Raw genomic sequence first — 1,153,433 nt, forward strand, 5'->3', positions numbered from 1 at the left:
CTCGGGATGAGGTCCCAAACAAGCCGCTCTAGCAAGTCTTCATCGAAAAGGTCTGTCACCCTCGCCCGTACAGAAGCTGAGGAAGCGAAAGTAAGATCCTCCTTCGCTGCACAAGAGATGCAGTTAAAGTTAAGACAAGCAGACCAAGAAGCAGAAAGCGCTCGCCTGCAAGCAGAAAGAGCCCGGCTGCAAGCAGATAGAGAAGCAGAAAGAGCCTGCCAAGAAGCAGAAAGAGCCCACCTGCAAGCTGAGCAAGAAGCAGAAAGAGCCCGCCAAGAAGCAGAAAGAGCCTGCCTGCAAGCAGAGCAAGAAGCAGAAAGAGACCGCCTGCAAGCGACCTTAGTAAGGCTTTCCGCTGAAAAAGAAGCAGCAGCTGCAATAGCCAAAGCTGTGTTCTTAGAAGCCATGGAGTTTCCTGAATCTGAGCGTGACAGCGACGTACGTGGACCAGACCTTGATCGACAGGACCCTGCTCAACGCGTCTCAGAATATGTCCACCAACATCCCAGAATAGAAGACAACTCTGATCCGTTACACCAACCAGCGTATATATAGATTATCAGAGATCCTTCCTCCAAACACCATACTGGAAGCAGGAAGGTATACTGCAAAACGACTTCGACCACCACTACCGTCTTACAGAACAGAAGGTACAGCCTCCTCCCAGACTGACAGGGACACCCTTCGCTTCGGAACGGTTTTGTACAGACTTTCCTAAGCCAGAAGCTCCTACCAGGTATGTGGATGCACCACACACACCGCATGACAACAGCACACCAGCTCATGTTGGCACTGACTCAGCCACTATGAACTTTGCAAGGTTCTTTACCCGCCGGGAGCTGGTGACCAAGGGACTTGTAAAGTTCTCTGATCAAGCTGAAAGCTACAGAGCATGGCGAGCCTCCTTCCAGAACACAATTACAGACTTGGATCTTTCCATTAGTGAAGAGTTAGATCTACTGGTAAAGTGGCTTGGGAACGAGTCAGCTGAACATGCCAAAAGAATCAGGAACATTAACATAAAGTACCCACACACAGGACTTCGCATGGTGTGGGAGAGACTCGAAGAATGTTATGGGTCAATAGAAGCTATAGAAAATGCTTTGTATAAAAGAATTGATGATTTTCCCAAGATAGCAAATAAGGGTTATCAAAAGCTCAGTGAACTGAGTGACTTATTAATGTAGGTACATGCTGCTCAGGCAGAAGGTGACCTACCAGGGTTGGCATTCCTGGACACTGCCAGAGGTGTCAGCCCGATTGTCCAAAAGCTCCCTTACAACTTACAAGAAAAGTGGGTCAGTCACGGGTCCCGTTACAAACAGGCTCATAAGGTACCATTTCCTCCTTTCAGGGTGTTTGTAGACTTTGTTGCTCAGCAAGCTAAAGTTAGAAATGACCCCAGTTTTGATTTCACTATGTCATGTACCACTTCCTCTGGTGTAAAACCCAGTAAAACACCAGTGGCAGTCCACAAAACTAATGTTACCTCCACAGGTTTTCCTTACAGGGCAAGTAAGTCCTCTCCAGAAGAGGACAAACCGCAGGATCTCAGCAAACGCTGCCCCCTACACAAGAAACCTCATCCTCTACTAAAATGTAGAGCCTTCAGGGAGAAGTCTCTAGAAGACCGTAAGAGTTTCCTAAAGGAAAATAAGATATGCTTCAGATGCTGCTCGACGACCTCACACTTCGCCAAGAACTGTGAAACCAGTGTGAAGTGCACAGAATGTAGTAGTGTGGAGCACAACATGGCCTTACACCCTGGACCACCCTCAGGGGTATCGTCGCGAGTAGAGGAGTCTGCCGAAAAACAGATGGACACTGACATGGACACCCCAGTGGTCACTTCTCAGTGTACAGAGATCTGCAAGGAACTCGTAGCAGGAAGATCCTGCTTGAAGATCTGTCTTGTCAGAGTATTCCCAGCTAGCCAACGGGATAAGGCAATCAAGGTATATGCAATCTTGGACGATCAGAGCAACAGGTCTCTAGCTAAGTCCTTTTTCTTCAACACCTTCAACATTGCTGGTTCCGGCTCTCCGTACTCCTTGTAGACATGTGCAGGTACTGTCGAGATGGCGGGGAGAAAAGCGACCGGATTCAAAGTAGAGCCTATAGATGGTAAAACCTGCTTATCCTTGCCATCAATACTGGAGTGCAACCAGATTCTTGACAACAGGTCAGAGATACCTACACCAGAGGTAGCAGCTCATCACACCCACTTGAGATGTATAGCTCACCTGATACCGGAGCCTGACCAAGGAGCTTCTATCGTCTTACTCCTTGGAAGAGACATACTACGGGTCCACAAGGCTAGAGGACAGATTAGCGGCCCACAAAACACCCCATATGCTCAGAGACTTGACCTAGGATGGGTCATTGTGGGAGACGTCTGGGTGGAGCACACAGGCCGACATCAGTCAACAGCATGCTCACCAATACCCTCGAGAATGGACATCCGTCTCTCTTCCAGCCATGCGAGAGCAGTTTCCTGATTAAAGAATTGCCACACCACACCCCTCCACCTTGTCCGTCAGCTGATCCTTCCTGTGAAGACCATGCATGCGATGGTGAGCAAGATCATATAGGGTGCACAGTTTTCCACAGGACAAGAGAAGACAACCAGGTAGCAACGTCCATAGAGGACAGACTGTTCTTGGACATCATGGAGCGAGAGATAGTAAGAGATGAATCAAATAGTTGGGTCGCACCTTTGCCATTCAAACCACAGAGGCAATGCTTACCCAACAACAGAGAACTTGTCTACAGTCGATTTGTCTCCCTTACATGCAAACTGCAGAAGGCACCAGAAACAAGAGAACACTTCTTTACCTTCATGGAGAGAATATTTCAGAGTGGCCAAGCCGAAATTGCACCTGTATTTCAAGGTTCCAAGGAATGTTGGTACTTACCTATTTTTGGCGTGTATCAGCCGAAGAAACCCGGTCAGATAAGAGTGGTATTTGACTCAAGTGCCAGATACGAAGGTGTTTCTCTAAACGATGTCTTTCTGTCTTGTCCAGACCTCAACAACAGACATCTGGGAGTACTTCTTCATTTCTGCAAAGATGCAGTAGCATTTATGGCCGACATACAACAGATGTTTCACTGCTTCCTTGTTAAAGAAGAACACAGAAACTACTTGAGGTTTTTCTGGTACCGCGATAATGACCCCTACAAGGACATCGTGGAATATCGTATGAAGGTACACATCTTCGGGAACAGCCCCTCCCCTGCTGTCGCTATCTATGGCCTCAGACATTCAGCCAGAGAGGGTGAAGCAAAGTATGGATCGGATGTAAGATCGTTTGTGGAAAAGGATTTCTATTTAGATGACTGCCTGAAATCCACACCCACAGATGAGTCGGCAGTCAGTCTCCTGAAAAGAGCACAAGAAATGCTCGCTTCATCCAATTTGAGGTTGCACAAAATTGCTTCAAACAGCCAAAAACTAATGGCAGCCTTTCCCTCTCAAGATTACTCAACCGATTTAAAAGACTTGGATTTAAGCACGGACTCCCTTCCCATGCAGCGGAGCCTGGGTTTACTCTGGGATTTGAAAAAGGATGCATTCACCTTCCAGATCAGTGAAGAAGAGAAACCGTTTACGCGTAGAGGCGTCCTGTCCGTTGTAAACAGCTTGTACGATCCTCTGGGATTTGTAACCCCTGTAACTGTCCAAGGTAAAATGATGTTGAGAGACTTCACCCAAGAGACGTCCGATTGGGATTATCCGCTTCCCAGCGAGAAAAGAGACTTGTGGGTAAGATGGAAGAACTCTTTAGAACCCCTGTCAAGTCTCTACGTGGCACGACTATATGCTTCTGTGCCATCAACAGAAATCAAGATGCAAAGGCTTTGTATCTTCTGCGATGCCTCAACCAAAGCAATTGCAGCAGTGGCATACTTGAAAACTACCGACATCAACGAACAATGACACGTAAGGCTTGTTATGAGCCGGACAAAACTGGCCCCACTCCGTGAACACACAGTACCCAGACTGGAACTCTGTGCAGCTGTGCTAGCAGTAGAGTTGGCTGAGCTTATCTCGACAGAAATGGACCTGGAAGTCAAAGAAGTCGAGTTCTACACTGACAGCAGGGTAGTGCTGGGGTACATTTGCAATGAAACTCGTCGCTTTTATGTCTATGTCAGCAACCGGGTGCTAAGGATCAGGAGATCCACCGACCCTAAACAGTGGCACTATGTGTCCACGCACCACAATCCGGCAGACCACGCAACCAGATCCGTTGAAGCAAGACACCTTAAGGACACAACCTGGTTTACTGGCCCTACATTCTTATACCGTTCGACGCCATACATGGACGAGTCAAACACCTTTGAACTGGTAGATCCAGAGGCAGACGAGGAAATCCGCCCTCAGGTATCCATTCTACGTACGGTGACTAAAGACAATCACCTCAAATCCCACCATTTCACCAGGTTCTCAACTTGGAATTTGCTTGTTCGTGCCCTCATTCGTTTAATTCCTCAGACCAGTTGCGGAACTTGTCTTACTGTTTTCGCCAAAAGGGCTGTGTGTGGCATCGGTTGATGCCAAGCGGGGAGTGTTCTGTCCATTTTAACAAGGACAGTATGGTTCCAATTATCCATTAAAAAGTTTTAGTACTATTAGTGTTTTGGTTTTTGCTGTGTTATAGCACCACCCAGTGGTGGGTAAATTTATAACCTGTGTTTTTCAGCAATAATTAGAGTGTTGCATTGTGGTATTGCACCAAGGTATCATGGGATGGGGAAACTCCATTTTCTCTCTGTGTATTTCCCTGGACACACGTGTTAATCTGCTGTGTTGGAACTACCTCACTTGCTTGCCATCCTGTTTAAGTTTATCCGGTAAGATTGTTACCTCTGTTCTTGCAATATAGTGTTCTACAGAATGTGATTTATTCCATAGCAGCTATTACTTAGGAAATCTATTATCAGTCACTTGCTGTATGTAGTTATACCAGTTGCACCATACTGTATGCTTTCCCTGTTAGTTGCACTCGTGTTATTATTTGCCCAATACTTACCCATATCATTTGTATTCTTATAGTTTTACCGCGCTCATGTTTACCAATAAACAAGTTAGACTACAGAGAACAGTCTGCTTATTTGGGAGACAGAAGTGGTTTATTCCGTATGTCGGATCACACACCGTATCAATGTGTATGAAGTCAGAACAACTGCACTTCCCACAGATGAGAGAACCAAGATCATTGCTGTGTCACTTAATAAAAGAGGTCAGTGCTGGGGTAGCATCAAAGTCATCCAGTAATTGTGTAATGGGAGGGCAGGAGGGAGCGATGGTAACTTAGGCAGGGCGCTGCTAGTATTGGCTGTGAGGTCAGACAAAACACTCAGGAGGCTGACTAAACTGGAAGAGGAGCATGTACACAAACTGAATGCAGGCAATAAAGTGAATTTCAAGAGGAACGAAAGGTAAAAACAAAAATCAAAATTAATTGGAGTGTTTTAAATTGTGATATTGACAAATTATCTTAAAAAATTATTTCAGGACCAGACAACCCCTTTAAGCAATATGCCCCTTAACACCAACCATCTCCACACTGAAAGTTTACATGGTCTAACATTTCGGGGTGAAGTTGCTTTGCTTTTCAGTACTTCTTCTCATAGTTGATGTCACGATGTGATGGTCTACAGTAAGTGAGAGGGGCCTAAAGCTGTCTCTGGAATGGAGAGCCTAATTATCCCTGTCCCAAGGATACTCTAGATCAGTGTTTCCCAACTCCGGTCCTCAAGAGCCACTAACAGGTCATGTTTTCAGGATGTCCTTAGTATTGCACAGGTGATGCTATTATCACCTGTGCAATACTAAGGAAATCCTGAAAACATGACCTGTTGGTGGCTCTTGAGGACCAGAGTTGGGGAACACTGCTCTAGATGATAGAGAGGTCTGGGTCTCTGATTTTGCAATGCTCCTCTTAAACCCTAATCTGTCCCTTCCCCCACCCCATGAGGCATGAGACAGAAATGTAAGGGAAATCATAGACAAATATAAGACTGGGATAATTGCAAACCACTATCATACTAAAACACTCACCAGAAATAGGGAGTAAGCAAGAGAAAGGGAGGATTAAAAAAAATAAATAGGAATAAGGAGGAGATAAACACTCACAAACCTACTGCACACAGCAATCTCCAGTAGCTACTACCAACTCCAAACGATATAGCTCAACACTTTACCCTTGTGACAGTTGATCACTAGAAATTTCACAAAATGACTTGATGCAATGGTAGTGTCCTATTACAATACTACTTCCAATTTGGTAAACACATTAGAACATGCCATTCTTTGACAAGAATGGATAAAAATACAAAAGCGCAATAGGATCTTATCCAAGTAGTAAGCAGTCATCTTCAATAATGGTAATCCTGAAGAAGGAGTTGGTGTGAGTCTGAAAAGCATTGACAATAAATGAACATTCCATATTCCAAGGTGGCTTGTCATTTCTCCAGCAAAGGAGGACACTTCCATCGCCGTGGCAAATTTTGTAAAGTCAGAATGCATGCCTTGGGGCTAAATTTTATACACCAGTGCAAACAAAACTGAATGGAAAATCTGAATTCAATTAGGTGTGTCCCATTACTTTTGTCCATAGCATTTTTTTTTTACCACCAATACATACCAATATATGATGTATTTTACTTTTATAAAGTGATTGGATTATATGCCTTGAACCTCCAAGTTCCTGCTTATTGCATATATTGTAACATAACTTGTAGTCTATTTCTTATTAGTCATTCTATGATTCATGTACTGTAGGTTTCAGAAGATATTAGCACCTTGTAATTACAACTTTGTCAAACTTTTATTATAGAATTAACAAGTGCATATCTACGTAGGCAGAAAGTCTTCCTTTGCACATACTTCTGGATTTTGAGTTTTTATTAAAGGTCCATAACTATTCAGAGAGCATTTAGCCATTTTATTGGCATATTAAATTGCTATTAGAATGCCAGCTTGACTGGTCATTAAGCACTTCAAAAATGTCACTAGGCTTTATTCATTTGTCTATGTTCACTGTTCACTACATAAGAATATGCAAATATAGTCTGTCATTAGTTAGATTTATTTTTCTAAATCACAAGTGGATGTGGATATATGAAATGTAATGCATGGTTCTAATATCCCATGTCCATATAGGAGGAAAAATGCATCCTCCTCAAAGTCCATCAGCCTTTCTCCTCCTATTAAGATCAATGTAAAGAAATCTTAGTAACAAAAAATGCATGTGAGTTGCCCGCCAGTGCAGTGGGGATACTCGATACCGGGTCCGGTTGCAATTAAAGGGGTGGTCACGGTGGCAGCGACCCGGTTCGTGGCCCTGGGCACTCAAGAAAAAGGGGAAAGGTCTTTAAAAGGGTATTAATAAAGTTTGTGTTCATGACGCCACCTGTGGTTCTCGGTCAGAGGGGACCGACCTGTTTAAAGGGGTGCTCTGGGGCGATGTTACTGCAGCAAAGATGGTGATGCTGCCCACAGTTGAAGCGGGGTCCCCAGGGCACCCAGTGTGTTTGGCAGGAATGGTGAATGCCGGCAAATAAATGGAGGACACAGGGTCTTTACCTGGTTTACTGATGTTGTAGTCAGCCTCAGTCCAGGGTTCCCGCAACAGGTGTCAATAGAGTCCTGGCAGCCTGAAGACAAGAGGAAATCCCTTTGCCAGGTCAGTTTGGGAGCCTTCCACTTAGTGCTGATTGCTAGTCCCTTGCTGCCTGTAGTGTCCTGACAAGGTCCCCAGTTACTCTCTGTCCTGGAACAGTCCCTGCATGGTAGGCAACTTGAGCCGTTCCCTTGGGGTCTCTGTACACGGTGACTCCGGGCTCTAATTGTTGCTGTACCTCAGGTATTATGTGGGCAAGTCACTTTTAGTTTCCTGGCTCCCGGTGCCCAGTTTCTGCTTTCTGTTTAGAAGGGCCCGGTTGCAGACCTCCTCTAGCTCTTAGGTCCTTCTGTGCTCCTTCACTGTCTGCTACCAACTGTCTAACTCCTCCTCCAGACCAGGATGTATAAAAGGGAAGTTCCTCTAAAACTGGGTTCAGAGCTCCCCCTCCTGGCCTGGAGTCAGAATGTGTTAAATGTAAGATTACCTGCTAAAGGGATCCCTCCTGTCTTCAGGCATGGCATTACCCTCCCCGAGAGGAAGGCAGCACCACTGTGGTACCCGAACTCCTGGGGTGCCACACATAGTACAAAAGAGAAGATATACTAATAAAATATATCAACACACTGCAATTAATTAATATAATACAATTGATATTAACGCAACCGCCGGAGAGGTGAGTATATGGATATATATGGATATACTCACCTCTCCGGCGGCCCCTGGACCTTACCGCTGTAACCGGGAGCCTCCGTTCCTAAGAATGAGCCCGTGAAGGACCTTCGATGACGTCGCGGCTGAAGTCGCGGCTTCTGATTGGTCGCATGAGCGGTCACATGAGCGGTCACGCAACCAATCAGAAGCCGCGACATCATCGAAGACCGTTCACGCGCTCATTCTTAGGAACGGAGGCTCCCGGTTACAGCGGTAAGATCCAGGGGCCGCCGGAGAGGTGAGTATATCCATATTTTTTATTTTAATTCTTTATTTTACACATGAATATGGTTCTGATACCGATTCCCGATACCACAAAAGTATCGGAACTCGGTATCGGAATTCCGATACTGCAAGTATCGGCCGATACCCGATACTTGCGGTATCGGAATGCTCAACACTATAAATGACATTACACTATCCCTTGTATCACATGTCCACTGCTTCAGTGTAACTCTAGACTCTGCTCGGTCATTCAAACCACACATCCAATGCCTTACCAGCAACTAAAAAATATTTACAAAAGTCTATCCTTTTTTTAACTCTAAATAAACCAAAATGTTAATAAATGCCTTCATCATCTCCCACCTTGACTATTGCAATATCCTCCCCTGTAACCTCCCAATTAATACTCTCATACATCTTCAATCCATTCTCAATGCTGCAGCCAGATTAATCCACCTTTCCCCTCGCTACTCATTTGCCCCTGCCCTCTACCAATTCCTTTAATTACTTACCAATTCCAGAGAGAATTAAGTTTAAACTACTAACAATAACTTACAAGGCTGTCCATAACCTGTTTTCCCCATACATCTCTGAACTAATCTCCCGATAACTCCTCACATGTAATTTCTGGTCCTCATAAGATCTTCTTCTCTCATCCCTCTTTATTAGTGTTGAGCATTCCGATGCTGCAAGTATCGGGTATCGGCCGATACTTGCTGTATCGGAATTCCGATACCGGGATTCCGATACTCTTGTGGTATCGGATATCGGGTATCGCAACAACATTAATGTTAAAATGTGTAAAAGAGAGAATTAAAATAAAAAATATCGCTATACTCACCTGTCCGACGCAGCCGGGACTTCAGCGAGGGAACCGGCAGCGTTGTTTGTTTAAAATTCGCGCTATTACTTGGTTACGTGAATTCCCGGCTTGTGATTGGTCAGGTCGGCCATGTTGCCGGGACGCGGACCAATCACAGCAAGCCGTGACGAAATTACGTCACGGCTTGCTGTGATTGGTCCGCGTCCCGGCAATATGGCCGCCCTGACCAATCACAAGCCGTGACGTCACGGGAGGCTGGACACGCGCCCATTTTAAAATGAGCGCGTCCAGCCTCCCGGCTTGTGATTGGTTGACCGCGGCGCAACCAATCACAAGCCGTGACATCACGGGAGGCTGGACACGCGCCCATTTTAAAATGAGCGCGTCCAGCCTCCCGGCTTGTGATTGGTTGACCGCGGCGCAACCAATCACAAGCCGTGACGTCACGGGAGGCTGGACACGCGCCCATTTTAAAATGAGCGCGTCCAGCCTCCCGGCTTGTGATTGGTTGACCGCGGCGCAACCAATCACAAGCCGTGACATCACGGGAGGCTGGACACGCGCCCATTTTAAAATGAGCGCGTGTCCAGCCTCCCGTGACGTCACGGCTTGTGATTGGTCAGGGCGGCCATATTGCCGGGACGCGGACCAATCACAGCAAGCCGTGACGTAATTTCGTCACGGCTTGCTGTGATTGGTCCGCGTCCCGGCAACATGGCCGACCTGACCAATCACAAGCCGGGAATTCACGTAACCAAGTAATAGCGCGAATTTTAAACAAACAACGCTGCCGGTTCCCTCGCTGAAGTCCCGGCTGCGTCGGACAGGTGAGTATAGCGATATTTTTTATTTTAATTCTTTCTTTTACACATTTATATGGTTCCCAGGGCCTGAAGGAGAGTTTCCTCTCCTTCAGACCCTGGGAACCATCAGGAATACCGTCCGATACATGAGTCCCATTGACTTGTATTGGTATCGGGTATCGGTATCGGATTAGATCCGATACTTTGCCGGTATCGGCCGATACTTTCCGATACCGATACTTTCAAGTATCGGACGGTATCGCTCAACACTACTCTTTATACGTTCCTCACCCAACTATCTACCAATATTTTTCCGCAGCCTGCCTCATCCTCTGGAATTAAGTGACTCAGTTTGCCTGAATTTCTTCCACAATTGAAATCATCAGACACAGTTTGAAAATTCATATCTATAAAAAATAATCCTGGTGCCACCTCACTACCACTGTCTTCTTTCTCAATACTCTGTAGATTGTAAGCTGGTAAGGTCAGGTTCCTCTCCCCTTCTGCATCAGTCTGTCATTGTTGGTTTGTTCACTGTATTTAACATATGTATTTTGTATGTAAATTGTCTTCACATCTACAACAACCTGAAATTACCATAGCTTTAAAAAATAAATAAGAGCAGTAATAATACAACACTATGTTCATGTCCACCCAAAGGTCCATGCATGATTGTATGATTGGACTAACCTTTTTACCCATATCTTAAAGTCTGATGTTGATAATTTATAAAATCACACTTAAATATTACTTTCCTGGATTCTGATGTTTGTTTCTATGTTTGTTTGATGGGTTTAATTCAAAATAATGTTCATCAGAGCTCAAAATGTCTAGCAGAAGGCAACCTCATCACGTAACATTAGGACCTTTCATTCCAGAGCTGAACAACCCTTTAATTGTTTTTACCCATGATTTGATTATGTTAAATGAAAAATAAAACCACAGAAACCATATAAAATGGCCTACATTTTTTAAAAGTTTATTTTAGGCTTGAAGACTAGACAATGTCATACTGATTTTACATCAACGTACATGATTTTAATATTTACAAAACATTTCAGTATTACACAGTTTGAAAAGTTGCAAAGGTTACTGTGTTTGATATTTTATACTTACTGAGATCCCTAACCATCACTGTATTTTTTTGTACGTTTTTTGTCTTTTGTCTTCAAAGCTGAATTAATTGCATCAAAAGAGAAAGTCAACATAAAACTGTAACCAGGTTTTGCAACAAGCCCTTTGGGTGAATGATCCTAACATATTTTGGGGACAAAATGTAAAACAATACGGAGCATTAAATAAATGATTCTCTGACATTTTAGATAAACTTTGTCCTGTGGTTCTGAATTAGGTCCTTAGAACATTTCACTATTTAAAGGGGTTTAATGCAAAAAAGATAAAATGGATGTTTTCTTCCAGAAACAACACCATTATTGATCATTCATTCACAGGAGTATAACCGAGATGCATTATCACACATATTCCATTGACCGCAGTATCACTGTTTCTGGAAGGCAGCATACATTTTCCTAATTCCATAGAATCTCTTAAGTACCATCATTTTTATGTTTTTCTTGTCCTGTGTAAATATAACATTAAGCATAAGCAGATGCTTTCTAAAAATGCAAGAGGAATTTTCCCAAAAAATATTTTTCCTTTCTTTTAATTTGTTTTAAATAATTCATATACAAAACCCTCTAAAAGTCAAATTTAAATACTTTGAAATCTCTCACAGTAGAAGTATAATAATTAACCAAAGAGACAAAAAAAAAACTTCCCTTTTCGGCGTTTCTGCATAGATGCGTTCATATTTTTGTCTGATACACTAAATCGGTAGAAAGATTGTTGAAGGCTTTTACATATAGATGTTAAAAAGGAAAAGAACCATAACCACATGGTGTGAAATGGGAAAATGAAGGTAAGCATGTTACTTAAACATTGCAGTACTCAAACATGTGTAATAAATGGAAAGGGAAAAAATATCATAATAAATGTGATCAAACGTTATATCGTAAAGTGCAAAGTGTGGGCGGTGTTTTTCAATATCTAATTTACAACCAAGGGTCGTTGTTATGTTTGACTTTCTCTTTAATATTGTTCACCAAGGTTGAATACAACATCATACACAATTTACATTTTTTGAAGAACATTATACAGACAGGACATAGACATCTAGTGGAATTAGATATGTAGCACAATTAAAACTAAAATTGTAAAAATAAGGATCATTTGACCTCAATAGCGGTCATAGATAAGCTTAAGAGATCAGTTCAGAAATATTAAAATCCCCTCGTTTCTCAGTCTGGCGAAACCAGAGAGAAATACTGAATGAAAATATTGGTCTAAGCCTCTTATGTCTGATTTATTTTATAACTATCTACTTTTATTAGCGTAATATTTAGTAATACTATTAGTTATATTGTTATATTTATTCATTTTTTTGTCTACTCTCTAACTTTTACTAATCTGTAAGTCTTCCTCTGGATCCCTACTTCTTGATAACTCAGAACTGCCACTTCGAGAGATGTAACTTCTAGTTTTCAATGCAAAATCTGCAACGGGGCTCCTATCTACGACCATTTATAATACTGGCATCTTCTTATGAAGCCCCCATCAGGCTCATGCGGTATCTACTGTTCCAACCAGTATTTCCTTCTGGCGTGGGCAAAGTAATGTCTTTTTTGGAATTTTATTGTAAATATAGGTCTGACGTAACATATAGTAAATTATTTCTAGTGGAACGGAAAATGGGGGTGCATACACCTAAACTAAATTGGTCAATAACTGAAGTAACCAGAACAAGTTTAGCAGATACCACCACATTATCACACTCTTTATCAACTGGTGTTACCAACGGGAAAACAATATTTTTCTTCTACACAAACACATATGTAGGTCCACAATTGGAAAAAGAATTCTGGTTGTATGTCATCAATACAATACATTTGCTTTCCATTTTATCTTATGAAGAAAGACTATGTTCAACAAATTGCAAACTAGAAGACATGCCAATCGACATATGAAAAGCATTATGTGTACAAGCCTATCAGTTTTATCATCTCTCTCCATGCTACTGTATGCTCCTAAAATAATTCAGATTAAACTAAATATATTTATGTATATTAATATATATATACTGTATCCATATGCAATTCTGCTTACTATGTAAAACTTTTTTTTAGTACTGTTCTTATGCTTTAAAAAAAGAGTTTGCAAAGAAATATAATGCCTTGGGCAAATTCAGAAGAGATTTGCTAGTCTAATATTCTTGGACGTCAGTGCATTCTATGTAATAAAGTAAAAAGGAATGAGATATTGATGTACGGTTACGTTTATGACATGCAGAAAAGAAATCCCAGTCTTTGCAACACATTTAGTATTCAGGTCATTGAGGAAGGAAATGTTTTCAACACAAGTAATAACATGCCTCAAGAACATGCACAATAGGAATGAAATTAAGAGGAAAATATGTTATTGAAGATTGGTAATTTCACAGGTGTAAATCAAATGGATTTCTAAAATCTGAGATGTAAATATTAATATTTCGATAGGCACAAGGGAAGCAATTAGGATAATGCAGTCATCCCAGAGACGTCTTATTGCTACTCTGCAGCATCGGGTTTAAAGGTGTAAAGTTGATATGAAAACAAATTTCTGTTTGCGATTTCTTTAGCTGGGGTTAAAAATCCCTATAATTGCATTTTCTTTCGTTCATAAAAATATAGACACGCAAAAGGTAACAAATGAATAAAATGATGCTGCCTCTCTTCCTAACGTATTTCAACCAGTGTGAACAACGTAGAAGAAAATGAAAACATTTCAATACAAAGGGACAGTATTTGAAGGATATTTACTGGTGGGATCATTTTAAGGGCAGGCACAGACTACCTTGCAAAAACAGTTACCAGCCTACCAAAAAGTGAGCACTTGTTCAAATGAAAATCCATTCATTTTTATTCTTTTAGGTTTTGCACAGTTTTTGAAATATTCAAATGATGATTTCTTTGTGTTGAATAGTCAGATGATGAAAGCTGTCAGTCCTCTTCAGTGCAACCTAGGAGCTCGGCTCTTAATGTGATTCGGCCATACCATGACCACGGTAGGATCCTTATAAATCTTGCATAGATCGGTGGGTCAATAACGTTCTTTCTGTGTGTGTCATTGTCAAAATTTCCCTGAAAGACCTGGAAATAATAAAAATATATATCAATAGAAGATACTATATATGTTGAGTTAAGATAGATAATATTGCAAAATAGGCTAAGGAAAGATGAACGTAACGATTTTGTTGGGACTGGCCAACCAAGTAATGTGTATTTAAGAGGTTTTCTCATCTTCTACTGAAGAAAATTGCTTTCTAAGCTTTTTGATTGCTTGGAGGAGATATGATTCTGTTTGACCGTTTGACCCACAGGCATCATACTGATGGCCAAACCTTGCACTGTCCGATGCTGCTATATGAGGCCTCCTTGCCGCTCCGCACCGGAGAAGAGCAGTTACACTGCAGCTGGCTGGGATCGGCACAACCAATGCGCAATAGCATTCTATCCAGCTTAACAGCAGCGCATACAAGCTCTATTGCGTGCATGTTAGACTGCAGTGATGGCCAGTAACCTTTGCAATGAGCAGTAAACCATTAAATTAAAAAAATCCATTCATTCTTAAGAAATATCTTAAGAAGATATTTAATAACAGGAAAATTGAAAAATTGTTTTTTTACAAGCATTTTGCAATTTCATACATTAATGAACATGAAAATAACCCTTGAAGTGTTTGGCCATAGTTTATTATAGCCTTTGTCCTAGAAAATATGGATTTAATCTCCTGAGTATAAGATGCTGTTAATGGTATCTAGCAATGTTTTATTTCCCCTACCCTTATTAATGGAACCCATCATGTCCAGAAATGAATTTTACCTGCAGATTAACTGCAGGTAAATAGCATGAAAATCACATAAGGCTGTATTCTATTTTTTTCTACAGCCAACACCTGCTCTGTTGGTATTAAAAAAGAATATGCTGCTTCACTGGAGAAGCAGCAACAGAAAAAAAAAAGCTTCTATACTTCTTGTAGTCGCTCGCATTCAGTCATTGGAGAAAGTATGGCGTTATCACAGTTACCACTCACTACACTTTCTTCTTGGCTCTTTAATTGACAGCTTGCTCGGCACATATGCGCAGAGTGATTGCAGCTGCGCTCACAGTATAGTGAGCAGTGACTTCACTGCCAGACTGACTGCAAGTGAGTGGTTAAAGCAAAGTTTTCTTCCTGAAGATGTTGAGGCATTCTAATATTATTTAATGCTATTCACCTGCAGATTAATCATATTTACAAGTTTCCCAAAATAATGTCAAATATTGCCAAAATATTAGGCACAGGAAGGAGTTAATAATAGTCTAAGCTGTATTATAGTAATTCTGGTGGCACACGAGTGCACTTCCTGTCTTAGCAGTGGACACTGCAGACTCTCACACAGGGCGCTTCCACACAGATCTACTCTATCCTGATGACTGATGAAGGTCAGGCATTGACCGAAACGTCTCATTTTTCTGGAATTTCTTCATTCAATAAATAAGTTCTTAAGCACCTCTATATGAGTGTCAAGTATTTCTACATCTAAGCTGTATAAAAGACACAGCAAAAATAGCTGGAGCACTTCCTTTATGCTTAGACATTCAGACAACAGGTAAATTCACACTGGGAAAGGCTTTTGATATTAAATTGTACAATTATGCTGTAATTATGCACATTGAATTGATTAGTTTGTTGAAACATACATACAGTATAGTGTTCATTACTGGGTCACAGTAGGCTGAAATCACTTACTGTATACTGTACAAAGTCACAGATATTAAGACTGGAAGATTCATTCAATCAACATTGGCATTTCATTAGCAAAACATATGTGTTAGGGAAGTGGATGTGTAGTAGAACCTCTCTGAAGTAGATAGCAGTACTACGGGTCTTACAATGATCTGTGTCAGGAGGAGCTACTCTTTTGGCACCATGTAAGGACAGCTCTATTTGTATAAGGTGGTGCCATGTGTATACTGAACTGGACCCACAAGAAACTCATGACTTCAGTAGAGATGGGTAAACCCGATCAGCAAAGTTTGGAGTCCGTATCGAACATCTAGTGTTTGTGCCCGGACTTCTCCAGGGACTCTGTGTTACTCCTCAGGTTAAGCACACCAAACACCGGGTGTTTCTCACGCTGTCAACTGCATGACTGCAGCTCCCACGCTGTCATCTGAGCTCACAACTGTGACCGGAGGGAAAAAAGTTTACCTCCAGTCACAGAGGTATTACTCCCATCAGCCTAAACCTGCTGTCATTGATAACATCGAAAGCAGGTGCCGCTGATGGGAGTATTCATCAGATGGCACCTGCACTATAAATAAATATATTTTAAAAATGGCGTAGGTTCCCCAGTATTTCTGGTAATCAGCCACGAATGATCTTACCGCCGATCAGAGGCAGTTTTTGCTGTGCTGTCATGCAGATGAAAGCATGAAAAACAACGGATGTTCGGGTCCCTCATTCATGGGAATGAGGTCCATGTTTGGGTTCAGGTACTGTTGTAGTACCCAAACTGAACTTTTTGAACTGTTCTGCCAAACCCCAGGGATTTGCCCATCACTAGTCCTCAGCATAGAAAATAATTTGCAGCTTTCATCTCCTATTTTTGACTTAGGACTTGCTGTTTTAAGTCTTATTTCTGTGATTAGTTTTCTTTAGCCATTATTGTTTAAGCTATACAAGCCGCTTTTGTGCAATCTAATATTAAGCAATCACCCCCTCCATGAATTGATAGGTTGCGAATGTTTGCCTCATCAATATTTTTCACCTGTGTTGCCACCATCTTTACTACATGGGTTTGCTGCATCCTGAGAGTGCATTAGTTTTGAGACCTGGGCAGGTAAATACTGCTGCCCCTTTTTTGCTGTATTAATTCTTGAATTTTTGGAGTATTTTTAGTCCTCTTTTAGTGGCTTTGTTATTAAGTTTAGTGTTAGGACTCGCAAGTGCGAGGACCTTGACGCGGGTTGCGAGCTTGCATATCTTGGCCAAAATATTGATGAATAACTCATATATTATGCATATACACTCACCGGCCACTTTATTAGGTACACCTGTCCAACTTCTTGTTAACACTTAATTTCTAATCAGCCAATCACATGGCGGCAACTCAGTGCATTTAGGCATGTAGACATGGTCAAGACAATCTCCTGCAGTTCAAACCGAGCATCAGTATGGGGAAGAAAGGTGATTTGAGTGCCTTTGAACGTGGCATGGTTGTTGGTGCCAGAAGGGCTGGTCTGAGTATTTCAGAAACTGCTGATCTACTGGGATTTTCACGCACAACCATCTCTAGGGTTTACAGAGAATGGTCCGAAAAAGAAAAAAAATCCAGTGAGCGGCAGTTCTGTGGGCGGAAATGCCTTGTTGATGCCAGAGGTCAGAGGAGAATGGGCAGACTGGTTCGAGCTGATAGAAAGGCAACAGTGACTCAAATCGCCACCCGTTACAACCAAGGTAGGCCTAAGAGCATCTCTGAATGAACAGTGCGTCGAACTTTGAGGCAGATGGGCTACAGCAGCAGAAGACCACACCGGGTACCACTCCTTTCAGCTAAGAACAGGAAACTGAGGCTACAATTTGTACAAGCTCATCGAAATTGGACAGTAGAAGATTGGAAAAACGTTGCTTGGTCTGATGAGTCTCGATTTCTGCTGCGACATTCGGATGGTAGGGTCAGAATTTGGCGTAAACAACATGAAAGCATGGATCCATCCTGCCTTGTATGGAGCATCTTTGGGATGTGCAGCCGACAAATCTGCGGCAACTGTGTGATGCCATCATGTCAATATGGACCAAAATCTCTGAGGAATGCTTCCAGCACCTTGTTGAATCTATGCCACGAAGAATTGAGGCAGTTCTGAAGGCAAAAGGGGGTCCAACCCGTTACTAGCATGGTGTACCTAATAAAGTGGCCGGTGAGTGTATATCTTTCGCACTTCATTTTTCAGGGTGCTGTCAGGCTCATAATTTTTGGCATTGTAAACTAGGGTGTCTGTTCTCATGGGATGCACCTAGTGCAGGACAGCCCGCTTAATCTAATAGTATGGCCATCACTAATAGGTTGTAAGCCAGACACTGTGCATTACCTGTGTGTGAGAAGCACCCTATACAAGCCATTTTTGTGCAATCTAATACTAAGCAATCGCCCTCTCCATGAATTGGTAGTTTGAGTGTGGTTGTCTCATCAGTATTTTGAACCTGTGTTGCTGCCATCTTTACTACATGGGTTTGCTGCATCCTGAGAGTGCATTAGTTCTGATTACTCAGCAGGTAAACACTGCTGCCCCTTTTTTGCTGTATTAAATTTTAGAATTTTTGGAGGATTTCTAGTCCTATTTTTGTGGCTTTGTTAATAAGTTTAATCTGAAGGTTAATAGCATTCTGAAACCGTTCGGCCACCTCTCTAAAAGCTTGGCTGCCAGGAGATGGTGAATTTTATTCCTCCCAGGTTTTCAGTCATCGTTCAGTACACAGTGAGCATTGCACGAGTCGCCTTTCAGTCAGTGCCGGGAGGGGTGTTTACTATGTACTGAGCAGTGACTGAAGCTGTGCCAGCTATGCCTCTATGACTGAAAACCCAAGGCTGCAGGGAGGAACAAAGATCATATCCTCCCAGTAACTGGGTTTTCAGGGCGGCGGCCGCACAGCTTCAGCATGCTATTAATCTCTAGATTATACCAATATCTGAAGGTTAATAGTGTTTTTTTATATAACAGGTTCCATTTAAGAGGCACCCACCACTTACTGTATATACTCGAGTATAAGCTGACCCGAGTATAAGTCGAGACCCCTAATTTTGCCACAAATAACTGGGAAAACTTAATGACTCGAGTATAAGCCTAGGGTGGAAAATGCAGCAGCTACCAAATGTCAAAAATAAAAAGATACCAATAAAAGTAAAATTAATTGAGACATCAGTAGGTTAAATGTTTTTGAATATCCATATTGAATCAGAAGCCCCATATCATGCTCCATACAGTTCATGATGGGCCCCATAAGATGCTCCATATTAAAATTTGCCTCACATAATGCTGCACAAATGCTGATTATGGCCCCATAAGATGCTCCATAGACACATTTTCCCCATATAATGCTGCACAAATGCTGATTATGGCCCCCATAATATGCGCCATAGACACATTTGCCCCATATAATGCTGCACAAATGCAGATTATGGCCCCATAAGATGCTCCATACAGACATTTGTATCATATAATGCTGCACAAATGCTGAATATGGCCCCATAAGATGCTCCATAGACACATTTGCCCCATATCATGCTGCACAAGTGCTGATTATGGACCCATAAGATGCTCCATAGAAATATTTGCCCCATATAACGCTGCACATGGCCCCATAAGATGTTCAATAGAGATATTTGCCCCATATAACGCTGCACATGGCCCCATTAGATGCTCCATAGAGATATTTGCCCGATATAACACTGCACATGGCCCCATAAGGGGGTCCTTAGAGATATTTGCCCCATATAATGCTGCACGTGGCCCCATAAGATGCTCCATAGAGATATTTGCCCCATATGCTGTTGCTGCGGTTTAAAAAAAATGACATACTCACCTCTCATCGCTCAGGCCCCCGGCACTTGCTATATTCACCTGTCCTCCATTCCACCACCGAGCGTTGCTGTGTCTTCCCCGTCCTCCACACTGATGCTCAGGCAGAGGGCGGCGCGCACACTAATGGCGTCATCGCGCCCCTCTGACCTGAAAGTCACTGCAGAGGATGCAGAAGACACAGCGGCACCGACGATGGAACGAGGAACAGTTGACTATAGAGCACTGCCCCCATCATACCCACCTTCTCCTGGTGCGGTCCCTAGACATCCCTGGTTCTCTGGGCGCCGGCAGCTTCTTCCTGTATTGAGCGGTCACATGGTACCACTCATTACAGTAATGAATATGTGGCTCCACCCCTACGGGAGTGGAGTGGGGTCCATATTCATTACTGTAGTGAGTGGTACCATGTGACCGCTCAATACAGGAAGAAGCTGTCAGCGCCCGGAGAACGAGGGACGTCCAGGGACCGCGCCAGGAGCAGGTGAGTATTATTAGACAGCTGCCGCTCCCCCTGCCCTGACGACCCCTGGGAATGACTCGAGTATAAGCCGAGAGGGGCAATTTCAGCCTAAAAATATGGGCTGAAATTCTTGGCTTATACTCGAGTATATACAGTAATTAATTGGGTGCATCTTCTTAGTTGACTGTACTTCGTAAGTAATACTGTAATGATAATAATAACAATAATAATTTTATTTTTATAGTGCCAACATATTCTGCAGCACTTTACATTTTAGAGGGGATTTGTACAGACAATAGACATTACAGAATAAAAATAATCACATAAATCAACAGATATCAAGAGGAATGAGCATCCTTCTCGCAAGCTTACAATCTATGAGGAAATAGACAGACACGAAAAGTGGATGGTAACAATTGCTTGCCTTGTACGGTCCAGTGATCATTGTAATAAATAGGGTGTACATGTGATACTGCAGAAACCGGTAACTGACCAGTATGTGTAAAAATACAGACACAAAGGGTTATTAATTGCATGAAGGGTGTAAGCGCAGATAATACGAGGGTCCTGGTTTTGAGGAAAATTTTGAATGGGCAAAAGAGGGTTAGTTAGATAAATATGTTGAGTCGACAGGCCAGTTTGAAGAAATGCATTTTTGAGGCCCGCTTAAAACTGTGGGTCTTGGGGATTAATTGAATTTGCCTTGGTAGTGCATTCCAAATAATTGGCGCAGCATGTGAGAAGTCTTGGAGATTGGAGTGGGAGGCTTGGTTTATTGATGATGTTAATCTTAGGTTATTAGCAGAACAAAGAGCACAGGTAGGGTGGTAGACTGAGATGTAGGAGGAGATGTAAAGTAATGCTGAAGCATGGAGCGCTTTGTGGGTGAGAGTGATACGTCTATATTGAAGTCTGTAGGGGGTGGGTAACCATTACAACGACTGGCACAGGGTAGAGGCATCAATGTAACAGTTGGCAAGGAATATGATCCTGGCTGCTAACTTTTTATGAATTTGTTGGGCGGGTACTGTTACCCCACATGCTGCCATGCGTTGCCCACTTTTGCGACTTTTAAAAGTGTTTTATGTCAGAAACCTGCAGATTAGCCCCATATTTGCAGGTTAATAGAGTTTTTTTTTCATATAATAGGCTCCCTTAAAATAATTTGGAGTTTTGTATCATTCTATACCACCACGTTTCTTTATTAACACTGGCATGTACAATGCCTTAATGTATCGGGCCCTATGTCTGAAGTAGAAAAAAAAAACTAGTTTCCACCATTTACTTTATTAATGTTTATTGAAATTATTTTAACACAACTATACTAAATTTAGGCTGCACTTCCCAGGCTACAGGGATTTGAAAAGTGCAGTGGAGTGTCTTGAAATGCAAATGTTATGTTCCTCCTTAATGGTATCTTGCTTAAAACAGAAGAGCACATTTGTAAGTAAATCTGAGTTTCTTGAAAAAAATATACCAAAACAATTCTTTAAACATAACTGTGAATGATAGAATACCCAGTAGGAAACAGTTGTTGTTCTAAACTCTTTCTTCAAGGCAATCGTCAGTTAGATAGCAGCTGGCTTAAAACACACTGATGGGTCTGGGAAGTTAATATTTCTCAAAAGATGTATAATTCTATTCTTGAAGACCATATGGTAACAAAACACATGCGACTACATGGCATTAATCCATCTAAGTGACAGTTATATATAGCCATGCTAGACATTTAAGAGATCTAGTAACTCTAACTTAATATACCACATTAAGCTGGTTACTTTATTTCATCTGGAAACCTCAATAAGTAAAGTCAATGAAAAAAAAAATCACTTCCTATTTGCTTTATTTCAATAGCATTCTTTTACCAGTTATTTTTTCAAAGCAATGTTCTTATAAAAAGACTCAAAGGAGCATTTCCATCTGAATATGTAATGTCTTATTGCTAAGATATTCCAACACTTAACTCCTTTGCAACCATAAAACTTTTATTTACGTCTTAAGGGCAAAAGGTGTGCTTCGGGTGGGCTTAGGAACTGAGTGGACATCATGCTCAGCAGATGCAGACTGTTGTATAAGGAACATCTGCCTGTAAAGTGGCCAGAACTTTCTTGGATCATTGCTATTTAATGGGGTATTCTTAAGTTCTTAAATTGCATAGCATGAAAATAAGCAAGTTTGCAAATGACTTGCTTTTCTATCTGTTATCATTCTCCTGCAATGACAGTTCTTATATTTTATAGTTTACAACTGGTTTCCTTAGAGCCCAACCTTCAGACCCTCACCCAGAGTATAGTAGTTACAATTCAGGAGAGCAGTTAACTCTATTCATCCCAATTAGCTCTCAGCAGCCCATTAATTTCCATTCAGCAGTTATCTGCTCCCTTCACTCCCCTCCCTCTGATCTTCTGATGGTATAAATCACCTTCTCTGCACCTTTCACAGCAAGTCTCCTAATCATGGCTCTCACTGTTCATAGCTGTATGTTTCTTCAAATGCCATGCAATCTCTACGGGGAAATACAGTGACAACAATGCACATGCTCTAGAACAAACTGCTGTATGTATTATAGATTATAACAGATCTTGTGCTAAGCTTTATAATTCTACTAATACTATAGTTCTATTCATGAGAGCTGTCAGTCTAGGAGGAGAGCCTGCCCTGTAATAAATTAGGAAGTAAGGAAACTAAGAAGAGTACAATGCTCTGAATTTCTCAAGAGACAACTTAAGAATACCCCTCTAACCACTTTAATGCCACTGTCAATCTCTGGCAGCAATATTCACGATATTCGCCTTACATGTACTGCAAAAGTCGGAATCGGGTATGCAGCGCCCCAGAGTCCTGGTCATTGCAGTAATGTCGTTCTTCCACCAGGGGGAGTGATATTACGTCTGAAGGCAATAAAGGAGATCTCTTTACCAGGAATCACAAACCACACAACACACTTCACACTCCAGGCCGCCAGGGGGAGCTATGCTCCTATCTATTAGGGCACTCCTCACAGTTAGGTAAAACTGGTGGTTTGGATAGGAAGTTAGTCAGAACTGGGCAGAAGCTGGCTGGAGCGAGATCTGGTCAGATCCAGACTTTGGTCTGAGGAGGACGAGGGGCCACGGAGCTGCGCCTGCCCCACGTGCGGCAGAATCCTAAGAAAGAGACATTAGAAGAGACGAGTATTGCAGTGAGTGAGAAACGAAGTCATAGCAATAGGAGAGGAAACCAGAAGGGGTTCTGCCCTGTGAGAGGCTGTCTCCTTCTGAAGCGCAGGAATCCCGGTGGCCAGAACACTGAGGGAGTAAGGATCTCTATGCTTTACTTCAGAGACTGGCAGGACAGTTAATTCCACATTAGCTGCCCGACCTTATACCCAGGAGGCACGGTGGCAACTTGTGGGGGCCGGGGCATCGTAGGGTCCCTGTAAAAAGCCTCAGGCCACCAGTCATACGGGTTTGTCCTATCCATCAGGGGGACAGAGAGAAAGAGACTTAACATCTCCAATAGTTGTGAGGACCTTACCGAGAAGCTCAGCAGGTAGGTACTACAACACTCAGGCGCTAGAGGAAGGCTATTGAATTCCACCTGGATAAGGGGACTCTGGATTTGCCTTCAGACCGGCTGGACTCTGCCTGCCCTGTGGTCTTGTACCCTGGACTGTGGACACTGAAGCCTTCAGTAAAGGTAAAGAGACTGCAACCTTGTGTCCTCGTTATTCACTGCACCTCACACCATTCACCATCTACACTCTGGGAAGCCCTGGGGATACACTTCACCTGTGGGAAGGTATACCATTAAGCTGCCATAACATCACCCCAGCGGACCCCTAAGCAGCATCGGTCACCCTGACCGAAGACCACAGGTGGCGTCATGAACATTATCCCTTTAAAGACTATTCCTTTTATTGGACACCCCTCAAAGGGCCACGGACCGGGTAGGGCCACCGTGACATCCCCCAAACCAAAGGACCCAGTACCGAGTACCCCATTGCCCTTACGTGGGGGCGCTCCAGGTGTATGGAGTGAGCTCACGAGGTGCGCCCACTCCATACTTGGCAGGTGATGGCTGTGTGTTACAGTCAAGACCTGCCTCCATTTGTCTCTCCATCTGCGTTTATTAACCTGTTAAATGCCATTGTCAAATTCTAATAGTGGCCTTTAGCATGCCCTGGCAGGGAACTACGTCACTCCATTCGCCCATCGGAGCACCCGTGACATGATTGTGGTTTGCGGATTGGTTGCTATGACAGCAGGGTGTCTGATGACAAACACCATGCTTGTCATAATGGAGGTCCTTTAACACCCAGCCTGTGGCTGGGATTCAATAGAGACTGTGATTTTCACTTTATGCAGCGATGCTGTGGCATTGCAGCATATAGCGCAAACGATCAGATGATCTCAGCTTCAAGTATCCAAAGGGGACTATTATGAAAAATAAAAAGTAAAAAAAGTGTTTTAAAAAATAAAAAAATATAAAAGTTTAAATCACCTCCCTTTTTCCCTATTAAAATAAAGTTAATAAAAAAAAACAAATACACATATGTGGTAATGCCATATTCAGAAAAGTCTGATTTATTAAAATATGTTATAATGAATCCTATTACCGTATATACTCGAGTATAAGCCGACCCGAGTATAAGCCGACCCCCCTAATTTTGCCACAAAAAACTGGGAAAACTTATTGACTCGAATATAAGCCTAGGGTGGAAAAGGCAGCAGGTACCGGTGAATTTCAAAAATAAAAATAGATGCTCCATACCGTTCATTATGGCCCCATAGATGCTCCATATAAAGCTGTGCCATATATAATGCTCTGCACCTTTCATTATGGCCCCATAGATGCTCCACATAAAGCTGTGCCATATATAATGCTCTGCACCGCTCATTATGGCCCGATAGATGCTCCACATAAAGCTGTGCCACATATAATGCTCTGCACCATTCATTATGGTCCCATAGATGCTCCACATAAAGCTGTGCCATATAGAATGCTCTGCACCGTTCATTATGGCCCCATAGATGCTCCATAGAAAGCTGTGCCTTATATACAATGCTCTGCACCGTTCATTATGGCCCCATAGATGCTCCATAGAAAGCTGTGCCATATATAATGCTCTGCACCGTTCATTATGACCCCATAGATGCTCCACATAAAGCTGTGCCATATATAATGCTCTGCACCGTTCATTATGGTCCCATAGATGCTCCACATAAAGCTGTGCCATATATAATGCTCTGCACCGTTCATTATGGCACGATAGATGCTCCACATAATGCTGTGCCATATATAATGCTCTGCACCATTCATTATGGCCCGATAGATGCTCCACATAAAGCTGTGCCATATATAATGCTCTGCACCGTTCATTATTGCCCCATAGATGCTCCACATAAAGCTGTGCCATATATAATGCTCTGCACCATTCATTATGGCCCGATAGATGCTCCACATAAAGCTGTGCCATATATAATGCTCTGCACCGTTCATTATGGCCCCATAGATGCTCCACATAAAGCTGTGTCATATATAATGCTCTGCACCATTCATTATTGCCCCATAGATGCTCCACATAAAGCTGTGCCATATATAATGCTCTGCACCGTTCATTATTGCCCCATAGATGCTCCACATAAAGCTGTGCCATATATAATGCTCTGCACTAGGGTTGAGCGAAACGGGTCGGCAATTTTCAGAAGTCGCCGACTTTTGGCAAAGTCGGGTTTCATGAAACCCGACCCGACCCCTGTGTGGGGTCAGCCATGAAGTCGGCGATCTTCTGAATCTGGAATCGGAATTCCGATACTGATTCCCGATATGTTTAAGATATCAGGAATTGGTATCGAAATTCAGATTTAAGTGTAAAATAAAGAATTAAAATAAAAAATATCGCTATACTTACGCTCTGATGCGCCCTGGTACTAACCGGGAACCTTCCTTCCTTAGAATCAGCCTTCCAGGACCTTGCGGTGACGTCGCGGCTTGTGATTGGTCGCGCGGCCGCCCATGTGACCGCTGCGCGACCAATCACAAGCCGCGATGTCACCGTGACATCACCGTAGGTCCTGGAAGGGCTGATTCTTAGGAAGAAAGGCTGCCGGAATGAAGCCGAGGGTGAGTATATTCCTATTAGGTATATACTCACCCTCGGACACGCCCTGCTTCTTTCCGGCAGCCTTCCTTCCTAAGAATCAGCCCTTCCAGGACCTTCGGTGACGTCGCGGTGACATCGCGGCTAGTGATTGGTCGCGTGGCCGCCCATGTGACCGCTCGCGCGACCAATCACAAGCCGCGACGTCACCGTGACGTCACCGTAGGTCCTGGAAGGGCTGATTCTTAGGAAGGAAGGCTGCCGGAACGAAGCCGAGGGTGAGTATATTCCTATTAGGTATATACTCACCCTCGGACATGCCCTGCTTCTTTCCGGCAGCCTTCCTTCCTAAGAATCAGCCCTTCCAGGACCTTCGGTGACGTCACGGTGATGTCGCGGCTTGTGATTGGTCGCGCAGCGGTCACATGGGCGGCCGCGTGACCAATCACAAGCCGCGACGTCACCGCGACGTCACCGCAAGGTCCTGGAAGGCTGATTCTAAGGAAGGAAGGTTCCCGGTTAGTACCAGGGCCCGTCAGAGGGTAAGTATAGCGATATTTTTTATTTTAATTCTTTATTTTACACTTAAATATGGATCCCAGGGCCTGAAGGAGAGTTTCCGCTCCTTCAGACCCTGGGAACCATTGGAAACCCAATGCACTGCATTGGGTTTCGAGTTTCGGCCGACCCCGACTTTTTTATAGGATCGGCCGATTTCACTCGACCCGACTTTTGAAAAAGTCGGGTTTCGTGAAACCCGACCCGATCTTATAAAAGTAAAGGTCGCTCAACCCTACTCTGCACCATTCATTATGGCCCCATAGATGCTCCACATAAAGCTGTGCCATATATAATGCTCTGCGCCATTCATTATGGCCCCATAGATGCTCCACATAAAGCTGTGCCATATAGAATGCTCTGCACCGTTCATTATGGCCCCATAGATGCTCCACATAAAGTTGTGCCATATATAATGCTCTGCACCGTTCATTATTGCCCCATAGATGCTCCATATAAATCTGTGCAATATATAATGCTGCTGCTGCAATAAAAAAAAAATGACATACTCACCTCTCTTGCTGCCCGCAGCTCCTCAGTGTCCCGTCTCAGCGTCTCTCCGCACTGACTGTTCAGGCAGAGGGCGGCGCGCACACTAGTATGTCATCGCGCCCTCTGACCTGAACAGTCAGAGCAAGAGGACGGCAAGACGGAGCGGCACCCGGCGTGTGGAACGTGGACAGGTAACTATGTAATACTCACCTGCTCTCGGCGTCCCTGGCTCCTTATCCCGGACAGCTGGTCTCCGGGTGCCGCAGCCTCTTGCTCTGTCAGCGGTCACCGTTACCTCTCATTACAAGGAATGAATATGCAGCTCCACCCCTATGGGAGTGGAGTCCATATTCATAACTTTAATGAGCGGTCCCACGTGACCGCTGAACAGGGGAAGAGCTGCGGCACCGAAGACCGTGGGACGGGCAGGGGAGTGCCAGGAGCGCAGGGACTAGGTGAGTATGCGACAGTCCTCTCTCCCCCTCACCCGCCGACCCTGCCACCGACAGTGACTAGAGTATAAGCCGAGAGGGGCACTTTCAGCCCAAAAATTTGGAACTGAAACTCTCGGCCTATACTCGAGTATATACGGTAATAAACACTCTAAGCGAAAAAAATTCAAGAACGCCAATATTACATGTTTTGGCCTTTGTAATTACTACAAGAAATGCAGTAACAAGTGATCAGAATGTCAAATCTATCTCAGAATGGTATCAATAAAAACGTCATCTCACCCTGCAAAAAACCATCACACAGCTTCATTGACTGAAAAATTAAAATGTTACGGGTCTTGGAAAATGGAGATAAAACCTCTATTTATTTTTTTTTACAAACTTTTGATTTTGTTTTTCACCACTAAAATAATAAAACAACCGGACATGTTTGGTATAATCCTACTGATGAGCAGAATAATAGTGCAAGGTCATTTGTACCATAAAATATACACTGTAAAAACAATTCCCAAAAAACTATTTCAGAATTGCGTTTTTGTACTATTTCTCCCCTAGTGGATTTTTTTTCCATTTCCAAACATTGTGATGAGGACACAACACTGAGGCTGCATTTTGGTCTCTCCATTTTCAAGATCAGTCACAGTCCTAGAGGTTTGGACTTACTACTAAATGCTCTTCTAACATGACTATTTCAGTAATTACTTGTATTTTCAAATAAATGTCGCATTTTACATTAATTTTCTTCTGAAATTTTTTATTTATCACTCAGTATTGTGCTAATCCTCTTAGAAATGTATTAACAAATTGACAGTTGAGTGTTTTTAGGTGGGGCTGGGGGGCGTTGTTGGACACTCTGCTTGGCACAGTACAAACAGTGCTTACAGTATCAGAATTCTTAGGGACATCGCACTTTGGAAATGGTAACATAATAGATTAATAATAACACAATGTAGATTTATGTAAAATAAGCTCCAGAATAATGATTTCATGGTGAATGGAATAGAGACAAGTCCAGCTGTCTGACATACAGCACCAGGATAGACAACCATAAATGGGCCTGCCTTGCCATTCAAGCAGAGCAGATAAACTTTCAGGGCACCAATGAGCCTATTATACTCACTCCTTTTCTTAATCACCATGCCTGTCCCTGATTGAAGTTACCATTACAATGTCGTTGAGGCTGGCCACCAAAGCTGAGCCTGTTCACCACCATGAGATTTTACATTCTCTAAAAATGAGTCCACCTTAACAGGTATGCAACTTCCACCTGACTCTTAAACAGCAAAGCTGTGACGGGTTATAAATTCCGAGTCACATGTGACATTTGTAGCCATTTTTTTAATAAATCACTTTAGTAAACTTATAAAGTAGAAGTCTCTGCAAAAGAATTAAGGGGACTAAACCTGGCAAACCTCTGACAAAGAGTCATTCTACAGGGCTCAGGAGAGGAAAATACCCCTGTGGAGGAAACCACTAGGGAACCATGGCTGAAGGATTGACCTTTCCCGTGGGCTTTGTGGTTAATGATAATGTTAACTCTTTATAGCCATGATAAAATTGGACATGTTACAAGATATACATTGGCTAATTAAACAAATACAATAAAGTATTGATCATTATTATACAAGTAATGGTTAAATAAAAGATTTTAGGTCAATGATTATAACAGGGCCGGAGATGTTTCCTGCAGTTCATCTGATGAAAGAGGGACAGATAGGTTGAGAGTTACCTCCTCTATATAAGCCCCACCCTCCTGACAGTAACACACCAGGCACAGACATACCTTCCTCTTAAAGCAACATCACTCTTACTTAAAGTCTACACCGCTTTACAAATAAAGCTGCAGAAGTTAAAGGTCCACTCATCCCAAAGTCATGTCTCCCTCTGCTTATTGCTCCTGTGGTCTTTTTATTAATGATGGAGATATTAGGTTACCAAGAATGTCTACTAACTTTATTATCAAACTCAAATAATGTGTTCATTATAATTATGTAATTATTAGAGTTCAACAAATGTTTTTGAGTGGAAATGGATTCTACTTGAATTTTGCAAAACTTAACATTTTCCAGAATGCAGAATTTATATCCTTTGCTCCACACGAACTCACTGAGATTGCAGTTGGTAAAAGATTTAGAAATAAAAGAATCAAACAAAGAAATGCTCACCTCCCAGCACCGTTTGGCTTTGGCAACTAGCAGGTCACTCAAGTTGCCTTGGGGCCACGCATTGAATTGCGCATCAATAATATTTGTACAACTCTGTAGAATACTTTTGGACTATAAGCAACAGGATATGAATAGAAATAAATAAGCACCTCTAAGTGACATAAATGCCCCTCCCGCCCTCTGTCGTGCTTTTTCATGAAGCCACACAAGTAACCTGATCAAGTTTTCAATTTATGACCTTTCCTGTATAGCTTGCATTAGTGTCTATGACGGGCTGCATTGCAGGATTCTTAATGTGTGCTAAACAGGTATGGGAAATGGAGAAAATGACATAGAAACATAAAGAAAAAATAATGCCAATCCAGACTGCAGAAAGCTGACAAGTAACAAAGAAAATGGAAAATTTGGATTATCATGTACCATTGCATTAATTTGTTTGTGTAGCTGTGGTTCAATAAAAAAGGGGGCAATAACAGGAGGAAAAATGATAAGGTGATATCACAGTTAGTGTTGAGCGATACCGTCCGATACTTGAAAGTATCGGTATCGGAAAGTATCGGCCGATACCGGCAAAGTATCGGATCCAATCCGATACCGATACCCGATACCAATACAAGTCAATGGGACTCATGTATCGGACGGTATCCCTGATGGTTCCCAGGGTCTGAAGGAGAGGAAACTCTCCTTCAGGCCATGGGAACCATATTAATGTGTAAAAGAAAGAATTAAAATAAAAAATATTGCTATACTCACCTCTCCGACGCAGCCTGCACCTTACCGAGGGAAGCGGCAGCGTTCTTTGTTTAAAATTCGCGCTTTTCTTTCCTTTACGTGAAGTCCCGGCTTGTGATTGGTCGCGTGCCGCCCATGTGGCCGGGACGCAACCAATCACAGCAAGCCGTGACGTAATTTCAGGTCCTTCAGGATTTTAAAATTACGTTCCGGCGTTGTGATTGGTTGCGTCGCAGTCACATGGGCGACGCAACCAATCACAGCAAGCCGTGACGTAATTTCAGGTCCTTCAGGATTTTAAAATTACGTCCCGGCTTTGTGATTGGTTGCGTCGCGGTCAACCAATCACAAGCCGGGAGGCTGGACACGCGCGCATTTTAAAATGCGCGCTTGTCCAACCTCCCGTGACGTCCCGGCTTGTGATTGGTTGCTTCGCGGTCAACCAATCACAAGCCGGGAGGCTGGACACGCGCGCATTATAAAATGCGCGCTTGTCCAACCTCCCGTGACGTCCCGGCTTGTGATTGGTTGCTTCGCGGTCAACCAATCACAAGCCGGGAGGCTGGACACGCGCGCATTTTAAAATGCGCGCGTGTCCAGCCTCCCGGCTTGTGATTGGTTGATCGCGATGCAACCAATCACAAGCCGGGACGTCACGGGAGGCTGGACAAGCGCGCATTTTAAAATGCGCGCGTGTCCAGCCTCCCGTGATGTCACGGCTTGTGATTGGTTGCGTCGCCCATGTGACTGCGACGCAACCAATCACAAAGCCGGGACGTAATTTTAAAATCCTTAAGGACCTGAAATTACGTCACGGCTTGCTGTGATTGGTTGCGTCGCCCATGTGACTGCGACGCAACCAATCACAAAGCCGGGACTTCACGTAAGGAAAGAAAAGCGCAAATTTTAAACAAAGAACGCTGCCGCTTCCCTCGGTAAGGTGCAGGCTGCGTCGGAGAGGTGAGTATAGCAATATTTTTTATTTTAATTCTCTCTTTTACACATTTTTACATTAATGTTGTTTCGATACCGATACCCGATACCACAAAAGTATCGGATCTCGGTATCGGAATTCCGATACAGCAAATATCGGCCGATACCCGATACTTGCGGTATCGGAATGCTCAACACTAATCACAGTACTTGTGAATCCCAATGTATTTGCTCTGCACTTGACTCCTATTGTGCTTGTTTTAATTCTTTGATTTAAATAAAGGTTCTTTCATTTGAAACATATCCAGTAAGAAAAGGTGAAAGAAAAATGGATGGCTAATCAATGGATCCGTTATCCACAGACTTCAATGTTAAAAAAAACTGATCCATTTGAAATAAGTTTTTTAAACCAGGCAAAAAAGTTGTGCCTGCACGTTTTTCTCTATAAACATAAGGGTGAATGACCTCGGGGAGATCAAAGCATCCAACACTGCGGAGACACCATCACGTGTTTCTCAACGCAGTGATTCAGAACACTGCCCCCATCCCTAATGGGAAATATGCAAATGCATGTAGAAAAGCCGCGGAGACACCATCACATGTTTCTCAACGCAAGCAATGAATAGCCAGGTCTTTCACAGGGAAGGAACAACCAATAAAGGAAAGCCACCTATGCCAAAACATAGGTTGTTCTTTCCCAGTGTTCTGGATCACTGCGTTGAGAAACACATGATGGTGTCTCCGCGGTGTTGGATGTTTTGATCTCCCCAAGGTCATTCACCCTTATGTTTATAGTCTTTTCACCAGGCACTGCTCCTAATAGCCAGATTCCTACTCCACACTGATGAGGGGCAAAAACCCCGAATCAGCTGTCTGTGGGTAGGAGTGCCTCTCGGCCTTCTGGCTGCGATCTTGTGTCGCGGTCAGAGGGTGCGAGTGTTTCCTAGCAGCGTGCTGCTAATTTATTGCTGCGGTATTCGTACCGGCAGAGAAGTTTGAAGATGTTCATTAAGAATACAATTCGTGTGGTCGTGGAAGATGGTGCCAAAAACAACGTGGTGTACGTGGTTCGTGACCTGCTGGAGGGAAAGGCTGGAGCTCATCGGACTGATATTTTCAGCGTGAACGAATTTCATAACCAAGGTACTTATGATGTTACCTTTGTGAGTGAGCCTTGCTGTTTAACAGTCTTTGAGTGGCTCAGAAGTCATGATGGTGACCCATGCCTGGAGGGAGTGCGGGTGGAGCCTCTGTTTGGGCTCATGGAAAAAGTTGTGACGGTTACTGTTTATAATCCTTATACTGAAGTAAGTCTGTTGGAGCAGTTCCTGGCTCGGTACTGCGAATATGTTAAGGGTGGAGACAAACAGAGAAATTGCTTGGGCATTTTTAACTGTAAACTTGTGTTTCGTGTGAAACTGAAGAGAGACCCAAGTTGTTTGGGAGGTTTCACCCACCCCCCGGCGAATTTCTCAGTGGCGGGTCATAGGGGCTTTCTGACATATGCAGGGCAGCCTCTGTACTGCAGGAAGTGTTTCCAGTTTGGGCACTTGCAGAATATGTGCGATAAAAGTTTGGTTTGCCGTAACTGCAAAAGAGAAGGCCATGTGGCGGCTGAGTGTCCGATGCCACGTGAATGTGACCGTTGTGGTAATACAGGGCACCTGTATAAGGATTGTCCATATGGTGTGCCGAGGAGGCCAACTAGAGAGGAGGAGAGGCGGGAAGAGGAAGAAAAGAAACGTAAGGAGGAGCGGAGGCAGGAGGAGGAAAAAAAGAGAGAGGAGGAGGTTAAGAAGCGAGAGGAGGAGAGGAAGCGGGAGGATGGCGAGGCGTCTGTGCAAAAGGCAAAGCTCTGAGGTAATTCCGCCCTCTATGATTGAGAGAAGGCGGGATAAACGGCAGGAGGACAAGGAGGCTGAGAGGAAGAGGGAGAAGCAGGAGGACAAGGAATTCTGGAGAGCTGCAAAGCAGGAAGAGCGTGCTATGATTAATAAAAATAAAAAAAAAAAGGAGCCCCCAGTTACCAAAGCAGTCGAGTTGGGTGATTTGATGGATTTTGATACTTCTGGGGCGGAGGAGATGGCTGAGTCTGTGATTCATGGGTCTGACCCAGGAAACATTGGTGCTTTTTCCTCAGAAGAGGAGCCTGGAGGTCGAAAGTGTCCCAGGGAGGGTGGTGGGGAAATTAGTGACTTTGAGGATGGTGAAGGAGTGCCCCGGAGGAAGGCTGGGCAGAAGAAGACGCGTCTGGAGGAGTGTATGGAGGTTAGCGGCTCTGAAAGCTGCACGGCGCAGATGGTGGAGGAGGACAGTAGCGGTGCTGGTTAGCTATGTGCTATTATTTCAGTAGCTAAGTGTTTTTGTATATAGTAGCATTTGCCTTTAAATTTTTTTTTTTTTTTTTTTTTTTTTTTTTATGTAAGTTGCGTAATGTTATGTTTGTAGGTTGATTTTCTTAGTATTTTTGTTTCTGTGTATGTTATGGGTTTTGTTATTATATCACAAAATGTGAGGGTTTTTAAAAACAGGTTGCGGCGGGCGGCCATCTTGGATTTTTTTGCAACTCAAAATGCAGGAATTTTTTGTTTGCAGGAGTGTGGTATTGTGGATGGTGTGAAGGGGAGTGAATGGCCTCATGGTGCGTCTGTGTGGTCAGGGAGTGCCTGTAATAAAAATGATGGTGTGGGTTTTTTGGTGAAGGGAAATGATGTGAGTTTGTGTGACTATATGGTGATTGAGGTTGGAAGGTGTGTGTTGGCAAATTTTGAGTTTAGAAATGTTCGTTTTTGCGTTATTAATGTATATGCGCCTGTGGATAAACAGGAGCGTAGAGTTTTATTTGAAAAAATTAAGTTTTTTATTCCAGGAAGAGTGCCTGTTGTGATAGTGGGTGATATGAACTGTGATGTGGGAAGTGTGAATGTCGATGCATCAGGGAAAGTGTTAATGGATATGGTGAGTGATTTTGGTTTAAAAGATATGCAGCGGGCATGCAAGATAACTCCGTTGTTAAATACGTTTTTTTCTGACAGTGGGAGGGTGGAGTCTAGATTGGACTATTGTTTTGTTTCAAAAAATCTGATTCCTGTTAGTTATGCACAGGAGAGGGTGTTTTTTTCGGATCATGTGTGTATGAAGTGTGAATTGGATTTGCATGTTAATGAGGTGGCTGGGAAAGGTGTGTGGAAGTTGAATGTGAGTTTGCTGGAAGGAGGGGGGGTGAGAGAGGAGTATGAAAGACATTATGCAGAGTGGTGTGGGTGCAGGAGTGATTTCAGAAATGTGTGTGAATGGTGGGATTGGGTTAAATGGAGAACCAAGAGTTTTTTTAAAAAACTCGGGTACAAGTGTGCGGCTGCAAAGAGAGAAAGGTTTGTTTTTTTAAATGCAAGATTGAGTTTGTTGTATAAGTTGAGGGCGGGAGGGATGGATGTGAGTGAAGATTTAGTGAAAGTGAAAAAAGAAGTGAATGATTTTTTGTTAGAAAGAGGGAGGAGTATTGTGTATAGGGCCAAATTAGAGAATTTGGAGAAGAATGAGAAGTGTTCGCGGTTTTTCTTTAAGAAAGTTTTTGGGAAGAGACAGAGTATGAGTGTTTTGAATGGGATGGATGGAAATGAAGTTAGTGGCGCGGACTTGTGTGAGGAAGTGGCAAAGTTTTATGATGATTTGTATGCTGTGAAATGGAGGGATGAAGGTTTGGAGGGTGAGGTGTTGAGTGTTTTGGAAAATAGTTTGAATAGGATAGAAAGGGAAAGTTTGATGGGTGAGGTGACGGGTGAAGAAGTATGGAAGGTGGTGTGCAGTATGGCGCTGAATAAAACACCGGGGGAGGATGGTCTACCGGTGGAATTTTATCGTGTGATGTGGGATGTGATTGGGAAGGATTTTGTGGATGTATGTAAGTATATGTGGGCGAATGCAGAGGTGGCAAATGGTATGCGTGCAGGGGTGGTTGTGTTATTGCCAAAAAAAGGTGATTTGAAAAATCTAAAAAATTGGAGGCCGATCACATTGCTGAATTGTGATTATAAGATTTATGCGAAACTTTTGGCTAACAGGATGCGTGGTGTGGTTGGGAGTGTGGTGGGTGAGGAGCAATGTTGTGCGGTACCTGGAAGACGAATACATGGAAGTTTGTGTATGTTGAGAGATTGTTTGTGGGACTGCATGAATCGTAAGAAAGGGGTGTATGTGTTGAGTTTGGATTTTGAGAAGGCGTATGATAGATTGGCGCATGGTTTTTTGTTTAGTGTGTTGGTGAAGATGGGTTTTCCTTCTGAGTTTGTTGAGAGAGTGAGAAGTTTGTATAAGAATATTTACAGTTGTGTGTTGTTGAATGGAAATGTGGGGAGGAGAGTAAATGTATTTTCGGGTGTTCGGCAGGGGTGTCCTTTGTCCCCTATCGTTTTTATTTGCGCAATTGAGCCTTTGTTATGTTTGTTAAGAAAAGATAAGGTGATTCGGGGTGTGCAAGTACCCGGGGGTGGGGGGAGAGAATGGAAGATGAGTGGCTATATGGATGATGTGTGTGTGCTGTGTGATTCAGAGTGTTCGGTACGGCGTGTGAAGTTGTTGGTTTCTATTTTTTGTGGAGCATCTGCTTTTAAAGTGAATTGGGAGAAGAGTGAGTGTAAGAATTTTGGGGGAAGGAGTCTGAGCGATGATGTTGGAGTGAATGTGGTGAGTGGATCGATAAAGGTTTTGGGTGTGAAATTTTCAGAGAAATTGGATGGAGAGGAAAGCTGGGTGGATGTGAGAGAGAGAGTGGAGCGTAAGTTAAATTTTTGGAGTTTGAGGGATCTTACGTTTTTTGGTAAAATTTTAGTTATTAAGAGTGTTGTGTTACCTATTTTTTTGTATGTTGCGATGGTGTTTCCACCAAGCCACATGTGTATTAGAAGATTAAATAGGGTTTTGTTTGTCTTTTTTTGGGGTTCATGTATGGAGCGTGCAAGGAGAGAGATTGTTATGAAGAGTTTGGATAAGGGGGGACTGGGTTTCCCAAATTTGAATGTTTTTTTCGGCGTGAATATTATGGTGTTTGTACTAGGTGTGATTAGGATGGATGGGAAGTATGCATGTATGTGCAGGTTTTTGTTTGGAAATTTCTTGTTTCGTTTGAAATGGCGTGAAAGAGATCTTAGGAGCCCAGTGGCTTTTGAGGTTCCTGTGTGGTATGTGTGGGTTTACAAATTTTTAGTGAAGTATGAACTTTGTGATGTGGATGTGAGATTGTTAGAAAAGAAGAAAGCTGTATATAAGATGATTGAGTGTAGAGAGATGGAATGTGACATTATTGTAGGACGAGCCCATAGGCTGTTCTTGCCAGATTTTAAAATGGTGAGAGGGGATGATGTGCAGAAAGTATGGAAGAAGGTACGTGTGAATGGTATGACAAATAGGCAGAGTGAGATTGTATGGCAGTCATTGCATGGGGTGTTGCCAGTGAGGGAGTTTCTGAAAAATCGGGGTTTAGTGAGGAGTGAGAGGTGTCCGAGGAGTGGATGTGGTGGGAGTGAGAGTGTGGTGCATTTGTTTTGGAATTGTCAGTATGCTAGAAGTGTGATTGCAGGTCTGGGTCGTTTGTGTAAGGAGCTGTGTGAGGTAAATCTGTTGTCTTTTGAGCTCTTTATGTTTGGATTGGGTATGTGTGGGGAGAAGGAGAGAGTATTGTGGTTGATGATGGCATGTATAAAAGAGGTTTTGTGGGATGTGAGGAATGTGTATGTGTTTAAAAGGAAGGATATTGAGGTTAAAAACTGTATAAAAATTATTTTGGGAAAATTGTATTTTTGCTTTGTGTGTGATCAGAGGAGGAGAGGGGAGGTGGATGCAGAGGGAATTTGGAAGACTAAAAAGTGGAAACATTTTGTTAATGTATCTTGAAGTGGTTTTTGGTTGTTAATTAAAACATTTTTTGTGTGTTTTCCAATGATGATGGGAATGGCGGTGGCACTAAGTGTGTGGCACGCTGTTTTGGGAGATGAGTTCCTTATAGTTTTGGTTACCTGACTGTGGAACTTCCCATCTGAGGGGAAAAAAAAAAAAAAAAAAAAAAAAGCTGTCTGTGGATGGATACCATGTTTTGGCATAGGTGGTTTTCCTTTATTGGATGCTGCCCTTCCCGTGGTTGTTCCTTCCCGGTGAAAGACTTGGCTATTCATTGCTTGCATTGAGAAACAGTGATGGTGTCTCCGCGGCTTTTCTACATGCATTTGCATATTTCCCATAAGGGATGGGGGCAGTGTTCTGGATCACTGCGTTGAGAAACACGTGATGGTGTCTCCGCGGTGTTGGATGTTTTGATCTCCCCAAGGTCATTCATCCTTATGTTTATAGTCTTTTCACTAGGCACTGCTCCTAATAGCCAGTTTCCTACTCCACACTGATGAGGGGCAAATACCCCGAAACAGCTGTCTGTGGATGGATACCATGTTTTGGCATAGGTGGTTTTCCTTTATTGGATGCTGCCCTTCCTGTGGTTGTTCCTTCCCAGTGAAAGACCTGGCTATTCATTGCTTGCATTGAGAAATACGTGATGGTGTCTCTGCGGCTTTTCTACATGCATTTGCACGTTTTTCTCAACATATTGCTGCTGGATTCGTTCTAAAGGATGATTACTGGAAATGTGAGCATTGGCTATGTCTATGTTCCCACAATATGTATTTGGTGCATTTTTAATGCTGCTTTGACTTCTGCACCAATTAGCTAGTTTAGACTACTTGCATTTATTTATTGTGATTTTTACTGATTTTTATAAAGGTATCGTTGACATCACATACTGTATACCATGGACTGGTGCCACTGACTGCAGCAACATTATTTCACAGTGTATAATAAATTCTAAAATTTTGCATCTCAACAATATTCATATCCTTGTGATAAGTTTCCTGCTAGCTCTTCTTCTTTAAAAAGATTTTCTTTTACTTTACTTTTTTACGCCATCTGTTCTTTTTTTGGTCAAGTTCACTCACTAGACTGGTAGCTGACAGATTTACAGCCGAAACTCATGACACATTGTACATGTAAAATTAATTTACAAGCCAACAAATCACGGGTCTATCTGTATCCTTACATTACCTTGTCTTTTCTTTGTTTTTCATCTTGATACACAGTCCAGTGTTCTCCATTATTACTGAAAGCAAGCTTGTAAGAACCTACAAACTGCACATGGCCGAAGTCTTTAGCTCCTTGCGTAATAATTCCAGTGACCTTTGTAGGACGAAGGAGATCTACCTAAAAGCCAAAATACAGTTTGATATTACTGACATACCAAATGTAAAGATTTAGAGTTACATGCAAATATACATATACCGTACTTACACACTAGATGTAAAAAGTCTACACACCAGTTACAATTTTAGGTTTTTGTCATGTAAATAAATCACACCAAGAAGAATAATTTCAGAACTTTTTCCACCCTGAATTTTACCTACAATCTGCATAATTTAATTGATAAATAAACTAATAAAAAATAAATAATTCAGAAAGAACTAAAATTATGCAGTTGCAAAAATATGCACACCATTAAAATGATACTTTGTTGAAGTGCCCTTTGAAATTATCAAACCATTCAGTTATTTTGGGGAGAAGTCTGGCACACCTAGAATTGGCAATCTTCGCTCACTATTCCTTGCAGTTGCACTCCAAATCTGTCAGATTGCGAGGGAATCTCCTGTTCACAGCGCCCTCTCAGGACAGCGCACAGATTTTCAATTAGATTCAGAAATGGACTCTAAGTAGGCCATGCTAAACTTTTGGTATTCTTCTGGCAAAGCTATTATCTTATTCATTTGGAGCTATACTTGGGGTCATTGTTGTGCTGAAAGGTTGAACCCATTGAAGCACAGCTATGCAAAATGACCTTCGTTCTCCTTTCTTCCACTGCACACTCTCTGCCCAAAGTAAAGGAAATGAAGCACTTTTGAATAGCATACATGGGGAGTGATACTTTTCTTTAATTTTCTTGAATGCATTGCTTGGAACTCTAATGTGAGCGCCACCAATATACAGTACAGACCAAAAGTTTGGACACGCCTTCTCATTTAAAGATTTTTCTGCATTTTCATGACTATGAAAATTGTACATGCACACTGAAGGCATCAAAACTATGAATTAACACATGTGGAATTATATATTTAACAAAAAAGTGTGAAACAACTGAAAATATGTCTTATATTCTAGGTTCTTCAAAGTAGCCACCTTTTGCTTTGATGACTGCTTTGCACACTCTTGGCATTCTCTTGATGAGCTTCAAGAATGTACAATTTTCATAGTCATGAAAATACAGAAAAATCTTTAAATGAGAAGGTGTGTCCAAACTTTTGGTCTGTACTGTATGTGATGGCATATTGGTCTGCAAGCGAGGGTTGTGAAGGTATATGGACTGCAAAGTTGAGGATTGGTGCCTAATAATTAGAGGTCTAAAAGTTTTGTTGCAAATTTTCAAAAAGATTCTTGACTAAAAGCCCCACTTCCAGCTATTAAAAAAAGCCTAAAAACAATGCTGCCAACACTCCCTGACAGAAGTTATGTCACTTATCCATGTTATGTAAATAAAAGCTTATAACTTGACGTTACATTTATCCATTGGTTGTTTAAATTATTCTTTTGAAAGCTGAAACCCCCCAAAATGTGGCTTAGGTTAAGAAAATAAATTGGCATCAATGCAGAAATATTGATCAGTTAATGGACACAGAATGGTCAGATTTTGGCAAGACAAAAGTTTTGGTGCCCACAGAAAGTAATGTGATATTCAAACAAATAATTAACTTTAAATACAAATATATGTTGCATAATATTGGTGAATGAAGTTGTGGTGCTATTAGAGTCATATTTAATATTTTGTGTGACTTCCTTGAGCTTGAAGGACTTCATCCATGTGGTTCAACAATGATTCATTTAATTTATTAATGAAGTCATCAGGAATAGCAAAGAGTGCAGTCTTACATGCCTCCCAGAGTTTATCTAGATTCTTTGGTTTTGTCTTCCCAGCTTCCTCTTTCATCCTGCCCCAAACATGCTCAATGATGTTCATATCTGGTGACTGGGCTGGCCAGTCCTTGAGCACCTTGATCTTTTTTTACCTGAAGGAACTTTGTTGTAGAGATGGATGTATGAGATGGAGCATCATCCTGATGCAGAATTTGACCCCTTTTATGATTTAGAATATCAGAGGTAGCTAATACTTCTTGATATTTTAGACTATTGATATTGTCTTCCACCTTGCAAATGTTTTGCATACTGAATGTAACCCCAGACCATGAACTTTCCACCAACAAATATAACAGTTTTCTGGGTGTATTTTGGATCCATGCAGGCTCCAGTAGGTCTCCTGCAGTATTTGCGGCAGCAGTGGTGTAATTCTACTGAAGATTCATCAGAGAAATCCACCTTCTGCCACTTTTCCAGCATCCATCTGTTTAGCAGGTTGTGGGACTTTGCACATTTTTTATTTGCCTTTTGTTTAGTGCTGGCTTCTGGGCACTGATTCGACCATGGAGGTCATTTTGAGACAGAATCCTACAAACTCTTCTAGTTGACACAGGGACTTGAGGTGACCAGGCCTGTTGGAGCACTGCTGCAGTGGAAGAGGGGCTTGCTTTTGATTTTCTAATCAACAAACGTTCCTCCTGAGCAATTGTCTTGCGGGGTCTGCCAGACCTGGGCTTGTCAAACACATCTCCAGTCTCTTCAAATCTTTTTTTAATTCTTTGTACTTGACACAGATTCACATTAAAGGTGCCAGTCACCTCTGCAGTGGAACTGGTCTTCAGCCTCTTGATAATTCAGGCTTTGGTCACAGGTTGAATTTTTGGCATGTTGTCTTGCCAAAATCTGACCATTCTGTGTCCATTAACTGATCAATATTTCTGCATTGATGCCAATTTATTTTCTTAACCTAAACCACATTTCGGAGGGTTTCAGCTTTCAAAAGAATAATTTATACAACCAATGGATGAATTTAACGTCAGGTTATATGCTTTTATTTACATAACATGGATAAGCGACATAACCTCTGCCAGTGAGTTTACACGATACTTCACTGTGGCTATGGTGTTCTTTTGGTGATGCACAGTGCTGCCTTGTACCAAACATACCTTTTAGAACTATGGCCAAAAAGTTAAAATTTGCTCTTTTCAGACCATAGAACATTTTCGTTCATGCTTCTGGCAGACTTGATATAGATTGTGGCAAAACATAGCTAGGCTTGTATGTTTTTCTTTGTAAGAAAAGGCTACCACCTTGCCACACACTCCCACAGGCCAAACATATGAAGAATACAGAAAATTGTTGTCACATACAGTACACAACCAGTAATTGCCAGAAATTCCTGCAGCTCCTTTAATGTTGCTGTAGGCCTTGATACAGCCTAATGGACCAATTTTGTTCTTGCCTTTTTATCAATTTTTGAGGGATATCCAGTTCTAGATAATAGTAATAAGTCACTTGGCACTCAAATGGTTTATTTCAGATGAAAAAAGTGAACATCCCATTTAAAGAAACCATTTGAGTGCCAAGTGACTTTTTACTATTTGATTGACGGGCTGGAAACCTGACTTGGGCACCACACAGGATCCTTGAGTGCCGTGTGTTTTGTCTTTATCAGTTCTAGATAATCTCATGTTTTGTGCCAAATTTTAGCCACTTCTTTGCTTCAAAGCTTTTAAATAATTCTTTATGGTATGACCTGTATTACATGACAAATACCTGGCATTTTAACAGAGTTTGTAGAGTTTTTATATGTACTGTAAATAGACAGATGTATCAGGTGTTACCTTCACCTATAAGGAACACAATTGGATACTTATTTACATTGTATTATGATTGGCCTCCACATGCAAATTGCATACAAATGTCCTCCGTACCAAATGAAAGTTCATGAGGGATTAGACATTCTCTTGATGAACGTCTCTGTTCATGATTCATCACTCGAGTAAACATTGATCATGTTACCCTATTGAAATAAGACAAGTCTGGAAACTTTGATAGACGACATCATACAAACTTTAGTAATTTGATTGATAGTTACAAATTACTGCCATATTCCAAATGCAGTTAATTGCTAAATTAATGCACTTGTTTAATATAGCACAAGAAGCCTTGCGTAATGAGCGTGACATTTAAAGTGCAACTTTTATTCTTTAGGAGTTCTTTACGAATTAGTATTCATAGGAGGAATTGTCTGAAATTGGTAAAATATATTAAATATGTTGCAGAATATTGCATATTCTCTACAGACTTTGTGTAATCAGTGCTATTTTGTACAAATGCCATTATTACTGTGCTCGTCTAGTCTTAGACAGATGGGTTAAATTGGACCAAGCTCTTTTCACAGTTGGCATTTTTAAAGCAAATTACTGTATAAACTAAAACCAATTTTCTTTCATGAATAAAAGGAATGATGTACCAGCTTTATTTAGCAAGCTACCACACTATACGCAGCTATAGCCTTCAGGAAAACTCATAAATGCTTCCCTTGTTTTTTTCTGTTTACATAGAAAAACTCACTTGGTGGATCAATACTTAAAGAAATCAAAACATATCTTTGTTGCAGTGAAAGGCTATTACCGGCTATTACACACCAGTACAAATGTATACATTATACACTGCGCCGTCCTTCAAGTGATCAATGAAGAACTTGGTTGGTAAATGGTCTCCTGAGAAATTAAATCAACCATGAAGGATTTTAATGTGAACATAGCTGAGATTTCTTTTGAAATTTTATCTTGCACTCCATTTATAAGTATGAGGCAATATTTCGTGACTCTAGTGTACTTTCTTGGCTAACAAACTGGCATAAAAAAAAACATTTGGAGATCCGGCATAGAAGTTTGGCTAAGCAGCTTAATGTTACTTGGCTGCTAGTGAGAACATACATTATTGAGATTTTTTCCAGCTAGAGCTACGCGAATGGGAATCTCTATCACTCCAAGTAATGGGGAAGTTTATGGCATTCATTTGCTGTCACATGATCTATCAATTTGATGAGCTGTCTGGTATGCACTGCCGCAGAAAGAAAGATATAGTGCTTGTGTGGAGATGCAAGCGGTGTGTCATCCCCAAAGTCGTTAGTAATATTTCTTTGTGCACAAATGTCTAATTTCTGAATTTAATTAGGTCCTTTGAAATTACCCTGTCTGCTACAATCATCTGGGTTTAGACAACCTCATTCAACACCATACTGTTCTGCAATATCAACAATGAGCTTTGCATTTGCATGAGTCTATGTCCTACAATGTAAGATGACAGCAGTAAGGAAATAAATAAGAGTGACAAATAGAGGAGAACCTGGGGGCTTTATGTATCACCCATCCATCATCTGTATCAAAGTAATATGTTATCTACTCCAAGATATCTTCATGGAAATAGCAGCTAGGACGTTCTAGGGGAAATACTGTCCCAGTGGTCTTCCAATGTCTGATTGACCACGCAGTTGGTCATAATCAGATGTTGAGAGTTTGCCCCAAATCCAACCTCCTATAGACATACAGTATGTACTTAGTTTTGTGTACTTAGATTTAACAGGAATGGGGAAAGCAAGCTTACCTTATACAAACCCTTTAAGCAATGTAAAAAAAAAAACGATTGGGCACGTTGATATTTTAAGGAAATCTGTCATGTGAAAAAAATGCCATGAACCAGCAGATATGGGGTTAATCTGCAGGCTAATTACATTCTGAAGCTGTGTGGCCACAAATAAAAGCCTGGCTACTTGGAGGAAATTAATTTTAAACCTCTCAGCAGCCTTGGGCTCTTAGTCATTGATGCTGAGCTTCAGCCACCTCGGGACATAATGGTAAGTGGCTGATACCTCACCCTGGCAGTGACTGACAGCTGGCGTAGCACTGGTACACTGTAGAGCTGTCAGTGCCGGATTGTGGTTACAGCCATGGCTCACTAAGCACTGAGTGGGGCCTAACGCAGTGCCAGCCATGCCTCTATGACTGAAAGGCTGCAGCTGCCAGGAAGAAAAAAGTTAATTTCCTCCTGATATTCAGTGCAGTGGCCACAGGGCTTCAAAATGCTATTAACCTGCAGATTAACACTATATTTGTTGGTTAATAGCATTTTATTTTGCACATGACCGGTTCCCTTAAATGCTATCTGTGTCAGTTCCTACACAATAACATTGAAATGATTTGTCCATAGTTATCTAGTTTGTTGGAAAGCTTCATAACATGGTCAAAGTGAAATTTCTACATCCATAATAGCCGGCAAAAAAATATATAAGGTCTGTCCATCAAGCCAAGTGATTTTCTCCCCAGTCATGATGGGGGCCTGTTGGAGTCAGACACTCCTGATTGATTGAGAGGCACTCATCTGGCGAGTGGCATGCGCCTCCATGCCAGGAATCATAGTCCAGTCCCTGAGTGAAATAGGATTTCTGGCATAAAATCTGGCGTCATGCTCTCACCACACCCCCATAGTGCCCCAGCTCCACCAAAATGGCTGCTGTGAAAACACCAAAATTTGCAACATTTTTTCACAAGTCTGAGTTGTCCAAAACGTTTTGCACTTTTCAAAGCAATTCACGCCAGATTTATGGCAAAATTGCTTTGATTTGTCAAGACAATAAAGTATTAAAATCAGGGATAATTTTACAACACAATCAAGAGTAAACTGATGTCTCTTTGGTCGCCTATCACAGGGGATGTCAAATAATGTTTATGGGTTAAGCTAAAAGTTGGTTAAAAAATTAAAAAGAGTAGTGTTTTGTCAAAATATGACCCCTGTTTTCTATCATAGCAATCCTATGAACATTGATACACAATTGTCCATTGTGAGAGCGCATCATCTAATGCCTTTAGTGCTGAACATTCACATAAAGAAAGGAAGTAGCTGTTCACATGTAAAGCGACATGCAATAAATGGCGCTATAATAATAAATAATAATATACACAATTAACATTGGAGCCACATAATGATTACATACGAGCAAAGGTTTGTGGATGGAGGAATTATTTTTTCTCTTTACAGCAAATTGCTGTCTTCAGTTTCATTGGCTAAAATACTCAGATATTAGATAAACTTTTTTTTAAACAAGTGATTGTGTAATAAGATGGAAAAGATGCAGGTAAAAGTTATCAGATATGTTGATATAATTACGAGTGATTAGCGAATAAACTCGTTACTCAAGATTTCCCCAGCATGCTTGGGGGTCCTCCCAGTATTTTTTAGTGCTCGGAGATTTAGTTTTTTTTGCCGCAGCTGAATGATTTACATCTCTTAGCCAGCTTGATTACATATGGGGATTCCCTAGCAACCAGGCCACCCCCACATGTACTTATGCTGGCTAACAGATGTAAAAAATACTCGGAGGACCCCCGAGCATGCTCGAGAAATCTCGAGTAACAAGTATATTCGCTCATCACTAATAATTACACTTTTGCTTTATGCTCCATCATTGTATTCTGATCTGAAATTCTATATCACCTTTAATGCAATCACAAACTATAAACACCAACGTATTCCAACTTGGTTCTTCAGATTATAGATGTTTGATTCTTAAAGTGTAGTCACCTGTTATGTTTAGTCATTCATTTGCATACCCAGCTCTGAACAATATTATTATGAGGAATGATAAAATTACCTTTTGTGACACAACTGTATATATTTTCATAATTCACAGCAGTCCTGTGTCGTTTCCTGGGATAAGCCAAATAAACAGCAGACTTCCTGTTCGGTGAGCTTTCAGTTGCAAACTATATCCTGCTTCTCCTTATTCTGATAACATTGCATAATACTGTCACTGACTCCTGGCTGTACACATAATGGCCCTTATTCATCAGTATTGTTTGCTTTTTTAGTTTATTTATTTTTACTCGCTTATATGCTCCCATTAATTCCACAGCACTTTACAGACATAATCATCACTGTCCCCAATGAAATTCACAATCTAAATTCCCTATCATTATATCTTTGAAGTGAGAGGGGAACTGGAAAATCCACATAAACACGGGGAGAACATACAATCTTCTCCCAGATTGTCTTTCTTTTTTCTTTTTATATTTTTCTTTGACAACTTTGCTTATCCAGATACTTTAGACAGATTCAGAAAATGTCCCCCCTTAATCCCTTACTGACATCTGAAGTACTATCCTGTCGAGATGACCTTGGACCGTATGACCATGGACAGAATAGTACATCATACGCAATCAACTGCGCTCACGGGGGGATCGTGGCCGGGTGTCAGCTGATTCTCACAGCTGACACCTGGCACTATGTGCCAGGAGTGGTCACGAACCACACTTTAACCCCCAAAACACTGCAATCAAACAAGATCGCAGTGTTCCGATGGCGTAGGGAAGCATCGCGCAGGGAGGGGGCTCCCTGCGTGCTTCCCTAAGACCCTCAGAGCGACGTTATGGGATTGCGTTGTTCCGAGGGTCTCCTCCCTGCCGGCCACCAGATCCAAGATGGCTATGGAGTCCTTCTGGGTCCTGCAGGGAGGTGGCTTGTCAGTGCCTGCTGAGAGCAGGACCTGAGAAGCCTCCTACACTGCATGTCAGATCGCTGATCTGACACAGTACTCTGCAAAGTTTCAGATCAGCGATCTGACTTTATACAGTGATGTCCCACCCTGGGACAATGTAAAAAAGTAAAAAAAAAATAACGTGTAAAAATATATTTTAAAAATGACTAAATAAAGAAAAATGAATAAATATTTTTCCCAAAAATAAATTTCTATATGTAAATAGAAAACAATAAAATTACACATATTTAGTTTTACCGCGTCCATAAGGACCCGACCTATAAAACTGTCCCACTAGTTAACCCCTTCAGCTAACACAGAAAAAATAGATAAAAAACGAGGCAAAAAAATAGTGCTTTATCAAACAAAAAGTAGAATAACACGCAATCAAAAAGACAGATATAAATAAACATGGTACCACTGAAAACGTCATCTTGTCCCACAAAAAACAAGCCACAATACAGTGTCATCAGCAAAAAAAATAAAAAAATTATAGCCCTCAGAATAAAGGAATTAAAAAATTATTTTTTTATATAAAATAGTTTTTATTGTATAAAAACGCCAAAATATAAAAGAATTATATAAATGAGGTATCGCTGTAATTGTACTAACCCGAAGAATAAAACTGCTTTATCAATTTTACCATATGCGGAATGGTATAAACACCACACCCAAAAGAAGTTCATGAATTGCTGGTTTTTGTTCATTCTGCCTCACAAAAATCATAAAAGCAATTAAAAAATGTCATGTGGCAGAAAATGGTACCAATAAAAATGGCAACTTTTTCCGCAAAAACAGGACCTCACATGACTCTGTTGGCTAAAGTTTGGACAAATTATAGCTCTCAAAATGTGGTGATGCAAAAACTATTTTTTGCAATAAATAGCGTCTTTTAGTGTGTGACAGCTGCCAAACAAAAACCTGCTATAAAAACCCACTATAAATAGTAAATCAAACCCCCTTTATCACCCCTTTTTTAGGGAAAAATAATAAAATAAAAAATGTATTTATTTCCATTTTCCCATAAGGGTTAGGGTTAAAGTTATGGTTGGGGCAAAAGTTAGGATTAGGGTTAAGGCTAAAGTTACGGCTAGGGTTTGGTATAAAGTTAGGGTTAGGGTTGGGGCTAAAGTTAGGGTTGGGGCTAGAGATGGGATTAGGGCTTGGATTATGTTTACGGTTGGGATTAGGGTTAGGTGTGTGTCATGGTTAGGGGTGTGGTTATGGTTATGGTTAGGGTTGGGATTAGGGTTAGGGGTATGTTGGGGTTTGGGGTGTGCTGGGGTTAGGGGTGTGGTTAAGGTTGGGATTAGTGGTAGGAGCGTGTTCGTGTTAGGGTTGGAATTAGAATTGGGGGTTTCCACTGTTTAGGCACATCAGTGGCTCTCCAAACGCGACATGACGTCCGATCTCAATTCCAGCCAATTCTGCGTTGAAAAAGTATAACAGTGCTCCTTCCCTTCCAAGCTCTGCTGTGCGCCCAAACAGTGGTTTACTACCACATATGGGGTGTCAGCGTACTCAGGACAAATTGGACAACAAATTTCTGGGCCCAATTTCTCCTGTTACCCTTGGAAAAATACAAAACTGGGGGCTGAAAAATCATTTTTGTGGGAAAAAATGATTTTTTATTTTCACAGCTCTGCATTATAGTGAAACACTTGGGGGTTCAAAGTTCTCAAAACACATCTAGATAAGTTTCTTCGTGGTCAAGTTTCCAAAATGGGGTCACTTGTTGGTGGTTTCTTCTGTTTAGGCACATCAGTAGCTCTGCAAATGTAACATGACGCCCGCAGACCATTCCATCAAAGTTTGCATTCCAAAACACCACTACTTCCCTTCCGAGCCCCGACGTTTGCACAAACAGTAGTTTTCTACCACAAATGGGGTATCAGCGTACTCAGGACAAATTTGACAACAACTTTTGGTGTCCAATTTCTCTTGTTATGCTTGGGAAACAACAGAACTGGGGGCAAAAAATCATTTTTGTGAAAAAAAAAGGATTTTTTTATTTTCACGGCTCTGCGTTATAAACTTTAGTGAAACACCTGAGGGTTCAAACTTCTTACAACACATCTAGATAAATTCCTTGGGGGGTCTAGTTTACAAAATGGGGTTACTTGTGGGGTGGGGGGTTACTTGTGTTTCTATTGTTTAGGTACATCAGAGGCTCTGCAAACGCAACGTGACACCCGCAGACAAATCCATCTAAGTCTGCATTCCAAAATGGCGCTCCTTCCCTTCCGAGGACTATCATGTGCCCAAACGGTGGTTCCCCCAACATATGGGGTAAGAGCGTACTTAGGACAAATTACACAACAACTTTAGCTGCTCAATTTTTCCTGTTACCCTTGGAAAAATAAAAAATTGGGGCAAAAGTTTCATTTTTGTGAAAAAAATATGACTTTTTATTTTTAACGGCTCTACATTATAAACTTCTGTGAAGCACTTGGGGGTTCAAATTGCTCAACACACATCTAGATATGTTCCTTAGAGGGTTTACTTACCAAAATGGTGTTACTTGTGTTTGGTTTCCACTGTTTAGGCATAGCAGGGGCTCTCCAAACGCGACATGAAGTCCTATCTCAATTCCAGCCAATTTTGCATTGAAAAGTCAAAACGCACTCCTTCTCTTCCGAGCTCTGCCATGCACCCAAACAGTGGTTTACCCCGCATATGGGGTATCAGCGTACTCAGAACAAATTTCACAACAACCTTTGGGTTCCAATTTCTCCTGGTACCCTTTGGAAAGTAAAAAATTGGGGGCAAAAAAATCACTCTTGTGAAAAAAATATGATTTTTTATTATTGCGGCTCTAAACTTCTGTGAAGCACTCGAGGGTTCAAAGTGCTCACCACACATCTAGATAAGTTTCTTAGGGGGTCTGTTAGGGGTTGAGTTCCCGCCTCTGCACAGGGGGAATCTCGAACCATCTCTGCTGTAGTCTCCCATTCTTCTCCAGCCGCAGTGGAGCCTGCTCAGCGGAGACGTCGGTCCCAGCCTCTGGCTCAGTCTGATACGGTGCAGATGATTACTGCTGCCTTTCCAGGCTCAGCCATTGTAGCCAGTAGCCCATTGGTCCTCTAGGAAGGTCCTGAAGTTGCTGCAGTTATAAAAGGTTTGCATGGCCGCAAGGCCATGCGCTAGTATTAACCTATGTTATGAGCTCAGCACCAGCGTGGTTATGCTTGCATGTGATCAGGGTTCGGCTGAAATAAGCCCCTAGAATGCCGGCACCTCCGGTGAGGAGTTTGGGTATGTGAATTCAGGGTTTGGCTGAAATAAGCCCCTAGAATTCCGGCACCTCCGGTGAGGAGTTTTGTGTGTGCTATGTTGACTGTATGACCACTGTCGGCTCTATTAGGTAGCTGTTCCTATGTGAGGTTAACAGGGCACAGTGTTCTCTTTCTCATGCGAATCTGTGAAGTAACAGAGTTCGCTTATACCGCCATAGAGTACTGACTTTTCCTAGCAGCAGATTCTCTCCTGCACGGTGGACCTCAGGTTGCGAACGCACCTACTACTCAATATATATATATATATATATATATATATATATATATATATATATATATACTAGGTGTGTTCCGCCAACCCTAACAGGGTCTACTTTCCAAAATGGTGTCACTTGTGGGGAGTTTTCACTGTTTAGGCACATTAGGGGCTCTCCAAACATGACATGGCGTCCCATCTCAATTCCAGCCAATTTTGCATTGAAAAGTAAAACGGCGCTCCTTCCCTTCCGAGCTCTGCCATGCGCCCAAACAGTGGTTTACCCCAACATATGGGGTATCAGAGTACTCAGGACAAATTTTACAACAACTTTTGGGGTCCAATTTCTCCTGTTACTCTTGGTAAAATAAAATAAAACAAAAAACCCTTTTTAATTCAGGTGGTCCTAGACATGGTTGCTTCCCCTGCAGTTCATGCATTGCGTGCCCCAATATACTGAGATGTGGGACCTTTATATCATCAGACTGAAGCAGGGAGTACACTATCTGTGATTATATTTCTTGTAACACTACACACGTGATTTATTATGCCACCTGTCCCTGCTCCCTGATATATATTGGTCTCACATCTAGAGAATTAAAAATTAGAACTCGGGAGCACGTACGTGATGTTTTGGTAGCGAGGGAGGTATCAGATTTATCTACACTAAAAACGATACCAAGGCACTTCAGGGTTTGTCATGGGTCTGACCCCAGTGGCCTGAAGGTTAGAGGTATTGATCGGATTCATGTTGGTATTAGGGGTAGTGATGTTAAGCAGATTTTAGCCCAACGCGAATGTAGATGGAACACTATCTTGGACACTATGTCCCCGAAGGGATTGAATGAAAAACTGAGCTTCGCACCCTTTCTTTGATTTGTCCAAGTGGTGGCCACATTTGGATGACCGGTCCCCACAGTCTCGTGCACGATGTGTTTTTCTAAATTGTAAATTATTTTCCCGAAATAATTTATGAGTCTGCGCTATTTTTATATTATTTTTTGTTTTTAACTTGATGTTATCTTTGTCCTTTTTAGCTATTTATTTCAATGGATGTTCCACATGTCACCTCTCTGATGAAACCATCTTACCCTTTTGGGATCCCATTCGTTTAGGCCAGCTACAGAACTTGCGGATCTGGGGTCATATCTGTTTTCACGATTTGGACTGCTTACAGTAATATGGGACACTTATTGTTCCATTTTGTAGTGTTGCTATCTTGGAGTAGCATTTTTATAAATGTGTTAAATGTATTTATTATATAATAACATGATAATTGTATTAATATTTTCTCACTATTTCTACTTACTGTATGTTGCATCACCTTTGTCATTTGTATTGAATGGCTCTTCTATAATACACACTTTTCTAGCAGCGCTATTTATTTATCTTTTACTATTCATAGTTATTCATAGTTTTGCACTTACTTATTTATCACTGTCACTTTTTTATTATTCCTGTCCGCATCATTTTTTGATACTTTGTATATATTAATACTTGCGATATGTGACAGGGCTGTGGTATGGGGATTCAGTTTTCGCTCCTTACCATCTTCCTGGTCTTCAACATCATGGCCGCTGAGAGTGCACGTGCGCAGTGTGTTCACCCGGCACTGTCTTTTTCATCTGCCATCTGTAGTACACGCAGTGCGCATGTTTATTGACATCATGGGGTGAGGGGTCACCCGCATACCCAATGTGTGTCTGACGGCGGTGGGAAAGACGCTTTTCGAGTAAGCGGGGTCATATGCACATGCGCCATTATGAATTGGCGAGCTGTGGATCTATAAATGGGTCATTATGGACGGGACTATTATGCTACTTCCCCTTTTGAGAAAGCAGGCACGCGAAACGCGCGTCAGGGGTTGTGGGGAGATCCTTGCCGGTCCTGATTCACCAAAGGTAAGCATTATACTTAATATAGTGCCTTACTTTGAGGTGGCCGTTCATGGGTGTTCACTATGGAATGATATGTGGTTGATGACAAACTATTATGCGGACGTGAGTCTGCACCTATGTACTGCTACCCCTGCTTGCCCATGCTATACCATTGATCGGGAGGGTTTCCTCTGGGTACTGGCATTGTTTCCTCCTTATCCTACTTGTGATCCTTTGTATTTAAAGGTTATATCTGTTTATTTGTTGAATTATTTAATAAAATAATTCTCTTTTATTTTGGTTGGTAATGTATTTGTTTACTCCTTCCTTTTTTGTTCACATGTCACTGGAGTACTACATTGGGGTTATCATTGTTGCATGAGTTGGGGAGAGCTGGAGATTGAAATATGCTCTTGGCCCATATGATTACTACGTGCTGTTTGATTTAGTTAATTATATAGACGATCTGTCAGCTCTCCTGTGTGGTGTAGTATATGGTGGATCTGTCAGCTCTCCTGTGTGGTGTAGTATACAGAGGATCTGTCAGCTCTCATGTGTGGTGTAGTATATAGAGGATCTGTCAGCTCTCCTGTGTGGTGTAGTATATAGAGGATCTGTCAGCTCTCCTATGCGGTGTAGTTTAGAGAGGATCTGTCAGCTCTCGTGTGTGGTGTAGTATATAGAGGATCTGTCAGCTCTCGTGTGTGGTGTAGTATATAGAGGACCTGTCAGCTCTCCTGTGTGGTGTAGTATATAGAGGATCTGTCAGCTCTCGTGTGTGGTGTAGTATATAGAGGATCTGTCAGCTCTCCTGTGTAATGTAGTATATAGAGGATCTGTCAGCTCTCCTATGTGGTGTAGTATATAGAGGATCTGTCAGCTCTCGTGTGTGGTGTAGTATATAGAGGACCTGTCAGCTCTCCTGTCTGGTGTAGTATATAGAGGATCTGTCAGCTCTCGTGTGTGGTGTAGTATATAGAGGATCTGTCAGCTCTCCTGTGTGGTGTAGTATATAGAGGATCTGTCAGCTCTCCTATGTGGTGTAGTTTATAGAGGATCTGTCAGCTCTCGTGTGTGGTGTAGTATATAGAGGACCTGTCAGCTCTCCTGTGTGGTGTAGTATATAGAGGATCTGTCAGCTCTCCTGTGTGGTGTAGTATATAGAGGATCTGTCAGCTCTCCTTTGTGGTGTAGTACATAGAGGATCTGTCAGCTCTCCTGTATGATGTAGTATATAGAGGATCTGTCAGCTCTCGTGTGTGGTGCAGTGTATAGAGTTTCTGTCAGCTCTCCTGTATAATGTAGTATATAGAGGATCTGTCAGCTCTCCTGTGTAGTGTGGTATATAGAGGATCTGTCAGCTCTCCTGTGTGGTGTGGTATATAGAGGATCTGTCAGCTCTCCTGTGTGGTGTAGTATATAGAGGATCTTTCAGCTCTCCTGTGTGGTGAAGTATATAGAGGATCTGTCAGCTCTCGTGTGTGGTGTAGTATATAGAGGATCTGTCAGCTCTCGTGTGTGGTGTAGTGTATAGAGGTTCTGTCAGCTCTCCTGTGTAATGTAGTATATAGAGGATCTGTCAGCTCTTCTGTGTAGTGTGGTATATAGAGGATCTGTCAGCTCTCCTGTGTGGTGTAGTATATAGAGGATCTGTCAGCTCTCCTGTGTAGTGTGGTATATAGAGGATCTGTCAGCTCTCCTGTGTGGTGTGGTATATAGAGGATCTGTCAGCTCTCCTGTGTGGTGTATTGTATAGAGGATCCGTCAGCTCTCCTGTGTGGTGTGGTATATAGAGGATCTGTCAGCTCTCCTGTATGATGTAGTATATAGAGGATCTGTCAGCTCTTGTGTGTGGTGTAGTATATAGAGGATCTGTCAGCTCTCGTGTGTGGTGTAGTATATAGAGGATCTGTCAGCTCTCCTGTGTGGTGTAGTATATAGAGGATCTGTCAGCTCTCCTGTATGATGTAGTATATAGAGGATCTGTCAGCTCTCGTGTGTGGTGTAGTACATAGAGGATCTGTCAGCTCTTGTGTGTGGTGTAGTATATAGAGGATCTGTCAGCTCTCCCGTGTGGTGTAGTGTATAGAGTATCTGTCAGCTCTCCTGTGTGGTGTAGTATATGGTGGATCTGTCAGCTCTCCTGTATGGTGTAGTATATAGAGGATCTGTCAGCTCTCCCGTGTGGTGTAGTGTATAGAGTATCTGTCAGCTCTCCTGTGTGGTGTAGTATATGGTGGATCTGTCAGCTCTCCTGTATGGTGTAGTATATAGAGGATCTCTCAGCTCTCCCGTGTGGTGTAGTGTATAGAGTATCTGTCAGCTCTCCTGTGTGGTGTAGTATATGGTGGATCTGTCAGCTCTCCTGTATGGTGTAGTATATAGAGGATCTGTCAGCTCTCCCATGTGGTGTAGTATATAGAGGATCTGTCAGCTCTCCCGTGTGGTGTAGTGTATAGAGTATCTGTCAGCTCTCCTGTGTGGTGTAGTATATGGTGGATCTGTCAGCTCTCCTGTATGGTGTAGTATATAGAGGATCTGTCAGCTCTCCCGTGTGGTGTAGTGTATAGAGTATCTGTCAGCTCTCCTGTGCGGTGTAGTATATAGAGGACCTGTCAGCTCTCCTGTGTGGTGTAGTATATAGAGGATCTATCAGCTGTCCTGTGTGGTGTAGTATATAGAGGATCTGTCAGCTCTCCTGTGTGGTGTAGTATATAGAGGATCTGTCAGCTCTCGTGTGTGGTGTAGTATATAGAGCATCTGTCAGCTCTCCTGTGCGGTGTAGTATATAGAGGGTCTGTCAGCTCTCCTGTGTGGTGTAGTGTATAGAGTATCTGTCAGCTCTCCTGTGCGGTGTAGTATATAGAGGGTCTGTCAGCTCTCCCTTGTGGTGTAGTATATAGATGATCTGTCAGCTCTCCTGTGTGGTGTAGTATATAGAGGATCTGTCAGCTCTCGTGTGTGGTGTAGTATATAGAGGGTATGTCAGCTCTCGTGTGTTGTGTAGTATATAGAGGATATGTCAGCTCTCGTGTGTTGTGTAGTATATAGAGGACCTGTCAGCTCTCCTGTGTAGTGTGGTATATAGAGGATCTGTCAGCTCTCCTGTGTGGTGTGGTATATAGAGGATCCGTCAGCTCTCGTGTGTGGTGTAGTGTATAGAGGATCCATCAGCTCTGCTGTGTGGTGTAGTATATAGAGGATCTGTCAGCTCTCCTGTATGATGTAGTATATAGAGGATCTGTCAGCTCTCCTGTATGATGTAGTATATAGAGGATCTGTCAGCTCTCGTGTGTGGTGTAGTATATAGAGGATATGTCAGCTCTCGTGTGTGGTGTAGTATATAGAGGATCTGTCAGCTCTCCCGTGTGGTGTAGTATATAGAGGATCTGTCAGCTCTCGTGTGTGGTGTAGTATATAGAGGATATGTCAGCTCTCGTGTGTGGTGTAGTATATAGAGGATCTGTCAGCTCTCCTGTGTGGTGTAGTATATAGAGGATCTGTCAGCTCTCCTGTGTGGTGTAGTATATAGAGGATCTGTCAGCTCTCCCGTGTGGTGTAGTATATAGAGGATCTGTCAGCTCTCGTGTGTGGTGTTGTATATAGAGGATATGTCAGCTCTCGTGTGTGGTGTAGTATATAGAGGATCTGTCAGCTCTCCTGTGTGGTGTAGTATATAGAGGATCTGTCAGCTCTCCTGTGTGGTGTAGTATATAGAGGATCTATCAGCTCTCCCGTGTGGTGTAGTATATAGAGGATCTGTCAGCTCTCCTGTGTGGTGTAGTATATAGAGGATCTGTCAGCTCTCCCGTGTGGTGTAGTATATAGAGGATCTGTCAGCTCTCGTGTGTGGTGTTGTATATAGAGGATATGTCAGCTCTCGTGTGTGGTGTAGTATATAGAGGATCTGTCAGCTCTCCTGTGTGGTGTAGTATATAGAGGATCTGTCAGCTCTCCTGTGTGGTGTAGTATATAGAGGATCTGTCAGCTCTCCTGTGTGGTGTAGTATATAGAGGATCTGTCAGCTCTCCCATGTGGTGTAGTATATAGAGGATCTGTCAGCTCTCCCGTGTGGTGTAGTATATAGAGGACCTGTCAGCTCTCCTTCTCTTCTACTTTGCTCTTTCATGAAGCACCACTGCCGACATCATTCAGAATGACAGCCAGATCCCTGCTGCCTAACTGTGAGAAGCTGGCTGTTAATCAGCAAGACTATTCGGCAGCTCACTTGTTAAATGCTGCAGATTTCATGAGGAGATGTGTATCTCTTCATGAATCAGGAAAATGACTCCTGCATGCCTCCTCATAAAGATTGGTGTGAACAAAGCTGGTGTTGATAAATCAGGCCCATTGTGTTTTTTATTATGGATATCAGCACATTTTACTATACAATTGGTTGGCCCCATGAATGATTGTCTCCGGTGGGCCCAAGGTTTTCCAGACAAACGCAGGTGTCGTCCATATGTATAGTATAAATTATACTTTGTGTTAATACTTCACTACACTACAATATAGTCTGTAGAATAGTAGTCTATATGTTACATAATAATTTGAGGGTTGGGATACACTAAAGTTCTAGCTGTGTCTGTGTGCATTTATGTATCTTTGATTGGTGGAGGCAGCATACAGCTTTGTATCCCTGCTTGAAGAAATGTCTGTCTATAGCGCTGCATACCATGCCATATATTCAATAAGAACACTAGATAATATAAAAGTTTTATTTGCAGAGGCAGAGTCACAATTAGGTCTTATGATGTGGATATGTTTTGATTGCCAGATTTCAGTATATTATGACACACTTGCGGCTTGCTGTTCTCTCTGCTTAGCAGGTGGTATATGTGATGTGTCTACAGTTTGCATTTCTCCTCTTTGATAAAGTACACAGACGGCATGAAGTATGTGGATATAACTGTTCTCCTTATGCGGCTGATGCTGAATAAGGATTTTCAGTTTATGGAATTTCATATTGATGTATTTTTGCATACTCAGGCTGTGCATTGCAGCTTTTCAGAATATTTTTGTCAGGCATTGTGTCTAACAGCACGACTCACTCCGTACATTCTGAAATAGAAATTGCAGACACACTCTCAGGTGGGTGCAAAAATTTTTAATTTGCCTTTTATTTTTATTGTCAATGCTTCTTTTAGGTGATTTTCCTATTATGTCCTCTAAACAGAATCCCCAGGGATATAGCTTTGGGGAGTGCAGTGGTACCAATTGCTCCCTCCCTCAGGGCTTTTTTTGGATATGGAAAACTCCTATTCCCCGGACCCATCTAATTTTAATAAAAACAAAATTTGCTTTTAACACCCTCCACGTGTCCAGTGCTGACTGCTGAGGCATCTTCAAAGCTCCCAGTGCCTGGTATTGTCTGCAGTGTTGATATCACATCCATAGCGCTGCAGCCAATAACTATGCTCAGCGGTTCTGGCGGAGTTGACATCCTAATCCGCTCAGAGCTGTTGAACTCACTGATTGGCTACAGTTTTGCCATGTTGATGCCAGCACTGCAGACAATAACATATACTAGGAGCAAGGACCAAGACTCAGCTCTGGACCCAAGAGGATTGAGTAAAGCTGAGTTTGCTTTGTTAAAACAAACTGCAGCTGGAGGATATGGGCTTTTTGAAACCTAAAAAAATGCTCTAAAGAGGGCATAATGTCATTGATGCTATGTAAGAACACACGGATACTATACATGGAACAGGAAAGGTTTCCTTAACCTCACTAGGTAGAATTTGATCACTTCTTTCGTCCTATAAAAACCAACTCCTGTATGTAGTTGTAATACAGCTATTTGCATTCTCCCATAAATGTTGGAAGCATCTTCAGATGGTATACCATTGATATCTGATAAGTGGCGTTTGCCATACATATCTGATAGGTCCTTGCTCATCTACTGTTTCCGTAATTACTTTGGACTTCAAAGGAAAGAGCCTTATACATGAACGGCAACCTTTCCACCTGGTCTTCTACAATATGCAATTGACAGTAGTTTAAAAAATGGACCTTCATCTCTGAAATATTTATGTTTCTACTATACTGTAAATTAATATTAATTCCATGCAGTATGAGCTGAATTCATGAAAGCTTATCCACTAGAATTGACTCGGAGTTGCACCCAACTTTTGGGACTTTTGACGTCTTCACGCCAGTTTCTTCAAGCTCCACTGAAATGGGTGGAACTTGAGCAGAGCGGAGGCATGACTAGAGAGAAATGCCACAACTTGATTAATTAATGATGATCTGTAGTGATCCTCATGCCATAAATCTCACCACAGTACCTGACTGGAGTAAGATTTCTTGCGTAGCGTGTTTTGAGGCGCACACCATTCATCAGATGCTTCAGACTGATCCAGAGACATGAACCTTTTCATGAATCAGGAGCGTCTGACTCCATCACTCTGTGTCATCATGACCAGCGGGAACAATGCCAATCTTGAGAAATCGGGTGCGATATGTCTAAAGTAGAAAAACCTCTAATTTTTCTTTTGCTCCTAATATTAATGTTGTTGTTAACATTTTGAAAATCTTGACTTTTATTACCGTATTTTCTGGTGTATAAGAAGACTGGGCGTATAAGACGACCCCCAACTTTTCCATGTAAAATATGGCGTTTGGGATATGCTCACCGTATAAGACGGTGGTCATCTTATATGCCCTGTCATCTTATACGGCGTGTGCGGTGTGGATGGTTCCCAGTGTCTGGAGGAGAGGAGACTCTCGACCGGTCACGTGACCGCGACGTCATCGAAGGTCCTTCGCTCAATGCATCCTTTAGGAACAGAGGCCGCTGCTTGCACCGCTGAGAGCCGCGGGCCGTCAGAGGGTAAGTATATCCCATATTTTGTATTCTTTTTTTTACATGAATATGGATCCCAGGGCCTGAAGGAGAGTCTCCTCTCCTCCAGATCCTGGGAACAATACAGGACCGCTCCATGCACACGCCGTACCCGGCGTATAAGACGACCCCCGACTTTTGAGATGATTTTCAGGGGTTAAAAAGTCATCTTATACGCCAGAAAATACGGTAGTTATTTTTATCATGTGTGTAATTTTTTGTTACATTTTTATAAGCTTGTTAATTATTCATTATTTACACCCTCTTCACCCCAATAAACATTCTCTTTATATGATTACTAAAGAAGAAGTAATATACATTAGTAAGAATCCCTCACAATAATTTATTTCAGACACAGCGAATTGAGGCCCACGGCTCAGCTCATAGTTTGCCAGCATCCTGGAGGATTCACATCTCTGCCTGGTCTCTCCTGCTTTGCAGTTCTTTTCAACAAAGATAAGTTCTGGCCTTGATTTTTTGCTGTCCACATGCTGTGGCCTTATTGTTCAGTTCTTTTCCATGTTTTTGTCTTGTCCAGCTTGGTCTGTATAAGGATTTGTTTAGCCAATCTGGTATCTCTGGAGATGCAGATATACCCTCCATATCTTTAGTTAGCTGTGGAGTTTTTGTATTTTCTGTGGTGGATATTTTCTATTGTTTTAATACTGACCGCATAGTACTCTGTCCTATCCTTTCTATTTAGCTAGAAGTGGCCTCCTTTGCTAAATTCTCATTTCAGTCTGTGTATGTTTTTTTCCCTCTCCTCTCACAGTCAATATTTGTGGGGGGCTGCCTATCCTTTGGGGATTTTCTCTGAGGCAAGATAGTTTTCCCTTTTCTATCTCTAGGGGTAATTAGTCCTCCGGCTGTGTCGAGATGTCTAGGGAGCGCTAGGTACATTCCACGGCTACTTCTAGTTGCGGTGTTAGGTTCAGGGTCTGCGGTCAATACAGGTACCACCTTCTCCAGAGTACGTCTCATGTTGCTCCTAGGCCACCAGATCATAACAATTGGTGACTTTAGTTAGGGCAGTTTCAGTTGAGTGATGGGAACGGAAGCCAGATTGTAACCGATCAAAGAGGGAGCAGGAGGAGAGGTGGGAGGACAGTTCAAGATGGACGTGTTGCTCCAGTAATTTGGAGGCATAAGGGAGAAGAGATATCAGAATAAAAGAATGGAATAAATTGAAAAAGGCCTTTTTCTGCTCCAGAATAGCTGTGACACCAGTGCACAAAGCAAGGTCCATAAAGGCATGGATTAACACCATTAAGCACCTTTGGAATGATCTAGAATGGAGAATGTGAAACAAGATCTCTCGTTCAACATCAGTGTCTGACCACTCAAATGCTCTTCTTGATAAATGGATACAAATTCCCACAGACGCGCTCCAAAATCTTGCAGAAACCCTTCCAAGGACTTTGTCTAAAATAGTGACTATGGATTTAGAATGGAATGTCATAAAAGCTCTTGTAAAAAGCTAATGTCACAATACGTTTATCCACATAGTTTGCAGGGATATTTTAATAGTTATGTCATTCATAGCATACATACATCATAAATGATTTGCTTTAAATGGTATAAATCTTCTTTGCAGAAGATTGTCAGGAATCAATGCAGCATAGCTAAGCTTCTGTTCACGCAACTGTTGAGAGCCTAATTTGTGGATTTTGTCGAGGCTTCAGTTAATGTTGAAAGCACGTATAGTAAACAAGTTATTCTTGTATCGAGGTGTTGAAAACCTCAGTGGACCTCCCTGGGTTTAAAGAGAAGCCACAATGTATTCAAAAAGTGCAGATTTATTTATTGATTCAGCAATGGTACAATATAGGAATAACATGTTTAAGTCATCACAAGTATTTGCCACATGATGCAGAAAATCCACACTGCAAAAAAAAAAAATATTCATACATTCTACATTTCCTTGGCCTGTCACCATAGATTTAAAAAATAAAATATTTTGGGGCATAGATTTGACAGCATCTATTAAACGTGACTGTCTAGTGTTCATTCTCAGTGCCGTGTAAACAGAGAATAACAAGTATAGAGGGAAACTAGAGTGAACACATACTAATATTTGAAATGTGAGAATAAATTTGAATGTAATTGAATTTCCCTCAAATTTTATAAACATCCGTATTAACCAAAATGCATATTTTATAATTCGCTTCTACATGGATACAGCAAAATGGCGGTTTCTGGCCACCATATTTCTGAACCATAACATGCTAATCACTGTCACCAGTAAGTCCTCACTGCATCTTATAATCCCCTGCTGCTCGTGTTGGAATCTCTGGCCTTTTGATGCAGGACTTCCGGGACCAATGGTGCCCAGGAGTATGCCATGTAGGCACAAGGGAGATCAACAGAGCACAGCATGACATCATGATGCCATTGTCTCTGTGTGCTCTTGAAGAACCGTCCCTGGATTTCCGTTGCAGCAAAACAGATGAAAAAAAAAATTCCAACATGAGTGGTGGGGTGTCAAAAGATGAGATCAAGATTTAAGATGTGGTGGAGAGTAGCGGAGAGGCTGGGAATGGTGAGTGTTGTGGGAGTATAAGGGTTATTATACTCTACGGTCTGGAGAGACCCCAGATCATGATAAGGGACATTAAGAGAATAACTTTTACTAATCAAATTTCACTGGAAAAAATGCGCAAACAGGTGAGTTGAATTTTGTTTCATCTGCTCATCTGTAGCAAGTTTGGAGAGAGCATACAAGCTTGTGCAGAGGAAATACTTATAACACCAGCCTTAAACGGTAGTAAAGCTAATCACCGAGCCACAATCTGGTTTATGGTTCAGCTCATTGTAACTAGAAGCCAACAGATTAACTGTAGGCTGAGGTTATGTGACGACGTGTCGCGAGACAGCAAATCTCTGAAAAGTTACACAGTATAGTTACATAGCTACATAGGTAGATTGAATAAAGACATAGGTCCATCATCTTCAACCTTTCTCCACCAACTGTACATTTCGTCACTAATCTTGCTATAACCTGCAATGTTATGTGTATCAAGGAAATCGTCCAGTCCTTTTTCAAAAGCAGTTATAGTGTCTGCCATTACTACCTCCTGTGTTTGGGCATTCCACAGTCTGACTGCTCTAACTGTAAAGAACCCTTTCCTGTTTAGCAGTGGGAATCGCCTTTCTTCCACCCGTAATGAGTTCCCACTAGACCTCAGTACAGTCCTTGGAATGAACAAGTCATGTGCCAGTATTTTGTACTGGCCACACATATATTTGTAAATGTAAATGAGATCCCCTCTGAGGTGTCTTTTTCCTAAGCTAAACAATCCCAACTTTTCCAACCTCTCCTCATATGAGAGGCCTTCCATCACTTGTAATAATCTAGTTGTCCGTCGTTGAACTGATTCTAACTTCTGAATATCCTTTTTAAAATGTGAAGCCGAAATCTGGATCCAATATTCTAGATGTGGCCTCACCAGTAATTTATAAAGGGGTAATAATATGTTGGGATCTCGGGATTCTAACTGTTTTTACACATCCTAAAATCTTGGTTGCTTTTGCAGCTGCTGCTTGATATTGAGTATTGCTGCTCAGCTTACTCTTATGTTCCTTAAAATAAAACAGTCACGTAACAACATATGCTGCGTGCGACTTGCATTGATGTCTATGGCAAGTGTGTTGCGTGTGACCTATGATCAATGAAAGAAATCCATCACACATGGAAACATATCAGATTGTGTCACAGTTGCATTATATCAGAGTTCGCAATGCAACATCATAACAAATCATTACATCCAATGCCGCTGGACACATGTCGTTATTTAGCCCTAGCCTAAGCATAATATTTTAGTGACCATCTATTTAGCAAGTAGCAATGTTTTCTGCTTTATAAATATACATTGAATGTGTTGATATTTTTATCTTGTTTCTAAGGTTGATATTAATAGACTCGTAAAAAGTACACATACAGATCCCTCATTGTTTAGTATAGAATGCTATTCGAGCCTCTCTGTGGAGAGGAATGACGCTCTATATTTTAAAAGCTCTCTGTTTTTCTTGTTGCCCACAGAGCCTTCCATTGAAAACTCAAAGATTTCCCATTGAAATAAACAACATATCCAACAAGAAAAACACACGCGCAATGATCCAGAAGGAAGAATATTATTAAAATAAAATGCAGAAAAAAAATGTTGTAAGAAATAGAATGCATGACGTGATGAATAACGGCTGCATGTTGGGCAGAGTCACAAGAAAAATATTTCAAAGCAAACTCAAAAATGATGCAGTAGTAGTAATAATTAAATCAGCAAAATGCAGCCAATGTTTACAGGAACATATTGTACCAGAGTCTGGTACAGCATCAGTCCTGTTAACTTCCTGAGAAGTCAGGGCAAATTTTCTTCATCTTTATATATCTCTTATACAGAAAATTATAGTAATAGATTTAACTTAAATTTAAAGAACAAAATTATCGTTCTTATAAAAAGTAGATATTTCTTACGGGAAATAATAGCCTGTAGAAAGAACAAATGTTACTTCTAAAACGTCTCCAGGAAAAAAAAAAGTTCTTCTCTTTCATGTCAGTGACTTGGTAATGTAATGTCATTAAGTTCCTTTTAAGTCAATCCAGGAAAATTAGCTGCACAAAGTGATTCTCAACCATTTAATATAACATTTGTAGGACAAATGAACCAAAGTCTATGTAGAGTGGGAAGATAACTATTTTAATTTATTTTAATGATCTGCCTAATAACGATCAATGATTTGGGTTCAAAAATCAAAAGAATTCTGGAACAGTATAATAATAAAACTGCTTTATTGATTTTACCACATGCAAAACAGTGTAAACGACCCCCCCAAAGAATTTCATGAATTGCTGTTTTTTGTTCATTCTGCCTCCCAAAAATCATAATAAAAAGCAATAAAAAATGTCATGTGCCCGAAAATGGTACCAATGAAAATGACAACTCGTCCCGTAAAAAACAAGACCTCACATAACTCTGTGGGCCAAAATATGGAAAAATTATAGCTCCCAAAATGTGGTGATGCAAAAACAATTTTTTGCAATAAAAAGCGTCCTTTAGTGTGTGACAGCTGCCAAACAAAAAAACAGCTGTAAAAACATGCTATAAATAGCAAATCAAACACCCCTTTATCACCCCCTTAGTTAGGGAAAATAATAAAATAAAATACAAATTATTTCCATTTTCCTATTAGGGTTGGGGTTGGGGTTAGGGTTGGGGATGGGATTAGAGTTGGGGTGGGGGTTAGGGTTGGGGATGGGATTAGAGTTGGGGCGGGGGTTAGGGTTGGGGCTAAAGTTAGGGTTAGGATTGGGGCTACAATTAGAGTCAGGGTTGGGGCTACAATTAGGGTTATGATTAGGGTTAGGGTTGGGATTAGGGTTAGGGGTGTGTTAGGGTTAGGTTTGTGGTTAGGGTTATGGTTAGTGATGAGATTAGGGTTAGGGGTATGTTAGGGTTAATTTTGTGGTTAGGGTTATGGTTAGGGTTGGGATTAGGGTTAGGAGTGTGTTGGGGTTAGGGTTGGAGTTAGAATTGAGGGGTTTGCACTGTTTAGGCACATCAGGGGCTCTCCAAACGTGACATGGTGTCTGATCTCTATTCCAGCCAACTTTGCATTGAAAAGTCAAACGGTGCTCCTTCCCTTACGAGCTCTGCCATGCGCCCAAACAGTGGATTACCCCCACATATGGGGTATCATCATACTCAGGACAAATTGCACAACAACTTTTGGGTTCCAATTTCTCCTGTTATCCTTGGGAAAATAAAAAATTGAGGGCAAAAATATAATATTTGTGAAAAAAATACGATTTTTCATTTTTACAGCTCTACATTATGAACTTCTGTGAAACACTTAGGGGTTCAAAGTGCTCACCACACATCTTTCCACTGTTTAGGTACATCAGGGCTCTCCAAACATGACATGGTGTCCAATCTCAATTCCAGCCAATTTTGCATTGAAAAGTCAAACGGTGCTCCTTCCCTTCCGAGCTCTGCCATGCGCCCAAACAGTGGTTTACCTGCAAATATGGGGTATCATCGTATTCAGGACAAATTGCACAACAACATTTGGGGTCCAATTTCTCCTGTTACCTTGGTAAAATAAAATAAATTGAATCTGAAGTAAATTTTTTGTGAAAAAGTTAAATGTTCCTTTTTTTAAAACATTATAAAAATTCCTGTGAAGCATCTGAAGGGTTAATAAACTTCTTAAATGTGTTTTTGAATGTTGTTTTGAGCATCTTGAGGGGTGCAGTTTTTAGAATGATGTCACTTTTGGGTATTTTCTATCATATAGACCGCTCAAAGTGACTTCAAATGTGATGTGGTCCCTAAAAAAAAAATTGTGTTGTAAAAATGAGACATCGATGGTCAATTGTTAACCCTTTTAACTCCCTAGCAAAAAAAAAATCGTTCCAACATTGTGCTGATGTAAAGTAAACATGGGGGAAATGTTAGTTATTAAGTATTTTGTGTGATATATCTCTGTGATTTAAGGGTATGAAAATTCAAAGTTGGAAAAATTTGAAATTTTCACCAATTTTCACCAAATTTCCATTTCTTTCACGCATAAGCACAAGTCATATCAAAGAAATGTTACCACTGTCATGAAGTACAAAATGTCACGAGAAAACATTGTCAGAATCACTGGGATCCATTGAAGCCTTCCAGAGTTATAACCTCATAAAGGGACAGTGGTCAGAATTGTAAAAATTTCCCCAGTCATTAACATACAAACCACCCTTGGGGGTAAAGGGGTTAAGCTCCCTCCAATGGTGACTGCAGGGAGGGAGAATGAGAACAGTTAAAGAGGTTGTCAAGGACAAAGTTTCTTTATTATTTATCTTGACATCCTTATATCCTAACAATAGGTAATTTTGAATTCTGACAATTAGACTTTTTTCTCTTTTTGCCATTTACTGATCAGAATAATTTATTTTATATTTTGATCAATCGGACATTTCTGAATACAACACTTTGCCCTGCTATGTGTATCATTACTCATTTTCCCCTATGAACGCAGGCCATGCACTGACGTTCATAGGAGGTTTGCAATTACAGGTACAGGGGTCTTCTGCAGACTCACCAGCTGTCATGGCAACCCATGGGCACCCCGCGATCACATGACAGGGGTGTTGATAGGTGTATTTTTTTAGGTGTTTCCAACCGGTGTGTTAAATGCCTTCTTCAGAGATTGACAACAGCATTTAATTGGTTAATAGCCATGGGTGGATCTTGGATCAGACCAAATGTCGTGAGCAGGGAAAGAGGGAAAGATGCACGCTCAGCACAGGAGCCAGCATCAAATGCATCACATTTACAGCATTTATTGTATGTTAAAAATGACTTGGTAATATGATTTTTCAGGTCAATGATATGACAGTGATACTAAACATCCAAAGGTTTTTTTTTTGTTGTTCAAAAAAAATTCTAAATTGAAAAAATTGGTTTGTGCTGCCATTGTTTGAGACTCATAATTTTTTCATTTTTTTTTATTAATGTAGCTGTGTGAGGGCTTTATTTGCATGGCTCGATGGAATTTTTATTGGTATAATTTTGGGATACATACAACAGTTCATTGCATTTTTTGGCGGGAGGTTCAACATGTTTAGACTGAAAACTCTGGAATTTCCTTATTTTTTCTTACAATATTTACTACATGGGTAAATTAATTTTTCACTTTTATAAACCAGACTTTTACAGATAATGCAATACCAAATATGATTTTTTTATGATTTCATTTTAAAAATTAGTTTAATTTTTTTAAACATTTTTACTTTACTTTTTTGTCCCCGTTAGCAGACTTGAGCCTGCAATCCTATGATAGCTTGTTGTATATCCGGCAATACATCAACAGTCTAGTTTATTGGTAGATTTTGTGGCCTCCTCTGAACCCCAGCCTATGGCTAGGCTGTACAGGAACAACAAGATGGCAGCTGTTGGGTCCTTCAGCAGGCTCTCGACTATGGCAACTCATTAGCACCCTGCAATCATGTCATGGGGGGAATTGACACCCAAAATGGCTTACAACCTGGATTATGTGCATTAAGTACCATTGTCAGAAATTTAGTTAATTGATTATCAGCGTTAGCTCCAATCACTGCTGCTGGGGGTGATTCCAACTCCCTACACCAGTACCCAAAGTGATATGTAAATGGGCATATACAGTATTTTATTTTATGTAGAGGATTTAGAGCTCTATAGCAGGAAAATGGATATCCATATAAAATATAAAGATACATTAAGATACAGGAAAGATATATATCTAGGTACCGTGTTAGCCAGTAGATAGAAAAATATTTAGAATTGAGTCTATAAATGATGAAGAGACCTCTGTGGTCTCGAAAGCTTGCAATTTGTTGCCATCTTTTCAGTTAGCCATTAAAAGGTATCAACCACTGAGGACTCTCAATTCTAAATATTTTTCAAAGATACATTAAGAAATTAATCATCAGCAGAAGTAAGGCTGGAGAATGGCATATTTATGGCAAGATAGACCTTCACCTTAAATATGATTGCACACTGCCAAGATCAGGTTGTTTAATTTGCACTAGTTCTGTTTTATGCACTGAGCCATACAGTTTGTGATGTATTATAAACCGGTTAGATGTTGATATTTAGGGAGTTAAAGTACTGCTGAGAAAAATTCAAGCATAAGAAATGTTTTTGTTATTACCATTTACATCGGGCCAATTTGTTAAGACATAACATACAACCACAGAATGTTTATTCAGTTGCATCACTCCCCGCTGCTCCGCTGGAGCATAAAATCTAATCTCGGCAACACAGTCGCCTGGGCACACACGCAAACTATTCTAAAATCACATTCTTTACCAAGCTGCTACAGCATTAGGAGTGCTTCTGAGAGGAGATGAAGCTCGCACCAAGGGGGGCGAACGCTTTCGGGCACTTCGGAATACTTCGAGACTGCTTGTCTTACGAGAGCGCTTGGCTGGAGAAAGGTTGGTAAGGAATTGAGTACATATTGGTATTACCATATAAAAAGAAGAGAACAGTTCAAGCAGTTTTCATTATACTTTTTTTTCTTGAAATAAAATGTGAAACTTAGTGGAAGAATAAATTACAAATTGTTTCAAACAAGTGGATCACTGCTATTATAAAGATACATGAAAATAGACAAGAAGCTGAAATCCAATTGGTTGAGACAAATTTTACAATTTGTGTCATTGTTTTCATCAACAAATCCCAAGGACACTTGTCACTCATGTGGCATTAACCATCTTGTGTAGGATATTGCATGTGTTTTATTGCTAAAAATATAATGAATGCAATACAGATTCTAATTCCTTGACACACAGTATATAATTCTACTAATCGGGATGTGTATTGTTAGGTGTTTCTGAAGCCTTGGGAGCCTAAAAGGGTTGATGCATCCTGATAAATGGATAAAATGACAAAGTGCTTGTAAAAAAGCAACTTTGCAATTTGCCTCTTGTCCAAAATTCTCTACCATCTCAATAACAAAGGGAATGGGATCTTTAATTTCGTAGCGTACAGCCCATTGTCTAGGTGACTACCCGGTCTCATAGACAATGTGTTCTGCTAAATAGCTTAAAATGTTGGTCTGAAGCTGTTTAAATCACTGGATCTAGTCAGCCTCGGAGGGCAGGTGTAGACAAGCATAAATTCTCTCGACCGAGAGGGAAAATCAGGCTAATTATGCAAATAACATTCTGAGCAGAGTATGCTCAGAGTGTGATCCTATTCTCTCAAATGAGGAAGAGATGGAGAAACAAAATTCTCCATCATCTCAATTCTGTCAGTCCATGGAAATTGGACTGCACTCAGATGTCATCCTAGTGCCATCCAATGGTTTCCACAAACTCAATGACTTTCATGGCCAATTGTGATCCAAATATTGAATTAATCTCGGGCATGCTGCAATTTTTTCTCTAGAAGAAATGGACATGTGTACGACTCCATAGGCTAACATAAGTCCAAGTGTGATCCGATGATTTGTCAGATTGCACTAGGACAGAGCATATGCTCCTCTTCACCTGACCTTCTCCTATGCCCTTCTATGCTTTTCCAAAATTGCCTCTGCTAGTAGTAAGGGAGAGTGCACAGTTTGGGCCAGCGACTAGCAGAAGTATATAGTACACCCATAAGTGTCGGTATGTGTGCTATATTTCCTAAGTGTGTATTCATAAGTGGCAGATTTGTATTGCTACATCCCCATTTGGCCCTGCAGAGCAGCAGCAATTTACAGTACAATAATCTCATAAGATGAAATATGTAACGAGTGATAGCAGCAAAATCCAGTTTAAAATCCACATAAAATACATAAGGATTTTGCTTTGACTTTAATGTGAGTCTTCAGTAAAATATATTCACCATGTGTGAACTTATCCCAAGGCCATGTTCCCGCTTTCAAGATTCACTGACATTTCACAGTTAAATGATTTCTGTCATTTCAACAAAGTTTACATAAATCAATAACAAGTAAATGAAAGAAAACTTTGTAATACATCTTATCAGAGAAATATGCTTCTTTCTCCACTTTACAAGACACTATTTCTCCCTCCCTGCATTTTGAACACATGATTGACTGAAATGAAGCTAAAATTGAGTTTACTTAGGTGTCAGATTTTAGCGAATATTGAGGTCTATGGAAAAGCAAGAGGGAGGACAGGGACACAGAGTTCTGCTGCTGCTTTCTAGTATGTGTGCTATCTCACCCAGAGCTGGAGTTACAGCAACCCTGCAGGTAAACATTTTGCTCTGATTTCACAATAGATATTTGGAGAAAAAATCCATTGCGTGTCAGCTTGCCCTTACTCCATAGTCCCACTTTCAGAATAATCCAACATTTCAAAACAAACAAAATAAGCTGGGTTGTGTCTGTTAAATGGCCACAGAGTGAAGGTGCTCCTACACATTGCACATGTTCCATTTTATTCCGGCTCATTTCTTTGCTTTTGCTGTAGTTTCTTGTACCTGGAAACATCTGGGGCATGGCTAAATATTTAACCTATATAGCTTCCCATGGACGGCTGTCTGAAAAGTTGGACCCTCGTCCTGCTCTGCCCCCATTTATATTGAGGTCGGCTGAAACAAGGTGAGGTTTTAATACTAAACATAGGACATTTCCCCATTGGGCACACCTTGTCACAGTGGAATGGCTTTTATACTTTGTTGATCAAAATAGTCTTAACCATGTACCATATTTTATTTACATGTACTATTACTATTTACTTGTTTACTTATGACAGGCTCATTTGGGTTTTTTTTCCCCTCAGGTTTTATCTGTTACTATACCGTATATACTCGAGTATAAGCAGACCTGAGTATAAGCTGAGACCCCTAATTTTGCCACAAAAAACTGGGAAAACGTAATGACTCAAGTATAAGCCTAGGGTGGAAAATGCAGCAGCTACCAGTAAATTTCAAAAATAAAAAGATACCAATAAAAGTAAAATTAATTGAGTCATCAGTAGGTTAAGTGTCTTTGAATATCCATATTGAATCAGGAGCCCCATACAATGCTCCATACAGTTCATGATGGGCCCCATAAGATGCTCCATACAAAATTTTTCCCCATATAATGCTGCACAAAGGTTAATAATGGCCCCATAAGATGCTCCATAGAATAATATGCCCCATATGCTGCTCCTGAGATAAAAAAAATGACATACTCACCTCTCATCGCTGGGCGCCAAGTGCCGGTGTCCTGAGCAGGTGGGGTCACCCGCATGGCTCAGGCCTCCGACACTTGCGATATTCACCTGTCCCCGTTCCACCGCCGCGTGCCGCTGTGTCTTCCAGCTCAGGCAGAGGGTGTGCACTAACCACGTTATCGCGCCCTCTGACCTGAATGTCACAGCCAGAGGATGGGGAAAGCACAGTGTGGCTGTGGAACAGGAACAGGTGAATATCGCATGGCTCACCCTCCCCGTCATACTCACCCCCACCTGACACGTCTCTGCAAGTCTCCTATGGTCTCCGGCAGCTTGCTCCTGTGTTCAGCGGTCACGTGGTACCGCTCATTAAAGTAATTAACATGCGCTCCACGCCTATGGGAGTGGAGGAGCTTCCATATTCATTACTTTAATGAGCGGTACCATGTGACCGCTGAACACAGGAAGAGCTGCAGACGCCAGAGACCATCTGAGAGGCAGTGATGTGCAGAGACCACACCAGGAGCAGGTGAGTATGATGTGACAGCGGCCACTCCCGCCGCTCCCCCTCCCCCGCCGACCCCCTGGGACAATGTCTCGAGTATAAGCCGAGAGGGGCACTTTCAGCCTAAAAAAAATAAGCTGAAAATCTCGGCTTATACTCAAGTATATGTGGTAAATAACCACAGTGTGAACATGCTCCTACACATTCCACGTTTATCAACTTATGTTGCGACTCATTTCTTTGGTTTTAAAATAGCAAAGAGGTAGATAGTGCTACTGTTTTCTAGAAAGTGTTTTATTTCACTGTAAGATGAATCTGCAGGTATACTGCTCAGTACTGGAGTACAATGTTAAGGCTGCTATTGCTTCTGTTCAAATGTTACCTTGAGCCAGGAGAGCAATAAAGCCTGCAGAGAGGTGAAAAACTGGTGAACAATAGAGGACACAAGTTACATAATAGACAGAAATAGTGTTGTTCCTCATGTAGACAAAAAAACAGCTCATTTGGAACAGTCACCTAAATTAACAGGTACCCACCAATGCATGAGAAGTGAACTCTAATTATCTTTTTTTTAAAACATATTATTACCGTATTTTCCGGCGTATAAGAAGACTTTTTAACCCTTAAAAATTGTCCCAAAAGTCGGGGGTCGTCTTATACGCCAAGTACGGGTGCACAGAGTGATCCTGGATGGTTCCCAGGGTCTGAAGGAGAGGAGACTCTCCTTCAGGCCCTGGGATCCATATTCATGTAAAAAATAAAGAATAAAAATAAAAAATATGGATATACTCACCCCTCCGACGGACTCTGGCTCTCAGCGGTGCAAGCGTCTGCCTCCGTTCCTAAGAATGCAGTGAGTGAAGGACCTTCGATGATGTCGCGGCCACATGAGCGGTCACGTGAGCGGTCGCGTGACCGCGATGTCATCGCAGGTCCTTCACTCACTGCATTCTTAGGAACGGAGGCAGACGCTTGCACCGCTGAGGTCCAGGGTCCGTCGGAGGGGTGAGTATATACATATTTTTTATTTTTATTCTTTATTTTTTACATGAATATGGATCCCAGGGCCTGAAGGAGAGTCTCCTCTCCTCCAGACCCTGGGAACCACATGCCGTATAAGATGACTTGGCGTATAAGATGACCCCCATCTTATACGGCGGGTATATCCCAAATTCCATATTTTATATGGAAAAGTTGGGGGTCGTCTTATATGCCCAGTCGTCTTATACACCAGAAAATACAGTACTTTAATATACTTGTCATGAAAAAAAGGGTCCAATTGAATGTTGCCAATCTCCTCATCCTTTTATCCCACAAGAACAAGCGATTCAGTCACAGTTTTGTTTTATAAACCTTTAATGGAAACTATAATCCTAAATCCATCCTTCCTCTGTTACAGTGAACTGAGCTCCAGCAATGCTTTTATAAGAGTCCCTCAACTATTGTTTGTCATTTTCCTTACACCTCTAATGGTTTTACTGCTTCAGGTTGGAGAATGAACACTTTTTAGTTTATCTAAAGGAATAAAAAAAAACCCTAAAAGCCAAATGTTCTTGTTAATAGTTTAGCATGCCATGTATAATATTTCACATAAACCCCATTAGCAAGACTGAGACCACGCAGAAAATACTACCTAAGTATTTCTATGGAACAGTACAAGCTCACAATCTGTCCTGAGCTAATATTGCACATACAGAGAGAAGGGAGGCATACGTGGCATTGATATCTAGTGCCGCCATCAGGGTACCACAGGAAATCAAAATGGAATTTTCTAACTGGTTCCTACTCCTCACACTGTTTCTTCTATTTCTGTAAGGTTCATCATAAGATTATAGTTCTTTGTCGGAAATAAGAGCTAAATTCTCAAACTGTGGGGATTATTGCATTCTAAAATAAAAAAAAAATAATTTATACCTAAATGACCACAGAAAAACATATTGACTCCCACTTGTTTTAATGCTTTGCAACCATCTATCCATGCTTCTTGTTGATCTACCTACGCTTTTTACTTGATCCCACTCCCATTTGTAATAATCAGTCCTATTATTTTTTAAATAAGGAACATGGAAGAAATAACACAAGTGTCTACAAGGCCTTGTATTAACGGGAATCTGTCAGCCCCTATATGACCTATTAAAATGGGCACACAGGTAATAGAAATGTTAAGATAGTCCTACCTGTATGCCTCATATTTTGATGTTGAGAAATGTTATATTCTTTCCATATGCTAATGATTTCTTCCAGGCTCCGTTGCGCGTGGTGTCTGGAAGAAATCCATTCCAGGGCACTGCATTCAGGGATCTTCTGCGCGGGCATCGGAGAGTCACTGTGATTCCCTGTGTGCGCGATGATAAGATGCTCTCCCCACTTCCTAGTAGTCATTTTTAGGAACCCTGTGTACAGATGTCACTGGAGCGGAAGTTGAAGATCCCTGAATACAGTGTCAATAGAAGGGAGGAAGAGGTATGGATTTTTGAGGGAGGGAGTGCAGGTACGAGATTCCGGACCACAACTAACGTGCATGGGATGGGGTAGTAATGCAATGAAGACAGGAGGTTAGACACAAACAAAGTAGGACAGTGAAGTACTCGTAAGCATAAAGAAAACTTGTGGAAACCACAAGAGGGTGGATTAACCATTAACCACCAAACGCCAATTAAAAAATGCAAGTTTATTAGAACAATTAAAAACAAAAATATCAAACATATAAAATTGCAAGGTCTCATAAGGAGGAAACATGATTAGTATAAGAAGTTACAAAATGCAGTATGGGATATGGGAACAGTCTATAAAATCCCCAGTGTGTACTCCAGGATCATGCAATAAAACACCATGTGCACAGAAGCATCAAAAAGACAATCCAAATACTTGTAAGAGACCTGCTGAGAATGTAAGTTCTATGGCAGCAGTATAAGCCCTGATCAAGAAAATAAATGTTTAGCCATAATGTCCCAGGAACATAGGAGCCAACCTTCCTACCCTACCTACATCTCTTTTTTGGCCTGAAGAAAAACATATTTAATAATTCTGCACACTTTGATAAAAGGTGCTGTTGATAACTTTGACCACATCTTTCCCCCATTGTACAAATACACATCACTTGATCTGCTTTATCCAATATGCATTCAAGTTTATATAACTTGGATGTGCAAAATCTGCATAAAAATGAGATTATGGTCAAAATTTCCACTTGCTAGTAATAGTTGCGCACAATGAAGAAGACCTAGTAAGCTCTCCCGAGAAAAAAAAAAATCAGCTAAACAGAATATGTGCACACATTATTATTGCATGAATATACACTGCTCAAAAAAATAAAGGGAACACTAAAATCCCACATCCTAGATATCACTGAATGAAATATTCCAGTTGCAAATCTTTATTCCTTACATAGTGGAATGTGTTGAGAACAATAAAACATAAAAATGATCAATGTGTAGCAAAATGAATATCCCACGGAGGTCTGGATTTGGAATGATACTCAAAATCAAAGTGGAAAATCAAATTACAGGCTGATCCAATTTCAGAGGAAATGCCTCAAGACAAAGAAATGATTTTCTGTTGTGTGTGTTGCCTCCATGTGCCTGTATGACCTCACTACAACACCTGGGCATGCTCCTGATGATCCGACGCATGGTCTCCTGAGGGATCTCCTCCCATGGTCTCATAAGGGGTCTGAGGATCTCATCTCGGTACCTAATGGCTACCTCTGGCGAGCACATGGAGGGCTGTGTGGCCCTCCAAAGAAATGCCACCCCACACCATTACTGACCCACTGCCAAACTGGTCATACTGAAGGATGTTGCAGGCAGCAGATCACTCACCACGGCGTCTCCAGACTCTGTCACATCTGTCACGTGCTCAGTGTGAACCTGCTTTCATCTGTGAAGAACACAGTGGTGAATTTGCCAATCCTGGTGTTCTGTGGCAAATGCCAAGTGTCCTGAATGGTATTGGGCTGTGAGCACAAACCCCATCTATGGACGTCAGGCACTCAGACCATCCTCATGGAGTCGGTTTCTAACCGTTTGGGCAGACACATGCACATTTGTGGCCTGCTGGAGGTCATTTTGCAGGGCTCTGGCAGTGCTTCTCCTGTTCCTCCTTGCACAAAAGCTGAGTTAGCGGTCATGCTGCTAGGTTGTTTCCCTCCTATGGCCCACTCCACGTCTCCTGGTGTACTGGCCTGACTCCTGGTAACGCCTCCAGCCTCTGGACACTAGGCTAACAGACACAGCAAACCTTTTTGCCACAGCTCGCATTGATGTGCCATCCTGAGCTGCACTACCTGAGCCACTTGTGTGAGTTGTAGAGTCCGTCTTATGCTACCATGAGTGTGAAAGCACAACCAACATTCAAAAGTGATCAAAACATCAGCCAGAAAGCATTGGTACTGAGATGTGGTCTGTGGTCCCCACCTGCAGAACCATTCCTTCATTGAGTGTGTCTTGATAATTGCCAATAATTTTTATCTGTTGTCTATTCCATTTGCACAACAGCATGAGAAATTGATTGTCAAACAGTGTTGCTTCCTAAGTGGACAGTTTGATTTCACAGAAGATTGATTTACTTGGAGTTATATTCTGTTGTTTAAGTGTTCTCTTTATTTTTTTGAGCAGTGTAGTTAATGGTTAGTAGATTTTGCCTAAACATGAATTATCCCAAGAAAATAATAATAAGGCAGACAAATTTACCGTAAGTCAAGCTGCTTAAAAACAAGGCTAAATGTATTAGAAATGTATTTCAATTCCATTTGGAAATGAGACCATGGCATTCCTCATATGATTACTCCCCTTACTCATTTCCTCAAGCCATCGGAGAACCAGTCCTCGAAAGGCAACCAAGAAAAACATTGTTTTGATGTATCTTTTACAATAAATGAGCTGACCTACAAAGCAGTCCATGTATCTGCGCAGCACACCCATACACTAATTAATAATGTTGTTCCTTTTATAAAATTCAATTTCTCCTTTAATTCAATCATCCACCAGCTTCTGCTCTTTTATACCAGAAGGTATTACAAATTAGTTGAATTCTTAATAAACCCTTTACCTTCCTAATAATTGGCTGCACGAATGAACGTGTTCACTGGAAAGTTGTCTAATTATTCAGCTGGAAACTACAGACAGTATTCCGCAGGGATATAAAGCATAAAAAAAATGTTATTCAATTGCTTTGAAGTAATAGTTTATAAAAAAATATCACTCCACAAACATAAAGGATGATATATTACTGAGTTGTCATATGGGAAAACCTAACTGCACTCTGAAAATCTAAAGTAAGAAGACAGAAAAGGGGGTGAATCCAAAGGTACTTTCCCTACAGGGAAATAAAAAATTGAATAATTGTTATGCAGCATAAAATTGGAGAAATCAAGTAATTTATGAATTTCTAATGTAAATTAGATAACACTGTAATGGAAGCAATAGAGTGTTCCCTCAGCACATCTAATAAACTGATTACATTTGCTTACATTGCATGGTAAAGTATTAGAGTTGTTAGGTTTAATCAGAACCGGAGTTACATTGAGCAGAAAGCAAAAGCTGGAAATGCACAAGTGAAGATGTTTACTAAGGATCCGACATGCTAAACTCCCGTTAACCCAGGAAATCAGCATATACACACTGAGGCTGCAGATGAAAATATAATGGCTGACACACCAGCATCATTGACTCCACAGCAACACTAAATGATATATACACAATAATATTTTGGAAAAAAAAAATCTTGTTTTCCACTAACTGGTCTCAGTTCCTTCTTCAAATTTCACTGGTTAGATCTGTGTCCAGAAAAGAGAGGATTTTTTGCTTCGCTACCATAAAAGTATATGGACAGTGGGAGTGGAGTAGGAAACTCCCCAGTCCACATTTCATAAACTTCTTTAGGCAGCTGTAACCTGATCCCTCACTGAACTTCAAAAGTATTCTCCTCTTTTGAGATGTAATACAGTTTAGCAGTGAATTCAGAGAATTTTACAAGGGCATGGGAGAAGGATCGGAGCTTGGTAACTGTAAAAGGTAAATTCTCTAATAACATTCGACAAACTTCTTTTTTTCATATTTACTTGTCCTATTGTTCAATTTATAGTAGCTAGTTCTTTTGTTTTCTTTCGTTGGGAGGTGGAGCCGCATATTCATCAACTGTAATGGGCGGCACCACGTGACCGCTCAGTGCAGGAGAAGCTGCTGGGCGGAGAGCAAGCGTCGAGGGAGGCGGGTGAGTATTTTAATGCCGGCAGCCGGGCGCACAGGGGGTGGGAGGGGGGGACGATGCCCTGTAGCGCTGTCTCTCCTGCATGGTCCGTGTGGTACCCAGGCGGCTCACGGCTGCCGCACGTGTGCCACACGGATGACCTAGGTGAGCTCACGGACACACGGACACGGATAACTCCGGTACCGATTTTTTCCGGTACCGGAATTATCTGGACCTGTGGGACAGGCCTAAAGTGGTGCTGAATTAATGGCGCCTCCTGTGTAATTCAAGGCTGATCCCTGACCTTTCTCAGAATCATCCTCACCCCACGAGGCAAAATCTTGCTTGGAGCCCCAGACCGAGGAATATTGATAATCTTGTGTTTTTACCATTTTGTAATAATTGTGACAACAGTTGTTGCCTTCTCACCAAGCTGCTTGCCAATTGTCCTGTAGCCCATACCAGCCTTGTGCAGGTCTATTGGGGAACCAATATGGTACCGATTGTAGTATGCTTTTTCTACTCCTAGCTTACACGGAATAGGTTCCTAATCTTGACTTTTGATGTTGTCTTGTCTACTCTTTTCTGGACTGCTACTTGCTATTTTTAGTGTTTTCCATCTATCTTGAGAATGATGATTTTGTGCATTGATAATCCTACTGCCTGCTACTCATCCCAACTTTGACTTCATAGTCTCTGGCTGCAGGCTTATAATGTGACCTCTGCAACTGTGTATCATCGTTTCCTACTTTTAGAGCTAACTACTTGCTGCAGTGAGTGAACTCTTGCTCCTTCAAGTTGTAGTTATTTTGATAAAAAGCCTGAGGAAAATCGATCTTGCACATATGTCCTCAGTTGAGATGATCGGATCCATGTGCAATGAAAAATGGAGAAGAATTTTTTTAATTTGAACAGTTTGCAATTCGGTTCGTATGGGCCAAAAATAAAAGTCACAGAGTGTGCTAATAATTACCAGCATGGCAAGCAGTATATCCCCCATTATGCTCTGCACCTATTATATCACATGGTCTAGCATAGCCATTCATAAGGGACAATCACAGCCAGTATAAAAGAAGAGAGCAGGGCAAGCAGTGCTTTTTCAGTGAAGGAAAAAGGTCAGAGTACACAGCTGAACATTTATTTCCATCAATACAGAGAGAAAAAGCAGGTAGAAGCAACAGGGTCATTATAATATAGTCAAATTACACATACTTCTTGCCGTACAAAAATTTGGAATCTCTCTTTTTCCCTTCTCCCTCCAAGGCTATATTAACAATGAAACAGATTGTACACAATATTAGACAATGGCAAAATGTTCTACACACCGTTTTAAGGCACATGGACTACTTGAGATTTGACACAAATAAATTGGACTCAATTTTTAACAAAAATTGTCCAAACCTGGCAAACTTGAACTTCAAAAGGTTTGATTACCTTTAGTGCTGGGATTAACAGTACAGAAATTGCCGAATGTTATATATTTGTCCATATATCTTATGACAAACACAAGTCTAAAGTTAATTAGTTTGGAAATATAAAGAAGGAGCACAGCTTTTTATGTAGAACCTTCAGTACATTTTGTGTGATAGTATTAGGAGCTTGGCTTTAGTGGTTGCAGGGGTTGCAGTGGCACTCAGGCCTTGGAGATATAATGGGACCAAAAAGTCCCTTTGGCCTATTTCAGAAAACCAATACTAAAAAACACTGGAGATGAGCAAACTTTTTAAGGTTCGGTTCGACTTGCCAAACATTTACAATTCGCCAAATATGTTCGTTAGACGTACCCGAAGCCCATTAAATTCAATGGGAGGCCAAACCAAACATATACACAACACCTTAAGGGGTGACAAAAAGCTTCCCAAACAGATAAAATTAGGGACAGACACCATGAAAAGTGTGCCATACATGAGGAATCAGGGTCTGGGCCAGCATTTACAGCTTTGAATTTAAGTTTCAATGAGGACCTGGTGGTTAAGGGAGTGGTGTAAGCCGTTTTAGCTGGGAGCTCTGATGCCTCATGCAACACCTCCATTTTTTTTCCCTGCCACACTCAGATGGCACAAACATCAGTTTCATACAGTAATATTGGTATAAAAATGTAAGGAAAGTAACACAGGTAGTTGACTGATCAATTGACCTACAGCAGAACCTTTTATAGTGGCACAGAAGCAGTCAGCCATGGGCCATGCGTGAGGTATCAGGGTCTGGGCCAGAATTTACAGCTTTGAATTGAAATTTCAATGAAGACCTGGTGGTGATGGGAGCCGTATAAACCTTCTTAGCTGGAAGTTCTGATGCCTCATGCAACACCTCCATTTTTTTTTCAGGCACACTCAGATGGCACAAGCATCAGTTTCATACAGTACTATTGGTAGAAAAATGTAAGGAAAGTAACACAGGTATTTGAGTCAAAGTAAGTGCAGATCTAGCGGTCTGGGAGCCCTACTTCTACATGCAACACACATGAAGGAGACCAAACTTGAATTCTCCACATTTAAAAAAATTCTTGTCACACATCACTAAAGTGATATCAGTTCCAACCGAGTAGAAACAGTATAATAGGCCTCTAACACACCTTCCACTACAGGCAACCCATCAGGTTGAGACCCAAATTGGAGTCTCCAAATTAAAAAAAAAAGTTTGTAACATTAGCAGCAGTAGCAACAGCAGACACAGAAGCCATGACAAAGGTGTCACAGACTGCAATAATGTAAAATCAACGCATGACACTAAAAATCTGCCAAGTCTGTGACTGGGGTGCAAAAGTCATTGGCGATCTATGACTTATTCATTTTGATGAAAGTTAGGAAGGCTACACTTTTAGGTGACAGCCGGATGTGCTTATCTGTCAGGACACCACCAGCACTGCTGAAGACACGTTCTGAGAGAATGCTCGCTGCAGGTCATGACAAAACCTCCAAGGCATGGCAGGCGAGATCTGGCCATTCTTCCATATGCAAAAGGATCCAAACTCCCCCTAATGGCATTGATATTGAGCCTGGAGTGATCCTCAACCTACTGAACCGCCACATAACCAGCTCTACCCACTCCTAGTGTAACCTCACCCATCCCCTGCAGACTATGAGCCCTCTCGGGCAGGGTCCTCCCTCCTTATTTACCTGTGTGCTTTGTTTTTTGCTCATGTTTAATGCATTTGTCTATATTTGCCCCCTTTTTCACATGTAAAGTGGCATGGAATAAATGGCGCTATAAAAATGTATAATAATAACAATAATAATAGATACTCACACATCATCCTCTCCAGTCATTCACAACATGTCAGACTTGTACTCAGTTCTGCTGGTGCACGGGCTGGTCTAAAAATGTGTGAAACAACTCATGGAAATTGCTTAAGCCACTTAGACTGCTTCTACTCCTAATGTTTTTCAAATGAAGCCTTGGTGTTTCTGTGGTTAGATGACAAGAACTGTGATGCACACTGCACTGCGTGTCTCACTGCTGTCTTGGTGAGAACCATAATTAAGATTGTCTACAAGTGTGTTTCTCAAGCATGTGCACGTCCCTTTCCAAGGGGGGGTAGCATCTGTCATAATTTACTCTTTTACCTTGGATCTAACAGAGTGGCAACCCAATAGTCAGCACTATTTCTATTCCTAAAAATACGGGCATCATGTTGCAGCAAGAAGGTGGTCATATGTTGGGTGCTTCCATGAGGTCCAAGCCCATGGTCTTCTGGTGGTGGGTTAACACTCAAGGTTGCTTCCTCCATCTCCTCCCACCAACCTTGGACAGCAGAGAGGGGATTATTATCCTCTTTATCTCCTGACTTTTGCTCATCCATCACCTCTTACACTACCTGTGCAACGGCAGTCCGGAACTTAAAGATATTGTTATCCCTTCTGTATCCTTCTCTGCTTCCACCTCTTCCTCTGGGATCACCACCTCCTCATGCAGATTATTCAAAGTTTGCTCCAGCATGTTCATGACCAGAATTGTGATTATGGCATCATCAGAACTACCAATCTTAGTAGCCATTTCAAAATTGTGCAGAAGGGTGCAGAGGTCCTTCATCTGTGCTCACCCCACAAGGGTGATTTGCACCATGTTCATACTGCATTGGCCCAGGCTATGCAAAAGGACATAATACACCAGGGCTCATTGGTGCTGCTACAGTCGCTGCAACATGTGTAGAGAAGTATTCCTCCACTTTGGCACATGGCATATCAACCGGTTAACCGGCAGACTAAAAGACCTCTGTAGTGATGCAAGTCGATGACCCGCTGGGTGCAAACTATGGAAATGAACACACAGCGACAGTGGTTTCTGCAGCAGTGCACCCAGGATAGTAGCAGAGAAATTGCTCTACCACCAGGACATTAGCTATGCAAGGCACATGTGTGAGGTTTCCTGGCATTGGGCCACCACCAGGTTTGCACCATTATCACACACGGCCTTCCCTGGCTCCAGGTTCAGTTGAGCCAGCCATTGCTCAAACTTTGCATGGATAGCTGTCAACAACTCTTCAGCTGTGTAACTGTGATTTCCAGGACACATTAAACAGTGTCTAATTGCGGTGAGCCCTGGCTGCACAGTACGAAAGTGGGGGGATTCTCACTGTACTTTTCGAACACTTGTCTCATTAAGGGAAAGGTTGAGGGCACAGTTGGAGAAAGCAGCCCTGGAGAAAGTGTTAAATACAGAAGTTTGTCCCGTAAGTCTTGGAAACTTGTTGAGCAGCCCCTGGACCGTCTGCCCAAGCAGCAACAAGAGTCACCCAGTTCCCAGTCAGTGAGAAGTAAAACCCCTGCCTATGTTTGCTCATCCAGGTGTCAGTGGTGAAATGCACCATGACAGACATAGATTTATGCAGGGAAAGGGTGATGTTGCCTGCGACATGCTGGTGTAGCTCAGGCATAGCTTTATTAGGGAAGTAATGGCGACTGTGAAACTGGTACTGGGGGACTACAACGGCTATCAACATTCAGAATCTGTCTGTATCTATCAGACAGAAAGACAGCATTTCCGTGTCCATCATACTGGAGATGGTGGAGTTTTGGTGTGTAGGAGGAGATATTCTTTCACATGACCATAACTGAGGGACTGAGGGCTGGCTGCTGTGCTGAGAGAGGGTGGAGTAGGGTGAACAAGAAAAACTGCTGGATAGTAAGTGAGGTGCATACATAAATGTTATGGTGGATTGATAAAGATGTGTTGTCATAGCTGGCACAAAAACAGCTGGCTCACCCTGACTGTAGTGGGTAAACAAGTGGATTTTCTGCAGATGGAGACAGTGTCGGAGGAGGACGAAGAAGCATCAGATGTGGTTGATGGAATGGCCAGTGGCTGGCAAGGCCCACTAGTTGGCATTTTATCGCAGGGAGATTTACATACTAAGGTATGGTGATTGCATATGTGCCGATTCATGATCGCAGTTGTCAAAATTTTGCAATTTTTGCCGCTGAGTTTTTTTTTGCAAATTTGAAAGATAACGTGAGTTGGGTCATCATATGCGGTCTCAAAAAACCCCAGGCTAGGCAACTTTTGCTGCTCTTGTGGACTGCACACTTGTGAAACCTGCTGGCCACAGCCAGAATAAGGGCTGAGGATGCAGTGCTTGTTGTGGTTGCATTAATTCATGTCTGTGTGAGAAGCCACAAAATAACCTCCACATCTTCCTCCTTCTCCATCTCCTCTCCTGAGCTACTGCTTATCTCTGGGTTCACATCAAATGGGATATAAAACCTCATTGTCATCCTCTCTGTTCACACACTCCTCATCCTGAGAGTCACCCTCCTCCTCTGTCTGCCATGACAAAACAGTTCAGTCCTCTTGCAGTTCCCAATAGTTAACATCTGGTGATGAGGGTCTGGCTTCTGCTCTGACACTACTTCTTCCTGCTCAGGATCCAACAAGAAAATATTTTGTGCATTGATGCACATGCTTTCCTCCTCTGGATTCTGTGAATCTATGGAACAGATGCCTATGGAATAGAGTGTGTGAACAGCTCTACAGAATGACCCATCTGTAGTTCTCTACAGTCAGTTGGGTGTTTAAATATGTATGATGCAGGGGGAAACAAGGATGATTGAGGTGCCTCCTCTGTGAATTGTACTGTGTGTGATGTTAAGGTGAAAGAAGAGGAGAGGCCACTTAATGCAGCTATTGCCATCCACTGGAGCACATGCTCTTTCTGAGCCTCATCTACAAGGCGTACCATTGTGCGGCTGCCAAAGAAAGTGAGTCAGGTTGCCTGCCCAGCAACATATGTTACATAGTTACATACTTACATAGTTATTAAGGTTGAAGGAAGACTTTAAGTCCATCTAGTTCAACCCATAGCCTAACATGCCCTAACATGTTGATCCAGGGGAAGGCAAAAAAAACCCATGTGGCAAACAGTAAGCTCCACCATGGGGAAAAAAATTCCTTCCCGACCCCACATACGGCAATCAGACTAGTTCCCTGGATCAACGCCATATCAAGGAATCTAGTATATATACTAGTATATATGTTGTCAGATCTCTTTGGATAGGATGAGGTGGTGTTTGTTCAGTTGAACTTTCATTAATATTATAACACCTAACCAACGTGGAATACCAAGCCTATTCCCCCTTCCACCCCAACCTCGCTTTTACCTACTCATGTTGCATATACCCTTCCCCACTTTTAACCTATGTCATAACCTTAGGCTTCTTTTACACATACTGGGTTTTTTGCAGCCCGTTATTGCGGGCCTTTTTTGTGGGCCATAGCACCGCAAGTTTTATGGTCTGCCGCAATAGTAGACAGCAAAAAACTTGCAGATCTTGTTCCCAATACTATAGAAAAACTATTGAGAAAAAATGGCGGTCCGCAAAATCGGAAGTCACGGTGCACAAAGGGGGCCGTGTCCGTAAGCCGTGAAACAGATCGAGCAGATACAATCTTTTTTCATGGCCGTAAATACGGCCCTCATGGCCATACGGCGCACGGCGCGCCGTGGAATTATTGCGGCCCCCTTTTGCGGCCAACATCTGTCAGTCATCTGTCACTAACTTAACAATCACTATTTATTTTCTTAGATAGTGTGCCTGAACAACACTGTTATTTCTAACCATTTTTAAGAGGAAATGTGGCCTTCTGATTTCTCACTGAAAAACAGTTTTATCACAAACTATTTGGATTAGCACATCTGGCCTCCTGGCTGAACCCCAATATTAGGCTGCCGTCACACTAGCAGTATTTGGTCAGTATGTTACATCAGTATTTGTAAGCCAAAACCAGGAGTGGGTGATTAATTCAGAAGTGGAGCATATGTTTCTATTATACTTTTCCTCTAATTGTTCCACTCCTTGTTTTGGCTCACAAATACTGATGTAAAATACTGACCAAATACTGCTATTGTGACGGCAGCCTTAGACCTAATGATTTTTAAGAGAAAATGTGGCCTTCTAATTTCTCACTGCAACACAGTTTTATCACAAACAATTTGGATTAGCAAATGGAGCCTCCTGAGACTGCAACACAGTTTTAGAACAATCTAGTTAGATGTTGGAAGATCAATTTCACACAGGACAAGATCCTATCTAGCTAACTGATAAGTTTACTTTCAGCAGCAGCACTAGACAGACCTGCACTGTGATACTGATAAAATGGTGCCAGAAAAACAAGATGTCCACTTTTTATATGGACAGAGACATGTGACTTCGGCAGCCAATCACAGAAGACTCTGTGTCATCACGTTGTGGTTGGTTTCTGCACCCTGATTGGCTGCCAGAATGTACACATATTAAGCTATGAAAGAAAAAAAAATTACACTCTGCAACTCCTCTGACCTAGACACACCCCCTCTCCTCATCAAACAAGTCCCCCTGTTCCACTCCCGCAGATCATAGAGCACCACTATAATGGAAATGCAATGATTTACTGAACTGTGACTGAATATTGCTGACTTTGAGTAAAAATGCTCGTGAAAGCGAACATGAATCCGAATGTGCTAAGTTCATACTAAATTTGAGATTGGCGAACGTTTTCCGAACAAGTTCACTCATCTCTAAAAAAGATGTCTAATAGTTGGGGGTTCTATTACAGATGGGGGGAAATAAGCTTCAACTGACACCACTGGATACTGTATATACTTTACATTTTCTGTATTTATTCTTTGCCTAGACAATTTCTGGGCTAGACATAACTTAGAGACATCAGACGTTATAGCATGCATGCGAGTAATTAAGAATTGGCTCATTAACATTCTAGAGGCTTAAAGACTATGAAGATTAAAAAGTTTTTAATAGATGGTTAGATTGTACATTGAGCAAAAGGTCAGACACTTAACTTGTTTATGACCATGCCTGTAGAAATTGCCTTTTCTTTTTTACTTCACTGACAAAATTATTTCTAAAATTTTATATGCATCAATGGTAAATATAGGAGTCTCAGATTTAGAGTAATTGAAGTATCAATGAAGATGATAAATTCAGTATTTATTCATCTATATTTTTTTCTATTTTAAGATCATAAAATCAATTTGTTCGGTTTAAGATTCACTGTTATTCAGGCAATCAGAGGATTGCAATGTTGTGCCAGATATGGACATGACAGCATTGCACATGAAGGGACAAGTATTTTGGGAGACCATATAATAGGAAAATTGAATGTTTTGGTCACCCTTGTGGAAAACTTGGGAAATCAGTAACATACAATGTGAACAGTCCAAGAATGTGACTTCCAAGTACCGCTGCTCTCATAGCTCATTGTTCACCATCTTGTATTTGGATTTTATAGCAGTAGAACACTAGAATTCATCACAGAAAAAAAAAACTTGTCACAATATTTGCCATAACTACTTACAAGAAGTGACCAGTGTTGATTTTTGTGGAGCATGTGATCAGGGATAGACAAGTACGGTTTGTTCTAGACTCTTATTTAGATGTGTTGATATCCCCATAATGTTGAAATCGACCACAATTCCTTATTGTGGCGGCTTACACCTATTTCATCTTCATGCATGACTTTGCTGCTTGCTCGACTGCTTGGTTGCATGTTAGATTATCCATTAGGTGTTATGTGAGACATGCAACAGCAAGTTGCATTGGCCAAATTTCATCCAAATCTATATGGTTTGACAATGAGTTGATGCACGGTGGCTCAGTGGTTAGCATTGCAGCGCTGGAGTCGTGGGTTCAAATCCCACCAAGGACAACATCTGCAAGTAATTTTCATGTTCTCCTTGTGTTTGTGTGAGTTTCCTCCAGGTACTCCAGTTTCCTCCCACATTCCAAAAACATACTGATAGGGAATTTAGATTGTGAGCAACACGGGGACAGTGATGATAATGTGTGCAAAACTGTAAAGCGCTGTGGAATATCTTAGCACTATATAAAAACAAATATTATTATTATTATTACAGGAAGAGTGAAACATACCGTGTATCTTTGTGGATGCATTTCTTTAAAGCGAACCTGTCACCAGGTTTGGTGGATATACTGTAAGATATGGGCACCGCCTTTAAGGGCTTATCTACAGCATTCTATAATGCTATATATAAGCCCCCGATCCGACCTGAAAGATAAGAAAATTTTTTTTATTATACTCACCTGCGGTCCGGTCCGATGGGTGTCGCAGGCCTGGGTCCAGCACCTCCCATCTTCTTATGATCACTACCCTCCTGCTTGCTTCATGGCTCCCGGCATTGTCCTCCTGTGCAGGCGTACTTACCTGCCCTTTTGAGGGCAGAGGAAAGTACTGCAGTGCGCAGGCGCTGGGCCTCTCTGACCTTTTGCCAGTGCCTGCACACTGCAGTACTTTGCCCTCAAAGGGGCAGATAAGTACGCCTGCATAGGAGCGCAATGCTGGGGAGCCATGTCACAAACAAGAGGGCGGCGATCATAAGAAGAAGGGAGGAGCCAGACCTGGACCTGCGACACCCATCAGACCGGACTGCCCTGCAGGTGAATATAATAAAACTCATTTTTCTTATCTTTCAGGTCAGATCAGGGGCTTATCTACAGCATAATAGTAGATAAGACCTGAAAGGCGGTGGCCGTAACTTATATTTGATAAACCTGGTGACAGGTTCGCTTTAACTTCTGAGCAAAGGAGCAAATATGAAGATCTACAGGTCCAATCCTGAAGTTGAAGGTCCACTATTTTGCATCCATTGACCTACCAATAAAGAGAGAACTGTGCACACACTCTCGGTCCTTATGGCCTGTGGACTAGTAGCCTTAGGTAATGGAATTCAAGGCTGCAATATTTAATTTAGCTTGCATGTTGAGTTTTGGTTAATATTTAACACACAACTGCTTTTTTGGCACTAGAACCATTTTGTGGCACAGGGAAATATGGTTATATACAGCTTAGTTACTCTGTAGACAGATTAGTCAATTGTTGAGATATGTGCAAATTACAAATGGTTGACATATATGAAATAATTTTCATCTTCCTAAAGATGAGCTGATTTGGAGAGATAAGCAAATCAATTAACAGGAACCTGGTTCAGCGACCACACCAATTTCACATGGTGAACAGTCTGTAAGTAAGTCCACATATACTATCTTAAACTTTATTTTTTATATAGCGCTAACATATTCCGCAGCACTTTACAGTTTGCACACATTATCATCACTGTCCCCGATGGGGCTCACAATCTAAATCCCCTATCAGTATGTCTTTGTAATGTGGGAGGAAACCGGAGTATACGGAGGAAACCCATGCAAACACAGAGAGAACATACAAACTCTTTGCAGATGTTGTCCAAGTTGGGATTAGAACCCAAGACTCCAGCGCTGCAAGGCTAACAACTGAGCCACCGTGTATTTCTTTGATGAGAAGCAGTACCACCCAAAATTCAGGAAGTGAACTCAAAGTCAAGACTTCCCCCAACATAGTTGGAGCAACATAATCACAACCAACTCGATCTTTATCCGTTTTAGGCAAAAATTATTTTTAAGTGAAATTCTCTATATTGGTTGCCCATTCTCATCAGCACAAATACTTTTATGATATAGATTGATAGGTAAATTGTTTAATTAGATCAATATTTGCTAACCAAATTGATAGCTAATTTGTATAAGCAAACATTTGCCAACTAGAAGTAGAAACATGTTGCATGTAGAATTCTGGATGTGGCTCTCTTGCAATCAGATGCCAATAATTACTTTTTTATAGTGGATATTAACAACGTTGTGGCAGCTGAGCCAGTGAGCATAAGGTTCCTTTGTCCTATAGGGGAGGACATGATATAAATGAAAAGAGAGATATGGTGCCCTGCTACATATTTGCATATAAGTTTGGTTACCTGTTGTGAATTCCGCGCTTGGGCTCCCTCCGGTGGTTGTAGGTAGCACTTTTGTGAATTCTGCTATTGGGCTCCCTCCTGTGGTTTTGAGTGGTATAGCTGCTTCTTGGATTTAGCATCAGCAGCTGCTTCCACTGATCGTCTTTCTGGCTCGGCTATTTTAGTCTGGCCTTATCCCTCAATCAATGCCAGTTGTCAATTGTTCCTGCTTGGAGCCACTGCTCTTTTGGATTTCCCTGACACTCTGTCCAGTTAAGCAAAGATAAGTCCTTGCTTGTCCTTTGGCAGTCCACTTGTTGTGGACATTATTGTTCTGCACATTCTATGTTTTGTTCATTTGTCCAGCTTATCAGTATGGATCTATTCAGCTAAGCTGGAAGCTCTGGGCTGCAGATTTTGCCCTCCACACCTTTAGTCAGGTGTGGAGATATTTGCATATCTCTGCGGTGGGCTTTTTCTAGTTTTTATTACTGACCGCAGTGTTCTTTCCTGTACTATCTATCTAGCTAGAAGTGGCCTCCTTTGCTAAATCTTGTTTCATACTACGTATGTCATTTCCTTCTCCTCTCACAGTCAATATTTGTGGGGGGCTGTCCTATCCTTTGGGGATCTTCTCTGAGGCAAGTTAGCTTTCCTATTCCAACCTTTAGGGGTAGCTAGTTCTCCGGCTGTGACGAGGTGTCCAGGGAGTGACAGGAACATCCCACGGCTACTGCTAGTGTTGTGTTAAGATCAGGAACTGCGGTCTGTATAGTTACCACCTGCTCAGAGCTAGTCGCATATCGCTCCTAAATTACCAGTCCATAACAGTTACCACTCTGTACTCACATACTATGCAGCATTAATTTACCCCAGAGATGCCAGAGCATTACTGATACATTGCTACAGGAACAAAATCACAATTGTGCCAATTGACGCCCAGGTAAAACCATGTCACTGTCACTTAGCTTTTTAGCCAGGATTTAGGATCACATAACAAGCTCCAGTATCACTCTTATTCATTCCAAAAGAATGTAGCATTGTGATTTAGCAACAGAAAAAAAAAATGTCTTTATACACGTACAGTTATTTATTTTTGTTCTAATTTTCTTTTTTTCTGTTATTATGAGCTGAAATACTTAGACAAAACAAACTCTTAATGATTTGGAGACAGGTCATAAATCAGAAATGTTTACACCTCTTAATCTCGCTTGCATGTTAATGTGCCCAATCTATTTAAAAGAAATAATGAATATTTTAGGCAAAATAAAAGATATAAAAACAAATATATATCTCAACTAAACGACGTCAAAGGTCTTGAGGCAAGCATTTGCATTTTGATTGAGGAAACACTGGCCCTTGTGTTGAGTTATACTAGAGTCTTGTTGCATTAGGGGATGTATTTGTTTTTGTAAATTCCTAAGAATTTTGTGGCGCAGAACATTTACTAAGGTCAGTTAGAAGTCTGCTGCCATCAAGTGGTCTCTCCACAAAATCTAAATAGCATATATATTTAAAGATGCATTCCAAAAAGTATTGTATTCCCTAACACTGTCTAAATGTGTATAGAATATAGTGTGATAAAATACTTACCGATTACCATCTTTTCCTGTTTCCAGCACCGTTCATGCCCTTTTCCCACTCATCTGACTGGATTTTCGACTCGTCAGATCACACTTGGGTATATGTATGACTTGGAAGTTGTTTTTACAATGTACTATAAGCCCATGGAGTGTCAGGATGAATGATCACAATGCACGTGTTAAGTAGAGATGAGTGAATATTCGGAAATAATCGTTTAATCAGAATTTGCCATATTTGTGCCAGATTGGTACCCTACTCATGCCGAATTTATGTTTGACAATCATTTTTGCTCATTTCTATTCCCATTGACTCCAGTTGTGTTCGGTTGGGTTTGCCGAATATTCGACAATTATAATCTGAACTGAATATTGAAAAAGTCACTCAACTCTAGTGTTAAAAATGGCCATGTTCACAATTTTCATGTTATTTTAAATAATGAGTAATATGTAACTGGCTTAAAGGATTGCTTGATTTTGAATTTCACCCTTCAAACCTTATGTCTGAAATTTACCAGTGTCATCAACTTACGGTGTAACCGTCATTTTAAATTTTATTTCATAAATCAACAGCACACATAAAAAGAAGCAAGTTTGTAACCCATGTTATCACAAAAGTTTGCTTCTTTCTCGACCAAAATGGATAATTCATTATCAAAATTTTCAGTTCTGAATACAGACTTTCCCATTACTGACGTAGGAGATGGCAGCTACGGGATACAATTCTCTCTCCCACCTACATAGAATTGTATCTATAGCAACTGCCAGGAAAAAATAGGAAACAATAATAATAATAAAATAGTGATAGGAAAAATATGTTTTTTATTTTTAATGTCATGTACTAAGTGTTTATTGTATTTGGTCATATTTTAAGTAAGGCTCGGTGGGTGGGTTATACTCTCCCCTGGGGTATTTAATCTCCCTCCTCCCCCTTCACTTCAGAGACCCGTAGAAGCGGAACGGCCATCGTCTTTGCACTTTCTAGCTCCCCACCAGCCTGAGATGTTTCAAACATTTTTTGGACTAAGAAAGTTTGGACTTTATTCCGGTGAGTGCCACCTCTTTTCATTTCATTTTAAAAAAATGTAAACAATGGATACCCTTTAAAACTAATGTGTCTGGGTACTTTAAGAGGTTGGCTACATTTGGGGCTGTCCATCAACGGCCTTCACTTGTTAACCATCTCACATGAGAAAACTGCTTTTCTATTGGAGGAGACTGATGGACAGGTGTGGTCACATACTCCTCCACCAGTGGCTATTGTATGGACAGAAGAGGTGGTCAGCCTATGAAGACAGCTGCACTAACAAGAGAAAGTGGTCAACCTCTTTACCTCACACAGAGAGTTTAACAGGAAAGTTTATAACTGCTTTATTTGTCTTTTATTGTGCTCCTCTCAGCTGGTTTATAGTCTTAAACCACATAAATCTGAACGTGAAGCCTATAACAGCAATAGGGTGCAAAATTAGTTATAAAGCACAATTGCAAAAAAAATATTTTTATCCCAAAATACATGTGTTTACGTTAAAAAAGTTGTCAACAAAGGTGGCCAACCCATGTAAGTGTCTGATTTAAGTTTGTTTTCTGGAGATTGGTGCTACTGTCTAAAGATTGGTCCACTCACTATTTAGAGTATTACAAGACTTGATAAATGGGGTGGACTGCATAAATAGATGTAAAGAACCTGAGGATGTTGCAGTGCAGTTGCTGTCAGATAAGTGTATTGTGGTCGTACAGACAGAGTTCCTAGATATGGTGGTTCTAAACAAAACTCTCAAACTTTGAGTGGTGCGAGGAATCACCACTAAACTCTTATTTTGTGCTAAGTTTGCAAAAAAAATTTATACCTTCAGTGTGATCTCAATTTTCATACTCTTACAGTGACTGCAGCTGGTTTCATAAGTTGACTAAGCTCTGCAACACCTTCATTGCCAACATAGACCCACAAAAAGCTATGTCCAAATTCCTACAAAGGGAAAGGTGTACCTCCTGGCACTCATGGATGGTGAATAGTGATGAGCGAATATACTTGTTACTCAAGATTTCTCGAGCATGCTCGGGGGTCCTCCGAGTATTTTTTAGTGCTCGGAGATTTAGTTTTCTTTGCCGCAGCTGAATGATTTACATCTCTTAGCCAACTTGATTACATGTGGGGATTGCCTAGCAACTAGGCAACCCCCACATGTACTTATGCTGGCTAACAGATGTAAATCATTCAGCTGCGGCAAGAAAAACTAAATCTCCAAGCACTAAAAAATACTCGGAGGACCCCAGAGTGTGCTTGGGAAATCTCGAGTAACAAGTATATTCGCTCATCACTAATGGTGAATAATCTGTTGAGTGGAGGAAAGAACTTCGAAGATCCGTAATGGCATAGTTGTTGGGACTGTTGAACCTGTGATCATCTTGGTAAAAATGAAAACAATAGAGCTACATTGTTTCAGATTGCTAACTTTGTTTTAAAGACTACTTCCTCTCTGTCACAAATATGATGCTTGAATCGAGATCCCTGCAGTGTGATACCCTAGGACACCATTTTGTTCAAGGCAACTTGTAATGCCCATAAAACAATGTGCTTCCTCAAGGACCTCACTGTGAATGATTATACTGGATGTTGCTTATTAACACAGAGCACCACCACTAATATACGGTAACCTGTGGATCTTGATGGCTGCCAATAGAAGTGTCGACTATTTTGTCTTAATTACTGGGCATTTAATTTTCCCCAAATAAATAATGCGTTAAATGTGATAAATTAATATTCTCAGCTTGTTTTCTCCCACATCCAAATATTTTATTCAAAGGTTAATTGACTTCCTTTTAAATTGGTCCTGGTGTGTGAAAGTTATATCGTTAACCCTTTAGTAGGGTCAGGGACTCATGGCAACATTTTCAGGCACTATCTAAGCAACTGCAGTGTCTAAATTGTGGATTTTGCTCATTTTCATTTATTACATTATCCACTGCCAATGTTCCGGAATAATCCATGCTGGCGCCTTCTGTAGCAACACACATCGGCACGGCTAGTTTAAGAGATTACAATTAACATTTAGATGCTGAAGATCTATCTATCTCTGCTGGGTTTACCCCCATCTAAAACCTGAAATTCAATTTCTTATAATCTTTTATCTATAACCTTCTCTACTGTTCATGACTTAGCAATATCATTTCCAAAGATTAAAATGTTGTAGAGATATGATAAAAGTCACTGCGACAGCGTTTGATTTATGGCACATATGTTAAGTGTTTATAGCCGCGATGCAGACACAATTGCAATCACGTCACATTCCAAGGTTGCTTTATCACCACCAAACAGTAGCCATAAATCAATGTAAATGTTTACAATAAAACCGAAAAACAAAGCCGTAATCAACATATCGCAGAAATACAGATTGTACAACTAAACTTTAATTATCCGCAGATGCACAAGACGACGAGGTTTCCTAAATCATTCTCCTTCTGCTTACGTATGTTGCATGGGTCAGGCTCAGATCATTTGGAACTAAATGGCGCCTCAGGTTGGATAAAAGGGAAATGACACATTTCATAGTGGAAAAAGTTACCAGCTACATAACAAACATGAATGGGTGTACGCAGCCAAAGGGTTCAATGGGTTATTCACCAGCTAGAACTCACAGGCACCATATGACAGAATATATATGGAAAGTAGAACAGCCCCAAATGACTCCACCCTAGAATCTGGCATGTGCTGCATAGACTCTGTAGCCAGCTAGAAAGGAAAATGTGGAAACTAACACTTCACCAATATTTACATTGAGCCTCGAAAGAAAAGTCTTTACAAGGAGTCTTAAAATAGACTTCTTATTGGTAAATGTACAATTGAACATTGTAGCAGGGGATTCATATCAGTGGCATAAAAGACTAGATTGCTATAAGTTCTTTTTCAGAGTGTTTTATTCTGCATTTTAAAATATATGTAAAAAACCTTGGTTTTATGTTTGCTCTCATGTTGTGCTGTTTATGTGTGTTTTAATGGCAATTATAATGTTATTTATTTTTAGTATTTTTTTAAGTTCTGTTGAGAAGGATATTGAAAACTTTGCATGCCAAAAGACATCCGATACCTTAAGAATGATTTTTTTTTTTTAGATAAAAAGCCACAATGACTTAAAAAATGACACATTCCAAAAAGCTGCGCAACAAGACTCTCTAAGCTTTTACTATTGTTTTGCAACGAACATCCTTCAAGTGATCCCTATCATTATTTTATTCCCCGTCTGATATCAAAATTGATCTAATCTGTGTAGGATAAGGTACCGACTCTTAGGATATGTGCCCACGTTGCGTTTTTAAGCGCTTTGCGTCATGTTGTTACGATGCGGAAACGCTTAAAAAACTCTTACAAAACGCATCCCATTATTTTTAATGGCATTCCGCAATTGTTGTGCCCATGCTGCATTTTTTTCCGCAGCGGAAACGCATCTCGGAAAAAAACGCAGCAGGTTTATTAATTTTGCGGAATCGCTGCGATTTTGCCGCTATAGAATTGTATTGGGACTCATGAAATAAACGCATGAAAAACGCAACAAATATGTGATAAAAATGCAAAAAAGGTGAGAAAAAATGCTCAAAAAACGCATGGCAAGGGAGTCCAGTTTTGATGAGGAAAATTCTGCTTAGATTGTGCAATGTGAGCACACAGCCTTAGGGTACGTGTCCACGATCAGGATGGCCGGCGGTTTGGACGGAGCGGCAAACCCGCTCTGCCCTAAGCTCCGCCCCCTTCTGTAGACACGATGATGCCGGATGTGTTCATTGCACACATCCGGCATCATCGCACCCCACACATAGGGCCCTGTGTTTTACCTTGCAGTGGTGCAGCGTCACCGCAAGGTAAACGGACATGCTGCAATCTAAAAAGACGCGCCGCATGTCCAGAATCGCAGGGCCGCCGCGTACGTGTTACCACGCATAGTGGAGACGGGATTTCATAAAATCCCCTCCAATATGCTGTAACATCTGGATGCTGCGTGTTTGACGCTGTGGCTCTACGCAGCGTCAAACACGCAGCTTTTCCTGAATGTGGAAACATACCCTTAGGGGTCATGCAGACGAGCGTATAAATCAGATGTGTATCGGACAGCACACTGGCCCATGTTATTCAATAGTGCTTTCAGATGAACATGTTTTTCACAGTCTGAGTGTCCGTGAGAAGAAAATGGCAGCATGTACCACTATCTTCCAAATCTCACACATTCAAGTCTATGGGTGCGAGAAACAAATGGGTGCGAGAAACAAATCGGTTCCCACATGGAGAGTGGCAACCGGTTTTTACAGATATATTTCTATCATGATTCTAGAAAACTGTATGTGATCATGTAGTTTTAATGAATTTGTATGAGAACAGATAGCACATTGATCACACTCAGACGTTACACGGATGTAAAAAATGGACACATGGAGAGCACATAGATGAAAATGTGATGAACGTTATAAAAAACATTTGCCTTTGCTTTCTGGTTAAAACACGGATGATTTTTCATATGCTTGTCTGCAGGCTCGGACTTATCATTGGTACAACCTGTGTGGCCGCAAAGGGCCCTAGATCTAAGAGGGCCCATTTCTACCTTCAAAGCAGATACAATTTTTGCATTTTTAGGAGCTCTTTGGCTGCAATATTACTGTTCTTGCTCAGGGGCCCTTTTCTGTGAGATGTGCACATCATCATAGAATGAGTACGAGTATATCAGGGAAGGTTTTTGACCTATTTAGGTCAGTGGCCCAAAATGCAAGGTTAATGTTTACTTGTTATTTTCTCTCCTATCCCAATTTCACCCTCCCTCCTCCCTACCTTCTCCTCCCCCCATAGTTGAAGCATTTCAGTCAACTAAAAAATGCAACATAAAAGTTCAAAAATGTTAATAAAAACTTTTGAAAAAGAATGAGTACGAGTGCTACCTGGGAAAATCACAGATAACACTCGTCCATTATAATTCAGCACACAACCAAAAATGGGTAACATGTCCGATTTTGATCCTATTGTGCGATCAAAATCGGCAATTCAAGTTTATAGTTTGTGGAAAACATTGAACCGCACTCAGATGACATCATTTTCCCACACTGACATAATGGAGAAGATGGAGACATTTGGGGGGATTTTTTCTCTCTACATCTGAGAAAAACTGATCTCAGTCTGATCAACTGTGATTAAACTCTGATGTAGAGGAAATGGTCATATGCACCTACCCATGCTCAAATTTGGTTAGAGACTTCATTGCCAAATTCACTAGATTATTGCATAAATATAAAAATCCTTGACAGACTTCAATTCTCATCACAACCACAGGGAGGCCACAAATACATATGACTCACATTTCTATTGACAGAGTATCATAGATTTATTTGCAACTTGTGCCTGCTATTCCATGAACTATATTTTACTAATAGACTTGATTTGTGCTTATTTATGGGCAGAAATCAATCCAGATACAATGATTTTACCCACAAAACCAATCTTGCAATGTTACCTGCCATCTTTGTGTGCTAATATCGCAGGCATAGGTAAACATTGCGGAGGCTGGGTGGTTGTCAGTCTTTATCCATCTGGCACTATGACTGCACTGGCTATGGACTGATGCTTTATATTCATTTCTGCATAGAATAATCATAAGACAGCAGGAAACACCACAACAGATCATCTTTATTTCTTTTTATATTTAGCAGATAGATTAAAAATATCACAAACATGAAAAATTGATCAAAAAAGGGTTTAATTCCAGCCAATTCTCAAAGTCATGTGTTGTGCCATGCAGTAATGATGGCATGTGTTCTGAACACGTGTGATGTATTTGATAAAACGCTCAATTTATTGTTTAATTTTAATTTACCCTCTGAGATAACTTTGCCACTGGATTATTTGAACCACCTGCTCATATCTCAGTAGAAAAATTAAAATCATAAACGATGTAAATCTAATTTCACAGCAATTAGAAAATTGAAAATCATCCAAATAATTTGTACTTTGGTAGTTGAATTGTTCTGTAACATCCCATTCACAGTTACTGCATTTTAAGGACTGTGTACCTGTAAGAAGATTCACCCACTAGACTTATATCTAAGTTAAGATTATTATTATTATTATTTTTTTTTTATTATTTATATAGCACCATTAAAGCACTATTAATTCCATGGTGCTATACATGAGAAAAGGGGTTACATATAGGGTTATAGATATCACTTACAGTAAACAAATTTACAATGACAGACTGGTACAGAGGGGAGAGGACCCTGACCTTGCGGACTTACATTCTTCTGGATAATGGGGAAGAGACAGGAGGTCGGGGTGCTGCAGCACTGGTGGTGGTGAGGCGGCAGCTCTGATGGTGGTGATGCGGCAGCTCGGGTGGTTGGTGAGGCGGCAGCTCAGGTGGTTGGTGAAGCAGCAGCTCGGGTGGTTGGTGGGGCAGCAGAATGGTTATTGCAGGCTGTAGGCTTTCCTGAAGAGATGGGTTTTCAGGTTCCGTCTGAGGGATCCTAGGGTGGTGGATAATCTGATGTGTTGAGGCGTGGAATTCCAGAGGATGGGGGAAATTCGGGAGAAATCTTGGAGGCGGTTGTTTGAGGAACGAATAAGTGTGGAGGAGAGTAGGAGGTCTTGGGAGTATTGAAGATTATGTGAGGGAAGATATTGGGAGATTAGATCAGAGATATAGGGAGGGGACAGGTTGTGGATGGCTTTGTAGATCAGTGTTAGTAGTTTGAACTGGATTCGTGTGGGAATTGGGAGCCAGTGGAGGGATTTGCAGAGGGGAGAAGCAGGGGAGTAGCAAGGAAAGAGGTGGATTAGCCGAGCAGCAGAGTTGAGGACAGACTGGAGTGGTTCAAGGGAGTTAGCGGGGAGGCCACAGAGGAGGGTGTTGCAGTAATCGAGGTGGGAGATGCTGAGGGCATGTACAAGAGTTTTAGTAGATTGTGGGCTGAGGAAGGGACGGATTCTGGCAATGTTTTTAAGTTGGAGGTGACAGGAGGTGGCAAGAGTTTGGACGTGCAGTTTGAAGGACAGGGCAGAGTCGAGAGTTACCCCAAGGCAGCATCTATTAACAAAAAGAAGCTGGCATTTTCTAACCTCTCATCATAGGCAAAACCCACAAAAATGTTACTATAGGTAAATAAATCCACAAAGTTCTTCCTGAGCTGCCAACCACTCAGCCAATCCTGGACACACCATAAATTAGGGCAATTTTTTCCCATGTCGGTGGCAAATCTAATGTGCCCAGATTTTGTATGAACCTGGAGAATCATGTACAGATTATTATGACTGTAATTATTATCATTTTACAGTTTACTGTGAATGCTGCTAATGTATTTATATCAGTATTATAGGATGTAGTCATAGATAACTTAAAATTTTATAGGTATCATGAAGTTCTGTGGTTGTGTGTTGTATTAATCACCTATAGTGATAGTGTTATTTCTTCCATTCATGGTCACACAGCAACTCCATATAAATGCCAACAATGAGATGCTCCTGGAGTGGCCCCCAAACGCAGGGCAGCGGGGTACTCGATACCAGGTCTTTCGGTTCTGGGGATGTCACGGTGGTCTGACCCGGTCCGTGGCCCTGCTAAGGGGCGCCCAATTAAAGATGTAGGTGACGGTGTAGGTCACAGTAAATAACGAGGACACAGGGTTGCAGTCTCTTTACCTCTTTACTGAAGGCTTCGGCATCCGCAATCCAGAGCACTGTTAACAGGGCTGGCTGAGACCGGCCAGTCCGAAGGCACATCCAGAGTTCCCTTTGCAGGTGGAAATCAGTAGCCTTCCTACCAGTGCCTGTGTGTTGTAGTACTTCCCTGCTGAGCACCACGGGATAGTACTCACAACTGTCGTGTTTGTTTCTGTTCTTTCTCTCCATCCCCCAGATGATATGGATAGGACGTACCCGTATGACGGGGTAGGCCTGTAGTTATTTTATTGGGACCCTAGAGACGCCCCTCTCCCACAATTGCCTCCGTTGTCTTCATTAAGCATAAAAGGTGAGACAGCCAACCTAAAGCTAACTGCCCTGCTGTAGTTCAAAGTAATGCGTAGAGCCTATTACTTCCTCGGTGCTCCGGCCACCGGCTACGTGCCTCAGAAGGATGTTGCCAATCTTGGGGCACGACTCCTTCTGGTTCTATTGTCTTTGTGCTGTGATCTCGTTTCTCACTTCTCCACAATATACTTCGCCTCGTGTCCTTTCTTAGGAGACTGCCGCTATAAGGTACAGGCACGGCTCTGTAACGATCTGTCTGTGCTAGGCCGCTGTCAGGATCCCACCCCTGACAGGTCCTCTCCCGAACTCTCCTGGGCTGCTTTCTCCCTCACTACCTCCTATCCAACCCCCAGTTTTACCCATGTGTGAGGAGTGGCCTAGTAGATAGGACCTTTTGCTCCCCCTGGTGGCTGGAGTGTGAAGTGTAATGTGTGACTGTGATACCTGGTCAGGTGAACTCTTTTAGTGCCATCAGACGTACCATCACTCCCCTTAGCAGTAGAGCGACGTTACTGCAACGACCAGGACTCTGGGGCGCTGCACTCCCGGTCAGCAAGGTCCCAACTCAGAATCTGTAGATACACTGCCCCCATACCAGGCAACAACTACTGCCTCCCAACTTTGGTTGGCCCACAGTTTTATTAAATCCCGCCAGTATATTCTGCAGTCACAGCCTATGCTCCTCCAGATGACTGGATATCATGACTGTAGTACATGTATCCAGCTCCAGCCAGCAACAACATTCCTTAGGAGGGTTTCTCAAATCTAGACAACAAACACCATGACATTAGCACATATATCCAGCTCCAGACAGCGACAACATAAAGTACAGTCGCAGTAATTACACACGATGGTGCAAATGTCAGAGTCTCATCCTTCGGCTGGCTAGGATTAGAACCTCTGCAACTTTAGGGCATCCGGGGCCAACTACCCCAAACAGTAGCACCCCACTTTTGGCAGGCACCCACAGAGAGGAGGTAGCGACAAGCTTAGTAGCCTGGCCACAGTGAGGTATGTGGCCAGGTGACCTGATTGCCCCAACCTGGGGTCAGTGATGGGCATTGGAACAGATCTGTAATCCACCAGATGGAGCTTTGGTTCCCTTTGGCTGTTAAAGAATAGTGTCTCTGCAGAGAGAGCCAGAGATTTTATACCTACAGCTCTCATACTTCCACAGGATTGAGGGAGATGGAGAGGGTTATCCTTCATTGTTCGATTTTTCAATGAGAACCTGCATATTTGTCCTAAATTGAATTGATTACTAAATTGCAGTGTGCTGGTGCAATACTTAATCAACAGTTATTCCACAAATTAACGTACAACAAGAATCAACTTACAGGCTCATATGAAACAATCTCATTTGAGGTCTCCGAGACAGTAACAAGAGTAATGAAATGATTGCTTTGCCTGATTACCAATCTCGTGTCTGGCCTTATTCATACATAAGATCCAACCTGCAGATCTTCCTCTGCTTACTGTCACAGAATAGAAACATCGATTCCTGAGGCTGAACCCTTTCCAGTGATCCTGATCTTTGATGAAAAATATATTTTGACAAATATATACTTACGTGCCTCCTACTGACCAATATGACATATACAGTAAATGAGATAATCATTTGAAGATAGTCTCTATAAAGTATATACTGATACATTACAGAATATGAGGAGCAACATGGACAAATTGATTACATCAATTATGGGAGAGGAAGTAGTTAGGACAATAATATATAGGGAGAGCCACACCAGAAGTGACGTTGCAACAAGAAGTGTGTTACTCCATGGAAGTACGAAGCATGAAAGGAGATGATGTAGGTGGGCAGGGAAATTATGATGTGCCTGATCAGGAGGACATGTAATTGAGGGGACTGGGAGCAGGATGTATGTGCAGTGGGAGAAGTGAATTTTGTCACTGCAGCACTGTGGTTGTACCAATTGTTGCGTACAGGTTGATATAACACACAATGCCTATTATGTGTGTCTATCAATATGTCCATAATACTGTACACTGTTGAATGTATACTCTTCTTTCATGTCAATCCAAGCACAGTGCCTCTATACACTGATAGTGGCTCTTGTCTCCTATCTGCACATGGCACCGAACACTGCCACACAGCCCTGTATCTACAGTGCTGGGAAGTTTTCACTTTATGCTTTGTGTCCCAGATCATCACTGATCCTCCACCAAATTTCACTGTGGGTGCAAAACACTGTGGCTTGTACGCCTCTCCAGGTCTCCGTCTAACCTTTAGACAACCAGGTGTTGATCTGGTGATGCTTCAGCAAGGCTAGAATTGGGCAGGGTAATCAGTGCGAAGGACGTATGAATCAATCCGTATACAAGGTTATCCTGGAAAAACATTTGATTGCTTCTGCTCAGGCAGTGTTCCCCAATTCTGAGGACTGTTTTTTACAGCAGGACAATGTGCTATGTCCCACAGCTAAATCAATCAAGGTGTGGATGAAGGACCACCACATCAAATCCCTGTCATGGGCAGCCCAATCTCCAGACCTGAACCCCACTGAAAACCTCTGGAATGTAATCAAGAGGAAGATGGATAGTCACAAGCCATCAAACAAAGAACTGCTTACATTTTTGTACCAGGAGTGGCATAAGGTCACCCAAAATCAGTGTGAAAGACTGGTGGAAAGCATGCCAAGATGCATGAAAGCTGTGATTAAAAATCATGGTTGCTCCACAAAATATTGATTTCTGAACTCTTCCTGACTTAAAACATTAGTATTCTTGTTTCTAAATGATTATGATCTTGGTTTTTTTGCATTATTTGAAGTCTGCAAGCAATGCAATTTTTTTTGCTATTTTAACCATTTCTCATTTTCATAAAATAAATACAAAATGTATTGCTTGGAACTTCAGAGACATGTTGTCAGTAGTTTATAGAATAAAAGAACAATTTACACTTTACTCAAAAATATAGCTATAAAGAGAAAAATCAGACAAACTGAAAATGTTGCAGTGGTCTCTTAATTTTTGCCAGAGCTGTACATTATGGTCTATATATTGCATTATTTTCCTTGCAAATATGCACTATAACTTTTTTCCTACTATATTTAGATCTCTTTTGTATATATGTATACATTCTTTTATGTATATAATGTGTTAAGGAACATATTTGGCTCTAATAAATTTAATCCCATTCCCCTAGTGAAATTTGAAAAAAGACTCAGTGAGTTGAAACGTCACTTATGTTCTCAAAGAAAGACATACTGTTCAAGTTTCTGCAACTTTACCGATTGTTTCAATAAAGTGTACACTTTTTGTGTAGTGGAAATCTTATTCCTCGTTGTCGGGGAAACCATTTCCATCCACAAACACCTAACCAAACCTGATCAGTAAGTGCTCTCCAATTTGGGAAATTTCTAATTGATCTGATACTGTGACGTGATTCATTTTCTAAAATATGATCCTCCAGATGGTCTTACACATTAGTCAGATGTAGAATGATATCTGAGCAACCAAAGAATGAGCAATCGTCTGGAAAAACAATGATTTTGCCAAAACAGCCGTACACACTATAGCCCATAATCGCCATTAAAACAATCCAAATATGTTCAATGACATCAGAAGAAGAAGAAACAATTTTCCTGTAAATATTCAGGGAACATTTTTTTTTTTCAAAATAAGCTACCATTGATCATCTAAATCCATAACTAGCCATATTTCATCTGATGGACAATTGTTTTAGATAACATTCTCTGTTTTTATTAAAGGGAATCTGTCACCAGGTTTTTGCTATTTAATCTTAGAGAACCATGATTTAGGGGAAGAGAGTCTGATTACAGTGATGTTTATTTTAGTAGACTCTGTGTTAGGGTTTGCGGAACGCACCGAATATATTTATTGAGGTGATTGGTGCGTTCGCAACCCGGGATCCACCGTGCAGGAATATCCTTCTGCTAAGTGGATGGCGGCGCAATATGGCGGTAATAACCAGCTCTGTTAGCTTCACAGAGCGGCAGAGAAAGCAAAGCTCTGTGCCCTGTTAACTCTCACAGAGACACAGGCTAACTACCCAGAAGAGAGCAGTCAGTGGTCATGCATGCACACAACACTCCTCGCCGGAGGTGCCAGCATTCTAGGGGCTTATTTCAGCCGGGTCCCTGAATACTCTCATACACAATCTCCTCGCCGGAGGTGCCAGCATTCTAGGGGCTTATTTCAGCCGGGTCCCTGAACACATTCACGCATATGACCACAGTGGCGCAAAGCATGTAACTTAAGAAGATACTAGCGCATGGCCGTGCGGCCATGCGAGCCTTAAATAGCTGCAGCACATACAAGACCTTAAAGAAGAGGACCAATGAGAGATTGCCATACCTGAGCATGTGACCCTAGATCTCCACTGAGAGATCTTGCCCTGGGCATGCTCAGTGTGTGCAGAGCAGGACTTAGTCCTAGCACCTACTTGGCTGCAGAAGCTTAACATGTGACCCCTGATCTCCAGTGAGAGATCTTACCCTGGGCATGCTCAGTATGTGCAAAGCAGGACTAAGGGTACCGTCACACAGTGCAATTTTGATCGCTACGACGGTACGATTCGTGACGTTCTAGCGATATCGTTACGATATCGCAGTGTCTGACACGCAGCAGCGATCAGGGATCCTGCTGAGAATCGTACGTCGTAGCAGATCGTTTGGAACTTTCTTTCGTCGCTTGATCACCCGCTGACATCGCTGGATCGTTGTGTGTGACAGCGATCCAGCGATGCGTTCGCTGGTAACCAGGGTAAACATCGGGTAACTAAGCGCAGGGCCGCGCTTAGTAACCCGATGTTTACCGTGGTTACCAGCGTAAAAGTAAAAAAAAACAAACCGTACATGCTCACCATCTGATGTCCGTCCGGTCCCTTGCCGTCCGCTTCCCGCTCTGACTGTCTGCCGGCCGGAAAGTGAGAGCAGATCACAGCAGTGACGTCACCGCTGCACTCTGCTCTCACTGTACGGCCGGATCTGTCAGAGCAGGAAGCGGACGGCAAGGGACCGGACGGACATCAGATGGTGAGCATGTACGGTTTGGTTTTTTTTACTTTTACGCTGGTAACCACGGTATACATCGGGTTACTAAGCGCGGCCCTGCGCTTAGTAACCCGATGTTTACCCTGGTTACCCGGGGACTTCGGCATCGCTCCAGCGCCGTGATTGCAACGTGTGACCGCAGTCTACGACGCTGGAGCGATAATCATACGATCACTGCGACGTCACGGATCGTGCCGTCGTAGCGATCAAAATTGCACTGTGTGACGGTACCCTTAGTCCCAGGAAAGCCTGTTCACCGTAGATCAGTGCAGGGTACAATAGCAGAGCCTGGAGAGGCAGCAATAACCCTTTGCACTGAATCAGACTCAGTGAGACGCTGGGACCGACGTCTCCGCTGAGCAGGCTCCACTGCGGCCGATGGAGAATGGGAGACTGCAGCAGAGACGGATCGAGATTCCCCCTGTGCAGCAGAGGAAACTCGACTCCTAACACTCTGTTTTGGTGTTTCAATACAATCATTGTTTTATCAGCAGGAGATTATCAAGACAGGACTAGTTGTGTGGTGCCTCCTAGTCAAACCATACCCACACCACTGATCAGCAGCATTCTGTCACTACACAATGTAGACAAAATCTGCCAACCAGTGGTGTGGGCCTGTTCATACATAGTTCAACATCTAAGATTTGCTAGATCTGCCACAGAGAAAGCTGGGATTCTGTCACAATGACTGCACCCAGTAAACTAAGTGATACATTGGTGGAATCAGAGTCTCTCCCCCTACATCACGGTGCTCTCAGATTATATAACAATCATCTGCTGATAGATTACCTTTAACTTTGGACTAATATATATGGCCAGCTTATTTTCATCATGTACACATACTGATGCAGCACATCAGTAGTAGATATTGTTATCTTATAGCACAGAGACCCTGGGTTAAAATCCAACAAAGAACATTATCTGCAGTTTACATTCACATTGGTTCTGCCACAAGTTTGCGAATAAAAATTGATATCAGAACCATCACAAAAACTCAATGTGAATATTTCCTTAAAGTATGTGAGGGGGAAAAAAAATCTGATTTGGTTTTAAAAAGAATCTCTGAGATTTTTCACAAAGTTCTCATAACTTTTTTAGTTTTTAAGAGTTTTTAATTGGGTTTGAAATGGTGTTCGAGGCTTTTTTCCAACTTTTAGATTTGACAATGTCAAGTTTGAAGCAGAATTTGCAAAGAATCTGCATCAAAGAAGTGACATGTGCAAGTGGCAAATAAACTCGCCGTGTAAATAGCAAAGTGTGTTTCCTTTTGAAATCAATAGAAAGAGTATTCAAAATTTATCTGAATCGTTATTTTTTCTTTGGTGCGAATTTCGAAGTAGATTTGCATTGAAAATTGCACAAAAAATTCACTTAAACATAACGTTAGAGTATGTGAAACCGACATCTTTTTAAGATGCATTCCAACTGAAATCCACCAGGAAAAACCGCCAGCAAAAATGGTCATACTGCATGGCAACGTCTAAATGACATTGGTGTGCACATGTTCCATCCTATGTTACATCTTTTAACTGCTTAAAGGTTCGGACACCCAGGTGATGTTAAAAGAAGTCACATATTGATTATTCAGGCAGCTTTGTTTGGAAGCTACTCACTAGAGAATACGGGAAATAGACCCCATCGGCAATGGCACTGTGAAAATTACCAAAAACCGTAGACAAAGCACACAAGTAATCCACACCTAAAAACGCAGCAAAAAAAATGAAGGTAGTATTTTTAGTGACAAGAGAGCAGGTTTTAACTACTAAAAAAAATGGTGCAAAAACACAACATGTGGACACATCCTAAAGCAAAAATATGCTAGCAATTAATGATGAGCGAGCTTCCTCGGATATGGCAGGCATGCTCGTGTGATAATGAGTGTCTTTGGCATGCTCAAAAATTATGTTAGCGTCCTGGCGGCTCCATGTCTCGTGGCTCTTCCACAGTTTTTTTTTTCGAGCACGCTGAAAACGCTTGATCACCACAAGAGCATGCTTGTGATATCCAAAGACGTTCGCTCATCACTACTAGTAACTAGACATGAGTGAACATCGTCGGCCCCCTCCTTATTCGGCAAGCTATAGCGCTTACCGAAGAAGCTGCAGTGGGAACCTGGATACCTGAAGGGCTCCCAATAATCAGGTGTTCGGCGCCGCAGCTGCATGTGTCGCGGCCGTGTGACAGTCATGACACATGCATGGAGAGCCTGTGTGTTGTGACCGTCACACAGCCGCGACACATGCAGATGTGGCGCCGAACAACTGACTATCGGGAGCGATCCAGGCATCCGGGTTCCCATTGCAGCTTCTCCAGTAAGCGCCATAGCATGCCGAATAAGGAGGGAGCAGACGATGTTCACTCATCTCTACTAGCAACCTAATGTACCTAATTGGTGCGGAAATTCTGCAACATCAAAAACTCACCGTGGGAACATAGCCTAAAAGTTCTTTCACATGTTGGAAAGTACCATTTATATTATGTATGTCGGGAATGCTCTGTTTTCTCCGAAAATGATGCAAAATGTTCCTGCTAGACAGAGGCATAAACCGAGGAAGTTCATTTCTCATTCTGAATTAATAACATGGATGAGTAAATACGGTGGCCTTTCCTTTGTAATTAATGGCACAGCTGTTTTGTTAATCTTGTTCACATGTTCAGATTTCAAGTAATAAATGAAAACAAAACAGAGCATTATCACGTATGCCAAATCTGTGCACTTAATAGGGAAACTATGGCTAATCTTACAGGGCAACAATAGAAAATATAAAAATATACTAAAAATGATCATTATAGATCTACTACAATGATATATTTTTCCCGTATCAATTATGGATCTAGAAACCTAAAAAAAAATTGCTCTTTTAATTCCTGCCAATTCCACAGGAACATAAAGAGCTCAAGATTAGAGTTGAGTGAATTTCTTCAGGTCCCTGCTTATTCGGCAAGCTATAGCACTTACCAAAGAAATCGCTCAACTCAAGATCAGAGTTGATTGTGATGGGATCTTCACGACAATGTAGTGATATTAAAAATATAAATTACATACTGCCAGATCCAAAAAGGAGAAGATACTCGTTACACTCAGGAAAAAGTAGACTATGGGGAGAGAATCTCTCTGACTTTACCAGACTGGAAAGAACATATTGTTTGATACAAGATAATCACCTTTAAAAATGTCGGTCAACACATAGTAATGAGCAACTGTGCTCATTAATCGTGTTTTCTGAGCATGCTCGGGTGGTCTCCAAGTATTTATGGCATGCTCGGAGATTATGATTGAGTTGCCGCAGCGACTGATTTGCGGCTGCTAAACAGCCTGAATACATGTGGGGATTCCCTAACAAACAGGCAACCCCCACATGTATTCAGGCTGTCTAGCAACTGCAAATCATCCAGCTGTGACGATTCAAACATAATCTCCGAGTACGCCATAAATACTCAGAGACCACCAGAGCATGCTCGGAAAACTTGAGTAACGAGCACACTCACTCATCACTACACACTAATACTGCCCCCACCCACAGAGAACATGAAATAATGGCAAAGAACGACATTGTACTTTGAAATTGAAAGACATAGTTTTAATAAGAGGCGAGCATGATAGGAAGTGTCCGCTGGGTGGCTTTCTCTGCTCAGCTTGGTCTGATTGAAAGAGCCCTCCCTCTACACCAGTGTTTCCCAAACTCCAGTCCTCATGGACCCCACAGGTCATGTTTTCAGGATTTCCATAGTGTTGCACAGGTGAGAGAATTCCTGAGGGTTTGATGAAACTTCAACCACCTGTGCAGTAGTAAGGAAACCCTGAGAACATGACCTGTGGGGTCCGTGAGGACTGGAGTTTGGGAAACACTGCTCTACACAAATAGAGTGACACCTGTCAATCAAGCCTCAATGGGAAAGAAGAAGCTGGAGGGGATCTGCATAGTGGACTCTTCTATCACACTTGGTGCTCTTTAGAGCTACGGTAAAATCCAGCAGTTCAATCAGGCTACGTTCACACAATGAGTTTTTGGTGCGTTTTTTACGCTGCATATTTTTGAAGAAATACAAGTAACCTGTTTTACTTAATGGGTGCAGAAATAGTGCAGAAAATCTGCGACATAAAAAGCTCACCAAAAGCTCATCGTGGGAACGCAGCTTAACATTTCCATAATGGAATATTGGGTGAGTTTTTGATATTGCAGATTTTCTGCAACAATTCTGCACCAACTAACTAAATTAGGCTGCTTGCATTTTTTTATTGGATTTTTTAGTTCTTTTTAATACATGCTTTATTATTGCATTATTGTTTTTTCTCCCTTTGGTACTGTATATCATGATTGGAATAGAACAACTTTGTTTTGGAAACTACCTGTAATTTAACTCCAATAACACTTTATATTGATAATGTCAGAAGCAAAGAACATACGTTTTAATTGCGCTTTTAATGCACATACATTTTTTATCTGTGGATTTATCTCATCTCATTCAAGTCTATGGGTAAAATCTGAAAGTAAAATGCATATTTATCACAGAAGAAATTGACATGCAGTTTTAAAAAAACACAATGCAGGTCTGATTACATAGCATGGAAAAAAACACAAACACAGTAGCCATGAGGTTTAGAAAGATCCCTAACACTTTATTGGAACTGTAAAATGCGACATTTTTTGTGCAACAAAAATACACAATAGAAAAAACGTACCAAACGGCAACTTAGCCTAATGGCAGATGTAGATGAGAATATTGTCGGTCTGAGTGTTTATTTGGCAAAACATTGGACTACTTGGACTACTGATGTCTATAGGGCCGTGCAAATGTCTGAAAAAATTACTGCACTCCCAAGTTCAAGCCAAGTCAGTGAGTACCTGGAAAACATTGGACTGCACTCGTATGACATCTGAGAGCAGTACGAGTTCCATGGACTGACAGAATGGTGAAGATGTAAAAAATGTTTCTCCATCTTCTCTTCTGAGAGAATTGGCTCACACTACGCTTAGAGTTTGATCAGAGTGTAATTTACATAATCACCGGATATACATGGTTGTCTGCACTTGCTGTAATGGTGCATAATTTGTGGCAGATTTTATTGGGAATATAATCTGAATTAGCACTATATAGACTAAGATCTGCAGTAAAATCCACCCGCAACTTAATTTCCACTGCCGATTTTCCCTGCAGTAGGCAAGTATGTGGATAATCCCCCCAAAAATAAAAAAATGTTGATTTTTACTTACCTGTACTTTTTCCTTCTATGCCTACACCTTAAAACATCTTAGGTGCATTTATAGCCTTTGCAACTATGTCTGAGATGCTTATTGTCTTTGATCGGAACAACTTCTCTCACAACATTTCCACAATTTCTGAAGTTTTGACTTATTTGGCAATAGTCTCTTTATAATTAACGTCAGTCTAAGGGAGCAGACAGCAGTATAATTTGGACCGAGATCAGGCCGTAATTCTATGCAGCTCTCACGCTCAGGTCGGGAGAGCCGCCAGCCATTCCAGGCACTGAATTTCGATCTTGGTCCAATTTATACGTCCGGCTGACTGTGCCCTTGCACTATACAGTAGGGGTCCAAATTAACAGATATTTATTAGTGATGAGCGAGTGTACTCTTTGCTCGGGTTTTCCCGAGCACGCTCAGGTGACCTCCGAGTATTTATTACTGCTCAGAGATTTAGTTTTCATCGCGGGAGCTGAATGATTTACAGCTAGTAGCCAGGCTGAGTACATGTGGGGGTTGCCTAGTTGCTAGGGAATCTCCACATGTAATCAAGCTGGCTAATAGCTGTAAATCATTCAGCTGCCGGGATGAAAACTAAATCTCTGAGCAGTCATAAATACTCAGAGGTCACCCGAGCAACGAGTACACTCACCCATCACTAATATTTATTTATTTGACCACTTATCTATATAAACTTTTCCAATCTATGTATCCTTTGTAAGACAACCAATAAAAGTCTGAACTGCTAGAATTAAGTATGAATTTCAACAACCATGTCAAGTGAGGCCCCATGTGTTCTCGCAACTGCAATTTGTTTCACATAACTAGGCACATCACACCAACTACAAAGTTCCCCAGAAGACTTCATTCGCATGTTGGCAAGTAGCAATGGGGTAAATTTTTCTATTAGCGTGCATATTGTCTGGGGTTTAGTAAATTCTTTCATGGAAAAAAAAGTTGTTCTTTTCAAATGCAGATTGGCTTCTCTTTTATAACATGCAGAGCGTCTATCTCATAAAAATTCATTGCCTTATTCTGTTTCTTTGCAGATATAAAACAAGTATCTCTTGTACTTGCATGCTTCAACTACCAAGCCGGTGTAACTACTGGTAAACAGCCATTTAATTCAATTTAAACTGTAGGTGGAAAAGCCAGAAGGAAACATTTGACGAAATGAGTTCTTTTCTGAAAACAAATTGCCGTCCATTCGACAATGGCTCTGCCCCCTCTCCCTTTTATTCTTTTCCAAACTACTTACATCCACAAATGAGATTAATGGATGGAGAAAGCAAAATGAGAACAAGAAAGTAAACACCCCCCAAAAAATAGGAAAAAGAAGAGGCATGCTAATGCTAGGCAATCAGAAACATTTCCTTCCTTCGAATCACACTAATCTTAAATGTGTTTTAGCAGATTGCAGGGATTGTAAGTGTTGGGAGTGTTTCATAGAACAATGCAAAAAACAATTAACAGTAAAGTAATTGCATTTTCTCCAACATATGTCTAATGGGGCAAAAATTCCTGTTTCCTGACATTAAAGATTTAGTATGAAAAATAACTGCCATGGGCTGTTTTTGCCTTTAATTTGGTATCTACCATATGAAGGGGCTAATTAATCGAATCACCCGATGAATTACAACAAAATGGAGAATGTTAAAATTTAACATGCCAAAGTTACTCTCCTTTCTCCGAATATCTACTGTAAATAGGGAGTAGTGACAGCCCCCAAAATATTAAATGTTGAGCTATCCATGCTGAAGTTTGCAGGTTAGACTGTCTTTCATCCCATTGTACAGCCAATAAACACATTTGATAAATGATAGATAATACAGGGTGGGCCATTTATATGGATACACCTAGGTGGGCCAGATATAAAGTTGGATCCAAAATGACCAACATCAAAATGGCTACCATGGTCACCACCCATCTTGAAAAGTTTCCCCCTCCCTTATACTAATGTGCCACAAACAGTAAGTTGATATCACCAACCGTTCCCATTTCATTTAGGTGTATCCATATACATGGCCCACCCAGGTGTATCTATATACATGGCCCACCCTGTATTTAGCAGTCTAAAAACTGGAAACTGAGGAAGAAAGAATGGTGGCATATGAAATAGTGCTATAAATTGCTGAATAAGGCTAAAATATGTGCTTTTGATTAATTTTTGATGTTGTAGATTTCCTTGCCCACTTCTGCACTCATTAAGTGAAATAGTGAAATAGGCTACTTGCATTTTTTTTAAAATATGCAGCATAAAAAAACTCACCAAAAGCTTGTTGTGGGAACATGCCCTAAAAGAAAACTGCAACACTCTCTTTTCCTCTCCTTCACTAGGTCGATGTGTCATGGTGCACTGCAGCATCTGTAGGGCCTTTACTGATGAAGGGGAAGTCTCAGATGTGCAAAATGAAAATCTGCTTTGTTATATTCGCAATTAACATCAAAACAAAATCTAATGCAAATCAGACTTCTCATTGCTATATTCAATCAGACGCCCTTGGGCATGAGATTTCTATATTATTTCATACCATATGTCACTATGGAAAGAGCACTGTGGTGATGGGTACTGTACTAAATGTGTAATACTGGAAAAACACTACCATGAATAACAAGGAAGCCAGCATGCTGAATGCAATGCCACATCTGCACACAGGTCAAGCAGACATTCTGTGCAATCAATGTTCAAGAGGCTGAAGAATTCACCAGAGTACAGAGCCTCATGAATATTAGCCATAAAATAACAAGCTGATATCATCGGCTCCTGGAAAATTGATAGGTTTCATTCTCTTAACTACAAGTTCATTAAATGTGCTCCTTCCACGGAGCAGAAACCAGTGACTTATTTAAATGTTTCTGCTGGGAAAACAAGTAGCATACATGGCTCAATCCATAAAATGTATAAAATATGCTAGACATCTGCCACCTTGATATCATTTATAGATGGATAGAAAGATAGATAGAACAGCACCAAAGAGATGGCAAGAACAAAGCCATCCAGGTCTAAAATTAACTGGAGGCACCACACCAAAATAGTATAAAAAAAGTGATTATTTTATTGGTCCACTTTGGAAACCATGTGTCACCACAATGGTCCAATAAAATAATCACTTTTTTAGATAGATAGTGGAGCTCCTACAAGTCTTTAAAGAAGAAATTTGATTGCTTGATTCATCATCTGTGTTTTTCAAAGTTACTCTCCCTTTTTGTTTTGTGTAATTAGTTGCCTTTTGGGCGCCAAATTTATCAAAATGGAGGACATGATTGACCATTTTGGTCCAAAGCCAAGAATGTTTCCTTTCTTGAACCACTTTTTCAAACTTTTGGAACCAAAAGATGTGGCAAAATATTTGAGTACTCAGAAATACACCGGGCAGTATGGGGTAGGGGAACTTGGAATGGAGTTGCATCAAGTTTTATGACTTTTTAAATGTCACAACCGATGAATCAGGAATAAACATTTGTAAACGTTAAACTTTGCCCACAAAGCTTAAAACAGCAAAAAACAAAACAAAAAAAAAAACCAGGCCTGCAAGTATAAAATAGATAAAAAAATGGCGCAAATAGAATAATGTACTGGGTGCAAACAAACGCGCAAATCGCACAATACTAGACAAGGAACATGTACAAAGGCAATGATGAATTGGGATCACAATTTTCTTTAAGTGAAGTTTGCAGACAACCAGAAGTAAGAGCAGTGGCCTGTACGGTCATCTGTGACAATGTCCCAGTAAACCTGCTTTAAAATCTATAAATCCCGGAGAATTCATGATCTGCAATCCAAGCTAAACCCATAATCAAAGGAGATATTATGATCCAAGCTCTAACACTATCCCAAAGAAAGAATCTCAAATGTAAAAATAAAGCACTAAAATAATAAAGCCAGTGAATTAGCAAGAAGTATGCAGTGTGTCCCCAATTTACTTACAAATTGAAAGCTTTGCATTGAATAAGTCATCATTGAAGGTACCGTACATTGTGGAAAATAAACTTTGCCATATTTTCACAAGAATATTAATACCATTAAGGTATATAATGTAATCCATCTCTCTGGTAGATGGAGAGAAGCAAATACAGAAAGACATCACAGACAACACAGAGCGCGGCTCTTCTGCATTTATAAGTGCATTGGAATCTACAGTATCTCTTCTGTGTATTGTGCAGATAAATTCTATGAGTAATTATAGTTTTGAGAATGTCCTAAATACAAAGTATTGCCTCTAGCAATTTTCATTTAGTCCTATTTCCACAAGTGAATAAAATCCAGCCCTTAACCATGCAGGTTGCCATTTCACAAATGTTTGTATAGCGCTCATGGATATCAGTATGGTCCTGTACTATTAGGTCACCCGTGTCACAAGTGAGTTCATTACATTTTGTCCCTCATAAATATTCTATAATCAATCTTGAGTAATACTATTGAAAAGTGGAAGTGTCAAAGATCCACAGTAACTCGGCCATGAAGAGGAAAACCAAGTTACAGAACAGATTTGACAAGTGCTGAGACACAGAGTGCATGAAAATTGCCAAAGCTCTGTGACTCAATAACTGCAGTCCAAACTTCCTTTGTTATTAATATCAGCATAAAAACTATGTGCCAAGAGCTGCATGGCATGGGTTTTCAAGGCTGAGCAACTTCATTCAAGCCTTACATCACCAATCTCCATGCCAAGTGGCTTAAAGGGGTTGTCCACTACTAGGACAACTCCTTCTTAAACTAAATGTTCAGATCTGATAAAATAATGAAACAACATTCCCGTGGTGTCGGCACTCACTCTCCCCAGGGCTGTGATGTGGTGTTGTGACACATGACCCCGGTGCCCAATCAGCGCTGGCGTCATTGTCTCTGCCTTCGTACGAACTGAACATGAAGACGAAGCCAGGGCTGCAGCTGATCCCAGACTTCCTCTTCATTCTCAGTTTATCCGAAGGCAGAGACAGTGACACTATCACTGATTGGGCACGGGGCATCACTTGTTATTCCCAGGATCGTGAGTGCTGACACAACTGAAAGAAGCTGGAAAGGGAGGTAAGTATAAGCTTTATAATTTTTTACATGTAGGTTAAGAAGCGGTTGTCCTAGTAGTGGAGAACCTCTTTAAAACACATCACCGCTTGACTGTGGGAGTGGAAACATGTTTGGTAGAGTGATGAATCAACCTGTCTGATAGTCTGATGGATAAGTATGGGTTGTGCCCTTAGCAGATGAATGTTATTTGCCTGACTGCATTGTACCAACTATAAAGTTTGTGCCACGATTCCACCACTCATTGTGTCTTTAACTCAGTGTATGACAGATCAGCCATCTAATCTGAGGCAGGGGTAAGTTGAGCTGTTGGTATTGTGATTGACAGCTCAACCATCCAATCTAGGGTTGGGGCATACTGAGCTGTCAGTGTTGTAACTGGCAGACAGCCATCCAATCAGCGCCTGAGCATGTTGGGTTTCCTCCTAGTGTTTCCCATCCTTTGTTGTTACCTGGCTATTTAGCCATTTGTCTGTACCTGTTTGTTGCCATTTGTAACTTAGCTCAAGGGGTGTGTGTTTTCACTGTGCTTTGAGTTCTGATATTCTGATATTTGTTGTCGGACCTTAGATTTGCCTTTGACCATCCATTTGCCTAGCTTCTTTGTCTTGTTACGCTACCTTCCTGGAATTTTGACCTTTGACAGTGACTTGACTACACCTCTGTCTGTCCCTTAAGTTTACAACAATCTTTCTTGGTATCTGACCCTGCACCTCTTGACTACTTTGACTCACAGCTTGTCCAATAGTAGTGTCAAGCATCACAGCTTGGTGGAGGAAGGATAATGCTACTCACCAGAAATGTTACTTCAGTTCACGAATGGAGTAAAATTTATGGCATAAAAAACACTTCCACTTTTTGAAAACTTTGATGGGCAAGCAAAGTCACACCTGTCTCACCTTGGTTTCGGCTAAGTTCTACACATTTTGGCATAGCTGATGTGAAAACACAAAAACTCACAAAGTTCTTGTGTAGTTTCACATTGAGCAAATATTTTGCGACTTTTTAAAGTGTTTTATAGCAGAGTTCGAACGTAAACAATTTGCTGAACCGGGGCCATTGTATATGCAGCAGGAGCAGATTGCTACTCCTGTTGTACCACTAAGCAATACACATTTTGCAGGTAAAGCATCTCAAATATCAGAAGACAGCATGCACCTAGGAATTGTGACACAAGACCAAAACTACTTGACACTATAGCCAGAACAAACTAAACTTTTTGCAAGGAAATGTATCAAACATTTTATTTTCAACATTGTTGCATACTTTACACCTTGATAGATAATTTCAAAGTTAACAAAAATAAAAAGTGTCTTGTAACATGTTGCAGTACAGTAGTTGTGAGTGAGGTGACCACCCTATGTGCCCCACCATGTTACAGGAAAATGGTAGTTATGGCGACACGAGGGTCAGGGGATGTCTGCTAGCATGACTGTCTTTAGCAAGACCACATGGACGAGGGCTCATTAAACTGAATGCCCGTTCTCCTTCCACGTGGTCAGAATACTGCTCAGACAACAAAGGGTGAGAGTAACGCAATGAGGTGATGCTTTATTGGATCACCAATACTCAATAACATATAGTGCAGTCCCAGCAAGCACATAAGATGGTGCACATGACAGACTCTCGCCCTTCTGCTGGTTTGCCAGGAAATAAATGATCTAAGATGTTGGGGCTTCCAGGGCCAACTACCCCAACTAGTAGCACCCCACTCCTGGAGGGCACTGGAAAAGAGGAGGTAGTCGAAAAATTAGGAAGCTGACAGAGTCTATTGAGGTATGTGGACAGGTGACCTGATTGTCCCAACCTGGGTTCTCCAAACATCCATTGGTTCAGTAACGGGCAGTGGATCAAATCTGTATTCTTCCGGTTGGAGCCATGGTTGCTGTCCTCTACAGTCTCTCTGGAAAGAGAGGTGGTTCCCCTTTTATATTCCAGAGCTCTTATTCATGGTATTTTTCCACAGGTTTAGGGGGAGGTGAGAAGAGGTCATCTCTCATTGTTTGAGTGTTCAATTAACCTGCATATTTTGTCCTTTAATGTTTGCGAAACAACAAGTTGTATAGACTGCTAAATGGTTACATGTGGCGCTGCATAATTTCTGTTTTATGTTACATTAGTCCAGCAAATCAATATGGGAAGCTTCATCTTCCCTTGTAAGGACTGCACGGGTCGAGGTGTATCGCTATGGCATCGAACAGTTAGTCTCAATGCCCAGTTGATCTGTGAGGACCTCACTAGATCAGGTACATCAGTACAACTCCCCACTACTACTCTCAACTTCCATTCAATGAGGGCCACATGCTCCTTGCTGTGCCACTGTATCTTCAGCTCTCCATAGGAGAATTCATGTCACTATATGGCAACACTCTAGATTCTTGTCTAGTATAGATAATTGTTTGCTTAAGTCTGGCTCACCTGAGATAAGGAACTTGTCCTCCTCTTTGTCTTTGCTAGGCCCCCTGAGTAAGATCCGGAGTCCTGTAGCCACTTTATCTTTGCTTTCCTTCGGAACATACTATGTAATAAATGGTGGATCCACTCTTCACAAACAATGACCAATTACAATGCAATTTTGGGAGCATAGGTTTGTTCACTTCTCAATCCTTTGCCATTTTAACTAATCAACAGGAAACTGCATCTGCTTGTGCCCACTGGATGCCTCCCATCATGGGCTAGTCCCAATAATTAACCTTGTCTCCTGCTTACTCTTGGTTACCAAACACAAAGTAGATAAAACAACATTTTAAACAAATCAATGCATAATATAATCAAAACATCTTTGAGGGGTGTGTGCAGACTCCTTTACACGGTACCTTGATAAATCTAGATCCCTGCTCATTCAGGCAATTACTGCTAAAAGCTGGAATCTATGCTCAGGTAAATATGCCCCAGTGGATAAGTACATATCCATATCAATATACAAACATACATACACAAATATGAAAAACATAAACATAAAGACCTGGCAAACATGGGACTTTATCAAGAGAGGTTGAGACATACATAATATCCACAAAAGTACCAAAACATCACATATACAGATATATGCACACATACTATATATATATATACAGTGTGTATATCATATACAGTGAATACTCTAAACCATGTGTACAATTGTGCAAGTTCAGATATGCACATTGTAGTTTCTTTTACACAGGATTATTACTTTATTTTCCTAAAACCCATATTAATGAACTTGGAGACATAATTGATCCTTAGAGATGCTTTAATGATTTTTACTATGTGTTATTTATATGTTTGTGATTCAGCACGGTTTATATTCTGCATTCTATTACCTGGTAAAAAATGTGCATACTTATACAAGCTCTGTACTTTATATTGCTATTTTATTGTTTTATATGGATATGGAAGTAGTCATGTGGGAAATACTGAATGCAAAAGAAAAGATAAACCTGACAAATATTTTAACCACGATTGCTGAAGAATAAGAAAACTGCAAATCACCAGCCTAAATAAATCATTTGAAGGCTTATAAAACATAACCACAGCTGGCTTATAAAACCATACGGTCCATTCATGTTACAAACAGGAAATGCAAAAATAGTAACTTATTGGAAAATTGGAAGTAAAAGTGCATGGTTTACAGCTTAGTCTACACAATGAATTGTATGTATAAAATATCATGACTTGCTTTACATGTTGATAAAAACATAAAATTGATGGCAAGGTCTGGGAGAAATTTCTCAGGAGACACCAAGGAGCTTTGATGTTTCACAGGAGAGTGTATACTTAGGCCCAATAATCACTTTGCTGCATTATTATCATGGAGTGGCATAACTATAGTAAGTGCAGGGCTTGCAGTCGCACCCAGGCCAAAAAGTGTCTAGTGGGCCCATTAAGACACTAAAAACAAAATATTGATCACTTAGGCCACCATGGTCAGAATAAAAGGAAAGTATTCTATACTCAAAGTCATGGAGAAGTAGCCTGGTGGTTTGGTATTAAGGAGAATCCCAAGAGTATAGATCGTCCTGTATTCTATTCTACATGGGTATTCTTGGTTCCATCACTATAAATAATAATCTTAGCAATAGTAGAATTTGCTTGCTGTATCCAAAGTGTATGCAGAAAATATAGAAATAGACAATTAATAAAATAGGTTGTTTTAGCCTTTAACAAGTATTTAGTTGATCGACTGCACATCTTACTTTATTTTTTTACTTTTGCTCTATCATGACAATTTTAAATCCTGACAACGGTAAGCATGTTAGAGATAATCATAATTTCACCTTAAAGGGAACAGTACAACACTTGAAGGCTTTAAGGGCGATTTATCAGCCCGCTAATATCATTTTTAATGTTCCCTATACGATCACTAATTGCTGCTGCAGTATGTTCAAAACTGATGTTTAAAGCCGGCGTAAGGCACTCGGACCAACGTAAATCATTTCAACAGCTTCTCATCATTTCTCCTCTGTCTCTGGTCTCTCCCGGCACACACTGTGAAGACAATCATGTCTCAGTGGCCAGGATACCAGCTACCTGCTATAAGCATGGCTGTCTGTGGAAGTAAGGAGAGGGCGATAGTTGTCCTCTGGCACACGACCTCTTGTGTGTGGGGGCAAGTAACAGGCTCAAGTTCAGCTACCATGAGACAGTTGGCTAGAGGCAGAGACTGTGGGTCTTACTTCCTAGTCTCCATGGGTTGTGAATGCTAGAAGTCTACTGAAGGAAGCATTCCTCTGAATATATACGAGTGAGTGGACTGGCTGGATAAAGAGGACAATCTCAAGAGGATTCTTCTTCCTCAAATGGAATCTGTCAGCATGTTTTTGTTATGTAATCTGAGGTAGGTGCTAAGACCTTGATTCCTGTGATGAGTTTCTTAGTTTACTGGGTGCAGCAGTTATGATAGTCACAATTCTCTTTTCTGCAGATCTAGCAGAGCTCAGTTGTGTATAACCCCGTCCACACCACAGCTTTCAGTGCACATTGTATAGTGACAGAGGACTGCTAATCATTGCTGGGGTCTTGGTTGGACTAGGAGGCACGAGGCCAGATGTCCTGTAGTGATAATCTCCTGCTGATAAAACACTGATTGTATTGAAACAGCAAAACACAGCCTAGTATGTGACAGATGATTGTAATCAGGGTTTCTGCTCCTATATCATGGACCTTGCAGACTGCATAGCAAAAAGCTTGCTGACAGATTCCCTTTAAGAAAGAGCGCTACATTCTTCAAGTATTCAAGCATCCTGTTACCATGTACTGTATATTAAATGATCTTTTAAACACGTCTCTAAAGAGGCTTGGACTGTAATTATGCTTACCACTCTGAGACCTGGCTACCATACTTCTGTGTTACACCAATTAGAGCAAAGCATATTTGGGATTCAATGAGAGGTAGAAGTGTGGGAGCAACAAGAACATACTACTGTAAGTGACTGGTACAACCCTCAACCCTCCATGGGAGGGGAAAGCTGACGTGCAGTCAAGTGTCTCAGAGACACATAGCAGATTGGATAGAAGATAGAAGATTGGGACAGGACCATGGTTAGATCGATGAAAACTGGCTTAAGTGAGACCTTCAGCAGATGTTGAAGGACCATTTCTCAAGAGGGTTTGTTCAACTACAAATGCAAGGTCTGTGCTGTCCAGAGAAGAATCTTTTGTAATAAATGTTTATTATCTCTGTGACTGCTAATGTAATTTGCTGATGGTCATTCACCTTCAATCCACAACGTTTGAGGCAAACACTATCATCTGTGGGTTTTAATTTGTCATAAATCCACTTTGGTAACTTGATACATTCAGTTTCACTTGCTTTTAGAAATAACATATCTTAAAATGTCCCAATATTGTGAAAGTTGAGGTCCACACATTGAGTATTTGCAGCAGATTTTTCTGCACCAAAAATTGCGAAAAATCCTGTGAAAAAAATAGACATTTTAACCCCTTAATGACCAGAGGTATTTCAGTTTTTGCAATTTTCACTTTTTGCTCCCTTTCTTCCCAGCCATAACTTTCAATGGCCATGTGAGGGCTTGTTTTTTACAGGATAAGACGTACTTTTGAATGACGCCACTGGTTTTAACATATCACGTACTGGAAAATGGGAAAAAAAATTCCAAGTGCGGTGAAAAAAGTGCAATTCCACAGTTGTTGTTTTTTTTACAGTGTTCACTAAATGCTAAAACTGACCTGCTATTATAATTTTCCAGGTCATTACAAGTTCATAGACGCCAAACATGTCTAGGTTCTATTTTATTTATGTGGTGAAAAAAAATCCAAAATTTGTTATAGAAATAAAAATAAAAACAGCGCTGTATACATCAGCTGCTATGTACCTAGAGAGGTGCGGGCTCAGCGAGCCCACACCAAACAGGGGGAGTCAGGCATCGGTGTACTATTACACCTAATGTCACAAAGGGGTTAATGCATTTTTGATGAATTTTTATTTGCATTTTCCTTGCTTATTTGACTGGAAGAAAAGCGCTACAAAAATACTGAAAGAATTGACATGCTGAAGATTTGAAAAAACGCTTTGCCGGTTCAAATCTGCAATTAAAAAATCAGCAGCATGTGCAGGAAACTTTAGAAATCTCATTCACTTTGCTTGTACTGTAAAGTACAGCATTTTTTTTATCTTTTAGGCTGTGTGCCCACAATGAGATTTGGTGAGTTTTTGATACTGCTTTTTTTGAGGCTTAAAAAACGCAGCATCGTACAGTGCCCAATTGGATGGGATTTATAGAAATCGCGTGCCCATTGTGCTTTTCTTTTTAATCAGCAGAAATTGACCTGCGGTCTGTGTTTCAAAATTGCAATATGTCAATTTCTCTTATGGGTACACTTAATGTGATGTGCATATTTTCCCCCAGACTTGCTGTTAGGGTTGGCGGATCACATTAAATATAAATTATGATGAAGTGCGATCGCAACGTGGGGTCCACTGTGCAAAGATGGAAAACTGCAGCTAATGTGAACAATGGCGGAACACACAGCGAGCAATAGCTAGCACGCACTGAGTTACACGTCAGATGCTCTGCAATAGAGCTGTGTCACTCGCACACAGTAATGGAGCAGATGCTCTGCAATAGAGCTGTGTCACTCGCACACAGTAACGTAAAATATGACACTAGACATGATCCCTGTTAACCTCACAGAGGATCGAAGCTCACTAACAGAGCAGGTAGCATACAGTGGTCATATAGTCAGCAACAGCACTCAAAACAACTCTCCGGAGGTGCCGGAATTCTAGTGGCTATACGCCTGCCCTGAATTTATACAGACAAACTCTGGAGGTGCCAAAAATCTAACGGCTTACAGCCGGCCCTGAGCACGTGTTGACACAGACCACACAGTAGCAAAGTTCATACACACATGAAAATAAGTTGGTACTAGCACACCGGCGTGCGCCTCTGAGAACCTTTTATACGTACAGCTCAAGTCGAGTCGGACAGGACCTTGCCCGTGGACCAATCTGGAGCTGCCACATAACTAGAGCAGTTGAGGACCGTCCACCAATGAGACATCACCACATCATGAACATGCACAGTAGGGTGATTTCTGGACTTAGTCTCCACAGTGTTTGCTCATCGCCGACTACCGCTGGTTATCATAGGCTTGGCTGAAGAGCCAGCAGTAACCAGACGAATAGCACGAGCCTAAGCAAGACATTGGGACCGACGTTTATGCTCAGCAGCAACCGCAACGGTCAAAGCAGAATAGGAGACTGCAGATGCAGGCAAGGCTTTGGATCTATCCCATGTAGCGGGAGAATCCCCGCACCTAACAATGGCATTATATGCAAAAAATCTGCAAATAAAAAAGCACACGAATATCTAGTGCATTTCCAAAGTGGAACAGCATCAAAAATGCATATAACCCGCAAATTACATTTTTAATAAAGTTTTGTCAATGCCAAATACCAGGAAGTATCAAAAATAAAGCTTAAAACATGACATACCAAGAAGAAACAAAAACTCAGCCTCAAAAACCAGAGAAAAATGCATGTAAAAAAACGCAGTGTAAAGAATGCGAGAAACACGCAGGTAAAGTGAGTGTGTATTTATCATGTTTTTCATGCAGCCTAAAAAATGCTGAAAAAAACGTGGCAAAAATACAAGATGTTAAAAAGCCATAATGCTTGACACATGACCTAATCCCCTTCAGTTCTGAATACTAATAAAGAGTCCAGTTTCTGAAGAGTTAAAGTATTACTCTTTTTTTATTTTCTAGACTCAAATTTCTATTCAAATTTTGTAGGAGACAAGTCATGTCTAAGTAGTTCAGTGCTGTTACATATCACGCATTAAGAATAAATGTAGTTTAGAGAAGAAGCCTCGGATTTCTGCTCAGTTATCCCACTTTTTTTTTTACCATATTTACAAGCAAATACATATTAGAATTCAACATAATTACCTTTTTGAAGTCAAGCAAGGGCTTTAAATCACAAGAAGCCATGAACAATCTTTGGAGAAAATATATATTTTTTTCTCCAGTGAGCAAACTAATTGGTCGGGGCTGAGAATAATGTGTGTTTTTGTAAGTAAATTTAGTGCAGCCTTTGGAAATAAATATAAATCATGAATATTTTATGATTTTTCCTATTTAGCCAAATGTCGATTCCAATTTCCATTTCTAGGTGTTTAGAGACAATATCAGAATATGTTCTTTCATTTCATAATAACATTCTCTCTTCCTCTCAATCTACTTCAAAGACGAAGAATTGGAAAAAGCAAAACTTTGTATAGGAAATTCAACCTCTCAGTTAAGAGGCTTTTTGACCACCTACTTGTTTATTGATGGCTTAACTGGACTCATAGTAGTTAAAGGGAATCAATAGTTTGAGAATGACTTATTGTAACCTTTATCTTTAAACATTTTCTGACATGTCATTGTAGATATCATCGGTGCGAGTCTTTTGCCCTATGATGTCCGCCAATCACATGAGCAAGGGAGCTGATTGCTGACTTTTGCAGACATTTGGAGATCCGGATTACATCACTGGAACTCTTCAAAGACAAAGTGGTATTAGGAATATATTGAGTTACTCCATGTATACCAGCTTTGTAAGCTTTCTGTGCCGAAAAATGATGGCTTCCTTTAGTCAAATCATTTATTATTTTTTTAATTTTAATTTTTTTTTACTGAATTTCAATAAAACTATATATATATATATATATATATATATATATATATATATATATATATATATATATATATATATATATATATATATATTTCTGGCTCTTCAGAGATAGTGGTAAGGAAAAAAAAACTAAGAAATCACTGAGAAACAGAAAAAGTATACAAAGTATCTCTTCCAGAATGCATGTGGGAATAAAAGTGACAAGCCAGTAATACAATTTCTAAGCAAAAAAGAACAGCTGCATCACGGGAAATGTAATAAACCTTGCATCAAAGATTATATTTTTTTTTTAAGAAAAAGTAAATAGAATGTTCAATGTATTGTTTTACACAAACTTAGTAGGAAGAATTGCAAATTATCTATTATTAATGCTCAGGAAATTTATGTGAAGACTATTTAAAGGATGGTCCATCTAAAAAAAAAATATTGTTCCAATGTGTCCAAATTTCGAAAGAAAGCAACTTTGCAAATTTAAAATCTATGTTTTATGTTTACAGCATAGCATGCAGTCCTATTTCTTTCCATGTTTAGAGGTCAAATCTTACTTCAATTGTATGTAGTGCATAGCTAAAAGGGTTGCTCCTTATAGAGCAAGAGCAGACATAACATTGGTACAATAGGTATCTTACCCAATAGGTAAGAAGACCCGCGGCAACCTCCAAAGCAGGTGCGATTGTGCATTATTGTGATCTATTCAAATGCAAAGGACTCATATATTGTTCTTGAAGAGAAACCCTCTTCTGACTGTGTCCCCTTCTGATCTTGGGCATTTATGGCACATCACTTGGATATGCTCTATATGTAAAAGAGATGTGAGTATGCCTGTTGGGACTAACATATATCTTGAAAATGCAAGGGCGTAACCATGCCCCGTCCCATCCGGGCTCCTTCTTAGCTCCACCAATTTCGACATAACTTATTGAAACAGCAATAGTCACAAATTTTTTGCGTAACTTCGTATTGTCCAAAATTTTGCACTTTCAAAGTTTCTTAGAGTTATTTGGCAAAATTACTTTAATGAATTGCCCCCTATAATGTTTGGCTTGTACTATATATTAGCAATAATCATGCAGATACAATGCTTTGGAAAAAATATTGCCATTGTGGAATAACTCTTTCTTTAGCATTCTTCAGTAGTCTGAATCTCTTCAGTAATGAACCATTATATGCATCTCCCATTGTTTTAAAAATCACTAAATGCTCTATAGGGGACAAAAACTAGAGTGATAATATTTCCAGGAAATCAATTTCTAATGTTTACCAAGTCCTTTCAAGATAGAAATAGCTTCTAGAATATGAAAGAATTTATGTTTGAAGTACATATCTGCAAATAGAATTGGAGAAGTTCTTTGAGTTATGACTTTGGAGCTACACAGATACAGCTAAAATATTTAAAAAAATGATGTAATGACATTTTCAGCTTACTCTGCATTTATTTGCAGTCCCATTAGGAGTTCTCAATAAAACCGAGCAGAAATGAATCTATGGTTGTAATCATTGATTTTGATGTATTACATATTCTTGGAAAAGATGAAAAGGAAATATCAATCAATACGACAGCCCTAAAGATGTTTGCTTTATATTTCTTCAGCTACCCCTCTTAAAATTGATTTTTGATATTAAATAAATATTAGTTTGCATGCACAAATCAATACACAGGCATGTAATTAAAGTTTTCAGTATACAACGATCAGCCGCAACATGAAAATCACCTGCCTACTAATTTGTAGGTCCCTCTCGTGCCTCTGAAGCAACTCTGATCCATCAAGGTATGGAATTTAAAGACCTCTAAAGTTGTCTTGTGGTATCTAGAATGAAGACATTAGGGAACCTGACAGAACAATTTTACACATCAAAGTAGTGGTTTGGCTGTATAGACGTTTGTCTCCTAACAAAGATGGTAACTTTATGTAGAGATTTGATGTAGAGAAAACTTACTGCTTCAGTGGTACAAACATGGAAAGAAAATCAATGTTATTCATTTGATCTGTTGGTATTTTATTGCGGTTTGTTGTAAGCATATGCACATGTATGCCCTGTGATCGTCATAATACAACCCCTTTATTACTAACAATCTACCAGTAATTATGAGCCTCAAAACTTGCTTGTTTAGTCTTTGGCATGCATTCTGAAAAACATGGTGGAAATTGTCCCACCTAACCATTGGTTTGTCTCACATCTGTCTTTCAATAGATGACAGACTATGTTGCCTGCACTCATTTTCCTAATAGTTTAAAGAGGACTTTTCATCCCATTTTTCATGTTAGACTCCTAATGCTGCAGAGGGAAATAAAACATTTACCATATTTTTTGGACTATAAGACACGCCGACCATAAGACGCACCTAGGTTTTAGAGGAGGAAATTAGGAAAAAAAATTAAACCAAAAAATGTAGTCAATTCTGTACTTAATATCCCCTATCCTGGTATATATGGTCCCCTCATCCCCATCCTGATACACATGGCCCCCTCATCACTACCCTGGTATGCATAGACCCCGCATCCCTATCCTAGTATGCAGAGCCCCCATCTCATCCTAGTATGCATGGCCCCATCCCTATCCTGGTGTGCAGGGCCCTCATCTCATCCTAGTATGCATAGCCCCATCCCTATCCTGGTGTGCAGGGCCCTCATCTCATCCTAGTATGCATGGCCCCATCCCTATCCTGGTATGCAGGGTCCCCATCTCCTCCTAGTATGCATGGCCCCCATCCTTATCCTAGTACGCAGGGCTTCCATCTCATCCTAGTATGCATGGCCCCATCCCTATCCTGGTATGCAGGGTCCCCATCTCCTCCTAGTATGCATGGCCCCCATCCTTATCCTAGTACGCAGGGCTTCCATCTCGTCCTAGTATGCATGGCCCCATCCCTATCCTGGTATGCAGGGTCCCCATCTCCTCCTAGTATGCATGGCCCCCATCCTTATCCTAGTACGCAGGGCTTCCATCTCGTCCTAGTATGCATGGCCCCATCCCTATCCTGGTATGATTCACCCACATCCCGTTCCTAGTATGCATGGCTCCATCCCTATCCTGGTATGCAGGGTCCCCATCTCCTCCTAGTATGCATGGCCCCATCCTTATCCTAGTATGCAGGGCTTCCATCTCACCCTAGTATGCATGGCCCCATCCCTATCCTGGTATGCAGGGTCCCCATCTCCTCCTAGTATGCATGGCCCCCATCCTTATCCTAGTATGCAGGGCTTCCATCTCATCCTAGTATGCATGGCCCCATCCCTATCCTGGTATGATTCACCCACATCCCGTTACTGGTATGGATGGCCCCATCCTTATGATTTGCCCCCAACCGCCTCCTGGTATGCATTGCCCCATCAGAAAACATAAAAAAACCCAATTACACTTACCTTTTTGGCGCTTCCTCGCAGCATCTTGTTCCGATGCCAGCAGCTGCTTTATGCTTGTAAGCAGCACATGATAGGGACGTCATGTCATGCGCTGCTTGCAAGCCAAAGGGCAGCTATGAGAATACTTACTGCTCTGCATGCCAGGACTGTGTGCGCAGAGAGCAGTGAGAGAGATGAATATTCACTTCTCTTAAGTAGCGGCACATGTGACCGCCAGCAGCTGCAGGAAGGCTCCAGCTGATACTGTGCACTCTACTGAAGAGCAATGAATACCCACTGCTCTCTGCACACACAATCCCGGCGTGCAGAGCACTGAGTATTACAGCAGCTGACCTTCAGCTTGCAAGCAGTGCATGATGTTCCTGCCATGCGCTACTTGCAAGCATAAAGCAGTTGCAGGCATCAGAACAGGATGCAAGTGTTGGTGCTTGTTGTTTTTAAAGTCTTTTAATAGTACTTTTTGCAGTGTTGTGTGTTTTTTCAGTAAAGACATTTTGTACTTGTATTTATGGTAATCCCTGTTAAGTGCATGCTTCTTTTCTCCCTCTCTCTCATGCAAGTCTCATAGCATGCAACGGATGATCCCTTTGCTATTTGGTGGTGCCCTCCAGCTTCTCCCATCCTTGTTTTGTACATCCAGACTATAAGATGCACCCCCCCATTTTCCTCCACATTTTTGGAGGAAAAAAGCACGTCTTACAGTTTGAAAAATACGGTACTTACCTTCTTTTTTATTAGTTGACCTTTCCTTTACAGAGATATTAGTAATCAAAGCACAGAGACATGTCAACGTTTGGGCACCACTGTTCAAAATTACTATTATTATGAACAGTTACACATATAGTAACATAGTAACATAGTTTTTAAGGTTGAAGGAAGACTTTAAGTCCATCTAGTTCAACCCATATCCTAACCTAACATGCCCTAACATGTTGATCCATATGAAGGCAAAAAACCCCATGTGGCAAAGAGTAAAGGTATCGTCACATTAAGCGACGCTGCAGCGATATCGACAACGATGCCAATCGCTGCAGCGTCGCTGTGTGGTCGCTGGAGAGCTGTCACACAGACAGCTCTCCAGCGACCAACGATGCCGAAGTCCCCGGGTAACCAGGGTAAACATCGGGTTACTAAGCAAAGGCCGTGCTTAGTAACCCGATGTTTACCCTGGTTACCAGTGTAAATGTAAAAAAACCCAAACATTACATACTTACATTCCGGTGTGTGTCGCGTCCCCCGGCGTCCGCTTCCCTGCACTGTGTAAGCGCCGGCCCTAAAGCACAGCGGTGACGTCACCGCTGTGCTTTGCTTTACGGATGGCACTGACACATTCAGTGCAGGAAGCTCTGAGCAGCAGCGCGGACGCCGGGGGACGTGACAGACATCAGACGGTGAGTATGTAGTGTTTTTTTTTTTACTTTTACAATGGTAACCAGGGTAAACATCGGGTTACTAAGCGAGGCCCTGCTCTTAGGAACCCGATATTTACCCTGGTTACCATTGTAAAACATTGCTGGCATCGTTGCTTTTGCTGTCAAACACAACGATACACGCCGATCTGACGACCAAATAAAGTTCTGGACTTTCAGCAATGACCAGCGATATCACAGTGGGATCCAGATCGCTGCTGCGTGTCAAACACAATGATATCGCTATCCAGGACGCTGCAACATCACGGATCGCTATCATTATCATTTCAAAGTCGTTTAGTGTGAAGGTACCTTAAGCTCCACATTGGGGAAAAAATTCCTTCCCAACTCCACATACGGCAATCAGACTAGTTCCCTGGTTCAACGCCCTATCAAGGAATCTAGTGCATATAACCTGTAACATACTTTTCAAGAAAAGCATCCAGTCCTTTCTTAAATTTTAGTAATGAATCACTCATTACAACATCATACGTCACAAAAGGAAAGAATCCGCGTCTGTTATTATGATTAAACTTTCTTTCCTCCAGAGGTAGAGGATGCCCCCTTGTCCCCGTCTCAGATCTACGAGTAAAAAGATCATTAGAAAGGTCTTTGTACTGCCCCCTGATGTATTTATACATTGTAGTAAGATTACCGCTTAGCCTTCATTTTTCCAAACTAAATAACCCTTAGTGTAATAATCTGTCTTGGCATTGCAGACCCCCCAGTACTCTAATAACCTTGGTCGCTCTTCTCTGCACCCGCTCTAGTTCAGCTATGTCTTTCTTATACACCGGAGACCAGAAGTGACAGTATTAAGCAAGTTGAAGATGAAATGATCTCTAAAATGCATGAAGTTAAAGATGACACAGTTCATTTGTATTTGCACAAACATAATACATATTATCATTTTTTACATTTTAAAAATTGCTAAAAGGAAAATTTTCTTCCGCTGGCTCGCCAGGAATAGAGCAGCTGCTACTTTGGGGCTTTGAAGTCCGACTACCCCCCACCAGTGGCACCCCACTTTTGATGAGCTCAGACAGAGAGAAGGAAACGACAAGCTTAGGAAGCTGACAGACCATTGAAGTACATGGCCAGGTGACCTGATTGCCCCATCCTGACCTCTGCAAACATCTCCGAGGGGCTAGGTGACTGGATGGTCTCAATATGGCTTCTCCAGTCGTCTCCATGGGGCCACGTGACAGGATGCTCCCAACCTGGCTTCTCCTAATTTTTCCATGTGTTCAGTGAGGGTCAGTGGATCAGATATGTATTCTTCCAGCTGTGGTCAGGGTCCCTTAAGCTAATTTCCTGTAGCGAGTCTCCAATCTGTATCCCTCTGGTTGGAGCCATGGTGTCCTGACTGCTGTTCTGTAGAGCGTCTCTCTGCAGAAGGATAAAGGTCCTTTTTTTATACCCACATCTGTCCTTCAGGCCATCATCCACAGGTCAGGGGGACAGTGGGATGAGTTCAACTCTCAGTGTTAAGTATTTGATCAATCTGCATAGCTTGTCCTTCACTCTCTGCAGGTCAACAAGCTACATGGACTTATACAATGGGTATTCAACATATTATCAATCATAGTTCAATTCCCCTTCTTCTTTGTCCTCAAAAGATAGCAGCACAATAAAATGTAGGAGCTGTTAAGAGAGGTAAACAGCAGCCATTCAAAACAATTCAACAAACATCACAATAGTCAACTTTCAGGCTCATATGAACAATGGCCAATGTCTCCTGACCTAGAGAAGAAAAATAAGTCTGACCTAATTAAGTATAAATGCTGTGCTGTTACGCAAGTATTTACTTAAATAGATATATTAGGAGAAATATAGTAACATTTCTTCCAATAATGATGATGTCTGTTTGTTGCCACTAGAGTTAGCTTAACCCCTTAATGACCAGAGCTTTTTTTTGTTTTGCGTTTTTGTTTCTCGCTCCCCTACTTCCCAGAGCCATTACTTTTTTATTTTTCAGTCCATATGGCCATGTGGGGGCTTATTTTTGGGGGGACAAATTGTTCTTTTGAACAACACTGTTGGTTTTACCATGTCATGTACTAGAAAACGGGAAAAAATTCCAAGTGCTGTGAAATTGCAAAAAAAGTGCCATCCCACACTGGTTTTTTGTTTGACTTTTTTGCCAGGTTCACTAAATGCTAAAACTGACCTGCCATTATGATTCTCCAGGTCATTATGAGATCATAGACACCAAATATGTCTAGGTTATTTTTTATCTAAGTGGTGAAGAAAAATTTCAAACTTTGCTTAAAAAAAATTGCGCAATTTTCCGTTACCCGTAGCGTCTCCGTTTTTTGTGATTTGGGATTGAGTGAGGGCTTATTTTTTGCAAGCCGAGCAGAGATTTTTAATGATATGTTCTTTTGATCTCCCGTTATTGCATTTTAATGCAATGTCGTGGTAACCAAAAAAACGTAATTCTGGCGTTTTTACTTTTTTTTCTTGCTACATCATTTTTTTCATTGATAGATTGGGCGATTTTGAATGCAGTGATACCAAATATATGTAAGTTTGATTTTTTTTTATTGTTTTATTTTGAATGGGGCGAAAGGTGGGCGATTTAAACTTTTATATATTTTTTTCATATTTTTAAAAACATTTTTTTTTAATTTTGGCAAGCTTCAACAGCCTCCATGGGAGGCTAGAAGCTGCCATAACTCAATTACCTCTGCAGCATTGCTATGAGCGCTGACGACAGGGTGGCACTCACAGCAATCCAGCATCAACAACCATAGAGGTCTGCAGGAGACATCTGGTTGTTATGCCGACGCACAGATGACCCCCGATCATGTGAAGGGGATCACTGATGCGCACATTTTTGCTGGAAGCGCTTGTTAAATGCAACTGTCAGAGTTGGACATCGGCATTTAACTAGTTAATAGGTGCGGGCAGATTGCTATTCCGCCCGCGCCTATTGCGGGCCCATGTCAGCTGTTCAAAACAGCGCTGAGTTCGCATCAAAGCGGGGGTTCTGCCATCAGACGTACTATTCTGACTGATGGCAGAAAAGGGTTAAAGGGAATCTGTCATGATGGCCAACCCCGCAAGTTGCTCATACTGTCATGTACGCCCTTGATACTCATGCCAATTTATACTTTTATTCATAAAAACTAACCACTATATAATTGTAAATTGTATGTTTTGATCCATATGTGTGTGAAGTTTTTTTGCTTCTTCTGCTTGACTGCGAAGAAGAGGAATTTTATTATTTAACAATGCCTATGCAGGGAAGCTTTATATCAGATTAATGAAGCTTTGACTTCTATAAAAAAAATTATATAATTAGATAACTTATTACATTGAACTTATTTAGTTAAAAAAAACCATAAAGGTGAAAATAGATGTATGGTACAGGAAACCTGACAGCTGATTCATGTTGTCCAAACAATGGGCATCATGAATCATAAACTGGCTCTGTCATTTCAGCCAGGTATGTTTTACTTTACTGTTGCATTTCAGAGAAAGTATACATTTAAAAATTGGCCATACAGCTTGGGTAATTAGTCCAAGAGGCCAGCCTGTGTCAGAATATCACTGCCCCACTCCCACTGAATAACAAGTCTCTGCCTGTATACACATATAAGGAGAGACCTGTCACCTAAGGAGTGTGACGAAGACTCCTGGACTAGTCACTCGTGCTGCATGGTCCACATTCAGCTTTTAAATGCATGTGGGTTTTTTCCAGAAAAGTTACAACATTTCAGAGTAAAACATACCTGTCTGAAATGGAAGAGCCAGTGTCTACTTTCTATATTGTCTATTTTGGGTATATACAGTTATATGAAAAAGTTTGGGCACCCCTATTAATCTTAAGCTTAATGTTTTATAAAAATTGTTTTTTTTGCAACAGCTATTTCAGTTTCAAATATCTAATAACTGTTGGACACAGTAATGTTTCTGCCTTGAAATGAGGTTTATTGTACTAACAGAAAATGTGCAATCTGCATTCAAACAAAAGTTGACAGGTGCAGAAGTATGGGCACCCTTATCATTTTCTTGTTTTAAATACTCCTACCTACTTTTTACTGACTTACTAAAGCACTTTTTTTTGGTTTTGTAACCTCATTGAGCTTTGAACTTCATAGCCAGGTGTATGCAATCATGAGAAAAGCTACTTAAAGTGGCCACTTGCAAGTTGTTCTCCTGTTTAAATCTCCTCTGAAGAGTGGCATCATGGGCTCCTCAAAACAACTGTCAAATGATCTGAAAACAAAGATTATTCAACATAGTTGTTCAGGGGAAGGATACAAAAAGCTGTCTCAGAGATTTAACCTGTCAATTTCCACTGTGAGGAACATAGTAAGGAAATGGAAGAACACAGGTACAGTTCTTGTTAAGGCCAAAAGTGACAGGCCAAGAAAAACATCAGAAAGGCAGAGAAGAAGAATGGTGAGATCAGTCAAGGACAATCCTCAGACCACCTCCAGAGAGCTGCAGCATCAACTTGCTGCAGATGGTGTCACTGTGCATCAGTCAACTATACAACGCACTTTGCACAAGGAGAAGCTGTATGGGAGAGTGATGCGAAAGAAGCCGTTTCTGCAAGCACGCCATAGAGTCGGCTGAGGTATGCAAAAGCACATTTGGAGAAGCCAATTTCTTTTTGGAAGAATGTCCTGTGGACTGATGAAACCAAGATTTAGTTGTTTGATCATACAAAAAGGCGTTATGCGTGGCGGCCAAAAAACACAGCATTCCAAGAAAAACACTTGCTACCCACATTAAAATTTGGTGGAGGTTCCATCATGCTTTGGGGCTGTGTGGCCAATGCCGGCACCGGGAATCTTGTTAAAGTTGAGGGACGCATGGATTCCTCTCAGTATCAGCAGATTCTTGACAATAATGTTCATGAATCAGTGACAAAGTTGAAGTTACACAGGGGATGGATCTTTCAGCAAGACAATGATCCAAAACACCGCTCCAAATCTACTCAGGCATTCATGCAGAGGAACAATTACACTGTTCTGGAATGGCCATCCCAGTCCCCAGACCTGAATATCATTGAACATCTGTGGGATCATTTGAAGAGAGCTGTCCATGCTCGGCGACCATCAGACTTAACTGAACTGGAATTGTTTTGTAAAGAGGAATGGTCAAAAATATCTTCACCCAGGATCCAGGAACTCATTAAAAGCTACAGGAAGCGACTAGAGGCTGTTATTTTTGCAAAAGGAGGATCTACTAAATATTAATGTCACTTTTCTGGTGAGGTGCCCATACTTATGCACCTGTCAAATTTTGTTTGAATGCAGATTGCACATTTTCTGTTAGTACAATAAACCTCATCTCAAGGCAAAAACATTACTGTGTCCAACAGTTATTAGATATATGAAACTGAAATAGCTGTTGCAAAAAAAAACAACTTTTATAAAACACCTCCTCATTTAAAGATTTTTCTGTATTTTCATGACTATGAAAATCGCAAATTCACACTGAAGGCATCAAGACTATGGATTAACACGAGGAATTATATACTTAACAAAAAGTATGAAACCTATTCTAGGTTCTTCAAAGTAGCCACCTTTTGCTTTGATGACTGCTTTGCACACTTTACACTTTACTGCTTTGCTGTCACACTTTACGAGATAGCATCTCCAGACATTACTGTCATGCTCAATAGCACTTGAAAAATGAAACCGTGATACTTATCAGCCGTAGATTATGAACATCCCGATGCGTTTCCTCCTCTCAGAGTAAAGGAGGGTTCATCAGGGAAAAGACAAAAGGCCGGAAGAAAATGCAATGTGCGTTGGGATGTTCATTACCTATGGGTGATACGTATCATGGTTTCATTTTTCAAGTGCTATTGAGCATGACAGTAATATCTGGAGATGCTATCTCGTAAAGTTTATATGCCCATGCCATATGAGTGGCTTAATTATGTGGGCCTGATGTATATCAATATTTGATATGGTGGTGCTGTTTTTGTGTCATCTCTAAGGAATTGGAGATCATGACACCTTCCCCTGAGATATCTATGTCCACATTTTGGAAGTGGTAAGGTGTTTTTTGTGTGGTATGCCCACTAAAAACCAGACTGTGCCTGTTTATGTGGAAGGAGATAATAGTGGCATGAATTAATACTATATTGTGCCAATTGAGTGTATGCTGCAAACTGTGATGCCAGCATACCGTCTACATATTTCTTTGGATGTAGAATTCTGACCAAGTAATATACTTGGGGTAGAGTGACTTAATTTCTTTCCTGTTTTGGCACGATACTATAAGGTGGAGACTAGTCAACAATCTATACCCTAAAGAGAAGGGAAATAATAAACCAAGAAAAAATTTAAGAAATTGTATTAATGTCAATTAAAAGACAAAAAATATACATAATATTTAGATATATGCAAAGCAAGGGAGATAAAGACAAGGCAGAGTGGACTCAAAGCAATCCATATACATTATATAATAAGTATAGTTAACATCACATTCAAGTGCAACAGCAGGCACTGGATTACATAAAGCAATTGCTGCAGAGTTAATGCAGCCAATTGTAATGGAATGTTTTAGTATAAGGCGAAAAGAATATACTTGTAAAGAAGTCCAGAAGTGACTACTGAATATACAACATATATAGTAGTAAGGAGTGTACTGGCTATAATAGCTAATTAGTTACCAAATGAATAATAATAAGGTGCTAGTGCATGTGGGAATTAATTTGGAGTCCCAGTATATTCATATAGAGGCCATATAAGAACTCATAAATAAGATAATAGAGCCATAAAGTTGCTAGTGCATTTGGGAATTAGTTTGGAGTCCCAGTATACTCATATAGAGGCCATATAAGAATTCATATGTAAGATAATAAAGCCATGTGAATACCTGCTGATGGGAGGATTGCCGTGAGGAGGATAACCCCGACGCGCGTTTCGCAACGTAGCTTCTTCCTGGGGGTCGTGATAGTGAGGGGGATATAGTGCAAGCTTATATATGCGGCGGTTATCATGGCACTGGCGTCCATCAGGCACAGAACAGGAAGCGGCGGGTCCGGCGTCTCACGTCATCAAGTCCCGCCCAACTCCGACGCGTCAGAGAGGTGGGGAACAGGATGACGCTTAAGGGACACGTTGCCACGCAACCCGAAGAGGCCAAGGGCGCAAGCGCACTGCGCAGCAATAAGAAGGCACCGGAGGAATGCCAATGATGTGTGTGCGAACGGGTAATGCAATGTATATAACCAGATTGAATGAAGAAATATATATAAGGGTCAGGAACTGTGAATGATGAAAGACCATTAGTGAAAGAACACCGTGAAAACTATGAAATGAAAATAATAATAATGATAATAATAATAAGATAGAACTGACATACTAAGGGCAGGGGAGTATTTAAAGGCCCATACGGGGCAAAATAAATATGAAAGGTGAATAGGTGTATGTAAATAATGTGTGAATACATATAATTAGACACCATGTAAATAGCAGGTGCAACAATATTAAGACAAAAGCATACATAAATATGTATTTATTTGGCCCCGTATGGGCCTTTAAATATTCCCCTGCCCTTAGTATGTCAGTTCTATCTTATTATTATTATTATCATTATTATTATTTTTATTTCATAGTTTTTCTTTGAATATGTTTTTTGTGTGTATGTGTTTTTTGTGTATCCCAATTTTTGGTATGTCAGGGTAACTTAAGGACCCCAGGGACACAGACGCATATCGTCAACAACTAGGGTGCCAACCTCCGCAGACAGGTAGGGCTTCGATAGGGCCTACTAGGGAGTAATAGTCCCCCCTTCTTCATATATTGTATTGTAAAATTAGTCATTTAGTCATTGTATTTGTGTCATTGATATATGTCTGTGTTATTAGTGTCACCCCGAGTCTGGGTATTTTTAAATCTATATATATGAGGCATCGTGATTACTCGCTAATCCCGCCCCCCTGCACAGTAGCTCCGCCCCACCATATCACCACACATAATCCCGCCCCCCACCACATCAGCACAGATAATCCCGCCCCCCACCACATTACCACACATAATCCCACCCCCCACCACATTACCACATATAATCCCACCCCCCACCACATCACCACAGATATTCCCGCCCCCACCACATCACCACACATATTCCCGCCCCCAACACATCACCACATATAATCCCGCCCCCACCACATCACCACACATATTCCCGCCCCCCAACCACATCACCACACATAATCCCGCCCCCCACCACATCGCCACAGATAATCTTGTCCCCCACCACATCACCACACATAATCTCGTCCCCCCACCACATCACCACACATAATCCCGCCCCCCACCACATCACCACACATAATACCGCCCCCCCACCACATTACCACACATAATCCCGCCCCCACCACATCACCACACATAATCCCGCCCCCCCATGACATTACCACCTGCGTAAGCGCTATTGAATGTCGTCATTATTTACTTTATTTTAATCACTAGCAGCGTTAATTAGATAGCAATGAGCGTGCCGAGCATTAGCTGGCTGGAAACAGCTAGTATAATTATATTATTAAAATGTATATTTTAGAGGGTTGTTTTTCTGGTGGTGTTAAAGTTACTCATACATACTGTATTTGAGCCAACCTGGTTATTTATTTGTTTGTACTGTTTATATACAAATATCTATGATTTATAACTGGGCATACATCATGCAGACAGGATTAGACCTGTGATTTGATTCATGTTAGAAAAATTTATCTTTTAATTGTTTATGAACATGAATATTTTAGCCTATTTTAAATAACATTATGATTTTATATTTATTGGAGTTTCATTGCACCGTTTTGGTCTCTCTGGGATTTTTCCCAGGAGATTCAGTTCTAATTGTTCATTGATTGTATGTGTCCACATCACTTAAATTGATGGATCTATATAAGGATTGTTGATATACTTCTAACACTGTGTTGCATGCATGAGCCTTCATTCAAAATTATAGCAATCACAATTTCTGACTTAATGTCACGAAGTGACTGTCCTGGCATGACACGACCCAACGGGTGGTCGCTCACAAAACGGCGAAACACACACTAAGGTACATCAGGGACACTTTAACAACGGTGGGCCCTGCGATAGGGAACAGGGAAATGTACACCTCCTGAACTGTCCTAAGGATGTGCCCTAATCTTCCTGATGTCCCTATACAGGTTCTTTCAACCAGTCGCCGAGCTGGATGCCTCAGCCCTCACTCGCCCTGCACCTATCCCTGGGTAAGGAAATGGCAAGTGAGAACATTGGTCCCACCGCTGCACTAATACAACACAGGGGAAGTTACACAACAAAGGGACAAAGAAACAATAACACCACACTTAGCTTTTTGTGCTGCAATGCACCGAACAGCAGAGTAAGGCACCAGATCAGAATTCAGCTGAAGAACAACAGCACTCACCAAGTGCTTTTTCCAGCAAAGTTGGTATCCAAAGGACCCGTATAACCAGCAGTCAGCTGATGCATCAGGTGACCTTATGAAGGATGGTGGGAGTGGTCACCACCAACATCAGCTGACCCAGTAGCAATGCAGTAACCCCAGAGGTCACCGGGGGAGGTAAACTGCATTAACCCCCAATTGACCTGAATAGAAAAAAGATTTTAATCTGTGGAAAACCAGATCTGCCACAGATCCAAACCTGGATCGTGACAGTACCCCCTTTCAATGAGGGGCATCTGGACACTCAACACCGGACCTCACCAGATAACAACCTACGGTGAGGATGCCTCGATCCACCAGAGTTCACCTCGGCAGTCACCTGACTCTCAGTTTTATGGAAAACGTGGCACAATGGAGATACCAACATTGTAGGCTCCATAGGCGCCACAAGTCTCCAAAGCGCCAACCTGGGGAATGAGTTGTGCACATGCATAACTGGGGGTAACTCCAACTGAAAAGTCCCCAGGCTGAGAATGGTCGACACTCGATATGACCCAACCACCTTGTAACTCCAGGTCCCAGTTGTACACTTCCACCTGATGTTTTTGGTGGACACCCATACGCACTCATTCACACACAGGTCCGGACCAGAACATTTATTTCCACACATACGTCTGCCCCAAGATGGTGAATTCTTTGAGGAATTGACAACAGAGGCATCTCCCTGTGTCACCACACTCACACCCCCACAATGCTCAGAGGGAACCACCACCCTCCCCTGATCCCTCCTCCTAAGAGGACTCTGACACTCAGGGTTAGCTTGTGGAGAGGGTTGAGTCCTTCCCCTACTCCCTGGCTGCACCTCTGCTGCCCCCACTGGAGAAGAAGGGGTAGGTTGTAGAAGGATGGCAGAGACAGTAGCCCCTGGGCAGCAGCCATCACAAGACTGATCCCAGCTGACCACTTCCCTTGACTGCCAATCTATGATCGGGTTGTGTTTTTTCAACCAAAAATGATGAGTGTTGGCATTCCCCCCAAGACGTAGCATGACAGGAGCTCCTCATGACGAATCCCTATACGCCGGTGTATATCATCCACGACTTGGGTCACCCACTCCTGGCTGAGTGGTACAGAGTCCATGGCCTGAACGCTTAGGGGTTTAGCTAGTGTCCTACACCTTAGGCCATGGGTGTGGACAAAATGAGCATCCACCAGATTGACACCAGCTCCACTGTCCACAAGCACCGGTATACACTCAGTTACCCCACCAACTACCACTTCAGCAGGCAAAATACACTGAGGGGAAGAAATGGAAGAAATATACACTCCCTGGTCACCTCCCTCCACACGACCAGGGGGATGCGGCTTCTTAGGTGATACAGGAATTTTGGTGCGAGCTAGGCAGACATTGATGAAATGAGCAGCCTGCCCACAGTAAAAACATGCCCCCTCACCATGGTGAACCGCAGGCAAAACCATTTGGGAACCAACTCCTCCCACCTGCATGGGTTCGTCCTCCTGCTCAGGTGTGTCCCCCTCCCTAGCAAGGATAATTGATATAAGTGTTTGTCATGTTCTTTGAGGTGTACTTAAACATTTTTTGATATTTTCACATATTTTATGGGTGTGCATACCATTATTGGTCGAGTCTTTTTTCTTTTGTGTTTATAATACCCCTCCCTAGCAAGAACTACCGGGGGGCACATTTGGTGTATGCCTCTCCCTCAAGCGTCTATCCACCTGGATGGCAAGGGACATGGTGGCCTCCAACGACCTGGGGCAGTGTACTGCACAAGAGTATCCTGCAACTTTAAAGACAAACCCTGCCTAAAATGGCTCCTAAAAGCAGGGTCATTTCACTGTGTGTCAGTGGCCCACCTCCTGAACTCCGAGCAGTAGTCCTCAGCCGGCCAGCCCCCCTGCTTGATTTTATGCAGTTGGGATTCTGCCAGGGAGACGCCATCAGGATCCCCATACACAAGCGCCAATGCCGCAAAAACTCATCCACCAACTGTATAGATGGAGAACCGACAGGCAGGGAAAAAGCCCAGGATTGGGGATCACCCTTAAGAAGGGAGATTATAATCCCCACATGCTGTTCCTCACTCCCTGATGAATGAGGGCATAGCTTGAAGTACAACTTGCAGGCCTCCTGAAAAAACAAAAATGTATCTCTCCCTCCAGAAAACCTGTCAGGGAGAGCTATCTTGGGTTCTGGTTGAGCATGTACCTGAGCCAAAGCCCAAAACCCCACCAACTGCTGCAGCTGCTGCACCACCTCACCATGCAGCACCTTAAACTCCCTGCATTTGAGCCATGGCTCACTAGAAAAAAATGGGACGGTTGGTTATAATGCCACGAAGTGTCTGTCCTGGTGTGACATGACCCAACGGGTGGTCGCTCACAAAACGGCGAAACACATACAAGGGTACATCGGGGACACTTTAACAATGCTGGGCCCTGCGATAGGGAAAGGGGAAATGTACACCTCCTGAACTGTCCTAAAAGTGTGCCCTAATCTTCCTGACTTCCCTATACAGGTTCTTTCAGCCTGTCGCTGAGCTGGATACCTCAGCCCTAAGTAGGGAATTGGCAAGTGAGAACAATGGTCCCACCGCTGCACACAGGGGAAGTTACACAACAAAGGGACAAAGAAACAATAACACCACACTTAGCTTTTTCTGCTGTAATGCGTTGAACAGCAAAGTAAGGCACCACATAAGAATGAAGAACAACAGCACTCAGCAAGCTCTTTTTCCAGCAAGGTTGATATCCAAAGGACCTGTATAACCGACAGTCAGCTGATGCATCAGGTGACCTTATGAAGGATGGTGGGAGTGATCACCACCAATATCAGCTGACCCAGTAGCAATGCAATGCAATAACTCTAGTGGCCACCGGGGGAGGAAAACTGCATTAACCCCCGATGACTAGTGTTGAGCATTCCGATACTGCAAATATCGGGTATCGGCCGATATTCGCTGTATCGGAATTCCGATACCGAGTTCCGATATTTTTGGGATATCGGAAATCGGAATCGGGATCCATATTCATGTAAAAAATAAAGAATAAAAATAAAAAATATGGATATGCTCACCCACCGACGGCCCCTGGCTCTCAGCAGTGCAACCGGCAGCCTCCGTTCCTAAGAATGCAGTGAGTGTAGGACCTGCGATGATGTCGCGGTCTTGTGATTGGTCGCGTGATCGCTCATGTGACCGCTCATGTGGCTGCGACATCATCGAAGGTCCTTCACTCTCTGCATTCTTAGGAACGGAGGCAGACGCTTGCAGCGGTGACAGCCAGGGTTCGTCGGAGGGGTGAGTATATCCATATTTTTTATTTTTAGTCTTTATTTTTTACATGAATATGGATCCCAGGGCCTGAAGGAGAGTTTCCTCTCCTTCAGACCCTAGGGACCATCCAGGATTGCTCCCTATTACGTTCCGATATTTGTGTCCCATTGACTTGTATTGGTATCGGGTATCGTATCGGCGATATCCGATATTTTTTGGATATTGGCCGATCCAATCCGATACCGATACTTTCAAATATCGGAAGGTATGGCTCAACACTACCAATGACCTGAAAGGAAAATAGGTTCTAATCTGAGGGAAACCAGATCTGCCACAGATCCAAACCTGGATCGTGACACTTTCTTTTCACAGCAAGCCAAGAACACAAAAGTAATTAAAACTTACAATATAACCCTAATTTTATACTATACTATTTAAAGAAAAATACAACTTTTTAATCACATTTAATGGATTTTAAACTTTTAGAAATGTGATACTCATACAATACTGATAATAGTATCTGCTCTATCCATTGCTCTTTGTATTTCTGTATTTTGTCTGGAATGGTGAGAGCGCACTTAAGCGCAACAGCCAATCACTATGTCCAGTGGCTCGGCAGATCAATGTTATATCATCCATGGGAGCTGTGATACTGAGCTGACACTGGACAAGGAAAGGTTGAGAACTATCTGTATTTTTTGTCCTTATAGCTCATAATTTGGGTCCACTTTTCTAAAAGTGTAAAACCCCTTTAATTAGATACTAGACCTAGAGTGATTAAAAAAAACTTCTATGGAAAAATATAGCAGAAAATATCCTAACTTTCAGAAGGTATATTTTTGAACAATGGATAATAAGAATATTTACTACATTCAGTCACATTCTATAACTGATATCTGTCGTTATTTCCATTACAGTTGTCAGTGCCTACATTGATAACTTCTTTACTGAAAAGACTTTAGCTGTGTAAGTTCTTTACGAATGCAACTAACTGGTAATTTGTCTACATAATTTATGTGCAGCTAGTAATTTCCATGTAACAAATCACAAGAACAGCACATTTTATTTTAACAGCAAAAAAGAAATGTTTCATTTCAAAAACATTCCAAATAAAGTCATTGTCATACATAAAATGGATAAAAACTTATTACCAAGAAGAAATAAAGAAATTAGTGAAACGCAAAATGCACAGACATAAGCTAGAAATAATGAATAGTAAAACAATTTATCTATCTCTCTATCTCTATCTATCTATTGTGATGCAGTGACCCCTGTTACAGCTAGGGGGCGCTGTATGTGCTCCCAAGGACATGCACAGAGGTGTAATAGAGATAGTGAGATAGTGTCCGGCACTGTGGTGAAGGGCCGGTATGTGTTGCAGAGGAGGATGTCTTCTGCGCTGTAAGCCTCCCTTGATATGGGGAGCTGCTCCCTGCAATGCCACCCGGAGTATTTGGTCTTTGGTGCACATGAGCACTAAGATGTTGTTTAGTGAATCTGGGTCCGGGTTGTGGGTAGCTATGAGAGATGGGAGGGTCTGGCTACCCACATACCTCACTACTGGGTGAGGTTGCTCACTGTACTCCTTTTTCCTGCGGGAAGTGTGGGTGTTTGAGGACCTGCAGTGATTTTAGGATTACGTGACCAGCCCATGTGATCCATACCTTACCTGTGGGTGTGGTTACAGGGTACATAATGTGACCAGGGTGTGGGTCACATGTTCTTGTATGCTCTCTGAGTGTGGACCTGAATGGTTCTGTGCTGGAAGGTCCTGGAGAGCCTATGGTGTTGGGAGTGTCATCTCCCTGAAGAGCACGTGGTGGGGCTTTGGACCTGGTGGCCTGGGGTGTTGGACAAATCCTGAATAGCACCCGGACAGGTCACATGCCTGTGTGTTGGACGGTCCCCGGTAGGGACAGACGTCCTGAATAGTGCACTGAGTAACCTGTGTTGGAAGTCTCCCTGTAAAGCATATGATGGGACTTTGGTACTGGTGGCCTGGGGTGTTGGACGGTCCCAGCCGGGGATGGACATCCTGAATATCAGCCGGACATGTCACCTGTGGTGAGGACCTTGGACTGAAGAGGAGTCAGCCTGTGGAGCAGGAGCTCCTGAGAGGTAACTCCGGGTATGGGGAAAGGACTATGTGCCTTGATAAAGGACAGTCACTGAACTGTGCAGTCACCCATTGATTGGAGTGATACAGGCGTGACTATGTGTAAACTATTGATGTGGATCTGCAACGCTAACAAGCAGGTAATCCAGACTGTGTATGCTTGGCTCCAGAGCGAAACTGATTGGTCTCTACCAAGTGTGTGTGGTCACAGTCCTGATGGAGCAGAGTCATGTTATGAGCACTGTTACTTTGTTTTGCCATGCTATGAAGGCTGTTACTTTGTGTTTTGTGCCACTGGGGTTTATGGAGTAATAAAACCCAGTTGAGCTTTTGAAGAAATACGGTCTTTCTGTGTGTCATATCGCTGCCAAGCGAGTATTCCGCAACGTGTTAGTGAGCGCTATCTCACTCTATCTATCTATCTATCTATCTATCTATCTATCATCTATCTAAAATATCTTTCTCTATATATTTTTAAAGGATCCCACATATGCAGTCCACCATAAGTTAATCACTGTAATCTATGTGAAGTATATGATCAAGTCTCCTGACAGTCAATCATGAGAGATATAATGGAACTTTACTTTGCTGTAGCTGATGGCATGAAGCGCAAATATTCCTAACTGAATGGTTCATGAAATGATAACACTTTAGTTAATACATCACATCTTTCCAAGAGTAATAGAATCTTGTCTGATAGGAACGCGTAGCACACAGATTGAGATGATCTTAGTAAATAGCCTCTTATAGACAAGGTGGGAGATAAACCACATTTAGGATTTACTAAGAACTCTGTGTATTCTCAAATAAATAACATCCTGGAACCTCAAAAAAGAACCTGATAACACAATCTGATTCTGTTTAGGAATTATTTATTGATTTCTTTTCTTCTGCCAATCATTTACAAGATATGTTTTTGCAAATAAAAAGCCAATTTTCCTTTACTATTCACATACCATATTAGGAGTTTGGACATCATAAGGACAGCCGATATGACTACTATGGACCCCTTGGTGAAAAGAAGACCTGTCTAATGCTGTTCTCATCCCACATAACACTGGGAAAGGAAAATCTGTGATGGGCACCCAGATTCTAGAGTCTGGAGAATCTACAGAATTTACAAACAAGGGGGATTAGCTAAAGGACATGTAAATTGGCTAGAGGTGGAGACAAACTTCCATTTTTTCCCTTTTCCTCTACCTACATCCCTGTTTGTGCTTTATAATGCTCGCTATGTGAAAATGACTATGAGTAACATTTACAGTTTCTATGGTTTCACAACTGACTTCTCGCCTCTTCCCACAAAGATTCACTTGTATTAAGCTAAATGGACCAGAATTATGTCATCATTTGCTTGATATCACATTTATTATCTGTATTAGACATTTTTTACTACTTGTCTGATAAGAAAGTGTGTTTTTGCACAAAAGGTGCATGCTTTGCAGGGAGAGGCCTACTGTGTGACACTATGAGCCAAGAAATGCACCCAAATTGTGCCTTAAATTTCTGGTAAGAAGTAAACCAACTAATAGATTGTGTAAATTTAAACTCCATTTAGACAGGCCAATAATTAAGAACATGTGTCACTAAGAGCACTAGTTTCCCAATTGGCTTGTCAAAATAAAAAAGGGATAATTTTTAAACACATCTAAAAATTATCATTCTTGGCAGCACATTGCCCCGTGTAAGCAGGACATTTCCTGCCAATAACAATTTGTTACAGGCACACTGAACAATCTTAGTAATGATCATTCTATGTGTCCAGAAGTATGCTTGGCCTGTCTAAACAGACCATTGCCTGCAGGTAGCCAATCTATGGCTGTTTAAAGGGATTGTTCGACTTAGAATGAAAAGTCTGCAGTCTGTGTGACTGTAGAATTGTGAATGCTCCCAGTACATGTACTGTGCACTGTGGGGATTCACCGGTGTCTGCTCTGGGAATGGCAGTCAAGTACGCACTAGGCGAACTCCCAGCCACAACCCATCTAGTGGGCACGACCTTGCTCAATACAAATGTACTAAGTTAAGTTGCGCACACTAGATGAAGCCAATATGCCCCCCTGACAAAACTAAAATGGTAAGCTTGCCTCAGGGTACTGGGCATTGTGGGAATTCACATTGCGCTTTAATGAAGGTGAGAGTTGGTGCGTATTGGTGTTAAAGCACATTACTCTTTATTTTTGAAGCTCTGGTAGGGGTCCTCTCATCTGCTTATTAATTGTCTTATATCTTATTACTCAGTCTGGTCAGAGTTTCAGTGAAGGTTCTTTATATGAATTGAAGTTTTTTACAATAACTAGAATATAAGCATGTTTATGGCCCCTTTACTATTTTTGTGTGCCTGATTGATTTTGTGCAAGCACTTCAAAACTCTCCTTGTTTTTTGCTTTATTATTGATTTAATTTTTATTATCTCTTGCCATGTTATTATTATACATTTCTGACCACACTGGCTTTCTTTTTGGTGTTTTAATGTGGTGTTTTTATTTTTTCTTCTTCAAAGTTTTCTGTGTTTCTAATTTATTGTGATTAATAAAATAATTTTTGCATATATGGCAGCTTTTTCGATAGCATTATTTTTCTAGCATTTCTTTGATGAGTTGATTATTATTGGTTTACCAAACAGTAAACAAGATGGCTTCCACAATTTCAAAATCTTAATAAAAAGCAATTTCAAAATGCAACAGCATCCTCCAGTGGTAAGGAATGGAAATGCAGCACAAATATCAAGGTGAATAATAGCAGCCACTAATCGTCAATCCACAGAAGGACAACAGAATTTTGACACATTAGTCTAAACAGTCTTCCAATAGGTGGCACTAGAGTTCTAGCTCTCTTCCTCTCTGAAGAGACAATTTGCATAATTAGCATATTACCCAGAGGAGCATTGCAGCTTTAAGTCTCCTCATCTCGGCATGCTTAGCATGTTGATCTCCACAAGGAGAAACTATACTTCTTGGATAACGGTCTAAACAGTCTTAAAACATAACAGGATTATCTAACTGCCTAAACCACTTTGATAAATTTGTCTAGCCTAAATCTGTGCAGTCTAAGAATTAGGCAGAATTTATAAATATGCCCCATCAATTCTTGCAGTGATGATTGAAAGTTTGTGAACCTTGCATACTTTTCCGTTTCTCTGCTTAAATTTAACCTAAAACTTCATCAGGTTTTAACAAAAGTACTAAAACTAGATAAAGAGAATCAAATCCAATAAAAATGTAAAAAAATATTAGGTTTGTCATTTTTAAATAAGGGAAATTATTCAATATCACATCACAATGTGAGTGGCGAATGTATGTGCAGCTTTTCTCTCCGTATCTGATGGGACCTCGTTGTGCTGTAATAATTGCATCTAAATGTTTCTAGCAATTGTTGGCTTGTCCTCCATAATGGCTTAGATGAATGTTAGCCTACTCATCACTACAAAACAGCTTCAACTCTGATTTGTTGGTGGGTTTGCTCCCATAAACTGTTAGTTTTTTAGGTCCTTTTTCAACATTTCAGAACTTCGACTGTCATTCCAAAACTGTAATTTTATTCTTCTTTAACTTTTCTTTTGTAGCATGACGTGTGTGCTTTGGGTCGTTGTGTTCTTGCATGACCCACATTTTCTTCAAATTCAGCTGATGAACATATATCCTTAAATTTTTCTTTAAAATTTGATAGAAAAATCAGAATTGATTATTCCATATGAGATGCGATTGATTATCCCATCAATGATGGTATGGTATGCTGTTCTGGCCAAGATGCAGCAAACAGGCACAGTATTTCATGCATAGTATGAGATTTTTATGCAGTAATATAGTGTTTTTCTTTTTTCAAACATAACACTTCTCAATGAAAAATGTAAATAAAAAAACTTGATTTTGGCCTCATTTATGTCCATAAGATCTTTAGCAAACTGCAGATGAGCAGCAGTATTCTTTTTGAAAAACAGTGGCTTTAAAGGTCCATGCAAGCCTCAATGCCCACCATTGTTGTTCAGTGCCCCTCTCATAGTAAACCCATGAACATTAATATTAGTTAATGTGAGAGATGACTTTAGTTGCTTAGTAGTTACCTTGGGTTCTTTTGTGACCTTGCAAACTATTATGACCTTGTTCTTGAATTAGAGAGGATAATAATGGTCTTGAATTTCCTAAATTTGCACACAATCTCTCTAACTATGGATTGGCGTCGTCAACCTCTTTAGAGAAGATTTTGTAACCTTTTCCATCCTGATAAGCATCAACAACTCTTCTTCTGAGGTCCTCAGACATCTCGCTTGTGCCATAATGCACTTCCACAAAAATGTTACGAAATTAGACTTTGAAATATCCATGCTCTTTAAAGAAAACGGGTCATTCACGCACACTTGATTATCATATCATCAATTTAAAAAAAACGTGTAAATTCATCTTCAAATTATCTACTAATCCTAAAGGATCACATACCTTTGTCACTCACAGATATGATATCATATTGTTTGCTTGAATAAAAAATTACAGTCTAATATTTTAAACTAATTTGATGATGTGGCTCTCTACTGTATATTTACTTTTGCAAGTTGGGTTAAAGTGTATTGCAGTTTTAAGTCAAATTCACACAAGAATATAGAAACTTCTAAAAGGTTCCCAAACTTTTAAGCATCACTGGATATTGTAAAGGTATAAAGTTACAAAAGCTATAGTTTCAGAAGAGAAAACAATTACCTGTAACCACTGTGACTGATCACTTCTTCCAGAAGTCCACGCATTCACCTTCCCTTGTTTATCTAGCCGAGCTTTCCTGGACTCCCAAGTGAACATGTCCATGTTCAACGTTCTGAAAATGCTGGAGGCTGTGATTTGGTAATCTTGTATATGGCCTGATTTCATTCCTAGTGGTTCCGAGCAGCCTGTAAAAGCATCAAGCAGAACAGATGATAACAATGGCTTACAAGAAAACAAACATATTTGTGTTCTTCAAAATCTATGAACTCTGCTGGGAGTTAAGGGGGTTTTATTGCAGCGGGAGAGCAGATTAAATGAAATGAAGTATTGTCTCTAAAAAGACCCTGAGATGGTGAATATGAAAAGGCTTAATCATAATTGCCTCAGGAAAGAGTCTGAATAAAATGAGCTATTTCTGCAGCACTACAGTACACGCTCCCGTATGATGATCACAATTATTCTCAGAAGATAACACTATTTTGCCTGGTGTTGTAGCTAAAAATTGGAAATCATTACATTACCTTAGAACAGATGTGAACTTACTTTATTTAGACTTTATATCTCATTTTTTCTCTTAATTCATAGAAAACCTAAAAGCAATCAGTCTTACTTTTTGGTTTTGAGTTACAATAAATTCAATATCATGAACACAGTGGAATTTACAGTACAGTTTTATTCTTATTACAGAAAGGGAATGTTTGATTGACTTCACAAAGGAACAGGAAAAAAAAAAACAAGTAAGTTATTTAAAAAGTTTGGAAAGCAAATACCCCTGAAAAAACAGTGTGTATCCAGTGCAATTTTTTAATAAAAACTGTAGGAGCTAGATGGTGCAAATTTTTTACTGTGACACAACTGCAAAGAATATTTTTAGTCCCAAATACATGTATTTGAGTAACAAAAAAAGTTTCCTAAAGTTGGACTATTCCTTTATGTGTGTGTTGATGACATGAGAGAAACTGAATGAGCCACACATATGTTTGGGGTAGCATAGGTTATGTAAGGCTCTGGTTTCTTGCAAGCACAGTCAGTTGCAGAGGACAGGTAAATGGTCTTGCTTGTGATTTGGTAAGTTTAGTAAGTGGGAAACAGGCATGATTTTAATTGGTACTCTACCTTTTGTTACAGAGTGGTTTGCAAGCTGTTCCAGAAGGGGGACTAGTGCCTACAAAAAGATAGTGCAAAGACACCATATAAAGAAAAAGCCCTACCCATAGTGAGATATGAATTGTTGATAGAGGTAGATCTATGAGCTAGAGGGCAAAATCTGTAGAGAGTGCTACCCCAACACGGAAAGTGAGGAAGAGAACATGAGTGAGCCCCCTGAAAATGAGTGCAGCTAGCAACAAGGTGAACGAGACTGAGAGGAGCATCTAGCAACCAGGTGAACGAGACTGAGTGGAGCAGCTAGCAACCAGGTGAAAGAGACTGAAAGGAGCAGCTAGCAACCAGGTGAATGATACTAAGAGGAGCAGCTAGAAACCAGGTGAATGATACTGAGAGGAGCAGCTAGCAACCAGGTGAACGAGACTGAAAGGAACAGCTAGCAACCAGGTGAATGATATTGAGAGGAGCAGCTAGCAACCAGGTGAATGAGACTGAAAGGAAGAGCTAGCAACCAGGTGAATGATACTGAGAGGAGCAGCTAGCAACCAGGTGAATTATACTGAGAAGAGCAGCTAGCAACCAGGTGAATGATACTGAGAGGAGCAGCTAGCAACCAGGTAAATGATACTGAGAGGACACAACTAAGGGGGTCAAGAAAAAGCTTGTTACAAGGACATTGCTATAGTTGAAAGGCCAGTTTGAGTGAAAATATTCCCTCTGATAAAATAACTTAGAGAAAATTCTGGAGACTTGGATTTAGGAGACAGCATGCGAGTTCGGTGGTGAGTCAGTGGCCAGAATCGCCTATCATTAAAACTAGTCTGAAAGGAACAGTGAATAAAAGTTTTCCACTTTGTGATGTTAAAAACTGTACTCAACTGAAGTAAAAGACAATCCTGCTTGTTGAATTGGTGTAGTCAATATTCCCCGCTATTCTGAGAATCCTCAGAGAGCTCCTGCCCTGCAAATTAAACAAGGCCACAGCCTAGCATGACACTCAATGCACCTGTTTACACTTCTCTTGGAAACTTTAGAAATGTAATAGAGTTGGTGTTATGACCTGGTGGTTAAGGAGCAACACTGATATGACCTGGTGGTTAAAACGAAACATGGACAAGCTCTGAGGAGGTGGTAACTTTACTGACCGCAAACCCTACTCCTAACACCAACACTGGAAATAGCCGTGGGACGTTCCTAACTCTCCCTAGACGCCTCGTCACGGCCTAAGAACTAACTACCCCTTAAGATGGAAACAGAAAACTATCTTGCCTCAGAGAAATTCCCAAAAGGAAAGATAGCCCCCCACATATATTGACTGTGAGTGGAGAGGGAAAAGACATACACAGAAATGAAAACAGATTTTAGCAAAGGAGGCCAATTTCTAATCTAGATAGACAGAAATAGGAAAGGATACTGTGCGGTCAGTATTAAAAACTAAAAATCCACGCAGAGTTTACAAAAATGATCTCCACACTGACTCACGGTGTGGAGGGGCAAATCTGCTTCCCCAGAGCTTCCAGCTAGCCTGAATATATCATAATGACAAGCTGGACAAAAAGAAACACGACATGAGCTGAGCAATAAAGTCCAAAGCAGATGGACTAACAAAGAACTAGCAAGAACTTATCTTTTACTGAAATGGACAGGCCATGAGAAATATCCAAGGAGAAAACTGAATCCACCCTGAAACATTGACAGCTGGCATGAACTGAAGGCCAGAGCCAAGTTAAATAGCAAGGCTAAGAGAGATGATAAGTGAAGGCAGCTGCTACAGCAAAACTCAAGGAGCAGCAATACCACTTGAACCCACCAGAGGGAGCCCAAGAACAGAATTCACAACAGTACCACCCCTTGAGGAGGGGTCACCGAACCCTCACCAGAGCCCCCAGGCCGATCAGGATGAGCCAAATGAAAAGCACGAACCAAATCGGCAGCATTGGTCATCAGAGGCAACAACCCAAGAATTATCCTCCTGGCCATAACCCTTCCACTTGACCAGGTACTGAAGCTTCTGCCTCGAAAAACGAGAATCTAAAATCTTCTCCACCACATACTCCAACTCCCCCTCAACCAACATCGGAGAAGGAGGATCAACGGAGAGAACCATGGGCGCTACATATCTCAGCAACAAAGATCTATGGAACACATTATGAATGGAAAAAGAAGCTGGAAGGGCCAAACGAAAAGACACCGGATTGATAATTTCAGAAATCTTATAAGGACCAATGAAGTGAGGCTTGAACTTAGGGGAAGAAACCTTCATAGGAACATGACAAGAAGACAACCAGACCAAATCCCCAACACGAATCCGGGGACCAATACACCGACGACGGTTAGCGAAACGTTGAGCCTTTTCCTGAGACAACGTTAAATTGTCCACCACATGAGTCCAAATCTGCTGCAACCTGTCCACCACAGAATCCACACCAGGACAGTCAGAAGGCTCAACCTGCCCTGAAGAAAAACGAGGATGAAAACCAAAGTTACAAAAGAAAGGCGAAACCAAGGTAGCAGAACTAGCCCGATTATTAAGGGCAAACTCGGCCAACGGCAAGAAGGTCACCCAATCATCCTGATCAGCAGACACAAAGCATCTCAAATAGGTTTCCAAGGTCTGATTGGTTCGCTCCGTTTGGCCGTTTGTCTGAGGATGAAATGCTGAAGAAAAAGACAAATCAATGCCCATTCTAGCACAAAAGGACCGCCAAAACCTAGAAACAAACTGGGAACCTCTGTCAGACACAATATTCTCCGGAATGCCATGCAAACGAACCACATGCTGAAAAAATAATGGAACCAAATCAGAGGGGGAAGGCAACTTAGGCAAAGGTACCAAATGGACCATCTTAGAAAACCGGTCACAAACCACCCAGATGACAGACATCTTCTGAGAAACAGGAAGATCAGAAATAAAATCCATGGAAATATGCGTCCAGGGCCTCTCAGGGATAGGCAAGGGCAAAAGCAACCCACTGGCATGGGAACAGCAAGGCTTGGCCCGAGCACAAGTCCCACAGGACTGCACAAAAGAACGCACATCCCGCGACAAGGAAGGCCACCAAAAGGACCTAGCAACCAAATCTCTTGTACCAAAAATCCCAGGATGACCAGCCAACACTGAGCAATGAACCTCAGAAATTACCTTCCTAGTCCATCTATCTGGAACAAACAGTTTCCCCACTGGACAGCGGCCAGGTTTATCCGCCTGAAACTCCCGAAGCACCCGCCGCAAATAAGGGGAGATGGCAGAAAGAATCATCCCCTCCTTGAGAATACCAGCCGGCTCAAGGACTCCCAGAGAATCAGGCAAAAAACTCCTAGAAAGGGCATCAGCCTTCACATTCTTAGATCCCGGAAGATAGGAGACCACAAAATCAAAACGGGAGAAAAACAGAGACCATCGAGCCTGTCTAGGATTCAACAGCTTGGCAGACTCGAGGTAAATCAAATTCTTTTGATCGGTCAAGACCACGACGCGAAGCTTGGCTCCCTCAAGCCAATGTCGCCACTCCTTAAATGCCCACTTCATAGCCAACAATTCCTGATTGCCAACATCATAATTACGCTCAGCAGGCGAAAACTTTCTAGAGAAGAAAGCACATGGTTTCATCACAGAGTCATCAGAACCTCTCTGAGACAAAACAGCCCCTGCCCCAATCTCAGAAGCGTCAACCTCAACCTGAAAAGGGAGAGAAACATCTGGCTGACGCAACACAGGGGCAGAAGTAAAATGACGTTTAAGTTCCTGAAAGGCCTCAACAGCCGCAGAGGACCAATTCATCACATCAGCACCTTTCTTCGTCAAATCGGTCAGAGGCTTCACCACACCGGAAAAATTAGCAATGAAGCGGCGATAAAAATTAGCAAAGCCCAAAAATTTCTGAAGGCTCTTCACAGACGTGGGTTGAGTCCAATTATGAATGGCCTGGACCTTAACAGGGTCCATTTCAATAGCCAAGGGAGAAAAAATGAAACCCAAAAAAGAAACCTTCTGAACTCGAAAGAGGCACTTAGACCCCTTCACAAACAACGCATTAGCACGAAGGACCTGAAAAACCATCCTGACCTGCTTCACATGAGACTCCCAGTCATCGGAAAAAAACAAAATATCATCCAAATATACAATTATGAATTTATCCAGATAATTCCGGAAAATATCATGCATAAAGGACTGAAACACAGATGGAGCATTAGATAGCCGAATGGCATCACAAGGTATTCAAAATGGCCTTCGGGCGTATTAAATGCTGTTTTCCATTCATCACCCTGTTTAATGCGAAAAAGATTATACGCCCCTCGAAGGTCAATCTTGGTAAACCAACTAGCCCCCTTAATCCGAGCAAACAAATCAGAGAGCAAAGGTAAAGGGTACTGGAATTTGACCGTGATCTTATTGAGAAGGCGATAATCTATACTGGGTCTCAGGGAGCCATCCTTCTTGGCAACAAAAAAGAACCCCGCTCCCAACGGTGACGAAGATGGGCAAATATGCCCCTTCTCCAAAGACTCCTTTACATAACTCCGCATGGCGGCATGCTCTGGCACAGACAGATTTAAAAGTCGGCCCTTAGGGAACTTACAGCCAGGAATCAAATTAATAGCACAATCACAGTCCCTATGAGGAGGTAGGGAACTGGACTTGGGCTCATCAAATATATCCTGGAAATCCGACAAAAACTCAGGAATTTCAGAAGAAGGGGAAGAGGAAATCGACATTAAAGGAACATCACTATGTATCCCTTGACACCCCCAACTAGTCACAGACATAGATTTCCAATCCAGCACTGGATTATGCACCTGTAACCATGGAAAACCCAGCACAACAACATCATGCAAATTATGCAACCCCAAAAAGCGAATATTTTCCTGATGTGCTGGAGCCATGTACATGGTCAACTGTGTCCAGTACTGAGGTTTATTCCTGGCCAATGGCGTAGCATCAATCCCCCTTAAGGGAATAGGGCTCTTCAAAGGCTCCAAGGAAAAACCACAACGTTTGGCAAATTCTAAGTCCATTAAGTTCAGGGCAGCTCCTGAATCCACAAATGCCATAACAGAAAAGGACAACAATGAGCAAATCAGAGTAATAGACAAGAGAAATTTAGGCTGTACAGTACTAATGGTAACAGACCTAGCGACCCTCTCAGTACGCTTCGGACAGTCAGAAATAGCATGAGTAGAGTTACCACAGTAAAAACACAGCCCATTCTGACGTCTGAATTTCTGCCGTTCTGCTCTAGTCAAAATCCTATTACATTGCATAGGCTCAGGACTCTGCTCAGAGGACACTGCCATATGGTGCACCACCTTGCGCTCGCGCAAGCGTCGATCAATCTGAATGGCCAAAGACATTGATTCGTTCAAACCAGCAGGCGTGGGGAACCCCACCATAACATCTTTAAGGGCTTCAGAAAGACCCTTTCTGAAAATCGCTGCCAGGGCATACTCATTCCATTTTGTGAGCACAGACCACTTTCTAAATTTCTGGCAATATACTTCTGCTGCTTCCTGACCCTGACACAGAGCCAGCAAGGTCTTTTCTGCCTGGTCCACAGAATTAGGTTCGTCATACAGCAATCCAAGCGCCTGAAAAAATGCATCTACATTGAGTAATGCAGGATTTCCTGGCTCAAGGGAGAATGCCCAGTCCTGCGGGTCGCCACGCAGCAGAGAAATGACAATCTTCACCTGCTGAATGGGGTCACCAGAGGAACGGGGTCTCAGAGCAAAAAACAATCTGCAGTTATTTTTAAAGTTCAAAAATTTAGATCTATCCCCGGCAAACAAATCAGGAATAGGAATTCTAGGCTCTAAAACCGGAGTCTGGACAACATAATCTTGGATACTCTGTACCCTTGCAGCGAGTTGATCCACCCGCAAGGACAGACCCTGAACCTCCATGTCAGCACCAGAATCCTGAACCACCCAAAGATTAAGGGGAAAAAAAAGACAAAACAAACTGCAAAGGAAAAAAAAAAAATGACTCAGAACTTTCTTTTCCCTCTTTTGAGATGCATTCAACACATTGCTGGCCAGCTGTACTGTTATGACCTGGTGGGGTAAGGAGCAACACTGATATGACCTGGTGGTTAAAACGAAACATGGACAAGCTGTGAGGAGGTGGTAACTTTACTGACCGCAAACCCTACTCCTAACACCAACACTAGAAATAGCCATGGGACGTTCCTAACTCTCCCTAGACGCCTCGTCACGGCCTAAGAACTAACTACCCCTTAAGATGGAAACAGAAAACTATCTTGCCTCAGAGAAAACCCCCAAAAGGAAAGATAGCCCCCCACATATATTGACTGTGAGTGGAGAGGGAAAAGACATACACAGAAATGAAAACAGATTTTAGCAAAGGAGGCCAATTTCTAATCTAGATAAACAGAAATAGGAAAGGATACTGTGCGGTCAGTATTAAAAACTAAAAATCCACGCAGAATTTACAAAAATGATCTCCACACCGACTCACGGTGTGGAGGGGCAAATCTGCTTCCCCAGAGCTTCCAGCTAGCCTGAATATATCATAATGACAAGCTGGACAAAAAGAAACACGACATGAGCTGAGCAATAAAGTCCAAAGCAGATGGACTAACAAAGAACTAGCAAGAACTTATCTTTTGCTGAAATGGACAGGCCATGAGAAATATCCAAGGAGAAAACTGAATCCACCCTGAAACATTGACAGCTGGCATGAACTGAAGGCCAGAGCCAAGTTAAATAGCAAGGCTAAGAGAGACGATAAGTGAAGGCAGCTGCTACAGCAAAACTCAAGGAGCAGCAATACCACTTGAACCCACCAGAGGGAGCCCAAGAACGGAATTCACAACAAGTTGGGTTAACTTTTGGAACCTTCATCATTAAACCAAAGAGCAGATACGAAGATACAAAGAAGGTTAACTTCTTAGTCTAGAGGACCAAGAAGAGTCATTCATTTCATGGGTAGCCAATTGAAATTTTAGTAGACATGATAAAATAATTAATTTTACCTGTGGTGACATGAAATATTGACTCTTGCTTGTGGGGTTTTCTGTCTATTACAGCTGATTTTTGGGGGACCCATCAATAATAGTAAATCTGTATGTTCTTGTTTTTGTTTTTCCTTTATCTAGATCTTATTTATAACATACAAGCTTTCTATATCATTCAAGTCTATAGACTACAAGGACCTAAGAATGCTGCTAAACATGTTATGGTTTTGACTCTGATGACACAAATCATATCTCTGTTTCACATCACAATTACTTTTTGTAATAGTACGGATATTATAGCAGTGACAGTAGATATTTTATGGCTCAACAAGGCATCTAGAAATTATGTTTCACATACACACTGCACTATAGGAACAGTAAATTATCTGGAACATGATATGATATAAGGGAGCCCTATTGGACGCATAAAACAACGGCCTTGCTGCCCTTGCGATTGGATTAAGCCATTTCTGCGGAGGAGAGCTCATACAGTATAAATATTTGATGTGTCTTTGGTGCTGCCACAATTACTTGAGGTCACTGTATATTGTTCAATCCATTAAATCACCTTTTGTTTTTAACTGTATCTGGAGAAAGTCATCCATTGTAATCAACATAATATGATATGGGTTCAAATAGATCAGCCACTCGTGTGTAATGACACAGTGAACTCCGGGATGTAATTTATTTCGTAAATGTACTGTCAGATTATACTCAAAACAGAATTATTCAGACTCTCGACAGATCAATACTATAAATAACAAAGGGACGAATACACCCTGTGCGCGGCAGCTGCTAGTGCTGCCAATTGGCTGGGTGTTGGCTGCAGTAGGCCAACAACACAATTACGGTACATATGTAAAGCTATAACCATGACTGAATAAATAGTCTTGTGGCATGGCATTTCTAATTTGATGATGTAGGAAGTACACAGCTATGGACTGGAAATATCTGGCATATCAACGTGAAGTTCTAATTTGGAGAATAAAAAAACATTTCACCTAAAAATATGATATTTATAGAAGCAAGCTATGTCTGGCTCGTGAACTAGTAAGAGTTGTCTTTTTATGATCTTCAGTTATATATTAAAATATATATTTTTTTATTTACAATATTCTAATTTTCTATATTTATGTTAAATTATATTATTTACCGTATATACTCGAGTATAAGCAGAGATTTTCAGCCCAAATTTTTGGGCTGAAAGTGCCCCTCTCGGCTTATACTCGAGTCACGGTCGGCGGGTGAGGGGGAGAGGGCGCTGAGGCATACTTACCTAGTCCCGGCGATCCTGACGCTCCCCCTGCCCGTCCCACGGTCTCCGGGTGCCGCAGCCTCTTCCACTGAGCGGTCACGTGGGACCGCTCATTAGAGAAATGAATAGGCTGCTCCACCTCCCATAGGGGCGGAGCCGCATAATTCATTTCTCTAATCAGCGGTGCCGGTGACCGCTGACAGAGGAAGAGGCTGCGGCACCGAAGACCAGCTGTCCGGGGGAAGGAGCGGGACGCCGGGAGCAGGTAAGTATCGCATATTCACCTGTCCGCGTTCCACCCGCCGGGCGCCGCGCCATCTTCCCGGCGTCTCTCCGCACTGACTGTGCAGGTCAGAGGGCGCGATGACGCATATAGTGTGCGCGCCGCCCTCTGCCTGATCAGTCAGTGCGGAGAGACGCCGGGAAGATGGCGCCGAGGAGCTGCAAGCAAGAGAGGTGAGTATGTGTTTTGTTTTTTTTTATTGCAGCAGCAGCAATGGCACAGATTTATGTGGAGTATCTATGGGGCAATGGTGCAGAGCACTATATGGCACAGCTATTGGGCAACGGTGCAGAGCACTATATGGCACAGCTATGGGGCAACGGTGCAGAGCACTATATGGCACAGCTATGGGGCAACGGTGCAGAGCATTATATATATGGCACAGCTATGGGGCAACGGTGCAGAGTATTATATATATGGCACAGCTATGGGGCAACGGTGCAGAGCATTATATATATGGCACAGCTATGGGGCAACGGTGCAGAGCATTATATATATGGCACAGCTATGGGGCAATGGTGCAGAGCATTGTATATATGGCACAGCTTTATGTGGAGTATCTATGAGGCAACGGTGCAGAGCATTGTATATGGCACAGCTTTCTATGGAGCATCTATGGGGCCATAATGAACGGTGCAGAGCATTATATGTGGCACAGCTTTATGTGGAGCATCTATGGGGCCATAATAAACTGTGCAGAGCATTATATGTGGCACAGCTTTATGTGGAGCATCTATGGGGACATAATAAACTGTGCAGAGCATTATATGTGGCACAGCTTTATGTGGAGCATCTATGGGGCCATAATGAACAGTGCAGAGCATTATATATGGGGCAGCTTTATGTGGAGCGTCTATGGGGCCATAATGAATGGTATGGAGTATCTATTTTTAATTTTGAAATTCACCGATACCTGCTGCATTTTCCACCCTAGGCTTATACTCGAGTCAATAAGTTTTCCCAGTTTTTTGTGGCAAAATTAGGGGGGTCGGTTTATACTCGGGTCGGCTTATACTCGAGTATATACGGTATATTATATTGAAATCAAGTATGTGGTTCTCCTGAGGTGACAGCTATACTGGATATAGATCAGCATATCTTATAAAGGCACAAGAGAAAGGAATGTCTGAAACCTAAAAGCTTTTCATATACACTGAAACAGAAAGAATGTCTAAGGAATTTTTGTAATTTACATTGGTTTTCATCAAGTTTTCATTTCTTTTTTTTCAAACTGGTGGAAACATAATGTTAAAAGGATTATTCCAATGAACAACATTTATCACCTATCCATAGGATACTCATTGATCCATGGATTGGGGTACAAAAACCCCATGTGAATAGAGCGGTAATATGCATCTTTGGAAAAAACAAGACTGGAAGCAATGGGTTATTCTGCGCTGCTGTTGAAAAAGAATGAAGAGATCCAGATCCAAGTTCAAGCAGTATAGTGGATTGTCTTGATGAAGAAGTTGGAAAACTTTGAAACTCGTTGCCGATTAAACCGCTTAAACTTGGATTTACATCCCTTCATTCTTCCTCCATGGCAGCACAGAATATCCCATTGCTTCCAGTCATGTTTCTTCCAATTTTCTATCTGGGTCTACAGCAGACAATATCTTTATCAGTAGTTGTGTGCACACAACCAAATCAGGTGAGCACTACTGTGCATGTTTATCCCAGATAAGACCCTACTTGAGTTTTTTTTATCCTTTCCACCTTTTGACTCTTCATTACTAATATGCGAAAGTTGGCATTTTCACGCCAGTTTGAATAAGCTCTGCAAAAATGAGTGTAGCTGAGGTGGAGCCAGTATGGGATATACTGTGACTGCCCCTAAAAAGTGCAGCCATTTGGTACACTGAAGTGGTGAACTGAAGCGAACCACACACAGAAAAGGCACCAAATTAATTAAGTGGCATGCACCTCCTAATGCATTTGGTACTTCTTTTACTCCATCAAAACTGGCCTAGTGCGAGTGAGTGCTACACCAGTCTTGATGAATCGGCCCCACAGAGTATGGACTTTGGATTAATTGATCTGGAAACAGATGCTTTCTGGCAAACATGATGAATTAAATGTAAATGTATAGTGCAGGTAAGGTTAAAGATCTACAAAAGTACAAAGAGCTTAATGGACCTGAAATGTTTCTACTCTCATATCCCAATTCTATGGTTACCGTGTTCAGCAATTACTTGTGCATCATGCAGAATAGTATGCATAATGTAATACACGTGTGCAAAAACAGTGGAACAACAAATACATGACTAGTCTGGCATAGCCCTAGTGTGAAAGATTTATCAATAACCTGCAGTAGGGCAGGGAGAAACCGGACAGCTTTTCAAACTATATTTTCTCTGAGAGAGACACATCGGCGATTGCTGCACTGGTGGCTCCATTTTTGAGAATGGTTTTACTCTAGCAAGATGGCACTGCCGGCACCTGTGCAATAACAGTTATCGGATCACCTCTATATACACCGATAACTGCTACTGCGCAGGCACAGCAGACACCATTTTCAAATGGATTGTTTGTATTTTTTTGTACTGTTCTTGCTCGGGAGCCTCTTGTTATCTGTGTCTATCTGTGCCCATGCTATATTTAATTTATGAAATATGAAGTCTTGGTAATTAAACTTTACCTGAGTAAATATTCTGCATTTAGCTATCACATATCTCTCCGAGTCTAACCAACTTCTTGCATTCCTAATTGTACCTGACTGTTTGACCATATGGTCAATGCTTTCGATATTGATAGGTATTATTTCTTTAGTGCTGATTTGCACAAATGTGTTACTCTGGTTAAAGATTGAAATGCAATGATTAATCAGATCAGTTAAATATCCTTTTAGTATCATAAAACAACTCCTTAAAGGACATTTTAGGATACAACATCACAAAGCAGCAGTCGCACACCGTATGGTAACTGCTTTAATGTTTTGGAGGTTAATCTTATTTGCATCTGCAAAATCATACAGCTATTAACAATAAATTTCAATTCTGCATCACAGCCTTGAGCGGCGGCTATTATATGAAGTCATATTCTAAGAAAATAATGTACATGCTAGACAGTAATAACAATTAACTGAATGTGTTCACATTTGTACAGCTCTTAGTTCTGTTAATATACAGTGTGAGGAGCTGGCCACGGATTAAAAATTATTGGACCAATGCATGTAGAGCGGAATCCACGGCTCTAAGGGATATTAACTTTTTCCAGCACGAAGCAGCGGTTACGTCAATCTTATTGCTGCATTTTATTAGAGATTTGCTTCCTCGTTAGTTTAGGTGCACTAATTTCCCTTTGGAAAGTGATCAGCTTCATGAATCAATGTTTGTATTCTGTGGCAGTAAGCAGAGGAAGATGTTCAGGCTGGATCTTATGTATACCTAAGGCCAGACGGAAGATTGGTAATAAGGTAAAGCAATCATTCCCTAACTTTTATTAGTGTCTTAGGGGCCTCAATGGAGCTATTGTTTGATATGAACCTGTACCTTGACTCTTGTTGAATGTTAATTTGTAAATGCATGCTGATTACATGTTGCATCAGCCCATTTCATACAATCCTGTGGAAGAATGTCCTGAATGGATAGCTGAAGATATAAAAAGTCTCTTGCTCCCTCTGCAAAGAGTTTCTCTTCATGAGCAGCTCAATTTACCATGGCTCCATCTGGTAAAACACAGGTCTGCTCCTTTGACCATCACTGAAACCACAAAGATATATAGAGAACTGTTATGATCCTAGTGGCAAGGATCGCAGGTCGGACTAGCTAAGTAACTGAACAGACTACTAGCTCTGGGGAAGTGGTAACTAGATTGACCGCAACCTGATCCTATCCGCAAACAACTATAGGCAGCCGTGGAACATTACCTAAAAATCCAAGACGTCTAGTCACGGCCTGAGAAACTGACTATTCCTGGAGGGAAAGTAAGTCCTCACTTGCCTCAGTGGAATGCCCCCAAAGATATAGAATAGCCCCCCACAAATATTAATGGTGAGTTAAGGGGAAAGCACAAACGCAGAGATGAAATCAGATTTAGCAAATGAGGCCCGCTAATACTAGATAGCAGAAAATAGGAAGGAAACTGTGCGGTCAATGAAAAACCCTATTCAAAATATCCACGCAGAGATTGCTCGAGCCCCCGCACCAACTAACGGTGCGGGGGAAGCAACTCCGTACCCCAGAGCTTACCAGCAAAAAGAAATCACATGTTAGCAAGCTGGACTAGACTCATCATACACAGAAATCATATTGCAGGCAGATGAGCAAAAAATATTCAAACAGAACTTAGCTTATCCTGAAGAGGCAGAAAACGAGATAATCAGGAGTAATCAGAATAGCACTGAATACATTGACAGCCGGCAACAAGTGGAAGTGAAGCAGAGCTAAATAGGAGCCTCCCTGGTGAATAACGAGGCAGCTGATCCAGCAGACCCGCAGGATAATAAACCAAACCACCAGGGGGAGCCAAAAAACCAAAGTCACACAATACCATCTGTGACCACAAGAGGGAGCCTGAAAACGGAGTTCACAACAGTAGCCCCCCCTTGAGGAGGGGTCACCGAACCCTCATCAAAACCCCCAGGGTGATCAGGGTGAGCCACATGGAAGGCACAAACCAAATCGGCCGCATGAACATCAGAGGCGACAACCCAGGAATTATCCTCCTGACCATAGCCTTTCCACTTAACCAAATACTGAAGCCTCTGTCTAGAATTACGAGAATCCAAGATCTTCTCCACCACGTATTCCAATTCTCCCTCAACCTGCACAGGGGCAGGAGGCTCAACCGAAGGAACCACAGGCACCACATACCTCCGCAACAACGACCGATGGAACACATTATGAATAGCAAATGATGCCGGGAGGTCCAAACGAAATGACACAGGGTTAAGGACTTCCAAAATCTTATAAGGACCGATAAACCGAGGCTTAAACTTAGGAGAGGAGACCTTCATAGGAACAAAGCGAGAAGACAACCACACCAAATCCCCAACGCGAAGTCGGGGACCCACACAGCGACGGCGGTTGGCAAAGCGCTGAGCCTTCTCTTGTGACAGCTTCAAATTGTCCACCACATGATTCCAAATCTGATGCAACCTATCCACCACAACATCCACTCCAGGACAGTCAGAAGACTCCACCTGACCCGAGGAAAAACGAGGATGAAACCCTGAATTACAAAAAAAAGGCGAAACCAAAGTAGCAGAACTAGCCCGATTATTAAGGGCAAACTCGGCCAATGGCAAAAAAGTCACCCAGTCGTCCTGATCAGCAGAAACAAAACATCTTAAATAGGTTTCCAAAGTCTGATTAGTGCGCTCGGTTTGGCCATTCGTCTGAGGATGGAAGGCCGACGAAAAAGACAAATTAATGCCCATCTTAGCACAAAAGGTCCGCCAAAATCTAGACACAAACTGGGATCCTCTGTCGGAAACAATATTTTCAGGGATCCCGTGCAAACGAACCACATTTTGAAAAAACAGAGGAACCAACTCGGAGGAGGAAGGCAACTTAGGCAAGGGCACCAAATGGACCATTTTAGAAAAACGATCACACACCACTCAAATGACCGACATTCTCTGAGAGACAGGGAGATCTGAAATAAAATCCATGGAAATTTGCATCCAAGGCCTCTTCGGGACAGGCAAAGGCAACAACAAGCCACTGGCACGAGAACAGCAAGGCTTAGCCCGAGCACAAATTCCACAAGACTGCACAAAGGAACGCACATCCCGCGACAAGGAAGGCCACCAGAAGGACCTAGCCACCAAATCTCTGGTACCAAAAATCCCAGGATGGCCTGCCAACACCGAAGAATGAACCTCGGAAATAACTCTGCTGGTCCATCTATCCGGGACAAACAGTCTCTACGGTGGAAAACGGTCAGGTCTATCCGCCTGAAACTCCTGCAGCACTCGTCGCAAATCTGGGGAGATGGCAGACAAAATCACCCCTTCTCTGAGGATACCAGCTGGCTCTGAATCACCAGGAGAGTCAGGCACAAAACTGCTAGAAAGAGCATCAGCCTTCACATTCTTCGAACCAGGCAGGTATGAGACCACGAAATCAAAACGAGAGAAAAACAACGACCAACGAGCCTGTCTAGGATTCAGCCACTTGGCTGACTCGAGATAAATCAAATTCTTGTGATCAGTCAAGACCACCACACGATGCTTAGTTCCCTCGAGCCAATGTCGCAACTCCTCAAATGCCCACTTCATAGCCAACAACTCCCGATTACCAACACCATAATTCCGCTCGGCAGGCGAAAACTTTCTTGAAAAGAAAGCACATGGCTTCATCACAGAGCCATCAGAGCTTCTCTGCGACAAAACAGCCCCCGCTCCAATCTCAGAAGCATCAACCTTGACCTGGAAAGGAAGGGAGACGTCTGGCTGACATAAGACTGGAGCCGAAGAAAACCGGCGCTTCAGCTCCCGAAAGGCCTCCACAGCCGCAGGAGACCAATTAGTAACATCAGAACCCTTCTTGGTCAAATACGTCAATGGCTTAACAACACCAGAAAAATTAGCGATGAAGCGACGGTAAAAATTAGCAAAACCCAAGAACTTCTGAAGACTCTTAACAGATGTAGGCTGAGTCCAGTCATGACTAGCCTGAACCTTGACTGGGTCCATCTCAATAGCAGAAGGAGAAAAAATGAAACCCAAAAAAGAGACCTTCTGGACTCCAAAAAGACATTTTGAGCCCTTCACAAATAAAGCATTGGCACGCAGGACCTGAAACACCATCCTGACCTGCTTAACATGGGACTCCCAATCATCCGAAAAAACCAGAATATCATCCAGATACACAATCATAAATTTATCCAGATATTCGCAGAAGATGTCGTGCATAAAGGACTGAAAGACAGAAGGAGCGTTAGAAAGTCCAAAAGGCATCACCAAGTACTCAAAATGGCCTTCGGGCGTATTAAATGCAGTTTTCCATTCATCACCTTGCTTAATACGCACAAGGTTATATGCACAACGAAGATCTATCTTGGTGAACCAACTAGACCCCCTAATGCGAGCAAACAGATCAGATAACAGTGGCAAAGGATACTGAAATTTGACCGTGATTTTGTTTAGAAGGCGATAATCAATACAAGGTCTCAAGGAACCATCCTTCTTAGCCACAAAAAAGAACCCCGCACCAAGAGGGGAGGAGGAGGGGTGAATAAGTCCTTTCTCCAAAGACTCCTTTATATAACTCCGCATAGCAGCATGCTCCGGCACTGACAAATTGAAAAGTCGTCCCTTAGGAAACTTACTACCAGGAATCAAATTTATAGCACAATCACAATCCCTATGAGGAGGTAGAGAACCGAGTTTGGGCTCATGAAATACATCCTGGTAATCTGACAAAAACGCAGGGACCTCAGAAGGAGTGGATGAAGCAATTGACACCACAGGAGCGTCGCCATGAATTCCCTGACAACCCCAACTTGACACAGACATTGCTTTCCAATCCAGGACTGGATTATGAGTCTGCAACCATGGCAGGCCCAACACGACAACATCATGCAAATTATGCAATACAAGAAAGCGAATCACCTCCTGATGAACAGGAGTCATGCACATGGTCACTTGTGTCCAGTACTGAGGTTTATTCGTAGCCAATGGTGTAGCATCAATTCCCCTTAGTGGAATAGGGAATTTTAAAGGCTCCAAAACAAAACCACAGCACCTGGCAAATGACAAATCCATCAGACTCAGGGCAGCACCTGAATCCACAAAAGCCATAACCGGGTAAGATGACAGGGAACAAATCAGGGTAACAGACAAAATAAACTTAGGCTGTAAGGTACCGATGGTGACAGATTTATCAATCTTTTTTGTGTGCTTAGAGCATGCTGAGACAACATGAGCTGAGTCACCACAGTAAAAGCACAACCCATTTTGCCATCTATAATTTTGCCGTTCACTTCTGGTCAGAATTCTATCACATTGCATAGACTCAGGTGTCTGTTCAGAAGACACCGCCAAATGGTGTGCAGGTTTGCGCTCCCGCAAATGCCGATCAATCTGAATGGCCAGAGTCATTGACTCATTCAGACCTGCAGGCGTAGGGAACCCCACCATGACATTCTTAATGGCTTCAGAAAGACCTTTTCTGAAATTTGCAGCCAGGGCACACTCATTCCATTGAGTAAGCACCGACCATTTCCGAAATTTCTGGCAGTACACCTCTGGATCATCTTGCCCCTGAGAGAGGGCCAACAACGCTTTTTCAGCCTGGTTCTCAAGATTAGGTTCCTCATAGAGCAATCCAAGGGCCAGAAAAAACGCATCCACACTGAGCAATGCAGGATCCCCTGGAGCTAATGCGAAAGCCCAATCTTGAGGATCGCCACGCAAGAAAGAAATAATAATCTTAACTTGCTGAACAGAATCCCCAGAGGAACGAGGTTTCAAAGAAAGAAACAACTTGAAATTGTTCTTAAAATTCAGGAACCTAGATCTATCTCCAGAAAACAACTCCGGAATAGGTATTCTAGGCTCTGACATAGGACTGTGCACAACAAAATCCTGAATACTTTGTACCCTTGCAGCAAGATGATCTACACTGGAGGCTAAACTCTGGATATCCATATCTGCAGCTGAACTCAGAGCCACACCAAGATTAAGAGGAGGAGAGAAGCCAGACACACAGCAGCTAGACACACGGCAGCAAAAAAAAAAAAATATCTCCAAGCTTCTTTTCTCCTGCTTCTGCCATGCAATTAACACTTTATAGGCCAGCTGTACTGTTATGATCCTAGTGGCAAGGATCGCAGGTCGGACTAGCTAAGTAACTGAACAGACTACTAGCTCTGGGGAAGTGGTAACTAGATTGACCGCAACCTGATCCTATCCGCAAACAACTATAGGCAGCCATGGAACGTTACCTAAAAATCCTAGACGTCTCGTCACGGCCTGAGAAACTGACTATTCCTGGAGGGAAAGTAAGTCCTCACTTGCCTCAGTGGAATGCCCCCAAAGATATAGAATAGCCCCCTACAAATATTAACGGTGAGTTAAGGGGAAAGCACAAATGCAGAGATGAAATCAGATTTAGCAAATGAGGCCCGCTAATACTAGATAGCAGAAAATAGGAAGGAAACTGTGTGGTCAATAAAAAACCCTATTCAAAATATCCACGCAGAGATTGCTCGAGCCCCCGCACCAACTAACGGTGCGGGGGAAGCAACTCCGTACCCCAGAGCTTACCATCAAAAAGAAATCACATTTTAGCAAGCTGGACTAGACTCATCATACACAGAAATCATATTGCAGGCAGATGAGCAAAAAATATTCAAACAGAACTTAGCTTATCCTGAAGAGGCAGAAAACGAGATAATCAGGAGTAATCAGAATAGCACTGAATACATTGACAGCCGGCAACAAGTGGAAGTGAAGCAGAGCTAAATAGGAGCCTCCCTGGTGAATAACGAGGCAGCTGATCCAGCAGACCCGCAGGATAATAAACCAAACCACCAGGGGGAGCCAAAAAACCAAAGTCACACAATACCATCTGTGACAACAAGAGGGAGCCTGAAAACGGAGTTCACAACAGTACCCCCCCCTTGAGGAGGGGTCACCGAACCCTCATCAAAACCCCCAGGGCGATCAGGGTGAGCCACATGGAAGGCACGAACCAAATCAGCCGCATGAACATCAGAGGCGACAACCCAGGAATTATCCTCCTGACCATAGCCTTTCCACTTAACCAAATACTGAAGCCTCCGTCTAGAAATACGAGAATCCAAGATCTTCTCCACCACGTATTCCAATTCTCCCTCAACCAGCACAGGGGCAGGAGGCTCAACCGAAGGACCACAAGAGGGAGCCTGAAAACGGAGTTCACAACAGAGAACCCCGATTGGGACTATACTATATGTTGTTGCGAGCTGGAACTTAATATATGTGCTATGGTCGTGATATCTCTCGTCTGGATATGAGGAACTATCTTAAGGACTGTTGTTGCCAGCTGGAGTGGATAACATGTGCTATGGTCTTGAAATCTATCGTCTGGATGTGAGGAACTTTCTTACAGATTTGTCCATTACTTGGCAACTTCTTGTCATACCCCTCGCTTGGCCCCCCTAAAATAATAAAGCTTAAACTCACTTCCCATGCTGACGCTTGGACTTCATTTTCATGATTGATTTGTCCAAAGGTGGGGACAGTGAAGCCGGCGATAATTGGAGGAAGGCATCACGTGTCACAACACCGCACAAGAGCCAGAAGGAAAGCAACTGCCGACACCGTGGGAACGGCACTGCACAGGAGGTGAGTATAATCTTTATTATTTTATGGTGTCAAATATTTTGATCACGAAAGTGTTGTCCTAGTAGTGGACAACCCTTTTAAGGACTGTTGCCTGCTGCAGCTTGATACATGTGCTCCGGTTTTGATACCTATCGTCTAGACATGAGGAACTATCCTAGGGACTGTTGATGCCAGCTGGAGCGGGAGATATGTGCTACAGGCATGGTATAGAGTATAGACTGGAACTGCACACAATAGTGGTGGGAGATACAAAAGCTGTGGGATAACCAAAAACTATTAGCCCCAGCATGGGATCTGTGGACTGGGGACATTGCATTGTGACCATGTACCCATAATTGTAGTCAGACAATGTATGTAAGAATAATAAAATGTTACATTTTTAAGCAGCCTAGTTGATTAGTACAACCTACAACCTCAGATCTTCACACAGCCTCTTAGTATACAAATTTAACAAGCCAAAATGGAGGGCACCATCAAATACACAGGATCAACTTGTGTCATGTCAAGACTAGCTACACACAACAAAAGAGAAAAGAGACATGCAATACTCAAGGGATCACCAGAGAAAATATAAATACTTTATTGGTATACACAGAACTACACAAAGTGTTTAAAAACATTAAAAATCAAAAAGCACAGATACCCACAATAGGGCTATGTCTTGCCTCTCCCTCTACCAAAATATATGGAGTTGTAGGGGGTGTAATATTGATCCTTTAAGATGTTTTATTTAATAAGGTACTGTTACGCTATCTGGTGTATTATTACACTGTATTTTCTGGTACTGCTACATGTACAAGTGTATTACCAGCCGTGCATGAAAGTATTGCTACACCTGAAGTGTATTTCTCTGTACACACATATTATTGGTTACATGTTTTGTACCATTATTGTTGATAAGAAAAGTGAGTTCCCCAGGCCGCTCATTACATATAGTGGAAGTGGAAGTAGTACTCTAAGTTAGCCACTAGAGGGGGGCATTATTAGTGGGATAGTAATAGTTAATTGTAGGAGGGACACGGTGGGATAAATAGGATGCCGAAGTCCTTCCCTGATCGTTGGTCGCTGGAGAGAGCTGTCTGTGTGAAACCTCCCCAGCGACCACACAACGACTTACCAACGATCACGGCCAGGTCGTATCGCTGGTCGTGATCGTTGGTAAATCATTTAGTGTGAAGGTACCTTAACTCAACTCCTGCATTATATTCACCTTATAGAGGTTTCACTCGCTATGACAGTAGTTCCATTGTGATCCAGTTTCAAAAATGAACTGTAGCCCTTAAAAATGCAGGTTTCATAGCACCTAGAGGCCTTCTGAAAATTAAAACCAAGGGTCGCATAATGATATGGCGGTGGACATGGTGGTGGGCAAAGCCCAAAATTCTAATGGGCATGTTTGAAGTGGCATTGTAAAGGAATGAGGAATATGTATTCAGCTATGTTGCTAACTATTTGGCCTGAGTGAGGGTCCTCCCAAATGTAGGAGTGAGAGCCCTCATAAATGTTAAAGCAAAAATAAAGCCAAAATGATCCATGTGAACATATGCTAAAGGAGAGGTACAATTTTTTTTTATTTGTTTTTATTTTGCGTTATATACATGTAATTAAGAAGGAGATAATGTTTTTTAGCAGTTTTCAATTTTAAAAAAATTGTTTTGTTTTGGTAGGTATTTTTAAAAATCCATAAAACAGACGCAATAGTCTGACAATATTATTCCCATATACCATTTGTGAGTTAGAAAGGCATGCAGGCATCTTCTCCATGCGGTTTCCATTAAGTTTTAGCTCTTTCTCATCCATTTCAGCTTTTTTTCTTATGCCCCAGCAGAAATATATTCAGCTTTCTCATTGACTTCCACTATTCGGTCATCTCTAATCACTATCAATCCTTAGTCACACTGATTATGTAGTTTCAAAACTTCCTTCACTTAAATTTTTGGATCATTTTTCATGGATTTACACTTCTACTTCCATTTTCAGTATTTTTCAGTGGTGAAGTAGTACACCAACATCAGATTTATGCCTTTCTGTAATGATGAGTTATGAACCCTGACCTCTTATCCCTGGGTTGCAAAATCTGAAAATTATTGTTGCTTTCCCTGGCCACATCTTTTATGGTCCCAGTAATAGTCACCCCTAGTTTACTGTGCTAAACCATATGATGTGATAGCTGAATGGCCTTATTGCGAAGCCCGCCTGACGTCATGTGGGCAAACTTTCATCAGCAAAGTGTGAAACAGAAGGGAACGCATTTTTGGGAGCAATCAAATCAAAAATTGCTAAAATTTGTCGAGAATTGCAAATTTTAGCAAATTGTTCCCAAAATCAATCAGCTAATCTCTAATAAATAGCAAAATATATCTGTCAATTTGGATGAAGAAATTAACAAGCAACACGCTTTAGCTACAGACACTATTAACAGCACAAAAGGAAAACATTTTCACTGAGATTTGTGCAAATTGTCTCTTCAGAGAGGAAGAGGACTAGAACTCTAGTGCCGCCTGTAGGAAGTAGCAATCCCAGAAGTCAACGTCGACACTTTAATGAGCCTTGTTACGTGACTTAGGACAAAAGCCAATACCAGAATCTCAATTTGCGGACACTGTGTTTCGGGTTACTTGTCATGTAACAAGGCTCATTAAAGGGTCGACATTGACTTCTAGGATTTCTATTTCCTATAGGTCACACTAGAGTTCTAGTCCATGTCCTCTCTTAAGAGATAATTTGCATATTTCCCAGAGGAACATTGCAGCTTTAAGTCTCCTCATTTCGTCATGCTTAACATGTCATTCCCCGCAAGGAGAAACGTTACTTCTTGAATATTGAGATTTGTGAAATTAATGTGACCCAGTAAATGTATTATGTTAAGGCAAACATTTTAATCTAGATTTACATATAATGTTTCGGTTAGGTCTTCCTGTAATCTTTTCTGGTCTTAAAAATCTCAGCAGTTGGTAGGAGTGAATAGAAGAACATGATGTTCTTTCTTTTTTTGTACCATTTAGACATATTTTTCTTGATTTGTATGCTGTACGCATGTCATTTTGGGGAGTTTTATACTCAGAGAGCCCCTATCAAATATGACAAAACAGAGAAGAAAAAACTTAGTAGTTGTATGAACTCAAGTGATATTCAATCAGAGTGAAATTGAAGGGCTTGCTATTCTACTAAACTAATAGACTGCAAAATACATAGAAAGAGTTAGTATAAAAAAAGACATGAACCAAACACTACTCATAGTACAGTATATGTAAGGCAGTCTACTGACACTGCTAAAATAATATAATAATTTAAATTTTTTAGAAGATGCTTGTATCAATTAAATGTCTATAATATTTCAACAGGCAATAAACTTAGAAGATTTTTGAACACAAGCAGAAATGAAATCTCTTCAATAGCATTTTGTTGGCAAGCAATTTTGTGACTTGTATATCAGTACTTGTGTCACTATAAAACATGTTGATATTTTGGCCAGTCTTTCATGGCACCAATAGAAAAGCACAAAAAACAATGACTGTAAGCATTTTATACAGACATAACAAGGTAGAACATTGGGATTCAGAAATTGAAGTGGCATTGTTTATTTGAGCCTCGAGGAAAATACTCCATTAACACAACCATATGTTAAATGCTGTTATGGCAGTGATAGGGCCTTCTTGCTAAATTGATATTGTGTTACTATTGCCTAAAGGGCTGCACATTATTTTTCTAGAAAAATTAATTTATTTTGATATAAGATACAATCAGTTTTTAATTAAATCTTTAAAATAATAAAACATTTACTGACCAAATCACAAACCTGCATAACCGTCTACAGTACAGTAGAATCTATTCTAAAATTTCTAATCACGATTTTTCTAGACTATGCGCCATGTTTCTGAAATTTCTTTCCCATGTTTTATAAATGCCAAGACCTGGGAGTTCAACTCTCGCAAGTCACCATGTCAATACACTGCACAGAATGGGGAGTTACTGAGGGTAAAAGGTCAAACACCGGAGAGCTTGTAATTCATTTCACAAAAAATTGCAGCCATGACTCTTTCTTGTTTGAGCTTGACTTCAGGATATGTGTGCGGCGGAAAAAGGAAAGATGTCATGAACATTTATAGCAGCGAGGGATATATTTACTATAGGTAACCTTAGCTACTGTAGATGTGCACATTCATCACAAAAGCAGCAAAAACCTTAGGTAGGATCACATTTAATTACAAATATGTCACTTAATCTCACACAAGAGTACAAGAGTAAAAATGGAACAAAATGTTTGCGGTCTAACATTTGGGTTAAGGTTTTATATCCTAGCTACTACTTGTGGTCCATCCAACCATTTCTTACTGGTGACTTCCACAGCATATAAACAACTAGAATTGAGTTCTAGCTGAAGTTAGCTTTATCCTCCTAGCTAATTGACTGTGTGGCACTTTTACAGGTCTACCCATCCCGATATACCACTCACTTTTTGCAGAAAAAATATTAGCTAACCCAGTGCAATGTTGCCCTCCTATCGTCTTTGAAAATAGAGGAAAGAATGTGTCAAACCACAGACTATCTCTGAATGAATAGAATACAAATTATTGTCCCTTATTGGAATAAACTCATTAGTGTCATCTAATGTCCATCAACCCTTGCAACATGACTAGTGATATTAGCCAAGAGATACACCCACTTCCAGACAGCTGCTTGGCCTAAAGATCAGAGCTTGGCTGAATGAAAAGCTCTTAATGAATCTTTCAAGGCAAAAAACTCCATATAAATCTGGTCAATATAAACTAATTCAGCCAAACCATAGTCTGAACTTATGAAATGCCATTAACCCCTTAAGGGGTTTCCATTTTTTGCTCCCCTTCTTCCCACGGCCATAACGCTTTATTTTTCCATCAATATGGCAATGTGAGGGCTTGTTTTTTTTCAGGAAGAGTTGTACATTTGAATGACACCACTAATTTAAACATATCATGTACTGGAAAATGATTAAAAAATTCCAAATGCGGTGAAATTGCAAAAAAAAAGTGCAATTCCACAATTGTTTTTTGGATTTTTTTTTACCATGTTCTCTAAGTGCTAAAACTGCCCTGACATTATGATTCTCCAGGTCATTGCGAGTTCATAGACACCAAAAATGTCTAGGTTCTTTTTTGTTTAAGAGGTGAAAAAAATTCCAAAGTTTGTTAAAAAAAATGTTGCCATTTTCCAAGACCCATAGTGTCTCGATTTTTCATGATCTCGAGTTGGATGAGGGCTTATTTTTTGCATGCCAATCTGATGTTTTTACTGAAACCATTTTGGTGTGTATATGATCTTTTGTTTGCCTGTTTTTGCTTTTTTTTGCAATGTTGCAATGCCAAACAAAATGTAATTCTGGCATTTTTTTTCTCGCAACGCCGTTTACCGACTGGATTAATTCTTGTTTTATATTGATAGATTGGGTGATTCTGAATGCAGTGATACCAAATATGTGCATTTTTTTTATTGTTTTATTTTGAATGGGGCGAAAAGGGAGTGATTTGAACTTTTATATATTTTTAAATTTTTTTTATATTTTTTTTTAAATTTTTTTTTACTTTTGGCAGAATTTAATAGTCTCCATTGGAGACTAGAAGCTGCCATAACCCGATCAGCTCTGCTAAATGTAGGTAATGATCAGATCACCTGCATGTAGTAGAATACCTCACCCAGTGGTCAGCGCTCATAGCTATCCAGCTATGACAACCGCAGGGGTCTCCTGCTGACCCCGGATTCTCATGCCAACCCATCGGCAACCTGCGGTCATGTAACACAAGCGCTAATGGGAGGAGGTAATGACATGCCTTCTGCGCGTGCATTTTAAATGTCAGAGTTTAACAGCGACATTTAACATGTTAATAGCCATGGGTGAATCGCGATTCCACCCTCGGCTGTTCCGGGCACAGGTCACATGTCAGCTTATGAGATCAGCTGTTATGTGCCGGAAAAGGTGCAGGCTCATCGCTGGAACCCACACCAAATGAGGGGAGGCATTCAATGACGGACTCTTTGGATGATAAGGGGTTAAATGCATTCCATATACAATAGATAAATGTCAATAATCATTTGGCCAACAGGTATACCTCCTGAATCCCCATACACATGAATATCTTGTCTTGGCCTGCTGGTCATGTGTTTTCCATGGCAGAGCCACCAACAGACTTCTCTAGTGGCATCTTGTCTTCTAGACAATAAATATATTGGCCTTCAGAAATCTGCCAAGCCAGGTTATTTTCTCCTCCAAGATTAGACAATGACTTTCATAATCACTGCCTCAAATAGGTAGGCAGCACTAGTGAGATAGTTTTCCTTCCTTCTAAAGGTACCTTCACACTAAACGACTTTGCAACGATAACGATAGCAATCCGTGACGTTGCAGCGTCCTGGATAGCGATATCGTTGTGTTTGACACGCAGCAGCGATCAGGATCCTGCTGTGATATCGCTGGTCGTTGCTGAAAGTCCAGAACTTTATTTGGTCGTCAGATCGGCGTGTATCGTGGTGTTTGACAGCAAAAGCAATGATGCCAGCAATGTTTTACAATGGTAACCAGGGTAAATATTGGGTTACTAAGCGCAGGGCCGCGCTTAGTAACCCGATATTTACCCTGGTTACCATTGTAAAAGTAAAAAAAAAAACAGTACATACTCACCTTCTGATGTCCGTCAGGTCCCTGGCCGTCTGCTTCCCGCACTGACTGTGAGCGCCGGCCATAAAGTAAAAGCACAGCACAGCGGTGATGTCACCGCTGTGCTCTGCTTTTACTTTACGGCCGGCCGGCGCTCACAGTCAGTGCGGGAAGCAGACGGCCAGGGACCTGACGGACATCAGAAGGTGAGTATGTACTGTTTTTTTTTTTACATTTACACGTAACCAGGGTAAACATCGGGTTACTAAGAGCGACCCTGCGCTTAGTAACTCGATGTTTACCCTGGTTACCCGGGGACATGGGCATCGTTGGTCGCTGGAGAGCTGTCTGTGTGACAGCTCTCCAGCGACCACACAGCGACGCTGCAGCGATCGGCATCGTTGTCGATATCGCTGCAGCGTCGCTTAATGTGACGGTACCTTTAGATGAAGCAAATTTGAATGCTTTTTTCAAATTAAACATTTCTCAGACCTCATACAGAGCTGGACAGCTTAAAGACAAGCAACTCCCCTAAGTCTGAATAATGAGATAAGAGGTGACCTTTCACAAGGATAAAGAGACCATTTTATTGCTGGTCTCAGACACCCACAAACACTTCTAGATACATTCTTGCTACTTTTGACCAATTTGCAAATAACTTCCTAGTTGTGCTCCAAAAGTAAATGATTATTTACTGTATACTCCTTCTACTATACATATAAAAGAACTGTTGTTTTTGTTGCTAAAGGTCCTGAGATATTTTGCACCAACTATCAGTTTCAGTAAATAAAGCCTTCATGTAAGCTTGTTAGCCTATTAATAAGGAATAACCTTTTGTTCATTTATAGATAAAGGTTTTTACTATTTTTTTGTAGTTTTTCCAATCTAAGCTTTTATTCTTATTTGTATACTTTTAGTAAAAAGAAGACATAATAATTCAATGCTTTATCAAAAACACAAAAAAATGGTATATATGAATAACTAAAAATAAAATACCAGTTTTATGTAATTCTAATATTTGCTAAAAGAATTAATCTGCCAGTATGGTCCCTGTTGAAATATAAGAGCATAGCCTAAGTGATTTATCAATGTCAAGAACTCACGAAAAAATATGAAAAATAATTACCGTTATAATAGGATTGAGAAGATTAAAGAAATGTGCACATTGCAATATTTGTTGAAATCTATACACAATTCTATACAGGTGTAAATTACATTGATGGGTTGTGGGCCATTTGGCTGGGGTGAAATGACTACTTTCACCATGATAAATGGCACATGGCCCAAAATAGCAGCATGCTGATGTACATGGAACCTTAACGCAAGAGAATGTTGTGTTCTGTTGCACCCAGCGAGCTGCCACAACTGCAAAACACAAGTCATGAAAAATTGAGTGGTTTTGGATTTCTAGACCCCTAACCTTAGGGGTAATTTAATGTGTAATTTTTTTTACTTTTTTTATGAACTGGAAATTGAAGGTTACTTTAAAATATGGTTAAAATATGACCTAAATTGTTGTCTAGACCTTGTGACTATTGCAAGCATATCGCAGAGTTGGAACATATCCAATAAGTCATAAGGTGCCTGCAAGTTTTAGTTAGAAATTGCACTGTGTTTGCAGGTTTAATTTGCTGTGCAGCCTGGTCCTCTTTTTTGCTGCCTATAAAACATTTACTCCTAAAAATAAATATAACAATGATGAAGCAACGTTCTGGTAAAAAGCATGTCCATTTTATTTTTCCTATTTTTACCAAAATAAAAAGAAAATAATTTAACTCTTGTGACAAAGGCGAGAATTTGATTGAAATATTTCTCTTAGTTTCTTAAGCATCTTCACTTGCGGAAATCTTTCCTTCAAAAGTGGAAGGAAACCTCTCAATGGCGGCTGCAGATGTTTCTAATTACATGGATTTATCTAAACGCAGCCTGTAATAATGCATGAAGATATGTTGATCCTTTTCAGCAGGTTTTGTATCCAAAATTATTGACCTTGATGTTCAGCAATTATATCTCTGAGAAACAGAACTCTAAATACATAATCTACTTTGAATCTCAGAATTGCCGCAAATAAAAACATGGACAATCTGTTCATGAACACCATAATATGCTAAGATAATTGAAAACTAACAGCACCATCATTAACCCCTTCACCCCCAAGGGTGGTTTGCACGTTAATGACCGGGCCAATTTTTACAATTCTGACCACTGTCCCTTTATGAGGTTATAACTCTGGAACGCTTCAACGGATCTTGGCGATTCTGACATTGTTTCCTCGTGACATATTGTACTTCATGTTAGTGGTAAAATTTCTTCGATATAACTTGCGTTTATTTGTGAAAAAAACAAATATTTGGCGAAAATTTTGAAAATTTCGCAATTTTCCAACTTTGAATTTTTATGCCCTTAAATCACAGACATATGTCACACAAAATACTTAATAAATAACATTTCCCACATGTCTACTTTACATCAGCACAATTTTGGAACCAAAATTTTTTTTTGTGACGGAGTTATAAGGGTTAAAAGTTGACCAGCAATTTCTCATTTTTACAACACCATTTTTTTTTAGGGACCACATCTCATTTGAAGTCATTTTGACGGGTCTATATGATAGAAAATACCCAAGTGTGACACCATTCTAAAAACTGCACCCCTCAAGGTACTCAAAACCACTTTCAAGAAGTTTATTAACCCTTCAGGTGTTTCACAGGAATTTTTGGAATGTTTAAATAAAAATGAACATTTAACTTTTTTTCACACAAAATTTATTTCAGCTCCAATTTGTTTTATTTTACCAAGGGTAACAGGAGAAAATAGACCCCAAAAGTTGTTGTGCAATTTGTCCTGAGTACGCTGATACCCCATATGTGGGTGTAAACCATTGTTTGGGCGCAGGGCAGAGCTCGGAAGGGAAGGAGCGCCATTTGACTTTTCAATGCAAAATTGACTGGAATTGAGATGGGACGCCATGTTGCATTTAGAGAGCCCTTGATGTGCCTAAACATTGAAACCCCTAACAAGTGACACCATTTTGGAAAGTAGACCCCCTAAGGAACTTATCTAGATGTGTGGTGAGCACTTTGACCCACCAAGTGCTTCACAGAAGTTTATAATGCAGAGCCGTAAAAATAAAAAATCATATTTTTTCACAAAAATGATCTTTTCACCCCCAATTTTTTATTTTCCCAAGGGTAAGAGAAGAAATTGGACCCCAAAAATTGTTGTGCAATTTGTCCTGAGTACACTGATACCCCATATGTGGGTGTAAACCATTGTTTGGGCGCAGGGCAGAGCTCAGAAGGGAAGGAGCGCCATTTGACTTTTCAATGCAAAATTGACTGGAATTGAGATGGGACGCCATGTTGCGTTTGGAGAGCCCCTAATGTGCCTAAACATTGAAACCCCCCACGAGTGACACCATTTTGGAAAGTAGACCCCTTAAGGAACTTATCTAGATGTGTGTTGAGCACTTTGACCCAACAAGTGCTTCACAGAAGTTTATAATGCAGAGCCGTAAAAATAAAAAATCATATTTTTTCACAAAAATGATCTTTTAACCCCCATTTTTTTATTTCCCCAAGGGTAAGAGAAGAAATTAGACCACAAAAGTTGTTGTGCAATTTGTCCTGAGTACGACGATACCCCATATGTGGGTGTAAACCATTGTTTGGGCGCATAGCAGAGCTCAGAAGGGAAGAAGCGCTATTTTACTTTTCAATGCAAAATTGACTGGAATTAAGATGGGATGCCATGTTGCGTTTGGAGAGCCCCTGATGTGCCTAAACATTAAACCCCCCCACAAGTGACACCATTTTGGAAAGTAAACCCCCTAAGGAACTTATCTAGATGTGTTTTGAGAGCTTTGAACCCCCAAGTGTTTCACTACAGTTTATAACGCAGAGCCGTGAAAATAAAAATTATTTTTTTTTTCACAAAAATGATTTTTTAGCCCCCAGTTTTGTATTTTCACAAGGGTATCAGGATAAATTGGACCTCAAAAGTTGTTGTCCAATTTGTCTGGAGTACGCTGATACCCCATTTGTGGGGGGGGACCACTGTTTGGGCGCATGACAGAGCTCGGAAGGGAAGGAGCGCCATTTGGAATGCAGACTTAAATGGATTGGTCTGCAGGCGTCACGTTGCATTTGCAGAGCCCCTGATGTACCCAAACAGTACAAACCCCCCACAAGTGACCCCATATTGGAAACTAGACCCCCCAAGGAACTTATCTAGATGTGTTGTGAGAACTTTGAACCCCCAAGTGTTTCACTACAGTTTATAACGCAGAGCCGTGAAAATAATTTTTTTTTTTTCACAAAAATGAAATTTAGCCCCCAGTTTTGTATTTTCACAAGGGTATCAGGATAAATTGGACCCTAAAAGTTGTTGTCCAATTTGTCCTGAGTACGCTGATACCCCCTATGTGGGGGGGAACCACTGTTTGGGCGCATGACAGAGCTCGGAAGGGTAGGAGCGCCATTTGGAATGCAGACTTAAATGGATTGGTCTGCAGGCGTCACGTTGCATTTGCAGAGCCCCTGATGTACCCAAACAGTACAAACCCCCCACAAGTGACCCCATATTGGAAACTAGACCCCCCAAGGAACTTATCTAGATGTGTTGTGAGAACTTTGAACCCCCAAGTGTTTCACTACAGTTTATAACGCAGAGCCGTGAAAATAAATTTTTTTTTTTTTTTTTCACAAAAATGATTTTTTAGCCCCCAGTTTTGTATTTTCACAAGGGTATCAGGATAAATTGGACCCTAAACGTTGTTGTCCAATTTGTCCTGAGTATGCTGATACCCCCTATGTGGGGGGGAACCACTGTTTGGGCGCATGACAGAGCTCGGAAGGGAAGGAGCGCCATTTGGAATGCAGACTTAAATGGATTGGTCTGCAGGTGTCACGTTGCATTTGCAGAGCCCCTGATGTACCCAAATAGTACAAACCCCCCACAAGTGACCCCATATTGGAAACTAGACCTCCCAAGGAACTTATCTAGATGTGTTGTGAGAACTTTGAACCCCCAAGTGTTTCACTACAGTTTACAACGCAGAGCCGTGAAAATAAAACATATTTTTTTTCCCACAAAAATGATTTTTAGCCCCCCAAATTTTTATTTTCCCAAGGATAACAAGAGAACTTGGACCCCAGAAGTTGTTGTTCAATTTGTCCCTAGTACGCTGATACCCCATATGTTGGGGTAAACCCCTTTTTGGACGCACGGGAGAGCTCGGAAGGGAAGGAGCACTGTTTTACTTTTTCAACGCAGAATTGGCTGGAATTGAGATTGGACGCCATGTCGCGTTTGGAGAGCCCCTGATGTGCCTGAACAGTGGAATCTCCCCAATTCTACCTGAAACCCTACCCCTAACCTCACCCCTAACCGTTTACTGAACATTTTCTGAGTCATAAGTGCCACGTATATAAGTGCCACGTATATAAGTGCCACGTATTTAAGAGCCACGTATTTAAGTGCCACGTATTTAAGTGCCACGTATTTCAGTGCCACGTATTTCAGTGCCACGATATTTCAGTGCCACGATATTTCAGTGCCACGTATTTCAGTGCCACGTATTTCAGGCACTGAAAAATACGTGGCACGTAAATACTTCAGTGCCACGATATTTCAGTGCCACGTATTTCAGTGCCACGTATTTCAGTGCCACGTATTTCAGGCACTGAAAAATACGTGGCACGTAAATACATGGCACGTAAATACGTGGCACGTAAATACGTGGCACTGAAATACGTGGCACTTAAATACGTGGCACTTAAATACGTGGCCACTGAAATATCGTGGCACTTATATACGTATATACGTATATAAACGTATATTTCAGTGCCACGTATTTCAGTGCCACGTATTTCAGGTTAGGGGTAGGGTTAGGGGTAGGGTTAGGGTTTTTTGTTTTTTTCTTGTTTTCTTGTGTTTTTCTATAAAAACGCATGCGTTTTACCGCGTTTACATGCATTTTTTCACACATGTGGTTTTTTTAAAAAACGCATGCAGATAAAAACGCAAGTGTGAAACCAGACTGAAAGACGCTTTTTATAGCAAAAAAGTTTTTGCGTCTCCACATTTTGAGACCTATAATTTTTCCACATTTTGGTCCACAGAGTCATGTGAGTTTGTTTTTTTTTTGCGGGACGAGTTGACGTTTTTATTGGTAACATTTTCGGACACGTGACCATTTTTTATCACTTTTTATTCCGATTTTTGTGAGGCAGAATAACCAAAAACCAGCTATTCATGAATTTCTTTTGGGAGAGGCGTTTATACCGTTCTGCGCTTGGTAAAATTGATAAAGCAGTTCTATTCTTCGGGTCAGTACGATTACAGCGATACCTCATTTATATCATTTTTTTATGTTTTGACGCTTTTATACGATAAAAACTATTTTATAGAAAAAATAATTATTTTGGCATCGCTTTATTCTGAGGACTATAACTTTTTTATTTTTTTGCTGATGATGCTGTATGGCAGCTCGTTTTTTGCGGGACAAGATGACGTTTTCAGCGGTAACATGGTTATTTATATCCGTCTTTTTGATTGCGTGTTATTCCACTTTTTGTTCGGCGGTATGGTAATAAAGCGTTGTTTTTTGCCTCGTTTTTTTTTTTTTTTTTTCTTACGGTGTTTACTGAAGGGGTTAACTAGTGGGCCAGTTTTATAGGTTGGGTCGTTACGGACGCGGCGATACTAAATATGTGTACTTTTATTGTTTTTGTTTGTTTTTTTTAGATAAAGAAATGTATTTATGGGAATAATATTTTTTTTTTTATTATTATTTATTTAGGAATTTTTTTTTTTTTTTTTTACACATGTGGAAATTTTTTTTTTTACTTTTTTACTTTGTCCCAGGGGGGGACATCACAGATCGCAGATCTGATAGTGTGCACAGCACTCTATGAGATCCGCGATCATACTTTCATCGGAGCAGGCTGCAGCTTTCATCTGCAGCCTGCTCCGACCCGGAAGTGCTCCCTGCAGGACCCGGATACAGCCCCTCGGCCATTTTGGATCCGGGGCCTGCAGGGAGAAGACGTTCGGTACGAGGTGAGTACATCACCTTGTACCGATCGTCTCAGGGAAGCCCGCAGGGAGCCCCCTCCCTGCGCGATGCTTCCCTGTACCGCCGGTACACCGCGATCATGTTTGATCGCGGTGTGCCGGGGGTTAATGTGCCGGGGGCGGTCCGTGACCGCTCCTGGCACATAGTGCCGGATGTCAGCTGCGATATGCAGCCGACACCCGGCCGCGATCGGCCGCGCTCCCCCCGTGAGCACGGCCGATCGCGTATGACGTACTATCCCGTCGGCGGTCATGGGGGCCCACCCCACCTCGACGGGATAGTACGTCAAATGTCGGGAAGGGGTTAAATAAAGCCGAAAAATGACAAATTTGTGGAATCACAAATGAAAAAATTTTGTTTGCCAGCGTTAACAGTACTGTTTAGCTTTTCTGGTGCGCTATGAAAATTAGATAAAATATTTTCAAATCACATTTTTTTTAAATAGAACCTGACAGCTGGTACATGCTGCCCAATTCAAGGATGATCTCAGCCAAGTATGATGCTTCTGAAACGTTTGTGTTTTTTGTTTTTCCCTCCTCTACTTACAAGAGCCATAACTTTTTCTATTTTTCTCCACAAAGACGTATGAGGGCTTGTTTTTTGAGAGATGAGTTGAACTCTTGTATTATGCCATTCATTTTAATACACAATGTACTGGGAAATGAGAAAAAAGTCCAAGAGCAGAGATATTGTGAAAAAAAAAAATCGCATTTCTGAAAGTGTATTTTGACAACTGTTTTTATGGCGTCCATTTTGTGGCAAAAATGACTCGCAATATGTATCTGCACACCAGTACGATTATTGCGTTGTGTTGCCATTTTCCAAGATACATTAATGTTTTAATTTTTCAATCAATGGAGCTGCGCGACAGTTTATTTTTTGCAGGGTGATATAACATTTTTATTGATACTAACTTGGGAGAAATTAGATGTTTTGATCATTTGTTACAGCAATTTTTGCGGTATTGTAGCGACCCAAAAAATGTAATTTTGAAGTTCTTGAAATATTTTCCATTTTAACAAGTTTACCTATTGGGTTAATTGTTTTTATATTTTGACAGATGTAACATTTCTGAAATCAGCAATACCACATATGTCCCTTATTTTTATTTATTATTATCTTTATTTTGAATGGTGGAAAAGGAGGTGATTTGAACTTTTTTTTTTTTCATATTTTTTAAAACATTTTTTTACTTTTCACTGTACTTGTTAGTCCCCTTAGAGGACTTTAACTCCTTCACTACCGAGCCTGTTCTCACATTCATGACCGGGCCAAATTTTACAATTCTGACTAGTGTCACTTTATGTGCCTAAACTGTGGAAACCCTCCATAAGTGGAACCTGGAACCATTTTGGAAACTAGATCCCTTAGGGAACCTATCTAGATGCTTCACAGAAGTTTCTAATTTTGAGCCGTGAAATTAAAAAAATCCCATTTTTCAAATATAAAAGTTTTTTAGCCTCAAGTTTGTTGTGCAATTTTTCCTGAGCATGCTGATACCCAATATGTTGGGGGGAAACTACTGTTTTGGTGCACAGCAGATCTTGGAAGGGAAGGAGTGATATTTGACTTTTTGAATGCAAAATTTGCAGGAATAAAAACCAAAAATGCAGGAATTGTTTTTCAGGGTTTTTTTTATGCCATTCCACATGTTGTAAAATTGATAAAGCAGCTTTATTCTTCAGGTCAGTAAGATTACAGTGATACCTCATTTATTTTTCTTTTTATGTTTTGGCGCATTTTACACAATAAAAACTATTTTATAGAAAAAATTATAATTTTTGCATTGCTTTATTCTGAGAGCTATAACTTATTTTATTTTTTGGCTGATGAAGCTGTGTGGCAGCTTTATTTTTGCAGGACAAGATGACTGTTTCATTGATACCATGCTTATTTGCATTTGTCTTTTTGATCACATTTCATTACACTTTTTGCTCAGTGGTATGATGATATAGCATTTGTTTTTTTCTCGTTTTTATTTTTTTTTATGGTGTTCACTAAAGAGTTTAATTAGTGAGACACTTTTATAGGTCGGATCGTTCCGGAGACGGTGATGCTATGATCCTAGTGGCTTAGGATCACAAATCTAACCAGCTAAGTAGAAAATAATAGGACGAGCTCTGGGGATGTGGTAACTGGACTAACCGCAAACCTGATCCTAACCGCACACACTATAGGCAGCCGTGGAACGTTTCCTGAAATCCTAGACGTCTCTTCATGGCCTGAGAAACTGACTACCCCTAAAGAGAAAGTAAAGACCTCACTTGCCTCAGAGAAATCCCCCAGAGATATATATGCCCCCCACAAATAATAATGGTGAGTTAAGAGGAAAAGATAAACGCAGAGATGAAACAGGTTAAGCAAATGAGGCCCGCTAACGCTAGATAGCAGAAAATAGCAAGGGATCTGTGCGGTCAGTAAAAAACCTAAAAAATCCTGTCATCTGGGTGGTTTGTGATCGTTTTTCTAAAATGGTCCATTTGGTGCCCTTGCCTAAGTTGCCTTCTTCCTCCGATTTGGTTCCGTTATTTTTTCAGAATGTGGTTCGTCTGCACGGCATCCCTGAAAACATTGTGTCTGACAGAGGATCCCAGTTTGTGTCCAGATTTTGGCGGTCCTTTTGTGCTAAGATGGGCATTGAATTGTCTTTTTCGTCGGCCTTCCATCCTCAGACGAATGGCCAAACCGAGCGAACTAACCAGACCTTGGAAACTTATTTGAGATGTTTTGTTTCTGCTGACCAGGATGATTGGGTGGCTTTTTTTGCCATTGGCCGAGTTTGCCCTTAATAATCGGGCCAGTTCGGCTACTTTGGTTTCGCCTTTTTTTTGTAATTCTGGTTTTCATCCTCGTTTTTCCTCGGGTCAGGTTGAGTCTTCTGACTGTCCTGGGGTGGATTCTGTGGTGGATAGGTTGAAGCAGATTTGGAACCATGTGGTGGACAATTTGATGTTGTCACAAGAGAAGGCTCAGCGCTTTGCTAACCGTCGTCGCTGTGTGGGTCCCCGACTTCGTGTGGGGGATTTGGTGTGGTTGTCTTCTCGTTATGTTCCTATGAAGGTTTCTTCTCCTAAGTTTAAACCTCGTTTTATTGGTCCTTATAAAATTTTGGAAATCCCCAACTCTGTGTCATTTCGCTTGGACCTCCCGGCATCGTTTACCATCCATAATGTGTTCCATAGGTCTTTGTTGCGGAGGTATGTGGTGCCTGTGGTTCCTTCTGTTGAGCCTCCTGCTCCGGTGCTGGTTGAGGGAGAATTGGAATACATGGTGGAGAAGATCTTGGATTCTCGTATTTCAAGACGGAGGCTTCAGTATTTGGTTAAGTGGAAGGGCTATGGTCAAGAGGATAATTCCTGGGTTGTCGCCTCTGATGTTCATGCGGCTGATTTGGTTTGTGCCTTCCATGTGGCTCACCCTGATCGCCCTGGGGGTTCTGGTGAGGGTTCGGTGACCCCTCCTCAAGGGGGGGTACTGTTGTGAACTCTGTTTCCGGGCTCCCTCCTGTGGTCATGAGTGGTACTGTGTGAGTTCTCTCTTTGGGCTCCTCCTGGTGGCTCTTTTTGTTATTTTGCAGGTTTCTGGCAGGATCAGCTGTCTCGTCATCTGCTAGTTAGGTTTCCTATTTAATCCACCTGGTCCTTCATTCCTTGCCTGTTGCTGTTGTATTCAGTGCTATTCTCATTGCTCCTGTCTACATCCGTTATCAGTCTCTCCAAGAGAAGCTAAGTTCTGTTTGCTTATTTTTGCTCATCTGTGTTCAAGATGTTTCCTAGTATATGATGAGTAGTGTTGAGCATTCCGATACCGCAAGTATCGGGTATCGGCCGATATTTGCTGTATCGGAATTCCGATACCGAGATCCGATACTTTTGTGGTATCGGGTATCGGTATCGAAACAACATTAATGTGTAAAATAAAGAATTAAAATAAAAAATATTGCTATACTCACCTCTCCGACGCAGCCTGGACCTCACCGAGGGAACCGGCAGCGTTGTTTGCTTAAAATGTGCACTTTTCCTTTCTTCCGTGACGTCACGGCTTCTGATTGGTCGCATGCCGCCCATGTGGCCGCGACGCGACCAATCACAGCAAGCCGTGACGTAATTTCAGGTCCTTCTAGGCATTCAGTATTTTAAAATTACGTTCCGGCTTTGTGATTGGTCGCGTCGCGGTCACATGGGCGACGCGACCAATCACAAGCCGTGACGTCACGGGAGGCAGGAGACGCGCGCATTTTAAAATGTTGGCCGCGACGCAACCAATCACAAAGCCGGAACGTAATTTTAAAATACTGAAGGACCTGAAATTACGTCACGGCTTTCTGTGATTGGTTGCGTCGCGGCCAACATGGCGACGCGACCAATCACAAGCCGTGACGTCACAGGAGGCTGGACACGCGCGCATTTTAAAATGCGCGCGTCTCCTGCCTCCCGTGACGTCACGGCTTGTGATTGGTCGCGTCGCCCATGTGACCGCGACGCGACCAATCACAAAGCCGGAATGTAATTTTAAAATACTGAATGCCTAGAAGGACCTGAAATTACGTCACGGCTTGCTGTGATTGGTCGCGTCGCGGCCACATGGGCGGCATGCGACCAATCAGAAGCCGTGACGTCACGGAAGGAAGGAAAAGCGCGCATTTTAAGCAAACAACGCTGCCGGTTCCCTCGGAGAGGTGAGTATAGCAATATTTTTTATTTTAATTCTTTATTTTACACATTAATATGGTTCCCAGGGCCTGAAGGAGAGTTTCCTCTCCTTCAGACCCTGGGAAACATCAGGGATACCGTCCGATACTTGAGTCCCATTGACTTGTATTGGTATCGGGTATCGGTATCGGATTGGATCCGATACTTTGCCGGTATCGGCCGATACTTTCCGATACCGATACTTTCAAATATCGGACGGTATCGCTCATCACTAATGATGAGTTTTTGTCCAGCTTGCTAATATGTGATTTCCCTGCTTGCTGGTGCTCTGGGGTGCTGAGTTGCTCCCCCCACATCGTTAGTTGGTGTGGGGGTTCTCGCATTCTCTGCGTGGATATTTTTGCATAGGGTTTTTTACTGACCGCACAGATCCCTTGCTATTTTCTGCTATCTAGCGTTAGCGGGCCTCATTTGCTTAACCTGTTTCATCTCTGCATTTGTCTTTTCCTCTTAACTCACCGTTATTATTTGTGGGGGGCATCTATATCTCTGGGGGATTTCTCTGAGGCAAGTGAGGTCTTTACTTTCTCTTTAGGGGTAGTCAGTTTCTCAGGCCGTGAAGAGACGTCTAGGATTTCAGGAAACGTTCCACGGCTGCCTATAGTGTGTGCGGTTAGGATCAGGTTTGCGGTTAGTCCAGTTACCACATCCCCAGAGTTAGGATCACAAATCTAACCAGCTAAGTAGAAAATAATAGGACGAGCTCTGGGGATGTGGTAACTGGACTAACCGCAAACCTGATCCTAACCGCACACACTATAGGCAGCCGTGGAACGTTTCCTGAAATCCTAGACATGAAGTGAGTTGTTTTGAAGGTGAAGGTCTGACCTCTTTTTTCACAAGAATATTTGCTAAGCTCAGAGTGAAAATAGGCTTTTTATCTTAGCGACAGATAGGACATAATGATTTTAGATGTAACTTTTATTTGCCAGTTAAGCATTCAGTAATTGCCTCCATTCAAGACTTCTTAGGCCTATCCCTCCATGAGTGATTGAGCGATTTTCAGAGCCTTAAAAGCAAGCAATCATTGTAAACCAAGCCAATAAAGTATATTTTTTAGTACAATTTCCCCTAATTCATCTATGTGAAAACTGTTTTATTGTACTCACTATATTTTTTCCTTAAACTATATCCCTGAGTAACTCATAGACAATTTTTTAAGAGCTACTGCAACCTTTGGCAGAAGTCAAAATGAAAATGATTTGTGAAAATGGATGTCTAGCCAAAAACTGGGAATAACTGCATCGAGTCAAAGGTTTTTCTGCTTGCCATCAAATAGTCATATCTTGTCATTATTACCTGCAGCAATGTTTTTTTGACTACCTCTAGCATCACATATATTTTTGTTAATTAAGGAAGATTACAGAAATATTTTAAAAAAATCTGTCAGCAGTTTTTTATTTTGTAATTTGAGGACAGCCTGAAGTAGGGGTTAAAACACAGTTTTCAACATTATGTTGCATGTTAGGCCGTATGCTGTTGTTTACTTACAGTACATTGAAGGTTATATCACTTACTTGCTAGTCCGACGCCCCCTCCTGTAATAAGCAGCTCACTGTCTATAGACAATGTAAATACAGAGTCTGGTGTGGGTGGGGGTAGCTTTCTCAGTTCCACTGCATTGTACATCTAATTGTGTCAGAACCATTGAACTCAATTAAATAAGTGATATATTGTTGGTTTCAGGGTCTCAGCAAACAAGTCAGTCAAGCAGGTGGAAGCAGTGCCCAGTGGGAAATAGAGCTGGAGTGACAGAGGCTCGGCTCTACAGCTTCCTTTCATATTAATATAAATGCTGATTTCTCAGTAACAGTGGAATGGACTGGCAATGAAAAGATATAGCTGGACTTGTCATTGAAAAAGCTACGTGCACATATTAATAGATTGGGGTGTAAAATTCTGCTGACAGGCTCTTTTTAAGCTTTATTTTAATAAATTTTCTACACACCTTTGAAGGCGTTCTCTGGGAACATAAATTATTTTTAGCATAATTAAAAGGCTTGTATAAACTACAAGGACAGGTTTCAAGTTATTTTTTTTTACATCCTTTATGGTTCTATTTTTGCAATTTTGTAAAATTTTAACATTTTTCACATCCTTTAGAGAAAAACATATGAGAAATAATGACAAACTCAGAGTATGCCGCAATTTAAAATAACATTTATACAGTATATGCAGGCTTTGCAATAATTTTCAATAACTCATGAACATCTGGTTATAGAAAAAGATGCAAAAAACTTTGTGAAATTCCAAGGCCTTGCTCTGAATTAATTTTCCCTATGATCTTTGCTTTATTTTCAATGACAATCATCTTCAATAATAAATGACATTTTGTAGTCTTCTCCGAAATATAGAAGAGGTTGCAGGAACTGGTGCCTTAGTATTAGACACAAGTGCTGCCTTTGAGGTGAAATGTCAGGACCTTAATAATGAGAAGAAAGCAGTGAACCAATTAACAGCAAGGTCTATGGCTGATAACTTGGGCAGCTTTGAAATTAGGTGTCAGGACTGAGAGACAACAAAAAAGCTAATTTGCTGAAGTACCTCTATTAAGCCTTCTGTTCACCTCACCAAATCCTGATACACTTGAAACGGGAAGATTAATGCAGCAGATTTTCAATTCTGTGTCATTTTTGTGTGGCTCTGGAAGGCCAGAAATCATTTAACGCAAATTGTTTTGCTGTATCACACTTGAACTCAGCCACCGCCACTTATACAATAAGAGTAGCCATCTAAAACGTTACCTGTAAATGGATTTATCGCCTGCTCTAGGAGAGGAAAAAAAAAATGTGCAAAATGAAATTGCTTTACTGTGTTAGAGGCAATATGTCTAAGATAATATGTGACAAAGGGGTCACACTTTAGGTTTTGTTCGCAAAACTTTGTTGGTGGGTCAATGAGCTGGGTCACGTTGTTGGCTGGAGCTGCAGTGCTCGGAAAGGTATGAGTTTAGCATTTAAACCATAAAACACATTACTCGGCTGATGTTTAATATTCAGTCTTTGTGAATGATGCTGCCAGGAAGGATATGGGGAATAAAAGGAAATAAAAACTAATAGAAAATAAATATTCCCATCATATATCATCTCATTCGTTAGCATTTTCTTATAAAAATCCTGACAACACAACGCAGCAAGAAAGAAAGATAAATCGCAAATATAAACAGGGGCAATCTAGCAGCTTCAGGCATCTTATCGTTGCCGAAAATAAATATGGACGATCTGTCAGCTTCAGACATTTTTTAACCTTTGGCTGCAAATATTCTACTTCTCATATGTATTCTCTAAGCTCCAGCATCTCTACACAGTGTTTCACTCTGTCACACCAGCAGCCCACCAGACATCTGCTTGCCTATTTTCTCATTCTACTGTGAAGAATGCATAAAAATAGGAATTGCTTCAGAGTGTAGGATACAAAGGATGAGCAATGCATTCAATCGCAAGTCATTTAGACCAACCTGATAGTTCACATCCGAGAAGTTCCATCCTTAGAGTACAATGGCGTCTGCACACTTGAGGATACAGCCGAACATATTGGGCTTCAATTGGTGGCGTGAAAGAATTGGCATAAGGTGTGTTGTTGTCGACATTTCCTCGAAATACCTATATTACAATATAAAGGACATAGAGCACAGTTAAGACCCAGAATTTGACCTTTTTCAAGATCTATACTTCCATTTATGATATGTACGTTTTACTGTTCAGTTACTTTCCTCTTTCTTGCTACCTGTCAATAACCTTTTATGACCTTTTAAAGTATTAAAGACTCTTCCCGCTAACAAGGAAAATTACAGAAATGATCAGGGGCATGCTTAAAGCAGCCTTTTAAAATTGATGGGCTATCCTTTGGAGAAACCATAAATATTAGATCAGGGGTGGTTTAACTCTTGGTGCCCACTTAATGCAGATACCACTTAATTGCTTTCATTAACTTGCACAATGCAGCTCCTTTCATTGTGGTATTGGTAGCAAAGTGAATTTGGTCAGAGCTGAAATAGCGAGCAGACAGCTACAAAAATGATGGCATTGAGCAGTAATAGTCAATAAGAAAGGCGAACCTCTCAGAAGAGCATTGCAGCCCCATAAACAGCTCTTTGGGATGGTGTCAAGTGGTATCCTACTGATGTAACATTGCTGATCTATCCTAAGAAGAGAGTTTACATTTTAAAACCTGAATAAACTCTTTAAAGAGAACCTGTCAGCACGATTTTGTAATGTAAAGTGAAGCAAAGGATGTAATGGCACTGCAATACTGATTACATTAATACCTTTGGTAAAGAGATCTACTTTGTTGTTATTCTTTAATTACTATTTGAAGTTTTCTGCTAAATAGATTTCATTGCACAAGGGCTGAACTGTACAATGGGTCTTCACCTCCCCGTTTGTGATTCCCTGGTGCCTCCGTCTCCCTCAGATCTTTGAATGACAGGTCACTGCTGAGATTTTAAACAGAGGAGGCAGGTCATTCAAAGACCAGTGGCAGATGGAGAGTCCACGGAATCACAGATAGGGAGAAGAAGACACAGTGCACAGTCTGGCCCCTGTCCACTAATCAGCAGAAAAATTCAAATGGTGATTAAAGCAAAAGAACATAGCAGATTTATTCACCAACAGCGTCAATGTAATCTTTTTTCAGCACCTTTACAGCTATGTTTTTAGTTTACATTACAAAACCATGGTGACAGGTTCTCTTTAAAGAGAACCTGTCACCTGAATTTGGCGGGACCGGTTTTGGGTCATATGGGTGTGGTTTTTGGGTGTTTGATTCACCCTTTCCTTACCCGCTGGCTGCATGCTGGCCGCAATATTGGATTGAAGTTCATTCCCTGTCCTCCGGAGTACACGCCTGCGCAAGGCAATATTGCCTTGCGCTGGCGTGTACTACGGAGGACACAGCATGAACTTCAATTCAATAGTGCGGCCAGCATGCAGCCAGCAGGTAAGGAAAGGGTGAATCAAACACCCGAAAGCCCCGCCCATATGACCCAAAACCGGTCCCGCCAAATTCAAGTTCCCTTTAAACAACACCAGTGGTGAAAAAAATCAGTTTTTTGGATTTTGTGTAATTAGGGTTTCAAGCTTTCTTATGATCATAGCTTCGTAAATCAGGGCAGGACTGTGGGTAAGGTTTTGACCCTGCCATGGCTCATCCCCTGGTCCTGTTGTTTTTATCAGCCAGAAGGAAAATGGCACTGGTGGCAGCACATGCACAGATTGAAATCTCAGCTCAATGACAAGCTGAGATCTCAATCTGAGCATGCTCCACCACCAGTGCCATTTTACTGAAGACTGCCAGGAGATCAATATACACAAGTACTGCCAACAGTTAGGATGGTGCTGGCACAAAGCTTAAACCAAGAGGGCAATAAACCCGAAGACCCTCTTCCCCCATCTATCATTTTAATCAGTACCACAGTGCCAATATAGTCACGTGTGCGCATTACTTAGTAAAATCCTGTTAACAGGTTCGCTTTAAATGAATTGTCTCATACAGTTACTGCACAGTTGTCCTAATAACGCTAGGATATTGAAAAAGGGGTGTCTAGTGCTATTTAAAGAACCACTCCCATAAAAAAATGTTTATCCTCTTAGTATATTGCAATTATCATATTATGTGTACTTACAATTGCTAATTTTTCCTTTCAACCCAGCTAATTTTTTTTTCTTTTCTCTGCTATATGAAAAAAGAGGACATGTTTAATAAGTATTGAACACACCAACAATTTGTAAATATATTTCAAAAGGTGCTACTAACATGAAGTTCTCACCAGATGTTTGTAACAACCCATTAAATCAATTCACGCAAAGAAATAAAACCATAGATGTCCATAAATTAAGTTATATATAATGAGAAAGGACACAGGAAAAAAGTATTGAACACGCTTACTGAAATTTAATTAATACTTCATACAGAAGTCTTTGTTGGTGATGATAGCTTCAAGACGCCTCCTATATAGAGAAACTAGTCGTATGCATTGCTCAGGTGTGATTTTGGCCCATTCTACCACACAATGACTTTTCTACTACTAAAGGTTTTGTGGGCTCTGTCTATGAACGCTGAGCTTTGTTCCTTTCACAAATTGTCTATTGGATTCAGGTCAAGTGATTGGATGGGCCATTATATGAGCTTTATTTTCTGCCTCTGAAACTAATTGAGAGCTTCATAGGCTGTGTGTTTGGGATAAATGAATTACTGAAATGTCCACCCTCAGTTCATCTTCATCATCGTGGTCCTTGGCTCTTTGACAACTGTTCTCATACTTCTTTTCACTCCTTTGTCTAAAATCTTGCGGGGAGCACCTGGTCATGGCTAGTTTATGATGAAATGATGTTCATTCCATTTCGGTATATAGTCCCAACAGTGCTCACTGGAACCTTCAGTAGTTTAGAAATTATTATGTAATCAATTCTATGAGTATGTTTTCCAACAATCAATTTGCAAAGGTCTTAAGACAGCTCACTGGTTTCACCCATCATGAGATGTTTCTTGTGAGGCACTTTTGTAATGAGACACCATTTTATAGGCCATTAGTTGAACCAGCTGATATTGTTTTTCAACAAACAGGTGCTGTGCTAGCAGGAGGAACTGTGACTAGGAATACATCTCAGTCACCTACCTCACTGTTATGAACTGACGTGTCCACTTGGGACAATGGGCTGCTGCAGACCGTCCTCTGCTGTCTTAGAAGACCTGTGATTAGAACAGTGCAGCCACGCAAGCAATGCACTACCATCCGGGGAGCGTCCTCCCGTAGTGCTGAAAACCCCACCAGTCTCGCCGCTGTAGTATCCGGCAGGCAGCTGAGGCTGATAGCGCCGCCGTGCAGTGGCGTGGTGAGCGGGGGGCGTGGCTACTAGGTGACGTCACCAGTCCGTATGACGGACACTAACAGGGGCCAATCCCGACGCGTTTCGAGGGTGCCGACCCTCTTTCTCATTGTTTTTCACTAAGTGGCAGGATTGCTTTCCAATTACTGATAGATATCAGCTTGGGTCATGATTTTAAATGGCTATTTGCACCTTTTTTTCTTCATGTGTTAAGTACTTTTTCCCTGTGTCAATTCTCATTATTACACATAACTTAATTTATGGACATATATGGTTTGATTTCTTTTTCTGTGTGGATTGGATGGGTTGTTACCAACATCTGGTAAGAATTTTACATCAATAGCAACTTTAGAAACATATTTACTTAGAAAATTTGGGACGTGTTCAAAATGTATTTTACCCGCTGTAACTTATCCTCTTGTTTTTAGATGTAACTAATAAATTCGCTATAAACAGAGATTAAAATGGCCATGCATCTTTAATAATGTTTGACCAAGAGCTACAACTATTCCTCCTATGCACAGTCATGTTCAGTTCTCAATAGAGAAAGGATAATAAGCTATTGCAAGACTCCTCTGGTGGTGTTATCTTCCTTGAGAAAATAGAATTGGGCTAGTAGAAATTCAATATGGACATTGTTTTTATTTTCCCAATATCTTTATGTGACATGAAAGAACACCTAATAAACATTATATGGTTCATTCATTTGTAATTGTCAGGTTTAGTAATTGCTAATCTATTGCTTCTGCTTTACAGTAGTTATACTATCCTCAATATTTAACCTCTTCATGATCCTAGCTTTTTTCGGTTTTGCGTTTTCGTTTTTCACTCCCCTTCTTCCCAGAGCCATAACTTCTTTATTTTTCTGTCAATATGTCCATGCAAGAGCTTATTTTTTGCAAGATGAGTTGTACTTCTGAATGACATCATTGATTTTACCATGACATGTACTCGAAAACATTCCAAGTTCAGTGAAATTGCAAAAAAAGTGCAATCTCACACTTGTTTTTTGTTTGGCTTTTTTGCTAGGTTCACTAAATGTTAAATGCTACAACTGACCTGCTGTTATGATTCTCCAGGTCATTACGAGACACGTCATAGACACCAAACATGTCTAGGTTCTTTTTTATCTAAGTGGTGAAAAAAAATTCCAAAGTTTGCTAAAAAAAATTGCACAATTTTCCAATACCCGTAGCGTCTCCATTTTTTGTGATCTGGGGTTGGTTAAGGGCTTATTTTTGTGTGCTGAGCTGATGTTTTTAATGATACAATTTTGGTGCAAATACGTTCTTTTGTTCACCCGCTATTGCATTTTAATGCAATGTCGCGGCAACCAAAAAAAGTTCAATTCTGGGGTTTTGACTTATTTTTATCGCTACGCCGTTTATCGATCAGGATAATCCTTTCTTTAATTCATAGATTGGGCGATTTTGGACGCGGCGATACCAAATATGTGTAGGTTTGATTTTTTTTTTTTGTTATATTTTGAATGGGGCGAAAGGGGGGTGATTTCAACTTATATATATATATATACACTCACTGGCCACTTTATTAGGTACACCTGTCCAACTTCTTGTTAACACTTAATTTCTAATCAGCCAATCACATGGCGGCAACTCAGTGCAACTAGGCATGTAGACATGGTCAAGACAATCTCCTGCAGTTCAAACCGAGCATCAGTACGGGGAAGAAAGGTGATTTGAGTGCCTTTGAACGTGGCATGGTTGTTGGTGCCAGAAGGGCTGGTCTGAGTATTTCAGAAACTGCTGATCTACTGGGATTTTCACGCACAACCATCTCTAGGGTTTACAGAGAATGGTCCGAAAAAGAAAAAAAATCCAGTGAGCAGCAGTTCTGTGGGCGGAAATGCCTTGTTGATGCCAGAGGTCAGAGGAGAATGGGCAGACTGGTTCGAGCTGATAGAAAGGCAACAGTGACTCAAATCGCCACCCGTTACAACCAAGGTAGGCCTAAAAGCATCTCTGAACGCACAGTGCGTCGAACTTTGAGGCAGATGGGCTACAGCAGCAGAAGACCACACCGGGTACCACTCCTTTCAGCTAAGAACAGGAAACTGAGGCTACAATTTGTACAAGCTCATCGAAATTGGACAGTAGAAGATTGGAAAAACGTTGCTTGGTCTGATGAGTCTCGATTTCTGCTGCGACATTCGGATGGTAGGGTCAGAATTTGGCGTAAACAACATGAAAGCATGGATCCATCCTGCCTTGTATGGAGCATCTTTGGGATGTGCAGCCGACAAATCTGCGGCAACTGTGTGATGCCATCATGTCAATATGGACCAAAATCTCTGAGGAATGCTTCCAGCACCTTGTTGAATCTATGCCAGGCAGTTCTGAAGGCAAAAGGGGGTCCAACCCGTTACTAGCATGGTGTACCTAATAAAGTGGCCGGTGAGTGTATATATATATATATATATATATATATATATATATATTTTTTTTTTAAACATTTTTTTTTATTTTGGCATGCTTCAATAACCTCCATTGGAGGGTAGAAGCTGCCACAACCTGATCGGCTCTGCTACAGAGAGGCGATGCTCAGATTGCCCCTATGTAGCAGAATTACTGCATTGTTCATAGCAATCCGGTAACAAGAACCATAGAGGTCTCAAGGAGACCTCTGGTTGTTTTGCTGATGTGCCAATGACCCCCAATCACGAGACGGGGGTCACCGGTGAGCGCATTTCCGGCAGGACTGATAACTGAGAATCACCAAGTATGTTTAGTCATCCCTACATATTATATGAAGAGAAATTACTTTTTTTGTATATACTTAAGGCTGCGTTCACAAGTTTCAGGTGTGGTTTTGAAAAAAAAAAAGCAACATCACCACAATTAGTGAAAGTAGTAACCTTACTGGAGTACTGTAATCATACATTGAGTAACCCATAAAAACATTTCATTTTTTTACATCCTCCATATGGTTCTATACTTTTTAGCCTTTTTGTGTGATCATTTTTACAGTTTTCACCAAGGAAAGGTAACCATAAGGTGAATTAAAAAAGAAAAAAAAACAGATTTCTCAGCGGAATAGAGGGAATAAAATAAAAGCAGAAACAGATCATTTTTTACTTGGTCACAGGTCATTTTTAAGTCACAATGCAAGAGTTGAGTGTAGAGTCAATACATGGTCTTGTATAATTTAATCAATGTATAAGAGAAATTGTTACTTGTCTTGTGTGCTCTTAATCTTTTATATGGTAATTTTTTTTACCATTCATTTTATGGTGGCATTTCCTCAATAAAATAACATACAGAGAGTTTATTTCCTAGCACTGGACACCCTACTAGCTCTCCATTCCCAATGTGTGCACCAGATTGAGTTACAGAAAATCTTTAACTAATTTTTCTACTGTCAATTTACTTTAACCAAGACAAAACTGATTACTTAGTTTTAAGGCTTGTGAAATTGCAAGAGCTGATTATTTTATGCTTTGCATTTTTCAATAGAATATCTCAAGGTATTTATTAAAGCCACTGACATTTTTCATCTCCTTATACGTTTACTATAATGCAAAAAGCCTAAGATAAAAACAAAATGAGCAAATACCCTGCAGTAAATAAATAAATAAATAAATACATTGAAGGTTTCTTGATCAAAATTATGTTAACCAAGTACCCTTTATTTTTTCATGCACTACTGCTATTTATTTATTTCCTGCAAATTATTTGCTCATTTTGTTTTGATCATAGGTTTTGTCCGTTTAGTGGCCAGTGTGAATATGAGCCTACATGCTCCTTGCATACCAACTTATATTCCAGTTACCTAATTTCTTTAGTTTTTTTGTTTCAGGTTTTTACACTCTATGGAAATAAAGGCATAGCTTCCCTTTTATTTGAGCTGGAGATTACATTTATATAGCTCCCCACTGCTGGGTGTCCATTAGTCGAGGCCTCGGTCCTACTCTGCACTTATTCAAATTTACATCATTAGACAAATGGTAAGTTATTAATAGAGGTTAGGACCGTCCCGAATAGGCTCACCAAGATGTGGTGGGATGGCCTTTATGTTTTTTTTTATCAAAATGATGTTAACCACGTAGCATATATTATTTTCATTCCCTATTGCTATATATTTACTGCAGGGTATTTGCTCATTTTGTTTTTAATCATAGGTTTTGTCAGTTTAGTGGCCAGTGTGAACATGCGGCTACATGTTGCATGCACAATGCGCATCAACTTATATTCCAGTTCATTTCATTGGGTTTATAAAACAAAAAAAAACAAGATGGGGGAGAAATTTGCCATACATATAGTGAGAAGAACAGATTTATTGACTTATTAGATAAATTTATAAACTGAATAGCAATAAATTTTAAACATTTCAAACAAATGTCAATATATATATTTATATATATATATATATATATATATATATATATATATATATATATATATATTAGTTTTCTATTTCTACAACTGGATATTGATATATGGTATGATTTAGATAACATGGAAACAAGAACATATTTTTTTCTAAAGATCCAGCTGTTATACAAAGCCAGGCTGTTGCTAAAACTGTAAGGAACAGTAAAAAAAACACCAATTCCCACAGTTTTACTCGTCAGATGCCTCTATCAATAGTGTGTTTGACTGAGGAAGAGATCTTCTGTCAGTTCATCAACCCACCCTCCGACATAGTGCGATTGTTGGATGCCAATGGCAACAAGAGTCCTAACCTTGGTGTCTGCCATTCACTTATACCTATTAGATCCTGGCTCTGATATTACACTGACAGGTGAGGATTCAATATAAGAAGTGCAATTATTAACAAAGCAATAAAAAGATCTTTAAGTGCCCTCATGGCACTGATAAATATTGTTATAAAATGTTTTAGGTATTTAAAAAAAAAACCAAAAAAAAAAACAACAATTCCAGTTTTCCCATTAAAAATGGATTAGCTTTGAAAAATTCTCCTAAAATCAAGACAGATATTGAGTATCAGTATGTCTGTAACAACCTGTACTTTTGAACTATTTCAATATTTATCCTACATAGACAGCTTCATCAAAAACGGAGAAAAACAATGCTAGAATTGCTGTTTTTTTCAATACACATTATCAAAATTTAAAACAAATTTGATCAAAAAGTCTGATGCATACAAAAATATAAGAAATAAAAACAATAGCTCTTTGTGCAAAAAAAGTGACATATTTCTCAATAAGAGAAAAATAAAAAGGTTTTGGTTCTTAGCAGGTGCTAACTAGAAAAAATTATGTGATGAGAAACATGTAAAAAATGACGTATATTGAGTTTCCTCGTAATCATAATGACTCGCAGAAGAATTGAACACTAGAAGACAAAAAAACAAATAAAAATGAATTATCTAAAAAATTGAAAATGTTAAAGTTCTTAGAGTATGGTGACCAAAGACGTATAAAGAAGAGATAAATTTGCTGTCATCATACTCTTATAGAATAAAGTTACCTTCTCAATTATATTATGGGGAATGCTGTTTTTTAAAAAATCCATAATTGCTGGTTTTAATTTTTTTTTAATTCTGCCTTCCAAAAAGTATGGTAAAAAGTGATAAAAACAATATTTTTATCACAAAGTAGTATCAATGAAAATTAAAGCTTTCCACACAGCTCCATTGACAGAAAAATGTAAAACTTTGGCTCTAAAAATAGAGATTTTTGAACCTGACATTGATAAAATAAATAAGGCTAAGTTTGATCCATTTAATACAGTATAAGTTACACAGAGCGTTATATAGCTATTTATAAACCCACAAATGAACCACTACACAGATCAAAGTGATAAGAATGCAGTCCAAGTAATATACAAAAAGAAACTTACCATGTCTTCACTTGTTCTTCTAATTTTATATGTTGACCATGTTTTTCCATCATCACTGTATGCAATCTTATATGATTTTATATATTCTGGGCTTCCTATTCTTTTTGCTCCTTGGGTAATAACTCCAGTCACTCTCATTTTCCTCTGTAGATTTATCTGTTACAAAAAAAAACAAAGAGTAGAGTCACGTCTATGCATAAGCTTACTTAATGCTAGATAATAAAACTTTATATTACATCCTATACTAGGAAGTTCTTACAGTCTTCGCTCAAAAATTAATATACACTTCTAGGGTTGAGCGAAACAGATCGGCCAATTTCAAAAGTCGCCGACTTTTGGGAAAGTCGGGTTTCGTGAAACCCGACCCGATCTCACTGTGGGATCGGGTCGGCCGTCGGCGATCTTCGCTCCAAAGTCGGGTTTTGTTTTATATATATATATATATATATATATATATATATATATATATATATATATATATATGTCATTGAGACACATATATATATATATATATATATTTATATTTACTTCAGCGCGATATATGTGAAAAGACGGTAATTCAATTGCCGGCTTTTCATTTCTCCTGCCTAAACCCGACATGATATGAGACATGGTTTACATACAGTAAACCATGTCAAATCCCCCTTTTTTTGCATATTCCACATTACTGTTAGTAGTGTGTATGTGCAAAATTTCGGCGCTGTAGCTATTAAATTTAAGGGTTAAATCGCGGAAAAAATTGGCGTGGGCTCCCACGCAATTTTCGCCACCAGAGTGGTAAAGCCAGTGACTGAGGGCAGATATTAATAGCCTAGAGAGGGTCCATGGTTATTGGCCCCCCCTGGCTACAAACATCTGCCCCCAGCCACCCCAGGAAAGGCACATCTGGAAGATGCGCCTATTCTGGCACTTGGCCACTCTCTTCCCACTCCCGTGTAGCGGTGGGATATGGGGTAATGAAGGGTTAATGTCACCTTGCTATTGTAAGGTGACATTAAGCCAGATTAATAATGGAGAGGCGTCAATTATGACACCTATCCATTATTAATCCAAATGTATGAAATGGTTAAAAAAAACACACACACAATATTGCAAAGTATTTTAATGAAATAAACACACAGGTTGTTGTAATATTTTATTGTTCTCTCAATCCACCTGAAGACCATTGTTCTGTAACAAATTAAAAATAATAAACCAACAATATACATACCTTCCGTAGATCTGTAACGTCCCACGATGCAAATCCATCTGAAAGGGTTAAAATATTTTACAGGCAGGAGCTCTGCTAATGCAGCTGTGCTCTTGCCTGTAAACCCCGGGGAATGAAGGAAATGTAGGTCAATGACCTATAGTTACCTTCAGTCGTGGTGATGCGCCCTCTGCTGGATGTCCTCATATGACGTCAAGCGTGGGAAAAAGTTCCCAGGCTCCAGTTCATGTATATGAACGTATGTATATTGTTGGTTTATTATTTTTAATTTGTTACAGAACGATGGTCTTCAGGTGGATTGAGAGAGCAATAAAATATTACAACAACCTGTGTTTATTTATTAAAATACTTTGCAATATTGTGTGTGTTTTTTTTTAACCATTTCATACAATTGGATTAATAATGGATAGGTGTCATAATTGATGCCTCTCCATTATTAATCTGGCTTAATGTGACCTTACAATAGCAAGGTGACATTAACACTTCATTACCCCATATCCCACCGCTACACGGGAGTGGGAAGAGAGAGGCTAAGTGCCAGAATAGGCGCATCTTCCAGATGTGCCTTTTCTGGGGTGGCTGGGGGCAGATGTTTGTAGCCAGGGGGGGCCAATAACCATGGACCCTCTCTAGGCTATTAATATCTGCCCTCAGTCACTGGCTTTACCAATCTGGCGGAGAAAATTGCGCGGGAGCCCACACCAATTTTTTCCGCCATTTAACCCTTTATTTTACAAGCTACAGCGCCTAAATTTTGCACATACACACTACTAACATTAGTAGTATGGAATATGCAAAAAAATAAGGGATATGAGATGGTTTACTGTATGTAAACCATGTCTCATATCCTGTTGGGTTTGGGAAGGAGAGAGCAAAAGCCGGCAATTGAATTAGCGGCTTTTATGCTATCTAGCGCTGCATTAAATATAAATATACATATATAGGTGTCTCACTGACATATATATATGTATATATACCTATTCTATGTGTATATATCTACTCTATTCTAACCTGTCAGTGTGATTTTACTATACACCACGCTGAATTTCCGGCTTTTCAAAGGACACCGGTGCGTAAAAATCGGACAGAACTCGCATGGTGCGAGTGCTGTGCGATTTTTTTCTTGCACCCATTGACTTGCATTGGCGAGTCTCCTCCGAGAATCGCAGCAATACGCAGCATGCTGCGATTTTTTTCTCAGCCGATCCAGATTTTTCTCTGTACGATTTCGGCTGAGAAAAAAATCGCAAATGAAAAGACACCTATTAAATAACATTGGTCCGAGTGCAATCCGATTTTTTATCGGATTGCACTCGTCCGTTTTCCTCGCAAGTGGAAAGGGACCCTTAGCTCACTGCTCCTTTGCTTCTCCTTTTTCTGCTTGTAAGAGGCAATGTGCTCTTGAAGATTGGCAGCGTGGACCAGTGGCATTTTTGTGCTTCAAGTCCTGAACTGAGCACACTCCTATGCTGCAAGCAATTTTAAACAATCCACACTTCTTCAGAGCAGTATTTGCAAGCTTTAACCCCTTGAGGACCTGGCATTTTTTTTTTGTTTCTGCACTTTTTTTTTTCCTGCCCCCATTTCATAACTTTTCTGTGTTTACAGCATTCATTTTACAGTATAAATGAGCTGACAATATTACAAAGGCATCAAACATGAATTGTTTTTGTTTTACTTAATTGGTGAAAAAAATTTCAAAAATTGGTGAAAAAAAACTACGCTTGTGACACCATTATCACAGTAATGTAATGTTTTAAATTTTCAGAATATGGAGCTGTGTGAGGGCTTAGTTTTTGCGCCCAGAGTTGATGTTTTTATTTATATCATTTTGGGGTAGATGCTATGTTCTCATTACATTTGTTTACATTTTTGTGTTGTTGCGACAGACAAAAAACCCACAATTCTGGAGTTTTGATTAGCGGCTTTTATGCTATCTAGCGCTGCATTAAATATAAATATACATATATAGGTGTCTCACTGACATATATATATGTATATATACCTATTCTATGTGTATATATCTACTCTATTCTAACCTGTCAGTGTGATTTTACTATACACCACGCTGAATTTCCGGCTTTTCAAAGGACACCGGTGCGTAAAAATCGGACAGAACTCGCATGGTGCGAGTGCTGTGCGATTTTTTTCTTGCACCCATTGACTTGCATTGGCAAGTCTCCTCCGAGAATCGCAGCAATACGCAGCATGCTGCGATTTTTTTCTCAGCCGATCCAGATTTTTCTCTGTCCGATTTCTTGTTATGCCATTTACCAAGCACATTACTTTATTTCTCTTTTCTATAGAACAGACCTGTACAAATACAGTGATATTAAATATGTGTATTTTGGGGGGGAATTTAGAATGGTGACAGTTTTAATCAATAAATTGCAGAGTTGCTTGTTTTTCATGCACTTTACAATTTTATCCATTTAACAATATTGATGTTAGGGGTCGAGTTCCCTCCTCTGCACAGGGGGAATCTCGGGCCGTCTCCACTGCGGTATCCCATTCTTCTCCTGCCGCAGTGGAGTCTGCTCAGCGGAGATGTCGCTCTCAGCGTCTCGCTCAGTCTGACTCTGTGCAAAGAGTTACTGCTGCCTTTCCAGCTTCTGCCATTGTAGCCAGTACTGGGCAGCGGCAAGCAGATGTTTTTGGGACTAAGTCCTACCTTTCTCCTTCTGAGCATGCCCAGGGTAAGATCTCTCGTTGGAGATAAAGGGTCACATGCTTAGATACTGCAGCAAATACCACTGGTCCTCTAGGAAGGTCCTGAAGGTGCTCAACTTCTGTGGCAGCCTCCCATTGGTCCTTCTGGGAAGGTCCTGTACATGCTGCACCTATAAAAGGTTTGCATGACCGCACGGCCATGCACTAGTGTACATTTGAAAATGCGTGTGTGTTGATGAGTGCAAGTCGTTCTTTAAACATCCCCTCCCTTGTGTATGACTGTTCGCAAAAGGTGTATGTCTGCTATCTAGCGCCCGGCTGAGCTATCAGCATTAAAACACACAATACAGCATCTACTGCTGTGACCATCAGTGGGGCCGCTGTGATCTGCTTTCACTTTACGGCGGCACTCAGTCAGAGCGGGAAGCAAACTGCAAGGGACCTGACGGACACCGGAATGTGAGTATGTACGGTTTGTTTTTTTTACTTTTACGATGGTAACCAGGGTAAACATCGGGTTACTAAGCACGGCCCTGCACTTAGTAACCCGATGTTTACCCTGGTTACCCGGGGCCTTCGGCATCGTTGGTCGCTGGAGAGCGGTCTGTGTGACAGCTCCCCAGCGACCACACAACGACTTTCCAACAATCACGGCCAGGTCGTATCGCTGGTCGTGATCGTTGGAAAGTTGCAGAGTGTGACAGTACCCTTACTCTTTGACTTGATAAGACTGGAGTGCTTATGTAACACCCCAGGAATTCAGTTGTTACAGTGGCATTGCCTTCCTCACGGGGAGTGTGATGCCATGCCTGGAAGCCACAAGGATCCCTTTAACAGGTAATATGTACATACAACACTGTTCTGGAGGCCAGGAGGGGGAGCTCTAGATCCAGTTTCAGGGTAGCTTCCATAAATATATTCTGGCTGGAGGAGGAGTGAAGAGTCTGAGTGGAGAGTCTCAGTAGGGAGTCTGTGAGGAGAACTGGAGCTGAGTAGCCATGTGGCTCTGCAGCTCCAGAGAGGAGAGTCAGTCAGTCTGTAAGCGAGAGTGAGGGGACAAGGAGCAAAGGAGAAAAGAGAGAGAAGCTGCGAGTGGGCTCCCTCCAGGATCAAGTGCAAGAAACCGGAGGCTGGAATGCCCCAAGCAGAAACCGGCGGGCAGGAGATTCCAAGTCTCCTGGCCACCATTACACGTGAAGGCACAGCAGCAGATAGAGCCTAGAGTCACCACGAGAAGGGACACCTGTAAAAAGGCTTGAGTTGCCTGCCATGCAGGTAGTGTCCACCTAAAAGGACAGAGAGAGAGAAGACCTTGTACGAAGCCTCAGGCAGCAAGGGACTGGGAACACAATGCAGTAAGGAAGGCTTCCAACCCCACCTGGCTAGCAGGATTCCGAATCACTTTCAGGGTGCCCAGGTTCCAAAGATCACCTGTAACCTGTACCTGAACTGCATCAGTAAAAGGTAAAGAGACTGCAACCTTGTGTCATCCAATTCTTTCCTGCACTTCACCAGCTATCATCATTTCTAACTACACCGGGAGCCCTGGGGACTAAGCTTTATCTGTGGGGAGCTGTGCCATCTGAGCTGCAATACCATCATCTCCAGTTGACCCCTTTAAGCAGTGTCGGCCATCTCTGGCCAAGTATCACAAGTGTCATCACGAACATTCTTTAGACTTTATTCCCATTTTCATTAATACCCTTTTTACTGGACGCCCAGGGCCACAAACCCAGTCACTACCGCCGTGACCACAACTTTAAGGGCTTGTTTCCACATGCGAGAATCACGTCCGTGTCTCGCATGTAGAAACCAAGCTCTGGCGCCGGCACTCAGGAGCGGAGCTGTGCGGCTCCATGTGTTCCTATGCGGCCGCACGCTCTGCTCCGGAGTGCAGACACCAGAGCTTGGTTTCTACATGCGAGACACGGACGTGATTCTCGCATGTGGAAACAAGCCCTAAGAATAGAACCGGCTCGGTACCGGGTACTCAGCGGTCCTAGCGGGCGCTCCACTTACTTTGAAAAACCATGTCAAAATCTCTCAATCCTTTTTGAAAGTCCAGCTCATCTTAATATCTGTAGGACAAAAAATCAGAAGTGGAGAGCCCCTTTATGGGATTCCCAGCTGCCTTGGAAAGCTGCACGCATGGCCATCAGCTGGGAAGGTATCTTAAAATGTCACTTAAGATTTTATAAAGCACTCCAATCAAAGTTTTTATCCTTTTTATATCCAATTATCATATTATACGGCACTGCGTATGTACAATTGCTCATTTTGCATTTCTACCCAAAGTAATTCTCTTTTTTCTGCTTTTTGTAGAAACAGGAAGTCTCTTTTCCCTGCATTTATCATTCCCTCTTTAACTTCTGACCCAGCTGCTCCCGCCTTCCCTTTGCCAAGGAATTTTGCAGTGATTCATGACTCATACGGTGAAAAGAGACTTTATATTTATACATAGAGCTTATAAGGATTCTGCTAGTCAGTTTTTAATCATGTGATGTCTTAGACCTAATGGAATAGAGAAGAATTAGCTAGGTAGAAAGGAAAATGAGCAATTTTAAGTATACAGTGCTATGTCAGATAATGACTTCAATATTTTAGAGGAAAAAAGTTTTGATGGGAGGGCTTCTTTATGCCCCTGACCAAACTAGTCCAATGCTTATAGAACTTAAAATTGTCAATCTATAGACAGACAAATTGTGGGTGGCTTTGTCATTTTTTTATTGTCTGCTTTAGAAAATGAAAATCATCACTCATACACAAACTCTTTGAGTAATGCCAGTTACTGATACTAAAATACCATTTGCTATTTCAATTCTACTGTCAACGAGTCCTTCAAATTCACCGTTGAATGAGGACATTTATTATCTGTGTGAGGATTGCTTTAGAAGACACCACGTAGTCCAACAATTATATTTTTCTCTCATATCTCATTTTGTTTTTCTTTAATTTTCTTACTCGTAGCTTCCTAGGAAATTTATACTGCATCAACAACTGACCAAATTCTTGCTACTTGTACCGTAAAGTATCTCAATGTAAACTAGAGAATTAATTACTTTAGTCACTACACTGAATTTTTATGAGATAAAAGTTATAAGTTAGGCATGTCCTGTCTTGAAGAGAATGAATACTATCAATCATTTATATGGCCTTAGTATGGCAAACAAAGGCACAATATAAGCACTTGTCACATGCAACAACGTCCTTCAAGTTCAGTGCTCAAGGGCGACAACCACCAGTCATTGGAATGATTTGCCCAGGTAATTGGATGAGGATTAGAAATCTTCCATTTTCTCTTCTTTAAATAAAGAAATGGAAGGAACCTTGGAAATGTAGCGGTAGTTGGGTTGAATCATTGATATGAAGAGAATGATCAATGTGTGTGACAAATTACTCGGAGGAGGACAACTGTGGTTCTTTATAGGTGAGGACTTGGCAAAATAGGGCAATAAATCTTTGAGAAATATTCTACATGCGCAGCCTGGAATCCTTTTTAATGATAAATAGTTTGAGCTCACATTAAGCAGTGTGTGGGACTTAATTTTATTAGGGATGTGAGATGAATAGATGAAATGCAAGTTGTCTTGTACCGCATGCATTATAATATCCAAATCTTAGTATGAAAGGCAAACCGCCTGCTCATATGGGATTTCCACCTTCTTCCAGCTGTTTAATGCAGTCTAGACTTATGAATAGTACTGACAGATGAATAACAAGTTGTCTCTTTGCTCCACAGCGAAACAGTTTACTGACATAAATACATCAAGGAAAGAGAGTCTTGGTTTTGAACAATATAACCAGATTAGCAAGGGATAAGAAAGGTCAGAACAGACCTGAGAGCAACGCCGTAGAAAAGGAAATAAATAAAAAAGAAAAAACCCTCCAGCGAGATAAGTCTTAGAAAGCAAATTCGGCAATTCCAAAGTAGGAAACGGAAATTATGATTGCTTATGACTTAATGGTTAACTGAAAGCAATTGAGTGATGTGTGATTTCTAATCCAGACAGTGGTTCAGATATTGCTTTAGAATACATTTTTAGGCTCTGTACCAGCTTCAAAAGACTTCTTCTTATTGTGCCAACTAACCTTGGGGAGCCTGCTTAGGTTGCTTTTATTACATTTCCATACTGATTATGTGTCTGAGCTATGCTCATCTTTACCGCTTTTAAATAATGAAACAATCGTTTTTACACCACTCAATGAACCACCTTGGCCAAGTGATTTCCTGCATTTCAAGTGCCTTTAAACACAAAATCAACACTGTAACACTTATCATAATTAAACTTGCTGTTCTTTGTCTTTCACCCTTTTAATTAAAAGTCCAATAACTTGCAAAACAAATATGAAAACGGCTCCTCGCAGCTGTTAATCAGTGTCACATGTGACAATACATTATGGAGGGTAATATTTCTGCAGGTTCTAACCCACTTCAATACTGCTGATGAGAATTAATTGCTTCACACTTGTAGTTGGAAAGTTCAGCTCAATATTTACAATACAGATAAATATTCATCTCATATATTATCAGTATTTGCTAATGCATCTAAACTGCCTTTAATATGATTAATGCTCTGTTTAAGAGGAGCTTCAGCTTTAGGAATTTAATGAAATAGATAAATTATCATATGTGATGACTACATGGTCGTAATCAAAATAAGATAATGAATACCTCTAGGTTATAACCAGAAATATTCTAATTGTTGTCATGTATTGGGAGAAAATTGATATTCTAAATAGGTTTTAAAATTACTCTTCAGACTAGGATGGCAATTTACAGTTAGCCATACACAATCGATGAATTTATTTTTCAATGAGTAGGAGACCTTACAACTTTTACTTCAAAGCCAAGTATGGAGGAAGATAAGCATTTGGAAGCTGGAGATCAACACACCTACAGGATCTTATGAAAAAAGAAGAAAAAACAGAAAATCATATTGTATGATGTTTAAATAATTTAATTGCATTTTATTGCATGAAATAAATACTTGAGCCCATACCAACCAGCAAGAATTCTGGCTCACACAGATATACAGACATGTTAGCTTTTCTGTAAGAAGCCTTTCTACTCTTCACATATTACCTGTATTAATTGCACTTGTTTGAACTCGTTACCTGTATAAAAGACACCTCTCCACACACTCAATCACAACCTCTATACCACATCCAAGCCAAATGATGAGCAAACCCATGGATATTTGGTTGAACATTTAAAAAAAGTTCAATTTGGGTACCAGAACGGTCTCGAGCTGAAATCTCATCTCTCGAGATCTTGGTCCTGAGATCACAATCTACGCATGTGCCACCACCGGCGGTGGTCATATTTCCAGAGTCCACCGCACACGCACAGGGAACCGTGGAATTACCGGGGCCCTGGCCTGTCACAAAATGTTGGCAGAGCCCCAGGCAGCGCCGGACACCCACACAGCACTGCTGGGCACCGGAGACACCTGCAGCACTGGCCAGCAACCGCCAGGCACCCGGAGACACCCAGACACCCCCTCAGGTATCAGTAAGGCATGTCCGCTTTGTAAGACACCCCCTCAGGTATCAGTAAGGCATGTCCGCTTTGTAAGATGCACCCTCCATTTTCCCCCCAACTTTGGGGGAAAAAAGTACATCTTACAAAGTGAAAAATTTGGTAAATGAAACAAATGTCATGGCTTCCCCCCTATTTTTAATAACTAGATAAGGGAAAGGAGACAGCTGACAGCTGCTGCCCCAACTGTGCTATTTCCATTGATTGGTTATCAAAAATGAGTCCATCTATCAATTCCTCCCTCATCCATCCTTTCTTCATCCATCCATGCATCCATCCCTCCCTCATTCAGCCATCTATCATCCAATCCTCATTTATATTTTCGGGAAATGACATAAATTAATACAGACAAAATATTAAATAAAAGAACAAAAAAATACAAACATGAGGCAGAGGCCCAATTGAATAAGGGGTTGGAGGTGGACATGGTGGTGGACATGCTGGTGTACATGGAAGAGGGGAAAGGAGTGAATACTGTTTTACATTTTTTTCTTTGTTAAAATTGTGACAACAAAATGAAACAAATGAAAAATACAGTGTAACCATAGCTGGGTGCGGCTGGTATAATTGTCCAGTCAGGTACGGTTATGTCTTTGTGCCTTTGTGATCCATGCCTTGTTCATTTTTAGGAATGTTATCTTCCCTACATTGCCTGTGGACAGGCAGATGCGCTTGCCTGTGATGACACCACCTATCAATATTCGGTGGTGGTAGGACAGAACACTTTCTGCCTCTGGCCCAGCTGCCAGTACATTTATACAGTTGCCAGTTAGGGAGATGTAACGTCCTTTGCTGTGTTTACTGGTCTACGTATCAGTAGTAATGTGGACCTTGCCACAAATGGAGTTGCTCAGTAGAGATGAGTGAACCTTTCAAGGTACGGTTTAGTTCGGCTTCACTAAACTGACCACCATTCACCAAACAATTCATCAAACTAACCCAAACCCCATTGGATTCAATGGGAGGCAAAACCAAAAGCATAGACAACACCTTAAAGGGTGACAAAAAGCTTCCCAATCAGCTAAAATTAGGGGAAGACACCATGAAAATTTGCATCAGTAGACCCACAGTAGAAATTTGCAAATGGCACAGCAGTAGTCAGCCATGGACTATGCATGAGGTATCAGGACCTGGCCCAGCATTTACAGCTTGGAATTTAAATTTCCATGAGGACCTGGTGGTTAAGAGAGCTGTGTAAGCCTTCTTAGCTGGGAGATCTCACTCCCCATGCAGCACCGCCAATATTTTTTAAATTTCCAGCCACACTCAGAAGGCACAAACATCAGTTTCATAGACAACTATTGATAGAAAAATGTGAGAATAGTAACAAAAGTAGTTGACTGACCAATTGACCCACAGTAGAGCCTGTTATAATTGCACACAAACAGTCAGCCATGGGCCATGCATGAGGTATCAAGGTCTCGCCCAGCATTTACAGCTTGAAATTGAAATTGTAATGAGGACCGGATGGTTAAGGGAGTGGTGTAAGCATTCTTAGGTGGGAGACATCACACCTTATGCAACACCTCCAACTTTCCTTTTATTCCAGCAACACTCAGATGGCACAAACATCATTGTCATACAGTTATGTTGGTAGAAAAATTTAAGTAAACTAACACAGGTAAGTGCAGGCCTGCCTGTCTGGGAGCACTACTTACACAGGCATCCCATGTCACCCACCTGTGCAATAACAGTCCGGAAATTTAAGATATTGTTATCCCTTCTGCATCCTCCTTTGCTTCTAACTCTTCCTCTGCGACAATCCCCTCCTCACGCAGACGATTCAAAGTAAGCTCCAGCATATAATAATGATGCCGATGATGGCCTCGTCAGCGCTAACATCTTATTAGCCATTTCAAAACTGTACAGAAAGGTGCAGAGGTCCTTCACCTGTGTCCACTTTGCATGTGTGATTTGCACCATGTCCGGACTGCGTTGGCTAAGGCTATGCAAAAAGACATACTGCACCAGGGATTGTTGCTGCTGCTACAACCGCTGCAAAATGTGCAGAGTAGAATTCCACCATGTCGGAACATAGTTAATCAAATGATTAACCAATAGGCCAAAAGAACTCTGTAGTAATGCAATTCGATGACCTGTGGCGGGGTACAATTATTATTATTATTTATTTATATAACACAATTGATTCCATGGTGCTGTACATGAGAATGGGTTACATACAAGTTACAGATATCACTTACAGTAAACAAATTAACAATGACTGACTGATACAAAGGGGCGAGGACCCTTCCCTTGAGGGCTTACATTCTACAGGATTATGGGGAAGGAGACAGTAGGTTGAGGGTTGCAGGAGCTCCGGTGTTGGTGAAGCGGTAGCTTCTGTAGTGATGAGGAGGCAGCGGGGTCAGTGCAGGCTGTAGGCTTTACTGAAGAGATGGGTTTTCAGATTCCGTCTGAAGGATCCGAATGTGGTTGATAATCGGACGTGTTGGGGTAGAGAATTCCAGAGTATGGGGGATATTTGGGAGAAGTCTTGGAGGCGATTGGATGAGGAGCGAATAAGTGTGGAGGAGAGAAGGAGGTCTTGGAAGGACCGGAGATTACGTGAGGGAAAATATCAGAAGATTAGTTCAGAGATATATGGAGGAGAAAGATTATGGATGGCTTTGTAGGTACAATCATCGGAAGTGAGCACACAGTGACCGAGCTGTCTGTAGTGGCGCATCCAGGCCTGGATAGAGGTGGAGAAATTGCTGTACCACCAGGTTAAGGATATGAGCCATGCCAGGCATGTGTGCGAGGTGCAACGGAGTAAGGCCATCACCATGCTTGTACCGTTATTGCACTATGCCTTTCCTGGCACCTGGTTTAGTGGAGACAGCCCTAGCTCTAACAAGGCCTGGATACCTGTCCACAACTCTTGGCCTGTTTATCTCCAAGGCATATTGCATTGAGCCATGGCTGCGTAGTACAGAAGAGAGGGAGATTCCATCTACACTGTCAGAACACATGTCTGATTAAGGGAGAGGATGAAGGCATAGAAGAAATCCTTAGAGGAGAAGGAGGAAGCAGAAGCAGTGGAGGAACTGTTAGATACCTAGGTTTGTCCAACAAGCCCTGGGGATTCAAAGACTTGTGGAGCAGCCCCTTGACTACCTGACCCCACAGCCACCAGAGTCACCCGGTGCCCAGTCAGAGAGATGTAATTCCCCTGCCCATGTTTGCTCATACTTGTGTCAGTGATGAACTGCACCCTGGCAGACATAGATTTTTTCAGGGAAGGTTTGATGTCATCGGTGACATGCTGATGTAGTGCAGGCACAGCTTTGTCAGAGAAGTACTGTAGACTGAGCAACAGGTACTGGAGTACTGTGATGGCCATCAACTTTCGGAAACTGTGTCTATCATATTATAAATTGTGATGCAGTGACCCCTGTGGCAGCTAGGGGGCGCTGTGTGTGCTCCTCGGGAAATGCATGGAGGCTTATCTGAGGTTATAAACATGGTGAAACAGTGACTGGCAGAATTGTAAGTGGACGATATGCGTTGCAGAGGGAGTCTGTGTGGTAAGTCTGTTGTTGTTGTTCTGGGACCTGTAGTCCCGCAAGTGTTTGTATAGTTGTGAAGGGAGACTTACTGGGCTAGTTATGAGAGATGGGTGGGTCAAACTAGCCACACACATACACTCCCACCTGTAGGAGTGGTTACAGCTTCATAATGTGACCAGGATATGGGTCACATGTTCGCTGAGTATGGACCTGAATGGTCTATGCTGGAAGGTCCTGGAGAGCCTATGTGTTGGGAGTGTCATCTCCCTGAAGAGCACGTGGTGGGGCTTTGGACCTGGTGGCCTGGGGTGTTGGACAAATCCTGAATAGCACCCGGACAGGTCACATGCCTGTGTGTTGGACGGTCCCCGGTAGGGACAGACGTCCTGAATAGTGCACTGAGTAACCTGTGTTGGAAGTCCTGGGAGTAAGCTTCCTGAAGAGCACAACCTGTGTTGGATGTCCTGGGAGTAGGAGTCCTGAACAGCACATGCCAGTGTGTTGGATGTTCCCAGGTGGGAAGGACGTCCTGAATAGCACACAGTGAAACTGTGGTCCTGGACGGTCTGTGTTGGAAGCTCCTGTGAGTGGAGTCTTCCTGGAGCACCTGAGAGATCGTGGACCTGGACGGTCTGTGGTGGGGAAGCTACCGACCTTCGGTGGCTCTGGACTAACTGATGTGTGCCTGCCAGGCAAGTTGGTGAACCCCGTAAGGCAGCTTCCCTGAGAGAGAGAGGACTGACAGGAGGTCAGCGTGTGGAGCAGGAGAAAGGTAACACCGGGAAGGAGGGCTATCATAACAGCAGAGATGTATCTCCCAGTGGAACAGACTGTTGGTGCTTGTTGTGTTCCATGGATAGTGATGAACTGTGTGGTCTTCCATGGTAAAAGGATGAAGTGACGTCCAGCATGTTTAGAGACTGCGAACCAATGTCGTGTGTGCTATATGACACGGACATTGATATGGCGTACGGACACCCCTGGGAACTAGTCAAGGAGGGCTGGCAGGTGTAGTGTCTGAATTGTGAATTGAAGCCATACAAAACTGTATATAATGAACTGTGCATGACCCGGTTTATGACACTTTAATAAACCGCATAGACTGTGTTTAAGCGAAAAATGATGCCCGTGTGCTTGAATCCCGTGCCAAGCGAGTGTTGCCGAAAAACACATGCGGTAAGCACAATCTTACAAAATATTGAAGTTCAACTGTTGGTTGCTATACAGACAGAGGGTGGAGTATGGTGTACATGATAAGCTGCTGGACTGTGAGTGAGAAGCAGGCAGAGATGTTATGATGGATTGAAAAAGATGTGGTGTGCTCGGTGTCTGATATCAATCAAAAACAGCAGGCATGTCCACTTTTGTAACAGCTGACAAGCTCTCACTCACAATGACTGTAGCGGGAAAACAAGTAGATGTTCTTGGGCCAGAGACCTGTGTGAGAACACTTGCCCCGATGATGGAGGAGGAAGATGCAGCAAATGCTGTTTGTGAGGAAGCCGGTGGATGGCGAGGCCCACTATGCTGCATTTTATAACAGTGTGATTCCCAGATGAAAGCATGTTGATTGCGCATGTTCCAGTTCATGTATGTATCAGTCAAATTATTGGAATGTTTGCCTCTACTGAGTCTTTTTTTTTACAAAGTTGGCAGATAAAGTGTGATGGGTAATCCTTTTCGGTCTCAAAAAAGGCTCAGGCTAGGCAAGCCTTGCCATGCCTGAGAACTGCAGACCTGCAGCCACTGCTGGTGTCCTCCTCCGCTGCTGATTTACTCAGCTGCATGCCTCTGGGTTCACACAAAGTGGGATGTACAACTTCATCATCATCCTCTCAGTTTTCCTACCCCTCACCTTGAGAGTCACCCTCCCTCTTTTTCTACCCTGACAGCACAGTACAGTAAATGTGCGCCTCAGGTATCTGAGTCTCATAAGGCTCAAGTCCACACCTGGATGGGAAAGAATAGGGGCACCACCATTCCTGGCAGTCGGGTGGAACACCTAGTATGGAGAGAGACTATAGATTTGGAAGAAATGAATTCCACTTGTTTTATTTTTGTCATTCTTAATGCCATTTTGTTCCTTAGGATCACCTAGTACTGGTTCCAAATCTCAACATCTTAAAGCATAAAGTAACACATGTTGCACTCTCTTGTAATGGTTAAACGAAGTTAAGAGTACATCCAACAAGAATGGGAAAAAGCAAGGTCGCGGTGGAAGGGAGAAAAGGCTTTTGTGTTCAAGGTGTATGTAGGGTAGGTGGTAATGTTACTGAAAGCACTGCTGAACAAACACTGGCTCATCCTTTCCTAACACAACTGACAACTTTTATTACTAGATGGGCTACTTGACTCCCTTTCATTGGCAGCCGCACAGCGGTACACCATGTAGATGAGGGCCAGAAAGAGCATGTGCTCCAGTGGATGGCAAGCGCTGCATCAACTGGTCTCCCCTCCTCTTCCTCCACCTTAACATCACACACACAGTACATTACTAATAGGTGGCACCCGAATTACCCTTGTTTATGCCACAACTCTCCAACCGTCCAACTGATTGTGCAGAACCATAGGTGGACGAGTCGGCAGAGCTGTTCTCACATTCTAATCTGTGGGTATCAGAGGAGAGGAAAATCATCCGCACTGATACATAAAAAAAATTTCAGCTGGATCTGAGTAGGGTCTGAGCAGAATTCAGACCCTCATCACCATACGTTAAGCCCCAGGTGTGGACACACTTCCCCTGTGCCAGTTCATGCATGTAGCAGTCAAATTATTGGAATTTTGCCTCTTCTGAGTCTTTTTTTACATTTACTGTACTGTGCTGTCAGGGTAGAAAAAGAGGGACGGTGACTCTCAAGGTGAGAAGTAGTAAAACAGAGAGGATGATGAAGTTGTACATCCCACTTTGTGTGAACCCAGAGGCATGCAACTGAGTAGCTCAGCAGAGGAGGAGACCAGCACTGGTTGCAGGTCTGCAGTTCGCAGGCACAGCAAGGCTTGCCTAGCCTGAGCCTTTTTTTTTAGACTGAAAAGGATTACCCAATACACGTTATCTTTATCTGCCAACTTAGTAAAAAAAAAGACTCAGTAGAGGCAAACATTCCAATAATTTGACTGCTACATGCATGAACTGGCACATGCGTGATCAATATGCTTTCATCTGGGAATCTCACCAACGGCTTCCTCACGAACAGCCGGAAATTCAATAAATTCGGTGGAGTTTTTTTTCGTTACGTCCTATTCCGAAACTAGTAGGAAATTGGTCCATCGTGCTATCTGTAGCAAGTCACGTGAGCAATCACATGACCGTGACGTCACGCAAGGTCCTGCAGAGGCAGAGAACCGAGAGCTGCACAACAGCGCATAGTCGCTACTAGCAGTGAGCGAGCATAGGGCTGTTTGCCGCTGGCCGGGGCACTGCCTGGAGCCCGCTCACGTGAAAGCAAAAGAGGAAAAAAAACTCCACCGAAGCCGCATTTTTCCACATTTGGACTTTTACAAAGACCGACTAAAGGGAACTGTGGACATTATCGACTATACCGCACCAGGTAAAAAATCACTTTATTATCTCGCTCAGAATTTCCTTATGGTAATGTCGTGCTCCACGGTGGAGCTATTTTAAAACACAGCACAAACTTATTTTTTAATAGTTTTTTAAAGTCATATAAAAGGTGCAAATATTTATTGTTTTTTGGAGGTATTTAGTGGTCACAAAACTGGAGAACCCAGCGCGGATTATTTTTAAAGTTGGAGAAGTGTATGTTTGAGCAGGAGTCTTTACCTTTCCTGGGCTATATCATCTCTGTCCAGGGATTGGCTATGGATCCCGCTAAACTACAAGCTGTGATGGACTGACAAGAACCCCATTCTCTTAAAGCGGTGCAGTGCTTTATGGGGTTCATTAATTACTATTGCCAGTTCATTCCCCACTTCTCAGCTTTGGTAGCTCCCTTGGTAGCTCTCACCAAGAAGGGAGCAAATCCTAAATTGTGGTCTGAAGAGGTCTCCAGGGCCTTCTCTTCTATTAAGTCTCATTTTGCTAGCGCTCCCATCCTACATCATCCCGATGTTGATAAGCCGCTTATAATGGAGGTGGATGCCTCATCCGTTGGTGCAGGAGCATTCCTCTTCAAAAAGGATGCTCAAGGTCGGAAGCATCCTTGCTTCTACTTCTACAAGACCTTCACACCAGTGGAAAGGAATTATTTCTTCGGGGACAGGGAGTTGCTAGCAATAAAGTTGGCTTTCTCGGAGTGAAGACATCTTTTGGAGGGGGCTCGCTTTCCCTTTCAAGTCTTCATGGACCACAAAAATTTGGTTTATTTACAAACAGCCCAGCGGCTAAATTCTTGTCAGGCCAGATGGTCCTTGTTCTCCTCCCGGTTCCACTTCACCCTCCATTATCTCACTGGGGAGAAGAACATTCATGCTGACACCCTCTCTCGCTCCATTGTGTCATCTGAGGAGGAGGAAGTGGAGCCTTGGCTTATTGTCCCTTCTGAGAGCCTGAGAACTGTAGCTCTGGTTTTGCTAGAGTCTGTGCCTCCGGGCAAGACTTTTGTACCCATTAATTTTCAACTGGAGGTTCTCTCTTGGGCTCATTCGTCCAGGGTGGGTGGACACTTTGGGACAAAGAGGACATCTGAGCTGCTGGCGAGGACGTACTGGTGGCCACATATGGTCCGTGATGTCGGAGATTATATTCAGGCGTGCGTCTCCTGCGCCAAAAATAATTCTCCTCAACAACGGCCAGCTGGGTTACTCTTTCCCTTGCCAGTAGCAGACAGGCCTTGGGAGATGGTCGGGATGGAATTTGTGGTGGGTTTGCCCAAGTCTCGTGGCTGTACCATCCTTTGGGTTATCACCGATCATTTTTCTAAAATGGTGCATTTGGTGCCGCTTCCACGGCTACCTTCTGCACGGGCCTTGGCAGCGTTGTTCATAAAATACATCTTCCACCTAAACGGTATGCCGGACAAAATTGTCAGTGACCGAGGTCCCAAGTTTGCGTCTCGGTTCTGGAGAGGGTTGGTAGAGAGGGCCAATCAGACATTGGTCACATATCTGTGACATTTTGTCTCAGCCAGGCAGGATGACTGGGCATCCTTGCTACCGTGGGCGGAGTTTGCACTGAACAACGCCATGGCCGGCTCCACTGGACAAACCCCATTCCTCCTTAACTATGTTCAGCATCCGTGGGTACCTGTGCCTATGCCCGTGTCTTCCGCCGACTCCAGGGTGGCAGACTGGGCTGTGGAGGCACAGGATATTTGGGACCGCACTCAGGATACCATTCGGGCCTCCAAGGAGAGAATGATGTCCTCCGCCGATGCACATTGGCGCCCCGCTCCGACCTTTGCTCCCGGCGACTTAGTGTGGCTCTCCGCCAATAACATCAGGCTGCGAGTTGAGTCCACTAAGTTTTCACCTTGCTACTTGAGCCCTTTCAAGGTCATCAAACAGGTTAACCCAGTGGTCTACCATCTGGCCCTTCCACCATGCCTGGGTATCACCGACACCTTTCATGTGTCCCTCTTGAAGCCCGTATGCATGTCCCGGTTTTCCGAGTCATCTGCTGGGACATTGGGTTCGTCTATGGACAATTACAAGGTGAATGCTATTTTGGGGTGCAAGGTGGTACGTGGCAAAACATTTTATTTGGTGGACTGAAAGGGTTATGGTCCTGAGGTCAGGTCCTGGGAGCCTGCTGAGTATATTCGGGCTCCGCAGCTCATTGCTGCCTTTTAGCGTAGCGAGGTCCAAGGAGGGGGGTAATTTTAGGGGTCGAGTTCCTGCCTCTGCACAGGGGGAATCTCGGGCCATCTCCGATGTGGTCTCCCATTCTTCTCCTGCCATAGTGGAGCCTGCTCAGCTGAGACGTCGGTCCCAGTGCCTTGCTCAGTCTGACTCTGTGCAAAGGGTTACTGCTGCATTTCTAGCTTTTGCCATTGAAGCCAGTGCTGGGCAGTGGCGAGCAGACGCTTTTGGGACTAAGTCCTGCTTTTCCCCTTCTGAGCATGCCCAGGGTAAGATCTCTCATTGGAGATCGAGGGTCACCTGCTTAGATCCTGCAGCAAAACCCATTGGTTCTCCAGGAAGGTCCTGAAGTTGCTCAGGCTCTGTGGCAGCCTCTCATTGGTCCTTCTAGGAAGGTCCTGTACTTGCTGCAGCTATAAAAGGTAAGCTAATGCTCTAGTATCAAATCTAAGTTATGTGCTTTGCGTCAGTGTGGTTACGTGTGTATGTGTTCAGGGACCCAGCTGAAATAAGCCCCTAGAATACCATCACCTCTGGTGAGGAGATTGTGTGTATGGATTCAGGGCCCCAGCTGAAATAAGCCCCTAGAATACCAGCTCCTCCGGTGACGAGATTGTATGATTGCGTAACCACAAACTGCTTTCTGCTCAGCAATTGCTGTGTACTCCTGTGAGTTTAACAGAACACAGTGCTTTCTTTAGGCGACTCTGTGAAGTAACAGAGTTCGCTTCTACCGCCATATAGGGCCGCCATTTGCCAGCAGCAGGTTCTCTCCTGCACGGTGGACCCCGGGCCAAAGAACATCTCTCTATTTACTCGGTGTATTCCGCCAGCCTTAGCAATTTCCAAGAGGACTCATGGCTGACTAGCTCAAAAGGGTGCTCCTACTGAGCAAAGGGTCTGAATACTTATGACCTTGTGATATTTCAGCTTTTCTTTTTTAACAAATTTGCAAAAGTTTCTACATTTCTTTTTTTTTAGTCAAGAAGGGATGCAGAGTGTACATTAATGAGAAAAAAATGAACTTTTTTGAATTTACGAAATGGCTACGATGAAACAAAGAGTGAAAGATTTAAAGGGTCCAAATACTTTCCGTACCCACTGTATATGCTGAAAGATCGATTTGACATAAGATCCTATCTATCTGAACTAGCTGAGAATAAACTGACTGGTTAACTATTTGATTACTTGAGGCATCAGCCTCACTACATTGCTATAAAATGTTGCCAAAGCAAAATATCCGCTTTTTACATGGAGAGGGACATGTTACTTTGGCGGCCAGTGACACAAGCCCTTGTGTCTGGATGTTGTAGATGGTTTCTGTGCCTTGGCTGCCGGAATCTCCATAGACAAGGTTAATAAAAAAGAAAGAATAACAGTCCGTTGCTCCTCTGACCTTTCCCCACCATATCCCCTCTTCAAACACATCCCCCTGAGCTCAATAAACAGCACCACTATCCTAGCCAAAGTCCTAACAAAAGCATGAGTGGAAACTTGATCATTTATCAAACTCTGGACAAATTTTGCCGATTTTGAGGAAAATGCAAATACGAATCTGAATATGTAAGGTTCGTGCCAAATTTGAGATTGGAGAACCATTTCTGAACAAGTTTGCTCAGCTCTAGTAGACAGAGGTTACATCACGGATATAACTGCTCTGCAAACCATTCGGAACATCATGGGACATAGCCATTAGAGGATTATAGTCAGACTGGTGAGTATGAATAGTGGTTTTTTAGGTTTAAAGTAATAAATGGGTAAAAAGAAGGTATTTCAAATAAAGGAGTCTGTGTGTGTATTTCAAATAAAGGATTTTATTCTGGCTGTGTCTTTATTACAATGTTTAAAGAAGATTGGCGCGCACTCAGTATACTATGGGAGCGAGGTGCAGGTGTAACGGGCTGTGGGAAGCCCCTAGTATAATGAAAGATATGTAATACACCGCACACTCTAGGCATATAGATTTATTACAATGTGACTATGGGGTTAGTAACGGGGTGTCTGATGACGCTTTCCATAACTAACCACTGGGCTTGATTTCAACTGACATTACAAAGCTGACATCAACGCCATAAATATTACCCATTCGCACCACACCATGGCAAGTGGGAGGAGCTGGGCAAAGCACCAGTATTGGCGCATGTACTAGATGTGCCTTTTCTGGGGCTGTAGAAGGCTGCTATTTTTAGGCTGGGGAGAGCCAATATCTATGGACCCTTCCTAGCCTGAGAATACCAGCCTGGAAGTGTCTGCTTTAGCTTGGCTATTTGTCAAAAATGGGGGAAACGCCATTCCATTTTTAAAAATTATTTATTTAAATATTTAAAAAATATGGCATGGGGACCACTCTGTTTTTGATAACCAGCCCATATAAAGCTGAAAGCGGCGGGCTGAAGCCCACCGCTGTCAGCTTTACCTGTACTGGCTATCAAAAATAAAAGGGAAACCCATGCAATTTTTTAAATGTATTCATCTATTTATTTATTGCACAGACATCGGCTGATGAACACTCTCATTAGCCTCACCTGCTGTCACTCCCAAGTGAAACATGGGAGAAGGTAAGGTGGTCCTTTGAGAGCAAAATATAACTTTTTGGTATTAACTACTCTCGGCGTGTTTGGAGGAAGAAGGATTAGTTCAACCCCAAGAACGCCGTCCCAGCCGTGAATCAAGGTGGGGGAAACATCAAACTTTGGGGGTGCGTTTATGCAAAAGGGACATGACGACTGCACCGTATTGAAGGGAGGATGGATGGGGTCATGTATAATGAGACTTTGGCCAGCAACCTCCTTCCCTCAGTAAGAGCATTAAAGATAGGTTGTGGCTGGGTCTTCCAGCATGAAAATGACCCAAAATACACAGCTAGGGTAACTAAGGAGTGTCTCTGTAAGAAGCATTTCAAGGTCCCGGAGTGGCCTAGCCAGTCTCAAGACCTGAACCCAACAGAAAATCTTTGAATGGAGCTAAAACTCAATATTGTCCAATGACAGCCCAGAAAAATTAAAGATCTGGAGAAGATCTGTATGGAGGAGTGGGCTGAAATGCATGCTGCAGTGTGTACAAACAACTTGGTCAAGAACTACAGGAAATGTCTATAATTGTAAACAAAGGTTTCTATACCAAATATTAAGATCTGTTTTTCTATTGTATCAAATACTTATTTCATGCAATAACATGCAAACCAATTATGTAAAAATCATACAATGTGATTTTCAGGATATTTTTGTAACATTCTGTCTCTCACAGTTGAAGTGTACCTACTGTAGGAGGTCTGTACTAACTCAGGTGCATCAGGATGGAAACAGGAGGCGCGCTCCTGGACAAAGTCCGTATGGGTTTATTTACTTCATAACCCCATGATCAAAATAAAATGGTAAATGTCCTTCAGAGAAGGCCAAAACAATACCAACATGTCGGGTTCTGCTCCCTCGGGCCTGTGGGTACACAGACCCGGCAATGTTCAGCACGCAGGATCATTTTGGAGCCACACACACAGGAAGGCTTCTCCCATTCTGCACACAGACCACTCTCTAGTGTCCAGCCTGGACCATTGGAAATCTGTTCACCCTGACAGACTCCCAAAACACTTCCCCCATGTGCCAAACCCATCTGATTACATACAGGCAACACCCAGTGAGGAGACATAGTGGGCGATTGCCTCCCGCACTGCACTGCCCACTAAAATGGATTATTAACCCCTCCGAACAAGAAATTCTGGAACAAAACTTCCAAGCCCACATCACAGAAAGTAGACCTTTCCGTGACACATATCTCCTCCTGTGATACATTATCAGGGACCCTGTCACACTACAATAAAAATTACAGACCTTTCCATGAGGTGTTGGGACTACTATCCCTGCATCCAGTTTTGCCAATCTGAAAAGTACGTAAACATATTTAATCCATAAAAAGATAGAAAGTAAGGACTATTTAAGGCTACACTATGTTGTATTCATGGGAATGTCACTTAAAGCACTACTTGAGGGTATTTTTTATATTACCGATTAAGTGGTTTCACTAATCTAAGTTTCCTGCCCCAATTAATATACCTACCAGCTGCTGTCTTCATGTGGTATCCTCATCGCTCTGGTCATTCCTCTACAGATTGTGACCTGCAGGATCGTTCCAGTGTTTGCTGGGCGATCAGGAAGTCACAACTCAATGTAAATCTATGAAAGCCATGAAGAGGCTCTTACATACTTCCACCAAGAGCTTGTGACCACTAACTCTGATCAGTCAATTGTTGCAGTCACAAAATGGCAGCCCAGGACCAAAGTGGTACTGGGAACAGCTGAAGACGGCATCTGGTAAGTATAATACTAGGATCAGGGAACTTAGATTAGTGGTACCACTACAGTGCTGAAATAAAAATACTGCTGAAATTATACTTTATATATTCTAAAGAGAGCATCATTCAATCTGACTATAGACTATTCAATTTTAATATATTTATTCAAAGAAGTTTACAATTGCTGTTAACCATTTTTAAGACAATGTCCTGAACATTTCTTTTTTTTCCTATTAATATTTGTCATATTTTTATCTTAAAATATACAAACATTATGCAAATATTATGTTGTGATGTTTTGATATTTTCAGTGACTGTCCAGAATCATTAATATCAGTGTAATACTTTAATATATTCTATCCTCCTGCTAACTAGTGTTGAGCATTCCGATACCGCAAGGTATCCTGTATGGTTCCCAGGGTCTGAAGGAGAGGAAACTCTCCTTCAGGCCCTGGGATCCATATTAATGTGTAAAATAAATAAAAATGAAAAATATTGATATACTCACCTCTCCGACACAGCCTGGACCTTACCGATGTAACCGGCAGCTTCCGTTCCTAAGAATGAGCGCTTGAAAGACCTTAGATGACGTCGCGGCTTGTGATTGGTCGCGTGAGCGGTCACGTGACTGCCACGCGACCAATCACAAGCCGCGGGTATCGTCGATATCCGATACTTTTCGGGTATCGGCCGATACTATCCGATACCGATACTTTCAAGTATTGGACGGTATCGCTCAACACTACTCAACACTACAGTGCTAACCTGTTATCTTCACTAGATGTTCGGGTCTCGCTAACATACTGAAACTCAGTTGGTGCCAGCATAGGATTAAAAAATCACCACAAGGTTACATCTCAGGACAAGCAGATAGTTTTACATAATTTCTTATTTAGCTTCAAATTTTCAAGCTCACACTCATGACCTCCTGCTCCTAAGGGTGGTCCTGCAGAAAAATTCTATTCTTTGCACTGGCAGTTAGCGAATGCGTCTCCATGCTGTACTTATTGTACAATATAGTCACAAATATAATACTACTGCATATAATTAAGTCCAGGTTTATTTAATATAACCAAGTGCAATCAAGATTATATAATCAAGCACACAGACATATAATGTCTGTTATTGGACCGACATGAAACTAAAAATTATTTCCAAGTGACAATTTTTGGAAACTTGAATAACACTTTAACTTGCGTGAAGAATGGCTACAAAGAGCATGTCTTGCTCTATATGAATACTGAAAAATGGTCCATTTACATTAAACCATTAAACAACTACTGATTCGCTACATGCAAGTCAAATGGTGGCCATTTAATAGCCCATTAAACAGTTTGACCTGAACTCTAAGGGCATAGAATAATTATTAATACGGTCATCCTGTGCACAAGGAATATCATCGTTCCAGGCAGCACATTATGTTTACACAGGAAAATGTACTGCTGAGTAGGGTTGAGCGACTTTCATTTTTTTAAAGATCGAGTCGGGTTTTGTGAAACCCGACTTTGTCCAGAGTCGAGTCGAGTGCAGTCGGCCGATTATCGCTAAAAGTCGGGGATCGACCGAAACACGAAACCCAATGCAAGTCAATGGGGAAGCATAGTCGGCAGTGAGTGGAGGCCAGGAAAACACCTACAGTGCCCATTTTAATGCCAAAAACATCCATTCTTGTTTCTGAAGCTTGTCAATCTTAATTAACTTTATAATAATAGTTGTTCAATGGAACTTGGGGGTCATTTGGCAAAAGTTGTGGGGGGTAGGGCTGGTTCAAGGTTTTAGTGGGCCCAGGAATCGTGGACTACGTCACGGCGGTGGAGCAGGGAGAGGTAAGTATTTCAACGTTGCAAGTGCTGTGATCCTGAGCAAGCAGGGGGGCACACTTGTTCGCATTGGCACTGGCACAGGGCCCCTCAAAGTACAGCGGTGTGTTTGCATGGCGGGGGCGCCTCCCACCAGCAGCGACACTTTTGCGTACTCTGAGGGGCCCTGTGCCAGTGACGTCGCCAACGAGTATGCCCCCCCCCCACCTGATGAAGGAACCTGCACTTTCATCTGCACCTTCCTCTTTGTCCCTGTGTAAGGTGGTATAACATGCGGGAAGGGGAACCTTACTTTCAGCAGGGTCAGATTCTGGCTGTGTAGAGTGCAAGGGGAATGTAGTGGTCTAGGTCAATGTACCAGCAGACTCATCTAGCAGTGGCTGGGCAATGGGCAGGATGAGGAGGAAACAGATATAGGGCCAAAGAATAAAGTAGGCTAAATGCAGTTCAAAATTGGTAACAGGACTAAACAGGCGGCATTGCTTTGTTCAGTGGAGTAGCAAACCCAGGAGCAGCAGACACTGTTTTAAGGGCCCAAACACACTAATAGGCCAAATGCAGTTTAATATCTGAAACTTTAGGCCAAAAGCCTAAGACTGAAGCTCAGCTTTATTCAGTTGAGGGCAAACACCAGGGAGGGGCAGACACCGTTAGTAGGCCCTAACCACCAATTTTTAAAAACACAGCACTTAATGAGAGCCAGAAGGTTGAAGCTCAGCTTTATTCAGTTGAGGACAAACACCAGGCAGGGGCAGACACCGTTAGTAGGCCGTAACCAAAGTTGAAGGCCAAATGCAGTTTAATTTCTGATACTATAGGCCGAAAGCCAAAACGTGGAAGCTCCGATTTAGACAGTGGAGGACAATTTGAATTAGGGACTGCAGACAGACTTAGTAGGCTGTCCCCTGTGGACCATGCATCCACCACATTAACCCATTGCGCCTTAATGGACACATAATCTTCCGTGGCCATGCCTACAGGTCCATGCGTCTGTTGTCAGGTGCACCTTTGTACTCACAGATTGCCAGAGTGCATGGACAATGCGGTCTTTTACATGCTGGTGGAGGGTTGGGATGGCTTTTCTCGCAAAAGAAGTGTCGACTGGTTAGCTTGTAGCGTGGTACAGCGTAGTCCATCATGGCCTTATTAATAGTAAATAAAATATATAACTAGGCTCTATAAACTTTTAAATAGGTTCCAGGGGTACACGGGCAGCATTGGTGTGGTCAGTGGAGGAGTTTTGCAAGTAGGGGCCGCAGACAGGCTAACAAAGGCCTAAAATAACAAACAATAGGCAGGCATGGCAGTTTTAAATCGGTTACATGGATACACAGGCAGGCAGCATTGTGGTCAGTGGAGGAGTATTGCAGGTGGGGGCCGCAGACAGGCTATCAAAGGCCTAAAATAACAAACAATAGGCAGGCATGGCAGTTTTAAATCGGTTACATGGATACACAGGCAGGCAGCATTGTGGTCAGTGGAGGAGTATTGCAAGTAGGGGCCGCAGACAGGCTGTCAAAGGCCTAAAATAACAAACAATAGGCAGGCATGGCAGTTTAAAATCGGTTACATGGATACACAGGCAGGCACTCCAGGCAGCATTGTGGTCAGTGGAGGAGTATTGCAAGTAGGGGCCGCAGACAGGCTATCAAAGGCCTAAAATAACAAACAATAGGCAGGCATGGCAGTTTAAAATCGGTTACATGGATACACAGGAAGGCACTCCAGGCAGCATTGTGGTTAGTGGAGGAGTATTGCAAGTAGGGGCCGCAGACAGGCTATCAAAGGCCTAAAATAACAAACAATAGGCAGGCATGGCAGTTTAAAATCGGTTACATGGATACACAGGCAGGCACTCCAGGCAGCATTGTGGTCAGTGGAGGAGTATTGCAAGTAGGGGCCGCAGACAGGCTATCAAAGGCCTAAAATAACAAACAATAGGCAGGCATGGCAGTTTAAAATCGGTTACATGGATACACAGGAAGGCACTCCAGGCAGCATTGTGGTCAGTGGAGGAGTATTGCAAGTAGGGGCCGCAGACAGGCTATCAAAGGCCTAAAATAACAAACAATAGGCAGGCATGGCAGTTTAAAATCGGTTACATGGATACACAGGCAGGCACTCCAGGCAGCATTGTGGTCAGTGGAGGAGTATTGCAAGTAGGGGCCGCAGACAGGCTATCAAAGGCCTAAAATAACAAACAATAGGCAGGCATGGCAGTTTTAAATCGGTTACATGGATACACAGGCAGGCACTCCAGGCAGCATTGTGGTCAGTGGAGGAGTATTGCAAGTAGGGGCCGCAGACAGGCTATCAAAGGCCTAAAATAACAAGCAATAGGCAGGCATGGCAGTTTTAAATCGGTTACATGGATACACAGGCAGGCAGCATTGTGGTCAGTGGAGGAGTATTGCAAGTAGGGGCCGCAGACAGGCTGTCAAAGGCCTAAAATAACAAACAATAGGCAGGCATGGCAGTTTAAAATCGGTTACATGGATACACAGGCAGGCACTCCAGGCAGCATTGTGGTCAGTGGAGGAGTATTGCAAGTAGGGGCCGCAGACAGGCTATCAAAGGCCTAAAATAACAAACAATAGGCAGGCATGGCAGTTTTAAATCGGTTACATGGATACACAGGCAGGCAGCATTGTGGTCAGTGGAGGAGTATTGCAAGTAGGGGCCGCAGACAGGCTGTCAAAGGCCTAAAATAACAAACAATAGGCAGGCATGGCAGTTTAAAATCGGTTACATGGATACACAGGCAGGCACTCCAGGCAGCATTGTGGTCAGTGGAGGAGTATTGCAAGTAGGGGCCGCAGACAGGCTATCAAAGGCCTAAAATAACAAACAATAGGCAGGCATGGCAGTTTAAAATCGGTTACATGGATACACAGGAAGGCACTCCAGGCAGCATTGTGGTTAGTGGAGGAGTATTGCAAGTAGGGGCCGCAGACAGGCTATCAAAGGCCTAAAATAACAAACAATAGGCAGGCATGGCAGTTTAAAATCGGTTACATGGATACACAGGCAGGCACTCCAGGCAGCATTGTGGTCAGTGGAGGAGTATTGCAAGTAGGGGCCGCAGACAGGCTATCAAAGGCTTAAAATAACAAACAATAGGCAGGCATGGCAGTTTAAAATCGGTTACATGGATACACAGGAAGGCACTCCAGGCAGCATTGTGGTCAGTGGAGGAGTATTGCAAGTAGGGGCCGCAGACAGGCTATCAAAGGCCTAAAATAACAAACAATAGGCAGGCATGGCAGTTTAAAATCGGTTACATGGATACACAGGCAGGCACTCCAGGCAGCATTGTGGTCAGTGGAGGAGTATTGCAAGTAGGGGCCGCAGACAGGCTATCAAAGGCCTAAAATAACAAACAATAGGCAGGCATGGCAGTTTTAAATCGGTTACATGGATACACAGGCAGGCACTCCAGGCAGCATTGTGGTCAGTGGAGGAGTATTGCAAGTAGGGGCCGCAGACAGGCTATCAAAGGCCTAAAATAACAAGCAATAGGCAGGCATGGCAGTTTTAAATCGGTTACATGGATACACAGGCAGGCAGCATTGTGGTCAGTGGAGGAGTATTGCAAGTAGGGGCCGCAGACAGGCTGTCAAAGGCCTAAAATAACAAACAATAGGCAGGCATGGCAGTTTAAAATCGGTTACATGGATACACAGGCAGGCACTCCAGGCAGCATTGTGGTCAGTGGAGGAGTATTGCAAGTAGGGGCCGCAGACAGGCTATCAAAGGCCTAAAATAACAAACAATAGGCAGGCATGGCAGTTTTAAATCGGATACATGGATACACAGGCAGGCAGCATTGTGGTCAGTGGAGGAGTATTGCAGGTAGGGGCCGCAGACAGGCTATCAAAGGCCTAAAATAACAAACAATAGGCAGGCATGGCAGTTTAAAATCGGTTACATGGATACACAGGCAGGCACTCCAGGCAGCATTGTGGTCAGTGGAGGAGTATTGCAAGAAGTGTCTGACACAGTTAGTACTCCCAAAAAATAAATAGATGTTAATGTCTCGCAAAACAACTATAAATAAAAAAAAGGGTGGCATGCTTAGGTACGGGGGTGGGCTCATCTGCAGAGTTTATGACAAAGTAATTTGGCAGTAAATTAGTATTTACTGGTGTCAATATAGGACACTGACCCAGACTACTGTAACTATCATCATAGATGTCAACAAATTGGTATTGATTGTCAGTGCCAGGCATTGAATGATGTCAGCGTATAGACTAAACATTGGTGGAGCTGTGCGAGATAATTTGGCACGTGGTAGAGCACAGTTTGAGCTTGGGGGGAACTCTCTTGTGGCCGGCGGTACCACCCCAGGGCCCCTCATGTTACAACGGTGTGTCTGACATTGGGTGCGCACCACCACCACCAGAGACACTACATTGTACTATGAGGGACCCAGTGGCAGTGCCGTCGACCAAAAGTGAGCACACCCACCTCTTCTGACAAACAGCACTGTAACTAACGGGTGCTTGCGCCAAGTGTCGAGAGTGAGACAACGGCCCCGTGGGGGGAGTTTTCCCATTGGGGGATGTGTAAACATGTCGTATGCTGGTCAAACAGCTGCTGCAAATTAAGAGATTTTAACACTCAGTAAGACCAGTCCACAAGCAAGACCTTTTTATAGGAAAGCTAGGTGTCAGCCGGGAAAGGTGGGGCAAAATAATTTGAAATCCAGGAGTGGTTCATTTTAATGAAGGTGAGATCATCCACATTTTGGGTAGCCAGACGAGTCCTTTTTTCGGTTAATATTGAACCAGCAGCACTGAATACTCTTTCTGATAGCACACTAGCTGCTGGGCAAGCAAGCTCCTGCAAAGCATATTCTGCCAATTCAGGCCAGGTGTCTAATTTGGATGCCCAGTAATCAAATGGGAATGACGGTTGAGGGAGAACATCAATAAGGGCTGAAAAATAGTTAGTAACCATACTGGACAAATGTTGTCTCCTGTCACTTTGAATAGATGCAGCAGTACCTGTCCTGTCTGCGGTCATTGCAAAATCACTCCACAACCTGGTCAGAAAACCCCTCTGTCCAACGCCACTTCTGATCTGTGCACCTCTAACACCTCTGCCCTGTAGCCCCCTGCAGCTCGTGTGAGAACCATCACCGGCGCTGTGTGCTGGGAATGCCTGAATCAAACGGTCTACAAGAGTAGCTTGTTTGGTTGCTAATATTTGTTCGAGGTTCTCATGTGGCATAATATTTTGCAATTTGCCTTTATAGCGAGGGTCAAGGATGCAGGCCAACCAGTAATCGTCATCGCTCATCATTTTAATAATGCGTGGGTCCTTTTTGAGGATACGTAAGGCATAATCCGCCATGTGGGCCAAAGTTCCAGTTGGCAAATCTGCGGTTGTGCTGGTTTGAGGGGCAGTTACAGGCAAATCTACGTCACTTGTCTCCCTTACAAAAACAGAACCCAGCCTTACAATGCCACTAATTTCTGTTGGCCCAGGAGAAGCTTCCTCATTAAAAAAGTACACATCCCCATCATCCTCCTCGTCCTCCTCCTCCTCTTCGCCCGCTACCGCGTCCTGTACATGGCCCTGACCAGACAATGGCTGACTGTCATCAAGGCTTTCCTCTTCCTCGGCTGCAGACGCCTGCTCCTTTATGTGTGTCAAACTTTGCATCAGCAGACGCATTAGGGGGATGCTCATGCTTATTATTGCATTGTCTGCACTAACCAGCCGTGTGCATTCCTCAAAACACTGAAGGACTTGACACAAGTCTTGTAGCTTCAACCACTGCACACCTGACAACTCCATGTCTGCCATCCAACTGCCTGCCCGTGTATCCTCCCACAAATACATAACAGCACGCCTCTGTTCGCACACTCTCTGAAGCATGTGCAGTGTGGAGTTCCACCTTGTTGCAACGTCGATGATTAGGCGATGCTGAGGAAGGTTCAAAGAACGCTGATAGTTCTGCATACGGCTGGAGTGTACAGGCGAACGGCGGATATGCGAGCAAAGTCTGCGCACTTTGAGGAGCAGGTCGGGTAACCCCGGATAACTTTTCAGGAAGCACTGCACCACCAGGTTTAAGGTGTGACCCAGGCAAGGAATGTGTTTCAGTTGGGAAAGGGCTATGGCAGCCATGAAATTCCTTCCGTTATCACTCACTACCTTGCCTGCCTCAAGATGTACAGTGCCCAGCCATGACTGAGTTTCTTTCTGCAAGAACTCGGACAGAACTTCCGCGGTGTGTCTGTTGTCGCCCAAACACTTCATTGCCAATACAGCCTGCTGACGTTTGCCACTAGCTGTCCCATAATGGCACACCTGGTGTGCAACAGTGGCAGCTGCGGATGGAGTGGATGTGCGACTGCGGTCTGTGGACGAGCTCTCGCTTCTGCAGGAGGAGGAGGAAGAGGAGGAGGGGGGGCGAACGCCTACAGCCAACTCTTTCCTTGACCGTGGGCTAGGCAGAACTGTCCCAATATTGCTGTCCCCTGTGGACCCTGCATCCACCACATTCACCCAGTGTGCCGTGATGGACACGTAACGTCCCTGGCCATGCCTACTGGTCCATGCATCTGTTGTCAGGTGAACCTTTGTAGTCACAGACTGCCTGAGTGCATGGACGATGCGGTCTTTAACATGCTGTTGGAGGGCTGGGATGGCTTTTCTAGAAAAGAAGTGCCGACTGGGTAGCTCGTAGCGTGGTACAGCGTAGTCCATCAGCGCTTTGAAAGCTTCGCTTTCAACTAACCGGTAGGGCATCATCTCTAATGAGATTAGTCTAGCAATGTGGGCGTTCAAACCCTGTGTACGCGGATGCGAGGATGAGTACTTCCTTTTCCTAACAAGAGTCTCATGTAGGGTGAGCTGGACTGGAGAGCTGGAGATCGTGGAACTAGCGGTGGTGCCGGTGGACATGGGTGAGTGAAAGAGGGTTGGAGATGGTATTCTTGCCGGTGCCCTACATGCAGTGTTTCCTACTACTAACCTGGTGATTCCCTGACTGCTTTGGCCTGGCGACGAAAGCTGCACAGATACTGCAGGTGGTATGGGAAATGGTCGGCTTACAGGGAGGGAAGGGATGTAGCATTGCTGACTAGCTTCATTGGCCGAGGGTGCTGCAACCTTTAGGGATGTTTGGTAGTTAGTCCAGGCTTGCAAATGCATGGTGGATAAATGTCTATGCATGCAACTTGTATTTAGACTTTTAAGATTCTGACCTCTGCTTAAAGGTACAAAAAGGGATGCTAGACTGCACTAATAATATAATGTCAACTTTGTTAAAGAACAGGTAAAACCGAATACATAAAAAATGAGACACCACAGAGAACAGACACAACTGGAAGGGATGGCTGGAAAATAAGTGGCTAACATAGAACAACTACCTCCCAATACGATATCAAAGCAGATAGTAATAGCACTCAACCAGTTCCAAAATATAACTACCGATATGGTGACTGAAAAAGTGCAACAGTGCAATCAATCAGACAATAAATTAATAAATATTCACAAATGTGAGGTAGTACCAAGTGGTATACTATATATTATATATTATAAGAAGTATGTAAAAAGCATCAGTCAGCATATCGGAAAGTATATCATACATCCATTAGTACATACCAGGAGGAACTTATTTACCTAATAGATGCCACCAGCCAGGGACCCGACCACACCCAACGCGCGTTTCGCTAGGAAAGCTTCATCCAGGGGACCACCACCGCTGCTGCTCCTCCTGACATAGGACCCACCAGTTCTTACAGGGACTCCATTCCCTATCCGTGCCGTTCCGGATCTGTTCTATGCTATTCTCCTACAAGTGGAGCCTATGTGTCCCTCTGGACGTTCGCTCACTCTTCTTTTCTTCTTGAAGTGAGGTTTGACAAAGGCCTATAAGGTCGAAACGTTACCTCAGCTACTGTCTGTATCACTGTGGTGTTCCTATTAAAAGACTCTTCACATTCATGATGCAAATATACAAATTGAGTGCGGTTGTTTTCTTCAATTTCTGAATGGTCTGGATCTCTCCAAGTTCAACCAGCACCTTCTTCATTTAATTCGGAGTGCACGTCATTTCTTCTATATCCCTTCCAGTTGTGTCTGTTCTCTGTGGTGTCTCATTTTTTATGTATTCGGTTTTACCTGTTCTTTAATAAAGTTGACATTATATTATTAGTGCAGTCTAGCATCCCTTTTTGGTGTGTATGATTAATATTGCTTAGACGTAATTAAATTCGCTATTTATATGTGTTTACTCTGCTTAAGGTAGTTGAACATTTTTGACAGATGACTTTGCGCTGATCATTTGGATGTTGTTTAAAAAAATGCCAGACTGCACTCTTTCTACTATCGGATACCTTTTCAGGCATTGCAGACTGAGCTTCTTTAACCGGATGGCCACACTGTCCTCCAACTGGTTTAGGTTTTGCCACGCGTTTTTGGCCAGATACGGGCCCGGTAGATGGAACCTGTTGTGATGTTGATGCCTGCTGCGGCTCCTCCTCCTCCGCTTCAGAACTACTGCCGCCTGCACCCTGTTCCCCCAATGGCTGCCAATCGGGGTCCACAACTGGGTCATCTATGACCTCCTCTTCTATGTTGTGTGCAACTTCGTCTGTGTCACCGTGTAAGCCGGTGGTATTGCGTTCGTGACGGAGCACCATAGTCTCCGCTGGTTTTGATTCTGCCTCAGTACACTGCGAGGGCAATGTTCTGGTCTGAGTCAAAGGAACAGCATAGTAATCTGGCTGTGGCTGTGCATCTGTGCACTCCATGTCCGATTCAACTTCTAATGGGCATAGCCTGTTAACTGTTTCACTGTGTAACCCAGGAACGGTATGTGTAAAGAGCTCCATGGAGTAACCTGTTGTGTCGACTGGCGCATCCTTCACTGTTGTTTTTAGTGAAGGACACAAGGAAGCGACTTGTTCCTGACCGGGAGCATCCACTGACGATGCACTGCTCTGACATTTGGCACTTTCCGAGGAGGAGGCGAAAGAGTTAGAGGCAGAGTCAGCAATGAAAGCCAATACTTGTTCCTCCTGCTCCGGCTTCAAAAGTGGTTTTCCTACTCCCAGAAAAGAGAGCGTTCGAGGCCTTGTGTAGCCAGACAACGAACCTGGCTCAACAACTCGAGACTTAGGTGCTGTACTGCTTTTACCACGACCACCTGATGCTCCACCACCACTACCATCATTACCAGCTGACAATGACCGCCCACGGCTACGACCTCTTCCACTAGACTTCCTCATTGTTTGCAAAACGTAACCAAAGTAACGCTATTTGTTACTGTAAAACAACCTATCAGGTAAACTCAAACTTCTGTAGGATTTATACATACCTTTATAGGTGCCTGACACTGAAAGGAAAATCAGGCCCAATGTTACACTCTAGGTTTTCTGTGCCCCAATAATTTGAGACAGATGGCACACACAGGACCAGCACTCAAGCAGAAATGCCAATCTTAATCTCCCACTATTTTTTTTTTTTTTCTGGGAGAATTTACCCTAAAAAAAAAAAAATGGCCAAGTATTTCACAGTGTTTTCGGTGGCACACAATGAGAGACAGATACCACACACAGCAATGGCACGGAGGCAGACTTGCCAATATTTATCTCCCACTAATTTTTTTTTTGGAAAAGGGAGAATTTAGCACAAAAAAAAAAAAATGGCCAAGTATTTCACAGTGTTTTTGGTGGCACACAATGAGAGACAGATACCACACACAGCAATGGCACGGAGGCAGACTTGCCAATATTTATCTCCCACTAATTTTTTTTTTTGAAAAGGGAGAATGTACCCCCCCCAAAAAAAAAAATGGCCAAGTATTACACAGTGTTTTCGGTGCCACACAATGACAGACAGATGCCACACACAGCAATGGCACGGAGGCAGACTTGCCAATATTTATCTCCCACTAATTTTTTTTTTTTGGAAAAGGGAGAATGTACCCCCCCCAAAAAAAAGGCCAAGTATTACACAGTGTTTTCGGTGCCACACAATGAGAGACAGATACCACACACAGCAATGGCACGGAGGCAGACTTGCCAATATTTATCTCCCTGCAGTTATCTCAGAAAAGTATGGCAGGCAGCTATAAAAAGGACTGCTGCACACAAAAGTGTGGACAAACACACAAGATAGCTGTGCAGAAAGGAAGGAAAAACAGGATTTGTGCTTTGAAAAAAGCAGTTGGTTTGCACAGCGGCGTACACACAGGCACAGCAACGCAGCTATCAGGGTCAGGGAGCCTTCTAGTGCAGCCCAATGAGCTACAGCACTGAGGAAAAAAAAATGTAGCTTCCACTGTCCCTGCAATCAAAAGGTGGTGTTGGACAGTGGAAATCGCTACAGCACAAGCGGTTTGTAGCTTTATGTACCCTGCCTATCACTATCCCTGCTTCCGAAGAAGCAGCAGCAACCTCTCCCTACGCTCAGATCAGCAGCAGTAAGATGGCGGTCGGCGGGAACGCCCTTTTATAGCCCCTGTGACGCCGCAGAAAGCAAGCCAATCACTGCAATGTCCTTCTCTAAGATGGTGGGGACTGAGATCTATGTCATCACGCTGCCCACACTCTGCGTCCACCTTCATTGGCTGAGAAATGGCGCTTTTAGCGTCATTGAAACGCGACTTTGACGTGAAAGTCGCGTACCGCATGGCAGACCCCACACAGGGATCGGCTCGGTTTCATGAGACGCCGACTTTGCCAAAAGTCGGCGACTTATGAAAATGAACGATCCGTTTCGCTCAACCCTACTGCTGAGAACAATGATTTTACTACCGGCATGAATGATACAAAATCGCCCTTACACAAAAGGTTTTTACTTACTGATCGAGTGATTTCTTGCTTGTTTATACAAGCAGATAATTAGTGAACAAGCTTTCTAATGATTGCTCATTCACAATTAAAAATTGAAAATTCCAAGATTATAGAAAATCACTTGGGTTCCTATGAGCAACATATCAACTTATTGTCTCGGCACTGTTCTAACAGTGAAGCTAATCATTCTTCATGATGGCACTTTCCTTCCATTATTGATCTTATTGTATAGATGGGGTACACAGAAAGCACATTACGGTGGCGCATCTTCTTATCTCAGATGCATTGTTCTGTAAGAATAAGAATATTACACTAAAGATGACAGATACAGGAAAGCCCCGAGTCCATTATCGGCTTAGATCACATGCTTATCAATGCTGGGTTATAGGATGACTACCTAACATTGCAGAACATGCCTAGCTATTCAGAGTATAGCATTGCCCGCTTTAACAGACGATTACAGACTATTGATAGCTTGATAAATATGTTTTTTAGATAACAGTAAATTGAAAATGTCCAGTCTTAGATTTAGATACATATCTAAACCAATGCAACATTTTATTCCTCTTTTGGTGAACAATGAATACAATGTAGCCAGCAATGCAACGCTGTCTTATCTACTTAAACAGCTGCTCTAGTCCAAAACACCTATTTATATCAAAAGAAAAGTTGCTGGCTTCAACACATTGTTCCCCATTTTCATTTGTATTGTTTCTGATATGATCATTGGCAACAAAATGGATTGAAAATGCTTCCTATACAAAATCCATTGCACAGCTCAATGTTTACAATATGTGGATACAGCAGTTGAATAACTAGCCATGCTTTTAGTTATCTTGAATTAGAGGCATGAGTGGCAGCAATTGTTAACATTTTCCGCACTCTAGAGTATGAAAGTATAAGATAGGTCTAATAAAATTGTTATTTTGTTATTTACTATCAGCATAGCAAATTTATCAAGCGAGCCATAATTTTCCCTTTTTATTTATAAATGAATAAATCCTTTATTTCCTAATCTTGGTTCCATATAAGATCAGGTTCTATGGAAGGGTGTCTTGTGTTTAGTGGATTGTTCCTCACTAATTTTCTCGATGAAAGCACAGGCAGCATAAGATAATATGCCTATTATAAAGTTATTCGAAAGAGTCTGGAGCCAGTAAAAGAATTGCACCCTGTTGACTGACCATATTCTTTGGAAATCAATAGAAATTTTTCAAACTTTTGTGGGAGGGGGTAAGGTGCTAGCTCTTCTGAAGGAGACCAATTGACTATGATATCCTTAAGAAAAGCTTATGGATGCCATACTTATTGGAAATTCTCCATAAGAAAAAAATATACAAAACAGTTCTTGTGTATGATGACGCCTTGTAAAGGTACAGTAGCTACCCTATTAATCAATGTTCAACCCTTTAATGAGCCTTGCAACATGACCAGCATGAAGGGTGCCTCATTCAGTAAACTAAACTCTACTTTACGCTGATGAAGGGCAAACAACCAGAAACATGTAGTATGTAGAAGAGTTTCTGGCTTGGCAATAATTCTAGATATGTTGCAAGGCTCATTAAAGGGTCACATACTGGTATACATTTTAGCTACCTTCACTAGGTGGCACTTACGATCTAGTTCTCTTAAAGTTTTGTGAGCGACCTTATAATAACAAATATCCCATTGAGTTATAAACATAACCTTATGAAATCAGTAGCTTCGAGACCTGGATTAGGTGCTCCCAAGCCTATAATATAATACATGATATTTAGGATCATAGCAAAAAAAAAACTTCAAATAACCAGGGCACAAAAAACTGACGTTTGTCAATAGCCACAAAAGAGAATCCTTTACATCCTGTGAAAAAACATTTTCTATATTCAGTATATTATTTTTTTTGTTACTATTCATAGTTTAAATTTCTTTTATTTGCATCTTTTCAACATTTCGGAAAATCCACTGTGTTTACTGCCAGAGATTTTCTAACTCATCTGCCTTTCCATCAATGTACTGTTCCTAAAATATTAATAAGAATTTTCTATCAAACCATAATGCTGACATTACTGCAATATGCTCCCGAATACGCAACTATATTATTTTCTGTGCTCTATTTTAATAACAATGCCTTGACTATAGAAACATATTTTTTTTAATAAAGCAAACCCTCAAATGACTTTAAACTACTTTACTGATTATAGAAGCTCAAAAACAATAAACTAATAGAATTCTAAAAAAAAACCTACTGTATTGAAAAGCTTATTTATCAGAACTGATTATCTGGGTGATTTACATCTCCATAGAATATAATAGCATTAGATAATAATTTTGAAGCTCTTAGCTCATCTGCATGATTTGATCTCATAAAGATCAAAAAGTAGAGAATGATGTAATGAGAGACAATGAGCAGTACAATGTCAGCCTTCTCCGAGCCTGCTTCGTAGATTACAATATTCATTGCTGTCCAGTAGTAACTTAATAATGATAAAGTTAGAGCGTAACCGTCTGTTTAATCTTTATTTGTTAATGAATGGGACAAATGAAAATATGCAACTTTGTAATATATGTTATCAGAGAAACTTGCAATAATACTATTTTGTTTTAAAAGATTTTGAATAAAAAAACATTGCCTTTTTTAAATACATGTAACGCAAGAATTTAATTCAAAGAAAAGGTCATTTTAAGATGCCTTTTTGAGATAAGCTCTGTTCAGATCTGCATCACAGTTTGGAAGCCAAATCCCTGGTATGACATACCATCGCTGTCTGATACACTTTATTGACTTACAAAGTATCAGTTCTGCCTAAATCATTTTATAGGAAAAAGGATTTACTTGCTTTCTTTAGCAAGATTTTGACTTTGCAGCTACATTAGCTGTTGCTAAAAGCATCTAAACATTCAGCCATTTCAAGCCTGTGACAATCCAGCTCTTGAAAACAACTACTTCCATGCCATGACCATACTGGGAGTTCTAGTTTTGCAGCCGCTGGAAAGCCTTTAATTGGAGACTGATTTTTTTAAAGGGAGCAAAAACACCCACCAGCCAGGCATATTATTCTGTGAAACACTCTGGTGTTTCAGGACAAATACACCTTAAAGGGGTAGTTCAGTACTAGGACAACCCCTTCTTGATGAAAATGTTTGGCCCCGATAACATAATATAGCCTATATGTGTTGTTACACGCGATGGATGCGCTGATTGGGCTGTCCCCACCTTCAGAAAAATCGAACATGAAGAGGATGTCCAGGCTGCAACTGATCCCTGTACTAGGTAGAGGCAGTGACACTGGCGATGATTGGGCGCTGGCATCACGTGTCACAACACCAGCCAAAAGCCCCGGGAAGAGCACCTTCTGACACTACAGGAACGGCACCAATACAGGTGATGAGTGTAAGCTTTATTATGTTATCGCATCCAACAAGGGATATGAGAAAAGTTGTCTATTTAGTGGACAACTTCTTTAAAGATCTAACCAGAGCAAGCGATGAGATTAGTCCAGCCTCGCTCCCAGAAGGCTTCTACTAGAACCACCCTAGGTGATTAAGAAGTTTCTCCCTAAAGGTACCTTCACACTCAGCAACTTTACAACGAGAACGATAGCGATCCGTGACGTTGCAGCGTCCTGGTTAGCGATCTCGTTGTGTTTGACACGCAGCAGCGATCTGGATCCCGCTGTGATATCGCTGGTCGGAGCTAGAAGTCCAGAACTTTATTTGGTCGTCAGGTCGGCGTGTATCGTCATGTTTGACAGCAAAAGCAACAATGTCAGCAATGTTTTACATGAAGCTAACGACCTGTGAGAACGATAAGTGAGTCACCGTTACGTCACAGGATCACTCCTGCATTGTTCTGGAGCTGCTGTGTTTGATGTCTCTACAGCGACCTAAACAGCGACGCTCCAGCGATCGGCTCATTGTCTATATCGCTGCAGCATCGCTGAGTGTGACGGTACCTTAAGAGGATGCTTACAATATAGTGAGCGATGACTTCAACAGCTCCATGCTCCACCTCGATGAAGGAATGGGAGAAATTGCATAGTAAATAATACATAATTTTCTTCCTTTAGTCTCTGTTCCAGTAGGCCTGTAACAAATAATTACATAATACACTTTTTTCCAGCAGCACTCCCATATATCTGCAGGGAAATAGCATTTCTGGATGTAATAGGCCCCCCTTTAAGGTGAGTTTTGAGATATACATATACACTCTATATATAGAAAGAGAGAGTTCACATGGGTATTTAATAGTTTCTGGTTAAAAGTTAGTTTAATAACATTTAATCCATAATTATTAAAAAAGGACATTTGGTGTTCAAACAAGAAATAGAATAAAATATTACACTATAATTTTATTGATATAATGCAGATTGTGCATTATGAAAAGTGGCACAATGTATGTTTCTCTACTCATAGTTGGACAGTGAAAAACTGACAACAGATTTTGTTCCATTTTATAGTGGCAAGAATCAGTACTTAGCTTTTCCCCTATTTAAAAATATAGGCCCCTATTCATGTTCAGATCTTCAATAGGGAGTGTAATTCTAATCACTACATATGGACATTCTGTGAGGAGTAGTGTTGAGCATTCCGATACCGCAAGTATCGGGTATCGGCCGATACTTGCGGGTATCGGAATTCCGATACCGAGATCCGATACTTTTGTGGTATCGGGTATCGGTATCGAAACAACATTAATGTAAAAATGTGTAAAAGAGAGAATTAAAATAAAAAATATTGCTATACTCACCTCTCCGACGCAGCCTGGACCTCACCAAGGGAACCGGCAGCATTGTTTGCTTAAAATTTGCGCGTTTACTTCCTTACGTGAAGTCCAGGCTTGTGATTGGTCGCGTGCCGCCCATGTGGCCGCGACGCGACCAATCACAGCAAGCCGTGACGTAATTTCAGGTCCTTCAGGATTTTAAAATTACGTTCTGGCTTATGATTGGTCGCGTCGCGGTCACATGGGCGACGCGACCAATCACAAGCCGTGACGTCACGGGAGGCTGGACACGCGCGCATTTTAAAATGCGCGCGTGTCCAGCCTTCCGTGACGTCACGGCTTGTGATTGGTCGCGTCGCCCATGTGACCGCGACGCGACCAATCATAAGCCAGAACGTAATTTTAAAATCCTGAAGGACCTAAAATTACGTCACGGCTTGCTGTGATTGGTCGCGTCGCGGCCACATGGGCGACGCGACCAATCACAAGCCGGGACGTCACGGGAGGCAGGACACGCGCGCATTTTAAAATGCGCGCGTGTCCAGCCTTCCGTGACGTCACGGCTTATGATTGGTCGCGTCGCCCATGTGACCGCGACGTGACCGATCATAAGCCAGAACGTAATTTTAAAATCCTGAAGGACCTGAAATTACGTCACGGCTTGCTGTGATTGGTCGCGTCGCGGCCACATGGGCGGCACGCGACCAATCACAAGCCGAGACTTCACGTAAGGAAGGAAAAGCGCGAATTTTAAGCAAAGAACGCTGCCGGTTCCCTTGGTAAGGTGCAGGCTGCGTCGGAGAGGTGAGTATAGCAATATTTTTTATTTTAATTCTTTCTTTTACACATTAATATGGATCCCAGGGCCTGAAGGAGAGTTTCCTCTCCTTCAGACCCTGGGAACCATCAGGGATACCGTCCGATACTTGAGTCCCATTGACTTGTATTGGTATCGGGTATCGGTATCGGATTGGATCCGATACTTTGCCGGTATCGGCCGATACTTTCCGATACCGATACTTTCAAGTATCGGACGGTATTGCTCAACACTAGTGAGGAGCGAAAGTCAGGGAGTCTGAGGTCAAAAGCCAGGAGGGTATGTCAGAAACAAAGGTTGGAGGCAAAGGCGTTGTCAGGTCCCAGGGTCAGACTTTCAAGAAGGAAGCTGATCAAGACAAATGGGCTAGGCAAATGGATGGTCTAAGGCAAATTCAAGGTTGGACAACAAATATCAAAATACTAGAACTCAAAGCACAGAGTATAGACACCAAACTGAGCATAGCTAAAACTGGCAGAGATATGAGGCAGATAGCCAGCTAAGTTGCTTGGAAATCATTCCAAACAGGAGACACCCAACAATCCCTGGCCTTAATTGGGTTACTGGACTGTCACTAATGACACTGACAGTTCAGGATGCCCAAGGCTCAAATTGGTCGGCTGATTAGTCTATAACAATACTGACAGCTCAGCACGCCCTTGTCCCAAAATGGACAACTGAGCTGCCACTCACAACTCTCAGAGGAGGAATCATGACAAGGAGATATTCTGATATCAAGTTCTCCTGATTCATGAAGATGTGAGTGACTCTTCATGAATCAGGAATGTTGGATAAGTGGGGTACATTCCTGTGTGTGCATTGCCATAAATCCTACTCCAGTCCCTGCAGATAGCGCCGTTCATTATAAATTTGAGAAGCGAGCACCAAAATTGGCATGAGAATGCCAAAAGTTGCTACATTTTATCACAGCCTCAAAATTATGTGACTGCTAAAGATTTCTACACCAGAATACTGGGGTAAAATCAGATTCAAAGAGCCTAATTCATCATTGTCTTTGTGCCTTTATTCTAGAGTATTGATTCTGGCAACTATTCAAAATGTCACAAAAATTTTTCAAAATTGTCCTCTAGTGATCTACATAAGCACAAAATCTAATTTTATTATTGTGCCCTTGAAGACTAATGTGCAACATTTTTAAGAATCATTATATAAACCGGAGCGTCAGTGAATGACTACACATTGCGACTCAATAATACATAACTAATAAGGAGAAACAAGAGTCAAATGAACTAAATAAAAAAATTAGTAACATCAAGTTATATTTATTGAAAATTTATAGAACAATAAAAACATCATATATATTAATATCACAAAAGTGAGATAGTGACTGTATTAAAGTGCGCCTAAAGTTCCAGGTACATAGGACAAAGCAGTAATATCCAAATGATTCCGATAGCAGCAGTTTATACCACATGTGTGGCAGCAATCAATTTATGTGTGTGCTCACATGTGTGAAACAGTGGTAACATAACCTCCACTATATCGCACACCTTACATTGCCATGCCGCATTAATCGTATCACTACCAAAAACAAAGACATATTGTTATATAGGGATAAGTTACCCATAGAAGTCTGTGATGGTATGTCCTAGTCCCGGAACGTGCCCCGACGCGCGTTTCGCGTTGGTATGTGCCCGCTTCCTCAGGGGGTGTGTACCCCCTGAGGAAGCGGGCACATACCAACGCGAAACGCGCGTCGGGGCACGTTCCGGGACTAGGACATACCATCACAGACTTCTATGGGTAACTTATCCCTATATAACAATATGTCTTTGTTTTTGGTAGTGATACGATTAATGCGGCATGGCAATGTAAGGTGTGCGATATAGTGGAGGTTATGTTACCACTGTTTCACACATGTGAGCACACACATAAATTGATTGCTGCCACACATGTGGTATAAACTGCTGCTATCGGAATCATTTGGATATTACTGCTTTGTCCTATGTACCTGGAACTTTAGGCGCACTTTAATACAGTCACTATCTCACTTTTGTGATATTAATATATATGATGTTTTTATTGTTCTATAAATTTTCAATAAATATAACTTGATGTTACTAATTTTTTTATTTAGTTCATTTGACTCTTGTTTCTCCTTATTAGTTATTTTTAAGAATCAAATGTTTTGCTCTAAAAAGGTGCAAAAAGGTTCAAAACAAAAAAAGAGCGTCTTTGATTTTGCACAAATTTAATAAACTTACATGCACCATGATGTTGGAGAGAAAAATGACAATGAATATTACAAGATAAAAAAGAAATGAAATTTAAAAACTCTTCAAATGATGAATTGGAGCAAAAAAACTATTGCGATCAAGGTTTAAAAGGGTTGACTGGACTAATGATATTGATGACCTATCCATTGATACGTCATCAGTATCACCAAACACCCCCCAATCTATTGTTACCAGCTCATTCACCCGTTGGAAGTAAACAATGAAAGGGAGCTAGAAAGCACGGCTCTGTACACTGTTTAGTGGCTACTGCCATAAACTGCAGCTCAGCTATTAGGGTACGTGTCCACGATCAGGATGGCTGGCGGTATCGTCGGAGCGGCAAAGCCGCTCGGCGCTAAGCCAAGCCCCCTTCTGGGACGCGATGATGCCGGATGTGTTCATTGTACACATCCGGGATCATCGCACCCCACACATAGGGCCCTGTGTTATTCCTTGCGGCGACGCGCAGCATGTCCGGAGTCGCAGGGCCGCCGCGTGCGTGTTTCCACGCATAGTGGACACGGGATTTCGAAAAATCCCCTCCACTATGCTGGAACATCTGGACGCTGCGTGTTTGATGCTGCAGCCCCACGCAGCGTCAAACACGCAGCGTTTCCTGACCGTGGACACATACCCTTAAAGTGCTGCATATCACTGATAACAAAAGCTCCAATCTTATCCAATGGCAGTCCATATAGGTCATAAGTTTAGCAGTAATATACAAGCACAGTAAAGTTGGATACAACAGTCAAATTGAAATGATTGAACATTTCATATTTTATAGAATGGACTTTTAAAATTTGATTCAATAACAAATTCAGAAAACCAGAAAATGATTGAGCTAACGCGTGGGCTTATTGTTACTTGTAGAAATAGAATTTTCTTCCTATATCTTGTGTTTTCAATTTGGTGTATGCTCATGACTAGAGTTGAGCGACTTTCATTTTTTTAAGATCGAGTCGGGTTTTGTGAAACCCGATTTTGTCCAGAGTCGAGTCGAGTGCAGTCGGCCGATTATCGCTAAAAGTCGGGGATCGACCGAAACACGAAACCCAATGCAAGTCAATGGGGAAGCATAGTCGGCAGTGAGTGGAGGCCAGGAAAACACCTACAGTGCCCATTTTAATGCCAAAAACATCCAATCTTGTTTCTGAAGCTTGTCAATCTTAATTAACTTTATAATAATAGTTGGGCATAGGGAATTGGGGGTCATTTGGCAAAAGTTGTGGGGGGAGTAGGGCCGGCTCAAGTTTTTCGTGGGCCCAGGAAATGCGGACTACGTCACGGCGGTGTTGCAGGGAAAGGTAAGTATTTCAACGTTGCAAGTGCTGTGATCCTGAGCAAGCAGGGGGGGCCCACTCGTTCGCATTGGCACTGGCACAGGGCCCCTCAAAGTACAGCGATGTGTGTTTGCATGGCGGGGGCGCCTCCCACCAGCAGCGACACTTTTGCGTACTCTGAGGGGCTCTGTGCCAGTGACGTCGCCAACGAGTATGCCCCCCCACCTGATGAAGGAACCTGCACTTTCATCTGCACCTTCCTCTCTGTCCCTGTGTAAGGTGGTATAACATGCGGGAAGGGGAACCTTACTTTCAGCAGGGTCAGATTCTGGCTGTGTAGAGTATAAGGGGAATGTAGTGGTCTAGGTCAATGTACCAGCAGACTCATCTAGCAGTGGCTGGGCAATGGGCAGGATGAGGAGGAAACAGATATAGGGCCAAAGAATAAAGTAGGCTAAATGCAGTTCAAAATTGGTAACAGGACTAAACAGGCGGCATTGCTTTGTTCAGTGGAGTAGCAAACCCAAGAGCAGCAGACACTGTTTCAAGGGCCTAACCACACTAGTAGGCCAAATGCAGTTTAATATCTGATAGTATAGGGCGAAAGCCAGAATGTGGAAGCTCAGCTTTGTTCAGTTGAGGACAACACCAGGCAGGGGCAGACAGACACCTTTAGTAGGCCGGAACAGCCAATTTTTTAAAAAAACAGCAGTTAGTAAGAGGCAGAAGGTAGAAGCTCAGCTTTATTCAGTTGAGGACAACACCAGGCAGGGGCAGACAGACACCTTTAGTAGGCCGGAACAGCCAATTGCATTTTTAAAAATGGTAATTTGGAACTGAAGGTTGAAGCTCAGCTTTATTCAGTTGAGGACAACACCAGGCAGGGGCAGACAGACACCTTTAGTAGGCCGGAACAGCCAATGGCATTTTTAAAAATGGTAATTTGGAACAGAAGGTAGAAGCTCAGCTTTATTCAGTTGAGGACAACACCAGGCAGGGGCAGACATTCACCTTTAGTAGGCCGGAACAGCCAATTGCATTTTTAAAAATGGTAATTTGGAACTGAAGGTTGAAGCTCAGCTTTATTCAGTTGAGGACAACACCAGGCAGGGGCAGACATTCACCTTTAGTAGGCCGGAACAGCCAATTTTTTAAAAAAACAGCAGTTAGTAAGAGGCAGAAGGTAGAAGCTCAGCTTTATTCAGTTGAGGACAACACCAGGCAGGGGCAGACAGACACCTTTAGTAGGCCGGAACAGCCAATTGCATTTTTAAAAATGGTAATTTGGAACTGAAGGTTGAAGCTCAGCTTTATTCAGTTGAGGACAACACCAGGCAGGGGCAGACAGACACCTTTAGTAGGCCGGAACAGCCAATTTTTTAAAAAAACAGCAGTTAGTAAGAGGCAGAAGGTAGAAGCTCAGCTTTATTCAGTTGAGGACAACACCAGGCAGGGGCAGACAGACACCTTTAGTAGGCCGGAACAGCCAATTGCATTTTTAAAAATGGTAATTTGGAACTGAAGGTTGAAGCTCAGCTTTATTCAGTTGAGGACAACACCAGGCAGGGGCAGACAGACACCTTTAGTAGGCCGGAACAGCCAATGGCATTTTTAAAAATGGTAATTTGGAACAGAAGGTAGAAGCTCAGCTTTATTCAGTTGAGGACAACACCAGGCAGGGGCAGACATTCACCTTTAGTAGGCCGGAACAGCCAATTGCATTTTTAAAAATGGTAATTTGGAACAGAAGGTAGAAGCTCAGCTTTATTCAGTTGAGGACAACACCAGGCAGGGGCAGACAGACACCTTTAGTAGGCCGGAACAGCCAATGGCATTTTTAAAAATGGTAATTTGGAACAGAAGGTAGAAGCTCAGCTTTATTCAGTTGAGGACAACACCAGGCAGGGGCAGACATTCACCTTTAGTAGGCCGGAACAGCCAATTGCATTTTTAAAAATGGTAATTTGGAACAGAAGGTAGAAGCTCAGCTTTATTCAGTTGAGGACAACACCAGGCAGGGGCAGACATTCACCTTTAGTAGGCCGGAACAGCCAATTGCATTTTTAAAAATGGTAATTTGGAACTGAAGGTTGAAGCTCAGCTTTATTCAGTTGAGGACAACACCAGGCAGGGGCAGACAGACACCTTTAGTAGGCCGGAACAGCCAATTTTTTTAAAAAACAGCAGTTAGTAAGAGGCAGAAGGTAGAAGCTCAGCTTTATTCAGTTGCAGCTTCTTGGCAATAATATAAAGAAGACGCGACAGGACAACACTCGGTGGATGCCATATCTGTGTTTTCAATGGAAAAAAACCTTTCAGTTAACTACTTGCAGGAGCAAGTTTTTGTAGCTGGTGGCCAATTTTTGTACTGTACCAGTTTTTTGTTGTATGTGTTTTTGTTTTTAATGTTAAAATGTCTGCATTTGATATCTCTCCAGTATTTTCTTTTTTATAAGCAAAATACTGCAGTTTTACATCGGTTACATGGATACACAGGCAGCTTGGTGGTCAGTGGAGGAGTATTTAAAGTAGGGACCGCAGACAGGCTATCAAAGGCCTAAAATAACAAACAATAGGCTCATGGCAGCTTTACAGCGGTTACATGGATACACAGGCAGCTTGGTGGTGAGTGGAGGAGTATTTAAAGTAGGGACCGCAGACAGGCTATCAAAGGCCTAAAATAACAAACAATAGGCTCATGGCAGTTTTACAGCGGTTACATGGATACACGGGCAGGCAGCTGGTGATGAGTGGAGGAGTATTTAAAGTAGGGACCGCAGACAGGCTATCAAAGGCCTAAAATAACAAACAATAGGCTCATGGCAGTTTTACAGCGGTTACATGGATACACGGGCAGGCAGCTGGTGATGAGTGGAGGAGTATTTAAAGTAGGGACCGCAGACAGGCTATCAAAGGCCTAAAATAACAAACAATAGGCTCATGGCAGCTTTACAGCGGTTACATGGATACACAGGCAGCTTGGTGGTGAGTGGAGGAGTATTTAAAGTAGGGACCGCAGACAGGCTATCAAAGGCCTAAAATAACAAACAATAGGCTCATGGCAGTTTTACATCGGTTACATGGATACACAGGCAGCTTGGTGGTGAGTGGAGGAGTATTTAAAGTAGGGACCGCAGACAGGCTATCAAAGGCCTAAAATAACAAACAATAGGCTCATGGCAGCTTTACAGCGGTTACATGGATACACAGGCAGCTTGGTGGTGAGTGGAGGAGTATTTAAAGTAGGGACCGCAGACAGGCTATCAAAGGCCTAAAATAACAAACAATAGGCTCATGGCAGTTTTACAGCGGTTACATGGATACACGGGCAGGCAGCTGGTGATGAGTGGAGGAGTATTTAAAGTAGGGACCGCAGACAGGCTATCAAAGGCCTAAAATAACAAACAATAGGCTCATGGCAGCTTTACAGCGGTTACATGGATACACAGGCAGCTTGGTGGTGAGTGGAGGAGTAGTGCAAGGAGTGTCTGTCCCAGTACTCCCAAAATATAAATAGATGTTAATGTCTCGCAAAACAACCAAAACAAAAAAAAAGGTGGCATACTTAGGTACAGGGGTGGGCTCATCTACTGAGTTTCTGACATAGTAATTTGGCAGTAACTATTTAATGGTGCCAATATAGGACACAGACACAGACTACTTTAAGTTGCATCATAGATGTCTACAAATTTGTATTGTCAGTGCCAGACATTGAATGATGTCAGCGAATAGACTAAAGATTGGTGGAGCTGTGCGACATAATTTTGCACGTGGTAGAGCACATTTTGAGCTGGGGTAGGGGGGAACTCTCTTGAGGCCGGCGGGACCGCCCCAGGGCCCCTCATGTTACAACGGTGTGTCTGACGTTGGGTGCGCACCACCACCGCCAGAGACACTACATTGTACTATGAGGGACCCAGTAGCAATGCCGTCAACCAAAAGCGAGCACACCCACCTCTTCAGACAAACAGCAGTCTCACGGGTGCTTGCGCCAAGTCGCGATACCACGGCCCCGTGTGGGGAGTTTTGCCATTTAGGGAGGTGTAAACATGTCGTATGCTGTACAATCAGCTGCAGCAAATTAGACATTAGAAAAGTAATTCACAGGCAAGAGCTTTTCATAGGAAAGCTAGGTGTCGGCCGGGCAAGGTGGGGCAAAAGATTTCGAAATCCAGTTGTGGTTCATTTTAATGAATGTTAGATCGTCAACATTTTGGGTAGCCAGACGAGTCCTTTTTTCGGTTAATATTGAACCTGCAGCACTGAATACTCTTTCTGATAGGACACTTGCTGCCGGGCAAGCAAGCTCCTGCAATGCATATTCTGCCAATTCTGGCCAGGTGTCTAATTTGGAGGCCCAGTAATCAAATGGGAATGACGGTTGAGGGAGAACATCGATAAGGGATGAAAAATAGTTAGTAACCATACTGGACAAATGTTGTCTCCTGTCACTTTCAATTGATGCAGCAGTACCTGTCCTGTCTGCGGTCATAGCAAAATCACTCCACAACCTGGTCAGAAAACCCCTCTGTCCAACGCCACTTCTGATGTGTGCACCCCTAACACTCCTAGTCTGCTGCCCCCTGGAGCTCGTGTGAGAACGATCACGTGCGCTGTGTGCTGGGAATGCCTGAAGCAAACGGTCAACAAGAGTTGATTGTTTGGTTGCTAATATTAGTTCCAAGTTCTCATGTGGCATAATATTTTGCAATTTGCCTTTATAGCGTGGATCATGGAGGCAGGCCAACCAGTAATCGTCATCGTTCATCATTTTCGTAATGCGTGTGTCCCTTTTTAGGATACGTAAGGCATAATCCGCCATGTGGGCCAAAGTTCCAGTTGTCAAATCTCCGGTTGTGATTGGTTGAGGGGCAGTTGCAGGCAAATCTACGTCACTTGTGTCCCTCAAAAAACCAGAACCCGGCCGTGACACGCAACCAATTTCCTGTGCCCCCGGGAAAGGTTCGGCATTAAAAATATACTCATCCCCATCATCCTCCTCGTCCTCCACCTCCTCTTCGCCCGCTACCTCGTCCTGTACACTGCCCTGACCAGACAATGGCTGACTGTCATCAAGGCTTTCCTCTTCCTCTGGTGCAGACGCCTGCTCCTTTATGTGCGTCAAACTTTGCATCAGCAGACGCATTAGGGGGATGCTCATGCTTATTACGGCGTTGTCTGCACTAACCAGCCGTGTGCATTCCTCAAAACACTGAAGGACTTGACACATGTCTTGTATCTTAGACCACTGCACACCTGACAACTCCATGTCTGCCATCCTACTGCCTGCCCGTGTATCCTCCCACAAATAAATAACAGCACGCCTCTGTTCGCACAGTCTCTGAAGCATGTGCAGTGTTGAGTTCCACCTTGTTGCAACGTCTATGATTAGGCGATGCTGGGGAAGGTTCAAAGACCGCTGATAGGTCTGCATATGGCTGGCGTGTACAGGCGAACGTCGGATATGTGAGCAAAGTGCACGCACTTTGAGGAGCAGGTCGGAGAACCCAGGATAAGTTTTCAATAAGCACTGCACCACCAGGTTTAAGGTGTGAGCCAGGCAAGGAATGTGTTTCAGTTGGGAAAGGGAGATGGCAGCCATGAAATTCCTTCCGTTATCACTCACTACCTTGCCTGCCTCAAGATCTACTGTGCCCAGCCACGACTGCGTTTCTTGTTGCAAGAACTCGGACAGAACTTCCGCGGTGTGTCTGTTGTCGCCCAAACACTTCATAGCCAATACAGCCTGCTGACGCTTGGCAGTAGCTGGCCCATAATGGGACAACTGGTGTGCAACAGTGTCATCTGCCGATGGAGTGGTTGGCAGACTGCGTTCTGTGGAAGAGCTGTAGCTTCTGCAGGAGGACGAGGAGGAGGAGGAGGAGGGGGTGCGAACGCCTACAGCCAACTGTTTCCTAGACCGTGGGCTAGGCACAACTGTCCCTAAATTGATGTCGCCTGTGGACCCTGCACCCACCACATTCACCCAGTGTGCCGTGATGGACACATAACGTCCCTGGCCATGCCTACTGGTCCATGCATCTGTAGTCAGGTGCACCTTTGTACTCACAGATTGCCTGAGTGCATGGACGATGCGCTGTTTAACATGCTGGTGCAGGGCTGGGATGGCTTTTCTGGAAAAAAAGTGTCGACTGGGTAGCTCGTATCGTGGTTCAGCGTACTCCATCAGGGCTTTGAAAGCTTCGCTTTCAACTAACCGGTAGGGCATCATCTCTAACGAGATTAGTCTAGCTATGTGGGCGTTAAAACCCTGTGTACGCGGATGCGAGGATAAGTACTTCCTTTTTCTAACCAGAGTCTCATGTAGGGTGAGCTGGACTGGAGAGCTGGAGATCGTGGAACTTTCGGGTGTGCCGGTGTACATGGCAGACTGAGAGACGGTTGGAGACGGTATTGTTTCCGCCGGTGCCCTAGATGCAATATTTCCTCCTACAAAACTGGTGGTTCCCTGACCCTGACTGCTTTTGGCTGGCAAAGAAACCTGCACAGATACTGCCGGTGGTGCGGAAAATGGTGGCCTTACAGTGACGGAAGGGATGTTGCGTTGCTGACTAGCTTCATTGGCCGAGGGTGCTACAACCTTAAGGGACGTTTGGTAGTTAGTCCAGGCTTGAAAATGCATGGTGGTTAAGTGTCTATGCATGCAACTAGTATTTAGACTTTTCAGATTCTGACCTCTGCTTAAGCTAGTTGAACATTTTTGACAGATGACTTTGCGCTGATCAGTTGGATGTTGTTTAAAAAAATGCCAGACTGCACTCTTCCTAGACTCGGATCCCTTTTCAGGGATTGCAGACTGAGCTTTAACCGGATGGCCACGCTGTCCTCCAACAGGTTTTGGCTTTGACACGCGTTTTGGGCCAGATACGGGCCCGGCAGATGGAACCTGTTGCGATGTTGATGCCTGCTGCGGCCCCTCCTCCACCTCCGCTTCTGAACTACTGCCGCCTGCACCCTGTTCCCCCAATGGCTGCCAATCGGGGTCAATAACTGGGTCATCTATTACCTCCTCTTCGAGCTCGTGTGCAACTTCGTCTGTGTCACTGTGTCGGTCGGTGGTATAGCGTTCGTGGCGGGGCAACATAGTCTCATCAGGGTCTGATTGTGGATCTGTACCCTGAGAGGGCAATGTGGTGGTCTGAGTCAAAGGAGCAGCATAGTACTCTGGCTGTGGCTGTGCATCAGTGCACTCCATGTCAGAATCTACTTGTAATGGGCATGGCCTGTTAAATGTTTCACTTTCTAAGCCAGGGACGGTATGTGTAAAGAGCTCCATGGAGTGACCCGTTGTGTCGCCTGCTGCATCCTTCTCTCTTGTTGTAGTTTTTGCTGAGGAGGACAAGGAAGCGACTTGTCCCTGACCGTGAACATCCACAAGCGACGCGCTGCTTTTACATTTACCAGTTTCGGAAGAGGAGGCAAAAGAGCTAGAGGCTGAGTCTGCAATGTAAGCCAAAACTTGCTGTTGCTGCTCCGCCTTTAAAAGCGGTTTTCCTACTCCCAGAAAAGAGAGCGTTCGAGGCCTTGTGTAGCCTGACAACGAAACTGGCTCCACAGCTCCAGACTTAGGTGGAATATTTTTATCCCCACGACCACCTGATGCTCCACTACCACTACCATCATTACCAGCTGACAATGAACGCCCACGACGACCTCTTGCACCAGACTTCCTCATTGTTTTAAAATCTTAACCAAAGTAACTTTATTTGTTGCTGTCAAACAACTTACACGGTGAGCTATAACTTCAGTATGATTTCAATATCCCTTAACAGGTTGGTGAGACCACAAGGAAAATCAGGCACAATGTTACACACTCTGTTTTCTGTGGCACAAAATCACAGAGATGACACACACGCAGGACTGTCACTCAAGCACTAATGTCAATATTAATCTCCCACCTAATTTATTTTTTTTTTTTCTCAGGGAGACTTTAGAAACCAAATAATATTAAAAAAACCAAAAAAATAAATAGGCTTTCTATGGCCCACTGAATGAGAGAGAGAGGTGGCACACCCAGGAGTCAAGACTGGCACACAAGCTGAAAGGGCAATATTACTCTCCCACTGTTTTTTTATGTATTTTTTGTTTTTTAAGGGAGACTTTAGAAACCAAATAATATTAAAAAAAACAAAAAAATAAATAGCCTTTCTATGGCCCACTGAATGAGAGAGAGAGGTGGCACACCCAGGAGTCAAGACTGGCACACAAGCTGAAAGGGCAATATTACTCTCCCACTGTTTTTTTATGTTTTTTTTTTTTTTCAGGGAGACTTTAGAAACCAAATAATAAGAAAAAAAATAAATAAATAAATAGGCTTTCTATAGCCCACTGAATGAGAGATAGCACACACAGCAGTGGCACACAAGCCCTGACTGAGGCCAATATTTTTCTCCCACTGATTGATGTAGTGTTTTTGTGTTGAGGTAGATTTTAGAACACAAATCAAGGAAAAAAAAAAATGCTTTCTATGGCCCACTGAATGAGAGAGAGAGGTGGCACACCCAGGAGTCAAGACTGGCACACAAGCTGAAAGGGCAATATTACTCTCCCACTGTTTTTTTATGTTTTTTTTGTTTTCAGGGAGACTTTAGAAACCAAATAATATTAAAAAAACCAAAAAAATAAATAGCCTTTCTATGGCCCACTGAATGAGAGAGAGAGGTGGCACACCCAGGAGTCAAGACTGGCACACAAGCTGAAAGGGCAATATTACTCTCCCACTGTTTTTTTATGTTTTTTTTTTTTTCAGGGAGACTTTAGAAACCAAATAATATTTAAAAAAAAAAAAAAAAAGGCTTTCTATGGCCCACTGAATGAGAGAGGTGGCACACCCAGGAGTCAAGACTGGCACACAAGCTGAAAGGGCAATATTACTCTCCCACTGTTTTTTTATGTTTTTTTTGTTTTTTAAGGGAGACTTTAGAAACCAAATAATATTAAAAAAACCAAAAAAATAAATAGGCTTTCTATGGCCCACTGAATGAGAGAGAGAGGTGGCACACCCAGGAGTCAAGACTGGCACACAAGCTGAAAGGGCAATATTACTCTCCCACTGTTTTTTTATGTATTTTTTGTTTTTTAAGGGAGACTTTAGAAACCCAATAATATTTAAAAAAAAAAATAAATAGGCTTTCTATGGCCCACTGAATGAGAGGGAGAGAGGTGGCACACCCAGGAGTCAAGACTGGCACACAAGCTGAAAGGGCAATATTACTCTCCCACTGTTTTTTTATGTTTTTTTTTTTTTTTTTCAGGGAGACTTTAGAAACCAAATAATAAGAAAAAAAATAAATAAATAAATAGGCTTTCTATAGCCCACTGAATGAGAGATAGCACACACAGCAGTGGCACACAAGCCCTGACTGAGGCCAATATTTTTCTCCCACTGATTGATGTAGTGTTTTTGTGTTGAGGTAGATTTTAGAACACAAATCAAGGAAAAAAAAAAAATGCTTTCTATGGCCCACTGAATGAGAGAGGTGGCACACCCAGGAGTCAAGACTGGCACACAAGCTGAAAGGGCAATATTACTCTCCCACTGTTTTTTTATGTATTTTTTGTTTTTTAAGGGAGACTTTAGAAACCCAATAATATTTAAAAAAATAAATAAATAGGCTTTCTATGGCCCACTGAATGAGAGGGAGAGAGGTGGCACACCCAGGAGTCAAGACTGGCACACAAGCTGAAAGGGCAATATTACTCTCCCACTGTTTTTTTATGTTTTTTTTTTTCAGGGAGACTTTAGAAACCAAATAATATTAAAAAAACCAAAAAAATAAATAGGCTTTCAATGGCCCACTGAATGAGAGAGAGAGGTGGCACACCCAGGAGTCAAGACTGGCACACAAGCTGAAAGGGCAATATTACTCTCCCACTGTTTTTTTATGTATTTTTTGTTTTTTAAGGGAGACTTTAGAAACCAAATAATATAAAAACAAAAACAAAAAAAAAAAGGCTTTCTATGGCCCACAATTAGAGAGAGAAAGGTGGCACACCCAGGAGTCAAGACTGGCGCACAAGCTGAAAGGGCAATATTACTCTCCCACTGTTTTCTTAAGTTTTTTTTCTTTTATTTTCAGGGAGACTTTAGAAACCAAATAATATTAAAAAAACCAAAAAAATAAATAGCCTTTCTATGGCCCACTGAATGAGAGAGAGGTGGCACACCCAGGAGTCAAGACTGGCACACAAGCTGAAAGGGCAATATTACTCTCCCACTGTTTTTTTTTTTTTTTTTCAGGGAGACTTTAGAAACCAAATAATAAGAAAAAAAATAAAAAAAATAAATAGGCTTTCTATAGCCCACTGAATAAGAGATAGCACACACAGCAGTGGCACACAAGCCCTGACTGAGGCCAATATTTTTCTACCACTGATTGATGTAGTGTTTTTGTGTTGAGGTAGAATTTAGAACACAAATCACGGAAAAAATAAATAGGCTTTCTATGGCCCACTCAGTGAGAGATGGCACACACAGGGATGGCACTGTAGCAGAAATGCCAATCTTAATCTCCCACAAAAAAAAAAAAAAAAAACAGGGACTGTCCTACAATTACTATCTCCCTGCAGTAATCTAAGCCAGGTATGGCAGGCAGCAATAGGAGTGGACTGATGCACAAATTAAATAAAAAGTGTGGACAAACAAAAAAGATAGCTGTGCAGAAAGGAACAAGAAGATATGTGCTTTGAAAAAAGCAGTTGGTTTCCACAGTGGCGTACACACAGCAATACAGCTATCACGGAGCCTTCTAGGGCAGCCCAATGAGCTACAGCGCTGAGGAAAAAAAAAAAAAATAGCTTCCACTGTTCCTGCACACCGAAGGTGGTGTTGGACAGTGGAAATCGCTACAGCACAAGCGGTTTGGTGGTTAGTGGACCCTGCCTAACGCTCTCCCTGCTTCTGACGAAGCGGCAGCAACCTCTCCCTAAGCTCAGATCAGCAGCAGTGAGATGGCGGTCGGCGGGAACGCCCCTTTATAGCCCCTGTGACGCCGCAGACAGCAAGCCAATCACTGCAATGCCCTTCTCTAAGATGGTGGGGACCAGGACCTATGTCATCACGCTGCCCACACTCTGCGTTCACCTTCATTGGCTGAGAAATGGCGCTTTTCGCGTCATTGAAACGCGACTTTGGCGCGAAAGTCGCGTACCGCATGGCCGACAAGCACAGGGGTCGGATCGGGTTTCATGAGACGCCGACTTAGCCAAAAGTCGGCGACTTTTGAAAATGATCGACCCGTTTCGCTCAACCCTACTCATGACTACTAACAACATATTTGTCTTTATCCTGTATATACTCTAGAAATGTAAAATATATACTTTATTTAATAGGTTTTCAAATTTAATAATTTCTGCTTTGATGATACTGCTTCCCTCTTAGGCTCTTGTCTTTGTATTTATGGTGTTTTATTTATATCTGTATGGCTGTTGTTTTTATTCATTTTCCTGCAAAATGCTTTTAAAAACAAGCATCGTATTTGAATGGAAACGAACTGTCAAATTTCACAAAAATTTGTACTCTCCATAATATGGATTATTTGCAATTCGCTCTGAGCAAATTCAGAACAAAAAGTGGTTTAGCCATTTTGCAAAACCATGGAGGGCTAGTGAAACATAAAAAGTAATACTCTCCCAGGGCTCACTTGTTATGCCACATCTGCAGTCCACTGTAGGATCCTCAGCACATCTTCTTTTTGCCTTTCCCCGTTGCCCACATCTTCTTTGGCATGCTTCAAAATAGACTATGGCTTCCGGCACAAAAATGCCATGATATAACGAGATGCAGCCCCTGAGACGTTGACTAAGCCATGGGCCATGCAAGTCATAAAGTCATGATATCACAACATGTGGCATGAAGGCATATTATGCAGGGATGTCAAAGGCCTAGTTGCAACAAAAGCAGCCGGATGAGAATGAAGCAATTTTTTTTAAATTCATTTAGCTTACTTATATGGCACCATTAATTCCACAGCGCTTTATGGACACTTATATCACTGTTCCCATTGGGACTCATAATCTAAATTCCCTATCAGTTTGTCTTTGGAGTGTGGGAGGAAACCAGAGTACCCGGATGAAGCACTGGAAGAACATACAAAGGCTTCATGTTAGGTATTTTCACAAAAAAATAAGATGAATATATAATTGCACAGCATCATGTCATTTCCACCCTATATTCTCTCCTTAAGGTGCATAAATAATAAAAAAAAACACATAGGCACCCCTCTATTCTTGATACCCAACTTTGCTAAAGAAGACTGACAAAGGTTGCAGCCCGAAGCTGTCAGTTTTGTCTGGCTGGTTATCAAAATTGCAGGGGAACCCACGCAGTGTGCTTTTTAAGTATGTGTTTAGAGAGGAGGTGTGGCTAATGAATACTCCCATCAGCCACGTCTGCTCTCGCTGTTATTAGCGGCAGCAAGCATAGTCTGATGGGAGCAGTAGTCCCATCAGACAATGCCAGTGACAGCGGGTAAACTTTTCACCTCTAATCACAGCTGCGGCCCATGCTGTATTTTAACAGCTTGGAAACCACGGCTGTCTGACTGGCGGTAATGATTTTACTGCCGATTAGAGGCAGTGTTTGCAGTGCAGTCATGCAAATGACAGTGTGGAAATACTGGATCTTCCCCTTTCAAGTGAATGGGGTCTGAGTTCAGGTCCGGGTACTGTTCTGGTACCCAAACTCAAACTTTTCTTAACTGTTCAGCTGAACCCGCCAGACCCAAACATCCAGGGGTCTCTAGTGACAAGGTTTAAATCGGTTGCACTGCTCATTGCACTACTTGCAAATTAAAAGTTCATATTAATGAACATCTTGAAAATATTACACACAAATTTAAATTGTCATGTATTGTTTGCTGCAAAATAGTTTATTTCTAATCATCAACATCAGGTTTTTTTCATTTCAAGCTTTTGAAATTGAAAAGGTTAATAAGCAAGCAAGAGGCCTTTTGAATTTTTAATCTTGACTCTAGATTTTCTGTTGGACTTAATTTGCTTAGAGAGATTATGTATCATTCATTACCAGCATGTTAAGATTTTTCTTGTAATACATTTTTAACCCCTTCATGACCTTGGGATTTTCCGTTTTTCTGTGTTCGTTTTTCACTCCCCTCCTTCCCAGAGCCATAACTTTTTATTTTACCGTCAATTTGGCCATGTGAGGGCTTATTTTTTGAGGGACAAGTTGTACTTTTGAACAACATCATTGGTTTTAGCATGTCGTGTACTAGAAAACGGGAAAAGATTCCAAGTGCGGTGAAATTGCAAATAAAGTGCAATCCCACACTTGTTTTTTATTTGGCTTTTTTGCTAGGTTCACTAAGTGCTAAAACTGAGCTGCCATTATGATTCTCCAGGTCATTATGAGTTGATAGACACCTAACATGACTAGATTCTTTTTTATCTAAGTGGTGAAAAAAAACTCCAAACTAAAAAAAAAAAAATTGCGCCATTTTCCGATATCCGTAGCGTTTCCATTTTTCATGATCTGGGGTTAGTTGAGGGCTTATTTTTTGCATGCTGAGCTGGCATTTTTAATGATACCATTTCTGTGCAGATACGTTCTTTTGATCGCTGGTTATTGCATTTTAATGCAATGTCGCGGCGACCAAAAAAACGTAATTCTGGCGTTTCGAATTTTTTTTCACTACGCTGTTTAGCGATCAGGTTAATGCTTTTTTTTATTGATAGATCGGGCAATTCTGAATGCGGCGATACTAAATATGTGTAGATTTGATTTTTTTAATTGATTTATTTTGAATGGGGCGAAAGGTGATTTAAACTTTTTTATATTTTTTTATTTTTTTTCATATTTTTTTACTTTTTTTAACTTTTGCCATGCTTCAATATCCTCCATAGGAGGCTAGAAGCTGGCACAAGGCAATCGCCTCTGCTACATAGTAGCAATCTTATGTTCACTGCTATGTAGCAGAAAATCAGGTGTGCTGTGAGCGCCGACCACAGGGTGGTACTCACAGCTACCTTGCAGCAGTAACCATAGAGGTCTCAAGGACCTCTATGGTTACAATGGAGAAGCATCGCTGACCTCCGATCATGTGACGGGGGTCGGCGATGCGCATATTTCCGGCTGCCTGGCCGGAAGCGGTAGTTAAATGCCGCTGTCTGTGTTTGACAGCAGCATTTAACTAGTTAATAGGTGCGGGCAGATCGCGATTCTGCCTGCGCCTATTACGGGCACATGTCAGCTGTTCAAAACAGCTGACATGTCCCAGCTTTGATGCGGGCTCACCGCCGGAGCCCGCATCAAAGCGGAGCTTCTGACCTCGGACGGGATAGTAAGTCCGAGGTCAGTAAGGGGTTAAACATCAAAATAATTAATATGTTGATTGTAATGTATTAATAATAATTTAAATCAACTTTGGAATTATTATTCAGAACCTGGAACCTTCCCCGTTTTTTGTTTGCGTACATACAAACTCATTGTAGATGCTGTCCTTGGTAGGAATTGAAGCTGGGACCCCAGCACTGCAAAGCAACAGTGCTAACCACTAAAATAGTAATATTATTTATACAGTGCCAACATATTATGCAGTGCTTTACAAATAAGGATTAACCACCAATGAGAAATTAGACAAAACTGGAGCTTTATGGCAAATCACATCAGCTTTATGTTCACAGATGCAAAAAGTGAGCTTAAAAAGAAAAAAAATTGTACCTACCGTAAATCATGTAAGAAACTCAGTTGTTTTTGGGATTACTTTTCTGCATTTGGAACAGGGTGTCTTGAATCTGAGCAGGGTACATTGAAATCTCAAAAGTATCTAAGGTCTAAGGGGTATCGTTTCTCCTTATGGAGAGTGACATACCATCTCTGGCTTGTCAAGGTAAGGAGGCTTATTTGCACGAGTCGTGCAATATGACTTAAAGATTTGGCTTTTATCCTAAGTCATATTGCACGACTCATTAAAGGGTTGATTGTGACTTGTAGGATCGCTACTTCCACCAGGTGGCGCTATAGAGTTTAAGTCCTCTTTTTTCTCAGAAGAGGCAATTTGCATATTATATTTCCCAGAGGAGCATTGCACGGCAAATAAGCCTCCTTACCTTGACAAGCCAGAGATGGTATGTCACTCTCCATAAGGAGAAACGATACCCCTTAGACCCCAGTCCAGAGCCTCTCACCTAGCCAAATCAGTTCTCATGCTTCGCACTGACGAGGGCCAACAGCCCGAAACACCGTGTCTGCGAATTGAGATACTGATTTGGCTTTTATCCTAAGTCATATTGCACGACTCATTAAAGGGTTGATTGTGACTTGTAGGATCGCTACTTCCACCAGGTGGCGCTATAGAGTTTAAGTCCTCTTTTTTCTCAGAAGAGGCAATTTGCATATTATATTTCCCAGAGGAGCATTGCACGGCGAATAAGCCTCCTTACCTTGACAAGCCAGAGATGGTATGTCACTCTCCATAAGGAGAAATGATACCCCTTAGACCCCAGTCCAGAGCCTCTCACCTAGCCAAATCAGTTCTCATGCTTCGCACTGACGAGGGCCAACAGCCCGAAACACCGTGTCTGCGAATTGAGATACTTTTATCCTAAGTCATATTGCACGACTCATTAAAGGGTTGATTGTGACTTGTAGGATTGCTCCTTCCAACAGGTGGCGCTATAGAGTTTAAGTCCTCTTTTTTCTCAGAAGAGGCAATTTGCAAAAGTATCTAGGCATTCTGGAGTGAAATGTGCTGCCCAGTGTCAGAAAGATTGGCTTGAGCTACAGATCATAGGTCCTCCAACAGGATAATGACTCAAAACAGATAAAATCATCTAAAAATGGCTAAGAGTCAAAGCATTGGACAGTTCTGGAGAGGTCCCCTATAAGCCCTTATCTAAATACTATTGAACATCTGTGAGCTGAAACATGCAGTCTAGAGAAGGCTCCTTCACACGTGAGAAAGCTTGAGCACTCTGCTCATGCGGATTGAGCCAAAATATCTGTGGTCAGGTGCAGAAATCTCATCAAGAGTTAAACAATCCTTTGTTTGCAGTGATCTTCTCACGAGATGGTGCAACAAAATATTTAATTAAGGGTACCATAATTTTTGGCAAGGTCATTTTCATTATTTTTTTTTCTATTTCTTTTTGTTATACCATAATTAACAATCTATATTTGATTCTCAATAGTTGATATTAAATAAATTAAAATAAAAATTACCTTTCAGTTTCAAGTTATTTCAGTAATCATTGTGGGGTTTTCTTACTTTAACAGAAGGGTACCAACAATTTTGCCACATCTGTACAGATTGGCTACTCGGAACGGCACACTATTCTAACACGTGGTTGGAGGCCATTTTGGTGCGAACTTGGAATTATTACAAACTTGCTATTCAGTTCTTTTCAGGGAAGCTCGGTGTAGTCTTCTTACCTATGATACAGTTGCAGATGAAAGAGTGCTAGGAAAATTTTTATGGGTAACATGGTGGCTTTCCAGTTCTGAGTTCAAATCCCACAGAGAAAACATTGACAAGGAACTTGTATGTTCTTACTGTGTTTGTGAGTGTTTCCTCTAGGTACTCCAATTTAGTTCCACACTCCAAAGACAAACTAGTAGGGAATTTAGATTGAGAGCCTAAGTGGGGACAGTGATGACAATGTCTGTAAAGCAATATTGAAATGAATAAGGCTATAAAAGTGAGTAAAGAGCATAAATATATATAAATTGTTCTTTTTTGCAAATATTTGCTTTTGTGAGGACATCCAGATTTCCAACAAGGAAGGAATAATAAAAAGTTTAATTACTGGATCAAAGAAGGTTTCAAGGTCTAGAGCCGTTAATTTCCACTTCTGAATCAAAGTATCTCACAATTTTTAAGGTCCAGGAAAGTTCAATATTCCAACATATAATTTTTTGTCCTATTGCCAGATTTCTAGTTTTGCCAAGTGTAGACTACAAGAAATGTCAATGAAATGTGTGAAAATATTTTTTTACATCCTGTCAAATATGAATGCTAAAAGGAAGGAGAATCCCCCTGATAAATGAGTATCCAGACTATTTAAAACCTGAAAGCAAACATTAAAAAAAGAAGTCCCACTAAAGGTTTGTGAGGACTTTAGCTATGTTTACAAAAATGTGCTAAATTAATATATGGAATGTACGTGGCATGATGTCATTCATGGTTTTAATATCCCAACTGACTAGGTGGCAACTAATATAATGACAATAACATAATAACAAAATGTCAACAACATATGATGGATTTAGTTCATGGCATATGGTTGTTTTTATTACTCAAGCATGCTAGAAAGAGGTGGTGTTTCTTCAAAGAAGGTGTGTCTTCAAAACATGATTCATCAGGAGAATTCCTAAAAAGCTGGGGTCCGATAACCATCTCTCGCATTATGATCACCACTCTGACCGCACAACCAGATGACTGAGCGGTGATTTTGGTGCGAGAGAGGGTCCAGAGACCAGGCCGGATTCATGTCAAAGGAAAAAGCAGTGGTCGATGAAAGCAAATCCAAATCCACACTGGCATATTATGCAGTTTTTATTATGTCGATATAATAAAAAACACATAATATCCCAGTGTGGTCATAGATTTGCTTTCATCAACCACCAATTTGGATTTTCCACTTTTTTTCCTTTCACATGAATATTTAACTTTAAATCTTTTACAGATAATTTCATCCTCAACTTGCATAACTGTTTGCAACAACAGTAATTTTGATTAGGGGTGCCCAAACTTCTACATGCCACTGTACATACAGTATCGTGCCTAGCATAAATAACTACACCCCTAACAGATTTGCCAGACAACCTTTAGTTTCCTTTCAGAATCAATATATTCTATGGGACGCCATACTCCAAAATATCCCCACAAATGAGGGTCATTGATTGCAAGTAACCTTTAATTTTATAAATAAAAATCAAAAATGCCACCTTTAAAATAGGGGGAACAAGACAACCATTTAAAGAGAAAAGTACTCCTGTTTTTCTCACTAAGGGTCCATCATCCCTAGAATGTGTTATACAGTATATGTGCGCTGACTTCTCCTGCAGTAAGAGAAACCAGGTCAAATGATGCAAAGGACAAATATCATGGGGTGGAACAAATATTGAGCTGCAAATGTAATACCATTCAACATGGGCCACCCAATCAAGAAAGAACAATCTAAATATGCACGAGTGCATGGGACAATAATGTCTGAAATAATGTTTGACGTTTAGGACAATTCCTTTATCCTGTTAGAGTGTGGAACTCAAACCACTAACCACATCTAAAAAGCAAAAGGCAATGTGTCAAACCATATATATAATGAGTAGAGACAGCATATAAGGATAAACCATGTTAGGTAAGGAAAGGAAAAAAAATCGAACAGTCTCATCAATCCTGTTAACTTTTACAATAGATGTATTTCTTCCTGATTTGATCCTCCAGACAAGGGATGTGACAACAGATATCCCTATCAGTCGTTGTGGGGCTAGGCGTAAGCTACTCCCCAATACTCCTGCCCTGACAAGGGCAGTCCACAGCTAAGCTACCCCTAAACTGAAAGACCCTACACTCTCCCTTATAAACCTGCCCCGATGTGTTTCATCCAAAATAAAATCATCAGGATACTAACTTGTGTTCATAAATGGAATAAGTGCTACAAAAACATGTGGATCTCTCCACTTTCTCTCCTGTTCTGCAGTGAGGGAAATGAAGATAGGGGCTAATTCTATATGGTGGAGAATTAGTTGCCAGCCTTTTTCTAATTACTGTCTGGACCCAAACGAGTGATGCCACCTCATAGTGTCCATTCTGTGTCACTGAGACGTGAGCTCACATATCTTACACATAGGGAGGATGGAACCTTAGTCAGAAAATTAGTAGTACTTTTCTCCCTAAATGGATGTCTTGTCCCCCCTATCTTAGAGGTGGCACTTTTGATTTTTATCTATTGCAACAACCCCTTCCTGGCATGAGCTGTACATACACTGCTCTGCGGCAGCTGCGTTCCCACACACAGCAGTACATGTACGGCGGCATGATTGAGTGGCCTCACATTGAGCACCGCGGTGATTGGGCGCAGATGTCCGCTCTGTGTGAGATCTGACACCCTGCAGCAATGCCCATGATCAGTGCTAGCACCAATTGCTGGCATTTAACCCCTCTGATGCCGCTGTCAGTAATGACAGCGACATAGAGGAGCATTGCACAGGGAATAGGTTCCCTGGGCGCTTCCATCAGGACAACGCGATCCTTAAAGAGTGCCAAAATGAAGTAAGAAGTTTGGATGTCAAAATCCACCATCTAAACCATGAACTTTGTCATTTGTAAATAAGCTGGAATGTACAGGAACATTGCTTGATATGCATGATGGAGGACGTCCGAAAATGTCTTAAGAAACAATACAAGACGTCAAATAGTGACTTTTGGATTTTCCACATAAATCGTTGTACAGAATTTCCCAGGAGACAGGCATGTCATATTTCACATGTCAACGAGCGGCCAAAAGAGGTAGTGCTTGCCTGTACCGAGTCACTGTACTGATTTAACACTGTTGGATTTTTTTCCTTTGGGGACATTTTAAAAGTCTAGTGGACACTAACAAGCCACGAACATTACAGGCATTCTGGGAGACCATACAGTGATAAATTCAGGCTATGACCCCAGACGTTCCACATAATACATTCAACAATATGGAACAACGAATACAATAGTGCTTAGATGCGAAAGATGGACATTTTCAACACTTGCTTTAAAACATCAGTCTCTCATGAACCAAGGTACATAAAATCCAAATTTTAGGCTACTTTCACACTTGTGTTTGTAGCAGCTGCGGAGGGCTGCGGACTTCCTCCGTGAAGCCCCGCCCTCCACCGCTAGCGCCGCCTATTTCTGCATGCGGCCGGCATGCGGCCTGTGTACCTATATTTAACATTAGGTACGCAGGTCGTGCCGCAGTATGAGGATGCTTCCGCATGAGTCGTTTTGAAGATGCGGGAAAAAAAAAATTGCTACAAGCTGCGTCCTACGCTGGTCTCCACATCGTCAAAACGACGCATGCGGAAGCATCCGCATACAGCGGCACGACCTGCATACCTAATGTTAAATATAGGTACACAGGCAGCATGCCGGCCGCATGCAGAAATAGGCGGAGCTAGCGGCGGAGGGCGGGGCTTCAAGGAGGAAGTCCGCAGCCCTCTGCAGCTGCTACAAACTCAAGTGTGAAACCGGCCTTAGCGTTATAGGTTGTCTCTTTCAGAAGTTACAACAATTTTTCCTGGTAAAGTAGTGAGTGGATCTCCCTGTAGAATGGAAATTATGAACCAGTCTTGTTCAAATAAGGATTCATGAACATGACCGTATTTTCAGTCCAAGTGCGATCCGATAAAACATCAGATCGTACTTGGACCAATGTTACTCTATGGGGCCATTACCATGTCTGAATTTTCCTTGCAAACAAGCTGCAAGCTGGTTCGAGGAAAGAATTGCAGCATGCCCAAGTTAGATTTAATTGGATCACACTCGGCCATCCAAGTCATTTAGTTTGTGGAAAATATTTGATCACACTCGGATATCATCTGAGTGCAGTCTGATTTTCACAGACTGACAATATCTTCTCCTCATCCGAGAAAATCAGATCATACTGTGTTCATTTGCTGGTCAAACTCTGATCACAGACTGTTCATAGTGTGATTAGCATAATCGGCCTGATTCTCTCAAATGAGAAAAGATATGGTGGTGTGACTCTGGCCTCACAGTTCTGATCTCACAAACACTCTTCTAGATGAATGGCCAAAATTTCTTACAGACAAGCTCCAACATCTTGTAAAAAGCCTTCACAGAAGAGTGAAATCTGTTTTAAGTACAAAGCAAGGACTAACTCCATATTAATACCTATGGTCTTAGAATGGGATGCCATAAATGTTCTTTTAGGTGTTTTATGTTGGTGTCCCAATACTTTTGTCCATATATTGTGTATCATTTCGATAACTCAATAATAGACAACAGAAATGACATCTGATAAGATACAAGATGTGATTAACCACAAACTTAACACTTTTAACTTATAACATTTTAATAATGAGGTATTGGTAGGATGTACTAAATATATGAAAAATGTCTAAAAGCACCAAGAGCTGATATCCAAAGGCCTAATATTAGTAACAAATGAATTATTATGATATTTTTTAATAATGATAAATTGCATTATGTATCTGTATTTCTCCATATGAAGATCTTCCAGAAGAGCACTTGCTGTACATAGCAACCAGCAGATTGATACATAAGGTACAATTAAACTATGTGATCTACACAGCTGACCCTCTATATGAATTCATGAATCATGAGTAAATATTAATGTACAGTTAATATGAAGTGACCATTTGAGGCATGTAAAAATTGTATGTATAATTTATTACCTTTAAAATATTAAAATATAAAGGACTGAGTCCTGCTCTCTAACATTAGGTTGTGAATCTTCTGGGGTCATTTCCTTAGAATGGCGTTTTATACATTTCTAGTGCAGGTACACCTAAAGTAACTCTCCCCCTGTGACTGAACAATGGTTATACATTGGACTTTTACATTTATCCCACCAGGTGCCATCTATGTGCAATTAGCTGATTCCATTCCAATCCTCTTGCTTCCAAGAAGTACATGGCAGTACTATGAGGAATTCCCTGACTTCCTCCCACACAACACAGGAAGGAGGCGGTAGCGTGATGCAAATGGAGTGTATCGGAGAGGATAACTATACCAGCCAAAGGTATACCCACTTTTCAGTGCCAAAGTGTAGAGTTACTTTAATTTAGCTTTCAAAGAGTATACTTAAACATTATCATAGGCTTCCATTTATAAGAAGGAGAAGAAAATTCAGTTTTTTAGCCTATAACTTGCTGTATGCATCTGAATACCTTTATGCAACTGTACAGCAAATCAGACTAAGAATTCGTATACAAAATTAAAAACTAAACATTTACCTACTGATATGCAGTAAGATTTTTGTAATTGGTTCCTAAGGTGGATAGATGGTATGGCATCCATCCTGATTGTGGTTGCTGTGGGGAATATACTATCTATGTGAATTAATGTCACAATGACTATAACACAGTGTTCATCTAGTCTCAAATTGGTTGTCCACTAGTAGGACAGCGCCATCTCGCCGCAAGTTTAGCCCCGATGAAATAAAAACACCAATTCTAATCGGCACTATTCCAGGGGTGACAGCACTCGCGTTTCGGGCCCATATGAGGTTGTTATGTCACGTGAGCCCTACACCCAATCAGCGCCGGCTTCACTGTCCCCGCTTTCGGACGTATTGAACATCAATATAGCTGTGTCTGTGCTCTGACTTCCTCTTAATTTTGGATTTATCCGAAGGTGAGGGACAGTGACACTGGTGCTAATTGGACACAGGGCTCATGTGGCATAGCAATGAAACATAAGCCCCTGGAACATGAGTGCCAACACCGCTGAAACAGCGCCGGCAATGGAGTTGAGTATAGGTGTTTTTATTTTAACGGAGCAAATATGAGAAAGAATTGACCACTTTTAAACTGATTTGTACTGACTTAACTTGCATAACGTTTTTGGATTTTTGGATGCCACACATCTACTATATAATTGTCTAAGGGTCACTTCCGTCTTTCTGTCTGTCCTTCTGTCTGTCACGGATATTCATTGGTCGCGGCCTCTGTCTGTCATGGAAATCCAAGTCGCTGATTGGTCGTGGCAAAACGCCCACGACCATTGCCATGACCAATCAGTGACGGCCATAGTCTGGCAGCGAAATGGCTGCTGCTTTACTGCCCTGCAGTCAGCACTGAGCGCTCACACAGGGATAATGCCAGCATTAATGGACCGCAGTGTAACGCACTCCGTTAACGCAGCTATTAACCCTGTGTGACCAACTTTTTACTATTGATGCTGCATATGCAGCATCAATAGTAAAAAGATCTAATGTTGCAAATAATAATAATAATATTAAAAAAAGGTTATTCTCACCTTCCGACGTCGCATGCTGTCCTCGACAGTGCAAGCGGCAGGTTCCAGTGCCAAGGATGCTATGTGAGAAGGACCTGCCATGACATCACGGTCATGTGACCACGACGTCATCACAGGTCCTGCGCTCATACCAACCCTGGGACCGGAAGCTGCCGCATGCACTGCACACAGGTGCCAGGACTTCAAGGGGCCTTCAGAAGGTGAGTATATGTTTATTTTTTTATTTTAAGTCTTTTTTAACCACGCATATAGTGCCCACATTGCTATATATATATTACGTGGGCTGTGTTACATACTGCGTGGGCTCTATTATATAATACATCTCTGTGCTATATACTATGTAGCTGGGCAATGTACAACGTGACTGTCCAATATACTATGTGGCTGTGCAATGTACTATGTGCTCTGTGTTAGATACTATGTAGCTGTGCAATATACTATGTGGCTGTGCCGGTTCTGTTATATACTATGTGGACTGTGCAATATACTACGTAGCTATGCAATATACTACGTGCCTCTACAATATGCTACGTAGCTCTGCTATATACTACATCACTGACCAATATACTACATAGCTGTGCAATACACAACATGACTGTGTTATATACTACGTGGCTGTGTTATATACTACATGCCTGTGCAATATATACTATGTGGCTCTACAATATACTACGTGGCTATGTTATATACTACGTGGCTCTGCTATATACTACACGGCTGACCAATATACTACATACCTGTGCAATACACTACGTGGCTATGTTATATACTATGTGGCTCTACAATATACTACGTGGCTATGTTATATACTACATAGCTCTGCTATATACTACGTACGCTGTGTTCCATCCTACGTAGCTCTGTTATATACTACGTAGCAATGTTATATACTACGTCGGTTGTGTTATATACTATGTCACTGTGCAATATAGTACGTAGCCTGTGCTATATACTACCTACATATTCTAGAATACCCGATACGTTAGAATCGGGCCACCATCTAGTTGCCTAATATTTTTCATGCATCTTTGGCTGTCTTTCATATTGCAGACAGAGATTTCCACTAAAAAAAAAAATTAACCATTTCTCATCACCAGTCTAGATCTGGTTTTCAACTATGGTGGTTTCCCAAACTTCTCCTAGCATTAAGTCAGTAAAAATTGGACAGTCCAGAATATGTGAATGGAAACGTTTCATTTGAAAATCAGATCGAAATCAGACATTTCTTCATTTAGTTTTTTTTGTTTTCTTTTCCTTTTGTTTTTTCTATAACAAGTGGTCCAACAGGCATTTTAAAGAACTCAAACTATATTAGGAACTTTTTCTAACCATGAAAAATATGCATACAACTTATGTGAAAATATTTGATGCATAAATAGGGTCTAAGACCTCAGTCGGAATGATTTATTATCGGTCACTGTGCTGTCCTTATCCACTATGGACAAGTCATTGACCCAATTATCACATCTATGCCAATGTACAGAAGGGATGTCCCACTCAGACTATCAGAAAAAAAACTGTATCATCTTGTAGGCTGGTACATTCTATGGAATGGAAACATTTTCTTAGAAAACATTGTGAACCAAGACTTAGATGTTCAGCACAAAACTAAAATAAGGGCTTCTGCAGGTGTCAAAGAAACTTGGCCCAAGTACAGACCGGAATGCATTGATTGTGCTCAGGTCTCCAAACTCAAACCTAACAGCCTACCATATGATTATGAGATCGGAGGACCAGATCAGAGCCCAAATATTGCAGTCAGTGTTCAAAGTTTCACGAATGTATGCATGAACACTAAGGCTTCACACTGTTTGCAAGATAGACAGCACACTATTGTTTAATTTTCTGTTTTTCCAAATGGTGCATTAAATTTAAATACACTATATTCATTGCTTTTTGCTGTTTTTTTTGTTACCATTTTTGTGTCCGAGGCATTAATTTTAACTCTCGGTTTGACATTTTCCAGGAGTTGTCTCATAGACTTCTCTATTGGACTAGAAAAACACCTGAAAAAAAAGGCACTTTACCAATATACCAATTAGAAAGGCATTAAAAACAGATGAATTTCATGGCTTTTTTTTTAACAAGCGAAAAAATGTTGAAAAAATAGTGTTTGTGAGGTAAGCCTGAGGAATAAAATAGGATCTGAGAATCATTGACTTTGGAATGATAGCTGTTAGTGGTATGAGAGTTTCCAAATCTTCAGATCTCCTTGTATATTCCTGCACATGAGTCTCTAGAGTTTACAGAGAAGGTGTGCACGAAAACATCCAAGAGACAAGAAGAACTTGTTTTACAGACGGTACAGGGAAAATGGACAGATTGCCTCAACTTGTCAGCAGTTTAATGAAGAACATTTGTGGATAGCTGCTGTGAAAATATGATGCACAAGGCTTGGAAGAGAAGACCTTACATGGTTCCACTCCTGACAGCTGACGTTACAGCAGGTACAAGTATATCAACTAACCAGTTAAAAATGAGTACGTGCTGTAGCATCTGGATGAAAAGAGCAGGAAATTATACAACCCACATGAATGATCCATCCTGTCTAATATAATTAGATTGATGGTGTAATAAATGATACATAGGGAATGTTTGCAATGCACATACTCATACCAGCCAACTTTTGGAAGTTTAAATCTGCTGATTTCTGGCCTTTTTAAAAGCCAAACTCCCAAATAATTAATTCTCTCCCTTTACATACCCATTTTTTGCCTCCTCAATACCCTGGTCTCTGCCACCCAAAAATCCCATGGTGTAGTAATCTTCCAAAATCAGTGATTTTTAGAATTTGTTCAAGTTTCAGCAGGACCTTGAAGTTTTAGCTGCTCTTCTGACAATCCCCACGGTACTCTTCGTGAGTGTACAAGTATACACATGCCATGTTCCAAAATATTAATTGTGAATTATTTAAATGACAAAGGTTACATACAGTGCTCTGAAAAAGTATTCATACCCACATTTTTTCACATTACACCCACAAACGCCAATTTATTATATTGGGATTCTATGTGATATACCAACACAAAGTAGCAAGTATTTTTCAAGTGTAAATAAAATTATACATGGTTTGGTAAATATTTTAAAAATATAAATCTGAAAATTGTGACGTGCATTTGTATCTAGTCACCCTGAGTCAATACTTTGTAGGACCACCTTTCGCTCCAAGTCTTTTGGGGTATGTGTCTACCTTCTTTGCGCATCTAGAGGCTGAAATTTGTGCCCATTCTTCTTTGCAAAATCTAAACCATTCCCTTGTAGGTCTGGCAGTTTGTTTAGGGTTGTTGTTCTGGTGAAAGGTGAACCTATGCCCCAGTCTCAAGTCTTATGTAGCCTTTAAGAGGTTTTCCTACAGAATTATCCTGTATTTAGCTCCATCCATCTTTGCACTAACTCTGACCAGTTTCCCCTTACCTGCTGAAGAAATCTTCCCCTCAATATGATGCTTCCGCCACCATGTTTGATGATGGTTTATGGTGTTTTCAAGGTGATGTTAGTTTTTAGCTACACATAGCGCTTAGCATTTAACAACAAAAATTGTACTTTAGTCTCATCTGACCAGCGCAGCTTATTCCTCATGTCATGTAGCGGACAGAGCTAGCAAGTGGAAGAAGGTTCAATGAAAAATGTAGCAAAAGTTCACAGGGTATGAATACTTTTTCAAGGCACTGTACATATTTCTGTGAATATTGTGCACTTCTTTACGGCCACGGTCTACGTGTTGAATGACTATTTCAATGAGAATAACAAGTCATGCCACACATACTGTAATACCATATGTTATGTAAATCTTGTTCCACAAATGTGACAATAAACTTCATATATTAAAAATAATAGCAAAACTGTATTGCCTACTAATAGCAACTAAGCAGAGACCATTTCTGGAAAAATATAAACTGAGCTCTGATTGGATGCAAGGGGCAAAAAAAACCGTATAAATGAAGCTTTATTAATTCAATATGTTCCAATGACTGTGAAGTCACAACATCTCAATTATGTATGCACCCTTGAAATTTACTGGCTTACATCTTAATGCACCAACCAATGCGTTGTCCAGAAAAATCTCACAACATATGCACTAAATTCAAACCACTGAGCTAAACAACCGTATCCAAGAATTACATACATCACACAGAGGCTCCTATATAAAAATAACGATGAAAAGTGTGTGTATTTATTTTATGGATGCCTCTGTACTGAAAGAGTAGTCAGCAGAGGCATCGTAAACCCCAAAGCAAACTTTGTTGCCATATTTTGTTTAAATTGGATCTCATAGATGCATATGATGCATGCGGCAGGATATGAGCAAAAAGACAGTATTTTACATCAAGCAAGGAGGAGAGATCCAGCTCCATGGACATAAAAACTTCTTTATTGTACATATCAGAATTCCAAGTAACATCCAAATTGGCTACAAGCAATAAAAAGCATTGACGCTCTTTTGGTGCATCAAGGATCATGTCATGGTTATACCACGACTAAAAATGAGTAGAAGAAAAAGCAGGCACTCACCATCCAGGTAAAATCCAAACTTTATTCTGACAACATGTCAAATGCAGGACAGGCAGGGAAAAAACAGGCTTCCACTAGACGATGGCCGTTTCGCGCAAATGCGCTTCCACGGGTCTTGGTCAAGACCCGTGGAAGCGCATTTGCACGAAACAGCCTTCGTCTTGTGGAAGCCCGTTTTTCCCTGCCTGTCCTGCATTTGACATGTTGTCAGAATAAAGTTTGGATTTTACCTGGATGGTGAGTGCCTGCTTTTTCTTCTACTCATTTGCAGCGGTGATTTGGACTCATTTCAAGCGTGAACACCGACCATCCGTTTTTTGCTTCTTGGTATCAGAGTCACATGCAGATGGCTCAGGTGATAGAACCAGCTGGCAGTGCGGTTTCTTTTTTCTGGTTTTTGGATTTATACCACGACTAAAATTGTTTGACACATTATTAAAACATCACCATTTTAAATGTTTTAAGCTGATATGGATGTTATTTGTAATTTTAATATGTACCAATAAAAAATATTTTTATGTCCATGGAGCTGGATCTCTCCACCTTGCTTCCAGTTTTGGGCATTTTGGTTGTACCAGTAACCTGACTCCGTATAGGATTGGATTCAGGCATTATTGGAGAGCTGAAATTTGTTGTTCACAGATTTTTTTTTTACATACATCAAGTTAATCGGAACCTTAAGATACATTTGTTGCAAGCTTGGACCTTCCCAGAGCTTTTGATGAATTTATAACCAAAATTAGAACCTGAATAGCACTACAATTTAGTTAGAAAAATAAATCTAAGAATTTAGAATTAACATTATTTTCTTTCTGAATCACATTATTGCTAGCACAATTTTAAAAAAGCAACAAAAGTATCTCAGCGTCAAGAAAAAAAAAATTTCAGAAAAGTTGCCTCCATTTATCCAAAAAATACCAAAAAATATTCAGAAAGTTGAATGCAATTTGCCTGACGGACACGGCTCTCAACCAGTCCACTCACATTTCTATGATACTTCTAGCAATACATAAATATAATTATGTGCTGAAGTGCTATTATCTTCGATGGCTGAATGCGCTGGAGTCTTTGTAAACGAGAGCTGCAGTGGGTTATATAACAAAAGTTTTAAACATCAGAAGAAGTATATAAAGTCGATCTGTTCTACTTGGTCTTTGAACACCGATAAAACTTTAAGGTCACAATGCAATTATCAGTTACGAAGTATATATCTCCCTCAGTGTATTTTATACAGTAACATTGGATGAGAAACTGCACAGATTACTGTCTCAAGGCTCATCGGTAAGCAAGAAATATACTTGCCCACTAAAATAATAATGGTGATAATTTCATATAATGAGCAACGTAATGTTCATCGTTTGACGTTTTACGCCAGCGCTGCAAGAATAAATGAATGTTTGGATGATCCAAGTTCAAATAATCCTGCTTAACACTCAGGAGGTAGGTGTAATGATCAGTTGGCCATAAGGTCTGGAGGAACTGAAATTACACCATTTATTTTCTCAGCTAAGATACTGCAATGGAAAAGAGTCAGTTCTAAAAGACAAAGAGAGACAAAGGTGGAAAATTAATTTGTGGCAACTAGAGCGCAATCAGTGGAGGACATCATGTTCGGGAGAATAGAAGGAACAAGGTATAGCAGAAGACTAGCAACCCGATGGCTTGAAATTAACAAGATAACTGTAATGCTAGTCACTTCTCATGGACAGGCCGTGAGGCAGAGAAGTCAGACGTTCCAGAGTCAGTACCAAGAGATCACATAGTAAACTAAGGGAAAAGATGAAGGCGTAAGTCAGATCTCAGTCCTGGGTCAGAATACCAGATAAATAACGGATCTAAGCAAAGGGGTAAAAACAAATGAGTAATCAGAACACGGTTCAAAGGTCAGGAAGTAGTAGATCAAAACTCACAGAACAGGAATCTGGCACACACAACAGAGAATAGAAGCTTTGACTGGCAGTGATCTGGGCAAGATAGCTTACCTAAATAGCAGGGAAATTACTAAGAACAGGGAGCACCTTTGTACCTCCCATTCTTAGATAGGTCAACTGAGCTGTCAATCAAAGCACTAACAGCTCAGCATGCCTCAGCACAGAATAGTATTGTCAGAGCTGTCCATCAATAAGTCCCAGACACACTGAGTGGAGAAATCAGGACAATAATGGTGGAGAGACCCTGGTGGACCTATCTAGGCTTACACAAAATCGGTCTCCCTGCAGATTGTTCATCCATTCAGTCACAATGGCTTGACATTGAGCTGAAGGCCTTAAAAATGAATTAAATATCAAATAACACGATTCAGTCTACAATATAAAAAATAAAAATGACTTGGACAGTCTAATGACCAGACATGGGCATAAAATATAATGTTTCATATCTATTCATACTGGCACACCACCGAGCAACAACATCAATAGGTCATTAGTTATTTAACTTTATAGTTAAAGGGAATCTGTCACTAGGTTTTGCTCCCTCAACTGAGATCAATATAATGTAGGAAAAGAGACTCTGAATACAATGATGCCTCACTTAGTTTACTAGGTGTGGAAGTTGTGATACAATCAGAGTTGTTAGATGAAGCATGTAACAGAGGTCAGAAAGGTATCCACACACACCACAGCTTTCTGTCTACATTGTATAGTGACAGTAAGCTGCTACTCAGTGGTGGGGGTGTGGTTGGGACAGGAGGCACATGCAGCTAGTCCGGCAGTGATAATCTCCTGCTGATATTATTGCATTGAAACAAGAACACACAGCCTAATAAGTGACACATCACTGAAATCAGTGTCACAGCTATTACATCATGCTGCCCTCAGATTACATAGCAAAATCTGTTGCCAGTTTCCTTTTAAAAGAAAGGCAGCCACACTATTAATTTGAAAGTGGGGGTGTTCCAAGAGTCACCAACAGTAAACAAATATGGAGGGTAGCACATCCTGTGAAACAAACCTTTTGTTAACCCATGTGAGGTTTCCGTTCCAATGAGCTTTTCTCAAGCATAACAATAAGGCAGCAGGCAGCAGTGGTTATACACATGATAACAATCAGTAATTCCATCATTGTGTGATTAAGTAGAAAAAAAGAACAAAAGAACAGTGTCAAACACAGCGATTAATCATTATATCAATATTTTGTAGGTCATATATCACTTTAATAAATATTGTGCAAAATAATTTGTTTCATTACATATTGCAATACTATATGTGAAAAGAAAGTATAAAGAAAGTATAATTCACAAGTGTGTTCAAACCAACTAGTTACGCCACTCATAAAAAACATATCATATGGCCTGTGATGTCATTCTGTAAAATGATTACACACTGAATATTCCTGGTGTCCACAGCGTGCTCAGAATGGCGTATGTCCATGAGTGTTTTTTATCATCTGCAGTAAAGAGGCAAAAGAAAAGTAAAAATGGGCCAAGAATGAACTTGCTTGGGACTTTCCATCATCGGTATATGCAAAAGATCAAATAAATGATTATTTAGCGCCCATTGTGGTGGAGGATATCAGTGGGGGTATAGCCCATAATTAAAGTCTGTGCTTAAATAGCATGCACAAAGGTGAACACTTCTTCTTATGGAAAGTCTGTTACCCCAAAATGCAATTAAACTGCCTACACATTTATATAGGGGACTTGGAATCATTCTAGTCATGTATAGTTTGATTTAATATTTTATAAAAAATCATATTTTAATTGATATGCAAATGAGGGCACTTTGCGCACCCTTGGCATAGCCCATGCCTTGGTGCAGCTTCACAACCTCCTATTTACATAATAGAGCTGGTAGCTTACAGTGTCTCTGAAGCTGAGAGCGAAATCTGTGTTATACCATTTTACGTGTCTGCAGCTGCGCACTGACGCTAGATGAGTACGGGAGCGCACTCACAATGTCAGTGATTGCATGCACACAGTGTAGCTGCGGGTGCATTTTGGTGCCTGGCTCCTGCTTCAGTGAGGGGGATGGGTGCTCTCATATGCAGCTGCTGCATGCTCAAATCAACCGCTCATGCAGGGTCAATGCGCAGGCAAAGACACGTGAAATGTTATGGCACCGGTTGCTCTCAGTTTCCGAGATATCTCAATCACTATAAAGTATTGACTTTTAGTAACATTAAGATAAACCATTCATGCCTAGTATGAATTTAATAGGGTCTAAGCCGCCAATATAAATATTTAGGCCATTACACTGCTTTTTTCTCCTCGCTAACAGCTAGAGCTAGGACAGTGAGGGATAAAGCCATGGAAGATATAAAATACATCTCCGTTAAAACTAAGGCTGTGCTCACATGTGCTCCATGCTCTATTAGGTACAGAAAGTAAAACATAGGGACCAATTCATCAAAGCTTTGGCACCATAAAACTAACATGAAACACTTTGAATAATTGAAAGTTTTTTGTGTAACATAGAGTTGGCATCTTTACTTCAGATTAAAGCCATTCTGTCCAAACAGGCAAGAAGGAAACCAGGTGGGACGAGGTATGAGTACGCCCGCCTGTCGAATTAATTAAAAGTGATGGCATCCCTGGCGAGGCGCATAGAGGAACACACTGTGCGCCTCGCCAATTAATTAATTGTCATCCGCCTCTTAACTAATCCAGCTCATCGTAATCCAGCAAGACCTTCATTAAGATTAGTCTGGGTAGCAATGGCTGCCAACAAACCACACTAACTTACAATGGGGTCTGTTGAGTCGTATCATAACTTTCAGGGTATGTGCATATGTTGTGGATTTTGCTGCGGATCCGCAGCGGTTTTGACGCTGTGGATTCGCAGCAGTTTTCCATGAGTTTACAGTACCATGTAAACCTATGGAAAACAAAATCCTCAGTGCACATGGTGCGGAAAAAACGGGCGGGAACGCTGCGTTGTTTATTCCGCAGCATGTTCATTCTTTGTGCGGATTCCACAGCAGTTTACACCTGCTCCATAATAGGAATCTGCAGATGTAAAACCGCAGGTGGAATCCACACAAAAAACGCATAAAATCCGCGGTAAATCCGCAGGTAAAACACAGTGCTTTTTACCTGCGGATTTCTCAAAACAGGTGCGTAAAAATCTGCAGAGGTTCCATCTACATGTGCACATACCCTCAAAGTTTTTCCAGAAAAAAAAATATAGCACTGCATGTTTTTTGCAATTGTGATGGGATATTATACAGGACCCCTGATGGAGACATCCATTGAAAATGCAAACTTAAAGTAGACTTATATGATTGAAAATGGTTACTATAAAAGAGATATTTCTTCCCCCACAAATTTAAAAAAGGGCAGATCTAGAAAAAAAAATAGCTGAGCTTCCGAGAGAAAGACTGCACACAATTACAGCATATAAGGTACTATTAGAACTATAATGGAGCTGGAAGTGCAAATAAAAGGCTATTCACATATTGTATAATTTTGGCATAGTCACAGGGCATGTGTTAAATATGTAGTGACTAGTGTTGACCGATACCGTCCGATACTTGAAAGTATCGGTATCGGATAGTATCGGCCGATACCCGAAAAGTATCGGATATCGCCGATACCGATACCCGATACCAATACAAGTCAATGGGACACCAAGTATCGGAAAGTATCCTGATGGTTCCCAGGGTCTGAAGGAGAGGAAACTCCCCTTCAGGCCCTGGGATCCATATTAATGTGTAAAATAAAGAATAAAAATAAAAAATATTGATATACTCACCCTCTGACGCGCCCTGGTTGTAACCGCCAGCCTCCGTACATAAGAATGAGCGCTTGAAAGTCCTTAGATGACGTCGCGGCCTGTTATTGGTCGCGGAGCGGTCACATGACCGCAACACGACCAATCACAAGCCGTGACATCATCTAAGGTCTTTCAAGCGCTCATTCTTAGGAACGGAAGCTGGCAGTTACATCGGTAAGGTCCAGGCTGCGTCGGAGAGGTGAGTATAGCAATATTTTTTATTTTAATTCTTTCTTTTACACATTAATATGGATCCCAGGGCCTGAAGGGGAGTTTCCTCTCCTTCAGACCCTGGGAACCATCAGGGATACCGTCCGATACTTGAGTACCATTGACTTGTATTGGTATCGGGTATCGGTATCGGATTGGATCCGATACTTTGCTGGTATCGGCCGATACTTTCCGATACCGATACTTTCAAGTATCGGACGGTATCGCTCAACACTAACAGCGACCAATCCGCAGCGTTTACTGACCATCTGCACATACCCTCAGAGTCTGTTTGTGTTTTTTCGTCTAAAAGTGTCCACTTTTCTATGGCTGTTGGAACAGATGGACACGATCAGAAAAAACAAAACATCACAGGCACAGTAAATCAGACCACCGCCATTTCCTTGTGTCCTTCACACAAACCAAAAGTGAAGGATGCGTCAGGTGACACTACAGGTTACTCCAAGGAGCTCTTTACACATACCGTGCCAGGGTTAGAAAGGGAAATTGTTAACTGCCCATTACAAGATGAATCGGACATGGAGTGCACTGATGCACAGCCACAGCTAGATTATTATGCTGTTCCATTGACTCAGATCACTATATTGCCCTCGCAGTGTACTGAGCCAGAATCTGACCCTGATGAGACTATGATGCCCCGTCCCGAACGCTATAGCACCTTACACGGTGACACAGAGGAAGGTGCACATGACATTGAAGAGGAGGTGATAGATGACCCAGTTGTTGACCCAGATTGGCAGCCATTGGGGGAAGAGGGTGCCGCTGCCAGTAGCTTAGAAGCGGAGGAGGATAATCCGCAGCAGCCATCTACATCGCAACAGCTGTCATCTGGCAGGCCCGTATCAGGCCAAAAACGTTTGTCAAGAACAAAAACTGTTTTAGGCCATCTGGTGAAAGTAGCACAGCGTGCAATGCCTGAAAAGGTATTCCATAGTAGGAAGAGTGTAGTGTGGCAATTTTTTAACCAAGATCTGAATGATCAGTGCAAAGTTATCTGTAAGAAATGCTCAAATACCTTTAGCAGAGGGAAGAATCTTCAAAATTTAAATACAAAGTGCATGCTTAGACATTTAACCAGCATGCACTTGCATGCCTGGACTAACTACCAAATGTCCCATACCATTGGTGCACCTGCTCAAAATGAAGGTAGTCAGCAACGCTACATTGCTTCCCTCACTGTAAGCCCACAGGTTAGGACACCAGCAGCAGCAAATGTGGAGGTATCGTCGCAAGGCCAAAGCAGTCAGGGAATCACAAGGTTATTGGTAGGAAACACTGTATGTAGGCCAACATCAAGAATACCATCACCAACCCTCTCTCAATCCACCATGTCCACCACCACCACCACCACCGCTAAGTCCACCATATGCAGCTCTCCAGTCCAGCTCACCCTACAAGAGACTCTCGTTAGGAAAAGAAAGTACTCATCCTCTCATCCGAGTAGACAGGGTTTGAATGCCCACATTGCTATACTAATCTCGTTAGAGATGATGCCCTACCGGTTGGTTGAAAGTGAAGCTTTCAAAGACCTGATGGCCTACACAGTACCACGCTATGACCTACCCAGTTGGCACTTCTTTGCAAGAAAAGCCATCCCAGCCCTCCACCAGCATGTCAAAGACCGCATTGTCCATGCACTGAGGCAATTAGTCAGTGGAAAGGTGTACCTCACAATAGATGCATGGACCAGTAGGCATGGCCAGGGACATTACATGTCCATCATGGCGCACTGGGTTAATGTGGTGGAAGCAGGGTCCACGGGGGACAGCCATAGTGGGACAGTTCTGCCTAGCCCACGGTCTAGGAAACAGTTGGCTGTAGGCGTTCACCACCCTCTTCCTCCTCCTCCAGAAGCAAAAGCTCATCCACACAGCACAGTCGCATGACCACTCCATCTGCAGCTGCCAGTGTTGCACACGAGGTGTCCCATTATGGAACAGCTAGTGGTAAGCGTCAGCAGGCTGTGTTACAAATGAAGTGTTTGGGCGACAACAGACACACCGCGGAAGTACTGGCTGAGTACTTGCAGCAAGAAACTCAGTCATGGCTGGGCAGTGTACATCTTGAGGCAGGCAAGGTAGTCAGTGAAACAACAGAACAGAAGATGATACATAGGTCAAGGTAAGTATAAAAGTAACAAAACTTTATTTAGAAAAATATGGAGAACAACACGTGAAGAAGTGGATGCAACCACAGTGCATATAGACAATCCAAAGAAACGGGATGGGTAGACTGTGACTAAAGTATAATAAAGACTAAATATCCCTTATTTGGAATGCAATACTGCATATATATACCAATGAGTGGGAATCATGCTGTTGGCCCCTAGTATAAATAAATCAGTAGCCACATATGTCGGCCTATACTAAATCTGTAAGCATGTCACAGGCGAATCATAAATAATGATGTAGCATACCCAAATATCAGTGAAGTAGATCGCCAGGGACCGTCACTGAGGGGGCACAACAGGAAGCCAGCGGTCACCACATCACCCCGACGTGCGTTTCGGCAAAGCCTTCGTCAGGGGCTGTGGTGATGTGATGTGGTGACCGCTGGCTTCCTGTTGTGCCCCCTCAGTGACGTTTCCTGGCGATCTACTTCACTGATATTTGGGTATGCTACATCATTATTTATGATTCGCCTGTGACATGCTTACAGATTTAGTATAGGCCGACATATGTGGCTATTGATTTATTTATACTAGGGGCCAACAGCATGATTCCCACTCATTTGTATATATATGCAGTATTGCATTCCAAATAAGGGATATTTAGTCTTTATTATACTTTAGTCACGGTCTACCCATCCCGTTTCTTTGGATTGTCTATATGCACTGTGGTTGCATCCACTTCTTCACGTGTTGTTCTGTATATTTTTCTAAATAAAGTTTTGTTACTTTTATACTTACCTTGACCTATGTATCATCTTCTGTTCTCCTGTTGTTTTGCTTTATAAGTTATTGATGATTTGGTCTTCAGATTGTCCTATTCTGTGACATTAGGATTATGTATATTTCTAAAATGATGACCTGAGATTTAAAATGTCGCCTCAATTTTTGTTGGGTTTTTCTTAAGGTAGTCAGTGATAACGGAAGGAATTTTATGGCTGCCATAGCCCTTTCAGAACTGAAACACATACCTTGCCTGGCTCACACCTTGAACCTGGTGGTGCAGTGCTTCCTCAAAAATTATCCGGAGTTACCAACCCTGCTCCTGAAGGTGCAAAGACTTTGCTCGCACATCCGCCGGTCGCCCGTACACTCCAGCCGTATGCTGAACCATCAGTGAATGCTGAATCTTCCCCAGCACCGCCTAATAATCGACGTTGCAACAAGATGGAACTCCACACTGCACATGGTTCAGAGGCTGTGCAAACAGAGGCGTGCTGTAATTAATTTGTGGGAGGATACACATACATGGGCAGGCACTTGGATGGCAGACATGGAGTTGTCTAGTGTGCAGTGGTCGAAGCTACAAGACCTCTGTCAAGTCCTTCAGTATTTTGAGGAATGCACACGGCTGGTAAGTGCAGAGGACGCCATCATAAGCATGAGCATCCCACTAATGTGTCTGCTGATGCAAAGTTTGATGCACATTAAGGAGCAGGCATCTGCAGCCGAGGAGGAGGGAAGCCTTCATAACAGTCAGCCATTGTCTGCTCAGGGAACTCTCCTGGACGAGGTGGCAGACGAAGAGGAGGAGGAGGATGATGGGGATGAATATTTATGGGAGGAGGATGCTTCTCAGGGGGCAATAGAAACTGGTGGCGTTGCAAGGTCAGGTACAGGGTTGTTGTGGGACACAAGTGTTGATTTGCAAGAAAGTGCTCCTCAACCCAGCACAAGCAGTGAATTGACACCTGGAACATTGGCCCACATGGCTGAGTATGCCTTGCGTATCCTAAAAAGGGACCCCCGCATTATCAAAATGATGACCGATGACGATTACAGGTTGGCCTGCCTCCTGGATCCATGATATAAAGGAAAATTCCAAAATATCATGCCACATGAGAACCATGAGCAAATATTGGCTACCAAACAAGCAACTCTTGTAGACCGTTTGGTTCAGGCATTCCCAGCACACAGCGGCGGTGATGGTTCTCACACGAGCCATAGGGGCAATATGGCAGAGGTGTTAGAGGTGCACAAATCCGAAGTGGCGTTGGACAGAGGGGTTTTATGACCAGGCTGTGGAGTGATTTCGCAATGACCGCTGACACGACAGGTACTGCTGCATCGATTCAAAGTGACAGGAGACAGCATTTGTCCAGTATGGTTACGAACTATTTTTCCTCTTTTCCTCCCTTATCGATGTTCTCCCTCACAGGTCATTCCCCTTTGATTACTGGGCATCTAAAATAGACACCTGGCCTGAATTGGCAGAATATGCATTACAGGAGCTCGCTTGCCCTGCTGCTAGTGTGCTATCAGAAAGAGTCTTCAGTGCTGCTGGTTCAAAACGGACCGAAAAAAGGACACGTCTGGCTACCCGAAATGTTGAAGATCTAACCTTCATTAAAATGAACCAATCATGGATTTTAAATTATGGCACAGGGTCCCTCATAGTACAATGAAGTGTCTCTGACGGTGGTGCTGCACAACCAATGTGAGACACACCATCGTAATATGTGGGGCCCTGTGCCAGTACCGCCGCCCATGAGAGAGTGTTTCCCCCAGCTCGAACAGTGCTCTACCACTTGCAATACTTCCTCTCCCTGCTCCACCACTGTGTAATCTGTGCTGTTAAATCCTTCAATGGCACTGCCAATACAAATTTGTTGAAATAAAAGATGATAGTTAAATATACAGGGGCCCTGGCCTCCATTTAGACCAGTTAATACTTTGCGCCTACTACCACTGTCTGCTGCTCAGCAGAGGAGCCCACCCCTGTACCTAGCTATGCCACCTGTTTATTTATGAACAATTTTTTGGCAGACATTTAGCCCACTTTATTATTTGGGCCTACTGTGTCTGCCACTAATTACAGTTGTCCTCCACTGAACAAAGCAATGCGCCTGTTTATTCCTGTTACCAATTTTGAACTGCATTTAGCCTACTTTATTATTTGGACCTACTAACTGTGTCTGCCACTCATTACAGTTGTCCTCCACTGAACAAAGCAATACCTCCTGTTTAGTCCTGTTACCAATTTTGAACTGAATTTAGGCTACTTTATTATTTGGGCCTACTAACTGTGTCTGCCACTAATTACAGTTGTCCTCCACTGAACAAATCAATGTGCCTGTTAAGTCCTGTTACCAATTTGAACTGCATTTAGGCTACTTTATTATTTGGGCCTACTAACTGTCTGCCACTCATTACAGTTGTCCTCCACTGAACAAAGCAATGCCGCCTGTTTAGTCCTGTTACCAATTTTGAACTGCATTTAGGCTACTTTATTATTTGGGCCTACTAACTGTGTCTGCCACTCATTACAGTTGTCATCCACTGAACAAAGCAATGCTGCCTGTTTAGTCCTGTTACCAATTTTGAACTGCATTTAGCCTACTTTATTATTTGGGCCTACTAACTGTGTCTGCCACTCATTACAGTTGCCCTCCACTGAACAAAGCAATGCTGCCTGTTTAGTCCTGTTACAAATTTTGAACTGCATTTAGCCTACTTTATTATTTGGGCCTACTAACTGTGTCTGCCACTCATTACAGTTGTCCTCCACTGAACAAAGCAATGCCGCCTGTTTAGTCCTGTTTCCACATTTGAACTGCATTTAGCCCACTTTATTATTTGGGCCTATATCTGTGTTTCCTCCTCATCCTGCCCATTGCCCAGCCACTACTAGATGAGTCTGCTGGTACATTGACCCAGACCACTACATTCCCCTTGCACTCTACACAGCCAGAATCTGACCCTGCTGAAAGTCAGGTTCCCCTTCCCGCATACTATACCACCTTAAATGGGGACAAAGAGGAAGGTGCAGATGAAAGTGCAGGTTCCTTCATCAGGTGGAGGGGCATACTCGTTGGTGACGTCACTGGCACAGGGCCCCTCATAGTATGCAAAAGTGTTTCTGCCGGTGGGAGGCACCACCCGCCGTCAAACACACTGCCGTACTATGAGGGACCCTGTGCCAGTGCTAATGCCAACGAGTGGGCCCCCCCTGCTTGCTCAGGATCACAGCACTTGCAAAGTTGAAATACTTACCTCTCCCTGCTCCACCGCCTTGACGTATTCCGCATTTCCTGGGCCCAAGAAAATCTTGAGCCAGCCCTACGCCCCCACAACTTTAGCCAAATGACCCCCAGTTTTCAGTGCCTAACTATTATTATAAAGTAAATTAAGATTGACATCCTTTAGTAATAAGAATTGATGTTTTTGGCATTAAAATGGGCACTGTAGGTGTTTTCCTGTCCTCCACTCACTGCCGACTTTGATTCCCCATTGACTTGCATTGGGTTGTGTGTTTCAGTCGGCCCCTGACTTTTTGCAATAATCGGCCGATTTCACTCGACCAGACTTTTGACAGTCGGGTTTCGCGAAACCCGACTCGATCCGAAAAAAGTAAAAGTCGCTCAACTCTACTGACAGTGCTTCCTCCTCCAGACCCAGCACTCACCCACTGATGACTGGATGTAGAAAGATATCAGGAACTGCTGGTTCCAAGGTAAGAACCAATCAGCTCTGTTGTGAAGGCATGAGGTTGAATTTCCCTGTAAATAGGGCTAATGTACCAGCAGCAGTTAAAAGGGACATTAGCAATAAAAAAAATAATGTATTAATTTGTTAAAGCTGCCCCTCAAAAAATGTTAGGACCTTAAAAAAAAGAAAATAAATAAATAAAAGCCATAGAATAAAAATGTCTTAGCAGCAAAGCTAAAGTTTACACTGCAAAGTTCCAATTAATAACGATTCAACCACACAGGTAATTGTAACAAATCATTAACTGATTTGTGGCAGCTTTCGGTCTGCTGGAATTTAAATGTATTTTTTTTCATTTGGTCCAGCAAGCGTTATTTTCAGTCTTCTGCTGGCAACTTCTTTTAGGCTGGTGAGCTGATGTTGGTAACCACTCCCACCTCCCTTTATCATCCTATTGTACGTACCGTATTTTCTGGTGTATAAGACGACTGGGCGTATAAGGCGACCCCCAACTTTTCCATATAAAATATGGAATTTGGGATATACCCGCCGTATAAGATGGGGGTCATCTTATACTCCCAGTCATCTTATACGGCATGTGGTTCCCAGAATAAAAATATGGATATACCCACCCCTCCGACGGACCCTGGACCTCAGCGGTGCAAGCATCTGCCTCCGTTCCTAAGAATGCAGTGAGTGAAGGACCTGCGATGACGTCGCAGTCACGCGACCGCTCACGTGACCGCTCATGTAACCGCCACGTCATCGAAGGTCCTTCACTCACTGCATTCTTAGGAATGGAGGAAGACGCTTGCACCGCTTAGGTCCAGGGTCCGTCGGAGGGGTGAGTATATCCATATTTTTTATTTTTATTCTTTATTTTTTACATGAATATGGATCCCAGGGCCTGAAGGAGAGTCTCCTCTCCTTCAGACCCTGGGAACCATCCAGAATCGCTCTATGCACCCGTACCCGGCGTATAAGACAACCCCCGACTTTTGGGACAATTTTTAGGGGTTAAAAAGTCATCTTATATGCCGGAAAATACGGTATATGTTGTGTCATCCACTGACTATAAAAGGGCGCTACTTAACAAAGAAAATCCTTTCTTATTTAATGCTGTCAGCACTGACACCATATGGAAGATAAATGTCACATAAGCTGCAAAATAAAATAATTTCTTTACACAAGAAAGTTGAAGGCTTCAAGAACAGCAAACGTATCTTATTATTCACAATACTGTAGCAATTGTGATACAAACATTTAACAAATATACAACTGCAACCATCTCATAGAGACACCCAGGCAGACCATGAAAATTAACATCTAAACAGGAGCTCCTTGTGGTGGGAATGGTTACAGAAAGTCGACATTCAAGTTTACTGCAGGTAGTTAAAGAAGTAGTAAGCCAAACCGAGGTGAGTGTTTCTCAAGACATAATACCGGGTACACTGCAGAAGAATAACATGCAAGTGGAGTGCCCGCTAGGACCGTGGGGTACTCGGCACGGGGTCCAGTGGTAATTAAAGGGGTGGTCACAGTGGCAGTGACCCAGTCTGTGACCCTGGGCATCCAAATTAAAGGGGAAGTTTTTAAAGGGAATAAAGTCTAATGTAGTAATGCTTGTGACGCCACCTCTGGTACTCGGCCTGGGATGGCCGACGTGGCTTAACGGGGTCTACTGGGGTTGATGGTATTGCAGAAGAGTTGATATAGCTCCCAACAGGTAGAGCTTGGTCCTCAGGGCTCCTGGTGGATTTGGTAAGGCATGATAGATGGTGGGTTGCAGGAAATAATTGGAGGACACAGGATTTGCAGCCTCTTTACCTTTTACTGGTGAAATTGCAGTCCAATGCACAGGTTACAGGTGATCTTGAAATCTGGGCAGCCTGGAAGCGATTCGGAATCCCCCTAGCCAGGTGGGGTTGCAAGCCTTCCTTTCTGTGCTGAATTCTAGGTTCTTGATGCTTTAGCTTTCCTCAAGTCCCTCAATCTCTCAATCTGTCCCTCAGATGGAACACTACCTGCATGGCAGGCAACTCGAGCCTTTTTACAGGTGTCCCTCTCTCGTGGTGACCCCAGGCTCTAATCTGTTGCTGTGCCTTCGGGTGTAGTTGTGGCCAGGAGACCTGCAATCTCCTGCCCTCTGGTTTCTGCTGTGGGGCATGCAGTTCCCACACAACCTCGGACCCCGGTGTCCGGTTTCTTGCACTTTCTTCTGGGGTGAGCCCAATCGCAGCTCCAGATCCCAGTCTCACTCCTCTTGTGCTACCTCTCCCTTCACTATCTCACACAGACTACGCTCTAACTCCTCCTCCAAGCCAGAACTTATAGGGAAGCTACCATGAAACTAGGTCTAGAGCTCCCCCTTCTGGCCTGGAGTCAGAAAAGTGTTGTATGTAAGTGTTACCTGTTAAGGGGATCCCTTCTTGCTTCCAGGCATGGCATGACCTTCCTTGAGAGGCAGGCAATACCACTTTGGCATCCAGATTCCTGGGGTGCCACACAAGGCTGTTCGCATAAGAAGCCTCTACTAAAGTATATGATCAAAATAGTCTGCCTAAAATTTGCAAGGTCCATGCCAATAATATATGACGAGCACTGGGACTCTATATTCTGGAGCAATGAGACCAAGATAAATATTTTTGGAATTGATGGTTTCAAAACTGTACGGTGTCGCAAAGGTGAGGAGTACAAAGAAAAGTGCATAGTGCCTACAGAGAAGTATGGTGGTGGCAGTGTCCTTATGTGGGTCTGCATGAGTGCTTCTGGTGTTGAGGAGCTAGATTTCATTAGTATCTTCAATTCACAAATGTATGTCTCAATGATGAAAGAGAAGTTGCTCCATCACTCTGTGCCCTTGACAGACTTGCCTTTTCCGACATGACAATGATCTAAACACACATCTAAAGCCACTGTTGCATTTCTAAAGAAGACCAAGGTGAAATTGATTCAGTGTCTAAGTATGTCTTCTGATCTGAACATAATAAGGGGAATTCTGAAGAGACAAGTTGAGCATCACTCTCTATCCAGCAACCAGGCTTTAAAAGAGGTCATTGTTGAGGAATAGAAAAAGAAAGATGCTGCAATATTTTGGCAACTTGTTCATTCCATGCATAGAAGACTTGGTGTTTTATACATTGCTTGGCATAAATGAGTACAATCTTTTTAAAAATAAAATTTTAATTCCTAACTCACTGAACACAAGATCAATCTTCAAAATTTTGACAAGACTAAGTTTCATATAACATTTTTTTAACCCATAACATGAAAGTAACAATAATGTAACTACTTACAATACCAAATCTTCATTTCTTCTTAAATTTGTTGATGCAATAAAAAATACACCCCACATCAAAAACAACTACATCAGGTATTTTGTATGACCTCCATGATTTTTCAGGACAGCACCAAGTCATGGATTGAACAAATTGGTGACATACTGCAACATCTATATATGTAAGAAGTGTTATTTTCTCAAGTAATTAAAATCTAAAAATGACGTAGATAAGGCACAGTAAAAGTATATTCAAGAACTATCTATGATCCCTCCTGCATAGAGAGAACACTACAATGCCTGACACTGAATATAAACATTATCTGATGATGGTATTCTTTCTAAAAAGGTCAAAGAATTTCCCCATTGAATATCCATGATTGCTTCATGAATCAATCTCCACGATTACAGAATAGCTGGCATATTGTGCTTGCAATAGGTAAAGTAATAGAAGATGATGATCAGTTATAGAAAATAGGTTAAAGTGAAGTCAAATATCATTTTCACTACTTAATTCCTTTAGGTAGCTTACATTTTGATACGTAATCTCTACATGATACTGAGCATAATGTTTAACGGCTTCTGGAAATATTCATCTTTTATACTCCCGGATTGGCATCTATGTAATTTTTCTCACTGACAAATCTATTAGCTAGATAAAGGGATTGTTCCTCTACTATCTATACAATTACTGTGGCATACATAAAAGTCAGAGACAGTGCTCCATTTTCTGATGGCCAACTCTGTGAGCCAGAATGAAGAGCCACTGCAACATGTATCACCCCCTCTGTCAGACCTGACATGACCATATGTTACATGGTTTGCACATTCACTTGAATATGAACTAAGAATGATTTTCAGCTTTAGAGTGGCTGGTTTTGTCAACTCATCTCTCCAAATTGTCTGAAGTACTCCTGAGTAGGGTTGAGCGACTTTCATTTTTTAAAGATCGAGTCGGGTTTTGTGAAACCCGACTTTGTCCAGAGTCGAGTCGAGTGCAGTCGGCCGATTATCGCTAAAAGTCGGGGATCGACCGAAACACGAAACCCAATGCAAGTCAATGGGGAAGCATAGTCGGCAGTGAGTGGAAGCCAGGAAAACACCTACAGTGCCCATTTTAATGCCAAAAATATCCATTCTTGCTTCTGAAGCTTGTCAATCTTAATTAACTTTATAATAATAGTTGTTCAATGGAACTTGGGGGTCATTTGGCAAAAGTTGTGGAGGGTAGGGCTGGTTCAAGGTTTTAGTGGGCCCAGGAATCGTGGACTACGTCACGGCGGTGGAGCAGGGAGAGGTAAGTATTTCAACGTTGCAAGTGCTGTGATCCTGAGCAAGCAGGGGGGCACACTCGTTCGCATTGGCACTGGCACAGGGCCCCTCAAAGTACAGCGGTGTGTTTGCACGGCGGGGGCGCCTGCCACCAGCAGCGACACTTTTGCGTACTCTGAGGGGCCCTGTGCCAGTGACGTCGCCAACGAGTATGCCCCCCCACCTGATGAAGGAACCTGCACTTTCATCTGCACCTTCCTCTTTGTCCCTGTGTAAGGTGGTATAACATGCGGGAAGGGGAACCTTACTTTCAGCAGGGTCAGATTCTGGCTGTGTAGAGTGCAAGGGGAATGTAGTGGTCTAGGTCAATGTACCAGCAGACTCATCTAGCAGTGGCTGGGCAATGGGCAGGATGAGGAGGAAACAGATATAGGGCCAAAGAATAAAGTAGGCTAAATGCAGTTCAAAATTGGTAACAGGACTAAACAGGCGGCATTGCTTTGTTCAGTGGAGTAGCAAACCCAGGAGCAGCAGACACTGTTTTAAGGGCCCAAACACACTAATAGGACAAATGCGGTTTAATATCTGATACTTTAGGCCAAAAGCCTAAAGACTGAAGCTCAGCTTTATTCAGTTGAGGGCAAACACCAGGGAGGGGCAGACACCGTTAGTAGGCCGTAACCAAAGTTGAAGGCCAAATGCAGTTTAATATCTGATACTATAGGCTGAAAGCCAGAAGGTGGAAGCTCAGCTTTATTCAGTTGAGGGCAAACACCAGGGAGGGGCAGACACAGTTAGTAGGCCCTAACCACCAATTTTTAAAAACACAGCACTTAATGAGAGCCAGAAGGTTGAAGCTCAGCTTTATTCAGTTGAGGAAAAACACCAGGCAGGGGCAGACACCGTTAGTAGGCCGTAACCAAAGTTGAAGGCCAAATGCAGTTTAATATCTGATACTATAGGCCGAAAGCCAGAAGGTGGAAGCTCAGCTTTATTCAGTTGAGGGCAAACACCAGGCAGGGGCAGACACCGTTAGTAGGCCGTAACCAAAGTTGAAGGCCAAATGCAGTTTAATTTCTGATACTATAGGCCGAAAGCCAGAAGGTGGAAGCTCCGATTTAGACAGTGGAGGACAATTTGAATTAGGGACTGCAGACAGACTTAGTAGGCTGTCCCCTGTGGACCATGCATCCACCACATTAACCCATTGCGCCGTAATGGACACGTAATCTTCCGTGGCCATGCCTACAGGTCCATGCGTCTGTTGTCAGGTGCCCCTTTGTACTCACAGATTGCCAGAGTGCATGGACAATGCGGTCTTTTACATGCTGGTGGAGGGTTGGGATGGCTTTTCTCGCAAAAGAAGTGTCGACTGGTTAGCTTGTAGCGTGGTACAGCGTAGTCCATCATGGCCTTATTAATAGTAAATAAAATATATAACTAGGCTCTATGAACTTTTAAATAGGTTCCAGGGGTACACGGGCAGCATTGGTGTGGTCAGTGGAGGAGTATTGCAAGTAGGGGCCGCAGACAGGCTAACAAAGGCCTAAAATAACAAACAATAGGCAGGCATGGCAGTTTTAAATCGGTTACATGGATACACAGGCAGGCAGCATTGTGGTCAGTGGAGGAGTATTGCAAGTAGGGGCCGCAGACAGGCTATCAAAGGCCTAAAATAACAAACAATAGGCAGGCTTGGCAGTTTTAAATCGGTTACATGGATACACAGGCAGGCAGCATTGTGGTCAGTGGAGGAGTATTGCAAGTAGGGGCCGCAGACAGGCTATCAAAGGCCTAAAATAACAAACAATAGGCAGGCATGGCAGTTTTAAATCGGTTACATGGATACACAGACAGGCACTCCAGGCAGCATTGTGGTCAGTGGAGGAGTGTTATGGATCCCAATGGCTAGGGGATCGCACTGGACAAGCAAAAATAACTCAAATAACGGACGAGCTCTAGGGTGATGGAACCTGGGCCGACCGCTGCCCTACTCCTGACAAACACAACTAGAAATAGCCGGGGAGCGTGCCTACGTTGATTCTAGACGCCTCGCGCCAGCCTAAGAGCTAACTAGCACTGCAGAGGAAATAAAGACCTAGCTTGCCTCCAGAGAAATGAACCCCAAAGGTATAGTTGCCCCCCACATGTATTGACGGTGAAAATGAGAGGAAGGCACGCACATAGATATGAAACTAGATTTAGCAAAACGAGGCCCGCTATAACTAGAAAGCAGAAGGATACAAAAGGGGTCTGAGCGGTCAGAAAAAAACCCTAATCAAAAACCATCCTGAGATTACAAGAACCCATGTGCCAACTCATGGCACATGGGGAGCACCTCAGCCCACTAGAGCTTCCAGCTAGCATAGAGTAATATTTAGCAAGCTGGACAAAAAACAAAACAACTGAAAAGCATAACTTAGCTTATCCTGAGAGATCTGGAAGCAGGTAGTCAGAACCAAACTGAGCACATCTGAGTACATTGACAGCCGGCAATGAGAGTCAGAGAAGCAGAGCTAAATAGGGACCTCCCTGCTTCTGATGAAACAGGTGGCGGCCAGAGACCAACAGACCACACAAAGCCACCAGAGGGAGCCCCAAAGCAAAGTCATGCAATATCACTTGTGACCACAAGAGGGAGCCCAGAAACAGAATTCACAACAGTACCCCCCCCTTGAGGAGGGGTCTCCGAACCCTCACGAGAACTCCCCGGGCGATCAGGATGAGCCCTATGAAAAGCACGAACAAGATCAGTAGCGTGAACATCCGAGGCAACAACCCAAGAATTATCCTCCTGACCATAACCCTTCCATTTAACCAAATACTGGAGCTTCCGTCTAGAAATACGGGAATCCAAGATCTTCTCTACCACATACTCCAATTCTCCCTCAACCAGCACTGGAGCAGGAGGCTCAACAGAAGGAACCACAGGCACCACATACCTCCGCAATAACGACCGATGGAATACATTATGAATAGCAAATGATGCTGGGAGATCTAGACGAAATGATACAGGGTTAAGGACCTCCAAGATCTTATAAGGACCGATAAACCGAGGCTTGAACTTGGGAGATGAGACCTTCATAGGAACAAAGCGAGAAGACAACCACACCAAGTCCCCAACACAAAGTCGGGGACCCACACAGCGACGGCAATTAGCAAACTGCTGAGCCTTCTCCTGAGACAACTTCAAATTGTCCACAACATGATTCCAAATCTGATGCAACCTATCCACCACCGAGTCCACTCCAGGACAATCAGACGGCTCCACCTGACCAGAAGAAAAACGAGGATGAAACCCCGAATTACAAAAGAAAGGAGAAACCAAAGTAGCAGAACTAGCCCGATTGTTAAGAGCAAACTCGGCCAACGGCAAAAAGGTAACCCAATCATCTTGATCAGCCGAGACAAAACATCTTAAATAGGTCTCCAAGGTCTGATTGGTTCGCTCTGTCTGACCGTTCGTCTGAGGATGGAATGCAGACGAAAAAGACAATTCAATGCCCATCTTAGCACAGAACGTCCGCCAAAATCTAGACACAAACTGGGATCCTCTGTCAGAAACTATGTTCTCCGGGATCCCATGCAAACGAACAACATTCTGAAGAAAAAAGGAACCAACTCAGAGGAGGAAGGTAACGGAGGAAGGTAACTTAGGCAAGGGCACCAAATGAACCATCTTAGAAAATCGATCACACACCACCCAGATGACGGACATCTTCTGAGAGACAGGGAGGTCAGAAATAAAATCCATGGAAATGTGCGTCCAAGGTCTCTTTGGGATAGGCAAAGGCAACAATAAACCACTGGCCCGAGAACAGCAAGGCTTAGCTCGAGCACAAACTTCACAGGACTGCACAAGAGGGCGCACATCCCTAGATAAAGAAGGCCACCAAAAGGACCTAGCCACCAACTCTCTAGTACCAAATATTCCAGGATGGCCTGCCAATGCAGAAGAATGAACCTCGGAGATGACTCTACTGGTCCAACCATCCGGAACAAACAGTTTTCCTGGCGGACAACGATCAGGTTTATCTGCCTGAAACTCCTGCAATGCACGTCGCAAATCTGGGGTGACAGAAGACAAAATTACCCCATCCTTAAGGATACCCGTGGGCTCCAAGTCTCCAGGAGAGTCTGGCACAAAACTTCTGGAAAGAGCATCAGCCCTCACATTCTTCGAACCAGGCAGGTACGAGACCACAAAATTGAAACGAGAGAAAAATAATGACCATCGAGCCTGTCTGGGATTAAGGCGTTTGGCAGACTCAAGGTAAATCAGATTCTTGTGGTCAGTTAAAACCACCACACGATGTCTAGCACCCTCAAGCCAATGACACCACTCCTCAAATGCCCACTTCATAGCCAAGAGCTCCCGATTACCAACATCATAATTCCGCTCGGCGGGCGAAAATTTTCTAGAAAAGAACGCGCATGGCTTCATCACCGAGCCATCGGAACTTCTCTGCGACAAAACCGCCCCCGCTCCAATCTCGGAAGCATCAACCTCAACCTGAAAGGGAAGTAAAACATCTGGCTGACATAACACAGGCACAGAAGAGAATCGGCGCTTCAGCTCCCGAAAGGCCTCCAAAGCCGCAGGAGACCAGTTAGCAACATCAGCACCCTTCTTGGTCAAATCAGTCAAAGGCTTAAAATCACTGGAAAAACCCGCTATGAAGCGACGATAGAAATTAGCAAAACCCAAGAACTTCTGAAGGCTTTTAACAGATGTAGGTTGCGTCCAGTCCCGAATAGCCTGAACCTTAGCAGGATCCATCTCAATAGTAGAAGGAGAAAAAATATACCCCAAAAAAGAAATCTTCTGGACTCCAAAAAGACATTTTGAGCCCTTCACGAATAAAGCATTGGCCCGTAGGACTTGAAACACCTTCCTGACATGTTGAACATGAGACTCCCAGTCATCCGAAAAAAACAGAATATCATCCAGATACACGATAATAAACTTGTCCAAATACTCACGGAAAATATCGTGCATAAAGGACTGAAAAACTGAAGGAGCATTAGAGAGTCCAAAAGGCATTACCAAATACTCAAAATGGCCCTCAGGCGTATTAAATGCAGTCTTCCATTCATCACCTTGTTTTATCCGCACCAAATTATACGCACCTCGAAGGTTTATCTTAGTAAACCACCTAGCCCCCTTAATACGAGCAAACAAATCAGTCAGCAATGGTAAAGGGTACTGAAACTTGACTGTAATCTTATTCAGAAGACGATAATCTATACAAGGTCTCAAGGAGCCATCTTTCTTAGCCACAAAAAAAAAACCCGCTCCTAGAGGAGATGAAGATGGACGAATATGTCCCTTTTCCAAAGACTCCTTTATGTAACTCCGCATAGCAGCATGCTCAGGCACTGACAGATTGAATAAACGTCCCTTAGGAAACTTACTGCCAGGGATCAAATCTATAGCACAATCACACTCTCTATGAGGAGGAAGCGAGTTGAGCCTGGGCTCCTCAAAAACATCCTGATAGTCAGACAAAAAAGCAGGGATCTCAGGAGGAGTAGACGAAGCAATTGACATCACAGGCATCTCATCATGAACCCCCTGACACCCCCAGCTTAATACCGACATGGTTTTCCAATCCAGGACTGGATTATGAGTTTGTAACCATGGCAGACCCAGCACAAGAACATCATGCAAATTATGCAGTACCAGGAAGCGAATTACCTCCTGATGAACGGGAGTCATGCGCATGGTCACTTGTGTCCAGTACTGAGGTTTATTCATAGCCAATGGCGTCGAGTCAATTCCACACAGGGAAATAGGGACTTCCAAAGGCTCCAGATTAAAACCACAGTGTCTGGCAAAAGACCAATCCATAAGACTCAAGACAGCACCTGAATCCACATAGGCATTGACAGAAATCGATGACAATGAGCAAATCAGAGTTACAGACAGAATGAACTTAGACGGTAGAGCACCCATGGCAGGCGATTTATCAGCCTTTCTTATGCGTCTAGAGCATGCTGATATAACATGAGCTGAATCACCACAATAAAAGCACAACCCATTTTTCCGTCTATAACTTTGCCGTTCACTTCTGGACAGAATTTTGTCACATTGCATACTCTCAGGTGACTGTTCAGCGGACGCTGCCAACTGGTGCACAGGTTTGCGCTCCCGCAAACGCCGATCAATCTGAATGGCCATTTTCATAGACTCATCCAGACCTGCAGGCGTAGGGAACCCCACCATAACATCCTTAATGGCCTCAGAAAGACCATCTCTGAAGTTTGCAGCCAGGGCACATTCATTCCACTGAGTAAGCACCGACCACTTCCGAAATTTCTGACAATATGTCTCCGCTTCATCTTGCCCTTGAGACAGGGCCAATAAAGCTTTTTCAGCCTGGATCTCCAGGTTGGGCTCCTCATAAAGCAAACCCAGTGCCAGAAAAAATGCATCCACACTAAGCAATGCAGGATCCCCTGGTGCCAATGCAAATGCCCAATTCTGAGGGTCGCCCCGCAGAAAAGAAATGACAATCTGGACCTGCTGAGCAGGATCACCAGAGGACCGAGATTTCAAAGAAAGAAACAGTTTACAATTGTTCCTGAAATTCAGGAACCGAGATCTATCACCAGAAAAGAACTCTGGAATAGGAATTCTAGGTTCAGACATAGGAGTTTGCACAACAAAATCTTGTATATTTTGAACCTTAACAGCTAGATTATTCAGGCTAGAAGCCTAACTCTGAACATCCATTTTAGCAGCTGAGATCAGAGCCACTCAAAGGTTAAGAGGAGGTGAGAAGTCAGCCAGACAGCAATTAACGACCAGGTAGCAAACCCAGAAGAAAAAAAAAAAACTTCCTCCAGACTTCTCTTCTCCTGCTTCAGTCGTATAATTAACACCTTGTCGGCCGGCTGTACTGTTATGGATCCCAATGGCTAGGGGATCGCACTGGACAAGCAAAAATAACTCAAATAACGGACGAGCTCTAGGGTGATGGAACCTGGGCCGACCGCTGCCCTACTCCTGACAAACACAACTAGAAATAGCCGGGGAGCGTGCCTACGTTGATTCTAGACGCCTCGCGCCAGCCTAAGAGCTAACTAGCACTGCAGAGGAAATAAAGACCTAGCTTGCCTCCAGAGAAATGAACCCCAAAGGTATAGTTGCCCCCCACATGTATTGACGGTGAATGAGAGGAAGGCACGCACATAGATATGAAACTAGATTTAGCAAAACGAGGCCCGCTATAACTAGTAAGCAGAAGGATACAAAAGGGGTCTGAGCGGTCAGAAAAAAACCCTAATCAAAAACCATCCTGAGATTACAAGAACCCATGTGCCAACTCATGGCACATGGGGAGCACCTCAGCCCACTAGAGCTTCCAGCTAGCATAGAGTAATATTTAGCAAGCTGGAAAAAAACAAAACAACTGAAAAGCATAACTTAGCTTATCCTGAGAGAGCTGGAAGCAGGTAGTCAGAACCAAACTGAGCACATCTGAGTACATTGACAGCCGGCAATGAGAGTCAGAGAAGCAGAGCTAAATAGGGACCTCCCTGCTTCTGATGAAACAGGTGGCGGCCAGAGACCAACAGACCACACAAAGCCACCAGAGGGAGCCCCAAAGCAAAGTCATGCAATATCACTTGTGACCACAAGAGGGAGCCCAGAAACAGAATTCACAACAGAGGAGTATTGCAAGTAGGGGCTGCAGACAGGCTATCAAAGGCCTAAAATAACAAACAATAGGCAGGCATGGCAGTTTTAAATCGGTTACATGGATACACAGGCAAGCAGCATTGTGGTCAGTGGAGGAGTATTGCAAGTAGGGGCCGCAGACAGGCTAACAAAGGCCCAAAATAACAAACAATAGGCAGGCATGGCAGTTTTAAATCGGTTACATGGATACACAGGCTGGCAGCATTGTGGTCAGTGGAGGAGTATTGCAAGTAGGGGCCGCAGACAGGCTAACAAAGGCCTAAAAAAACAAACAATAGGCAGGCATGGCAGTTTTAAATCGGTTACATGGATACACAGGCAGGCAGCATTGTGGTCAGTGGAGGAGTATTGCAAGTAGGGGCCGCAGACAGGCTAACAAAGGCCTAAAATAACAAACAATAGGCAGGCATGGCAGTTTTAAATCGGTTACATGGATACACAGGCAGGCACTCCAGGCAGCATTGTGGTCAGTGGAGGAGTATTGCAAGTAGGGGCCGCAGACAGGCTATCAAAGGCCTAAAATAACAAACAATAGGCAGGCATGGCAGTTTTAAATCGGTTACATGGATACACAGGCAGGCAGCATTGTGGTCAGTGGAGGAGTATTGCAAGTAGGGGCCGCAGACAGGCTAACAAAGGCCTAAAATAACAAACAATAGGCAGGCATGGCAGTTTTAAATCGGTTACATGGATACACAGGCAGGCAGCATTGTGGTCAGTGGAGGAGTATTGCAAGTAGGGGCTGCAGACAGGCTAACAAAGGCCTAAAAAAACAAACAATAGGCAGGCATGGCAGTATTAAATCGGTTACATGGATACACAGGCAGGCAGCATTGTGGTCAGTGGAGAAGTATTGCAAGTAGGGGCCGCAGACAGGCTAACAAAGGCCTAAAATAACAAACAATAGGCAGGCATGGCAGTTTTAAATCGGTTACATGGATACACAGGCAGGCACTCCAGGCAGCATTGTGGTCAGTGGAGGAGTATTGCAAGTAGGGGCCGCAGACAGGCTATCAAAGGCCTAAAATAACAAACAATAGGCAGGCATGGCAGTTTTAAATCGGTTACATGGATACACAGGCAGGCAGCATTGTGGTCAGTGGAGGAGTATTGCAAGTAGGGGCCGCAGACAGGCTAACAAAGGCCTAAAATAACAAACAATAGGCAGGCATGGCAGTTTTAAATCGGTTACATGGATACACAGGCAGGCAGCATTGTGGTCAGTGGAGGAGTATTGCAAGTAGGGGCCGCAGACAGGCTAACAAAGGCCTAAAAAAACAAACAATAGGCAGGCATGGCAGTTTTAAATCGGTTACATGGATACACAGGCAGGCAGCATTGTGGTCAGTGGAGGAGTATTGCAAGTAGGGGCTGCAGACAGGCTATCAAAGGCCTAAAATAACAAACAATAGGCAGGCATGGCAGTTTTAAATCGGTTACATGGATTCACAGGCAGGCAGCATTGTGGTCAGTGGAGGAGTATTGCAAGAAGTGTCTGACACAGTTAGTACTCCCAAAAAATAAATAGATGTTAATGTCTCGCAAAACAACTATAAATAAAAAAAGGGTGGCATGCTTAGGTACAGGGGTGGGCTCATCTGCAGAGTTTATGACAAAGTAATTTGGCAGTAAATTAGTATTTACTGGTGTCAATATAGGACACTGACCCAGACTACTTTAACTAGCATCATAGATGTCAACAAATTGGTATTGTTTGTCAGTGCCAGGCATTGAATGATGTCAGCGCATAGACTAAACATTGGTGGAGCTGTGCGAGATAATTTTGCATGTGGTAGAGCACAGTTTGAGCTGGGGGGGACTCTCTTGTGGCCGGCGGTACCGCCCCAGGGCCCCTCATGTTACAACGGTGTGTCTGACGTTGGGTGCGCACCAAAACCGCCAGAGATACTACATTGTACTATGAGGGACCCAGTGGCAGTGCCGTCGACCAAAAGCGAGCACACCCACCTCTTCTGACAAACAGCACTGTAACTAACGGGTGCTTGCGCCAAGTGTCGAGAGTGAGACAACGGCCCCGTGGGGGGAGTTTTCCCATTGGGGGATGTGTAAACATGTCGTATGCTGGTCAAACAGCTGCTGAAAATTAAGAGATTTGAACACTCAGTAAGACCAGTCCACAAGCAAGACCTTTTTATAGGAAAGCTAGGTGTCAGCCAGGAAAGGTGGGGCAAAATAATTTGAAATCCAGGAGTGGTTCATTTTAATGAAGGTGAGATCATCCACATTTTGGGTAGCCAGACGAGTCCTTTTTTCGGTTAATATTGAACCAGCAGCACTGAATACTCTTTCTGATAGCACACTAGCTGCTGGGCAAGCAAGCTCCTGCAATACATATTCTGCCAATTCAGGCCAGGTGTCTAATTTGGATGCCCAGTAATCAAATGGGAATGACGCTTGAGGGAGAACATCGATAAGGGAGGAAAAGTAGTTAGTAACCATACTGGACAAATGTTGTCTCCTGTCACTTTGAATAGATGCTGCAGTACCTGTCCTGTCTGCGGTCATTGCGAAATCACTCCACAACCTGGTCAGAAAACCCCTCTGACCAACGCCACTTCTGATCTGTGCACCTCTAACACCTCTGCCCTGTAGCCCCCTGCAGCTTGTGTGAGAACCATCACCGGCGCTGTGTGCTGGGAATGCCTGAATCAAACGGTCTACAAGAGTAGCTCGTTTGGTTGCTAATATTTGTTCGAGGTTCTCATGTGGCATAATATTTTGCAATTTGCCTTTATAGCGAGGGTCAAGGATGCAGGCCAACCAGTAATCGTCATCGCTCATCATTTTAATAATGCGTGTGTACTTTTTGATGATACGTAAGGCATAATCCGCCATGTGGGCCAAAGTTCCAGTTGTCAAATCTGCGGTTGTGCTGGGTTGAGGGGCAGTTACAGGCAAATCTATGTCACTTGTGTCCCTTAAAAAAACAGAACCCGGCCTTGCAACGCCACTAATTTCTGTTGGCCCAGGAGAAGCTTCCTCATTAAAAAAGTATTCATCCCCATCATCCTCCTCGTCCTTCTCCTCCTCTTCGCCCGCTACCACGTCCTCTACACGGCCCTGACCAGACAATGGCTGACTGTCATCAAGGCTTTCCTCTTCCTCGGCTGCAGATGCCTGCTCCTTTATGTGCGTCAAACTTTGCATCAGCAGACGCATTAGGGGGATGCTCATGCTTATTATGGCGTTGTCTGCACTAACCAGCCGTGTGCATTCCTCAAAACACTGAAGGACTTGACACAGGTCTTGTAGCTTCGACCACTGCACACCTGACAACTCCATGTCTGCCATCCAACTGCCTGCCCGTGTATCCTCCCACAAATACATAACAGCACGCCTCTGTTTGCACACTCTCTGAAGCATGTGCAGTGTGGAGTTCCACCTTGTTGCAACGTCGATGATTAGGCGATGCTAAGGAAGGTTCAAAGAACGCTGATAGTTCTGCATACGGCTGGAGTGTACAGGCGAACGGCGGATATGCGAGCAAAGTCTGCGCACTTTGAGGAGCAGGTCGGGTAACCCCGGATAACTTTTCAGGAAGCACTGCACCACCAGGTTTAAGGTGTGAGCCAGGCAAGGAATGTGTTTCAGTTGGGAAAGAGCTATGGCAGCCATGAAATTCCTTCCGTTATCACTCACTACCTTGCCTGCCTCAAGATGTACAGTGCCCAGCCATGACTGAGTTTCTTTCTGCAAGAACTCGGACAGAACTTCTGCGGTGTGTCTGTTGTCGCCCAAACACTTCATTGCCAATACAGCCTGCTGATGCTTGCCACTAGCTGTCCCATAATGGCACACCTGGTGTGCAACAGTGGCAGCTGCGGATGGAGTGGATGTGCGACTGCGGTCTGTGGACGAGCTCTCGCTTCTGCAGGAGAAGGAGGCGGAAGAGGAGGGGGGGGGCGAACGCCTACAGCCAACTCTTTCCTTGACCGTGGGCTAGGCAGAACTGTCCCAATATTGCTGTCCCCTGTGGACCCTGCATCTACCACATTCACCCAGTGTGCCGTGATGGACACGTAACATCCCTGGCCATGCCTACTGGTCCATGCATCTGTTGTCAGGTGCACCTTTGTAGTCACAGACTGCCTGAGTGCATGGACGATGCGGTCTTTAACATGCTGTTGGAGGGCTGGGATGGCTTTTCTAGAAAAGAAGTGCCGACTGGGTAGCTCGTAGCGTGGTACAGCGTAGTCCATCAGCGCTTTGAAAGCTTCGCTTTCAACTAATCGGTAGGGCATGATTTCTAATGAGATTAGTCTAGCAATGTGGGCATTCAAACCCTGTCTACGCGGATGCGAGGATGAGTACTTCCTTTTCCTAACAAGAGTCTCATGTAGGGTGAGCTGGACTGGAGAGCTGGAGATCGTGGAACTAGCGGTGGTGCCGGTGGACATGGGTGAGTGAGAGAGGGTTGGAGATGGTATTCTTGCCAGTGCCCTACATGCAGTGTTTCCTACTACTAACCTGGTGATTCCCTGACTGCTTTGGCCTGGCGACGAAAGCTGCACAGATACTGCAGGTGGCGCGGGAAATGGTGGGCTTACAGGGAGGGAAGGGATGTAGCGTTGCTGACTAGCTTCATTGGCCGAGGGTGCTGCAACCTTTAGGGACGTTTGGTAGTTAGTCCAGGCTTGCAAATGCATGGTGGATAAATGTCTATGCATGCAACTTGTATTTAGACTTTTAAGATTCTGACCTCTGCTTAAGGTAGTTGAACATTTTTGACAGATGACTTTGCGCTGATCATTTGGATGTTGTTTAAAAAAATGCCAGACTGCACTCTTTCTACTATTGGATACCTTTTCAGGCATTGCAGACTGAGCTTCTTTAACCGGATGGCCACGCTGTCCTCCAACTGGTTTTGTTTTTGCCACGCGTTTTTGGCCAGATACGGGCCCGGTAGATGGAACCTGTTGTGATGTTGATGCCTGCTGCGGCTCCTCCTCCTCCGCTTCAGAACTACTGCCGCCTGCACCCTGTTCCCCCAATGGCTGCCAATCGGGGTCCACAACTGGGTCATCTATGACCTCCTCTTCTATGTCGTGTGCAATTTTGTCTGTGTCACCGTGTAAGCCGGTGGTATAGCCTTCGTGACGGGGCACCATAGTCTCCGCTGGGTTTGATTCTGCCTCAGTACACTGCGAGGGCAATGTTCTGGTCTGAGTCAAAGGAACAGCATAGTAATCTGGCTGTGGCTGTGCATCTGTGCACTCCATGTCCGATTCAACTTCTAATGGGCATGGCCTGTTAACTGTTTCACTGTCAAACCCAGGAACGGTATGTGTAAAGAGCTCCATGGAGTAACCTGTTGTGTCGACTGACGCATCCTTAACTGTTGTTTTTAGTGAAGGACACAAGGAAGCGACTTGTTCCTGACCGGGAGCATCCACTGATGATGCACTGCTCTGACATTTGGCACTTTCCGAGGAGGAGGCGAAAGAGTTAGAGGCAGAGGCAGCAATGAAAGCCAATACTTGTTCCTCCTGCTCCGGCTTCAAAAGTGGTTTTCCTACTCCCAGAAAAGAGAGCGTTCGAGGCCTTGTGTAGCCAGACAACGAACCTGGCTCAACAACTCGAGACTTAGGTGCTGTACTGCTTTTACCACGACCACCTGATGCTCCACCACCACTACCATCATTACCAGCTGACAATGACCGCCCACAACCTCTTCCACTAGACTTCCTCATTGTTTGCAAAACGTAACCAAAGTAACGCTATTTGTTACTGTAAAACAACTTATCAGGTGAACTCAAACTTCTGTAGGATTTATATATACCTTTATAGGTGCCTGACACTGAAAGGAAAATCAGGCCCAATGTTACACACTAGGTTTTCTGTGCCCCAATAATTTGAGACAGATGGCACACACAGGACCAGCACTCAAGCAGAAATGCCAATCTTAATCTCCCACTATTTTTTTTTTTTTTCTGGGAGAATTTACCCTAAAAAAAAAAAGAGGCCCAGTATTACACAGTGGTTTTCGGTGGCACACAATGAGAGACAGATACCACACACAGCAATGGCACGGAGGCAGACTTGCCAATATTTATCTCCCACTAATTTTTTTTTTGGAAAAGGGAGAATGTACCCCCCCCAAAAAAATGGCCAAGTATTACACAGTGTTTTCGGTGCCACACAATGAGAGACAGATGCCACACACAGCAATGGCACGGAGGCAGACTTGCCAATATTTATCTCCCACTAATTTTTTTTTTGGAAAAGGGAGAATGTACCCCCCAAAAAAAAATGGCCAAGTATTACACAGTGTTTTCGGTGCCACACAATGAGAGACAGATGCCACACACAGCAATGGCACGGAGGCAGACTTGCCAATATTTATCTCCCACTAATTTTTTTTTTGGAAAAGGGAGAATGTACCCAAAAAAAAAAAAAAAATGGCCAAGTATTACACAGTGTTTTCGGTGGCACACAATGAGAGACAGATACCACACACAGCAATGGCACGGAGGCAGACTTGCCAATATTTATCTCCCACTAATTTTTTTTTTTTGAAAAGGGAGAATTTACCCCCCCCAAAAAAAGGCCAAGTATTACACAGTGTTTTCGGTGCCACACAATGAGAGACAGATGCCACACACAGCAATGGCACGGAGGCAGACTTGCCAATATTTATCTCCCACTAATTTTTTTTGGGAAAAGGGAGAATGTACCCAAAAAAAAAAAAATGGCCAAGTATTACACAGTGTTTTCGGTGCCACACAATGAGAGACAGATGCCACACACAGCAATGGCACGGAGGCACACTTGCCAATATTTATCTCCCACTCATTTTTTTTGGGAAAAGGGAGAATTTAGCAAAAAAAAAAAAATGGCCAAGTATTACACAGTGTTTTCGGTGCCACACAATGAGAGACAGATGCCACACACAGCAATGGCACGGAGGCAGACTTGCCAATATTTATCTCCCACTAATTTTTTTTTTGGAAAAGGGAGAATGTACCCCCAGAAAAAAAAATGGCCAAGTATTACACAGTGTTTTCGGTGGCACACAATGAGAGACAGATGCCACACACAGCAATGGCACGGAGGCAGACTTGCCAATATTTATCTCCCACTAATTTTGTTTTTGGAAAAGGGTGAATGTACCCCCCAAAAAAAATGGCCAAGTATTACACAGTGTTTTCGGTGCCACACAATGAGAGACAGATGCCACACACAGCAATGGCACGGAGGCAGACTTGCCAATATTTATCTGCCACTAATTTTTTTTTTGGAAAAGGGAGAATGTACCAAAAAAAAAAAAAAAAAGGCCAAGTATTACACAGTGTTTTCGGTGCCACACAATGAGAGACAGATGCCACACACAGCAATGGCACGGAGGCAGACTTGCCAATATTTATCTCCCACTAATTTTTTTTTGGGAAAAGGGAGAATTTAGCAAAAAAAAAAAAAAGGCCAAGTATTACACAGTGTTTTCGGTGGCACACAATGAGAGACAGATACCACACACAGCAATGGCACAGAGGCAGACTTGCCAATATTTATCTCCCTGCAGTTATCTCAGAAAAGTATGGCAGGCAGCTATAAAAAGGACTGCTGCACACAAAAGTGTGGACAAACACACAAGATAGCTGTGCAGAAAGGAAGGAAAAACAGGATTTGTGCTTTGAAAAAAGCAGTTGGTTTACACAGCGGCGTACACACAGGCACAGCAACGCAGCTATCAGGGTCAGGGAGCCTTCTAGTGCAGCCCAATGAGCTACAGCGCTGAGGAAAAAAAAATGTAGCTTCCACTGTCCCTGCAATCAAAAGGTGGTGTTGGACAGTGGAAATCGCTACAGCACAAGCGGTTTGTAGCTTTATGTACCCTGCCTATCACTATCCCTGCTTCCGAAGAAGCTGCAGCAACCTCTCCCTATGCTCAGATCAGCAGCAGTAAGATGGCGGTCGGCGGGAACGCCCCTTTATAGCCCCTGTGACGCCGCAGAAAGCAAGCCAATCACTGCAATGCCCTTCTCTAAGATGGTGGGGACTGAGATCTATGTCATCACGCTGCCCACACTCTGCGTCCACCTTCATTGGCTGAGAAATGGCGCTTTTAGCGTCATTGAAACGCGACTTTGGCGCGAAAGTCGCGTACTGCATGGCAGACCCCACACAGGGATCGGCTCGGTTTCATGAGACGCCGACTTTGCCAAAAGTCGGCGACTTATGAAAATGAACGATCCGTTTTGCTCAACCCTACTCCTGAGATAAGCAGTTGATTAGAAATGCAGCTCAATTTTAAGGTGCGTAAGTAAAGCAGGTCCCAGCTGTCTAATTCTTGAAGGGGTTATCGTAACATGCAAGGGATGGTGCGCACCTGATTGATTGGCATCAACTTGGTTGAGATGCTGGTCCAAACTGGCTGAGTTCTCCAATGCTGCATGAAGAGGCTGTTTTGCCTCAGCAACACTTAAGGTGCACAAGGCCACAGAAGCTTGCTAGATCCAGTGATCTAGCCAGCTGCAGAGCAAAACTTGCATGATTTATAGTAGAGAAATTGTATGTGCAGCGCTCTTAGACTTAGGTTCTGGCCAAAGCTGATAAACTGCAGAGGTAGCCAGTAACCTAGGCATCAAAAATAATATTATAGATTTAAAAAATTATCTCTCCTTGAGAATGGACCTTCATTTTCAATAAGAAAAGTATTTTAAAGTTGGTTGTTTTTACAAGCATGTAGAGACAAAGTTAAATTCAGCTCAACATAATGACAGCTTGATGGTGTTCGGAGCCACATCAAGGCGTGGAGTAGTCGCAAAATGGAGATGATCAAGCTCAATGAAAGGTGAACAAATTTTTATTCACATGAAGTTCTTGACAGTGGACGAAACTAGCAGTCCAGCTAGATAAAATGGGAAATCATTGTGTTTCGAGTGGTAATGCACCCTTAGTCATGACTTCAGGTGAATAAATAGTGGCTCACGGTTCGTTGAGCTGGATGATCTCCATTTTGTTTTTACAAGCACTTAACTTTGTCATTTTAACCATTTATGATGCTGAGACAACCTCTTTGAATGCCCTAATTGGGATTTCCAACCATACACATTTTGTAGAAAATATATATTTCATAGAATCATAGAATCATTGAATGGTAGAGTTGGGAGGGACCTCCTGGGTCATCTGGTCCAACCCCCTGCTCAAAGCAGGATTCACTAAATCATCCCAGACAGATGTCTGTCCAGCCTCTGTTTGAAGACTTCCTCACCATTTCTCATAGCAGCCTGTTCCACTCATTGATCACCCTGTTAAAAAGTTTTTTCTAATATCTAATCTGTGTCTTCTCCCATTCATTTTCATCCCATTGCTTCTAGTCTTTCCTTGTCCAAATGAGAACAAAGATGATCCTTCTACAATGTGACAGCCCTTGAGATATTTGTAGACAGCTGTTAAGTCTCCTCTCAGTCTTCTTTTTTGCAAGCTAAACATTTCCAAATCCTGTAAATGTTCCTCATAGGACATGGTTTGCAGACCAGTCATCATTCTCGTCGCTCTTCTCTGCACTTGCTCCAGTTTGTTGATGTCTTTTTTATAATTTGAAAATGTGGTGCCCAAAACTGGACACAGTTTTCCAGATGAGTTCTGATCAAAGAGGAGTAGAGGGCAATAATGACTTCACGTGATCTTGACTGTATGCTTCTGTTAATACATCCCAGAATTGTATTTGCCCTTTTGCTGCTGCATCACACTGTTGACTCATGTTTACTCTGTGATCTATTAGTATACCCAAGTCTTTTTCACATGTGCTGTTGTTCAGCCCTATTCCTCCCATTCTGTATATGCTTTTTTCATTTTTATTGCACAGATGTAGTACTTTGCATTTTTCCTGTTACAAATCATTCTGTTGGTTGCTGCCCACTGCTCCAGTTTATTTATATCTGTATGAATCCTCTCTCTCTTCTCTAGTATTAGCTTTCCCTCCTAGCTTTGTGTCATCAGCAAATTTAATCAGCTTATCATTAAGTCCTTCATCTAAATCATTAATAAAGATGTTGAAAAATACAGGGCCCAGGATAGAGCCCTGTGGTACCAGACTTGAGACTTTCTTCCAACTTCCAATTTATGTACATATTATCCAATATCATGATACAATTGTTAATTTCTTAAGTTAAAGAGAATCTATGAATTAAAGTAATTTCTCCATTATTGTTCATTTTCTTATTAGTAATGTGGCAAAAAAGTTCTGCTCTATAAGATTACAAAATTGACAATACAATACAGGAGAAAAAATAATTGTTAGAAAGATACAGTAAAGAAATGCTCAAATTGCTGTTTGGAGGCAGTATTGTCGATTTATCAATTTTAAAAGCAAGAACATTACAGCATTCCAACCTATTCTTGCAGAGAAATTAGGAAAACCTCAACACAATCCCAACGAGCCCCATTATATGTGAATCGTACTGTCGCTATTTGGATCCCCCATTTAAAAGCCAATGTGTCAATATGGACATTGTTATGAGATTTGAATATTAGTTTGATGACGGCAGAAAATCTGACCATACATATGAGATAAAACTTGGTAAGACAGCCAATTATTGTAAGATTGACTGTGGTCTAATGTGTATATAGGTCTACCAACTGGTAGATGTTGGGGAAAGGAGGCTATATTTCCTCTCACCATTTAAATAAACTTGTATTCTCATGCAGGTTTATGATGGTGTCTAGAAAAGTAGAAGACATTTAGTGCACAGGTGGACAGCTCTCTATTGTGTATGGCCAGCTTAAAATGTACCTTATCTTCCACAAATAGTCTTTGGAAAAGCATGATCTTGTTGCCCTGATACCCCACAACAATTTAAAACTAATTTTGATGCACATGCCAGTATAATATGTCCAAACTTTCCTGCTCTGAACTTGCCATTTTTTTATTGAGTAGTTAATTATTAAAGAAAATGATTTACATATTGTCTATTTTGCACATTATCTATTATTATGTATTATATGTCTGAAAGTGCAGTGACCAATTTATGTTGCCCATTCCAACATTTTAAAGCATTGCCACAATTCACATCCTTATGTATACAAAAGAATTCAGACAGACATAATATCACTACTTATACAGTACTGTGTTATTTGAGCAAATCCCTCAGATCAGAATGAATCCCCACTATGAAAATCACAAAACCCCTTTCCCAGCAAGAATTCTCATCCAGTAGAAGAAAAGGTCTAAAAATAGCCGGAATGAAAATGTAATATATTCTTCTCTTCTATAAAACAATAGCTCGTATCAAGATTCTGAATGCATGACACACCACCACAGCAACATTTAATCCTCCTCCCACTCTCTATAGTTTATTAACATTGCAGATTGCCATATTTTCTCATCTGCTGTTTCCCCACCTCTGACATCTACCTTACCTAGTTAGCTAATATATGTTAATCCTCCATAAATTCTACTTAACATTCCCTGTGAAATTACTTTCTGCCCTGCCTTATATATTTAGAAATCTTTTCAAATTGTGGCTAATTACATCTGCAGAAATAAATGCTATTGACAAGCTGTAACTATAAGGCCAAACCACTGTACATCTGTGTATGCTTTCTTGGCGTTTTTTCAGAGAATATGGATGATAATACCAAAACTTTTTCTCCACTCATACCTAGTGATTGGGTGAAGCCATTTAGTGTCAATCTACTGTGTTTTCTCTTTTTAAATCATAAAGACAACTCAAAACACCCAAATGACCCTGATCAAAAGTCCGTCCACATACCCCATTTCTTAATACCGTGTATTGCCCCTCTAACATCAGTGACAGCTTGAAGTCTTTTGTGGTAGTTGTGAATGTGGTTCTTTATTTTTTCAGATTTTAAAACTGCCCACTCTTCTTGGCAAAAAGCCTTCAGTTCCTGTAAACTCCTGGGCTGTCTATCATGAACTGCGTGGCTGAGATCTCCAGAACCTTCACTTTTTTCTGCTGTAGCCAATGACAGGTCTGTTAGGAGTCGAGTTCTCGCCGCTGCACAGGGGGAATCTCAAGCCATGTCATCTGCGGTCTCCCATACTTATTCAGCTGCAGAGGAGCCTGCTCAGCAGAGATGTCGGTCCCAGCATCTTGCGCAGGCTTATGCTGTGTGTCTGGTTGCTGCTGCTGCCGTTCCAGGTCCAGCTAAGCAACCAGCATTAGTCAGCAGTGAGCAGACGCTCCAGGGACTAAGTCCTGCTTTTTCCCATCTGAGCATGCCTGTGAGGTGACTGCTCTTTGGTGGTCAGAGGTCACATCCTCAGGTCCTCAAGCAGCTCAGATCGGGACATCTGCAAGGTCCCGGAAAGCTGTGGCAATAAAAGGATCGCATGGCAGCACGGCCATGTTATAGTATATTCCAATATGATGTGTGTGTGAAAATGTGTATGTATCTGGTGATTGCTCCTAATCATTCCCTACCCTCATGTTGTGTCTGAGTCCGGGTATTTGGAGCTAAAACACAATGCCTAGTTGTGGCATTGCGAGCACAACACATGTTGGTCAGCATCCGTTAGTGGCGTACGCCTGTGCGATGCCGCGTGCACTCAGTGCGATAAATACTTAGTCAGTTTAGTTAGTGGCTTTCACCAGTGCGACACTGCGTGCACTCAGTGAGTCAAATCTATTAGTTTAGTGCTTGTTCAGGCATCGCTAGCATGACGCCGAGCGTCTAGTGGGTCTAGATAGACTCATACCCCTGCGTCCTAGGGGCAGAGTCTTGTGACCTAACACTAGTGCTAATATCGCTGTGCCCTGTGATGGCTAACAAGGTACAGTATCTGTATTCTGCGGTAAAGTAGCTCTGTGAGGTAACAGAATTAATCGCAACTACACACCGGATGCCTTTTAACCCACGTGCGTCCAGTGCGATACCGCCACTTGTATCTGCCATTACCGAGCAGCAGTTACCATCTCTGCATGTGGACCCTGGGCTGCAAACGCACATTATTATTATCTTTATATTTATTTGGTGCGTTCCGCCACCCTAACAAGGTCGACTTGGTACTCTGCAACTCCATTTGTGGGAGTAGTGTGCATTTAAGCTGCTGTGTGTGCTCCACAATTCCACCTGTGGGAGTACTATTCCAAAAGTCGCTGTGTGTGCTCTGCAACCAATATCTGTGCAAGTACTGTACCAAAAGCCACTATGTGTACTCTACAACCTTGCCTGTGGAAGTACTATGCCTAAAGCTGCTGTGTGTACTCTGCAACTCTGCCTGTGGGAATACTGTGCCCAAAGCTGCTGTGTGTACTCTGCAGGCATGTCTGTGTGAGCAGTGTGCATGAAAAAATAATTCTACTCTGCAGCAGTCTCGATGACATTTGTAGACAAAACAAATAATTTTTCTGGACCGCTGTGTCTTTTCTAGTAGAATGGCAAGTAAATAAATCTCAGCAGTAATTTGTTGGCCAAACAAATAATTTTTCTGGACTGCTGTGTGATTTCTAGTAGTGTGGCAAATAAATAAATCTCAGCAGCCATTTGTATGTCAAAACAAATTATTTTTCTGAACTGCTGTGTTTTCTAGTAGTGTGAGATTTATTTATTTGCCACAGTACTCGAAAACACACAGCAGTTCAGAAAAATTATTTTTTGGCCTACAAATGGCTGTTGACATTTATTTATTTGCCACACTACTAGAAAACACACAACGGTCCAGAAAAAAATTTTTTGTTTGGCTTACAAATGGCAATGAGACAGCTGCTGAGATTTATTTGCCACACTACTAGAAAACACACAGTGGTCCAAAAAAGTACATCTCAGCAGATGCCTCGTTGCCATTTGTGGGCCAAACAAATAATTTTTCTCGACCGTGTGTTTCCTAGTAGTGTGGCTAATTAATATGCAATTTTATGCACACCTAAAAAGAAGGCTCCTGCTGGATCATAGGCCAGACTGTGTCCATAGTGCCTCCATCTGCCTCATTATAGGACATCTTACATTGGGGGTTCCATCTGAATCACGTATTTCAGAGATTTACACGGAAACCCCGATGTAAGCGCTTAGCGTAAATCGCAAAAACAACAGCAGGTGAAATATTTGCTTTATTTATTTTTAATCCGTTCCTTGTGATAAATGATAACTTTATTCTATGGGTCAGAGAGATTATAGCGATAGCATATTTATATATTTTTTTATATTTGGCTGCTGTCAAACACTAAAAGACACTTTTTTTACAAAAACTAGGTTTTGCATGAAAATAATTTGAGAGCTATAATTTTCCTTTATTTCTGCGAAGACTAGCTTTCTGCGATGACTAGCTTTTTGTGGGAAAAACTGACATTTTTATTGGTACCATTTTTGGGCATATGTCATTTTTTAATAGCTTTCTATACCAATTTTTGGGAGACAGAATGAACAAAAACAAGACTTTTTGGGGGGGTTATGCACTTTCGCATGTGGTAAAATTGATAAGGCAGGTTTATTCATCAGGTCAGTACAATAGCAAGGATACCTCTTATGTCATTTTTTTATATTTTGGCGCTTTGAGAAAATGAAAACTTTTAGAAAAAAAATAATTATTTTTGCATCGCTGTAGTCTGAAACCTATATCTTTTCAATTTTTCCACTGTATGGGTGCTTGTTTTCTGCAGGACAAGATAAAGTTTTCAGCAATACCACTTTTTTAAATTCCTCTTTTTGATCACATTTTATTCCACTTTTTTTCAGCTGTATAATGAAAAATCAAAGTTTGACACTTTTTTTTATGTGACGATCACTCAACAGGTTAACTAATTACATTTTTATAGATCGGGTCATTCCAGACGAGGCAATACCAAATATGTGTACTGTACTTTTTGACTTTTCTTTTTTATTTTGCATAAATATGTGTATTTATTGTTGTAATTTTTACATATTTTTTTATTTTGTAATTTTTTTAACATTTTTACAAGCTTTGTAAAAATTTTTTTTACTTTTTTACTTAGTCCCTCTATGCTCTGTGGGTGAAATTTGTAAGCTGCGTCTGTGGGGGTAGGTATTCTGCTACATGCTCTGTGGATGACGTTTTTAACTTGACTGCCAGTAGCAATCCTTGCAGTGGACCACCAGCTCTATCCAATATCAGATAATGAACAAGAAAAGGAGAGCCACTATACTGTATGCACACCACCAGAAGTTATAATGAATCAAACAAGCTTTATTGGTAACACATAAAAACAATTAAAACCATGCATACAAGACTCCCTCCATATACGTGTGCCCAACACTGCCCAATACATAATATTCATACATCAAACATGGCAGATAATCAAATAGTATATAAATAATTACTGGCAAAAGCCGCCCTGTCCTGATCAGCAAAAGATATATCTGTCGATAGCAAAAACCCTGTCAGGCTGCAGCTTACCCACAGCAAATAGTCCTCCTGGTATGTAATGGGTAGGGCACAAGCAAATGCGGCCAAATAATTACCCCAAATAGGAAGAAGGAGCACGGCTGTCAACCATCCTGAGCATGAGAGGGGAACATGCTGCGGCAGCTAGAGGGTGATCCAGACAGAAGGCTCACAAAATATAGAGAAAATGTAGCAAGAACTGGGCAGCCAGCAAATGAAGGGCAATGGAGGCAGAGCCCAACGCGTATCGCTGTTCAAGACAGCTTCGTCAGGGGAAGTCTATCCAATATCATACTACAAGCTTTTCATTGGCGGGTACTGTAATGTATGCTACTGTACTTGAAATTTTGGCGTCGTGGAGAAACTGTGCCAATCACCTTCTATGGGGTTACTCTGCCCCATGCTCTGTTGCTGAAATTTATAAGCTGCTTCTGTGGGGGTGCTGTGCCCCATGCTCTGTGGTTGAAATGTTTAATCAGCTTCTATGGGATTAGGGTGTCCCATGCTCTGTGGGTGAAATTTGTAAGCTTCTTCTGTAAGGGTACTGTGCCCTATGTTCTGTGAATGAAATTTTTAACTGAACTACCAGTAGCAAACCTCGATGTGGACCGATCCAAAATAATACAAGCTTTTCAACGGCAGCTGCTGTAATGTACGGTACTGGAGCTGAAATTTCACAGCTATGTGGGATATGTGAAAACATGCTTTGTGGGTGAAATTTTTAATCAGCTTCTGTGGGGTTACATTGCCCCATGCTATGATGGTGAAATGTGTAAACTGCTTCTGTGGGGATACTTTGCCCCGTGATCTGTTGGTGAAATTTTCAACTGGACTGGTGGTAGCAAGGCTCAGTGTGGAGGCAGTGTTAAAATGTTTATGTTATTCATTTACTTCCTATTTTACCATGATTGCTATAGCGAAATGACCCCTTTGAGTCATTTTCCTGTCTACCTTTGTTTGCAGTGCAATTGTCCCTCTCTTTCCCACATTTTGCTACCTTTTGCAGCTTCTAACTCTTACTCTGACCATTTTACAGTCATTTTACAGCCCTGAAGTTATGGTCAAGTTCAAGTCCCGAATCGGACTTTTAAAAACAGTCTGGCCAAACCTGGACACCCACAGGTCCGCTCATCCCTAATTATGCTATACTGTATATATACATATTTTGGGGAAAATAAGTATTTGATGTCCTGCCAATTTTGCAAGTTTTACCACCTACAAAGAATGGAGAGGTCTGTAATTTTCGCCGTAGGTACACTTTAACTGTGAGAAAGAATCTAAAAGTAAAAATCAGAAAATCACATTGTATGACTTTTACATAATTAATTTGCATTTTATTGCATACAATAAGTATTTGATAGCATAGAAAAATAGAACTTAATACTTTGTATAGAAACCTTTGATTACAAATAGAGGTCAGATGTTTCCTGTGGTTCTTGACCAAGTTTGCACACACTTCAGCAGGGATTTTGGCCAACTACTCCATAGAGATCTTCTACAGATCTTTCATGTTTCGGTGCTGTTGCTGGGCAACTTGAGTTTTAGCTTCCTCCAAAGATTTTCTCTTGAGTTCCGGTCTGGTGACTGGCTAGGCCACTCCAGGACCTTAAAATTTTTCTTACAGAGCCACTCAATAGTTGCACTGGCTGTGTGTTTTGCATAATTGTTATGCTGGAAGACTCAGCCACTACCCATCTTCAATGCTCTTACTGAGGGAAGGAAGTTGTTGGCCAAAATCTCACGATATATTACCCCATCTATGCTCCTTCCAATACAATGCAGTCATCCCTTTGCAGAAAAGAACACCCAAAGTATACACTTCACGGTTGGGATGGTGTTCTTTGGGATGTACTCATCCTTCCTCTTCCACCACACACGGCGAGTGGAGTTGATAAAAAAAAAACTATTTTGGTCTCATCTGACCGCATGACCTTCTCGAATGCCTCCTCTGGATCATCCAGAGGGTCACTGCAAACTTCAACCGGGCCTGGACATGTTCTGTCATGAGCAGGGGGACCTTGTGTGCCCTGCAGAGTTTTAATCCATGACAGCGTAGTGTGTTACTAACAGTAATGTTTGAGACTGTGATCCCAGCTTTCTTCACGTCATTGACCAGGTCCTCCCATGTAGTTCTTGGCTAATTCATGACATTTCTGAGAATCATCCTTATCCCAAGAGGTGAGATCTTGCTTGGAGCACCAGACCAAGGAAGATTGACAGTCATCTTGTGTTTCTTCCATTTTTTAATAATTTTGCCAACAATTGTTGCTTTCTCACCAAGCTGCTGGTCTATTGTCCTATAGCTCTTACCAGCCTTGTGCAGGTCTACAATTTTGTCCCTGGTGTCCTGAGACACCTCTTTGCTCTTGGCCATGGTGGAAAGGTTGAAGTGTGATTGATTGAGTGTGTGGACAAATGTCTTTTTTGCAGATAACAAGTTCAAATAGGTGCAACTAATACAGGTAAAGAGTGCAGAGTAGGAGCGCTTCTTAAGGAAAAACTAACGGGTCTGTGAGGACCAGAATTATTGCTGGTTGGTTGGTGACCAAGTGCTTATTGTGTGCAATTTGATTATTTAAAAATCATATAATGTGATTTTCTGTTTTTTATTTTTAGTTTCTGTCTCTCACAGTTGAAGTGTACCTATGACTAAAACAGACCTGTAAATTCTTTGCATGTGTGAAAACTTGCAAAATCCTTAGTGTATCAAACACTTATTTTCCTCACTCTATATAAAAGTGCTTCTCACTAAATTATAATGTCATGAAAAAGTTAATTTATTTCAGTTTTTCAATACAAAAAGTGAAACTCATATTATATAGTCATTGCAAACAGAGTGATCGATTTCAAGTGTTTATTTCTGTTAATGTTGATGATTATGGCTCACAGCCAATGAAAACCCAAAAGTCATTATCTCAGTAAATTATAATAATTAACAAAAAACACCTGCAAATGGTTCCTAAGCCTTTAAAAAGGTCCCTTAGTCTGTTTCAGTAGGCTCCACAATCATGGAGAAGACTGCTGACTTGACAGATGTTCAGAAGGCAGTCATTGACACACTTCACAAGGAGGCTAAGCCACAAAAGGTCATTTCTAAAAAACTTGGCTGTTCACAGAGTGCTGTATCCAAGCATATTAATGGAACGTTGAGTGGAAGGAAAAAGTGTGATTGAAAAAGGTGCACAGGCAACCGGGACAACCACAGCCTTGAAAGTATTTTTAAGAAAAGGCCATTCAAAAATTTGGTAGAGATTCACAAGGAGTGGACTGTTGCTGGAGTCCTTGCTTCAAGAGCCACCACACACAGATGTATCCAGGACATGGGCTACAAGTGTCGCATTCCTTGTGTAAAGCCACTCATGACTAATAGACAACACCAGAAGTGTCTTACCTATGCCAAGGAGAAAAAGGACTGGACTGTTGCTCAGTGGTCCAATGTGTTGTTTTAAGATGAAAGTATATTTTGCATTTCATTTGGAAATCAAGGTCCCAGAGTCTAGAGGAAGAGAGGAGAGGACACAATCCAAGCTTGAGGTCTAGTGTGAAGCTTCCACAATCAATGATGGTTTGGGGAGCCATGTCATCTGCTGGTGTAGGTCCACTGGGTTTAATTGAGACCATAGTCAGCGCAGACATCTACCAGGAAATTTTAGAGCAGTTCATGCTTCCCTCTGCCGACACGCTTTTTGGAGAAGGAAATTTAATTCTCCAGCAGGACTTAGCACTTGTCCACACTGCGAAATGTACCAAAACCTGGTTTAAAAACAACAGTATCACTGTGCTTGGTTGTCCAGCAAACTCGCTTGACCTTAATTCCATAGATAATCTAGGGGGTTTTGTCAAGAGGAAGATGAGAGACGCCAGACCTGGGCTTCCATAACACCTCAGCAGTGCCACAGGCTGATTGTCTCCATACCACTCCGCATTGATGCAGTAATTGATGCAAAAAGGCCCCCAACCAAGTATTGAGTGCATTTACTGAACATCTGTTTCAGTTGGCCAAAATTTCGGATTTAAAAATCATTTTTCAAGCTGGTGTTATAAAGTATTCTAATTTACTGAGATAATGACTTTTGGGTTTACATTGGCTATAAGACATAATCATCTACATTAACAAAAATAAATACTTGAAATAGATGACTGTTTGTAATGACTCTATATAATAAATGAATTTCACTTTTTGCATTGAAGAACTGAAATAAACCAACTCTTTGCTGATATTCTAATTTTGTGAGAAGCACTTGTATATACATACATATATGGAACAAACTTACTCATGTCTTGCATGAGTGTGCTAATAAAAAGTATAAAAGTATAATGTAATGTGTATTCCTCCATCTGGGATCACTTCAACTCTTCAAGAAGAATTGAAAACGTAGCAGGAAATTAATCAACTGCAATAACGATAAGACCTAAGGGGCTGAAAAAAATGTAATTGTAGGCCAGATATACATTATGACCTACATTTTTTTATTTTACAATGATATCTAAGAGGTTAGCCAAGTTAATTATTAATTAAAATATACTTGCTCTAGGTTATGGAAATCCACTTGGAGATGATTTCAATGACTTTTGTGTTACTTTGCCATATCATCACTTTGAATGTCAGCCATTATTAAAGTAATAAAAATTGCTTATAGAAGTTATTGAATTTTTTTAGCAAAAAAAATCTGCTTTTATAAATTATACTATAACTGATGCTGATACCCTTTATTATGCTGAAATATTGTGGTTTTATACCAATGTGTAAAATGCTGCTAATTGAATACTTGTCTTGAATTTTCTTTTATTTGGCATGTGACAAAAAACTTTCATGCTGGATTGCATGATAATTACCTATTCTGTAGATTCTAGATTTAGGCATACTACTAGAACCACTTACCTAATATAGCTCTGAATTATCAAAGTATAGACTACCCCAAACCTCTGATGGTGCATGTGGTGTCTGGCACCAAAGAGATTAGCAGAAAAAGCTTAAAAGGAACCTGTGACCAGGTTTAACCGATATGAAATATGGCCACCACCTTTCAGGCTTGATATAGAGCATTCTGTATTGCTGTGTATCGGCCCCCAACCCGACCTGTAGGACAAGAAAAAGAGCTTATATTATACTCACCTGCATGGTGATCCATTCCATGGGCTGTTGCTGGTCCTTGTCCGGCACCTCCCATTTTCTTGCGATGCCATTCTCCTTGCTTCATGTGGATGACACATCTCTACATCATTCACACAGTCTACCTGACATCACAGGTGTACTTCTCTGCCCTGACCAGGGCACCGGAACAGGACCAGCAACACCCCTTGGACCGGACCGCCTCACATGTGAGTATAATAAGATTTCTTTTTTTTCTACTGCAGGTCAGGCTGAGGGCAGAAATATAGCATTATAGAATGATGTATATCAGACCTAAATGGTGGTAGCCGTATATCATATTGGTCAAACCTGGTTACAGATACACTCTAAATGCTATATATTTTAAATTGGAGCCTCCATGGACCTGACTTGTGTTCTCTGCACATTAAACTAATTCCAATTGGATTGATATCAGGTAAATTGGGATCCAAGACAACACATTAAACTTTTTTGATATGTTTCAAAAATTGTGGTAGGACGCATTATCCTACTGACAGAGGACATTATAATTTGGAAATACTACTTTCATGAAGGGATATACCTGTTTTTTAACAATATTTGGGTACTGTACATGTTATATTTCAATGTAACATCAATATAAATGTCAGGATCCAAATGATACAGTGTCAAGACAGTAGTTATAAAGCTACAGTGTGTGTGCTATGTAAAAGCGGAGGACCTGGAGAGCTTGTGGGGAAAGCAGAAAGGTCTTCTGCAACCCTTTTGGGTCATTAGAGTGTTCTTTTCTATTTAAAGAGAACCCGTCAACAGGTTTTCCCAATATAAACTACAACCACCACTTTTAAGGTCTCCGTTACAGTATTCTAGTAAACTGTATACAAGACACCATTCCCCTCTGCAAAGCACAAAAAATACCTTTCATAATCCCTCCATTCAGTGTGGTCCTATAGGCGTTGCTTTTCTTGCTTCAGAGCCTCCTGTCTTGTCAAAATAACCATCTTCCTGCTTGTGAAAGACACATTCTACATCATTCATACAGTGTTCCCCAATCCTGCGCAGGTATACTTCACTCTGCCCTACTGAGGGCAGAGGAAAGTGTTGTGAGGCACAAGCACTGGCTTTACTTCCGAGACATCTGCGCTCTTTGTCCATTCCCGATGCATGCACAAGACAATAGCTTGCTCTGACCTCAGCAGGGCAGAGAGAACTACGCCTGCTCAGGAGTGTGATTAGAGGACAGGACACGTAGGACACATTATCCACATAAAGCAGGGAAGGTGGATGTGCTTGGGATGAGAGGAGGCACCAAAGTAAAGCCAGGGACTCATATCAGATGAGATCGTGCCGTATGACGGGATATGATTACAAAAGGTATTTTTTGTACAATGTAAAGGTGATTGGGGACTTATATACAGTTTACTAGAATACTATCAAAGAAGCCTTAAAAGGTGGTGGACGTTATTTATGTTGAAGAAACCTGGTGAGGTGACTGACTCCCTTTAAGGGTTTAGAGAAGGGAGTCAAATTGAGTGCGCTGTGCACACCCAGCTCCTGCACTCCTCTCATTGTGACTACTATATACAATTAGGGAACATGCACACTATGAAGACTCTGCTCCCCCTGCACTCAGACTTGGGAGATTCATACTCAAATTATGGAGTAGAGATGGAGTAGAGATCTACACATTTAGTAAAACACACGTCAGCATCTATTTTCTGTATCAACGCAGTAAAACAGAATATTTAATAGAGTTGGTGTGAAACGATTCACATGTTCCATTCCATAGCTACGACAGTGAATAGGGAGCACCGCCTCCTAACTGACGGCATCCGTGGCTCATATTTTGATTAGCTGGCTTGGTGCAATGTTGCATGTGCATCATGCTGCAACAATGACATAGAACCAGTCAGGCTAAGAAAAAAAGAATCACGAATAATGTCCGATAAGAGAGACAAAAGGTGGTGCTCCCTCTTCCATTCCAGTAGACACAGACCACTGTTCTTGTTGATGGAATGGGGCTTGCAAATAATTTTCCACCAACTCTAGGAATTAATACTATGACAAAATATACACAAATACCAATTTCATCTTAAAAAATGAACAAATAAAAAAAAGTTTAACTAATCCATGAGGGGCAGCACGGTGGCTCAGTGGATAGCACTGCAGCCTTGCAGAGTTGGAGTCCTGGGTTCAAATCCCTCCAAGGACAACATCTGCAAGGAGTTTGTATGTTCTCCCCGTGTTTGCGTGGGTTTCCTCTGGGTACTCCAGTTTCCTACCACATTCCAAAGACATACTGATAGGGAATTTAGATTGTGAGCCCCATCTGGGACAGCGATGATAATGTGTGCAACCTGTAAAGCGCTGCGGAATATGTTAACGCTATATGAAAATAAAGATTATTATTATTAAGTAGTTTTTGGGGATTCAAATTAATATTGCTAATAGTGATGCAAATTTGTTTACTTCTATATCTTGTACATCAAAAGAATGAGATCATAAAATATTATAAATGTAAGGATGGTTTTTTTTCTTTTCTAAGAGACTAGCCTATTTTAAGGCCCTGCTTTCAATACATATTCATTACACCTCTGCATGTATTTGTGCTTTGCAGTCAACCAGCAAACCACATTTTTATTTCTTTAAATATAACCCCTTCATGTAGAAAACTAATAATGCAAACACAGAATACATTACTTTTAATGCAGGAAGACGCCATGTTTAATATTCTAAATACATGATGAGAGTCTGAACTGGATTTCCTTAACAAACAGAATCATTGACCCTTTAGCTCTCAAACTAATTATCACTAATATAACACCATAACTAATTACATGCTTTGAATGAACATTTAAATAATGCTTTTAATTTTCCTCTTGTCATGTGAAAGCTAGTAAATTGGATTATAAGCTAATTGCTTGATGTCTATCTGCACCTGAAAAAGTGGTTGAAAAAATCAGAAATTCATTCAATTGAAACAATAATTGCCCTTAAATGATAGTCTGCAATGTATGCGCTAACAATATACAAAGCCTTAAAAGGAGACATAATCAGGTCTAAAGCATCAACAGACTAGAGCAATATAATAATAATTTTATTTACATAGCGCCAACATATTCCGCAGCGCTTTACAAATTATAGAGGAGATTTATACAGACAATAGACATTACAGCATAACAGAAATCAGTTCAAAATAGATACGAAGAGGAGTGAGGGCCCTGCTCGCAAGCTTACAAACTATGAGGAAAAAGGGAGACACAAGAGGTGGATGGTAACAATTGCTTTCGTTGTTTAGACCAGCCATAGAGTAAGGATCGAGTGTTCATGTAAAGCTGCATGAACCAGTAAACAGCCTAAGTATGTAACAGTACAGACACAGAATGCTATTAACTGTATAAAGTGTATGAGAACATGATGCGAGGAACCTGATTATGGTTTAAGTTTTTTGAATGGGCCACACTCAGGAAGGAACACTACCGAAACGCGCGTCGGGGTGTACGGGTGTCCATACTTTACAGACCGCCGGCATTGGGTAATGTATATGGCTTTTTTCAGCCCAGATATCTAATGTGTATATGGAGTATTCAGTGCTGTCTATACAATACCTCCCAGCTATATGGGAGACTATCACTTTACAGCCGTGTGTACTCTGAACCGTTCCCCATATACTATCAGTACTATTGCTTGTTAGGTTGGCACCCTACCTTGAGCTTCTCTTTGTATGTTGTAGGTGACCCCCTATTGTCATCTTTTTAGCCCAGTCATGCATCGTTTGTCTGTATTTATATGCTTTTGATACAATAAAAAGAGTATTGTCTGGACTTTATGACTGCTTGTCCTCTTTTGATTTGCGCTGTGTGAAAGTAGCCTAATGCATTGAGACAGTAGGCCAGTCTGAACAAATGCGTTTTAGGGCACGCTTAAAACTGTAGGGATTGGAGATTAATCGTATTAACCTGGGTAGTGCATTCCACAGAATTGGTGAAGCACGTGAAAAGTCTTGGAGACGGGAGTGGGAGGTTCTGATTATTGAGGATGCTAACCTCAGGTCATTAGCAGAACAGAGAGCACGGGTAGGGTGGTAGACTGAGACCAGGGAGGAGATGTAGGGCGGTGCTGAGCCACGGAGTGCTTTGTGGATGAGGGTAATAGTTTTGTACTGGATTCTGGAGTGGATGGGTAACCAGTGTAATGACTATCACAGGGTAGAGGCATCGGTGTAACGGTTGGTGAGGAATATAAACCTGGCTGCAGCATTCAGGACAGATTGGAGCGGGGAGAGTTTGGTAAGAGGGAGGCCAATTAAGAGAGAGTTACAATAGTCCAGACGAGAATGAATAAATGAGACAGTAAGAGTTTTTGCAGAGTCATAAGTAAGAAAAGGTCAAATTCTAGAAATGTTTTTGAGATGCAGATAAGAAGAGCGAGCCAGTGATTGGATGTGGGGGTGAATGAAAGCTCGGAATGAAGTATGACCCCAAGGCAGCGGGCATGTTGCTTGGCAGTAATGGTAGAACCGCACACGGAGATGGCAATGTCAGGCAAAGGTAGGTTAGTAGAGGGAGAGAACATGAGTTCAGTTTTTAACAGGTTCAGTTTCAGATAGAGGGAGGACATGATGTTAGAGACAGCTATAAGACAATCACTGGTGTTTTCTAAAAAGGCAGGCAAGATATCAGGAGAATAAGTGTATAATTGGGTGTCATCAGCATAGAGATGGTACTGGAACCCAAATCTACTGATTGTTTGTCCAATAGGGGCGGTATACAAAGAGAAGAGGAGGGGGGCCTAGGACTGATCCTTGAGGAACCCCAACAGTAAGGGTAAGGTGAGAGGAGGAGAAACCAGCAAAAGATACAGTGAAGGAGTGGTCAGAGAGATAGGAGGAGAACCAGGAGAGAACAGTGTACTGCTATAATAGCAAACCATATAAACAATAAAGTGCATGCATTATCTTTGCTACTAGAAAGATTAAGTTATATTACTTAGAAAAGTGAAATAACACAATAAGGCTTCAATCAGATGTCTGTTTTTTCCATAAACAGATTATTTGATCAGAATTTGACCAAAATAAGTGTCTTTACATTATTTGCTCTGACAGTCGGTGAAAATTAGACCTTGCTTGGATGTCATCCTAGTGCGGTCTGATTTTTTTCACTGACCTATGTACTTTAATTGTCGATTTTGATCCAACCCTCAGATCTAAACTGGACATGCCACTGTGATTTTCAGCGAACCGCTTGGTCCACAAAAAGTCATGAACATGTGACTTACCCCATAGAATATCAAAGGTACGAGTGCTCTCCGTGAAAACCATGGATAGCACTCGAACGCGAAAAATGGACATCTGCATGAGCTTTAACATTGCAATATCTATATTACCAGTCTAACATATGGTGGTTTGCATACATTCACCAGTAAATCACGTAGTGGTGAATATTGTAAGCACAATATAAACTGTATTTGGGCTTATTCACACCAATGAAAGTTTTTTCAAAAGTGACCTGTCCATTTTAAAAATGAACAGCGCACGGACCCATAAATATAAATGCAACTTTTCATACCCATTTTATTTCACATTTCCATGTGCCAATTCTAAAAAAAATTCTCACTCCGTATCCTATTCTGGTCTGATTTTGTATAGCAGACTCAGCTGTTAAAATCTAGTAAGAAGAAAACTGAATGCGTGCGGATCTGAATGCACAGCTATGGTCCTAGTTGTCTCATATGCTCTCCAGTCTCTCCAATGCTTCACAATCACAGTATACTATACAGTGACACACAAAAAAAGAGCACCAGTGGTAGACAGTGTAGCTGCAGCTCTAAACCCAGTATAACATTGCTAAAAATATTAAAAGGTCACATCCTCACCTGCAAAATCCCCTATAACTTCCATGCCATAGGCTTTGAATTCATATTTGATCTAAGGTTACTGGACAGGAGCAACAAAATGTCAAATTTGACATATGACTGCACAAAGTTCAATATGAATGGTATATCACATCTACACATATCCCCTATACAGAAACTTCCAAACTATATGCTCTAAAGTCATCTTTGATATATGGTTACTGGTCAGGAGCAATAAAATATTGAATTTGACATGTGACTGCACAAAGGTCAATATCTATGGAACATCACTACTGCCACTATTACCTGTTGAAAACGATACGTCTGCTTTGTGCTCACGAAAATATATACTGGCAGGCAATCAAAGAACCCTTGACAGGTGTTGAAAAGTTTATAGAACTCGATTAATGTGACTCTGTGTTCAAAATATGCTGTCATACTTAAAAGGAAGCTGTCACCAAAAAAAAGCTGTTTACATGCAGATATGGGTTAGTCTGTAGGTTAATAGCGTTACTAAGGCTGGTTTCAAATTAGCGTTTGGCTAGGCTGCAAATGGCTGCATACTTATGCCCTTCTCCCTTCTTCCTCCCTTAAGCTCCGCCTACGCTCTGTCTACTCCACATGCATCCTGCGTACCTATCTTTAATATTGGGTACACAGGGACATGTGTTGTATGTGGATGCGTCTGCATGCGGTGTTTTGACGTGTCCGGCGACCGCATGGGAGCGCAAAATTTCCCTTTAAAGTGGCTGTCCCCTAAACAAAGTGTATTTTAGTTACTAGTTATTGGAATAAAAATTTGTTCTGCAATTGAAGGTGTTAAAAAATATTCTTGTGCTGAGATAATCTTATAAGTAGTGTTGAGCGATACCGTCCGATACTTGAAAGTATCGGTATCGGAAAGTATCGGCCGATACCGGCAAAGTATCGGATCCAATCCGATACCGATACCCGATACCAATACAAGTCAATGGGACTCAGGTATCGGACGGTATTCCTGATGGTTCCCAGGGTCTGAAGGAGAGGAAACTCTCCTTCAGACCCTGGGAACCATATAAATGTGTAAAAGAAAGAATTAAAATAAAAAATATCGCTATACTCACCTGTCCGACGCAGCCGGGACTTCAGCGAGGGAACCGGCAGCGTTGTTTGTTTAAAATTCGCGCTATTACTTGGTTACGTGAATTCCCGGCTTGTGATTGGTCAGGTCGGCCATGTTGCCGGGACGCGGACCAATCACAGCAAGCCGTGACGAAATTACGTCACGGCTTGCTGTGATTGGTCCGCGTCCCGGCAATATGGCCGCCCTGACCAATCACAAGCCGTGACGTCACGGGAGGCTGGACACGCGCTCATTTTAAAATGGGCGCGTGTCCAGCCTCCCGTGACGTCACGGCTTGTGATTGGTTGCGCCGCGGTCAACCAATCACAAGCCGGGAGGCTGGACGCGCTCATTTTAAAATGGGCGCGTGTCCAGCCTCCCGTGACGTCACGGCTTGTGATTGGTTGCGCCGCGGTCAACCAATCACAAGCAGGGAGGCTGGACGCGCTCATTTTAAAATGGGCGCGTGTCCAGCCTCCCGTGACGTCACGGCTTGTGATTGGTCAGGGCGGCCATATTGCCGGGACGCGGACCAATCACAGCAAGCCGTGACGTAATTTCGTCACGGCTTGCTGTGATTGGTCCGCGTCCCGGCAACATGGCCGACCTGACCAATCACAAGCCGGGAATTCACGTAACCAAGTAATAGCGCAAATTTTAAACAAACAACGCTGCCGGTTCCCTCGCTGAAGTCCCGGCTGCGTCGGAGGGTGAGTATAGCGATATTTTTTATTTTAATTCTCTCTTTTACACATTTTAACATTAATGTTGTTGCGATACCCGATATCCGATACCACAAGAGTATCGGAATCCCGGTATCGGAATTCCGATACAGCAAGTATCGGCCGATACCCGATACTTGCAGCATCGGAATGCTCAACACTACTTATAAGGCTATCTGCCCACGTTGCAGAAATGCTGCGGAAATGTCCGCAGCAATTTCCGCAACTCCCTGCCGCGGGCAAAACACAAGCGTTTTGCAAGCGGTTTTAACTTGCAGAATGCTTGCGCTTAACAAGCGATTTGAAACATCGCTTGGAAAACTGATTGACAGGTTGGTCACACTTGTTAAGCATAGTGCTTGACAAGTGTGACCAACTTTTTACTATTGATGCTGCCTATGTAGCATCAATAGTAAAAGATAGTATGTTAAAAATAATAAAAAAAATTAAAATTATGGTTATTATCACCTTCTGATGGCCCCTGATCTCTTCAGCAGTGCTCCCGGTACGTCCCGTTCCATTCCCAGGGACGCTTTGCACGATGGACCTTTGTGATCTCACGGTCGCGTAACCGTGATGTCATCTCAGGTAATTCGCGCAATGCATCTCTGGGAACAGAAGCCACCGCAAGCACCGCTGAGAGCCGGGAGGACTCCGGAGGCCATCAGAAGGTAAGTATATCCTTATTTTTATTTTAATTATTTTTTTACAGGAATATTGTTCCCTGGGGCCTGGAGGAGAGTCTCCTCTCCTCCAAACCCTGGGTACCATCTGCACATGAAGCGCTCATTTTATGGTGGGCATAGCCACATGCGTAAAGTGAGCATTTCAATGCAATCCTATGGCGGCAAAATCACCATGATTCCGCAAAAAAAATGAACATGCTGTGGATTTTGCCGCTATGCGATTCCGCATCGGGAAAATCCGCAGCATGGGCACAGCAATAGCGGAATCCCATAGGATTGCATGAGAACGCGTTTTCAAGCTTTTTTTAAGCATTTCCACTGCGGTAAAAAATGCGGTGGAAATGCATAAAAAACGAAACATGGGTACACAGCCTAAATATGCCCCTGCTATGTACTGTGCAATGGCTGTGTCTCACTATGGTGGAACATGGTCTGATCATACCACATCTTCTGGGCAGGTGAGCTGCCATTTTCTCCTTTTACCCTTGCAAAAATGAAAAAATGAAGGGCTATAGCAACAGTTTAGTAAGTAAAAATGTAATCTTTCTTTTTATTTCAGTTTGCATTAATTCATGTGAAGAACCTAAAGGGTTAACATACTTATTTGAATGCAGCTTTGAATATGTTGAGGAATGCAGATTTTTAAATTGGGTTGTGTGTGTGAGTTTTCCAACATATAGACCCCCTCAAAGTCACTTTAAAAGAAAAGCGTCCATAAAAATAAAGGTTTAGCAAATTTCATTGAAAAAATAAAAAAATGCTGCTAAACTTTTAACCCTTTTAATATCCTAATAAAAAATGTATTTAAAGAATTATGTTGATGTAAAGTAGACATGTGGTAAATGTTATATATTAGCTATTTTGTGTGGTGTGAATAATAACTGCTTTGAAAACTTCAAAATTCAAAGTTCAAAAATTGTGAATTTTTCAAAATTTTGATCAAAGTTTATTTTCATAAATAAATGCAATTCATATTGACCAAATCTACCACTGTTGGGAACTAAAATGCATCACAAAAATTAATCTTAGAATAATTTGGATATATTGAAGCAGTCCAGAGTTACTACTGAGTAAAGTGACAAGTAGGGTTGAGCGAAACGGGTCGGCAATTTTCAGAAGTCGCCGACTTTTGGCAAAGTCGGGTTTCATGAAACCCGACCCGACCCCTGTGTGGGGTCGGCCATGAGGTCGGCGATCTTCTGAATCTGGAATCGGAATTCCGATACCGATTCCCGATATGTTTAAGATATCGGGAATTGGTATCGGAATTCAGATTTAAGTGTAAAATAAAGAATTAAAATAAAAAATATCGCCATACTTACCCTCTGACGGGCCCTGGTACTAACCGGGAACCTTCCTTCCTTAGAATCAGCCTTCCAAGACCTTGCGGTGACGTCGCGGTGACGTCGCGGCTTGTGATTGGTCGCGCGGCCCCCATGTGACCGCTCGCGCGACCAATCACAAGCCGCGACGTCACCGTGACGTCACCGAAGGCCCTGGAAGGGCTGATTCTTAGGAAGGAAGGCTGTCGGAAAGAAGCAGGGCGTGTCCGAGGGTGAGTATATACCTAATAGGAATATACTCACCCTCGGCTTCGTTCCGGCAGCCTTCCTTCCTAAGAATCAGCCCTTCCAGGACCTTCGGTGACGTCACCGAAGGTCCTGGAAGGGCTGATTCTTAGGAAGGAAGGCTGCCGGAAAGAAGCAGGGCATGTCCGAGGGTGAGTATATACCTAATAGGAATATACTCACCCTCGTCTTCGTTCCGGCAGCCTTCCTTCCTTCCTAAGAATCAGCCCTTCCAGGGCCTTTGGTGACGTTACGGTGACGTCGCGGCTTGTGATTGGTCGCGCGAGCGGTCACATGGGGGCCGCGCGACCAATCACAAGCCGCGATGTCACCGTGACGTCAAAACAAGGTCTTGGAAGGCTGATTCTAAGGAAGGAAGGTTCCCGGTTAGTACCAGGGCCCATCAGAGTGTAAGTATAGCGATATTTTTTATTTTAATTCTTTATTTTACACTTAAATATGGATCCCAGGGCCTGAAGGAGAGTTTCCGCTCCTTCAGACCCTGGGAACCATTGGAAACCCAATGCACTGCATTGGGTTTTGAGTTTCGGCCGACCCCGACCCCGACTTTTTTATAGGATCGGCCGATTTCACTCGACCCGACTTTTGAAAAAGTCGGGTTTCGTGAAACCCGACCCGATCCTATAAAAGTAAAGGTCGCTCAACCCTAGTGACAAGTGACATATCAGATTTGAAAAATGTGGCCTTGTCAGGAAAGTGAATGCAGACAGTGGTTAAAGTCTATTATTCATAACTATTATAGCTCAGAAGCAGATTGACCACATTTTAGTACAAATATAAACACTTTTTCCCTCCACGAGTTTATTTTCACCTCTAGTGATATATGGACATTTACATGGATACAGTATGTGAATGATATTAGCAGCTTTCAATACAATATGCTTAGCAGATTTTGTAAATTAGCTTTAGTTAACTTTAAACCCATATTCACATGATAAATGGGCATGAAATGTTACACTCAGTGATTGTACATTACCGATGGTCAAGTAAATGTGCCTTTGAGTAGTTACCACATTGTAAAAAAAATCCAATACATTGTATAGAGGTACAAATAAGCAATTTTTTCATTAATAAGTCACATTAATTATGCTGACAAGTTAATTTCTTCCCGCTATGAATGTAACATGTTGCACTAGTGCTAAGCAGCTGTTATCATGGTGATTTGATAAATGAGTGGAAACCAGAAAAGGATTCATGCCAAGAATCATACTCCAGATATTAGCATTCAATTGGATATATGGTTAAAATGTAAGTTTTATTGTTAAGTCAACATGTGCCACATACAGCTCTGGCAAAAATTAAGAGACCACTGCAAAATGTTCAATTTGTCTAATTTTTCTCTTTATAGGTATATAAATATTGAGTAAAATGTAAATTGTTCTTTTAGTCTATAAACTTCTGACAACATGTCTCCGAATTTCCAAACAGTAAATTTTGTATTTATTTTCTGAAAAAGAAAAGTGATCAAAATAAAAAAAACAGCGCTTTCAGACCTCAAATAATGCAAAGGAAACAAGTTCATAATCATTTAGAAACAACAATACTAGTGTTATAACTCAGGAAGAGTTCAGAAATCAATATTTGTGGAATAACCATGATTTTTAATCACAGCTTTCATGCGTCTTGGCATGCTTTCCACCAGTCTTTCACACTGCTTCTGGAGCAAAAATGTAAGCAGTTCTTCTTTGTTTGATGGCTTGTGACTATCCTTCATCCTCTTGATTACACTCCAGAGGTTTTCAATGGGGTTCAAGATTGGGCTGCCCATGACAGGGATTTGATGTGGTGGTCTCTTAATTTTTGCCAGAGCTGTGTATAAAATGGTCTGTGAAATAGCAGATGCAATGGATTTTTCCTGATTGAATCTTTTCTCCATCTCTGCACATTTTGCCATTTTCTTCATGCCATCGGGAACACTCTATATGGACTTCTAATATGTACTTTCTTCTTCAGTGTATGGCTTCTAATCCATTTGAACTCAATACCTATAACACAGGTCAACAAAAAAAATTTTTTTTTCTGGTGTCCAAAATATTTTAATGAATTTGGGGTATTTTTGGGGTGCTGATTCTGAATATGCTATCAGTTTTGCCAGATTGGCTCAAGTTTTTGACATTTTTGGTATCTTATTTATAGCACTTGTTGGTAAATGCGACGCATCATCTCATTAATTTCTTTGGATTAGTACTTGAACTGAGCAGTTCTCAATATAGTTTTGTGTTAATTAGTGTTCTAAAAGTTTGTTCATAGCTTGATTTTTGCACTAACTTTATGTTGTTGTCTGTTTTCCAGTGAAAAGCATGAACTCATCAAGAAGAAGTTGTCTTAACGATCCAGACTCATTCTGTTACATTTGTGGTGAATACACACTGCCAAAACATAGAAGAAACATAACAGACTTTGTAAAAAAAGTGTATTTTGCCTATTTTGGGGTTATGCTTGGGGACCAAGACAAGTTTTGGGCACCACACATAGTGTGCAAAGCATGTATCGAATTATTACGAAAATGGAGCAAAGGACAAAGAAAAAGCTTCAAATTTGGTGTTCCAATGGTGTGGAGAGAGCCAAAAAATCATCATGATGACTGTTATTTCTGTGCAGTGCAAGTGCAAGGATTCAATAAGCATAAGAAACGAAAATGGGAGTAACATGGAATCTGCAAGAAGGCCTGTCCCTCATTGTGAAGATGTGCCTGTACCTGTGTTTACCATAAATAACAGTCATCATGATGATTTTTTGGCTCTCTCCACACCATTGGAACACCAAATTTGAAGCTTTTTCTTTGTCCTTTGCTCCATTTTCGTAATAATTCGATACATGCTTTGCACACTATGTGTGGTGCCCAAAACTTGTCTTGGTCCCCAAGCATAACCCCAAAATAGGCAAAATACACTTTTTTTACGAAGTCTGTTATGTTTCTTCTATGTTTTGGCAGTGTGTATTCACCACAAATGTAACAGAATGAGTCTGGATCGTTAAGACAACTTCTTCTTGATGAGTTCATGCTTTTCACTGGAAAACAGACAACAACATAAAGTTAGTGCAAAAATCAAGCTATGAACAAACTTTTAGAACACTAATTAACACAAAACTATATTGAGAACTGCTCAGTTCAAGTACTAATCCAAAGAAATTAATGAGATGATGCGTCACATTTACCAACAAGTGCTATAAATAAGATACCAAAAATCTCAAAAACTTGAGCCAATCTGGCAAAACTGATGACATATTCAGAATCAGCACCCCAAAAATACCCTAAATTCAATGAAATATCTTTGGCACCAAAAATGCTGTTGACCAGTGTAATTGATGTTAGTCATGCCCAATCATTTGCTGACTTTATTCTGTCTTTATTCTGAGTCTCTATGTTTCCCAAGTTTTATAAGCATGCTGTTTCTATGGGACTAATCAGAATGTGTTTAGAAAAGGACACAAGTATTTGTATGATGGGAGCATTCATCAAATGCAGGTCTTGAAGCTTGAAAGGAAGCTAACATTCCAAGCACAAAACATATTCCGAGTATTTTTACTAAGAAAAGCGGCTATACAAAATAATATTGAAAGGTCCTTATGATGACAGGAAGAAAGAAAAATGTTTGTTACATTTTTGCAATAGTGGGCACCACAAGGTGAATGTGGCATTACATGCCGGCCATATAAATGAATGACTGTCCATGCACTGCATCTACCTTTCCCAGAGAGAAACCTACTATTTGCTAGTGATTGTTCTCTATAGCTAAAAAGGGCATATAAATTGTAGAGACTTTATGAGAAAACACCTTTAGGGGAATTGTCTGTAACTAAAACTTATTTTACTTCTAAGTGCATTTATATTTAATGTCATAATCTAGTCTTTTTTCTCATCAACTTCAATTAAAAATTCCCTACCTCATTACGCTTCTTCCTCTTTGATGATGCTTTGTTTGAGAATCTCAATGCATGCTGTAATAGTCAAACAATATATTAGCAGGGGACAGAGGCTGCAATAACTGCTGCAGCCTTCACCCCCTCCCTGAAACAAAGTTTCATCAATGACCTACGTTTTAGACACTGGGCTAGTCCCTGCTCTACTGAGCATGTGTCAGTTGTCCATTCTTGCAGAGATGGAGCTGGTATTTGCTTTTTCTTCACCAGGTATTCTTACAACACACACTCACTCACTGACAGTGCGCTCTCTTGCCTACTCGTTACTTGTGATCAGAGTCTGTGAGTGCACTGTCACTGTGCACATTAAACAGTGATAAAAATTTACTGAGCATAAGTCAAAATTGACAAGGAATAAATGCTCAGTAGAGAAGGGAGTAGCCCAACTCCTGAAATGGAGGTTAAATGGAGGTAATTGATGAGGCTTCAGGGTGAGGGCAGAGAATCTTTTAGTGAGGGCAGCATCTTCCTTCCTAATGATGATTTGTTTGACTATCCTAGCATGCACTGAGATTCTGAAAAAAAGTGTCATCAAAGAGGAATTAGTAAAAAATTAAAGTAGATGATTATTGTAGTGAGGGTATTGTAAGGACTTTTTAATATAAGCATTTAAAAAAATAGATTACATTATGGCATTAAATAGATAAGCATTAGGAGTAAAATAAATTTTAACTCTGGACAACCCATTTAAGGACTATGGGAATTTTTTCAAACTAATAGTGTCAACTTCAAACATTAAGAAAGTAGAAGGAATATTGTGTTAGACTACACTACTGTTCAAAAGTTTAGGGTCACACAGACAATTTTGTGTTTTCCATGAAAACTCATACTTTTATTAATCAAATGAGTTTCCAAATGAATTGAAAATCTAGTCCAGACATTGACAAGGTTCGGAAAAAAGATTTTTATTTGAAATAATAATTTTCTCATTCAAACTTTGCTTTTGTCAAAGAATGCTCCCTTTGCAGCAATTACAGCATTGCAGACCTTTGGCATTCTAGCAGTTAATTTGCTGAGGTAATCTGGAGAAATTTCGCCCCATGCATCCAGAAGCCCCTCCCACAGGTTGGTTTGGCTTGATGGGCACTTTTTGAGTACCATACGGTCAAGCTGCTCCCAACAGCTCAATGGGGTTGAGATCTGGTGACTGCACTGGCCAGTCCATTACAGACAGAACACCAGCTGCCTGCTTCTTCCCTAAATAGTTCTGGCATAATTTGGAGGTGTCCTTTTGGTCTTTGTCCTGTTGTAGGATGAAATTGGCTCCAATCAAGCGCTGTCCACAGGGTGTGGCATGGCTTTGCAAAATGGAGTGATAGCCTTCCTTATTCAAAATCCCTTTTACCTTGTACACATCTCCTACTTTACCAGCACCAAAGCAACCCCAGACCATCACATTACCTCCACCATGCTAGACAAATGGCGTCAGGCACTCTTCCAGCATCTTTTCAGTGTTCTGCATCTCACAAATGCTGTTCTGTGTGATCCAAACACCTCAAACTTGGATCCGTCTGTTCATAACACTTTTTTCAAGCTTCCTCTATCCAATGTCTGTGTTCTTTTGCCCATATTAATGTTTTCCTTTTATTAGCCAATCTCAGATATGGCTTTTTCTTTGCCACTCTGCCCTGAAGGCCAGCATCCCAGAGTTGCCTCTTCATTGTAGATGTTGACACTGACGTTTTGCGTGTACTATTTAATGAAGCTGCCAGTTGAGGACCTGTGAGGCATCAATTTCTCAAACTACAGACTCTAATGTACTTGTTTTGTTGCTCAGTTGTGCAGCGGGGCCTCCCACTTCCCTTTCTACTCTGGTTAGAGACTGTTTGTGCTCTCCTCTGAAGGGAGTAGTACACACCGTTGTAGGAAATCTTCCGTTTCTTGGCAATTTCTCGCATGGAATAGCCTTCATTTCTAAGAACAAGAATAGACTGTCGAGCTTCGCATGATAGTTCTTTTTTTCCTGCCCATTTTGAGAGTTTAATGGAACCAACAAATGTAATGCTCCAGATTCTCAACTAACTCAAAGGAAGGTCAGGTTCATAGGTTCTCTAATCAGCCAAACTGTTTTCAGCTGCGCTAACATACTTGCACAAGGGATTTCAAGGGTATTCTAACCATCCATTAGCCTTCTTACACAGTTAGCAAACACAAAGTATCATAAGAACACTGGAGTGATGGTTGTTGGAAATGGGCCTCTATACACCTATGAAGATATTGCATTTCAAACCAGACGTTTGCAGCTAGAATAGTCATTTACCACATTAACAATGTATAGAGTGTATTTATGAATCTTTTAATGTTAGCTTCATTGGAAAAAAAACTGTGCTTTTCTTTCAAAAATAAGGAAATTTCTAAGTGACCCTAATCTTTTGAATGGTAGTGTATATTATTATATTTTAGTGGTGATACTCTGGAAACAAGTTATACAATATGATTATCTGCAAGGTGAGTTATTAATTTTATTAGTCATCTGCAAGGAATGAAGATCCATTTGGTGAAACTATTAGTACCTACTTATACATTTTTAGAGAGTGGAAAAAAACCGTAGCAGAAAAGTGATGCCCACATACAGATCAGAGAACATACAGATTCTGATAAACCCCGGCTTGAATCTTTATCATCTTTACAGCAAAGATGCACCATTAGGTCCCACACTAATGATAGGCATTGAGCTAAACCTCACATTTCATGGGTCAATGAGAAATAACAGCGAAATGGTAGTTAAGTGAGGAAGGTACTGAATTTTCATGAATATTATTTCATTCTTAATGTTAGCCTACATTTCTCCAGTGGCATTATATTATACATATGTATTGCAAACATATAATAACATTGTAATATATACAGTATTATTCATGCCTAATGTGCACATAACATTATATTTCATGTATGGGAAAAGCTTGACGAGCTGTCACAAGGATCAATGATATGTTTGACAATTGCAATTTCCATTTGGAGTAGCTCTTTATTTAGATATGAGTTGTACAGGGACAAAAGATAGAAAGTGTGCAAATAATAACATAAAAACTACAAACACCAAAGATGTCACATTTAACATACAGAAATCATCAATGGACATATGAACATTCTTATACTGTATTTAACCACTCCAAAATTAAATGAAATGTCAGCAGTTCTCTGCTACATCATCTGAGTGCAGCATAATGTAGGCAAAAAGACCACAAATCCAATGATATATCACGTAGTTTACTGGGTGCAGCGGTTCTGACTCAATCAGAGGTTTTAGATTTAGTATTGCAGCAAAGCTCAGAAAGCTAACCCAGCCCATACCAGTCTCAGTATGTAAAAAGTCCATAGACAGTGAACTGCTTATCACAGGAGGGGGCGGAGTTAGACTAGCATGCATAAGCTGCTGTAGCTTCGGCAATCTGTACAATCATAATCACTAGGTAATAAAACCTTCATTGTAAGCAAACAAAAGCATGCAGGTTGACATGTCCTCAGATTACATTACAAAACCCTGCTGACAGTGTCCCTTTAAGTTATTTTAATATACAAATGATTGGCCACAGTTTAATAGCAATATTTGTTTATGTTATTTTTGCTATTTGAAGCTTTATTTTTGCATGTTTAATGCAGATAAAAAGCAGAATTCAAAAATGTGTATGATTTACAAACCTTTTTTTTTTTTTTAAATGTACAATTTTAGACAGACTGGGCAGGCTACTTCTATGGATGAGGCTAGCAGTTTTTTTTTAGTATTATGATTAATTTTTTTCATTAATCATTTTTCCATTATACAATATATCTGCAGTAACATCAAATAGCGGGAAATAGTTTTTTCATATTCACATTTCCGCTGTTTCTTGTATTTGTAATGAAGTCTTGTTATATGTACATGAGCACAACATTTATAGACTGCAAGTCAAAAAGTGTGCATCACCCACAGCATAAAGGAGGACTAAGACACCTGGCAAGATGAAGGTCCAGATAAGCTAGGCTGCATCATCAGACTATGTCTTCTGACATGTTTCAAAGACATATTAAAAGATATTTAAATGGAAACCTTCACCTTATAAGAACATTAAATATATAGTTATAGATAGATACACCAAAAATGCTCTAAAAAAGAATCCAGCTTTGCTTTCACTAATATTCCCTTGTTTTCTAAAGGTATTTCTATCAAGTCACAATCTGTTCTCAAGCATGGCTGCAGAACAACAGGCTGCAGAAAGGATTGTATGCTATGTTTGCAAAAGGGATAAAGGGGATTTAAAGGGGAACTCCCATCTTCAAGATCCTATCTCAATATGTAGATGTACTAATAATGATATTAAAAAATATCTCCAATTAGAAATTGAATATAGTTCTTCAAATTTGCTACGTTGCTTTCCCCATGTGCAGGTATTGCAGTAGATTAGGTATCTATGGTTACAACCAGTTAGTTAGTTAGACCTCGCTTAGTGGTAATAACCATGGATACCAAGCCTACATAGCGAATCCGAAGAACTATACTTAATTTCTAATTGTACATATTTGCTAATATTATTATTATTACACCTGCTATATATTGGAGTTTGATCTTGGAGATGGGAATACCACTTTAACTCACATCTCACAGTAAGTAGTTTTCCCATGAACAAAGTGAATTTTAACCCCTTAACCCCCAAGGGTGGTTTGCACGTTAATGATCGGGCCAATTTTTACAATTCTGACCACTGTCCCTTTATGAGGTTATAACTCTGGAACGCTTCAACGGATCCTGATAATTCTGACATTTTTTTCTCATGACATATTGTACTTTATGATAGTGGTAACATTTCTTTGATATTACCTGTGATTATTTGTGGAAAAAAAATGGAAATTTGGCAATAATTTAGAAAATTTCGCAATTTTCCAACTTTGAATTTTTATGCCCTTAAATCACAGAGATATGTCACACAAAATACTTAATGAGAAACATTTCCCACATGTCTACTTTACATCAGCACAATTTTGGAACCAAAATTTGTTTTGTTAGGGAGTTATAAAGGTTAAAAATAAACCAGTAATTTCTCATTTTTACAACACCATTTTTTTTAGGGACCACATCACATTTGAAGTCTTTTTGAGGGGTCTATATGATAGAAAATAACCAAGTGTGACACCATTCTAAAAACTGCACCCCTCAAGGTGCTCAAAACCATATTCAAGAAGTTTATTAACCCTTCAGGGGTTTCACAGAAATTTTTGGAATGTTTAAAAAAAATGAACATTTAACTTTTTTTTCACAAAAAATTTAATTCAGCTCCAATTTGTTCTATTTTACCAAGGGTAACAGGAGAAAATGGACCCCAAACGTTGTTGTACAATTTGTCCTGAGTAAGCTGATACCTCATATGTGGGGGTAAACCACTGTTTGGGCACATGGAAGAGCTCAGAAGGGAAGGAGCGCCGTTTGACCATTCAATGCAAAATTGACTGGAATTGAGATGAGATGCCATGTTGCGTTTGGAGAGCCCCTGATGTGCCAAAACATTGAAACCCCCCACAAAGTGACCCCATATTGGAAACTAGACCCCCCAAGGAACTTATCTAGATGTGTTGTGAGAACTTTGAACCCAGAAGTGTTTCACTACAGTTTATAAAGCAGAGCCGTGAAAATAAAAAAAAAAATTCCCACAAAAATGAATTTTCACCCCCAATTTTTTATTTTCCCAAGGGTAAGAGAATAAATTGGACCCCAAAAGTTGTTGCCCAATTTGTCCTGAGTACGCTGACATCCCATATGTTAGGGTAAACTCCTGTTTGGGCGCAAAGTAGAGCTCGGAAGGGAAGGAGCACTGTTTTACTTTTTCAATGCAGAATTGGCTGGAATTGAGATCGGACGCCATGTCGCGTTTGGAGAGCCCTTGATGTGCCTAAACAGTGGAAGCCCCCAATTCTAACTGAAACCCTAACCCAAACACACCCCTAACCCTAATCCCAACTATACCCATAGCCTTAACCACACCCCTAACCCGAACATGCCCCTAACCCTAACCCCATCCACACCCCTAACCCCAACACACCCCTAACCCCAACACACCCCTAAACCTAATCCCATCCCTAACCACACCCCTAACTCCAACACACCCCTAACCCTAATCCCAACCATAACCCTAACCACACCCCTAACCCTGACACACCCCTAACCCTAATCCCAACCATAAATGTAATCCAAACCCTAACCCTAACTTTAGCCCCAACCCTAATCTGACTTTAGCCCCAACCCTAACTGTAGCCCTAACCCAACCCTAAACCTAGCTCCAACCCTAACCCTAGCCCCAACCCTAGCCCTAACCCCAACCCTAACCCTAGCCCCAACCCTTACCCTAGCCTCAACCCTATCCCTAACCCTAATGGAAAAATTTTAATAAATACTTTTTTTTATTTTATTATTTTTCACTAACTAAGGTGGTCATGAAGGGGGTGTTGATTTACTATTTATAGCAGGTTTTTTGGCGGATTTTTATGATTGGCAGATGTCACACACTAAAAGACACTTTTTATTGCAAAAAATAGTTTTTGCATCTCCACGTTTTGAGAGCTATAATTTTTCCATATTTTGGTCCACAGAGTCATGTGAGGTCTTGTTTTTTGCGGGAAGAGATGTCATTTTTATTGGTACCATTTTTGGGCATGTGACATTTTTTGATCGCTTTTTATTCCGATTTTTGTGAGGCAGAATGACCAAAAACCAGCTATTCATAAATTTCTTTTTTGGGGGGCGTTTATACCATTCCATGTTTGGTAAAATTGATAAAGCAGTTTTATTCTTTGGGATAGTGTGATTACAGCAATATCTCATTTATATAATTTTTTTATGTTTTGGCGCTTTTATACGATAAAAACTATTTTATAGAAAAAATAATTATTTTTACATAGCTTTATTCTGAGGACTATAACTTTTTTATTTTTTCGCTGATGATGCTGTGTGGCGGGTCTTTTTTTGCGGGACAAGATGACATTTTCAGCGGTATCATGGTTATTTATATCTGTAGTTTTGATCGCGTGTTATTCCACTTTTTGTTCAGCGGTATGATAATAAAACGTTATTTTTTGCCTTGTTTTTTTTTTTACAATGATAACTGAAGGGGTTTACTAGTGGGACAGTTTTATAGGTCGGATCCTTATGGACATGGCGATGCTAAATATGTGTACTTTTTTAATAAAGAAATGTATTTATGGGAACAATATATATATATATATATATATATATATATATATATATATCTTTTTCTTTATTTAGGAATTATTTTTTTTACATATGTGAATATTTTTTTTTTATCTTATAACATTGCCCCAGGGGGGCATCATGATATAGGGTCAGATCGCTGATCTGACAGGCACTGCAGGGACGCTTGAAATCGCCTGCTCTGAACAGGCGCTTGCAAGCCACCTCCCTGCAAGACCCAGAAGCAGCTCCGTGGCCATATTGGATCCGGGGCCTGCAGGGAGGAGGAGGTAAGAGACCCTCGGAGCAACGCAATCACATCGCGTTGCTCCGAGGGTCTCAGGGAAGCACGCAGGGAGACCCCTTCCTGCGAGATATTTCCCTATGCTGCCAGAACACTGCGATTATTTTTGATCATGGTGTGCCGGGGGTTAATGTGCCAGGAGCGGTCCGTGACCACTCCTGGCACATAGTGCCGAATGTCAGCTGCGATAGTCAGCTGACACCCGGCCGCGATCGGCCACGCTCCCCCCATGAGCGCGGCCGATCGCATATGACGTACTATCCCATCACTGGAAATTAAGTCCCAGGTCACCTCAACGGGATAGTATGTCATGTGGGATAAAGGGGTTAAAGTTGATTTTAATCAATAAAAAATCCTTGAAATATTAATAATAATTTCCACGTTTGGATGTATTTAAAAAAATGTTACTGTGCTGAGATAATGTCATAAATCTGTCCCTGCTATGTACTGTGTAATGGCTGTGTCTGACTGGGCATGGTCTGAGCCTACCACATCTCCGGGGCAGCAAAGGTGGCAAAAGAGGGTACATAGACAGGAAATCATGGGACCACAGCGGATTTTTTTGTGAAGTAAAACATTTCCCTGCCTGTTTTTTAAAAATGTTTTACCTCAAAGAAAGAATTACTGTAAAAGCGCTGCGTAATATGTTAGTGCTATATAAAAATAAAGATTATTATTATTATTATTATTATTATTATTAATTATTTGAGATGCCAAGCTGTAATATCTATCTACTTTTTTATTCCCTCCACTTCCTTAGAAATGTGTTTTGATCAGAAACAACCATTACACAATACATAGCAGGGGGACATTTATAAGATTATCTCAGCATAGGCACATTTTTTTAAACACATCCAATTGTGGAAATTATTATTATTCCAAGATCTAATGATTAAAATTAACTTTGTTCGTGGAACAAACAATTAGACCACTTTACCCCCCCCCCAAATGCTTCCACAAATCCCTCTGATTCTAAAACTTGTTTTCTCATGACATATTATACTTCATGATAGTGGTAAAATTTGTCTGATATGACTTGCGTTTATTTGTGAAAATATCGGAAATTTGGCCAAAGATTTTTAAAATTTAACAATTTTAAAACTTTTGTTATGCCCTTAAACAAGAGTTATGTCGCAAAATAGTTAAAACATTTCCCCAATGTCTACCTTACATATGCACCATATTTGAAACATAATTTAAGATCTTAGAAGGGTTAAAAGCTGATTACAAATTCAAATTTTTATTTAAAAAAATAAAAAACATTTGACCGCATCACATTTGGTGACTTTGAGGACCTATATGACAAAAAATACCCAAAAGTGACACCATTTAAAACTACAACCCTCAAAGTCTTTAAAATCACATTCAAGTTTATTAACCCTTAAGGTGCTTCATAGGAATTAATGCAATATGGAAGGAAAAAATTTACATTTTACTATTTTTTCAGATAAATTTAAATTTAGCCCCACATTTTTTATTTTCACAGAGGTAAAAAGAGAAAATGAACATCAAAATTTGTTGTGCAATTTCTCCTGAGTACGCTGATACCTCATATGTGTGGGAAAACTACTGTTTGGGCACATGGCATGGAAGGGAAGGAGCACCGTTTCACTTTTTGAGCGTGAAAATTGCTGGAATCGAGAGTGAATGCCATGTTGCTTTTGTAGAGCCCCTGATGTGCCTAAATAGTGGAACCCCCCACATGGGACAGCATTTTGGAACCTAAAACCCTCAAGTAATGTACATAGATTTGTGGTGAGCACTTTGAACCACCAGGTGTTCACAGAAGTTTATAACGTAGAGCCATAAAAATAAAGCATCTAATTTTTCCAACAAAAATGTTTTTTGCCCAATTTTTTATTTTCACAAAAGTAACAGAAAATGGACAACAAAATGAGCTGTGCAATTTCTCCTGAGTGCGCCTATACCCCATATGTGGGGGAAAACTACTGTTTGGGTGCACAATAGGGCTCGGAAGGGAAGCAGCACCGTTTGACTTTTTGAACTAAAAATTGTCTGAAATCAAGAACGGACACCGTGTCACATTTGGAGAACCCCTGATATTCCTAAACAGTGGAAACCCCTCACAAGTGACCATAGTTTGGAAACTAGACCCCTCATGGAACATTTCTAGATGCGTGGTCAGCAACTTGAACCCTAAGGTGCTTCACAGAAGTTTGTAACAGTGAGAATACAAAAAATCTAATCTTTCCCACAACAATGTTCTTTTAGCTCACAAGGGTAACAGGAGAAAATGCACCATACAATTTGTTGTGCAATTTCCCCCTCAGTATGCCAATACTGCATATATGGAGGAAAACTAATATTGCATGGCAGGGCTTGGAAGGGAAGGAGCACCATTTGACTTTTGCAGCACAAAATTTGCTCAAATAACTACTGAATGCCATGTCGCTTTTGGAGAGCCTATGATGTGGAATCCCCAACAAGTGACCACATTCTGGAAACTACACCCATTAAGGAACTTATCTTGATGTTTGCTGAAGACTTTGAAGTCCCAGGTGCTTAACAAAAGTTTATAACATAGAGTCATGAAAATAAAAAAAATACTTTTTTCCCATAAAAATTTTCTTTTAGCCCCAATTTTTTATTTTCACAGGGTAGCAGGAGAAAATGCTGTCCAATTTATCATGAGTATACCAATACATCATATGTGGTTAGAAACTACTTTTGAGGCAAAGTGCAAAGCTGAAAAATGAACAATTGGGCCAATTAATCAAAATAAAACAAAGAATAGTTAAAAAAAATATTTGCGCAATGTGGATTTGTACAAAAAATGTTGAGAATTTTGGTTTTCGCACTAGTTTGAAGCAACTCTGCCAAAATGGACAAAATGGAGACAGGGCGTGCCACTGCGTACCCATTAAATACAGCCAATATTTCTCATGCTAGAAATGCAACTCCAACCTCTGACTGGAGTAACATTCATGGTGATGCGCAACCCCCTGATAAGATGCGCCAAATTAATTAAGTGGAAGATACCTCTCAATGAATTTGGCATGTTATTCCTGCATTATCCTCATATAAAACACCAGTCTTAATAAATTGTGGCCAATGTCTCTAGTTTGAACAGACCTATACTTAGATACTGAAAGTCCACCAAAGCTTTTACAGACGTACAATCTGAAAATAAGGATAAAAACATGGAGCTTATAGCAAATAATAAATAATACAGTAACAATATTGAAGAAACAAAATGTTTCTTATTATCATTTTCTATCTCATATTAAATATCGTTGTGTGTTCTTCGCAGGGCAGCAGTGGGATTCAACCCTAAACTGACAGGCCAATTTAGAAGTCCATTCATTCTTCTGCATGTAATATGATAAAAAGTATCGAAATCCAGAAATGTTCAACAAGACGAGATTTCAATTCTATTTATCATATTGCCCCATAGCAGTAATAAAATAGATGTGTTTCTGCTGAGGTTTCAGCTTATCTTGACTTTTATTGCTAAGTTTCGGATTCTGTGAAGGAAATCAGACCTGACATGTAAGACCTGAGGCATGTTCTGCTGAAGTAACCACACACATACATATAGAAAGTTTAGATTCAGATAATAGGTTGACTGCATGCATGTATTTATTTAAATTCTAACATTAATGTTTAAGGATGAAAACCATTTACAAAAAATATTCAGGAAAAATAAAACATTAGTCTTTTCTTTAAATTAAAAAATTCAATCATCCTGATACTGAACTAGACCCGTTGCCCACTGTTTTTTTTATTTTTTTATTTTTTTTTTTACTGGGACTCATGTTATTTTTTTCATTTGCAGTATTAGAATACTCTTCCATGAGCCAAATATTAAACCATGGGTTTTTTTTTTTAACCCTCATCTCTTTACTAACTTATATTTTTTGTTCACCACTATGCCATGTAACATAGACTATTGCACAACTACAAATCAGAAATTGGCAAACAAAATACAGTAATACTGCCACAATGTAATGTCAGACTGTAATAATGATGCACAATGATGATGTAGCGCATAAATAATGTGCACAAAAATATTCAGTTTGGTCTATGACATCATGGGATTAAAAGCAGACCAGCTGGATACGTCTAAGCTCTATGTACAGACATGGTCTCTTTTTACTGCATGAGTCATCGTTAAACTATAATTCTACATCAATGCAAAGACCCTGGCAGCCCAGCTCTACCTCCTTATCACCTCCTGACCCAGATGCTCTGCTCTTCCCCTATGTCTGGGAACTTGCAGTGAGGCAAAATTGTAGTTCTAATGATGACTCATGCAGGGAAAAGAGACTTTTGTGTTTCTACAAAGAGCTTAGAAGGATTCATGTAATCAGTTTTGAATCATGTGATGTCATATACCTAACGGAAAGCAGAAGAAAGGCAAAATGAGCAATTGTAAGTACACAGTGCTATGTAATATGATGACTGCAATATAATAAAAAGATAAAAACTTTAATGGGAGGAGTGTTTCTTTAGGCATGCACATGATATTACAATAGTTGAATAATGTTCACTCTAAGGTTATAGTACAGAAAGTGTACAAATAGGGAAAATGCAGACAGTGGCCATTATTGGTAAGAGCTCAATGTTAGGCTCTACATTCAATGTACACATTAATGTCACAGGAGAAGGGTAGTGACTAGTGGCAGGCAGTAAAAGTACATAGTCAAGGCGTTTCTAAATATTACAGAAAATAATTAATTAATAGCCAAAGACACTATGTCTGCCATGGACATAAAGGTCAGATCAATTATTGACATTTTTATATATACAAACGAGGGGGGGGAAGGAATTTCCAATCAATAATCATAGATCTTTAGGTAAAAAATGCTTTATTGTGGAGGGCATAAAGGCAGTGGCAGAAACAGATATCCTATTAATAATATAAATGCATCAAAAAGAAAATAGCATGAAGTTGCATAGGATCCTGGCTCCTAATAGAACCAGGCATGCAAACTACACATCAGATAAAGTAAAAAGAAAGATAAATAATCAGGATTAGTGTTGAGCGATACCGTCCAATACTTGAAAGTATCGGTATCGGATAGTATCGGCCGATACTCGAAAAGTATCGGATATCGCCGATACCGATACCCGATACCAATACAAGTCAATGGGACACCAAGTATGGGAAGGTATCCTGATGGTTCCCAGGGTCTGAAGGAGAGGAAACTCTCCTTCAGGCCCTGGGATCCATATTAATGTGTAAAATAAAGATTTAAAATAAAAAATATTGATATACTCACCTCTCCGGAGGCCCCTGGACATCACCGCTGTTAACTGGTAGCCTTCTTTGCTTAAAATGAGCGTGTTTAGGGCCTTCCATGACGTCACGGCTTCTGATTGGTCGCGTGCCGCTCATGTGACCGCCAGGCGACCAATCACAAGCTGTGACGTCATTCTCAGGTCCTAAATTCCTAGAATTAGGAATTTAGGACCTGAGAATGACGTCACGGCTTGTGATTGGCCGCGTGGCGGTCACATGAGCGGCACGCGACCAATCAGAAGCCGTGACATCATGGAAGGTGCTGAACGCGCTCATTTTAAGCAAAGCAGGCTGCCGGTTACTACCAGGGCGCGTCAGAGGGTGAGTATATCCCTATTTTTTATTTTAATTCTTTATTTTTTACATGGATATGGATCCCAGGGCCTGAAGGAGAGTTTCCTCTCCTTCAGACCCTGGGAACCATATACTGGGAACTTCCGATTCCGATTCCCGATACCACAAAAGTATCGGATCTCGGTATCGGAATTCCGATACCGCAAGTATCGGCCGATACCCGATACTTGCGGTATCGGAATGCTCAACACTAATCAGGATACATCACCGGAAGAGTGCTGGCAAATGCTGGCAAGTAAGGGGTCCCGGTGCCCGCCCCAATGCGCGTTTCGGGACACCTTCGTCAGGGGGCACCTTCATGCAACTTCATGCTATTTTCTTTTTGATGCATTTATATTATTATTAGGATACTCCTGGATATATTTATGACTTGCTAAATACAAATTTACTTTAGTTATTCTATACTTGGCTTGTGTGGGCACCCGGTGCCCTTTGTGTATATTACTTGGTGGCTATCCATTTCTGCCACTGCCTTTATGCCCTCCACAATAAAGCATTTTTTACCTAAAGATCTATGATTATTGATTGGAAATTCCTTCCCCCCCACATTAATGTCACAGTATACAGTGATACTATAAATGATAATGCCATAGCATAGGATTGAGTCTACAAGTGGTTTCCTTGCTTCTCCCATTTAAAAGCACATGGATCAGTTGAGTTCAATGCTTGTGTGTATGTGGAGAGTCAAGAAACGAAAAAGTGTTCTGCTAAAAGCAATCTAAGGTGTAAGAGTAATTTACAGACCAAACAATAAGGGTATGTATCCATGGTCTGGAAACTCTGTGCTTTGGACACAGCGGATACCCCGCTCCGCCCAAAGCGCCGCCCCCTGTTGTACGGGCGGTGATTCTGCATGTGCTCATTGAACACATGCGAAATCACTGCATCCTATTCATAGACTGTGTTATTTATCTTGCGGAGACAAAGCGTCTCCGCAAGATTAACAGACATGCTGAGGTCTGGAAAGACATGCCGCAAGTCCGGTTATGCAGTGCCACCGTATGCGGCCATGCGCAAATAGTGGAGGTGGGATTTCATAAAATCTCCTCCACTATGCTGTAACATCTGGACACTGTGGATTGGTCGCTGACCATGGAAACATACCCTCATCTTGCGGAGATGATGACATTCTAGCATACTGTCAGTAAACTAAAAACACATAATCCAGGCACAATACATGATAAAGTCACACATCAGACACAATGCAATGCAGTAACCAATGAAGTACATAGAAAAGCATTAAATCATGTCATAATGCACATTCCATGCCTTACTCAGTCACGCAATATAAAAACCCAACAGCATACTGACATTTTTTATTTCGATATACAGTATTTACCACTAATATTTTTTTCTTTTTTCTCTATATATGATACTGTATATAGTGTTGAGCATTCCGATACCGCAAGTATCGGGTATCGGCCAATATTTGCTGTATCGGAATTCCGATACCGAGATCCGATACTTTTGTGATATCGGGAATCGGTATCGGGATCGATATTAATGTGTAAAATAAAGAATAAAAATAAAAAATATTGATATACTCACCTCTCCGACGCAGCCTGGACCTTACCGATGTAACCGCCAGCCTCCGTTCATAAGAATGAGCGCTTGAAAGTCCTTAGATGACGTCGCGGCCTGTGATTGGTCGCGGAGCGGTCACGTGACCGCAACGCGACTAATCACAGGCCGCGACGTCATCTAAGGACTTTCAAGCGCTTGAAAGACCTTAGATGACGTCACGGCTTGTGATTGATCGCGTTGCGGTCACGTGACCGCTCCGCGACCAATCACAGGCCGCGACGTCATCTAAGGACTTTCAAGCGCTCATTCTTATGAACGGAGGCTGGCGGTTACAACCAGGGCGCGTCAGAGGGTGAGTATATCAATATTTTTAATATTTTTTATTTTTATTCTTTATTTTACACATTAATATGGATCCCAGGGCCTGAAGGGGAGTTTCCTCTCCTTCAGACCCTGGGAACCATCAGGATACCTTCCGCTACTTGGTGTCCCATTGACTTGTATTGGTATCGGGTATCGGTATCGGCGATATCCGATACTTTTCGAGTATCGGCCGATACTATCCGATACCAATACTTTCAAGTATCGGACGGTATCGCTCAACACTAATGATATACTTTATTTTAGCGTATCCACCAAAATGTGTTAAGTTGTTTGTATACTTTAAATACTTTTTCCTTAGAAACAGACCTTTTTGACATATTTCACAAATAGTAATTTATAGTTAATAGTAATTTTTTTTTTCACATTATACATACAAACGTAAATTTTATTAGGATTCCATGTGACATAACAATGTGCATTTCTATTCAGTCCACCTGAGTCAATACTATGTAGGACCAACTTTCAGTGCAATGACTGCTACAAGTTTTTTGGGGTATGTCTCTACAACCTTTGCACATCTATAGGTTATAATTGTTGCCCATTCTGCTTTGTAAACTACAGTATCATGTAAAAGTTTGGGCACTAGTGATGAGCGAATATACTCGTTACTTGAGATTTCCCGAGCACTCTCGGGGGTCCTCCGAGTATTTTTTTAGTTCTCGGAGATTTAGTTTTTATTGCCGCAGCTGAATGATTTACATCTGTTAGCCAGCATAAGTACATGTGGGGGTTGCCTTGTTGCTAGGGAATCCCCACATGTACTTATGCTGCCTAACTGATGTAAATCATTCAGCTGCAGCAAGAAAAACCAAATCTCCGAGCACTAAAAAATAATCGGAGGACACCCGAGCGTGCTCGAGAAATCTCGAGAAACGAGTATATTCGATCATCACTATTGGGCACCATTGGTCAAAATTACTGTTAGGCCGGAGTCACACTACCGTATAATACGGACGAGTGCTATGCGATAAAACATCGCATAGCACTCGGACCAGTATTCCTCTATGGGGCAGCTCCCATCACCGTTTTTTTCCTCGGCCGTTTTCAGTGTCCGAGTGAAATCGTAGCATGCTGCGATTGTCACCAACACTCGGCCGAGTCTCAGCTCACTCGCACGCATATAAGCCTATGTGTGCGAGTGAGACAATGCACATCACTCAGATAACATCCGAGTGATGTGCATTATATGCTGACCCCGGCAATGGAGGAGATGGAGAAATTAGTTTTTCCGCCTCCTCCGCAGCTGTGCTCCGAATTGCTCTGTGCGAGAGACTCGGAGCGCAGACACATGACACTCGGCTCCCGCGTGCAGCAGAGCAGGAGCTAAGGGTCAGTAGCATATCGCATCCTATGCTCTCGCATTGGATGCAAAAAGCTAGTGTGACTCCAGCCTTATTGTGAACATTTAATCAAGTTGAGTATGAAATGATCTCTAAAAGACCTAAAGCTAAAGATTTCCTTTTTTATTAGACAAAAAAAATAAAATACAGTATATATATATATATATTTTTTATTTTTTTTTCACTGTGGTTTTTTTTGTGCTCTGCCCGAAAGTCATCTCTGTATTAGTGCAGCATGTATTGATGTCAAATTTCACTGGTAAAGGCAATATAAAAAAAAGATTGCTTGTGAAACACATACTGTCAAAGTTAAACAGTTACAGTTGAATATTTGGATTTTGGGGCATTTTATTTCGTTTTTTCATTATTACTCTGCTCACAAAAACAATTGCACAATGCGAACAAAAACTTAGAACTGTCACCTGTGACTAGCAAGCATACAGTCTTACACTCATTTCAGTTTTCTTTTCTGTAAAAATTATTGTCCTGTCTTACATGTGCTTTCTACTGCATTAATAATGAGCTGTGAGTCAAATGTGTAATAACAGATGCCAGCTACACTATATCATTGATCAATCACTCTGGCACTGCTGTTGGCACCTCTTGTATATTGCTATGTGTTTATCAGTTGAACCTCTGTGTTAATCTCAGACAAGTACTCTCGTCTTCTTCACTGATGTAGTTATACAACTCATCGCTATCTGAAGTACCGTATTTGTCCAATATTCTGTCTTTCTCTTCCTATCTCTGTTATTGAGCTTTGACCCTTCACATTCTTTCACTATCCTAAATTCACCCTAAACTGGCTGCTGCGTTTCCTGCCTAGAATATTTTGCTCCTGATTGTCTGCGCTATACTATATGATATGATAGCTGGGTTGCACTATGGGGAAGCCTGTTCTGTGGTGCCTGAGGTTATGTCAGCATTCTATAATTGATGCAATCTTGTACAATGTGTAAAAAGGCACTTTGTGATTCATGCAAATCAAATGGCAAATTGATTGAATTCACTGCGACCTGCACAATTGCATCAATGTGATTCAATCATCTCTAATTGCAATGTTACAAAAAGCTCAATTTTCTCCCCAAATCTAACAGGTGCAAACGTACAATACATAATGCCACATTCGTGTTTATAGCAGTATGTCTTGTCTGACATATTCGTCAATTAGATTGTGAGTTCAGCAGAAATGTATTTTTCTCATTGACTTTCCTACCAGGTATTTTTTATTGTTTTTTTTTTTAGTATTCACTGAATCAATGAAAGAAGATGCAGAATGAATCCCCATATGATAGAAAGGATGGAAATATATCTGTTTCCTAAGAACGGAAAATCTTGTCACCTGAATGTCATACGGGATGTTGCTAAGCAATCATGTCTTCATAAGTATAAAAATATGTACATTCTTATAAAAAAAAAATAGCATTGACAAAAAAGTGATGTCCCTTCTGTCATGGGTGCAGGACTGATCTTACTCTCTCCTTAAAGCCATAAAAAGGCAATGAAGGGGAAACCCTGGGTGCAATACATTTTTACTCATGATGGGCAATGAAATCATATTTGTCAACGCACCCAGAAAATGGGTAGACCGTCTTGTCAGTGCCATAAAGCCTCCCAGGCCTTCAAAGGGGGTGTGATTTGTAAAAGGGGCATGGTCTATCTAAATAGAGGTGTGTTAAATAAATAGTGTGGCTTATGTCTCAATCATTTCTATACCAACGCATTAGAACATTTCACTGCAAACATTTTCTAGTAGTTTCTTTTCCAGCTGGGACACATTTCATAGACTAAGGTGGATGCAGGATGCAGATACAACTTTATAGGGCAATCGCACCTAATTGGCCTTGGGCAACAAGCAAAAATCATTGGCTCGGCAATGCCAATGTTTCACTAGATTCCAGAAAAAATGGTGTAGTGAGAAAGAAGGAATAGACTGCCAGTCTGATAACAGTTAGACATTAAACTGACAATTAGACAGGTAGACATATGTCTAGGAGATATGGAGAAGGAACAATCGGCAAAGAAGACGGGTGTTTCACATATCATTGTCACCGGCTCACAAAAGGAATTCCTCTTGATCAAAGGAGAGCCGAAATTGAAGCGCAGTAGCTGTAAATGCTGAGATTTAAACAAGCAGATGGTAGAAACAGTGGGAACAATAGTATCACTAATATAGAGAGACAGAGAAAAGAGACGTAGTAACAGATTATGATTTATTCAATGGTGGAATGGTGAAAGAAACCTGTGTATAAAAGGAATAAACGCTGAAATGTGGAAGTAGAATAACGTAAAGCACTTCCCACAACTAATACCTAATAGCTATAGGGTGATTTATAATTCTGGAGACTGTGCAAAGATAACAGCTGACATGTCCAATGGGTCGTAGACTGAAAGCAAGCCATTCATCTCAGAGCAATCAATTGGTGACTGCTGTAACAAACAGGAATGTCTTACCTGAATCCAAGGCCACCGGTCATTTTCAGCTGAAGTCCAAGCATTTACTAGACCCTTTTTATTTAGCCTTGCAAAATATGGGTACCACTTTTGTAATCCAAAAAGAGCTCTGTGAGTTGAGGATGCCGTTATTTGCTGGTTAGAGATAATCCCTCCTTCCATCCCAAGCGGTCCAGAGCATCCTGGTAATTAAAAAAGGCAAGACATCAATTATACATATATGCCTAATTATTTGGATTGATAAGTAGGAATTATTATGGGATTATTAAAAGTTGGCTATTATTTCAAAATGTTTGTTAAAACATTCAACTGCTTGTTATCAAAATTGTGCACCATTCCCCTGACAATTACCTTTTATTGTTTGCTGCCTAGAATATTGGCTACAGCTGCTGTATATCAACAGTGGCTGAACACGCGCAGGCATGGCGGTGCCATTTTCAAGTGGATTTTTTTAAAAATATCAGGATAACCTCGACTATAATAAGGTGCAGGTGCAATCGCTGGCGCCTGACTGCAGAAGGGTTTTTTATTATTTTTAGTATGATTATATAATATTCATTATGCAAACTATGGGGCAGGTCAATGAGTGGTCAGTGACCTGTCAGAAGCCATACGGATGAATTACCTAAGCACAGCACCACATTGAGACCCCCCACAGGCCGCCCCGGAGCAAGAACATATCATTAACTCAATAATGAAAATAAAGATTAAACAACAACCACAAGCCGAATTTCATCACCCAAGGCATCAATTTAATCAGTATAACAGTGCCAACCTGACACTGTCTGTAGGTTACTGTTCACAATCCTGCTGACAGGTTTCCTTTAATAAAAACCAGCATTAATCTGAAATTCTTCATCTGAGTGCGATTGATTTTCTACAGTCTACAGCTTAGGCCTCCCAGTTCAACCTGCACCCCCTCATCAATGCTGAGTGCACACCAGATCACTCTCCTTATGTACACATGACAGCTTATTCTGAATAGTTACTTCAAAGTACGGTTACCCTTTAAGCTGGAGACACACTTTACATAGCTCTTGTCTGGTCTCTTATTCAGTTGATACCTACTCCATCCTGCCAAAATCAGTAGGTTTGGCCAACACTAATCCAATATTTATTACCACGCTAAGTGTATGTGCACAGAATGTATTTTAAACTCGCGTGACCCCAGCAAGTTTGCAGGTGGAACTTGTTTCAGGGAACATAGACTTTTTTGTAGTGCAGTTTTTTAAATGCTATAAAAGACGCCATGTGTCTTCCATCTCTCTTTTTAGGATCCCCATAAACTTCCTTACTTAATTTGTAGCATCTTCCAAGCAGAATACACCAGAAAAATGGTCAGGTAATTTCTTTTGAAACCTTCTCAGCTTTGGAAATCTTAAGCACTTAAAATACAATCAAAAGCTTGAACATAAGTGCAGAAAGTAATTTTGCCATACAAATGCATATGTTCAATCTTTGAGCATTTTAGAGCCTTTTTCAGGCAGGTTTCAGAGCAGGCCCACCTGAAAAAGACATCATATCCATATACCCTTACACTTCCTTCTTCATCGTGAATCTGTATTTTGTGAAGAAGCTCAATTTTTGGTATGTTTTTTTCCCATTAAGCCAAGTGATAAGACAGAAAATTACAACAAAGATAATTTAATAGCTTACTAGATGAGTGTTTTTTCTTAGTTCTTATGCACTACTATATATTGTTCAGGATTAGACACATATAGGACACAATCACTGCATTTGGGTCTATTAACATTGTGTTACTAGGCGCGCAAGATGTAGTTAAAGTCCCTGGTAATTACCAACATAAATGGAAGACGCACAGGTTTGCACATTACCAAGCATAATAAATGTGGGTTAATAAATGTGTTTTGTAATTAGATTTCAGTCATGATTTACTATTTCATTTATAACAATAATAAGAATAACAGAATTTTCCATTTGAAGAATTTTCCAATCTTCAACGACAAGTTCATTGTAATGCATGGCGTATTTTACTACACATTATAATTTACACAAATGACACTTAAATTAACATGAATGTTAACACTGATCCAGCTGGCATACTCATAATAAACATGAAAAATGGATAAGCCTATGTAAAATTCTCACATTTGGAATCAATAGCGTCGAGAATGGATTTTACAAGTAGCTTTTATGAGTTGGACATGGCACATAAGTCTAATCCTGTGGTGGATATCTTGCCAGTGCTGCCAGTGGAGCTGCACCAGAACCCAGTGGTGGAGTGGGGTCCATGCAGTGGCAGCTTATAACTAAGCAATTGAACCTGTTTCTTGGGGCCCCGAAGTTATGATGTGGGCCCAATGCCAGATTTGCCTCATCATTAGCAGCACGCTGGACACATAGCATTTCTGCAGCGTTCCTACCAGAAGTAGAAAAAGGCAGCAAAGCCACAGAAAACCACCTTACACTTCTTGCCCATAGCTTGTTCTATGACATAGATGTGTGGAGTGATGATGTCATCATGCCACCTACGTCATTTAGAAATAGGCTTGGAATACCAAGAAGGGGGGTTGTCTTGTGTAGAGATCTCAATGGGAGAAAAGGAGGATTGCAAGCTATGTAATGAATTGGGGCATGAAATTGGATGCTACTATTGAGTTTTAATGAAATAGTGGTGGGGGAAATACTATAGGAGGCTTTACAATGAATTGGGTGTGGGTGTGACAACCCTATGATGGACTTTTAATGAATTTGGGTGGGGAAGGACACTGTCAGGAACTAACAGTGGATTGGGGTGGGGAAGACACCTTCAAGGGCTCTTAATGAATTGAGGTGTAGAGGAGGATGCTCTCAGGGATTTTTAATGAGGTGGGGGTGGAGAAAATTCATTCACACATCTGTGAAAATCATACATTTGAAAATGAGATCACTTTCAGAATTTGTCCTATTCTCAACAGATTTTGAGGATTCGAATAGGACACTGTTATGATCCGGTGACCTTGGAGCCGCATGAAAACTTTCTCTGGAATCGGTGGAACCTGTACTGACCGCAAATCCTGAACTAACACCGCAACTAGAAGTAGCCATGGGGTGTGCCTAACAAATCCTAGAAACCTCGACACAGCTGGAGGACTAAATACCCCTATAGATGGAAATAGGAATGCTATCCTGCCTCAGAGCAGACCCCCAAAGGATAGGCAGCCCCCCACGAATAATGACTGTGAGTAGGAGAAGAATAGACACACGCAGGTAGAAAACAGGATTTAGCAAAAGAGGCCACTGTAGCTAAATAGGAAAGGATAGGTCAGATTACTAGGCGGGCAGTATTAAAACCCTTCCAAAAATATCCACAACAGATAATACAAAAAGTTCCACAATCTAGCTAAAGACATGGAATGTATATCTGCCACTCCAGAGAATCCAGCAACACTGAGAAAATACTGACACAATCTAAGCTGGACAAGAAAACACAAAGAATAGCACTGAATTGTGAAGCACACAGCATGTGTGCCACAGGAAAAAAAAACCAGACACTTATCTTTGCTGATTTGGCAGAAAGACAAGAGGAACCAGGCAGAAGTCTAACACCTCCCAACAACAATTGACAACTGGCAAGGACTAATGAATCCTGCACACCTAAATACCCCAGTCAGAACTGCAATCAGCAGACACACCTGACCAGGACTGCAACCCAGGGACAACTGCATTACCACCTACTACCACCGGAGGGAACCCAAAAGCAGAATTCACAACAGTACCCTCCCCTTGAAGAGGGGTCACCGAACCCTCACCAGCGCTCCCAGGCCGAACAGGACAAGCCAGATGAAAGGCACGGACCAGATCAGCAGCATGGACATCAGAAGCAAAAACCCAAGAATTATCCTCCTGGCCATAACCCTTCCATTTGACAAGTGTTGTGAAATTGGATTCTGGGCTCCCCCGGTGGCCACTTGTGGAATTTAACTTGTGTGCATCATCCCCTCTGTTCACCTGCTCCTATCAGTATGTGGGAGTCGCTATATAACCTTGCTCCTCTGTCAGTTTCATGCCGGTCAACAATGTAATCAGTAGCCTTTCTGTGCATGTTCCTGCTACTAGACAACTCCCAGCTAAGTTGGACTTTTATCCTTGTGTGTTTTTGCATTTTGTTCCTGTTCACAGCTGCTGTTTCGTTACTGTGTCTGGAAAGCTCTTGTGAGCGGAAATTGCCACTCTGGTGTTATGAGTTAATGCTAGAGTCTTAAAGTAATTTCTGGATGGTGTTTTGAAAGGGTTTTCTGCTGACCATGAAAGTGCCCTTTCTGTCTTCATGCTATCTAGTAAGCGGACCTCGATTTTGCTAAACCTATTTTCATACTACGTTTGTCATTTCATCTTAAATCACCGCCAATATATGTGGGGGCCTCTGTCTGCCTTTTGGGAAAATTTCTCTAGAGGTGAGCCAGGACTGTCTTTTCCTCTGCTAGGATTAGGTAGTTCTCCGGCTGGCGCTGGGCATCTAGGGATAAAAAAACGTAGGCATGCTACCCGGCCACTTCTAGTTGTGCGGCAGGTTTAGTTCATGGTCAGTATAGTTTCCATCTTCCAAGAGCTAGTTCTCATATATGCTGGGCTATGTTCTCTCGCCATTGAGAATCATGACAGTTTGACCGGCCGGAAAAAGGGTTAAATTACTGGCTGAGAAAGGAGAGAAAAAAGAAGTCTGCTACAATTTTTTTTTTTTTTTTTTTCCCTCTAGTTCTGAGTGTGCTCTTAATTGAATCACTTGCTAGTCTGCCTATACTGCAGCCTTCCTCTCTTCCTCTCCTTCTAATCCTTGAATGGCTCTGTGTTCACCTGTTTCAAATGGATCTTCAGAGTGTAGCTACAGGTTTGAATAATCTCGCCACAAAGGTACAAAATTTGCAAGATTTTGTTGTTCATGCACCTATGTCTGAGCCTAGAATTCCTTTGCCTGAATTCTTCTCGGGGAATAGATCTCACTTTCAAAATTTTAAAAATAATTGTAAATTGTTTTTGTCCCTGAAGTCTCGCTCTGCCGGAGACCCTGCACAGCAGGTCAGGATTGTAATTTCCTTGCTCCGGGGCGACCCTCAAGACTGGGCTTTTGCATTGGCACCAGGGGATCCTGCGTTGCTCAATGTGGATGCGTTTTTTCTGGCCTTGGGGTTGCTTTATGAGGAACCTCATTTAGAGCTTCAGGCGGAAAAGGCCTTGATGTCCTTGTCTCAGGGGCAAGATGAAGCTGAAATATACTGCCAAAAATTCCGCAAATGGTCTGTGCTTACTCAGTGGAATGAGTGCGCCCTGGCGGCGATTTTCAGAGAAGGTCTCTCTGATGCCATTAAGGATGTTATGGTGGGGTTCCCTGTGCCTGCGAGTCTGAATGAGTCCATGACGATGGCTATTCAGATCGATAGGCGTCTGCGGGAGCGCAAACCTGTGCACCATTTGGCGGTGTCTACTGAGAAAACGCCAGAAAATATGCAATGTGATAGAATTCTGTCCAGAAGCGAGCGGCAGAATTTTAGACGAAAAAATGGGTTGTGCTTCTATTGTGGTGATTCAACTCATGTTATATCAGCATGCTTTAAGCGTACTAAGAAGCCTGACAAGTCTGTTTCAATTAGCACTTTACAGTCTAAGTTTATTCTATCTGTGACCCTGATTTGTTCTTTGTCATCTATTACCGCGGACGCCTATGTCGACTCTGGCGCTGCTTTGAGTCTTATGGATTGGTCCTTTGCCAAACGCTGTGGGTATGATTTGGAGCCATTGGAGGCTCCGATACCTCTGAAAGGGATTGACTCCACCCCATTGGCTAGTAATAAACCACAATACTGGACACAAGTGACTATGCGTGTTAATCCGGATCACCAGGAGGTTATTCGCTTTCTGGTGCTGTATAATCTGCATGATGTTTTGGTGCTGGGATTGCCATGGCTGCAATCTCATAACCCAGTCCTCGACTGGAGAGCTATGTCTGTGTTAAGCTGGGGATGTAAAGGAACTCATGGGGATGTACCTTTGGTTTCCATTTCATCATCTATTCCCTCTGAGATTCCTGAATTCTTGTCTGACTTTCGTGACGTTTTTGAAGAACCCAAGGTTGGTTCACTGCCTCCGCACCGGGAGTGCGATTGTGCCATAGACTTGATCCCGGGTAGTAAATACCCTAAGGGTCGTTTATTTAATCTGTCTGTGCCTGAACACGCTGCTATGCGAGAATATATAAAGGAGTCCTTGGAAAAGGGACATATTCGTCCTTCGTCATCTCCCTTAGGAGCCGTTTTTTTCTTTGTGTCTAAGAAAGACGGCTCTTTGAGGCCGTGTATTGATTATCGACTTTTGAATAAAATCACGGTTAAATATCAATATCCGTTACCACTGCTTACTGATTTGTTTGCTCGTATAAAGGGGGCCAAGTGGTTCTCTAAGATTGATCTCCGTGGGGCGTATAATTTGGTGCGAATCAAGCAGGGGGATGAGTGGAAAACCGCATTTAATACGTCCGAGGGCCATTTTGAGTATTTGGTGATGCCTTTTGGTCTTTCAAATGCCCCTTCAGTCTTCCAGTCCTTTATGCATGACATTTTCCGCGATTATTTGGATAAATTTATGATTGTGTATCTGGATGATATTCTGATTTTTTCGGATGACTGGGACTCTCATGTCCAGCAGGTCAGGAGGGTTTTTCAGGTTTTGCGGTCTAATTCCTTGTGTGTGAAGGGTTCTAAGTGTGTTTTTGGGGTTCAGAAGATTTCCTTCTTGGGATACATTTTTTCCCCCTCTTCCATCGAGATGGATCCTGTCAAGGTTCAGGCTATTGGTGATTGGACGCAACCCTCTTCTCTTAAGAGTCTTCAGAAATTTTTGGGCTTTGCTAACTTTTATCGTCGATTTATTGCTGGTTTTTCTGATGTTGTAAAACCATTGACTGATTTGACTAAGAAGAGTGCTGATGTTGCTGATTGGTCCCCTGATGCTGTGGAGGCCTTTCGGGAGCTCAAGCGCCGCTTTTCTTCCGCCCCAGTGTTGCGTCAGCCTGATGTTGCTCTTCCTTTTCAGGTTGAGGTCGACGCTTCTGAAATCGGAGCTGGGGCGGTGTTGTCGCAGAGAAGTTCCGACTGCTCCGTGATGAGACCTTGTGCTTTTTTTTCCCGTAAATTTTCGCCCGCCGAGCGGAATTATGATATTGGGAATCGGGAGCTTTTGGCCATGAAGTGGGCTTTTGAGGAGTGGCGTCACTGGCTTGAGGGGGCCAGACATCAGGTGGTGGTATTGACTGACCACAAAAATTTAATTTACCTTGAGTCTGCCAGGCGCCTGAATCCTAGACAAGCGCGCTGGTCGTTGTTTTTCTCTCGGTTTAATTTTGTGGTGTCTTACCTACCGGGTTCTAAGAATGTTAAGGCGGATGCCCTTTCTAGGAGTTTTGAGCCTGACTCCCCTGGTAATTCTGAGCCCACAGGTATCCTTAAAGATGGAGTGATATTGTCTGCCGTTTCTCCAGACCTGCGGCGGGCCTTGCAGGAGTTTCAGGCGGATAGACCTGATCGTTGCCCACCTGGTAGACTGTTTGTTCCTGATGATTGGACCAGTAGAGTCATCTCTGAGGTTCATTCTTCTGCGTTGGCAGGTCATCCTGGAATCTTTGGTACCAGGGATTTGGTGGCAAGGTCCTTCTGGTGGCCTTCCCTGTCACGAGATGTGCGAGGCTTTGTGCAGTCTTGTGACGTTTGCGCTCGGGCCAAGCCTTGTTGTTCTCGGGCTAGTGGATTGTTGTTACCCTTGCCTATCCCGAAGAGGCCTTGGACGCACATCTCGATGGATTTTATTTTGGATCTGCCTGTTTCTCAGAAGATGTCTGTCATCTGGGTGGTGTGTGACCGTTTCTCTAAGATGGTCCATCTGGTTCCCTTGCCTAAGTTGCCTTCTTCTTCCGAGTTGGTTCCTCTGTTTTTTCAAAATGTTGTTCGTTTGCATGGTATTCCGGAGAATATAGTTTCTGACAGAGGGACCCAATTCGTGTCTAGATTTTGGCAGGCATTCTGTGCTAGGATGGGCATAGATTTGTCTTTTTCGTCTGCTTTCCATCCTCAGACTAATGGCCAGACCGAGCGGACTAATCAGACCTTGGAGACATATTTGAGGTGTTTTGTGTCTGCGGATCAGGATGATTGGGTTGCTTTTTTGCCTTTGGCGGAGTTCGCCCTCAATAATCGGGCCAGCTCTGCCACCTTGGTGTCCCCGTTTTTCTGTAATTTGGGGTTTCATCCTCGATTTTCCTCCGGTCAAGTGGAATCTTCGGATTGTCCTGGAGTGGATGCTGTGGTGGAGAGGTTGCATCAGATTTGGGGGCAGGTGGTGGACAATTTGAAGTTGTCCCAGGAGAAGACTCAGCTTTTTGCCAACCGCCGTCGTCGTGTTGGTCCTCGGCTTTGTGTTGGGGACTTGGTGTGGTTGTCTTCTCATTTTGTCCCTATGAGGGTTTCTTCTCCTAAGTTTAAGCCTCGGTTCATCGGCCTGTACAAGATATTGGAGATTCTTAACCCTGTGTCCTTCCGTTTGGACCTCCCTGCATCCTTTTCTATTCATAATGTTTTTCATCGGTCATTGTTGCGCAGGTATGAGGTACCAGCTGTGCCTTCCGTTGAGCCTCCTGCTCCGGTGTTGGTTGAGGGTGAGTTGGAGTACGTTGTGGAAAAGATCTTGGACTCTCGTGTTTCCAGACGGAAACTCCAGTATCTGGTCAAATGGAAGGGATACGGTCAGGAGGATAATTCTTGGGTCACTGCCTCTGATGTTCATGCCTCCGATCTTGTCCGTGCCTTTCATAGGGCTCATCCTGATCGCCCTGGTGGTTCTGGTGAGGGTTCGGTGCCCCCTCCTTGAGGGGGGGGTACTGTTGTGAAATTGGATTCTGGGCTCCCCCGGTGGCCACTTGTGGAATTTAACTTGTGTGCATCATCCCCTCTGTTCACCTGCTCCTATCAGTATGTGGGAGTCGCTATATAACCTTGCTCCTCTGTCAGTTTCATGCCGGTCAACAATGTAATCAGTAGCCTTTCCGTGCATGTTCCTGCTACTAGACAACTCCCAGCTAAGTTGGACTTTTATCCTTGTGTGTTTTTGCATTTTGTTCCTGTTCACAGCTGCTGTTTCGTTACTGTGTCTGGAAAGCTCTTGTGAGCGGAAATTGCCACTCTGGTGTTATGAGTTAATGCTAGAGTCTTAAAGTAATTTCTGGATGGTGTTTTGAAAGGGTTTTCTGCTGACCATGAAAGTGCCCTTTCTGTCTTCATGCTATCTAGTAAGCGGACCTCGATTTTGCTAAACCTATTTTCATACTACGTTTGTCATTTCATCTTAAATCACCGCCAATATATGTGGGGGCCTCTGTCTGCCTTTTGGGAAAATTTCTCTAGAGGTGAGCCAGGACTGTCTTTTCCTCTGCTAGGATTAGGTAGTTCTCCGGCTGGCGCTGGGCATCTAGGGATAAAAAAACGTAGGCATGCTACCCGGCCACTTCTAGTTGTGCGGCAGGTTTAGTTCATGGTCAGTATAGTTTCCATCTTCCAAGAGCTAGTTCTCATATATGCTGGGCTATGTTCTCTCGCCATTGAGAATCATGACAGACAAGGTACTGAAGCCTCCGCCTCGAAAAATGAGAATCCAAAATCTTCTCAACCACATACTCCAACTCCCCATCAACCAAAACAGGGTCCGGAGGATCAACAGAGGGCACAACGGGCACCACATATTTCCGCAATAAAGATCTATGGAAGACATTATGGATAGCAAAAGAGGCCGGAAGCGCCAATCGAAAAGACACCGGATTAATAATCTCAGAAATCCTATAAGGACCAATAAACTGAGGCTTAAACTTAGGGGAAGAGACCTTCATAGGAACATGACGGGAAGACAACCAAACCAAATCCCCAACCCGAAGCCGGGAACCAACACACCGACGACGGTTAGCAAAATGTTGAGCCTCCTTCTGAGACAACACCAAATTGTCCACCACTTGAGCCCAAATCTGCTGTAACCTGTCAACCACAGAATCCACACCAGGACAGTCAGAAGGCTCAACCTGCCCAGAAGAAAAATGAGGATAAAAACCAAAATTACAGAAAAAAGGCAAAACCAAAGTAGCCGAACTAGCCCGATTATTAAGGGCAAACTCGGCCAATGGCAAAAAGGCCACCCAATCATCCTGATCGGCAGACACAAAGCATCTCAAATAAGTCTCCAAAGTCTGATTACTTCGCTCGGTCTGGCCATTTGTCTGAGGATAAAATGCAGAAGAAAAAGACAAATCAATGCCCAGCCTAGCACAAAAGGCCCACCAATACCTAGAAACAAACTGGGAACCTCTGTCAGACACTGTTATGATCCGGTGACCTTGGAGCCGCATGAAAACTTTCTCTGGAGTCGGTGGAACCTGTACTGACTGCAAATCCTGAACTAACACCGCTACTAGAAGTAGCCGTGGGGTGTGCCTAACAAACCCTAGACACCTTGACACAGCCGGAGGACTAAATACCCCTATAGATGGAAATAGGAATGCTATCCTGCCTCAGAGCAGACCTCCAAAGGATAGGCAGCCCCCCACGAATAATGACTGTGAGTAGGAGAAGAATAGACACACGCAGGTAGAAAACAGGATTTAGCAAAAGAGGCCACTCTAGCTAAATAGGAAAGGATAGGACAGATTACTAGGCGGTCAGTATTAAAACCCTTCCAAAAATATCCACAACAGATAATACAAAAAGTTCCACAATCTAGCTAAAGACATGGAATGTATATCTGCCACTCCAGAGAATCCAGCAAGACTGAGAAAATACTGACACAATCTAAGCTGGACAAGAAAACACAAAGAATAGCACTGAATTGTGAAGCACACAGCATGTGTGCCACAGGAAAAAAAAAACTAGACACTTATCTTTGCTGATTTGGCAGAAAGACAGGAGGAACCAGGCAGAAGTCCAACACCTCCCAACAACAATTGACAACTGGCAAGGACTAATGAATCCTGCACACCTAAATACCCCAGTCAGAACTGCAATCAGCAGACACACCTGACCAGGACTGCAACCCAGGGACAAATGCATTATCACCTACTACCACCGGAGGGAACCCAAAAGCAGAATTTACAACAGGACAGACTCAATAAGTCTGTGTGCTGACTGACAAAAAGTCAGCCAGCACATTGACATTTCAAACGAGCATGTGAATCCAGCCTTACTATTTAAGCACCGAACCTTAGAATGTAGTATACTCGCTTGCTATGTGCAGCACCATACTTTAATAATTTACTTTCTTGCTATGTTTAGCACTGTACCATATTACATAGTTTTCTCTGCTATTATGAATAGCACCATTACTTATTACATAGTATCCTCTCTAGTTATGCACAGCACCACCCCTTATTACATAGTATCCTCTCTAGTTTTGTATGGCACTATCCCTTGTTACAAGCTCAGCATATTCTGGATGCTCGGCTGAGCAGTCACATCATGCCACCACCACTCAGCAATGCATCCAGATGTAGCAGAGTTGGAGCATGTTGCCGGACACATGGATTATCGGTGGACAAGTGAGAATACTGTGATTTTTTATTTTTATTTTTACATTAATAAATGGGTAAACTGGAGGAACAGGGAGTGTTTTTTTTTCAATGAAAGGACTTTTTTCTGTGTTTATATCAGTTAAAGGACTTTTCCTGTGTCTTTATTACTTTTGATTACAGTGTTAGTAATGGGGTTGTCTGATACACGCCTCTCCACTACTAACACTTGGGCATGATGTCAGTGGACACAAAACAGCTGACATTAACCCAAAACTATTAAACCACTTGCCGCCGCACCAGGGCAAGTGAGAAGAGCCTTGCAAAGTGTCAGAATTGGCAGATCTATTAGTTGCGCCTTTTCTGAGATGGCTGCTAATTTTAGGCCAGGAAGGCCAATATCCAGCTGTCTTCTTTAGATTGGCCGGTTATCAAAAATTTTGGGGGGACCGCACATCGTTTTTTTTAAATTATTTATTTAAATAATTTTAAAAAAATGCGTAGGGACTCCTCTACTTTTGATAACCAGCCAACACAAAGCTGACAGCTTGGAGATGCAGCCCACAGCTGTTGGCTTTGCCTGCACTGGTAATCAAAAGTAGACAAGACTCCAAGTCTTTTTTTTTTTTACACAGTGTGCCTGCCAGTTACAGCCATGCCATTACTTGACATAGCTATAAGTAAGCCAAAAGTGCACACACAGGAAAGCAGGTTGATTGACTGTGCTGCAGCCTTTCAACAAGCTTTGTTCGGGCTTCCAAACCTGAACAGGGACATGGACTTCCAGAAGAAGTTTAATTTCTTTGTCCGTGTTCAGACACTTACATATTCGGTACTGACCCCAAGCATTACCGTTCGGGTTCGCCCATCTCGATTAAATTGCTCAAAGAGAAGAAATGCTGCTAAATACACAGGAATCCCTGGGTTTGAGTATTGACACACCCTCTCTTTATTAGGGATCCTTCAGATCAGATGTCCGTGATCATCGGTCCAATCTTGGATCACAATGCACGGACTGACCATGTGTCTCCCGACTCAGAGAATGACAGCGTCACATACAGTACTTCTTTTAGGCTGTCATGCTTCGGGTCGGGAGACACACTGCCAGTCTGTGCATTGCAATCCAGGATTGGACCGATGATCACAGACATCTGAAGGAGCCCATACTTAGAGTCCTCTCTTGTTACATATAAAATAAAATGACTTCTGATACAGCAGCATCTGACCAGAAGGCCAGTCCATCAGCCTCCTAGAAAAAGTTTTTTGTGCATTCCGTCAGCAGTCATTTTATATTCCATTAACAAGAGAGGATGCAATTAAAGAGAGCACTATGAATAACGAAAAAATTATGTAAGGGATGATGCTTTGCATAACAAGAGTTGATACTATGTAATAATGGGACAGTGCTATACATAACAAGATGAAACCATGTAATAATAGACATCATATATAACAATAAAGGATGTTATGTAATAAGTAATGGCACTGTACAAAACTAGAAAGGATGCTAGCTAATAAGAGACATTGCTATAAATAAGAGAGAAAACTATGAAATGTATATACATACACAAACAATCTATATAATCTACATATATCTGGATCATCATGAAGGGAGAGGGGCACACTTACACTTCCTGCACAAGGGCCCAAAGCCATCAATGTAAACCCACGGTCTAATCATAAGGGTCACACCACTGTAACCATAGTACAAGGGTCCCAGTGCTAAAGTTGCCATATACTTTTGCACTGGTTAATTCTCCATAGCCATATATGGTTGGACCTTGGACTGATCAAGTTGATATGCCATAAGTTATTAACTTCCAATTTTGTATTTATTCTCAAAATAAATTATTTTGTACATTTTGTAATTACCTTTGCTAGTATATCACTAAATAATTTCTTAAATGATGTCAGCAGTAAATTTCATGGGAATATGCTGCCAAATGTATGCAATATACAGTAAATATGTGCCAAATAATTGCTATGCCAACAGTTATCAGTTTCAAGTACTCCCATGAATATACAAATTGGCCAAATGTGCACTAAAGCAAAGTGTGATAAGTATCTTCCAGACACCTGAGGCACTCATACTTATGCATGTCTCTACCAACACCAGATGCCAAAGAAACGTCTGTCAGCCTTCAATAATTATTAGATAATTGTTGGACAATATGGAGAATGATACTATCTGGCAAAAATGTTACCTTTGTGGCTCTTTTCAGTCTTATTTAAAACCACTATTGGATTTCTATTGCTTTATAATTGAAATTAAACCTCATCCACTAATATTACATTTTGTTGTCAGACTTAACCTAATGTAAATGCAGAACAATAATCGAGGAAGATGAGGGTAGTAAATGAGTAGACAAATGAATGGTTTAATTTTAGTGAAACTGTATTCTAAACTTGAAGATTCTAGTATGATTGAAATTAACACCAATGCCCACTAAACTATCATGTCTCATATTTCATGACTCAATTTTGGGATCAAGTGAGTTTCTTTTTGTCACTATTCGGGGCATAATGTACTTTACCTATAATATAGACTTCCAACTATAAATGATTAGAATGTAGTAGTAAGACTCAGAATAGGGTTCCTTGGTTCCTCCAGAGGAATTTATTCTGAGGTCTCACCCTCCATCTATTCAGAACACGTGCCCATCCCGTTATCAATGTACACTCAGAACAGTGCAATCAATTAAGTCTTTTGTGAAATATCCCATGAAAATAGACCCTGGTGTCAAATGATTGCTTCCATGAAAGGTTATCTTCTGGTGTGTGCAGAATCTTTAGTCTAGAGTAGTCATGTTTTAAAGACTTGCCCCACCAGAAGATCATTTGATATTCTGACCCTGTGAATAAAAGTACTTATGTCATGTTGCTAACTTTCATATTATTTAATTTTATTATTTAATGGCCTTGGGCTCGATCTCGAGCCATAACAACTTGATGATGAACGATCTGTTGGAAAATCGATCTTGTGCAAGCCTAGAAAGGGCCACCAGGGTCTTCTCTGCCATTATCGTGATAGCTTGATTTTATCGGATTGCTGGGCTGCCTCTATGTCTTGTTCCTTCTATTCTTCTGACCATGATGTACTTCTCCATTGATTGCTCTCTTTGTTTGATGTGTCCAAAGTAGCCATCTTGTAGCTGGGTGATCCTTAATTCAAGTGACATGTATCACTTGATTTGTTCCAAAAATTGATTTGCTTGCTCTTCCTGCCATGCATGATATTGATAACATCTTTCTCCAGGACCATATTTTGAGTGTGTTAACTCTTCTTCTGTCTTGTTTTTTTATCGTCGAGGTTTCACATCCATATGTTACTACAGAAAAGACCAGACTGTACGAGCTGTGTCTTAGTTGCTAGTAAAATGTTCCTCAATTTGAAGACCTTGTCCAATAATTTCATTATCGATTTGCCCATGGCTATTCTCCTATTGAGTTGCTCAAACCTATTCTCCTATTAACTTTCATATAAGACCTGATAATATAAAAGAACGACTATGCATAAACATGAACATTCAAAAATGTCCAGAATCTAATATCTACAGTCCTTTCCAACCACTGTTAACCAGTTTAAGGAAAGTTCTAACTGTATTAGTATTTGTTATTTTAGGGCTTTTGGTCTACTTTCTACCTGAAATTAAAAATGGTCAAAAATGAACTAAAATCTCACATCACCTCTATGGATCAGAAGACAATCTCACTATTGCACAAAGATGCCTTCCTGGTGTTAAAGACAGCATGCCAAAGTGTAAAATATACCATTAAAATGCTGTAATGAAAATAAATAAAACTTGAGATGTTGCCTTTTGGAACTGCATTGAATAGCAGGGTGGTGGATTGCTGCTGAGGGAAAAAAAATCTCTCTTTAAATCTTCTGCTTAGCGAGTGTGACCGGAGCATAAGTGTGAACGGTGGTAAGTGTGTGACTTGAGATTCAGTGACTTTGGATTCAGGGAGTTTCCAAGGAAGGAATTACTGAATTGCTATCTGTATTTTATTAATACTTTGCATTTATTTTTATATAACATTTCTATCTGGTGCAATCTCCATTAAAAAATGTGCTCCACTATTGATAGTGCTATCCAGTGTACATCTTGCCACATGTATACAATTCTTGAGCAGCCGGTGGAGGGTGCATACTGCTGTGTGAGATGTGAGCACTTTGAGCATTTGGAAGCCCAGATACTGGATCTAAATGTGCAGCTGGCAACACTGAGATCCATTGACAATATGGAAAGGAGTCTTCTGCTTACTGAGCAGATGCACAATGGGATAGATGGGGGGATGTGTTGTGAATTTGGATTCTGGGCTCCCCCGGTGGCTACTGGTGGAATTGAACTTGTGTCATCATCTTCCCTGTTCACCTGTTCTCATCAGATCTGGGTGTCGCTATATAACCTGGCTTCTCTGTTAGTTGCTTGCCGGTCAACAATGTTATCAGAAGCCTCTCTGTGCTTGTTCCTGCTCCCAGACATCAACTAGATAAGTTGGACTTTTGTCCATGTTTGTTTTTGTTTTTTGGTTCCAGTTCACAGCTGCAGTTTCGTTACTGTGTCTGGAAAGCTCTTGTTGATCAGGAATTGCCACTCTGGTATTATGAGTTAATGCCAGAGTTCTAAAGTAATTTCTGGATGGTGTTTTGTTAGGGTTTTCTGCTGACCATGAAAGTGTTCTTTCTGTCTTCTGCTATCTAGAAAGCGGACCTCAAATTTGCTAAAACTATTTTCCTGCTGCGTTTGTTATTTCTTCTAAAATCACCGCCAATATATGTGGGGGGCCTCTGTCTCCTTTTTGGGTATTTCTCTAGAGGTGAGCCAGGTCTTATATTTCCCTCTGCTAGCATTATTTAGTTCTCCGGCCGGCGCTGGGCATATAGGGATAAAAAGTAGGACATGCTACCTGGCTACTTCTAGTTGTGCGGTAGGTTTAGTTCATGGTCAGTACAGTTCCCATCTTCCAAGAGCTTGTTCATATGTAGGCTTATGCAATGTTCTCTGGCCATGGAGATCATGACAGTTTGACCGGCCACTGTCATGATCTCCATGGCCAGAGAACATTGCATAAGCCTACATATGAACAAGCTCTTGGAAGATGGGAACTGTACTGACCATGAACTAAACCTACCGCACAACTAGAAGTAGCCAGGTAGCATGTCCTACTTTTTATCCCTATATGCCCAGCGCCGGCCGGAGAACTAAATAATGCTAGCAGAGGGAAATATAAGACCTGGCTCACCTCTAGAGAAATACCCAAAAAGGAGACAGAGGCCCCCCACATATATTGGCGGTGATTTTAGAAGAAATAACAAACGCAGCAGGAAAATAGTTTTAGCAAATTTGAGGTCCGCTTTCTAGATAGCAGAAGACAGAAAGAACACTTTCATGGTCAGCAGAAAACCCTAACAAAACACCATCCAGAAATTACTTTAGAACTCTGGCATTAACTCATAATACCAGAGTGGCAATTCCTGATCAACAAGAGCTTTCCAGACACAGTAACGAAACTGCAGCTGTGAACTGGAACCAAAAAACAAAAACAAACATGGACAAAAGTCCAACTTATCTAGTTGATGTCTGGGAGCAGGAACAAGCACAGAGAGGCTTCTGATAACATTGTTGACCGGCAAGCAACTAACAGAGAAGCCAGGTTATATAGCGACACCCAGATCTGATGAGAACAGGTGAACAGGGAAGATGATGACACAAGTTCAATTCCACCAGTAGCCACCGGGGGAGCCCAGAATCCAAATTCACAACAGGGATGGTAGGATAGAGCAGCAGGACAGTGGAGCAGCAGGCTGGATGACAGTTAGAAAGCGGGGTAGAGGGAAGAGTGCCAGGGAGGCTTGTTGTGAATTTGGATTCTGGGCTCCCCCGGTGGCTACTGGTGGAATTGAACTTGTGACATCATCTTCCCTGTTCACCTGTTCTGATTAGATCTGGGTGTCGCTATATAACCTGGCTTCTCTGTTAGATGCTTGCCGGTCAACAATGTTATCAGAAGCCTCTCTGTGCTTGTTCCTGCTCTCAGACATCTACTAGATAAGTTGGACATTCGTCCATGTTTTGTTTTTGTATTTTGGTTCCAGTTCACAGCTGCAGTTTCGTTACTGTGTCTGGAAAGCTCTTGTTGATCAGGAATTGCCACTCTGGTATTATGAGTTAATGCCAGAGTCCTAAAGTAATTTCTGGATGTGTTTTGTTAGGGTTTTCTACTGACCATGAAAGTATGCTTTCTGTCTTCTGCTATCTAGAAAGCGGACCTCAAATTTGCTAAAACTATTTTCCTGCTGCGTTTGTTGTTTCATCTCATATCACCGCCAATATATGTGGGGGGCCTCTGTCTCCTTTTTGGGCATTTCTCTAGAGGTGAGTCAGGTCTTATATTTCCCTCTGCTAGCATTATTTAGTTCTCCGGCCGGCGCTGGGCATATAGGGATAAAAAGTAGGACATGCTACCTGGCTACTTCTAGATGATGCGGTAGGTTTAGTTCATGGTCAGTATAGTTACATCTTCCAAGAGCTTGTTCCTATTGAGGCTTATGCTAGTTCTCTGGCCATGGAGATCATGATAGAGGCTAGTCCTGATCTGGCACACCCCAATAAGTTTGCTAAGTTGGCGGATGAGGGAGGTGCCAGTACAGGGGTAGCAATGCTGCAGCCAGGCATGTCCTCTGAAAGCCAGATGAATGACTGCTCCAGTAAGGAGGGAAATAGGAGAGCAGGACAGGCCAGACAGGTGCTGGTAGTGGGGGACTCAATTATTAGGGGAACAGATATGATGTGTAGTAGAGGGGTTACAAGGACACTAAACTTCAGGAGGGCAAATTTCCAATGGATGAGAGATGATCTTGGTGCAATTAACTGGAACGATATCCTGAGACATAAAAATACACAAAGAAAATGGGATACTTTTATTAGCATCCTGAATAGGACCTGTGCACAGTATATACCCTATGGGAATAAACATACTAGAAATAGGTGGAAACCAATATGGCCAAATAGAGCTATAAGAGGCGCAATAAGTGGCAAAAAGCATTTAGAGAATTAAAGCAAGTAGGTAGTGATGAGGCATTAAATAAATATAGAAAATTAAATAAATTCTGTAAAAAGCAAATCAAGGCAGCAAAGATTAAGACAGAGAGACTCATTGCCAGAGAGAATAAAAATAATCCCAAAATATTCTTTAACTACATACTGTTAGGGCTGGTGGAATGCACCGAGTAAATATAGAGATGTTATTTGGTGCGTTCGCAGCCCGGGGTCCACCGTGCAGGAAAAAAACCTGCTGCTGGCAAACGGCGGCACTATATGGCAGTAGAAGCAATCTCTGTTGCTTCACAGAGTCGCTATAAAGAAAGGATTGTGTCCTGTTAAACTCCACAGGAATACACAGTAACTGCTGAGCAGATAGCAGCTTGCGGTCACGCAGTCAAGGAGGCAAACATACAATCTCCTCACCGGAGGTGCTGGTATTCTAAGTGGCTTATTTCAGCCGGGTCCCTAAATCCACACAAGCGTGACCACATTGGCGCAAAACTCATAACATGCATTGATACTAGCGCATGGCCGTGCAGCCATGCGAACCTTATATAGCTGCAGCAAGTACAAGACCTTCCTAGAAGGACCAATGAGATGCTGCCACAGAGCCTGAGCACCTTCAGGACCTTCCTGGAGAACCAATGGGCTTTGCTGCAGTATCCAAACATTTGACCCTCAATCTCCAATGAGAGATCTTACCCTGGGCATGCTCAGAAGGAGAAAAGCAGGACTTAGTCCCAAAAGCGTCTGCTCACCGCTGCCCAGCACTGGCTTCAATGGCAGAAGCTGGAAAAGCAGCAGTAACCCTTTGCACAGAGTCAGATTGTGCGAGATGCTGGGACCGACATCTCCGCTGAGCAGGCTCCACTGCGGCAGGAGAAGAATGGGAGACCGCAGCGGAGATGGCCCAAGATTCCCCCTGTGCAGAGGCAGGAACTCGACCCATAACACATACCATACAGACCAAAAGTTTGGACACACCTTCTCATTTAAAGATTTTTCTGTATTTTCATGACTATGAAAATTATAAATTCACACTGAAGGCATCAAAACTATGAATTAACACATGTGGAATTATATACTTAACAAACAAGTGTGAAACAACTGAAATTATGTCTTATTTTCTAGGTTCTTCTTTAAAGTAGCCACCTTTTGCTTTGATGACTGCTTTGCACACTCTTGGCATTCTCTTGATGAGCTTCAACAGGTAGTCACTGGGAATGGTTTTCAATTCACAGGTGTGCCCTGTCAGGTTTAATAAGTGGGATTTCTTGTCTTATAAATGGGGTTGGGACCATCAGTTGTGTTGTGCAGAAGTCTGGTGGACAGACAGCTGATAGTCCTACTGAATAGACTGTTAGAATTTGTATTATGGCAAGAAAAAATCAGCTAAGTAAAGGAAAACGAGTGGCCATCATTACTTTAAGAAATGAAGGTCAGTCAGTCCGAAAAATTGGGAAAACTTTGAAAGTGTCCCCAAGTGCAGTGGCAAAAACCATTAAGCGCTACAAAGAAACTGGCTCACATGAGGACCACCCCAGGAAAGGAAGACCAAGAGTCACCTCTGCTTCTGAGGATAAGTTTATCCGAGTCACCAGCCTCAGAAATCGCAGGTTAACAGCAGCTCAGATTAGAGACCAGGTCAATTTTCATAATCACGAAAATACAATAATAATAATAATAATATTAATTAATTAATTAATAATTTTATTTATATAGCGCCATCATATTCCGCAGCGCTTTATAAATTATAGAGGGGACTTGTACAGACATTAGACATTACAGCATAACAGAAATCACAGTTCAAAATAGATACCAAGAGGAATGAGGGCCCTGCTCGCAAGCTTACAAACTATGAGGAAAAGAGGAGACACGAGAGGTGGATGGTAACAATTGCTTTAGTTATTCAGACCAGCCATAGTGTAAGGCACGGGTGTTCATGTAAAGCTGCAGACACAGAGGCTACTAACTGCATGAAGTGTATGAGAACATGATGCGAGGAACCTGATTATGTTTTTTTTTTTTTTAATGGGCCACACAGGGATAGTTAGGTTAATGCATTGAGGCGGTAGGCCAATCTGAACAAATGAGTTTTTAGGGTGTGCTTAAAACTGTGGGGATTAATCGTATTAACCTAGGTAGTGCATTCCAAAGAGTCGGCGCAGCACGTGTAAAGTCTTGGAGATGGGAGTGGGAGGTTCTGATTATTGAGGATGCTAACCTGAGGTCATTTGCAGAGCGGAGGACATGGGTAGGTTGGTAGACTGAGACCAGAGAGGAAATGTAGGGTGGTGCTGAGTGATGGAGTGCTTTGTGGATGAGGGTAGTAGTTTTGTACTGGATTCTGGAGTGGATGGGTAACCAGTGTAATGACTGGCACAAGGTAGAGGCATCGGTGTAACGGTTGGTGAGGAATATGATCCTGGCAGCATCATTCAGGACAGATTGGAGTGGGGAGAGTTTGGTAAGAGGGAGGCCGATTAGTAGAGAGTTACAATAGTCCAGACGAGAATGAATATGTGAAACAGTAAGAGTTTTTGCAAAGTCAAAAGTAAGAAAAGGGCGAATTCTAGAAATGTTTTGAGATGCAGATAAGAAGAGCAGAAACAGAAAAATCTTTAAATGAGAAGGTGTGTCCAAACTTTTGGTCTCTACTGTAAATAGTAAGAAACTAAAAAATGATTGTGTTGGCCCCCTTACAAATAGTCTGGGTGAAATAGTGGATGAGGTTGAGGAAAAAGCCAATATGCTAAATGACTTTTTTTCAACAGTATTTACATAAGAAAATCCCATGCCAAACAATATGATCAGTGATAACAAAAATTCCCCATTAAATGTCATCTGCTTAACCCAGTAGAAAGTACAAGGCATCTAAAAATCACAAAAAATGGCAAATCTCCGGGCCCGGATGGGATACACCCCCGAGTACTGCAGGAACTAAGTACAGTCATTGATAGACCATTATTTTTAATCTTTAAAGACTCCATAATAATAGGGTCTGTACGACAGGACTGGCGTGTAGCAAACGTTGTGCCAGTATTCAAAAAGGGACAAAAACTGAAATTGTAAATTAGAGGCCAGTAAGCTTAACCTCTACTGTGGGTAAAGTCCTGGAGGGTATTCTAAGAGATGCTATACTGGAGTTTCTGAAGAGGAATAACATCATGACCCAATATCAGCATGGTTTACTAGGGTCCGTTCCTGTCAGACTAATCTGATCAATTTCTATGAAGAGGTAAGTTCCAGACTGGACCAAGGGAACGCAGTGGACATAGTGTATATGGACTTTTCAAAAGCTTGCCGCACAAAAGGTCGACACATAAAATGAGAACAATGAGGATAGGGGAAAATATGTCTAAGTGGTTTAAGAGCTGGCTCAAGGTTAGGAAACAAAGGGTGGTTATTAATGGAGCCACTCGAACTGGGTCACAGATAGCAGTGGGGTACTGCAGGGGTCAGTATTGGGCCCTCTTTTTAACATATTTATTAATGACCTTGAAGGGGGCATACAGAGCAGAACTGCAATATTTGCAGATGACATTAAACTCTGCAGGGTAATCAATACAGAGGAGGACAATTTTATATTACTGGTGGATTTATGTAAATTAGAAGCTTGGGCTGATAAATGGCAAATGAGCTTTAATGGGGATAAATGTAAGGTCATGCACTTGGGCAGAAGAAATAAGATGTATAATTATGTGCTTAATGGTAAAACACTGGGCAAAACCGTCAATGAAAAAGACCTGGGTGTATGGGTGGATGAGTGTCAGGCAGCTGCTGCAAAGGCAAATAAAGTAATGGGATGCATTAAAAGAGGCATAGATGCTCATGAGGAGAACATAATTTTACCTCTATACAAGTCACTAGTTCGACCACACTTAGAATACTGTGTACAGTTCTGGTCTCTGGTGTATAACAAAGACATAGCTGAACTGGAGCGGGTGCAGAGAAGAGCGACCAAGGTAATTAGAGGACTGGGGGGTCTGCAATACCAAGATAGGTTATTACACTTGGGGCTATTTAGTTTAGAAAAACAAAGGCTAAGTGGTGATCTTATTTTAATGTATAAATATATGAGGGGACAGTACAAAGACCTTTCTGAAGATCTTTTTAATCATAAACCTGAGACAGGGACAAGGGGGCATCCTCTACGTCTGGAGGAAAGAAGGTTTAAGCATAATAACAGACGTGGATTCTTTACTGTAAGAGTAGTGAGACTATGGAACTCTCTGTCATATGATGTTGTAATGAGTGATTCATTACTAAAATTTAAGAGTGGACTGGATGCCTTTCTTGAAAAGTATAATGTTACAGGTTATATATACTAGATTCCTTGATAGGGCGTTGATCCAGGGACCTAGTCTGATTGCTGTATGTGGAGTCGGGAAGGAATTTTTTTCCGCAATGTGGAGCTTACTCTTTGCCACATGGGTTTTTTTTTAGCTTTCCTATGGATGAACATGTTAGGGCATGTTAGGCTGGGCTATGAGTTGAACTGGATCAGTGTTTCTCAACTCCAGTCCTCAAGACCCCACAACAGGTCATGTTTTCAGGATTTCCTTAGTATTGCATTGGCGATGGAATTAATGCTTGAGCAGGTGATGAAATTATTAATTTCATCACCTGCTCAAGCATTAATTCCATCGCCAATACAATACTAAGGAAATCCTGAAAACATGACCTGTTGTGGGGTCTTGAGGACTGGAGTTGAGAAACACTGAACTAGATGGACCCAAAGTCTTCCTTCAACCTTAATAACTATGTTACTATGTTACTATGTTACATATAATATCTAAAAGTAGATTTTGAAATCAAAAGTTCAATGTTGGTGTCGTTTGTGGGTTACCAGTTAAAGAGTGAGAGAATAATTGCATACAGTCAAAAAAAATGTAGATTCCTTGATACTACATTAAATAGAAAATGTTGGAAAAAAAGTATATTTAATGTAAGGTGAACCAAGGCTTGTTCTATAGTGAAGGTAGTAAAAAGAAAATTTATTCTCTAGCTGTAGATTTTGACAGTACAAATCTTTAAGGCCAATGTCAGGCAGTCATCTTTCCTTTTCCATCAAACCTTCAACTCTGTCTAGATGATAAGATGTACTGTATATTCAAGAATGCAAAGTAAGGAAAAGGGAAGTCTTATTAAGTTGTGTAACCAGAAAACCAGAGATAATTTGACAACTTCTAATGTCAAAGTTCCTAAAGTATGGCATTTTACAAAATAGTAAAAAAAATCAATGTATGTGGAAGTAGAGATAACTAGATAGAAATGCTATCTGGAGAAGTTATACTCTCATGATTATAAGTTTTATTTCTTCGTGCCCATCGGGTGACCTGAATGCTTTATTCAGGGCTTTATATTACATATCACAATTAGAGTCAAAGTTTCTCCATCACTTGTTCTGCAGATGAGCAAGTAACAAAATTTTGGAAGGAATGGTGCTGAACTGAAAAGAGAGTTCTACTAACGACTGGATGCATAAGGAACTGCAGCACAGTCCAATCACTTGATTGACCAGGACATTAATGCACAGGGAAGAAAATGAAAACAGCTCACGGTGTATAATTTGGAGATCCAGATGCGTTAGTTTCATGATTATGTTCCCCATACATCAGACCTCTACTGATGACAAAGTAATGGCACATTAACCCCTCTCTGCCATCTGACGTGCTATTCCATCCATGTGACCTGGGCTTCACTTCCCATGGATGGATTAAACGTCATCGCGATTGGCCGCGCACACGGGTGGTGTGCGGCCGATCGCGACCAGGTGTCAGCTGATTCTCACAGCTGACACCCGGCACTAAGTGCCAGGAGCGGTCATAGACCACTCCCGGCACTTTAAAGGGAACCTGTCACCCCCAAAATCAAGGGTGAGGTAACCCCACCGTCATCAAGGGCTTATCTACAGCATTCTGTAATGCTGTAGATAAGCCCCCGATGTAACCTAAAATATGAGAAGAAGAGGTTAGATTATACTAACCCAGGGGCATTCCCGCTGCTGGTCCGGTCCGAAGGGTGTCGCGGTTCGGTTCAGCGCCTCCTATCTTCATCAGATGACGTCCTCTTCTGGTCTTCACGCTGCGGCTCCAGCGCAGGCGTACTTTGTCTGCCCTGTTGAGGGCAGAGCAAAGTACTGCAGTGCGCAGGCGCCGGGCCTCTCTGACCTTTCCCGGCGCCTGCACACTGCAGTACTTTGCATTGCCCTCAACAGAGAAGACAAAGTACGCCTGTGCCAGAGCCGCAATGTGAAGACCAGAAGAGGACGTCATCTGATGAAGATAGGAGGCACCGAACCGGACCACGACGCCCACCGGATCGGACCACCCGGACCTGGGTGAGTATAATCTAACCTCTTTTTCTCATCTTTTAGGATACATCGGAGACTTATCTACAGCATTACAGAATGCTGTAGATAAGACCCTGATGCCGGTGGGCTTAGTTCATCTTGGATTTTGGGGGTGACAGGTTCCCTTTAACCCCAGAAATGCTGCGATCTAACACGATCGCAGCATTCCGGGAGAAGGCAGAGGGCAGACAGCCCCTTTGCCTTTGGATCGGAGACCCTGCAGCATGACGCGGGGTCCCAATCCTGCCATGGAGACCTGATGTTGTCATGATGACATCTGGGTCTCCAGAGCTGAGAAACTACCTGTTATGCGCAGATTAGAAAGTCTCAGGTCAGTGTAAATTACATGCTGCTTCATCTGCATGCTATAGGAGCGATCAGCCTGCACAAAATGATTGTCCCATAGTGGGACAAAGTGTAAAACAAAGAATGAAGTAAAACATATTTTTTTTTTTAAATAATTGTAAAAATATGTTACAAAAATAATAAAGAATAATTAAAAAAATCAATATTTATTCTATCAATAAATAAATATTTGAATAAAAAAATCTAAACAGTAACAATAAAAGTACACATATTTGGTATTGCTGCGTTCATAATGACCCGACCTATAAAAATGTCCCACAAGTTAACCCCTTTAGTGAACACCATAAAAACACAAGGCAAAAAACAATGCTTTATTACCATACCGCCAAACAAAAAGTGAAATAACACCTGATCAAAAAGATGAATATAAATAAACAAGATACCACTAAAAACCGCATCTTGTTCCGCAAAAAACAAGCTGCAATATAGCTCCATCACTGGAAAAATAAAAAAGTTATAGCTCTCAGAATAAAGAGATGCAAAACTAATATTTTTTTACGTGAAATAGTTTTTATTGTATAAAAGCGTCAAAACATAAAAAAATGATATAAATGATATATTGATGTAATCATACTGACCCGAAGAATAAAAGTGCTTTATCAATTTTACCACACACGGTATGGTATAAACACCCCCTAAGAGAAATTCATGAATTGCTGGATTTTGTTCATTCTGCCTCCCAAAAAGTGGAATAAAAAGCGATCAAAAAATGTCATGTGCCCGAAAATGATATTAATAAAAATGTCAACTCGTCCTGCAAAAAACAAGACCTCACATGACTCTGTGGACCAAAATATGGAAAAATTATAGCTCTCAAAATGTGGTGATGCAAAAACTATTTTTTTGCAATAAAAAGCGTCTTTTAGTGGGTGACAGCTGCCAATCATAAAAACCCGCTGTAACGCCTCTTTCACACGTCCTGATATTTTCGATACCGGAGATGTCAGTGTCCGTGTGTGTAATACTTGCGGCACTTGTGTGACATGCGTGTGCTGCATCAGTATCACAAGGACGGGCACCAGGGATGAAGCGTTACAGTAAGTGTTGTTCCTTACTTACAGCACACCCAGTGCACACCACAAACATAAACAATACATACATACAGCACACACAGTGCACACATTACAAATCTATATACTGCATACATACAGCACAGCCAGTAAACACTGCAAATACAAACACTACAAACACACTGCACAACAGTACACACTACAAGTATAAACACTACAAACATACTGCACACCCAGTAAACACTATAAATATAAACATTACATACATACTGCATACACAGTGCTTACTACATACTGTACATACAGCACACACAGTATACACTACAAATATAAACACCACATACATGCATCACACACAGTACACACTATAGATATAAGCATTACATACATACAGCACACCCAGTAAACACTATAAATATAAACACTACTGACATACTGCACACACAGTGCTTACTACATACATACTGCACACACAGTGCTTACTACCTACTGTACATACAGCACACACAGTATACACTACAAATATAAACACTACACATATACAGCACACCCAGTACACACCACATGAATAAACACTACATTCATAATGCACATACTATCACACACTACACACTCAGTACACATTTAAGGGAATGAAATGGCGGTACTCGCTCAACCACACATGGGCATTTGAAGAAGTGGTATCGCAAATAGAGATGAGTGAATTTGATCGGGTCCCTGCTTATTGGGTAAACTATAGCACTTACCGAATAAGCTGCAGAGGGATACATGGAGCACCCCGGCTGATCAGCTGTTCGGCGCCACAGCTTCATGTGTCGCGGCTGTGCGACAACACACGCATGGAGAACCCAACAAGCATGTGTTGTGACAGTGAAACAGCCACGACACATGCACCTGCGGTGCCGAACAGCTGATCAGCCGGGGCGCTCCATGTATCCGGGTTCCCTCTGCAGCTTATTTGGTAAGTGCTATAGCTAGTGTTGAGCATTCCGATACCGCAAGTATCGGGTATCGGCCGATATTTGCTGTATCGGAATTCCGATACCGAGATCCGATACTTTTGTGGTATCGGGTATCGGTATCGAAACAACATTAATGTGTAAAAGAAAGAATTAAAATAAAAAATATTGCTATACTCACCTCTCCGACGCAGCCTGGACCTCACCGAGGGAACTGGCAGCGTTGTTTGCTTAAAATGCGCGCTTTTCCTTCCTTCCGTGACGTCACGGCTTCTGATTGGTCGCGTGCCGCCCATGTGACCGCGACGCGACCAATCACAAAGCCGGGACGTAATTTTAAAATACTGAATGCCTAGAAGGACCTGAAAATTACGTCACGGCTTGCTGTGATTGGTCGCGTCGCGGCCACATGGGCGGCACGCGACCAATCAGAAGCCGTGACGTCACGGAAGGAAGGAAAAGCGCGCATTTTAAGCAAACAACGCTGCCGGTTCCCTCGGTGAGGTGAGTATAGCAATATTTTTTATTTTAATTCTTTATTTTACACATTAATATGGTTCCCAGGGCCTGAAGGAGAGTTTCCTCTCCTTCAGACCCTGGGAACCATCAGGGATACCGTCCGATACTTGAGTCCCATTGACTTGTATTGGTATCGGGTATCGGTATCAGATTAGATCCGATACTTTGCCGGTATCGGCCGATACTTTCCGATACCGATACTTTCAAGTATCGGACGGTATCGCTCAACACTAGCTATAGCTTACTGAATAAGAAGGGACCCGATCAAATTCGCTCATCTCTAATCACAAACCATCACTTTCCAGTCAACATAGTAACACATCAGGCACCATTGTGTTAAAGTGTTTACTACAGTTGCATTCATCTATATAAGAAACTAGATGTAATTTATCCCATCACTAAATACTTATCTATACGCATATAGTTCGTAACATCAATTTCTAGCTCTCTATGACACATAATTATAATGGGTGAACATTTAGATATCAGCTTCTCCTATATGGTGTCTCTACATAAGTAATACTGTATACAGCAGGTTTCATCCCATGTTAATCAGGGGTTATTACTATACATAATCCAAGGGACGTAACAACCAATATGTAATGAATGAGGATTGGTTCCAAAATTTATAGCATCAAAATAAATCCATATAGTGTATAAACATAATTCTTATGGTGGGGCGGGGGCTGATTTTTTGCACCAGAGTCCAGTTGAGGCTAAATCCATATACCAGACTAATATAATTAGTACGTGCCTAGCCATGGCAACAATACAGCTTGCTATCACACATTATGGGCTTATATAGCAGAGATGAATATATGCATTTAACATTTATGAGTGATTATAACAAGTAACTAGGTTCGCCTGCAGTCATGTGTAAAGCAGAGATAACATATGTCACTGCCAAATAACAAACTCGGCTTAGATTCGCTACATAGATACAATTCATGTACATTCCAAGAGTTTTATGGCCGTCACACCGATTGCCAATAGTTAACCAATGTCATGATGGTCTTGCTGCCTGGATTCCAGGTATGAATAGGTTACAGCACTGTACATTGGGTTTATGCAGCATATGTTGTGAACACTGAGATACTGTATGGTAAAGAATGTGATTTAAGTGTCCCACATTGAATAACTATGATAATCCCAACAATATCTGTGTGAAACAGGAAGTAATTACATTCAAGCTTCAACCAGAAATAAGATCTGAATGGGTAACAGCTTCATTGTGCTCTCCCTGGTTAATTGGTTATTGATTTATTCTGTAGCGTGACATGTAAAAAGTAAAATCATTGATCTCTTGTACAATTTATAGGATCTCGCCTCTATTATGATCACATGCATGAGAGGCACAGTGATCAGATGCAATCATAAAAATGAGGTGCACATCAACCTGCCAAAATTATATTGATTGTTTTAACTCAAAAAAGAAAGAACTCTACACAAAAGGCTCCTAGAAATGTATACACTATGTATAGACTCTATATAGATTCTGTATATACTCTGCATAGACTGTGCAGACTATATATATATATATATATATATATATATATATATATATATATATATATATATATATATATATATATATATATATATATATATATAAACTACCTAGATGCTATGAACTATGTATAGACCAACTAGATGCTATGGACTATCTATAGACTATGACCTATGGAAAAAGTGCACATAGGATCAGAAGTCATAGAAGAAGGCTACATCTTTATTGAGTAAACATAGAACCATTACAAACACAGATAAAAAGTGAGTCAACCAGCAGTTGGCACCACAAAGATTCATAGCAAGAGGCAAAAATAAAAAATACATAATAAAATACATATACTGTATAATAAACCAGTGTAATGAGTTCTATTGACATATATAAGTTAATATAGGTACATATGTAATCAATAGAGTAAGCCATTCATGTCAAAGATCATAAATATATAAAGTTATCCAGGGTAATGAGCCTCATGAATGTTTATAAGCTGATACAAATACCTATGTAATCAATAGAGTTTGTTATTAATATAGAAGCTTGTAGACTTTTCCAGTAGAAATTAAGAGGATCAAAAGAATGATTGAATGGACATAATAAAGGAAGATAAAGGTATAAAGAAAAAGAATAATCTTATTTGTACAAGACCTTCTGCTGGTGTGGCACAAAGCCTCCGGACAAAGGCATAATGCCGAAACATGCATTGCAAATAACGTTATGCTTTTGCTTTATATCTTTATGCACTGGACAGTCATGGTCGAAAGTATTGGCACCTTTGAAATTGTTCCAGAAAATGAAGTATTTCTCCCAGAAAGTTATTGCAGTTATACATGTTTTTTTTATACACGTTTATTTCATTTGTGTCCATAGGAACAGCAGAAAAAAATGAGAAAAAAAGCTTATTACTTTATTAGACATAATTTCACAAAAAAAACCAAAATGGGCCAGAAACAATTGTTGTTACCCTCATCTTAATATTTGGTTGCACATCCTTTTTACTGAATGATTGCAATCATTTGCTTCCTATAATTGTAGGAATATAACCATCAAATAGCTTCTTATACCTTTAAACTGGACTTTTGGACCACTCTTCTTTTGCAAACTGCTCCAGGTCTCTCATATTTGGTGCCTTCTCCCAACAGCAATTTTAAGCTCTATCCATAGGTGTTCAGAGGGAATTAGATCCAGACCCATTGCTTGCCACTTCAGAATTCTCCTGTCTGCTTTGATTTTGATGCTTCCTGGTATTTGGTTTTGGCAAAATGTTTTCGGCTTTGACCAAACTTTACCGTCCGATACTTGAAAGTATCGGTATCGAATAGTATCGGCCGATACCTGAAAAATATCGGATATCGCCTATACCGATACCCGATACCAATGCATTTCAATGGGACGCAAAGTATCAGAATGGTTCCCAGGGTCTGAAGGAGAGAAAACTCTCCTTCAGGCCCTGGGATCCATATTCATGTGTAAAATAAAGATTTAAAATAAAAAATATGGATATACTCACCTCTCCGGCGGCCCCTGGATCTTACCGCTGTAACCGGGAGCCTCCGTTCCTAAGAATGAGCCCGTGAAGGATCTTCGATGACGTCGCGGCTGACGTCGCGGCTTCTGATTGGTCGCGTGAGCGGTCACATGAGCGGTCACGCGACCAATCAGAAGCCGCGATGTCATCGAAGGCCCTTCACGCGCTCATTCTTAGGAACGGAGGCTCCCGGTTACATCGGTAAGATCCAGGGGCCACCGGAGAGGTGAGTATATCCATATTTTTTATTTTAATTCTTTATTTTACACATGAATATGGTTCTGATACCGATTCCCAATACCACAAAAGTATCGGAACTCGGTATCGGAATTCCGATACCGCAAGTATCGGCCGATACCCGATACTTGCGGTATCGGAATGCTCAACACTATTTTTTACCTCTCGATTTTCTGCTTCAATTGCAAGTCTATGGGAAAAATCAGCACATGAAACACAGTACACCCCAAGAGAGATTAGCATGTTGAGGATATAAAACACGCAACGCAGGTCAGTTTATGCTCGGTAGAAAAATCAAAGTTGACATGAGATTTCTACAAATCCTACCACCCTGCTGGAACTGTAGTTAAAAGCTCACCAAAGACTCGATGTGGGCAAGCAGCCTTACAATTAGAGTGGTTAGTACCCTTTAACCCTATACTGGCATTAAATAACAGGATTTATCACATGACAGATGGCATTGCGGGTTATATATTATCTAGAGATCAATGCACTGTCGGTTGAAAAAGTTGAACTTGATGGACCTGTATTTTTTTTCAGCCTTTCTTGCTGTGTAAATAAATGAGAACTCGTTAAATAAAGATTACATTAAATGTGCTTTGCAGCACAGACTCCTAAATCCAATTTTGGAAGCGGTAACTGATACATATTATTCAAGATGTTGCCATGTTCTTGGAAGTATTCTACAAATCTTACTGAAAACATGTCGGGATTTTTTTTATTTTGCTTCTGATGTAAAGGTGATGAGTATTATTGGAAGGACAACTGTATTTCAGGATAGCAAATAGAAGACGCTTCATCCATACAGTTGTGGTTATGTTTCATCTACTATCATATATTACATGAGAAACAGCACTGCTGCTAACGCAATACTTCAGAAGGTGCAATCAGCAAGATGAAATGGCGGCATTAATCATCACCATCATCCAGGTGAATATAAGCGTCTTACCAAAGGTCTGAAAGAACAACTTAAAAATGACCCGTCGTCACCCTGACATGCCTTTATTAGTAAAGACAAGACTTTCCCATGTAATAATAACTGTGGTAGATTTTTTGTCTTATCGCTATGATGTTCCGTTTCTCGGCTATTGCTCCTGAATATTTATGAATAAACTGGTTGTCACATTTGTCAAAGTGATCTGTGCATACAGAATCTAATACTATAAGTAAAAATTAAACAATTGGAGCTCCAATAGTGAGAAATTTGCGGCCACATCTCTATTCCTGACAGTGTGACTGGGCCCCAATCTTGACTCAGATAAAATCCATATCCATCAGTCATTTATGGAATATCCTAAGGATATGCCGTAAATGTTCCTGACAGTCACTCTTCTTTAAATTTAATATCAAGAGAACTGTCTGACACCTTTTTCTATGGAAGCACTCCACCCATCAGAGATTTTGTCCTCTTAATACATTGCAATCATGATATTATACAACACTGTGTGCTTACAATTGCTCAATTTGCCTTTCTACCATGCTAATTCTTCTCTTTTTTCTGATCCAGCTGCTTCCTCTTCCCCTCTGCCAGGGACTTTTGCAGTGAGGACTCATGACACATACAGGGAAAATTGACCTCTTATTTCTACACAGAGCTTAAAACTATTACGTTAATACGTTTTTAATCACTTGATGTCATACACCTAATGAAAAGAGAAGAATTAACCGTGTAGATGTGCAAAATCAACAATTGTAAGTACACAGTGCTACGGTATATAATATGAGATTGCAATATGTATAGAGGATAAAAATTTTGGTGTCAGCGCTTCTTTAATTGAGCCGAATGTTGTCTGGAGATGAAAAACTAAAAATCTATACTCACACTCTGATGCCCATTACTCCAGCTGATTATGAAACAAAGAGACTGACAAGGCACCTGGCATTGCTATAGAGTCGCGGATACCTTTAGGTACATATAGCTTTTTTTATTTTTAAACCAGGTCAACATCATTTTAAGCTTGGTTTAAAAAAAATAAAAAGGTGGAGAAGTTCAACCATTAAACAGGACTTTTTTAATCAAACAAGAGGAAATTAAGCCAGCTCATCCTCATTAGATGTTATTGTAGATCGGAGAACAGGAGATGTCTTTGCCTGAATGCAGACACATCAGTGGATACTTGGACTTCTCGAACAATCAAAGCGCTGACTAAGGGTGCGATGCACTTGAAACTCATAGATGTCTTAGCTCTGCCATGCACAATGTTTCTTCTGATCTTTTAACTACTATCTTGGACTTTGTACTTAAAGGGAACCTGTCACCCCCAAAATCGAAGATGAACTAAGCCCACCAGCATCAGGGGCTTATCTAAAGCATTCTGGAATGCTGTAGATAAGCCCCCGATGTATCCTGAAAGATGAGAAAAAGAGGTTAGATTATACTCACCTGGGTGGGCGGTCCAGTCCGATGGGTGTTGCTGTCCGGTCCGGCACCCCCCATCTTCATAGGATGACATCCTCTTCTTGTCTTCACGCTGCGGCTCCAGCGCAGGCGTACTTTGTCTGCCCTGTTTTCGAACATTATTTCCAAATAAAATAAAGATCTGATCTATAATATACTGTACATAGATAAACAGGTACTGTGCATGTGTGCACACAACTCTAATAATTACATATGTGACCTCTTCTACTATGTGAAAAAAAAATGGAAAAATGTTATTAAGCCTCCACACGCATTCTTATAATTAAAATGTATGGATTACCTGATTAAGTGACTGGAAATATAATTACTGTAGGATTTAATTAAAATATTTTTTTTCTAAATAAAGAAGACATTTTACTTCGATCCCTCCGGAATGAAAATGTTAAAATAGTACACTATCCCCAGGGAATAGTGATGTAAAACTCTGTTCTTCTATTTATATGCTTGATTTTATTGTTTTTGGTTATGGGCTAAATGTTACATTGCGCTGAGAGGTGTTCAGCCAACCATTATTAGCAATAAAGAGACTATTACCCTTTCAGAATAGATCCCTGTATTTGTAGTGTAACATTAGATTTTCTGTTTGACAGACTAAAAACATTATTGCTTTTGTGTTGCTTAAGGTACACGGCTACACGTGCGTAGACAAACACAATGACATTACAAAATATCTGCCTCTTCTAAATGACTTCTAGTATAGTTGTCACACTCAGTTGTTTCTGAACTTTAAACAAAATGTAATCATGTACAAAAGTAATGTAACTAACATTGAATCCTTTCTGAAGTTACTGGAAAAATAAAGTTATCTTACACTCAATTTACGCATTGAAACCACCACTCCAATTTTACTGCAGCACCGGAATGGTGTTACTAATGTAAGTTTCCTGCCACTGGTCTTATACTTACCAACCACCATTTTCAGCTGTTCCTGGCGCCACTCCAGTTGGTCTCCAGCAGTGTGTGAATTGCAGATTGCACCAGTGTTTGCTGGGTGATCCAGAAGCCACAACTCACTTTAAGTCTATGAGAGCCAGAGCAAGGCCAGAATAAGGCTATCACAGACTTACATTGAGCACTTGTAACCATTACCCCTCACTTATGGTTAGTCAAAAGTTGCAGACATTGTAGACACAAGACAGCAACCCAGGAGCGGAGCAGCATCAAGAAGAGCAAAAGATGACAACTGGTACATGGGAACTTAGATTGCACTGTGTGCAGAATTATTAGGCAAGTTGTATTTTAGAGGATTATTTTTATTATTGATCAACAACTATATTTTCAATCAACCCAAAAGACTCATAAATATCAAAACTTAATATTTTTGGAAGTTGGAGTGTTTTTTTTTTTAGATTTTGCTATCTTAGGAGGGTATTTGGTTGTGCAGGTAACTATTACTGTGAAACTTAATAAAAACCAAATATATTCCCATCTCACTTGTTTATTTTCACCAGGTAAACCCGATATAACTGCACAAAATTTAGAAATAAACATTTCTGACATGCAAAAACAAAACTCCCCAAAATGAGTGACCAATATAGCCACCTTTCTTTATGATGACACTAACAGCCTTCCATCCATAGATTCTGTCAGTTGCTTGATCTGTTTACGATCAACATTGCGTGCAGCAGCCACCACAGCCTCTCAGACAGTGTTCCGAGAGGTGTACTGTTTTCCTTCCCTGTAGATCTCACATTTTATGAGGGACCACAGGTTGTCTATGGGGTTCAGATCAGGTGAACAAGGGGGCCATGTCATTATTTTTTCTTCTTTGAGACCTTTACTGGCCAGCCACGCTGTGGAGTAGTTGGAGGCATGTGATGGAGCATTGTCCTGCATGAAAATCATGTTTTTCTTGAATGGTACAGACTTCTTCCTGTACCACTGCTTGAAGAAGTTGTCTTCCAGAAACTGGCAGTAGGTCTGGGAGTTGAACTTCACTCCATCCTCAACCCAAAAAGGTCCCACAAGTTCATCTTTGATGATACCAGCCCATACCAGTACCCCACCTCCACCTTGCTGGCGTCTGAGTCGGAGTGGAGCTCTCTCCCCTGTACTAATCCAGCCTCTGGCCCATCCATCTGGCCCATCAAGAGCCACTCTCATTTCATCAGTCCATAAAACCTTTGAAAAGTCGGTCTTAAGATATTTATTGGCCCAGTCTTGACGTTTTATCTTATGTTTCTTGTTCAAAGCTGGTCATTTTTCAGCCTTCCTTACCTTGGCCATGTCCCTGAGTATCGAACACCTTGTGATTTTTGTTACTCCAGTAACGTTGCATCTCTGAAATATGGCAAACTCATGGCACTTGGCTACTTGGCAGCTTCACACTTGATTTTCCTCAATTTATGGGCAGTTATTTTGCGCCTTTTTTGCCCAACACACTTCTTGCGACCCTGTTGGCTATTTGCCATGAAACGCTTGATTGTTCGGTAGTGTTGAGCATTCCGATACTGCAAGTATCGGGTATCGGCCGATACTTGCTGTATCGGAATTCCGATACCGAGATCCGATACTTTTGTGGTATCGGGTATCGGGTATCGAAACAACATTAATGTAATAATGTGTAAAAGAGAGAATTAAAATAAAAAATATTGCTATACTCACCTCTCCGACGCAGCCCGGACCTCAGCGAGGGAACCGGCAGCGTTGTTTGTTTAAAATTCGCGCGTTTACTTGGTTACGTGAAGTCCCGGCTTGTGATTGGTCGCGGCGGCCATGTTGCCGGGACGCGGACCAATCACAGCAAGCCGTGACGTAATTTCAGGTCCTGCAGGATTTTAAAATTACGTCCCGGCGTTGTGATTGGTTGCGCCGCAGTCACATGGGCGACACAACCAATCACAAGCCGTGACGTCACGGGAGGCTGGACACGCGCGTATTTTAAAATGCGCGCTTGTCCAGCCTCCCGTGACGTCCCGGCTTGTGATTGGTTGCGGCGGCCATGTTGCCGGGACGCGGACCAATCACAACGCCGGAACGTAATTTTAAAATCCTGCAGGACCTGAAATTACGTCACGGCTTGCTGTGATTGGTCCGCGTCCCGGCAACATGGCCGCCGCAACCAATCACAAGCCGGGACGTCACGGGAGGCTGGACAAGCGCGCATTTTAAAATACGCGCGTGTCCAGCCTCCCGTGACGTCACGGCTTGTGATTGGTTGTGTCGCCCATGTGACTGCGGCGCAACCAATCACAACGCCGGGACGTAATTTTAAAATCCTGCAGGACCTGAAATTACGTCACGGCTTGCTGTGATTGGTCCGCGTCCCGGCAACATGGCCGCCGCGACCAATCACAAGCCGGGACTTCACGTAACCAAGTAAACGCGCGAATTTTAAACAAAGAACGCTGCCGGTTCCCTCGGTAAGGTGCCAGTTCCCTCGGAGAGGTGAGTATAGCAATATTTTTTATTTTAATTCTTTCTTTTACACATTAATATGGTTCCCAGGGCCTGAAGGAGAGTTTCCTCTCCTTCAGACCCTGGGAACCATCAGGAATACCGTCCGATACTTGAGTCCCATTGACTTGTATTGGTATCGGGTATCGGTATCGGATTGGATCCGATACTTTGCCGGTATCGGCCGATACTTTCCGATACCGATACTTTCAAGTATCGGACGGTATCGCTCAACACTATTGTTCGGTGATCACGCTTTGGCAATTTCAAGACTGCTGCATCCCTCTGCAAGACAACTCACAATTTTGGTCTTTTCAGATAATCAAATGTATCTTCTGACCCATTTTGCCAAAGGAAAGAAAGTTGCCTAATAATTTAGCACACCTTATATAGGGTTCTGATGTCATTAGACAACACCCCTCCTCATTACAGAGATGCACATCACCTGATTTACTTAATTGGTAGTTGGCTCTCAAGCCTGAACAGCTTGGATTAGGACAACATGTATAAAAAGTATCACGTGATCAAAATACAACTTGCCTAATATTACTGCACACAGTGTAGAGGCACCACTCCAGTGCTGAAATAAAAAAACACGCTGGAGTGGTGCATTAACAAAATAATGCCCCTAAAATTTAAAAGAAATCTGTCAGCTCATTCTAATCCCCTGAAATGAGGACAAGTGACTTTAGGTTATAAGAACAAAAGTGAATCTGTACCTTTGTTAAGCAAAAACCTCTGCACTGTAGCTGAGAAATCTACATAGGATCGGATATACAAATAAGGCAGGAAGTGCTCTAGGTGGGATGAAGCACTTCTACTTCCTCAGCTCCCAGCTCTATTCTGAGCCTAACTCCTCGCTCCACTAGGTGATTGACAGTTAGTGCTGCTGCAGCATGTGAATCTGAATCTCCTAGTGGAGGGCAGAGTAAGGCTGAGAGTAGAGCTTGGAGGTGAGGTAGGAGAGGTGCTTTGTCCCACCCAAAGCACTTCCAGCTTCCTTTTTTATCTCTCTTTTTATGTGGATTTTTCTGCAACAGATCAGTGTTTTGGGCTAATAAAATAATGTATTTACTTGTGTTCATATGTTTGTATAATCTACACACATACTGTATAACCAGTTCAGTGGTTAGAATGAACTGACATATTCCTACAATTGTTGCATCTTTACTACCAAGAATTGCAAACAAAGCTTTCTATATGTAGTTTAATCTCAAGCCTAAACATCAGAATATTGGGATTATCATGTAATTGTGCTTAAAGAACATATTAATAAATTCAGTAACATACATTATTCTATCTGTACCTTATTAAAAGATGCATGGCAATAACAAGGGAAAAGCTTGAGGGGTAACGAGTTTACAAGTGTATTATTTATCTTTGCATTTTTGCTCATTTGCATTAAGTGTAATGATTAACATGAAAAATAAATAAATACTATCTGTATATATGAATAATAGATTTATAATATATTTAATATCTATGGTCAATTAATCCATAAAATGGAGAAGAAAAAATAAATATATATTATGATTTTCCTCCAAGTTTGTAATACTTTTTCTATTTCTGAATCTTCTATTCTTCTTCTAAGTCAAAGGGTTCTTCTAGTTTAATTTACCCACAAGAGCATCGTTTAATACACAAAGCATACAGAAACATAAAAAGTACTCTATTATTTTATTGAATAGGATTTTGTACATTTTCTCTTACTAAAATATTTCACTTCAGCAAAACACATGAATCCAGTAAAAGCAAAACTTCAATGACCCCTAGCAATAATGTGCCTGCTTGGATCTTCACATGAAGCTCCTCTACACTCTAATCTCTTCTTATTATACCAATGTCTCATATTCTGACTTTACTTTCCTTAGCTGTCATATTTTGCTTCCTTTAAAATGCCCACAGATAGCAAACATGTATACAACAAATCCTCACCATATGGAACTGCAATCCCCCTGGCAGTGTTGGCTGCCAGGTTGTACCTGTACTACACAAGCGCTGAAAAGAATATGACATACAGCAGAGGCAAACAATATAAAAAGAATAACTAGGTATGAAAAAACTATACTGTATAAACTATGGAACTGTGAATAATCAGTATTCCAAAAAGAATTCATTGTAGATTGCATTGAAATTGTCACTGCCCCCCTACTTAATCAGGCAAAGATGTGCAGAACTAGGAAACCACTGTACCCCTATGGATACAAATCCTTTTGCCACAAATCTCTCACTTTGATGTATATTATTGGTTCATTTCATGACTTAAAGCAAACCTGTCATAAAATATTTCCACCCTAAACTGTTGCCATAGTGTTATACATCCCATTAATAGCTTTCCAATGATGCCCCTCTCGGAAAGGAGATTCCGTGCATAAAAGAAGAAATACCATTGTAAAGTAGCACACACTTCCTGTAAAAAGTCAAGGGGGTTTCCTTTCAATCACAACTGCTGGCTCACACTATCATCTGACCGTGAGAATAGTAGCTCTCTGAGCGTTAGTAATAATCTTAGATCTAGTGTTTGCCGCGCTGTCATGTAGATGACAAATTTGGCAAACAGTGCATGTTCGGGCCCCCCATTCATCTAAGTAAAGTTTGGGTTCAGGTACTGTTGTGGTACCCAAAAACATTTTTTTAACTGTTCGGCCAAACCTGCCGGACCCGAACATCCAGGGGTTCGCCCATCACTAGTCATATGTGTTACCATAACATAGGGTTTCCTTATTTCCAAGCGCATTCCATACTATGTTCACTAGGGATGAGCGAATGTGCTTGATGATACTCTGATATCACTCAAGTATCTGGGTGCACGGATGTGCAGGGCACTCGACTAGCATTTGCTGTTGCTTGTATTTGAATCTCAAATCCCCACCCTGCATGTTTGGTGCCTGTTGCACAGCCAATAAACAAGCAGGGATTGCCTGCCAGTCACGGTAATACCATAGCTTTCTTGATAGTGGCATTACTGTGATTGGTTGGCCGCATTACAGCATCAGAGGTTACAAAAGGAAAGGCACCATCACGCTCGGCACATTGACGCCACTGCACAGCTCAGGTACGGTTCATATTAGAGAGAGCGAGTGGTTTTCCAGCTCTGTGTGTTCACAGTTTAACGAATCAGAGCCATCCAGTGTTGATGCTGGTGCTAAACCATTATATCAGTCCTTCTAATGGCTAATCTTTGCAGTTTGTATCAGATACATTATGCATTTAGCCTAGGAAAGGACAGTTGCAGGAGCAGATAGAGTGGCAGAATACAGTTTCTATGCAGGATTTAAAGCTTTGCAGTCTGTTGCTAAATATATAGCTGCATGTGACCACATTCTTTTTGGGGGGTGAAAAAATGGATTATTTTGTCATTCATAGAGTATTACATGCTTTATGTTAAATTTTGGTGGTATATACAGTAGCATGTAAAAGTTTGGGCAACCCTAGTCAAAATTAGTTATTGTGAACAGTTATAAAAGTTAAATATTAAATGATCTCTAAAAGTTGCAGAGTTAAAGATGACACACATCCTTAGTTTTTAGGCAAAAAGAAAAATACATATTTTCATTTTTTACATTTTAAAAATTGCAAAAAAGGAAAATGAGCCAAAGTAAATGTTTGGGCCTCCCTTGGATATTTGTGTGCTCAGATAACTTTGAACAAGGTTTCAGACCTTAATTAGCCTGTTAGGGTTATGGCTTGTTCACTATCATCATTATAAAAGTCCCGGTGATTAAAATTTCCTAGTTTTATATAAACCCAGCCTCCTCTAACCTTGTGACAAAAACAGCAGCCATGTGTTCTTCCAATCAGGTGCCTAGCACTCTGAAAATGGTGGAGGCTCACAAAGCAGGGGAAGGCTATAAGAAGATAGCAAAGTGTTTTCAAGTTTTCCCTTCCTCAGTTTGAAATGTAATTAAGAAATGGCAGTTAGCAGGAACAGTGGAGGTAAAGATATGTTCTAGAAAACCAGCCAAAATTTCATTCAGCACTGCTTGTAGGATTGTTAGAGAGGTAAATAAGAGCCTTTTCTTGACTTCGAAAGATCTTAAGAAAGACTTAGCAGACTCTGGAGTTGTGATACGTTGTTCTACTGTACACCTGCACAAATATGGCCCCCATGGAATAGTCATCAGAAGAAAACCTGTCCAGCACTGTCATCATAAAATGCAACATCAGAAGTATGCAAAATAACATCTAAGCAAGCCTGATTCATTTCGGAAACAAGTTCTGTGGACCAATGAGGTTAAAATAGAACTCATTGGCCACAATGTTCAAAGGCATAGAATTTCAGGAAAATAACATCTGGCCAACCATTAGGCATGAGGGTGGATCAATCATGCTTTGGGTTTGTGTTGCAGGCAATGGCATGGCTTACGAACAGAAACAACCCCCGTAAAATAGAAAATTTTTATTCGATAATCCTCTAAAAACCGAAAACACCCTATCCAATAGATCAGTATTACACGCAATTTCAGGGGAAAGGATATGATCCCCTAAATAAATTTACTAGACAACCAATGCTGGTAAGATACCACACATAAGTCACTTAAATATACTATAAAAGTGATATAAAACTCGTGATATATGGTCCTAAGCTGTAAGGGTGTATAGATGCAGGTGCAATATCCCTACCAACTGAAAATTAACACCCTAAGGACAAATCCTACCTAGATGCGGAGGTTGGCACCCTGAGAAAAAAACGAGAATGGCACCCCCGCTCGTACGATGGCTGTCCCTGGTCTCCTACTATCTCCCTATAAGGGATAGGGTTTGAAACAGAAGGCCAGGTGGCTGATAACAACGTGTGCAAATATGTAATGCCAATTAAACAGCAGCTCAGGCCCAGCCCCCACAGTGTGATGTAAGGTAAAGGAAAGATGTCCTAATCACGATATCAATAAATATGACACAAAAAATAATAAAGTTGCAACCATAGGACAAATAACAACAAATGCATGCATAAAGTGTCACCAGCACTGTTGTAGACTGACTAATAATCAGACTGATGATCAAATAATAGATAATACTCATACCATACAATGAATAATAAAGAACGCCACCACATACACCTAGATATGTTTTGTCATGAATTGATAAAGCAAGTTCAATGGGGAATATAATTAGTACCAAAGACACATATTAATAGTGATCATGGTATACTCATCTGCTATATTTAAACATCCCCTGCCGCTCATGTATCCAGGAGTAGTGGCTCACAGAGTGACTCAGGGCGAACAAGATCCATAAAACACCTCTCGACGCGTTTCCCCCACATGCCTGGGTTCATCAGGAGAGTCAAGATAACAGCATGGCAGTTGTAGATATACAAAAAGATAGGGCTGCCTTTTTTTCAGGCAATGGCATGGGGAACATTTTATAGGTACAGGGAAGAATGGATTCAAAGACATTTCAACAAATTCTTGATGCAAACATAACACGATCTCTGAAAAAAAAGCTGAAGTTGAAAAGAGGATGACTCTTACAAATGGATAGGGATCCTAAACATGTCAAAATTTACAATAAACTACCTCAAAAGGCGCAAGCTAAAGGTTTTACAGTGGCCCTCACATTCCCCTGATCTGTAGATCATTGAAAATCTGTGGCTAGAGCTCAAAATGACTCAGGAATCTAACAAAACTGAACAAATTTTCCAAGAAAGAATGGCTGAAAATCCCTCAAAAAAGAATTGAAAGACTCTTGGCTTGCTACAAAAAGCGTTTCCAAGTTGTGATACTTACAAAAGGGAGTGCTACAAAGCACTCTAACCATGCAGGGTGCCCAAACGTTTGCATCAGCCCATTCTCCTTTTTTGTAAATTTTAAAATGGAAAAGATTAAAATATTTGTTTTGCCTAGAATGCAAAGGAAATGTGTCATCTTTAACTTTAGACCTTTTAGAGATTGTTTATATTCAACTTGCTTAACTGTTCACAATATTAGTAATTTTGACCAGGGGTACATAACTATTACTTGCCATTATATTAAAAAAAGCATTGAAAAATTTATCTGGATTTAATTAGTCATCCATATAGTATTATGTCCTTCGTGTGGCATTTTAGTGGTATATAACATTCCAAAAAAAGCAATGAAAAAAATTTCTGAATTCGATTAGTCACCCATAGAGTACTACATGCTTTGTATTACATTTTGGTGGTATATAACACTTCAAACAAGAGTTGAAAAATGTTTCTGGATTCAATTAGCCATCAATAGACTATTAAATGCTTTGTGTTACATTTTGGTGGTATATAACACTGCAAAAAGCATTCAAAGTTTTTGATTTTCATTTTCTTATTCATATCTGGAATTTGTTCTATTGATATGTTTTAATGTTTATAGCATTCTAATGGCCACTTGTGCAAAAATCCTGAGTTTGCAGGTGGTATATTGTTAACCTAAATCCTTCTATCTATTAACTGAGGCCTTTAGGATACTAACACCCTTCACTAGAGAAAATGTCCAAACGCCATATTTTGTAGACATTTAGAATTATGTACTTGTGTTTCCTGAGACTTGTATCTACAGGAATTTGTTTGAATATTTAGAGTTTTTTATCACCGATCAACAATATGGATTTTAATTTTGGTGTGCATATAGCTGTGATATAAGGCTGTATTTATATATTTTGAGTATATCAAAATGTTAGGCAAATTGAACAAAATATTACTATAACAAGTGAACACAAGTTAAACTGTATGAGAGAGCATAAGAGAATTATTAATTTGTACATTAATCTATGCCACTTCCTGCCAAATGAGAGGCCCATCTGTAGTCAGCACTGTAGACAGCATATGTGGTGTGGAATCTGCTATTGAATTTGATAGAATAAATTAAAGTTTTAATGCTGTGGATCCAGCTAGATTCAGTAACCACATGTCACTCACCTGTCCTCATTTCTGCTATTAGTGCCTTTAATTTTGTAATTGAGAACAAATTGATTGACTATACTTGCGATGATTGGCAGAAGATTGTAAACTCTAGCCAATCACAGATGCTATGTCACTGAAATGTGCAGATTAATTGAATGGGTTTTCCAGTCAGTCACATATGATACATATGATTTCAAATTACACGACTCACGGTATGGGTAGAAATATTTTAAATACATGGCAAAAGGGTTGGATCATTTATAGAACTGCTTCGGGAGTTTAGGATAGGAAAAAATTACATGTGTTGTCAAGGACCATTCTCAGCTGAATGTTTCCACACTCGTCAGACTGCAGACATTACACAGCTTCGGACCTGGCAAGTAGCAGCACAGGAAACTGGCTAACAACAACTCGTTCTGTTGGCTATTAATCTATGGAACAGCCTAATTTATAAACTGGTGTGGTGACAACGGAAATGGTTGATGGTATCTAAAAGGGCTTATTTTTTATTGAAAGTTACATAAATACTAATGTAAATGTGTAACATTCTGTTTCTGAATGTTGATCCAGTCACCAGGCCATAACTGGGCTGAACATGCTTCTTTTTTAAAACGTACTATGTAACTACTGTACGTACTCTAATTGGTATTATTGGTAAATGAATGAATGAATCATGATAACAATACAAATGGTGATACTGCTGCCACGTTCTCACACTGTAGCTTAGTACAGTTTTAATGCAACTTTCAGCCAAACAAGGTTTGAAGCCAACAAGAAACATAGACGTTGCTCTATCTCTCTTTTTTCGTTGTAAACTAGCATTCGTATTTTAGTCTGTTAGGTTATTACATCACAAGTCACAAGAGCGAAACATAGCAGATATGCAACCCACTCCAAAAAAGAAGTTCTGTTTTCTTTCTATAGAATTTCCTCTTGTATTTTATGCAAAAGATGTACAGCCATTGTTGGCAATGAGATCTTCCACACAAGGCATAAGTGTCATATTTTGTGCCTGACATGTGCAAGCACCAGCTTGGTGGCATGATCACAACATACAGTGGGGCAAAAAAGTATTTAGTCAGTCAGCAATAGTGCAAGTTCCACCACTTAAAAAGATGAGAGGCGTCTGTAATTTACATCATAGGTAGACCTCAACTATGGGAGACAAACTGAGAAAAAAAAATCCAGAAAATCACATTGTCTGTTTTTTTAACATTTTATTTGCATATTATGGTGGAAAATAAGTATTTGGTCAGAAACAAACAATTAAGATTTCTGGCTCTCACAGACCTGTAACTTCTTCTTTAAGAGTCTCCTCTTTCCTCCACTCATTACCTGTAGTAATGACACCTGTATAAACTTGTTATCAGTATAAAAAGACACCTGTGCACACCCTCAAACAGTCTGACTCCAAACTCCACTATGGTGAAGACCAAAGAGCTGTCAAAGGACACCAGAAAAAAAATTGTAGCCCTGCACCAGGCTGGGAAGACTGAATCTGCAATAGCCAACCAGCTTGGAGTGAAGAAATCAACAGTGGGAGCAATAATTAGAAAATGGAAGACATTCAAGACCACTGATAATCTCCCTCGATCTGGGGCTCCACGCAAAATCCCACCCCGTGGGGTCAGAATGATCACAAGAACGGTGAGCAAAAATCACAGAACCACGCGGGGGGACCTAGTGAATGATCTGCAGAGAGCTGGGACCAATGTAACAAGGCCTACCATAAGTAACACACTACGCCACCGTGGACTCAGATCCTGCAGTGCCAGACGTGTCCCACTGCTTAAGCCAGTACATGTCTGGGCCCATCTGAAGTTTGCTAGAGAGCATTTGGATGATCCAGAGGAGTTTTGGGAGAATGTCCTATGGTCTGATGAAACCAAACTGGAACTGTTTGGTAGAAACACAACTTGTCGTGTTTGGAGGAAAAAGAATACTGAGTTGCATCCATCAAACACCATACCTACTGTAAAGCATGGTGGTGGAAACATCATGCTTTGGGGCTGTTTCTCTGCAAAGGGGCCAGGACGACTGATCCGGGTACATGAAAGAATGAATGGGGCCATGTATCGTGAGATTTTGAGTGCAAACCTCCTTCCATCAGCAAGGGCATTGAAGATGAAACGTGGCTGGGTCTTTCAACATGACAATGATCCAAAGCACACCGCCAGGGCAACGAAGGAGTGGCTTCGTAAGAAGCATTTCAAGGTCCTGGAGTGGCCTAGCCAGTCTCCAGATCTCAACCCTATAGAAAACCTTTGGAGGGAGTTGAAAGTCCGTGTTGCCAAGCGAAAAGCCAAAAACATCACTGCTCTAGAGGAGATCTGCATGGAGGAATGGGCCAACATACCAACAACAGTGTGTGGCAACCTTGTGAAGACTTACAGAAAACGTTTGACCTCTGTCATTGCCAACAAAGGATATATTACAAAGTATTGAGATGAAATTTTGTTTCTGACCAAATACTTATTTTCCACCATAATATGCAAATAAAATGTTAAAAAACAGACAATGTGATTTTCTGGATTTTTTTTTCTCAGTTTGTCTCCCATAGTTGAGGTCTACCTATGATGTAAATTACAGACGTCTCTCATCTTTTTAAATGGTGGAACTTGCACTATTGCTGACTGACTAAATACTTTTTTGCCCCACTGTATCTGTAACATTGGGACCCTACTCAGTATTAGCATCTGGGAGTGAATAGTGAGAAATAGGGATGAACGGACACGTGGAAGTTCAGGCTCGTCGGATTCCACCGAATATTAGTCTAAAGTTCGGTTTGGGAACCTGAACCTGAACCAGAACACGAAACCCATAAAAATCAATAGAGATCTGAAATTTGGAGCTGGAGCTCCCTCTCCTCTTTGCGAACTCATCAACTGTTTTGACTCAATTTTGCCAACAATTCTAATCTGCTGCATCAGATTAAAAAAAATGAATCTGATGGGTCGGATGTAGGTGAATATTATTCTCCCTGTGCTCCATGCTCCATATTTTTAAAATTTCTTTGTGTCCCTTTAACGGACTCACTAAATGTAATTCTATGAACATAGCATAAACTTAATCTTAATTACCAAGTATGGCGACATCGGTATGTTGAGATACTTTTGCTTGGATTTTCTCCAAAAATATGTAGATAAAAAATTATCTATTCCATTTCTCTTCGCAGTACTGCAAGCGTTAGAATTGATATATCTTTTTGAAAGGGATTATTTTCTATTTATACATTTTTAATCTCAGTATCGGAGAAAATAAACTGTACAAGAAAAAAGAAGCAGATTTTTTTTTAACAAGTAAGTAAAAATGTGGAATAAGAAAATGGATGAAAAGCTAGATATAAATGCAGTTTAAGCCCTATTAGTATCAACACTCTAGCAGGAAGAGAAAATATGCATACGAGCAACAACACATGAATTATAATTGGACTATGTTCACACCATGAAGGTTAAAAATGGTCAGAACACAGTTGGAGCACTGAACATTTCACAGTAATATTTGCTTTTCATATTAATTCTACTGGGAAAGAAAAATTCTCCCTGTAAGGCATTGCTGAATGCACAAATCCTGTTCAAGGCACAGGGAGTTTCAGTTGCTCTGTACTGATGCCGGTATTCTGGCACTTTCCTGAGTCACTATATAACAGAAGAATTCTGCTCTGCAATGTCTTTGACAGAGAACAACACCAAATTATTTCATCTGATAAAATATGACATGATTTTTTTTCCTGTTGGATACATTAGAAATCAGTATTAACAGCATTATGCAGAAGTACAGAAGGACAAGATACACGGAGCTGTAGGCATTGCATGGGCATGGACATGGCGCCTCTGAATAGCACTGTATGGAGCTATTTTACCTTTGGAGAAATGATTGGTGGGAAGAACTTCATCATACGCCATCAATTAAATTGAACATTTGAAAATATCCCTCATGAGGAGTTATCAGGATGCTAAAGCTGGAAATATACATTGAAAAGCCAGCATTTATCCCACCTCACCTCTTCATACAAATGCAATCTCCATTCAGACAAGCTTGTGAGTTACTTCTAATGGCTTTTCAAAATAAAACGATCATGTTTGCTAAGATCCAAAAGCTCAATCCTTCTTTTACTGAACGTTTGCAATCCAACTAGAGTTGAAAGGCCTCCATACACATTAGATGGTTAGGCAGTTCTGCTGAAATCTGAGGGTATGGTTGACATTCAAATGTGTGACAAGTTTAAGGTACAACAGGGCCCTATTTACAGTGGGTGCGGAAAGTATTCAGACCCCTTTAAATTTTTCACTCTTTGTTTCATTGCAGCCACTTGACTGGCCTAGCCAGAGCCTTGACCTAAACCGAATTTTGCATCTCTGGAGAGACCTGAAAACGGCTGTCCACCAACGTTCACCATCCAACCTGTCAGAACTGGAGAGGATCTGCAAGGAAGAATAGCAGAGGATCCCCAAATCCAGGTGTGAAAAACTTGTTGCATCATTCCCAAGAAGACTCATGGCTGTACTAGCTCAAAAGGGGCTTCTACTCAATACTGAGCAAAGGGTCTGAATACTTATGACCATGTGATATTTCAGATTTTCTTTTTTAATAAATATGCAAAAATTTCTACATTTCTGTTTTTTTTTCAGTCAAGATGCGGTGCAGAGTGTACATTAATTAAAAAAAAATGAACTTTTTTTTAAATTTACCAAATGGCTGCAATGAAACAAAGAGTGAAAAATGTAAAGGGTTCTGAATACTTTCCGTACCCACTGTACCTCTGTTGGTGCCATATCACAGCCATATAATCCTCAATTGGTGCCATATTATAGCTTTGTTAAAATCATAGGTTGTACAGGTATGTAAAACAGTAGTGTGTGAGGTGATGGCAAATTTGCAGCTGACAGTCACACACCACTAGCTGTTTGCATGACACTAACATTCTATTTACAGCTGCTGAAAAGTCCTTTTACAAAGTTACATTAGTGTCTAAAGACTGCCATCCCCAGGACACAGGCTCGTGACCACAAACATGCTATTTGCATACAAGTGGCCACATGCTGAGTAGACATGTTTGGCCTCACTCAATACATATGTATTCAGTGAAGCTGGACATTTCTAGTCTGAACATGGCCAGATGTAAATCGCAAACCTGTAGTCACATGACCATCCGCTCCTGGCACCAGAACCGAAGAATATAGAGTGATTTAGACTTGCAACCTTAAGGTACCTTCACACTAAGTGACGCTGCAGCGATAGCGACAACGATGCCGATCGCTGCAGCGTCGCTGTTTGATCGCTGGAGAGCTGTCACACAGACCGCTCTCCAGCGACCAACGATGCCGAGGTCCCTGGGTAACCAGGGTAAACATCGGGTTACTAAGCGCAGGGCCGCGCTTAGTAACCCGATGTTTACCCTGGTTACCAGCGTAAAATGTAAAAAAACCAAACAGTACATACTTACATTCGCGTCCCCCGGCGTCCGCTTCCTGCACTGACTGAGCGCCGGCCCTAACAGCAGAGCGGTGACGTCACCGCTGTGCTATACTTTACGGCGCTCAGTCAGTGTGGGAAGCGGACGCCGGGGGATGCGAAGGTGAGTATGTAGTGTTTGTTTTTTTTACATTTTACACTGGTAACCAGGGTAAACATCGGGTTACTAAGCGCGGCCCTGCGCTTAGTAACCCGATGTTTACCCTGGTTACCAGTGTAAAACATCGCTGGTATCGTTGCTTTTGGTGTCAAACACGATGATACACGCCGGTCTGACGACCAAATAAAGTTCTGAACTTTGTTCAACGACCAGCGATATCACAGCAGGATCCTGATCACTGCTGCGTGTCAAACTAAACGATATCGCTAGCCAGGACGCTGCAACGTCACGGATCGCTAGCGATATCGTTTAGTGTGAAGGTACCTTAAGACTCAACAATCCTTTTAGTACCTAAAATAATAATTTTTGTGCACCTGTAGTTTGTGCTAGTGTTGAGACCTTATATCCAGGACTTGTACTAAATTGTAATTGGAGAAAAGAAGGACATGCAATTTTTACAAATTTCCTCATGCTGTATAGAAAACTGAAAAAAGACAATGGTGTTTATTTTGGAACCACATTAAAGCCCTATTCATTCCAAAAAATCAGGAAGAAAATATAGAAATATAGTTATTTTATAAATTAGTCCTCACTCAGATGACCATTGTTCTTCAGTGTTTGGAATCTGAGTGTCATCAGTGTTTGGTCATTGTGTCAGTTTTTACCATCATTACGAAAAAAAAAAAGAAACTGCAAAACTTCTTCTTTCCATTGCAGTGTCAATCACGGACAGCATACTGATGCCATCCATGTGCAGTCTGTGATTTACACAGACCCAGAGACTAGAACAGGTAATTCTAATCTGTGAGATAGATCAAAAACACACATTGTCAAGATTTCTTTCATGATCACTCAGTTCGCAAAAGAACCTCAATGACACGTGAACAGCCCTAGACTGTAATCTGTATGGTATCTATTTGTAAATGAGTCACATACGTCTTAGGGCCCCTTCACACTGTGCAATCAAAGTCTGAACGAGCGTTCGATTTGTGACGTTTATCCGTCCTCGTTCCGAGGTTGCAAAGTGTGACATGGCGTTACGATTTGCGACGCAGCCCAGTATCGTACGATGTGAAAGAAAGAGCAGAACTTTCTTTCGTCGTAAATGTCCCGCTGTGGCGGTCGAAATCGTAGTATGTGACGGCGGTCATACGAGCTCGTAATGCGACTACGTGGGTTGGGCTTCCGCATACCTGTCTCCTGATTGGGCGTGACGTTTTAGCACGCCCATGCTGGTAATACGTCACGCTCGGAGTCGTAGGACTATGGCGGTGTGAAGGGTAGCGTACGATTGCGACGCGTGACGTTCACATCGCAACTACGTCAGAAAAAGCGTTAACATCGTAGAGTGTGACCGCTGGCTACGAGCTCGTACTGCGATGTCGAATATGACGCAAATGCGTCGTAATCGTAGCAGAATCGACCAGTGTGAAGGTACCCTAAGTGAGGCCTTAAGTATAAATAATACAAAATAAATCACCTTTAGATTATATAATCCTGAAAGGTAACATTTGGTTGTGGATATTGAGATATCTAAAGACCTTAGCCCTGAAAAAGTTAACTTTGAAATTAAAAACAAAAAAAGGAAAAATAAAATAAAAAATGTAAACATCACCAAGAATCTAACATTCGGGAAGTTAAAATAAATGTTCTTTTTCAGTATGTTAAGTGATGTAAAGTATTAACTATACAACTATCTCCATTCCAACGGCACAATAGATCAATACACGATTACAAAAGAAGGCAGGAGAGATTAACAAGAAAACATTTGCTTTGGCATGGTAATAGAAAAATAGATGTTGTTCCCTATCATGAAGACAGTGCTGATTTGCAGAGCCGATAGGAGACCTGTATTATGTTTGATATGCAGAGTAGTTTGATAGTAATTTAAGCAGACACCAGACTTGTGTGATTGATATCTTCTCTATTCATCAGACGCAACAGGCTTTGTACAAAATAAATCACATTCACAGACTGCCTATGTTTTGAAAGTCGAATTCCTAGAAAAGATGACCCTTATGTCTAAGTAAACGTGTAATTGTTTTGATTCATTTGTCTGTTCACACTGGAACCTTGCAGATATAGTTGTATTAAAGAAGCAGAGGATCTACTTACGGTGCTGACAGTTCCTTCCCATGTATTCGCCGGGGCATTCGCATGAGTAGTTAGCCACCAGATCTGTGCAGATTCCGCCATTCCGACATGGATCCCTCTCGCATTCATTTACATCTACAGAAACAAAGGATTTACTTTGTTAGTGATATTATCATTCATTTTATAGATAATATAGTTATTATCTATAATATAATAGAGATATACTGAAAGTACAATTTCGATCTTCTAGGGTAGGTGCAAACATTCACAAACTCCTGCAAATTCTGGAGAGATGGCAGAAAACATTCTGTGTAATATAGTGTAATACAAGAATGGTTTTGCAATTTTTTGATGCATTTTTTACTATTCATTGGAATGAAAAACACTGAAAAAAAGTTGAAAAAATTGAGATGCTACAGATTTGAAACTGCAAGGAAGAAAAAAGCAACATGTGCCACAGATTTCAGAAATCGCATTCACTTTGCCGATATGGTAAAACGCTTTGTTTTTCACAACCAATACATGCAGAAAAAATTAGGAATAACACAGCAAAAATGCAAGGTAGACATAGCCTTAATGTGTTTTCTTAACCTTTATGCAGAGAATCCTATGAAGATGGAAACGTTATTGATATACTGTATGCATTTATGATGGCTTTATGTTAAGTGCACATTGCAATTGAATATAATGATCAATTGAGACAAGTCCTATGTAAATACAGTAAGGTTGGTCCCCATGATGAGTTTTTGGTGAATTTTTGACACTGTGTATTTTTACTATTTTATAGTTCCAGTAAAGTGGATGGGACTTGTAGAAATCCCACTCGCACTGTTCTTTTTTATTCAGCATAAACTGACCTGCAGTGTGTGTTTCAAATGCACAACATGTTGATTTCTCTTGTGGGTTTACTGAGTTTTGGGTTTGATTATCCCAATAGACATTAGATGTGGAAAGTTTGCAGGTAAAAAATGCACATGCGTTTTTAGTGCGTTTCCATGGCGGAAACATATCAAAAATGCATGTAACCCCTCATGACTGTATCAATAAAGTTTTGTCAAAGCCAAATTCCAAGAGGTATCAAAAACAAAGCAGCTTTATTTAAAACATGACTTAACAACAAGAGAAAAAAAGCAGTGTCAAAAACTCAATAAAAACACGTAAAAAAAACACGTAAAAAAAAACACAATAAAAAAGAGTAACTTAATTCATCTAATAGGTAAAGAAAATCTGCAACATCAAAAACTCACCAAAAGCTCATTTGGGATCCAAAAGGGTTATTCATATCTGGAACATTTACTACATTTATCCTCAGGATATGCTATAAATGTCCAATGGGTGTGAGTCACACTGTTAGGCCAGGGTCACACTTGTGAGTGTGATGCGAGAAACTTGCGCGAGTCTCTCGCATCAATACCCGGCACTAATGCCGGCACTCGGGACCAGAGTGTTCAGCTGTATAGAAATGCATGCAGCCGCACACTCTGGTAATGATGCGAGAGATTCGAGCAGGTTTCTCACATCACACTCGCAAGTGTGACCCCGGCCTTAGGATTAGCATCTATCTCAAGTATGGGGTATTGGTGCAAGCCATGGAAATTGCATGGTTCACACCATTCACTTGTATGAGTTCTAAAAATAATCTACTATATAATTGTCTAAGGGTCACTTCCGTCTTTCTGTCTGTCCTTCTGTCTGTAACGGAAATCCCAAGGCAACAACCAATCAGCGTCGGGCACAGTCCGGCGGCAAAATGGCCGCTCCTTACTCCCCGCAGTCAGTGCCCGCAGTCCATACTCCCCCAGTCAGTGCTCGCACAGGGTTAATGGCAGCGTTAACGGACCGCGTTATGCTGTGGTGTAATGTAGTCCATTAACGCTGCTATTAACCCTGTGTGACCAACTTTTAACTATTGATGCTGCCTATGCGGCATCAATAGTGAAAAGATCTAATGTTAAAAATAATAAAAAAATAAAAAAATCATTATATACTCACCTTCTGTGGGCCCCTGGATCCAGCCGAGGCCTTTCCTGTTGTGAATTTGCTTTTTGCTCCCTCTAGTGGTTACTAGTTTTTTGACTCTGGTTTTTCTGTCATTCCTTTTATCCGCACCTGGGTCGTTAGTTAGGGGTGTTGCTATATAAGCTCCCTGGACCTTCAGTTCTATGCCTGGCAACGTAGTTATCAGAGCTAGTCTGCTGTGCTCTTGTCTACTGATCCTGGTTCCAGTTATATCAGCTAAGTCTGCCTTTTGCTTTTTGCTATTTGTTTTGGTTTTGTATTTTTGTCCAGCTTGTTCCAAATCTATATCCTGACCTTTGCTGGAAGCTCTAGGGGGGCTGGTGTTCTCCCCCCGGACCGTTAGACGGTTCGGGGGTTCTTGAATTTCCAGTGTGGATTTTGATAGGGTTTTTGTTGACCATATAAGTTACCTTTCTTAATTCTGCTATCAGTAAGCGGGCCTCTCTGTGCTAAACCTGGTTCATTTCTGTGTTTGTCATTTCCTCTTACCTCACCGTCATTATTTGTGGGGGGCTTCTATCCAGCTTTGGGGTCCCCTTCTCTGGAGGCAAGAAAGGTCTTTGTTTTCCTCTACTAGGGGTAGCTAGATTCTCCGGCTGGCGCGTGTCATCTAGAATCAACGTAGGAATGATCCCCGGCTACTTCTAGTGTTGGCGTTAGGAGTAGATATATGGTCAACCCAGTTACCACTGCCCTATGAGCTGGATTTTTGTATTCTGCAGACTTCCACGTTCCTCTGAGACCCTCGCCATTGGGGTCATAACAGTTTGCCAGGCCAGTATTAAATGTTTAATGCATTGCAGAAGAGGGATTATAAGAAAGAAGATTCTGAGTTTTTTTTTTTTTCTCCTTCCCCTTTACCTCAGAGTGGCTATGCTTGCTGCAGACATGAATGTCCAGACCTTGATTACAAGTGTGGACCAGCTGGCTACTCGTGTGCAGGGCATACAAGACTATGTTATCAGAAATCCTAGGTCAGAACCTAAAATACCGATTCCTGAACTGTTTTCCGGAGACAGGTTTAAGTTTAGGAATTTCGTGAATAATTGTAAATTGTTTTTGTCCCTGAGACCCTGTTCATCAGGAGATTCTGCTCAGCAAGTAAAAATTGTTATTTCGTTCTTACGGGGCGACCCTCAGGATTGGGCTTTTTCGCTGGCGCCAGGAGATCCGGCATTGGCTGATCTTGATGCGTTTTTTCTGGCGCTCGGTTTTCTTTATGAGGAACCCAATCTTGAGATTCAGGCAGAAAAGGCCTTGCTGTCTATGTCTCAGGGGCAGGACGAGGCTGAAGTGTATTGCCAAAAATTTCGGAAATGGTCCGTGCTGACACATTGGAACGAGTGTGCACTGGCCGCTAATTTTAGAAATGGCCTTTCTGAAGCCATTAAGAATGTTATGGTGGGTTTTCCCATTCCCACAGGTCTGAATGATACTATGGCACTGGCTATTCAGATTGACCGGCGGTTGCGGGAGCGCAAAACCGCAAATTCCCTCATGGTGTTGTCTGAACAGACACCTAATTCGGTGCAATGTGATAGAAAAACCGCAAATTCCCTCATGGTGTTGTCTGAACAGACACCTGATTTAATGCAATGTGATAGAATCCTGACTAGAAATGAGCGGAAAATTCATAGACGCCGGAATGGCTTGTGCTACTACTGTGGTGATTCTACACATGTTATCTCAGCATGCTCTAAACGTATAGCTAAGGTTGTTAGTCCTGTCACCGTTGGTAATTTGCAACCTAAATTTATTCTGTCTGTAACTTTGATTTGCTCACTGTCATCTTATCCTGTCATGGCGTTTGTAGATTCAGGTGCTGCCCTGAGTCTCATGGATCTCTCATTTGCTAAGCGCTGTGGATTTACTCTTGAACCATTAGAAAATCCTATTCCTCTTAGGGGTATTGATGCTACACCATTGGCAGCAAATAAACCGCAATATTGGACACAGGTTACCATGTGCATGATTCCTGAACACCGCGAGGTGATACGTTTCCTGGTTTTACATAAAATGCATGATTTGGTTGTTTTAGGGCTGCCATGGTTACAGACCCATAATCCAGTCCTGGACTGGAAGGCTATGTCAGTCTCAAGTTGGGGCTGTCGTGGTATTCATGGGGATTCCCTGCCTGTGTCTATTGCTTCTTCTACGCCTTCGGAAGTTCCGGAGTATTTGTCTGATTATCAGGATGTCTTCAGTGAGTCTGAGTCCAGTGCACTGCCTCCTCATAGGGACTGTGACTGTGCTATAGATTTGATCCCAGGCAGTAAATTTCCTAAGGGAAGACTGTTTAATCTGTCGGTACCTGAACATACCGCTATGCGTTCATATATCAAGGAGTCTCTGGAAAAAGGACATATTCGTCCGTCTTCTTCCCCTCTTGGTGCGGGATTCTTTTTTGTGGCAAAAAAGGACGGATCTTTGAGACCTTGTATTGATTATTGGCTTTTAAATAAGATCACTGTCAAATTTCAGTATCCTTTACCGCTGTTGTCTGACTTGTTTGCCCGGATTAAGGGTGCCAAGTGGTTCACCAAGATAGACCTTCGTGGTGCGTACAACCTTGTGCGCATTAAGCAAGGTGATGAATGGAAAACCGCATTCAATACGCCCGAAGGTCATTTTGAGTACTTGGTGATGCCTTTTGGGCTCTCCAATGCGCCTTCAGTTTTTCAGTCCTTTATGCATGACATTTTCCGGAAGTATCTGGATAAATTTTTGATTGTTTATCTGGATGATATTTTGGTTTTTTCTGATAATTGGGATTCGCATGTGGAGCAGGTCAGGTTGGTCTTTAAAATTTTGCGTGAAAATTCTTTGTTTGTCAAGGGCTCAAAGTGTCTCTTTGGTGTACAGAAGGTTCCCTTTTTGGGGTTCATTTTCTCCCCTTCTGCTGTGGAGATGGACCCAGTCAAGGTCCGAGCTATTCTTGATTGGACTCAGCCCTCGTCAGTTAAGAGTCTTCAGAAGTTCTTGGGCTTCGCTAACTTCTACCGTCGTTTTATCGCTAATTTTTCTAGCATTGTGAAACCTTTGACGGATATGACCAAGAAGGGCTCCGATGTAGCTAACTGGGCTCCTGCTGCCGTGGAGGCTTTCCAGGAGTTGAAACGCCGGTTTACTTCGGCGCCTGTTTTGTGCCAGCCTGACGTCTCACTTCCCTTTCAGGTTGAGGTGGATGCTTCGGAGATTGGGGCAGGGGCCGTTTTGTCGCAGAGAGGCCCTGGTTGCTCTGTTATGAAACCTTGTGCCTTTTTCTCTAGGAAGTTTTCGCCTGCCGAGCGAAATTATGATGTGGGCAATCGGGAGTTGTTGGCCATGAAATGGGCATTTGAGGAGTGGCGTCATTGGCTCGAGGGTGCTAAGCATCGTGTGGTGGTCTTGACTGATCACAAGAATCTGATGTATCTCGAGTCTGCTAAACGCCTTAATCCGAGACAGGCCCGCTGGTCATTGTTTTTCTCCCGCTTTGATTTTGTTGTCTCGTATTTACCAGGTTCAAAGAATGTGAAGGCCGATGCTCTTTCTAGGAGCTTTGTGCCTGATGCTCCTGGAGTCGCTGATCCTGTTGGTATTCTTAAAGATGGAGTTATCTTGTCAGCTATTTCTCCGGATCTGCGACGTGTGTTGCAGAGATTTCAGGCTGATAGGCCTGAGTCTTGTCCACCTGACAGACTGTTTGTCCCGGATAAGTGGACCAGCAGAGTCATTTCCGAGGTTCATTCCTCGGTGTTGGCAGGTCACCCGGGAATTTTTGGCACCAGAGATCTGGTGGCCAGGTCCTTTTGGTGGCCTTCCTTGTCAAGGGATGTGCGGTCATTTGTGCAGTCCTGTGGGACTTGTGCTCGAGCTAAGCCTTGCTGTTCTCGTGCCAGCGGTTTGCTCTTGCCCTTGCCTGTCCCGAAGAGACCTTGGACACATATCTCCATGGATTTCATTTCTGATCTTCCGCTATCTCAGGGCATGTCCGTTATCTGGGTGATATGTGATCGCTTCTCCAAGATGGTCCATTTGGTTCCTTTGCCTAAGCTGCCTTCCTCTTCCGATCTGGTTCCTGTGTTTTTCCAGAACGTGGTTCGTTTGCACGGCATCCCTGAGAATATTGTGTCAGACAGAGGATCCCAGTTCGTTTCCAGGTTCTGGCGATCCTTTTGTAGTAGGATGGGCATTGATTTGTCGTTTTCGTCTGCTTTCCATCCTCAGACTAATGGACAGACGGAGCGAACCAATCAGACTTTGGAGGCTTATTTGAGGTGTTTTGTCTCTGCTGATCAGGACGATTGGGTGACATTCTTGCCGTTGGCTGAGTTTGCCCTTAATAATCGGGCTAGTTCCGCCACCTTGGTTTCGCCTTTTTTCTGCAACTCTGGTTTCCATCCTCGCTTTTCTTCGGGTCATGTGGAGCCTTCTGACTGTCCTGGGGTGGATTCTGTGGTGGATAGGTTGCAGCAGATCTGGAATCATGTGGTGGACAACTTGAAGTTGTCACAGGAGAAGGCTCAGCGCTTTGCCAACCGCCGCCGCGGTGTGGGTCCCCGACTACGCGTTGGGGATTTGGTGTGGCTTTCTTCCCGCTTTGTTCCTATGAAGGTCTCCTCTCCCAAATTTAAACCTCGTTTTATTGGGCCTTACAAGATATTGGAAATCCTTAATCCTGTATCTTTTCGTCTGGATCTTCCTGTGTCGTTTGCTATTCACAATGTATTTCATAGGTCCTTGTTGCGGCGGTACATTGTGCCTGTAGTTCCTTCTGCTGAGCCTCCTGCTCCGGTGTTGGTTGAGGGCGAGTTGGAGTACGTGGTGGAGAAGATCTTGGATTCTCGCCTCTCCAGGCGGAGGCTTCAGTACCTGGTCAAGTGGAAGGGCTATGGTCAGGAGGATAATTCCTGGGTGGTCGCCTCTGATGTTCATGCGGCCGATTTAGTTCGTGCCTTTCATGCCGCTCATCCTGATCGCCCTGGTGGTCGTGGTGAGGGTTCGGTGACCCCTCACTAAGGGGGGGGTACTGTTGTGAATTTGCTTTTTGCTCCCTCTAGTGGTTACTAGTTTTTTGACTCTGGTTTTTCTGTCATTCCTTTTATCCGCACCTGGGTCATTAGTTAGGGGTGTTGCTATATAAGCTCCCTGGACCTTCAGTTCTATGCCTGGCAACGTAGTTATCAGAGCTAGTCTGCTGTGCTCTTGTCTACTGATCCTGGTTCCAGTTATATCAGCTAAGTCTGCCTTTTGCTTTTTGCTATTTGTTTTGGTTTTGTATTTTTGTCCAGCTTGTTCCAAATCTATATCCTGACCTTTGCTGGAAGCTCTAGGGGGGCTGGTGTTCTCCCCCCGGACCGTTAGACGGTTCGGGGGTTCTTGAATTTCCAGTGTGGATTTTGATAGGGTTTTTGTTGACCATATAAGTTACCTTTCTTAATTCTGCTATCAGTAAGCGGGCCTCTCTGTGCTAAACCTGGTTCATTTCTGTGTTTGTCATTTCCTCTTACCTCACCGTCATTATTTGTGGGGGGCTTCTATCCAGCTTTGGGGTCCCCTTCTCTGGAGGCAAGAAAGGTCTTTGTTTTCCTCTACTAGGGGTAGCTAGATTCTCCAGCTGGCGCGTGTCATCTAGAATCAACGTAGGAATGATCCCCGGCTACTTCTAGTGTTGGCGTTAGGAGTAGATATATGGTCAACCCAGTTACCACTGCCCTATGAGCTGGATTTTTGTATTCTGCAGACTTCCACGTTCCTCTGAGACCCTCGCCATTGGGGTCATAACACTTTCCCGCTCCTCGCGACATTCCGGTAACCGCTCCATGCATTGCGGTCTCGTGAGGTGATGATGTAGCAGTCTCGCGAGACCGATACGTCATCATCTCGTGAGACCACAAAGCACTCTTGGGACTGGAGCATTGCGAGGAGCATCGCTGGACGCCTCGGCTGGATCCAGGGGCTCCGGAAGGAGAGTATATAACTATTTTTTATTTTAATTTTTTTTAACAGGGATATGGTGCCCACATTGCTATATACTATGTGGGCTCTGTTAGATACTGCGTGGGCTGTGGTACATACTGCGTGGGCTGTGTTATATACTACATCTCTGTGCTTTATACTTTATGACTTGTGCTTTATACTATGTGGCTGTGGTATATATTAGTGGCTGGGCAATATACTACATCGCTGTGCTCTATACTACGTGGCCTGTGTTATATAATGCATGGGGTTTGTTATATACTACATCTCTGTGCTATATACTACGTGGCTGTGCTATATACTACGTGGCTGTGCTATATACATGGCTGTGCAATATACTACGTGGCTGGGCAATATACTACGTGGCTGTGTTATAAACTACGTGGCTGTGCTATATACTACGTGGCTGTAAACTGCATACATATTCTAGAATACCCGATGCATTAGAATCGGGCCACCATCTAGTATATATATATATATATATATATATATATATATATATATATATATATATGCTAGATGGTGGCCTGATTATAATGCATTGGGTATTCTAGAATATGTATGTAGTTTATTTATGAAGTTTTCAGAATAATGCAATTTATACACAGGATTCAGCCGGCTGGGCGCAACCAATTAGCGAAGCGTGGTTCAAATTCCACGCCAATTTGCGGCTGGACTGCACCGGTCACTGATTGGTCACGCCCGTCCGCGAACAATCAGTGAAGCCAGGGCCTGCACCAGGTTTTTGAGGGCCCCGGGTGAAAGAGTCTCAGTAGGCCCCCCTCTTTAACACATACCACGATTCATGATGCACAGATACAGCAGAGAAATATAGCTCAGCCAAGTAGCATACAGCCCACGTAGTATATAACACAGCCCACGTAGTATATAACACAGCCCACGTAGTATATAGCACAGCCCACGTAGTATATAACACAGCCCATGTAGTATATAATACACCCCATGTAGTATATAGCACAGCTCACGTAGTATATTGCCCAGCCTCATAGTATATAGCACAACCCCTGTAGTATATAGCACAGACACATAGTATATTGCCCAGCCACGTAATATATTGCACAGCCACGTAATATATTGCACAGCCACATAATATATAGCACAGCCACGTAGTATATAGCACAGCCACGTAGTATATAGAACAGCCACATAGTATTAAGCACAGAGACGTAGTATATAACACAGCCCACGCAGTATATAACACAGGCCACGTAGTATAGAGCACAGCGATGTAGTATATTGCCCAGCCACGTAATATATACCACAGCCACGTAGTATGTAGCACAGAGACATAGTATATAACACAGCCCACACAGTATATAACACAGCCCATGCAGTATATAGCACAGCCCATGTAGTATATTGCCCAGCCACGTAATATATTGCACAGCCATGTAATATATTGCACAGCCACATAGTATATAACACAGCCCATGCAGTATATAACACAGTCCATGTAGTATATAGCAATGTGGGCACCATATCCCTGTTAAAAAAGAATTAAAATAGAAAATAGTTATATACCCACCTTCCGTCGGCCCCCGGATCCAGCCCAGGCATTTACCGATGCTCCGATCCCAAGAATGCATTGCGGTCTGGCGAGATGATGACGTAGAAGTCTCGCAAGACTGCTACGTCATCATGTCGTGAGACCCCAATGCATGGACCGGAGCATCGCGAGGAGCAGCGGGAAAGGCGACGGAAGGTGAGTATATAATGATTTTTTATTTTATTATTTTTAACATTAGATCTTTTTACTATAGTAAAAAGTTGGTCACACAGGGTTAATAACAGCGTTAATGGACTGCGTTACACCGCATAACGCGGTGTAACGCAGTCATTAACCCTGTGTGAGCGTTCACTGGAGGGGGCACTGACAGAGAGTAGGAAGCGGCGAATTCGCGGCTGGACTGTGCCCGCTGGCTGTGACCAATCAGCGACGCGGGATTTCCATGACAGACAGACGGAAGCGACCCTTGGACGATTATATATATATATATATATATATATATATATATATATATATACTGTATATATATATATATAAATGAAGAGAGTAGCACATGTGCAAGTGAGCCTAGCATCTGGCAGACGTTTATGGCATATCCTGTGGATATTTTATAAATGTCCCAGATGGGACAATCTTTTCAAACAAACCCATCGGATGCAACTAATTGGCCGAAAGTCCAAACAGAGTCATTTTGGCCACCACTGTACAAGTTTATGACTGCATACCTTTTTTCAACTGTAATTGAAAGCACAGCAACTTGCACTTTTCTATGAAGAGAGTCTCCACAAAAAATTATAGTCATCATATGCCACTGCCACTGTTATATTTTGAAGCCTTCCAATGGAGATATACATTAGGGGAATCTTTTACCAATGAGTCGTGTCGAGGATTTCAGCCTTCAATGAAAATCTGAAGCAGAGTACATCATATTGCATATAAAAGGAGTTTAGGGAAACCTCATCTGCATGCAGTGGAAATAAATCCTATAAGATCCGAGACCATGCTGAAGATTGTAAAATCTACAGTATGCTCTAATCTAACATGGATTTGTTTCAAATTGATATGCAAAGGGTGAAATCTGGGGCAAAATTTGCATCAAATTCCTGTAAGACATGTGGAAGGATCTTAACAAGGATTTCAGTTCATCTCTAGCACACAAGGTCTCAAGGCAAGGCTATGCAGGACACCTCATCTTTCTTTAAGTCTATACCAGCTTTGAATAAAATGAAAAACTATTGTTTAATGTAAAAAAATGCATTATAGTTTGATGGATAAACACTGCCCATGAGTCGGTTTAAAGATATGAAAATCTATTCCATTGCATAATGTTGTAGAATTAGCACAAAAGCACGAGAGAATAAAGAAGACTACAATACAGCATTGTGCGTTAACCCACGAAAAAACCTTGAAACATGATAAATTTTGCTTTCAAATGAATATTTCAGCACAAATTTGAAATAACATTTAAAAAAAGCAATAGTGATAGAGAAATGAGCATTTACTCTGCAAGATAATCGTGAAAGAGCATTGTCAAAAATGTTTGTTTCACAATTATCCTGCTTTGCAATTAGGCTATTGATCACTCGATGAACAAGCAGCCTGTGTATGACAGCCTGTGTTTACTGACCAACCTAGTACAGATCACTACAGTGCTGGCCAAAAAATCTTTACACTTGTGGGACAGAATAAAACTTTACATGTAAGGCTACGTTCACATTCGCGTTGTTGGGCGTTGCATCGGCTACGCAACGCACAACGCATGCAAAACGCATGCAAAAACGCATTGTTTTGTGACGCATGCGTCCATTTTTGACTTGATTTTGGACGCAAAAAAATGCAACATGCAGCGTCCTGTGCGCCCTGACGTTTGCGCCAAAAATGACGCATGCGTCACAAAATGCAAGACAACGCATGTCCATGCGCCACCATGTTAAATATAGGGGCGCATGATGCATGCGCCGCTATGCGTCGCCGAACCTGCGCCCGACACAACGCAAATGTGAACGTAGCCTTAAATCTGTCATGATTTCACTTCTTAAAAGTGCACACAATGGGGGAGATAATCAAAAACTGTCTTATGGCAAAACTGGTTTAGTAAAAAGTAAATAATAATTAATACTAATTAATGATGAAATACTAATTGCAGCAAAATATTCACAATGAAACACTTAAATGTCAAGATTTTGTGGTTTAATTGAACGTGCAAATATTTTTTGTGCCTGTACTCTTAGTGTGGATCACTTGTTTTTTTTTCTGCTGGTGTAAACAAGTAGTCAAACGACTGCCGATTGGTTAAAGTTTCCCAATCAGTAAAAGTGTACTTAGAGGTGTAAAGATTTTTTTTTGTCTATACTGTTAGTGTGGAATGCTTGCTTTTTTCTGCTGGTGTAAACAGGTAGTCAAACAACTGCCGATTGGTTAAAGTTTCCCAATCAATAAAAGTTTACCAAGCGGTGGTTATAGCGTGCCGTCGGTAAGTCTGTGAAAACAGATCTTTAGGCCCCAACTCCCTACTCTCTCCCAACATAATTGAATTTCTAATGATTGATCCTTTTCTTCTCTTGGAAATAAGCCTCCCCTAATGAGTCTGGCAGAATGTCATAAAAAACACAGGAGGGCTCGACAAAATGTTCCTATATATCGGGAACTCTGGGAAGAACAGCTATTTCATGTACATGAGGGGCTTTAGTTAATGAACTGCACTGGTATATAGATATTAAAGTGTGACCATAAGAATGAATAAACAATTGTTCTTGGGTTCTCCTAGAAAGCCATATAACTTTTTTACTACAAGCTCTGCCAATCTTGGCAAAGTAAATTTGTCATCTTAACAGATTTGCAAAGCTCTTCTTCAAAAGCTGGAAAGCAATCTATTTATGCTGGTCTGCTGTGTATAGATATATTAATTCCATGGAGGTAATTAATATGATGGTAATAAACAATGTTCAGATGCAAAGGAGAATCTGGCTGCTGCGCAATTCTACTTGGCAAATCATATCTCATTTTAGAGTAGAATCCCAAATAGGGACTCAAATTTCCATGCCTGTAGTTGGATAGAATGTAGGAAGATCTAAACAATCTCTACGGCACAAGTTAAAGAGGACCCGTGACCAAGTCAAAAGTGTAGAGTTTTTTTCTAATTTTATTCCTGCATTGACTAATCTGTTTTTATTTTCTGTAAATTCCCCATATGGTTCCAGAGATATGGAGGACCTTTTCATTTCGTCAGTATTGGGCCCTCTTATATTTAACATATTTATTAATGATCTTGTAGGGGGCAAACAGAGTGAAATTTCAATATTTGCAGATGACACTAAACTCTGCAGGGTAATCAATACAGAGGAGGACAATTTTATATTACAGGATGATTTATGTAAACTAGAAGCTTGGGCTGATAAATGGCAAATGAGCTTTAATGGGGATAAATGTAAGGTCATGCAAAACCGACAATGAAAAAGACCTGGGAGTATAGGTGGATGACAAACTCACATTTAGTGGCTAGTGTCAGGCAGCTGCTACAAAGGCAAATATAATAATGGGATGCATTAAAAGAGGCATAGATGCTCATGAGGAGAACATAATTTTACCTCTATACAAGTCACTTGTGCGACCACACTTAGAATACTGTGTACAGTTCTGGTCTCCGGTGTATAAGAAAGACATAGCTGAACTGGAGTGGGTGCAGAGAACAGCGACCAAGGTTATTAGAGGACTGGGGGGTCTGCAATACCAAGATAGGTTATTACACTTGGGGCTATTTAGTGTTTAAAAATGAAGGCTAAGGGGTGATCTTATGTTAATGAATAAATATATGAGGGGACAGTACAAAGACTTCCCCCAGGTGGAGCTTACTCTTTGCCACATGGTTTTTTTTTGCCTTCCTCTGGATCAACATGTTAGGGCATGTTAGGTTAGGCTATGGGTTGAACTAGATGGACTTAAAGTCTTCCTTCAACCTTAATAACTATGTTACTATGTTACTAATAATATATGAAGCATCTTATGGGACTGTTAAAGGGTATTGACTTTTAAGATTGCTACTTCCAATAGGAGGCACTAGAGTTCAAGTCCTCTTTGACTAAGCAATTTGCATAACAATAATGTAAAATACATAAGGATAGAGTGAAAGTGAAAATCAGCATGTTATTATTTGTGCCTTCTTTAGGTTTTTCTATGACTTTATCTGCATTGTGGCTCTCTACCAACTTTCATAGTGGAATATGGCTCTCAAGGTATGAAAGGTTGGGGACCCCTGGTATAGGGTATGACATAATTCCACAATACCTAGAAAAATGCAAACTGGAAAGTGAGTGAAATTAATTTCCGCCACCAATATTGCTGGCAGAATCCTCATGAAGAAGAAATGTTCCCTCAAATAGAGCGGATTTAAAGTTATTGAGCAAGAGAATCGAGACAATCCCTGGACATATTATACTGGTATGTGCAGCACAGCAGCTGTAACTAGTTTTTACTAGTTTTTGAGGATAACCGCAGCAAGACCTTACATTTTTAAAGATAATGTGTTAAAAGACAGTTATGCCTTAACTATACAATACACTCACCTGATAACCAGTCAAACTTAAAAATCTCCACTCTTCTTAATATCCTGCTCGGTTTGGTGAGTTGCCTTTAAGGAATGATCATATATTCTAGCATTCTACTACTTTTAAATTGATGACACAGTTGACGTGCTGGACAGCTCTACAGCCCTTAACAAAGTGTTGCCGCTGGCACCAAGAATAGCTGATCAGTTGGGTGCCGAATGTCAGAACCCCAACAATATGATATTGATTACTTATCTTAAGGATATGTTTTCAATATAAATATGATGAAACAACCCTTTAAGCAGGAAAATGAGGACTGAGACTTTATATCTCTACTTGGATGTTTAATGGCTGCCAGATTGCTATTTTTTCTCGTTCCTCTATAGCACAGCAATCCTGGTTAGGAATTATAAATTTATTAGTGAAGAGGGAATGTGTTCAGATAACTTGTTACCCCAGCACACTTGATTGTTATCTGAGTATCTTGGGTGTGCTCAGATAATATATTCATGTCCCTGCAGCAGCATGTTTTGCAGTGGTAGACAGCCACAACACATGCAGGGATTGCCTGTTTGTTAGGCAATCCCCACATGTGTTTGTCTGTCTACTGCCACAGAACATACTGCCCCAGGAAAACGAATATATTATCCAAGAATGCCCAAGATACTAGGATAACACCGGAGCATGCTCGGATAACACGTTATCCGAGCATGCTCACTCATGACTAAAATTTAAGAATATTTGTTAGCTTAATTATTTTCAAATCTTCAAATTTTTACAACCAATTTCCCTATCTATGTATTTCCATGGCCTTCTTTGATGGCTGCTCAAAACTTTATTAGTGTTGTCCTCTTTCAGAAACATTTCTGCTATAACCTGTTGTAGTTCTAAAAGAACAAACTGAGCTTCACTTAAACCCCCTGGATCCTGCATTAGTTCTCCTTTGCTACCACGGTCTCTATTGTTTGTCTGAAGCACTGACGTTATGTTGACCCCACCTCAGCCAATCACTGAGCTTAGTGGGTCTGCCTGTGTAGATGGCGCAAACAGCTTGGATCAATGATTGGCTGTAGTGCTGTGGATGTGATGTCATCGCTGTAGACAAACAATAGAATAGAGACCAGACCAGACCAGCAGTTATGAAACAGTGGTAGACCTGAGGAGGGTAAGTTATACCATCTGCTTTTTGTTTTTTTTATAACTACCGAGCTTATATTCGACATTTTTCGGAGAGGGCAAATCCCCTTTAAGTGCTTCAGATGCATGTATGCCATAAAGCTAAACTGCTTAAAGTTTTACTGAGGATTTCTGCAGTTTGCAATCCTGCTTTGGCTCTACTGCTCATACAAGTGAAACACATGATATCAATGTGAATTACCTTTGGTATGGCTGAAAACTGCATTGCAAAACAGCTGGAAATCACAGTAATGGTTCATTGAGACATTCAATTTTTGCATACATTTTTGCTATTCACAATTTTCTCAGATAGCACTCATTCCTGTGATAGACTATGAGGCCATTGACATGTCCGATTTCTTTCTTGAACCAAGAGGTTAGTGGAAAAATGTGGAGACATGTTTGATTTTGATCCGAGCATCAGATCAAAATCAAACAATGCAAGTTAATGGGTCCTTGAAAAAATGGGACTGCACTGAGATGACATCCGATTTTAACAGACTTTCAGACTGAAGAAGGCGAAGACTTTTTTTTCATGTTAAATTCTCCAAGTATGATAAAATCACGTGACACTTGGATCACACTGATCAAACTCTGATCACTGTTTGATCAGGTAAACCGGTCCATTTTCTCCTTTGTGGAAAAATCGGATGTCTGAATGAGTCCTAACACTATGGGGCCAATTCATTATTGAATTAGCTTCTCTTTTTCAATTTGTCTTTTTTCGGGGGGTTTTGTGTGTAATTCATTATCTCTTTTGGCGCCCTTTTAAGTCTTTTGACATTTTTCTTTTTGATTCATCAGTGCGGGTGTGGAAAACCAATTATGGATGGTTTCATCATTTGCGAGTTTGTAAAATGTCACACATATTTTGCACAATTTTTTTAACCCCTTAGTGACAGAGCCAATTTGGTACTTAATGACCGAGCCAATTTTTACAATTCTGACCACTGTCACTTTAAGAGGTTATAACTCTGGAACTCTTTATCGGATCCCGCTGATTCTGAGACTGTTTTTTTCGTGACATATTGTACTTCAAGTTAGTGGTAACATTTCTTCGATATTACTTGTGATTATTTATGAAAAAAACGGAAATATGGTGGAAATTTTTAAAATTTTGCAATTTTCAAACTTTATATTTTTATGCCCTTAAATCAGAGAGATATGTCAAAATAGTTAATAAATAACATTTCCCACATGTCTACTTTACATCAGCACAATTTTGGAAACAAATGTTTTTTTTTTTGTTAGGGAGTTATAAGGGTTAAAAGTTGACCAGCAATTTCTAATTTTTACAACACCATGTTTTTTTAGGGACCACATCACCTTTGAAGTCATTTTGAGGGGTCTATATGATAGAAAATAACCAAGTGTGACACCATTCTACAAACTGCACCCCTCAAGCTGCTCAAAACCACATTCAAGAAGTTTATTAACCCTTTACGTACTTCACAGGAACTGAAACAATGTGAAGATTTAACTTTTTTTTGCAAACATTTTATTTCAGAACCATTTTTTTAAATTTTCACAAGTGTAAAAACAGAAATTTAACCACAAATTTTCTTGTGCAATTTCTCCTGAGTACGCACATACCCAATATGTGGAGGTAAACCACTGTTTGGGCGCACCGCTGAGCTTGGAAGAGAAGGAGTGCCGTTTGACTGTTTCAATGCAGAATTGGCTGGAATTGAGATCGGACGCCATGTCGCGTTTGGAGAGCCCCTAATGTGCCTAAACAGTGGAAACCCCCCACAAGTGACACCATTTTGGAAACTAGACCCCTTAAGGAACTTATCTAGATGTGTGGTGAGCACTTTGAACCCCCATGTGCTTCACAGAAGTTTATAATGCAGAGTAGTGAAAATAGAAAATATTTTTTTTTCCACAAAAAAGATTTTTTAGCCCCCAAGTTTTTATTTTCACAAGGGTAACAAGAGAAATTGGAGCTCAAAAGTTGTTGTCCAATTTATCCCGAGTACGTTGATGCCCCATATGTGGGGGTAAACCACTGTTTGGGCGCACGGCAGAGTTCAGAAGGGAGGGAGCACCATTTGACTTTTTTAGCGCAAAATTGGCTGTCGTGTTTGGAGACCCCCTGATGTACCTAAACAGTGGAAACCCCCCAATTCTAACTCCAACCCTAACTCCAACACACCCCTAACCCTAATCTCAACCCGATCCATAATCCTAATCACAACCCTAATGATAATCACAACCCTAACCCCAAAACAGCCCTAATCTCAACCCTAACCATAACCCTAATCAAAACCCTAAATCCAACACACCCCTAACCCTAATCTCAACCCTAACCTCAAACCTAACCCTAATCCCAATACACCCCTAACCCTAATCCCAACCCTAACCTTAACCCTAATCCCAAACGTAACCCTAATACCAACCCTAATCCAAACCCTAACCCTAATCCCAACTCTAACCCTAACTTTAGCCCCAACCCTAACCCTAACTTTAGCCCCAACCCTAACCATAACTTTAGCCCCAACCCTAACCCTAATTTTAGCCCCAACCCTAGCCCTAACCCTAACTTTAGCCCCAACCCTAACCCTAAATTTAACCCTAAGCCTAGCCCTAACTTTAGCCCCAACCCTAACCCTAAGGCTACTTTCACACTTGCGTCGTGTGGTATCCGTCGCAATCCTTCGTTTTGGACAAAAAACGGATCCTGCAAATGTGCCCACAGGATGCCTTTTTTGCCCATAGACTTGTATTACCGAAGGATGGCCACACGTCGCGTCCATCGTGCACTGGATCCGTTGTGTTTTGGCGGACCGTCGTCACAAAAAAGTTCAATGTAACCTTTTTTTTGTACGTCGCGTCCGCCATTTCCACGCATGCGTGGCCGTAACTCTGCCCCCTCATCCCCAGGACATAGACTGGGCAGCAGATGCGTTGAAAAACTGCATCCGCTGCCCACGTTGTGCACAATTTTCACAACGTGCGTCGGTATGTCGGGCCAACGCATTGCGATCGCCCCGTACCGACGCAAGTGTGAAAGAAGCCTAAGGCTACTTTCACACTAGCATCGTACTCGGCCCATCGCAGTGTGTCATGCCGACGTACTGACGCTAGCGTTGTAAGCGCCGCACAACGGGTGCAGCGGATGCTGTTTTTTCAACGCATCCGCTGCCCCATTGTGAGGTGCGGGGAGGCGGAGGCGGAGTTCCGGCCGCGCATGCGCGGTCAGAAATGGCGGACACGTCGCACAAAAAAAGTTACATGTAGCGTTTTTTTGTGCTGATGGTCCGCCAAAGCACGATGCATCCGTCGCACGACGGATGCGACGTGTGGCAATCCATCGCAATGTGTCGCTAATGCAAGTCAATGGAGAAAAAACGCATCCTGCAAGCACTTTTGCAGGATGCGTTTTTTCTCCAACGACGCATTGCGACGGAAGCCAAAAAAAGCTAGTGTGAAAGTAGCCTAACCCTAACCCTAGCCCTAACCCTAAATTTAGCCCCAACCCTAACCCTAAATTTAGCCCCAACCCTAACCCTAACCCTAACTCTAGCCCTAACCCTAACCCTAACCCTAATTTTAGCCCCAACTCGTCTCTAATGCCGGCCGGCAGATGGCAGCAGATGGCGGGCGCACTGCGCATGCGCCCGCCATTTCCTTTTCCGAGGAAGAAGCTGGCCGGCAAGAGGAGACGCAGGAGGACCCAGGGACACCGGGTGAGTATGATAGGGTCCCCGAATCCCCCTATTTCTCTGTCCTCTGATGTGCGATCACATCAGAGGACAGAGAATTACAGATCGCTTTTTTTTCTCTTTTTTTTTGCGGTCGCCGGTAAACAGTTAATTACCGGCGATCGCAAAACAGGGGTCGGTAAAAACCGACCCCGATCATGTTCTTTGGGGTCTCGGCTACCCCCGGCAGCCGAGACCCCAAAGATCTTCCGGGCGGCGGGCGCACTGCGCATGCGCCAACCATTTTTTCCCAGAAAAAAGATGGCGGCACCCATCGGGAGCCACGAGGAGCACCGGGGGAGATAGGTGAGTATTGGGGGGCTATTGGGGGCCATCGGGGACACTATTTCTCTGTCCTCCGATGTGCGATCACATCGGAGGACAGAGAAATTAAATGGCAAATCGCGTTTTTTTTTGTTGCGACCGCCGGTAAACGGTTAATTACCGGCAATCGCAACTCGGGGGTCGGTAAAAACCCCCTGAATCATGTTCTCTGGGGTCTTGGCTACCCTCGGCAACCGAGACCCCAGAGATAATCCGACTCTGGGGGGCGCTATTCACTTTTTCCACAGCGCCGTTAATTAACGGCGCTGTGGTTTAAGTACCCTTAGCGGCCGCCGTTAAAAGGCATATCGGCGGTCGTTAAGGGGTTAAACAAATATACTCCAAGCATCTCTTGCATTTTTTTCTACACTGTTGTAGTTGAAGACTAATGTATGACACTTAGAAATTGTGCGAGTTTACGGCTACAGTATATTCCTATGATGATCATTTTGTGAATTTTTCAAGTAGTCGATTTTCTCCAGCATTTCTGCCCCTATTAGATAAATTAGGTTACTTGCGTTTTTTTCATTATATTTTGAGTACTTTTGTACTTTAATTTTTAATGCATTTTTGATGCTGTACCTTTTAACTCTTTTGATATGTTATGTTTGAAGTTAAACTGCTATGTTTTTCATACTTCCCGGTAGTTGGCTTTGACAAAAGTTCAATCATACAGTTATGTGTGGATTACATGTGTTTTTAGTGGGTTTCCGCAGCAGAAACACACTAAAAATGAATATGCGTTTTTTACCTGTGGATTTTCTGCATCTAATGCAGGTCTATGGGAAAAATTTGCATATAAAACAGCATAACTAGAAGAGAAATTGACCTGATGCGGAATTCAAACACACACCGCAGGGTGGGTTACACTAAGTAAAAAGTCTGCAACTTCAAAAACTCAGTAAAATCTCATTGTGGGAAAGTAGCCTAGAACCATGCGTTTTTTGGGCACCGAAAATAGCCAGAATCAAAAACTCATGGTGGGAACTTAATCTAATTCAACCAGACAAATGCTGTGTGAGAGAAGAAGCCCGATTATGCCTTATAATTATCTACACTGTGTTGTACATTGGTTGCAAATTATAGATGAGCTCAAGATGTCAGACAAAGCCAGAAAATAAAGTAGAAAGGCGTGCAGATTATGTTTCATGAGCAAGAACTGATCATATCTAGCAACTACACATTAAACATGCAAGAATGATTGTCATTTAATTATGGATTCAACCTCCAACCCTGCCTGGTATTATAATGTGGGCTGGAAATGTGTACAAATATCCATTGCTTCATCCACCCGCATCCTACCGCTGGTTGCATTAACTTTGTTACTCCATAAGAGTCACTTCACATGTAATTACTTTTTAATAAAAGCACTAAGATATTCACAATTCTTTAGATTGGTATATGCTATATAATTTAGCACTGTAAAAATACCATCATCATCTCCATTGAACCTGATTAAAGTAATTGGCTATTTCTGTCACAAGTGCTTTTCACAAATTGCTTAACTCACTGATTCAGGAAAAATGTTCTTTAACTAAATGTGTCTGTAACAAGGTGAGCTATTTAGAAATAATCATTAGTTAGTTTATTCTGGAGAACCGTTGACCCCTTCTGCTATAATTCTCTGAGGGTGGTCTCATTTTATCGTTCTGTAGAAAGGCCAAAAATGACCATCATAAAATTTCCTAGGCAGAAATTTGTGACTCGTTTCATGATGTTATTAATATGTTTTGGCGGTGATTGGTAAGCATGTAGAAGTAGAAAATAGGAGAAAATACAATAGCATGCTGTAAAATATACAACTGGGGTCTAAAGTTTGGAGACTGACACAAGTTTTGGTTTTCATGACGTTTGATGCTTCAGTGCTTTTAGGTCTTTCTGACAGATGTTTCTTTGGTTACTAAAGAACAATTATCAGCATTTCATAAGTTTTTAAATTGTAATAATAAATACATCAAGTTCATGCAAAAAACTAAATTTACAGTGTTGACTCTTATTTTTCAGGATGTTTTCAATTCTCCTCAGCATGTTAGATATCAACTTGTTTGCCATGCCAAATCCTGACTGATAGCCACCCACTCTTGCCTAGTCATTGCTCTTGGATCATTGGAAGAAGTCAACCCTGTTAATATTGAGTCTTTGCATAAACATGATGAATTTGTCAATAAAAATTTAATAAGGTATTAAATGTTACTAATTGTACTTCAGTAACCACAGAAACATCTGACTAAGGCATGTATAAATAATGCAAAAACTTTGAAAAACCCAAATTGATGTCAGTCTCAAAACTTTTGGCCACGACTGTACATATATAAACAAAGCAGATGACCAGCATTCTTGTTTTCCTATTGCTGGCAAACGTAAGGCCCATTTTTGAAGCTGTTAAAAGCTTTTCTAACAACATATGGCTGTCACCCTGCTTCCCTACAGCTCTGAAAGTTGAATCTGCCTATTTAGAGTATACAGTATTATATTTGTGAGTTTATATTAATTGTAAAGTGTTGTAGAATATGTTGGCGCTAAATAAACAAAATTATTATAATTTCTTCATAAGACAATTCTTTTATTCAGCCATAGTTACAGCAAAGCATCTAGGCAACATTTCAGTTTGATGATCAAGCCCTGTATCTAAAGACCTTGGCCAAGGCAGAATGGTTGATTGGTGCTGCTTTTGGTCTACCATGTAATGTTCTACTTAAAGACCTTGGCCAAGGCAAAATGGTTTATTGGTGCTGCTTTTGGTCTACCATGTAATGTTCTACTGATAGTAGAACATTACATGGTAGACCAAAAGCAGCATCAATCAACCATTTTGCCTTGGCCAAGGTCTTTAGATACAGGGCAAGATCATCAAACCCAAATATCTTCCTCAGTTGCTTAAAGAAGTCTGTGTCTGACCTATTTTGAAGCAACTTCACATATTTTCTCTTCAAATAAAGTCCACAAAGAAAGTGGAGTAAATCCATGAAAGACACCTGTGGTGGCTGCTTATCTTCAGTGAGAATAAGAGAATCTCCTGAGTTCAGTCAACTGTGCTCTTTTATGGGGGCTTTTATGGATGTGCAAACTGTGCAGTCCTATCAGGCTTTCCGGATGAACAATTTTCCTGGCAAGAATGTATCACATTCTTACTAGCTATGCTTCTCACTAGTGATGGGAAAACCCCTGGATGTTTAGGTCAGGCAGGTTCAGATGAATATTTTTTAAAAGCTCGGTCCAGATTCCAGAACAGTACCAGAACCCAGACCCCATTTAGATGAATGGGGGTCCATAACATGCGTCGTTGTTATCTGCATGACAACACAGCAAACACTGCCTCTGATCAGCGGAAAAATCATTACCACCAGTCAGAGAGTTGCAGTTCCCATGCTGTCAGATGACAGTGTGAGCCAGCAGCTGTGACTGGCGGTAAAAAGTTTATCTCTGGTCACAGGCATCAGCTGATGTGAGAGTAGAACTTCCATCAGCCTACGTCTACTTCACTGATGGGAGTAATAATCAGTCGGCACCTGCACTATAAATAAATACAGTTTTTTGTTTTTCTTCAGTATAGTCCCTCCAAAGCTGGGTGTCCGCTTGGGACTTGGTTACTCTCTGCCACTGTTCACACTAGTTAGGTTTTAACATTAGAGAGTGTAGTTACTGTCCCAATTGGGTATACCTTGTCGCAGTGGGACAGCGTTATGCTTTTTTTGACCAAAAACAGTGTTTACTAAATACCCTGTGTTAATTATTTGATGCACTTGCTTCTTTACTTTACTTTATTTTCATTAGAGTATACGCACTCATTGCTTTTTCTTTGATTTTGTATATATATATATATATATATATATATATATATATATATATATATATACATACTATATACATATACAGTACAGACCAAAAGTTTGGACACACCTTCTCATTTAAAGATATTTCTGTATTTTCATGACTATGAAAATTGTAAATTCGCAATGAAGGCATCAAAACTATGAATTAACACATATGGAATTATATACTTAACAAAAAAGTGTGAAACAACTGAAAATATGTCTTATATTCTAGGTTCTTTAAAGTAGCCACCTTTTGCTTTGATGACTGCTTTGCATACTCTTGGCATTCTCTTGATGAGCTTCAAGAGGTAGTCACCGGGAATGGTCTTCCAACAATCTTGAAGGAGTTCCCAGAGATGCTTAGCACTTGTTGGCCCTTTTGCCTTCACTCTGCGGTCCAGCTCGCCCCAAACCATCTCGATTGGGTTCAGGTCTGGTGACTGTGGAGGCCAGGTCATCTGGCGTAGCACCCCATCACTCTCCTTCTTGGTCAAATAGCCCTTACACAGCCTGGAGGTGTGTTTGGGGTCATTGTCCTGTTGAAAAATAAATGATGGTCCAACTAAACGCAAACCGGATGGAATAGCATGCCACTGCAAGATGCTGTGGTAGCCATGCTGGTTCAGTATGCCTTCAATTTTGAATAAATCCCCAACAGTGTCACCAGCAAAGCACCCCCACACCCATCACATCTCCTCCTCCATGCTTCACGGTGGGAACCAGGCATGTAGAGTCCATCCGTTCACCTTTTCTGCGTCGCACAAAGACCTCTTGAAGCTCATTAAGAGAATGCCAAGAGTGTGCAAAGCAGTCATCAAAGCAAAAGGTGGCTACTTTGAAGAACCTAGAATATAAGACATGTTTTCAGTTTTTTCTTACTTTTTTGTTAAGTATATAATTCCACGTGTGTTAATTCATAGCTTTGATGCCTTCAGTGTGAATTTACAATTTTCACAGTCATGAAAATACAGAAAAATCTTTAAATGAGAAGGTGTGTTCAAACTTTTGGTCTGTACTGTATACACACACATTTAATTAAAAATATAGATAGGCGTCTTTGTTTAAGGAAGGCATTGTGAATGCCAGTCTTAATGAAAATTATGCAAATTGTCTCTTCAGAGAGGAAGAGAGCTAGAACTCTAGTGCCACCTATTGGAAGGTAGCAATCCTACAAGTCAATGTTGACCCTTTAACGAGCCTTGTCACATGACTTAGGATAATAACAAAACCAGAATCTCAATTTGCAGACACTGTGTTTCGGGGTACTGCTTAGCATGTCGATCTCCGCAAGGAGAAATGGTACTTCTTGGATAACAGTCTTAATGAAGACACATTAATAAATTAAGCACATCTGTTAACTGGCATGTGCCGCCTCAAGAAATCTACTCCTGTTAAGGTTTGAAGTCCATTCCTGGAGTGTCGTAACTTTTCCCAGCTTTTGAAGGTGGTTGTAATCAAGGCTAGGTGCTAAGATGCATTTTTACAAAGTGCCAGCTACTTTTTAAACAAATATAAGGTTATACGGTTTTATTTTAATTTGATGATTTAGATTTTATTTGTACTAACTGTCAAAAGCAAAAAGTTATTCAAAAGCCCAGTGGTGAAAGTGCTAATTGGGTAACTAAATATTACATAATATTATTAAATGGAATTATATGTAGCTATATTATTTTTACATTATGGTTGCAATCCTGAATAACATTCCTATTTAGATACTATAATTGGCTGTGCATGGCAGTGTAATAAAGACAATACTGTATGATGCTGACTTATAAGTAGTATATGGCACTATGTGTCATCTGTTCACCATGTGTGGAGGAGGGAGGTAACAACAGAACATACTGTACTACACCGAGCATCATTCAATATACAGTAAGCATGACTTTTTAATGAATACCCAAAAAAACCTTGTGCAAGACCCTGACTTCTGAACTGGGAATGTGGAATTAAATATATAATTTTCATTTTTGGTCATGAAGAATAGTGTTTCCATGAAAGAACAGGCACAGGATCACACAGCACAATCTATTCTAAGTCGCGTGGGTCGGATAGTTGCTATTGGTATTTGATCTAGCGCTACATCATTGTTTTTGTTTATGACTGAAATCACAGCGCAAATGTTAATCATCCCAACATTTATAATTCCCATAAAAGCTGGAGTGATAAAATATTTTTTCCTTAATACCACGCGCGGTAAAATATGCTGCAGATTTGTTTTATAAACTATTTACTACCTGTTAGAAATGTTTAAATCCTGATAAATAATTAGATTTTCCTCTCCCCTTTCTATGCCGACAGGTGTATCACAAAGTAATGCAAGGAACACAGGAGCGTCTAAGTATATTAACTGCTCCGTGTCAATGGGACATTGCTGAGAAAATACAGCTGCTCTATCAATAAAGGGAATAATTGATGAAATATGCTACATTATAAAACTGTCCCTGGCCGCTCATATGCATAATAGTACATGGTGGTATTGTGCTGCCGAGGCTACATATGATGTCTCCATTACTGTGAATTTGCTTTCCATTGCTGGTGTATCGTTCCCTCTCCACAGTCATATACGTCGGGTGTATTATATTTTATTTATTGGTAATTGCTGCTACATGACGATTAATTGTACCTTGCTGCAGTAACATTTTACATTAGCAGAATCTTGTTCTCATCTACTTCTTTCAACAACGTATAATACAGACAGTGATTATATAAACCGATTGTGACAGCTCCCGATTTGTGCCTGGGACACACTGTACTGAGAACAATTTGTATAATTACAATCCTGACTTGGGGACGTTGTACAAATGAATGTTGTGTTGGCTGAATTGTACATAGAAAACAATAACCAAGGTTTATAGGGGATTTGGTTTCAAGGTTTAATAGCGTCGTCCAATGATTAAATATTTATTTACACTGTTAAATCAGAAAAAAATATATATTTTTAAATGAGGGCCTTTACTAAATTTTTCATTTCGAACGGGACACAAGATATAACAGTGGCTGCAGAGCAGACTTGTTTTTTCTTTTTTCACCATTTATTAGCAATCAAAATATTTTCCACCTAATAAGTGAGTTAATTTTTGTTAATTATGTACAAGTTAGTGCTATTATATATTTTTCCCTTGCACTCATTCTCCCTGTGTGACCTTGCCCACTCATAAGAAGACAGAACCTGTCAGGGGAAAGAAAAGCACGCACCACAATAGCTCAAAGAAGGTTTCTCAGTGTATGAGATGTATTATACAGACAGCTTGATCTCCTGATCAAATATAAAAGAGGGACAGCACCACAGCAGTTGTGAAGAAGAGAAAATCACGTTTTTATTCCACCTCCTGCAACGTTTCGGTCCGCAGACCTTTTTCAAGCATGACATAAAAGCACTCCAACCACCATTATATACCAGTAATCCCGCCCCAACAATTGACTCACAGCCAATAGGACGGTTCAATACAAACAGAACAGATATAAATTACACCAAAACCATATCAATACAGTTAAAAATTTATAACCTATACATAGCCCACCACATATAATCACCCCCCGCAGAGTTACAGCCTCCCTGATCGTTCTTTTAATATACACTATCTCCAAAAAAGCCAAATTTAAACTCTCCACGTTCTATTTGTATACACCGGCGATCGCACCAATCCATTTAATGCGTCCACCCCTGTCATAGTAATGGGGCATGTCCATGATTACGCCGGTCCAATCGCATCAGCAGGAGTCCCGTACAGCAGATAGACGTCATATCCCCGGCATGCAACGCTCTCTCCAGCAGCCGCTCTTTAATGCGCATGTCCGTGACGTCATCTTCCCTTCACTCCTCTGTGCGCAAGTCACAATTCAGGATTCCACACCCTTCCAGCGCCGGAAAACACAGCGCAACGGCGCATATTACATGGAGATCTCCTCCAATGGCATCTCGAGATCCCAGATGTGTACAGAAATTGGTCTAACCCATAATCCAGGAGCTTTACAATATTTCACCATTTCAGGTCCATAGGCAGGGAACAAACTCAACCACATCTCATGGACCTGAAATGAGAAATCACATGTACAGGGAGAAACCAACATAGAAATCTATGCAATGAATAAAGGCTTAAAGGGACATGCATTACCATAGAATTATAGTACATAAACATATTCCAATGGAGATACATATACATATATATAGTTAATCATAAACCATCAATAACATCATTATCTCTATATAGAGTCATCCATGGAAAAATTAAATGCATAATGTCCCCAATGGAGGGTAATTTCATAATACGGGGGCTATTCCAATACATATCATAAAACACTATATAACAGAAGTTAAAAACAAAGTTACACCAGCGAGAAGCTACAGTAGAGCACCAGAGCGTTTACAAAAGACAACCCTGTGGATAGCCGATATTTAAACCCCTAGGAGAGAGTGTATCCAACTCATATATCCACTTCAGCTCTTTTCTTTTAAGCAGAGAAATCCGATCCCCCCCACGTCTGAGCATTGGTACATCGTCAATAACACGATACCTAAGTTGATTAATTGAGTGTCCCAAGTCATGAAAATGTCGGGGTACTGGGAGGTCAATGAGTTTTTTTCTTATCGTACTTTTGTGTTTAGAAATTCTCGCTCTGACCTCCATCGTGGTCTCCCCTACATAGTAGAGGCCACAAGGGCAGCTCAAGACATAGACCACATAACTGCTTGTGCAAGTGTACCGTTTACGTATAGCATATTTCTTCCCAGTATGGGGGTGATGAAAAGATGCCCCCTTCAGAAGATTGTTGCAACTAGCACAGCCGAGACATGGGAAATTACCCATGCTCGGACGGCTCAAAGTGGTCTGTAGATCTCTCCTTGAACTACCCACATCAGAGGTCACCAACTTGTCCTTCAAACTCCTATTCCTCTTATACGAAAATAAAGGAGGAGATTGAAACTCATTGACATTTCCATGTCCCCTACTCAGTACCGACCAATACCTCCGAATAATTTCCGAGATCCGTCCACTTTGATTATTAAAAGTTGTAACAAATGGAATCCTCCTTGCCAAAATAGGAGCCACCCTGGGGGTCAGGAGCTCATCCCTATTTTTACTCAATGTTTTTAGTTTGAATTTGTCCAAATCTCTCCTTGGATATCCTCTTATTAGAAATTTTTGACACATTTCATTCAGTCTAGTGTCTATTCTGGACTCATCAGAGACGATTCTCCTGACCCTCAGGAGCTGACTCCATGGCAAAGACTCCACCATTTTACGTGGATGTTCACTGGTGAAATATAACAGATTATTTCTGTTGGTCTGTTTAACAAACAGGTCAGTATGTAACAGCCCCTCATGCTTGTAAACATTCGTATCGAGAAATTGTATACTTGTCTGGGAACTATCCATGGTGAAACCCAAGCCCGGATGGATGTTATTCAAAAAGGAATGGAACCGCACAAGCTCATCATACCCTCCATCCCAAATTAGGAAAATGTCATCGATGTAGCGCCGCCAGCCCCTGACATGACTCCAAAACGGTGACTTGTACACATGCTCGCCCTCCAGGACAGCCATATAGATGTTAGCATAAGTGGGGCCACGTTGGACCCCATGGCTGTCCCGCGGCGCTGAAGGAAAAATTCATCACTGAAGAGGAAAAAATTCCTCCCCAGGATGAACTCCAACAGCGTCAGGGCGAACCGTGTACAGTCAGGAGCCATGTCTGAGCCGGCCAGCGCCACATCGACGGCAGATAGTCCCCTCGTATGTTCAATGGATGTGTACAATGATGTCACATCAAATGACACTAACCATGTGGTCTCACTGACCTGTACACCCTGCAAGGATCTAATGAAATCACTTGTATCCTTAACATAGGATGGTGCTGCAATCGCAAATTTCCTCAGCAAGTGATCCAGAAAAATTGCTACTTTATTACAAAGGGACCCCCTACCCGATACAATCGGGCGACCCGGGGGTCTTTGTAGGTCCTTATGAATCTTAGGCAGGGTGTACAGGACAGGAACCACTGGATGTTCTACTTTAAGATATTTAGCCAGTTTATCATCGATTAAACCGCTATTAAGCGCATCCTCAATAATCAAATCCAATTCCAATTTAAATCTCTGGGCTGGGTTCACCTGGAGCCTCTCATAGACATTCATGTCAGCGAGTTGTGATTTAATTTCCTCCACATAATATGTGGTGTCCATCACCACCAAGGCTCCGCCCTTGTCGGCCGCCTTGATGGTGATGGATTTATTATTCTTCAAGGTTTGGACGGCCATTACCATAACCACTACCATTACCACCATTTTTAAGTCTGGCTACATCAGCCTTTACCAATTTACAGAAGGTCTCCACAACAGGATCCTGAACAGGAGGTACAAAATCACTTTTGTTGAAGAGACCTAATTCATCCTGCTTAATTTTCAGAGTTTCAATTTCTTTCTTTAAAAACTCAATGTTCAGCAGCATAATATCAAAGGCATATTTGTTACCAATTGCCTCAAACTTTGCACAGAATTGTATATTATTCGGCAACAGGGTGGGTCTCAAATTAGGCCTTAATCCCCTCGGGATTTCGTTTTGCCCTTCAAGTAATGCGAATTGGTTTAACATTGACAATGATTTGTATTTGTTCTTTAGACGGTTAAAATTAGCGGCATTCTTTTCAGGGAAAGAGAGGGTGGTGACACCAGATTCCAAGACACAGCTTTCCCTTGATGAATTAGGTCTCTTCAACAAAAGTGATTTTGTACCTCCTGTTCAGGATCCTGTTGTGGAGACCTTCTGTAAATTGGTAAAGGCTGATGTAGCCAGACTTAAAAATGGTGGTAATGGTAGTGGTTATGGTAATGGCCGTCCAAACCTGATGTATGCAGAGCGTAGGGAGATTGATGTCTTGAAGAATAATAAATCCATCACCATCAAGGCGGCCGACAAGGGCGGAGCCTTGGTGGTGATGGACACCACATATTATGTGGAGGAAATTAAATCACAACTCTCTGACATGAATGTCTATGAGAGGCTCCAGGTGAACCCAGCCCAGAGATTTAAATTGGAATTGGATTTGATTATTGAGGATGCGCTTAATAGCGGTTTAATCGATGATAAACTGGCTAAATATCTTAAAGTAGAACATCCAGTGGTTCCTGTCCTGTACACCCTGCCTAAGATTCATAAGGACCTACAAAGACCCCCGGGTCGCCCGATTGTATCGGGTAGGGGGTCCCTTTGTAATAAAGTAGCAATTTTTCTGGATCACTTGCTGAGGAAATTTGCGATTGCAGCACCATCCTATGTTAAGGATACAAGTGATTTCATTAGATCCTTGCAGGGTGTACAGGTCAGTGAGACCACATGGTTAGTGTCATTTGATGTGACATCATTGTACACATCCATTGAACATACGAGGGGACTATCTGCCGTCGATGTGGCGCTGGCCGGCTCAGACATGGCTCCTGACTGTACACGGTTCGCCCTGACGCTGTTGGAGTTCATCCTGGGGAGGAATTTTTTCCTCTTCGGTGATGAATTTTTCCTTCAGCGCCGCGGGACAGCCATGGGGTCCAACGTGGCCCCCACTTATGCTAACATCTATATGGCTGTCCTGGAGGGCGAGCATGTGTACAAGTCACCGTTTTGGAGTCATGTCAGGGGCTGGCGGCGCTACATCGACGACATTTTCCTAATTTGGGATGGAGGGTATGATGAGCTTGTGCGGTTCCATTCCTTTTTGAATAACATCCATCCGGGCTTGGGTTTCACCATGGAGAGTTCCCAGACAAGTATACAATTTCTCGATACGAATGTTTACAAGCATGAGGGGCTGTTACATACTGACCTGTTTGTTAAACAGACCAACAGAAATAATCTGTTATATTTCACCAGTGAACATCCACGTAAAATGGTGGAGTCTTTGCCATGGAGTCAGCTCCTGAGGGTCAGGAGAATCGTCTCTGATGAGTCCAGAATAGACACTAGACTGAATGAAATGTGTCAAAAATTTCTAATAAGAGGATATCCAAGGAGAGATTTGGACAAATTCAAACTAAAAACATTGAGTAAAAATAGGGATGAGCTCCTGACCCCCAGGGTGGCTCCTATTTTGGCAAGGAGGATTCCATTTGTTACAACTTTTAATAATCAAAGTGGACGGATCTCGGAAATTATTCGGAGGTATTGGTCGGTACTGAGTAGGGGACATGGAAATGTCAATGAGTTTCAATCTCCTCCTTTATTTTCGTATAAGAGGAATAGGAGTTTGAAGGACAAGTTGGTGACCTCTGATGTGGGTAGTTCAAGGAGAGATCTACAGACCACTTTGAGCCGTCCGAGCATGGGTAATTTCCCATGTCTCGGCTGTGCTAGTTGCAACAATCTTCTGAAGGGGGCATCTTTTCATCACCCCCATACTGGGAAGAAATATGCTATACGTAAACGGTACACTTGCACAAGCAGTTATGTGGTCTATGTCTTGAGCTGCCCTTGTGGCCTCTACTATGTAGGGGAGACCACGATGGAGGTCAGAGCGAGAATTTCTAAACACAAAAGTACGATAAGAAAAAAACTCATTGACCTCCCAGTACCCCGACATTTTCATGACTTGGGACACTCAATTAATCAACTTAGGTATCGTGTTATTGACGATGTACCAATGCTCAGACGTGGGGGGGATCGGATTTCTCTGCTTAAAAGAAAAGAGCTGAAGTGGATATATGAGTTGGATACACTCTCTCCTAGGGGTTTAAATATCGGCTATCCACAGGGTTGTCTTTTGTAAACGCTCTGGTGCTCTACTGTAGCTTCTCGCTGGTGTAACTTTGTTTTTAACTTCTGTTATATAGTGTTTTATGATATGTATTGGAATAGCCCCCGTATTATGAAATTACCCTCCATTGGGGACATTATGCATTTAATTTTTCCATGGATGACTCTATATAGAGATAATGATGTTATTGATGGTTTATGATTAACTATATATATGTATATGTATCTCCATTGGAATATGTTTATGTACTATAATTCTATGGTAATGCATGTCCCTTTAAGCCTTTATTCATTGCATAGATTTCTATGTTGGTTTCTCCCTGTACATGTGATTTCTCATTTCAGGTCCATGAGATGTGGTTGAGTTTGTTCTCTGCCTATGGACCTGAAATGGTGAAATATTGTGAAGCTCCTGGATTATGGGTTAGACCAATTTCTGTACACATCTGGGATCTCGAGATGCCATTGGAGGAGATCTCCATGTAATATGCGCCGTTGCGCTGTGTTTTCCGGCGCTGGAAGGGTGTAGAATATGCGCAGGTGCGCTGTGTTTTCCGGCGCTGGAAGGGTGTGGAATCCTGAATTGTGACTTGCGCACAGAGGAGTGAAGGGAAGATGACGTCACGGACAAGCGCATTAAAGAGCGGCTGCTGGAGAGAGCGTTGCATGCCGGGGATATGACGTCTATCTGCTGTACGGGACTCCTGCTGATGCGATTGGACCGGCGTAATCATGGACATGCCCCGTTACTATGACAGGGGTGGACGCATTAAATGGATTGGTGCGATCGCCGGTGTATACAAATAGAACGTGGAGAGTTTAAATTTGGCTTTTTTGGAGATAGTGTATATTAAAAGAACGATCAGGGAGGCTGTAACTCTGCGGGGGGTGATTATATGTGGTGGGCTATGTATAGGTTATAAATTTTTAACTGTATTGATATGGTTTTGGTGTAATTTATATCTGTTCTGTTTGTATTGAACCGTCCTATTGGCTGTGAGTCAATTGTTGGGGCGGGATTACTGGTATATAATGGTGGTTGGAGTGCTTTTATGTCATGCTTGAAAAAGGTCTGCGGACCGAAACGTTGCAGGAGGTGGAATAAAAACGTGATTTTCTCTTCTTCACAACTGCTGTGGTGCTGTCCCTCTTTTATATTTGATTTGGACTTGGATACCGGGATGGATCCCCTGGTAAGGACGTGCACCCCTATATCCATAGAGATATGTAGTTTTTAAACTTATTTATATGGGTGCGGCTAGACCAGCGTTTTATTGGTCTAGATTGATCTCCTGGTCTAACCTTCTGCATGATTAAAAAGGACTAGGAGTAAAGCACAGATGACTAACATTTTTAAGAAAAGGTCCCAGCAGTCAGTGTATGAGGAGCGGCAGCACAGCGGAGTTTAGCTGTGTCAACTTACAAACCCTTCAGTTAGCTCTGCTCCTTTCACTGTCACCTTTGCTGTACTGACCCTCCCCTTCCACTGGCTGTCCGGAGATGTATCAGTAATCTCACTTATGTATATAGTATTCACAGGAGCACGTAATCGCTAGGCAGAGAGATCAGAACTGTCATTGCATTTCATACAGGAGTAGACTGCCTGTTCTGTACTATTCCTATGTGAGATGAAATTACATCCTGCTCTACTGCAGAGCAAGTACAAGTTGCTGTGAACATAACAGACATACAGAGTGGGATAGGACTGAGATATGAGAGAAGGAAAGCTGTTGGAAGGGTTTGTAATGTGACTCTGCTAAACTCAGCTGTATTGCCTTTCCCCACCACACTGACTGTCATGATCTTATCTTAAAGGTTTCAACTGTGTGTTGCTCCCAGCAGTTTCTAATTATGTAGGCTGGTGTTAGGATATCAGAGCTGTATAATTATATCTTACATACTCTGAAACCTGCTTTTTCCTTTTTCTTGCATCATCCATGCAGTGTTCTATGTTGGCTGTGAAGCCACCTCTAGTAAGCCAATAACAGATGAGCAATTTGATATGTTAGAAATGAAATTTTTACAAATTTCCCATAACTATTGGATTCTGGTAAATCTGAAATTTGGCAGGGTATAATATAGTCTAATCATGGTAATCGAGGCAATTCGATTCAGACGCATTTAATTCAGATCACAACAAATTAGCCAACTGAATTGAACACATAAATCAAACATGAATCTCAGGAGATTCACTCATCTTTAGTGCTGTTCTTTATTGGGTGAACTGCACAAATACCAGCATTCAAAGAATTAGGATGCAATTGTGGCACTCACCTGTTAATTATAGTCCCACTTTTGTGAAAGTCTGCTATTTGATGAAGATGAGGGCCATTAGACAATCACAGAGAGACTGCAAGTGCTTGTCGGCATATTACATGTGCATTAAATGAGTAATAATAATGAGGACTGCCAGCATACTGTATAGCAGGATTACTACGATCACCATTGCAATATATTATAAGGTGGCATTCCGAAATAGGAATCAAAAGAGCAGCATAAGGAGCACAGCTAAGGAATGGAGTCTCATAACATATCGCCTTCTGAAATGAAATGTAGGAATCCGAGTGCTAACACGTAACGGAAGTTACTCATTCTGACAGTTCTCAGCTCTTTTGGTTCTGTTCTTATCACATTTGAGGCTTGTGTCACAGGGGTTTGTTTGGAATACTTTCTTATGTACAGTATACCTTTAATAGGAACCTTTGACACATGCCAATGGTGATGCAAGTAAGTCTGGCACGCAATTGATAAATCAAACGACTGATTGCAGCAGTTACATACTGACACAGCACGTCATATTTAAAGATCAGTATGGTTCCACTGGTTCAACAGTGATAACAGTGAGGAATTTGACAGGTGAGTAACGAGTATTGTTTTTTATTGCATTAACAATTTTGCTGCCAGATTTTCATTATTCTTGAAATACCCCTCTGACCCACCTTCTGAGTAGTATTAAGTAAACGTCTTAATTATCTCATAAGGTTAATGCAATTTCTTCTCGCATTTTGTATCACTAATACTCAGGATTGCTGACTTTAAACTTAAACCTTTCTTGTTCACTTCCAGAGGATGAAGGTCTTGGTTATGTGATAATTATGTCACAATTCAGAGGTCTGATAGCAGCACTGTAATTGTGACATGCCGAGCAACCCTGTCCATCACATGAGCACCATAAACTTTAACTTTACCGATATTTTAGCAAATTTCTTGATTAATTACTACAAGAGAATATTTTGAAAATTATTTATTCAGGATATTTGGCTGATACAAGAATGCTAACCTCTTTTTGGCCGAGACCTTAATATTAACCTCTTTTTATTAACCCATCCTCCCCTTAATATCCTATCACCTATAAGCTCCCATTACAGCTTCGTTGCTAAATCTTTATATGGTCATATGGTTATATTATATGATCATTTTTATCATTAATTATGCTGACATTTAAAATGCTACAGAATTCTGGTTCTCTTTAACAAAGAATTTGCATTGCAGTGTTCATACCTTCTGTATCAATGTTTCCCACACTCCAGTCCTCATGGACCCCCAAGATGGAGGTGATAGAATTATTTTCAAGGTATCAGAAATTGCCCCAGGATCTTTCACCTATCCAATACTAATAAAATCCTGAAAACATGATGTTAGGGGCCACAAGGACTGGAGTTTGGGAAACATTGTTCTGGAGGGATTATGCTAATTTTCAATATTGCCATCGACAATGCAATCAACCCTTCAATCACTGAAGGGGGTTTCAGAAATGATTTGAACAAATGATTTATATGCGCATAGCATGTGACAGTTTAATCAATAGACACCATGTCTGTTTTGGATTTCATCAGCAAATGGCTCCAAATGATTGCAGTGAAAGAAGTTAATTCTTTGCTGCCGGCGCAGTGACCCCAGTGAAATCAGCTTGTTCACTTTGCTTTTGTCCCTTGCCACTTACTAATGAATTGACAAACTGTGAAAGGAGTGCCTTTATTATTCTACAGATTTTGTGAAGAAAATAATGGAAAATTACATTGCCTTGCATTATTTATATGTTTTTAGATATTTACTACAAGGTATTGTGGGAGAGAAACCCAGTTGTGGATCTTGCTTTCTGAAACCTTTTGGAAGATGGAGACATTAACTTCATTAGTTATAAGGAACTATTACTTCACTTTCACATCTGTTTTTTTTAATCACTCCTATGGTTTAGTATTATGACCCAACCGAAGAACATACACATACCTGTATTATGACCCAACCGAAGAACATACTCAACATACAGTCTCAAATAATAATACATCTTATTCTCCATTAGATATTTTAAGAGTGTACTAAATTAGCATAGACCCAAAATGAAGCAGAACTGACAAGTTTTCCACAAGGACAACTGAAAAGATCCAATGGATGTCAACATCACTATAAATTTCTTTACTAAAGCCTAAGGGTAAGTTCACACAGGGCATTTTTGCTTTTTTTTTCTGCAGCCAAACCTGATCATCTTGGCAGAAAAGAAGCTGCGCCAAAAACACATATTTAGGTGTGTTTTGGGTGCGTTTTTGCCATGTTTTTGGTGCATTTTTCATGCATTTTTTTTCTCTTTGTGCATGCCAATAAAATTGAGTGAACGGAGAAAAAAAACAACTTCCTGTAGGTAGATAGAATGAATAGATAGAATGAATAGCTAGAATGAATAGATAGAATGAATAGATATAATAGATAGAATAGATAGAATGAATAGATAGAATAGATAGAATAGAATAGATACATTACCTGCAGTATCCTCTTCCCTGGCATTTTCCATGGGTGTAGAGGTTACCTCAGGTCAGGCTGTGAGGGAGCGCACACTCGGTGACATCACCGCTAGCTACTGAGCCTGCGCCTGCTCTGTCTCATTTATTCCCCAGTAGCTTACAGCCGGGGGAGGTTGCATTAGCAGCGCTCCCAGTTGTAAGCTTTATCTCCCCCAGATATTGTGTGGGACACTCGTTATATTGGACTACGATGAATCAGGGAGTATACTTTTGTTTTTTTATTTTATTTTTATTTCAGAAGATCGATGGCTTTGCTTGGAATGGCAGAACAATAAAATGGTAAAACTGTGTGGTGTTTTATTTCATTAAAATACTTTTTCTGCATGTGTGTGTGTTTATTTAACCCTTTAATTACTATAGGATTACTAATGGATAGGTGTCTTATTGATGACTCTCCATTACTAAGCCGGCTTAATGTCACCATTCAATAGGAAGGTGACATTAACCGCTCATTACCCTGCTTGCCACCATTATACACTGTGTTCCAAATTATTATGCAAATTGGATTTAAGTGTCATAAAGATTTAATTGTTTTGTTTTTCAAATAAACTCGTGGATGGTATTGTGTCTCAGGGCTTAATGGATCACTGAAATCAATCTTAAACACATGTGATAATTGGTTTTCCAGGTGATTCTAATTAAAGGAAAACTAGATAAAAATGATGTTCCACATTATTAAGCAGGTCCCAGTTTTCGAGTAACATGGGAAAGAAAAAGGATCTCTCTGCTGCTGAAAAGCATCAAATAGTGCAATGCCTTGGTGAAGGGATGAAAACATTAGAAATTTTCCAAAAACATAAGCGTGATCATCGTACTGTTAAGAGATTTGTGGCTGTATCTGAGCACAAATGTGTTTGTGCGGATAAAGGCATAATGAGGAAGATTTCTGCCAGGTAAGTTCATCGGATTAAGAAAGCAGCTGCTAAAAAGCCATTAAAGTAGTGACATGCTCTATGTCCAAAAAAGTAGCAAAGCACAAAATACTGATCACACAAAAAACCAATGTGTGTGCATGAGATTTCTGAAATCTCATAGGCTTTGCTGGTATTATAAAAAACAGCTGAAAATTAGCATAAAAAAGTAGCAAAAACGCCCTGTGTGAACTTTCCCTTAAAATGACAAAAAAGCTCATTCAATTTCTGATCTCTGGATCTTCTCCTCCCTGTCTGTGATTCCCGGACCCCTACGCCGGCCTCCAGTCTATGAATGGTAGGTCACTACTGAGATTTCATACAGAGGAGGCAGTGACCTGTCATTCAGAGAGCAGAGGCGGGGTGAGGGGTCGAGGAATCATGGACAGGGTGGAGAAGACCTCGTGCACAGTCCGGCCCCTGTGCACTGAAATCTAATTAACATAAAACTAAAGAAGAGCAACAAAGCAGATTTATTCACCAAAGGTATCAATTTAATCAGTATTGCAGTGACATTACAGCCATGTCTCTACTTTATAAAATTGTGCTGACAGATTCCTTTTAAAGAAGACTTGGGACAAATTCAAAAGTGAATAGTTTTTGCTCCTAATTTGTTCCCGCTGCTCTCCTGAGTAATTTGCATTTTATTTTTTTTAATATACGGTGGTTCCTGAGATAAGGAATTTTCCATTTAGTCCAGACTTTTATGGTTTATATCAAAAGGAAGTGACTAAGAGGATTTTCTGGGGTCATGTCTTTAGGCTGCTCTGCAATATTGCTATATGAACAACACCCTCTTAGTAAACATCACAAAAAGTAGCAGAAAATAAAACATCCCATGTCTTTGGAACTGCTTGGTAGGTTTATGAATAACTTTAAAAGCCTACCAAAAATCAATATTCAGGGATAAAATGAGAGAAAAATATTAGCCATTTTTGACCTAGTGACAAGTCCTTTTTATTGGACCTCTAAAGCACACAGTAGGCGTTAATGGAGTCACTGCATCTACAATACTTGTGTTCAAAGTTTGAATAGAACAATAATTTTAGTTTATTATAGACCTGGTAGACCTGTCATCTGAAATTGGAAAAAATCCTCTTCCACAACATTATTTAGTATTTTCTTTTTGAGAAAACTCAGTAGCAAATTTACTTGAATCTATGTCTGATTTCTGGGGCACTTAGGCTAGTTGTCCATGCATTGACCTGCACTGGCCACTACAGTGGAAAATTACATGCGGGGCATACAAATAAAAGGCTAAGCAATCATGGAATATAATTGGTCAGTTGGGTTTTGCATAGTGAGAACCATTCTTTCCACTTAGTTATTAGCTTCCTGCTTTCTTCCAGAGTTAGTTCTGCATGGTGCACCACGCTATGACATCTCAACCTTTTTATATGGAAAGATGCAATCTACAATTAGAGAAATGGACCGGGATTAATGTGTTAGGGAAGGAATTAATATGAAAAAGGTAGAGCATAAATATATTCACAGTGTTTTACAAAATCATTTTTCATGCAATAATGGTTGCAGTAACATCCCTCCTTTTTCATTCTTTGTTCAACTTCTACTGAACTTTAATGAGCTTCAGCCTCACTGGACTGCGGCTTTATATTCTCTGCAAAGCCATGTCTTATTACAGGAGTGGAGAGCTATTTCATGGTTAAAATTTAATATGCAGAGCTGACTAAATTTTTTTTTACGTTTAAAAAAAAATCTGAATGAAAAGACATTGCTAACATAAGCCTACATACGGTAATCCAAATGTCTGCATGCAAAAATTATGAGCAGCTAAATTAAAGTGTTGAAAAGTATAATTCGTCAGAAAGTGAATTTCATTTACTCAGCTTTGTTATTTATAAAAAAAATCTGATGACTTGTGATTTTGCCAAAGGACTGAAAAATAATCTGGACTCAAAATATCAGATGAAGACTTAAATCCTTTTTGAGCACCGATGAATAGGATTTCACATTAATGAGCCTTTGGATTGCTTTCACTATCTTCATTATGTTACAGCACCTTCTATCATTGCCCTTAGAGTATGTCCGTATACCTCTGATTTATTATGGAGCATAACACAGGGGTCTTTTTTTTCTGAATCCAACAGAAATAATTGAGGCATGCTTATCTTTGACCCCTATGCATTGCCTTTAGGGCAAAAAAATACAAACAGCACAGAATAGAGCAGGTGCAGCAGCAGGGGAGGTCCGACAGTCTTGAATTGTAGCGAGACTTACATCTTTGATGATGCTGATTGGGTGGGCTTTACCTAATGTGATGTACGAGATTTGGCTTGTGCTCTGAGCCAGCCAAATGTCTCCTTCCTGCTTTTTTCTCTTGCCCTTACCTTCATACTGTTTTGCCTACTCAATGATGGGAAAAGCTGCAGCTGCAGTCCCCTCTTCCCCCTCCAACTCATGTTCCATTTACTGCCTTACACTAGTGGTGTACAAATAGGTTTCTGAAAATGTAAAGAGAGCATGATGGAAGGGAAAAGGAAACTAGAGGCTTTTTGGAATCTGAGGAATATGTCACTATTACAACTTTCCTGAGTAGTAAGAAACAGGGTCATGACTTTGGAGTGAGAGCACAGAGTTTCTGTACTTTTGCCTGTCTAGTTGAATAGATTTCATTGAGTTCTCAAACCATTTGAATATTTTAAATCAAAATGCTCAGAATGATATAATTTAGCAAAAGAAGTAAAAGTTGCCAATAGTCCTTCTCCCATTCTGATGCTTGCCAGATCCCTATTGGTCACTTATCTCCTAAATAATCTGTGGTGGGGTTTATAAAATATGGTGCCTTGCGAAAGTATTCGGCAACCTGGAACTTTTCAATTTTTTCCCACATATCATGCTTCAAATATAAAGATACCAAATGTAAATTTTTGGTGAAGAATCAACAATAAGTGGAACACAATTGTGAAGTTGAACAAAATTTATTGGTTATTTTACATTTTTGTGGAAATTCAAAAATAGAGAAGTGGGGAGTGCAATATTATTCGGCCCCTCTAACTTAATACTTTGTTGCGCCACCTTTTGCTGTCACTTGGGATATGTCTCTATCAGTTTTGTACATCGAGAGACTGAAATTCTTGCCCATTCTTCCTTGGCAAACAGCTCGAGCTCAGTGAGGTTTGATGGAGATTGTTTGTGAACAGCAGTTTTTAGCTCTTTCCACAGATTCTCGATTGGATTGAGGTCTGGACGTTGACTTGGCCATTCTAACACCTGGACACATTTAATTGTGAACCATTCCATTGTAGATTTTGCTTTATGTTTGGGATCATTGTCTTGTTGGAAGACAAATCTCCGTCCCAGTCTCAGGTCTTTTGCAGACTCCAACAGGTTTTCTTCAAGAATGGTCCTGTATTTGGCTCCATCCATCTCCCCATTAATTTTATACATCTTCCCTGCCCTTGCTGAAGAAAATCAGGCCCAAAGCATGATGCTGCCACCACCATGTTTTTACAGTGGGGATGGTGTGTTCAGGCTGTGTTGCCTTTACGCCAAACATATCGTTTGGCTTTGTTGCCAAAAAGTTAAATTTTGGTTTCATCTGAGCAGAGCACCTTTTTCCACATGTTTGGTTTGTCTCTCAGGTGGCTTGTTGCAAACTTTAAATTACACTTTTTATGGATATCTTTGAGAAATGGCTTTCTTCTTGCCACTCTTCCATAAAAGCCAGATTTGTGCAGTGTACGACTGATTATTGTCCTATGGACAGACTGTCCCACCTCAGCTGTAGATCTCTGCAGTTCATACAGAGTGATCATGGGCCTCCTGGCTGCATCTCTGATCAGTCTTCTCCTTGTTTGAGATTAAAGTTTAGAGGGATGGCCGGGTCTTGGTAGATTTGCCGTGGTATGATACTCCTTCCATTTCAATATGATCACATGCACTGTGCTTCTTGGGACGTTTAAAGCTTTGAAAATCATTTTGTTTCCAAATCCGGCTTTAAACTTCTCCACAACAGTATCACGGACCTGCCTGTTGTGTTCCTTGGTCTTCATGATGCTCCCTGTGCTTCAAACAGAACCCTGAGACTATCACAGAGCAGGTGCATTTATACGGAGACTTGATTACACACAGGTGGATTATGTTTATTGTCATTAGGCATTTAGGACAACATTGAATCATTCAGAGATCCACAATGAACTTCTGGAGTGAGTTTGCTGCACTGAAAGTAAAGGAGCCGAATAATATTGCACAACCCATTTTTCATTTTTTGAATTTCCAGAAAAATTTAAAATAACCAATAAATTTTGTTCAACTTCACAATTGTGTTCCACTTGTTGATTCTTCACCAAAATTTTATATTTGGTATCTTTATGTTTGAAGCATGATATGTGGGAAAAGGTTGAAAAGTTCAAGAGTGCGGAATACTTTCGCAAGGCACTGTAGATGTAATTTCCAGTTTAATATTTTTCTCATTCTTTTTATCACCAGAAAATCTGAAGGAAATATTGCCCTCCCATTTGCCGTGTTATAGCCTCCGTTCTAATTACTGTGAACATTAGCTGTATAGTGATACAAACATTTTTCTGATTTGTTGTTTCATACTTTTGGTTTAGTCTATTTTTTATGTCGGTACAATTTACTACTTATCAAATCAGCAATTCATCAAAAATCCCCTAATATAAACAATTATATCAAAGTCTTGCTCATTCTACCTATATTGTCTCCTATAAGTGCTATATCATAACTGTTTTTAATGGTGTAACTTGTGTAATTTTGTAGTTTCTCCAGTAAGGGAACATATCTACCTGGACTGCAGGAATGAATCCACATCTGATAGTTTTATTGTCTGAACTGAATTGAAGTCCAAACCTGCAAAGCATCAATGAATAATATTGTCCTGTCATGTTTAACATGACAAGGGCAGAAGAGTAAAAGGAAAACTTGGCGGACAGAGTTATGATATAAATAGAGAAGGAACAATAGTGACATCAAGAACACCCTGTGCAAAATGCTGTACACATTCCTTACAGCTGCAAACATTCCTCACGTAGTCGTATAATTTATAGAATTCAGACTGTGCCAGGCTGGCATTAGTTCGAGCTGTACTATAACCCAATGGCTATTTGTAGGAAATGTGAAATAGGAAATGTGAAACAGCTGTTAGGTTGGCCCAATGCAGATAGTTTTACAGGCTTCTTTATTTTCAGCTAAATGGTAGTCTTCCTTCACTTTTAAAATATATATACATATTATACATTAAAAATTATAGACTAGCCAAAGAAGAAGTCTTTAGTTTCTTTTCAGAAACAACATTTTCTATGTGGCACCATATTATAAAATAAACCTACAAATGTGGACAATTAATTGCAAACAACATTTGTTATTTTGCACACCCAAAAAGTAATTTCCCCAACAAATTCATTCAGGACGATGTTGCAACAATGAGTACACCTCAACGAAAGTCCTAGTAGCAAAGCTAAAGTTTAGATTACAAAAATCTTTTTAACAAGAATTCAACTACAAGTAAAATAATTCAACCACAAGTAAGTATAATTACTCATTAACCAGGCATCCATCAAACAAATAATTTTAATAAGACATTTCTTAACAAAGAAAATCCTATCCCGTTTTATGCTGTCAGCAATGGCACCACATGGGAGAGAAATGTCACAACAACCGATAAAGAAAATAATTTATTTACGAAAGAAAGATGAAGGTTATAAGAAGACCAGACAAGCTTTACTTATCAGTCAGAATACTGTAACAAAAGTGGTACAAAAATCTAAATGGAGCTGCAACCATCTCAGGTCCAGGCCAACTTTGAAAATTAACACTTAGTCATTTGTGTCTTCTGATGAGAAAATCGACATGCATGTTCACTGAAGTTAGCTAAAGTCATAAAAATCCATACTGGGTTGAGTGTTTCCCATGACACAATATGGCACACACTGCACATAAATGGCATGCATGGATGTCATCCATGAAGTAAGCCTCTCCTAAAGTGCATACACATCTAAAACTTGCCAGGGCCCATGCTGAAAAATATGAATAGTATTGGTAATCTATACTCTAGTGATGAGACCAAGATAAATGTTTTTGGAACTAGCTGTATGGAATTGCAAAGTAGACGCATACAATAGAAAAAATGCATGGTGCCTACAGTAAAACATGGTGGTGTCAGTGTCCTTACATTGGGCTACATGACTGCTGCTGGTGTCAGGAAGCTACATTTCTTTGATAGTATCATGAATTCACAGGTGAACAGATCGATATTGGAAGAGGAGGTGCTGCAATAACTCCATGCCGTTGGTAGATGTGCAATATGACAATGATCCAAAACACACATCTAAGGCCACTGTTGCATTTCTGAGGAAAAACAGGGTGAAAGTGACTCAGTGGCCAAGTAGTGTATGTCTCCTGACCTGAACCCAATCAAATACATATACTTTAAACTGTACTCGCAAACTGATATGCATACAGTATTTCATCTACAGTATATTTTACCTTTTGAACTATTGTAAGATTTTTAGTCTAGGTTCACATTTCAGTGTGGACTGGAGTTATCTATGACAGGAAAGCTGTGCAGTCTGTGAGGGAGGTTGTTCTAACACACAGAGGAGGAGTACCTGTCATACTTATTAGTAAGTGCCAAAAAATCATATCTACAACACATTTGTTACAATAAAGATGTAATTGACATTTTCTTTAAACTGTGATGTACTGAAAGATTTTTAAGAAAAGTAGAGGCACACTATAGGGTAATTATTTGTATCTTACTTTCTGTTCCATGTAAAGTGCGTATTCTTAAATATTCACCTTATGGGATTATTAAATTATGCTACGTTGTGATCTGTGACCAAAATAGAGTATCTCAAATATTTTTCTCTTTTTCAAAGCTGGTCATCTCAGGATATGTGGAGCCAAGAAAAAAGTAATAATCCACCACCCACCCCTTAAACAAATAGCTAACCTACACAGACATAGCGGACAGCAGAAAACTCTAGCAATCTTTACTCATGGAGTTATTATGCTCACATTTCCATTTGTTCCTGCCAAGAAAGAAAGTCTTTTCTGTCCAGAAGTGAATCATTGTATAATTGGATCTTAAATCACAGACAAAAATATAATTATAATATTTCAAGAGCACAAAACATGGTCCAGGAATAGACTTCTCCATAAACATAGAATGCAAATCACAAGAATATAAAATAATAATACAATTTAAAAAAAAATTAAATTTGTGGAAATGTCACGTGTGTCTATTGTTCTGAGATGAAAATACAAAGGTAAGACAGTGATTTTAAAGTGAAATAAATGTAATTTATTAATTAATTATTACCTGTGTTATTTATGGTAAAATTGGAAATGTTTAAAATTCCAAACATATTGGGCCCAGTTTGGTCTCAAGCTATAAATAATAAATAACTGTCCCTTCTCTGTACCAGTGATCAAGTCCTCAAGTTGGTCTCCACTGTGATCATTGATTGGCTGCTGTAGTCATGAGTCAACCCTCTTGGAAAAGAGGAGACTAACTGGGAATCGATTAGTAAATAAAAGATCATTTATATTTTTAGCGCACACATGGCCAAACCCAGTTTACATTTTTCAGGAAGCTATTAAAAATTATATAACTCTAAGTTATAAATGTACTAAATTTTAGATCATTACATTTTCAAAATCTAAATGTGTCCACTCTAGTATTTTAGAAAATGAAAATGTATTGTAAAAAAATATATATTATTTATATTTTTTTCATATCACTATTGTTAGAAAATTATAAGTAAAAAAAAATCTGAAAAATTGCTACAATCACACTGGCCACTAGGGCTTATATTAGAATCATATTTCCTGTTTTCTACAGAAAACTTTCCAGCAGTCTCATTATCATCGCATACAGGATGACAGATAGCACCTCTATATAGAGTAGATTACACAGGAAAGCCAATTCACAATAGGTGGTCACATTTCACCTCCACCAGGAGGAAGGAGCCCTATTTCAATGGAGTGACTGCCACACATGCACACCATTGATCTATTCATTGTCTATGGCTCAGCCAAGTATTGTACTTAAATATCTCTGGCAGTCACACAAACATGAATGGTGCAGTGGAGCATACCTCATGGAACCATCTCTTGACTCAAACAAGGCACTTCAAAGGTTGCTTCACGGATTCAGAGGAGTTAACAGTAGTAGACAACTCATTTGAGATCAATTTGATTGTATAACCAGTAAAACGTACTGCATCTTCTGCATAGGAACCTCCTATTATATCTTTTTAGACCGCTGGGGAAATATATTGGGTCGCTTCCTTTGATTTTCGCTAACATCGGAAGCAATTCTTCAGCTGATTTATATGAACGCTGCCACTGCATGCCCTATTTTTCACTATTGGCTTGCTTGTATGAAATATTGGTAGGTAAGAAGTGGTCCTGTCCGCTCTGACATGCATTTTCATAACTGGAGCCCACCATTTACTATAATATCAAAAGCACACAATTTCCTCATCTGCAGTAGCCTCATTTGTGTCGGGGCCCTCTTTTGAAGCGCTGCTATTCCACAAGGCGTTGTAAATAACCAAAGAAGAATGATTTTCATCTTCTGACATACAGTACCAAGCATGGCCTGATGGTCTCCTGGGAGTTATGTACATTAGGAGAGCTGTAAATAGAACAGTTCCTCTCGGGGCTCCTGGGATGTAACCTATAACTCGTAGTTTCAGATGCTTTTCATTACTTTCTTCAAAAGCTCTTTACTTCTGGTTCTGGTTTTGAGCACAGTTCTGTAATCTCAATGAACCATAACAAAGGACAGACAATAAAGGAACCGAGTCTGCAGAATTTCTAAAGATGAAGAGACATTTAATATATGCAATGTTGAGTAAACAGAATTATATTGCTCCATATGGCAACATACTGTAATAGTATGTAGTTTAAAATAGGATTATTAGCATTTTTCATTTCACTAAAAAAGATTTCTATAATAATTTAGCAACAATTTTATACCTGACAGTGGATGTGGCATTTTATAAAATACAGCATCAGTACAAAATAAAGATGAGCAAATATATTTCAGTGGAATTAAATATTACAAAAGTCACAACTCGCTAAAATGTCTATTTTTTTGTAAGATGAAAAAATCAAAGAAATACTTATATTTACATTACTGCTCAAATCTTCAACCCCTTTGCCCCTCTGCTCTTCACCATCACCCGTCCAGTCGATGTCACATCTTATCATCGCCACAAGCACTGAAATCCCCAGGAGGGATTTGCACAAGCACACGTAAGGTCATGACGTGTGTAGCATCTGCCGGGATAGGCGCATGGTTTACTCACTGCAATGGTCACAGAAGAGTCCTAAGAAACTGTCTACTTCTCAACTGTGCATGCCGCAATGTGTTCTGGTATGCACGTGCATGAGCTCCTCTGCTCTTAAAGGAGCAGCGTGCGAACATGGCAAAATGCCCCCCGCTGACAGCTGGGAGGCATTTTATTAAAGTAATCACCTGCAAAGTGTCTTGTATTTAGGGCACTCTCCTCAATAGAGAGGTGCCTGAGCAACTCCTATAGTTTAGTGGTGTTGTATGCAACTGTATGCTTCCAGGTCCCCTTGTCCTTAGTCTGTTCAAGTTATTTCTGTATCCTTTGTTCCCCTTAGTCCAGTGTAGTATGTCCATGTTCCTGTGGCTGCTTTGGTGGTATCCTAATCCCCAAACCACATCTGCGGTTTCAACACCTGATGTCCTGGTCCCAGTGCAGTCATCCCTGATTCCTTTGCCCCTGGTCCTAGTGTGGCCAACTTCAGAACTGTTTTCTGATATCTACGAGTATGAACAAAAACCTTTCTTCAACATTCAAGCTGTCCGTACAGTCTGTCCATCACTGAATACTGATAGTCAGTGACCTCAGCCTTGTTTCCCCACGTCAGCGAATCCAGCTCAGCAGCTGCAGTACCGGCGCCAGACTTGGAGTGATACCTGGTGGGTACTTGAAGCCAAGTCTGTCTCCATCATCAAGAGCTCCAGCAAATAACAGTTAGCCACTTAGCTATGCCCCTTCCTAGGCAGGTCCACCTGTGTGTGTGGCAACATGCTACGTGACCTTGCACACTCACATGCAGAACCCTTCCGGACTAGTGTGAGAGGATGTGGCAAGGATCAGACTGGTGATAATGAGGAGCGTAGGTCAGCAGTGAGGTGGAGGAGCCTACATTACAGTCACCTGTGCTAGGCTCTCACCTGTTGTGCTACAGAACATTCCCTTTTTGAACACTGATGGTGGTCATCAACGTAGGCATGATAGAAAATAAAAGTTATATTTTCTATGATGAGAAAAACCCCTTAAAGGCTTAAATTGAACTGAAACATTTTGTGTTAATAATAATAATAATAATAATAATAATAATAAATACAATCAAATATACACTGTTATTTTAATTCCATGATACTTCCAAATTCTAAAAATAAAACAGTGCAAACTATTATGTAAACATATTAACTAAGGGTACCGTTACACAAAACGATTTACCAACGATCACGACCAGCGATACGACCTGGCCGTGATCGTTGATAAGTCGTTGTGTGGTCGCTGGAGAGCTGTCACACAGACAGCTCTCCAGCGACCAACGATGCCGAAGTCCCCAGGTAACCAGGGTAAACATCGGGTTACTAAGCGCAGGGCCGCGCTTAGTAACCCGATGTTTACCCTGGTTACCAGCGTAAATGTAAAATTAAAAAACACATACTCACATTCCGGTGCCTGCGTCCGCTTCCCTGCACTCCTCCTGCATCCTGTGTAAGCGCCAGCCAAAGCAGAGCGGTGATGTCACCGCTGTGCTCTGCTTTCACTTTGCGGCCGGCGCTCACAGTCAGTGCAGGGAAGCAGACGGCCAGGGACCTGACGGACACCGGAATGTGAGTATGTACTGTTTTGTTTTTTTTTTACATTTACGATGGTAACCAGGGTAAACATTGGGTTACTAAGCGCAGCCCTGCGCTTAGTAACCCGATGTTTACCCTGGTTACAAGCGAACGCATCGCTGGATCGGTGTCACACACACCGATGCAGCGATGACAGCGGGAGATCCAGCGACGAAATAAAGTTTCAAACGATCTGCTATGACGTACGATTTTCAGCGGGGTCCCTGATCGCCGCTGCGTGTCAGACACAGCGATATCGTATGGATATCGCTGGAACATCACGGATCGTGCCATTGTAGCGATCAAAGTGCCAATGTGAGACGGTAAACTAAGTATCAGAATTACAGTTTAAGAAAGTAGAAAGGAAGAAATATCTAAACATTTCTGATCTTAAAACAAATAAAAACAGAGCAGCTTTATTAACTTGTTCCAAAAATGATACTTTCTAGGTAGTATGAGCATAGACCACCTTGGGAAAAACTAATCTTTATGCTCTTTTGGCAAAGTTGCCCTGGGGAGCTATGAACACAATGGAGTCAACACACTGTAGGGAGCTCATTAGCAGGGCCTGTGCTTATCCACCATAAGAGCTATCTTCCTTGGAAGCCTCTATATCGCAAAGATGGAAGCACTGAGCAGATTATCAATGATTAAGTCTTTAATAAACACATTTTAGACCAACAAAGAAAATATAATACCGTCTAATTATCTAAAATACCAAACAGTACTGATCGCATTTTTTTAATTGGACTGCCATTATAAACAAACTTACAGAATTGTGCAAAAGTAAAAATGCTGTAAAATAAGAATGCTTTTAAAAATAGAAGTGTTGATAGTAATATCTTCATCAACTAACAAAATATAAAGTGAATGATTGCAAGACAAATCTAAATCAAATCAATATTTGGCGTGACCATCCTTTGCCTCCCAAGCAACATAAATTCTAGAAAGTACACTTGCACAAAGACAGCAATTTTGTAGGATTATATGGGCTATTTATATGGATACAACTAAATAAAATGGGAATGGTTGGTGATATCAAGTTCCTGTTTGTGGCACATTAGTATATGGGAGGGGGGAAACTTTTCAGGATGGGTGGTGACCATGGCGGCCATTGTTAAGTCAGCCATTTTGGATCCAACTTAATTTTTTCAATGCAAAGTGGGTCATGTGACACATCAAACTTATTAAGAATTTCAATAAGAAAAACATTGGTGTGCTTGGTTTTAATATAACTTTATTCTTTCATGAGTTATTTACAAGTTTATGACCACTTATAAAATGTGTTTAAAGTGCTGCCCATTGTGTTGGATTGTCAATGCAACCCTCTTCCCCCACTCTTGACTAATGTGCCACAAACAGGAAGTTGATATCACCAACCATTCCCATTTTATTTAGGTGTATCCATATACATGGCCCACCCTGTAGTTAGGTGTATGAGAAATCAATTCTACCAAACAGGTGATAATGATCATCAGTTTCAAATGTATGTTGAAATGATCATTACCTGAAAGAGAAACTGCTGTTCATCGGGGTGAAAAAAAGCCAAGCTCTACTGCAAAGATGAGGTTGTAGAAGAAAATTTCATGTCACCGTTTGTACCCCATGGCAAGACTGAGTGAAATTTTAAGATGAGGTTTTCAATCTTTTTTGAAGGATCAACAAAAAATGGGGAACCTTGAGGACCAAAAATGCAATGGGTTGGCCAAGGGAACTTAGTGCAGCCAGTGAGAGGCATATCATGCTTTCTTCTCATTGAAATCAGAAGATGTCCAGTAGTGACACCAGCTTAAAACTGGCAGAAACCATTGGGAGCCAGCCAGACCCATCTTCTGTTTGCAGATGTATGGTCAGAAGTTGTCTTAATGAGAGAATTGTGGGCAAAAAGCCCTATCTTTGACATAGAAACAGCACCAAGCAACTCAACCATGTATGAAGATATAGGAACTGTGGTGGGGTAAAATGGCAAGTAGGTGCCATGGGCTGGTCAGTCAAAATTTCAAATATTTGGTTGTAACAAAAGGCAGGTTGTTCGTCATTATGAACCATCTTCAGTGTAAAGAAGAAAAATGAGTGATTATATGGCATCCACAGAGCCCTGATCTCAACATCATCAAGTCTGACTGGGATTACATAAAGAGACAGAAGGCAAGCTTACATATACAAAGGTTCTATGGTTAGTTCAAATACTGTGTGCTAGTGTAACTGGAAAAATTGATGTTGTTTTGAATGTCCATCAACATCACATATTTTGGGCTAGCTTACTTTTTTCTTGTTAAACGTTTATACAAATTTAAGATCAGACTGTTCAAGGTTAATTTGTACTTACTTATTATAGAGACACATGAGTCTGCATTCTCTGCTGTACACACAAAACAGTGGAATCATTTTAATCTAGACTTAAGCTTGACCATACACATTAGGCTAATGTTAGTCAAACCTGCAAATATCTATGAATTTGGTCAGCAGTCTAATGTGTATGGGGTCGCCGGACTATTGTTTGTCAGAGTAGTTAAGATTCCAGTATGTTTGATTTGGACTGCCGATCCTTCTTATTTGTCCTACAGAAAACCCACTGCCAAAGATGTGTGGTGGCGTCACTCTCAGAGAGAACACAGGGGAGGTCGGCTAAACAAGCACTTCTATGTATGAGAAAGAAGGCTGAACGATCATTCCCCTGACAGCCATCTAATGTGTATGTCAGGATTAAGGTTTCCAAAGGTGCTTAGTTTATTTTTTTAATGTGAATGCATTGGTGGCCTCTCTTTAGGATTACTCATCTCTGTTCAAAATGGGTTCGTCAACAACTCTGCAAGTGGAATAAATGGGCTCTCAAGCATCTTCATTGAGCTACCTAACAATGAGAAAAGGGAAAAAAAGGATCCAGCGATGGGCAGGGGTGGCTAAAAAATAACTTTTATTGTGAAGTTATAAAAAATGAAAAACACATACTTGGGCACTACACACTGATAGGACAGATCAAAGATATGATATGAGATCTGAGTAAGACGCATGTCAAAACGCGTTGATCTGTCCTAACAGTGTGTAGTGCCCGACAATATGTGTTTTTAATTTTTTATAACTTCACAATAAAAGTAATTTTTTAGCCACTCCTGCCCATCGCTGGATCCTTTTTACCTTTATCTAATTATCACGGCTGCTGTTAGGTGTCAAGTTCCTGCCGCTGCCCCGGGGGAATCTCGAGCCATGTCCGCTGCAGTCTCCCATTCTTCTCCAGCTGCAGTGGAGCCTGCTCAGCGGAGATGTCGGTCCTAGCGCCTGGCCAGGACAGATACTGCACATCTGGTTACTGCTGCCCTTCCAGGTTCAGCCATTATAACTAGTGCTGTTCGGCGATGAGCAGGCGCTCCTGGGACTAAGTCCTGCTTTTCCCCTCCTGAGCATGCCCAGGGGAAGACCTCTCATTGGAGGTCAAGGGTCACATGCTCAGGTCCTGTAGCAGCTCCTATTGGTCCGCTAGGAAGGTCCTGAACTGCTACAGCTATAAAAGGTTAGCAGGTTGGTAGTTCCAAGTGAATACTCTGCCACACTGTATATAAGAGGTGTGAGTCTGTTTAGCCTTGGGGCTGTACATTCATGCAGGCAGCTAGCGTCAATGGGGGCAATTAGCCTTGGCTTTGCATCTGGTTCCTTCATGTGTGCGGTTAGCACAGAAGAGTTCCAGAGCAAGCACAACTTTTAGTTAAGGTTTGGAGTGGGTTACGCCGCTGTGGGAACGTGGTGATCATGTGGTGCAGAGTGCTCTGCTGTTCTTGAGTACTCTGAAACAAGTCTTTTTGGGACCCATGATACGGCACTCCAACTATTGGCATTGACTCGGGGCTCGTCCATGGTCAGCCATTTTGCCATCCACTTCTGGACGTTATCATCTGAGCTGGAGTGGTCGGATAAAGCCCTCATCCCTGTATTTTGGAGGGGGCTGGCTGACTAGGTGAAGGATGCTTTGGCCACTAGGGAGTTTCCCACCACACTGGAGGAGCTAATAGCTGTATCCACTCGCATTGACCTCCGTTTTCACAAGCGGAGGTTAGAGCGAGCCCAGTGTAGGCAGAGGTTTTGGCTGCCTCCCACCTTCGCCAAACCTTTGGAACCTCCGGTCCAGGCACCCGAGTTGCATGAGGCCATGGAGGTGTCACGAGCAGGATCTAAGTCCCGGACTGCTCGTGCACTCAAGGTCTGTCATGTCTGCCGGCAGACAGGACATCTTGCCACCAGATGTCCCCAGCAATCGAGGAAACATCAGTGTCTAGTGGTAGTAGGTGGAGGTACACTAGACACAGCGACGTTTGCCTCCAAACTGTCCTTTAAAGGGACAATTACCATAGGATCATCCACTCATTTAGGTAGAGCTTTGCGTGGATTCCGGGGCGGAGGGCAATTTTATGTCATCTGCCTTCACCCAACAACACGCAATACCCCTGGTGATGCTCGCCAAACCAGTGACCATACGAGTGGTGATTGAGTTGACACTACCCTCACAGATAACACACCAGACCATCCCATTTACTCTATCAATGTCGCCATCTCATCAGGAGATCATATCTCTGCTCGTCAATCCTGAGGGAATTGATGAGGTCCTGTTAGGGATACCTTGGCTACGGTACCACTCCCCTCATATTGAGTGGTCCCCAGGCAGAATTTTGGGATGGAGTGATTCTTGTGGGGGTACATGTCAGAGGGAATGCGTTTAGGTTGCTACTACTGAGGTACCCGCAGATCTTTCCTCTATCCCCAAGCAATATTGGTCCTATTGATGATATTTTTAATCATTGACCTGAGACAGGTACAAGGGGGCATCCTCTACATCTGGAGGAAAGAAGGTTTAAGCATAATAACAGATGCGGATTCTTTACTGTAAGAGCAGTGAGACTATGGAACTATCTGCCATATGATGTTGTAATGAGTGATTCATTACTTAAATTTAAGAGGGGACTGGATGCTTTTCTTGAAAAGTATAATGTTACAGGGTATATATACTAGATTCCTTGTTAGGGTGTTGATCCAGGGAACTAGTCTGATTGCCGTATGTGGAGTGGGGAAGGAATTTTTCCCCAGTGTGGAGCTTACTCTTTGCCACATGGGTTTTTTTTGCCTTCCTCTGGATCAACATGTTAGGGCATGTTAGGTTAGGCTATGGGTTGAACTAGATGGACTTAAAGTCTTCCTTCAACCTTAATAACTATGTTACTATGTTAATATGTGGACGTGTTCTCCAAAAAGGCTGCGGAGACCCTTCCGCCTCACCGCCCCTATGACTGTCCTATTGACCTCTTGCCTGGTGCTGAGCCTCCCCGGGGTCAAGTCTACCCATTGTGTCTCCCAGAGATGGAGGCAATGTCTCAGTACATGCAGGAGAATCTAGCAAGAGGATTCATTAGGAAGTCAGTGTCACCTGCAGAAGCTGGGTTCTTCATCGTGTAGAAGAAGAACGGAGAATTACGTCCATGCATAGATTACAGGGGCTTAACGCCATCACCGTTAAGAACAAGTACCCATTGCCCCTGATATCTGAGCTTTTTGACAGGCTTCGGGGAGCAAGGGTGATTACTAAATTAGATCTGCGGGGTGCTTACAACCTGATTTGCATCCATGAGGGGGACAAATGGAAGATGGCTTTTAACACCAGGGATGGGCACTATGAATACCTGGTGATGCCCTTCGGGCTCTGTAATGCCCCAGACATTTTCCAAGACTTTGTAAATGACATCTTCCAGGATATGCTCTCCACCTCGGTTGTAGTCTACCTGGATGATATTCTCATCTACTCTCCAGATATAGACTCCCACCAGAGAGATGTTTGCAACAGTCTTCAACGGGCAAATTCCCTCTATGTCAAGTTGGATAAGTGTGTGTTTGAGCAGGAGTCTTTGCTTTTCCTGGGCTATATCATCTCAGCCCAAGGATTGGCTATGGATCCCGCCAAGCTACAGGCTTTGATGGACTGGCAGGAACCCCATTTTCTTAAAGCGGTGCAGCACTTTATGGGGTTCATCTAGGGTTGAGCGACTTTCATTTTTTAAAGATCGAGTCGGGTTTTGTGAAACCCGACTTTGTCCAGAGTCGAGTCGAGTGCAGTCGGCCGATTATCGCTAAAAGTCGGGGATCGACCGAAACACGAAACCCAATGCAAGTCAATGGGGAAGCATAGTCGGCAGTGAGTGGAGGCCAGGAAAACACCTACAGTGCCCATTTTAATGCCAAAAACATCCATTCTTGTTTCTGAAGCTTGTCAATCTTAATTAACTTTATAATAATAGTTGTTCAATGGAACTTGGGGGTCATTTGGCAAAAGTTGTGGGGGGTAGGGCTGCTTCAAGGTTTTAGTGGGCCCAGGAATCGTGGACTACGTCACGGCGGTGGAGCAGGGAGAGGTAAGTATTTCAACGTTGCAAGTGCTGTGATCCTAAGCAAGCAGGGGGAACACTCGTTCGCATTGGCACTGGCACAGGGCCCCTCAAAGTACAGCGGTGTGTTTGCACGGCGGGGGCGCCTCCCACCAGCAGTGACACTTTTGCGTACTCTGAGGGGCCCTGTGCCAGTGACGTCGCCAACGAGTATGCCCCCCCCACCTGATGAAGGAACCTGCACTTTCATCTGCACCTTCCTCTTTGTCCCTGTGTAAGGTGGTATAACATGCGGGAAGGGGAACCTTACTTTCAGCAGGGTCACATTCTGGCTGTGTAGAGTGCAAGGGGAATGTAGTGGTCTAGGTCAATGTACCAGCAGACTCATCTAGCAGTGGCTGGGCAATGGGCAGGATGAGGAGGAAACAGATATAGGGCCAAAGAATAAATTAGGCTAAATGCAGTTCAAAATTGGTAACAGGACTAAACAGGCGGCATTGCTTTGTTCAGTGGAGTAGCAAACCCAGGAGCAGCAGACACTGTTTTAAGGGCCCAAACACACTAATAGGCCAAATGCAGTTTAATATCTGATACTTTAGGCCAAAAGCCTAAAGACTGGAGCTCAGCTTTATTCAGTTGAGGGCAAACACCAGGGAGGGGCAGACACCGTTAGTAGGCCCTAACCACCAATTTTTAAAAACACAGCACTTAATGAGAGCCAGAAGGTTGAAGCTCAGCTTTATTCAGTTGAGGAAAAACACCAGGCAGGGGCAGACACCATTAGTAGGCCGTAACCAAAGTTGAAGGCCAAATGCAGTTTAATATCTGATACTATAGGCCGAAAGCCAGAAGGTGGAAGCTCAGCTTTATTCAGTTGAGGGCAAACACCAGGGAGGGGCAGACACCGTTAGTAGGCCCTAACCACCAATTTTTAAAAACACAGCACTTAATGAGAGCCAGAAGGTTGAAGCTCAGCTTTATTCAGTTGAGGAAAAACACCAGGGAGGGGCAGACACCGTTAGTAGGCGTAACCAAAGTTGAAGGCCAAATGCAGTTTAATATCTGATACTATAGGCCAAAAGCCAGAAGGTGGAAGTTCCGATTTAGACAGTGGAGGACAATTTGAATTAGGGACTGCAGACAGACTTAGTAGGCTGTCCCCTGTGGACCATGCATCCACCACATTAACCCATTGCGCCGTAATGGACACGTAATCTTCCGTGGCCATGCCTACAGGTCCATGCATCTGTTGTCAGGTGCACCTTTGTACTCACAGATTGCCAGAGTGCATGGACAATGCGGTCTTTTACATGCTGGTGGAGGGTTGGGATGGCTTTTCTCGCAAAAGAAGTGTCGACTGGTTAGCTTGTAGCGTGGTACAGCGTAGTCCATCATGGCCTTATTAATAGTAAATAAAATATATAACTAGGCTCTATGAACTTTTAAATAGGTTCCAGGGGTACACGGGCAGCATTGTTGTGGTCAGTGGAGGAGTATTGCAAGTAGGGGCCGCAGACAGGCTATCAAAGGCCTAAAATAACAAACAATAGGCAGGCATGGCAGTTTTAAATCGGTTACATGGATACACAGGCAGGCAGCATTGTGGTCAGTGGAGGAGTATTGCAAGTAGGGGCCGCAGACAGGCTATCAAAGGCCTAAAATAACAAACAATAGTCAGGCATGGCAGTTTTAAATCGGTTACATGGATACACAGGCAGGCAGCATTGTGGTCAGTGGAGGAGTATTGCAAGTAGGGGCCGCAGACAGGCTAACAAAGGCCTAAAATAACAAACAATAGGCAGGCATGGCAGTTTTAAATCGGTTACATGGATACACAGGCAGGCAGCATTGTGGTCAGTGGAGGAGTATTGCAAGTAGGGGCTGCAGACAGGCTAACAAAGGCCTAAAATAACAAACAATAGGCAGGCATGGCAGTTTTAAATCGGTTACATGGATACACAGGCAGCCACTCCAGGCAGCATTGTGGTCAGTGGAGGAGTATTGCAAGTAGGGGCCGCAGACAGGCTATCAAAGGCCTAAAATAACAAACAATATGCAGGCATGGCAGTTTTAAATCGGTTACATGGATACACAGGCAGGCAGCATTGTGGTCAGTGGAGGAGTATTGCAAGTAGAGGCCGCAGACAGGCTATCAAAGGCCTAAAATAACAAACAATAGGCAGGCATGGCAGTTCTAAATCGGTTACATGGATACACAGGCACGCAGCATTGTGGTCAGTGGAGGAGTATTGCAAGAAGTGTCTGACACAGTTAGTACTCCCAAAAAATAAATAGATGTTAATGTCTCGCAAAACAACTATAAATAAAAAAAGGGTGGCATGCTTAGGTACAGGGGTGGGCTCATCTGCAGAGTTTATGACAAAGTAATTTGGCAGTAAATTAGTATTTACTGGTGTCAATATAGGACACTGACCCAGACTACTTTAACTAGCATCACAGATGTCAACAAATTGGTATTGTTTGTCAGTGCCAGGCATTGAATGATGTCAGCGCATAGACTAAACATTGGTGGAGCTGTGCGAGATAATTTTGCACGTGGTAGAGCACAGTTTGAGCTGGGGGGGAACTCTCTTGTGGCCGGCGGTACCGCCCCAGGGCCCCTCATGTTACAACGGTGTGTCTGACGTTGGGTGCGCACTACCACCGCCAGAGACATTACATTGTACTATGAGGGACCCAGTGGCAGTGCCGTCGACCAAAAGCGAGCACACCCACCTCTTCTGACAAACAGCACTGTAACTAACGGGTGCTTGCGCCAAGTGTCGAGAGTGAGACAACGGCCCCGTGGGGGGAGTTTTCCCATTGGGGGATGTGTAAACATGTCGTATGCTGGTCAAACAGCTGCTGCAAATTAAGAGATTTGAACACTCAGTAAGACCAGTCCACAAGCAAGACCTTTTTATAGGAAAGCTAGGTGTCAGCCGGGAAAGGTGGGGCAAAATAATTTGAAATCCAGGAGTGGTTCATTTTAATGAAGGTGAGATCATCCACATATTGGGTAGCCAGACGAGTCCTTTTTTCGGTTAATATTGAACCAGCAGCACTGAATACTCTTTCTGATAGCACACTAGCTGCTGGGCAAGCAAGCTCCTGCAACGCATATTCTGCCAATTCAGGCCAGGTGTCTAATTTGGATGCCCAGTAATCAAATGGGAATGACGGTTGAGGGAGAACATCAATAAGGGCTGAAAAATAGTTAGTAACCATACTGGACAAATGTTGTCTCCTGTCACTTTGAATAGATGCTGCAGTACCTGTCCTGTCTGCGGTCATTGCGAAATCACTCCACAACCTGGTCAGAAAACCCCTCTGTCCAACACCACTTCTGATCTGTGCACCTCTAACACCTCTGCCCTGTAGCCCCCTGCAGCTCGTGTGAGAACCATCACCGGCGCTGTGTGCTGGGAATGCCTGAATCAAACGGTCTACAAGAGTAGCTTGTTTGGTTGCCAATATTTGTTCGAGGTTCTCATGTGGCATAATATTTTGCAATTTGCCTTTATAGCGAGGTTCAAGGATGCAGGCCAACCAGTAATCATCATCGCTCATCATTTTAATAATGCGTGGGTCCTTTTTGAGGATACGTAAGGCATAATCCGCCATGTGGGCCAAAGTTCCAGTTGGCAAATCTGCGGTTGTGCTGGCTTGAGGGGCAGTTACAGGCAAATCTACGTCGCATGTCTCCCTTACAAAAACAGAAACCGGCCTTGCAACGCCACTAATTTCTGTTGGCCCAGGAGAAGCTTCCTCATTAAAAAAAGTACTCATCCCCATCATCCTCCTCGTCCTCCTCCTCCTTTTCGCCCGCTACCGCGTCCTCTACACGGCCCTGATCAGACAATGGCTGACTGTCATCAAGGCTTTCCTCTTCTTCGGCTGCAGACGCCTGCTCCTTTATGTGCGTCAAACTTTGCATCAGCAGGCGCATTAGGGGGATGCTCATGCTTATTATGGCGTTGTCTGCACTAACCAGCCATGTGCATTCCTCAAAACACTGAAGGACTTGACACAGGTCTTGTAGCTTCGACCACTGCACACCTGACAACTCCATGTCTGCCATCCAACTGCCTGCCCGAGTATCCTCCCACAAATACATAACAGCACGCCTCTTTTCGCACACTCTCTGAATCATGTGCAGTGTGGAGTTCCACCTTGTTGCAACGTCGATGATTAGGCGATGCTGAGGAAAGTTCAAAGAACGCTGATAGTTCTGCATACGGCTGGAGTGTACAGGCGAACGGCGGATATGCGAGCAAAGTCTGCGGACTTTGAGGAGCAGGTCGGGTAACCCCGGATAATTTTTCAGGAAGCACTGCACCACCAGGTTTAAGGTGTGAGCAAGGCAAGTAATGTGCTTCAGTTGGGAAAGGGCTATGGCAGCCATGAAATTCCTTCCGTTATCACTCACTACCTTGCCTGCCTCAAGATGTACAGTGCCCAGCCATGACTGAGTTTCTTTCTGCAAGAACTCAGACAGAACTTCCGCGGTGTGTCTGTTGTCGCCCAAACACTTCATTGCCAATACAGCCTGCTGACGCTTGCCACTAGCTGTCCCATAATGGCACACGTAACGTCCCTGGCCATGCCTACTGGTCCATGCATCTGTTGTCAGGTGCACCTTTGTAGTCACAGACTGCCTGAGTGCATGGACAATGCGGTCTTTAACATGCTGTTGGAGGGCTGGGATGGCTTTTCTAGAAAAGAAGTGCCGACTGGGTAGCTCGTAGCGTGGTACAGCGTAGTCCATCAGCGCTTTGAAAGCTTCGCTTTCAACTAACCGGTTGGGCATCATCTCTAATGAGATTAGTCTAGCAATGTGGGCGTTCAAACCCTGTGTACGCGGATGCGAGGATGAGTACTTCCTTTTCCTAACAAGAGTCTCATGTAGGGTGAGCTGGACTGGAGAGCTGGAGATCGTGGAACTAGCGGTGGTGCCGGTGGACATGGGTGACTGAGAGAGGGTTGGAGATGGTATTCTTGCCGGTGCCCTACATGCAGTGTTTCCTACTACTAACCTGGTGATTCCCTGACTGCTTTGGCCTGGCGACGAAAGCTGCACAGATACTGCAGGTGGCGCGGGAAATGGTGGGCTTACAGGGAGGGAAGGGATGTTGCGTTGCTGACTAGCTTCATTGGCCGAGGGTGCTGCAACCTTTAGGGACGTTTGGTAGTTAGTCCAGGCTTGCAAATGCATGGTGGATAAATGTCTATGCATGCAACTTGTATTTAGACTTTTAAGATTCTGACCTCTGCTTAAGGTAGTTGAACATTTTTGACAGATGACTTTGCGCTGATCATTTGGATGTTGTTTAAAAAAATGCCAGACTGCACTCCTTCTACTATCGGATACCTTTTCAGGCATTGCAGAATGAGCTTCTTTAACCGGATGGCCACGCTGTCCTCCAACTGGTTTTGTTTTTGCCATGCGTTTTTGGCCAGATACGGGCCCGGTAGATGGAACCTGTTGTGATGTTGATGCCTGCTGCGGCTCCTCCTCCTACGCTTCAGAACTACTGCCGCCTGCACCCTGTTCCCCCAATGGCTGCCAATCGGGGTCCACAACTGGGTCATCTATGACCTCCCCTTCTATGTCATGTGCAATTTCGTCTGTGTCACCGTGTAAGCCGGTGGTATAGCGTTCGTGACGGGGCACCATAGTCTCCGCTGGGTTTGATTCTGCCTCAGTACACTGCGAGGGCAATGTTCTGGTCTGAGTCAAAAGAACAGCATAGTAATCTGGCTGTGGCTGTGCATCTGTGCACTCCATGTCCGATTCAACTTCTAATGGGCATGGCCTGTTAACTGTTTCACTGTCTAACCCAGGAACGGTATGTGTAAAGAGCTCCATGGAGTAACCTGTTGTGTCGACTGACGCATCCTTAACTGTTGTTTTTAGTGAAGGACACAAGGAAGCGACTTGTTCCTGACCGGGAGCATCCACTGACGATGCACTGCTCTGACATTTGGCACTTTCCGAGGAGGAGGCGAAAGAGTTAGAGGCAGAGTCAGCAATGAAAGCCAATACTTGTTCCTCCTACTCCGGCTTCAAAAGTGGTTTTCCTACTCCCAGAAAAGAGAGCGTTCGAGGCCTTGTGTAGCCAGACAACGAACCTGGCTCAACAACTCGAGACTTAGGTGCTGTACTGCTTTTACCACGACCACCTGATGCTCCACCACCACTACCATCATTACCAGCTGACAATGACCGCCCACGGCCACGACCTCTTCCACTAGACTTCCTCATTGTTTGCAAAACGTAACCAAAGTAACACTATTTGTTACTGTAAAACAACTTATCAGGTGAACTCAAACTTCTGTAGGATTTATATATACCTTTATAGGTGCCTGACACTGAAAGGAAAATCAGGCCCACTGTTACACACTAGGTTTTCTGTGCCCCAATGATTTGAGACAGATGGCACACACAGGACCAACACTCAAGCAGAAATGCCAATCTTAATCTCCCACTATTTTTTTTTTTTCTGGGAGAATTTTACCCTAAAAAAAAAAAAAGGCCCAGTATTACACAGTGGTTTTCGGTGGCACACAATGAGAGACAGATGCCACACACAGCAATGGCACGGAGGCAGACTTGCCAATATTTATCTCCCACTCATTTTTTTTTGGAAAAGGGAGAATGTACCCCCCCAAAAAAATGGCCAAGTATTACACAGTGTTTTCGGTGGCACACAATGAGAGACATATACCACACACAGCAATGGCACGGAGGCAGACTTGCCAATATTTATCTCCCACTAATTTATTTTTTGGAAAAGAGAGAATTTAGCAAAAAAAAAAAAAATGGCCAAGTATTACACAGTGTTTTCGGTGGCACACAATGAGAGACAGATACCACACACAGCAATGGCACGGAGGCAGACTTGCCAATATTTATCTCCCACTAATTTTTTTTTTGGAAAAGGGAGAATGTACCCAAAAAAAAAAAAAATGGCCAAGTATTACACAGTATTTTCGGTGGCACACAATGAGAGACAGATACCACACACAGCAATGGCACGGAGGCAGACTTGCCAACATTTATCTCCCACTAATTTATTTTTGGAAAAGGGAGAATGTACCCCCCCCCCAAAAAAATGGCCTAGTATTACACAGTGTTTTCGGTGCCACACAATGAGAGACAGATGCCACACACAGCAATGGCACGGAGGCAGACTTGCCAATATTTATCTCCCACTAATTTTTTTTTTTGAAAAGGGAGAATTTAGCCAAAAAAAATAAAAGGCCAAGTATTACACAGTGTTTTCGGTGGCACACAATGAGAGACAGATGCCACACACAGCAATGGCACGGAGGCAGACTTGCCAATATTTATCTCCCACTAATTTTATTTTGGGAAAAGCGAGAATGTACCCCCCAAAAAAAAATGGCCAAGTATTACACAGTGTTTTCGGTGGCACACAATGAGAGACAGATACCACACACAGCAATGGCACGGAGGCAGACTTGCCAATATTTATCTCCCACTAATTTTTTTTTTGGAAAAGCGAGAATGTACCCCCCCAAAAAAATGGCCAAGTATAACACAGTGTTTTCGGTGGCACACAATGAGAGACAGATGCCACACACAGCAATGGCACGGAGGCAGACTTGCCAATATTTATCTCCCAATAATTTTTTTTTTTGAAAAGGGAGAATTTAGCCAAAAAAAAAAGGCCAAGTATTACACAGTGTTTTCAGTGGCACACAATGAGAGACAGATGCCACACACAGCAATGGCACGGAGGCAGACTTGAAAATATTTATCTCCCACTAATTTATTTTTTGGAAAAGGGAGAATGTACTCAAAAAAAAAAAAAATGGCCAAGTATTACACAGTGTTTTCGGTGGCACACAATGAGAGACAGATACCACACACAGCAATGGCACGGAGGCAGGCTTGCCAATATTTATCTCCCACTAATTTTTTTTTTGGAAAAGGGAGAATGTACTCAAAAAAAAAAAATGGCCAAGTATTACACAGTGTTTTCGGTGGCACACAATGAGAGACAGATACCACACACAGCAATGGCACGGAGGCAGACTTGCCAATATTTATCTCCCACTAATTTTTTTTTGGAAAAGGGAGAATGTACCCAAAAAAAAAAAAAAATGGCCTAGTATTACACAGTGTTTTCGGTGCCACACAATGAGAGACAAATGCCACACACAGCAATGGCACGGAGGCAGACTTGCCAATATTTATCTCCTACTAATTTTTTTTCTGGAAAAGGGAGAATGTACCCCAAAAAAAAAAAAAAAATGGCCAAGTATTACACAGTGTTTTCGGTGGCACACAATGAGAGACAGATACCACACACAGCAATGGCACGGAGGCAGACTTGCCAATATTTATCTCCCACTAAATTTTTTTTTGGAAAAGGGAGAATGTACCCCCCCCCCAAAAAAAATGGCCAAGTATTACACAGTGTTTTCGGTGGCACACAATGAGAGACAGATACCACACACAGCAATGGCACGGAGGCAGACTTGCCAATATTTATCTCCCACTAATTTTTTTTTTGGAAAAGGGAGAATGTACCCCAAAAAAAAAAAAAATGGCCAAGTATTACACAGTGTTTTCGGTGGCACACAATGAGAGACAGATACCACACACAGCAATGGCACGGAGGCAGACTTGCCAATATTTATCTCCCACTAATTTTTTTTTTGGAAAAGGGAGAATGTACCCCAAAAAAAAAAAAGGGCCAAGTATTACACAGTGTTTTCGGTGGCACACAATGAGAGACAGATGCCACACACAGCAATGGCACGGAGGCAGACTTGCCAATATTTATCTCCCACTAATTTTTTTTTTGGAAAAGCGAGAATGTACCTTAAAAAAAAAATGGCCAAGTATTACACAGTGTTTTCGGTGGCACACAATGAGAGACAGATACCACACACAGCAATGGCACGGAGGCAGACTTGCCAATATTTATCTCCCACTAATTTTTTTTTGGGAAAAGCGAGAATGTACCCCCAAAAAAAAATGGCCAAGTATTACACAGTGTTTTCGGTGGCACACAATGAGAGACAGATGCCACACACAGCAATGGCACGGAGGCAGACTTGCCAATATTTATCTCCCACTAATTTTTTTTTTTGAAAAGGGAGAATTTAGCCAAAAAAAGGCCAAGTATTACACAGTGTTTTCGGTGGCACACAATGAGAGACAGATGCCACACACAGCAATGGCACGGAGGCAGACTTGCCAATATTTATCTCCCACTAATTTTTTTTTTGGAAAAGGGAGAATGTACTCAAAAAAAAAAAAATGGCCAAGTATTACACAGTGTTTTCGGTGGCACACAATGAGAGACAGATACCACACACAGCAATGGCACGGAGGCAGACTTGCCAATATTTATCTCCCACTAATTTTTTGGGGGAAAAGGGAGAATGTACCCAAAAAAAAAAAAAATGGCCTAGTATTACACAGTGTTTTCGGTGCCACACAATGAGAGACAGATGCCACACACAGCAATGGCACGGAGGCAGACTTGCCAATATTTATCTCCCACTAATTTTTTTTTTGGAAAAGGGAGAATGTACCCCCCCAAAAAAAAAATGGCCAAGTATTACACAGTGTTTTCGGTGGCACACAATGAGAGACAGATACCACAGACAGCAATGGCACGGAGGCAGACTTGCCAATATTTATCTCCCATTAATTTTTTTTTGGAAAAGAGAGAATTTAGCAAAAAAAAAAATGGCCAGGTATTACACAGTGTTTTCGGTGGCACACAATGAGAGACAGATACCACACACAGCAATGGCACAGAGGCAGACTTGCCAATATTTATCTCCCACTAATTTTTTTTGGGAAAAGGGAGAATGTACCCCCCCCCAAAAAAAAGGGCCAAGTATTACACAGTGTTTTCGGTGCCACACAATGAGAGACAGATGCCACACACAGCAATGGCACAGAGGCAGACTTGCCAATATTTATCTCCCACTAATTTTTTTTTGGGAAAAGGGAGAATTTAGCAACAAAAAAAAATGGCCAAGTATTACACAGTGTTTTCGGTGGCACACAATGAGAGACAGATACCACACACAGCAATGGCATGGAGGCAGACTTGCCAATATTTATCTCCCACTAATTTTTTTTGGGAAAAGGGAGAATGTACCCCCCCCAAAAAAAAAAATGGCCAAGTATTACACAGTGTTTTCGGTGCCACACAATGAGAGAGAGATGCCACACACAGCAATGGCATGGAGGCAGACTTGCCAATATTTATCTCCCACTAATTTTTTTGGGGGAAAAGGGAGAATGTACCCCAAAAAAAAAAAATGGCCAAGTATTACACAGTGTTTTCGGTGCCACACAATGAGAGAGAGATGCCACACACAGCAATGGCACGGAGGCAGACTTGCCAATATTTATCTCCCTGCAGTTATCTCAGAAATGTATGGCAGGCAGCTACAGGTCCTTCTCAAAAAATTAGCATATAGTGTTAAATTTCATTATTTACCATAATGTAATGATTACAATTAAACTTTCATATATTATAGATTCATTATCCACCAACTGAAATTTGTCAGGTCTTTTATTGTTTTAATACTGATGATTTTGGCATACAACTCCTGATAACCCAAAAAACCTGTCTCAATAAATTAGCATATCAAGAAAAGGTTCTCTAAATGACCTATTACCCTAATCTTCTGAATCAACTAATTAACTCTAAACACATGCAAAAGATACCTGAGGCTTTTAAAAACTCCCTGCCTGGTTCATTACTCAAAACCCCCATCATGGGTAAGACTAGCGACCTGACAGATGTCAAGAAGGCCATCATTGACACCCTCAAGCAAGAGGGTAAGACCCAGAAAGAAATTTCTCAACAAACAGGCTGTTCCCAGAGTGCTGTATCAAGGCACCTCAATGGTAAGTCTGTTGGAAGGAAACAATGTGGCAGAAAACGCTGTACAACGAGAAGAGGTGACCGGACCCTGAGGAAGATTGTGGAGAAGGACCGATTCCAGACCTTGGGGAACCTGAGGAAGCAGTGGACTGAGTCTGGTGTGGAAACATCCAGAGCCACCGTGCACAGGCGTGTGCAGGAAATGGGCTACAGGTGCCGCATTCCCCAGGTAAAGCCACTTTTGAACCATAAACAGCGGCAGAAGCGCCTGACCTGGGCTACAGAGAAGCAGCACTGGACTGTTGCTAAGTGGTCCCAAGTACTTTTTTCTGATGAAAGCAAATTTTGCATGTCATTCGGAAATCAAGGTGCCAGAGTCTGGAGGAAGACTGGGGAGAAGGAAATGCCAAAATGCCTGAAGTCCAGTGTCAAGTACCCACAGTCAGTGATGGTGTGGGGTGCCATGTCAGCTGCTGGTGTTGGTCCACTGTGTTTCATCAAGGGCAGGGTCAATGCAGCTAGCTATCAGGAGATTTTGGAGCACTTCATGCTTCCATCGGCTGAAATGCTTTATGGAGATGAAGATTTCATTTTTCAGCACGACCTGGCACCTGCTCACAGTGCCAAAACCACTGGTAAATGGTTTACTGACCATGGTATTACTGTGCTCAATTGGCCTGCCAACTCTCCTGACCTGAACCCCATAGAGAATCTGTGGGATATTGTGAAGAGAAAGTTGAGAGACGCAAGACCCAACACACTGGATGAGCTTAAGGCCGCTATTGAAGCATCCTGGGCCTCCATAACATCTCAGCAGTGTCACAGGCTGATTGCCTCCATGCCACGCCGCATTGAAGCAGTCATTTCTGCCAAAGGATTCCCGACCAAGTATTGAGTGCATAACTGAACATTATTATTTGATGGTTTTTTTGTTTGGTATTAAAAAACACTTTTATTTGATTGGTCGGGTGAAATATGCTAATTTATTGAGACAGGTTTTTTGGGTTATCAGGAGTTGTATGCCAAAATCATCAGTATTAAAACAATAAAAGACCTGACAAATTTCAGTTGGTGGATAATGAATCTATAATATATGAAAGTTTAATTGTAATCATTACATTATGGTAAATAATGAAATTTAACACTATATGCTAATTTTTTGAGAAGGACCTGTATAAAAAGGACTGCTGCACACAAAAGTGTGGACAAACACACAAGATAGCTGTGCAGAAAGGAAGGAAAAACAGGATTTGTGCTTTGAAAAAAGCAGTTGGTTTGCACAGCGGCGTACACACAGGCACAGCAACGCAGCTATCAGGGTCAGGGAGCCTTCTAGTGCAGCCCAATGAGCTACAGCGCTGAGGAAAAAAAAAAGTAGCTTCCACTGTCCCTGCAATCAAAAGGTGGTGTTGGACAGTGGAAATCGCTACAGCACAAGCGGTTTGTAGCTTTATGTACCCTGCCTATCACTATCCCTGCTTCCGAAGACGCTGCAGCAACCTCTCCCTATGCTCAGATCAGCAGCAGTAAGATGGCGGTCGGCAGGAACGCCCCTTTATAGCCCCTGTGACGCCGCAGAAAGCAAGCCAATCACTGCAATGCCCTTCTCTAAGATGGTGGGGACTGAGATCTATGTCATCACGCTGCCCACATTCTGCGTCCACCTTCATTGGCTGAGAAATGGCGCTTTTAGCGTCATTGAAATGCGACTTTGGCGCGAAAGTCGCGTACCGCATGGCAGACCCCACACAGGGATCGGCTCGGTTTCATGAGACGCCGACTTTGCCAAAAGTCGGCGACTTATGAAAATGAACGATCCGTTTCGCTCAACCCTAGGTTCATCTACTATTATTGACAGTTCATTCCCCACTCCTCAACTTTGGTAGCTCCTCTGGTTGCCCTCACTAAGAAGGGAGCTAATCCCAAATTTTGGTCAGAAGAGGTCTCCAAGGCCTTCCTCTCTATCAAGTCACACTTCCCTGGCGCTCCAATTTTCATCCCCCCGATGTTGATAAACCATATATCATGGAGGTGGATGCCTCTTCCGTCGGTGCTGCAGCAGTCCTCTTCCAGAAGAATGCTCAAGGTTGGAAGCATCCTTTCTTCTTCTTCTACAAGACCTTCACACCGGCAGAGAGGAATTATTCCATCGGGGATAGGGAGTTGCTAGCCATGAAGTTAGCCTTTTCGGAGTGGAGACACCTCCCTGGAGGGGGCTCATTTTCCCTTCCAAGTTTTCACCAACCACAAAAATTTGGTGTATTTGCAAACCGCCCAGCGGCTAAACTCTCGCCAGGCCAGATGGTCCCTGTTCTTCTCCCGGTCCCACTTTACCCTCCATTTTCTTACCGGGGAGAAGAACACTCATGCCGACGCTCTCTTCCGCTCCTTAGTGTAAACATAGGAGGAGGAGGAGCCTCAGCTTATTGTCTCTTCAGAGAGCCTGAGAACTTTGGCTTCAGTTTTGCTAGAGTCTGTGCCCCCAGGCAAGACTTTTTCTCCATCTAATTTACGACCGGAGATTCTCTCTTGGGCTTACTCATCCAGGTTGGGAGGACATTTTGGGACCAAGAGGACATCTGAGCTTTTGGCGAGGACGTACTGGTGGCCGCATATGGCCCGTGATGTCGGGGACTATATTCGGGCATGTCTCCTGCACCAAGAATCGGTCTCCTCGGCAACGGCCTGCTGGGCGGCTTTACTCTGCCGGTGGCAGACAGGCCTTGGGAGATGGTCGGGATGGACTTTGTGGTAGGCTTACCCAAGTTTTGTAGCTGCACTGTTATCTGGGTAGTCACCGACCATTTTTCTAAAATGGTGCACTTGGTTCCGCTTCCACGGTTACCTTCTGCAAGGGCCTTAGCGGCGTTGTTCATGAAATATGTTTTCCGTCTACATGGCATGCCTGACAAAATTGTCAGTCACCTGGGTCCTCAGTTTGAGCTGAATTTCTCTTCTGCATACCATCCCAAAGATGAATTGGTTGGTAGAGAGGGCCAACCAGACTCTGGTCACATACTTGTGACATTTTGTCTCCGCCAGGCAGGATGACTGGGCATCTTTGTTACTATGGGCGGAATTTGCTTTGAACAACGCCATAGCCGACTCTACTGGGCAGACTCCATTTCTTCTTAATTATGGCCAGCATCCGCGTGTCCCTGTGCCCATGCTCGTGTCATCCAACGATTCTAGGGTGGCAGACTGGGCGGTGGAGGCACGTGACATTTGGGACCGCACACAGGATGCCATCTGGGCCTCCAAGGAGAGAATGAGGGTTTCTGCTGATGCACACTGGTGCCCTGCTCTGACCTTTGCTCCTGGTGACTTAGTGTGGCTCTCCGCCCGTAACATCAGGCTGCTAGTTGAGTCCACTAAGTTTTCACCTCGCTGCATAGGCCCTTTCAAGGTTCTAGAACAGGTCAACCCTGTGGTCCACTGTTTGGCTATTCCTCCACGCCTAGGTATCACCGACACTTTTCATGTATCCCTCTTAAAGCCGGTCTACATCTCCTGGTTTTCTGAGTGATCTGCCGGGACATCGGGTTCGTCCACGGATGAGTACACGGTGAACTCCATCTTGGGGTGCAAGGTGGTACATGGCAAAAATACTATCTGGTGGACTGGAAGGGCCACGGCCCAGATGATAAAACCCGAGAGCCTGTGGAGCACATTCGGGTTCTGCTGCTTATTGCAGCCTTTGAGTTTAGCAAGGCCCAAGGAGTGGGGCCATGGTAGGAGTTGAGTTCCTGCTGCTGCACAGGGGGAATCTCGAGCCATGTCCGCTGCGGTCTCCCATTCTTCTACAGCCGCAGTCGAGCCTGCTCAGCGGAGACGTCGGTCCAAGTGCCTGGCCATGACAGATACTGCATGTTTGATTAGTGCTGCCCTTCCAGGTTCAGCCATTATAACTAGTGCTGTTCGGCGGCGAGCAGGTGCTTCTGAGACTAAGTCCTGCTTTTCCCCTCCTGAGCATGCCCAGGGGAAGACCTCCTCATTGGAGGTCAAGGGTCACACATGCAGGTCCTGTAGCAGCTCCTATTGGTCCACTAGGAAGGTCCTAAACTGCTACAGCTATAAAAGGTTCGCATGACTGCACGGCCATGCGCTAGTATCATTTGTGTTTGGTAGTTGCCAGTGGATACTCTGCCTCACTGTGGTGTGAGTCTGTTTAGCCTTGGGGCTGTACACTCAGGAAGACAGCTAGTGTCAGTGAGGGCAATTAGCCTTGGCTTTGCATCTGGTTCCTTCATTAGCACAGAAGAGTTCCAGAGCAAGCACAACTTTTAGTTAGGGTTTTAGTCCCTGTGTATAGCGCAACTCTGTGAGGCAACAGAGCTCACTTTCATTTCGCACGGGGTGAAGTTTAAACCACGTGTGAGCTCAGTGTCCATCTGCCATTACTTGCAGGAGGTATCTCTGCACAGTGGACCCCGGGCTGCGAGCGCGCCTCGTATCTTTCACCCTATTACTTGGTGCGTTCCGCTAGCCCTAACAGCTGCTTATCCTGATATGTGCGAGGTGTTGGCTAGCTTCAGGGAGTCCAAACACAGGTAATGGTAAGCAGACTACACTTTTTTTCTTTCCTACACAACAATGCTTCTCATGCATTCATACTTAGAAACCTAAATGGCTTGAGCCGTATTACCAGACTCAGATTTCTATGTGAAGTACTGCAATGAAAAGGATGTTAGGCTTCAGTAACTGCCACTGTGTTGTTGTTTTTTTTGCTGAGTAGGTTTAATAAGAGAATGCCAAAGGAATGTTGTGAGCAAAGTATGGCTAAAGCTGAGTAAGATGTGCAAAGCCCATGTAGGCACACTGTGACTCGTTCTATACGGTTCTTTTTAACTAAGTAATTACATTTAGTACCCTAGCCATATTGTACCCTAGTTACAAATTCCATTTAAAACACTAGATGGGTATTTCCTGAAGGAACTACAGATAGTTCTTTGGAATGGTGCCCGGGCTGCCCCTGCAAGACTTTCACACTTGGGTGCCCCTCAGGGTTGAGGATTTGGTGGGCTGGGCACCTCAGGGTCCGATTTGGTGGGCTGGGCACCTCGGGGTCCGATTTGGTGGGCTGGGCACCTCGGGGTCCGATTTGGTGAGCGGAGCCCCTCGGGGTCCGATTTGGTTGGCGGGGCCCCTCGGGGTCTGATTTTGTGGGCGGGGCCACTTGGGGTCCGATTTGGTGGGCGGGGCCACTCGGGGTCCGACTTGGTGGGTGGGGCCACTCGGGTCCGATTTGGTGGGCGGGGCCACTCTGGGTCCGATTTGGTGGGTGGGGCCACTCGGGGTCCAAATGGTGGGCAGGGCCACTCAGGGTCCGATTTGGTGGGCGGGGCCACTCGAGGTCCGATTTGGTGGGCGGGGCCACTCGGGGTCCGATTTGGTGGGCGGGGCCATTCAGGGTCTGATTTGGTGGGCGGGGCCACTCGGGGTCCGATTTGGTGAGCAGGGCCACCCTGGGTCCGATTTGGTGGGCGGGGCCACTCTGGGTCCGATTTGGTGGGCGGGGCCACTTGGGGTCCGGTTTGGTGGGCGGGGCCCCTCGGGGTTCTATTTGGTGGCGGGGTCACTCAGGGTCCGATTTGGTGGACGGGGCCCCTCGGGGTCCGATTCGGTGGGTGGGTTCCGATTTGGTGGACGGGCCCCTCGGGGTCTGATTTGGTGGGCGGGGCCCCTGGGGGTCCGATTTGGGGGGTGGGGCCCCTCGGGGTCCGATTTGGTGGGCAGGGCCCCTCGGGGTCCGATTTGGTGGGCGGGGCACCTCAGGGTCCGATTTGGTGGGCGGGTCACTTTAAGAGCTGATATTATCTGGCAAAACTGTGTACTGGTGGGGTCATGTAGAGTTCGTAGGCGTTGGCATAGTAACTGGGTCTGACTGCGCATATTAATGAGCTAATCAGCCCAGGTGGCAGATAGCAGTTACATTTCAAATTGCCTCAGAAATCAGCCCATTGTAACCCTATGGGAAAATTTCCCTGTTGAAATGATGGGAAAAAAAATTTCAAACGCAAATTGCGCCAAAACTACAAATCCGATCGACACGAAAAATACTTAGCACACCTCTTGGGGACGCTGGCTTCGAAATGGCGGTTTGGGCCGCATTAATTGCGGACTGAATAATAATAATAAAAATAATAATAATAATAATAATAAGTTATCCACGATCGGATTACAGTATAGTGCTTTGTGCCAAAGCACTATAATTACATTACAAAAATTTAAGGTATTCATATTAGTGATGAGCGAGTGTACTCGTTGCTCGGGTGACCTCCAAGTATTTGTTACTGTTCAGAGATTTAGTTTTCATTACGGTAGCTGACTGATTTACAGCTACTAGCCAGGCTGAGTAAATGTGGGGGGTTGCCTGGTTACTAGGTAATCCCCACATGTAATCAAGCTGGCTAATAGCTGTAAATCATGCTGCTGAGGCGATGAAAGCTTAATTTCCGAGCAGCCATAAATACTTGGAGACCACGCGAGCGTGCTCTGGAAAACTCAAGCAACGAGTACACTCGCTCATCATTAATATATTTAGGTATCCGAAAATGTAGAAAATAGCAACTACAATTACTTAAAAAAAATGTTGCCAATAGGGTTGAGCGAAACGGGTCGATCATTTTCAAAAGTCGCCGACTTTTGGCTAAGTCGGCGTCTCATGAAACCCGATCCGACCCCTGTGCTTGTCGGCCATGCGGTACGCGACTTTCGCGCCAAAGTCGCGTTTCAATGACGCGAAAAGCGCCATTTCTCAGCCAATGAAGGTGAACGCAGAGTGTGGGCAGCGTGATGACATAGATCCTGGTCCCCACCATCTTAGAGAAGGGCATTGCAGTGATTGGCTTGCTGTCTGCGGCATCACAGGGGCTATAAAGGGGCGTTCCCGCCGACCGCCATCTTACTGCTGCTGATCTGAGCTTAGGGAGAGGTTGCTGCCGCTTCGTCAGAAGCAGGGATAGCGTTAGGCAGGGTCCACTAACCACCAAACCGCTTGTGCTGTAGCGATTTCCACTGTCCAACACCACCTTCGGTGTGCAGGAACAGTGGAAGCTATTTTTTTTTTTTTTTCCTCAGCGCTGTAGCTCATTGGGCTGCCCTAGAAGGCTCCGTGATAGCTGTATTGCTGTGTGTACGCCACTGTGGAAACCAACTGCTTTTTTCAAAGCACATATCCTCTTGTTCCTTTCTGCACAGCTATCTTTTTTGTTTGTCCACACTTTTTATTTAATTTGTGCATCAGTCCACTCCTATTGCTGCCTGCCATACCTGGCTTAGATTACTGCAGGGAGATAGTAATTGTAGGACAGTCCCTGTTGTTTTTTTTTTTTGTGGGAGATTAAGATTGGCATTTCTGCTACAGTGCCATCCCTGTGTGTGCCATCTCTCACTGAGTGGGCCATAGAAAGCCTATTTATTTTTTCCGTGATTTGTGTTCTAAATTCTACCTCAACACAAAAACACTACATCAATCAGTGGTAGAAAAATATTGGCCTCAGTCAGGGCTTGTGTGCCACTGCTGTGTGTGCTATCTCTTATTCAGTGGGCTATAGAAAGCCTATTTATTTATTTATTTTTTTTCTTATTATCTGGTTTCTAAAGTCTCCCTGAAAAAAAAAATAAAAATAAAAAAACAGTGGGAGAGTAATATTGCCCTTTCAGCTTGTGTGCCAGTTTTGACTCCTGGGTGTGCCACCTCTCTCTCTAATTGTGGGCCATAGAAAGCCTTTTTTTTTTTTTTTTTTTTTAAATATTATTGGGTTTCTAAAGTCTCCCTTAAAAAACAAAAAATAAATAAAAAAACAGTGGGAGAGTAATATTGCCCTTTCAGCTTGTGTGCCAGTCTTGACTCCTGGGTGTGCCACCTCTCTCTCTAATTGTGGGCCATAGAAAGCCTTTTTTTTTTTTTTTTTTTTTAAATATTATTGGGTTTCTAAAGTCTCCCTTAAAAAACAAAAAATACATAAAAAAACAGTGGGAGAGTAATATTGCCCTTTCACCTTGTGTGCCAGTCTTGACTCCTGGGTGTGCCACCTCTCTCTCTAATTGTGGGCCATAGAAAGCCTTTTTTTTTTTTTTTTTTTAAATATTATTTGGTTTCTAAAGTCTCCCTTAAAAAACAAAAAATACATAAAAAAACAGTGGGAGAGTAATATTGCCCTTTCAGCTTGTGTGCCAGTCTTGACTCCTGGGTGTGCCACCTCTCTCTCTCATTCAGTGGGCCATAGAAAGGCTATTTATTTTTTTGGTTTTTTTAATATTATTTGGTTTCTAAAGTCTCCCTGAAAATAAAAAAAAAAAAACTTAAAAAAACAGTGGGAGAGTAATATTGCCCTTTCAGCTTGTGCGCCAGTCTTGACTCCTGGGTGTGCCACCTCTCTCTCTCTAATTGTGGGCCATAGAAAGCCTTTTTTTTTTTGTTTTTTTTTAAAATATTATTTGGTTTCTAAAGTCTCCCTTAAAAAACAAAAAATACATAAAAAAACAGTGGGAGAGTAATATTGCCCTTTCAGCTTGTGTGCCAGTCTTGACTCCTGGGTGTGCCACCTCTCTCTCTAATTGTGGGCCATAGAAAGCCTTTTTTTTTTTTTTTTTTTAAATATTATTGGGTTTCTAAAGTCTCCCTTAAAAAACAAAAAATAAATAAAAAAACAGTGGGAGAGTAATATTGCCCTTTCAGCTTGTGTGCCAGTCTTGACTCCTGGGTGTGCCACCTCTCTCTCTAATTGTGGGCCATAGAAAGCCTTTTTTTTTTTTTTTTTTAAATATTATTGGGTTTCTAAAGTCTCCCTTAAAAAACAAAAAATACATAAAAAAACAGTGGGAGAGTAATATTGCCCTTTCAGCTTGTGTGCCAGTCTTGACTCCTGGGTGTGCCACCTCTCTCTCTCATTCAGTGGGCCATAGAAAGGCTATTTATTTTTTTGGTTTTTTTAATATTATTTGGTTTCTAAAGTCTCCCTGAAAATAAAAAAAAAAAAACTTAAAAAAACAGTGGGAGCGTAATATTGCCCTTTCAGCTTGTGCGCCAGTCTTGACTCCTGGGTGTGCCACCTCTCTCTCTCTAATTGTGGGCCATAGAACGCCTTTTTTTTTTGTTTTTTTTTAAATATTATTTGGTTTCTAAAGTCTCCCTTAAAAAACAAAAAATACATAAAAAAACAGTGGGAGAGTAATATTGCCCTTTCAGCTTGTGTGCCAGTCTTGACTCCTGGGTGTGCCACCTCTCTCTCTAATTGTGGGCCATAGAAAGCCTTTTTTTTTTTTTTTTTAAATATTATTTGGTTTCTAAAGTCTCCCTTAAAAAACAAAAAATACATAAAAAAACAGTGGGAGAGTAATATTGCCCTTTCAGCTTGTGTGCCAGTCTTGACTCCTGGGTGTGCCACCTCTCTCTCTAATTGTGGGCCATAGAAAGCCTTTTTTTTTTTTTTTTAAATATTATTTGGTTTCTAAAGTCTCCCTTAAAAAACAAAAAATACATAAAAAAACAGTGGGAGAGTAATATTGCCCTTTCAGCTTGTGTGCCAGTCTTGACTCCTGGGTGTGCCACCTCTCTCTCTCATTCAGTGGGCCATAGAAAGGCTATTTATTTTTTTGGTTTTTTTAATATTATTTGGTTTCTAAAGTCTCCCTGAAAAAAAAAAAAACATAAAAAAACAGTGGGAGAGTAATATTGCCCTTTCAGCTTGTGTGCCAGTCTTGACTCCTGGGTGTGCCACCTCTCTCTCTAATTGTGGGCCATAGAAAGGCTATTTATTTTTTTGGTTTTTTTAATATTATTTGGTTTCTAAAGTCTCCCTGAAAAAAAAAAAAACATAAAAAAACAGTGGGAGAGTAATATTGCCCTTTCAGCTTGTGTGCCAGTCTTGACTCCTGGGTGTGCCACCTCTCTCTCTAATTGTGGGCCATAGAAAGCCTTTTTTTTTTTTTTTTTAAATATTATTTGGTTTCTAAAGTCTCCCTTAAAAAACAAAAAATACATAAAAAAACAGTGGGAGAGTAATATTGCCCTTTCAGCTTGTGTGCCAGTCTTGACTCCTGGGTGTGCCACCTCCCTCTCTAATTGTGGGCCATAGAAAGCCTTTTTTCTTTTTTTTTTTAAATATTATTTGGTTTCTAAAGTCTCCCTTAAAAAACAAAAAATACATAAAAAAACAGTGGGAGAGTAATATTGCCCTTTCAGCTTGTGTGCCAGTCTTGACTCCTGGGTGTGCCACCTCTCTCTCTCATTCAGTGGGCCATAGAAAGGCTATTTATTTTTTTGGTTTTTTTAATATTATTTGGTTTCTAAAGTCTCCCTGAAAAAAAAAAAAACATAAAAAAACAGTGGGAGAGTAATATTGCCCTTTCAGCTTGTGTGCCAGTCTTGACTCCTGGGTGTGCCACCTCTCTCTCTCTAATTGTGGGCCATAGAAAGCCTTTTTTTGTTTGTTTTTTTTAAAATATTATTTGGTTTCTAAAGTCTCCCTTAAAAAACAAAAAATACATAAAAAAACAGTGGGAGAGTAATATTGCCCTTTCAGCTTGTGTGCCAGTCTTGACTCCTGGGTGTGCCACCTCTCTCTCTCATTCAGTGGGCCATAGAAAGGCTATTTATTTTTTTGTTTTTTTTAATATTATTTGGTTTCTAAAGTCTCCCTGAAAAAACAAAAAATACATAAAAAAATAGTGGGAGAGTAATATTGCCCTTTCAGCTTGTGTGCCAGTCTTGACTCCTGGGTGTGCCACCTCTCTCTCTAATTGTGGGCCATAGAAAGCCTTTTTTTTTTTTTTTTTTTAAATATTATTTGGTTTCTAAAGTCTCCCTTAAAAAACAAAAAATACATAAAAAAACAGTGGGAGAGTAATATTGCCCTTTCAGCTTGTGTGCCAGTCTTGACTCCTGGGTGTGCCACCTCTCTCTCTCATTCAGTGGGCCATAGAAAGGCTTTTTATTTTTTTGGTTTTTTTAATATTATTTGGTTTCTAAAGTCTCCCTGAGAAAAAAAATAAATAAATTAGGTGGGAGATTAATATTGACATTAGTGCTTGAGTGACAGTCCTGCGTGTGTGTCATCTCTGTGATTTTGTGCCACAGAAAACAGAGTGTGTAACATTGTGCCTGATTTTCCTTGTGGTCTCACCAACCTGTTAAGGGATATTGAAATCATACTGAAGTTATAGCTCACCGTGTAAGTTGTTTGACAGCAACAAATAAAGTTACTTTGGTTAAGATTTTAAAACAATGAGGAAGTCTGGTGCAAGAGGTCGTCGTGGGCGTTCATTGTCAGCTGGTAATGATGGTAGTGGTAGTGGAGCATCAGGTGGTCGTGGGGATAAAAATATTCCACCTAAGTCTGGAGCTGTGGAGCCAGTTTCGTCGTCAGGCTACACAAGGCCTCGAACGCTCTCTTTTCTGGGAGTAGGAAAACCGCTTTTAAAGGCGGAGCAGCAACAGCAAGTTTTGGCTTACATTGCAGACTCAGCCTGTAGCTCTTTTGCCTCCTCTTCCGAAACTGGTAAATGTAAAAGCAGCGCGTCGCTTGTGGATGTTCACGGTCAGGGACAAGTCGCTTCCTTGTCCTCCTCAGCAAAAACTACAACAAGAGAGAAGGATGCAGCAGGCGACACAACGGGTCACTCCATGGAGCTCTTTACACATACCGTCCCTGGCTTAGAAAGTGAAACATTTAACAGGCCATGCCCATTACAAGTAGATTCTGACATGGAGTGCACTGAGGCACAGCCACAGCCAGAGTACTATGCTGCTCCTTTGACTCAGACCACCACATTGCCCTCTCAGGGTACAGATCCACAATCAGACCCTGATGAGACTATGTTGCCCCGCCACGAACGCTATACCACCGACCGACACAGTGACACAGACGAAGTTGCACACGAGCTCGAAGAGGAGGTAATAGATGACCCAGTTATTGACCCCGATTGGCAGCCATTGGGGGAACAGGGTGCAGGCGGCAGTAGTTCAGAAGCGGAGGTGGAGGAGGGGCCGCAGCAGGCATCAACATCGCAACAGGTTCCATCTGCCGGGCCCGTATCTGGCCCAAAACGCGTGTCAAAGCCAAAACCTGTTGGAGGACAGCGTGGCCATCCGGTTAAAGCTCAGTCTGCAATCCCTGAAAAGGGATCCGAGTCTAGGAAGAGTGCAGTCTGGCATTTTTTTAAACAACATCCAACTGATCAGCGCAAAGTCATCTGTCAAAAATGTTCAACTAGCTTAAGCAGAGGTCAGAATCTGAAAAGTCTAAATACTAGTTGCATGCATAGACACTTAACCACCATGCATTTTCAAGCCTGGACTAACTACCAAACGTCCCTTAAGGTTGTAGCACCCTCGGCCAATGAAGCTAGTCAGCAACGCAACATCCCTTCCGTCACTGTAAGGCCACCATTTTCCGCACCACCGGCAGTATCTGTGCAGGTTTCTTTGCCAGCCAAAAGCAGTCAGGGTCAGGGAACCACCAGTTTTGTAGGAGGAAATATTGCATCTAGGGCACCGGTGGAAACAATACCGTCTCCAACCGTCTCTCAGTCTGCCATGTACACCGGCACACCCGAAAGTTCCACGATCTCCAGCTCTCCAGTCCAGCTCACCCTACATGAGACTCTGGTTAGAAAAAGGAAGTACTTATCCTCGCATCCGCGTACACAGGGTTTTAACGCCCACATAGCTAGACTAATCTCGTTAGAGATGATGCCCTACCGGTTAGTTGAAAGCGAAGCTTTCAAAGCCCTGATGGAGTACGCTGAACCACGATACGAGCTACCCAGTCGACACTTTTTTTCCAGAAAAGCCATCCCAGCCCTGCACCAGCATGTTAAACAGCGCATCGTCCATGCACTCAGGCAATCTGTGAGTACAAAGGTGCACCTGACTACAGATGCATGGACCAGTAGGCATGGCCAGGGACGTTATGTATCCATCACGGCACACTGGGTGAATGTGGTGGATGCAGGGTCCACAGGCGACATCAATTTAGGGACAGTTGTGCCTAGCCCACGGTCTAGGAAACAGTTGGCTGTAGGCGTTCGCACCCCCTCCTCCTCCTCGTCCTCCTGTAGAAGCTACAGCTCTTCCACAGAACGCAGTCTGCCAACCACTCCATCGGCAGATGACACTGTTGCACGCCAGTTGTCCCATTATGGGCCAGCTACTGCCAAGCGTCAGCAGGCTGTATTGGCTATGAAGTGTTTGGGGGACAACAGACACACCGCGGAAGTTCTGTCCGAGTTCTTGCAACAAGAAACGCAGTCGTGGCTGGGCACAGTAGATCTTGAGGCAGGCAAGGTAGTGAGTGATAACGGAAGGAATTTCATGGCTGCCATCTCCCTTTCCCAACTGAAACACATTCCTTGCCTGGCTCACACCTTAAACCTGGTGGTGCAGTGCTTATTGAAAACTTATCCTGGGTTCTCCGACCTGCTCCTCAAAGTGCGTGCACTTTGCTCACATATCCGACGTTCGCCTGTACACGCCAGCCGTATGCAGACCTATCAGCGGTCTTTGAACCTTCCCCAGCATCGCCTAATCATAGACGTTGCAACAAGGTGGAACTCAACACTGCACATGCTTCAGAGACTGTGCGAACAGAGGCGTGCTGTTATTTATTTGTGGGAGGATACACGGGCAGGCAGTAGGATGGCAGACATGGAGTTGTCAGGTGTGCAGTGGTCTAAGATACAAGACATGTGTCAAGTCCTTCAGTGTTTTGAGGAATGCACACGGCTGGTTAGTGCAGACAACGCCGTAATAAGCATGAGCATCCCCCTAATGCGTCTGCTGATGCAAAGTTTGACGCACATAAAGGAGCAGGCGTCTGCACCAGAGGAAGAGGAAAGCCTTGATGACAGTCAGCCATTGTCTGGTCAGGGCAGTGTACAGGACGAGGTAGCGGGCGAAGAGGAGGTGGAGGACGAGGAGGATGATGGGGATGAGTATATTTTTAATGCCGAACCTTTCCCGGGGGCACAGGAAATTGGTTGCGTGTCACGGCCGGGTTCTGGTTTTTTGAGGGACACAAGTGACGTAGATTTGCCTGCAACTGCCCCTCAACCAATCACAACCGGAGATTTGACAACTGGAACTTTGGCCCACATGGCGGATTATGCCTTACGTATCCTAAAAAGGGACACACGCATTACGAAAATGATGAACGATGACGATTACTGGTTGGCCTGCCTCCTTGATCCACGCTATAAAGGCAAATTGCAAAATATTATGCCACATGAGAACTTGGAACTAATATTAGCAACCAAACAATCAACTCTTGTTGACCGTTTGCTTCAGGCATTCCCAGCACACAGCGCACGTGATCGTTCTCACACGAGCTCCAGGGGGCAGCAGACTAGGAGTGTTAGGGGTGCACACATCAGAAGTGGCGTTGGACAGAGGGGTTTTCTGACCAGGTTGTGGAGTGATTTTGCTATGACCGCAGACAGGACAGGTACTGCTGCATCAATTGAAAGTGACAGGAGACAACATTTGTCCAGTATGGTTACTAACTATTTTTCATCCCTTATCGATGTTCTCCCTCAACCGTCATTCCCATTTGATTACTGGGCCTCCAAATTAGACACCTGGCCAGAATTGGCAGAATATGCATTGCAGGAGCTTGCTTGCCCGGCAGCAAGTGTCCTATCAGAAAGAGTATTCAGTGCTGCAGGTTCAATATTAACCGAAAAAAGGACTCGTCTGGCTACCCAAAATGTTGACGATCTAACATTCATTAAAATGAACCACAACTGGATTTCAAAATCTTTTGCCCCACCTTGCCCGGCCGACACCTAGCTTTCCTATGAAAAGCTCTTGCCTGTGAATTACTTTTCTAATGTCTAATTTGCTGCAGCTGATTGTACAGCATACGACATGTTTACACCTCCCTAAATGGCAAAACTCCCCACACGGGGCCGTGGTATCGCGACTTGGCGCAAGCACCCGTGAGACTGCTGTTTGTCTGAAGAGGTGGGTGTGCTCGCTTTTGGTTGACGGCATTGCTACTGGGTCCCTCATAGTACAATGTAGTGTCTCTGGCGGTGGTGGTGCGCACCCAACGTCAGACACACCGTTGTAACATGAGGGGCCCTGGGGCGGTCCCGCCGGCCTCAAGAGAGTTCCCCCCTACCCCAGCTCAAAATGTGCTCTACCACGTGCAAAATTATGTCGCACAGCTCCACCAATCTTTAGTCTATTCGCTGACATCATTCAATGTCTGGCACTGACAATACAAATTTGTAGACATCTATGATGCAACTTAAAGTAGTCTGTGTCTGTGTCCTATATTGGCACCATTAAATAGTTACTGCCAAATTACTATGTCAGAAACTCAGTAGATGAGCCCACCCCTGTACCTAAGTATGCCACCTTTTTTTTTGTTTTGGTTGTTTTGCGAGACATTAACATCTACCGTATTTTCCGGCGTATAAGACGACTGGGCGTATAAGACGACCCCCCAACTTTACCAGTTAAAAAATAAAATCTTCTTAAAAGTCGGGGGTCTTCTTATACACCCTATGTCGTCTTATAGGGCCGGTGAATATGTGCCTTTTGGGGGGGGGGGAGTGATCCTGATGAGGACGAGGGGGCGTCTCACAGGAAAGTGAGTATCCCCCATTACCTTATCATAGCGCTGCAGCGTGGGGTCTCTGTGCTGGGAGCGGCGGCTGCTGTGCTGTGCTGTGCTGTGGCGGCTCCTCTTCTGCAGTGTGGGGCCTCTGGTGCTGTGGGGCGGTGGCGGCGGCGTATCTTCATACAGTCGGGGCTCCTCCGGCATCTCAAAGACTGGAAGCCCCGCCGGCAACTCCATGGGTACAATGCGGTCAGGTGGCCTCCGGGAAAATGGCCGCTGCTCAGATTCAGATCTCGTCCCGAGATCTCGGGAGACGAGATCTGAATCTGAGCAGTGGCCATTTTCCCGGAGGCAGCTCAATAGGTGCGATGCGGTGGCCCGGCCGCTGGGGGCTGCGCATGCTCAGATTCAGATCTCAACGAGATCTGAATCTAAGCAGCGGCCATTTTCCTGGAGGCCAGCGCATTGTACCGATGGAGTTGCCGGCGGGGCTTCCAGGCTGAGATGCCGGAGGAGCCCCGACTGCATGAAGATACGCCGCCGCCGCCACCGCCCCACAGGCCCCACACTGCAGAAGAGGAGCCGCCACAGCACAGCAGCCGCCGCCGCTCCCAGCACAGAGATCCCACGCTGCAGCGCTATGATAAGGTAATGGGGGATACTCACTTTTCTGTGAGACGCCCCCTCGTCGTCATCAGGATCACTCCCCCCCCCACCCACCATATACACCCGGCGTACAAGGCGATTCCCGGCGTACAAGACGACCCCCGACTTTTAAGAAGATTTTCAGGGGTTAAAAAGTCGTCTTGTACGCCGGAAAATACGGTATTTATATTTTGGGAGTACTGGGACAGACACTCCTTGCACTACTCCTCCACTCACCACCAAGCTGCCTGTGTATCCATGTAACCGCTGTAAAGCTGCCATGAGACTATTGTTTGTTATTTTAGGCCTTTGATAGCCTGTCTGCGGTCCCTACTTTAAATACTCCTCCACTCATCACCAGCTGCCTGCCCGTGTATCCATGTAACCGCTGTAAAACTGCCATGAGCCTATTGTTTGTTATTTTAGGCCTTTGATAGCCTGTCTGCGGTCCCTACTTTAAATACTCCTCCACTCATCACCAGCTGCCTGCCCGTGTATCCATGTAACCGCTGTAAAACTGCCATGAGCCTATTGTTTGTTATTTTAGGCCTTTGATAGCCTGTCTGCGGTCCCTACTTTAAATACTCCTCCACTCATCACCAGCTGCCTGCCCGTGTATCCATGTAACCGCTGTAAAACTGCCATGAGCCTATTGTTTGTTATTTTAGGCCTTTGATAGCCTGTCTGCGGTCCCTACTTTAAATACTCCTCCACTCACCACCAAGCTGCCTGTGTATCCATGTAACCGCTGTAAAACTGCCATGAGCCTATTGTTTGTTATTTTAGGCCTTTGATAGCCTGTCTGCGGTCCCTACTTTAAATACTCCTCCACTGACCACCAAGCTGCCTGCCCGTGTATCCATGTAACCGCTGTAAAACTGCCATGAGCCTATTGTTTGTTATTTTAGGCCTTTGATAGCCTGTCTGCGGTCCCTACTTTAAATACTCCTCCACTCATCACCAGCTGCCTGCCCGTGTATCCATGTAACCGCTGTAAAACTGCCATGAGCCTATTGTTTGTTATTTTAGGCCTTTGATAGCCTGTCTGCGGTCCCTACTTTAAATACTCCTCCACTCATCACCAGCTGCCTGCCCGTGTATCCATGTAACCGCTGTAAAACTGCCATGAGCCTATTGTTTGTTATTTTAGGCCTTTGATAGCCTGTCTGCAGTCCCTACTTTAAATACTCCTCCACTCATCACCAGCTGCCTGCCCGTGTATCCATGTAACCGCTGTAAAACTGCCATGAGCCTATTGTTTGTTATTTTAGGCCTTTGATAGCCTGTCTGCGGTCCCTACTTTAAATACTCCTCCACTCACCACCAAGCTGCCTGTGTATCCATGTAACCGCTGTAAAACTGCCATGAGCCTATTGTTTGTTATTTTAGGCCTTTGATAGCCTGTCTGCGGTCCCTACTTTAAATACTCCTCCACTCATCACCAGCTGCCTGCCCGTGTATCCATGTAACTGCTGTAAAACTGCCATGAGCCTATTGTTTGTTATTTTAGGCCTTTGATAGCCTGTCTGCGGTCCCTACTTTAAATACTCCTCCACTCACCACCAAGCTGCCTGTGTATCCATGTAACCGCTGTAAAACTGCCATGAGCCTATTGTTTGTTATTTTAGGCCTTTGATAGCCTGTCTGCGGTCCCTACTTTAAATACTCCTCCACTCATCACCAGCTGCCTGCCCGTGTATCCATGTAACCGCTGTAAAACTGCCATGAGCCTATTGTTTGTTATTTTAGGCCTTTGATAGCCTGTCTGCGGTCCCTACTTTAAATACTCCTCCACTCACCACCAAGCTGCCTGCCCGTGTATCCATGCAACCGCTGTAAAACTGCCATGAGCCTATTGTTTGTTATTTTAGGCCTTTGATAGCCTGTCTGCGGTCCCTACTTTAAATACTCCTCCACTCATCACCAGCTGCCTGCCCGTGTATCCATGTAACCGCTGTAAAACTGCCATGAGCCTATTGTTTGTTATTTTAGGCCTTTGATAGCCTGTCTGCGGTCCCTACTTTAAATACTCCTCCACTCACCACCAAGCTGCCTGTGTATCCATGTAACCGCTGTAAAACTGCCATGAGCCTATTGTTTGTTATTTTTAGGCCTTTGATAGCCTGTCTGCGGTCCCTACTTTAAATACTCCTCCACTCATCACCAGCTGCCTGCCCGTGTATCCATGTAACCGCTGTAAAACTGCCATGAGCCTATTGTTTGTTATTTTAGGCCTTTGATAGCCTGTCTGCGGTCCCTACTTTAAATACTCCTCCACTCATCACCAGCTGCCTGCCCGTGTATCCATGTAACCGCTGTAAAACTGCCATGAGCCTATTGTTTGTTATTTTAGGCCTTCGAAGCCTGTCTGCGGTCCCTCCTTCCACTAGGCCTCCACTGACCAGACCACTGCTGCCCGTGTACCCCTGGAACCAATTTTAAAGTGCCTACAGCCAGCCAATTTTATTGTGTTAGGCCTTCGAAGCCTGTCTGCGGTCCCTCCTTCCAATAGGCCTACACTGACAAAGGTACACCTGACAACAGACACATGGACCTGTAGGCATGGCCACGGAAGGTTACGTGTCCTTTGTGGCTCAATGGGTTAATGTATTGGATGCATGGTCCACACAGGGGACAGCCTGCTAAGTCTGTATGCAGTCCCTAATTCAAGTTGTCCTCAACTGAATAAAGCTGAGCTTATACCTTCTGGCTCTCATTAAGTGTTTTTTAAAAAACAAAATGGTGGTTAGGGCCTACTAACGGCTTCTGCCCCTCCCTGGTGTTGCCCTCAACTGAATAAAGCTGAGCTTCTACCTTCCGGCACTGATTAACTGCTGTTTTTAAACACATTGCTGGTTCCGGCCTACTAACGGTGTCTGCCCCTGCCTGGTGTTGCCCTCATCTGAATAAAGCTGAGCTTCAACCTTCTGGCTCTCATTAAGTGTTTTTTAAAAAACAAAATGGTGGTTAGGGCCTACTAACGGCTTCTGCCCCTCCCTGGTGTTGCCCTCAACTGAATAAAGCTGAGCTTCTACCTTCCGGCTCTGATTAACTGCTGTTTTAAAACACATTGCTGGTTCCGGCCTACTAACGGTGTCTGCCCCTGCCTGGTGTTGCCCTCAACTGAATAAAGCTGAGCTTCAACCTTCTGGCTCTCATTAAGTGTTTTTTAAAAAACAAAATGGTGGTTAGGGCCTACTAACGGCTTCTGCCCCTCCCTGGTGTTGCCCTCAACTGAATAAAGCTGAGCTTCTACCTTCCGGCTCTGATTAACTGCTGTTTTTAAACACATTGCTGGTTCCGGCCTACTAACGGTGTCTGCCCCTGCCTGGTGTTGCCCTCAACTGAATAAAGCTGAGCTTCAACCTTCTGGCTCTCATTAAGTGTTTTTTAAAAAACAAAATGGTGGTTAGGGCCTACTAACGGCTTCTGCCCCTCCCTGGTGTTGCCCTCAACTGAATAAAGCTGAGCTTCTACCTTCCGGCTCTGATTAACTGCTGTTTTTAAACACATTGCTGGTTCCGGCCTACTAACGGTGTCTGCCCCTGCCTGGTGTTGCCCTCAACTGAATAAAGCTGAGCTTCAACCTTCTGGCTCTCATTAAGTGTTTTTTAAAAAACAAAATGGTGGTTAGGGCCTACTAACGGCTTCTGCCCCTCCCTGGTGTTGCCCTCAACTGAATAAAGCTGAGCTTCTACCTTCCGGCTCTGATTAACTGCTGTTTTTAAACACATTGCTGGTTCCGGCCTACTAACGGTGTCTGCCCCTGCCTGGTGTTGCCCTCAACTGAATAAAGCTGAGCTTCAACCTTCTGGCTCTCATTAAGTGTTTTTTAAAAAACAAAATGGTGGTTAGGGCCTACTAATGGCTTCTGCCCCCCCTGGTGTTGCCCTCAACTGAATAAAGCTGAGCTTCTACCTTCCGGCTCTGATTAACTGCTGTTTTTAAACACATTGCTGGTTCCGGCCTACTAACGGCTTCTGCCCCTCCCTGGTGTTGCCCTCAACTGAATAAAGCTGAGCTTCTACCTTCCGGCTCTGATTAACTGCTGTTTTTAAACACATTGCTGGTTCCGGCCTACTAACGGTGTCTGCCCCTGCCTGGTGTTGCCCTCAACTGAATAAAGCTGAGCTTCAACCTTCTGGCTCTGATTAACTGCTGTTTTTAAACACATTGCTGGTTCCGGCCTACTAACGGTGTCTGCCCCTGCCTGGTGTTGCCCTCAACTGAATAAAGCTGAGCTTCAACCTTCTGGCTCTCATTAAGTGTTTTTTAAAAAACAAAATGGTGGTTCCGGCCTACTAACGGTGTCTGCCCCTGCCTGGTGTTGCCCTCAACTGAATAAAGCTGAGCTTCAACCTTCTGGCTCTGATTAACTGCTGTTTTTAAACACATTGCTGGTTCCGGCCTACTAACGGTGTCTGCCCCTCCCTGGTGTTGCCCTCAACTGAATAAAGCTGAGCTTCAACCTTCTGGCTCTCATTAAGTGTTTTTTAAAAAACAAAATGGTGGTTAGGGCCTACTAACGGTGTCTGCCCCTCCCTGGTGTTGTCCTCAACTGAACAAAGCTGAGCTTCCACATTCTGGCTTTCGGCCTATACTATCAGATATTAAACTGCATTTGGCCTACTAGTGTGGTTAGGCCCTTGAAACAGTGTCTGCTGCTCTTGGGTTTGCTACTCCACTGAACAAAGCAATGCCGCCTGTTTAGTCCTGTTACCAATTTTGATCTGCATTTAGCCTACTTTATTCTTTGGCCCTATATCTGTTTCCTCATCATCCTGCCCATTGCCCAGCCACTGCAAGATGAGTCTGCTGGTACATTGACCTAGACCACTACATTCCCCTTGTACTCTACACAGCCAGAATCTGACCCTGCTGAAAGTAAGGTTCCCCTTCCCGCATATTATACCACCTTACACAGGGACAAAGAGGAAGGTGCAGATGAAAGTGCAGGTTCCTTCATCAGGTGGGGGGGCATACTCGTTGGCGACGTCACTGGCACAGGGCCACTCAGAGTACGCAAAAGTGTCGCTGCTGGTGGGAGGCGCCCCCGCCATGCAAACACACCGCCGTACTTTGAGGGGCCCTGTGCCAGTGCCAATGCGAACGAGTGGGCCCCCCCTGCTTGCTCAGGATCACAGCACTTGCAACGTTGAAATACTTACCTCTCCCTGCTCCACCGCCATGACGTAGTCCATGTTTCCTGGGCCCACTAAAACCTTGAACCAGCCCTACCCCCACAACTTTTGCCAAATGACCCCCAATTTCCAGTGCCCAACTATTATTATAAAGTTAATTAAGATTGACAAGCTTCAGAAAACAAGAATGGATGTTTTTGGCAGTAAAATGTGCACTGTAGGTGTTTTCCTGGCCTCCACTCACTGCCGGCTATGCTTCCCCATTGACTTGCATTGGGTTTCGTGTTTCGGTCGATCCCCGACTTTTAGCGATAATCGGCCGACTTCACTCGACTCGACTCTGGACTAAATCGGGTTTCACAAAACCAGACTCGATCTTAAAAAAATGAAAGTCGCTCAACCCTAGTTGCCAACACTAGGACTTTGATAAGAATACAGCACCATGGAATCAATGGTGCTATATAAATAATAATAATATGTTCCTGGAATAACCATTTAAAATCAACCTGAAAGCCGACACATGCTGCCCAATCAATGGGCAGCATATATCAGGCACTGGCTGCATGATCCCAGCCAGGTATATCTGAGATCATACAGCCCGTCGCTGATACATGATCCCCATGGATCAGGCAACATGTATCAGGGATCAGGTTCACTTTCGTTCATTTAAAGCAATGCATGGCATACTCTAATAGATATGAGAAATGTTGCCATATAATAGATTAAATAATAGAAATAAAAGCAGATCTGAAGGAAGAACACCTGCGTCTACCTCATTTCTGTATATTCTACATTATGAGCACGTAGAAGCATGTAAATGAAGATGAGGATCATTGTCATCCTTTTCTTACCACTGTTTTGAAATGCGGTCTTATTTACAGCATAATGTGCCTACATCTCAGACAGAATGAGGATAAACAAAAACAAATTAATGTTCCATTTGTTTCTAAGTACATAATTCATGGAAATACATTTAATCTTGTTTGTGTCTTAAAGCTCCAGCCTCTATTATCCACTTACAGTAATTAATATCCATTATCTGGTATCTGTCACACAAAAATCTAATACACTTGTCATTGCACACAGTGTTAAATGAAATAACCTTCAATTTCCTGAGTGCTATAAACAACACTAGGATTCGACAACCACATATATCGCAGAGGATGCAGAAATCCACTGGACCCCATCAGAGAAATGGAATCATTCAGGGTTTCTCGGAATCGCTTCACAAATTTCTCCAGCACATTCTCCAGCACAGCTATCTTGGTAACAATAGACTGAACAGAGCCCTGAGCCTTCATGGACCAATGATGGATGCATTTTTTTGCATGAAGGTGCTTAATCCGGAACATCCGGATCATCAATAAGCTAGGTCCTTCATGATGACATCTTAGACTCTACTACTACTCAATCTACCTTTAAATCTGTGAATCTGTCTTCAGGATTTTACTACCAATGATTTTAGTGCTGTGTCACTTACTGGGCTGCATGTTGCAGTTTGATAAAATCATAGCTTTATCTACTGCAGATCTACCAGTTCTCTAAATGCCAAGCTCTGTAGATGAGTTGTAGCTTTCTTTGTACACTATGCATAGGCAGAAAGCTAGCAATCAGTGGTGCCAATTCAGAGTTCATGAATATGCTTGACTACCTAACAGCATGATTACTAGTCCTATAGAGATAATCTCCTGCTGATAAAACAGTGACACATCACCGAAAACAGGATCTCTGTCTTTACATCATGCTGCTCTCAAATTAGGTAGCAAAAAAAAAATAGTGACAGATTCCTTTTAAGATTGCCCAACTATGCTGAGTCCTGTTTATAGTTTGTACTCAGCTGATGGATTATATGTTCCAGTATGTTATGGGAGACCTTATATATGTCCATATGGAGCGCCCCCAGACGCAGGGCCGCGGGGTACTCGGTACCGGGCCTCTCTGGCTCAGTTCTGGGGTTGTCACAGTGGCTAGACCCGGTCCGTGACCCTGCTAAGGGGCGTCCAATGAAAGGTGTGATGATGGTGCGTGGTGCAAGTCGCAATGAATAACAAGGACACAGGGTTGCTGTCTCTTTACCTCTTTACTGAAGGCTTCAGGATCCTCAATCCAGAGCACTGCTAACAGGGCTGGCTGAGACCGGCCGGTCCGATGGCACATCCAGAGCTCCCTTTGCAGGTGGAAATCTGTGCCTACCTTCTAGCGCCTGTGTGTTGTAGTACCTCCCTGCTGAGCACCACGGGATAGTCCTCACAACTGTTGTGTCTATTTCTGATGTTCTTCCCCACAACTTATATCTGTTCTGATGTTCTTCTCCATCCCCCAGATGATATGGCTACCCGTATGACGGGGAAAGCCTGGAGTTCTTCCGGGACCCTAGTGACGCCCCTCTCACACAGTTACCCCCTATGTCTGCTTAGGTGATTTAGGTGAGACAGACAACCTAAAATTAACTGTCCTGCCGCTGTTTGAAGTAATGCTTGGAGCCCAATACTTCCTCGGCGTTCCGGCCACCGGCTATGCGCCTCAGTAGGATGTTGCCTCGATCTTACGGCACGACTCCTACTGGCTTTATCTCCTTTTTGCTGCGAACTCGTTTCTCACTTCTCCACCATAAACCTCGCTTCTTTTCCTTTCTTAGGATGCCACCGCATTCGAGTGCAGGCGTGGCTCCGTAACGTTCTGTTCTGTTCGCTCGGCCACTGTCAGGATCCCACCCCTGACAGAGACCCCCCTGAATCTTCCCCCGCAACACCCTCTGCCACAGGATGTTGCCTGGTTCCAACCCAGTCAGCTTCTGACTAACTTCCTATCCAGCCCCCAGTTTTACCAGATTGTGAGGAGTGGCCTAATGCATAGAACCCTTTGCTCCCCCTGGTGGCCAGAATGTGAAGTGTAAAGTGTGACTGTGATACCTGGTCAGGTGAACTCCTTAAGTGCCATCAGACGTACCATCACTCCCCTTAGCGGCGGAGCGTCAGTACTGCAGCGACCAGGACTCTGGGGTGCTGCACATACAATTTTAGATGCTGATATTCTCATTTTAATGTGCATTAGCATTTATGGTGCTCTTCCTCCTGATAACAAACCTTTTCTATGTACGTACAGTATATACAGCTCTGGCAAAAATTAAGAGACCACTGCAAAATGTTCAGTTTGTCTTATTTTTTCTCTTTATAGATTTTTGAGTAAAATGTAAATTGTTCTTTTAGTCTATAAACTTCTGTTAACGTCTCCGAATTTCCAAGCAATACATTTTGTATTTTTTTCTGAAAAGGAGAAATGGTCAAAATTAAAAAAAAAACATGGCTTTCAGACCTCAAATAATGCAAAGAAAACAAGTTCATAATCATTTAGAAACAACAATACTAGTGCTATAACTCAGGAAGAGTTCAGATATCAATATTTTGTGGAATAACCATGATTTGTAATAACAGCTTTCATGCTTTCCCCACCAGTCTTTCACACTGCTTCTGGCGCAAAAATGTAAGCAGTTCTTCTTTGTTTGATGGCTTGTGACTATTCATCATCCTCTTGATTACATTCCAGAGGTTTTCATTGGGGTTCAGGTCTGGAGATTGGGCAGCCCATGACTGGGTTTTGATGTGGTGGTCTCTTAATTTTTGCCAGAGCTGTATCTTTTTTATATATTTTTATCACCTTGATTATGTCAACATTCATTGTTTTACTTTACTTTTACTTTGTGTTTATCATATTCATATTATTATTACAACAGTATAGTCGCTAATTTACGTAAGTAGAAAAAAGTTTATTCTTATTGAGCATTTTCTGTCCTTTTCCTTTGTATATTGATGGTTTTGGTGGGTATATGTGACACAGATGATGCTTTAGATCTATGGGTATAAGGAGACACATTTTGAAATTTAGCACAAATTGAAATGACAGATTGTGGCATATGGGCAAGATTTACACATAATTACTGGACAGAATACTTGATTTCCAGTATGACAGCGTGCACTGACATTCTAAGAACTGACTGCTAAATTTAAAGGGAACCTGTCAGCAGTTTTGGCTGATATAAGATGCGGCCACCGCCTTTTAGGGCTTATCTGCAGCATTCTATAATGCTGTAGATGATCCCCCGGTCTGACCTGAAAGATAAGAAAAATACGTTTTATTATACTCACCCAGGGGCTGTCCGGTGCAATCCAGTATGATGGGTGTCGCAGTTCAGGGGAAGATGGTGGCCACACCATGAGTTTATCTCCTTTTATGCCCATAGCAGCCAATGACTCAGAGGTATTCTTTGCAGCATGAGATGGTGCATTGTCATGCATGAAGATGATTTTGCTCCTGAAGGCACGTTTCTGCTTTTTATACCATGGAAGAAAGTTGTCAGTCAGAAACTCTATATACATTGCAGAGGTCATTTTCACACCTTCAGGAACCTTAAAGGGCCCTACCAGCTGTTTCCCCATGATTCCGGCCCAAAACATGACTCCTCCACCTCCTTGCTAATGTCGCAGCCTTGTTGGGCCATGGTGGCCATCCACCAACCATCCACTACTCCATCAATCTGGACCATCCAGGGTTGCTCGACACTCATCAGTAAACAAGACTGTTTGAATATTAGTCTTCATGTACAGTACAGATCAAAACTTTGGACACCTTCTCATTTAAAGATTTTTCTGTATTTTCATGACTATGAAAATTGAATATTCACACTGAAGGCATCAAAACTATGAGTTAACACATGTGGAATTATATACTTAACAAAAAAGTGTGAAACAACTGAACTTATGTCTTATATTATAGGTTCTTCAAAGTAGCCACCTTTTGCTTTGATGACTGCTTTGCACACTCTTGGCATTCTCTTGATGAGCTTCAACAGGTAGTCACCATTAATGGTTTTCAATTCACAGGTGTGCCCTGTCAGGTTTAATAAGTGGGATTTCTTGCCAAATAAATGGGGTTGGGACCATCAGTTGTGTTGTGCAGAAGTCTGGTGGATACACAGCTGATATTCCTACTGAATAGACTGTTAGAATTTTTATTATGGCAAGAAAAAAGCAGCTATGTAAAGAAAAATGAGTGGCCATCATTACTTTAAGAAATGAAGGTCAGTCAGTCCGAAAAATTGGGAAAACTTTGAAAGTGTCCCCAAGTGCAGTGGCAAAAACCATCAAGCGCTACAAAGAAACTGGCTAACATGAGGACCGCCCCAGGAAAGGAAGACCAAGAGTCACCTCTGCTTCTGAGGATAAGTTTATTCGAGTCACCAGCCTCAGAAATCACAGGTTAACAGCAGCTCAGATTAGAGACCAGGTCAATGCCACACAGAGTTCTAGCAGCAGACACATCTCTACAACTACTGTTAAGAGGAGACTTTGTGCAGCAGGCCTTCATGGTAAAATAGCTGCTAGGAATCCACTGCTAAGGACAGGCAACAAGCAGAAGAGACTTGTTTGGGCTAAAGAACACAAGGAATGGACATTAGACCAGTGGAAATCTGTGCTTTGGTCTGATGAGTCCAAATTTGAGATCTTTGGTTCCAACCACTGTGTCTTTGTGCGACACAGAAAAGGTGAACAGATGGACTCTACATGCCTGGTTCCCACAGTGAAGCATGGAGGAGGAGGTGTCATGGTGTGGGGGTGCTTTGCTGGTGACACTGTTGGGGATTTATTCAAAATTGAAGGCATACTGAACCAGCATGACTACCACAGCATCTTGCAGCGGCATGCTATTCCATCCGGTTTGCTTTTAGTTGGACCATCATTTATTTTTCAACAGGACAATGACCCCAAACACACCTCCAGGCTGTGTAAGGGCTATTTGACTAAGAAGGAGAGTAATGGGGTGCTACGCCAGATGACCAGGCCTCCACAGTCACCAGACCTGAACCCAATTAAGATGGTTTGGGGTGAGCTGGACCACCGAGTGAAGGGAAAAGGGCCAACAAGTGCTAAGCATCTCTGGGAACTTCTTCAAGTTTATTGGAAGATTATTCCTGGTGACTACCTCTTGAAGCACATCAAGAGAATGTCAAGAGTGTGCAAAGCAGTCATCAAAGCAAAAGGTTTTGCTGCCTTCAGTGTGAATGTACAGTTTTCATAGTCATGAAAATACAGAAAAATCTTTAAATGAGAAGGTGTGTCCAAACTTTTGGTCTGTATTGTATGTCTGGGCCCACTGCAACCGTTTCTGCTTGTGAACACTGTTTAGGGGTGGCCGAAAAGTAGGTTTAAGCACCACAGCAAGCATTTGAAGGATCCTACACCTTGAGGTTCGAGGGACTCCAGAGGCACCAGCAGCCTCAAATAACTGTTTGCTGCTTTGTAATGGTATTTTGGCAGCTGTTCTCTTAATCCGATTAATTTGCCTGGCAGAAACCTTCCTCATTATACCTTTATCTGCATGAACTCTGTCTGTGCTCTCTTTCAGTCACAAATCTCTTCACAGTATGATGATCACTCTTAAGTTTTCGTGAAATATCTAATGTTTTCATACACTGTCCAAGGCATTGCACTATTTAATGCTTTTCAGCAGCAGAGAGATCCTTTTTATTTCCCATATTGCTTGAAACCTGTGGCCAGCTTAATAATGTAGAACATCATTTTAAAGTAGTTTTCCTTTAGTTAGAATCACCTGGGAAACTAATTATCACATGTGTTTAAGATTGATTTCAGTGATCCATTGAGCCCTGAGACACAATACCATCCACGAGTTTATTTGAAAAACAAAACAATTAAATCTTTATGACACTTAAATTCAATTTGCATAAAAATTTGGAACATGGTGTACATCACTGGAGAGGCTGAGGGCACATATATCACAAGATATGCTGGGACACATACATCTCAGGATAAGCTGGGACATGGTGTAGAATGCAGTAGATAAGCCCTGAAAGGCAGTGGCCACATCTTACATCAGAAAGACCTGGTGACGGGTTCACTTTAAGTGGTACATTTGGGGGATGCAGATTGCAGGAAAGTAACTTCCTTAATCCTCTATTTAATGTTTCATTATATATCTTGCATTGAGTACAATATAAGACACACATAGCAAGCTTGGACTTGCCCACGAGAGAACAGGAGAATCCTCCAATGGGTCCCTGTGTAGGAGTAGGCCACCATCCTCTTATGAGCAGTACTTGGCACAATACACTGGAATCACTATGTACAGATAACGGCAGCATCTTATTTATTTAACAATCTACCCAGATCATTGTTATAGAATTTTATGATTGAGGATAATGTGACATTTAAATGTAGCTGGAAAGTGGGTCCCTGGAGTTGGGTACTGGTGGTCCTTTGGCACCGCAGTCCAACACTGAGACTAAGTCTATCATTTTTCAACTCTTGAGGAAGCCAGCTTTGACAAGCATGTTGCTATTCCTCATACTTTGATTGCTTGCTACATCCCTGGGATTGGTAGTGATACCAATGCTCTTCTTGTCTTTTTTCATATAACTTCTTTCCTCTTCATAGATTTTTTATCATAACTAGAAGCTGTATTCTTTAGTTTGTCTTTTTTGCATGTCAAGTTATAATTTTGTATATATTTATTGTCACTTATTAGCACTTTATGCTTCAGCTACTTGTACTGATCATATTTTAATTATTACCTCTTTCTGAGTGCTGCTTTTCATGAATCAAGGGGTTTCATGTGAGGGGTTTTCTGAAGAAAAACACCATAGTCATTTTTTTCATACTTATGTGTGTATTGTAAGTGGTTGTAATATTTTTCTGTCTTAAATTATTGTACTATATAAAGATTTGTTGATATCAAATATACATATTATTTATATTTATTTTTTACACTGGTCATTGAGCATTCTGCTCTTTCATATGTGCAATTTTCACCATTTTGTCAGTAGTGGCTTTAATTGGTCTATAGACCCCATACATTTTAGGTAGCTGTCAGCCACATGATGGTTAAGCTTAACACTATCTTGCCTGACTATCTCTGTGGAGCTCTCCTGGGTTCTCTAAGGGTACCGTCACACAGTGCAATTTTGATCGCTACGACGGCATGATCCGTGACGTCGCAGCGATCGTATGATTATCGCTCCAGCGTCGTAGACTGCGGTCACACGTTGCAATCACGGCGCTGGAGCGATGCCGAAGTCCCCGGGTAACCAGGGTAAACATCGGGTAACTAAGCGCAGGGCCGCGCTTAGTAACCCGATGTTTACCGTGGTTACCAGCGTAAAAGTAAAAAAAAACAAACCGTACATGCTCACCATCTGATGTCCGTCCGGTCCCTTGCCGTCCGCTTCCTGCTCTGACAGATCCGGCCGTACAGTGAGAGCAGAGTGCAGCGGTGACGTCACCGCTGTGATCTGCTCTCACTTTCCGGCCGGCAGACAGTCAGAGCGGGAAGCGGACGGCAAGGGACCGGACGGACATCAGATGGTGAGCATGTACGGTTTGTTTTTTTTTACTTTTACGCTGGTAACCACGGTAAACATCGGGTTACTAAGCGCGGCCCTGCGCTTAGTTACCCGATGTTTACCCTGGTTACCAGCGAACGCATCGCTGGATCACTGTCACACACAACGATCCAGCGATGTCAGCGGGTGATCAAGCGACGAAAGAAAGTTCCAAACGATCTGCTACGACGTACAATTCTCAGCAGGATCCCTGATCGCTGCTGCGTGTCAGACACTGCGATATCGTAACGATATCGCTAGAACGTCACGAATCGTACCGTCGTAGCGATCAAAATTGCACTGTGTGACGGTACCCTAAGAGAAAGTCACTGCCAAAAACCTCCGGCAAATAAATACATTTTGTGACTACAAGGTGCTAGTGGCTTAACACGGCAACCAAGGGCCTAACTAAGGGTTTCAGGCCTGTCATAGGTTTATGCCATGTATTAGATAGAATGTTGGTATAAAATGCAATAAAACTTTGGATCAATAGATATATAAATAATAATTTCTCACCCAAAAAACCCTCAGACAGCTTGTGAAAGAAAATAAACTGAGTCTTTATGGGGGTAACCAATAGAAACTGTATCATTATGTGGATTTTTGTCTTAAAAGCCAAAAAATAACAAAATTGAGATCTTTATAATGATTAAAATGATGATATTAGGCAGAGCTGTCCTTCAGAAGCCATTCATTAATAAGGAAAATAAAGATCATTCAGAAAAGTATAGGACAGGGTATGACTGTATCATAATGGAAATACCAACTTATATAACACAATCGGAAAGGCTGAGCAACGCCAAGCGCTGATTTAATAGCAGATCTGAGCCATGAGTTCAGATACTGGGCACCTCTCCAAAACAGAAAAGGAAACTTCCAAGAAAATACATCACTGCCGTTTTAGCCATTACACCATTTTTTTTAGAAAATGAAACAGACATTTTGGCTCATTAGATTTCACTGGCACAGAAAGGAAAGGTCTGTCAGTAGGGTGATGATTAGCGTGACCACTGGTACATTACATTTACTTGTATTTTATTCTTACTGTTAGAGATGAACTTACAAACTGTACATAGGACTGTGGCACCCTAATAGGTGCCCTTTTTCAGTTTTGGGTTGAACCCTCTTTTGCCCTCATTTGTGGTTTTCATTGTGTCTTGAATTTAACAAGGTTTTGAAACATTCATCATTATAGATTCTATTTTATTCCGAACCTATGATGGTGAATTGTATATGTTTTAGGACCATCCACTACACATACGCTAAATAAATATCTCCCCTTCAACTTTTTTCAAAAGTAATCTGTGAGACTGTAATCTAGTGAATATATTGAGTACTGGAGGATTTATGCTGCTGAAAAAGATGTGCTTTGTAACAGGGATTGTTACCCTGCTAGATGTAGCCATTAGTGAACAAATAGACCATTGCTCTAAAGACATGTAAATGGACAGAATTAGAGATGAGCAGCTCTGCTGAGATTCCAATTCAGCAAATCATGTAGAATTCAGAGAGAAATTTGTATTGCAGTAGTTATTCTAAAAAAGAAATATTACTTACTTTGCTTCAAAGCATCTCCAGACCTCAAAGTATAATGAAAGTATGATGTTATAAAAAAAACATAGAAAAAGGATTCTCACATTATCGCTCAACTGTGTCACCATCCCCACAGCCTGATGTCCGATCCTCCACGCCTCTTCTTTTCCCTTTCCCTCGTAGCACGGATTCTCTTTGACTTCTCTATTCCAGACCTCAGATATCACTGGAAGCCAAGCCATAATTTAGACAACATGCATCTTGACATCGAGACATCAGAAGCCTGGTCTTGAAGGACATTATGGTCTTGAGTGAAGAGGACAAAGATAATCCATGCAACAAGGAAACGGGAAAAGAAGATACGAGGAGAACCAAACAGGCTGTGGGGATGGATGGACAGGTTAGGTGATTATTATCATTATTATTTTACCATTTTCTTGGCCCACTACAGTTAAGTAAAATTGCAGCTGCAGCTGCCCGCCATTTTGCTGAATTTGCACTAAGCGTGTTACGAAAACAATCTGTATTCTAAAAAATAATGATTTTTGCTATATTTGTGGAGCATTCAATTCCATGAAAATAAATGTGCTCCTCTCTAGTAGGGATCAATTCTTAGGTATAAAATAATAAGTAAACACATCTCAGTCCTTAGTTGGCATGAAGGTGCTTCCTACAATAGCAGCCTGTGCCTTCGACACAAGGAAGGAGGAATTAAAGCACATTCTCATCCTCCTAATTGCATGATGCAGAAAAACATCAACATTTTTCAGATCACGTGACATTTTTTCAAATAGTGTTATGGAGCATTGTTACATAAATAAGAAGGCACTTATGCATTAGTGAACAGAGAAAGACAAAGCATACACAAATAAAATGCCTATTAGGCTATGTGACACAAATAATTATATAGGCCCAAGAGATTGCTAGTCGAATAAAAATGCAATAAATTAACCAATGAGCATGGAGAGTTCCACTAATAGTATTGCCTACTTGGAGAGATGATGTCCTACCAATATGAATAAAAACTTTTATGTCCTTACTCCTTATGTCCTGTAGACTCATGGGTCATAGCAAATGAATTCCACAGATATTAAAATTACAGTATGAACAGTCAGAAAGTATTCTTGCTGGCAGCGCTCACGTGGCTAATAAGACTTTACGGTCTACAGAAGAGTTTCGAGAGGTGATCCAATGACAGCTCTGTTTAACAGTGAGTCAAGAAGTGGACCATAATCCGATATGTTCCAGAAACACGATTTTCATCTTCAGAGATAATTATGCTCCAGATGTAGTTAGTTTATACAGTTGCTTCTATTAACCCCTGTCCTGATCTCATACTGCAAGGCTATCCAATCTTTTGTTGTTTCTGGGCCTCACTGGAAGTAGAGTTGTCTTCAAGAGTTTGATGAAGCATGCAAGCAATGTTTTTGAACACTTGTAGATCTTAGTGTATTCTTTAGAGGCATTGTTTTATTTATTTTAAAGCTCAACTCTTGGTGATTACATTATTTTCTACATCATTGTATATGAAATAATTATTTTGTTACGACCACCTTCCAGATTGCTTGAACCAATCAGGCCTTTCTTGCATGACTTCTCATTTATGGAATCCTCATGTTTCATTGAGAGAAATACTTCTTATTAGTATTCAAAACTTCATTGAGCATATTCTGGAGTGTAAGGGGGCACTTAATGCTACCGCTGATCCATGTACAGTTACATGCCTTGGGTCCACTAGAGTGTAAGCACGTAGGTGCTGATTGTCCAACATACGACCTATAACAGTGACCCACAGTGCTGCACATTCTTGGCAGCCATATACACTATAATAAAATCTTTGCAGTCCTATAAAATATGAACAGAGCTTGTCAGTTACACAACAGAATAAAGGCACCGTACTTGATGGTTATACATCAGAGTTGAGGCACACATTTGGGCAATTACCAGCATCAACAAAAATAGTTTCCAAGCAGAGATTTCAATGACTTGGACCCTATCTCAGGTCATGCTCCTAAATCAGAGCAAGACAATATGTACATATATACATGTGCATACACACTACATTATGTAGGAAGGGGGTGGTACAGTGCTCTGACAGTTTGCATTGGAGTACTCCATTGCAAATGTTCAAAAAACCCAATAAGTGAAGTGATGGTTAAGGGAGAAATTCAGTTACCCTCCTTTTCGAAGAACAGATTATTTACATTTATATCCCCATGCGTGTTGCCCGATTGCCTCTGTATCTGTACTGAATGCTCTAGTGAGCCCAGTTAATAATTTAAGATTGGATTTTACTCATGAATTTAAAGCAGCTGCATTGAAAGTGCTTGAAATATGCAATGGTAAATATTAGGGGACTGGGTAACACATGAAAGGAACTTGTCTACCATGTTGCATATCAACACTCACCAAACACTGCAGAACAGTATGTGTGCACAGTTTAGCTTTTGTGAACTGAAACCAAGATATAATACAATTATGAATGCAACCTTGATTTTGGCAGTGACCAAGTGGAGGTTTGAAAATTAATTTAGAATTAGCTTAACATGGAATCCCCAAGTAATCAGACATTATCTATCTTGAAAGTTGGAAGGCAAGAACCATATATTTTTAATATAATGGCCAATTAAAAAAATCCTGGGAGGAATTTTTCTTTGTTTGGTGCAACAAGGGTTAGTGTCACACTTGGGTACTGCCTCGTAAGGGCAGGAGCTACTGCATTGGGTACGACAGGGTTAGAAAGAAATCTTTTTTCACCTCATCTGCAGTGTATAGCATTCAGCAAACTGCTACATCTTTTCATTGAATTGGGTAAGATTGAAATATTTACTACTGGCACGGTTAATATATGGCACTTTAATACTTACAGTATGTGATATTGGTGCATACCCATACCATGCTTTGCATTTTTTTTTTTTAGGTAGATTGTACAGGATTATTCTTAGTGTGTGTTTGGGATTACCCCTTATGATTTTAGACTGACTCATTAAAAATTATATTTTGCTATTAGTTTCTCTCCTTTCTGCTAACACATTTTGTTTTCATAAATTAAATTGAAGCTGTCAGAATCATTAAGGCTGTAAAACCGGTACTAGTATCATGCAGAGCTTGCTCTCTGTGTTTTAATCATGTGCCGGTTGTGAGAAAACTCTGGAACTATGAACAGCAAAACACTTTTGTTTTACCACTCATGATATGCTGATTAGTGAGGACTAGTCCAGCAGGGTATCTATTCCCACAGACTAGTCCAGGCTTTGGTTCTGTAATCCCACCCAGTTGGCTTGAGTGACATCTTCACTTTGGCCAGTCATAGCATTAGTGCGGGATGTTGTACGACTGCTTCAATGTAGCAAAATAAAAGCGTTTTTATGCCACCTAAAGCTCCAGAGTTTTCTCACACCAAACACTTGATTAATTTGCAGAGATAGGGCCCCGAATGACATTGCTGACAGTTTTTCGGCCCTATGGTGCTTTCATATTGGGCTCAGGCACCCACTCATTGGTCACATTGCTGCTTATGTCCAAACCTCCCGCGAAATGGTATTCGGGCATATGCGCTGACTATAATGTTGTCAACACAGCAAATGTGTGCTCTGGCGTGCACCACTTTCTGGCATATATGCCTACTGGAGGTGGACCAGGGCCGTGGGGTACTCGGAACCGGGTCGGACAGTTCTTTGGGGAAGTCACGGGGCCGTGACCCGACTCTGTGGCCCTGGCTGTAACATAAAATGGGGAATATGTATATGGAATTTAACGTGATGCCACTTGTGGTGTAGTGTTTGGCAACAGATGGCCGATAGTGTTGAGCATTCCGATACCGCAAGTATCGGGTATCGGCCGATATTTTCTGTATCGGATCCCGATACCGAGTTCCGATATTTTTGTGATATCGGAAATCGGAATTGGAAGTTCCCAGTGTATGGTTCCCAGGGTCTGGAGGAGAGGAGACTCTCCTTCAGGCCCTGGGATCCATATTCATGTAAAAAATAAAGAATTAAAATAAAAAATTTGGATATACTCACCTCTCCGGCAGCCCCTGGACCTTAGCGATGTAACCGGCAGCCTCCGTTCCTAAGAATGCAGTGAGTTTAGGACCTGCGATGACGTCGCGGCTTGTGATTGGTCGCGTGAGCGGTCACGCGACCAATCACAAGCTGCGACGTCATCGAAGGTCCTTCACTCCTCATTCTTAGGAACGGAGGCTGCCGGTTACATCGCTAAGGTCCAGGGGCCGCCGGAGGGGTGAGTATATCCATATTTTTTATTTTAATTCTTTATTTTTTACATGAATATGGATCCCAGGGCCTGAAGGAGAGTTTCCTCTCCTTCAGACCCTGGGAACCATCCAGGATAGCTTCCGATATTTGTGTCCCATTGACTTGCATTGGTATCGGGTATCGGTATCGGCGATATCCGATATTTTTTGGATATCGGCCGATCCCATCCGATACCGATACCTTTGAGTATCGGAAGGTATCGCTCAACACTAATGGCCGACACTACTAAAGGAGACCGCTGGGGCTGATGGTGATGCAGCTGAGATGGTTCTGCTCCCCACAGATGGAGTGGGGCCCCAGGGCTACCGGTTCTGTTTATATCAAGCTTTGTGTACCTTGTAGTGCAGTACTCAGGAAACAAGAGATCACTGGAGGACACAAGGACTCTAGTTTTCTTTTCCTTTACTTGATGGTTGATACTACAGACTGGGGCACTAGTAACAGATCGTGATGGAGAGCCAGGCAGCTTGGAAGCAATTTTGGACACACCTTTCCAGGTAGGTATGGAGCCCTTCCTTCTGCGCTGTCCTACCTTTTTCTTGCTGCCACACCACTTGTCCTTCTGCAGCTAACTGTCACTCTCTGTTTTTAAAAACAAACTGTTGCCCGCATGACAGGCAGCTCGAGCCTATAACAGGTGTCGCTCCTTTGTGGCGGCTCCAGGCTCTGGTATGCTGCTGTGCCGCCGGGAATTAGACCTGGCCAGGATACCTGCAGTCCCCTGCTCTCCAGATTTTGCTGCCGGGACTTCAGTACCCACACAAAAATGGACTCCGGTATCCGGTTCCTAGCACTCAGCTCTGGGGTGAGTTTAATCACAGCTCCACTCCCAAGGTTCTGCTCTACTTCTCTCCTACTGACACCTGGTAAGGGAACACCTACTTGCTTCCAGGCAAGACATTACTCCCTGTGAGGTAGGCAATTGCACTGTGGCAACCGGACTCCTGGGGTGCCACAGTGGCTGCTCATAAATGTCGACGGAGAAAGGAAATAAGAGGAGCTAGAGACAGACATAGAGATGCTGCTGTAACCTGACCTGAATCTCCACACTTTAAATCATAAAAAAATCTGCAAGAGGTTTTTTTTTTTTTTAAATCTGATGTGTATTTAAAGCCGAATCCACTGAAGAAGTCTCTCACTGATTCTCTAGAACCAGGAATATCATTTGTCACAGCAAATTTTACTCAGCAGTATATGATGGCAATGAGGCTTTTAGAACTATGGTAGGTGGTTTGGGGGCAATTTTTTAGAGTGATATGCAAAATTCACGCTCTTCATCAATTCCTGGACAACAACGAGACATTAGTCTTGTTTGTACATCTTCTTCCGAGTCTTTTGTTCCAGTTGGTTTTACCAAGAGGAATGCTTTTTCCATAGACCTCAATTAATACTGGGAAGCAAGGGTTAATTTGCATTTACTTGTGTCTGATTAGAGAAACAATTATTCTATAGCGGCTCACTGCCTTCCCGTTATTGATTATTTAGAGAGGAGGTAATGAGGTGTGGGTTACACAAGTAAACAGTGTACAGTGTGAACGACGCGCCTACGAAAACTTTCACAAACTAATGCCAGGCTATTTCATTGTTTGGAAATGCAAAGTCTAATTAACAGTTCTATTTCTATGCTTTGTCTTACAGCACCAGAGTAAGGTATTTGTGCATGCGAGATAGCACGGTTTATTGGCAATGAATAATTTGGCAGCATCCTGTTCCCATAGTATCTTTGCTGCAGGGAATAACAACCCAAAGGCAAACTGTAATAATCTCTGTCTCCCCGGCTCCACACCTTATGAATCTTAAATGATTATCACTGTCATATGTGCATACGTCTTTCTAATGTGACAGAATACAGGAAACATAAACACCCACCAAAAAGGATATAAATAAAGGCAAATGGTAGTCATGAGAACAAAAAGACATGTTCTTGGGAACTGTTGTGGATTGAAACAAATTAAAAGTCAAAAAGATGAGTAATATATAACAGAGACGTGATCCTCTAGTGATAGGATAAGAGATAGAAGATAAATACTTAGGCACACTACAAGAAATCTCAAAGGCTATGGACACCTTTGACATGTAAATGTAAGGAGAAGAACAGGACCAGGCGTACCTTTTCCGTTATGGATTCGGAACTGTCAGGGCTGTCACCCAATTTGCACGGGGGAAAGCTTAAAACCTCAGATAGACCTTTGCCCTCAGTGTTAGGGGGTGTGACTATATAAAAGAAGCTGCAGCGTGCGGGAAGCAGGGCAGGAGGACTTAGTCAGGGCTCTGACCAGTGTGAAACGAGCAGGCCCTAGCCGAAAGGGCCTTAGATCCTCAACCAGAGACTGCCGACAAAGACCAGCAAAGTATACGCTGACACCGGAGACCCTGAGTGACAAAGTCCCCTGTTAGGACTTAGATACGCACGTGCTGAGATGAGAACGCTGGGTGACCTGCTGTGAACTGTATCCTGATGCACCCGCTTGCATCTGCTGAGTAACATCATACTCTGGCAGTGTTAGAGACTGTGACGCCATCTTTACTCTCTCCTGGACCCAGGACAACCATCAGGAAAACCAGGATTCACTGCTGCCAGGACCCCCGTCAGGATGACCAGGATTCACTGCCGCCACCAGGAACCAGAGTGCCATCTTCCTTAGGATGACGCCGGACCCCTTATGAGCCAAAGCTTTGGTGCTACCACTTGAATACAGGATACCAGATTCTGACCTTGTCGGACTGATAAGTGCAATATTACTGAACTTCCCCTTTAAATTGCCCGCACCTGTTTTATTCCTAGTTAAAATTTACTGCTTAAACCAGTTTAACCCCTTTTCTGCCTGCATGGAGTATCCACTGTTAAATAAATCCCCCGGTAACCCTTGCTCTGCCTCTGGTCCATTACAGCATCCCGCAACCTGCTCACAGAAACAAATAAGTTGTTCATATTTTATTGGTTCTCTTTGGTTAATAATACTGCACAAAGTTTCAATACACAATTTTCTCTTCTTCATTCATTTTCAGACCCTTGGATGTGAGATTTTTCGGTATCCGGATGCTCCTGTTTTCACTGCTCGTGCAGTGGGGAAAATAAGTATTTGATATGGAGCGGCCCCACGTTTAGGGCTATGGGGTACTTGGCACCGGGTCTATCTCTCTCTTGGTTCTGGGGATGTCACGGTGGCCCGACCCGGTCTGTGGCCCTTCTGAGGGGCGTCCAATTAAAGGTGTAGTTTGTCTGGTGTTCGTGACGCCACCTGTGGTATTCGGTCAGGGTGACCGACGCTGCTTAGGGGTCTGCTGGGGTGATGGAATGGCAGCTAGATGGTATACCTTCCCACAGGTGAAGTATGTCCCCATGGCTTCCCAAGATGTGTAGGTGGTGATAGTGGACGTTGTAAGGCGCAATGAATAACAAGGACACAAGTTTGCAGTCTCTTAAGCTTTTACTGAAGACTTCAGCGTCCACAGTCCAGAGCACAGATCACAGGGCTGGCAGAGTCCGGCCGGTCCGAAGGCACATCCAGAGCTCCCTTGTGCAGGTGGAAATCAGTAGCCTTTCTACTAGCGCCTGTGTGTTGTAGTACCTCCCTGCTGAGCACCACGGGATAGTCCTCACAACTTTCTTGGATGTTTCTGATGTTCTCTCTCTCTCTGTCCCCCAGATGGTATGGATAGGACAACCCGTATGACGGGGTAGGCCTGGAGCTATTTTATAGGGACCCTAGAGATGCCCCTCTCCCACAAATTGCCTCTGTGTCTTCATAGGTATTAAGGTCGGGCAACCAACTTGGAATTGACTGTCCTGCCAGTCTCTGAAGTAATGCGTAGAGCCTATTACTCCCTCGGTCTTCCGGCCACCGGCTACGCACCTAAGAAGGAGGCTGCCGATCTTGGGGCAGAACTCCTCCCGGTATTATCTCCTTGTGCTGTGACCTCATTTCTCACTCTCCACAATATACTTTGCTTTGTGTCCTTTCTTAGGATGCTGCCGCAATGGGTGCAGGCTCAGCTCCGTAACGCTCTGTTTCGTGCTTGGCTGCTGTCAGGATCCCACCCCTGACAGGGACCCTCTGTCTGCAGCTCGGATGTTCCTCCTTCTCCCCCTGTCTGCCTGACAGGTCCTCTCTGGGTCAAACCCAGGTAGCTTCTCTCTGACTTCCTATCCAACCCACTAGTTTTACCCGTGTGTGAGGAGTGGCCTAGTAGATAGAACCTTTGCTCCCCCTGGTGGACTGGAGTGTGAAGTGTAGTGTGTGACTGTGATACCTGGCAAGGTGAACTCTTTTAGTACCATCAGACGTAATATCACTCCCCCTGGTGGAAGAGCGACATTACTGCAACGACCAGGACTCTGGGGCGCTGCAGATACACTGATGATTTTGCAAATTTTCCCACCTACAAAGTACAGAGAGGTCTGTAATTTTCATTGTGGGTATTAATTCCTTAAATTTCCCTATAAAACATTAGACTAAGGTCAACAAATAGCTAGAAAAGAAACCACTGTGCAGATGCGCATTACTATATGTTTGCTCTAGTCTCGAAATATCCAGAATTTGCTAGTTAGTTGCGTCTCGTGGGTTCTGAAAGCATGTCTCCATTTTGTATAGGATTCAATTTAATCAATGAATCTTTAATCAATCTCATTATCAATTTCAAACACAATCTAGTGAAATATAAATGCATACATATATAACGAAACAAAGTATGTCCAAGACAAAAGATAACTGTTGGGTGTTAATTGAAACAAAATATAAAACCAGTCATTGAACAGTGGATTCCTTGATAATGGAGAGAATATCTTGGAGAAAAAGTGTTGAGCTTAACGTTATCTAACTACTGTATATAGTAGTGAAAAATGAAAACAACTGAGAACATAAATCTGAATACAAAATTTTATGTCACTTCACAATTTACTCCTCTACAATGACCTCTTCTTGCTGACAGTTTCCGTTATTTAGTCTTATATTTATTGTAATGTTTCAATGTTTTATTATTGCTTACTTTTGTCATCTGCCAATGACTGTGTGCCTGCCTGGAAGCAATGTGGAAAATTATGTTAGCTACAATTTAATGCTGTCACGCCAGTGGCGGAATTACCGCTGGTGCAGCCAGTGGAGGGCGGCATTTGCAGGCACGAATGTACGCATCCGCTATCGGGCCCCTCAGTCAGAGGGCCCAGTGCTCACTCATTACATGAAATGTTGGCAGCACATGCATTTAATATAAAGAATGATATCATACAAAAGTGACCATATTTGAAAGGTTTTATAATACAGATATCAGGCAGGTGAAGGGATAGAATATATATACTATGTAAAAACTTATGTGATTTTTCAAGCACTAGAATTATAAGGGTGGAACTGCAAAAGTTATTCTGTTAGAGATATTGGAAAATTGAAATCAATGTGCTGTATATTCAGTAAGATCTCACAAAAGGTCTAGTGGTAAAAAAGAAAGTCAACAAAAACATGGCAGCAATCAATAAAAAAGACGCATACAGTATCTGATGCTTGCAATTGTCTTTACACTAAGGAGTGCCTGCGAATGATAGAAATCACAGCTCCTTACCCAGAATCATTATAGTCAGTAAATAGCAATAGTCAAGCAGCAAACGGTCGCTTCACACAATGACCCGACTTTTCTGATGAGCAACCTCATGAAAACACAGCCCAAAAATTGTCTGACACTTGAGCTCAAGAGGTTTTCGGAAAATAAAGCCTTAATGGGAACTTTCCCAGACCAGAAACTACAAAAAACACACAAGAAAGCTAGATGGTATCACTGCCGAAGGATTTTGTGTGCGTGATATCGGGAAGCGTCGTCTAGTAGATAGACTAAAAGGAGGGCTCGGAAGTCATATGGTCACAAATGGCACAATCAATAGTGCACACAAATATAAGGAACGCATCTTATCATGCTCATTTCTCCACCATTCATTCTGAAAAGATGTCAAACCATCTTACTCAAGGCAACACGCAGCAGCCTATTGAAGTCTATGAAGATGGCGGCCTTTCCAAATCAAGTCCTATCAGTTTAATTAAACACATCTGGCCTCCAATGAAGGAGTAGAACCATCTCAAGGAGGATCACAAGGAAATGGACAGCATGGGACTTAAATATAAGGTCATGTGCACATGTAGGTTCGGGTCCCTGCGGGTTCTCCCGCAGCGGATTTGATAAATCTGCAGGGCAAAACCACTGCGGTTATCCCTGCAGATTTATCACATTTTGTCTTGCGGTTTCCGCTGCGGGTTTTGGTTTTACTATTGATGCTGCGTGGTTTTTCCCGCAGCATGTGCACAGCGGTTTGCAGTTTCCCATTGGTTTACATGTTTACTGTAAACGCAATGGAAACTGCTGCGGACCCGCAGCATCAAAATCGCTGCGGTTCCGCTGTAAAAACCGCAACGTGTGCACATAGCCTTAGTGTCTGAGCAAAGGGTCTGAATACTTATGACCATGTGATATTTCAGTTTTTCTTTTTAATACATTTGCAAAAATGTCTACATTTCTGTTTTTTTCAGTCAAGATGGGGTGCAGAGTGTACATTAATGGGAAAAAAATAACTTTTTGAATTTACCAAATGGCTGCAATGAAACAAAGAGTGAAAAATGTAAAGGGGTCTGAATACTTTCCGTACCCATTGTACAGGAGGCTGTGTGTGGGCTCATATCTGAGTAGCAGGCTGTGTGGGGGGTCCTCCTGTATATATGGGAGCTGTGTGGGGGTTCATGCCATAGAGGGCTGTATGGGGGCTCATACTGTAATTGTGAGGCTGTGTGTGGAATTATACCCTACATAGGGGGGCTGTGTGTGGTCTCATACTGTATATAATATTTGGAAGAATTAATTTCAGCCTATTGGCCCAGCGCTCCACAACAGTCATGGTCTCTCATGTTGTCATGATGCAAGAGGCTCGCGGTGCAGAAATGAACACGGGCTCCCATTGAGGATGGAAATGGACACAGTATTAGTGTAACGCAAATCAAATTCCTCCCCTACAATATTACCATAAAATGAAGCTCATGATATTAATTGAGATATTTGCTGTGAATAGAATTGTCGGTAAACATCTGGAAAGTGTAAGGCCGGCGTCACACTGGCGAGTTTTACGGACGTAAGAGCGCAGAAACTACGTCCGTAAAACTCGCATAACATACGGCACAATTATTCTCAATGGGGCTGCTCCTATCAGCCGTATATTACGGTTCAGTATTATACGGCTTTCTACGGCCGTAAAAAATCGCAGCATGCTGCGTTTGTCAGCGTACTGCACAAAAAAATCGCCAATGAAAGTCTATGGGGGCGCGAAAAATACGGATTCCACACGGACCAGCAGTGTGACTTGCGAGAAATACGCAGCGGTGTTAGTGAAAAGTCGGTAATTCAATTGCCGGCTTTTCATTTCTCCTGCACAAACCCGACAGGATATGAGACATGGTTTACATACAGTAAACCATCTCATATCCCCCTTTTTTTTGCATATTCCACACTACTAATGTTAGTAGTGTGTATGTGCAAAATTTCAGCGCTGTAGCTGCTAAAATAAAGGGTTAAATGGCGGAAAAAATTGGCGTGGGCTCCCGTGCAATTTTCTCCGCCAGAGCGGTAAAGCCAGTGACTGAGGGCAGATATTAATAGCCAGGAGAGGGTCCATGGTTATTGGCCCCCCCGTGGCTAAAAACATCTGCCCCCAGCCACCCCAGAAAAGGCACATCTGGAAGATGCGCCTATTCTGGCACTTGGCCACTCTCTTCCCACTCCCTGTAGCGGTGGGCTATGGGGTAATGAAGGGTTAATGCCACCTTGCTATTGGAAGGTGACATTAAGCCAGATTAATGATGGAGAGGCGTCAATTATGACACCTATCCATTATTAATCCAATTGTAGGAAAGGGTTAAAAAAAACACACACACACATGATTGAAAAGTATTTTAATGAAATAAACACAGCGGTTGTTGTAATAATTTATTGTTCTCTCAAATCCATTTGCAGTCCCTCGCTTGGCAAAATAATAAACGCACAAGATACATACCTTCTGATGTACTGTCAGGTCCAACGATGCAATCCATCTGAAGGGGTTAACTAATATTACAGGCAGGAGCCCTGCTATAATGCAGCTGTGCTCCGTGCTTGTAATTCCCCTGCGAATGAATGAAATGTAGGTCATTGACCTACATTTCATTCAGTCGCGGTGATGCGCCCCCTGGTGGATGTCCTCATATGACCTGGAGCGTGGGAAAAAGTTCCCAGGCTGCAGTTCATGAGAACATCCACCAGAGGGCGCCTCACCGCGAATGAATGAAATGTAGGTCAATGACCTACATTTCATTCATTCGCAGGGGAATTACAAGCACGGAACACAGCTGCATTATAGCAGGGCTCCTGCCTGTAATATTAGTTAACCCCTTCAGATGGATTGCATCGTTGGACCTGACAGTACATCAGAAGGTATGTATCTTGTGCGTTTATTATTTTGCCAAGCGAGGGACTGCAAATGGATTTGAGAGAACAATAAATTATTACAACAACCGCTGTGTTTATTTCATTAAAATACTTTTCAATCATGTGTGTGTGTGTTTTTTAACCCTTTCCTACAATTGGATTAATAATGGATAGGTGTCATAATTGACACCTCTCCATCATTAATCTGGCTTAATGTCACCTTCCAATAGCAAGGTGGCATTAACCCTTCATTACCCCATAGCCCACCGCTACAGGGAGTGGGAAGAGAGTGGCCAAGTGCCAGAATAGGCGCATCTTCCAGATGTGCCTTTTCTGGGGTGGCTGGGGGCAGATGTTTTTAGCCACGGGGGGGCCAATAACCATGGACCCTCTCTAGGCTATTAATATCTGCCCTCAGTCACTGGCTTTACCACTCTGGCGGAGAAAATTGCGCGGGAGCCCACGCCAATTTTTTCCGCCATTTAACCCTTTATTTTAGCAGCTACAGCGCTGAAATTTTGCACATACACACTACTAACATTAGTAGTGTGGAATATGCAAAAAAAAGGGGGACATGAGATGGTTTACTGTATGTAAACCACGTCTCATATCCTGTCGGGTTTGTGCAGGAGAAATGAAAAGCCGGCAATTGAATTACCGGCTGTTCACAGATATCGCGCTGATTGAAATCTAAATACAGAATATATATATATGTGTCACAATGACATATATATATATATATATATATATATATATATACTGTATATATGTTTTCCCGAACATTTGAGCACATAAATCCATTAGATGTCGGTTTTGCAAGCCTGCGCGAAAATCTCGCAGTACGGATGCCATACGGATTACATACGGAGGATGCCATGCGCAAAATACGCTGACACACCCTGACTACGGATCAATATTTTGGGAACATTTCTCCGTATTACTGCCGTAGTACGGATGTATAATACGTGGCGTATTGTCTTACGCCCAGTGTGAGGCCGGCCTAAATGTGATCTCATGCATCCGGCTGCCCCCCGAGATGATAACGGCTGATTGATGTGCGTGATAGGGGTCCAAACGACAGGATCCTCAATATAGTATAGGTCCAAAGGATAGGTCAGTCCTGGACAACCCCTTTAAGAGGTTTCCAGTAGTTTAATAAATCTATATATGGCATCAGGAAGTCTAATAAAAATAAATAAAAATAAAGCATTACTTACCTGTTACAGGCCGGTCAGTCTTTATTAATGTAACTGGAGCCATGGCTATATATCCATGTGGTTGATGCAGCCAATAATTGGCCTCAGGGATCACATATTGCATATGTTGGCATCACCATTAAACGGAAGCTGACAACATGTTTTTTTACCCCATTTGAGAGCAGCATTATATAGGACAGAGACTCTGATTCTAGTGATGTATCACTTACTTTACTGGGTGGTGCAGTATTGATTAAAAACAGTTTTCTCCACAATAGACATGTTTATTATTATTCAGTGAGGGGAATAACCTGGAAATCTGGTTGTCAGAAAAAATAAAATAGAAAGTCATGGTAGATGCGGTCTCCTCTGAATTGCAGGTTTCAATAAGTTGCATTGGTTTTTTTTGCCCCCCACCTCCTTCTTATTCCCATTATTGAGTAACAGAAAAAACAGACACACTGGCGCTCACCACACTTGAGGACGATAGGATGGTGACAAGGAGAATGGGTGGTCGGTTGGGCACCCCTAGCTGCTGGGATCACTAAACAGGATCTGTGCCTATCCTGGGATAAAAATATAATATACAGAAAATTGCCACAAAAGGACGGAGTGATGCCGCGCTTAGGGGTTAAATGTTTTGTAATGATAGACGGCAGGTAGCCGGTGTCCAGGTCCTGGTAAATGCCTGGAATGTAGCTGTAGGTGAATACCTAACTCAAGGCGTAGATAGATGCTGGAAAAGTTATCTAGAACATGTATACATATAAATGCACAATTGCTGCGTTGCAGGAGGGTGCTTACCCTATGTGTAGATGCGCTGATCGTCCCGCTGCAGACCCAAAAGAGTTGTCCGATCCGGTCACCACTGCTTGTTGTTGCGGTGTCGGTGTGGAACAGAAGGGGAGAGCGGGAGGAAGTGTAGCAGCTGACGCGATACCTGGGAGCCCCGGCCGAAGGTGTCCCTGGTAAGCGCGAGGAGAGAGATGGCTACTAGCGCCGGCTCACGAGTGCCTGAACTGTGACGTCACAAAAGGTACGGAGCGGCGTTGGGGCCAAAAGGGAATGACTAAACCAACGCGTTTCGAAGGTGCTCGGCCTTCTTCATCAGGGTGATGGTTACCAGGGACGCCTTCGGCCGGGGCTCCCAGGTATCGCGTCAGCTGCTACACTTCCTCCCGCTCTCCCCTTCTGTTCCACGCCGACACCGCAACAACAAGCAGCGGTGACCGGATCGGACAACTCTTTTGGGTCTGCAGCGGGACGATCAGCGCATCTACACATAGGGTAAGCACCCTCCTGCAACGCAGCAATTGTGCATTTATATGTATACATGTTCTAGATAACTTTTCCAGCATCTATCTACGCCTTGAGTTAGGTATACACCTACAGCTACATCCCAGGCATTTACCAGGACCTGGACACCGGCTACCTGCCGTCTATCATTACAAAACATTTAACCCCTAAGCGCGGCATCACTCCGTCCTTTTTTGGCAATTTTCTGTATATTATTCCCATTATTATTTTTTTCTGCCCTCCTTTCTTCTTTACATTCCTCTAGTGCACACCTAATTATTTGCTTCATGTAAGAGCTTATATTAACACTGCATTTAATGTTTAAAGAAAACTTAATATTAACAGCCATCAACTTTTTAATTGTTATTATTGAACGTAATTGGAATGTTCTGTTTTTATATCAATGCTGTTAAACCTCAATAAAATATTTAAAGTGAAAAGAATACAGTTTTCTCTGTTGCAGATCTACTAGATCTATGAGTGGTGAGCTCTGTATAACCCTGTCCTTGGTTGCTTTCTGCATACACTGTGCATAAGCATAATGCTGCCATTCAGTGGTGGAGGTGGGGTAGGACTACCCTAACAGCAGGCCAAGTATTCCTCTAGTATCAACCTTCTGAAGATTAAATAATGATTTTATAAAAACTACACTAAGCACCACAGTAAGTGATACATCACAGGAATCAGGGTATCTGCCCCTACATTATACTGCTCTCAGGTTAGGTAGCAAAAACCTGGTGACAGATTCCATGTAAGGACAATAATTTGCTGCAACAGCCTTGTGGATGTACACAAAATAGTTGCTCCAGCAAAGCGAACCAAGTTTGTAGAACAACCAAATCATCAGAGCTGAATTCAGAAGTTAAGTCAGTTATTTTTTTTATTTTATAACTTATCCTGCCATTAAAATAATGTCACAAATGGTCTCTGTTCTTTTAAACAACTAGATTTCATTTGATAGGTAATATATTAAATATGAAATCTTCAAATCGCTCTAATTAAAAATGTCCTTGTTTTGCACCCAAAAAACTGAATCGAAAGTGACAGCCACTAGGTGTCTCCCTTCTGTCTTACTTGTTGTCCACTGCCTGTTGTTAGGTGTAATCCTTCTCTCAGCAGAGTAACTGAGATAGATTATAGGACAGGGAGCAGGATTGTGACTCTCTGCTCCTGCTCTCCTGTCTGGCAAACTGCATACGGGATACGAAAGAAAGTCAGACTTCTAGTTTAGTGCAGGCAAGCCATTGTACAAGGGCAAGCACAAAGCATGCTAGTAAGTGAAAAAAGGACTGCCCATTAAAAAAAGAGTAGCTGGCACGTTACAGAATATATGAGCATTGAAAAGCAAAATTCTAATAAAATCAGGTTTAACTGAAAAATAAATTCGCTAAAATGCAGTAAAAAAGTTACAAAACTGATGATAGTAATTATATTTGATCAGCATAAAATTATTCCATTGGAAAGATTAAGAGTTGAAAGGTCGCCTTACTGTGCTGACAGTGGATTCCATTAAAGCCACGAGGACATTTGCAGACATATCCAATAAATGTATCTCCGCGGTATGCTTCACTGATTTCACAGAATCCACCATTATGGCAGGGGTTTGGATGGCAAGGATCTAAAAAAAAAAAAACAGATGAAAAGGTTACAAGAAATCCAGGTTGATAAATGCATTTTTAAGACTTTTGGGAAAAATCTTTATATCAACATTGTAAATCAGAGTTGTAAACTATTTATTTGCCCCAATGAAATTCAATCACAAAAATAAAAAAAATAATAAAAACTTATATATTGGCTGAAAGTATTTATACGTGTAATTAATCCAAGCATGCCAAATGTGCTAATGATTTTTTTTTATTATCATCATCTGCCAGTTATATATTTGCTAGCTTTTGATTTTTTTTACAAGCTTATACATTTTAGATAATCTAAAGATAATCTGTCAGTAGCTTTTTACTATTTGATCTGACAGCACCACAAGGTAGGGACAGAGACCCTGATTCCAGCGATGTATCACTTGGTTTACTGGGTGCAGCAGTTATGATAGTCACAGTTCTCTCTTCAGCAGATCTAGCAGAGCTCAGTTGTTGAGGTGTGTATAACTCCGTCCACATCACAGTTTTCTGTGTATATTGTATAGTGACAGAGAGCTGCTGATCAGTGCTGGGGGCATGACCGGACTAGGAGGCACGATACCAGTTGTACTATAATAATAATAATCTCCTGCTAATAATACTCTGCTTATATTAAAACAGCAAAACACAGCCTAGTAAGGGACAGATCCCTATAATCAGGGTTTCTACTCCTTCATTGTGGTGCTCTCAGATTACATAGCAAACCAGCTAACAGATTCACTTTAACATTCTCAAGACCCATTTTTTTTATGGTATCTTGGTCTTGCTTTTTAGCTCTCTTTACTGATTCTGCTCTTCTTTTGGCTTTCTTGGGCCAGTTAAGAGCCTATACACCAGGATAACTTTAAGCTTATGGGTCACAATTAGTGTTGAGCGATACCTTCCGATATGCAAAGGTATCAGATTGGATTGGCCGATACCCAAAAAGTATCGGATATCGCCGATACCGATACCCGATACCAATGCATATCAATGGGACACAAAATATCGGAATGGTTCCCAGGGTCTGAAGGAGAGGAAACTCTCCTTCAGGCCCTGGGATCCATATTCATGTATAAAATAAAGAATAAAAATAAAAAATATTGATATACTCACCCCTCTGACGGCCCCGGCTCTCACCCGTCCAAGCGTCTGCCTCCGTTCCCTAAGAATGCAGAGTGAAGGACCTTCGATGACGTCGCGGCTTGTGATTGGTCGCGTGACCGCTCATGTGACCGCTCATGCGACCAATCACAAGCCGCGACGTCATCGCAGGCCCTACACTCACTCATTCTTAGGAACGGAGGCTGCCGGTTACATCGCTAAGGTCCAGGGTCCGCCGGAGGGGTGAGTATATCAATATTTTTTATTTTTATTATTTATTTTTTACATGAATATGGATCCCAGGGCCTGAAGGAGAGTCTCCTCTCCTCCAGACCCTGGGAACCATATGCGCACCGCACACTTCCGATTCCGATTTCCGATATCGCAAAAATATCGGAACTCGGTATCGGAATTCTGATACAGCAAATATCGGCCGATACCCGATACTTGCAGTATCGGAATGCTCAACACTAGTCACAATGCAAAATTTGTAACAGGATTTTGTTATGGGACAGAAGATGATGTCCATAGTGACTAATTACCTCCATACCCTCTAAGGCCGGCGTCACACTGGCGAGTTTTACGGACGTAAGAGCGCAGAAACTACGTCCGTAAAACTCGCATTAGATACGGCACAATTATTCTCAATGGGGCTGCTCCTATCAGCCGTATATTACGGTTCAGTATTATACGGCTTTCTACGGCCGTACAAAATCTCAGCATGCTGCGTTTGTCAGCGTATTGCGCAAATAATACGCCAATGAAAGTCTATGAGGGCGAGAAAAATACGGATTCCACACGGACCAGCAGTGTGACTTGCGAGAAATACGCAGCGGTGTTAGTGAAAAGTCGGTAATTCAATTGCCGGCTTTTTCCTTCTCCTTCACAAACCCGACATGATATGAGACATGGTTTACATACAGTAAACCATCTCATATCCCCATTTTTTTTTCATATTCCACACTACTAATGTTAGTAGTGTGTATGTGCAAAATTTGTGCACTGTAGCTGCTAAAATAAAGGGTTAAATGGCGGAAAAAATTGGCGTGGGCTCCCGCGCAATTTTCTCCGCCAGAGTGGTAAAGCCAGTGACTGAGGGCAGATATTAATAGCCAGGAGAGGGTCCATGGTTATTGGCCCCCCCGTGGCTAAAAACATCTGCCCCCAGCCACCCCAGAAAAGGCACATCTGGAAGATGCGCCTATTCTGGCACTTGGCCACTCTCTTCCCACTCCCTGTAGCGGTGGGCTATGGGGTAATGAAGGGTTAATGCCACCTTGCTATTGGAAGGTGACATTAAGCCAGATTAATAATGGAGAGGCGTCAATTATGACACCTATCCATTATTAATCCAATTGTAGGAAAGGGTTAAAAAACACACACACACATGATTAAAAAGGATTTTAATGAAATAAACACAGCGGTTGTTGTAATAATTTATTGTTCTCGCAATCCATCAGGAACACCCTCGCTTGGCAAAATAATAAACGCACAAGATACATACCTTCTGATGTCAGATCACGTCCAACGAGGTAATCCATCTGAAGGGGTTAACTAATATTACAGGCACGAGCTGCGATAAACCACTCGCTGGTGCCTGTAATCCCCGGGTGCTGAAAGGAAAGCAGGATCTGTACTTACATTGAGTCACGGTGAGGCGCCCTCTGGTGGATGTTCTCATGAACTGCAGCCTGGGAACTTTTTCCCACGCTCCAGGTCATATGAGGACATCCACCAGGGGGCGCATCACCGCGTCTGAAGGAAATGTAGGTCATTGACCTACATTTCCTTCATTCGCTGGGGATTACAGGCACGGAGCACAGCTGCATTTAGCAGGGCTCCTGCCTGTAATATTAGTTAACCCCTTCAGATGGATTACTTCGTGGGACGAGACGGTTCACCAGAAGGTATGTATCTTGTGCGTTTATTATTTTTCCAAGCGAGGGTGTTCCTGATGGATTGAGAGAACAATAAATTATTACAACAACCGCTGTGTATATTTCATTAAACTACTTTTAAATCATGTGTGTGTGTGTTTTTTAACCCTTTCCAACAATTGGATTAATAATGGATAGGTGTCATAATTGACGCCTCTCCATTATTAATCTGGCTTAATGTCACCTTCCAATAGCAAGGTGGCATTAACCCTTCATTACCCCATATCCCACCGCTACAGGGCGTGGGAAGAGAGTGGCCAAGTGCCAGAATAGGCGCATCTTCCAGATGTGCCTTTTCTGGGGTGGCTGGGGTCAGATGTTTTTAGCCACGGGGGGGCCAATAACCATGGACCCTCTCCTGGCTGTTAATATCTGCCCTCAGTCACTGGCTTTACCATTCTGGCGGAGAAAATTGCGCGGGAGCCCACGCCAATTTTTTCCGCAATTTAACCCTTTATTTCAGCAGCTACGGCGCTGAAATTTTGCACATACACACTACTAACATTAGTAGTATGGAATATGCAAAAAAAATGGGGATATGAGATGGTTTACTGTATGTAAACCATGTCTCATATCCTGTCGGGTTTGTGCAGGAGAAATGAGAAGCCGGCAATTGAATTACCGGCTTTTAACACATATCGCGCTGAATGAAATCTAAATACAGAATATATATATATGTGTCTCAATGACATATATATATATATATATATATATATACTGTATATATGTTTTCCCGAACATTTGAGCACATAAATCCATTAGATGTCGGTTTTGCAAGCCTGCGCGAAAATCTCGCAGTACGGATGCCATACGGATTACATACGGAGGATGCCATGCGCAAAATACGCTGACACACCCTGACTACGGATCAATATTTTGGGAACATTTCTCCGTATTACGGCCGTAGTACGGACGTATAATACGTGGCGTATTGTCTTACGCCCAGTGTGAGGCCGGCCTAAAGCTGTAGGCCACTGAGATCAAAGTTGATAAAAAACTTTCTATAAATCTCTAACAACTGATATATATTTTTTATGACATGCTCAAAGCACTATAACACTTTACTCCACAATATCTAAGACATAGACCAAGATAGGTCTCACTGTAAAGCAATCCTGAATTCTGTAATTTTAAAGTGGCATAAAAACATGTGCAAACAACAAAGATCAACCTAAAATTAAATGATATAGGAGCAATGGAAATGATTGTACATAAAAAAATATAAATATACCGCACATAAATATTATATTAAAAACAGAATTTTCACTTTTAGAAAATCTCACTAATCTTTCATTAAAAGTCAAAATTATCTTAATTATAATAAACAGTAAAAAGTTAATACTAGTGAAAAAAACACAAACAGTAAAGCGAAAAGAAAATTGCAATAGAACTAAACACTGGCATTGTTCTCCATTGTAATATGCTTTTCAGCTGTCATCCAAGCTATTGAAGTATTTCCTTGGGCTTCATGTATGTATAGTTTATTTTTAGTTTCATAAGGTACCGTATATTGTGCACTGGCTAAAATATCATGTAAAGTGGATTAAAATAAATCATAATGTCGACTGAACAGACTATACAATAGTGACGCTCATTATGTACTTCAGTAGGGTTTCTCAATGGGGTAAGGAGAGCTTAGGAATGAAAAAATGCATCAGTTTATTCTATATAGAGTTACCACTAATGCCGGCTTATTGTTCCTGCCCATTAGGTTATCATTATGAACGGCTCCAACAGGCGACTCCATCTAACAGTACATAGATGTGAGCTGAAGAGCTTGTGGGGAGCATATTACATGGTGACGGCAATGGCCAAACGTAATGTTCTAGGTAAAATAAGTGGGATATATATATACTTCTTTTTTCACTTTAGAGCCACTTCCTCTTGAATTTCTTAATTACTCTGTAATATTGCTAATACAGCTCACTGGCTTCCGGGTTAAAGGGGTTGTCCACTACTAGAGCACCACCTTCTTAAACTAAATGTTCGGCCCTGATAAAATAATAAAGCATATACTCGCTTCCCGCCCTGGAACTCTCCCTGAGGCTCTCGTGTGGTGTTGTGACACGTGACGCTGGCGCCTTAATAATGCTGGCATCACTATCTCCCCCTTTGGACAAACAGAACATGAAGATGAAGCCAGGGATCAGCTGCAGCCCGACCTTCCTCTTCATGTTCAGTTTGACCAAAGGCGGTGACCGTGAAGCCAGTGCTGATTGGGTGCTGGGCATCATGTGTCATTCCACCGCATCACAGCTACAGGACAGCAAGTGGCGACACAACCCGGAGCGGAGCCGGCACAGGAGGTGAGTATAGGCTTTATTATTGTATTGGGGCTGAACATTTAGTTTAAGAACGAGTTGTCCTAGTAGTGCACAAGTGGACAACCCCTTTAAATTTATTAATATTGGAAGGAGGAGAAGAGGAGAAGTAAAGTTAAAGAAGCACAAAGACAAAACACCGGGTTTTGTCTTAGTGCTTACTAGAATCCAGCTTAAGACTGTTGGTTTCTATTTAGCTGGATTCACAGATATATGCCAGTGTGTAATACAGAAAGAAAGGAGAGCTGGAATCCCTCATGTCTCTATGTTGAGTAGATGGGAAATTTCATAACTGCTAGTCCCTACCCACAAGCTCAGTGGCAACTGAAAAATAAAGATGGGACCTGCAAAAGAGAAAACTGAACAATGCAGAATACTAGTCATATAATTGTCAGAAATAGTTTTATTCCAAATGTACACACACAGGACATCTAATTCTAAAAATCACCTGAAATTACAGATATACACATTAATATAATGCTCATCATCTTAATGTTATCAATCATTTTGTTTTTAAAAGGTAGGAAATATGATTATAAGTAGCAGCTTTGCTTGCATATATTGTAATCCTCCATGACTGTAATGTAGGGATATCTTAATTAATGCATTTAGGGGCCACATCAATCAAATTTGTCACAGAGGTCCCATTGGTGGGTGTCAGGTAGCCAGGGCTTGGGATATTGGTATTCCATAATGTCAAAACAACCTCTGAGTACTGAAAAGACATGATTGTGAATATTGCTCAGCCTGACTTTTCTGATGTGTTCCTGAGACAAAACGTCTAAACTGTCGAAGACAAATCATTCAGATACACAATGTCATGTTCAATGTCCCATAAGTCTTCATTAAAAATCCGACCTAAGCCGGTTATGACTTTCAGTGCTGTGGTTGTCTCGAGGTATACCTCCTGCTTGGAGGTAAATGGGATCAGAATTGCATTACCTTCAATTCAATGTTACATCCACAGAAGCAGAATCCAAAAGTGTGTGCAGCTCAAATGAAACAGAATTCCCATTGGTTGACTTTAGATACCCTTTCCAAGCTAGAGGGCAGCCTGAAAGAAAGTGTTTTCTATACTGTCAAACCTATTTATTCTGATGGACTTTTAGCCTTATTTGACCCAATATTGGTTGTTCTGCACTGAACAACATTGGGATCAGAGTAAACTGGGGTCAGGAGATAATCATGGTGTCTGATAAAATGGTAAACCCAAGAGGTAATTGTTAAGCTCTAATTTCATTTGATTAAGGGTACAGTCAGTGTGCCTTATAAATGGGAGCGAAACCAGAATGCAGTGCATGGACTCCCTGATGGCTCTCCTGAACTGAGCGTGACAGCTGCAAAGAAACACATGAAGCTGTCATGCTCAGGGCTGGAGTGCTGCCAGCCACTTCATGACCAGCATTCCAATCTCGCTCCAATATATACGGGCACTCAACATCACCTTAGAGTATGTTCCCATGGTCAGTAAATGCTGTGCATTGGACGCTGCGTACATCCGCAGCGTCCAACCTGCAGCATCAAAATGTTACAGCATAGTGGATGGAATTTTAAGAAATCCCATGTCCACTCTGTGTGCACCAGCAAATCCGGGGTTTCACTGCGGAGACGGACATGCGGCTCATCTTTCCAGACAGCAGCATGTCTATTTATCTTGTGGAGACACTCATTTAGAGGATCGTTTAGATAAGGTCAGTATACTAAACATCTGTATGCTATTCATATGCAAATCTGGGATCATATGAACGGCCCACTGACCATTACAAGCCAATGTGGTAGATCACTTGAATAATATTATAGAAGGACCATTTGTCTGTTCGTAGAACAATGGCGGCATGCTCTACTCTGATCCATATTTCGGATCAGACTTGTATGTTTTAAGTCAATGGGTAAGCAAGAAATGGACCGGTTACCAACCAAATGCCATGCCTTTTTCATGGATACATTATCCATTACAATTGTTGACATAGGAAACTGTACTTGGCCTTTTATTATCTATTACATTGATCATGTAAATACCAGATGCCATACGAATGTACAAAATGGTCATATTGATGTAAAGAATGGACATACAAATTGCATGCCGATGACAATATGGATGGAAAATCATCTGTTTTTATCAATGAAAAAAAGAATGACTTTTCATACACTCGACTGAACATAGTCTAAAGGTAGAGGTGACAGCTGCGTAGAAACACATTATGCCATACTCAGGTTGGGGAAGCCGATGGCCAGTCTGAGCATTGCAATGTGATCCTTGTCTGAATTATACAGCTGTTTGACTCTTCTTTAAGACATAACCCTCATAGCAACAGATTATTAGGTTGATATAATAAGATGTGGACATTTTTATTGGGCACTAAACTGGATTAAGAGCAGTATTAAAGAGTTTATCCGGTCTCGGGGAAAAACAAAAGTAAAAGGAGGGAAGGGAATTATCACACTTACAGCCCAACCCAAGCAACAGTCACAAATAACTCCTCCAAACTCCTTCTTGTATAAACACCTCTCCTCCAAGCCATGCAGCAAAAGCTACCTCTGAAGATATGTTTCAATCAGGACCCAGATTATAAAGGGAATATGAGAGGCTAACTGAGCTCAGCTGAGAGCTCAGACTTCCAGGGGTCCCAGCATGGCTGATTAACCCCTGTTCTGCCAAAATAAATAGACACTATTTAAAAAGAAGGCAAAGTACTTCTTTTCAGGGCAAGAGTAGGAGCAATCAGATGCTGTGGTCTTCTGGCTCCTCTCTGCTGCCGTAACTGTTGTGAACTCTGTTTTCGGGCTCCCTCTTGTGGTCACTGGTGGTATGGTGTGACTTTTGCTTTGGGCTCCCCCTGGTGGCTTTGTTTGTTATCCTGCTGGTCTCTGGCTATCAGCTGGTTCGTTATCCTCTGGGAGGTTCCTATATAGCTCTGTTTTACTTCCACTTGTGGCCGGCTGTCGATGTAATCAGTGCTACTCAGATTCCTTCTGACTACCTTGCTCCCAGTCCATCCAGGATAAGCTAAGTTTTGTTTGCTCATTTTTTGATCAGCAGTGTTTATCATGTTTTTCTGTTCCAGCTTGCTAAAATGTAATTCCCTCGCTTGCTGGTTGCTCTAGTGGCCTGAGTTTCTCCCCACACACCGTTAGTTGGTGTGTGGGTTCTTGAAATCTCAGGATGGATATTTTGTAAGGGTTTTTTATTGATCGCATAGACCCCTGCTCTATTTTCTGCTTTCTAGTACTAGTGGGCCTCTTTTGCTGAATCTGATTTCATCCCTATGTATGTGCCTTCTTCTTACTTCACCGTTAATATTTGTTGGGGGCTTCTATATCTTTGGGGATTATTTCTCTGGAGGCAAGCGAGGTCTTTCTTTCTCTTTAGGGGTAGCTAGTTCCTCAGGCTGGCTCGAGACGTCTAAGAATTTTTTAGCCATGTTCACCGGCTACCTCTAGTTGTTTTGGATAGGTTCAGATTTGCGAACAGTCCAGTTACCATCTCCCTTAGAGCTCGTCCTTAGTTTAATCACTTGCTGATCTATTTGTGATCCTCCGCCACTTGGGATCATAACAGTACAGCCGGCCAGTAAAGTGTTAATTGCATGGCAGAAGCAGGAGAAAAGAAGCCTTGAGAATTTTTTTTTTTTTGCTGTGTCTAGCTGCTGTTGCTGCTTCTCTCCTCCTCTTAATCTTGGTGTGGCTCTGAGTTCAGCTGCTGACATGGATGTCCAGAGCTTGGCTTCCAGTCTGGATCATCTTGCTGCTAGGGTTCAAAGTATTCAGGATTTTGTTGTTCACAGTCCTATGTCAGAGCCTAGAATACCTATTCCGGAGTTGTTTTCTGGAGATAGATCTGGGTTCCTGAATTTTAGGAACAATTGTAAGTTGTTTCTTTCTTTGAAACCTCATTCCTCTGGTGATGCCGTTCAGCAAGTTAAGATTATCATTTCCTTTTTGCGTGGTGACCCCCAAGATTCGGCCTTCGCATTGGCGCCAGGGGATCCTGCATTGCTTAGTGTAGATGCGTTTTTTCTAGCCCTTGGATTGCTCTATGAGGAACCTAATCTTGAGAACCAGGCTGAAAAAACGTTATTGGCCCTCTCGCAGGGGCAAGATGAAGCAGAGGTGTACTGCCAGAAATTTCGGAAATGGTCAGTGCTTACTCAGTGGAATGAGTGTGCCCTGGCAGCAAATTTCAGAGAAGGTCTTTCTGAAGCCATTAAGAATGTCATGGTGGGGTTCCCTACGCCTGCAGGTCTGAATGAGTCAATGACTCTGGCCATTCAGATTGATCGGCGTTTGCGGGAGCGCAAAACTGTGCACCATTTGGCGGTGTCTTCTGAACAGACACCTGAATCTATGCAATGTGACAGAATTCTGACCAGAAGTGAACGGCAAAATTATAGACGGCAAAATGGGTTGTGCTTTTACTGTGGTGACTCAGCTCATGTTATCTCAGCATGCTCTAAGCGCAAAAAAAAGGTTGATAAATCTGTCACCATTAGTGTTGAGCATTCCGATACCGCAAGTATCGGGTATCGGCCGATACTTGCGGGTATCGGAATTCCGATACCGAGATCCGATACTTTTGTGGTATCGGGTATCGGTATCGAAACAACATTAATGTGTAAAATAAAGAATTAAAATAAAAAATATTGCTATACTCACCTCTCCGACGCAGCCTGGACCTCACCGAGGGAACCGGCAGCGTTCTTTGCTTAAAATGCACGCGTTTACTTCCTTCCGTGACGTCACGGCTTCTGATTGGTCGCGTGCCGCCCATGTGGCCGCGACGCGACCAGTCACAGCAAGCCGTGACGCAATTTTCAGGTCCTCAATGCCTAATTCTAGGCATTCATGATTTTAAAATTACGTTCCGGCTTGTGATTGGTCGCGTCGCGGTCACATGGGCGACGCAACCAATCACAAGCTGTGACGTCACGGGAGGCAGGAAACGCGCGCATTTTAAAATTACGTCACGGCTTGTGATTGGTTGCGTGCCGCCCATGTGACCGCGACGCGACCAATCACAGCAAGCCGTGACGTAATTTCAGGTCCTGAATGCCTAATTCTGCATTCAGGACCTGAAAATTACGTCACGGCTTGCTGTGATTGGTCGTGTCGTGGTCACATGGGCGGCACGCAACCAATCACAAGCCGTGACGTAATTTTAAAATGCGTGCGTTTCCTGCCTCCCGTGACGTCACGGCTTGTGATTGGTCGCGTCGCCCATGTGACCGCGACGCGACCAATCACAAGCCGGAACGTAATTTTAAAATCATGAATGCCTAGAATTAGGCATTGAGGACCTGAAAATTACGTCACGGCTTGCTGTGATTGGTCGCGTCGCGGCCACATGGGCGGCACGCGACCAATCAGAAGCCGTGACATCATGGAAGGAAGTAAACGCGTGCATTTTAAGCAAAGAACGCTGCCGGTTCCCTCGGTGAGGTCCAGGCTGCGTCGGAGAGGTGAGTATAGCAATATTTTTTATTTTAATTCTTTATTTTACACATTATTAAGGATCCCAGGGCCTGAAGGAGAGTTTCCTCTCCTTCAGACCCTGGGAACCATCAGGGATACCGTCCGATACATGAGTCCCATTGACTTGTATTGGTATCGGGTATCGGTATCGGATTAGATCCGATACTTTGCCGGTATCGGCCGATACTTTCTGATACCGATACTTTCAAGTATCGGACGGTATCGCTCAACACTAGTCACCATTGGTACTTTACAGCCTAAGTTCATTTTGTCTGTTACCCTGATTTGTTCCCTGTCATCTTACCCGGTTAATGCTTTTGTAGATTCAGGTGCCGCCCTGAGTCTGATGAATTGGTCATTTGCCAGGCGCTGTGGTTTTGATTTGGAGCCTTTAAAATTCCCTATTCCACTAAGGGGAATTGATTCTACACCATTGGCTACGAATAGACCTCAGTACTGGACACAAGTGACCATGTGCATGACTCCTGTTCATCGGGAGGTGATTCGCTTTCTTGTACTGCATAATTTGCATGATGTCGTCGTGTTGGGTCTATCATGGTTGCAGACTCATAATCCAGTCCTGGATTGGAAAGCTATGTCGGTGTCAAGTTGGGGTTGTCAGGGAATTCATGGTGACTCTCCTGTGGTGTCAATTGCTTCGTCCACTCCTTCTGAAGTCCCTACGTTTTTGTCAGACTACCAGGATGTATTTGAGGAGCCCAAACTCAATTCTCTACCTCCTCATAGGGACTGTGATTGTGCTATAGATTTGATTCCTGGTAGTAAGTTTCCTAAGGGACGACTTTTCAATTTATCTGTGCCGGAGCATGCTGCCATGCGGAGTTATATAAAGGAGTCTTTAGAGAAGGGACATATTCGCCCATCCTCATCCCCTCTTGGTGCAGGATTCTTTTTTGTGGCTAAAAAGGATGGTTCCCTGAGACCCTGTATTGATTATCGCCTTTTGAATAAAATCACGGGCAAATTTCAGTATCCTTTGCCATTGTTAACTGATTTGTTTGCTCGCATTAGGGGGTCTAGTTGGTTCACCAAGATAGATCTTCGTGGTGCGTATAACCTTGTGCGTATAAAACAGGGTGATGAATGGAAAACTGCATTTAATACGCCTGAAGGCCATTTTGAGTACTTGGTGATGCCTTTTGGACTTTCTAATGCTCCTTCAGTCTTTCAGTCCTTTATGCATGACATCTTCCGTGAATATCTGGATAAGTTTATGATTGTGTATCTGGATGATATTCTGTTTTTTTCGGATGATTGGGAGTCTCATGTTAAGCAGGTCAGGATGGTCTTTCAGGTCCTACGTGACAATGCTTTATTTGTGAAGGGCTCAAAATGTCTTTTTGGAGTCCAGAAGATTTCTTTTTTGGGTTTCATTTTTTCTCCTTCTACTATTGAGATGGACCCAGTCAAGGTTCAGGCTATTCATGACTGGACGCAGCCTACATCTGTTAAGAGTCTTCAGAAGTTCTTGGGTTTTGCAAATTTTTACCGTCGCTTCATAGCTAATTTTTCTGGCGTTGTTAAGCCTTTGACGGATTTGACCAAGAAGGGTTCTGATGTGACTAATTTGTCTTCTGCGGCTGTGGAGGCCTTTCGGGAGCTGAAGCGTCGGTTTTCTTCGGCTCCAGTCTTATGTCAGCCAGATGTCTCACTTCCCTTCCAGGTGGAGGTTGATGCTTCCGAGATTGGAGCGGGGGCTGTTTTGTCGCAGAGAAGCCCCGATGGCTCTGTGATGAAGCCATGTGCTTTCTTTTCAAGAAAGTTTTCGCCTGCCGAGCGGAATTATGATGTCGGTAATCGGGAGCTGTTGGCTATGAAGTGGGCATTTGAGGAGTGGCGACATTGGCTCGAGGGAGCTAAACATCGTGTGGTGGTCTTGACTGACCACAAGAATTTGATTTATCTCGAGTCGGCCAAGCAGCTGAATCCCAGACAGGCTCGTTGGTCGTTGTTTTTCTCTCGTTTTGATTTCATGGTCTCGTACCTGCCGGGTTCAAAGAATGTGAAAGCTGATGCTCTTTCTAGGAGTTTTGTGCCTGACTCTCCTGGAGATTCAGAGCCGGCTGGTATCCTTAGAGAAGGGGTGATTTTGTCTGCCATCTCCCCAGATTTGCGACGTGTGCTGCAAGAGTTTCAGGCGGATAGACCTGACCGCTGTCCACCGGAGAGACTGTTTGTCCCGGATAGATGGACCAACAGAGTCATCTCCGAGGTTCATTCTTCGGTGTTGGCGGGCCATCCTGGAATATTTGGTACCAGAGACTTGGTGGCCAGGTCTTTTTGGTTGCCTTCCTTGTCACGGGATGTGCGTTCCTTTGTGCAGTCTTGTGGAATTTGTGCTCGGGCGAAGCCTTGCTGTTCTCGTGCCAGTGGTTTGCTGTTACCTTTGCCTGTCCCGAAGAGGCCTTGGACACACATTTCCATGGATTTTATTTCAGATCTCCCTGTCTCTCAGAGAATATCTGTCATCTGGGTGGTGTGTGATTGTTTTTCTAAGATGGTCCATTTGGTGCCCTTGCCTAAGTTGCCTTCCTCCTCCGAGTTGGTTCCACTGTTTTTTCAAAATGTGGTTCGTTTGCACGGGATTCCTGAGAACATTGTTTCTGACAGAGGATCCCAGTTTGTGTCTAGATTTTGGCGGACCTTTTGTGCTAAGTTGGGCATTGAATTGTCTTTTTCGTCGGCCTTCCATCCTCAGACGAATGGCCAAACCGAGCGAACTAATCAGACCTTGGAGACTTATTTAAGATGTTTTGTTTCTGCTGACCAGGACGACTGGGTTACTTTTTTACCGTTGGCCGAGTTTGCCCTTAATAATCGGGCTAGTTCTGCTACTTTGGTTTCTCCTTTTTTTTGTAATTCGGGGTTTCATCCTCGTTTTTTCCTCGGGTCAGGTGGAGCCTTCTGACTGTCCTGGAGTGGATGTTGTGGTGGATAGGTTGCATCAGATTTGGAATCATGTGGTGGACAATTTGAAGTTGTCACAAGAGAAGGCTCAGCTCTTTGCCAACCGCCGTCGCTGTGTGGGTCCCCGACTTCGCATTGGGAACTTGATGTGGTTGTCTTCTCGCTTCGTTCCTATGAAGGTCTCCTCTCCTAAGTTCAAGCCTTGGTTTATCGGTCCTTATAAAAGATTCTGGAAGTCCTTGGCCCTGTGTCATTCCATCTGGACCTCCCGGCATCATTTGCTATTCATAATGTGTTCCATCGCTTGTTGTTGCGGAGGTATGTGGTACCTGTGGTTCCTCCGGTTGAGCCTCCTGCCCCGGTGCTGGTTGAGGGAGAATTGAAATACGTGGTGGAGAAGATCTTGGATTCTCGTGTTTCTAGACGGAGGCTCCAGTATTTGGTCAAGTGGAAGGGCTATGGTCAGGAGGATAATTCTTGGGCTGTCGCCTCTGATGTTCATGCGGCCGATTTGGTTCGTGCCTTCCATGTGGCTCATCCTGATCGCCCTGGGGGTTTTCATGAGGGTTCGGTGACCCCTCCTTAAGGGAGGGTACTGTTGTGAACTCTGTTTTCGGGCTCCCTCTTGTGGTCACTCGTGGTATGGTGTGACTTTTGCTTTGGGCTCCCCCTGGTGGCTTTGTTTGTTATCCTGCTGGTCTCTGGCTATCAGCTGGTTCGTTATCCTCTGGGAGGTTTCTATATACCTCTGTTTTACTTCCACTTGTGGCCAGCTGTCGATGTAATCAGTGCTACTCAGATTCCTTCTGACTACCTTGCTCCCAGTCCATCCAGGATAAGCTAAGTTTTGTTTGCTCATTTTTTGATCAGCAGTGTTTATCATGTTTTTCTGTTCCAGCTTGCTAAAATGTAATTCCCTCGCTTGCTGGTTGCTCTAGTGGCCTGAGTTTCTCCCCACACACCGTTAGTTGGTGTGTGGGTTCTTGAAATCTCAGGATGGATATTTTGTAAGGGTTTTTTATTGATCGCATAGACCCCTGCTCTATTTTCTGCTTTCTAGTACTAGTGGGCCTCTTTTGCTGAATCTGATTTCATCCCTATGTATGTGCCTTCTTCTTACTTCACCGTTAATATTTGTTGGGGGCTTCTATATCTTTGGGGATTATTTCTCTGGAGGCAAGCGAGGTCTTTCTTTCTCTTTAGGGGTAGCTAGTTCCTCAGGCTGGCTCGAGACGTCTAAGAATTTTTTAGGCACGTTCACCGGCTACCTCTAGTTGTTTTGGATAGGTTCAGATTTGCGATCAGTCCAGTCACCATCTCCCTAGAGCTCGTCCTTAGTTTAATCACTTGCTGATCTATTTGTGATCCTCCGCCACTTGGGATCATAACACGTAACCCTGTGACTGCAGACACATGGCACACACTATGCACTGTGATAATTTGCCAATGCCTGGAGTGAGAGATCATGTTACTGCAAGTGTGCAATTTGCATATTCCTTGACACATTATGATTAGATTGGCACGACCTCGCTCAATGCAAGTGCTTTGATTGAGGCCAGTAACAGTTTGGCTAGATGGTTGTCGGGAGTATGCAAATTGCAAAGTTGCGTTCCATGACCACCCTCTCCCAGCACTGACACCGTAGAATCCTCAAAGCGTGCTGTGTGTGTGGTGTCAGGATTCAAAAGTCTTGATTATTGGCCATTTTTTAACATAACAGTGATCAGCCGACGACAGCTTGTTCATTGGCTAATTGCAAATTTCATAAGCAGAGATTCATTGTTAGAGCAACTGTAATGGTAACCTAGGTATGTGCTGCCAACAATATGCAAACTGCATGAGAGGCAAATGATAGTGTGATCCGTTTAAAGAGTGTACGCCTCAATATAATTTGTATGGACTCATGTAATAGAGCCATTAAGCGGTCACCAATCAAATTGTTTATTAATAGAAATGTGCCCAAGTATAGAGTCCTATAAGGTTTCTAAGATATCATATAATTAGCTTGCCATAGAAACACCATATGGACAGCCAATGCGACTCTCTGGAGAGAGGGGCCATCTCCATAAAAGCTGCTCTTCTATTGAGTGGGGAAACCTATCAGGGGATATTCGTTCTACATGCCTCACAAGATTAGTAAACAAGGATGTGGGAAATTGACTTAAAGATTTAACCTTTGTGATGGAGCTCCTGCACTAATGTGAACACTTGACTCAAGAGACAGAGATATGTACTGAGTGCATGTATTTGCTATATTATTGACCCTGCGCTTCATTTCATTTATTTCTGTGTGCTAGGACTGACACACGTCATATTTCAATGTCCATTGGCACATGAAAATAGAGTCAGAAGGAACTAAGATTTGTAAGTTTACTTTGAGAACCTAATGAAAAATGTTTTTCTTGGATCAAACAAAAGTTTATCTACCGCAAAAGTGGTAGAATATCCAATATCTCATTTCAACAGATACATCTCAGACTGATGGATTATAAAACCTGTTTTTTGGAACATCTCAGGGCAATGGTCAGAATACTTCATCCTGATTATATGTTCCTCATTACGCTTTGATTATTGAATACATGGAACCAAAATATAAAAGACAATGCAGTCTATAAGATTGAGAAGGCAGAGTGACGAGAGCGGCGCTTCCAGCGGGTAAATAAGAACAATAACTTTATTGTTCAGGCCATAAAAACCATGGACAAGGATTAAAAACTGACGCATTTCTGGCGTCTTACATGCCCTTAATCAGAGTATCATACTATAGTTAAGGGTGTGTATGATGCCAGAAGCACGTCAGTTTTTTAGTCTTGTTCATCATTTTTAAAGCTTGAAGAATAAAGATATTGATTTTACTTACCGTTGGAAGTGCCGCTCTCTTCACTCTGCTTTCTACTGCCGCTGTGCTACACCAGCTAGAGTCACGGCACCCACCAATTTAATCCTTCCATAGACTCTAACCATACAGCTATGGTAAGCTCTGTCTTATGGTAGTACTGATTTCCTTCCATAATGGATTTGAAAGGAATGTAAGAAAAATACTTTGCTACTTTGTTCAGAAGGTATCATGAAGCAGGCAGAAAAGTACAACTGGACACCTAGCTATACAAATTAACAGGTGAATGTTGTGTCAAGTATTAAAGGTCCCCATTTACATTCCTCTATTGTCAGCCCAACCCACCGATAACAATAGGTTGGGACGGCAGTTCAATTTGTACAGGGACACTGGACAACTGATCATTGTGGGAGACGTCAGCTGGGCTTGCCCATTTTCAGACTGCTGCTCACTTTTTTCTTGTGGAGATAAAATAGCTTTCTTGCAGAGAACAGAGGAGCGTCAGGGTTGTCAACTTGATTTTTTTTTTTCTGGTCAGTTTACCAAAAAGTCACGGACAGACTATATTTTTACGAACATATTGGAAAACCATAATAAATCAATATGATTATGAGTGATCAGCGCCTACAGCCCCTAATTCTGATATGAGACATCGGCTGCATTCACTGGAAGTTGTAAAATGATGATAATTACAGTCATGATGATGAGAATACAATTTTTCAGCTTCAGAAAAATCACGGTGGTCATATTTTTTTTTCAAATAGGGCGAAAAAGTGTCATATTTTGATGGACCATCCTGTAATATCTAGCTAATTGGGAATCCTGGTGAATGCTGCTCTGTATGGGAGAGAGGGCCCAGATGGCTTTCAGCAGAACGATGGGCCAAAACAGCATTCAGCTGATATTTATCTAATGTGTATGGCTGGCTTTACTTTCACCGTCATATTTTTCTTGCACGTTAATTTATGTGAGGATACAGCTGAATCACATTTTGGTACTATAATGCAACAGGTGGCATGCAGAGTGATGAGGTTTGCAAATTGCAGCAGCTAAAAGCGCGTACAGTGTTAATGGCTGCTCGGTGAATGGTTGTTTCATTGCATAATCTCACAACCATGAATAATGAAAGTGCTTTAATCTTGCGTATCTTGCAAATTGAAGCACCTGTCATGTTAGCTTGGTTTTTGGCCGCATTATTGATGGTTTTTGGCTGAAATACAGGGCGCACCAAGCTGCCATTGTGAGAATGCACTAAACTGACCCGACGGTTTACCAAATAATTTCCACTGGGCACCATCTTTTTTTGACAATTATGTGTCCCTAATTATTAGGGCCTAATACAATGGGGCTGCAAAAGTCCAACAGAAATGCCATGATCTCTACTTCTGTATAATATTGGGATCAATGGATCCATTTCTTAGCCAATGCAATTCTATACCATAGTATATGTACCTGAGTACTTGTATCTGGTCCTTCCACACCATAGATATTAAAATAATAAATAAAGCGGCTAGCAAAAGTATTCACCCTGCTTAGCTTTTTACTGTTTTTTTATTTTTTATTACAACCTGTTTAATTTGTGCCTGATGCATCAGCTCTAAATAGTGTAAGTGAATTGACTAAAATATAGGCGTAAATTTAATTTATGGGATCAGGATTTGTAGAGTTGCCAAAACAGAGACTGCAGTAGCTGTCCATACAACCACAATAAACTGTACACTTCATAGAGGGGGACTTTATGGAAGAGTGGGCAGAAAAATCTCTTTCCTTACACACAAATATTGTAAGGCTAGATTTGAGTTTGCCAAAAGACATGTGTTAGACTCCCCAAATGTATGGAGGAAAGGGCTCAGGTCAGATGAGACTAAAATTGAACATTTTGGCCACCAACATAAATGCTATATTTGATGCCAAACCAACACAGCTCATCATCCCAAGAACACCATCCCCACAGTGAAACATTATGGTGGCAGTAACATGCTGTAGGGGATGGGTTTTTTTTAAATGGGGACAAGAAAAATGGTGTGAGTCAAGGGGAAGATGGATGGTGCGGAATACAGTGATATTGAGCAAAACCTATTTCAGTCTGTCAGTTATTTGAGACTGGGATGGAAGTTCTCCTTCCAACAAGACAATGACTCAAAGCACACTGGTAAATCAACACTCGAGTGGTTTAAGAGGGAATGTGTAAATGTTTTGAGTTGCTTAATCAAAGCCCAGAATTTAATCAAATTGAAAATCTGTGGTCAGACATGAATATTGTTGTTCAACAGAGGAAACCATCTAACTTGAAGGAGCTGGAACAGTTTTGCCTTGAAGAACAGGCAAAAATCCTAATGACAAGATATGGAAAGCTCATAGAGACTTATTTACAGTGACTTACAGCTCTAATTGCAGCAAAAGAAGGCTGCACAAAGTACTGACTTTAGGGGGGTGAATAATTATGCAAAAGGAAGTTTTCAGTGATTTTGTCCTTTGTTTCAGTGATTTGTTGTTTGCTTTGAGATAAAAAGAAAACCAAATGTTCACAGTTGTTGGTATGTTCTTTAAATGAACTGATGCAAACCCTCAAAAAAACTGAAATTGCAGGTTGTGAGGTAGCAAAACACAAAAAATGCGAAAGATTTGCATACTTTTACAAGCCACTGTAAATCAGGCATCATATTCAATATATTGTATGAGCTAAAATTACTATTCTAGTCAATAGTAAAGGAGGACTGTGGGAATTGATAAGCCTTTTATACTCCAAAATGGTTCTTTTTTTGTTCCAGCGCGATTCAGTACTGGACCATACCTTTTCAGAAGGTAAAAAAAAACAAGTAACATGTTTTTTACCTTGAGAAAAGCACTGGTTAAGCAATGAAATGTGTTGGGACAAAAAATAACCATGTTGGAAACCCAAAAGGCTTATCAATTCCCATAGCGCAGCCCGTTCAAAGTGATATTGTCTTCCTTTACTATTAGTCATCAGTAAGAAGTTTTTCTCCTCCAGACACGGGGCCACAGCAGCAGTTAACCAATCTCACATTTCCAATGTGATGAAAAATGATAATCTATATTTTGAGACCATTAGTGTGACAATTAAAAAAACTATCTCTGTACATAACGGAGAATGATGGGTGATGTAACGACTCTGATGAAACAAGACGCTCTAGTAAATATTTAAAAACGTATTTTTCCAGTGTTTGAATAATTGTTTTTTTCTAGAAATGCATATTTAAAGGATGATTACTGTAATAGAGGGATTTTATGGGAAATGCGGAGATGTATTCAATGGTTTAAAGATTTGTTGACCGGGAATATAATTAAGTTTTTTCTATTGATACATTGACAGCAATCAATTCCATGACACCCCATATGAATATATGCTTCTGACATGTGCCAACCTGTCATTGGTATCACTGGTCACCATAATTTCCATGGCAACAAACGGCACAGAAGATACCTTTGAGTGTAGAATAAAAAAAAAGACAAAAATGTTAAACTTCTCCAATCTTTCAGACAGCATTGATTAAATATAAAGTCCGGTTATGAATGTACAAATCCTGTACACACGTATGTGGATCCATTTTTTTTAATTAACCTAATTTATTATACGGCATCCGTAGAGGGCAGAAGGATCTAATTATGACTACACACATAGTTTGTAGTCTGCTACCATGGAGACATATATTACATCATAGGTGCTATATCACTAAAATAGTAGAAGATTTTTAATAAAGATAATAAATATAGATTTTTTAGTTCACCTCTTAGGGCTATATGACTATATCCATCATGAGCACATGTCAGTTTGTTCTCTATGACAAATATACACATCATGCTGATAGCAAGGTACAAGCTTCTGTGTCATTGGGATGATCCAGGCTCCTGCTGTAAAATTGGGGTACTCACTGATTACAGTCTTTTGGGGAACTTGTCATGTAAAAAAGAGGCTATGAACCTGCAGATATGTGGTTAATCAGCACTACCCGGCTGCCAGTCAGTGCTGAGGTATGGTTACAGAAGATGCTCGCTACGCCCCGAGCAGTGACTGACGCCACGCCGGCCCACCTTATGACTGAAAGCTGTAGACTGTTGGGATGTAAAAAGTTAATTCACTATCTGCAACAGAGCTCTTCAGAACACCATTATCCTGCATTTTAACCCCATATCTGCCAGTTAATATCATTTTTTTACATAACAGGTTCATTTTAAAGGGAATCTGTCACCAGATTTTTGCTACCTCATCTAAGAAAAGCATAATATAGTAAAAGAGAACCTGATTGCAGCTATGTATCACTCTGTTTACTGGGTGCTGCAGTTGTGATACAATCAGAGTTTTTAGAAGTAGCAGAGAAAGCTGCCCCTGACTACACCAACCTCTGTATGTCCACAGTATATTGAAAGTGAGCTGCTCATCACAGTAGGGATGAAGTCAGTCTAGCAGTCGTGTGAGCACCAGTCCTGGCAGTGATAATGTCCTAGTGAGAAAACCTTCATTTTCCGTAAACTACAGCACACAGCCAAATAAGCGACACATCACTAAATTCAGTATTTCAATCCCTACCTCATGCTGTCCTCAGATTATATCGCAAAAAACAGCAAAAGGATTCCCTTTAAAGCCTCGTATGCCACTATCAATAGTGACAGCAGCACATGAGGAGTTTGGCAGCCATCCAACTGACTCTGCGACAGAAGATATGTCCCTGATACCTGAATCAGAACCCATCACACTGTAAGCCATTGAAGAGCATTAACTGCAGGTGGTCCCTGTCATACTATGGATTTGTTATTAAGCTGAAGTTTTGTTATAAAAAACATGTCTTATAATGTCCTGTCATTTCAAAAAACGTTCGATACATCATAAAGACATGTCTGAAGTTTGCGTCAGTTGGTGCCTTGTGCTGAGACCCTCACCAATCAGTAAAACAGTATAAGTACTCAGCCTTAGGCCACGTTCACACAGTATTTGGTCAATATTTTACCTCAGTATTTGTAAGCCAAAACCAGGAGTGGGTGATAAATACAGAAGTGGTGACGTGTTTCTATTATACTTTTCCTCTGATTGTGTCACTCCTGGTTTTGGCTTTCAAATATTGAGGTAAAAAACTGATCTAATACTGAATGTGTGAACATGACCTCAATAGAAAATCTCTGGAACTTGTTTTCAGCCCTGGTGGACAGCAGCCCTTGCGTGTTCACTTTTCATCCTTCCATTTATCAATCAGCAGGGGTCTCAGCAGCTGGACCCCCACTGATCCAAACTTTTGATATTTCTCTATGACATGTTTAAAGTTTTTAAAAATGGCAATTACGCGTCAGTAATGGAGCAGAGTGTGCAGGTTATGTGATTGGCAGCTATGGAAGAAACACTTTCTTATGCTGGCCACAATGCCTCATTGCATTTCTAAAGCTGGCTCAACAAGCTGCATGTATGATGACAAATTGCTAGCTTCATTATTACAGAAATAGCATTCCCATTTTGATGACTGGTTCTGCGGCCAGTCCAATACATTTCCTCCAGTGATTTCTGCTCAGTGTAGTTCCTATAACTCTAGCAGTAAATTACTAATATAAATAATCCATAATGTCCATATATTTGACATTTCACCATAAATGAATATGTTTTAAGGTATAAATATTAATACACAGATTCTTCTATTATTCTTAAATATTCTTCAGTACTAAATATTTTAACATTTTACCTAAGGCATATTCTACAAGACTAGACTGCAAATTTAAGTACGTTAGTGAAATAATACAAAAATCACATTTACATAATGAATGTTATTATTTATCTCTGCAGAATCTATTATCATTTTTTTTTCTTTTGTGCAGCCCCTACTTGTGGCACTATTTTTAATTCAGCTTGGCAGACCACTAAATGTAGATATTTTAACATGGTATAAATATTTGACTAAAGTGATCCTGTCAGCATGATTTTGCTAAGTAAACTACAGGCATTGTCAGGTTGCCAATATTATACTGATTAAAATGATACCAGGGTGAAGAAATCTGTCTTGTGATTCTTGTGTAATCAGTGTTAGAAGTTTGCAGCTAATGATATGCTCGTGCTCCGGGGTGGACCTGTAGGCAGAGTCTTATCTTCCTCCAGAGAAACCAAGGAAAGACCTGCCCAAAGGCCCACCCCGAAGCACCCAATAGTGCAGGAAATTTGGTACACCCTTCAGAGTTTTCCATAGTTCTGCATAAATTTGAGATAATTTTTGAACTCGAGGTCCATTCAAGACTTTTGGTTACCTGAGAGGAATAGTGAGATTAATAAGGGATAACAAGGGCAATAAGTTAAAGTACAGCAAACATAAAAAGTACAACACAACTATATAAAACAAGTCATGAATCTACTGTTGTGTGGCGCTGGGCGGTAACCACAGGTGAGCCAATGGTTTTCTCTTGTTGTGCTCTGGCACACTACATAAAAGAGTGGGTCCTGGCTGCATCTTGTGTGTTGGTGCTGTGAGGGCCATGTAGCCGATGGTGTTGGCAGGCCAGGATCATAGGTTTCAAAGTTCAATAAAGTAGACTCCCATTCCAAAACACAGTCTTTACTGAATGGTATCTTAGTAAGGGTCATATACAAGGGATAGTGGGTACAAAGTCTTTTGGATGTTTCTTTCACAATGCAATGCATTTTCACAAACACATTATCCTTCCACTATAGTCTACTGCAGGTCCTTTGAAGCACACTGTTTCAAACTACTTCATCACAGTCCAGCTCTTCGCCACACTACTGATCAGTAAGTCTATCTACCTCCTCAGAGGTCCTGCGTCCACCACCCCGGAGCCCACTAGTTTCACTAATTCAGTCTTGTTACCTTCAGCGTTCACCAAGTTTATGGCTTTTAATGACGCTCGAATGTCAGTGAAACAATGACTTTTGCTGACATCACATCAATAGAACAGCAACTTCTTTTCAACTCTGTTCTGTTGATGGGGTGTTACTGCCGACGTTATGCTGATTGATAGCCGGTTATATAATGCCTCACTGGAAGAAGCCGGTTGTCAATCAGCATGACGCCAGCAGTTACACCCTGCCAACAGAATAGCCCAGAAGACGAAGAGTTGCTCTGTGGATGTGGAGCAGCTGAATCGCCGGCAGGAGCAATTAGTAAACTGCACTTAACCGGCGCTGGGTGCAACAGGCAGGCAGTTGACTCTAACAGCAATTACCTGTCTGATAGTTTTTAGGCACATAGTAAAAAAAAAAATCCTGGATAACCTTTTTATCCCACTGTAGATGAAATAATCAGCTCTGCTAATGGACAATGCCAACATAAGTGAACATAAATTTAAAGTGAAACACATGACCTGGGGAAATATACTCTTTCTTTTAACTTAATATAACAAAATGTGTTTGAAATCTTCAATAAAAGGAATTTGAGATCAATACTACAGCAATCTTTAAATAACTTCTCACACAAACAGAACGGCCATGTCTAATCAATAATAATGAGTGCCTGAATTAAATACTATGCTTTGAAAGCATATTTGTGCCTGTGTATGTGAATAGTGTCAAGAAGATTAATCTCTCCCTAAAAGTAATGGGTCTGTTCACTTCAATGACTTTTAAATTATACTGTAACATTCCAGGAGCTGATAATAGATAAGCATTCTTTGTATAATATTACACATTTACACATGAATTACCATACTATAATTATCGAGTAGCTAACACGTTGGCTTCTTCAATACTGTTGGATGGTTTAATGGATTTATAAGCAGAAGAATGTGCTCTTAATATAGATATGTTGGTCTCTGGGTCACAGGGGTTGTGATACTGTCATCCATACGGTAGAAGTATTGCAAACCATCAGCCAAACCAAAAAGCTCGTCTGCAAAAGCATAAAAAGGGAAAAAAATATTTTGCATAGAATACATTAAGTGGGTATAAACTGACTGAATGATGTACAGACTGATACATTAAAGTATAATAAAAGGTGATTAAGATATCATAAACATGCAAATTGTTGCTCTTAATGATCATAGTCTAGTGTTATGACTTTAATGAAAAATGACAGCTGAACTATTATAATAAATATTATGAATTACTGTATAGGTATTAAATAGCTAAACATTATGGCTTTGTACAAGTTCCAAGATGGACAGTGCTTTAAAGAGGACTTGTCACTGAGTCAAAAGTGGCCAGATTTTACTCTTATTTAATTCCGTCTACTCTACTGAGGATTCTGTTCTTTCTTTTAATCCGGTTCCAGAGATATGGGCCTTTGTATTTGCTGCAGTTTTTTTTACGGTCTTTAAGGGACATTGCCCACAGGGTAATAATGCAAAGCAGCCAAAAGACATGCCCCCAAGGAACTCTGTGAGCTACAAACACTTGATAACAGTCATAAAAGTTAGCAGCAAATAAAAAGGTTAGTATCTCCGCAACCATATAGTGGGAAAAAAGAACAGAAATCTCAGGGAAGTAGCAGAAATAAAGCAAGAAGAAAAACTGCTCACCTTTGACTTGGTGACAGGTCCACTTTAATGTTGCACCCAGCAATGACTATAAACTTTTTATAGACTTTTGTACTATTTCAACAACATTTTTAAATTTTGAAAGGTCCCAAGAAGTTTTGCACATTATGGTTTTCCACAACTTTTTTGTCTACCTCCGACAAAGTTGGCAAAGTTGGAAGCAGGACACAATTCTCTGACTGGAATAAGATCTGGAGTGAGGTCTACATGGAGGTGCATGCCACTTTATGTCTCATCTGTTTCATCAAGAGGAGTGCACCTCTTAATGGATCAGGCACCGTGAACTCCACCGCACCCCTCATTAAGACCAGCATGATTAAAGCTGGTCTTGATGAATCAGGGCCTTAAACTGTGTCTCAATATTATTCTGCCATATTTATTTGCAAAGTTTTCCTTCCACAGAAGAAAAAACTTTTATAATAACTTACTATACAGTTACTGTACTGAGGAACTAAACAGCAGAACAAGAGGAGATGAGGGGGTGAACTGGAATCAGACACTTCTAATTCATTAAGAGGTGCACACCTCTTCATAAATCAGGAGAGTTTGACGAGTTGTATGTGCCTCTGTACACTACGCCATAAATCTACCACCTATCAGGTATTAGATGAGAATTCTAGTGTGAAGAACCCCACAGTTCATCATGTGTTAAACCTGCTGTTATGTTACGACCCTGCTATGCCCCATTCCACCTCAACTCCACTTTTTTTGGTAGAGGCGGAAGAAACTTTAGCGACAACGCCAAAAGCCACAAATTTGAGGGGCAACTTTTGGTTTCATGAATTGGGCCCAAAAACTGTACTATACAGACTCTATGCCACGGAGCCCCATTGAAAAACTTAACATGAGCGCATTCCCTATCTAAAATTGAACATTTCTGTTAATTCATGTGGCCCATGGCTCTCCTTACCTATGTGAAGAAATTGTGCCAGTCAAAGAAAGTGTGGCAGTTAAAGTTCATCGAGGACTTGCCCATGGACCAGTCATCCGAATTACGTTATCTACGGCCACTATTTTAAAGTATGTTTGCTCTCAAAGTCCGCAGCATTTCAGAGTTAACATAAGGACTGCAATTGCGGAGCCGGTCTGTGATTCATACTGCCCACAGTTTGGGCAGAGTGAATCAGCTCATAAGGTCTCTTAAATGATCAAGCACTTTTTTAAGTTAGAGGGATGTTGAAAAAAGCAGAGATGGTTACCTGCTGAAGCCTCCAAACAAATGCACCAGCAGGGCGCATCGGACCCGATCAATGATGGCAACAACACAGGTGCAAAAAATACCGATGAAACAACCACTTTCAATCCAGTATTGGTTGTCTGGCATTAGTGCACAAAGAGATAAGCGATACTAGTCTGCATGTGGCATTGTTCACACAAGCAATGCAGAGCATCTGGTCTACAGCCTATTACTAACACACATACAGGCGGGCTGCCCAGTGCTACAAAATGCATGCTGTGTGAATAGAGGCCTACAGTTTACAGAGCCATCTTGGTCCGACTGCGCCCTGCAAGATAAAGTGCAAAAAAACCCACATATCAATGTATGTAAGGTATTAGTTTATATTGGGGCCTCAATACGTAAGCCGGCAACCCACGTCAATGGTCCTTACATTTTTGCCGGTCCTAACGCTAAACATTGAGTAAAAGCTCACAGACGCACAAAGAGGACTTGAAAATCCTCCAGAAAATTGACAAAAAAATCACAGAGAAAAAAGCAGAGATGGTTACCTGCTGAAGCCTCCAAATAAATGCACCAGCAGGGCGCATCGGACCCGATTAATGATGGCAACAACACAGGTGCAAAAAATACCGATGAAACAACCACTTTCAATCCAGTATTGGTTGTTTGGCATTAGTGCACAAAGAGATAAGCAGTTGTACCAAGATGGCTCTGTAAACTGTAGGTCTCTATTCACACAGCATGCATTTTGTAGCACTGGGCAGCCCGCCTGTATGTGCGTTAGTAATAGGCTGTAGACCAGATGCTCTGCATTGCTTGTGTTAACAATGCCACCTACAGACTATTATCGCTTATCTCTTTGTGCACTAATGCCAAACAACCAATACTGGATTGAAAGTGGTTGTTTCATCGGTATTTTTTGCACCTGTGTTGTTGCCATCATTTATCGGGTCCGATGTGCCCTGCTGGTGCATTTGTTTGGAGGCTTCAGCAGGTAACCATCTCTGCTTTTTTCTCTGTGATTTTTTTGTCAATTTTCTGGAGGATTTTTAAGTCCTCTTTGTGCGTCTGTGAGCTTTTAGAGGGATGTTGGTATCGCAGACATTTCTGGTATATCTACAAATCTTCCCCTTTTGAGATTGATGCTGATTTTTGGTCTGAGCCCTTACTGTACTAAATTTGAACAAAACACACTGCGTATTTGCTGAGTCCTACATTCTTATAGAATAGATCCTCTTTCATACAACAGTTTCTATACATCCTCTGCATATATCTTTATGGTGTATTCTACAAGACTCACACAGCAAGCATATTGACAGACAGCATGTCTAGCATGACCCTTCATCATGGCCTTGAACATGTTCTGTTGTATAACCGTGATTCCTTTCACACACCTGAAATGTAGTGTTCAGTACATTGAAGCTACAAAGTCATAATATTCATTATTCAGGCATTAGAAAAAAGGGATAAATAAGCAATTGTGGTAAGTTTAAAGAGGTTTTTTTTCCGACTTCAACCCCTTCACTCTCAGGCTTTTTTATGTGCTTTTGTTTTTTCCTCCTCTTTTCTTTTTTCATTGATATAGCTATAGGACAGATTTTTTTTTAAGGGAATGGTTGTGATTTTGAATAACACTCTTCAGTTTACCATATAATGTACTGAAAATAGGAAAAAAATTCAAGTGGGGAGAAATGGTGATAAAAAATGCATTTCTGACTCTGTTACATTTTGGATTCTGTTTTACAATGCTAACTGTACAGTATTTTAGAAATTACCTGGTATCAGTAGTATAGTGATAAAAAACATGCATATTCTTTGTTTATTTGCTGAAAAAAAATCAGAAGTTTTTACTTTTCCAATAAATAAGTTGTGCGAGGGCTTGTCTTGTGAGATGAACTGATGTTTTCATTGATACCATTTTGGGGCACAAGTTCATTTTGATTGCTTTTTATTATAAGTTTTTAGGGAGGTGTGGTGACTGGAGATGGGCGAACCTGAATAGTAAAGTTCGGCGTTCGTACTGAGTTCTGAGTTCACCAGAAAGTCTGCATTACTGTTCAGATTCAGCCCCCTGAAGACCAAGTGTTTGTCATGGCAGCACGGCAAACACAGCTTCTGATTGGATTTGGCACATCTCATACCAGCCTTGCTTACGCTGATAGCTGAGGGTTGCAGCCACCAGCTGTCAGTTTTGCCTGGCTGGTTATAAAAAAACAGGGGAACCCACCTGTTTTTTTTTCAATTATTTATTTAGAACTCAAGCGCCGGCTGATGAATACTCCCATCAGCCACTCCTGCTTGCACTGTTATTAGCATCAGCAGGCGTATGCTGATGGGAGAAGTAGTCCCATCAGCTGATGACAGTTACCGGAGGTAAACTTTTTACCTCTGATCACAGCTGCAAGCTCATGCTGTCATTTGACAGAGTGGGAACCATGGTTGTCTTACCAGCGGTAATGATTTTAAAGCCAATAAGAAGCGGTGCTTGCTGCCCTGTCATGCACATAACATCATGGCAAACACTGGATGTTCGGGCCCCCCATTCAAGTGAATGGGGTCCAGTTTTGGGTCTGGGTAGTGTTCTGGTACCTGAACCCTAACTTTTTTTAACTGTTTGGCCAAACCCACAGAACCCAGTGGAGTCCGCCCATATTTAATAGTGACCAAAAAATACAATTCTCGTGTTTTGTTTTTTCTCACTATGTATACTACAGGTGAGTGAATACATTTTTAATTAAATAGAATTCTAGTCGAATATTACAAAAATCTGTATTTGCCAAAACAGAGATTTTTTGCAATTCACTTCTATGTGGATTCATCAAAATGGCAGCCATTTTTCTGAACCATAAAAGGCCATCAAAAGCTTAAAAAATAAAAATATAGTCACCTTACCGCATCTTCTTTTCCCCAGCTGCTTGCGCTGACTTCATGATGTTGTGACCACATGTTTGTGCAGAACCCTCACCCTCCTGGGCTTCATGAAATCTGCATGTAAGCAGTTGGGGATCAGAAGATGCCGCGAGGACGTGACTGGTTGTAGTGAGTAGTGAAAGGGTTGGAGAGATCACAGGTATGTGAGTGTAAGGATTTCTTTAATTTTTTTGCAATATTATGTTTATTATGCATTTAATTCTCAGATCATTTAGATCATTACATTCCCTAGCAGAAAACGTACAAACAGGCAAATTAATATATTATTATTATTATTATTATTGTTATTAATATTAGCCTGATCTGTTCAACTCTAGCGACTACCATATGAACTAATGTAAAATTTTGATAGATCGGACTTTTATGTAGATAACGATAACAAGTATGTTTATTTTTTACATTTGTTTATTGTCAATAGGGAAAAAGGTAATTTTAAAATCTTTTTATTTTATCCTTTTATTGTATTTTTCAGATAATAAAAACCTACTTTTTTCCTAGAAATTTTGGGGTAAAATGGGGGTGTGTCCTATAATCCAAATGTAGCAGCTACAGTGGAGTGGGGTACCAGCAGGCAGGGTTGATGCTACAGGAAGCTGGAAAACCCATGTAATCTTTTTTGTCCATTTTCTGTAAAATTTAATATTTTCCATGTTCTTTTGTTTATACTGTCCTGTATTAGGTATTCAAACAATAGAAATGGTCGATTCAGAGACAAGAAGAAGAAACCCTGGAGTGCATTATTGGAGCAGATGCAAAGTGGCTGGATTTTGAAGCATTATTTTCCATAGATAAATGTAGCACGAATAGCTATAACTCATGTTAATTGTGATTGAGAAGAAGCACTGGAATTAGAAGCAAAGACAATACACATCTAGTATTTTATTAGATTTTTTTTAGATTACCTCCAATGCGAGGTTGCATAAAAAGAACTGCATACTAGGAAATTGTGACAGAATACTAGTTAAATATTAATGCTGTTTCAGCGCAGTAAATGAAGCATTGTGACTAAATTGTACTGTGCATATTGAGATGCCCAAACTAGCTTCAACTAAAAGGCTGGCCGAGAGGAGATTCTCTCTCACTTGGGAATAAATGTGCTTTTCTGTGCACTGCACAAAATCTGGGTCAAAAAATAATTTTATTTTTGTTGTCAGAAATGCCTACTGTGACTGTTCCCTTAAAGAGCAATTTTTTGTGTGTCCCTTAAGAGAATATAAAGATCTTACATGATAACATTCATCGCTTACCAGCAAAAATAAATATAAATTATATATATATATATATAGAGAGAGAGAGAGAGAGAGAGAGAGAGAGAAAAAGCCAACCAGCACTCCTAATGTGAACACGTGCAAAGCTGCAAGCTGCATCATATAGATAAAAAAGAACACAGCAGCACATGTACATGAATCTAGGCCATGTGAAAACACAGACAAATATTCAATATGAATTATACTTCTCAAAAAATATTTTTTCACAAATTTTTTCAAAAAAAAATATTTTTTTTCATAAAACTTACAGTAATAGATGAAATGAAGATTCTTAGCGCATAAATTGGCCAATTCATGTGTGCCCATCAACCACGGCAAGGTGATCTCCCTCTGATGGGTCCTACTCTACCGTACATGCCACTCTTGGGCCACCAGCCTACAACTATGGACAAAACATGTCACTCTGGGCTAAACCTACAATTTATGGGCAGGTAGAGTTGATTACCGCCACCTGCAAGGTCAATGGGAAGAGTGCAAGATCAGTCTGGATGCAGCCACATCCAATACTAAATAGAGAAAAAAAAAAGAGAAAAAAAGCCAACCAGCACTCCTAATGTGAACACGTGGTTGATGGGCACACATGAATTGGCCAATTTATGCGCTAAGAATCTTCATTTCATCTATTACTGTAAGTTTTATGAAAAAAAAATTTTTTTTTTAAAAAAATGTGTGAAAAAATATTTTTGAGAAGTATAATTCATATTGAATATTTGTGTTTTCACATGGCCTAGATTCATGAACATGTGCTGCTGTGTTCTTTTTTATCTATATATATATATATATATATATATATATATATATATATATATATATATATATATATATATATACACACACTCTATATAAAAAGACACATATGCTTTATTTTCCCAGTTTCTGACATGAAATCAGAGTAAACCTTTCCTGTTTTAGGTCAATTAGTTTACCATAATTATTGATATTTGCTAAATGCCAGAATAATAAGGGAGAATATTTTAAGGCATTTTACTTACTGCAGCATCAAAAGTTTACATACACTAAGATTATTATGCCTTTAAACAATTCTGGACTGCCCATAAGATAATGTTATGTATTTGGACGCTTCTGATTTTGTTCTGTTTTTTGGCAACATTTGAGTTGATTAGAGACACATATGTGGATATATTTTAATACACACCTGAAACACATTCCCTCTTTGTGTAGCATCAATGGAAAGTCTAAAGGAATCAGTCAAGATATCAGGAAGAGGATTGTGGACTTGCACAAGTCTGGCTCATCCTTGGGTACAATTTCAAGATACCTGAAGATGCCTCATTCATCTGTACAAACAAATATAAGAAGTACAAACAAGATGGGAAAGTCCAGCCATCATACCGCTCAGTAAGGAGATGGGTTCTGTGTCCCAAAGATGAACGTACTTTGGTCTGACATGTGCATATCAAACCAAAAGCAAAAGACATTTTGAAGATGAAGTTGGAAGCTGGTAAGATTGTGTCAATATCCACAGTGATATGAGTGCTGTATCAACATGGGCTGAAAGGCCACTCTTGAAGGAAGAAGCCATTACTCCAAAAGAAACATAAAAAGCCAGATTAATTTTTGCAAATGCACAGAGTAACAAACATCTTAATTTTTGGAGACGTCCTGTGGTCTGATGAAACGAAAATTTAACTTTATGGGCTTAATGACCAGAGGAAAAAGGGAGAAGCTTGGAAGCTTAAGAACACCATCCCAACTGTGAAACACGGGGGTGGCAGCATCATGTTGTGAGGTTGTTTGCTGCAGGAGGGACTGGTGCACTTCACAAAATAGATGGCATCATGAGAAAAGAAGATTATGTAGCAATTCTGAAGCAACATCGCAAGACATCAGCCAGGAAGTTTAAACTTGGGCGGAAATGGGTCTTCCAAATGAACAATAACCCTAAGCATACTGCCAAAATGGTAACAAAGTGGCTTAAGGATAGCAAATTTAAAGTTTTGGAGTGGCCATCACAAAGCCCTGATCTCATTCCTATTGAAAATTTATGAGCAAAGCTGAAAAGGCAGGTGCGAGCAAGGCGACCTACAAACCTGGATCAGTTACACCAGTTTTGTCAGGAGGAGTGGGCCCAAACTCCTACCAACTATTGTGAGAAGCTTGCGGAAGGATTTCCCAAACATTTGACCTAAGTCATTGCGTTTAAGGGCAATGGTACCAAATACTACTGAAATGTATTTAACCTTTTGACTTTGGCAGTAAGTAATAAAAATGCCTTAAATCATTCTCTATCTCTCATTATTCAGGCATTTGGCAAATATTAATAATTATGGCAATCCCAATTGATCTAAAGTGGGAAAGGTTTATTCTGATTTCATGTCAGATATTGAGAAAAACATGTGGATTTGTCTTTTTATATAGTGTATGCAAACTTCTTGTGCTTCAACTGTGTGTGTGTATATATATATATATATATATATATATATATATATATATATATATATATATATATATATATATATGTGTGTGTGTGTGTGTAGTTATGTGAAAAACTTTGGGCACCCCTATTAATCTTAAGCTTAATGTTTTATAAAAATTGTTTTTTTTTGCAACAGCTATTTCAGTTTCATATATCTAATAACTGTTGGACACAGTAATGTTTCTGCCTTGAAATGAGGTTTATTGTACTAACAGAAACTGTGCAATCTGCATTCAAACAAAATTTGACAGGTGCATAAGTATGGGCACCCTTATCATTTTCTTGTTTTAAATACTCCTACCTACTTTTTACTGACTTACTAAAGCACTTTTTTTGGTTTTATAACCTCATTGAGCTTTGAACTTCATAGCCAGGTGTATGCAATCATGAGAAAAGCTACTTAAAGTGGCCACTTGCAAGTTGTTCTCCTGTTTGAATCTCCTCTGAAGAGTGGCATCATGGGCTCCTCAAAACAACTGTCAAATGATCTGAAAACAAAGATTATTCAACATAGTTGTTCAGGGGAAGGATACAAAAAGCTGTCTAAGAGATTTAACCTGTCAATTTCCACTGTGAGGAACATGGTAAGGAAATGGAAGAACACAGGTACAGTTCTTGTTAAGGCCAGAAGTGGCAGGCCAAGAAAAACATCAGAAAGGCAGAGAAGAAGAATGGTGAGATCAGTCAAGGACAATCCTCAGACCACCTCCAGAGAGCTGCAGCATCAACTTGCTGCAGATGGTGTCACTGTGCATCGGTCAACTATACAACGCACTTTGCACAAGGAGAAGCTGTATGGGAGAGTGATGCGAAAGAAGCCATTTCTGCAAGCACGCCACAAACAGAGTCGGCTGAGGTATGCAAAAGCACATTTGGAGAAGCCAATTTCTTTTTGGAAGAAGGTCCTGTGGACTGATGAAACCAAGATTGAGTTGTTTGGTCATACAAAAAGACGTTATGAATGGCGGCAAAAAAACACAGCATTCCAAGAAAAACACTTGCTACCCACAGTAAAATTTGGTGGAGGTTCCATCATGCTTTGGGGCTGTGTGGCCAATGCCGGCACCAGGAATCTTGTTAAAGTTGAGGGACGCATGGATTCCTCTCAGTATCAGCAGATTCTTGACAATAATGTTCATGAATTAGTGACAAAGTTGAAGTTACGCAGGGGATGGATCTTTCAGCAAGACAATGATCCAAAACACCGCCCCAAATCTACTCAGGCATTCATGCAGAGGAACAATTACACTGTTCTGGAATGGCCATCCCAGTCCCCAGACCTGAATATCATTGAACATCTGTGGGATCATTTGAAAAGGGCTGTCCATGCTCGGCGACCATCAAAGTTAACTGAACTGCAATTGTTTTGTAAAGAGGAATGGTCAAAAATACCTTCATCCAGGATCCAGGAACTCATTAAAAGCTACAGGAAGCGACTAGAGGCTGTTATTTTTGCAAAAGGAGGATCTACTAAATATTAATGTCACTTTTCTGGTGAGGTGCCCATACTTATGCACCTGTCAAATTTTGTTTGAATGCAGATTGCACATTTTCTGTTAGTACAATAAACATCATTTCAAGGCAGAAGCATTACTGTGTCCAACAGTTATTAGACATATGAAACTGAAATATCTGTTGCAAAAAAAACAATTTTTATAAAACATTAAGCTTAAGATTAATAGGGGTGCCCAAACTTTATATATATATATATATATATATATATATATATATATATATATATTTATATATATATAGACAAAAGTGGACTGGACCCAGCAACATTTAGGCATATGATAAAATTATTTTGAATTTCTATACAGGTATCCTTCTTCTGTTTCTCCCTACTGTCTTTTCTGTGTTCCATGAGGCTGTAGAAAAGTTTCATTTAGTGTGAATAAACTTGTCCAGAACCAGCACCACTCTTCTCTTGAGACCTTGTCTGGCATTGCAGTTCAGTCCTATTTCAAAGAAATTGCGGGGATTACAATACCATGCACATCACATGGTGCCCCATACAGTATAATTGCCCCCACATAGTGCCCCAAACTGTATAATGACCCTCACATAGTATCCCATGCAGTATAAAGATCCCCACATAGTACTCCATACAATATAATTGGCAACCCACGTAAAAATTAAAACACTGCTTGGCACAGTGTCATTGTACCAGCTGAGATGTCAGAAGCAGAGGGAGAATGATGGTGGCCAAATATACTAATAATTTGATATGTGTGGGTTAAAGTGATCCTCTCTCTCTTTTACCTTTTAAGCTCTTATGGTCAGCAGGGTCCTATTTATATTCAGTATATTTCTCTCCCTCCAGTATAGTGTAACCTCATATGGACAGCAGAATCCTCTATTTTGCCTGTAGACTATAAGCTCTTATGATCAGCAGGGTCCTCTCTCACCTGTAGAGTGTAAGCTCTGATGATCAGCAGAGTCCTCTCTCTTCTCTCCCTCACAAATAATTACAAGCTTTCTAGTTTTGAGATTTGCTCATATTTAATGGCCACAAATCACATTTTAGATGAAAATTCTGTGAATTCTGAGCATCGGAATTTCAAATAGATCTGCCAATCTCTAATCTTATGTAGGACTAAGGAATAGTGTTGAGCGATACCGTCCGATACTTGAAAGTATCGGATAGTATCGGCCGATACCCGAAAAGTATCGGATATCGCCGATACCGATACCCGATACCAATACAAGTCAATGGGACACCAAGTATCGGAAGGTATCCTGATGGTTCCCAGGGTCTGAAGGAGAGGAAACTCTCCTTCAGGCCCTGGGATCCATATTACTGTGTAAAATAAAGAATTAAAATAAAAAATATTGATATACTCACCTCTCTGGAGGCCCCTGGACATCACCACTGGTAACCGGCAGCCTTCTTTGCTTAAAATGAGCGCGTTTAGGGCCTTCCATGACGTCACGGCTTCTGATTGGTCGCGTGCCGCTCATGTGACCGCCACGCGACCAATCACAAGCCGCGACGTCATTCTCAGGTCCTAAATTCCTAGAATGAGGAGTTTAGGGCCTGAGAATGATGTCACGGCTTGTGATTGGTCGCTTGGCGGTCACATGAGCGGCACGCGACCAATCAGAAGCCATGACGTCATGGAAGGCCCTAAACGCGCTCATTTTAAGCAAAGAAGGCTGCCGGTTACCAGCGGTGATGTCCAGGGGCCTCCGGAGAGGTGAGTATATCAATATTTTTTATTTTAATTCTTTATTTTACACACTAATATGGATCCGATACCGATTCCCGATACCACAAAAGTATTGGATCTCGGTATCGGAATTCCGATACCGCAAGTATCGGCCGATACCCGATACTTGCGGTATCGGAATGCTCAACACTACTAAGGAAGTAAGAAATTAAGCTTACAGTGTACCCTTCTTTCTATACAAGACTGAAGAAAAACATGATCCAATTACCTTCAAATGCATAAGTTAAAACGTTACAGATCCTCTTGCTCGTAACCTATCTTGTACTATTTTTGAAAAGGTGCTTGCTCCTTGGATATATGCTAAAGAAGCCATGATTGAAGGGATTCAGCAGTGATGATAAAAAATTTATATTGCTGCTTTGTTCTTTCACAGCAACTATAGTTACTGGAACCTCCTTTCCCTCATTTTCTAGCATTCATTATTTCAGTTATTGCGAAATAGCTTGCCTGTCTTGAACAAAAACCCACCTCTCCATTATGTCTTTATTCAGTAACACACTGATGCTGGAGAAGAAAAAGAGACCCCCCCGCCTCCTGGAATTAACATTGGCGTTTGTGCTGCTATAGATGGATTGCACTTTACAACAGGCAGTGGACAACAAATCACACAGAAACAAGACAACTGTAAATTTTTTTTGCAAATTTTTTTTTTTTGCCTAAATTAATTAAATTTCATATTAGAAATTAGGCAAAAAGTTATAGATGTTGCAATTCAAAAATAGAGACAAGAATGAGTGCTAAATCATGTTTAAAACAATTCTGTATATACTTTGAAATCGAAAAAAAATTTTTTAGTACTTTTAGAATAATTGGAATTTTTTATTACGGTACTTTCTAAAATCCATGAAATTATACATTACCACTTTCAACATAACCATACACATAGTTCTTGCTATTGATTTTGGGTTATTTCCCGACACATGCTGGGAAACAAAATGGAATGGAAACGGGAGCAACATTACTTATCATGTTAGAAAGCTGCTATTAAAGTCCAGTGGCTCACATCGATTAATACTTTCTCGTTTATATGTTCAGATGTAAAGTACCTGCTGCTCTAAGCCCCAACCAAACTCTTTCAGAAATAACAATACACTAATGTTCTCTAAATAGTTTTCTCTGAGTTAAAAAAGGAGGAACTCCTTCAGAAAATCAGGGCAACAGAAAAATAACATTAGAAAAGATTTATGTTTTCAATTTTGAGGCCATAATTTATCTGTCACAGGCAGCAGGTGGGGAATAACAGAGGGAAGCTAGCTATTAGTGATGAGCCACCTCCCTAGTGTTGGGGTTCGGTTCGTCGAACACGGACATGTTCGACAACCTGTTCCTCGAACGTTCGACGAACACCGTCGAACCCCATTGAAACCAATGGCAGGCAAACACAAACACATACAAACACATGGAAAACACATAGAAAACACCATAAAAGGTGTCCAAAAGCTGACAAACTGCTCAGAAGACTCAACAAACACATGGAAAAGTCACAACTACATATAGTCATGTGAAAAGAAAAGAGGTGGAGGAGTAAAAGGAGGAGGAGACACAGATATAGGCACGTCATGCCCTTCAAAAATCAAGAAAGGCTGGAGTAAAAATCTAAACTCACTCTACCAACACCCAGACATCTTGACAAAAAAAAAAAAATATATATCTTTAGGTAGCATGGCGGTGGGTCCATTCAGAACACTTTCCTTATAAGACGTAGTGGTACTCTTGTTGGGAGTTGTGCCAAAAAATGAAACCAATACATTGAGACTAATCCACCATTTGTCATATCCAAGGGGCAGGTCAGTAAATGACAACATCGATGCGGAACCAAGTACAGTATGTACTGTACCTCCTTTGACGAGGCAATCAGGTGGGTCAAGAAGTTGGTAAGGCACCCTAATGGCCAAAACAGACATTGAGGGGGCGTTCCGGTTACTACCTGTGCCTCCGAATAGTGTCCTCCTATTGGGATGCTTCTGTGAAGGAGCATACTACATAGATCGCTGTTTGCCCATGGGGTGCTCCATATCCTGCTAACTATTTGAGGCGTTTAGTTGCTTCCTTGAATGTGTCTTCATGGACTTTTGTAAGGCGGCACATATTATCCTTTACCTTGACGACGTCTTATGCCTGGGCCCAAAACATTCGCCACAGTGTGAAAACACGTGGTAGTACAACTGTGAGAAGTTAAGAGCTGGAGGGAGAGTGGACACCCCAGAGCTGAGGGGTTAAATTGAGAAAGAAAGAAGGCGGTGTAGCTTGCTTCATGGGTAGGGTACTCTGCTGAGTAGCAGAAATTGTTACTAGGCCCAAAAGGATTTCCTGGGCCAGATGCCGTTACAAAATAGTAGTTAGGTAAACAGGCGGTGTAGCTTGCTTCATGGGTGGGGTACGCTGCTGAGTAGCACTAAATTCTACTAGGCCCAAAAGGATTAACAGGGCCAGATGCCATTAAAAAATATTAGTTAGGTAAACAGGCGGTGTAGCTTGCTTCATGGGTGAAGTACGCTGCTGAGTAGCACCAAATTCTACTAATTCTACTAGGCCCAAAAGGATTTCCTGGGCCAGATGCCATTACAAAATAGTACTTAGGTAAACAGGCGGTGGGTGGCTGGGCTACTCTGCTGAGTAGCAGACACTGAAACTTTGGAGCAGACCTCTGAATCCCAGGCCATAGTATGAGTAAACAACTTTGCAGACAACCCCACCCACCTGGAATTGATGATGGCAACGTCATGTAAAACTCAGCAAGGGGACAAAATAAAAGAGTCTCCATTTAGGTGGCATCAATTTCGCCAGAGTTTTTTAAAACGGTCGGTGAGGTGATTTTCAAAAATCATCAAGCTTTTAGTCTCCCCAAGATGACACAGGGGTAGAAAAGTCCTTCCGGATCCAGGATTTGTTCATCCTGATGAACGTTAGTCTGTCTACATTGTCACTGGACAGCCATGCGTGCTTATCTGTCAGCAGACCACCAGCAGCACTGAACACACATTCAGAGAGAACGCTGGCTGTGGGGCACGACAAGATCTCCAAGGCGTGAGTGGCGAGCTCAGGCCATTTTTCAAGATTGGAAGCCCAAAATGAGCAAGGGTCCAGGTCCACAGTCATGGCATTGATGTTAACTTGGAGATACTCTTGTACCATCCTCTCTAGGCGTTGGCTGTGCGTCAGACTTCTTGAAATGATTGGAAAAAATTGCTGTTACCACCAGATTCGATGTTACTGTTATGGTTAGAGTGATGACTCGATAGTCCCATGGTTGGCAAGTTAGAACTCAGAGATTGACTACGTGCACCACTGGTGTTTTGTGGAAAAGCAGATGTTAGATTCTGTAACAGCCTCTGCTGATGCTCCTGCATGTGTGAATCCCTTTCTATGGCAGGAATTATTTCGCCAAATTTGCTTTTGTACCATGGATCTAAGAGTGTGGCAACCAAGTCGTCGGCATTACTTTGGATTTTGACAATCCGATGGTCATGTTGCAGGTAGTGCAGCAAGAAGGCACTTATGTGTGTTGCGCATCCAGGAGGACCAAGTCCTTGTTGTCTTGGTGGTGGCGAAGTGAGAATCATGCTTCCTTCATCTGCCCTCTCCCCCCAACCTCGCACAACAGAAATATGATCAAGGTCTCCCTCATCTGATGAGTCTTCTATGCCCAGTGCCAGTTCATCCTCCACTTCTTCCTCGCTTCCTACACCTTGCTCAACAGTTTGGCTGCTACCATGCACCCTTGGTAATCCCTCTCCCCCAGCCTCCAATGCCATCCGCCTTGGTGCTGCCAACCTTCTTGACCTTGGAGATATGATCCCTTCCGCATATAACTCCTCCTGTTCTTCCTCCTCCTCTTCTTGTTCCACCACCTTACTCTGGACACTGTGTAAGGTGTGCTCCAGCATGTAAATCACCGGAATGGTCATGCTGATAATGGCATTGTCACCACTAAACATCTTCGTTGCTATTTCAAAACTAAAACTGTGCAGAAGGGTGCATAGGTCCCTGATCTGAGACCACTCCTGCAGCGTGATTTGCACCACCTCTTGATCTCGTTGTCCCAGGCTATACGTCATAATGTATTGCACCAGGTCTCGTCGGACAGTGCAGACACTGCTCCTAGGTCCAAAACTATTAACTAGATTAGATACAGTAAAAATTGAGATACACAGGCGGTATAGTTTGTTTCACAGGCTGGCTACTCTGCTGACGTGCAGACACTGCTCCTAGGCCCAAAACCCCAAAACTATTAACTGGATTAGATGCAGTAAAAATTGAGATACACAGGTGCTATAGTTTGTTTCACAGGCGGGCTACGCTGCTGACGTGCACACACTGCTCCTAGGCCCTAAACTATTAACTGGATAAGATGCAGTGAAAATAGAGATACACAGGCGGTGTAGTTAGTTTCACATACGGGCTACTCTGCTGACGTGCAGACACTGCTACTAAGCCCAAAACCCCAAAATGATTTACTGGGTTAGATGCAGTAAAAATTGAGATACACAGGTGGTGTAGCTAGCTTCACAGGCGGGCTACTCAGATGACTATCAGACAATGCTACTAGCCCAAAAGGATTGGCTAAGCTAGATTACACCAAATGCTGTGACTAACACTTGCACGGCACTGGCCGAGACCTGGCTGGCAAACAGTGCTATGAACTGCTCTAACCTACCCTGAAAAGGGCTGATATTACAACTAGTCCCGACTAGGGTTGAGCGAAACGGGTCGGCCATTTTCAGAAGTCGCCGACTTTTGGCAAAGTCGGGTTTCATGAAACCCGACCCCTGTGTGGGGTCGGCCATGAGGTTGGCGATCTTCTGAATCTGGTATCGGAATTCCGATACCGAGTTCCGATATGTTCGCGATATCGGGAATCGGTATCAGAATCCATATTTAAGTGTTAAATAAAGAATCAAAATAAAAAATATTGATATACTCACCCTCGGACGCGCCCTGATACTAACTGGCAGCCTTCCTTCCTAAGAATGAGCGTGTGAATGACCTGTGGTGACGTCGCAGCTTGTGATTGGTCGCGAGCGGTCACATGGGCGGTCACGCGACCAATCACAAGCCGCGACATCATCTAAGGTCCTTCACACGCTCATTCTTAGGAAGGAAGGCTGCTGGAAAGAAGCAGGGTGCTTCCGAGGGTGAGTATATACCTAATAGGAATATACTCACCCTCGGACGCGCCCTGCTTCTTTCTGGCAGCCTTCCTTCCTAAGAATGAGCACGTGAAGGACCTTAGATGACGTCGCAGCTTGTGATTGGTCGCGTGACCGCCCATGTGACCGCTCGCGACCAATCACAAGCCACGACGTCACCACAGGTCATTCACGCGCTCATTCTTAGGAAGGAAGGCTGCCGGTTAGTACCAGGGCGCGTCCGAGGGTGAGTATATCAATATTTTTTATTTTGATTCTTTATTTTACACATTAATATGGATCCCAGGGCCTGAAGGAGAGTTTCCTCTCCTTCAGACCCTGGGAACCATAGTATCCCATTGCACTGCATTGGGTTTCATGTTTCGGCCGACCCCGACCCCGACTTTTTTATAGGATTGGCCGATTTCACTCGACCCGACTTTTGAGAAAGTCGGGTTTCGTGAAACCCGACCCGATCCTATAAAAATAAAATTCGCTCAACCCTAGTCCCGACTCCTCTCGACTCCCTAAACCTATCTCTCTGACAATTCGCTCCAAAAAAACACTCTAAGGCTGCCGTCACAGTAGCAGTAGTTGTTCAGTATTTAACATCAGTATTTGTAAGCCAAAACCAGGAGTGGAACAATCAGAGGAAAAGTATAATAGAAACATAAGCACCACTTCTGAATTTATCACCCACTCCTGGGTATACTGACCAAATACTGATAGTGTGAAGGCAGCCTTAGTCTGTATAGTGCCCACAGCAGCAGTGGTGCCGTCTAACACTAAGCTGCAGCAGTGAGGAAATGGTGGCGATGGGGCAAATGGCTGCTTGTTATAGGGCAAGGACATGTGACATACACAGCCAATGACATATGCCCTTGCTTGTATGCATCACATGCACATTGCTGTGTGTGCGCGCACTGCTGATAGGATGAGAGACTGCACCGCCCCTCTTTAACCCCTTTCTGACATTGGACGTACTATACTGTCGAGGTGGGGTGGGCCCGTATGACCACCGACGGGATAGTACGTCCAGCGCGATCAGCGGCGCTCACGGGGGGAGCGCGGCCGATCGCGGCCGGGTGTCAGCTGATTATCGCAGCTGACATCCGGCACTATGTGCCAGGAGCAGTCACGGACCGCCCCCAGCACATTAACCCCCGGCACACCGCGATCAAACATGATCGCGATGTGCCGGCGGTACAGGGAAGCATCGCGCAGGGAGGGGGCTCCCTGCGTGCTTCCCTGAGACCCCCGGAGCAACGCGATGTAATCACGTTGCTGCGAGGGTCTCTTACCTCCTCCTCGCTGCAGGTGCCCAGATCCAAGATGGCCGCGGCATGCGGGTCCTGCAGGGAGGGAGGTGGCTTACCAAGTGCCTGATCAGAGCAGGCGCTGGTAGGCCTGCAGTGCTGTAAGTCAGATCAGTGATCTGACAGAGTGCTGTGCAAACTGTCAGATCACCGATCTGTGATGTCCCCCCCTGGGACAAAGTAAAAAAGTTTAAAAAAAATTCCACATAAGTAAAAAAAAAAATAATAATTCCTAAATAAAGAAAAAAAAATATTATTCCCATAAATACATTTATTTAGCTAAATAAAAAAAATAAAACAATAAAAGTACACATATTTAGTATCGCCGCGTCCGTAACGACCCCACCTATAAAACTATATCACTAGTTAACCCCTTCAGTGAACACCGTAGGAAAAAAAAAAAAAACGAGGCAAAAAACAACGCTTTATTATCATACTGCCGAACAAAAAGTGGAATAACACGCGATCAAAAGATGGATATAAATAAACATGGTACCGCTGAAAACGTCATCTTGTCCCACAAAAAACGAGCCACCATACAGCATCATCAAAGAAAAAATAAAAAAGTTATAGTCCTCAGAATAAAGCGATGCCAAAATAATTATTTATTCTATAAAATAGTTTTTATCGTATAAAAGCGCCAAAACATAAAAAAATGATATAAATGAGGTATCGCTGTAATCATACTGACCCGAAGAATAAAACTGCTTTATCAATTTTACCAAACGTGGAACGGTATAAACGCCTCCCCCAAAAGAAATTCATGAATAGCTGGTTTTTGGTCATTTTGCCTCACAAAAATCGGAATAAAAAGCGATCAAAAACTGTCAAGTTTCCGAAAATGTTACCAATAAAAATGTAAACTCGTCCCGCAAAAAACAAGACCTCACATGACTCTGTGGACCAAAATATGTAAAAATTATAGGTCTCAAAATGTGGAGACACAAAAACTTTTTTGCTATAAAGAGCGTCTTTTAGTGTGTGACGGCTGCCAATCATAAAAATCTACTATAAAAAATGCTATAAAAGTAAATCAAACCCCCCTTCATCACCCCCTTAGTTAGGGAAAAATAATAAAATTAAAAAAATGTATTTATTTCCATTTTCCCATTAGGGTTAGGGCTAGGGTTAGGGTTAGGGTTAGGGCTAGGGTTAGGGTTACAGCTAGGGTTAGGGCTAGGGTTAGGGTTACAGCTAGGGTTAGGGCTAGGGTTAGGGCTAGGGTTAGGGCTAGGGTTAGGGCTGGGGTTAGGGTTGGGGCTAGGGTTGGAGCTAAAGTTAGGGTTAGGGTTGGGGCTAAAGTTAGGGATAGGGTTGGGGCTAAAGTTAGGGTTAGTGTTTGGATTACATTTACGGTTGGGATTAGGGTTGGGATTAGAGTTAGGGGTGTGTCAGGGTTAGGGGTGAGGTTAGGGTTACCATTGGGATTAGGGTTAGGGGTGTGTTTGGATTAGGGTTTCAGTTAGAATTGGGGAGTTTCCACTGTTTAGGCACATCAGGGGCTCTCCAAACGCGACATGGCATCCGATCTCAATTCCAGCCAATTCTGCATTGAAAAAGTAAAACAGTGCTCCTTCCCTTCCGAGCTTTACCGTGTGCCCAAACAGGGGTTTACCCCAACATTATTTACATCAGCGTACTCGGGACAAATTGGATAACAACTTTTGGGGTCCAAGTTCTCTTGTTAGCCTTGGGAAAATATAAATTTGGGGGGCTAAAAATCATTTTTGTGAGAAAAAAACAGATTGTTTATTTTCACGGCTCTGCGTTGTAAACTGTAGTGAAACACCTGGGGGTTCAAAGTTCTCACAACACATCTAGATAAGTTCCTTGGAAGGTCTAGTTTCCAATATGGGGTCACTTTTGGGGGTTTCTACTGTTTGGGTACATCAGGGGCTCAGCAAATGCAACGTGATGCCTGCAGACCAATCCATCTAAGTCTGCATTCCAAATGGCGCTCCTTCCCTTCCGAGCTCTGCCATGCGCCCAAACAGTGGTTCCCTCCCACATATGGGGTAACAGCATACTCAGGACAAATTGGACAACAACTTTTGTGGTCCAATTTCTCCTGTTACCCTTGGGAAAATACAAAACTGGGGGCTAAAAAATCATTTTTGTTGAAAAAAAGATTTTTTATTTTCATGGCTCTGCGTTATAAACTGTAGTGAAACACTTGGGGGTTCAAAGTTCTCACAACACATCTAGATAAGTTCCTTGGGAGGTCTAGTTTCCAATATGGGGTCACTTGTGGGGGTTTCTACTGTTTGGGTACATCAGGGTCTCTGCAAATGCAACATGACACCTGCAAACCAATCCAACTAAGTCTGCATTCCAAATGGCACTCCTTCCCTCCCGAGCAATGCCATGCGCCCAAACAGTGGTTCCCCCCCACATATGGGGTATCCGCGTACTCAAGACAAATTGGACAACAACTTTTGGGGTCCAATTTATCCTGTTACCCTTGTGAAAATACAAAACTGGGGGCTAAAAAATCATTTTTGTGAAAAAAAAAAAGAATTTTTATTTTCACGGCTCTGCGTTATAACTTGTAGTGAAACACTTGAGGGATCAAAGCTCTCAAAACACATCTAGATAAGTTCCTTAGGGGGTCTACTTTCCAAAATGTTGTCACTTGTGGGGGGTTTAATGTTTAGGTACATCAGGGGCTCTCCAAACGCGACATGGCGTCCCATCTTAATTCCAGTCAATTTTGCATTGAAAAGTCAAATGGCGCTCCTTCCCTTCCGAGCTCTGCCATGCGCCCACACAGTCGTTAACCCCCACATATGGGGTATCGGCATACTCAGGACAAATTGCTCAACAACTTCTGTGGTCTAATTTCTTCTCTTACCCTTGGGAAAATAAAAAATTGGGGGCGAAAAATAATTTTTGTGAAAAAATATGATTTTTTTGTTTTTACGGCTCTGCATTATAAACTTCTGTGAAGCACTTGTTGGGTCAAAGTGCTCACCACACATCTAGATAAGTTCCTTAATGGGTCTACTTTCCAAAATGGTGTCAATTGTGGGGGGTTTCAATGTTTAGGCACATCAGGGGCTCTCCAAACGCAACATGGCGTTCCATCTCAATTCCAGTCAATTTTGCATTGAAAAGTCAAATGGCGCTCCTTCCCTTCCGAGCTCTGTGGTGCGCCCAAACAGTGGTTTACCCCCACATATGGGGTATCGTCGTACTCACCACAAATTGTACAACAACTTTTGGGGTCTATTTTCTCCTGTTAGTGTTGGTAAAATAAAACAAATTGGAGCTGAAATAAATTTTGTGTAAAAAAAATGTAAATGTTAATTTTTATTTAAACATTCCAAAAATTCCTGTGAAACACCTTAAGGGTTAATAAATTTCTTGAATGTGGTTTTGAGCACCTTTAGGGGTGCAGTTTTTAGAATGGTGTCACACTTGGGTATTTTCTATCATATAGACCCCTCAAAATGACTTCAAATGAGATGTGGTCCCTAATAAAAAATGGTGTTGTAAAAATGAGAAATTGCTGGTCAATTTTAACCCTTATAACTCCCTAACAAAAAAAAATTTTAGTTCCTAAATTGTGCTGATGTAAAGTAGACATGTGGGAAATGTTGCCTATTAGGTATTTTGTGTGACCTATCTCTGTGATTTAAGGGCATAAAAATTCAAAGTTGGAAAATTGCAAAATTTTCAACATTTTCGCCAAATTTCCATTTTTTTCACAAATAATCGCAGGTAATATCAAAGAAATTTTACCACTATCATGAAGTACAATATGTCACGAGAAAACATTGTCAGAATCACCAGGATCCGTTGAAGCGTTCCAGAGTTATAACCTCATAAAGGGACAGTGGTCAGAATTTTAAAAATTGGCCTGGTCATTAACGTGCAAACCACCATTGGGGGTGAAGGGGTTAAATGCTGGAAAGAAAAAAATGTAGATCGGCATTATTTCAGCACACATCTATCCCCCGCCCCCCCCACCCACTATACGCTGAAACAGTCCATTAACAATGATCAACAGTTTTAATGTGCAAATCAAGCTAGGCTTTTGGTGAACGAACAGTTATCGAACAGAAACTCGAACAGCCAAATTTTAAGCAAATTGTTCGGGTTCGTCGAATGACTCGAACACCGCCCAAAACAGCTCAAATTTGAAATTGGTGAACAGTTCTACTCGAACACCACTCATCTCTCCTAGCTATTGAAAGGGATTATTTCCCCAGGTTTTTGCTATCTAATCTGAGAGCTACATAACGTAGAGACAAAGACTCTGATTCCAGCGATTTGTCACTTACTGGGCTGCTTAGTATAATTTTGCTGTTTTATCCTCAGGAGATTATCACTGGAGAACAAGTACAGGTGCTTCTCACAAAATTAGAATATCATCAAAAAGTTAATTTATTTCAGTTCTTCAATACAAAAAATGATACTGATATATTATATAGAGACAAACAGAGTGATCTATTTCAGGTGTTTATTTATGTTAATGTTGATGATTATGGCATATAGTTATAGCCATTGAAAACCCAAAAGTCATTATCACAGTAAATTAGAATGATTAACAAGAAACACCTGCAAAGGCTTCCAAAGCATTTAAAAAGGTCACTTAGTCTGTTTCAGTGGGGTCCACAATCATGGGGAAGACTGCTGACATGACAGATGTCCAGAAGGCAGTCATTGACACACTCCACAAGGAGGGTAAGCAAGAAAAGGTCTTTGGTTGTAAAGAAGATGGCTGTTCACAGAGTGTTCATTCTCATATGATGCTTTTTCTATGAGCCAATTTGCGTGGGTGACTGCATATGGGACTTTATTGAAGACAGTTTTTGCTTTTTCTCTTCTATATTCTGTACTCTGTTGATACTGCATTATTTACTGCCTGTACCTCTGCTTTGCACCTTTTTTCTTTACTGTATACTACCTGACATCAATCTAGGGGCAGTGTCCAATCATACTTATCTCAGCTATCCATTACATTTACATGGCTCTATTGGTTATCATGCCGGCGATATGGGTGATATCCCAGTGCCATTTATTGGCCTTGGAAACAGATGCACAATTTTAAATACCTTTATCTGTCTTGTCTAGACTTTTGTGCTTCTTGCATAAAAAATATTTACATTGTTTAACCCCTTCATGACCAGAGCTTTTTTCAGTTTTGCGTTCTCGTTTTTCGCTCCCCTTCTTCCCAGAGCCATAACATTTTCATTTTTCCGTCAATATGTGAGGGCTTGTTTTTTGCGGGATGAGTTATACTTTTGAACGACACCACTAGTTTTACAATGTCGTGTACTAGGAAGCAGGAAAAATATTCCAAGTGCGGTGAAATTGCTAAAAAGTGCAATGCCACACATGTTTTCTGTTTGGCTATTTTGCTAGGTTCACTAAATGCTAAAACTGACCTGCCATTATGATTCTCCAGGTCATTATGGGTTCATAGACACCAAACATGTCTAGGTTCTTTTTTAACTAAGTGGTGAAAAAATTTTCCAAACTTTGCTAAAAAAATAAATAAAAATTATGCCATATTCCAATACCCGTAGCGTCTCTATTTTTCTTCATCTGGGGTCGGGTGAGGGCTTACTTTTTGCGAGCCAAGCTGATGTTTTTAATTATATCATTATGGTGCAGATAGGATGTTTTGATCTCCCATTATTGCATTTTAAAATGTAATTCTGGCGTTTTGAATTTTTTTCTCGTTATGCCATTTAGTGATCAGGTTAATCTATTTTTAATTGCTAGATAGGACAATTCTGAACACGTTGATACCAAATATGTGTATGTTTGATTTTTTTTTATTGTTTTATTTTGAATGGGGAGAAAGAGGGGTGATTTGAACTTTCATTTTTAAAATTTTTTTTGTATTTTTTTAAAAAAATTTCTTTAACTTTTGGCATGCTTCAATAGTCTTAATGGGAGGCTAGAAGTTGCCATAGCGCAATCGGCTCTGCTACATAGAAGCATTGTTGAGATCGCCTCTATATAGCAGATATACTGACATGCTATGAGTGCCGACCACATGGTGGCGCTCATAGCAATCCGGTACTGACAACCAAAGAGGTCTCCATACATACTATGGAGAAGAAAGAGCTAGTGGCAGACACACGCATTCTGATATTTTGCTGCAAGTTCTCCTGAAAGAACAGTTACAGTTCTCCATAGAACTGTATGAGCACCAACTGTCATCAAGTATGTTCAGCAGACATGAATATTATATTTGTATTTTCATTTTTGCAAGTTACAATTTAGATTTCGACCTTGTATTATTGACCGTTAATCTGTAACAAGGCTTATTAAATATATACCGAAAACTGTGAACTTTTCACATAAAACATTGCAGATTTTCTCCGTGATTTCCATTTGCTGTACAGAGAGGCTTTCTCAGTGATGTCGAGAAAAAAAAGAAAAATGCCTGAAGCTTTTACAACACCAAGGAAAAAATGATTACATGATATTAAACAGTGGGAGGACACAGCAATCTGTCCCAAACACGTCTCAATTTATAGAATACACAGAGGTGACCAGGTCAGTGATAATAACAGTCATTCTGATATCTACAATGTAGATAATGAGCTATTTCTCTGTATCCGTAAATACATATTAAATGAAAGTAATGCACCCCAGTAATAGCCAGCAATTTGCCAATGGGGACATTTTAATTATGATTCTTTTCACATTTACATGAACAAAATGGGAAGGGATATTCAACCTGACAATGAATTAACAATAGATCCTCGGAGTGATGTAGATTATATTCATCAGGGTTGTATCTATGAAGAGTGACCACCAAATTAAGGTTGTCTGATTGTTGGATCTAACACAAAACCAAGAATTTGGCAGAATATCGGTCCATTATTTCCACTCGCTCTGCCTTACTGTCTTTCTCTATTAGGGAATTTGTTAACAATGTCTATGTAGAGGAGCTAGCTGGCCAGGATGATAAAAACAGTGCACTTTTTTACCAGGAGAAGCATCACTTGTGTCCATGTTCTGTGCCTGGCATTGCTGTAATTCATCTTCATTCATGCGAATTAGGTTGAGTTACAAAAGCCAAAAGTCAGAAATTGGACAGGAGCTGTGCTGCTTTTGAAAAAGAGAACAGACCCTTTTTTTAAATCCTGGACTTCCTCATCAATTTGCTTAAAAAGTATCTATCTTTAAATTGCATTTTCATAAAACAGTACTAGTTAAACCATTAAACTTCATAATATATCATATTAGATGATTCCTCACATCAGTCAATTCCTCTTCTGCTTTCACTTCCTTCAATGATCATTAACTTTGAATTTACTATTATTTCACATGTTTTCAGATCTGTTTTTAATGAGAGATCAGATTACAGCCGCTGCCTATACAAGTCTATGGAGAGGGGTAAGAGATAAAGCTAGAGGCAGAAAGAGGCAGCGAGACACCCAGATGTGCTACTGCTGCGTCTAGTGAGGGGACTACAACTGCTAAACACTAGGTACAAGTCATGTATTGGCTAGAAATAGTGTTATTCTTCATTTACACACGTTATTAGCATTATGAAAATGTACTATTTGCTGTACATATTACATGCAAAAAGATTCAGATATGAAACACAACTTGTGCCTAGTTCTGGTGCTTGTGTTCTGACACAATGAACTCTTGAATAATTTGGCATTAGTGTGGCTTCTAGAAAAACGCATATTTGCCGCATACATAATAATGTAAGCTTCGTTAAAATAAAAAATGATAATAAACTACAAATATTATGGGTTGTTCTATGTATCCAATGAGGCTTGACTACTCCACTGAAACCTTGAGATCCCAAAAAAATAAAAATGATTTTCTTGAAAAAACAATAAGCATGAAAAGTATTTTTTTCTTATTAATTTGGGGTTATCCATGACTAGGTGCAAAATAGTAAGGTGTGGGTCCTGCTCTGCCCCATCTATTTTGATGTCTGCTGACATATGCCGAGATGACCTACAAGAGTTAGGAATCGGATCCTTCCTGATTGGGTACACCTTGTTGCGATGTGATGGCTTTTATGCTTTTTTGATCAGAATAGTGTGATAAGTACCCTATGTTATTTACATGTACTATTTATTTACTTACTGCAGGATATTTGCTCATTTTGATTTTATCACAGGTTTTATTAATTTAAAAGGATTAAGAAAGTGAGGTGCCAATCAGAGTCGGCTCCAGGTTTTTGAGGGCCCGGGCGAAAGAGTCTCGGTGCCCCCCCCCCCCTTTAACACATACCACGATTCATGATGCAAAGATACAGCAGAGAAATATAGGTATAATACAGTGCCAGATTTCACTTCTTACATGAGTGATAGCTATTATAAATTCTACAATACCATACAGCAGAGGGGCTTTATATAAGTCAACCCCCTATATGCCAATTTTTGTGACCTACTCCCTCTTCCTCAGTTACCAGTAGTCATTTTATTGTTAGCTAAACTTGCTGCAAATAAAAAACTGCATACATTAAATATAACAATTTTTTAATGGAAAACTTTTTAAAGTAAACATTTGAAAGTATTAATGTAGAACATTTGTAAAAAGTGCAAAATGGGTAGCATATAGCACAGCCACGTAGTATATAGCACAGACACGTAGTATATAGCACTGCCACGTACTATATAACACAGCCACATAGTATATACCACAGCCCACCTATTATATAACACAGCCACGTAGTATATAACACAGCCACGTAGTATATAGCACAGCCAAGTAGTATATAGCACAGCCATGTAGTATATAGCACAGCCATGTAGTATATAACACAGCCCACATACTGTAGTATATAGCACAGCCACGTAGTATATAACACAGCCCATATAGTATATAACACAGCCCATGTAGTATATAGCACAGCCACGTAGTATATAACACAGCCACGTAGTATATAGCACAGCCCACCTAGTATATAGCATAGCCACGTAGTATATAACACAGTCCACATAGTATATAGCACAGCCACGTAGTAATTAACACAGCCCACTTAGTATATAGCACAGCCACCTAGTATATAGCATAGCCACATAGTATATAACACAGCCACATAGTATATAGCAGTGTGGGCACCATATCCCTGTTAAAAAATGAATTAAAATAAAATAGTTATATACTCACCTTCTGGCGGCCCCTGGATCCAACCCAGGGCTTAGCGATGCTCCCGCCAGCTCACGTTCCCAGTGATGCTTTGCGACAATAACCTGTGATGACGTAGTAGTCTCGCGTGATTCTACATCATCTGGGGTCATTTTGCAAGGCATTACTGGGAACGGGAGCTGCCAGGAGCATTGCGAGGAGCGGGAAGGCTGCAGGGCGACGCCGGAGGGTGAGAATAGCACGATTTTTTATTTTTTAAATTATTTTTAACATTATATCTTTCTACTATTGATGCTGCATAGGCAGCATCAATATTAAAAAGTTGGTCACACTTGTCAAAATGGGCCCCTCCGTCTCACTAGGTTCCCAGCACTTGCCCGGGTGCCGACGCCGGCCCTGGTGCCAATCATCTAGTTACAAAAATGAAGAGTTTTGCCCATATACTTGTGCTGATTGTACTGTGCTGATTCCCCATTTGTGAATATATTCATGTGACCTCGGAAGTTCAGCATTTCTTTCCTCTATGATGACACACCGGCACTGGCTCCCATGACCAACTGTGCTTTCCCAATCCCATTCTTTCGAAGCATCATCATACTATTTATACTCAAGGCTGGCATTGACATGATACGGTAAGATAAAGTTTTTGGAGATTCATTCTTCCATTGCGTTGTCTCTGCCTCTTATGGGCAGAGGAGTGATGGGGCTATAGGAGCTGACCAAAAACAACTAATGTTATCACAAATTCCGCCCAATATGTAGAACTTTATAAGCGCTGATAGTGGCACATTGAGTGACTAATAATGCTGAAATATGTTTTTGGCTGTTGAAGAGTGCCTGTAGCCTATAATGGCCCAAGATTTGTTTTATTTCTTAATATATTACAGTATATTTTCCCTTTTTTTTTAATAAGATCTTTATCTTAGAAATGCCCTAAATGATTGTAAAGGTAATGTCCCCATCATAGCTTGTCACCGTGATAATTCCATTCAATTACTGAGTCTGGTGCCTGGTGAAGCTAATTCTAATTAAATGTTCTCCTTTCTTCCAATCCTAATAGATCTCAATATATATCATCTTATTTGCTTCCTTTTTGTGAGACAAAGTATAGTCATGGCATGAGACAGACTCCCTTGTAGTAATGGGGGTCATAATGCCTTGTAAAGCAATAAAACACTTACATAGATATTAAATGAAGGCAGCTAATCAGACAAGCATTCAGACAGTGAAAATGGCAAATCATTAAGCCTATGTCTGGTAAAACATCCCGTAATCAGGACAGAAAGCTGAGATTATACGAGCCAGACAAGGTGGTCTGTCTGGACATAGATTTTACTAATTATATCTAATGAAAAATATACTCAGGGGTGGTCTGTGTTTGTACTTTTCCATCTTGGTAAATTATGCTTGCTCTATTCTGCTCATGTATACTCTTGCTTCTGCGCATTGAACAACTCTACTGCCTCATATGAGACTTAGATAATTATCTTTACAAAACCCTGTGCTTGCTGCTTGAAGGACTATAAGTACCATATACTCCAATTGAGGGCTGCTGAGTGGAGAGAGAGCTACATTTAAGTACAGGGCTGCAGGTAAGTACATAGTTAAACACAATATCATAGGCAAGAGCATAGTTTTTCTGCTTTTATCTGCACGGTTTATCCCCATTAAATATATGCTCCATGGAAAATGCTACCCGGTGTGTGTCTTGTGAGACGTATGCATGCCTTGAACAGCTGTTTGAGGGTGAATATGTCTGCACTCGATGTCAATGTGTTACATGTTTGGAAGCCCAGGTAATGGATCTAAGAGTGCAACTTGCAAACCTGGAAAGTTTAAAGCTCACTGAACTTGCGCTTCTTATGACCAACATGCCCATATAGATGGCTTTGTAGGATTGTTCCTGACAAATTTTAAGGTTTATTACATTACTGAATGGATATTTTACCGTTTTGATTAGAAATTGCATATATTCTATAATTTCATTTCATACTTTGTGTATCTACCTAGACCTCAATTCTTATTTTTCTGGTTTTGGAGCTTTTAAATATTGTTGTGAACATTGATTCATACATTTTTAATGTCACATTGGTATGGTCTCCAATAATGAGTAGGTTCATAATTCTGTATTACCTAGCCAAATCAGTTCTCATGCTTCGCACTGACGAGGGCCAACAGCCCGAAACACCGTGTCTGTGAATTGAGGTACTGATTTGGCTTTTATCCTAAGTCATATTGCATGACTCCTTAAAGGGTTGATTGTGACTTGTAGGATCGCTACTTCCAACAGGTGGCGCTATAGAGTTAAGTCCTCTTTTTCTCAGAAGAGGCAATTTGCATATTTAAATTCTAAGAGGAGCATTGTACGGCAAATAAGCCTCCTTACCTTGACAAGCCAGAGATGGTATGTCACTCTCCATAAGGAGAAACAATACCCCTTAGACCCCAGTCCAGAGCCTCTCACCTAGCCAAATCAGTTCTCATGCTTCGCACTGACGAGGGCCAACAGCCCGAAACACCGTGTCTGTGAATTGAGGTACTGATTTGGCTTTTATCCTAAGTCATATTGCACGACTCATTAAAGGGTTGATTGTGACATGTAGGATCGCTACTTCCAACAAGTGGCACTATAGAGTTAAGTCCTCTTTTTCTCAGAAGAGGCAATTTGCATATTTAGGTTCATAATTATAACTAAAAGATCAATTACAGTCATTGGATAAAAACACATTTTCAAGTTTACAAAATTACTTTTAAAAACTACAATTCTGTGAACTGATTGTCTAGACAGGATTCTTGACCTAAAAAACTATATACTGTATATACTTGAGTATAAGCCGACCTGAGTATAAGCAGAGACATAATTTTGCCACGTAAAACTGGGTAAGCTTATTGACTCGAGTATAAGCCGGGTATGTATTGTCCCCTCATTCCTATCCCGGTATGAGTGGTTCCCCCCATCCTGTCCTGCTCTGTGTGGCTCCCCCTGTTGTATGCACAGCTCCCCGCTACCCCTTCCCCGCCAGCTTTCTGGACCATGACTCGTGTATAAGCCGAGGGGGGCGTATTCAGACCCAAAAAAGTGCTGAAAATCTCGGCTTATACAAGAGTATATACGGCAGTTACTTGACAAAATAAAATGCCCTTATGACCAGTAACTTAGAAATAGTTCAGATATGTGACCAAATACAACACTGTTCCAACATGATAGTCTATTACGCCTAAGCTATTTGGTCATGTTTGCGACTGCCATACCTGTAGCCCTTACGATACGTTTCCATGATGAGCCTTTGGTGCTTTTTGAGACTGCATATTTTTGCTGCATCAAAAATGCAGTATCTTATTGTAAAGTGGATGGGATTTATAGAAATCTCCTGCCCACTGTGCTTTTATCTTACTCTGCTTAAACTGACCTGCGGTGCGTGTTTCCAATCTGCAACATGTCATTTTTTTTTGAGTTTTCTGTGGAGATTTTCCCCATAGACTTGAATTAGATGCGGAAAATTTGCAGATAAAAAAATGCACATGCGTTTTTACTGCATTTCCACAGCGGGAACACATGAGCAAAGCATGTAATCCCCACCAAAGTACAGTTTATCAATAAAGTTTTGTCAACGCAAAAAAAATCAAGAAGTGTCAAAAACAAAGCAGCTTATTTTAAAGCATGAAATACAAAAAAGAGACAAAAAACGCAGTTTCAAAAATGTGATAAAAAATGTGTGTTCAAAAAATGCACACAAAAACGCAATGGAAAAAGACAAGTAACCTAATTTACACAATTGATGCAGAAATGGTTCCGAAAATCTGCAGCGTCAAAAACTCAATAAAAGCTCAGTAGCCTTACAGTTTGTAAAAATACAAAACATTTCAAATTTTTTTTATACATATTGTCTCATATTATCTCTGCATATGGTCAGAGCAGCACGGACATCAGCATGGGTGTATCTGCAAGTTGAAAGTGTTAATGGGACTTTAAAGCATCTTGGATTACAGAAGACTTTTCATCAAATTTTTCATTTTGAACTCGGACACATGATCTAATAGATGTTCGCAGAGCAAAATAATTTTATTTTCTTCTCTGGTCCCCAGAGATATTGGCAATCATATTATTGCTACCTAATGTGTTAATTCATATAGGGAGAAGTGCACGCCCCTGATTAAAACTTTTTAATAACACCTACTGGTCTTTGATTGTTAATATCTCCTCAAAGGAATGGCAAGGAAAAAGAAAATTTTGTATTTCCTTCTGCAGCCACTATTAAATTGTGATTGAGTGGCACATTCCTGTATTGCCAGCAAGACTCCACATTGATAACAATTTCTATTATCCCCAGACTCCATGGGTTTGATTCATCAAAGCTTTTAAATTAAAAAAATTTGGTATAAAGATTTGAAAAATTGCTAATTTTTGTTCACACCATTTTTGCACAGCTCTGACAAAGTGGGCATGACGAGGTGACCACTGATCATCAAATTCATGATAAACAGTGGTGTTCCTTTCATCAAAAATCTTACTCCAATGTCTGACTAGATTAAGATTTGTAGTTAGGTGGCCAATGGAGGTGCATCAAGACTGACAGGCAGCAATGTGGCTGTTCTTTGTAAATTCCAGATAACAGACGACTGTCATAGTTTGGTGTAACCTTTTTTATCGCTTGGACCTACATTTATCTCAATGAAATAGGTCTATCTTCCACTCGCTGTGAAATGAGAGGTTGCTGGACCCGTATGCACAGCTCTCACCATTTACTTCTATGGGAGCTATGACAAAAACCATTAACCCCTTCCCGACTTCTGCCATACTATTACTGTAGAGGTCCGGTGCTGAGCCTGTTGTGAATTCTGCTCTTGGGCTCCCTCTGGTGGTTATAAGTGGTAGTGCTGCTGTCTCTGGATCGCAGCATTCATCAGGTGTGTCAAGTTTTTGCAATCCTGACTGGGCTATTTAGCCTTGCTTGACCCTTTAGTCAGTGCCAGTTGTCCATTGTTCCTGGATGATTCACATCCCTGCCTGCTCTCTCCTGCTTTGCTGTTCATTTCAACAAAGAAGTTCTGGCCTTGATTTTTGCTGTCCACATGCTGTGGCCTTATTGTTCAGTTCTTTTCCATGTTTTTGTCTTATCCAGCTTGGTCTGTATAAGGATTTGTTTAGCCAAGCTGGTATCTCTGGAGATGCAGATATACCCTCCATATCTTTAGTTAGCTGTGGCGATTTTGTATTTTCTGTGGTGGATATTTTCTAGTGTTTTTAATACTGACCGCATAGTACTCTGTCCTATCCTTTCTATTTAGCTAGAAGTGGCCTCCTTTGCTAAATTCTGATTTCAGTCTGTGTATGTTTTTTCCCTTTCCTCTCACAGTCAATATTTGTGGGGGGCTGTCTATCCTTTGGGAATTTTCTCTGAGGCAAGATAGTTTTCCCTTTTCTATCTCTAGAGGTAATTAGTCCTCCGGCTGTGTCGAGATGTCTAGGGAGTGATAGGTACATTCCATTGTTAAGTTCAGGGTCTGCGGTCAGTACAGGTACCACATTCTCCAGAGTACGTCTCATGCTGCTCCTAGGCCACCAGATCATAACATGAGCCCACCTCAAAGCCGGGACATGTCAGCTGTTTTGAACAGCTGACATGTACACGCAATAGCGGCGGGTGAAATCGCGATTCACCTGCTGATATTATCCAGTTAAATGCCGCTGTCAAACGCTGACAGTGGCATTTAACCGGCGCTTCCGGCCACGCGGCCGGAAATGATCGCATCGCCGCCCCCCGTCACATGATCGGGGTCGGCTATGTGTCAGGATTGTAACCATAGAGGTCCTTGAGACCTCTATCGTTACTGATGCCGGCCTGCTGTGAGCGCCACCCTGTGGTCAGCGCTCATAGCACACCTGCATTTCTGCTGCATAGCAGCGATCTGATGATTGCTGCTATGTAGCCGAGCTGATCCAGTTGTGCCAGCTTCTAGCCTCCCATGGAGGCTATTGAAGCATGGCAAAAGTAAAAAAAAAATGTTTTAAAAAATATGAAAAAAATAAAAAATATATAAAAGTTTAAATCACCCCCCTTCGCCCCATTCAAAATAAAACAATAAAAAAATAATCAAACCTACACATATTTGGTATCACCACATTCAGAATCGCTCGATCTATCAATAAAAAAAAGGATTAACCTGATAGCTAAACGGCGTAGCGTGAAAAAAATTTGAAACATCAGAATTACTGTTTTTTGGTCGCCGCGACATTGCATTAAAATGTAATAACTGGCCATCAAAAGAACGTATCTGCACCAACATGGTATCATTAAAAACGCCAGCTCGGCATGCAAAAAATAAGCCATCATCTGACCCCAGATCACAAAAAATGGAGATGCTACGGGTTTTTTTAGCAAAGTTACCACTTAGATAAAATGTAACCTAGACATGTTTGGTGTCTATGAACTCAAAATGACCTGGAGAATCAAAATGGCAGGTCAGTTTTAACATTTAGTGAACCTAGCAAAAAAGCCAAACAAAAAAACAAGTGTGGGATTGCACTTTTTTTGCAATTTCACCGCACTTGGAATTTTTTTCCCGTTTTCTAGTACACGACATGGTAAAACCAATGAAGTTGCTGAAAAGTGCAACTTGTCCCACAATAAACAAGCCCTCACATGGCCATATTGATGGAAAAGTAAAAAAGTTATGGCTCTGGGAATGATGGGAGCGAAAAACGAGAACACAAAAATGGAAAGGGTCAAGGTCGTGAAGGGGTTAAGCATGCTCAGCTATTTTAAAAACTCGCGTAGAAGCAAATTAAAACAACTGGACAAGCATGGTCACTTTTCCATTCACTCCAGCTGCAAGATGGAGGTCAGAGGGCCCCTGTTCTTCCAGAGATGCAGGTGTAAATTTATCAAAAATTTATAGCACACCCTTTAACCCCTTAACCCCAGGAGGTACTTTTGTTTTTGCGCTTAATTTTTTTTGCTCCCCTTCTTCCCAGAGCCATAACTTTTATATTTTTCAATCAATATGGCTATGCGAGAACTTGTTTTTTGCAGGTCAGGTCGAGTTCTACTTTTGAATGACACCATTGGTTTTAACATAACATCAAAGGGAGGGAGTCCAATGTCGGCATACTATTATGCCCGATGTTGGAAAGGGGTTAAATTTCATTAGTTTGCAAAAGTCTTTACTTTTTTTCATTTGGTTGGATACGTTTCCAGCATTAATTACATAACTTTTCTAAGACTATTATATTTATAGCCTGTCTCCTTTTTTGTTGTTAGATTATGGAGTTTCAACTAAATTTGGCAATGTCTTTGCTATTACTACAGCTTACTGCAGCTTAGCTACAAAGAGTAATCATCATTTTAATTTTTATTTAATAAATCAATAATACACAAGAAAATAAGCAACTTTGTAATCTATGTTATCAGACAATTCTGCATCTTTCTCCAACAGAACTGCTTAGTCATTTTCAAAATCCTCAATTCTGGATAAAAATCTGTATTCCGTGAAGACTGATTTTTAAATTACTGAGATAGGAGATGAGAGTTGCTACTGATAAGATTCTACATGGATGGGATAGGATGGAGGAAGATCTCTGCCTACAGCTTCTCCTACCTCCTGCCAACCTCACAGAATCTTACCAGACGATGATGGCTAAGTTGTTCAAGCATCATCTGCCTCTAACAGCCGTGAGTGGAACAGCAGACAGCAGCACTTAGAGTGCCTAAGGTGTGTACTGTTCTAGTGGAACCTCCAGAGACATTGGAGCTGATGGTATGTCAAGACAGCCAAGGACCTTCCGGACATCCCCACGCCTATTATGACACCTCCATTGCTAATTTTTTTTGCCCACTGCAACATTGCAAAAAAAGTAATAACATGCAAGGAAGGAATCGTATTTACCCTATAATAGTATAAAACGTCACAAAAATAATCCCTCAGACAGCTCCATTGACTGAAAATTAAATACTATGCATGTCTGGTATCACAGTAATTATACTCACCAGGAGAATCATATTTCTAGGTCATTTTTACTGTGTAATGAATACTATAAACACAAACAAAATAAACAATAGTATAAATGTTATATTTTTTGCCTTTTTGCAGCATTTGAATTAGTTTACCACTGTTCTGTACATCAAATGATAAAATGGATGATTGAAAAGTGCAACTTGTCCTGTAAAAAGTGCAAAAAACAAGACCTCATACATTTATGCAATGGAAAATTAAAAAAATTCTAAGGGAAAAGAAAAACTCCAAGAGAATGTGGCGCTAATCACCTTAGGATTTTTTAAATTAACTTTTTTAATAGTTTTTCACTTGAAGTGGATGTATTAAAAAAATCCTAAGGTGATTTGCGCCACATTCGCATGGAGTTTCTTTTCAATTAGAATTCACCACCTATGTAGATCCGAAGCAGGATCAATACATAGTCCTCCAAAGTGAGCTGCACACCTTATTGGATTATAAAAGACACGGAGGAGAGTTGCCTAAAGAATTGATTCACTGAGAATCTCAATGTGCATTTCTTACTGATCGAAGGTGAGCTTAACCACAGCTAAAATATTTTTTTACTGTTGGTAAAAACGTATTATGCTCAGAGGAAGTGCTGCACTTGTCTTTTTCCCCCTTCTTTCCCTAAACCAGGGTATTTCTAAAAAAAGAAAAAAAGTTATGGCTCTTGGAAGAAGGGACAAATGAAAATGCATTAATGGAAAATCACCCAATCAGGATGGGATTAATAGTATTGTTCTTTTAGTGTTGATCAATAGAAATTTGGGTCTCTGGGTTCCAGTGCTGTTAACTTTATAATAACAGTTTGAAGAAGGCCCTTTTCTGTTTCAGCTTGACTGTGATCCAATTCCCAAGGCAAGGTCCATAAAGGTGTGGGTGAGATTGGTGTTGGAGGACTTGACTGAGGCACACAATGCTCTGACATCAGTTGTATCAAACATTGTTTTGGAAGAACTAGTTAGAGAATATGGGTCATATTAACAGCTATAAAATTCCAATGTAGAATGGAACGTGTAAGGCAGCGGCTTTCGTGTCCATGTGACAATGAGGCAGGGATGACAGCACCACCGTATAATCCATGGGTGTGGTAATGGCTTGCTTAAGTCTCTGGTCTGTGTTTAGTATCACACAGACAGGCCTGCACAGAGCTTCTTGCTCTGCTTGCAAAACTCAGTACTGACACACCCAAACCTTAATTGAAAGTTTCAAGGGGAATTGTGGGCCACTCCCAAAACCCGGAGTGGAGGGGGAGTTCCATCCCACTACAGCCTACAGATCTCTCCAAAAATAAAAGCCCATGTCAGGTTTTCCTAATTCTGACTTGGTCAAATAGCTTGACCTCTCTTTTACTTTGCATTGTAACCACAGCTGTAATTACTATGTTCTCAAGAGGGTTTAGTATATTTCTATGCACATCCTGGGGGACACAAAAAGACCCTTGAATATGATCACCCTCAGTGCATCACAGACATCATTACCAAATAATACAGCATCACACTGTGTACTTCAAAATATATTAAATGACCTCAAAACCCTCAGGTACAGAGAATCAAATGTAGATTACCAAATGAGTCTATGTTATGCAATCTAAGATGTGTTTATTATAACCATGGGGTTCTGGGTTTTTTGCATGTAATATGGCCGGTAAAATGAGGCTTTCTGTACAGCCACCTGATATTGCCTATAGTCGCTTTATGATTCAAAGGGGTTGACTTGGACTTTTTCTTTGATGTCTTATCCTTATGATACATCATCAATGTCTAATCGGCGGAGGTGCAACACCCAACACCCCGTTGATCAGATGTTCTTGATGTCAATGGTGGAGGGAACTGCTCAGTTACGGAGCTGCACATCACAGCTCTTTCAATGGAATAGTGATCATGACCAGGTACTGCCCATCCACCTCTTAGGGTACCGTCACACAGTGCAATTTTGATCGCTACGACGGCACGATTTGTGACGTTCTAGCGATATCGTTACGATATCGCAGTGTCTGACACGCAGCAGCGATCAGGGACCCTGCTGAGAATCGTACGTCGTAGCAGATCGTTTGAAACTTTCTTTCGTCGCTGGATCTCCCGCTGTCATCGCTGGATCGTTGTGTGTGACAGCGATCCAGCGATGCGTTCGCTGGTAACCAGGGTAAACATCGGGTTACTAAGCGCAGGGCCGCGCTTAGTAACCCGATGTTTACCATGGTTACCAGCGTAAAAGTAAAAAAAAACAAACCGTACATACTCACCATCTGATGTCCGTCAGGTCCCTTGCCGTCCGCTTCCCGCTCTGACTGTCTGCCGGCTGGAAAGTGAGAGCAGATCACAGCGGTGACGTCACTGCTGTGCTGTGCTCTCACTGTACAGCGGCACTCAGTCAGAGTAGGAAGCAGACGGCAAGGGACCTGACGGGCATCAGATGGTGAGTATGTACGGTTTGTTTTTTTTTACTTTTACGCTGGTAACCACGGTAAACATCGGGTTACTAAGTGCGGCCCTGCGCTTAGTAACCCGATGTTTACCCTGGTTACCCGGGGACTTCGGCATCGCTCCAGCGCCGTGATTGCAAAGTGTGACCGCAGTCTACGACGCTGGAGCGATAATCATACGATGCTGCGACGTCACGGATCGTGCCGTCGTAGTGATTAAAATGGCACTGTGACAGTACCCTTAGTGATTTGATCAGGGGCCGGATGTGCAATATTTAGCTGTGGCCACTCCAGTAGACGGAGCTGTGCTGTGCAGCTCTGTAACTGAGCAGTTCCGACCGACACTGGAAACAGCTGTCGTATCCTCACCGATCAGACATTGATGACATATATTAAGGATTGGCTATCAATGTTAAAGTCCCTAACATCCCCTTTAATATTTTTGTGTAACCACAGTGTTCAAAAAAAACCATACAGTTTAATCAGCAATCAATTCACATTTTTGCTAATTGAGTTGGAAACTGGATGTAAAAAAAACAACTTATTTTCAGTTATTTGCCAACATTAGCTTACATTTTTACAAACATATAGAAATTATGGAAGATTAATTAATTTTTTTTCTGGCTGCAAGGTCTCAGCAATCGACATGGTGTTATTTGGATTTAGTGACATGAATGCTTTTTGGTTTAAGCATTATTTTCCTGTAATTTACACATATGCTGCAATGCTCGTTGAACTATCATGTGAGACGTCAATAGTTTCCCCCTATTCCACTGCTCTGAATTCCATCTGAAAGTCACTTTGTGAATTCTCATAACTGGACATGTCACCTTTCTAATTGCTTGCCCATGTGCAAATGATTTCTCACACAGAGGAGAAAAGAAGCAAGAAAAGCAGAAAGAAATGAAGAAAGCAAAAGTGATAACTCGGTTACAAGATGGTTGAGATGAAAGGAATGGCAGCCGTGTACTATCTTTGAGTTCAAATGAGAAAAAGAAGAAGAAGAAGCCGAGATCAAAATAGATTTCCAAATACAGAGATATTTGTGAAATAATGAGTCAGTCTTACAGGCTAAAGGGCAATCCTCATATGGAAGATGAAACTATATTCTTGCAAAATAAATTACATGAACGCTTAAGTAGCCAAAGATTTGCAACGTGATTCAGAAAATGTGTGCAACAGTTTCTAAATTCCTTCTAAGAGTGTACACACAGTAAAATGCTCTGTAGTGTGTGACCAAAATATTCCATTATATAATGTCATTGGGTGCTAAATGGGGACTGTACCAGCAGGAAATGAGGATACTGCTTAAATGAGCAACTCTAAAGGTTGTACTGCTGCATTTACGGAATATGAACATGCTACTAAAAGAGTTTTTGGGGACAGGTCAAAGAACTGTAACTCGCCAAATCCTCATTTACTCATTGAGCGAAGCAGGAAAGGAAGCTAGTCAGCACAAGACTAGAAGTATGCAAATCATAAGCACATGCATGGAGAGAGAGCCTGTATGTTGTGACTGTCACACAGCGGCAACACATGCAGCTTAAACGCCGGACACCAGACTATCGGGAGAGATTCAGGCATCTGGGTTCCCGCTGCAGCTTCTTCAGTAAGCGCTATAGCTTGCCGAATAAGGAGGGAGATGATATTCACTCATCTCTAATAATGACCACTTGTACTGACAAGCTGAGCCAAATTCTAAGGGCTTACATAGACAACTGTATAACTTTGATGAGTCCTATCCATCATTTGGCCAGATAGCACCCGTCCCCATGTTATTCAAAGGGGAACTAAGCAGCATGCACAATTTGCCTTCAATAACCGGATGGCATTTGTCTATTCAAGTCAATGGGTCTGTGGTAAAGATCGAACCGCCCGCGGGATCACTGGCAGACTGAGAAGAGAAAATGGAGAAAAAAAAATTTCTCCAGATCCAAGAAAATCGGACCCCTCTGATCCCCTGACCCTTTGATCTCTGATCAAACTCTCATCAGATTGTGATCAGCATAATCAGCCTGATTTTGTCAGATAAGAAAAAACGGCCGTGTGATATTAGCCTTAGGCTACTTTCACACTTGCGTTGTGTGACGGATGTCACAATGCCTCATTTTGGAGAAAAAAACACATCCTGCAAAGTTGCCCGCAGGATGCGTTTTTTCTCCATAGACTTGCATTAGCGACGCATTGCGACGTATGGCCACATGTCGCATCCGTCATGCGACGGATGCGTCGTGTTTTGGCAGACCATCGGCACAAAAAAACGTTCCATGTAAAGTTTTTTGTGCGTCGCGTCCGCCATTTTTGATCGCGCATGCGCGACCGAAACTCCGCTCCCTCCTCCCTGGACATTACAATGGGGCAGCGGATGCATTGAAAAACTGCATCCGCTGCCCCCGTTGTGAATTTCTTTCACAACGTCCGTCGGTACGTCGGGCCGACGCTAGTGTGAAAGTAGCCTTAGGGTACTGTCACACAGTGCCATTTTGATCGCTACGACGGTACGATTCGTGACGTTCTAGCGATATCCATACGATATCGCAGTGTCTGACACGCAGCAGCGATCAGGGACCCTGCTGAGAATCGTACGTCGTAGCAGATCGTATGGAACTTTCTTTCGTCGCTTGATCACCCGCTGACATCGCTGGATCTTTGTGTGTGACAGCGATCCAGCGATGTGTTCGCTTGTAACCAGGGTAAACATCGGGTAACTAAGCGCAGGGCCGCGCTTAGTAACCCGATGTTTACCCTGGTTACCAGCGTAAACGTAAAAAAAAAAAACAGTACATACTCACATTCCGGTGTCTGTCCTCCGGCGTCTCAGCTTCTCTGCACTGTGAGCGCCGGCAAGCCGGAAAGCGAGCACAGCGGTGACGCGGTGACGTCACCACTGTGCTTTCCGGCTATGGCGCTTACACAGTGGAGAGAAGCAGAATGCCGGGGGACAGACACCGGAATGTAAGTATGTACTGTTTGTTTTTTTTTACGTTTACGCTGGTAACCACGGTAAACATCGGGTTACTAAGCGCGGCCCTGCGCTTAGTAACCCGATGTTTACCCTGGTTACCCGGGGACTTCGGCATCGCTCCAGCGCCGTGATTGCAACGTGTGACCGCAGTCTACGACGCTGGAGCGATACTCATACGATGCTACGACGTCACGAATCGTGCCGTCGTAGCGACGTAAATGGTACTGTGTGACGGTACCCTTAGTCTACAATCACACTTTTAGTATTTGCACAGCACTTTACATCAGTATCTGTAAGCCAAAACCAAGAGTGGGTGATAAATAGAGAAGTGGTGATATGTGCTTCTATTATACTTTTCCTCTGATTGCTCCTCTCCTGATTGTTTTATACACTGATATAAAATGGTAACCAAATACTAAACATGTGAACGTGGCATTAGAGTGTGTATATTACATGCTTTTTGGATTACTAGCAATGCAATTTGCAGACACCTTCTACAAATCGATGGTAAATGCTGATCCCAAAATTCCCCTTAAGTGTGTCTGCAGTCAAAAAACTGTTCCTTATGTCTCCAATTTGTTGATGTTCCAGTTTGCATGAGTGAACATAACGTATACGCATGCTGTGATGCTGATGTAGAACAGGACGGCTCCCTGGCTACCGCACATTTTTAAAGGTGTCCAGCTTGCTTTTCTAGAAAAGCAGAAAAGTAGCCCAATAATCTGTCCAATGTGAGCAGAAACAAGACAGTAGAATCTGCACTAGTGTGAGTAACACAGGACCACTGTGCAACCAAGCTAAATTTATAATAAAGGGATCTGTCAATTATTACTTTCAGAAGAGGACATATTAAAATATAAAAGTAGTTATTAGTTAGCATTTATTTAAACATACACAGATTTAAAGAAGATCTTTAAATTTATAATACTACTTTAAAGGCCCCCAATGCATAGGAGCACTTGGTCTGCCATGCTCTACGGCATTCCTTCTGAGAAAGCCCACCAGCCGATAAATTCGTCGGCCACTCATCTATGGGAAAATAATGCAACTGGAAGTCCAAAATCGGACATACACAATATACATCTTCCCTGACCATCAGTTGGCTGGCGACTTCATGCACATTAGATTGTTGGACAATGTCATTGACAGCTGGCTCTGCAGCACCTCTGTGCACTCTGAGTTGTCAAAGTGCCAGGGTGTGCTTACAGCCAAAGGTCACAACATAGTGTGCAATGCTGTGGGTGATGTCTGTAGCCACTCCATGTACATCCCTATTACTGAAAGCCATTGGCTCCTTTGAGGAAATAGCTTCATTTTTTAAGGGTAGTCGCTTTCATCAAGACGGCCTGCCAAAATTGTAAGTCTAATAATACATTAAAGGAAATTTGTCACCAGGTTTTTTCTACCTCATTTGAGATCAGCATGATGTAGTTAAAGTGACCATAAATCCAACAATGTATCACTTAGTTTACTGGGTGCAGAAGTTGTGACACAATCAGAGTCCTTAGCTATAGGAAGAAGAGCTCAAAAAGCCGCTCACCCCAAGCTGTCTATGACCATAGTCTATAGACAGTGAGCTGCTTATCACAGGAAGACAACCTGGCATGTGGCAGCTAGTCACAACAATAACATGGATAAAACCTTTCATTGTATGTAAATACCAGCATAGAGCTTGATAATTACTGAATTTTATATTTCAACCGCTACCTCATGCTGACCTCAGACTACATAGCAAAACATGCTGACAGATTTTCTTTAAAAGTAACTTGTCATGTCAAAAAACACTATTAAACTGCAGAAATTTAATTTAATCTGATTAATCTGCAGGTTAATTGCATTCAAAAGCCACGTAGCCACCACATTGAAAGTAAGGTTACCGGGAGGAAATAAACTTTATTCCTCTGGCAGCCTCCGGCTTTAAGTCAGAGAGGGTGGTCAGTGCGTCTTCAGTCACTGCTCAGGACATAGTGAGCAGAAGCTGAAACTATGCACTGGCACTGACTGACAGCCATCTCTGTATTTATGCACTTCTGTGCCGGCTGTCAGTCACTGTTGTGGCGTGATTATAGCTGCTACCCCCTATGTACTAAGCGGTGACTGAAGACATGTCGGTCACATAACTATGACTGAAAACCGGAGGCTTCCGGGAGGAAATGAGCTTTATTTCTACTGGCAACCTCCGGCTTTCAGCTCTGGAGTAGGGTTGATCAAATAGCTTCAGATAAGTGCTTAACCGAATAGCTATAGCGCTTACCGAATAGCTGCCTCAATAACCCGGATACCTGGAGAGATCCCGATAATCAGCTTTTCGGCGCCGCAGCTGCATGTGTCTCGGCTGTGTGACAGTCACAACACATGTATGGAGAGCCTGTTTGTTGGGCTCTCTATGCATATGTTGTGACTGTCACACAGCCGAGACATATGCAGCTGCAGAGCCGAACAGCTGATTATCGGGAGCTCTCCAGGTATCCGGGTTATCGAGGCAGCTATTCGGTAGGCGCTATAGCTATTCGGTTAAGCACTTATCTGAAGCTATTCGATCCACCCTATTCTGGAGCTTTGCTCGGCTCTTCCTGGTTGCTCTTTTGCTGTGGCAACTGGCATAATGGTAGTTGTTCATGAGACAACCCCTTTAAAGATCTTGTTTATTGCTCATAAGAGGGAGTATTAGTTCTCTGGCCAATGAAAAGCATCTATTGTACTCAAGTGAAAACTTGCATTGAAAATTCAATTATTTTCTTTTCATTTCAGTAATTACTTCTAGATTGTATAATCAGTTTGTCATACTGTAAGGAAGTGAAGGAGTTGCCCTCATTTCCCCTTGAAAAACATGCATATTGGTGCAATGCATTATTACGTGTAGTATGCTTAGCAATATTGTATTGTTAGTCAGGAAGTTGTGTTCTGCCCAAGCACAGGTAGTTGACAGGGACAGTTAGAGTTAATAGTTGGGACTAGCCCAGAGTGGAAGGGGCTTCAGTGATGGGACAGCAGAGAGTTTCTTGTTAGAATGTCAGATAGGAATGAGCCTGCAGTAGTAGTAGATCTTAGGTCTGGCTGAACCACATGAAGTGGGTGTGTTTGTGCCAAGAAGGACACAACCTCAGCTAAGAAGTATCGGGGCTTGGGGCAGGAAGCCTATTGTAATAGCATGGGACAGAGAAGGAAGGATAAGAGGGAAGAAGAAATGCCCTGTATGGTAGTACCTAGGTGTCCATAAAGCAGAAAGCTTAGTAGCAGCCATATTGGCATAGAAAACTCCCCTAAGGGGAGAATAACGTGGAAACAGCGGGATGAAGTATAGACTCTTGCTTGCTAAACTGTGGTGCCATTATTGGGGACAAGGAGGAATAGAGCGTGCTGGGCTGTGTTGATAAAGAAAAGTTAGATAAAGGAGAAAGTGAGAGTGATTCCAGGAAAAAGATGGGAAAGAGCATGATAATGTTCCATGTAACTAAAGAAATGTTCCTGAAGATAAATGCCTACCACTTTCTTTACATAGTTCCTCCAAAGTTTTTGTTCAGTAAAAATGTTTATTTATGAATGATGGCCTCCCTCAATGAACTCTGTAATGCCTGGCCCTAATTGGCTGAATACTGGGGCATCATGTGGTATGCAAGGGGCTATCGCCACCACAGCTAAAGTCCACACACCCAGCCAGGACCCCCATTTTCATGTAGCAAGCTGGGGCATGGAATACGAGTACCTTGCCCATAGCTACCAATCCATGACATGTTACAATAGCAAATATAATTGTATTTTCTATATGATAACTTTCTTTGACTTTTGTATGCTGCAATCTAGATATTTATATATATATATATATAGTACATAATCACCAGTTGGGACTTCCGGCCGCTGTCCCCGAATCCCATAAGGAACCGTGGCAATGTCACTTGCGGCCACAAACTTTGCCTGCGCAAGTGACATACACGTCTCCGCTATTCTCACGCAGGTGCAGTAACAGCCGCGTCGCTACTACGCATGTGAGGGAATAGCAGTGACATGTATGTCACTTGCACAGGCCTGCACAACCGACATTTACATCACTGCTGTTCCCACGCATGCGCAGTAACAGCCAAAACTGTGCGCTCTACCCGCTTTACCCGTGCATGCGCGGTAATGACGCAGCTGTTACTGTGTCTGCGTGGGGAATAGCGGTGAAGTCTATGTTTTACTTATGCAGCCGATGTTAATTTCACCGCAATCCCTATTTCTAGTTAAGTTATAAACTACTATTTAGGATTTACATAAGCATATATACAACAATGCATTATTTCCTCTCATTATAATGTACTGCACATATTTCAGGTGCAACTTTGAATATGTGATTCATTTTGGCAGTGCAACGTGCACAAAGAAGAACAATAGTTAGTATGACTTTATTAAGGTGTGCAGGGAAAGTGATAAATGAGTCTAGTGTGATTCATGAACAGCGTGTAATTTTTCTTTTAGAATTAGATATATTTGACATCACTAACTGTGCCAAGAAAAGGAAAAATATCACCAGCTTGGCCTTCACTAAACAAACAAGAAATAAACAATGTCTGGGGAATTACCAGATACAGGCATTAACAGCTCGCACCAGGGATCAGAAACCAAACAAAACATTTTGCTCACAGCCACCAAAAAATATCAAGTTCATATTATCTTAACTGTATTCTAAGTCAATGTAACTGTCTGAGGCCCAGTAAATAGAGAAAGCATAATTATGAATAAATTGCCCAAAAATTTCTTTAGTGATGATCATATCTCTCTAGCTTTCTTCTAGCGAAGTAATCACTATACAGTGACATAAACCTGTCGTAGAATTTAATATGGGTTGTATCCTACTAGAAAAGCCCTTCTTGTCAGATGAATTGTCCATTATAAAATAAGACAAACATACTTATCTCCCGGACTGGCTCCATTCCCCTGATGTCACTGTTTCAAGTCTCGTTTTGATATTCTGTCAAAGTAGACAGTCGCTTGTGAGCATGTGCAGGACAAAGCTCCATCCATGCCCTTCATGTGCTCCCAGTGGATATTCTGGTATATTACTAGAGATATATTGGAGAAACCAGTGGTGCTGAGGTGAGAAGAGGCTGCTCACACTGCTGTCCACCCTGTCTATCTGATGTAATACTGGAGATACCAGTCATGCTGAGGTGGGAAGAGGCTGCTCACACTGCAGTCCACTGCCTTTCTAATTAATACTGGAGATACCAGGGATACTGAGTTGAGAAGAGGCTACTCACACCTGTCCACCCTGTCTATCTGATGTAATACTGGAGATACCAAGGATGCTGAGGTGAGAAGAAGCTGCTCACACTGCTCTCCACCCAATCTATCTGATGTAATACTGGAGATACCAGTCATGCTGAGGTGAGAAGAGGCTGATCACACTGCTGTCCACCCTGTCTATCTGATGTAATACTGGAGATACCAGTCATGCTGAGGTGGGAAGAGGCTGCTCACACTGCAGTCCACTGCCTTTCTAATTAATACTGGAGATACCAGGGATACTGAGTTGAGAAGAGGCTACTCACACCTGTCCACCCTGTCTATCTGATGTAATACTGGAGATACCAAGGATGCTGAGGTGAGAAGAAGCTGCTCACACTGCTCTCCACCCAATCTATCTGATGTAATACTGGAGATACCAGTCATGCTGAGGTGGGAAGAGGCTGCTCACACTGCTCTCCACCCAATCTATCTCATGTAATACTGGAGATGCCAAGGATGCTGAGGTGAGAAGATGCTGCTCACACTGCTCTCCACCCAATCTATCTGATGTAATACTGGAGATACTAGTCATGCTGAGGTGGGAAGAGGCTGCTCACACTGCAGTCCACTGCCTTTCTAATTAATACTGGAGATACAAGGGGTTCACGAGGTAGATAACAGGCTGATTTTTACCCTGCTACACTATCTTCTGTCATCCTTTTTGAATGCTGGGTGGCTGCTTCACCTGCAGATAACCTAAACCACGCACTGTCAAGCAATCTCCAGAATGAGTATTCTACTGTACATGCTCACAGCTGGCCCATCAATGTTCTAGAATATTCTAGTTTGTCATTACAACAATAAGGCTGGAATTTTAATTTGCTAAAGTTATTACTTCTGTATGAGCATGGTTTGCCTTTTAAGGGTATTTGTAAGTTTATTTTAATGAAGTTCCCTTCAGTTATATGTTGTGTATTCTTAGAGAACCCCTTTCAAACATCTTGGAGAACTAACCACAGATCTTCTGTGGATGAAACCTCGCACAAATGCTGTCGCTTCATGTAATCTCACACAGACGCAATGATTTTGATATCTATGGAGGCCATATCATCACTTCCAGGACTTCTTTCTCTTCTTTATGCTGAAGATATTTTTTGATGATTTTAGCTATACATTTTGGGCCATTGTCCTCTTTAATACATTTGGATCCAATCAGATGCCTCTCTGTACCCTGCTTAGAATCTGTGGTCAGTATACACCTTCGTAATGAATGATTTCTTAGATACTGCAAGAGAGATGCTATACTCAGCTAATGAAATGCCTTGCTGCATTTTTTCTTCAAAGCTGATTGTATTTCTTACTTCCAATATAATCTGACTGTTTTACGAGTAGCTAATAATAGATTATTTAGTTTATATATTCAGGTACCATACTTTCCTCCTGTTACTTGAATTCAGTTGGGATCCTCCATCTCTCGTGGATTAGAATCATTGTTGAACATTACGTATGGTCTCTGGAGATTTCCACAAAATCTAGAACTTCGTAGAGTTGTCACAGTGTCTGCATATCATGCTTTCTTATTGGAAACATTTCCCAAAAACTGCTGAATTTCAACCATTGTATTACTAAACTGCAAGAGAGATAATTCTCTAAAACATAGCTTCCTAGTGCAACAATAATCTAAGGGGCAGATCTGACTAGTGATTTAGAACCCTCAATGTCAGACTGACTGTTAATACATCCTATGTAGGCGGATAATCACATCTCTGTACTTTCTGTCTCAATTGCATTCATTAAAAGACAAATGTATCGGCACCACTAGACAACTAGATTGGGATTTTAAAATGACTTCATGTTTTAAAATCTTAGACATTTTTCATAAAAAAATGTATCCTTTTTCTTCAAGATTATTTCTAAAAATATAAAACAAACAACTGGAGAAAGTAAAGAGGAATATAATGTCCATATGATTAAAAAAGTGCATCATTACCTTTCTGTCCAGCACCACTACTCTTAAGTATGCACCTATTAAAATATGCTCCTCAACATTGAAATTGCAACACCAAGAAGAAAACTTTGTGGAACTATGGAAGACACAAGATCGATAATAAGTAAAATAAAAAATAATTTTCAAAGCATATCGATTTATTTAGAATTGAGCATGAGCGACAAGTGCTGAAATCACGGTACTTATACACTTTGGCATGCTATTGATGAGGATATTAATGGCGGTCTGAGCAATGCTCTGTTACCCTGAATGCACTTGGGAGCACAAATAATGAAGATTCGCTTCATGCAACTCCCTTTGCAATTGCCGACCAATGGTGTCCCAGATGTGCGCGATGGGAAATAAGTCTGTAAATACGGCAGATCATGGTAGCACAATTACACCATAAAGGATGCTCACAGTAGCATGAAGATCATATGGTCTGCAATGCCATGTTGAAATACAGCTTTTGGGAGACTTTGCATACATCATCATAACACTGGATCCACAGTCAAATCCGTGTAACCTCCAGCTGTATATGGAATTAAAACTGGGGAGTCCAGCTATCATACATTATCCCACCATAATCTCAGAAGTAGGACAGCTGTGGCAGTACATTGTGAAGGCCTCTTCAACGTGTTGGCCATGTGATCTCTAGATCATCGGCCATTAATTGCACATCATTTGTTTCAGTGATAGCAGGAGAATGTTACTTCTAACAGTGACTATGTCAGTTTGAGCCATTATTCTGTAAAGAACAGTCTGCTTGATCAGAAATGGCTCAGATTGATCATTTCTGGATTGGTTTTTATTAGTGATGAGCAAGTGTATGCGTTGCTCAGGTTTTCCCGAGCACGCTCGGGTGACCTCTGAGTATTTGACTGCTCGAAGATTTAGTTTTCACCGCGGCAGCTGAATGATTTACAGCTACTAGCCAGGCTGAGTACATGTGGGGGTTGCCTGGTTGCTAGGGAATCCCCACATGTAATCAAGCAGGCTAATAGCTGTAAATCATTCAGCTGCCACGATGAAAACTAAATCTCCGAGCAGTCAAAAATACTCGGAAGTCACCCGAGCGTGCTCGGGAAAACCCGAGCAATGAGTACATTCGCTGATCACTAGTTTTTAATTTTAAAAAACACGACAAGTTTGTTGTGCTTTTAAAATGGGTTGTTGGCTGTGATCGGTTTCTAAGGTGAGATCACTTTGACAAGACTAAGTCTGGGTATGTGTTAAAGATGTTGAGTAAAGGCTTAATGGACTCACAGTAGAGTGCGTGCATCTTATAAAGGCTTTTGAAGACTTGACAGTATTGTGATTTGCAGTGACTCGATTTGCTTTAAGTTTAATTTTTTGGAGAAATTTGTTGAACCTGGCATATTTGAATTTCAATAGCTTTAATCTCCTCCACAACTGAGCATTATAATTTCCCTTTTCATTGAAGTCCAATCAGGGCTGACAGCCTTAGATTGTGCAGGGACACACTTTTGACAAGGATAATAGTATCATCAAGTTGTCATTTTACTTTTAGGAGGAATAACAGGGAAACATCACACACAAAGCTATTTTCAGATGCTCTGGAGTTGCTTTTCATGGAAAATACGTCAGCTGCTTACCAGTAGTGGTGTTTTTCAGGAGCCCATGACAGCACCAAGAGAGGGGATCTGCCTTTCAGGGACAGGAAACCTACAGACATAAAAGGGCGGCACCTCTCTCCCGCATCAGTTGGTTTACAGAGCATGAGAGGGCCTCCTAGGTTAGTAGCACAAAATCAACTTAATATATGGTACAATTCACCATGTGAGTAAATATAGAAAGGAAAAGAGGGAGTGTTGACCCGTACGACAAAAAGGGTAAGGAATATAAGGGTGCTGTCATGGGATCCTGAAAAACACTGCTACCGGTAAGTAGCTTACGTATTTATTCAGTGGCCTTGACAGCACCATGAGAGACTTTCAGAGAAGTAAAAGGACTAGGGAGGGACAACTGCTTCAAGCACCCTTCTCCCAAACGTGAGGTCAGAGGAGCTACCGAGATCTAGTCTATAGTGTTTAAAGAAAGTAGAAGGAGAAGACCATGTGGCCACTGTTGTGAACTCTGTTTTCGGGCTCCCTCTTGTGGTCACTGGTGGTATGGTGTGATTTTTGCTTTGGGCTCCCCCTGGTGGCTTTGTTTGTTATCCTGCTGGTCTCTGGCTATCAGCTGGTTCGTTATCCTCTGGGAGGTTCCTATATAGCTCTGTTTTACTTCCACTTGTTGCCGGCTGTCGATGTAATCAGTGCTACTCAGATTCCTTCTGACTACCTTGCTCCCAGTCCATCCAGGACAAGCTAAGTTTTGTTGCTCATTTTTTGATCAGCAGTGTTTATCATGTTTTCTTGTCCAGCTTGCTAAAATGTGATTCCCTCGCTTGCTGGATGCTCTAGTGGACTGAGTTTCTCCCCACACACCATTAGTTGGTGCGTGGGTTCTTGAAATCTCAGGATGGATATTTTGTAAGGGTTTTTTATTGATCGCATAGACCCCTGCTCTATTTTCTGCTTTCTAGTACTAGTGGGCCTCTTTTGCTGAATCTGATTTCATCCCTACGTATGTGCCTTCTTCTTACTTCACCGTTAATATTTGTTGGGGGCTTCTATATCTTTGGGGATTATTTCTCTGGAGGCAAGCGAGGTCTTTCTTTCTCTTTAGGGGTAGCTAGTTCCTTAGGCTGGCTCGAGACGTCTAGGAATTTTTTAGGCACGTTCACCGGCTACCTCTAGTTGTTTTGGATAGGTTCAGATTTGCGATCAGTCCAGTTACCATCTCCCTAGAGCTTGTCCTTAGTTTATTCACTTGCTGGTCTATTCGTGATCCTCAGCCACTAAGGATCATAACAGGCCACCTTACAAATGTCTTCAATTGACACTTCTGATCTCTCCGCCCAGGATGTGTCCACGGCTCGAGTGGAATGAGCTTTAACACCTTCTGGGATCTCCATGCCACCTGCTGTATAAGCAAGAGAGATTGCCTGCCTGATCCATCTAGCTAGTGTGTTTTTAGATACTTTAAGTCCCTTTCTAACTCCCTGGAAGGATACAAACAGGGAATTATCTTTCTTCCAAGTATTTGTAGCTGAAATATATTTAAGAAGACACCTTTTAACATCCAAAGTATGAAATTTATGTTCCTTATCATTAGTGGGATTAGAGCAAAATGAGGGAAGAACGACCTCTTGTAACCTATGAAATTTTGAAGCTACCTTTGAAGATAAAGAGGATCAGGTCTCATAATAACTCTATCTTCCCTAAACTGCATGTACGGAGGCTGTCTAGACAAAGCTTGTAGATCACTAATCCTTCTCGCGGATGTGAGCGCAACTAAGAGGGCTGTTTTCAAGGATAGTATTTTAATCGGGGCATTATCAATAGGCTCAAATGGAGCTTGCATTAAAGCTGAGAGAACAAGATTTAGGTCCCATGGAACTACATTTTGTTTAATGATTGGTCTAGATCTCGTAACTGCCTTGAAGAACCTGACTATTCAATCATTGCTGGCCAAATTACTATTGTATAGTGCCCCTAGAGCCGACACTTGAACCCTGAGCGTGCTTGTGGCTAGGCCCATATCTAACCCTTTTTGCAAGAATTCTAAAATTTGGTTAATACTAGGTAGGAATTGGAATACCGGCATGTATGTGGAAACAGGTAGAGACCTGTTCAGACAGGAGGGAATATGGGAACAAGTAGGAACCTGACCCACAGGTAACAGAACGGAAATAGAGCAGGACCTCAAGGAGTGGTACAAAGCAAAACCACAGGAGGTGGAGCTAAGAGCAGGAACATAGAAGGCGGAGCTAAGAGCAGAAACGTAGGAGGCAGAGCTAAGGGCAGAGCTGAAGGAGGTGGAGCCAAGAGCAGAACTGCTGGAGGCAAAGCCCAGAGCAGAAACGCTGGAGGCGGAGCTAAGAGCAGGTCCACTGGAGGCTAAGTCAAGAGCAGAACCGCTGGAGGCGGAGCTAATAACAGAACATCTGGAGGTAGAGCCAAGAGCAGAACCGCTAGAGGAAGAGCCAAGAGCAGAACCTCCGGAGGCAGAGCCAAGAGCAGAACCACTGCAGGCGGAGCCAAGAGCAGAACTTCTGGAGGTGGAGCCAAGAGCAGAACTGCTGGAGGCAGAACCAAAAGTAGGAATGTAGAGCAGAACCACAAAGCAAGAGCGGAGCAGAACAGAGCAGAGCCGCAGGTTTGCAGGGAGCAAAGTAGGAAGGCGCAGAGCCACAGGTTGTGGCAAGAAGAGCAGAGCCGCAGAGTACACAGCAGAGCAGAACAGAGCAGAGCTACGGGTTAGCGGTGAGCAGAGAGGCGCAGAGCCCCAGGTTGAGGCGAGCAGAGCGTGAAGCGATGGACACAAGGGTACGCACAGCTGAGCGAGAAAGGCAAACAGATAAGGAAACAACAGGAACAGATAAAGACCAGAGTACAGACAAGATCAGGAATGGGACAAGACACAGAGAGGCAAGGATTCAGACCAGGGTATCAAGCCCCACTGGGTGGCAGAGACAAGACAGGACCTGGCAGCTCAGTAGCAGGACACTAACTGAGGGAAATAGTTTGCTCAGGCATCCTCCAATGGGTGGGGATGCCTTAAGTATCAGAGGCCTCTAGGCAATTGGCTGGGGACACCTTAGGAAGGTGCACACAGTCTCAATAAGAATCGGGAAGTGCCAGCGCCGCCCCTTATGCACACAGCCAGGAAGCATGCACAGAGCAGGTAGATGACATGAGGCACACAGCATGGAGCCGGCAGCAGACAGAACTCACAGCATGGCCATGAGTAGTGAGTAAGTTGATGTGTAAGGCAGGTGGGGGATGGTAGGCCATGCAGTGATGCCTACAGGGTTGTTACACTGGTGAGCAGCACTATTGTACTTGATTCATTATTTGCAGAAAAAGACATAATCTAATCACTCAGTAATCAACCTAGCCAAATTAATATTGCATAAAAGCAAAAGTAAATTTGTGTACTAGGGTCAGGTCATTTTTGCATGTAGCTGAACAGGGGTCCCCTAGAGTCATTGTTATTGATGGGCCCCAGTCCAACACCGCCTGTATATCTTTTTTTATATGTGGATTTTTATATTTTGTGGCATGCTTGACTGTATTTTGGAGTTATAGAACAATTCTGGGGATCAATAGCTTCATTACACTATGGTATAGCTCTATAAATTAGATCCACGTGAAGCCCCATGGCCTTTGTGTGCATGCCTCTGCAATATGCAGGATATATCTCTTCTGTTCTTCTTTCTTTTTGGAATCCCATCTGGTTTAGTGTTTTAATAATATACAAAGAGTAAAGAGGAGCAAGGAAATTTAAAGTGCACAGATACCCTCCTCATACAAAGCATTTGTGTGTGAAGCCTCCTCAGATTTTGATGAACAACTCCTTCAATTTATCCACTGATTATATCATTGATTAAGTAATTGCCCACAATGATACTCATTAAATGTGTGCATAAATGTATTATAAGGGGGAGTGAGGATCAAACTGCTAATACAGCGATCATCATAAGAAATGCAAGTTATTGATTTCTAAAGGAATGACAGTCAAGCACGATTGTTCCAGTAAAATGATAGATTTAGAAAGAAAAGAGAGCAGGAAAAAAAGAGCAATTGCATTTAACTTATGCCTTCAGAAAAAGGTCTCAAGGAGGAGCAGATGTAAAGTTTCATGCATTAAGTTCCAATTGTCAGTGTTTGCATCATTCAATTATTATTGTTGTTCTTAGTTTTGACATTTGTCTTAAAGTGATTGTCCACTACATTTTAACACTGTAATAAAGGGAATAATAGGGAATGAAAAAGTAAAAAAAAACATGCTCACTTACTATTTCATCACCTGGCATCACATGACTGATGCAGTCAATAAGAGACCTGTGATAAGCTGCAGCCTTGACATTTCATCTTAGCTGAAATAAGTATAGTGGTCACACTATACCCTTTACAGAAGAGGAGGTCAGGATTTAACTATGGTTCAATAGGTGAGCATGTTTTTTCTTTTTTTTTTTTACACTTGCACCACCCTAAGCACATTGAGAAAGTGTTTAAAAGTACCAGACAATCATTTTAATCTTTCAATTGCATTTGTAATTTTGAAAGTTTCCACATAAAAGGGACAAATAGACGTTTCTTACAAGGACATCAAAGTCGTGTGTCAAAAAGTCCAACATATAGCCAAAAAATGTATGAGCTCTTAAACAAACAGTAAATCAGACTCACGGACACTGTCCTACCAATTCCAACTAATATCTTAACTGGTCCTTTCAATTTCTGATGGTTACAACTATGGCAACTTCTAAGCAAAATTCTAGTTATAGCCGGTACAGAGATAGTTTTCTCTGGGCCATGGATCATCAGAGGGCCAAACAGACACATAGAAAAATCAGCAATACTAAGTAGGGGCCCTTGTAAGATAATCTGTATTAGGACCCAAGAGCTTCAACCTCTGTTTCTAAGGTAGGAATGTCTCAAACATGTAGGTCTCTATCTGGCATGAAACTGCTGTTCCCAGCATGTCTCTGAAGCCATAGTCTTTCTGGACATATTGGAAGTTGTAATGTCAGATTTGCCGTGTTGGACCCAAAAATTTGATTTGCATTAAATTAATTTGACATGAATTGAAAGTGCCCCAGTTAAAAATGTCCGTTAAGTTTTGAGGTCTCTCCAGACCCCAAAGCTTAAATGGATCCAACAGTAGTAGCTATAAACATAATAAAATATTCACTTCACCACTTACCTGTCCTTCCACCACAAATCCTTACCCAGGTCGGTCTATTGTTTGTTCCCTGTCGGCACTGAATCCTCACGCACATCGGATGCTGTAGGGGCCTGTTGTGAATCCGCTTTTTGGGCTCCCCTGGTGGTTGCTGGTGGTACTGGTGACTTGTGTGTGCTTTGCTGTCTCAGTTCACCTGCTCCCATCAGTGTTTGGGAGTTTCCTATTTAGCCTTGCTCTCCAGTCATTTCCTTGCCGGTCATCATTGTAACCAGAGCCTTCGGTTGCATGTTCCTGCTACTAGTCTGCTGATCAGCTAAGTGGACTTTGTCCTTTTGTTTTGTATCTTTTGTCCAGTTTGCAGTTTTTGTTATTCTCTGTAGCTGGAAGCTCTTGCGGGCTGAAATTGCCACTCCTGTGTCATGAGTTGACACAGGAGTCTTAAAGTAATTTCAGGATGGTTTTTTGAAAGGGTTTTCAGTTGACCGTGAAGTCCTCTTTTGTATCCTTCTGCTATCTAGTAAGTGGACCTATCTTTGCTAAATCTACTTTCATACTGTGTATGTCTTTTCCTCTTAACTCACCGTTATTACATGTGGGGGGCTGCTATCATCTTTTGGGGTATTTCCCTAGAGGTAAGCCAGGTCTGTTCCTTCCTCTACCAGGCGTAGTTAGTCCTCCGGCTGGCGCGTGGCATCTAGGAAGTCGTAGGTATGCTCCCTGGCTACTATTAGTTGTGTGGTAGATTTAGCTCATGGTCAGCTCGAGATTCCATCACCCAGAGCTCGTCCGTTATTTTTGTGTTCTGATGTTTCCCTGCCATTGGGAATCATGACAGGGGCCCCATGTATATCATTGATGTGACAACACTGCAATGAACTTCATAAACATCAATGATGTGCATGGAGTCAAGTCAACATCAAATGGGCATGAGGTCTAGTAGTCCATACCAGAAGACTGAAAGAAGCCAGCAGGTAATGAAAGAGGAAAAATAGATGCAATTTTGCTCGATTAGAGTGAACAGAATTACAAAAATTCTGGATAACCAAATTTACATAAACCAAAATGACTGAGGCCCAATAGTCATCCATTGTTACAAAAATATAATTGTATTCCCTTACTTGGCAATTAAAATTCTATTAACGAGAGCCAATAAAGGAAAACCATCCTTTTCTCATAGCGTCATTAGAAGTCCTATCTTCTTCCACTGAATTCTAAACTAAAATAGCCTCCATATTAAATGTATATGTAAATCCCTGTACACTATACCATAGTGACTACAACTTATCATACAGGCATTCTATTTAGATAAGGATAACTAATCACATTCCTCAGCACAAGTAAAAACTCATTAGTTCTTATTGCTCAGTGTCATTCATTTCAGTGACAGCCATAGAGATAAATGAGTTTTCAACCTTTTGCTTGGCTGTGAGTGAAAGGAGGTTTTATGTAACACTGGCTGTGTAAAACCTTTGCATTCTTTACAAACAAATCACATTTATTCTGGTGTTTGTGACAAATATAAATTGCCTATAGATTATCATATTTACATGTGCACCAGGTATTAAGTAGTAGATGCTTCTCTTCTGATTAATGACAAAGGACTCAAGTTTGCCAAGAACCAAAGACGAATGACTCCTTAGGGATGTAGTCCAGTAAAATGATCAAGCAGGTTAATTTACAGTCAGGCGGGTTACACCAGGAGCGCCATTTGATAAATCAGCCCATTCCTATTTAGATTTAAATACGCGCAAGGACTTTTACAATCGGTAAATATTCTCTCATGTAACGTATCCATTCCTGTTGTAGCTTTATATGTTTGCCAATTTCAGTAACCGCATGCTTTCATCTATTTGATCCATTTATTCAATTCACATAAAATGGCAATTTCCTATGTGGCTGATGTTTGAAAGTCAATGTATACAAGATTGCCAGGATGATTCTGCAGATATAATTCTCTTCTGCCAGTTTTTTCTTATAATATTTCAGAATGTTTTATAGTAATGCAAATGCGAAGCTTCTCGCGTTCTCTATCTGGACTCAGTGGCGAGTTTTGTCTCTAATACATACATTACTGTTCAGAGTAATAGATCATACTAATAACCTCATGAATAATATCTATTTAACTGGAAACGTTCAGAATATTACTGATGCGACAAGCTGGTGGACGCTGTGAAATATGGTAAAACTTTAACTGTATAAACTATCTTGATTTAGTGTTACATAAGGATAATATACATAAAAGGAACATACATACATATAGGGTCACCATTTTGCTTTTTTTGTTTTACTCAACTTTTGTCTTGTGTTATTTGATAACAGCTTTTGACCCAAATTCTTGGTTTATGAATTTTGTGAAAAATCAAAAATGAACTTTATTTATCTGTAAAAATCACCCCCCCTGGATGACCTCGCTGCCTCCTCACCACTACAAGAGCTGCCGCCTCACCAACCCCAAACCAATCCTACAATGACAATCATAAAAGCCAGGCAAATACATATATAAAATAAATTGAGCTGATCATATTTAAGGCGATAGCTCAGTAGCAGTTGGAGCATTGGAACGAATATTCAAATTTAGACAAAAATGTTTCCTTCACTAATTCGAGTAAATATTCTTTTTACAGTATCCACACAAATGTTGTCATAATTATTTATGAATTTATGTTTTAGAAATACATAGTATCACTAATGGGATTTGAACGTTGTGCACACACAAACACGTCAGATTATCTTTCTGTGTGAACACAGTGTAATGATTTAATGCTTGCTATTTAACCATTTAATTTACGATTCTGTCCTGAGTAAACACTTTTCTGACATTGTTTGCTTGTTGTAAGCCACGATAATATTGTGGCGAAAACGTACCCTAATCCTGGTTGATAATCCATGGCAATAATCTCCCTGTCTATCCTTACAAAACAACCTTCACCTGCTCATTGTCAAGGTCACAGTTTAGATGGTTTCAGTTATAGTCTTTGTATTGACTTATCTGCCCGACATGCAAAGCTGATAAAAGGTTTGTCATCTTTATGGGAAGCTCAGGCAACACTATTTAGTAAGTAACATCATGTTATTCTCTCATGATTAAAGGCTTGATTAATACAATCACCTAAGGAAGGTTTTAGCTATAACTATCAAATCAAATAGACTTAACCCTGTGGTGGTGGCTGGTGTCATCTTCTTGATTTTGAACTTTACTATAGTAAAATATATCCACAATATTTGTCCTAATCTTATGAGAAAAAAATCCATATTGTGTTAGAGCTGTTAAATAATCAATGTTGTATTCTATACTATTTAAAATATGATAAATTGTCCATGATGGTAGATGGGAATTCCTCAAACACGTTTCTGAGGTTGCCGCCCTTAGTCACTGACTATATCAAAGAATCGTGGGATGTGGTGAACAAAACAATAAACAAAAAATCACGGAAGTGCACATAAACTACACTCACCGGCCACTTTATTAGGTACACCATGCTAGTAACGGGTTGGACCCCCTTTTGCCTTCAGAACTGCCTCAATTCTTCGTGGCATAGATTCAACAAGGTGCTGGAAGCATTCCTCAGAGATTTTGGTCCATATTGACATGATGGCATCACACAGTTGCCGCAGATTTGTCGGCTGCACATCCCAAAGATGCTCCATACAAGGCAGGATGGATCCATGCTTTCATGTTGTTTACGCCAAATTCTGACCCTACCATCCGAATGTCGCAGCAGAAATCGAGACTCATCAGACCAAGCAACGTTTTTCCAATCTTCTACTGTCAAATTTCGATGAGCTTGTACAAATTGTAGCCTCAGTTTCCTGTTCTTAGCTGAAAGGAGTGGTACCCGGTGTGGTCTTCTGCTGCTGTAGCCCATCTGCCTCAAAGTTCGACGCACTGTGCGTTCAGAGATGCTCTTAGGCCTACCTTGGTTGTAACGGGTGGCGATTTGAGTCACTGTTGCCTTTCTATCAGCTCGAACCAGTCTGCCCATTCTCCTCTGACCTCTGGCATCAACAAGGCATTTCTGCCCACAGAACTGCCGCTCACTGGATTTTTTTTCTTTTTCGGACCATTCTCTGTAAACCCTAGAGATGGTTGTGCGTGAAAATCCCAGTAGATCAGCAGTTTCTGAAATACTCAGACCAGCCCTTCTGGCACCAACAACCATGCCACGTTCAAAGGCACTCAAATCACCTTTCTTCCCCATACTGATGCTCGGTTTGAACTGCAGGAGATTGTCTTGACCATGTCTACATGCCTAAATGCACTGAGTTGCCGCCATGTGATTGGCTGATTAGAAATTAAGTGTTAACAAGAAGTTGGACAGGTGTACCTAATAAAGTGGCCGGTGAGTGTACATGAATGTAGACAATTACACATCATAAATAATAAATTTAACAAAAATTAATACATATAGCACTATAAGGAATTTGAAAAAAGTGCTGGTAGAAGATGTTAATAAATAAGAATAGTGTCACTTCTGTAACTCATTCTTTTTGGTTCTTTAGGATCGAGTTTGATTATCCCAAGCGCCTCCCTAAGTAACAGATTTTTTTCTCCAGTCTCTACCTCTATCTGGAAGATTAACTTTCTCAATACCAAAAAAAGCAATGCCCTCTCGCTAATAACGCTCAGCTTCTGCCCCTTGCTCTAATGACACATCATTTGAGTATCCCAGCATGCACTGGGATTCTGTAAAGAAACATCATCACACAGGAAGTAGGGAAAAAAGTACAATAAATACCAACAAAAGATAGAGCTACTCATAAGAAAATCAAAACAAGAGACACACTCTAAGAATAAATATATTACACCAACTCAAAACAAAAAGACTGCTACAGGGGTCCCATAAAAATTTATATTTTATTGATAAGAATTAAAAAAATACATGTACATAACAGAAAAATGGAGAATTGTGCAAAAAACACATGTCCGCCACGCGACCAATCACAAGCTGCGACGTCATCTAAGGTCTTTCGAGCGCTCATTCTTAGGAATGGAAGCTGCCGGTTACATCGGTAAGGTCCAGGCTGCGTCGGAGAGGTGAGTATATCAATATTTTTTATTTTTATTCTTTATTTTACACATTAATATCGATCCCGATACCGATTCCCGATATCACAAAAGTATCGGATCTCGGTATCGAAATTCCGATACAGCAAATATCGGCCGATACCCGATACTTGCGGTATCGGAATGCTCAACACTACTTATTATGTTAAAGGAAAAATAGGTCAAGAGCGCACCAATAAATCATACATCTTATGGTATAATGATGACTAAACAGTATTCTAAAACCTGTCGACACAACAGTCTTCCATCATATTACCCTTTTCCCATTTCTTTACACATAGAACAAATCATTGAAAGCATGAAAAGACAGTTACAAAAATACCGTACAGTAACTTAATAGTATTACCAAAAACTGACAGCTGCCCCCCTGCAGCTCCTGGCACTAAAAGACCATGGGGTGCCCATTAACAACAACTGATGCAATTGACATCCATTGATTTCAATAGCTGCATTGTTATTCTCACTTTCAAACCTTGGCAGTCACATGGCCAGTTATCACCATAATGTTTTCTTCACAGGGAATAAAAAAAACTGAATACATTTTATGCATTGACATTTTTTTATTCAGACAAAGTTTTAGACATTTGTTTTTCATTTTAAGAAGCATTTGGGAAAACAACTGAATAAAGATGCACGTTAAGAGTGCTATGTATTGAAAAAAAAAGGCCTAAAAAAAAACAAAGTGTGAAAAATCCACATATACGCCAGGATAATGTATACCTCCATAAGTGGAAAGGAGTTAAAAATTGGCTTTTAAATCTTGAAGTTTAAAGAGGGCTACTTATTCCTTTTGGATAAATATTACTTACTGGCTCAGAATATTTTTAAAATACCAATTTATTTTCCTTTTCTCAATTTGGCGTAGTGCATTTTTATGCATTATTTTCACAAGAGTATTTAGGTGGCATTTCTTTATGCAGACATTGGTTTTAAGAATTTTTATTTCCTTTCAAGAAGCCTAATTGAAAACAACAACTGAAAAAAAAAACTTACACATTGAGCATGCTATGTATTGAAAAAAAGTCCTCAAAAAAACAGTGTGAGAAAAAGTGTGGAAAAGGCCACAAATACCTTATGGCACAGTAGCTGCGCCCGCATGTGCACCAGGATAATGTGTGAATACACCTCCATATTTGGAAAGGGGTTAAACTTTGGCTTGTGAATCTTGAAGTTTCTAGCGGGCTACCTACTTCTTTTGGATACAGCTTACATACTGATTTAGAACATTTTTTTTAAAATACCAATTTATTTTCCTTTTCTCAGTTTGGGTAGTGCATGAATGGACTGTTGAGTAGCACGGCACTCATAGAGTTTGCTGCTTTAAAGGGCTTACATAATAGGCTTTCATGTCTTGATCTATTTCTCAATTATAACCAGTTTATGACTTTTATTTCTTTGAGGATTACACCGCAGTAAAGCTTTACATCATTACTATACCACGCAGTATATTTGCTGTCATTTGTTTGGTAGGTAATAGCTAGTTTCAGTTTTAATTACCATTTTAGATACAGAGGGAATGGCTTTAAGTATAAAGGAAACTAAATAACATGTCTCAATACAAAGGTACAATTGAAATGACAAAGCAATTACCTACAGGCTGCAAACCTATTGAGCCAGTTATGAATATATACAGTGCCTTGAAAAAGTATTCGCACCCTGTGAACATTTCCATATTTTTTCATGTTACATCCAGAAACTTGAAAGTATTTTGTTTGGATTTTATGGGATATACCAACACAAAGTAGCAAGTGTAAAGAAAATGATACATGGTGTTCTAATTATTTTAAAAATATAAATCTGAACATTGTTATGTGCCTTTGTATTCAGTCCGCAGTAGCCTGTATTAAATGCTGAGTGACCAATTGCCTCCAGAAGTCACATAAGTAGTAAATTGAGTCCACCTGTTTGTAATATATTCTGAGAATAACTACAGCTGTTCTGGAAAGGCCTCAGAGGTTTGTTTGTGAATATTAGGCATCAAGCAGCATCATGAAAAACAAGGAGTAACGCCACTCACTTGGGAGCGATATGAGGTATCACAGGAGCCATTTCAATTAAAAAGTTAGCTGGTTTATTTCAGTCCTCATAAATGTCATCATTTTACAATGTGAACCACACCCAGGGGTGGAGATATGGAGAGCAGCTGTCCCGCCCTAACTGTTCAGCTGCTCACAATTAGATCTGACCCTAACATGGCCAATTAACCCCTCTTAGGCTACATTCACATTTGCGTTGAGGGGGGTTGAGGAGGATGGCTGTGTACTTCCTCCTTTCTTCCTCCGTGAAGCTCCATCTATGCTCCGTCTACTTCTGTATGCGTCCTACGTTTCCCTGTGTACTTATCTTTAATATTGGGTACGCAGGGACATGCATTTTATGTGGATGCGTCCACATGCGGCGATTTGAAGTGTGCGGCAACTGCACGGAAATTCAAAATTTTGCATGTCCATGCAGTCACTGCATACCTCAAATCGCCGCATGTGGACATATCCGCATACATCCACATGTCCTGCATACCCAATGTTAAATATAGGCACGCAGGACGCATGCACAAGTAGGTGGTCCTAAACGGCAGAAGTGGGTGGAGCTTCACGGAGGAAGTACGCAGCCGTCCGCAAAGCCCCCATACTCAAGTGTGAACCCGGCCAGTTTACTCAAAAGATTACTGGTGTTGGGTACATTGATATTCCCCTTTTATTTTGCTTCATGGAGGAAATCTCTATCTATAATCATACCACTTTTGTGCTACCTCCACACATTAAAAATTAGTCCAACTCCATATCTAGATAAAGCAATATTGTGGAGAGCAAAGGGGTCACCACCATTATTATTAACCCAATTGGGATATAAATAAAGTTCAATAAAATGGGACCGAAACTAGGACCATAGTGGACAGACTGCAAGAATATACACCAAACCAACCAAGAAAAAACAGTCAATAGTCCAGATATATATAATTATACAAGAAACCTTTATTGGAGATAATACCAGATAAAAACATGACAGAAGGAGAAAATCCCCATGCTACCCATGGCATGCACCTAAAAGGACAGGGGGTAGGTGCCTCCAACACATATAGGTCCACCCATCAACCATTAGAAGAAACAATAATCATGTGGGGCTAAAAAACAATAACTGCTTGTAAAGGGCAATAGAGTCCACATATAGCAGAAAAGCCCACAAAAAATGTTTTCACAAAAATACATACCAGTTAATGCAGGAGAATACCTAATATGGGTAGGCACCTCACCCCCGTCCACCCCGACGCGCGTTTCGGCTGCTGCCTTTCTCAAGGGGTGTGCCATTGTAGTTCCGGGTTCATTATATACAAAAGAGGGGCTCAAACTAATAAACCTAATGGGCGGGGTAACCAATGGCATTGTCCAGGACATCCTCATCTCCCTTACGTAATACACCTGGACTCCCCACACCGGAAAGCACATGGGGCCCCATGCACTCCCGGGAGGGCAGTACCATGATACGCCGGTCAGAGGAAGAAGTTCCGGAGTACCAAATGGTCATACGATACCTGCACCTGCGCATAGAGCAACCTTCGGCCATCTTATTGAAGATCATACATAACAAACTCCAAGCGGCCATGGGTAGCATGGGGATTTTCTCCTTCCGTCATGTTTTTATCTGGTATTATCTCCAATAAAGGTTTCTTGTATAATTATATATCTGGACTATCAACTCCATATTTAGTGCACAGATACTCAACAGAAACTACCGTTTTTAGGAGTGTCAACCTTTATACTAAATTAAGAAGCAAGTGGTGTCAATTAACATAGAAATATGATTAAGCTATACACTTGGGTTACACCATAGTTGTTGATACATCTGATGCTAACATTATCATTTTTTGACCGTAAGGGATATTGTCTGGGTCTATTGATAAAGGTTCTCATTGGTGGATGATATTTTGGACCCTAAGAAGGGAGAGGGTCCTTATATCTATGAAAGTCACTCCAATTGGGGCATTGATATACTGTAGGCTTAGTTTCTGTTGAGTATCTATGCACTAAATATGGAGTTGGACTAATTTTGGATGTGTGGAGGTAGCACAAAAGTGGTATGATTATAGATTGATATTCCCCTTTTATTTTGCTTCACGGAGGAACTCTCTATGTACCCAACACCAGTAATCTTTTGAGTAAACTGGCTAGTAGGGTTTTTGAACCACAGTAATCAGTTTTGTTTGTTTTTTTTTCATTTCTTACCCCATCGTGATAGTGCATACCCCACATTCATTTTCAGCGCTGTCTGTTCTATGCACCTTGCACTTTATGTATTTGTATTGATATTTGTATGTTGTCGTGGTATTGTTTTTATTAGCAATTGAAATAAAGAATTGATTTTTTAATCCAGAACGATGTATTACTTACTAGCAGTTTGGATTTCACAACTTGCTGAAAACAAGTGAAAAGATGAAAAAAAAAAAAATATTGTAATAAACTCACAAAAAAATCCAATTAACTGCTTCCAGAAAAAGTGTAAAACTAGAAAATACATCAGATTGGGATTTGTTAAAATAATTAAATACAAAATGTATCAAGTATAATACTGTTATGCCATTGTTGGAACATATTCACCTTCTGCATCTGCTGTTAGTTGCATGACCAAATGAATCCATAGTGTTTAACCCCTTAACGACCGCCGATACGCCTTTTAACGGCGGCCGCTAAGGGTACTTAAACCACAGCGCCGTTAATTAACGGCGCTGTGGAAAAAGTGAATAGCGCCCCCCAGAGTCTGATTTTCTCTGGGGTCTCGGTTGCCGAGGGTAGCCGAGACCCCAGAGAACATGATTTGGGGGGTTTTTACCGACCCCCGAGTTGCGATCGCCGGTAATTAACTGTTTACCGGCGGTCGCAACAAAAAAAACAAAACGCGATTTGCCGTTTAATTTCTCTGTCCTCCGATGTGATCGCACATCGGAGGACAGAGAAATGTGGTCCCCGATGGCCCCCAATAGCCCCCCAATACTTACCTACCTCCCCCGGTGCTCCTCGTGTCTCCCCATGGGCGCCGCCATCTTTTTTCCGGGAAAAAATGGCGGGCGCACGCGCAGTGCGCCCGCCGCCCGGCACCCGGATGTTCTTTGGGGTCTCGGCTGCCGGGGGTAGCCGAGACCCCAAAGAACATGATCGGGGTCGGTTTGCACCGACCCCTGCTTTGCGATCGCCGGTAATTAACAGTTTACCGGCGACCGCAAAAAAAAAAAAAAAAAGCGATCAGTTATTTCTCTGTCCTCTGATGTGATCGCACATCAGAGGACAGAGAAATAGGGGGATTCGGGGACCCTAACATACTCACCCGGGGTCCCTGGGTCCTCTTCTGTCTTCTCCTGCCAGCCGGCTTTTTCATCATGGCGGGCGCATGCGCAGTGCACCCGCCATCTGCTGCCATCTGCCGGCCGGCAGGAGAAGACAAGTTGGGGCTAAAATTAGGGTTAGGGTTAGGGTTAGGGTTAGAGTTAGGGTTAGGGTTAGGGTTAGGGTTAGAGTTAGGGTTAGAGTTAGGGTTAGGGTTGGGGCTAAATTTAGGGTTAGGGTTAGGGCTAGGGTTAGGGTTAGGCTACTTTCACACTAGCGTTTTTTGGCTTCCGTCGCAATGCGTCGTTGGAGAAAAAACGCATCCTGCAAAAGTGCTTGCAGGATGCGTTTTTTCTCCATTGGCTTGCATTAGTGACGCATTGCGACGGATTGCCACATGTCGCATCCATCGTGCGACGGATGCGTCGTGCTTCGGCGGACCGTCGACACAAAAAAAACTACATGTAACTTTTTTGTGCGACGTGTCCGCCATTTCCGACCGCGCATGCGTGGCCGGAACTCCGCCCCCGCCTCCCCGCACCTCACAATGGGGCAGCGGATGCGTTGAAAAAACAGCATCCACTGCACCCGTTGTGCGGCGCTTACAACGCTAGCGTCGGTACGTCGGCCCGACACACTGCGATGGGCCGAGTACGACGCTAGTGTGAAAGTAGCCTTAGGCTTCTTTCACACTTGCGTCGGTACGGGGCGGACGCAATGCGTCGGCCCGATGTACCGACGCACGTTGTGAAAATTGTGCACAACGTGGGCAGCGGATGCAGTTTTTCAACGCATCCGCTGCCCAGTCTATGTCCTGGGGAGGAGGGGGCAGAGTTACAGCCACGCATCCGTGGAAATGGCGGACGCGACGTACAAAAAAAAGGTTACATTGAACTTTTTTTTTGATGACGGGGGCTAAAGTTATGGTTAGGGTTGGGGCTAAAGTTAGGGTTGGGGCTAAAGTTAGGGTTAGAGTTGGGATTGGGGTTAGGGTTTGGATTAGGGTTGGGATTAGTGTTACGTTTGGGATTAGGGTTGGGATTAGTGTTACGTTTGGGATTAGGGTTGGGATTAGGGTTAGGGTTGGGATTAGGGTTAGGGGTGTGTTGGATTTAGGGTTTTGATTAGGGTTATGGTTAGGGTTGAGATTAGGGCTGTTTTGGGGTTAGGGTTGTGATTATCGTTAGGGTTGTGATTAGGATTATGGATCGGGTTGAGATTAGGGTTAGGGCTGTGTTGGAGTTAGGGTTGGAGTTATAATTTGGGGGTTTCCACTGTTTAGGTACATCAGGGGGGTCTCCAAACACGACAGCCAATTTTGCGCTAAAAAAGTCAAATGGTACTCCCTCCCTTCTGAGCTCTGCCGTGCGCCCAAACAGTGGTTTACCCCCACATATGGGGCATCAGCGTACTCGGGATAAATTGGACAACAACTTTTGGGGTCCAATTTCTCCTGTTACCCTTGTGAAAATAAAAACTTGGGGGCTAAAAATCTTTTTTGTTGGAAAAAAATATATTTTTTTATTTTCACTACTCTGCATTATAAATTTCTGTGAAGCACTTGAGCTTTCAAAGTTCTCACCACATATCTAGATAAGTTCCTTAGGGGGTCTAGTTTCCAAAATTTGGTCACTTGTGGGGGTTTCTACTGTTTAAGTACATTAGGGGTCTGCAAACGCAACATAACGCCCGCAGACAATTCTATCAAAGTCTGCATTCCAAAATGGCGCTCCTTCCCTTCCGAGCTCTGCCGTGCGCCCAAACAGTGGTTTACCCCCACATATGGGGTACCAGCATACTCAGGACAAATTGGACAACAACTTTTGGGGTCCAATTTCTCTTGTTACCCTTGTGAAAATAAAAATTTGGGGGCTAAAAAAATCTTTTTTGTGGGAAAAAAAATATTTTTTATTTTCACTACTCTGCATTATAAACTTCTGTGAAGCACTTGGGCATTCAAAGTTCTCACCACATATCTAGATAAATTCCTTGGGGGGTCTATTTTCCAAAATGGGGTCACTTGTTGGGGGTTTCTACTGTTTAGGTACATTAGGGGTCTGCAAAGGCAACATAACGCCCGCAGACAATTCTATCAAAGTCTGCATTCCAAAATGGCGCTCCTTCCCTTCCGAGCTCTGCCGTGCGCCCAAACAGTGGTTTACCCCCACATATGGGGTACCAGCATACTCAGGACAAATTGGACAACAACTTTTGGGGTCCAATTTCTCTTGTTACCCTTGTGAAAATAAAAATTTGGGGGCTAAAAAAATCTTTTTTGTGGGAAAAAAAATATTTTTTATTTTCACTACTCTGCATTATAAACTTCTGTGAAGCACTTGGGCATTCAAAGTTCTCACCACATATCTAGATAATTTCCTTCGGGGGTCTATTTTCCAAAATGGGGTCACTTGTTGGGGGTTTCTACTGTTTAGGTACATTAGGGGTCTGCAAAGGCAACATAACGCCCGCAGACAATTCTATCAAAGTCTGCATTCCAAAATGGCACTCCTTCCCTTCCGAGCTCTGCCGTGCGCCCAAACAGTGGTTTACCCCCACATATGGGGTACCAGCATACTCAGGACAAATTGGACAACAACTTTTGGGGTCCAATTTCTCTTGTTACCCTTGTGAAAATAAAAACTTGGGGGCTAAAAAATCTTTATTGTTAAAAAATATATATTTTTTATTTTCACGACTCTGCATTATAAACTTCTGTGATGCACTTGGGCATTCAAAGTTCTCACTACACATCTAGATAAGTTCCATGGGGGGTCTAGTTTCCAAAATGGGGTCACTTTTGGGGGGTTTCTGCTGTTTAGGCACATCAGGGGCTCTCCAAACGCGACATGGCGTCCGATCTCAATTCCAGTCAATTTTGCATTGAAAAGTCAAATGGCGCTCCTTTGCTTCCGAGCTCAGCCATGCGCCCAAACAGTGGTTTACCCCCACATATGGGGTGTCGGCGTACTCAAGACAAATTGTACAACAGCTTCTGGGGTCCATTTTCTCCTGTTACCCTTGGTAAAATAAAAATTTGGAGGCAAAAAGATCATTTTTGTAGAAAAAATTCGATTTTTTTATTTTCACGGCTCTACGTTATAAACTTCTGTGAAGCACCTGGGGGTTTAAAGTGCTCACCACACATCTAGATAAGTTCCTTAAGGGGTCTAGTTTCCAAAATGGTGTCATATGTGGGTGGTCTCTACTGTTTAGGCACATCAGCGGCTCTCCAAACGTGACATGGTGTCCGATCTCAATTCCAGCCAATTCTACATTGAAAAAGTAAAACGACACTCCTTCTCTTCCAAGCTCTGCGGTGCGCCCAAACAGTGGTTTACCCCCATATATGGGGTATCGACGTACTCAGGAGAAATTGTACAACAACTTTTGTGGTCTAATTTCTCCTGTTACCCTTGTGAAAATAAAAATTTGGGGGCAAAAAGATCATTTTTGTAGAAAAAATGAGATTTTTTATTTTCACGGCTCTACGTTATAAACTTCTGTGAAGCACTTGGGGGTTCAAAGTGCTCACCACACATCTAGATAAGTTCCTTGGGGGGTCTAGTTTCCAAAATGGTGTCACTTGTGGGGGGTTTCCACTGTTTAGGCACATTAGGGGCTCTCCAAACGCGATATGGCGTCCGATCTCAATTCCAGCCAATTCTGCATTGAAACAGTCAAACGGTGCTCCTTCACTTCCAAGCTCTGCGGTGCGCCCAAACAGTGGTTTACCTCCACATATGGGGTATCGGCGTACTCAGGAAAAATTGCACAACAAAATTTGTGGTTAAATTTCTGTTTTTACACTTGTGAAAATTAAAAAAAATGGTTCTGAAGTAAAATGTTTGCAAATAAAAGTAAAATGTTCATTTTTTTCTTCCACATTGTTTTAGTTCCTGTGAAGTACGTAAAGGGTTAATAAACTTCTTGAATGTGGTTTTGAGCAGCTTGAGGGGTGCAGTTTTTAGAATGGTGTCACACTTGGTTATTTTCTATCATATAGACCCCTCAAAATCACTTCAAAGGTGATGTGGTCCCTAAAAAAACATGGTGTTGTAAAAATGAGAAATTGCTGGTCAACTTTTAACCCTTATAACTCCCTAACAAAAAAAAAAATTGTTTCCAAAATTGTGCTGATGTAAAGTAGACATGTGAGAAATGTTATTTATTAACTATTTTTTGTGACATATCTCTCTGATTTAAGGGCATAAAAATACAAAGTTTGAAAATTGCAAAATTTTAAAAATTTTTGCCATATTTCCATTTTTTTCATAAATAATCGCAAGTAATATCGAAGAAATGTTACCACTAACTTGAAGTACAACATGTCACGAAAAAACAATCTCAGAATCAGCGGGATCCGATAAAGCGTTCCAGAGTTATAACCTCATAAAGTGACACTGGTCAGAATTGTAAAAATTGGCTCGGTCATTAAGTACCAAATTGGCTCTGTCACTAAGGGGTTAAAGGGTTTTAATTTGGGATAAATTCCAATTTCCTCTTTCTACAAGTAATTTTAACACTCTGTCAGTGCTAATTACCCATAATTGTTGAATAATTTAAATACATTATTTTATTATGTAGCATTAATATAAATATAGCTGAATCTGCATCTAAATTAAGATCTGGCACAACAGTATTATTGTGTATAATAAAAAAAAACATAATTTATGCAAAAATAAAAAAGCTATATACATTTCTAGAGCCAAGAAAACTTTTGGGAGGTCCAAGATTATTCAAACTTCGCACATAGAAGCAGAGTTATCCTTTCTTAAATAAGCTGAATGCTTAAAGGGGTATTCCCATTTCCAAGATCCTATCTCAATATGTAGTAGGTGTAACAATAATAATAATATTAGCACATACCTCCAATTAGAAATGTATTATAGTTTTTCTGATTTTCTAGGCCTCTTTCTTCACGTGCAGGCATTGCAAGACCTTAGGTATCCATGGTTATGACCACTAGAAACTAGCTAACTAACTATATCAGTGGTCGTAACCATGGAAATCTAAGGTCCTGCAATGCCTGCACATGAGGAAAGAGACCTAGCAAATCAGAAAAACTATACTCCATTTCTTATTGGACGTATTTGCTAATATTATACCTACTACATATTGGGATAGGATCTTGGAGATGGGAATACCACTTTAAGTCAACTCTTATCAAAATAACTAATTAGAGCATGTAACGGTAGTAGCAGGACTGTCTCATGATCAGGAGACCCTCTTTATTAATCGTAATGTACAGTTGCTGCTAAAAGTATTTAGATCTGATTTTGTTTCTACTTGTACTCTTTGGTTTGTGTTGCATATTTAGGTGCTAAATACTGTAAATAAAGATAATTTTTATTATGAGGGAGACATTTTAGGGTAAGTCTATCGTTCAGAAGACGTAGCTTACTTTTGTACAACTGTTTTTGAGAGAGAATAGATGGAAAGCTCGCCACCTCTCCACTGAGATCATCCTAAAGATAGGGGTGGGATTCAGATGTGAGACTTGCACCTACATGTTCTGTGGGCATGCCATGAATGTGTGAGATGAGAAATCCCTTTAACAAACCAATTCCAAAAATTAAATAGCTTCATGTGGCTGTATTGTATGGCGGAAGATCCCAAAGCAACTTCTATTCTCACATATAACTCAATGGTCTACAGAAAATGTAGAAAAATAGCGGAAGCTATGTCTCATGTCTGCCCACACATTGCATGCACTATCTATGTATAATGTTATTTCTAACTGCTTTTTAGTCAACATTTAGAACTTACATTTTAACAAATGTTGGGTAAATTAATAGTATAAGCAAATACAGAAAACCTTAAAATATTTCTTGAGAGAGATATAAGCCACCTCTGCTTCGTAATTCATCATTTACTCTTAACTGCCTATTGAAAGAGAGGTGCAGAGTGAGAGAAAAGGCTCAGGGAGGCAGATAGTGCTGCTGCTTTCTAGTAAGTGTTTGCCTCAGCCCAGTGCTAGATTCACATCTACAATGCTCAGTACTGCTGTATAATGTCCTCTATGCTGCTGCTGCTCCTGAACATGTGCAACATAGGAGAGTAGGAAATTCTCCTGTCTGTGTATCCTGTGTATTTGGAGACACCATAGCTGCTAGTCATCATCCATTAGGTTAGGGACAACATACAATTAGAGATCGAGGCTTAAAAGAAAAAACAGTGAAACATGCAGGATACAAGTTAAATAATGATTAGAAATTGTGTTATGCTTTATACAAACACCCATGACAACTTATTCTAAAAAAAAATCACCTGAAACAGGGTGCTGAAATAATACAAAGAGCTTTCACTATTACCAATGCTATATGTATAGTGCAAGCGGGAGATGGGTCTAGCACGACGTTGATGTGGTGCAGTCTTAACCGATAGTTGCAAAACACACAGTGTTGACTAAAAAGGCAACTGCCAAACCAAATGTGAGGGAAAAAAATGATGTGATGTGCTCTGTCATGATGAAGACATGGATGAGAATGTGTTGAGACAGCAATCTGCTTCCTGCTAGATTTTGACACGCGTTGGTGTTTTTTACTACATGTTTGCTGATCTTCTACGCATTCTTATCCTCATCTTCATCATGAAAGTGCCCACCACAATGCTTTTTTCTTAATTTTTGTCCCGAAATTGATTTAATGAGTTGCTCTGTTGACTTTAAAGGGTGGAGTAGTCTATACAAGGAATATCACTTTACTATTACTACCATCAGACTTCTACCTGACCTGCACAACTCCACCAGGTGATCAGATTCTACACTTCCCTAACTCTTATCACCAGGACTTCATCATGGAGAGCTCTAATTTTGTCTTCTAGATCCGAAAAGGTGGCATTGTTTTGCCTTCTCCTTTAAAGTCCAGTAGCATGCAGCCATTTCAGTTCCTTAGATAAAAAGAACTATCGCTTACAGAAAACTAAAGTAATAATTATAGACCAGACCGGATGGATTATTGCATAAACCTAGCAGCTCTAGTTTATTAATTATGGACTTCACTTAGTTTCTAACGTCTTATATGGGATAGCTGTTGTGACCGTAAATTAAACAGATGAAAAAAGTTAGAGTTGAATCTTCATGTTGAAATTTCGTTTATATATATATATATATATATATATATATATATATATATATATATATATTAATTCTTGAAATAAAATATATCTTTGCTTCAGTTCCTTATGGATAATCATGGTAAAAGTGTATCATTTTTCATGTGGATATTGAGTTCAGCAAAGTGCCTGAAAACTGATTGTAGACGTAGCCACTTGTAATTTGTTGCTGGTCGCTGTCTCTGCCATAGACTTTGAAAAGTTTTCATTTCTTTCCTACTCTAACACATAAAGGAACAAAGGTATATTCAACCAATCTTCTACTCTGTCATACTGGCAGCAATTCCAATACTCTCAGTAAAGTTATCTCCATGGAATGAATGTCTTGCTGTCTAAGTTTTGTGAATTGATTAATGAGCATATGTTGAGGATTTCAGATTGCTGCTTCAAGTGCAACAGAATATAAATGCCACCTCCGGAATGTTCTACAAACAAACCGCGGCCAATCTGCCATTCTACCCTTATGTTACACTCAAGTAAGTCACAAGGCCATCTACCTGTACAAGTCCATTTCATGCCAGTGGTTTTATCTCTACCCCTGCCCATTGAAACAGGGAAATATCAATTACTAGAAAGGACAGCTGTTTTGTTCAGCCTAGAAATATTCCAGTCCCTCTAACAAAAGAGTAAAATCATATGCAGTAATAGGAATGAGGACGCTTTGAAACATTCTGCCAATTCTATATTGTGAATGACAGATTTTTAATGCAAACACAATGAATCTCCAACAAACCTGTATAAGCATGGGAACAAAGAATAAATCACTATGTCATATCGCTTTTCATCAAATAATTTAATTAGGACACCAGCATCAAAAAATTATTGCATGTCTATTCACAAAATAATTCACCGGAGACCTAGATTTTCTCATTGCTACATGGTATTATGAAAACACTTATCGACCTTGTTGCTACATTATATTATGCAATATCCAAAGTATACTTATAATATTTCTAATAATAATAATAATAATTACATAACCTATACAAAGATTAAACATCTGAAAAATACATACTTACAGCATGCTGTGTTTTCACAAGAGATACAAAATAAGAAAGCATAAAAGCATTAAAAAATGCCATAAAAATGCAATTTTTGAATTGCATTTTTTAATTCTAACATCTGGTCAAAAAATCTTTTTTGCAGCAAACAACACAGTTTCTTGCCTAAAAATGCAGTTTGTTGAAGGAACACACAAGCTGCAAATAGAAAATGACAAACTGTTATGATCGACAGTGGTGATTATTTTCTTCCCGCAACTAAAACAAGGTTAGGAACGTAGAGGTTGTCCGGGCACAGGAGCGTCCACTGCTAAGAACTGAAGAGATGGTCCTATTCTTGAGTAGCTCTCATTCAAGAATAGAGGCTGTTCTGCAGTAACCAGCAGCAGTCGCTACAAATTGAAAGCAGCGGCGCATTTTGACTCTACTCTATGGGTTTACATTCAGCTGCTGCCAGAGATAATAACAGATGTTCGGTGGAACTTCTGTGCCAGATCCCCATTGTCCTCATTTTGATGATAGGACTCCACTTATCTGATATCTTCTGATCTAACAATACCTTTAGCATATGAGTTTCTAAAAGCCCTCTTTACAAGAATCGCTGAAATGTATGCAATAAATCTGCTGCTTGTGAAAGACATTTGTGAAAGCGTACTTTCGGTCCAAGTGTGATCGCAGTCGGACCAACTTTATTCTATAAGGCCATGTACATGTTCAGCTTTTCCATAGATTACTCCATGCCTGAGTATGATCCAATATTCGGATCACCATGCAAATCAATGAGTGCATGGAAATCATTCGACTGTGATAAAAGAAATGATTGCAAATTTATAAGAAGTCTCAAAATTAACCCAAGAGCTTGCCATCTAACCAGTTACCTTCACATGTGAAGCCAATCAGCTTCAATGCTCAGGAATATGGAGAAGGGCAGATTTACGATAGTAGAAATAAGAACCAGGAGAAAAGTAAAGTCTCAATTGCCTGCTTTGTAAAAATTAAGAAGGGAGGTTTTTATGAACTGCGTCAACATAATAAATAAGAAAGTCATATTTTCTGACACGTAATGAAATGGCGAATGTAAAGCATGGTTTCGCATCGTTGGGCATTGTCCGGCATGACTCCAACTGGATATAGGTTATATAGGTTAGATAAATGACTATATGATAAATGACTAATGAATTTCTATATCTCCTATGAACAGACAATATCAAATTTAAAAAAATAAGATGATAATGTCAGGAGCAGAAATCGTAAAAGTTTGGATTCTCATAATTTTGTATAGACTAAGGTGTAACTTGTGTTAATAAAATGCCAATGCCAATCATGATCCATGCTTAATGCCTGGAAGATATATAGCTGTGTAGGTATAATCCATTAATTTAATTTCATTGGACGCTTTCTCAATTGAAGTGCTTCCCTTTGCTAAGCTCTGAGCCATTTCCATGACCAGCTTTAGTAAGCAGCTTCTTTTGCTATTCCTGCTTTGAACAGCTGTCAGGTGCCCCTAACAGCCGCAGGTGGAATCGCAAACAATCTGCGGCTGTTGACACAATAAATGCCGCTGTCAATCTCTGACAGCAGCATTTAATGTGATCGCGACAGAAGCGCGTCACTAATTCCCGCCCATTGGTGACCCTGTCACATGATCGCTGGTCACCGATGGGTCGGCATGACAACCAGAGTTCTCCAGCAGACCTCTATGGTGTTCGGAGCACATAGCAAGTGAACATTTCTGCTACACACAGGCGATCTGATCATCACTTGTGTGTAGCAGAGGCGATTGGGTTATCGCAGCTTCTAGTCTCACATGGAGACTATTGAAGCAAGTGAAAAGTTAAAAAAAATATTTAAAAAATAGAAAAACATAAAAGTTCAAATCACCCCCATTCGCTGCATTCAAAATAAAACAATAATACAAAAAAAATCTGGTTTTGCTGCGTTCAGAATCGCCCGATCTATAAAGCTATAAAAAGAATTAATCTGTTTGGAAAACGGCATAGCAATAAAAAAAGTAAAAAAAAACAGAATTACTTTTTTTGGTCACCACAACATTGCATTAAAATGCAATAATGGGTGATCAAAAGATTGTATCCACACCTAAATGATATCACTAAAAATGTCAGCTTGGTGCTCAAAAAATAAGCCTTCACGCAGCCCCAAACCATGAAAAATGGAGACGCTATGGGTCTCGAAAAATGGCACAATTATTTTTTTTTAACAAACTTTAGATTTTTTTGCACCATTTAAATAAAAAATAACCTATACGTGTTTGGTATCTACAAACTCATAATGACCTGGAGAATGATAATGGCAGTTTTAGCATTTGGTGAATAGGGTAAAATAAAATCCAAAATTGTGGGATTGCACTTTTTTGCAATTTCACTGCATTTGGAATTTTTTTCCTGTTTTCGAGTACACGACATGGCAAAACCAATTGTTCAAAAGTACAACTCGTCTCACAATAAAAAGGCCCTCACATGTCCATACTGACAGAACGATATAAAAGTTATGGCTCTGAGAAGAAGGGGAGCGAAAAACAGAAATGCAAAAATGAAAAAGGGCTGCAGTGTGAAGGACATACCCACTCTGAACATATCCAGTCTGATAGGGAAACCACTTAGTAGGTCAAACAAAACTGAGCTATGGACTTGAAAAATTTGCTTAAAGTGCTTTTCAAATACCTACAAATTAAAGCATTGAATTATATCAGATGAGACTAAATTTTCTTTGGCAGAATTAACGGTATCATTTTTCTTCAGGTGTTAAGCAGCATCCTTTTATTTGTTTTCTTGAAAACTTTATCCGCTAGAGATGCCGTCATTTCATTACGCTGTTAACGCAGCCAAATATTCTAATCTGCTTTGTGCCATTAACAAACAGTGCTGTATGTTTTTCAAGGTTCTCCAGTCTGCAGGGCTTTGGAAGCAAATTCTTTCCAGAAGAACGAAAATTAAAGTAAAGCCAGATAATTTTGTTCAGCTCCGTTACTGCTATCAGACATTTCATAGATTTGTGCTTTGCGCGAATCCAATAAAGATAGTGCTTGTACATTTGTAGATGTTTCTAACTCCATAAAATAAACACAATAAACCCTACAGCTTAATGTCTTCCCTGGTCTATTATAGAGATATGTTTTACAGATGATGAAAAAGGTAGCAACATTTAGAGCAAAGAGTTTGCACAAAGTTTAAATAAGCAGAAAATGAGCCAATAAATTACATACCGAATATTCCTCCCTTATGATACGATATCACTAAATTGTACTTGATGGTGGTACACCTGTATAATGGATGCGTAGCTTTGCCGCTAAGTAATCAGGAGACAAAAAATATTTATGCCTTTGAACACTGGTGATATCAGCATATTTTCAAAAATTATGTTGAAAAGTGGATCTATCTTTAACCCTTTGAAGCTCAGACGTTCAGACCAAAGTTCTTATTTTGACATTCTTAGACAGTATGGTGATCAGGAGGCCAAACTAATAGGTGCTACGCTACACATATAAAAACGCAGGAACAAATCTGGATTTAGAGTTATGATTATATTTCAAATGAAATTGTGCACACCTGGGCTATATTCCTAGGATGGGCCATCAGTATCAGATTGGTGAGATATGCATAGCTTTCTGTTCTGTTTACCTGTATACATAGCAGGTGCTGTGCTGGGTACTGCAGCATTGTCCAATATACTCCAGTGAAACAATGCATTTATACAGTATCCCAGCCACCACAATGTATGATGGTAAGTCAAGTGTGACTTAGGGCACAAATGCTAGATCAAATCAATTGATCAGGAAAAAATGGCTACCAATTGGACATTAATTAAATATGTCTAAAATAGATCTGTATGTTTTCTAGCTGGTCATACAAATAAGCCTGTTATTAAGTCATTGCTTATCCATAAAATGATCACAGAGTCCTTGACACCATCACACCTACCCCGACGCGCGTTTCACACTGGTGCTTTCTCAAGGGGAGTATGTGGAAACTATTTCAGTGCTGTGGAAATTTCTGCCCCTATATAAGGCCAACTCACATACATTAACCTATATACCAAGCCAGCACCAAAAAATGCTCAGTGCAGAGAATTAAAGAGTATCAAAGGGTGCAAGGATGTATAGGACAAGGTTCAGTGCAAAATCATGAGAATCATACCAAGAAAAAAGCACCAAATGAATCAAAATATACTAAAACCCAGGCCAAGTCAAAAAGACAAACAGGTCATAAATTGCAAATGCATTGTGCTATAATGTGTATCATAGTGCAATAGCAATATAGAGACCACATGTGGTAAAATACTCATTGCGCACAGAATACACAAGGACTAACAGCCATCAAAATGACAAAGTACTGCACCTGAAGTCATTGGTGTAAAGTACAATTAAAGCCAAGGGGTTTACCTGTACAGCCGTGGAGACACCCACCCCAATGCATGTTTCGGCAACAGTGCCTTCTTCCGGGGGTCTTATTGACTTGGCCTGGGTTTTCTTGTAATTTGCTAACCTGTTTTACCACCGTGGTTGCATCTTTCAGTTTACCATTGTCCTGTCCCTGTTTCATTTTCAAATATGCATGATTATAATTTGTTGTGTAACAATAAAGTTTAATATTTTTAGTATATTTTGGTTCATTTGGTGCTTTTTTTCTTGGTATGATTCCCACTCACATACATGTTTAATGCAACGCACATGTCCATTTTTCTTTCTGGCAGCACAGATGACAATGGCCAATATAAGTCTTCAGGTCCATGAAAAACATGCTCAGCACATGGATGGCATTCATGTGCCTTCTATGTTTAACATTAGCAAAGTATAGGAGAGGGTTTGTAATTTATTTATTTCTTAATCCATTCATGAAAAACAATGACAACTGATGGTAAAAACGGACACACAGATGAAACACTGATGGTAGAAAAGGACACACGGATGACACTGATGGTAAAAAAGGACACACGGATGACACACTGATGGTGAAAATGAACACGCTGGTGCAAAACATTGAAAACACCGGTACCATTTTTTCACGTACTAAGTAAATAAAGAAAAAGGATAATAATGAAGGTTACTTTGTAAAGCATAACTTTAGTCAAATATGAGAAGTTGATAATAACATTCAGGTACTATGCCATCTGGTTAGAAACAAAGAAATGTTGAGAAGTGTGAATTTATGGTCACATCAATGACATAACTTCTGTAGATTTTACTTCTACTAGGAATTTAATAAAACAAATATATAAGGGGATGTATAATCAGAAAATATCTCTTTCAATCAAGTTATTGTTTGCTAAACATATTTTTAAGAACTATTCATGATTTTTTTTGTTACCTTTTCATGTCTCTGTAGTAAAAAATGAAATCTTGCTATTTTTGTTCTGTCCATTGAGCCTCAAAGTCTGACGATTACCGTGGAGGCTGCTTATATATTAAAATTCCAGAGGGAGCCTTGCATGGTCTATAAGTCTTCCTACTCTAACCTGGCACTCTCTACAAGGAGCAATGTTACCATTTACAATGCTGTCAAAGGTTTCTAACTCAGATAAACTAATTCTCCTGCTTTGCACTGATGAGGGGTAAAAATCCTGAAACATATGTCTGCAAATGGAGGTTCTGGTTTGGCTTCTTATTCTACTGCAAATCATGTGACAAGATAATTGAAAAAAATCAACATTGACTTTTAGGATTACTTTCTCCAATAGGTGAAACTTGAGTTCCTGGGCTCTCTGAATAGGCTACTTGCACGTTTTGTAAAAATCACTTTTTAGAAGGAGGGGTGAGGCTGTTCATGTGAATTTTGGGGGGAAATTAGATTCACGGAGAACTTATTCTCAGCAAATTTTATGTCCCTAATTATGGAGAGTCCCCAGAGCATAATAAATGTAATGTGTAAAAGATGTAAAAAAAATCTAATTTTCTCCTCACTCTCCTGCTCCTCTGTGCCTTACTGTCACCCATCTGGTCCTTGTTGCATCTTCTGATCCCTGCTGTTTGCACTGAAGTTCCTAGACCATTCAGAGTAAGCCAGAACTTCCGGATCTGATGTGGCCTGGGAAAGTTCTGCGCAGGTATGTGGAAAGTCACAACGTCATGACATGGGCCGTGAACTTGTGTGCATATGTATAGAACAGTCCCGAAATTCAAAGTGGAAGTTTTGGGGTTTTTAATGTGAGTGACTGAGATCAGAAGATGTAGCAAGGACTGGACGAGTGACATTGAGGAGCGGAGGGTCCAGAGAGTGGAGTCATGAGGTAAGGATTTTTTTTTTAACCTTTTGATGGCTTTAAACGGATCACAAAATCTCAGAATTTTTTAGCAGCTCAGGGAAAATTGCAGTCCCCAAATCATGTACAGAAATATATCGTAAAAGATCTGCAGGTAAAAAATAAAAACACAATACTAAAGAAATTATAAATCACTGTCTGGATAAAGGTGAAGATGTATCACAATTTGGCTTAATTTGGAAAAAGAAAATGAAAAAAAATCAACTGTGATACACCATGAATAATAGAACTGGAAGTAACCTTAACCCTAGTAATAAAGCGTTATCTTAGAACAAAGCCTCTCATTTCCTTATTAATAGTCATTTGTCTTGACTGAGCAATGGATTTCTGATAGGTCTTTATCTCATTTTAAGCAATATTACCACATATTTGTTTTGCTCAAGTAATGTTATCTATTCAGTCCATTAAATTATAAATATCTTATTGAAAGATTAATTTCCATCAAATTGGTCAGATTATGACTTTCTCCATTGTTTGCTTATGTACATTTCTACACATTGTAATTTATTCCATAGTAGGCCCCTATTCATTTATATTCAGCCAGATTCTGTGCAAGCATTTTACTGGTGAACATTGAAAAGTATATTGCTGTGGTAATTGCAATGTGAAAAAACTGTAGCTTAAAAAAAAACAACAACACAGAGCCATAAAGCCAAGCTGTCAATTATTAAGATATAACAGTGTCTGATAGCATTTGGCATCTACTTTTGAGCTCGTGGAGGAGAAGATGGTGCATCCTGTGAGCAGGAGTTCTGGTCTCTAGTGAATAATAGTGTACATAGATTTTCAGAAATCTCCATCTAAGCACGCTCACTTGCGTGATGATTGAACAAGAGTTCAGAATTCTAGTAGGATCATCTAATTTAACTGCAGCAAAATTACTTATAGCTATCAGTTCCTCATGGGTAGAGTTGAGCAAATTTGTTCGGATTCGGTTCTGAATACAATCGGCAGCAAATATTGTTTTTTGCAATATTCATCGAACACAGCCGAACGTCATTAGAATCAATGGGAGCAGAAATTACCGAATATGTTCAAAACCGATCAACAAACATACATTTGGCACGAATAGGGTAACAAAATGGCACGGATATGGCAAATTCAGATTCGACGACCAAACAAATTGGCTCAACTCTACTCATGCTACTTTCCTCTTCAACTTGCAATTGTTCAGTTAAACAAACTGTCCCCATCCCCATCTTGTTCCCTAGTTTTCTATTCTACTATACTATTCTATTATATTTCTATCTATATTATAATTGGCAATTTGTTTTACTTCTTGTATAACTTTTTGAACATTTTGTTCAAAACCACTTCTTCACCTTAAAGGGGCTGTATTGGTCATCAATATCAGATGGATCACTGGGAGTCAGTAACCTTCAAAATCAGCTATCATCTGCTCCAGCATTGGCCAGATGTAAATAATCCACAGAGCCGGAGCAGCGTGGCTCCATAAAATGATTAGTGGCCGTTTCCTGGTACTGCATCTTATTTCCTATTCAAATACTTCTTAGATACGGTAAAGTAGTAAACATTGTAGGGGTCCACTGTTGTGAATTCTGTTTTTGGGCTCCCTCTGGTGGTTACTGGTGGTACTGGTTGACTGGTGTCTTGTTTTTTCCAGTGCACCTGTTTCCATTAGGAAATTGGGAGTCTCCTATTTAGTCTGGCTTCCCAGTCATTGTAGTGCCGGCAATCAATGTTATCAGAGCACCTTGTTGCTTGCTTCCTGCTCCAAGTCTGCAAGTCAGCTAAGTTGAACCTTTTGCTTTTTGTGTTTGTTTTGTCCAGCATGCATTTGCATATCTCGTGTGGCTGGAAGCTCTAGTGATCTGGAGTTGCTACTCCGGTGTCATGAGTTGACAACGGAGTTAAGGTAATTCCAGGATGGCTGTTCAGGGTTTTGAGGTGACCGCGAAGTCCTCTTTTGTATATTCCACTATCTAGTCAGAGGGCCTCGCTTTGCTGAATCTATATTCATACTGCATTTGTGTTTTCCTCTTACCTAACCGTTATTATATGTGGGGGGCTACTATAACCTTTGGGGTTTCCCTGGAGGCAAGTCAGGTCTGTGTATTCCTCTATTAGGGGTAGTTAGTTCTCCGGCTGGCGCGAGGTGTCTAGAGACAACGCAGGCACACCCCCTGGCTACTTTTAGTTGCGTGTTAGGTTCAGTATCGCGGTTACCTAAGATACCATCCTTCCTAGAGCTTGTCCGTTTTTTGCCTAAGTCCCTGCCATTGGGAATCATGACAGTCCACCACCGGAGTAAATAGCTGATTGGTGGGGGTGCTGGATGTCACACCTCCATTGATGCAATATTACACCCTGACAAGTATTTTGTGGTACAGTTTTGATCTTCTTTTGAAATACTTATAAATCATTAGATTTATTTTTTAGTTACTGATCTGGAAACGATCACCAACTTCCACCACAAATCAGTCACTAATCTCTGAATATGGCTATATTCAGAATATCGGCACCAGTCACTATCATGATTGTGCACAAGTAAATGAGTGATATAAAAATTAACCTTCATTCTATATGTTTAAAATTAATTTTTGAGACCAACATGAATTAAAACCCTATTGGGTGAAAGTGCTAAAAACAGTGCAGACACAAACTAATAATACTCTTGTACAAGGCCTCCAGGATAGTTAAATGTTGCTTCCCTTAGCATGTGTCAGTGCTTGAAACCCCTTAATTGACCATATGTATATGACAAAAAATGGCCTTCTCTTGCCTACTGGTGAGAGTTATTTAAACATTTCATATTAAATCAGAATGCTCTCACCATTTTGGGGGGTAGATCCCGTCCGACAGGTACCCTTGGTGTGGGTCCAGTGCTTAGCCTGTCCGGTCCAGGATAAGGCTCCGAAGCGTTGTCTGCTCTCGACACGTTTCATCTAATCATGACTCATCAGGAAAGTTTAGTAGAAAGAGGGGTCAATTATCCCTCTATGGCACCTTCTCACCGCTATGTCATCTGGTTGTGCGGTGATGACAGCATGCATTGTCCATGTTTTAAAGCTCCAGCATCTCTGATCTCCCAGTGTGTCACTTCCTGTTCTGTAGACATCACTTCCGGTGCGTGGAACACATCGGTCAGCGGTGACATGTGTGTTCATTTCCGGATTCCTCTCAACTCCCTCAGGGTTTCCGGTATGTGGAATGCATTAGACGGGATGACAGCATAAAGTCATCTCCGCTCCATGCGTACTTCTGCACAGAATCTATAAATGTATCATTATAACTGGGAGCATATTATTGGGACGTAATCCAATCAGCATAGTGCCTCCACTAGTTGACTTTTACAATCTTTGTATATATGTATGCTTATCTGTGCAGGCAACAACTTACCAGCTCAAATTAACTGTATGTGTATGTATCAGTGGGGGACCTTTCCACCCCATCCATACAAAATCCCTTTAGGGAATAAACAGGATATCTCAACACCAATCATTTTCAACAAACCACCTAGGATAATGCTAAATTAAGTAGATGAAATATCTATTATCACTTTCACACATATGCAAGTACACTAATATGCTATTTATATCAATTATATATTTATCATTTTTGCTGATATGGCTAAAAACTCAAAAAGCAAGAGACAGTTTCAGGAGGACTCGTGACTATTAAAGACTCCTAGTATCAAACTAGATCCATTAGGAGAGCTTAAGAGAAATGACATTAGACTGGGCTATGGAGAGCAGGATACCCCATAGTGCTTAGGGGAGGAGGGATATTGTGTGTGCATGTCAGTATCTCTTGTCCCTAACGATAACTCAACTATCTGTATCCTACCTACCAGTGGAGGTTGGCACCCTAGGCGCCCTGCGAACTCACGCCTCCACTCCGCGATGGGTCTCCCTCCACCTCTATCCCTATTTATCCCTTGGATAAATAACTCATATGACAATTGTTAATTTAAACTTTGGGGGGTGGTGGTATGTATCTGGTATATCCAGCGTGTCTCCCTCTGTAGTATCTTACGATCCCAGTTTCCTTCCATCTTTGGTGTAGTTATTTGGTCTATTCCTATAAACTTGATCATTTTTTCCTTGCCTTGATGTAGGCTATTTACTACACCACACTACAGCAAAGTGGGGAGGAAACTGGAATCGTAATACCAGCTACATACTACCACCCCCCAAGGTTTAAATGAACAACTGTCATACATCTTAGTGCTTACAGAATGCTGCTGTATGCTTTTGTTTGTATAGTATGTAGCTATAGCAGCTTGCATCGGTTCACACTTGCACTATTCTGTTCATAGGTTCTGGTCAGTTTTGTTTTTCATAAATTTAGAAATTACACATTTTCAAGAATCTGAAGGTGCTAGTGGAGTGAGTAAAATAAATGACTTTGCTGTGTTTTATCTTGATATCTTATTTGGAGGGCACAATCGACTATTTGACACCTTGAGAACTGATAAGCTGGGACTTTACCTTTTTTTAACTCTCATGGCTTTTATTGACTACATTATTTTGGCTGGCCTTCAACCTGCATTTAATAAGATGTCCATTAGTTTTTATTATTTTAAAAATCAAGCCAAGTCAGGCAAAAAAAAACCCACAAACCAACTCAGCATGTCATTCCCCACCACACCTCAGTACTGCTACCACTTGTCTCCTTGCTTCCATTTCCAACAGGGGGCATTAATTAACTGCTGCACTTACAGACAGCTCACAATTAGTGATAAGCGAGCGTGCTTGGATAACGTCTTATCCAAACACGCTTGGTTGTTTTCTGAGCATCTGGGAGAGCTTGAATATTATGTTTGTGTGAAGCCCCAGGGTCCTGGTTGTCACAGTGGCATTGCTTTTCTCACGAAGAGAGTGATGTCATGCTTGGAAGCGATGGAAGATTCCTCTTAACAGGTAATTGGCACATACAACACCGTTCTGACTCCAGGCCAGAAGGGGGAGCTCTACACCCGACTTCAGGGGAGCTGTTCTCTCTGGTTGGGAGGAGGAGTTAGTTGCTAGGCAGCTGCTAGGCAGTTGCTAGGCAGTTAAGATGATTTAGACAGTTGGTGCCAGACAGCAGACTGGAGCAGTCTGGTGCAGAAGGATGAGTGAGGGGCCATGTAGCCTGAAATGCTGCAGCTCCTAGATAGTGAGACAAAGGAAGAACAGCTTGTAGTGAACGTGCCGGAGAGCAAAGCACAGAAGTGTGACAACAAGGGAGAATAGCTGGGAGAGGGCTACGTCCCTGACAGAGTGCAGATACCGGTAACCGGAAGACCGAGGTTGTGTCATACTCTAAGAGGCACAACAGAAACTGGTAGGACAGCTAGACTACACGTAACCTGTCCGCCCTAATACCCAGGAGGCACAGTGACACAGAGCCCGGGTCATGATAGAGACCCTGTAAAAAGGCTCGAGTCACCTGTCGTACGGGTTTGTGTCCTACTTCACTAAAGGACAGAGAGAACTGAGAGGACCTTGCTAAGAAGACATAGGCAGTAAGGGACTATAATAACACAGCGCTAGAAGGAAGGCTTTTAACTCCAGCTGGTAAAGCTGAACTCGCTTCCAAGCCGGCCGGACCCTGCCTGTACCTGTGATCTGGTGCCCTGGACTGTGGCTGCCTGCTGCTATCAGTAAACCAGGTAAAGAGACTGCACAACTGTGTCCTTTGTTCTTTACTGAACAATTCACCATCTCCATCTACACACGGGAGCCCTGAACACCTACTTCACCTGTGGGAAGTTATACCATCTGGCTGCCATAACATCACCCCAGAGAACCCCTTTAAGCAGCGTTGGTCATTCTGACTGAATACCACAGGTGGCATCACGAACTTTATTTAAAAAAAAACCAAAACAACCCTTTAAAGACCTTTCCTTTTAACATGGGCACCCAGGGCCACGGACCAGGTCGCCGCCGCCATGACAGATCCCTTTAAGTACCGGACACGGTACTGAGTACCAGACACGGTACTGAGTACCCCACAGCCCTGGCGGGCGACTCATTTGCATCCCTGCGGCTGCATTATTTATGTCTGTTAGACAGCCTCAACACATGAGGGGGTTGTCTGCTTGTTATTCAATCCCTACAAGTATTGCAGCTGTCTAACCATCGCAAATCATGCAGCCGCAGAGACTCGAACATAATATATGAGCACTCTCAGATGCTTGGAAAGCACCGACCATGCTCGGATAAGACGTTATCCGAGCAAGTTCACTCATGACTACTCACAATCCAACTGAGCGAGAAGAGACAGTCTACTTACTCTGCCTTCTATCTCAGACAGAATGAGTCAGACAGTTAGTGGTCACTGATTGAGTACTTGTGGTCAATGGATGTTCTCCACAAAGACAAAGTGAGGAGACTGACAGGTTACACTAGCCATAACAAGGAGCTGCAGCAGTTCGGGAGGTAAGAATGTATTTTTTTTTCCTTCAAATTTTAAGACTACCATAGACCCATTTTTAAAAAATAATAAAAAAATATTGGACAACCTCTTCAAATTTTATGGACTTCGGCCTATAAAACACTACGGTATTTCTTTGTCAGATTGATTTTTTTCTTATTGTTATAGTTCAAAGTCAGACTGCTTTTTATTAGATTTCTGGAGTTTGGATCTTTTACTTATTAATTTAAATAGAACATTTGTAACCTCTACTGTCAGAATATTGAGCAGAATAGTTCAGGGAAATATTTACGTACATATTTATTTTTTGCTACATTTGACATCAATTAAAATGTTTTTTTCCAAACACAATATTTGTAATCATTTTGTATTCATGTTACTCCTGCTAAATATACTTGTAAAAATAGGATAACAGACGCTCAGCTCTCAAATACATTAGTTGAACCATGTGCGTTTGCAGCAATTTTTATAAATCATAAATGTTTTTTAAAATGTAAGATTTAATAAATGTGTTTTTTTTTTCACAAAAGGTAACAATTTTTAAAGAATAGAGAAAAATCAACGTCCTAATTGCAAGTGTACTTGGGCATTAGCACACCATTTTGTAAACCAGCAGTTGTAACCATAGAAACTGGTCCATTCAGAGACCTTACAAAAGCAATAGAAAAATGACTTTCCCTCGCATGGAACAATTTATCACAATTGCAATGAACTGCGGGTTACAGAGACTCCTGTTGTTAAAGCTGGAGAGGTTAAAGGCCAAAAAGGTTGAGTAAAAGCAATTAGGGGTATATTCCACCATCATCTATCAATGCTTCATTATCATATCTTGGCGGCTTCTACTTAAGATGTATAAAACATTGAAGAAATGGCTTTTTACCCTGGTAGGTGAACCCATTAACATCACAAACAAGATTTGTTTCCTATATTGTTCTTTTCAAGGCAATTAAACTGTAAAAATAGCAAACATTATGTTTGCTTTAGAACAAATGTACCAATGTATCTTTAAAATAACTAAAAAACTCAGATCGAGATGGAGCAGAGCTTAGTTTCTAGTTTTACTTTGTTTCTAGTTTTACTTTGGGCATTTTGACTCAAAATGACTCAAAAGGATCATTTTATCATGGCACATCCAATTTGTACGGAAGTAAGCAAAAGTCTATGCTTGCGTAAACCCTTCTTTGACATCCATGTGCCATAAGAATATGGAGCGTACAGTACAGACCAAAAGTTTGGACACATCTTCTCATTTAAAGATTTTTCTGTATTTTCATGACTATGAAAATTGTAAATTCACACTGAAGGCATCAAAACTATGAATTAACACATGTGGAATTATATATATACTTCACAAAAAAGTGTCAAACAACTGAAAATATGTCTCTAAATATGTATTCTAAATTCTTCAAAGTAGCCACCTTTTGCTTTGATGACTGCTTTGCACACTCTAGGCATTCTCTTGATGAGCTTCAAGTTGTTTCACACTTTTTTGTTAAGTATATAATTCCACATGTGTTAATTCATGGTTTTGATGCCTTCAGTGTGAATTTGTAATTTTCATAGTCATGAAAATACAGAAAAATCTTTAAATGAGAAGGTGTGTCCAGTGATCTGTACTGTATGTCTAAACTTCTGCTAGCTTCTTCAAGAGGTTGTCCTCCCAAAAAACTGAAAATATGACCTATTCACAGGTTAGATGATAAAAGTACAATCGTTGGAGGTCTTGCTGCTGAGACTGCCAATGATTCATTCAAAGAACGATGTGAATATAGACCAAAAATGAGCATGCACGACCAGCCGCCCCAAAGACAGTGAAAGAAGTAGTGGTCACACATGCTCACTATCTTTCCACACACAAAGATGACTTTGGGACCCCAGTTTTCATAATTGAGGAGATTCCCAGTGGTCTGTCAACCAGAAAACAAACATTTATTTACTATTTTATGGATAGTTGATGCCAGATTATTATGGGACAACCCCTTTAAAACATGCTTAAATATTTTCAAAGCAATTTAACCAAGGATGGTACATCAATGATCAAATATAAATTATTGCTAGCAGACCATGAAGAAGAGATGTTCATGTGTTAGATGTTTTCTCAATACTATAGAAGTGTGAAATAAAAAAGCAAGTTATTAAAAAGCTTCTCCTTTCACAAAAATGGGAGGATTTTCTGATTAGTGTTTACAACTGATTGCATAGTTTACTGGACAAATTTTAAGTCTATCAACCATGACCAGTATCCTAAGCAAAGAGCCTAGCTCTTACAAGCTCTATGTTATAGAACTTGCAAATGCTGCTCTGAAAATGGCTGCATCGCAGGAACTGGCCAGCTTCATTGCCCCAGAAGATCATTCTGATAGATGTATAGGAGAACATAATGTTCCAGACAATGGAGCAATATTGCTGCTGATCTGAACTGTCAATTACTCAAGAGCGCAGTAACCCCTCCCCAACCCCCAGCAATTTGGGAGACCAGTGAGCAGTGTACCCCTAAAGAGCTATCAAGAGAACATCCATTTAATAACTGTACTAACAAGTATACAATGATCCCAGAAAAAGGGAAGAATGGAATATTTCTTCTGTTGTCTCTAATCCTGCATAGATGACAGATCTGGAGTTCACGTCTGTTCTCAACTAAAAGTCTTGCTAAAGAGTCTAGACACAACATTCCTGTATTAGCAGACATTTCTATGTTACAAAGCTAGAGGTACAAGAATAATAGCAAAGCTATAATACTATTATAAGGTTATTCACATTACCTGTACCAATAATGCAATATCATTTTTATGACCAGAATAGTCTACCGGTACATATGTTTCTCTTGAGCGTTAAAGACTTGTTGTTTGTGTATTGGCATTTACCTGCTTTCATAGATAATAGCTCCACTTCTTGTCGGAGATAAAAAGGTGAAGGTTTTGAAGACTTTGATCCAATGTACTCTGCTGTATGATAGAAAACATCTAGAATAGCTGACAAGGCATTGTCTATATATCGTACCCATCACATAACTGCTCTCAGAACACTGGAAGTGGAGCACAATGAGGCTTTTTATGAACTTTTATTTCACATAACTTTTTTGCCTCCATCATGAGCGGTAGTTGTTTTTCTTTGCATATTATTTGAGGTGTAGCCAATTTTGAAGTGCCTGGAAGTCTTGGGTGAAGCCTTTCTCCCTGATATCAGTTGATGGAGGTATCTACAAACCATTGTGGCTTTGCCAAAGTATCTAAATATAAGGCTAGAGCACTACACTTAATTTTTGCATTATTGTATATTTGGTTTCTGAGCCTACGGAAAAGTTACTATCTGGATTAAGGTGAATCAGGCCAAATCTACAACTTTGTGAATCTGTACCATTATGATCCTTATAAGCAGCATTTTTCCTGCTTTTCCCTTTTCTGTTTTGGTATCTTGTTACCTTTCTTTTCATTTTACACTGTGCTGATGCCTGAGATTATAATGTTCACACAGATCTTTATAGCTTTATTTTATTGCTGTTTCTCAATGACTCTGAGACAGATGCAGAGAAATTCTCCACTTCCGAATTTTAGATGTTTCTACAGTACATGCCATACTTTCTTACTGCACAACACAGTAATGTTAATGGTGACCAGCTACAAAATGACAGATGGCTAAGCCGGCAGATCAACAACGCCTGTGCCATAGAATGGAGGTGACATGACAATGAGCAAAAAAAAAAAAAAGTACAATTCAAGGGGGAAGGGGATTAGCAGAATAATCCGCAGAATTCCTTCTGTGGCTTAAGGTACCTTCACACTAAGCGACTTTGCAGCGAGAACGACGACGATCCGTGACGTTGCAGTGTCCTGGATAGCGATCTCGTTGTGTTTGACACTCAGCAGCGATCTGGATCCCGCTGCGATATCGCTGGTCGGAGCTAGAAGTCCAGAACTTTATTTCGTCGCTTGATCACCCGCTGTCATCGCTGTATCGGCGTGTGTGACGCCGATACAGCGATGTGTTCACTTGTAACCAGGGTAAACATCGGGTTACTAAGTGCAGGGCCGCGCTTAGTAACCCGATATTTACCCTGGTTACCATTGTAAAAGTAAAAAAAAAACAGTACATACTCACCTTCTGATGTCTGTCTCGTCCCCCAGCGTCCACAGGGTTACGCACTGCTGTCGAGAACTTCCTGCACTGACTGTGTCAGTGCCGGCAGTAAAGCAGAGCACATGGGGTGACGTCACCACTGTGCTCTACTTTACTGCCGGCCTGACACAGTCAGTGCAGGAAGCTCTGAGCAGCAGCGCGTAACCCTGTGGATGCCGGGGGACGTGACAGACATCAGAAGGTGAGTATGTACTGTTTTTTTTTACTTTTACAATGGTAACCAGGGTAAATATCGGGTTACTAAGCGCGGCCCTGCGCTTAGTAACCCGATGTTTACCCTGGTTACCCGGGTGCTGCAGGGGGACTTCGGCATCGTTGAAGACAGTTTCAATGATGCCGAAGTCGTTCCCCTGATCGTTGGTCGCTGGAGAGAGATGTCTGTGTGACAGCTCCCCAGCGACCTAAACAGCGACGCTGCAGCGATTGGCTCTTTGTCTATATCGCTGCAGCATCGCTAAGTGTGACGGTACCGTTAGTGTCTATGAGTGATTATGAGTGAAACCATGGGTCAGGTCCTGATGTTGTACCCAGATAGTATATAATATTAAAAGTGGTCTTAATCATAGATCCTTCTTTAACTAACTTGGGAGACAGAAATATATGTTGCTATATGTATATAATGTTAGATATTATAACTAGACCACGAATATATGGATGTTATATTCACTTTGCAGCTCTGATATTCAGAAAGTGAATGGTACAGTAAGTACACTTTAGTCAAGAGGCTGCTATTTTAAACATTATGCTCCATGGCACTATTATCCTCATCCGTTTTAAGAAAATGTATATATGAATTTATGCCACTCAAACGATAGGTCTTTGCGGTTGTATCTTGGCAGGTGAAATTACCAGCTGTCAGTAAGTTGGGATCAGACGTCCCTGGGAGGGCAGTGTCTCTCACAACAATGTACTTTGTAGCTTAAGAGCATAGAAATATAAGCTAAAGATAAAGTATATATACAAGAAAAGCAAAATAGCACCTTCCTGTTCAACAGAAATATTTAGTTTCGGTTTCTGGTACAACAGAAGTACAAACAGTAATATAAAGAATATAAAAGATGTGATTACTAGACACAAAATACATAAGTCATTTTCCATGCTTTCTAGTATTACGAATACTGTACATAATTGTGATATTCACAGCTGTCTGCAAGAATGGCAATTAGAGTACAAAGTACCGTATATCTACTATATAATTGTCTAAGGGTCACTTCCATCTGTCTGTATGTCTTTCTGTCTGTCTGTCTTTCTGACTGTCTGTCTGTCTGTCTGTCAGATATTCATTGGTCACGGCCTCTGTCTGTCATGGAAATCCAAGTCGCTGATTGGTCGTGGCAAAACGCCCACGACCAATGCCACGACCGATCAGCAACGGCCATAGTCTGGCAGCGAAATGGCCGCTACTTTACTGCCCTGCAGTCAGCGCTGAGCGTATGCAGCATCAATAGTAAAAATATCTAACGTTACAAATAATAATAATAAAAAAAAGGCTATTCTCACCTTCTGACGTCGCGTTCTGTCCTCGGCGGTGCAAGCGGCAGGTTCTGGTGCCAAGGATGCTATGCGAGAAGGACCTGCCATGATGTCACGGTCATGTGACTGCGACATCATCACAGGTCCTGCGCTCATACCAACCCTAGGACCGGAAGCTGCCGCGTGCACCACACACAGGCCAGGCGCCAGGACTTCAAGGGGCCTTCGGAAGGTGAGTATATGTTTATCTTTTATTTTAAGTCTTTTTTAACCACGCATATAGTGCCCACATTGCTATATACTACATGGGCTGTGTTGCATACTGCATAGGCTATATTATATACTACATCTCTATGCTATGTACTATGTAGCTGGGCAATATACAACATGACTGTGCAATATACTACGTGGCTGTGCAATATACTACGTGCTCTGTGTTATATCCAACATAGCTGTGCAACATACTATGTGGCTGTGTCGGTTCTGTTATATACTACGTCGACTGTGCAATATACTATGTGGCTCTGTTATATACTGCGTGGCTGTGCAATATACTACGTAGCTATGCAATATACTATGTGGCTCTGCTATATACTACGTCGCAGACCAATATACTACATAGCTGTGTAATACACTACGTGACTGTGTTATATACTACGTGGCTGCGCAATATACTACGTGGCTCTACAATATAGTACGTAGCTATGTTATATACTACGTGGCTCTGCTATATACTATGTGGCTGGCCAATATACTACATACCTGTGCAATACACTACGTGGCTATGTTATATACTACGTGGCTCTGTTATATACTGCATAGCTATGTTATATACTACGTCGGATGTGTTATATACTACGTCACTGTGCAATATAATACGTAGCCTGTGCTATATACTACCTACATATTCTAGAATACCCGATACATCTAGTATATATATATATATATATATATATATATATATATATATATATATATACACTCACCGGCCACTTTATTAGGTACACCTGTCCAACTTCTTGTTAACACTTAATTTCTAATCAGCCAATCACATGGCGGCAACTCAGTGCATTTAGGCATGTAGACATGGTCAAGACAATCTCCTGCAGTTCAAACCGAGCATCAGTATGGGGAAGAAAGGTGATTTGAGTGCCTTTGAACGTGGCATGGTTGTTGGTGCCAGAAGGGCTGGTCTGAGTATTTCAGAAACTGCTGATCTACTGGGATTTTCACGCACAACCATCTCTAGGGTTTACAGAGAATGGTCCGAAAAAGAAAAAAAATCCAGTGAGCGGCAGTTCTGTGGGCGGAAATGCCTTGTTGATGCCAGAGGTCAGAGGAGAATGGGCAGACTGGTTCGAGCTGATAGAAAGGCAACAGTGACTCAAATCACCACCCGTTACAACCAAGGTAGGCCTAAGAGCATCTCTGAACGCACAGTGCGTCGAACTTTGAGGCAGATGGGCTACAGCAGCAGAAGACCACACCGGGTACCACTCCTTTCAGCTAAGAACAGGAAACTGAGGCTACAATTTGTACAAGCTCATCGAAATTGGACAGTAGAAGATTGGAAAAACGTTGCTTGGTCTGATGAGTCTCGATTTCTGCTGCGACATTCGGATGGTAGGGTCAGAATTTGGCGTAAACAACATGAAAGCATGGATCCATCCTGCCTTGTATGGAGCATCTTTGGGATGTGCAGCCGACAAATCTGCGGCAACTGTGTCCCTGCCTCCCGTGACGTCACGGCTTGTGATTGGTCGCGTCGCCCATGTGACCGCGACGCGACCAATCACAACGCCGGAACGTAATTTTAAAATACTGAAGGACCTAAAATTACGTCACGGCTTGCTGTGATTGGTCGCGTCGCGGCCACATGGGCGGCGCGCGACCAATCACAAGCCGGGACTTCACATAAGGAAGTTAAAGCGCGAATTTTAAGCAAACAACGCTGCCGGTTCCCTCGGTAAAGTGCAGGCTGCGTCGGAGAGGTGAGTATAGCAATATTTTTTATTTTAATTCTTTATTTTACACATTAATATGGTTCCCAGGGCCTGAAGGAGAGTTTCCTCTCCTTCAGACCCTGGGAACCATCAGGAATACCGTCCGATACATGAGTCCCATTGACTTGTATTGGTATCGGGTATCGGTATCGGATTAGATCCGATACTTTGCCGGTATCGGCCGATACTTTCCGATACCGATACTTTCAAGTATCGGACGGTATCGCTCAACACTAGTGGTGGTGCAACATCTTGCTGGAAAAAACTCAGGGAACGTGCCATCTTCAATCTTAGAAGAAGATAACTTGCTATCTCTACTCTAAACAGCTGAGAAAGATTGTAATATGTTAAAGAAAAATGTTGAATAATTTTTGGATGTCTTAATTATTGCGTAAATACCCTTCTAAAATAAAAATAACATCTTAAAATTGGGTGATCTAACACATTTGAAGTCATTTTGCATGATTTATGTCTAAGTAATAATCCACAACCATTTTCATACTTCTACTGTACCTAAGTCTCTGTAGAATAACCCAATTCCCCTAAATATATCACTACTAAGCTTCCAAATGTAGCTGCAACTTGTTTAAGTCTCCCTATAGACAGAACTGTTAAAGGTCGATAGTATAAAATGAAGGTGCGACAGCAAACCTTACTATTATATGCCGTACATGTATGAGAATATTCTGCTATTATCGAAGCTCCAGGGAATAAAAGGCAGGCTCTTTCAGAACTGAGTACAAAATCAAATTCAGGAGATAAAATATGTGCTCCAAGAATTACATACATAACTATAAAAGGAAACACAATCTATTCCATATATAAGCTTTGTACTCATCCGGGAAGAAATTAAATTAATTTGCTTCAGTAAAGTGTAGATGCATAATACATTCTTTAATCATACATGCATTTACGAGAAGAAATGTTAGATTACATTAAATAATGTTAACCAGATTATATTCTACATGTATTAAAAAGGAACGTGCTACAAAAACTCTGAAAAATAATGGAAAGGAGCTAAAGGTTTTATCTCCTTCCGCCCTCAATTCATACTCTCTATGGGCCATTGAGTGCACAACCTCACAGAAAAGGATTGATTTAGATATCTCTGAATCTGCCTGTGACTTGTGGGTAAAAAGGAAACACAATGGGGTCTTCACATTTTTTCAGTGGATTAAGAGAAGTATTTGAGCACAAAATGACTCTTCAGACCAAGAACAGGTGATCAGTGCTCCCTTGGCTGTTCAAACCATGTACAGGTGATCAGTGCACCCTTGGCTGTTCAGACCATGCACAGGTGATCAGTGCACCCTTGGCCGTTCAGACCATGTACAGGTGATCAGTGCACCCTTCGCTGTTCAGACCATGCACAGGTGATCAGTGCACCCTTGGCTGTTCAGACCATGCACAGGTGATCAGTGCACCCTTGGCTGTTCAGACCATGTACAGGTGATCAGTGCACCCTTGGCTGTTCAGACCATGCACAGGTGATCAGTGCACCCTTGGCTGTTCAGACCATGCACAGGTGATCAGTGCACCCTTGGCTGTTCAGACCATGCACAGGTGATCAGTGCACCCTTGGCCGTTCAGACCATGTACAGGTGATCAGTGCACCCTTCGCTGTTCAGACCATGCACAGGTGATCAGTGCACCCTTGGCTGTTCAGACCATGCACAGGTGATCAGTGCACCCTTGGCTGTTCAGACCATGTACAGGTGATCAGTGCACCCTTCGCTGTTCAGACCATGCACAGGTGATCAGTGCACCCTTGGCTGTTCAGACCATGCACAGGTGATCAGTGCACCCTTGGCTGTTCAGACCATGTACAGGTGATCAGTGCACCCTTCGCTGTTCAGACCATGCACAGGTGATCAGTGCACCCTTGGCTGTTCAGACCATGCACAGGTGATCAGTGCACCCTTGGCCGTTCAGACCATGTACAGGTGATCAGTGCACCCTTCGCTGTTCAGACCATGCACAGGTGATCAGTGCACCCTTGGCTGTTCAGACCATGCACAGGTGATCAGTGCACCCTTGGCTGTTCAGACCATGCACAGGTGATCAGTGCACCCTTGGCTGTTCAGACCATGTACAGGTGATCAGTGCAACCTTGGCATGACCAAACTCTTCAGTTCACTGTCAAACCTACTTATGTCCAATCTACAGTAACTCCACCTTTCTCTTTCTTGATTGACAATTTTTGATTCAAAGGAACCATGGATGGAAAACAGGTGGGAAGTTGCACTAAATAGTTTGGTCACACGAAAGGTCCAGTGATTATCTGGTCTTGGTATGAACAGTCATTTTGTACTGACAGATTCCCTTTAAGACTAATAAGTAAAAAATGTATTGTTTTGACCATTTAGAGCTGCACTAATGTTTCTTTCATTTGACTAAAATATGTGGCCCATTTATTTTTAATGATCTTTAAATTGTATTCTTCTCCGCAATGTCAAAGCTGAGAGAAACAGAATCAACATAGGAGTTGTCCCTATACATGGCAAAACCAATGCACAAATCTGAGCATTAGGCTGGTATTAAAGCGGTTGTCCAAGTAGTTGTCTTCTCAATCCTCGTATTTCCCCCTTGTAAAATAGCAACACCTATACTCATCTCTGGTGCTGGGGTCATTCCAGTGGTGTTGGCTCCAGCTGTGCCGTGGATCACGAAACATTGCTATGTCATGTGATCCCTGAGACCAATCAGTGCTGTCTTAACTCTTCCCACCTTCGGACAAATCACATACATCCAGAGGAAGTCAGAGCTGCTGCGCTCGTATTTCCTCTGGATATATTTATGGGAGAGCCAGTCCCAACACTGGAATAACAGCGTTGGGGCTGAGGTGAGAATAAGGGTATAAGAAGAATTCCATGTTTTTCCTTAAAATGAATTTTATCCCAAGAAAAATAAAGGTGCTATACTTTTTATCCACACAAGAGTGTCAGACTTCACTTTTCTCATTGCTGTTGGTGATGCCGGAATTAGGCCGTGCACCTGATCTCTCAGTGAGCTAAATACTCCTCTCTTCTATGAGTATAAGACCACATTCACACGATCAATATTTGGTCAGTATTTTACCTCAGTAACCAAAACCAAGAGTGGAACAATCAGAGGGAATGTATAATAGAAACACGTCACCACTTCTAGATTTATCACCCACTCCTGGTTTTGGCTTACAAATACTGATGTAAAATACTCACCAAATACTGAAAGGGCCTAAGTGTTGTTATTATACAAGGGAGAAACATGAGGATTGTGAAAAGGTTGTCCGAGCAGTGGACCACCCCTATAAATACTTTGTAATATTGCTAGATTTTATTCCAGAGTCCAGGTGTGGCGATTTGTACTACAGATGCTAAATCAAGGTCATACAGATATACTAAACCTGCCAGAGACTCATGCATTCTGCTTTGTAGCCTTTGTTGTTAATTGAAGATATGCTAATTTAATTAATGTAAAGCAAATAAGAAATGCTAATTAAAATAGAATAAAAAATGTAAGCTGTGAAAACAGAACTACAGAGGTACATAACAAGACAACTGTATACAGACATAAGGTCACGGAACTGATAACTAGGGCGATATTTTTTAATATAAAAAGAATTTAGAGATCACATAACCCTCCTTACTATACTGCTTCGCATCTCTATATATTCAGACTCAGACTGGCCCACATGTGAACAGATAAATCCCCCGGTGGTCCATTGTTCAGGAGTAGGCCATCTATCCTTCAGATATAAGCAGTAGTTGGTACAATGCATTTGATTGACTATATACATACAGGGCAACATTTAAAAATGTAATTAACAAACTACCAAGTTCATTATATAGAAGAAAGCTACATTTGTGAATGACAGTGATATTATACTGTATATGCATGTAGCTGAGCAGTGGCCCCCTTAGAGTCAATGTAACTGATGGGCCCTTGACAACTTAATCCAATACTGTGTATATATTTATGTCAAAGCAGAACATATATTACATATGTATATACACACACACACACACATACAGACCTATATACAATAATTTTCTGATTATTAGACACCTTTTTCCCCAAATATTTAGGAGGAAAATAGGGGTTCGTCTTATAGTCTTAAAGTCTGAAACTAGCCTATCGTAGCTCCAGCGCAGCCACCCCACCCCCACCCAATAAGCTACCGTAAAATTGGACTTTAAGATGCACCACCATTTTCCTAAAAGACACATTTTTATATACAGTACAGACCAAAAGTTTAGACACACCTTCTCACTTAGTCTACATTCACATTAGCGTTCGGCGCCGCAGCGTCGGGTGCAGCAGCGTCGCCGCATGCGTCATGCGCCCCTATATTTAACATGGGGGCGCATGGACATGCGTTGTGCTGCGTTTTGCGACGCATGCATTTTTTTGGCCGCAAGCGTTGGGCGCAGGAAACGCAGCAAGTTGCATTTTTTTTGCGTCCAACTTTCGGCCAAAAAGGACGCATGCGTCGCAAAACGCAGCGTTTTAGCGTGCGTTTTGTTTGCGTTGTGCGTTGCATCGCCGACGCTGCGGCGCACAATGCAAATGTGAACGTAGCCTTAAAGATTTTTCTGTATTTTCATGACTATGAAAATTGTACATTCACACTGAAGGCATCAAAACTATGAATTAACACATGTGGAATTATATGCTTAACAAAAAAGTGTGAAACAACTGAAATTATGTCTTATATTCTAGGTTCTTCAAAGTAGCCACCTTTTGCTTTGATGACTGCTTTGCACACACTTGGCATTCTCTTGATGAGCTTCAAGATCTAGTCACCGGGAATGGCCTTCCAACAATCTTGAAGGAGTTCCCAGAGATGCGTAGCACTTGTTGGCCCTTTTGCCTTCAGTCTGCTGTCCAGCTCACCCCAAACCATCTCGATTGGGTTCAGGTCTGGTGACTGTGGAGGCCAGGTCATCTGGCGTAGCACCCTATCACTCTCCTTCTTGGTGAAATAGCCCTTACACAGCCTGGAGGTGTTTTTGGGGTCATTGTCCTGTTGAAAAAATAAATGATGGTCCAACTAAAAGCAAACTGGATGAAATAGCATGCCGCTGCAAGATGCTGTGGTAGCCATGCTAGTTCAGTATGCCTTCAATTTTGAATAAATCCCCAACAGTGTCACCAGCAAAGCACCCCCACACCATCACACCTTCTCCTCCATGCTTCATGGTGGGAACCAGGCATGTAGAGTCCATTCGTTCACCTTTTCTACATCGAACAAAGACACGGTGGTTGGAACCAAAGATCTCAAATTTGGACTCATCAGAACAAAGCACAGATTTCCACTGGTCAAATGTCCATTCCTTGTGTTCTTTAGCCCAAGCAAGTCTCATCTGCTTGTTGCCTGTCCTCAGCAGTGGTTTCCTAGCAGCTATTTTACCATGAAGGCCTGCTGCACAAAGTCTCCTCTTAACAGTTGTTGTAGAGATGTGTCTGCTGCTAGAACTCTGTGTGGCATTGACCTGGTCTCTAATCTGAGCTGCTGTTAACCTGCGATTTCTGAGGCTGGTGACTCGGATAAACTTATCCTCACAAGCAGAGGTGACTCTTGGTCTTCCTTTCCTGGGGCGGTCCTCATGTGAGCCAGTTTCTTTGTAGCACTTGAGGTTTTTGCCACTGCACTTGGGGACACTTTCAAAGTTTGCCCAATTTTTTAGACTGACTGACCTTCATTTCTTAAAGTAATGATGGCCACTCATTTTTCTTTACTTAGCTGCTTTTTTCTTGCCATAATACAAATTCTTACAGTCTATTAAGTAGGACTATCAGCTGTGTATCCACCAGACTTCTGCACAACACAACTGATGTTCCCAACCCCTGTTATAAGGCAAGAAATCTCACTGATTAAACCTGACAGGGCACACCTTTGAATTGAAAACCTTTCCCTGTGACTACATCTTGAAGCTCATCAAAAGAATGTCAAGAGTGTGCAAAGCAGTCATCAAAGCAAAAGGTGGCTACCTTGATGAACCTAGAATATAATACATAATATATATATTTAGATAGATAGAACCAAAAAAGCGGAACAGCACAATATTTACTGTCGGGTGCACAGGCCTTCTCTGCAATCAATCCACTATGCAAAAAAGATCCATGATATGATCCAAGATATGAAAATAGAAAAAGAAGGCAGCACTCCTTTCTTTAGGTGCAAAATTGTGGTTTAATTCAGACCCACATGGCAGGCGACGTTTCGGCTCAACAGGAGCCGAAACGTCGCCTGTCTTATTTAGATAGATAGATATAATAATTAAGTGGAATTATTAATTATTAATTTCTTCATCAACCATACTGGGTAAAACAAAACATTTTGTAACAAAAGTTATATACTAACCTTAATTTCATGCTATAGATAAAAAAGTGTTCAATGAAATTCAGTCTTGTCAAGATTTAGAAAATTGTTTTTGTGTTCAGTGAGATACTGATACTTTTCAAAGGGGGTGAAATCATTTATTCTGAGCACTATATATACACACAGATACAGCATATACTTCTCAGAAAGCTGAGAGTGACCTTCTGGTAGTACAGGGGATGCAGAGTATAAATTGTTCATACCATAGCCAGGATGCAGGGACAGGGAACCCTATGTGGATGAAAACGCACGTTGGGGCTGCCAATTGCTCTGATCGACATGGGTTATCATGGGTAAGATGGTCCTTTAGGGTGTATTTCTTTACTTTGTATTCTTATGATACCCTCTTGATTAGAATGTCTTATATTATATACATCCTGTGATACCTGCTGCCTATAGACATCTATACCTTACTCTATCTGTCTAAATGGTATAAGAGGTTCAGCCCCATTGCATTGGCCACTTTATACTGGATGGATAACGAACACAGTTGCCAGCAATTTAGACTGCTCTTCCTTTAAACATATACTATTTGAGTTGACTATATTGTTCAACTAGTGTATATATATGTATAGGCTGTCTACATTACCTGTGCCCAGTATGTTTTAGTGGATCTGTAGCTACTAACAACTGTGTTGTTTCTCTTGACTTTTTTAATTACCATATATACTCGTGTATAAGCCCAGTTTTTCAGCACATTTTTTTGTGCTGAAAATGCCCCCCTCGGCTTATACACAAGTCACAGTACAGAAAGCCGGTAGGGGAGGGGGGTGCCAGGAGCCGGCGCACACATCATACTCACCTAACTGCGCGCCCTCGGTGCTGACACTGCATCTCGTTATGGCCACCGGCGCTTGCCTGCAGCTCTTCCTGTGCTCAGTGGTCAGAAGGTTCCACTCATTAAGTTGATGAGCGATACCACGTGACCATTGAACACAGGAAGAGCTGCAGGCAGGCGCTGGTGGCCGCAACGAGATGCAGTGCCAGCACTGAGGGCGCACAGGTAGGTGAGTATGATGTTTTTAGTTTTTATTTCAATAGGAAACATACACACAGGGATAGGGAATAAGGAGGCATGCATACAGGGACGGAACTGTGAGGCATGCATACAGGGACAGAACGGGGGAGGCATTCATACCAGGAGAGAGAAGGGGGAGGCATTAGTAAAGGGACTGAACAGGGAGACATGCATACAGGGACTGAATGGGGGAGGCATGCATACAGGGACTGAATGGGGGAGGCATGCATACAGGGACTGAATGGGGGAGGCATGTGTTATGATCCCAATGGCAAAGGATCTCAGAGATTACAGCAAAGTCTGCAAACATAAATACCAGCTCATAGGAACGTGGTAACTAGGCTGACCATATACCTGATCCTAGCACAAACACTAACAGTAGCCGGGGAACGTGCCTACGTTGATCCTAGACGTCTCGCGCCAGCCGGAGAACTAACTAACCCTATAAGGGAAAATAAGACCTCTCTTGCCTCCAGAGAAAAGACCCCAAAGTAATACAAGCCCCCAACAAATAATAACGGTGAGGTAAGCAGAAAAGACAAACGTAAGAATGAACTAGATTTAGCAAAGAGAGGCCCACTGACTAATAGCAGAATATAGTAAGATGACTTATATGGTCAGCAAAAACCCTGCAAAATATCCACGCTGAATATCCAAGAACCCCCAAACCGACTAACGGTGTGGGGGGAGAATATCAGCCCCCTAGAGCTTCCAGCGATATCAGGAATCACATTTTGTACAAGCTGGACAAAAATATAAACAATGCAAAGGATCAAAAATAAGAAAGCAGGACTTAGCTTATCTTGCAAAGAACCAGGACCTGAAGACAGGAGCAAACAGAAATGAACTGATTACAACGATGCCAGGCACTGGACTGAGAATCCAGGAAGTTTAAATAGCAACACCCCAGGCCTAACGAAGCAGGTGAGTACCAACCTGGTAAAAGACAATCCAAGTGCCAAATCACTAGTGACCACAAGAGGGAGCCAAGAAGTATAGTTCACAACAGGCATGCATACAGGACTGAATGGGGGAGGCATGCATACAGGGACTGAATGGGGGAGGCATGCATACAGGGACTGAACGGGGGAAGGAAAGCAAACAGGGGCAGGGACGGGGAGGCATTCATACAATGACAGGGACAGGGGAGGTACGCAGACAGGGACTGGGATGGGGAGGCATTAATACCAGGACAGGGAAGGGGGAGCCATGCATAGCCGGACAGGAATGAGGGGTCAATGCATACCTGACTTATACTCGAGTCAATAAGCTTACCCAGTTTTCCGTGGCAAGAGTAGGTGCCTCAGCTTATACTTGGGTCAGCTAATACTCGAGTATATACAGTATGTGTTGTTTCTTGGCCTGTATTATATTTTCCAATAAACATATTGTTATATCTATTTACCTTGGTGGACGTTGACTCTGTGTCGCCTGTAGGATTTATAAGATGTTGATATAGTGGTATGCTCATGCAGCAGGGATTTTTCTAAAAGAACACTTGATACTATCGGTTGTTTGTACCAAAAACTGATACTCATTGCTCTTCTCATGAGGGCATAGCATACATAAATATTATAATGCCACAAGGGACATCAGGTAATGGTTTAGCAGCTCAGTACAAATATCTTCTCCCGCTGAAGAGGTACAGATATTAAAGGGAATCTGACACCAGATTTTTGTTACCTCATTGAGAGGAACATAATGTAGGACAAGAGAGCCTGATTCCAACGATATATCCCTCAGTTTACTGGGTGTAACAGTTGTGACACAATCAGTTTTTAGATGTAGCATGAAGCAGAGTTCAGCAAGCTGCTCCCACCTACACCAGGCTGTATATGTACATAGTCTATTGACAGTGAGCTGCTTATCAGAGGAGAGGGTGGAGTCGCTCTAGCAGTATTAGGAGCAATGATAACTTCTAGTGGTCAAACCTTCATTGTAAGTAAACCACAGAGCATAGCTTAATAACTGACATATTGCTGTATTCAGTGTTTTAACCCCTACATCATGCTCTCCTCAGATTACATGAAAGTATTGTTATATCACTTTTTCTAGCTCACTAATGTAGCTGACTCATAAATGGCCATGAAAAAGTCAGTTTATGATTTTTTAACTCTTCAGGCTTTTTTAGTTATCTTATATCTGCAGTACATGATCACCCCAATGACTATTAACACTTGCTTTGCCCTAATTTAAAATGTAGAATGTAGCCTTAACCCCAACACTAAAGCACTAACCACATCAAACAGGAGACAGGGACCTTCTCTGACCCCCATAAGCTCCAAAGCACAAGTGTGACTGTAATCTCTGCACCACCTATAGTTCAGCCCATTGATATAGATAATTCTTGTTTTATTAATTATAGTTTGTTTGAAAGAATAATAGAACAAGAAAATGTTAGAGATGGAAGGGACCTCCAGGATCATCATGTCCAACCCCCTGCTCAATGCAGGATTCACGAAACCATCAGACATATGTCTGTCCAGCCTCTGTTTGAAGACTTCCATTGAAAGAGAACTCACCACCTCTCATGGCAGCCTGATCTACTCACTGTCAAACTGTTTTTTCCTAATATCTAATCTGTGTTTTCTCCCTTTCAGTTTCAGCCCATTGCTTCTCCTGTTTTCATGTACGAATGAGAATAAGGATGATCCCTCTACACTGTAACATCCCCTCAGATATTTGTAGACAGCTATTAAGTCTCCTCTTAGGCTACTTTTTTGCAAGCTAAACTTTCCCAGATCCTTTAATCATTCGCTCTTCTTTGAACTTGGTCCACTTTTTTGATGCCTTTTTACAAATGTGGTGCCCGGAACTGGACACCACAAAGAAGGTAAAAGGGTTTCTGGATGAAAGATGTTACCCACACGCCCTGGTGATTTATTGTATGTAATATTCATGTCATCAGTTTTTCGTCTTTTATAATGGAGCGCATTTGTTATTATATAGCTTATTAATGTTATTGCGTTCCTGTGAGTTATTATTGTATAATGGTTCCCACGAGTTTTGGTGGGAGGTGCTGAGGGATATAGACTAGTGCGCACATATCACTATAGGGTGCAGCGATGTTTACTGCTGTAATTTATTCTTAATCACAAAAACGGCGTCTCCCATGGTCCAGTGTGGGAGGGTCTTAGTTTTATATTGGTACACTTTTTTACATTTAGTAGCAGTTTTTATTGCATCACTATTGTATTGTAGTTTCCTTGGCCCCCGGTGGGAGGGCCGGGGGTATTTAAATGGTGCACCTGTTATTATGCATAGCAGCCTTTGTGTTATTAATGAATATTATCTGGTAAATGGTGGCTTTGATGGTCTCCGGTGGGAGGACGTTATTTATCTATTGTGGGGCTGTAATGGTTGGTAATTTGAATGGTATTATTTGTAGTAGGGTGGCTCTTAGGACTTCCGGTAGGAGAACCGTAGGTGTATATATTTAATATACAATGGTCCGCTCTTCTTCCTAACTAAATATCACTCACAAAATGGCGGCCTCCATGGTCTCCATTGGGAGGGCGTTGGGCTGTGCGCACACGCGCCCTGGATCCTTTACTCCTGACTTCCTGGGCTGTTATCATTAGGTGATGCACACGCATAATATGACGTCAGCTGGCGGATTTCTGCCCTATGTGTGTGCTGCCCTGATGACCGCCGGGTACAATGAAGTTGGATCCTGGGCGTGCGTGCGCCGGTGTGCCTGATGACACTTCCGGTATGTGCCCTATTTTATTTAGAGAGAGAGTGAGTAACAAACAAACCCCTTTTGAAAAAGCAGACTGCGAAACATGCGTCAGGGGGCGGTGTGTGGAACGAGGAGAGACATCCAGACAAGATGGGTAAGCTGCTCAATACTTATACATGGTAATAGCTTACTAGTCTAGCTTGCACTGTGGCACTTTAACTGTTTATTCAGCCATGAGGACTAGGACAATCGTCATATGAGTCCTGAAACTATGGACTTTATAGTAGCAGCCCCAGAGATGTGATAAGCTCTCTTCCTGTTTCGCCGCTATCATTTGTTTCCTCCTCACTTATCCTGTGATATATGTATTTATGCTATTGATGTAAACTCATTTGAGAAATACTATTTGATTAATAATAAAAATTTCTATATATTTTTAAATAAAATGTATATTGGGATTTATATACTCCGTTCTTTGGTTCTATATATATTGGGGAGTATCCTATGTTGTCCCAGAAGTGTGGGCAAAAATATTGGGAGAGATATAATCTTTTTTCTCTCGGCCACAAGTCTATGATAATAATTTCTGTGAGTTTTGTGTAGAGCCACCAACAATAGTGTTTGTTAATTCAACATCCACAGCAATAATTGGAAGGACCCTATCAAAATTACTCCAGAGATCCATCATAGCCTTAAATACATACATTCATTTGGTGGAATATGTAATTACAAACATCTATTGTAACCACAAAATATAAATATAATATTGGAAACATTAAGAAACACATTAACTTTACCAGTTTTGGGTTCCTGCAGAACTGGGCCGACTTCTCAGTTGGCTACAGGCTCTACGCTAGGGACGGGCTGCACCTCAATGGGGAAGGTGCAGCTGTGCTGGGGGAGAAAATGGTTAGAAGGTTGGAGGAGTGTTTAAACTAGGGATTGGGGGGGAGGGTATTCATTTTATAGGAGGGGAAGATAGTGCAGATAGAGACCTGGGCACAAATAAGGAAGTTGGGGGTGGCGGTGGCATGGGGGGTGGGGTTAGAACAGTTAGTAATTTAAGAAAGAATAGAGGTACAGAGAGTAACATCAAGTGCATGTATACTAATGCCAGAAGCCTCGCCAACAAAATGGATGAATTAGAACTAATGTTGTTGGAGCATAATTATGACATGGTGGGGATATCTGAGACGTGGCTGGATGAGAGCCATGACTGGGCTGTTAACTTGCAGGGCTATAGCCTGTTCAGAAATGACCGTACAGATAAGCGAGGGGGTGGGGTGTGTCTGTATGTAAAATCGACCTTAAAACCCATCCTGCGTGATAATATAGGTGAATCTAATGAAAATGTAGAGTCTCTGTGGGTGGAGATAAGGGGAGGGGGAAAAAATAATAAATTACTGATAGGGGTTTGTTATAAATCTCCAAAACTAATGGAAGCAATGGAGAATATCCTCGTAAAGCAAATAGATGAAGCTGCGACTCAAGGAGAAGTCATTATTATGGGGGACTTCAACTACCCTGAAATAGATTGGGGAACAGAAACCTGCAGTTCCAGCAAAGGTAATCGGTTTTTGACAACTATGAGAGACAATTACCTTTCACAACTGGTTCAGGACCCAACAAGGAGGGGGGCACTGCTAGACCTAATATTAACCAACAGGCCAGACCGCATATCAAATATAAGGGTTGGGGGTCACTTGGGGAATAGTGATCACAAAATAATAAGTTTTCATGTAACCTTTAATAAGATGGGTAGTAGGGGGGTGACAAGGACACTAAACTTCAGGAGGGCAAATTTCCAACGGATGAGAGAGGATCTTGGTGCAATTAACTGGGACGATATCCTGAGACATAAAAATACACAAAGAAAATGGGAGACATTTATTAGCATCCTGGATAGGACCTGTGCACAGTATATACCGTATGGGAATAAACATACTAGAAATAGGAGGAAACCAATATGGCTAAATAGAGCTGTAAGGGGCGCAATAAGGGACAAAAAGAAAGCATTTAGAGAATTAAAGGAAGTAGGTAGTGAGGAGGCATTAAATAAATACAGAAAATTAAATAAATTCTGTAAAAAGCAAATCAAGGCAGCAAAGATTGAGACAGAGAGACTCATTGCCAGAGAGAGTAAAAATAATCCCAAAATATTCTTTAACTATATAAATAGTAAGAAACTAAAAAATGACAGTGTTGGCCCCCTTAAAAATAGTCTGGGTGAAATGGTGGATGAGGATGAGGAAAAAGCCAATATGCTAAATGACTTTTTTTCATCAGTATTTACAAAAGAAAATCCCATGGCAGACAAAATGACTAGTGATAAAAATTCCCCATTAAATGTCACCTGCTTAACCCAGCAGGAAGTACAGCGGCGTCTAAAAATAACTAAAATTGACAAATCTCCGGGCCCGGATGGGATACACCCCCGAGTACTGCAGGAACTAAGTACAGTCATTGATAGACCATTATTTTTAATCTTTAAAGACTCCATAATAACAGGGTCTGTACCACAGGACTGGCGTATAGCAAATGTGGTGCCAATATTCAAAAAAGGGGCAAAAACTGAACTCGGTAATTATAGGCCAGTAAGTTTAACCTCTACTGTGGGTAAAATCCTGGAGGGCATTCTAAGGGATGCTATGCTGGAGTATCTGAAGAGGAATAACCTCATGACCCAGTATCAGCACGGGTTTACTAGGGACCGTTCATGTCAGACTAATTTGATCAGCTTCTATGAAGAGGTAAGTTCCGGACTGGACCAAGGGAACCCAGTGGACGTAGTATATATGGACTTTTCCAAAGCTTTTGATACGGTGCCACACAAAAGGTTGTTACATAAAATGAGAGTAATGGGGATAGGGGAAAATATGTGTAAGTGGGTTGAGAGCTGGCTCAGGGATAGGAAACAAAGGGTGGTTATTAATGGAGCACACTCGGACTGGGTCACGGTTAGCAGTGGGGTACCACAGGGGTCAGTATTGGGCCCTCTTCTTTTTAACATATTTATTAATGACCTTGTAGGGGGCATTCAGAGTAGAATTTCAATATTTGCAGATGACACTAAACTCTGCAGGGTAATCAATACAGGGGAGGACAATTTTATATTACAGGATGATTTATGTAAACTAGAAGCTTGGGCTGATAAATGGCAAATGAGCTTTAATGGGGATAAATGTAAGGTCATGCACTTGGGTAGAAGTAATAAGATGTATAACTATGTGCTTAATTCTAAAACTCTGGGCAAAACCGTCAATGAAAAAGACCTGGGTGTATGGGTGGATGACAAACTCATATTCAGTGGCCAGTGTCAGGCAGCTGCTACAAAGGCAAATAAAATAATGGGATGTATTAAAAGAGGCATAGATGCTCATGAGGAGAACATAATTTTACCTCTATACAAGTCACTAGTTCGACCACACTTAGAATACTGTGCACAGTTCTGGTCTCCGGTGTATAAGAAAGACATAGCTGAACTGGAGCGGGTGCAGAGAAGAGCGACCAAGGTTATTAGAGGACTGAGGGGTCTGCAATACCAAGATAGGTTATTACACTTGGGGCTATTTAGTTTGGAAAAACGAAGACTAAGGGGTGATCTTATGTTAATGTATAAATATATGAGGGGACAGTACAAAGACCTTTCTGATGATCTTTTTAATCATAGACCGGTGACAGGGACAAGGGGGCATCCTCTACGTCTGGAGGAAAGAAGGTTTAAGCATAATAACAGACGCGGATTCTTTACTGTAAGAGCAGTGAGACTATGGAACTCTCTGCCGTATGATGTTGTAATGAGTGATTCATTAATTAAATTTAAGAGGGGACTGGATACCTTTCTGGAAAAGTATAATGTTACAGGGTATATACACTAGATTCCTTGATAAGGCGTTGATCCAGGGAACTAGTCTGATTGCCGTATGTGGAGTCGGGAAGGAATTTTTTTTCCCCATGGTGGAGTTACTCTTTGCCACATGGGGTTTTTTTGCCTTCCCCTGGATCAACATGTTAGGGCATGTTAGGTTAGGCTATGGGTTGAACTAGATGGACTTACAGTCTTCCTTCAACCTTAATAACTATGTAACTATGTAAGTCCAATATTCTTTGGAAGGATCTCTACAAACCTTAGAGACATAAGAAGTTACTGTAGAGTGCCATAGACCTCTATAGGTAATGTATTACATATTGGAGCTTATAAGGAGCAGTAATATGACAATGTTCATAACCTTAAGAGACTAGAAGCTATATATAAATATATTTTTTTCTTTATGTAGTAACAATATAAGAAGGGTAATGATTAAGCATTCCATTTCCTATCTAATAAAAATAGCCTTGAAGAGAGCAAAAAAGAGAGACATCAGGCAAAAAAGTACCATTACATTGACATATTTCTATTATTATTATTATCATCATTATTATTATTACATTGCAGACAATAACAATCATACACTTTCTCTATATTATGTGGCCAATATTTTGATGGCTTCTGGAAAAAATCTCAAAAGAAAATGAGTATTATTAGAGCAATGTTCAACTTAATTGAGATAATCTTCCATTGATCTAAAAGAACAGTTTGACATCCCATTAAAAATCTTTGAGAATTTATTTTTCCTTCCATATTTAGAACTATAATTAAACTTTTAAATTAGTATTTCTAGGAAATTGTCTTTTAAATTATAAATCAGCAGTAGGCAACACCAATGTTAGCATGATGAAAGTGTCAATTTGTTATACTTTCGCTCTATACAAGAAAACATTTTCAACAGTAAATAAATATTTCATTATAGTCTTAGACGCTCTTCTTCTGACCTGGATATATAGATATAAGGCCAGGTCCATCCAAAGCAAAGCATATAGGTACCGTATTTTTTGGATTATAAGACGCTCCGGATTATAAGACGCACCCCAAAATTTGAGGAGGGGGTATTCCGATGTGCGGTGCACCGCTGCGGGTGTCTGGTGCTGCGGGGGTCTCCGATGCTGCTGCTAAGATCTCATCTCCATAGATCTTGGTGTCAAGATCTCCATCTGTGCATGCGCCACCCACCCAGTGGCCATTTTCCCGGAGTCCACCACACAGGAAACCATGGAACTGTGGGGGCTCTGGCCTTTCACAAAATTTCAGCAGGGCCCCCACAGCACCAGAGACACCCACAGCAGCATCGGAGACCCGAAAAATGTACAAAAAAAGGAAACACACTGGCGCTCCTAAGATAAATAAGATGGAAAGCTGCTGGTGCCTAGACAGCCACTGTGCTAAATCTGTCACGTAATATGGAAAACTATAAAATGGATAAGGACACCGCGCTAACCAGCTGGAAACGTGCAATAAGATTAAAGTACCTAAAGAATGAGAAACCTAAGAATGGATGCAAAGGAGCTGCTAATAGGCAGCTAACAACAATGAGGAAGCGGCTCCGTCCCTCCAACAACACTGCTAGTCACAACTCCACTATTAATAGGTAGGTGCAATATATATGTAAGTGTATAACGGATGAGTTAAAGTTAATACACTTACTGTTGAGTTGCAGGTGCTAGCGTTGTGCTGGTGTAAAAAGGAGCAGGGGCAGCTGCCAGCTGTGTGTCCGGAGCAGGAAGGTCCAGACGGCGATGAGGGGCGGCAGAAGCACTCACTGGTTCAGGAGCGTCCTCCCTAGCTAGTGCTCTGCTTTCACACGCCTGGAGCGCTGTTTGGCCGGCACACGTGGGCTGCGAGAATACCGCTAGACAGAGCGGTGGAGTAAGGGGGCGTGTGGTAAGGGTGACGTCACCAGGATGGAAAAGGGGGAAAGAGCAGAGGACGGGTGCCGATAGGGACCACAGTGCCTACGCGTTTCGAAGGTCTCCGGACCTTCTTCGTCAGGGCTGTAGGTCCCGGCTGTCTCCTGCTCTTAATATAACCACTACTGCTCCAAAAAAATGTAGAAAAACCACACCCACTAGCTAGTGGGTGTGGTTTTTCTAAATTTTATTGGAGCAGTAGTGGTTATATTAAGAGCAGGAGACAGCCGGGACCTACAGCCCTGACGAAGAAGGTCCGGAGACCTTCGAAACACGTAGGCACTGTGGTCCCTATCGGCACCCGTCCTCTGCTCTTTCCCCCTTTTCCATCCTGGTGACGTCACCCTTACCACACGCCCCCTTACTCCACCGCTCTGTCTAGCGGTATTCTCACAGCCCACGTGTGCCGGCCAAACAGCGCTCCAGGCGTGTGAAAGCAGAGCACTAGCTAGGGAGGACGCTCCCGAACCAGTGAGTGCTTCTGCCGCCCCTCATCGCCGTCTGGACCTTCCTGCTCCGGACACACAGCTGGCAGCTGCCCCTGCTCCTTTTTACACCAGCACAATGCTAGCACCTGCAACTCAACAGTAAGTGTATTAACTTTAACTCATCCGTTATACACTTACATATATATTGCACCTACCTATTAATAGTGGAGTTGTGACTAGCAGTGTTGTTGGAGGGACGGAGCCGCTTCCTCATTGTTGTTAGCTGCCTATTAGCAGCTCCTTTGCATCCATTCTTAGGTTTCTCATTCTTTAGGTACTTTGATCTTATTGCACGTTTCCAGCTGGTTAGCGCGGTGTCCTTATCCATTTTATAGTTTTCCATATTACGTGACAGATTTAGCACAGTGGCTGTCTAGGCACCAGCAGCTTTCCATCTTATTTATCTTAGGAGCGCCAGTGTGTTTCCTTTTTTTGTACATTTTTCGGTTCTCATCTGTGCATACACACTTGGGCAGCTCCAATTGCTATCAGATCACTCAGATTTGATAGGGAACACCGTCTCACCTTGATTACTGAGCAATTGGCTTTTAACATCCCCTCCCCCCCTGTGGATCAACAAGCTAAGCATTTAAGGTACCGTCACATTAAGCGACGCTGCAGCGATAACGACAACGATGCCGATCGCTGCAGCGTCGCTGTTTGATCGCTGGAGAGCTGTCACACAGACCGCTCTCCAGCGATCAACGATGCCGAGGTCCCCTGGTAACCAGGGTAAACATCGGGTAACTAAGCGCAGGGCCGCGCTTAGTAACCCGATGTTTACCCTGGTTACCAGCGTAAAATGTAAAAAAAACAAACAGCACATACTTACATTCACGTCCCCCTGCGTCCACTTCCTGACTGACTGAGCGCCGTACAGTGAGAGCAGAGCGGTGACGTCACCGCTGTGCTGCTTTCACTTTCACTTTGCGGCGCTGAGTCAGAGGAGGAAGCAGACTGCAGGGGACGCAATGTGAGTATGTGCTGTTTGTTTTTTTTACATTTTACGCTGGTAACCAGGGTAAACATCGGGTTACTAAGCGCGGCCCCGCGCTTAGTTACCCGATGTTTACCCTGGTTACCAGTGTAAAATATCGCTGGTATCGTTGCATTTGGTGTCAAACACAACGATACACAGCGATCAAACGACCAAATAAAGTTCTGGACTTTATTCAGCGACCAGCGACATCACAGCAGGATCCTGATCGCTGCTGCGTGTCAAACTAAACGATATCGCTAGCGAGGACGCTGCAACGTCACGGATCGCTAGCGATATCGTTATAAAGTCGTTTAGTGTGACGGTACCTTTACTGAGAACATTAGAGAAATTTCTAGCCGCTGAAATCAGAGATGTGTGGGAGGTGGCATCCCTGGAGAAGTATATACAGGCTAATATTATACCAAAAGGACTAGTGATTTATAAATCCCTTGCTGGTGACTTTGGGGACCCCCAGGTCCAACAAGAGTGGGATGATATGTTTAACAGCTTCTCCATGAAAACTCTCCAATTCATCATAGATAAACGTAGAGCCAAATTGGACTACATTAATCGCCAAATCACTATGCTTTTTGAAAAACTTGGCGATTATGAAGATATGGCAGACTTTCAAACACTCACTGATAGTATATCTATGAGATTAAAAGAGAAAGAAAAAGAAATTATAGCTAAAAAAATTAAGAAATTTCACAGAGATAAGGTACCTAATATCAATCTAGGCCATACGACCCACTACAGTGAGGTTCAGTCACCCCCTGGTAGTTTACACCAAACACCAATGGATCTTGTGACCCTGGACGAGTATAATGAAACCCCAGTACCAAATACGCCAGATCAATCGGTCATTTTCTCAACATATACTAATACCAATTCTACCCAATATACACCTGTCTCAATTGCTAACAGGAATCCACCAATCAATATACCCTTTGGGACTATGGATAGTGCCAACGGGGAGACAGCCAACTTGTCCTTTAATTGTAGCACTTATGAACATTCCGGACAACTACCAGAGATACATGGGTCCCCTATTAGTATCACTAATAGATATGCACAGCTATCTATAGCTGAGGAGAGCAACGATATTCTTGAAAGAAATGAATTACCTGGGCCAAGTCATAATAACAGTACCATATTCAATGAAGGTATTAAGAAGAAACGTACTGACATAAATAGGAGAGTAATGCGAACTTCAATTACCCCAAAATTACACAAACCTCCTATTAGGACAGGATTGGCCACTAACATTAACAGTAAAAATACTAACAACCCCAAGAAAATCCCTAGTCTCCTACCCAACAGAGGGAGGGGATTTAAATCACAAGCAACAATCAATCGGGATTTTTTTCGGGTAAATATTACAAAACGAAAAGAGGTAGGAGGGGGGGGAAACTCTCCAAAAAGAAAGTGACTAAACCTCCTTCTACCCCAAAAATATTTAATTTAAGCTCCCACGTACTTTCAGAAAACGAAATATCTCTCCTTCAGAAGGGATTAAAATTCGCACCAACTGCGACTGCGAAACCCTTCAATCTTTTTATTAGCCTAAAACAGTTCCTACGGAACTTGGCTATCAAAAAATATTTTCTCAAAAAGGGCCCACAACCTACCATCATGGATGCCCAAGAATACATACAGACATCGTTGGCCAATCCCTCTACGTTTCATCCTATACAGGAATATTCGAATGCATTTCATGCATTTGAATCCGCAGTAACGCAAGATATCAGAAAAATAAAAATAAAAAATCCAAAATACATTTCCCATAATTTAAATAATCTTGAAAGGAAAGCACTACTCGAACTTCAAGAGAATAATGGCATTGTGATACGCCCTGCGGATAAAGGAGGTGGGATCGTTCTACTCAACCTAACTGCATACCAGGAGGAATCCAGTAGACTCCCTAATGATGGAATTACTTACAAAAAACTCATCAGTGACCCAACTGAACATTATGTCAAGTTGCTTAATGTTCTAGCATCACGGGGCAAATCTTTAGGCATTCTAAATAAAAAAGAATTTCAATTTATCCTAAATAAAAACCCTAGTATTGCAGTATTTTATTACCTTCCTAAAATGCATAAGGACGAGACGCATCCACCAGGTAGACCTATTATTTCAGGCATTAATTGCCTGACTTCTAACTTATCGCGTTATGTGGATTCACCTCTTCAGAAGTGTATGTCTATTGTCCCGGCCTATCTGAAAGACACCAGTCAAGTGCTCCAACTATTGGAAAAAATACATTGGGAGAATGGCTTCATTTTGGGAACACTTGATATCAAGTCACTTTATACAGTGATAAGCCATTCAAAAGGATGCGAGGCGGCCGAATACTATTTGAAAAATTTGGACATTTATAAGGATACACAGATCAGGTTCATTATTGAGAGCATTTTATTCATTTTAGAACATAACTATTTTGTGTATGATGGCCAGTTTTATCTTCAGACATGGGGAACGGCCATGGGCACCCGCTTCGCTCCCAGCTATGCGAACCTGTACGTAGCCAAGTGGGAGGAGCTACACATAAAACTCACCGACAGCCCTCATACTGGGTTAGTTATGTGGAAACGTTTTATAGATGATGTACTATTTATTTGGAATGGCCCCCAATATAAATTGGATGCATTTATTGCCACCCTTAATTCAAATGATTTCGGGCTAGAATTTACGGCAACTACCAGCAAAACGGAAATTAATTTCCTAGATTTGAGTATCTACATCGAGGACAATCAGGTGCTAACCAAATGCCACCGTAAGGCGGTGGACTGCAATGGTTTCATCGACATAAATAGCTGTCACCTACCGATCTGGCTGAATAATATTCCTAAAGGTCAATTCACCCGAATAAGACGGAATTGCACTAAACTACAAGATTATGAAACTGAGGCAGAACACCTGACAGGGCAATTCCTCGAAAAAGGCTATCCGAAGGATTTAGTTGAGGCAGCCAACAAGGAGGTATATGAAACCTCTAGGGACACCCTCATACACAAAACAAGGAGGGATACTAGTACCCTAGAGGGCATTCCAGAACAAATTCAACAACTACCCATCATCACGCAATACCATTATGGGTATAAACATTTCACCAAAATCGTACGCAAACACTGGCCAACTCTCCAACTAGATAGAGTGATAGGTGAGTTATTACCACAACAACCAAGATTTATCTTTAGGAAATCTCAAACCATTGGTAATATTATAGCTCCTACAACTACAAAGGGTCCCATTACAAGAACACTTTCAAAAAATCCAGGTTTCACACCATGTGGTATTTGTTCCTGTTGTGTGCGTACCAATTTCAGGAAAACTAAACAACTGAAATTCTACAATTCAGGTGGAACCCGGGAATTTTTAATTAAGGATGACATATCGTGCTGGTCTTCGGGAGTCATTTATTTAATTAAGTGCCCTTGCGAAAAAATATATGTAGGCCGCACTAAACGTAGACTGATGGATAGGCTGAAGGAGCACTTTAATAATATAGATAAAGGTTTTGAAGGCCATCCTCTGTCAAGACATTTTAAGGAGCATCATGGAAGATCAACAAGGGGACTTACCTTCTGTGGTATTCAGGGGGTACAAAAAAATTGGAGGGGGGGTGACTATATTAAACTAATGTCACGCACAGAATCCAAGTGGATCTTCACATTAGACAGCCTAGCCCCTAGAGGCTTGAATCATGAGGTCGAACTACATGCCTTTTCATGAATGAAGATGCCCCTCATTCCATTTTAAATTCCTGGGGAACTTCCCTCCCTTTTCCTTATGCACCCATTTTAACCTATTTTAAACCATTTTTTACCCATACTGTTGCCTGTGGTTTTAATTACTCTTTGCCCCACCATTTGCATATTGTCTTTGGGGGGTGTATTATACTCATTATAACATGAGGTGGTTTTTTGAATGTTTTTGTACGTTTTTGTCTTTTAAGATACCACCATTAAATATGGATTCTTAATGTATTTTTAATTCATTTTTAATATGTTTTCTAATGTAATTTATGTAATAAAGTTTCTTACACATATAAAGTTTTTTAACACATATAGGGACATATAGCGCTTTTGGTGGCACACACTCCACACTCATCTTCTTTATTTATTCACCTAAACTGTATCTCAGACCAGCGTTGCTAGTGGGTGTGGTTTTTCTACATTTTTTTGGAGCAGTAGTGGTTATATTAAGAGCAGGAGACAGCCGGGACCTACAGCCCTGACGAAGAAGGTCCGGAGACCTTCGAAACGCGTAGGCACTGTGGTCCCTATCGGCACCCGTCCTCTGCTCTTTCCCCCTTTTCCATCCTGGTGACGTCACCCTTACCACACGCCCCCTTACTCCACCGCTCTGTCTAGCGGTATTCTCGCAGCCCACGTGTGCCGGCCAAACAGCGCTCCAGGCGTGTGAAAGCAGAGCACTAGCTAGGGAGGACGCTCCCGAACCAGTGAGTGCTTCTGCCGCCCCTCATCGCCGTCTGGACCTTCCTGCTCTGGACACACAGCTGGCAGCTGCCCCTGCTCCTTTTTACACCAGCACAACGCTAGCACCTGCAACTCAACAGTAAGTGTATTAACTTTAACTCATCCGTTATACACTTACATATATATTGCACCTACCTATTAATAGTGGAGTTGTGACTAGCAGTGTTGTTGGAGGGACGGAGCCGCTTCCTCATTGTTGTTAGCTGCCTATTAGCAGCTCCTTTGCATCCATTCTTAGGTTTCTCATTATTTAGGTACTTTGATCTTATTGCACGTTTCCAGCTGGTTAGCGCAGCATTGGAGACCCCCAAAGCACTGGACACCCGAAGCACCACTGCCAGGCATCCCCTCATCCCGGCCTGCAGCAACGGTACCAGTAAGGTATATCCGCATTATAAGATGCACCCTCATTTTCCCCAAAAAATTTTGGGGAAAAATAGCGCGTCTTATAATCCGAAAAACACAGTACTTCAATATTCAAACACTATAAAAAAGCAAGTTAAGATTAAGACTAAGAAGCCTTTATTTCACTGAGAAGAATGAGAAGATGGCACCATGGTGGGAAATGTCTATTGCAATTAATTTAAATTAAACCTGAGTCTTTCACAGCTAACAAATGATCCATCCTACACATTCACAGGTAAACTAATTAGAATCCTGTCAAACAGATTCTCCACTTCGTATTTGCTACAGCTTATAATTTACTGTAGAGACATTCACTCCGGCAGTCATATTAATCACATATTAAACACATCACTCACGTATGAAAATGCACTGCTATCTCACATTGGGGTTTATACAGCCATGTAACTGTTTATTCTCCTTCCGCAGCTTCTATGTGAAGGCATTTATCTGAATAGGACTCACATATTTATCTGAATAAGACTCACATGGATATCGTCAAGCCCCAATCAGATGTAGGACATTCACAGAATAGGCAGTGTATGAATATATCCTGACAACTTTCAAAAAATGTCTTACTTCCTGGTAGGATACTATATGACACAAGTTTTGTGATTGTAGAATTTTCAAAGGCAAGTCCAAAAGTTTGGTTCAGAAGAATCAAGTGGTCCTGCGAAGCATGGTGAATACTAAATTATTCATCTTTTCGCTTATCTCATGCACCCTACCCACCATCCAGTCCACCATACACTGCAAACGGTTTCACACATTACCTAGTCTCAAAAGTCCATCATCCCAGGATAACCTTCAATTCTGCACTGAGATACATTCTACATCTATTTGTGAAACTTATTATTAGTCCAAGAGCTATTGTTTAAAATGTACGCTATTCATTGTACAAGCCAACCCCACCATACTTGTGCAGCATGTGAATAGTGGAACATTTAAAATAGCAGAACTGTTCTTTTTTATTTCTCCCTATAGAGAGTTTTTAAAAGTTAGGGAATAATTTGTATATTCTTAGGAATCGTGGTTCTGTGCTCCCACCTGGAAATAGATCGAGTCCGGTGCTGTGCTACTCGGTCGCAAGCGCTTCCATTGTTCTGACCCTGGGGGTGGAACTACCATGCACACAGGAAAAATGTCCCAATCTTACGGAGCATTGTTTTCTGGAGTAGTAGGATGTGTGGGGATGTGGGATGGTGTATCTCCAATGGATTTCACTGGCCTGGGGAACATGGGACAGTGTGTTCCCTGGTTGTCGGGCAATGCAGTACACTGCTGTGTCTGATACTAGGCAGTGTTCGGATTGTGCCCATTCTACTGTGCAGGTTAGCAAGAAGTGGTTGTTTGGGGGTGACTGGGGGGTATGTAACACCTGATCAGTTCCTTCAGCATCAGGTGTGGCTATTTGACACTGTTCCCAGCTCAGGTCTTTGCTGTTTATTGCACTTCTTATGTATTGTGGTGGTGAATGGTGCTTGCAGTATTGGTTGCTCTCTTTCAGGGTTAGTCTATGGGTTCGTTTCGCTTTCTCTTTGTGTAATACCCTCAGGGTTTCTCGAATTAATATCTACTTTTTCTGACTAGGCTTCGGACGTGTCACAAGACGCCAGCTGCCAGGCAACAGCAGGTCTGGGAGGGGCTCTGCCAAAGTACCCCCACTATTTACTGGAAGCTGGGTGAAGAGCATTCCTGGCCCTTTAAGGCTTACTTAGCTGGGGAAGCTGGCACCAAATGCACATTTGTTAGTTTGGTGCCAGTCTTACTGAGTGTCTCTGCAAATGTGCATAACCTAACCCTCAAAATAAGGCAAATCACAAATATAACTCATTCTGAAAAAAATGCAAGCTCTCATACAACTATGTTAATGAAAAATGAAACTACTATGGATTATGGAATGTGACAATGAAAAATTTTTTATGGGCTAAATGCACAAGTCCTTAAAGGGGTATGTTCAAGTTGCCTCTTAAGCAGTTCAGAACTATGCAGTCTCCTTGCTTTTTTGTTGTTTGTGGGGAAGGCAATCCTCCATGAGTGACAGTTCTGGTCAGCAGCTTTGTCGTGTGAGGCTATATTAGCAGACTGTCAATGTTTGGTTCTGTGTCTACACTGTTATTATATTTACATATGGAAGTCACAGGACATTTGAGCGAGCTCATGGCTAGTCGTGAAAGTAAAAGCAACAATTGGGTCAACAATAACAACATACATCATAAACTAAATATTTCCTAACATCTACTATGAGCACCTGTATTATATCTCTGCATTGCAGAGCCAGTACAGGCATATCTGAAATACACAATGGTGCTACTTGAATACGTTTTCAGATTAAAAGCATCAAAATCTATGGAGAGCTGTCAAGATATAAATGTTTATTCAGCCAAGAGTTACAACACCGTCTGACACCACCAAAAATACAGTATACACGCTGTGCTTGGAAGTGACCTTTCCTCCACTGGAACCAAGGATCAGACATGTTAAATTCCAATCCAATTCCAATTCATTCATTCATTAAAGGGAAACTATCACCAGATAATCGTCTGCGCAGGTGATCTGGTGATAGCTTCCCTTTTACACACTAGCACAGCGACGACTGAAACATACCACAGTGCGCCTATAAGGCTGAGTTCACACGTAGCAGAATTGCCGCGGAAATTTCTGCGGCAATTCTGCGCCTCCTGCCGCGGGTATATCGCATGCAGAATTTGCATGCATATACCCGCAGAAAACTAGCGTTTTGCAAGCATAATTAGCTTGCAGAGTGCTAGCGTTTTCCAAGCGAAAACGCTGTAGCATCGCTTGGAAAACTGTTTGACAGGTTGGTCATGCTTGTCAAACATAGTGTTTGACAAGTGAGACCAACTTTTTACTATAGATGCAGCCTATGCAGCATCTATAGTAAAAGATAGAATGTTAAAAATAATAAAAAAAATTAAAAAAAAGGTTATACTCACCTCAGCGGCGTCCGTTCCTAATGCTGTGTGTTCAGGACCTTCCATTGACGTAGCGGTCACGTGACCCGCGGTCATGTGACCGTGACATCATCGTAGGTCCTTCACACACACCACGGAAGCCTCTGAGAAGGTCGGGCCGCCAGAAGGTGAGTATATCGCTATTTTTTATTTTAATTCTTTTTTTTTACCACTTATATGGTGCCCAGTCCGTGGAGGAGAGTCTCCTCTCCTCCACCCTGGGTACCAACCGCACTTGATCTGCTTACTTCCCGCATGGTGTGCACAGCCCCGTGCGGGAAGTAAGCAGATCAACGCACTCCTATGTGTGCAGAATCGCCGCGATTCCGCAATTTTAATGAACATGCTGCGTTTTTTTCTGGATTGCGATTCCGCTCAGGAAAAAGATGCAGCATGTGCACAAAAAATGCGGATTGCAATCTGTTACATAGGATGCTTAATGTTAGCGTTAGCGTTTTCGCGGTTTTATAGCGTTTTTATAATGAAAAACCGCGAAAAAAACGCAAAAAATCTGCTACGTGTGCACACAGCCTAAGACTGGGATCACACATACGCAAGATACGGCCAAGTCTCGCAGGTGAAATCCCTCCTCTGGTGTCGGCACTCTGGAGCGCAGCGCGCAGCCACACATGGAGCTGCACGCTCCGCTCCCAAGTGGCGGCGCCAGAGGAGGGATCTCACCTGCGACACTCAGTGGTATCACGCATATGTGTGACCCCGGCCTAAGTGTATCCATCCTCTCTTTAGCAATCTGCAACCTTTCTGATGAAGGTCTGGATGGTAGAACAAAACATCAATTGTTATTGCACAAAATAAACTATTGGCCTTCATAACTTGTATACCGACGAGTGCCAAGTTTTTCATACCATTGCTTTAAATATACAGTCACATTTATTATGAGATTACCAATTCTTTCCAATAGAGGAACTTACTGTGAAAGAAGCGGCTTGTCTGCATTCCCACGGCTGAAAATGCCCTAAATATATCACAGTTTCACCTACACAATTTATCATTGATTGATCGTATGTAAAATTTTCTAACTTATTATCTGAAAACTAATATAAGCTCCATGAAACAAATGCAGCTCGAGGAAAATCCTCATTTAGTAAGCAATTTGCTGAGTAAATATATGTCAAATCAGCATGGAAATTTATAAAGAATTGGGCTCTTCGGCAAAAAATATTGCAATGTATTAATTTCCATTTAATAACAGCAATGAAAAATTATGAGCATTTTCTTTGAAAGGCTTAAAACGAATTTTGTGTCACATTGTTGACATAATGACCTGAAAAACATATATTACCACTATCAGTGTTGACTTATGATAAAACCAATGGAAACTATTATTATATTGCAGAGAAAACAATAAAACACTTTAGCACATGAGGGAAACTTAAATGTAATTTCGGGAAGTTTTATGGAATTTATATGTTACTGCTTTGCAGGGTAAGGCATCACATTACGATCACAAGCGTCAGTGCCGCTTTCACATGTGATTCAGCAAAGTCTGACATAAATGGTTTTTATATAATCTGCTAGAACTGCACCTTCCTTACAGGGGATATATTACTTTACTCAATGGATTTTAGAGACCTCAAGCTATACAGAATATTATTATAAATGATACTTTTACTGCAAATAGCTATCGAAATTTTCTTTACAGTACATGAAAGTATTGTTATATCACTTTTTCTAGCTCACTAATGTAGCTGACTCATAAATGGCCATGAAAAAGTCAGTTTATGATTTTTTTTAACTCTTCAGGCTTTTTTAGTTATCTTATATCTGCAGTACATGATCACCCCAATGACTATTAACACTTGCTTTGCCCTAATTTAAAATGTAGAATGTAGCCTTCACCCCAACACTAAAGCACTAACCACATCAAACAGGAGACAGGGGGGCGTGGCTTGAGCCTGAAGCATGAGGATGTAGTTTCAGGAGCTCCAGAGACAATCATCCCAATCCGACTAAAAAAGCAACATTAATCAAGCCATCCAGCCCCAAAAGTGTTTGGGAATGGTCCAGGACACAGTCTAGCCCCTTTTTGGACGTTTATTTTCCAAATCTGAGGACTTTAGAAGCTGAGGCCTACAACGCTGGTGCAACACTGAGGCCGGGACCTAGATTTCCCCAGCTTGCCGGCTGCAGTGTAACCACGCCTCCTCACACACAGTGAGGCGCTTTTAGTACTGAGAAGGTACATCGTAGCAAGTGGCCTAACCGGGTCCCCCTGACATCGGGACCGCCGAGATTGAGGTGAGACAGCCGCTGCAGAAGCGTCTTCCTCCCTCCTTCACAGCGCTCGGCAGCGGCGAGATCAAAGGCCCCCAGCCCGCGCCGCGGCTAGACATAGTGAGCGCTGAGCCTCCTGACCCGTACCGCAGCTGGGCGCGGTGAAGAGGCAGCTAACCGGAGGCTCCGACCGGAGCAAGAAGCCCTGCTGGACCCCTGCCACACCGGAGTCCCCGACCCAAAAAGGAGACAACCGCTGCGGGGAACGCCGCCTCCTCCTTCCCTCCACTCGCTGTGACAGACAGCGCAGCGGTCACAGATCCTCGCTGCCTGCACCGCGGCCAGGCACAGCGAGGCGACACAACACCGGAGCGCCGGCTGGAGCTAGAAGCAGGAGCTGTAGAGAGAGGCGTCTCCTCTTCCCCCTGCTGTGACCAGCGGAGCTGCGCGGGGACCAAAGAGCCTACCAGCACGTGCAGTACCTAAGCACGTTGAAGCGGCTGAAGTGCAGAGGCTGTATAAACATCGGCGAAGGTACTCACCGGAAGACACCCACCATAAGAGGTCCGCAACCAGGCAGAGACATCACCGGAGCCCTTGGAACCGGAGGTAAGAGCTCCTCCTCCCGGTCCTGGCACTCGGCTAATAGACCCTCCTCAGATAGATAGCTGCAGCATCGCGCCCGCAGCTAACATCGACGACACCCCAGCGCTTAACAAAGCCCCAGCAATTTACAACGCTCCAGCGCTTTAGGACGCTCCTGCGACTTATTTTACAACGCATCAGCGACTTATCCATGACGCTCCAGCGTTTTCCTAAAACGCACCAGCGCACTACTCCACTCCAGCGCTATAATTAGTACGCTACTACAGTTCAATTGGAGGTCTCCCTTCCCTCTCTCTACAGGCACATATAAGTGTCATTGAGCCATATTACAACCGCCAAGACTGCAGCAATAGCGGCAGCTCCCACACCGGGTCATCTGGTATCAACTTGTTATTTCACAACGTTTGTAGCAGAGAAAATACAATAACTGCGGCAGGACTGCCCTTAAGCTCATTCCTATAACAGAAGAAGAAACCTACTGTCGACGACAATCACTATGAGTTCCTCTAAAGCAAAAGGAGGTTCCCAACCCCAATACTCACCAAAATCGCAAAACACTGTTAAGCAGAATAAACTCTATAGCGGTTATAAGCCACACAGGGACCAAGCAAACCTTATCAGTCCTCTTAAATCTAGGTCTCCTCCAAGAGACTTAAATCATCGTCCAGAAATTAATAGGAAAACTAAAATGGACGGAAATCCCCTCTCATCAGATAAAATGGATTCATCCTTTTCTTCTAAAAGAAGCATGCCGGGAGCAACTAGTGAAAAATATGAGGACCTAAAAGATCTTAGTGAGTCAGAGGACTCCTCAAACGACTATAGCCCTAATAGGAGCCCAGACAAACATAGAGCCAGAAGAGAGAGCCCTGTAAGAACTCAGTCTGCTACGAATCCGCAGAACCAAGACACCCCAACAGATCTCATCGACAGGTTCAGTATAATGTTAGATAAAAAATTTCAAATACAGAAGCAAGAAATTAATGAACAATTTGTGAAGTTTTGTGAGAAAGTCGATAAACAATTGGAAAGCCATGAAAAAAGGATTCAAAAATTAGAAAAAGGAGCTGCTGAATCATCAGTTGAATTAGAATATATTTCAGCAGAAGTCCATAAATTGAGAATAAAAATGGCAGACATCGAGGATAGGGGGCGCCGGAATAATATAAAGATCAGAGGGCTTCCGGAGACAATAACACAGGAAGATCTTTCAAACCATATCCAAGATATCTTCAAAACTGCAATTCCGGACCTGACTCCTTCTGACCTCATCATTGATAGGGCACACAGACTTCCTCGACCCCCTAGAATAGCATCGGACGTCCCAAGGGATACCATCTTGAGAATCCACTTTTACCATACTAAGGAGAAAATCCTTAACTACCTGAGAATAAATAAATTCTTCCCTGAACCGTACAAGGACTTAAAAGTTTTCCCGGACCTGTCTAAAGATACGTTAGACGGCCGAAAGGAATTCAATAGAGTTACCTCGATCCTCAGGGAAGAAAAGATACCCTACAAGTGGGGCTTCCCCCTAAAACTGTTGGTGAACTTTAGAGGACGGACCATCCCAATCCATTCTCCAGGTGATGGAATGGACTTCATTCATTCGATTAAAGAAACTTTCACCAGAGCCAAAGAATGAAAAAGCTGTTTATATCACTACAAATGGGGATATGCTGGCTTTGATTTTCAGCTATTTGGATGTTGTCTCTGTTTTCCTTCCACAGGAGCTCCTTGCTTAGAGGTGGTAGTATCTCTTTGGGTCTACCTGAGCATCTGTTTTATATTACTATACATTGCTAATTATTTTTTCTTTGCAGGATATAGATTATATCGTTATATTCTGAGCACCAGGACAGTTGTAACTGTTTTTATTAACCTACTAATCTAAGCAACTTTACCACTGCTTATTTTTCAGTTATTTCACAGATAAGATAATGGAGCTGAACGTAGTTTCATATAACGTCAGGGGTCTTAACAATCCGAGGAAAAGACATGCCCTCTGGAAAGAGCTGATCAGGTCCAAGGCTAACATCATATACATCCAGGAATCTAAATTTCTCGAAGGTAATCATCCATACTTCTCACACCACAAATCCCCTCATATTTTTGAGGCATGCAATACAAAGAAAAAAGCATGGGTACTAACAATAATAGAGAGCTCCACCCCTGGCAAATCACCAAAATATGAAATTAATATATATTAGGTATGGATCCTACCAATAGGACCCATATCTCATATCTCAAGAACAGGACAAACAGGCCATCAGTGGAGAAATGCTTGCAATTCCCAGAAAAATACATGAGAAATTCATCCACCAACAGAGGAGCGCATCAGCACTCAGTTTTCAACATAGATGAAGGTCATATTGATGAGACCCACATCGACTATATATTTATGGCATCTGTATACAAGATGAGGATACCCCTATAATAACAGAATTGCAGGAATTGCTTTACAATGGACACAGCGATAAACAGGCAGAAAATGAAAATGACTGACATAAAGAAAAGTGTATATTTCCCATTTCCTTGCCAGTAAACTATCTACAAATAAAGGACCAACAAAATATTATACAAACATTAAAAACATCTTATTCATAAATTAAAGGGTTTTTTCCACAAACAAAGTATATTTTCCTCAATAAACCTTTTTCAGGCGGTGGCCAAAGCTTGGAATAAACTATCTTACCAGAAAAAAGGCCTAAAACATTCAGATATCCTAAAAGACATTCCCATCTCCTTGGTATATTCTATAACCAATCAAACCCTCCCCAAGATATGGGCAGATTCAAAAATTAAAAAAAATAGGAGATATATATTCGGACCAGACATTTGTAAATTTTCAAACCCTAAAAAGCAAATTTGGCATACACACATCCTCCTTTATGGAGTTCATGATTCTTAAAAAGAACATAGGGTCTTTCTTGGGAGACAAACCAAAATTCTCAGAATCTTCAATCAAATTACTTAATAACATCGGTCACCGTATATTTTGGAGCCATAAATTTATTTATAATAATTTCAATTCAGACTTTAATTTATCCAAAAGCCCCCCAATGATTAAGTGGGAACAAGACTTAAAGGACACATACGAAATTGAGGATTGGGAGGAGGCTTTCGCCACTTCCTATCAATCAACTCTTTCCATGTCTCTCCAAGAAACCCATTTTAAGGTGATCTCGCGGTGGTACTACACCCCAAACAGGTTAGCACACATAAGATCAATAAACTCCTCTCAATGTTGGAGAGGATGCGGTCAAAAAGGAGACATGATGCACGTATTCTGGAGCTGCCCAATGGTAAATCCTCTCTGGAAAAAACTTTCTAGAGAAGTCATCAGTAAACTTACCAACGCTCCCTTCACTTTACAACCTCAAAATGCTCTGCTGTCTATTGGACTTGATCAGCTCGATCATAACTTAAAATTAACTATAATTCATATATGTCTAGTGGTGAAAAACTATATTGCTTTTCATTGGAAGAGTCAACAATTACCATCATTAAAAGATATCATACTAAGAGTCTCTCAGCACAGATCTCATGAGTTCCATTTTTCAATAGCAAATAACCAGTGTTCAAAATTCATGGAAAAATGGTCCAGATGGGACAAAATATTTCCTACCCCGATTACTTGAAATGTTAGACAAGTTCAAGCTCCATTTATCATTCACTAAGAGATTATCTTGATTCCTGGTTTATATGGTTCTAATTTCCATTCTTGGTTTCATTCCAAGACGTTTATTAACATGCTTGAAATAATCTGTATATAGTTCTTGTTATCATATTTGTTCTATACAATATTACTGTATGATCATCAATATACCCCATTGTTAGGGGTTTTGTTTTTCCCTACCTCCATACTCCTCCCCCTCCCCTCCTCCCCTTCCTGATTTATCTTTCCCGGTTAAAGTTTAAAATTTAATAAAATATTTTGAAAGCAAACAGGAGACAGGGACCTTCTCTGACCCCCATAAGCTCCAAAGCACAAGTGTGACTGTAATTTCTGCACCACCTATAGTTCAGCCCATTGATATAGATAATTCTTGTTTTATTAATTATAGTTTGTTTGAAAGAATAATAGAACAAGAAAATGTTAGAGATGGAAGGGACCTCCAGGATCATCATGTCCAACCCCCTGCTCAATGCAGGATTCACGAAACCATCAGACAGATGTCTGTCCAGCCTCTGTTTGAAGACTTCAATTGAAAGAGAACTCACCACCTCTCATGGCAGACTGATCTACTCACTGTCAAACAGTTTTTTCCTAATATCTAATCTGTGTTTTCTCCCTTTCAGTTTCAGCCCATTGCTTCTCGTGTTTCCATGTACGAATGAGAATAAGGATGATCCCTCTACACTGTAACTGCCCCTCAGATATTTGTAGACAGCTATTAAGTCTCCTCTTAGGCTACTTTTTTGCAAGCTAAACATTCCCAGATCCTTTAATCATTCGCTCTTCTTTGAACTTGGTCCACTTTTTTGATGCCTTTTTACAAATGTGGTGCCCGGAACTGGACACCACAAAGAAGGTAAAAGGGTTTCTGGATGAAAGAAAGATGTTACCCACACGCCCTGGTCCATTTGATTTTTCAGTTGTTCCATATCATGCTATGCAAGTAGCCTGGTGTGATCCATGTGTTGTATTTCCAAGGCTTATATAAAGGTACCCTAGAGACACACCTGTGGTTTGGTATTGCTAGAAGGCTTGCTAATACCTCTTTTATTTGTCTGTGCACAGTTTCTGTCCACAGTCATCAGGCTGCCTCCTGCTTGTCTGTGGTTTCCAGTCCCTGAATTACTTGTCTGTGGTTTCCAGTAACTTTGCAAAAAAATCAGTGGAGGACTTCACCTGCTTGTCTATGGTTTCTAGTAACCCTGCTACCTGACTGTGGTCTTCAGGACTTTACCTACTTGTCTGTGGTTTATAGTAACCCTGTTACTTGCCAGTGGTCTTGGTATTCTGTTACATACAGCGGGTTCAGACAATGAGGTGGATTCTATAGGCCCATGTTCTGCGTTCTTCATCAGGCTGCTGCATCAATGCCCTTGGCCTGTATGACCACCCGGACCTTAGACATAGAAGATGCACCTCGCCATGTGAGCCTGCTGTCGTAACAAATGAAATGTGCTGCGCTAACAGAGGTTTTCCCATCTTGTAAATTCCTGGCAAATCACCAAAATATGAAATTAATATATATTAGGTATGGATCCTACCAATAGGACCCATATCTCATATCTCAAGAACAGGACAAACAGGCCATCAGTGGAGACATGCTTGCAATTCCCAGAAAAATACATGAGAAATTCATCCACCAACAGAGGAGCGCATCAGCACTCAGTTTTCAACATAGATGAAGGTCATATTGATGAGACCCACATCGACTATATATTTATGGCATCTGTATACAAGATGAGGATACCCCTATAATAACAGAATTGCAGGAATTGCTTTACAATGGACACAGTGATAAACAGGCAGAAAATGAAAATGACTGACATAAAGAAAAGTGTATATTTCCCATTTTCTTGCCAGTAAACTATCTACAAATAAAGGACCAACAAAATATTATACAAACATTAAAAACATCTTATTCATAAATTAAAGGGTTTTTTCCACAAGCAAAGTATATTTTCCTCAATAAACCTTGAAATAATAATAAATTGCACAATTTGATGTTTAAAAAAAAGGTGTTCCTCTGCCTGGATATGTGGTATGTGCCAACGATCTTTCTGTGTAGTCAGACACAGCCATTACACAGTACATAGCAGGGACAAATTCATAAGATTATCTCAGCACATCCAATTGTGGAATGCATTTACAATTCAATATCTAACTCTGGACTTTGTCCGTAGGACAACCTAGGGAAATCAAGAAAGGCAGACATAAAAGCATACAAAAATTCCAAAATATATAGAACTAGCGCAAAAAGAGTGGGGAGACAAAAAGCAGTAGGGTCTTATCCACGTTACAAAGGAGAGAATATACCTTGAAATTTGCTCACCTGGTAAAGATGAGATAAGAGCATATATGCTGGCGGCTGCTGCAGATCCACAGGTCCTCAACGACCAGAAGAAATAGTGTATTCAAAGGGGATTCATGGTCAAAAAACTCAGCGCTGCCGCAAGGATAAATTTCAGGAGAATGTCATAGATTCACAGTGGTTTTATTCAACACGTTTCAGGGGTCTCATGCCCCCTTCATCAGGAAACACCACACAATATGTACAGGCATCACAGGTACATATAGTTTGGAGAGGACGCTGAATTTGAAAAAAAAAGAGCGCCAGCAGATCAGATGACATGATGTCAAAGTTCATTGCCATCACAGGGCTAACAGTTCTTACTAAGTTATATTATAGAAATATGTAAAAATTATTGACTTCATTACTGGTATCTTACATTTCTAGATAACAAAACCAGATTATAACATTTTAGAAAAGAAATAAAAAGGAAGAAGAGAAGAGCAAGATCTCCACTCAAATAGACACAAATCTGTAATAAAAAAGTCACTAAGGTTCGAGAGCAGATCCTTGCAGGTGGACTACCACGTGAAACCAGCAAACTACTTCTTTTCAAGCTATTCTAATAGAGTTTTTAACCCCTTAACGACCGCCGATACGCCTTTTAACGGCGGCCGCTAAGGGTACTTAATCCACAGCGCCGTTAATTAACGGCGCTGTGGAAAAAGTGAATAGCGCCCCCCAGAGTCGGATTTTCTCTGGGGTCTCGGTTGCCGAGGGTAGCCGAGACCCCAGAGAACATGATTCGGGGGGTTTTTACCGACCCCCGAGTTGCGATCGCCGGTAATTAACCGTTTACCGGCGGTCGCAACAAAAAAAAAAAACGCGATTTGCCGTTTAATTTCTCTGTCCTCCGATGTGATCGCACATCGGAGGACAGAGAAATGTGGTCCCCGATGGCCCCCAATAGCCCCCCAATACTTACCTACCTCCCCCGGTGCTCCTCGTGTCTCCCCATGGGCGCCGCCATCTTTTTTCCGGGAAAAAATGGCGGGCGCACGCGCAGTGCGCCCGCCGCCCGGCACCCGGATGTTCTTTGGGGTCTCGGCTGCCGGGGGTAGCCGAGACCCCAAAGAACATGATCGGGGTCGGTTTGCACCGACCCCTGCTTTGCGATCGCCGGTAATTAACAGTTTACCGGCGACCGCAAAAAAAAAAAAAAAAAAAAAAAGCGATCAGTTATTTCTCTGTCCTCTGATGTGATCGCACATCAGAGGACAGAGAAATAGGGGGATTCGGGGACCCTATCATACTCACCCGGGGTCCCTGGGTCCTCTTCTGTCTTCTCCTGCCAGCCGGCTTTTTCATCATGGCGGGCGCATGCGCAGTGCGCCCGCCATCTGCTGCCATCTGCCGGCCGGCAGGAGAAGACAAGTTGGGGCTAAAATTAGGGTTAGGGTTAGGGTTAGGGTTAGAGTTAGGGTTAGAGTTAGAGTTAGGGTTAGGGTTAGGGTTAGGGTTAGGGTTAGGGTTAGGGCTAAATTTAGGGTTAGGGTTAGGGCTAGGGTTAGAGTTAGGCTACTTTCACACTAGCGTTTTTTGGCTTCCGTCGCAATGCGTCGTTGGAGAAAAAACGCATCCTGCAAAAGTGCTTGCAGGATGCGTTTTTTCTCCATTGGCTTGCATTAGCGACGCATTGCGACGGATTGCCACATGTCGCATCTGTCGTGCGACGGATGCGTCGTGCTTCGGCGGACCGTCGACACAAAAAAAACTACATGTAACTTTTTTGTGCGACGTGTCCGCCATTTCCGACCGCGCATGCGTGGCCGGAACTCCGCCCCCGCCTCCCCGCACCTCACAATGGGGCAGCGGATGCGTTGAAAAAACAGCATCCGCTGCACCCGTTGTGCGGCGCTTACAACGCTAGCGTCGGTACGTCGGCCCGACACACTGCGATGGGCCGAGTACGACGCTAGTGTGAAAGTAGCCTTAGGCTTCTTTCACACTTGCGTCGGTACGGGGCGGTCGCAATGCGTCGGCCCGATGTACCGACGCACGTTGTGAAAATTGTGCACAACGTGGGCAGCGGATGCAGTTTTTCAACGCATCCGCTGCCCAGTCTATGTCCTGGGGAGGAGGGGGCAGAGTTACGGCCACGCATCCGCGGAAATGGCGGACGCGACGTACAAAAAAAAGGTTACATTGAACTTTTTTTGTGACGACGGGGGCTAAAGTTATGGTTAGGGTTGGGGCTAAAGTTAGGGTTGGGGCTAAAGTTAGGGTTAGAGTTGGGATTAGGGTTAGCGTTTGGATTAGGGTTGGGATTAGTGTTACGTTTGGGATTAGGGTTGGGATTAGGGTTAGGGTTGGGATTAGGGTTAGGGGTGTGTTGGATTTAGGGTTTTGATTAGGGTTATGGTTAGGGTTGAGATTAGGGCTGTTTTGGGGTTAGGGTTGTGATTATCGTTAGGGTTGTGATTAGGATTATGGATCGGGTTGAGATTAGGGTTAGGGCTGTGTTGGGGTTAGGGTTGGAGTTAGAATTGGGGGGTTTCCACTGTTTAGGTACATCAGGGGGTCTCCAAACACGACAGCCAATTTTGCGCTAAAAAAGTCAAATGGTACTCCCTCCCTTCTGAGCTCTGCCGTGCGCCCAAACAGTGGTTTACCCCCACATATGGGGCATCAGCGTACTCGGGATAAATTGGACAACAACTTTTGGGGTCCAATTTCTCCTGTTACCCTTGTGAAAATAAAAACTTGGGGGCTAAAAATCTTTTTTGTTGGAAAAAAATATTTTTTTTTATTTTCACTACTCTGCATTATAAATTTCTGTGAAGCACTTGAGCTTTCAAAGTTCTCACCACATATCTAGATAAGTTCCTTAGGGGGTCTAGTTTCCAAAATTTGGTCACTTGTGGGGGTTTCTACTGTTTAGGTACATTAGGGGTCTGCAAACGCAACATAACGCCCGCAGACAATTCTATCAAAGTCTGCATTCCAAAATGGCGCTCTTTCCCTTCCGAGCTCTGCCGTGCGCCCAAACAGTGGTTTACCCCCACATATGGGGTACCAGCATACTCAGGACAAATTGGACAACAAATTTTGGGGTCCAATTTCTCTTGTTACCCTTGTGAAAATAAAAATTTGGGGGCTAAAAAATCTTTTTTGTGGGAAAAAAAATATTTTTTATTTTCACTACTCTGCATTATAAACTTCTGTGAAGCACTTGGGCATTCAAAGTTCTCACCACATATCTAGATAAGTTCCTTGGGGGGTCTATTTTCCAAAATGGGGTCACTTGTTGGGGGTTTCTACTGTTTAGGTACATTAGGGGTCTGCAAACGCAACATAACGCCCGCAGACAATTCTATCAAAGTCTGCATTCCAAAATGGCGCTCCTTCCCTTCCGAGCTCTGCCGTGCGCCCAAACAGTGGTTTACCCCCACATATGGGGTACCAGCATACTCAGGACAAATTGGACAACAAATTTTGGGGTCCAATTTCTCTTGTTACCCTTGTGAAAATAAAAATTTGGGGGCTAAAAAAATCTTTTTTGTGGGAAAAAAAATATTTTTTATTTTCACTACTCTGCATTATAAACTTCTGTGAAGCACTTGGGCATTCAAAGTTCTCACCACATATCTAGATAAGTTCCTTGGGGGGTCTATTTTCCAAAATGGGGTCACTTGTTGGGGGTTTCTACTGTTTAGGTACATTAGGGGTCTGCAAACGCAACATAACGCCCGCAGACAATTCTATCAAAGTCTGCATTCCAAAATGGCGCTCCTTCCCTTCCGAGCTCTGCCGTGCACCCAAACAGTGGTTTACCCCCACATATGGGGTACCACCATACTCAGGACAAATTGGACAACAACTTTTGGGGTCCAATTTCTCTTGTTACCCTTGTGAAAATAAAAATTTGGGGGCTAAAAAAATCTTTTTTGTGGGAAAAAAATATTTTTTATTTTCACTACTCTGCATTATAAACTTCTGTGAAGCACTTGGGCATTCAAAGTTCTCACCACATATCTAGATATGTTCCTTGGGGGGTCTATTTTCCAAAATGGGGTCACTTGTTGGGGGTTTCTACTGTTTAGGTACATTAGGGGTCTGCAAACGCAACATAACGCCCGCAGACAATTCTATCAAAGTCTGCATTCCAAAATGGCACTCCTTCCCTTCCGAGCTCTGCCGTGCACCCAAACAGTGGTTTACCCCCACATATGGGGTACCAGCATACTCAGGACAAATTGGACAACAACTTTTGGGGTCCAATTTCTCTTGTTACCCTTGTGAAAATAAAAACTTGGGGGCTAAAAAATCTTTATTGTTAAAAAATATATATTTTTTATTTTCACGACTCTGCATTATAAACTTCTGTGATGCACTTGGGCATTCAAAGTTCTCACTACACATCTAGATAAGTTCCATGGGGGGTCTAGTTTCCAAAATGGGGTCACTTTTGGGGGGTTTCTGCTGTTTAGGCACATCAGGGGCTCTCCAAACGCGACATGGCGTCCGATCTCAATTCCAGTCAATTTTGCATTGAAAAGTCAAATGGCGCTCCTTTGCTTCCGAGCTCAGCCATGCGCCCAAACAGTGGTTTACCCCCACATATAGGGTGTCGGCGTACTCAAGCCAAATTGTACAACAGCTTCTGGGGTCCATTTTCTCCTGTTACCCTTGGTAAAATAAAAATTTGGAGGCAAAAAGATAATTTTTGTAGAAAAAATGCGATTTTTTTATTTTCACGGCTCTACGTTATAAACTTCTGTGAAGCACCTGGGGGTTTAAAGTGCTCACCACACATCTAGATAAGTTCCTTAACCCCTTCACCCCCAAGGGTGGTTTGCACGTTATGGACCGGGCCAATTTTTACAATTCTGACCACTGTCCCTTTATGAGGTTATAACTCTGGAACGCTTCAACGGATCCTGGTGATTCTGACATTGTTTTCTCATGACATATTATACTTCATGATAGTGGTAAAATTTCTTTGATATTACCTGCGTTTATTTGTGAAAAAAATGGAAATTTGGCGAAAATTTAGAAAATTTCGCAATTTTCCAAATTTGAATTTTTATGCAATTAAATCACAGTGATATGTCACACAAAATACTTAATAAGTAACATTTCCCACATGTCTACTTTACATCAGCACCATTTTGGAACCAAAATTTTTTTTTGTTAGGGAGTTATAAGGGTTAAAAGTTGACCAGCAATTTCTCATTTTTACAACACCATTTTTTTTTAGGGACCACATCTCATTTGAAGTCATTTTGAGGGGTCTATATGATAGAAAATACCCAAGTGTGACACCATTCTAAAAACTGCACCCCTCAAGGTGCTCAAAACCACATTCAAAAAGTTTATTAACCCTTCAGGTGTTTCACAGGAATTTTTGGAATGTTTAAATAAAAATGAACATTTAACTTTTTTTCACACAAAATTTACTTCAGCTCCAATTTGTTTTATTTTACCAAGGGTAACAGGAAAAAATGGACCCCAAAAGATGTTATACAATTTGTCCTGAGTACGCCGATACTCCATATGTAGGGGTAAACCACTGTTTGGGTGCATGACAGAGCTCGGAAGCGAAGGAGCGCCATTTGACTTTTCAATGCAAAATTGACTGGAATTGAGATGGGACGCCATGTTGCGTTTGGAGAGCCACTGATGTGCCTAAACATTGAAACCCCCCACAAGTGACACCATTTTGGAAAGTAGACCCCCTAAGGAACTTATCTAGATGTGTGGTGAGCACTTTGACCCACCAAGTGCTTCACAGAAGTTTATAATGCAGAACCGTAAAAATAAAAAATCATATTTTTTCACAAAAATGATCTTTTCGCCCCCAATTTTTTATTTTCCCAAGGGTAAGAGAAGAAATTGGACCCCAAAAGTTGTTGTACAATTTGTCCTGAGTATGCTGATACCCCATATGTGGGGGTAAACCACTGTTTGGGCGCATGGGAGAGCTCAGAAGGGAAGGAGCGCCGTTTGACTTTTCACTGCAAAATTGACAGGAATTGAGATGGGACGCCATGTTGCGTTTGGAGAGCCACTGATGTGCCTAAACATTGAAACCCCCCACAAGTGACATCATTTTGGAAAGTAGACCCCCTAAGGAACTTATCTAGATGTGTGGTGAGCACTTTGACCCACCAAGTGCTTCACAGAAGTTTATAATGCAGAACCGTAAAAATAAAAAATCATATTTTTTCACAAAAATGATCTTTTCGCCCCCAATTTTTTATTTTCCCAAGGGTAAGAGAAGAAATTGGACCCCAAAAGTTGTTGTACAATTTGTCCTGAGTACGCTGATACCCCATATGTGGGGGTAAACCACTGTTTGGGCGCATGGGAGAGCTCGGAAGGGAAGGAGCGTCGTTTGACTTTTCACTGCAAAATTGACAGGAATTGAGATGGGACGCCATGTTGCGTTTGGAGAGCCACTGATGTGCCTAAACATTGAAACCCCCCACAAGTGACATCATTTTGGAAAGTAGACCCCCTAAGGAACTTATCTAGATGTGTGGTGAGCACTTTGACCCACCAAGTGCTTCACAGAAGTTTATAATGCAGAACCGTAAAAATAAAAAATCATATTTTTTCACAAAAATGATTTTTTGCCCCCAATTTTTTATTTTCCCAAGGGTAAGAGAAGAAATTGGACCCCAAAAGTTGTTGTACAATTTGTCCTGAGTACGCTGATACCCCATATGTGGGGGTAAACCACTGTTTGGGCGCATGGGAGAGCTCGGAAGGGAAGGAGCGTCGTTTGACTTTTCACTGCAAAATTGACAGGAATTGAGATGGGACGCCATGTTGCGTTTGGAGAGCCACTGATGTGCCTAAACATTGAAACCCCCCACAAGTGACATCATTTTGGAAAGTAGACCCCCTAAGGAACTTATCTAGATGTGTGGTGAGCACTTTGACCCACCAAGTGCTTCACAGAAGTTTATAATGCAGAACCGTAAAAATAAAAAATCATATTTTTTCACAAAAATGATCTTTTCGCCCCCAATTTTTTATTTTCCCAAGGGTAAGAGAAGAAATTGGACCCCTAAGGTTGTTGTACAATTTGTCCTGAGTACGCTGATACCCCATATGTGGGGGTAAACCACTGTTTGGGCGCATGGGAGAGCTCGGAAGGGAAGGAGCGCCGTTTGACTTTTCACTGCAAAATTGACAGGAATTGAGATGGGACGCCATGTTGCGTTTGGAGAGCCACTGATGTGCCTAAACATTGAAACCCCCCACAAGTGACACCATTTTGGAAAGTAGACCCCCTAAGGAACTTATCTAGATGTGTGGTGAGCACTTTGACCCACCAAGTGCTTCACAGAAGTTTATAATGCAGAACCGTAAAAATAAAAAATCATATTTTTTCACAAAAATGATTTTTCGCCCCCAATTTTTTATTTTCCCAAGGGTAAGAGAAGAAATTGGACCCCAAAAGTTGTTGTACAATTTGTCCTGAGTACGCTGATACCCCATATGTGGGGGTAAACCACTGTTTGGGCGCATGGGAGAGCTCGGAAGGGAAGAAGAGCCGTTTGACTTTTCACTGCAAAATTGACAGGAATTGAGATGGGACGCCATGTTGCGTTTGGAGAGCCACTGATGTGCCTAAACATTGAAGCCCCCCCACAAGTGACACCATTTTGGAAAGTAGACCCCCTAAGGAACTTATCTAGAGCTGTGGTGAGCACTTTGATCCACCAAGTGCTTCATAGAAGTTTATAATGCAGAGCCGTAAAAATAAAACAACATTTTTTTCCCACAAAAATTATTTTTTAGCCCCCAGTTTTGTATTTTCCCAAGGGTAACAGGAGAAATTGGACCCCAATAGTTGTTGTCTAATTTGTCCTGAGTACGCTGATACCCCATATGTGGGGGGGAACCACCGTTTGGGCGCATGGGAGGGCTCGGAAGGGATGGAGCGCCATTTGGAATGCAGACTTAGATGGAATGGTCTGCAGGCATCACATTGCGTTTGCAGAGCCCCTAATGTACCTAAACAGTAAAACCCCCCCACAAGTGACACCATTTTGGAAAGTAGACCCCCTAAGGAACTCATCTAGATGTGTTGTGAGAGCTTTGAACCCCCAAGTGTTTCACTACAGTTTATAACGCAGAGCCGTGCAAATAAAAAATATTTTTTTTCCACAAAAATTATTTTTTAGCCCCCAGTTTTGTATTTTTCCAAGGGTAACAGGAGAAATTGGACCCCAATAGTTGTTGTCTAATTTGTCCTGAGTACGCTGATACCCCATATGTGGGGGTGAACCACCGTTTGGGCGCATGGGAGGGCTCGGAAGGGATGGAGCGCCATTTGGAATGCAGACTTAGATGGAATGGTCTGCAGGCATCACATTGCGTTTGCAGAGCCCCTAATGTACCTAAACAGTAAAACCCCCCCACAAGTGACACCATTTTGGAAAGTAGACCCCCTAAGGAACTCATCTAGATGTGTTGTGAGAGCTTTGAACCCCCAAGTGTTTCACTACAGTTTATAACGCAGAGCCGTGCAAATAAAAAATATTTTTTTTCCACAAAAATTATTTTTTAGCCCCCAGTTTTGTATTTTTCCAAGGGTAACAGGAGAAATTGGACCCTATATATTGTTGTCCAATTTGTCCTGAGTACGCTGATACCTGATATCTGGGGGTGAACCACCGTTTGAGCGCATGGCAGAGCTCGGAAGGGAAGGATCATCATTTGCAATGCAGACTTAGATGGATTGGTCTACAGGCATCACATTGCGTTTGCAGAGCCCCTAATGTACCTAAACAGTATAAACCCCCCACAAGTGACCCAATATTGGAAACTAGACCCCCCAAGGAACTTATCTAGTTGTGTTGTGAGAACTTTGAACCCCCAAGCGTTTCACTACAGTTTAGAACGCAGAGCCGTGAAGATAAAAAAAATAAAAAATTTCCACCAAAAATTATTTTTTAGCCCCCAGTTTTGTATTTTCCCAATGGTAACAGGAGAAATTGGACCCCAAAAGTTGTTGTCCAATTTGTCTTGAGTACGCTGATACCCCATATGTGGGGGGGAACGACCGTTTGGGCGCATGGGAGGGCTCGGAAAGGAAGGAGCGCCATTTGGAATGCAGACTTAGATGGAATGGTCTGCAGGCATCACATTGCGTTTGCAGAGCCCCTAATGTACCTAAACAGTAAAACCCCCCCACAAGTGACACCATTTTGGAAAGTAGAACCCCTAAGGATCTCATCTAGATGTGTTGTGAGAGCTTTGAACCCCCAAGTGTTTCACTACAGTTTATAACGCAGATCCATGCAAATAAAAATTTTTTTTTTTTCCACAAAAATTATTTTTTAGCCCCTAGTTTTGTATTTTCCCAAGGGTAACAGGAGAAATTGGACCCCAAAAGTTGTTCTCCAATGTGTTCCGAGTATGCTGATACCCCATATGTTGGGGTAAACCTCTGTTTGGGCGCACGGGAGAGCTTGGAAGGGAAGAAGCACTGTTTTACTTTTTCAACGCAGAATTGGCTGGAATTGAAATCGGACGCCATGTCACGTTTGGAGAGCCCCTGATGTGCCTAAACAGTGGAAACCCCCCAATTATAACTGAAACCCTAATCCAAACACACCCCTAACCCTAATCCCAACGGTAACCCTAACCACACCTCTAACCCAGACACACCCCTAACCCTAATCCCAACCCTAATCCCAACCGTAAATGTAATCCAAACCCTAACTCTAACTTTAGCCCCAACTCTAGTCCTAACTCTAGCCCTAACCCTAGCCCTAGCCCTAACCCTAATGGGAAAATGGAAATAAATACATTTTTTACATTTTTTTAATTTTTCCCTAACTAAGCGGGTGATGAAGGGGGGTTTGATTTACTTTTATAGTGGGTTATTTAGCGGATTTTTATGATTGGCAGCCATCACACATGAAAGACGCTTTTTATTGCAAAAAATATTTTTTGCGTTACCACATTTTGAGAGCTATAATTATTCCATATTTGAGTCCACAGAGTCATGTGAGGTCTTGTTTTTTGTGGGACGAGTTGACGTTTTTATTGGTAACATGTTCGGGCATGGGATATTTTTTTGATCGCTTTTTATTCCGATTTTTGTGAGGCAGAATGACCAAAAACCAGCTATTCATGAATTTCTTTTGGGGGAGGCGTTTATACCGTTCCGCGTTTGGTAAAATTGATAAAGCAGTTTTATTCTTCGGGTCAGTACGATTACAGCGATACCTCATTTATATAATTTTTTTTTGTTTTGGCGCTTTTATACGATAAAAACTATTTTATAGAAAAAATAATTATTTTGGCATCGCTTTATTCTGAGGACTATAACTTTTTTATTTTTTCGCATATGATGGTGTATGGCGGCTCGTTTTTTGCGGGACAAGATGACGTTTTCAGCGGTACCATGGTTATTTATATCAGTCTTTTTGATCGCGTGTTATTCCACTTTTTGTTTGGCGGTATGAGAATAAAGCGTTGTTTTTTGCCTCGTTTTTTTTTTTTTTTTTTTTACGGTGTTCACTGAAGGGGTTAACTAGTGATATAGTTTTATAGGTGGGGTCGTTACGGACGTGGCGATACTAAATATGTGTACTTTTATTGTTTGATTTTTTTTTATTTAGATAAAGAAATGTATTTATGGGAATAATATTTTTTTTTAATTTATTTATTTAGGAATTTTTTTTTTTATTTTTTTTTTACACATGTGGACATTTTTTTTTTACTTTTTTACTTTGTCCCAGGGGGGGACATTACAGATCATTGATCTGGCAGTGTGCACAGCACTCTGCCAGATCTGCGATCTGCTGTGCAGGGCTGCAGGCTTACCAAGTGTCTGCTCTGAGCAGACACTCGGTAAGCCACCTCCCTCCCTGCAGGACCCGGATGCCGCGGCCATCTTGGATCCGGGACCTGCGGCGAGGAGGGAGGTAGGAGACCCTCAGAGCAACGCGATCACATCGCGTTGCTCCGGGGGTCTCAGGGAAGCCCGCAGGGAGCCCCCTCCCTGCGCGATGCTTCCCTATACCGCCGGCACATCGCGATCATGTTTGATCGCGGTGTGCCGGGGGTTAATGTGCCGGGGGCGGTCCGTGACCGCTCCTGGCACATAGTGCCGGATGTCAGCTGTGATAGTCAGCTGACACCCGGCCGCGATCGGCCGCGCTCCCCCCGTGAGCGCGGCCGATCGCGTATGACGTACTATTCCGTCCTTGGGAAGTAGGGCCCACCCCACATGGACGGAATAGTACGTCTAATGACAGAAAGGGGTTAAGGGGTCTAGTTTCCAAAATGGTGTCATATGTGGGGGGTCTCTACTGTTTAGGCACATCAGCGGCTCTCCAAACGTGACATGGCGTCCGATCTCAATTCCAGCCAATTCTACATTGAAAAAGTAAAACGACACTCCTTCTCTTCCAAGCTCTGCGGTGCGCCCAAACAGTGGTTTACCCCCATATATGGGGTATCAACGTACTCAGGAGAAATTGCACAACAACTTTTGTGGTCTAATTTCTCCTGTTACCCTTGTGAAAATAAAAATTTGGGGGCAAAAAGATCATTTTTGTATAAAAAATGAGATTTTTTATTTTCACGGCTCTACGTTATAAACTTCTGTGAAGCACTTGGGGGTTCAAAGTGCTCACCACACATCTAGATAAGTTCCTTAAGGGGTCTAGTTTCCAAAATGGTATCACTTGTGGGGGGTTTCCACTGTTTAGGCACATCAGGGACTCTCCAAACGCGACATGGCATCCGATCTCAATTCCAGCCAATTCTGCATTGAAAAAGTCAAACGGTGCTCCTTCAATTCCAAGCTCTGCGGTGCGCCCAAACAGTGGTTTACCTCCACATATGGGGTATCGACGTACTCAGGAGAAATTGCATAACAACTTTTGTGGTCTAATTTCTCCTGTTACCCTTGTGAAAATAAGAATTTGTGGGCGAAAAAATCATTTTTGTGAAAACAAATGCGATTTTTTATTTTCACGGCTCTACGTTATAAACTTCTGTGAAGCACTTGGGGGTTCAAAGTGCTCACCACACATCTAGATAAGTTCCTTGGGGGGTCTAGTTTCCAAAATGGTGTCACTTGTGGGCGGTTTCCACTGTTTAGGCACATTAGGGGCTCTCCAAACGCGACATGGCGTCCGATCTCAATTCCAGCCAATTCTGCATTGAAACAGTCAAACGGTGCTCCTTCACTTCCAAGCTCTGCGGTGCGCCCAAACAGTGGTTTACCTCCACATATGGGGTATCGGTGTACTCAGGAAAAATTGCACAACAAAATTTGTGGTTACATTTCTGTTTTTACACTTGTGAAAATTAAAAAAAATGGTTCTGAAGTAAAATGTTTGCAAAAAAAAGTAAAATGTTCATTTTTTTCTTCCACATTGTTTTAGTTCCTGTGAAGTACGTAAAGGGTTAATAAACTTCTTGAATGTGGTTTTGAGCAGCTTGAGGGGTGCAGTTTTTAGAATGGTGTCACACTTGGTTATTTTCTATCATATAGACCCCTCAAAATCACTTCAAAGGTGATGTGGTCCCTAAAAAAAACATGGTGTTGTAAAAATGAGAAATTGCTGGTCAAATTTTAACCCTTATAACTCCCTAACAAAAAAAAAAATTGTTTTCAAAATTGTGCTGATGTAAAGTAGACATGTGAGAAATGTTATTTATTAACTATTTTTTGTGACATATCTCTCTGATTTAAGGGCATAAAAATACAAAGTTTGAAAATTGCAAAATTTTAAAAATTTTCGCCATATTTTAATTTTTTTCATAAATAATCGCAAGTAATATCGAAGAAATGTTACCACTAACTTGAAGTACAACATGTCACGAAAAAACAATCTCAGAATCAGCGGGATCCGATAAAGCGTTCCAGAGTTATAACCTCATAAAGTGACACTGGTCAGAATTGTAAAAATTGGCTCGGTCATTAAGTACCAAATTGGCTCTGTCACTAAGGGGTTAAATATACAAAACAAAATCATTTTTTATTTATTAATTTACATTAAAAAAATACACAAATATAATAATTTGTGGCCAGAATTGTGTTTTAAAAGAATTTCTGTAAATATAGTATGTGAGTTAAAAATTTGTAAAAGGATCTTATATGTGACAGTATGAAAAATAAACCTGATCATCAAGCTAGTGCTCAAATAGGTAGCAGAAAGAAACTAGCGCTCAATAAGCGCCAGTTGACAGAGTGAATATACCGCTTCACTTATTCTGTGAAGATTAAATGTGAGCTAAAAAATGTAAAAGGATCTTATATATAACAATAAGAAAAAAGTCATTAACATCAAGCTGCCGCTCAAATGAGCGCAGGATAGCTGAAAGAAGTGAATGCACCGTTTTGCTTATCCCAAAAGGGATAAGCAGATCTCATAAGGTGCACAGGACAGCATTAATCATTCTTTTTTTTTTTTTTTTTAATTCAGCGTCCTCTCAAAAATATATATACCTGTGATGCCTGTACATACTGTGTGGTGTTTCCTGATAAAGTGGGCATGAGACCCCTGAAACGCATTGAATAAAACCACTGTGAATCTACGACATTCTCCTGAAATTTATCCTTGCGGCAGAGCAGAGTTTTTTTTGACTGCAAATCCCCTTTGAATACAAAATATATAGAAAACATACAGGTTGTTCTTTCATCCGTAGGTAATATAAATAGCACATGACCCCCACCAACCCCCCCACCCCCACCCCAGAAAAGAGGACACAATAGAAAGAACACTGAAAAATAGTATCCCTTACTAATGATAAGTAAAAAGTTAGGGTAAAAAAATAGATAACTACTGCTGTAGCTAGTAGAGATGAGCAAAAAGATCCATACTACCCTTGTCCAGCATTGACTTTGGTAGTCCATCACTGATGGACTAGGGTAGTGCAAACTTCCTTGGATGGCAACCAAATTCTAGTCACCACTTGTGATTTCTAAACTCCACAGTATGCATGAGACCAAGTAATTAGGCCACACACAAAATAATGACATCAAATAGGTCTAGGTCAAGGAGATCAAAAAAGAGAGTGGAAGTTCACGCTGCTCTAATCAAGATGCCGCATAGTAACAAAATAGACACCAAACCCGGATAATGCAAATTATTTTGCTTATCTGCAGTATTCTGCATATTAAATAGTACCACCCAATAGAGAAATCCAATAAGCATTATAATATAAGGCACAGAAGAGGCTATGTGTGACACACCAATACTATAAGAGGGTACAGTAAAGTATGCATTATACTATGTTGCAAATATACAATCAGTCTTATAATAAATGGAAGCTAAGCTAATTTACTAGCCCGTCCACCCATACAGTGAGAGCTACTGCTATACAGATAGATGTCCTAAATTGTTATGACCCCAATGGCAGAGGGTCTCAGAAATAATTACTAAGTCTGCAAACACAATAAACCAGCTCATAGGGCAGTGGTAACTGAGCTGACCATATATCTAATCCTAGCACCACAAATAGCAGCAGCCGGGGAACGTGCCTACGTTGGTTCTAGACGTCTCGCGCCAGCCGGAGAACTAACTAACCCTAGAAGGGAAAAGAAAGACCTTTCTTGCCTCCAGAGAAAAGACCCCAAAAGTTGGATACAAGCCCCCAACAAATAATAACGGTGAGGTAAGAGGAAAAGACAAACGTAAGAATGAGCTAGGTATTTAGCAAAGAGAGGCCCACTAGCTAATAGCAGAATATAGTAAGATGACTTATATGGTCAGCAAAAACCCTATCAAAATATCCACGCTGGATATTCAAGAACCCCCGAACCGTCTAACGGCCCGGGGGGAGAACACCAGCCCCCTAGAGCTTCCAGCAAAGTCAGGAATCACATTTAGTACAAGCTGGACAAAAATAAGAGCAAAGCAAATAACCAAAAAACAAAGAAGCAGGACTTAGCTTAATTTTGCACGAACCGGGGCCAGCAGACAGGAGCAAACAGAAAGGATCTGATTACAATGAAGCCAGGCACTGGACTAAGGATCCAGGAAGTTTATATAGCAACACCCCTGAACTAACGACCCAGGTGAGTGCCAAACTGAGGAAAGACAATCCCAGAGTCATATCACTAGTAACCACAAGAGGGAGCCAAAAAGTCTAATTCACAACAGTACCCCCCCCTTAAGGAGGGGTCACCGAACCCTCACCAAGACCACCAGGGCGATCAGGATGAGCAGCGTGAAAGGCACGAACTAAATCGGCCGCATGCACATCAGAAGCAACCACCCAGGAATTATCCTCCTGACCATAGCCCTTCCACTTGACCAGATACTGAAGCCTCCGTCTGGAGAGACGAGAATCCAAGATCTTCTCCACCACGTACTCCAACTCGCCCTCAACCAACACCGGAGCAGGAGGCTCAACAGAAGGAACCACAGGTACAACGTACCGCCGCAACAAAGACCTATGGAACACGTTGTGAGCACAAAAGGATCGCCAGAACCTGGAAACAAACTGGGATCCTCTGTCAGACACAATATTCTCAGGAATGCCGTGTAAACGAACCACATTCTGAAAGAACACAGGAACCAGATCGGAAGAGGAAGGCAGCTTAGGCAAAGGCACCAAATGGACCATTTTAGAAAAGCGATCACATACCACCCAGATGACAGACATGCCCTGAGACACCGGGAGATCTGAAATGAAATCCATGGAAATGTGTGTCCAAGGCCTCTTCGGGACAGGCAAGGGCAAGAGCAACCCGCTGGCACGAGAACAGCAAGGCTTAGCTCGAGCACAAGTCCCACAGGACTGCACAAATGACCGCACATCCCATGACAAGGAAGGCCACCAAAAGGACCTTCGGGCGTATTAAATGCTGTCTTCCATTCATCTCCTTGCTTAATGCGCACAAGGTTATACGCACCACAAAGATCTATCTTGGTGAACCACTTGGCACCTTTAATCCGGGCAAACAAGTCCGACAACAGAGGCAAAGGATACTGAAATTTAACAGTGATTTTATTCAGAAGCCGATAGTCAATACAAGGTCTCAAAGATCCGTCCTTCTTGGCCACAAAAAAGAATCCCGCACCAAGAGGGGAAGAGGATGGACGGATATGCCCCTTCTCCAGAGACGCCTTGATATACGAACGCATTGCGGCATGCTCAGGTACAGACAGATTAAATAGTCTTCCCTTAGGAAATTTACTACCTGGAATCAAATCTATTGGCGCAGTCACAGTCCCTATGAGGAGGCAGAGCACTGGACCTGGACTCGCTGAATACATCCTGATAATCAGACAAATACTCAGGAACTTCCGAAGGAGTAGAGGAAGCAATAGACACCGGCGGGGAATCAGCATGAATTCCCTGACAGCCCCAACTTGACACAGACATTGCCTTCCAATCCAAGACTGGATTGTGGGTCTGTAACCATGGCAGACCCAAAACGACCAAATCATGCATTTTATGCAGAACAAGAAAACGAATCACCTCCCGATGTTCAGGAGTCATGCACATGGTTACCTGCGTCCAAAACTGCGGTTTATTTTCCACCAATGGCGTAGCATCAATACCTCTAAGAGGAATAGGATTTACCAACGGTTCAAGAACAAAACCACAGCGCTTGGCAAATGACAGATCCATAAGACTCAGGGCAGCACCTGAATCCACAAACGCCATAACAGGGTAAGAAGACAATGAGCAAATTAAAGTCACAGACAAAATAAATTTAGGTTGCAAATTACCAATGGCGACAGGACTAACAACCCTTGTTAGGCGTTTAGAGCATGCTGATATAACATGTGTAGAATCACCACAGTAAAAACACAACCCATTCTGACATCTATGATTTTTCCGCTCATTTCTAGTCTGAATTCTATCACATTGCATTAAATCAGGTGTTTGTTCAGACAACACCACCAGAGGATTAGCGGTTTTGCGCTCCCGCAAACGCCGGTCAATTTGAATAGCCAGCGCCATGGAATCATTCAGACTTGTAGGAATGGGGAAACCCACCATCACATTCTTAATGGCTTCAGAAAGGCCATTTCTGAAATTTGCGGCCAGAGCACACTCATTCCACTGAGTAAGCACGGACCATTTCCGAAATTTTTGGCAATACACTTCAGCTTCATCCTGGCCCTGAGAAATAGCCAGCAAGGCTTTTTCTGCCTGAACTTCAAGATTGGGTTCCTCGTAAAGCAATCCGAGCGCCAGAAAAAACGCATCAATATTTGCCAATGCCGGAACTCCTGGCGCTAGCGAGAAAGCCCAATCCTGAGGGTCGCCCCGTAAAAAAGAGATAACAATTTTAACTTGCAGAGCTGAATCTCCAGATGAACGGGGTCTCAGAGATAGAAACAATTTACAATTATTCCTGAAATTCCTAAACTTAAATCGGTCTCCAGAAAACAGTTCAGGAATAGGTATTTTAGGTTCAGACATTGGACTACTGGTAACAAAATCTTGTATGCCCTGCACACAAGCAGCAAGCTGGTCTACACTTGTAATCAAGGTCTGGACATTCATGTCTGCAGCAAGCACAAGCCACTCAGAGGTAAAGGGGAGGAAGAGAGGAAAAAAAAAAAAAAAACTCAGAATTTCCTTTCTTATTATCCCACTTCTGCAATGCATTAAACATTCAATGTTGGGCCTGGCATACAGTTATGACCCCAATGGCAGAGGGTCTCAGAAATAATTACTAAGTCTGCAAACACAATAAACCAGCTCATAGGGCAGTGGTAACTGAGCTGACCATATATCTAATCCTAGCACCACAAATAGCAGCAGCCGGGGAACGTGCCTATGTTGGTTCTAGACGTCTCGCGCCAGCCGGAGAACTAACTAACCCTAGAAGGAAAAGAAAGACCTTTCTTGCCTCCAGAGAAAAGACCCCAAAAGTTGGATACAAGCCCCCAACAAATAATAACGGTGAGGTAAGAGGAAAAGACAAACGTAAGAATGAACTAGGTATTTAGCAAAGAGAGGCCCACTAGCTAATAGCAGAATATAGTAAGATGACTTATATGGTCAGCAAAAACCCTATCAAAATATCCACGCTGGATATTCAAGAACCCCCGAACCGTCTAACAGCCCGGGGGGAGAACACCAGCCCCCTAGAGCTTCCAGCAAAGTCAGGAATCACATTTAGTACAAGCTGGACAAAAATAAGAGCAAAGCAAATAACCAAAAAACAAAGAAGCAGGACTTAGCTTAATTTTGCACGAACCGGGACCAGCAGACAGGAGCAAACAGAAAGGATCTGATTACAACGAAGCCAGGCACTGGACTAAGGATCCAGGAAGTTTATATAGCAACACCCCTGGACTAACGACCCAGGTGAGTGCCAAACTGAGGAAAGACAATCCCAGTCATATCACTAGTAACCACAAGAGGGAGCCAAAAAGTCTAATTCACAACACTAAATACAGTAGGAGCTAAAATAGATATAATAGAAATAGTAACAACTGGGAACCAACTGAATGAGTATAACAATGAATGAACACAATTTAGATAAGTGCGTAAATGGAATAATAATGCTACAGTGCTAGTGTAGCCTTGAATCCTCTTCTAAGCTTATCTACATAGCTTCCCTCTCATAAACCTGTCTTTGCAGATAACTTCAATCTGTGAAGCTAGCCACAACCCACAGCCAGGCCGTGAATCGGCAAAGTCAGACTTTCCTGGGTTAATACCAAAAGAACACGTAGTAAGCCAAGGGAAAATATGGAGTCATAAGTCAGGTCACATGCCAGGGTCAGAATACCAGAGAAATAGCTGACAATCAAAAGGGCAATAACAAATGGGTAGTCAGAACACCGTCCAAAGGTCAGCAGCAGAACATCAGACGCAAAGGGGCAATGACAAACGGGTGGTCTGAACACGTTCCAAAGGTCAGTAGCAGAATATCAGATGCGAAGGGGCAATAACAAACGGGTGGTCTGAACATGGTCCAAAGGTCAGTAGCAGAATATCAGATGCGAAGGGGCAATAACAAATGGGTAGTCAGAACACGGTCCAAAGGTCTGCAGCAGAAGATCAGAACTTACAGCACAGGATACAGGCAAACACACCAGAGAGCACAAGCTTAGCACAAGCTTTTGACTGGCAGAGATCTGAGCCAGACAGCTCACCTAAATAGCGGGGCAATTACCAAGAACAGCGAGCACCTGTGGAAATCGCTGCACCTACCAGTCAGATAGGTCAACCGAGCTGTTAATCAAAGCACCAATAGCTCAGCACACCCCAGCACAGGATAAGATGACAGAGCTGTCCACCACTGAGTCCCAGACACTGAGCAGAAGAGTTGTGACACAATCAACCAGTTCTCTTTCCCAAATGCCAGAAAGACAAAGAGCAAGGAAATAAATTCACTACTACACCAGCACTGGGTCCTCTTGCTTCAGGCACTTGCCAATCATACGCAGTTATTCTATGAGATTGGGAACATCAGTGTAACCCCTTTTCCACGAATCTCCAAGCCAGCCTTGTATTATAACATTTCAGAATAATTAGTTTTATTAGAGTTTTTAGCAATTTCAAGAAAAAGCCATAATTTCTACATAATAAAAAGTAGCTAAAGAGTTCAATACACTGTATTCGAGCCATCTATGCACACACATACATGCTAAAAGGTCCAACCCATCGCCAAACCTGAGTATGTTTTAAATTAATAATTAATGCAGTTCAGTGAGTTTCTATCCAATTTTACACCAAATCAAACTTAAATCTCATTCTCAAAGTCTTATTATGCAAAAATAAAGACACTTGCCTCAGTACGTTGACATCTCATTATGAAGAGGCTCATTTTTCATAGACAAGGCTCATTACACAACAGTTGTATTATGTATTTGGCTGCTTAAAAACATAGTTTTGGCTACAGTGCAATCTTTTTTGATTATTCCATTAAGTTTAAGCTGCACACTGAGTTATTATTCTTAATAAAACTTCTCGTAGTGAATATTTTTCTCCTAATAGTAGAGTTTAGCCAACATTGAAGAAAACAGTAATATTTTATCAGGCATCTCACACAGCCAAAATCTGTGGAAAGATATTTACGATGTGTTTATCTGAAGGTCGTTGACATGTATGAATTCTACCTTCCATCATTTTGTCCTGTTTTACAATGCAAATCAGAAAGTGAATATTCTACAAGTCAAAAATGGAACATTAGCTGACTTTATAAATGTGGCACATTGACGCTCTGAGCGGAATATGAAGATATTGCTCAGTTTACATGCACAAGGAAAAATACTTCTCCGTAAACACTTTGATATCTTCTTAATATCATTTCAGTTTTACATTTTTTTTAAAGTCTGGCCATTAGGCAACTATGCAGAGACTGAGTTAGATTTACCATTCACAGTAGGCTAAATGACTGTAAAACAGGAAAAGTGGTGCATAATAGATAAATGACACTGTTTATAAATGTGCCTCATAACAGTATTCTTAAGTTTCTATATATTAAAGACTAAAGATTGTATCACTATCCCCCATAAAGCTATACACAGTGCAGCACCATCATACATCTCTGATAATATCTCATTGTTGGATCCAGTTGGATTAAACATATTAGGTGGGCTGTGCTGCTGGAGTAATCCAATTCTTCAACAATGATGATAATGAGGATTTTTTAGTTCTCAACACATTTCAACACCATACTGGTGTCTTTATCAAGTGAAAAAAACATGTCATGAGTCATGACATGTGTTTTTTTTTTCACTTGATAAAGACGCCAGTACAGCTTTGAAAAACATTGTGAATAAAAAAAGACCTTATTATCATTATTGAAGAACTGGAATACTCCAGCATCCCAGCCCACCTAATACGTTTAATCCAACTGTATCCATTATTTCTTGGAGGATTTATCCACCAGCCATGGATCAGCAGCAGCTGTTTATTATTCATGCCTACATGTGAGTTGTGCCTTTCACAACTCCACCAGGTGAGCGTTAACCAAGAACTTGCCCACTCTCCCTCCATTGGGGATCACCCTATTTAGCACTCTGTTACCCACATCTAAATGTCTTCAGTATTTCATGACTATCACCCTGCCTCTGCTCTTTTGTCTGCCAATGATCAAGGACTAACATCCTTCATAATCACAACCTCCAAATACTATCTGGAATTGGCTACTCTGGACAATAATAGTAAAGAATGTTTTAAAAGATAGTTGGCCCATCTTATAAAGCATACACCTTCTCCTTTTGTTTCATCCCTATTTCCTGATAGTTGTAAGTTATAATGAGCAGCACAATTACTCTTCTTGCATGAGTGGCCACCTCTTCATTCCTGGTGGCATGACGAGGTCCTGTTTTATTGTAGATAGGCAATAATTATTTATACCATTTCACTATGTGAATGCAAATGCTTCGCAGAAGGGCTCATGAGATAAATTTTATAATTGCACATAAAGGAAGGGATTCCATATTCATATTTAACATATTGACCCAGGAACATCAAGTTCTCAAACCAAAATAAAGAAGAGAAGATATGACTTAATGGGGGCATGCAATAACAGCTTTTCCAGAAAATAACGTCCTTTATTGCAAAGAATAAGAACACATTAGGTGCTCAGATGAAAACATTTAATTTAGTGAGCGGTCACATGGTACCGCTCATTACAGTAATGAATATGGACCCCCCTCAACTCCCGTAGGGGTGGAGCCGCATATTAATTACTGTAATGAGCGGTACCATGTGGCCGCTCATGACAAGAAAAAGCTGCCGGCGCCGGGGAACCAGGGACGTGCAGGGACCACACCAGGAGCAGGTGAGTATAACGCAGTGCGCAATATTCACCTGCTCCCCATTCGCCGGCTGCTGCTCCGTCTTCCCCGTCCTCTGCACTGACGCTCAGGTCAGAGGGCACGATGACGTGATTAGTGTGCGCGCCGCCCTCTGCCTGAACAGTCAGTGCAGAGGATGGGGAAGATGTAGCGGCAGGCTTCGATGAAACGAGGAGCAGGTGAATATAGCAAGTGCCGGAGGCCTGAGCGATGAGAGGTGAGTATGTGATTTTTTTATCACAGCAACGGCATATGGGGCAAATGTCTACATGGAGCATCTTATGGGGCATAATCAATGTTTGTGCAGCTTTATATGGGGCAAATATCTTTATGGAGCATCTTATGTGGGCATAATCCATATTTGTGCAGCATTATATGGGGCAAATGTCTGTATGGAGCATCTTATGGTGCCATAATCTGCATTTGTGCAGGATTATATGGGGCAAATGTCTGTATGGAGCATCTTTTGGGGCCATAATCAATGTTTGTGCAGCTTTATATGGGGCAAATGTCTACATGGAGCATCTTATGGGGCCATAATCAGCATTTGTGCAGCTTTATATGGGGCGAATGTCTACATGGTGCATCTTATGGGGCCATAATCAGCAATTGTGCATCTTTATATGGGGCAAATATCTTTATAAAGAATCTTATGGGGCCATAATCAAAGTTTGTGCAGCATCATATGGGGTAAATGCCTGTATGGAGCATCTTATGTGGCCATAATCCTCGTTTGTGCAGCATTGTATAGGACAAATGTCTGTATGGAGCATCTTATAGGGCCATAATCAACATTTGTGCAGCATTATATGGGGCATATTTTAATATTGAGCATCATATGGGGCCCATCATAAACTGTATGGAGCATTATATCGGGCTCCTGATTCAATATGGATATTCAAAAACACTTAACCTACTGATGTCTCAATTAATTTTACTTTTATTAGTATCTATTTGTATTTTTGACATTTACCGGTAGCTGCTGCATTTTCCACCCTAGGCTTATACTCGAGTCATTAAGTTTTCACAGTTTTTTGTGGCAAAATTAAGGGTCTTGGCTTATATTCGGGCCGGCTTATACTCGAGTATATACGGTATATCTCCGATAAATAACAAATAATCGAAGGTCACCCGAGCGTGCTGGGGAAAACCCAAGCAACGAGTACACTCGCTCATCACTAATGAAGAACTTTTTAGAAATATATTCTTGAATTGATATTGTTGTGTGCTTCCTAGTGTTGAGCGATACCTTCCGATATTCGAAAGTATCGGTATTGGATTGGATCGGCCGATACCGGCAAAATATCGGATCTCGCCGATACCGATACCCGATACCAATACAAGTCAATGGGACACAAATATTGGAAGGTATCCTGGATGGTTCCCAGGGTCTGAAGGAGAGGAAACTCTCCTTCAGGCCCTGGGATCCATATTCATGTAAAAAATAAAGAATAAAAATAAAAAATATGGATATACTCACCCCTCCGGCGGACCCTGGACCTTAGCGGTGTAACCGGCAGCCTCCGTTCCTAAGAATGCAGAGTGAAGGACCTTCGATGACGTCGCGGCTTGTGATTGGTCGCGTGACCGCACATGTGACCGCTCACACGACCAATCACAAGCCGCTACGTCATTGCAGGTCCTACACTCACTGCATTCTTAGGAACGGAGGCTGCCGGTTACACCGCTAAGGTCCAGGGTCTGCCGGAGGGGTGAGTATATCCATATTTTTTTATTTTTATTCTTTATTTTTTACATGAATATGGATCCCAGGGCCTGAAGGAGAGTCTTCTCTCCTCCAGACCCTGGGAACCATACACTGGGAACTTCCAATTCCGATATCACAAAAATATCGGAACTCGGTATCGGAATTCCGATACAGCAAATATCGGCCGATACCCGATACTTGTGGTATCGGAATGCTCAACACTAGTGCCTCCACTATACCCTCATCTCTCTACTTTTTTAGGTTTGATACATTGATATCGCATTTGATATTTATTATTTATTATGCTCACTTATATAGCGCTCTCTTATTCCGTAGGATTTTACTGTACATACAGTGTCATCGCTGTTTCCAATGGGGCTCACAATCTAAATTCCCTATCAGTATGTCTTTGGAATGTGGGAGGAAACCGGAGAACCCGGAGGAAACCCGCGCAAACATGGGGAGAACATACAAACTCCTTGCAGATGTTGTCCTTGGTGGGTTTTAAACCCTGGACCCCAGCGCTGCAGGGCTGCAATACTAAACACTGAGACCTGGAATCATACTTTCCTATATTCCTCCACAATTTCATAAGCAGGAGCTTCAAATTATGATTATGACTCTAGATATGTTTATGTGTTAGTCCCAGATGACCCAAGCCTAAACATTTTGCTTTTTTATTGTTCATCTAAAAAATGCAGCAATTTCTGTAATAATTATGTATGAGAAGAGTTAGCATTTCATTTCAAGCAATGAATTGATAATCATCCAAACTTAACCATGACATGTTTGAGTACCAGAAATTTTGTTATTTACTTTATATTCTTAAGGTTTAAATGGCTAAAATAAATGTTTATACGGTTAGCTCTCCTGATTTATTGTTAAGATAATCCAACCTCAATGAGTGATGGACATGGATTGGCTTGTACAGCAGTTTTACAGCTTGTTAGCAAGAGACACCTAAGCATTCACGCTTTGTTCAATAATCTGCAAAACACAGTCTCACATGGAAAGCCTCAGACAGAAATAACTTGCATCCTGGAGGCAGGAAAGATTGAAGATTCTACAGTGAGTTGTGCAAAAGAATCTATAACCTTGTTTTCCTATACTGCACAATAAACTCAGAGCAATATCTCACAAATCTATTGTATATTTCATCTGTTGACATTGTAAAATAGGTAAGAGAGTGACCCTTTATTAATCCCTGACACTTTTATTATACATCAATGTCGTTTTCACACCTTTTTCAAAAGAACGATAAGTGTGAATCCAACTGCCTTGGCAGCGAGCTGCATTGAAAAATTCATCATTTGGATAAAAGTAGAATGTGGACAAAAGAGGAATACTTCAAGTATAACAATTAAATTTAATAAAGTTAAAGGTGTTACATAGTCTGGTCTCGCAATATGGAGACTAAGGGCTAATCCACATTATGAAGGTGCTGTATATATAAAATGGAAGGTAGGGTCTAATTCTGTCCTGTTGGATAAGGAAACCCTTTCCAAAAATGTATTTTGGCAAAGGCTTTTCTGATCACATGGGACATAATCTAATCTAGCACACTAATAAATGTTCTCCAATTTTGACTTTAACCTTCCACCAATCATTCTTCCGTTCCTTTTTCAAATAATTTAGTAAAATCCCTTGAACTTTAAATAGTTAGGAAAAATTGTAGCATTAAGGGTCTCATTTATCAAAATTAAATGAAAAACCATCTATATTTCCCATCCCATTTTTTATAAATGTGACTCTATGTGTTTCTCTGAAGTGTGAAGAACACCTTCTGCTTATGGATTCAGTCCTGCTGTGAGACATGTCACATAATCTCTTTGTTCTTACTAATATCCAATATACAGTATCAGCCATATCTTCCAGATGTCTTAGTGTATATAATTGTTCATTGCTATAGGAGCATCTATAACATAAGAAGCCTTAGGTAAAGAGGTCCGTTAGGTCCCTTTAATAATGTGGTGTATGAAATAATTTACACCTAGAAATAGCAAAAGTGTTCATTTGCAATGACCTCATCCATTTATTTAGAAAGTGTCTGTAAAGAAAATGTTCTATGTAGTGACATCTCTGTTTCTATAGCTGAGAAAAACCCAACTTAGTGAGAAATTGGACTATTTTATAAATTACACTTGCAAATTTTGCTGCTTCACTAAAATTAGAAAAGTCTGCAAGTGAGAAAATGATCATTAACACGAACTTTAGTGATGAACATCTATCAGCAGCTTTAGCTTTCCTGTATTTCCATTAGATATCTTTTATGGTTTCAGAGCTCTGATTCTCTGACAAGAAAGATTTGTTCAAGGGAATTGACTATCGAAGAGAAATATATAAAACCTCATTAGGATTAAGCACAGTGTTACAGACATAAGACAAAAGCAGATGTAAAAAGTTTTTTTCAATTCCCTTTTCTACTTCCTCTATGTAGATGCATGTGTCACGCTGAATGGTTTCTAGCTTCTTTCAATGAAAAATATTTGATCTGAATCTGAATGATCATAAACCAGTTTTGAAGCATTACTGATTTCTCATGATCATTGACCCTTTTTACATATGACTTATGAGCACCTTGGTGGGAAGTCCCCACTCAGAACTTCACCTTTCAGTCAATTTGTTGAGCTGTTAAGGGTGTATCACTTTGGTGTGCCTGACCGATCAATAACAGTTGATTATAGAAGCGTTTTTTAATGAAGCACTTGTCTTTATGAGGCAACAGCTTTAAAGGATCAGTAAAACAATTTGATACTCATTCATTGCAGTACTGGTTTCATGAACCGATAAGGTTTGCGTGCATCAGTGATGTTGAATTGCTATACTGTCGTCAATGTATTTTGCCAGCAGGGACACCCAAGACAGTTTCAGCTAAGGTGCCAAGCTAAGTGTTCTGTTCAGCACTGGCAATAGGATGTTGTGTGATGAGGCTGATTGTATTGACAACATTCAACACTAATTCCATATGGCTCTTTCAAGGGTGTCACATTACTGCACAGAAGAAAGGCCTGGCAATCTACTTCTGTGTTATGCCACAAAAAAACGTGATGCAGTGTGCAACTAATGGAATTCAAAATAATGCTCAAAGATGCTACCCTAGGTCGGAAGGCAGAGAAGACCTTGGTGGACCTATCTAGACTTGCACAAGATGTATGCCCGTATTAATAGTTTAGATAGGTCAAATGTGGTGGCTAGTGATGAGCGATTGTGCTCGTTACTTGAGTTTTCCGAGCATGCTCGGGTGTTCTCCAAGTATCTTGGGCGTGCTCATAGATTATGTTTGTGTCCCCGCAGCTGCATGATTTGCGGCTGCTAGACAACCTGAACACATGCAGGGATTGCCTGTTTGTTAGGGAATCCCCACATGTATTCAGGCTGTCCAGCAGCTGCAAATCATGCAGCTGTGGGGACACAAACATAATCTACAAGCACGCCCAAAATACTCGGAGAACACCCAAGCATGCTTGGAAAACTTGAGTAACGAGCACACTTGCTCATCACTAGTGGTGACAGATTCCGTTTAAGTAAATGTTTGTTGTAGTACCTCTTCCCTTATAGCGATGGCAAATTCAACTGCTGTTTTATTTAATTAACCAGTTCAACAAAAAATTGTCATGTTCCACAGAACACAATCTTTCTAAACTTTTAGAAAAAAACAAACATAATGATGGCTTGATTTGAGAAACAATACAAGTAGAATTAATTAGAGCTGCAAATAGTGTGTGGCTCAACTAGAACAGATAAAAAGTTAGAAACTTTTAAAGAACTATTGATTTGATACAAACTAATTAGAGGCGAAGAATGAAAATGCAAAAACACAGCATTGTTTCACTAATGGCTTCATTTAGACATTACCAAATGCAGGTTATGAACAACACGGAGGCAAGGTCAAGCATACAATGGATAAAGTAAATGTGTTTTGTACATTAATACTGTACAATACAGAAAAAGACTCTACAGCTTTGAATTCAACTGTACAAAACATTTGCATTTATTTTTTATTACCATTATGTCTTTTCCACATATATATGAAAAATATAGCTAGTTAGCAAAGGTTAAATCCATTTATTACAAATTTTGCATTGCTTCTCACTACAAAAGACACTGTAATCATGATGAATTAAAGACCAGCAAAACAGCAAATTCATTTTTTTAATTTTTTTGTAAGATATTTTTTTTTAACTGTTCTGTAAAGTTTTATTGTTCTTATGGTGGGTTTTAAAATGTCTCACATACATACAAAAATTCATATACTTCATGGGCCAATTTCCATAAAGACACAGGGTCTGATTCATTATTGAATTTGTACATTATGGTTTATTTTAAATTTGAACCCTATTCCTTTAAATTGTGCCTTTTTAAAAGGGAACCTGTCCCCAGCAAAAACGCTATTAACCTGCACACATGTGGTTAATCTAAAAGTCAATAGTGCTACCAACCTGCCCGATGCCTGCACGCAGCCTAATGCCAAGGGGAGAAAATTAACTTTATTGCCCTGACAGCATTCGGTATCAGTCACCATTCTGCGTATATAGAGGGGCATCTGTAACTGATCCTCTGGCTCTACTTTAGGGCGTGCTTGCTTGATCAAAGCCGCCGCTCTCTATACTCAGAGCAGCAACCAAAACAATTAGTTTTCTTCATGCAGCTTTTGGCCACGTGCAGGCACGTGTTAATTTTGACTCTATTAGGAATAAGAATTTTGGAAAGGGTCATATTCTCTATTTTATCACAATTGCTTTAATATAGAATTTGAAAGTGAGTTCTCAAATGGGTATTTCAGAACAGAAATCCCCCAACGGATAGAAGTGGGGCAAAAGTGAGTAGAATCATTTTCTTTTGAGGTCTTCTTCATACGAGGAAGACACACTTAGGTAGGGGAAAAAAGGATCATCCCCGCGCTGCCACAAGAAGAATTCCAAAAATTGTAGAGGTTTCAACGTGGTTTATTCTATGCATTTCAGGGTTCAGGTGCCCCCTGTCATCAGGACATACCACAAATATTGTACCATTCAATACACATATGCAATATTTGTGGTATGTCCTGATGAAGGTGTCACCTAAACCCTGAAACACGTAGAATAAACCACGTTGAAACCTCTACAATTTTTGGAATTCTTCTTGCGGCAGCGCGGGGATGATCCTTTTTTCTGAAACCAAGAAAAAATGCGGCAGCACTCACCAGGAAGTGTGATCCAATCTTTTATTGAAGCATGTTCATAGCCGCGTCTTCACGGCTCGGGGGAGTGCAGGAGAAAGGTTAGTACTTAGAGGTTAGTACTCATTTGCATATTTACACATATATTCATAATATTGATATTTTTCTGTTGGCTTTAGGTCCGCGGTCTGCTGCTTTCATAGGTATGCTCCACCAGCTTTTGTTTTTAATTGATTTCATTCATGTTATGTACGTGTTTTGTATCATTATTTGTTGTATTAAGGCACCTGTATTGTGGGCGTGTGACGGCAGTGGGTGGGTTCGCTCACCTATTTCCATCAGCATCACTTTAGTGCTTCAGACCTGTTGAAGCGCTGCTCCAGCGCGAAACGATCGTCGTCACTCCTGCTCACCTCCTTTCTCCTGCACTCCCCCGAGCCGTGAAGACGCGGCTATGAACATGCTTCAATAAAAGATTGGATCACACTTCCTGGTGAGTGCTGCCGCATTTTTTCTTGGTTTCATTCATTGTTCCACTGTTTCCATGTGAGCACCTCCAGTTTTGACGTCGGACTCTCCATTCACACCACATGTGAACCACGGCTCACTCCAGGTTAGCTAGGCTGTGCAGCGCCATTTTTTTCTTTTTTCTTGACATGATCCTTTTTTCTCCTACCTAAGTGCATGTTTCAATCAGGTCCTGCACTGACCTGTGGATCTGCAGCAGCCACCATTAATATATGGCCTTCCTTCAATCTCACCAAGTGAGTAGTTCTCTTGGTGGGCAACTCTGTGTAACGTTTGATAAGACCCTATTTGCGCTTTTGTGTCTCCCTCTTTTCTCATACAAGGAAGAAACATACAATTTGAGCCATAGAGACATCCAATACTCTTAAGTGGAATCTGTCAGCAGGTTTTGGCTATGCAATCTGAGGATAGCATGGTATATGGGTTAAGCCAGTGAATTTATGGATATGCCACTCATTAAACTGTGTGCCGTTATTTCCATACAATGAATGTTTTGTCACCGGGAGTCACTGCTTAGGCTACACTGGCCAGACCATGCTCCCTCTCTGATAAGCAGCTCACTATCGTTATGTAATGTACACAGAAAGCTGTGGTGTGGGGCGGAGTTAGCTTTCTGAGCTCTGCTTCATGCTACAGCTAAGAACCCTGATTGTATCACATCTGCTGCACCCAATAAAATAAGAGATACATCTATGAACTCAGGATCTCTGGCTCTACATTATGCTGCTCTCAGAGAAGGTAGAAAAAACATAGCGACAGGATCCATTTAAGATTTGTGTTTAAAAGATTACTTCAATTTTCATTTCATAATACCATCAAGAAAGTTAAAAAAAATGCATTGTGATTGCAAACTTGCACTTACCAACCTCCACAACACTAGAACAGTTGGGATCGTTGAAGCCAGTTGTGCATTCACATGTATAGGTTTCCTCAGATAAGCCCGACAAACAGATTCCTCCATTTTTACATGGGTTGGGTTCACACACGTCCCCTATAAAAAAAATAGAATGTTTATTTTAGTCACCACAAGGGAAAGAAAAATCTAAAATGTTAATTAAAATTTTTCTACGTTAGTCATATACCACTAGTAAGAGAATTAAAATGGACACAATATCTAACTACTTCCCTTTTGTCTCAAACTTAGAAACTAGAACTTTTTAACACAACTAAAGCTTATTAACCCCTTTCTGACCTCGGACGGGATAGTATGTCCGAGGTCAGAAGCCCCGCTTTGATGCGGGCTCCGGCGGTGAGCCCGCATCAAAGCCGGACATGTCAGCTGTTTTGAACAGCTGACATGTGCCCGTAATAGGCGCGGGCAGAATTGCGATCTGTCCGTGCCTATTAACTAGTTAAATGCTGCTGTCAAACACAGACAGCGGCATTTAACTACCGCATCCGGCCGGGTGGCCGGAAATGATCGTCAAATGATCGGAGGTAGGCAATGCTGCAGAATAGTAACCATAGAGGTCCTTGAGACCTCTATGGTTACTGATCACCGGCAGCTGTGAGCGCCACCCTGTGGTCGGCGCTCACAGCACACCTGATTTTCTGCTACATAGCAGCGAACAGCAAATCGCTGCTATGTAGCAGAGGCAATCGTGTTGTGCCAGCTTCTAGCCTCCCATCGAGGCTATTGAAGCATGGCAAAAGTTTAAAAAAAGTTAAAAAAATGTGAAAAAAATAAAAAAATATATAAAAGTTTAAATCACCCCCCTTTCGCCTCAATCAAAATAAATCAATAAAAAAAATCAAACCTACACATATTTGGTATCACCGCGTTCAGAATCGCCCAATCTATCAATAAAAAAAGCATTAACCTGATCGCTAAACGGCGTAGCGAGAAAAAAATTTGAAACGCCAGAATTACGTTTTCTTGGTCGCCGTGACATTGGATTAAAATGCAATAATGGCCGATCAAAAGAATGTATCTGCACCAAAATGCGATCATTAAAAACGTCAGCTCGGCACTCAAAAAATAAGCCCTCACCCAACCCCAGATCATGAAAAATGGAGATGCTACGAGTATCGGAAAATAGTGCGATTTTTTTTTTTTTTAGCAAACTTTGGATTTTTTTTCACCACTTAGGTAAAAAATAACCTGGTCATGTTAGGTGTCTATGAACTCATACTAACCTGGAGAATCAAAATGGCAGGTCAGTTTTAGCATTTAGTGAACCTAGCAAAAAAGCCAACCAAAAAACAAGTGTGGGACTGCACTTTTTTTGCAATTTCACTGCACTTGGAATTTTTTTCCCGTTTTCTAGTACACGACATGCTAAAACCAGTGATGATGTTCAAAAGTACAACTCGTCCCGCAAAAAATAAGCCCTCACATAGCCATATTGACGGAAAAATAAAAAAGTTATGGCTCTGGGAAGGAGGGTAGTGAAAAACAAACACGGAAAAACGGAAAATCCCAAAGTCATGAAGGGGTTAAAGAGATTTATGCTAGGTTTAATTGCATGGACAATGGCAGTTAAACAATCCTTGATTTGCTATACATACCGGCGGACCACAACCCTATACTGACAGAATTATCGTTAATAAGATTGTTTTGTGTGTATTGAATACCAAGTTAATCATGATTTTAAGCCAGGTTAAAAGTTTTTGTACCCAATGAACCAGAGTTTTGCTTGTCTGTCAGATGATTGCCAGCCTGTTTAGATGGCCTGACAGTTGTCATTAGCAATCGTTTTTAAGAACACTCATTTCTTAATTATCGGACTATCTAAAAGCAGCATTATTCCTCTAGAGTTGAGTATAGCTCTGATATTGATCTAGGTTTACTCTTCTACTAGGAGGCCTCCAAGTATATGAATGGTACCATGTGGCTGTCTGGAAAGAATTATGTGACATTGCCCTAATATTTTAAGCCTTTGACTTTGACATTCCTCTCTGCATTGTGGACATATCATTGCTACAATAAAATAAAATGTATATATATATTTTACGTAATGCTTTTAATAATGACAACCGCTACTCCAGAATAGTCACCCAACGTAATATTCCACTAAACACCAAAACATATAAAAATAAAATGTAAACAGCATAAAAAATATATAAAACACATCTAATTCCACAATCAAATTATAAAAAAAGCTACAGGAAAAATATGTATTTGCAGTGTTAGCCATTAAATAGAAAAATATTAAAATTTGAGTCTCCTCTGTGGCTGATACCTTTTAAAATGTATCAACCACTGAGGACTCTCAAATGTATTTACTTTTAAAAAAAAAAAAAAAAAGCTATAAATTATTGTGTCAGGAAAATAACTTTGTGTCATATCTCATTTCAATTTGCATACGTTGCTGACGTGTTCAGCAGTTGACAATGCGAAAATGAGTGTAGAGGCATCTGGTGCGTCTTGTAGTGCAGACAGCACATATGTACTGGGTACATCATTTACAATACCTGACAGTAAAAGACAACTTGATAAAGAAAACTGTATATTTTGAGTCTCATAATTAGTGATAGAATAATATAAAACCCCTCGGCATTTGCACATAGAGTTGGTCTATTGGGTATTTTGTATACCTACAAATATATATATATATATATATATATATATATATATATATATAAAATCTGTTTATCTCCATGCTATTTACGTTATGGCGGTTGGGCTGGATACAGTGGGGGAAATAAGTATTTGATCCCTCCCTGATTTTGTAAGTTTGCCCACTGAAAAAGACATGTACAGTCTATAATTTTAAGGGTAGGTTAATTTTAACACTGCGATATAGAATATAAAAAATAAAATCCAGAAAATCACATTGTATAAATTTTGCAGTGAGGAATAAATATTTGATCCTCTACCAACCATTAAGAGTTCCAGCTCCTACAGACCAGTTAGACGCTCCTAATCAACTCGTTAAATGCATTAAAGACAGCAACGTTACATAGTCACCTTTATAAAAGACTCCTGTCCATGGATTCAATTAATCAGTCAACCTCTACAACATGGGCAAGACCAAAGAGCTTTATGAGGATGTCAGGGACAAGATCATAGACCTGCACTAAGCTGGAATGGGCTACAAAATCATAAGTAAGACGCTGGGTGAGAAGGAGACAACTGTTGGTGCAATAGTAAGAAAATGGAAGAAATACAAAATGACTGTTAATTAACATAGATCTGGGGCACCATGCAAAATCTCACCTCGTGGGGTATTCCTAATCTTGAGGAAGGTGAGAGATCAGCCTAAAACTACATGGGGGAACTTGGTAATGATCTCAAGGCAGCTGGGAGCACAGTCACCATGAAAACCATTGATAACACATTACGCCTTAAAGGTTTAAAATCCTACAAAGCCCGCAAGGTCCCCCTGCTCATGACGGCACATAGGCAGGCCCATCTGAAGATTGCCAATAAACACCTGGATGATTCTGTGAGTGATTGGGAGAAGGTGTTGTCGTCAGATGAGAGAAAAATTGAGGTCTTTGGCATTAACTCAACTCGCCGTGTTTGGAGGAAGAGAAATGCTGCCTATGACCCAAAGAACACCATCCCCACTGTCAAGCATTGAGGTGGAAACATTATGTTTTGGGGGTGTTACACTGCTAAGGGCACAGGAATATTCACCACATCAATGGGAGAATGGATGGAGCCATGTACCGTAAAATCCTGAATGACAACCTCCTTCCCTCCACCAAGACATTCAAAATGGGTCATGGCTGGGTCTTTCAGCAATACAATGGCAAAAAACATACAGCCAAAGCAACAAAAGAGTGGCTCAAAAAGAAGCACATTAAGGTCATGAAGTGGCCTAGCCAGTCTCCAGACCTTAATCCCATAGAAAACTTATGGAGGGAGTTGAAGCTCCAAGTTGCCAAGCGACAGCCTCAAAATCTTAATGATTAAGAGATGATCTGCAAAGAGGAGTGGACCAAAATTCCTCCTGACGTGCACAAACCTCATCATCAACTACAAAAGTCTGACTGCTGTGCTTGCCAACAAGGGTTTTGCCTCCAAATTTTAAGTCTTGTTTGCCCAATGGATCAAATACTTATTTCTCAATGCAAAATGCAAATAAATTTATATAATTTATACAATGTGATTTTTTTAATTTTATTTTTGATATTCTATCTCTCAATGTTAAAATTAACCTACCCTTAAAATTATAGACTGTTCATGAATTTGTCAGTGGGCAAACTTACAAAATCAGCAAGGGATCAAATACTTTCTACCCCTACTGTATATAGATGCAAGCTTTATTATTTATGCTTTCTTGTTTTTTTATGTTTCTCCAGCATTACAAGTATCTCTAGGATATACCATCAATTTCTGATTGGTGGGTCAGACCACTTAGATTCACATCTAACCTAAAAATGAGGATAAACAATGTAACTCTTTCACAGATTTTCCCTGCAAGGCTTTGGAATGGTCGGGGGGAGGTTGTGTTGCAGTTGTAATGTCGGAAATTGGATTTCAGACCCTTTGTTCTCAGGATCAGCAGGGTTACAAGTATTTAATCTTTTACTAATCATAATGCCGTGACGTTTTCAATAATAAGATGGAAAACAGAAATACACCTTTATTAACAAATATAAAAAGTGCTTCCTCTAACATTGTGCATATACAATAGAACCACAACATATGAATTTCTATGCCGGCATGATATATCATACCTGCCTAGGGTCTCCTGTCATTGTAAGGACATTGTTTACCTCTTTTCTCCCCCCCATCTTTGCAGTTTACCTACTCCCCTTAAGAATCCTCAACACTGAAGAGAAAACGCATAAGGAGGGTGACAAGTTTTGGGGTACTTTTCAGACAGTGCCTCACTTGGGTACTGCCCTTGTCAGGGCAGGAGCTACGCACCAGGCTCGACAAGGTTAATTTAGAACCTACCCCTTATATGTCTGCTTCTGCCATCTAGTTAGCATTGGGGAATATATCACACCAGGATACATAGCTGAGAATGATTTTTTTTAATATGAGCACTGTCACTCAGCCAAACCAGATCTCCACTTTGCAATGACGAGGGGCAGTACCCCAAAACACAGTGTCTGCAAATTGAGATTCTGGTTTGGCTATTATCCTAAGTCATGTGTGACAAGGCTCGTTAAAGGGTCGACATTGACTGTTAGGATTACTACTTTTAATAGGTGGCTCTAGAGTTCCAGTCCTCTTCCTCTCTGAAGAGACAATTTGCTGTTTTTTTTGAGCACTTGTACTTTATATATGTACAGTAGGGTGGTCTCTCTATTTTCCTTATTCTAGGTTGTTCTTTTTATGGTAACATTAAAAGTTATATTTTATTGTATCTACATTATCTACCTCTCCTCGCTGATAATTGACAAATGCTTCATTACCTCTTACTAGAAAGCAAGGATCTGTCCAAATATTGTTTCCTAAATTTCAATGACCATGATCAACTATATACTAGAGATGAGTGACTCATAATTCGGTAGTTTGCTTGAATTTAGTAATTTTTTTTTTCAATTTCATTGGATATTGAATTTGGCTTCATTTGCTGAGTTTTTCTCTGACATCAGATGCCTACTTGTGACATCAGATGCCTACTTGTGGGCTGAAGTCCCCTAAAGTAAAATTAGCAAAAGTGGACATTAAACATCGACAGATCAAGAGGCTGTAGCGCCATGGAAGACAGGACAGAGTGAGAAGTTACGGGATAGTTGAGAAACAAAGTATTTTTTTTCAGACATTTTTTGTCCCCTACATATCAGCAAAATGATGACTGGCCACCATTTTCCTGAATTATCATGAAGTGAATCTAAAAAAAAAAAAATTAACTTGGGAGAAATCTTAATTATTTGTAAAATTTTAGGCAAATTTAGTTTGACTCAACTGATTCACTCATCTTTATTGTACAGTAAAGCTAGCTAAAAACATTTCTTCATTTCTTTCCACTGCAGTTTATATATAAAGTTTTCATTCTCCGGGGCCAAAACTATTCAAGTTAGCATTCTACAATAAAATAGCTAAAACTGCCAAAGTACAACATACATTACTGAGCTGCCTATAAAAGTATGTGGACTGCAGCCTTTCCATCTACTATATTCCTTTTTGCTACTATTTCTCCATGTATATCATCAGATGCATTCATACATTCAGCCTGCAGCTGAGTTTTCCCAGTCTGGTGGTGGGCTGCGAACAGAGGCGAGGATAGAATGTAAAGGTACAATGAGTGCAGTGCAAAAAACCTACAGAAAAAATAGGAAATATACTGCAGGTCATGTAAATCACACAAAAAGCATGATGTTGATAGATAAAACAAATCTACTTATATTTTACTGGCGAGGAACCACATGCGTACAATTGCCAAGGAAAATGTCATGCTTGCTTCTGCATTGGACAGTATATGAGCAGTTTTTCTTACACGTATCCATAATTTGGTTGCTCTTTTACCATGAAATTTCTCTGCTATTTTTATTCCCACCTCTTGGAACGAGACAATACAACACATATGTCAAGTAAACCAGAATCCAGAAGGAAGACTTGGCAACACTTCAACCAAGATGTCAACACATCCTTAATCATTTGCATATGAGAAAAACATATGTACCATATTGAAAGGAAACTAGGGTCCAATAAGAAACCAAAGTTACGGTTAGCTACCAGTTTGTCAAAAAAAGCTAAAAATATAAAACTAATATAAGAATTTGAATCTTAAATGCAGAGGTATATGTTGTGAATTTGGATTCTGGGCTCCCCCGGTGGCTACTGGTGGAATTGAACTGGTGTCTTCATCTTCTCTGTTCACCTGTTCCCATCAAGATGTGGGAGTCGCTATATAACCTTGCTGCTTTGTTAGTTGCTTGCCGGTCAACAATGTTATCAGAAGCCTCTCTGTGCTTGTTCCTGCTCCTAGACAACTACTAGATAAGTTGGACTCTTGTCCATGTTTGTTTTTGCATTTTTGTTCCAGTTCACAGCTGTAGTTTCGTTACTGTGTCTGGAAAGCTCTTGTGAACAGGAATTGCCACTCTGGTGTTATGAGTTAATGCCAGAGTTTTAAAGTAATTTCTGGATGGTGTTTTGATAGGGTTTTTAGCTGACCATGAAAGTGTTCTTTCTGTCTTCTGCTATGTAGTAAGTGGACCTCAAATTTGCTAAACCTATTTTCATACTACGTTTTGTTATTTCATCTTAATTCACCGCCAATACATGTGGGGGGCCTCTGTCTCCTTTCGGGGTATTTCTCTAGAGGTGAGCTAGGACTTATTTTCCTCTGCTAGCATTATTTAGTCCTCCGGCTGGTGCTGGGCATCTAGAATCAACGTAGGCATGCTACCCGGCCACTGCTAGTTGTGTGTTAGGTTTAGTTCATGGTCAGCTCAGTTCCCATCTTCCAAGAGCTAGTTCCTATATATGCTGATGCTATGTTCTCTTGCCATTGAGATCATGACAGTTTGACCGGCCAACAAAGTGTTAATTGTTTGGGCTGAAGCAGGAGATAGAGAAGTGTTTAAGGGAAATTTTTTTTTTTTTTTTCCTTCAGAGTTTTGCTGTCTAGCCCTTAATTGCTGTCTAGCTGCTTCTTACCTCCTCTTAACCCTTGAATGGCTCTGTGTCCACCTGTTTGTAATGGATCTTCAGAGTGTAACTGCAGGTTTGAATAATCTCGCCACGAAGGTACAAAATTTGCAAGATTTTGTTTGTCATGCACCTGTATCTGAGCCGAGAATTCCTTTGCCGGAATTTTTCTCGGGGAATAGATCTGGGTTTCAGAATTTTCGAAATAATTGCAAATTATTTTTGTCCCTGAAATCTCGCTCTGCCGGAGACCCTGCACAGCAGGTCAGGATTGTGATTTCCTTGCTTCGGGGCGACCCTCAAGACTGGGCTTTTTCATTGACACCAGGGAATCCTGCGTTGCTCAATGTGGATGTGTTTTTTCTGGCCTTGGGGTTGCTTTATGACGAACCTCATTTGGAGCTTCAGGCAGAAAAAACTTTGATGTCCCTATCTCAGGGGCAAGATGAAGCGGAAATTTACTGCCAAAGATTCCGTAAATGGTCTGTGCTTACTCAGTGGAATGAGTGCGCCCTGGCGGCGACTTTCAGAGAGGGTCTCTCTGATGCCATTAAGGATGTTATGGTGGGGTTCCCTGTGCCTGCGGGTCTGAATGAGTCCATGACAATGGCTATTCAGATCGATAGGCGTTTGCGGGAGCGCAAACTGTTGTGAATTTACTTTTTGCTCCCTCTAGTGGTTACTAGTTTTTTGACTCTGGTTTTTCTGTCATTCCTTTTATCCGCACCTGGGTCGTTAGTTAAGGGTGTTGCTATTTAAGCTCCCTGGACCTTCAGTTCAATGCCTGGCAACGTAGTTATCAGAGCTAGTCTGCTGTGCTCTTGTCTACTGATCCTGGTTCCAGTTATATCAGCTAAGTCCGCTTTTTGCTTTTTGCTATTTTGTTTTGGTTTTGTATTTTTGTCCAGCTTGTTCCAAATATATATCCTGACCTTTGCTGGAAGCTCTAGGGGGCTGGTGTTCTCCCCCCGGACCGTTAGACGGTTCGGGGGTTCTTGAATTTCCAGTGTGGATTTTGATAGGGTTTTTGTTGACCATATAAGTTACCTTTCTTTATTCTGCTATCAGTTAGCGGGCCTCTCTGTGCTAAACCTGGTTCATTTCTGTGTTTGTCATTTCCTCTTACCTCACCGTTATTATTTGTGGGGGGCTTCTATCCAGCTTTGGGGTCCCCTTCTCTGGAGGCAAGAAAGGTCTTTTGTTTTCCTCTACTAGGGGTAGCTAGATTCTCCGGCTGGAGCGTGTCATCTAGAATCAACATAGGAATGATCCCCGGCTACTTCTAGTGTTGGCGTTAGGAGTAGATATATGGTCAACCCAGCTACCACTGCCCTGTGAGCTGGATTTTTGTATTCTGCAGACTTCCACGTTCCTCTGAGACCCTCGCCATTGGGGTCATAACAGTTTGCCAGGCCAGTATTAAATGTTTAATGCATTGCAGAAGAGGGATTATAAGAAAGAAGATTCTGAGTTTTTTTTTTTTTCTTCTTCCCCTTTACCTCAGAGTGGCTATGCTTGCTGCAGACATGAATGTCCAGACCTTGATTACAAGTGTGGACCAGCTGGCTACTCGTGTGCAGGGCATACAAGACTATGTTATCAGTAATCCTAGGTCAGAACCTAAAATACCGATTCCTGAACTGTTTTCCGGAGACAGGTTTAAGTTTAGGAATTTTGTGAATAATTGTAAATTGTTTTTGTCCCTGAGACCCTGTTCATCTGGAGACTCTGCTCAGCAAGTAAAAATTGTTATTTCGTTCTTACGGGGCGACCCTCAGGATTGGGCTTTTTCGCTGGCGCCAGGAGATCCGGCATTGGCTGATATTAATGCGTTTTTTCTGGCGCTCGGTTTACTTTATGAGGAACCCAATCTTGAGATTCAGGCAGAAAAGGCCTTGCTGGCTATGTCTCAGGGGCAGGACGAGGCTGAAGTGTACTGCCAAAAATTTCGGAAATGGTCCGTGCTGACACATTGGAACGAGTGTGCACTGGCCGCTAATTTTAGAAATGGCCTTTCTGAAGCCATTAAGAATGTTATGGTGGGTTTTCCCATTCCCACAGGTCTGAATGATACTATGGCACTGGCTATTCAAATTGACCGGCGGTTGCGGGAGCGCAAAACCGCAAATTCCCTCATGGTGTTGTCTGAACAGACACCTAATTCGGTGCAATGTGATAGAAAAATCGCAAATTCCCTCATGGTGTTGTCTGAACAGACACCTGATTTAATGCAATGTGATAGAATCCTGACTAGAAATGAGCGGAAAATTCATAGACGCCGGAATGGCTTGTGCTACTACTGTGGTGATTCTACACATATTATCTCAGCATGCTCTAAACGTATAGCTAAGGTTGTTAGTCCTGTCACCGTTGGTAATTTGCAACCTAAATTTATTCTGTCTGTAACTTTGATTTGCTCACTGTCGTCTTTTCCTGTCATGGCGTTTGTAGATTCAGGTGCTGCCCTGAGTCTTATGGATCTGTCATTTGCTAAGCACTGTGGTTTTACTCTTGAACCATTAGAAAATCCTATTCCTCTTAGGGGTATTGATGCTACGCCATTGGCAGCAAATAAACCGCAGTATTGGACACAGGTTACCATGTGCATGACTCCTGAACACCGCGAGGTGATACGTTTCCTGGTTTTACATAAAATGCATGATTTGGTTGTTTTAGGGCTGCCATGGTTACAGACCCATAATCCAGTCCTGGACTGGAAGGCTATGTCAGTCTCAAGTTGGGGCTGTCGTGGTATTCATGGGGATTCCCTGCCTGTGTCTATTGCTTCTTCTACGCCTTCGGAAGTTCCGGAGTATTTGTCTGATTATCAGGATGTCTTCAGTGAGTCTGAGTCCAGTGCACTGCCTCCTCATAGGGACTGTGACTGTGCTATAGATTTGATCCCAGGCAGTAAATTTCCTAAGGGAAGACTGTTTAATCTGTCGGTACCTGAACATACCGCTATGCGTTCATATATCAAGGAGTCTCTAGAGAAAGGACATATTCGTGCGTCTTCTTCCCCTCTTGGTGCGGGATTCTTTTTTGTGGCAAAAAAGGACGGATCTTTGAGACCTTGTATTGATTATCGGCTTTTAAATAAGATCACTGTCAAATTTCAGTATCCTTTACCGCTGTTGTCTGACTTGTTTGCCCGGATTAAAGGTGCCAAGTGGTTCACCAAGATAGATCTTCGTGGTGCGTACAACCTTGTGCGCATTAAGCAAGGTGATGAATGGAAAACCGCATTCAATACGCCCGAAGGTCATTTTGAGTACTTGGTGATGCCTTTTGGGCTCTCCAATGCGCCTTCAGTTTTTCAGTCCTTTATGCATGACATTTTCCGGAAGTATCTGGATAAATTTTTGATTGTTTATCTGGATGATATTTTGGTTTTTTCTGATAATTGGGATTCGCATGTGGAGCAGGTCAGGTTGGTCTTTAAAATTTTGCGTGAAAATTCTTTGTTTGTCAAGGGCTCAAAGTGTCTCTTTGGTGTACAGAAGGTTCCCTTTTTGGGTTCATTTTTTCCCCTTCTGCTGTGGAGATGGACCCAGTCAAGGTCCGAGCTATTCTTGATTGGACTCAGCCCTCGTCAGTTAAGAGTCTACAGAAGTTCTTGGGTTTCGCTAACTTCTACCGTCGTTTTATCGCTAATTTTTCTAGCATTGTGAAACCTTTGACGGATATGACCAAGAAGGGCTCCGATGTAGCTAACTGGGCTCCTGCTGCCGTGGAGGCTTTCCAGGAGTTGAAACGCCGGTTTACTTCGGCGCCTGTTTTGTGCCAGCCCGATGTCTCACTTCCCTTTCAGGTTGAGGTGGATGCTTCAGAGATTGGAGCAGGGGCCGTTTTGTCGCAGAGAGGCCCTGGTTGCTCTGTTATGAAACCTTGTGCCTTTTTCTCTAGGAAGTTTTCGCCTGCCGAGCGAAATTATGATGTGGGCAATCGGGAGTTGTTGGCCATGAAATGGGCATTTGAGGAGTGGCGTCATTGGCTCGAGGGTGCTAAGCATCGTGTGGTGGTCTTGACTGATCACAAAAATCTGATGTATCTCGAGTCTGCTAAACGCCTTAATCCGAGACAGGCCCGCTGGTCATTGTTTTTCTCCCGCTTTGATTTTGTTGTCTCGTATTTACCAGGTTCAAAGAATGTGAAGGCCGATGCTCTTTCTAGGAGCTTTGTGCCTGATGCTCCTGGAGTCGCTGATCCTGTTGGTATTCTTAAAGATGGAGTTATCTTGTCAGCTATTTCTCCGGATCTGCGACGTGTGTTGCAGAGATTTCAGGCTGATAGGCCTGAGTCTTGTCCACCTGACAGACTGTTTGTCCCGGATAAGTGGACCAGCAGAGTCATTTCCGAGGTTCATTCCTCGGTGTTGGCAGGTCACCCGGGAATTTTTGGCACCAGAGATCTGGTGGCCAGGTCCTTTTGGTGGCCTTCCTTGTCAAGGGATGTGCGGTCATTTGTGCAGTCCTGTGGGACTTGTGCTCGAGCTAAGCCTTGCTGTTCTCGTGCCAGCGGTTTGCTCTTGCCCTTGCCTGTCCCGAAGAGACCTTGGACACATATCTCCATGGATTTCATTTCTGATCTTCCGCTATCCCAGGGCATGTCCGTTATCTGGGTGATATGTGATCGCTTCTCAAAGATGGTCCATTTGGTTCCTTTGCCTAAGCTGCCTTCCTCTTCCGATCTGGTTCCTGTGTTTTTCCAGAACGTGGTTCGTTTGCACGGCATCCCTGAGAATATTGTGTCAGACAGAGGATCCCAGTTCGTTTCCAGATTCTGGCGATCCTTTTGTAGTAGGATGGGCATTGATTTGTCGTTTTCGTCTGCTTTCCATCCTCAGACTAATGGACAGACGGAGCGAACCAATCAGACTTTGGAGGCTTATTTGAGGTGTTTTGTCTCTGCTGATCAGGACGATTGGGTGACATTCTTGCCGTTGGCTGAGTTTGCCCTTAATAATCGGGCTAGTTCCGCCACCTTGGTTTCGCCTTTTTTCTGCAACTCTGGTTTCCATCCTCGCTTTTCTTCGGGTCATGTGGAGCCTTCTGACTGTCCTGGGGTGGATTCTGTGGTGGATAGGTTGCAGCGGATCTGGAATCATGTGGTGGACAACTTGAAGTTGTCACAGGAGAGGGCTCAGCGCTTTGCCAACCGCCGCCGCGGTGTGGGTCCCCGACTACGCGTTGGGGATTTGGTATGGCTTTCTTCCCGCTTTGTTCCTATGAAGGTCTCCTCTCCCAAATTTAAACCTCGTTTTATTGGGCCTTACAAGATATTGGAAATCCTTAATCCTGTATCTTTTCGTCTGGATCTTCCTGTGTCGTTTGCTATTCACAATGTATTTCATAGGTCCTTGTTGCGGCGGTACATTGTGCCTATAGTTCCTTCTGCTGAGCCTCCTGCTCCGGTGTTGGTTGAGGGCGAGTTGGAGTACGTGGTGGAGAAGATCTTGGATTCTCGCCTCTCCAGGCGGAGGCTTCAGTACCTGGTCAAGTGGAAGGGCTATGGTCAGGAGGATAATTCCTGGGTGGTCGCCTCTGATGTTCATGCGGCCGATTTAGTTCGTGCCTTTCATGCCGCTCATCCTGATCGCCCTGGTGGTCGTGGTGAGGGTTCGGTGACCCCTCACTAAGGGGGGGGTACTGTTGTGAATTTACTTTTTGCTCCCTCTAGTGGTTACTAGTTTTTTGACTCTGGTTTTTCTGTCATTCCTTTTATCCGCACCTGGGTCGTTAGTTAAGGGTGTTGCTATTTAAGCTCCCTGGACCTTCAGTTCAATGCCTGGCAACGTAGTTATCAGAGCTAGTCTGCTGTGCTCTTGTCTACTGATCCTGGTTCCAGTTATATCAGCTAAGTCCGCTTTTTGCTTTTTGCTATTTTGTTTTGGTTTTGTATTTTTGTCCAGCTTGTTCCAAATATATATCCTGACCTTTGCTGGAAGCTCTAGGGGGCTGGTGTTCTCCCCCCGGACCGTTAGACGGTTCGGGGGTTCTTGAATTTCCAGTGTGGATTTTGATAGGGTTTTTGTTGACCATATAAGTTACCTTTCTTTATTCTGCTATCAGTTAGCGGGCCTCTCTGTGCTAAACCTGGTTCATTTCTGTGTTTGTCATTTCCTCTTACCTCACCGTTATTATTTGTGGGGGGCTTCTATCCAGCTTTGGGGTCCCCTTCTCTGGAGGCAAGAAAGGTCTTTTGTTTTCCTCTACTAGGGGTAGCTAGATTCTCCGGCTGGAGCGTGTCATCTAGAATCAACATAGGAATGATCCCCGGCTACTTCTAGTGTTGGCGTTAGGAGTAGATATATGGTCAACCCAGCTACCACTGCCCTGTGAGCTGGATTTTTGTATTCTGCAGACTTCCACGTTCCTCTGAGACCCTCGCCATTGGGGTCATAACAGCAAACCAGTGCACCATCTGGCGGTGTCCACTGAGAAGTCGCCAGAGAGTATGCAGTGTGATAGAATTCTGTCCCGAAGTGAGCGGCAGAATTTTAGACGGAAAAATGGGTTGTGTTTCTATTGTGGTGATTCTACTCATGTTATATCAGCATGCTCTAAACGCACTAAAAAGCTTGGTAAATCTGTTTCCATTTGCACCTCACCATCTAAGTTTATTCTATCTGTGACCCTGATTTGCTCTTTGTCATCTATTACCACGGACGCCTATGTCGACTCTGGCGCCGCTTTGAGTCTTATGGATTGGTCCTTTGCCAAACGCTGTGGGTATGATTTAGAGCCTTTGGAGACTCCTATTCCTCTGAAGGGGATTGACTCCACCCCATTGGCTAATAATAAACCACAATACTGGACACAAGTAACTATGCGTATTAATCCGGATCACCAGGAGATTATTCGCTTTCTGGTGCTGTATAATCTACATGATGATTTGGTGCTAGGATTGCCTTGGCTGCAATCTCACAACCCAGTCCTCGACTGGAGAGCTATGTCTGTGTTGAGCTGGGGATGTAAGGGGGCTCATGGGGATGTACCTGTGGTTTCCATTTCATCATCTATTCCCTCTGAAATTCCTGAGTTCCTGTCTGACTATCGTGACGTCTTTGAAGAATCCAAGCTTGGTTCGTTACCTCCGCACCGAGAGTGCGATTGTGCCATAGATTTAATCCCGGGTAGTAAATACCCAAAGGGTCGTTTATTTAATCTGTCTGTGCCTGAACATGCTGCTATGCGAGAATATATAAAGGAGTCCTTGGAAAAGGGACATATTCGTCCATCGTCATCTCCCTTAGGAGCCGGTTTTTTCTTTGTGTCAAAAAAAGACGGCTCTTTGAGACCATGTATTGATTATCGGCTTTTGAATAAAATCACTGTTAAATATCAATACCCATTGCCGTTGCTGACTGATTTGTTTGCTCGCATAAAGGGGGCCAAGTGGTTCTCTAAGATTGACCTTCGTGGGGCGTATAATTTGGTGCGAATCAGGCAGGGGGATGAGTGGAAAACCGCATTTAATACGCCCGAGGGCCACTTTGAGTATTTAGTGATGCCTTTTGGTCTTTCAAATGCTCCGTAAGTTTTCCAGTCCTTTATGCATGATATTTTTCGCGATTATTTGGATAAATTTATGATTGTGTATCTGGATGATATTCTGATTTTTTCGGATGACTGGGACTCTCATGTCCAGCAAGTCAGGAGGGTTTTTCAGGTTTTGCGGTCTAATTCTTTGTGTGTGAAGGGTTCTAAGTGTGTTTTTGGGGTACAGAGGATTTCCTTTTTGGGATATATTTTTTCCCCCTCTTCCATTGAAATGGATCCTGTCAAGGTTCAAGCTATTTGTGATTGGACGCAGCCCTCTTCTCTTAAGAGTCTTCAGAAATTTTTGGGCTTTGCTAACTTTTATCGTCGATTTATTTCTGGTTTTTCGGATATTGCTAAGCCATTGACCGATTTGACTAAGAAGGGTGCTGATGTTGCTGATTGGTCCCCTGATGCTGTGGAGGCCTTTCGGGAGCTTAAGCGCCGTTTTTCCTCTGCCCCTGTGTTGCGTCAGCCTGATGTTGCTCTACCTTTTCAGGTTGAGGTCGACGCTTCTGAGATCGGAGCTGGGGCAGTGTTGTCGCAGAAAAGTTCTGACTGCTCCGTGATGAGGCCTTGTGCCTTCTTTTCCCGTAAATTTTCGCCCGCTGAGCGGAATTATGATGTTGGGAATCGGGAGCTTTTGGCCATGAAGTGGGCTTTTGAGGAGTGGCGCCATTGGCTTGAGGGGGCCAGACATCAGGTGGTGGTATTGACGGACCACAAAAATTTGATTTATCTTGAGACCGCCAGGCGCCTGAATCCTAGACAGGCGCGCTGGTCATTATTTTTCTCTCGGTTTAATTTTGTGGTGTCATACCTACCGGGTTCTAAGAATGTTAAGGCGGATGCCCTTTCTAGGAGTTTTGAGCCTGACTCGCCTGGTAACTCTGAGCCCACAGGTATCCTTAAGGATGGAGTGGTATTGTCAGCCGTTTCTCCAGACCTGCGGCGGGCCTTGCAGGAGTTTCAGGCGGATAGACCTGATCGTTGCCCACCTGATAAACTGTTTGTTCCTGATGATTGGACCAGTAGAGTAATCTCTGAGGTTCATTCTTCTGCGTTGGCAGGTCATCCTGGCATTTTTGGTACCAGGGATTTGGTGGCAAGGTCCTTCTGGTGGCCTTCCCTGTCACGAGATGTGCGAGGCTTTGTGCAGTCTTGTGACGTTTGTGCTCGGGCCAAGCCTTGTTGTTCTCGGGCTAGTGGATTATTGTTGCCCTTGCCTATTCCTAAGAGGCCTTGGACGCACATCTCGATGGATTTTATTTCAGATCTGCCTGTTTCTCAGAAGATGTCTGTCATCTGGGTGGTGTGTGACCGTTTCTCTAAGATGGTCCATTTGGTTCCTCTGCCCAAGTTGCCTTCTTCTTCCGAGTTGGTTCCTCTGTTTTTTCAAAATGTTGTTCGTTTGCATGGTATTCCTGAGAATATCGTTTCTGACAGAGGGACTCAATTCGTGTCTAGATTTTGGCGGGCATTCTGTGCTAGGATGGGCATAGATTTATCTTTTTCGTCCGCTTTCCATCCTCAGACGAATGGCCAGACCGAGCGGATTAATCAGACCCTGGAGACATATCTGAGGTGTTTTGTGTCTGCTGACCAGGATGATTGGGTTGCTTTTTTGCCATTGGCGGAGTTCGCTCTCAATAATCGGGCCAGCTCTGCCACTTTGGTGTCCCCGTTTTTCTGTAATTCGGGGTTTCATCCTCGATTTTCCTCTGGTCAGGTGGAATCTTCGGATTGTCCTGGAGTGGATGCTGTGGTGGAGAGATTGCATCAGATCTGGGGGCAGGTGGTGGACAATTTGAGGTTGTCCCAGGAGAAGACTCAGCTTTTTGCCAACCGCCACCGTCGTGTTGGTCCTCGGCTTTGTGTTGGGGATTTGGTGTGGTTGTCTTCTCGTTTTGTCCCTATGAGGGTCTCTTCTCCTAAGTTTAAGCCTCGGTTCATCGGCCCGTATAAGATATTGGAGATTCTTAACCCTGTTTCCTTCCGTTTGGACCTCCCTGCATCCTTTTCTATTCATAACGTTTTTCATCGGTCATTATTGCGCAGGTATGAGGTACCGGTTGTGCCTTCCGTTGAGCCTCCTGCTCCGGTGTTGGTTGAGGGTGAGTTGGAGTACGTTGTGGAGAAAATCTTAGACTCTCGTGTTTCCAGACGGAGACTCCAGTATCTGGTCAAGTGGAAGGGATACGGCCAGGAGGATAATTCTTGGGTGAATGCATCTGATGTTCATGCCTCTGATCTGGTTCGTGCCTTTCATAGGGCCCATCCTGATCGCCCTGGTGGTTCTGGTGAGGGTTCGGTGCCCCCTCCTTGAGGGGGGGGTACTGTTGTGAATTTGGATTCTGGGCTCCCCCGGTGGCTACTGGTGGAATTGAACTGGTGTCTTCATCTTCTCTGTTCACCTGTTCCCATCAAGATGTGGGAGTCGCTATATAACCTTGCTGCTTTGTTAGTTGCTTGCCGGTCAACAATGTTATCAGAAGCCTCTCTGTGCTTGTTCCTGCTCCTAGACAACTACTAGATAAGTTGGACTCTTGTCCATGTTTGTTTTTGCATTTTTGTTCCAGTTCACAGCTGTAGTTTCGTTACTGTGTCTGGAAAGCTCTTGTGAACAGGAATTGCCACTCTGGTGTTATGAGTTAATGCCAGAGTTTTAAAGTAATTTCTGGATGGTGTTTTGATAGGGTTTTTAGCTGACCATGAAAGTGTTCTTTCTGTTTTCTGCTATGTAGTAAGTGGACCTCAAATTTGCTAAACCTATTTTCATACTACGTTTTGTTATTTCATCTTAATTCACCGCCAATACATGTGGGGGGCCTCTGTCTCCTTTCGGGGTATTTCTCTAGAGGTGAGCTAGGACTTATTTTCCTCTGCTAGCATTATTTAGTCCTCCGGCTGGTGCTGGGCATCTAGAATCAACGTAGGCATGCTACCCGGCCACTGCTAGTTGTGTGTTAGGTTTAGTTCATGGTCAGCTCAGTTCCCATCTTCCAAGAGCTAGTTCCTATATATGCTGATGCTATGTTCTCTTGCCATTGAGATCATGACAGGTATAATTGCAGATATGACCAATAATGAGAGTTATTGGTAAAGGTAGCTTTTGGATCTCTATTAAAAAAAAAATCAAAGATTTAGAACAATTCTGATGGCAATGCACAAAAATTTACATGGTGCTTGAGATTTCGACAACTCATGCAAAAATAGATTGCTAAAATCAAGGATATCTGCATGCAAAATAGCAATGTAAAATCCTTGCTGCATATGATTTTTAAATGGACACCTATCAATCATAAAATGATTTGCAAGGTCATAAACATGGGAGAGGGGTGATATTTGGATAGACTCAATGTTTAATCAGTTGGGGTTACAAGTCCTCCTGGTCCTGCAGCCCATCCAATTCACTTGTATAGGCCTGGATGGTAGTGAGCGGCAGTACCAAGCACAGGTATTGATATAGACTTTACCTATGAAAGTATGACAGTAAACCTCTACTGATTGTAATCATCATGAAAAACCTGTGCAAATGTTTAATTTCAAAAACTCACACTTTGCACTGACGAGGGACAGTACTCCAAAACACAGTGTATTGAGATTCTGGTTTAACGGTCATCCTAAGTCATGTGGCAAGGCTTGTTAAAGGGTCAATATTACCTTTTAGGATTGCTACTTCCAATAGGTGGTGCTAGACTTCAAGTCCTCTTTGTTTCTGGAAAGAAATTTGCATATGTAATTTCTATGAGGAGCATTGCAAAGCTTGAAATTCTCCTCACCTTGGCATGTCAGGCTTGACTTGTCACTCTCTGCAAAGAGAAATAATACCCATTGGATCCCAGTCAGATGCCTCCTACCCATCCAAACCAGAGCTCACACTTTGCAGTGTCGAGGGGCAGTACCCCAAAACCAAGTGTCTGCAAATTGAGATTCTGGTTTGGCTTTTATCCTAAGTCATGTGGCAATTCTCGTTATAGGGTTGAGACTAACTTTTAGGATTGCTACTTCCAATAGGTGGCACTACAGTTCTAGTCCTCTTCCTCTCTGAAGAAACGATATGCTTGTTTAAGAATAAGCATTGAAACACTTGTCACATTGGCAGTAAATCTCAGCATCTTATGTTTATTTGGCCATCCAACTATCATCATTACGTTTTTCTAAATAGATGTGACAAAATGATGTGCATGAATGTAATTTTTATTTTAGGCTTCAACCATTTAGAGCTCAAAAAAATGTAAGAACAAACAAAATCCACAATGCCAATTCTCACAATATATAATGATTTTAGTGATACACATTGTTAGGGCTAGCGGAACGCACCGAGTAAATATAAATGTTTTATTGAAGTAGATGCGTTTGCAGCCCGGAGTCCACCATGCAGGAGAACCTGCTGCTAGTAAACGGCGGCACTATATGGCGGTATGAACTAGCTCTGTTAGTTTCACAGAGTAGCCGAGAAAGCAAAGCTCTGTGTCCTGTTTGACTTCACAGAGGCACAGGCTAACTACCCAAAAGAGAGCAGTCAGTGGTCATGCATGCACACATAACACCTCGCCGGAGGTGCCAGCATTCTAAGGGCTTATTTCGGCCAGGTCCCTGAATACATACACACACAATCTTCTCACCGGAGGTGCCAGCATTCTAGGGGCTTATTTCAGCCGGGTCCCTGAACACACACTCACATGACCACACTGGCACAAAGCACATAACTTTAGAAAGACACTAAAGCATGGCCGTGTGGCCATGCGAGCCTTAAATAGTTGCAGCACGTACAGGACCTTCCTAGGAAGACCAATGAGAGACTGCTACAGAGCCTGCGCACCTACAGGACCTTCCTAGAAGGACCAATAGATTAGACTGCAGTATCTGAACATGTGACCCTCGATCTCCACTGAGAGATCTTACCCTGGGCATGCTAAGAACGGGAAAAGCAGGACTTAGTCCCAGAAGCATCTGCTCGCCGCTGCCCAACACTGGCTTCAATGGCAGAAGTAGGAGAAGCAGCAGTAACTCTTTGTACAGAGTCAGCCTGAGCTAGACGCTGGGACTGACGTCTCTGCTGAGCAGGCTCCATTGCAGCAGGAGAAGAATGGGAGACCGCAGCGGAGATGGCCCGAGATTCCCCCTGTGCAGAGGGTGAAACTCGACCCCTAACACACATAGTATTAAAAACAATTTAAAAATTGGAGATGCAAGCTAACCATACAGGTGATGGAAAAAAGCTAACACTGGATATGAGAAAAATTGAATGTATAACCTAACTAGGACAATACAGAGTATCAGAGTATAATACACCCTGAAGTAATCATACAACCAATCTGAAAAAGGATATACATAAGATCAATGCAAAAATAAAGTGAATAGTGCACAAAGGTTGAATTAAGTAAAAGGATGCAAGGTATATGAAGAAAATCGTCATGCACAATAAAGGATGAATCAATCTATTATCATAATGCTATACTGATTATATCAGTTTTCATCTGAAGGCAAGGAGAAGGTGCACTCCTTCTGAGGAAGATTGAACATCAAAACGCGTGTCAAGGGGTACGCTGGACGTGACCACATACAGGGTATCTATACTGGCTCCTGGTGTTAGGTGTCGAGTTCCCTCCACTGCACAGGGGGAATCTCGAACCATGTCCACTGCAGTCTCCCATTCTCCTCCAGCCGCAGTGGAACCTGCTCAGCAGAGACGTCGATCCCAGCATCTGGCTCAAGCTGATATTGTGTGCTTGGGTACTGCTAGCTTTCCAGGCTCTGCCTTTGCAGCCAGCACTGTTCAGCAGTGAGCAGGCGCTTCAGGGACTAAGTCCTGCTTTTCCCACACTGAGCATGCCCATGGGGCGACCTCCCATTGGAGGTCAGGGGTCACATGCTCAGGTCCTGTTGCGGCTTCAATTGGACCATCAGGAAGGTCCTGGAGTGCTACTGCTATAAAAGGTTTGCATGGCCGAACGGCCATGTGTTGTGAATTCCGCTCTTGGGCTCCCTCCGGTGGTTGTAAGTGGCACTTTTGTGAGTTCTGCTCTTGGGCTCCCTCCGGTGGTTTTAAGTGGAACTGCTGCTCCTTGGATTTAGCAGTCAGCAGCTGCTTCCACTGATCGTCTATTCTGGCTCGGCTATTTATCCTAGCTCTATCCTTCAGTCTGTGCCAGTTGTCAATGGTTCCTGGTTGGATTCACATCTCTCTTGGATTTCCCTGATATTCTGACCAGTTCAGCAAAGATAAGTCCTTGCTTTGTTCTTTTGCAGTCCATTTGTTGTGGACTTAATCGTTCAGCACATTCTATGTTTTTTTTAGTCCAGCTTGTCAGTATGGAATTATTCAGTTAAGCTGGAAGCTCTGGGAAGCAGATTTACCCTCCACACCTTTAGTCAGGTGTGGAGATTTTTGTAAACTCTGTGGTGGATTTTTCTAGTATTTTAATACTGACCGCACAGTATTCTGTCCTGTCCTAATCTATCTAGCTAGATTGGCCTCCTTTGCTATATCCTGGTTTCATTCTGTGTATGTCATTTCCCTCTCCACTCACAGTCAATATTTGTGGGGGGCTGGCTATCCTTTGGGGATTTTCTCTGAGGCAAGATAGCTTTCCTGATTCTATCTTTAGGGGTATTTAGTCCTCCGGCTGTGACGAGGTGTCTAGGGAGTGACAGGAACATCCCACGGCTACTTCTAGTGTTGTGATAAGCTCAGGAACTGTGGTTAGTACAGGTACCACCTCCTCCAGAGCTCGTCCCATGTTGCTCCTAAACCACCATTTCATAACAGCCATGTGCTAGTGTAAACCTTGACAATGTGTGTGTGTAGATGAATGACTGTCGATGGATGAAAGCTCCTTAATAATTCCCATTCCTCATGTTGTTGACTGCTCATGAATGGTGAAAGCTATCTAGTGCCCAACAGTGCTATCTGCACACTAAGCATGCGTTGTAGTGTCCATCTCTACGGCACTGTGCGCCATCAGTGCACTCTCCTGACAACCGTCAGTATAGGGTGGGAATTCCTGCTTGGTCTGTGCATCTGACTTGGGGCGTCCTCAGGCGTGGGCTCAAAAGCCACCGAGGGTCAGAGCCAGTTCAATCACCAGATTAGTAGGGGTGATTCTTAGGGATCCACTAGTGTCTTGCAGCTGCACCCTGTGACTGCTAACAGGGTGCAGCGTACTGTGCGACTCTGAAGCAGCAGAGCTCGCTACCATTTCACACGGGGTGAAGTCTAACCCACGTATGAGCTAAGTGTCCATCCGCCATTACATAGCAGCAGGTACTGTCTCTGCACGGTGGACCCCGGGCTGCGAATGCACCTCGTATCAATCTCTTTATTATTTGGTGCATTGCGCTAGCCCTAACACCTGGTATCTACATGATTTATTGCCATCATTGTATTTAGTTACCTTGAGTTATGGTGGTCACAATACTTATTCTGTTTCCTGTTATTGACTGGTGACCTAGGAGCAGCATGGATGAGCTCTGGAGTAGGTGGCCTCTATACTGACTGCAGACCCTGAACTTAACACATCAACTAGAAGTAGCCGTGGGATGTTCCTGTCACTCCTTAGACACCTCTTCACGGCCGGAGGACTAATTACCCCTAAAGAAAGAAACAGGAATACTATCTTGCCTCAGAGAAAATTCCCATAGGAAAGGCAGCCCCCAACAAATATTGACTGTGAGAGGAGAGGGAAATTACAAACGCAGACTGAAAACAGAATTTAGCAAAGGAGGCCACGCTACCTAGAAAGGAAAAACAGGACAGAGTACTGTGCGGTCAGTATAAAAAATACTACAAAATCCACCACAGAGAATACAAAAATCTCCACACCTAACTAAAGGCATGGAGGGTAACTCTGTGACTCCAGAGCTTCCAACTTGGCTGAATAAATCTTTACACAGACAAAGCTGGACAAGAAAAAACATAGCAATTCACAGAACTATTAAGTCCACCGCATGTGGACTGCAAAAACAGAGCCAGGACTTATCTTTGATGATTTGGACAATCCAGAAGGAGAAACCCAAGCAGAGATGTGGATCCCTAGAAAACAATGGACAACTGGCACTCACTAAAGGAAGGAGCCAGACTAAATAGCCCCGTCCAAAGTGGAAGCAGCTGCTGACTGTTGTGAAGGACAAACAGCAGCACTACCACTTATAACCACCAGAGGGAGCCCAAGAGCAGAACCCACAACAGAATTCACAACAGTACCCCCCCCTTGAGGAGGGGTCACCGAACCCTCACCAGAGCCCCCAGGCCAATCCGGACAAGGCAAATGGAAGGCACGAACCAAATCGTCAGCATGAACATCGGAGGCAACAACCCAAGAATTATCCTCCTGGCCATAACCCTTCCACTTGACAAGATACTGAAGCCTCCGTCTAGAAAAACAAGAATCCGAGATCTTCTCCACAACATACTCCAACTCCCCATCAATCAACACCGGGGCAGGAGGATCAACAGAGGGAACCACGGGCACCACATATTTCCACAACAAAGATCTATGAAAAACATTATGGATGGAAAAAGAGGCTGGAAGGGCCAAACGAAAAGACACTGGATTGATAATCTCAGAAATCCTATAAGGACCAATGAACCGAGGCTTGAACTTCGGGGAAGAAACCTTAATAGGAACATAACGAGAAGACAACCAGACTAAATCCCCAACCCGAAGCCGGGAACCCACACGCCGACGACGGTTGGCAAAACGCTGAGCCTCCTCCTGAGACAACACCAAATTGTCCACAACATGAGCCCAAATCTGCTGCAACCTGTCAACCACAGAGTCCACCCCAGGACAATCAGAAGACTCAACCTGCCCTGAAGAAAAACGAGGATGAAACCCAGAATTACAAAAGAATGGTGACACCAAGGTAGCAGAACTAGCCCGATTATTAAGGGCAAACTCGGCCAATGGCAAGAAAGCCACCCAATCATCCTGATCGGCAGACACAAAGCATCTCAAATAGGTTTCCAAAGTCTGGTTAGTTCGCTCGGTTTGGCCGTTTGTCTGAGGATTAAATGCAGAAGAAAAAGACAAATCAATGCCAAGCTTAGCACAAAAGGACCACCAAAACCTAGAAACAAACTGGGAACCTCTATCGGACACAATATCATCCAAATATACAATCATGAATTTATCAAGATAATTCCGAAAAATATCATGCATGAAGGACTGAAACACAGATGGGGCATTAGAGAGTCCGAATGGCATCACAAGATACTCAAAATGGCCCTCGGGCATATTAAATGCAGTTTTCCATTCGTCACCCTGCTTAATACGAACCAGATTATATGCCCCTCGAAGGTCAATCTTAGTAAACCAACTAGCCCCCTTAATTCTGGCAAACAAATCAGAAAGCAAAGGCAAAGGGTATTGGAATTTGACCGTGATCTTATTCAAGAGGCAATAATCAATACAGGGTCTCAAGGAGCCATCCTTCTTGGCCACAAAAAAGAAACCTGCTCCTAATGGAGAAGAAGATGGCTGAATATGCCCCTTCTCCAAAGACTCCTTTACATAGCTCCGCATGGCGGCATGTTCAGGCACAGACAGATTGAAAAGTCAGCCCTTAGGAAACTTACAGCCTGGAATCAAATCAATAGCACAATCACAGTCCCTATGCAATGGAAGGGAACTGGACTTGGGCTCATCGAATACATCCTGGAAATCTGACAGAAACTCAGGAATTTCAGAAGAGGGGGAGGAGGAAATTAACATCAGAGGAACGTCATCGTGAACCCCCTGACAACCCCAACTAGTCACAGACATAGATTTCCAATCCAACACCGGATTATGTACCTGTAACCATGGAAACCCCAGCACAACAACATCATGCAAATTATGTAACACCAGGAAGTGACAATCTTCCTGATGGGCTGGCACCACGCACATGGTTAACTGTGTCCAAAACTGAGGTTTATTTTTAGCCAATGGTGCAGCATCAATCCCCCTCAAAGGGATAGGACTCCGCAAAGGCTGTAAGGAAAAACCACAACGTCTGACAAATTCTAAGTCCATTAAATTTAAAGTGGCGCCTGAATCCACAAATGCCATGACAGAGAATGACAATAATGAGCAGATCAGGGTCACAGATAACAGAAATTTAGGTTGTACAGTACTGATAGTAACGGAATTAGCGATTCTCTTGGCACGCTTAGGGCAATCAGAAATAACATGAGCAGAATCGCCGCAGTAAAAGCACAACCCATTCTGACGTCTGAATCCTTGGCGTTCCACTCTAGACACAATCCTATCACATTGCATAGGCTCAGGACTCCGCTCGGAAGACAACGCCATAGTGTGCACAACTCTGCGCTCATGCAAGCGCCGATCAATTTGAATGGCCAGAGACATAGAATCCCTCAGACCTGCAGGCATGGGGAACCCCACCATAACATCTTTAACAGATTCAGAAAGACCCTTACTGAAGATTGCCACCAAGGCATCCTCATTCCACTTAGTAAGCACAGACCATTTTCTGAATTTCTGGCAATATGACTCTGGCGCTTCTTGACCCTGACACAAGGCCAAAAGTGTTTTCTCAGCATGCTCTACAGAGTTAGGTTCATCATACAATAACCCAAGCGCCTGGAAGAAGGTGTCTACATTAAGCAAGGCCGGATTCCCAGATTCCAGGGAAAATGCCCAATCCTGCGGGTCACCACGCAACAGAGAAATAACAATTTTTACCTGCTGGATGGGATCACCAGAGGAACGGGGCTTCAGAGCAAAAAACAGTTTACAGTTATTTTTAAAGCTCAAAAATTTGGACCTGTCCCCGAAGAACAGATCGGGGGTAGGAATTCTAGGCTCTAAAACAGGAGTCTGCACGATATAATCAGAAATACCCTGTACTCTAGCAGCAAGTTGCTCCACCCGAGAAGCAAGTCCCTGAACATCCATGTCAATGCCTAACTCCTGAGCCACCTAGAAGTGAAGAGGGAAAAAAAAAACACAACAGAGTACAGAAAAAAAAAATGGCTCAGCACTTTCTTTCCCTTCTTTTGAGATGCGGTTAACTCATTGTTGGCCAGTTGTACTGTTATGAACTGGTGACCTAGGAGCAGCATGGATGAGCTCTGGAGTAGGTGGCCTCTATACTGACCGCAGACCCTGAACTTAACACATCAACTAGAAGTAGCCGCGGGATGTTCCTGTCACTCCCTAGACACCTCTTCACGGCCGGAGGACTAATTACCCCTAAAGAAAGAAACAGGAATACTATCTTGCCTCAGAGAAAATTCCCAAAGGAAAGGCAGCCCCCAACAAATATTGACTGTGAGAGGAGAGGGAAATTACAAATGCAGACTGAAAACAGAATTTAGCAAAGGAGGCCACGCTACCTAGAAAGGAAAAACAGGACAGAGTACTGTGCGGTCAGTATAAAAAATACTACAAAATCCACCACAGAGAATACAAAAATCTCCACACCTAACTAAAGGCATGGAGGGTAACTCTGCGACTCCAGAGCTTCCAGCTTGGCTGAATAAATCCTTACACAGACAAAGCTGGACAAGAAAAAACATAGCAATTCACAGAACTATTAAGTCCACCGCATGTGGACTGCAAAAACAGAGCCAGGACTTATCTTTGATGATTTGGACAATCCAGAAGGAGAAACCCAAGCAGAGATGTGGATCCTTAGAAAACAATGGACAACTGGCACTCACTAAAGGAAGGAGCCAGACTAAATAGCCCCGTCCAAAGTGGAAGCAGCTGATGACTGTTGTGAAGGACAAACAGCAGCACTACCACTTATAACCACCGGAGGGAGCCCAAGAGCAGAACCCACAAAAGAATTCACAACAGTTTCCCTTTGAAGGCTATACATTTTAATGACTTCACTATATTATGTTTTTTTGATACTCCTTGCCTTCAGATGAAAACTAATATAATATAGTTACTGAATACACCTATAGACACAGTATAAAATATGCTAGTTACATATAGTGGTTACATGTAACTGTTAAAGAAAACTTGTCATCGCGATTTTGTAGTGTGAAATAAAGACAATGATGTAATGGCACTATAATACTGAAAACATTGATACCTTTGGTGAAGAAACCCACTTTGTGGTTCTTCTTTAATCATTATTTAACGTTTTCTGCAATTTGATGTTGGTGCAAAGGGGCTGAACTGTGAACTGGGTCTTCTCCTTCCTGTTTGTGATTCCCCGGCCATTCCGCCTGTCTCCAGTCTAACTAAGAAAGGTCACTGCTGAGATTTCAGAGAGGAGACAGGTCATTCATAGACCAGAGTCAGGCGGAGTGGCCGGGGAGTCACAGACAGAGTATTGAAGATCCGCTGCCCAGTCTATTCCTTGTGTACCGAAATCTAACTAGCAGAAAACTTAAATTGTTGGTTAAACAAGAACCACAAAGTTAATTTCAGCACAAAATGTATAATTATAATCAACATTACAGTGCCAATACACTCATGGCTTTACTTTACAACATTGTGCTGACAGGTTCTCCTGAAAAGTTGCTGAACACTTTTATGATCAGGAATTGTTTTCCTAACAATTCTTGACAAAGGTTTATCATGCTCCAACATATCCATTATAGTCAATTTTTCTCCAAAGAACCTGTCAGCTTTTGCCAATCCTACTACATTGCCACTTATAGTCATTTGGATACTATTCCCTGCCGCAATCTTCGCTGCCTAGACTTATTACTGGTGGAGGTGGACCAGTCAACTTGTCTTTACTTTGCACCAGCCTGTTCTTTCTTTGCTCCTCCTAACCACAAGGCTATTACTTAATTTCAGATTTGAGAATCGCACATCGTCACGAACTTACAACACTCAATGCAGGAGGAGTAAGATCACTGTACCACATTTTGGCAATCACAGTCCAATGTTTAGTCATTGATAGGAAAGCTTATGGCTTAAAACAGGAACAATATAAAGGTAACATAATACACAACTGTGGCCAGCTGCCTTCGATAGCCTTAGGTGGAAATACAGTACGTTATATGTATATTTCAGACAAAAAAAGAAAAAGACACAAAATGGGCAGATGTACTGTAAATGTGCACAGAGCCCGGACTAAATGTGAACACAACCCTCGGCGAATATTCTAAAAATATTGTTTTTATTGTTTGTATATGCCTAGCTTACCATTACAAACTGAGCCTGCAGGAATCTGTGGAATGATGTAAAGAATTCTACATCAAGAATGAAAATTCTGAGTGTAAATTGTCCATGTTTCGACTGAGAAGATAGACATGAAACTAAAGGATAATGTATGAAATATGTTTAAAACGTAACAATGTTCAGCCCAATGTTATCTGAATGCCTTCTGCAGAAGCGGAGAGACATTTTCCACTTTAATATAAGGATAAATATTCAAATCTCTGTAAACAGCAGCTAATAATGAGGCGGAAAACGTTAATTCTAGAAGTAAAACATAAAACTTTCTCAATGTAATAACAACAAGTCTAAAGCTTGCATCTTATATTAATGCAGATTCAATTTTCCACTTCATTTCCCCCCTAGGTAAACTGAATCAGCATATTCTGTAAGACAGAGCCCCGGAAAGGCCTCAAGCAACACTTAAGAGAAAGCAAATCATGGAAAAAAGATACAGTATGAAGGTTAAAAAAATCCATAGCAAGTAACAGTCCCTGTAGCCTTTATGTTAGCATTGCCCTTTTCACTGTTTTCAAAAGTCAGTCATGAAGCTGAAGTTGCAGGGCTGAATCTGAAGTCATGACAACTGCATGCTAGGAAATGTCTGATCTCATCATTTTCTGGTGATAAACTGATTGTTTAGTGTCCGTGTTACCACTAGTCTTCTAAAGACAGAGTAAATAGTCTTTGGCTGTAAATTATTTTTTTCTGGAAAATTACATTGAACCCAAAGTTGACATAAAGTATAACATTTGGAAAGTTACCGTTTTTCTCCGAAAATAAGATATGGTCTTATTTTTTTTTTTTTGCTCCGAAAGATGGGTTACGGTTTATCTTCGGGGAATGTCTTATTTTAAAAAATAAACATATAGTCAAAAAGAATCTTGTCATGACACATACACATGTAAATATAATCACTCTGCATATACGGTACTTTCAAGCCTGTCTCCTCTGCAGTTCTTCTAGACCCCTGAGTTGAAGGACCTTGGTGACATCAGGGTCCTTACGCAGACTTAACCTTAGAATAGAAATGCTGGGGGACCCTAAGAGAGTGGTGGCCCTGAGAAATTTACAAGCTTGCTCCTCCTTGCTCCTAACACTGGCCCTGCATACCAGACGGTTTCCACTATAGTTCCTTTACACGCCTGCAGCTAAAAGACTTTTGGTGGCATCATGGTCACAATGCCGGGATGTCACCAAAGATCCTTACGCAGTTTTAACTTCAGAATAGAAATGCTGGGGTCACCTAAGAGATTGGGGGTCCTGGGCAATTGATCATTTTGCACCCCCCGCCTCTTTCTGAATGTTATTCGTGACTAACTAGAGCTTATTTTTGGAGTTTTGGAGTAGGACTTATATTTCAATCTTTGTGACCTCTGAGAACTTTGAAACGCATTGAGAATAAACCTCTCTGTTACCTTCAACACCACATATTGGAATTATTTGTGGACACATCACCAGCAACGCAGGATATCCACATTTCCAATTTCCTCAAGAAAAATGGATTGTTATTAAATGGCTAAATTAAATAATACAGTTTATTGTAATGGAAAATACAAAGATGATAGCAAGAGACCTGGCGGTGTAGCGGTGCAGCTGGGTCTATGTTACATATACGGTGGCGATGCTCATTGGCTTGTGGGTTATGGAATTACATTTTCTCACTGTACAATAGTCTCACTTGGTAGCAGAGTTATACTCTGCCCCCAAAAAGGCCTACTTTCTATTACTCCGGATTCAATCTCAAAGGCAAAGAAAAATATCTTTAGGCACTGAAACAGCTGTCAATCATTCCACGTCACTGGAAATCCACAAAAACTCTCACTTTGGGGGAATGGATGGAAGAGGTTAACAAGATTTTGAAAATAGAAAGCATGATTGCACATGATAACAATCACCTTGAAGTTTTCATTGCCAATGGTCATTTTAAATATTATTCAGTGAGGGGGAAGAGCTGGAAATCTGGTTGTCGGAAACTAATACTTAAAATAGAATATTGTGGTAAATGCGGTCTCCTCTGAAGTGCTGGTTTCAATAAGTTGTGTTTGCTTTTGTTCCATCCCACCACCGCCTTCTTATTTCCTCTATTATTCTTTACGCCCTCCTTTTGTCTTCACATTCCTCTATCACATACATCATTATTTGGCTTATGTAAGAGCTCAAATTAACACCTCATCACGCTGATTATACATATATGCTAAATAGCTATTGAACCCATTCTATGTACCGGTGGCAAGCATTTTTATGCTACATTTGTACAGTGTGTTCAATAAAATAGGCCCAGATATCGTGGCATGTGCACACGCCACTTTCTTGACGTAATGTACTACAACGTCAACATAGCAGTGCACACGCGCCAACCATAGGGATAATGGTGACGGCTTTCGCATGCGCACAGCTATGCTGATGTTGTAGTAGAATTGTAGAATGTAAGCCCGTAAGGGCAGGGTCCTCTTCCCTCTGTACCAGTTTGTCGTTGTTAGTTTTGTTTACTGTAAGTGATATTTGTATTTTGATGTAACCCCTTCTCATGTACAGCACCATGGAATTAATGGTGCTATATAAATAAATAATAATAATAATAATAATAATAGAATTCTTCAATAAAATGGTGCCAGAGTCATTGTGCGCACATCCCCAATATCCAGCACCATTTTGTTGAAGACATTTTGCGAATTCGCACACACAGTATCTTTAATAAAATGGCGCCGTAATGCGTTTTGAGAGCTCGCTGACTCTGATGCTAAGCGCATGCGCTGACTCTGATGCCACAATGTGCAGGCGCTGCCCATCCCGGTTTTGGACAGAAGGATGCATACACCGTCATATATAAGATGTTTAACGATAAATTAATATTAACAACTGTCAACATTTCCATTGTTATTATTGAACATAATTGGAATGTTTTGTTTTCATTTCAATGTTGCTAAATCCCAATACAATATTGAAAGTAAAGGTAGCAAGGTATGTACAATATATACTGTACAAGATATCAAAAGATATCATCAATGGCTACATACAAAAAATATTAAAAACCTGGTATCATGCTCAGCCTCAATCTGTTGGGGCACCTCCATACAATACCTGCTTTATTGCAGAGTCCCAGATGGACAATGGAGTAGTCTTCCAATGATACCATTTCATTTTGACTGAACTTCTCTTTGTCTAGAACAAACTTTTATACCCCCTCCTGGCTCCCCTGATGCCTCCGAGCAGAAAGCTAAGATGAGACTATAGCTTTCTAAAATCAATAAGCTACTGTCTGTGTAGTGCACATGTCCTAAAGTGCCAGGCAGTGCCTGTTATCATCTATCTTCTAAAAAAAAAAGCTAAATCAAAGTTGAAACTAAGAATATCAAAGTAGTAGAATCATATTAAACTATAAGATTAACCCTTTGCAATATGAAATGCCTCACTGCATTTATTGGAGATGCCCCAAGTAATTAAGATGTGCATAAGTAGTCATAGTAAAACCAACATTTAAGACCATGACCTGACTTGTTTCCAATCATTACATCTAAGAACATCAATCCTCATAGGAAGAATAACAGATAATTGTACAATCTCAGCGCACTTCATGAATGTAATGAATTTATGTAAATGTACACAGAATTATGCTCACAACTGACGGATGGCACAGCCAGCAAATGCACTTATATGAAACTGAGAGTCTTTATCTGCTGATGAAAATGTCTGTATCCTATGGATTAAATAAGTATTGCTATAAAAGTGTATCATGTAGTTTTGTTTGAAGATCACTAAGGGAATACATGGTCTTCTCACTCTACCCCATAGTATTATTTCCTATACAAAATCATAGGAAATAATTTAGCTGATACAATTAACATTTATACTGATGATAGCTAACTAAATCTAATGGGGGAAAATTTTGACAACACTCGGCCTCCTAAACACAAGTATTTTTAAAGACTAATCAGAGCAGTTCAGAGCAGAAGTACTGTAAATTCTCAGTAATCCATTCATATGTAACTTTCATGTTTTGTACAGAGATAAAATGTATCCAGTAATTTCTCCGAAAATTAGAATTTTTTAAATTAACTTACTCTTCAGCTCTCTTCTGTAAAGGCTCATGCACATCACAGTATTTTTGGATGGAGCGGGATTCGACAAAGCATCTGATTGCACTTGGACTAATAGTATTGGGGTTAATTGCAGAAAAGAATTGCAGCATGCCCAATTTGGATCTGATTATTGGAACAATATGCAATGAGGAAAAATACCGGCACCATTTGAGAACTCACGTGCCATGAATGGATGTCCGCACACACCTTGCTTGGGAATTCCAGTTGCTTCACCACATATGAGACATTTGCAAAATATCCCAAAAGCAAAAATAGCATCCCACACGATCCCATAAAACGCTTCTTTATTCAATTATTTATTTGTAATGATTTATTCAATGATTTATTTGTAAAGATACTGACATGTAGATTTTGACATTACAATCAAGCGGTCCTTGTGCTGTTGTGGGCACTATCCATTTGGATTCTCTTTTTAGCAACATTTTTCCACAGTTCCACTTCTTGAAATTAGTTAAACTTAATAAATGGGATGAATTTGCAGTTTATCCATATATTTGGTGGTGGAGTATTGGAATTCCTTGATGTAAAATTCTCGGTTAAATCACGTCCACTTCACATGGAGGCATTTAGAAAACCCACTGTGACAAACCCGCTGTTACATTACAACAGTGCTCACCCCTCTCATACCAAAAAGTCAGTCCAATACAGTCAGTTTCTCTGCTTGAGGAAAATGAAAGGGAACATGTCACCAGGCTTGACTGATATGAGATGCGGCCACCACCTTTCAGGGCTGATATGCAGCATTCTATAATGTGGTATATCTGCCCCCAACTTGACCTAGAACTGAAAAATAACTTTTATTATACTCACGTGCGGGGTGGTCCGGTCTGAGGAGTGTCACTGGCCTTAGTCTGGTGACTCCATCTTCTTCTTACGATCGCATTCCTGTGCAAAGCAAAGTAATGTAGTGCAGTGCATAGGTGCCGGGAAAGGTCAGAGAGGCTCAACGCCTGCGCACTGCAAGACTTTGCTCTGCCCTCAACAGGGCAGCTCAGTACACCTGCGCAGGAGCGCGATGCCGAGCAGACTGTGTGGATGATGTGGGGTCACGTCATTCACATGAAACAAGAAGGTGGATGGCGATCGTAAGAAGATGGGAGGCACCAGATTAAGACCAGCAACATCCCTCGGACCAGACCACCCTGCAGGTAAGTATAATAAAAGCTATTTTTCAGTTCTTCAGTTACAGAATGCTGTTTATCAGCCCTGAAAGGTGGTTGCCAAACCTGGTGACAGGTTCCTTAACCCCTTAATCCCATATGACGTACTATCCCGTCGAGGTGACCTGGGATAATACGTCATATGCGATCGGCCGCGCTCAAGCTCACCGCAGCTGACATCCGGCACTATGCGCCAGGAGTGGTCACGGACCGCCCCTGGCACATTAACCCCCAGCACACTGTGATCAATCATGATCGCAGTGTTCCGGCGGCATAGGGAACCATTGCGCAGCAAGGGAGCTCCCTGCGTACTTCCCTGAGATGTGATCGCGTTGCTCCGAGGGTCTCCTACCTTCTTCTCCCTGCAGGCACTAAGTGCTCATGTCCACTTGCGAGGAAAACGGATGAGTGCAATCCGATAAAAAATCGGATTGCACTCGGACCAATGTTATTCAATAGGTGTCTTTTCATTTGCGATTTTTTTTCTCAGCCGAAATCGGACTGAGAAAAAAATCGCAGCATGCTGCGTATTGCTGCGATTCTCAGACGAGACTCGCTAATGCAAGTCAATGGGTGCAAGAAAAAAAACGCACAGCACTCGCACCATGCGTATGACGTCCGTTTTTTACGGATACCTTACCATTCTGTGGCATAGAACACTGTAAATGGTCCTGTAAATGACTGTATAAAAATAGTTGCAGAGAAAAAAAACAGATTACATACGGATGTCATACAGATGTAACACGGATGGTGCGATTAAAAAATCGCATTGAACTCACATGACAATCGCATACTTTTCATCCCTTTTTTTCAGTCCAGATTACGGACCATTTTTTCTCTCGCAAGTGGAAATGAGCCCTAACTCTGAGGTTTTGAGATTTGCAGGAATAGAGAGGGTTAACTTTCCCAATTAGGGAGGTAATCATAACAAGTTGTTGCTAAGAAGAGAAGTCAAATGGATTTTGCACACAAAAGCACAAAGACTGCTGTGTTTTAATGACAAAATCGATGTTAGGGTATGTTCACACATTCCTGATTTCCCTCCTTTTTTTCAGGACTAAAAACCGCAGCTCTTGGCAGAAAACGCAGGTGCGGTTTTTGGTGCATTTTGGTGCGGTTTTTGGTGCGTTTTTTGATGCGGTTTTTAGTGCGGTTTTTTAATGCAGTTTTCTCTGCAGATTGTCTGTGTTTGACACAAATAAAGCTTTAACTGCAGTGGGGGAAAAAAAAAAAGAAATGATGTAATTTCCTTGTCCAACCGTTTTCTTCTTCCATCCTCCATTTTGAGACTAAACACCAAAATGAGTGAACGTGTTTTGAATGACAGCGCTCCGCAGAGTGCTGAGCGTAGGCCAGATCACAGCCCGCGGATCCAGCTCTATCCAGCTATTTAAGTCTACGTTCACATTTGCGGTCTGCGCCGCAGCGTCGGGCGCCGCAGCGTCGCTGCATGCGTCATGTGCCCCTATATTTAACATGGGGGCGCATGGACATGCGTCGCACTTGCGTTTTGCGCCGCATGCGTCACTGCAGCGCACGCATCCGGGCGCAGAGGACGCAGCAAGTTGCATTTTTGCTGCGTCCAAAATCAATCAAAAAAAGGACGCATGCGGCGCAAAACGCAGCGTTGTGCATGTGTTTTGCTGCGTTTTTGTTTGCGTTGTGTGTTGCGGCGCCGACGCTGCGGCGCACAACGCAAATGTTAACATAGCCTAAGTGCCACGTATTTCAGAGCCACATATTTCAGTGCCACGTATTTCAGTGCCATGTATTTAAGTGCCACGTATTTAAGTGCCACGTATTTAAGTGCCACGTATTTAAGTGCCACGTATCACGTATTTAAGTGCCACGTATTTAAGTGCCACGTATTTCAGTGCCACGTATCACGTATTTCAGTGCCACATATTTAAGTGCCACGTATTTAAGTGCCACGTATCACGTATTTCAGTGCCACGTATTTCAGTGCCACGTATTTATAACTGCCACGTATTTAACTGCCACGTATTTAAGTGCCACGTATCACATATTTCAGTGCCACGTATCACGTATTTCAGTGCCACGTATCACGTATTTAAGTGCCACGTATTTAAGTGCCACGTATCACGTATTTAACTGCCACGTATTTCAGTGCCACGTATTTAAGTGCCACGTATCACGTATTTAACTGCCACGTATTTAAGTGCCACGTATCACGTATTTCAGTGCCACGTATTTAAGTGCCACGTATTTAAGTGCCACGTATTTAAGTGCCACATATTTAAGTGCCACGTATTACGTATTTAAGTGCCACATATCACGTATTTAAGTGCCACGTATCACGTATTTCAGTGCCACGTATCACGTATTTCAGTGCCACGTATCACGTATTTAAGTGCCACGTATTTAAGTGCCACGTATTTAAGTGCCACGTATTACGTATTTAAGTGCCACGTATCACGTATTTAAGTGCCACGTATCACGTATTTCAGTGCCACGTATCACGTATTTCAGTGCCACGTATCACGTATTTAAGTGCCACGTATCACGTATTTCAGTGCCACGTATCACACATATATATAACGTATAACGTATAACACACTGACAGGAGCCATAGTTCCTGTCGGTGTGTCACTGCGCATGCGCGAGCGAGTTTACCGGCGGTCATTGACCCCGGCACTCTCGCTTAATGGCAGTGCTGCGTGGGAAAGTTCAATGCAGCTGTACTGCCGTTAACCGAGACGCCGGAGCCATTGAACTCCGGAACAGTACGCGATACACTGCTAGGAGCTTCGCTCCTGGCAGTGTATCGCCGGAGAGCAGCCGATCGGCGTGGGACACTCGTTTATGGATTCTGCGGACAGGGAGTATGAATTTGATTTTTTATTTTGGGATTTTTTTCTAGGGGATCGAGGGCTTCGCCTACCAGTGTGCTGTTGGTGAGTATATACTCTGTGTTATATGTTGTATGTACTGTGTGTCATGTATGTGTATTGTGTGTGTGTTTTGTGTAACTTTACAACTGTGCTAAGTCGCCGGACACAGGGACAACTCTCCCATCCTAATACCAGATGGGAGTAGTAGTCCCATATGGCGAATTAGCACAATGGTGGCACTAGCGTCGCATGGGGACACACACACACACACACACACACACATACCAAATCAATCAAACGGCCGACACGATCCCCATGCGACGGTATGCCTCCATGTCTCTCCGCCCAAGCACTTCCGCCCACGCACTTCCGGCCGCTTCCCCGCACTTCCTGCTGCAGCGGTTCTGCACCACAAACCGCAATAAAACCCGCAGATATATTTTTGATCTGCTGGTTTTACTGCGGGTTTGACCTCACAATGGAGGTCTATGGGTGCAGAACCGCTGCTGTTTCGGACAAAGAAGTGACATGCTCCTTCTTTTTTCCCGCAGCTATTCAGCGCGGCTTTTTTTTTTAAATTCATGATCATGTGCACAGTGGTTCCTGTTTTCCATAGGGTACATTGTACTGTACCCTGCATGGAAAAAAGCTGCGGAACCGCAGCGGCAAAACCGCTGCGGTTCCGCGGTAAAAAACGCACTGTGTGAACATGGCCTAAGTCTTTTTATAAATATGAGGTTTGTTTTTAAATTCTGTATGTGATATTGAATAATTCTTTGTGTGGACCTGTTGAAGCGCCATTGAGTTCGGAATGACAGTAGTCCGTCTTCCCACCTGCATTCTCCTGCATCCATGTTTTAAGGATCATTGAACAAGGAAGAGTTTTATGGGATCGTGTGTGCTGCCATTTTTTCTTTTGAATATTCTGACTATTGGAACACACTCAGTAAGCAAGTCAATGAGTCCATGGAAGACCCCGGACTGCACTCCACAGACATCTGAGTGTAGTTCAATTTTCACGGCCTGCAAGAATGAACAAGAGGGAGAAATGTTTTTCTACATCTTCTCATCCAAGAAAATCGAATCACACTATGATCACACTCTGATTAGAATTTGATCAGAATGTGATTGTCATAATCAGTGTAATCATTGTACAAGTGCTCCAGTGTTTTATCATACTTCACTCAGTCCAATGTTATACCGTGTGGCAGTGCATATCTGCTATATTTTTCTCATGCTGATTTGGCATGATAAAAAAAATTGCAGCATGCTTAAATTGGCTCCGCAAATAGTGCGCGTACCCATTCAGGTCTATCGGTGTAAAACATTGGATGTCTTAAGAGAGCAGTCCGATTTAAGAAGACAGAGGCAATGGAGAAATTAAGTTCTCTGTCTTCTCTGCTCTTGTAATATAATTCTCGCTTGCAAGAGAATTGGATCACGCTAAGGTGACACTTGGATCGGAGTTTGAGCCAAGTCACATTAGCAAAATTGATCCGATTCGCTCACATGACAGATTATATTCTTGTGTCATCCCGGCCTAATATTGATTTCAGGCAGTGATGAGGGAGAAGCCCTCTTTATTTCTAGTCTTTTTACATGAGTATATTTAGTTAGTGATGGTAAAAAAAAACTTTGTAAGTTACTTGTTTTTAAATTTTGATCCATTCTCCCAATATTATTTTTATTCTCTTTTATTATTTATAGCTCATTGCCTTGGGTACGAGCCACTGCTCACTTCTATGAGCAGCTGTTGAACATGTGACTACTGAGCTTGCAGGCCTTGTACTGAGGCTTGCTGGATTGCGCATTCTGGAGTTCGTGCAATAGCCCCTAATCCCGAGCACCTATCCGAGCCCCACTGTGCAGCTGATAAAGAAAAGGCAGCCTCCTATAGCAGCGTCAGTGGAACGCACAGTTCAGATTAGAGGTGCCACAATGCTGCTAGCCTGCATTGTCATTCAACAAGCAGTAACACCCAGCAACTAAATATAGACTCATATTCAATGGTATTAAATCAAGAAAAGGTGCTTCTTAGCTTTTCTCCAAAATACTCATTCACTAACTGTAGTACTGTTTGGTCGATTATTGGTCATTAGGCACAAAAAGCTGCCTCCTTATTTGACCTAGAACAGAGCCAAAAGCTGTCTCAGGCGCTTGTGAAATACCATTGTCTGTGCACTACAATGGTTCCTAAAGCCCTCCATGGCTTTTGTGGAATGCTTAACCCCTTTCTGCCATTGGACGGAACAGTACGTCTGATGGCAGAAACCCCGCTTTGATGCGGTCTCTGGTGGTGAGCCCGCATCAAAGCCGGGACATGTCAGCTCATTTGAACAGCGGAAATGTGCCCACATTGGGCATGGGCGGAATCACAATTCACCCGTGGCTATTAACTGGTTAAATGTCAAACTGACAGCAGCACTTAACAAGCGCTTACAGAAAAAAATGCATGCACCGGTGATCCCGGTCACATAATTGGGGGTCATCGGTGCATTGGCATGACAACCATAGGTCTCCTGGAGACTTCTTTGGTTGTTGATGCCAGATTGCTATGAGCGCCACCCTGTGGTCGTCTCTCATAGCAATGCTGTAATCCTCCTACATAGAGGCGGTCCGAGCATCGCCTCTATGTAGCAGAGGCAATCAAGTTGTGGCAGCTTCTAACCTCCCATGGAGGCTATTGATGCATGCCAAAATTAAAAAAAAATGTTTTTAAAAATATGAAAAAAATATATATAAAAGTTCAAATCATCCCCCTTTCGCCCCATTCAAAATAAAACAATAAAAAAATAAAAGCAAACCTACACATATTTGGTATCGCCGAGTTCAGAATCGTCCAATCTATCAATAAAATAAGGATTAACCTGATCGCTAAATGGCGTAGCGAAAAAAAAAGTCAAAACGCCAGAATTATGTTTATTTGGTCTCTGCAATAAAGGGCGATCAAAAGATCGTATCTGCACCAAAGTGGTATCATTAAAAATGTCAGCTCGGCATGCAAAAAATAAGCTCTTACCCAACCCCAGATCAGGAAAAATGGAGATGTTGCGGGTAACGGAATATTGCACAATTTATTTTTTTTTACACCACTTAGATAAAAAAGAACCTAGACATGTTTGGTGTCTAGGCGTCTATGAAATCATAATGACCTGGAGAATGATAATGGCAGTTTTAGCATTCAGTGAACCTAGCAAAAAAAGCCAAACAAAAAACAAGTGTGGGATTGCACTTTTTTGCAATTTCACCACACTTGGAATATTTTTCCCGTTTTCTGGTACACGACATGGTAAAGCCAATGGTGTCACTCAAAATTACAACTTGTCCCGCAAAAAATAAACCCTCACATGGCCATATTGATGGAAAAATAAAAATGTTATGGCTCTGGGAAGAAGGGGAGCAAAAAATGAAAACGCAAAACCGAAAAAAGCTCCGAGGTTAAGGGGTATATGTAAAACTTATGTAATACTTAATTATGAAAAGCATGCAACATTTTCGACTATAGGTACTATAAATTCCTTTGTAGCAGATGTAACATTTGCATGACACTTTCACGGTCAGAAGGCTGAATATCTTGTTTGCATGTAGCAGGGAAACTTAGAATGATATTGCTGTATACAGGTGACTTAAGGGTAATGTTTATGTGGAATGATATCAATTTATCTTCATTGAGTAACTTCTGATGTATATGTATATGTGAAGACCATCAAATGTCCAGAAGGTAGGCTCAATGAAAGATAAACATGTCTCTATTTTAGCAGGCACTGGCGGGTCCAACTTGCAGATGACATCTCTTGCAGGGCACCACTTTGTGTGAGGTCTACCAACAAAATGAAGGAATTAGAATTAATTTTGTTGGAACATAATTATGACATGGTGGGCATATCTGAAATGTGGCTGGATGAGAGCCATGACAGGGCTGTTAACTTGCAGGGCTATAGTCTGTTCAGAAATAACCGTACAGATAAGCGAGGGGGTGGGGTGTGTCTATATGTAAAATCATCCTTAAACACATCCTGCGTGATAATATAGGTGAATCTAATGAAAATGTAGAGTCCCTGTGGGTGGAGATAAGGGGAAAAGGAAAAAATAATAAATTACTGATAGGGGTTTGTTATAAATCTCCAAAAATAATGGAAGCAACGGAGAATATCCTCATAAGGCAAATAGATGAAGCTGCGACTCAAGGAGAAGTCATTATTATGGGGGACTTCAACTACCCTGAAATAGATTGGGGAACAGAAACCTGCAGTTCCAGCAAAGGTAATTAGTTTCTGACAACTATGAGAGGCAATCACCTTTCACAACTGGTTTAGGACCCAACAAGAAGGGGGGCACTGCTAGACCTAATATTAATCAACAGGCCAGACCGCATATCAAATATAAGGGTTGGGGGTCACTTGGGGAATAGTGATCACAAAATAATAAGTTTTCATGTCTCCTTTAATAAGATGTGTAGTAGAGGGGTTACAAGGACACTAAACTTCAGGAGGGCAAATTTACAATGGTTGAGAGATGATCTTGGTGCAATTAACTGGGACGATATCCTGAGACATAAAAATACACAAAGAAAATGGGAGACATTTGTTAGCATCCTGGATAGGACCTGTGCACAGTATATACCGTATGGGAATAAACATACTAGAAATAGGAAGAAACCACTATGGCTAAATAGAGCTGTAAGGGGTGCTATGAGTGACTAAAAGAAAGCATTTTGAGATACAAGATACACAAGCAAGGTATAGTGTGCAGAGTTCCTTTATATATGCAGCATACAGGAAACAAGGAGTATCAGACAGGAAACATGATGGCCCCCATGAGGTCAGCCACTCCATTTTGGGTAAGGGCAGAATCCAACAGAACTAAGGGCAAAAACAGACAAAAACAGGTACGCAGTCCCAGACCTTACAGTAGGAGGGTTAAGAACTGTCTCAGGGATAGGAAACAAAGGGTGCTTATTAATGCAGCACACTCGGACTGGGTCACAATTAACAGCGGAGTACCACAGGGGTATTAGGCCTGCTTCTTTTTAACTTATTTATTAATGACCTTGTAGGGGGCATACAGAGCAGAATTTAAATATTTGCAGATGACACTAAACTCTGCAGGGTAATCAGTACAGGGGAGGACAATTTTATATTACAGGATGATTTATGTAAACTAGAAGCTTGGGCTGATAAATGGCAAATGAGCTTTAATGGGGATAAATGTAAGGTCATGCACTTGTGCAGAAGAAATAAGATGTATAACTATGTGCTTAATTGTCAAACACTGTCAAAACGGTCACTTAAAAAGACCTTGGAGTATGGGTGGACGACAAACTCACATTTAGTGGTAAGTGTCAGGCAGCTGCTGCAAAGGCAAAACAAATAATGGGATGCATTAAAAGAAGCATAGATGCTTATGAGGAGAACATAATTTACCTCTATACAAGTCACTAGTTCGACCACACTTAGAATACTGTGTACAGTTCTGGTCTCCGGTGAATAAGAAAGACATAGCTGAACTAGAGCAGAGAAGAGCGACAAAGTTTATTAGAAGACTGGGGGGTCTGCAATACCAAGATAGGTTATTACACTTGGGGTTATTTAGTTTGGAAAAATGAAAGCTAACAGGAGATCTTATTACAATGTTAAGTACATGAAGGGACAGTACATAGACCTTTCCAATGACCTTTTTACTCGTAGACCTGAAACGGGAACAAGGGCTCTACGTCTGGAGGAAAGAAGGTTTAAGCATAATAACAGACGCGGATTGTTTACTGTAAGAGCAGTGAGACTATGGAACTCTCTGCCGTATGATGTTGTAATGAGTGATTCATTACTTAAGTTTAAGAAGGGACTGGATGCCTTTCTTGAAAAGTATAATGCAACAGGTTATATACACTACTGTAGATTCCTTGATAGGGTGTTGATCCAGGGAACTAGTCTGATTGCCGTATGTGGAGTCGGGAAGGAATTTTTTTCCCCAATGTGGAGCTTATTGTTTGCCACATGGTTTTTTTTGGCCTTACTCTGGATCAACATGTTAGAGCATGTTAGGTTAGGATATGGGTTGAACTAGATGGACTTAAAGTCTTCAGTCAACCCTAAAAACAATGTTACTATGTCACTATGTAGGTCAGATCAATTAATTTCTCTTCTGCATGGCATTGACCATTTTGTCAAAGATATGGTAAAGAATTTTTCTGTGTCAGATTTGTTTTTTCGCTGGAATGAACCCGTTTCTAAATTTAGTGACTGGACTAGTGCAAATATTGCATGAAAATGTCATCATTTGTGTTTGGATTTGGCAAAAAATATCTGGCTGTGCACAACTTGAAACTTTCCTTTAACCCCTTAAGGACCAGGGCTATTTACACTTTGCGTTTCCATTTTTTACTTCACTTCCTCCCACTGCCATTTTTTATTTTTTGTTCAAAATGGCCATGTGGGTGCTTGTTTTTTGCGGGACGAGTTGTACTTTTGAACGACACTTTTAGTTTTACAATGTCGTGTACTCGAAAATGGGAAAAAAATTCCAAGTGTGGTGAAATTGCAAAAAAAGTGCAATCCCACTTGTTTTTTGTTTTTGCTTTTTTACTAGGTTCACTAAATGCTAAAACTGACCTGCCATTATGATTCTCCAGGTCATTAGGAGTTCATAGACACCAAACCTGTCTAGGTTCTTTTTTATTTAAGTGGTGAAAAAATATTCCAAACTTTGTTAAAAACAATTGCGCCATTTTCTGATACCCGCAGTGTCTCAATTTTTTGTTATCTCAGGTTGGGTGATGGCTTATTTTTTTCCTCGCCCATACATGTTGACATACTAAACCATATTCATGCTTCACCTTCATGTCTGATCTTATCTTTGAACCTTGGGCAGAGCGGACTCTTAACCACTGTATTTCTGATTTATTGCAATGTATCTCCTCGGTGGTCCTGCTTCAACCTTTACATGCTGCTATAGGATTTGTAACTGTCACAATCTCATCAGGCGAGCATACCGATGCCCTTTTATATCACTTGGTTATCAGATAAGACCATATTTGCCCTTTTTGTCTCTCCAGTTTTACCATCTGATTTGGTACCTCAAAACAGCATTTTATTTGCTGGGATTGGGTGACATCATCTGTGTGGCATGTGGTGCACAGATGACAATGAGCCAGGTTGGAAAATCATAAGCAGAACCTGGGATCCCAGAGGGTGAGGAAATTTGTGTACCTCCTGACCACACCCAGAGAGCACTGACCTGGGCAATAGACCAGAGTTCTGCAAAAGTCATCTGCTCATGTTTAATGACAAGAGATAGGTATCAGAATGTATTTGAGAGTAAATGTTGATCAAACATTCATAGTCTCATCTCAGAGAAAAGACTGAACATCTTTTAATCAAAATCAAAAATTTCTATGGAAGACTAATTTTAATTTACATTTCCCAAAATACTGTATCATAACAAATTAACAAAACTAACCATGAAATCAGTAAAAGTTAATAAGAGTTCAGTACAAAAAAAATACCAATGCAAGCGATAATGTTATTCATCAATTCTAGGCTTGGAATTCTGATCACACTAATTACATCAGGCAAATCAATACTGTAAATTACATTTCAAATTTAATATTAACCCCTTCATGACCTTGCCGTTTTTTGCAATTCTGACCAGTGTCCCTTTATGAGGTAATAACTCAGGAACGCTTCAACGGATCCTAGCGATTCTGAGATTGTTTTTTTGTGACATATTGGGCTTCATGTTAGTGGTAAATTTAGGTCGATAATTTCTGAGTTTATTTGTGAAAAAAACGGAAATTTGGCAAAAATTTTGAAAATTTCGCAATTTTCACATTTTGAATTTTTATTCTGTTAAACCAAAGAGTTATGTGACACAAAATAGTTAATAAATAACATTTCCCACATGTCTACTTTACATCAGCACAATTTTGGAAACAAATTTTTTTTTTGCTAGGAAGTTATAAGGGTTAAAATTTGACCAGTGATTTCTCATTTTTACAACAAAATTTACAAAACCATTTTTTTAGGGATCACCTCACATTTGAAGTCAGTTTGAGGGTTCTATATGGCTGAAAATACCCAAAAGTGACACCATTCTAAAAACTGCACCCCTCAAGGTGCTCAAAACCACATTCAAGAAGTTTATTAACCCTTCAGGTGTTTCACAGCAGCAGAAGCAACATGGAAGTAAAAAATGAACATTTAACTTTTTAGTCACAAAAATGATATTTTAGCAAAAAATTTTTTATTTTCCCAAAGGTAAAAGGAGAAACTGGACCACGGACGTTGTTGTCCAATTTGTCCTGAGTACGCTGATACCTCATATGTGGGGGTAAACCACTGTTTGGGCGCACGGCAGGGCTCGGAAGGGAAGGAGCGCCATTTGACTTTTTCAATGAAAAATTGGCTCCAATCTTTAGCGGACACCATGTCGCGTTTGGAGAGCCCCTGTGTGCCTAAACATTGGAGCTCCCGCACAAGTGGCCCCATTTTGGAAACTAGACCTCCCAAGGAACTAATCTAGATGTGTGGTGAGCACTTTGAACCCCCAAGTGCTTCACAGAAGTTTATAACGCAGAGCCATGAAAATAAAAAATAATTTTTCTTTTCTCAAAAATGATTTTTTAGCCCACAATTTTTTATTTTCCCAAGGGTAATAGGAGAAATTGGACCCCAAAAGTTGTTTTCCAGTTTCTCCTGAGTACGATGATACCCCATATGTGGGGGTAAACCACTGTTTTGGCACACGTCGGGGTTCGGAAGGGAAGTAGTGACGTTTTGAAATGCAGACTTTGATGGAATGGTCTGCGGGCGTCACATTGCATTTGCAGAGCCCCTGATGTGCCTAAACAGTAGAAACACCCCACAAGTGACCCCATTTTGGAAACTAGACCCCCGAAGGAACTTATCTAGATGTGTGGTGAGCACTTTCAACCCCCAAGTGCTTCACAGAAGTTTATAACGCAGAGCCGTGAAAATAAAAAATAATTGTTCTTTCCTCAAAAATTATGTTTTAGCCAGTAATTTTTTTATTTTTGCAAGGGTAACAGGAGAAATTGGACCCCAACAGTTGTTGCCCAGTTTGTCCTGAGTACGCTGGTACCCCAAATGTGGGGGTAAACCACTGTTTGGGCGCACGTCGGGGCTTGGAAGGGCGGGAGCACCATTTGACTTTTTGAACGCAAGATTGGCTGGAATCAATGGTGGCGCCATGTTGCGTTTGGAGACCCCTGATGTGCCTAAAACAGTGGAAACCCCTCAATTCTAACTTCAACACTTACCCCAACACACCCCTAATCCTAATCCCACCTCTAGCCATAACCCTAATCACAACCCTAACCCCAACACACCCCTAACCACAACCCTAACCGCAACACAACCGTAACCCTAATTCCAACCCTAATCCTAACCCTAATCCCAACCGTAACCCTAATCCCAACCCTAACCACAACTGTAACCCCAACACACCCCTAACCCTATCCGTAACCCTAACCACAAGCCTATTCTTAACCCTATTTCCAACCCTAGCCCTAATTCCAACCCTAACCCTAAGGGTATGTGCCCACGTTGCGGATTCGTGTGAGATTTTTCCGCACGATTTTTGAAAAATCTGCAGGTAAAAGGCACTGCGTTTTGCCTGCGGATTTACAGCAGATTTCCAGTGTTTTTTTGTGCGGATTTCACCTGCAGATTCCTATTGAGGAACAGGTGTAAACCGCTGCGGAATCCGCACAAAGAATTGACATGCTGCGGAAAATACAATGCAGCGTTTCTGCACGGAATTTTCCGCACCATGGGCACAGCAGATTTGGTTTTCCTTAGGTGTACATGGTACTGTAAACCTGATGGAAAACTGCTTCGAATTCGCAGCGGCCAATCCGCTGCGGATCCGCGGCCAATCCGCTGCCAATCCGCTGCGGATCCGCGGCCAATCCGCTGCCAATCCGCTGCAGATCCGCGGCCAATCCGCTGCGGATCCACTGCGGATCCGCGGCCGATCCGCTGCGGATCCGCGGCCGATCCGCTGCAGATCCGCGGCCGATCCGCTGCGGATCCGCGGCCGATCCGCTGCGGATCCGCTGCGATCCGCGGCCGATCCGCTGCGGATCCGCTGCGATCCGCGGCCGATCCGCTGCGGATCCGCGGCCGATCCGCGGCCGATCCGCTGTGGATCCGCGGCCGATCCGCTCTGTGTGCACATGCCATAACCCTACCCCTAACCCTAACCCTACCCGTAACCCTAACCCTACCCCTAACCCTACCCCTAGTTCTAACCCTAACCCTAGTGGTAAAAGAAAAAAAAATATTTTCTTTATTTTATTATTGTCCCTACCTATGGGGGTGATAAAGGGGGGGGTTTATTTATTATTTTTTTATTTTGATCGCTGTGGTAGAACCTACCACAGCGATCAAAATGTACCTGTAACGAATCTGCCAGCCTGCAGATTCGGCGGGCGTACTGAGCATGCGCCCGCCATTTTCCAAGATGGCGGCGCCCAGCGAGGAGACGGACGGACACCGGGAGGATCGGTAAGTATGAGGGGGTGGGGGGGGGGTGGATCGGAGCACAGGGGGGGGGATCGGAGGACGGGGGGAGCGGACAGGAGCACGGGGGAGCGGACAGGAGCACGGGGGAGCGAACAGGGGGACGGAGAGGACCGGGCCACATAACGGACGACTGGGGAGGAGATCGGGGGCGGTGGGGGGGGCCAGTACATGATTTCCAGCCATGGCAGATGCTATTGCAGCATCGGCCATGGCTGGATTGCAATATTTCACCATTTTCATAGGTGAAATATTGCAAATTGCTCTGATTGGCTGTTGCACTTTCAACAGCCAATCAGAGCGATCGTAGCCACGTGGGGGCAAAGCCACCCCCCCTAGGCTGAAGTACAACTCCCCCTCTCCCTGCAGATCGGGTAAAATAGGAATTAACCCTTTCACCCGATCTGCAGGGATGCGATCATTCCATGACGCCGCATAGGCGTCATGGGTCGGGAAGGGGTTAAATATTAAAGATAACTTTTTATTATGATAAACGCGCTATCTGTAAATGGTAAGAAAACATTTTTAGCTTTAGATAAGAAATTCTGTTTCTTATTATTTAATTGTACATTTTTTAAATGGGGCCAAGGTTCTGTTGGTGGCTGATTGTTCCATATCCTCAACTTTCCTCTATACAGCACATAAATAAGAATTCTTCCAAATGCTACTGGTGACTGCAAATACTCTGAATTTTAGCCTTTGTATTGTTTCGGTTGTATTCACTCACAACACCGGTACTGTGGCTGAAAACCAGAGCAGACCTGTGCAGTTGCAGATTGTTCCCTGCTCCTGTGCACAATTTCAGTTTCAACAGGAAAATCCATGAGGCTAGTAAGATCTAACAGGTAAGGGCTCATGCCCACTTGCAATGAAATCGGACAAATTCAATCCGAAAAAAAATTGGATTGAATTTGGACCAATGTTAATTTATGATTGTGTGTTCATCTGCATCTTTTTTCCAGCTTGGATTGGATCACGATCGGGATGGAAAAAAAAAATATATGTGTGTTTCACTGACACATATATATATATATATATATATATATATATATATATATATATATATACATATATATATATATATATATATATATATATATATATATATGTGTGTGTGTGTTTTGATTAATATTTCATTTTAAAATGATGTGTAAATGACTTAGAGAATTGCTGTATGTAAAAGCTCATGTTAAAATTGCATTGCAGTCTGATAGCAATCGCACTGCATTCGGATGTAATTCGGATGCTAAGTGTGAAAAATCAGATTGTATTCGCACAAAAAATCGGATTGCATTCACACATGACAATTGCATTACACTCATCTGACTCTCCTGCTTCAAAATCAGACTGATTTTTAAATTGCTAGTGTGACTCCAGCCTAAAACAGCTTCTTCTCTGCAAGATTAAATGATTCTGGAGGTGAACAATAGAAAAGACCACAATGGAACAAGACTTACATAGTTATTAAGGTTGAAGGAAGACTTTAAGTCCATCTAGTTCAACCCATAGCCTAGCATGCCCTAACATGTTGATCCAGGGGAAGGCAAAAAAAAACCATGTGGTAAGAGTAAGCTCCATCATGGGGAAAAAAATTCCTTCCCGACCCCACATACGGCAATCAGACTAGTTCCCTGGATCAACGCCTTATCAAGGAATCTAATATATATACCCTGTAATATTATACTTTTCCAGAAAGGTATCCAGTCCCCTCTTAAATTGAAGCAATGAGTCACTCATTACAACATCATACGGCAGAGAGTTCCATAGTCTCACTGCTCTTACAGTAAAGAATCCGCGTCTGTTATTATGCTTAAACCTTTTTTCCTCCAGACGTAGAGGATGCCCCCTTGTCCCTGTCACCGGTCTATGATTAAAAAGATCAGCAGAAAGGTCTTTGTACTGTCCACTCATATATTTATACATTAACATAAGATCACCCCTTAGCCTTCGTTTTTCCAAACTAAATAGCCCCAAGTGTAATAACCTATCTTGGTACTGCAGACCCCCCAGTCCTCTAATAACCTTGGTTGCTCTTCTCTGCACCCGCTCCAGTTCAGCTATGTCTTTCTTATACACCGGAGACCAGAACTGTGCACAGTATTCTAAGTGTGGTCGCACTAGTGACTTGTATAGAGGTAAAATTATGTTCTCCTCATGAGCATCTATGCCTCTTTTAATGCATCCCATTATTTTATTTGCCTTTGTAGCAGCTGCCTGACACTGGCCACTGAATATGAATTTGTCATCCACCCATACACCCAGGTCTTTTTCATTAACGGTTTTGCCCAGAGTTTTAGAATTAAGCACATAGTTATACATCTTATTACTTCTACCCAAGTGCATGACTTTACATTTATCCCCATTAAAGCTCATTTGCCATTTATCAGCCCAAGCTTCTAGTTTACATAAGTCAGCCTGTAATATAAAATTGTCCTCCCCTGTATTGATTACCCTGAAGAGTTTAGTGTCATCTGCAAATATTGAAATTCTACTCTGAATGCCCCCTACAAGGTCATTAATAAATATGTTAAAAAGGAGAGGGCCCAATACTGACCCCTGTGGTACCCCACTACTAACCGTGACCCAGTCCGAGTGTGCTCCATTAATAACCACCCTTTGTTTCCTATCCCTGAGCCAACTCTCAACCCACTTCCACATATTTTCCCCTATCCCCATTATTCTCATTTTATGTATCAACCTTTTGTGTGGCACCGTATCAAAAGCTTTTGAAAAGTCCATATACACTACATCTACTGGGTTCCCTTGGTCCAGTCCGGAACTTACCTCTTCATAGAAGCTCATCAAATTAGTCTGACATGATCGGTCCCTAGTAAACCCGTGCTGATACTGGGTCATGAGGTTATTCCTCTTCAGATACTCCAGTATAGCATCCCTTAGAAAGCCCTCCAGGATTTTACCCACAGTAGAGGTTAAACTTACTGGCCTATAATTTCCGAGTTCAGTTTTTGTCCCCTTTTTGAATATTGGCACCACATTTGCTATACGCCAGTCCTGTGGTACAGACCCTGTTATTATGGACTCTTTAAAGATTAAAAATAATGGTCTATCAATGACTGTACTTAATTCCTGCAGTACTCGGGGGTGTATCCCATCCGGGCCCGGAGATTTGTCAATTTTTGTGATTTTTAGATGCCGCCGTACTTCCTGCTGGGTTAAGCAGGTAACATTTAATTGGGAATTTTTATCACTAGTCATATTGGCTGCCATGGGATTTTCTTTTGTAAATACTGATGAAAAAAAGTCATTTAGCATATTGGCTTTTTCCTCATCCTCATCCACCATTTCACCCAGACTATTTTTAAGGGGGCCAACACTATCATTTTTTAGTTTCTTACTATTTATGTAGTTAAAGAATATTTTGGGGTTATTTTTGCTCTCTCTAGCAATGAGTCTCTCTGTCTCAATCTTTGCTGCCTTGATTTGCTTTTTACATAATTTATTTAATTTTTTGTATTTATTTAATGCCTCCTCACTACCTACTTCCTTTAATTCTCTAAATGCTTTCTTTTTGTCCCTTATTGCGCCCCTTACAGCTCTATTTAGCCATATTGGTTTCCTCCTATTTCTAGTATGTTTATTCCCATACGGTATATACTGTGCACAGGTCCTATCCAGGATGCTAATAAATGTCTCCCATTTTCTTTGTGTACTTTTATGTCTCAGGATATCGTCCCAGTTAATTGCACCAAGATCCTCTCTCATCCGTTGGAAATTTGCCCTCCTGAAGTTTAGTGTCCTTGTCACCCCTCTACTACACATCTTATTAAAGGAGACATGAAAACTTATTATTTTGTGATCACTATTCCCCAAGTGACCCCCAACCCTTATATTTGCTATGCGGTCTGGCCTGTTGGTTAATATTAGGTCTAGCAGTGCCCCCCTCCTTGTTGGGTCCTGAACCAGTTGTGAAAGGTAATTGTCTCTCATAGTTGTCAAAAACCGATTACCTTTACTGGAACTGCAGGTTTCTGTTCCCCAATCTATTTCAGAGTGGTTGAAGTCCCCCATAATAATGACTTCTCCTTGAGTCGCAGCTTCATCTATTTGCTTTACAAGGATATTCTCCATTGCTTCCATTATTTTTGGAGATTTATAACAAACCCCTATCAGTAATTTATTATTTTTCCCCCTCCCCTTATCTCCACCCACAGGGACTCTACATTTTCATTAGATTCACCTATATTATCACGCAGGATGGGTTTTAAGGTCGATTTTACAAACAGACACACCCCACCCCCTCGCTTATCTGTACGGTCATTTCTGAAAAGGCTATAGCCCTGCAAGTTAACAGCCCAGTCATGGCTCTCATCCAGCCATGTTTCAGATATCCCCACCATGTCATAATTATGTTCCAACAACATTAGTTCTAATTCGTCCACTTTGTTGGCGAGGCTTCTGGCATTAGTATACATGCACTTGATGTTCCTCTCTGTACCTCTATTCTTTCTTAAATTACTAACTGTTCTAACCCCCCATGCCTCCGCCACCCCCAACTTCCTTTTTTGTGCCCAGGTCTCTATCTGCACTATCTTCCCCACCTATAAAATGAATACCCTCCCCCCCATTCCCTAGTTTAAACACTCCTCCAACCTTCTAACCATTTTCTCCCCCAGCACAGCTGCACCTTCCCCATTGAGGTGCAGCCCATCCCTAGCGTAGAGCCTGTAGCCAACTGAGAAATCGGCCCAGTTCTGCAGGAACCCAAACCCCTCCTTCCTACACCAATTCTTGAGCCACTTATTAACCTCCCTAATTTCCCGTTGCCTCTCTGGCGTGGCACGTGGTACAGGCAGTATTTCAGAAAATACCACGTTGGAGGTCCTTGCTTTCAGCTTGCAGCCTAATTCCCTGAAATCATCTTTAAGGACCTTCCACCTACCTCTAACTTTGTCATTTGTGCCAATGTGCACCATGACCGCTGGGTCCTCACCAGCCCCTCCCAATAACCTGTCAACCCGATCAGCGATGTGTCGGACTCGAGCGCCAGGTAGGCAGCACACCGTTCGACGATCCCTGTCTTTGTGACAGATTACCCTATCTGTTCCCCTAATAATCGAGTCCCCCACTACCAGCACCTGTCTGGCCTGCCCTGCTCTCCTATTTCCCTCCTTACTGGAGCAGTCACTCCTCCGGCTTTCAGAGGACATGCCTGGCTGCAGCAGTGCTACCCCTGTACTGGCACCCCCCTCATCTGCCAACTTAGCAAACTTATTGGGGTGTGAAAAATCAGGACTAGCCTCCCTGGCACTCTTCCCTCTACCCCGCTTCCTAACTGTCACCCAGCTAACTGCCTCACTGTCCTGCAGCTCCATCCTACCATCCCCCTCCTCATCTATCCCATTGAGCGTCTGCTCTGTGAGCAGAAGACTCCTCTCCATATTGTCTATGGATCTCAGTGTTGCCAGCTGCACATTTAGATCCAGTATCTGGGTTTCCAAATGCACAACGTGCTCACATCTCGCATAGCAGTATGCACCCTCGACCGGCTGATCAAGGACTGCATACATGTGGCAAGATGTGCACTGGATGGCATTAACAATTGTGGAGCACATTTCCTAATGGGGATTGCACCAGACAGAAACGTTAAATAAAAATAAATACAAAGTATTAATTAACACTTGGAACAGAAATTCCTCCCTTGGAAACTCCCTGATTCCAAAGTCACTGAGTCACAAGTCACACTTACCGCCGTCCACACTTACACTCAGGTCACACTCAGCTCGCTCACACTCGCTATGCTGATGATTTAAAGATTTTTTTTTCCTCTATTTCCCTTCAACAACAAGCCACCTTGCTGTTCAAATGCACTTCAAAAAAGGACTTGAGCCTCAAACAGCTGCCCCTTATAAACCCTTGATTATGACCGCCCACCCTAAGTTAACCCCTTGTGAATATAGCTACTCCCAATTCAACAACTCACACAAATTCACACAGGTATTTGTTAAAGGCCTTCCAAATACCTCTTCACTGAGTCACAAGTCACACTTACCGCCGTCCACACTTACGCTCAGGTCACACTCAGCTCGCTCACACTCGCTATGCTGATGATTTAAAGATTTTTTTTTTCCTCTATTTCCCTTCAACAACAAGCCACCTTGCTGTTCAAATGCACTTCAAAAAAAGACTGATGCATTATTTTTTCTCACAGCGTGACCACTGCTTGTCAATGCAGTGCAGCCTTAAGGTACCGTTACACTAAATGACTTACCAACGATCACGACCAGCGATACGACCTGGCCGTGATCGTTGGTAAGTTGTTGTGTGGTCGCTGTGGAGCTGTCACACAGACAGCTCTCTCCAGCGACCAACGATCAGGGGAACGACTTCGGCATCGTTAAAACTGTCTTCAACGATGCCGAAGTCCCCCTGCAGCACCCAGGTAACCAGGGTAAACATCGGGTTACTAAGTGCAGGGCTGTGCTTAGTAACCCAATATTTACCCTGGTTACCATTGTAAAAGTTAAAAAAAAAAACAGTACATACTCACATTCTGATGTCTGTCACGTCCCTCGGCGTCCACAGGGTTAAAACTGCTTTCGGCAGGAGCGCTGGTAATGCACATGCTGCTGCCGAGAGCTTCCCTGCACTGAATGTGTCAGTGCCGGCCGTAAAGCAGAGCACAGTGGTGACATCACCGCTGTGCTCTGCTTTACGGCCGGCGCTGACACAGTCAACCCTGTGGACGCCGGGGGACGTGACAGACATCAGAATGTGAGTATGTACTGTTTTTTTTTTTAACTTTTACAATGGTAACCAGGGTAAATATCGGGTTACTAAGCACGGCCCTGCACTTAGTAACCCGATATTTACCCTGGTTACAAGTGAACACATCGCTGGATCGGTGTCACACACGCCGATCCAGCGATGACAGCGGGTGATCAGCGACCAAAAAAAGGTCCTGATCATTCCCATCGACCAACGATCTCCCAGCAGGGGCCTGATCGTTGGTCGCTGTCACACATAACGAGATCGTTAGCGGGATCGTTGCTTACGTCACCAAAAGTGTGACGTTGCACCGATATCATTAACGATATCGTTATGTGTGACTCAGCCTTAACTGTGTGAACGAATGCAAAAATGTGCAGCTCTGTGATAGATAAATAGAACTAAAAGTATTATTTTGAGGTCAAGTTGCACAACAATTTGGACCTATGAATTAAAAGAGTTGAGCATTGCATCTGCAAGAACTTGATGACCATGCAGTTATCCAGCAGGTATTTGGAGACAGAAAATAGTCACCGCTATTCACAGAAATGAGGAACGACGAACAACCCTTTTATATGATGTTCAGAACTGGAATACACTGTAAATTACAGCATTAGGCTGAGCTCACTTGAGCGTATAAAATAATAGTCTGAGTTTCAGCCAGAAAACTCCTACAATTTTTTTCTCACTTGACTTCTCAATAGCAGTTATTCATAATTTACAAAACCATTTACGGTTTTCTATGTTAAAGAATTGCAATGTATCTGTAAAAAAAAATTGATGCTGAGGCTTTGTATATAGCATCCAATTTTTTTTGTGCACCCATAAATTTAAATAAATGAGTTTCAGCAAACACATGAAAGAAGCTAGGCATGCTGCAATTTTTTCACACGCAGCCATTGAACAATTTTCATCCGATTTTCATCCATGTGGTAGCCGTGCTGCCCTTGTGTAATCGCTTTCCTATAACTACATTAAAATATACTGTATAGTTGAAGAAACTTGGCACTCACGGAGAAATAAAGTATGAAAAAAAGGTGTGCATCCAAAAAATGTTGTTATTAAACTTTTTTGGTCCTGGTGTGGACCTTCATCAGAACTGGTGCAGTTGCTGAAATTCTATATCCCTGTGTAGTTGTCCTGTCGTCTAGTGGTACTTAAACAAGGACTCAAGCTGACTGGATTCCACATGAGAGAGAAGAGGAACCTGATGTAGGCTGGTGCATAGGTAGTTGGCGATCTACGTCGCTGGGGACAACGTACCACTAGATGACAGGACAACTGGGATATAGAATTTCAGCAACTGCACCAGTTCTGATGAAGGTCCACACCAGGACCGAAAAAGTTTAATAACAACATTTTTTGGATGCATAATAAATGGAACTTTTCTTCATACTTTATTTCTTCGTGAGTGCAAAGTTTCTTCAACTACATTTGCTACAGGCATGTTTATTTGAAAAGCCCTATTGAAGGACATAGGTCAATGTACTGTCCCCGATTAAAAACTGGACAGCACACATCTGATTTATTTGTTTGCGTACATAAGCCCTTACTGTGATGATCTAGAACAGCCATAAAAATGAGTACAAGGATCCTAAGAAGCAGCCTCCTGGATTACAAACTAAGAGAGGACAACAACAGGGTGCCCCTCATGGTCACATACAACCCCCACATGAGCATCCTAAGGAAAATTGGTGCTGATATCCAACCCATATTCCAGAGACCACAAATTGAAAGACATATTCCCAGAACTACCACTTCTCTCCTACAAACAACCCCTAACTTAAGGAATCTCCTTGTCAGAAGTGTCCTATCATAACTAGGGTTGAGCGAAATGGGTCGACCATTTTCAGAAGTCGCCGACTTTTGGCAAAGTCGGGTTTCATGAAACCCGACCCGACCCCTGTGTGGGGTCGGCCATGAGGTCGGCGATCTTCTGAATCTGGTATCGGGATTCCGATACTGAGTTCCGATATGTTTGCGATATCGGAAATCGGTATCAGAATCCACATTTAAGTGTAAAATAAAGAATTAAAATAAAAAATATTGATATGCTCACCTCTCCGACGCAGCCTGGAAATCGCCGCTGGTAACTGGCATCTTCCGTTCCTAAAAATGGCGCTTGAAAGACCTTTTGAATGCTTCACGGCTTGTGATTGGTCGCGGCGGCCCACGTGACTGCTGAGCGACCAATCACAAGCCGGTGACATTATTCTCAGGTCCTGTTCTGGTTCTCAGGTACATGAGAATTACGTCACGGCTTGTGATTGGTCGCTGAGCGGTCACGTGGGCCGCCGCGACCAATCACAAAGCCGTGACGTCATCGGAAGGTCCTTCACGCGTTCATTCTTAAGAAGGAAGGCTGCTAGTTTAGAGAAGAGCTACCAGGATGGCGAGCGGTCTGTAAAGTATGTCCTATGAGGAACAGTAAAGGATCTGGGAATGTCACAGTGTAGAAGGATCATCATTATTCTCATTTGCACATGGAAGCATGAGAAGCAATGGAATGAAAATGAAAGGGAGATATTTGGATATTAGAAAAAACTATTTGACAGTGAGGGTGACCAATGAGTGAAACAGGCTACCATGAGGGGTGGTGAGTTCTTCTTCAATTGAATTCTTCAAACAGAGGCTGGGTAGACATCTGTCTGAGATGGTATGGTGAATCCTGCAGCCAGACCTGTTGAAGCGATCGAGTAGCGCGAAACGGCTGTCGTTTTACCTGCACACTCATCTGTAAATATGCACCCCCGAGCCGTGAAGAGTATGTGTCAATAAAGTATTACCTGCTGTCAAGACTGGTTAGTGCTGCCGCATTTTCTCCTGCTTGGAATCCTGCATTGAGCATGGCATTGGATACAATGGCCCTGGAGGTCCCTTCCAACTCCAACATCCTATGATTTTATGAACATTCATTTGGCGGAATAAGTGTAAAATGCATTTAATTGATCAAAAACTTTGTTGCATAATCTCTCACTTGCTACTTTTAGTTAGTTAAAAAAGCTTAGTATTTGCATCATATCCCACGAGACAGTGGAACAAGACATACTACAAACTGGTAAAGACCTAGTAGGGGGCAACCATAGTAATTTAAATTCAATAAAATTTGATAAAAATATTATCTTCTTTGTTCTGGTAACCTCCAAAATAATTAGCTTACTGCTCTCCACATACTGTACATTATTAGGTTGCTGCTTTTATAATCCTTGTAGAAAAGGATCTAGAGATTCTAATTGGCCGAAGTATAGAATGTGGTGAACAATGAGAACGGAAAAATTGTCTATTCAGCAATTTTTAAATTCAGTTGTTAGGCATCTGTTACTGTTTATTTCAGATATAATCCCCTTGATCATTCATTGCCATTTTTTGGTTATAACTAGGGTTGAGCGACTTTCATTTTTTTAAGATCGAGTAGGGTTTTGGGAAACCCGATTTTGTCCAGAGTCGAGTCGAGTGCAGTCGGCCGATTATCGCTAAAAGTCGGGGATCGACCGAAACACGAAACCCAATGCAAGTCAATGGGGAAGCATAGTCGGCAGTGAGTGGAGGCCAGGAAAACACCTACAGTGCCCATTTTAATGCCAAAAACATCCATTCTTGTTTCTGAAGCTTGCCAATCTTAATTAACTGTATAATAATAGTTGGGCATAAGGAATTGGGGGAAAGTTGTGGGGGGAGTAGGGCTGGCTCAAGTTTTTCGTGGGCCCAGGAAATGCGGACTACGTCACGGCGGTGTTGCAGGGAAAGGTAAGTATTTAAAAGTTGCAAGTGCTGTGATCCTGAGCAAGCAGGGGGGGCCCACTCGTTCGCATTGCCACTGGCACAGGGCCCCTCAAAGTACGGCGGTGTGTTTGCATGGCGGGGGCGCCTCCCACCAGCAGCGACACTTTTGCGTACTCTGAGGGGCCCTGTGCCAGTGACGTCGCCAACGAGTATGCCCCCCCACCTGATGAAGGAACCTGCACTTTCATCTGCACCTTCCTCTTTGTCCCTGTGTAAGGTGGTATAACATGCGGGAAGGGGAACCTTACTTTCAGCAGGGTCAGATTCTGGCTGTGTAGAGTACAAGGGGAATGTAGTGGTCTAGGTCAATGTACCAGCAGACTCATTTAGCAGTGGCTGGGCAATGGGCAGGATGAGGAGGAAACAGATATAGGGCCAAAGAATAAAGTAGGCTACATGCAGTTCAAAATTGGTAACAGGACTAAACAGGCGGCATTGCTTTGTTCAGTGGAGTAGCAAACCCAAGAGCAGCAGACACTGTTTCAAGGGCCTAACCACACTAGTAGGCCAAATGCAGTTTAATATCTGATAGTATAGGGCGAAAGCCAGAATGTGGAAGCTCAGCTTTGTTCAGTTGAGGACAACACCAGGGAGGGGCAGACACCTTTAGTAGGCCGGAAAAGCCTATTGCATTTTTTAAAATGGTAATTTGGAGCAGAAGGTTGAAGCTCAGCTTTATTTAGTTGAGGGCAACACCAGGGAGGGGCAGAAGCCGTTAGTAGGCCCTAACCACCATTTTTTTTTTTTTTAAAACCACTTAATGAGAGCCGGAAGGTTGAAGCTCAGCTTTATTTAGTTGAGGACAACACCAGGGAGGGGCAGAAGCCGTTAGTAGGCCCTAACCACCATTTTTTTTTTAAAACCACATAATGAGAGCCGGAAGGTTGAAGCTCAGCTTTATTTAGTTGAGGACAACACCAGGGAGGGGCAGAAGCCGTTAGTAGGCCCTAACCACCATTTTTTTTTTAAAACCACTTAATGAGAGCCGGAAGGTTGAAGCTCAGCTTTATTTAGTTGAGGACAACACCAGGGAGGGGCAGAAGCCGTTAGTAGGCCCTAACCACCATTTTTTTTTTTTTTAAAACCACATAATGAGAGCCGGAAGGTTGAAGCTCAGCTTTATTTAGTTGAGGACAACACCAGGGAGGGGCAGAAGCCGTTAGTAGGCCCTAACCACCATTTTTTTTTTAAAACCACTTAATGAGAGCCGGAAGGTTGAAGCTCAGCTTTATTTAGTTGAGGACAACACCAGGGAGGGGCAGAAGCCGTTAGTAGGCCCTAACCACCATTTTTTTTTTTTAAACCACATAATGAGAGCCGGAAGGTTGAAGCTCAGCTTTATTTAGTTGAGGACAACACCAGGGAGGGGCAGAAGCCGTTAGTAGGCCCTAACCACCAATTTTTTTTTTTTTAAAACCACTTAATGAGAGCCGGAAGGTTGAAGCTCAGCTTTATTTAGTTGAGGACAACACCAGGGAGGGGCAGAAGCCGTTAGTAGGCCCTAACCACCATTTTTTTTTAAAAACCACTTAATGAGAGCCGGAAGGTTGAAGCTCAGCTTTATTTAGTTGAGGACAACACCAGGGAGGGGCAGAAGCCGTTAGTAGGCCCTAACCACCATTTTTTTTTTAAAACCACTTAATGAGAGCCGGAAGGTTGAAGCTCAGCTTTATTTAGTTGAGGACAACACCAGGGAGGGGCAGAAGCCGTTAGTAGGCCCTAACCACCATTTTTTTTTTTTAAACCACATAATGAGAGCCGGAAGGTTGAAGCTCAGCTTTATTTAGTTGAGGACAACACCAGGGAGGGGCAGAAGCCGTTAGTAGGCCCTAACCACCAATTTTTTTTTTTTAAAAACCACTTAATGAGAGCCGGAAGGTTGAAGCTCAGCTTTATTTAGTTGAGGACAACACCAGGGAGGGGCAGAAGCCGTTAGTAGGCCCTAACCAAAGTTGAAGGCCAAATGCAGTTTAATTTCTGATACTATAGGCCGAAAGCCAGAAGGTGGAAGTTCCGATTTAGACAGTGGAGGACAATTTGAATTAGGGACTGCAGACAGACTTAGTAGGCTGTCCCCTGTGGACCATGCATCCACCACATTAACCCATTGCGCCGTAATGGACACGTAATCTTCCGTGGCCATGCCTACAGGTCCATGCGTCTGTTGTCAGGTGCACCTTTGTACTCACAGATTGCCAGAGTGCATGGACAATGCGGTCTTCTACATGCTGGTGGAGGGTTGGGATGGCTTTTCTCGCAAAAGAAGTGTCGACTGGTTAGCTTGTAGCGTGGTACAGCGTAGTCCATCATGGCCTTATTAATAGTAAATAAAATATATAACTAGGCTCTATGAACTTTTAAATAGGTTCCAGGGGTACACGGGCAGCATTGGTGTGGTCAGTGGAGGAGTATTGCAAGTAGGGGCTGCAGACAGGCTATCAAAGGCCTAAAATAACAAACAGTAGGCAGTCATGGCAGTTTTACATCGGTTACATGGATACACAGGCAGGCACTCCAGGCAGCATTGTGCTCAGTGGAGGAGTATTGCAAGTAGGGGCCGCAGACAGGCTATCAAAGGCCTAAAATAACAAACAGTAGGCAGTCATGGCAGTTTTACATCGGTTACATGGATACACAGGCAGGCACTCCAGGCAGCATTGTGGTCAGTGGAGGAGTATTGCAAGTAGGGGCCGCAGACAGGCTATCAAAGGCCTAAAATAACAAACAGTAGGCAGTCATGGCAGTTTTACATCGGTTACATGGATACACAGGCAGCTAGGTGGTGAGTGGAGGAGTATTTAAAGTAAGGACCGCAGACAGGCTATCAAAGGCCTAACATAACAAACAATAGGCTCATGGCAGTTTTACAGCGGTTACATGGATACACGGGCAGGCAGCTTGGTGGTGAGTGGAGGAGTATTTAAAGTATGGACCGCAGACAGGCTTCGAAGGCCTAACACAATAAAATGGGCTGGCTGTAGGCACTTTAAAATTGGTTCCAGGGGTACACGGGCAGCAGTGGTCTGGTCAGTGGAGGACTAGTGGAAGTATGGACCGCAGACAGGCTTCGAAGGCCTAACACAATAAAATGGGCTGGCTGTAGGCACTTTAAAATTGGTTCCAGGGGTACACGGGCAGCAGTGGTCTGGTCAGTGGAGGCCTAGTGGAAGTATGGACCGCAGACAGGCTTCGAAGGCCTAACACAATAAAATGGGCTGGCTGTAGGCACTTTAAAATTGGTTCCAGGGGTACACGGGCAGCAGTGGTCTGGTCAGTGGAGGCCTAGTGGAAGTATGGACCGCAGACAGGCTTCGAAGGCCTAACACAATAAAATGGGCTGGCTGTAGGCACTTTAAAATTGGTTCCAGGGGTACACGGGCAGCAGTGGTCTGGTCAGTGGAGGCCTAGTGGAAGGAGGGACCGCAGACAGGCTTCGAAGGCCTAACACAATAAAATGGGCTGGCTGTAGGCACTTTAAAATTGGTTCCAGGGGTACACGGGCAGCAGTGGTCTGGTCAGTGGAGGCCTAGTGGAAGGAGGGACCGCAGACAGGCTTCGAAGGCCTAACACAATAAAATGGGCTGGCTGTAGGCACTTTAAAATTGGTTCCAGGGGTACACGGGCAGCAGTGGTCTGGTCAGTGGAGGCCTAGTGGAAGTATGGACCGCAGACAGGCTTCGAAGGCCTAACACAATAAAATGGGCTGGCTGTAGGCACTTTAAAATTGGTTCCAGGGGTACACGGGCAGCAGTGGTCTGGTCAGTGGAGGACTAGTGGAAGGAGGGAGCGCAGAAAGGCTTCAAAGGCCTAAAATAACAAACAATAGGCTCATGGCAGTTTTACAGCGGTTACATGGATACACGGGCAGGCAGCTTGGTGGTCAGTGGAGGAGTAGGGACCGCAGACAGGCTATCAAAGGCCTAAAATAACAAACAATAGGCTCATGGCAGTTTTACAGCGGTTACATGGATACACGGGCAGGCAGCTTGGTGCTGAGTGGAGGAGTAGTGCAAGGAGTGTCTGTCCCAGTACTCCCAAAATATAAATAGATGTTAATGTCTCGCAAAACAACCAAAACAAAAAAAAAGATGGCATACTTAGGTACAGGGGTGGGCTCATCTGCTGTGTTTCTGACATAGTAATTTGGCAGTAACTATTTAATGGTGCCAATATAGGACACAGACACAGACTACTTTAAGTTGCATCATAGATGTCTACAAATTTGTATTGTCAGTGCCAGACATTGAATGATGTCAGCGAATAGACTAAAGATTGGTGGAGCTGTGCGACATAATTTTGCACGTAGTACAGCCCAGTTTGAGCTGGGGTAGGGGGGAACTCTCTTGAGGCCGGCGGGACCGCCCCAGGGCCACTCATGTTACAACGGTGTGTCTGACGTTGGGTGCGCACCACCACCGCCAGAGACACTACATTGTACTATGAGGGACCCAGTAGCAATGCCGTCAACCAAAAGCGAGCACACCCACCTCTTCAGACAAACAGCAGTCTCACGGGTGCTTGCGCCAAGTCGCGATACCACGGCCCCGTGTGGGGAGTTTGGCCATTTAGGGAGGTGTAAACATGTCGTATGCTGTACAATCTGCAGCAGCAAATTAGACATTAGAAAAGTAATTCACAGGCAAGAGCTTTTCATAGGAAAGCTAGGTGTCGGCCGGGCAAGGTGGGGCAAAAGATTTTGAAATCCAGTTGTGGTTCATTTTAATGAATGTTAGATCGTCAACATTTTGGGTAGCCAGACGAGTCCTTTTTTCGGTTAATATTGACCCTGCAGCACTGAATACTCTTTCTGATAGGACACTTGCTGCCGGGCAAGCAAGCTCCTGCAATGCATATTCTGCCAATTCTGGCCAGGTGTCTAATTTGGAGGCCCAGTAATCAAATGGGAATGACGGTTGAGGGAGAACATCGATAAGGGATGAAAAATAGTTAGTAACCATACTGGACAAATGTTGTCTCCTGTCACTTTCAATTGATGCAGCAGTACCTGTCCTGTCTGCGGTCATAGCAAAATCACTCCACAACCTGGTCAGAAAACCCCTCTGTCCAACGCCACTTCTGATGTGTGCACCCCTAACACTCCTAGTCTGCTGCCCCCTGGAGCTCGTGTGAGAACGATCACGTGCGCTGTGTGCTGGGAATGCCTGAAGCAAACGGTCAACAAGAGTTGATTGTTTGGTTGCTAATATTAGTTCCAAGTTCTCATGTGGCATAACATTTTGCAATTTGCCTTTATAGCGTGGATCAAGGAGGCAGGCCAACCAGTAATCGTCATCGTTCATCATTTTCGTAATGCGTGTGTCCCTTTGTAGGATACGTAAGGCATAATCCGCCATGTGGGCCAAAGTTCCACTTGTCAAATCTCCGGTTGTGATTGGTTGAGGGGCAGTTGCAGGCAAATCTACGTCACTTGTGTCCCTCAAAAAACCAGAACCCGGCCGTGACACGCAACCAATTTCCTGTGCCCCCGTGAAAGTTTCCGCATTAAAAATATACTCATCCCCATCATCCTCCTCGTCCTCCACCTCCTCTTCGCCCGCTACCTCGTCCTGTACACTGCCCTGACCAGACAATGGCTGACTGTCATCAAGGCTTCCCTCTTCCTCTGGTGCAGACGCCTGCTCCTTTATGTGCGTCAAACTTTGCATCAGCAGACGCATTAGGGGGATGCTCATGCTTATTACGGCGTTGTCTGCACTAACCAGCCGTGTGCATTCCTCAAAACACTGAAGGACTTGACACATGTCTTGTATCTTCGACCACTGCACACCTGACAACTCCATGTCTGCCATCCTACTGCCTGCCCGTGTATCCTCCCACAAATAAATAACAGCACGCCTCTGTTCGCACAGTCTCTGAAGCATGTGCAGTGTTGAGTTCCACCTTGTTGCAACGTCTATGATTAGGCGATGCTGGGGAAGGTTCAAAGACCGCTGATAGGTCTGCATACGGCTGGCGTGTACAGGCGAACGTCGGATATGTGAGCAAAGTGCACGCACTTTGAGGAGCAGGTCGGAGAACCCAGGATAAGTTTTCAATAAGCACTGCACCACCAGGTTTAAGGTGTGAGCCAGGCAAGGAATGTGTTTCAGTTGGGAAAGGGAGATGGCAGCCATGAAATTCCTTCCGTTATCACTCACTACCTTGCCTGCCTCAAGATCTACTGTGCCCAGCCACGACTGCGTTTCTTGTTGCAAGAACTCGGACAGAACTTCCGCGGTGTGTCTGTTGTCGCCCAAACACTTCATAGCCAATACAGCCTGCTGACGCTTGGCAGTAGCTGGCCCATAATGGGACAACTGGTGTGCAACAGTGTCATCTGCCGATGGAGTGGTTGGCCGACTGCGTTCTGTGGAAGAGCTGTAGCTTCTGCAGGAGGACGAGGAGGAGGAGGAGGGGGTGCGAACGCCTACAGCCAACTGTTTCCTAGACCGTGGGCTAGGCACAACTGTCCCTAAATTGATGTCGCCTGTGGACCCTGCATCCACCACATTCACCCAGTGTGCCGTGATGGACACATAACGTCCCTGGCCATGCCTACTGGTCCATGCATCTGTAGTCAGGTGCACCTTTGTACTCACAGATTGCCTGAGTGCATGGACGATGCGCTGTTTAACATGCTGGTGCAGGGCTGGGATGGCTTTTCTGGAAAAAAAGTGTCGACTGGGTAGCTCGTATCGTGGTTCAGCGTACTCCATCAGGGCTTTGAAAGCTTCGCTTTCAACTAACCGGTAGGGCATCATCTCTAACGAGATTAGTCTAGCTATGTGGGCGTTAAAACCCTGTGTACGCGGATGCGAGGATAAGTACTTCCTTTTTCTAACCAGAGTCTCATGTAGGGTGAGCTGGACTGGAGAGCTGTAGATCGTGGAACTTTCGGGTGTGCCGGTGGACATGGCAGACTGAGAGACGGTTGGAGACGGTATTGTTTCCGCCGGTGCCCTACATGCAATATTTCCTCCTACAAAACTGGTGATTCCCTGACCCTGACTGCTTTTGGCTGGCAAAGAAACCTGCACAGATACTGCCGGTGGTGCGGAAAATGGTGGCCTTACAGTGACGGAAGGGATGTTGCGTTGCTGACTAGCTTCATTGGCCGAGGGTGCTACAACCTTGAGGGACGTTTGGTAGTTAGTCCAGGCTTGAGAATGCATGGTGGTTAAGTGTCTATGCATGCAACTAGTATTTAGACTTTTCAGATTCTGACCTCTGCTTAAGCTAGTTGAACATTTTTGACAGATGACTTTGCGCTGATCAGTTGGATGTTGTTTAAAAAAATGCCAGACTGCACTCTTCCTAGACTCTGATCCCTTTTCAGGGATTGCAGACTGAGCTTTAACCGGATGGCAACGCTGTGCTCCAACAGGTTTTGGCTTTGACACGCGTTTTGGTCCAGATACGGGCCCGGCAGATGGAACCTGTTGCGATGTTGATGCCTGCTGCGGCCCCTCCTCCACCTCCGCTTCTGAACTACTGCCGCCTGCACCCTGTTCCCCCAATGGCTGCCAATCGGGGTCAATAACTGGGTCATCTATTACCTCCTCTTCGAGCTCGTGTGCAACTTCGTCTGTGTCACTGTGTCGGTCGGTGGTATAGCGTTCGTGGCGGGGCAACATAGTCTCATCAGGGTCTGATTGTGGATCTGTACCCTGAGAGGGCAATGTGGTGGTCTGAGTCAAAGGAGCAGCATAGTACTCTGGCTGTGGCTGTGCATCAGTGCACTCCATGTCAGAATATACTTGTAATGGGCATGGCCTGTTAAATGTTTCACTTTCTAAGCCAGGGACGGTATGTGTAAAGAGCTCCATGGAGTGACCCGTTGTGTCGCCTGCTGCATCCTTCTCTCTTGTTGTAGTTTTTGCTGAGGAGGACAAGGAAGCGACTTGTCCCTGACCGTGAACATCCACAAGCGACGCGCTGCTTTTACATTTACCAGTTTCGGAAGAGGAGGCAAAAGAGCTAGAGGCTGAGTCTGCAATGTAAGCCAAAACTTGCTGTTGCTGCTCCGCCTTTAAAAGCGGTTTTCCTACTCCCAGAAAAGAGAGCGTTCGAGGCCTTGTGTAGCCTGACGACGAAACTGGCTCCACAGCTCCAGACTTAGGTGGAATATTTTTATCCCCACGACCACCTGATGCTCCACTACCACTACCATCATTACCAGCTGACAATGAACGCCCACGACGACCTCTTGCACCAGACTTCCTCATTGTTTTAAAATCTTAACCAAAGTAACTTTATTTGTTGCTATCAAACAACTTACACGGTGAGCTATAACTTCAGTATGATTTCAATATCCCTTAACAGGTTGGTGAGACCACAAGGAAAATCAGGCACAATGTTACACACTCTGTTTTCTGTGGCACAAAATCACAGAGATGACACACACGCAGGACTGTCACTCAAGCACTAATGTCAATATTAATCTCCCACCTAATTTATTTATTTTTTTTTCTCAGGGAGACTTTAGAAACCAAATAATATTAAAAAAAAAAAAAAAAGGCTTTCTATGGCCCACAATTAGAGAGAGAGAGGTGGCACAACCAGGAGTCAAGACTGGCACACAAGCTGAAAGGGCAATATTACTCTCCCACTGTTTTTTTAGGTTTTTTTTTTTTTTTCAGGGAGAATTAGAAACCAAATAATATTAAAAAAAAAAAAATAGGCTTTCTATGGCCCACTGAATGAAAGGGAGAGAGGTGGCACACCCAGGAGTCAAGACTGGCACACAAGCTGAAAGGGCAATATTACTCTCCCACTGTTTTTTTATGTATTTTTTGTTTTTTTCAGGGAGACTTTAGAAACCCAATAATATTTAAAAAAAAAAATAAATAGGCTTTCTATGGCCCACTGAATGAGAGGGAGAGAGGTGGCACACCCAGGAGTCAAGACTGGCACACAAGCTGAAAGGGCAATATTACTCTCCCACTGTTTTTTTATGTATTTTTTGTTTTTTTCAGGGAGACTTTAGAAACCCAATAATATTTAAAAAAAAAAATAAATAGGCTTTCTATGGCCCACTGAATGAGAGGGAGAGAGGTGGCACACCCAGGAGTCAAGACTGGCACACAAGCTGAAAGGGCAATATTACTCTCCCACTGTTTTTTTAGGTTTTTTTTTTTTTTCAGGGAGACTTTAGAAACCAAATAATATTAAAAAAAAAAAAAAAAAAAAAAAAAATAGGCTTGCTATAGCCCACTGAATGAGAGATAGCACACACAGCAGTGGCACACAAGCCCTTACTGAGGCCAATATTTTTCTCCCACTGATTGATGTAGTGTTTTTGTGTTGAGGTAGAATTTAGAACACAAATCACGGAAAAAATAAATAGGCTTTCTATGGCCCACTGAATGAAAGGGAGAGAGGTGGCACACCCAGGAGTCAAGACTGGCACACAAGCTGAAAGGGCAATATTACTCTCCCACTGTTTTTTTATGTATTTTTTGTTTTTTCAGGGAGACTTTAGAAACCCAATAATATTTAAAAAAAAAAATAAATAGGCTTTCTATGGCCCACTGAATGAGAGGGAGAGAGGTGGCACACCCAGGAGTCAAGACTGGCACACAAGCTGAAAGGGCAATATTACTCTCCCACTGTTTTTTTAGGTTTTTTTTTTTTTTTCAGGGAGAATTAGAAACCAAATAATATTAAAAAAAAAAAAATAGGCTTTCTATGGCCCACTGAATGAAAGGGAGAGAGGTGGCACACCCAGGAGTCAAGACTGGCACACAAGCTGAAAGGGCAATATTACTCTCCCACTGTTTTTTTATGTATTTTTTGTTTTTTTCAGGGAGACTTTAGAAACCCAATAATATTTAAAAAAAAAAATAAATAGGCTTTCTATGGCCCACTGAATGAGAGGGAGAGAGGTGGCACACCCAGGAGTCAAGACTGGCACACAAGCTGAAAGGGCAATATTACTCTCCCACTGTTTTTTTAGGTTTTTTTTTTTTTTCAGGGAGACTTTTGAAACCAAATAATATTAAAAAAAAAAAAAAAAAAAAATATAGGCTTGCTATAGCCCACTGAATGATAGCGCACACACAGCAGTGGCACACAAGCCCTGACTGAGGCCAATATTTTTCTCCCACTGATTGATGTAGTGTTTCTGTGTTGAGGTAGATTTTAGAACACAAATCACGGAAAAAATAAATAGGCTTTCTATGGCCCACTCAGTGAGAGATGGCACACACAGGGATGGCACTGTAGCAGAAATGCCAATCTTAATCTCCCACAAAAAAAAAACAAAAAAAAAAAAAAACTGTCCTACAATTACTATCTCCCTGCAGTAATGTAAGCCAGGTATGGCAGGCAGCAATAGGAGTGGACTGATGCACAAATTAAATAAAAAGTGTGGACAAACAAAAAAGATAGCTGTGCAGAAAGGAAGGAACAAGAGGATATGTGCTTTGAAAAAAGCAGTTGGTTTCCACAGTGGCGTACACACAGCAATACAGCTATCACGGAGCCTTCTAGGGCAGCCCAATGAGCTACAGCGCTGAGGGGAAAAAAAAAAAAAAATAGATTCCACTGTTCCTGCACACCGAAGGTGGTGTTGGACAGTGGAAATCGCTGCAGCACAAGCGGTTTGGTGGTTAGTGGACCCTGCCTAACGCTCTCCCTGCTTCTGACGAAGCGGCAGCAACCTGTCCCTAAGCTCAGATCAGCAGCAGTAAGATGGCGGTCGGCGGGAACGCCCCTTTATAGCCCCTGTGACGCCGCAGACAGCAAGCCAATCACTGCAATGCCCTTCTCTAAGATGGTGGGGACCAGGATCTATGTCATCACGCTGCCCACACTCTGCGTTCACCTTCATTGGCTGAGAAATGGCGCTTTTCGCGTCATTGAAACGCGACTTTGGCGCGAAAGTCGCGTACCGCATGGCCGACAAGCACAGGGGTCGGATCGGGTTTCATGAGACGCCGACTTAGCCAAAAGTCGGCGACTTTTGAAAATGATCGACCCGTTTCGCTCAACCCTAGTTATAACCCCTTCACAACCAGAGGTATTTTTATTTTTGCGTTTTCATTTTTTGCTTTCCTTCTTCCCAGAGCCAAAACTTTTTTTTATTTTTTTGGTCAATATGCTCATGTAATTCTGACATCTTTAATTTTTTTCTCGTTGCAATGTTCAGCGATCAAATTAATTATTTTTTTATATTGATAGATTTGGCAGGAATGCAAATATCTGTATATTTGAATTTTTTAATTGTTTTATTTTGAATGGGGCAAAAGGGGAGTGATTTGAACTTTTATATTTTATTTATTTCTTTAATATTTTAACAAAACATTTTTTTAAACTTTTTGCATACTTCTATAGTCTCCATTGGAGACTTGAAGCTGCACTACTTTGATCTCCTCTGCTAAACACAGGTAATGATCAGATCGCCTGTGTGTAGCAGAAATGCTCACTTGCTATGAGTGCCGACCACCGGGCAGCGCTCATAGCAATCCAGAAATTACAACCATAGAGGTCTGCTGGAGATCTCATGCCGACCCAGCAGTGACCTGCGATCATGTGACAGTCACTGATGAGCGGGATTTACGACACTATTCCGGTAAGCACAAGTTAAATGCCACTGTCAGAAATTGGATCGCGTTTCCACCTGTGGCTGTTGTGGGCACATGTCAGCTGTATATATCAGCTTACATGTGCCTGGTAAGGTGCCTGAGCTCGCATCAAACAGGGGGTGTCCGACATCAGTGTACTATTACGTCCAATGTTGGGAAGGGGTTAAAAAATATTTTAAAAACACTCAGCCATAAAACATCATAAATATTGTTTCTTAAGGAAACAGAACCCTTGAATGTACTGTCATGCTGCAGATTTAAAAAAAGAAACCCTCTGCAGTTAAAAAAAATGCAAGGAAAAAATGTGTTGTGTGAAATCTCATTTATTTTACTGCTATTGTAAAACGCAACATTTATTTCCAAACAGGAGATAAATGCCTGGAAAACACAACAGAAACAATATTTCTGAACAAGCTCTGCTTCTGGTGAAGAAGACATAGGTCTAAAAAAAACAGTCCTCATCCCAACTTATTAGGAACTATAGGAAGAAAAATTGAAATGGTCATTTTAGTGTCAACCTTTTCCCAAGGGAATAGTAAGGGCACACGTCGCTGTAGTGTTAATGGTAATAGCCCCAAACACTTAATGTCAATGAGGATTTTCATCTCCTGCCAAAAGAACGGCTTGCTTAGGTCTATATAGAATAATCCGATTAGTATTGTGCACCGTGAACTATGATTTATCCCACCAGATAGCAAGCAGCTAAAGCACCTCAGCATTTAAACCTCAATCTATATATTCCCTTCTGTTAAAATACTTAACCCAGTTTAGCACGGAATGATAAAACCCATAATCTGCGAGCAGCATTTGTAACCTTGTTAGGTAATGTTTCCCTCCGTTACGCTTTTTTTTCACAATGTGATGTTTTTGAAGTCAGGTAGCTTGTACTTGATAAATGAAATCTTGTAGTACAAACGTATTCATTACACATGGTGCAAAAGGATAATTGTAGGGCACAGGAAAGTTTCATTAGTTGCTGTCACAACATTTCTACATGTGTTCATCGTCCACTGTGCTTTACCAACCCTCACAATGTGACCCGGCATGCTGTCATTTTATCCTAACAAGTAAATTTAATTCTTTAATTCACGATCGGAAATACAAAAGGTTCAGTAATTTGTAATTAGTAAATCCATTGAAAGCAAATGAGCTTAGCCAGATGCCATGTTCTAAAACCAAGCAACACCAATTCTGACTTTTATCCTGTAGGTTTAATCATTTATTTACCATAATCAGTGCCCTTGTGCATATGATTTGTCCTAAAAGGGGCAAGAGGAACTGCGAAAAAAAAAAAAACCTTTTTTCCTATAGATTTTTGTTAATTTGATGCCAAAATAAATCTTGTTGAATTAATTATTTTTCCATACATGTCCCTTCAGAGTGTGGATTATCAATAGCCAACGAGGTTTTAGACCTTTACTACAGTAATTACCATGAATATGAAATGTGCAGAGAAATGAGGGTTTTGAGTAGTAAAGGTAGATATCGATTGGCTCCATATTTTTCCCTCTCGTATACTGTTTCTAGTTTTGCTTAGGACAATGCACATTGAAAAGAAAGCAAGGTACACGTTGAGTATTTGTTGAGTTCTTAACATCTGTATTTGTAAGCCAAAACCAGGACTGGGTGAAAAATGCAGAAGTGGTGACTAGTGATGAGCGAATATACTCGTTACTCGAGATTTCTCGAGCACGCTCGGGTGTCCTCTGAGTATTTTTTAGTGCTCGGAGATTTAGTTTTAATGGCCGCAGCTGAATGATTTACAGCTATTAGCCAGCATAAGTACATGTGGGGGTTGCCTGGTTGCTAGGAAATCCCCACATGTAATCAAGCTGGCTAACAGATGTAAATCATTCAGCTGCAGCAAGAAAAACTAAATCTCTGAGCACTAAAAAATACTCGGAGGACCCCCGAGCATGCTCGAGAAATCTCGAGTAACGAGTGTATTCGCTCATCACTAGTGGTGACATGTTTCTTTTTTATTTTTCCTCTTGATTTTCCACTCCTGGTTTTGTCTTACAAATACTGAGGTAAAAAAGGCAAATACTGATCATGTGAATGAAGGCTTAGAAAATAAGAGCAAATAACAAAGCAGTGTTGATTTAACGATGCAGTCAGTTGACCAAATAACAGGGATAATGATCATATCTCACTGCACGGACTGGCAGCTAGTTCTTCTGACCAGAGCGTGACAGCTGCATAGAAATACAGTCAGGAGAGCTGCCAGCCAGTCTAAGCTTTGCGATGCAATCTTCATCCATGTTATACAGCCATCTGACTGTACCCTAAGGTCATGTGCACATTTTCAGTATTTGGTGAGTTTATTACCTCAGTTTTTATAAGCCAAAACCAGGAGTGGTTCATAAATGCAGAAGTGGTGATGTGTTTCTAACTTACTTTTCCTCTGACTGTACCACTCCTAATTTTGGCTTACAAATACTGAGGTAAAAAGTCACCGAATACTCAACATGTGCATATGGCCTTACTCAGTGCCTCTGGAAATGAAAAATATTTCTGCTGTACAAACTGTGCTATGCTGGGAACCACTGTGATGCCCGAGATAGAGGCCATCACTGTGCAAACTGTATAATAATCCGCTAGATATTATAGCTGCAGTGCATTATGGAGAGTCCAGCATGGCAACGTAAAATTACGTTACCCTGCTCTCTGATGCTTCAGATTTGAGGGAAATCGTATTGAGCAAGTTATTTTTTTCTTTACGAACTGCATATCAAATCTCAAAACGTTTTAATTTGTGTGAAACTGAAAATTGCAGGAAATTTGACTCAAACTCGATTTCCCGTGGATTGATCTCTAATCACAAATCAACTGGTAATAATCTAGTTTATGGCTCAGTACAATATTTCAATATCTGAGTTGTACAGAGCAGTATTACAGCACCTATAGAAATCCAATGGCCTTGAAAACGGTACCATCATGTGCTTCTGAATTCATAACTCTTTGTCTTTATCTTATTTTTCAGATGCCTTATTATGGAGACACTTTTCTATTACAGAATATCCTACTAACAATGGTTTAACACACAATTTTCCTTCTTTTTAAAGCAACATGTTTTCCATATTTTTGTGGGCACAGAAATAATCTTGGGGTGCGTCAATAGGATTTTGTTAGGTGTAAGTTGATGGTAGTAATAGTCCCATCAGCCTTTGCCTGCTGTCATTGTTCTCACTTGAATACAACTCTCATCATTCTCCCCTGCTCGCCCTGATCGCTGGCAGAGCAGGAGAGAATGATGAGAGCCATCTTCCACACCCGATGCCGGGGAACAGCGCTTACTGCAGCGCTTTTTCCCTGGCGCCCATCCGTGTGGTACTGATGCAGCATACGGGCAGCACACAGTTGCCACAAGTGTGCCGCAAGTATTACAAATACAGACACATGGACACTGGCATCTCCTGCACCAGCTTTTCTGGCACCAGAAATGTCAGGATGTGTGAAACCGGCCTAAACTGAGTTTTAATAGTTTAATTCTTTGCTGTTTCTGGGATTTTGGATCCAGTGGGCCGTCCGATCAGACACTAACAACCTTCCTTGTATAAGTGTGCATACAGAGGTAGCTGTCAGTCACTGAAACGACAGAACACTGCATTCAAAATCCCAGAAAAAGCTGAGGATTAAATGCCTAAATCACAGGATATACTAAACCTTTTCTCACAAAGCCCACATAAATCTGCTCAATTCCCTCTGCTCTATAACATGGTGACTGCAGATTGGACTGCATTTTCATTGTGACAGGTTACCTTTAAGTGCAAATATAAATCAGTCAACTCTATCTCTAATGTGATACATTTACATAATAAATAAAAAGGTCAACAAAACGCTAAAATGAAATCCAAGATGTAATGTAATAATCTCAATTTGAGTAAACCCACAGTACTAAATTAGATCCCACTCTATTTCACTCCAAGAAATTCATAAGAGCCCTTAAATGTTAATTGTGTCTGTTTCATTTATACACAGAAATTGAATAATTTTCTGTTTCAAAATATAAAGCATGGATCTAATAATACCTACTAGAAAATTATACTTTATTCTACAAAGTCATTACATAAATAATACTCTTCAAAGCAAACATTAACGCATTACTGAGACTGCAAAGGATTAAATGTCTATACCAGTCAAAAGGATCTCCACCAATGTGGGGAATTCATCAAGGAAGAACTTTTATCTTGATTCAGAGTCCATTATAGCATGGCACAGGAAATTTATTAAGACCAATGCACTTAGATTTGGAGCATGTTTAATTGTCACTGAAACAGAGTGTGAAAATGTACTCCAGTCATGGACAGATGGGCATTTCTGCTATAACTTGTTCCATGTTTGTAGTGAAAATTATAGTGAATTTGTCGGGCAGTGATAGACCACAATCCTTCAGCAAAGTTCCACACAGTGCATGGAGCTGGCATTAAAACACTAGGGCCCTAATTCATTAAAGGGAGTCTGTCAACACAGAATGACTATTGTAACCAAGTAAAGGATCTTGGTGCACCCTTGGTGTGGCCAAACATTTAGGTGCACCTTCCAACCTATTTGTTTTCCATCTACCTATGCCCTTTTCTGGCACCAAAAGGCCAGAGCTGTCAATCAAAAAATGATTGTTTTGGAAATGGAAAACATATAGATGAGAAGGCTCACTTACATCTTTGGCCTTGCCAAGGGTGCACTGAGTGCTTAATTTTAGTTTAAACAGTCATTTAGTTCTGTCAGAGTCAGATACTGGCATTGCATATGGCAGTCTTAATGAAGATGCATGGTAGCTAATGAGTTGCCTGATTAAGAGGCGCACACCACTTTAATAAATTAGGCTCATCTTACAAGTGGTGTGCACGTCACCATATTCCTACTCCACGTATGGACTGGAGAAAGATCTCTGCCATGAAGTATTTCATGTTCGGCTACGAACTACACTGACAGGTATTACCACAGCCCAACCCGCCCATGCTCATCCCACTTTGTCATTGCTGGCCAGACCTGGTGTTAAAACACCAAAAAAATGCAAAATTAATGTGCAAATCCACATTGCGCAAATTTGCACTTTTATATCGTAAGCACTTTGATATATTAAGCCATAAAAGTTGCAAAATTTATGTGCAACTGTTCATTGCACAAAAATGTGTTACATTACTACGCTATTTTTTGGGGCGAAAATTACTGAATTAATTTCCTATATACCGTATATACTTGAGTATAAGCCAAGGCACCTACTTTTGCCACGAAAAACTGGGTAGGTTTATTGACTCGAATATAAGCCTAGTATGCATTGTCCCTTCATCCCTATCATGCTATGCATGGCTCCCCAGTTCCTGTCCTTGTATACATGGCTCCCCCATCCCTGTCATTGTATGCATGTCTCCCCAGTCCCTGTCCTGGTATGCATGGCTCCCCAGTCCCTGTCCTGGTATGCATGGCTCCCCAGTCCCTGTCCTGGTATGCATGGCTCCCCAGTCCCTGTCTTTATCCCCTTATTCCTATGTATGATTCCTGTTAAAAAAACATCTTATTTAACTGCCTGCGCTCCCTCAGTGGCACAGCACCGTCTTCCAGCTTCCAGCTGCTCTTCCTGCCAAGAAATCACATGGGCCCGCTCATTAAGGTAATGAATATGCGCGCCACACCTATTGGAGTGGAGAGGCATGCATATTCATTAACTTAATGAGCGGGGCCATGTGATCGCTCGGCTGGAAGAGCTGCAGGCACCGGTGACCAGAACGAGATTCAGTGGCAGGACCAAGGGCGCACCAGTAGGTGAGTATGAGTGCTGGAAGCCGGAAGCTGCGACTGGCACTGTGGGCTATTACAGCAGCGGCACAGGCTTTAGCCCTAGACGCCAGCTCTGGCCTCTGTGACCCGCTGCTCCACTGCTCCCCCTCCCCCGCCAGCTTTCTGGGTCCGTGACTCATGTATAAGCCAAGGGGGGCATTTTCAGCACAAAAAAGTGCTGAAAAAGTCAGCTTATACACAAGTATATACGGTATGTTTATTTCCACAAGGTTTCCTCTGAGCAACAATCTGAAAATACAATGAACTGACCTGTAAAGCAACCAATGCATATTAATTTACTTTTAGGAACAGAGCATACAAAGTGGTATAGTAAGGTTTTTTTGTCATGCGTGAAAAACAGTCTGCTTTGTTTTCAATGTGTGGATCTATTTTGGTTCATATGTCCATTTTTATCATCCATGCTTTATCCATTTTTCTTGAATGTTAAAAAAAACACAAAAATTTAGCTTCTCCTACCCATTTAAGGCTGGCTTCACACTACCGCAGAATATGGGCGAGTGCTATGCGAGAGAACATCGCATAGAACTCAGACCAGTGTTAATCTCATGAGCAGGTCACATCACCATGTATTTTCTTAGGCGTATTCAGCGTGCGTGTAAAATTGCAGCATGTTGTGATTGTCACTGAATTATACTTAGCACACTCCAAGATGTCTGATGCAAATAGAGGGGGTGTCTAATACATACAGTATTCACATTCACAAATGTTTCGGTCTGCAAAAACCTTCATCAGTGTGCTCTATTGTTTTAAGACAAAGGGCGTATATTGTACACCCATATTTTTTAGAGAATTTTGCATCAGGTATTGGAGTGGAACAGGGTAAGCTGCTTACAAGTAGAGGGCTGACGCTAGCCGGTCGAGCACAGGAGATGACTCGGGGAGGGCTCATTACTTAAGGGCTAAACTAGCCGATCACACCAGTAGGAGATCCAGGAGTAAAGGACACGGTGTCCACCGCAAGTCCCCATTACTAACCTTATAGTCAAATTGTAAGAAAACACAGACACCCAGAAAAAAGTCCATTAGTTGGAAGAAAGCCACAGAATCCTTTAATAATCTTTATTAAACCATACTTACAACCTCGCCCATTCCCCCGATGCTCTTGTCATCTGTATAAGAGTTACAAAACAAACAGCAATTTTCCTCACCTTTCCGCAGAGATGCTGCTAGTCCATTTGTCCCACGACGGGTCTAGCTTTGCTACATCGAGATGGCAGGTGCATGGTTTGCATGATGCAAATATGCAGCCTGTCATCCAGCAGACCCACTGAGGACCATGTGCTCAGCATCTCTCTGTGAACTCTTATTACCTATCTGATGGCACCATGAGAGTGAGAAAGTTCTCCTGCTCGCAGTGCCATCAGACAAGTCCTGTGAGTTCATGGCCAATGAACTCTTTTCACCTTTCTGACATCAGCCTGAGCGCCATGGGAAAATTTCCCATGGAGCTTGCACCGACTCCACATAGGCGAAGTGAGTTCATTGCCCACTCAAATATGTGATTCAGACGGAACCCACAGCAGAAGATTCCCTATAATGGAGATGGAGACACTGTGGATGCCGTCTGGCCTACAATCCAGTAGTGTCCGTCTTTTTAAGAGGGCAAATAAGAGCGTTTTGTGCACCTCTGAAAAGAAGTGCACTACTGAACAGAGGCCAAACAGAATACAAAGTAACTCTGCTGCCTCATTGTAATGAATGGATCTCTCAGGGGTGTCATCTGAATCACGCCATGTGGAGATTTAGATGAAAATACTGATGTAAGTGCTCAGCATAGAACGCAAGATAAATATGATCCAAAATGTGATGTAAAATGTTCCCAATAAAAGTTTCAACTTAATCCACAAAAAAAGTAAGCATCAACTGTGGTCCATCATCTGACAACGGAAAAATAGGGGGCTTCCACATTACTGTTAATTCAAAGGCTATGGAAAAGCGCTAATGCTCCTCAACCCCCAAACCCTAATGAATTCTGCATTCCAAAATCCAAATGCCCCCCTCCCTCCTGAGCCCCACAGTGTGCCTAAACTGCATTTAGCATCAATGTTTGTTATTTCTGTAGCAATGAGCATCCACTCAATTTGCAGGTGCATATCTCCAGAAACATGAGCTGGGTACAATGTATGGGTACTACAACATATGGGCAGATTTGCCATTTTCACTCAGCAACATTCACTGCTGCTTATTTCTGGAAAACATCCATGGACTCAAAATCATCACTGGACCTGTAAATGAATTCCCAGAGGGGTGTAATTTCCAAACCGGGGTCACTTGAGGGGGATTCTACTCTTCTGGCACTTAGGGGCATTGTATATGGTGTCTGAAAACTGTTTAGAAAATTTAGTTCTCCTTCCCTCCTGAGCTTCACAAAGTGGTCAAGCAGTACAGTATGGGGTATTGCCACATTCAGCAGAGATTGTGTAACAAATTTTGGTGTCAATTTTACCCATTTCCTTGGATGACAATGTAAAATCAAGGACTAATACCACATTTTTGTGGTAAAAATTGTATTATTTTTCTTTACCTCAATACTATGAGGCTCTGTGACTCACCTGTAGTGTCATCATGATCACTGCACACCTAGATTAATTCATTGGAAGGTGTAGTTTGTAAAATTTAGCCACTTATGGGGGGTTCTGCTACTGTGGCCCCTCATGGGCTCTGCCAATGTGACATGGCACCCTCAAACCATTGCATCAAAATGTGTACTACAATATGGCGTGCCTTCCCTTCTGAGCTTTGCGCTGTGCCTTAAAAGTAGTTTTCAACCACATTTGAGGCATTGGCATACTTGAGAGAAATTGCATAACATATTTTGTGGTCCATTTTCTCCTATTGTCTATTCTGAAAGATTGAAAACTTCAGATATCATTTTAGTGGAAATTTTTTATTTTCTATTGAATCGGCCCAATGTTATACAATTCTGTGAATCACTTGAGGGTTAAAAATGCTCATCACACAAATAGATGAATTCTTCAAGAGGTGTAGTTTGCTAAATGGGGTGACTTGTGGGGTTTCTGCTGTTTTGGCTTGTCAGGGGCTCGTCAAATGTGACATAGCATTGGCAAACTGTTCCAGCCAAAATGGCGCTCAAGAATTGAATTGGCGCTGTGTCATTCATTAGCCCTGTCGTGCACCCAAACAATAATTTTCCACCACATTTTCTACCACTTATGGGGTATCAGTATAAATTGCACAACAAATTTTGAGGTTCAGCTCCTTCTGTTACCTTTGTAAAAATGAAAAATGTGGGGATGAAGCAATATTTTTTGGGGAAAAAATGTATTTTTTCATTTACACGACTCAATGTTATAAAAGTCTGTGAAGCACCTGTGAGTTCAAGGTGTTCACCAGACCTCTAGATAAGTTCCTTGAGGGGTGTAGTTTCCAAAATGGGATCACATGTGGGGGTTTCCTCTGTTTAGGCACATCAGATTCTCTGCAAACACGACATGGCGTCCGTTATCTATTACAGCCAATTTGATACAACAAAAGTCAAATTGGGCAACTTCTGTTCAGAGCCCTGCCGCATGCCCAAATATTAGTTTTACACCACATATGAGGTATCAGTATCAGTGTACTCAGGAGAAATTGCGCAAAAAGTTGTATGGTCCCTTTTCTCCTGTTATCCTTGCTAAAATGAAAAAGTTTGGGCAAAAATAACATGATTATGGGAAAAATGTACCCGAAGGTTCAAGGTACTCACTTCACCTCTAGATAAGTTCCTTGAGGGGTGAAGATTCCAAAATTGGGTCACTTGTTTAGAGCTTTCACTGTTTAGGCACAGCAGGGGCTCTGCAAACACAACACTGCTGTTTATTCCAGCCAATTCTGAGTTCCAAAAGTCAATTGGCGCTCCTTCCCTTCCAAGCTCTGACGTGCACCCAAACAGTAGTTTTCCTCCATATATAGGGTATCTGTGTACTCATAAGAAATTGCAAAGCAAATTGTATGTTCCATTTTTTCTTGTTGCCCTTGTGAAAATGAAATACTTGGGGCTAAAGCAACATTTTTGTGTGAAAAAATGTATTTTTCATTTTTACTGCTCAGCATTATAAAATTCTGTGAAGCACCTGCGGTTCAAGGTGCTTACCTTACCTCTAGACAAGTTCCTTGAAGGGTTTAATTTCCAAAATGGGGTCACTAATGTGGAGTTTTCACTGTTTAGGCACATCAGGTGCTCTGAAAATGTGACATGGTGTCTGCTAGCTATCTTTTTGCCTGTTTTCTAGGCAATCCCCACATGTGTCTGTAGAATGTAAGCATGCAAGGGCAGGGTCCTCGCCCCTCTGTATCAGTCTGTCATTGTTAGTTTGTTTACTGTAAGTGATATCTGTATTTTGTATGTAACCCCTTCTCATGTACAGCATCATGGAACCAATGGTGCTATACAAATAAATAATAATAATAATGTGTTGCAGCTGTCATACAGCTGCAAGGACTTGAAAATATTACTTGAGCCCCCGCAATACACTAATAACACTTGAGCATGCTCGGATTACACTATATCTGAGCACACTTGCTTTATATTATTAAGTACCTATGAATTCAAGGTGCTCATCACACCTCTAGATGCATTCCTTGAGGGGTGTAGTTTTCAAAATGGGGTCACTTGTGGGGGGTTTCCACTGTTTTGGCACATCAGGGGCTCTGAAAACGCAACATGGCATCTGCTATCTATTCCAGCCAATTTTGCATTCCAAAAGTCAATTGGCGCCCCTTCCCTTCAGTGCCCTGTCGAGCACTCAAATGGCAGTTTTCCTCTACATATGTGGTACCGACCTGCTCAAGAGAAAAAAAAATGGCATTGTTCATTTTCTCCTGTTACCCTCTGTAAAAATGCAAAAAGCTGGGGCTAAATGAACATTTTTGTGGGAAAAATTAAACTGTTAATGTTTTTCTTCCACATTGCATTTGTCGCTGTGACACACCTAAAGGGCTTATAAACTTCTTGAATGTGGTTTTGAGCACTTTACGGGGTGCAGTTTTTAAGATGGTGTCACTTTTGGGCATTTTCTGCCAGATGTGCCACTCAAAGACGATGTGGTCCTTGAAAAAACCAGTTTTATAAAATTTGTAGGAAAAATCAGAAATCGCAGGTCAACTTTTAACACTTGTAACTTCCTAACAGCAACAAAAAAATGTTCAAAAATGATGCAGATGTAAAATAGACTTATGGGAACTCTTATTTATAAATAATTTTACATAGCATGACTGATTGGTTTAAGGATATAAAAATTGAAACTTGAAAATGGCAAAATTGTAACATTTTCTCCAAAATTCAGATATTTTCATAAATAGAAGCAAAAAAAAAAAATGACCTAAATTTTTCACTAACAAACTATAATGTGTCACAAAAAATAGTCTCAGAACCACTGGAATTCTTTGAAGCATTCCAGAATTATTACGCCATAAATTGACACTGGTCAAATATGAAAAAATTGTCCTGGTCAGGAAGGTGTAAATAGGCTTTGGGGTGAAGGGGTAAATATTGATTTTTCAACGTACCGTATTTTCCGGCGTATAAGATGACTTTTTAACCCCTCAAAATCTTCTTAAAAGTCGGGGGTCGTCTTATACGCCAGGTACAGATAAAATGTGCATATGGTGGGTGGGGGGGAGTGGTCCCGATGACTAAGACAGGGGGCGTTCTCACAGTAAAGTGTGAGTGGAGTATATCTCCCTATTACCTCATTGCGGCAGCGTGGGGGTCTCTGTGCTGGGAGCGGCAGCTCCTCTTCGTGCCGTGGGTGCTCTGTGCTGTGGGGCGGCGGCACATCTTCATGCCGTGGGTGCTGTGGGGCGGCGGTGGCAACGCATCTTCTTGCAGTGTCGGGGCTTTTCCGGCATCTCCTCCAGGCCCGGAGGCACCGGCAGCCCCATTGCTTTGATGCGGTGGCCTCCGGGAAAATGGCCGCTGCTCAGATTCAGATCTCGTCTCCCGAGGTCTCGGGAGACGAGATCTGAATCTGAGCAGCGGCCATTTTCCCGGAGGCCACCGCATCGCAGCCTCCGGGAAAATGGCCGCTGCTCAGATTCAGATCTCATCTCCCGAGACCTCGGGAGACGAGATCTGAATCTGAGCAGCGGCCATTTTCCCGGAGGCCACCGCATCAAAGCAATGGGGCTGCCGGACTGCCTCCGGGCCTGGAGGAGATGCCGGAGAAGCCCCGACGCTGCAAGAAGATGCGCCGCCGCCGCCCCAGAGCACCCACGGCACAGAGCACCCACGGCACAGAGCACCCACGGCACGAAGAGGAGCTGCCGCTCCCAGCACAGAGACCCCCACGCTGCCGCATTGAGGTAATAGGGGGATATACTCCACTCACACTTTACTGTGAGACGCCCCCTGTCTTAGTCATCGGGACCATTCCCCACACCAAAAGGCACATATTCACCGGCCCTATAAGATGACATATGGCGTATAAGAAGACCCCCGACTTTTAAGAAGATTTTATATTTTAACTGGAAAAGTTGGGGGGTCGTCTTATACGCCCAGTCGTCTTATATGCCGGAAAATACGGTAAGTACCCCAGCTGCTTTAAGTCCAAGAACAAATATTACTATAATTTGTGCAGTTTGTTTTTTGATATCTGATGACAGAGACACTTTACATCTATCATTTTTTTTTTTTTTTAATAAGTCGGATGCTCTTTACCTAAACCCTTTAATCAATGATCATGTGAAGGAATATATAATCTTTAAATCAACATTTCTTAAATGGGATTAGCAAAAACAAAAAGATCGTTTGATGATTTTAATCTTTAGCAGATGCTATTGGAAAGACAATATGGAAAGCGCATTTAGTTCACAAAAGTGGACAGATGTAAGATCTGAGATACTATACAATTAACACTCTTATTACTCTGGCATAATGTTACGTTCATTTATTCCTTGATTTTAGCTGGCATGACAAAGAACAAAACCACGCTGCCTCCATTATATTGGTGATGATCACATTCAAAGGGCTTTAGATAATGATTTTCTTATTAGAAGTAATGTTCAAAATCCTATTATACATATGTGCAAACCCTCCATGGAATGATTCGCTTGCACCATTGTGCATCTCCTGAGGACTGGGTGACAGGTTTCTACAGTACTAGAACCATTTGACACATTTAGAAAAGAAACCCTTGCTTTCATCACCCACTGAACTGGAAACAAATTACTATGTGGTAACTGTCAAGTGTATGATGGTGTTTGACAGCAGGCAGATAAGAAGTCAAGGCATAATAGATAACCAGTCAAGACAAAATACACAATAAAAAAAAGGTTAAATGGAAAAACCATCTTTACCAAATAATGCTAGTCCGCACACAATATGCACTTTGCTTTTTCACATTTTGCTGTCAATCTCATTTGTGATTTTTTTTCATATTTACTCTACTACGTTTCTATTTTGAACTGTTTTGATCGAAATTTCATCAGTTCTTGTTATGTCGAAATTGAAGCCAAACTAAGATAGGAAAATAATAAATTTCCACTTACTATAAACTTGCCCTCACTTGGAGTTTTTGATACAGCTTTTTTGAGCCAAACTCTGTAGTGGATACAAAAGTGAGTAGGCGTATAAATCCTTGTATTGTAACATCATTTACTTTGGGATCAACACCTGTTTTTACCGTATGTGCATGGCGTTTTTTCAGATGTTATATCATGGAGCAAATTCGCTGATAAAAACTACATAAAAAACAATAAACTGTTTCAATAGGAAAACATGTCTATAGTGGAAAAAATTATCAAATTACTGTACTTGAAAGAATTTCCAAATTTGACTTCTAAATCTATTGAAACAGCAAAATGCCACATATAAAAAACATATCGTACTTTTCTTTTTTATTGGGTGATATAATTATGTATAATTGAGAAGACACATCAATAGGTCGACTAACCACAAGCCACCAGTTACATATTAAATAAGTGCCACTTGCGATATAAGTCCCCCAGTGTTCTTAGTAAGATAATCAGATAATCAATTCCATTATCCCATAATGATAGGAAAACTTCTATACATGAACATCAGGATACAAATGTTTGGATCCATAAAAAAAGGTATCTCTTTATGTTTTAATTTTCATAAAGTAAAATATGATGAACTATTAAATCAATACATGAAAATTTGATGGATATAATATGTTTTCATCTTTAGGCTAAGGTCACACAACTGTTTTCTGTCCACCTGAAAAAAACTGTCATATTATGCTAATCAGACTCTGATCAGAGCTTGATCAGAGTGGGATCTGTTTTTTTGGGAGGTTGAGAGAAAAAGGAATAGAGTCTCTCCCTCTTCTCCATTCAGTCAGTCTGTAAGAATCAGACCACGGTTGGATGTAATCTGTGAGAGTGTGGTCCCATGTTTTCCAAGGAACCATAGACTTTCATTGATACGTTTGATCAGACACTCAGATAAATATCGGACATGTCCGAATGGTTCGAGCCAAAAATTGGATATGTGCACATCCCCATAGAATAACAGTGGTACAAGCAGGGCCGTATTTGCCACTAGGCACTTGAGGGCATGTGCCTAGGGCACCAGGATGCAGGTGGCGACACCTGAGCAAGTTGTTTTTTTTTTTAGTTCGGGGTCGACAGGACACCGGCACCTGGCCAGGTGAGTGTGTCATCTTTTTTCTAATCGCAGCAGCAGCAGCATATGGGGCATATTATTCTATGGAGCATCTTATGGGGCCATAAATCTTTATGGAGCAGCATATTGGGCATATTTTTCTATGGAGCATCTTATGGGGCCATTATTAACCTTTGTGCAGCATTATATGGGGCATATTATTCTATGAAGCATCTCATGGGGCCATCAGCTTTTATGGAGCATTATATGGGGCATATTATTCTATGGGACATCTTATGGGGCTATCATTAACCTTTTATGCAGGATTATATGGGGCATATTTTTTGTATGGAGCATCTTATAGGGCCCATCACAAACTTTATGGAGCATTATATGGGGTGTATTTTGTATGGAGTATCTAATGGGGATCGTGATTCAATAATGATATTCAAAAACATTCAACCTACTGATGTCTCAATTAATTTTACTTTTATTGGTATCTATTTTTATTTTTGAAATTTACCAGTAGCTGCTGCATTTTCCACCCTAGGCTTAGGCTGGTTTCACATTTGCGTTTGTTGCCACAGAGTTTGTACCGCATATAAACACATGTGTCGTGTTTTCCTATATTTAACATTAAAAACGTAAGCGTTTTTTTTGTTCGCGTTTTGCCGCGTTTGACGACGCATGCGTCGTCTCGTCATTTGTGGCTTGGCATGGAAATGCAACATGTAGTAATTTCTAGAGGCATCTATTTGCCGCCAGGAAACGCATGCAGTCGATTGCGCAAGGACTGCGGCAAAAAAAGCATTGCTGTCTATGTAAACGCATGCTTTTTTTGCACATGCGTTTGGTTGCGTTTTTGAACGCATGCGTTTCAATTGAGAAAAACATGTCTAGACACTGATAAGCCACCCCCCACCATCAAGGTGATAAAAGGGAGGGTGTGGACAGTTGCAGGTCACTTCTCATCAGACTCTGAAGCAGACGGGACACAGACAGGCTACATCTTGGAGGAAAACAAGACCCTGAACAATGTGAGTATATCCTAGCCAATGCCTTCATTTTCTATTTTCTGTCTCTACATGTCCTAATTTCTGCCATTTCTTTCTTTCTACATGCATCAGAATGTCTTCTTCGGATTCTTCATCTGGTGAGGAGTTTTGGCCAGGACAGTCGGAAGTGGAGCATGTCATTGAGGTGAGTACGTGCCTCGTCAGATTGGTAAGTATTCACTGTCACATTGACACATGTGACAATTTGTTTTTTTCTGTTTTTTAGAGCTCTTCTACTGCGGATGAGACAGGGCAGGAGCAGTGGAGTCAAGGTCCGGTGGAAAGACGGCAGCGGGTACGTTTACAAGGCTGACTGTCCTCAGTGTATTATTCTTGAATCTTCCTTTCTTTCCATTCGTATTTCTTAACTTTTTTCTTCTGGAATCCTTTTGTATGTTGACTTTCCTATTCATGCCATTTCTCAGCATCTTTTTTCTTTCTTTTCCTTATGTATTGAGCAAACTTTAATGACTTTCTTTAATTTTTAGGTTTCACAACGGGAGGATGACCTAATTGAGAATGACCTCCTTATCACCCTGGTCCAGGAGCGAGTCCCGTTGTGGGACACCCGGGATACACTGCACTCGAACAACGTCACGATCCGGCGGTTATGGAATGAGGTGGTACAAGCGATGTGGGATGGCTGGGACAACGCCCCGACACGGGTCCAAGCTGCATTTGGTAAGTATTGCACTGCAGTGTGAAGTAGCAGAGACCTTGGCCGTGCTCACTCGACTGTGTGTGATGAAAGAAACTCTCAGGAGTTTCTCTCATCACACACAGTTGTGTGAGCATGGCCAAAAGTACTTTTTCTGACCACAATTTTTTTTTAACAGTAGCCAAAGTCAAAACACGTTGGCGTTCGATGAAGGACCGCTTCAACAAGGACCTGCATCAAGAGAGCCGTGTTCCCAGTGGTTCAGGAGCAAGGATCAGACACTACAAATACCATTGAGTTCTGGCATTTTTAAGACCGGTCCTTGCCCAGAGAACGTAAGTATTTATCACGTGCATTAGGTTGTATTGTATTGCCATAATCTGTACTTTTTAATTCCACAGAATATTGCGTCTGGTAATTTTTTTGATATTAATTATCTTTTTCCTTTTTTCACAGCACATACAGCACGACTGTCGGCCCAGGTTCTGGAGCGGTCCTTCATCCGACAGCCATGGACCCGTCCCAGCCATCCACCAGCGCAGCAGCAAGTGGGCCTTCCACACTAACTGGAGACCAGGGAGCTGGCCCATCAGGTCTTCCCCTTTCGCAGTCCTCTTCCACTGCCCCCTTTTTTTGGGCTCATCCCGGCAGCGGCAGAGGGCTTCGGACAGGTCACTCATGCCCGAGTTTTTGCACTTGAGCTCGGTTTTACACGATGTGATCAAGGCTTTGGGTGACTGAATGGATGTTTCACATAACCTCTTAAATGCACTTATCCATGAGGTCAGCAAAAGCCTTGATCAAGTGAAAGCCAATCTCCAGAGGCCAGCACATCATTTTTTTAATCAAATTGGGCAGGGCATGTCGGAACACCTTACTCCTGATCTCCAGCTGAGTGTCATGCAGGCCTGCAATGCTGCTTACGTGCAGGCTATGCAGCAGAGTCGGTATTTTCAGCAGACAGTGGGGGCATATCCACCTGTGCCTTCACTGTCACGCTTGATGTCCACCTCTGCTGCATCCCACTGCACGGCCACCTCAATTCCACAGCCGGACACCACTACAGTACCACAACCATGCCGAGTGCAGTTGGACATCCCACCGCCACCACCATGACATCCGCTGCTCCTGCTTGGACCTCCTCCACTTCCTCCACGATGCAGCAGGACCCTGGCATGGCATTCCGTATCGCCTCCTCCACGATGCAGCAGGACCCTGGAATGGCATTCCGTACCACCTCCTCCACGATGCAGCAGGACCCTGGCATGGCCTTCCGTACCGCCTCCTCCACGATGCAGCAGGACCCTGGCATGGCATTCCGTACCGCCTCCTCCATAATGAAGCAGGACCCTGGCATGGCATTCCATACCGCGTCCTCAATGATGCAGCAGGACCCCGGCATGTCCTTCCCCTCTACAAGCGCTATGGACTCTGGCATGGCTGCACCCTCTACGAGCGCTATGGACTCTGGCATGGCTGCACCCTCTACCAGCGCTAGGGACTCTGGCATGGCTGCACCCTCTACGAGCGGTATGGACTCTGGCACAGTGCAGCCGGACCCTGACAGGTCACCCGCCACCACACCACGCCATATGAGCCCACCAAGACCTCCCACAACCAGGCAAGCCAAAAAAAAGGACCAAAAACTAAAAAAACGAGGACTCTTAGCATTCCTCCCCCTTCACCTCCCAATGTGTCTGTAATGTCAGGTTTGTCTCACCCTTCCAGTGTGTCTGAAGCCTCTCATGTGTCAAGCCCCATCCCCGAACTTCCAGACCCTTCTAGTTTCATTGCCCCTTCTCCTGCCACCTCTGCATCGTCCACGGTTAGCCAGGCCTCAGTACTTCACACCCCCGTGTACATCACTCTACCCAAGCCGGCGCAGTAAAAAATAATTTTTTCAGCTGTTAACAAAATAAAAAAGTTTGATTTGCCACAATTATGTTTGGTTTATTGTGTCTTCTGCCGCCGGCAACACACACCGTGCGCCATGAAACTTTGCCACACACTAATTTTTTGGGCCACATCATATCTCCACTAGTTAAAAATAAAAAGACTGCAGCTTTATGTGTCTTTAGTATACAGATATGAGGTGGCCCAAAAAATATTACATGTATCTCCATAATCTCTTTTGGTCTGTGCTTAGTGTGCCACTCTGAAGAGAAAATGGTGGAAATACAGTGCAGACCTCTACTAAACAGGTCAGGTGTCAAAAACTCTTTAATTCTGACACCTGACCTGTTGATTAGAGAAATACCTTGTATAACCACCATTTTCTCTTCTTATATTACACACAACTTGAGGGACAATGGTGGTCACACACTACATATCTATGCTCACATGCACATGTATCAGAAATAGTGAATTCATGAGCCTGTATATGTTTATCATGAATTCATTATTTCTGACACCTGACTTGATGAGTATAGATTGTGTGACAGTGATTGTCTCTTCATCTTGTGTCCAATGGATACAGGAGAAGAGAATTATGATGCAATGACGTCAACAAGCTTACCAATAAAGCAACATGGCTGCCACTACTAGCAGTATGTGGCCAGTGTTGTATATCAGTATTTGTAAGCCAAAACAAGGAGTGGAACCATTACAGTTAAATTATGATATTAACATAATAACTAGCACTTCTGCTTTTATCACCCACTCCTGGTTTTGGATTATAAAAACTGATATTACATACAGATCAAATATTGGAAGTTTAGGACACCCTGGGTTTGGAGAGGAAAAAGATAGGAGACACGGTCAACTCAACCAAAACTAAAGTTTATTAATGAGAAATATTATAAAGTTTATTAATGAGAAATATTATTATCATTGTAGAAAATAACTGGTACAGATCGAATTACAACAGGACATTTACACTACATTGTCCTGCCATGACACACGTCCAATATCTGAATCAAAAAAGGCCGCAAATTGGTCCCGCATTTGACCAACTGCTGCTGTTGACCGCAACGGGTGATGCTGGAAATCGGGCAGTGGGTGTGCAACTGGTTCATCAAGTTCAATGTGGGGTTGCTCCTTAACCATTATATAATTATGCAGAACCACACAGGCTTTGACCACCTCGTCGACTGTTTCCACTTTTAGATTTATGGCTGATGCAAGAATGCACCATTTAGAGACCAGAATGCCAAAGGTACACTCTACAGTTCTTCGGGCCCTGGTCAGTCTATAGTTAAAGATCCTTCTAGTGTGGTTCAAATCCCGACTGGAATAGGGCTTCAGTAGGTTTTCACACATCTGAAAGGCCTCATCCCCAACCATAACAAATGGCATCGGTGGTCCTTGAGTGTTGGGAAGAGGTTGTGGTGGGGGAAAATTGAAATTTTTGCCATACACACGGCGGCCCATATCCGAGTTCTTGAAAGTCTGGGAATCGTTGCCACGGCCAAAAGCTCCAATGTCCACGGCGATGAAGCGACAGTTCGCATCGGCTATTGCCATGAGCACAACAGAAAAATATTTTTTGTAATTGGAGTACTCCGATCCTGTACTGGCTGGTTTGATAATGCGAATGTGCTTTCCATCCACCGCTCCTAAACAGTTGGGGAAATCACACACACTCCAGAATTTCTCTGCAATTTCTAGCCACATGTCCAAGGTGGGTAGGGGTATAAACTCTTCCCGGAGTACATTCCACAAAGCCCGGCAGGTGTTCGCAACTATTCCGGACAGGGTGGATATTCCAAGCCGGTATTGGAAGTGGAGGGATGATAAACTCTCTCCGGTGGCCAGAAATCTGTAAGAAAAACAAACACAAAAACCATTACAATCTATTCTTTTTATGGTGTGATTACGCTCAAAAAAGAAAGGAAAATACCCAAAAAATACATGTCAGAAAACACAAAATTTGTACTGTCATTGGTTTAGATTTTGAATGTACCTTAATGTAACCAGCAGACGTTCCTCGGGTGGAATAGCTTTATGGAGCTGGGTGTCCTGTCGCCGTATGGCTCCTTGGACACAAGACAACAAATCCAGGAATGAGTCTTGTGACATCCTTGTATATTCCTGGAATTTCTCCGGGTTGGCATTAAGCTCAGCATAGAGCATGTGGTAGGCTCCACGGCTCTCACGTAGTTCGATAATGGGGTGCCTCCAAAAACACCTACGTTGTCTCCTTCTCCATCTTTGGCGATTTCTGTCTTGCTCCCAAGCGAAAGCACAGGCAAGAAACAGTTTGAAGCTGAAATCCAGGTTGAAATAAAAGCTCTCTATGCGAAGATCCATCATGACACAGGATACAGTAGCAAACTGTAAAAATTTCAGTAGCCCTAGGGTCTATATATAGAGATTCCATAACACATGCCCTCTGTAGTCCCATTGGCGGTGTCTGGTTATCTTTATTTTTCTCTTGTGAAATTTCTCATCATGCGCACCAAAAACGCAAACGCAGGAAAAAACGCATGCGTCAAAAAAACACCACGTTTGTACGCATTTACATGCATTTTTTCCACCACTTGCGGATGCGTTTTAAACGCTGCGGATTTAGACGCAAATGTGAAACTAGCCTTATTCTCAAATCAATGAGTTTTCCCAGTTTTTTGTGGCAAAATTAGGGGTCTTGGCTTATACTCAAGTATATACGGTAATTCTCATGTTTTTATTTATGTTAGGAGCATTAAAGGGAATGTCCAGGTTTGTAATGAGTCTGCAGTCATTCTTTATGACTGCAGACTTGTGACTTCTCACAGTGCGCACTTCACGCTATCAGGATTCTCTCGTGCTGGCAATTTACATATATGCAGTCATGCACTGCTGACTAGACATGTGTGGCCTCATTCAATGAAAATGAACTGAGCGAGCTCAGACACGACTAGTTGGAATGTGGTCAGAAGTGTACAAATCGCATGCTTGTGCTGACATGACTGTCCACCGGCAAGGGAGAATTCCTAACAGTGTGCAGTGTATTAGTTGTGCGAGTTTAGAAGCCTGTGATGTCAGGATTCAGCTCTGCGGGTTCCAGTCGTCACATGGACACTTCACTCACATGCGACTTTCATACTTGTGGTCCTGTGACAACGAGCTTCTCTTCTGCTTCTCTCAATTTTTCACTGAACAGTGAGAGAATTAGGGAGAGGAGCTTGTGGGTACATAACTAAATGTGAAAATCACATATGTGCTTGGGAAGGGGGGTTCCAAAATGAATTCTTGCCCCGGGTGCCAGAAACTCTAGCTACATCTCTGGGTACAAGTGCTATCTGTCAAAACCAGGGAAATCACTTGTCCTATTTAAACGGTCATGTACACAAGCCCTAATTAAGTTACTAAGTGGCAGCCATTTAGATGTACTGTATTTTGTTTGGCGCAACAAAAACTCATTTGTGGACCACATTATACTTTCTATAGCTAATATCTGCACAGAAATTTTTCACTAAAGGTAGTACCTCAGAAAGAATATTTTGATTTCCTAGCGCCGGCCTTCAAGATTTGTAGCAGTGTATACCGTGTTCAATAATGATATTGGTAACTTTTTACATGGTACGGTGACTTTTCAGTTTACTAGCAATAAATCTACTGAGCAATTTATTTTCATTGTCAAATAAAAGCAAGTGAACACCAGGTAGTAATTACTGATATCCAGACGATACAAGCATACATCCAATAACTGTCTTTGATCAGATTCTACACATACTGTATAACATCTGGAACAATTTATTGTGCTAATAACCCACTGTCCTCTATCAGGTTTTATTATTAATAATAATAATAATATATATATATATATATATATATATATATACACTCACTGGCCACTTTATTAGGTACACCTGTCCAACTTCTTGTTAACACTTAATTTCTAATCAGCCAATCACATGGCGGCAACTCAGTGCATTTAGGCATGTAGACATGGTCAAGACAATCTCCTGCAGTTCAAACCGAGCATCAGTATGGGGAAGAAAGGTGATTTGAGTGCCTTTGAACGTGGCATGGTTGTTGGTGCCAGAAGGGCTGGTCTTAGTATTTCAGAAACTGCTGATCTACTGGGATTTTCACGCACAACCATCTCTAGGGTTTACAGAGAATGGTCCGAAAAAGAAAAAAAAACCAGTGAGCGGCAGTTCTGTGGGCGGAAATGCCTTGTTGATGCCAGAGGTCAGAGGAGAATGGGCAGACTGGTTTGAGCTGATAGAAAGGCAACAGTGACTCAAATCGCCACCCGTTACAACCAAGGTAGGCCTAAGAGCATCTCTGAACGCACAGTGCGTCGAACTTTGAGGCAGATGGGCTACAGCAGCAGAAGACCACACTGGGTACCACTCCTTTCAGCTAAGAACAGGAAACTGAGGCTACAATTTGTACAAGCTCATCGAAATTGGACAGTAGAAGATTGGAAAAACGTTGCTTGGTCTGATGAGTCTCGATTTCTGCTGCGACATTCGGATGGTAGGGTCAGAATTTGGCGTAAACAACATGAAAGCATGGATCCATCCTGCCTTGTATGGAGCATCTTTGGGATGTGCAGCCGACAAATCTGCGGCAACTGTGTGATGCCATCATGTCAATATGGACCAAAATCTCTGAGGAATGCTTCCAGCACCTTGTTGAATCTATGCCACGAAGAATTGAGGCAGTTCTGAAGGCAAAAGGGGGTCCAACCCGTTACTAGCATGGTGTACCTAATAAAGTGGCCGGTGAGTGTATATATACTGTGGTAGATCGGCTCACTCGGCTGCACATGGAGGTAGTCAATAGAACACTACGCCTTTATGGATGCACTTGGTTTATTAGTACAGCATAAACCAAGGTTTTAAGCACAAAAATAAACTCATCCCGTTTGGCAGAACAAAACAAAACGGTAGTACTTTTTGCAGTCCTTGCACTAGTGTGGGTCAGCCCACTCAGTGTTAACAATGTCCTTGCACAAGCTCTATGTGAAAAACACTCTCCTGGAGTCTTCCCCTCCAGGTCCTCAACAGCACAGACTAACCCTGGAGTTCAGCTATTTAAAGCCAGACCATGTGACTCCTCCCTCATGTGGCTGATCACATTGTCCTGACATCGCACAGGTCCTGTCAGGTCTCTGCATGTGCAGATATGGTGGACCCCCTCCCTCCCACTCTATGGAGGTCCACTAAAACCAGCCCATAATATATATTTTATAAACTGACCAAACACATAGTGTGCTGGAGGAAAAAATTCTAGTTTTACATCACTGATGCTATCATGTGCAGTGACATGTATCTCCCCTCCATCACTTCACCAGTGACTTTGTCACAATGCATATATATATATATATATATATATATATATATATATATATATATACAGTGCCTACAAGTAGTATTCAACCCCCTGCAGATTTAGCAGGTTTACACATTTGGAATTAACTTGGCATTGTGACATTTGGACTGTAGATCAGCCTGGAAGTGTGAAATGCACTGCAGCAAAAAAGAATGTTATTTCTTTGTTTATTTTTTTTTTTAAATTGTGAAAAGTCTTTTCAGAGGGTCATTTATTATTCAACCCCTCAACCCACCAGAATTCTGTTTAGTTCCCCTAAAGTATTAAGAAGTAGTTCAGGCACAAAGAACAATGAGCTTCACATGTTTGGATTAATTATCTCTTTTTCCAGCCTTTTCTGACTATTTAAGACCCTCCCCAAACTTGTGAACAGCACTCAAACATGGTCAACATGGGAAAGACAAAGGAGCATTCCAAGGCCATCAGAGACAAGATCGTGGAGGGTCACAAGGCTGGCAAGGGGTACAAAACCCTTTCCAAGGAGTTGGGCCTACCTGTCTCCACTGTTGGGAGCATCATCCGGAAGTGGAAGGCTTATGGAACTACTGTTAGCCTTCCACGGCCTGGACAGCCTTTGAAAGTTTCCTCCCGTGCCGAGGCCAGGCTTGTCCAAAGAGTGAAGGCTAACCCAAGGACAACAAGGAAGGAGCTCCGGGAAGATCTCATGGCAGTGGGGACATTGGTTTCAGTCAATACCATAAGTAACGTACTCCACCGCAATGGTCTCCGTTACAGACGAGCCCGTAAGGTACCTTTACTTTCAAAGTGTCATGTCAAGGCTCGTCTACAGTTTGCTCATGATCACTTGGAGGACTCTGAGACTGACTGGTTCAAGGTTCTCTGGTCTGATGAGACCAAGATCGAGATCTTTGGTGCCAACCACACACGTGACGTTTGGAGACTGGATGGCACTGCATACGACCCCAAGAATACCATCCCTACAGTCCAGCATGGTGGTGGCAGCATCATGCTGTGGGGCTGTTTCTCAGCCAAGGGGCCTGGCCATCTGGTCCGCATCCATGGGAAGATGGATAGCACGGCCTACCTGGAGATTTTGGCCAAGAACCTCCACTCCTCCATCAAGGATCTTAAGATGGGTCATCATTTCATCTTCCAACAAGACAACGACCCAAAGCACACAGCCAAGAAAACCAAGGCCTGGTTCAAGAGGCAAAAAATCAAGGTGTTGCAGTGGCCTAGTCAGTCTCCTGACCTTAACCCAATTGAAAACTTGTGGAAGGAGCTCAAGATTAAAGTCCACATGAGACACCCAAAGAACCTAGATAACTTGGAGAAGATCTGCATGGAGGAGTGGGCCAAGATAACTCCAGAGACATGTGCCGGCCTGATCAGGTCTTATAAAAGACGATTATTAGCTGTAATTGCAAACAAAGGTTATTCCACAAAATATTAAACCTAGGGGTTGAATAATAATTGACCCACACTTTTATGTTTAAAATTTATAAAAATTTAACTGAGCAACAAAACTTTATGGTTTGTAAGATTTATGCATCTGTTAATAAATCCTGCTCTTGTTTGAAGTTTGAAGGCTCTAACTTATTTGCATCTTATTAAACCTGCTAAATCTGCAGGGGGTTGAATACTACTTGTAGGCACTGTATATATATATATATATATATATACAGTATATACTAGCATACATCCAATAACTGTCTTTGAAATTGTGTTGGAGACATTATATTATGCACATATAACATCTGGATCAATTTATTTTGCAATTATTGTCCAAAAACAGCCTACTGTTCTACATCAGGTTTAATAATAATAATAATAATAATAATAATAATAATTATAATAATATATATTTCTATCTATGTCCTTGTATATATTTTATTTATAGTGCTCGATAAAGGTTTGGATTGGCCAATGAGCTCTGTAGACATATCCAGCTCCATAAAGAATAATTTCAGCTTGTGCTGGGTACACATAACATTGGTCAGATGACTGACAACTGGCAAAGCAGACACGTCAGGTTCTATTGTCTCCATGCACAGTACAAATGCCACAGAGCATGCTCACAGCTTCACAGTACTTTTAGGTGATTTTGTGACTTTTGTATTTACGTCGAGGTGCCACGAGGTCTGAGCAATCATACTGGACAGCAGCTTTGGCAGGTTGACTGCTACCATCAAGTGTAAAGGTACCGTCACACTCAGCGACGCTGCGGCGATATAGACAACGATCCGACCTAAACTAGATCGCTGCAGCGTCGCTGTTTAGGTCGCTGTAGAGACGTCAAACACAGCAACTCCAGAACAATGCAGGAGCGATCCAGTGACGTAACGGCGACTCACTTCTCGTTCTCGCTGGTTGTTAGCTCCATGTCAAACATTGCTGGCGTCGTTGCTTTTGATGTCAAACACGACGATAAACGCCGACCTGGCGACGAAATAAAGTTCTGGACTTCTAGCTCTGACCAGCGATATCACAGCAGGATCCAGATCGCTGCTGCGTGTCAAACACAACGAGATCGCTAATCAGGACGCTGCAACGTCACGGATTGTTGTCATTCTCGTTGCAAAGTTGCTGAGTGTGACAGTACCTTAAGGGTTTTTTTCATTTAGGGGATTCAGACTGTGGAATGTCCTATCACAAGAAGTAGTAATGGCAGACAGTATATCAGCATTTACAAAGAAGATGAGAAATGGCATTGTTAATTTTGAAAAATCTAGTGAATAAATAACTGGCTAAGAAAGGTAGAACTTGATGGGTCTTATTGGAATTTTTCAACCTATGTAACCACAGTATGTAAGAATATATAGAATACAAAATATAGTAATAAATTACATTCCTGTTATTAGAGGATAGGTCATCAATATCAGATTGGTGGGAGTCCAACACCCACAATCCCCCACTCCATCATCTGTTCCCTGTACTCATAGTAGCTACATGTTAGCAGGTGCAGAGCTATACAGCACAGCTGTTATTCCAATGAAAAGGAGCAGTACCTGGCAGAGGCAATTACACAAATAAGAGCTATAGTGTTCAGCTCTGACATCCTTTTGATGTCTGATTCATCTAAATAGAAGAGAGTGAAGCCAGATGATTGGGTGAAGGGATCACGAGATATAATAATGTGATGTGATCCCCGGGAAAGCCAGCACCGGCATCGGAGGCGAGAATAAGTGCTGCTATTTTACTGGAGGTAAACTTGATAATTGAGATGGGGTTGTCTAAGCAGTGCACAACTCCTTTAAATAATGAGCTGTATTAGGCTGAATATTAAATTGAAATTGAGAATATTTAGGGCATCCTTGTGGAACTAATTTGATTCCTTCCCAGATCCAGAAGTCCTTCTGAGGGAACATGGAAACTTTTATGAAGTATCCATTGTTAAAAAATTGAGTTCTAGATGACATTTTGGTGTTTCCTGAAATCCACACTCTAGCAATGATAAATCATACTGTATGTTTTGATTCATTCTGGTCATGAATGTAGTTTTACATAAAAGTTAGTCCATCACAGAAAACAGACAACTATTGATTCTCCGCAGAACTCCAAGAAATATGACCAAGTGTTAAACACAACTTTTGTTATTTGAACATGTAAGAACATACTTTATCCATTGCCTGCAGACTCAGATTTTGACATGATCACTAACATGGCACTGAAGAGAGTTATGGGTTGATACCATGCCTTTGTGTAGATAGGTGATATGGTATATTGGCTGTAGTATTGTTAAGTTTTCTCCCTAAAATTGTTGTTACAGCCAGAGATCACAGAGGAACCACAGGAGACTAAATGTCCAATTTAACAATACATAGACCCTAACATGTGAGGTGTCTCTTAATTTGACTAGTATCAGGGTTGCATTAATAGATTAATTCTAGCCTTCAGTGTTGTACTATTTCTTAATAATTAGAACTTTTTATATCTTATTTACCCCTCCCATAATAAGATACTAAAGTATTTTTATCATTGGAAATTGATTTTTTTCAGCTTTAAGGTACTTAATGCTTCAAAGTGGATTGAGCAGCATTTTTTATGCTGCTGCTGCTTTCATTTCTGATCTTTTCTTTTTTTTCCAAATGGATTGAGAGAGTGGAAAAGGGTTTAACATTTAATGCACTATTTATCCATAATATGTCACAGCAGCAACAAAATACATAACACGCACAAAAGAAGCTGGAGAGCAAGTGTAAAAGAGGTTCATGTTAAACTGACTAGAATAGAAAACTAAGCCATTACAATAAACTGAATACAGGTGACTGTGAATCACTAAAAATGTTCAGCTTTGACAGTAATTTACTTATTAGTAGCATATCACAGTATATTACTATAAATACACTGATTATTATAGCTTTCAGAGGTCTACAATTATGATTTTGTATCTGTGGTAAAGACTCGGTGTGGAATAAATGGAATCTATCACTGTATAATGGTGTGTAAGCTCTCACCTATGTCCAGGGACTGGCTACGGTGAGGGTAATCTGTGCTACTGCCTGCAGTCCAAGGCCCTGGGGGCTCATGGTCAGATTGCCCTCATTATATTCATCTTGCTACCATTAGCAAAACTGCATTCCTACAGCTTTGCTACCTGCAAGCGAAAATAGCACAGGAAGCCGTCCTCAGCTTTCTTATCATCACTATCTTTATGACTCTGGTAATGCAATGACGCTATTGTGCTGCTTACATCAAGTTGCATATACTTGGTGAGAAGAGCAGGAGAGAAGGGAAGCAGTACAGCAGTAGATATCAATAATAATTTTAATTTTAGCACAGTGGAGGAGAGCATGATGCAGTTTGGGGGAAAGCATGAATTGGGGCAGTAGAGGGTACAGGACTGGGACTTATAATGAATTGGAAGAGTGGGAGAGGACACAGGACAGGGACTTGTAATTAGTTAGGTTGGTAGGAGAGAGTACACAGAACAGGGACCTCTAAGAAGTTTGGGTGTGGGAGAGAAGGCACACAACGTGGTAGTGGAATAACTTGCATGAAGAATAGTCACATTGGCTAATTAATTGATATTTTTACTGGATGACATACTGTACAAGTGGTTAATTATAGTTCAAATGGGTCACAGTGCTGGCTCATCAATTTATCATTTATATTTTGACTGGTGCATTTGTAAAGTGGCTAATTATATATTAACACTTAAATTAAGTGGTGCAATGTGGTGAATTTTTTATTCAGGGGAAACATTCACATACACACACACATACACATATACAGTGGGCAAAAAAAAAGTCAGCCACCAATTGTGCAAGTTCTCCCACTTTGGAGTCAGACTGTTTGAGGTTGTGGACAGGTGTCTTTTATACTGATAAAAAGTTCAAACAGGTGCCATTACTACAGGTAATGAGTGGAGGACAGAGGAGCCTCCTTAAAAAGAAGTTACAGGTCTGTGAGAGCCAGAATTCTTGCATGTTTTTAGGTGACCAAATACTTATTTTCCACCATAATTTGAAAAATAAATCTTGCCAAATCAGTCAAGGTGATTTTCTGGATTTGTTTTCTCATTTTGACTCTCATAGTTGTGGTCTACCTATGATGGCAGTTACAGGCCTCTCATCTTTTTAAGTGGGAGAACTTGCACTATTGGTGGCTGACTAGATACTTTTTTCCCCACTGTGTATATATATATATATATATATATATATATATATATATATATACACACATGAACTGCTCAAAAAATAAAGGGAACACTTAAACAACACAATGTAACTGCACGTCAATCACACTTCTGTGAAATCAACCTGTCCAGTTATGAGGTAATGCTGACTGTGAATCAATTTCTCCTGTTGTGCAAATGGAACAGTTAACAGGCAGAAATGATAGGCAATTAGCGAGACAACCCATATATATAAGTGGTTCTGCAGAGGAGGACCACAGACCATTTCTCTGTTCTCATGTTTTTTTGGCTGTTTTGGTCACTTTTGCATTTTGTTTTTGCTCTCCCCTAGAGGAACTGAACAGTAGAATAAGGCAGTGTGTACAAGCCACAGAAGTTGCTCAGGTAGTGCAGTTTATCCAGGATGGCACATCAATGGGAGCAGTGTCTGTCAGCACAGAGTCCAGAGGATGGAGCATAAACCAAGAGACATGGAGGGGGTGGTAGGAGGGCAACAACTCAGCAACAGGACCTCTACCTCCTCCTTTGTTAAAGGAGGAAAAAGAGAAGCCGTGCCAGAGCCCTGCTAAATGACCTCCCACAGGTCACTAACATCCATGAGTCTGCTCAAGCTGTCAGAAACAGACTCCTTGAGGGTGGTATGAGGGTCCAACGTCCACAAGTGTGTGTTATGCTTACAGCCAAACACCGTCAAGGGTGATTGGCATTTGCCAGAGAACACCAAGAATGGCAGATTTGACATTGGGTACCGGAAAGAGATCCTCAGACCCATTGTGAGACCATATGCAGGTGCAGTGGGGCCTGGGTTCCTTCTGATGCATGACAATTCCAGGCCTTATGTGGATGAAGTGTTTCAGCAATTCCTGCATGATTAAGGCACTGATGCTATGGACTGGCATGCCCTTTCCCCAGACCTGAATCCAATAGAGCACATTTGAGACATTGTGTCTTGTTACATCCACCAATGCCATAGACTATCCATTAGTTGACAGATGCTTTAATCCAGGTTTGGGAGGAGATCCCTCAGAGAACATCTGCCACCTCATCAGGAGCATACCCAACTGTTGCAGGGAGGTCATACAGGCACGTGGAGGCCACACACACTACTGGGCATTATTTCCTTGTCCTGAGGCATTTCCACACTGAAGTTGGATCGGTCTGTAATTTGATTTTCCACTTTGATTTTGAGTATCATTCCAAATCCATACCTCCATTGGATATTCATTTTGATTAACATTGATCATTTTTATGCTCTTTTGTTCTCAATGCATTCCACTATGTAATTAATAAAGATTTGCAACTGGAATGTTTCATTCAGTCATATCTAGGATGCGGTATTTTAGTGTTCTCTTTATTTCTTTGAATATTGTATATATATTTGTCATTTTAAGGGTTGCAGTAATCAATGCAGAAAACTTTCCAGAGAGGACATGTTGCTGCAAGATATCAATATGAAGGTCTAGCCAGACGGAGAAGAAACAAAGAAATAAAAGATCTTAATCAGATGAGAAGTCATTTGTAACTTACAAATGTGTAAGTAAGTGATACTCTTGTTTGTAAAACAAATCTTCCCTTATCATGTATGGCACTGTCTCATGGTAAATAGTGTTCTTTTTATGCTTAGTGTCATCCCCTATTATATAGTGACCTCTCATTTCTTAGTTAATGCTATCACGTTATTACATAGTACTGTCATATTATAAGAAACTGTGAAAATATTCTACCTTACAATGAATTATTCAATGTGAAAACATCTTTATACTATGGAACTCAGCGGTACATTCCCACAGGAGTCCAATACAAAAAATATCTTTAACCCCTTTCTGACATCTGACGTACTATCCCGTCGAGGTGGGGTGGGCCCGTATGACCACCGACGGGATAGTACGTCATACGCGATCGGCCGCGCTTTCGGGGGGAGCGCGGCCGATCGCGGCCGGGTGTCAGCTGCATATGGCAGCTGACATCCGGCACTATGTGCCAGGAGTGGTCACGGACCGCCCCCGGCACATTAACCCCCGGCACACCGCGATCAAACATGATCGCGGTGTACCGGCGGTATAGGGAAGCATCGCGCAGGGAGGGGGCTCCCTGCGGGCTTCCCTGAGACCCCCGCAGCAACGCGATGTGATCGCGTTGCTCCGAGGGTCTCCTACCTCCCTCCTCACTGCAGGTCCTGGATCCAAGATGGCCGCGGCATCCGGGTCCTGCAGGGAGGGAGGTGGCTTACCGAGTGCCTGCTCAGAGCAGGCGCTGGTAAGCCTGCAGCCCTGCACAGCAGATCGCCGATCTGACAGAGTGCTGTGCACAATGTCAGATCACCGATCTGTAATGTCCCCCCCTGGGACAAAGTAAAAAAGTAAAAAAAAAAATTTTCCACATGTGTAAAAAAATTAATAAAAAATAAATTCCTAAATAAAGAAAAAAAATATATATTATTCCCATAAATACATTTCTTTATCTAAATAATAAAACAAAACAATAAAAGTACACATATTTAGTATCGCCGCGTCCGTAACGACCCAACCTATAAAACTGTCCCACTAGTTAACCCCTTCAGTAAACACCGTGAGAAAAAAAAAAAAAAAAACGAGGCAAAAAACAACGCTTTATTACCATACTGCCGAACAAAAAGTGGAATAACACGCGATCAAAAAGACAGATATAAATAACCATGGTACCGCTGAAAATGTCATCTTGTCCCCCAAAAAATGAGCTGCCATACAGCATCATCAGCAAAAAAGTAAAAAAGTTATAGTCCTGAGAATAAAGCGATACCAAAATAATAATTTTTTCTATAAAATAGCTTTTATCGCATAAAAGCTCCAAAACATAAAAAAATGATATAAATGAGGTATCGCTGTAATCGTACTGACCCGAAGAATAAAACTGTTTTATCAATTTTACCAAACACGGAACGGTAGAAACGCCCCCCCCCAAAATAAATTCATGAATAGCTGGTTTTTGATCATTCTGCCTCACAAAAATCGGAATAAAAAGCGATCAAAAAATGTCATGTGCCCGAAAATGATACCAATAAAAACATCAACTCGTCCCGCAAAAAACAAGACCTCACATGACTCTGTGGACTCAAATATGGAAAAATTATAGCTTTCAAAATGTGGTAACGCAAAAAATATTTTTTCCAATAAAAAGCGTCTTTCAGTGTGTGACGGCTGCCAATCATAAAAATCTGCTAAATAACCCGCTATAAAAGTAAATCAAACCCCCCTTCATCACCCCCTTAGTTAGGGAAAAATAAAAAAATAAAAAAATGTATTTATTTCCATTTTCCCATTAGGGTTAGGGTTAGGGTTAGGGCTAGGGTTAGGGCTAGGGTTATTGCTAGGGTTAGGGCTAGGGTTACGGCTAGGGTTATTGCTAGGGTTAGGGCTAGGGTTAGGGCTAGGGTTATTGCTAGGGTTATTGCTAGGGTTAGGGCTAGGGCTAGGGTTAGGGCTAGGGTTATTGCTAGGGTTATTGCTAGGGTTAGGGCTAGGGCTAGGGTTAGGGCTAGGGTTTATGCTAGGGTTAGGGTTATTGCTAGGGTTAGGGCTAGGGTTAGGGCTAGGGTTAAGGCTACAGTTAGGGTTGGGGCTAAAGTTAGGGTTAGGGTTTGGATTACATTTACGGTTGGGAATAGGGTTGGGATTAGGGTTAGGGGTGTGTCAGGGTTAGGGGTGTGGTTAGGGTTACCGTTGGGATTAGGGTAAGGGGTGTGTTTGGATTAGGGTTTCAGTTATAATTGGGGGGTTTCCACTGTTTAGGCACATCAGGGGCTCTCCAAACGGGACATGGCATCCGATCTCAATTCCAGACAATTCTGCGTTGAAAAAGTAAAACAGTGCTCCTTCACTTCAGAGCTCTCCCGTGTACCCAAAAAGGGGTTTACCACAACATATGGGGTATCGGCGTACTCAGGACAAATTGGACAACATCTTTTGGGGTCCAATTTCTCCTGTTACCCTTGGGAAAATACAAAACTGGGGGCTAAAAAATACGTTTTGTGGGAAAAAAAGGAGATTTTTTATTTTCACGGCTCTGCGTTATAAACTGTAATGAAACACTTGGGGGTTCAAAGTTCTCACAACACATCTAGATAAGTTCCTTGGAAGGTCTAGTTTCCAATTTGGGGTCACTTGTGGGGGGTTTCTACTGTTTGGGTACATCAGGGGCTCTGCAAATGCAACGTGACGCCTGCAGACCAATCCATTTAAGTCTGCATTCCAAATGGCGCTCCTTCCCTTCCGAGCTCTGTCATGCGCCCAAACAGTGCTTCCCCCCCACATATGGGGTATCAGCGTACTCAGGACAAATTGGACAACAACTTTTAGGGTCCAATTTATTATGTTACCCTTGTAAAAATACAAAGCTGGGGGCTAAAAATAATTTCTGTGAAAAAAAAGAGGAATTTTTATTTTCACGGCTCTGCGTTATAAACTGTAGTGAAACACTTGGGGGTTCAAAGCTCTCAAAACACATCTAGATAAGTTCCTTAGGGGGTCTACTTTCCAAAATGGTGTCACTTGTGGGGGTTTTTAATGTTTAGGCACATCAGGTGCTCTCCAAACGCAACAATGCATCCCATCTTAATTCCAGTCAATTTTGCATTGAAAAGTAAAATAGCGCTCCTTCCTTTCCGAGCTCTGCTATGCGCCCAAACAGTGTTTTACCCCCACATATGGGGTATCGTCGTACTCAGGACAAATTGCACAACAACTTTTGTGGTCTAATTTCTTCTCTTATCCTTGGGAAAATAAAAAAATGGGGGCAAAAAGATCATTTTTGTGAAAAAATATGATTTTTTATTTTTACGGCTCTGCATTATAAACTTCTGTGAAGCACTTGTTGGGTCAAAGTGCTCACCACACATCTAGATAAGTTCCTTAGGGGGTTTACTTTCCAAAATGGTGTCAGTTGTGGGGGGTTTCAATGTTTAGGCACATCAGGGGCTCTCCAAACGCAACATGGCGTCCCATGTCAATTCCAGTCAATTTTGCATTGAAAAGTCAAATGGCGCTCCTTTCCTTCCGAGCTCTGCCATGCGCCCAAACAGTGGTTTACCCCCACATATGGGGTATCAGCGTACTCAGGACAAATTGTGCAACAACCTTTGGGGTCCATTTTCTCCTGTTACCCTTGGTAAAATAAAACAAATTGGAGCTGAAATAAATTTTGTGTAAATAAAAATGAACATTTAACTTTTTTTCAAACATTCCAAAAATTCCTGTGAAACACCTGAAGGGTTAATACATTTCTTGAATGTAGTTTTGAGCACCTTGAGGGGTGCAGTTTTTAGAATGATGTCACACTTGGGTATTTTCTGTCATATAGACCCCTCAAAATGACTTCAAATGAGATGTGGTCCCTGAAAAAAAATGGTGTTGTAAAAATGAGAAATTGCTGGTCAATTTTTAACCCTTATAACTCAATAACAAAAAAAAAATTTGGTTCCAAAATTGTGCTGATGTAAAGTAGACATGTGGGAAATGTTAATTATTAAGTATTTTGCATGACATATGTCTGTGATTTAAGGGCATACAAATTCAAAGTTGGAAAATTGCGAAATTTTCAAAATTTTCGCCAAATATCTATTTTTTTAACAAATAAACGCAAGTTATATCGAAGAATTTTTACCACTATCATGAAGTACAATATGTCACGAGAAAACAGTGTCAGAATGGTCAAGATCCGTTGAAGCGTTCCAGAGTTATAACCTCATAAAGGGACAGTGGTCAGAATTGTAAAAATTGGCCTGGTCATTAACGTGCAAACCACCCTTGGGGGTGAAGGGGTTAATACACTGTACTCTAAGGAGGTTAATGAAGGTAAAGACTTTCATTGGTGATGTATTATGGTTGTGTTAAACTCAGACCTCAGCAATATATGGAGTAATAATATATCTGTGATATTACTATGGAAAAGGTCAACTTCAAACAATAATGGTTTAAAGACATATATTTATATTTCATCTTTCAACTTCTTTTACCCTCTACTATATACATGGGTGACAGAATATTTGCTGATGCAGCCAAAGATTGGCTTATAAGTTAGCCACTTCCTTCTAAATAATGCAAATGCAACACCTATAAAATAGGTCAATTACTTATTTATGTGAAAAATCTAGGGAGACAAACTACAACCTTGGAAGACTCGGAAATGACTACCTTGAGTATTTTTCAAGGGCAAGGTTTTCTTAGTTTCAAATATCTGAATATAGCAAATACATGTCAAGAACCTCAAGTCTTAATTCTTAATTAATTCTTCACATTAAATGGAGATCACCAAATTACAAGCTTGAGTGCCCAGTACTTATACATTAATTCAACATGAATTGTTTGCCAAGCTTCAGAGCCAGACCGTGTGATATAATCCCAGCCTAGAATTTGCTTTTCTTTTTCTTCATTTCTAAGACACTTTATAACGAAAGAAAAGTTAAAAGTTCCAAAGTTTGCTGCTAAGATATAACCTGGCTATAAAGAATTCTTCATGTTAAATGGAGTTTAAAAATAAAATATCTTCCTAACCTGACAAAAGTAAGTAAGAGGCATATTTGTTTGAATGGTCCAATATTCGGATCTATCTGAAGTGGGAACAATCGCTCATAAAAAGAACTGATTGTGTCATTACAGTGAACAGAAAAAAATAATAGGATGTAAAGCTTTTCCCCTTGGAATTCAGACTATTGTCTGGAAATAGCTTTTTAGAACTGGGCTCTGATTGTATTATCTGTATGTGTTGTCTTAAGGCTACTTAGCTGTGTGTCATTACTGTTACAACTATTGATCGAAGTCTTACTAGGGAAATTAAATAAATGTATTCTGGAAATTACTTTTACAGTTTAGTTTTAGGCGCTGCGCTCTCTAGGAAGAAGACCATATGTGCTGTGAAAGCTATTTCTTGTGTTAAGCTATAAATTATATTGCTAAAATGCTTTTTGTTTTAAAAAAGGGTTTAAAAAATAAAACAAAAAACTTTTCTTGAAGAATTTATGGGGCCAAATACCCATCAAAACTGCAGTTTTATTTAAAGTGTAGGTCAATTCCCTATTCGCTAAAAACTCATATTTCTCATGTCCTCTATTAGGGCTGCAGTTGCACCCAGGACCTGGATTCTAGGGGTCAACAGAAGGTCCCATTGGCCCCTATAAAAAGACATACACTATTAAAGGGTATATCTGGGACTTTATAAAAAAAAAAGTACCTAAGCACTAACAGGCAGGTAATTGGAACTTACCTGCCTTTTGTGCATGGAGCTGTTCTTCCCTGACACAGAGCAGTCACATATCACTCCTACCAGAGAATCAGCCGCCTCTACTAATGTGACAGGGCATAGCTTCCGATGTCATTATGACTGACAGCTGGCTCCCTCAGTTAGGCAGCAGGATCCGGCTGCTGTCAATCAGAATGATGTCGAAGTCCCGCCCCATAGAGAGATGGGAATGGAAAAGAAGCCTCTGTTCTGTAGATGTGACATCAGCGGAAGCTTCGGAATTCCCAGCAGGAGCAGTCTGTGACCACTCTATGCTTGGGAAGAACGGTGCCATGCACAATTGGCAAGTAAGGCTTCTTTCACATTTCCATCTTTTTGAAGACGTTGCAATGCGTCGCTCTGTGCAAAAAACGCATCCTGCAAAGTTGCCCGCAGGATGTTTTTTGCACATAGACTTGTATTACCGACGCATCGCGACGTTTTGACACACGTTCCATACGTCATGCACTGGATGTGTCGGTAATTGGCAGACCATCATCACAAAAAAAAGTTCAATGTCACTTTTTTTGTGCGACGCATCCGCCATTTTCAACCGCGCATGCGTGGCCGAAACTCCGCCCCCTCCTCCCCGGAACTCATAATGGGCATCTGAAAACTGCATCCGCTGCCCACGTTGTGCACTATTTGCACATTACTGATGGAAATGTGAAAGATGCCTTCGCTGCAATTACCTGCCTGTTAGTGCTTAGGTACATTTTTTGTTTTTTCATAAAGTCCCAGATACCCCCTTTAAAGACCTGTTGGAGGTTATGCATTCAGGCCCATGAGCTTCAGGTTTTGCTACTCTCCATTATAGATTTTGTACATTATTACTGCAGCAGTAACATGAACATAGAAAACCAGTTTTTTTAGATTCTAAAAATATTAATTCAATTTGTGCATAGTGGCCAATAAACAAATTAGAAATAATGAATCAAAACAAATCACTTAAATACGATATGCTATCTAGCAATAGTTTTCGGGGAACCAGAAAACCTATTAGCACTATCTCAAAAAAGTGTACAATCATTATATGACCATAATCAATCTATCACCATGGTAAACTAAACTGGAAAAATTGTTCAGTCTCAAATGGATAAATGTTGACTGGTGGCTTCCAATTGTTATCTTGGTATGTGGTTAGAATGACAAATAAAATTACCCTCAATTCTAAAATAAGAGAATTCACTTTCATGCTATCTCACAGAATTCACGACTGCATTATGTAAAGTCATAAACCTGGATGTTGTGAGGTTAAATCCATGTTCTATCCACAACATTTCCGAGATGCATGCTCTCCTCCCTCAGGGATGTTCTGTGCAATAGGTTCACATCGCATGTAGAAAATATCAGCCAAAAACTGCTAGCCATGGAGTCATACAATACACCAATTGCCACATTACTGGGAAAACTAGTTTCTGTCAATGACTGTTGTGGGCATGTTCTATGGCCTGAGCAGTGCTCACTGTGCAGAGATAGTGGAGGAATCATCTACACCGTAAGGAGAGGAATGACAGATAACATCTTCCATTGTCAATGGTGGATCTTGGGTGATCAGCCTCCATCTTTAAAAATTAAGGTTTTACATGCTAATATTATCTCTCAGTGGTGATAGTGAGATGACTGCTGAGAAGATATCTCTAAAGAACAGGGACGTGCCAATGGCCAAGTTAAAAGCTACATGATTTCATCACTTTTTCTAACCAGTATCATGAAAAATTAGAAAAAACCCAAACTTTACAAAAATAGGCTTAACATAAAATTTTATTTGAACATTACATTATTTTCTAATGAAACATTGTTTTAGATTAGTAAATATCTCCCAACCAACCAGTCATTCCAATGGTTCCATCATACTAAAGCTAATCAGTCGAGTTTCCTATCTGACAGCAGCTCAGAATAGACGGAACACGTTGGACTTGGTATAACTAGATCTTCATATTTTCATATCAAATGCTGTAAAATTCTACCAGGACTGAGAGTATGTACATGAGTCTTGCTTTTAGCACTCACATAAAGTAAATGACAGCTCCTCTTTATACTCCATTATAAAGGAAAAGCTGTCAATCACAATGTGTGGGTGGAGAAAACAGGTCTTACATGCTTTCACTGGGAGCCACAGAAACATTTAAGTAGCATTTCACAAAAATATACTGAATATAATCAAATAGAAACAAATTCTCAACTCAGCATCTCCTAATCTGTATTTTGCTGTCATCTGATATACTAAAATTGTTTTACTGACATACCTGCTTTAATATGTCAGCCTTAATAGGAGGCCTCTTTAGTCTTCTATTTCTGCCACTACTATACTCTTAATCTATACCTTTGTATTATGGCCATACTTATGGACACTCATATTTATGGAAAGTCTAAAAAATAATATTTCTTAAATCCCATAACTCATTCTTCTGAAATGTTATCTGTTGGACTGTTGTCTTTTTGGGGAAGGAAGTGACAACACTGGAAACAATTTGTGACAAGCAACACCTAGGGGTCACACACAGCTGATCTACCCTATACTGCAATGCATGAACCTGAAAAGCTCATTTATGAAGAAGTACAGCCAGTGTATGTTCTGATGGGTTCCATGTGTATGGAGGTTTCTTCTAATTTGATGGTAATAAAAGAGTAGATTGTGGAGATGTGAGTTTCTGAGATGCAGAATGAATAAAAGATCTAAGTGAAGCGTAACTGGAAGCCCAGAGTCATGCAGTAGACAAATTATGGTAGTACTACACATTGAAATTGAAATATTAGATTAATGTAAACTGTATTGCACAGGAAAACTAAGTTTTTAAAAATCTCAGTTTTAGACAGAAAAAAAGTGCATAATGCTAGCGACAGCAGACAGATCACCAATGCTTAATTGAAGGGTTGGGTGATGTCAGATAAAGATGTAAATAATTGGGTGTCATCAGCATAGAGATGGTAGTGAAAGCCACATTTGCTTATAGAAGCAGTGTAAAAAGAAAAGACAAAACATAAGACTGAACCCTGAAGAATCGCAATTGTATATGTCAGAAGGTTTTTACTATGTAATCTGAAGCACCATGAAATACTGCAGGAGCCCCTGATTCCAGCAATGTGTCACTTAATAGGTAATATTTTGTTGTTTCAATGCAATAAGTGTTTTATCAGCAGGAGATTATCATTACAGGACTAGCTGGTTCATGTCCCTTAGTCCAACCTCGCCCCCATCACCGATTAGCACTGTCACTATACAATGTTCACAGAAAGATGCTAAATAGTGGTGTGGGCAATACAAGGTTCAACAGCTCAGCTCTGCTAGACCTGCAACAGAGGCCACAGTGATTTTATCACAACTGCAAAAACCAGTAAACTGCGTGATTCTAAGTTATCAGAGTGATAGCTGATTAGGAGACATAAGGTCAATTATTCCAGGAGTGTAGATTTGATCTGTGGTGTGGAGTAAAGATTTAGAAGTGCAGGATGGATCAAGAGGTTTTAGAAAAGACCTGAATAGCCAAAATGTAATAAAGTTGGCCTGATATTCCATTGTGTAATCGATACATGGCCTTGGAGTCAAAACCCCTACACAGAGCCTATGTTAGCCAAGAAGAGACAGAGTGAATGCAGAAGAGTAAAGGCAGACCCCGGTTATTTTCTCTGTGCCGAGGAAGACACCGAGAGGATAGGATCCACTGCAACACTTCTTAGATTGGCAGCACCTTCATATTGTCTGCTAAGAGTTGGGGTCAGATAAAGCTAAAAACCAATGATCAAGTCAGTAAGACAAAAAAACATGGTGGCATTCAGAGGATGCCTTGTAACCTGATGACAGCACACCTATTAGGGAGGTTAGGAAGAAAGAGGGGTATTTCCAGCACGTCCATCCAGTTTAAATAAAATTTATTTTTATTAGAACATTTTAAAAACCAATGGTAAAATTGAGAGAGAGACTCTCACGCTGACGCGATTCTGGCGCACCTTGGCGCCCTTAGTCATAGGATATAGTGCAAGACATATAGACAAGTATAAATGTAGTAAAGCTCGAACCTTTCCCTTTTTCCCCTCTCTCCCACAGACACTAATTAGTGAGGTTGGCATTGTTACAATATTTGATGACAGATTGATCAAATTTAATACAGGTCATTAAAATTTCTAGAGTACGTATTACACCTGTCCTCATCTACATCTTAATAGAAAAAGGAGAGAAAAATGAGAGCTGCAAACGTCTTGTTCTTCTCAGAACAAGAACAGGAGAAAAAAAAAACAAATTGATGGGGAGATTATTTTGTGCCTGATATTGTCAATTTTATATTTGAAATAAGTGGCCAGGTCTTGAGCGCTGTGATTTGTGACAGGCGCCTGCACTTTAGGACTAAGAAGGAAGTGAAAAGTATCAAAGAATGATTTTGGATTATTGAAGAGTGAAAAGACTGTTGAAACAGGATTGCTTCATATATTGAAGGACAGCATTATAGTTTTGGAGTACACATCTTTTCACACAGATGATTTTCTCCATAGAACGTCAGAGGAACCTCCGAAGAGATGTGTTAGAGATATATGCCAAAGTTGCCACCATCCATGTCTGTGGATTTCTATACAGGAAAGATATATATGTTTGTACCGTGTTAGCCAGTAGATACAATAATATTTGGAATTCAGAGTCCTCAGTGGTTGATACCTTTTAATGGCTAACTGAAAAGATGATAACAAATTGCAAGCTTTCGAGACTACACAGGCCTCTTCAGGCCTAGTTAGGCATTGACTAATACAACATCTGAAGAATCACATATATATACACAAAACAGCACAGAACTGTCATTATGGGAGAGTGATAAACAGTCATGGCCATAAATATTGGAACAGTTCATAGATAATGTTTTATTGTCCTCTGATTGGGGTCTGGTTCTGTGTTATGATGCCCCATAAGGTCTGAAGTGCAAATTCCTTAATTGATGTAAAAAGACATAAATCCATGAGACACATTCATACCTGCACTAAGTGTGTCAAAGGTTGTCATAAATTTATACACCCAGATTCTCCTGTCTCTCTGAGATTTGAAGTTACCTTTCAGTACAAGTAATTTCAGGTCTATGGTGCTGTGATCAAGCATACAAAAATGTTTGGCCACAGGTAGATCCATTCTTTTTAATCTTATTGTGTGGCAGTCAGAATTTATCCTTGTTCCCAGTTTTTGCCCTGTCTCCCCAATATACAGACCTCCAGCTAGACATTTGGTACATACAATTAGGTACACCGCATTAGATGTGATGCAGGTGAAAGTACCTGTTCATGGAACATTTTTAGCTGTTGCTCAGACTCCGTCCAGATTATTAAAATATCATCAATGTAGCAGTAGTAGGCCAGAGGCCTGATGGGACATGAGGACAAAAAGTCACTTTGAAGCTTGCCCATGAAATGATTTGCATATTGTGGGACCAGTTTACTTCCCATTGCTGTGCCAGTTTCCTATAGATATATCTTGTTGTCAAATTCAAAGTAATTGTGGGTGAGGATGAATTTTATAAGTTTCACCACAGAATCCGCATCAATCCCTGTTTTTCATGAAGAATTTGCAGGCATTTAATCCATCCTGGTGTGGGATATTAGAGTACAAAGATTCCACATCCATGTGGATTTCTAATGCTTTTAGTAGTATATTTTATTACTTTCCTTAGAAATTGATATTTTATGTAGCAGATCAGCTATAGTTTTTTTTTCTCAAATTAAACTAAAGGGTTTTATTCTGCCCCTTTTTTAGCACTTTACTAATCCTGTACATCTTTTACTAATTTGCACAGTTTGATAAATTCGATAAATCTTCCAAAACTCAATAAAGTCCAAAGCATTTTATGCATCTACTCAAAAGTGCAAAGCCTTCTTTTCCCTGAACTACCAAGATCTTGCCGATATCCTAACAAGCAAACTCGCCTTTGTCTGCCAGTGTACTGAAAATAAACGGTTTTAGCACAAAAGCAAGCACATTCTGGAATATTTTTTAATGTTACAATTAACGTTCCCTTCTCTTGAAAATTCTCTTTAATAATACTAGTGATCTGAGCTCATAATTCAATACACTGCCATGTATTCAAACCAAAGAGTAGCAATTATTTTTGCAGACAATTACATTTTAATAATATGTACATTAAAATGCTTTATAATGCAAAGATCTTGGAAGAAAAAAAGAAAAACTACATAAGGCCAAACATCTTTTATTAAATTAATTGTGAGCTGTTCATTAGAATCCATCGTTATTCAACCATATGATTGTGTGGAAGAACTGAAAAAACTACAATAAAACATTTGCATGATTATCCAGCAGTATTAGCCTTTGTTCTTGAATAATCTAATCAAAACACAATGGGAAATGCAAGAACAATTTTCTATATATTGAAAAATAGCAATTAAGTTTATAAAAAAGTCCAAAAATTTAATTAAAAAAACATGTAAAATAAATTGAACCTACAACGTTATTTTAAAGCGAATGTAACTAGAGTTCCTGGTTTCTGTCCAAAATAGCCTCAATTTCTTTTTGAATTTACAGTAGTATCTAATGAACCAAAATAGGTAATAGCGAAAAAGTTACTTAAGGCATAACTAGAGTTTTTTATTATTCCAATGTGTAACAGGGAATGAAATGACCTGCAGTTGGGTGGATATCTGTCACGAGACCACCACTGATTGCTGGAAACACTTGTCACATCTGTGCACCTCAGAAAACAGCTGACAACTTACCGCATCAGCCACGATCAATGTTGGCACTGACCATGGCCATTTAACCCCTTAAATACTGCTGTAAATAGTGACTAAATTGTATAAATGGTTAACAGAGTGTGGGGGCTCCCTCTTTAGCACCCTGAGATCTTGATCGTGTGGTCTTCATGTTTGCCATGGCAGTTTACGGCCAAAAAACGGCATTAGAGTCTGTCTGCTACAGGGGCCAGTTCAGTAGTTACTGACATTTAGATGGTGAAAATACACTTTTTCATTCCCATCATGCCACTTTGCATTAATTCCAGAAAATCACCTGAAGGGTAAATATACTACCTGACAGCAGTTTTCAATATGTAGGTGCTTGCTGTTTATAAAATGGTATGACTTTTGGAGGTTTTCCAATATATAGGACCCCCCAAAGTCACTTCAAACCTGAATAGGTCCTGATAAAATACATTTTGCAAATTTTCTTAAAAAAAGGAAAAATTACTGCTTCATTTTTAAACCTCCTAAAATGCTAACAAAATAACATTTTACAAATTGTGCTGATGTAAAGCCAACATGGCGAAAATGTTATTTAATAATGTTTTTCTGTGGTGTGGCTGTCTGGATTGAAGGAATAATCATTCACAGTTTGAAAATTGCAATTTGTTTTTAATTTTTGTCAAATTTCTGATATGTTTTGTGTTTATTTATAAAAAACACCAACCTAAGTTTACCATTATCATAAATTATAATGTGCCAAAAAGAAATAATATCAAAATTACTGGGATTTGTTGATGCGTTCCAGAATTATTACATAAGGTGGCACTGGTCAGATTTTTTTTAAAAATTGCCTGATCACCAAGGAGTTAAGCAAATGATGAGCATCTCATGAACCGTATCTCCACCAATCTGAAGGATATTTCAGGTGAGGTGGATCCTCTATGCTCCAGGTTCGGGTGGGCATATGGACCCTGTGTGTTGATGCAGCAAGCAGAAAAGCATGTGGGCAGCGAAGACTGTAAAGGATCAACAGAATCCAGGATTAGCAAGGGGGGTGAAGTTGAACTCAGCAGGAATGAATGCAAGCATGAATACAGAGCATAAACAGCACAAATGGTGGAGCACACATAGGACTAGGAGTCTTAGAAACTCAATCCCAAGACACGGGTGCGTGTGTTTATAGGCTTTAAATAGGTCTAGGGGTATGATTTGATTTTGTTATTTTTTTTCGCTTTTGCAGTGGCTTCTTTTTATTTAAGAGGTGGAGGTTGGTAAGAGAGGTGTATCTAGTGTTGAGCGATACCGTCCGATACTTGAAAGTATCGGTATCGGAAAGTATCGGCCGATACCGGCAAAGTATCGGATCCAATCCGATACCGATACCCGATACCAATACAAGTCAATGGGACTCAAGTATCGGACGGTATCCCTGATGGTTCCCAGGGTCTGAAGGAGAGGAAACTCTCCTTCAGGCCCTGGGATCCATATTAATGTGTAAAAGAAAGAATTAAAATAAAAAAATATTGCTATACTCACCTCTCCGACGCAGCCTGGACCTCAGCGAGGGAACCGGCAGCGTTGTTTGCTTAAAATTTGCGCGTTTACTTCCTTACGTGAATGCGCGCGTGTCCAGCCTCCCGTGACGTCACGGCTTGTGATTGGTCGCGTCGCCCATGTGACCGCGACGCGACCAATCACAAGCCAGAACATAATTTTAAAATCCTGAAGGACCTAAAATTACGTCACGGCTTGCTGTGATTCGTCGCGTCGCGGCCACATGGGCGGCACGCGACCAATCACAAGCCGGGACTTCACGTAAGGAAGTAAACGTGCAAATTTTAAGCAAACAACGCTGCCGGTTCCCTCGCTGAGGTCCAGGCTGCGTTGGAGAGGTGAGTATAGCAATATTTTTTATTTTAATTCTTTATTTTACACATTAATGTTGTTTCGATACCGATACCCGATACCACAAAAGTATCGGATCTCGGTATCAGAATTCCGATACAGCAAATATCGGCCGATACCCGATACTTGCGGTATCGGAATGCTCAACACTAGGTGTATCCCTTTCCTGCTAAGAAAAGGAAACTGGTATTATAGCTGAACTCTACATCAGTAGCTATGCTTGATGTGGATTTTAGTTTCTGGTGAAGAAACAGCCAAAAGATGAGGCACATTTATTATGAAGTAGGGTTCAAAACTTATGAAATATCAGCCCTCATTAATTTTTCCCCAATATCTTCACTTACTGACTGTCATTGCAATTCTTTTCGGTCACAGCATAGTAATAATGTGCACGATGATATCACAGCATAGGAATAATGTGCACGGTGATATTACAGCATAGGAATAATGTGCACAGTGATATCACAACATAGGGATAATGTGCACAGTGATATCACAATATAGGGATAATGTGCACAGTGATATCACAACATAGGGATAATGTGCACAGTGATATCATAGCATAGTGATTATGTGCACAGTGATATTATAGCATAGGGATAATGTGCACAGTGATATCATAGCATAAGAATAATGTGCACAATGATATTACAGTATAGGGATAATGTGCACAATCATATTACAGTATAGGGAGAATGTGCACAGTGATATTAGAGCATAGGGATAATGTGCACAGTGATATCACAGCATAAGGATAATGTGCACAATGCTATTACAGTATAGGCAGAGGTGTCAAACTGCATTCCTCGAGGGCCGCCAACAGGTCATGTTTTCAGGATTTCCTTAGCATTCCACAAGGTGCTGGAATCATTCTGTGCAGGAGATTAAATTATCACCTGTGCAATACAAGGAAATCCTGAAAACATGACCTGTTGGTGGCCCTCGAGGAATGCAGTTTGACACCTCTGGTATAGGGATAATGTGCACAGTGATATCACAGCATAGGGATAATGTGCACAGTGATATCACAGCATAGGGATAATGTGCACAGTGATTTCATAACATAATGATAATGTGCACAGTGATATCATAGCATAGGGATAACGTGCACAGTGATATCAGAGAACAGGGATAATGTGCATAGTGATATCAGAGAACAGGGATAATGTGCACAGTGATATTACATCACAGGGATAATGTGCACAGTGATATCACAGCACAGGGATAATGTTCAAAGTGATATTACAGTATAGTGATAAGGCCGGCATCACACTAAACGTATGGAAAATCAGTCCGAGTCTCCCTGCCGAGAGTCGCACAAGTGTTCTCCGTATGGTCATCTGTGTGTAATGTGTTTGCAATGCGATCTTATCACACCTACAGTACAGACCAAAAGTTTGGACACACCTTCTCATTTAAAGATTTTTCTGTATTTTCATGAATATGAAAATTGTACATTCACACTGAAGGCATCAAAACTATGAATTAACACATATGGAATTATATACTTAGCAAAAAAGTGTGAAACAACTGAAAATATGTTTTTTATTCTAGGTTCTTCAAAGTAGCCACCTTTTGCTTTGATGAATGCTTTGCACACTCTTGGCATTCTCTTGATGAGCTTCAAGAGGTAGTCACCGGGAATGGTTTTCACTTTACAGGTGTGCCCTGTCAGGTTTATTAAGTGGGATTTCTTGCCTTATAAATGGGGTTGGGACCATCAGTTGTGTTGAGCAGAAGTCTGGTGGATACACAGCTGATAGTCCTACTGAATAGACTGTTAGAATTTGTATTATGGCAAGAAAAAAGCAGCTAAGTAAATAAAAACGAGTGGCCATCGTTACTTTAAGAAATGAATGTCTGTCAGTCCAAAAAATTGGGAAAACTTTGAAAGTGTCCCCAAGTGCAGTGGCAAAAACCATCAAGCGCTACAAAGAAACTGGCTCACATGAGGACTGTCCCAGGAAAGGAAGACCCAGAGTCACCGCTGCTTCTGAGGATAAGTTTATCTGAGTCACCAGCCTCAGAAATCGCAGGTTAACAGCAGCTCAGATTAGAGACCAGGTCAATGCCACACAGAGTTCTAGCAGCAGACACAACTATACAACAACTGTAAAGAGGAGACTTTGTGCAATAGGCCTTCATGGTAAAATAGCTGCTAGGAAACCACTGCTAAGGACAGGCAACAAGCAGAAGAGACGTGTTTGGGCTAAAGAACACAAGGAATGGACATTAGACCAGTGGAAACCTGTGCTTTGGTCTGATGAGTGCAAATTTGAGATCTTTGGTTCCAACCACTGTGTCTGTGCAACACAGAAAAGGTGATCGGATGGACTCTACATGCCTGGTTCCCACCGTGAAGCATGGAGGAGGAGGTGTGATGGTGTGGGGATGCTTTGCTGGTGACACTGTTGTGGATTTATTCAAAATTGAAGGCATACTGAACCAGCATGGCTACCACAGCATCTTGCAGCGGCATGCTATTTCATCCGGTTTGCGTTTAGTTGGACCATCATTTATTTTTTCAACAGGACAATGACCCCAAACACACCTCCAGGCTGTGTAAGGGCAATTTGGCCAAGAAGGAGAGTGATGGGGTGCTGTGCCAGATGACCTGGCCTCCACAGTCACCAGACCTGAACCCAATCGAGATGGATTGGGGTGAGCTGGACCGCAGAGTGAAGGCAAAAGGGCCAGCAAGAGCTAAGCATCTCTGAGAACTCCTTCAAGATTGTTGGAAGACCATTTCCGGTGACTACCTCTTGAAGCTCATCAAGAGACTGCCAAGTGTGTGCAAATGCTCTATTAATTGGCCTCCCCCTCACGCGACTTTCCCCTCTCCAGTCTATCCTTAATGTGGCAGCTAGGGTCATCCATCTGGCTAATCGTTACTCGGACGTGTCCGCTCTTCGCCAGTCATTACACTGGCTGCCCATTCATTACAGGATACAATTCAAAGTACTTGTTCTCACCCACAAAGCTCTCCACATTGTGGCACCCCCTTACATCTCCTCCCTCATTTCTGTCTATCGGCCTAGCCGACCACTGCGCTCTGCAAACGACTTTCTACTAACCTCTGCACTAATCCGTTCCTCCCACTCCAAGACTTCTCCTGTGCTGCCCCTATCCTCTTGAATGCTCTACCCCAAGATATTAGGACCAGCCACAACTTGCATAGTTTTAGGCGCTCGCTCAAAACACATTTGTTCAGAGCGGCCTATCATGTTCCCTAATCAAAGTCATTTTATGTTTGTGTGTGTAACCCATTCACTATCTCCATCTACCCCCCACCCCCTGAAGATGGCTGGACCATCATTGTAAATACATCATTGTAAATACACACCTGTACTTTGTATCTCCCCACCTCATTGTAGATTGTAAGCTCTCACGAGCAGGGTCGTCTTATTTTGTCTTATTTTGCTTTATTACTGTACTGTTAACTTTGTTACCTATGACTGTTGTGTTTGAAACTGTTAAACTGTAAAGCGCTGCAGAATATGTTGGCGCTATATAAAGATTATTATTATTATTATTATTATTATTATTATTATTAAAGCCGTCATCAAAGCAAAAGGTGGCTACTTTGAAGAACCTAGAATCTAAGACAAAATTTTCAGTTGCTTCACACTTTTTTTATTAAGTATATAATTCCACACGTGTTAATTCATAGTTTTGATGCCTTCAGTGTGAATTTACAATTTTCATAGTCATGAAAATACAGAAAAATCTTTAAATGAGGTGTGTCCAAACTTTTGGTCTGTACTGTATATATAAGAAATAGAAAAATGGAGCAGCATATTCAGCATGGAAAGAATCTGTGCGCAAAAGATCTTCCACAGGCATACACCAAACCTGCTTGAAAAAGGTCCGCTACACTGAATCGAACCGAAGCGTATAGTTTTGAGCGATGCCTTCCGATATGCAAAGGTATCGGTATCGGATTGGATCGGCCGATATCCAAAAAATATCGGATATTGCCGATACCGATACCCGATACCAATGCATATCAATGGGACACAAAATATCGGAAAGGTTCCCAGGGTCTGAAGGAGAGGAAACTCTCCTTCAGGCCCTGGGATCCATATTCATGTATAAAATAAAGAATAAAAATAAAAAATATTGATATACTCACCCCTCCGACGGCCCTGGTTCTCACCGGTCCAAGCGTCTCCCTCCGTTCCTAAGAATGCAGAGTGAAGGACCTTCGATGACGTCGCGGCTTGTGATTGGTCGTGTGACCGCTCATGTGACCACTCACGCGACCAATCACAAGCCGCGACATCATTGAAGGTCCTTCACTCCCTGCATTCTTAGGAACGGAGGCACCGCTAAGAGCCAGGGTCCGCCGGAGGCGTGAGTATATCAATATTTTTTATTTTTATTATTTATTTTTTACATGAATATGGATCCCAGGGCCTGAAGGAGAGTCTCCTCTTGAATTTAATGGCTCAAAGGGCTGAAATAAGGAAAATGTGTGCGTATTTCTCGCAAGTCACACGGTTGGTTTGTGTGGTGTCTGATTTTTTTCTCGCATCCATAGGCTTGCATTGGCAAGACTCAGATGATATACGGGTAAAATTGAAGCCTGCTGCTATTTCACTTGCACACTGAATATGCCAGAGAAAAAATACGGTGATGTGAGCTGCCCCATAGATTAACACTTGTCCGAGTGCTATGTGATGTCTTTTCACATAGCACTTGTCCGCATTCTACGCTAGTGTGACCCCAGCCTAATGTGCACTGTCATGTGACACCACAGGCATAATATGTGCAGTGCTATTATAGCATAGGGACAAGGTGCACAGTGTTATTATAGAATAGGGTAATGTGCACAGTCATGTCATAGTGACAATATACACCATATTATAACAAAGGAATAATGTCCTTAGTATAATGTACTGATGTCAAAGAAGTAATGGATGAAGTAACGTTACTCTGGAACTTCAGAGAGTGTGACATTCACTAGCACAAACTCATCTGAGAGAATTTTTTTTTTTTCATCAGAGGAGTCTAGTAGCCATCTGCAGATACAGAAATATCACACAATAAAGCAGTTCTGTGCTGGAAACATGCAGCGCTCTCAGACTTTCTGGATTGTCAGATGGCACATTAAAATGATCTAATTTATTCTTCTTAAAACTAATTTGAGAAAAACTTTAAAGAAACTAAGACTTGCGAGTACTTTAAATTAACAAACCACAAATTATGTTCTTTCACGGACAAGGTTAGAAGCTCTTGACCTGTATAGTTTACCTATGGCTTGGTGTGTTTTATTTGATATAAAATAGAATGTCAGCTACAAAAGAAAAGCATTTTCTACAAACAGTGCCGGAATATTTCTGTTTGTACGTTGATCTCCACAGAGGTTTCTCCAAGGCTGAGTTCACATTGCAGTTACAATGTACACTGGAGGAATATGTCAGGAAATACATCTGATGTTTACCTTTGAGGGAAGCCGACAACATACATACAGTGGCATACATGACCCAAAATCTCCCATGAAAGAATGTGTACACATCACAATATATGTTTGTTACACAATCTTTTTTAATGGCATAATGCTTTTTTTATAGTTAAAAAATATGTGCCCATGCATAACTTCCAAACTTTTTTTTTAAATACAAAGTTTTTTCATACTTGGATCATTGGGGCCCTAGGGATATGTTTGGCATATGTGCTAAATAATGTGAACAGAGATTTGGGCTGGACTCACATGAGAACATTATGGACTAATTTTTATCACCCGTATGAAGGTTGAGAGACCTGGCCTGACCACAGGGTATTGTGGCCTGATTTAAGAGTGTTATGGATCGCTTGTCACCAGACTACAATATATCTCACTGTGTATTCAGATTTTTCCTCTTTTGACAGTGTGCTTGAATCTCTCAGACATTACTTTAATCATTTTTTTTTCTCACACTACAAGCTGGAAAATCTGCACAAATTTGCATAAGGCTGGTTTCACACGTCCTGATATTTCCGGTACTGGTTTTTCAGTGTCCGTGTGTGTAATTCTTACAGCACACATGTGGCAACCATATGCCTCCCGTGTGCCACATCAGTACCACAGGGCAGGCGCCAGGGAAGTAGCGCTAGAGTAAGCGCTGTTCCCCGGCGTCGGGTGCTGAAGATGGCTCATCATTCTCCTCTGCTCTGCGATCAGAGTGAGCAGTGGAGAATGATGAGAGTTATATTCAAGTGATAACAATGACAGCAGGCGACGGCTGATGGTACTGTTACTCCCATCATTCTACAGCTGTCTCTAATAAGAGTGACAGCAGGAGTGGATGATGGGATTATTCATCAGCCGGTTACTGCACTGTAAATAAATAACTTAAAAAAAAAACGGTGAGGGTTCCCCTCTATTTTCTTTAACCAGCCATGCAAAACTCACAGCTGGGGGCTGCAAGCCTCAGCGGTCAGCTTCAGCAAGGCTGGTTATCAAGCATAGAGGGGTCCCCACACTGTTTTTCTAATTATTTAAATAATTTAAGAAAAGGTGTGGGGTCACCCCCATTTTTGAAATCCAGCATTGCTAAAGCTGACAACTGGGGTCTGATATTCTAAGGCTGGTAAGGGGCCTTTGATATAAGCCCCCCAGCCTAAAAATAGCAGTCCACAGCTACCCAGAAAAGGTGCATCTATTAGATGCACCAATTCTGGTGCTTTGCCCAGCTCTTCCCACTTGCCCTATAGCGGTGGCAAGTGGGGTTCATATTTGTGGGGGTTGATGTCACCTTTGTATTTTCATGGTGATCTGCTGTAAAGACACTGAGCTTGAACTGCCTAATCACTGACTTTTACCCACAGTGCTGAGATCAACGCAGTTCAGCCCAATTGGGAACGCAGCGTCACTGACCGGCTTTAACCTTGATGATGTCACCGCTGGTCAACAGCTCATTCACCAGTAATTCTCAGCCTGGACGGTCGTATCTTGGCACCATCCAGGTTGAAATCTACAGTGGGTATGGAAAGCATTTAGACCCTTTAAATGTTTCACTCTTTGCTTCATTGCAGCCATTTGGTAAATTCAAAAGTTAATTTTTTTCACATTAATGTACACTCTGCACTCTGACTGAAAAAAATAAATTGTTTTTGAATTGTTGAAATTTTTCCAAATATAACAAAAAAGAGAAACTGAAATATCACATGGACATAAGTATTCAAACCCTTTGCTCAGAAACTCATATTTAATTCACATGCTGTCTATTTCCTTGTGATCCTCCATGAATAAGTTCTACTCCTTCATTGGCATCCAGCTGTGTTTAATTAAACTGATAGGACTTGATTTGGAAAGGCACACACCTGTCTATATAAGACCTCAAAGCTCACAGTGCATGTCAGATCAAATGATAATCATGAGGTCAAAGGAAATGGCAAAGGAGCTTAGAGACAGAATTGTGGCAAGGCACAGATCTGGCCAAAGTTACAGAATTTCTGCAGTACTCAAGGTTACAGAATTTTTGCAGTACTCAAGGTTCCTAAGAGCACAGTGGCCTCCATAATCCTTAAAAGGAAGAAGTTTTTGGGACCACCAGACATCTTCCTAGACATGGCCGTCCAGCCAAACTGAGCAATCGTGAGAGAAGAGCCTTGGTGAAAAAGTAAGCCCAAAAAAGAACCCCAAGATCACTGTGGCTGAGCTCCAGAGATGCAATAGGGAGATGGGAGAAAGTTCCACAAAGTCAACTATCACTGCAGCCCTTCACCAGTCGGGCCTTTATGGCAGAGTGGCCGGACGGAAGACTCTCCTCAGTGCAAGACATATGAAAGCCCACATAGAGTTTGTTAAAAAACACATGAAGGAATCTCAGGCTATGAGAAACAATATTCTCTGGTCTGATGAGACAAAGTTAGGCCTTTTTGGGGATAATTCTAAGCAGTATGTGTGGATAAAACCAGGCAACTGCTCATCACCTGCCCAATTCAATCCCAACAGTGAAACGTGGTGGTGGCAGAATCATGCTATGGAAGTGTTTTTCAGCTGCAGGAGCAGGATGACTGGTTGTCATCGAATGAGACATGAATGCGGCCAAATACAGAGATGCCCTGGATAAAAACCCATTCCAGAGTGCTATGGACCTCAGACTTGGCAAGAGGTTCAACTTCCAACAAGACAATGACCCTAAGCACACAGCTAAAATAAGAAAGGAGTGGCTTCAGAACTCTGTGGCCATTCTTGACTGGCCCAGCCAGAGCCCTGATGTAAACGCAATTGAGCATCTCTTGAGAGACCTGTAAATGGCTGTCCACCAACATTCACCATCCAACCTCATGGAACTGGAGAGGATCTGCAAGGAAGAATGGCAGAAGATCCCCAAATCCAGGTGTGAAAAACTTGTTACTAGCTCAAAAGGGTGCTTCTACTTAATACTGAGCAAAGGATCTGAATACTTATGACCATGTGATATTTCAGTTTTCCTTTTTTAGTAAATTTGCAAAAATTACTAAATTTTCTTTTTCAGTCAAGATGGGGTGCAGGGTGTACATTAATGAGAAAAAAATGAACTTTTTTGAATTTACCAAATGCCTGCAAAGAAACAAAGAGTGGAAAATTTAATGGGGTATGAATACTTTCCGTACCCACTGTATTTATCTCGCAGACATGGATTACGGTGTAGGACAGAAGGTCAGAGAGATGAGGGATATTGTTGTTTTTTTATATTTGGCTTATTACAGAAGACGAGGGCTCTTCATAGAGGGAGAGGAATAGAACTCTAGTGCCACCTATTGGAAGTAGCAATCCTAAAAGTCAATGTTAATGTTGTTAATGTTGAGATGGTTGGGATGGACTTTGTGGTGGGCTTACCCAAGTCCCGTAGCTGTACCGTTATCTGGGTAGTCACCGACCATTTCTCTAAAATGGTGCATCTGGTGCCCCTTCTGCATGTACATGTGCATGGAAATGGCCCAGCTTCCAATCCGAGGATCAGGTAAATTAACCCCGGAAAAGCTAGACAAAATCTAGCAGACGCCAATGAGTAAATAGTGGTGAAAAGCGGAATTACCGCTGTCTGTCGGACGACCTGGTCTGAACAGCGTCCAACATGAAAGCAGCGTTGTTCATCAAGCATGTTTTTCACCTAAATGGCATGCCTGACAAAATAGTCAAATACCGGGGTCCCCAGTTTGCGTCTCGGTTCTGGAGAGAGGTTTGTCGCCTGATCAGCATGGAGCTAAATCTCTCTTCAGCTTACCATCCCGAGACGAACGGGTTAGTGGAGAGGGCCAACCAGACCTTGGTCACATATCTGCGACATTTGGTCTCCACCAGGCAGGATGACTGGGCATACTTGCTACCATGGGCGGAGTTTGCATTGAAAAATGCTGTTGCCAACTCCACTGGGTGGATCCCGTTCCTCCTTAACTACGGCCAGCATCCGCGTGTCCCCGTGCCCATGCCCGTGTCATCCACCAACTCTAGGGTGGCAGACTGGGCAGTGGAGACACGTGACATTTGCGATAACACACAGGATGCCATCCTGGCCTCCAAGGAGAGAATGAGGGTCTCCGCCAATGCACAGCGGCGTCCCGTTCCGACTTTTGCCCATGGCGACTTAGTGTGGCTCTCCGCCCATAACATCAGGCTGCGAGTTGAGTCCACTAAGTTTGCCCCTCTCTACATAGGTCACTTCAAGGTCCTGGAACAGATCAACCCTGTGGTCTATCATCTGGCCCTTCCTCCACGCTTAGGTATCACCGACACCTTTCATGTGTCCCTCTTAAAACTCGTTCACATGTCTCAGTTTTCGGAGTCATCTGCAGGGACATTGGGCTTGTCCACGGATGATTATGAGGTGAACGCATTGTTGGGTGCAAGGTGGTACATGGCAGAAAGTACTATCTGGTGGACTGGAAGGGTCATGGGCCAGAGGACAGGACCTGGGAACCTACTGAGCACATTCGGGCTCCACAGCTCATTGCAGCCTTTGAGCATAGCAAGTCCCAAGGAGGGGGAGTAATGTTAGGTGTCAAGTTCCCGCAGCTGCACAGAGGGAATCTCGAACCATGTCCTCTGTGGTCTCCCATATTCCTCAGTCGCAGAGGAGCCTGCTCAGCAGAGATGTCGGTCCCAGCATCTTGCTCAAGCTGATGCTGTGTGTCTGGTTGCTGCTGCCATCCTAGGTCCAGTTATAGAAACCAGCATTAGTCAGCGGCGAGCAGACACTCCTGAGACTAAGTCCTGCTTATTGCCTACTGAGCATGTCCATGAGGTGACTACTCATTGGTGGTCAGAGGTCACATGCCAGGTCCTCAAGAGGCTCTGATTGGTCCACTGACAAGGACCCGGAAGGCTGCATCTATAAAAGGGTTGCATGGCCGTTCGGCCATGTGCTAGTATAATCTGAAATCATGATGTGTGTGGATGTGTGTATGATACTCGTGAAAGTTCCTAATTATCCCCTTCCCTAGTGTTGTTGTCTGTTCTGGGTGTGTGGAGCTAATACAACACCAGTCAGTGCATACCTACACAGTGCATGATGATTAGAGTCTACTTGCGGCGTTCACCAGTGCGACGCCGCACGCAGTGTGCTTATTTTCCCTAGTAAGGGTTGTTAGTGGTGTTCACCAGTGCGACGCTGCACGCACTCAGTACGCTACATTTATTATTTTTTTTTTTTTTCAGGTGCGACCCTAAGTGCTTAGTGGGTCTAATGCAGAGGTCTCAAACTGCATTCCTCGAGGGCTGCAAACAGGTCATGTTTTCAGGATTTCCTTGTATTGCACAGGTGATAATTTAATCACCTGCAAAGAATTATTCCAGCACCTTGTCCAATGCTAAGGAAATCTTGAAGACACGCATGGTTTGAGGCCCCTGGTCTAGAGGGACTCTAATCCCACGTCCTTGAGGCAGAGTCCTGTGACCATACACTAGCGCTCAATCCACGGTATTACGGCTCTGTGAGGCAACAGAGTATGCCCCCCTGTACATACCGGGTGACGTTAACTCATGTGTGTTCTTTACTACACTGTGTTCCAAATTATTATGCACAAAGAGTTTAGGAGTGATAAGGTTAGAATTTTTTTGTTTGTCATTTAAACTCATTGATGGTGATGTGTGTCAGGGCTCTTTATATCACTGAAAGCAATTGCAGATACCTGTGCAAATTAGTTTGGCAGGTGTGTCCAAATAAAGGCAAGACTGCTTAATAAGGCTGTTCCACATTATTAAGCAGCCTACATTTTTTGCCAAAATGGGAAAGAAAAAGGATGTGTCGGCTGCTGAGAAGCAACAAATTGTGGAGTATTTAGGTCAAGGCATGACTACAATCAACATTGCCAAGACACTTCATCATGATCATTGCACAATCAAGAAGTATGTAGCTGATTCCCGGCACACACGTGTGCGTGCTGATAAGGAAAAATTGAGGACTCTTTCCAACAGGCAATTGCGTAAGGTTAAAAGAGCAGCTGCAAAAATGCCTTGTCATAGCAGCAGACAAGTTTTTGAAGCTGCTGGTGCCTCCAACATCCCCAGAACAACAAGATGCAGGGTCCTTCAGAGGTGCGTAAGCCATCCTGTCAACCACCTCTATCCACTGCACACAAGCAGTGGGCCAAATGATACATGAAGACTGACTTCCAAACTGTTTTGTTCCAAGATGAGTGCCGTGCAACGCTCGATGGACCAGATGGATGGAGTGGAGGATGGCTGGTTGCTGGACACCCCATGAAAACACGGCTAAGGCGCCAACAAGGATGAGGTGGAGTAATGTTTTGGGCTGGAATCATGGGGAGAGAGATTGTCGGCCCCTTTATGATCCCTGAGGGGGTAAAGATGAACTCCATAATCTATGTGGAGTTTCTAAAAACACTTTCTGCTATGGTTCAAGAGGAAGAACCGTGCTTTCCGCAGCAAGATCATTTTCATGCATGATAATGCACCGTCTCATGCTGCAAAAAACACATCTGCATCTCTGGCTGCTATGGGCATAAAAGAGAACAAACTTATGGTGTGGCCACCATCTTCCCCTGACCTCAACCCCATTGAGAACCTCTGGAGCATCATCAAAAGGAGTGTCTATGATGGGGGGAGGCAGTTCACATCTAAGCAACAGCTCTGGGAGGGGATTCTGTCCACATGCAACACAATTGAAGCAGAAACCATCCAAAAACGGACAAATTCAATGCAAGAGAGAGTTCAGAAGCTTCCTTCGAACAAGGGGTCCTATGTGCAAATGTAACATCACCTAGAATAAAGTTTTCACTTGAAAACTGTTTGATTTCATTTTGTAATAAGCTGATAATGCTTATAACTTCACAATTGACCATTTTTTTGTTCAAAATAAAAAAAAAGGTTGAAAACTCTGCTGTGCATAATAATTTGGAACATGCATTTTGAGTGTTTATTTTTTTTTTAGAAAAATTACTGTTTTCATAGGCAGTTTGTTCCAAAACATTGCAATTATACTAGAATAGTAGATGACTGGAAAATAACAATGACTGCAATTCAGATAGGTAATTTAGAGAAAATCTGAGGAAATATTATTTGCATATTAATTTGGAACACAGTGTATACCGCCATATAGTATCTGCCATTACAGAGCAGCAGCTAACATTGCTGCACGATGGATCCCGGGCTGCGAACGCACCTTATTATTATCCTTATATTATTTGGTGCATTCCGCCAGCCCTAACACTCTTCTTCTCTGAAGAGACTATTTGCATTTTTCCCAGTGGATCATTGCGGCTTTAAGTCTCCTCATCTCGGCATGCTTAACATGTCACTCTCCGCAAGGAGAAATGTTACTACTTGGATCACGGTCTGACACCTCAAACACAGCCAAACCAGATCTCACACTTTGTGCTGACGAGGGGCATTACCCTGAAACAAAGTGTCTGCAAATTGAGATTCTGGTTTGGCTTTTATCCTCAGGTATGTGAAAATGCTTGTTATGGGGTTGACAATGACTTTTAGGATTACTACTTCCAATAGGTGGCACTAAAGTTCTAGTCCTCTTCCTCTCTGAAGAGACAATTTGTCCGTGAAAAACATATCACATGCATATGATAAACCAAATGTGAACTTTTTTTGGCACAATTTGACTTATAATGGGCAAGTGTAATTCAGAATACGGATCAAAGCAGTGCATGCTGCAAATTGTATATCATCGGTCCGTGTGTAAAAGCATGTGAATTACCACATTGACCTCCATTGGTCCTTGTGTTGTCTGTATGCTATCAGTTTTACATACGGACAGCACACTGACATTTAATATGATTGAGTCCTAACTTCCATAGGCAATGATATAAACAATTGTAGTATATCTTAAAAAAAAAACTTTTTACATCTATTAAAGGATGACAATAATTTGAACACTACACAGAGTATTATATATCCTACATCAGAAAAGAGCGAGAGTACCATGGGACACGGTTACTACACATGTGGTACAAGTATTACACACGGACACTGATATCTCCGGTACCCGTTTTTCCACTACTGGACATATCAGGACTAGTGATGAGCGAATATACTCATTACTCGAGATTTCTCGAGCATGCTCGGGGGTCCTCCGAGTATTTTTTAGTGCTCGGAGATTTAGTTTTTTTTGCCGCAGCTGAATGATTTACATCTGATAGCCAGCATAAGTACATGTGGGGGTTGCCTGGTTGCTAGGAAATCCCCACATGTACTTTTGCTGGCTAACAGATGTAAATCATTCAGCTGCGGCAAAAAAAACTAAATCTCCGAGCACTAAAAAATACTCGGGGGACCCCCGAGCGTGCTCGAGAAATCTCGAGTAACGAGTATATTCGCTCATCACTAATCAGGACTTGTGAAACCAGACTAAGAGTTTGAGCTAAGTGTCATCTTAGTGTGATCTGATTCTCTCGCATGAAAGAATCATAGTGCATTGTATGGTTCCGCTTAAATCATCATTCAAATGCAGTCCCATGTTTTACATGTGCCCATAGACTTGTATGGGTGTGCATGATCTGATTATCAGATGCACTAGCGGCATGCTGTAATTTTTTCTCACACTGAATTGGCATGAGAAAGTAATAGCAGATCTGCACTGCTTCATAGTATAACACTGGGCCAAGTGTCAGATAAAAAATTGGAGCACCTGGCTGTGTTACGCACCACTGTGAGTGCGCCCTGAAGACGTGACTGAAGCAACAAGTCCAGCAGCTACTTCATCCAGAAGACACTTAGAAGTCTAGTGTTTGCTGAAACTTAATTTGCTTGCTTTTCCAGCTACTTCAGAAAATCACCAAACCTTCTTTGCAGAAATATAGATCTGTGAATTAGCAGTAAATTAAACTCCTGAATTGAGCTGAATGTATTAAAAATGTCTAAATCCAGGAATGTCTACACATTTCTGATCCAATCATCCCAACACTGAGCTCTGCTGCTGCTGACGAGTTTAATTTCGCTTTTGCTGGGTTTCATTTCAATTATAATCACTTGCGCTTGTTCTGCTAGTTAGTTAATGCTACGACGAATAAGTGTTTTTTCTTAGCATGTGAATACATTTTAGCAGACGTAGAGTCACTCTTGATTAGTGAAAGGTTATTTTAGAATTTTAGACTTTTGTTAGGATATATGTGCTCCTTTGGTTAGAAGCTGTGGCGTCCAGCAACAAGTCATTTAGCCACGCGGCTGAATGTTATGCTGTCTAGATTAAAGGCATAGTTATTATGGTAATTTACACCGCAAACAATTGTACATTAAGGCTATGTTCACACTTTGCGGTTTTTGCTGCGGATCCGCTGCGGATTTGACGCTGCGGATCCGCAGCAGTTTTCCATGCAGGGTACAGTACAATGTTACCCTATGGAAAACAAAAACCGCTGTTCCCACTTCGCGGAAAATCCCTTTAAAAACCACGCGCATTTCAATATGCACCAATAGGAAAGTGCTGTTGAAAACCCGCAGAGGAATCCGCAGAAGAAACCGCAGGAAAATCCACAGCGAAAACCGCAGCGGTTTTTCAATGCGGTTTTTCCAAATCCGCTGCGGAAAAATCCGCAGCAAAATCTGCAAAGTGTGAACATGCCCTTACTGGTTGATAAATACTAGTGGTTGATTTCCAAATAGACCATTCATGGGTACGTTCCGTATAAAAGCAAAATAAAATAAAGTCAGGTAGGATCTAAAAAGCAACATAACTGCTGTGTTTCCATCATCTGTAGCACGGATTCTCTGGTCCCGGCTGCATTGTGCTTACACGTGTTGCGTACTGCCTCCTCTGCCTCCATTGTTCTCCATAGTCAGCTATAAAGCATATCACTTTGTTGCTTATTCATCTCATTAGGGTGCTGTTTGCAAAAGGTATTATAGGCGAATGGAGTCGCAAAGAAGATCCTAAAATACTCTGTGTTCCAATTTATCACAAGTTTTAAGATCTGTGATTTCAAAGTATGAGACCCCACTATTCGCAGGATGCAAACATAAAACAGACAAATCTCTACCCTGTGCTGATATTTTCTAAACTGCGTCGGTGAAAGTATAAAGTGTTTACGGATCTGCCTGAGGCTAAAAAAAAATAGGTTGGACATCATATTGCTTTAGACATGTTCCTTAGTGGAAAAGTTTGAGAAAGCTTTGAAGATGCAACTTGGCATGATTGAAGCATAGCCAAAACAGGAATCGTGGTAAGAGGTGTTTTCTAAAGTCAAACTTCTGAATGTAATATTTTGTAACGTAATTTACTGGTGTAAATACTGATATCCTTTCTTATGTTTCCTCAACATATTCCAAAATATGTGGTGCAAAAAAAATCATACCGTTGCGTTAATCTGTTGGGAGATGTTTATGCTTTATGAGTTTGTATGTTGTCAACTAGTGGTTGTTTGTTGAGTTACAGCCTGCTATGGATTTTGCTAGTTTGTCATGATAAAGCATTAAGTTTGTATCATGACAGGCTGGAGTCCTTAAAGGGTTATTCTCTGTTTCTTTTCAGGATTGCACCGTTCCACTGCCTCCCCGCTACAGTTGAGCAAATATATTCGGAAACGATCGTCGAATCTGAATATATTCCAAATTCGTGCCATATTGGTACTCTATTCGTGCCGAATTTATGTTTGATGATCGTTTCCAAACATATTTGCTCATTTCTACTCCCATTTACTCCAATGGCGTTCGGCTGTGTTCGGCAAATATTGCAAATACAATGTTCACCATCGATCGTAATCCGAACTGAATATTGAAAGATTCACTCAACTCTACTCTCGGCCTCCTGCTTGACAAGATTGACAGTTCATCAGTTTAGCCTGGCAGCATGACCCTAACTGTGCAGTCTCCCATGTTGCAAGCAGAGGCATTTCTTCCTCTGTAGCATTGGAGGAGCACAGAGGCACTGAGACTGGCTGAATTCAGTGATTCAGACAAGTTCAGAGCAGCACTTACAAGCTTTAAAGTCCTCTCATAGAGTGCAGAGTTGGTCGGTAAATTAAGCAACAAACACTACACAATACATTTTAAAATCTCACCACACTCAATAATGGAGAACATTTTTCATAAAGTGTAAAATGCAAAATTTCTTGTTCTTACACTCACTTTGCAATTCTGCCCACTAATTACTACTGTTTTAATGAAACTAGGAGGGATTTAAAGTGGGCACAATTGTACATCCACTTTCTAAAAAGATTCAGACATTTGTTCAACTCTTGATTGGATAATAATTCAAGGGACACCAAGATTCATTAAAATAGTGGACTCTTGTCTATCCTACAAAGAACAATTACACTCAGGCTCCTACCTATCTAACTTTTATCACTTATCCTTAGGAGAGTGTCAGATTTACCTCTGAGTTCACTAAATCTGTAGAAGGGAGTGTGACAGGCCTTCTTAAATTTTTTTTACCATAGCTATAGAAAAAGAAATGGACCACACTTACAAAAATCATAAATTGATCTAAATCGGCTAAGCAAAAATTAACGAAACTGAACATAAGGTGCTTTGTTTAACCCCTTTCCGACATCAGGCGTACATTTACACCTATGTCAGACTCCCTCCCTTTGATGTGGGCTCTGGAGGTGAGCCCACATCTTTCCCGTACATATCAGCTATTTTGAACAGCTGACATGTGCCCAGAACAGCCTCGGGTGGAATTGTGATCCACCCGCGGCTATTAACACATTAAATGCCACTGTCAAATGCTGACAGCAACATTTAACATGCTTCTCTAGCAATTGTGCTGGAAATCCGCCCACCGGTGACCCCTGTCACGTGATCATGGGTCACCAGTGATCTGGCATGACAACCAGAGGTCTCCTGGAGACCTCTATGGTTGTCACTGCTGGCTTGCTATGAGCGCCACCCGTGGCCGGCGCTCATAGCAAATGAGCAGTTCTACTATATACAGGTGATACGATCATCTCCTGTATGCAGCAGAGCCGATCAGGTTAAGGCAGCTTCTAGACTATTGAAGCATGCCAAAAGTAAAAAAAAAACTTTTTTTAAATATATAAAAATAAAAAAATAAAAGTTCAAATCACCCCCCTTTTGCCCCATTCAAAATAAAACAATTTAAAAAAAATAAAACATATACATATTTGGTATCGCTGAGTTTAGAATTGCCCGATCTATCAATGAAAAAAAAAGATTAACCTGATTGTTAAACGGCGTAGCGAGAAAAAAAGTAAAAACACCAGAATTACATTTTTTGGTCGCTGTGACATTGCATTAAAATGCAATAACGGATGATCAAAAGATCATATCTGCACCAAAATGGAATCATTAAAAACATCAGCTTGATGCACAAAAAATAAGATCCACCCAATCTGATGTCACGAAAAATGGAGATGCTACGGGTATCAGAAAATGGCACAATTTATTTATTTATTTATTTTACAAAGTTTGGAATTTTTTTTCACCACTTAGATAAAAAATAACTTAGACATATTTGGTGTCTATGAACTCATAATGACCGGTAGAATCATAAAGGGAGGTCAGTTTTAGCATTTAGTAAACCAAACAAAAAACCATTGTGGGATTGCACCTTTTTTTTTTACAATTCCACCGTACTTGGAATTTTTTTCCCATTTTTGAGTACAAGACATGGTAAAACCAATGGTGTCGTTCAAAAGTACAAATCGGCCTGCAAAAAACATGCCCTCACATGGCCATATTGATGGAAAAATAAAAAAAGGTATGGCTCAGGGAATAGCAAAAAATGAAAAGGCAAAACCAAAAAAACTTCTGGTCGTTACATGGTTAACATTTTAAAAAAAAATATCTTAAGGACATTCTAAAGATTGTGGATATAATAAATTGACCAGATATTTGGAGAACTGCATTCCTGAGAACTTGTAAAGCATGAGAAAAATTCTAAAGTCATCAATGTGATTTGAATTAGGATGTATATCATTAAAGAGGAGCTAAACCTTTAGGGTATGTGCACACGTTGCGGATTTCTTGCAGAAAATTCCTGAAGAAAACCGGAAATTTTCTGCAAGAAATCCGCATTTTTTTTTTGCGTTTTTTTTCCGTTTTTTTCGCGTTTTTTTAGCATTCTGCAAGCGTAATTAGCTTGCAGAATGCTAAAGTTTTCCAAGCGATCTGTAGCATCGCTTGGAAAACTGACTGACAGGTTGGTCACACTTGTCAAACATAGCGTTTGACAAGTGTGACCAACTTTTTACTATAGATGCAGCTTATGCAGCATCTATAGTAAAAGATAGAATGTTTAAAAATAATAAAAAAAATAAAAAAAATGCTTATACTCACCCAGACATCTCCTCAGCGGCCGTCCGGCTCCTCTTCTAGCTGGTCTGTGCGCACAGGACCTCCCGTGACGTCACGGTCACGTGAGCGGTCACATGACCGCTCACGACCAATCACAGGACAGTGACGTCATTCGGCGAGGTCCTTCAGCGCACACCAGCTACAGGAACCGAACGGCAGCGTGCGAGGAGGCGGGAATACATCGAGGGTGAGTATAGGACTGTTTATTATTTTATTTCTTATTTTTTGACCACTTATATGGTGCCCAGTGCGTGGAGGAGAGTCTCCTCTCCTCCACCCTGGGTACCAACCGCATATAATCTGCTTACTTCCCGCATGGTGTGCACAGCCCCGTGCGGGAAGTAAGCAGATCAATGGACCCCTAGGTGTGCGGAATCCCTGCAATTCCGCATTTTTAATGAACATGTTGCTTTTTTTTCCGCTATGCGATTTTTTCGCGGAAAAAATCGCAACATTTGCACAAAAAATGCGGAATACCCTGTAAATAATAGGAGGCTTATGTAAGCGTTTTTTTTCGCGTTTTTATCACGTTTTTATAGCGAAAAAACGCGAAAAAAACGCTAACAATCCTGAACGTGTGCACATGGCCTTAATCTGTGTTTACTCATTTTGCTGACATCTGAATTGCCTTAAGATCAGTGGGATATGGGACTTGTGACCCCCATGGATCATGCAGTAGACTCCCTGGAAGTTTTTAATTCCATAGAGAAGAATGCCCAGCACCTCTCTAAACACACACATAAATCAGAGAAAATATTCAACTGAAAGCATAGACTGAAGTACAGATTTAATTGAAAGCATTGTCATCAATGTCTATGTTTTCTATGCAAATTGCCTCTTAAGAGAGGGAGAGGACTTGAACTCTAGTGCTACCTATTGGAAATAGCATTCATAAAAGTCAATAAGGACTCTTTACGTGTCTTGCCGAATGACATAGGATAAAAGCCAACTCGCAATCTTTGCCTTTGGCGTTTTTTCGAAGTCATATGGCAAGGCTTGATAAAGATTCTCTATTGACTTTTAGGATAGCTACTTCCAATAGTGGCAGCAAAGTTCAAATCCTCTTTCTTGCTGAAGAGACAATTCTGTGCACACTCAGACAGGAGTTGTGTATTTCTTCAGGATCTATTGCCTGGTTGGTGGGGTCTCAGGACCAAAACCCCCACCGATGTGCAGGCAATTCAAATGAATGCTAAATATTAAAAATCAGATAGAATGTTTAGCTACTCTTTATTAAAGATTAACAACCTTTATCTGGTAAAATACAGATTAATCTACAATTTGCCTCCACTGTGTCTTCTGCATGACCAAAAAGAACAGAAACAAACCACAAATCTTCTATATCCCGTGTTTGGTTTTCCAGCAGCTTACATTTTTTGATAATAAGTATAACAAGTGGAATCTCAGAGAGCATAAGGGGCTATTTGGATGTAATTGTTTTCTGCTCTAGGTAAACTTACAAAACATCTAAAATGCTCAACTGAGACCAAAGTACAAGGAACAGCAGTGCCACCTGCTCTGAAATGAACTCTGTTCATGCTTACCAGGCTTTAATTTCTTTTATGGAAATCATTCAGCTTTGGAAAAATATTCACTACATCCAATATTGGACTGTATTTATTCCCATTCAGATGTTCAAATGTTGGTATACTTATAAACTATACATGATTTATTAGAATATATACATATACAGAACAGTAGGCAAAAAAATCAATATACATTTTTATATTATCTATAGCCAAAAAAAATCAGCATTCATATTTATTTCAAACTACATCCTAATGAAATATCAAATATAATAAAGCTTATGTTAAAATCTACAAAAAAACAATAATCCAAACAATAAAATTGTATCTAAAAGTTCCTCAATGGCAGGGCACAGTGTAATTAACTTATGCATCCTATAGACTGACATAGGACATAGGAAAGTGTTGAAGGATTATTCAGGAATGCAGTCAAGATCATGAGTTCTACTATTGAGCGTAAAAAATTAATTCTGCATTCTGGTGTTTCATAGTTTAACAGTTTTAATGTTGAAAGAAGACACAAGTCCAGTGAGTTCAACCTACAACCTAATATGCTGATCCACGGGAAGACAAAAACCTCTTGAGGCAGATGCTAATTGGTCCACGTTACAGGAAAAATTTGGTCTCGATTCCAAGTATGGTAGTTGGATGAGTTCCCTGGATCAATGTTTGATTTCCAGAATCTAATACATCCAGGGCCTCCTTAAACTTTTTTAGTAAACTGTTACAACATGAGCAATTCCCTATTATAATATTTAAAGTGACTGTGAACCGAAGATCATGAGCAGAATACACTGAGAACATACTGTAAATTAAATATTTATTAGCAATTAAGGCACATAACATGGAACAAGCTACCTGAAATATATAAACTATCATTCAAATTAAAGACCTCATCTTCACCCAATAATTTATTCATTATTACCATTCTTCCCCTTAGTAAAAGTGACATAAATGTTTGTGATTGCTATAGTTTAAAAGTTACCACATTCTAAAGATTTGCTGCAGAAATTTCAACACCTGTCATAATGATGCTTGCAGAAATCCAATTCAGATGAAGACATTTCCGCACAAAGTCTGTTACATAAATAATCTTCTGAAACCTGTCATTACTGATAATAGCTTTGCTTTGTTTATTAAAGGCATTGACAGAATGTCTGCTATGGCGAAGTAACGTGTATATATAACTTTTTCCTGGGTGCGAAACCCTGGATATAGACATTGTTTTAGGTTGCTAGGCAATAAATTTAAAAACATTGTGATCTGAAACTTAAAAGCCAGGTAAAGTAATGAATGTGATTGTTTTAAATTGCACCACAATTTATATAATTTAAAAAAAAAAGAAAAATAGCCTAAATATTTTTTTTTCAACTTACTAACGTGCATTGTAAAGTGATTATACCACTTAATATAATAATAATAATATATAATAACTTTATTTCTAAAGCAACAGCATAATTGGCAGCACTTTACAAGTTAGAGGGTACATGTACAGAAAGTAAAAATATTACAGAGTTACACATAATTCAACACAATTCAACAGCTATAGAGGAGTGAGGGCAAGCTTACAATCTAAGAGGAAATAAGGGAGGCACAAAAGGATAATAGCAAAAAGTGCTTGTATTGTACAGTCCAGCCATCAATATAATACTGTATTCAATTAACGCTGCATGAGCCAGATACCAGCCAGTGTGTGTATAGTACAGCTACAGAGTTCTATTAAGTGTATAGAGGGTGTGTAGACAGATGCTACAAGTGACCAGATTTGGAAGAAACATTTTGGAAGGGTGAAATGAGAATAAATGGGTAAGTGAGGTGTGGCGATAGATCAGCCTAAAAGAATAAGTTTTTAGGGCACTTTAAAACTTTGGGTATTGGGAACTAATTTAATATTCTGAGGTAGTGTATTCCAGAGAACTGAGGCTGCTTGCGAGAATTCTTGGATAAAGAACAGGGAAGTCCGGATTATTGTCATTAGTGGAATGGAGAACATGAATGGGTTGGTAGACAGAGATGAGGGAGGAGATGTAGGATGGTGCAGAAGTGAGGATAAAGCTTATACATTTACATTTCACTACGTAGTGGATGGGCAACCAGTGCAATGACTGGCACATGGTAAAGGCATCAGTGTAGCGGTAGCACAGTAATATGATCCTGGCTGCTACATTTAAGATGGATTGGAGAAGGGAGAGTTTAGTAAGACGGAGACCGATTAGTAGAGAATTGCAGTAGTCCAGATGAGAATGAATAAGAGCAACAATAAGAGTTTTTACAGAATCTTTCAAAGGCAAGAAAAGGTCAATTCTAGAGATGTTTTTGAAGTGCAGTTGACATGAGCGAGCGAGTCATCAGTTATAGGGTGTGAAGGAAAGATCTGAGTCAAGTATAACCCCAAGACAGCAGGTGTACTGGTTGGGAGTTACGGTAGAATCACACATGGAATTGGAAATATTGGGTTTAGGAAAGTTAGTAGAGGGATGAAACACAAGGAATTCAGTTTTTGACAAATTCAGTTTTAGATAGAGAGAGGGCATGATGTCATAGAAAGTGGACAATCACTGGTATTTTGCAGTAAAAAAGGAGTGATGTCAGGAGATGATGTGTATAATTGAGAGTAATCAGATAGAAAAGGCGCTGAAAACCAAAAATACTGATGGTTTGTCCAATAGGGGAGGTGTATAGAGATAAGAGAAGGAAAACCTAGGACTGAACGCTGAAGAATTTTAACAGTACGGGAAAGAGGAGAACCAGAGGAGCCAGCAAGAGATACAGTGAAGCAGTGAAGTAGTGGCCATTAGATTTAGTTGTTAGTATATCATTAGAGACTTTATTAAGGGTGATTTCAGTAGGAGGAGCAAAAACTGGATTGTAAAGGGTCAAGAAGAATATGAAAAAAATATAAAACAATTTTAACTGTGATGTTGGGGTGATACTGTAATCCAGCATTGACACTATAGGTCGCTTACTACCCTGGCATCAGATGTAAACAGTGAAAACGGTCATTGCCCACATTCATAGGATGCAGCATGGTGCTGGTTAAGTGATTTATTTTCTGTAGTTGAGGGTGTTTGGGACAGCCTAAGGAATATGGAAAAATCAGGGGACCGCTGCTATTTTTTCTGTTCTACAGTTAAAGTGAATACCACTTTTCACTATTTAGACATTTGATACTGGGGCAGCTGGGAACCTTCAATGTCAAAGTTGGGGTAGGTAACATTTTTTTGGTATTTTTCAAATCTTTTATAAAAAGTGGCCAACACTTTAAATTTAAATGATTTGCTCAGTTTTGCAATCAATGGCCCTGATTAATTAAGACCTGCAATTTTCTTGCCAATCTTGAAAATGGGACACAGTAGAGTCAGATGCTTCTGATTCATGAAGAGGTGCATGACTCTTCATGAATCTGGGGGGTCTGACAATTGGTGTGCACCTCTATGGTCCAAGACAGAAATCTTACACTAGTCATTGATTAGTGTAAAATTTCTGATGTAAGTCGTAACACAGCTTGTTATAAATTAGACGAGCTGTGAAGTCACACCCCCGCTTTGCCCCTCACAAGTCTGATCTGCCCATCTTGGCATGGCTTGGAAAAATTGGCTTGAAGCTAGAAAAAGTCACAAAAATTAAGTACAACTTGGTGTTGTAACAACAGTTTGTGAATTTTCAAAATTTACTCCAGTGAAATTGCTTTGATTAATGGGGAGCAAAATGTTTTAGAACTTCAATGCATCTAAAATGAAAAATTAAGCAACTTTGCAATAGGCTTTGATAAAATTATGTTAGCATTTTGTTTCTCCAGTTACCAGGAAGATGCATAAACCCTTGTCACCATATTGTCTTCCACTTGTCCACTCTTCTTGATAACCTATCATATGCATGTTAGCAAAAAGTGGTGTACAAATGGAATCTGATGGCAGGTTCAGACAACACAAAGTTTGCAGTTTGCTACCTTGGGGGTATATGCAGTAAGTATGCAAAGGAGCTGTAGCTACTAAATTATAGGGCATAGCTACACACGCCATAGGCAGGAAATATAACTGACACTGCCTGCAAGATGCAGTGCAGCTAAATAGCAGACCCAACACCGGAACAAGGCAGAGAAAGCTGACCCCTGAGAATGACCAGACTGGGAAAGAAGAGAAAAGACCCAAAACCCGGTCTGGATCATGACAGCCATGTACATTGGCAGAGCCCCTGAGGTGCCAAAACAACAAAAAAAGCCTATACGTGAGCTCATTTTACAAAGTATACACCCAAATGAATTCATCTAGTGGTGAAGACCTAAAGAAGACCTAATGAGATTTGTTTCAAGTTTCATTTGAATCAAGACAATTCAGAAAATGAACACAGTACATAACTTTTAAATCTCACAAGACAAAGGAGATCTGACAAGACAAATACATCTATAAGGTGCCATAATAATGGTATCCAATAGGCTTGCATGGAACAGTTAACATGGAACAATGGCTGGGCAAATTGTGAATGAAGAAAGGACAACAAAATTGTCTCAGTGATACTAGATAAGCTGATAAATCTAATTTGCACTTGGGGAGTCCCCAACCATGCTCTTTGGGCTTTTCATTGTCATTAGGGTCATTATTTGAAGGGATGTTTCCTGGTAAAATATTCTGCTTTAAAACAGTACAGGTATTATAGGATTTTGGTGACTTCCTAAGACAGCAGTTTGAAAAATAAGTTTCGGAATGACAAAGAAGATCTGAGTATTTTTAAAGATTGGATGTATTTAATCTTTAAAGCAGAAGCCATAAATAATAAAGGTTTTTATAGGTACTTAGCGATCACGCTAACCTTACATACATATCTATCACATAAACAGGTGTTAATAATGAATGGTACAGGTCATTGTAGTTAACACTATTAAAACATCCAATACACAAACCAGCTTGAGTCTTTGAAATGTAATTAGAAGAACTGCTGTGTTTTGTATTTGATCTGACTTTGGTGGCCCTCTTGCACAGTAAGCACAAAAGTACTAAATAGAAACCTGCTGGGTAAAAATTACTGCTTGGAAAATACGCCTGTCCTTTAAGGTGTATAACAAGAGGTGTATGTGACTGTGTGGATTGTTTGCAGGTCTCAGTGTCTGACAACCATATAATGCTTACAATTACAGACAAGCAAGCTTGGTAAATGTCACATAAAATACAATTTTAGAGTTCCTTTCTTAGCCACTGCACGTGCTTAAAATATTGACATCGACCATTAATTTTTTTTGTCCCTATGGAGTGGAGTATACTGCAGCATATTCCTTAGAATAGCTAGGGATTAATTGATCAAAATGTTCTACAGTGTGAAGGATTGTTCTTGATTTGAGCTGAGGATATTTTATAATGTTCATTTTAGGTGCAAAGCACATGCTTTACTCTAAGCAATATTTAATCTGCCTATGGGAATGTGGAGAAACATAATAATGTAAAGCACACAGTAAAGTATTATATACATTTATATTATATTTCTGTTTCAAAGATCAATAGCCATTGATAATTCAGGGATGTTGGAGATTGTGTTTTTAATACTGAAAAATACAATCAAGACATAATAAGTTGAGTAGTAGAGTCAAGTGGCAAGGGACTACCAAAATGGATCAGCAGAACTTCAAACCTCCTTCTATTTGAGGCTCCTCTTCTGATTAGTAGACCTCTTTGATGTCATGCATTGGTTAAGCTGCAGTATAATGATGTTCAGGGGACTACTAATCAGAAAAGACACCTGGGATTCCACAGGTTGTAGTAGAAAGACAGTGCACTGGTCCGATGGCCATGGACTACCAAAGTGACGGCTGAACCATGATCCTGCAAATACCATTTCTGAACTCTACTTATAATTCTCTAGCTTAGCTGTCAACTAAAATATCTATGTTTTAATTATTAATAGATGAATAAAATTTAGCAAACCACTGAAAGATGGTCCATACTTTTATGTAGTGGTAGAGCTATAGAAATGGCACAACAAAATGTTGACTTACATAGAGCCTTGTTTAACTTTTAAACTTCAACCATGATCAATTTATATAATAAAAGATCAAGGTCATGAAGAAAATAAACTTGTTGTACCTGAGCCCCAATTAAAAATTTTCAGTGGATCCATGACTAATATGGTTGCAATTGAATGTGCCAGATGGAACAACCATGGAATACATCAGGCATCAGTATCTCAGAGACAGATCTTTGAAGAATTAAAATAAAAAATATGGATATACTCACCTCTCCGGTGGCCCCTGGACCTTACCGCTGTAACCGGGAGCCTCCGTTCCTAAGAATGAGCCCGTGAAGGACCTTTGGTGACGTCGCGGCTGACGTCGCGGCTTCTGATTGGTCGCGTGAGCAGTCACATGAGCGGTCACGTGACCAATCAGAATCCGCGACGTCATCGAAGGCCCTTCACGCGTTCATTCTTAGGAACGGAGGCTCCCGGTTACAGCGGTAAGATCCAGGGGCCACTGGAGAGGTGAGTATATCCATATTTTTTATTTTAATTCTTTATTTTACACATGATTATGGTTCCGATACCGATTCCCGATACCACAAAAGTATCGGAACTCGGTATCGGAATTCCGATACCGCAAGTATCGGCCGATACCCGATACTTGCGGTATCGGAATGCTCAACACTAATTAGGAGATAATTTGAAGGAGAAATTAAAGTCTGGTGTTTGAAATCTATGAGATGACAATCAGGTGTGAGTGGGCAGCCTGTTTTATTTAAAGAACAGGGAACTATCTGAGTTTTATTTTTCACAATACATTTAGGAAATTGCTTCATTGCAACACATTTTGCTTCAGAAAGTTTTGATAGTCTTCAGATTTCATCGTAACCTGCACAGATTCAACACACCAGTGTGGGCAAAGTAAAGTAGTCCCAAAACATAACTGAGCCTCATCCATGTTTCGCGGTAGGTACAATGTTCTTTTCTTTGTATGCTTAATATTTATGTCTGTGAACGTACAGCTGTTGTGATTTGCCAAAAAGCTCCAGTTTTGTATCATCTGTCCAACGAACATTCTTAAAGAAGCTTTGTGGTTTGTTAATATAAATTCGGACAAATTCCAGTCTTGCAGTGTTATGATTTGATTTGAGCAATGGTTTTTTCCTAGGTCATTTTCATGAAGTCCACTTTGGCCAAGACAGTGATGGATGTTGCGGTCTGACATTGATGTACCTTGACCTTGGAGTTCACCTCTAATCTCTTTGGAAGTTGCTTTGGGCTCTTTGGTTAAATTTCATGTTATCCATCTCTTCAATTTGCCATCAATTTTCCTCTTGATGCCATGTCCAGGAATGTTATATGGACTAAAGTCCCATAGACCCTAAAATTCTGAATAATATATGCAACCATAGTAACAGGAACATCAAGCATCTTGAAGATGGTCTTAAAGCTTTTACCTTTTGCATATTTGTCTATAATTTTCTTTCTGATCACCCAAGACAACTCTTTCCTTAGCTTTCTTTGATCCATGCTTAGTATGGTACACACCATGACAACAAACAGCACACTAACTACTTTGAACCCTCTGAATAGGAAGAGTGATTGATTACAAGTTTGCAGACACCTATGCTAATCACAGGAAACACCTTAGCTTAACATGTCAATATGATCAAATAATTTTCTATCTTTTCTAGGGGTACCATCATTCTTGAATGGGTCATTTTATCATTTTAATTAGTTTTATTTATTTATTATTTTTTTTCTGTTGAACCGTAATTAAACCACAATGTCTGATTTTTATCAGTTGATACTCAGTAAATTTAAATTGAAAATTACTTGTCATTTTCATGTTATTTCAATGACCATTGTGTTTTATTTTTACTTTAACAGAAGGTTGCCAGCAACTTTGTCCACATCTGTAAATGCAGTGTACATGTACAGATACAGAACAGATGCATGTTTCATTGACAAATATTCTAAGTTTGATGCCTGGCTTTTGGAATTCAGATTTCAGCATGAGATTACTATACAAATGAAAGCATGAATATTTTGCTCTAATCAAGGTTCACAGTATGTAGCAGCTTGTGAGTGAGGGCTGGATGCATAAAGAATCATGAAGCAATTTGCAGTCTTGGATTTTAATTACAAATTGAATAGCAAATTGGGAATTGTAGGTTTTCTTTTATAAAAAAAAAAATCTCACTAATAAATAGATTCTACAAACTTGGAATATTTTTACCTCATGTACTGTACTGCTTGGATCCAAATAAAAAAAATGAAGAATACATTTACATATTGCTGTAAAGCTGGCTAAGCAAAAGCATACTTTTTTGCCTGTTATTGTGATTTTTACTATAAGGCTATGTGCACACGTTGCGGATTCTCTGTGGATCCGCAGAGTTTTTTGCGGTGCAGAAACGCTGCAGAATTGATTTACAGTACAATGTAAATCAATGAGAAAAAAAAAAAAGCTGTGCACTCGTTGCGGAAAATATGCTGTGGAAACGCTGCGGTTTAAAAGAAGTAGCATGTCACTTATTTTTTGCAAATCTGCAGCGTTTTTGTACCCATTCCATTATAGAAATCCGCAGGGGTAAAAAACGCAGCAAATCTGCAAAAAAAAAAACGCAGCAAAAACACACAAATAATGCTGCGGACCCGCACAAAAAACGCGACAAATCCACAGCTGCGTTTTCTGCCAGCAGAGGCAGAATCCGCACAGAAATTCCTAAGCCTAATCTGCAACGTGTGCACATAGCCTTACAGTTGTTGATAATAGCTTGTGATGCAATTATGGTAAGGAGAGCAGAACTCTTGAATATTTACAGATTCCCTTTAACAAGGATGGACCGCAGGGCATACATTTAACAAAACAAACATTTTTCTTTACATGACTCATGGGTTATTTCTCCAGTGCTCAGTAGAAATGAGTATACCCTCTTTGAAAAGTAAGATTTTAATCAATATTTCTCTGAGTACAAGAACAATTTCCAAAATGTTGCCAAGACTGAGTTTCGTAGAACATTTTTTTAACCAAAAACATGAAAACTCAATTGTATGACTTTCACTACAAAATCTTCAGTTTCACTTAAATGATTTGATCCAAAAATGAATACAGTATCTATTTTTCCCATTCTTCAAAAACAACTTCTTATAGAGCTATGTGCTTAATGGAGAGTGATAGCTAACTTCTCTCTTCGTAATTTCCCATAGGTGTTTGCTTGGGTTTAGGTCAGGAGACAAACTTTGCCACTGAATCACTTTCACTCCATTTTTCTTCAGAAATGTAACAAATGCCTTTGAAGTGAGTTTTGTCTCACTATCTGCTGGATATGTGCACATTTACCAGGGGCATGGAGTGATGATAGCATTTTCACATTCAATATAAAGTAGTACATCTGTGAGTTCATGACATCATCAATGAAATATAGCTCCCCGATATCAGCAGCACTCATGCAGCCCTATGTAAGGACACTGCCATGACCATGTTTCACTGTAGGCATTACGCATTTTTCTTTGAACTCCTCACCTTTGTGATGCCATACAGTTACAAAAACATTTACCTTGATCTCATCACTTCAGAGTATAGAGTCCGAGTTTTCCTCATATTTTTCAGCATGGGCCTTGGTAAATTATAGGCAGGCTTTTTGTGCATGGGCTCTAGGAGAAGCATGCTATTCCTTTGCATCTCTATTTTTGAGCAAACTGCAGTAAAGATTCATGTTGATTTTCTTCAACTGTTCTCATGAGAAGACGCTCCGGTTTAGGTGTTTAATTTCCATGGTTAGCCTGGTTGTCTAGGTGATAAGGTTGCAGTTCCATCTTTGCTACATTTTTATATCACTTTTAATACAGTGTTCTCACTGGTAAGTACAGCTATGATGATCTTCTTGTAGCCTGAGAAATTATTTTATTTCTCAGACCTTGAGACATTTCTTTTCCGTGTGGTGCCATTGCTGACAACATAAAAGGGAAGGTGTTTTCTTTGTAACACAACACCTTTTAAAGTCATCTGTCTGCTGTAGACATGTTAAAGCTTATTTGTGGCTGAATTCATGTTACAGTTTTGTAGTCTAAAGTTTAGCTTTGCTCCTAACACTTATCAGAGTGCACTATTTTTTCATTATGTTCTTGAATTAACTGGTTAAGAAAATTACTTATTGGGTGTACAAAATAATAAATATTGCTTGCAGCAAATTGCTCACATTTGTGGAAGTATTTTGTTGAATGGTATTCCATATACAATGTTAATTCTGGAAAGAAAATGAAGGTTTTCTGACAAATCTGTTGGGGTGTACTTAATTATGCAGATCATTGTATGTTTGTTTACAATGTTAGTCCTTAAGGGCCCCAAATCAGCATTTCTCTAGTAATCAGGAATATCATTTCATCTTCAAACCTAAGCTTGTACAGGGGTTTGTAAAGATAAAGGCATATCCTAATTAGTGCCCCATACTACCATATATTGCACAGTGTCATTCATGTTAGCGTGGCTGTATTTGAAAATGCAGCTCACACTTTTTACATTGGGATGCCAAGTAGAAGCTGTTATTTTTAGAGTTGGGTGAACTTCTTGTGCTGTCATATCTGATGGTGTAAAGGGGCTTTCAACATAAAAAGGAGGACATTATATGCTTTAAAATGCCTAGCATAACATAGAGAGCATGTAATCATCCTCTATTAACATAGCAACGGCTCTCCACTGTTACGGAGATAACAATGTTAAGGCATAGAATCCCAGATGCTGCAGGTCCGCGGGTCTTCACACCAGAAATTTGCATGAAAAGGGAGTTGTGGATCTTCCACACTGCTGGTGGGTAGAATGGTAAATCCAGGTACACACAAATAGATTTGCTTCTTTTTTTAATTTTTTCAACGCATTTTGAAGTTTTCACACTTCTTCAGGACAAAAAAACCATATCAACTCCCTTTTCTGTTGAGTTAACATCACAGCTACAGCCAAAATTATGAGACAAGAGCAGCGGCAGAAAGTTTGCACTGAACTCACAGTTTGAGTAACATGCTGTTTTCGCTATATCTCTGGGAGGTGCAAATCCTTTATTTTTTAATTTTCTCTTAGGACTACATTTTTTCCCCATATGATGGACTAAATATTGGCAATAGCCAAGTCTGACCCATGTATAAACAGATGTTTCCTCGCGTCACATGGAAACAGAGGATTCCTCAGATATAGTTAAAAAGCAGACTTTACATTCCCTATTATGTCCCAACTATGTGTAACAATAAAAATTTCAACAGCCAAATTATCAAATGTAAAAAAAAATACATTTCTCGTTTATGTGTAAAGCAGTGCCATCCTAATGACTGCACAACATTCAGAACAGTTTTCTCTCAATGTATTTGATATAGATCACCACTTGTGAAAATTCGAACTACTCCAATGAACCCTCTGGCCATTTCACATACTAATGGTAGCAAGATACTACGATTCACAAGTGGTTTCCTTTTTAGATTGCTCATTCAGTATTATGCTTATTTGGGTTGATTTTCTTTTGCACATGCAGGGTTTAATTAAATTCAGAACTGGATATTGCCATTACATGGCTGAGCCAAGGATTCACAACAGCGAAAGCAATTTTCTGATTGTAATGTGAGAAACAAAATGCATTTGAAGTCCCCAGGTCATCTACCAATCCAATTTCTGAAATTACATGCAGGAGGCTTCTTTTCAAATATATGATTTATTTTAGAAATGTTAGAATATTGTCAATGGGAAATTTGCTTAAAGAGAAAATAACATCAGAACATTAACTATTGCTTAAGTCATGTTTTTCTGGTAATTGACTTTTTAAAGTATTTTTGCAACTTTTTTATGTCACAATTTATATTAAAAATAAAAGTTATATTTTTGCAATTTTCGCAATGATCACAGGTTTTTTTTAATTCAAATTTCCCATTGTTTTAGCAAACAACATTCAGTATGTGCAAAGTGAAATGCAAAGTCTCTACAAGTACCAGTGGCAATCCTGTCTGCCTTCCAGAAGACACACAGTCTGTACCTGTACCAGCGGCCATCATGCCTTCTATCCAGGTGCCGAACATGGCGAACCTGTACCACTGGCCATCCTGTCCTGCCTGGGACACAATATCTGAACCAGTGTCTCTGACCCTTTGGGTCAGCTGCTACTGCTCCGGACACTGCCCTGCTCCTAGCCAGAAGATGCCATTTAGTGACTTGCAGCCAAGCACCATAATCTTTTTATTTTTCCAATGCTATGGCCATATGATAAATTGTTTTTGCGTTACAAGATGTAGTTTTATCATCCATTTTACCATACAATGTATTGGAAATGGGAAAATAAATTCTAAATTCACTGAAATGGCAAAAAAAAAATAACACAAGCAATCCAGAGTTCATAGGTTTCATTTTACGGTGTTTATTTTTTGCAAAAATGATCTGACCACATAATTCTTCATGTTGTCACAATTACAGCAACACTAAACTTGCAATTAAATTTGTTTTATTTAAGTAGTGAAAAAACGGAAATTTGTAAAAAGAAAATTGATTTGCGTCACTGTTTTAATTTTTCCTTCAATGGAACTATGTGAGGGCTTGTTTTTTTGCACGATGACATTTTAATTAGCACCATTGTGATTGTCTTTTATTGCACTTTGTGTGGGAGGTACTATAATGTGACTAAAAAGATTGTACTTTTGGCATTTTGTATTTTGTTTTGTGTTACCGCACTTATTGTACAGGGAAAAATAATTTTATATGGTATTGAAATGAATATGTACAGTTTTTTATCTCTGTATTTTTAAACTGGAAAAAGGGAGGTGGGATGATTTCCATTTTCTTTTATACTCCATTAAAAACATTTTTTACTTGTTGTAGTCTCATTGGGAATTTATCCTATAACTTACACTATCACAGAAGAGAAACTAACATTCTTGTAGCTTCTGTGATTGGATCTAGATCCTGAGCCCAGGCGGCACACTGGCGCCCAGCATAGGATCCCATAGAATGTAAGTCCGCAAGGACAGGGTCCTCTCTCCCCTCTGTACCAGTCTGTCACTGTAAACGTGTTTACTGTAAATGATATCTGTAACTCTGTTTGTAACCCCTTTCTCATGTACAGCACCATGGAATTAATGGTGCTATATAAATAATAATAATAATGTAGTATGCCCTGAAAGGGTTAAAAGAACCTCCTAGTGATAGAAAATAGCTAATTGCATGCAACATTACAATCTATGAACAGTCTGTAATGCAAAAGTTTTTGTGCAGTGGCACAGAAATGCCAGAGCGCTAGTCATCACACCTTGGGGAAAGGGAGTGTACTGGAGCTGATCAGCGCTATTGGTGTTAATGCAGGAATTTTTCCGCTTATGCGTCACTAGCACTTATGTTTGTGAGACTTGAAGGTGTGGGCCTGTGACAGTGATTATCTCCAGTTACATTTTGCTCATAAAGAGAAAGGGTTAAAAAATTTGCCCACACACCCCAATTGTGAAGGTCCCGAGGCACCTATTTATGTGGATGATTGAGAGAGACCACCTTTCCTCAGTATCCTGCCTTGCTAAATATAGCCAAGAGACTTGCTGTGCCAGTTACACTGTAGCTACACTATACGCACTTTTATGGAGATAATAAGAATTTCTAATTGCAGAGTAAGCATTTTGTTTGGTGCTGCATAATTGTTCCATCAAAATTTCATAATTTTTCATGACATAATGCAGCATAAATCCCATTATTTTTTACAGTGAAATGAATCATATTATGTAGATGGCCAGGTGTGAGTGCATTGCTTTTTGGAGGACGTTTGGAGGAAGAGATGGCACCAGGATGCATTCTGAAAAGAAGGTAAGCTGGTGAAGCAGTGTGATGTTCTGTTAAGAAACCTTGGGTCCTTGCATCATGTGGATATTATGATCACACATTGTTGCAGACCAGATAACCCCTTTATGGCAGAGTTATTTCCTAATGGCAATATAATGCACACTGCCACACTGCAAACGTTGATCAGGAATAACTGGACAAACATGGCGAAGAGTTGACCAAGAGTTGTAGGTGTTGAGTTGTCCTTCAAATTCCTCAGATCTTAATCTGATAGAGAGTCAGTGGGATATGCAAGTCCAATCCTTGGGGGCCCACCTCACAACTACCTAGAGTGCTGCCAGAAACCAGAGAACAGAATATAGCACCGAGGACTTATGGCATCCATTCTTGACTTACACAATATTAGTCATGTGGTTTTATTACCATGGCTGATTTATGTATGTTCTAGAAATAAATAATAGTTATTGTTATAGAAATAAAAGGTTTAATAGATAATTTTAGAACTAATTTCTAAGAGCCGTAACAGTGCACTGAATGAGTTATCTTTCTCAGCATCTATGAAATCCTCAGCAAAAAATGTGTGAGAGATTCCTTGGGATAACCACAAGGAATAACAGAAGCATAAAATAGGCTAAATTATTAACATCTGACACAACACGATGAAGCTGCCGCTGCACCTGCTAAGCAAGAACAGATTGAGGTCAGAGCAGGGAGCATTTGCACGGGATGAACATTATCCATTCCTACTGGAGAAAGACTGCAGCTGTACTAACCACACCAGCATCAACCATAAGATTTTACTGAGTACAAGGGAATAGACAGACAAACTACTGAACTGTTATGTTTAGCATCAATACTTGGCTTAAGATCCTTGTAACAGTTCAAAGCCACAGTATTCAGAATGTATTCCATGAAAATGGACAATGTGATGATGGGCGGATGAAGCAACACAATTTATAGTAATTTTGTTGGTGTGTATGGAAAATATTAATTATATTTTGTTTGAATGACATGGTGTTTTCAGTTATCTATGTGAGAAATTGTGTCAGCATGTCATAAAATGTCCGAAAAAGTCACATCAAGTAAAAATATCCATATCAGAGAACCATTTACATCCAGAAATTCTATTGATTTTCAAATAACGCTGTTTGATACTGAAAAAGATAGTCTTAACAGGAAAATCTCTACCTGTATACCCTAACAGGCTATATGCACATTAATAAGGTAAAATTTTGAATTTCCCTGTTTATTCTCAGGAAATTGGTTTGGCGGAAAAGTTATTCATTATCTTCCATGTGCAGGCGCAGAACCCTCACAGGGTTCATGAAAACCGGAAATCTTGGCTTAGTGGGATGGGAGAAGCTCAGGAATTCCAGTATGAGCAGTGCAAAATATTTAGAACTGAGAGTCTTCAGTGGCTGATACCTTTTAATGGCTAACTGAAAAAACTACTCATGGTCTCTTCATCAGGCATAGTATGAGCAGTGGGGATCAAAGGATGTGGCAAGGAACAGACTGGTGGCAGTGGGTAGTGGAGGGGCCTTGAGTAACTCAGTGGTAGAGACCCGGCAATTCCAGTACAAGTGGCGGGGAATCAAAGGAAATAGCGAGGACATGACCGGTGGTGGTGAATAGCGAAGGGTCAGAGGAGGTAAGTAGTGATATGATTATGTGAATTCTTTCACCTCTTGATGGCCCTTCATAGTGCAGAAAAATGGTGGTCATGAATGTTAGGGGTCGTGTTCCTGCCTCTGCACAGGGGGAATCTTGGGCCATCTCCTCTGCAGTCTCCCATTCTTCTCCTGCCACAGTGGAGCCTGCTCGGCAGAGACGTCGGTCCCAGCATCTCGCTCAATCTGACTCTGTGCAAAGGGTTACTGCTGCTTTTCCAGCTTCTGCCATTGAAGCCAGTGCTGGGCAGTGGCGAGCAAACGCTTTTGGGACTAAGTCCTGCTTTTCCCCTTCTGAGCATGCCCAGGGTAAGATCTCTCTTTGGAGATCGAGGGTCACATGCTTAGATACTGCAGCAAAACCCATTGGTTCTCCAGGAAGGTCCTGAAGTTACTCAGGCCTGTGGCAGCCTCTCATTGGTCCTTCTAGGAAGGTCTCATAGTGGCTGCAGCTATAAAAGGTTCGCATGGCCGCATGGCCATGCACTAGTATCAAACTAGTATTAAATCTAAGTTATGTGCTTTGCGCCAGTGTGGTTACGTGTATAAGTGTTCAGGGACCCGGCTGAAATAAGCCCCTAGAATACCGACACCTCCGGTGAGGAGATTGTATGATTGCCTCTTTGATTGCATAACCACAAACTGCTATCTGCTTGGCAGTTGCTGTGTACTCCTGTGAGTTTAACAGGACACAGTGCTTTCTTTAGGCGACTCTCTGAAGTAACAGAGTTTGCTTCTACCGCCATATAGGGCCGCCATTTGTCAGCAGCAGGTTCTCTCCTGCACGGTGGACCTCGGGCTGCGAACGCACCAAATAACATCTCTCTATTTACTTGTTGCGTTCCGCCAGCCCTAACAATGAATTTGCAAATTACAAGAAGCAAATTACAAAGAAAAAATCTGCAAATTGCCTCTTCTGAGAAAAAGAGGACTTAACTCTATAGCGCCACCTGTTGGAAGTAGCGATCCTACAAGTCACAATCAACCCTCTAACGAGTCGTGCAATATGACTTAGGATAAAAGCCAAATCAGTATCTCAATTCGCAGACACGGTGTTTCTGGCTGTTGGCCCTCGTCAGTGCGAAGCATGAGAACTGATTTGGCTAGGTGAGAGGCTCTGGACTGGGGTCTAAGGGGTATTTTTTCTCCTTATGGAGAGTGACATACCATCTCTGGCTTGTCAAGGTAAGGAGGCTTATTTGCCGTACAATGCTCCTCTGGGAAATTAAATATGCAAATTGCCTCTTCTGAGAAAAAGAGGACTTAACTCTATAGCGCCACCTGTTGGAAGAAAAATCCACATTTTGGCAAATGTGGATTTTTGCAAAATTCAAGTAGAATTTAAATTCACTCAAATTAATTTGCTTATTGCTAATCCCAACTGTTAAAGAGGTATTCTCACATTTTCTCTTGAGCAGTTCAGAACAATGCAGTATTCTTAGGTTCCTAGTTTCTGGGAGGGCCGACTCTCGTCCTTGGAAGACAGTTCTGGTAAATTGGTAAATAGTAGTACTGTAGCATTAGTGCAACTGTAAAACTCAGCACAAGTTCTGCTTTAACACATTCAGCAATCAGTGATTAGTTCTGAAATGTACAGGTCCTTCTCAAAAAATTAGCATATAGTGTTAAATTTCATTATTTACCATAATGTAATGATTACAATTAAACTTTCATATATTATAGATTCATTATCCACCAACTGAAATTTGTCAGGTCTTTTATTGTTTTAATACTGATGATTTTGGCATACAACTCCTGATAACCCAAAAAACCTGTCTCAATAAATTAGCATATCAAGAAAAGGTTCTCTAAACGACCTATTACCCTAATCTTCTGAATCAACTAATTAACTCTAAACACATGCAAAAGATACCTGAGGCTTTTAAAAACTCCCTGCCTGGTTCATTACTCAAAACCCCCATCATGGGTAAGACTAGCGACCTGACAGATGTCAAGAAGGCCATCATTGACACCCTCAAGCAAGAGGGTAAGACCCAGAAAGAAATTTCTCAACAAATAGGCTGTTCCCAGAGTGCTGTATCAAGGCACCTCAATGGTAAGTCTTTTGGAAGGAAAAAATGTGGCAGAAAACGCTGTACAACGAGAAGAGGTGACCGGACCCTGAGGAAGATTGTGGAGAAGGACCGATTCCAGACCTTGGGGAACCTGAGGAAGCAGTGGACTGAGTCTGGTGTGGAAACATCCAGAGCCACCGTGCACAGGCGTGTGCAGGAAATGGGCTACAGGTGCCGCATTCCCCAGGTAAAGCCACTTTTGAACCATAAACAGCGGCAGAAGCGCCTGACCTGGGCTACAGAGAAGCAGCACTGGCAAATTTTGCATGTCATTCGGAAATCAAGGTGCCAGAGTCTGGAGGAAGACTGGGGAGAAGGAAATGCCAAAATGCCTGAAGTCCAGTGTCAAGTACCCACAGTCAGTGATGGTGTGGGGTGCCATGTCAGCTGCTGGTGTTGGTCCACTGTGTTTCATCAAGGGCAGGGTCAATGCAGCTAGCTATCAGGAGATTTTGGAGCACTTCATGCTTCCATCGGCTGAAATGCTTTATGGAGATGAAGATTTCATTTTCCAGCACGACCTGGCACCTGCTCACAGTGCCAAAACCACTGGTAAATGGTTTACTGACCATGGTATTACTGTGCTCAATTGGCCTGCCAACTCTCCTGACCTGAACCCCATAGAGAATCTGTGGGATATTGTGAAGAGAAAGTTGAGAGACGCAAGACCCAACACTCTGGATGAGCTTAAGGCCGCTATTGAAGCATCCTGGGCCTCCATAACATCTCAGCAGTGTCACAGGCTGATTGCCTCCATGCCACGCCGCATTGAAGCGGTCATTTCTGCCAAAGGATTCCCGACCAAGTATTGAGTGCATAACTGAACATTATTATTTGATGGTTTTTTTGTTTGTTATTAAAAAACACTTTTATTTGATTGGCCGGGTGAAATATGCTAATTTATTGAGACAGGTTTTTTGGGTTATCAGGAGTTGTATGCCAAAATCATCAGTATTAAAACAATAAAAGACCTGACAAATTTCAGTTGGTGGATAATGAATCTATAATATATGAAAGTTTAATTGTAATCATTACATTATGGTAAATAATGAAATTTAACACTATATGCTAATTTTTTGAGAAGAACCTGTACACTGTATTTTTTATAGACATAATTGGGTATTTGAACAATTCTGGACAGCGAGAGCAGAAAGCCAACATTAGGAGACGTGCTCTGAAATATAGGGGCTGGTGATTTAAACTTGTACCTCTTCAGGAGATGAGAAGTAGAGGAGTGAAGAGCTAACTACTGTATCTGTATATAAATCAATGGTCTGGAGAGAGCTGTTTGGAATGTTAGGAGTTAACTTCGCTCTTAGAATGCATCTGTGCATTCTTGGCCAAGACATTGAGATAGTAGTTAAGGGGTGAAGTACTATCGTAGAAGCATTGTGAACGGTGGAACCACAGTGGACACTATGGATGTATGACTGATTTCCAGTTACTGGCCCTTTGAAAATTGGGACCGCTGGTCTCACAACTAGTGATTTAATTTTTGTGAATATTCGCAGTAAATTCTCATGTGGCTTTAAATGCTAGCTATTTACTGGATATTATTGACAGTAATCATTGCAAATTATCACCTGGTCACATTGCGGAATAAACGCATATTGTTTTGAATTAGCATTTATATAACCTTGTGATGGTCAGGGCGGCTTTTCTGCGGCAGATGTCATACATGGTGATTTCAGTAAGCGCTAGTGGTATTAGATTAATTCATTTTTTTTTTAATTAAAGTATTTACAGCATTGGCGATAAATGTTGCTGTAGGTTAGGTTGCTGAGACCCCAACTGATCTCAAGAACAGGGTGTCAAAATTCCCTGAGTGAATAACTGAGCATGTAGACCTCTCCTTCATTAACTATATATTACTCTTTATATGGTTAAAAGACAGTAAATGGAGCATGGTTGCACATGCCTCATTCACATGTCTGTACAAGTCGCTTCTAAAATTGTAAAGTTCTGTGGAATATGTTGGCACTATAAAAATCAAAAATATTTTTACTATTACATTCACACGGTAGACTTTGCGGTCCCTGTTCTTGAGATTATTGTGGATCTCAGTAGCTGAAACTTCAATAATCATATATTATCTATCTTGTGATTAGTAGAAAAATGTTTATAGATCACCGCAGGAGCGGACATATCATTGGTGCAACCAGTACAGCAACACAGAGGCCCAAGAGGTTATAGTGTCTTTTTCCATCTTGAAAACGTGAAAATGTGCATTATGATGAGCTATCAGTCTGCAAAAAGCTCATATAATGTTCTTGGAAAGGGGACTGTTACGAAAATGCAGCACAGAACTAGGAGAGCAGGGGGAAAGCGGACTCTGCACTAAGACAAGGCTGATACCCTACGATGGAGTGGGCGACCCATTCTTTGTGAATAGATCCACTGATGATCCTAGTTTAAACTCAGCAAAGACCTATAGATAAGGGGAAGATCTAAAAGATCTAAGGACTGGGTATAAAAAACAGGTCACATCCTAATAGGAAACACAGAGAAAGCTGCAGAAACAAACTGAAAACAGAAACAAAAGATAGCAGAACCAGAGATCCCAGAACTGCAAAATATCAAACACAGAAAGCTGTCAAAGCACCTAGCCAGAACTCTAGGGGATTAACACTGTTGTCCAGCAAGGAATGGGAGGCAGGTGCTGGGTAATAACCACAACAAACCACAACAAGATGGCAGATGATCAAAACAAAACAGATTCTAACAGGGACCTCTTTTATCGTGTCCACAAGTAGTACACCCCAGAAATTAATTTTATGGTTGTACAGAAGTACTATCCCAAAAGAGAAAACCTCTTTATCATGAATACAAAATTGCATCATTTAGATTTTCTTTACAAAAAATGTTAGAAAAATATCTGCCTTTCTTGCATCTGCATCTATCTACAGCATAATATATGAAAGGAGGACATTTCTGCAACTGTGAAACACTTAGAAAACAGCAGCAGATCTAAGGACAAATCTGTAAAAACTGGGCAAGTCCTTGGAGACTATTGCCAGCCGACAAATGACTTTTGCTGTGTTATTTTTCTACGGAATATCGTAATGTGCAAATTCTTCAGTGTGATGTTTAACCGCTTGAAAACATGTCTTACGGCTTATGCAGCCCATTAATTAAAAAACCACTAAGCCCCTAAACTGATATTTTATAAATGCCATCTTCTTTTAAGTGGAAAACTTTTGCTGTTAAAATAAATGCCACAGAAATTAGACATTTCATTTTGGCACTATGGGACAAGGCTAAGGATCACGTTGATATGGTTTCTATAGAAGATTTCGTGTTATATTCCCACTGAAGACAAGCAAATAATAAATCGCTACCTGTATGGCAGGTTCAAAGCTCTAATTAAGTAGTATGAGATTCAAGATAAGGCTCTCAGGCTTCCTAAGTCAAAAAACATGAGCCATAGGACTTCTTAAATTGGCCACAGTGGAGGTGTAACCTATATGCACATTTAGCATTACTCGCTTTTAATGAGGCTTTGTGGGTTTCGAAGCACAATATACCTGGACAGTGATGGTGGTGTGAATTTATGTAGCTTAATTGTGGTTGTTACTAATGACAGAGGGGTAAGTTCCTCCACTGCATTTTGAGAGCTAAAAACAGAAGTAGTTCCCAGGAAAGAAATGGGAAAGTATTGCAGATAGTGTTGAGCATTCCGATACCGCAAGTATCGGGTATCGGCCGATACTTGCGGTATCGGAATTCCGATACCGAGATACGATACTTTTGTGGTATTTGGAATCGGAATCGGAAGTTCCCAGTGTATGGTTCCCAGGGTCTGAAGGAGAGGAAACTCTCCTTCAGGCCCTGGGATCCATATCCATGTAAAAAATAAAGAATTAAAATAAAAAATAGGGATATACTCACCCTCTGACGCACCCTGGTAGTAACCGGCAGCCTGCTTTGCTTAAAATGAGCGCGTTCAGCACCTTCCATGACGTCATGGCTTCTGATTGGTCGCGTGCCGCTCATGTGACCGCCAAGCGACCAATCACAAGCCGTGACGTCATTCTCAGGTCCTAAATTCCTAGAATTAGGAATTTAGGACCTGAGAATCACGTCACGGCTTGTGATTGGTCGCGTGGCGGTCACATGAGCGGCACACAACCAATCAGAAGCCGTGACGTCATGGAAGGCCCTAAACGTGCTCATTTTAAGCAAAGAAGGCTGCCAGTTAACAGCGGTGAGGTGCAGGGGCCTCCGGAGAGGTGAGTATATCAATATTTTTTATTTTAATTCTTTATTTTGAGAGCTAAAAACAGAAGTAGTTCCCAGGAAAGAAATGGGAAAGTATTGCAGATAGTGTTGAGCATTCCGATACCGCAAGTATCGGGTATCGGCCGATACTTGCGGTATCGGAATTCCGATACCGAGATACGATACTTTTGTGGTATTTGGAATCGGAATCGGAAGTTCCCAGTGTATGGTTCCCAGGGTCTGAAGGAGAGGAAACTCTCCTTCAGGCCCTGGGATCCATATCCATGTAAAAAATAAAGAATTAAAATAAAAAATAGGGATATACTCACCCTCTGACGCACCCTGGTAGTAACCGGCAGCCTGCTTTGCTTAAAATGAGCGCGTTCAGCACCTTCCATGACGTCACGGCTTCTGATTGGTCGCGTGCCGCTCATGTGACCGCCAAGCGACCAATCACAAGCCGTGACGTCATTCTCAGGTCCTAAATTCCTAGAATTAGGAATTTAGGACCTGAGAATGATGTCACGGCTTGTGATTGGTCGCGTGGCGGTCACATGAGCGGCACACAACCAATCAGAAGCCGTGACGTCATGGAAGGCCCTAAACGCGCTCATTTTAAGCAAAGAAGGCTGCCAGTTAACAACGGTGAGGTGCAGGGGCCTCCGGAGAGGTGAGTATATCAATATTTTTTATTTTAATTCTTTATTTTACACATTAATATGGATCCCAGGGCCTGAAGGAGAGTTTCCTCTCCTTCAGACCCTGGGAACCATCAGGATACCTTCCGATACTTGGTGTCCCATTGACTTGTATTGGTATCGGGTATCGGTATCGGTGATATCCGATACTTTTCGGGTATCGGCCGATACTATCCGATACCGATACTTTCAAGTATCGGACGGTATCGCTCAACACTAGTTGCAGATGTTCTCCTTATTTTTGGGGGCTTAATTCCAGATTTTGGTAATAGATTTATATAATAATTAAACTAAAACTCAGGTCATTTTAAAAAACATAAATTGTATGATTTTTGTTAACTTTTAACCCCTTTCTGCCATTAGACATACTATTCCATCCATGTGGGGTAGGCCCTACTTCCCATGGACGGAATAGTACGTAATAGGCGATCGACCGCGCTCACGGGGGGGGAGCGCGGCCGATCGCCGACGGGTGTCAGCTGATTATTACAGCTGACATCCAGCACTATGTGCCAGGAGCAGTCACGGACCGCTCCTGGCACATTAACCCCTGGCACACAGCGATCAAAGATGATTGCAGCAATCCAGCTGCATAGGGAAGCATCGCGCAGGGAGGGGGCTCCCTGGATGCTTTCCTGAGACCCTCGGAGCAACACGATGTGATCGCATTGCTCCGAGGGTCGCCTACTTCCTCCTCCCCGCAGGCCCGGATCCAAAATGGCCACGGGGCTGCATCCGGGTCCTTCAGGGAGGTGACTTGCAAGCACCTGCTCAGAGCAGGCGCCGGGAAGCCTCCCCGCAGTGTCTGTCAGATCGCTGATCTGACACAGTGCACTGCAAAATGTCACATCAGTGATCTGTCACTGTAACATGATGCATGCCCGCCCCCCCCCCCCGGGGGCAATGTTGCAAAGTAAAAAAAAAAATATTTACATGTGTAAAAAAAAAAAAAACTAAATAAAGAAAAAAAATATATATATATATAGTTCCATTAAATACATTTATTTGTCTAAATAAAAAAAAAACAATAAAAGTACAAATTTAGTATCGCCGCATCTGTAACGACCCGTCCTATAAAACTGTCCCACTAGTTAACCCCTTCAGTGATCACCGTAGTAAAAAAAAAAAAAATGAGTCAAAAAACAACGCTTTATTAACATAACACCAAACAAAAAGTGAAATAACACACGATCAAAATGGCAGATATAAATAACCATGGTACCGCTGAAAACGTCATCTTGTCCCGCAAAATACGAGCTGCCATACAGCATCATCAATGAAAAAATAAAAAAGTTATAGTCCTCAGAATAAAGCGATGCAAAAATAATTATTTTTTATATAAAATAGATTTTATTCTATAAAAGCGCCAAAACATAAAAAAATATATAAATGAGGTATCAGTGTAATGGTACTGACCCGAATAATAAAACTGCTTTATCAATTTTATCAAACGCGGAACGGTATAAGCGCTCCCCCAAAATAAATTCACGAATTGTTGTTTTTTCTTCATTCTGCCTCACAAAAATCTGAATAAAAAGCGATGAAAAAATCTCATGTTCCTGGAAATGGTACCAATAAAAATGTCAACTCGTCCAGCAAAAAACAAGACCTCATATGACTCTGTGGACCAAAATATGGAAACTTATAGCTCTCAAAATGTGGAGACGCAAAAACAATTTTTTGCAATAGAAAGCGTCTTTTAGTGTGTGACAGCTGCCAATCATAAAAATCCGCTAAAAAACCCGCTACAAAAGTAAATCAAACCCCCCTTCATCATCCCCTTATTTAGGAAAAAATAATAAAATTTTAAATATGTATTTATTTCCATTTTCCCATTAGGGTTAGGGTTAGGGCTAGGGTTAGATTGGGGCTAAAGTTAGGGTTAGGGTTTGAGGCTAAAGTTAGGGTTAGGGTTGGGGCTACAGTTAGGGTTGGGGCTACAGTTAGGCAATTAGGGTTGGAGCTACAGTTAGGGTTAGGATTGGGGCAACAGTTAGTGTTAGGGTTGGGGCTAAAATTAGGGTTAGGGTTGGGGCTAAAATAGAGTTAGGGTTAGGCTACAGTTAGGGTTGGGACTAAAGTTAGGGTTAGGATTGGGGCTAAAGATAGGGTTAGGTATGGGGCTAAAGTTAGGGTTGGGGCTACAGTTAGGGTTGGGACTACAGTTAGGGTTATGGTTGGGGCTAAAGTTAGGGTTAGGGTTGGGGATAAAGTTAGGGTGGGGATAAAGTTAGGGTTGGGGCTAAAAGTTAGGGTTAGGGTTTGGATTACATTTATGGTTGGGATTAGGGTTAGGGGTGAGTCAGGGTTAGGGGTGTGGTTAGGGTTATGGTTGGGATTAGGGTTAGGAGTGTGTTGGAGTTACCACTGAGTGCATGGTATGCAGTAGATGAATTCATGCCCCTGAGATTGTAATGACCAGGCCGAACGTTCCCTTCTATCCACCCGCACACGGTGTCCGCAGCCGAAGGAATTATGACACACACCGGTCTTGGGAATAACAGTTGCTTTTCCTTTAGAAGGAACGGGAATTATAACTTGGAACAAATAAGGAACAGTCTCTCATGGGTAGTCTACAGCAATTACAGTTCACACTTAGATGCTGAGATATGATTGGGGTCTGGAGATTTAAGAGCACTCGACAGTGTCTTTTAATAGCTTACAGAAAGAGGTAGACGCAGCAATGAGAGGTAGGTTACAGACCTGTACTCTGGGTTAACTCCACAGTGTGTCATGGCATGTGCACAAGTACTTGGGTGAATGTAAAAACTGAGGTGATTCCAGTCAGAAAGACTTTAGAAAGATATCACTTATAGGTGAATGTAAAAACTGACAGAAAGTCAGAAAGACTTTAGAATCATGTCTGTAGAGGTTTTAGAGTGAACCCAGGCTCTTAGGCCTGCAGGAGATCTTGTGGTGATGTGTGTTCTGCTCTCCCTGAGGGCATCCCTCAGACTAAAGAACATTCTAGACTTGCCTGGAAAACAGCTCCTCCTATTGACCATGTGACTAGGAGCTGGCCAAAAGGACACCAGATTCACATCTCAGATCCTTACAATACAATAATTATGAGTCATTGTACACTTTCACCACTAAATGATGCTAGAACACAGCAAATGAGAAATGCATTGCATCTAAAATAGAGGTGACTAGAAATGGAGAATTACAGCTCACAAATGCAGGGAATAATGTAGAGGGGCAGTTAGAGAGTGAGCTGTAGTGTACAGAAGCTACTCACAATGCAGGATTACTTAAATGGAAGGACACACGCTCGACTGGGTCACTACAAGATCATCAGTAGAGCCGGCTATCAGTCAGTGCCAGGGGGCACAATCACAGCCGCTGATCACTGTGAACTGGTTGGTGACTGGAGCCATCCCGGCCACACCTCGAAAACTGAAAGCCTGAGGCTGCAGGGAGGAACTAAAGTTAATTTCCTCCCAGAAGGGCTCTCCTTGCAGGCCACGGGCAGCTTCAGAAAGCTATTAACCTGCAGATTAACTCCATATCTGCAGGTTAGCAGCATTTTTTTACATGACCGCTTTCCTCTAATTCAAAGATATAAAAAATGTAAAACTTTGGAAAACGCCACTATAACATGTCTCCATGCTGCACAATGTCAGTATAAATTTCATATCTGTAATGATCTTGCTGTACCACTAATAAGGAAGCACCAGTAACCTCAATTTTGCACTAAATTATGCATAGCATAGCTAAGCATTTGTTTAATGTGTCTAGGCAGTAAGTAATAATTGTATTGTTTTCACGGAAGTATCATTCCCTTATCTTATTCAGGACAACTCTCCCACACAAAATTCAATAGCTTGGGGGCAATATCTGTATTTCTCCCACTGAAGCGCACTGATCAAACACAAAGTAAAGTCCTGCTGTTTCTCAGCATTCAATTTACAGGTTAACCTTACGACTTGTTATGTAATACAACACTCAGGCAATAAAATACATTCCAGATAACATCATTACAGGAAGGCCATGTACTGATGCTAATAATTGGCCCACTTGGGTGTCATTGGATATGATGACGCTTCTCTGACGGTGTCACTTCTGTCTATGCACCATAAAGTGTACTGCAAAATCAACTCTGAATGATTACAGGTGAAGGGCATTGCTTTACATTTTACAATATGTATTTGGGTAAATAAATCTGAAAGATAAAATATCTTTTTTTCACACATTCTATTTTGATATTACCAATTACAGAGAGATTAATCCGCAGTTAACGGTATATGCACATGCTTCGAAAAAAAAAACAACAAAGCTTAAATTGCTGAAAAACACATTAAAATGCCTCCTATTCAAATCAATCAATTCACTTTGCTATTTGTATTTTCAGTCATTTGAGCACTTTGACTTTGACTTCTTTGAAATGGCTATTGCTGGACATTGTCCAATCAAAATGAGCCCAGAAAAATGGCATCGGATAAAACAAAACCTTTCTAAAACTTTTCAAAACCACTTCAAGAAATGTAAAAATCCTTCAACGCAAAAAACTCTGGTTACATATACCCTTAGGGTCCCTTTCCACTTGCGAGGAAAACGGACGCGTGCAATCCGATAAAAAATCGGATTGCACTCGGACCAATGTTAGTTAATAGGTATCTTTTGATTTGCGATTTTTTTCTCAGCCGAAATCGGACTGAGAAAAATCTGGATCGGCTGAGAAAAAAATCGCAGCATGCTGCGTATTGCTGCGATTCTCGGACGAGACTCGCCAATGCAAGTCAATGGGTGCGAGAAAAAAATCGCACAGCACTCGCACCATGCGAGTTCTGTCCGATTTTTACGCACCGGTGACCTTTGAAAAGCCGGTAATTCAGCGCGGTGTACAGTAAAATCACACTGACAGGTTAGAATAGACTAGATATATACACATAGAATGTGTCTATATACATATATATATGTCAGTGAGACATCTATATATGTATATTTATATTTAATGCAGCACTAGATAGCATTAAAGCCGCTAATTCAATTGCCGGCTTCTCATTTCTCCTGCACAAACCCGACAGGATATGAGACATGGTTTACATACAGTAAACCATCTCATATCCCCCTTTTTTTTGCATATTCCACATTACTAATGTTAGTAGCGTGTATGTGCAAAATTTCAGCGCTGTAGCTGCTGAAATAAAGGGTTAAATGGCGGAAAAAATTGGCGTGGGCTCCCGCGCAATTTTCTCCGCCAGAGTGGTAAAGCCAGTGACTGACGGCAGATATTAATAGCCAGGAGAGGGTCCATGGTTATTGGCCCCCCCGTGGCTAAAAACATCTGCCCCCAGCCACCCCAGAAAAGGCACATCTGGAAGATGCGCCTATTCTGGCACTTGGCCACTCTCTTCCCACTCCCTGTAGCGGTGGGATATGGGGTAATGAAGGGTTAATGCCACCTTGCTATTGGAAGGTGACATTAAGCCAGATTAATAATGGAGAGGCGTCAATTATGACATCTATCCATTATTAATCCAATTGTAGGAAAGGGTTAAAAAACACACACACATGATTTAAAAGTAGTTTAATGAAATAAACACAACGGTTGTTGTAATAATTTATTGTTCTCTCAATCCATCAGGAAACCCTCGCTTGGCAAAATAATAACCGCACAAGATACATACCTTCTGATGTCCGATCATGTCCCACGAGGTAATCCATCTGAAGGGGTTAACTAATATTACAGGCAGAGCTGCGATAAACCACTCGCTGGTGCCTGTAATTCCCCCGGGTGCTGAAAGGAAAGCAGGATCTGTACTTACATTGAGTCGCGGTGATGCGCCCTCTGGTGGATGTTCTCATAAACTGCAGCCTGGGAACTTTTTCCCACGCTCCAGGTCATATGAGGACATCCACCAGGGGGCGCATCACCGCGACTGAGGGAAATGTAGGTCAATGACCTACATTTCATTCATTCGCAGGGGAATTACAAGCACGGAGCACAGCTGCATTTGCAGGGCTCCTGCCTGTAATATTAGTTAACCCCTTCAGATGGATTACATCGTGGGACATGATCGGACATCTGAGGGTATGCATCTTGTGCGTTTATTATGTTGCCAAGCGAGGGTGTTCCTGATGGATTGAGAGAGCAATAAATTATTACAACAACCGCTGTCTTTATTTCATTAAACTACTTTGTAATCATGTGTGTGTGTGTTTTTTAACCCTTTCCTACAATTGGATTAATAATGGATAGGTGTCATAATTGACGCCTCTCCATTATTAATCTGGCTTAATGTCACCTTCCAATAGCAAGGTGGCATTAACCCTTCATTACCCCATATCCCACCGCTACAGGGAGTGGGAAGAGAGTGGCCAAGTGCCAGAATAGGCGCATCTTCCAGATGTGCCTTTTCTGGGGTGGCTGGGGGCAGATGTTTTTAGCCACGGGGGGGCCAATAACCATGGACCCTCTCCTGGCTATTAATATCTGCCCTCAGTCACTGGCTTTACCGCTCTGGCGGAGAAAATTGCGCGGGAGCCCACGCCAATTTTTTCCGCGAGTTAACCCTTAAATTTAATAGCTACAGCGCTGAAATTTTGCACATACACACTACTAACATTAGTAGTGTGGAATATGCAAAAAAAAGGGGGATATGAGATGGTTTACTGTATGTAAACCATGTCTCATATCCTGTCGGGTTTGGGAAGGAGAAATTAAAAGCCGGCAATTGAATTAGCGGCTTTTATGCTATCTTGCGCTGCATTAAATATAAATATACATATATAGGTGTCTCACTGACATATATATATGTATATATACCTATTCTATGTGTATATATCTAGTCTATTCTAACCTGTCAGTGTGATTTTACTGTACACTGCGCTGAATTGCCGGCTTTTCAAAGGACACCGGTGCGTACAAATCGGACAGTAATACGGATGTCATACGGATGATGCGATTAAAAATCGCATTGTACTCGCATGACACTCGCATGAAAATCGCATACGTTCCATCCGTTTTTTCGGTCCAGATTACGGACCGTTTTTTATCTCGCAAGTGGAAAGGGACCCTTAGGATCACGATACTGGATCATCATTGTAGCAAAAAAAATATTTAAAACTTACCTTCTTGGCCAAAAATGGAATTTCTATCAAGAATATTGACTTTGAATCTTTATATTAATGAGACAGCAAATGCACTGAGGGCAGAATGGTTCCTGGCTAATGTACTGATTCCCGCTATGACCTCCACCTAGTGCCACTCCATAGACCTCAGTGTTATTTGTTCAGCAATGCTGATAACAGTGACTTGGCGGCAAACACGCCCAATGAGGTGGTGCTAGATGGAGTATGATGCAGAGAACTGGGGGCATGGACAATCCGCCCCTCCTCACTGCACTCAATGCTTCACTTACATAAAGATTCAAAATTAATTTTTCTCAGCAATTGGAAAATCTATTAATATTCGGCAATGAAATTAGTTCAGTGACCTTAAATCTCCTGCCAGGTTCCCTTAAAGGGAAGGTGCCATCAAAAAAAAAATTTTCCAGCGCTTGAAAAAATGTAAAGAATTAATGTTTACATTTTCTTAAAAAATATTATCATTTGTTTATAATTTAGTAAAATATGAAAAATAATTTTAAAAGGTTTGGCATTTCCACTTTTAAACACTAGGGGGAGCAGCCAATGAAATTTGACAAAAACCTAGTGTACAACTAGCTCACATTACTGCACTGCAGTATTTATGGGCGGAGTCTGCTGACGTGTGTGATGTCACTCCTCTCCTCCCCTTCTGGGTGTTTGCTAAGGGATGAGAGGATTCAGGAACACAGTGTGCAGCCATTTTATTGGTGACTGCAGAGTTATACTGACAAGTAGACAGTCACTGAGGATGGCAGGCAGCAAGGATTCTGGGAGATATATGGTGGAGGGAGCAGGGTGACAGCAGCACAGAGTATTTCAGGAGAGCAGTGTGCTGGTCTATGGGGGGGGCACCATGTTCAGTGTGCGGAGCAGCCAGGGATTTACATAGAGCGCTGTCTTTTATACACGTGGATGGACCGTCTGCTTGTCTGCTCCACAGAAATCCAGGAAACATTTCTGTGGATTGATGACCTGTTCTGATCCAGACTCTGCATGCAAAGACCCCATTCCCCTCCTCAGATCCTGTCTTCTCCATCCTGTCCTGGCAATGTGTGAAAGCGAGGCGACAGGCGAAGTACGGGGTGACGCTGGGAAGGAAATGTAGCCATATAGTAACGATAAAAATGAGACCCCTCTCTTCAGCTGCCTCACCAGCCCTCCCCTGACTGCACCTAACTGGAGGTCATGCTGCCCCATCTATTACCCCAGACCCGTGTGCAGGTGCTCAGCCAGAACAACCCTAGAATGGGTCCCCTTTATGAAGATAATACTGCCATAGTGTTCTCACATAATACCGCCATATATATCAAACATAATACTGTCCTATAGTTCTCACATAATACCATCATATAGATTGCAAATAACGACACCATAGTGTTCTCACATAATACTGACATATAGATCTCACTTAATACCGCCATATAGATCACACATAATATCGCCTTATAGATCACTCATAATACCGCCATATAGAGCACACAATACCGCCATATAGAGCACACATAATACTGTCCTATAGTTCTCACATAATACCATCATATAGATCGCAAATAGCAATGCCATAGTGTTCTCAAATAAAACCAACATATAGATCTCACATAATACCGCCATATAGAGCACACATAATACCGCCATATAGAGCACACATAATACCACAATATAGATCTCATATAATACCGCCAGTGTTCACACATAATACCGCCATATAGATCACACATACCGCCATACAGAGAACACATAATACCGCCATATAGAGCACACATAATACCGCCATATAGATCTCACATAATACCACCCAGTGTTCTCACATAATACCGCCATATACTTCTCACATAACAACGCCATATAGATCTCAAATAATATCGCCATATAGATCACACATAACGGGGGAGAGGAGTGCATAGGAGAGGATTAGATACACAGCTCAGCAGTCAGTATCACACAGGACAGTATTAGATACACAGCTCAGTCAGTATCATACAGGATAGGATTAGATACATGGCTCAGCCGTCAGTATCACAAAGGATAGCATTGGATACACAGCTCAGCAATCACACAGGGGAAGATTAGATATACATCTCAGCACAGTAACACACAGAATAGGATTAGATACACGGCTCAGCACACAGTATCCCACAGGAGAGGATGAAATACACATCTCAGCACAGTATCACACAGGGTAGGATTAGATACAAGGCTCATTACAGTATCACACAGGGTAGCATTAGATACACGGCTCAGCAGACAGTATCACACAGGATAGGATTAGATACACGGCTCAGCAGGCAGTATCACACAGGATAGGATTAGATACACAGCTCAGTCAGTATCACACAGGATAGGATTAGATACACGGCTCAGTCAGTATCACACAGGATAGGATTAGATGCATGGCTCAGCAGACAGTATCACACAGGAGAGGATTAGACACATGGCTCAGCAGACTGTATCACACAGGAGAGGATTAAATACACAGCTCAGTTAGTATCAGGCCGGTTTCACACGTCAGTGGCTCCGGTACGTGAGGTGACAGTTTCCTCACGTACCGGCGCCACTGACACACGTAGACACATTAAAATCAATGCATCTGTGCAGATGTAATTGATTTTTTTGCGGACCGTGTCTCTGTGTGCCAAACACGGAGACATGTCAGTGTTCATGGGAGCGCACGTATTACACGGACCCATTAAAGTCAATGGGTCCGTGTAAAACACGTACCGCACACGGATGTTCTCCGTGTGCCATGCAGGAGACAGCGCTCCAGTAAGCGCTGTCCCCCCCACATGGTGTTGAAGCCGCGATTCATATCTTCTGTGCAGCAGCGTTTGCTGTAAAGAAGATATTAATAATCCATTTTTTTTGTGGTATTTCGTGTTTAAAATAAAGCTCCATGTCCCCACCCCCTGTGCGCCCCCCCCCGCTGTTCTGAAAATACTCACCCGCCTCCCTCGTTGGCTGGCGCTGCTTCCTGTCCTGGCCACACCTTCTACTGTATGCGGTCACGTGGGGCCGCCGATTACAGTCATGAATATGCGGCTCCACCTCCCATAGGGGTGGAGCCGCATATTCATTACTGTAAATGAGCGGCCCCACATGACCGCATACAGTAGAAGGTGCGGCCAGGACAGGACACTGCGAGGGAGGCGGGTGAGTATTTTCAGAACAGTGGGGGGGGCACACAGGGGGTGGGGACATGGAGCTTTATTTTAAACATGAAATACCACAAAACAAATGGATTATTCATATCTTCTTTACAGCAAACGCTGCTGCACAGAAGATATGAATCGCGGCTTCAGCACGATGCAGGGGACAGCGCTAAACTTTATCACTGTCTCCTGCATGGTGTGTGTGGTACCCAGTGGGCACACGGGAGGCACACGTGTGCCACACTGATGTGCCACAGAAACGCACGGATAATTCCGGTACCGTTTTTTTCCGGTACCGGAATTATCTGGACGTGTGAAACCGGCCTCACACAGGATAGGATTAGATGCATGGCTCAGCAGACAGTATCACTCAGGAGAGGAGTAGATACACAACTCAGTAAAGTATCACACAGGAGAGGATTAGATACACAGCTCAGCAAAGTATCACACAGGAGAGGATTAGACACACAGCTCAGCAAAGTATCACACAGGAGAGGATTAGATACACAGTCAGCACAGTAACACACAGGATAGGATTCGATGCATGGCTCAGCAGACAGTATCACACAGAAGAGGATTAGATACATGGCTCAGCAGACAGTATCACACAGGATAGGATTAGATCCACAGCTCAGTCAGTATCACACAGGATAGGATTAGATGCATGGCTCAGCAGACAGTATCACACAGGAGAGGATTAGATACACGTCTCAGAAAAGTATCACACAGGAGAGGATTAGATACACAGCTCAGTCAGTATCACACAGGATAGGATTAGATGCATGGCTCAGCAGACAATCACACAGGAGAGGAGTAGATACACAGCTCAGCAAAATATCACACAGGAGAGGATTAGATACACAGCTCAGCAAAGTATCACACAGGAGAGGATTAGATACACAGCTCAGCAAAGTATCACACAGGAGAGGATTAGATACACAGCTCAGCAAAGTATCACACAAGAGAGGATTAGATACACAGCTCAGTTAAGTATCACACAAGAGAGGATTAGATACACGGCTCAGCAGACAATATCACACAGGAGAGAAGTAGATACACAGCTCAGCAAAGTATCCCACAGGAGAGGATTAGATACACAGGCAGCACAGTAACACACATGGGAGGAGATAACTGCTCAGAGTCAGCTCCACAAAGGATAGGATTAGATTACCTCTCCCCCTCCCCACTGATACTTACTTCACGGCTCCCTGCTGAGTCCTTTCTCCCTCCCATCCTTGGTCTCCTCCTCCTCCTATAACTGCAGGGCTCCTGCGATTATCCTGGGAAGCTGGAGCTCACAGCACACTGTGAGCTCCAGGAAGATGGCGCTGATCTCCTGCCTCTGCTGTGGCTCAGGGGGCTTGGCCACATCACAGCAGGGAGCAGCTTATAATGCTAGGTATGGGGTCGGGAGCCGACCGCAGATCTCTATGCCCAGGGCTGCCGTATTTGCAGAGTGTGAGGGTATGTGCACATGCTGCGGATTCTGCTGCGGATCTGCAGCAGATTTGACGCTGTGGATCCGCAGCAGTTTTCCCAAAGTTTACAGTACCATGTAAACCTATGGGAAAAAGAAACTGCTGTGCACATGCTGCGGAAAATTCCGCGAGGAAACGCAGCGGATTATTTTCCGCAGCATGTCACTTCTTTCTGCGGATTCCGCAGCGGTTTTCAATCAGCACCAATAGGAAAATGCAGTTGAAAACCCGCAGAGGAATCCGCAGAAGAAACCGCAGGAAAATCCGCAGTGAAAACCACAGTGGTTTTGCACTGCGGATTTTCCAAATACGCTGTGGAAAAATCTGCAGCAGAATCCGCAACGTGGGCACATACCCTAAGTGTTGTGCAACTACACTTACACTCCTGCAAAGCAAAATGGCGGCACCCAGTGGCTGAAAAAAAAAATAATAAAAAAAATGTTAAAAAAATGTAAATTTGTATTAAAAATAATTGTTTATATAAACAATCATTTTTAATTAGTGTTGAGCGATACTTTCCGATATCGGAAAGTATCGGTATCGGAAAGTATCGGCCGATACCGTCAAAATATCGGATCCAATCCGATACCGATACCCGATCCCAATGCAAGTCAATGGGACGAAAATATCGGAATTAAAATAAACCCTTTATAAACTTGTAGGTTCATTCTACATGAAGGAAAACAACTAAGAATAATGTAGGATGTATTGGGGGACGTGGCGGAGATATTAAAGGGACAGAGGTTTAGCCCAATGTAATAGAATAGCATGATTTTTAATTTTTTTTTATGAAGTTCGGCGTTAGAAAGAATTTGACTATGTTATTTTTTTTTTTTTTTATGTCAGATATTGATGTTTCACTACTTCCACGCCCTTCACCTTCTTTTTTACTTCTCCCACGCTTTCTTCTTAATTATCCTCATCATCAGCTTCTTTGACATCAACTTCTTCACCTTATTCATCTTCTTCTTCATCTTCTACCTATTATTTTTTGGGTTACATTGTTCATATTCTTTTTATTTTACTATTATCTTCATCATATTCAACTTCTTCATCATATTCTTATTTGTGACAGGCATTCCCGTAGTTGTTATCTATAAAAGTTTGAAGATTACACCTTCCGTTCTGCCTGTCACAAACCAGTTACATTTGTCCGCGTTCAGTTTGGCCTGCAGCATCAGGCTTTATCCAGGGGCACCACGAGGAGGAACGGACTCACCCCCATACACTGCTTAGTCTTCTTCTGCTTATAATTTACATAATATTTTTTTGCTCTGATATTTTGTGTTATGCTTAATGTCCTTCTGCTCTTTGTTCTGCAGCCTCTTGTTCTTCTGCTTCTCGGTCTTCCAGGTCGTCGTCGTCTCCAGGGTCGTCGTCTCCGGGGTCGTCGTCATCGGGGTGGTCTCCGGGGTCGTCGTCATCGGGGTGGTCTTCAGGGTCATCGTCTCCAGGGTCGTCGTCATCACGGTGGTTGTCGTCTCTGGTGTCGTCGTCATCTTAGGGGTGTTCTTCCGGGTCATCGTGTTTAGTCTCTTGAACTTGGAAATGTAGCAGAAGGTACAAGAAGGCTGAGAAAATGCCGAGAACCAGCTGATGGAACTGGAACTCGGATGGCTACCCGAAGGTCCAAGAGCCAATGGAACTACCGAGGACCAGCTGACGTTACTGGAACCCGGTTACTAAGCAGGAGGTACCCGTGCCTGAAAGCACTACCAAGGACCACCTGACGTTGGTGGAACTCGGATACCCAGAGGGAGGCACCTAAGCCAAAGGCTCTGCCCGGAACCAGCTGACGGTACTGGAACCAGGATGGGGAGCAGAAGGTACAAGAGCAAAAGACACTGCCGAGAACCAGCTGACGGTGCTGGAACCCGGATGGGTAGCCGAAGGTCCAAGAGCCAATGGAACTACCGAGGACCAGCTGACGTTACTGGAACCCGGTTACTAAGCAGGAGGTACCCGTGCCTGAAAGCACTACCAAGGACCACCTGACGTTGGTGGAACTCGGATACCCAGAGGGAGGCACCTAAGCCAAAGGCTCTGCCCGGAACCAGCTGACGGTACTGGAACCAGGATGTGGAGCAGAAGGTACAAGAGCAAGTGTCTGCGTGGCTTTTGCAGGACACGTTGCCGGCTGCACAGCAGGGGAACAGCTGGCGGTGCTGGACCCCACTGACACATTGGCGAGGTGTTTGGCTCTGTGCAGCCAGCACTTCCGGACAGCAACGAGCGGTGTTGTAGCCCGGGCTCTGCAGGGGGAGCAGAGTGTAGGCCGAAGCCTACTTGAACCAATTTCAAAGGTAACCTTTAACCCCCCCTCAGGGGTTAGAAAGTAGAAGAGCCACAGCTTATGCAGCAGTAGTGCTGCACAAGTCAAAGGTTGCTCTTTTAATTTCGCTCCTTGCACACGCTGAATGAAACACGTATAACATTTAGCCCTTTATACAGTCAAACTGTGTTGGAGGCGCGAGTTCCCTTTGTAATGAGACGCAGCACAGATGTCAAGAATCCCACCTTGGTGCTGGGTGCAGCCTCCTGAGCGTTGTTATTTGCTGTACAGGAGTCTGCGCTGTCGTGTTATCCCCTGGCCTAGCGCTGTTAGCGCTGCCCATCTTCTGACCTCATTTAATGTTGGCCGGTGCGGTTCGCGATGCCCATGAATCCCAGCCCCGCAGTGTATTGACATAGTTTAAACACTGCGGGGCTGGGATTCATGGCCTGGCGCAGTACATATGTTCGCCTCTCGCTTGGGTTCTTACACCTGCTTCAGACTATGTGGCGTCAGCTGATCCCTTATCGCATGCCACGGCCATGAAGCCGCACAGTCCGAAGAAGGCGGAAGGAGATGAGGGACAGGCGAAGTGATGCACTGCTCCTGCCCATCAAACACACCCTCGCAGTCCCAATAAATAAGACACCGAGGGGCGTTGTGTGGGTCAGGGCGGCCGCAGAGGCGCAGGCAGCCAAACAATGATGCCAGAAGACGGGCAGCGCTACCAAGGGGGTTGCAGCGTGTCATTACAAAGGAAAGTCACACCACCGGGACGGTTAAATGGTCACACAGAGGACACATTGCAGACGTGTTTTCAGTTCCACATGTGCGAGGAGAATACGTTTCTGAGCCACCTTGCACACATGCAGCATTACCGCTGTACAAGGTGGCTGGATAACGTAAAAACGCCTGGGGGAGGGGGGACAGGTTCCCTTCAATTTCAGTTCTTGTGTCTGCGTGGCTTTTGCAGGACACGTTGCCGGCTGCACAGCAGGGGAACAGCTGGCGGTGCTGGACCCCACTGACACATTGGCTGGTGTTTTTCTCTGTGCAGCTAGCACATCTGGGCAAAAACTGGCGGTGTGTTAGAGCCCAGGGACAGCAGGAGGAGGAGCAGGAGGAGGAGGAGCAGGGGGAGGGGAGTGTAGGCCGAAGCCTGCACAGGCGGCAGCTTTGGGTGTGTTGTGTCTGCGTGGCTTTTGCAGGACACGTTGCCGGCTACACAGCAGGGGAACAGCTGGCGGTGCTGGACCCCACTGACACATTGGCGAGGTGTTTGGCTCTGTGCAGCCAGCACTTCCGGACAGCAACTAGCGTTGTTGGAGCCCGGGCTCTGCAGGTGGAGCAGAGTGTAGGCCGAAGCCTAATTGAACCGATTTCAAAAGTCACCTTTAACCCCCCCTCAGGGGTTACAAAGTAGAAGAGCCACAGCTTATGCAGCAGCAGTGCTGCGCAAGTCAAAGGTTGCTCTTGTAATTTTTCTCCTTGCACACGCTGAATGGAACACGTATAACATTTAGCCCTTTATACAGTCAAACTGTGTAATGGAGGCGAGAGTTCCCTTTGTAATGAGACGCAGCACAGGTGTCAAGAATCCCACCTTGGTGCTGGGTGCAGCCTCCCGAGCGTTGTTATTTGCTGTACAGGAGTCTGCGCTGTCGTGTTATCCCCTGGCCTAGCGCCGTTAGCGCTGCCCATCTTCTGGCATCATGTAATGTCGGCCGGTGCGGTTCGCGATGCCCATGAATCCCAGCCCCGCAGTGTCTTAACATTGTTAAAACACTGCGGGGCTGGGATTCAGGGCCTGGCGCAGCACATATGTTCGCCTCTCACACTCGGGTCCTTACACCCGCTTCAGACTGTGCGGCGTCATCTGATCCCTTATCGCATGCCACGGCCATGAAGCCGCACAGTCCGAAGAAGGCGGAAGGAGAGGAGGGACAGGCGAACTGATGCACTGATCCTGCCCATCAATCACACCCTCGCAGTCCCAATAAATAAGACACCGAGGGGCGTTGTGTGGGTCAGGGCGGCCGCAGAGGCGCAGGCAGCCAAACAATGATGCCAGAAGACGGGCAGCGTTACCAAGGAGCTTGTTGCGTGTGTCAATACAAAGTCAAATCACACCTGAGGGACGTTTTAATGGTCACAGAGGACACATTTTAGACGTGTTCACTTCAACATGGGCAAGGAGAATAAGTTTCTGAGCCACCTTGAACACATGCAGCATTACTGCTGTTCAAGGTAGCTGTAAAACATAGAAACACCTGGGGGAGGGGGGACAGGTTCCCTTCAATTTCAGTTCTTGTGTCTGCGTGGCGGTCGCAGGACACGTTGCCGGCTACACAGCAGGGGAACAGCTGGCGGTGCTGGACCCCACTGACACATTGGCTGGTGTTTTTCTCTGTGCAGCTAGCACATCTGGGCAAAAACTGGCGGTGTTAGAGCCCAGGGTCAGCAGGAGGAGCAGGGGGAGCGGAGTGTAGGCCGAAGCCTGCACTCGAGCAAGTTGAAAGGAAACCTTTAACCCCCCCCCCCAGGCGTTTGTAGCTGAAAGAGCCATTGTGTACAGCACTAATGCTGGAAAAGGTAAACTTAGCTCTTTTAATTATGGTCCTTGTACATGCGGAACCTAACATTTATGAAATGTGTCCCCACACAGCGTTAAACCGTCCGGTAGGTGGAACTTTCCTTTGTCGTGTGACGCAGCACAGCCATCATTTTTACCCCCTTGTCGCCGTTCGCCCCCTCCTCAGCGTTGTTTGAATCTGTCCCGGAGCCTGCGCTGTTAGGTTAGCCCATGGCCATGCACACATGTTGCGCTGCCCGTCTTCTGACCTCATTTGGTGTCAGGCTGGCTGCGCCTGTGCGGGTGCGCTGGCCGAGATCCCGCCTCGCAGTGTCGTCTAATGTAATCCCACCGCGGGCCTGTGATCCGTGCCCGTGCGCAGTGCATATCCTCTCCTCTCACTCCCCTCCCTACGGCTTTTTCAGACTGTGCGGTGTCACGGCCGTGGCATGCTATTAGGGACCAGCTGACATCGCACAGTCTGAAGAAGCCGTAGGGAGGGGAGTGAGAGGAGAGGATATGCACTGCGCACGGGCACGGATCACAGGCCCGCGGTGGGATTACATTAGACGACACTGCGAGGCGGGATCTCGGCCAGCGCACCCGCACAGGCGCAGCCAGCCTGACACCAAATGAGGTCAGAAGACGGGCAGCGCAACATGTGTGCATGGCCAAGGGCTAACCTAACAGCGCAGGCACCGGGACAGATTCAAACAACGCTGAGGAGGGGGCGCACGGCGCCAAGGGGGTAAAAATGATGGCTGTGCTGCGTCACACGACAAAGGAAAGTTCCACCTACCGGACGGTTTAACGCTGTGTGGGGACACATTTCATAAGTGTTTGGTTCAGCATGTGCAAGGAGCATCACGAAAAGAGGCACTTTTTCCCTTTGCATCATTACTGCTGCACAAGGTGGCTCCTTCAGTAACAAACGCCTGGGGGGGGGGGGTCAGGTTCCCTTACATTTAACTTGTTGTGCCTGCGTGGCGGTCGCAGTACACGTTGCCGTATACACAGCAGGGGAACAGCTGACGTTACTGAACCCCAATAACAGAGGAGGGACTGTTGACTGTGCGTACAGCACTTCTGGACGGCAACTGGCGGTGTTGGAGCCCAGGGACAGGTGGAGGAGGAGGAGGTTGGAGGAGGTAGGAGGGATTGCCACACACACAGCAGGGGAACAGCTGACGTTACTGAACCCCAATAACAGAGGAGGGACTGTTGACTGTGCGTACAGCACTTCTGGACGGCAACTGGCGGTGTTGGAGCCCAGGGACAGGTGGAGGAGGAGGAGGTTGGAGGAGGTTGGAGGAGGTAGGAGGGATTGCCACACACACAGCAGGGGAACAGCTGACGTTACTGAACCCCAATAACAGAGGAGGGACTGTTGACTGTGCGTACAGCACTTCTGGACGGCAACTGGCGGTGTTGGAGCCCAGGGACGGGTGGAGGAGGAGGAGGTTGGAGGAGGTTGGAGGAGGTAGGAGGGATTGCCACACACACAGCAGGGGAACAGCTGACGTTACTGAACCCCAATAACAGAGGAGGGACTGTTGACTGTGCGTACAGCACTTCTGGACGGCAACTGGCGGTGTTGGAGCCCAGGGACAGGTGGAGGAGGAGGAGGTTGGAGGAGGTAGGAGGGATTGCCACACACACAGCAGGGGAACAGCTGACGTTACTGAACCCCAATAACAGAGGAGGGACTGTTGACTGTGCGTACAGCACTTCTGGACGGCAACTGGCGGTGTTGGAGCCCAGGGACAGGTGGAGGAGGAGGAGGTTGGAGGAGGTAGGAGGGATTGCCACACACACAGCAGGGGAACAGCTGACGTTACTGAACCCCAATAACAGAGGAGGGACTGTTGACTGTGCGTACAGCACTTCTGGACGGCAACTGGCGGTGTTGGAGCCCAGGGACAGGTGGAGGAGGAGGAGGTTGGAGGAGGTAGGAGGGATTGCCACACACACAGCAGGGGAACAGCTGACGTTACTGAACCCCAATAACAGAGGAGGGACTGTTGACTGTGCGTACAGCACTTCTGGACGGCAACTGGCGGTGTTGGAGCCCAGGGACAGGTGGAGGAGGAGGAGGTTGGAGGAGGTAGGAGGGATTGCCACACACACAGCAGGGGAACAGCTGACGTTACTGAACCCCAATAACAGAGGAGGGACTGTTGACTGTGCGTACAGCACTTCTGGACGGCAACTGGCGGTGTTGGAGCCCAGGGACAGGTGGAAAAGCAGAGGAACACAATGTAGGCCGAAGCCTGAGAAAGTCGAAAGGGAACCTTTAACCCCCCCCCCAAGGCGTTTGTAGCTGAAAGAGCCAGCTTGTGCAGCACAAAAGATGCAAAAGGAAAAGGTGGCTCTTTTCATCATGCTCCTTGCAAACACAGAACTAAACACTTATAAAATGTGTCCCCTGCAACCGTAAAACCGTCCCGGAGGTGGGACTTTCCTTCGTAATGTGACGCAGCCCAGCCGTCATTCCTACCCCCCCGGCGCCGCGCACCGGCTCCTCAGCGTTGTTTTATTCCGTCAAGGAGCCTGCGCTGTTATGTTATCCCGTGGCCAGGCACACTTAGCGCTGCCCGTCTTCTGGCATCATTTGGTGTCTGGATGGCTGCGCCTGTGCGGCCGCGCTGGCAGAGAGCCCGCCTCGCAGTGTCTTCTGATTTAATCCCACTGGGGGCCTGGGATCCATGGACATGCGCAGTGCATATCTGAACCTCCACCTCTCACTCATCTCCCTATGGCTTCTTCAGACTGTGCGGTGTCACGGCCGTGGCATGCTGTTAGGGACCAGCTGACACCGAACAGTCTGAAGAAGCCATAGGGAAATGAGTGAGAGGTGGAGGTTCAGATATGCACTGCGCATGTCCATGGATCCCAGGCCCCCAGTGGGATTAAATCAGAAGACACTGCGAGGCGGGCTCTCTGCCAGCGCGGCCGCACAGGCGCAGCCATCCAGACACCAAATGATGCCAGAAGACGGGCAGCGCTAAGTGTGCCTGGCCACGGGATAACATAACAGCGCAGGCTCCTGGACGGAATAAAACAACGCTGAGGAGCCGGTGCGCGGCGCCGGGGGGGTAGGAATGACGGCTGGGCTGCGTCACATTACGAAGGAAAGTCCCACCTCCGGGACGGTTTTACGGTATCAGTGGACACATTTTATAAGTGTTAAGTTCTGCGTGTGCAAGGAGCTAAACAAAAATAGCTACCTTTTCCTTGGGCAGCATTACTGCTGCACAAGGTGGCTCTTTCAGTAACAAACGCCTTGGGGGGGGGGGGGACAGATTCCCTTACATTTCAGTTGTTGTGTCAGCGTGGCGGTCGCATGACACATTGCCGGCTACACAGCTGGGGATCAGCTGACGTTACTGAAACCCAATAACACTGGGTCGTATGTTTTGACTGTGCAGACGGCACGTCTGAGCCTCAACTGGCGGTGTTGGAGCCCAGGAATTTAAGTTCAGGTGGTAGAAAGATGAACACAACAGGAGACCTGGATAACGTATACAGTGACCTAATTATTCAATCAGGAGGAGGAGTGGCAAATTCCGGCGAGATCCAGGCCTTGTTCATTTTCAGGAAAGTAAGCCGGTCAACGTTATCGGAGGATAGTCGCATGCGACGGTCAGTTAGTACACCACCTGCAGCACTAAAGACACGTTCCGATAATACACTGGCCGCAGGGCAAGACAGCACCTCCAATGCATACTGGCTTAGCTCTGGCCATGTATCCAGCTTTGAGACCCAAAACTTGAAAGGGGAAGAGCCGTCTGGGAGTACAGCAAGAGGGCAAGACATGTAGTCTGTCACCATCTGACGGAACCGTTGCCTCCTGCTGACTGGAGCCGTCTGTGATGGTGTAGACTTTTGTGGCGGGCACAGAAAACTGTGCCACAGTTCGGCCATACTGGTCTTGCCTTGGGCAGAGGCACTGCTTCTGCTCCCTCTTTGTGCAGAGCCTCCACCACGGCCTGGACGCACTGAGCTGCTTTGGAATGCACTAGCAGCACTTCTCTCAGTTGGAATGGAGAAGATGATGGAATTGACCAGTGTGTCTTGGTACTCCCGCATTTTTCGCTCCCGGTTCAACGGTGTGATGAGGCTTTCTACGTTGTCCCGGTAGCGAGGATCGAGGAGGGTGAACACCCAATAATCAGACATGTTGAGAATGTGGGCGATGCGGCGGTCGTTTCTCAGGCACTGCAGCATGTAATCCACCATGTGCTGCAGACTGCCAACTGCCCAAGAAACGCTGTCCCCTGCTGGAGGCGTGATCTCTGCCCGCTCGTCATCACCCCACCCTCGCTGTACACACTGAGTACTGGACAATTGTGTAACTCCCTCCTCTGGACGGATGTCTTCCTCCTCCATTGACTCCTCCTCATCCTCCTCACAAACGGTCCCCTGCCTACGCGTTTGTGAGGAACCACGTGGCGCTGACTGTCCAGAAGATGATGGAAATGGTGAATCCTCATCCTCCACCTCTTCCACAACATCATCCCTTAGCGCTTGCAGTGATTTTTCAAGCAGGCAGATAAGGGGGACAGTCATGCTGACTAGTGCATCATCTGCACTCGCCATCCGCGTGGAATAATCAAAGGGACGCAAAACCTGGCAGACGTCATTCATAGTGGCCCACTCTGTGGTTGTGAAGTCTGTACGGCGCTGACTGCGACTTTTTTGCGCCTGAAGCAGCTGGTACTCCATTACAGCTTGCTGCTGCTCACACAACCGCTCCAACATATGTAACGTGGAATTCCACCTGGTAGGTAGGTCACATATGATGCGATGTTCCGGCAGGCGGTGTCGGCGCTGCAGAGCCGCAATGCGCGCTTTTGCCGTGCTGGAACGCCGCAAGTGAGCACACTCTAGGCGGACCTTGTGCAGCAGTGCATCAAGATCCGGATAGTCCCTCAAAAAGCTCTGCACGACCAAATTGAGCACATGTGCCAGACATGGGATGTGAGTGAGGTTGCCGAGGCCCAGAGCTGCCACCAGATTTCGGCCATTATCACACACTACCATGCCTGGCTGGAGATTCGCTGGCACAAACCACACATCGCTCTCCTGCTTGATGGCATTCCAGAGCTCCTGCGCTGTGTGGCTACGATTCCCCAAGAAAATTAATTTCAAGACGGCCTGTTGACGTTTGGCCACGGCTGTGCTCATGTCGGTCGTAACAGGTACACGTTCATCACGGGTCCATGTGGAGGTGGACTGTGACGGCTCCTGCAGCGATGATTCTGAGGAACTGGTGTAAGAGGAGGAGTCAATGCGTACAGAATGGATTCCTGCAATCCTTGGAGTGGGCAGGACACGTCCTGCGCCACTCGCACGGTCTGTACCCGGCTCAACGACATTAACCCAATGGGCAGTGAGGGAAAGGTATCGCCCCTGTCCATGTTGACTGGTCCACGCATCGGTGGTGAGGTGGACCTTGCTACTGACGGCGTTCAGTAGCGCGTGTTTTATGTGTCCCTCCACATGCTTCTGCAGGGCAGGGACGGCTTGCCTGCTGAAGTAAAAGCGGCTGGGCACATTGTACTGTGGGACTGCCAATGACATCAAGTCACGGAAGCTGTCAGTCTCCACCAGGCTGAATGACAGCATTTCCAGTGACAGAAGTTTGGCAATGCCTGCAGTCAGAGCCTGTGCTCGTGGGTGGTTTGACGAGAAAGGCCGCCTTTTCTCCCATGCCTGTACTACCGATGGCTGTAGACTGGGCTGGGAGTGTGTGGATGACTGGGAAAGGGGCGCTGCGGGTGGAATTACAGCGGGTCTCTGGACAACAGGGGCAGAGGTTCTTCCACGGCGATCCTGGGAGGACGCCGAACCAGCTGCGTGTGAGGTAGAGGAAGAGGCAACACGAGCTGAAGAGGTGGTAGCTGCCGCTGTTGGTTGGCCTACCTCTTCAGTGTGTTTTTCTAACTCCGCCGGGTGCCTGTTGCGCACATGTTTCCACATGTTGGAGGTATTGAGGTTGCTGACATTTTTCCCTCTTTTGACTTTTTGATGACACACGTTGCATCTGACATAGCAAATGTCATCTGCAACTGTGTCAAAAAAGGACCAGGCACTGCAAGTCTTGGGAGCGCCCTTTTTGGCTTTTGGAAGAGACATGCTCCTAACGGGTGCCAAAGCGGAGGCTGCAGGATCCGCAGTCTTCCCCCTCCCTCTCCCTCTTTGGGCCGTACGGGGAATCTCTTCCTCAGAGCTGCTCCCACCACCTTCCTGTCCCTCACGCCAAGATGGGTCGAGGACCTCATCATCTACACTACCCTCTGGCCCCAACTGCTCCTCCTGGGTAGTCTCAGCAGCAGAGCACGCACCAGTAAGTGGCACCTGAGTGTCATCATCAGCTGATGCGGCCTGCGATGTGGTGACCGGAGCCACTGGCCCACCCGCCTCTTCAGAGGAAGACAGAAAAAGCTGTTGGGCATCACTGCACCCTGCCTCTTCTTCCATTTCTCCAATGCTGCTTGGCTGGCCCCCTGTTTCCAAGCCAAGAGATTCAGAGAACAGAAGTAGAGACGGCTCCTGTCCTGGGCTCTCTGTCTGCCTGGGCAATTTGGCAGGTGGTGAAGAGACAGATGGCTGCTCTCCAGTGCTCTGTGTCTGAGAGGATGTGGCACTAATGGAAGTTGATGCATTAGCTGCCATCCATCCGACAACAGCTTCAATTTGTTCTTCACGCAGCAGCGGTGTACGGCGCTCGGACACAAAGCTTCGCATGAACGACTGTTGCCTGGTGAAAGTGGGTGCTGATGAGTCACCGGTGCCCGCAGCAGGCACAGAATCCCCACGTCCCCTCCCTGCTCCGCGACGGCTCCCACGCCCCCGTGCCTTACTCACTGCCTTCTTCATCTTGGTTGACTGATAAAGATAAGCAGAAAAGTACTAACGGATTTGTGTGCTTATTCCTGAGCAACTCCTCCTAACAGGTATAAGAAGCACTAATTATCTAAAGTGTGGACTAGACTTTAATATGAGCTAATGTGGCCTACAGAAATGTAAAGTGGTGTAACTGGTGTGTTTGGTGAACTTTATTATTTATTTATTTTTTGGGGGCTGAACTGACAACAGATAGAGCTGCAGTCACACGGAGACCGTGCAGACAGACGTAAACGGCGCTGCAAGGCCCAAAAACCCTCCTCTACTTTATCCTATGTAGTGTTTTTCCACAAATTAGCTGGAGACGGGTGGAAAGACACTAATAGGATTTTTTTAAATTAATTAGCAGCAGACTACACTACTTTGAAAAAAAAGAAAATTGATTTGGCGGTATGACGCAGTGAAAAACCCTGAGCTGGAGACAACCAGGCTACAGCTGCTCACAGATTACAGGGCGAGCTGCAGTCACACGGAGACCGTGCAGACAGCCGTAAACGGCGCTGCAAGGCCCAAAAACCCTCCTCTACTTTATCCTATGTAGTGTTTTTCCACAAATTAGCTGGAGACGGGTGGAAAGACACTAATAGGATTTTTTAAAATAAATTAGCAGCAGACTACACTACTTTGAAAAAAAAGAAAATTGATTTGGCGGTATGACGCAGTGAAAAACCCTGAGCTGGAGACAACCAGGCTATAGCTGCTCACAGATTACAGGGCGAGCTGCAGTCACACGGAGACCGTGCAGACAGCCGTAAACGGCGCTGCAAGGCCCAAAAACCCTCCTCTACTTTATCCTATGTAGTGTTTTTCCACAAATTAGCTGGAGACGGGTGGAAAGACACTAATAGGATTTTTTTGAATAAATTAGCAGCAGACTACACTACTTGGGAAAAAAAAAAAAAAAAGGAACAGTATGAGGCAATGAACCACCCTCCCTGAACTGAATACAACCAACTATGGATGGCCTATGTGGCTGCACTCAGACTGGAGACTGGGCTGCACTCACACACACACACACACAGACCCTGCAGATCGCTGTGAAAACAGCGCTACAAGGCAAAAGCAAGGTGAATAGTAGGTGAACACAGCGGTTGCTAAATTAGCCTTTGGAAAGCACAAAGAAGCAAATCGCTATCTCTAAACTGTCCCTCAGTCAGCAAACAGCGTCCTGTCACTAACTGAATTCACAGCAGAGTGATCGCAAAATGGCGCCAGCGACTTTTAAACTGCATCATGACATCATTACACCAGCCAATCACAGCCTTGCCAGTAGTTTCATGCCCTCCATGCTAAACAGGATGTGCCCACACTTGGAATCAATCTCATTGGCTGAATTTCTGCTTTTTGAATCTTAGAACTTCCGATTCCGGTATCCGATACGCGGCAAGTATCGGAATCCCGGTATCGGAATTCCGATACCGCAAGTATCGGCCGATACCCGATACTTGCGGTATCGGAATGCTCAACACTATTTTTAATACAAAAAATAAAATGCGGCTCCTTTCCTTTAAGACACATGTAGCTGAAACATGTGAGTCCCTTTTTCAGAGTCCTCCCAATTAACCACATCAAAAGCCAAGTAGAGTACAGAGGACAACGTAGCGTCCAGCATCCTCTACTAATATTAATAGATTAAGATGGCTTCCACAACTAAACCCCTTGAAATCACCTATATTAACCCCTTTCTGACCTCGGACGGGATAGTACGTCCGAGGTCAGTTCCCCTGCTTTGATGTGGGCTCCGGCGGTGAGCCCACATCAAAGCCGCGACATGTCAGCTGTTTTGAACAGCTGACATGTGCGCGCAATAGTGGCGAGTGGAATCGCGATCCACCCGCCACTATTAACTATAAACTATAATTAGCTATAAACACTGACAGCGGCTTTTATCTACCGCTTCCGGCTGCGTGGCCGGGAATGAGTGCATCACCGACCCCCATCACATGATCGGGGGTCAGCGATGCATCAGGATAGTAACCATAGAGGTCCTTGAGACCTCTATGGTTACTGATGCCGGTTTGCTGTGAGCACCACCCTGTGGTCAGCGCTCATAGCAAGCCTGTAATTAAGCTACATAGGAGCGATCTGATGATCGCTGCTATGTAGCAGAGCCGATCAGGCTATGCCAGCTTCTAGACTCCCATGGAGACTTATTGAAGCATGGTAAAAGTAAAAAAAAAGTTTAAAAAAAATATGAAATAAATAAAAAAAAATAAAAGTTTAAATCACGCCCTTTTGCCCCATTCAAAATAAAACCAAATATAAACATATTTGGTATCGCCGTGTCCAGTATCGCCCGATCCATCAATAAAAAAAGGATTAACCTGATCGCTAAACAGCGTAGCAAGAGAAAAATTTGAAATGCCAGGATTACGTTTTATTGGTCGCTGTGACATTGCATTAACCCCTTAATCCCATCTGACGTACTATACCGTCGAGGTGGGGTGGGCCTTAATTCCCGGTGACGGTATAGTACGTCATACGCGATCGGCCGCGCTCACGGGGGGAGCGCGGCCGATCGCGGCCGGGTGTCAGCTGCATATCGCAGCTGACATCCGGCACTATGTGCCAGGAGCGGTCACGGACCGCCCCCGGCACATTAACCCCCGGCACACCGCGATCAAACATGATCGCGGTGTACCGGCGTACAGGGAAGCATCGCGCAGGGAGGGGGCTCCCTGCGTGCTTCCCTGAGACGATCGGTACAAGGTGATGTACTCACCTCATACCGAACGTCTTCTCCCTGCAGGGCCCGGATCCAAAATGGCCGAGGGGCTGTATCCGGGTCCTGCAGGGAGCACTTCCGGGTCGGAGCAGGCTGCAGATGAAAGCTGCAGCCTGCTCCGATGAAAGTATGATCGCCGATCTGATAGAGTGCTGTGCACACTATCAGATCTGTGATCTGTGATGTCCCCCCCTGGGACAAAGTAAAAAAGTTAAAAAAAAAATTTCCACATGTGTAAAAAAAAAAAAAAAAATTCCTAAATAAATAATACAAAAAAAAAAATATTATTCCCATAAATACATTTCTTTATCTAAAAAAAACAAACAAAAACAATAAAAGTACACATATTTAGTATCGCCGCGTCCGTAACGACCCAACCTATAAAACTGGCCCACTAGTTAACCCCTTCAGTAAACACGGTAAGAAAAAAAAAAAAAAAACGAGGCAAAAAACAACGCTTTATTACCATACCGCCGAACAAAAAGTGGAATAACACGCGATCAAAAAGACGGATATAAAAAACCATGTTACCGCTGAAAACGTCATCTTGTCCCGCAAAAAACGAGCCGCCATACAGCATCATCAGCAAAAAAATAAAAAAGTTATAGTCCTCAGAATAAAGCGATGCCAAAATAATTATTTTTTCTATAAAATAGTTTTTATCGTATAAAAGCGTCAAAACATAAAAAAATGATATAAATGAGGTATCGCTGTAATCGTACTGACCCGACGAATAAAACTGCTTTATCAATTTTACCAAGCGCAGAACGGTATAAACGCCTCTCCCAAAAGAAATTCATGTATAGCTGGTTTTTGGTTATTCTGCCTCACAAAAATCGGAATAAAAAGTGATAAAAAATGGTCACGTGTCCGAAAATGTTACCAATAAAAACGTCAACTCGTCCCGCAAAAAACAAGACCTCACATGACTCTGTGGACCAAAATGTGGAAAAATTATAGGTCTCAAAATGTGGAGACGCAAAAACTTTTTTGCTATAAAAAGCGTCTTTTAGTCTGGTTTCACACTTGCGTTTTTATCTGCATGCGTTTTTTAAAAAAACCGCATGTGTGAAAAAATGCATGTAAACGCGGTAAAACACATGCGTTTTTATAGAAAAACACAAGAAAACAAGAAAAAAACAAAAAACCCTAACCCCACCCCTAACCCTACCCCTAACCTGAAATACGTGGCACTGAAATATACGTTTATATACGTATATACGTATATAAGTGCCACGATATTTCAGTGGCCACGTATTTAAGTGCCACGTATTTAAGTGCCACGTATTTAAGTGCCACGTATTTAAGTGCTACGTATTTCAGTGCCACGTATTTACGTGCCACATATTTACGTGCCACGTATTTACGTGCCACGTATTTTTCAGTGCCTGAAATACGTGGCACTGAAATACGTGGCACTGAAATACGTGCCACTGAAATATCGTGGCACTGAAATATCGTGGCACTGAAGTATTTACGTGCCACGTATTTTTCAGTGCCTGAAATACGTGGCACTGAAATACGTGGCACTGAAATATCGTGGCACTGAAATATCGTGGCACTGAAATATCGTGGCACTGAAGTATTTACGTGCCACGTATTTTTCAGTGCCTGAAATACGTGGCACTGAAATATGTGGCACTGAAATACGTGGCACTGAAATACGTGGCACTGAAATACGTGGCACTGAAATACGTGGCACTTAAATATGTGGCTCTTAAATACGTGGCACTTATATACGTGGCACTTATATACGTGGCACTTATGACTGTCAGAAAATGTTCAGTAAACGGTTAGGGGTAGGGTTTCAGGTAGAATTGGGGAGTTTCCACTGTTCAGGCACATCAGGGGCTCTCCAAACGCGACATGGCGTCCAATCTCAATTCCAGCCAATTCTGCGTTGAAAAAGTAAAACAGTGCTCCTTCCCTTCCGAGCTCTCCCGTGCGTCCAAAAAGGGGTTTACCCCAACATATGGGGTATCAGCGTACTAGGGACAAATTGAACAACAACTTCTGGGGTCCAAGTTCTCTTGTTATCCTTGGGAAAATAAAAATTTGGGGGGCTAAAAATCATTTTTGTGGGAAAAAAAATATGTTTTATTTTCACGGCTCTGCGTTGTAAACTGTAGTGAAACACTTGGGGGTTCAAAGTTCTCACAACACATCTAGATAAGTTCCTTGGGAGGTCTAGTTTCCAATATGGGGTCACTTGTGGGGGGTTTGTACTATTTGGGTACATCAGGGGCTCTGCAAATGCAACGTGACGCCTGCAGACCAATCCATTTAAGTCTGCATTCCAAATGGCGCTGCTTCCCTTCCGAGCTCTGTCATGCGCCCAAACAGTGGTTCCCCCCCACATAGGGGGTATCAGCGTACTCAGGACAAATTGGACAACAACTTTTAGGGTCCAATTTATCCTGATACCCTTGTGAAAATACAAAACTGGGGGCTAAAAAATCATTTTTGTGAAAAAAAAAATAATTTTTATTTTCATGGCTCTGCGTTATAAACTGTAGTGAAACACTTGGGGGTTCAAAGTTCTCACAACACATCTAGATAAGTTCCTTGGGGGGTCTAGTTTCCAATATGGGGTCACTTGTGGGGGGTTTGTACTGTTTGGGTACATCAGGGGCTCTGCAAATGCAACGTGACGCCTGCAGACCAATCCATTTAAGTCTGCATTCCAAATGGCGCTCCTTCCCTTCCGAGCTCTGTCATGCGCCCAAACAGTGGTCCCCCCCCACAAATGGGGTATCAGCGTACTCCAGACAAATTGGACAACAACTTTTGGGGTCCAATTTATCCTGATACCCTTGTGAAAATACAAAACTGGGGGCTAAAAAATCATTTTTTTGAAAAAAAAATAAAAATGTTATTTTCACGGCTCTGCGTTATAAACTGTAGTGAAACACTTGGGGGTTCAAAGCTCTCAAAACACATCTAGATAAGTTCCTTAGGGGGTCTACTTTCCAAAATGGTGTCACTTGTGGGGGGGTTTAATGTTTAGGCACATCAGGGGCTCTCCAAACGCAACATGGCATCCCATCTTAATTCCAGTCAATTTTGCATTGAAAAGTAAAATAGCGCTTCTTCCCTTCTGAGCTCTGCTATGCGCCCAAACAATGGTTTACACCCACATATGGGGTATCGTCGTACTCAGGACAAATTGCACAACAACTTTTGTGGTCTAATTTCTTCTCTTACCCTTGGGGAAATAAAAAAATGGGGGTGAAAAGATCATTTTTGTGAAAAAATATGATTTTTTATTTTTATGGCTCTGCATTATAAACTTCTGTGAAGCACTTGTTGGGTCAAAGTGCTCAACACACATCTAGATAAGTTCCTTAGGGGGTCTACTTTCCAAAATGGTGTCACTCGTGGGGGGTTTCAATGTTTAGGCACATTAGGGGCTCTCCAAACGCAACATGGCGTCCCATCTCAATTCCAGTCAATTTTGCATTGAAAAGTCAAATGGCGCTCCTTCCCTTCTGAGCTCTGCCCTGCGCCCAAACAATGGTTTACACCCACATATGGGGTATCAGTGTACTCAGGACAAATTGCACAACAATTTTTGGGGTTCAATTTCTTCTCTTACCCTTGGGAAAATAAAAAATTGGGGGTGAAAAGATCATTTTTGTGAAAAAATATGATTTTTTATTTTTACGGCTCTGCATTATAAACTTCTGTAAAGCACTTGTTGGGTCAAAATGCTCACCACACATCTAGATAAGTTCCTTAGGGGGTCTACTTTCCAAAATGGTGTCACTTGTTAGGGGTTTCAATGTTTAGGCACATCAAGGGCTCTCTAAATGCAACATGGCGTCCCATCTCAATTCCAGTCAATTTTGCATTGAAAAGTCAAATGGCGCTCCTTCCCTTCCGAGCTCTGCCCTGCGCCCAAACAATGGTTTACACCCACATATGGGGTATCAGCGTACTCAGGACAAATTGCACAACAATTTTTGGGGTCCAATTTCTTCTCTCACCCTTAGGAAAATAAAAAATTGGGGGTGAAAAGATCATTTTTGTGAAAAAATATGATTTTTTATTTTTACGGCTCTGCATTATAAACTTCTGTAAAGCACTTGTTGGGTCAAAGTGCTCACCACACATCTAGATAAGTTCCTTATGGGGTCTACTTTCCAAAATGGTGTCACTTGTTAGGGGTTTCAATGTTTAGGCACATCAGGGGCTCTCCAAATGCAACATGGCGTCCCATCTCAATTCCAGTCAATTTTGCATTGAAAAGTCAAATGGCGCTCCTTTGCTTCCAAGCTCTGCCATGCGCCCAAACTGTGGTTTACCCCCACATATGGGGTATCAGCGTACTCAGGACAAATTGTACAACAACTTTTGCAGTCTATTTTCTCCTGTTACCCTTGGTAAAATAAAACAAATTGGAGCTGAAATAAATTTTGTGTGAAAAAAAGTTAAATGTTCATTTTTATTTAAACATTCCAAAAATTCCTGTGAAACACCTGAAGGGTTAATAAACTTCTTGAAAGTGGTTTTGAGTACCTTGAGGGGTGCAGTTTTTAGAATGGTGTCACACTTGGGTATTTTCTATCATATAGACCCGTCAAAATGACTTCAAATGAGATGTGGTCCCTAAAAAAAAATGGTGTTGTAAAAATGAGAAATTGCTGGTCAACTTTTAACCCTTATAACTCCGTCACAAAAAAAAATTTTGGTTCCAAAATTGTGCTGATGTAAAGTAGACATGTGGGAAATGTTATTTATTAAGTATTTTGTGTGACATATGTCTGTGATTTAAGGGCATAAAAATTCAAATTTGGAAAATTGCGAAATTTTCAAAATTTTCGCCAAATATTCGTTTGTTTCACAAATAAACGCAAGTTATATCGAATAAATTTTACCACTATCATGAAGTACAATATGTCACGAGAAAACAATGTCAGAATCGCCAAGATCCGTTGAAGCGTTCCAGAGTTATAACCTCATAAAGGGACAGTGGTCAGGATTGTAAAAATTGGCCTGGTCATTAACGTGCAAACCACCCTCGGGGCTTAAGGGGTTAAAATGCAATAACGGGCGATCAAAAATACGTATCTGCAACAAAATGTAATCACTAAAAACATCAGCTCGGCACGCAAAAAATAAGCCCTCACGCTACCCGAGATCACAAAAAATGGAGACGCTACGGGTATCGGGAAACGGCGCAATTCTTTTTTTTTTTAGCAAAGTTTGGAATTTTTTTTCACCACTTTCATAAAAAAAAACCTAGACATGTTTGGTGTCTTTGAACTCGTAATGACCTGTAGAATCATGATGGTAGGTCAGTTTTAGCATTTAGTGAACCTAGCAAAAAAGCCAAACAAAAAACACGCATGGGATTGAACTTTTTTGCAATTTCACCGCACTTGGAATTTTTTTCCCATTTTCTAGTACATGACATGCTAAAACCAATGATGTTGTTCAAAAGTACAACTCATCCCGCAAAAAATAAGCCCTCACATGGCCATATTGACAGAAAAATAAAGTTATGGCTCTGGGAAAGAGGGGAGTGAAAAACGAATCCCAAGGTCATGAAGGGGTTAAAGGGATAGAAATTATGTGAAGACGTTGTACACCCATACAATGTATTTATTCAACATTTTCTCTGATGCAAAAATGTTTTTTATTTTTCTGTCGCTCACTTTGGCCGGGGTCACACTAGACCGTAATACGGACGAGTGTTATGCGAGAAAAAATCGCATAGCACTCGGCCCAATGTTAATCTATGGTGCAGCTCGAGCGTGGGAACTTTTCCAAGGCTCCAGTTCATGAGTTCATCCACCAGAGGGCGCCTCACCGCAACTCAATGTAAGTACAGATCACTCAGATTTCCTTTCATTACCCGGGGATTACAACCACGAGCGAGTGCTTTAGCGCAGCTCATGGCTGTAAAATAATTAACCCCTTCAGATGGATTACCTCGTTGGACGTGACAGATCATCGGAAGGTATGTATCTTGTGGGTTAATTATTTTGCCAAGCGAGGGTGTTCTGATGGACTGAGAGAACAATAAAATACTAAAACAACCTGTGTGTTTATTTCATTAAAATAATTTTTAATAATGTCTGTGTTTTTTAACCCTTTCTTACAATTGGATTAATAATGGATAGGTGTCATAATTGACGCCTCTCCATTATTAATCTGGCTTAATGTCACCTTACAATAGCAAGGTGGCATTAACCCTTCATTACCCCATATCCCACCGCTACACGGGAGTGGGAAGAGAGTGGCCAAGTGCCAGAATAGGCGCATCTTCCAGATGTGCCTTTTCTGGGGTGGCTGGGGGCAGATGTTTGTAGCCACAGGGGGGGGCCAATAACCATGGACCCTCTCCTGGCTATTAATATCTGCCCTCAGTCACTGGCTTTACCGCTCTGGCGGAGAAAATCGCGCGGGAGCCCACGCCAATTTTTTCCGCCATTTAACCCTTTATTTGAGCAGCTACAGCGGCCAAATTTTGCACATACACACTACTAACATTAGTAGTGTGGAATATGCAAAAAAAAAAAAGGGGATATGAGATGGTTTACTGTATGTAAACCATGTCTCATATCCTGTCGGGTTTGTGCAGGAGAAATGAGAAGCCGGCAATTGAATTACCGGCTTTTCACAGATATCGCGCTGAATGAAATATAAATACAGAATATATATATATGTGTCTCAATGACATATCTATATATATGTATACTGTATATATTTTTTAACGAACATTTGAGCACATAAATCCATTAGATGTCGGTTTTGCAAGCCTGCGAGAAAATCTCGGCATACGGATGCCATACGGATGTCACACGGATGTCAAAGGGATCGTTTGATGCGAGGAAATCGCATCCTCGCACTGCACATGGATCACTGTTTTGGAAACATTTGTGCGATTCTCGTCCGTGAAAAACGGACCGTTTTTTTATACGTTGTGTGTGTCCCCGGCCTTTGAGTTCTTTCCATGAATCAACATAATAAAGTAAAGTGATTTAAGCTCTGTTCACAGTTGTGTTGTGAACCTCTGTCAGCTATTTTAGAAAGCTTTCCAATATATTTGGTGGCAATAAATACTGTAGTGCAGTCTACAACACTATTCTTGCCATCAAAAATATCTGGATTTACACAGGCTCATAGTTTTATCTATCTATCTATCTATCAATTATCTATCTATTATATATACACTCACCGGCCACTTTATTAGGTACACCATGCTAGTAACGGGTTGGACCCCCTTTTGCCTTCAGAACTGCCTCAATTCTTCGTGGCATAGATTCAACAAGGTGCTGGAAGCATTCCTCAGAGATTTTGGTCCATATTGACATGATGGCATCACACAGTTGCCGCAGATTTGTCGGCTGCACATCCCAAAGATGCTCCATACAAGGCAGGATGGATCCATGCTTTCATGTTGTTTACGCCAAATTCTGACCCTACCATCCGAATGTCGCAGCAGAAATCGAGACTCATCAGACCAAGCAACGTTTTTCCAATCTTCTACTGTCCAATTTCGATGAGCTTGTACAAATTGTAGCCTCAGTTTCCTGTTCTTAGCTGAAAGGAGTGGTACCCGGTGTGGTCTTCTGCTGCTGTAGCCCATCTGCCTCAAAGTTCGACGCACTGTGCGTTCAGAGATGCTCTTAGGCCTACCTTGGTTGTAACAGGTGGCGATTTGAGTCACTGTTGCCTTTCTATCAGCTCGAACCAGTCTGCCCATTCTCCTCTGACCTCTGGCATCAACAAGGCATTTCCGCCCACAGAACTGCCGCTCACTGGATTTTTTTTCTTTTTCGGACCATTCTCTGTAAACCCTAGAGATGGTTGTGCGTGAAAATCCCAGTAGATCAGCAGTTTCTGAAATACTCAGACCAGCCCTTCTGGCACCAACAACCATGCCACGTTCAAAGGCACTCAAATCACCTTTCTTCCCCATACTGATGCTCGGTTTGAACTGCAGGAGATTGTCTTGACCATGTCTACATGCCTAAATGCACTGAGTTGCCGCCATGTGATTGGCTGATTAGAAATTAAGTGTTAACAAGAAGTTGGACAGGTGTACCTAATAAAGTGGCCGGTGAGTGTATATCTACTATCTATCTATCCATCTATCTATGGGTAAGTTCACACAGGGCGTTTTTGCTACTTTTTTTGCTACTTTTTTTTGCAGCGTTCTTTTTTATGCTAATTTTCTGCTGCTTTTTACAGTACCAGCAACGCCTATGAGATTTCAGAAATCTCATGCACATACATTGTTTTTTCGTGTCATCAGGATTTTGTGCTTTGCTGCATTTTTTGGACATAGAGCATGTCACTTCTTTCAGCTTTTTTTCAGGGTTTTTCACCCATTGACTTGAATGGATGGTGATAAAACGCTGCAAATACACTAGGTTGACTTTTTTTGCAGCGTATTTGTTGCAGAAAAGTAAAGGAGAGCCGGATGTGACGTCATACTCAGCTCTACTACATCTAGATGGCAGGCTGCATGATGCGTCCATACAACCTGTCATCCAGCAGGGTGGACCTGAACCCCATTCGCTTGAATGGGGGGTCCAACATTACAGTGTTTGACACGCTGTCATATGCATGACAGCGCCGCAAACACCGCTTCTGATCGGCAAGGAAATCCTCCCCGCCGGTCAGAGAGCCGCGGTTCCCACAATTCCAGAAGAAAGCAGGAGGGATCAGCTGTGATCGGAGTTATAAACTTTACCTCTGGTCACTGGTGTCAGTTGATGGGACTACTGATCCCATCATCTGACACCTACAGACGCTAATTACAGTGACAGCAGGAGCTATTCACCCACCGCTATTAACTAGTTAAATGCCGCTGTAAAACGCAGACAGCGGCATTTAACTGGTGCTTCCGGCCATTGGGCCGGAAATGAGCGCATCGCCGACCCCCGTCACATGATCGAGGGTCAGCGATGCTTCTGCATAGTAACCATAAAGTTCCTTGAGACTTCTATGGTTACTAATGCTGGTTTGCTGTGAGCGCCACCCTGTGGACGGCGCTCATAGCAAGCCTGTAATTAAGCTACATAGGAGCGATCTGATGATCGCTGCTATGTAGCAGAGCCGATCGAGTTGTGCCAGCTTCCAGCCTCCCATGGAGGCTGTTGAAGCGTGGCAAAAAAAAAAAAATATAAAAAAAAATGTGAAAAAAAAAAATAAAAATAAAAGTTTAAATCACCCCCCTTTCTCCACAATCAAAATAAAACAATAAAAAAAACAACTTGGCAATGAATCGCCCGATCTATCAATAAAAAAAAGCATTAACCTGATTGCTAAACAGCATAGCGAGAAAAAAATTTGAAACGCCAGAATTACGTTTTTTTTGGTCACCGCGACAATGCATTAAAATGCAATAATGGGTATCAATAAAAACGTCAGCTTGGAACACAAAAAATAAGCCCTCAACCAACCCCAGATCATGAAAAATGGAGACGCTACGGGTATCGGAATATGGCACAATTTTTTTTTTTAGCAACGCTTGGAATTTTTATTCACCACTTAGATAAAAGAGAACCTAGACATGTTTGGTGTCTATGAACTTGTAATGACCTGGAGAATCATAATGGCAGGTCAGTTTTAGCATTTAGTGAACCTAGCAAAAAAGCCAAACAAAAAACAAGTGTGGGACTACACTTTTTTTGCAATTTCACCGCACTTGGATTTTTTTTCCCGCTTTCTAGTACACGCCATGGTAAAACCAATGATGTCATTCAAAAGTACAACTTGTCCTGCAAAAAATAAGCCCCCACATGGCCATATTGATGGAAAAATAAAAAAGTTATGGCTCTGGGAAGGAGGGGAGCGAAAAACGAACACGGAAAAACGGAAAATCCCAAGTTCATGAAGGGGTTAATGAGAAACAACTTATTTTTTCTACAGCAAAGATATAGCCCCAATGCCCTGGTGTTAAAGGGAATTTGGCACCAGGTTTTAGCCATCTAATCTGAGTGCAGCATAATGTGGAGACAGAGACCCTGATTCCAGCAATGTGTCACTTACTGGGCTTCTTAGTGTAGTTTGGATAAAATTTCTATTTCATAATTTATTACCACAGGACTAGTAAACCTTCAGCTGTGTAGCCCTTCATATGAATGAGTTCTGAATAATTCTGCACCCACCACTGATGTACGTAGTATTATATAATATATTAATAAATAATATATTAATTATAATAATATTATATAAATATACAATAGTATTTTTATATAAGATAGCTTAATACAAATAGAGCACCAATCACCTTTGGGGGTTATTCATTTAGCTGGATTCCAACTTTATTTATGACTGGTAAAAAAAAATATATATATAAAAATAAATAATAATAATAATAATAATAATAATAATAATAATTAATAATAAAACTAATAATAACATTACCCCAGCATAGAGGTCACTGTAAATGGCACACATAGTCTTTATACAGTATTTCCTAAGTTTACTTGCCTGATTTATGCCACTGAAAAGACTGCAAAGTAACACCTCTTCTTTCCTAAAGTTTATACAGCCTCCTCTTCCTGTGCCAAAATTCCCCTTAAGAGTCCAGCATCTCCGTCCCCATACACCACACAGTAATGTGTTCAGTCTCGTACGAAGAAGAGAAACATAAGGACAGATGCCGCTACACAGCTTAAGGTCTAAATTCACCCTGTTACCAGAGGCGCAAAGTGATAACACAGTGAACAACTCTTCCAATGGCGCTTGTGAACCACAAATACTGATCTTTTCTAGGGAAGAACTTGAAAGACAAAGATATCAATCCTGAAAGAAATCCTACAGAAATATTTTTAGACAGTTACAAAATCACTGTATTATTCTCTGCCCCATCTGAAACAAGGGCCAGGACAGTCTTCTCTACTAGTCTATTAGTTCTATGCTTTCTGATACATCTCTCCGGGGATGATTACTACCAATATCCAGTCCACTTGGTGTACAATACTTCTCATTCTAACTGAAAAATAGAAACATTTTTACAAAGGTCATAATTGTTTTCTTCTAAAATGCAGCACTACTTATAATTGTGTCTAAAATTGCAGTTTAGCCCCATTTACTTGAATGGAGCTTATTGTAATGCCAGATATTATTGCCCATGAAGAAAACTAGAAAAGTAGTTTCTCTGATTGTATTCCTGCTAATAAAAAAAGTCCAAAGCTTTTCAAAGGGTATCCCACTGTTAGGAGCGCCACCAAACAGGTTAAATGGAATCTGTCACTAGATCTTTGCTACCTAATCTGAGAGCAGCATGATGTAGGCAAATAGACCCTGAATCCAATGATGTATGACTTAGGCTACTTTCACATTAGCGTCGTGCACTGCACGTCGCAATGCGACGTTGCAGCGCACCGACGCATACTGTGGAAGAGCCGCACAACGGGGGCAGCGGATGCAGTTTTTCAACGCATCCGCTGCCCCATTGTGAGGTGCGGGAAGGCGGGAGCAGAGTTCTGGCCGCGCATGCACGGTCGGAAATGCTGGACATGACGCACCAAAAAACGTTACATGCAATGTTTTTTGGTGGCAACGGTCCAACGCAACACGACGCAACCGTCGCACGATGGTTGCGACGTGTGGCAATGCGTCGCACTGCGTCGCTAATGCAAGTCAATGGAGAAAAAACGCATCCTGCAAGCACTTTTGCAGGATGCGTTTTTTCTACAAAATGGCGCATAGCGACGTGCAGTGCACGATGCTAGTGTGAAAGTAGCCTTAGTGTACTGGGTACAGTAGTGGTGACACAATCAAAGTTCTTCAATGCTGCATGAAGCAGAGCTCAAAAAACTAACTCCGCCCACACCGGGCTCTCTCTATATGTAATCTACTGAACTTATCACAGGAGGAGCCGGGGTCGGCCTTGCAAACACATGACAGCTTGTCCGAACAGGTAACAAAACTCTTTCATAGTAAGTAAACAACAGCATACAGCCTGATAAGTGACACATCCTTAAAATCTGTGTTTTAACCCCTACCTCATGCTTTCCTCATTTTACATAGAAAAAAACCCAAAACCTGCTAACAGTCCCTTTAAAGTATCACATTGTCCTCTTTTTTCTTAAATTTCACAGTGAACAGTGAATACATCTGAAAAAATCTGAAATTTCAATATGCATTGACACAGCTCATGTGTATGTGCCTTTTAAGCTTTATATCTCATTATGAGCATATTGAGTTACCACAAGACAGTTATCACATACACTAACTTTTGATTTGTCTGCATGGCAGCTAGGCCTGAGCTTGTCTGTAAGTTGTGCAGTGGGCTGGAGGTCATGGTGGCCTGATACTGGGGAAATGTCAGCGGGCTAAAAGCCGAAATGCAAGGAAATATTTAAAGTAAAGAACAAATAAATACCTATGAAGAAAACAAAATCAAAACTCAACAAAAATTGTTCAATAATTGTTCAATAATTAGGCAAAGACAAAAATAATTACATTTTTCTTAATACAATATAAAACATAATAGCATAGAAATAGAAAAAGATAAGAAATAAAAATATGATAGGTAAAAACAAATGCAAATAAGAGGGGGAATGGGTGTGAAATGATAATTAAACAATCAATTCATAATAAATTATACAATATTTATCCAAATGATGCAATGTAATATATCAGGTATACTGTAAATCAATACAACTCACTCCCTGACGAAGCGGTGCGAAACGCGCATTGGAGTTTGGTAAGGGGGGCATAATGAGCTCCATTGGTGTTGGTATGTACTCATCCTCCATCATGCCTAATGTAAAGGTTTATAAGTATGCTCTGTTATAAGTATGCTCTGTGTCTTCTATTTTGATGGTGGCTATTTGCCTTGAATAATTTAGTTCACATTATGTGATTAAATTGTCTACCTCTTTATTTGGGCATCATGCAATAGCTATGTGCAATATATCAACTTACTGTCTGATCAGGGGTTTATTATAAATTTCATTTATATAAAAATTATTTATTATTTTTTTATTTTTCCCTTATTTTTGATCAGGTCATGTACTAATTTCATATCTTGCACGCAGCACTTTTTCATGATTCCTTTATGCCCTAGTTTGTATGCAGAGGTCTTGCTTTAACTTGTATTTATTTTATGCCAGATGTTTTACATTGCATCATTTGGATAAATATTGTATTACGGTATATATTATGAATTGATTGTTTAATTATCTTTGCACATCTTTTCCCCCTTATTTGTAATTGTATTTTAATATCATATTTTTATTTCTTCTTATATTTTTCTATTTTTATGTTTCTATGTTTTATATTGTACTAGTAAAAATGTTATTATTTTTAATATATTTTTGTCTTTGCCTAATTTTTGAACAATTTTTGTTGGCTATTAGAAGCTCAAGTGGCCTGTGCAGTGTGAGAAATGGAATGGGTGGAAGGCAACTTGAGAGGTGCAGTGTCTCAATCTATATGTACTGTCATGGAAACTCCTTATTAGGGAGAGCTTTAGGGGAGAAGAGCTTTAAGGGAGACCCAAGAAGTCTTGAATGTTTGCAAATTTTGACCCAATCCATAGAAGGGGGTGATCGATTGGAGATGAAGCAATTATAATACGTGTCTGGCAGTGTACACAACCTTTCTTTATGGCCCTCTTACAAGTATTGAGCCTTTATTGTCTATAAAAAGAGGAAGTTACAGTACATTACGACAAAAAGATATCCAAAGCTAACTGACTTCTTAAAGGCTGCTTTAGGCCAGTTTGAAAACTGTCAAAAATAGCTTATCAGGAGACACCAATGTCCTGTTTGTGTTACATTTAGGCTATGTGCACACGTTTAGGATTTCTTGCAGAAATTTCCAGAGCAAAACAGGACATTTTCTGCAAGAAATCCGCTTTTTTCTCGCATTTTTACCGCGTTTTTTTGTGCGCATTTGGTGCATTTTTTTGTGGATTTTTCCGGAGGCTCCCAATGCAATAATATAGTGGGAAATCCGCCAAAAATCCGCAAAATTAATGAACATGCTGCGTTTTTTACCGCGATGCTGTTTTTTTCGCTGAAAAAAAACGCATCATGTGCACAAAAATTGCGGAATGCATTCTAAATGATGGGATGCATAATGTATGCATTTTTTTGCTATAAAAACGCGAAAAAAAAGCGAAAAATCTGCAACGTGTGCACACAGCCTTAAGAGCAAAACTTATACTGAGCATAAAAAAACACAGACATAATAAACTTGAAATGTAGATAGAAATTGTTTAAATGATGATGGAAGCAAGTTATGAAATATTAAACAAAACAATATTTATATTTATAGACTCCTCAACATTGAAATTGCAATCCCGGGAAAAGGAAAGGAAAACTGATGGAATTATGTAAATTGCGTGTAAGATAAAAGCGGGACTCTTCGTTGAAGAGGATAGACCTCCTCTCCAGTTTCCATTGTTTTATTTGAGCCTCTGACCTCCAACTAGAATCCATGTGGGCAATGCTATGAAGAAGCCCACTCCCGGGGTTATGGTGTGGTTTAGTATAATGCATAGTAGACAGGTCTCTGTAGTCTTCATTCCAGGTAAACTAACAGCTCAGCTTTACATTAATTTGGTCATGCAAACATGGGTATAGACATTTTTCCCAAAATGTCCCAGGAGCCAATTTTCAACTCGACAATGCCAGGCCGCATGTTGCTCGTGCTACTGTGAGCATTCTGCATAGTCTAAATATACTACCATAGCCTACAACATCTCTAGATTTGTCTCCATTGAGCATAAGTGCCTTAAATATGTTGTGCACTACTCCTATTACCCCTCTCTTGGCGTCTATAAAATAAAAAAAAGCTTATACTCGCCTCCTGTGCTGGCAACGTTCCAGAGGTGTCGGTACTCGTGTTACTGCATCTCTATTGTGGTTGTTGTGACATGTGAACCTGGCATCCAATTACTGCTGCGTCATTGTCTCCGCACGTGCCGACACGAGTAAAAACATTTTCATATTGTCGGCAGCAAGCACTTAAATGAAAAAAGGGGTTGTCCTGGTAATGTACAACCCCTTTTAATTTCTCAGAAAACCATTAATAACCCGATTGATAGCATGCCAAGGCGTGTAACTGCATGTAGTTTTGAGAGCGGTGCTCATACTCGATACTGTACAAATTGATGTTTTGAAAATTCGTTTCCAATTTTTTATTTACATGACATTAACATGACTATCAATCCCGTGATTTTCATAATTCCATATCATTTCCTTCTTGGTGTTGCAATTTCATTGCTGAAAAGTGTATCTATCTGTTTAGTCATGTATGAACAAATAAATATATATTATTTTACATATACAGTGGCATGTAAAAGTTTTGGCAAAATGACTTTTATTTTTGAACACTTAAGCAAATTAAAGATGAAATGATCTCTAAAAGGGCTAAACTTAATGATGACACATTTCCTTTATATTTTAGACAAAAAAAAATATATTTAGCAATTTTTTACATTTTTTAAATTATAAAAAGGAAAATGGACCAATGCAAATGTTTGGCACCCTTGGAGATTTGTGTGGCCAGATAACTTTGACCAAGATTTCAGACCTTAACTAGCCTGTTATGGGTTGTTCACTATCGATAGGTGATGCAAACGTCACACAAATCATGATAAAATAGAAAACTTTTATTAGATAATCACACACAAATGCAATGTCCAACAGACACTACATATAGAACCAGAGAGGAAATATGGAGGAGACATGAAAGTAAGCTAGGGAAGGAGTGGGAGACAGTGTATGCCCAAAGGGAGCAGAGTCAGGAAAATAGCCATTATATGCAACTTCAAGTATCATTAAAGGTTGGTAGAAACAGAAAGTATACAGGAACAATGCCCAATATCCGATACCAATGCTGCAGTAAATCACTCCTGCTTACCCATAGTAAGTGGTAGCTCCCGCACCTAGCCCAGCGGCCCTTTGACGCATGTTACGTGTTGCAGCATTTTGCAGTTGTTTCCACCAACTTTTGTATGATACTTGAAGTCTCATATAATAGCTATTGTCCTGACTCTGCTCCCTTTGTGCATACACTGTCTCCCACTCCTTCCCTAGCTTACCTACATGTCTCCTCCATCTTTCCTCTCTTGTTCTATACTGTAGTGTTTGTTGGACATTGCATTTGTGTGTGATTATCTAATAAAAGTTTTCTATTATATCATGATTTGTGTGATGTTGTATATACTCCATTTTTTTTTTACAATATCTTTGGGCCATTGAAATCATGCCAATTGGATGCTTACTCTGGGAGAGTGATATCTTCCTGCTCTCGGCCACAGTGTTACATTGTGCTTGATGATTATTGTTTTAAATAGGTACTAACTATGCAGGGTTCCCAAAATGTTGAATCTGCCCTTTATCCTTTTTCTGTAATTTTTAAAATGTAATAAATGGCAAAAAAATGTTTCGCCTAGAATATAAATTAAATGTGTTATCTATCTTTAATTTAAGGCTTTTTAGAGACCATTTCATCTTCAACTTGCTTAACTGCTAACCATAACAGTAATATTGACCAGGGTTGTCAAAACTTTTACATGCCACTGTATAGTCATAGTTTCATCACTCACTGTTGCCTAGGATGCTTTGAGTGACAGCCCAGTCATCTACTCTGATACTGGGGCATGCTTGGCTGTCAGCTCTGCCGCTCAATCTGGTCTGGCCCGCAGGCTTTCCTCCAGATGTCACTCTTGTACTTAATTATTTGCTAGCTATTTAGCTGGCTATCAATGAACAGACCATTTCAACTGTAGCTTTGTTTGTTGTGTGCTTTGCTCTGTGTCTGATTCCCTGATTTAGTTGCCAGACCTAGGATTTGTTGTGACTATTCATGTGTGTTATGCCTTTTGCTCTTGACGCTCTCTGACCTCACGTACCTGACTCCGGACTTGTCTTCTGACTATCCATTTGTCTTTTCCCCTTATCTTGAAGTACCCTCCTAGGATTTGACCCCGCACTGTTACATGACCATGTATTTGTCTTGCCCCTCTGTACTACGAGTCCTCCTGGTACCTGACCTCAGATCAGCTCCTGACAACCCTGTCCTATGGCTCGTCCGTGAGTAGTGACTCAGCATCATATATATATATACATATATATATATATATATATATATATATATATATATAAATGTATATAGAGAGAAATATTTATGTACAGTGTGCATATACAGTATATATATATATATATATATATATATATATATATATATATATATATATATATATATATATATATATGAGAAATAGAAAAATGGATCAGCATATTCAGCATGGAAAGAATCTGTGTGCAAAAGATCTTCCACAGACATTTACAAATAAAATAGCTCCTTATTAACAGACAGTGGTGTGCTGCTCCCTTTTTTGGACTACTATATATATATATATATATATATATATATATATATATATATATACATAAATTCTGTTTACTAAGCCTAATGTCAGCACAGACACCTATCTGATTATAACTTTTCCTCTTTCCTCTATTGGAAATCCCTTTTCTGCCTGCAGCTCTTTTCTGGCCCACTTCACAACTTGCATGGTTGTTGTCATGTCACGTAACATGTCAGTCATTGCCCTTGACATAAATAGCACTACATGTATAGCAACATTGTACTGCAATTATATGGTAGCTTAAGGCAGCAAATAAATAAAATAAAAGGCACATTTATACCTTGCTTGATGAACAGCCTTTTGAACAGAAATGTGAGATGTTCTTGTGAAAATACAAAAAATATGTATGTCATTTTTATGTGATATGTACTTTCAACTTTAACAGCATGGTAATGCAAAATGCATTAATATAAAATATTAAATTATTTACAAATGATTGTGTAATATTTTTATTCACTGAAAGAGAAATAACATTGCTTTTCATGGTAAGCACAAAAACCACATAACATAATATACAACTACAAAATAAGAAATTCTGGAATTCTGGAAATGGAGCCAATGTGTAAGCATATATAATGTAAGATGGATTTAAGATGATTTTTCCTAAAGTTAAAAAAAAAATCCAAACAAGTGAATACCCCAGTGGTGCCATATTGGAAGTCTCATTTTGCCTTTAATTTTGCTTTTTGGTGAAAGTAGCTTGACAATTTCTATAATTACTATTTTGTGATGCCTTTGGAACTGCCAGCTTTCAGAACCTCAAGTTCCTCCAGCGTAGGTCACCATAATACATCAAAATCTGTACCCTGCCATAGATTGAATATATGATACTCATTCAAGTGACTCTTTTTGTTTTCTTGAACTGAAAATAAAGTTACTTTTCTGCAGTCTCATTATTCTCACAGACAGAATTTCAATGACAGACATCTATTGATATTGTAGATAGTACAAGGATTGACTATTCATAATCTTAGGGTTTGTTCCAACGGTCAGTAAAAGCTGCGAATTGGACGCTGTGTACATCCGCAGCATCCAACCTGCAGCGGCCAGATGTTACAGCATAGTAAATGGGATTTGAAGAAATCCCATCTCTACTATGCGTGCAGGGACGCTTCCAGCATCCCTGCGGAAATGGACATGCGGCGCGTCTTTCGAGACCGCAGCATGTTAATTTATCTTGCGGAAACGCTCTGTCTCTACAAGATAAATTTCCCGTCCAATGTATTGGGCAGGGTGATTCCGCATGGTTCAATGAACACATGCCGAAATTACCTGCATTCAAAAGCCGGCAGCTCTTTGGATGCAGCGAACATGTGCTGAGTCCAAAGCGCTGCTTAGTACTGAATGTGGGGACATACCCTTATAAATTCCATCCTCCCTACATAAAGAACTGTACCTACGTTAAAGCTTGCCTAGCTGGCACTCCTATATAAGCAAATAGGGCATGATTCAGTTCATTGCTACTAATATCCATGTGTCCAACGGGAAGTGGGATTCTAAAATTAGGTCACCAGTGTGAAAACTATAAGTTTTTTTGTTTGCTTTTTTTAATATAGATAGTGCTATGAAAATGAAACCGTTTTTTACAATACCTTTAACATAAAATCCTTATCTGGAGAGCACATAATTTTGCTAATGACATTTCTTTAAGCAAATGCTTTATTATCAGTTTTTTAATATACATCTTAGTTATTGCTGCCATTGTAGAGGCATTAGCAGGATACTCACTGCTGTCATGGCAGCTTTATTAGAAAGGAGCATATTAATAACTGTGATTAGCACAGCCTCATCACAGAAAGCAAAAAGTAGCATAAAATGAGGTTACCTGGCACATTACTTTCATGATATAATTATCTAGTCCTGGTTACTGGTATAAGAGTCTGGCGATGTGCACCTAGCTGAGAACAGAACCTCGCTGTTGGGCTCTTATTAATAATGAATATACGCCACACAATAAAGACTAAATCCAGAATCCCAAGGTGGCAGAGCATGGAATGTCAACATGGCTAGCCCATGCTAAATCATCCATGGCAAGAATTAAAATGAAGTTGCCCTGTGCTCATAAGCTTGCTGGGTTTCTTTTTTTAATATATTATCAGCTTCTCTGTTGTGGATTCTGTTTGTGGGCTCCCTCTGGTGGTTACTGCTGGTACTGGGTGACTTTGGTGGGTTGCGGCCTTTGGTTTCCACCTGTCCATCAGTGGCTGGGTGTTTCCTATTTTACCTGGCCTTTCTGTCATTCCCTTGCCGGCTATCAATGTATTCAGATGTGCTCTGTTTGGTTCCTGCCTACCTGCTCCCAGATCTTTCAGGATAAGCTAAGTGTTGATTTTCAGTTGTTTGGTTTTTTGTCCAGCTTGCTTATTATGTCTCTATGCTAGCTGGTAGCTCTAGTGGACTGAGGTTCTCCCCATGTGCCATGAGTTGGCACATGGGTTCTTGTAATCTCAGGATGGTTTTTTTGATTAGGGTTTTTTGCTGACCGCTCAGTCCCCTTTTGTATCGTTCTGCTTTCTAGTTTACAGCGGGCCTCAATTTGCTAAAACTATATATATCATCTCTATGTGTGTGCCTTCCTCTCATTTCACCGTCAATACATGTGGGGGGCAACTATATCTTTTGGGGTTCATTCCTCTGGAGGCAAGTGAGGTCTTTATTTTCTCTGCAGTGCTAGTTAGCTCTTAGGCTGGTGCGTGGCGTCTAGAACCAACGTAGGCACGCTCCCTGGCTATCTCTAGTTGCGTTTGTCAGGCGTAGGGCAGCGGTCAGCCCAGGTTCCATCACCCTAGAGCTCGTCCGTAATATATTTGTACTTTGCTTGTCCTGTGCTATCCCTAGCCATTGGGATTCATGACAGTATAGCCGGCCCACAAAGTGTTAATTGTTTGGGCTGAAGCAGGAGAAAGAGAAGTGTTTAAGGGAAATATTTATTTATTTATTTTTTTTCCCTTCAGAGTTTTGCTGCCTAGCCCTTAATTGCTGTCTAGCTGCTTCTTACCTCCTCTTAACCCTTGAATGGCTCTGATCTTAGCTGTTTAACATGGATGTCCAGAGTTTGGCTTCCAGCCTGAGTAATCTCGCGGCAAAAGTTCAAAACATACAGGATTTTGTTGTTCACACTCCCATGTCTGAACCTAGAATTCCTATTCCAGAGTTCTTTTCTGGAGATAGATCTACCTTCCTGAATTTCAGGAACAATTGTAAATTGTTTCTTTCTTTAAAATCTCGCTCCTCTGGAGACCCTGCTCAACAGGTCAAGATTGTAATATCTTTCCTGCGGGGCGACCCTCAGAATTGGGCATTTGCATTGGCACCAGGGGATCCTGCATTGCTCAGTGTGGATGCGTTTTTTCTGGCATTGGGATTGCTCTATGAGGAACCTAACCTGGAGATTCAGGCTGAAAAGGCTTTATTAGCCCTCTCTCAGGGGCATGATGAAGCGGAAATATATTGTCAGAAGTTTCGGAAATGGTCGGTGCTTACTCAGTGGAATGAGTGCGCCCTGGCTGCAAACTTCAGAAATGGTCTTTCTGAGGCCATTAAGGATATTATGGTGGGGTTCCCTACGCCTACAGGTCTGAATGAGTCTATGGCAATGGCCATTCAGATTGATCGGCGTTTACGGGAGCGCAAACCCGTGCACCAGTTGGCGGTGTCTCCTGAACAGGCACCTGAGATTATGCAATGTGATAGAATTCAGTCCAGAAGTGAACGGCAAAATTATAGGCGGAAAAATGGATTGTGTTTCTATTGTGGTGATTCAGCTCATGTTATATCAGCATGCTCTAAACGCACAAAAAGGGTTGATAAATCTTTTGCCATTGGTACTCTGCAGCCTAAGTTCATTTTGTCTGTGACTCTGATTTTTTCACTGTCTTCCATTTCCGTCGATGCCTATGTGGATTCGGGCGCTGCCCTGAGTCTTATGGATTGGTCATTTGCTAAACGCTGCGGTTTTAGTCTGGAACCTCTGGAAGTTCCTATTCCTCTGAAGGGAATTGACTCTACACCATTGGCTATGAATAAACCGCAGTATTGGACACAAGTGACCATGCGCATGACTCCCGTTCATCAGGAGGTGATTCGCTTCCTTGTACTGTATAATTTACATGATGTACTAGTGCTTGGTCTGCCATGGTTACAAACTCATAATCCTGTCCTGGACTGGAAAACAATGTCTGTGTTAAGCTGGGGATGTCAGGGGGTTCATGATGATGCACCTCCGATTTCAATCGCTTCATCTACTCCTTCTGAGATCCCTGCGTTTTTGTCTGACTATAGGGATGTTTTTGAGGAGCCTAAGCTCAATTCGCTCCCTCCGCATAGAGATTGTGACTGTGCTATAGAATTGATTCCTGGCAGTAAGTTCCCTAAGGGTCGTTTATTTAATCTGTCACTGCCAGAGCATACTGCTATGCGGAATTATATTAAGGAGTCCTTGGAAAAGGGACATATTCGTCCATCTTCGTCCCCTCTGGGAGCAGGTTTTTTTTTCGTGGCAAAAAAAGATGGTTCCCTGAGGCCTTGTATAGATTATCGCCTTCTGAATAAGATTACAGTCAAGTATCAGTATCCATTGCCATTATTGACTGATTTGTTTGCTCGCATTAAGGGGGCTAGGTGGTTCACTAAGATAGATCTTCGCGGTGCGTATAATCTGGTGCGGATAAAACAGGGTGATGAGTGGAAAACCGCATTTAATACGCCTGAGGGCCATTTTGAGTATTTGGTAATGCCTTTTGGACTCTCCAATGCTCCGTCAGTCTTTCAGTTCTTTATGCACAATATTTTCCGTGAATATCTGGATAAGTTTATGATTGTGTATTTGGATGATATTTTGGTGTTTTCTGATGACTGGGAGTCTCATGTTCTACAGGTCAGGAAGGTGTTTCAGGTTCTGCGGGCCAATTCTCTGTTTGTGAAGGGCTCAAAGTGTCTCTTCGGAGTCCAGAAGATTTCTTTTTTGGGGTACATTTTTTCTCCTTCTACTATTGAGATGGATCCCGTCAAGGTTCAGGCGATTTGTGACTGGACACAACCTACATCTGTTAAGAGCCTTCAGAAGTTCTTGGGGTTTGCTAATTTTTATCGTCGGTTCATTGCTAATTTTTCCAGTATTGTTAAACCTTTGACTGATTTGACTAAAAAGGGTGCTGATGTTGCTGATTGGTCTCCTGCGGCCGTGGAGGCCTTTCAGGAACTTAAGCGCCGGTTTTCTTCTGCTCCTGTGTTGTGTCAACCAGATGTTTCACTTCCTTTTCAGGTTGAGGTTGATGCTTCCGAGATTGGAGCGGGGGCAGTTTTGTCACAGAGAAGTTCTAATGGCTCGGTGATGAAGCCATGTGCATTCTTCTCTAGAAAATTCTCGCCCGCCGAGCGCAATTATGATGTGGGTAATCGGGAGCTTTTGGCCATGAAGTGGGCATTTGAGGAGTGGCGTCATTGGCTTGAGGGTGCTAAACATCGTGTGGTGGTCTTGACTGATCACAAGAATCTCATTTACCTTGAGTCTGCCAGGCGTTTGAATCCTAGACAGGCTCGTTGGTCGTTGTTTTTTTCTCGTTTCAATTTCGTGGTTTCATACCTGCCAGGTTCAAAGAATGTGAAGGCAGATGCTCTTTCCAGGAGTTTTGTGCCTGACTCTCCTGGAGACTCTGGGCCTACTGGTATCCTTAGGGATGGGGTAATATTGTCCGCCGTCTCCCCAGACTTGCGACGTGCATTGCAGGAGTTTCAGGTGGATAAACCAGATCGTTGTCCACCAGAAAGACTGTTTGTTCCGGATGATTGGACCAGTAGAGTCATCTCCGAGGTCCATTCTTCTGTGTTGGCTGGTCATCCTGGAATATTTGGTACTAGAGACTTGGTGGCCAGGTCTTTTTGGTGGCCTTCCTTGTCTAGGGATGTGCGTACCTTTGTGCAGTCTTGTGAAGTGTGTGCTCGAGCTAAGCCTTGCTGTTCTCGGGCCAGTGGGTTGTTGTTATCCTTGCCCATCCCGAAGAGGCCTTGGACGCACATTTCCATGGATTTTATTTCTGATCTCCCGGTTTCACAGAAAATGTCCGTTATCTGGGTGGTGTGTGACCGCTTTTCTAAGATGGTTCATTTGGTGCCCTTGCCTAAGTTGCCTTCCTCCTCTGAGTTGGTCCCTTTATTTTTTCAGAACGTGGTTCGTTTGCATGGGATTCCGGAGAATATCGTTTCTGACAGGGGATCCCAGTTTGTGTCTAGATTTTGGCGGACATTTTGTGCCAAGATGGGCATTGATTTGTCTTTCTCGTCTGCATTCCATCCTCAGACGAATGGCCAGACGGAGCGAACTAATCAGACCTTGGAAACTTATTTGAGGTGTTTTGTTTCTGCTGATCAGGATGACTGGGTTGCTTTTTTGCCACTGGCCGAATTTGCTCTTAATAATCGGGCTAGTTCGGCCACGTTGGTCTCTCCTTTTTTTTGTAATTCGGGGTTTCATCCTCGTTTTTCCTCTGGTCAGGTGGAGCCTTCGGATTGTCCTGGAGTGGACGTGGTGGTGGACAGGCTACATCAGATTTGGAATCAGGTGGTGGACAATTTGAAGTTATCTCAGGAGAAGACTCAGCAGTTTGCTAATCGCCGTCGCCGCGTGGGTCCCCGACTTTTTGTTGGGGATTTGGTGTGGTTGTCTTCTCGTTTTGTCCCTATGAAGGTCTCTTCTCCTAAGTTCAAGCCTCGGTTCATCGGTCCTTATAGGATCTCGGAGATTCTTAACCCTGTATCTTTTCGTTTGGATCTCCCAGCATCGTTTGCTATTCATAATGTGTTCCATCGGTCGTTGTTGCGGAGGTATGAGGTGCCCGTTGTTCCTTCGGTTGAGCCTCCTGCTCCGGTGCTGGTGGAGGGAGAATTGGAGTATGTTGTTGAGAAGATCTTGGATTCTCGTGTTTCCAGACGCAAACTCCAGTATTTGGTTAAGTGGAAGGGTTATGGTCAGGAGGATAATTCCTGGGTGGTCGCCTCCGATGTTCATGCGACTGATTTGGTCCGCGCCTTCCATAGAGCTCACCCTGATCGCCCTGGGGGTTCTCGTGAGGGTTCGGTGACCCCTCCTCAAGGGGGGGGTACTGTTGTGGATTCTGTTTGTGGGCTCCCTCTGGTGGTTACTGCTGGTACTGGGTGACTTTGGTGGGTTGCGGCCTTTGGTTTCCACCTGTCAATCAGTGGCTGGGTGTTTCCTATTTTACCTGGCCTTTCTGTCATTCCCTTGCTGGCTATCAATGTATTCAGATGTGCTCTGTTTGGTTCCTGCCTACCTGCTCCCAGATCTTTCAGGATAAGCTAAGTGTTGATTTTCAGTTGTTTGGTTTTTTGTCCAGCTTGCTTATTATGTCTCTATGCTAGCTGGTAGCTCTAGTGGACTGAGGTTCTCCCCATGTGCCATGAGTTGGCACATGGGTTCTTGTAATCTCAGGATGGTTTTTTTGATTAGGGTTTTTTGCTGACCGCTCAGTCCCCTTTTGTATCGTTCTGCTTTCTAGTTTACAGCGGGCCTCAATTTGCTAAAACTATATATATCATCTCTATGTGTGTGCCTTCCTCTCATTTCACCGTCAATACATGTGGGGGGCAACTATACCTTTTGGGGTTCATTCCTCTGGAGGCAAGTGAGGTCTTTATTTTCTCTGCAGTGCTAGTTAGCTCTTAGGCTGGTGCGTGGCGTCTAGAACCAACGTAGGCACGCTCCCTGGCTATCTCTAGTTGCGTTTGTCAGGCGTAGGGCAGCGGTCAGCCCAGGTTCCATCACCCTAGAGCTCGTCCGTAATATATTTGTAATTTGCTTGTCCTGTGCTATCCCTAGCCATTGGGATTCATGACACTTCTCAGAAGACAGTGATTCTCCTTGTGTGGATTTGGTTAGTAAGGAGAAAATTTAACCGTGAGCACTACTAGAGAAGGGGTGCTAAGGACCTAGTACTCAACTTTAGGTAAGATGCAGCAGGAAAAATGTATTGTAGTAAATACAGGAAAACGTTTCGGTCAATTGTGACCTTCACCAAGCGGTGGATGCCACGTCGGAGAGCACTGCAGTTCCAGGAATCTTCCTATTTGGTCACAGCAGGTTTGTCTACAACAACCACGCTGAACTAATTTTGATATATGACCATGCAGCGATTATAATTCCCGTTACCGGCTTTCATTTAATAACCTCCTGTAACTGATGAAGGTCACAACTGACCGAAACGTTTTCCTGTATTTACTACAATAAATTTTTCCTGCTGCATCTTACCTAAAGTTGAGTGCTAGGTCTCTTACGTTGAGTGCTAGGTCTCTTACTATTAATCTATTTGGTTAGTAAGGAGACATCAAGGCAGCCATACCTGGGTATAGGGATGCAAATAACTATCCTCCAGAAGAAAGTCTCTTCTAGGGTTCTCTGTACCTATAGGATAGCCACCACTAGATTGTACTAGACAATTTTCTTACTTTTGGAGAAGAACTGTTTTGTAGAAGAAACATTTAACATCAAAGGGGTTGTACAATTTTAAAAAGAAGGTTTATACTCTAAACAGCCCATGTGGAGGAGTGCTCTTACTAGAAGAACATGAGACCCCCTTATATAACCTTGTAAAACCACATTAAACTTTACATTTAGGAAATGATTCTTAGATTCCTGTGGAACGAACTGTATTATCTTCTATGTTCCACACTATTGTGAACCAGTCTGAGACTTTTTATGAAAGAACGAGTGAAGGGCAAAGATCTTCTAGCAGGAAATTAACAATAACACAAAATAATAACTGTCTGGAGATACTTTATAGGATTCATGCTTGTCAGCAGTTTTACAGTATTTACGGGCTTCATCTTTTTCAGTGTTTTTATGTTATTTTTTTATGTAATTTTATGGATTTTACGAGTACTTTTTTGTAAAATACTTAAAATACTTTACAATATTAGATGATGATGTTAAATGGAAGTGCATTAAATGTATTATAATGTTCTAATGTCAATAAATTGAAAATATAGCAACAATATTTTTTGATAGGTCTTCCCATATGAGCCTATTTTTAAGTTATGGAAGATTTTTAATTGTTTATTACAAGCATGCAATAAAACTTCAGACTCATATAATAAAATGGACTTTGACTAATTACGGGACCATTAACAATATATCAAACGATTCAAAGACCCACCAAAAATCCACCTATACAATAAAGAAAATATTTGTTTGATTTCAGGCTCACAATATTTTTATGATATACAGTATATATAGCCTGAGTAACCTCATGAGGAAAAAAATGTAAAGGTGAAATGACTTAAACAGTGAAAACTCCATCCGAGTGAAGGAAAAATCAACTATGACCAACAGCTCTCCATTTACTGTCTTTATGAGACTGCCGGGAAAAGTCAAATACAGATTAATTGGATTTATCAGAAGATTAGCCTATATCCTATAGATAAGTGATCATTTACAATCTGAGGGCAAACTTTTTAAGGATTTGGTCCTAAAATGATTGCAAGTAGCTTTATTAAGAGGAGTTTATGTTCCTATGGAATTTCACCAGATAATCATCAATTGTTGCCTTCCTGCATCTACATTTACAGAAAAATTAGATGTTTGGAAACTCTTACCACCTTGCTAATCCTTCCTCCCAATAGCTTAAAGGTACCGTCACACTCAGCGATGCTGCAGCGATATAGACAACGAGCTGATCGCTGGAGCGTCGCTGTTTTGTTCGCTGTAGAGACGTCAAACACAGCAGCTCCAGAACGATGCAGGAGCGATCCAGTGATGTAACGACGACTCACTTATCGTTCTCGCTGGTTGTTAGCTCCATTACATCCATTGTTATCGTCGTTGCTTTTGATGTCAAACATGACGATACTCGCCGACCTGACGACGAAATAAAGTTCTGGCCTTCTAGCTCCGACCAGCGATATCACAGCGGGATCCAGATCGCTGCTGCGTGTCAAACACAACGAGATCGCTATCCAGGATGCTGCAACGTCACGGATCGCTGTCGTTCTCGTTGCAAAGTTGCTGAGTGTGACGGTACCTTAAGTCAAAAACTAAATCCGAATATGTCCATTAGTGAAGGCTAACCAAGAGGATTAATAAAAAATGAATATCTTATTTTTGTGACACCAAAATCAACAATCTCACTTGTTCTGTGTCCATGAAATTAAAATTTCACTCATGTGACACAAACTTAGGTTAACCAACCACACAAAGCGGCTCAAATAGCATTGACAGGGTTTATGAAAAATGCTTATCCCCTTAAAAGATGTCAATTACGTGTCCTGGCTATGGCGACTGCCCCTGCTCTCTTCTTGTATCGGCACCTTCCCTTACATAAGACCATATTGGGTTTCCCAAGAAGCCATGCAAATTGCTCCCCTTGGACTGTTAAGGCTGACTCAGACATACATCAAGTATTTTGGAATTAAGCAGCACAGTACTTATTAGGGGTTATTATCTACTAGAACAACCCCTTCCCAATCAGAATGTTTGCACCTCATTAAAATAAAAACACCTATACTCACTTCCCATGATGGTCACATTCCAGTAGTTTCGGCATTTGTATTCAGCCTCACATGAGGTTGTTTTGTCTCATGAGTCCTACGCCCAATGAGCACTGATGTCACTATTCCTGACTCCGGATGTATAAAGTAATCAGCAGGAAGTCAAAACTGCAGCTGGTCCATCACATCCTATTGATTACTTATATGTCCAAAGGCGGAAACAGTGTGATGCCAATGCTGATTGGGCACAGGGCTCATGTAACATAACAATTTCTCGTGAGCCCCAGGAATGCAAGTGCCAACACCACCGCTAGAACGGGAGGCGAGAATAACAGTTTTTATTTTAATGGGGGCAGACATTCATATTGACATGTGGTTCTCCTAGTAGTGGAAACCTCTTTAGCTGTTTCCATGTGAGAAGATTCCAGTTCCTATATGGCTCCTGCTTCTGTGAGTGTTATACCTTCTGTAATAATTACTCTGTTATCAGCCATCTTGCAAACCCTGTTGCCTTACAATGTTTTACTACATATACTACATGTCATTTGTCAAGACCCCCACAGCTTTACTGTTACCTCTGGTCTGAGTTGTGCACCCAGACCTACAGCTCAGAGGGAACCTGTCACCAGAAAAAACTCTATTAACCTGTAGATGTGGGGTTGATCTGTAGATGAGTAGCTGTGCTAGTTTGCCCAGCACCTCCATGTAGTCGAGCGCTGCGGGGAGAAAATTAATTTTGTTCTCCCTGGCAGCATTTGGGTTCAGTCACGGGGGTTGGGTTCAGTCACCACTCTGAACTCAGAGCTGTAACCATTCTCCCAGCACTGACTGACAGCCAGCCCTGATGAAGAGCTATTGTCAGCCAGTGATGGGGGCACAGTTTCAGCCGCTGCTTTGTATACTCAGAGTGGTGACTAAACCTGCACTTGAACCACCACCATGATTCTGCCAAACTCTGTCAAGGAGAATAAAGTTAATTTTCTCCCTGCAGCGTTAAGTTACATGCAGGAGTCGGACAGGTTAGTAATGCTATTATCCCCATATCTGCAGGTTAATAGAGTTTTTTTCTGATGACAGATTCCATTAAAGCTGTAGGTCTGGGTGCGCAGCTTGGACCAGAGGTGACAGTAAAGCTGTGGGGTTCTTGACAAACAATATGTTTTTAGTGTTGTTTTCTGATGAAAGGTTTCCTTTAAAGAATCCACCTTGCTGGTTGAGCCCATAACAAAGTATTTTTCCTCACATCTTTCAAGTAATTCCACTGAAAGGGTTTTTCCCATATCTGGACTTCTATTCTGGCTACATGAAGTTTTCCTTTAACAGTATTTTGAACTATTTTTGCATAGATATCGTGCAGTTCTATGCTTTTAATTAAATTTTCTCTTCTCAATTTAATATTATGAGAGGTGATAATCTAAAATGTGATAAGAAAGAAAGAATGAATGAAAACTCATGGTAAAAAATAAAATTGTAAAACTGTCAGAAGCAGTGGCTTATAAGGACATCTAGCAGCAAACTCACTCCAGAAGTTCATTGTGGATCTCTGAATGATCCATTGTTGTCCTAAATGACTAATGATGATAAACATAATCCACCTGTGTATAATCAAGTCTCCATATAAATGTCCCTGCTCTGTGATAGTCTCAGGGTTCTGTTTGAAGCACAGAGAGCAACATGAAGACCAAGGAACACAACAGGCATGTCTGTGATACTGTTGTGGAAAAGTTTAAAGCCGGATTTGGATACAAAATGATTTCAAAAACTTTAAACATCCCAAGGATCACTGTGCAAGCGATCATATTGAAATGGAAGGAGTATCATACCACGGCAAATCTACCAAGACCTGGCCGTCCCTCTGAACTTTCTTCTCAAACAAGGAGAAGACTGATCAGAGAAGCAGCCAAGAGGCCTATGATCACTCTGGATGAACTGCAAATATCTACAGCTGAGGTTGGACAGTCTGTCCATAGGACAACAATCAGTCGTACACTGCACAAATTTGGCCTTTATGGAAGAGTGGCAAAAAGAAAGCCATTTCTCAAAGATATCCATAAAAAGTGTAATTTAAAGTTTGCAACAAGCCACATGGGAGACACACCAAATATGTGGAAGAAGGTGCTCTGGTCAGATGAAACCAAAATCAAACTTTTTGGCAACAATGCCAAATGATATGTTTGGTGTAAAGGCAACACAGCTCATCACCCTGAACACACCATCCCCACTGTCAAGCATGGTGGTGGCAGCATCATGGTTTGGGCCTGCTTTTCTTCAGCAGGGACAGGGAAGATGGCTAAAATTGATGGGAAGATGGATGGAGCCAAATACAGGACCATTCTTGAAGACAACCTGTTGGAGTCTGCAAAACACCTGAGACTGGGATGGAGATTTGTCTTCTAACAAGACAATGATCCCAAACATAAAGCAAAATCTACAATGGAATGGTTCACAAATAAACATGTCCAGGTGTTAGAATGGCCAAGTCAAAGTTCAGACCTCAATCCAATTGAGAATCTGTGGAAAGAGCTAAAAACTGCTGTTCACAAATAATCTCCATCAAACTTCACTGAGCTCGAGCTGTTTGTCAAGGAAGAATGGGCAAGAATTTCAGTCTCTCGATGTACAAAACTGATAGAGACATACCCCAAGTGACTTGCAGCTGTAATCGCAGCAAAAGGTGGCGCAACAAAGTATTAAGTTAAAGGGGCCGAATAATATTGCACGCCCCACTTTTCAGTTTTTGAATTTCCACAAAAATGTAAAATAACCAATAAATTTCATTCAACTTTACTGTTAGTTGTCAAGTTTCCACTGCTGCACAGGGGGAATCTCGAACCACCTCTGCTGCCATCTCCCATTCTTCTCCAGCCGCAGTGGCGCCTGCTCAGCAGAGACATCGTTCCCAGCATCTGGCTCAGGCAGATACTGTGTGCTTGGTTACTGGTGCCCTTCCAGGCTCAGCCATTGTAACCAGCACTGTTCAGCAGTGAGCAGACGCTCCTGGGACTAAGTCCTGCTTTTCCTCTACTGTGCATTCCCAAGGGAAGACCTCTCATTGGAGGTCAGGTGTCACATGCTCAGGTCTAGTAGCAGCTCCTATTGGACCACTAGGAAGGTCCCTGAGAGCTTCCTCTATAAAAGGTTTGCATGGCCACACGGCCATGCGCTAGTATAAACTTGATAATGTGTGTGTAGATGAATGACTGTCGATGGATGAAAGCTCCTTAATCATTCCCATTCCTAGTGTTGTTGACTGCTCGTGAATGGTGGAAGCTATCTAGCTCCCTACAGTGCTACGTGCACACCTAGCACACGTTACAGTGCCTTTTGCAGTGCCCGCTTATACGGCACCGAGCGCAATCAGTGCGCTTTCCTGACAGCCTGTAAGTGTAGGATGGGAATTCCCGCTTGGACTCTGCATCTGACTGGGGGCATCCTCAGGCACAGGCTCAAAAGCCACCGAAGGTCAGAGCGAGTCCAATCACCAGATTAGTGGGGGTGATTCATAGGGATCCCACTAGTGTCTTGCAGCTGCACCCTGTGTCTGTTAACAGGGCGCAGCGTATTTTGGCGGCTTTGTGAAGCAACAGAGTTCGCTACTATTCACAGGGGGTGAAGTCTAACCCACGTGTGAATAAGTTTCCATCCGCCATTACTCAGCAGCAGGTACCATCTCTGCACTGTGGACCCCGGGCTGCGAACGCACCTCATATCTACCTCTTTATTATATGGTGCGTTCCGCTAGCCCAAACACTTCTCAATTGTGTTCCACTTGTTGTTGATTCTTCACCAAAAATTTACATTTGGTATCTTTATGTTTGAAGCATGATATGTGGGAAAAGATTGAAAAGTTCCAGGGGGGCGAATACTTTTGCAAGGCACTGTATGTGTGGAACGCTCACTTTTAACCCTCTTCTAAAAATTATTAGCGATGTGGCATTAACAAATAGATCATCTTACCTGTTTTTTAAGTGACACAGTTATTTACACAGAAAAATGGTGAAAATATGCACATAAATATGTCGATCTACAGTGTTAGCCAGTAGATAGAAAAATATTTAGACGTGAGAGTCCTCAGTGGTTGATACCTTTTAATGGCTAACTGAAAAGATGGTAACTAGTGTTAAGCGATACCGTCCGATACTTGAAAGTATCGGTATCGGAAAGTATCGGCCGATACCGGCAAAGTTTCAGATCCAATCCGATACCGATACCCGATACCAATACAAGTCAATGGGACTCAAGTATCGGACGGTATCCTGATGGTTCCCAGGGTCTGAAGGAGAGGAAACTCTCCTTCAGACCCTGGGATCCATATAAATGTGTAAAATAAAGAATTAAAATAAAAAATATTGCTATACTCACCTGTCCGACGCAGCCTGGACCTCAGCGAGGGAACCGGCAGCGTTGTTTGTTTAAAATTTGCGCTTTTACTTGGTTACGTGAAGTCCCGGCTTGTGATTGGTCAGGGCGGCCATGTTGCCGGGACGCGGACCAATCACAGCAAGCCGTGACGAAATTACGTCACGGCTTGCTGTGATTGGTCCGAGTCCCGGCAACATGGCCGCCATTAACCAATCACAAGCCGTGACGTCACGGGAGGCTGGACACGCGCGCTTTTTAAAATACGCGCATGTCCAGCCTCCCGTGATGTCACGGCTTGTGATTGGTTAATGGCGGCCATGTTGCCGGGACGCGGACCAATCACAGCAAGCCGTGACGTAATTTCGTCACGGCTTGCTGTGATTGGTCCGCGTCCCGGCAACATGGCGCCGTGACCAATCATAAGCCGGGACGTCACTGGAGGCTGGACACGCGCGCTTTTTAAAATACGCGCATGTCCAGCCTCCCGTGACGTCACGGCTTGTGATTGGTTAATGGCGGCCATGTTGCCGGGACGCGGACCAATCACAGCAAGCCGTGACGTAATTTCGTCACGGCTTGCTGTGATTGGTCCGCGTCCCAGCAACATGGCGCCGTGACCAATCATAAGCCGGGACGTCACTGGAGGCTGGACACGCGCGCTTTTTAAAATACGCGCATGTCCAGCCTCCCGTGACGTCACGGCTTGTGATTGGTTAATGGCGGCCATGTTGCCGGGACGCGGACCAATCACAGCAAGCCGTGACGTAATTTCGTCACGGCTTGCTGTGATTGGTCTGCGTCCCGGCAACATGGCCGCCCTGACCAATCACAAGCCGGGACTTCACGTAACCAAGTAAAAGCGCGAAATTTAAACAAACAACGCTGCCGGTTCCCTCGCTGAGGTCCAGGCTGCGTCGGAGAGGTGAGTATAGCAATATTTTTTATTTTAATTCTCTCTTTTACACATTAGTACATTAATGTTGTTGCGATACCCGATACCCGATACCACCAAAGTATCGGATCTCGGTATCGGAAATTCCGATACAGCAAATATCGGCCGATACCCGATACTTGCAGTATCGGAATGCTCAACACTAATGGTAACAAATTGTAATCTTTCGAGACTACTCAGGTCCCTTCAAGTCTTTTCCTGATGAAGGGACCTGCGTAGTCTCGAAAGCTTGCAATTTGTTACCATCTTTTCAGTTAGCCATTAAAAGGTATCAACCACTGAGGACTCTCACATCTATATTTTTCACATAACATAGGATCATTTTTTACATTTTTAGAGGGGTATTCCCGTGACAAACATGTATGACATATTCACACACTTTGCCAGAAATGTCAGCATTGTCTCGGCCCTAATAACAATGCAGTTCCTACCATATAGATTTAGGAATTATCTTAACCACATAAACAATTACTGTTAATTGGTTGAAAATGCACTCTTTTGTGTTTTGAGAAAGTAGACATGGGTTGTCATTAGCACCACTGGTCTGCGGCTACGTAGCTCCATATGCAGCAAGCTGTAATGCACTGTGTGATCTAACACCTTTCTATCATAATTATTCTATGGAAGTTCTTTGGTGGGATTGGAGCTGATGGGCTAGTGAGTGCTCACATGACGCACTCACTGGTTCTGGCTAATCTTCCTTGGGTCATTTTTTGCAGAAAATAAACATGGCATACCAGTAGTGTTGAGCATTCCGATACCGCAAGTATCGGGTATCGGCCGATATTTGCTGTATCGGAATTCCGATACCGAGATCCGATACTTTTGTGGTATCGGGTATCGGTATCGAAACAACATTAATGTGTAAAATAAAGAATTAAAATAAAAAATATTGCTATACTCACCTCTCCGACGCAGCCTGCACCTTACCGAGGGAACCGGCAGCGTTGTTTGCTTAAAATTCGCGCTTTAACTTCCTTACTTGAAGTCCCGGCTTGTGATTGGTCGCGCACCGCCCATGTGACCGCGACGCGACCAATCACAGCAAGCCGTGACGTAATTTTAGGTCCTTCAGGATTTTAAAATTACGTTCCGGCGTTGTGATTGGTTGCGTCGCGGTCACATGGGCGACGCGACCAATCACAAGCCGTGACGTCACGGGAGGCAGGAGACGCGCGCATTTTAAAATGCGCGCGTGTCCTGCCTCCCGTGACGTCACGGCTTGTGATTGGTCGCGTCGCCCATGTGACCGCGACGCAACCAATCACAACGCCGGAACGTAATTTTAAAATTCTGAAGGACCTAAAATTACGTCACGGCTTGCTGTGATTGATCGCGTCGCGGTCACATGGGCGGCGCGCGACCAATCACAAGCCGGGACTTCAAGTAAGGAAGTTAAAGCGCGAATTTTAAGCAAACAATGCTGCCGGTTCCCTCGCTGAAGTCCAGGCTGCGTCGGAGAGGTGAGTATAGCAATATTTTTTATTTTAATTCTTTATTTTACACATTAATATGGTTCCCAGGGCCTGAAGGAGAGTTTCCTCTCCTTCAGACCCTGGGAACCATCAGGAATACCGTCCGATACATGAGTCCCATTGACTTGTATTGGTATCGGTATCGGATTAGATCCGATACTTTGCCGGTATCGGCCGATACTTTCCGATACCGATACTTTCAAGTATCGGACGGTATCGCTCAACACTACATACCAGTAACACCCCACAAGAACTGAACATTTTGGACAGTGCATGGATTACATGGTTTGTGTGTAATAATAGGAAAATGAAGAAACTTCCAGCTCCCATGATCCTAATAAAATAATGGCTTTATTGAATAATCCACAAAAAATATGAAACTTTTAGCGTATCTATACTCTGTACCTTATTCATATATTTTGTGGATTGCTTAACCCCTTAGAGACCTTGCCCTTTTCCGTTTTTGCGTTCTCGTTTTTCACTCCAATCCCTCCCAGAGCCATAACTTTTTCATTTTTCCGTCAATATGGCCATGTTCTTTTTTGTGGGACAAGTTGCACTTTTGAATGACATCATTGGCTTTAGCATGTCGTGTACTAGAAAACGGTAAAAAAAATTCCAAGTGCGGTGAGATTGCAAAAAAAGTGCAATCCCACACTGGTTTTTTGTTTGGCTTTTCTGCTAGGTATACTAAATGCTAAAACTGACCTGCCATTATGGTTCACCAGGTCATTATGAGTTCATAGACACCAAACATGTCTAGGTTACGCTTTATCTAAGTGGTAAAAAAAAATTCCAAACTTTGCTAAAAAAAAAAATTGCGCAATTTTCCAATACCCGTAGCGTCTCCAATTTTCGTGATCTCAGGTAGGCTGAGGGCTTATTTTTTGCGTGCCAGGCTGAAGTTTTTAATGATATCATGTTGGTACAGATACGTTCTTTTGATCGCCCGTTATTGCATTTTAATGCAATGTCGTGGCGACCAAAGAAACCGTAATTCTGGCATTTCTAATTTTTTTCTTGCTACGCTGTTTAGCAATCAGGTTAATGCTTTTTTTTATTGATAGATAGGGTGATCCTGAACGCGGTGATACCAAATATGTGTAGGTTTGATTTTTTTTTTCATTGTTTTATTTTGAATTGGGCGAAAGGGGGGGTGATTAAAACTTTTATATATTTTAATTTTTTCATATTTTTTTAAACTTTTTTTTACTTTTGCCATGCTTCAATAGCCTCCATGGGAGGCTAGAAGCTGGCATAGCCTGATCGGCTCTGCTACAAAGCAGCGATTATCAGATCGCTCCTATGTAGCAGAATTGCAGGCTTGCTATGAACGCTGACCACAGGGTGGTGCTCACAGCAAGCCAGCATCAGTAACCATAGAGGTCTCAAGGAGACCTCTGGTTACTAGGCCGACGCATCGCTGACCCGATCATGTGACGGGGGTTGGCGATGAAAGCATTTACGGTCACGCGGCCGGAAGCGCCTGTTAAATGCCGCTGTCAGCATTTGACAGTGGAATTTAACTAGTTAATAGCAGCGGGTGAATCGCGATTTCACCCGCCGCTATTGCGGGCACATGTCAGCTGTTCAAAACAGCTGAAATGTCCTGGCTTTGATGCGGGCTCACCGCCGGAGCCCACATCAAAGCAGGGGATCCGACCTCCGCTGTAATAGTACGGTGGAGGTCGGTAAGGGGTTAAAAAGGCCATCAGTCATTTTATTTGGAATGTGGGAGCTGGACGTTTCTTCATTTTCCGCTCCCTATACATGCACATAAGGAGCGACCTGTCAATCCAGGTTAGTGGGTGGGAAGAAGCCACCAGGTGCCTGTCCTACTACTCTCCAATGCAACTTCTAAAGCATGTTTTTGTCTGAGACACTGCAGTGTTTCAGAGTCAAACGTACCTGGATAAGATGAGTGTCAGATATGTACTGTCCATGTATTGGTCAGCATGTATCAGCTGTCAGGTTCACTTTAAGACTTAAGTCAGGATAGACATCAGACTAACGTCGATTGAATGCGCCAATATCGACAGGTTCAGACAACAGCCGGACAATCTGATTGGCTGAGTAAATTCTCCTGTGTATCCGTGAGCCGGCAGAGATGGCTGCAGGCAGAATGAGCAGCCAAACCATTGTTCTGCCAACATGCATCTAATATGCGTGGCAACATTTTCTTCATTTGTTCCCTAACATATCTTGTTCTTTAACCCTTTACTGACATATGATGTGCTGGTACATCATATGCCAGTTCCTGACTTTTATGTGGGCTCATAAGCGGAGCCCGCATCTTTCCGGGTAGATAATGACTGTTATTCAGCAATCATCTGCCTTTAGCAGCTGTGGATTGAGCAGCTCTATGTTTGTGGCTGTTATCCTGTTAAATGCCGCTGTCAATATGTGACAATGGCATTTAGTGCATGCCAGCATGGAGTGTGGCATTCTATGCAGCCATCGGCATGCTTGTAACGCGATCGCGAAGCACAAACAGGTTGCCATGATGGCCGAGGCTCTGCTGTTATGATAGTAATCCTGTGAAAGCCAGTCCATAGCTGGAGTTCATAAGAGACTGTGATTTTTGCTATATACAGCAATGCTCTGGAATTGCAAAGTACAGTAGAAATGATCAGGTTCAAATCCCCTGAGGGAACTAACAAATACAGTAGAAAGTGAAAAAATGTTTTTAAAAATATGAAAAAAAAATATAAAGTCACAAAAGCCCAGTCTATCAAAATATAAAATAAATTAACTCAATCGGTAAACAGTGGAATGAGAAAAAATGGAAATGCCAAAATTACATTTTTTTGGCCTGCGCAACACTGCAGTACAATGCAGATGTCTTGCAATGTCTATCGCTCTACAGTGAGGACTCAAAGTTTAATGCAGGATTTCACAATTTTAGACAGTTGGTTTTAATGCTATGGTGGTCATAATTTCTACCTATATACCTATATGATATAAATGTAATTGACAATTCATTAAAGACAATTAGTGTGTTACCATTTGAAAATTAGATACGTGACCCCTGATTGCAACATAAAGTCAAATGAAGACCTTTTCTATTGCTAAGCCACATTAAACTGGAAAAATTGAATGATCCGATTTACTTCAGGGCTATTATTTTAAAAACTGACAACCTTATGGAGTTTTATCATTTAGCAATGTCAAAAGTGTAATAAAAATTGTATGATGGAGAAAATGATGAAGCGAAAGGTGATCCTATGGACGTAAACAACTTGACAACGAAAGGGGTCAGAGAAGATTGTCACGAATTGTTCGGGTGAACAGATGATGCACAGTCAAGCAAATTGCAGAATACAATGCTTCTGCTTCAATTAATGTATTTGAACACTAGTTGTTTCTTATCAAAAATGGACTATTATGGAAGACAACCAGTTCAAAAGTCATGGCTAAATGAAACATAAGGCTAGATCCCAGTGGGTAAAAAAGCACATTATAGAGAGGTGAAAAATAATTTCCTGATCAGATTGATCAATATTTCTGTTGCACCATGCTGATGGGAGGGTCAGAATTTGACACAAAGGTAATTAGGTGTGAAATGTTCTCTTGGCTCATTTTGGGGCCTCAGATACCTGAAGATACAGATTTCAACAGTAGACCAAGTTCATTCATTTATTGCTGCTTTTTACCCTATGGCAGGAGAATACTTTTACCAGTTCACAAGGGTTGCAAATCATGACCTATACAGGGGTGCACCCCTTATATATATAATTAAAGGGTTGCAAATCCTTGAGTTGGCTTCAGGAATATCTCAATGAGTTTTTATTCTTCCCTGGTCTTCACACTCCTCAGTTTTTAAAGGAGTTATCCGCTACAAGGAAAACCCATTCTTAATCTGAATGTAGTACCCCCACTAAAATAAAACAGCTAAACTCACCTCTTATGGAAGCGCCACAGCTCTGACTTCCTCTGGAATAATCAAGAGGAAGTCAGAACTGCGACTGGCTTCTCACTTCTTCTTTGTTATGCACATACAGTTAGGTCCATATATATTTGGACAGAGACAACATTTTTTTCAAATTTTGGTTACAGACATTACCACAATGAATTTTAAACAAAACAATTCAGATGCAGTTGAAGTTCAGACTTTCAGCTTTCATTTGAGGGTATCCACATTAAAATTGGATGAAGGGTTTAGGAGTTTCAGCTCCTTAACATGTGCCACCCTGTTTTTAAAGGGACCAAAAGTAATTGGACAATTGACTCCAAGGCTATTTCATGGGCAGGTGTGGGCAATCCCTTCGTTATGTCATTCTCAATTAAGCAGATAAAGGGCCTGGAGTTGATTTGAGGTGTGGTGTTTGCATTTGGAAGGTTTTGCTGTGAAGTAAACATGCGGTCAAAGGAGTTCTCCTTGCAGGTGAATCAAGCCATCCTTAAGCTGCGAAAACAGCAAAAAAAAACATCCGAGAAATTGCTACAATATTAGGAGTGGCAAAATCTACAGTTTGGTACATCCTGAGAAAGAAAGAAAGCACTGGTGAACTCATCAATGCAAAAAGACCTGGGCGCCCACGGAAGACAACAGTGGTGGATGATCGCAGAATAATCTCCATGGTGAGGAGAAATCCATTCACAACAGCCAACCAAGTGAACAACACCCTCCAGGAGGTCGGCGTATCAATATCCAAATCTACCATAAAGAGAAGACTGCATGAAAGTAAATACAGAGGGTTCACTGCACGGTGCAAGCCACTCATAAGCATCAAGAATAAAAAGGCTAGACTGAACTTTGCTAAAAAACATCTAAAAAAGCCAGCACAGTTCTGGAAGAACATTCTTTGGACAGATGAAACCAAGATCAACCTCTACCAGAATGATGGAAAGAGAAAAGCATGGCAAAGGCGTGGTACAGCTCATGACCCAAAGCATACCACATCATCTGTAAAACACGGCGGAGGCAGTGTGATGGCTTGGGCATGCATGGCTGCCAGTGGCACTGGGTCACTAGTGTTTATTGATGATGTGACACAGGACAGAAGCAGCCGAATTAATTCTGAGGTATTCCGAGACATACTGTGTGCTCAGATCCAGCCAAATGCAGCCAAACTGATTGGTCGTCGTTTCATACTACAGATAGACAATGACCCAAAACATAAAGCCAAAGCAACCCAGGAGTTTATTAAATCAAAGAAGTGGAATATTCTTGAATGGCCAAGTCAGTCACCTGATCTCAACCCAATTGAGCATGCATTTCACTTGTTAAAGACTAAACTTCAGACAGAAAGGCCCACAAACAAACAGCAACTGAAAACCACCGCAGTGAAGGTCTGGCAGAGCATCAAAAAGGAGGAAACACAGCGTCTGGTGATGTCCATGAGTTCAAGACTTCAGGCAGTCATTGCCAACAGAGGGTTTTCAACCAAGTACTAGAAATGAACATTTTATTTAAAATTATTGAATCTGTCCAATTATTTTGGTCCCTTTAAAAACAGGGTGGCACATGTTAAGGAGTTGAAACTCCTAAACTCTTCATCCAATTTTAATGTGGATACCCTCAAATGAAAGCTGAAAGTCTGAACTTCAACTGCATCTGAATTGTTTTGTTTTGTTTAAAATTCATTGTGGTAATGTTTATAACCAAAATTAGAAAAATGTCTCTGTCCAAATATATATGGACCTAACTGTAACTCACTCATATATGGTAAATGGGTACAATAAAGCCTACAACAGCGAGTAGCCACACCCACACCCTACTGGTCCCTGTACAGACTATACAATCACAAACCGCACAAAACACATCTGACCTGGTTTCCTAAATGGCCATCAAGGGTTTTCTCATATCTCCTGAGGAACCAAATGAGAGGCTGCCACACACAGATAACCAGTAGAGGGAAAGTGTGCAGAGGGATACAATGACTCAGGATGAGGAAACTTGAAGCATGTGCACAAAGTGGAAAAATGGAGAACAGTAAATGTAACAAGGATAACCTCCCATCAACCTAACTGAGGAAAAAGAATGGTGCTGGGAAGGCAGACACACAAACACTCAGCAGAAATACAAATGGTGTTTGCGTAGCAGGGAAAGTCCCCTTCCTGAAGAGCAGAAACTCCTTAGCACTAACTAGAAGTATAGCGAGCAAGGAAGTGAAGTGAAAGGAGAATATATACAGCCCAATCCAGACTGTGATAGGAAAAATCAAAAAAGAACAATGAGAAACACCTAAAGGGAGGAAACCCATAAAGGAAATCTAAAGGCAATAGGAACCGTCAGCATAATGGCAGACAAGAAACGGGCAATAGTAACCAGACAGGAGAACCAACTATGGAGCAAGAGGTCACCAGATTAGCATCCCAAGTTGAGCCATGATACTCTTGTCTACTTATACATCCGAAGGTGGGAACAGTCAATCCAGCGCTGATTGGGCGCAGGGCTCATGTGTCGTATCAATCTCACGTGAGCCCCACGAACGTGAGTGCAACTGCTGCAGCCATGCCGACACATGAGTTCAGTATGTTAATATTTTAACGGTGACAGTCAGATTGAGCAGGGGTTGTCATAGTAGTTGACAACCCCTATTTTTCTACCTGGGTCCAGGTAGAACAGGTTGATCAGAATTGGTCAGTACCTCCACCGAATTTGTGCTGTAGCCAGAAGCTATCGTGTCCAGTTGCGGCATAATTTTTGCAGAACATTATCAAAATGTAGTGAAATCTATGCTGCAATTAATTTCTACAATTCAGAAAGTCACTACATAGTAGATACTGTTCATATATAGACATATGAGTAAGGCTTAAATTCACATCATATAGACCCCTATCTGTGACCCTGAGCTCTTCTCTACCCTTCTCTGGTCACACACAATTGCTGTGACATTATGATGTCTTATTCTCTTAGGATAATGGAGAATGCAGAGCTTGAGTACAGGAAGCGTTTTGTTACTACTCTTATACAAGATTGTGTTTTTAGCAGTAGACACGTAAAGATCAATTAGGAAAATTCTTCCTTTAATAACAATGACAACACATTAAAGATTCATGACAGTTCCCCTTTAAGGACTGTTTCAGGCGCAGAAAGCCAAGGTTTCTTCTACATGTGCTTTGATCACAGCAAGCAACAGGGAAACCTGCCAGGCACAGTGTTTTGTGCCTTAGGGTTTTGCCATATACCAAGGCTACAAATTCTTAAGACAGTATTCTCTACCGAATAAACTGTACAACAGGATAAACGAAAGAAATAAAGAACGAAAGCTGAAAGTTATGTTCTTCCACAAGATCATTTACGAACTTCAAAAATTCTGTTTTACAAGTTAGATTTCAGTTTTGTTTAATTGTTGCTGAATGTGAAATTTAAAAAGTGTGTGTCATCACAATGTCAACGAAATGTCCTCAGAGCGTGCTGAAAGCAGAATTCTATTTAGGCCAGGACCCTGTGGGTGATGGTTAGCGGCTTTTTTTTACCAGCTGGTTTTTACCTCTGCTCTATTTGGCCTAAGCAATGATCAAAAAGTAACTACAACTGAACCGTGCGGTGTTGTAAACTGCATTTTGTGAACTATTGTAAAGGTCAAGTAAAGTTCTGTAGTCTGGAACACACCTCCTGTTCAATTAATGCGTTAGCCTTACAGTAGTGATGAGAGAGTATACTCATTGCTCGGGTTTTCACGAGTACGCTCGGGTGATCTCCGAGTATTTGTTAGTGCTCGGAGATTTAGTTTTCTTGGCCTCAGTTGCATGATTTGAGGCTGCTGGACAGCCTGAAGCCATGTGGGAATTCCCTAACAGGCATTCCTCACATGTATTCAGGCTGGCTAGCAGCCATAAATCATGCAGCTGCGGCAAGGAAAACTAAATCTCTGGGCACTAACAAATACTCGGAGACCACCAGAGCAATCAGTATACTCGCTCATCACTAGTTAGACTGCTAAATTGTCCCTGATCCATACTTTATACTGCAGTTTTTTTTGCTGTCTAGCTTCATAACCTTAGAAGGAGCTCAGGGGCAAAGATAATTTTTTAACAGCAAGCATAATAGAGTGGTCTGAACAAACTACTTAACGGGGTTTTCCCATAAACTAAGTACATTTTAATCAATACATTTTGGAATAATAATCATTTCCACAATTTGATGTATTTAAATAAAATGTGCTTGTGCTGAAATAATCTTATAAATGTACCCTTAGTGTGTACTGTGTAATGGCTGTGTCTGACCGTACAGGGACATAGTCTGATCATACCACAGCTCCCGGGCAGGGGAGGAAGCAAAAGAGTATACAGGCAGAACAGCATGGGATCACAACTCATTCTTTCTGAGAGGTAAAACATTTCCCTGCCTGTTTAAAATTCTACCTTTACATTTAAACATTTAAAGTCTGAGATCTGATTGGTTGCTTGTTACCCAATCAGAAGAGACCAAGTTTCAAGTCATTCAGTGGGTGGTGCCAAGATTTTAAATGACTAACGTCCTGGTGGCGCCACTTGACTTGAGTTTATGCATGAGCAGGACACAGCTTCATCATCCTGCGTCTACCAATGCACATTCTAATGCACATAGGGTTATGCGTTTCTCAAAATTACTAGAACACGGATGTCTTCAGGAAGTCTGTGATACTGTTCAGGTTTGGCACCCTGAACATCAGGTATTTCCTATGCTGTCATTTTCATGTCAGCACAAGAAACACCCGTGGCTCTGATCGGTGTTAAGATTGCCTCTGGTCAGAGAGCTTCAGTTCATCAGACAGTCAACAGCGGTGACCGGTGGTAAAAAGTTTACTTCTGGTCACAGAGGCGACTGCTGTTAGGAAATTACTACTCCCATCAGCCTACACCTGCTGCCGCTAATAACAGAAAAATCAAGCAAGACTGATGAGGGTATTCATCAGCCAGTGCCTGCACAATAAATAGATAAATAAAAAATATGTGGGGTCTTTCTATTTTTGATGACCAGCATGGCAAAACGGACAGCTGCAGGCTGCAACCCTCAACAGTCTGCTTTATAAATGTTGGTTATCAACAATAGAGGGATCCCGACAGTTTATTTTTAAATTCTATATTTAAAAAAAATACGTGGGGTCTCCTCATTTTTGACAACCAGCCAAGCTAAAGCAGGTAGCTTTCTCACACTGAAGTGCGGTGAACTCACTGAGCTCAGCGCTGCACCGTGACAATTTCTCTCACGTTGCTAAAAGTGAGCAGTTCATCGGCCCAGCTCACACTGAAGTGAGCAGGGAACACAGCCTCAGTGACCTGCGGAACCTCGATTATGTCACCACTAGTCACTGACGTAGTAGCTTATTCTCCCTTGGTTTTAAGCTTGGACGGTTGCATCTTGGCACTGTTCAGGTTAAAAATCACTTATCGCAGACATGGATTATGGTATGGGACAGTATGTCAGACAGGTGAGGAATATTGCTATTTTTGATTTTTTACAGAAGATCAAGGCTTCAATGGAATGGGTGTGAGGTGAGTATTCTTGCTATTTTTTTCTGTTTTTACACAGGACCAGGGCTTCAATGGAATGGGCATAATCTCCATAATCATGGGGAATATTACTGCTCATTAGGTGATAGGTAAGAAATAGTGATGGCTGAACCCAAACAATAAAGTTCGAGCATGGTCCCCAAACACAGACATCTCCAGGAAGTCTGTGTTGCTGTTCAGATTCGGCACCCCGAAAAATGTGTGTTTCTTAAGCTGTCATCTGCATGACAGCGCGAGAAACACCGGTGGCTCTGATCAGTGACAAGATTATTAGTTTATCTCAAATCTCAGAGGCATCGGCTGATAAGAGAATACTACTCCCATCAGCCTACACCTGCTGCCACTAAAAACAGCAAGAGCTGTCACGGCTGACGGGGTATTTACCAGCTGGTGCAAGCACTATAAGTAATTTTTTTTTTAAATGACGTGGGGTCTATTTTTGATAACCAGCATGTCAAAACTCACATCCGAGGGCTGCAACTGTCAGCTATCAACTTTGTAATGGTTGGTTATCAAAAATAGAGGGGTCCTCAAGCCATTTTTTTAAATTGCTTAGTAAGTATAATGGTTTGCTATTTTTAAATAGATCTGTAAAACAGTGTGTATTTTTATTTCAAAGGACTTTATTCTAGGTGTTTTTTATTTACAATATGACTCTTATAGATGCCTCTCCATTACTATCTGCTGGGTTTGATGTCATCTAAAAATACAAATACGCTGAGTGATGAATACTCCCATCAGCCAGAAGTACTCTCTCATCAGCCAACACCTCTGTGACCAGAGGTATATGTTTTATCACTGGTCACAGTTGCGGTCATCTGAAAGCTTGGGAACAGCAACTCTCTGACCGCCAGTAATAATCTTACCCCAGATCAAGGCAGTGTTTGCCGATTTGTCATGCAGATGATAGCATGGCAAACAATTGATGTTCGGGCCCACCATTCATCTGAATGGGTTCTGGGTTTGGGTACAGTTCTGGCAGCCAAACCTAACTTCTTTAAAGTACTTGGCCGAATCCACCAGACTCAATCATCCAATGGTTATCCCATCACTGGTAAGAACATCTCCATGCTGTATATATACATGTAATTGTACAGTGTGTGGACTATGGAAATGTACACTTTATTATACAAGTAGATAATGATACAGTAATCTAAATAAATTATGACTTTTTTATATACCATATTCTAAATACATGTCATTTTCACCAAAAAGCTTAACATATCACTAAAAGAGTAATTCCCGTTATTAGTCATACAAAACTATTAGTTCCTTTACAAACATCCATTTCACAGAAAGAAACCTAGGTCTTTTTTTTTTTTTACTAGAAATCTACTTAAATGTTTTCTATTTGGAGGACCCTTGATATAAAACTCCACAGATTAGAAGCCACATGTAGACACTTCTGCCTGTGCACAATGAATCTGTTCATTACCTTCACAGATAAATTAGATAATTAATTATCGGAATTCTAGGCTTTTCTCTGTTCCCATGAGACCAGATGAAGTGAGTTTAGCAATAAATTTTACTTTAATTTCCTTCTAGAATATATAGCCATCATTGGTACAATGTTTATATAATGTAATCAAGGTGTAATGTCCAAATGTAGCTGAAAATTAACCTCTCAAATACCAAATACAAGACAAACTATGGCCCTGGTTCATCATTGCCTTTTCCTGTTGTTTTGTTTAATTTTGTGCCTTTTTGGTTGCACCCAATTCATTATTCTATTTCAGCCTTTTTTTATATGTGCTCAGCTGTTTGGGTTTTCATCCACTTTGTAGGTGGAGTTTAGTGATTCCAGATGTTTTCGCCTGATTCATGAATTGTAACTTTCAACAAAAGCCTCAAAATATGGTGCAACTTCTCTCCACTTCCCCTTCATGCCCCGATGTATTTTTGAGGACGCCAAAATGTTGGAGCCATTTTTAATGCCAAAATCATGATTTATGTGCGTTACTTTGATGAATTTGGTTTAAAAACATCAACTAATACCACAAGAGAAAGAAAGAAATTGAATCGGGGCCATTGATGGTATAAAGCTAACTTTTTCCAGAGATCAGTGCAGAGATTGTCACCATTCGAGAGAATCAGATCACACTGAGATGACACTCGGGTCAAAGTCTGACAGAGTTTGAGCTGAGTGTCATTGGTATAATCGATTTGATTTTCTCACAAGAGAGAATATATGACAGTATGAGTGAACCCTCAAATTTGAAGGTAGGCATGAGTCTATTCAGTTCAACCTATTACCTATTTCTATTATTGAAAAGAATAAAGATCAGAACAGAAAACATAACTTAATGCCTGATAAAGGGTCCTAGAGGAGGAGGACAGTCCAAGCTGAATAATACACTGAAAAAATGGAGTAATATGTTCCAAACTTGATGTGTAAATAAGTACTAATTTATTGAATTAACACAAAACACATATCAATACATGTAGACAACAACTGAATCAGTTACAGAGTAAATTCAGAGAAAAGATCAGGTAGAGAGTTTCATGTACATCAGTATTACATAAGGGATTTTTAGTCAAATAGAAAAGTGCATAGTGCTTATGTAAACGTATGAGTTACTCAGGCATAGAGGGGGCAAAATAAGAGAGCTTCATTACAAGCCTGTGCTAAGAATCGGATCTAATGTAAGCCTGCCCCATCATTTCCAGACAGGCTCCTACCCATAATGAGATGTACATGATGATGTGCCACCAGCTCCAACATGCATTTTGCGTCGGCTTCCTCAGGGGGCCAAGCTACTTTGCGTGTCTAAGGCAAGCATTAAATAAACCTCCCCCCAGGTGTAACGAGTTCTGGTAATGGCGCATGTGCAGAATCATCTGCGCTGAAACTTGAATCACATCCAGCAGTCCCTATGACACTGCGGGTCATGAAGAATGTCCTGGTGATGTCAGTAACCAGCACGTGTCACAACTGGACGCGATCAGTGATGGCCAGGATCATGTCACGTTAAAGACATATGCACGTGAGACTCAAGGACATGCTAAGCTGCCCCGAAACGCCCATAATACATGCCCTCATATGAAAAGAGGACATCCCCGCAGTACTGGTCTGCACTGAGTGTAAGTAGTAGAAAAAGCAGAGTATCAAACAGAAATGTATAATTGAGCGCTATGTGAATATACAATGAATGTGATGATATGTGAACTATAAACACTTCCTTACTAAACACTCCAGTAAAACTGTGGATTCCACATAATAAAGTACAATTAAATATCCTAACCATAATAATGAAGTGAATACAGTATAATAAAAGACAATTCATTACTAAACACGATAAAAATAACAATGAGTCCCACATAATAAGGTGCAATAAGACATCGTATCCATAATTTAAAAAAAACCACACAAATGAAGGTGATGTGTTATATGCACAAATATCAAAGTGCTAGTGCTCAGACTGGTTACATTACAAATACAACAATACATACATTAATAAACATGGATTTAGTGAATAGCGTGGTCAAAAAAATCAGAAAGTACTAAAAATCAGATAGACCCCATTGTGAGCAATGGTATAATTGCGCACAAAGGGGAAGAAGAAAGGGTAATGAAGAAAGGGTAATTGAGAAAGAATAAACACATTCCCATGGAGAGTACAAAAGAAAAACATAATAGGGGTATAAACATCTGGTCTGCTATAAGACGTGTCATACTCATTACATGTGTTGTCCAGGGTCAAAATAGCTGGAAAAGATGGTAGAAGAGGAGAACAATTCAATGCCTGAGAATAATTTCCCATGTAGACACTTTCAGTCGAACTCACTAATAATGATCGTCATAAGAGATAAATAACTAAAAAAAAAAACCAAGGGAAAGAAAAAGAAGACACACAAATTAGAAATTAAAAATTAAAACCAGAGACATAGGATGTTTATAAAAAGGAGGTAAAGCACAACTGTTCCTTTAAGCCTACCAGGATCAATGTGCCCAGAACAGAGATCCAGCAGCATTCTCTTTGTGCGAGATTGCAATTGATGTCACCATCACTTACGCCATCATGGATCCTGTCAATTCCCCAGATCCACAGATCTTTTGCATTGCAGTTATGGTGCAAGTCCAATGTATATCAACATGCAAGTGCACACCGCATAGTAAACTACATGCGTAGTGCTGCAGGTGAAAACTATTTTTTGTTTTCCTGCTTTAAAGGGGTGAGTTTCAGGATTGAATATAATTCACTAAAATAGGCATTATACAGGGTTGGCCTTTTATATGGATACACCTGGGTGGGCCACTTATAAAGTTGGATCCAAAATGGATTCAAAAATTCAAATCGTGCTCCTTCCCTTCTGAGCCTTGCCGTGCACCCAAACAGTAGATTCACCCCACAAATGGGGTATCGAGGAACTGCACAAAAAATTTTTTGCTCCATTTTCTCTTGTTACCCTTGTGAAAATAAAGTTTGGGTCTAAAAAAATTTTGGGTGGAAAAAGTTAAATATTCATTAATTCCTTCAGTTCTCTTGAATGTGGTTTTGAACACATTGAGGGGTGCAGTTCTTAGAATGGTGCCACTTTTGGGTATTTTCTGTCATATAGACCCCTCAAAGTCACTTCAAAAATTATGTTTCCAAAATTGTGCTGATGTAAAGTAGACATGTGGAAAATGTTATTTATGAACTATTTTGTGTGACATATCTCTGTGATTTAAGGGCATAAAATTAAAGGTTTGAAAATTGCAAAATTTTAAAAGTTTGTGCCAAATTTCCGTTTTTCATAAATAAACGCAATTCATATCAAAGAAAATCTAACACTATCATGAAGTACAATATGTCATAAAAAAAGAATCTCAGAATCAGTTTGATAAGTTCAAGCTTTTCAGAGTTATTACCACATAAAGTGACAATGGTCAGAATTGTAAAATTTGGCTTGGTCGGTAAGGTGTTACTACTATTTATTAACCTATTTCTAGTATTTATTTAGCTTTATTCTTACAACTTTATTTTGTTTTAGTGCACCTAATCAGAAATATTGATTGATGCACTTCTGATGTCAAATTCAGATCTATATACCAGATCCGTTTTTGTTTTTATTAGTTTCTTTTGACCTCTCTATATACTGTACTGCATATCAGTACATATTGAATGTGTATACAGAAATTGGAATGTAAGTATATCTCATTAGAAAAACATTATTCAGGACCTAGTCTCTATGGAAATAATGCAGAAGTGTTAACGAGGTCTAATGTAGTAGCTGAAGCTACAATCTTATGTGAAATGATGGATAAGAAACATATTGTGATAGCACAGAGAGCAGTTGCTGTATCACTCAGATATTTGTGTGACTATAGCCATACAGCACGGCTATATTATTGCGGTTGCATCTTATTTTAGATATGGTTACGGTCTAGCACAGTCATTGTGGCTTTTAAATTTGTCTTCAGGGACCACTGATGGTGAAAGATTTAGTGATTAGCCAATTTAGTTCAAATATGCCCCATGTGGGACCAATTACTGGGCTGATATAGATGGCTGGTTTGCGGGACAATGCTCTTCTAGAAGATCAACTCATTTGTAGATTTACAAGGAGTCTGATTAGATTGAGCTCTCACAGGGAGCCCGAAGTGAACAATGTTCAAGGTTTTATATCAGCATTAACTGTAAGTTTTCCAATTAATCATTCATGTCTTGTCTACGGGACCAGTATTAAAAGGGAAGCACATAGATGACAACCCAGTGACTCCGGACAAAGATGCTCATCAGCACACTCACGTTTAATAGGCAATAAGTTGTGTACTCTCCCAGAACCAATTTTACAAGATTATCCCCACTTGTCAGAATAGACTGATTTTTCTTTTGTTAGGACCTACTTCGTGTTTGTACATGTTGCTATGTCTTTGATTTGAATGCATAAATGTGTTTTTGAAGTGACCCTATAAACTAATTATATGCACATTTAGCTCTTTTTAAAAAAAAAAGTCCAGCAATACTCTTACATGGCCAGCCCATTCCTTCATTACTGAGAAATCAGCATTTTAATTGATATGTAAATGAGGCTGTAGATCTGAAGCCTCTGTCACTCCAGCTCTATTCCCTGCCTACTGCTGCCTCCTCCTGCCTGACTTAAGATTCCTACCTGGAAGGCACACATTATAAATATTTTCCATCAAGCAGGAGAAGGTGGCACAGGATGGGGAATAGGGATGAAGTGACAGACTTCAGATCTACAGATAGCTCTTCAGCCTCAGCCTCCTTTGCATATAAATTCAATCATTGATGTCTCAGTAAAGGTGGAATGGACTGGCCATATAAAGAGCTACATATCCATACAGCTAGTTTGAGATGTGAATTCCTGCTGACAGATTTCCTCTAAAGCTTACCTGTCCTCTAAAAAAACAGTAGAAAAGCATGGCCTTGTTGCCCTCATCCACAATAAAAAGGCAAAACTGTTTGTTACAAGGGAAAATGTTTTAGATCGTTAGTTAGTTTAGATAGTTTTAGTATCATTAGCATTCTACCAGCAATATTGGTGCAAGAACCTCCCTTTCCTTACTTCCCATTGATCCTGCCATTTTCCAATAATTTGCCTATGAGAGAAGAGAGAAATCACCTCTTTGTTTGAGGAGAGCATGATAACACAAGACCCACTTAAATAAAACAAACACACAACAACTTAGTTATGGAATATAATGGCCATGGCGTTTTATTTTGTGTTACCTTTAATAAATTAATCATTCATATAATAATAAATAATAAAACCATCAACTGAATTGATATAAGACCAAGACATCCAATCCACTCGGAAAACCGGGCGATTTTCGCACAAATTAAACGACACGACATAAAATAAATAGGGAGGGAGGGCAGGATCTTCTTTCTTCCTGACAGGAATGACTCTGACCATTAGAAACAGCTGCTATTTATAAACAAATTATTTCCCACATTTTTTGTCTCTGCCAATCAGAATCAAAGAAAAAAGGCGGCAAGCCATCTGACAAAAACCGGTTTGAACCTGCTCGTGCCCAGCACAGCTTACCCAGGAACTAAATTAACCCTTACAGAAAAAAACCTTGTAACATCATGAATCCATATAACATAAATTAATTTTTATATTACTCCATAGGGGTCTGTATTCTCATGAGACCCCCCTTGTATTTGCAAGGGGAGGGCTTCCAGGAGCAGAGAGACATTGTCCAGCCATCACTTCCTGGAATCTGTCTTGGGGTCTCTACTGGTAGAGATGGATAACACTTTCTAATCTGTAGTGATTTTTGCAGGAAAGACAACAGAGTATTTAAATAAACTGAATTGCAGATTTGTCACGTTATCAAATGGAATCAAGTTGTCTGAAGCATAGTGATTACTTACAGAGGCCATGCCACTTGTCTTGATTCAAACAAAATTTGGCATTTGTCTTGGGAATTAACAAGAAAACATCATCAACCAGGTTGGCATCAATGTCACTTTTTTCCAACAAAATCTAACCATAAAAATGACAGAAAATGGCAATTACATTGAAACCTTCTGCCATGTTTTTTCATAATCTTAATTTTTATTAGAGTTTTCTCACAAGTCAAAAACCCCCCAAAAGATTCAGTTGGTAAAAGTCATATGTTGGGAACTGATTTATGCAAGATACAGGGGGGAATATTACCAGCATGATATGCTGAAAATGATAGTACCATTATACTGCAAATTGAATATATGAGAACATTACTAGAAAAATACAGAGTAAAGAACTAGCAACAAGGGCGACGGGCCATCACTGCACTATTGGAAATAAGGCAGAGGAGGAATTAAGATACTGAAGTTTTGGGACCTAGAATATATTTACTCCACCCATTCCCACTGTAACTCAGCTGTTGGCTAAACTACCACTACCAGTTGTTCCATAGTGTAATTAAATTGATGAATTTTTGATCTTGATAGAAGAATTTGTTGTTCCTTTTCTATTTTAAGCTATATATCATCTACTCACAAGTGAAGCGTGTGAGGTAGGCAAGTAAACCTAATCCTAGAGTGTAAGGGAAACCAAAGCAAGTGACTAACCCTTCTCATATCATGTAATGCGTAAGTAGGAAATCCAAAATGTAAGAAAGCTAGGTCGTCTTACAGCTGTTGAGGCACAAGTATATTTTTTGATTCTTTGATTTCTTTCACCAACATTTGTCAAAGGTAATTAAGAAATAAGGGCCCAATTCATCACTCGCAAATTAAAAGACAAATAAGGCGCAAGACACCAATAATTAGACAAAAAAAATGGCACAAATGCAAGAGTGAATTGTACCAGAAAACGTTTTTTAGACTGAATTTCAATTTTTGAAGAAAAAGAAAACGTGAAGTGTATTGCTCTATAAAGACTGTATATAACTTAGTTGCACTCTACATCTGCCTACTGCAACTTCAGAAAATGTGCCTCAAAAGTTGAAAAAAAAAATCGGGGTCTTATTATAAAAAACATCAGAGTTGGGTTGCACAAAAACTTGTGCAGCGCCCCAGAGTCCTGGTTGCTGCAGTAATGTCGCTCTTCCACCAGGGGGAGTGATATTACATCTGATGGTACTAAAGGAGTTCACCTTGCCAGGTATCACAAGTCACACACTACATTTCACACTCCACTCCACCAGGGGGAGCATTGCTTCTATCTATTAGGACACTCCTCACATACGGGTAAAACTGGTGGGTTGAATAGAAAGTGAGTGAGAAGCTGCCTGGGTTAGACCCAGAGAGGACCTGTCAGGCAGACAGGGGGAAAAGGGGGAACATCTGAGCTGCAGACAGAGGGTCCCTGTCAGGGGTGGGATCCTGGCAGAGGCCTAGCACGAGATAGAAAGCTACGGAGCTGCGCCTGCACCCATTGCGGCAGCATCCTAAGAAAGGACACGAAGAGAAGTATATTGTGGAGAGTGAGAAACGAAGTCACAGCACAAGGAGATAATACCAGGAGGAGTTCTGCCCCGAGATCGGCAGCCTCCTTCTGAGGCGCGTAGCCGGTGGCCAGAACACCGAGGGAGTAATTGACTCTATGCATTACTCCAAACAACGGCAGGACAGTCAATTCCAAGTTGGCTGCCCGACCTTAATACCTAAGAAGACACGGAGGCAAATTGTCGGGGTCGGGGCATCTCTAGGGTCCCTACAAACAAGCCCCAGGCTATCCCAGTCATATGGGTTGTCCTATCCATACCATCTGGGGGACAGAGAGAGAGAGAACATTAGAAACATCTACGAAAGTTGTGAGGACTATCCCGTAGTGCTCAGCAGGGACGTACTACAACACACAGGCGCTAGTAGGAAGGCTACTGATTTCCACCTGGTTAAGAGAATTCTGGATATGCCTTCGGACCGGCCGGACTCTGCCTGCCTTGTGAACGGTACTCTGGACTGTGGACGCTGAAGTCTTCAGTAAAAGGTAAAGAGACTGCAACCTTTGTGTCCTCGTTATTCATTGCACCTTACATCGTCCACCATCATCACATACACATCTGGGAAGCCCTGGGGACATACTTCACCTGTGGGATACCATCTAGCTGCCATTCCATCACCCCAGCGGACCCCTAAGCAGCGTCGGTCACTTGGACCGAATACCACAGGTGGCGTCACGAACACCAGACAAACATCACCTTTAATTGGACGCCCCTCAGAAGGGCCATGGACCGGGTCAGGCCACCGTGACATCCCCAGAACCGAGAGAGAACCGGTGCCGAGTACCCCATTGCCCTTAATGTGGGGGAGCTCCACTTGCCTGAAAAAAGCATGAAAAAAACTCAAAGGAATTAACATATACATTTCCATATAAAAGCGACTTTGGATTTATTTATTCAGACTTTTGAGCTTTAGGTTTCTAAGGGGTTAAAAGAAGTAAGCTAATCATTATTCAGTATTCTTCCATACTTATTATGCAAGTAAATAGGAAAGCTCAAAAGATGCCATAATTTGTTTTTTAATACTTTGTCAATATTTTTGCTTTAGAAAATGTTAGTGATTTCATTTTATGGAGTTAGGAAAAAAATGACATGAAAACAGCAGTAAAAAAGAGGCCCAAAATACGCCGGGGAAACACTAATAAAAACTCTGCTTGCAGGCATCAGTCAAAAACATCAAGGAGCACTTAGGAAATGACCAAACAAATGCTAACAAAATGACACTTCAGGTTTTAAAAACGTCAGAGAAAAGGAAAGTTTCCTTTATCGTCAACTGCTTGAAAAAATAGACATTTTTGGCCTCCTGAAAAAGATGCGCGTGCATTCATTCAAACCTCAGCTTTTCACATGTGAGTTCCTTCCAAATCTTTCATGGATAGAATTCACACTCCTTAAAGTCTATCAAGCTGTTCACATGTCTATGTATTTTTGCAGACTGAGTGGTCCGCACCAAAACTAGTAGACAAGTCTGGATTTAACCAACGTCACGGGTTTGCCATGTGATGTCAGATTTTCAAATTTGATAGGAAACGTTTGAGAAATCTACTCATTTGCAAAAAAAAATGATGAAACTGTAAGGTTATGCGCACATGACGTGTTTAAGACGCCGGCACGGCCAACAAGGTTTTCTTAGGCAAAGCCGTTTCAGCAAAAGGCTGGCAGTCTTGTTCTTTTTGCAGCGGTTCTGCCGCCTGCATCTTTCTTTCCATGATTTAACTATAACTTGCAAAGAATGAACTTTTTTCAAACCCTGAAGCCGATGAAGGCGTTAGCAAATGTTCACAGCAATGTCGTTTTATGTTGTTGTGCATAATGTTCACTTTTTGCAGTGGATTTGCAGTGCTTTTTCAGGAATCCACCTGACACAAAACCTACACACAGACCAAACGCTGATGAAAATGGGTGAGTATTTCGCATATGAGAAAAATCACTAATGTCTGAATGAGGCCTAAAGGCACAATAATCTTGTTTCTCTGGTGCATGTAATGCTTTGCAATTTTCTTTTCCCCTGTCCATTTACAAAAAAAATAGTCATCCTTGTGTCTTGAATAGTAAATGAACTATCCAGCCTGGCCATCTATAACACCAGACAACATTCAACTTTTAATAGAAAGACCTAACTTCTAGTTGTCATCCACAACAGTGATGGTAACATCTCCGGGGAGGATACTGAAGACCAGGGTTTCCCAAGGTAAAGCAGTAAACAAGCGCATTTCCAAAGCTGAATGTCAGGTAAGCCAGACTGTCAATAGAAATAAGTATTCACACCAGCCGTCTGGATTTCACAGTACTGGATTGTTGTGGATGCACATAGTGCTGGCTTATACTGACAAACTGGCTTAGGACTGACAGTACAGAAAACAGATGTGAAAATGACAGTGAAAAAACTCCAAAAACTCCTGACTGCCAATTTTATCGGCAACAATAAACAAATGCAGATGAATACATGAAATGTAAAAGAATATGGATCACTCTATTAAAACCTTCCTCTAGTGTTAGGGTGGTGACCGACTCGTTTTAGGTTTTAAATGCATACAAATTCTACATATATTTGTTTATTGCATCAAGACTTTTTGACTTTTTGAGGAACTTGTTTTAAAACAAAATACAAAAAAATAAAACTTTTTTACTAAATTTTAAAATGCTCTTATTAAAATTATAACATTTGTGTTGTTGGGGTCCATTTTGACCCAGGTCTAATATAAGAGTAAAAAAACAATAATAAGTCCCAAAACTGAACTCATAAACACAATATAAACCAACAGCCCACAGCCAGCTCTACCTCCAAATACTTGAGTTAGGGACATGTCCAGGCATGTATGGCCAAATCAGCTTAGAATTGGTACTTTGCAGAGTATACATCTCCAGTTTACACATGCAACAATGAAAAGATTTGATGTAAGCCAAATTCTGGATTATATCTTTGATGATAATGAATCAGAGGACACACAGCAGCAAACTGATACAGATGAACAGGTTTCTGAGGAGGAAGATGATGTGGAATATCAACCGGAAGACACAGACAGTTCTGATCAGTCTGATAAGGAGGTCACTGGTGCTGAAGCTGCTCCCGCTGAAAGATTCAAATCCAAAAGTGGCAAGATCAGTTGGAGCTCAGTACCTCCAGATGTACATGGCAGGGCAGATGCTGCAAATGTCATAAAAATGACCCCTGGGATCGAAAGGTTTGCTGTGACAAGAGTAAGTGACATCAAGACATGTTTTGATCTGTTTATGCCATTGTCAATAAAAAAAAGTCATTATTGCTATGACAAACCTTGAAGGAAAAAAGTCCATGGCAACATGTGGAATGACCTTCATGATGATATCCTGGATGCCTACATTGGTGTTCCTCTCCTTGCTGGAGTGTACAAATCCTGCAATGAGGCCACTGATAGTCTCTGGGACGCATCGACAGGCAGGAATATTTTCCGGGCAACAATGTCACTTCAAAAGTTTCAAATGATATCAAGAGTCCTCAGATTTGAGAACAGAGACACCAGAACAAAATCTGACAAACTTGCTCCCATCAGGGATGTTTGGGAGAAATGGGTGCAGCTCCTTCCACTGATGTTCAACCCCGGGCCAGAGGTGACAGTAGATGAACGTTTTCTCCCTTTCCGCGGAAAATGCCCCTTCCGGCAATACATGCCAAGTAAGCCAGACAAATACGGCATAAAAATCTGGGCAGCCTGTGATGCAAAAACTAGCCATGCATGGAATCTACAGATTTACACAGGCAAGTCTGCAAGTGGCATCCCTGAAAAAAAACAAGGAAAACGTGTAGTCCTCGATATGACTACTGGACTGCAGGGTCACAACATTACTTGTGACAATTTTTTTACCAGCTATGACCTTGGACAAGAACGTCTCAGGAGGAAAATCACCATGGTGGGCACAGTGAAAAAAAACAAACCTGAGCTGCCCGCTGAATTGTTGCAGATGAAGGACAGGGCTCCACTTTCCTCAAAGTTTGTTTTTACAGACACCACCACTCCTGTTTCATACTGCCCCAAAAAACGACGGAATGTGGTACTGATGTCCACACTTCACAAAGATGAAGCTGTCATCGGGAAGTGACAAAAAACCCAGAGTCATCCTGGACTATAACAAAAACAAAGGAGGAGTGGACAACCTGGACAAGCTGACTGCCACCTACACTTGCCAGCGAATGACTAGGAGATGGCCAATGGTTGTATTTTACAACATCCTTGATGTGTCAGCATGCAATTCATTTGTGTTGTGGACCCAAATTCACCAAGGATGGAATTCAAAGAAAATAAACAAGCGGAGGATGTTTCTTGAGGAACTAGGAAGATCCCTTGTCAAGGCGCACATTGACCAAAGGGAATGAGTGCCCCAAGACCCAGCCGCTGCAGCCTTGGTCCGACAACTCCAGAGCTCAACAAGTGCTTCTTCCACACCCACAGCAACACAAAGAGCATCATCACCAGCATCCTCCTCAACCAGCCCTGCCTCAACATTAACCACAACAGCCACAACCCCAGTGAGACCACCTGATTCTAAAAGAAAGAGGTGTCAGGTCTGCCCTAGCAATAAGGACAGAAAGGCAAACACATCGTGCTTCGCCTGCAAAAAATACCTCTGCAAAGAACACACAAAACGTGTCACTTTTTGCCACACATGCATCTAAATACTAATGCATCTAAAAACTAGTACTTGATTTCTGTTGATTTGATTTGCTTGATTGATTGTTGTTTGTTTGTTTGACCTAGAAAAGCTACTTTTTATTATTATTGCTATTAATGTTAATATAATTTTCATCTTTTATTTGTATTAAAGTTCTATAAAAAAAATCTGTTTTTTGCCTTTTTCATAAAGTAGTTAGATATGGGTCAAAATTGACCCGTAACTAGTGTTGAGCATTCCGATACTGCAAGTATCGGGTATCGGCCGATACTTGCTGTATCGGAATTTCCGATACCGAGATCCGATATTTTTGTGATATCGGGTATTGGGTATCGCAACAACATTAATGTAATAATGTGTAAAAAAGAGAATTAAAATAAAAAATATCGCTATACTCACCTGTCCGACGCAGCCGGGACCTCAGCGAGGGAACCGGCAGCGTTGTTTGTTTAAATTTCGCGCTTTTACTTGGTTACGTGAAGTCCCGGCTTGTGATTGGTCAGGGCGGCCATGTTGCCGGGACGCGGACCAATCACAGCAAGCCGTGACGAAATTACGTCACGGCTTGCTGTGATTGGTCCGAGTCCCGGCAACATGGCCGCCATTAACCAATCACAAGCGGTGACGTCACGGGAGGCTGGACATGCGCGTATTTTGAAAAGCGCGCGTGTCCAGCCTCCAGTGACGTCCCGGCAACATGGCCGCCATTAACCAATCACAAGCCGGGACGTCACGGGAGGCTGGACATGCGCGTATTTTGAAAAGCGCGCGTGTCCAGCCTCCAGTGACGTCCCGGCAACATGGCCGCCATTAACCAATCACAAGCCGGGACGTCACGGGAGGCTGGACATGCGCGTATTTTGAAAAGCGCGCGTGTCCAGCCTCCAGTGACGTCCCGGCAACATGGCCGCCATTAACCAATCACAAGCCGGGACGTCACGGGAGGCTGGACATGCGCGTATTTTGAAAAGCGCGCGTGTCCAGCCTCCCGTGACGTCACGGCTTGTGATTGGTTAATGGCGGCCATGTTGCCGGGACGCGGACCAATCACAGCAAGCCGTGACGTAATTTCGTCACGGCTTGCTGTGATTGGTCCGCGTCCCGGCAACATGGCGCCGTGACCAATCATAAGCCGGGACGTCACTGGAGGCTGGACACGCGCGCTTTTCAAAATACGCGCATGTCCAGCCTCCCGTGACGTCACGGCTTGTGATTGGTTAATGGCGGCCATGTTGCCGGGACTCGGACCAATCACAGCAAGCCGTGACGTAATTTCGTCACGGCTTGCTGTGATTGGTCCGCGTCCCGGCAACATGGCCGCCCTGACCAATCACAAGCCGGGACCTCACGTAACCAAGTAAAAGCGCGAATTTTAAACAAACAACGCTGCCGGTTCCCTCGCTGAGGTCCCGGCTGCGTCGGACAGGTGAGTATAGCGATATTTTTTATTTTAATTCTTTCTTTTACACATTAATATGGTTCCCAGGGCCTGAAGGAGAGTTTCCTCTCCTTCAGACCCTGGGAACCATCAGGAATACCGTCCGATACCTGAGTCCCATTGACTTGTATTGGTATCGGGTATCGGTATCGGATTGGATCCGATACTTTGCCGGTATCGGCCGATACTTTCCGATACCGATACTTTCAAGTATCGGACGGTATCGCTCAACACTACCCGTAACACCATAGATGTTACTAGAGTTAATAATATAAAATATATATGTGTATATTTTTTTTACATTTAAGAAATGTGTTCTAAAACCCTTCAGTAATAGTCAGGTAATATAACAAACTTTTTTAAAATGAAGTTCTCACTTGATGAACCAAGTAGAATCGGTACAATATAAAAAGAGAATCCGGCACTCTCGATTGTGCAAAAAACCAAAAAAATAGCTTTATTCAAAATGCAATCCACCATATGTCATGTTTCCATCTAACATTAAGGCTTTGTGCACACTTTGCGGTTTTTGCTGCGGATCCGCTGCGGATTTGACGCTGCAGATCCGCAGCAGTTTTCCATGCAGGGTACAGTACAATGTTACCCTATGGAAAACAAAAACCGCTGTGCCCACGATGCAGAAAATTCATTGCGGAACCGCTGCGGAAAAAAAGAAGGAGCATGTCACTTCTTTCTGCGGATTCCGCAGTGGTTTTCAACATGCACCAATAGGAAAGTGCAGTTGAAAACCCGCAGAAGAATCCGCAGAAGAAACCGCATGAAAATCCGCAGTGAAAACCGCAGCGGATTTTCACTGCGGATTTTCAAAAACCGCTGCGGAAAAATCCGCAGAAGAATCCGCAACGTGTGCACAAGCCCTTAGACCTTCATGTGACACATTGCTATTCAGAGTTACGTAGGATTACCGCCCTAATGACGTGCGCTCCTAGGAGTGGTATCCTAGTCGAGCACCCTTTTTTACAGAGTGACATATATCCGCTTTCTGCACTAGAATCAGTAGACATTATTCTTTGTCTTGTGCACAGAACCCGTATTGCTGTCCACTAAAGGTCCGATTCATTATTGCATTTGCACCTGTTTTTTGACAAGTTTTTAGTGTTCTGTGCTTTTCTTGGTTTAAGCCATATTTAAATTTGTGAACTTCAGCATTTTTGCATCATTTTCTCAAACATAGAAAATAATAAAGGTGAAAAACGCTGGAAAAAAACAACAAACATTTTGCGATTTCTTTTTGTGTGATGTTGGTGAATAAAACTATGTTTGTTAAACATGTACTGTAGGCAAAGCACACATGTAATCCACACCCCAAAAAAAGCTACAAAAACACGGCAAAAATTGCTGTGAAAATTACATAACACTTGCATTTTTACTGCCAAGAGAGCAATGGCTGCCAAAAAAGTTGCAAAACAATGCGTGTGAATATAGTCTTAGGAACTAAAAACAGCTACTTCAGCTTGCACTTCAAACCTTATTGCTCTTCTCATAGTTTGCTATAAGAAATCCGTAGATATGAGCCTAGCACTGGGTAAAGATTTGCACTTCAGCTATTTTTAATTTGGAGATTAGCTGCCTACACTGAATCATTGCAATAAATTCCCAGCGGAGACAATACTAGGCTAAATCTAGTTTTTTGAGTTGATGAGTTGGAAAGTAGAGAAACTGAAGATGGTGAAGAACAAAAAATAACTATATATACAGAATAAAAAAAATTGAAATTGTTTTCAAACCACATGAAGTTGCCAAGTTTGAACCTGAGAGGACCTATCACATGCCATCAATATGTCATTTTTACCAGGTATACATTCTGCTGTTCATTTGAATCTTAATTTTGGAATTTTCTGTCCCCCTCATGCTTGAGATATGGCCCCTTCTTCTTTATATAAATCTAGGGACCAATTCATTAAACTGTGTAAAGCACCTTATAAAGTCGCAACATTTTTGCTCAACTCGGAAGTTGCACAAATATTTTACATTTGGTGCCCCAGCCAACTTTGCCAAAATGCACAGGACGAATAGGGCATGACTGAGCCTGAATGACTAATTCATGACAATTTCTCCCATTTTACTGGTGTACTGGCCCCTGGAAGAAGTCAGCAGTGAAACGTGCGTCGGGGTGGGGAGTCACCACTCATACCTTCAGGTAGCCTTATTACATATACCCAGTTTTTGACTACATTTTGTTTCCCCTTTCACTGTGAAATGTATTTTTGCTCAGCATTAGTTGGGGATTATACTGTGTCTCAGGTTTTTTTTCTATTTGCATATCAATAGTACTGATGGTTATTGGCTGTTATACCTGACCATATTCAGATACTCATATTGATGTACTGTTAACTCCTTTAAGGGTTTTTTGTGGCGTCTCTCATAGTGAGACATTTCTGCTCTTTATTCTCCTTATTACATTGTTGTAGTCTATTATTAATAAAACCAAACCAGAGAAAAAACGGAGTATACGTCCCATTTATGAACAAGATAAAAAACACGTTTTTATTGTTAGAAAATATATTATAAACAGTAATCAATCAAAATAATAAGCCAGCAAGGGAATATTGCAGAAGACACTGAAAATATATCACAGCAGTGACCACCCCGATTGGTACATTAAGACCATTACATTGTAAGGTGCTACTAGTGCATATTCTAACGGTAACAGAACCACCTAAACCAAATGATTGCCAGTCAGATATTGTTAGACCCTCAGTGGGGACCCATTTGAGCCCAATCAGCATACATAAGACTAGAGTAGGTTAGATAATTCTTACCCATGAGGTCAGGTACCAGAGGGATCACCGCCGCAGCCCCAACATGCGTTTCGCGTCGGCTTCATCAGGGGGCAGTGTTGTATGTTATGTTGGACATGATTTTATACAGCCCAGTGATCCGGACCACATGTGCCCACTTACGGCGCATGTATCGCGTCGGTCGCGTCAGGAACTGCATCGCGACCGGCATCCAAGATGGCGCCGCGGTTCACAGGTGCGCCGGATGACGCCACTGGACCGCAAACGTCATCAGAAGGCGCCGCCCACAATGCCCCGACCGCTGACCACGCAAGACATGCGCACTAGGCATCGTGAGGAAGAGGCTGAGTCACAGAATGAAAAAAACAACAAGAAGGAAAGAGCAATAAGGGGAGGACTTAGAGAAAACGCGATCACAGCGGATAACTACACATCCTGGCTATCAAAAGGTGCATATGTTATAGATATAGGGGTAAATACTACCACAAAAGTGTCATAGTACAGTGACCAAAAATAACAGGGAGAAGTCTACCTCCTCCACATATATTATAACAGAATGATGAATTAAATAAGGGGGAACCATGAATGAGTACCCCAATAAAGTGCACGTGCATACATAAAATATCAAAAGTGTAAATATACATATACTACCAATATATAACACTATAAAAATAATGATAATAAACAAACAGAAAACACATATAAAACAGAGATACAACAATATGAAAAATATAAAAGACTCCACGTGATCTTGCAGGCCAAAGGATGTTCCATATTTCGATCGTGAGATCAGATCATATAACATCCTAATAATACTGCTTCAATCTTGTACTATGTGAGACTCCTCCATACTCCATGTCCGGATAATTCAATACATTAACACATACATGATGCAGGGCAAAGATACAACTATATATAAAAAATGAAAAATGAAAAATAGATAAACACAATTAGAAACATAAAACACAACACAAAAAAATTAAAAACAAGAATAAAAATAAGGAGACCATATTTTTATAAAAAGGAACTGAAGCTCAAGTGTTCATTAAGCCCTAATGGTGAAATCGTATCCAGCAACGTTATCCATCTACATTCGCGTTGTGCCAATTTACGCTTCAGGTCCCCCCCTCTTATGCCAGAACGCACCCTATCAATACCCCATATTCTCAAATGCTTGGGGTTACATTGATGGTGCAGACGAAAATGTCTAGGTATTGGTTTCAAACTGTCCACATCGTCCACGTCTTTTGCTTTTGTAATATCACGTGTATGTTCACGGATGCGTATACGCAATTCACGTGAAGTTAATCCAACGTAAATCAATTTACATGTGCATACAGCGTAGTACACCACAAAGGTTGAACTGCACGTAATGTACTCTCTTATTTGGAAAATTCTTCCTCCCGAAGACGTGAACGATGTGGACCAACACAAATTCTTGCACGCCAAGCAGCTCCCACATGGGAAGAACCCCCGTCTTTGTTCACCCCCTCCAAAAAGGGTCGGGGTTTTTGCCACATAGTGGCTATGTACCACCATGTCACGTATATTGGTGCTTCTGCATGCCGTCATAAGAGGCCGGTCCGATAAATGTTTGCACAAAACAGAGTCCGTTAGTAAGACAGACCAGTGTTTATTCATGATGGATCTCATCAAGTCCCATCTATGGTTATATGTTGATATAAACCTGGGCTGCCCATCCCATCCATTTTTCTTCATATTATCCTACCTCCCCTCAACCAATAAATCATCTCTTCTGGTTTTTTTAGCTCTCAAGTAGCCCTTTTTAATTGCATGGCCACTGTATCCACGTGCTTTAAACCTCTCCCCAAGGTCCACCGCCTGTCCCTCAAACATGGTGTCAGAGGAGCAGATCCTTCGAGCCCGAAGGAACTGTCCTATGGGGATGGCCCTGATTGTAGAGGGCGGATGTGAAGATGTGGAATGCAGAAGGGCATTCACGGAGGTCTCCTTTCTATACACATCCATATAGATTGCACCATCATCTTGTACTTTTAGAACAATGTCCAGAAAGGAGATCTCCTTCTGGTGATACGTATAGGTGAGTCTGATATTGGAGTCATTCTGATTAAGTTCAACCATAAAATTAACTAAATCAGAGACGTATACTCCGTTTTTTCTCTGGTTTGGTTAATGTGCTTTGGGAGTGTCCTTGATTGGCCCAATCTACTGCATGTGTGGCTATCTCTCTAGCATACGACGAGTATGTGTGAGAGATTAAAAGTATTTTTGTCCATTGTGGGATGTCTTTATTATATTTGCTTCTGTGTTTTCACAGCTACCACTGTGGAGCAAATGGACTTTCTTGAGCGCGAAAAAGCGTGGCTTACTCAGCTGGATAGAGTATTCAGTGAGGAATCTGGGAGCACTGCTGATTTTAATAATGGAGACATAAGTAATTTGACATCTAAATATAAGGAACTGCTTAATAGACGTACCCGCCTATGGTGGAATCGAGCATTTTTGGAACGGTATCTGGGCTGTGGTCTCATTCCTAGAGGGTTGAGAGTCCAAGTCTTCCCCTCGTTTGTGGTGGATGACCCCGAGTTCATTAGGCAGTGGGAGGACGCAGCATCTGCGTGCTCCAAGAAATTTATGGAACTTTTATCTAAATCCAATGATAATCAATTGAAGGAACTAGATATTGAACTCAAAAAAATACAAGATGAAATTAACAAACGCCTAACGGGAGAGATGGTGACTAAATTTAAAAATGAAGTGGACATAGTATTGAAAAAATGGGAGACAGAATTGGTACAAAATAAAACAAAAAAATACCAACGTGATTTGGGGGATCGACAACAGGATCGAGTTTATAAGTGGCATAAACAAACGATTCATAATAAAAAGTACCCCAGAAGTCGTTCCACTTCGATGTCATCGGTATCATCAGCTGAGGATAGAGTGTCCAATATAGACGGCCCTAAGACCTTTTGGGAGAGGAGAGACCATGTGAGACACAATGATTGGAGAAGTGGAAGATCTAAGAATAAGAGAAAAGTGACCTCCTCTCCCCAAGCGGATAAAAAATCTAAAACTAACGAGCTAGAGGTAATTAACTTGTCCTCACATGATCTCTCCGGTCCACAACGGGAGGTGTTGGAACTTGGTTTGTCTTTCTCCCCTTCTAACAATTTTGATTTCTTCATAGCCCTAAAAGACCTCCAACTTTTTGCACGGAAGATCGTTCTTAAAAAATTACATCTACGGCCTTCATCTATCTCTGGAATAACTGACCCAATCGAACTGGAGGCATTATAAAATCTCGAATAACTGGAGCGAGAATCTAATCAGATTGGGGTGAGTACCTCTCCACCTAACATCTCAGCGAGATGTACCACTTTTCCCCCCTTGTCCCTCTGCCCCCAGGTGGAAATTTTCACCAAATTGGTGATGGAGGATTTTAGGAGGATTAACAACTACAAAAAACGTGATAATCTAAGTAAGGGACAGAGGAGAGCTTTGGAGGAAATTAAAACGTGGGATGATGTTGTAATTAAACCCGCGGACAAGGGGGGAAATGTGGTCATCTGGCCTGTGGAGAGGTACGAAAAAGAGGCCTTTAGACAATTAAAAAATAAGGACACATATATCCAACTTGCACAAAAATTCCAGAGTCGCCTCCGGACTATTCTGGAATGGGCATTTGAAAGAGGAGTTATAACAAAAAAGGTTTTGGGGGGACTTGTACCCCAGGACCCGGCGGTACCCACTTTCTACCTTCTCCCCAAGGTCCACAAAGATCCTCTCTCTCCGCCAGGACGTCCGATTGTCTCTGGCATAGGAGGGCTTTGCGATATGACATGTAAGTTCATTGAACATTACCTTAAACCACAGGCTGAAACGCTGCCCTCCTATGTCAGGGACACGACGGACGTCCTCAAACGTGTGGATGGCCTGGTTGTGGAGAGTGATATGCTCCTTGTGACAGCGGATATTGAATCCTTGTACACGAGCATACGGCATGTGGATGGCATAAGGGCGGCGAGGTTTTTCCTAGAGTCCAGTAATTTGGAGGTGGATCTCCGTGAGCTGATATTGGAGTTATTGGACTTTGTGTTGACACACAATTTTTTTGTGTTCAAAGATCGTTTTTTCCTTCAGAGGCAGGGCACCGCTATGGGGGCGTGGCCTGTGTGCCGTCTTATGCTAATTTGTTTCTTGGTTTTTGGGAGAGAGAAATCTTCTCTGGCGAAGCACAGGCCGCCCCCCAGATTCTTGGATGGTATCGATATATCGATGACGTGCTGTTCATCTGACATGGCCCTGTCTCTGATTTAGTTAATTTTATGGTTGAACTTAATCAGAATGACTCCAATATCAGACTCACCTATACGTATCACCAGAAGGAGATCTCCTTTCTGGACATTGTTCTAAAAGTACAAGATGATGGTGCAATCTATACGGATGTGTATAGAAAGGAGACCTCCGTGAATGCCCTTCTGCATTCCACATCTTCACATCCGCCCTCCACAATCAGGGCCATCCCCATAGGACAGTTTCTTCGGGCTCGAAGGATCTGCTCCTCTGACACCATGTTTGAGGGACAGGCGGTGGACCTTGGGGAGAGGTTTAAAGCACGTGGATACAGTGGCCATGCAATTAAAAAGGGCTACTTGAGAGCTAAAAAAACCAGAAGAGATGATTTATTGGTTGAGGGGAGGAAGGATAATAGGAGGAAAAATGGATGGGATGGGCAGACCAGGTTTATATCAACATATAACCATAGATGGGACTTGATGAGATCCATCATGAATAAACACTGATCTGTCTTACTAACGGACTCTGTTTTGTGCAAACATTTATCGGACCGGCCTCTTATGACGGCACGCAGAAGCACCAATATACGTGACATGGTGGTACATAGCCACTATGTGGCAAAAACCCCGACCCTTTTTGGAGGGGGTGAACAAAGACGAGGGTTCTTCCCATGTGGGAGCTGCTTGGCGTGCAAGAATTTGTGTTGGTCCACATCGTTCACGTCTTCGGGAGGAAGAATTTTCCAAGTAAGAGAGTACATTACGTGCAGTTCAACCTTTGTGGTGTACTACGCTGTATGCACATGTAAATTGATTTACGTTGGATTAACTTCACGTGAATTGCGTATACGCGTCCGTGAACATATACGTGATATTACAAAAGCAAAAGACGTGGACGATGTGGACAGTTTGAAACCAATACCTAGGCATTTTTGTCTGCACCATCAATGTAACCCCAAGCATTTGAGAATATGGGGTATTGATAGGGTGCGTTCTGGCATAAGAAGGGGGGACCTGAAGCGTAAATTGGCACAACGCGAATGTAGATGGATAACAGTGCTGGATACGATTTCACCATTAGGGCTTAATGAACACTTGAGCTTCAGTTCCTTTTTATAAAAATATGGTCTCCTTATTTTTTATTCTTGTTTTTAATTTTTTGTGTTGTGTTTTATGTTTCTAATTGTGTTTATCTATTTTTCATTTTTCATTTTTTATATATAGTTGTATCTTTGCCCTGCATCATGTATGTGTTAATGTATTGAATTATCCGGACATGGAGTATGGAGGAGTCTCACATAGTACAAGATTGAAGCAGTATTATTAGGATGTTATATGATCTGATCTCACGATCGAAATACGAAACATCCTTTGGCCTGCAAGATCACGTGGAGTCTTTTATATTTTTCATATTGTTGTATCTCTGTTTTATATGTGTTTTCTGTTTGTTTATTATCATTATTTTTATAGTGTTATATATTGGTAGTATATGTATATTTACACTTTTGATATTTTATGTATGCACGTGCACTTTATTGGGGTACTCATTCATGGTTCCCCCTTATTTAATTCATCATTCTGTTATAATATATGTGGAGGAGGTAGACTTCTCCCTGTTATTTTTGGTCACTGTACTATGACACTTTTGTGGTAGTATTTACCCCTATATCTATAACATATGCACCTTTTGATAGCCAGGATGTGTAGTTATCCGCTGTGATCGCGTTTTCTCTAAGTCCTCCCCTTATTGCTCTTTCCTTCTTGTTGTTTTTTTCATTCTGTGACTCAGCCTCTTCCTCACGATGCCTAGTGCGCATGTCTTGCGTGGTCAGCGGTCGGGGCATTGTGGGCGGCGCCTTCTGATGACGTTTGCGGTCCAGTGGCGTCATCCGGCGCACCTGTGAACCGCGGCACCATCTTGGATGCCGGTCGCGATGCAGTTCCTGACGCGACCGAAGCGATACATGCGCCGTAAGTGGGCACATGTGGTCCGGATCACTGGGCTGTATAAAATCATGTCCAACATAACATACAACACTGCCCCCTGACGAAGCCGACGCGAAACGCGCGTTGGGGCTGCGGCGGTGATCTCTCTGGTACCTGACCTCATGGGTAAGAATTGTCTAACCGACTCTAGTCTTATGTATGCTGATTGGGCACAAATGGGTCCCCACTGAGGGTCTAACAATATCTGACTGGCAGTCATTTGGTTTAGGTGGTCCTGTTACCGTTAGAATATGCACTAGTAGCACCTTACAATGTAATGGTCTTAATGTACCAATCGGGGTGGTCACTGCTGTGATGTATTTTCAGTGTCTTCTGCAATATTCCCTTGCTGTCTTATTATTTTGATTGATTACTGTTTATAATATATTTTCTAACAATAAAAACGTGTTTTTTATCTTGTTCATAAATGGGACGTATACTTCGTTTTTTCTCTGGTTTGGTTAATGTGCTTTGGGAGTGTCCTTGATTGGCCCAATCTACTGCATGTGTGGCTATCTCTCTAGCATACGACGAGTATGTGTGAGAGATTAAAAGTATTTTTGTCCATTGTGGGATGTCTTTATTATTATTAATAAAAATTGGATATTTTATATACTCTGCATCTCTTCATTTTTCTGGTGATGATCGTCATCTCAATGAATATAGTCTTTTTAGGCAATGGGGCGTGACCATTAACTTTTTTCTAAGGCTGCCACCTTATGGATTACACCCAGGTGTCTAAAAAGACAAAAAATATATACAGGAGAAAGGAATCCATATTTCAGGAATGGAAGGGCAAAGGATGAATAAAATGATGCTATATTCATGAGAACAACAGAATTTACACCAGGTTTAAAAATGACAATTTTTGATAAGTGAAATGTCCTCTTTAACAACATACTGAACCCATTGCTTTGACAGATGACTTGTAATTGTCAAATCTGTGACAGTTCCACAACCTAAATGTAATACATTGATATGTCTCAATCTTCCTCACGTTAATTAGCAAAATCTAAAAAGAAAAATAACTTCCTTTGCACTTTTCTTTAGCTATAACCTTATGACAACCTTTCTCAGAAGTGTAGCCGAACTAAACTGCACATTTTGTTAATTGTATTATAATATATCCGTGGTTCACAGCTATTGTACAGGAAATGTGTTCTGCATTCTTTCATGTATCCTCAGTTGCTCCATTGCTAATCTCAGGTCAGCATGTTGTTCACCTTCCCCTGAGGTTTCCTGGTAAAGGCATGTCTTTGCTAGGCTTTTAAGGTCTGAACAGTTAGTGTTACCAAGGGGATATTTATGAAAATGGACTCATTGTAAAAAATTAATGTCTTCAGATCTCACTAAGGGATCACAACATGGAATATGGAGCATTCAATCTCTCCTGTAACTAGAAGGGTTGCTGAATTGACAAATCAAACAGTATAGTCAATGTAAGTGGAATTCTATATTCATGCTAAGAAGAAGGTAAGCTACCATAACCCCTTCACCCCCAAGGGTGGTTTGCACGTTAATGACCGGGCCAATTTTTACAATTCTGACCACTGTCCATTTATGAGGTTATAACTCTGGAAAGCTTTAATGGATCTTGGCGATTCTGACATTGTTTTCTCGAGACATATTGTACTTCATGATAGTGGTAAAATTTCTTCGATATAACTTGCGTTTATTTGTGAAAAAAATGAAAATTTGGCGAAAATTTTGAAAATTTCGCAATTTTCCAACTTTGAATTTTTATGCTCTTAAATCACAGACATATGTCACGCAAAATACTTAATAAGTAACATTTCCCACATGTCTACTTTACATCAGCACAATTTTGGAACCAAAATTTTTTTTGGTGACGGAGTTATAAGGGTTAAAAGTTGACCAGCAATTTCTCATTTTTACAACACCATTTTTTTTTAGGGACCACATCTCATTTGAAGTCATTTTGAGGGGTCTATATGATAGAAAATACCCAAGTGTGACACCATTCTAAAAACTGCACCCCTCAAGGTACTCAAAACCACTTTCAAGAAGTTTATTAACCCTTCAGGTGTTTCACAGGAATTTTTGGAATGTTTAAATAAAAATAAACATTTAACTTTTTTCACACAAAATTTATTTCAGCTCCAATTTGTTTTATTTTACCAAGGGTAACAGGAGAAAATAGACCCCAAAATTTGTTGTACAATTTGTCCTGAGTACGCTGATACCCGATATGTGGGGGTAAACCACTGTTTGGGCGCATGGCAGAGCTCGGAAGGAAAGGAGCGCCATTTGACTTTTCAATGCAAAATTGACTGGAATTGAGATGGGACGCCATGTTGCATTTGGAGAGCCCCTGATGTGCCTAAACATTGAAACCCCCCACAAGTGACACCATTTTGGAAAGTAGACCGCCTAAGGATCTTATCTAGATGTGTGGTGAGCACTTTGACCCAACAAGTGCTTCACAGAAGTTTATAATGCAGAGCCGTAAAAATAAAAAATCATATTTTTTCACAAAAATGATCTTTTCGCCCCCAATTTTTTATTTTCCCAAGGGTAAGAGAAGAAATTGGACCCCAAAAATTGTTGTGCAATTTGTTCTGAGTACGCTGATACCCCATATATGGGGGTGTAAACCATTGTTTGGGCGCAGGGCAGAGCTCGGAAGGGAAGGAGCGCCATTTGACTTTTCAATGCAAAATTGACTGGAATTGAGATGGGACGCCATGTTGCGTTTGGAGAGCCCCTGATGTGCCTAAACATTGAAACCCCCCACAAGTGACACCATTTTGGAAAGTAGACCCCTTAAGGAACTTATCTAGATGTGTGTTGAGCACTTTGACCCAACAAGTGCTTCACAGAAGTTTATAATGCAGAGCCGTAAAAATAAAAAATCATATTTTTTCACAAAAATGATCTTTTTGCCCCCATTTTTTTATTTCCCCAAGGGTAAGAGAAGAAATTAGACCACAAAAGTTGTTGTGCAATTTGTCCTGAGTACGACGATACCCCATATGTGGGGGTAAACCACTGTTTGGGTGCATAGCAGAGCTCGGAAGGGAAGGAGCGCTATTTTACTTTTCAATGCAAAATTGACTGGAATTAAGATGGGATGCCATGTTGCGTTTAGAGAGCACCTGATATGCCTAAACATTAAAAACCCCCACAAGTGACACCATTTTGGAAAGTAGACCCCCTATGGAACTTATCTAGATGTGTTTTGATAGCATTGAACCCCCAAGTGTTTCACTACAGTTTATAACGCAGAGCCGTGAAAATAAAAATTCTTTTTTTTTTCACAAAAATGATTTTTAGCCCCCAGTTTTGTATTTTCACAAGGGTATCAGGATAAATTGGACCCCAAACGTTGTTTTCCAATTTGTCCTGAGTACGCTGATACCCCATATGTGGGGGGGAACCACTGTTTGGGCGCATGACAGAGCTCGGAAGGGAAGGAGCGCCATTTGGAATGCAGACTTAAATGGATTGGTCTGCAGGCGTCACGTTGCATTTGCAGAGCCCCTGATGTACCCAAACAGTACAAACCCCCCACAAGTGACCCCATATTGGAAACTAGATCCCCCAAGGAACTTATCTAGATGTGTTGTGAGAACTTTGAACCCCCAAGTGTTTCACTACAGTTTATAACGCAGAGCCGTGAAAATAAAAATTCTTTTTTTTTCACAAAAATGATTTTTTAGCCCCCAGTTTTGTATTTTCACAAGGGTATCAGGATAAATTGGACCCCAAAAGTTGTTGTTCAATTTGTCCTGAGTACGCTGATACCCCATATGTGGGGGGGAACCACTGTTTGGGCGCATGACAGAGCTCGGAAGGGAAGGAGCGCCATTTGGAATGCAGACTTAAATGGATTGGTCTGCAGGCATCACGTTGCATTTGCAGAGCCCCTGATGTACCCAAACAGTACAAACCCCCCACAAGTGACCCCATATCGGAAACTAGACCCCCCAAGGAACTTATCTAGATGTGTTGTGAGAACTTTGCACCCCCAAGTGTTTCACTACAGTTTACAACGCAGAGCCGTGAAAATAAAAAATCTTTTTTTTCCCACAAAACTTATTTTTTGGCCCCCAGTTTTGTATTTTCCCAAGGGTAGCAGGAGAAATTGGACCCCAAAAGATGATGTCCAATTTGTCCTGAGTATGCTGATACCCCATATGTTGGGGTAAACCCCTGTTTGGGCACACGGGAGAGCTCTGAAGGGAAGGAGCACTGTTTTCCTTTTTCAACGCAGAATTGGCTGGAATTCAGATCGGATGCCATGTCCCGTTTGGAGAGCCCCTGATGTGCCTAAACAGTGGAAACCCCCCAATTATAACTGAAACCCTAATCCAAACACACCCCTTACCCTAATCCCAACAGTAACCCTAACCACTCCTCTAACCCAGACACACCCAACCCTATTCCCAACCGTAAATGTAATCCAAACCCTAACCCTATCTTTAGCCCCAACCCTAACCGTAGCCCCAACCCTAGCCCCAACCCTAGCCCTAACCCTAGCCCTAACCCTAGCAATAACCCTAGCCCTATCACTAGCCCTAACACTAGCCGTAACACTAGCCCTAACCCTAGCCCTAACCCTAGCCCTAACCCTAGCCCTAACCCTAGCCCCAACCCTAGCCCTAACCCTAACCCTAACCCTAGCCCCAACCCTAGCCCTAGCCCTAACCCTAGCCCCAACCCTAGCCCTAACCCTAACCCTAGCCCTAACCCTAGCCCCAACCCTAGCCCTAACCCTAACCCTAGCCCCAACCCTAGCCCTAGCCCTAACACTAGCCCCAACCCTAGCCCTAACCCTAACCCTAGCCCTAACCCTTGCCCTAACCCTAACCCTAGCCCTAACTCTAGTCCTAACTCTAGCCCTAACCTTAACCCTAACCCTAATGGGAAAATGGAAATAAATACATTTATTTTTTTATTTTTCCCTAACTAAGGGGTGATGAAGGGGGGTTTGATTTACTTTTATAGCGGGTTATTTAGAGGATTTTTATGATTGGCAGCCGTCACACACTGAAAGACGCTTTTTATTGCAAAAAATATTTTTTGCGTTACCACATTTTGAGAGCTGTAATTTTTCCATATTTGAGTCCACAGAGTCATGTGAGATCTTGTTTTTTGCGGGACAAGTTGACGTTTTTATTGGTAACATTTTCGGACACGTGACATTTTTTGATCGCTTTTTATTCCGATTTTTGTGAGGCAGAGTGATCAAAAACCAGCTATTCATGAATTTCTTTTGGGGGAGGCGTTTATACCGTTCCGCGTTTGGTAAAATTGATAAAGCAGTTTTATTCGTCGGGTCAGTACGATTACAGCGATATCTCATTTATATCATTTTTTTTATGTTTTGGCGCTTTTATACGATAAAAACTATTTTATAGAAAAAATAATTATTTTGGTATCGCTTTATTCTCAGGACTATAATTTTTTTATTTTTTTGCTGATGATGCTGTATAGCGGCTTGTTTTTTGCGGGATAAGATGACATTTTCAGCGGTACCATGGTTATTTATATCAGTCTTTTTGATTGCGTTTTATTCTACTTTTTGTTCGGCGGTATGATAATAAAGCGTTGTTTTTTGCCTCGTTTTTTTTTTTTTTCTTACGGTGTTTACTGAAGGGGTTAACTAGTGGGGCAGTTTTATAGGTTGGGTCGTTACGGACGCGGCGATACTAAATATGTGTACTTTTATTGTTTTTTTATTTTATTTAGCTAAAGAAATGTATTTATGGGAATAATATATATATTTTTTCTTTATTTAGGATATTTTTTTTATTTTTTTTTTACACACATGTGGGGAATTTTTTTTTGACTTTTTTACTTTGTCCCAGGGGGGGACACCACAGATCATTGATCTGGCAGTGTGCACAGCACTACACAATGTATTGATCTGTGTACCAACACTACCTCTGCAAAACACTTTTCTGAAGGCCGGTGTTTCTACAACCGACCTCTTGAGTTAAAACTGTTCATTGTATGCCATTCAGATGACTACTAGATGAATGAAGCTCTTTGAGTGAACTCTAACAGAGTGTAAAGCTGTCATCAGAGTAAAGCCCCCGTCTCACTAAGCGAGGTCGCTAGCGAGATCGCTGCTGAGTCACAAGTTTTGTGACGCAACAGCGACCTCAGTAGCGATCTCGCTATGTGTGACACGTAGCAGCGACCAGGCCCCTGCTGTGAGATCGCTGGTCGTGTCGGAATGGCCTGGACCTTTTTTTGATCGTTGAGGTCCCGCTGGGTAGCACACATCGCTGTGTTTGACACCTTACCAATGACCTCGTTGACAACTCAGACACTGAATCGTCGTCATAGCTCCCATGTGACATCGTTGTACAGGTCGCTACAGGTCGCTGGTGAGATGTCAAACAGTGAGATCGCAGCAGCGATCGTTGGAAGATCTCACTGTTTGACATCTCACCAGCGACCACATAGCGACGCAGCAACGATCCCTGACAGGTCGTATCGTTGTCGGGATCGCTTTAGCATCGCTAAGTGAGACGGGGCCTTAAGAGGGAGATACTTTGAGAAATGTAAGGTTTAACACATACTCTGGTGTGTTTCACATGTGTTTATTTTCTCATTGTTTCATATGAGCCCTTTTGGTGGTTTTACTGCCTTCAGTCTGAATCTACAATGTGCACATTCCAATAAGAACAAGACAAACCATTGAATGGACAAATGTGTCCAAACTTATGACTAGTACTGCACTACATGTATTTCCCATAAGACATTGTATGTGGTGGATGTGTGGAAGAGGTAGTGTGGGGGTAGTATGTGTGTGGGGGTAGTATGTGTGCGGGAGATAGTGTGTGGGGGGTGTTTGTGTACTAACATTATTTAGTTTAAGGCATAAATGTATTTATAATAGTACAGAGGAGAAGACTACACAAAGTGCCAATTATTTTTCAGCCAAGTAAAGCAAGAACTAGCCTGTCCTGCAGTAGCCAGAATCTGGACCCAGTAAGATACTTACAGTAGGTAGATAGGTAAGACGTAGTGCACACATCTTTCCAAAGACACTAATACCACTAATGATTTAACCATACTATATTGCTGAGCCCTCTGGCATATATTCTTGCTTTCCAGTCTTCCCACAGTAAACCTTAGCTTCTACATCCCGAATTCCGTATTAATGACATTACAAGCTTTTTCCTGAAGAGACATTCTTATGTCTTGTATCATGATGGTTCAGCAAAGAAGCTGCATACACACAAACCAATGTATTATATAACGTACATTTTGTCAACCACATAAACCAGTCTGATGAATCATTTAAACAGCTATACAGACCAAAATCTCTTGTCTAGTGCTTTCCAACATGAAGAACAGATGCAGACTGGAAGCCACATACACACGTTTTACAGTCCAGCAGCAGATTCAATTACACAGCTGTATGTGGTGTTATGTATTCCGAGCCTGAACCCAAGTTTCCAATTCAGTGTGGAAATAGATATATTAATGGCATTTAAAGTGCAACTCCAGAAAACAAAGGAATTTACACATAAACTCCAATATATATACAGTGGGGCAAAAAAGTATTTAGTCAGTCAGCAATAGTTCAAGTTCCACCACTTAAAAAGATGAGAGGCGTCTGTAATTTACATCATAGGTAGACCTCAACTATGGGAGACAAACTGAGAAAAAAAAATCCAGAAAATCACATTGTCTGTTTTTTTAGCATTTTATTTGCATATTATGGTGGAAAATAAGTATTTGGTCAGAAACAAACAATCAAGATTTCTGGCTCTCACAGACCTGTAACTTCTTCTTTAAGAGTCTCTTCTTTCCTCCACTCATTACCTGTAGTAATGGCACCTGTTTAAACTTGTTATCAGTATAAAAAGACACCTGTGCACACCCTCAAACAGTCTGACTCCAAACTCCACTATGGTGAAGACCAAAGAGCTGTCAAAGGACACCAGAAACAAAATTGTAGCCCTGCACCAGGCTGGGAAGACTGAATCTGCAATAGCCAACCAGCTTGGAGTGAAGAAATCAACAGTGGGAGCAATAATTAGAAAATGGAAGACATTCAAGACCACTGATAATCTCCCTCGATCTGGGGCTCCACGCAAAATCCCACCCCGTGGGGTCAGAATGATCACAAGAACGGTGAGCAAAAATCCCAGAACCACGCGGGGGGACCTAGTGAATGAACTGCAGAGAGCTGGGACCAATGTAACAAGGCCTACCATAAGTAACACACTACGCCACCATGGACTCAGATCCTGCAGTGCCAGACGTGTCCCACTGCTTAAGCCAGTACATGTCCGGGCCCGTCTGAAGTTTGCTAGAGAGCATTTGGATGATCCAGAGGAGTTTTGGGAGAATGTCCTATGGTCTGATGAAACCAAACTGGAACTGTTTGGTAGAAACACAACTTGTTGTGTTTGGAGGAAAAAGAATACTGAGTTGCATCCATCAAACACCATACCTACTGTAAAGCATGGTGGTGGAAACATCATGCTTTGGGGCTGTTTCTCTGCAAAGGGGCCAGGACGACTGATCCAGGTACATGAAAGAATGAATGGGGCCATGTATCGTGAGATTTTGAGTGCAAACCTCCTTCCATCAGCAAGGGCATTGAAGATGAAACGTGGCTGGGTCTTTCAACATGACAATGATCCAAAGCACACCGCCAGGGCAACGAAGGAGTGGCTTTGTAAGAAGCATTTCAAGGTCCTGGAGTGGCCTAGCCAGTCTCCAGATCTCAACCCTATAGAAAACCTTTGGAGGGAGTTGAAAGTCTGTGTTGCCAAGCGAAAAGCCAAAAACATCACTGCTCTAGAGGAGATCTGCATGGAGGAATGGGCCAACATACCAACAACAGTGTGTGGCAACCTTGTGAAGACTTACAGAAAACGTTTGACCTCTGTCATTGCCAACAAAGGATATATTACAAAGTATTGAGATGAAATTTTTTTTCTGACCAAATACTTATTTTCCACCATAATATGCAAATAAAATGCTAAAAAAACAGACAATGTGATTTTCTGGATTTTTTTTTCTTAGTTTGTCTCCCATAGTTGAGGTCTACCTATGATGTAAATTACAGACGCCTCTCATCTTTTTAAGTGGTGGAACTTGCACTATTGCTGACTGACTAAATACTTTTTTGCCCCGCTGTATATATATATATATATATATATATATATTATATATATATATATATATATACTGTATATAAATCACTAATTCTGATGTGTCTTTTTAGTAAATACTTCTATTCCTAATGGAATAATGATTCAGAAGTATCTTCACCTTTTACTGTGCATCGTGCTGTTCCTCTCATATTCTTTGTAGAAATCTATAAAGACATTGACAACTGTTTCCAGTCCTTGCATTTTGACACAATCTTGTAGCAGTGATTAGTAGTGTTGAGCATTCCGATACCGCAAGTATCGGGTATCGGCCGATACTTGCGGGTATTGGAATTCCGATACCGAGATCCGATACTTTTGTGGTATCGGGAATCGGTATCGGGATTAATATCAATGTGTAAAATAAAGAATTAAAATAAAAAATAGGGATATACTCACCTCTCCGGCGGCTCCTGGACTTTACCGCCGTAACCGGGAGCCGTTGTACCTAAGAATGCGCGCTTGCAGGGCCTTAGATGAGGTCACTGCACTCTGATTGGTCCGTAGCGGTCGCGTGATCGCTACGCGACCAATCACAAAGCAGTGACATCACCTAAGGTCTTTCAAGCGCTTGAAATACCTTAGAAGACGTCACTGCTTTGTGATTGGTCACGTAGCGGTCACGCGACTGCTACGCGACCAATCAGAAGCTGCGGACGTCTTCTAAGGTATTTCAAGCGCTTGAAAGACCTTAGGTGATGTCACTGCTTTGAGATTGGTCGCGTAGCGGTCACGCGACCGCTACGGACCAATCAGAGCGCAGTGACCTCATCTAAGGCCCTGCAAGCGCGCATTCTTAGGTACAACGGCTCCCGGTTACGGCGGTAAAGTCCAGGCTGCGTCGGAGGGTGAGTATATCCCTATTTTTTATTTTAATTCTTTCATTTACACATTGATATGGATCCCAGGGCCTGAAGGAGAGTTTCCTCTCCTTCAGACCCTGGGAACCATACAGGATACCGTCCGATACTTGAGTCCCATTGACTTGTATTGGTATCGGGTATCGGTATCGGATTAGATCCGATACTTTGCCGGTATCGGCCGATACTTTCCGATACCGATACTTTCAAGTATCGGACGGTATCGCTCAACACTAGTGATTAGACAAGGTCAGACTGTGTGGACATCCCCAACTGGTGTACTGTGATATGATTCTCTCACACGAGAGAATTGTATCACAGGTGTGGAGAAGATGGAGACCTTCATTTCTCCATCTTCTGCATTGTCTATGCCTGCATAAATAAAACTGTACTCAGACTTGTTTGGCTGTGCGTCATCTGATTTGTAGAGCCACTCGCAGTATGCTGCAATTTATTTGTATCATAAAATCATAGATCATAGAATCATAGATTCATAGAATCATAGAATTATAGAATCATAGATTGTTAGAGTTGGAAGGGACCTCCTTGGTCATCTGGTCTAACCCCCTGCTCAAAGTAGGATTTACTAAATCATCCTAGACTGATGTCTGTCCAGCCTCTGTTTGAAGACTTCCTTTGAAGGAGAACTCACCACCTCTCGTGGCAGCCTGTTCCACTCATTGATCACCCTGTCAAAACATTTTTTATAATATCTAATCTGTGTCTCCTCCCATTCAGTTTCATCCCATTACTTCTAGTCTTTCCTTGTGCAAATGAGAATAAAGATGATCCTTCTACAACGTGACAGCCCTTGAGATATTTGTAGACAGCTATTAAGTTTTCTCTCAGTCTTCTTTTTTGCAAGCTAAACATTCCCAAATCCTGTAAACATTCCTCATAGGACATGGTTTGCAGACCAGTCACCATTCTGGTCGCTCTTCTCTGAACTTGCTCCAGTTTGTTGATGTCTTTTTAAAAATTTGGTGGCAAAAACTGAACACAGTATTCCAGATGAGGTCTGACCAAAGAGGAGTAGAGGGCAATAATGACTTTACATGATCTAGACTTTATGCTTCTGTTAATGCATCCCAGAATTGCATTTGCCCTTTTTGCTGCTGCATCACACAGTTGACTCATGTTCAGTCTGTGATCAGTTTACCAAAGTCTTTTTCATATGTGCTGTTGATTAGCCCTATTTCTCCCATTCTGTATATGCTTTTTTCGTTTTTATTGCCCAGATGTAGTACTTTGCATTTTTCCCTGTTAAAAATAATTCTGTAGTGGCTGCCCACTGCTCCAGTTTATTGATAACTTTTTGAATCTTCTCTCTCTCTTCTCTAGTATTAGCTATCCCTCCTAGCCTGGTGTCATCAGCAAATGTAATTAGTTTACCCTCAATTCCTTCATCTAAATCATTGATAAAAATGTTGAACAATACAGGGCCCAGGACAGAGCCCTGTGGTACCCCACTTGAGACATTCTTCAACTGGATGTGCAGCCATTTACAACCATTCTTTGGGTCCAGTCACTGACCAAGTTATGAATCCACCTAAAAGTTGCCTTGTCCATTCCATATTTAGTCATTTTTTTCAATAAGGATTGTGGGAGATACTTTGTCAAATGCTTTGCTTAAGTCAAGATATACTATATCTACAGCATTTCCGTGATCCACACAGTCAGTGATTCTGTCATGGAAGGAAAAAAAGTTCGTCTGACATGACTTATCAACCCATGCTGACTCTGTTTAATCACTTCATTCTTATCCAGGTACTAACATACATGTTGTTTAATAATTTGTTCAAAGATCTTTCCTGGTATAGACGTCAGACTCACTGGCCTATAGTTCCCTGGTCCACCTTCTTCCCCTTTTTGAAGATAGGAACAACATTTGCTCTTCTCCAGTCTTCTGGGACTTCTCCTTTTCTCAAGAATTTTCAAAGATTATGGAGAGTGGTTCAAAACTTTGTTCTGCTATCTCCTTCAGTACTCTGGGGTGTAATTCATCTGGACCTGGAGACTTGAATTCATTTATGTTAGCTAAGTGTTTCCTCACTATCTTTCTGTTTATAGATATACTGGATTCTTCTATTGTTTTAATAGGACAGTGAAAATCAGTTGATATTACATTTCCTTTCTGAGAGAAAACAGATGCAAAATAGGAATTTAAAAGTTCGGCCTTTTCAACATCCTTTCTTACCATTTCATCATTTTCATCCTGTAAAAACCCTATAGCATCTTTTACTTTTCTTTTACTTTTGACATGTCCCCAAAATCTTTATTGCTTTTGAAGTCTCTTGCAAGCCTTAATTCATTGTCAGCTTTAGATAATCTGATTCGTGCCCTGCAGGTTCTGCAGACAGCATTATATTCTTCTTTAGATATGCTGCCCTCTTTCCATTTGATAAACATTTCTTTCTTCTTTTTTAGCATGTGTTTAAGTTCTGTGTTCATCCATCCTGGTTTACTTAAATGCTTCATATTCTTCACTCTTTTCTGAATTGTTAGCAATTGTGCTTTGAGAATTTCATTTGTCAAGATTTCCCATCCTTCTTGGACATTTTTGTCCTTAAGGATATCCAGCCATTGGATCCCTCTGATTCTTTTTCTGAGTCCCTTAAAATCTGCCTTTCTGAAATCTAACCTTGATGTCTGAGTCTATAAAGGTCTTCCTCCTCTAGGCCATATCAGCATGAGAAAAACAAAACGCAGATCTGCACCGCCCCATAGCACCCGTTTGATGAATACATCAAATGTAAGTGAGCCTTTACATTGATATCAACAACAATGACACTTGGATGTATTCCTGCAGAGAGGACATCCTATCTTCTCTTCCTCTTTGACCACCACACTTACGTAAGTACGTGTGATAGAGGCTGCTGCAGACTTGACTTGTGTAGTGGCATTTGACACTGATATGTGATGAGAAAGGTGGGAGGAGGTGGAACAACGCTATTCTCACAAATAGACAGGATTAGTAAATTGATGAGTAAGGGATATTTCTTGTACAAAAGTATAAAATTTTTTGGTTGTTTGACCTTCAGACCAGAATGTACACCATATTGGCTTTAAATTAAGCAGGTGCCTTTTTATAAGTAAACTTGTCATCATAATTTAGACTCTAAGGCTACTTTCACACTAGCATTTTTCGGCGGACATCGCAATGCATCATTTGGGAGAAAAAAAGCATCCTGCAAAGTTGTCTGCAGGATGCGTTTTTTCCCCATAGACTTACATTACTGACGCATTGCGACGTATCATCACACGTCGCAACCGTCATGCGACGGTTGCATCGTGTTTTGGCGCACCGCCACCACAAAAAAAGTTACATGTAACTTTTTTTTGCATCAAGACCGCCATTTTCAACCGTGCATGCGAGGCCGAAACTCTGCCCCCTCCTCCCCAGATCTTGCAATGGGGCAGCGGAAGCATCCTAAGACTGCTTCCGCTGCCCATGTTGGGCATTTTTTGCACAGTATGCGTCGGTACGTCGGGCCGGAGCAGCGTAACGGCCCCGTACGGACGCTAGTGTGAAAGCAGCCTAAGCCAACACACAACCTTACAATATTCCAATAGGTATACTGGTTATTGCTTCATCCATGCTGGAGCTGCCTTCCAAGCCAGGACTGCATGACTACTCGTGAGTGCTGGACCGCCCCATGACTATTCTATTCACAGATTCATAGCAGAACTTTATTGTTTCCTTTATGCTTCAAAGGAAATTTCAGAGAGAGACATTTTTTAGAAAGTTATTGTAATTCTATAAAGCATTGTGAACTGCTTTGGAATCTGTATATGTGATAGTATACAGGTGTCATTTAAATCATTATCAGAACAACTAAGCAGACTATTTATTTTTAAATAGTTGAAGATATTTCTGGAATTTAGAGAGGACATTTCAACAAATTTGACATGTTGAGCTGGACAAAAGATGTAAGAGTGGCTGCAGAACAGAATAAAATGTTTTTTTTTGTTTGTTTTTTCTCAAGTTCGGCTCTCTGTTGCAGAGATTTTAACAAGGTTTTGGCACTTAATGACTTAACTTTTGTTTATGTCCAAGTGGGTGATACCAGGCAGAAACAAATAGAGGGAGAAGTACATGCCCCCAGCAAAAGTTGTCTTATAACACCGACTTAAATTTGACTAAAGTTAACTCATGAGGCACCAAATACTTTGCTAATATCTCTGAAATGTGCAGGCAAAATAAAGAGAGAATAATGTTTTATTTCACTCTTCAGCCACTATTACATCAAGTGTCCAGTCAACTTGTAAAATTCAGCGAAGGATCCTCTTTAATAATGTAAATTATTAAACTATTCACCATAGTACATTTATGGATGTGCATTATGTTTGCATAGAAAAAAAAGTGATAATCTGAATAATATTTTCTACAAGGACTTGTGTATCAGCGCTTGTAAGAGACAGAAGCTTGACCTGTGTGCTTTATCCATTGCCCTTTATTAGAAAGATAATTACAGACATGCATCAGGTGCAGCAGACGTGGAGGACAGGAGTTATTTACGAGAAGCTTCTATACCGTGCTGTTTCTAGAGACAAAGTTGGCGGTAATCTTATTATCTTCTCATCTCTGCCACATTTAGCCAATTTATTCATTTTCTTTAGATTTCATCCATTTGTTTAGTAAGATTATGCTCCATTTGAAACAACTTGACTAAAGCTGCAGATACAAAGGCGACTCATACCATGATTAAGTACAAGTTTGTTCGAAATAAGTAAGTTCAGTCCATGCTGCTATGTTTATTTGGATGTTTTTTTCTACATTTTTACACATTTGCTGATAAAGAAAACATTTTTTATCAAGAAATGCTGGATTGCCTGATCTTTTGGGTATGAAGAATAGCTCAATATGCTCATGTAGTTTTTGGTTCATTTAGGTACTATTGGTTTATTTAGCAGTGGTGAGAAGAGAAGAGCATACCCAAGCTTAAATGTTTCGGGGGTTCATACCGGACAGTTAGTGTATGGTAATAAATACTGAACATGGAATTCTCCTGGAAGTCCATTGCAGTGTTCACAGTTCCCTGGGAAGTGAGAGAGAGGGAGAACTGTTCTAGCTGAAATGTTAGAGTCCCTACTGTCTTCAATTGGGTTTGGGTTTTGTTACTCAAACTGAACTTTGGAATAAAGTTTGGGTTGGGAACCAGAACCCGGACTTCCAGGGGTCGGTTCATCTTTAGTGGTGAGCTAAAATTCAACTGGACATGGCTGATCAGAATCTAATCTATTTGTGGCACTTTCGTAACTGATGTGAACACCTTACATAATAATGTTTAAGGCAACTGAATTACCAAAAAGAGTATAGAAACAGGGAACTTTGTGTAGAAAATCTCTGGACAAGGTTGTTGAAAAAATGTACATTTGATTTTGACCACTATTTAAAGAGATCTATGGGTATGGAAGAAAAGTCTGCAGCTATTTTGTGAGTTCACACTGCGGAATGATGACAGCGTATGCACCATGACAGTGTAGGCGAGTGGTGAGTCAAGTGACTTTATGGATGCGATTTGCAGACTTGTGGTCAGGCGCTGACTAGACTCATGTGCTTCTCACTTCTATTGAGAAGAGCTGGTTATGTCTAGTTGGCAAAATGAGGTCACGTGACACGGAGAATACACAGGAATTGCCTACTGTCGCCATTCAGCAATCTGCAGTCTTGTAGAATGACAGCAGAATTTTCTTCTCAGTCCATAAAACCTTTTTAACCTATAAATGGTCCTTTTCGAAACACTGAGTATTATTTGTAATATACATCACTCTATGATTAGAAATCTGATGATGCGATGACAATCATGTAATGTCTACATCCCTGTTGTAGAACCAACTAAAACTAACAAACAAAACTACACAGCACGATGCACTATTTTATCGGGAAACATTTCACGTATCATCACAGGAACCAGACAGACCTTATTAAAGTCAGTGGGGTCTCTCTGGTGCTGCTGGTGCCTTGCATGCAGGGGGCCTTGAACTTCCATTATTTTAGGATTTCTGTTCATATGATGAAAAATAAAATACGGAAATAAGAACTCAGAAGTGAACTGAGATTAAAAATGTCTGATAAACATCTGTCTCATATAAACTAGACTATAATATATATATATATATATATATATATATATATATAAATATATATATATATATATATATATATATATATATATATATATATATATATATATATATATATATATACACACAAACTATCTCCAACCTAGCCTGCAGTTGTAAGCACAGTTTTGGAGTTGGAGTTGCACCACAGTTGAAAAAAGCCTAAAATGTTGATTCTCCATGATGCTCTATACGTCCATTACTGGTTGATATAAATGCCATCGTCTTATAAGTTTATAAAAAAGAAAGTTTAGGCACTGGTTGTGTGAGCCATAAATGACAAATACCAGGTTCAAATTGAAAACGGCTACAGTCCGTTTGGCTACTTATTTAAGGATAGATAACATTTTGAAGCACTTAAATTGCGAGGCTACTGTGGGCACCGACCAGACTCCAAAAATTCCATTAGTTTTCACTCATCGGGAAAACAGAAAATCATCTTGACTTGTTCCTTAATGTAAATGTTAAAGCGCACTAAACCTAGAAGCCTCAGTAATTTGGCAAATAACACGTTTTAAGGAAGGACGACATTCAATTTTACAGCTCGTTGGCCAGGCTATTGGCATTCCAAGGTACTTAAAAATCAGATATCATAATTTGAAACTTTTTTAGCCATCAACTTTGAGTTTAGGAAAATTGGGCATTTGTTATAAAAGAGATCTTTTCCTGCGAGAGAAAGAAATCATCTATTTTCCAAATCGGATTTCATTATGCAGGTTTTTTTTTCCAGAATGGACTACATTAAACTGATTGATCATCTCTCACGGAAAGAAAGAAGGATAGATATGCTAATACTTTGGTAAATGTTACATTAGAGATCATCACATTACCTTAAAATTATAAATCTGTGATGGATAAAATAAAGGGATGAAAAAGTAGGTTTTACTTCAAATGAATATTTAATTGACGAGTGGGTTTCACAGCAAGTGAATAATATCAACTCTCACGCTTTCAATAGTTCATTTTAGACAGAGCAGGGAATTGAAGCTACCCAGAGAAGTCAATCTGTAAAACAAATGAATTTGTCTAGACCATAATGGGGTACATTTTGCTTAAAGGATTAAGATATGAGCGTTAGCCACTGTGACAGATTGCATAATATCACGTGCTTCCTGCCAGTGTGTCTAATGTTATTGAATTTTTCGACTGCCCCATGTTGGTGAATTATTAAAGAGCTAATACAATATTCAGTTTGATGACTGATCCATTGGTTTTCCTTTCAAAGGAGAAATGACCCCATAGCAAAATAAGGACTCCCATAACCCTAGAATATCGAGGGAATGTCTGAGTTCTGTCTCCTATGGATATGGTTCCCGAAACAGCAAGAAGCAGCAAGAGTTTATATGAAAAGAACTAAACAGTTCCATAAACAAACCACAAACCCAGCTCGTAGAAGCAACAATCGTTTCCATGTTAATGAAGCTCATTTTTCCTCTTCCAATCTATGAAGTCGCCTTCTATTTATACTGTGTAGCATCATTAAAATAACATCTGTCTGAATATGCTGTGATGGAACTAACATCTGCCACAATGCAATATAAAAAGGATACATATTATCACACAAAAGAAGTAAAAAAAGAAAAACAATAACAACTTGGTTTTCCCTTTCTCAGAAGGGCAGTTACTGGTGTGGGTGGCATCTTTCTGTCCAAATTATGAAAATTCTGTAGTCTTCAGTGTCTCTTATGGCAATTTATGCAAATGATATGAATCACTTCCTAATCATTAGTCGCTGGCTCCATAGAGTCATACCTTAGGTATGTCATATATCTGCCCGTCTCATGGTATTAATAGGATAATAGCTTCTGAAAACATCAGCTAGACTGTCTGATACTGACTACCTTTAGGTTTCATACCCTATAAAAATGATCCATCCATCCATCCATCTATCCATCCATCTATATAGCAGAGTTGAAATTGAATGAGATAAACTAATCAGTTTTTTAATGGCCTGACCATGACCATGAGTAGTAAATCTGCAGCGGCTGCCTTTAGACCTCTCTTGCCCTCATCAACTAAACTAAAGGGCTATAGGGAATTACCGGAAAGGGGAGCGGGTGGCTATTAGGTTGTATACAGGGAGGGGGTTGGTGGGGGAAATAAACTTCCTTTCATCTCTGGACCTAAGTGCAGGGTCAATCAATACCAAGAAACACAACGGAAAATATGTCTCTTAAGAGAGGACTCATTTGCTGAGCTCAAGTGCTTATTAAAGCTATTCCGGATACCTTTTGACTTTTTGTTCTAATCTATACTCTAATGGCAGCAGTGTTGGCTTTACTGATTGCAGACTTGTTTCCTTACAAGATAAATCTATATGCTGCACTGTTGCCAAATAAACAAAATGCATCCAGGCTTTTTTTTGTGCAGTCCCTCTCATTTAATGGTGTTTTTCCCGCAGATTGATACAGATGTTCTAAATCACAACTCTTCATCGGAACAGAGGTTGACAACATAGAAAAATGAAGTGGCAGAAGTACTAAGGGAGAAGGGATTTATTTTATGGATGCGGTCACTCCCATAGTGATATTTATATTAATTTGGGAGATCAGATCAGCGCCTGGTCACACAATTTAAAGCCCCAAAGGCTTCATTATCTTTCAGGCAGTGAAAATGAACTACACAGTCTGGTAAGCACTAATCTCATCCATTCCTTTCATCCTTAGACCAACTCCTACAAGCCAAGACGAATCGGTATATTTAACAAGACCTTTCCCCCTTCCACCTAGGGAACTTAGGGAGCTGTTCCATCTACAGTGCTCATGGAGGGCAGATAGGTCTCTGGAAGGCATGGGATGCAGCGCAGAGTGAGTCCAGGTTGGGGTAAAAAGTCTAAGCAGTGCTTGGGGCAGGATCAGTGGAGGATCAAAACAGGGAACAGGTGCAGGAGAGGACAGAGCCAGAGCCAGTGCTGATGTACTGATCACAGGTGCAGCCTGACGCAAGAGGAAAAGGGAATTTAGGAAATCTGGAAATAGAACTGACCAGGTGACCATGGAAGACAGTGATCCCGGACAGGTGTGAAGCCTGGAAGACATCAATGCACTTGGGCACATGAAGAGGGGATTCATTGTGCATGTAAAGTTATCCTTACATTTGCTATTTAGTTTGTGTTTGGTTGCCATTATTTATTGCATACTTCAATTTTCATCCTTTATTCCTACTAGTTTCCCTATGCTACTAGCTGCATCAGAGACTACATGACCTGACACAAGTAATAAAATAACTTGGGACTGTTCCATAAGCTTCATTTCCAAGCATGGCTGCATCTTGCATCACCAGAAGGAAGCACAAAGACTGTTCCTTAAATCCTTCTAACCCTTGATAGGGATTACAATTAAGCTCTCTTGCCATCATCTCATTATACACCATTTGCTAACCAGACTCAGGTCTGCAGATGGCAGAGGGGGTAATCCACATGGGGATCAAGCACGACCTCATCGCCTCCTGTGCCCAATTACCACCTCAATTCCTTGCAGGACACGTTACACCTTCTGATGGAAGCGATGAAGTTGTCACACAGTAAAGTCTTCACTTACCTGTCACTAGGAGTGGTGCCCAGAAGCTGACACTCAGCAGGAGGCTTGTCACCTCCTTAAAGATCATGTTTTGGGTGGTGTCACAACAACCAAGGTAAAAGATCCCTCCAAGGAAGCCCAAGTCCTGTACAATAAGGGCAATGTAGAACTCCTTCCTCCACAGTCAGTGGCTGATGAGAGGAGTAGTCACTGCGCCTGATGTGCGATTTATATCCGATGGTCTGAGGACAAGGAGACAGCTGAGTGCTGTGTATACAAACACAGGCAACGTGCCCGGCTCCTCTGCCTGCGATCAGACAAGTAGCTCCTTCTGCTGGGAGAATGAATGAAAAGACAAGAAGAGACTGGGAAAGAGAGAATGGAAAGAGGGAACGTGGCTGCACCGCCCAGACACCTGCTCCTCCTGCTGACTTACTTCATCCTCCTCACTTGGGCTTTGCTTCTGCTCCTGCCTTATAGGCACTGGAACCTGTGAGGAGGGAGCAGCAGCTGTGGCTCTTCTGGAGGGAGATCCCAGCTCTGGGCTGCAGAGGATCCAGGCATGTGATGGCTGGGAGCTGAGGCTGGGAGGATGCTGAGCACAGGAGATCAGTGCACAGATTTACATGCACGGTACACAGCTATCCCAGTAGCATTAAACTGGTGTGGCTGGGCTGCTTCACATGCAGGCAGAATGGCTGAGGCTGCTGGAAAGGAGGGGGAGCCCTGCAACTGCAACATTGGCTGGTGATAAATACAGAGATAACCATCAACACAATCATCACAATATGTAGAGGGAGCATATGTAACACATATCACATGGAGATCACACTAGTATACACTCTATCCAGAGATCCTACTGCAGCAATGTGCGGAGAATACTGAAGGGACGGAGACCATGCTCTTTAGGGGATCGTTCAGACAAACGTATTACATGTCCATCCATGTGTGGAACTGATGCCGATACACTGACTAATGGAACGTTTTTACACACAGACCGCTATAAAAAAAATAACAGAACTACTTTGATCAGTGTCCTGGATCAGACTCACCCATTATAAGTCAATGGGTCATAAAAATCGGATCCGATATGGGCTACCATCCATATATCATGTGTTTCCTGATAAAGACATGTCAATAATAAAGGAAAAAATATATCTGACCTTTTATTATTTAAGTTTATCATGTACAAACAGATCCAATATGGGTTACCATCCATACGTTGTGAGTTTTTCAGGGATGCATTAGAATTATATAGATAACGGTATTAAATTAATCGAACATGAAAAAATGGACACACCGATGACATTAAGATGAAAAATCATCATTCATTTCTGCACAGAAAATGGCCGATTTTGCATAGGTTTGTGTAAATCTGACTTTACTGGGATGCTAGTCAGCGGCTGCAGGTCGCAGTAGTTTTTGAATGGGTGTACTGATTTATACATGTAGAGGTGTTGAAAATTTGCTGAAGATAAGGATCTGATCCATAGCCATCAGGAGTGATTCTGACACTAACATTAAATGAGGGAATGTTAATATTTTAGCCATTTCCTTTGAAGTTGGATCAAGGTCTGATGGTAAAGACCGATGACAAATGTATAAATGATGAGGTCGATATATGAACAGTTGGTCTCCATTGATTACTGCCTTTTAATTAATGGCGCACCATTCTGTTAGCACGGCTTCACTTTTATGGTGGGATTCTCTCCATTTAGAAAGACCCTGTTTAATACTAAGGAACAAAGAAATTTACACTGATCACCATTAACCCTTAACATTAAAGACTATGGACATTTAAAATATTCTTATATTTTTGCTGTTTTAGGCTAAAAAAATTTTCAATTGGGTTTTGTAGCTTTGTAGCTCCAAGTGTCTCTGCCCTCTGCCCCTCTTATCTGGCAGACACGCCGACTTACTCACCGCCGCGGTCTCTGTTACTTTCTGCTTCGGCTGCTGATGCCCAGGGTGTGCTCAGATGGCTGGCCACTGTGCTTAAGGCACGTGCGCAGTCCCATCCTCTTGAAGGGACAGTGAGCTCCATCCAAAAATGTCCCCAGTCAATGGCTGGGAGACACTCATCATTTAAAGCACCTCTACCTGAAGGGAGGTGCTTGTGCAACGTTGTAAGTTTGTTCCTAACTCTTGTTAGTTCTCAGGTCCCAGTGCTTGTATTCCTGTATACCTGCCTGTCTATTAGCCGTGCCTGCCCACCTGTCTATCAGCCGGTCCAACCTGCACCTGCCAGTGCTCATCTGTACGTTAGCAGGACCAACTGTACCTGCCAGCACTTATCTCTAGATCAGCCAGTCCACACAGTGGTTCCACCACCCAGCCCATTACAGTTTTGCACCATTTACCTTCTATAGTCTCCATCTTGCACTGTCTATTGCTGCAGTATGAGACAGTTAAGAAGCCGTCAGTCGGCCTGTTCTGACAGGCCGGTTATAGCTCTTATAACTGTATTTATCTATATTTTATTGGGCTTCTTAGGCTGAGTTCACATCATGTTTTACCTTAATTTCAAGTGTTCCTTTGGGTCTTACGTCTGAATCCCCACAACAGAGCACACATTATGCTCAATAGCCCTGCAAGCGCATATGCCCAAGTCCTGTTTTGTAAGGGGGTTCGGACATAAGCCCCGATGGAGCCACTGAATGTAAGGTAAACGTAAAGTAAAATGTGATGAGAACCCTGCCTAGGTTCATCTCTTTTGGTTTGGTTTTTATAAATCAGCTGAGAGGAACTCAATAAAAGATTGATAAAAGTTTTACAAACTCGCTTCAGAACAAGCTCACTGACAGATTATTATTTTACTTCATTCAGTATTCAGCAATTGTACAACAAAGCAAACAGCCTGAAAAGCCAAACAGTGCAACATTTTTAATGAAACCAAATTGCAAAAAAATGTAATTTTAGTCAAAAATAATAAAATACATACATTTAAGTAAAAAGAAAATAAGAAAAATAATGCACACGGCATCTTTTTCAATCAAAGCTTACTAAAAATTGGCTACAAAGAACGTAGATAATGCACATCAATGTCACCACAAATCTCTGAGCATGTGTTCTGTCTTTTGTCGCTTCTTTTAATAGTTTCAGGCTTCAAAAGTTGAGTGGTGGTTAAAAGAAGTAGTATATTTGCATGACAGGTATTTTTCACCTACTGGTTAGGTTTATAGTATAAAGGATGGTAAAAACAGCCCTTCAGACCCAAAATAAATGAAACTGGGTTGTTGGGTTTCTTACACACAGGATTAAAAACTGATATGTGAATTGGTCCTAAGAAGTAGGAAAATTAACCATTTATAATGATTTCAGAGACTTTGATAGTGGCCAAATTGTGATGCACAGAAGACCGGGTCAGAGAATCCATAAAGCGGCAGGTCCTGTGAGGTGTTCCCAATACCCAGTGGATAGTGCTTTACAAGAGGGGTATAAACAGTCACGTAATGATCATCGTTGCAGAATACGCAACCTTAACCAGGTCCAGAGGTGTATAGGGCCCACTGACGCCAGCAGCTATATGGAGGACATACGGACACAGGATGTAAGACATTTATACCAGAATGGGGAGCATATATACCAGGATGGGGAGCATATATACTGTACCTGGTTGGGGAACATATACACAAGAATAGGGAACATATATTCCAGGATGGGGGCCATAAATACCAGTATGATGGACATACATTCCAGGAGGGGTGACATATATACCAGAATGGGGGGTATATATACCAGGATGTGGACATATACTGTACACTAGGATGGGGATCATAGATGGGGCCCACTGACGCCAGCAGCTATATAGGGGACATATATACTAGGATGGGGCTTGCTGACACCAGCACCTATATAGAAGGCTTATATACCAAGAAGGGGGAACATATATACCTTTATCTGGTACATACATTCTAGGATGGGGGTCATATATACCAGGACAAGGGATACAAATACCAGGATGGGCTCAGGATGGGGAACATATATACCAGGATGGGAGACATATATTCCAGGATGGGGGACATATGTACCAGGATGGGCCCAGGATGGGGGACATATATATTGGATGTATACCTAGTACATGCCAGTCTTAATAAAGTGCTCGCCTGAGTGCACTTCCTGATTCATTAAGCGGCGTTTTCTGCATCTGATATCCAGAGTGCGCTGTTATTAGAAATGAATGCCAGTCCCCAGCATACATTTCTGGAGTAAGTTACAATAAAATTACGCCCCGTCATGCCCATGTCCCAAACATGCTACAGCCATGTTGGCATAGCTGGTCCCAATATTTTCGTGCAACTGCTGCTTATTACATCTTAAAAACTAAACCCAATGTGCCCAAACTGCATTCTTACAACACTTTTTGGATCTGCTGCTATTGCCTTGCTTCTAGATGCCTGAGGACACCTCAAGAGGTTCTGTGGTTTCCATACCTCAATAGACCACAACTGTTTTAGTGACATGAGGAGGGCTTCAAAAAATATTTAAGTGGGTTTTGACTGATTGGTAGAAGTCAAACTGGTAATAATAAATCCTGTTATAGGGTTTTAACAAAGCAAGCATCAGATTGGGTAGGAACACACTACTTTCATAAGGGAATGATAACAACACCTGTCAATTCATTTTTAAGGGAGGGCACAGAAATGGCACGACATACAGGTGTAAGAATAGCTGCTCCGATAAGTATTTCCTAGATGATAAGTTATTTTGCAGTAATTCTCTAACACAACGTATAGTCTTTGTACTTTTAGAGGTTAAATTGGATTAATATACAGTAGGAGGACTACATGGCAAGGTTATACCATAACTACTAGCTCCTCAATGCCTGAGAAGAAACAGGCTGCTCTCGGCTATGTCAGGAAGGCTTCTTTGTTCCCTTTAATGCACAGCCTTAGAAATCTCATTGAAAGTCACAGATGTCCTTTGTTAGTGCGGCAGAATTGCTCTGTCACCTGTGAATTGTCATGGCTCCTGGTGCATTGTGTGTAACACTTTCAGCACAAGCGTCCTCTTTCCTCTATTTTACTAAGATTGCATTAAAGTTTAAAGACTTTTTTTTCTGTGAATTAAATCCTTCTTTAAATGCATATTGGATGTTTAATCCTTCCAGTGCCAGCAGCACCAGTAGCGGAATCCTGTACAACCCTCGGTGCCCATCTGACACTGAAGGGATTATGTAGTCTCATTTTAATTTGATTTGTATTACTTTTGTTTTATTGCATTTCTGCAGAGTCTCCCAGTATAAAGATTTAATGTATTTATAGCATTGTCTCAATTGGATATGGTATGGTAATTGTAAGAACGTTTAGCGAGAAAATATCTGGGGCATGCTGTGAAGATGGCAGAACAGTTAGCAAAACCTCATTTTAGGATATGCATTCATTTCATACAGGGATAGGCTGGGAAATGTAATATATGCATGCAATAAGCTTCGTAATCTTATTTTATGGAACATGTAACTCAGATGGACACAGTAGCCGGTCTCATATCAGTTCCAGTTGCAATATTATATCTCTAAAAATTGATTTTTAGGAATACTCCCAGATAAAGAGAACATTGCAGATATGCAGTACTAGGGTCCTGGGAATTATGGATGGGATATTTAGACTGTAAATCAGAAAGCTTTGGAAATGATTACATGAACAAGGTAATCTGGGATTCAAGAAAGTCAGATTCTTACAAGAAGCACCGCCAATGTCACCTATGGGCTTTGTATGGCATTGCAACTCAACACATTCAGGTGAATGCTATATCAGAAACAGCCAGCAACCACTTTAAAGGTGTCATTACAATGCATATGACTTAAAGGGAATCTGCATATTTTTACTATGTGATCTGAGAGCAACATGGTGCAGGGGCAGAGATCTCGAATACAGTGACGAGTCACTTGGTGGTCTGCATGCTGTCATTCTATACAATCCCTGTTTTACATGCTGAAGATCTAGTAGTTCTCTGAATGCTGAGTCCTGTTCAATCCAGTCCACAAAACTGGTTGGCAGCTTTCTGTGTACTGATATCACTTTTCCATGCTCCTTACCCCTAGAATTAGACTTACCAGCTGCCATCTTCTGCTCTTCCTGTCACGGCTCTGGTCCTATCCGCCATATTGTGACCCGACCCCGGCTTTCAACTGACCGGAAGTCAGAGGTAAGAGTCACAAGCTCTCACTATAAGTCTATGAAAGCCTTGCTTTGGCCTTGTTCTGGCTCTTATAGACTTACACTAAGTAGTGACATTTGGCCGGAGAGATGCGGCTGGTTCACAAACTGCTGGAGACTGACAGGGGGGAACGTCGATAACAGAAGAAGACCAGTAAGTACATTACCAGGCCAAGAGAGATTCACCACACACTCTGAGTTGTTCAGTGATGAAATGTTTCAATTGTTCGGAAAGGCAAACATGAACAAAGTTGCTGTGAAATGTGTGACAAAGTTCGACGTTTCGATCCCACCAGGGTCTTTCTCAAAAAGTTGTTTGGTTGTTGTGAAGAAGGGAATAGTATTTCTGAGGGAGTAAATACTTCATAAGGCATTGGCAGTGATATGCTGTGTTGTCATGGCTTCACGTGGTGCTCCCGCACCTATGAGGCTGTTTGGCCATCAATGTCACACATTTCATAGCAATTTTGCTTATGTTTGCCTTCACGAACAATAAAAACGTTTCCACACTGAACAGTTCAGAGTGTGCAGGGAATCTCTCATGCCTTTGTCGAGGGGCTATGTACCCTATTCCACTAGCACCTAGAAACACGACCAAGTGCACGGCAATCTTCTAAATATCTAGTATATTACCAGGGTCAAGGAGCTTGTATTAGTGATAGCACTCCAGCAGTAAAATAATGCAAAAGATGCTCTACTGGAGCTGTAAAGGAATGTAACGCTCTTGGCTGCACTTTAGGAAACAGCCATTCAAAATGACAAAGCCAAAGCATCACAGGAGCCAAAGAGTGCCCGGTAGTGGGGAAAAAAAGTGGTAAAGAAAGGGTTTGTTTCTCTCATCAGGTTGTCCCATTTCTACAATAAAATGATAAATAAGGACAGGTAATATTCAGAAGAAAGAGGATGGAAGAGCAGAGCAAAGATAAGTCCAGGAGACTAAAAGCCTCCATATGCATTAGGCTAAATTCAATAAAGTCAGTCAATCCTTCCTACATCAGTGAGATTAGTGGACATTTTGATGTTCATTAGGACCCCTGAATTATTTCCTGTAAGATGATGTCGGAAGGAGAAGGATCTCGTCTGTTGAGTTACGAGTTACTTCTGTTTGGGGAGGAGATAAACTTCTGGCACAGGAATCCGGCCATGGCTTTCTCATAGAAAACCCAGGAACGTGTGGCTGAGCATTCAAGTGTATGGCCGAGGTTGGAGGGGCAGCTGTCAGCCAAAGGATTGTTTGGCCAACAACAATCTAATGTAGGGCGCCTTAGGGCTGGTCATACATTTTAGACTAGTAACAGCGATGAATCCTTATCCCTCATACACATGCTGCACTCTCACCTTAGCTGAGCGTTTATGTCTTCTCAACAGGAAGACTGGAGAAATATGCTACATGACACATCTGGCCACAAATTGTCATTCTGAAAATGTAAAATACTGATAAAGTTAAAATTCAACAGTCTGATCTTTCTTTCCCCTGACATCTGCAATAGGGGAAAAGTAGAAAAAAAGGGGGGCAACAAGTGCAATAAAGTCGTATGCAGTGAATCAGGTGAGAGGTGAAGAAACAGGTAACTGGTCAACTTTTGAGGTTGTGTAACCCACAACAGAGGAATCAAGGCAAAAACAGCTGCTGCAGCACAGACAGGAAAGGACATTTCATGTGTTGCAATCACCCTGATGGTTTTACTGATGAAGACTTAGTCCAACTTCGAAATGCATTGAGAATAAACCCCTTTATCCTTCCTACATCATGCCCTCTGAATTTTAATTAGGAATACCTTGTCGGCAGTGCAGATCACCACTCCTATCCTCCAAGCAATTGGGGAAGAGATCACATATACATATATGATGACAGCAAGTTCTGCCAGAAACCAATAGTTCAGCCAACATTACTCTAGTTGGACGGCCACCTTAAAGGGGTTGGCCACAGGATAGAACAACCCCTTCTTGATCTAAATGTTTGGCCCCAATAAAATAAAAAAGCCTATGCTGACCTCCCGTGGCGGCGCCATTACAATGGTGCCAATGCTCATGTTCCCGGGGCTCCCATTCGATTGTATGACATGTGGTGCCCGGTGCCCAAACAGCGCTGTCGTCACTGTCCCCGCCTTAGTAAGAATTGAACATGAAGAAAAAATCAGAGATCAGCTGCAGCTCTGACTTCCTCTTCATCTTCAATTCGTACAAAGTCGGAGACATTGAAGCCAGCGCTAATTGGACTCCAGGTTCAAGTGCCATAACAACTGCACGAGAGCCCGGGGACACGAATCGGCACAGGAGGTGAATGTAGGCTTTTTTATTGTATCAGGGCCAAACATTTAGATCAAGATGAGATTGTCCTAGTAGTGGACAACCTCTTTAAGAGGCAAAGCAGCTCCTCCATTAAGGTGACAGTCAGTTGCTTGTAAATTGGATGTTTCCGAAGTGTAGACTTGTGACTACACTCAGGCCACGTTCACTCATCCGAGCTCTATACTGAACACAGTTTGCAGAGCGGCTGCCGCTCCTGGCTTGGACTGAACAGCCTCGTACTGTAGGTCTATATAAAGCTGTTGAGTTTGGGTCAGGAGACCTTCACACAAGGCTTCAGTAGATATTTCAGCTTTGGCCATCAGAAGAGGATCAATTCTCAAAATGGCTTTCATATTTTTTTTAAATTGAGTCATTTTGTTTTATTGATTGAGGACAATACAAACAAGAAAGCAACTAAATGCATAGTTTAGCTCCATGTGTAGGCAGTATAATACATTGGAATAGAGTGTATATTAGACCTATGACAATATATTGTGGGGAAAAATACAAATGTCTACTTAAGTCAATTCATGACATTTTACCCTGTAGTGGGAAAGATATTTTTTGGCTGTGCCATTACATTTCTGATAGAAGGGTAAACAAGCAGATGTTACATTGTAAGAATTTCTATGTGTGGAAAGTAAGCACGACCAAAAAGTGAAATTTATATTTTTCTGTATATTAACAAAAATTCTGTCCACTAGGTGGCAGTCACTGTCCTGTGCTATTTTCCTAATGCTTCTAACTTTTGACACGGGCATTTTTTATTATTGACTTTGCAATGTGCTTTTATTGTTATTTGCTTTTTATTACTTTTCATTCCCTCACTCATTTCCTATTAGTCATCGCTGTACACTTTTATAATTAACATGATTTTCAGAACACGGAAAAGCTTTCGTCCCATATTTTCTCAGCTATTCTTCTTCTAATATTACCTGTCTGGGTCTTATCCTTTCATAACCTCTGAAAGCTCCTCTTGCGCTCCAAATTGAGTTGTATCTGGCCCCGCTATATAAAGCATGTTATTATTAAGCAATTTTTGTCTTTCTTCAGTACAGAGCAGAACAGTGACAGGACGAGATTGCAGTAAGAGGAATGCCCAAAAATCCGTTCTACCACCTTTCCATTTCATAGCAGGGATTCTGCAATCAGCCTAAGCCATGCGGTGACACCCGATGTGCCATTCCTAAGGCATGGCGTTAATAGCGAAATGTCATTTACTCCGAACAATTACGAGATCATCCTTATAAGAAGTGTAGTTGAAATTCAGAAAAAGATCACAGCAGTATGAAAATAGATTATAGTTAACCTGTCCATCCTGCTCAGATTATTAATGAAAAATGTTCACTCACTGCTCATATATCCATCACGAACTGCATGAAATATAATCTTCAGAAGCAGAGAAGTGGAACAAAGCAAGAGAATTAAAACTCATACATGAAAACACTATGTCTGACACTGATCCTATGTGTCAAGAGTGTGATCTGCTGCGGTAGTTGGGGGGATGGTAGGCACCGCTCTGGGGACTACAATATATTCTAAGAGCAAAGGAGATTGAATCATAAAGGAATTGTTTTGTTTTGCATTGATTGAAAAAAAAAAGTGCATAAGGGTCAAATCATTTGGGACGGTCAAGGAGTAAAATGCGCAACAGGGAATATGATTGCTGTATGTTCACATAGGATGCGAGGCTCTATGTGTACTAGTGTCAGGGATGTGATTTATAAAGCAGACAAGTCATCTATACATGATTCACTTTCTGATCTATACCGGCAATTCATGACTGACCCAATTGACTTTACTGGGGTCCAGTTGGTTGCTGGTATATTTGACAGCACAAATTGACTTGCAGACTCCTCTATTCTTTGCATTAGTAATATTGAAAACCCAGTGACCCTATTAATGCAAATATGAACTACTGAGGCTAAAGCTATTGATTTACTTTACTATGACTGGCTATGAAGAAAAGTAATTTCCTAATTCAGATCCTATCCGTTCTATCATGTTCAACCCCCTGGATACTTTATAGCTTACTTCTCGCCATGCATCCATTTTCTAATAACTAATTTACTGCCATCAATTAAAGGGCCACTGTCACCCCCCCCCAGGCGTTATAAACTAAAAGAGCCACCTTGTGCAGCAGTAATGCTGCAGTCTAACAAGGTGGCTCTTTTAGTTTTTGATTAAGTTATTACCGCAATAAAACGTTTTAAAAATTGGCCAAACATACCAGCGATTGTACCGGGAGGCGGTCCGAAGCGTCCTCTATGAATCTTCAAACTGCCGTCACTCTTCTCTTCAGGGCCGATGGTACCCGCCCCCTTCGTGTTGTTGCTTCAAATCCGGCGCCTGCGCTGTGCGTGCCTGCCTGGGGCCTGCGCAGTCTTCTTTGGCCGTCATCACTCACACGCAGGGTGCCTGACTGCGTCTGTGCGGGCAGTGCGGCCGCCCTGTTACTGAATCCCCGCCCCGCACTGTGTTATTCATTATGCACACTGCGGGGCTGGCATTCCTGGGCATGCGCACTGCACTGCGCTGTTCAGGCCCTCCCCCATCTCGGACGTTCTCCCTTGTCTGACGTTCCCCCTGCTCCCCCGCCTTCCGGCATTATTTTCGGCTGCCAGATTCCAAAATCTGGTGAGGATTAGTGTATATGGCGGCAAGCTGCTGTGTGCTTTGTCTCTCTCTATGTGTTTGTATGTTTTAATGCAAATGCATATTTACACCAGCAGCAATGAAAATTTGGTACTTGTGTGGGTGGCCATAAATTACAAAGCACTGATGATCAATACTGTTTTTTGGGGGAGCATTATAGGTTTACATTGCGTTCGGGCAATACGTTTTGCGAATATAGCTAGCGTATTGCACCAGCGCAATGTCTTTAGCGGGATTGCTTTTGCCGATCCCGCTATCGCAGATCCACAATCTGCGCTAGCGAGGAACGGAGCTGGGACGCTGAAAGCAGCATCTGAGGTCCGACTGAAAATAACGGCACATCGCAAGGGCGTGCCTAAAAAATGGCATGCGCTAGCGATGCGATCCAGATCCTAAACACATTGCCGTCAATGGGTGCGCTAACGGACCCGTTGCATGGCGTAACTTGCGACAATCACGCCATGCAGCGTACTCCTTTAGCGTTAACCCATTAACGCTTAGTGAACCTATTCGTAACGCACTGAACATCACTAAAGGAGGAGGGGTCTGCATTATACCACATCAAAGAACAATAAACGTTGAGGGGTGACCATTATTACACCGTACTGCAGATCAATGCACGGTCAGGGGTCTGCATTATTATACCGCACTGATCATCAATAAACGGTGAGGGGGGATCATTATTATTCCGCACTATAGATCTATAAACGGTCATGGTGGAGCATTGAGTGGAGCACTTAAATACGTGGCACTGAAATACGTGGCACAGAAATACGTTGCACTGAAATACGTGGCACGTGACACTGAAATACGTGACACGTGGCACTGAAATACGTGGCACTGAAATACGTGACACGTGGCACTGAAATACGTGGCACTGAAATACGTGGCACTGAAATACGTGGCACTGAAATACGTGGCACGTGGAACTGAAATACGTGGCACTGAAATACGTGGCACGTGGCACTGAAATACGTGGCACTGAAATACGTGGCACTGAAATACGTGGCACGTGGCACTGAAATACGTGGCACTGAAATACGTGGCACTGAAATACGTGGCACGTGGCACTGAAATACGTGGCACTGAAATACGTGGCACTGAAATACGTGGCACTGAGATACGTGGCACGTGGCACTGACGTGGCACGTGGCACTCAGTGCAATGTATTTCAGTGCCACGTATTTCAGTGCCACGTATTTCAGTGCCACGTGTCACGTATTTCAGTGCCACGTTTTTCAGTGCCACGTATTTCAGTGCCACGTGTCACGTATTTCAGTGCCACGTATTTCAGTGCCACGTATTTCAGTGCCACGTGCCACGTATTTCAGTGCCACGTATTTCAGTGCCACGTGCCACGTATTTCAGTGCCACGTGCCTTGTATTTCAGTGCCACGTATTTCAGTGCCACGTGCCACGTATTTCAGTGCCACGTGCCACGTATTTCAGTGCCACGTGCCACGTATTTCAGTGCCACGTATTTCAGTGCCACGTACCACGTATTTCAGTGCCATGTGCCACGTATTTCAGTGCCACGTGTCACGTATTTCAGTGCCACGTATTTCAGTGCCACGTATTTCAGTGCCACGTGTCACGTATTTCAGTGCCACGTGCCACGTATTTCAGTGCCACGTATTTCAGTGCCACGTGCCACGTATTTCAGTGCCACGTATTTCAGTGCCACGTGCCACGTATTTCAGTGCCACGTATTTCAGTGCCACGTGTCACGTATTTCAGTGCCACGTATTTCAGTGCCACGTGCCACGTATTTCAGTGCCACGTATTTCAGTGCCACGTATTTCAGTGCCACGTGCCACGTATTTCAGTGCCACGTATTTCAGTTCCACGTGCCACGTATTTCAGTGCCATGTATTTCAGTGCCACATGCCACGTATTTCAGTGCCACGTATTTCAGTGCCACGTGTCACGTATTTCAGTGCCACGTATTTCAGTGCCACGTGTCACGTATTTCAGTGCCACGTATTTCAGTGCAACGTATTTCTGTGCCACGTATTTCAGTGCCACGTATTTAAGTGCTCCACTCAATGCTCCACCATGACCGTTTATAGATCTATAGTGCGGAATAATAATGATCCCCCCTCACCGTTTATTGATGATCAGTGCGGTATAATAATGCAGACCCCTGACCGTGCATTGATCTGCAGTACGGTGTAATAATGGTCACCCCTCAACGTTTATTGTTCTTTGATGTGGTATAATGCAGACCCCTCCTCCTTTAGTGATGTTCAGTGCGTTACGAATAGGTTCACTAAGCGTTAATGGGTTAACGCTAAAGGAGTACGCTGCATGGCGTGATTGTCGCAAGTTACGCCATGCAACGGGTCCGTTAGCGCACCCATTGACGGCAATGTGTTTAGGATCTGGATCGCATCGCTAGCGCATGCCATTTTTTAGGCACGCCCTTGCGATGTGCCGTTATTTTCAGTCGGACCTCAGATGCTGCTTTCAGCGTCCCAGCTCCGTTCCTCGCTAGCGCAGATTGTGGATCTGCGATAGCGGGATCGGCAAAAGCAATCCCGCTAAAGACATTGCGCTGGTGCAATACGCTAGCTATATTCGCAAAACGTATTGCCCGAACGCAATGTAAACCTATAATGCTCCCCCAAAAAACAGTATTGATCATCAGTGCTTTGTAATTTATGGCCACCCACACAAGTACCAAATTTTCATTGCTGCTGGTGTAAATATGCATTTGCATTAAAACATACAAACACATAGAGAGAGACAAAGCACACAGCAGCTTGCCGCCATATACACTAATCCTCACCAGATTTTGGAATCTGGCAGCCGAAAATAATGCCGGAAGGCGGGGGAGCAGGGTGAACGTCAGACAAGGGAGAACGTCCGAGATGGGGGAGGGCCTGAACAGCGCAGTGCAGTGCGCATGCCCAGGAATGCCAGCCCCGCAGTGTGCATAATGAATAACACAGTGCGGGGCGGGGATTAAGTAACAGGGCGGCCGCACTGCCCGCACAGACGCAGTCAGGCACCCTGCGTGTGAGTGATGACGGCCAAAGAAGACTGCGCAGGCCCCAGGCAGGCACGCACAGCGCAGGCGCCGGATTTGAAGCAACAACGCGAAGGGGGCGGGTACCATCGGCCCTGAAGAGAAGAGTGACGGCAGTTTGAAGATTCATAGAGGACGCTTCGGACCGCCTCCCGGTACAATTGCTGGTACGTTTGGCCAATTTTTAAAATGTTTTATTGCGGTAATAACTTAATCAAAAACTAAAAGAGCCACCTTGTTAGACTGCAGCATTACTGCTGCACAAGGTGGCTCTTTTAGTTTATAACGCCTGGGGGGGGTGACAGTGGCCCTTTAAAATACCATTGTTTTAACAATATATTGTGACAAAGTCACTGGTAAAGTGCTGGAAGGGAGATATGTTTCACTGCGCCTAATGGCGTCAGTGATATAAAACCCAAAGTTTTTCCTCCAGAACACTAAGTGCAGTGAGGGTATATGTACTGTAAATTACATAATTGGCTGGCTTTTATGTGGACATCCATAGAGTGGGAGGAAGGATGTCCACCTTATTTCCACCCCAGGGTGTGTCCTGTGGCTTAAGCAGCTGGCCTCCAAAGTCAGCAGTGTCTATTGTCTGGATGGAATCGCTCCAGAGAAGTGTTTTGTGCTTTGTTTATGCCTGATCCGTGGGTTTTGGTAACCATGAACGGGCTGATCCCCACTAATGCAAGGACTATACCTACTGCTACCGTTTTGTTTTGCTGTTTTGCCCAGAGGGCCATATTTATTTTGTGCATCAGCTTGGTTTTTGACTTATCTAATAAACCAAGTGCATTCCTAAAGCCGCAGTGTTGCCGATCTGCCACAATACATTTATATATATATATATATATATATATATATATATAGATAGATAGATAGATAGATAGATAGATAGATAGATAGATAGTAAGATAGGTAGATACTGTACATATTATCATTACAATGACACTTTAGTTGATGGCACTAAATTATTAAGGACATATCTATATATATAATTGTCTAAGGGTTTTTCCGTCTGTCTGTCTGTCTGTCTTTCTGTCTGTCTGTCTGTCTTTCTGTCTGTCTGTCTGTCTGTCCTGGAAATCCCGCATCTCTGATTGGTCGAGGCCGCCAGGCCTCGACCAATCAGCGACGGACACAGCATGGCGACGATGATGTCATAATAGAAATCCCGCGTCTTTGATTGGTCGAGGCCGCCAGGCCTCGACCAATCAGCGACGGGCACAGTATCGACGTAGATGTCATAATGGTTGCCATGGTGACGATGATGTCATAAAGGTTGCCTCGACCAATCAGCGACGGGCAGAGTCTGCCGCGAATTCTGGAATCATCATTGTCCATATACTACGGGGACATGCATATGGCGGCCTCGACCAATCAGAGAGACGGGATTTCCAGGACAGACAAACAGACAGACAGACAGAAAAACCCTTAGACAATTATATATATAGATATATATATATACTGTACATACAGTGGGTACAGAAAGTATTCATACCCCTTTAAAATTTTCACTCTTTGTTTTATTACGGCCATTTGGTAAATTCAAAAAAGTTCATGTTAGGAGTCGAGTTCCCGCCGCTAAACAGGGGAAATCTCGAACCATGTCTGCTGTGGTCTCCCATTCAGCATCAGCCGCAGTGGAGCCTGCTCAGTGGAGACATCGGTCCCAGCATCTCACTGAATCTGATACTGTGCAAAGGGTTACTGCTGCCTCTCCAGGCTCTGCTATTGTACCCTGCACTGGTCTGCGGAGAGCAGGCTTTTCTGGGACTAGGTCCTGCTTTGCACACACTGAGCATGCCCAGGGTAAGATCTCTCAATGGAGATCAAGGGTCACATGCTCAGGGACTGCAGCAACTTCCATTGGTCCTCCAGGAAGGTCCTGTACCTGATCAAGTTCTGTGGCAGTTTTCCATTGGTCCTTCTGGGAAGGTCCTGAAGTTGCTGCAGCTATAAAAGGTTCTCATGACTGCACGGCCATGCGCTAGTATCAATTTATGTATGAGCTTAGCGCCAGTGTGGTCATGTTTGTATGCAGTCAGGGACCCGGATGAAATAAGCCGCTAGAATGCTGGCACCTCCGGCGAGGAGTTTCATGGGTGGATTCAGGGCTGGCATATAGCCATAGAATTCCGGCTCCACCGGAGAGGAGCTGCGTGTTTGCATTTAACTGCATGACCACTACCTGCTCTACTAAGTAGCTGTGTTCCTCTGTGAGCTAAACAGGGCACAGCGTTCTCTTTGCTAACAGACTCTGTGAAGTAACAGAGTTTGTTCAGACTACTATTTTGTACCGCCATATCTAGCAGCAGGTTCTTTCCTGCACGGTGGATCCCGGGTTGCGAACGCACCTACTATTTCTAATAAATATATATTTGGTGCGTTCCGCCAACCCTAACAGTATATTAGAGCCAGGATCTGGCTAAGTAATGGCAGATGAACAGCGATTACAGGGGTACATCCAGCTGCTGGAGGGCCTGTTGGCGTCTTTCGAGCGTGCAACCTCGGCGGTGGATGTTACCGCAATAGCTGTTTAGGCTGCTAGCGTGGCTGTAGCAGCTTTACCCACTGCCACCTCTGTTCCAACCTTATCTCACCTCCCGTTGCCTGAAAAATACTCTGGGGACAGTAAGTCCTGTAGGGGTTTCGTGAGCCAGTGTGGTATACATCTCGAGCTCCTGGCTGCAAGTTTTCCCACAGAGCGGGCAAAGGTGGGATTCATAATCTCTCTCCTGTCAGACACAGCTTTGGAGTGGGCTACGCCGCTGTGGGAGCGCAACGATCATGTGGTGCAGAGTGTTCCTCGGTTTCTGGGCATTCTGAAACAGGTCTTTGTAGGACCTCAAGTCACCCATGATACGGCGCTCCAACTGCTGGCATTGACTCAGGGTTCGACCATGGTCAGCCATTTTGCCGTCCACTTCCGGACATTAGCGTCTGAGTTGGAGTGGCCAGATAAAAGCCTCATCCCTGTATTTTGGAGGGGGCTGGCTGACCATGTGAAGGACACTTTGGCCACTAGGGAGATACCCGCCACACTGAAGGAGCTCATAGCTGTACCAACTCGCATAGACCTTCATTTTCACGAGCGAAGGTTGGAGCGAGCCCAGTGTAGGCAAAGGTTTCGGCTGGCTCCCACCTTCGCCAGACCTTTGGAATCTCCGGTCCAGGCACCCGGGTCACATGAGGCCTTAGAGGGGTCAAGAGCGGGGGTCCAAGTCTCGGTCCGCTCGTGCACTTAAGGTCTGTCATGTTTGCCGGCAGTCAGGACATCTTGCCTCAGTGTCCTCAGCGTCTAGTGGCAGTTGGAGGAGGTACACTAGACACGGCGACGTTTGCCTCTAAGTTGTCCTTCAAGGGGACAATTACCATAGGCCCATCCACTCTTATGGTAGAGCTATGCGTGGACTCTGGGGCGGAGGGTAATTTTATGTCATCCGCTTTCGCCAAGTGACATGCAATACCCCTGGTGATGCTCGCCAAACCAGTAACCGTTCGAGTGGTAAATGGGTCAACACTACCCTCACAGATTACACACCAAACCATTCCTTTCACTCTTTCTGTGTCTCCATCACATCAGGAGATTATCTCTCTATTAGTCCTTCCTGAGGGAGTTGATGAGGTCCTGTTGGGGATACCATGGCTACGCTATCATTCTCCTCATATAGAGTGGTCCTCAGGGAGAATTTTGGGATGGAGTAAATCCTGTGAGGGTAGATGTCAGAGGGAGTGCGTTCAGGTTCCTACAACAGAGTTACCCGCAGATCTTTCCTCTCTCCCCAAGCACTATTGGCCCTATGCGGACGTGTTCTCCAAAAGGGCTGCGGAGACCCTTCCGCCTCACCGCCCCTATGACTGTCCTATCGACCTCTTGCCTGGTGCTGAGCCTCCCCGGGGTCGAGTCTATCCGTTATCTCTCCCAGAGACGGAGGCAATGTCTCAGTACATCCAAGAGAATCTGGCAAGAGGATTCATTAGGAAGTTAGTGTCACCTGCAGGAGCTGGGTTCTTCTTCGTGCAGAAGAAGAGTGGAGAATTATGTCCATGCATAGACTACAGTGGTCTTAACGCCATCACCATTAAGAACAAGTTCCCACTACCCCTGATATCTAAGCTCTTTGATAGGCTACAGAGAGCAAGGGTATTTACTAAATTAGATCTGCGGGGTGCTTACAACCTGATTCGCATCCGTGAGGGGGACGAATGGAAGACGGCTTTTGAACACCAGGGATGGGCACTATGAATATCTGGTGATGCCCTTCAGGCTCTGTAATGCCCCAGCCGTTTTCCAAGACTTTGTGAATTACATCTTCTGGGATATGCTCACCACCTCGGTCGTAGTCTATCTGGATGATATTTTCATCTACTCTCCAGATATTGTCTCCCATCGGAGAGATGTTCGCAAAGTCTTCGACCTTTTACGGGCAAACTCCCTCTTGTCAAGTTGGAGAAGTGTGTGTTTGAGCAGGAGTCCTTGCCTTTCCTTGGTTATATCATCTCTGCCCAGGGTTTGGTTGTGGATCCTGCCAATCTACAGGCTGTGATGGACTGGCAGGAACCCCATTCTCTTAAAGTGGTGCAGCGCTTTATGGGGTTCATTAACTACTATCGCCAGTTCATTCCACACTTCTCAACTTTGGTAGCTCCCTTGGTTGCCCTCACCAAGAAGGGAGCAAATCCCAAGTTGTGGTCGGAGGATGTCTCCAAGACCTTTCTCTCGATTAAGTCACACTTCGCTAGCGCTCCCATTCTACATTGCCCCGATGTAGATAAGCCATTTATCATGGAGGTGGATGCCTCATCCGTTGGTGCTGGAGCAGTCCTTTTCCAAAAGGATGCTCAAGGTCGGAAGCATCCTTGCTTCTTCTTCTCCAAGACCTTTACACCGGCGGAGAGGAATTATTCCATCAGGGACAGGGAGTTGCTAGCCATGAAGTTGGCTTTCTCAGAGTGGAGACACCTCTTGGATGGAGCTCGCTTTCCCTTCCAGGTATTCACTGACCACAAGAACTTGGTATATCTACAGACGGCCCAGCGGCTGAATTCTCGCGATGCTAGATGGTCCCTGTTCTTCTCCCGGTTTCATTTTACACTCCATTTTCTCTCCAGGGAGAGGAATATTCGTGCCGACGCTCTCTCCCGCTCCGTAGTGTCATCTGAGGAGGAGGAGGAGGAGAAGCCTCGGCTTATTGTCTGTTGAGAATTCTGCTCTTGGGCTCCCTCCGGTGGTTGTTGGTGGTAGTGCAGTTGTCTTGGGGTTGTAATCCGGGCAGGTGTTTCTGCTGATTGCAGCTCTATTAGGTATTTAGGTGTGCAGGATCCATGAGTCTGTGCCAGTTGTCCATTGTACTTGGAGGGATTGCATCTCTCTCTGGCTCCTCATGCCCTGCTGCCAATTCAACTAAGATAAGTGTCTGTTTTTTTGTCTCTGTGCATACATGCAGTGTGCTTTGCAATTCAGTGCAATTTATTGTGTTTTTGTCCAGCTTAGACTTTGTTTGGATTTTTCAGTCATGCTGGATTCTCAGGAGATGCAGATATACTTTCTATGTCTTTAGTTAGATGTGGAATATTTGTATTATCTGCTGTGGATATTTTTAGGATTTTAATACTGACCGCTTAGAATTCTGTCCTATCCTTTTCTATTTAGCTAGAAGTGCCTCTTTTGCTAAATCCTGTTTTTCTGCCTGCGTGTGTCTTTCCTCTTATACTCACAGTCAATATTTGTGGGGGGCTGCCTATCCTTTGGGGTTCTGCTCTGAGGCAAGATAGAATTCCCAATTCCATCTATAGGGGTATTTAGTTCTCCGGCTGTGTCGAGGTGTCTAGGAATTGTTAGGTACACCCCACGGCTACTTCTAGTTGCAGTGTTAGTTTAGGGTTTGCGGTCAGTACAGGTACCACCTTCTCCTGAGAAAGTCTCTCATGCGGCTCCAAGGTTACCAGATCATAACAATTGTCCCTTCTGAGAGCTTGAGAACTGTGGCTCCGGTTTCGCTAGAGTCCGTGCCCCGGGCAAGACTTTCGTGCCAGCGAATTTGCGACCGGAGGTTCTCTCTTGGGCTCATTCGTCCAGAGTGGGTGGGCATTTTGGGACCAAAAGGACATCTGAGCTTTTGGCGAGGACGTACTAGTGGCCGCATATGGCCCGTGACGTCGGGGACTATATTCGGGCGTGCGTTTCCTGCGCCCAGAATCGGTCTCCTCGGCAACGGCCTGCTGGGTTGCTTTACCCCCTGCCGGTGGCAGACAGGCCCTGGGAGATGGTCGGGATGGATTTCGTGGTGGGCTTACCCAAGTCTTGTAGCTGCACCGTTATCTGGGTTGTCACCGATCATTTCTATAAGATGGTGCACTTGGTGCCCCTTCCACGGTTACCTTCTGCATGGGCCTTAGCGGCGTTATTCATAAAGCATATTTTCCATTAAATGGAATACCTGATAAAATTGTCGGTGACCGGGGTCCCCAGTTCGCTTTTCGGTTTTGGAGAGAGCTCTGCCGTTTACTCAGCATAGAGTTGAATCTCTCCTCTGCATATCATCCCGAGACGAATGGTTTGGTAGAGAGGACCAACCAGACTCTGGTGACATACTTGCGACATTTTTTCTGTGCTAGGCAGGATGACTGGTCATCTTTGCTACCTTGGGTGGAATTTGCCTTGAACAACACCGTAGCTGATTCCACTGGGCAGACTCCTTTTCTCCTTAAATACGGCCAGCATCCGCGTGTCCCTGTGCCCATGCCCGTGTCATCCACCGATTCTAGGGTGGCAGACTGGGCGGTGGAGGCACGTGACATTTGGGACCGCACACAGGATGCCATCCGGGCCTCCAAGGAGAGAATGAGGGTTTCTGCTGATACACAACGGCGCCCCGCTCCGACCTTTGCTCCTGGCAACTTAGTGTGGCTCTCCGCCCATAACATCAGGCTGCAAGTTGAGTCCAATAAGTTTGCGCCTTGCTTTGGCCATCACAGCGATCACATCTGAGTGCACATAACATTCTGCCATTTGTGTGGTACTGTAAAACATTTTTGGAGTGTCTTATATAAGTTCTTGACACCAGTTTGCTTAAAAGAATATTACCTACAGGGCAGATATTTTACACTGTGTTTTGTCCACCAAGTGGATCGCCTATTATTGTTATCAAAATTGTGCCATTTCAGAGCTCCATTGCATTTTTTTTTTGTGTGTTAGGCTACTTTCACACTAGTGTCGTGCACTGCACGTCGCTATGCGTCATTTTGCAGAAAAAACGCATCCTGCAAAAGTGCTTGCAGGATGCGTTTTTTCTCCATAGACTTTTATTAGCGACACAGTGCCGTGCGACTGTTGCGTTGTGTTGCGTCAGCCCGTCGCCACCAAAAATGTTGCTTGTAACGTTTTTTGGTGCGTCGTTTGCAGCATTTCCGACCGTGCATGCGCGGCCGGAACTCCGCCCCCGCCTCCCCGCACCTCACAATGGGGCAGCGGATGCGTTGGAAAACTGCATCCGCTGCCCCCGTTGTGCGGAGCATTCACAGCTAGCGTCGGTGCGCCGCAACATCGCATAGCGACGTGCAGTGCACGACGCTAGTGTGAAAGTAGCCTTAGTCTAGCTATTGACAACATTTTGTGCCAAAAAAACAATAAGCAGGACAGATATTGTAAAGTGGGCTATCTGTGTCACATGCATCACCTATCTGTGGGCTAGAAATTGGGACATTTTTGTGCTCCATCGAACTGTTTTTGCTGTGTCTTAGCATACTTATTGACACAATTTTGCTTTTAAAAATAAGCCAGATAATTTAAAGTGGGGTATCTTTGTCACACGCCTCACTTAACTCTGGGCTACAAATTGTGGCATTTGTTGCCTCCATTGAACTGTTTTTGCTGTGTGTTACCCTAGTTATTGTGTTGTGAATTCTGCTCTTGGACTCCCTCCGGTGGTTGAAAGTGGTAGCGCTGCTGTCTCTGAATCGCAGCATTTATCAGGTGTGTTCACTTTTTGCAATTTTGACTGGGCTATTTAGTCTTGCTTCTCCCTTTAGTCAGTGCCAGTTGTCCATTTTTCCTGGAGGATTCACATCCCTGCCTGGTCTCTTCTGCTTTGCAGTTCATTTCAACAAAGATAAGTTCTGGCCTTGATTTTTGCTGTCCACATGCTGTGGCCTTGTTGTTTAGTTCTTTTCCAAATTTTTGTCTTGTCCAGCTTGGTCTGTATAAGGATTTGTTTAGCCAAGCTGGTATCTCTGGAGATGCAGATATACCCTCAATATCTTTAGTTAGTGGAGATTTTGTATTTTCTGTGGTGGATATTTTCTAGTGTTTTAATACTGACCGCATAGTACTCTGTCATATCCTTTCTATTTAGCTAGAAGTGGCCTCCTTTGCTAAATTCTGATTTCAGTCTGTGTATGTTTTTCCCTCTCCTCTCACAGTCAATATTTGTGGGGGGCTGTCTATCCTTTGGGGATTTTCTCTGAGGCAAGATAGTTTTCCCTTTTCTATCTCTAGGGGTAATTAGTCTTCCGGCTGTGTCGAGATGTCTAGGGAGTGCTAGGTACATTCCACGGCTACTTCTAGTTGCGGTGTTAAGTTCAGGGTCTGCGGTCAGTACAGGTACCACCTTCTCCAGAGTACGTCTCATGCTGCTCTTAGGCCACCAGATCATAACATTATTGACACTATTTTGCTGTCAAAATTAAAAATACAGTCCAGATATTTTACAGTGTGGTATCTCCGTCACACGCCTCATCTATCTGTGGGATACAAATTGTGGTATTTGAGGCCTACAATGAACTGTCTTACTGTGTCTTACCCTAGCTATTGACACTATTTTGCAGGAAAAAAAAATGCAGGCCACATATTTTACAGTGTGGTATCTCCGTCTCATGCCTCATCTATCTGTGGGCTACAAATTTGTGGCATTTGAGGCCTCCATTGAACATTTTTTGCTGTGTCTTAGCCTACTTATTGACAGAAGTTTGCAGGTTTTAAAAAAAAAATACAGGCCAGATAATTTCTAGTGGAGTATCTCCGTCACACGCCTCACCTATCTGTGAGCTACAAATTGTGGCATTTGAGGCCTCCATTGAACTGTTTTTGCTGTGTTACCCTAGTTATTGACACAAGTTTGCATTTTTTTTTTAATACAGACCAGATATTTGAAAGTGGGGTATCTCCGTCACACGCCTCACCTACCTGTGGGCTACAAATTGACAGGTAATTGGCAATTGAGACTTACATTTAATTTTTTTGCTGTGTCTTAGCCTACTTATTGACACAAGTTTTGATTTTTTTTAAAAAATACAGTCCAGATATTTTACAGTGTGGTATCTGTTATGATCCGGTGGAAGGATCACAAAACTGACCTGATAGGTAATCCTGAATTGTAGGACAAGCTCCGGGAATGTGGGAACTATACCGACCGCAATCCTGATCCTATCCACACACACTAAAGGCAGCCGTGGAGCGTTACCTAAAAACCTAGACGCCTCTTCACAGCCTAAGAAACTGGCTACCCCTAGAGAGAAAGCAAAGCCTCACTTGCCTTAGAGAAATAACCCCAAAGTTTAGACAGCCCCCCACAAATAATAATGGTGAGTTAAGGGGAAAATACAAATGTAGGAATGAAAAACAGGTTTAAGCAAATGAGGCCCGCTAACACTAAATAGTCAGAAGAAAGCAAGGGATCTGTGCGGTCGGTACAAAAACTATCAAAAACTATCCACGCAGAAAGTACAAGAACCCCCACACTGACTCACGATGTGAGGGGCGCACTCTGCACCCCAGAGCTACCAGCAAGCTAAAAATCACATATAAGCAAGCTGGACTGAACACATCATATACTGAGAAACATATTCAAGGAAACAATGAGCAAAAAGAACAAGCAAGACTTAGCTTCTCAGAAAGAGACAGGTCACCAGGGAGATCCAGGAGAGGTCAGAACCAGTACTGAATACAACGACAGCAGGCAACAAGTAAAGGTCCAGGTGGAGTTAAATAGGAACCAGCATAGCAGGAAATGAGGCAGCTGAGCCCAGCTCCAGACCCGCAGTATTGCTAAAGGCCACCAGAGGGAGCCTAGACGGAATTCACAACAGTACCCCCCCCTTGAGGAGGGGTCACCGAACCCTCACCAGAGCCCCCAGGCCGATCAGGATGAGCCAAATGAAAGGCACGAACCAAATCGGCTGCATGGACATCAGAGGCGACAACCCAGGAATTATCCTCCTGACCATAGCCCTTCCACTTAACCAAGTACTGAAGCTTTCGTCTCGAAACACGAGAATCCAAGATCTTCTCCACCACATACTCCAATTCTCCCTCAACCAAGACCGGAGCAGGAGGATCAACAGAAGGAACCACAGGCACCACATATCTCCGCAACAATGACCTATGGAACACATTGTGAATGGCAAATGATGCTGGGAGGTCCAAACGAAATGACACAGGGTTGAGGATTTCCAAAATCTTATAAGGACCGATGAAACGAGGCTTGAACTTAGGAGAGGAAACCTTCATCGGAACATAACGAGAAGACAGCCATACCAAATCCCCCACACGAAGTCGAGGACCCATACAGCGCCGGCGGTTCGCAAAGCGCTGAGCCTTCTCCTGTGACAACGTCAAATTGTCCACCACGTGGTTCCAAATCTGCTGCAACCTATCCACCACAGAATCCACCCCAGGACAGTCAGAAGGCTCAACCTGACCTGAGGAAAAACGAGGATGAAAACCAGAATTGCAAAGAAAAGGTGAAACCAAAGTAGCAGAACTAGCCCGATTATTGAGGGCGAACTCAGCCAATGGCAAAAAAGTCACCTAATCATACTGATCAGCAGAAACAAAACATCTCAGATAAGTCTCCAAGGTCTGATTTGTTCGTTCGGTTTGGCCATTCGTCTGAGGATGGAAGGCCGATGAAAAAGATAATTCAATGCCCATCTTAGCACAAAAGGACCGCTAAAATCTGGACACAAACTGGGATCCTCTGTCAGACACAATATTCTCAGGAATACCATGCAAACGAACCACATTCTGAAAAAAACAGTGGAACCAAATCGGAGGAGGAAGGCAGCTTAGGCAAGGGCACCAAATGGACCATTTTAGAAAAACGATCACAAACCACCCAGATAACAGACATCTTCTGAGAGACTGGAAGATCCGAAATAAAATCCATGGAAATATGCGTCCAAGGCCTCTTCGGGACAGGCAAAGGCAAAAGCAATCCACTGGCACGAGAACAGCAAGGCTTGGCCCGAGCACAAATCCCACAGGACTGCACAAAGGAACGCACATCCCGCGACAAGGAAGGCCACCAAAAGGACCTAGCCACCAAATCCCTGGTACCAAAAATCCCAGGGTGACCCGCCAACACCGAAGAATGAACCTCGGAAATGACTCTACTGGTCCATCTATCCGGGACAAACAGTCTCTCCGGTGGACAACGATCAGGTCTATTGGCCTGAAATTCCTGCAGTACCTGTCATAAATCAGGGGAAATGGCAGACAAAATCACCCCCTCTCTGAGGACACCAGCCGGTTCAGAAACTCCCGGAGAGTCAGGCACAAAGCTCCTAGAAAGAGCATCAGCCTTCACGTTCTTCGAACCCGGAAGGTATGAAACCACGAAATCGAAACGGGAGAAAAACAATCCACGCAGAAAGTACAAGAACCCCCACACCGACTCACGATGTGAGGGGTGCACTCTGCACCCCAGAGCTACCAGCAAGCGAAAAATCACATATAAGCAAGCTGGACTGAACACATCATATACTGAGAAACATATTCAAGGAAACAATGAGCAAAAAGAACTAGCAAGACTTAGCTTTTCAGAAAGAGACAGGTCACCAGGGAGATCCAGGAGAGGTCAGAACCAGTACTGAATACAACGACAGCAGGCAACAAGTAAAGGTCCAGGTGGAGTTAAATAGGAACCAGCATAGCAGGAAATGTGACGAAGATACCTGTTGTGAGTTCCGTCTGGGCTACCTCTGGTGGCCTTTAGCGATACTGCGGGTCTGGAGCTGGGCTCAGCTGCCTCATTTCCTGCTATGCTGGTTCCTATTTAACTCCACCTGGACCTTTACTTGTTGCCTGCTGTCGTTGTATTCAGTACTGGTTCTGACCTCTCCTGGATCTCCCTGGTGACCTGTCTCTTTCTGAAAAGCTAAGTCTTGCTAGTTCTTTTTGCTCATTGTTTCCTTGAATATGTTTCTCAGTATATGATGTGTTCAGTCCAGCTTGCTTATATGTGATTTTTCGCTTGCTGGTAGCTCTGGGGTGCAGAGTGCGCCCCTCACATCGTGAGTCGGTGTGGGGGTTCTTGTACTTTCTGCGTGGATTGTTTTTCTCCCGTTTCGATTTCGTGGTTTCATACCTTCTGGGTTCGAAGAACGTGAAGGCTGATGCTCTTTCTAGGAGCTTTGTGCCTGACTCTCCGGGAGTTTCTGAACCGGCTGGTGTCCTCAGAGAGGGGGTGATTTTGTCTGCCATCTCCCCTGATTTACAACAGGTACTGCAGGAATTTCAGGCCAATAGACCTGATCGTTGTCCACCGGAGAGACTTGCACTGAGGAGAGGCTTCCATTGGGCCACTCCACTTTGTGGAGCTTTCTCCCATTTCCCTACTGCTTCTCTGGAGCTCAGTTACAATGATCTTGAGGTTCTTCTTTATCTCTCTCACCAAGGCTCTCCTCCCACGATTGCTCAGTTTTGCTGGACGGCAAGGTCTAGGAAGACTTCTGGTGGTCCCAATCCTCTTCCATTTAAGGATTATGGAGGCCACTGTGCTCTTTGGAACCTTGAGTACTGCAGAAATTCTGTTGTAACCTTGGCCAGACCTGTGCCTTGCCACAATTCTGTCTCTGAGCTCCTTGGCCAATTCCTTTGACCTCCTGATTCTCATTTAGTCTGACATGCACTGTCAGCTGTGAGGTCTTATATAGACAGGTGTGTGCCTTTACAAATAAATTCCTATCTGTTTAATTAAACACAGCTGGACTCCATTGAAGGAGTAGAACCATCTCAAGGAGGAACACAAGGAAATGGACAGCATGTGACTTAAATGTGAGTATCTGAGCAAAGGGTCTGAATACTTATGACCATGTGATACTTCAGTTGTTTTTCTTATTAAATTTGCAAAAATTACTATAATTCTGTTGTTTTTCAGTCAAGTTGGGGTGCAGAGTGTACATTAATGGGAAAAAATGAACTTTTTTGAATTTACCAAATGGTTGCAATGAAAGAAAAAGTGAAAAATTTAACCCCTTAGTGACGGAGCCAAATTTTTGAAATCTGACCAGTGTCACTTTATGTGGTAATAACTGCAATGCTTCAACAAATCCCAGTGGTTTTGAGACTGTTTTTTCATGGCATATTATACTTTATGATAATGGTAAATTTAGGTCAATATGTTTTGTGTTTATTTACAAAAAATATCAAAAAGTTGAGAAAAAAATAAAAAATTAGCAATTTTCAAAATTTGAATGATTATACCTTTAATCCAGATGATCATACCACAGCTAACCATTAATAAATAACATTTCCCACATGTCTGCTTTACATCAGCGCCATTTGTAAAATGTTATTTTATTTTGTTAGCATTTTAGGAAGTTTAAAAATGTAGCAGCAATTTTTCATTTTTTCAAGGAAATTTACTAAATTTATTTTTTAGGGACTTATCCATGTTTGAAGTGACTTTAGGGGTCCCATATATTGGGAAACCCCCAAACGTGATACCATTTTAAAAACAGCACCACCTGACATATCGAAAACTGCTGTCAGGTAGTTTATTAACCCTTCAGGTGCTTTACAGGAATTAATGCAAAGTGGTATGACAGAAATTAAAATGTGTATTTTTACCACCTGAATGCTTCTAACTTCTGAACAGATTACTAGAGCCGTTAGATTATTAGGACACTATTTGTTCATGAATTGCCACAGCAAACATCAGGACCACACAATCATGATCTGAGGGCACCAATTGGGATAAAGAGGAAGCCCCCACACTCTGTTAACCATTTATAATGATGTAGTCACTATTTACAGCAGCATCTAAGGGGTTAAACAGATTTGGACGGTGCAAACACTGATCGTGGCTGATGCAGAAAGATGTCAGCTATAGTGTACAACCGACAGATGCTGGATTGTTACCTGTATGGGGAGGCTATTCTCTTATATGTCAGGTCAGTTAAAAGACGTATTGACTGTCATTAAGGGGTTAAAGGGTCTGAATACTTCCCATATCCACTGTATATATATATATATATATATATATATATATATATATATATATATATATATAATATATATATATATATATATAAATATATATATACACTGCTCAAAAAAATAAAGGGAACACTAAAATCCCACGTCCTAGATATCACTGAATGAAATATTCCAGTTGTAAATCTTTATTAATTACATAGTGGAATGTGTTGAGAACAGTAAAACATAAAAATGATCAACTTAAATCACAACAAATATCCCATGGAGGTCTGAAGTTGGAATGATGCTCAAAATCAAAGTGGAAATTAAGTTACAGGCTTATTCAACTTCAGTGGAGAAGCCTCAAGACAAGGAAATGATGCTCAGTAGTGTGTGTGGCCTCCACGTGCCTGTATGACCGCCTTACAATGCCTGGGCATGCTCCTGATGAGGCGGCAGATGGTCTCCTGAGGGATCTCCTCGCAGACTTGGACTAAAGCATCAGCTAACTCCTGAACAGTCTGTGATGCAACGTCACATTGGTGGATGGTGCGAGACATGAAGTCCCAGATGTGTTCAATTGGATTCAGGTCTGGGGAACGGGCGGGCCAGTCCATAGCTTAAATGCCTTCATCTTGCAGGAACTGCTGACACACTCCAGCCACATGAGCTCTGGCATTGTCCTGCATTAGGAGGAACCCAGGGCCAACCGCACTAGCATATGGTCTCACAAGGGGTCTGAGGATCTCATCTCGGTACCTAATGGCAGTCAGGTTACATCTGGCGAGCACATGGAGGGCTGTTCAACCCTCCAAAGAAATGCCACCCCACACCAATACTGACCCACTGCCAAACCGGTCATGCTGAAGGATGTTGCAGGCATCAGATCGCTCTCCACGGCATCTCCAGACTCTGTCACATCTGTCACATGTGCTCAGCGTGAATCTGCTTTCATCTGTGAAGAGCACAGGGCGCCATTGGCGAATTTGCCAATCCTGGTGTTCTGTGGCAAATGCCAAGCATCCTGCACGGTGTTGGACTGTGAGCACAATCCCCATCTGTGGACGTCGGCACTCAGACTATCCTCATGGAGTCAGTTTCTAACCGTATGTGCAGACACATGCACATTTGTGGCCTGCTGGAGGTCATTTTGCAGGGCTCTGGCAGTGCTCCTCCTGTTCCTCCTTGCACAAAGGCTGAGATAGCGGTCCTTCTGCTGAGTTCTTGCCATCCTATGGCCCCCTCCATGTCTACTTGTGTACTGGCCTGTCTCCTGGTAGCGCCTCCAGCCTCTGGACACTACGCTGACAGACACAACAAACCTTGCCACAGCTCGCATTGATGTGCCATCCTGGAGGAGCTGCACTACCTGGGCCACTTGTGTGGGTTGTAGAATCCGTCTCATGCTACCACGAGTGTGAAAGCACAACCAACATTCAAAAATGACCAAAACATCAGCCAGAAAGCATTGGTACTGAGATGTGGTGTGTGGTCCCCACCTGCAGAACCACTCCTTTATTGAGTGTGTCTGGATAATTGCCAATAATTTCCATCTGTTGTCTATTCAATTTGCACAACAGCATGTGAAATTGATTGTCAAGCAGTTTTGCTTCTTAAGTGGACAGTTTGATTTCCCAGAAGTTTGATTTACTTGGAGTTATACTCTGTTGTTTAAGTGTTCCCTTTATTTTTTTGAGCACTATATATATATATATATATATATATATATATATATATATATATATAGTGAAAAAATTGGAACAGCATCAAATTACTACCTTACAAGGCATGCAGAGCTCTTCCGACCAGCAATCCAATGGTCAAAAATAAACTAAAAAAAAGGAAAAGCAGCACAAAATAATTGAAAAAAAGTGGATTTTAATGCCTGAACGGCGTGGCAACGTTTCGGATGTGTTATCCTTTGTCAAGCAATGAATACAAGGGTGAGACCACATTTTATATCCAACACATACATATCTCATTAGAAAATCATTAAATATAATAAAGTCAATAGTATTAAACAGTGTTATTGTGCATCATTAGTGTAGCAGTGCAATTGTGCAAGTTACTCAGCCCATCAAACCACAGCTATTGATGGGTATTATGAATACCATACTGCGTGAAAATAATTTAAAATAGCTTAATAGCCAATTGTTATTAAAAACAAATCAGGTGTCCTTACTAACGATATTATAATCCGAGTACACTTACATACACAGCTCAGGAATGGCAGCCATGATCACGGCGTTCCCACATGCCTACTGCACATGTCCGTAACATCACAGTCAGGGACCCACAATGCTCTGCCCTGCAGCTGCTGCTCAGAGCCATCCGAGGACCATGGCGCCATATTAGCTAGGGGCGGCTTTGCCCACACGGAGGACAGGACCACATAACTATTGCAATAGCAATATAAAAAATACAATAGCGATCCTAGTAACCCCGAACTCTGCATTACTCAGGAATTATTGTACAGAATATGAAAAACATAAAAAATATATAAAAAATTAAATATATATAAAAATAAAAAAAATTATGTACAAAATTAAACTACTCAATACACGGTCATATATATAAGAAGAGTCTTCTCTATTCAGGAACATACTCGATGTGTCGCCATATTTAAAGGGACCCAGACATAAGTCTGTAATACGTCACCAAGGTCCTGACCCTGAGTAGGGAAACGGAGACCTTTGGGGGCTGGTACCCCCCGTGTTTTTCCAAACCCCCACAATATGACGCACATGACCCAATCTTTGGCTACATTTTCAACATCCCTAGAGAGACATAAAAGACCAAATGACCAAAGCAGGGGAGTTTCCTATGTTTATAAATTCAAGCTTTTATTCTCTATAATTATATATCCAAAAGAATCAAAATATCAAGAGAGATGCAGAAATCAAGGAAAAAGGAAAGCAAAAAAATCCACATTATAGAATAATCAGTATGGGTCCATCGTCCATTGGTCAAAGTCGTAGCCACAACACAGTATCTCGGTATGTAAGATAGGACACCTGAAAAAGGACAAATAACTCCATAAGTTTCTTTTAAAACATAAAAAATATATATATAAAATATGCACTTAGGAGAGAATATAACCACTATCACATTTACATAATTGAATTAAGTTTGAAATCCACATTAAAACCATAAGGTTTTAAAGTATTCAGTTTTTTTATCCATTCCAACTCTTTCTTTTTAAGTAACCGTATTCGGTCACCTCCCCTTCTCTGAACCGGTACCATATCAATAATACGGAACCGCAGTTGTTTTTCCGTATGACACTTCTCCGTGAAATGCTTAGACACTGGTAGATCCAAACGTTTCTTCCTTATGGTATGTCGGTGTTGATTGATTCTAGTCTTGAAATCACACGTAGTTTCACCGACATACCATAAGGAACAAGGACACTGGAGTAAATATACAACAAACTCTGAGTCGCATGTCAAATAATGCTGTATCCTATATTCCTCATTCGTGATTGGATGAAAGAAATTAGACCCCTTGAGCATCAAATTACAGTTAATACAGGACAAGCATGGAAAACAACCTTTCCTACTGTTGCCAGTAAGTGTGACCTGACCCTGTTTTTTAAATGACCCTATATTAGACTTCACCAGAGTAGACGCAATAGTTCGACTACGTTTATATGAGAAAATTGGTGGTTTAGAGAACTCCTTCACTTCGGGAGAACATTTATAAAGCATTCCCCAATGTTTGCATATAATGTCAGCAATTTTGCCACTCTCCTCACAATACGACGTTACAAAAGGAATACGATCAAATTCCTTCAATTTAGGTTTTTTCTGTAGTAGTTCTTTTCTCGGTAACATATCAACCTTACTCTTCTGTATTTGCAACAATTTTTTTGGATAACCTCTTTCAGAGAATTTCCTACATGTCCCTTCCATAGATTTTTTTAAAGAATCTTCGTTACTTTCAATTCTTTTGACCCGCAAAAGCTGACTATACGGGATTGACTCTTTAGTTTTTCTGGGGTGTTGACTATTGAAAAGCAATAAATCATTTCTATCTGTGGCTTTTGTAAACAATTGAGTAGTAAATTTACCATTCTCAATTTGAACATTAACATCCAAAAATTGTATGTTAGTACAAGAGTGTACAAGGGTGAATTTAAACGATGCCAAAACCACTTCGCCAAACACCTCAATCCCACTTATTTTTTCTAAAAAATCAGTGGTGTCTCTAACAAATGATTCCGCGCAACCAGCAATTGGGTTAAGGATTTTATCCAGAAAAATCCCAATATTTGAAAAAATAGAGCCACATCCTGACACTATTGGTCTACCCGGGGGGTGCACGAGAGATTTGTGGATCTTTGGTAGCCTGTATATTGCCGGTGTCACTGGAAATTTAATGGTCAGAAAATCATATAAATCCTGATCAATAATTTGTTTATGTACAGCATTCTCTAAGATTGTCTTAATTTCTCTTGCTATATCAAACTTAGGATCATGAGACAATCTCTCGTACACCCCCGGGTCCTCCAATTGTCTCTTAATTTCCTCAATATATTCAGTTCTATCTAAGACAACCACTGCACCTCCCTTGTCCGCCTTTTTTATAATTATTTCCTCATTTTGTCCTCATTTTGTGCCAGCTCACATAAGGCTTCCATTTCCCCACTGTCATATTAGGATGCTCGAATCTTTTTGGACACCCATTTTTCAACTTCTCAATATCATTGCTCACAGCAGATACAAATGCTTCTATAACTGGAGAATTAACTAAAGGAATAAAGTTACTCCTTTTCCTAAGGGATACCTGTTTTAAATTAAATTCACTAGCAGACACCTTTTCTATACCCGGATTATGGCAAAACCAATCCCTTAGCTTAATCAACCTAAAGAAGTACTGCAAGTCAAGGCTTAATTGGAACCAGTTCGCATGGGTACTAAGTCCAAATCATAAACCCTTATTCAGGGCCAATACCTGACATTCAGTAAGAGTTTTTTTAGAAATATTCACAATTAAACCTGATCCTTGCTCCTCGTTGCCACTTGTTTTTCCGCTGGTGATTTATATTTCCCTTTTTTCTCTTTTTTGCTGTCTCTGGTTTTTTTCAATTATTTTGTGCTGCTTTTCCGTTTTTTGAGTATATATATATATATATATATATATATATATATATATATATATATATATGTAGATATACTGTATTTATATATACAGTATGTATATATATATATATATATATATATATATATATATATATATATATATACATATATATATATACATAGTCGGTCTGGCTTGGGGAAAACCGTTGATGTTGGGTTGCAGGCTTATCCATAAATATGCATTATTTAATTTTTCATCTTTTTTTGCACTTTTTATCATCTTTTTGCAGGGTGCAGCAGGGCCCCTCTATGTTGTCCCTTGTGTGTTGCATGTGTATATATAGTGCTGGACAGCTCACCTGCTAATACTATGGGCGTGATCAATAGGTTGTCCAGACACTGTGCATCACATTTATCTGTGTGAATAGTGTCTTATACAAGCCTTACCTGTGTGCATTTTTTCTACTAGGCAGCCAACCCCTCTAAAGTTTGGGCGAGTGGGTGGTTGCTCTCATCAGTATCTTACACCTGTGCTGCTTTAGCATTTATTATCGGGGACCTACTGCACCCTGCGAGTGCATTTGTCATCTGACAAGTTTTGGTGAGTTTGCTCTTCATGTTGTGTTTTTTTTACATTTTTTTATGTTAGCTGAACTGGGTAAAACCCCAGTGGGTCCTTGCAGTGGACCAGGGAGATGGCGGTGAGAAGGAGAGTAAAAAAAAAAGTCTGCGGTTTTTAGTGGCGTGGTCACTTTAAAGGGAATCTGTCATCTACTTTTTTGTATATAAGCTGTGGCCACCGCCATCAGGGTCTTATCTACAGCATTCTGTAATGCAGTAGATAAGTCCCCAATGTAACCTGAAAGATAAGAAAAACAAGTTAGATTATATTCACCTGGGGGGGGCGGTCTGGTGCTGTCCAATCCGATGGGCGTCGCGGTCCAGGTCCGGCGCCTCCCATCTTCATGCAATGACATCCTCTTCTTTGCTTCTGTTGTTGCTCCTGTGTAGGTGCACTTTATCTGCCCTGTTGGGGGCAGTGTAAAGTACTGCAGTGCGCAGGCAGTGGGCTTCTCGGACCTTTCCTGGCACCTGTGCACTGCAATACTTTGCTCTGCCCTCAACAGGGCAGATAAAGTGCACCTGCACAGGAGCCGTGACAGAAGCAAGGAAGAGGACGTCATCTTATGAAGATGGGAGGTGCCAGACCTGGACCACGACGCCCATCGGACCCGACCGCACCGGACCGCCCCCCCAGGTGAGTATAATATAACTTGTTTTTCTTATCTTTCAGGTTACATCGGGGCTTATCTACAGTATGCTGTAGATAAGCCCCTGATGGCAGTGGCCGAAGCTTATATACAAAAAAGTAGGTGACAAATTCCCTTTAAAAGCATAGGTACAGTCTGTGCAGGTTCACGCGCACGCAGCATTCATTACCTGAACTGCCTTGGCACGCACAAGTGACGGGCACACACAAGTCAGCCGTCGGCCTCTGCTAGGTCGGCGGCCATCTTAATACGAGTGCACCGAACCTGCAGAGGAAGAGGATGCTGCCTGGCACTGGGAGCGCAGGCAGGTAAGAGGAATCTTTTTTTTTTCTTTTGTTCATGCGGCCAAGACAAAGGACCAGGATAAATATATGGGGGAGGATAAATATATGGGGGAGGAGTAGCACAAAAGGCCTTCAGAGGACCAAGGAGATGGAAGTGGGAAGGAGAGTATAAAAAAAGTCTGTGGTTTTTAGGGGCACTGGCCTTTAAAAGCACAGGCACAGTCTGTGCAGGGGCGTTCACACATGGTGTTCATTACCTGAACCGCTGTGGCGCGTGTCCTGATCAACACTGTGACGGGCACACACAAGACAGCCGTCGGCCTCTGCTAGGTCGGCGGCCATCTTAATATGAGCTCGCTGGTCCCGCAGAGGAAGAGAATGTCGCCCAGCGTTGGGAGCGCAGGCAGGTAAGAGGAATCTTTTATTTTTATTTTTTTAATTTCTTCTGTGCATGTGGCCAGGACAAGGGACCAGGGTGGATATATGAAGGGGCGAGAGAGCAGCACAAAAGACCTTGATGGATACATCAGGTTCTAAATTATTATGCAAATTACATTTTTCTTGGATTTTCCTAAATGGTCGGTGCAAATGACAGTCAGTCTAATAAAAGTCATCACCCGTTAGAGTATACATCGAACTTTATTGAAGAAACTTCCCAATGATAACAGTGTAATGTCTCTGGTGATTACTGTATTACTTGTGCACTAGTGTAAATAAATGGAAAATCAGCTCACCCCTAAGGCTTTATTCCAGTACAGGATAGGAGCACAGGAATCCTGCTGCTTCACAGCACTTGGCAACTAGAACATTGCAAATATAAAAAGGGGTGATGTATAAGAAGAACCATACACGTTTCAAACAATAAAGTTCTTGAACACTGGTCAACAGAACCTATTTTATATTTGCAATGTTGTCTGAGATGTCCCAATTGATGCTGTACCATTTTAAAAAGAATTTTTTCCAAATAAAGCCGAGTTAAAGATTTTCATCAATACCCTGGTGTGTGAGCTGGATCCATTTTCACACTGTTCAAATTACCTGTACACTGACACTATATACAGAGCTCCTGTGTATAATGTCACCGGTGATCGCTGTATTACCTTAACACTGACACTATATACAAAGCTCTTGTGTGTAATGTCACTGGTGATAACTGCATTACCTGTACCCTGACACTGTATAAAGATCTCCTGTGTATAATGTAACTGTTGATCACTGTATTATCTGCACACTGACACTATATAAAGAGCTCCTCTGTATAATGTCACTGGTGGTAATAACAGTGGTGTTGTTAATAATGTGGTTTGTTTCATGATCAGTATTGTAGTATTCAGTCACTATGCGGTGGTAATTTGTGGTTTGGTCACGTTGTGGCACTATTTGTCCCTTGTATGTAGTATTATTCGGTCACTATGTGGTGGTAATATGTGGTCTGGTCATAGTGTGTTGTTTTTTGTTCCTTGTATGTGGTATTATAAGGTCACTGTGGTGGTAACGTGATCTGGTCATGGTGTGGCTGTATTTGTTCCTTGTATGTACAGTTGTATTATTCGGTCACTATGTGGTAGTAATATGTGGTCTGGTCATGGTGTGGCGGTATTTCTTCCCTGTATGTGGTATTATTGGTCTTGGTATAGTGGATTATGTTGTATATTGCTGTTATTTGTTCTCTCTGATATTAATTAGGAAAAGATTCTTTATTTCCATTAGAGATTAGATACTTGGAACACAGCGGCAGAGATGCACTTACAAGGGTTCACCTGTGAAAAAAAGTAATCATCTCTCTACAGGATAAGAGATAACATCAGAAAAAGAAAAAATGTACACAGGAGCCAATAATAATAAAAATAAAAAAAATTATTGACAAAAAAGAACCAAAAAGACAGACAAGGTTATTGAAAAGTGGGAAGCCAAAAAATTGACCCCAGGAACCTACCACATGTCATAAAGATGTTGTACATGGAGATTGATAAGCTAGCACATTTCACAGTGTAATGCATCCAAGAAATTTTTAGAGCCTAAAATTCCTAGTGAAAAAAACTTTGAAAAAGTTCTCCCAGAAGAAGGCGATAGCCAAAACGTGCGTAGGGGCAGGCATCGGTACGCACCAGAGGTAACCTTTGTACCATAATGATTTTTTACCCTTGCAGTTCGTCACACTCCTTCAGGATAATTTTTTTTCACTGGGAATTTTTGGCTCTTTCTTGGATGCATTTTCCTGTGAAGTGTGCTAGCCTTTTCATAACATGTGGTGGTTCCTGGTGTCAATTGTTTGGTTTCCCACTTTTTAATAACCTTGTCTATCTTTTTGGTTATTTTTTTGTCAATAAAATTTTGCATTTTTTATTATGATTGGTTTCTGTATACATTTTTTATTTTTCTGATTCTACCATATTGTACCCCATATATGCCCATTTTTGTTTGCCACTTTATCATTATTTCTTACATATTGTATTTGGTGTATTTTGATTTGATGCTCTAATTATTGACCTAACTCCCCCATATAGGATAAGTGATAACATATTGATTGTTAGGGGTCTGACTGCTTGGACCCATTCAGCAAAATGTGGAACCTTTTATCCCCATTAGACTGGAGTGGCATGTCCAACTTGACCACAGATCCATTCATTCCCTGAGTGGCTGCACTTGTTTTTTTCTGGAAGCCCCAGAGAATGAATGGAGCCGCGGTCAGACATCTCACAAGCTGCTGCATTTTAAAATGGGGATAAGTGTCCTGTCAGGGATAAAATTTCCTGATTCTTCCGATCAGTGTAGTTCCTAATGGTTGGACCTAAGTGATCACCTATCTTGTAGAGCCCATGGATCGGTGATAACTTGCTTTAACCAAAGAACCCCATTAATGTAAACTACCGTAATTATACATCCCAGTTATGAGGGCACACAGTAGACGTGCTGGAGCCGCCAGTGTTTTACAGTCGATGCTCCACTATAATGGGGATAACGACTGACAGATATTTGCATATAGCTTTAGGGTGGGACCCTAGAGTCCATTCCGCTGGTAGGCCCCTGACACCCCAATCTGACCCTGTGTGTATATATACAGTATATATATATATATATATATATATATATATATACTGTATATATCTGAAACCAGATATTTACATACACTATATGAAAAGACAGAAAGACACATACAGTAAGATACAGACCCCTTTAATTTTTGTAATTTTTGGAAAACTTTGTACATTGTGCAATAGGGAAGCTTTTATTCCCTATCTATAGCATTTATAATAATTGCAAAATTTACTTGTATCTTTATTAAACTGTTGCTTCTCTTAAATTTTCAACATTTTGTTAAAAAAAATGGTGGTAGGGTATTGGCCAATTTCTGTATATTATAAGCATGTCTAAGAGACTGGGTTAATACGCTCCACAGACCTATTCAGGCCACAGCCTTACACATATTGGAACATGGTCATTGCCACGCTAAGTCTTTTACCTGAGCTCTGCAGCACTGCCTGTCACCTCAGAAAATACACTCCACAGACATCGTCACTCTCTGGGAGTCGGGACATAGCCTGTAATTACTTTGTTGCTGCTCAAAACTATGCAAAAGATACATTCTGCCTGGTTGGGTAGTTTCCAGAAGAAGTGTAGGCTTGTGCAGATTGGTCAATTGCACTCCTGTCCCTTTCCCTTGAGGAGACTGCTTTAAAGTAAAATGAGGCTTGTACATGTTCCTGACATGGGTTTCAGGCCTCACAGACCACAATACAGGCCTCCACTTGCACATGTAAGGAGGTGGTGGGGACCTTTGTCTGCCCCCTCTTTCTCGTGTGCTGGGCCCTTATGCCGTACCCGGACAGTGTACCTGTTTATTAATGCATTGATGCTATATTCATGTGATGTCCTTTGTTTGTGGTCTTTATGCTGTATCATTGTAATGTATGTGCTGTGATGTCCCTTGTGTTTTGCATTGTTATTAGCATCTACTGTAGTGAGCTGTGCCTGCCATGCACATGTTAGAGGCAGGAACAGAAGAAATTAACCCAGGAGGTTGGGTTAGCAGCTTCCAAGCAGACAGGAACTCCCTGTCTGCAGCTCAGTGCCCAGGCAGACTTGCCTGTGGCCAGGTGTGCTCCCCTGCTGGGATCTGGCCATACCCCTGGAGGGGAACAGAGCTGCCAGTGGACTGTCGGCCAGTGGGCACAGGTACTCCGTGTGTGCCCCACAAGAGATTTGCAGCTCCTGGGATCTGCCTGGGAGTTACCTGAGAGACTTGCAGCTCCTGGAATTTGTCAGGAGCTACTGCCTCTGCTGCTGCAGCCATTGCTGGAGATAGGGTCAGCTCAGGAATTGTACCTTCCTTTCTTCATCACCTTTATTAAATACAAGTTGCCACTGTTGGGCCCTACAACGTGTGATGCGTGGTGCATCCGTTCCAGCATGGAGAGGAGCCAGATGTCTGAGGTAACCCACTTTGACCCGATGCTGGGACTAGAACTGTCATTTCATGTTCAAGGGGCCGGCGTGTTCACTGACTGTGACCTAGTGGACTCAGCTATGACTACCACCCCATGCCACCTTGTTTCACATACACTGTATTTAGAATTAAATTCAAATGCTTTTGGTGTCTGGTAGAATCCAATTTGCTGACATTGATCATACAGCTCCCCCAGCTCCTGTATTATATTCACCTCACAGTGGCTTCACCCGCTATGACAGTGGTTTCATTGGGATCCGGTGGACAAAATGAACTGTGAAGCTCACAAACTCAGGTTTAACGCCACCTGCTGGCCCTCTGAAAATGTAAAGCAAGGGCTGCAAAATGACATGGCAGTGGTGGTGGTGGTGGTGGGCGATGCCCAAAATTCAAATGGGCATGTTTTAGCTGGCATTGTAAAGTGCTGCGAAATATGTTTTCGACTAGTGAACAATTTTGAATGAGGGAGACACTGTTAGGGCTAGCGGAACACACCAAATAATAAGAAAGATAGAGTAAGGTGCATTCGCAGCCCGGGGTCCACCGTGCAGAGATGGAACCTGCTGCCAAGTAATGATGGACTATATTGCGGTACAATGTGGATACACACACGGGTTAACTTCACTCTGTGTGAAGGAAGCGAACCCTGTTGCGCCACAGGGCCGCGGTACCACACCAAGAGCGCAAGCAAGGAGTCTCAGAACTCAATCCCAAGACACAGGATTTGAGTTCATATAGACCTCTTGCGCTCGACACCGCAACTGGGGTATCAAAGTGAAAGAAATAATAATAAAGATGCACGAGAGTGCATGCGGTGCCGCACTGGCGGACACCACTAACCACCCAGGCTTGGGTCAGGAAAGCGCTGTGAAAGCGAACGGCACCGCACTGGCGGTCACAGTAATTAGACGCTGTTTTGTGTGTTACGTGCTGATGGCTAAGTCGGGTGCTAGATAGCAATCATCCACCTTACGCGGGCAGTCATACACAAGAGAGGGGATAATTAATGAACGACTTTCACACATCAACACACATTTACAAGTTTACACTAGCGCATGGCCGTGCGGTCATGCGAACATTTTATAGCTGCAGCATGTACAGGACCTTCCCAGAAGGACCAATGGGAGGCTGCCACAGAAGTTGAGCACCTTCAGGACCTTCCTGGAGGACCAATGGGATCTGCTGCAGTATCTGAGCATGTGACCCTCGATCTCCAACGGGAGATCTTGCCCTGGGCATGCTCAGAAAGGGGAAAAGCAGGACTTAGTCCCAAAAGCGTCTGCTCGCCGCTGCCCAGCACTGGCTTCAATGGCAGAAGCTGGAAAAGCAGCACTAACCCTATGCACAGAGTGAGACTGAGCAAGACGCTGGGACCAACGTCTCTACTGCGGCTGGAGAAGAATGGGAGACCGCAGCAGACATGGTTCGAGATTCCCCCTGTGCAGCGGCGGGAACTCGACTCCTAACAGACACCTCCTGAATGTAGGAGTGAGAGCTCTCCCAAATGTATGTTACAGAGCCACCTGTGGGTTCTTCCCAAACTCAGGTTTCATGTCACTTGATGGCCCTCTGAAAATGTGAAGCGAGGGTGGCATAATGACATGAAGGTAGACGTGGCGGTGGTGGCGGGCGAAGCCCGAAATTCAAATGGGCATGTTTTAGCTGGCATTGTAAAGCGATGGGGAATATGTATTCCACTATCTAGCTAAGAATTTTGAATGAGGGAGGGACCTCCCAAATATAGCAGTGAGTGCCATCACAAATGTAAAAGAGAAAGCTGAAGCCAAAACGCTCCGTGTGAACATGTGCAAAAAGGGAGGTATCATTTTTATTATTATTATTTTGTTATTTTGCGTTATATACAAGTAATTGTAAAGGAAAAAATGTTTCTTAGCATTTTTCTTTTTAAATAAAATTAACGTTTGGTTTAGTAGGTCTTCTTATAAGTCCTTAAACTGGTGCAATAGTCTGACAAGATTATTCCCAGATACCCATATGTGAGTCAGAAAGGCATGCAGGCATCTTCTCCATGCTGCTCCCATTTAGACCGGGCCAATTTTTACAATTCTGACCACTGTCCTTTTATGAGGTTATAACTCTGGAACGCTTCAACGGATCCCAGTGATTCTGACATTGTTTTCTCAGGACATATTGTACTTCATGGTAGTGGTAAAATTTATTCGATATAACTTTCGTTTATTTGGGAAAAAAAGGAAGTTTTGTGAAAATGTTGAAAATTTTCCAATTTTGAATTTTTATGCCCCAGAGATATGTCACACAAAATAATAAGTAACATTTCCCACATGTCTACTTTACATGAGCACAATTTTGGACCAATTTTTTTTTTTGTTAGGGAGTTATAAGGGTTAAAAATTGACCAGCAATTTCTCATTTTTACAACACCAATATTTTTTAGGGACCACATCACATTTGAAGTCATTTTGAGGGGTCTATATGATCGAAAATAACCAATTGTGACACCATTCTAAAAACTGCACCCCTCAAGGTGCTCAAAACCACATTCAAAAAGTTTATTAACCCTTCAGGTGTCTTACAGGAATTTTTGGAATTTTTTTTAAAAAATGAACATTTAACTTTTTTTCACAAAAAATGTATTTCAGCTCCAATTTGTTTTATTTTACGAAGGGTAACAGGAGAAAATGGACCACAAAAGTTGTTGTACAATTTGTTCTGAGTATGCTGATACCCCATATGTGGGTGTAAACCACTGTTTGGGTGCTTGGCAGAGATCGGAAGGGAAGCAGCGCCGTTTGACTTTTCAATGCAAAATTGACTGGAATTGAGATGGGACGCCATGTTGCGTTTGGAGATCCCCTGATGTGCCTAAACATTGAAACCCCCCACAAGTGACACCATTTTTGAAAGTAGACCCCATAAGGAACTTATCTAGATGTGTGGTGAGCACTTGGACCCACCAAGTGCCTCACAAAACTTTATAATGCAGAGCCGTCAAAATAAAAAATCATATTTTTTCTCAAATATGGTATTTTGGCCCCCAATTTTTTATTTTCTCAAGGGTAAGAGAAGAAATTGGACCCCAAAAGTTGTTGTGCCATTTGTTCTGAGTATGCCGATACCCCATATGTGGGGGTAAACCACTGTTTGGGCACATGGCAGAGCTCGGAAGGGAAGGAGCGCCATTTGACTTTTCAATGCAAAATTGACTGGAATTGAGATGGGACGCCATGTTGCGTTTGGAGAGCCCCTGATGTGCCTAAACATTGAAACCCCCCACAAGTGACACCATTTTGGAAAAAAGACTCCCTAAGGAACTTACCTAGATGTGTGGTGAGCACTTTGACCCACCAAGTGCTTCACAGAAGTTTATAATGCAGAGCCGTCAAAATAAAAAATCATATTTTTTCACAAATATGATCTTTTTGCCGCCAATTTTTTATTTTCCCAAGGGTAAGATAAGAAATTGGACTCCAGAAGTTGTTGTGCCATTTGTTCTGAGTATGTATCTGAGTATGTAGATACCCCATATGTGGGGGTAAACCACTGTTTGGGCGCATGGCAGAGCTCGGAAGGGAAGGAGCGCCGTTCGACTTTTCAATGCAAAATTGACTGGAATTGAGATGGGACGCCATTTTGCATTTGGAGATCCCTTGATGTGCCTAAACATTGAAACCCACCACAAGTGACACCACCAAGTGCTTCACCAAACCCACCAAGTGCTTCACAGAAATTTATAATGCAGAGCCATCAAAATAAAAAATCATATTTTTTCACAAATATGATATTTTTGCCCCTATTTTTTTATTTTCCAAGGGTAAGAGAAGAAATTGGACCCCAAAAGTTGTTGTGCCATTTGTCCTGAGTACGCCGATACCCCATATGTGGGGGTAAACCACTGTTTGGGTGCATGGCAGAGCCCCTGATGCACCTAAACAGAAGAAATCCCCCACAAGTGACCCCATATTAGAAACTAGACCTCCCCAAGGAACTTATCTAGATGTGTTGTGAGAACTTTGAACACCTAAGTGTTTCACTACAGTTTATAACGCAGTCGTGAAAATAAAAATTAATTTTTTTCCCACAAAAATTTTTTTTAGTTCCCCAAATTTTTATTTTCCCAAGGGTAACAAATGAAATTGGACCTCAATTGTTGTTGTCCAATTTGTCCTAAGTATGCTGATACCCCATATGTTGGGGTAAACCCCTGTTTTGGCGCACGGGAGAGCTCGGAAGGGAAGGAGCAGTGTTTTACTTTTTCAATGCAGAATTGGCTGGAATTGAGATCGGACGCCATGTTGCGTTTCAAGAGCCCTGCTGTACCTAAACAGTGGAAACCCCCAATTCTAACTGAAACCCTATCCCAAACACACCCCTAACCCTCATCCCAACCCTAACCCTGACCACACCCCTAACACTGACACATCCCTAACCCTAATCCCAACCGTAAATGTAATCCAAACCCTTACCCTAACTTTAGCCCCAACCCTAACTTTAGCCCCAACCCTAACCCTACCTTTAGCCCCAACCCTAACTCTAACTTTAGCCCCAACCCTAACCCTAACTTTAGCCCCAACCCTAACCCTAACATTAGCCCCAGCCCTAACCCTAACTTTAGCCCCAGCCCTAAGCCTAACTTTAGCCCCAACCCTAACTGTAGCCCTAACCCTAACTGTAGCCCTAAACCTAGCCCCAACCCTAGCCCCAACCCTAGCCCTAGCCCCACCCCTAACCCTAACCCCAACCCTAACCCCAACCCTAGCCTCAACCCTAGCCTTAACCCTAGCCCTAACCCTAGCCCTAGCCCTAACCCTAACCCTAACCCTAGCCCTAACCCCAGCCCTAACCCTAACCCTAGCCCTAATGGGAAAATGGAAATAAATACATTTTTTTAATTTTTTTATGTTTCCCTAACTAAGGGGGTGATGAAAGGGGTTTGATTTACTTTTATAGAGGGTTTTTTAGCGGATTTTTATGATTGGCAGCTGTCACACACTAAAAGACGCTATTTATTGCAAAAAAATTTTTTTGCGTTACCACATTTTGAGACCTATAATTTTTCCATATTTTGGTCCACAGAGTCATGTGAGGTTTTTTTTTTTTTGTGGGACGAGTTGACGTTTTTATTGGTACCAATTTTGGGCATGTGACATTTTTTGATTGCTTTTTATTCCGATTTTTGTGAGGCAGAATGACCAAAAAACAGCTATTCATGAATTCCTTTTGGGGGGGGGCGTTTTTACCGTTCCACGTTTGGTAAAATGGATAAAGCAGTTTTATTCTTCGGGTCAGTACGATTACAGCGATACCTCATTTACATAATTTTTTTATGTTTTGGCGCTTTTATACGATAAAAACTATTTTATAGAAAAATTAATTTTTTGGGCATCGCTTTGTTCTGAGGATTATAACTTTTTTATTTTTTTGCTGATGATGCTGTATGGCAGCTTGTTTTTTGCGGGACAAGATGACGTTTTCAGTGGTATCATGGATATTTATATCCATCTTTTTGCTCGCGTGTTATTCCACTTTTTGTTCGGCGGTATGATAATAAAAGTTTTGTGCCTGTTTTTTTTTTTACGGTGTTCACTAAAGGGGTTAACTAGTGGGAAAGTTTTATAGGTCACGTCGTTACGGACGCGGTGATACTAAATATGTGTACTTTTATTGTTTTTTTAATTTATATAAAGAAATTTATTTATGGGAACAATTTATTTATTATTTCTTTATTTAGGAAATTTTTTTTTACACATCTAAAAAATTTTTTTTTAACTTTTTTACTTTGTCCCAGGGGGGACATCACTGTATAGTGACAGATCGCTGATCTGACACTTTGCAGAGCACTGTTTCAGATCAGCGATCTGACGTGCCCTGCTCCTGGCCTACCAGCGCCTGCTCTGAGCAGGTACTTGGTAAGCCACCTCCCTGCAGGACCCGGAAGTAGCGCCGTGGTCATTTTGCATCCGGGGCCTGCAGAGAGGAGATGCTCGGTACAAGGTGAGCACATCGCCTTGTACCGATCATCTCAGGGAAGCACGCAGGGAGCCCCCTCCTGCGCGATGCTTCCCTGTACCGCCGGAACTCTGCGATCATGTTTGATTGCAGTGTGCCGGAGGTTAATGTGCTGGTGGCGGTCCGTGACCGCTCCTGGCACATAGTGCCGGATGTCAGTTGCAATAGTCAGCTGACACCCGGCCGCGATCGGATATGACGTACTATCCCGTCATTAGGAATTAAGTCCCAGGTCACCTTGACGGGATAGTACGTCATATGGGATTAAGGGGTTAAATGGAATAGTAGGACCAATTTCAGGCACTGTCATAGAATATCTGTCTAACTCATGAAAACTAATTGGATGCAATAAAGGATTCATCGTTACACTTGTAATAGTGGAGATCATTACACGTTTATCAGATAAAGAAGGATTCGATCATAGGAGCTAAAACCTGTAATGATCTATGCCACCTAATGTGAAACAATAAATTCTATATGCTTCCAAATAAATGGAATAATGTAATTTGCAGTCAATTATTCCATAACAGTGCCAGCACCCATTGCAATGCATGTCTGTTTCCTGACCTTATTTAGGTTACATGCCATTCCTAAAGAAAAGCAGCTCAGCTATTATCGAAATTAATGGGAGGAACAGTCACTACATGGTGAACTGAGTACGGATGTTAGGATCTGTTGATTGTCCATATTTGGCCGCCGCTGGAGCTGATTGGTATAGAGATGCTGGATGTTGGACACTCTTAGGGCTCATGCACACCACTGTAACTATCTGACAAGTGGTCCCCATGATTTTGATGGATATCACTTGTCCCTATGTTATTCTATGGGGTTATAGGGCACATATGTCCAACTTAATCCTCTCACGTACTTGATCATAGAAAAAAAATTGCTGCAATCATGAGTTGCATCCGAGTATCGGATTGCATTCAGCCATTCATGTCTGTCACTACATCAGAGTGTGGCCCGTTTCTCACAGACAGACTAAATGGAGGAGATGGAAATTTATTTTTTTATTCTCATCTGAGAAAATTGGATGACACGCTGATCAGAGAGTGATCAGAGTGTGATCAGCATAGTTGGACCAATTTTCTCGGATTAGAGAAAAACAGTCGTGTGACCCTAGACAAAGTGTGAGGATTCCCTAATTTCTTAAACAATGACTGCTTTAATAAAATCCTGTCCCATACCTGCCCATGGCTTGTTTAATGCTTCTCAATGAACCTCTTATGAAGGGAGAAAAAGCTTATTAAGTGGAATTGATTTTATATCATTTATCATAAAGTGAGAAGAAACAAACAAAATTTGACATAGCAAAATGATTACATTTATAATCCCTGAAGTTGCCTAATAATCCGATAGGACTCTTATCGTTAGGTTTTTAAAAAATCCACAATTTGCAAACAATTGTATATTTAGTTGAATACCATGTTATGCAAAGCACTTGAATTTATTAGAGTTACCACGAAAAAGGGTGTTCAGACCCTTTTTATTTTTTTCATCATTGGTTGACTTTGACGCAAGGAAACAGTATGATTATTATACCTGTCTTATAAAATATTAGAAAAAATGCCAAAGACAGGAAATTGGAAAAATACATTACAGTATAGTAGTTTGTGTGCTTGATCATCAGGACTCAGAAAAATATAGTATTTGACATCTAACCTGTGAGTGTGCATTACATTCAATATGTTCAAAATCATTGTCATTCACAAGACTGAGTCAGGGTAACCTTCCAAGGTATTTCTATGTGATATCACTGAATGGAGATCTAAAAAGCAACAATGCAAAATGTAATCTATTATTATAACTGAAACCATGGCAACGGTGTCTTTCCAATGTTCGGTAACCTCTACGACACCACTCTAACCCACTCTTACGTCAACAGTGTTGGACTAAAAACTTGACTATTTTTTCTTCTTGTTGCTAACATTGAGTGTTATAGACTAATTCATTATTACTCAATTTCATTAACAACACCCTCTGAAGGATCTCTTGTCATAGTAATTGAAAAACAACAGTGCCTCTAGCATTTTGGGTAGTGGTATATGGTCACATTTTACTGGACAAATCTCCCAGTGATAACAGTATTTTTAAAAAACCTAAAAATGGACTGTTCCAAATTATTACGTATAGCATAGTTTACAAATATTTTATAGGTTGTAAAGAACTGGAAAAGCTTATTTGTTGGATTTTAGGTCATACTGTTGTTAGGGTTAGCGGAACGCACCGAATATGTTTATTAGATGGGATAGGTGCGTTCGCAACCCGTGATCCACCGTGCATGAAATAATCTGCTGCTAAGTAAGGCAGCGAAGCAAATTAGAACCAACTCTGTTACTTCACAGAGCCCGTAGTAAAGAGAATGCTGTGCCCTGTTTAGCTCACAGGGGACACTGCTACTGTGTAGAGGTGACAGTGGTCATGCAGTCCAACCAACATGCAGCTCCTCTCCGGTGGAGCCGGAATTCTATCGGCTATTAGCCAGCCCTGAATACACACATAAACTCCTCACCGGAGTTGCCAGCATTCTAGGGGCTTATTTCAGCCGGGTCCCTGACTGCATACACAAAACTCCTCGCCGGAGGTGCCAGCATTCTAGGGGCTTATTTCAGCCAGGTCCCTGACCACACACATGACCACACTGGCGCTGAGCTCGTACATATTTGACACTAGAGCATGGCCGTGCGGTCATAAGAACCTTTTATAGCTGTAGCACCTACAGGACCTTCCAAGAAGGACCAATGGAAGGCTGCCACAGAACTTGATCAGGTACAGGACCTTCCTGGAGGACCAATGGAAGTTGCTGCAGTCCCTGAGCATGTGACCCTTGATCTCCACTGAGAAATACTACCCTGGGCATGCTCAATGTGTGCAAAACAGGACTTAGTCCCAGAAAAGCCTGCTCGCCGCAGATCAGTGCAGGGTACATTATTTGATATCACCTTCACAATTCTTGCATTCAGTGAACGTGTACATTTTTGAATAGCTTCTGCTTGAATTTCTTTGCACGATGTCAGAATAGCCTCCCAGAGCTGCTGTATTGATGTGAACTGCCTCCTACCCTCATAGACCTTTTGCTGGAGGATACTCCAGAAGTTCTTAATAGGTTGAGGTAAGGATAGAATGGTGGCAACACTATTAGTTTCTTCCCTTTAATGCCCATAGCAGTCAATGATTCAGAGGTATTCATTCGTTGTTACTTATGACTAGTGTTGAGCATTCCGATACTGTAAATATCGGGTACATGTTACATACATACTACATGCTACATACATGCTACATACATACTACATACTACATACATACTACATACATACTACATACATGCTACACACATACTACATACATACTACATACATACATACTACATGCTACATACATGCTACATACATACTACATTCATGCTACATACATACTACATACATGCTACATACATGCTACATACATACTACATACTACAAACATGCTACATGCTACATACATGCTACATACATACAACATACTACATACATGCATACTACATACATACTACATACAACATACATACATACTACATACATACTACATACATACATACATACTACATATATACTACATACAACATACATACATACTACATACATACATACTACATACATACTACATACAATACATTCATACAGTACATACATTACATACATACAGACATACAGTACATTAAACATAGATTACATACTCACCGTTACTTGTCATTTTGATCCCCAAAGCCAGTGTCATCTGTAAAAAAAAGATTAAAATAACAAACAACCAATATACTCCCTGTCCGCAGAAATCCACGATTGTCCCACGATGATCTAAGTATGGTTAAATGGAGAATATTAAAATACTTTTTTCCTAATGTGTGTGTGTTTTACTAACCCTTTACTAGTATTGGATTAATAATGGATAGGCGTCCTATTGACGCCTCTCCGTTATTAACCCGGCTTAATGTCACCTTACGATAGCAAGGTGACATTAACCCCTTATTACCCCATATCCCACCGCTACACGGGAGTGGGAAGAGAGGGGCTAAGTGCCGGAATTGGCGCATCTTACAGATGCGCCATTTCCGGGGCAGCTGCGGACTGGTATTTGTAGCCAGGGGGGGGGGGCAATATCCATGGCCCCTCTCTAGGCTATGAATATCAGCCCGCAGCTGTCTGCATAGCATTTCTGGCTATAAAATATAGGGGGACCCCTCGTCATTTTTTTGGGGGGTCCCCATATTTTAATAGCCAGTAAAGGCTACGCAGACAGCTGCGGGGTGATATTCATAGCAGGCTACAAATATTGGCCCCCGGCCATCGGCTTTCCCCCTCTGGCACAGAAGACTGCGCGGGAGCCCACGCTGTTGTTTTTCCATTTTTTTTTTTAAATTAAATGCTAATTAACCCCTTCATGACCTTGGGATTTTCAGTTTTCCCGTGTTCGTTTTTCACTCCCCTCTTTCCCAGAGCCATAACTTTTTTATTTTTTGTCAATTTGGCCATGTGAAAGCATATTTTTTGCGGGACAAGTTGTACTTTTGAACGACATCATTGGTTTTAGCATGTCGTGTACTAGAAAACGGAAAAAAAATTCCAAGTGCAGTGAAATTGCAAAAAAAGTGCAGTTCCACACTTGTTTTTTGGTTGGCTTTTTTGCTAGGTTCACTAAATGATGAAACTGACCAGCCATTATGATTCTCCAGGTCAGTATGAGTTCATAGACACCTAACATGACTAGGGTTTTTTTTACCTAAGTGGTGAAAAAAAATTCCAAAATTTGCTAAAGAAAAAAAAAAAGAAATCACGCCATTTTCCGATACTCGTAGCATCTCCACTTTTTATGATCTGGGGTCGGTTGAGGGCTTATTTTTTGTGTGCCGAGCTGCCATTTTTAATGATAGCATTTTGGTGCAGATATGTTCTTTTGATCGCCCGTTATTGCATTTTAATGCAATGTCGCGGTGACCAAAAAAACGGAATTCTGGCGTTTCAAATTTTTTTATCGCTACGCCGTTTAGCAGTCAGGTTAATGCTTTTTTTTATTGATAGATTGGGCGATTCTGAACGCAGCGATACCAAATGTGTAGGTTTAATTTTTTTTTTATTGATTTGTTTTGATTGGGGCGAAAGGGGGGTGATTTAAACTTTTATATTTTTATAATTTTTTTCACATTTTTTTAACTTTCTTTTTTTACTTTTGCCATGCTTCAATAGCCTCCATGGGGGGCTAGAAGCAGGCACAGCGTGATCGCCTCTGCTACATAGCAGCGATCTGCTGTTCGCTGCTATGTAGCAGAAAATCAGGTGTGCTGTGAGCGCCGACCACAGGGTGGCGCTCACAGCTGCCGGGGATCAGTAACCATATAGGTCTCAAGGACCTCTATGGTTACTATTCTGCAGCATCGCCGACCTCCGATCATGTGACGGGGGTCGGTGATGCCATCATTTCCGGACGCCCGGCCGGATGCGGTAGTTAAATGCCGCTGTCTGCGTTTGACAGCGTCATTTATCTAGTTAATAGGCACGGGCAGATCGCGATTCTGCCCGCGCCTATTATGGGCACAAGTCAGCTGTTCAAAACAGCTGACATGTTCCGGCTTTGATGTGGGCTCGCCACCGGAGCCCGCATCAAAGCGGGGCTTCTGACCTCGGACGTACTATCCCGTCCGAGGTCAGAAAGGGGTAAAGGCCTCTTTCACCCTTGCGTCGGTACGGGTCCGTCGCTATGCGTCGGACCGACATACCGACGCACGTTGTGAAATTTTGCACGACGTTGGCAGCGAATGCAGTGTTTCAACACATCCGCTGCCCATTCTGAAGTCTGGGATGGATGTGGCGTAGTTTCGGCCGCGCATGCGCGGTAGAAAATGGGAGACGCGACGGACAAAAAAATGTTCACTTGAACGTTTTTTTGTGCCGACGGTCCGACAAAACACGACGGATCCATTGTATGACGGACGTGATGTGTGGCCATCCGTCGCGATCCGTCGCTAATACAAGTCTATGGGTAAAAAAGCACATTTGCAGGATCCATTTTTTTCTGCCGGATCCGTTTTTTACTGCTGGATCTGTTTTTTCTCGTTGTATTAGCGCCGGACTGCGCCTGATGGCCACACGTTTAATCTGTTTTTTTGCCGGATCCGTCAAAAAAGCTGTTTCTGCCTGACGGATAACACATACAGAGGAACGTTTTTTTCTGTCTGGCGAAAACACGCACAGTGACGGATCCGGCAAAAAAAGTATGAAACTGAGATGTGAAATGATGAATCCGGCCTCCGAATCTGTTTTTTCATGCATGTTTCCATTCAAATCATGCACATTTTCCATTTATTTATTTTCCAAAAAACGCATCAAAACCTGCATCAAAACTGCACCAAAAACTGCATCAAAACTGCACCAAAAACTGCATCAAAAACCGCATCAAAAACCGCACCAAAAACCTGCATCAAAGAAAGCACCAAAAACTGCATCAAAAACAGCATCAAAAACTGCACCAAAAACCTACATCAAAAACAGCACCAAAAACTGCATCAAAAACCGCACCAAAAACCTGCACCAAACACTGCACCAAAAACTGCATCAAAACCTGCATCAAAAACTGGTGCAGTTTTGATGCGGTTTTTGATGCTGTTTTTGATGCTGTTTTTGATGCAGTTTTTGTTGCAGGTTTTTGGCTCAGTTTTTGATGCTGTTTTTGATGCGGTTTTTCTTGCTGGTTTATGGCTTGGTTTTTGATGCTGTTTTTGATGCGGTTTATGATGCTGTTTTTGATGCCGTTTTTGATGCAGGTTTTTGGCGTGGTTTTTGATGCTGTTTTTGATGCAGTTTTTGGTGCTTTTTTTATGCAGGTTTTGGTGTGGTTTTTGATGCTGTTTTTGATGCAGGTTTTGGTGCGGTTTTTGGAAATAAATAAATAAATGGAAAATGTGCATGATTTGAATGGAAACATGCATGAAAAACAGATTTGGAGGCCGGATTCATCATGTCACATCTCAGTTTCATGTTTTTTGCCGGATCCGTCTCTGTGCGTTTTTTCGCCGGACAGAAAAAACGTTCCTCTGTATGTGTTTTCCGTCCGGCGGAAACAGCTTTTTGGATGGATCTGGCAATAAACGCATGAAATGTGTGGCCATCAGGCGCAATCCGGCGCTAATACAACTCTATGAGAAAAAACTGATCCGGCGGGAAAAAATGGATCCGGCGGAAAAAAACGGATCCAGCGGAAAAAAATAGATCTGGCGGAATAAAAAAAGGATCCGGCAAAAAAAACCCGGATCCGGCGGAAAAAAATGGATCCTGCAAATGTGCTCGCAGGATGCGTTTTTTACCCATAGACTTGTATTAGCAACGGATCACGACGGATGGCCACACGTCGCGTCCGTCGTGCAACGGATCTGTCATGTTTTGGTGGACCGTTGTCACGAAAAAACGTTCAAGTGAATGTTTTTTTGTCCGTCGCATCCGCCATTTTCTACCGCGCATGCGTGGCCGAAACTCTGCCCCATCCTCCACGGACTTCAGAATGGGCAGCGGATACATTTAAACACTGCATCTGCTGCCCACGTCGTGCACAAATTTCACAACGTGCGTCAGTACGTCGGCCCGACGCATAGCGACGGACCCGTACCGACGCAAGGGTGAAAGAGGCTTTAATGAGCGTTTAATTTACAAAAAAAATGGAAAAAAAATGGCGTGGGCTCCCGCGCAATTTTCTGCACCAGAGGGGGAAAGCCGACGGCCGGGGGCCAATATTTGTAGCCTGCTATGAATATCAGCCCGCAGCTGTCTGCGTAGCCTTTACTGGCTATTAAAATAGGGGTACCCCCCCAAAAAATGACGTGGGGTCCCTCTATATTTTATAGCCAGAAAGGCTACGCAGACAGCTGCGGGCTGATATTCATAGCCTAGAGAGGGGCCATGGATATTGCCCCCCGGCTACAAATACCAGTCCGCAGCCGCCCCGGAAATGGCGCATCTGTAAGATGCGCCAATTCCGGCACTTAGCCCCTCTCTTCCCACTCCCGTGTAGCGGTGGGATTTGGGGTAATAAGGGGTTAATGTCACCTTGCTATCGTAAGGTGACATTAAGCCGGGTTAATAACGGAGAGGAGTCAATAAGACGCCTATCCATTATTAATCCAATACTAGTAAAGGGTTAATAAAACACACACACATTAGGAAAAAAGTATTTTAATATTCTTCATTTAACCATACTTACCATACTTCAGAGCCTGCAAAAAACGTAAAATAATAAACCGTATACTACCTGTCCGCCGTAGTCCAATTAATAACGAGTGTCCCACGACGATCTCCCCTATAGAACAATGACATTGGGTGATGTCACTGCTCTATAGGACCCTCAGTGACACACTGACAGGAGACAATGGCTCCTGCAGTGCATCACTGAGGTTACCTGAGTTCAAAGTCTTACTTTATTGCAATTGCTGCCTGGGAAAATTTCTCATACAGCATTGGCATAAAGTGAGGCTAGGGACTATTTTTTTTTGTTACAGCGGTGGAGGAATACAGTGCGGAAGGATACCTTCCTCCCGTCATTGTGTTCCTGGAGCCCCTAGAGAGCGGTCGCACCAGCTGATGCTGCCGTTCTCCACGGGAGATCGTCGTGGGACACTCGTGGATTTCTGCGGACAGGGAGTATATTGGTTGTTTGATATTTTAATCTTTTTTTTACAGATGACACTGGCTTCGGGGATCAAAATGACAAGTAATGGTGAGTATGTAATCTATGTTTAATGTACTGTATGTATGTATGTATGTAATTTATGTACTGTATGAATGTATTGTATGTAGTATGTATGTAATGTATGTAGTATGTATGTATGTAGTATGTGTGTATGTTGTATGTAGTATGTATGTAGTATGTATGTATGTATGTATGTAGTATTTATGTATGTTGTTTGTAGTATGTATGTGGTATGCATGTATGTATGTATGTAGTATGTTGTATGTATGTAGCATGTATGTACAGTCATGGACAAAATTTTGAGAATGAGACAAATATTAATTTTTCCAAAGTCTACTGCTTCATTTTTTCTAATGGCAATTTGCATATACTCCTGAATGTCAGAGTGATCAGCTTAACAGCAATTACTGTACTTGCAAAGTCAATATTTGCCCAGAAAATGAACTTTAACCCCCAAAACACATTTCAACATCATTGCAGTCCTGCCTTAAAAGGAGCAGCTAACATCGTTTTAGTGATTGATCCATTAACACAGGTGTGGGTGTTGATGAGGACAGGGCTGGCGATCAATCAGTCATGATTAAGTAAGAATGACATCACTGGACACTTTAAAAGGAGGCTGGTGCTTGGTATCATTGTTTCTCTTCAGTTAACCATGGTTATCTCTAAAGAAACATGTGCAGCCACCATTGCACTGCACAAAAATGGCCTAACAGGGAAGAGTATCGCAGCTACAAAGATTGCACCTCAGTCAACAATCTATCGCATCATCAAGAACTTCAGGGAGAGAGCTTCCATTGTTGTCAAAAAGGCTCCAGGGTGCCCAAGAAAGACCAGCAAGAGCCAGGACCGTATCTTAAAACTGTATCAGCTGCGGGATCGGACTACCAGCAGTGCCGAGCTTGCTCAGGAATGGCAGAAGGCTGGTGTGAGTGCTTGTGCACGCACTGTGAGGCGGAGACACTTTGAGCAAGGCCTGGTTTCAAAGAGGGCAGCAAAGAAGCCACTTCTCTCCAGAAAAAACATCAGGGACCGACTGATATTCTGCAAAAGTATAGGGAGTGGACTGCTGAGGACTGGGGCAAAGTCATTTTCTCTGATGAATCCCCTTTTCGATTGTTTGGGACATCTGGAAAACAGCTTATTCAGAGAAGAAGAGGTTAGCGCTACCACCAGTCTTGTCTCATGCCAACTGTAAAGCATCCTGAAACCATTCATGTGTGGGGTTGCTTCTCAGCCAAGGGAATCGGCTCACTCACAGTCTTGCCTAAAAACACAGCCACACAGCCATGAATAAAGAATGGTACCAGAATGTCCTCCAAGAGCAACTTCTCCCAACCATCCAAGAGCAGTTTGGCGCCCAACAATGCCTTTTCCAGCATGATGGAGCACCTTGCCATAAAGCAAGGTGATAACTAAATGGCTCATGGAACAAAACATAGAGATTTTGGGTCCATGGCCTGGAAACTCCCCAGATCTTAATCCCATTGAGAACTTGTGGTCAATCATCAAGAGACGGGTGGACAGACAAAACCAACAAATTCTGGCAAAATGCAAGCATTGATTATGCAAGAATGGACTGCTATCAGTCAGGATTTGGTCCAGAAGTTGATTGAGAGCATGCCAGGGAGAATTGCAGAGGTCTTGAAGAAGAAGGGTCAACACTGCAAATATTGACTTGCTGCATTAACTCATTCTAACTGTCAATATAACCTATTGGTACTCATAATATGATTGCAATTATATTTCTGTATGTGATATAAACATCAGACAAACACTAATAAAAACCAGAGGGCAGCAGATCATGTGAAAATATAATTTTGGTGTCATTCTCAACACTTTTGGCCATGACTGTAGTATGTAGTATGTATGTAGCATGTATGTAGTATGTATGTAACATATATGTAGCATGTAGTATGTATGTATTATGTATGTAGTATGTATGTAGTATGTATGTAGCATGTATGTAGTATGTATGTAGCATGTATGTAGCATGTATGCAGTATGTATGTAGTATGTAGTATGTATGAAGCATGTATGTATCATGTAGTATGTATGTAGCATGTAGTATGTATGTAATATGTATGTACCATGTATGTAGCATGTAGTATGTATGTAGCATGTATGTAGCATGTAGTATGCATGTAGTATGTATGTAGTATGTAGCATGTATGTAGTATGTATGTAGTATGTATGTAGCATGTAGTATATGTATGTATGTAGTGTGTATGTATTATGTTGTATGTAGCATGTATGTATGTATGTAGCATGTATGCAGCATGTATGTATGTAGTATTTTTATTTTTTTTGTACATTCAACACATTAGCCGGATGATGGGACTACTACTGTCCCATCATTGGCTAATGTGTCAATCACTGTCACTGTAGCAGGCATCGTCCGATGAGACTTGTAGTCCCATCGGACGATGCCTGCACACCTCACAGAGCCCCACAGCCCATACAGAGCCCCAGCACGCCGCACAGACCACCAGCAGCCCATACAGAGCCCCGGGAGGCCCGCACAGACCACCGGCAGCCCATACAGAGCCCTGGGAGGCCCGCACAGACCACCGGCAGCCCATACAGAGCCCCGGGAGGCCTGCACAGACCACCGGGAGCCCATACAGAGCCCCGGGAGGCCCGCACAGACCACCGGGAGCCCATACAGAGCCCCGGGACGCCCAATCAGACCACCGGCAGCCCATACAGAGCCCCGAGAGGCCCGAATAGACCACCGGCAGTACATACAGAGCCCCGGGAGGCCCGCACAGACCACCGGCAGCACATACAGAGCCCCGGGAGGACCGCACAGACCACCGGCAGCACATACAGAGGCCCGCACAGACCCCGCCTGCACACACAGACACGCACAGTGTCCGCCCACACTCTTCCCCCCTCCGGAACAGGATGTGGAAGCACAGAAAGGGCTTATTTACATTCCGATATTTCTGTCCCATTGACTTGCATTGGTATCGGGTATCGGTATCAGCGATATCCAATATTTTTTGGATATCGGCCGATCCAATCCAATACCGACACTTTTGGATATCGGACAGTATCGCTCAACACTACTTATGACTGTTGTGTTTGAATTTGTTAAACTGTAAAACGCTGAGGAATATGTTGGCGCTATTGTTATGATCTGGTGATTAAGGAGCGACATGCGACTAGCTCTGGGAAGGTGGTAACTATACCGACCGCAGTTCCTGATCTTAACACAAACACTAGCAGTAGCCGTGGGATGTTCCTGTCACTCCCTGGACGCCTCGTCACAACCGGAGATCTAGCTACCCCTAAAGGTAGAAGCAGGAAAGCTATCTTGCCTCAGAGAAAATCCCCAAAGGATAGGACAGCCCCCCACAAATAATGACTGTGAGAGGAGAAGGAAATGACATACGTAGTATGAAACAAGATTTAGCAAAGGAGGCCACTACTAGCTAGAAAGAATTAGTACAGGACAGAACACTGTGCGGTCAGTAATAAAAACTAGAAAAAGTCCACCGCAGAGAAATGCAAAAATCTCCACACCTGACTAAAGGTGTGGAGGGAAAACTCTGCTGCCCAGAGCTTCCAGCTTAGCTGACTAGATACATACTGATAAGCTGGACAAAAGAGCAAAACATAGAAAGTGCTAAACAACAAAGTCCACAACAAGTGAACTGCAAAAAGACAAGCAAGGACTTAGCTTTGCTGAAATGGTCAGAGTGACAGGGAAATCCTCAGAGAGCCATTCACAACAGAATTCACAACAGTACCCCCCCTTGAGGAGGGGTCACCGAACCCTCACCAGAGCCCCCAGGCCGATCAGGACGAGCCAAATGAAAAGCACAAACCAAATCGGCGGCATGGACATCGGAGGCAACCACCCAAGAATTATCCTCCTGGCCATAACCCTTCCACTTGATAAGATACTGAAGCCTCCGCCTCGAAAAACGAGAATCCAAAATTTTCTCAACCACATATTCCAACTCCCCCTCAACCAACACCGGGGCAGGAGGATCAACAGATGGAACAACGGGTACCACATATCTCCGCAACAAAGATCTATGGAAAACATTGTGGATGGCAAAAAAAGCCGGCTGGAAGGGCCAAACGAAAAGACACTGGATTGATAATCTCAGAAATCTTATAAGGACCAATAAACCGAGGCTTGAACTTAGGGGAAGAAACCTTCTTAGGAACATGACGAGAGGATAACCAGACCAAATCCCCCACACGAAGCCGAGGACCAACACACCGACTGCAGTTAGCAAAACGCTGAGCCTTTTCCTGAGACAACGTCAAATTGTCTACCACATGAGTCCAAATCTGCTGCAACCTGTCCATCACAGAATCCACACCAGGACAATCAGAAGGCTCAACCTGCCCTGAAGAAAAACGAGGATGGAAACCAAAATTACAAAAGAAAGGCGAAACCAAAGTAGCCAAACTGGCCCGATTATTAAGGGCAAACTCGGCCAACGGCAAGAAAGCCACCCAATCATCCTGATCAGCAGACACAAAGCATCTCAAATAGGTTTCCAAGGTTTGGTTAGTTCGCTCAGTTTGGCCATTTGTCTGAGGATGGAATGCCGAAGAAAAAGACAAATTAATGCCCATCTTAGCACAAAAGGCCCGCCAAAACCTGGAAACAAACTGGGAACCTCTGTCAGACACAATATTCTCTGGAATGCCATGCAAACGAACCACATGCTGAAAAAATAATGGAACCAAATCAGAGGAGGAAGGCACATGGCTTCATCAAGGAACCATCAGAATTCCTCTGTGACAAAACGGCCCCTGCCCCAATCTCAGAAGCGTCAACCTCAACCTGAAAAGGAAGAGAAACATCTGGCTGACGCAAGACAGGGGCAGAAGTAAATCGGCGTCTAAGCTCCTGAAAGGCCTCAACAGCCTCAGAGGACCAATTAGTCACATCAGCGCCTTTCTTCGTCAAATCGGTCAGGGGTTTAACCACACTAGAGAAGTTGGCAATGAAACGGAGATAAAAATTAGCAAAGCCCAAAAACTTCTGAAGGCTCTTCACAGATGTGGGTTGAATCCAGTCATGAATGGCTTGGACCTTAACAGGATCCATTTCTATAGACGAAGGAGAAAAAATAAACCCCAAAAAAGAGACCTTCTGAACTCCAAATAGGCACTTAGACCCCTTCACAAATAGAGCATTATCACGAAGGATCTGGAATACCATCCTGACCTGCTTCACGAGACTCCCAATCATTGGAAAAAATCAAAATATCATCCAAATACACAATCAAGAATTTGTCAAGATAATTGCGGAAAATATCATGCATAAAGGACTGAAATACAGAAGGAGCATTAGAAAGCCCGAAAGGCATCACCAGGTATTCAAAATGGCCTTCGGGCGTATTAAATGCAGTTTTCCATTTGTCACCCTGTTTAATACGAACAAGATTATATACCCCTCGAAGGTCAATCTTGGTAAACCAACTAGCCCCCTTAATCAGAGCAAACAAATCAGAGAGCAAAGGTAAAGGGTATTGGAATTTGACCGTGATCTTATTAAGAAGGCGATAATCAATACAGGGTCTCAAGGAGCCATCCTTCTTGGCAACAAAAAAGAATCCCGCTCCCAATGGTGACGAAGACGGCCGAATATGCCCCTTCTCTAAAGATTCCTTTACATAGCTCCGCATGGCGGTATGTTCAGGCACAGACAGGTTGAAACGTCGGCCCTTAGGGAACTTAGAGCCTGGAATCAAGTCAATAGCACAATCACAGTCCCTATGTGGAGGAAGGGAACTGGACTTGGGCTCATCAAATACATCCTGGAAATCTGACAAAAATTCAGGAACATCAGAAGAGGGGGAAGAGGAAATTGACATTAAAGGAACGTCACTATGTACCCCTTGACAACCCCAACTAGTCACAGACATTGATTTCCAATCCAGCACTGGATTGTGTACTTGTAACCATGGAAAACCCAGTACAACAACATCATGTAAATTATGCAACACCAGAAAATGGCAATCTTCCTGATGTGCTGGAGCCATGCACATAGTCAGCTGAGTCCAATACTGAGGTTTATTCTTGGCCAACGGTGTAGCATCAATACCCCTTAAGGGTATGGGACTCTGCAAAGGCTGCAAAGAAAAACCACAGCGCCTAGCGAATTCTAAGTCCATTAAGTTCAGAGCAGCGTCCGAATCTACAAATGCCATGACAGTAAAAGATGACAATGAGCAAATCAGGGTCACAGACAGGAGAAACTTAGGCTGCATAGTACTAATGGTAACAGATCTAGCGACCCTCTTAATACGCTTAGGGCAATCAGAAATAGCATGAGCAGAATCCCCACAGTAAAAACACAGCCCATTCTGACGTCTGTATCCCCTCTGTCCCGCTCTAGTCAAAATCCTATCACATTGCATGGGCTCAGGACTCTGCTCCGAGGACGCTGCCATATGGTGCACCACTTTGCGTTCGCGTAGGCGCCGATCAATCTGAATGGCCAGAGACATAGATTCGCTCAAACCAACAGGCGTGGGGAACCCCACCATAACAACTTTAAGGGCTTCAGAAAGACCCTTTCTGAAAATTGCTGCCAGAGCGTCCTCATTCCATTTAGTGAGCACAGACCATTTTCTAAATTTCTGGCAGTATAATTCTGCCGCTTCCTGACCCTGACACAGGGCCAACAGTGTTTTCTCAGCATGCTCTACAGAGTTAGGTTCGTCATACAATAATCCAAGCGATTGAAAAAATGCATCTACATTAAGCAATGCCGGATCCCCTGACTCAAGGGAGAATGCCCAGTCCTGAGGGTCACCACGCAGCAGAGAAATAACTATTTTTACTTGCTGAATGGGGTCACCAGAGGAACGGGGTTTCAGAGCAAAAAACAATTTGCAGTTATTTTTAAAGTTCAAAAACTTAGATCTATCCCCGTAAAACAAATCTGGAGTAGGAATTCTAGGCTCTAAGGCCGGAGTCAGAACAACATAATCTTGAATACTCTGTACTCTTGCAGCAAGCTGATCCACACGAGAAAACAACCCCTGAACATCCATGCCCGCATCCAAATCCTGAATCACCCAGAGATTAAGAGTAGTGTTGAGCATTCCGATACCGCAAGTATCGGGTATCGGCCGATACTTGCGGGTATCGGAATTCCGATACCGAGATCCGATACTTTTGTGGTATCGGGTATCGGTATCGAAACAACATTAATGTGTAAAATAGAGAATTAAAATAAAAAATATTGCTATACTCACCTCTCCGACGCAGCCTGGACCTCACTGAGGGAACCGGCAGCGTTGTTTGCTTAAAATGCGCGCTTTTACTTCCTTCCGTGACATCACGGCTTGTGATTGGTCGCGTGCCGCCCATGTGGCCGCGACGCGACCAATCACAGCAAGTCGTGACGTAATTTTCAGGTCCTCAATGCCTAATTCTAGGCATTCATGATTTTAAAAGTACGTTCCGGCTTGTGATTGGTCGCGTCGCGGTCACATGGGCGACGCGACCAATCACAAGCCGTGACGTCATGGGAGGCAGGAGACGCACGCATTTTTAAAATTACATCACGGCTTGTGATTGGTTGCGTGCCGCCCATGTGACCGTGACGCGACCAATCACAGCAAGCCGTGACGTAATTTCAGGTCCTGATGCCTATTTCTGCATATTTCTGCATTCACATTCGCCCATGTGACCGCGACGCGACCAATCACAAGCCGGAACATACTTTTAAAATCATGAATGCCTAGAATTAGGCATTGAGGACCTGAAAATTACGTCACGTCTTGCTGTGATTGGTCGCGTCGCGGCCACATGGGCGGCACGCGACCAATCACAAGCCGTGACGTCACGGAAGGAAGTAAAAGCGCGCATTTTAAGCAAACAACGCTGCCGGTTCCCTCGGTGAGGTCCAGGCTGCGTCGGAGAGGTGAGTATAGCAATATTTTTTATTTTAATTCTTTATTTTACACATTAATATGGATCCCAGGGCCTGAAGGAGAGTTTCCTCTCCTTCAGACCCTGGGAACCATCAGGAATACCATCCAATACTTGAGTCCCATTGACTTGTATTGGTATCGGGTATCGGTATCGGATTAGATCCGATACTTTGCCGGTATCGGCCGATACTTTCCGATACCGATACTTTCAAGTATCGGACAGTATCGCTCAACACTAATTAAGAGGAAGGAAAAAGACAAAACAGACTAAAGAAAAAAAAATAGCTCAGAACTCTTTTTCTTTTCCTTCTTTTGAGATGCATTCAGCTCATTTTTGGCCAGTTGTACTGTTATGGTCTGGTGATTAAGGAGCGACATGCGACTAGCTCTGGGCAGGTGGTAACTATACCGACCGCAGTTCCTGATCTTAACACAAACACTAGCAGTAGCCGTGGGATGTTCCTGTCACTCCCTGGACACCTCGTCACAGCCGGAGATCTAGCTACCCCTAAAGGTAGAAGCAGGAAAGCTATCTTGCCTCAGAGAAAATCCCCAAAGGATAGGACAGCCCCCCACAAATAATGACTGTGAGAGGAGAAGGAAATGACATACGTAGTATGAAACAAGATTTAGCAAAGGAGGCCACTACTAGCTAGAAAGAATTAGTACAGGACAGAACACTGTGCGGTCAGTAATAAAAACTAGAAAAAGTCCACCGCAGAGAAATGCAAAAATCTCCACACCTGACTAAAGGTGTGGAGGGAAAACTCTGCTGCCCAGAGCTTCCAGCTTAGCTGACTAGATACATACTGATAAGCTGGACAAAAGAGCAAAACATAGAAAGTGCTAAACAACAAAGTCCACAACAAGTGAACTGCAAAAAGACAAGCAAGGACTTAGCTTTGCTGAAATGGTCAGAGTGACAGGGAAATCCTCAGAGAGCCATGACTCCAAGCTCAACAATTGACAACTGGCATTGAATTAGGGAAAAGGCCAGACTAATATAGCAAAGCCAGAAAGACGATCAGTGAAAACAGCTGCTGATGCTAAATCCAAGAAGCAGCCATACCACTCAAAACCACAGGAGGGAGCCCAAGAGCAGAACTCACAAAAATGCTACTTATAACCACCGGAGGGAGCCCAAGAGCGGAATTCACAACACGCTATATAAATAAAGATTATTATTATTATTATTCATTGCAGCATTAGATGGTGGATTGTCATACATGAAGATGATTTTTCTACAGATTGCACTAATCGTCTTTATGTACAATGGAAAAAGAGTGGTCTGTCAGTATCTATATATTTTACCTATGTCATTTTTACACTTTCAGGAACCCAAAAAAGGGCCTCCTCCATGATTTTGGTCCATAGCATGACCCTCTACCTCCATGCAGATATCATAGCCTTATTGGGACATGGTAGCTATCCACCAACCCTCCTTTTTTTCATATTGCGTGAAACCTGTGGACTGCTTAGTAACGTGGAACATTCTTCTTTAGTATTTTTCCTTTAATTAGGCTCAATTGGTAAACTAATTATCACAGGTGTTTGAGATTGATTTCAGTGATCTACAGAGCCCTGAGACATAATACATCCATGACACTTTAATTCAACTTGTATAATAATTTGGAATGAAATGTACAGTTAGGTCCATATATATTTGGACAGAAACAACATTTTTCTAATTTTGGTTATAGACATTACCACAATGAATTTTAAACAAAACAATTCAGATGCAGTTGAAGTTCAGACTTTCAGCTTTCATTTGAGGGTATCCACATTAAAATTGGATGAAGGGTTTAGGAGTTTCAACTCCTTAACAGGTGCCACCCTGTTTTTAAAGGGACCAAAAGTAATTGGACAGATTCAATAATTTTTAATGAAATGTTCATTTTTAGTACTTGGTTGAAAACCCTTTGTTGGCAATGACTGCCTGAAGTCTTGAACTCATGGACATCACCAGACGCTGTGTTTCCTCCTTTTTCATGGACTGCCAGGCCTTCACTGCGGTGGTTTTCAGTTGCTGTTTGTTTGTGGGCCTTTCTGTGTGAAGTTTAGTCTTTAACAAGTGAAATGCATGCTCAATTGGGTTGAGATCAGGTGACTGACTTGGCCATTCAGGAATATTCCACTTCTTTGCTTTAATAAACTCCTGGGTTTCTTTGGCTTTATGTTTTGGGTCATTGTCCATCTGTAGTATGAAACGACGACCAATCAGTTTTGCTGCATTTGGCTGGATCTGAGCACACAGTATGTCTCTAAATACCTTAGAATTCATTTGGCTGCTTCTGTCCTGTGTCACATCATCAATAAACACTAGTGACCCAGTGCCACTGGCAGCCATGCATGCCCAAGCCATCACACTGCCTCCGCCGTGTATTACAGATGATGTGGTATGCTTTGGATCATGAGCTGTACCACGCCTTCGCCATACTTTTCTCTTTCCATCATTCTGGTAGAGGTTGATCTTGGTTTCATCTGTCCAAAAAATGTTCTTCCAGAATTGTGCTGGCTTTTTTAGATGTTTTTTAGCAAAGTCCAGTCTAGCCTTTTTATTCTTGATGTTTATGAGTGGCTTGCACCGTGCAGTGAACCCTCTGTATTTACTTTCATGCAGTCTTCTCTTTATGGTAGATTTGGATATTGATACACCTACCTCCTGGAGAGTGTTGTTCACTTGGTTGGCTGTTGTGAAGGGGTTTCTCTTCACCATGGAGATTATTCTGCGATCATCCACCACTGTTGTCTTCTGTGGGTGCCCAGGTCTTTTTGCATTGATGAGTTCACCAGTGCTTTCTTTCTTTCTCAGGATGTACCAAACTGTAGATTTTGCCACTCCTAATAATGTAGCAATTTCTCGGATGGGTTTTTTCTGTTTTCGCAGCTTAAGGATGGCTTCTTTCACCTGCATGGAGAGCTCCTTTGACCACATGTTTACTTAACAGCAAAACCTTTCAAATGCAAGCACCACACCTCAAATCAACTCTATGCCTTTTATATGCTTAATTGAGAATTACATATTGAAGGGATTGCCCACACCTGTCCATGAAATAGCTTTGGAGTCAATTGTCCAATTACTTTTGGTCCCTTTAAAAACAGGGTGGCACAGGTTAAGGAGCTGAAACTCCTAAACCCTTCATCCAATTTTAATGTGGATACCCTCAAATGAAAGCTGAAAGTCTGAACTTCAACTGCATCTGAATTGTTTTGTTTAAAATTCATTGTGGTAATGCCTATTACCAAAAGTAGAAAAATGTTGTCTTTGTCCAAATATATATGGACCTAACTGTATATATGATGGTATAAATATGTGCTGTATATATATTTATAAATATATTTTTTGCTTTAGAGACATACACTTGAATTTCCTGTGGGACTCTGGATAATTGCTGCATTGGATTTAAAAATTCAAATGTGGTAAAGAATCCATCTGTATGAAAACCCCCATGGAGAAATTGTGTTGACCTGGTATGTAAATTTGGGTGTGAGGTTAACCAGATTTTTCTGCAACCAGAATGAAAATCACGCAACAGATTGGAGCATCAAAACAATCATGCTGAATCTACAGTACATGTGCTAAGCCTATACGTACTGGTAAAAAAAGAATATATCACTGCTTCAATGATTTGATGGGCATAGATGAGATGGAAAATATTTCTTCTTTTATGTTTTTTTTTAAGTTCTAAAAGATAAGTTTACTTATTTCCATCTTCCTCAATCTTTTTTCTGTTGTTTTGCCAGAAATATGGAGAGTGTGTGAAAAAGTCCATTTTGATTTATTGCCCAGTCACACAGTTCCATTAAGTCCAGGATCATAGCCCTTGATTAGCATTAGAGATGAGCGAACTTGTTCGGAAAACGTTCGCCAATCTCAAATTCGGCACAAACATAGCACATTCAGATTCATGTTCGGTTTCCTAAGCATTTTTACTTAAAGTCGGCAAAATTCAGTCACAGATCGGTAAATCATCAAGTTTCCACTAAAGCTTTTGTTATTACTTTGGCTAGGATATTGGTGATGTATGATTAGCGTAGGGAATGGTGTGCATTCTACATTGCAACTGAATACTGTATGTATCCAGCCACTGCTAGCCATCTTAGCAAGCTCTTATAATGATATTTAACTCATTCAATCTATTGCAACTGAATCCTGCATGTATCCAGCCACTGCTAGCCATGTTAGCAAGCTTTTGTAATGGTATATAGCTATTTCAACTTACTCTGCTTTTCCCCTTATGTTGTGAGGTCAAGCAACTTTTCAAAGTGGTTTATGATCCATGTAGGCCTGGACACTTGCCTATCTGTTCACTACATTCATTGTGTCCTGCTTAGTGTTGAGCATTCCGATACCGCAAGTATCGGGTATCGGCCGATACTTGCGGTATCGGAATTCCGATACCGGGATTCCGATACTTGCCGCGTATCGGATACCGGAATCGGAAGTTCTAAGATTCAAAAAGCAGAAATTCAGCCAATGAGATTGATTCCAAGTGTGGGCACATCCTGTTTAGCATGGAGGGCATGAAACTACTGGCAAGGCTGTGATTGGCTGGTGTAATGATGTCATGATGCAGTTTAAAAGTCGCTGGCGCCATTTTGCGATCACTCTGCTGTGAATTCAGTTAGTGACAGGACGCTGTTTGCTGACTGAGGGACAGTTTAGAGATAGCGATTTGCTTCTTTGTGCTTTCCAAAGGCTAATTTAGCAACCGCTGTGTTCACCTACTATTCACCTTGCTTTTGCCTTGTAGCGCTGTTTTCACAGCGATCTGCAGGGTCTGTGTGTGTGTGTGTGTGAGTGCAGCCCAGTCTCCAGTCTGAGTGCAGCCACATAGGCCATCCATAGTTGGTTGTATTCAGTTCAGGGAGGGTGGTTCATTGCCTCATACTGTTCCTTTTTTTTTTTTTTTTCCCAAGTAGTGTAGTCTGCTGCTAATTTATTCAAAAAAATCCTATTAGTGTCTTTCCACCCGTCTCCAGCTAATTTGTGGAAAAACACTACATAGGATAAAGTAGAGGAGGGTTTTTGGGCCTTGCAGCGCCGTTTACGGCTGTCTGCACGGTCTCCGTGTGACTGCAGCTCGCCCTGTAATCTGTGAGCAGCTGTAGCCTGGTTGTCTCCAGCTCAGGGTTTTTCACTGCGTCATACCGCCAAATCAATTTTCTTTTTTTTCAAAGTAGTGTAGTCTGCTGCTAATTAATTTTAAAAAATCCTATTAGTGTCTTTCCACCCGTCTCCAGCTAATTTGTGGAAAAACACTACATAGGATAAAGTAGAGGAGGGTTTTTGGGCCTTGCAGCGCCGTTTACGGCTGTCTGCACGGTCTCCGTGTGACTGCAGCTCGCCCTGTAATCTGTGAGCAGCTGTAGCCTGGTTGTCTCCAGCTCAGGGTTTTTCACTGCGTCATACCGCCAAATCAATTTTCTTTTTTTTCAAAGTAGTGTAGTCTGCTGCTAATTAATTTAAAAAAATCCTATTAGTGTCTTTCCACCCGTCTCCAGCTAATTTGTGGAAAAACACTACATAGGATAAAGTAGAGGAGGGTTTTTGGGCCTTGCAGCGCCGTTTACGGCTGTCTGCACAGTCTCCGTGTGACTGCAGCTCGCCCTGTAATCTGTGAGCAGCTATAGCCTGGTTGTCTCCAGCTCAGGGTTTTTCACTGCGTCATACTGCCAAATCAATTTTCTTTTTTTTCAAAGTAGTGTAGTCTGCTGCTAATTAATTTAAAAAAATCCTATTAGTGTCTTTCCACCCGTCTCCAGCTAATTTGTGGAAAAACACTACATAGGATAAAGTAGAGGAGGGTTTTTGGGCCTTGCAGCGCCGTTTACGGCTGTCTGCACGGTCTCCGTGTGACTGCAGCTCGCCCTGTAATCTGTGAGCAGCTATAGCCTGGTTGTCTCCAGCTCAGGGTTTTTCACTGCGTCATACCGCCAAATCAATTTTCTTTTTTTTCCAAATAGTGTAGTCTGCTGCTAATTTATTCAAAAAAATCCTATTAGTGTCTTTCCACCCGTCTCCAGCTAATTTGTGGAAAAACACTACATAGGATAAAGTAGAGGAGGGTTTTTGGGCCTTGTAGCGCCGTTTACGTCTGTCTGCACGGTCTCCGTGTGACTGCAGCTCTATCTGTTGTCAGTTCAGCCCCCAAAAAATAAATAAATAATAAAGTTCACCAAACACACCAGTTACACCACTTTACATTTCTGTAGGCCACATTAGCTCATATTAAAGTCTAGTCCACACTTTAGATAATTAGTGCTTCTTATACCTGTTAGGAGGAGTTGCTCAGGAATAAGCACACAAATCCGTTAGTACTTTTCTGCTTATCTTTATCAGTCAACCAAGATGAAGAAGGCAGTGAGTAAGGCACGGGGGCGTGGGAGCCGTCGCGGAGCAGGGAGGGGACGTGGGGATTCTGTGCCTGCTGCGGGCACCGGTGACTCATCAGCACCCACTTTCACCAGGCAACAGTCGTTCATGCGAAGCTTTGTGTCCGAGCGCCGTACACCGCTGCTGCGTGAAGAACAAATTGAAGCTGTTGTCGGATGGATGGCAGCTAATGCATCAACTTCCATTAGTGCCACATCCTCTCAGACACAGAGCACTGGAGAGCAGCCATCTGTCTCTTCACCACCTGCCAAATTGCCCAGGCAGACAGAGAGCCCAGGACAGGAGCCGTCTCTACTTCTGTTCTCTGAATCTCTTGGCTTGGAAACAGGGGGCCAGCCAAGCAGCATTGGAGAAATGGAAGAAGAGGCAGGGTGCAGTGATGCCCAACAGCTTTTTCTGTCTTCCTCTGAAGAGGCGGGTGGGCCAGTGGCTCCGGTCACCACATCGCAGGCCACATCAGCTGATGATGACACTCAGGTGCCACTTACTGGTGCGTGCTCTGCTGCTGAGACTACCCAGGAGGAGCAGTTGGGGGCAGAGGGTAGTGTAGATGATGAGGTCCTCGACCCATCTTGGCGTGAGGGACAGGAAGGTGGTGGGAGCAGCTCTGAGGAAGAGATTCCCCGTACGGCCCAAAGAGGGAGAGGGAGGGGGAAGACTGCGGATCCTGCAGCCTCCGCTTTGGCACCCGTTAGGAGCATGTCTCTTCCAAAAGCCAAAAAGGGCGCTCCCAAGACTTGCAGTGCCTGGTCCTTTTTTGACACAGTTGCAGATGACATTTGCTATGTCAGATGCAACGTGTGTCATCAAAAAGTCAAAAGAGGGAAAAATGTCAGCAACCTCAATACCTCCAACATGTGGAAACATGTGCGCAACAGGCACCCGGCGGAGTTAGAAAAACACACTGAAGAGGTAGGCCAACCAACAGCGGCAGCTACCACCTCTTCAGCTCGTGTTGCCTCTTCCTCTACCTCACACGCAGCTGGTTCGGCGTCCTCCCAGGATCGCCGTGGAAGAACCTCTGCCCCTGTTGTCCAGAGACCCGCTGTAATTCCACCCGCAGCGCCACTTTCCCAGTCATCCACACACTCCCAGCCCAGTCTACAGCCATCGGTAGTACAGGCATGGGAGAAAAGGCGGCCTTTCTCGTCAAACCACCCACGAGCACAGGCTCTGACTGCAGGCATTGCCAAACTTCTGTCACTGGAAATGCTGTCATTCAGGCTGGTGGAGACTGACAGCTTCCGTGACTTGATGTCATTGGCAGTCCCACAGTACAATGTGCCCAGCCGCTTTTACTTCAGCAGGCAAGCCGTCCCTGCCCTGCAGAAGCATGTGGAGGGACACATAAAACACGCGCTACTGAACGCCGTCAGTAGCAAGGTCCACCTCACCACCGATGCGTGGACCAGTCAACATGGACAGGGGCGATACCTTTCCCTCACTGCCCATTGGGTTAATGTCGTTGAGCCGGGTACAGACCGTGCGAGTGGCGCAGGACGTGTCCTGCCCACTCCAAGGATTGCAGGAATCCATTCTGTACGCATTGACTCCTCCTCTTACACCAGTTCCTCAGAATCATCGCTGCAGGAGCCGTCACAGTCCACCTCCACATGGACCCGTGATGAACGTGTACCTGTTACGACCGACATGAGCACAGCCGTGGCCAAACGTCAACAGGCCGTCTTGAAATTAATTTTCTTGGGGAATCGTAGCCACACAGCGCAGGAGCTCTGGAATGCCATCAAGCAGGAGAGCGATGTGTGGTTTGTGCCAGCGAATCTCCAGCCAGGCATGGTAGTGTGTGATAATGGCCGAAATCTGGTGGCAGCTCTGGGCCTCGGCAACCTCACTCACATCCCATGTCTGGCACATGTGCTCAATTTGGTCGTGCAGAGCTTTTTGAGGGACTATCCGGATCTTGATGCACTGCTGCACAAGGTCCGCCTAGAGTGTGCTCACTTGCGGCGTTCCAGCACGGCAAAAGCGCGCATTGCGGCTCTGCAGCGCCGACACCGCCTGCCGGAACATCGCATCATATGTGACCTACCTACCAGGTGGAATTCCACGTTACATATGTTGGAGCGGTTGTGTGAGCAGCAGCAAGCTGTAATGGAGTACCAGCTGCTTCAGGCGCAAAAAAGTCGCAGTCAGCGCCGTACAGACTTCACAACCACAGAGTGGGCCACTATGAATGACGTCTGCCAGGTTTTGCGTCCCTTTGATTATTCCACGCGGATGGCGAGTGCAGATGATGCACTAGTCAGCATGACTGTCCCCCTTATCTGCCTGCTTGAAAAATCACTGCAAGCGCTAAGGGATGATGTTGTGGAAGAGGTGGAGGATGAGGATTCACCATTTCCATCATCTTCTGGACAGTCAGCGCCACGTGGTTCCTCACAAACGCGTAGGCAGGGGACCGTTTGTGAGGAGGATGAGGAGGAGTCAATGGAGGAGGAAGACATCCGTCCAGAGGAGGGAGTTACACAATTGTCCAGTACTCAGTGTGTACAGCGAGGGTGGGGTGATGACGAGCGGGCAGAGATCACGCCTCCAGCAGGGGACAGCGTTTCTTGGGCAGTTGGCAGTCTGCAGCACATGGTGGATTACATGCTGCAGTGCCTGAGAAACGACCGCCGCATCGCCCACATTCTCAACATGTCTGATTATTGGGTGTTCACCCTCCTCGATCCTCGCTACCGGGACAACGTAGAAAGCCTCATCACACCGTTGAACCGGGAGCGAAAAATGCGGGAGTACCAAGACACACTGGTCAATTCCATCATCTTCTCCATTCCAACTGAGAGAAGTGCTGCTAGTGCATTCCAAAGCAGCTCAGTGCGTCCAGGCCGTGGTGGAGGCTCTGCACAAAGAGGGAGCAGAAGCAGTGCCTCTGCCCAAGGCAAGACCAGTATGGCCGAACTGTGGCACAGTTTTCTGTGCCCGCCACAAAAGTCTACACCATCACAGACGGCTCCAGTCAGCAGGAGGCAACGGTTCCGTCAGATGGTGACAGACTACATGTCTTGCCCTCTTGCTGTACTCCCAGACGGCTCTTCCCCTTTCAAGTTTTGGGTCTCAAAGCTGGATACATGGCCAGAGCTAAGCCAGTATGCATTGGAGGTGCTGTCTTGCCCTGCGGCCAGTGTATTATCGGAACGTGTCTTTAGTGCTGCAGGTGGTGTACTAACTGACCGTCGCATGCGACTATCCTCCGATAACGTTGACCGGCTTACTTTCCTGAAAATGAACAAGGCCTGGATCTCGCCGGAATTTGCCACTCCTCCTCCTGATTGAATAATTAGGTCACTGTATACGTTATCCAGGTCTCCTGTTGTGTTCATCTTTCTACCACCTGAACTTAAATTCCTGGGCTCCAACACCGCCAGTTGAGGCTCAGACGTGCCGTCTGCACAGTCAAAACATACGACCCAGTGTTATTGGGTTTCAGTAACGTCAGCTGATCCCCAGCTGTGTAGCCGGCAATGTGTCATGCGACCGCCACGCTGACACAACAACTGAAATGTAAGGGAATCTGTCCCCCCCCCCCCCAAGGCGTTTGTTACTGAAAGAGCCACCTTGTGCAGCAGTAATGCTGCCCAAGGAAAAGGTAGCTATTTTTGTTTAGCTCCTTGCACACGCAGAACTTAACACTTATAAAATGTGTCCACTGATACCGTAAAACCGTCCCGGAGGTGGGACTTTCCTTCGTAATGTGACGCAGCCCAGCCGTCATTCCTACCCCCCCGGCGCCGCGCACCGGCTCCTCAGCGTTGTTTTATTCCGTCCAGGAGCCTGCGCTGTTATGTTATCCCGTGGCCAGGCACACTTAGCGCTGCCCGTCTTCTGGCATCATTTGGTGTCTGGATGGCTGCGCCTGTGCGGCCGCGCTGGCAGAGAGCCCGCCTCGCAGTGTCTTCTGATTTAATCCCACTGGGGGCCTGGGATCCATGGACATGCGCAGTGCATATCTGAACCTCCACCTCTCACTCATTTCCCTATGGCTTCTTCAGACTGTTCGGTGTCAGCTGGTCCCTAACAGCATGCCACGGCCGTGACACCGCACAGTCTGAAGAAGCCATAGGGAGATGAGTGAGAGGTGGAGGTTCAGATATGCACTGCGCATGTCCATGGATCCCAGGCCCCCAGTGGGATTAAATCAGAAGACACTGCGAGGCGGGCTCTCTGCCAGCGCGGCCGCACAGGCGCAGCCATCCAGACACCAAATGATGCCAGAAGACGGGCAGCGCTAAGTGTGCCTGGCCACGGGATAACATAACAGCGCAGGCTCCTGGACGGAATAAAACAACGCTGAGGAGCCGGTGCGCGGCGCCGGGGGGGTAGGAATGACGGCTGGGCTGCGTCACATTACGAAGGAAAGTCCCACCTCCGGGACGGTTTTACGGTTGCAGGGGACACATTTTATAAGTGTTTAGTTCTGTGTTTGCAAGGAGCATGATGAAAAGAGCCACCTTTTCCTTTTGCATCTTTTGTGCTGCACAAGCTGGCTCTTTCAGCTACAAACGCCTTGGGGGGGGGGTTAAAGGTTCCCTTTCGACTTTCTCAGGCTTCGGCCTACATTGTGTTCCTCTGCTTTTCCACCTGTCCCTGGGCTCCAACACCGCTAGTTGTTGCCTGGTAGTGCTGTACGCACAGTCCCAACAGTCGCTCCTCTGTTATTGGGGTTCAGTAACGTCAGCTGTTCCCCTGCTGTGTGTGTGGCAATCCCTCCTACCTCCTCCAACCTCCTCCTCCTCCACCTGTCCCTGGGCTCCAACACCGCCAGTTGCCGTCCAGAAGTGCTGTACGCACAGTCAACAGTCCCTCCTCTGTTATTGGGGTTCAGTAACGTCAGCTGTTCCCCTGCTGTGTGTGTGGCAATCCCTCCTACCTCCTCCAACCTCCTCCTCCTCCACCTGTCCCTGGGCTCCAACACCGCCAGTTGCCGTCCAGAAGTGCTGTACGCACAGTCAACAGTCCCTCCTCTGTTATTGGGGTTCAGTAACGTCAGCTGTTCCCCTGCTGTGTGTGTGGCAATCCCTCCTACCTCCTCCAACCTCCTCCTCCTCCACCTGTCCCTGGGCTCCAACACCGCCAGTTGCCGTCCAGAAGTGCTGTACGCACAGTCAACAGTCCCTCCTCTGTTATTGGGGTTCAGTAACGTCAGCTGTTCCCCTGCTGTGTGTGTGGCAATCCCTCCTACCTCCTCCTACCTCCTCCTCCTCCACCTGTCCCTGGGCTCCAACACCGCCAGTTGCCGTCCAGAAGTGCTGTACGCACAGTCAACAGTCCCTCCTCTGTTATTGGGGTTCAGTAACGTCAGCTGTTCCCCTGCTGTGTGTGTGGCAATCCCTCCTACCTCCTCCAACCTCCTCCTCCTCCACCTGTCCCTGGGCTCCAACACCGCCAGTTGCCGTCCAGAAGTGCTGTACGCACAGTCAACAGTCCCTCCTCTGTTATTGGGGTTCAGTAACGTCAGCTGTTCCCCTGCTGTGTGTGTGGCAATCCCTCCTACCTCCTCCTACCTCCTCCTCCTCCACCTGTCCCTGGGCTCCAACACCGCCAGTTGCCGTCCAGAAGTGCTGTACGCACAGTCAACAGTCCCTCCTCTGTTATTGGGGTTCAGTAACGTCAGCTGTTCCCCTGCTGTGTGTGTGGCAATCCCTCCTACCTCCTCCAACCTCCTCCTCCTCCACCTGTCCCTGGGCTCCAACACCGCCAGTTGCCGTCCAGAAGTGCTGTACGCACAGTCAACAGTCCCTCCTCTGTTATTGGGGTTCAGTAACGTCAGCTGTTCCCCTGCTGTGTGTGTGGCAATCCCTCCTACCTCCTCCTACCTCCTCCTCCTCCACCTGTCCCTGGGCTCCAACACCGCCAGTTGCCGTCCAGAAGTGCTGTACGCACAGTCAACAGTCCCTCCTCTGTTATTGGGGTTCAGTAACGTCAGCTGTTCCCCTGCTGTGTGTGTGGCAATCCCTCCTACCTCCTCCAACCTCCTCCTCCTCCACCTGTCCCTGGGCTCCAACACCGCCAGTTGCCGTCCAGAAGTGCTGTACGCACAGTCAACAGTCCCTCCTCTGTTATTGGGGTTCAGTAACGTCAGCTGTTCCCCTGCTGTGTGTGTGGCAATCCCTCCTACCTCCTCCTACCTCCTCCTCCTCCACCTGTCCCTGGGCTCCAACACCGCCAGTTGCCGTCCAGAAGTGCTGTACGCACAGTCAACAGTCCCTCCTCTGTTATTGGGGTTCAGTAACGTCAGCTGTTCCCCTGCTGTGTGTGTGGCAATCCCTCCTACCTCCTCCAACCTCCTCCTCCTCCACCTGTCCCTGGGCTCCAACACCGCCAGTTGCCGTCCAGAAGTGCTGTACGCACAGTCAACAGTCCCTCCTCTGTTATTGGGGTTCAGTAACGTCAGCTGTTCCCCTGCTGTGTGTGTGGCAATCCCTCCTACCTCCTCCTACCTCCTCCTCCTCCACCTGTCCCTGGGCTCCAACACCGCCAGTTGCCGTCCAGAAGTGCTGTACGCACAGTCAACAGTCCCTCCTCTGTTATTGGGGTTCAGTAACGTCAGCTGTTCCCCTGCTGTGTGTGTGGCAATCCCTCCTACCTCCTCCAACCTCCTCCTCCTCCACCTGTCCCTGGGCTCCAACACCGCCAGTTGCCGTCCAGAAGTGCTGTACGCACAGTCAACAGTCCCTCCTCTGTTATTGGGGTTCAGTAACGTCAGCTGTTCCCCTGCTGTGTGTGTGGCAATCCCTCCTACCTCCTCCTACCTCCTCCAACCTCCTCCTCCTCCACGTGTCCCTGGGCTCCAACACCGCTAGTTGCCGTCCAGAAGTGCTGTACGCACAGAGCCAAACACCTCGCCAATGTGTTAGTGGGGTTCAGCACCGCCAGCTGTTCCCCTGCTGTGTATACGGCAACGTGTACTGCGACCGCCACGCAGACACAACAAGTTAAATGTAAGGGAACCTGACCCCCCCCCCCCCCCAGGCGTTTGTTACTGAAGGAGCCACCTTGTGCAGCAGTAATGATGATGCAAAGGGAAAAAGTGCCTCTTTTCGTGATGCTCCTTGCACATGCTGAACCAAACACTTATGAAATGTGTCCCCACACAGCGTTACACCGTCCGGTAGGTGGAACTTTCCTTTGTCGTGTGACGCAGCACAGCCATCATTTTTACCCCCTTGGCGCCGTGCGCCCCCTCCTCAGCGTTGTTTGAATCTGTCCCGGAGCCTGCGCTGTTAGGTTAGCCCTTGGCCATGCACACATGTTGCGCTGCCCGTCTTCTGACCTCATTTGGTGTCAGGCTGGCTGCGCCTGTGCGGGTGCGCTGGCCGAGATCCCGCCTCGCAGTGTCGTCTAATGTAATCCCACCGCGGGCCTGTGATCCGTGCCCGTGCGCAGTGCATATCCTCTCCTCTCACTCCCCTCCCTACGGCTTCTTCAGACTGTGCGATGTCAGCTGGTCCCTAATAGCATGCCACGGCCGTGACACCGCACAGTCTGAAAAAGCCGTAGGGAGGGGAGTGAGAGGAGAGGATATGCACTGCGCACGGGCACGGATCACAGGCCCGCGGTGGGATTACATGAGACGACACTGCGAGGCGGGATCTCGGCCAGCGCACCCGCACAGGCGCAGCCAGCCTGACACCAAATGAGGTCAGAAGACGGGCAGCGCAACATGTGTGCATAGCCATGGGCTAACCTAACAGCGCAGGCTCCGGGACAGATTCAAACAACGCTGAGGAGGGGGCGAACGGCGACAAGGGGGTAAAAATGATGGCTGTGCTGCGTCACACGACAAAGGAAAGTTCCACCTACCGGACGGTTTAACGCTGTGTGGGGACACATTTCATAAATGTTAGGTTCCGCATGTACAAGGACCATAATTAAAAGAGCTAAGTTTACCTTTTCCAGCATTAGTGCTGTACACAATGGCTCTTTCAGCTACAAACGCCTGGGGGGGGGGGGGTTAAAGGTTTCCTTTCAACTTGCTCGAGTGCAGGCTTCGGCCTACACTCCGCTCCCCCTGCTCCTCCTGCTGACCCTGGGCTCTAACACCGCCAGTTTTTGCCCAGATGTGCTAGCTGCACAGAGAAAAACACCAGCCAATGTGTCAGTGGGGTCCAGCACCGCCAGCTGTTCCCCTGCTGTGTAGCCGGCAACGTGTCCTGCGACCGCCACGCAGACACAAGAACTGAAATTGAAGGGAACCTGTCCCCCCTCCCCCAGGTGTTTCTATGTTTTACAGCTACCTTGAACAGCAGTAATGCTGCATGTGTTCAAGGTGGCTCAGAAACTTATTCTCCTTGCCCATGTTGAAGTGAACACGTCTAAAATGTGTCCTCTGTGACCATTAAAACGTCCCTCAGGTGTGATTTGACTTTGTATTGACACACGCAACAAGCTCCTTGGTAACGCTGCCCGTCTTCTGGCATCATTGTTTGGCTGGCTGCGCTTCTGCGGCCGCCCTGACCCACACAACAGCCCTCGTTGTCTTATTTAATGGGACTGCGAGGACTGCGTTTTTACGTTATCCAGCCACCTTGTACAGCGGTAATGCTGCATGTGTGCAAGGTGGCTCAGAAACGTATTCTCCTCGCACATGTGGAACTGAAAACACGTCTGCAATGTGTCCTCTGTGTGACCATTTAACCGTCCCGGTGGTGTGACTTTCCTTTGTAATGACACGCTGCAACCCCCTTGGTAGCGCTGCCCGTCTTCTGGCATCATTGTTTGGCTGCCTGCGCCTCTGCGGCCGCCCTGACCCACACAACGCCCCTCGGTGTCTTATTTATTGGGACTGCGAGGGTGTGATTGATGGGCAGGATCAGTGCATCAGTTCGCCTGTCCCTCCTCTCCTTCCGCCTTCTTCGGACTGTGCGGCTTCATGGCCGTGGCATGCGATAAGGGATCAGATGACGCCGCACAGTCTGAAGCGGGTGTAAGGACCCGAGTGTGAGAGGCCAACATATGTGCTGCGCCAGGCCCTGAATCCCAGCCCCGCAGTGTTTTAACAATGTTAAGACACTGCGGGGCTGGGATTCATGGTCATCGCGAACCGCACCGGCCGACATTACATGATGCCAGAAGATGGGCAGCGCTAACGGCGCTAGGCCAGGGGATAACACGACAGCGCAGACTCCTGTACAGCAAATAACAACGCTCGGGAGGCTGCACCCAGCACCAAGGTGGGATTCTTGACACCTGTGCTGCGTCTCATTACAAAGGGAACTCTCGCCTCCATTACACAGTTTGACTGTATAAAGGGCTAAATGTTATACGTGTTCCATTCAGCGTGTGCAAGGAGAAAAATTACAAGAGCAACCTTTGACTTGCGCAGCACTGCTGCTGCATAAGCTGTGGCTCTTCTACTTTGTAACCCCTGAGGGGGGGTTAAAGGTGACTTTTGAAATCGGTTCAATTAGGCTTCGGCCTACACTCTGCTCCACCTGCAGAGCCCGGGCTCCAACAACGCTAGTTGCTGTCCGGAAGTGCTGGCTGCACAGAGCCAAACACCTCGCCAATGTGTCAGTGGGGTCCAGCACCGCCAGCTGTTCCCCTGCTGTGTAGCCGGCAACGTGTCCTGCAAAAGCCACGCAGACACAACACACCCAAAGCTGCCGCCTGTGCAGGCTTCGGCCTACACTCCCCTCCCCCTGCTCCTCCTCCTCCTGCTCCTCCTCCTGCTGTCCCTGGGCTCTAACACACCGCCAGTTTTTGCCCAGATGTGCTAGCTGCACAGAGAAAAACACCAGCCAATGTGTCAGTGGGGTCCAGCACCGCCAGCTGTTCCCCTGCTGTGCAGCCGGCAACGTGTCCTGCAAAAGCCACGCAGACACAAGAACTGAAATTGAAGGGAACCTGTCCCCCCTCCCCCAGGCGTTTTTACGTTATCCAGCCACCTTGTACAGCGGTAATGCTGCATGTGTGCAAGGTGGCTCAGAAACGTATTCTCCTCGCACATGTGGAACTGAAAACACGTCTGCAATGTGTCCTCTGTGTGACCATTTAACCGTCCCGGTGGTGTGACTTTCCTTTGTAATGACACGCTGCAACCCCCTTGGTAGCGCTGCCCGTCTTCTGGCATCATTGTTTGGCTGCCTGCGCCTCTGCGGCCGCCCTGACCCACACAACGCCCCTCGGTGTCTTATTTATTGGGACTGCGAGGGTGTGATTGATGGGCAGGATCAGTGCATCAGTTCGCCTGTCCCTCCTCTCCTTCCGCCTTCTTCGGACTGTGCGGCTTCATGGCCGTGGCATGCGATAAGGGATCAGATGACGCCGCACAGTCTGAAGCGGGTGTAAGGACCCGAGTGTGAGAGGCCAACATATGTGCTGCGCCAGGCCCTGAATCCCAGCCCCGCAGTGTTTTAACAATGTTAAGACACTGCGGGGCTGGGATTCATGGTCATCGCGAACCGCACCGGCCGACATTACATGATGCCAGAAGATGGGCAGCGCTAACGGCGCTAGGCCAGGGGATAACACGACAGCGCAGACTCCTGTACAGCAAATAACAACGCTCGGGAGGCTGCACCCAGCACCAAGGTGGGATTCTTGACACCTGTGCTGCGTCTCATTACAAAGGGAACTCTCGCCTCCATTACACAGTTTGACTGTATAAAGGGCTAAATGTTATACGTGTTCCATTCAGCGTGTGCAAGGAGAAAAATTACAAGAGCAACCTTTGACTTGCGCAGCACTGCTGCTGCATAAGCTGTGGCTCTTCTACTTTGTAACCCCTGAGGGGGGGTTAAAGGTGACTTTTGAAATCGGTTCAATTAGGCTTCGGCCTACACTCTGCTCCACCTGCAGAGCCCGGGCTCCAACAACGCTAGTTGCTGTCCGGAAGTGCTGGCTGCACAGAGCCAAACACCTCGCCAATGTGTCAGTGGGGTCCAGCACCGCCAGCTGTTCCCCTGCTGTGTAGCCGGCAACGTGTCCTGCAAAAGCCACGCAGACACAACACACCCAAAGCTGCCGCCTGTGCAGGCTTCGGCCTACACTCCCCTCCCCCTGCTCCTCCTCCTCCTGCTCCTCCTCCTGCTGTCCCTGGGCTCTAACACACCGCCAGTTTTTGCCCAGATGTGCTAGCTGCACAGAGAAAAACACCAGCCAATGTGTCAGTGGGGTCCAGCACCGCCAGCTGTTCCCCTGCTGTGCAGCCGGCAACGTGTCCTGCAAAAGCCACGCAGACACAAGAACTGAAATTGAAGGGAACCTGTCCCCCCTCCCCCAGGCGTTTTTACGTTATCCAGCCACCTTGTACAGCGGTAATGCTGCATGTGTGCAAGGTGGCTCAGAAACGTATTCTCCTCGCACATGTGGAACTGAAAACACGTCTGCAATGTGTCCTCTGTGTGACCATTTAACCGTCCCGGTGGTGTGACTTTCCTTTGTAATGACACGCTGCAACCCCCTTGGTAGCGCTGCCCGTCTTCTGGCATCATTGTTTGGCTGCCTGCGCCTCTGCGGCCGCCCTGACCCACACAACGCCCCTCGGTGTCTTATTTATTGGGACTGCGAGGGTGTGATTGATGGGCAGGATCAGTGCATCAGTTCGCCTGTCCCTCCTCTCCTTCCGCCTTCTTCGGACTGTGCGGCTTCATGGCCGTGGCATGCGATAAGGGATCAGATGACGCCGCACAGTCTGAAGCGGGTGTAAGGACCCGAGTGTGAGAGGCCAACATATGTGCTGCGCCAGGCCCTGAATCCCAGCCCCGCAGTGTTTTAACAATGTTAAGACACTGCGGGGCTGGGATTCATGGTCATCGCGAACCGCACCGGCCGACATTACATGATGCCAGAAGATGGGCAGCGCTAACGGCGCTAGGCCAGGGGATAACACGACAGCGCAGACTCCTGTACAGCAAATAACAACGCTCGGGAGGCTGCACCCAGCACCAAGGTGGGATTCTTGACACCTGTGCTGCGTCTCATTACAAAGGGAACTCTCGCCTCCATTACACAGTTTGACTGTATAAAGGGCTAAATGTTATACGTGTTCCATTCAGCGTGTGCAAGGAGAAAAATTACAAGAGCAACCTTTGACTTGCGCAGCACTGCTGCTGCATAAGCTGTGGCTCTTCTACTTTGTAACCCCTGAGGGGGGGTTAAAGGTGACTTTTGAAATCGGTTCAATTAGGCTTCGGCCTACACTCTGCTCCACCTGCAGAGCCCGGGCTCCAACAACGCTAGTTGCTGTCCGGAAGTGCTGGCTGCACAGAGCCAAACACCTCGCCAATGTGTCAGTGGGGTCCAGCACCGCCAGCTGTTCCCCTGCTGTGTAGCCGGCAACGTGTCCTGCAAAAGCCACGCAGACACAACACACCCAAAGCTGCCGCCTGTGCAGGCTTCGGCCTACACTCCCCTCCCCCTGCTCCTCCTCCTCCTGCTCCTCCTCCTGCTGTCCCTGGGCTCTAACACACCGCCAGTTTTTGCCCAGATGTGCTAGCTGCACAGAGAAAAACACCAGCCAATGTGTCAGTGGGGTCCAGCACCGCCAGCTGTTCCCCTGCTGTGCAGCCGGCAACGTGTCCTGCAAAAGCCACGCAGACACAAGAACTGAAATTGAAGGGAACCTGTCCCCCCTCCCCCAGGCGTTTTTACGTTATCCAGCCACCTTGTACAGCGGTAATGCTGCATGTGTGCAAGGTGGCTCAGAAACGTATTCTCCTCGCACATGTGGAACTGAAAACACGTCTGCAATGTGTCCTCTGTGTGACCATTTAACCGTCCCGGTGGTGTGACTTTCCTTTGTAATGACACGCTGCAACCCCCTTGGTAGCGCTGCCCGTCTTCTGGCATCATTGTTTGGCTGCCTGCGCCTCTGCGGCCGCCCTGACCCACACAACGCCCCTCGGTGTCTTATTTATTGGGACTGCGAGGGTGTGATTGATGGGCAGGATCAGTGCATCAGTTCGCCTGTCCCTCCTCTCCTTCCGCCTTCTTCGGACTGTGCGGCTTCATGGCCGTGGCATGCGATAAGGGATCAGATGACGCCGCACAGTCTGAAGCGGGTGTAAGGACCCGAGTGTGAGAGGCCAACATATGTGCTGCGCCAGGCCCTGAATCCCAGCCCCGCAGTGTTTTAACAATGTTAAGACACTGCGGGGCTGGGATTCATGGTCATCGCGAACCGCACCGGCCGACATTACATGATGCCAGAAGATGGGCAGCGCTAACGGCGCTAGGCCAGGGGATAACACGACAGCGCAGACTCCTGTACAGCAAATAACAACGCTCGGGAGGCTGCACCCAGCACCAAGGTGGGATTCTTGACACCTGTGCTGCGTCTCATTACAAAGGGAACTCTCGCCTCCATTACACAGTTTGACTGTATAAAGGGCTAAATGTTATACGTGTTCCATTCAGCGTGTGCAAGGAGAAAAATTACAAGAGCAACCTTTGACTTGCGCAGCACTGCTGCTGCATAAGCTGTGGCTCTTCTACTTTGTAACCCCTGAGGGGGGGTTAAAGGTGACTTTTGAAATCGGTTCAATTAGGCTTCGGCCTACACTCTGCTCCACCTGCAGAGCCCGGGCTCCAACAACGCTAGTTGCTGTCCGGAAGTGCTGGCTGCACAGAGCCAAACACCTCGCCAATGTGTCAGTGGGGTCCAGCACCGCCAGCTGTTCCCCTGCTGTGTAGCCGGCAACGTGTCCTGCAAAAGCCACGCAGACACAACACACCCAAAGCTGCCGCCTGTGCAGGCTTCGGCCTACACTCCCCTCCCCCTGCTCCTCCTCCTCCTGCTCCTCCTCCTGCTGTCCCTGGGCTCTAACACACCGCCAGTTTTTGCCCAGATGTGCTAGCTGCACAGAGAAAAACACCAGCCAATGTGTCAGTGGGGTCCAGCACCGCCAGCTGTTCCCCTGCTGTGCAGCCGGCAACGTGTCCTGCAAAAGCCACGCAGACACAAGAACTGAAATTGAAGGGAACCTGTCCCCCCTCCCCCAGGCGTTTTTACGTTATCCAGCCACCTTGTACAGCGGTAATGCTGCATGTGTGCAAGGTGGCTCAGAAACGTATTCTCCTCGCACATGTGGAACTGAAAACACGTCTGCAATGTGTCCTCTGTGTGACCATTTAACCGTCCCGGTGGTGTGACTTTCCTTTGTAATGACACGCTGCAACCCCCTTGGTAGCGCTGCCCGTCTTCTGGCATCATTGTTTGGCTGCCTGCGCCTCTGCGGCCGCCCTGACCCACACAACGCCCCTCGGTGTCTTATTTATTGGGACTGCGAGGGTGTGATTGATGGGCAGGATCAGTGCATCAGTTCGCCTGTCCCTCCTCTCCTTCCGCCTTCTTCGGACTGTGCGGCTTCATGGCCGTGGCATGCGATAAGGGATCAGATGACGCCGCACAGTCTGAAGCGGGTGTAAGGACCCGAGTGTGAGAGGCCAACATATGTGCTGCGCCAGGCCCTGAATCCCAGCCCCGCAGTGTTTTAACAATGTTAAGACACTGCGGGGCTGGGATTCATGGTCATCGCGAACCGCACCGGCCGACATTACATGATGCCAGAAGATGGGCAGCGCTAACGGCGCTAGGCCAGGGGATAACACGACAGCGCAGACTCCTGTACAGCAAATAACAACGCTCGGGAGGCTGCACCCAGCACCAAGGTGGGATTCTTGACACCTGTGCTGCGTCTCATTACAAAGGGAACTCTCGCCTCCATTACACAGTTTGACTGTATAAAGGGCTAAATGTTATACGTGTTCCATTCAGCGTGTGCAAGGAGAAAAATTACAAGAGCAACCTTTGACTTGCGCAGCACTGCTGCTGCATAAGCTGTGGCTCTTCTACTTTGTAACCCCTGAGGGGGGGTTAAAGGTGACTTTTGAAATCGGTTCAATTAGGCTTCGGCCTACACTCTGCTCCACCTGCAGAGCCCGGGCTCCAACAACGCTAGTTGCTGTCCGGAAGTGCTGGCTGCACAGAGCCAAACACCTCGCCAATGTGTCAGTGGGGTCCAGCACCGCCAGCTGTTCCCCTGCTGTGTAGCCGGCAACGTGTCCTGCAAAAGCCACGCAGACACAACACACCCAAAGCTGCCGCCTGTGCAGGCTTCGGCCTACACTCCCCTCCCCCTGCTCCTCCTCCTCCTGCTCCTCCTCCTGCTGTCCCTGGGCTCTAACACACCGCCAGTTTTTGCCCAGATGTGCTAGCTGCACAGAGAAAAACACCAGCCAATGTGTCAGTGGGGTCCAGCACCGCCAGCTGTTCCCCTGCTGTGCAGCCGGCAACGTGTCCTGCAAAAGCCACGCAGACACAAGAACTGAAATTGAAGGGAACCTGTCCCCCCTCCCCCAGGCGTTTTTACGTTATCCAGCCACCTTGTACAGCGGTAATGCTGCATGTGTGCAAGGTGGCTCAGAAACGTATTCTCCTCGCACATGTGGAACTGAAAACACGTCTGCAATGTGTCCTCTGTGTGACCATTTAACCGTCCCGGTGGTGTGACTTTCCTTTGTAATGACACGCTGCAACCCCCTTGGTAGCGCTGCCCGTCTTCTGGCATCATTGTTTGGCTGCCTGCGCCTCTGCGGCCGCCCTGACCCACACAACGCCCCTCGGTGTCTTATTTATTGGGACTGCGAGGGTGTGATTGATGGGCAGGATCAGTGCATCAGTTCGCCTGTCCCTCCTCTCCTTCCGCCTTCTTCGGACTGTGCGGCTTCATGGCCGTGGCATGCGATAAGGGATCAGATGACGCCGCACAGTCTGAAGCGGGTGTAAGGACCCGAGTGTGAGAGGCCAACATATGTGCTGCGCCAGGCCCTGAATCCCAGCCCCGCAGTGTTTTAACAATGTTAAGACACTGCGGGGCTGGGATTCATGGTCATCGCGAACCGCACCGGCCGACATTACATGATGCCAGAAGATGGGCAGCGCTAACGGCGCTAGGCCAGGGGATAACACGACAGCGCAGACTCCTGTACAGCAAATAACAACGCTCGGGAGGCTGCACCCAGCACCAAGGTGGGATTCTTGACACCTGTGCTGCGTCTCATTACAAAGGGAACTCTCGCCTCCATTACACAGTTTGACTGTATAAAGGGCTAAATGTTATACGTGTTCCATTCAGCGTGTGCAAGGAGAAAAATTACAAGAGCAACCTTTGACTTGCGCAGCACTGCTGCTGCATAAGCTGTGGCTCTTCTACTTTGTAACCCCTGAGGGGGGGTTAAAGGTGACTTTTGAAATCGGTTCAATTAGGCTTCGGCCTACACTCTGCTCCACCTGCAGAGCCCGGGCTCCAACAACGCTAGTTGCTGTCCGGAAGTGCTGGCTGCACAGAGCCAAACACCTTGCCAATGTGTCAGTGGGGTCCAGCACCGCCAGCTGTTCCCCTGCTGTGTAGCCGGCAACGTGTCCTGCAAAAGCCACGCAGACACAACACACCCAAAGCTGCCGCCTGTGCAGGCTTCGGCCTACACTCCCCTCCCCCTGCTCCTCCTCCTCCTGCTCCTCCTCCTGCTGTCCCTGGGCTCTAACACACCGCCAGTTTTTGCCCAGATGTGCTAGCTGCACAGAGAAAAACACCAGCCAATGTGTCAGTGGGGTCCAGCACCGCCAGCTGTTCCCCTGCTGTGCAGCCGGCAACGTGTCCTGCAAAAGCCACGCAGACACAAGAACTGAAATTGAAGGGAACCTGTCCCCCCTCCCCCAGGCGTTTTTACGTTATCCAGCCACCTTGTACAGCGGTAATGCTGCATGTGTGCAAGGTGGCTCAGAAACGTATTCTCCTCGCACATGTGGAACTGAAAACACGTCTGCAATGTGTCCTCTGTGTGACCATTTAACCGTCCCGGTGGTGTGACTTTCCTTTGTAATGACACGCTGCAACCCCCTTGGTAGCGCTGCCCGTCTTCTGGCATCATTGTTTGGCTGCCTGCGCCTCTGCGGCCGCCCTGACCCACACAACGCCCCTCGGTGTCTTATTTATTGGGACTGCGAGGGTGTGATTGATGGGCAGGATCAGTGCATCAGTTCGCCTGTCCCTCCTCTCCTTCCGCCTTCTTCGGACTGTGCGGCTTCATGGCCGTGGCATGCGATAAGGGATCAGATGACGCCGCACAGTCTGAAGCGGGTGTAAGGACCCGAGTGTGAGAGGCCAACATATGTGCTGCGCCAGGCCCTGAATCCCAGCCCCGCAGTGTTTTAACAATGTTAAGACACTGCGGGGCTGGGATTCATGGTCATCGCGAACCGCACCGGCCGACATTACATGATGCCAGAAGATGGGCAGCGCTAACGGCGCTAGGCCAGGGGATAACACGACAGCGCAGACTCCTGTACAGCAAATAACAACGCTCGGGAGGCTGCACCCAGCACCAAGGTGGGATTCTTGACACCTGTGCTGCGTCTCATTACAAAGGGAACTCTCGCCTCCATTACACAGTTTGACTGTATAAAGGGCTAAATGTTATACGTGTTCCATTCAGCGTGTGCAAGGAGAAAAATTACAAGAGCAACCTTTGACTTGCGCAGCACTGCTGCTGCATAAGCTGTGGCTCTTCTACTTTGTAACCCCTGAGGGGGGGTTAAAGGTGACTTTTGAAATCGGTTCAATTAGGCTTCGGCCTACACTCTGCTCCACCTGCAGAGCCCGGGCTCCAACAACGCTAGTTGCTGTCCGGAAGTGCTGGCTGCACAGAGCCAAACACCTCGCCAATGTGTCAGTGGGGTCCAGCACCGCCAGCTGTTCCCCTGCTGTGTAGCCGGCAACGTGTCCTGCAAAAGCCACGCAGACACAACACACCCAAAGCTGCCGCCTGTGCAGGCTTCGGCCTACACTCCCCTCCCCCTGCTCCTCCTCCTCCTGCTCCTCCTCCTGCTGTCCCTGGGCTCTAACACACCGCCAGTTTTTGCCCAGATGTGCTAGCTGCACAGAGAAAAACACCAGCCAATGTGTCAGTGGGGTCCAGCACCGCCAGCTGTTCCCCTGCTGTGCAGCCGGCAACGTGTCCTGCAAAAGCCACGCAGACACAAGAACTGAAATTGAAGGGAACCTGTCCCCCCTCCCCCAGGCGTTTTTACGTTATCCAGCCACCTTGTACAGCGGTAATGCTGCATGTGTGCAAGGTGGCTCAGAAACGTATTCTCCTCGCACATGTGGAACTGAAAACACGTCTGCAATGTGTCCTCTGTGTGACCATTTAACCGTCCCGGTGGTGTGACTTTCCTTTGTAATGACACGCTGCAACCCCCTTGGTAGCGCTGCCCGTCTTCTGGCATCATTGTTTGGCTGCCTGCGCCTCTGCGGCCGCCCTGACCCACACAACGCCCCTCGGTGTCTTATTTATTGGGACTGCGAGGGTGTGATTGATGGGCAGGATCAGTGCATCAGTTCGCCTGTCCCTCCTCTCCTTCCGCCTTCTTCGGACTGTGCGGCTTCATGGCCGTGGCATGCGATAAGGGATCAGATGACGCCGCACAGTCTGAAGCGGGTGTAAGGACCCGAGTGTGAGAGGCCAACATATGTGCTGCGCCAGGCCCTGAATCCCAGCCCCGCAGTGTTTTAACAATGTTAAGACACTGCGGGGCTGGGATTCATGGTCATCGCGAACCGCACCGGCCGACATTACATGATGCCAGAAGATGGGCAGCGCTAACGGCGCTAGGCCAGGGGATAACACGACAGCGCAGACTCCTGTACAGCAAATAACAACGCTCAGGAGGCTGCACCCAGCACCAAGGTGGGATTCTTGACATCTGTGCTGCGTCTCATTACAAAGGGAACTCGCGCCTCCAACACAGTTTGACTGTATAAAGGGCTAAATGTTATACGTGTTTCATTCAGCGTGTGCAAGGAGCGAAATTAAAAGAGCAACCTTTGACTTGTGCAGCACTACTGCTGCATAAGCTGTGGCTCTTCTACTTTCTAACCCCTGAGGGGGGGTTAAAGGTTACCTTTGAAATTGGTTCAAGTAGGCTTCGGCCTACACTCTGCTCCCCCTGCAGAGCCCGGGCTACAACACCGCTCGTTGCTGTCCGGAAGTGCTGGCTGCACAGAGCCAAACACCTCGCCAATGTGTCAGTGGGGTCCAGCACCGCCAGCTGTTCCCCTGCTGTGCAGCCGGCAACGTGTCCTGCAAAAGCCACGCAGACACTTGCTCTTGTACCTTCTGCTCCACATCCTGGTTCCAGTACCGTCAGCTGGTTCCGGGCAGAGCCTTTGGCTTAGGTGCCTCCCTCTGGGTATCCGAGTTCCACCAACGTCAGGTGGTCCTTGGTAGTGCTTTCAGGCACGGGTACCTCCTGCTTAGTAACCGGGTTCCAGTAACGTCAGCTGGTCCTCGGTAGTTCCATTGGCTCTTGGACCTTCGGCTACCCATCCGGGTTCCAGCACCGTCAGCTGGTTCTCGGCAGTGTCTTTTGCTCTTGTACCTTCTGCTCCCCATCCTGGTTCCAGTACCGTCAGCTGGTTCCGGGCAGAGCCTTTGGCTTAGGTGCCTCCCTCTGGGTATCCGAGTTCCACCAACGTCAGGTGGTCCTTGGTAGTGCTTTCAGGCACGGGTACCTCCTGCTTAGTAACCGGGTTCCAGTAACGTCAGCTGGTCCTCGGTAGTTCCATTGGCTCTTGGACCTTCGGGTAGCCATCCGAGTTCCAGTTCCATCAGCTGGTTCTCGGCATTTTCTCAGCCTTCTTGTACCTTCTGCTACATTTCCAAGTTCAAGAGACTAAACACGATGACCCGGAAGAACACCCCTAAGATGACGACGACACCAGAGACGACAACCACCGTGATGACGACGACCCTGGAGACGATGACCCTGAAGACCACCCCGATGACGACGACCCCGGAGACCACCCCGATGACGACGACCCCGGAGACGACGACCCTGGAGACGACGACGACCTGGAAGACCGAGAAGCAGAAGAACAAGAGGCTGCAGAACAAAGAGCAGAAGGACATTAAGCATAACACAAAATATCAGAGCAAAAAAATATTATGTAAATTATAAGCAGAAGAAGACTAAGCAGTGTATGGGGGTGAGTCCGTTCCTCCTCGTGGTGCCCCTGGATAAAGCCTGATGCTGCAGGCCAAACTGAACGCGGACAAATGTAACTGGTTTGTGACAGGCAGAACGGAAGGTGTAATCTTCAAACTTTTATAGATAACAACTACGGGAATGCCTGTCACAAATAAGAATATGATGAAGAAGTTGAATATGATGAAGATAATAGTAAAATAAAAAGAATATGAACAATGTAACCCAAAAAATAATAGGTAGAAGATGAAGAAGAAGATGAATAAGGTGAAGAAGTTGATGTCAAAGAAGCTGATGATGAGGATAATTAAGAAGAAAGCGTGGGAGAAGTAAAAAAGAAGGTGAAGGGCGTGGAAGTAGTGAAACATCAATATCTGACATAAAAAAAAAAAAAAATAACATAGTCAAATTCTTTCTAACGCCGAACTTCATAAAAAAAAATTAAAAATCCTGCTATTCTATTACATTGGGCTAAACCTCTGTCCCTTTAATATCTCCGCCACGTCCCCCAATACATCCTACATTATTCTTAGTTGTTTTCCTTCATGTAGAATGAACCTACAAGTTTATAAAGGGTTTATTTTAATTCCGATATTTTCGTCCCATTGACTTGCATTGGGATCGGGTATCGGTATCGGATTGGATCCGATATTTTGACGGTATCGGCCGATACTTTCCGATACCGATACTTTCCGATATCGGAAAGTATCGCTCAACACTAGTCCTGCTGCCTCAACTTAGTTTGATTGATTGCTAACGAGGTAATATTGTGAGAGATCTTAGAGCTAGAGTCCTATATATTGAGACACAACCTGGGGAAGCATTTATGCAGGGGTTAGCATTTATGCACACTTAATCTAAGTACATTTTATAAACGGAATGGCAGTTATACCATGGCAGTTAGACAAGTAAGACACTTAAACAAACCTACTCCCAGTACATTTGGATTACAGCAAATATTTACCATATGCATTTGTATAATCGATATCCTGGCTGCTGCATTCACTCACATCCACCATCCTTGCACTAACTCTTTACACTCCATCTACACTCACCGGCCACTTTATTAGGTACACCATGCTAGTAACGGGTTGGACCCCCTTTTGCCTTCAGAACTGCCTCAATTCTTCGTGGCATAGATTCAACAAGGTGCTGGAAGCATTCCTCAGAGATTTTGGTCCATATTGACATGATGGCATCACACAGTTGCCGCAGATTTGTCGGCTGCACATCCCAAAGATGCTCCATACAAGGCAGGATGGAGCCATGCTTTCATGTTGTTTACGCCAAATTCTGACCCTACCATCCGAATGTCGCAGCAGAAATCGAGACTCATCAGACCAAGCAACGTTTTTCCAATCTTCTACTGTCCAATTTCGATGAGCTTGTACAAATTGTAGCCTCAGTTTCCTGTTCTTAGCTGAAAGGAGTGGTACCCAGTGTGGTCTTCTGCTGCTGTAGCCCATCTGCCTCAAAGTTCGACGCACTGTGCGTTCAGAGATGCTCTTAGGCCTACCTTGGTTGTAACGGGTGGCGATTTGAGTCACTGTTGCCTTTCTATCAGCTCGAACCAGTCTGCCCATTCTCCTCTGACCTCTGGCATCAACAAGGCATTTCCGCCCACAGAACTGCCGCTCACTGGATTTTTTTTATTTTTCGGACCATTCTCTGTAAACCCTAGAGATGGTTGTGCGTGAAAATCCCAGTAGATCAGCAGTTTCTGAAATACTCAGACCAGCCCTTCTGGCACCAACAACCATGCCACGTTCAAAGGCACTCAAATCACCTTTCTTCCCCATACTGATGCTCGGTTTGAACTGCAGGAGATTGTCTTGACCATGTCTACATGCCTAAATGCACTGAGTTGCCGCCATGTGATTGGCTGATTAGAAATTAAGTGTTAACAAGAAGTTGGACAGGTGTACCTAATAAAGTGGCCGGTGAGTGTATATCGGCCCCTCACTCCTCTCCTCTGCTATGTACAGCACTCACAATCTTTTCACATTGCTAAATTGCACAGATCCATTCAGTCCCACCATCCAACACAAGAGACGCTCTCACAAATCACTTAACCATCTGCTCACTCTTTCTATCCTCCTTCTCCTAGTCACAGGAGATAACTCTCCCAACCCTGGCTCCCCATGTTATAGTAAGTCAAACCCCCAACTGCTACACTCTGAAACCTCTCTAACCTTATTAATATTCCATGCATGCCTTCTGTCTTTTTCAATTGTGCCCTTTGGAATTCCCGCTCTGTGTGTAATAAACGCTCCTTCATCCATGACTTCTTCCTTACTAATTCACTTAATCTCCTGGCTCTTACTGAAACCTGGATCCAGCAGTCAGACACCACCGCTGCTGCTGCTCTTTCATATGGTGGACTACACTTCTCTCATACCCCAAGATCGGACAATAGACCAGGAGGAGGCGTTGGTCTGCTCCTGTCACCCAAATGTACCTTTCAGGTTATCCCTCAAGTACCCTCACTTGTCTTCCCTTCCACTTTGAGGTCCATGCTGTCTGACTCTACATCCCCTTCTCCATGCAAGTGATGGTAGTGTATTGTCCACTGGGCCCCTCCCATCAGTTCCTGGATCACTTTGCTACCTGGCTTCCACCTTTTCTCTCCTGTGACATACCCATCCTCATCATGGATGATTTCAACATCCCCATTGCTTTTCCCCTCTCCCCATCTGCTACTCACCTTTTATCTCTAACCTCCACCTTCGGCCTCTTGCAGCTTACTAACTCTCTAACGCATGAAGACAGAAACTCCCTCGACTTGGTCTTCTCCTGGCTTTGCTCAGTGGATGATTTCACAAACTCCTCTGTCCTGCTCTCTGACCACAACCTTCTTTCATTCTCTATCAAGAACTGCCATCACGCTCAGGTCACCCCTACTTTCCACATGTATGGAAATATACAGGCCATTAACACCCAGAAACTTATGAAGAATTTGCAGTTATCATTGGCCCCTATCTCCTCCCTCTCATGTACTGATTCTGCACTGGAGCATTATAATGAAACACTGCAATGTGCCCAGGATGATGGTGCACCTCCAATACAAAGGACAACATGGCACAGATGGTGACAACTCTGGCACACACTGCAAACACGTTTCCTACAGTGGTGCTCCAGGTGCGCCGAACGTCTGTGGAGAAAATCCAACCTACCTGAAGATTTCACCCATTATAAGTTTATGCTTAAAACATACAACACTGCCCTTCACCTCTCCAAACAAACCGATTTCAACACCCTCATCACCTCAATATCCAATAACCTGGAACATCTCTTTGACACGTTTCATTCCCTACTCAACCCAAGAGTGCAGGCCCCAACCATGGATCTCTGTGCTGATGATTTGGCCAATTATTTCAAAGAAAAAATTTACCATATCTGACAGGAAATTATCTTCCAATCCCCTCATACCATGCACTGTCCTCCCTCCCCTACTAGATCTTGCTCACTCTCTGACTTTGAACCACAGAAGAAGAAGTGATCAGTTTCCTTGCATCTTCTCGCCTGACCACTTACACCAGTGACCCCATTCCATCACATCTCCTCCAGGCCTAATATTGAGGTGCAGCCAGGAGGTCCAATGTGCTAATCCAGATCGTTTGTTATAAAACTATGTTTCAGTGAGAAATCAGAAGGCCAGATTTCCACATAGAAATCATTAGGCCTAATATTGGGTCCTGCCAGGAGGTCCAGTTTGCTAAACCAAATCTTTTGTGATAAAACTGTATTTCATTGAGAAATCAGAAAGCCAGATTTCAACTTAAAAATTATTAGGCCTTATATTGGTGTACAGTCAGGAGGCCCTATTTGCTAATATAAATCATTTGTGATAAAACTGTGTTTCAGTAAGAAATCAGAAGGCCAGATTTCCACTTAAAAATTGTTAGGTAGCCATCAATCCTCACTCGCGGAGACCTCTTTGAAAGTTCTTCACAGGGCCTACCTTGTCCCTTTTAAACTACATAGGATATACCCAAATATGTCTGCATTATGTTTTCGAGGATGTAATCTACAAGGTGATATAAAGCACATATGGTGGAATTGTCCTGTGGTCTCGGATCTCTGGCAAAAAGTAAAACTCCTAGTAGACCATCTGTTAGGCCTAAAAAAACTTGGTATATATCTACCTGTCTTTCTCCTGGGAACAAAACATCCCTTACTCCCTAAAGGTCTACACAAATTGGTAAACTTCCTTTTTATGGCTACTAAAATCCATATTGCTTCAAAATGGAAATCTCCCCTGCTTTCAATATCACTAGTAAAAGAAAGAATGAATAATATTATGCTACATGAACGCATTGAGGCTACCAGGAATGACATGTGGGAACCCTTTTTTAAACTCTTGAACCCCTGGATGGATCTGGAGTCACACCTACAACTAGATCAAATCTTGCACATCTCCCCTTAGCTCCTAGAGACAGAGGGATTGGGATGGGGGCCTAGATTCGCAATCTACATCTATTCCTTGTCTAGATCCCCAGTACGTTTATGAATAGACTTGAGCATACTTCGAGATTAACTTAAGGAGCATCTATACTGAATGTCAACCTACGCACAGTGGAGTTATTACTTCTTCCCTCTTGTTTTATCCTCCCTTTGTCACTGTCATGTCTACCCCTTTGTTATTTGTGTTTATTGTTAAGGATATAAAAATTGAAGGCTGCCCTGCAAGGGAAAAACTATTTTTTTATTGTATAGCTGTATCCAGTTTAAAATGTTTAAATAAAAACTTTATTGAAATTAAAAATTGTTAGGCCTAATATTGGGGGGGTAGCCAGGAGGCCCAATTTGCTAATCCATATAGTTTGTGATTAAACTGTGTTCCAGTGAGAAATAAGAAGGCCAGATTCGGTTTCCGAAAGTTGATGTTCATCACAGTCCCCCAGTACCAGTTGCCCAGTCACAATAACTTCTCTAACAAAGCTCTGCCTGCACTACACCAGCATGTCGCAGACAACATCACCTATTCACTGAAAAAATCTATGTCTTCTAGAGTGTATTTCACCACTGACACCTGGATGAGCAAACATTTGCAGAGGCATTACAACTCGCTGACTGGGCACTGGGTGACTCTGGTACCTGTGGGAGCAAGCGGTCAAGGGGCTGCTCCACAACTCTTTGAATCCCCAAGGCTTGCGGAACTGGCCTCTGTATTTAACACTTCCTCCACTACGCCTGGCACCTATACATCCTCTAGGGCCTCCACCTGTGCCCTCCACCTCTTCCTTAATCAGACACGCAATTCAACAGTGCAAATAGAATCCCCCCACCTCGGTACTGCGCAGCCATGGCTCACCGCAATCAGGCAGTATTCAAATTAATATGCCTTGGAGAATGCAGTCACACAGCTCAAGAGTTGTGGACAGCTATCCAGGCCGAGTTAGAGCAATGGCTGTCTCCACTGAACCTGGAGCCAGACAGGTCCATGCATGATAACAGTGCAAACCTGGTGGCGTCCATACACCGGGGCAACCTCACACACATGCCTTGCATGGCTCATGTCCTCAACCTGGTGGTACAGCAATTTGTCTGCCACTATCCAAGCTTGTATACATTGCTGCAGAAAGCACATTTGCTGTGTGCTCACTTCCGACTATCGTACCCCACAGGTCATCGACTTGCATTGCTACATAGGTCTTTCAGCCTACCGGTTAACCATTTGATTTGCAATGTTCTGACATGGCGGAATTCCACTCTGCACATGTTGCAGCAACTGTGGCAGCAGCGATGAGCTCTGGTGCAGTATGTCCTTTTGCATAGCCTGGGCCAACACAGTACAAAAGTGGTGCAAATCAAGAGGATAATGATCCCCTCTCTGTTGTCCATGGTTGGCAAGAGGGGATGGAGAAATCAACCTTGAGTGTTACCTTGCCACGAACAAAGCATGGACTTGGACCTCATGGAAGCGCCCAACAGATGAGCGCCTTCTTACTGTACTATCTTCAACACAATGCCCATGTTCTTAGGGTTAGAAATAGTGCTGACTTTTGGGTTGCCACTCTGTTAGATCAACGGTACAAGAGTAAATTTAGCCAGATGCTTCCCCCATGGAATGAGGGGCATGCTGTAGTATCAAAACCCACTTGTAGACAATCTTAAGAGTGTTTTCCCCCAAGACAGCAGTGAGGCACACAGTGTCCATCGCAGTTCTAGACATCTAACACTGGGAACTAGGGTTGAGCGACTTTCATTTTTTTAAGATCGAGTAGGGTTTTGGGAAACCCGATTTTGTCCAGAGTCGAGTCGAGTGCAGTCGGCCGATTATCGCTAAAAGTCGGGGATCGACCGAAACACGAAACCCAATGCAAGTCAATGGGGAAGCATAGTCGGCAGTGAGTGGAGGCCAGGAAAACACCTACAGTGCCCATTTTAATGCCAAAAACATCCATTCTTGTTTCTGAAGCTTGCCAATCTTAATTAACTGTATAATAATAGTTGGGCATAGGGAATTGGGGGAAAGTTGTGGGGGGAGTAGGGCTGGCTCAAGTTTTTCGTGGGCCCAGGAAATGCGGACTACGTCACGGCGGTGTTGCAGGGAAAGGTAAGTATTTAAACGTTGCAAGTGCTGTGATCCTGAGCAAGCAGGGGCGGCCCACTCGTTCGCATTGCCACTGGCACAGGGCCCCTCAAAGTACGGCGGTGTGTTTGCATGGCGGGGGCGCCTCCCACCAGCAGCGACACTTTTGCGTACTCTGAGGGGCCCTGTGCCAGTGACGTCGCCAACGAGTATGCCCCCCCACCTGATGAAGGAACCTGCACTTTCATCTGCACCTTCCTCTTTGTCCCTGTGTAAGGTGGTATAACATGCGGGAAGGGGAACCTTACTTTCAGCAGGGTCAGATTCTGGCTGTGTAGAGTACAAGGGGAATGTAGTGGTCTAGGTCAATGTACCAGCAGACTCATTTAGCAGTGGCTGGGCAATGGGCAGGATGAGGAGGAAACAGATATAGGGCCAAAGAATAAAGTAGGCTACATGCAGTTCAAAATTGGTAACAGGACTAAACAGGCGGCATTGCTTTGTTCAGTGGAGTAGCAAACCCAAGAGCAGCAGACACTGTTTCAAGGGCCTAACCACACTAGTAGGCCAAATGCAGTTTAATATCTGATAGTATAGGGCGAAAGCCAGAATGTGGAAGCTCAGCTTTGTTCAGTTGAGGACAACACCAGGGAGGGGCAGACACCTTTAGTAGGCCGGAAAAGCCTATTGCATTTTTTAAAATGGTAATTTGGAGCAGAAGGTTGAAGCTCAGCTTTATTTAGTTGAGGACAACACCAGGCAGGGGCACACAGACAGACACCTTTAGTAGGCCGGAAAAGCCTATTGCATTTTTTAAAATGGTAATTTGGAGCAGAAGGTTGAAGCTCAGCTTTATTTAGTTGAGGGCAACACCAGGGAGGGGCAGAAGCCGTTAGTAGGCCCTAACCACCATTTTTTTTTTTTAAAACCACTTAATGAGAGCCGGAAGGTTGAAGCTCAGCTTTATTTAGTTGAGGACAACACCAGGCAGGGGCACACAGACAGACACCTTTAGTAGGCCGGAAAAGCCTATTGCATTTTTTAAAATGGTAATTTGGAGCAGAAGGTTGAAGCTCAGCTTTATTTAGTTGAGGGCAACACCAGGGAGGGGCAGAAGCCGTTAGTAGGCCCTAACCATCATTTTTTTTTTAAAACCACTTAATGAGAGCCGGAAGGTTGAAGCTCAGCTTTATTTAGTTGAGGACAACACCAGGCAGGGGCACACAGACAGACACCTTTAGTAGGCCGGAAAAGCCTATTGCATTTTTTAAAATGGTAATTTGGAGCAGAAGGTTGAAGCTCAGCTTTATTTAGTTGAGGACAACACCAGGGAGGGGCAGAAGCCGTTAGTAGGCCCTAACCACCATTTTTTTTTTTTAAAACCACTTAATGAGAGCCGGAAGGTTGAAGCTCAGCTTTATTTAGTTGAGGACAACACCAGGCAGGGGCACACAGACAGACACCTTTAGTAGGCCGGAAAAGCCTATTGCATTTTTTAAAATGGTAATTTGGAGCAGAAGGTTGAAGCTCAGCTTTATTTAGTTGAGGACAACACCAGGCAGGGGCACACAGACAGACACCTTTAGTAGGCCGGAAAAGCCTATTGCATTTTTTAAAATGGTAATTTGGAGCAGAAGGTTGAAGCTCAGCTTTATTTAGTTGAGGACAACACCAGGGAGGGGCAGAAGCCATTAGTAGGCCCTAACCACCATTTTTTTTTTTTAAAACCACTTAATGAGAGCCGGAAGGTTGAAGCTCAGCTTTATTTAGTTGAGGACAACACCAGGCAGGGGCACACAGACAGACACCTTTAGTAGGCCGGAAAAGCCTATTGCATTTTTTAAAATGGTAATTTGGAGCAGAAGGTTGAAGCTCAGCTTTATTTAGTTGAGGACAACACCAGGGAGGGGCAGAAGCCGTTAGTAGGCCCTAACCACCATTTTTTTTTTTTAAAACCACTTAATGAGAGCCGGAAGGTTGAAGCTCAGCTTTATTTAGTTGAGGACAACACCAGGGAGGGGCAGAAGCCGTTAGTAGGCCCTAACCACCATTTTTTTTTTTTAAAACCACTTAATGAGAGCCGGAAGGTTGAAGCTCAGCTTTATTTAGTTGAGGACAACACCAGGCAGGGGCACACAGACAGACACCTTTAGTAGGCCGGAAAAGCCTATTGCATTTTTTAAAATGGTAATTTGGAGCAGAAGGTTGAAGCTCAGCTTTATTTAGTTGAGGACAACACCAGGGAGGGGCAGAAGCCGTTAGTAGGCCCTAACCACCATTTTTTTTTTTTAAAACCACTTAATGAGAGCCGGAAGGTTGAAGCTCAGCTTTATTTAGTTGAGGACAACACCAGGCAGGGGCACACAGACAGACACCTTTAGTAGGCCGGAAAAGCCTATTGCATTTTTTAAAATGGTAATTTGGAGCAGAAGGTTGAAGCTCAGCTTTATTTAGTTGAGGACAACACCAGGCAGGGGCACACAGACAGACACCTTTAGTAGGCCGGAAAAGCCTATTGCATTTTTTAAAATGGTAATTTGGAGCAGAAGGTTGAAGCTCAGCTTTATTTAGTTGAGGACAACACCAGGGAGGGGCAGAAGCCGTTAGTAGGCCCTAACCACCATTTTTTTTTTTTAAAACCACTTAATGAGAGCCGGAAGGTTGAAGCTCAGCTTTATTTAGTTGAGGACAACACCAGGCAGGGGCACACAGACAGACACCTTTAGTAGGCCGGAAAAGCCTATTGCATTTTTTAAAATGGTAATTTGGAGCAGAAGGTTGAAGCTCAGCTTTATTTAGTTGAGGACAACACCAGGGAGGGGCAGAAGCCGTTAGTAGGCCCTAACCACCATTTTTTTTTTTTTAAAACCACTTAATGAGAGCCGGAAGGTTGAAGCTCAGCTTTATTTAGTTGAGGACAACACCAGGGAGGGGCAGAAGCCGTTAGTAGGCCCTAACCACCATTTTTTTTTTTAAAAACCACTTAATGAGAGCCGGAAGGTTGAAGCTCAGCTTTATTTAGTTGAGGACAACACCAGGCAGGGGCACACAGACAGACACCTTTAGTAGGCCGGAAAAGCCTATTGCATTTTTTAAAATGGTAATTTGGAGCAGAAGGTTGAAGCTCAGCTTTATTTAGTTGAGGACAACACCAGGGAGGGGCAGAAGCCGTTAGTAGGCCCTAACCACCATTTTTTTTTTTTAAAACTACTTAATGAGAGCCGGAAGGTTGAAGCTCAGCTTTATTTAGTTGAGGACAACACCAGGCAGGGGCACACAGACAGACACCTTTAGTAGGCCGGAAAAGCCTATTGCATTTTTTAAAATGGTAATTTGGAGCAGAAGGTTGAAGCTCAGCTTTATTTAGTTGAGGACAACACCAGGGAGGGGCAGAAGCCGTTAGTAGGCCCTAACCAAAGTTGAAGGCCAAATGCAGTTTAATTTCTGATACTATAGGCCAAAAGCCAGAAGGTGGAAGCTCCGATTTAGACAGTGGAGGACAATTTGAATTAGGGACTGCAGACAGACTTAGTAGGCTGTCCCCTGTGGACCATGCATCCACCACATTAACCCATTGCGCCGTAATGGACACGTAATCTTCCGTGGCCATGCCTACAGGTCCATGCGTCTGTTGTCAGGTGCACCTTTGTACTCACAGATTGCCAGAGTGCATGGACAATGCGGTCTTCTACATGCTGGTGGAGGGTTGGGATGGCTTTTCTCGCAAAAGAAGTGTCGACTGGTTAGCTTGTAGCGTGGTACAGCGTAGTCCATCATGGCCTTATTAATAGTAAATAAAATATATAACTAGGCTCTATGAACTTTTAAATAGGTTCCAGGGGTACACGGGCAGCAGTGGTCTGGCCAGTGGAGGACTAGTGGAAGGAGGGACCGCAGACAGGCTTCAAAGGCCTAACATAAAAAAATGGGCTGGCTGTAGGCACTTTATAATTGGTTCCAGGGGTACACGGGCAGCAGTGGTCTGGCCAGTGGAGGACTAGTGGAAGGAGGGACCGCAGACAGGCTTCAAAGGCCTAACATAAAAAAATGGGCTGGCTGTAGGCACTTTATAATTGGTTCCAGGGGTACACGGGCAGCAGTGGTCTGGTCAGTGGAGGACTAGTGGAAGGAGGGACCGCAGACAGGCTTCAAAGGCCTAACATAAAAAAATGGGCTGGCTGTAGGCACTTTATAATTGGTTCCAGGGGTACACGGGCAGCAGTGGTCTGGCCAGTGGAGGACTAGTGGAAGGAGGGACCGCAGACAGGCTTCAAAGGCCTAACATAAAAAAATGGGCTGGCTGTAGGCACTTTATAATTGGTTCCAGGGGTACACGGGCAGCAGTGGTCTGGCCAGTGGAGGACTAGTGGAAGGAGGGACCGCAGACAGGCTTCAAAGGCCTAACATAAAAAAATGGGCTGGCTGTAGGCACTTTATAATTGGTTCCAGGGGTACACGGGCAGCAGTGGTCTGGTCAGTGGAGGACTAGTGGAAGGAGGGACCGCAGACAGGCTTCAAAGGCCTAACATAAAAAAATGGGCTGGCTGTAGGCACTTTATAATTGGTTCCAGGGGTACACGGGCAGCAGTGGTCTGGCCAGTGGAGGACTAGTGGAAGGAGGGACCGCAGACAGGCTTCAAAGGCCTAACATAAAAAAATGGGCTGGCTGTAGGCACTTTATAATTGGTTCCAGGGGTACACGGGCAGCAGTGGTCTGGCCAGTGGAGGACTAGTGGAAGGAGGGACCGCAGACAGGCTTCAAAGGCCTAACATAAAAAATGGGCTGGCTGTAGGCACTTTATAATTGGTTCCAGGGGTACACGGGCAGCAGTGGTCTGGTCAGTGGAGGACTAGTGGAAGGAGGGACCGCAGACAGGCTTCAAAGGCCTAACATAAAAAAATGGGCTGGCTGTAGGCACTTTATAATTGGTTCCAGGGGTACACGGGCAGCAGTGGTCTGGTCAGTGGAGGACTAGTGGAAGGAGGGACCGCAGACAGGCTTCAAAGGCCTAACATAAAAAAATGGGCTGGCTGTAGGCACTTTATAATTGGTTCCAGGGGTACACGGGCAGCAGTGGTCTGGTCAGTGGAGGACTAGTGGAAGGAGGGACCGCAGACAGGCTTCAAAGGCCTAAAATAACAAACAATAGGCTCATGGCAGTTTTACAGCGGTTACATGGATACACGGGCAGCTTGGTGGTGAGTGGAGGAGTAGTGCAAGGAGTGTCTGTCCCAGTACTCCCAAAATATAAATAGATGTTAATGTCTCGCAAAACAACCAAAACAAAAAAAAAGGTGGCATACTTAGGTACAGGGGTGGGCTCATCTGCTGAGTTTCTGACATAGTAATTTGGCAGTAACTATTTAATGGTGCCAATATAGGACACAGACACAGACTACTTTAAGTTGCATCATAGATGTCTACAAATTTGTATTGTCAGTGCCAGACATTGAATGATGTCAGCGAATAGACTAAAGATTGGTGGAGCTGTGCGACATAATTTTGCATGTGGTAGAGCACATTTTGAGCTGGGGTACGGGGGGAACTCTCTAGAGGCCGGCGGGACCGCCCCAGGGCCCCTCATGTTACAACGGTGTGTCTGACGTTGGGTGCGCACCACCACCGCCAGAGACACTACATTGTACTATGAGGGACCCAGTAGCAATGCCGTCAACCAAAAGCGAGCACACCCACCTCTTCAGACAAACAGCAGTCTCACGGGTGCTTGCGCCAAGTCGCGATACCACGGCCCCGTGTGGGGAGTTTGGCCATTTAGGGAGGTGTAAACATGTCGTATGCTGTACAATCAGCTGCAGCAAATTAGACATTAGAAAAGTAATTCACAGGCAAGAGCCTTTCATAGGAAAGCTAGGTGTCGGCCGGGCAAGGTGGGGCAAAAGATTTCGAAATCCAGTTGTGGTTCATTTTAATGAATGTTAGATCGTCAACATTTTGGGTAGCCAGACGAGTCCTTTTTTCGGTTAATATTGAACCTGCAGCACTGAATACTCTTTCTGATAGGACACTTGCTGCCGGGCAAGCAAGCTCCTGCAATGCATATTCTGCCAATTCTGGCCAGGTGTCTAATTTGGAGGCCCAGTAATCAAATGGGAATGACGGTTGAGGGAGAACATCGATAAGGGATGAAAAATAGTTAGTAACCATACTGGACAAATGTTGTCTCCTGTCACTTTCAATTGATGCAGCAGTACCTGTCCTGTCTGCGGTCATAGCAAAATCACTCCACAACCTGGTCAGAAAACCCCTCTGTCCAACGCCACTTCTGATGTGTGCACCCCTAACACTCCTAGTCTGCTGCCCCCTGGAGCTCGTGTGAGAACGATCACGTGCGCTGTGTGCTGGGAATGCCTGAAGCAAACGGTCAACAAGAGTTGATTGTTTGGTTGCTAATATTAGTTCCAAGTTCTCATGTGGCATAATATTTTGCAATTTGCCTTTATAGCGTGGATCAAGGAGGCAGGCCAACCAGTAATCGTCATCGTTCATCATTTTCGTAATGCGTGTGTCCCTTTTTAGGATACGTAAGGCATAATCCGCCATGTGGGCCAAAGTTCCAGTTGTCAAATCTCCGGTTGTGATTGGTTGAGGGGCAGTTGCAGGCAAATCTACGTCACTTGTGTCCCTCAAAAAACCAGAACCCGGCCGTGACACGCAACCAATTTCCTGTGCCCCCGGGAAAGGTTCGGCATTAAAAATATACTCATCCCCATCATCCTCCTCGTCCTCCACCTCCTCTTCGCCCGCTACCTCGTCCTGTACACTGCGCTGACCAGACAATGGCTGACTGTCATCAAGGCTTTCCTCTTCCTCTGGTGCAGACGCCTGCTCCTTTATGTGCGTCAAACTTTGCATCAGCAGTAGTGTTGAGCATTCCGATGCTGCAAGTATCGGGTATCGGCCGATACTTGCTGTATCGGAATTCCGATACCGGGATTCCGATACTCTTGTGGTATCGGGTATCGGGTATCGGAACAACATTAATGTTAAAATGTGTAAAATAGAGAATTAAAATAAAAAATATCGCTATACTCACCTGTCCGACGCAGCCGGGACCTCAGCGCAGGAACCGGCAGCGTTGTTTGTTTAAAATTCCCGCTTTTACATGGTTACGCGAAGTCCCGGCTTGTGATTGGTCAGGGCGGCCATGTTGCCGGGCCGCGGACCAATCACAGCAAGCCGTGACGAAAATACGTCACGGCTTGCTGTGATTGGTCCGCGTCCCGGCAACATGGCCGCCATTAACCAATCACAAGCCGTGATGTCACGGGAGGCTGGAAACGCGCTCATTTTAAAAAGGGCGCGTGTCCAGCCTCCCGTGACGTCACGGCTTGTGATTGGTTGCGTCGCGGTCAACCAATCACAAGCCGGGAGGCTGGACACGCGCCCATTTCAAAATGAGCGCGTCCAGCCTCCCGGCTTGTGATTGGTTGATCGCGGCGCAACCAATCACAAGCCGTGACGTCACGGGAGGCTGGACACGCGCCCTTTTTAAAATGAGCGCGTTTCCAGCCTCCCGTGACGTCCCGGCTTGTGATTGGTCAGGGCGGCCATATTGCCGGGACGCGGACCAATCACAGCAAGCCGTGACGTAATTTCGTCACGGCTTGCTGTGATTGGTCCGCGTCCCGGCAACATGGCCGACCTGACCAATCACAAGCCGGGAATTCACGTAACCAAGTAATAGCGCGATTTTTAAACAAACAACGCTGCCGGTTCCCTCGCTGAAGTCCCGGCTGCGTCGGACAGGTGAGTATAGCGATATTTTTTATTTTAATTCTTTCTTTTACACATTTATATGGTTCCCAGGGCCTGAAGGAGAGTTTCCTCTCCTTCAGACCCTGGGAACCATCAGGGATACCGTCCGATACATGAGTCCCATTGACTTGTATTGGTATCGGGTATCGGTATCGGATTGGATTCCGATACTGTGACGGTATCGGCCGATACTTTCCGATACCGATACTTTCAAGTATCGGACGGTATCGCTCAACACTAATCAGCAGACGCATTAGGGGGATGCTCATGCTTATTACGGCGTTGTCTGCACTAACCAGCCGTGTGCATTCCTCAAAACACTGAAGGACTTGACACATGTCTTGTATCTTAGACCACTGCACACCTGACAACTCCATGTCTGCCATCCTACTGCCTGCCCGTGTATCCTCCCACAAATAAATAACAGCACGCCTCTGTTCGCACAGTCTCTGAAGCATGTGCAGTGTTGAGTTCCACCTTGTTGCAACGTCTATGATTAGGCGATGCTGGGGAAGGTTCAAAGACCGCTGATAGGTCTGCATACGGCTGGCGTGTACAGGCGAACGTCGGATATGTGAGCAAAGTGCACGCACTTTGAGGAGCAGGTCGGAGAACCCAGGATAAGTTTTCAATAAGCACTGCACCACCAGGTTTAAGGTGTGAGCCAGGCAAGGAATGTGTTTCAGTTGGGAAAGGGAGATGGCAGCCATGAAATTCCTTCCGTTATCACTCACTACCTTGCCTGCCTCAAGATCTACTGTGCCCAGCCACGACTGCGTTTCTTGTTGCAAGAACTCGGACAGAACTTCCGCGGTGTGTCTGTTGTCGCCCAAGCACTTCATAGCCAATACAGCCTGCTGACGCTTGGCAGTAGCTGGCCCATAATGGGACAACTGGTGTGCAACAGTGTCATCTGCCGATGGAGTGGTTGGCAGACTGCGTTCTGTGGAAGAGCTGTAGCTTCTGCAGGAGGACGAGGAGGAGGAGGAGGAGGGGGTGCGAACGCCTACAGCCAACTGTTTCCTAGACCGTGGGCTAGGCACAACTGTCCCTAAATTGATGTCGCCTGTGGACCCTGCATCCACCACATTCACCCAGTGTGCCGTGATGGACACATAACGTCCCTGGCCATGCCTACTGGTCCATGCATCTGTAGTCAGGTGCACCTTTGTACTCACAGATTGCCTGAGTGCATGGACGATGCGCTGTTTAACATGCTGGTGCAGGGCTGGGATGGCTTTTCTGAAAAAAAAGTGTCGACTGGGTAGCTCGTATCGTGGTTCAGCGTACTCCATCAGGGCTTTGAAAGCTTCGCTTTCAACTAACCGGTAGGGCATCATCTCTAACGAGATTAGTCTAGCTATGTGGGCGTTAAAACCCTGTGTACGCGGATGCGAGGATAAGTACTTCCTTTTTCTAACCAGAGTCTCATGTAGGGTGAGCTGGACTGGAGAGCTGGAGATCGTGGAACTTTCGGGTGTGCCGGTGTACATGGCAGACTGAGAGACGGTTGGAGACGGTATTGTTTCCGCCGGTGCCCTAGATGCAATATTTCCTCCTACAAAACTGGTGATTCCCTGACCCTGACTGCTTTTGGCTGGCAAAGAAACCTGCACAGATACTGCCGGTGGTGCGGAAAATGGTGGCCTTACAGTGACGGAAGGGATGTTGCGTTGCTGACTAGCTTCATTGGCCGAGGGTGCTACAACCTTGAGGGACGTTTGGTAGTTAGTCCAGGCTTGAAAATGCATGGTGGTTAAGTGTCTATGCATGCAACTAGTATTTAGACTTTTCAGATTCTGACCTCTGCTTAAGCTAGTTGAACATTTTTGACAGATGACTTTGCGCTGATCAGTTGGATGTTGTTTAAAAAAATGCCAGACTGCACTCTTCCTAGACTCAGATCCCTTTTCAGGGATTGCAGACTGAGCTTTAACCGGATGGCAACGCTGTGCTCCAACAGGTTTTGGCTTTGACACGCGTTTTGGGCCAGATACGGGCCCGGCAGATGGAACCTGTTGCGATGTTGATGCCTGCTGCGGCCCCTCCTCCACCTCCGCTTCTGAACTACTGCCGCCTGCACCCTGTTCCCCCAATGGCTGCCAATCGGGGGCAAAAACTGGGTCATCTATTACCTCCTCTTCGAGCTCGTGTGCAACTTCGTCTGTGTCACTGTGTCGGTCGGTGGTATAGCGTTCGTGGCGGGGCAACATAGTCTCATCAGGGTCTGATTGTGGATCTGTACCCTGAGAGGGCAATGTGGTGGTCTGAGTCAAAGGAGCAGCATAGTACTCTGGCTGTGGCTGTGCATCAGTGCACTCCATGTCAGAATATACTTGTAATGGGCATGGCCTGTTAAATGTTTCACTTTCTAAGCCAGGGACGGTATGTGTAAAGAGCTCCATGGAGTGACCCGTTGTGTCGCCTGCTGCATCCTTCTCTCTTGTTGTAGTTTTTGCTGAGGAGGACAAGGAAGCGACTTGTCCCTGACCGTGAACATCCACAAGCGACGCGCTGCTTTTACATTTACCAGTTTCGGAAGAGGAGGCAAAAGAGCTAGAGGCTGAGTCTGCAATGTAAGCCAAAACTTGCTGTTGCTGCTCCGCCTTTAAAAGCGGTTTTCCTACTCCCAGAAAAGAGAGCGTTCGAGGCCTTGTGTAGCCTGACGACGAAACTGGCTCCACAGCTCCAGACTTAGGTGGAATATTTTTATCCCCACGACCACCTGATGCTCCACTACCACTACCATCATAACCAGCTGACAATGAACGCCCACGACGACCTCTTGCACCAGACTTCCTCATTGTTTTAAAATCTTAACCAAAGTAACTTTATTTGTTGCTGTCAAACAACTTACACGGTGAGCTATAACTTCAGTATGATTTCAATATCCCTTAACAGGTTGGTGAGACCACAAGGAAAATCAGGCACAATGTTACACACTCTGTTTTCTGTGGCACAAAATCACAGAGATGACACACACGCAGGACTGTCACTCAAGCACTAATGTCAATATTAATCTCCCACCTAATTTATTTATTTTTTTTTTTCAGGGAGACTTTAGAAACCAAATAATAAGAAAAAAAATAAATAAATAAATAGGCTTTCTATAGCCCACTGAATGAGAGATAGCACACACAGCAGTGGCACACAAGCCCTGACTGAGGCCAATATTTTTCTCCCACTGATTGATGTAGTGTTTTTGTGTTGAGGTAGATTTTAGAACACAAATCAAGGAAAAAAAAAAAAAAAGCTTTCTATGGCCCACTGAATGAGAGAGGTGGCACACCCAGGAGTCAAGACTGGCACACAAGCTGAAAGGGCAATATTACTCTCCCACTGTTTTTTGTATTTTATTTTTTTTTTTCAGGGAGACTTTAGAAACCAAATAATATTAAAAAAACCAAAAAAAAAATAGCCTTTCTATGGCCCACTGAATGAGAGAGAGAGGTGGCACACCCAGGAGTCAAGACTGGCACACAAGCTGAAAGGGCAATATTACTCTCCCACTGTTTTTTTATGTATTTTTTGTTTTTTAAGGGAGACTTTAGAAACCCAATAATATTTAAAAAAATAAAATAAATAGGCTTTCTATGGCCCACTGAATGAAAGGGAGAGAGGTGGCACACCCAGGAGTCAAGCCTGGCACACAAGCTGAAAGGGCAATATTACTCTCCCACTGTTTTTTTAGGTTTTTTTTTTTTTTTCAGGGAGACTTTAGAAACCAAATAATATTAAAAAAAAAAAAAAAAAATAGGCTTGCTATAGCCCACTGAATGAGAGATAGCACACACAGCAGTGGCACACAAGCCCTGACTGAGGCCAATATTTTTCTCCCACTGATTGATGTAGTGTTTTTGTGTTGAGGTAGAATTTAGAACACAAATCACGGAAAAAATAAATAGGCTTTCTATGGCCCACTGAATGAAAGGGAGAGAGGTGGCACACCCAGGAGTCAAGACTGGCACACAAGCTGAAAGGGCAATATTACTCTCCCACTGTTTTTTTATGTATTTTTTGTTTTTTAAGGGAGACTTTAGAAACCCAATAATATTTTTTAAAAAAAATAAATAGGCTTTCTATGGCCCACTGAATGAGAGGGAGAGAGGTGGCACACCCAGGAGTCAAGACTGGCACACAAGCTGAAAGGGCAATATTACTCTCCCACTGTTTTTTTAGGTTTTTTTTTTTTTTCAGGGAGACTTTAGAAACCAAATAATATTAAAAAAAAAAAAAAAAAAAATAGGCTTGCTATAGCCCACTGAATGAGAGATAGCACACACAGCAGTGGCACACAAGCCCTGACTGAGGCCAATATTTTTCTCCCACTGATTGATGTAGTGTTTTTGTGTTGAGGTAGATTTTAGAACACAAATCACGGAAAAAATAAATAGGCTTTCTATGGCCCACTCAGTGAGAGATGGCACACACAGGGATGGCACTGTAGCAGAAATGCCAATCTTAATCTCCCACAAAAAAAAACAAAACAAAAAAAAAAACTGTCCTACAATTACTATCTCCCTGCAGTAATGTAAGCCAGGTATGGCAGGCAGCAATAGGAGTGGACTGATGCACAAATTAAATAAAAAGTGTGGACAAACAAAAAAGATAGCTGTGCAGAAAGGAAGGAACAAGAGGATATGTGCTTTGAAAAAAGCAGTTGGTTTCCACAGTGGCATACACACAGCAATACAGCTATCACGGAGCCTTCTAGGGCAGCCCAATGAGCTACAGCGCTGAGGGGAAAAAAAAAAAAAAAATAGCTTCCACAGTCCCTGCACACCGAAGGTGGTGTTGGACAGAGGAAATCGCTGCAGCACAAGCGGTTTGGTGGTTAGTGGACCCTGCCTAACGCTCTCCCTGCTTCTGACGAAGCGGCAGCAACCTGTCCCTAAGCTCAGATCAGCAGCAGTAAGATGGCGGTCGGCGGGAACGCCCCTTTATAGCCCCTGTGACGCCGCAGACAGCAAGCCAATCACTGCAATGCCCTTCTCTAAGATGGTGGGGACCAGGACCTATGTCATCACGCTGCCCACACTCTGCGTTCACCTTCATTGGCTGAGAAATGGCGCTTTTCGCGTCATTGAAACGCGACTTTGGCGCGAAAGTCGCGTACCGCATGGCCGACAAGCACAGGGGTCGGATCGGGTTTCATGAGACGCCGACTTAGCCAAAAGTCGGCGACTTTTGAAAATGATCGACCCGTTTCGCTCAACCCTACTCATCAGGGTCTGATTGTGGATCTGTACCCTGAGAGGGCAATGTGGTGGTCTGAGTCAAAGGAGCAGCATAGTACTCTGGCTGTGGCTGTGCATCAGTGCACTCCATGTCAGAATATACTTGTAATGGGCATGGCCTGTTAAATGTTTCACTTTCTAAGCCAGGGACGGTATGTGTAAAGAGCTCCATGGAGTGACCCGTTGTGTCGCCTGCTGCATCCTTCTCTCTTGTTGTAGTTTTTGCTGAGGAGGACAAGGAAGCGACTTGTCCCTGACCGTGAACATCCACAAGCGACGCGCTGCTTTTACATTTACCAGTTTCGGAAGAGGAGGCAAAAGAGCTAGAGGCTGAGTCTGCAATGTAAGCCAAAACTTGCTGTTGCTGCTCCGCCTTTAAAAGCGGTTTTCCTACTCCCAGAAAAGAGAGCGTTCGAGGCCTTGTGTAGCCTGACGACGAAACTGGCTCCACAGCTCCAGACTTAGGTGGAATATTTTTATCCCCACGACCACCTGATGCTCCACTACCACTACCATCATTACCAGCTGACAATGAACGCCCACGACGACCTCTTGCACCAGACTTCCTCATTGTTTTAAAATCTTAACCAAAGTAACTTTATTTGTTGCTGTCAAACAACTTACACGGTGAGCTATAACTTCAGTATGATTTCAATATCCCTTAACAGGTTGGTGAGACCACAAGGAAAATCAGGCACAATGTTACACACTCTGTTTTCTGTGGCACAAAATCACAGAGATGACACACACGCAGGACTGTCACTCAAGCACTAATGTCAATATTAATCTCCCACCTAATTTATTTATTTTTTTTTCTCAGGGAGACTTTAGAAACCAAATAATATTAAAAAAAAAAAAAAAAAAAGGCTTTCTATGGCCCACAATTAGAGAGAGAGAGGTGGCACACCCAGGAGTCAAGACTGGCGCACAAGCTGAAAGGGCAATATTACTCTCCCACTGTTTTTTTAAGTTTTTTTTTTATTTCAGGGAGACTTTAGAAACCAAATAATATTAAAAAAAAAAAAAAAAAAAATAGGCTTTCTATAGCCCACTGAATGAGAGAGAGAGGTGGCACACCCAGGAGTCAAGACTGGCACACAAGCTGAAAGGGCAATATTACTCTCCCACTGTTTTTTTATGTATTTTTTGTTTTTTAAGGGAGACTTTAGAAACCCAATAATATTTAAAAAAAAAAATAAATAGGCTTTCTATGGCCCACTGAATGAGAGGGAGAGAGGTGGCACACCCAGGAGTCAAGCCTGGCACACAAGCTGAAAGGGCAATATTACTCTCCCACTGTTTTTTTATGTATTTTTTGTTTTTTAAGGGAGACTTTAGAAACCCAATAATATTTAAAAAAATAAATAAATAGGCTTTCTATGGCCCACTGAATGAGAGGGAGAGAGGTGGCACACCCAGGAGTCAAGACTGGCACACAAGCTGAAAGGGCAATATTACTCTCCCACTGTTTTTTTATGTTTTTTTTTTTTTTTTCAGGGAGACTTTAGAAACCAAATAATATTAAAAAAACAAAAAAAAAAAATAGCCTTTCTATGGCCCACTGAATGAGAGAGAGAGGTGGCACACCCAGGAGTCAAGACTGGCACACAAGCTGAAAGGGCAATATTACTCTCCCACTGTTTTTTTATGTATTTTTTGTTTTTTAAGGGAGACTTTAGAAACCCAATAACATTTAAAAAAAAAATAAATAGGCTTTCTATGGCCCACTGAATGAGAGGGAGAGAGGTGGCACACCCAGGAGTCAAGACTGGCACACAAGCTGAAAGGGCAATATTACTCTCCCACTGTTTTTTTATGTTTTTTTTTTTTTTTCAGGGAGACTTTAGAAACCAAATAATATTAAAAAAACCAAAAAAAAAAAATAGCCTTTCTATGGCCCACTGAATGAGAGAGAGAGGTGGCACACCCAGGAGTCAAGACTGGCACACAAGCTGAAAGGGCAATATTACTCTCCCACTGTTTTTTTATGTATTTTTTGTTTTTTAAGGGAGACTTTAGAAACCCAATAATATTTAAAAAAAAAAAAATAGGCTTTCTATGGCCCACTGAATGAGAGGGAGAGAGGTGGCACACCCAGGAGTCAAGACTGGCACACAAGCTGAAAGGGCAATATTACTCTCCCACTGTTTTTTTATGTATTTTTTGTTTTTTAAGGGAGACTTTAGAAACCCAATAATATTTAAAAAAAAAAAAAAATAGGCTTTCTATGGCCCACTGAATGAGAGGGAGAGAGGTGGCACACCCAGGAGTCAAGCCTGGCACACAAGCTGAAAGGGCAATATTACTCTCCCACTGTTTTTTTATGTATTTTTTGTTTTTTAAGGGAGACTTTAGAAACCCAATAATATTTAAAAAAAAAAATAAATAGGCTTTCTATGGCCCACTGAATGAGAGGGAGAGAGGTGGCACACCCAGGAGTCAAGCCTGGCACACAAGCTGAAAGGGCAATATTACTCTCCCACTGTTTTTTTATGTATTTTTTGTTTTTTAAGGGAGACTTTAGAAACCCAATAATATTTAAAAAAAAAAATAAATAGGCTTTCTATGGCCCACTGAATGAGAGGGAGAGAGGTGGCACACCCAGGAGTCAAGCCTGGCACACAAGCTGAAAGGGCAATATTACTCTCCCACTGTTTTTTTATGTATTTTTTGTTTTTTAAGGGAGACTTTAGAAACCCAATAATATTTAAAAAAAAAAAAAATAGGCTTTCTATGGCCCACTGAATGAGAGGGAGAGAGGTGGCACACCCAGGAGTCAAGCCTGGCACACAAGCTGAAAGGGCAATATTACTCTCCCACTGTTTTTTTATGTATTTTTTGTTTTTTAAGGGAGACTTTAGAAACCCAATAATATTTAAAAAAAAAAATAAATAGGCTTTCTATGGCCCACTGAATGAGAGGGAGAGAGGTGGCACACCCAGGAGTCAAGACTGGCACACAAGCTGAAAGGGCAATATTACTCTCCCACTGTTTTTTTAGGTTTTTTTTTTTTTTTCAGGGAGACTTTAGAAACCAAATAATATTAAAAAAAAAAAAAAAAAAATAGGCTTTCTATAGCCCACTGAATGAGAGATAGCACACACAGCAGTGGCACACAAGCCCTGACTGAGGCCAATATTTTTCTCCCACTGATTGATGTAGTGTTTTTGTGTTGAGGTAGAATTTAGAACACAAATCACGGAAAAAATAAATAGGCTTTCTATGGCCCACTCAGTGAGAGATGGCACACACAGGGATGGCACTGTAGCAGAAATGCAAATCTTAATCTCCCACAAAAAAAAAAAAAAAAAAAAACAGGGACTGTCCTACAATTACTATCTCCCTGCAGTAATCTAAGCCAGGTATGGCAGGCAGCAATAGGAGTGGACTGATGCACAAATTAAATAAAAAGTGTGGACAAACAAAAAAGATAGCTGTGCAGAAAGGAAGGAACAAGAGGATATGTGCTTTGAAAAAAGCAGTTGGTTTCCACAGTGGCGTACACACAGCAATACAGCTATCACGGAGCCTTCTAGGGCAGCCCAATGAGCTACAGCGCTGAGGGGAAAAAAAAAAAAAATAGCTTCCACAGTCCCTGCACACCGAAGGTGGTGTTGGACAGTGGAAATCGCTGCAGCACAAGCGGTTTGGTGGTTAGTGGACCCTGCCTAACGCTCTCCCTGCTTCTGACGAAGCGGCAGCAACCTGTCCCTAAGCTCAGATCAGCAGCAGTAAGATGGCGGTCGGCGGGAACGCCCCTTTATAGCCCCTGTGACGCCGCAGACAGCAAGCCAATCACTGCAATGCCCTTCTCTAAGATGGTGGGGACCAGGATCTATGTCATCACGCTGCCCACACTCTGCGTTCACCTTCATTGGCTGAGAAATGGCGCTTTTCGCGTCATTGAAACGCGACTTTGGCGCGAAAGTCGCGTACCGCATGGCCGACAAGCACAGGGGTCGGATCGGGTTTCATGAGACGCCGACTTAGCCAAAAGTCGGCGACTTTTGAAAATGATCGACCCGTTTCGCTCAACCCTACTGGGAACGTGAAGGCATCATCACAAAAACATAAGCAGCAGCAGGGCACAGTGTGGGAAATAAGTATTTGATCTCTTGCTGATTTTGTAAGTTTTCCCCCTGACAAAGACATGAACAGTATAATTTTATGGGTAGGTTAATTTTAACATTGAGACATAGATTATCAAAAATAAAATCCAGAAAATCACCTTGTATAAATTATATAAATTTATTTGCATTTTGCAGTGAGAAATAAGTATTTCATTCCCTGCCAACCATTAAGAGTTCTTGCCACTACAGACCAGTTAGACGCTCCTGATCAACTCGTTACCTGCATTAAAAAGACAGCTGTCTTACATAGTCACTTTTATAAAAGACTCCTGTCCACAGACTCAATTAATCTGTCAGACTCTAATCTCTACAACATGGGCAAGAGCAAAGAGCTTTATAAGGATGTCAGGGACAAGATCATAGACCTGCAAAAAGCTGGAATGGGCTACAAAACCATAAGTAAGACGCTGGATGAAAAGGACACAACTGCTGGTGCAATAGTAAAAAAATGGAAATACAAAATGGCTGTCAATCAACATCAATCTGGGACACCATGCAAATTCTCATCTCATGGGGTATCCTTGATCATGCGGAAGGTGAGAGAACAGCCTAAAACTACATGAGGGAACTTGTTAATGATCTCAAGGCAGCTGGGACCACAGTCACCAAGAAAGCCATTGTTAACACATTATGCTTTAAAGGTTTAAAATCCTGCAGTGACCTCAAGGTCCTCCTGCCCAAGAAGGCACATGTGCAGACCCTTCTGAAGTTTTCCAATGAACACCTGGATGATTCTGTGAGTGATTGGGAGAAGGTGCTGTGGTCAGATGAGACAAAAATTGAGCTCTTTGGCATTATCTCAAATCGCTGTGTTTGGAGGAAGAGAAATGCTGCTTATGACCCAAAGAACACCATCTCCACTGTCAAGCATGGAGGTGGAAACATGTTTTGGGTCGTGGCTGTGTCTTGCAGCAGGACAATGACCCAAAACATGCAGCCAAGGCAACAAAGGAGTTGTTTAAAAAGAAGCACATTAAGGTCATGGAGTGGCCTAGACAGTCTCCAGATCTTGATCCCATAGAAAACTTTTGGAGGGAGTTGAAGCTCCAAATTGCCAAGCGACAGCCTCAAAATCTTAATGATTTAGAGTTTATCTGCAAAGAGGAGTGAACCACAATTCCTCCTGACATGTGCGCAAACTTTATCATCAACAACAAAAAACTTCTGAATGCTGTGCTTGCCAACAAGGGTTTTGCCACCAAGTATTAAGTCTTGTTTGCCAGAGAGATCAAATATTTATTTCTCACTGCAAATGCAAATAAATTTATATAATTTATACAGTATGATATTCTGGATTTTATTTTTGATATTCTTTCTCTCAATGTTAAAATTAACCTAGCCTTTAAAATTATAGACTATTCATGTCTTTGTCAGTGGGCAAACTTACAAAATCAGCAAGAGATTAAATAGTTATTTCCCCAACTGTAAGTGGCATAAGCAATATCTGTGAGTCATTTCACACATTTTCTTAGACCAGCAGAACAGAGTACAAGTCTGATACATTGTGAATGACTAAAGAAGATGGTGCAGGAGTATCTGGCCCTCAGTATCAATGCCATCGGGGAGGTTGGACCCTTTTGCATTTTGGTCTTCAAAAATTGAAGATTGGCCTGAGCTCGCCTTTCAAGCCTTGGCGGTTTTGTCATGCTTGACATCCATTATCTCAGATATGTAAAAACAAATTAAAAACAGCTTACCTGCAGCGGCATGTGGTGTGCAGAAGCATGGAACTCGTGTAGTCTCGCGTGCAGGCAATCAAGGAAAAGAAAAAGTTGTTCCAGCTTCTGATAAAAGTCCAAAACGTATTAAAATATTTAAAAGATCATGGCAGGGGTAACCCTGCCATGAACTTTTAAATATTTGAATACATTTTAGTCTTTTATCAAAGCTGGAACAACCCTTTCTTTTTCTTGAGCGTTCTCTATGAACGTGCCTTCAGCGCTGCTGGTGGTATCCTGATGGATAAATGTATCTGGTTGTCCCCTAAAAATGTAGACCACCTAACTTTCATCAAAATAGAAAAGTCATTGATCTCCAATTACTTTTGCACCCCAGTCGCACACTGGGCAGAATAAGCGATGTTGTTGTTTTTAGTGTCATGCATTGATCTCGCGTTATTGCAGTCTGGGACACCTTTGTTATAGCTTCTGTGCCTGCTGGGATACTGCTGCTGTTGTTACAAGCAATGTTTTGAAATGTGGAGAATCAAAGTTGGGTCTCCATCTGGTGAGTTGCCTGTAGTAGAAGGTTTGTCAGAGGCCTATTATACTGTTTCTGCTCTGTGGAAATTCATGCCCCTTTAGTGGTGTGTGACAATTATTTTTTCAAATGTGGACACTCCAAGTTGGGTCTCTATCAGGTGGGTTGTCTGTATTGGAAGGTGTGTCAGAGGCCTATTGTACTATTTCTGCCCTAGAAATTGAGCCACTTTAGGTGTGCTTCACAATAATTTTTTTAAATGTGGAGACTCCAAGTTGGGTCTCCATCTTGTGGGTTGCCTGTGTAAATAGTACTCCAAGACAAGCAGGCTGTACTTACTTTCACTCAACTACCTGTTATGATCCGGTGACCCTGGAGCCGCATGAGACTATCTCTGGAGTAGGTGGTACCTGTACTGACCGCAATCCTAATACTGACACTGCAACTAGAAGTAGCCGTGGGATGTGCCTAACCAGGCCTAGACACCTCGACACAGCCGGAGGACTAAATACCCCTAAAGATGGAAATGGGAAATCCTATCTTGCCTCAGAGCAGAGCCCCAAAGGATAGGCAGCCCCCCACAAATATTGACTGTGAGTTTAAGAGGAAATACGTACACAAGCAGAAAAAACAGAGTTTAGCAAATGAGGCCCTTCTAGCTAGATAGAAAGGATAGGACAGAGTTCTAAGCGGTCAGTATTAAAACACTAGATAATTCCACAGCAGAAAATACTATATACTACATCTAACTAAAGACATAGGATGTATATCTGCATCTCCAGAGAAACCAGCATGACAGAAAAATCCAAACAAGTCAAGCTGGACAAAAACACAATAGATTGCACTGCACATAAAAGCACACTGCATGCGTGCTACAGAGAACCAAAACAAGGCACTTATCTTAGCTGAAATGACAGCAGGGCAGTGGAGCCAGACAGAGATGCAATCCCTCCAAGATACAATGGACAACTGGCAGGGATTGATGGATCCTACAAACCTAAATACCTAATAGAGCTGCAATAAGCAGAAACACCTGCCCTGGCTTATAATCCAGAGACCACTGCACTACCACTAACAACCACCGGAGGGAGCCCAAGAGCAGAATTCACAACAGTACCCCCCCCTTGAAGAGGGGTCACCGAACCCCTTGAAGAGGGGTCACCGAACTCTCACCAGAGCCCCCAGGCCGATCAGGACGAGCCAGATGAAAGGCCCGAACCAAATCAGCAGCATGGACATCAGAGGCAAAAACCCAAGAATTATCCTCCTGGCCGTAACCTTTCCATTTGACAAGGTACTGAAGCTTCCGTCTCGAAAAACGAGAATCCAAAATCTTCTCAACCACATACTCCAACTCCCCATCAACCAACACAGGAGCCGGAGGATCAACAGAGGGAAGAACGGGCACCACATATTTCCGCAATAAAGATCTATGGAAAACATTATGGATAGCAAAAGATGCCGGAAGGGCCAAACGAAAAGACACCTGATTGATAATCTCAGAAATCCTATAAGGACCAATAAACCGAGGCTTAAACTTAGGGGAAGAAACCTTCATAGGAACATGACGAGAAGACAACCAGACCAAATCCCCAACCCGAAGCCGGGAACCAACACACCGACGACGATTAGCAAAACTTTGCGCCTCCTCCTGAGACAACACCAAATTGTCCACCACATGAGCCCAAATTTGCTGCAACCTGTCCACCACAGAATCCACACCAGGACAATCAGAAGGCTCAACCTGCCCTGAAGAAAAACGAGGATGAAAACCAAAATTACAAAAAAAAGGCGAAACCAAGGTGGCCGAACTAGCCCGATTATTAAGGGCAAACTCGGCCAATGGCAAGAAAGCCACCCACCCATCCTGATCAGCAGACACGAAGCATCTCAAATAAGTTTCCAAAGTCTGGTTGGTTCGCTGTTGTGAATTTGGATTCTGGGCTCCCCCGGTGGCCGCTTGTGGAATTGGACTTGTCATCCTCTTTCCTGTTTCACCTGGTTCCATCAGTAGTGGGTGTCGCTATTTAAGCTCATTTCTCTGGTGGTTTCTTGCCGGTCAACAATGTTATCTGATGCCTCTCAGTGCTTGTTCCTGCTTCTAGACAGCTACTAGATAAGTTGGACTTTTGTCCATGTTTTGTTTTGCCTATTTGTTCCAGTTCACAGCTGAAGTTTTGTTACTGTGTCTGGAAAGCTCTCGTTGATCAGGGATTGCTACTCTGGCGTTATGAGTTAATGCCAGAGTTTAAGGTAATCTCTGGATGGTGTTTTGTTAGTGTTTTTCTGCTGACCATGAAAGTATACTATCTGTCTTCTGCTATCTAGTAAGCGGACCTCAAATTTGCTAAGACTATTTTCCTGCTGCGTTTGTTGTTTCATCTGAACTCACCGTCATTATATGTGGGGGGCTACTGTCTTCTTTGGAATATTTCTCTAGAGGTGAGCCAGGTCTTATATTTCCCTTTGCTAGCTATTTAGGTCTTAGGCCAGAGCTGGGCATCTAGCGATAAATAGGAAATGCTACCTGGCTATTTCTAGTTGCGCGGCAGGCTTAGTTCATGGTCAGTATAGTTCCATCTTCCGAGAGCTTGTCCCTCTATAGGCTTGCTATGATCTCTGCCTGCAGAGATCATGACAGTTTGACCGGCCATAAAGTGTTAAAGACCCAGGTTGAGAAAGGAGAGTTATAAGAAGTCTGCTGGAATTTTTTTTTTTTTTTTTTTTTTTTTTCCTCCAGTCTGCCTTGCTGCAGTCTTTTTTCTCTCTCTCCTCCTAATCTCTGTATGCTCTGTGTGCACCTGACAATAATGGATCTCCAGAGTGTAACTGCGGGTTTGAATAATCTCATCACGAAAGTACAAAATTTACAAGATTTTGTGGTACATGCTCCGGTATCTGAGCCGAGAATTCCTTTGCCGGAGTTCTTCACAGGGAATAGAGCTAGCTTCCAGAATTTCCGAAATAATTGTAAGCTTTATTTGTCCCTGAAGTCTCGTTCAGCTGGAGACCCTGCTCAGCAGGTTAGGATTGTGATTTCCTTGCTCAGGGGTGACCCTCAAGATTGGGCCTTCTCATTGCCAGCAGGGGATCCTGCGTTACGCGATGTGGATGCGTTTTTTCTGGCCTTGGGCTTGCTTTATGAGGAACCTCATTTGGAACTTCAGGCAGAAAAAACTTTGATGGCACTATCTCAGGGGCAAGACGAAGCTGAAGTTTTCTGCCAAAAATTCCGTAAATGGTCTGTGCTTACTCAGTGGAATGAGTGCGCCTTGGCGGCAACTTTCAGAGAAGGTCTCTCTGATGCCGTTAAGGATGTTATGGTGGGGTTCCCTTTGCCTGCAGGTCTGAATGAGTCCATGACAATGGCTATTCAGATTGATAGGCGTCTGCGGGAGCGCAAACCGGTGCACCATCTGGCGGTGTCTATGGAAAAGACGCCAGAAAGTATGCAGTGTGATAGAATTCTGTCCAGGAGCGAGCGACAGAATTTTAGACGGAAGAATGGATTGTGTTTCTATTGTGGGGATTCTACTCATGTTATATCAGCATGCTCTAGGCGTACAAAGAAGCTTGATAAGTCTGTTTCCATTGGCACCATTCAGTCTAAGTTTATTTTGTCTGTAACCCTGATTTGCTCTTTGTCATCCATTGCCACGGACGCCTATGTTGACTCTGGCGCCGCTCTGAGTCTTATGGATTGGTCCTTTGCCAATCGTTGTGGTTTTGATTTAGAGCCTTTGGAGACTCTTATTCCTCTGAAGGGGATTGACTCCACCCCATTGGCTAATAATAAACCACAATACTGGACACAAGTAACCATGCGTATCAATCCGGATCACCAGGAGATTATTCGTTTCCTGGTGCTGTATAATTTACATGACGATTTGGTACTGGGATTGCCATGGTTGCAGTCTCACAACCCAGTCTTGGACTGGAGAGCAATGTCTGTGTTGAGCTGGGGATGTAAGGGTATTCATGGGGACGTACCTTTGGTTTCTATTTCGTCGTCCATTCCCTCTGAAGTCCCTGAGTTCCTCTCTGATTATCAAGACGTCTTTGACGAACCCAAGCTTGGGTCGTTACCTCCGCACCGTGAGTGCGATTGTGCCATAGATTTGATACCGGGTTGTAAATATCCAAAGGGTCGTTTGTTTAATTTGTCTGTGCCGGAACATGCTGCTATGCGGGAATATATAAAGGAGTCTTTGGAAAAGGGACATATTCGTCCATCTTCTTCTCCCTTGGGAGCTGGGTTTTTCTTTGTCTCAAAAAAAGACGGCTCTTTGAGACCATGTATTGATTATCGGCTTCTGAATAAGATCACTGTTAAGTATCAATACCCATTGCCATTGCTTACTGATTTGTTTGCTCGTATAGAGGGTGCTAAGTGGTTCTCTAAAATTGATCTTCGTGGGGCGTATAATTTGGTGCGGATCAGGCAGGGGGATGAGTGGAAGACCGCATTTAATACGCCCGAGGGCCACTTTGAGTATTTGGTCATGCCTTTTGGTCTTTCTAATGCCCCTTCAGTTTTCCAGTCTTTTATGCATGATGTTTTCCGCGATTTTCTGGATAAATTTATGATAATATATCTGGATGATATTCTGATTTTTTCTGATGACTGGGACTCTCATGTCCAGCAGGTCAGGAGAGTTTTTCAGGTTCTGCGGTCTAATTCTTTATGTGTGAAGGGGTCTAAGTGCGTTTTTGGGGTCCAGAAAATTTCCTTTTTGGGGTATATTTTTTCTCCCTCTTCCATTGAGATGGATCCCGTCAAGGTGCAAGCTATTTGTGACTGGACTCAGCCCTCCTCTCTTAAGGGTCTTCAGAGATTTTTGGGCTTTGCCAACTTTTACCGCCGATTTATTGCTGGTTTTTCGGATGTCGTTAAACCACTGACTGATTTGACCAGACAAGGCGCTGATGTTGCTAATTGGTCCCCTCATGCTGTAGAGGCCTTTCAGGAGCTTAAGCACCGTTTTGCCTCTGCCCCTGTGTTGCGTCAGCCTGATGTGAATCTGCCTTTTCAGGTTGAGGTTGACGCTTCGGAGATCGGAGCTGGGGCAGTGTTGTCGCAGAAAGGTTCCGACTGCTCCGTCATTAGGCCTTGTGCCTTCTTTTCTCGCAAATTTTCGCCCGCAGAGCGGAATTATGATATTGGGAATCGGGAGCTTTTGGCCATGAAGTGGGCGTTTGAGGAGTGCCTTCCATAGGGCTCATCCTGGTCGCCCTGGTGGATCTGGTGAGGGTTCGGTGCCCCCTCCTTGAGGGGGGGGTACTGTTGTGAATTTGGATTCTGGGCTCCCCCGGTGGCCGCTTGTGGAATTGGACTTGTCATCCTCTTTCCTGTTTCACCTGGTTCCATCAGTAGTGGGTGTCGCTATTTAAGCTCATTTCTCTGGTGGTTTCTTGCCGGTCAACAATGTTATCTGATGCCTCTCAGTGCTTGTTCCTGCTTCTAGACAGCTACTAGATAAGTTGGACTTTTGTCCATGTTTTGTTTTGCCTATTTGTTCCAGTTCACAGCTGAAGTTTTGTTACTGTGTCTGGAAAGCTCTCGTTGATCAGGGATTGCTACTCTGGCGTTATGAGTTAATGCCAGAGTTTAAGGTAATCTCTGGATGGTGTTTTGTTAGTGTTTTTCTGCTGACCATGAAAGTATACTATCTGTCTTCTGCTATCTAGTAAGCGGACCTCAAATTTGCTAAGACTATTTTCCTGCTGCGTTTGTTGTTTCATCTGAACTCACCGTCATTATATGTGGGGGGCTACTGTCTTCTTTGGAATATTTCTCTAGAGGTGAGCCAGGTCTTATATTTCCCTTTGCTAGCTATTTAGGTCTTAGGCCAGAGCTGGGCATCTAGCGATAAATAGGAAATGCTACCTGGCTATTTCTAGTTGCGCGGCAGGCTTAGTTCATGGTCAGTATAGTTCCATCTTCCGAGAGCTTGTCCCTCTATAGGCTTGCTATGATCTCTGCCTGCAGAGATCATGACAGTTCGCTCAGTTTGGCCATTTGTCTGAGGATGAAATGCGGAAGAAAAAGACAAATCAATGCCCAGCCTAGCACAAAAGGCTCGCCAAAACCTAGAAACAAACTGGGAACCTCTGTCGGACACAATATTCTCCGGAATACCATGCAAACGAACCACATGCTGAAAAAACAATGGAACCAAATCAGAAGAGGAAGGCACCTTGGGCAAAGGCACCAAATGAACCATCTTAGAAAACCGGTCACAAACCACCCAGATAACTGACATCCTCTGGGAAACCGGAAGGTCTGAAATAAAATCCATAGAAATATGCATCCAAGGCCTCTCAGGGACCGGCAAAGGGAAAAGCAACCCACTAGCGCGGGAACAACAAGGCTTATCCCGCGCACAAGTCCCACAGGACTGCACAAAAGAACGGACATCCCGCGACAAAGAAGGCCACCAAAAAGACCTACCAACCAAATCTCTGGTACCAAAAATACCAGGATGACCAGCCAACACGGAACAATGAACCTCTGAAATCACCCTACTAGTCCATTTATCAGGAACGAACAGTTTCCCCACTGGACAGCGGTCAGGTTTGTCAGCCTGAATTTCCTGAAGGACCCGTCGTAAATCAGGGGAGATGGCAGAAAGAACCACCCCTTCCTTTAGAATGCCGACCGGTTCAAGGACCTCCGGAGAATCAGGCAAAAAGCTCCTAGAGAGGGCATCAGCTTTAATATTCTTAGAACCCGGAAGATACGAGACCACGAAATCAAAACGGGAGAAAAACAAAGACCATCGAGCCTGTCTAGGATTCAGCCGCTTGGCAGACTTGAGGTAAATCAGATTTTTATGATCGGTCAAAACCACAATGCGATGCTTGGCTCCCTCAAGCCAATGTCACCATTCCTCGAACGCCCACTTCATAGCCAACAATTCCCGATTGCCGACATCATAATTACGTTCAGCAGGCGAAAACTTTCGGGAAAAGAAGGCACATGGTTTCATCAAGGAACCATCAGAATTCCTCTGAGACAAAACGGCCCCTGCCCCAATCTCAGAAGCGTCAACCTCAACCTGAAATGGAAGAGAAACATCTGGCTGACGCAACACCGGAGCAGAAGTAAATCGACGTTTAAGCTCCTGAAAGGCAGAGACAGCCGAGGAGGACCAATTCGTCACATCAGCGCCCTTTTTCGTCAAATCGGTCAGGGGTTTAACCACACTGGAGAAGTTAGCAATGAAACGGCGATAAAAATTAGCAAAGCCCAAAAATTTCTGAAGACTCTTCACGGACGTGGGCTGAATCCAATCATGAATGGCCTGAACCTTAACCGGATCCATATCTATAGATGAGGGAGAAAAAATAAAGCCCAAAAAAGAAACCTTCTGCACTCCAAAAAGACACTTAGACCCCTTCACAAACAAAGCATTGTCACGAAGGATCTGAAAAACCATCCTGACCTGTGTCACATGAGACTCCCAATCATTGGAAAAAATCAAAATGTCATCCAAATATACAATCATGAATTTATCAAGATAATTCCGGAAGATATCATGCATGAAGGACTGAAAAACAGATGGAGCATTAGAGAGCCTGAAGGGCATCACAAGGTATTCAAAATGGCCCTCGGGCGTATTAAACGCAGTTTTCCATTCGTCACCCTGCTTAATACGAATAAGATTATATGCCCCTCGAAGGTCAATCTTAGTAAACCAACTAGCCCCTTAATCATAGCAAACAAATCAGAAAGCAAAGGGTATTGAAATTTGACCGTGATCTTATTCAAGAGGCGATAATCAATACAAGGTCTCAAGGAGCCATCCTTCTTGGCAACAAAAAAAATCCCGCTCCCAATGGTGAAGACGATGGCCGAATATGCCCTTTCTCCAAAGACTACTTAATATAACTCCGCATAGCGGTATGTTCAGGCACCGACAGGTTGAAAAGTCGGCCCTTAGGAAACTTACAACCTGGAATCAAGTCAATAGCACAATCACCGTCCCTATGCAGTGGAAGGGAACTGGACTTGGGCTCATTGAACACATCCTGAAAATCAGACAAGAACTCTGGAACTTCAGAAGGGGGGGAAGAGGAGATTGACATCAAAGGAACGTCACCATGAACTCCCTGACAACCCCAACTAGTCACAGACATAGATTTCCAATCCAACACCGGATTATGTACCTGCAACCATGGAAAACCAGCACAATAGCATCATGCAAATTATGCAACACCAAAAAACGACAATCCTCCCGATGGGCTGGCGCCATGCACATGGTCACCTGTGTCCAAAACTGGGGTTTATTTTTAGCATCAATGCCCCTTAAAGGAATAGGGTTCTCCAAAGACTGCAAGGGGAAACCACAACGTCTAGCGAATTCAAAGTCCATTAAATTCAAAGCGGCACCAGAATCTACAAACGCCATGACAGAAAATCACGACAATGAGCAGATCAATGTCACAGATAATAGAAATTTAGGTTGTACGGTACCAATGGTAACTGAACTAGCAATTCTCTTAATATGCTTAGGGCAGACCGAAATGACATGAGAAGCATCGCCACAGTAAAAACACAACCCATTCTGACGTCTGAATCCCCGTCGCTCAGCTCCAGACAGAATCCAATCGCACTGCATAGGCTCAGGTATCTGCTCTGAGGACAACACCACAGCGTGCACAACTCTGCGCTCACGCAGGCGCCGATCAATCTGAATGGCCAGAGACATAGAATCGCTCAGACCAATAGGCGTGGGAAACCCCACCATAACATCTTTAACAGATTCAGAAAGACCCTTTCTGAAAATTGCCGCCAAAGCATCCTCATTCCATTTAGTCAGCACAGACCATTTTCTAAATTTCTGACAATACAATTCTGCCGCTTCTTGACCCTGAAACAGGGTCAACAAGGTCTTCTCAGCATGATCCACAGAATTTGGTTCATCATATAATAACCCTAGAGCCTGAAAGAAGGCTTCTACATTAAGCAAGGCAGGATTCCCAGATTCCAGGGAAAATGCCCAATCCTGAGGATCGCCACGCAGCAGGGAGATGACTATTTTAACCTGCTGAATGGGATCACCAGAAGAACGAGGTTTCAGAGCAAAAAACAGTTTACAGTTATTTTTAAAACTCAAAAATTTAGACCTGTCCCCAAAAAATAACTCAGGAGTAGGAATCTTAGGCTCTAAATCCGGAGTCTGAACAATATAATCGGAAATACCCTGTACCCTAGCAGCTAGTTGGTCTACACGAGAAGCTAGTCCCTGAACATCCATGCTAGCACACAGCTCCTCAGTCACCCAGAGGAAAAGAGTGAAAGAAAGACAAAACAGACTGCAGAAAAAAAATGGCTCACGACTTTTCTTCCCTTCTTCTGAGATGCATTTAACTCATTGTTGGCCAGTTGTACTGTTATGATCTGGTGACCCTGGAGCCGCATGAGACTATCTCTGGAGTAGGTGGTACCTGTACTGACCGCAATCCTAATACTGACACCGCAACTAGAAGTAGCCGTGGGATGTACCTAACCAGGCCTAGACACCTCAACACAGCCGGAGGACTAAATACCCCTAAAGATGGAAATGGGAAATCCTATCTTGCCTCAGAGCAGAGCCCCAAAGGATAGGCAGCCCCCCACAAATATTGACTGTGAGTTTAAGAGGAAATACGTACACAGGCAGAAAAAACAGAGTTTAGCAAATGAGGCCCTTCTAGCTAGATAGAAAGGATAGGACATAGTTCTAAGCGGTCAGTATTAAAACACTAGACAATTCCACAGCAGAAAATACTATATACTACATCTAACTAAAGACATAGGATGTATATCTGCATCTCCAGAGAAACCAGCATGACAGAAAAATCCAAACAAGTCAAGCTGGACAAAAACACAATAGATTGCACTGCACATAAAAGCACACTGCATGCGTGCTACAGAGAACCAAAACAAGGCACTTATCTTAGCTGAAATGACAGCAGGGCAGTGGAGCCAGACAGAGATGCAATCCCTCCAAGATACAATGGACAACTGGCAGGGATTGATGGATCCTACAAACCTAAATACCTAATAGAGCTGCAATAAGCAGAAACACCTGCCCTGGCCTATAATCCAGAGACCACTGCACTACCACTAACAACCACCGGAGGGAGCCCAAGAGCAGAATTCACAACAACTACCTGTGTTACTTTACTTACATTTTTCTGCCAATAGTACTGTTTGAAACTGATGTTTAGGCCATCTGAATGTGGCTGGAAAAATAAAAAAAAATTAGAGGTGTTGCATGAGTTATCAGGGCTCCCAGCTAAGAAGGCTTACACCTCTCCTATAACCACCAAGTCCTCATTGAAACTTCAATTTAATGCTGTAAATTTTGATAACATATGCATGGCCCATGGCTGACTGCTGCTGTGCCATTTGCAAATTTCTACTGTGGGTCAATTAATGTCCCTTTTCATGGTGTCTGCTCCTAATTTTAGCTGATTGGGAAGCTTTTTGTCACCCTTTAAGGTGTAGGGTATACGTTTCGCTTGGCCTCCCATTGAAATTAATGGGGTTCGGGTATGTTCGTCGAACTATACGTCTAAACATTCGGCAACTCGCATCAAACCAAACCTTGAAAGGTTTGCTCATCTATAATTAGCACTTTTACTCAGATTGCACCCAACTCTTACTTCAAGGGTCTGTTTTCTGGCATATATCCATTTTATCTCTGTACTTTACTTCCTGAAGCCTAGGCAACAGACAAAGTTACATTAAGGCTGGAATCAGACGAGTGTATAGTGTATATTAGCGATATGCTATTGACTCTCGGCTCTAGCTTTGCTGTGAGCATGTGCCGAGTGTCAGCGCACTGTGCTGCGATTCTCTTGAAGTCCACAACATTGAATATCATGGAAAGTGCTGGGGCTCCACTGACATTTTAGGAAAGCTCAAAACACGCTCAGCATCGCACCTCTGAACACCCCCTCATCCCAGCCAGGGGCCCTCAGCATTGTCCAGCTCTCTTGCCACCGCTGCCAGCTTCTTGCAGCAGCGAACCTTGGACCCCACTCCATCGCATCCACCACCTCAGTAAGCTACCATAAAAGCAGATTACAAAATGCAGCACCATTTTATTAAAAAGGCCTATTTTACTCTCAAAACTACCATTGTGTGCTGGTTTTTTTAATAATTTTCAACAAATTTACCACAGAAAAATTACCCAGGTAAAGAAGGAAGTACACTAAATTCAAGTAAAACATAATATTTTATTGATAATAGTGTTAAACATGTATTTAAAAGGTAAATAGCAAAGAAAGGTACTGGATAAAAAGAGGGACTCTGTTCACAACATGTCATGGGAAACAAACAGAATTATTGTATTCTGCCGATTAAAATTGGCTGTAAACACTTTCAAGGGAGGGGGTAAATAGTAGATAGGCAGACTGAACTATGCTGGGAATGTACAAAAGATTAAGATGATAGCTGGTAAGTAATACTAGGGCCAGGGAACTTAAATTAATAGCATCATTCCAGCGATGAAATAAAAGAAAAAAATGCTGGAGTGGTGCTTTATCAAGCATGAATACAAAAAAGGAAATTAACCCATTACTTGCCAAATAAGCAATTTTAATTTTTTTTAATGACAGATTTTTAATGATTTGGGTCCTAATGAATCAGAAACATAATTTGCAAAATTTTTCAAGTACGGATTTTTCAGAAAAGGACGTCTCAATATTCAATTAAAAATGACAATAACATGATTTCCTATTTTGAAAACATTCATTTTACAAACACAACACAAAAAATTGGACCTAATTATAAAAATTATAGAATCTTAGTTGCTAGAAGCTAAAGATTAGGCATCCCAAAAAAAGGACATTGGTAGATAATGGGTTAATGACATATTTCATGAATTACAAATGTATTTAGGATCCCCTTTTTAAATCCTGATGTTCTTCTGTTTATAGTGAGATTATCCATTTGGCTTATATTTATAACATGAAAAGTGAGTATAGTGAGATAAATGAATATAATATGCAGCTTGTAAATTACATAAATGTACAACGCATTGCAGTCAGAAGATTTATTAGATATGAGATTCCTGCCCACACAGTGTGTCCTATGCAGACTCCTCTTGGGAAGAGCAAAGGCTGACAGTAGTGCCGGAGAGTTGTCAGAATAATTATCCTATGTTGATAACATGAGACTATAGTTATTACATGAATGCCCCGATGTGTTCCATCTCTAAGTCAATTTTCGATACTTCAAGCTTGATCAGTCCTGCTAATGGCTTAGTTAAATTCCCTTTTTCACTTTGTTTCAGTTGACAGATAAACCGAAACATAATATAACTTTTGTTTTTCCTCTAAACCATATAAACCGGCGAGTTCAGTACCACAGGCTTCTACTGTTTTCATATATTTTGCCTACTTAGGACTAAAGAACAAAATGATCGAACATATAAAGGAAGCTGTAAAAGCAGAAAGAGCTGTTTTTCATGCTACGTTGTTTTGAAACTGCTTTGAAAGTCTCTTTTACACAGACACCATCAACTCTTAACAGTAAAAGCCAGATAATGTGATGTGCACTGCACTCTTTCAAGAGGCAATATTATAAATAGCAGTCTAGATGAAACCTGAAGAAATATTTTTCTGTCTTGTGTGGTTCGTAAGCTGGCATAGTTTTCAGTTTTGGAACATTATGCAGTAGTAGTCAGTTGATATATTTGCTTTAAATGAGTTGTCCAATGTCAAAAAAACATGTTCTATCAATAGTGGTAAATCTACTATATAATTTTCTAAGGGTCACTTCTGTCTTTCTGTCTGTCTGTAACGGAAATCCCAAGTCGCTGATTGGTTGTGGGAAAAACAGCCACGACCAATCAGCGACGGGCACAGTCCGGCGGCAAAATGGCCGCTCCTTACTCCCCGCAGTCAGTGCCTGGCGCCCTTCGCCATACTCCCCTCCAGTCACCGCTCACACAGGGTTAATGGCAGCATTAATGGACCGCGTTATGCCGCGGTGTAACGCACTCTGTTAACGCTGCTATTAACCCTGTGTGACCAACTTTTTACTATTGATGCTGCAATGCACTCTTGGGACCGGAGCGCGCGAGGAGAATCGGTAAACGCTTCGACTGGATCCGGGGGCCAACGGAAGGTGAGTATATAACTATTTTTTATTTTAATTCTTTTTTTTTTAACAGGGATATGATACCCACATTGCTATATACTACGTGGGCTGTGCAATATACTACGTGGGCTGTGCAATATACTATGTGGGTTGTGCAATATACTATGTGACTGTGCAATATACTACGTGGCTGTGCTATATAATATGTGGGCTGTGCTATATACTACGTGGCTGTGTTATACACTACATGGGCTGTTATATACTACGTGGGCTGTTATATACTCTGTGGGCTGTTATATACTACGTGGGCTGTGTTATACACTATGTGGGCTGAGTTATACACTATGTGGGCTGTGTTATATACTACATGCGTGGGCTGTTATACAGTATACTACGTGAGCTGTGTTATATACTACATGAGCTTTTATAAAATACGTGGCTGTGTTATATGCTATGTGGGCTGTTATACACTCTGTGGGCTGTGCTATATACTCCGTGGGCTGTGTTATATACTACATGGCTCTGCTATATACTCCATGGGCTGTGTTATATACTACGTGGCTGTGCTATATACTCTGTGTACTGTGCTATATACTCCATGGGCTGTGCTATATACTATGTGGCTGTGCTACATAGTACGTGGCTGTGCAATATACTATGTGGCTGTGCTATGTACTACGTGGCTGTGCTATTTACTACGTGGGCTGTTATATACTACAGGAAAAACCAAAAAAGAACAATAAAGCACCAAAAGAACCAATTAGTCATAGAAAATCTTTATTAATTAAAAAGGGGTAATAATTAACCATAAAACACAGGAAATGACAGGGAACACACCACAAAAGGGTGGCAGGGTGGTCACTGACAGGCAAACAAGTACCAGTATAAGGGTAAGTATTAGAATCAAAGGCGAGCATGCAAATAGAACCATATGCTAAATAGGACCCAAAATGTATACCCATAAATCACTACACCGTGTACCAGGTTCCATATACACACAGGTCACAGGCAATTACCTGCTAAATATCAGAAAGCATGCACAGCCATAAAACACATATAAGTAACAAAGTTTACCTGCAGGACCACGATGCCACCCACCCCAAATATATATTATATACTACGTGGCTGTGCTATATACTACGTGGCCGTCTGCGAACAATCAGCGACAGGCGCAGTCTGGCTGCGAATTGGCGTGGGATTTGAACCACGCTTCGCTAATTGGTTGCGGTTGGCCAAATCCTGTGTATTCAATGTATTATTTTAAAATCTTCATAAATAAACTACATTCATATTCTAGAATACCCGATGCATTAGAATCGGGCTACCATCTAGTGTTGAAATAAAACACTAGTACATGCTTGTCATTTAGGGCTCGCTGGAGCACAGTGCACCTAATTTATAAAGAGGTGCACACCACTTTATGATTTTGGTGCATTTTCTCAGTGGTGTGTGCAAATTATGTACTCAGCAAGTAAGTACTTCCAAAGATCAATCTAAAAGTAGAGGAAAACCTCTGTTGCTCACCTCTATAAGAACCAGCACCAAATGCTACTTCTTCGAACTGCCACTGGCCCTCTCTGTTCTTCCGTGCAGTGGGTTGCCTTGCAGGTACTTATGACAAAATACCCCTTAGCTTTATAGGTCAGCAGAGAAACTGGTTTGCCTGCTTTTGGATTTCAGTAGTCCGTATTCTTAGAGGCACCTGACATACTGAACTGTGCAACATCACTGGGTTCTGCTACATCTCCATAGTGATTCACCTGATTTACTAAAATCTGCTACATATTTGGGCTCAGGTGTGTCACCCACAGTAAGTCTTTTGATCAGTTTAGGTCTGCTGCATTGTTTGGCACTGCTACATCTCCACATTAACCCCTTCGTGACTTAGAGACAATTTTGCGCTTAATGACCAGGCCAATTTTTGCAATTCTGACCACTGTATCTTTATGAGGTTATAACTCTGGAATGCTTTAACGGATCTCGCTGATTCTGAGATTGTTTTTTCGTGACATATTGTACTTCATGTTAGTGTTAAAATTTATTCTATATGACTTGTGTTTATTTATGAAAAAAATGAGAGATGTCACAAACAATTATTAACCCCTTCATGACCCAGCCTATTTTGGCCTTAACGACCTTGCCGTTTTTTGCAATTCTGACCAGTGTCCCTTTATGAGGTAATAACTCAGGAACGCTTCAACGGATCCTAGCGATTCTGAGATTGTTTTTTCGTGACATATTGTGCTTCATGTTAGTGGTAAATTTAGGTCGATAATTTCTGAGTTTATTTGTGAAAAAAACGGAAATTTGGCAAAAATTTTGAAAATTTCGCAATTTTCACATTTTGACTTTTTATTCTGTTAAACCAGAGAGTTATGTGACACAAAATAGTTAATAAATAACATTTCCCACATGTCTACTTTACATCAGCACAATTTTGGAAACAAATTTTTTTTTTGCTAGGAAGTTATAAGGGTTAAAATTTGACCAGTGATTTCTCATTTTTACAACAAAATTTACAAAACCATTTTTTTTAAGGACCACATCACATTTGAAGTCAGTTTGAGGGTTCTATATGGCTGAAAATACCCAAAAGTGACACCATTCTAAAAACTTCACCCCTCAAGGTGCTCAAAACCACATTCAAGAAGTTTATTAACCCTTCAGGTGTTTCACAGCAGCAGAAGCAACATGGAAGTAAAAAATGAACATTTAACTTTTTAGTCACAAAAATTGTTTTATTTTCCCAAGGGTAAAAGGAGAAACTGGACCACAAACGTTGTTGTCCAATTTGTCCTGAGTACGCTGATACCTCATATGTGGGGGTAAACCACTGTTTGGGCGCACGGCAGTGCTCGGAAGGGAAGGAGCGCCATTTGACTTTTTCAATGAAAAATTGGCTCCAATCTTTAGCGGACACCATGTCGCGTTTGGAGAGCCCTCGTGTGCCTAAACATTGGAGCTCCCCCACAAGTGACCCCATTTTGGAAACTAGACCCCCCAAGGAACTTATCTAGGAGCATAGTGAGCACTTTAAACCCCCAGGTGCTTCACAAATTGATCCGTAAAAATGAAACAGTACTTTTTTTTCACAAAAAAATTATTTTAGCCTCAGTTTTTTCATTTTCACATGGGCAACAGGATAAAATGGATCCTAAAATTTGTTGGACAATTTCTCCTGAGTACACCGATACCTCATATGTGGGGGTAAACCACTGTTTGGGCACATGGTAAGGCTCGGAAGGGAAGGAGCGCCATTTGACTTTTTGAATGAAAAATTATCTCCATCGCTAGCAGACACCATGTCATGTTTGGAGAGCCCCTGTATGCCTAAACATTGGAGCTCCCCCACAAGTGACCCCATTTTGGAAACTAGACCCCCCAAGGAACTTATCTAGAAGCATAGTGAGCACTTTAAACCCCCAGGTGCTTCACAAATTGATCCGTAAAAATGAAAAAGTACTTTTTTTTCACACAAAATTTTTTTTAGCCTCAATTTTTTCATTTTCACATGGGCAACAGGATAAAATGGATCCTAAAATTTGTTGGGCAATTTCTCCTGAGTACGCCGATACCTCATACGTGGGGTTAAACCACTGTTTGGGTGCACGGCAAGGCTCGGAAGGGGAGGCGTGCCATTTGACTTTTTGAATGGAAAATTAGCTCCAATCTTTAGCGGACACCATGTCGCGTTTGGAGAGCCCCTGTGTGCCTAAACATTGGAGCTCCCCTACAAGTGACCCCATTTTGGAAACTAGACCCCCCAAGGAACTTATCTAGATGCATAGTGAGCACTTATAACCCCCAGGTGCTTCACAGAAGTTTATTACGCAGAGCCGTCAAAATAAAAAATAATTTTTCTTTCCTCAAAAATGATTTTTAGTCCAGAATTTTTTATTTTCCCTAGGGTAACAGGAGAAATTGGACCCCAAATGTTGTTGTCCAGTTTGTCCTGAGTACGATGATACCCCATATGTGGGGGTAAACCACTGTTTGGGCGCACCGCAGGGCTCAGAAGGGAAGGCACGCCATTTGGCTTTTTGAATGGAAAATTAGCTCCAATCATTAGCGGACACCATGTCGCGTTTGGAGAGCCCCTGTGTGCCTAAACATTGGAGCTCCCCCACAAGTGACCCCATTTTGGAAACTAGACCTCCCAAGGAACTAATCTAGATGTGTGGTGAGCACTTTGAACCCCCAAGTGCTTCACAGAAGTTTATAACGCAGAGCCATGAAAATAAAAAATAATTTTTCTTTTCTCAAAAATGATTTTTTAGCCCACAATTTTTTATTTTCCCAAGGGTAACAGGAGAAATTGTACCCCAAAAGTTGTTGTCCAGTTTCTCCTGAGTACGCTGATACCCCATATGTGGGGGTAAACCACTGTGTGGCACACGTCGGGGTTTGGAAGGGAAGTAGTGACGTTTTGAAATGCAGACTTTGATGGAATGCTCTACGGGCGTCAGGTTGCGTTTGCAGAGCCACTGATGTGCCTAAACAGTAGGAACTCCCCACATGTGACTCCATTTTGGAAACTAGACCCCCAAGGGAACTTATCTAGATGTGTGGTGAGCACTTTGAACCCCCAAGTGCTTCACAGAAGTTTATAACGCAGAGCCGTGAAAATAATAAATGTGCTTCCTTTCCTCAAAAATATTTTTTTAGCCCAGAATTTTTTATTTTTGCAAGGGTAACAGGAGAAATTTGACCCCAAAGGTTGTTGTCCAGTTTCTCCTGAGTACGCTGATACCCCATATGTGGGGGTAAACCACTGTTTGGGCACATGCCGGGGCTCGGAAGGGAAGCAGTGACGTTTTGGAATGCAGACTTTGATGGAATGGTCTGCGGGCATCATGTTACGTTTGCAGAGCCCCTGATATGCCTAAACAGTAGAAACCCCCCACAAGTGACCCCATTTTGGAAACTAGACCCCCGAAGGATCTTATCTAGATGTGTGGTGAGCACGTTTAACCCCCAAGAGCTTCACAGAAGTTTACAATGCAGAGCCGTGAAAATAAAAAATAATTGTTCTTTCCTCAAAAATTATGTTTTAGCAAGTAATTTTTTATTTTTGCAAGGGTAACAGGAGAAATTGGACCCCAACAGTTGTTGCCCAGTTTGTCCTGAGTACGCTGGTACTCCAAATGTGGGGGTACACCACTGTTTGGGCGCACATCGGGGCTTGGAAGGGATGGAGCACCATTTGACTTTTTGAACGCAAGATTGGCTGGAATCAATGGTGGCGCCATGTTGCGTTTGGAGACCCCTGATGTGCCTAAACAGTGGAAACCCCTCAATTCTAACTTCAACACTAACCCCAACACACCCCTAATCCTAATCCCAACTGTAGCCATAACCCTAATCACAACCCTAACCCCAACACACCCCTAACCACAACCCTAACCCCAACACACCCGTAACCCTAATTCCAACCCTAACCCTAATCCTAACTCTAATCCCAACCCTAACCCTAATCCCAACCCTAACCACAACTGTAACCCCAACACACCCCTAACCCTATCCGTAACCCTAACCACAAGCCTAATCTTAACCCTATTTCCAACCCTAGCCCTAATTCCAACCCTAACTCTAATTCCAACCCTAACCCTAAGGCTATGTGCCCACGTTGCGGATTCCTGTGAGATTTTTCCGCACGATTTTTGAAAAATCTGCAGGTAAAAGGCACTGCGTTTTACCTGCGGATTTATAGCAGATTTACAGTGTTTTTTTGTGCGGATTTCACCTGCGGATTCCTATTGAGGAACAGGTGTAAAACACTGCGGAATCCTCACAAAGAATTGACATGCTGCGGAAAATACAACGCAGCGTTTCTGCATGGAATTTTCCGCACCATGGGCACAGCGGATTTGGTTTTCCATAGGTGTACATGGTACTGTAAACCTGATGGAAAACTGCTACGAATTCGCAGCGGCCAATCCTCTGCGGATCCGCGGCCAATCTGCTGCGGATCCGCGGCCAATCCGCTGCGGATCCGCGGCCAATCCGCTGCGGATCCGCGGCCAAATCCGCACTGTGTGCACATGCCATAACCCTAACCCTACCCCTAACCCTAACCCTACCCCTAACCCTAACCCTAACCCTACCCCTAGTTCTAACCCTAGTTCTAACCCTAACCCTAGTGGAAAAAGAAAAAAAAAATATTTTCTTTATTTTATTATTGTCCCTACCTATGGGGGTGATAAAGGGGGGGTTTATTTATTATTATTTTTATTTTGATCGCTGTGATAGAACCTACCACAGCAATCAAAATGTACTTTGTAATTAATCTGCCGGCCGGCAGATTCTGCGGGCGCTCGGCGCATGCGCCCGCCATTTTGGAAGATGGCGGCGCCCAGGGAGAAGACGGACCGACTTTGGGAGGCTCGGTAAGTATGAGGGGGTGGTGGGGGGGGTGGATCGGAGCACAGGGGGGGGATCAGAGGACGGGGGAGCGGACAGGAGCATGTGGGGAGCGGACAGGGGGACGGAGGGGGGTACCGGACAGAACGGAGGACTGGGGAGGAGATCGGGGGCGGTGAGGGGGGGCAGAACATGATTTCCAGCCATGGCAGATGCTATTGCAGCATCGGCCATGGCTGGATTGCAATATTTCACCATTTTCATAGGTGAAATATTGCAAATTGCTCTGATTGGCTGTTGCACTTTCAACAGCCAATCAGAGAGATCGTAGCCATGTGGGGGCAAAGCCACCCCCCCTGGGCTGAAGTACAACTCCCCCTGTTCCTGCAGATCGGGTGAAATAGGAGTTAACCCTTTCACCCGATCTGCAGGGACGCGATCATTCCATGACACCACATAGGCATCATGGGTCGGATTGGCACCGACTTTCATGACGCCTACGTGGCGTCAAAGGTTGGGAAGGGGTTAATAAATAATATTTCCCTCATGTCTACTTTACATCAGCACAATTTTGGAAGCAAATGGTTTTTTTAAGGAAGGTATAAGGGTTGAAAGATGACCAGCGATTTCTCATTTTTACACCATTTTTTTTAGGGACCACATCACATTAGATGCTACTTTGAGGGAGGTACGTGACAGAAAATACCCAAAAGTGACACCATTGTAAAAACTGCACCCATCAAAGTGCTCAAAACCACCACATTCAAGAAGTTAATAAACCTTTTACGTGCTTCACAGGAAATGAAGCAATGTGGAAGGAAAAAACAAACATTTAACTTTTTTCACAAACATTTTATTTCAGAACCAGATTTTTTTTTTCACGAGAAAATGGAACAAAAAATTTGTTGTGCAATTTCTCCTGAATACACCGATACCCCATATGCGGAGGTAAACCACTGTTTGGGCCCACGGCAGAACTCGGAAGGGAATTAGCGCCGTTTGACTTTTTCAATGCAGAATTGCCTGGAATTGAGATTGGATGCCATGTCGCGTTTGGAGAGCACCTGATGTGCCTAAACAGTAGAAACCCCCACAAGTGACACCATTTTGGAATCTAGATCCACAAAGGAACTTATCTAGATGTGTGGTGAGAACTTTCAACCCCCAGGTGTTTCACTAAAGTTTATAACGCAGAGCCGTGAAAATAAAAAATCTTTTTTTCCTACAAAAATGATTTTTTTAGCCCCTATTTTTTTATTTACAAAAGGGTCACAGGAGAAATTGGACCACAAAAGCTGTTGTCCAATTTGTCCTGAGTATGCTGATACCCTATATGTAGGGGTAAACCACTGTTTGTGTTCACTGACTGGAAATGAGATCGTACGCCATTTCATGTTTGTAGAGCCCCTGATGTCCCTAAACAATGGAAACCCCCAATTCTAACTCCAACCCTAACCCCAACACACCCCTAACCCTAATCCCAACCCTAACCATAACCCTAACTACAAACCTAATCCTGACACGCCCCTAACCCTAAACCCAACCCTAACCCTATTCCCAACCGTAAAAACAATTCAAACCCTAACCCCAAATTTAGCCCCTACCCTAACCCTAACTTTATCCCCTACCCTAACCCTAACTTTAGCCCCAACTCTAACCCTAACTTTAGCCCCAACCCTAACTCTAACTTTAGCCCAACTCACTTTAGCCCAACTGTAACCCTAATGGAAAAATGGAAATAAATATATTTTTTTTATTTCATTATTGTTCCCTAACTAAGGGGATGATAAAGGAGGGGTTTATTTACTATTCTTTTTATCACTGTGATAGGGACTATCACAGTGATCAAAATTAACCAATAGGAAAAATTGATCGTTGCCGGGTGCCGGCCGGCAGATCTCGGCGGGCGCACTGCACATGTGCCTGCCATTTTCTTACCCGAAGAAGATTCTGGCAGCCATGGGGGAAGCAGGTTTACCCAGGGACACCGGGAGGTACTGAGGGGGGATAGGGGAACCTATTTCTCTCTCCTCTGATGTGCAATCACATCAGTGGAGAGAGAAATTAATTGTCAAATTGGACTTATTCCTTCTTTTTGCGGTCGCCATTATATGGTTAATAGAGGCCATTGCAACCCCGGCGTCGGTTAATTAACAGCGCTGTGGTTTAAGTACCCTTAACTAACACCGTTAAAAGGCGAATTGACGGTTGTTAAGTGGTTAAATCACTAGTACAGATTTATTGCTTGGCTCTGCTACATCACTCAACTCTGCTAATCACATATAGGCTGGCATCACACTAAACGTATGGAAAATCGGTCTGAGTCTCCCTGTCGAGAGTCGCACAAGTGTTCTCCATATGGCCATCTGTGTGCAATGTGATGATGCGATTTTCTCCCACCCATGTATCCATATGACATGCGTATGGATTTACATTTTTCATTTGACTTACCCCATTAAATTTATATGGCTCAATGGGTTGAAAGGAATAAAAACATAATCAAGGAGCCTATATATTGGCTCCCCAACAAGTTCCCTAATCCAATCTTTGAAATAGAGGCCCTGCTGGTGTATTGGTTTTGCTGTTTTGTGTCCAACATGTGTGACAGGCTAGCCTTCAACACAACTGAGCGGGTTCTTTTCCAGTGTGTCTTGTCTCAACTTTTTGAGGAGCCTTACCCAGTGATTCTTGATCCGAGGAGGCGGAGATCTTAAATGTTTTTGCATTTTCCACCCCACTCTGGCCTCCTTTTTTAAAAATATGGTCTATTTGTTTTCCACATCTTAACTGCTTCATCACATTTTGTCATTTTCAATCCCTGATGTTTGTCAAAATGAGCTGTACCTTAGCATGCAATAGTGTTGACTCTTGTTGAGCCAGGGCTTAGTCTGCTATGTAGCTTACTTTTATCATGGCCTACACTGTTAAGATTATGCGTGGAGATGTGAAGTTCCCAATTTCTGCTTGTTTCTTATTCATTTTAGATTTCTATCCTCCGGTCTCTCCTGTGCGGCACTTCATGTGGAGTTTTTTATTGCGAAATCCACCATCTGAGGCATTGTACGTTCTACTTGTTCAGACATATGGACCTGCCTTCATAATTCTGTAATCCCTGAGCCCAAAAAAGAACACTGGCTTAGGATAGCTTTGAGCAAACGAGCCAGTTCCCCAACTGCATAGGATACCTGGATGGGAAGCACACCCATGTTCGTAAGCTGCCAAACTCGGGGTCCCAATATTACAGCTATAAACAATTTTTGCCTGTAGTGCTGTTGGTCCTGGTCGGCAGCACATACAGGTTTATAATTGTCGATATTGGGGCATATGGAAGAAGAGGAGAGGCCAGAGTCTTCAATGCTTCCATAATGGGTCAACGGCTGCAAAGTAATGATTTGGACATCCCACCAAGTCTCCTACCGGGTTCAAGTTTGGAGGCAGTTATTTATGTCATGGTTGCAGATGAGGCATTTTAATTGAACTGCAATGTCATGAGGCCATATCCACGGAGAGCACTGGACCACCCACACAGAATTTTTAATTATCACCTATCCCGTGCACAACGACTGGTGGAATGTGCCTTTGGAGTGAAGACTTTATTCTAAGAGAGGATTGGCATTTATAGGTCCTGGTAATGATAAACGCCTTAACGTCACTACCAGGTACACATGAATTGGTCAATTTATGCGCTAAGCTCAATTTTTCATATTTCTAGTGCAGTAATGCAATTCAATTTTCATATTTCATGTTTGCAAGCTATGGCACTACAGAGTGCTGCCTTATTTGATTGTATACGAGTTGGTGACTCTAGGTTAGCACCTGTTTACACCTACTCTTTGTTTGGATGTGACAGTAAGTTGTTTGAAATTGGAAACGTGATATTTCAGTTTTTCTTTTTTAATAAATTTGCAAAAATTGCTACATTTCATTTTTTTTTCAGTCAAGATGGGATCCAGAGTGTACATTAATAAGAAAAGAAATGAACTTTTTTGAATTTACCTTATGGCTGCAATGAAACAAAGAGTAAAAAATTTAAAGGGATCTGAAAACTTTCCGTACCCACTGTACTCTTACCAGATGGCATCCACAGCTCCTTTTTAGATTAGCCAACTTGGCTGTTGCACTGTTACACATATGTGAGATCATACCAAGAACTATGAATGCTGGCATACAGGAGTCAGTTTTCAGGGTTCCCATCCAGTGATCAGATATTACTATTGTGGCTGGTGCCAGGAGGCAGCAGAAAAAGGGATCGAGGAATTACAGGCAGGGAGGAGAAGACCTAGTGTACAGTCCTGTCCCTGTGTACCGAAATCTAATTAGCAGAAATTTTCAAATAATGATTAAAGAAGAGCAACAAAGTAGATTTCTTCACCAAATGTAACATTTTATTCTATAGTACAGTACAGTGCATTTTCAACTTTTTTTACAGTCTTTACTTTATATTACAAAATTGCCCTGACTGGTTCTCTTTAAGTCTATAGCTGAAATATGGCCTTCTGAACAACTCTAATAAGAAACTTTAGAAATCCCTGCATGACATTCTGAGACCTTTGTAATCAGTCAGTGAAAAGCCCCTGGTCCAGGATGGTGTTATAAGTCCGCAGCTGTGCTAGAATAGCTACAGGAACAAAACTGTCATTCTGTTTCCACATTGCTGCTGACAGAAGAAAAAATGTCACCTACATTTAGCAAATACAAGGCAGCACCTAAGAGGCAGCCTCATAGATACTGCTGAAGCAACTGTAAGTGGTATACTAATTTTTAAAAGGAGAAAAAATAGATTAAGTACACTGTACAGTATACCATATATCATAGTTATAGCAATTTATCATAGACCCATTTTTATAAGTTTTCATTTATTTTTAAAGATTATAAAAAAACAATAATTTTTACTTGAATAGTGCCATATTAATTATATCAAACTATTATAATGAAACCCTAGAAAATTACAATCTTCCAAACTGTAGCTCTTTACAAAAAGTATTTCTCCTTTTGGCCATCACTGCAAATCTGTCATCCATTGTGGCTTTTCGTTAAGTGGACATTTGTATATCTAATGGCAATATTGTACTTGTAGTCGTTGTGCCAATTAAAATGTCCTGATATGATGAAGCTATTGACATGCCTAGAGATGAGCAAATCAATCCATAAGAAGTCAATATAAATTTGCCCCCAAATTTAGGATTCTGGCAATTCTGACATTTCCCTATTATTATTATTTATTTATTTATATAGCACCATTAATTCCATGGTGCTGTACATGAGAAAGGGGTTACATACAGGGCTATAAATATCGTTTACAGTAAACAAGTTTACAGTGACAGACTGGTTCAGAGGGGAGAGGACCCTGTCCTTGCGGACTTAAATTTCCCTATGGGACCATGTAAGGCCAATGATTGACCTCAGTGCTGGAAGAATCAAATACCTATGCAATACAAAGCAGCAACAGAAGCTAAGAAATCACAAGATGTTTGGTGAGGGCCTAGAAAAAGTGAGGATAAAGTGCATTTTTATGTTGGGTCCTCTTCCCCCCTCCTCTGTTTATTGTCCTTTTGAGTCTTTTGCTTAAGACTAGTTTTATTCTTACTGAATCAAACTTGACGCATCAACTGTTGGCTACTCACTCATCTCTGCATATGACCACAGCAATATTGCCAATATATAGCAATGAATTTGCAACAGCCTTAAACATGAACTTACCTATTATCCTTACCTTATCCTATATGTGTTTTTTCTTTACTTCCTGTGACATTTTGTTTGAAGAGTCTCAAACAGGACGTCACAATAGAATGGCCCTGTCGTCACTTATATGTAACTTTTATAACCCCCACTGAAACAGGACGTCATCAGAGGCTGGTGCTGAAGTCACTTACCACAAATTCGGTCACTGCCATCCTCTGATGATATCTTGTTTCAGAGGAAGTGATGGAGAAGTGACTTCAGTTTCAGTGGCAACCACTAGAGTTGAGCGACTTTTACTTTTTTAGGATCGAGTCGGGTTTCGCGAAACCCGACTTTGTCAAAAGTCGGGTCGGGTGAAATCGGCCGATTATTACGAAAAGTCGGGGGCCGACTGAAACACGAAACCCAATACAAGTCAATGGGGAATCAAAGTCGGCAGAGAGTGGAGCACAGGAAAACACCTACAGTGCCTATTTTAATGCCAAAAACATCAATTCTTATTACTGAAGCTTGTCAATCTTAATTTACGTTATAATAAAAGTTAGGCATTGAAAATTGGGGGTCAATTGGCTAAAGTTGTGGGGGGGTAGGGCTAGTTCAAGTTTTTCGTGTGCCCAGAAAACACGGACTACGTCACAGTGGTGGAGCAAGGAGAGGTAAGTATTTCAACTTTGCAAGTGCTGTGATCCTGAGCAAGCAGGGGGGGCCCACTCGTTTGCATTGGCACTGGCACAGGGCCCCTCAAAGTACGGAGGTGTGTTTGACAGCGGGGGCGCCTCCCACCGGCGGAGACACTTTTGTGTACTATGAGGGGCCCTGTGCCAGTGATGTTGCCAACGAGTATGCCCCCCACCTGATGATGGAACCTGCACTTTAATCTGCACCTTCCTGTTTGTCCTCGTGTAAGGTGGTATAGTATGTGGGAAGGGGAACCTGACTCTCAGCAGGGTCAGATTCTGGCTTTGTAGAGTGCAAGGGGAATGTAGTGGTCTGGGTCAATGTACCAGCAGACTCATCTAGCAGTGGCTGGGCAATGGGCAGGATGAGGAGGAAACACAGATATAGGCCCAAATAATAAAGTGGGCTAAATGCAGTTCAAAATTGGTAACAGGAGTAAACTGGCAGCATAGCTTTGTTCAGTGGAGGACAATTGTAAGGAGTGGCAGACACAGTTAGTAGGCCCAAAAAGTACGTAGGCTAAATGCAGTTCAAAATTGGTAACAGGAGTAAACTGGCGGCATCGCTTTGTTCAGCGGAGGACAACTGTAAGGAGTGGCATACACAGTTAGTAGGGCCAAGTAATAAAGTGGGCCAAATGCAGTTTAATATGTGATATAGGCTGAAAATTGAAGCTCAGCTTTGCTCAGTGGAGGAGAAAAGCAAGGAGCGGCAGACACCATTAGCAGGCCCAACCAAACTAGTAGGCCAAATGCAGTTTAATATTTGATATAGGCTGAAAATTGAAGCTCAGCTTTGTTCAGTGGAGGAGAACAACAAGCAGCGGCAGACGCCGTTAGTAGGCCCAACCAAACAAGTAGGCCAAATGCAGTTTAATATGTGATATAGGCTGAAAATTGAAGCTCTGCATTGTTCAGTAGAGGAGAAAAGCAAGGAGCGGCAGACACCATTAGCAGGCCCAACCAATTTAGTAGGCCAAATGCAGTTTAATATTTGATATAGGCTGAAAATTGAAGCTCAGCTTTGTTCAGTGGAGGAGAACAACAAGCAGCGGCAGACACCTTTAGTAGGCCCAACCAAACAAGTAGGCCAAATGCAGTTTAATATTTGATATAGGCTGAAAATTGAAGCTCAGCTTTGTTTAGTGGAGGAGAAAAGCAAGGAGCGGCAGACACCGTTAGTAGGCCCAACCAAACAAGTAGGCCAAATGCAGTTTAAAATTGGTTACAGGGGTACACAGGCGGCATAGCATTGTTCAGCAGAGGACAATTGTAATGAGTGGTGCAGACAGACACAAGTAGTAGGCCTAAAATAAAAAGTAGGCTCAATGCAGTTCAAAACAGGTTACAGGAGTGAACTGGCGGCATAGCGTTGTTCAGCGGAGGACAATTGTAAGGAGTGGCGCAGACAGACTTAGTAGGCCTAAAATAAAAAAGTAGGCTCAATGCAGTTTAAAATTGGTTACAGGGGTACACAGGCGGCATAGCGTTGTTCAGCGGAGGACAATTGTAAGGAGTGGCACAGACAGACTTAGTAGGCCTAAAATAAAAAAGGCTCAATGCAGTTTAAAATTGGTTACAGGGGTACACAGGTGGCATAGCGTTGTTCAGCGGAGGACAACTGTAAGGAGTGGCGCAGACAGACTTAGTAGGCCTAAAATAAAAAAGTAGGCTCAATGCAGTTTAAAATTGGTTACAAGGGTACACAGGCGGCATAGCGTTGTTCAGCGGAGGACAACTGTAAGGAGTGGCTGACACAGTTAGTAGGCCAAAATAAAAAAGTGAGGTAAATGTCTGCCAAAAATGTTTTAAAAAATAAACAGGTGGCATAGCTACGTACAGGGGTGGGCTCCTCTGCTGAGTAGCAGACAGTGGTAGTTGGCGCAAAGTATTAAATGGTCTAAATGGAGGCCAGGGCCCCTGTATATTTTAACAATCATCTATCATTTCAACAAATTTGTATTGGCAGTGCCATTGAAGGATTTATCAGCACAGACTACACTGTGGTGGAGCAGGGAGAGGTAACTATTGCAAGTGGTAGAGCACTGTTCGACCAGGGGGGAACACTCTCTTGTGGGCGGCGGTACTGGCACAGGGCCCCTTATATTACGATTGTGTGTCTGACGTTGGTTGTGCACCACCACCGTCAGAGACACTTCATTGTACTATGAGGGACCCTGTGCCAGTGCCGTTGCCCAAGAGCGGGCACACCCACCTGTCCAGGCAAACGGCACTCGCACGGGTGCTTGCGCTAGGTGGTGACCACGGCCCTGTGGGGGGAGTCAGCCCATTTAGGGAGGTAAAAAATGGCCTATGGTGGACATTCAGCAGCTGCAAATGGAGGAATTGGAGCAGTCAGTAAGAGGAGGTCAAAAGCAAGACATTTTTCAGGCAAGCTACGTGTCAGCAGGGGAAGGTGGGGCAAAATAATTAGAAATCCATAATTGGTTCATTTTAATGAAGGTTAGATCATCAACATTTTGGGTAGCCAGACGAGTCCTTTTTTCAGTCAGTATTGAACCAGCAGCACTGAAGACTCTTTCTGATAGCACACTAGCAGCTGGGCAAGCGAGCTGCTGTAATGCATATTCTGCCAATTCAGGCCAGGTGTCTATTTTAGATGCCCAGTAATCAAAGGGGAATGACATGTGAGGGAGAACATCGATAAGGGAGGAAAAATAGTTTGTAACCATACTGGACAAATGCTGTCTCCTGTCACTTTGAATTGATGCAGCAGTACCTGTCGTGTCTGCGGTCATTGCAAAATCACTCCACAACCTGGTCATAAAACCCCTCTGTCCAATGCCACTTCTGATTTGTGCACCTCTAACACCTCTGCCATGTTGCCCCCTGCAGCTTTTGTGAGAACCATCACTGCCGCTGTGTGCTGGGAATGCCTGAACCAAACGGTCTACAAGAGTTGCTTGTTTGATAGCCAATATTTGCTCAAGGTTCTCATGTGGCATGGTATTTTGTAATTTCCCTTTGTAGCGTGGATCCAGGAGGCAGGCCAACCAGTAATCATCATCGGTCATCATTTTTATAATGCGGGGGTCCCTTTTTAGAATACGCAAGGCATAATCAGCCATGTGGGCCAATGTTCCAGGTGTCAATTCACTGCTTGTGCTGGGTTGAGGAGCACTTTATTGCAAATCAACATCACTTGTCTCCCACAAAAACCCTGTACCTGACCTTGCAACGCCACCAGTTTCTATTGCCCCCTGAGAAACATCCTCCTCCCATAAATATTCATCCCCATCATTCTCCTCCTCCTCCTCCTCTTCATCCGCCACTTTGTCCAGGAGAGTTCCCTGAGCAGACAACAGCTGACTGTCATCAAGCCTTCCCTCATCCTCAGCTGCAGACGCCTGCTCCTTAATGTGCATAAAACTTTGCATCAGCAGACGCATTAGTGGGATGCTCATGCTTATGATGGCGTCGTCTGCATTTACCAGCCGTGTGCATTCCTCAAAACACTGAAGGACTTGACAGAGGTCTTGTAGCTTCGACCACTGCACACCTGACAACTCCATGTCTGCCATCCAACTGCCTGCCCATGTATGTGTATCCTCCCACAAATACATTACAGCACGCCTCTGTTTGCACAGCCTCTGAAGCATGTGCAGTGTGGAGTTCCACGTTGTTGCAACGTCGATTATTAGGTGGTGCTGGGGAAGCTTCAGTGATCACTGATGGTTCTGCATACGGCTGGAGTGTACGGGCGACCGCCGGATGTGCGAGCAAAGTTTTCGCACCTTCAGGAGCAGGGCTGGTAACCCTGGATACGTTTTCAGGAAGCACTGCACCACCAGGTTCAAGGTGTGAGCCAGGCAAGGTATGTGTTTCAGTTCTGAAAGGGCTATGGCAGCCATAAAATTCCTTCTGTTATCACTGACTACCTTGCCGGCCTCAAGATGTACACTGCCCAGCCATGACTGAGTTTCTTGCTGCAAGTACTCTGCCAGTACTTCCGCGGTGTGTCTGTTGTCGCCCAAACACTTCATTTCCAACACAGCCTGCTGACGCTTACCACTTGCTGCTCCATAATGGGACACCTCGTGTGCAACACTGGCAGCTGCGGATGGAGTGGTAGGGCGACTGCACTCTGTGGACGAGCTATCGCTTCTGGAGGAGGAGCAGGAGGAGGAGAAGGGGTGTCGAACGCTTACTGTCAACTGTTTCCTAGACCGTGGGCTAGGCAGAACTGTCCCACTATGGCTGTCCCCTGTGGACCCTGCATCCACCACATTAACCCAGTGCGCGTGATGGACATGTAACGTCCCTGGCCATGCCTAGTGGTCCATGCATCTGTTGTGAGGTGCACCTTTCTACTGACTGATTGCCTGAGTGCATGGACAATGCAGTCTTTGACATGCTGGTGGAGGGCTGGGATGGCTTTTCTCACAAAGAAGTGTCAACTGGGTAGGTCATAGCGTGGTACTGCGTAGGCCATCAGGGCTTTGAAAGCTTCGCTTTTAACCAACCGGTAGGGCATCATCTCTAACGAGATTAGTCTAGCATTGTGGGCGTTCAAACCCTGTGTATGTGGATGAGAGGATGAGTACATCCTTATCCTAACGAGAGTCTCTTGTAGGGTGAGCTGGACTGGAGAGCTGCATATGGTGGAACTAGCGGGGGTGGTGATGGACATGGCAGATTGAGAGAGGGTTGTTGATGGTATTCTTGATGTTGGCCTACATACAGTGTTTCCTACCAAGAACCTGGTGATTCCCTGACTGCCTTGGCCTTGCGACGATACCTCCACATTTGCTGCAGGTGGTGTCCTAAATGGTGGGCTTACAGTGAGGGAAGCAATGTAGCGTTGCTGACTACCTTCATTCTGAGCAGGTGCACCAACGTTACGGGACGTTTGGTAGTTAGTCCAGGCTTGTAAGTGCATGCTGGTTAAATGTCTACGCATGCACGTTGTATTTAAATTTAGGGGATTCTTCCCTCTGTTAAAGGTCTTTGAGCATTTCTTACAGATAACTTTGCACTGATCATTCGGATCTTGGTTAAAAAATTGCCACACTGCACTCTTCCTACTATCGAATACCTTTTCAGGCATTGTACGCTGTGCTACTTTCACCGGATGGCCACACTGTCCTAAAACTGTTTTTGTTTTTGACACACATTTTTGGCCTGATACGGGCCTGCCAGATGAAAGCTGTTGCAATGTTGATGCCTGCTGCGGATCATCCTCCTCCGCTTCAGAGCTATTGCCAGCGGCACCCTGTTCCCCCAATGGCTGCCAATCTGGGTCAACAACTGAGTCATCTATCACCTCCTCTTCAATGTCCTGTGCACCTTCCTCTGTGTCACCGTGTATGGTGCTATAGCGTTCGGGACGGGGCACCATAGTCTCATCAGGGTCAGATTCTGGCTCAGTACACTGCAAGGGCAATGTAGTGATCTGAGTAAATGGAACAGCATAATAATCTAGCTGTGGCTGTGCATCTGTGCACTCCATGTCCGATTCATCTTGTAATGGGCTGTTAACTATTTCCCTTTCTAACCCTGGCACGGTATGTGTAAAGAGCTCCATGGAGTAAACTGTAGTGTCGCCTGCCGCATCTTTCACTTTTGTGAAACCAGAACACATGAGCTGCGCGCACGGTGAACAAGCCCGTAGAGACATGTTCACACCACCAAGAGACATGAAAACACAAAAAAGCACAGTAAAACCAAAAACACTCTGGTGCAAAAAAATCACAGTAGACAGCAAGTGCTGGTAAAAAGATGGAAAAAACAGGGTATTTGGTTGATACGTTTTTTGCAAAAAATGTATATTAAGCCGCTCTACCAAACGTCAAGGTATACCCATATCAGAGCAGTCCTAGCTAATGTATGTAATCCCTATCTGATGTATTTAAAACCTGGTCATATGTACAATACCTGTATGAGCAGGATTCAGAAAAGAAATGTCCATGTGGACACGCTGGACAGAACGGCTCCTGTGCGCACAGCTCAAAAAAAGAGGGGTGGAGGCCTCCCCAGTCTCCCCAGTGACCAGGCCCACTGTATTACACTACACAATGTAAGTGGCAGAACGTGGCTGGCAGATATACGACAAACAGAAGTGACGCAGATCCACTTAGTGGCAATTTAAATCTCTCTTTATTATGTGGAGACTGCTGCAAAAACCATGCCCACTGTATTACACTACACAATCTAAGTGGCAGAACGTGGCTGGCAGATATACAACAAACAGAAGTGACGCAGATCCACTTAGTGGCAATTTAAATCTCCCTTTTTTGTGTGGGAGACTGCTGCAAAAACCAGGCTCACTGTATTACACTACACAATGTAAGTGGCAGAACGTGGCTGGCAGATATACAACAAACAGAAATGATGCAGATCCACTTAGGGGCAATTTAAATCTCCCTTTATTATGTGGGAGACTGCTGCAAAAACCAGGCCCACTGTATTACACTACACAATGTAAGTGGCAGAACGTGGCTGGCAGATATACGACAAACAGAACTGATGCAGATCCACTTAGTGGCAATTTAAATCTCCCTTTATTATATGAGAGACTGCTGCAAAAACCAGGCCCACTGTATTACACTACACAATGTAAGTGGCAGAACGTGGCTGGCAGATATACAACAAACAGAAATGATGCAGATCCACTTAGGGGCAATTTAAATCTCCCTTTATTATGTGGGAGACTGCTGCAAAAACCAGGCCCACTGTATTACACTACATAATGTAAGTGGCAGAAAGTGGCTGGCAGATATACGAAAAACAGAACTGACGCAGATCCACTTAGGGGCAATTTAAATCTCCCTTTATTATATGAGAGACTGCTGCAAAAACCAGGCCCACTGTATTACACTACACAAAGAAAGTGGCAGAACGTGGCTGGCAGATATACAACAAACAGAGCTGACGCAGATCCACTTAGTGGCAATTTGAACCTCCCTTTTTTGTGTGGGATATTGCTGCAAAAACCAGGCCCACTGTATTACACTACACAATGTATGTGGCAGAACATGGCTGGCAGATATACGACAAACAGAAGTGACGCAGATCCACTTAGTGGCAATTTAAATCTCCCTTTTTTGTGTGGGAGACTGCTGCAAAAACCAGGCCCACTGTATTACACTACACAATGAAAGTGGCAGAACGTGGCTGGCAGATAAACGACAAACAGAACAGATGCAGATCCACTTAGGGGCAATTTAAATCTCCCTTTATTATGTGGGAGACTGCTGCAAAAACCAGGCCCACTGTATTACACTTCACAATGTAAGTGGCAGAAAGTGGCTGGCAGATATACGACAAACAGAACTGACGCAGATCCACTTAGTGGCAATTTAAATCTCCCTTTATTGTGTGGGAGACTGCTGCAAAAACCAGGCACACTGTATTACACTACACAATGTAAGTGGCAGATATATACAAAAAATGGACTGTACTACAATAACAATATCCCTACAATGATCTCAGGACAAGTATGGCAGCCAGCAATAAAAAGGACTGCTGCACACAAAAGTGTGGACAAATAAACAATAGAACTGTGCAGAAAGGAGCAACAGGACTTTTGCTTTTAAAAAAGCAGTTGGTTTGCACAGCGGCGTACAAACAGCAATGCAGCTATCAGGGAGCCTTATAAGCTACAAAGCTCATGCACAAAAATCTAGCCTCCACTGTCCCTGCAAAGAAAAGGTGGTGTTGGACAGTGGAAATCGCTACAGCACAGGCGGTTTGGGGGTTAATCTTCCCTCCCTAAGTATATTCCTACTTCTGATGAAGCTGCAGCAACCTTTCCCTATGCTCAGATCGGCAGAAGTAAGATGGCGGTCGGCGTGCACGGCCCTTTATAGCCCCTGTGACGCCACAGAAAGCAAGCCAATCACTGTCATGCCCTTCTCTAAGATGGTGGGGACCGAGACCTATGTCATCACGCTGCCCACACTCTGCATCCTCCTTCATTGGCTGAGAAGTGGTGCTGAAAGCCTCATACGAAATGCGACTTTGGCGCAAAGATCGCCGACAGCATGGCCGATCCCACACTGGGATCGGGTCGGGTTTCATGAAACCCGACATTGCCGAAAGTCGGCGATTTTTCAATTTGTCTGATCCATTTCTCTCAACCCTAGCAACCACCACACATCTTCTGTGTCCACCTCCTGGTGATAGAAGCAGGGTAAATGACAGCATTGCTGCCCCACAGCTGCTATCACCGCCCTCAAGCAAATTGTCATCAGAGGCACTGATTGAAGCATGGTAAGTGACAAAAGCACCACCCCCAGATAATGATTTGTTTGATGGCTATGACAAGCTATGGTGCAACGCTGCTCTAACTTACCCTGCTTCTATTATTGCCTCATGATGATGTCTCAGTTCAGAGAAAGTGGTGGTGGTGTCAAAAGCAAGGACTGTGGTGATAATGATCAAAGATGGGGGACAGAAGTGTTGTGGTGGCACTAGAGCTGTGCACACAGACACTGCAGTCACTTCTCCATCACCTCTTTGCAACAGGACATCATCAGAGATTGGGAGTGAAAGAAGCTGTGCAAAGTGACCGCAGCACTACCCCCGGTGTAATCCAGCTTCAGTGCGGGGTGATAGAAGCTGTAGAGAAGTTAGTGCAGGACCATCTTCCTGTGATGTTCTGTTGGAAACACCCCTCAAATGAAGCATCACAGGAAGTGATGTTCATCCTTCATAGTCGAAGAAGACCATGACTTCAGGGTTAGAAGAGAATTAGTAGTTATGGGTTCTGAGGTGGCTGATGAGTCCAATCTGGGCCCTGAAGGTTCGCCCACATACTTGACATAAGGAAGCAGATGTGGTCAGTACACCAGATTCTACTTGTGCCTTACAGACAGTGCACTTTCTTTTTGCGTCAAAGATTTTCCTATCATCAGCTGCACGTGCTCCTGAGGTGATCCTGCCCCGCCAGCCTGGAAGATACAGGGCACGCTCTTCCCATTCATTGATGTTGACTTCCAGGTTTTTGAGAGACACCTTAAGGCAGTATTTATGGCTCTTCTTCTGCCCCCCAACTGCTCGCTTTCCTTGGCACAGTTCTCCATACAGCAGTTGTTTCGGTAGTCAGCTGTCAGACATTCTAACCACGTATTCAGCCCACTTGGCTTAGACTTTCAGCAGGAGAGTGTAAACACTGCAGAGCCCAGTTTGTTCCAGAAATGCCGTGTCCGGGACATTATCTTGCCACCTGATGTGGAGGAGTCTGCGGAGGCAACTCATGTGGAAATGATTAAGCTGTTTTGCATGCTGGCTATTGACTGTCCAGGTCTCACTAGCATAGAGAAGTGTGGTGAGGACCACCGTGCAATAGAAATTCAGCTTGGTGGTAAGGCTGAGTCCCCTTCATTCCCAGACATTCTTACGCAGTCTCACAAAGGTGGCACTGGCTTTGGCAATTCCATTATTAACCTCAGCGTCTATGGTTACTTCACGGGAAAGTGTGCTGCCTAAGTAGGTGAAGTTATCGACTGCTTTGAGGTTTTGCTCCTTCACCGTGATATGTGGCTCCTTGAATAGTTTTCCTGGAACAGGTTGATACATGACTTTGGTTTTTCTAATGTTGATCTCAAGACCAAAACTGTCGCAAGCTTGCGAAAAACAGTCCATTTCATGCTGCATCTGCTGTTCCGTGCTAGCGTTAAGTGCACACTCATCAGCAAATAATAATTCACGGATAACAGTCTCATGCACTTTCGTAACCGCCTTCAGACATTTTGGGTTAAATAGTTTGCCATCAGTCCTGTACCTAACCTGGATTCCATCTTCACAGTTGTTAAAGGCATCACTTAACATTGCAGAGAATAGCATACTGAACAGGGTTGGAGCAAGCACACAGCCTTGTTTTACGCCGTTTGTTACTCAGATGCGTCTCCATCATTCAGAACCTTCACCATCATGCCATCATGGAACTGCTGCATGGAATTTTGCCATGATCTCCCACAGGCCGCTTCTACTGACTGTGTCCAAAGCCTTGGTCAAATCAACAAAAGTTACATAAAGGTCACGGTGTTGCTCCTGGCACTTTTCCTGAAGTTGACGTGCTGAAAAGACCATATCTACTGTTCCACGTTTAGCACAGAAACCACACTGGCTTTCAGGTAATAGTCCTTGCTTAAGGTGATGTAAAAGGCGGTTGAGCAAGAGAGGAGCCAATATCTTGCCTGCAGTGGACAGAAGGGAGATGACTCAATGGTTGTCACAAGATTAGCGATTACCTTTCCTATTGTATATGTGAATCATACTGTCATCTTTCATCTGTTGCAGAACCCGTTCCTTTTTTCACATATACTGGAATAGTTTGGTCACCGTTTGCATCAGAGCAGGGCCGCCAACTTTATATACCTCAGCAGGTAGAGCATCATTTCTGGGTGCTTTTCCACAAGAATGTTGTTTTACTGCTTTCCTGACTTCATCTCCACTTGGAAGAACATCAAGGTCCTTGTTGATTTCTACCTGGGGCAGGTGAGCAATAGCCTCATCATTGATATTGGCAGGGCGATTAAGAATATTATTAAAGTGCTCAGCCCACCGTTTCAGAATTTGTTTCATTTCTGTCAGCAGCTTAGTTCCATCTGCGTTAAGCAGAGATGAAGAGCTTGATGACTGCTGTCCATATACAGCTTTGAGCACATCGTAGAAGCTGGTCATGGGTATCTGCATAACCCTGAATTTCATCAGCCTTCTTGCTAAACCAGTTATCCCGCATCTCGCATAGCTTGATCTGTACCTTTCTTTTTATGTTGGTAAATGCACCTTTCTTAGCTATTGGCGTGGAGTCATTTTGATACACCTTGTACCGCTGATGTTTCTCTTCTAGGGGTGTCTTTATTTCCTCGTCGTTTTCATCCAACCAGCCTTGATTATTTCTGACTGCTGATCCAAGATGCTCCAGAGCAGTATTATAAACAGCATCTCTCAGAATTGTCCACTGTTCCTCAATGCCGATCTCCTCTGCCTGCAGATATTTAACAGTCTGCCATCAAGGTCATTGGCAAATTCCCTTGCAATTCTTTTATTTTGCAGCTTATAGATATTCAGCCTCTTTGTCGTTTTCTGCCCTTGGGGGTCTCCTCGCAGGCAGGATGCAGAACCTGCACTTAGACACAATTAAATCAGTCCAGCAGTTTGGACCGCAAATGGCCCTCACCACTCTAACGTCCATCTCATCCCTTTTCCTGTCAATCATGTAATCAATGTGATGCCAATGCCTCGAGCATAGGTGCATCCATGATGTCTTCTTGTGTGTGGGTAAGCGGAATAAAGTGTTGTTGATGACAAGGTCATGTGTGGCATGCATCTTGAGGAGCAGCAGGCCATTACTGTTACACTTGCCAGTGCCGTGTCTCCCAATGACCCCTTCCTAGTTTTGTGGTCTGTTCCCACTCTGGCATTAAAGTCTCCAAGTATAATGAGCTTGCCTGCCTGTGGGAATTCTGAAATAAGTGTGTCAAGTTCATAGTAGAACTTATCTTTAATGTCATCGTGGGAGCATAGGCACTGATCAGAGTCGCATGTTTCTTGTTTGTAAGTGGGAGCTGAAATGTCATCAGACGGTCTTTGATGCCCTCCGGAAGTCTGGTAAGTTTATGAGCAAGATGAGTTTTGATAGCAAATCCCACGCCTGCTTCTCATTTTTCAGTGGTGCCTCGACCACTCCAGAAGAATGTATATCCACCACTATGCTCTGTCAATTGACCCTTGTCTGCCAGGCGTGTTTCGCTAAAGGCCCCGTCTCACATAGCGATTTACCAACGATCACGACCAGTGATATGACCTGGCCGTGATCGTTGGTAAGTCGCTGTGTGGTCGCTGGGGAGCTGTCACACAGACCGCTCTCTCCAGCGACCAACGATCAGGGGAAGGACTTCGGCATCGTTGAAACTGTCTTCAACGATGCCGAAGTCCCCCTGCAGCACCCGGGTAACCAGGGTAAACATCGGGTTACTAAGCGCAGGGCCGCGCTTAGTAACCCGATGTTTACCCTGGTTACCAAAAAAAACAAACAGTACATACTCGCCTTTCGGTGTCCCTTGCCGTCTGCTTCCTGCTCTGACTGAGCCGCCGTACAGTGAGAGCAGAGCGCAGCGGTGACGTCACTGCTGTGATCTGCTCTCACTTTCCGGCCGGCAGTCAGTCAGAGCAGGAAGCAGATGGCAAGGGACCTGACGGACATCAGAAGGCGAGTATGTACTGTTTGTTTTTTTTTACATTTACGCTGGTAACCACGGTAAACATCGGGTTACTAAGCACGGCCCTGCGCTTAGTAACCCGATGTTTACCCTGGTTACCAGTGAAGACATCGCTGGATCGGTGTAACACACACCGATTCAGCGATGTCAGCGGGACCTCAACGACCAAAAAAAGGTCCAGGCCATTCCGACACGACCAGCGATCTCACAGCAGGGGCCTGATCGCTGGTACGTGTCACACATAGCGAGATCGCTACTGAGGTCGCTGTTGCGTCACAAAACTAGTGACTCAGCAGCGATCTCGCTAGCGATCTCGCTATGTGAGACGGGGCCTTAAGAGCTGCTATATCAACCTTGTAACGAGCTAACTCCCGAGCAACCGATGCCGTGCATATATAAGCACATATAAGGAATAGCAGACAGGTAGAATGGTAGGGAATGTTATCATAAAGCAAATTACAAAAGTGGTTAGGGCTTAAATATAGATATTTATAAAAGGAATTATAGTTAATCAAACCACGCCTTAGAAGTTTTTATGGAATTTTTTTATAATTGTCCAACAATTAAAATTGTGATATTAAAAAACAAATTGACAATTTAATAGCAATCATTAATTCTATTCAACCTACTCCAGTTGCACTTAGGTTGCTGTCAACAGACATTGTTTACATTCCCCACAGCAATGATGTCCTGTAAAAGCACACAACCATTGAGCCAGTTATTGGCTGCACGGGTAACACAGATGGACTGGATGTAATTACTGCAGAACAAGTAGACAAGAACTAGCATGGTCCACTGGAGCATTGGCACTGGTGCAACGAGGTAGGTGACCGGACCATGTTGTTGTTTTTTTTTCTTTCTATCAGATTTTTTACTGATATGATAATTTTTTAAACTACCAGATTATCTTTAATTATATCTACTGTCACATTTATAAACATCACTCCAACCATGTTTGAGAGATTATATAAGGTTCACTTGAACGAGCCTTGCTACACCACCAAACGTGGACAAAAGTGTCACTCTTTAGGATGCTTTTTATTATTTCAAGAAAGTTCTGAAGAAATGTAAATAACTTTTCATTGTACTATAGCAATCCATAATTAATGGTGCAACCTTATAGTTTTTCAGTTCATAAATTGATTATCTAAAAAGGAGTTATATGTCAGACATTAAGTAATATAAAATGTGATAGGACAAGCACACCACAATCCCGTTGTATTTGTTCATAATTAAATTAAATATAGTTATTCAACCCCTTAAACCCTCAGCCTGTTTTCTTTCCCCTTCCTGACCAGGCCAAATTTAGTGCAATATTTTTTTTAAATATTCGAGTCTTGGCAAAAAATTTTAAAATGTCACAATTTTTAAATTTATTTTTTTTACATTCTTATACCAGTTATCCATGCTGTATAAAATAATTAACCCCTTAACCCCGGAGGTATTTTTGTTTTTGCATTTTCGTTTTTTACTACTCTTCTGCCCAGAGCCATAACTTTTTTATTTTTTGGTCAAAATGGCCATGTGAGGGCTTGTTTTTTGTTGGAGGAGTTGTACTTTTGAATGAAACCATTGGTTTTAACATATCGTGTTCTGGAAAACAGAAAAATAATGCAATCCCACAGTTTGTTTTTTTTACCATGTTCACTAAATGCTAAAACTGATCTCCCATTCTGATTCTCCAGGTCACTTCTAGTTCATAGACACCAAGCATGTCTAGGTTTTGTTTTATCTAAGTGGTGAAAAAAAAATCCAAAGTTTGTTTAAAAAAAATTGCATCAGTTTCCGAGACCCGTAGCATCTCTATTTTTCGTGATCTTGGGTTAGGTGAGGGCTTATTTTTTGCGTGCCAAGCTGAAGTTTCTAATGATACCATGTTGGTGTAGATACGATCTTTTGATCGCAGTTATTGCATTTTAATTCAATGTAGTGGCAACCAAAGAAACGTAATTCTGGTGTTTTGACTTTTTTTCTTGTTACACTGTTTAGCGGCTTAATTCTTTTTTTTTATTGATAAATCAGACGATTATGAAGGCGGCAATACCAAATATGAGTATGTTTGTTTTTTATTTTATTTCAAATGGGGTGAAAGGGGGTGATTTAAACTTTTCTATATTTTTTTTATATTTTTTAAAAATGTTTTCGTTCTTTTTGCATGCTTTCAAGAATAAGATGCCATAATCTGTGGCTCTGCTACATGATCAGATTGCCTGCTCATGTGCTATGAGTGCCGACCACCGGGCGGCACTCATAGCAATCCGGTATTGACAACCATAGAGGTCTGCTGGAGACCTCTGGTTGTCATGCCAACCTATCGGTGACCCGCGATCTCGTGATGGGGTCACCAATGCGCAGGATTTCTCGTGCGCTTGCCGGAAGTGCGAGTTAAATGCCGCTGTTAGAAATTGGTTGGACGAGATTGCATGTGCCATGTTAGGTTTGTAGAGCCCTTGATGTGACTTAACAGTGGAAACCCCCACAAGTGACCCCATTTTGGAAACTAAACCCCCTGGAAGTGTGGTGAGCACTTTGAACCTGCTAGTGATTCAGAGAATTTTATTAAGTTGAGCTGTGAAAAAATAAATGAAATTTTTCACACAAAAATGATGCTTTAGCCTCAAATTGCTCATTTTCACAAGGGAAATAGCAGAAAATGAACAGTGCAAATTAATGTGAAATTTCTCTTGAGTTTGCCAATATCCTATTTGTGGTTGGAAACTTTTCACCTATTTACTTTTTACTTTACTGGATTGATTTGCAAGTGTCACATTGCCAGAGCCCCTGAGGAGACAGCACAGAAGAAACCCGCATAAGTGACCCGATTTTACAAACTACAGTGGGGGAAAAAAGTATTTGATCCCTTGCTGAATTTGTAAGTTTGCCCACTGTCTTATTGATACCTCTCCATTACTAAGCCGGGCTTGATATCACCTTACAATACAAAGGTAACCCCCATACTATTACCCCACTTGCAACCGCTACAGGGCAAGTGGGAAGAGTGAGGCTAAGTGCCGGAATTGGCTCATCTTACAGATGCCCATTTTCTGGGGCGGCAGAGTGCTGATGTTTTTAGCAAGGGGGGCCAATATCCATGGTCCCTTCCTAGGCTATTAATAGCAGCCTGCAGCTGTCTGCATAGCCTTTGCTGGTTGTTAATTATGAGGGATCCCACGTCATTTTTTGGGGGGTCCCTCATTCTAATAGCCAGTAAAGTATACAGCTGTGAGCTGATATTAATAGCCTGGGAAGCTCCATGGGTATTACCTCCTTCCCAGGCTATAAACATCTGCCCCCAGTTGCTGGCTTTCCCTCTGCTGGTTTTGAAAATTGTGCATGGAGCCCATGCCATTTTTTTCCTTAAAGTAATCTTTTATCAATTAAATGCATATCCCCTAATTTCCACACACACTGATTTATATCTATATATCTACCTATTCTATATGTATTTACTGTATGTAATCCATCTCTTCTATTCTATGCAGTGATTTTACAGAAGCCGGCAGATGAATTACCGACTCTCCTTCTATCTTTCTGTGCAATATCAATACATATACATGTGTGTTACTGACATGTACTATATATATATGTGTCATATGTGGATATTTCTCCTGAATGTGCTAATACCGCATAAAAGACTGTACAGTACTGTTTGGCAAAATGGTAGGGCTCAGGAGGGAAGGAGCGCTATTTGACTTTTGTGGTGCAGATTTTTGTAGAATAGTTTGTGGACTCAATTTGCAGACCTCCTGATGTTCCCTCCCTCAAATTACCTCTCATTAGAATTTACACACCTCTGGGAATGTAGTGTAGTGATGATTTTAACTCTATGGGTGTTTTCCAGAATCAAATATGCAGTATAAGTTGCAGAGTGAAAATTCCAAATCTGCCATTGTAGTGCCCAACACTTTGTAGTGCTCATACACTGTGCCCAGCTTTTGCTTCTGGATCCATACACTCATAAATTAACTCTACTCATTACATTAATGTCATACGTGGATGCTAATTGTGATTTAGGCACATTGTGAGGATCGAAAGGGAGTGGAGCATTTGGATTTGGTGGATTTTGTTGGATTTCTTTTCGTGCTAGCCATGTTTCTTTTTCAGAGCCTTTGCATCAGTAACTTGGACTCCCCTTATATTCTATTAAATATGGTATTTTGATTATACCCCTGATGGATCCATTCACTACAATGATGCTGTGTAGTGACTCTGCACTTAATTTGGCTTCTGTTTGGTGGTGCTCAAAACCAGTGGCGTAACTACAAAGTTATGGGCCCCGGTGCGAACTTCCAAATGGGGCCCCCCCCCTACCTCCGTGACGCCCCCCCACCCCCTTCCCCTAGATACGCCTCGGACTGTTGCAGGAATCTCCTGCACTGCAACATGGTGTTGGGTGCCAGCACAGCCCGCACAGTGGTATATCCAGCACAGCCCGCACAGTGGTATATCCAGCACAGCCCGCACAGTGGTATATCCAGCACAGCCCGCACAGTGGTATATCCAGCACAGCCCGCACAGTGGTATATCCAGCACAGCCCGCACAGTGGTATATCCAGCACAGCCCGCACAGTGGTATATCCAGCACAGCCCGCACAGTGGTATATCCAGCACAGCCCGCACAGTGGTATATCCAGCACAGCCCGCACAGTGGTATATACAGCACAGCCCGCACAGTGGTATGTACAGCACAGCCCGCACAGTGGTATATACAGCACAGCCCGCACAGTGGTATATACAGCACAGCCCGCACAGGGGTAAATACAGCACAGCCCGCACAGGGGTATATACAGCACAGCCCGCACAGGGGTATATACAGCACAGCCCGCACAGGGGTATATACAGCACAGCCCGCACAGGGGTATATACAGCACAGCCCGCACAGGGGTATATACAGCACAGCCCGCACAGGGGTATATCCAGCACAGCCCACACAGGGGTATATACAGCACAGTCCGCACAGGGGTATATACAGCACAGCCCGCACAGGGGTATATACAGCAGAGCCCGCACAGTGGTATATACAGCAGAGCCCGCACAGTGGTATATCCAGCACAGCCCGCACAGGGGTATATACAGCAGAGCCCGCACAGGGGTATATACAGCACAGCCCGCACAGGGGTATATACAGCACAGCCCGCACAGGGGTATATACAGCACAGCCCGCACAGGGGTATATACAGCACAGCCAGCACAGGGGTATATAGAGCACAGCCAGCACAGGGGTATATGCAGCACAGCCAGCACAGGGGTATATAGAGCACAGCCAGCACAGGGGTATATAGAGCACAGCCAGCACAGGGGTATATAGAGCACAGCCAGCACAGGGGTATATAGAGCACAGCCCGCACAGGGGTATATAGAGCACAGCCCGCATCTCATCCCCCCCCCCCCCCGATAATGGCCCCACAGTCCGGTGAAAAAGAAAAAAAAAAACTCTCCTCACCTTTCCTTTTGCCCGCGCTGCTCCTGGTGGCTGCAGTCTGCCCAGGACACTGCAGGTGCGCGATGATATGACATCATCGCGCACCCGCAGTGTACTGTCAGAGGCAGAGCGGGGAATGATGGGAGAGGGAGCGTCAGGTGACGCTCTCCTCCATCATTGCATTGAACTATACCGGTGTCATAGACGCCGGTATAGTTAAATGCGGCGGCGGCGGCGGCGGCAGCGGGGGGGGAGGAACAGTGCAGCGGCCCACTACTGGCATCGGCTCATCTGGCATTTGCCAGAAGTGCCCGATGTCCAGCCCGGCCCTGCCCTGACCTGCCGGCCCGGGGCCCCTGACCTGCGGGGCCCGGTCGCAATGGCGACCGCTGCGACCGCGGTCGTTACGCCCCTGCTCAAAACTATTACTGAAAGTGCTTTTGTGCTTAAAAAGACGCCTAAAAAGACGAACACTGCTGGATGATAGGCCAGACAGTGTCCACAATGTCTCCATTTGCCTCATAATAGGTAATCTTCTATCGGGGGTTTCTGTCTTAATCACATATTTCAGAAATTTACACTGTAACCCCAGTGTAAGCGCTCATAATGAAAGTGTGTCAAGCCTTATTGCTATCTTTAGGAGGCAGAATAAACAAATCAACAGTAGGTCAATAATTGCTTTTATTCATTTTTTTACAACTTTCCATGTGCTGTAAGTAATTAGAAAGCTTTATTCCTAGATTCACTTTGATTAAAGTGATGACTAGTGTTGAGCATTCCGATACTGCAAATATCGGGTATCGGCCGATATTCGCTGTATCGGAATTCCGATACCAAGTTCCGATATTTTTGTGATATCGGAAATCGGAATTGGAAATTCCTATAAGTTCCCAGACGTGTGCGGTGCGTATGGTTCCCAGGGTCTGGAAGAGAGGAGACTCTCCTTCAGGCCCTGGGATCCATATTCATGTAAAAAATAAAAAATAAAAATAAAAAATATGGATATACTCGCCCCTCCGACAGACCCTGGACCTCAGCGGTGCAACCGGCAGCCTCCGTTCCTAAGAATGCAGTGAGTGTAGGACCTGCGATGACGTCGCGGCTTGTGATTGGTCATGTGAGCAGTCACATGAGCGGTCACGCGACCAATCACAAGCCGCAACATCATCGAAGGTCCTGCACTCTGCATTCTTAGGAACGGAGGCTGCCGGTTGCAGCGGTGACAACCAGGGGCCGTCCGAGGGTGAGTATATCCATATTTTTTATTTTTATTCTTTATTTTTTACATGAATATGGATCCCAGGGCCTGAAGGAGAGTTTCCTCTCCTTCAGACCCTGGGAACCATCCAGGATCACTTCCGATATTTGTGTCCCATTGACTTGTATTGGTATCGGGTATCGGTATCGGCGATATCCAATATTTTTTGGATATCGGCCGATCCAATCCGATACCGATACTTTCAAATATCGGAAGGTATCGCTCAACACTAGTGATGACAGATTTATATCTTTTTTTATGTTTTGCTTTTTTTAATTAAAAAAAAAGTTTTTGCATCTCTATATTTCGATAGCTATAATTGTTATAACTGCTGCTGACAAGGTCATGTGAGGGCTTGATGTTTTGTGGGCCAAGTTGATGTTTTTATTGGTGTGATTTTTGGGCACATACCATTTTTCAATCGTTTTCTATTTTGATTTTTGGGAGATAGTATGAATAAATGCCAACAATTCAATATTTATTTTCTGCCATTCACCATGTGGTAAAATTGACAGCTTAATTATTTGGATCAGTCTGATTTACAGCAATACTACATTTATATCTTTTTTATGCTTTGCCACTTTTACACAATAAAAACTATTACATAGAAACAATAATTGTTTTTGCATCACTATATTCTGACAGCTATAGCTTTTTTATTTTTACGCTGGTGGAGCTATATGGGGGCTGGTTTTTTGCGGGACAAGATGACATTTTCAGCAATACCAATTTCATTTACATTTGTGTTTTTGATTGCATTTTATTCCAAGTTTTTCAGTAGTTTGATGAAAAAGCATAGCTTTTTGCCTCAATGTTATTTTATTTTTTACTGTGTACACTGAAGTGGTTAACTTGTGTGACAGTTTTACAGATCATGTCGTTACTGATGTGGCAATACCAGATATGTGTACTTTTAAAAAAAAATTTGCATAAATATTAGGGATGAGCAAGCACTAAAATGCTCGGGTGCTCGTATCGAGCAATTCCTAATACTCGCATGCTCGTTTTGTGTAACGAGTATAATAGGAGTCAATGGGAAAGCCAAGCTTTTTTCTGGCAGACCCTACAACTTGGTCTGGTAGGCAGTGAAAATGTTGAAATGGATGGTAAAAGTGCTGAATGGAAGGAGAACAGCACAGGGAAGACCTTTGGAAGCATCTCTGACTCCCAGATAACTGCTGAGAACAATGGTGTCACACTTTTACTCCACTTTAAGGAGTGACAATGAAATATTCCAAACCCACGAGGAATTTCATTTTACAGTTAAAAAAAAGTCAAGAAACATTTTTTCCTGTATAGTGACTTGTATGTAGGGCAAAATTTAAGAAGGATGTAAATATATATATATAATTTAAGTAAACCAAAACAGTTTTTTTTATTAACAAAATTAAGTGACTCAGATACATCCTGTATTAGATGTAAATATATTTAATACTGATACATTTTTGGAGGTTTATATACCAAGAAAATGTTCTCCAGACCACGGAATAGTTTATGGGTGAACAATATAATAACAATAACATTTGTAAAAAGTTTTTGAAATATACACAAGAACACTTAATACTATATGGCTGAGAAATGTAACCAAGATAAATGTTTTTTTTCTTTTTTTGGAGTGTTATATATAACAAAAATGTACCCCAGAACACTGAATAGTGTATGGGTAAAAAATGTGAGGAAACATGCTAAATTTTCAAACGCTTTTTTCTTCTGCTATATACCACCAATATGTGACAGAAAGCATGTAATATTGTATGGATAAGTAATCTAATCCTGAAATATTTTTCTACGCTTTTTGTACCTTTTACATATCACTGAAACGCAACAATAATCATGTTAACCTGTATGGATGAGTCATTTAATCCATAACAATATGTTGAAAGCATAGTTGATTTATTTATACAGTCATAAAGGCTTTGCAAAAAGTTAAAAGCCAGACATAACATTTGATTAGGGTTATCCATAGACCCACGAAAGGCAACAACTGGCATGCCTCTTTAAAATATTGAATATTACAAACACTTAATTCGCTGCTATCATCTGTTGATTTGGAAAAGTGTGTGCTAATCCAGGCTTTGTTCATTTTTATGAGAGTGAGCCTGTCTGGATTATCTGTTGACAGTCAAAAGCCCTTGTCTATTATGATCGCCCTGGACGTACTAAAAACTAGCTCAGAAAAGATGCTAGTGGAAGGGCAGCACAACACCTCCAAGGTATAGATTGACAGCTTATGCCAGGTCACCAGCTTTGATACCCAATAGTTGAATGTCACAGTGGAATTAGGAAGTACACTTGTTTGGTTGTCCAGGTATTGCTTAAAAATCTTAAAAAACTTTTCCCTCCTTGTCAAAACGACCCCATCCTCAGTCCCTGGGTGCTGGGCTGATGTTATGGAATTGGCCCACATCTTTGACATCGTACCCCAGCCTCTGCTGTTTGCCTCCTTGGCCTCTTCTCCTTGGTTGGGCAAGGAAGCTTGCTCCCTGCCGCTAGCATTGTCTGCTAGCAATATTTCAACATATTTTCCACAATGATCTTCTGGTATTGCACCAATTTAGAAGACCTCTCCACCTCAGAAAGAAGAGATGCAAAGTTTCTCTTGTAATGTGGGTCAAGAAGGGTTAACAACCAGTACTCTTTTTTGGTCAAGATGAATGCAACATGAGGGTCACGAGAAAGGCAGCAGTACATAAAATTTGCCATATGTGCCAAGCTCCATACAGCCAACACTTCCCTGTCTCCACTATGATGATGACTGTCCATCTCTGCCCTCTCCCTCTCTTCCTCCTCAATCCCATACTCATCCCATCCACATAGGATAGATGGGATGAAGGTTGTGTGGCTACTAGCCTGTGTTATGCTAGCCATCAGCTCCTGTTCCTCCTCTTCCTCCTCCTTAGTGTCCACCTTTTCATTGTTATCTAATCCACACTGAGCAGATGAGATGAGGCTGGGCTGGCTACAGTCTCTCTGTGTAATGCCTTTATCCATCCCCACCTGGTCCGCATGCAAAGCGTCATGTTTAATTGTGAGCAGCGACTATTTAAGTAGACACAGAAGCATGATAGTTGTTCTGACTATGGCATTATCGCCGCTCACCATCTTTGTGTTGGAGAACCATACAAATGTCAGACATCCATGCCTACTCTTCAGTGGTGGTTAACTAGAATACCGACGGGCATGTTGGAGCTGGAACTCAACCACTGGCCTCTTCTGCTTACAAAGGCTTTCCAGAATGTACATTGGAGTTCCAGTGCTTGGTGACATCGCACACCAGGCGGTGAGCTGGCACTTGCATGCGGTGCTGCAGCACTGACAGAGTGGCTGCAGCTGTAGATGTCTTGAGGAAATGGGCGCTGATGTGGCATACCTACCGGAAGCTCTGGCAAATCTTAGTATGTTTTCAGAAACTGATATCAAGTTGAGCACAAGTACCAAGCATGGTGCTTGTGTGTGCTTGCCAAGCTTCATAGCCACCCCCAGGTTAGGTTTATTATCACACACAACTAAGGAGCAAAATCCACAGATCTGTCTAGTCTGCTATTCCTTTAAGTAACTCTGCCACAGTGAGCTTGTTGCTGCTTCACTCTGAGGCAGTGCTGGAGAGCTTCCAGCTTCCAGTTAATGTGAGCAGCATGCTCTGAATACCACATCGGAGATTAAGGATGAGGAGGAGCATGCAGTGGATGCAGGAACTGCTGTAGGAGGTGGAGTAACCCTGATAAAAGTAGGGCCAGCAATCCTCGACTTCAGAAGCACATGAGCCTCTACAATGTCCACCCAGTGTGCCGTCAGGGAAATGTAGCGTCTTTGGCCCATGTGGAAGACTGCATGGTGATGCCAATCCTGCTGGAAGCATTATCTGCTATTGAACTGACAACCTGTTTGCACTGCTTTAACCTCAAAAGTGGTGTACCGTGCCTCCCTGCAAAGTGGGACAGGAACCTATGTGTCGTGGATGGCATGTTTCTTGTGTTCCAGCAACAGGAGTCCTGCCCTATATCCTTGGCATCTGCATGCATCATTATCTGCGCGTCCACTTCCCTGTCTCTCAATGCACACCTTACGCATTAGGAAAATTGTTAGGTTTCTTGAAACTAAGTTTATTTTTAATAAAAGAAAAAATTTGGTCACCTGCCATCAATCAAAGAGGTTTTGTGAGTTTATTCCAACCTAATGTAACAGAAAAAATGCAAAAGTGTAGGGATGACAATCAAATTCAATTCAGATAAATGTTTCAATGCTTTTTCTCAGTTTCAGATAACAGAAATGTTCAGACTTCGTAACACTATATGTCTAAAAAATAAAAGCCTTCAAAAATTTTAAAAGCTTTTGCTCACTTGTAGAGATCACAGAAATATTTACAGACCACATAACACTGTACTGTTGAAACCAGAAGTTTACATACACAATATAAAAATACATATTTGCATGTTTTTCTCAATATCTGTCATGAAATCAGAATAAACTTTTCCTGTTTTAGGTTAACTAGGATTACCATAATTATTAATATTTGCCAAATGCCAGAATAATGTGAGAGAGAAAGAGTGAGAGAGAGAGGATGATTTAAGGCATTTTTATTACTTACTGCAAAGTAAAAAGTTTACATACATTTCATTAGTATTTGTTACCATTGCTCTTAAACTGAATTGAGATATCCTTCCACAAGCTTCTCTCAATAGTGGGTCGGAATTTGGGCCCATTCCTGACAAAACTGGTGTAACTGATCCAGGTTTCTAGGTCGCCTTGCTTGCACGTGATTTTTAAGCTTTGCCTATAAATTTTCAATAGGATTGAGATCAGGGCTTTGAGATGGCCACTCCAAAACATTGACCTTGTCATCCTTAAGCCATTTTGTTACTATTTTGGCAGTATGCTACAGGTCATTGTCCATTTGGAAACCCGTTTCCACCCAAGGTTTAACTTTCTGGCTGATGTATTGAGATGTTGCTTCAGTATTGCCACATGCCATTTGTTTTGTGAAGTGCACCAATCCCTCCTGCAGCAAAACAACCTCACAACATTATGCTGCCACCAACATTTTTCACAGTTGGGATGGTGTTCTTAGGCTTCCAAACATCTCCCTTTTTCCTTTAAACATAACGATGGTCATTATGCCCAAAAAGTTCAATTTTAGTTTCATCAGACCACAGAACATGTCTCCAAAAATGAAGGTCTTTGTTCCTGTGTCCATTTATAAACATTGATCTGGATTTTTAATGCTTCTTCTGGAGTGATTGCTTCTTCCTGGCAGAGTGGCCTTTCAGCCCATGTTGATACAGGAATCATTTCAGTGTGGATTTTGACATAATCTTACCAGCTTCAGCCATCTTTACAAAGTCTTTTGTTTTTGTCTTGGGCTTGATATGCACATGTCTGACCAAAGCACGTTATTCTCTAAGACACATAACCCAGAATGGTATGATGGGTGGACATTTCCATCTTGTTTGCACTTGTGTGTAATTGTTCGTACAGATGAATGAGGCACCTTCATTTATCTTGAAATTGTACCCAAGGGTGAGCCAGATCTGTGCAAGTCCACAGTTCTCTTCCTGATATCTTGGCTGATTTCTTGAGACTTTCCCATGATGCTACACAAAGAAGCAGTGTGTTTCAGGTGTGCATTAAAATATATCCACAAGTGTCTCTCTAATTAACTCAGATGTTGCCAAACATCTTCCAAGCTTCCAAACACATAACATCACAATATGGGCAGTCCAGAATTGTTTAAAGGCATTGTAATCTTACTGTAAGTAAACTTTTGACTTTGCATTAAGTAATAAAAATGCCTTAAAACATTCTCTCTCTTATTAATTCTGGCATTTGGCAAATATTAGTAATTATGGTAACCTAATTGACCTAAAACGGGAAAGGTTTATTCTAATTTCATGTCAGATATTGAGAAAAAAAGCATATGTGTCTTTTTATATAGTGTATGTAAACTTATGGTTTCAACTATATGTCTGAGAAATGTAAACCTATAAGATTTTTAAAAGCTTTTTAGTAGTTCTACAGATCACAGAAATGTTCACAGACCACGTAACACTATATAGCCGGGGTCACACTTGCAAGTGTGATGTGAGATGCACAAAAAATGAAGCTATATATTTTCCCATGGACTACACAAGCCTAATCCCTGTCTACAGACTGGATAATGTTACTCTTCCTGCTCCTGAAACTCTCCCTCCCTCCCTAGTTTAAATTAAGTTTGTATGTGCTGCAAGCGAGTAGCCCTTAAGCCCCTGTCTCACTAAGCGAGATCGCTAGCGAGATCGCTGCTGAGTCACAAGTTTTGTGACGCAACAGCGACCTCAGTAGCGATCTCGCTATGTGTGACACGTAGCAGCGACCAGGCCCCTGCTGTGAGATCGCTGGTCGTGTCGGAATGGCCTGGACCTTTTTTTGATCGTTGAGGTCCCGCTGGGTAGCACACATCGCTGTGTTTGACACCTTACCAACGACCTCGTTGACGACTCAGACACTGAATCGTTATAATAGCTCCCATGTGACATCATTGTACAGGTCGCTACAGGTCGCTGGTGAGATGTCAAACTGTGAGATCGAAGCAGCGATCGTTGGGAAGATCTCACTGTTTGACATCTCATCAGCGTCCACATAGCGACGCAGCAACGATCCCTGACAGGTCGTATCGTTGTCGGGATCGCTTTAGCGTCGCTAAGTGAGACGGGGCCTTTAGAAGGGCTGTTAGTTTGAAAGCTCTGCTTCATCACCAATATCAACACTACAGGTATCTGGTTTGTTAAACTGTGCACACAGGCCTTGACAACCACTATCTCCCTCTAACATGAAGTATCACAGAGCTGCGCATTGGAGTCAGTGTGCAGAGAAAGGTGGCACCTGTCCTCTGATGATGTCACAAGGCCAGCCAATCACTGTAATGCCACAACCAAAATGGCTACGGCATGACTCACAGGCAATCCCCGCATGCTTATTGGCTGCATAATAGGCACCAAAGACGCAGGGTGGAATAAGAGTTTTAACTGAAGCATCGCCCAGTGCTCGCCAAGTAATGAGCACATCCCAGCACCATGATACTCAATTGATAACCGAGTATCACCGAGCACGTTAGCTCATCCCTAATAAATATACATATTTATTGGTATATTATTTTTTCATTTTTTTTGTTCTTTATTTTGTGATTTTTAAATATATTTTTACAATTTTTTTTCAACATTTTTTTTACTTACTCCCTCTATGGAACTTTTATTACTCTGATCGCTGGTACAATGCATTGCAATGCACTAATACTGCAATGTATTATACCTGTCAGTTTTGGGGTAAGTTCACACAGGGCATTTTTGCTGCATTTTTTAATGCTAATTTTCAGCTGCTTTTTACAGTACCAGCAAATTTCTGAAATCTCATGCACACACATAGGGTTTTTGTTTGATCAGTATTTTGTGCTTTGCTGTTTTTTGGACATAGAGCATGTCACTTCTTTCAGCGTTTTTGCTGCATTTTTTCACCCATTGACTTGAATAGATGTTGAAAAAAGCGCAGCAAAAACGCAAGTATCATTATTTGCTGCATTTTTGCTGCTGAAAATCTAAGGGCATTAGCATGGACAAAGAGAATAAAAACGCACCAAACAAACGTACCCAAAACGCACAAAATACGTTGAAAATACGCAACAAGAAACGCACCAAAAACACACCTAAACCTGTGTTTTTGACGCTGCTTCTTTCCTGCTAAGAAGATCAGGTTTGGCTGCAGAAAAAAAGCCCTGTGTGAACTTACCCTTACACTGACAGAAGCCTCTTAGACTATGCTCCCACAGATGCTACACCAGTTCATGCACCCCCTTCTCCTCAAACATCTACGAAGTCTTGTCCATATCAGTCACAAGCTGGAAGCACTACAGCACTGTCTCGGTAACACAGCAACAGGCTCTACTGAAACTTATTTGTTTAGGTGACAAACAATACACCGCCGCAGAGTTATTGAAAGATGTGACAGAGCAGAGAGATCTGTGGCTCTCACCTCTGAACCTACAACCAGGCATGGTCATGCATGATAATGACCGTAACCTGGTGGTGGCTCTGAAAGTTGGCAAGCTGAAGCACTTAGTGTGCCTGGCCCACGTGCTCTTCTTTGTGCTACATACTGTATATTCACACAAATTGCCTAAGGCAAATAAAGATCCCTTAAGACCCTAAGAAAACATCACTTTTATCTAATTATTAAACAACAGAACTAGACCCTTTTCATTAAAAACACATAAAAGTCTGGAGGGAACAGTGTTCAGCAAGTCACTTCTATTCTTTTGCATGTAAAGTGATGTGTTTTACTTAATGGCAGTCTCTTTATCAGATGCTATCTCTATATATTTAAATGATATCAGACTAATTTGAGTTCATAAAACGCTAGTGCATCCAAAGCTCTGGCTATCTGGCCATGAACTTCCTGCCTAAGGCTCTCTCCTTATATGCACATCACTATAATCTATTTTCTTCAATAGGCTAATGATATATTCACATCACATCTATCTCTCGGTTTACTGTCTCTTTCAACACATTGCTGTGTCTTATTGCCTGTTGTGTTAATCTTCAGCAGGTAAATCTAGAGCAGGATAAACTGATGTGACTACTCTACAAGTAATCCGAATCATTGTGGGACAGTATGGATTATGACAAATAGGTGAGGGATATGGTGGTTTATTATTCTGTCTCTATTACAGGTGACATAGGCATTGGGTATTAGGTGATAAGGTGAGTGTTGATTTTTTTTTTTTTTTTTTACAGGTGACAAGACCTTTTGGGATTAAGGTGAGTGTGTTTTTTATTTTTATTTTAATATTTATTTTAACTTTTCATTTTCTTTACATTGAGCACATGAGCAGGCTGATGACTATGCCCATCATCGGTAATCGCTCTCGCGGTTATCAGTGACAGCAGGTGTAGGCTAATGGAAGGAATAGTCAATATAGGAGCAACAATGCAGCAAATACGAAAACATTTTTATACCTGCATTTTGCTGGTGAAAAATGCGGCATAAACGCACAAAGAATTGACATGCTGCAGATTTAAAAGCACATCAAATCCTGAAAAGACCAATACTGATCATGTGCACAGCACTTCAGGATTCTCATTGACTTTTTGGGCCAATTCCAAGCGGAAAAACGTCGCAATAATGCTCCAAAAATTCAATCTGTATACACAACCTTAGAGTTGGAAGGGACCTCCAGGGTCATCTGGTCTGACACTCTTCTCAATGCAGGATTCATTGAATCATCTCAGACAGATGTCTGTTTAGCTTCTGTTTGAAGACTTCCATTGAAGGAGAACTCACCACCTCTCATAGCAGCCTGTTCCACTCATTAATCACCTTCAGAGTCAAAACGTTTTTTCTAATATCTTATCTGTGTCTCTCCCTTTCAATTTCCTTCAATTCCTTCTCGTGTTTCCATGAGCAAATGAGGACTCTCTACACTGCGACATCACTTCAGATATTTGTAGACAGCTGTTTAAGAGGTTTTCCACTACTTGGATAACTTATTCTCATCCCTCTTGCTTAGCCCCCATAAAGTTTATACTCATCTCCCATGCTGGCACCATTCCTGTGGTGATGGCACTCGGAATCCAGAGACTCTGCTGTTGTTGTGACACGTGGGGCCGTTGCCCAATCAGCACTGGCGTCATTGTCCCCACTTCATTTCGAATTGAGTAGGAAGAGGAAGTTTGAGATCAGCTGCAGCCCAGACATCGTCTTCATGTTCGATTTTTCCAAAGGCAGGGCTGGTGATGCCGGTGCTGATTGGGCACTGGCATCACGTTTCACAACAACCGCACGGGAGCCCTGGGAGAGCGAGTGCCGACACTGCGGCAACAGCGTTGTCACAGGAGGTAAGTATAAGCTTTATATTTTTATGGGTGTCAAACATTTTGATCAAGAAGGGGTTGTCCTAGTAGTAGATAACCCCTTTAAGTCTCCTCTTAGTCTTCTTTTTTGCAATCTAAAAATTCCCAGATCCTTTAACCATTTCTCGTAGAACATAGTTTGCAGTTCCATCAGCATCCTGGTGGCATTTCTCTACACTTGCTCCAGTTTTTCAATGTCTTTTTAAAATTTGGTGCCTAAAACTGGTCACAGTATTCCAGATGAGGTTCACCTATACACAAAACAAGGCTTAAGTAGTGGCGCTTCCTACAAGAATACACAATCCAAGCCGAAAAAAACGGAAGCAGATGCAAATGTAAAATTTTCAAACATTTTATTAGCAACAATTTAGTAAAAAGGTACAAACAAATTAAAAAATGAAGATACTAGTGCACAATACGACTGCCCAACTGGGTAGTACACCCCTATGTATCTTGACATTATCACCATAAATTACCATCCATTAAGCTGAACACCACATATAAGCTGAGGGTTCCTATAAATGCAAATGATGCTCCACTATGTAGGTTCCTTTTGTTCAAGGTGGCTTATCTTGGCCTACAACCCTCCCATGGGCATGTTCCCAAGAGGATACAAGATATTCTAACTGTCAAAAAACTATAAAAAAACAAAGCTATATGTGATTCCTATAGTGTATATAGGTAACTGCTTGTCAAGGAAATGCAAACTGATTCCATAAGATAAAGTGCACAGTGCTTATTTAGGGTCTGTCACAAGTCATATTGCACATATATTATTAGCAGGGCAAACACCTCAATATAATCTTAATGTGGCAGACACAGATAAAGGTAAAAGGTCAATTTAACATGAGCATGCAGATTGCTTCAAGGTATATTGCATACATTCAGTAGATTGGAGCATGTGCCTCCAGTGTAGTATTAATAGCAGCAACCACAAATGGACACAGGAGATCAGTCTAAATCAACATAAGTGTGGGCACCCCTATTAATCTTAAGCTTAATGTTTTACAAAAATTGTTTTTTTTGCAACAGCTATTTCAGTTTCATATATCTAATAACTGTTGGACACAGCAATGTTTCTGCCTTGAAATGAGGTTTATTGTACTAACAGAAAATGTGCAATCTGCATTCAAACAAAATGCACAGTGACACCATCTGCAGCAAGTTGATGCTGCAGCTCTCTGGAGGTGGTCTGAGGATTGTCCTTGACTGATCTCACCATTCTTCTTCTCTGCCTTTCTGATGTTTTTCTTGGCCTGCCACTTCTGGCCTTAACAAGAACTGTACCTGTGTTCTTCCATTTCCTTACTATGTTCCTCACAGTGGAAATTGACAGGTTAAATCTCTGAGACAGCTTTTTGTATCCTTCCCCTGAACAACTATGTTGAATAATCTTTGTTTTCAGATCATTTGACAGTTGTTTTGAGGAGCCCATGATGCCACTCTTCAGAGGAGATTCAAACAGGAGAACAACTTGCAAGTGGCCACTTTAAGTAGCTTTTCTCATGTTTGCATACACCTGGCTATGAAGTTCAAAGCTCAATGAGGTTACAAAACCAAAAAAAGTGCTTTAGTAAGTCAGTAAAAAGTAGGTAGGAGTATTTAAAACAAGAAAATGATAAGGGTGCCCATACTTATGCACCTGTCAAATTTTGTTTGAATGCAGATTGCACATTTTCTGTTGGTACAATAAACCTCATATCAAGGCAGAAACATTACTGTGTCCAACAGTTATTAGATATATGAAACTGAAATAGCTGTTGCAAAAAAAACAATTTTTATAAAGCATTAAGCTTAAGATTAATAGGGGTGCCCAAACTTTTTCATATAACTGTATATACAGTATGTATATGTGTTTCTTTCTGTACATATTAATCAACAAATGTGCAGCCCACGCTATGTGCTAGAATTGACCCGTGCAACATGAGTGAGTCATATATAATGTATGAGTGTCTAAAATGCCAATTATAATATACTAATAAGTGGTGCCATTGGCATAAAGAGTGATGTAAAAAGACCATAAAAAAAGCATACCTAAAAATGGACTAGTGATGCCTTTGGCATGAAAAGTCATATATAGGAACCAAAAAAGTGTGCCTAATAACCTATTGACTAACCAATAAGTGAAAATAACGGTGCTAAGTGCATAGAATATTAATAACTATTATTTCAAGAGAAATAAGCCATATTTAATTTAAACTGATCTCCAGAGGTGCATTACAGAAAGCTGCTCAACAGCAAAGCTGCAGCTAAAATAAACTACATCATAGGTGATAATATATGAGCTGCACAAAAAATAGCTGTGTAACATTACCCACCTATAACATCCAGCAAAAAGTTACAGAAATTTGACAAATTTACAAATACTGTTCAATGTCTTAAAAAGCCAAAATATATCAAAGCACTGATAACAGGGCATGTAAATATTGGACCTTTTGATAAAGGCCCAAGTCAAATGTTCCCATAGGGATTCCAACTAACATGTCATTTACATAATTAAATCTGGACAGTCATTTATTTCTAGAACGTTGGCTCCAACGAAGACGCAGCCAAAGGGTATGTCGTTTAACCGGATTCCTGAATTTCCATCTACATTTATGAGGACACTTGAGCCACCACAGGGGAGGAAAAGGCACGGTAGAAGTCATGTGAACTAGAGAAATGAATAAAAGCAATGATAAAATATACAAAAATAAAACAAGTAAAAGGACACACCAAAAGAAAAAGAACACACATTAGAGGAAGGGGGCAAAGCTTAAGACTTAATTTAAACCTCTAGGTTGGACAGAATCAATTTTGGAGATCCACCTTGACTCCAGTTGAGCTAAATCTCTCCTCCAATTTCCACCTCTCTGATCTATGCGTACCCTATCGATCCCTATTACCTTCAATAGTTAACCATCACAGTTGTGAAATTGTCTAAAATGTCTTGGTACAGGTTTCAGACTAGCTATAGCCTCAAAAAACAAAAAGACAGCACCACAATGGATGGTGAAAAAATAGGAGCTTACATTTATTCTGCCTCCTGTAGCAACGTTTCAGTCAACAGACCTTTATCAATGTTTAAGGGTCTGGAAGTCAAGCCTACATAAAGCTTTTTACAGGGGCAGGTGGCATAATACACTACCCCAATGCTACTACAGGTGATGTGTTGAGTAATTGTGAATGTCCTAGTACCCATACTAGACTCAAAAGTAGATGCTCTTACCATGTTGGGGCATGCTATACAGCTATTACATGGGAAGAATCCCCATTTTTGCCCCTTGGAGCCAAAGGCTTTCTCTGGGGTTGGTCCCGTGTAATAACTATGAACCAATTGGTCCTTAATAGGGTTGAGCGAAACGAATCGGACAAATTCAAAAATCGCCGACTTTCGGCAAAGTCGGGGTTTCGTGAAACCCGACCCGATCCCACTGTGGGATCGGCCATGCGGTCGTCGATCTGCGCGCCAAAGTCGCGTTTCGTATGACGCTTTCAGAGCCATTTTTCAGCCAATGAAGGAGGACGCAGAGTGTGGGCAGCGTGATGACATAGGTCTCGGTCCCAAACATTTTAGAGAAGGGCATGACAGTGATTGGCTTGCTTTCTGCGGCGTCACAGGGGCTATAAAGTGGCGTGCACGCCGACCGCCATCTTACTTCTGCCAATCTCAGCATAGGGAGAGGTTGCTGCAGCTTCGTCAGAAGCAGGGATATAGTTAGGGAGGGAAGATTAACCCCCAAACCGTTGTGCTGTAGCGATTTCCACTGTCCAACACCACCTTTGTTTTGCAGGGACAGTGGAGGCTATATCTTGGTGCATCAGCTCTGTAGCTTATTAGGCTGCCTTATAAGGCTCCCTGATAGCTGCATTGCTGTTTGCACCGCTGCTGTGCAAACCAACTACTTTTTTAAATGCAAAAATCCTGTTGCTCCTTTCTGCAGTTATCTTGTTTATTTGTCCACACTTTTGTGTGCAGCAGTCCTTTTTGTTGCTGCCATACTTGTCCTGAGATCATTGTAGGGAGATAGAAATTGTACTACAGTCCTTGGATTTTTTCAGATATCTTCCAGCCACTTGCTGCCACTTACATTGCGTTGTGTTACACACTGTGCCTGAGTTGTGGTGCTGTCTCCCCCCCAAAAAAGGGAGATGTAAATTCTCACAAAGTGGATATACGTCAGTTCTGTTAGTTTGTCGTATATCAGCCAGCCACGTTCTGCCACTTACATTGTGTTGTAAAATACACTGGGCCTGAGTTTGGGTTCTGTGTCCAAAAAAAAGTGAGATTGAAATTCTCACAAAGTGGATATACCTCTGTCCCCTTTGTTAGTGGTGTATCAGCCAGCCACTTGCTGCCACTCACATTGCGTTGTAAAATACACTGGGCCTGAGTTTGGGTTCTGTGTCCAAAAAAAAAGTGAGATTGAAATTCTCACAAAGTGAATATACCTCAGTCCTCTTAGTTTGTGGTGCATCAGCCAGCCACTTGCTGCCACTCACATTGCGTTGTAAAATACACTGGGCCTGAGTTTGGGTTCTGTGTCCAAAAAAAAAAGTGAGATTGAAATTCTCACAAAGTGGATATACCTCTGTCCTCTTTGTTAGTGGTGTATTAGCCAGCCACTTGCTGCCACTCACATTGCATTGGAAAATACACTGGGCCTGAGTTTGGGTTCTGTGTCCCAAAAAAAATAAGTGAGATTGAAATTCTCACAAAGTGGATATACCTCAGTCCTCTTAGTTTGTGGTGTATCAGTCAACCACTTGCTGCCACTTACATTGCGTTGTAAAATACACTGGGCCTGAGTTTGGGTTCTGTGTCCAAAAAAAAAGTGAGATTGAAATTCTCACAAAGTGGATATACCTCAGTCCTTTTAGTTTGTGGTGTATCAGCCAGCCACTTGCTGCCACTCACATTGCGTTGAAAAATACACTGGGCCTGAGTTTGGGTTCTGTGTCCCCCCAAAAAAAGTGAGATTGAAATTCTCACAAAGTGGATATACCTCAGTCCTCTTAGTTAGTGTTGTATCAGCCAGCCACTTGCTGCCACTTACATTGTGTAGTGTAATACACTGGGCCTGAGTTTTGCTGCAGTCTCCCCCCCAAAAAAAAGGAGATTTAAATAGCCACTAAGTGGATCTACATCAGTTCTGTTTGTCGTATATCTGCCAGCCACGTTCTGCCACTTACATTGTGTAGTGTAATACACTGGGCCTGATTTTTGCTGCAGTCTCCCCCCCAAAAAAGGGAGATTTAAATTCTCAACAAGTTTAGATACACCTTCTACCTTGTTTTACAGTACCATATAATGGTTGTGTTTTTGGTTACATTTTCCCAAAAATGAGGAAGTCTGGTGGAAGAGGCCATGGGCGGTCATTGCCAGCTGGTAATGGTGGTGGTGGTGGAGCATCTCGTGGTAGTGGGAAAAGCAAAATAGCACCTAAGGCTGGAGGTGTTGAGCCAGCGTCATCGTCTGGCTACACAAGGCCTCGAAGACTCCCTTATCTGGGAGTAGGAAAACAGCTTTTAAAGCCGGAGCAGCAGGAAAAAGTTTTGGCTTTCATTGCTGACTCAGCCTCTAGCTCTTTCACCTCCTCTTCAGAAAGTTCCAAATATAAAAGCAGCGAGTCGTCAGTGGATGCTCCCGGTCAGGAACAAGTCGCTTCCTTGTGTCCTTCACCCAAACTAAAAGTGAAGGATGCGTCAGGTGACACTACAGGTTACTCCATGGAGCTCTTTACACATACCGTGCCTGTGTTAGAAAGGGAAATTGTTAACAGCCCATTACAAGATGAATCGGACATGGAGAGCACTGATGCACAGCCACAGCTAGATTATTATGCTGTTCCATTGACTCAAATCACTACATTGCCCTCGCAGTGTACTGAGCTAGAAACTGACCCTGATGAGATTATGGTGCCCCATCCTGAACGCTATAGCACCTTACACGGTGACACAGAGAAAGGTGCACATGACATTGAAGAGGAGGTGATAGATGACCCAGTTGTTGACCCAGATTGGCAGCCATTGGGGGAAGAGGGTGCCCCTGACAGTAGCTCAGAAGCGGAGGAGGATGATCCGCAGCAGCCATCAACATCACAATAGCTTTCATCTGGCAGGCCCGTCTCAGGCCAAAAAAGTTTGTCAACCAAAAAAACAGTTTTAGGACAGCGTGGCCATCCGGTGAAAGTAGCACAGCGTGCAATGCTTGAAAAGGTATTGCATAGTAGGAAGAGTGGAGTGTGGCTATTTTTTAACCAAGATCCGAATGATCAGTGCAAAGTTATCTGTAAGAAATGCTCAAAGACCTTTAGCAGAGGGAAGAATCCCCTAAATTTAAATACAATGTGCATGTGTAGACATTTAACCAGCATGCACTTGCAAGCCTGGACTAACTACCAAACGTCCTGTACCATTGGTGCACCTGTTCAGAATGAAGGTAGTCAGAAACGCTACATTGCTTCCCTCACTGTAAGCCCACCGGTTAGGACACCACCAGCAGCAAATGTGGAGGTATCATCGCAAGGCCAAAGCAGTCAGGGAATCACAAGGTTTTTTGTAGGAAACACTGTATGTAGGTTAACATCAACAATAAAATCACCAACCCTCTCTCAATCTGCCATGTCCAACACCACCACCACCGCTAGTTCCACAATATGCACCTCTCCAGTCCAGCTCACCCTACAAGAGACTCTCGTTAGGAAAATAAACTACTCATCCTCTCATCTGCATACACAGGGTTTGAGCGCCCACATTGCTAGACTAATCTTGTTAGAGATGATGCCCTACCGGTTGGTTGAAAGTGAAGCTTTCAAATCCCTGATGGCCTGCGCAGTACCACGCTATGACCTACCCAGTCGACACTTCTTTGTGAGAAAAGCCATCCCAGCCCTCCACCAGCATGTCAAAGACCATATTGTCCATGCACTGAGGTAATCAGTCAGTAGAAAGGTTCACCTCACAACAGACGCATGGACAAGTAGGCATGGCCAATGACGTTATGTGTCCATCACGGCACACTGGGTTAATGTGGTGGATGCAGGGTCCACAGGGGACAGCCATAGTGGGACAGTTCTGCCTAGCCCATGGTCTAGGAAACAGTTGGCTGTAGGCGTTCACCCCTCCTCCTCCTCCTCCAGAAGCGAGAGCTCGTTCACAGAGCGCAGTCGCACGACCACTCCATCCGCAGCTGCCAGTGTTGCACACGAGGTGTCCCATTATGGAACAGCTTGTGGTAAGCGTCAGCAGGCTCTGTTGGAAATGAAGTGTTTGGGTGACAACAGACACAGTGTGGAAGTTCTGGCCGAGTACTTGCAGCAAGAAACTCAGTCATGGCTGGGCAGTGTACATCTTGAGGCTGGCAAGGTAGTCAGTGATAACGGATGGAATTTTATGGCTGTCATAGCCCTTTCAGAACATAAACACATACCTTACCTGGCTCACACCTTGAACCTGGTGGTGCAGTGCTTCCTGAAAAATTACCCGGGGTTACCAGCCCTGCTCCTCAATGTGTGAAGACTTTGCTCGCACATCCGCTGGTCACACGTACACTCCAGCCATATGCTGAACCATCAGAGATCGCTGAGGCTTCCCCAGCACCACCTAATAATCGATGTGGCAACAAGGTGGAACTCCACACTGCACATGCTTCAGAGGCTGTGCGAACAGAGGCGTGTTGTAATGTATTTGTGGGAGGATACACATACACGGGCAGGCAGTTGAATGGCAGACATGGAGTTGTCAGGTGTGCAGTGGTCGAAGCTACAAGACCTCTGTCAAGTCCTTCAGTGTTTTGAGGAATGCAGATGGCTGGTAAGTGCAGACGATGCCATCATAAGCATGAGCATCCCACTAATGCGTCTGCTGATGCAAAGTTTGATGCACATTAAGGAGCAGGCGTCTGCAGCCGAGGAGGAGGGAAGCCTTGATGACAGTCAGCCAATTTCTGCTAGGGGAACTCTCCTGGACGAGGTGGCGGACGAAGAGGAGGAGGAGGAGGATGATGGGGATGAATATTTATGGGAGGAGGATGCTTCTCAGGGGCAATAGAAACTGGAGGCATTGCAAGGTCAGGGATTTTGCGGGAGACAAGTGATGTTGATTTGCAAGAAAGTGCTTCTCAACCCAGCACAAGCAGTGAATTGACACCTGGAACATTGGCCCACAAGGCTGAGTATGCCTTGCGTATCCTAAAAAGGGACCCCCGCATTATCAAAATGATGACCGATGACTAGGGTTGAGCGACTTTTACTTTTTTGGGGTCGAGTCGGGTTTTGCGAAACCCGACTATCTCAAAAGTCGAATCGAGTGCAATAGGCCGATTATCGCAAAAAGTCGGGGTTCGACCGAAACACGAAACCCAATGCAAGTCAATGGGAAAGCATAGTCGGCAGTGAGTGGATGCCAGGAAAAGACCTACAGTGCCCTTTTTAATGGCAAAAACATCCATTCTTGTTACTGAAGCTTGTCAATGTTAATTTACTTTATAATAATAGATAGGCATTGGAAATTGGGGGTCATTTGGCTAAAGTTGTGGGGGGTAGGGCTGGTTCAAGTTTTTAGTGGGCCCAGAAAACGTGGACTATGCCACGGCGGTGGAGCAGTGAGAGGTAAGTATTTCAAGTTTGTAAGTGCTGTGATACTGAGCAAGCAGGGGGGGCCCACTCGTTGGCATTGGCACTGGCACAGGGCCCCTAAAAGTACAGCGGTGTGTTTGCATGGTGGGGGCGCCTCCCACTGGCAGCGACACTTTTGCATACTCTGAGTGGCCCTGTGCCAGTGACGTCGCCAACGAGTATGCCCCCCCACCTGATGAAGGAACCTGCACTTTCATCTGCACCTTCCTCTTTGTCCCTGTGTAAGGTGGTATAGCATGCGGGAAGGGGAACCTTACTTTCAGCAGGGTCAGATTCTTGCTGTGTAGAGTGCAAGGGGAATGTAGTGGTCTGGGTCAATGTACCAGCAGATTCATCTAGCTGTGGCTGGGCAATGGGCAGGATGAGGAGGAAACACAGATATAGGGCCAAAGAATAAAGTAGGCTAAATGCAGTTCAAAATTGGTAACAGGACTAAACAGGCGGCATTGCTTTGTTCAGTGGAGTAGAAAACCCAGGAGCAGCAGACACCGTTTTAAGGGCCCAACCGCACTACTAGGCCCAATGCAGGTTAATATGACAAATATAGGCCGAAAGCCTGAAGATTCAAGCTCTGGAAAATAACACAGGACAACACCAAGGTGCGGCAGACACCGTTAGTAGGCCCCAACCAAAGTTGTAGGCCAAATGCAGTTTAATATCTGATACTATAGGCCGAAAGCCTGAAGACTGAAGCTCAGCTTTATTGTTATGATCCCAATGGCAGAGGATCTCTGATATTCCGGCAAGATAGCAAAAATATAAATACTGCTCTAGGGAGGTGGAAACTGGGCTAACCGCATACCTGATCCTGACACAAACACTAAAAGTAGCCGGTGAACGTACCTACGTTGGTTCTAGACGTCTCGAGCCAGCCGGAGAACTGACTACCCCTAGTGGGAAAAAATAAGACCTCGCTTGCCTCCAGAGAAATTGAACCCCAAAGATATAGATAGCCCCCAACAAATAATAACGGTGAGGCAAGAGGAAAACACAAACGTAGAGATGAAGTAGATTCAGCAAAGTGAGGCCCAATAGTCTAGATAGCAGAAAATAGATAGTGGACTATGCGGTTAGCAGAAAACCCTACAAAACATCCACACTGAACATTCAAGAACCCCCACACCGACTGACGGTGTGGAGGGAGAATATCAGCCCCCTAGAGCTTCCAGCGAGTCAAAAATCAAATGTAAAGCAAGCTGGACAAAAACACTGAATAATGCAAACGATCCAAACTGTACAAAACAGACTTAGCTTTTCTTGCATGAGGCAGACTGAAAGGAATCTGGAGGAGACCAAATAGGTCTGGATACAACGATGCCAGGCAAGAGACTGAGTCCAGAGGAGACTCAAATAGGAAACACCCGCTGCTTAACGACACAGCTGGAGCTCAGGCCTGCAACAAGACATACCTAACACAATACCGTTAGTGACCACCAGAGGGAGCCCAGAAACACAGTTCACAACAGTACCCCCCCCCTTGAGGAGGGGTCACCGAACCCTCACCAAGACCCCCAGGGCGATCAGGATGAGCAGCGTGAAAGGCATGAACCAAATCAGCCGCATGAACATCAGAGGCGACAACCCAGGAATTATCCTCCTGACCATAGCCTTTCCACTTAACCAAATACTGGAGTTTCTGTCTAGAGATACGAGAATCCAGAATCTTCTCCACCACGTACTCCAACTCGCCCTCAACCAAAACCGGGGCAGGAGGCTCAACAGCAGGAACCATAGGCACCACGTACCGCCGCAACAAGGACCTATGGAACACATTATGAATAGCAAAAGACGCTGGAAGGTCCAAGCGAAAAGACACCGGGTTAAGGATTTCCAAAATCTTATAAGGACCGATAAAGCGAGGCTTGAACTTAGGAGAGGAGACTTTCAAAGGAACATGCCGAGAAGACAACCAAACCAAATCCCCAACACGAAGTCGGGGACCCACACCGCGGCGGCGGTTGGCAAACCGCTGGGCCTTGTCTTGTGACAATTTCAAATTGTCCACCACATGGTTCCAAATCCGCTGCAACCTATCCACCACAGAATCAACCCCAGGACAGTCAGAAGGTTCAACCAGACCCGAGGAGAAACGAGGATGAAAACCAGAGTTGCAGAAAAAGGGTGAAACCAAGGTGGCAGAACTAGCCCGATTATTAAGGGCAAACTCGGCCAGTGGCAAAAAGGTAACCCAGTCGTCCTGATCAGCAGAAACAAAACATCTCAAATAAGTCTCTAATGTCTGATTAGTTCGCTCGGTCTGGCCATTAGTCTGAGGATGAAAAGCCGACGAAAAAGACAAATCAATACCCATCTTAGCACAAAAGGATCGCCAGAATCTGGACACAAACTGGGATCCTCTGTCAGATACAATATTCTCAGGGATGCCATGCAAACGAACCACATTCTGAAAGAACAAAGGAACCAAATCAGAGGAGGAAGGCAACTTAGGCAAGGGCACCAAATGGACCATTTTAGAAAAACGATCGCACACCACCCAGATGACAGACATCTTCCGAGACACCGGAAGATCCGAAATGAAATCCATGGAAATGTGCGTCCAAGGGTTCTTTGGGATAGGCAAGGGCAAAAGCAACCCGCTGGCACGAGAACAGCAAGGCTTAGCCCGAGCACAAATCCCACAGGACTGCACAAAAGAACGCACATCCCGCGACAAGGAAGGCCACCAGAAGGACCTGGCCACCAAATCTCTGGTACCGAAAATCCCAGGATGTCCCGCCAACACCAAAGAATGAACCTCAGTAATAACTCTGTTGGTCCATCCATCAGGGACAAACAATCTCTCTGGTGGACAACGATCAGGCCTATCAGCCTGAAATTTTTGCAGCCCTCGTCGCAAATCTGGGGAAATGGCAGACAAAATTACTCCCTCTCTGAGAATACCAACCGGCTCAGAGACTCCCGGAGAATCAGGCACAAAACTCCTAGAAAGTGCATCAGCCTTCACGTTCTTCGAACCAGGCAGGTACGAGACCACAAAGTCAAAACGGGAGAAAAACAACGACCAACGGGCCTGTCTAGGATTTCGGCGCTTGGCAGACTCGAGGTAAATCAGATTTTTATGATCAGTCAAGACCACCACACGATGTCTAGCTCCCTCGAGCCAATGTCGCCACTCCTCAAATGCCCACTTCATGGCCAACAACTCCCGATTACCAACATCGTAGTTCCGCTCAGCAGGCAAAAATTTACTTGAAAAGAAGGCGCATGGCTTCATCACGGAGCCAACAGAACTTTTTTGCGACAAAACAGCCCCTGCACCAATTTCAGAAGCATCAACTTCAACCTGGAAGGGAAGAGAGACATCCGGCTGGCACAAGACTGGCGCTGAAGTAAACCGACGCTTCAGCTCCCGAAAGGCCTCCACGGCCGCAGGAGACCAATTCGCAACATCAGAACCCTTCTTGGTCATATCCGTCAAAGGTTTAACCACGCTGGAGAAATTAGCGATAAAACGACGGTAAAAATTAGCAAAGCCCAAGAACTTCTGCAGGCTCTTAACAGACGTGGGCTGAGTCCAGTCATGAATGGCACGGACCTTAACTGGGTCCATCTCCACAGTAGAAGGGGAAAAAATAAAACCCAAAAAAGAAACCTTCTGTACCCCAAAGATACATTTTGAGCCCTTCACAAATAGAGCATTCTCCCGCAAAACCTGAAACACCATCCTGACCTGGTTCACATGGGACTCCCAATCATCAGAAAAAACCAAAATATCATCCAGATAAATAATCATAAATTTATCCAGATATTTCCGGAAGATGTCATGCATGAAGGACTGAAACACAGAAGGAGCATTAGATAATCCGAAAGGCATCACCAGGTACTCAAAATGACCCTCAGGCGTATTAAATGCCGTTTTCCATTCATCTCCCTGCTTTATGCGCACAAGGTTATACGCACCACGAAGATCTATCTTGGTGAACCAACTGGATCCCTTAATCCGAGCAAACAAATCAGACAACAATGGCAAAGGATACTGAAATTTAACAGTGATCTTATTCAGAAGACGATAATCAATACAAGGTCTCAGAGACCCGTCTTTCTTGCCCACAAAAAAGAATCCTGCACCAAGAGGGGACGAGGATGCGCGAATATGTCCCTTCTCCAAAGACTCCTTTATATAACTCCGCATCGCGGCATGCTCTGGCACAGATAAATTAAAGAGTCGTCCCTTAGGAAACTTACTACCAGGAATCAAATCTATAGCACAATCACAGTCCCTATGAGGAGGAAGGGCACTGGACCTGGCCTCATCAAATACATCCTGAAAGTCTGACAAAAACTCAGGGATCTCAGAAGGAGTAGAAGAAGTAATAGACACCAATAGAGAATCGCCATGAATCCCCTGACACCCCCAACTAGACACAGTCATAGCTTTCCAATCTAAAACTGGATTATGGGCCTGTAACCATGGCAGACCCAAAACGACAACATCATGCATCTTATGCAGTACCAAAAAACGAATCACCTCCTGATGTACAGGAGTCATGCACATGGTCACCTGCGTCCAATACTGAGGTTTATTCTCTGCCAATGGCGTAGAATCAATTCCTCTAAGAGGAATAGGATTTTCCAAAGGCTCCAGGACAAAACCGCAGCGCTTGGCTAACGACAAATCCATCAGACTTAAAGCAGCACCAGAATCCACAAAAGCCATAACTGAGTAAGAAGATAATGAACAAATTAAAGTCACAGACAAAATAAACTTAGGCTGAAAAGTACCAATGGCGACAGGATTAACTTTTTTCTTTAAACGTTTAGAGCATGCTGAGATAACATGTGTTGAATCACCACAGTAGAAACACAACCCATTTTGACGTCTATGATTTTGTCGCTCGGCTCTGGTCAGAATTCTGTCACATTGCATAGAATCAGGTGACCGTTCAGACAGCACCGCCAAAGGATTATCAGATTTGCGCTCCCGCAAACGTCGATCAATTTGAATGGCTAGAGCCATTGAATCATTTAGACCTGTAGGGATAGGAAACCCCACCATCACATCTTTAATGGCTTCAGAAAGACCATTTCTGAAATTTGCGGCCAGTGCACACTCATTCCATTGAGTAAGCACGGACCATTTCCAAAATTTTTGGCAATATACCTCAGCTTCGTCCTGACCCTGAGAGATAACCAGCAAAATTTTTTCAGCCTGATTTTCAAGATTAGGCTCCTCATAAAGCAAACCAAGTGCCAGAAAAAACGCATTAACATTCACCAATGCAGGATCTCCTGGCGCCAGAGAGAAGGCCCAATCCTGAGGCTCGCCGCGCAAGAAGGAAATAACAATCTTAACTTGCTGAGCGGAATCACCAGAGGAATGAGGTTTCAGAGACAGAAACAATTTACAATTATTCCTAAAATTCAGGAATTTAGATCTATCTCCAAAAAACGGCTCAGGAATAGGTATTTTTGGTTCAGACATAGGGCTATGGATAACAAAATCCTGAATGCTTTGCACCCTAGCAGCAAGCTGATCCACACTAGAAGTCAAAGTCTGGACATTCATATCTGCAGCAGAGTTTCAGCCACTCAGAGAAAAAGGGGATGGAAGAAGCTAGGCAAACTGCAGCAAAAAAAAACAAAAACTCAGAACTTCTTTTTAATCCCGCTTCAGCGATGCATTAAACATTTTCTTTTGGGCCTGGCATTCTGTTATGATCCCAATGGCAGAGGATCTCTGATATTCCGGCAAGATAGCAAAAATATAAATACTGCTCTAGGGAGGTGGAAACTGGGCTAACCGCATACCTGATCCTGACACAAACACTAAAAGTAGCCGGTGAACGTGCCTACGTTGGTTCTAGACGTCTCGAGACAGCCGGAGAACTGACTACCCCTAGAGGGAAAAAATAAGACCTCGCTTGCCTCCAGAGAAATTGAACCCCAAAGATATAGAAAGCCCCCAACAAATAATAACGGTGAGGCAAGAGGAAAACACAAACGTAGAGATGAAGTAGATTCAGCAAAGTGAGGCCCAATAGTCTAGATAGCAGAAAATAGATAGTGGACTATGCGGTTAGCAGAAAACCCTACAAAACATCCACGCTGAACATTCAAGAACCCCCACACCGACTGACGGTGTGGAGGGAGAATATCAGCCCCCTAGAGCTTCCAGCGAGTCAAAAATCAAATGTAAAGCAAGCTGGACAAAAACACTGAATAATGCAAACGATCCAAATTGTGCAAAACAGACTTAGCTTTTCTTGCATGAGGCAGACTGAAAGGAATCCGGAGGAGACCAAATAGGTCTGGATACAACGATGCCAGGCAAGAGACTGAGTCCAGAGGAGACTCAAATAGGAAACACCCGCTGCTTAACGACACAGCTGGAGCTCAGGCCTGCAACAAGACATACCTAACACAATACCGTTAGTGACCACCAGAGGGAGCCCAGAAACACAGTTCACAACACTTTATACAGTGGAGGACAACACCAGGGAGCGGCACACACCGATAGTAGGCCCCAACCAAAGTTGAAGGCCAAATGCAGTTTAATATCTGATACTCTAGGCCAAACGCCTGAAGACTGAAGCTCAGCTTCATACAGTGGAGGACAACACCAGGGAGCAGCACACACCGTTAGTAGGCCCCAACCAAAGTTGAAGGCCAAATGCAGTTTAATATCTGATACTCTAGGCCGAAAGCCTGAAGACTGAAGCTCAGCTTTATACAGTGGAGGACAACACCAGGGAGCAGCACACACCATTAGTAGGCCCCAACCAAAGTTGAAGGCCAAATGCAGTTTAATATCTGATACTCTAGGATGAACGCCTGAAGACTGAAGCTCAGCTTCATACAGTGGAGGACAACACCAGGGAGCAGCACACACCGTTAGTAGGCCCCAACCAAAGTTTTAGGCCAAATGCAGTTTAATATCTGATACTATAGCCCGAAAGCCTAAAGAGTGAAGCTCGGCTTTATACAGTGGAGGACAATACCAGGGAGCGGCAGACACCGTTAGTAATCCCCAACCAAAGTTGAAGGCCAAATGCAGTTTAATATCTGATACTCTAGGCCGAAAGCCTGAAGACTGAAGCTCAGCTTTATACAGTGGAGGACAACACCAGGGAGCAGCACACATCATTAGTAGGCCTCAAACAAAGTTAAAGGCCAAATGCAGTTTAATATCTGATACTATAGGCCGAAAGCCGAAGACTGAAGCTCAGCTTTATACAGTGGAGGACAACACCAGGGAGCAGCACACACCATTAGTAGGCCCCAACCAAAGTTGAAGGCCAAATGCAGTTTAATATCTGATACTCTAGGACGAACGCCTGAAGACTGAAGCTCAGCTTCATACAGTGGAGGACAACACCAGGGAGCAGCACACACCATTAGTAGGCCCCAACCAAAGTTGAAGGCCAAATGCAGTTTAATATCTGATACTCTAGGACGAACACCTGAAGACTGAAGCTCAGCTTCATACAGTGGAGGACAACACCAGGGAGCAGCACACACCGTTAGAAGGCCCCAACCAAAGTTTTAGGCCAAATGCAGTTTAATATCTGATACTATAGCCCGAAAGCCTAAAGAGTGAAGCTCGGCTTTATACAGTGGAGGACAATACCAGGGAGCAGCAGACACCGTTAGTAGGCACCAACCAAAGTTGAAGGCCAAATGCAGTTTAATATCTGATACTCTAGGCCAAAAGCAAGAAGACTGAAGCTCAGCTTTATACAGTGGAGGACAACACCAGGGAGCAGCACACACCATTAGTAGGCCTCAAACAAAGTTAAAGGCCAAATGCAGTTTAATATCTGATACTATAGGCCAAAAGCCTAAAGAGTGAAGCTCAGCTTTATACAGTGGAGGAAAACACCAGGGAGCAGCAGACACCGTTAGTAGGCACCAACCAAAGTTGAAGGCTAAATGCAGTTTAATATCTGATACTCTAGGCCGAAGCCCTGAAGACTGAAGCTCAGCTTTATACAGTGGAGGACAACACTAGGGAGCAGCACACACCGTTAGTAGGCCCCAACCAAAGTTGAAGGCCAAATGCAGTTTAATATCTGATACTATAGGCCGAAAGCCTAAAGAGTGAAGCTCAGCTTTATACAGTGGAGGACAACACCAGGGAGCAGCACACACCATTAGTAGGCCCTAACCAAAGTTGAAGGCCAAATGCAGTTTAATATCTGATACTATAGGCCGAAAGCCTAAAGAGTGAAGCTCAGCTTTATACAGTGGAGGAAAACACCAGGGAGCAGCAGACACCGTTAGTAGGCACCAAACAAAGTTGAAGGCTAAATGCAGTTTAATATCTGATACTCTAGGCCGAAGCCCTGAAGACTGAAGCTCAGCTTTATACAGTGGAGGACAACACCAGGGAGCAGCACACACCGTTAGTAGGCCCTAACCAAAGTTGAAGGCCAAATGCAGTTTAATATCTGATACTATAGGCCGAAAGCCTAAAGAGTGAAGCTCAGCTTTATACAGTGGAGGACAACACCAGGGAGCGGCAGACACCGTTAGTA

General features: G+C 42.4%; 1 protein-coding gene across 1 annotated transcript; it reads right to left on the reverse strand.

Annotated features, from left to right (window-relative positions):
* Positions 1-11,149: 11,149 nt before the first annotated feature.
* EDIL3 (EGF like and discoidin domains 3) lies at positions 11,150-968,135 on the reverse strand. Its single transcript, XM_077288684.1, has 10 exons — positions 967,466-968,135; positions 697,066-697,194; positions 514,176-514,304; positions 400,568-400,681; positions 349,147-349,328; positions 199,147-199,302; positions 189,955-190,099; positions 148,182-148,366; positions 38,816-38,971; positions 11,150-14,380 (listed from the first exon to the last, which is right to left on the reverse strand). The coding sequence occupies exons 1-10, from the start codon at positions 967,530-967,532 to the stop codon at positions 14,231-14,233; spliced, it is 1,413 nt and encodes a 470-aa protein (XP_077144799.1). The 5' UTR covers positions 967,533-968,135; the 3' UTR covers positions 11,150-14,230.
* Positions 968,136-1,153,433: the final 185,298 nt, after the last annotated feature.

This window comes from Ranitomeya variabilis, chromosome 1, assembly GCF_051348905.1.
Source record: "Ranitomeya variabilis isolate aRanVar5 chromosome 1, aRanVar5.hap1, whole genome shotgun sequence".
NCBI lineage: Eukaryota > Metazoa > Chordata > Amphibia > Anura > Dendrobatidae > Ranitomeya > Ranitomeya variabilis.

Excerpts from the sequence above, each read along its gene's own strand:
- EDIL3 (XM_077288684.1), bottom strand. The coding sequence starts at position 967,532 with ATGATCTTTAAGGAGGTGACAAGCCTCCTGCTGAGTGTCAGCTTCTGG. Across the intron at positions 514,305-697,065 it reads TTCTAGTGTTGTGGAGGTTG|ATCCTTGCCATCCAAACCCC; the intron begins GTAAGTGCAAGT and ends TTTTTTTTTTAG. Across the intron at positions 199,303-349,146 it reads ACCGGTGGCCTTGGATTCAG|ATAAATCTACAGAGGAAAAT; the intron begins GTAAGACATTCC and ends TTTTTGTAACAG.